Source organism: Pan paniscus, chromosome 3 (assembly GCF_029289425.2).
Source record: "Pan paniscus chromosome 3, NHGRI_mPanPan1-v2.0_pri, whole genome shotgun sequence".
Classification (NCBI taxonomy): Eukaryota; Metazoa; Chordata; class Mammalia; order Primates; family Hominidae; genus Pan; species Pan paniscus.
In genome coordinates, this window is record NC_073252.2 from 48,855,283 (window position 1) to 49,990,875 (window position 1,135,593).

The window sequence follows — 1,135,593 nt, forward strand, 5'->3', positions numbered from 1 at the left end:
TCCAGGGTACGTGCGCCTGTTTGAGCTCTGGGAGGGAAGGCGAAGTGGAGAGAGCCTGCAGTGAAAACAGACTGGAAGGATGGAGGAAAGGGAGGGGAAGGAAAAAATGAACACCTCCCTGAACTTTCCTCTCCCCTCGTCCCACACACTTGAAATAGAAATAATAACATGAACAAAAATGCTTACAACCACGATGTTATCGCCCTACTTAAGTTGCCTCACTCTGGAGGGTATGGGGTATAAAGTGCAGACTGCGGCTGTGTCGGGAGTAAAGGTTCGGGCTAGTGTGGGTGCGGGCGCGGGTGACCCCACCTTTAGGGAAGCCGGCGCCCTACTATCCAGGCAGTAGCCCCGGCTGACCCCCTCCCTCCTCCTTCCCTCCTCTCTTCCCTCCCTCCCTCCCTGCGTGTCTCCTCTGCACCGGCCCCCGCCGCGGAGCCAGGCGGCAGCACCGACGCCGCCGCAGCTCCTGCCCGCATCGCGCTAACCCGCGCCCCCGGCTCACACGTAGCCGGAGCGACTGAGCCGGCAGCCCCGGGCCCACGCTGCGCACCGTGTGCACGGCGGGGCTGGCTGAGCTGACCTGCGCTGGGCTCCGGCGCCGCAGGCGGCTGGGGAGGGCGGCGTGGGAGAGGACGCTGAGACGCAGGGGCGGCCGCGCCGAGGTGACAAGCTGCGCACCTGGAAAGTTACCCGGCTGTCTGGTGAGGTTCGTGGGCCGGGGGTCTTGGGCGCCGGGGTGTGAGGGCGCGCGGGGAGGGACGGGGTCGGGGTGCGCGCGTGTGCATGCTGTGAATGCGTTGCGCGATGTGCGCCTCTATTCCACACCCAGCCGGTCTCTTGCTTGTGCTGTTCGAGTGTGGACGTGTGTACGCGTTGCATTCGCTCGGTGTGGCAGCGTTTCGTGAGCTCCTGGAGGCAGGGAAAGGCTAGTTGTGTTTAGAGGTTCTGTTGAGGGCGGGAGGGGCTCAGCCCCAGTGGGGAGTCCTCAGGGTTCTCTAGGTTTAGCGAGGAGCAGCGGTGGAGGCTGTTGCTCCGAGCTAGGGGCTTGGCGGTGCTGTCAGGGCTTGCGCTCCCGGCTTTGCTTCGTCGAGCTCTGGGTAGTTGCTAGGGGACAGTCCTCAGGCAAGGACTTTTAGGAGTCCTGGTAAACTTGTGTGGGTGTCCTTTTGTCACTCTGGGCACCGTGAGGCGCTTTCATATTTCTGTATTTCTCGGTGATGAAGAAACAAGAGCAAACAAAGCCCAGAAACCAGCCACTTTGGGGATGAGAAAAAAAGAAATAGGTTCAGTTTTGAGAAGAACTACGGTGCATCTACAAAGCAGCTGAGGCCAGAGCTGATAATAAAAGCAACGCATGCAGAATTAGTAGGTAGGAAGGGTGACGCTGGGACAAATGCCTTGATTTCCTGATCTTCATCTTGTTCCCCAAGTTCCCAGGGGCTTTTTCCTTCTTCTTCTTCTCCTTCTTTTTTTTTTTTTTTTTTAAGGAAGAGAGCAACATACACCTGCCCCCACCCCACCACACCCCCATATTTAGAGTTTCTTAGAAATTGTCTCTTTTCTTTGCAAGTTTCTATTTAACTCATGAAGAAGGCGATCATCCCACATAACATACACTAGCTGTTTTCAGTACTCCTGTTTAGTTTTGCACAGGAGGGTATGAGCTAATATGGTAGAGAATTCTCTATGGAGAATTAGAGCGCATCCTCTCCGTTGGAACGCTGTATGACTAAGAATAAACGACCTGAAAAGATGATGCCCAGGGATCTTTCTCTTTTACATGAAATCCTTAACTCCAGTTCTATGAAGTCATTACAAGTGAGGCTAATGAGAATTCACCTCACAGTGAAGGCATATGTTGCCTAGCTGTTGCCCAAGTCATGTGATCCCTTATTGTCTTGCTTCCTCTAGGCTATTTTTCCAATGAATTATCTCTTCTTCTCCCATGTTTTCGTTTTTCCTATCTCCTGTGCTTCATTATCCTGGAGCTACAGACATTTTCAAGTTTTCATTATTTTAAAAATCCCTCACGTGAACCATGATATCGTATTACAGGCTCTACTCTTAGTGTCAGCTCTTTCCATGGTCCTTTGTAGTTGAGTGTCTATCCCCACTCTTTGACAAATCAGATTCAGCACTTTTCTCTCTGATCTCATTTGCTGTGACAGACCTGTGGGATGTGAGGTACAGCCTGCTCACCTCTTAAGGATCTTATCTGCATGGCCTTTCTGATGCTTCTCCTAAATCTCTTATTGGTACACGTGTTCCTTCTCCTTTGTGGTTTGCTTCTCCTCCTCTTCTCCCACAAATAATATCCACAGATATTACCTATATGTTCATAGGTAACAATAGAGACATTCCTTTCTTACCTCCCTTAGTGATCTCATCTACAAATGGTACTTCAAGTCTTCTATGGAGCAATCTCTTCCCTTGAGTTTTCTTTTTTGCTTCTACCTGCTAGACATTTGTATCATGATGACCCACAAGCATCTCAAACTCAATATATGTAAATCCAGACTCATTACTGTCTTTTCAAAGCATGCTCATTCTCCTGACTTCTGTCAGTGCCACAGTGTCTAGCCCATACACGGTGCCCTATGTGTTCTTTTTGAATGACTGAATGAATGAAGAGTAGATAGTACTACTTTCCTTCAAGCCTCCTAAGATCAAAACATTGAAATCATTTTGATTGCCCTCCCATGCACATCCATTTAATTACTACATTAGAGAAGCTATCCTGCAGTGTTCCTCCTACTCACCCTCTTCTTTTAATATTAATCTCTTCACATCCTCTCTCACTTTAACTAAAGCAGTACCTTCTTACCATATCTTACAGTTTTCTTTCCAACCTCGTATAGACCTAGACACTCTTCCTCTCCTCATCGCTAATATCCTGGGCACTTGCCTCCAATTCATCAACTTCAGCCTCTATTTATGTATCAATAACTGCTTAATATTTTCAGCTTTCCTCTTTCTTTAGCTTTTCTTGTCCCTCATTTCTTACTGCTCACTAAACTTCTCTACCTTAAAGTTTCCACTGGTGCTTCAAACTGAGTATATCCAAAATTAAACTCACTGTCCTATCCCTCAGATCTGCTCCTCATTTTGGTCAATGACATTACCTTTTACCCAGTTGCCACAATATAAACTTTCAAATCCTCATCGTCTTTCTTCTTGCCACCACTCAAAAATTCTGTCAGCTATAGTCTTCTGACCTAGACTTACAGACCTACATTTCTGTGTGCTTGCTTATCTGTTAATGTAGCCCCCAAAATAGCTGAATTTGGCAGTCAAATATAGGATAGTGGCATTCATAAAATTCACCGCGAACATTCTGCTGGGGGGATGGGAGGGAGGCACTTTAAAGAGATAACCAACCTCCAGAGTAGCTGCAACTTTGGTACAATAAGGTCATATGATTTCCTGTCAAGAGAAAGTTTTTCTCCAGCCAGGATGCTGTGGACAGAGAAAACAAGCAGTAGATTCCAAACTGAGCCCCGGGTCAACAGTCACAAGGTTGGATGGACAGATGCTTTTAATTGTGGCATTGATGTGAAAGTGAGCTGTTTCTCACAAGGACAACAACTCTGTGTGGTTTGCTTCAGGGAGAAGAATCAGGGATTTATATATTCAATTATTTTCTAAAGGAACTTTAGAGAGACAAGCTATTGGTAACATCAAATGTATCAGTTTCCTATCCACCTAGAATATTATCTGTAGAAGTCTGTATAATTCACTCCTCTGATTTCCAGCTGAACTGCCCATTATCATTAAAAAATCAATTCTGGTTTCCATGATTTATTGAAGGGAAGGACATTGCAGTGTTACATATAGCTGTAACTTTTATTGAATCTCATATGGCAATGTTTTTCTCTCTGGCTACCATGGAGATGGTCAATTTTTTTCTTGAGTTCAAGAAGTTCAAGTCATTAAATAGTGTTGGGACTCTGAGCTTTAATCCTTAAACTATCACCTCCTATTTGGATTGGTGCAATAGTATCTTCCCTTGTCTTACTTCCTCTAAGCTCTTTTTACTCCATTCCTTATTTATGAGAATATTATTTTCCTAAAGGACAAATCTGACCACATAACTAGAGAACTTAGTGTATCTTAAGATTCAGATACCATAATGTGGCGTAGGAAATTTTTCAGTATCTTACTTTTTCAGTTTCATTATTCATTACTCTCCTTCCATCCATCACACGTTTCAGCCTGTCCCTTGACTGTGCTATCAGCTTTCTTGCATTCATTTCTTAATACATAATTCTTTTCTTAAACTAATAGACTTTCTATATTGTAGAAATTTTAGGTTTATAGAAAAATTGAGTAAAAAGCACAGAGTTCCTATATACCCACCTCTTAGCACTTTCCCCTGCTCTTAACATCTTTCATCAGTATGGTACATGTGTTACAAGTGATGGAACAAATATTGATGCGTTATTATTAAAGTCCATAGTTTACATTGGGGTTCATTCCTTTTGTATATTCCATGGGTTTTGACAAATATATAATGAAATGTGTATATCATTACAGTATCATATTGAATAGTTTTACTGCCCTATAAATGTTCTTTCCCACCTATTCCTTTCTGTCTTTCCCCAAGCTCCTGGCAACCACTGATCTTTTTATGGTCTCCAAGTTTTGTCTTTTCCAGAATGCTATACAGTTGAAATCATACAATGTATAGGCTTTTCAGATTGGCTTCTTTCACCCAGCAATATGCATTTAAAGTTCCTTCATGTCTTCTTATTGGCTGATATTGCTTTTATTATTGAATAATATTCTATTATATGGATGTGCCACAGTTTGTTTATCCGTTTACCTACTGAGGGACTTCTTGGTTGCTTTCAGGTTTTGGGAATTATAAACAAAGCTGCCATAAACATTCATGTGCAGATTTTAGTGAAAACATATGTCTCATATCAGTTGGGTAGATACCAAGAAGCATGACTGCTGGCTTGTAGAGTAAGAGTATATTTAGCTTTGTAAGAAGCTGCCAAATTGTCCCCTAATGTAACTATATCATTTTGTATTCCCACTAGCAATGAATGAGCATTCCTGTTGCTCCATATTCACACCAGCATTTGGTGTTGTCAGTGTCTTGGATTGTAGTCATTGTAATAGGTGTGTAGTGGTATCTCATTATTGTTTAAATTTGAGATTCCCTAATGACCTATGATGTTGAGTTTCTTTTTATATGCTTATTTATCAACTGTGTGCCTTGTTTGGTAAGGTGTCTGCTCAGATCTTTTGCCCATTTTTCAGTTGGGTTGTTTGTTTTCCTATTATTGAGTGTTCAGAATTAGACATATGTTTTAGAAGTACGTTCTCTCAGTCTATGGCTTGTTTTTTCATTTTCTTCTTTTTTTTTTCAGAGCAGAAGTTTTAAATTTTAATCAAGTCAAAATTATCAATTTTTTCTGTCTATGAATCAGGCTTTTTGGTCTTTTATCTAAAAAGTCATCACAAAACCCAAGATCACCTAGAATTTCTCCTATGTTGTCTTTTGGGGGTTTTGTAATTTTGTTTCTTACATCTAGGTCTGTGATCCATTTTAAGCTAATTTTTGTGAAAGTTATAAGATCGGTATCTAGATTCTATTTTTTTAAAAATTAATGCCTAGTTGTTCCAGTACAATTTGTTAAAAAGACTATCCTTTCTCCATTGACTTGTCTTTGCTCTCTTTTGTATTCTTTGATCTTTGGATCAGTTGACTGTACTGTTTAGGTCTACCTCTGGGATCTCTGTTCTGTTCCATTGATCTACTTGTCTATTTTTTCACCAATACAACACTATATTGATTACCGTTACTTTATTAGTAAGCCTTAAAGTTGGACAGTATCAGTTCTCCTTCAATATTGTGTTGGTTTAGTACATGTTTTCAGTTCAATAAGTTTTTCCTCTAAGATAAATTCTCTTGTTGGATAAATAATGTTAAATGTAATAATAATAGTAATATTTAATATTTCTTAAACAAATACTATATGCTAATACCTGTGCTAAATTTTCATCATGATTTATCTCATTTAATCCTCTAAAAACTGTAAATGACAGGCAGCATTGTTTTGTCTATCTCTCTATGTTTCTATCTTTTTCTCCCATTATTGACACTCAAGTATCTTGCCTGAGGGAATATAGACCACTAAATGAAAGTGCTTCCACTGGGACTCTGGATCCATAACCTTAGCCAGCACCATACCATCTCCCATATTGACAGATATACATGTAGCTATACACACACATCTATATATGTGTGTGTGTGTTTGTCTGTGTATATTTATAACAGACTCCAGATGGGTAGAGAGAGAAATAGATATTATCTAGACCAGAGCCAAGATTCTGGTTTCAAACTGCTATAGGGCTGGAGGAAAAACAGAAAACAAAGCTTAATTCCTCCCACATTGACTGCCAGGTGTTAATCCGCCTGCAAGCGCCTTCACAGTCACTTTTGCTTTTCTTATGTCTCTTCTAATTACCTCTTGGTGGACAGCAATTTCTAAATGGCGATTACATTAATATAATAATTTGTAGTCTTATGTAGTTTCCTCTCTTCTAGCGAAATGCCACTACTCATTCGATTGCTGTCTCCTATACCTAACTGCAGAAGAGTATTGCCTCCAGAGTGAACTATGGTTTTTGGTTGCCTTCAAAGATAATTAGGTGGGCCTCCATGTTTTAAGCATTTCATTGCAGTGTGTGAAAATAAATAGAGGCTACATGAGGGAATTACAGAGCTTCAATTATTAAGTCCTTGTAGTTATGAACTGGCTCCGTGTCGTTCATAATTCTTTTTTTGTCTCCATCTTTTGGTGGGGAACTTGTTTTCCAGGCTGTTTGTTTCCAAATGACTTCTTTTCTCAATGGAAGATAGAATCCAGGCAAAGTAAGAGTCCCTTACTCCCGGCCACCGCCTCCCAAAGGAATAATGTGCATCTTTAAAGAGTTTTGTCATTTGAGAGGCTGAGGCAGAAGGGTGATTTGAGCCCAGGATTTCGAGACCAGTTTGAGCAACATAGTGCAAGACCCCATCTCAACAAGAAAATAAAAAATATCAGTCAAGCATGGTGGTGTGCCTCTGTAGTCCTAGCTACTCTGAAGGCTGAGGCAAGAGGGTCACTTGAGCCCAGGAGTTTCAGGTTATAGTGATTGCACCACTGGCCACTGCATCTCATGGCTGCAGAATGAGACCCTGTCACAAACAAACAAACAAAAACCCACAAAAGACTCTTGTTGGAAGACATCCAGTTTACTAGACTTCTGTCCTACCCAGAAATGATCCTCTCTGGGTTTTCTTCACACCTAGACATTAATTGCCTGTTTCCAGTTACATACTATAATAAGAGCTGCTTACCTACTTCATGTCTGATACCTGCCAGGCATCATACGGGGTACTTTACAAACGTAATAATCATAGTAACCCTACGAGATGGATATAAATATATTCCCTTTTGTAGATGAGAAAGTAAGACTCAAAGATTTTTAGGAATATATAGAAGGTTGAGAAAGAGCAGATTGTTTTATAACCCTAATTGGCCTGACTCTATTGCTCATGTTAAATTCTGATCTTTATCTCCAGACTCATTTCTTATTGCATCATGTGCTGCCCTCTGACTGTAAGAATGATTTTAATAACCTGCAGTTGCCAGACTGATGGAGCAACATCCTATGGTTCATTTCTCCTTGTGGCTAGCAATACATATTTGAGAAATAGCTTATCTTAGTGACTGATACAGGAAACAGAGTGAATCTAATTAGGTTTTGTGAAGCCAGAGACTTGAAACCTTGGCTTCAGGGACAGCAATATTTAAATGGATGAACTAAGTAAGAAATCAGACTAGTATTGAGCCATTTAGTAACTTACTTATGTATCTTAAATTAGTGACTTGAAAGATGAGTTAGTTACTCTCATTTTACCCCTCTTTGAAATTCTAAATAGCTTGAAAGATTTACATAGATTCCAACTAAACCAGAGGGTAATTGGTGTTTTGGGAGAATTTAACATCCTCTACCTAACTGTGCTTCAAGTTTGTAAAATTATTGGATTGGTACAGAATTTTTTGAATACCATCCATAGAGCAAAAATGATTCTAAGCCTTTTCATATTTGTAATGCTAAAACTGTTTTCTGTGTCAAATTTGACTGCAAATCCATGATGGGATATGCCCCTGATATGGTATATGATACTTTGGTCTTAGTAAACAATTTTTCCATGAACAAAAATGAGTTAGTTGTTAGTTTAATATTAGATTTGAAAGTTTTTATGCGTGCTTTTTTATTTATAAGGCAAATCCTTTTCCTCCTACCATCACATCTCCCTTCTTTCTCTACTGACCTAAGAATACTTCTCCATGAACCAAGAAGGCTGTCTAGAAAATGGGTCACTGATGCGTGTTAAAAACGTGTGTACACATTAATTTCAGATTTTTTGGAGCACCTTTCTTATGCTTGTAATTCATAATCTCATTCAGGTTTATTCTCAGATTTCAATATAACATATTCTGAATTGCTTATTCAAGATACAAGTATGTCCAGGGCTACTTCTTTGAATTCTAGTCTCTTCATCCTTCTTATACATTCATAATATATAAGATCAGTAAATGCTGCCAAGTCAACAGAAACTTAAAGGTTAAACCTGCCACATCTCTGCAACATATTAAGGCAATTCTCCAAAGGCTAATGTTTATTAATGACCACTTTGAACCTGAATTCTATGAGAAATAACTAGGTGTTTCAAGATTGCTTTTATAAATGCATTTGTTTTTTGCACCATCCATTGTAGGCAATCTGCATTGACTATTTGGTCACATCTGTTTGAAATCTAGATGCTGTGTTACATCTTTGCATCTGTGCCTTTGTTGTTGTAGAGGTCACAGTTATTCTGGTAGAACTAGTGAAAAAACTCTAAGTATTTCACTTCTATTTAAGTTTGAAGTTTGGAGGGCGAGAGGGGCAGATGTGTGGGTTATAAAACTGTTTCATTTCTTCTGATTTGAGATAATCAGAAGTAATTCAAGCTTAGTTTACAAGTGTTATAATGCCTTTTGGGTTATGTCTGTTGTATTAGTCTGTTCTCATGTTGCTATTATAATAAAGACATACCTGAGACTGGGTAATTTATAAAGGAAAGAGGTTTAATGGACTCACAGTTCCACATGGCTGGGGAAGCCCATAATCGTGGCGGAAGGCGAAGGAAAAGCAAAGGCAAACTCCCCTTTATAAAACCATCAGATCTCATGACACCTATTCACTATCACGAGAACAGCATGGGAAAGACCCGCCCCCATGATTCAGTTAGCTCCCATTGGGTCCCTCCCACGACATGGAGATTTATGGGAGCTACAGTTCAAGATGAGATTTGGGTGGGGACACAGCCAAATGATATCAGCTGTCAAAAACTGCATGTGCAAAAATATGAAGTTTAAATAGGTAGTCTAAAAAACCTTTAAACATTATAATAATTAATCAGAGCAGTATTTCCCAAAGTTCACACATTCAAGTTCTACTTTTGTGATTCTGCTCATATGTGCTTATTATCTGCAGATGATTTATTTTTATTTTCATCGAATTGACTCAGTAAACCTGAATACCTAGTTTAGTCTTCACTGAAGCAATAATAGCAATAAGATCACAACTTTGTGGTGATAGTTATTTATATTTCAAATACATGTTAAAATAAATACATAGCTATTAGACTAAAACAAGTTCTGAATAAACTAAATCATCCCTCATAACTCCTGATCTGCATACCACATCCAGAGACTCACTAGATTCATGATTACTTTGGGGCCTGAACTGAAGATATTCATTTTTTTAATTTTGAAATTTTCATAACTTCCCACACTACACCAATGTTAGGAGGACATTCTTAATAGGAAAAGAATAGAGCCTTGCAGCATGGGTGGTACATTTTGGAGATCCTCCACTTTGGACATAAAGTAGAGGATGCAGAACAATTTTAAAACTCTTCTTGTTGGTGACCACAGTTCAGAAGTGTTTTAGCAGTGAGTATTATCAGAAATGCAAAACTTAATAGATACATACAGCAGGAGGAAAGTGCTAGTCAACCATCACCAACTCTGCTTCCGTCTTCTGAGAAATGCAGATGTGTAATTTTCTAAATCTGGGGAAGGTTTCTTACTGTTGCCGCATGGGGAGCTGTGAAAGTTGTGACATTTCCATGCCTCTGTTGTTGTAGCTGCTCATTTGCGTTTTATCTTTGCCATGCTGACATCCAAATCACAGTTTTGATGTGATGCTTTTGGCAGCTGTTCAGAGAGACTGTCCAGAGAAAACAGCAGGTAACTCAGACCATTTGTGAAAAATGTTAGGTGTGATACTTATGCTCTCAAAGGGACAGGTAAGAATGAACCCAAATGCCAACTCCTCTTCATGGAGGGAAAAAAGAAATCAATAGATAACTTTTTTTTTTTTCTGGAAACATGGGGAAATTTATTGCTTTTCAAACAATGAAGATTGCTGTGTTCCTATTTATGAAACAAGATAGGAATGAGAGGAATGGTGGGGACTGTTGGGAAGTGAAACTCCACTTGATACTTCCCAATTCTGTGCCCTCTCAGGTCCCTGAGCAAAATGGGAAATGGTTCAGTGAAACCTAAACATTCCAAGCACCCAGATGGACACTCTGGGAACCTCACCACTGATGCTCTGCGGAACAAGGTGACAGAGCTGGAGAGAGAGTTGAGGAGGAAGGATGCTGAGATCCAGGAGCGGGAGTACCATTTGAAGGAGCTGCGGGAGCAGCTGTCGAAGCAGACTGTGGCCATTGCTGAACTCACAGAGGAGCTCCAGAACAAGTGCATCCAGCTGAACAAGCTGCAGGATGTGGTGCATATGCAGGGAGGAAGCCCGCTTCAGGCCTCACCAGATAAAGTGCCTCTTGAGGTCCACCGGAAGACCTCTGGATTGGTCTCTCTCCATAGCAGGAGGGGAGCAAAGGCTGGCGTGTCTGCTGAGCCAACAACCCGGACCTATGACCTGAACAAACCCCCTGAATTTTCCTTTGAGAAAGCAAGAGTCAGAAAAGACTCCAGGTAAGAAATTTCCGCATCCTTTAAACTCAGATGGGCTTAATATTGTGAAATATGAGAGTGATATTTATTAAGCCTCCTTAATGATGAAGAACATATTAACCCTTTCAGATTTTGGGGTAGAGGGGTTTTTGAAATGATTTTGTTTTGCAAAAAAATCTCCCATTGGGCAGAAGTTTAAAGCAGAAATTGTACTATATATATCTCTCTGTGAGGAGCTCAGTTTACTGACAGTTATTTCTATTACCTTGAAAACCCTAGGGGTGTGAAATAGTATTAGAAAGTGTACACTTGTCTTTCTAGAGGAGTGAACTTAAAAATGTACACACATCACAGTGAATTGTGACTATGTTAGCCAAAAAAAAAAAAAAAAGAGAGTCACATTTTAGTAGTCTTCAAGTGTCATGAAAAAGGAACATGCTGGAGCCTCAAAGAAAGATAAATTCATTCATTCATTCCAGTTTATGTTGGTCTCTACTCTCTGCCAGCCACTGTGTTAGATGCTAGGTATGCCTCAGTGAATAGAAACAGAGCCTTTCTAGCAGGGGCGGTAAACAGTATACACAGAAACAAGTCAGCAATGTGTAATTATTAATTGGAATCAATAATATGATAAAAGCCAATACTATAGCAGGTGGTATCTGGAGTGAAGGGAAAGGAGGTCAGGGAGACAACAGAAGCAGGCTTGTCATGAAGGCCTGGCTGAGGAAGTGACCTTTAACAGACTTCAAGGAGCATGAACCAGGCAGGAAGAGGATTTCAGGCAGAGGGAACAATTAAAAGCTAGAATTACTTTTAAAAATTTGAGTTTTTAAAAGAACATATAAATATTTGCCACTGCATTCATGTATAGGGGTGTGTGCGTGTGTGCGCGCACGTGTGTGTGTATGCATTTCTTTATGGGCGAAAGTTTGATTTTCTGGGTCAGGGAAGACTCATTAGAAACATCATTAGTTAGGGTTCCCCTCCTTTACTATTTTTAACTGAGTATTTATTAATTGAAATTAAATCTTTTGCCTTGATAATGCCTTGGTCGAGCCTGAATCTCTATTGCAAAATGCAAGATTTGTGAAATTAAAACAAATTTTAACATTCACGAATGTAAGTATTATAAATTAAGATAAAACATCTGACCCAGACAAACAAATGATCAATTTTAACAACAGAATTATAAAGGGAGGTTTAATTAATCAATTTGTTGACAGTACTGGAAGCATAGTGAATGATCAATAAATATTTGTGAAGGAAGTTAGTGATGCCAGATTATTAATTATAATATCCTGTGACTGAAAGAAATTTGATTAATATTGGATTTCAGCAGTTTTATTAAGTCAAAATTTTTATTAGTCTAAAAATTTCTCATCTATTTCCTTTCAAAAGTAATAATCATTTTTAATGGTATGAATTCTGAAATTATAGACGGCACAAGCTTATATTTGTTTTAAAAAACTGAACATCATCCAGTGTTCTCTTCTGTTAGAGATATATGAACTCTACATAGTATATGTATATATATACATATATAATAATATTACAGAATGTGCATTACATTACTATATATGTACACGTAAGTATAATCTATTATTTACTCACAAAAATGTTACAAATAGCAATGTACTTTTTTATGCAGAATGACATGTAAGAGAATTTAGTAGCAATTCATCTTCTTTGACCTTCTCCCTATATATGACACCAGATGTATTCTCTTGAACCAAGATTATGTTCAATTACTTTGTTCAAAGACTTATGCTCATCTTGAGGCAAAACACCATTCTCCTGGTGCTGAAAAATCTGAGATAAGCGTATCTCCTTGCTTTTATTTAAGGATAAATTATTAGCTCTGCTATAATCAGGCAAAAAAAAAAAATCAGTAGTTATATACACTTTCTGTGCCAAACCAGACTTCTTTCTGTCTGTCTATAGTGAATGGGACGCAGGAAGGATATTGTATCTCCTGAATAAGGATTGTTGATTATTCTCCTCACCATAAAGGCAAGCCAAGTGGATACAAGTCTGTGTTGTGGTCAGGATAAAGAAATGGGCTAATTGATTTCTTAATGATTAAGTCCTAAAGAGACAAAAACTGTATCATCCATGCCATAACAATCCTCATCTGCTTTCACAGAGCCTTGTGGTTCTAAATTGAATAATTAAATAAAAAATGGAAACATTCTTTTTTAGTTGACTGGTTTGTACCTCAGTTTCCCTTGCAAAAAGTACAGATACCTCAAGTCTGAAATAACTAGCTAAACACAAATAGTTAACTTTATAAATTCAGAAATTTAAAATTTTTCAATTTTTCAAAAGTGCTCAATATTACAATTCATTTTCCATTTCCAAATCATTTCAGTATTGGATAAAAGCCAAAAGTAAACTTTGGATATTTTTATATCTCTTTTATATTGTACAGCCTGTCAAAAATTTGTAAGAAACAATTTTCCAGAAGTTAGAGCATTAAAAGGATAGACATGTCCTTCACTGATGAAAGGATGATGTACAGTATACATTAGTTTGTCTACTTTTCCAAGCAGTTCCTGCTAGATATCAGAGATTTTAAGATCATCAGTCATAATGGCTCTTCTGTTTATTTTTTGGTTCTCCTAATTTATTTGTTGGACTTTTATAAAGTATCCTGGCTGAATTTATGGCTAAATCTGTTTCTATTAATATACACATCAACTACATTTTGGACAATGTTCACCCTTCCATACTGGATCAGAAAGCCACTGAATGTCTCTTCAGTTTTTTTGTCTAAGAGAGTATTTCTGATGAACACTTAACAGTGAGCAAGAAACTGAGGGGAGACTCCTAGCTCTCCTTCAGTCAACAATATTAGGGAGATATGAAGCACCCATAGAAGCCAGAGAATAAAATTTGATGGAATGATAGATTCTGAATTTGAATATTCAGTTTCTATAATTCATGACACAGTATTCTATGATTTTGCTAAGGTACCTGTGCTCATATATATCATAAGTGGTGAGTGAGCCTCTTCAATTGCTAGGCACCGCCAGCTCATGCCAGCTTTATTGTCCTGTTCCCATCAAATATACTTTTATGGTCTGAAGGTGTAACTTAATTTGTCTAATTGTACCTCTCTACTTTATATGGAGGAGCTCATAATGAAACTCTACTGGCATTAGGGAATTCTGGAAATTTGTTTCTTTCTAATTTCAAGGATCTGCATTTTAATTTCGGGTTCTAGATTCAGTGCTGTCCAGTAGAACTTTCTTCAGTGATGGAAGTATTCTATAATCCATGCTTTACGATATGGTAGCCAATAGCCAAATATGGCTATTGAGCACTTGAAATGCAGCTAGTGCCACTAAGAAACTGGATTTTTAACTTATTTTCTTACAAAGAAGCTTGAATCTGATGGATTTTTATTTTAAATTAATTTAAACATTGAATAGTCACATGTCTATTGCCTACTCTACTGAATACTGCAGTTCTAATGGTTTTGACTGTAACTGCTATTGCCTAAGATGGGAATTATGACTTAGTTTGGGAACCCTTTGTAGACAAAGTGAGACCTATGTTCAGTTTTAGGACAACGCCACAGAAAATGAGTCTATGCCTGTGAGATTGAGGTGGGCACAATGTGGAGTCACTCGTCAGCTGCACCCAACCTGCAGTATATCATAGCTCTTTGTAGGGACCTGGCTTTGTGCCTACTGACCATTTTAGATCATCAAAAGCATGCAGCATGCAGTGGGCATGTAGCCTGTTTCTATAACAGGCACTCAGCTTTATTGAAGTATTATAAATTTCATGATGAATCAGGGTACTACCGTGTGTCCAATACTCTGATCTCTGACTTAAATTTAATATTTTGAACATCAGAAGACCTTGGAGCCATAGGAACCTTACAGATTGTTTGATGCACCCCCCTTACTAGAGAAGTAAGGACACAGGTACTGGGGAGTTATGGAATATACCATGGTTGGTGGCAGAGCTAAGATTAGAATCCAAGACTCTTGAAATCAGGATCAGTTCTTTTCGTCTTAAGTCCTACTCTAGTGTTCTAAGAACTACCCACAAATGTGAAAGGCCTTGATTAGACCAGCCTGGGCACCAGTCTGCCTTATTACAGTGTGCCCCACTGATTGATAGTAAGAGCGGTGGTGCTTCCTGGAGCTTCCTAGCTTCATCCATGTGGAGTTGAGCAGAGGTGGCCCATTGCATCGATGCCTACTAAGTTCTGGATCCTTAGAGCTGAGGTCTGTGAGAAAAGGACATTGCGAATGGGTTTGATCCACCTGATGGCAGCAACTGTGGCATATATGGAGGGTCACATATGGGTTCCTGAATAATTACAGTGCTTCTCAAGGCTGAGAACTGAATATCACTGGCAGAGAGGGCAGGGAAGAGCTCACATAGCATTTCTGCCCATGTCTGGTCTGCCTTGAGCACCAAGACAACCATGCATTCAGATGTCAGACCTTTTACTGAGATTAAGTTTTTCTTTTCTGTTTATGTAGATATTGTTTAGAAAACTTCATCAGAGCAAAATTAGGAGCTCATGCTGAATGTCTGGTGGAACACAGGCAAATTAATCAGAGACATCTGGCAAGTTGCTGGTATGACTGCATTTTGCTAGGGATGCTTAAACTATCATTTGAAACTATTGTTCTTTCATGAAAAGGAAAGATAAAACAAAGACTTGCCATCTGACTTCAGATTTGACTCCAGTTTTAGGAAGGACAATTCATTTTATCTGTCACTCCCACCACAGGAGCAGAATAGGTAAAAGAAGAAAATGCTAGTGAGTCATACGTTTAAATAAGATGTGGAAAAGGACTGTGGAAGAATATGTTTGTTTTTATTTGTTTCCTTTCCAAAGCAGTACTGAGCATTTGAGAATGTGCACTACAGAACATGTTTTCTTTATTAAAGAGGAATGTTTCCATGGGAAAAAATATTTATATACCACTAATTATGTGCCAGTCACCACTCTGAATGCCTTGCAAATACTGAATCATTTAATCCTCACAATAAACCTATAAGATAGATATTATTAATCACTCCCATTTTATATATGAGAAAACTGAGGCATACAGAATTATATAACCTGCCAAAGGTTATGTAGAGTGTAATATAGGAAACAGAATTCAAAATCAGAAAACCCGCTGTCCAGATTCTGCTCTATTCATTCCTATAGATGATTTTTTCAAGATAACAATCAGAGGTGGACTCTTGACCTTTTTATTGGAAAGCCTTATTTAAAAATTACATATATAATCAGAAATAATTTTTTTTAAAATGCAATGATTAGAAAAATCTCCCTGCTATTGTTATTTTTCCCTGAAAATGATTCTTCCAGAAAGTTCTACTCTATTAGCAGTTTGCAGGAGTGGGAACTTTTGCTGGGGAGGAAACACCCCTTTTTTCCCTTCCATGAAATAGTGACTTACATGTTGCCATATGAGAGGCTCTATATCTAGATTTTACATAGATAATTAAAGATTTTTAAGAGTGTATATACAGGCTTTTACCAGTTGGACAGTTACAAAATTGGTATATATTCTCATAAATACTATTGTCTTAACCCGGGTCTTTAGAAAAGCAAAAATTGAAGCTGTCTATATAGGATAAGGCATGGAAGAAGAAAAATCATCCAGTTTTGTGGTGATCTGATACCAAGAATCTATGGTGAAGGTAACTGGGTGATGTATCTGGTGAAAGTTGTCAGTATGCTTTGAACAAAAGGTTATATTTCATAGTGATAGACAATGTGCATGTAGACACTCAGATCAAAACTAGCTACTCAGCGATGGGATGAAAAAACTAAGTTATTGGTTGGCTATTACATATCTGTCATTCTCCATAATTAACTCATGGAGGCCTTAGACTTGCCTAATGAGGCATCAGTTTTTTGTTTTACTGAAGGTGAAATTAAAGCTCGAGGTCATTCAACTTGCTCCAGGTTGTAATGTTTATATATTTTTGGAAACAGTTTTCCAATTTGAGTCTGCCTGATGTCAAATGTGTATTCTCTACCACAATGTGCACAACATTTATAGCCTGTGCAGCCTACAGTGTGAGTGGTTTCCCTTGGGGTTGTATAACCAGGCTGGGGGCTTTTTTTGTGGGGGTGAGGTAGGGTGGGTGGTACCGTTAAGCTCCAAAAAAAGGAAGAGGTAAAAAGCATGGAGGAATTTAGGAGCCTGACTGGAATTAAGTGGCAGCTGCCTTGACATCTAGATGAAGTTAAATAAGCTTTGGCAGCCGGTTTGAGTCCTGGCACCCAGCCAGTCTCCCTTTGTGCCTCTGTCTTTTCTTTTCTCTAGGAGCCAATGAGCTCTGGGCTCCGCTCACTCTGCTTCCCCACCTCAGCCCTCTCAGCCTCTCAAATGGTCTTCTACTTAGTTGATATCTGCCCTTTAGTCCTTCTCACTTTATCCTTAAAACTTCTAGTCTTAATTGCTAGGCATTAGGAAAAATATTTAATGAAGCCTTGGAAAACACTGAGGATTTGAAGGCTAATTGTTTTGAGTAGTCAAAGGTCTAAGAGCTCACTGTTAGCACTGTGCTGACTCTGAGGAGCCTACCCTCGCCTTGTGGGCTACATTCCTAAGGGGATGCACAATGCTATTTTTACACTACACAAAAACCGTGGCACTTTTGGACCCAGTACCTAGCCTTGGCTGAGCAGCTTTAATGTCCAAGTTTCCCTTTACTCCTTCAGATTAATACATCCAATGCAACAAATATTTATTGAATATTGAATCAATGAATCCAATTCTTTAATATTTTCTTCCACGTTTCTTCCCTTTTCCTTATTTCTTGTTGTCTTCCCTCCTTCATTTTTTTTTCACTAATTCTTTAATTTGGTTTATTCCTAATCTTCTCTCATTCTCAATATCTGAGTAGTCAATGGCCAATACTACCAATTTTGAGTATCTTATTTGGTACACTCTGCTATGACCTATCTATAGTTATCTCACTTATTTTCACAGTTAACCTATCTGGTAAGTATTATTATATGAGGCTTATTAAGAGTAAGTAACTAGCCCATGGTTATCACCAGTAGTGGCTAAGGCTTCTATAAACTCACCTAGATGTTAAAACATCTGCCTCTTAATCACAACAACTCTGAAATCTGTTCTCATTTTATTTCGCTTGCTATTGTTTTAATTTATGTAGGATATTTATAGCAGTTTCTGGATCTGCTTGGTTCCAAATAGATTATTCCAGGTGAGTTTGAGCAGTGCTGGCTTTTAACAAGGGTCCTGGTTGCCTGGGCAGGAGCCTTCACCTCTTCTCCCTTACATTTTCTAAATGTCCTCTGAAATGGGTGGCTCCTTTTGACCCTTTTTTTTTCCTTTTCTCAAAAACATTCTGGACACTGCCCATTCCTTGCTAGATACCCAGGAAGGACTGTAGTAGAAATAGCGTCATTGAGAAGACAGTGGACAGTGGTCTTTCTTTTCCTTGCTTGCTGGATAAGAGAGAAACATCACCACTGGCCTTTGCCTCCTAGTGAGCAGCATTCAGTTTCCACAGAACCTCCCTTTTCTTTCCATAAGCCTGGGTAGCTCAGCTCCTGTCGCCTCTTTCTAGAGTTTAAATTGCAATACAATTCTCAAGAAGGGGAACAGATCTGAAGACAAGGATGAAACATTTCGATTTTCAGACACTTTGGAAGTCCCTTCTTTGTGAAAGATACATTTCTTGTATCTATCCTTTAACTAAAAGTGTTTCTTTCCATTAAAGTCTCACTTTAAAATGATTTGTCTTCTCTTTCTGCTGACTCTCCCTAGAGGTATTTGTTAGTTGTAGATTTTTCAGTGCAGTTATGTGTGACAGGTTTCTTTCTTTCTTTCTTTCTTTCTTTCTTTCTTTCTTTCTTTCTTTCTTTCTTTTTTTTTGAGATCTATAGCCAGGAATGGCAGAGAATATTTTATATTTTATATATATTTTATAATAAAATGTGAGTCATCTGGGTCCCCCAACATCTGTTTAATCCTTCTTGGGTTATTTGTGATGCCAAATCAATTTTAATTGGTAAATTTCAAGCAGGCGTTTAAATGGTCTTTTTGGGGTTTACAGATTAAGCTCTGGGAAATATGAGAGAAAGAAAGACCTAGAGCTTCCAGTTCCCTCTTTCCAGGTGAGATGAGGAAAGAGGAAGTACAAGTGAGAAGAACAAGATACAACTTGAAATTTCTTGTCAACAGAAACTCAGGAAATGCAAGCATATTGGTTTTCTATTGCTGTGTAATAAATTACCACAAACTTAGTAGCTTAAACAACACATATTTGCTATCTCAGTTTGCAGTGGGCCAAGAGCCCAGGCGTGACTTATTTAAGTCATCTTCTCTGACGTCAGCCACAAGGCTGCAGTCAAAGGGTCAACTGGCCGTGTTCATTTCTAGAGCTTTCTACAGGAAGAGGTCCTCTTCCAAGCTTAGGTGATTGTTGGCCAAATTCAATTCCTTGTGGTTGTAGGGCTGAGGTCCCCATTTTCTTGCTGGCTGTCAGCTGGGGCTGCTCTCAGCTCCTAGAGGCTGCCTAGACTTCCTGCCTTGCGTCCCTCCCCCCAGGCCCTCTCACAGCATGGCAGCTTACTTCTTCAGACTCAGCTGGATAAGCCCTTTACAGTTAACTAAGATGAAGTCTTATATAACCTACCCAGGAATGGCCTTCCATCATCATTGCTGTGTTTTGTTGATGAGGAGCAAGTCACAGGTCCTCACTCCTCACTCACCAAGCCTTTTGCTTCTCTGGTGTGAGATTCCTGTTTAGGAATATTGGCTATGCCGGGTAGGTAAAGCCATGCATAAAAAATCTTGTACATCCATGCTTATAGCAGTGTTATTCATAGTAGCCAAAAAGCAGAAACAACCCCATGTCCGTCAACAGATGAATGGAGAAACAAAATGTAGTATATACATGCAATGGGATATTATTCAGCCTTACAGAGGAACTCTGACACATACTACAGCAGGAATGAAGCTTGCAGACATTAGCCAGACTTAAAAAGAAAAATGCAGGATTCCATTTATACGAGGTACCTCGAATCGTCAAATTCATCGAGACAGAAAGTAGAATGGAGATTGCCAGGAGCAGGAGGGGTGAGGAGACCCAGGGAATATATAATAGGTACAGAGTTCCAGTTTGGGAAGATTCTGGAGATAGATGGTGGTGATGGTTGTAAAACAATGAGAATATACTTATTGCTACTAAACTGTACACTTATAAATGGTTAAAATGATACATTTTATGTTATGTATATTTTACTAAAATTAAAAAAAAGTTCACACACTGAGGCTAACTTGACAGCATGTTTCTAGGTGCCAGGCCACGTTTCAGGTTCCAGACAGAATGCTGGGAGGAGGGAGAGGAGAGTAGGGATTTTCTCACTTGTGTATTATATTGCAGAAAAGAACAAGCTATGTCAAATTCTTGTAACAAACATTAATTGATCATTGTTAATCAATACTTGTTAATTACCTAATTGATTGATTAATTGATGAGCCTTCAGTAGAGCATATTCCCAGTGCTGTGGAAATATAGAGGGAAGGGACAACTTCAACTCTCTTCCATGTTGTTGTTTACAGCTGTAATCCTTAATCTTAAGTTTACATTGTAATCACCTGTAATAAGAAGTACTGATGCCTGGGTCTAACCCCCAGGTATTCTAACTAAATTGATTTGAGGCAAGAGCCCTGGGCATATGGATTATAGGTGTCTATATATATATATATATATATATATATATATATATATATATATTAAAAGCTCCCCTGCTGATTCTCATATGAAGCCACCATTGAGGAGCATTGTGTTATAGGAGCAGGTTTCCCTGCCGCTGACTCCTCAAATACTTGGTTTGAAGATTTAAGAGCAGTACTAATTAGAGACATTTAAAGGAACTGTTTGCCTTTTATACCTAATTACCATGCAACACAATGATGATTATGCCTGTAATTGAGTGTGTCAGATAAACTTCTTTGTAAGTTTTGATTGTTTTCAACATTTCATTGTTAAACCCTGTTCTTTGATGCTCATGGGAATAGAATCATCTACACAAACTTAAGGAAGAGAGAGAAATGTTTTGTTGTGAGCATGAAATAACAGCCAACAGAATTAAATTACAACTGTATTTAATTATATGGGCAATAAGTAAAAGAATTGAGAGAAGAAAGTCATGCTTATTTTATGACATCCATGGGACGACCTCATTTTTGTCACGCTAGTTTCTCAAATTATAAACTTGTGCATTTATTAGGTTTTTTTTTTTTTTGGTTCTTCACTCAAAAACAATTATCTGGGGATGGGGAAGAAAATAGAGATGTGTATCCTGTTTATTAAATGTGCCTTGTTTATTAGGGTGACTGACGTTTTCCAACTCCACTCTTGTCCCTGTACCCATAATTTTTAAATTGGGAGAAAGAATTTGAATGTCCTTTGGGTTTCTTAATTTTGTCAAGTTTCTAATATGTGCAAAATACAGTTCTAGGTATTAAGTAATAAGAAAAACATAGTCATACCCTTGAAGATCAGTGTCTCTTTGGGGAAATTATAATTTATGGGATTAATATTCTAAGAGATAGGCATGCAAAGGAAAGCGGGCACATTCTTTACTTGGTAGGGTAGAAGAGAAAATCTCTAGCTGGGTTTTTAAGGAGGAATAGATTATAGGAGACAAAGAGGCCTGGCACTGTGTGGTTTGGTAGGTCTGGGGTACCCTAAGTATGGGGAACCTAGACAGGACAGGAGCATTACCATTTTGAAGTGGCCTCCTTCAATAAGTAAAGGTAGGTCTTAAATATACAGTTTTTGTTTGTTTGTTAATTTATTTTTGAGATGGAGTTTTGCTCTGTCTGTTGCCCAGGCTGGAGTGCAGTAGTGTGATCTCAGCTCACTGCAACCTCTGCCTTCTGGGCTCAAGCGATTCTCCTGCCTCTGCCTCCTGAGTAACTGGGATTACGGGCGCCCACCACCATACCCTGCTAATTTTTGTATTTTTAGTAGAGATGGGGTTGCACCATGTTGGCCAGGCTGGTCTAGAACTCGTGACCTCAGGTGATCTGCCCACCTTGGCCTCCCAAAGTGCTGGGATTACAGGTGTGAGCCATCGCACCCGGCCAGCATAGAGTTTTTAGATTTGTTCTAACTCAGCGTTTAAGGTGTTGGTAACTTGCCTACTTATTGTGGTGATAGCTAACCCTCATGCAGTATATTTTATGTACCAGGCACAGTTCTTAGTGCTTTATTTTGTTAACTAATTTAATTCTCATAGAAATCTGTGACCTGTAGACTGTGTTTGTTATTGTTTTACAGCTGAGGAAACTTAGAGGTTCAGTGACTTGCCTAAGGTTCCGCAGTTAGTAAGTGGCAGAAGTTGGAATCAAATCCTGGCATTCCAGCTCTACTAGATTTTGTGACCTTCACAAATATGCCTTACCATATGTTTTCTAATTGCATGTAGATATAATTAAGCTATGAAATGAAATACAAGTAAAGATGCTGCCTCTTATGCTCACAAAAAATCCTTGATAGATAAGGATGAAGGAAGGTCAAGGCCACTGGCCCCAGCTTTGCACTGAGCCTTATTCAAAGAAGGTTGCAAGATACATGCTTTGACCTGGAAAAAACAAAAAACAAAAAACAAAAAACAACAGTGAGAACATGGACCTCTAATATATGAGCCCAGAGAAGAAAGATTGAGAGCCTAATACAACTGTAGGTGAACTTTGCCAAGTTAAACTTCCTGAAGCAACTTAGAGAATGAAAATTTATTGCTTCAAGAAATGTTGACTGTGTAAGTTGGGGGTATAAAATGATTACAAAAGGATTACTGCTGCCACCTCAAATGGGCATGAATTCAACATCCAGCCCCATTGGAGGAACTTTGAACTGAGCAGAGGGTCTCGTCAGTGCCTCCTTGTTCTATGGTTTTCATAACTTTTCTCATTCCACTCTTTCCCCCAGAAAGACTTCTACCATTTTCAGCTACTATGACTACCATTTATTAAGTTACTGGCACGTTATTTAAGTTAATGTGCATAATATTCCTATGAAGTAGGCATAATTACTATGCCTATTCATAGATGAGAGATCTGAGATTCAGAAAGCCTAAGTTACTTGTCCAAGATAATGAAGCAAGGAAGGTGCTGGCAGCATGTATGCTAAAATTGAAGCTAGGTAGTGCCAGAGCTGATATTTCAACCTAAGATATTCTGATTCCAAAGTCATACACATTTTTTAAAATGAATTCTTAATTGAAGTACACAAAAAGTAAAGTGAACATACCCACGTGACCACCAAAATGATCAGAAAATAAACATTACTAGCACCTTGGAAGCCCCTCATGCCCTCTTTCAATTTCTACCCCTTATCTTCCCTTTTAAAGGGAGCTGCTATTTGCAATACTTTTATCAGACATAGTACTTTTTACCTGTTGTTGAAATTTATTTAATGGAAGTATGGAGTGTGTACTCTAAAGACTCTGGCTTCTTTTGTTCCTAGAGTGAGATTCATTTATGTTATTGTATGTAACAGAGGTTCACTAATTGTCATTGCTGTATAGTATTTACTGTATGACTATATACAATTTAATCATTCTATGATTTATAGGCATTTGGTTAATTCTGGTATTTAGCAGTTATGGATAATGCTGCCATGAACATTTTTGTACATGTCTTGTATATGAATTATGATGGGTATAAACCTAGGAGTGAAGTTACTGGGTAGTATATTATATCCAAGTTTAATATAGATGGCCAAATAACTTTCCAAAGTGACTAAACAAGTATATACTCCCACCAACACATATGGGTATTAAATGACTTCATACATTCAACAGCATTCAGTCAGTCTATTTCATTTTGGCCATTCTGCTGGACATTTTGTGGTGTCTCAGTGTCCTTTTAGTTTTCTTTTCCTTGATAATTAACAATGGTGAGCACTTTTCGATGTGTATATTTTCTGTTGAGGTCTGTTTATCTCCCATAGCTCTGTAGTACAACTGTTGTCATAAATCAGGAATCTATGAATGTGTAGGTCAATTTTTGAATTTTCTGTCCCAGAATTCTTTTTTTATTTTTATTATTAATATTATCCTTTAAGTTCTGGGATACACGTGCAGAAGGTGCAGGTTTGTTACATAGGTATACACGTGCCATGCTGGTTTTGCTGCACCCATCAACCCCTCATCTACATTAGGTATTTTTCCTAATGCTATCCCTTCTCCAGCCCCCAACCCCCTGACAGGCCCCAGTGTATGATGTTCCCCTCCCTGAGTCCATGTGCTCTCATTGTTCATCTCCCACTTATGAGTGAGAACATGTGGTGTTTTGTTTTCTGTTCCTGTGTTAGTTTGCTGAGAATGATGGTTTCCAGCTTCATCCATGTCCCTCCAAGGGACATGAACTCATCCTTTTTTATGGCTGCATAGTATTCCATGGTGTATATGTGCCACATTTTCTTTATCCAGTTTATCACTGATGGGCATTTGGATTGGTTCCAAGTCTTTGCTATTGCTAACAGTGCTGCAATAAACATACGTGTGTGTGTATCTTTATAGTAGAATGATTTATAATCCTGTGGGTATATACCAAGTAATGGGTGTGCTGGGTCAAATGGTATTTCTGGTTCTAGATCCTTGAGGAATCGCCACAGTGTCTTCCACAATGGTTGAATTAATTTACACTCCCACCAACAGTGTAGAAGTGTTCCTGTTTCTCCACATCCTCTCCAGCATCTGTTGTTTCCTGACTTTTTAATGATCACCATTCTACCTGGCATGAGATGGCATATCATTGTGGTTTTGATTTGCATTTTTCTAATGACCAGTGATGTTGAGCTTTTTTTCATGTCTGTTGGCTGCATAAATGTCTTCTTTTCAGAAGTGTCTATTCATATTCTTCAACCACTTTTTGATGGAGTTATTTTTTTTCTCGTAGATTTGTTTCAGTTATTTGGGGATTCTGGATATTAGCCCTTTGTCAAATAGAAAGATTGCAAACTTTTTCTCCCATTCTGTAGGTTGCCTGTTCATTCTGATGACATTTTCTTTTGCTGTGCAGAAGCTCTTTAGTTTAATTAGATCCCATTTGTCAATTTTGGCTTTTGTTACCATTGCTTTTGGTGTTTTAGTCATGAAGTCTTTGCCCATGCCTATGTCCTGAATAGGGTATTGCCTCTTCTAGGGTTTTTATGGTTTTAGGTCTTATATTTAAGTCTTTAATCCATCTTGAGTTACTTTTTGTATAAGTTTTAAGGAAGGGGTCCAGTTTCAGTTTTCTGCATATGGCTAGCCAGTTTTCCCAACACCATTTATTAAGTAGGGAATCCTTTCTTGATTGCTTGCTTGTGTCAAAGATCAGATTGCTTGTTTGTCAAAGATCAGATGGTTGTAGATGTGTGGCACTATTTCTGAGGCCTCTGTTCTGTTCCATTGGTCTACATATCTGTTTTGGTACCAGTACCATGCTGTTTTGGTTACTATAGCTGTGTACAATAGTTTGAAGTCAGGTAGCATGATGCCTCCAGTTTTGTTCTTTTTGCTTAGGATTGTCTTGGCTATACCGGCTCTTTTTTGGTTTCATATGAAATTTAAAGTAGGTTTTTCTAATTCTGTGATGGAAATCAATGGTAGCTTGATGAGGATAGCATTGAATCTATAAATTACTTTGGGCAGTATGGCCATTTTCACAATACTGATTCTTCCTATCCATAAGCATGGAATGTTTTTCCATTTGTTTGTGTTATCTCTTATTTCCTTGCAGAGTGGTTTGTAGTTCTCCATGAAGAGGTCCTTCACATCCCTTGTAAGTTGTATTCCTTGGTATTTTATTCTCTTTGTAGCAATTGTGAATGGGAGTTCACTCATGATTTGGCTCTCTGTTTGTCTGTTTTTTTTCTTTTTATTATTATTCTTATTATACTTTAAGATTTAGGGTACATGTGCACAACGTGCAGGTTAGTTACATATGTATACATGTGCCATGCTGGTGTGCTGCACCCATTAACTCGTCATTTAGCATTAGGTATATCTCCTAAAGCTATCTCTCCCCCCTCCCTCTACCCCACAACAGTCCCCAGAGTGTGATGTTCCCCTTCCTGTGTCCATGTGTTCTCATTGTTCAATTCCCACCTATGAGTGAGAATACGCGGTGTTTGGTTTTTTGTTCTTGCGATAGTTTACTGAGAATGATGATTTCCAGTTTCATCCATGTCCCTACAAAGGACATGAACTCATCATTTTTTATGGCTGCATAGTATTCCATGGTGTATATGTGCCACATTTTCTTAATCCAGTCTATCATTTTTGGACATTTGGGTTGGTTCCACGTCTTTGTTATTGTGAATAGTGCCACAATAAACATACGTGTGCATGTGTCTTTATAGCAGCATGATTTATAGTCCTTTGGGTATATACCCAGTAATGGGATGGCTGGGTCAAATGGTATTTCTAGTTCTAGATCCCTAAGGAATCACCACACTGACTTCCGCAATGGTTGAACTAGTTTACAGTCCCACCAACAGTGTAAAAGTGTTCCTGTTTCTCCACATCCTCTCCAGCACCTGTTGTTTCCTGACTTTTTAATGATTACCATTCTAACTGGTGTGAGATGGTATCTCACTGTGGTTTTGATTTGCATTTCTCTGATGGCCAGTGATGGTGAGCATTTTTTCGTGTGTTTTTTGGCTGCATAATTGTCTTCTTTTGAGAAGTGTCTGTTCATGTCCTTTGCCCACTTTCTGATGGGGTTGTTTGTTTTTTTCTTGTAAATTTGTTTGAGTTCATTGTAGATTCTGGATATTAGCCCTTTGTCAGATGAGTAGGTTGTGAAAATTTTCTCTCATTTTGTAGGTTGCCTGTTCACTCTGATGGTAGTTTCTTTTGCTGTGCAGAAGCTCTTGAGTTTAATTAGATCCCATTTGTCAATTTTGTCTTTTGTTGCCATTGCTTTTGGTGTTTTAGACATGAAGTCCTTGCCCATGCCTATGTCCTGAATGGTAATGCCTAGGTTTTCTTCTAGGGTTTTTATAGTTTTAGGTCTAACGTTTAAGTCTTTAATCCATCTTGAATTGATTTTTGTATAAGGTGTAAGGAAGGGATCCAGTTCTGTTTGTCTGTTATTGGTGTATAGGAATGCTTGTGATTTTTGCACATTGATTTAGGATCCTGAGATTTGATGAAGTTGCTTATCAGCTTAAGGTGATTTTGGGCTGAGACGATGGGGTTTGCAAAATATACAATCATGTCATCTGCAAACAGAGACAATTTGACTTCCTCTTTTCCTATTTGAATACTCTTTATTTTTTTTCTCTTGCCTGATTGCCCTGGCCAGAACGTCCAATACTATGTTGAATAGGAGTGGTGAGAGGAGAGCCTTGACTTGTACCAGATTTTAAAGGGAATGCTTCCAGATTTTGCCCATTCAGTATGATATTAGCTGTGGGTTTGTCATAAATAGCTCTTATTATTTTGAGATACGCTCATAGTTCATTGAGAGTTTTTAGCACATAGGGGTGTTGAATTTTGTTGAAGTCCTTTTCTGCATCTATTGAGATAATCATGTGGTTTTTGTCATTGGTTCTGTTTATGTGATGGATTACATTTTTTGATTTGCATATGTTGAACCAGCCTTGCATCCCAAGGATGAAGCCGACTTTATCCTAGTGGATAAGCTTTTTGATGTGCTGCTGGATTCGGTTTCCCAGTATTTTTTTGAGGATTTTTGCATCAATGTTCATTGGGGATATTGGCCTGAAATTTTCTTTTTTTGTTGTGTCTCTGCCAGGTTTTGGTATCAGGATGATGCTGGCCTCATAAAATGAGTTAGGGAGGAGTCTCTGTTTTTCTGTTGTTTGGAATAGTTTCAGAAGGAATGGTATCAGCTCCTCTTTGTATATCTGGTAGAATTTCGCTGTGAATCTGTCTGGTTTTGGGCTTTTTTTGATTGGTAGGCTATTAATTACTGCCTCAATTTCTGAACTTGTTATTGGTCTGTTGAGGCATTTGACTTGTTCCTGGTCTAATCTTGGGAGGGTTTATGTGTCCAGGTATTTATCCATTTCTTCTAGATTTTCTAGTTTATTTGAGTAGAGGTGTTTATAGTATTCTCTGATGGTAGTTTGTATTTATGTGGGATCAGTGTTGATATCCCCTTTATCGTTTGTTATTGTGTCTGTTGGACTCTTCTCTCTTTTCTTCTTTATTAGTCTGGCTAGGGGTCTATCTATTTTGTTAATCTTTTCCAAAAACCAGCTTCTGGATTCATTGATTTTTTTTGAAGGGTTTTTCATGTCTCTTTCTCCTTCAGTTCTGTTCTGATCTTAGTTATTTCTTGTCTTCTGCTAGCTTTTGAGTTTGTTTGCTCTTGCTTCTCTAGATCTTTTAATTGTGATGTTAGAGTGTCAATTTTAGATCTTTCCCACTTTCTCCTGTGGGCATTGAGTGCTATAAATTTCCCTCTAAACACTGCTTTAGCTGTGTCCCAGAAATTCTGGTACATTGTGTCTTTGTTCTCATTGGTTTCAAAGAACTTATTTATTTCTGCCTTAATTTTGTTATTTACCCGTAGTCATTCAGGAGCAGGTTGTTCAGTTTCCATATAGTTGTGCAGTTTTGAGTGAGTTTCTTAATCTTGAGTTCTAATTTCATTGCACTGTGGTCGGAGAGTTTGTTTTTTATGATTTCCATTCTTTTGCATTTGCTGAGGAGTGTTTTATTTCCAATTATGTGGTCGATTTTAGAATAAGTGTGGTGTGGTGCTGAGAAGAATGTATATTCTGTTGATTTGGGGTGGAGAGTTCTGTAGGGATCTATTAGGTCTGCTTGGTCCAGAGCTGAATCAAGTCCTGAATATCCTTGTTATTTTTCTGTCTTGTTGATCTGTCTAATATTGACAGTGGGGCGTTGAAGTCTCCCGCTACTATTGTGTGGGAGGCTAAGTCTCTTTGTAGGTTTCTAATAACTTGCTTTATTGATCTGCGTGATCCTTTATTGGGTGCATATGTATTTAGGATAATTAGCTCTTCTTGTTGCATTGATTCCTTTACCATTATGTAATGCCCTTCTTTGTCATTTTAGATCTTTGTAGGTTTAAAGTCTGTTTTATCAGAGACTATGATTGCAACCTTTGCTTTTTGTTGCTTTCCATTTGCTTGGTAAATATTCCACCATCCCTTTTTTTGAGCCTGTGTTTGTGTTTGCATGTGAGATGGATCTCCTGAACACAGCACCCTGAGGGGTCTTGACTCTATCCAGTTTGCCAGTCTGTGTCTTTTAAGTGGGGCATTTAGCCCATTTACATTTAAGGTTAATATTATTATGTGTAAATTTGATCCAGTCATGATGCTAGCTGGTTATTTTGCCCATTAGTTGATGTGGTTTCTTCATAGTGTTGATGGTCTTTACAATTTGGTATGTTTTTGCAGTGGCTGGTACTAGTTTCTCCTTTCCGTATTTAGTGCTTCCTTCAGGAGCTCTTGTAAGGCAGGCCTGGTGGTGACAAAATCTCTCAGCATTTGCTTGTTTGTAAAGGATTTTATTTCTCCTTTGCTTATAAAGCTTAGTTTGGCTGGATATGAAAGTCTGGGTTGAAAATTCTTTTCTTTAAGAATGTTGAATATTGGCCCCCACTCTCTACTGGCTTGTACGGTTTCTACACAGAGATCCACTGTTAGTCTGATGGGCTTCTCTTTGTGAGTAACCCGACCTTTCTCTCTGGCTGCCCTTAACATTTTTTCTCCATTTCAACCTTGGTGAATCTGATGATTATGTTTCTTGGGGTTGCTCTTCTTGAGGACTATCTTTGTGGTGTTCTCTATATTTCCTGAATTTGATTGTTGCCCTGTCTTGCTAGGTTGGGGAAGTTCTCCTGGATAATATCCTGCAGAGTGTTTTCCAACTTGGTTCCATTCTCCCCATCACTTTCAGGTATACCACTCAAACGTAGGTTTGGTCTTTTCACATATTAGGCTTTGTTCGTTCCTTTTCATTCTTTTTTCTGTTACTTTGTATTCACTCTTTATTTCATTAAGTTGATCTTCAATCTCTGATATCCTTTCTTTCGCTTGATTGATTCAACTATCAATACTTGTGTATGCTTCTCAAAGTTCTCTTGCTGTGTTTTTAAGCTTCATCAGGTAATTTATGTTCTTCTCTAAACTGGTTATTCTAGTTAGCAATTCCTCTAACCCTTTTTCAACATTCTTAGTTTCCTTGCATTGGGTTAGAACATGCTCCCTTATCTCAGAGGATTTTGTTATTTCCCTCCTTCTGAAGCCTACTTCTGTCAATTCATCAAACTCATTTTCTGTCCAGGTTTGTCCCCCTGGCTGGTGAGGAGTTGTAGTCCTTTGGAGAGGAGGCATTCTGGTTTTTGGAATTTTCAGCCTTTTTGTACTAGTTTTTCCTCATCTTCATGGATTTATCTACTTTGGTCTTTGATGTTGGTGACCTTCAGATGGGGTTTCTGTGTGGGCATCCATTTTGTTGATGTTGATGCTATTCCTTTCTGTTTGTTAGTTTTCCTTCTAATAGACAGGCCCCTCTGCTGCAGGTCTGCTGGAGTTTGCTGGAGGTCCACTCCAGATCCTGTTTGCATGGGTATCACCAGCAGAGTCTACAGATAGCAAAGATTGCTGCCTGTTCTTCTTCTGGAAGCTTCATCCCAGAGGGGTACCTGACAGATGCCAGCTGGAGCTCTCCTGTATGAGGTGTCTGTCGACCCCTGCTGGGAGGTGTCTGTCGACCCCTGCTGGGAGGTTTCTCCCAGTCAGTATGCATGGCAGTTCAGGGACCCACTTGAGGAGGCAGTCTGTCCCTTAGCAGAGCTCGAGCTCTGTGCTGGGAGATATGCTGCTCTCTTCAGAGCCAGCAGACAGGATCATTTAAGTCTGCTGAAGCTGCACTTACTGCCGCCCTTTCCCCCAGGTGCTCTGTTCCAGGGAGATGGGAGTTTTATCTATTAACCCCTTCCTGGGGCTGCTGCCTTTCTCTCAGAGATGCCCTGCCCAAAGAGGGGGAATCTAGAGAGGCAGTTGGGCCGCAGCATCTTTGCAGAGCTGTGGTGGGCTCCACCTAGTTTGAACTTCCCTGCGGCTTTGTTTTCACTATGAGGGGAAAACCGCCTACTGAAGCCTCAATAATGGCAGACACCCCTTCCCCCACTAAGCTCGAGTGCTCCAGGTTGACTTCAGACTGCTCTACTGGCAGTGAGAATTTCAAGCTAGTGGATCTTAGCTTGCTGGGCTCTGTGGGGGTGGGATCCGCTGAGCTAGACTGCTTGGCTCCCTGGCTTCAGCCCCCTTTTCAGGGGAGTGAACGATTCTGTCTTTCTGGCATTCCAGGCACCACAGGGGTATGAAAAAAAAAAAAATTCCTGCAGCTAGCTCAGTGTCTGTCCAAATGGCCGCCCAGTTTTGTGCTTGAAACCCAGGGCCCTGGTGTCATAGGCACCCAAGGGAATCTCCTGGTCTGCAGGTTGTGAAGACCATGGGAAAAGCGTACTATCTGGGCCTGAGTACACCATTCCTCATGGTGCTGTCCCTCATGGCTTCCCTTGGCTAGGGGAGGGAGTTCCTCGACCCCTTGTCCTTCTGGGTGAGGCGATGCCCTCCATGGGCTGCACCCACTCTCTAACCAGTCCCAGTGAGATGAGCTGGGTACCTCAGCTGGAAATGTAGAAATCACTCACCTTCTGCATTGATCTCGCTGGAAACTGCAGACTGGAGCTGTTCCTATTTGGCCATCTTGCCAGCCACTCCCCAAAAGTCTTTTTATCCATTGTTGTGCCAGTAGTATATATTCTCTTAATTATTTTCATTCATAATAATTTTTGATATCCATTACTTTAAGTGTTGTAATTTTGTTATTCTTCAATGTTGTGAAGCTAGTCTTGGGCCTTTTTATGACTATAAGAATTTAATATCAGCTTCTCAATTTTTATAAATTTTTAAATTTAGAGCATTGATTGGGATTTCATTGAACCTGATCAACCTGAATATAATTAACATAATTAAAAATATAGTCTTCTAATCTATGACCATGGTATATTCCTCCATTTAGTTAGGTTTTCTCTCATTCTTTTAATAATATTTTGTATTCTTCTATGTAGACATCTTACTTATCTTTGTTAGATATAATCCTTCATAGTTGATACTGTTTTGAATTATTTAAAATTTTTTAATGTTAATTGTTTAATACTAGAATATAGAAATACAATTAAATTTGTATATTGACTTTATATCAAGTGAGATTGTTGAAATCACCTGTTGATATTGGTGGTTTACCTGTACTTTCTTTTGAATTTTTCACATACACAATCATATCTTTTGGAAAGAATACAGTTTAATTTTTTCTTTTCCTATGTTTACATATTTTATTTTTCTTCTTTTTGTTTCTTTTCTTTCTCCCTTTATTAAATTTGCTCAGACTTCTGATTCAGGATTAAAGTGTCCTATTTCTGATGTCTTTAGGAAAGCTTTCAATGTTTCACGGTATAATATGATGTGTTTTTGTTTTTGTTTGTTTTATAGATGTATTTTATCAGATTAAGGAGATTTTCCTCTATACTTAATTTGCCAAAAGTATTTCTTAATTCAAAAATTATTACAGGTGTTTAATTTTACCAAATACTCTTTCTGCATCCCATTATATTTGCTACATTTTTCTCCTTTATTCTTTCATGTTGATAATTATGTTAATTAATGTTCAATCTAATCTAGAATATTTATTTTTTATACTTTGTTTGTTTTGTTTTTTACTTTTGTCCCTCTATTCATTAGGGATATTATATTTTATTTTTCTTTTTTGTAGTATAACTCCTTATCAGGCTATTCTGGCACTATAAAATGAATCGGGAAAAATTCGTCTTTCCTGTTTTTGGAAAATATTATATAAATTTAATATTAATTTTTCTTTAAATATCTATAAGGCTTAATAATAAGGTCATCTGGGTTTAGACTTTTTTGGGTGGGATAGTTTTTATATTTGATTTAGTTTCTTTATTGCTAATCAGATTTTCTATTTCCTCTTGTCTCAGGTTTGGTAGTTTATTTTTCTAGAAATTTTTTTCATTTCATCACAATTTTCCATACTTGATGTTTTTGAAACTATTTTAAATGATGTCATTTTAAAAATTTTATTTTGAATTTTTTGATGCTGGACTACATAGTATGAACAACTATTTTGGCAAGAATGCAGTTTAATTTTTAACTATAAAGTTGTTCATACTACTCATTTCTTTTTTATATGTCTGTAATATCCATAGTGATGTCTTCTTCTTATTTCTAGTAATAGTAATTATACCTCCTCCCTCTCTTACTCCACAAGTCCTGTCTTGTTGTGAATTATTATTTTATTATTTTTTTCAAAGAAATTATTTTGGGCTGTGTTGATTCTCTTCATTATATTTCTTTTTTCCTGTTTTATTATTTTCTGCTGTCATTGTGTTATTTTCTTCCTTCCTTTTTTGAGTTCAACTTATTTTTCTTTTTCTAGTCTTTTGAGATGGATGCTTAGGACGCTCATTTATAATATTTATTCTATTATATAATTTGACATCATAAATTTTCTTCTATATGTCATTTTAACTGCATCTTACAAGTTTTATGTCATATTTTATTATTTATTTCAAAATATGATTTGGCTTTTCTTATAACTTAATTTTTGACCAATGGGTTGTTTAGAAATGTATTGTTCAATTCTCAAACATTTGAGGATTTTATGATTTTTCTGTTATTAATTTCTAGCTTTATTCTATTAATACTATATTTAAAGAATATAGTCTGTATTACTTCAGTCTTATGAAATGTGTTGAAATGATTGGTGGTTTGCCATGTGGTCAGTTTTTATGATTGTTTAATATGCACTAGAAATGAATGTGTATCTGCATGTTCTCACTCATAGGTGGGAATTGAACAATGAGAACACATGGACACAGGAAGGGGAACATCACACTCCGGGGACTGTTGTGGGGTGGGGGGAGGGGGAAGGGATAGCATTAGGAGATATACCTAATGCTAAATGACGAGTTAATGGGTGCAGCACACCAACATGGCACATGTATACATATGTAACAAACCTGCACATTGTGCACATGTACCCTAAAACTTAAAGTACAATAATAATAATAAAAAAAGAAATGAATGTGTATTCTGAATTTATTGAATAGAGATATTTAAAATATCAGTGAGTTCAAGAGATTCAATAAAGTTCAATAATCAAATATTCAGATGTATTTACTAATTTTTGTTGGCTTATTCTATTAATTAGAGAGATGTGTTAAAATCTCCCAGAATCAATGTGGGACACTTGTCTATTTTTTCTTTTAATTTTGCCAATTTTGCTCCATATATTTTGATACTGTCATATTAAGTGGATACATATTTGGAATATTTAGATATTCTTGATGATATAAATATGAAATATTCCTCTGTATTTCTAGAAATATGTTTTTTATTAAGGTCTACTTTCCTGTATCAGAGAAAAATTTATTTTTAATTGATGTTTACATAGTATATCTTTTTTCCACTTTTTTATTTTCAGCCTTTCCATACATTATCTTTAAGGCATGTATCTTATTAGCAATATACACTTGGTATTTCCTTTTAAATTTTATTTTATTTGTCTGACAAGCTTGTCTTTTAATTGGGGTATTTGGTATATTTACCTCCAATGTAAATAAAAAATATTTGGGCTTAAATCTAATATCTAATATTATTCAGTTTCTCTTTTTGTTTGCCATGTTTTGAGGATTAATGAAGTATATATTTTAATTCTATTTTATCCTTGTTAGCTTTCATTCATTCATTTATTTATTTATTTAATTTTATTTTTTTGAGACGGAGTTTCACTCTTGTTGCCCAGGCTGGAGTGCAATGGTGCGATCTCAGCTCACTGCAACCTCCAACTCCCGGGTTCAAGCAATTCTCCTGCCTCAGCCTCCCGAGTAGCTGGGATTACAGGTGGCTGCTACCATGCCTGGCTAATTTTTGTGTTTTTAGTAGAGATGGGGTTGGCCAAGCTGGTCTCAAACTCCTGACCTCAGGTGATCCATCTGCCTTCGGCCTCCTAAAGTGCTGGGATTACAAGCATGAGCTACTGCGCCCGGCCTATCCTTGTTAGCTTTCTAGTTAAACATTCTTTGACTAATCTTGTAGGCCTCACTATAAATTATGGCATGCATCCTTAACTTACTAAACTTTTAACATAGATTAGTACTTTTATCAATTGCTGGACCTTAAATTGTGTTAACTCCATTTATTGTTCCCTCCCCTGCAGTTTTGGCTGTTTTCTACATTTATTTCTTATATATTTTACACTGCACAAGGTATTATTATTGCTTTTTAATAAATACAAGCTTTCTTTAATCACCCATAGATTTATATTTTCCATTGCTCTTTCTTCCTTCTAACATCTGCCAGTTTCCATCTGAGATCATATTTCTTCTGTCTGGAGCTCTTCACTGTTACAAGTCTGTTGCCAATGGAAAAACATTTTGAAAATATCTTCTTTTTGCCTTCATTTTTGAAGGTGATTTTCACTGGGTAAAGATATTGAAATAGGCTCTTTGAAGCGCTTTTAAGATATGCTACTGTGTTCTGGCTTCTGTTATTTCTGTTGAAGAGTAAGTTAGTCATTTGAAAGTAATGCCTTTTTTTTCTAGCTGCTTTTTAGAGTTTTCTCATTGTATTTGGTTTTTCAGCAATTTGACTGTGGTAGGCCTAGATATGGTTTTCTTTGTATTTATTTTATGCAGAGTTTATAATGCATCTTGTCTGTGCTTGACATTTTTTAATTGATTTAAGCTCTTTTTTCTTTTCTTTTCTTTTTTTTTCTTTTTTTTTGTTTGTTTTTGAGACAGAGTCTCACTCTGCTGCCAGGCTGGAGTGCAAGTGGCACAATCTCGGCTCACTGCAACCTCTGCCTCCCGGGTTCAAGCAATTCCCCTGCCTCAGCCTCCAAAGTAGCTGGGAATACAGGCGCCTGCCACCACGCCCAGCTAATTTTTGTATTTTTAGTAGAGATGGGGTTTCACCATATTGGCCAGGATGGTCTCTATCTCTTGACTTTGTAATCTGCCCACCTCAGCCTCCCAGAGTACTGAGTTTACAGGCGTGAGGCACTGCACCCTGCCTGATTTAAGCTAACTCTTAAATATGATTCCTTCATATATTGTTTCAGCTCAATTATTTCTCTTTCTTCAGGGTCCCAGATTATACGTATGTTCAACTTCTCTGTTATGCCTCATATATCTCTTATGTTTTGATTTTTAGTTTTTTGTTTTGCTTTGTTTTGCATCCTAGATTCTCTCCAATCTTCTATAAATATATTCTAGCTGCCTATAATTAGTTTCTAATTATTTTCAGCTGCATTTTATCAGATTGCAAACTGATCTTTTGCATGTCAAGCTTCGTGTTTTTCAGTTTTAGAATTTCCATTTGATTTCTTTAAATATTCACGTTTTCTACTGACATCTCCATTTGTCCTGAAAGCATATTGCTTATAGTTAAAGTTGTACCTGATAGCTGCAGTATATTGATCTACTATGGTTCTGTTTCTATTGTCTTTTTTTCTCTCTGTCCTTAGTCATTTGGGCTTTTCTCTTAGTATGCCTGGTAACTTCTGATGTCATGACAAATATTTCCTATTTAAAAAACTGTGGAGAAAATTTGAGTGTCTAGATTTTATGAGCTTCCAATGGAGAATACTTACTTTTACTTCTGGCAGGCAGTTAAGCTAGTGGCTGATAGTTGTAACCAAAATAGGGTTTTGTCGGTTTGGTAGCTGGTTTTCAGTGTTTTTGAGAGCCTATTTTGCTTTGTTCTTATTCCTAGGCTGCAGCCCTTCAGGTGTCCCATCTGAAATCCTGGGTGGTTACCAGGACCCCAGGTAGACACCCAGGATTTCAGATGGGATACCTTAAGGGCTGCAGCCTAGGAGTAAGAACTAAGCATCCTATCATCCCACTTCATGGTGTGCTTTAAACATGAACTTTTGTCTTTGAGATAGCCAAGACTGTGTTCAGTAGCTGCCTGAAAAGCAGCAAATGCCTTGTAGGAAATGCCGAGGAGACTGTCAGCCTCATGTTCTCTTGTAGATCATGACTCTAAGTTGTTGCTATGTTGATAGATCTTCAATACTTCCAATAGATTATCTATCTATCTAATCAGCTTTTATAGTTGTTTTGTGGGAGCAGGAAGAGTTATGCTGGTAATAGCTGGTCTGTCATAGTTGTAGAAAGAGTTGCAAAGTTTATATTCTTTTTTTTGAGATGGAGTCTTGCTCTGCCGCTCAGGCTGGAGTGCAGTGGCGCGAGCTCAGCTCACTACAACCTCCGCCTTCTGGGTTCACGCCATTCTCCTGCCTCAGCCTCCACAGCTGGGACTACAGGCACCCACCACCATGCCTGGCTAATTTTTTTGTATTTTTAGTAGAGACGGGGTTTCACTGTGTTAGCCAGGATGGTCTCGATCTCCTGACCTCGTGATCTGCCCGCCTCGGCCTCCCAAAGTGCTGGGATTACAGGCGTGAGCCACCGCGCCTGGCCGAAACTTACCAGATTTTTAAAATAAGTTGTTTTAAATTTATAATCTACTTTTGAGAAAAATTCATAGAGATAATTTCACTAATTAGAGACTATTACAATATGTCTATACACTAAGTTATAAAAGTTTGGAAACTTTTTGAGGCCATGGGTCATGTTTCATTAATTTTTATGTCCTAAGTAAGTGCTTAATGACATTTTAAAAGCAGAATAGATATGAATATAAGTACTCTAGGAATTCACAGGAGAAAGAAAGGATGGTGTAAACTACAGCATCCATTTAAAATCATCCAATTTAAAATCATGAGGGATTTCTTGGTGGATGTATAAGGTTTGGAAAGGTTGAGGGGTAAAAAGTAAGTTAAGTCACAAAAGAAAACATGTTCCATCTCTTAAGGCAAAGATATAGGGGATGATAAGGATACCAGCTTATCTATAATAAAAAATTTGTTTTAGGGAGTAAGTACTAGATGGATAGATTGGAGCCATGTTGTAGAAAATGGTAAATACTGGGTTGTAGGATATTGATTTTTTTTTTCTATGGGCAAAAGAGTCTTTTTGAGTACTTCCATGGAATGTTGGATGTTGAATGAATGAAGTTAAACCAAAAAGAAATGAAGAACCAAAAGAAAGAAGTTAAACCAAAAAAGAAAGAAATAAAGAGGACATTGAAGCTCCAGAAATACTGGTTTAAAGAGATTTGTTTACAGCAAGACTTCTTTGAAGTGTGCATTTTAAATTTCCAAAGTTTGCTTAAACTTAGCACACTTTTGCTTATAAAGAAACAGTGTTCTTGGAACATACTTTGGAAAATTAGTATATGTGGGCATTGAGGAAACACTGACTGGAATATTATACTAACATATAAAGTCTGCGAAAGCTGGAGCTTCTTGATATTGTTCACAGTTCTACCAGTTGTACTAAGAGAATTACCTAGCAAAGATATGTTCTCAATATATATTAAGTGAGTTGGCTTTAGTGGATAAAAATGAATTGGATGAACATGAAATCCATTTTTAAATTTTTTTTAGCAAGAATAATCTGATGATATAATACAGATGGATTTTAGGGAAAATCGGCTAGAAGCTTAAGTCCAAGAAAATAAACTTTTAAAGTTGTCCAGACCTAAGATTTGTTCTTGGACTGTGGTGCCATCCTTGAAAATGGGAAATAAAATGGATAACAGTGATACTTTTTAAAACAAATTGATAAGATTTAGTAATAGATTAGATGGAACTTCTCAAGGCACTCAAAGAATTTGAATAGCTTTGAGTCACTGTAGGGAAGAAGAAATTTCTTTGTACAAGACTTCATTCTGTTTTCTTCATGTAGCCTAAAGATATGATGGATAGAGTCATGAAAGAATTATTTAATTTCATGAAGTCTTACCTTTTGTTTGAAAACTTTTTGTGTAGAAAAAGATCACCAGCTTCCAAACAGTAATTGGGAGAGAGTTTGAATGAAAGATACAGAAAAAAGTATTTAAAAAATCATGCTGAGTTTTATGATCGAGAGTAAATATATTGTGCAGATCTGACTTAGCCCATAGAGCATCTTTTCTTTCAGCACAATAATTTTATGATATCTACATATGAATAATTTTCATTAAAACAGTTTAAATTTATGTTAATGAAGATTGGGTAGCTATCTTGAGCTACATCTTTTCCAAAATAGAGCAGAGCATTATAGGATTATCAGCAAGTAGAACTTGGATTTGAGGAATGAATGGACTGTGAGATTGGAAATGTCAGTTCTGTCTAGTCCACCCATATCTAGAGTAAAACCTAGTCAAACCTATATTATCACTGTCACCATCTATGTCTGATCAAACTTACCAAGCCCCAAGGGCTTTCTCCCTTAGAAGCTTTCTCCCTCAGAAGAGACAATGGGATGGAATGGAAGCAGCGCAGACTTCAGATTCACCTACTTAGTTTCAAATCCCATGAAAAATTAGTTCCTTCTTACCTCTTAGTCTACTTCTTCCTAAAATAGGAATAGTAATTATCTCATAATATGATAATGAGGATTAAATAAAATATAAAATAACTACAACTGTAGGCACTATGCATACATGAATACATCAGTGAGTGAAGACTGTATTGTAGTCCCTTAAATACAACTCCTTTATATCCATGAGATTTGCTTTCCATCTAAAAAATCATGTGTCCATTAGTAGTGCATCTATGGATCTTGAGAAATGCTACATTTGTGGTGATGGCAATTAGGAATGATAATATTGGTGTCATGATGACTATCAGAATAATATTCAAAAACATTTTCTTAGGTTTTTCATGTAAGCTATGGTAGTTATAAGGGTGAAATGTGTGGTGGGGTTAGAAAAAGATTGTTCTTGCTAGAAAGTTATAAGTTTGTAGATAATATTATCGAGAATCAGAATAAAGTGAATCTAAATAGTAAAACATGATTTTCATTAATTGTAACTAACATCTCTTTTCCATTATACCAGTGAGAAGAAGCTCATTACAGATGCCCTTAATAAAAATCAGTTTCTGAAAAGACTGGATCCTCAGCAGATCAAAGACATGGTGGAATGCATGTATGGGAGAAACTATCAGCAAGGGAGTTACATTATTAAGCAAGGAGAACCAGGAAACCATATCTTTGTGCTGGCAGGTGGGTTTCACACATTTTTCCAGTTATTATATAATAAATATTTTGCCTGTTATGATTTTCTGCAAACATTTATAAAAACATAAAACTGGCTGCTCTATTTGTAGAAAACATAACATATTCAATCATGAAATAGCAAAATTGTTGATCTAATCATGATGATGGTAATGTTTAATTGATGGTAATATTTAATATGTGCTGAATAATTTCTATATATCAGGCATCCTATTGAGCAGTTGATAGAGAGATCACATTTTATCTTCTCACCAACCCTGTAAGGCAAGTTCTATTTTCTCCATGTTACTAACATGGACTATGTCTCAGAGAGGGTAACGCCACATAGATCATTAAGCAGTGGAGGTAAAATGCACACTTAGGCAATTTGACTTAAGAATCCGCACTTCTAATCACAATACCACGTGCTCAAAAAGTGTTTTTATTCAAATACTGCTGCTGAAGTTAACATTTTAAGAAATGCACCAGGAGAAAAGAAAACAATTATTATTGTGGTTCTGGAAGATGTTTTGGTTTTATACCAATGATTTAAAAAGATAACTTAGGTACTTTTGACCAACACACAAATCAAATGACATGTCTTACAATTAAAACCGGTGTTTTTAGAATTATTTAAATGGTTTCCTTCATCTGTGGTAATTTGAACATGCTTACAAGTTGGGAAGATTATAATGGTTAGATAGGCAAATGATTTATTTTTGTAATGTATAGATCTTATAATGACTACTCAATTTTTTTCTCTTTTGTATATAGAAGCAAAAAATTATCTAAACAGGGATTAAAGTTATAGAACATTTTGTCACATTCTGGCACAACTTTTTGAGTTTTAGGGAAAAAAGTTAAAACTGGCTTACCCAGAAGGAGTGATGAATGGAGGAATGCTTTCTATTTGTTGATGTTGTTGACATGTTGACAACATGATGTTGTTGACATGTTGTTGACAGCAATGATGGTTGTCATTCCATCATTGGCATTGTAGTTCCTGATAATCTAAGTATTGCTTTTATTCTTGTTCCTTTGGGGCCTTAAGTGTGAGGCAGAAGTTGTCTATCTAAACAAATTAATAAACATGTATTATTCTATTTATAGTATATAAAAGATTGTTTTATATACGTTGATTATTTGAACATGCCAATTTTATGATTATTATTTGCCATATATATCTTTGTAGGCACCTTTAAAATTATACAGTCATTCCCAAGGAATCATTCTACTTAATTAATGAGTTATAGTCTTAATTTAGCCAGCCTTCACTTTTTTAGGGACAACTTTTCCCTCTTGCAACTTTTCTCTTAGCCATTTTAACTTCTGCTTTAGCAACACTAGAGTATTGCAGCAAGAGAAGATAGGTCATTAAGTCAACAAATATTTATGAAACCTCATAGGAGAGGATGAGAAACTGATGTAAGCCTATCTCGTTCCTTCCCAAATAGTTCTGATGAAAGGCTCAGGGAGAGAAGAGGTTGAACAGAAGTCAGTATCAAAACAGCTATTGAGATCAGAGTTATGGCACACATGGAAATGAAAATTGGATGGTTTCTTATTTGAATTAATTGTAGTGTCACCCAAGGACTGAATTGCCTGGTTTAATTATCTGGTTGAGCAAATTAATTTGATAATTAAAAATATTCCCTTTATGAAACATAGCATGAATAGCAAATAGTAAAAGCATATTTAGCTTTAACTTTTGATATTCCATATAATTCTTCAGCATTGCTCAGGCACAATGAGCCATAACCAATTTCAAGATAAAAACTTGAAATGCATTAAGATTCATGATATCAACTGGACACTACCACTAAGTGGCTTTGATAGAATAGAATTTAGCTAATGAGAAATTTTAAATTGCATGTCTAACCTCTAGGATTTGGAGCCAGAACTGAGTGTTTTTTTTTCTTGCTAGTATAAATTCCATCAGACTAAGGATATTTTCTCTTTTGTCCCCTCTATGGCTCTGGCACTTGGAACAGTTCCCAGCACAACATAGGTACTCGGATCAGTTTTGCTGAATGAAGGGATGGACAGAGATGATACAGAGCTACTTAGCAGTGAATTAGGAAAAGGAAAGACTAATTCTTTAAGGAAAGGAGATATTGCCCCATCACTTTTTTTTCCTCTAAGAACTTAGGTCTTTTTTGCTTATGCTTTTAGTTGGTTAAGGTTTTGTTTGTATTTGTTCAAAGCAAAAGAAGAGTAAAGCTGCCAAGGCAAAAAAAAGAAAAATAGTGAAGGGGATGCAAACTTCTGCCTCTCCCTTCCTCCAGTCTTTGCCCAGGTAATAAGTGCCAAACACTCTTCTTAGTGATTTTCATTTGTAACTAATATGTATTACATTTAAATAAATTAGAGGTTAGATAACAATTGAGGCACCATGAAGTAACTTGCCCAAGGTCACATAGACAAAAATGAGTTGAATCGGGACACAGCCAGGCAGTCTGATTCCGGGGCTGATCTACTTACTGGTTATGACGGGTTGTCATTCCATCATTGTGAACAATTTCTCTGTGTTTTTATGACACACAGTGATTGTTGAGCTCCTCATAAAAGAGAAATAGTTTCATGTATTACATTTCTCTTAGGTTATAATGAATTTTAAACAAAACACTTGCCATCCACTGCTTCAGGAAAATAACATTGTAAAAATAATAATATTAATAATAGCTAACACACGGCATTTACTGTGCACTAGCCATTGTTCTAAATTCCTTACCTAGATTAACTTATTTCATTCTTGCCACTGTAAAATAATAATAATTATTATTATTATCCTCATCGTTGATGAGGAACTTCAGACAGATAGCGTAAGTTTCTCAAGGCAACCCAGCTAATAGTAAGTGGCAGAGGTGATTTCAGTCTACACTTTTAACTGGTGTATTATAATGAGAATCATAAAATATCTTACCTGTATACTTTGTGTGCTTTATGATTGTTTTATTTTACTAATTTATAGTATCTACACGGATTTCGATTATTTGTGTGTGTGTTTTTTAAAATTCTACTTGATAGAGGGTCGACTAGAGGTGTTCCAAGGGGAGAAATTGCTGTCCTCCATCCCTATGTGGACCACATTTGGGGAGCTTGCCATTTTATACAACTGTACAAGGACTGCCTCTGTGAAAGGTAATAAAAGAGGAAATGCTCCATCTTTGAATTGTTGTGGCATGTTAAAGATAATCTAGTCCAGTCACATTTGCACCCTGATCCACAGTCTGTTTCCCATTTTACCCTATATGTTCTTATAATAGAAATGCTATGCCTATTAAGGGATTTATACTGAAGCACTTACCTATATAATTTAAGCTAAAAAGAACTTTTCTGGATACCTGTGTATAAAATGTAAAATGGCTTTTAACTATTCACAACGGTAAAGACATGGAATCAATCCAAATGACCATCAGTGATAGACTGGGTAAAGAAAATGTGGTATGTATACATTATGGAATGCTACACAGCCATAAAAAGGAACAAGATTATGTCCTTTGCAGGGACATAGATGGAGCTGGAAGCCATTATCCTCAGCAAACTAACACAGGAACAGAAAAGCAAACACTGCATGTTCTTACTTATAAGTGGGCGTTGGACAATGAGAACACATGGACACAGGGAGGGGAACAACACACACTGGAGCCCAACGGGGAGGGGTGGGGGAGGGAGAGCATCAGGATAAATAGCTGATGTATGCGGGGCTAAATACCTAGGTGTTAAGTTGATAGTTGCAGCAAAGCGCCACAGCACACGTTTATCTATGAAACAAACCTGCATGTCTTGCACGTGTATCCTGGAAATTAAAATTAAATTAAATTAAAAATAAAAATAAAAATAAAAATAAAAAGGTTTGTTCTGCCAAAAACAATGGCTTTAAGCTGACTGATTCCAATATTTGCTTTAATTGCCACTTTACTTTTTACTACATAGACACATGCCTTTGGCTCATCTAGAATGTTTGCTTTCTAGCTAGTCTCAACGAGGTTCTGACCATATTATAAGCCAGAGAAATTAATTAAACCAACGAAAATGTATCTATATCAAAAGGAATATGAATTAGAGTAATTAGAGTATTCATGAATGACTTTTGGGATTACTTTACTTGCTTTTCTTTAGATTTATGTTTTATTGACTTTATGGCAATCTTGGGTTTCCTTCTGAATTACATAGATATGATGTTTTTCAGTGTTTGGGACTAGGTTATATGTGTTAGCCTTGCTGAGGTATTTGATAAAAATGCAGATTTTGGGTCTCTACTCCCAACCTGAATCACAGTCTCTGGCAATGGAGCCCAGGGATCTTGTATTTCTAACAAGAATATCAAGATGATTCCAATGTAAAGTTTGGTAATCCAGAGCTTTGGGTTTTGATCAATTTTAGAGGCTTTGTTACTCGTTTTTAAAAAATTGTACAACCACAATTTCATCTAGATTTTTTAGAGCCACCACTTCTGGCCCACTTTCTTTTTAAATTTTATACTTGCCCTTAAGTCTTTACTGTAAAAAAAAATTATCTCAAAAACTTTCTTTCATAGTCTCTTTCAAATAATTTGTAGGCATTTTACACAAGAGTAACTGTAGAGATTCTTAAATAATATGTAGCTTCTTTAGCAGCAGTGTCAGAACAACATAAAAAGACACATAAAAACATACACATACACACAGATAGCTTTAACTTTCAATTATCTGTTTGTGACTTCACTCTCCAGATTAGCTACAAATTGACTGCCTTTCTCTTGTATCACAGCAGAAATCTAGAGCACATCCTGATGATCTAGTGCATAATTGGGAATTGCAAACTAATTTGAATATCATCCTAACTATAACATAATTAGAAAGGAAATTTTTTGCTAGTCATTTCCAAATAATAGTGTATTTCAAAGCCAAAATGATTTATAAAATTGCTCACTATTTATTTTGCTGTCTCCTTCATTTGTATGTTTAAATAATGCATTTTCCAAGAAGTACCATTTTATAAGAACATATAACAAATCCATCGATTTATATTTTGGAATGTTTTCACAATGTTGTACTAAGTGTTTTATTGTTTTCTTGAATTTTCTAAAGCTATTACCAATGTTAAAACGTGGGCACTAGATCGAGAGGTATTCCAGAATATAATGAGGAGAACAGCCCAAGCTAGAGATGAACAATACAGAAACTTCCTCAGAAGGTAAGAATAATACATTGGGAGACAGTGAAGACAGTGGAGTCGCCATATTGTGAATATATTGGTTTTATCAGAATAATTATTCAACTATAGCTACTTCCATTTAAGCATTTTCCACATGACTAAACCAAAGGAACATTGCTTGCAGTAAATGCCAGTACATACCAAAAACTGTATTTAATTTCTATTATCCTTGTATACTCATTTACTTCTCCTGCTAGTTTTTGCCCTTGTATTGATGGAGTGATAGTGCACAGCATAGAAAAATGTGCAAAAAACCTAAATTATTAATTGGGTTGCTCAGTTGGCTTTGAAAGGCATTTGAAATTTGAAAGTGGTTAGCCAAAAGACAAGCTTTCTAAAAGTACTTTGCTTAGAATGGTATTAAAATTAATTAAATTTACTATGCTTATTTGCTTTACCTGAGACTTTCTTATTCGCATAGTCACACCATCTTCCAAATTACTATTATTTGTAGCAAATTGACTTGCTAAAAATGTTACTATACTTGTCATCATGACAGGGACTTGGAACACACTCATTTTGTGAACTATTCTGTACCTCAACAGCTTGGATGAATCAATTTATAAGGAAATAAATGTCTGTGTAAGTGAAAAAAACTAGTCTCACATTAAAACTTTATTTGGAAGTATAAGTTATTTATTTAAACAATTTCTGTATCTTTAGTGGGAGTTTTGCAAGTTTCTGAAGCTGCAATACATTCTATAATGAAATGTTATCTATGATATGTAATAATAATATTAATAATAATATATCACATTATTTCCAAAAATAAATTATAAGTTCTTATGGTAATTTTTTCTAGCATGAGAATCCTTCAAAGCTAATGATTTTAGGGCCATATAGTGCTTAGCTTAGTGTAGGCTCAATAAACATTGAATAAGATTTCTCATCTAGAATCTTACTGATTTGTCCTCCCAGAGACAATAATGTCTCCTGGCAGAGAGCTGCAATAATGACAAGCAGGTTCTCTATCTATATGCCAGCCAATGCATTAGCTATCATATTGTGGGGCCCACTTGAATCTGGGTGATCTCAAAATCCACCAACTGAGCAACATAGGTTAGCATTTAAAGCTGATAAGCCACACTTATGTAAGGGCCAAAAAGAGGTACCTAAAAAAACCAGTGTGCCTGGGTTGTATTTGAATGTCTGAGATAAAACGTGAACTAGGCATAGCAGTTAATTACCTTGGAGTCTAGTATGTTCTTAGTGGAAAAAGCTCGGATAATCTACTAGTGAATATTCATTCTTTCCTTCCCTCCTTTTGTTGTTTCCTTCATTCAACTAATACTTATTAGCAGGCACTACATATTGTTGATTTAGTGGTTAACAAGATAAACCTGATTCTTGCCTTCAGAGAGGGGAGACAGAGAAAATTGTTTTCTTATATCTCTTTTGCCACCAACCTCCAAAGGTGCTAGGTTTATAACAGTTAATTTTCACTAATGTTATAGCTCCCTGTTTGGACCAGAAGTAAAACTTTCATGATAGCCTGTGTTAATAACAAATTCTGATGACTCTTTTACCATTTCATCTATAGTGAGATATATTAGGGGAATACATTTCTCTTTGTTTCATAATATACAGTATGTTTTTTTATTTACATTTTTTATTATGAAGTATGTGATATTCTATGTGATATATAGTACATATGTAAGTTATAAGACATCATAACAAAATGAACACCCGTGAAGCTACTGCCCAACCTAGGGAAGAGAAAGCAGTTGTTGAAGTTCTTATGTATTTCCCCATGTTCTTTCCAGCCTCTTCCTCCTCTTCTCCTTGAGGGTATCTGGGTTCTGAAGTTTAGTGATCATTCCCTTGGTGTTGTTTATAATTTTGCCTGTAGCTTGATTTAGTTATTTTTGAAGTTCATCCGTGCCTTTGGCTATCATTAATTTTAAAAGACAGTACAGTATGACTAATAATCAGAGATCATTTCAATGTCAATTCCCATGTTCCCTCCCAACCCCGGATTCAGTCCTTACTTAATTATAAGGATTTAGACAAAAATCTGATTCTCCACTGGAAGCAGAGCTCCCCGCACAAACTAATAAAACAGATATTGAGAAGTAGAGAGGAACAAACTTCCAAATGCGATTCACTGTGAAAACCAACAACAAATGTAAATTTATTTTTACCAAATAGACAAAATGTGATTTTTTCCCCCTGTCTGGTATCTTACTATTTTCATTTGTTTGCCTGTGGCACATGTCTGTGATTATATATCTATAATTTCCAGTGTATATGAAATTCAGTTATTGATGTGTTTTCAGTTATTTGGACGTTTACTTTGGAAGAATCAAAGTGCATTATATTTTTTAAAATGTATGTAAAGATTTTAGAATCTGCATATGTGTATATTTATAGTTTAATTCAGGAAGGTAATTGAAGGTTTCTTTTTAATTTTGAAGTGTATCCTTGCTGAAGAATTTACCTGAAGATAAATTAACCAAGATCATTGACTGCTTGGAAGTGGTAAGAAATTTTGAAGTAAAAAATAAATTTCATTAGAAGATATTAGAGTGTACTTATATTATTAACACCATAAATAAATAAAAAGATGTCAGAGCACCAGTCTACAGAGACCAAGAGCCTTTTTCTATGGTGAAAAATCTTAAGCCAACTCATGCTGTGTTAAGGGGTGGAGAAAGGTTTAAACTCTTCAGATGTATAAAAGGAAATTGGATTTGCATGTGTAAAGTGAAATTTGATTTACATATTTTAATCTTTTTAGTATATCTTATAAAACAAACCTGCCTTACTCAAGAAGCATTTGATTTTCTACAATTAACATCGCAATCCCCTACAGAGTTTTCATAGTATAAAGGAGTCACTGATGCATAATTAAGAAATGGAGCAGAGAAAGGGTATGTTGGTCCTTTTGGTGGCAAGCCTCTGAGTCAGGCTGTGAAACACTTTCTACTTGAACACTCTAGGCCACAAAAAACACATTTTAAAAACTGTATTTAAGAAGCACTTTATCTATTTTAACATCTAGGGGGAAACGGCATATTGGAATGTGTTCAAAAACTCATTTTAGGCATCACCCAGATGGTTGGTTCTAGTCCAAGACGAGTCAAGTCTTTTCATGAATAATGCTTTTACGACATGTACCTTGGATTCTAACGATATGCATTTTGTGAAAACGTCTTCAGATTTCAGAGAATTAAAATTCAAAGCAAATACGTTCTTTAACTTTTTGGGGGGTCAATTTCATTGAAACCCAGATGGCTTTATGGAATTTAAAGGAGGTAAGGAATAGTAAAGGAGTCACATATAAAATTTAAGCTTTTATAAAGCTGTTCTCAGTGGGAGGAAAAAAAACCCCCAAAACCCTGCAAGGCTGATTGTTGACAGATTCATGCCTCTGTCAATCACAATATACAATGTAACTAATATCTGTCAAGCAGGGAGTAGGGACCATTTTATCCTTAAGTGTAAGTGACACCAGCAGTGTTTCCATTTACAATTCATGCAACCCATCCAGCAGTTTATCAAGGACAGACCATGATGACACAGTGCCTGGCCGTGTGGCCCCAGGGGGTTCAGATATGAAGTCATTTTCAAGAAGATTGCTTAGCCTGCATCTCTGGAGAGTCTCCCATTGTAACATAACCCAGTCACAGATGTTACAAATTAATAATTCATCCTAATTTCTAAGGGTGTTTTTTTTTTTACTTAAAGCTGGAGAGGCCCTAGTTTTTTTTGTTAAGCAAGGAAATCTGTTTTTAATATAATACTAATAGAGTAGATTCACCAGAGGGGATTTCTATGTTGACAGCAAATATGAAAATTTAGTATCATTAAAAATAAATGGTAAATTAGACGTATTTATAGCAGCCACAGGCAATTGCTACAGAATATATAGATGGGGGCTCAAATCCAGTAATAATTAACACACAATTCAAATTTGAAAAACTCATCTTTTCAAACACCCTAGAAAGGATTTGCTGTATCTCAGCATTTGCAGACAGCAGCACAGTTTATAAAGGACTCTTTATTCATACCTGGCAAACAAATGTGTCTCTGTGATGTGTGAAAATTCTCAAATGTGAAAGTGATTAACAAGGGAGTAATGGGATCTATTTAGCGCTAAGAAATGCATGTGATTTACCAGCATAGCTTGGACTAATGACCCATCAACTTGATCCTGACAACAGCCAATCACTACTGCATCAGTTTTGACAGTGTCCAGAGTTCTAGGACCAGCTGTCCCACAAACTGTCCCCATAATCTTTGAAAAAAACAGGCTAAATCTGTCATGCAGTTTAGGAGTTGATTTGGGAGTTTTGCATGTAGCAGGGGGTAGGGAAGGGAGAATCAGAATTTCCCATCACCAAGTAATTGATCTGATGTATTTGTTGAAACTTAGACGGTTGAACTCCTAGAACAAATGGCCCTGATTGTGCAATGTTCCAATGGCATTTCTTGCTTTAGCTTAAATCACTCAGAACATTTATAGAGGCAGCCATTGCCTTTAAGCCTCTTCTTGTGTTCTGATAAGAAAACGAGGGTGGGAATAACACCAACATACTAGAGTTCATTAAGAGTTAACTAATGAGAACTGTAAAGCATGATATAGATTCAGAACGGAGTGTACAGATTAACGACAATGAAAATAATAATATGACTTACGCACCTGGCAGTTATGCAGTATGGAAGATAAGAGTGGAAGTAGTTTCTGCCCCCACACATGGTGATGAATCCACTAAGCATGAGATTTGACTGTGACATCCTCCTGAACTACAAACATTGTAATTCATCATAAAGTCACCTGTTAGTCACAGTGCTTTGGTATTTGATCCAGTGGCCTTTTGCACTGTGACTCTAACCTGCCATCTTTCACAAAGCTGAGGTGTTTGAGGCTGGGATGAGGGTGTAGTGTGGAGCACCTTTGCCCTTAGTCAGATTGCCTGTGGTGCCGATGAGAAGGCATATTCCCAGGCACCACCCCACACTTACTGAATCGGAAACTCAAGTTGGGGCCCCCAAATCCACACCTAACACTCTAATGGTGGGATTTTTATGCTTATTAAAGTCTAAGAAGCACTGGTTTAGTTATGAATGTTTAGAGTTTGCAACCGTCTGCCTCTTTCTTTGGGAATTTTCCATTTTAATCACTTTTTTCAAGTCTAGTCTTTCTTGTAGTCCTTACCAACACTTGCATAAACCAGAATTTTTTTTTTCCTGTCATCCTAACGGTTAAATCCAGAGCCATAAGAAAGTTGAAATAATTGTAGATTTTGCTACAGTTTATGAACCATTAAGCTAAAGGTGGGGCAGCCAAGTGTTGTACAAAGTTCACTAGTCCAAAGTCTGGAGATTAGGGCTTGTGGTTCTGCCTCTGTCACTCTACCAGCTGTCAATGAATTGTGGTGGGCTTTAGCATATCATCTCTTCATCTACAAAATAATGGAGTGGTGGGCCATATCTCTATGAGCTCTTTCAACATTTAAATAATAGAATTCTATATGATTGGCTCACCCAAATTGAAATAACTTCTGTTGTTTTTCATTTTGTAGTATCTGGTTCTTTGAAAATAACCAATCAGGTGCTACATGCCCGAATGGCTGACTGGGCCCACCTGATCCAGGTGTGCTTGCCTTAAAACTTCTGAGGTGTTCTAAACTCTTGTACTTGGAAAACAAAGATTAACTAGTAACAACATAAATAACTAACTGTAAACAATTTTTTAACCAACACACTTGATACATAGTCACATAATGCACAGAGGTGTGTGTGTGTGTGTGTGTGTGTGTGTACTATACATCTGGTTGTATATCATCAGTACTTCCAATACTTCTTTTTAATGAGGATTTCATTTGCTTTTTGCAAGATACTTGTAAAGATTTATAGCTGCAAATTAAAGGCTCTAAGGAAGTCATTGCCTTCCTTCATTGTCTGTCCTCTGTCACTTTGGAATTTCCTTCTGGTTTTATATATTGTATTTACAGGTACTCAGGCTCTAGCATTTTGCTAGATTATCACAGAATGAACATTTTGTTTACAGTAAAAATGGGCTACAATTCATTACCAGGTTATGAAACCAATTTAGAGGAACATTTAAAAAATCAGAATAGTAAGTATAAGTATTATTTTGAAAAATGTTTCAATTTTGTATAAATATGTGTACCTGCTCTTGTGTGTGTATTGGGAGTACATGCAGAATGTATTTCTTACTGTTGGTCAGAATTAAAACATGCTTGAAAACCATTGCTCTGCAGGATAGGGTCTATGGCTTCTTGGTCCTCTAAGGGACACCTTTGCAATGTAACCACAAGGACAATAACCACACTATTTGCATTTCTCTTTTTGGTCTCAGTGACCACCCTGGCTTGACTGGTTGCACTCCCCAGTTGACAAACACTGGGCAGTCTAGCATCACAGTCAGTACTTACCACTATATATTTTTGGTCTGACCTATTTCCACAGCCTTTTCTGATCTATGAAGTTACTGTCAACACACTGGGAGGTATTATTTATCTTCCTCCCATGGTTTTGGGTGACAAAGAATCATCCGTGGAGAAAAATACCACTAGGAAGGTTGTCCCTTAAAAAATAACAAAGGTCTTCCTCAGTATCCCCTTTCAAGCTTTTCTCCCTTTGAAGTTATTCGGTTGTTAGGAATTAAAGCCACACCTCTGCACACATCAAAGGCTTCATAATAACCGAAGAACAGCCTAACAGCACTTCAGAAATTCTCTGTGTTTCTTCTGCTCCATGTGGGTAATGAGGACTAAAATTGTGATGGGAACAGGAGAGCTTGAAGAGCAGACTGTCTGAAATAGGAACTTCGAACACAATCCCAGCAGCTATAGCAAAGAACATTGAATGTTAGCTATGTGGTGAAGACAGCTGGACTGTGTGGGGGATCAGGATCATCCTATAAGGGTCATAGTCATCTCCACTGCAAAATCACACTGCATATAGTCAAGGTTTGTGATAAAGCTAAAATTGGGAAGGGATGAAGGGTTTGAGTAAGCAAACTATGAGGCGAAGAAACGCCAAATATCATTGCTTAAATAAAACAGAAGTTTGTCACTCGTTAACATAACTGTCCAGGAAAGATAGTCCCAATTGGCTCCACACAGTCATTTGGGAATCCAAGCTGATGTCTACTCTGCCATTTTCAACATGTGGTTTTCCAGGTTTGTGTGGGCCATGCCATTATAATTGGGGAAAAAGTATAAAGACACATGCATGAAAGCATGCATGGGCTTGGTGTGGAATTGTCACAGATCACTTCCACTCAGATTATTTTAGATAAAAGTTCATCACATGGCCATAGCTAACAGCAGGAAGGCTGGCAAGTGTAACTTACCTGGACAGTCATATATTCCTCTGGAAGACTTTCGTGACCAGCTCACAGCCTCTTTCATAAGATTAACAGTCACCGGGTACCTGGTGTGCACTAAACATTCCATCAGGTACTTTAGATACACCGTCTTAACTAGTCCTCAAACAACATTAGGTGTAGTAGTAAATATAATCTTAATTTTACAGAAAATGAAACAGAGGTCCAGAAGATGTAGGAAACAGCTGAGCAAATCATTATCATCCTCCTTCTTAGCATGGCAACAATTAATTGTGCATTTACTATATTTTAGATGCTCCTACTATTTCAGGCAACATTTCCTTTCATTGGCTTATTGTGGTAGGCAGAATGGTCCCCTGCCCCACCCCCCCTTCCAGATATCCAGATTCTAATCCCTGGAATGTATGAATATGTTATATTACATGGCAAAAGGGACTTTAATGGTATGCTTAAAGTTTGGGACTTTAAAATAGATTATCATTAATTGGCTAGGTGAATGAACTATTGAATATAGTTGCATGAGCATAGAATTATTTCTGGTTGGGGTCAGAGAGATGCAGCAGAAGTGAAATCCAGAGAGACTCTGAGGGTAAGAAATGAACATGCCGTCACTGGTTCTGAGATGGAAGGGGCTCTCTGCAGGGATGGGAGAGACCTTATGAGCAGTTCCCACTGTCAGTGAGTAAGGAAATGGGATCTTATCCTGCAGGTGAATCCTTCCAGCAACCTGAATGACCTTGAAAATGAATTTTCCCCTGAGCTTCCAGAATGACATAAGCCCTATTGATACCTTGAGCTCCATCCTGAGAGACCCTAACTGAGAAACCTAATTGAGCAACACTGTGCCTAGGCTTTCTGACTCACTGAAACTGTAAATAATAAAAGGATGTGGCTCTAAGCCACCAAGTTTTTGGTTGTTACAGCAGCAATAGAGAACTAATGCGCTTTCCTAAATCTTTGAAGATATGGGTTGTTACTTTAATTTTATGGGTTGAGGAAAGTAAATTTCTTGTAAACTGGGATTTGAATATAGACCTGTTTGGCTTCAAAGTACTTTTTAACTCCAAAAATATTATGCTTCCTTCCATGAGATATTGACATATCTTATAAAATGTACATAGTGTTATGAAAATAAAAGGCATGTTTGTTAGTATTAGGAGTAACATTTATTCCAGAAAAGTAAATAGGTTTTAAGAATAAATGATCAAGAAAGTATTGAAAAACAACAGATAAAAAAGTAGTTTAGTTTGGAATTTATTTTCAAGTCTAAAAGAAAAACAAGAGAGAGCAATTATGTGGTTAGTTATGCCTTTTTAAAAATTAAAGAAGCCACTTTTGTTTGTGTAAATAATTAAGAGATCCATCTTAGTTCTGTGACTTTAAGACAAGATCAAATTAAAGCAAAGTAGAGGTGGACAGTTTAATCTATCCTTTGTTTTCTGAGATATTTAGTCGCTCTTTTGGTCTGACAGGTGGATAGATTACTTTTTTCTACTCAAGAAATTTCTAATCACATAAACATTTACAAGAGAAACAGATGTTAATAAATAAAAAGAAATATGCAATAATTTAAGATTTCATGAGGATAGATCTAAATTAAATAATAGAATTTACACATAAAAATATCCAATTATGTCAATGTTTTATGATGACAAATCTTTGGATATTGCATTATGACAGCACTACCTACTGTGAATGTAGAATCTTCCAAGAGGTTGCTTTTCAAGGAATTAGAAATTAAGGGTAATTTTCCTAATATCCATTGGGGATATTATATAATCACTTCTTCTTTTTCTAGAGCCCAGACTCAATTTTTAGAATGTTGCTGATCACCAAACAGTTTATATTTAGATTATGCAGGTGAAAGCTGGTGATTGTTGCCTGGCTCTCATTTCTCTTTATATCTTTGGACCCCATGCCTGAAATTCAGTATTCCAGGTGAATTTACTCTGTGAAAGAAGAAAACATAAGTGCAGATAATAAAGCAAAAGTCTCCTTACTTTTCTACAGTTTATGACTGCAATGTAAGAAAAGCTTACAGTTTCAATAGGCAAAAACAACAACCAAACAAACGCTAAAACAGGTGTGGAATACTCATTTCAAAGACAAAAGGAGTTCTGCTTTCTTTATGTCTTCAATTATGTGTCTCCACTTGATCTTACATTATCTTTTTATTTATTTATTTATTTTTTATTATTATTATACTTTAAGTTTTAGGGTACATGTGCACAATGTGCAGGTTAGTTACATATGTATACATGTGCCATGCTGGTGCGCTGCATCCACTAATTCGTCATCTAGCATTAGGTGTATCTCCCAGTGCTCTCCCTCCCCCCTCCCCCCACCCCACAACGGTCCCCAGAGTGTGATGTTCCCCTTCCTGTGTCCATGTGTTCTCATTGTTCAATTCCCACCTATGAGTGAGAATATGCAGTGTTTGGTTTTTTGTTCTTGCAATAGTTTACTGAGAATGATGATTTCCAATTTCATCCATGTCCCTACAAAGGACATGAACTCATCATTTTTTATGGCTGCATAGTATTCCATGGTGTATATGTGCCACATTTTCTTAATCCAGTCTATCATTGTTGGACATTTGGGTTGGTTCCAAGTCTTTGCTATTGTGAATAGTGCCACAATAAACATACGTGTGCATGTGTCTTTATAGCAGCATGATTTATAGTCCTTTGGGTATATACACAGTAATGGGATGGCTGGGTCAAATGGTATTCCTAGTTCTAGATCCCTGAGGAATCGCCACACTGACTTCCACAATGGGTGAACTAGTTTACAGTCCCACCAACAGTGTAAAAGTGTTCCTATTTCTCCACATCCTCTCCAGCACCTGTTGTTTCTTGACTTTTTAATGATTGCCATTCTAACTGGTGTGAAATGGTATCTCATTGTGGTTTTGATTTGCATTTCTCTGATGGCCAGTGATGGTGAGCATTTTTTCATGTGTTTTTTGGCTGCATAAATGTCTTCTTTTGAGAAGTGTCTGTTCATGTCCTTTGCCCACTTTTTGATGGGTTTGTTTGTTTTTTTCTTGTAAATTTGTTTGAGTTCATTGTAGATTCTGGAAATTAGCACTTTGTCAGATGAGTAGGTTGCAAAAATTTTCTCCCATTTTGTAGGTTGCCTGTTCACCCTGATGATAGTTTCTTTTGCTATGCAGAAGCTCTTTAGTTGAATTAGATCCCATTTGTCAATTTTGGCTTTTGTTGCCATTGCTTTTGGTGTTTTAGACATGAAGTCCTTGCCCATGCCTATGTCCTGAATGGTAATGCCTAGGTTTTCTTCTAGGGTTTTTATGGTTTTAGGTCTAACATTTAAGTCTTTAATCCATCTTGAATTGATTTTTGTATAAGGTGTAAGGAAGGGATCCAGTTTCAGCTTTCTACATATGGCTAGCCAGTTTTCCCAGCACCATTTATTAAATAGGGAATCCTTTCCCCATTGCTTGTTTTTCTCAGGTTTCTCAAAGATCAGATGGTTGTAGATACGTGACATTATTTCTGAGGGCTCTATTCTGTTCCATTGATCTATATCTCTGTTTTGGTACCAGTACCATGCTGTTTTGGTTACTGTAGCCTTGTAGTATAGTTTGAAGTCAGGTAGTGTGATGCCTCCAGCTTTGTTCTTTTGGCTCAGGATTGACTTGGCGATGCGGGCTCTTTTTTGGTTCCATATGAACTTTAAAGTAGTTTTTTCCAATTCTGTGAAGAAAGTCATTGGTAGCTTGATGGGGATGGCATTGAATCTGTAAATTACCTTGGGCAGTATGGCCATTTTCACGATATTGATTCTTCCTACCCATGAGCATGGAATGTTCCATTTGTTTGTATCCTCTTTTATTTCCTTGAGCAGTGGTTTGTAGTTCTCCTTGAAGAGGTCCTTCACATGCCTTGTAAGTTGGATTCCTAGGTATTTTATTCTCTTTGAAGCAATTGTGAATGGGAGTTCACTCATGATTTGGCTCTCTGTTTGTCTGTTATTGGTGTATAAGAATGCTTGTGATTTTTGTACATTGATTTTGTATCCTGAGACTTTGCTGAAGTTGCTTATCAGCTGAAGGAGATTTTGGGCTGAGACAATGGGGTTTTCTAGATATACAATCATGTCGTCTGCAAACAGGGACAATTTGACTTCCTCTTTTCCTAATTGAATACCCTTTATTTCCTTCTCCTGCCTAATTGCCCTGGCCAGAACTTCCAACACTATGTTCAATAGGAGTGGTGAGAGAGGGCATCCGTGTCTTGTGCCAGTTTTCAAAGGGAATGCTTCCAGTTTTTGCCCATTCAGTATGATATTGGCTGTGGGTTTGTCATAGATAGCTCTTATTATTTTGAGATACGTCCCATCAATACCTAATTTATTGAGAGTTTTTAGCATGAAGGGTTGTTGAATTTTGTCAAAGGCCTTTTCTGCATCTATTGAGATAATCATGTGGTTTTTGTCTTTGGTTCTGTTTATATGCTGGATGACATCTATTGATTTGCGTATATTGAACCAGCCTTGCATCCCAGGGATGAAGCCCACTTGATCATGTGGATAAGCTTTTTGATGTGCTGCTGGATTCGGTTTGCCAGTATTTTATTGAGGATTTTTGCATCAATGTTCATCAAGGATATTGGTCTAAAATTCTCTTTTTTGGTTGTGTCTCTGCCCGGCTTTGGTATCAGGATGATGCTGGCCTCATAAAATGAGTTAGGGAGGATTCCCTCTTTTTCTGTGGACTGGAATAGTTTCAGAAGGAATGGTACCAGTTCCTCCTTGTACCTCTGGTAGAATTCGGCTGTGAATCCATCTGGTCCTGGACTCTTTTTTGTTGGTAAGCTGTTGATTATTGCCACAATTTCAGCTCCTGTTATTGGTCTATTCAGAGATTCAACTTCTTCCTGGTTTACTCTTGGGAGAGTGTATGTATCGAGGAATTTATCCATTTCTTCTAGATTTTCTAGTTTATTTGCATAGAGGTGTTTGTAGTATTCTCTGATGGTAGTTTGTATTTCTGTGGGATTGGTGGTGATATCCCCTTTATCATTTTTTATTGCATCTATTTGATTCTTCTCTCTTTTTTTCTTTATTAGTCTTGCTAGTGGTCTATCAATTTTGTTGATCCTTTCAAAAAACCAGCTCCTGGATTCGTTAATTTTTGGAAGGGTTTTTTGTATCTCTATTTCCTTCAGTTCTGCTCTGATTTTAGTTATTTCTTGCCTTCTGCTAGCCTTTGAATGTGTTTGCTCTTGCTTTTCTAGTTCTTTTAATTGTGATGTTAGGGTGTCAATTTTGGATCTTTCCTGCTTTCTCTTGTGGGCATTTAGTGCTATAAATTTCCCTCTACACACTGCTTTGAATGCATCCCAGAGATTCTGGTATGCTGTGTCTTTGTTCTTGTTGGTTTCAAAGAACATCTTTATTTCTGCCTTCATTTCGTTATGTACCCAGTAGTCATTCAGGAGCAGGTTGTTCAGTTTCCATGTAGTTGAGCGGTTTTGAGTGAGATTCTTAATCATGAGTTCTAGTTTGATTGCACTGTGGTCTGAGAGATAGTTTGTTATAATTTCTGTTCTTTTACATTTGCTGAGGAGAGCTTTACTTCCAAGTATGTGGTCAATTTTGGAGTAGGTGTGGCGTGGTGCTGAAAAAAATGTATATTCTGTTGATTTGGGGTGGAGAGTTCTGTAGATGTCTATTAGGTCAGCTTGGTGCAGAGCTGAGTTCAATTCCTGGGTATCCTTGTTGACTTTCTGTCTCGTTGATCTGTCTAATGTTGACGGTGGGGTGTTAAAGTCTCCCATTATTAATGTGTGGGAGTCTAAGTCTCTTTGCAGGTCACTCAGGACTTGCTTTATGTATCTGGGTGCTCCTGTATTGGGTGCATATATATTTAGGATAGTTAGCTCTTCTTGCTGAATTGATCCCTTTACCATTAAGTAATGGCCTTCTTTGTCTCTTTTGATCTTTGTTGGTTTAAAGTCTGTTTTATCAGAGACTAGGATTGCAACCCCTGCCTTTTTTTGTTTTCCATTTGCTTGGTAGATCTTCCTCCATCCTTTTATTTTGAGCCTATGTGTGTCTCTGCCTGTGAGATGGGTTTCCTGAATACGGCACACTGATGGGTCTTGACTCTTTATCCAATTTGCCAGTCTGTGTCTTTTAATTGGAGCATTTAGTCCATTTATGTTTAAAGTTAACATTGTTATGTGTGAATTTGATCCTGTCATTATGATGTTAGCTGGTTATTTTGCTCGTTAGTTGATACAGTTTCTTCCTAGTCTCGGTGGTCTTTACATTTGGGCATGATTTTGCCGTGGCTGGTACCGGTTGTTCCTTTCCATGTTTAGTGCTTCCTTCAGGAGCTCTTTTAGGGCAGGCCTGGTGGTGATAAAATCTCTCAGCATTTGCTTGTCTGTAAAGGATTTTATTTCTCCTTCACTTATGAAGCTTAGTTTGGCTGGATATGAAATTCTGGGTTGAAAATTCTTTTCTTTAAGAATGTTGAATATTGTCCCTCACTCTCTTCTGGCTTGTAGAGTTTCTGCTGAGAGATCTGCTGTTAGTCTGATGGGCTTCCCTTTGAGGGTAACCCGACCTTTCTCTCTGGCTGCCCTTAACATTTTTTCCTTCATTTCAACTTTGGTGAATCTGACAATTATGTGTCTTGGTGTTGGTCTTCTCGAGGAGTATCTTTGTGGCGTTCTCTGTATTTCCTGAATCTGAATGTTGGCCTGCCTTGCTAGATTGGGGAAGTTCTCCTGGATAATATCCTGCAGAGTGTTTTCCAACTTGGTTCCATTCTCCCTGTCACTTTCAGGTACACCAATCAGACGTAGATTTGGTCTTTTCACATAGTCCCATATTTCTTGGAGGCTTTGCTCGTTTCTTTTTATCGTTTTTCTCTAAACTTCCCTTCTCGCTTCATTTCATTCATTTCATCTTCCATCGCTGATACGCTTTCTTCCAGTTGATCGCATCGGCTCCTGAGGCTTCTGCATTCTTCACGTAGTTCTCGAGCCTTGGTTTTCAGCTCCATCAGCTCCTTTAAGCACTTTTCTGTATTGGTTATCCTAGTTATACATTCTTCTAAATTTTTTTCAAAGTTTTCACCTTCTTTGCCTTTGGTTTAAATGTCCTCCCGTAGCTCAGAGTAATTTGATCGTCTGAAGCCTTCTTCTCGCAGCTCGTCAAAGTCATTCTCCGTCCAGCTTTGTTCTGTTGCTAGTGAGGAACTGCGTTCCTTTGGGGGAGGAGAGGCGCTCTGCTTTTTAGAGTTTCCAGTTTTTCTGCTCTGTTTTTTCCCCATCTTTGTGGTTTTATCTACTTTTGGTCTTTGATGATGGTGATGTACAGATGGGTTTTTGGTGTGGATGTCCTTTCTGTTTGTTAGTTTTCCTTCTAACAGACAGGACCCTCAGCTGCAGGTCTGTTGGAGTACCCGGCCGGCCGTGTGAGATGTCAGTCTGCCCCTGCTGGGGGGTGCCTCCCAGTTAGGCTGCTCGGGGGTCAGGGTCAGGGACCCACTTGAGGAGGCAGTCTGCCCGTTCTCAGATCTCTAGCTGCGTGCTGGGAGAACCACTGCTCTCTTCAAAGCTGTCAGACAGGGACATTTAAATCTGCAGAGGTTACTGCTGTCTTTTTGTTTGTCTGTGCCCTGCCCCCAGAGGTGGAGCCTACAGAGGCAGGCAGGCCTCCTTGAGCTGTGGTGGGCTCCACCCAGTTTGAGCTTCCTTGCTGCTTTGTTTACCTAAGCAAGCCTGGGCAATGGTGGGCGCCCCTCCCCGAGCCTCGGTGCTGCCTTGCAGTTTGATCTCAGACTGCTGTGCTAGCAATCAGCGAGACTCCGTGGGCGTAGGACCCTCCGAGCCAGGTGCGGGGATATAATCTCGTGGTGCACCGTTTTTTAAGGCCGTCGGAAAAGTGCGGTATTCGGGTGGGAGTGACCCGATTTTCCGGGTGCTGTCCGTCACCCCTTTCTTTGACTAGGAAAGGGAACTCCCTGACCCCTTGCGCTTGCTGAGTGAGGCAATGCCTCGCCCTGCTTCGGCTCGCGCAGGGTGCGCGCACCCACTGACCTGTGCCCACTGTCTGGCACTCCCTAGTGAGATGAACCCGGTACCTCAGATGGAAATGCAGAAATCACCCGTCTTCTGCGTCGCTCACGCTGGGAGCTGTAGACTGGAGCTGTTCCTATTCGGCCATCTTGGCTCCTCCCGCTCTTACATTTTCTTTCTCTCTCATCCCAACAGGAATACTATGACAAAGGAGATTACATCATTAGAGAGGGCGAGGAAGGAAGTACCTTTTTCATTTTGGCAAAAGGAAAGGTAACTATTAATTAAAACTTACTAAATAAAAAAGATTATTTTAAATCAGTTTGCCATAAACTCAACTATGCTTTGCATTGCAACATAGGTCCTCCACTTTGGACAGGTAAAGGAGCTTCTACCAGTAGAGTCCCATGCAATTCTGTTTGAACACTGGCTTTGGAGTGGAGGCCACAGGACCCCCTAAGAAATAGTAACTTCTTAGTGATGTTATGTAGGTCACTTGATTTTTTGGGGAGAGACCTAGCTTAATTGTATATGAGATGGCTGGATTATTTATAAGGTCCCTTCTGGTTATGAATATGTGATTCTCAATCATCCCCAGATTCCAAGATCAGTACTAGAATATTTTCTTATCCAATAGATATGACAAGTAGCAGGTGGAGAATGAATTCAGCAATTGAAGACAGTCATGATTAGGTATCAGGCTTATAGAACCAATATGGCTCAGAATTTCAATTGATACAAAACAGCTCAAGTGAATTTAGATGCTGATGCAAAATTTATACTAACATGTACAATAAGTCTTTTTCTTTACCTAGATATTGAATGGATAACATGTTGCCAGTTGTTCCAATGTCGACTCAACAGTATTACTCACAGATGAAAAGCATTTGTGAAATATTGAAGGGAAGGGCCAATTCTTGAGCACCTGTGTGTATAAACTGTCAGATTTTTACATATGTTATATGGAAGGGTTTACCATCAGGGAGTCAGGCACTGCCATTTGTAAACTGGATTGTGGTTGAACTTTGAATTTGGCCCCAAGTGAAGGAAAAACATGAACAAAATAGTTTCAAACCTCTGAAACTCTTCAACACTAGGAACTACTTCTTGTCATTTTTCCCCAACCTAGACCCCATACTTTGAAATAATTCTTGGTGATAAAAAATTGCATTTTTTATTTTTAAAATTTTAATTCATCGTGACATACATAAATGCCAAACAGAATTTCTATTCAGCCTGAATCAGCACTTGTTACCATGTTGAATTGGAATAACTCTAGCCACAAACAGGGCTTTTTCTGTTTGGCCCTGCTGGGTGGGGGGTTCTTAAGCCTTTCTGGGCAACAGATTGCTTTGAGATGCCTATGAAAGTTGTAGACTCTTCTTCAATCAACATTTTGCATTCAGTTTTAGGAGGTGCACAGGATTCGGCCAGTCAATCTATTGATACCAGACTCAGAACTACTGATACTCAACCTTATTTTTGATTAATTTGTCAACTATATTAGGCTTTTTAAAATAGAAAAAGTTCCCACAAGACCATTATTATTTGCTTTGTGGATCTCTCAGAAGGAATCACTGGATTCACATTTAAAATTTAACTTTAGGAGGTGGAGTTTAGATGGTGAATTTTCCTCTTACAGTGGGTAGTTATTTGATAATATTAGACCATAGGACTTCCCACATCCATCAAAATGGGCTGAATGTAGGTAATTGTCCTAATTACCATAAAATTAAAACAAAGTATTGTCTTTTTCCTTGTCCAAGTTTATATAGGTCTAGAGGGTTTGGTTGAATGAATGTGTGTTCAGATTCTCCTTTTTCTTCAGTCTCTTTCTGTTTGTATTGCTTAACATTGTTTAGGTAAAAGTAACACAGAGCACAGAAGGCCATGATCAACCACAGCTGATAAAAACACTGCAGAAAGGAGAATACTTTGGAGAAAAAGCTCTTATCAGGTGAATTCATGAATTATATGCCATACTTTGGATAAAATGCTTCGACTATTTTTTATATAAAATCATTTAGAGTTGTTAAATTGAGCTACCAAGTTAATGGCAACAAATATCCTAATATTAAATATTTTGAAGTGATTTCTTAAATTTTTATGAGGGAAATGAGTATGCTAATTTGCAGAGGAAATAATTGGAAAATCTTAAGTTTGCTAGTGAAAATGAAATTGGTGTTCTATTAAACTTTTTAGTTTCAAAAAAGGGTCTGAGAAAAGGTTAAAAATGGAAAAATTACACTTGTATACAGATCTTTATATTTCCAACGTTTGAAATATTGCCTACTTTAGAGTTTTCACCTTTTTAAAAATTATGAAATAATTTTATATATTTTGTGTGCTTTTAAATCATCAGGTCAAAAGTATTTTTCTTAAGAATTTTTATCAGCTCGTTTTGCAAGTTTTAAAAACAACTCAAAATAGTATATTTGCAATTTTTACCACAACCTTCAGTCTTGAGGTATGAGTTTATTTACTGTTGATCTAATTTATGGAAGAAATATTTTTAAAAGTTAATTAAATGGCTCGAGGGACACTTTGCATTTCCTGGAACTCATAAAACCTCAAGTCTGATCAAATGCATTTTCCTAAATATAAATAACTTTGTAAAATATTAAGTTAAAGTTAGAGCAACACACTTTATTGGAATTATCTATGTTTTCAAGTTAATACTTGGAATTATTTAAGAAATCAGTTAAAATTTACATATGACTAAATGCATTTGTTTCAACTGTATGCTTTTGGAAAAGGAATAGTATTCCTGTTCATTTATCTTCTTAACCTTTGCCTATGAAACCCCAATTCTGCTGATTTGTAGATCAGGTTTACATAAGTACAGAGCAAAGAAAAAGTGTTCAGATATTACCTGAAGACAAATTTGAGTCTTTAAAAATCACAAATCTCTTAGTTTTTAAAGAAAACCAAAAAAAAAAAAAGTTTTAGCTATTATGTAGCAATTTAAAAGTGGGATTTAAAGATAAGCTGAATTCTTCTTTACCACTTTATAGCCGGTAATGAACTTGTTTCAATATTAGGAAAATTATTATTCTTTTTGTTTATTTGTAACAGAATATAAATACATTCATGCAATATAATAATGTAATATCATTATCCAGGGCTTCAGTGTCTTTGTTCTTAACGCTTACAGGTTTTCTCATACTTTCAAGCAAAACAACGGAAGCTTGAAAGTGCACAGAACTTTATAAATGCAGTATAGAGTCAAAATAGCTCTTGAAAGAAAATATGTTATTCAGTTTTGCTGGGCCTGAAATAATTTATGCTATATGTTGTGGCTAGCCAATTATAGTGTTTTCCAATAAAAAAAGCATGGGAATTTATGTTTAAGATAGACACTCAACTCCTAAAGGTGTTTGAAAGCATTAAGCTAAAATCAATGAGAAGGAAAGTTGGAGACAAATATTTTTATATTTTTGTGCCTTTTAATGCTATCACATTTTAGGGCCACTGACCGTGATTCAGTAATCCTTATATTCTGTATATTTCCATGACTTGACATTAAATAGTCCCTGGAGTTCTTTCAGAATTTTATGTGCAAAAATAAATCTATGGCACTTACACAGTTACTATGAAAGAAACATAAGTGTATTTGCATACATCTAATACTTGTAAAATGTTTGCAGAGAATATTCTCAGTCAAAATCATGATACTGACATGCAAAAGGAATACCATATGCCTTTCCTTTCTCTAAGCTCACGGATCAAATGGTTGGCCTACAATCAAGATCATGTCTGTGTCTATGTCTATGTCTATGCTTATGTCTATTTCTAGATCTGTCTGGCTCTACATCCACCATCTCTATCTCTATCTCTACCTTTACATATACAAGTACAAATTTTCCTGCTGCTGTCTCAAAGGTCCATGAAACTGAAGTGTTTTCACTGATATCTTCTAACAAGGACCCTGTAAACTTGGGAGGGACAGTGAGTTATGTCAGAAGGTCTCAGAATGTGAGCTAGGTAGATAGGGGTCTTTGAAATAGTAGAGATGGGCTGCCAGTGTTTTTCCTGTCCCATTACTAAGAGAAGGCAAAGGAAATACACTTTGTGCGATAACATTTTTGATGAAGTTGCCTAGAAGAGTCCCAAAGCATACTCCAGGGTATGCTTAGTACTCCCAAGTCATCTTAAATGAATCTCAGAGCACTGGGTGCCTTGTGGGTGTACCTTTTGTGTGTGTGTCTTTTAGTTTATAACTAATAGAGGGAGGAAGCTAATATAAGTAAAGGTCTGTAAAGAAGTACTTTACCTGATACCCACTGGCATTCATTAGGTAATTAAATTTGCTACCATTGGATCATATACAATTGCAAGATGTCAATTATAAGATGCACTGCTATATTATATACACCTAAGAAAAAGAAAATGCTACTAATTACACTACAATTTATCAATTTTAAGACATGCTCTAATTTCAGAGATTTTAATGGAAAAATATACACTTTACACTTTGAAATGAAAGTATTTTAGTATTTAATTAATTGGGTGATATGGCACTGAAACAACTTTTTTATTTTATTAATGATTGATTTATCTTATGCTAATTACTTGACTGTTTTTCCAATACATTTCTCTGATAAGTTAATTTCAGTTTTGCCTTCTTGTTAGTGAATAGTTCTCCTTTGATCAGAGGAGAGCTATTTTATTTTGACTTTCACAAAGCTCAGAATGAGATTCCATAAACATTTGTAGTCACTTATTCTTCTCTGTTCCCAGTGCAATTATCTTCTTCTCCTCTGAATTCTTTGTGTACATAACCTCTACTGGGGCACATTTCAAATCTTTTTTTGGGGGGATATAAATTATGATGTTTAAAAGAAGCAGTTTTTGGGAGGTGTAAGTGATGGTTGTGTTTTCATACAAAGTTAGTACATTCTCTAATAAAAGTGGATGTTTAATTTCTAATTATAGTGAAAATTGAATTTCCTATTTTTGTTTGCAGTGATGATGTCAGGTCAGCTAACATTATTGCTGAAGAAAATGATGTTGCATGCCTGGTTATAGATCGAGAGTGAGTATACTGATGTTGGAGGAGGCAGGCTACTGCCACCTTTGAAGACTTGGCCTTCTGTTACTTCAAGGCCGATCTGTTTTCTCATTCATCACCACTTGGAAATACTGGCCAATCTCAGCTGCAAGTACATTCTATTAAAATTCATGGGAAGGAACAGGGCCTTCTGATCTGAATCGGTCTGTGGCAGGGGCAGATGCTGGAAGGCTAAATATTTTGTGTGCAGAGTTTGTACATAAATATCAGCAATAGGCTGATTTAAATTCTGCATCTTCTAGGGAAGTAAGTTGATTCGTTCGCTTATGGATTTCTTCCATACAATATAGTGAACAATTACATAATTTATTTCTAAAATGCCTTTAGTGGTCAATTTTTGAACAAAACCTCTCTCAAAGCATAAAATATATATTAGCTACATATTTTTCCAGAGTGGCTTTAATTGAACATTTGTTGTAATTTGTAAGTGATGTGTGTCAATATTAATCTCTAAATGTCTTAGGTTATTCTTCAAAATAAGTCTCATTTTATATGCATCACTCATTTTAAATCAGTTTGAATCTGCCCCCCTGGGTTTCTCATTAATCAATTCAATATTTCTGGTTATCTACTTGACAAAATGAAGGAAATTCAGTGATACCAAAGGCAGGCCATTGTCAGAAAAGTCATAGTGTAGTCAAAGAAATAGAGCATACGCATATGAAATATTAACAAAGATTATAAAATGACAACAGATATCACAAGGTAGTATATAGTTGACTGTTAAATACAACATTTATTGAAAATAGAGTCTAGAGATATAGAGCTGGAAAAAAACTTTAGAGCATTTAAAAATATATTTTTATTATAGAAAATTTTAAACATATCAAAAAATAGAATGGTATCATGAACCCATAATGCAAGTTAAACAATGATCAATTTATGCCTTATCTATACCCCTTTACCACTTCCTGCTATCTCCACACTATTTTTAAGCAAATTCCCAACATAAAATTATTTTATCTATACATTTTAGTTGCATTTCTAAAAGCTAAGTATTACATGTAATGCATGACCACAATAAGGCTAACATGCCTGAAATGTTAACAATAATTCTTAATATCACTTAGAGTTATTTTAATTCTCTCCTCTACAGATACAAAATGAGTCCCAGGTAGGTTACATAATTTCCCCAGCAGTGCTCCCTGTGTTGGAGCCGTCCCTGTCCAGGCTTTCTAACTCATTTCCCCATGCTTCCCACCATGCCAGTTGGCTCCCAAGCATGTGTTCAAAAAGAGGAGCAATCACTATGCAGTAAAGTGGTCAAGGTTTTATTTTAATTTTTAGGTGTGGAAAAGGGATTTAAAGTATTAACAGGACTTTTCTAGGCAAAGAGGAAATGTCGAAGTCACCCTAGGTGAAATAAAACCCTCAAGCAAAAACATAGGACTAGAAAAGTGTGAAGTGTGTTCAGATAAAGGTAATCTTTGGATGCCAACTCTCAAATGGAAAATATATTGGTACAGTATTGTATCAATAATGCATTGTTTTCTATATATGTTCCTTAAAATATGTGCAAGCACTGAGTGGCATTAGCTGTGTGGTAAAATATTATAAATGGATGCAAAATGCTAGGACTACAAATAGGATAGAAAGGAGGAACTCATTTCTTTTTTCTTCATTGTAATCACATGCACCACATATTTATACAATGTCTCATGTATTCATAATCCATAAAGAGGATGCAATAATTTTATATGGCTTACAAGTTACTTGCCAGTTTATAATTTTAAAATGTTTAGTTCACGTGTGTATAATTTAGAGTCTGCAATATACAAAGTATTGCATTAGGCACAATGAGACATAAAAATTACGTGAATATTTTCTGTGGATAAGACAAACTGATTATCAGATATAACTAGGTTTACTTACATCTTGGATTTACTGAGACAGTTCAGATTACACCAGCATATTTAATATTGACACATCATTTCACTCAGAAATATATTCCAGCTTGGATGATAAATTATATAATCATCCTAGCTATGACTTATAGACTAGAATAAGATCCCACAATAATGCTCTCATAGCAGCCTTTATACCCTTGTCATATCATTATAATACCTTGATTGTTTTATTTAACATCTGTCTCTCCATGCTTCTGTAAGCTTCATAAATACAGAAACATGTAACTTATTCACTGCGGTTGCAGTGCCAGCCTTTGACATAGTCCTTGGCATATGGGAAGTGCTCACCAGATGGTGGCTGAATACAGGGCACCATCCTTGCAATGAAATATAGTGACTGAAAGCCAATGACTTTTTATTTCTTCTTTCTTAATTCATGATTTTAACAGAGGCTTAGATTGCTTACAGTGCAAGAAGGAGAGTTAAACTTTGAGTTATATTTCCTATTTTTAAATGTGATAAAATATGAAATAACCCTTTTGTATGGCAAGAGCTCTAAACAAATGGGAAATGCTATTTGTCACATCTCTATCACTGACTGTTGGGACAAATTTCAAAAAAAAAGTTCATCAGTTATTGCTCAGGCTATAGCATCTGAATTAATGTAGGCTATTTGAATATCACAGCAACAATTTTGTAGCTGTTTAAACTTGACTTTAGGATTAGTTAGTGGATAATTTCTAGAGACCTATAGCACCCGTCTCACCTCTGTTTAGAAAATAAGATTTGTTTACAGTAATACTGCAGTTAGTTTAATAGCCAGCAAAATAATGGTGAAGTATAGAATACATAAAAGTAAAACAAAGTAAGAATGTTTCCTTTTTAACAGAAAATTTCAACTATTGGAGATTAGAAAATTCATAGCCATCCTGTTTTATGTCTCACTACTCTTCAGTCGACAAAGGTCAGTCCATAGAACAGGCTAGAAAAGAGTAGAGAATAGATCTGGAGGGGAAAGGAAAAATACCCTGCACAGTAGGTAATATGTGCTTAATAAAGTAAATATAGATTGGTTGTCAAGTAAATGGGTAGAGGCAGTAAGTTGAGACAGCACAATATTGAGGTGGCTCTGGCTTATTAATTTTAGGTATTTTGAGGTAAACTCACTCTTTTCATTCTACTGTGTACTAGGTACTTAAAATGTTACAAAGATGATTAAAGCATGGTCTTTACTTTTAAGAAGGATACTATTTTGTAGTAGGGAAAAGAAGTACCCTAATAATTACCAGTCAAGATGGATTGTTGGAGTTAGAAGCAGGGAAGCATTGGAAGTAATCAAGAAAGTTGGCCTTTCACTGGTGAGGAAAAGGATTATTTTTTCTCAAGGTCATAGGACTATGTTAGAATTCCCAGTGATCATGGACAGGAGACAGAGTGATTAGATCAGGCCTATGAGAAACCTGTGATCCAGGAAGGGTGAGAAAGGTAATGAGATGTTGGCTGATCCTCAGAGAACTACTAAAGTAAGGTAAAATGTTTTGGATTTAATTATGAAGGAATGTGAAATGGAGAGAGTTATCTTGAGACAAGAGATAAATTTTTTCTTGATTTAAAATATATATAGCTTAACTTTATTAAGCAAAGTTAAAAGAATCTGTAACCCCTGTAACCTGTTGATTCAGTAAACACATCATGTAAGGCTGTTCCCTTCCCACTATCTTCTTTAAAAAATTGTTGTTAAACCTTGTGGAGGAATAGGAACACTTTTACACCGTTGGTGGGACTGTAAACTAGTTCAGCCATTGTGGAAGACAGTGTGGCGATTCCTCAGGGATCTAGAACTAGAAATACCATTTGACCCAGCCATCCCATTACTGGGTATATACCCAAAGGAATATAAATCATACTGCTATAAAGACTCATGCACATGTATGTTTATTGCGGCACTACTCACAATAGCAAAGACTTGGAACCAACCCAAATGTCCAACAATGATAGACTGGATTAAGAAAATGTGGCACATATACACCACGGAATACTGTGCAGCCATAAAAAATGATGAGTTCATGTCCTTTGTAGGGACATGGATGAAGCTGGAAACCATCATTCTCAGCAAACTATCGCAAGGACAAAAAACCAAACACTGCATATTCTCACTCATAGGTGGGAACTGAACAATGAGAACACTTGGACACAGGAAGGGGAACATGACACACCGGGGCCTGTCATGGGGTGGGGGGAGGGGGGAGGGATAGCATTAGGAGATATACTTAATGTAAATGACGAGTTAATGGGTGCAGCACACCAGCATGGCACATGTATACATATGTAACTAACCTGCACATTGTGCACATGTACCCTAGAACTTAAAGTATAATAAAAAAAATATATATATATATACAACCTTAAATACAAGGCAGAAAACTATAAAAAAGTTTCCTGTTCTCATTAATAGCCCCTTTGCTTTTATAAAGTCAAAGGATCAATTATATATAGCTTTTAATAACCCTTGTACATATTACATCAACTTCAATATTTCATAAATTATTTAAAAAATGATTTATAAAGTCAGGAATAACCAGCTAGTGTTTTATGAGCTTAGAAGAATGTCAAGTTGCCTTGGTAACTATCAGCACGGAGCATTTTACTTTATTCTATCTATTTAGAACATTCAACCAAACTGTCGGTACATTTGAAGAGCTGCAAAAATACCTTGAAGGATATGTGGCAAACCTGAACCGTGATGATGAAAAAAGACATGCGAAGTAAGTGGAGGAATGTTTTCCTGAGCCGGAGCTGACTTCTGGCAGCCAATAAATAAAGAAGGGGACAGAGGGTGTGACTTGCTGTGTGGTAACTTTTAATGTGCCTTCACTAGAAAATTCTGGAGAGTTCTTTTGAATTGTTCTTCCACAAAGACAACACCACTTCCACTAGAATGGATATTATCTATTAGAAATAGTCTGCTCCTTTATTTTGGGTGATGAGTAGGAATGTTAGGGAGAAGTGTTCTAATCCAGGGCCTTACAAAAGGGATATTTTATGTTGCCTGGTGACTTAGCTCAAAAAGACATTAATATTTGATTAGAGGTAAAGAGCAGGGTTATAGTTAGAATTTTTTCAAAATGTAAGGAATCTATTGCCCAGGGATATGTGGAGGAGGGGGTTGGGTAGGTCTCTAAATGTAGTAATAGTGATTAATTTTTTGTGTGTACTAGAAAACTCTACTTTTGTTAAATGAAAATTATTTGAAAATTGTTTGCTGAAACATTTTTTTAGAGTGAATGCTTAAGCACATGTTCACTAGATAGTGCTATCAAAGCCATATAGTCAAAATTCTTAGAAAACTTAAATTTGAATTAAATTAGAATATTCAATCAGTACTTCATATGTTTTTGCAATTTTTACACTGAAGGCCTTTTGTGGTAATAATTTATGAATATGTAACCCAGACCGGTAAACCTTAATTAAAAGAGAAAAAAATGGATATTACTTAGACATAAAGTAAGAAATGTACTTTTCATATTTCACAAAGCAGTTATTTTGGTTCAGCCATGCAAAGCTTCAAGATCTGATAAAACTAGCAAAACGTGGGAAAGATTGTCAATGTGGCATTCTCCTGTACATGCAGCAAAGGAAGTGGCTTCCTTGTTTCATTCCCATTCATTGACTGCTTTTCATGGTTGTTTTTTAACAGCTTTTTTGAGGTATATATATTTTTAGTTAAAAAAAATTTCCACACTGAGAAGAAACCTAAGAGGTACATTTTAAGTACCACAAACTATACCCATTTTACCTCTCATTGATTCAACTTGGCATTCGTCTATTTCCTGGTATATGCATATGTGTGAGTTTTATGTTTGTATATTCTATTGTTTTCTCGCTGTGTGGGACTGAATCTGATCCATAAAAGTTGAGATAGCCTTTGTGGCAATTATAAATCATAGTTACAGCAGAAATTAGACTGTCGTAGGAGTGAAATTTATGTATGGCATGACACCTTCTTAATTATGGGTGTGTGTGTGTAAAGTTTCACTTCTCTTGTACAGGCGGTCCATGTCTAACTGGAAGCTGTCCAAAGCACTCTCTCTGGAAATGATTCAGCTGAAGGAGAAGGTGGCCAGATTTTCCTCATCATCCCCATTCCAGAACCTTGAGATTATTGCAACACTGGGCGTTGGTGGGTTCGGAAGAGTTGAGCTTGTAAGGGGTTTACGTTTCAAGCATCTGAGAGAAGCCTTTTGACTTTTTTTTTGTTTTATATTCCAGCATATCTTGGAGGAATATATGAATTGTTACTGCTATCTTAAATGTTGCTTTGAACTGAAATTGAGAAAGTAAACTTTTCACTTTGTATATTGTATAGTAGCAGGTCTGTGCTAGTAAGTAACTTGTAATAATCAACTGCTAGTTCAAGCTTACATAACGTCTTTTGTGAATTTTCTTCTCGATAATTATCAATATACTAAGTAAGCACGTCCAGAAGGAAACATAAAATAATGTATTTTCTAACAGCAAATGTGTGTCTATATACATTCATGACACATTTAGTCTCTATACACTAAAGAAGAATGTGTCAAGTGAAAATGCCATAGAGATGAAATATTCAATGTTATAGTTGTGTTCTTTAAACAACTCCAGTACCATATCTGTATTTCACCTTCATTATTTTGTTTTTGGGTTGCTCAAAATTTCGTATTGTGAGAAAAGAAAAGAAGATGAATGAAAGGGAATATTTGAAGAGAAGCCTTCTGTAGTGTTGATCAGGATATCTGGGAACTTACAGCCTGATTTTAGTTGTGCCTTCCACATCACCCTCTTTCTGAGCTATCAGCTTCCAAGGAGTAGCAAAAGTGGTACTGTCAAACAAGTTTTCTAAGGAAAATGTGGAATAGAGATCTGTGGCCTTACTGGGTACAGATGGCTCTGAGGCCTTGGCAATTACCGAGTCCTTCTTTGCCCATCAGATTTTTAAGGATTCACCATACCTTATCTTCTGGGAACTCTGCTGACCTGTTGGTCTGCTGGCTGGCTTTGGGCATGAGCAGATTTGAAATGCTGTCAGGAGAGTCTGGACAGTACCCTTCAGACCCAGTCCTCGCTTCATCTCTGATGGGGGCAGGGACAGATGTTCCTTAGGATAAATAATGTGTGTAATGTCTCTTATACCTTATGGAGAGATAAAGATAATACCCGTCTGCAGTGGTATTTTTCGTCAAAGTTTGTGGCAAAAGGATTCAATTAACAAAGCTGAGATCTGTTTTCTAATAATAATTGAAGCAGTAAATCCACCATTGATTTAAAAGTCATGGGCAGCACTAATGGCAAACATGAGCAAAATATGGAGTGCAGCCATTTCTGCACAATGTAGTTACTTATCTAGCATAGTCTGCTTATGGAGTTTTAAATCTATCAAAAAATTATTTTAAAATGTTTATTTCCGTTTTAGGAAATACTTGATCGTGCATCTAGAGTAGTACTGTTTAATAGAACTGTGCTGAGGGAAATGTCCTATATCTGTGCTATTCAATAGGGTAGCCACTAACTAGATGTGACTGTTGAGCTTTTGAAAAGTGGCTAGTATAACTCAGGAACTGAATTTTTAATTTTATTTAATTTAAATTTACATAACCTCATGTGATTTGCAGTTACCATATTGGATGGTACAGATATAGAGCTTAGGCTGGGTGCGGTGGCTCATGCTTATAATCCCAGCACTTTGGGAAGCCAAGGTGGAAGGATTGCTTGGGCTCAGGAGTTTGAAATTAGCCTGAGCAACATAGTGAGGCCCCACCTTTATAAAAAATACAAAAATTAGCTGGGTGTGGTGGTTTATACCTGTAGTCCCAGCTACTCAGGAAGCTGAGATGGGAGGATAGCTTGAGCCCAGGAGGTCAAGGCTGCAATGAGCCCTGATTGCACCACTGCATTCTGGGCGACAGAGTGAGACCCTGTCTTAAAATAATTAATAATAATAATAATAATAATAATAATAATAAATCTTGCTTTGAAAGCAAAGTGAATAATAAAAAAAGGCAATTCTAGTCAAAGTTTTTAATGTCACCCAATTAAAAATAGAATAGCTATCTAAATATTAAGTCTAACAGAATTTTATTTTGCTTTAATACAAAAATTTTAGAGCCACATCCCAGATAGATGAACTATTCTAGAAATAGTGATGAAAGGGAAGTGTGTACACTTGAATGAAAGTTCTCAAAGGGATAAGTGGCTAAGGGCTTCCATACTAATTAAACATGAAACAGTTTTAACTCTCATTGATTAGTGTGTTTTATATAGATATAAGTTAATTTTGAGGTATCTTTCCATTTCTTACATAGGTTAAAGTAAAAAATGAGAATGTTGCTTTTGCTATGAAGTGTATAAGGAAGAAGCACATAGTTGACACCAAGCAGCAGGAGCATGTCTACTCAGAGAAGAGGATCCTAGAGGAGCTGTGCTCTCCATTCATTGTGAAGTAAGTGAGCACTTGGCTTCCAAGGAGTTAGGATTTTCAGGCTCTTTATTTATGTATTTACTTAAATTATTTTTATTTTTATTTTTAATTTTTGTGGGTACATAGTAGGCATATATATTTATGGGGTACATGAAATGTTTTGATACAGGCATGCAATGCATAATTACAGCATGGAAAATGGGGTATCCATCCCCTTGAGCATTTATCCTTTGTGTTACAAACAATCTACTTATACTATTTTAGTTATTTTACAATGTCCAATTAAATTGTTACTATGATGCCCCTGTTGTGCTATCAATTGCTAGATCTTATTCTTTCTTTCTATTTTATTTTGTACCCATTAACCATCTCCCCTTCCTGCATGTCTCCCCACTACCTTTCCCAGGCTCTGGTAACCACTCCTCTATTCTCTATCTCCATGAATTCAATTGCTTTGATTTCTAGATCCCACAAATAAGTGAGAACGTGTGATGTTTGTCTTTCTCTGTCTGGCTTATTTCACATAACATAACGACCTCCAGTTCCATCCATGTTGTTACAAATGACAGAATCTCATTTTTTTTGTATGGTTGAGTAGTACTCGGCTCTTGTTTTAAACTTTCCATGCAAGAGGACAGAAAGAAGAGGTGGAGGAGGCCCCACTCTGGATTCTCCAACCCAGTCACAGCAACAGTACTAAAAATGTTAGAAGTTTGAGATCTAGGGTCAGATATTTTCCAGTTGTTTTGATTCTTTTTTTTTTTTTTTTTTGTCTTTTGAGACGGAATCTAGCTGTGTCACCCAGGCTTCAGTGCAGTGGCGTGATCTTTGCTCACTGCAAGCTCCGCCTCTGGGGTTCACACCATTCTCCTGCCTCAGCCTCCAGAGTAGCTGGGACTACAGGCACCCACCACCACGCCTGGCTAATTTTTTTTTTTCTTTCTATTTTTAGTAGAGACGGGGTTTCACCGTGTTAGCCAGGACGGTCTCGATCTCCTGACCTCGTGATCTGCCAACCTCGGCCTCCCAAAGTGCTGGGATTACAGGCGTGAGCCACTGCGCCCAGCCTGTTTTTATTCTTGAGTAAACATCACAAAAATGTGTGTGTGTATATATATATATGTGTTTGAGTATGTGTGTATATGTATATAGGAATATAAAATTATTGAGGAATAGTTTGAACTGGTTATTTTATTCAGACTTAATGCAGAATTGGGGACTAGGGAAGCAAGGATTTGTGTGAAACTCCTCAGAGAGCATCCTGATCTTGAATTTCTGCAGAAGGCAGCATTTGGGCACATGTGGGAAGCCAAGGGGGAATGTACCCTGGTCCTAGTAGTAGCTAGGTACCAAAACATCCATCTTCTAATAGTTATTCTTTCTGTAGCTGTCACAAGAGTTTGCAGAAGAAATATTAATCATTATAGACCACAGCTCTCTATCCTTGTGAATTCATGGGTAGGGGTGTAAGCCATCTTATGCTTTCATATATGTCATAATGCCCCAGAGTGTAGTTTTAGTGATTTCTGGGTAATGTAAAATATCCCTGCAATGACTAGAATTTATGCTTTTTGATCAAATGCTTTAAAAGACTCTTTCTCCCTATCCATCTTTCCAGACACACTTTTTTCCCCAAGATCAACAAAGAAGTTTGAACCCAGGCAGTGCCGGCAATAGAGAGTCATCCAATTATCTTTATATTATGTTCCCAGAATGGATGCACTTTTAAAATTAATATTTTGTTAACAAGCTATGATGAGCAGCTTCAGGGCATGGATTAGATTGCATTCATTGTCTTATTTTCAACTCTTTCCAAAGTGCCTGGCATGTAGTCAGGCAATAATATGAAGAATAAATATTAATGACAACATTTATTGAGAAATTAACATACACCAGGTGCTGTTCTAAGCTATATCTATATGTATAGATAATCAACACATTTATCTCACTGGTCAATTAGAATAAAATGGATATTTTTTTTTCAATGAATATATATCAATAATATACATAATATGTAATCTGTATAGAGTAAAATGAATATATATGTTCATTGAGAAACAATGAGAAAACAGAAGTTGCATAGCTAATAAATGTCTGATCTGGATTCAAGCCTTGGCAGCTTGGTTCAGAGCCCACCCTTTGAACCACTTTACCTGATTGCTTCTTCTATCTGTATATGATATGGCTGTTCTACTGTCTGCTTTGGTCTGGGTGTGGTGCTAGGGAGAAAAGGGGGTCTCTTGATGATTAAGGCCCCAAAACTGCTTTTACACAAGGTTGAAATGTGATGCCCTGCCTAGGTCCCGCTTCGGAACTGAGGCCCCCATTCCCCCAGCTTCAAGGAGTGTGGTTGTCAGCTGAAGACTCTAGCTCAGTTCCTCTCTGGGCATTGGTTTTTGTTTTTATTTGGTGAAGAGAACCACCTTGCTCAAGGTCATACTCTCTCTTTGGGGACATGCATCCAACAACTGCAGAGCCTCTTGAAGCTGAGGCTTTTGTCGAAACTAAAACATAGCCCAATTCTACTTCCTCCCTTCCCCACAGGTGTTGTTTCCAATTGCACTCCCCACTAATCTGACTGCTTGCAAATTTCAGTCTCAGAGTCTATTTCCAGGGGAATCCAACATCAATTAACCAACTAGGGGATATAAGACATTGACATGAATAACTACTATGCAAGGCAAATCTTAAAGGTGACATATTCAGAGGTCTCTAAGGTTTTGGAAAAAGGAGAGGACATAATGAGATGTTTTGTTAAAAAGATGGCCTTGGAGGTTGGCCCTGAAGAATGGATAACATTTTTACGGTAAAACTGAGATTAAGAAGTTCAGTCTGTGGTTAGAGAAAGGCCAATCTAAGTGAGATCCACAGGAGCAGAAGCAAGGCAGTGGGGAAATCAAAGAGGATTTGGCGAGAAGCCCAGTGTAGTTGTGGGGTATTTATATGGAGATGAGGATCATTGTTCCTAATGTTATGATGATAGTTCTAAGCAACTTTAAAAAGGTTTTTAAACTAGATTTCCAGTAATAACCATGTTTTTATCTGTCTTCACAGATTATATCGTACTTTCAAGGACAATAAGTATGTATACATGCTTCTGGAGGCCTGCTTAGGTGGGGAGCTCTGGAGTATATTAAGGGACAGGTAATGAAAAAGTTTGTATACTCACATCTGGCCTAAGGGCTATATTTATAATCATTAAAAAAGGCATAGAGGAAATCATTAGGAAATTATTATAACAAAATATCCCTTGATAAAATAAAGTAGTAATAGTGATATTGTCTTAGCTAATGCTACAATAGTGCCGTAACACCACGTAAGGTAGTTGTTGTCATCTCTGTTTTAGGAAGTAAAGAATCCCAGACTAGAGAGGAGGTGAACTATCCCAGGTTACATGACTAGTATAAAGCAGAGTCAGGGTAAAAACCCAGGTGTTTCTGATTCCAAATCTCCTAGCAGAAGCAGTGTGATAAACAAAGGTGGGGGTGGGGAGTGGGTAAGCCCTCACTGAAAAGCAGAGCAAGATGCCTGCAAAGATTCAGTTTTACACAAGGGGGTGATTTTTGCACGATTAAAATCATAGATATTTACTAAGCACCACCTATGTAAAAGGCTTCATAGTGCACGGTGGGGGTCAGGAGGAGACGCTGTAGACAGTGTGTACTTTTCTAACCAAAAGAGTAAAAAGTAGAAACTTTACCTCTAATGAGTTTAGAGTTTCCTTGGGAGATTAGGTATACAGTTTTAAAACATTTCATTGTTTAGTGAGAAAACTAAGTGATGACAAAGAAGTTGGAAATTTGTAGTTAAATGCCAAATAGTGTCGTAGATGGTGAGCTCCGAGGAGGGGAGAGAGAGAGAATGTGATGATAGAGGAAGGATTCAAATTAAACTCTAAACATGACCCAAATTTGGAAAGGCAGAGAGGCAGGGAAACTGCTTTAAGACAAAGCAGGGAAGTTGGGGTAGTATTATGTCTCTCTGTGGATGGTGAACAGAAGAATTTGGGTAGAAGTTAAGGGCAACAGAAGACATGAGAACGTGGGTTGGCGTTAGATTGTGGGGGTTGATGCAAGGCCACATATTTACAGTCAGACCTGTGCCAGTGTTTTTCAAAGTTGGCCACACATTGCATTCACGTGGAAAGCTTTTACAAAGTAAAAATGCTGGGCCCTAATGCCAGAGGTTATGATTCATTTAATCTGGGATGGGGTCCAGTAAATGATTTTTTAAATGCTTCTCAGGCAATTTTAATGTGCATTTATGGTTCAGAATCACTGACTTAGGCAAGGAAAGAACATTGAGCATCTGAGTAGAAGATGAATGTGTTGTATCATGAACATTTCATTGGACAGATTTGAATGGGGAGAACCTGGAAGGGTGAGGAGACTTTTGTGATACCTGCAAATGCATTAGCGTCTTCTATCTTTGCTTCAATAGGCAAATTTGTTGAGAAAATCTAAATCATTTTAGAAAAGGGAGTTACTGCTACCTGTTAGGCACTGTGCTTAATCCTGAAAATGCTTTTAAGTAAGTATCAAACCTTTTTTACTGATATGGATTCTGAGCCTCAGAACAGTTAAACAACTTTCTCAAGGATATAGTGAGTGAAAGAAACAGGAGTCAAACCCAGTTTCTGTCACCCCAAAGCCATGTTTCTCTGTGAGATCATGTGGCAAATCACCACTGCATTAAAAAAAAAAATCCAGTCTGTAAAACCACACACAGTGCTGACAGAGGGGACTTTAATAAAAGATCAAGGGGCCCCAAACAGAAAAGACTTATGATTCCATTTTTACCGGGGTTACTCTGACGTGCTATGCAAACAGGAAATGAAAATAATCACTTGAGTCATTTTTAAGTCAAGCAATAAGTTGCAAAAGTCTGGTTCAAGCTCTCCACTATAGTAGCATTTTCTCCAGAGTTTGTGATGGGTGTCTAAAGAAAATCTTTGTTTTTGGATTTTTCTCTTTTACATGTCCATGTGTGATTACCAAAAACAGTTGTTGATATTTTAATTTTAGTGAAGTAGTTCTTGTTTGTATCACATATCTCCCTGAATTGCTTTATGATCTGCAAACAGCTTAATTCATGGGTAGTATAAAATACATTTTATTGTTGATACCCTGCAAAATATTTATATTGCATAAACCTGCCAATCCAATAATTGATTTGACACGTATAACAGCACCAAAGACGTGTATCCAAAGTATTAAGAGGGAAAATGATTTCATTGCAGAGGCAGCTTTGATGAACCCACCTCCAAATTCTGCGTTGCTTGTGTGACAGAAGCATTTGATTACCTGCATCGACTAGGTATTATCTACAGAGACTTGAAACCAGAAAACTTAATTCTAGATGCTGAGGGTTACCTTAAATTGGTAAGACAACTTTTCTCACTTACAGTCTCATATGAGATATTTCCCCTGGCAAAAGTTGTGTTCTAGTTGCAATTTTCTTTTTAATTTTAGTGCAGCTGTTATTCTCTCTTTGGCAGTATGGCCTCTGACATTTCCCGACAATACTGGGGGCAATGTTATGAGTACATTATTTTTGACCTAAGGATTTAATGTTTAACCATATTTGTGACTCCTACTGAAGGTTCACATAATAGAATGCCTTTAAAATTGGATTTTATCAGTATTTTTGTTTAATTTTTAATAATTTTAACTATTTTTAAATTGATTCTTGCTATACATAGTGAGTGGCTATAAGGAATAATAAAAGAAGATAATATGATTTCTACCCCAAGATATCCACTGTGTATATATAAAGAGAAGATAAACATAGAGACTTTAGTAGTTTTCTTGAAATATTTTGAGGTGATGATAATGGGGCCCCAGGGTTTAACATCACAATCCTAGAGTACAGGCTTCTTGAGGACACAGACTTTCCTGGCTGTCCATCTTTGTAATCTGCTGGTCCCTAATATGACTCCTTTGCATGTTACACTAAAGAAAAAATTACTATTAGTCACATAAACTGCTTTCAGTGAGAAGCTATAATAGACTGGACAGTCACAACTGAGGAGAAAGCAAGGCGCCTTGGGCCTCGGGAAGGAACCCCATTAGAATGGGGAACCCAAGCTTTTACCTGAGTCCATTTTTACTTCAAGGACGTTAAACCATTTCTGAACTTAACATTTACAAAGATATTAAAAGTTTCTCACTTCAGAATTTTTATAAAAGGAAATAAAAATAGCTCGCATTTAATGGGCAGTTACTATATTTAAAGCTACTATGCTAAACCTTTTACAATTAACCTATTTAACAATCTGTAAGATAGGTTAGATAGGTTTCATCACCCACATGTTATAGTTGTATAATTCAGCCACATGAATTAAATTTATTATGTGTAAATGCTAAGATATTTTTCTCTGTGGTAAAAGAGTAAAATAAAAGCCCTTTCATGTGAAATCTGGCTAACTTCCAAGAAACACTTTCAATCATTCAAGCTTTATTTTATCCATGAAAGATAGCTTTGAGAACTGGTGAGGTACTAACACAAGACCCCAATCACTTCTGTTCTTCACAATTCCTTCATTGGTTATGCCTCCTACATCTCTTTACAGAAACTCTTTGGAATATTGTAAAAGTAGAACCAACATGAGGGATGCAGACAATTCAGTAGCTCCATCTCTTTTTTCTCATAACTGATTTTTCTTAAAAAGCTATTTAAAAAAAAATAGCTATATATTTCACATGTATAGGCATAGAGATGCTTTTTTTTAAAAAAAAACATATTTCACATGTGTAGGCATAGAGGTCAATAAATAACTGCTGTTATCCATTGTGCTAATTCATTTGCCAATCAGCTAAACAAAGAGTAAGAACTATAGCCTTCAGTGATTAAAAAGTGAATATTAAATATTTCAATTTCTAGCTATGAATTAAACTATGTACCTTGAAATCCTCTTACTACAAAATGTCTACTGGATGAAACATGAGAAGCAGTATTAAATATATGGCTGAGTTTATAAGACAACATGAGAATTCCTCTGGGGTTTGAAATCAAACTTGAGCAGCAGTATCTGGTGGAAATCACACATTGAAGCTGCCATCTTACATGCACCTAGCAATCCTAGGTGGTCTAGAGGTTTGATTTTAGTAGCTGTGCCCTCTGGGAACAGGAGACCAAGCGTTGGACTTATGTAGTGTGGGTAGGTGAATCAGAGAACATTGCATGAAACCAGGAATCACATACATTAAACTGCTGGAGAAATAGGAAACAAGAAAAAAATATCAAATTTGTAATGACAGATTACATGCAAAGAAACATGCTTTTCTCATTATTGGCTCTTGGTAGAGGAATAGAAACCTATCCCTAAGAATTCTTGGCCACAGGTTGGTCTTAGTGGAGGTTGGGTGCCCAGTCTTCAAGGATGGAAAAATCTAAGCAAGAATTTAAATGAAATGAATCTATGTTGGTGGCATGCCCAAGTTCCCAAGAATTAATGTATATTCTTTCTGGAAGAATATACTCTCAACTCAGGACACAAAGAACTACTGGATCTAAAGTTCTAGGGAACATAAGCCAGCATTAAAAAACATGAATGTATGAGGAAAAAAGCTACCATAGGCATTCATTTCCAGAAACAAAAAGAGCAGAAGCAGACACATAAGTGCCTCATTTATTGGAGTAATCAGATACAGACTATAAAATAAATACATCTAATATGTTTTAAAACTAAGAGAGGGTTAAAAAATGAGCAAGGATCAGAAACTCGAAAAAGATCTAACAGATATGGAAGGAAACTAACAGCATCTAATAAGAAATTAAGAGTATAATGATTGAAATTATATATGCAATGAAAGCTTTCATTAATGGCGGAGTAGCTTGCATTGGACTACCCTCTTGATAAGATTACTCATAATTGAAGGCATTGAAAAGAAACAAAGAGTAGATATTCAAGCTCTGTAAAAAGAAAACCGTGCTGGGTGAGATCCACATTAAAACAGCTGTAATACAGCTGTTCACTTCAGGACATTCTTCAGTGTATAAGGAATGGGGAATAAACCTCTAGTTAAAATTGTACCTCATGGTAAGGTAGTGAGCATTTTTTATCAGGTTGTGAACAGGACAAAAATATCTCCTCTTATCACTTGTATTTAACATTGTAATAGAGGTCTTAGCAAATTAAACTAAGAAAGATAAATGAAACCCCCAAATATTATAAAGGAAGAAGTTACCTATTTTTATTTGCAATGTGAATTTTTATTTAGAAAAGTCTGAAGACTCTACCAAAGAGGTACTTGAAACAAGAGGTAAGTATGATTATAGGTACAAAGTAATATACAAATATAAATTCTGCATTTATATACTAGCAATAAAAATTTATAAGTGAAATAAAATAATCTTCATAACACTAACAATTATAAAATAATTTTGAGTAAATTTCATATGTAAAAAGTATGAAACCTTTACATTAAAACCCACAAAATATCACTGAAAAAAAACCTAAATGGCAAGATATACTATATTCATGGATTAGATAATTCAATATTTGATAAGCTACTCTCTAAGATTCAATATTACTGCATTAAAAATTTGAGCAGCCATTTTTTTAGAAATGGAGATGTTTATTCTAAAATTTACATAGAAATGCAAAATGATTAGAAGGGTCGATAAACACTTTGAAAAAGAACAAAATTAAAGAATGTGTACTATCAATATCAAGACAATAAAGCTACAGTAATCAAGGCAGTATGATATGGGTATAGGAAAAGACAAATAACTCAGTCTAATAGAATAAAGTCCAGAAATAAACATGCACAGTCAGCAAAAGAATCTTTTCAAAAAACATTGCTGAAACAACTGGATATCCATATGTGGAAAAAAATTAACCTAAATCCCACCACAAACCATATACAAAAATTAATTCTAGATGAATCCTAGACCTGTAAATCACCTAGACGTAAACACACGGTAATATTTTCACAATTTGAGGTGGGCCAATATTTCTTAGAATACAAATATTTGCAATATATATTTACATTACAAAAGGCTTGTATCTAGAATATGTAAAGAACTCCTACAAATCACTAATAAAAAGACAAATCAATTTTTTAAAATGGTCAGCATCTTAAAAAACCACTTCATGGTGGCTGGCAAGATGGCCAAATAGGAACAGCTCTGGTCTGCAGCTCACAGCGAGATCAATGCAGAAGGCAGGTGATTTCTGCATTTCTAACTGAGATACCCAGCTTATCTCATTAGGACTGGTTAGACAGTGGGTGAGCTGAAGCAGGGTGGAGTGTCACCTCACCTGGGAACCACAAGGGGTTGGGGAACTCCCTCCCCTAGCCAAGGGAAGCCATGAGGGACTGTGCTGTGAGGAATGGTGAATTCCGGCCCCAGATACTAAGCTTTTCCCATGGTCTTTGCAACCCACAGACCAGGAGATTCCCTCGGGTGCCTACATCATCAGGGCCCTGGGTTTCAAACACAAAACTGGGTGGCCGTTTGGGCAGACACTGAGCTAGCTGCAGAAGTTTTTTTCTCATACACCAGTGGCACTTGGAATGCAAGTGAGACAGAACCATTCATTCCCCTGGAAAGGGGGCTGAAGCCAGGGAGCCAAGTGGTCTAGCTCAGTGGATCCCACCCCCATGGGGACAAGCAAGCTAAGATTCACTGGTTTGAAATTCTCCCTGCCAGCACAGCAGTCTGAAGTCGACCTGGGATGCTCGAGCTTGGTGGGGGGAGGGGCATCAACTATTCCCGAGGCTTGAGTAGGCAGTTTTACCCTTACAGTGTAAACAAAGCCGCAGGGAAGTTGGTGGAGGCTGCTGCAGCTCAGCAAAACCACCGTAGCCAGACTGCCTCTCTAGATTCCTCCATTTTGGACAGGGCATCTGTGAAAGAAAGGCAGCAGTCCCACTCAGGGGCTCATAGATAAAACTACTCTATCCCTGGGAGAGAGCACCTGGGGGAAGGCGTGGCTGTGGGTGCAGCTTCAACAGGCTTAAACATTCCTGCCTGCCAGCTCTGAAGAGAGGAGGGGATCTCCCAGAACAGAGCTCGAGCTCTGCTAAGGGACAGACTGCCTCCTCAAGTGGGTCCCTGACCCTTGTTCCTCCTGCCGGGGAGACACCTCCCAGCAGGTATCAACAGATACCTCATACAGGAGAGCTCCAGCTGGCATCTGGCAGGTGCCCCTCTGGGATGAAGCTTCCAGAGGAAGGAAAAGGCAGCAATCTTTGCTGTTCTGCAGCCTCACCTGGTAATACAAAGGCATACGGGGTCTGGAGTGAACCTCCAGCAGACCTGCAACAGAGGGGCCTGACTGTTAGAAGGAAAACTAACAAACAGAAAGGAATAGCATCAACATCAACAAAAAGGACTTCCACCCAAAAACCCCATCTGAAGGTCACCAACATCTAATACCAAAGGTAGATAAATCCATGTAAGTGAGGAAAAAACAGCACAAAAAGGCTGAAAATTCCCAAAACCAGGAAAAATAAAATCCTTTACAGAAAAGCAAATGCCGAAAGATTTTGTCACTACGAGGACTGCCTTACAAGAACTTCTGAAGGAAGCACTAAATATGGGAAGGAAAAACTGGTACCAGCCACTGCAAAAACATTCCAAATTGTAAAGAACATTGACACTATGAAGAAACCGCATCAACTAATGGGCAAAATAAGCAGCTATCATCATAATGACAGGATCAAATTCACACATAATAATATTAACCTTAAATGTAAACAAGCTAAATGCCCCAATTAAAAGACACAGAGTGGCAAATTGGATAGAGTCAAGATGCATCGGTGTGCTGTTTTCAGGAGAACCGTCTCATGTGCAAAGACACACATAGACTCAAAATGCAGGGATGGAGGAATATTTACCAAGCAAATGGAAAGCAAAAGAATTCAGGGGTTGCAATCCTAGTCTCTGATAAAACAAACTTTAAACCAACAAAGATAAAAAAAGACAAAGAAGGGCATTACATAGTGGTAAAGGGATCAATGCAACCAGAAGAGCTAACTATCCTGAATATGTATGCACCCAATACAGGAGAACCCAGATTCATAAAGCAAGTTCTTACAGACCTACAAAGAGACTTAGATTCCTACACAATAATAGTGGGAGACATTAACACTCCACTGTCAACATTAGACAGATCAATGGACAGAAAATTAACAGGAATTTTAAATATTCCTGGAATATTTAATATTCAGGAATTGCTGTCAGCTCTGGACCAAGCAGACCTAGTAGATGTCTACAGAACTCTCCACTGCAAATCAACAGAATATATATTCTTCTCAGCACCACATCACACTTATTCTAAAATCGACCACATAATTGGAAATAAAACACTCCTCAGCAAATGCAGAAGAACGGAAATCCTAAGTCTCTCAGACAACAGGGCAATCAAATTAGAACCCAGGATTAAGAAACTCACTCAAAACTGCACAACTACATGGCAACTGAACAACCTGCTCCTGAATGACTACTGGGTAAATAACAAAATTAAGGCAGAAATAAATAAGCTGTTTGAAACCAATGAGAACAAAGACACAACATACCAGAATTTCTGGGACACAGCTAAAGAGGGAAATTTATAGCACTAAATGCCCACAGGAGAAAGTGGGAAAGATCTAAAATCAACACCCTAACATCACAATTAAAAGAACTAGAGAAGCAAGAGCAAACAAATTCAAAAGCTAGTAGAAAACAGGAAATAACTAAGATCAGAACAGAACTGAAGAAGATAGAGACATGAAAAACCCTTCAAAAAATCAATGAATCTAGGAGCTGGTTTCTTGAAAAGATTTACAAAATAGACCACTAGCCAGACTAATAAAGAAGAAAAGAGAGAAGAATCCAATAGCCACAGTAAAAAATGATAAAGGGGATATCACCCCTGATCCCACAGAAATACAAACTACCATCAGAGAATGCTATAAACACTTCTACACAAATAAACTAGAAAATCTAGCAGTGGATAAATTATTGGACACATACACCCTTTCAAGGCTAAACCGGGAAGAAGTCGAATCCCTGAATAGACGAATAACAAGTTCTGAAATTGAGGCAGTAATTAATAGCCTACCAACAAAAAAAAGCCCAAGACCAGATGGATTCACAGCCGAATTCTAACAGAGGTACAAAGAGGAGCTGGTACCATTCCTTCTGAAACTATTCCAAACAATAGAAAAAGAGGAACTCCTCCCTAACTCATTTATGAGGCCAGCATCATCCTGATACCAAAATCTGGCAGAGACACAACAAAAACAGAAAATTTCAGGCTAATATCCCTGATGAACATCGATGTGAAAATCTTCAATAAGGTACTGGCAAACCGAATCCAGCAGCACATAAAAAACTTTATCCACCATGATCAAGTCAGCTTCATCCCTGGGATGCAAGGCTGGCTCAACATATGCAAATAAATAAATGTAATTCATTAGATAAAGAGAATGAATGACAAAAACCACATGATTATCTCAATAGATGCAGAAAAGGCCTTTGATAAAATTCAACACCCCTTTATGCTAAAAACTCTCAATAAACTAGGCATTAATGGAACGTATCTCAAAATAATAACAGCTATTTATGACAAACCCACAGCCTATATCATACTGAATGGACAAAAGCTGGAAGCATTCCCTTTGAAAACCAGCAGAAGACAAGGATGCCTTCTGTCACCACTCCTATTCAACATGGTATTGGAAGTTCTGGCCAGGGCAATCAGCCAAGAGAAAGAAATAAAGCATATTCAAATACGAAGAGAGGAAGTCAAATTGTCTCTGTTTGCAGATGACATGATTGTATATTTAGAAAACCCCATCATCTCAGCCCAAAATCTCCTAAAGCTGATAAGCAACTTCAGCAAAGTCTCAGGATACAAAATCTATGTGTCAAAATTAGAAGCATTCTTATACACCAATAATACACAGAGAGCTGAATCATGAGTGAACTCCTTTTCACAATTGCTGCAAAGAGAATAAAAAACCTAGGAATACAACTTACAAGGGATGTGAAGGACCTCTTCAAGGAGAACTACAAACCACTGCTCAAGGAAATAAGAGAGGACACAAACGAATAGAAAAACATTCCATGCTCATGGATAGGAAGAATCATTTATAGATTCAATGCTATCCCCATCAAGCTACCACTGACTTTCTTCACAGAATTAGAAAAAATTACTTTAAATTTCATATGGAACCAAAAAAGAGCCTGTATAGCCAAGACAATTCTAATCAAAAAGAACAAAGCTGGAGGCATCATGCTACCTGACTTCAAACTATTCTGCAAGACTGCAGTAACCAAAACAGCATGGTACTGGTCCCAAAACAGATATATAGACCAATGGAAATGAACAGAGGCCTCAGAAATAATGCCACACGTCTACAACCATCTGATCTTTGACAAACCCGACAAAAACAAGCAATGGGGAAAGGATTCCCTAATCAATAAATGGTGTCGGGAAAAACTGGCTAGTCATATGCAGAAAACTGAAACTGGACCCCTTCCTTACATCTTATACAAAAATTAACTCAAGATAAAGACTTAAATGTAAGGCCTAAAACCATAAAAACCGTAGAAGGAAACCTAGGCGGTACCATTCAGGGCATAGGCATGGGCAAAAACTTTGTGACTAAAACACCAAAAGCAATGGCAACCAAAGCCAAAATTGACAAATGGGATCTAATTTAACTAAGGAGCTTCTGCACAGCAAAACAAACTGTCATCAGAGTGAACAGGCAACCTACAGAATGGGAGAAAATTTTTGCAATCTACCCATCTGACAAAGGGCTAATATCCAGAATCTACAAGAAACTTAAAAAAATTTACAAGAAAAAAAACCATCAAAAAGTGGGCAAAGGAGAGGAACAGACGCTTCTCAAAAGAAGACATTTATGTGTGCAAAAAACATATGAAAGAAAGCTCATCATCACTGGTCATTAGGGAAATGCAAATCAAAACCACAGTGAGATACCAGCTCACGCCAGTTAGAAGGGCAATCATTAAGAAGTCTGGAAATAACAGATGATGGAGAGAATATGGAGAAATAGGGATGCTTTTACACTGTTGATGGGAGTGTAAATTAGTTCAACCATTGTGGAAGACAGTATGGCGATTCCTCAAGGATCTAGAACCAGAAATACTATTTGACCCAGCAATCCCATTACTGGGTATATACCCAAAGGATTATAAATCGTTCTACTATAAAGACACATGCACATGTATGTTTATTGCAGCAGTATTCACAATAGCAAGGGTTGGAACCAATTCAAATGCCCATCAATGATAGACTAGATAAAGAAAATGTGGCACATATACACCATGGAATACTATGCAGCCATAAAAATGGATGAGTTCATGTCTTTTGCGGGACATGGATGAAGCTGGAAACCGTCATTCTCAGCAAATTAACACAGGAACAGAAAACCAAACACTGCATGTTCTCCCTCTAAGTGGGAGTAGAACGATGAGAACACATGGACCCAGGGAGGGGAACATCACACACCGGGGCCTGTTGGCGGCTGGGGGGTCTGGGAGAGGGATAGCATTAGGAGAAATACCTAATGTAGATGACAGGTTGATGGGTGCAGCAAACTACCATGGCACGTGTATACCTATGTAACAAACTTGCACGTTCTGCACATGTATCCCAGAACTTAAAGTGTATCTATTAAAAAAAACACTTCACAAAAGAAAATATAGAAATGGTCAGTAAGTCACGTCAGTAGTCATCAAGGAAATGCAGATTAAAACCACAGATTTACCATTTCATACCTACTTAAAAAGATTTATAATACCAAGTTTTAGTGAGGCTGTTCCCCTACATTTCTAGTAGAAAAAGAAATTTGTAAACCATTTCAAAGAATAGCTAGTCAGTTTTTCATTGAGTCAAACGTATACCTATTCCGTGACAAGAAATTCCACTTTTTTGGTATTTATCCAGGTAAACTGAAATCATGTCTTCAAATATCTTGGCCACAAATTTTATAACAACTTTATTCCTAATAGCCCCCAAATTGGAAACAGCCAAAATACCCATCATCAACTGAATGTATAAACATATAGTAGTCTACTCAGCAATGGAATGCTGCTCACCAATAAAAAGGAACAACATGAATGCATTTTTTAAACTGACAATCAAACGAAGCCACACACAGAAGAGTATCTTCTGCATGATTCCTTTTATCAAAGTTCTAGAACAGGTGGCAGACATAAATACAATGGTCGTCTCTGAGAAAAACATTTGACTGGAAAGGAGCTTGAGGGAATTTTTTGAAATAACGGGAATGCCTCTATCTTGACAGTATAGTGGTTGCAGCTACATCAGTATAATATGCATTAAAATTCAATGAACTGTACACTAAAAATATGTGGATTTTATTTCTTATAAATCAATTTAAAAAATTGTAGCATAAAGGTTAAATAGCATATGATTGACCTAACAAAGAAAAAAATCTTTGAACTGAAATATACATTTAAGTAATTTACATAGAATAGAGACATAAAAACATGGAACATAAGAAAGAGAAATGAAAAGAGTTGGAGAATAGAGTGGAGTCGTAGACAAAAATCATATAGAGAATGTGGGAAAAGCAATATTTAAGAAATAGAAACTAAAAAATTTCCAGAAATTAAAAATGACACCAATCATCAGGTAAAGGGACCCCCACAATTCTAAACTGGGATAAACAAAGTTCCCATTTTACATAACAAACCACTCCAAAATATAATGGCTTAAAACAACAATAATCATTTATGATCTCAGGTTTCTGGGGGTCAGGAATTTGGAAGTGATTTTGCTTGAGGTCTCTCAGGAAGTTAGTCAGATGGTGTCGGGGGCTGCAGTCACCTGGAGGCTCAGAGACCCATTAGACTAGAGGAACCGAATCCAAGGTGACTCCCTCATGTGCTGCAAGCTGATGCTGGCTGTTAGTTGGGTGCCTTAATTCTTCTCCAGGTGGGCCTCTTCCTGGGACTGATTGAATAACTCATGGCAGCTGGCTTCCCTCTGGGTGGGTCATCCAAAAGACAATGAAAAAGCTACAAAGCTTTTGGAAGACCTGCTCTTGAAAGTCACACACTAGCACTTGCAGTGTATTCTGTTGGCTACACAGGGCCTGCTCTAATTCATTGTGGGATGAGACACTTCAGAATAGCAAAAGGATATCACAGATGTTTGCTATTGTAGTAGTGAAAGTACAAAACAAAAACAAACATAAAGTCTTAAGAGTTATCCCAAGGAGAAAAGATAGTTTATATATAAAGGAATAAAAATTAAGCTTTCAGTTGACACCTCAACAGCAACAATAGAAGCTAGAATGCAGTAGAATTTAAAGTTCTGAAAAAAAGTAAATGAAAAACTCCATGTCCAGGGAAACTGTCTTTCAGAAAGGGTGAAAGAAAGACATTTTCAGACAAAGATAAAGGGTGTTTACTTCTACATACAAAGGATATGCTTAAGAGAGAAGAAAAATGATCCCTGATGAAGGATCTGATATGCCACAAGGAGTGGTGACCACAAAGAAATGGTAAACATGTTACCATGTTAAAAAATTATGGCATAAAGTAATAATTATTCCAATAGATAATATTAAAATGTAAAAAAGGTGAAATAACTGAACAACAGTAGCATGCAAACTGAGAGTGGGTATAATGGGAATTAAAATAGAAGGATCAAATTCTTTTTTTTGAGAAAATGTTATTTTAAAAGAAGGCCACAAAAAGGAAACAGAAAATCCAAAAATAATCAAAGAGAAAGCATAAATTAAGGAAACAGAAAAGAGATCCAGTATATGTAAATGGACTTAACTCTTCAGGCAAAAAACTATTGTCAAATACATTTAAAAAATAAAAATTGGCCAGGTGCAATGGCTCAAGCCTGTAATCCCAGCAGTTTGGGAGGCTGAGGCGAGCGGATCATGAGGTCAGGAGATCGAGACCATCCTGTCTAACATGGTGAAACCCCATCTCTACTAAAAATACAAAAAATTAGCCAGGCATGGTGGCAGGCACCTGTAGTCCCAGCTCCTTGGGAGGCTGAGGCAGGAGAATGGCGTGAACCTGGGAGGCAGAGCTTACAGTGAGCCGAGATCGTGCCACTGCACTCCAGCCTGGGCAACAGAGCAAGACTCTGTCTCAAAACAAACAAACAAACAAACAAACAAACAAAAATCACCTATGTGATGTTTACAAGAGATATGCTTAAAATATGAGGATGCACAAAGGTTAGAATTAAAAGGGTGGAATTCCTAGAGATAAATGGGGTTACCACATGATCATGAAAGGCCAATTTCACCAAAGTGATATGAAAATCCTAATATTCTATTTACCTAATAAAATTCTTCAAAAATAAAAATAATAGGAATTTGGCAGATAAGGACATATGAGCAATTGCAGAAATTTTAATATATGTTCCTCAGGAACTGGTAGAACATTTAGATCCAAAATCACTAAAGCTTTAGAAGATGTATAAAACACAAATAATACACTTCATCTAATGGGCTTGTAGAATATTGTTCCCAATAGGTGGAGAATACACATTAACAAAATTTGATCATATACTGGGACATTAAGCAAGTTTCATCAAGTAGCAAAAATGGGAACTGATTGGGCTGGCAGCCCAGCCAGAGCTGTTTTAGCTGAGGCTTCTGAGCGGACTGCAGTGGGATGGAGTCTGGAAAGGGTGGCCTAGGGTGGGATGCGCCCTGTGGCAGTACAACAGGACTTCCATCTGGGTGATGGACACTGTGGGCAGTCCAGTTTTGGACACAATGTCTTATAAGAATGACTTTGGTCTCATTCTGCAAATTCCTATAAGTGGCATTTTCATCCTCCTTCATCAATTCTTGGCAATATCTATGAGGGGTCAGATACCTAAGGGAGGCAAGTAAGGGAAAGTTTGCTGGTCTGTTTGTTTTTTCAGCAGAGGAAAACCAGGGAAAGCCCAGGAAAAAAAAGGCCTAAATAAGAGGAGAAAAGTCTGGGTTTGGAAGTGTGTCTTTGGAGTCTGTAATGGTGTGTCCTTTCTTAATAATTATAGATGATGAGTTTGTGGTGAGGGATTAAGACCTCATTCTACTCTTATTCCTTAGTCATGATTGAGATTGTCAGCCTGATTTTTTCCAAAATGAATCTCACCTGGGTTCGAGCTGTTTTTATCAGAAATCACACTGAGTGGAGACTAAAGAACTAAAGGATCATGGAAACTCTCATATCATTATATCTTTCCTGCCCATCCCAGAGTTTCCTATATCTTACTGCACTTTTCAGGCCAAGAAGAGCTGATGAAGGTTAAGAACCTTTCTTCTGGTTGTAGTGAATGAATCAATAACAATATTAAGATTATGACAATACTTAAAGAATTTAAAAGAAAGCCCACTTTGTTCTCAACCTACGCAGCATTTATATAATAGCTAGCCTTTCTTGCGATTCTTCAGGAGAAAACTTGGTTTTACTCTAACAAATAATAATCCAATAAATCTCAGCTGCTGCTCATCAATAAATGTCCTATATGAATGTATTAACTCATGTGAGTAATGCACCTCAGCTAAAATTCAGAGCCTGCCCACATGCTTTTGCACAGGATGTGTTAACAGAGCAACTTAATCTTACTTATATTGAGTATAAGAAAATATAATACAAGACATATTAAACGTTGATATTATTGCCTATCATCTATCTGCCTGTCTATACTGATAGCCCTATAATGGCAAACTATGCTAGGGTGTTTACTGTTGAACTTAGCATGTTGCTTAGCATATAAGAATGAATGAAACCAAAAGTTATTTGAAAAGATCAATAAAATCAATAAGTCTCTATCCAGATTAACTAAGAAAAAAAAAAAGTGAAAGAGTGAAGATATAAATTACTAATATCAGAAATGAAAGAGGGCACATGAATTCCATATATTTCATGGATATGGATTCTACATATTCCATGGATATTAAGTTAATAAGAAAAGAATACTGTGAAGAGCTCTGTGTCTACAAATTTGATAATCTAGATGAAATGGACTAATTCCTTGAAAGACACAATCTGTCAAAAGTCACACAAGAGGAATAGGCAATCTGAATAGGCCTATATCTATTAAAGAAGTTAAATCAATAATTAATAACCTTCTAGAGCACAAAGAACCAGGCTTAGATGGGTTTATTGGTGAATTCCAGTCAACATTTACATAAGAAATTATACTGATTCTCTACCATGTCTTTCAGAAGATAAAGCAGAAGAAATACTCCATAACTGATTTTATGAGGCCATTATTACTCTAATACCAAAAGCAGACATAGACATTCCAGGAAAAAAAATAAAAAACTACAGACCAATATCTCCCATGAATATAGATGCAGAAGCTCCCAGCAAAATATTGGCAAATAGAATCCAACAATGTATACAAAGGATTATATACCACAACCAAGTAAAATTTATTCCAGGTATTCAAGACTGGTTCAATATTTGAAAATCAATGAATATAATCCATTACACCAGCAGGCTGAAAAAAAAGCATTATATTATCATATCAATAAATGCAGAAAAGCCATTGGACAAAGTCAAATACTCATCCATGATAAAAACTCTCAGTAAACTAGGAACAGAGGAGAACTTTCTCGACATGATAAAGAATATCTACAAAAAGCCTACAGCTCACATCATACTTAATGGTGAGAAACCAGAAACTTTTCCACTAAGATCAGGAATAAGGCAAGGATGTCTTCTCTTATCACTCCTTTTCAATATCACACTGGAAGTCCTAGTTAATGCAGCAAGACAAGGAAATACAGGGCATATGGATTTGGAAGAAAGAAATAAAAGTCTTTGCTCCCAGATGATATGATTATCTATGTAGAAAATCTTAAAGAATCAACAACAACAACAAATTTCATGGAACTAAAAAGCACTTACAGCAAGGTTGCAGGATACAAGGCTAACATGCAAAAATCAATCACTTTCCTATATACTAGCAATGAACAAGTAGAATTTGAAGTTAAAAACACTATACCATTTGCATTAGTACTCACAAAAATGAAATAGGTTTAAATATAACAAAATATATGTAAGATCTATGAGGAAAACTACAAAATTTTGATGAAAGAAATGAAAAAAAACTAAAATGGAGAGTATTCCATGTTCATCGATTGAAAGACTCATTATTGTTAAAAGAAAAACTTCAGCTGAATTAAATGTAAAGGAATTTAACTGATCAATGAGTGATTCATGAATTGGGCAGCCCCAGAATCACAGCAGATTCAGGGAGACTCCCGGGGTGCCTCATGGTCAGAACAAATGTACAGACAAAAAAAGGGAAGTGACGTACAGAAATCGGAAGGTGTAGAAACAGCTGGATTGGTTACAGGTCTTCCTTATTTGAACACAGTTCCAACATTCAGCAGCGTATGAGTAGTTGAAGTATGGCTTCTGGGATTGACTAAGACTCAGCTGTTGTTACAAGTGCATACTCCTAAGTTAGGTTTTCAATCTTGTCTACCTACTAGGTTAGGTTGCAGTTCATCCACAGGGACTCAAATATAGAAATATGGAGTCCTTCTCAGGCCATATTTAGTTCTCTTTAACAGTATCCGTAAGATATCAGTTCTTCCCAACTTGATCTATAAATTCAATTCAATTTGTTTGGGAGGCTGAGGTGGGCGGATCACAAGGTCAGGAGATCAAGACCATCCTGGCTAACACAGTGAAACCCCGTCTCTGCTAAAAATACAAAAAATTAGCTGGGCATGGTGGCGGGTGCCTGTAGCCCCAGCTACTCGGGAGGCTGAGGCAGGAGAATGGTGTGAACCCGGGAGGTGGAGCTTGCAGTGAGCCGAGATCTCACCACTGCACTCCAGCCTGGGCAACAGAGCAAGACTCTGCCTAAAAAAAAAAAAAAAAAAAAATTCAATTCAGTTTCAATCAAAATCTCAGCAGGTTATTTTGTGTACAGTGAGAAACTCATTCTAAAATTTATATATGGAGGCAAGAGACCCAGAATAGCCAATGTAACATTGAAGGAAAACAAAGTTGGAGGACTGACACTTCCCAATGTCAACACATACTATAAAGCTACCATACTGAAGACAGTGTGGAATTGACAAAAGGAAAGACAAATAGATCAATGGAACAAAATATAGAGCCCAGAAATAGATCCATGTAAACATAGTCAATTGATGTTTGACAAATAAGCAAAGCAATACATGGAGCAAAGATAGTCTTTTCAGCAAATACTGCTGGAACAATGAGACATCCAGATGCTAAAAAGTAAATCTAGATACAGACCATGTACCCTTCATGAAGATTAACTCAAAATGGATCAAAGACCTAAATGTATAATGCAAAACAATAAAACTCCTAGAAGATAACATAGGAGGAAATCTAGAGGACTATGAATATGGCAATGACTTTTTAGATACAACACCAAAGGCAAGATCCATGAGAGAAATAATTGATAAACTGGACTTCATTAAAATTAAAAGCTTCTTGACTGGGCCCAGTGGCACATATCTGTAATCCTAGCACTTTGAGAAGCCAAGGTAGGTGGATCACTTGAGCTCAGGAGTTTGAGAGCAGCCTGACCAACATGGTGAAACCTCATCTCTACAAAAAACACAAAAAAATTAGCTGGGCATGGTGGCTCACACCTGCAGTCCCAGCTACTTGGGAGCCTGAGGTAGGAGGATTGCCTGAGACCAGGAGGCTGCATTGAGCAGAGATCATGCCACTGCACTCCAGCCTGGGTGACAGAGTGAGACCCTGTCTCAAAACAAACAAACAAACAAACCAAATGAAAACTTCTGCTCTGTGAAAGACTGTTAAGAGAATTAGAAGACAAGCCACTGACTGGGAGAAAATATTTGTAAAAAACATACTTGATAAAGGATTATTATAAAAATATATAAAATGCTTTAAACCATAAGAAAACAAACAACTTGATTAAATAATGGGCAAAAGACCTGAAGAGACACCTCACCACAGAAGATATACAGATCTCAAATAAGCATATGAAAGATATTCAAAATCATAAGTCTTTCGGGAATTGCAAACCAAAGCAATGAGATACCACTACACACCTATTAGAGTGGCTAAATTCTAGAACAATGGCAACACCAAACGCTGATAGGAATGCAAATGGTTCAGCCACTTTGACAGGCAGTTTGGAGGTTTCTTGCATAACTACTCATACCTTTACCATATGATCCAACAATCACGTTTCTTGATATTCATGGAAAGCAGTTGAAAACTTCTGTTTACACAAAAAACTATACACAGAAGTTTATAGCAGCTTTAGTCATAACTGCCAAAACTTGGAAGCAGCCACAGTATCCGTCAGTAGGTGAATGGGTAAACAGTGCTAAATCCAGACAGTGGAGTATTTTTCAGTGCTAAAAAGAAATGAGTTATCAAGCCGCGAAAAGATGCGAAAAAACAAAATGCATATTATTAAGTGAAAAAAGCCAATCCACAAAGCTTACATACTTAATTATTCCAACTAAATGACATTTTGTAAAAGGCAAAACTATTGGAGACAGCAAAAAGATTAGTGGTTGGTGGGGTTTGGGGCAGGGGAGTAGAAATGAATAGCCAGGACACAGAGGATTTTTAGGGCAGTGAAAATACTCTGTATGATACTGCAGTGGTGGATACCTGTCCATATACATGTGTCCAAATCCATAAAATATGCAACACTAAGAGTGAATCTTTATGTAACAGGTGGACTTTGGGTGTTCATGATGTATCAATATAGGTTCCTTAATTGTAACAAGTGCTTCTCTCTGGCGAGGGATGTTGATAATGGGGAAAGCTATTTATATATGGGAGCAGGAATTATATAGGAAATCTCTGTGTCATTCCTTTCAGTTTCACTGATTGCTCTAAAAAAGTGAAGTCTTAAAAATTTTACTAAATCGCCACTTTACCAGATTAAATGAGAAAAACATTATATAACTACCTTAATAGACGCTGAGAGAATTTTAACGTATTTCTACATTCAGTGCTTAGTTTGCTAAGATATTTTATCTTAGTGTATTAATAAGAAAAATAATTTTATTAACCTAATGAATGATACCTTAGAAAATTTAGGGCAAACACTGTACATAATTATGAGACATTGGAAGTATACCACTAACTCTCAAAAGTCAGTGGTATAAGTACTTCTATTTGGTATTTTACAGGAGGTCCCAATGCAGAAAACTATGAATAAAATTAAAAGATGGATTGAAAAGTGAACAATACAACCTTCCAGGTGATATGATTAAATCTATGGAAATCCCAAATGTAACAAGAGGCCAGGCACAGTGCCTGTAATCCCAGCGCTTTGGGACACCCGAGGAGGGAGGATTGCTTGAGTTCAGGAGTTCGAGATCAGCCTGGGCAACATGGTGAAACCCCGTCTCTACAAAAAATATAAAAATTAGCTGGGTGTGGTTGTTCATGCCTGTAGTTTTGCCTACTTGGGAGGCTGAGATGGGAGGATTGCTTTAGCCCAGGAGGTTGAGGCTGCAGTGAGCCAAGATCATGCCACTGCACTCCAGCCTGGGTGACTGAGTGAGACCCTGTCTCAAAAAAAAAAAAAAAAAAAAAAAGTAACAACAGGGTAAATAGATAACCTACAGATGGGAGAAAATTTTTGCAAACTAGGCATCTGACACAAGTCTAACATCCAGGATCTATAAGAAACTTAAACAAATTGACAAGAAGAAAAGCAATCCCATTTAAAAATTGGCAAGGGACATGAACAGACACGTATCAAAAGAAGACATACATGTGGCCAACAAGCATATGAAAAAATTGCTCAACATCACTAATCATGGGAGAAGTGCAAATAAAAACCACAGTGAGATACTATCTCACACCAGTCATAATGGCTAACATTACAAAATCAAAAAATAACATGCTGGCAGGGTTGCAGAGAAAAGAGAACACTTACACTGCTGAGGGGATTGTAAATTAGTTCAGCTATTGTGGAAAGCAGTGTGGCAATTTCTTAAAGAACTTAAAATTACCATGCAACCCAACAGTCTCATTATTGGGTATATACCCAAAGGTATATAAATCATTCTACCATAAAGACACATGCACACATATGTTCATTACAGCACTATTCCCAAGAGCAAAAACATGGAATCAACCTAAATCCCCAACAACAGTAAAGAAAATGTTGTACATATATAACATGGAATACTACACAAACATAAAAAGTAATGAAATCATGTACTTCGCAGCAACATGGTTGGAGCTGGAGGGCATTATTCTAAGAGAACTAACACAGGAACAGAAAACCAAATACTGCATGTTCTCACTTATAAGTGGGAGCTAAACATTGAGTATATATGGACACAAAGAAGGGAATAATAGGCACCAGGACCTACTTGAGGGTGGAGGATAGCAGGAGGGAGAGGATCAAAAAACTACCTATCAGTTACTATGCTTATTACCTGGATGATGAGATAATCTGTACACCAAATCCCCGTGACTCACAATTTACTTATATAACAAACCTGCACATGTATACATGGACCTAAAATAAAAGTTAAAAAAAAGAATCAAGTAGAGAGTTTAGTATAGTTGTGGGTGTAAGATTAATAATACAATAACTTAGTGTATTTTTAAATACCAGAAACATAGTTGATACATAGGCATAAAAATGCCATTTACAAAAAGCACGGAAATATGTATCTAGAGCTAACTCTAACAAAAGTGTATAAAAGCTTTATTGAGAAACATAAAAATTTATGGAAAGATGTTTAAAAGACCTAAATTAATAGGTAATATGGCTTTTTCTCTCTTCTGGTTACAGAGCTAGACAGTATATCTCAGACTTCTTTCTGGTTAGTTGTGACCTTGTGGCATAGTTCTAGATAGTGAAATGTGAGCAAAAGTGATGTTTACCACTATCAGACCTGAACTGTAAAAATTGTTTGCAGCTGATCTTTATGCACTCATTCTGGCTTGTTAATGAACATAGCCAATTGGAAGTTGACACAGCCCTAAGATGGAAGAAACCTGCGTTTCTGAATCACTCCTCAGCTACAAATTAAATACACTTCCAATGGAAATTCCAGCAGAACTTTTTGTGAAGCTTGGCAAACTGATTCTAAAACTTATGTAGAGTAACCAAGGGCCAAAAATAGACAACACATTTCTGAAGATAAACAAGGAGAACAGTGTGGGAATAAATTGCTCCCTCAGATATGAGAACTAATTATAATGCTGTAACTCAAACTATTAGTGGAGGAAAGGCAAGTTAAGACCACAGTGATTTTATACTCACAGGTGGCAAAAAATATAAAGTTTATATTACTAAATGATGGTGAAGATGTAGAGCGGTCAGAACTCTTATACAAAGGGGTGGCAATATCATACAATCCCTTTGGAAAATTTTGGCAATATCTAGTAAAGTTGGAGAAACCGTGTCTTTGACCCAGCATTTTTACTCTTGTATACATTTCTACTGCGTAACCTAGAAAATGATGTTAATAGAAGCATTTTTGCAATAATACACGATTGGAAATAACACACATCTTTCAACAGCAAAATGGACAAAAATTCATGCTATGTTAATCCAATGGTGTTATAATACAGCAGTGAAAATAGTGGACTATATAGAGTATAGATTAAATTGACAAATATAATTTTTCAGTAAAAAAGACATTTGCCCAAGATCAAATATGTTAAGATTTATCTAAAATTTAAAAAAACTATAAAGTATTTAAGGATATTAGATTTGTGGATAAATTAGAAATCAATGCAAGCAAACGGTGAACACAAAAGTCAGGGTAGTGGGACCTCTGGGCAGTGAGCAAGAGGGCACTGTGGGAGGAAGACAGAAGGCTTCTGTGTTGGTTCTGTTTAGTTATTAAACTGTTGGTAGGTGCAGGGGTGTTTTTATTCTCATGCTTTATAACTTGTTTATGTGTCACATTATTTTGTATGTATCAATTGTTTTTTAAATTGAAAATTAAAAATAATCAACTCAAACCATATTTTTATTGCCAGACCATTATTAGCCAGACCATTATTAGCTGTACTTGACAGTTAAGTTTCTCTCACCAATGTGCTTAACACATGCTGTTGCTTCTCACTTAAACACCTTCTACTTCCTCATCAATTTATATAAGAAGATTCCCTTTGAACCTGGTTCAAATTTTACTATAGACAAGTATCCATGACCTTCCTAAACCTCATTATGTCTTACTAAAACTGACGTTAATGATTATCTCTTCATTCAATTCTTTTTTTTTTTTCACCAAACACAGGTTGAACATCTGTGTTGCAAATGCTATAGGGGTACAAAATGTATAGGATACATTGCCTTTTCGAAGGAGCTAGATTTATTCACAACTAGACACCACTGGCACCAGGGATGTAATTCTGGAATATAAAAAGTGTTACAGAACCTCACAGGAGAAGGGAATTGGTTCTGTAAATTCAAGTAAGACTTCAAATAAGTGGTGGCATATGAGATGAGCCTCAAAAAATATTTCCTGTTTGTCCTGGGGTATGCAAGTCTTCCCTTCATCTCGCCCACCTTCTACTAAATACTCTTAGGTATTTCAGCTGAATCTGTACACCAAACATAAAGAGTGGGTCATTACTTGGAAAGACTCATTCATCCCGTATCTTAGCCTCTTTCACTTTCACTTCCACTCAATCAAAACCATCCATTGTTGCCTCTTTTAGTGGATGGACGTTAGTAGCAGAAAGACATTAAATCAACTCTGGTTGTTGGTGGACAGGTTAAACAGATTCCATTTTACCCTTGTCTAGACTTGGGCAAAGGAAGTACACTAAAAATGCCACATAAATATTTTTTTGGAATGGCATGTCACCATGAATCATCTGGTTTAATTAGACTGGTCATTTTGTGTCCATTTTTATGTGACCAAGAGAACCAATATCTGACAAATTTACTGACCCAGAGAGAAACTTCTGGGAAAGAGTTCATACTTACTGGATACCAGCTCCAGCAAGCCACAATGCAAATTTTTCTATTTCTGAATGATGCAATCATCAGTGCAGATTTAGAATCATTTTAAAACCTTCTAGTTTATTAAAATCTTTGGAGATGATGTTTTCAGCATGATGTACGCCATCGTTAATAATGAGAATTTAATAGAGACAAGGGCAAACCTGTGTACAACTTCCTCAGGTACTTGTCTTGAAACCTCAGTTTTGCTAGTAGAATTTGAAAAAAAAGGGGGAGTGCTCTTTTTGAAACCTCAGTTTTGTTAGTAGAATTTGAAAAAAAAGGGGAGGGTGTCTATTTTCTTGTCTCCTAGATTGATCCCTTTAAAACATGTCAGGCCATGCCATACCCCTTCTGTTAATCTTACTGTGATTTCTTAGAAAAGAAAAAAATCTGAAGTTATTTCTGTGGTTTACAAACCCACAATGCTCTCACTTCTTGCCTCTCTTCCCCTCATCCATTTTTGCCCAGCCACGCTGGCCTTCTTGCCAGTTCTTGATCCTGCCATGCATAATTCCATCTCAGGCCTTTTCACTGGCTCTTCCTTTTGGCGGCACGTCTGCCGCTCGGATGCTTACAGAGCTCTCTTACTTACCTCACTGAGATTTCTACTCAAATCTGCTCAAATGCTACCGCCTCAGTGAGTCTTTTTGGTACATAGTGGTACTCAATAAATATTCATTGAGTTATTTATTAACTTTCTGTTGTCTAGAAGAGCTGGGGTGAAAAAAGACTGAGACTTTCTGGTAGTATCCGTGGTGGTACAAGACAGACATAGCGTGATTTTTATAGAAAATATACAAAACTTGATGTAGAAGATTTGGGGCCTTCTATATTAGGCACTTGTCTTAAATAGGTCTGAGTGTCCTGTTTCCGCTGACGAAATGGATTAGACCAAAGTTGATATGATCAAAGGAGATAAAGAAAGCGATACATTTACATCAGTCTTGAAATTTTAATATAAGTATTGCCATCTCTTTAGGCCAATATGCAAATATTACAAAAGCTAAACCAGCAATTCAAATGGAAATATACCACTTTCAGAGCTAGAGAAATTCTCCTAAATAGCTGGTAAGCTTCCAGTGATCCTTATGAGGAGAACTTAAATGCAATTAATAAAGAAATGCTTCAAAAGTCTGTTATAAACCAACAAAACAGAATATTTTCATATTTGTGTGCATACAAATGCATTTATAAACATTACTTTCTTGCCTTTTAAATTTCGGTCTTTATAAAATTAGCTAGGATTTTCATATTGGTTCTTTCTCTGAGGAATACGTTGATGTGCTAGTCTCAGCTGGTTACAAATTTTAATTGTGTAATATTCCCAACCACACAGTAGATATAATCACTGTGAGTCATTCTGTGTGGATGAAAAAATCAGCAAAAGCCCACTTCAAATTAGATTGTTTAAATTCCTTTTTTCCAATAGGAAAATCCTTGCTGTTGTGTGATAAATACTAAAAGCAATCAGTAAAATGGTAAATTTCTAAGGGGTTTATTTAAGGTAAATTAAGATTTTAAATACCAATATTTGAATAAATAAATAGGGGCTGGATTTTATAGTTCAGTGACTCATACTTTTTTTAGATGAGGGCTTATTTGTTATGTGAACCTTGTTTATTTATTTTTTAGCCAAGATTGTTGCTGTATTATTGAGAAAGGCTATGTGAAATGTGAAATGCTGAAGCCCAGAAACAATTTGTGACTGTTTGAGGAAGGGGGAGGATAGTTTTATTAGAATAATATCTGTATATATTGGAGATGAAAAGTATTTGCTAAATACCCCTGTGAAAGAAAACCAACTGTGTGTTTTGCAGGGAAGGATTTTGATCATATACACTGCTTCGATTCAATGAGGGGCCCTTCTGTAGCTCCAGCTTTTTTTCTGTCTATTCTGTGCACGGAGTTCTTTGAATAGGGCCTCAGAGAAGAGGAAAGGTCTATTTTGCGAAAACGGAGGACGGTAGCACTGATTCATTACCCTGGGAGAGTTCCTAATCCTCAGTCAGGGCCAAGCTCAGATGTCACCTGCTAATAACATCTTCCCCAACCATCATCTCCCTAATGTTCTTGACATATATTATTTTTGCCCTATGAATTTATACTTTCTTCAATTATATCATGTATAACATGATATAATATTAATCATGTATAACATGATATAATATTAATCATGTTTGTGTACATTTTGCTAATGCACTGAAGTCTCAGAGTTAACTTTGTATCTATAGGCCTAGCACAAAGCCTGACCTTGACTGGGTGCTGAATGTATGTTTTCCGAATAAGTAAGTTAACGTAGATACTACCCTCCACTCGCCTTCCTGAGAGACAAGAAGTGTATAGAGCCCAGACAAAGTTGGCATGATATTACCCTGACTTTGCTTTTGACTGCCAAAATGTGTAGGGTGCAGACATTGTGTATGATGGTTTTTAAAGACTGTCCAGAGTTTTAAGCCCCCCTTCTCAGCATTAGTCCATTTCCCAAACTCTCAATTTTGTTATTATTTTTACATTCATGATGGAGCTTTACTTGCACAGGTGTCCATCATTTCTTCCTTGTCTCTTCTTCCCAAATACTACCACTTTTGAATTAAACATCTGTTTAGTCCTGCTTGCCCTGAGCTTCAAAGTTGTTGTTATGGATCCCCTTTGCTAAGCCATTCCTCCATATCCTCTAGGGGTTGTGGGCAGAGAGGTATGTGCATGGAACTTTCCGCAGTGCAACTAGATACACACCTGACCCTGCAAAGGAATACACGAGGTGGTCTCTCTGTCTCTTTGTCTGTCTGTCTGTCTCTCTCTCTCTCTCTTTGTGTGTGTGTGTGTGTGTGTGTGTGTGTGTGTGCATGGTATAAAAAGAAGGGTGGGGTGTAGAAAGCAGATTTCAGAGGTAAGAGGGAGGCTTAAAGAGGAGCATGAGTTTTATGGTTTCTGCACAATTTCTTTGCTATTCTTTACCAGGTTGACTTTGGATTTGCGAAGAAAATAGGGTCTGGACAGAAAACATGGACATTCTGTGGGACTCCAGAATATGTAGCTCCTGAAGTCATTCTCAACAAGGGACATGACTTCAGTGTGGATTTCTGGTCACTGGGAATTCTAGTGTATGAGCTCCTAACGGGCAAGTATGTACCTTCAAGTTTTATGCAGCCACCTCTTCAGAGAAATGCAAAAATAACCTAACTAGTGATAAAGTGTATATACTTTAAGAGCATAACATTTTGAAAATGTTTTCGATTAAGTATGATACCTTTTTCTCATGACATTGTTTCACTTACAGTGAACTTGCTGGTTTATAACATAAAGAAAAGATTCAGGAAGGCAAAGGAAAGGAATATAGAATTGCTGTGGTTTACCTAACGTGGCAAGACGTATTACTGTAGATAACAAATTAAGTATGAAGGCTTTAATAATTCAGCATAATAATAAGAGAAGGAATGAAAGTTCTGGGCTGTGTTATTATTTCCTCTTTTTTGTGTAATGGAGAAAACAGCAATCTGAGTTCAGTTAAATCCATTGATCAATTAAACTGAAATTATCCATCTTCCCAACATATCATTAACCAGAAATGCTAGAACAAAGCACCATTTCTGGATTTAAATTTTAATCCTCTTGTCAGCTGCTTTCTAGAGGTGCTAATGAACAGAGACAAGACACTGCAGGGGTTTTAGCAGTGAAAATTGAATTGTCATTCCCAAAGAGATTAAAGGACTGTGTTAGTGAATCCAGGATCTCAAATATTTAAATGCACATACACACATTACACACCTACGCAAACACACATACACAGGCTATATGTGATATTACCTCACATTTGTAAAGTACTTTACATTTTACAAAGCACTTACATGTGTATTATGTAGTTTAGTTTTGACAAGCTTGTGTGGAAGATAAGTTAGGAATTTTTATTATGATTATTTTATGATTTACATTTGTATTATGATTATTTTATGATTTACATTTTATAGATTAGAAAACCAGGTGAGAGAGCTACTTGTCCAAGATCAGTAACATAATACTAGGTCTTCTGACTAAATGTGACGCACCTTCCTTCTATATGTGTTTATGATACAATGCATGGGCATACACACACAGAATTCAAATCAATTTTCTTTCTGGTTTTCTAGCTCCATTTCTGGTTAACTGATTTGATCATCCCTATAACCCTTTATAACCAAATATTCTCAGTCTTAATTTTAGAGAGGATTTGCATTTGGAATGGTTTAAGAAATACTAGAACGAGTCTATTGGTGAAGATACAAGTCTTAACACATACTTTATGAAAAGAGTTTCATAGAATCTTCTTGAACTTTCTACGCTACAAATTTCAGTGTTAGACTATCTGTGGCTACATTTTACACCTTTGTCCACATGCATTGAGCAAACAAATATGAAAGACCATTTTATATTGTCTGTAATTATTTTCAAATATTCATTGCTTAAGATTCTGAAGGAAGGAAGAGAAAATATTCAGTCATTCAGAGAAAAGTTGTTTAAGGGCTTGGGCACAACGAATTCTATTTCAAAAATTTGTTTCTCTGGGAAATTTGTCAGCTGCATTTGTAAGAGATACATGCTGGCTTCTATAGGTAATCAGATATGTATCTCAGTTTTCACCAGCTGGAATAACATATTAGAAGGAGTAGGTCATAAAGAAGTTGAGAAATTGTTTTGTTTGTTGAGACATGGTGTCACTCTATCACCCAGGCTGCAATGAAGTGGTGTGATCACTGGTCACTGCAGCCTCCACCTTCTGGGCCCAAGCAATCCTCTTGCTTCAGCCTCCAGAGTAGATGGGACTACAGGCACATGCCACCATGCCCAGCTAATTTTTAAAATTTTTTTGCAGAAATGGGATCTTACTGTGTTACCCAGGCTGGGCTCAAGCTCCTGGGCTCAAGCAGTCCACTCATCTCAGCTTCCAAAAGTGCTGAGATTACAAGTGTGAGCCATCACACTAGGCCAAGAAACTGTTTTTGTAACAATTGTTTTGTTTGACCTGTAAATGATTTTCTGGGTAGGGCATGAGAAAGGTTAACTTTAAATGCCCTGAACTCCAGAGCATAGGAGGGAAATGAAAATTAAAAAAAAAAAAAAAACCAATAGTGTTAATATATAAATAAGTTGAATATATCATAACAATGTTTTTGGTTTCCTGCCTCATTTTCTTTACAAGTGAAATATAGTTTAGTAAAAAGTTGGTACACTGACTGTCTCATTTATTACATAGAGTGGGAAAGCTCAGTAACACAAGGTCTCCAGTGTGACTAATATATAGCAAAGTAGTTCATGGAAAGTCATCTTTAATTTTCAAAAATTAAATGGCATAATAGAATAAATATGAAAGTGTTTTTATTATTTATTTATTTTTGAGATGGAGTCTTGCTGTGTTGCCCAGGCTGGAGTGCAGTGAGGCAGTCTCAGCTCACTGCAACCTCTGCCTCCCGAGTTCAAGCGATTCTCCTGCCTCAGCTTCCTGAGTAGCTGGGATTATAGGTGCCCACCACTATGCCCAGCTGATTTTTGTATTTTTAGTAGAGACAGGGCTTTGTCATGTTGGCCAGGCTGGTCTCGAACTTCTAACCTCAGGTAATCTTCCCGCCTCATCCTCTCAAAGTGCTAGGATTACAGGCGTGAGCCACCATGCCCGGCCTCGAAAGTGTTTTTGAAAGCAAAGTATATGAGTTAAAATGTTATCCAAATTCAGTGGCCAATTCTCAGTCTTTGTTTACTGATCTTAGCAGTACTTTTTAAAAAATACTCTCGAGTGGGTGTTGTGACTCGTGCCTGTAATCCCAGCACTTTGGGAGGCTGAGGCGGGCGGATCACGAGGTCAAGAAATTGAGACCATCCTGGCCAACATGGTGAAACTCCGTCTCCACTAAAAATACAAAAATTAGCTGGGCATGGTGGCGTGCACCTGTAGTCCCAGCTACCTGGGAGGCTGAGGCAGGAGAATCACTTGAACCCAGGAGGTGGAGGTTGCAGTGAGCCGAGATTGCACCACTGCACTCCAGCCTGACGACAGAGTGAGACTCCCTCTAAAATAAATAGATAAATAAATAAATACTGTCTTCACTTGCTTCTAGAATTTTCTTCTCTGTTCTTTTCCCACATTGGTGGCTCCTTCTCAGTCTCCATTGCTAGATTCTTTTCATCTTCCTACCTCTCAACATTGGACCAATTCAGTTCTTGACCTCTATTCTCTCTTTTTACCCACTCACTCTCTTGATGATACCATCAATTCTCATAGCCATAAATACTGTCTGATGACTCCCCAAGTCACACTTTGAGCCTTAACCCCTTTCCTAAATGCCTATGTCATAAATCTACCTTCCTGCTTAGCATTTCCATTTGGATGTTTAAAACATAACTCTTGATTCCCTTCTCCATAACCCGCTCTGCACACCACCCCAACTCCGTCTTTCTCCTCTTAGGAAATAACTGCAACAAGGCCAAAACACTTTAGCATCATTCTTGAATTCTTTGCTTCTCCCACATGCCTTATTCACCCCATTAGCAAACTTTGATGGCTTTACTATGTGTCTTAGTCAGCTTGGGCTGCTATAGCAAAATACTATAAACTGGGTGGCTTAAGCAGCAAACATTTATTTTTCACAGCTGCAGGTTGGAAGTCCCAGATCAGGTTACCAGGGTGGTTGGGTTATGGTGAGCATCCTAATCTGAGTTACTGCTGACTTCTCCTTGTATCCTCACATGGTCAAAAGCCAGGCAACTAGCTCCCTAGCTTTTCCTTAGAATGGCACCAGTCCCATTCATGAGGGCTTCACCCTTCTGATTTAATTACCTCCCACAGGCCTCACCTCCAAATACCATCACACTGGGATTAGGGTTTCAACAAATGAATTTGGTGGAACACAGACATTCAGCCTATTACACAGTCTAAGTAGATGTAGAATCCAGCCATATCTCACTACTTTCAACATTACTATGCTAGGCAAGGTTACTGGGGCTCCTTGCCCCTGACTTTCTCACTACCATCATCATAGTTTATCCTCTACACATTAGGAAAACCTTATTCTGGCTGCTCTAATTTAGATCATCCTGCTCAGAATGTATCCCCAGGTCCTTCCGATAGCCCACTTCATCTATGCGATATTGTCCTCATCTATGTACTCCCCTCTTGCTTCCTCAATCCACCAGCCACACTGCCCACTTCACTATGCAAGACCTCCCAGGCCCACTCCTGACTCATGGCCTTTGTGCTTCCTGTCTTAGAACTGTCTGCCACAGGTAGTGGTGCGGTGCATTCACTTCCTTCCCTCTCTTTATTCATACGTCTGCACAATTGTCAGCTTATGAGAGGCTTGTCTTATTTACTGTATCTCAAAAAATCACACCTTCTCTGTCCCTTTCTTTATTTTATTATTAGTGATTATCGACACATGACCAATTACCTGTATGTGCATGTGTGTGTGTATTGTGTGCTGAGCGATATTAAATTAGTGAGATGATTTTCTAGGATATATCTAAATTTGTTGTAAAACAACTGAGACAGAGAGAGGAAGAAATGAAAGAAGGGAGGGAAGGAAAGAAGGAAGAAAGAAAATTCATTCCAAATGTGATCTCAGACCCTGTTATTCATGTGTCCTGTTCTGGATTTTCTCTATCTAGCCCACCCTTTTCTGGGGTTGACCAAATGATGACCTACAATTTGATTCTCAAAGGAATTGAAAAAATGGATTTTCCCAGGAAGATAACACGACGACCTGAGGATTTGATTCGGAGGCTTTGCAGGTGAGAATGACAGTCAGTAACCCCTTGTCTTGAAGAAAGTCTAAAGGCTTCGGTTTCTGTTTCTACACATTTTAAAATTAGGTGCATATTTACTTTTTGTGCTGTTTTTATATAGGCAAATTATATTTAAAGGAAGTCATTTTCTGTTTTGCAGTGTAGGGGGTTTTAGTTGACCTCACATTACAGAATCACAGTACCTACTTATGAAGTAGTTTAAAAAAAGATCTAAATTTTTCAGACAACCTTTGGGTATCATCTTTATCTGTTAGAGAGCAAAATAAACCATAAACCTTAGGCTAAAAAAGGAGTAATTTACTATTTCAGCAATGAAAAAGAATGAAGTCATATCATTTTCAGCAACATGGAAGGAACTGAAGGTCATTATCTTAAATAAGCCAGACACAAAAAGACAAATATTCAATGTTCTTGTTTCTATGTAAGAGCTAAAAAATTTGAACACATGGAGATAGAAAACGGAAATGTAGATATCAGGGACTCGGAAGGGAGAGGGGAGGCTGAAGGGAAGTGGGTTAAATAGGTAATTATACAGTAAGATAAAAGGAATAAATTCAATGTTCAAAGAGGACAATTGAATACTTAACAAAAATGTATTGTACTCAGGCAACGGACATCCTTAATACCCTGAGTTGATCACTAGGCATTATATACGCATAACGAATTTTCTCATGTGCCACATAAATTTTCACAATATAAAATAGGAGTAATTTATTTATAATAATCTTGTTATTTTGAAAGAAAATTAGTCGTGATAATGAAGTGTTATTATATGACCTCTTTCCATCTTCATTTTTTAAAAAGTGCTCCTCTGTTCTTATTTTAAATTACCCCAACTTCTACTTACCATTAAAAATAATTTATCAGAGAATAGGAAACTTCTGGATTTTTTTTGTTTAAAATTCATTTTGCTGTTTTTTTCCTATTTGAGCTTTTAAAAAAGCGTTACAATTTAGTATAATTTAGAACTAAAAACATAGCTATGGGTTGCCAGTATGAATTCCTGCATGCTTCTAAGATTTCAGCTTAGATGTAAATGATTCTCTAAAGCTTGCCCCGGTTTTCTCAGCACAGTTGGCAAGATAGTGCCTGCTTGTTCTTTAAAGTATTTATTCATACCTTATACACACATATATATATACACTCCAAAGTCTAATTTAACTGTGGCTCCTACAGGGAGGAGGTCGTGTCTTTTCACCTCCCTAAACTCAGATGTCTGGTCTACAGTAGCAACTTCATGCATGTTTTTAAATGAATGAATGAATTAATTAATTAACAAATAGATGTTAAGTTTTAATTTAAAATTTTCGGAATTATAATTATTATAAATATAATTATTATAAATTGCCTTTTACAAATTATTGTTTTAGGCAAAATCCAACAGAAAGGCTGGGAAATCTGAAGAATGGAATAAATGACATTAAGAAACACAGGTACATAATTATTTCTTTGCCCAGAAAAATATAGAAATTTAGAGAACAATGTGGTACTTGCAAAAGCTTCTCTCAGGAGGCCACAAAGGTCCCTTTCCAGACTTTCAAATTTTTCTTTATAGTGCTTTGCTTTTTATCTGTGTTTTAGTAGATGTAGTTATAATAATCAATCTCAAAGTGATTTGTCTCATGCTGGAAATTCGTATCAAGAATGACTGAAGTTACAAAAGAAGTTACAAAAATCACATCTTCAAGTCATAGCAAATTAACTTTTTATCCACTTCTGTCTTTATTATTCTTTAGGTTTTTTTTTTTTTTTTTTTTTTTTTTTTTTTTTTTAATGACAGAGTCTCACCCTGTTGCCCAGGCTGGAGTGCAATGCCACGATCTTGGCTCATTGCAATCTCCACCTCCTGGGTTCAAATGAGTCTCCTGCCTCAGCCTCCGGAGGAGCTGGGATTACAGGCACCTGCCACCACACCCAGCTGATTTTTGTATTTTTAGTAGAGACAGGGTTTCACCATGTTGGCCAGGCTGGTCTCAAACTCCTGACCTCATGATCCACCTGCCTCAGCCTCCCAAAGTGCTGGGATTATAGGCACAAGCCACCATGCCTGATCCTAGTATGTATTTTTATTGATCTATACTAGCTGTACATATTTATTATACTTTGAAATATCAACTTGGAATCTGTGAAGGAATTACATTCTAATTTGGGCATTTAACTTGTAAGTAAAAGAAGATAACATTGTTGTTGCCAGTATTCAAGAGGATGGTTCACCTAAATCAACTGTGAAAAAGTATTCTATTTCAGGTTTAATTAATATATATTTATTTTAAATATAATTTTCCTTTGAATATCCTCAAATTCTTAACCCTCATATTATATTTTACTTTTTGGGTAATGGACATTGATTTCACTGGTTTCCACAGAACCTCAAACCATGCTTTATCCTTTTGCAGTAATCTGACGTGTACTTTTTCAGTTCTGTGAATTTTTAAAGCTGGCCTTCAGAGCCATTGATAACCTTCATAAGACGGCCTGTTGTGGGGTGGGGGGAGCGGGGAGGGATAGCATTAGGAGATATGCCTAATGTAAATGATGAGTTAATGGGTGCAGCACACCAACATGGCACATGTATAGATACGTAACAAACCTGCACGTTGTGCACATGTACCCTAGAACTTAAAGTATAATAATAAAAAAAAGACATCCTCTCTGATGTATTAAATATTCAAATGTGGCGGTTCAAACCTTTAGGTTTTGGCTTGTTAAATCAGTGCTTGGATAACTCCTGCCATCTTTAAGATGTTTTCATTTTGCTCATGATTCACAGATAAAAAAATTACTTTTAAGAATATGTAGATAGTGCAAAATACATTTGAGACTTTTATTATTGAAATCCTTTGACTACACAGATATGTTCACTTTTAGAAATGAAAAGACCTCATTCCTTTATAGATTTTTCACTGAAGAAATAGGGGCACATCAACATGGTATGAACATAAAGGGAGAAGGGCTGTTGCTGAATAGAAATGCTATTCATGTTTCTTAACAGTAGCAGCACAGCTTCAGAACAAAAACAAAAAATCAACCTGCCAATTTTACTGTATGTGTTAATGAACTTACTTGACATAAAGCCATGTATTCAATACTGTAAATTCATATTGAGCTCTGCCTTAAGGATGTTTTTAGTAAGAAAGGGAGGGAGGAAACATAGGAAGGAAAGAAAGATAAAGACACATGTAGATTTTATAGAATCAAAATGCTTGTACTATTCTAATGTTCTGTGCTATCCTTTGGATTGCCTTCAGCTGTAAAGCTCATTATTTGTCTTAGATTCTAATTTATTTTCTTCCAGCGCTCCATGCTGTTATCACAATTTCTTTTCTCATCATAAAATGACACAGAAACACACTATTCATATTGAGGAAACAAGTGCTCTGTCAATTAAAGCCATTCTTCCAATATACATTCTTCCTTTCTCTCATTATGGAAGGTTCTTCATGTTATGCTTTGGCATAGCTGGGAAATAGAAGTGATATATCTGTTAACAGGCTCCAGCTTAGCTTTTACTTCTTCTTTACCTGAGGCTCATTTAAATGTAGCTGTCAAATTGTCATTAGATGCACATGCAAATTGCTGCTAAAGGATTTTCTCACCTCAGCATAGCAATAAAGAATTTTGAATTTCCTTCCCTGTAGGGATTAATTTGTCTATTCCTTCTTAATAGGCAACATTGTCTTTGCTATATGTAATATAGACTCTGAGTGCAGAGTATAGAGTTGATTAATAAGATATACCAAATTTACGGTGTCTTCGGTTGTGTAGATGCTCAGAAGCATTTTTTCATTCTATTTTCATAGTGCTTTTTAAGCTATAAAGCTGAAGGTGGGGAACATCAGAAAACTTGATCTTTCTCTCCAAATGGGAGTGTTTAAAAACCTTCCACAAGTCTTTAAGCTGCGTAGCTTCTCTACTCAGTATATTCTTAGAGTTAAAAACAAACGAACAAACAAAAAAACTTCTTTCTAAAGTTTGGCATCAGATTTTCTCAGTCTCTTCTAAAGTAAAACTTTTTTTTTCTTAGAGAACCAGTCACTTTAATTTTGTTTTTTTTTTCTTTTTTCTATTTGTCTCTCTTTCTTTTTTTTATTATATTTTAAGTTTTAGGGTACATGTGCACAACGTGCAGGTTAGTTACGTATGTATACATGTGCCATGTTGGTGTGCAGCACCCAGTAACTCGTCATTTAACATTAGGTATATCACCAAATGCCATACCTCCCCCCTCCCCCCACCCCACAACAGGCCCCGGTGTGTGATGTTCCCATTCCTGTGTCCATGTGTTCTCATTGTTCAATTCCCATCTATGAGTGAGAACATGCAGTATTTGGTTTTTTGTCCTTGCAATAGTTTGCTGAGAATGATGGTTTCCAGCTTCATCCATGTCCCTACAAAGGACATGAACTCATCATTTTTTATGGCTGCATAGTGTTCCATGGTATATATGTGCCACATTTTCTTAATCCAGTCTATCATTGTTGGACATTTGGGTTGGTTCCATGTCTTTGCTATTGTGAATAGTGCCCCAATAAACGTACATGTGCATGTGTTTTTATAGCAGCATGATTTATAATCCTTTGGGTATATACCCAGTAATGGGATGGCTGGGTCAAATGGTATTTCTAGTTCTAGATCCCTGAGGAATTGCCACACTGACTTCCACAATGGTTGAACTAGTTTACAGTCCCACCAACGGTGTAAAAGTGTTCCTATTTCTCCACATCCTCTCCAGCACCTGTTGTTTCTTGACTTTTTAATGATCGCCATTCTAACTGGTGTGAGATGGTATCTCATTGTGGCTTTGATTTGCATTTCTCTGATGGCCAGTGATGATGAGCATTTTTTCATGTGTCTTTTGGCTGCATAAATGTCTTCTTTTGAGAAGTGTCTGTTCATATCCTTCACCCACTTGTTGATGGGCTTGTTTGTTTTTTCTTGTAAATTTGTTTGAGTTCATTGTAGATTCTGGATATTAGCCCTTTGTCAGATGAGTAGATTGCAGAAATTTTCTCCCATTCTGTAGGTTGCCTCTTCACTCTGATGGTAGTTTCTTTTGCTGTGCAGAAGCTCTTTAGTTTAATTAGATCTCATTTGTCAATTTTGTCTTTTGTTGCCATTGCTTTTGGTGTTTTAGACATGAAGTCCTTGCCCACGCCTATGTCCTGAATGGTAATGCCTAGGTTTTCTTCTAGGGTTTTTATGGTTTTAGGTCTAACGTTTAAGTCTTTAATCCATCTTGAATTAATTTTTGTATAAGGTGTAAGGAAGGGATCCAGTTTCAGCTTTCTACATATGGCTAGCCAGTTTTCCCAGCACCATTTATTAAATAGAGAATCGTTTCCCCATTTCTTGTTTTTGTCAGGTTTGTCAAAGATCAGATGGTTGTAGATGTGCGGCATTATTTCTGAGGGCTCTGTTCTGTTCCATTGATCTATATCTCTGTTTTGGTACCAGTAACATGCTGTTTTTGTTACTGTAGCCTTGTAGTATAGTTTGAAGTCAGGTAGCGTGATGCCTCCACCTTTGTTCTTTTGGCTTAGGATTGACTTGGCAATCCGGGCTCTTTTTTGGTTCCATATGAACTTTAAAGTAGTTTTTTCCAATTCTGTGAAGAAAGGCATTGGTAGCTTGATGGGGATGGCACTGAATCTATAAATTACCTTGGGCAGTATGGCCATTTTCACGATATTGATTCTTCCTACCCATGAGCATGGAATGTTCTTCCATTTGTTTGTATCCTCTTTTATTTTGTTGAGCAGTGGTTTGTAGTTCTCCTTGAAGAGGTTCTTCACATGCCTTGTAAGTTGGATTCCTAGGTATTTTATTCTCTTTGAAGCAATTGTGAATGGGAGTTCACTCATGATTTGGCTCTCTGTTTGTCTGTTATTGGTGTATAAGAATGCTTGTGATTTTTGCACATTGATTTTGTATCCTGAGTCTTTGCTGAAGTTGCCTATCAGCTTAAGGAGATTTTGGGCTGCGACAGTGGGGTTTTCTAGATACACAATCATGTCATCTGCAAACAGGGACAATTTGACTTCCTCTTTTCCTAATTGAATACCCTTTATTTCCTTCTCCTGCCTGATTGCCCTGGCTAGAACTTCCAACACTATATTGAATAGGAGTGGTGACAGAGGGCATCCCTGTCTTGTGCCAGTTTTCAGAGGGAATGCTTCCAGTTTTTGCCCATTCAGTATGATATTGGCTGTGGGTTTGTCATAGGTAGCTCTTATTATTTTGAGATACGTCCCATCAATACCTCATTTATTGAGAGTTTTTAGCATGAAGCGTTGAATTTTGTCAAAGGCCTTTTCTGCATCTATTGAGATAATCAAGTGGTTTTTGTCCTTGGTTCTGTTTATATGCTGGATTATGTTTATTGATTTGCATATATTGAACCAGCCTTGCATCCCAGGGATGAAGCCCACTTGATCATGGTGGATAAGCTTTTTGATGTGCTGCTGGATTCGGTTTGCCAGTATTTTATTGAGGATTTTTGCATCAATGTTCATCAAGGATATTGGTCTAAAATTCTCTTTTTGTTTGTTGTGTCTCTGCCAGACTTTGGTATTTTAAAACAATACAGTTGTATCTATCTGTCCATTCTATATTAAATAATCTTTCTCAGAAATAGCTACAGAGCTCTGATATCTTGTGTCTAAGAGCTAATTTAAAACTAGGCACCAGTCATGTCTCCCAACACCTATCTCAAAAGAAGGCTGATATACTTGTAAGGTACCACGATATCTTTCCTGACAGGAAGAGGAAACATTTGTTTCAGGTTCAGGCATACCTTGTTTTATCCCACTTTGCTTTACTTACTGCACCTTGCAGATATTTTATTTTTTACCAATTGAAGGTTTGTGATAACCCTGCATCAAACAAGTCTATCAGGGCCATTTTTCCCACAACATTTGCTCACTTTGTGTGTCTGTGTTACATTTTGGTAATTCTTACAATATTTTACACTTTTCATTATTTTTATATCTATTATAGTGATCTGTGATCATTGATCTTTGATGTTAGTATTGTAATTTTGATGGCACCACAAACCGCAGCCATATAAGATGCCAAACTTCATCAATATATGTTGTGTGTTCTGATGACTTTATCGATGGCCCATTTTCCCATCTCTCCCTCTACTCAGACCTCCCTATTTCCTGAAATCAGGCCAATTAATAACCCTACAATGGCCTCTAAGTATTGAAGTAAAAGAAACAGTCTCAAGTCTCTCACTTTAAATAAAAAGCTAGAAATTATTAAGCTTAGTGAAGAAGGCATATCAAAAGCTGAGATAGACTGAAAGCTAGGCCTCCTGTGCCAATTAGTCAAGTTTTGAATCCAAAGGAAAGTTTCTTGAAGGAAATTAAAGGTGTTACTCCAGTGAACACACGTGTATTATTCAGGGTTCTATAGAGGTATAGAACTAATGGAATAGATATATAAAAGGGAGTTTATTAAGTATTAACTCACGCGATCACAAGGTCCCACAATAGGCTGCAGGCTGAGGAGCAAGGAGAGCAGTCTGAGTTCCAAAACTGAAGAACTTCGAGTCCGATGTTCGAGGGCAAGAAGCATCCAGTACAGGAGAAAGATGTAGACTGGGAGGCTAGGCCAGTCTCTCTTTTCACATTTTTCTGCCTGCTTATATTCTAGCCGCACTGGCAGCTAATTATGTTGTGCCCACTGAGATTACGGGTGGGTCTGCCTTTCCCAGCCCACTAACACAAATGTTAATCTCTTTTGGCAACACCTTCACAAACACACCCAGGATCAGTACTTCAATCCAATCAACCTGCCTCTCATTATTAACCATCACAATGCACATGGTAAGAAAGCAAAACTGGCTTATTGCTGATATGGAACAAATTTTAGTAGTCTTTACAGAGATCAAACCAGACACAACATTTCTTTAACCCAAAGTCTAATCCAGAGCAAAATTCTAACCCTAGTCAACTCTATGAAGGCTGAGAGAGGTGAGGTAGCTGAAGAAGAAAAGTCAGAAGCTGTCAGAAATTGGTTCATGAAGTTTAAGAAAAAAAGCCATCTCCATAACTTAAAAGGGCAAGGTGAAGAAGCAAGTGCTGATATAGAAGCTCCAGCAAGTTATCCAGAAGATTCAGCTAAGATCATTGATGAAAGTGTCTACATAAACAATAGATTTTCAGTGAAGAATAAATTGCCTTACATTGAAAGAAGATACTGTCTAGGATTTTCCTAGCTAGAGAGGAGAAGCTAATATCTAGCTTCAAAGCTCTGAAGAACAGATTAACTCTCTTATTAGGAATACAGCTGGTGACTTGAAGTCAATGCTCATTTGCCATTCTAAAAATCCTAAGGCCCTTAAGAATGATGCTAAATCTACTCTGCCGGTGCTTTATAAATTGAACAAAGCCTGAATGACACCATATCTGTTTACAGAATGGTTTACTGAATATTTTAAGCCTACTCTTGAGACCTCCTGCTCAGAATAAAATATTTCTTTCAAATATTACTGTTCATTGACAATGCACCTAGTCACCAAAGAGCTCTGATGGAAATGTACAAGGAGATTAATATATTTTCATGGCTGTTAACATCCATTCTGCAGCCCAGGAACCAAGGAGTATTTATTTTTAATTTTAATGTTTTTGAGGGTCTCATTCTGTTACCCAGGCTGGAGTGCAGTGGCACAAACATGGCTCACTGCAGCCTAAACCTCAAGGAATAATTTTGATGAATTTAAAGTCTTGTTATTGAGAAATACATTCTGTAAGGCTATAGCTGCCATAGTGATTCCTTTGATGGCTCTGGGCAAAGTGAGTTGAAAACCTTCTGTAAAGAATTCACCATTCTAAATGCCATTATAAACATTTGTGATTTATCAGAGGAGGCTAAAATAGCAACATCAATAGGAGTCTGGAAAAAGTTGATCCTAACCCTCATAAATGGCTTTGGGAAGTTGAAGACTTAATTGGAGAAAGTAAATGCAGATGTGCTAGAAATATCAATAGAACTAGAATTTGAATTGAAGCCTGAACATACAACTGAATGTTGCAATCTAATGATGAAACTTGAACAGATGAGGAGTTGCTTCTTATGGATGAGCAAAGAAAGTGGTTTCTTGAAATCTAATCTACTTCTGGCAAAGATGCTGTGAACATTGTTGAAATGACAACAAAGGATTTAAATATTACATAAACTTACTTAGTTGATAATGTAGTAGCAGGGTTTTAAAGAATTGACCTCAATTTATTTATTTATTTGATTATTTATTTATTTTAGAGTCTCACTGTCACCCAGGCTGGAGTGCAGTGGTGTGATTAGGGCTTACTGCAGCCTTGAATTCCTGGGCTCAAGTGATCTTCCTGCCTTAGCCTCCTGAGTAGCTGGAACTATGGGTGCATGCCACCATGTCTGGATAATTTTTTAACATTTTTTTTGTAGAGATGGGTGTCTTGCCATGTTACCCAAACTCCTGGCCTCAAGAGATCCTGCCACATTAGCCTCCCAAAGTGCTAGGATTGTAGGCATGAGCCACTATGCCCAGCCTAACCTCAGTTTTAAAAGAAGTTCTACTCTGCATAAAATGCTATCAAACAGTATCACATACTATAGAGAACTTTTATGAAATGAAAAGTTAATCAATACAGCAAAGTTTATCATTGTCTTATTTTAAGAAATTACCACAGCCACTCCAACCTTTAGCGACCCCTGCCCTTGTCAGTCAGCAGCCATCAACACCAAAGCATGACCTTCCACCTTTTTGACCATAGCAAAAAGACTATGATTCATTGAAGGCTCAGATGATTGTTAGCATTTTTAGCAATAAAGTATTTTAAAATTATGCACATTTTTAGACATAATGCGGTTGTACACTTAATACACTGCAGTTCAGTTTAAACATAACTTTTATATGCACTGGGAACTCCAAAATTTCTGTGACTTGCCTTATTACAGTGGTTTGGATCTGAACCTTCAATATCTCCAAGGTATGCCTGTATTTTAACATTGTTTTTGATATTTCTAGTCTTTGAAATTACTTTCAAGAATAGACTCTATGAGTCTTCTGAAATGAAGAAGCAGTTTATGTGCTGTTGCTGCTAATATTTCTCTGGTGAATATTTTTTACACACCACTGCATGCTGGCGCTTGCATTACTTAAAATGTGGTTAGTGTCAAAAGACCATGTGTTAAGTGAATAGCCATGCATGTTAAGTAAGTACTGTGATAAGTCAGATTGTAACAAGTACTCTGTAAGCAACACATGGGCTGTTTGATTCAGTAGAGTGATGGTAATGATTTTTATTAATATTTATGAGGCACCTCAGGGTAGAGAGCATTGTAAAATATGTTAAAAGGAATTGTTGCCATATTTGGTGACAAAAGAAAAGAATCCATAGAACTGTGTACCTAGAAATCCCTAAAAGTGGAGGCTCAGTCTATGCAAAAAAGCAATGGGTAGAACAAAGAGAGGATTTCTGTGGTTTTACAGCAAGGGCAGAGGAGGGATATAAAACAGCTGGGTTGCAGTCTGACTCTCACTTTTTGACTGGAGTTTCAGCAGCTTATGGCAAAATGATATTTTGGTTTAGAATAGCATCTGAAATGGAATGCACTAGTGTCTGCTCTCTGTTTTTCGTTCCTTTTCTATTGCTAAGCTTAGACTTGTAATAGGAAATCCAGTCAAGCACTAAGCCAAACCCAAGTCTGGGGATGAGAAGAGAGTGAGAAAGGTGGAAGAGCCTAACTTCTGGTATGGCCAACAGACAGAGCAATGTGACAGCCTTCTGAAAGTCTCCCTGCCTTTAATCACAGGGACGCATCACCATCCCATTCTGGCCCCTGTGGTCTTTCTTTATCTCTAAAGCAGCCAGAAGTATCTTTTGAAAAGTAGCTGGTGTCATTTACTTAGAGCTTTCTGATTCTTTCACTACACGTAGAAATCTTGATTCCTTACTGTGCCTGCAAAGCTGTACGTGATCTAGCCTCTGGCTCTTTCTCAGACATCATTTTTTTTTTCTAGTTTCCTCTGCATTCACTACACTTCAGCTCATTCCTTCCATCTGGAAGGGCTTTGCCACAGATCCTCCCATGGTTCTCCCTTCTCTTCATTCTGGCTCTTTCAAATATCACTTTTTCAAATACTTCGCTAGCTATAAGCAGCCCTTCCCAACCTGTTCCTATTCCCGACATCATCTACCACTTTATTCTCTTTTATCTTCCTTGTACTTACTACTGTCTGAAATTAATTTAATAATTTATATTGTTTACTTGACTTTTTTCTGTCACCTCCCAGCAAAACAAAAACATCTTAAAACCTTCCACAAGTCTTTAAGCTGTGTAGCCTCTCTACTCAGTATATTCTTAGAATTAAAAAACAAACAAACAAACAAATTTCTTTCTAAAGTTTGGCATCAGATTTTCTTAGTCCCTTCTAAAGTAAAACTTTTTTTTCTTAGAGAATTAGTCACTTTAATTTTGTATTTAAAAACAATACAGTTGTATGTATCTGTCCATTCTATATTAAATAATCTTTCCCAAAAATAGCTACAGAGCTCTGGTATCTTGTATGTAAGAGCTAATTTAAAACTAGGCACCAGTCATGTCTCCCAACACCTACCTTAAAAGAAGGCTGATATACTTGTAGGGTACAACTAAATCTTTCCTGACAGGAAGAGGAAACATTTGTTTCAGTTACAGGCATACCTTATTTGATCGCACTTTGCTTTACTTACTGCACCTTGCAGATATTTTATCTTTTACAAATTGAAGGTTTGTGATAACCCTGCATCAAGCAAGTCTATCAGGGCCATTTTTTGATGCCTGAGACCAAGCTGACTTTCCATAAATATTGGTTGGCTGGCTGAGCTGACCTCAGTGTGCCAGTAGAAAAGATCAGTGGCTATAGAACAGCATGATTTCATGTTCTTATTATAAGATCCTGAGAGACAGAGTAGATTGTTTCTGTTCAAGAGAAATGAGGCCTCCTGACTCCTGGTGTTATATTTCTAGACCATCAAGCTTGAAATATATACTTGAAATATATGAAGATCAGATCAGCCCTTTTAGATTAATGATGCATAAGCAATGATGAAAGAACTTCCGCTTAATCCCATATTTTCACAGATTACTGTAAAATACTTTTTCTGCTTAAGTATGTTTCTTTGCAGAGTCATTCAATCACTCAACAAAAATTTATTGAGCCCCTGTCCCATATCAAGCACTACTCCAAGTGCTGGGGCACAGAGAAAAGGAAATAGATAAAAATCTCTGCCCTCATGGAGCTTGCTTTCTAGTGGGGAGATAGAAAGTAAACACGATAACTAAGTCAAGTAGTATGTTAGATAGCTATAGATGCTAAGGGGGTAAGATAAAGTAGGGAAGGAGGATAAGAAGCTTGTGTGTGTGTGTGTGTGTGTGTGTGTGTGTGTGTGTGTGTGTGTGTTGGTGGGGGAGAGTTTCAATTTTAGATTGGATGGCCAAGGAAGATCTCACTGAGATGAACTTTGAGAAAAGACATGAAGGTGTTGAGAGAATAAGACATGGAAATCTAGAGAAAGAACAATCCAGCCTTGAGTACAAAGGCCTTAAAGTGGGAACAACCCTAGTTGGTTAGGAGAATAGTGAGAAGATAAATGAGTTAAGGGAGAAAGAAAGAGAAAAGTAATACACTGGTAAGGTAATGGAAGGATGGTGGTAGAAACAATGATTTTATAAAGCCTTATAGGTTACAGCAAAGACATGGAACAGACTTTGCCTTTTACACTGAGTAAGATGGAAAAGGTGGGGAAGTATTGAACCGAGGCATGTTGTGACCTGACTTATGCTATAAACAACCAATCTTGCTGCTCAGTTATCTCCAGCACAAAAGTACGGCTGGTTCCTTGCTAGTAGAGTGAAGGTATTGAAGACTGGCCAGATACTGAATATAGATAGAATGTGAAGCTAGCACTGACAGGATTTGCTCATGGACTCAGATAGGATATAAGGCAAAGAACAACTACAAGAGCTTTGGTTTGAGCAACTGGAAGAATTGAGATGAGGTTGGTGGAGAACATTTTAAGCTTCTGTTCGGACATGATACATGCCAGATGCCTATTAGACATCTAATTGTGAGAAGATGAATAAGAATTGTAGACCTTAGCCTGTAAGCTGATGGAGGGGTCTTGGTTGGAAATAGAAATTTGGGAATAATTAGCGTGTAAGTGCTATTTAAAGCCATGGCAGATAACTTGACATGCTAATAGTTTATCATCCAAGTAATATTCCTTTTTGTCCTCTCTTTCTTTCTCCCTTCCTTCCTTCCTTCCTTCCTTCCTTCCTTCGTTCTTTCCTTCCTTCCTTCCTTTCTCATTTCTCAGGTGGTTAAATGGTTTTAATTGGGAGGGACTGAAAGCACGGAGCCTTCCATCACCTTTGCAAAGAGAGGTATTGTATTTATTATATTACTTTTTTATTTTTTTCCCAGGGATTTGTTTTTGTACACAGATTTTAGATGTGTGTGTATGTATATGCCCATAACAGATTTTGGGTGTTTTTTTTAAAAGCAGTTTTTATTTTAAATTAAGTGAGTTTGTCTTAGTAATTGTGATTATAGGGACTAAATAGTACTGCCTAGCTGATGGATATTAACTTACCTGTCAAGAACCAAATACATGTCAGTGCCACTTAAGTCCCAAAGTAGTCAGTGTTGTTCAGGCTGACAAATGACTGTATAAATTTGGTGTGAACAATGTATGTAACTTAAGATTTTCTAATAGCCATTTTAAAAAGGTGAGAAAAAGGGTGAAAATAGTTTTAATTATCATAATACCTCCAAAATGTTATTTCAATATATAATCAATATAAAATATTAGTGAGATAGGTTATGTTTATTTTTCCATAATAAATTTTCTAAATCCCAAGTGAATTTTACTGTTACAGCACATCTCAGTTCAGAAGAGCGACATTTCAAGTGCTCAGTCACTTCGTGTTGCTAATGGTTTTGTTATTGGATAGTGCAGCTCTAGAGGCAGCAGAACTTCAGCTAACATGGGAGGAAGAATGACTCAGGAATGATCTAGGTCAACATACTACTAAGTTTATGTTAGTGTTTTTTCCAAAAGATTGCAAAGATCTATATTTCCTCTTATACATTGGTAGATTGCTATCTGACTTTTTTTCATCAAAGTGTAGTTGTGGAGAATATGATTTCCAGTATGTTGTAAATATTGACATTTTAAAATAAAACACTAGGCCAGGCATGGTGGCTCACGCCTGTAATCCTAGCACTTTGGGAGGCCGAGGCGGGCGGATCACGAGGACAGGAGATCGAGACCATCCTGGCTAACATGGTGAAACCCTGTCTCTACTAAAAATAAAAAAAAAATTAGCCGGGCATGGTGGCGGGCACCTGTCATCCCAGCTACTCAGGAGGCTGAGGCAGGAGAATGGCGTGAACTCAGGAGGAGGAGCTTGCAGTGAGCTGAGATCACGCCACTGCACTCCAGCCTGGATGACAGAGCAAGACTCCGTCTCAAAAAAAAAAAAAAATAATAATAATAATAATAAAACACTACTGTTACTTCATTCCTTTAAACATGTCTACTATAATCTAAATACCATTGAGATTTAATACCTATCTGCCACTTATAAAGTTTGGACAGAAATATTGTATCACTCCTTTTCATCATATCATCATATTTTCATTCTATGTTCCCTATAAGATTTCATCCTAATGTAAAATGCTTCTTTGCTTGACAATCTTTCTTGATCATTCTTTAAATGCCTTTGAATTTTAGATTTAAAATTTGTGATAACACCAGTATTTCTTCTGAATTCTGTTATAATTACATTTTTATGGCATGCAGTGTCAAATGGCATAAATATATTATGAATATCTAAAGGTAATTATTAAATAAACATTTTTTGAGAAGAAATTATTTCATGTATCTATGGATAGATATTATTTATTAGAAGAATGGAATCAGATTCAGCATCAATTCTATTCCTTTTTAAAATTATTGTTATGCAGATACAAGTTCTAAGAGTTGTGTTCTCACATATATAAGTGGGAATGGAGGGTTTTATTACAGCGATGTCACTTTGAGCTCCTTCTGAATGATCTCTAGCTCTGTTCCTCCACCACATTATGATCTATCATAAATAATATTTTTAATGATTTTTCAGCTGATCATTCAGTTAGGCATTACTTACATTTGTTTGAAAGCAGAGTTAGAAATCATTTTATTTGTGAAATAATTTAATACCAGCATAATTTCACTCTCTCAACAGGGTCACTAATATTCTGAATTGTTCCTTTTTTGGCATTCTGAATACTTTATATGGATCAATTAACCATAAAAATTTCAGGATTGGTGAGAAACTTATATAATGGAAGAAGAACGCTAGCAGATTTTGATTTTAAAAGAGTTTTCAATTAAAAAAATAAATAGACATCATTTCTGTCACTTATTTTTTTTTTTGAGAGAAAGTCTCACTCTGTTACCCAGGCTGGAGTGCAGTGGTGTGATCTCAGCTCACTGCAACCTTCACCTCTCAGGTTCAAGTGATTCTCCTGCCTCAGCCTCCAAAGTAGATGGGATCACAGGTGTGTGCCACCATGCCAAACTAATTTTTGTATTTTTAGTAGAGATGGAGTTTCACCACATTGGCCAGGCTGGTCTCGAACTCCTGACTTCAGGTGATCTGCTTGTCTCGGCCTCCCAAAGTGCTGGGATTACAGGCGTGAGCCACAGCGCCTGGCCTATTTCTGAACTTTTTCTTTAGGAAAACTCCTCATGCCAGGTAGTTACTATTGAATGTTATCTGGTGACCAAATCTATTTGGTTGTAAAGAGAAGATCTCATGAGGCTGAGACTAGGACTCAAGAATGATAATTGGTCATTTTTTTCTTGTATGTAACTTCCAAGTGGCTGCAGTATGAAATCAGTGCTCTGAAATAAAAAACATTACCCATATGTGATAGCATGCTTGGTCAACATTATTCTTCCTTTTGTTTTAATTATTTCTATATTAGCTCAAGGGACCCATAGATCACAGCTACTTTGACAAATATCCTCCTGAAAAGGGAATGCCTCCAGATGAGCTATCAGGCTGGGATAAAGACTTCTGACAGAAGAAAAGTTGATTACTGCCTGTACACTACAGAAGAGGACCTCAAGGATCAATAATCCAACACATTATTTTCTTTTCAGAGTATTATAATATCTTTGGAAGACCATTAGGGAAAAGAAATTCCTGCACAATGGGAAGAGGAGAATGGTGTGGATGTGGTTCTGAGTTATAGTGTCTTATTTAGATGCTGTGAATTATTGATGTATTACATTATTTGCTTTTCTCAACTGCTAGAGGCTACCCCATTTTCCTTTCCACAATCAGAGCCATTTTTGTTAAAGTGGCAGTTTTTTCTGCTATCTATTGTTCCATTCCAATCATATCCTTCTCGTTTGAGTACTACTAACGTTTAAAAAGGGTCTTGCCCTTGAATAACTAAGTCATACAAATAGAAGGAAAAACAATGGTGAATTTTGGAGAGCTCCCCAGCTCTCAGCAACTTCATATAAGCATGGTGGTATCTTAAAATGGTGGTTTGCAGAAACCATGGTAGCCAACAGAACCTCCTGACTTTCACCTGCTTTTAACCTGAAAATATATTAATACGCCTCTGACATGAGTCCAGGGAGAGGCAAGATTGAGCAATAGTCAGTGGCACCATTTCCTAAAGTAACTGAATCAATCAATCCAGTCAGGTAATTATTTTCTATTGGGGAACTTAGAAAAAAAAGTAAAGCAAGAAATATTTTCTCTCCTTTATGATCAGTGATACCTTAGAGACTTTTCGAAAGTCCTTGTTAAAGATAGTTACAATGTGTGGTTAAATGATGCTAAAATATTTTCACAACCAGAGTAGAAAACGTGCTGGAACAAAATTGCGAAGGCTTTTGCCTCCCAGTAAATAGAAAGGAAAATATATTCTAGTAGGTAAGACTGCTGACTCTTTGAAAATCTGAGGTATTTTGAAAAATTCTGTGATTGTTGCTATTAATAAACCAAAATTGTATAGAATCGTTAATTTTTAATATAAATCCCATTGACAAATGTTGATGCACTGTAGTCACTGCTGAGTTAATAGCTCTTTTTAAAGACATCTGAGTCATGGATGTGTTTATAAATTTAGATTGTTAAGACAGGCAAGCCACCAGAAAAGTGATAGGATTTCAGAAGTAAAAGGGACAACAGCATCCCTCCTATCCCTTCCTTGCAATCTCCCAAATAGTAAGTAGGATAGTTTCAATAGCATGGGACCTAGTACCTAAGAACTTTACTGGTGAATGGTTGTATGTATTGACCATGATCATTCCCTTACCCTCCTTCCAAAATGAATGAGAAGCAGAGACTTTTCTGTATTTTTTAAATCTAGCAGAGTAAAAATACTGTATAAGTTCCGGGATTATTCAAGCTTCTGGTTATATTTTCATATGTTAATGTTCTATGTCAAAAGGAACCTCTACTCAGTCCCCACTCATAATTTCATCATCCAGAAAAAAGCCAGCTATATGCTTCCTTAATGAGTTAAGCTAGATAAGTGAAGCCCAATCCAGAAAGGTGCATCCTTAACAAATTAGATTTCCACATTTATAATCCTTTTGCTGAACCAAAGAGTTTTTGTTTCCTGGAGCTGTATTTTTAAAGATTATGTATTGTACATAGAATAATCATTTTTAATAGGATTGACATAACCTGCTTAAAGAATTTCTAAGAGTTTTTAAAGATTTTTATTTGAATTTGGTTGGTTTGTACTGTATGTTTTTCCATGTATATATTTTTAAATTTCCAACCTATAAAGATAGAAAATTTATGTATTGGGTGGATATTAGAACTGTACAGTTATAATAGGAATGATATTCTCAAAGCAGATCAATAGTTGTAATTTTTAAAACCCTACATATATAGAAATAACCAAGTTAGAGTACTACAGGTTTATTTTTCCTGTGATTGACCATGTCAATGTGTTATCCTCCCATGTGATTTTTTATTGTTTCCTTAGAGTACTTTAAAAGATGAAGAAATGAGAGACTGAACCATTGAATAATCCCAACTCCACCATTTCCTAACTGGGAAAGTGATTTCGCTTTTTTGAGTACTAGCTTTCTCATTCATAGAAAAAGGCAGAGTAAAGTAATATTTACTTAGAGGCTTGTTTCAGGGATTAAGTTACGTAGAGAGTCTTTTGCCCGGTATCTGTGAAATAACCATTGCTGCATAGACGGGAGCTACTGTTACTGTCTCTATTAAAATTAAAGGGGCCTTAATAACCATTTAGTCCTGAATCTTATGTATCATTGGTATCTGTATGCAGAATTGTACTTATCAAATCCAGTATCTGTCTTTTTTTTCTTTTAAATCATGAAGTAAAAATGATTGATCAAAAACTTCGGTGTATGAGATGAAGGGTTAACCCTCACTAAAGTGAAGTGCTTCGTTAAGTTAACCTAAATTTTAATTTTTATGAATTAAAGATACACACATACAGGGAAATATGGAAAATTACCCTCATATATGCATACCCATCATTTTCCTAATCATTAAATCATTCCCTATCTCTCTAGTTAGGATGTAAACTTAATTTTTCATCCTTGAGCTTCTTCCAAGTGGGACCAACTTTTCATAATTATAGGTCCTTAATGCCTTCTTTAAATATAAACACATCTGAAGAAAAGATAGTGTAGTAGTGAAAAGTAAGAGATTTAGAGAAGAAGAAGAAGAAAAAAAACCTGGGCTTGAATTCCAGCTCTGCCCAGATTTGTGTAACCTTGAACATTAAACCTCAGCTTTACTCTTCTGGAACTTGGAGATATACATTTAAAGCTTTGAAATCTTGTGCCAGAATATTATTACTAGTAGGTCATTCGTAATAAACATTTGAAAATAAGTATATATCTATATTTCTTTGGGCACAATAACAAATCCTTGTTCTTTATTGCTAGGCATTGTACTAGGAGTATTTATATCTATTAAGTCATTCATACAAGATACTAAAATAATTATAAATACACAGATAGTTGACTTTATTCAAAATTTTTTTATTTATTGGCCTTAAATATGCATTTTTTTTACAAAGAGATGCTCATTTTATTTTTAAATTACCTGAGGGTTCCAATATGATGATGATGATGATGATGATGATTATTATTATTATTATTTTATATCTTTCTCTTGTTTAAAAATTCTACATTCAGGGCACACATGCATGTTTGTTACTTGGGTATATTGCATAATGGTGGTGATTTGGTTTTCAGTGTACCCATCACCCAAATTTAAATATACATTTTATTCACAATTTAGCTCTGACGGTTTTGCATGGCTTAGTCCCAGTTGTTATAACTGTGTAACAAATTACCCCAAAACTTAGTTGCTTAGAACAACCATTTTGTTACTCTCCTAGATTTCGTGGGTCAGGAATTCAGACAACACATGACAAGGATGGCTTGTCTCTGCACCACAATATCTGGGGAACCAGGTGGAAAGACTCAAAGACTAACGGTGACTCAGTGGCTAGGAGCTAGAATTACCTGAAGCCTTGTTCACTCACGTATCTGCTACCTGGCTGGGACTTCTCAAAGACAGGACTTAGGACCAGGTTGCCTACACATACCTTTTCCATAGCTTGGATTCCTCACATAATGGCATCCTCAAACTAGTCAGACTTCTCTTGTGGCAGCTCGGGGCTCCTACAGTGATTATTCTAGCTAACAAAGCAGAAGCTATACTGTCCTTTATGAATTAGCTTTGGAAGTCAAATAACATCGCTTCTCCCACACTCTGCTGGTGGAAACAAAAGCCCACCCAGATTTGAGGGGAGAGAACATAGACTTAACTTCCTAATGAAGAGAATTTTAAAGAATTTGTGAACAAATTTTAAAACTGCCGCAATTCACTTTCTGGCCACACATTACTTATATTACTCCCATATGAAAAACAAATTTATTCCTTCCCAAAAGCCTCCCTAAAAATATTATCAGGCTCTGGCTCATGGTCCTGGGTCATGTCATCTAAATCTAATTTAAGTGTAGATGACACTCTTCAGGTGTAATTCCTTCCATACATTATTTTAAGTCTAAAATCCTGTGAAATAAGTAAATAGGTAATCTGCCTGGACAGTCACACATTGAGCGGTAAAAAGCAAAGGCCGACCACACCAGATACTTGGATTAGGAGGAGAGAATGGAAGGCACAAAGCAATAACTAGTCTATGGTAATCCTGAAATTTGGCCAGACACATGTGAGCTTTTCTTGGCTTAGGACTCACTCCTACTCCCTGTGAGTCATTCTTTATAGCTCATGGCGGCACTATTTAGAATCTTGGTTCTGCCTTCTGAGCCATCCTTCCTCTTCCATAAGATATAGCTGATTTTTCAACTGAGTAGGCATCTTAGCCACTTTGATGCCGGTGAAAATTTGATGGTAGAAATGCCTCTTTTCAGCTTGTTTCTGCCTCTTTATTTCAAGCTGATACATTTCTTTTAAAAACTTCATGATTTTTCATATACGAATTCATAATCCAGTCCACTAGACAATAGCCAGTCACAAATCTTTCCTCTAAAGATGCTCTGAGAAAATGCACTTAAGATTCTTAGAAATTTTACTTTTTATGAGAGAAGTTCTGTACAACACATGCAAGATGCCTCAAAGGATTGTTTGAAGGGGTGTGGTGGGCACCTTCAAAGATAGCTTCCAGCAATCCCTGCTTGTGGTAGTCATGGCCTTTTTCAATCCCCTCCTCTCCAATACTGGCTGAACCTAGTGACTTCCTTCTAACAAACAGAATATAAACAAAGTGAAGGGATGTCACTTCTGAGATTGGGTTACAAGAGGACTCCGCGTATATTCTCCTGAGCCTCTCTCCCTCTCATTTGCTTGCTCTGATGGAAGCCAGCTGCTGCAATTTGAGTAAACGTGGCAAATAACTGAGGGAGGCTCTGGCTAACAGTCAGTGAGCAAATGAGGCCCTCAGTCCAGCAACCTATGATGAGCCAACTCCAGTCAACAATCACATGCCTGAACTTAGAGCAGATCCTCCACTGAGTTGAGCCTTTAGATGGAACTGCTGCCCCAGCCAATACTTTGCAGCCTAGTGACAGCCCATGCACCAGAGGACTCAGACAAATGATTCTGGAGTTCCTGGTCCACAGAATGTGTGAGATAATAATTGTTCATTGTTTTAAACTACTAATTTGGGAAGGGAAGATTGACATAAAATGGAGGAAGAAGGATAAAATGGACAGAAGAGAAAAAAGTTGAATCCTTGAGGAAAAAACAAATTTGTAGTGACAAACTGGAACACATGAGGACAAACTGGAACTTGCATCTGTCTTTCCTGGTTGCCAGCCTTGGTCATTTAGGTGACCTACAGGATAAGCTGACACCTTTAAAATATTCCTGCTTTAGGATTTGAAGATGCTGAAGGAACAGTCTAGCTGGAACTGGAAAGACCATAGGCCTGGCTGTGCTCTACACCAACAAGGTGAGTCAACAGATGAGACAATGTGTATGAGCTGCAGCAGTACTTGGACTTATACTGTCCCCTGGAGTGCAAATATAGCTGCTTCTCATGTCTGCCTTTCAGATCTTATGTAAATTTCTCTTGTGAAAAGGCCTAACTCAGAACCATACTGAAAAGGGAATTCTGGGAAACATATTTCTGGCTTAGCTAAATTGACACAGTACAAAGTCACTCAGTTTTAAAACTAGTAAAACTATTATATATTATTATTATTATGTAATTTATTCAGTTTGATTTAGTAATGAGATTTGCTTTACCTCTTTCTACCCAATAATCTTTGAAATATATTTAGGGCGTGGGACACATGACTCAATCAAAATCAGTGATAACAATTTGTCTCAAGTGATTTACAAGCAAGCTATAAACTGAATTAGAGCTGGAGCATTTTCAATTCTGAAAGACATAAAACCAGGATATTTTTGTTTATTTAATTGTTGGTTGCTAAATTAAAAGTGGTACAATGAAAAGTAACATGAAATTTGTTTTGATAAGTATAAACTTCCTCAGTAAGGGAAACACAAATAGACATGCATTTTGGGGGAAGAAGCAGAAGATGATGTGATAATAGAACAAATGGGGCTTACTCTTCAGGCAGATGAAAGCAAGCTAGGAGTCACACTGGAACACAAGCTGATATGAGCCAACCACCCAATCCTGCTGCTTAAAATTCAGGAGGATCCTCAGATTGCTAAGTTGATCATAACATGCAAAAGCTCTACGCACTTCTGAATTCTGTTTGTGCAGCCTCTTTTCCTTTGATGCAGGGTCTTGCTCTGTGTTCCAGGCTGGAGTGCGGTGGCACAATCACAGCTCACTGCAGCCTTGACCTCCCCGGCTCAAGCAATCCTCCCACCTCAGCCTCCCTCGTAGCTGGGACTACAAGTGTGCACCACGACCAAAGAAAAAACCAAACCAAAACAACAACAACAACAACAAAAATCCAAAACACAATTTTATTTTGTATTTTTTGTAGAGATTGAGTTTCACCATGTTGTTCAGGCTGGTCTTGAACTCCTAGGCTCAAGCAATGCACCCACCTTGGCCTCCCAAAGTGTTGGGACTACAGGCATGAGCCACTGCACCTGGGCTTAGTCAGCCTCTCTTAAGGTCTTGTGCTCGGTTTTGCTTTTGGGAAAGATAGTCAAAATATTAAAGTGTGCCTTTTCTCTTTGAGGGCTCATAAGGATTAGTGAGAGTAAGGGAGACCTCTTATTCAAATGGGTGGTGAATGCAAAGAAAATTATTACATACATGTCTTAACTGATTCACTCAACAATTATGAATTTGAGCACTTATGTTCCAGGCATTGTTCTAGGTGTTGAGGACGCAGCAGGATAAAATTATAGTTCTAAAAAATGCTTATATTTATTATATAACTGTGTTAACAGTAATGATCTCCAGGTGGTATAATCATGTATACTTTTTCTTTTATCTATATTTTCTTTGTTCTATACATTGAAATTGTATTTTATAATAAGAAAAAACTTCATTTAGAAAAAGAAATTTGAATCAGAAATGTAGGCTAGATATCAGAAAGATTATTTTTAAAAAAGGGGGGACTGTTGAACATTTATAAATTTTACTACATCACATCAGTTTTATTGGCAGCAGACTGGCATAGCCTTTCTCAGGCCTCAACAGCATTCAGCACCTTTATTCACTTGAATCTTTGAGTTAAACTTTTACAGACTTCCTGGTGATGCTCTGTATTAGTCCTTTTTCATGCTGCTGACAAAGACATACCCAAGACTGGGTAATTTAAACAGGAAAAAGCATTTAATGGACCTATAGTTCCACGTGGCTGGGGAGGCCTCACAATCATGGCAGAAGGCAAGGAGGAGTAAGTCATGTCTTACATGGATGGCAGCAGGCAAAGAGAGAGCTTGTGCAGGGAAACTCTGCCTTATAAAGCCATCAGATCTCATGAGACTTATTCACTATCATGAGAACATCACGGAAAAGACCTGCCCCCATGATTCAACTGCCTCCCACCAGGACCTTACCACATGTGGAAGTCAAGATGAGATTTGGGTGGGGACAGAGCCAAACCGTATGATTCCACACCTGGCCCCTCCCAAGTCTCATGTCCTCACATTTCAAAACCAATCATGCCTTCCCAACAGTCCCCCAAAATCTTAACTCATTTTGGCATTAACTCAATAATCCACACTCCAGTGTCTCATCTGAGACAAGGCAAGTCCCTTCTGCATGTGAGCTTGTAAAATTAAAAGCAAATTAGTTACTTCCCAGATACAATGGGGGTACAAGCATTGGGTAAATACAGCCATTTCAAATGGGAAAATTAACCAAAACAAAGGGGCTATAGGCCCCATGGAAGTCTGAAATCCAGCAGGGCAGTCAAATCTTAAAGCTCCAAAATGATCTCCTTTGATTCTATGTTTCACATCCAAGTCACGCCGACGCAAGAGGTGGGTTCCCATGATCTTCAGTAGCTCTACCCCTGTGGCTTTGCAGGGCACAGCTTCCCTCCCAGCTGTCTTCATGGGCTGGTGTTGAGTGTCTGCAGCTTTTCCAGACACATGGTGCAAGCTGTCAGTGGATCTTGGATCTGCCATTCTGGGGTCTGGAGGATGGTGGCCCTCTTCTCATAGCTCCACTAGGTGGTGCCCCAGTAGGGACTCTGTTTGGAGGCTCTGACCCCACGTTTCCCTTCTGCACTGCCCTAGCAGAGGTTCTCCATGAGAGCCCCGCCCCTGCAGCAAACTTCTGCCTGGACACCCAGGCGTTCCTATATATACTCAGAAATCTAGGTGCAGGTTCCCGAACCTCAATTCTTGACTTCTGTGCACTTGCAGGCTGAACACCATGTGGAAGCTGCCAAGGCTTGAGCCTTGCACCCTCTTAAGCCATGGCCTGGGCTGTACCTTGGCCCCTATTAGTCACTGCTGGAGTGGCTAGGATGCAAGGCACCAAGTCCCTAGACTGCACACAGCATGGGAACCCTGCACCAAGCCCATGAAACCATCTTTTCTTCCTCGGCCTCCAGGCCTGTGATGGGAGGGCCTGCCGTGAAGACCTCTGACATGCCCTGGAGACATTTTCCCCATTGTCTTGGGGGTTAACATTCAGTTCCTCGTTACTTATGTAAATTTCTACAGCCACTTGAATTTTTTCTCAGAAAATAGAATTTTCTTTTCTATCACTTTGTCAGGCTGCAAATTTTCCAAACTTTTATGCTCTGTTTCCCTTTTAAAACTGAATGCCTTTAACAGCACCCACATCTCCTCTTGAATGCTTTGCTGCTTTGAAATTTTTTTTCACAAGATACCCTAAATTATCTCTCTCTAGTTCAAAGTTCCACAAATCTCTAGAGCAGGGTCAAAATGCTGCCAGTCTCTTTGCTAAAACATAACAAGAGTCACCTTTGCTCCAGTTCCCAACAAGTTCCTCATGTCCATCTGAAACCACCTCAGCCAGGACTTTATTGTCCATATTGCTATTAGCATTTTGGGCAAAGCCATTCAACATGTCTCTAGGAAGTTCCATACTTTCCCACATTTTCCTGTCTTCTTCTGAGCCCTCCAAACTGTTCCAACCTCTGCCTGTTACCCAGTTCCAAAGTCACTTTTGGGTATCTTTTCAGCAGTGCCACACTCTACTGTTACCAATTTAATGTATTTAGTCTGTTTTCATGCTGCTGTTAAAGACATACCCAAGACTGGGTAATGTATACAGGAAAAAGCATTTAATGGACTTACAGTTCCACGTGGCTGGGGAGGTCTCACAATCGTGGTAGAAGACAAGGAGGAGCAAGTCACATCTTATATGGATGGCAGCAAGAAAAGAGAAAGCTTGTGCAGGGAAACTCCACCTTATAAAGACATCAGATCTGCTGAGCCTTATTCACTATCTTGAAAACAGCATAGGAAAGACCTGCCCCCATGATTCAATTGCCTCCCACCGAGTCCCTCCGACAACATGTGGGAATTCTCCAGTATTTATTTTTCTGTTTCCACCTTAATTTACTCAGGATAATGGCCTTTGTTTCCATCCATGTTACTGCAAACACGAATGGACATGATCCCGCTCTTTCTTATGGCTACATAGCATTCCATTATGTATAGGTACCACATTTCCTTTATCCAGTCCATCATTGCTGGGAATTCAGGGTGATTCCATGTCTTTGCTGTTGTAAACAATGCAGTGATTAACATATGCCCGCATGTGTCTTTATGGTAGAGTGATTTGTATTCCTTTGGGTATATACTGCATAATGAGATTGCTGGATCAAATAGTAACTCTGTTTTAAGTTCTTTGAGAAATCTCTAAACTGCTTTACATAGTGGCTGAACTAATTTATGTTCCCACCAACAGTGTATAAGTGTTCCCTTTTCTCCTCAACTTCACCTGTATGTTATTTTTTGCCTTTTTAATAATAGCTATTCTGGCTGGTGTGAGATGGTATCACACTGTGGTTTTGATTTGTAGTTCTCTAATGATTAGTGATGTTGAGCATTTTTTCATATGCTTTTTGGCTGTTTGTATGTCTTCTTTTGAGAAGTGTGTGTTCATGTTCTTTGCCCATTTAAAAAAAAATCTTTTTTCTTCTGGACATAGGGTCTCACTCTGTCACCCAGGCTGGAGGGCAGTGATGCAATCTCAGCTCACTGCAACTTTGGCCTGCCAGGCTCAAATGATTCTCCTACCTTAGCCTCCTGAACATTTTTTTGAAACAGCCAAAAATTTAACTAGAGAGCTTCTGCACGGCAAAATAAACTATCAAAAAAGTAAACAGCTTACACAGTAGGAGAAGACATCTGGAAACTATGCAACTGACAAAGGTCTATAAATATCCAGAATCTATAAGGAACTTAAACAGGGGACTACAGGCATATGCCACCACGCCTGGCTTATTTTTATATTTTTAGTAGAGATGGGGGTTTCACCATGTTGGCCAGGCTGGTCTCAAACTCCTGACCTCAAGTTATCCACCCTTCTTGGCCTCCCAAAGTGTAGGGATTACAAGTGTGAACCACCGTGCCCAGCCTACCCATTTTTTAATAGGTTCGTTTGTTTTTCACTTCTTAATTTGTTTAAGTTCCTATAGGTTCTGGATATTTATAGACCTTTGTCAGTTGCATAGTTTCCAGATGTCTTCTCCTATTGTGTAGGCTGTTCACTTTTTTGATAGTTTATTTTGCTGTGCAGAAGCTCTTTAGTTAAATTTTTGGCTGTTTCAAAAAAATGTTTAGTTCTACTTCTACCAGACTTCCTGTGCCTTGTTCCCTCACCTTTTCCCTCACCACCAGGCAGAGTATCTCCTGACAATAAATTCTCTGTGCCGAATGGATACATATTAATTAATTAATTAATTACTTGACTGATAGATTCCCTCAACTAACATTTGTGTGACTACTCTGTGCCAGGCACAATTCCAGCACTGGTGTTCAGCAATAAACAATATACACTTTCATCATAAAACACATATTGTAATTGCATGACAATAACAGTAAATAATTAAAAACAGAAGGTATTACAAAATTTAACTCAACATACAGCTTGTGCATAAAAAATTTAAAAGTAGTGTCTGTAGCTTATCTCATCTCTTTGGAACTTTCACCTACTAGTTAGCGGGTAGGGAGGAGAAATGAAAAGTCTCATTTGGTTTAAAGTTGATCTAATCAAATACTTTAAGCAGTCCCTTTAGGGCAGTGGTTCTCAGATTTTGGAGTGGAAGTTGATACATGCATTAAGACTCAGGCCACACCTTTTAAGGAGCCTGGTTCTCTCTGAGCTTTCTTAACAACCCAGGTGGATCTGACAAACAGCAAAGTATGAGAATCTTTGCTTTATGAAAATTTCAGTCTCTCTTAAACAAAAATGCTCAGATTATCATTTATCATCTCTTCTAAATATGTTCCTTACCAAGATGGGGCCAATGTCAGTGCTCTAAGGCAGGATATCTACTTGGTTGCTGTTTGGCTGATACTCATGGTCAAAGTCTATGGCTAGGGAAGCCCATCATTTGTCTCTCTGGGCTGGGACAGGGCCCAAAGCCTCCTTCATTGACTCAGATTCCGATTGGTTATGCTAGCACTAGACACCTTCAGGGTTTGACTATGGTCTCTTGCGATTCTAGGCAAGATTTGCTCTGGAGAATTCACTACAAACCTACCTGCTCACTACTAAGGGAATCCCCTCTGATCAGCTCCGTAGCTGGACATTCAGAGTTATAGATTCTGTTTTCACAATGTAGAAGCCAAAAGGATTCATGATAATTATAGCTCAGGGCCTCCTGCTGCCCAGCTATGCTGCACCCTCAATATTACTATGCTACAGTCCACCCCAGGGAAGACTGTGAGGAGCCACAAACACAGGAAAGGGGAGATTTTTTTCCCTTTCTCTTTCCATAGTTTCCCAAGGGCAGAAAAATGCAGGCTTTCTCCTCTTTCTGTTATGTCTGGACTTCCCTTACATACATAAAACTCTTGTCTCTTCCACAAAGCCTGATCCTATATAAGCTGAAGGAGGAGATACAGGAATTTAGATAATCCTTTCTGAGGGCCAAAGCTTGCCCTTTGAATTTTAAAAGCTAAATATTTCCTAGGACTTTCTCAGCACAATCCTACTGGAAGTAATCCTGTCGGCAGGTGGATGATTCCAGAAAAGAGCCAAGATTTATTTTTGGTAAGCAAAGGCAAGATCACATTCATAATTTAAAGAGAGAATTATTTCCCCTTTGCAAAAATAAATAAAGCAGAAACTTTCATCACTGTGATAAATGCTACTAATACAATTAAACAGGATCGTGGGACAGAATGCTGCTGAGAAGAGGTGAGAACGGCTTTGAATAAGTGGTAAGGAAATGCCTTCCTGAGTCGGTGACATTTGAGCTGAAACCTGAATGATGAAAAAGAAACAGGCTTGAGACAGTCTAGGATAAAGTGTTCCAGGCAGAGAAATCAAATGCAAAAGCTGTGGGGTATTAATGAATTTGGCATGTTTCAGAAACAGAAAGCAGTCCTGTAAGTTTCCAGAATTGTGAGAGCTCAGAGAGGTAGACAGGCCCAGATTGTGAGTCTCATAGGCCACAGTTATCCCAAATGAAATATGAAGCCATTTGATATTTTTTTTCTTTTGGAGCAGAGGAGGGATCTGATTCACGGTTTTGAATGATCACTCTGGTGGCTATGCTAGGATGAAACATAGATTGAAGAATAAAGGAAGCAGGCAGTTGAATTACTTAATTCAGGGGAAAACTGATGGGGACTGGCTCACACTAGAGTGTCAAGTGGGTCATGGACAAAGAATACTGGGTAGACTGGAACTGTGTTTGGAGAGAGAGGTGACGAGATTGGACGTGAGAGTGAGGGAGAGAGAGGAAATAAGCAAGGATGATCCTTGGGGTTTTCAAAGTTCTAAGTTGGTAATTGAATGTACACAAGTATGTATGTATGTATATACGTGGGGGTGTGTGTGTCTGTGTATGTGTGTGTAAAATATCCTTTCTTCTAGTAATGTTTGCGGACTGTGGTCTCAGTTATTTTTCAAGTAGAGTTGCAGATATTGGTGATTACAACTGTATGAGGTAAAATAAAAAGAAAGGAGAATCACATTTTAAGTACTTCTGTGACAGCAGTGTGCTAAGTACTTTATATATGTTATCTCACTTGAAATTTTTGCCTCCATTTTATGTAGTTATTATTATTACCACATATTAGGTTGGTGCAAAACTAATTGCGGTTTTTTGTCATTACTTTCAATGGCAAAAACTGCAATTACTTTTGCAGCAACTTAATAATAGATGTGGAAGTTTGACCCAGGTTCAAAAATAAATTAGCACACTTCAAAGACTTATTCAACTAATATTTTTTAAGGACCTACTGTGTGCATGATATTTATTGTTGTTACTCAGAATGGGTAACATCATTTCCATCACTATGACCATTTATGGGGAATAAAAGAGTTTTAAATTCTCATTTTTGTGCGGTATATTTTCGGAGTCAAAACTGCTTAAAACAAAAGACCTTGCATTTCATGCACTAACTATAATATGTAATAGCTATGGTCAAAAATATTCTTCAGTATGCATCATACTGGGGTGTCAGTCAAAATACCTATATTATGTACAAGCAGTGCTGTTAAGATTTTAGGTGATGGAATGTGATCAGAGTGGGAGAGTTTTGAACTTAGCTTTTTATCTCTCTTCATTCAAAGTTCAACTTCTGCTACCTTTCAAGTTTAACAGAGTTGGGAATACTAGCTTTCTTTTTGTCCTTTAGCCTATTTTTATTTAATTTTTTCTTACATTGAAATTCAACATTCACTCAATAAACATGTTTGAGCATCTATAGTACATACAATAATCCATAGAGCAACTGAAATCAAATACCACAAATAATTTCTTGGTTATGGTTGTGATTTCATATTACATGTCAATGACTTGGCCTTGGTTCAGTACACTTTTTATATTACAGGGGAATATTGGATATCATATAAAAAGAATCATTGTTTAATATTAAGGGGAATATAACAAAATTTAAACTTCATGGTTGCTACAAATGTTAAATATATTTGCATACAAAAAGAGAGAAAAGACCAAAAGAAAATAACAAAAAAAAATGTTGACCTCTGAGTTGCGGAATAATAGATTCTTTTCCATGCTTCCTACCTTCTCAATATTTCTCTAAATTTTTGAAAACATATGCAATAAAAATTTTGGTCATGAACAAGATTTCTTTTTTTTTTTGTGGTAAGAACACTTAACCTGAGATCTACCCTCTCAAGTTGTTAAGTGCATAATACAGCAATGTTAACTATAGGCACCTTGTTGCACAGCAGATCTCTTGAAGGTATTCATCTTGCAAAACTGAGACTTTATATTTGTTGCATAACAACTACTCATTTCCCCCTTGCCCCAGCCCATGTAACCACCATTCTACTGTTTCTTTGAGTTCGACTATTTTAGATACTTCCTATGAGTGGAACCATGCAGTTTTTGTCCATCTGTGACTGTCTTATTTAACTTACCATACTGTCTTCCAGATTCATCAGTGTTGTCACATGTAGCAAACTTTTCTTCTTTTATAAGGCTGAATAATTTTCCATTATATGTACATACCACATTTTCTTTATCCATCCATTCCTCAATAGAAATTTAGGTTGTTTCCCTATCTTGGCTATAGTGAATAATGCTGCAAGGAACATGGAAATGGAGATATCGCTTTCAGATCCTGATTTTAATTCTTTTGGATACATATATCTGGAAGGGGGATTGCTGGATCATATAGTAGTTCTATTTTTATTTTTATTTTAGAAAACTCTATACTGTTTTTCATAGCAACGGCACCATTTTACATTCCCAACAACAGTATACAAAGGTTCAAATTTCTCCACATCCTCAGCAACAATGGTTATTATTATTTTTTGATAATAGCCACCCTTACAGGTATGAGGTGATTTCTCATTGTGGTTTTGACTTGCATTTCTCTGATGATTAGTGATGCTGAGCATCTTTTCATATACCTGTTAGCCATTTGTACATCTTCCTTAGAGAAATATCTATTCCAGTCTTGCCCACTTTTCTTTGTTTTTTTTTTCCTATTGAGTTGTAGGATTCAAATAAACAAAATCAGAAATAAAAAAGTGGACATTACAATTCGTGACACAGAAATAAAAAGGACCACAAAAACTACTATAAACAATTATGCATCAACAAACTGGTAATCTAGAAGAAACAGATAAATTCCTAGACTCATACAGCTTACCGGGACTGAACCATGAAGAAACAGAAAATATGAACAGACTAATAAGCAAGGAGATTGAATCAGCAATCAAAACTTCCAAGCAAAGAAAAACACAGAACCACATGTCTTCACTGGTGATTCTACCACACATTTAAAGAAGAGCAAACACCAATCTTTTCCAACTACTCCAAAATGATTGAAGAAAAGTGAACATTTACAAACGTATTCTGAGTCCATCTGATACCAAAGCCACACAAAAATCTCACAAGAAAAGATAATTACAGGCACAAATGTCCTTGATTAACAAAAATCCTCAACAGACTACTAGCACATCAAATTCGACAGTACTTCAAAAGGACCATACAGCATGACTAGGACAATACATCATGTACCACACATCATGGGATTCATCTTTGGGGTGCAAGGATGGCATGACATGTAAATCAATTAATGTGAAACACTACATTAACAGAATGAAGAATAAAAATCACATGATCATTTTAATGATGCAGAAAAAGCGTTTGACAAAACGTAATAGTCTTTCACTATAAAAACTCAAAAAACTAGAGGTAAAAGGAATTTATCTCTACACAATAAAGGTCACATATGATAAACTCACAGCTCACATTATAGCAGATGATTAAAAAACTGAAAGTTTTCCTCTAAGATTAGGAAAAAGATGAAGAGTCTCACCCTCACCACTTCTATTCAATATAGTATTGGAAGTACTAGCCAGATCATTTAGGCAAGAAAAATAAATGAAAGGCACCTAAATTGAAATGGAATAAGTAAAATTGTCTCTGTACATGACTTGATCTCATGTAGAAAAGCTTAAAGACTCTACAAAACAAACAAAACAAAACAAAAAACCAAAAAACGTGTTAGAAGTAATTTAAAAAGTAAGTATAATTGTAATATACAAAATCAAGATATAAAAATCAGTTTTGTGTTTATACACTAATAACAAACTCTCTGAAAAGGCAATTAAGAAAACAATCTTATTTATAAAAGCATTGAAAAGATAAAAATATTTAGGAATACATTTCACCAATGAGATGAAAGATTTGTACACTGAAAAAATATAAAACATTGATGAAAGAAATGGAAGAAGATATAAATGAATGGAAAGGCATTCGACGTAAATAGATTAGAAGATTTAATAGTGTTAAAATGTCCATACTAGCCAAAACAATCTACAGATTCGATGTAGTCCCTATCAAAATCCAATGGCATTATTTGCAGAAATAGAAAAAAAAATTCTAAAATTTATATGTAACTACAAAAGATCTTGAATAGCCAAAGTAATCTTGAGAAAGAAAAGCAAACCTAGAGGCATCACACTTTCTGATTTCGAGATCTATTACAATGCTACAATGATTAAAACAGTACAATATTAACATAAAACAGACATATTGACCAATGGAACAGAAAAAAGAGCCCACAAATAAAACCATACGTAAAAGATTAACTGATTTCTGACATGCTTGACAAGGGTACCAAGCATGAACAATGGGGAAGAATAGTCTCCTCAACAAATGATGTTGAGAAAACTGGATATCCACAGTGAAAAGAATAAAACCGGATATACGGAAACAAATTAGATATCCATATAAGCCATTCTGAGAAATCAGACTACTAGGAAAATCCTATTAAATGTAAGCCAGACAATCATATCACTTCTCTCTACAAAATCCTGTGATGACTTCCCATCTCACTCAAGAGGAAAAGTCAAAATAATTCATAACCAATAGCCTAACCCATTCCATTTCCATCTCTGTTACCTGTCTGACTTGATGTCCTACTTTTCTCTCTCACTCACTCCATTCCAATCACATTGGCCCCCTTGCTCTTCCTCAAACATGGCAGGTATACTCTCAACCCAGGGTCTTTGCACGCACTTCTTTCTCTTCCAGGAATTGAAGTATTTACCTGCATGTATTTACCTCTCTTTATGTTTTGACTCAAATCTAACCGTCTTAGTGTGTTTTTTCTTGATGATCTATTTAAAATTGCAACCCCTCTAGTACTCTTTATCCTTCTTCTCCTTGTTACTTTTTTGATAGCATGTTTGACTCTCTAATATAATATACATTTTATATATTTATCTACACATTTTTCTTATTTTCTGTCTCCCTCCAGTAGAGTATTACTTTGATAAGGACAGAGTGCTGTCTCCCTGGTGTGTAGAAAAATGCTTCACATATCATGGGCAATTAACAAATATTCTTGGATGAATGAATGAATTTTAGGTGAGGTAACTGAACCTAGAAGAGTTAAACAACTTCACCCAGTGTTAGCAAACTTCATCGTAGCCTCCATCTTCTGATTCTATTGCCCAATATATCTTTTCAGCATACTGCTTTACTCTTATAATATCTACATACTAAATTAAATTTGAAATTTTTTTGGTTGTCTGCTACTTATAAATGCTTATAAATAAATAGATTTGTTTTCTTATACAAAGACCACAGAATTCAGAGTATGGCTTTGAGAAATTATTGATTTCTCGAATAATCCCTTTGTAGGATTTGACTGTTTTCTTTTTTAAAATAAATCAATGCTAGAACCTAACATAGGCCGTAAAATTTTCAAATTAGCATGTTAAGCAGAAGAGCACATTAGACCAAGTTGTGCACACATATACAAAACTTCACTTTCTGGTTTTTAATGTAAATATTCAATTTACAGCAAATTTAGGGGATGTTTGATAAAATTTTTCAATGAGACCAGTAACATTATCTAACATTCTGACTTTCACTTCAAGCTGCAAGGTCCAACCTGTCCTTATACAATTTTGCCTGAGAATTTTAGTGTTTATCAGGGAATTAGGGAGAGAGAAAATAAAGCGTTAGACTATTTTCCTACCTGAACTGTGTATGTCAAGATGAAACCTATAGGGGTAGGCAACATTATATAATTTTACAAGTATCAAAAATATACAAGGTGATTTAACCTGTGAGCTTACTGTTTTGTAGGTCACACTTATGGGACCCTGTAAGTTTGGTTGGTTAAATAATTGGTTAAATGATGGGTTATTTCCCCAAACCTGTGTTTTAAATATCTCAATCATTCTCAAGTGAACTGATGAACCAATGTGAATATTGATTCAGGGGAGCCCTGTAACATTTGTTACAAACTTGAGCTGTTTAAAGGAGACAATATTTAGACATATTAGTATATATCTACAAGATATTTTCTCTGTTTCTAAATGAGAATTAGGGTTACTTGACTGACAGTGAGCATCCCGGTGAAGCTTGGCAATTCATTTTTTTGTGCAAGTGATAAGGAATGAATTTAATTAAAAAAAGTGAGTGCTCAGCAATTTTAAAATTATAAAATGCTATTCCCTGTTCTCTCTTACTTTCAGCCACGTCTCACTCACGTTTATACTTAATGAATTTGCATGGGTTTGTCTTTCTCTTTGCTGTGAATGAATTATCTGTTTGTGAGGCTCTTCAGTGGAATTTTGAAGCTGTGCTTAGATATTGATGGAATCTCTCTCTCTCTCTCTCTGTCTCTTTCTCCTTTATCTGTATTGCTTTTAAACAGAAAGAGTGTTCTAAACATTCCTGTCCTCAGTCAAATATTTCTAGATTCAAAGGGTTTGATGGGTTTGTTACAAGCTGTGTAAATTCAAGAAGTATTCAAAGCATAGAAAAAGATGACAAATACTAAATTTCCTATGTCCTCTGTGACTGAACAACAAATAATGTGACAAAAGGTACCTCTGAATCTATTTCCTGAAAAAGTTTTAATCGAACATAAGATCAAAAGGAACTCCATTCTAGAACCATTTGGCATTTATATTAAAGAGTAAAGCTATTTCTTGATGTTTCCTATTTCAGTGTAGCAACAGCCGTCACCAGACAAATGCAATCGTTCAGAATTCTTTTTGGGCAGGAATAAATGACGCTGAGAACAGGGATGTGCAGATTATTTTCTCTTAGAAAACAATAAAGAAAGGAGGAGGAGAGAGAAAGAGAGAGAGATTATGTGAACATCTAAATGTAACTTCCAAATTCCACTGAAGAGCCTCACTAATGGATAATTAGTTCACAGTAAAGAGAAAGACAAAACTCTATGGTCTTCAACCTTGTCTGGAATCATTGGAAGAGAGGGCTGCCTAAAAACTATTTCTGCACAGTAGCAAGGTCACATTCTGGTTAACCTGGGAGGGGTCACTGGGTCCACGCAGTAGCTAGGATGCAATAAGCAAGCAGTCTTGTCTCTTCAGGCTAATAGCTGCGCTCCCTCTAGTGGTCACAGTAGTGAACTGAGATCTAGCGGCTTGAAGACTTTAAACCAAAGTAAATAGACTGACACTGTTCTCTAGATGTGGCTGCTGCTTCAGGCAAAGCATCTGGGAGTGGCTAAACACAGAGCCTCTGAGCCTCTCTATATCAGATGCTGTGATACACCTCCCGTTTTGCCAAGCAGGAGTCTGTTGTGGCTGAGGCCTTTGTAGGCAAGGAGTGCTTTGGCTCATTTTAAGCCAGCCTCACACTGATGTCTGCTGTATGGTGCATTTTATTATTAATATTATTTGAAACAAGAGAAGATAGTGGAAAGTGTACTGAGAGGAGTGTCAGGAAAATTGCCTCTGCTCTGTGAGCTCGGGCAGATCCATGAGACTCAACCTCTGTGTGACAGTTTTTTTCACGTCTAAGACCCCAGGGTGAAATGCAAAGCTTTTCTCCATTCGTTTATTTAATACTAACCAGGTGCTAGGCTGGGCGCTTTGTGGGGCTCAAAGGGTGTCAAGATCAAAAGAAAAGATAAAATTTTAATGTAAATATCTAAAATACATCATAGGAAGTACTAAATTTCATACCAGAAGGCCACAAGAGAGTTACACATAGAATACTGAGGGTTAGATAAGTACCTGGAGGTGGTAGGCCTGAGGAGGTGTCATGAATATTGATCTGTATCAATGTGAGTATTGTCTCTCTGTCTGTTCTCTGTCTGTGTATACATGTTTAAACACAATATATAATATATTAATGTATGCATATATACTATATGCATGTATAGTCAATAAAATGAAACCCATAATTGATAAAAAGATAGATGACCACTTGGGGGAAGAGGTTTGCAACATGAACAGCAGATAAAGCTTCTATATTGTGGGAGGCGGAGCTTGCAGTGGGCCGAGATTGTGCCACTGCACTCCAGCCTGGGCGACAGAGCCAGACTCCGTCTCAAAAAAAACAAAAAACAAAAAACTTCTATATTGTTAATGTATAAGGAACTCTTACAAATGAATAAAAAAAATCAAACGTTTTAGTGACAAAATGGGAAATGGATATAAACATGCCCTTCTCAAAAAAAGAACACACAGATTTCCAAAAATATGTGACAAATACATCTAAGCATACTAGCAAATAGACAATTTAAATTAAATTTTAATTAGTTAAATTATTTTTAAATATTACTTATTCAATTGAATAAATTTAATTGTAACTAACAATACAATTAAAAATTCCGATTAAAGCAGTCATATTTGAAAAGTTTGAGGATCACTAGTATTGGCGAGGCCATGGAGTAAACAGGGTTTTAGACACTGATGAAGAGAGTATATATTGCTACTCCATCTGGAGAAAAGGCTGGTGATGAGTCAAAATGTAAAAGATTTGATTTTTAGGGTTATATCTTAAAAAAAAAACAAACCTGAATGAACAACTACACAGAACTGTCTGAGTAATAATCTTCATTTTAGCATTTTGTGTAGTAGCAACAGAAACAAAAACCAACCAACCAACCCTAAATAACTTGCTCTTTGGGCGTGGTTAAATAATTGGGGAAGAGCCACGTGATAGAGCATTTCACCATAAAAGGAAACTTCTTAGATCTGCATTTATAACATAAAAATACTTATAATATGTTATGGAGAAAATAGCTTATAAAAGAATGTGTATAATATGCCACAGTTTTATTAAAATAGCAAACTACTTGTACATGTGAATTAGCATGGAAAAACATCCAGAAAATATAAATTAAAACATTATTATGGTGATCACTCAGTGCTGAGATTACAGGCAATTTTTATTTTCTTTTTATACCTTTCTCTCTTGTCTGTATTATCTACAATTATGAAAAAGTACTTTTATTACTAGGCAAACCAATTAAGCAAGTTTTATTGAGGATAAGAAAGCCTGAGCAACTGGGGCAAATTCCTATGAAAATCCCTAACTACATCTTCCACAGTGTTTCCTAATCTGAAAGTACAATTTCCTGCTTCAGTTTATAGTACTGCAGAGGTAAATAAAGGGACTAACAAAAGAGATGCATCTTTTCACAGACCATAAAAGTTCCATTTCACTGGTGAAAAATTCTCTTTTCATGTCCCTTAGGCACTATATTAAGCCTCCATATGGGTGAAGGTAGAAAGGACACTTGCAAAGACATAAAGACCCTCTCTGAAGGAAGTATAATGACAGAGCACTTACATGGTCAGGACACATCACCCTCTGCAAGTAGTCAGCCCCCTATGAGCCTGGTGTGTGTGTTGTCGTCAGCATCAACGTGTGAGAGCTGAAGAAATGGCCAGTGAGAGTTAAGCCTAGGGGAAGTGGGTATTACTGATTACTGTGCAGGCCTTTCAGTGAGCTCAATGACGGTCATGACTGCTTATCTTAGAGCTCACGTCCTGATATCTCCCCACTGGGCAGGTAGCACATTATCCACGGCCCCTTTAAGGATGCCCTTCTCTACTCTTGAATGTTGTTGTCAAACTTAATCTATATGCTGCCACAGTGGAGGAGCCAGACAGCCTTGTAGCTGAATCCTAGCATTACCATTTAGTGTTTATGTGATCCTTGGGCAAGAAACTGAACTCTCTAAAACCTCAGTTTCCTCATCTATAGAGCAGAGATCATCCCATTGCATTTACTTCTTGTGAAGATGAGGGGACACAAGTATAGTGCCTAGCACACAGTGTTCCAGAAATGAAAATTAAGCCATTTCCTGCATATTAAAACAAAGTGGTTATTAACTTCCGTTAGTCAAAAGTTGGGTGAACAAATAATTTATTAAACAAATGAGATCACTTGTGACAGTGAAAAGGCGTGGTTTGGTTATGCCGAGGCAAAGTGTAATCTGAAGCTGGCGTGGGCAACTTGAGATGGATGGTCATTCTAGTTATAAGGTTCTTCATTTGATTTTCTGAAATTGTACAATGTTTACAGCAGTTGGTGCTTTATTATCAGCACTGAGTCTACGTGACTTCTCTAGGGGACATAGGTTGTGAGAATGTGAGAATTCCCTGAGCACATATCCACAGTGTACTTTGTTGCTTTACTGTTCTTTGCAAGCACAGCAGTGTTTTCTTGGTATGTTATTTGACTTTATGTCTCTGGTGCCTAGCATACTGTACACACTAAATAAATGTTTAGTGAATTCATGACCAGATGCCATGGAAATATTAGGCTCAGATGCCAGGAAATGGCCCCAGCACTTTCCAGGTGGTTCGTAGCAGTGAGCCCAGCTTTCTGGCGGCTGGATGATTGTACTCTTATGATCAGCCTAAGGCAGCAACAACCATCGCTGCTGTCTCTTGCGTGAAGAATAGTGGTTGCTGATTGCTGCCCTTCATAAGATGTTCTGGGGATTTCTGAAGGGACTGGGACACCACCTGGCTTCCTTGACATCCTGTGGTGTCAGTCTACGTTGCTTGTTGAATCACGTTGTGTGTACTGGGCTGTCAGTTCTTAGAGAGCAAGCACCAAAATTGTTTTGTTTATGCTTGTGTTCACAGCCCAGATAGCATACCGAACACAGCGCTTAATAAATGTTTGTGGAAAAAAATAAATAAAAATGGTAATAATGAAATAATTATGAAATAAATCAAAAAATAAATGGGAAGAGCGTTATAATTTTTCCTATAAATTCACTTATCTTTAGGCCTCATTTTCTTATCTATAAAATAGGAATAATAAGCTCACAGAATAACATAATGCATGCCCATCATCATGAGTCATTAGCACTATTAATAGTGGCTATGCTATTAGCTTTGGATTCAGAAGATTGGAGTTTGAATATAACTTTAATTAACTGCTAGATCTTGAAAGTTACTTAGCTTTTCTAAGTCTCAGTTTCTGCTACTGTAAAGATTAAACTAGATGTTGTGAAAAAGTTAGTATTATCTATTGCTCAATAAGTGGAAGATATCAATATTGTTATCCATGTCTAAAGTTGTTTTAAGGTCTCATAATTGCATATTTATTTTTGTTTCTATTATTTACATAACATCTGTAAAATAAAAGAGTATCATTAACATTCTTATTTACAATTAGAAAGCCAGGAAGATTTATTAAGTTTGGATCATTGGGAATTTAGAGTGAATTGATAGGTATGATGTGTAGAAACGAACAGTAACTAAAAGTTGTATAGTATTTTATGGTGCACAAAATATTTTCACAACCACAAGCTTCACAACACAGGAATAAATTATGCGATGTTGGTATGTTTGTATGCATGACTGTGGATTGCATTTGTTCCTCATCACGTTATTAGGGAGCGCCCATGAACACTAAAAGCCATGTGTAACTCATTTACCTGGCTGACGTAAGAGGAATTTGATAGCTTCCAAAAGTTTCCACTCTCTTCCCTAGCCAGGAAATCAGAATGCAGGTGCATCAGAGAGACTGAAGAAAGTTTAATGTAGATTTGTCAGGTGTAGGGGGGAATATTTGAAGAGAAAATTCCTGTAACCATGTGTGTGTGTGCATGCATACACACAGGCATATCTGTCTACACAACACACATGAGGAAGAGGTAATAGAAAGAGAAATGCTCTTTCTGCATTCAATGAAAGAGAGAGAGTGGAGAAAAAAAATTGTAATGACTCATTCTGAGCCATGGAAGAATTTCAAAGCAAGTGCTAGAACTCTTTACTCTCCCGTCTTTAGAAGTCTCTCATTTACTTATTTACTGGTTTCTCAAATAGAATTTCTGAACACTTGTCAACTCTAACACTTTGTGTATCATCTTCTTGATTACTTATTGCTCACAGTTTCCATTTCAAACATCTTATTTCAGTTATTAAGTTTCCACTTAAAACTAGGTTGGAAGCAAGAATGAATAATTCAGTACTCATTTTCTTTATCCATTTCTTTCTGTACATAAGATATTGAGAAGAAAATTCTAAAGCATCCTACACATTTTGAAAAACATAACTAAGATATATTTCATGCATATGATCTGTGAGTTCCATTGTAAGTGCCAGAGACATTAGCACTTCTGGTCAGTTGGCAGAAACTTCTGTACCTTGAAAGGCTAAAAAAAAATTTTTTTAAACTGTTTTAGAGGAACACAAGTTCTTCAGAATACAGAAAGCAAGTATATTCTGTGAGCAATAGAGACTAAATATTTCCCCTTTAAAACTGAAGCTTTTCCAGACAAACATTCATCAAACAGAGAAGTAGCTGGAGAGGCTAAAACTGACTGCTTTTGTCCAGTTTATACCCACAACTTCCTATGTTAGCCTTGAAAATGATGACCTTTCTGACATAATCATCTTTAAATGTTTATTACTTATTTTAATAACAATCTACTTATCTCAAAGAATGTTTACTTTGTGCTATGAACATTTATTATCTCAAAGGAAGGTAGACTGATAAGAAATTTGGGGGAAAATTTTACATTTTAGAATATATAAATATATGATACAATTTAAATCAAACCTCTTTAAAGTAATTGTGATGTTTCTCTATGACATTGTACATGGCTGTAAATGATTTTGATTTGTGAAGTGATTTGCCTGTATAGGAGAATTATTAAACTGAGTTATTGTCAAACAGAAATTGAAATAGTTGATGAAAAGGTTAAAATAGTTTAATACTGTTTGACCTTATCTATCTATCTATCCTTCCATCTATCATCTGTCTATCTATCTATTTATCTATCTATCTATCTATCTATCTACCTACCTGCATATCTACCTAGATTCTAAATGTTCAGAAAGAGCGAAAGATCAGTTTCTTGCAAAAGTGGACCTGAATGACTGAATTAGAAATAACTGTGGGCAGATTTAATGCCATCAAAATACGTTGTTTAGAATGAAAGGAAAGATGTGTTAGGAAAGCTTTCTTCATAGTGTAATGCTGGCATAAGTAGCACAGCTGTGTTTGAATGGTAATTAATATCTGTAATGTAAATCTCAGTTGAGTAAATACTGGACCGAATACCAGAAGAAATGACCTGAAGGAACTTATAGGTCAGGGAGTGATTAGTATATAGTCTCAAAGAAATATGGGTTATAAATTTGTAATTATTTTTCAATTTTTAGTCAGCCATGAGGACACTGAGTCCTTTAGTGCTTTTCTGACCAAGTATCTCCCTATTTGACAGTGTCTCTTATTCAGTTGAGGGAAACACAACAGGCAACATTTTTTTCTGAAGGGTCAAAATCTATCTGTTTCCAATTTATCGCTTAGATCCACGCCATCCAAGAGAACTGTCTGTGGTAATGGAAATGGTTGACATCTAGCTGATCCAGTAAAGGTAACCATTAGTCACACGTGGCTATTGAGCACTTAAAATGTGATTAGTTGGACTGAGAAACTGAATTTTAAAATTTTATTCAATTTTAATTAATTTAAAGTTAAATAGCCACCTATGGCTAGTGGCTGTGGTTTAGCACAGCCTCAGATTCACACTCTCCCAACTCTTTCGTCTACTAAGGGAATTTTTCTGAGTGGTTTAATTTTTTGCTAGACCTTTAAACCTTAGGCCAAAATGAAATTCCAGTCTGCCTATCATTCAAACTACTGAACAATTGCTTTTATTTAGAGTCTTTCCACTGTCAGCCACTGCTATTTATGTCAATTAATAGACAAATTACTATTCAGGACCTCTTGTCTCTGATGATGGTCATGGTAACACTCTTCAAATTCCCAGTGGTTCAAAGCAAACATTATTTTTTAAGTAAGAGGTTTTATAGTCCAAATAATTACTTTTCATCAATTATGAAAGTCTAGGATTTGGCTTCGTCATTTTTCCATAAATTCAGTAAACAAAAGAATTCAAAAAATACTTGATCAATAAGTAGCTTTAATCATTCCGTTTTTAAAACTTTCTTTAGTTTTACTTTGTATACCAATTCAGATTTGTAGGCCATCATCTATATGTGCCTGACAACCATTCTAGAGGCTACTGAGCCTTCTCTCAAATTCGAATTTTATTCCAGAAAGCTGCAAAAGAAATAATACTAACAAAGTCCAAGATTCTTTAAGATTTTTTATGTAAGTAAAATATGACATTTTAATCTAAATCAATATACTCATGTTTAGACGATTTCTTCCTTATTCTCAAAGCTTGAGGTTATTTTCTCATAGGCAGTTCAAAAAAATGTTGCAGAGGAGTCTGCTTGCTACAAGACAGAAATCTCATTCATCTAATGTTAAATTATAGATCTCAGTTCTGTAACTAGTTCGAGTGGGATAGAATTTAAAGTCAACCCCATTACACTGTGAAAGAAGAAATGGGAACTGCTGATGACATTAGAAGCAAAGGGACTTTGAAATGCTCTCAGCCTATCCTATCACACCTGAAGCCTCTCTTTATAATATGCTGCTATTCCTTGGATGTGTTAGAAGGTGGCTTTCAAATCAAATGAAGCAGAAAGCAGAGCTCCAAGGGGCCGGTTTTGACACACACACTCCCTAGCTAGGCAGGTCATCTACCTCTGCATTACAAAATCATCTGAAGATTACTAACAGTTCCAAGCTTCCATGTATTATCATCAGCCTATGGGCACTGGCTTCCATTCAGTATTTGTCTATGTGACTGTTTCAGCTGCCAAATTTTTGATATTATACCATTAATTTTTTCATTTCTAATAAATGAGATAATTTAGTGAAATCACATATTCTAGGCCCATTTTTAAAAACCCACTTATGTTCATGTGTGTATATGTCAGTGTTTATAGTGATGGAAAATCTCCAGAAAACAGGGCTGAAGTCCTGTAAACACCAAATGTTTTCCTTAAGCGAGTTCGTTTTGGGGAATGCTCTTTCACATGATTCTTGCACATAATTGCCTCACCTCTGGACTGCTGCATTCACATCTGGCCTGAGCCCCCATGAAGTGGGGGTTGGTTTTCATTGCAACTTGGTGGTAGTTTGCCTATGTGCTGAATCTGAAAAGGTTCAGCATAATATTTTGAGCAAAGGGTTGGATCATGACCATATTTGTCTCCCTGCTTCTGTGATGTTCTAGTAGAGCTAGGCATTTCTGTCTCGGTTTCTTTCCCTTTCTTCCTCCCTCCTTCCCCCATCCCCAGTTCCCAGTTGTGAGCAGGTTGGAATGAAGGGAATATGAGGAAGAAACACCTGCTACCCGCTGATTTAACTTTTTCTAGGACATGTGTGTATGTGTGTGTGTGTGCGGTGTGCGTGTCTGAGTATAGGGCTGGGATCAAGGGAATAAGGGGAAGAAAACACCTGCTACTCTCTGATTTAACATTTTCTGGGATTGGGTTTTTTTTATTGCCCTCAAGGCAGTATTTTGATGAAACAAAAAGAAATGAGGAATAAACTGAAATCAAGTTGCCACCAGCTAAAATTGAGCAGGCAGGGTCAAAATAATGCTTCTCAGGTATTCTGACCTTGTTAATTATCAACAGAGTAGCCTCCAACTGTCTTGCAAAATAGAGTTCTCTTTCTTATGGGAGGTATCTCAAATACTCAGACAACTATGGCCTTGGACTTGAAGCAAACCAAAGATGGATTTTCTTTCCACATCCTCTGATGGACCTAGAGAAAATAGGCATGGTACACAAGGCAGGGAAATTCATACCAAAAAATGAAAATAAAATAAATCCCAACTACCTAAAACGATTACTGTATATAGTGTTTGCTTAAATTTCATAATTTATGTTTATTTTAATTTTAAAAAGATAAGAGACAGTTCATATCACAAGATATGTTAGGCAAGTCACTTTTACCCCATTTCTCATTTTCCTCTAAAGGGCGCTCAACTTCCACCCCACTGGCTAAGAGAAAACAGTGCTGGGAGATACTTCTTGTTTTTTTCTTCCTCCTCTCATGGCTCTTCCCCATGGGAGAAGGAGCAATGATCCTACTGATGACAGGGTAAAAGCTGGTGGTTTGACCATTGGTTCATATCTTTAGTGGGGCCATGTTAAGATTTAAAGTTTAAGTCACCTGTGCTGTTGTTCTTTTGGCGTGTAGGGAAGGCCAGAATTTCCTGTTTAGTGGCATTGTGGAGATGAAGGGGAGGCTCTTATTAATATACTACCTCTATTCTCCTTAGACAGGAACAGGAATTCCTTTGTACTCTCTGGGTGGAAACGGTGTTGAAGTAATATTTTCTGCTCTTGTCCCTATCCTTTCTCTTTAAGGGGAGAGACATATCTGATTGATGATGAGAAGAAATGGGAACTGAGAGTACACAGTTCAGCCTCACTTTGACTTTCCCTTTTTCAGAATTTTTTTACTCAAAATGCACATCTTTCCATTTTCCAAAAATTCAACTCACTGAGACCATCTCTGTACCACCCGGGTTGACCTGAAATTGGGTGGGGAAGTTCAACTCAGGGGAAAGTTCTCAGATCCCAACACTAATCAAACATTACCCCATTATTAAAACTTTTTTTTTTTTATTTCTTTATGATGAGATAGTCTATTTTCCTCAAATGTCTCAGGACTCCAAGGAAAGATGGGTGAAATTACTCTGGCAGCTTTCTTTAAGTAGAGGCAACTGAGGTGAAGTGCAAAAGAATAGGACAATTGGGGTGAGATTATCGCTGCTGGAATCCCAGCCCTGATGCTACTAGCATGGTTCTGACCTAAGGTGTGTCAGTTATTCTCCTGGGTCAGTAAAGTGAGGATAATACGCACCAATACTTCTCAGGGTCAAATGAGGACTCATTCATGGAAGTGTATAAAATGCATTTAAAAAAATCAAAAAGCAAATTTTGAAGAATATTTACTTTGTGCTATGAACATTTATAAGTGTTTCATCTATAAAGGCTCAAGTAATTTTCACAGCCCTGTAAGGCAGGCTCTGTGTTTTGTTCTCATTTTACACATGAGGACATGGAAACAGAAAGAGGCTTAATAACTTGTCCAAGGTCCCACAGTAAGTGACAGAGTTGAGATTCTAACGTAAATTGTCTGCCTGTAAGCCTGTATCTATGAAATACAATATGCATAAAAATAAACTTTCATATACCAGAAATACACATATATAATATTTTAGTCTATTTTCTACAATTCGTTTGGCTTTGTTTTTCTTTAAGGTATTAGATGCCTTAGTTATTTGTTAAAATATAGTAAGACAAATAATATCACCTACTTTTTATTATTAAAGTAAGAGGAAGAATGCTGTAAATAAAATGTAGGTATGAAAAGTAGAAGAGTCTCACAAACCCCATCACATGATAGAAGTGAGATAGAATCAACAGTCTCCTAAGCTGAGGGACGGATGATCTATTACCCTGGTCCTTTCTTGTGTTCTTCTCTCTTTCCCTTCCATCGTGACTTTTGTTGTTGCTTTTTTCCCAAGACATGATCAGGAGAAAAATGTTTATAAGTTGTGATTTAATATGGATGTTTGACTCATGGATTCTGGTATATTAGAGCAAAAAGGAATTTTAACCACCACCTGGAGAAAATTAGGACATGTAAGAGGTGAAGGAACTTAGGAAAGTGCTCAAGCCCAGAGCTTAGCATTGCCATAGATTCTGATGTTGCTTCAAATGCAATTGTAAAAAACAAATATAACCCAAATTAAAATTTAAATATCATATTGTGAGAACATCCACTTTTTGTGAACAAAAGAGTATGAAGGGAAAGCTCATGGGGTTCTCACATTTTGTATGTTGTGGATGTAAATATATATAACTCTGTAACATTGTGCTTTTCCTATGTGAATATATTTTCATTTTACTGGTTGATATTCACTTGTTAATAGTTACATATAGCTAACTTCCAGTTCTGAGACTGCAGACAATGTAGGCATTAATGCTTTATATCATCAAGCACATCTCTACCCATTAAAATAGAGTTTTGTACGATGTGAGCAATCCTTGGTAATACTAAGTGGATGTGTGCTCAACGTTCTTATTCTTAACCTTAACTCCCACCATACCTTCTAATAGCTACAAAGATCAATTCTAAGTGGTATTTCAAGACAATCCTCTGGCATGAGAACTGAGGCAACTCTTTTGAAAGTATTCATTAGTCACAAAACTGGCTACCCTGAAAGTATAATGATTCCATCAATATTCCTCAAAGGCATACATCACTCTGCTACTAACTGACAGAACCAGAATTCAAACTCAAGGTGGTATTATCTCAAGGAAGATGCTCTCTCCATAATGTTACAAAGAATTCTAATACCAGTTTTTCCAGTTGCAGTCTTATGCAATTGGGCATACTTACTCCAGTATATCATAGTCAATACTGTTTGGTTGCAAGTTACAGATATTGGCTTAAACCAGCATAAGTACAAGTGGGTAATTGTTGAGTTTTCAGGGATAGCCAGTGCAATCCAAGGACACAAAGTTCAATTTATGAGAAAAAGATACAGGAACTAAAATATCATCAGGAAACAGAGCAGCCACTCTTTTTACTATGCAAGGCCCAATGCTCTATCCCGGGCCAATTTATTCTTCTCTCTTCACAACTAGCTTTTACAACGTTTCCACATGCCTGCTAAAAATCACTGGAAGCCTCCATTGCCAGTCATGCTGCTAAATAACCTCTCAGCTTTACCAGCATTGGTCCAATTTTGTCATGTGTCAAGGAACCATTCCTGTTGGTGGAGGCCAGTTCCAAAGGGAGGCATGATGGGTAGACATCCAAACTTACAGTATAGCATGTCTACATTTCCTCACTGGAAAATGGGAAGACTACATTAGATAATAGTAAAAATAATAACAATTGATATTTACTAAGCTTTATTCTGTTTTAGACACTTGGCTAAGTCATTCACACGTATTATCTCATTAAAACTTGTAATAACCCTATGAAGCAGAAAGTTTATTGTCCCATTTTATAAGTGAGATAAATGAGGCACTGAGAAGTTAAGGAACTTGTTCAAGATGATCTTTAAAATTTCCTTGTAGTTCCAAAATGCAAACATCATACACAGTGTTACAAAGATGGATTAAAATAATAAAAATAATATAAAAGCATATTTTATTTCTTAATTTCAGGTCATTTTTTTTCCTTAAAGAAAAAACTATGGCCTAAACAAAAAATGGCTAGAATATATCTCAATGATAAGATTAATTAAATTTAGATAGTTATCATTCTAAAAGAACAGGACATGGTAAGAATGATAGATGAAATAAAATTATTGTCAAAATAGTGAGTCAGACATCCAGAAAGAAACAAAAGTCTCCAACTATAAAATGTGGAGTTTTTGGTTAAAAAAGAAAAGAAAATATGAAACGATTTAAGTTGAGTTTCTCAAGCTTGAAAGATATATTTTTTCCTGATGGGTATATTTCAATCTTGTTTTACAACGATAATCATGTTATGTTAAGAGTAAGTTATGATGCTCCATTTAGAATACCATTTGAAAATGTTCAACTCTATGCTTAAGCTTTATTACCTCTTTTAAATGCAGCACACTTGAAAATGTCTGGAAATATAGTCTTTCCCAATAAGTAAAAATGAATGGTCAATGAAGCAATTTTTATTTCCATACTGTATAATGAATAGCTTTTCATTACTGAAAGAAAATGATACAAATTCAACAAAGCTTATACATTGGTAGTGAAGTATCCTTCACAGTTTCACTGCAATATACCCTCTAAGTGGATTTGACTAAAGAACCAAACTGCATTTTGCATCTAAAAACTGTAGTAAAAAGGAATTTTTCTTGCTAAAAGTATTATCATAATTAAGGATGAAAATTATTATTATAGGAAGGCAATAGTCATTAAATAAATTAAAAGCATCTTTGAACCTTTTCCATATACATATATTATATATATATATATTTAAAATTGCCATTGACTGTACAAGTATTAAACATTTACAGAAACTGTGGAAAGCTGAAGGGAAGGACTGGCTTTTAGAAAACAAGGATCATTTTATCACTTATAAACTACATTAAAATACAACTCAGAGGAAAAAAGAGCTATACAGAAAGGTCCAACTTACCCAAGATTTCTTATTTAATCTCTTCTTTAATCTTACACATCAGGTGTGCATAGCTATTCCTAACCCAACTTTGATTCAATAAGAAGTCAATGCCCAGACATTAGTTACTTGTTAGCACAGAGAAAAGTGAAAGCAGAAAGACTAAACTGAAAAACTAAACTGAATGAATTATACAAATATTTTTAATAAATCAGACTCTTAGCAGTATTACTCACATTTGATTGCCTATGAAAATATTAAATGGGCAATAAGAGTTTTATTCAGAAATATTAAGGTAAAAAATCTTAACATATAAATGATCATCAGTTAATATACAGCAAAGGGAATGTAAAAATTTATCTGGAATGTTATAGTCCTGAGATCTGAGGAATCCAGTCTTCCAGTTTAAGTTCTACAATCCCAAATCCTGTAAATTGTATATTATTTACACAGGTTACAACAAAGTATTTTTAAAATATTCTAATTGACATTGGCAGTCCCTTAATTTGAATTCAAGAGAACAGTTATTGAGAAAAAGAATTCTTTTTATCAAATAAAAAAATTAGCCAGGCATGGTGGCGGACACCTGTAATCACAGCTACTCGGGAGGCTGAGGCAGGAGAACTGCTTGAACCCGGGAGGTGGAGGTTGCAGTGGGCCAAGATCACGCCACTGCACTCCAGCCTGGGTGACAAGAGTGAAACTCCATTAAAAAAAAAAAAAAAGAAAAAGAATTATTTTTTTCAGTAACTGACTGTGTGTGTGTGTGCACACTGCATGGGGTAGAGAGATTACTTGTGGGGGAAGAGAGAGAGAGAGTATTATGCATGATTTAGCAAATGGAGTTTATAATTGTAGCTTCTCTTTTCATGAATGCCAATTTAATAATTTAATATCAGGAGATTTCTAAAGCTTCTGTGTAGGAATTATACAGAAACCAGTACCCAACAATTTGTAAAACAGGCACTTACTCAATTTTCTAACTACTCTTAGTAAATCTGTATTAATTAAAATATTAATACATTTACTTCAATCTCTACTACTGAAAGATAATCTTGCTTTATTCTTTGGGAATAAAACTCTTCCAATTTAAACCATAATACATCCTCAATTCAGTAGTAAAATGATAGTTACAAAGCACCCAGAAAAACTGCTGGTTAAAACCTATTTCCATTGCTAAGAGATTACCCAAGTTCTTTCATTGTGTTGTAATTTTATATCAATTGCTACTTAAAATATAATCTTAACTAGTTAGTACCTGTAAATTTTATTATGTAGTGGGTTTTTGGCCATTGTGGGGTGCAATCTGTAATAACTAGGCACTGATTCAAATTAAGAAAGGTAACAAACAGGCATTTGGATATAAGAAGGCTAAGAAGTGATACTGGGAATTGCCAGAAGTTTTGGTTGATACAGCTCTAGAAAAAAACCTAAATTTAGAATTTCACCAAATCTACCAATGAAAAAGTTTTCTTTATTGAAAAACAGTACGATCAGGATGGTGGCCACACTCTGGCCCCCTTCTATCATATACTTTTATTTTCAAATGTTTGAGAACATGTATTAAAAAGTAATTTTATCCTCCATCTCACTTTGAATCTTTAATTTTATGCTACTGTAAGAACTAGAAGAAAGCATGGTAACTCAGGCACCAGAACTTCACTCATTTTTTTTTAGAACTGGTGTGTGTCACTCACAGAATTAACACACACCCACACCAACATTTGTGTACCCCAAGGTGTCAAAGAGCTTCTTTTCGTGAGTTCTTCTTTTAATGGGTTTGCAATAAAATACCACTTAAACCAAAGCGAATGCCATACTAATTTACAAACAGTGAAGTATCGGATGTTCTTGCATTTAGTTTATTAAAAGAGGGACTTACAGTGTTTTTATATCTATCACTATCATTCCTTCAAGGAAGACGGGTGTGAAATAGCTGGAATTATAAACTTAACCCTTCCAGCTCATGGCCAGCCTCTTCATTTTACCAGTGAGGACACTAAAGACACACAGGTAACACAGTGCCTTTCACAAAATAGATGCTCAAAACATATTTATTAAATGACTGAACCACCATAATTAGCTACAGGCAGAGACAGAACAAACTCCACGTCTTCTGATACTGCACAGCCTCCAAAATGGCTGAGATATTTCTAAGTATCAGATAAGACGGAACTAAAATGAGGATTAACCACAGATTAACACCAACAATGATCTACGGCCTGAAAGCATTTCCATCACACAAATAAATATAGTGAGAAGAAGGATATTGAAATAATTTTGAAGAGTAAAGTTATAAGAGGACACATATATGTATGTGACACATAGAAATGGAAAGCAAAGACAAACAAGTGTCTATATTTGATTCCCATACCTGGCGAATAATGTTTTGTAAGCTTTGCTAACTTGTAGATTTCGTGACTGAGCCAAAAGCCCTGATCTATGTGAAAAAGTGCCTGACTTAGATGTGACTGAAGAATGATATTCAATGTTCGGTTATGGTTAAATTGGTCATTTAAGAAGATCTTCAATATTCTATCAGTTTTTGGGCCTCAACCTCTACCAATAACTTCATAGGAAGTAAAGGCGTATCAGGAGAATTAAAGAGTTAATGGCTTTAGGAAGGATTTTTAAATTCAATTTAGAATAAATAAAAGCATTTGTGAAAAAGAAGTACAAAAGAGGAATTATACTTGTGTTTTCAAAAACTAGGTTGCTGATTCCTTTTTCTGGTAGGAAATGAAATGAAAACAACTGTATTTGCAATTAAATAGCTGGGTCAAGTGGTAACTCTCTGTATATGCTCTTGAATTATTCTATCATATTTGGCAAAGTTCTTATAACTGAATGGTGTTTGCCAAAATATAAAATTAAAAAAAATAAAGAATCCTGTGTAAACTGAATTATAAAACCATATTAAGCAAACCATCCTACAGAGGGCACAGGCACCTGGCGCATGTACGCACATACATACACACTAACGCTCAGCATAAACTTTCCATTACACTTAGACAATGACTTGTGGAGGAAAAACAAGGATAAACAAGAGTCTCAAGAACTTAAGGAAAACATCAGAGTTGATTATTTAGCACTTTCTCAGGATTCTAAGGCAATAAGCCTAATTCAAAACGTGAAATTGTTCTCTATTTCCCATTAGTCATTAAATGAGATAAATGACAAGCTATTGCTGCTTCTCCATTCTGTTTTCAAAGAACATTACAAAAATAAACCAGTGTGTTCTCTAACAGTTCTAAAAACAGTTTGATAAGTTGTTGTGTTTGATTACAAAAAGAGAAATAGATGTCCATATTTACTAAAAATCTTGCTTTAAGTTACATTCAGAAACAAATACAGTTCTTTTCCTTGGTGGCAATCTTCAGTCTATTTGCTCATTCCCCTCTGACTATAGAAATAATCTTTTGAAACAAAATGCATTGGCAGTGCAAAAAAAAAAAAAAAAAGGAAGAAGTCCATAAAAATAAACTAATGATTGAATTAAGCATTCAAATGAGTTCTTTGCCAGGTTATCTGCAAGCGCAAGACTCTACTGTCATGTTAGGGTATACTTTAAGCACTACATTCTTATTTTCATCAAAGAATAAAATACTGAGCGAGGACATCTTTTCTGGTACACAGCAAGGCTCAGGAATCCCAGGAACGACCCCCACAGCTCTCACTATACTCTGGATGGTAGCATGATTTGATGGCTTCAAAGACTAGAGAAAGAAATGAAAGAAGAACACATATGTTAGGTGGAACTGCGTTTCCACTCCTCAGTCCTCATTACACAAAATGCTTATCTAATGAATTTGTTTCAACAATTTAATAAAACCTCTGGCATCATTATACATTAAGCCCAATCGCCTATCCCACCACTACCAAAATGGTTATTATTTATTAAGTGCCTGCTGCATTCCAGGCATATTATATGTAGTATCTCTAATTCTTACAACAAAGCTAACATTTCTTACATTTTACAAAGGCTCAAAAAGCTTAAACGACTTATCTAAGTTCAAATAGCTTGTAAATGGTAGAGGATTTAAACCAAGTTATCTCAGCAAGAATCATTTAATTACTAACAACTTAGCCCCCAAACATGGAATTAATACACTCTACGGTGTTTTCAATAACAGGATTGAAACAAAAAATGATGCGTTATTGACCCTACATTAATCAAAATCCTAACAAGCACTCTATTTAACAGAGATACATTATTGCCACTGCTATATTGATATTTAGGCATTGTTGTTAAAATAAAACCAAGCAGGTCAGAGGGGTATTGATTTATTTAATTTAATAGTTGCCAAGATGGATTGGATGGTTACTATTCCAGTATGTAATTATTCAACTCTCCTTAGAAGTACAAACTGGGGGGTAAGAAGACCACACCATTGGCCACTGGGGGTCACTGTTGCTCCACTGGTTTAGAATTAGGCATGGAGTTGTGTTCTAAGAGTGGGCCACGTCCTCTGGGAATTCCCTCTGGGAATTATGAGGGCCTAAAGTTATCCTATGGATACCAGAACTTTCACCAAAGAAGCCTGAGTAAGAATCTTTTCCCTGAGAAAATGCCAAATGGGACCACTAACATTCGTGTGAAGCATGTGGTTTTATTTAGAGAACCCCATACAGCTCTGCTCTAGCTAAAAGTACTAAAGGAACAGTCATTTTTGCAAGTCCAGAATGTTAGGTATTGCCAGAGTGGTAAGAACTTCCTAAGAGATGCCCCACTGTGCAACACCTGTGTTTCTCGATTCCTCTTTTAGGCAGGTGAAAGTAGTTTTGTGTTAAACACATTGAGAAACAGAAGTTTGGTAACTTGCCAGAGACCAATTCAGGAGTAGGACTTTGACCAAAACTTTCGCTTTTTAATTTCAGAACTTTGAGCCATGTTTCTCATGGCTCAGAGGAACCCCGCCCCAGTGGATTGGTATTTTAATTTCAAACTCCTAAAACTCCCAGCATGGGAAACTGGAAGAAGTTAAAACTTTAAGGGTATATACAAACCAAGGGAGAAGAAAATAATATAGAAAGCAGGCATACTCTTAAAAAAAAAAAAAGAAAAAAAGGATTATTTTTGGCAGAGAAAGGTTAAATCTCATCCCATCTTTTAATATCAATGAAATAAAATCCATACATCAGACTTCAACTTTATTGTGATTAGGCATAAGTAACTAAATAATTAGACTTAATGATGGGCAACTGTTCTTACTTTTTTTTTCCTAGAGATTTTCAGTATATGTTAAAAAGACTGGTTAACTTTGAATTAATTAGCTTTAATTCATTACAAAGCAAGTTATTCCTCCCTTGAGGAGAGGAAGTCCATGCTGTTTTATTTTGCACATTGTATGCCCTGCATCACCAATAATATCTGTGTAACTTAAACTACAATCAGTATTGTACAACAAATGTCAGTAGCCATTGCTTGTTATTGCTATTGGTAATTTCTAAGGAAAGCTTTTTCAGCCATCCACTTTTCTCTACTGATTTAAAGTTATTTTTATGACTCAATAATCTAAATAGCTTGTCATAAAGCGAAAACTTTTAAACCAGATTTTCCAAAATTATTCTGTTATTTTAATGTTTAATGACTCCTATAATATTTGAATTTTATACAAAGTGGATCAACTTAATTAGATGAGACCTTGGGTGCTAAATTCTGCTGTGCATTGCTGTTCCTGAGCACCTAGTATAATCTAGGCATGGAATAAATGCTTGTTAAATGGATGAAATACTTAAAAGAAACAACATACCCTCCATTTTTATCCATTTCTGTGGAAATAGTTCCTATCAACACAAATACAAGTTTCTGTGCAAATGACCTGGTGCAGATATGGAAAATATTCATGGGTGTTTCCTAGGAAAATTCCTGTCCTTTTTTTTTAAAGCTTCAAGTAACAAATGATAGATTCAGAAACTATGAGTATATGAGTAGTCTCTAGTGGGCTCACTGGAATTCGGACAGAAGCCCCTGATTCTGCATTGGTGTATCTTATCAGGAACCTCTCAGATTACTAGGAAGTTTCCCCTGCTTTTTTTTTTCTCACTATGAAATCCTCTGATCAACCTGCCATTAACAGAAATAATTACATCGTGCACAAAAGATCCATCCGGTAATTTGCTGGTGTAAAGCATATTGCCAGTCCGGAATTTCTGTTTGTTTCTGAGTTCAGGTCATGTTTCTCATGACTCTTTATTAAACAAGTTAAGAAATTAATATATCAATTACTAATGCATATCTGTGGTATTTGCCTTACCAGCTCTTTCTAATGAGGGTGAAGCACGACTTCAATAGCAGTTAGGTAATTTTTTGCTTAAGTAACTTAGCACATCAAGATTTAATGTTTTTGGAGTTCATTTTTATGACCAGAGATTAGAATTGGAAGATTCAGGAAATTAATTGAGGTTGTATCATTTTGAACGCATTAAATGTGAATTTCTTCTTTGTATGGAATACTTGGTTCAAAGTGTTTAGATTCTTTGCTGCCTAATTCTATGTGTTTGCTATTTATAGCTTTTGCAAAATTCCTTGAAAAAAAAAAAAGCAAAACTAACTTCTCTTGGATCTTTGTCAGTGACAACAGCTCAATCACTTTCATTTGAAATTTCTGTTTTCCATCTCTTCTAAGGTGATGAGGAGAGGCAAAGGTATAGAACTTGGCATTAACTGTATGGGTATTTTTCATCTCATGGCAGAATTCCAAGAATCTCTCTCTGGGAGAACAGATTGGCTGTAAGGGCTAGAAATCAGAAAAATCCAAACTGCCGTGTCTGTGAATGAAATCTACAATGGTCAGGCCTGCACCTGCCAAGCTGTGTATGATGTCCTCGAGTTGAATTTGATTACAAATCATTAGCAGGGGAGAGCATGTCATCAGCTAAGAGCCTTCATTCCTGACCTGGGCCATGGAGTTTTACTCCACAATTCTTCCAGTCCAGCCCACATGGGTGTGATAGCCCAGAAACTATCTAATTGGAATCAGTGAAAGGGCAAAGCCTGGAATTTGGGAAAGGCAGAAAGAACACAGCTGTTCTGAATTAGAGAACAGGTTGTCAACTTTTGCAGACAAAAAGCCCTGCCATATAGAACACTCTTTGGCTCAGGAGGCCAAAAGAAAGGAGGGCCAACAAAGCAGTCTAGCCTGGGGGAACTTTCTCTGGGGCAAAAACTATATCTAAAGTCTGAAAGGTCTTTGGCACCTCAGTTATTCCACATGTTTTGTACTGATCTGACCAGTGGCCTTGATTCTCCTCTGTTGCTTAGACTATATTTTTATTTACAAAGTTCACTCTGGTTGCAGTATTGGACACGGTGCAGATAACAGGGATGTTTATTAATTACCCCTAATGTAGCAGCTTCATTTGGCTGCATGTTTCCCATCTTTTTGGTCACCGTACCACTTGAAAGACACAAGGCGTGGAAGGCTTAAAGGGAACCACTAGAAACCTTTAAAAGTTAAAGAGATACACACAAGGTGATGAGAGATTGAGAACTCTATGTAACAGCCAAACTTCCACTCTCAACTTGGCAAAAGGAAATCTGAAGCTCAGAGAGAAAGCTCCACACTTATCCCTGTTATGTCTCCCTGGAGTTCTGATGCCCTTCCAAGTTTTGACAAATATTATGATGAGTTCAGTTGCTGCAACTGATGCTCTCCTGATTCTCTTACTCTCCAAATAAACCTCCCTGGAAGAGCTCACGGGCGGTTGAATGCAAAGGGAGAAACCTATTTTCAGCTTTGTGATGTTTGAAAAGGGACTAGAAACATTTAGAAAACATTTTCCTGCCTTACAACTTTTATTCCCTTGATCTCGTTTCCTATGTAGTCTTTCTTCAGAGTCCTACGTTTGCTTTTCTTTCTCCTCAGTCTCAGAAATGGCCGTGAATAATAATGCCAATAACAGGTATTTATTGATAACCTACTATGTGCAAGGTGCTCTACTGTCTCATTTTTCCACTGTTTTTGTTATATAGAAACTATTATTTTTACTATTTACTATTTGACCCATTTCAGACTGTAAAAATAACTTGTAGAGAGTCTGAATAACTTCTCCAAAGAGTCATAGCAGGTAAGTGGTAGAATCAAGATTCAAGTTAAAAGGATTTGACTTTTATTTTTGCTACTCAAAGTGCAATTTGTGAATCAGCAGCATCTGCATCACCTAGGAACTTGTTAGATATGCAGAATCTTAGGCTCTACTCCTATATCCACTGGATCAGAACCTACATATTAACTAAATCCAGGGCAATTTGCCAGGACATTAAGGTTTAAGATGCCCTGCTATGACCAAGCGTGTACATTTAATTATTCTTCTGCACTAACATACTTCTCTCCTTAAATTTATTTCTGCTATTTTTACCTTATTCCTCATCAATTCTTAAATTATTATTCTTTAGATCACTGAGAAACATGATGGAGCTCTTCTGAAGTAACAGCAGGTTTCGGAACAGTAAAAGCAGGTAGAACCAATAAATGAGAGGGACAAATTGGAAGTAATTGTGGTGGGGTGGATACCAAATCAATTCTCCAGAGCTAGAGGTTCAAAAGCAAACTAACAGAGTATCTCTGCATTATCATGGCTTCCTGAGTCCTGAAGATTGTAGTCAGGAGAAAAGGGAAAAACTACTTCCCCAGGCTACCCAGAATATATTACCCTTTATAAGTGAGAGGGATTATTTGGAAAACTTCGAGACCCAACTAAAGTCAGTCATCCTGGGTTTAAAGACAGATTTTGAAACCATTCTTGCCTCTCAATGCCACAAGGCAAGCCACACTGTAAAATAAAGACTCATCACTGCTTGTTACATTTGTCATCTTTGTTGTGTGTGTGTTTTTTCATGTTATCTCATTTGAACAACTTTGTTTGATCAGTAAAATATCCTTTATGAATATTTAGACAAGATAAGGCTCTTTATATAATTGCAAGTGTATAGAATTCGTACTTTGTGTTTGGGTTTATGAAACATAAAATGATCAAAAATCCTTGGGAAAGAAGGGGTCTTAGAGAAGTATTATTACAAGAAAATAAAATTTCAATCAAGTTTATGGCACTGAAAAGGCTAACCCAGCCTTGTGCTGTCAGCCCTTTGCTTTTTTTTTTTTTCTTTTTCTTTTTCTCTTCAGAGTCAGGGTCTCACTGTCTCACTCTGTCACCCAGGCTGGAGTGCAGTAGTGCAATCAGAGCTTACTCCAACTCTTGGACTCAAGTGATCCTCCTGCCTCAGCCTCCAGAGTAGCTGGAACTACAGGGGCATGCCACTGTGCCAGACTAAAGCCCTTTGCATTTATGTTTGTTATGCTTGTCATCCCAATGATTATAACCAAGTGCTACACTTGGCTAGAACATGAGAACGCTATTTTAGAGATGCATAAGCAGAAGTTGGTCATTTGTTGAGACAAAGGATTTTTCCTTCATTATCATACAATAGCAAAAATGGACTTGTTTCAAATTTTGAAAGAAAAAACTGTAGTCTTCCTCTGAATTCTGTTCCTTCAGCAACTTTTTTTTTTTTTTGGTATAACAGAGATATAAACTGCTACAAGCTGAGAATGGAAGTGCACCAATAAGCTTAACTGAAGGCTGAAGAGTGCCACTATATTTTACTATAGAGGGTACTACTGAAACTGTAAATTCAAAGAGAACAGTCACTTGAACTTGCCGTGCAAGTTGGAGGTGGGGGTTGGAGAGACTTCTGCAAATATATTTGTCAGGAGACTGAGAACTGATATGATGAAGTTCAGACCTTATGGATTTTCGAAGAGATACAGGTAAGCTCTGAAAGGTTGAAATTAGTCTTGGCAAAAGTTTACAGAGTCATCATATTCTATGTTGCTTTCCTTTTCTGATGTTTAGCAGTGAAGCAAATGAAATAAGCACGTAGTGGATTTCATGAGGCCAGTTTACCTGAGTCAATCCTGATCCTGACCTCTGTGGGGACAACTTAGCTCACAAGAGGGTATTTATTAAAACATGTTCTGCATTAGGGCATCAATCCCATCAGCTCTTCTCTGTGCTCCCATGACATTCACTTATTCCTTGAATACTCTTCCAAGGTCAGCCTTCTACCATTTGGGGCTTGCTTACATGGACAGGTGCAGGTTCACACACAACCATGTGGCTGAATATGCACCATGTTGAGAAGCAACACAACAAGTATGTTTCACACATATGTTTTTTTCTCATATCCTTCTTTATACCAATACTGACTTCATATTACTTTAACAACCATTAAAGGAAAACCAAGAATAACCATATTACCTATTATGGTTTAGAATGTAGTAAATAAGGGTCCCAGTGGATTTTGCAAATGGAAACACAAACACTTACACAAACCCCCTATATGCATACTAACTTAGTCAATGTGTCTTTCTACTAATGGAAATAGGAAGTAAGTACAGGACAGAGAACAATGGCTACCTTTGGCATGGGGAACTGGCATGCTCCAGAGCAATAATAGGCATCAAAGGACTTGGGGGAGATAATCCATTCACTCCAGCCAATATCTGCAAAGTCTACTTTGAGGTATCTCCTGGCGCAATTCCGAGGTTCAATCCACTGCTTTCTCCTTGCCTTTTTCAGGGTCTGCTCATCAAATTGGAGTGTCTGGCTCTTCTGATGAGGTCCCTTTCTCTGTTTCTTTTTATTCTTACTCTTTTCAGGGGGCTGAGTCTGAAGGGTCTTGTAAGGCTTTCTCTCCTCCCACACCTCATCCTTTTTATACTGGTATTCTGCCCCAGGAAGCTCGTTGTTCTGCAGAGGCAGCAAGACCCCAGTAGAGCGCTTCTTCCTCCGTTCAATGGAAAGGGCAGCTCTGATGTGGCTATCCCATTTGGGAACAGTTCCAGTGGGAAAATTCCGGTGTCCTTGTAAGCTCGATACCACACTTTCTGGCTCAGAAATGGCAGCATCATTGGCATATACCAAGATATAAGGCTCTGGAAAAGGTAACCTCCTCTTTGGCAGCTGGTGTCCCTTGGACGTAATGTTAAATCCTATGAGGAACTCTTCATTTTCTTTGGCCTTCCTCAAGAATTGAGTGATATCTTTAGACAGCCAGGACATAATATCTCGATGAGATTTGGCCATATCCACTGACAGATGGCCAAGGAGTTGACTTTGGTTTCTGCTGAATTTGAGGGTCCATGCAGAAAGATCAATCTGAATGTGTTTCCTCTGAGCATGATGGGAGCATCCTCCAGACACTGGACAACTCAGGCTGATGTTTCCTAGCTCTCCAATACAGAAATACAGTGTGGCAGACAAAATGTTTTCAGACTTGGTTAGCGATGTCAGATTGAAGATATACAGTCCTTTTCTTTCAAGAGTTTCTAGGAAGGAAAAAGAAAGAGAGTAAACAGGAGAAAACAAGACCATTACTTCACTATATGACAATTAACTCAAAATGAATCAGAAACCTATATATAAGAACTAAATCCATGAAATTTTTGGAAAGAAACCTAGGGGTAAATCTTCATGACTTTGAATTTGGCAATGGCTTCTTAGATATGAAGCCATTCTTAGATATGACACCAAAAGTGTAAGCAATAAAAGAAAAAGTAGATACATCAATAAAATCGGTAAATTTATAAAATAAACTGGACTTCATTAAAATTAAAAACTTTTGTATATCAAAAGACATTGTCAAGAAAGTGAAAAGACAACTTCCATAATAAGATAAAATAATTGCAAATCATACATTTGATAAATCTAGTATCCAGAACATATAAATAACAGTTACAACTCAGCAATAAACAGACAAAGAAACCAAATAAAAATGGGAAAATGCCTTGAATAGACATTTCTTCAAAGAAGATATATAAATGGCCAAGAAGCACATGAAAAGATGCTCAACATCATTAGTCATCAGGGAAACACAATCAAAATCACAGTGAAGTACTACTTGATACACACTAGGATGACTATAACAAATAAACGAAAAAACCCAGAAGGTTACTGAGAAGGTGGAGAAATTGGAACACTCTCAAATTGCTGGTGGGAATGCAAAATGGTTCACCTGCTGTGGAATACTCTTTGGCAGTTCCTCAAAAAGTTAAACATAGAATTATTATGATTCCGCAATTGCTCTCCTATGTATACACGCCAAAGAATTGAAACAGGCACTCAAATAATTACATGGTTATAGCAGCACTAGTCACAATAGCCAAAAGTTAGAACAGCTCAAATGACTACCAATGGATGAATGGATAAAGAAATTGTGGTATATCCATACAATCAAATATTATTCTTCCATGAAAAAGAATGAAGTACTGACACATGCTACAATGTGGATGAACCTTGAAAAAATTATGCTAAATGAAAGCAAGACATGGAAGATCACATATTGTTTGATTCCATTTATATGGAATATCCAGAATAGTAAAATCCATAGAGACAGAATCAGATCGGTGTTTGCCAGAAGCCAAAGGGAGGGGCTAATGAAAAGAAACTCCTTAGTGGTTACAGGGTTTTGTTTTAAAATTGTGGAAATATTTTGGAACTATATAGACTTGGTGATAGCACAACATTGTGAGGGTATTGACTGTCATTATATTGTTTACTTAAAATTAGTTAAATTTATACTATGTGAATTTCACCTCAATTAAAACAAAGCAAAACAATTATGCAGTCTCTTGCTTTGGAGGCTTCCTGGAAGTGGAATAAAAAGAGAGTAATAAACAGGAATAATTTTAAAAGACAAAAAAAGGTTAGCAAGGATCAGCCATTTTAATTACTTTGCTCTTTCCTTTACTGAAGCACCATAAATGTGTGAAAAGCTCAGAGTTATGGAAGACTGTCAAGACTTATTCCTACAAATTTGGCAATGTACTGTAATAGCTTTTTATCTGAGGCACGTATAGCCTACGGGCTACAAACACAGGGTTTGGAATTACACTCACCTTGATTCGAGTACTCGCTCAGCCACTTACCAACTTCACAACATTATACAAGCTAATATTCTCATTCACAAAGTGAGACAATATCTACCTCCCATGTCATCAGAATTAAATGAGACATGTATAAAGCAGTCCATAAAGTGTCTGTGAAGTGTTTCTTAAATATCAATTATTATTGTTATTAGTTCTGGTATTAACAGTCTTACAGGGATTACATCTTCTTCTACCTACTTCAAAAAATGTAGGATGAGGCCAGGTGCAGTGGCTCATGACTGTTATGCCAGCACTTTGGGAGGCCAAGGCAGGTGGATCATTTGAGGTCAGGAGTTCAAGACCAGCCTGGCCAACATAGTGAAACCCTGTCTCTACTAAAAATACAAAAATTAGCAAGGCGGTAGTGGCACACACCTGTAATCCAGCTACTCGGGAGGCTGAGGCAGGAGAATCGCTTGAGTCTGGGAGGTGGAGGTTGCAGTGAGCCGAGATCACACTACTGCACACCAGCCTGGGCAACAGAGTGAGACGCTGTCTCAAAAAAAAAAAAAATTGTAGTATGCTTGATAAGCATTGGGTAAGCAGGATCCAATGCATCTCAATATTCAAATAATACATCTGAAAAAAATAAGGCATACTGCAAAAATGTCAAAAAAGATAAAAAAAGAATGCTGTTGTGGAGCTTGTTTGAAGTTTATGACATTCCATAAATTTAAGAGTTAACTTTCTATATAGTGCAACAAAAATGATTAAAATTGTTCACCCATACTTCCAATTCTTCAAATCCAGAAATGAGAGAGAAGAAGAGAATGAGAGATTTATTAATAGGTGCAGAATTCGATTCCTCCCCTTTAGCTCATAAAACGAGATCCACAGGACTGAGGTTAGAACTCTGGAATCTCCCATCCTGGGATCAGTCACCAGAGCCTAAGCCCTTCTCCATGCACTTGTTTCATATACATATTTGTTTCAGAAACACACACGCAATTGTGAAATTATGTTCTTGATCAAAAACATGTTTCAGTAAAAACAAAACATTTTTATAAAGATGTGGAAACTTAAAATGAGTTCATTGAGTCCCCAAGCACAAGGGAAGTGCAATGGGAAACATATTCTATTCATTTTTAACACTGTGTGAAGGAAAAGGAGGAAACTGCCATTGGTGCACATTTGTATAATCCATGACACCAGGATAATATTTTACAGACCTTTATAACAAAGCCATGGCATCAGGACTGTTCAGAGACTTGAGCCTTAATTCATACCAGTCACCGGAGCATATACTTTTACCCAAATTTCGTGTAGCAGCTAGAAGTTTAAAGTGGAAGGAAGAGAAGCCACTCTGTTCTAGGTATGTGGCAATCCAATGGTTGCCAAACAAACATGCTGGCAGGGAATAAATGATCTCCAAGGGATATGAGTGGCAGTAACTTAATGGGTAAACCAATCCTGCCCTTTGCCCCACATTTTGCTTCAAAATATTTTCTTCTTTCAAACATGTTTCCTTCTAGTCACCTTGTGACCTGCTGTTAATTAGCCTCTACCTCTGTGTCTAATCTACAACATCGTTTTGTAAAAGTCTCAGAATCTGTCTTACTGCCTCTTCCAATGGCTCTCATTTTAAACCAGTGCTTTCTTATGAAGTCAAAGCCCATTGGTCCAGTTGCAATTTCACTACAACCAATAGCAGCCCTCAGACAAATAACCTAAGCTCTTTAAGTTTTGGTGTACTTATCTATAAAGTGGGTCTAGTAGTAGCAACTATAGAGTTGTTGCGAGGATTAATTGAGAGAAGGCACATAAAACACACAGAAAGTATTCAATAAATGTTAGCTAACTAGAACTGTGGTTTCCAGTATGATAGTATGTAGCCACTTACGTTCAAATTGAGATGTGCTGTAAGTATAAAATACATACTGAATTTTGAAGACTTGGTAAGAAAATGAATATAAGATATCATAGCAATACATTTTATATTAAGCCAGTGTGTGTTAAAGTGACTTTATTTAACTATATTGCATTAAATATATTATTAAAATTAATCTCACTTGTTGCTTTTCACACTTTGAAATGTGGCTACTAAAATTTTTAAATTATATATGTGACTAACATTTGTGGCTCCCATTATATCTCTATTGGATGGTCGTGGTCTAGAATAATCACTAGTTTTGTAGTCAAAATGGAAAGGAAAAAAAAAAGACTATGCCATGATGATAATACAAGCTGCCGAAGGTGTTAGCTATGCTTGGAGCAGAATTGGGAGCCATTAACTTTACCCAGGTAGAGGCAAAGAAACACACAGGTAGGAAGTAATATTTGGACCAGACTTTTAAAGATGAAGGAAGAAGGAAATCTTGGCGAGGGGATGGAAGGAACACATTCTAGCAGTATGCAATGCTGTATGTCTGGAAGCTTTTGCAAAAGACATGTTGCCAATGTTTTAAATAGAAAATATAAAAATACTTACAATTAACTTAGTTATTGAAGTTCTAGTAGTTCTATAGAATTGAAGTTCTAGTGAATGTCTAAGTCATCCAAGTTGAGCAAGGAATGGCCAATCTGAAGGCTAACCAAAGGCATTATGTTATGCCCAACACTTGATGTGTTTGCTCTTGTTATTTCCACCTAGGCTAGGGATCTCTGCCTGTTCTAGATCCTCTCCCTCCTGGGTTTAAAAAAAACCAAGAAGCAAAACAATAAGCTAGAATTATCAGCCATTTCACAAAGCATTCATTGACTTTGACTTTTCTAACCCATACTTTATTTTTGCCTTCTCTGATTCTAAAACATTTTATTTTTGTGTAAGTTAATGATCTTCTCTCCAAAGCAACTTAACAAATAGTTGCTGAGCATTCACAATGGATGAAAAAAATTGTAATAAGCGAGCAGCATGGGGTCAAGTGAATGTATATGGAGAAGTAAATAAGAATGAGGTAAACGGCTTCCTGCAAATAGCAGTGCATGATAATATCTACTCAATTACTTTCATGCTCTTTTACTTTTTAGATTTTATATTAACTTGTAAGGTGAGTAACTTTCCATACTTATGAACAGAAGATTTGCATTGTCTCTCTCTTCCCCATGAGTTGTAGCACAGCTTTATCTATGCACACAAATATCTACGTTTGAATATCAGTAAATAAAAAATACCTTAATATTCACCTTTTCTAGTCTTCTGAAATATTCAGATACTTATCTATTGGGAATGATTGAATCAAAAACCTGAAGTGTACTTCCTGATTAATAAGAGCAAACCGATATAATAATGATTAAAAAAAGGGTGGATTTTTTCAGGTTACAAAAAATACTTATGCGTTTTTAGGCTGTGGATAGTATTCGGTACTAGAAAATATTAATTGTATGCTACACTGATCATCTAAATATATCTGGAATTGCATGCCTCATTTTGGGTGCTCTCATTCTAACCAGTTTATTAATGCAGAAGAGAGCAACTTGGAAAGTAACCCAGATGTTGAGGGGTCTGGAAACTATCTCATAGATTTGAGTTGAATAAATAAGAAAACATTGCCTGGAGGGAGAAAAAAAAGTTTAGCAATGACATGAGAATTATTTTCCAATATTTAAGGGACTGTGGAGAGATCAGGGTTTTTCTTTCCAGTGTCAAAGATGAGAATGCAGTCTAACGGTGATAGTTAAATGGAGGCCAAATCCAAGCCAATATAAGTCATGACTTTCAAACTGTTTTACTTAGTGAGATCCATCTGTGGGACTGGGGCAACTGGAGGTAAGTCAAGACTATTACAGGAGGATGGTTTTATGGTAGAGTAGAGTGTGAAAGTAAACGAGAGAACCTCTCATCCCTTGCAAGTAACTATAACCGGCTTTGTTTTCTAGCTTTCCCCAAAGAAATATTTTGATGCCAAAATGTGACTACCAATAGGTGGTGCTATTTTCTTACTGTTTGCTGGCACTGGCACATGGGAATGTATTTACTGCAGCCTAGTTAGGGTTTACCATTAGCATTATAATCTTATGTTTTGAATTTTCTAGAGTTTTAACACCTGAGAATTGAAAAGGAGGTTGGAAGTCAGGTGAGTTTCTGAACAAGCCATACTCTCTTTTACACACTTGTTGGGACTTTGCACCTGTTGCTGCTTCTCTCTGCAATGTCTCTACCCACGATTTTTCTCCTTGATAATCCAGATTTGTTTTTTAAGGCAAGGCAGAGATACCATTCCTGGATGCAAGCTTGTCATGACAACCCATTTCCTTGGCTAGGATCCTGCCTCTATTACCATTTTCATTACACCTTTGCTCCTTCTTAAGGCCATAAGTTCCTTAAAGACAAGGCTCTAAATTATATCAGACTCTTCAGCCTCCAACACAGGGCTTGACCCTAAAGCTTTTTTTATATGCATGAGCAAATTTAGTTCAACCTACTCATTAGAGAAATGCAAACATGAAGGACCCTAGGAGTTAGCAAGCTAGCTAGCAATTGACTTTGGAGAGAAAGTCAGATAGGCGTTTTAAAAGGAGTTTGATTATTAAATAAAGGTAGAAGATTTATTTCTGTTTTTATCTAAAAACAAAGCACTTGCACCTGATGAAACCAAGGACTCATTTCAGGAAGTCGGGTTCTGACTTCGGGACTTAAGGCCAGCCATGCTATTGCAACACTTCAGTGCCTCTCCAGGAGTAGCTGAGGCTGTGTCCAGGGAGTGGTAAGGGGAAGTTCACCTTTGTGCTGGCCCACACAGAACATTTGCAAGGGGAATTAGAACATACAATGGAAAGCTTTCTATGTAAAGTCTGATTTTAAAACAAATAGACTAAATGAAATCTTGATGATTAGCTAAATCCCCAGGAAGCAGGGAAAACATTTTAGTCATACAGAAAATATGTGACAAAGAACAACCACCTCCCGCTGCCCCAACTTCTTTCTTCAAACAAAATACAGCTGCTAGAAATGCCAGGGGTGCCTAGGACAGGGACACATCCACCCTCAGTCACTGGCTGAATATTTGCTGCAGATTACTTAGTCAAGATTGCAGCATCCCTGTGCTGCCTTTAACTTTCAGGCACAGGCAAAAGGAAGAATTTCTACAAAGAACACAAAGTCATAGAATTGTGTTTCTCCTGCATAGTCCCAGTCAAATGACTGTGCTTTATGGGATCTCAAAACAACCATTCTCTATGTCCAAAGTAAAAACAGCCAAAGATGATATGATGTATGTTTTTCTAGAATAGTAAAATGTTCATTAATCAGTTTATCTACTCTTAGCCTCTGCCCAAAGGCATTCCTAGACTGTGAGTGCTGAGAGGGCAGACCTATGTTCTATAGATCTTTGAATTCCTAGTATTTCACACAGCCTGGAGCACTTAAGTCCCAAAAGGTATTTGTTAGGTGTGTTGAATGAACAACTCTCTAAACTTAACAGATTTAAAAGTGTTTCCTACTTAACACCAAAGCATAAAAACTTTCAAGTAATTTCAAGTTCCCAAAATCAGCAAGAGCCCTTCTTGGGTATAAATACCATATGATATTTCCTTTCAGTTCATTAGAAAAGAATTATTATAATCATTGTATATGAAGTAGAATAGTATTGCCATTTAATATATAAATGGTAAAATGCCCCATAAGAAATTCCTTCAAGGCAAGTTTATTTTTAAAGGATATTTGCCTGGCTGATAGCTTTTGAACTATCTCATCTTTTCTCCTGAATATGTAACTCAACTCAACTGAAGTATTTAGTGAGTGTCAACTACATGGCAAACTGTGCTAGGTCCTCAGAACACAAAGATGAATTGAGATAGACTCCATGTCCTCCAGGGACTTGCTTTGTAGGCCCCTGCTCATACCATATTTTTCTTCTAGCAAATTTATTATATCATAAACTCTCTGCAGCTATGAGTGAAGGGTAAGCAGTCTTGATTAACTTATTTTGAAGACTTCTTTATGGCAAAACCATCATAAAGGCAGTAATATACCTTCTAAGGTATATATTTTAAAAAGCTTACCATCATATAAGTCAATAAACCATTTGTTTATGGATAGGCCCACTAAAAGGGCCAGATGAGATCAGGAATAACATGATAATCAATTCTAGATTTTAAGAGGCTGGTTTTGATATAAAATACTCAAAACTCTAGGGACAGAAGCTTAGAGCAGTGTTTCTCAAATATGGATCAGAATCTTGTACATCTGGCTTTTTAAAACACATATTTCTGAGCTCCATCACCAGAGTTTGATTCCACGGGTCTAGTATGGGCTAGAGAATTTCTAACAAGGTTCTAAGTAATACTGATGCAGCTAGTCCACGAACTATACTTTGAGAAAAATTAACTTCAAGAAATCTCTCTAAAAAAGCATAACCCTACATCCCTCAGCCACCATGGTCAGGACAGAAAATAGTACATTTGTTGAATATAGGTTTGGGATATCATAGATTGCACAGATGATTACCAACTATTTTTACATCATCATCTGTGCTACAGACAAGTACATATTATCAACATTTGAGATATGTTTAATGCTTTGTGGAAAGCCAGAGGGAAATAATCTCAAAATATTAAGAATGTTAGAATACCTAATTTATATAGGACTTCTAAACTTTTAAAGCATCTTTGCATTCACTTTGTCAACTGAGTTTCACCATCTTTCTGTGAGACAGGCACAGGAGGTATAATTTAACCCATTTGATAGATGAAGAAACTGAGAATAGCAATATTAGATGACTTTACTTCTTAGCAGTTCAGCCAACCATGGAAGTTAGATCACCTAACACTTAGCTTTAGGTAATAGAAAAAACAAAACACTAATAATCTTTTCTCTACTTGAAAACCATTTCACTTAACACCAAGTACAGCAATTAACCTTAATTCATCTTTAAATTAATTTCATGCAACTAAAGAGAAAGGTTTTTGAAGGAAAAGCAAATAATAGTATGTTGGACAGTTGGTTTAACTGTAAAATGAGAGGGCTGAACAAAGAACCTTATATTTTTAAATTTATTGAATGTAATTATTTTATAAAAGAGATATTTAACAGTACCTTAGTAAAGTAAAAAGAACTAACTGAAGCTAGTAATAAAGTGAGATCATTTTGCACACACACATATTCATGGTATGCCCAAATACAATCAAGGTACTGCATTTACCATGGTTCTATAGCCATGAAAAGATGGCTTTTAAAGAAATATAGATCATTGAAAGAGTCAATAAAACCACCGTGGTCATTTGATTCTATGATCTACATGCTGATGTTTTAGATAAACAAAGAGGAATTCATGCCTTTAAAGTATCATCCCTTAAAATGTGTGTTATCCAGGAGTACTGCTGTATATGCCATCATGCTAAGACACAACCACTGCTAACATGTAGATAAACTAGTAATTTTATTGGCTGTTACATATATTCCATATATGAAAGCTTTTTGGGTTACATTTCATCTTTCACTACTGTCAAAAGTAGATATGATCCAGGTATACTTGTATTACTTGATTAATATAAAGTCAATATTTCTATTACAAATTCTATTTTCATGGATTCATAACATAATCATAAAAATTTACTCAACTGAAACATGGCATAGAAAAGTCCGACTTAAGGTTATTTGTGATGCCAAATGTCTTTCCACTACTACCCCCAAAATAAAGACATTAAGACACTAACTGATTATTAGTATATACAAATTTAGCATATGGGAGAATCATCAAAATTTGGGGAGAGATGTTCTGTTACTGAAGCACAAAAATCCTGACTAGCCAAAAGAAAATATATAACAAGTTGCTCAAGCATTTTCATAAGGTTTTTTGATAGGTGTGATATTTTTATTATGCCTATTAAATATAACAAACACTGGGGATTTATAATATAAGGAATTTGATTGACATCTTAAGTAAATGTGTCTTTCATCAAGGTAGTAATGGTGATAAAACATTAATAAAGTGATATATATGATCATTAGTGAATTTTTCCACAAATAAACTAGCTTTTCTTTTTAAAGCATAATACCTGTGTGAAACAATGAATATTAATCTTATAGATGAAAATAATGAAGAACTCATAAAGATATAGGAAAAAATAAAATTTAATGACAGAAGATATCTAAAATTACATTCAGAGACGTTTATGACATAAAAGCAGGAAGATGGTATAATGCCAATTGAACCCAAGTCCAAAATGTAATAATATAAGTAAACATACTGAGATAGGTACTGCATGGGAAATGAAAAATGAGACAGTGTTCAGTTGAACCACTGTTTTCCCAACTAGACATCTTAGAAGGACATTTCTGTAAAATGCTTTCTCCAGGAGAAAGTATTCGCCTTTTATGGGGACTCATTAGCATTTAAAGGTCTTGAAAGGTCCCACAACAAAGAAAATTGATCACGTTTTCCAAGTTTGACCATGGGGCCCAATTTTATATAATACCTGTTAACATCTTGCAAAGACCTGTTTTTGTGACATTTTCTCCTACAAAATTAGATTTGGCTATTAAAAATAATAGGTTTTGAGATGAGCTCAGTATGTTTGAAAAATTATCTGGCAAATACATCATAGTACTTGCTTCTGCTTCCATTAAAGGAAGGACTTGTTTTCTTGAATGCTTCTTCCAAATATAAAATTATATGATGCAAAAATGCTTAAAAGCAGATTTGATATTCATGTCCCTATTTAATTTTTAGAAAAATCTGAACTCATTCAATCAAATGCTTATGAGCTTCCACTACTTAGGTAAAATGTATGTAACCTTCTAATTCATTCTGAATTATTTATCTATTTCTAGTGTACAAATATTCCTTGAGTGAATTATTTGCTTAGGAGATTTTTTTTTCATTGACCCCTATGGTCAATGAAACACTTGGTCTCTTCAAGTGTTTCTAGGTAAACAACAAAGTTAAACTTAAATTTTTTTATATGTAATTCATTCCCTTTCTCCTTTGCATTAGCATGAATAATGAAGAATTCATGACATTATGATATTTTAAATGTCAGAGATTATGAAGCTGTCTTGTTTGTTACAGTAAAAACTTCATTAAAGGCTATCATGTATTCAGAGTAGTGTGTAATTCAAAGCAGCTGCACACCCATCTCCTCTTCCCCAGATGTACTATTGTCCTTTAAATGAAAACATCAGATTATCCAAGTACTTTTAAATTTCAAGCCTAGTTTCTAGGTGCCAGGCACTTCAAGGTAACTACATTTTAATAGTTTTTCTAGTCCCTTAGCATCAAACCTATCAAAAATGATGTTTTCCCACTGGTTCCACATATTTTGAAGGAATGGCTCCTATTGGGATGATCATTCAACACTTAGTTATATACTATCTTTGCCGAAGCCTTATATTTTAGCCTTATACTTCAGAAACATTTCAATATTATAATTACTTATCTTAAAAGTACTTTGGTCATAGGAGGAAAGAATCTCCTCTTCCTCATTGCAGGAAAATATTCACTTGTGGGGCTGGATTGCCTCAGTTATTTTTTTAAATCTATGAAGTATGTGAGATTTTTTAAAAGGTGACAAGTACTCACTAAAATGTGCTATTTTGGTAGGTGCATGTCATAAATAGTGAAAGTTTCCTAACAACATGTGTGCTTTAATTGTTTTTCCTAAAGAGATTACATTTGTCATTAAGAAAAGGAAGATTAAGTGACTATGGGAGTCATGAGAAAGTGATGATCCTAAAGTATCTTAAAAGATCAAGACAGAAGAAAAATTCATGTAAAATATTCTTCTTTATCATATAGTAGCCAGAGACAACTTAAACCAAAATCAAAATAAATGCTAATTTCATATCCTTCTGTCTTCCTTCACATGGTGTATTTTTATGAAGCTGACCTTCTCTGTCACTAATAGATTTTGTAAATTACCTTTTGCAAAGGGAAAGATAAAACCTATCTTTATGTAAACCCTTCCACACGACAAAAAAACTTACAAGCACTCCAAACTTACGGTTTTGGCACACCAACTACATAGCATTCAGGGAGGAGAAAAGGGTTTAGCAGGAAGTGTATTTAGGATGAATGCCACCCACCATCAAGTAATGGTTTAAGTAGAAAGTAATCAGAGGGAGACCACAGCAGCTAAATTTCAACTGAAGATATTCTAGGTTTAGAACAATAAATAATTTTAATCAGGTATGTACCAAGGCACAAATAGGACTCTAAAGCTATAACTCAGCCTGAATAAGCACTCAGAGGCTGCCGGATCAGCAGCTGCCCCATACACAGCACACCACCTGATCTTCCATTAAAATTTCTAACGTCTTCAATACAGAGAAACCCATATGTTCTAAAACTTAAAAACTCTGGACTGGAAAACATATCTACTATATTAATTTAGACAGCATCTTTCACCTACAAGGGAACATATGTCACAAGGTGAAAGGGTGTTATGGAAATGCTGATATGGATGACGAGAGAGGGACACACATGAAAACCTTAGCACCTTCCTAGAGTCCTGCCTTATTAGAGCCAGAACTGCCTTATAATAGTCTTTTTAGTGTGTTAGTAACTAAACACTCTTGGAAGGGGCCCAACACGAACCACCTCACCAGGAGCCTCAATGAGGTAACATGACACTTAAGCTTCCACAAAAACCAGTGTCTACATTTGATGAATAAGTCATTAAGACAGTCTCTAGGATGCTAAAGGGATTACTTTTCTTATCAGGGCACACAGCCTTGTATATATGCATCAAGCTGCAACTCATCATTTCAAGGGAATGTCTGGCCTCCATATCAGAGTTTATTATTTGATGCTATGAGACTACAGTGAGGCTGATAAGGCACACTCTGGAATACTGCAAGGAATGAGTTGAAGCCAAAAAGAATATGGTGCCTGAGTTGTTAAAATCTTTATCCATGGTTAACTTAGCCTAAAACAAATAAAAGCTGTACAATACGTGAATGAAACAAATTCAAATTCTACCTCCAAACCATGTGGTTCATTCTATAAGTGAAACTTGTTAATCCCAAACATATTGTTTTTTATCTTAGGGGCCTCAGCTACTCCCTAGCAATATAACCAAGAAAACAAATATCAAGATAAGAGTCATTTGAGTACCTTCATTTTTGCCACCTGCCTAGCTCACCCGACTTCCTTTCAATCCTTGCAACTCCCACATGAGTTATTCACTGAGTTATGCCCCTAGAGTTGCACTAAAGTAAACAGAGTATTCACTGGTGTAGTCAGCTGTCAGGACAGCCTCCTCCAATGGCTAGGATACTGTGGATAACACAGAGCAGGTTTCTTTTTCCTTACTGGTGGTGCTCTCCTCACAGATCATGCTCATGGTTTTAAGAAGAAAGTAAAATCTGGTTCAGTTCAGTCTCTAGCTAAAGACTTCTGCATTAGGAAGCATAATTCACATCTATTGTAAATGTCATCATGCCTGTAAGCTCTGGAATATATTTACACAGACAATGCAGGGCTTTCCTTGATGAATGCCTTAGTTTTCCCTTTTTCCAGGAGTCTTGCATATCAAAACTTTGGGAGATTTCTTTCTAGTGATTCTGACAGTATTGACTGAGGCATGGCCTCATTTTCTTGAAGATTCTTGGCTATTGTTCAACTGTTCACTGAAGATAGGCTTTGCAGTTACATTTCCCCTTATCATGAATGTAGTGAACAAAAAAGCCTGGTGAATCCTCAAAGCATAAAAACAGAGTTAGTGTCCAGGAAGCTTTCCCTCAAGCTGTTAACACAAGGGAGGGAGGCTGTTAGCATAAGTTATTCCCTTCACCACAGGGGCTAGGAGAAACCTTGTTAAGCCATGAATTTCAGTCCGAAGTGATCTGTGCTGAAAAATGGGATGAGCAGATTTTCTTGGGCAGATTCCAAGAGGTGTTTACATCCAGGGTTGCTCCCTCCCCTTGTCTCCCAGCTCCTCCCAGGATGGATGGTACAACCCCTGTTTACCCAGATGCGTTTTAAATAATCGAAACACCCAAGCACCTGTTTTTTGGGTTTTTTTTTTGTTTTTTTGGGTTTTTTTTTTTTGGCCACTAAGGAACTATCAAGTAAAGTGTCAAATATAGTACAGTAACACAAAGGGCGCGAATTAGGAGCGGGTGCAATATCTGGAGAAGCGACTGGGGAAGGAGAAAAGGAGAGGGGAAGGCGTCTTATTCAAGTATGATTTCTCTCGGGCCCTGGCATTGGCATAAAATGGCATCTGCCTCTTAGTAAACATGGCTAAAGCCCAGTCCAAAGGAATTTCCGCTGGCCGATTTAGGAATCAACAGAATAAGGTACCCTAGAGGTGCTCCAGTCACTCAGGGCAGGAGGCCTCACAGGCATGGGGTGTCGCCCCTTCCCTTTTTCCACGAAGCTCCTCCAGCCTACCCCTCCACTGCTCCGCGCCCTTCATTCCCCCTCTCACTTTGGATTTGAAAACTGGGCTTACAGGAGATGCAGCTGGCGACACGCGGGGTGTGACTGGACGGAGGAATCCAGAGGGCAGCTGAGGAGGGCGGAGAAAGGTCTCTAGGCAGCGCCACCAAGCAAGGGGCAGACAAGGAAGCTGTGGGGGGTCCTGGGAGAAAGCTGGGGCGGGACCACGGGAAGGGAGTCTCACCTCGCGCACTCACCTGCTGCTGCCGCCCGAAAGCTGCGAACCGTGTTGCCTTCGCGCAGGGGCCGAGGGCGCCAGGGTTGCGAGCCTCCCTCCAGGGAGCCCGGTGTCCAGGCCGCCTGGACCGTGCTGTACCTGTCATAGAGCCGCAGCATGTGTTCAGAGACCTTGTCTTGCGGCTGCAGCTCGGAGTCCGGGCCACCACCTGCCGTGCGGTCACCTGGCACAGCTTTGCGGAGCTCCGGGAAAGGTGGCTTCGGTCTCTCTCCCTGAGCCAGGTTCACGCAGAAGCAGCCCAGCCACAGAAAGAGCAGCCTGCTCGCCCCAGCCATGGCTAGGTACCCGCGCGGCGCGTCGGCTCCCGGCGTCGCTGCGGGACACTCCGAAGGCGCAAGGAGCCGGCGGCGGAGCCGAGGGCTGAACTCCAAACCAGCTGGGGCGAGGGCGCACGGAGCCCGGGACACGGCCGGGTGCAGCGAGATAGCGGCCAGCCCCACTGCGCTGACCCAGCGCAGCCTGACAGGTGGGCTCTTCCCCAGCAGCTGCGCGGACCTCACCCGCGCAGGGCGCTGCGGGCACCGTCTCCACTCCAACGCTGAGAAAGAGCTGTAGGTCGCGGCGTGTGTGGCCCGGGTGTTTTCAAGATCTGTCTGTACCTTCCCTCCTCGCTTTATTTTTGGGAACACCCGGCCAAACTGGCCGCGCGAGGGACTAGGACTAGCTCTGTTTTGGGCGCCAGGTCGGAGCCGGGGCTGTGCGCAGCGGTCCGGAGGGCGCTCGATTGCCTTTTCCAGGGATTGGAACAGCTGCGGCGCGGCTGGTCCGAGTTTTTTAGTGTACGTGTGTGTGTGTGCGCGCGCGCGCGTGTGTGCGTGTGTGTGTGTATGCGAGAGAGAGAGAGACTTAGTTCTTTCGCTCTCTAGCTGATCTGTAGAGTCCTCAGCCAATCTCTCCCACTCCCTCGTCCTCGCCCTCTTAGCTTGCACCAGGCTGGGATAGAAGCAAGGGAGGGGGGGAGTAACCAGAGAACTGGCAGCGGGAGGGAGAGAAGAGGAAGTAGGGGTGGGGATGGCTGGGGAGAGGAAGGGAAAAGGAGATTCAGGACTAAAGAAATGGTAGGAGGGACGGTTTTTTTGTTTTGTTTGTTTTGTTTTTGTTTTTGTTTTTGTTTTTTTAATTCTCCAAGAACAGTGGCTGTGTGGTGGCTAGCAAGAGGGCAGAGGAAAACAGAACTTCTTCCTGGCTTTTCAGTCTTCTGATTCCAAACAAAGTCACAACGTGAACACCATTCTCGCTTACTTTCCCGAGCCTCTTCTGACGGACACTGCAGGCCCCTGCACCTGCAGCCCGTCATCATAGCTTCCTGTCTTTCTGAGAGCATACCCATCATAACGCCCCTCTCTCCCGCATCATCTTCTCTCGAGGTGAGAAATATGTGCGAGTCAATATCATGTTAAAAACAAACAAGAAAACAAGCAAACACACCACAACCCCACCTACAGCTTCCCCCAGAGGTTTCCTTCCTACAGGTCCCCAAAAGGTTTCCCAGCAGGATGGTGCAGTGGTGGCTAAAAACAAGGGTGTGTGGAAGATCCCGGAGTCCGGAACAGAATATAAGAGTCGCTAGCTTTGTCTTCCTAATTCTCTCTTGTCATGGCTGTACAATGGAGATTAAACTATGAGCAGCCTGGCGCAGTGGCTCAGGCCTGTAATCCCAGCACTTTGGAAGGCCGAAGCGGGTGGATCACGAAGTCAGGAGTTCGAGACCAGCCTTGCCAACATGGTGAAACCTCATCTCTACTAAAAACACAAAAATTAGCTGGGCGTGGTGGTGCGCACATGTAATCCCAGCTACTGGGGAGGCTGCGGCAAGAGAATGGCTTGAATCCAAGAGATGGAGGTTGCAGTGAGCCGAGATTGTGCCACTGCACTCCAGACTGGGTGACAGAGCAAACTCTGTCTCAAAACAAAAAACAAACAAACAAACAAAAAACAACTGTGAGCTAACATTTTTCTCCACACTTATGCTCTAGACATGCCTTGTTATTTATATTTCAAGTATATTACCAAATAATTTTCACAGCAAAGTCCATTTTACAGATGAGGAAACTGAGCCAAAAGGATACATAGTAAGTGACAGAACTGAGATCCAAATTCAGGGAGTCTGATTTCTGGCCTCAGGCCAGATAACCACACTATTAATAGTGAAATTAGCATTTAAACTGAAGTTTCAGTGTGCAATCCATGTAAATGTTCTTAGTGCAGTTCTTGACCATATGCAGTAAAATCCTCAGTCAATGTCTATTGCATTTATCCCTCTTCCCCTCTGTAGGGCAATGGAGTTGATCGAAAAGAAGATAGGCTCCTGGAGTCACACCATGTCTCCAGATCTGAGTCTCTTCTTTGATGGTGAATAACAACACATTCCTTTTAGAGTTTTGTTTGGATGACATTAGAAAGCAGTGCTAAAGTGACTGGCGCACTCACTAGCCTTTAATAGGGGCTCAATCCCTTTCTATCCTAAATTTATCCCAAATCCAGACTACATTCTCCCCACTCAGTCACTTCTTAACCCACTGCGGTTTGGATTTTGCCCTTAGCCACCCCGGGAACTGTTCTGCAGATAATAACACATACTTCAAGAGTAGTTGTGAGGATTAAATGAGATCATGTGTTTGATCTTTGCTTGGCATAAAGAACATAATAGCTTTTGTGATTAATAATGAAGATCTAATTGCAAAATTCAATAGGCCCTGGAAACTCTCTCTTTGATTTTTTCCCTGTGAACTATTGGTTGTTTTTCCATTCCTTTCTGCTCTTTCTCAGTTCTGTCAGCTGCCTCCTCTTTCTAGGCCTGCCTCAAGCGTTCCTGACATCTTTACTCTGCCCTTGGAAAATGCCAAATCCAGAAGAAAATTCTTTTTCAGTTCTTCTGCTTTGGTGGTCACCTCTGGCCTTTAAATATATAGTTCTGGGTCCCCCTCAGCTCCAGTCCTCCTTGCCAAAAGTTCATCCTCTTCCCCCTTGAAACCATCTTTGAGACTTCCCTCCCTTTAGCTACAGTGCATATTTCTGTCACAACATTTGCCAGTCTGTACTCCACATGATTCTTCATTCATAGATACTGAAGACTGACAGCATGTCTACAATGGCTCCCTTCCCTTTGCAGTACCTCCAATCTGTTATTTAAGCCATAAGCATAAAATAAGAGTGCCATCTCACAGGGTTGTAGTAAAGAATAATTCGATAGTCCATTTCAAGAGATTAGCAGAGTGCCTAGCCCATAGCAAATGCTTAAAAAGAGTCAGCTGAGACCTAAGAGAATCGCTTGTCTGTTTTTGTCTAAGGCAGAGATCAAGGCATACCCATCTTTATATTTTAATGACCAGCCATTTCATTCAGAATAATCAAAGTAACAGGGGATGATGAGCAAGTAAAATAATCCCTAACAGAGATTCCCAGCTGTAATTCCAGACTAGAACAGAATATGGATATGGGAGCCAGCAAACCAGAGAACACTAGTAGCAACCAAATTTTGGACTTATAATAACTCATTTGCAACTAACATACATCCAGGAAGAGGGAGCAATGGATGAAATGGATGAAGCCAGCAGCAGCATGTCCAGCAATGACAAATAAATGGCACCCCTGCCAGACTCTTGGAATGACTTCTTGGGAAATTGAATTGAAAGCAAATTAAATGGGAAAAAAACAATTCCCTCATCAGCACACCTGGAGATGCCATCTTGTGATATTCAAGACAGTAGCACAGTGTTTCTTTTATCAAAGGCTGCAGAATCCCAGCTCTGGATGGATTAAATTGTTTCAGAATGCTGGCATCTTGAGATGCCTTCACTCAAATGGTTTAAATCATAGGATTCATATTTCTGGCTGAGCATCTGGTTTCCTTGATGTATGGAGGATTTGCAGCTTTTCAGGAGGAACTGAGTTGAACATATTGGTAGTATACATGCCTTGTATTTGATCTCTCTGTTGTGTTGCATTAATGAAGAGTTGTTTTAATTTTTAAATAATAGGTCTTTCCTATTTTATGTTAGAGGTTGTGACTGTTATAGCCAACTACTGAATCAGAGGATACTTATCAATCTTTTTTCCTAAACACAAGGAGAGTTAAAGGAAAGCATTTCTAAAACAGAAAACAACAGCAGATTAGTGGATTAGTGGATTCTGTTGCATTAAACTCTACTTTTGACTATAAAAACCCTATGTGTGTATGTATGAATGCATATGTATTATGCCTGTCTTTATTGATATTCTTGAGTAATATACATTTATTTTCTAAAAACTTCCCATCAACCATTATTATTGAATACTTATGTAAGACTATATTAGCAGTTGTGAAGTTTTGGTTCCTTCCTCTTTTTTATTACTCCCATCCTTAATTCATTCACTCAATACATATTTAGTATCTATTGTGTTCTTGACAATTTCATGTTGAGAATACAAAGATAAAATGAAATGCTTCCTGTCCCCTGAAAACTTAGTCTACTTGGGAGATAGGAATAACCACTTGAAAAACTTAAAGGTATTTTTTTTTCCCCTGGCTGAGTAAGGCAGAGAGTGCTGCATGGAAGAGATGGTAGTGGAACTGAGATTTAAAAGCAAAGTAGGTGGTTTTCCGGGGGTATTTTAGATAGGCTATTTCAGACAGAGGAAGAATATCATCTACACTTAGGTGGGAGAAGTCCTTTTTCTGGGGTCCTCTTCCAAATTCATACCAATCTTTCTCTCCATTATTTCTTTAGTTAACTCACTTGAGTTATATGCTTGTATTTAGTTACCAATAACTCCACAAGTATTTCTAACCTTAAGTCTCTACAGCATTTCAGCTCCCCCCGCCCCAGTTTTTATAAACTGTGTTTATCCTGTTGATATCATAAATTCAGTGCATCTAAAATGAAACTGGTCATCCATCTTAATTATATTCTTGGTTTCCAAACCTTTATGTTGGCACTCTTATCCTTTTAGCCATCCATGTTCCAAGTCTTAGACTTCTATTCACCTTCTCCTTCTCTCTGAGCATCATAAATTAATTGCTAAATCATATAGAGGCTATCTCTGTTATTTCTTTCATTTATACTCTTTATTTCTATTGCAACTCCTTTCGTTTAGTTATTAATTTATTTTAATCTAGGCTATGTTTTTAGTCTCCTAAATAGCTTCCAGTTCTTCCCCACTCCAGATGAATCTGATTTCTATTGCTGCATGACAAATTATTACAAACTTAGAGGCTTGAAACAACACCCAATTATTATCTCACCATTCTGTAGGTTAGAAGTTCAGTGGGGCTCAGCCACGTTCTCTGCTCAGGATGTCACATTCAATGTTTTGGCCAGGTGGTATTCTTATCGGAAGGCTCTGGGTAGAAATCCTCCACCAAGCTCATTCAGGTTTTTGCAGAATCAAATTCCTTATATGTAATTGTAGGACCGTGGTTCCATATTCTTACTGGCTTTTAGCCAGGGCTTGTTATCAGCTACTAGAAGCCACTTGCGATTTTTTCTATGTGTTCCCCCTCCATATTAAAAGCAGTAACAAATAATTTTTTGCATGTTGAATACAGTACTTCTAATTTCTTTCTCCAGAAAGAAACCCCACCTTTGTAAAGAGCATGTCTGAAGTGAGGTCTGCCAAGGATAACATCCCATTCTTAAAGCCAACTTTGCCATTTAACATAAGTGAATCATATAATATGCCATCATATTCATAGTCTCCTCCAACATTCAAAATGGAGGGGATCGTACAAGATCATGGGTCACTGGGAGTCACTTTAGAATCCTGCCTACCAAGTAACCATGTAAATACTGCCACTAGATTTATGTTCCTAAAACGTAGTCCACGAATGTTATAAACTTTCTCAAAAAACAATAAGTAACTGCTCATTACCAACTAAATTTAAAAAAAAGAAAAACCACCAAACATCTCAGTTTGGTACTCGTAGCCTTGCCCAATTTGTCCTCAACCTAGTTTTCTGTATCTCTCTCCTTTCTCACGTATCTCCTATGCACCAACCGTACTATGTGCTTCTTCTCCACTTTCCTTCACTTGGCATATTCCATTGCCTGGTTTGTCCTCATTAAGATGCATCTGAAAATGCTACCTTTCTCATGATGTGATTCCTAATTAGTCTGATGTGTTGTGAGCTCTTAATCCTTTATCTTTTCATAGCATTTAGTACTTATAGCATTAAGAGATTCTGTGATATGCTTCTTTTGTTTACTTTTATAAAGAAATGACTGTTTCTCTAATAAAATAAAACGCAGCTCCTCCAGGCTTGGCAGTACTGGGAGAACATCCACCTGGAGAGGGAGTGGCTGGACCTCTTGTCTGAATCCTTCTCCAGAAATTTTCCATCTACCGATCCTTCTCTGGCTGATTCCTATTTCTACTGTACTGCACTGTGGGATTCTGCTACTCTCTTCTCACTTATTCTGCCCTAAGCCTGAATACACAGATCATCCTTAATTTTTGTCTCAGATTTGAGACAAGCCTAGAACTTGCTGACAATAATTGACTACAGGCTCATGGGAATAAACACACGGAGATCAACGCATACCACCGTATTAGGTTGGTGCAAAAGCAATTGCAGTTTTTGCCATTGCTTTTAATGCCAAAAACCGTAATTACTTTTGCACCAAACTAATATATCTTGCAAAAATTTTTGCTCTTGATTTTCTGCTATTTGGATCTTTTTCTTCCTGGCTCCTGTCCCACTATCATTTTTGCTAACAATTTTTTACTGAATATCCACTATGAACCAGATGTTCTTCTAGGTGCTGGAGATGCAATTGGGAACGAAGTGAAAGTTTGTCTCTTTTTTTAAAGTCTAGAGTCAAGACAGTAAGATCAAGAGAGGCAGAAACAGATGTTCCCTCTCTCATTTGTTCATACATATTCATCAAATGTACATTATGAACCACACACTGTTCTAGAAGCTGAGGATATAGCCATACAAAAGACTTGTGAAATCCCTACCCTCATGGGGTTTATATTCCAAAAGAAATAGACAATAATCTCAAACCAAAAAAAAAAAAGTATTTTCTAGAATACCATGAAAACAGTAGAACAAAGTAGTAGATCAAGAACGGTGTGTATGTGGGTGTGGTAAGTGGGCTGATTCTCTGGCTGAGAATGGGTGGAGTGGTGGTATTCTAGGGTGGTGAGGTGGTCAGGAAGGGCTTCTCTGAGGACATGACATTTGAACTGAGACCTATATGATATGAAAAACAACCATAATAAAGGCTGGAGGAAACATGTCACAGACAACAGGAATAGCACTTGGAAAGGAGGGCTGCCTGCTGGGGACTGTACAGTGACTAACGATCTCCCATTTTCTTAGTGATTTACATTGAGAATAATCAGTCATTCAGGGGGCTTTACCCAAAGGTTTGGTCCTGTTCTCTGTCCTAAATAGGAACATCAGACAAGAATCGAAGGGATACAACTGGGGTTGGGAGGAAGTGGAAGTAGCATTACATTAATTTACTTCTTTTTAGATGCAGGGACCTCAAAGGTAGGATTGTTATTCAACTTTTACTCCTCCTGCTTTCCCCTGATTTCCTTATATACCATTACCTGCTTAGTAGATATTTGCTGAGCTGAATCAAATTGAATAGTGACAAGCAAAAGAGGTGTCATATCAAATATCTCCTGCTAAACACATTTGTTTTCCTATATAATATACAGAATAAAAAATATATAATCATATTCCTAAAGCCCAAAGTAATTTGATTTTAGCCTTTACTTATTTCTTCCTTTTTGAACTTCATTTCAACTGCCCTAAACTAAGACATTCCTTAAAATTTTAATGATATGAAAAGTAAAGATGACTAAACAAATATAATAAAGAATAAGAATTAGTCAGCTCCTTAAGGGCAGAAACTGTGTTTTATGTATTTTTGCATCACCCATAGTCACAGGACCCAAACAAAGCCAAAATTAGCATTTTGAGATATATCTTCCCAGTGGCCTGTTTTCTATGCCAAGAGCATAGAATATTTCTGTGTGATTATATCTTTATAATCATATAAAGCATTTTGATTTTTTCTGTTCAATTAAAAATAAAGAAATTGTATTATGGGAACAGGAATCCCTTTTTATGCTGCTTTATATCCTCGTTCATATTAATATATCAGAACAACAGGCACACTAAGATTTTTTTATTTTTTTATTTTTTTAGAGATAGAGTTTTCCTCTTGTTGCCCAGGCAGGAGTGCAATGGCATGATCTCAGCTCACTGCAACCTCTGCCTCCTGGGTTCAAGCAATTCTCCTGCCTCAGCCTCCCAAGTAGCTGGGATTAAATGCATGCACCACCACACCCAGCTAATATTTTTGTATTTTTAGTAGAGACAGTGTTTCACTACATTGGTCAGGCTGGTCTCAAACTCCTGACCTCATGTGATCCACCCGTCTTGGCCTCCCAAAGTGCTGGGATTACAGGCATGAGCCACCATGTCTGGCCCACACTACGGTTTTATTAACATAGTCATATTTTCCTTTGTATTATTCAATTCCACTTTTACTCAAAATTTCTACTGATAATGATGCTATGAGAATTTATCACTATGCCTCCCCACACCAAAAAAAAAAAAAAAAAGAGGTAGACTATTTTGAGTCACAGCATGACAAATTTTGCAAGCCCACTTTGAAGGTTTTCCTTGCACAGGCTGTTGATTTATTTCTTGTGATTTGATATTTGGGGAGTCTGCTCAGGTGCCCTTTGTACTGTTTCCCACGTGCAGCCTACAGGCTCTGCTCTGTGGAACGCTACCCACTGTCCTAATCTGTTTCTTTCTGCAGGCAGTTCAGCTGGCATCCTTCCTCTGTAATTTGTGTTTAAATTCTTATGGCTTCAGAAAGGCCTTCTTTTTACCAGCAGTTTTCTTTCTCTTGGTCTTATCAGCCATTTCTGTATACAGTGGTTTACCAGTCTGATTTTTGTCTTTTGGGAAAAGTTGTTACTTTAAAAATTGTTTTCTTCTTAAAACTTCTCTCTCTTTTTTTTACTTAATTCCTTTGGTGATTGTTTTGTGAATTGAGTTTCTAAGAATGTAACAAATTTATTGCTTGCCCTGGCACTTGTGCCCTTCACAATGCATTGAATATTTCCATTCATTTTTCTATAGTCATTTTCTCCCAGGGGGTCATGTCTCCAAGCCCCCATAGGTAAGGATTAGCTGCCAGTGCTGAAATACATGCAGCAACCTCTTTCCTTCTCCCCTGTCCGGCTCTAGAGTTCACTCCTCTCTTTATCATCTTCCACTTTCTTAATTCTTCCTCCTCTCATCCCTCTTCTTTCCCACCAATCCTACCCTTAAATGCAGTCCAGGAGATCTTGGCAATGGGACTGTGGATTGAAGAGGTTACTGACCTTCCAGTATCTGGAGCTGAAAGGCACTTAAAGGAGGTGATCTCATTTGTCACCTCGGCGACTCAGAGATTCATTCATTAGCATGGTTGCTGGCATCTGCCTTTTCACCCTACAAATTTCCAGGTGTAGCTGCTCAGATGACCCATGTAAAACCTTAACAGGATCAATTAAAGTTGCTTAGGTATGGTGATGAATGCTGTAAAAATATGGACAGATGGGGGTGTAGAAATGATAAATATCACCACTGGGGACTAATTTTACTCTTTACATGTGCTTCGGGGTTTCCAGGTGTTTTTCTGGCGTTTCTTCCTTGAAGGAAGTAGTTTAAAATTGCCCCTGGATATCTGCCCACGAAAAAGCAAACAGCTTTCTTTGACCACAAATGATCACCTACCAACAACTCCTCCACCCTGTTTTTCAATTTTTGAACTCTGGAGTAAATTCTTGCCTTATAAAATTAAGATCGAGATGACTCTGGCTATGAGCCAAGCTCTGCAAACCAGTTCTTTTACTGGGCAATGAAAAGTGATTGCATAAATGCTATATAAATATTTCAAGTATCTATGTTGTCAATCCTGGTAACTATTGCTGAGCTGTAAACAGAGCAGGAGTGTCTGGGTAGTGCTGGGCAAACTGAGAAGGATTTGACTGGACAGGAATGAAAATAGAATGGAAGCTGACAGATCCTAAGCAAGACCAAGGGCTGCTGCTTTTCTATTTTTGTAATACCACATCTATACTAAGTATGCAATACATTTTAATGAATTACATGTTTTCAAGGAAATGCAAATAATCAAATAGAGATTTGTGATTATCTTTGTAGCTAGTTCATGATGTATTTTTGGAGTCCTAGGCACTGACAAGGAATACCCCCAAGGAATCTCTTGCTGTCTTGTGACAGTTGTTCTTGCTTTAAAACATTCTAGAGCAAATTTCCTGGAAATATGACACACAACCAAAACCAAAATGTTAATCCTCTCCAGATCAGTGAGTTTCAGATTTCATTCCTTATTATGATTTGATATATAAACATATGAGAAGTTAAATAACAATATTAAATGGGCATTTGAGTACGTTTGTATCTCTATTTAGAATGTAGCTTTTTAAATTTTTATTTTTAGAGATGGGCTCTCTGTCACCCAGGCTGGAGTGCCGTCGCTCCATCATAGCCTCCTGCAGCCTCTAACTCCTGGGGTTCCCCCCACTTCAGCCTCCCAAGTAGCTGAGACTACCAGTGCTCACCACCATACCCAGCTAGAATGCAGTGTTCTAAGGACAAGATTCATGCATAGCACTTGGAGAGCTTTTTGCCTACACTAGGTATTCAGTAAATACCCTTTAGGAAAGTAGTTGAAAGAAGAATATTGAAGAACAATTAGTGATATCCTAATTCTGTCATCTAAGATGGCAGAAAAATGAAAAGAGGCTTCCTTTTTTTTTTTTAATTTTTAAGCTGGCCATACTCTAGACCTCAATAGCCTCAACAGGAGCTATACAGAGGAACTACATGTTGATAGCAGAAATTTGCTTTCTTTTTAGAAGAAAGGCAGCACTATTTTTCTTTCAGTGATGATTGGTTAAAAAAGAAAAAAGAACAACATCTACAATTTTTTTCTCTCTACATTCAGCACTTGCTCATAATGTGTGACCACTTTCTCCAAATCATTTAAGTGATGGATGCCATAATAGACATGCAAGTAATCCTACAGCAAACCTCCGTCCCTGAGTTCCTAGTTCCCACTTTTCTCTTGAATCATAAGTAGTAGACTAGCTACTTAAAATTAATTCAGGAAGTCAGATACAAGTCCCAAGAAAGGGCAGTGGGCAACCAGGTCTTTTCCAGGTGGTTTCAGATTGTTCCATTTCCCTCCAGCCCTCAGGTAGGAAGAGATTTCAAATGTTGATCTCCTTGGAAATGCCATGGTAAATGTCTCTCCTGTTAGGTGAAAGAAATCCCACCTGGTGGCAGTGTTTGTAGTCCCAGGAAATGCCAGGAAACAATTCACTTACTAACAACAATATTTAGGCACAAAGAATGGAACTACAAAATGTTTTTAGGGATCCCGCCCCCTCCTAATATAGAGATGGCTCAGACAGAACCAGACCCATCCTGATGTCAGGTAGTTCTGGGCATAAAGGTAATTCCTTTTGTTTCCACTTTAGCCCTTGAAACAAAGCAAAACCTCAGGGTACTGACTGATGTAGTAGGAGAGGAAGTTTCTTTCTGGGGATGGTCTCTATGGTGGCAGGGTACAGGAATTAATGGCCCCCAGGGCAGGACCCTTTGTGAGTTATGAGAAGGGAGCAGTCTTTCCATCAGCAATTCAACAGGTCCTTTCTTTGGTTCTTGACATTCAACCAGACTTCAAGAGTCCCCTAATAAAATGTAGATATCCCTGGGAAGGCTAACACCTTGAACATTATCAAGTGGTATCAGTTAATACCTTAAGAGAAACTTAGGACAATTGCCAAAATTTGGTAGAGAACAAAAAAAGGGAAGCAGAAACAGCATGCAATATAAAGTATTGCCTTCCTCACCACTTTGCTGAGAAGCAGCCCTGCTAGAGCCTCCAGAACAAGTGGACTCTGTCTTACCTCAGTGGCCTTGGGCAAGTTCTTCCTCTATGCTAGTTTCTAGTTTACCTGTTAAATGGAGACAGTAATTCTTTTTCTCATGAAGGGTGTTGGGAGAATTTATGGTCTATAAAACATTTGAGATTTTCAGTGTGAGGCAGTTCATAAGTACAAAGTGTTATTATTGGTTTTATTGCAGGATTGTAAATGGAATCTAAGTAGCATCATACTGGCGTTATTTTGTGGAAGTAGTTATCTCCAGTTGTGCAGAGAGGTGGACCTATCTGTATCTACTTACCTGGCCATGATAGAAGTCCTATGAGATATTGAAAAATATAGATTAAGTCTTGATACAAAGGAAATGTTGTTGCATTTTATTACCTAACACAGGTGTTTTATAGTATGTTTTATCTGAGAGTAATATCTGAATGCATAGCTAAGCCTGGCTCAAAGTCAGTCTGGGTAGGGATTTTTCAAAAATCCTGTGAAAAGGTGGGAAGGTCTTCTTTTCCACTTCCACAGATATCACTGTTATCCTACTCTTCATTGGCAGGACATACTCATATTCATTCTGGTTAAGGGATGGTACTTGTTTGTATCCCTTGTCTCTTTCCACATATAGAGATAGGACTAGAAGAGCCAAGGATGGCCTTTCACTTCATACTTGTTCAGGAATCTATGTTGACACTCCAGGGCCTAATGCATTTAATATTTGAACTTCCCAGTCTAGAATTCAAGGGTTTCTGTGAATCTCCTCCATCAAATTTACTTCCATTTTCATTTTTTTCCCATAAATTCAATACATCTATTTTATTTGCTGCTAGTAACCTACCTACTCTGTAGGGTAAACTCCATGACTCTGAGGACAGTTTCTGCCTCAGTACTATGAGAAGCATCTGGTACATGGTAGCTGTTCAAGAAATAGTTGTTGAATGCATGAATAAATGATTTAAACTCTGAAACCCTTTCCCTCATTCTCTCTCCTAATGTGTTCCTTGATTCTTTAAAGTTTTGCCCAAAACTCAATTCCTTCAGGCAAGCTTTTAATTCAATGTGCCACATTACTGGAAATACACTACATGCTTGACATGAAATTATGATCTCCTTGACTGAGCCCACTTGATTGTACTCACCCTTCTATTAGACTTCATACTTAAATTTGAATTTCCCTCCTCTGATTTGCTGCTTAATGAAATGAGTGTTAATGGTTTTGTACATGTCATACACATAACAGAATGGGCTTAGGTATCAGATCAGAGCCCTAGCTTTGCCCATATCTAAATTATGATTTTGGGTAATTTACCGATTTTCCCTAAGACTTAGTTTCTTTATGTATCTCTCTCTCTCTTTCTTTCTCCTTCTCTGCCACTCCCCCACCCCAGCCCCCAAACACACACCACAAGTGTTGTAGGTGATCAGAGACTATATGGGCCACTGGCATGGGTGGTAATGTCGTTTGGCTGTGTCCCCACCCAAATCTCATCAAGAATTGTAACTCTCACAGTTCCTACGTGTTGTGGGAGGGACCCAGTGAGGGATATTTTAATCATGGGGGCGGGTCTTTTGCATGCTGTTTTCACAACAGTGAATAAGTCTCATGAGATCTGATGATCTGAAAAAGAAGAGTTCCCCTGCAAAAACTCTCTCTCTTTGCCTGCCGTCATCCATGTAAGACATGACTTTCTCCCCTTTGCCTTCTGCCATGACTATGAGGCCTCCTCAGCCACGTGGAACTGTAAGTCCATTAAACATCTTTTTCTTCCCAGTCTCAGGTGTGTCTTTATTAGCAGCATGAAAACAGACTAATACAGCAAATTGGTACCAGTAGAGTGGGGTGCTGCTGAAAAGATACCGAAAAATGTGGAAGCGACTTTGGAACTGGGTAACAGGAAGAGGTTGAAACAGTTTGGAGGGTTCAGAAGAATACAGGAAAATGTGGGAAAGTTTGGAATTTCCTAGAGACTTGTTGAATGGCTTTGACCAAAATGCTGAAAGTGATATGGATGACAAAGTCCAGGCTGAGGTGGTCTCAGATAGAGATGAAGAACTTGTAGGGAACTGGAGTAGAGGTAACTCTTGTTATGTTTTGGCAAAGAGAGTGGTGGCATTTTGCCCCTGTGCTAGAGATTTGTGAAACTTTGAACTTGAGAGAGATGATTTAGGGTATCTGCTGGAAACATTCTAAGCAGCAAAGCATTCAAGAGGTGACTTGGGGGCTATTAAAGGCATTCAGTTTTATAAGGGAAGCAGAGCATAAACGTTTGAAAAATTTGCAGCCTGACAATGTGATAGAAAAGAAAATTCCATTTTCTAAGGAGAAATTCAAGCTGGCTATAGAAATTTGCATAAGTAACAAGGAGCTGAAAGTTAATTCCCAAGACAATGGGGAAAATGTCTCCAGGACATGTCAAAGGTCTTCATGGCAGCTCCTCCCATTACAGGCTGAGAGGTCAAGAAGAAAAAAGTGGTTTTGTGGGCCGGGCCCAGGGTCCCTGTGCTGAGTGCAGTCTAGGGACTTGGTGGTCTGTGTCTCAGCTGCTCCCTTTGTGATTAAAATGGGCCAAGGTACAGCTCAGGCTGTGGCTTCAGAGGGTGCAAGCCCCACACCTTGGCAGCTTCCATGTGGTGTTGAGCCTGTGGGGGCACAGAAGTCAAGAATTGAGGTTTGGGACCCTCTGCCTAGATTTCAGAAGATGTATGGAAATGCTTGGATGTCCAGGCAGAAGTTTGCTGCAGGGGCAGGGCTTTCATGGAGAACCTATGCTAGGGCATTGCACAAGAGAAATGTGGGGTCAGAGACCCCACACAATGTTCCTACTGGGCACTGCCTAGTGGAGCTGTGAGAAGAGGGCCACCATCTTCTAGACCCCAGAATGGTAGATCTACAGCTTGCACCATGCACCTGGAACAGCCACAGACACTCAATGCCAGACTGTGAAAGCAGCCAGGAGGGAGGCTGTACCCTGCAAAGCCACAGGGGCAGAGCTGCCCAAGACCATGGGAACCTACCTCTTGCATCAGCATGAACTGGATATGAGACATGAAATAAAAGGAGATCATTTTGGAGCTTTAAGATTTGACTGCTCCACTGGATTTTGAACTAGAGTGGGGCTAGTAGACCATTTGTTTTGGCCAATTTCTCCCATTTGGAATGGGTGTATTTACCCAGTGCCTGTACCACCGTTGTATCTAGGAAGTAACTAACTTACTTTTGATTTTACAGGCTCATAGGCAAAAGAGACGCCTTGTCTCAGATGAGACGGTGGACTTGGACTTTTGAGTTAATGCTGAAATAAGTTAAGACTTTGGGGGACTGTTAGGAAGGCATGATCGGGTTTGAAATGTGAGGACATGAGACTTGGGAGGGGCCAGGAGTGGAATCATATGGTTTGGCTCTGTCCCCACCCAAATCTCATCTTGAATTCCCATGTGTTGTGGGATGGACCTGGTGGGAGTTAATTGAATCATGGTGGCAGGTCTTTCCCCTGCTGTTCTCATGATAGTGAATAAGTCTCACAAGATCTGATGGTTTTATATGAGGGAGTTTCCCTGCAGAAGCTCTCTCTTTGCCTGCTTCCATCTATGTAAGATGTGACTTACTACTCCTTGCCTTCCACCTTAATTGTGAGGCCTCACCAGCCACATGGAACTGTATCCATTAAACCTCTCCTTCTTTTGCAAATTGCCGAGACTCAGTTATAGGTAAAGACAGGCAGATTTATTAGAGAAAGTGTGAAAATATGTTGCAAGGGCGCAATGGGCACATCAGCAAGAAAGGAGCTGACTGCCAGGAAACGAAGCCTTTCTGGGGATTTTATAGAATGGTGCTTGTGCTATGTGCTGAAGAGGGCTTTGTGCAGCACTAATAATGCCAAGGTTGCAGTGAGCTAACTTGCATTTTTCTGTCAGCCTGGGGTCTATTGATATCTGGGTGCAGGAAGATTGTGAATTATTTGCACAGCTGGGCTATGTGTCCTGAACTATACATAAAGGAAGGCAGAATTGTAGCTTATCTGCTTTCTCTTTTGCTTTGCCTTTGTCCCACCAACCTGACTTCTTTGTCCTAATTAAGACTCCACAACAAGTGTGCATACTTGTATATAATATTATTTGGATATTTGGAAGATAAAATTAATAAAGCCATTCTCCTACATTTCTAAGCTTCCTTTGGAAATGAAATAGAGTTCTTAAGTGGTTTCTAAAAAGATTAGTACATGGAGAGTAATGCTAATATAGGGAAACTACATAGTTAGGAAAGAACTTTGGCAAAATTTACCATGTGGTCCAGAAGGAACATTGTTTTTAAGTTTTTTAAAAAAATTTTTTTCTGTATACTCCTTTGTAAAATCTTGTACATTTATTATGATGTTTTCAAGGTTCATTCATGTTGTAGCATGTATCAGCACTTATTCCTTTCATTGTCAAGTATGATTCCTTGTATGGATATACCAAGTTTTATTTATCTCTTCATCAATACTCAAATGTTGATGGACATTTGGCATGTTTCCATGTTTTGGCTATTACAAATAAAGCTGCTATGAACATTTGTGTTCAGTTTTTCCTTGATCACAAAGGCCACATTTTAAAAATTTAACTTATATCAAATATGCAGAATAGGCAAATCTTGGAGTGGGAGAGAGTAATTGTTTAGTAGGGACAGTTTTTCCATTTTGCGGTGTTGTGAAGCTTCTGGAACTACCTTGCTTTCACATCATTGGTACACACACACACACAAAACCTAGTGTAGTGCTAAGTTAATATCACTTGACTTGTGATTGATTGGATCACTTTTTCCAGAAATAATTGGAACGATCCTGAAAACCTATGTACATAATGTTCCTTTACACCAGGCAATTTGCTGCAGAAAATAACCACTTAGTGTGAGCAACTTGTCCTGGTTTGATCATGACTGTCCTGGTCTTATCACTGAAATGTTCCTGTCCCACACAACCCCTCTTTCCTGGGCAAACCAGGATGGTTGGTCACTGTATTTGTCAAGGTTTTCCAGAGAAACAGAACCAATAGGCCACATACACAAACACACAGATAGAGACATCTATTTCTCTTTAGATTGATCTATCTATCTATCTATCTATCTATCTATCTATCTATCATCTATCATCTATCTATCATCTACCAGTCATCTATTTAATCTACCTACCTATCTAAAGAGATTTATTTTAATCACGTGGCTCATGCGGCTATGGGAACTGGCACATCTGAGATCTGTAGGGCAGGTTTGCAGGATGGAAACAGTAAACATTTATATGTTGCTGTCTTCAGACAGAATTTCTTCTTCCTCAGGAAGCCTCAGTCTTTGCTTTTAAGACTTTTAGCTGATGAGACAATGTCTATTCACATTATAGAGGATTCCTAGTGGAGTACAATTTTGTTGTGTATATACACTACATTTTCTTTATCCATTAGTTCATTGATGAACATTTAGGTAGATTCCATATTTTAGCTATTGTGTGTGAATAGTGCTGATATAAATGTGGGAGTATACGTGTCTCTTCAATAAACTGACTTTTTTTCCCTTTGGATAAGCATCCAGGAGTAGGATTGCTGGATTGTATGGTAGTTCTACTTTTTAGATTTTTGAGAAAACTCCATGCTTTTCCATGTCTATACTAATTAATTTAAATTCTCACCAACAATGTATAAGAGTTCTCTTTTCTCTGTGTCCTCACCTGAATTTATTTTTTGTCTTTCTGATAGCAGCCTGTATTAGTTAATTTTCATGCTGCTGATAAAGAGATACTCAGGATTGGGCAATTTACAAAAGAAAGAGGTTTAATTGGACTTACAGTTCCACATGGCTGAGGAAGCCACACAATCTGGCAGAAGGCAAGGAGGAGCAAGTCTCATTTTACATGGGTGGCAGCGGGCAAAGAGAGAATGAGGAAGACGCAAAGCAGAAACCCCTGATAAAATCATCAGATATCATTAGACTTGTTCACTACCACAAACACAGTTTGGGGGAACCGCCCCCATGATTCAATTATCTCCCACCAGGTTCCTCTCACAAACTTGGTAATTATGAGAGTATAATTCAAGATAAGATTTGGGTGGGGACACATGGCCAAACCATATGATTCAGCCCTTGGCCCCTGCCAAATGTCATGTCCTCACATTTCAAAACTAACCATGTCTTCCCAACGGTCACCTAAAGTCTTAGCTCATTTCAGCATTAACTCAAAAGTCCACAGTCCAAAGTCTCATCTGAGACAAGGCAAGTCCCTTCTGCCTATGAGCCTGTAAAATCAAAAGCAAGCTATTTATGTCCTAGATACAATGGGGTACAGGCATTGGGTAAATACAACCATTCCAAATGGGAGAAATTGGCCAAAACAAAGGGGTACAAGGGCTGTGCAAGTCTGAAATCCAGCTCAGCAGTCAAATCTTAAAGCTCCAAAATGATCTCCTTTTATTCCATGTCTCACATCCAGTTCATGCTGATGCAAGAGGTAGGTTCCCATGGTCTTGGGCAGCTCTGCACCTGTGGCTTTACAGGGTACAGCCTCCTTCCTGGCTGCCTTCACAGTCTGGCATTGAGTGTCTGTGGCTGTTCCAGTTGCATGGTGCAATCTGTAGGTGGATCTACCATTCTGGGGTCTGGAGGACGGTGGCCCTCTTCTCACAGCTCCACTAGGCAGTGCTCCAGTAGGGACTCTGTGTGGGGCTCCAACCCCACATTTCCCTTTTGCCTTGCCCTAGCAGAGGTTCACCATGAGAGTCCTGCCCTTGCAGCAAACTTCTGCCTGGGCATCCAGGCATTTCCATACATCTTCTGAAATCTAGGCAGAGGGTCCCAAACCTCAATTCTTGACTTCTGTGCCCCCACAGGCTCAACACCACATGGAAACTGCCAAGGCGCATGGCTTGCGCCCTCTGAAGCCATGGCCTGATGTCTATGTTGGCCCTTTCAGCCACAGCTGGAGCAGCTAGGATGCAGGGCACCAAGTCCCTAGGTTGCACATAGCTTGGGTCGCTGAGCCCCGTCCACAAAACCACTTTTTCCTCCTTGGTCTCCAGGCCTGTGATGGGAGGGGCTGCCACGAAGACCTCTGACATCCACTGGAGACACTTTCCCCATTGTCTTAGGGATTAACATTTGGCTCCTGGTTACTTTTGCAAATTTCTACAGCCAGCTTGAATTTCTCCTTAGAAAATCAGATTTTATTTTCTATCACATCATCAGGCTGCAAATTTTTCAAGCTTTTATGCTCAGTTTCCCTTATAAAACTGAATGCTTTTAACAGCCTCCAAGTCAACTTTTGAATGCTTTGCTGCTTAGACATTTCTTCCACCAGATACCCTAAATCATCTCTCTCAAGTTCAAAGTTCCACAAATCTCTAGGGTAGGGCAAAATGCTGCCAGTCTCTTTGCTAAAACATAACAAGAGTCATCTTTGTTCCAGGTCCCAACAAGTTCCTCATGTCCATCTGAGAACACCTCAACCTGGGCCTTACTGTTCATATTGCTATCAATACTTTGAACAAAGCCGTTCAATAAGTCTCTAGAAAGTTCCAAACTTTCCCACATTTTCCTGTCTTCTACTGAGCCTTCCAAACTGTTTCAACCTCTGCCTGTTACTGAGTTCCAAAGTCGCTTCCACACTTTTGGGTGTCTCTTCAGCAACGCTCCACTCTACTGGTACCAATTTACTGTATTATTCTGTTTTCATGCTGCTGATAAAGACATACCCAAGACTGGGCAATTTATAAAAGAAAGAGGTTTCACTGGACTTACAGTTCCACATGGCTGGGGAGGCTTCACAATCATGGTGGAAGGCAAGGAGGGACAAGTCATGTCTTACATGGATGGCATCAGGCAAGGAGAGAATGAGGAAGATGCAAAAGCAGAAACCCCTGATAAAACCATCACATCTCGTGAGACTTACTCACTATCATAAGAACAATATGGGGGAAACCACCCCCAGGATTGAATTATCTCCCACCAGGTCCCTCTCACAACATGTGGGAATTATGGGAGTACAATTCAAGATGAGATTTGAGTGGGGAAACATAGCCAAACCATATCACAGTCATTCTAACTGGAATGGGATTATCTCTTGTTGTGGTTTTGATTTATATTACCCTGATGATTAGCGATGTTGGGCTTTTCTTCATATACTTCTTGGCCATTTATATGTCTTCTTTAGATAAATATCTATTCAGAGTCTTGGCCTACTTTTTAATCTGACTTTTTTTTCTTTTTTTTTTTTTGCTGTTAAGTTCCTTGTTTATTTTGGACATAAATCCCTGGTTGGATGAATAGTTTGCAAACATTTCCTCCCATTCTACAGATTGTCTCTTTACTCTGTGGATTGTTTCCTTTGCTGTGCAGATGCTTGTAAGTTTAGTATAGTTCAATTTGTCTATTTTTGTTTTGGTTGCCTGCAGTTTTGAAGTCTTAGACATAAAATCTTTGCTTAGACCAATGTCCTAAAGCCTTCTTAACAATATTTAAGTAAACAATACCATATTGTTAATTGTATGCACTGTGCTATACAGTACATTGCTTGGATTTATTCCAATGAATAAATCCAAATTGCTTGGATTTATTCATCTTGCATAAGTGAAACTATGTAATCTTTGATTAACAACTCTCTGATTCCCCTTCTTCTCTATAAAATGTTTTTACACTTGTCATAGGTTGTTGGGAAAGAGTATGTAAAATATCACTTTCCTGGCTCAGTGTTTGATTCAGTTGGTATTCAACATATAGTGGCTACAGACAGAATAATAGACAGTTTAGGTAGTTAACATCCACTGGGCACTTTTGTATGCTAAGCACTGTGGTAGTCACTTTACAGGCATCATTTATTTAATCCTCATAATCTTCCAATTATGTAGTGATTGTTACTGTCTCCATTTAACCTGTTAACATAAATAGGCTTGGAGGGTATATTAGTTCATTCTCACACTGCTAAAAAGGACTGCCTGAGACTGGGTAATTGATAAAGGAAATAGGTTTAATTGACTCACAGTTCCACAGGGCTGGGGAGGCCTCAGGAAACTTACAATCATGGCAGAAAACGAAGCAAACATGTTCTTTTTCACACGGCAGCAGAAGAGAGAAATGAGTGCCCAGCGAAGAGGGAAACCACTTATAAAACCATCAGATCTTGTGAGAACTAACTCACTATCATGAGAACAGGACAAGGGAAATTGCCTCATGATTGAGTTATCTCCATTTAGTCCCTCCCCTAACACATGGGGATTATGGGAATTACAATTTAAGATGAGATTTTGGTGGGGAAACAGTCAAATCACATCATTCCACCCCTGAACCCTCCCTAAATCTCATGTCCTCAGAATTCAAAACACAATCATGCCCTTCCAACAGTTCCCCAAAGTCTGAACTCATTCCAGCATTAACCCAAAAGTCCAAGTCCAAAGTCTCATGTGAGACAAGGCAAGTTTCTTCTGCCTATTAGCCTGTAAAATCAAAAGCAAGTTAGTTACTTCCTAGATACAATGGAGGTACAGGTATTAGGTAAATACACCCATTCCAAATGGGAGAAATTGGCCAAATCAAAGGGGCTACAGGCCCCATGCAAGGCTGAAATCCAAAAGCACAGTCATTAACCCATAAAGTTCTCAAATTATCTCTTTTGACTCCATGTCTCATATCCAGGTCACACTGATACAAGAGGTGGGATCCCATGACCTTGGGCAGTTCCGCCCTCTAGCTTTGCAGGGTACAGCCCCACTCCTGACTGCTTTCATGGCTAGCATTAAGTGTCTGTGGCTTTTCCAGATGCACAGTTCAAGTTGTAGGTGTATCTACCATTCTGGTGTCTGGAGGATGGTGGTCCTCATCTCACAGCTACACTAGGCAGTGCCCCAGTGGGAACTCTGTGTTTGGGCTCCCTCCCCATATTTCCCTCTGCACTGCCCTAACAAAGGTTCTCCTTGAGGGCTCTGCCCCTGCAGCAGAATTCTGCCTGGACATCCAGGCATTTCCATACATCCTCTGAAACCTAAGCAGAAATTCTCAAACCTCAATTCTTGCCTTCTGTACAGCTGCTGATCCAACACCATGTGGAAGCTGCCAAGGCTTGGGGCTTGCACTCTCTGAAACAACAACCTAAGCTGTACCTTGGCCACTTTTAGCCATGGATGGAGCAGCTGGGATGCAGGGTACCAAGTCCCCAAGTTCCACACAGCAGGGGGTGCCCTTGTCCTGCCCCAGGATACCATTTTTTCTCTCTTAGGCCTCTGGGCCTGTGATGAGAAGGGCTGCCATCAAGGTCTCTGACATGCCCTGGAGACATTTTCCCATTGTCTTGCCCTTGTTACTTATGCAAATTTCTGCAGGGGGCTTGAATTTCTCCCCAGAAAAATGTTTTTTTTTTCTATCACATCGCCAAGCTGCAAATTTTCCAAACATTTTTGCTTTGCTTCCTTTTGAACGCTTTGCTGCTTAGAAATTTCTTCCACCAGATACTCTAAATTATCTCTCTTAAGTTCAAAGTTCCACAGATCTCTAAGGCAGGGGCAAAATGCCACCAGTCTCTTTGCATAGCAAGAATGACCTTCACTCCAGTTCCCAATAAGTTTCTCATCTCCATCTGAGATGACCTCAACCCAGACTTTATTGTTCATATCAGTATCAGCAATTTGGTCAAAGCCTTTCAACAGGTTTCTAGGAAGTTCCAAACTTTCCCATATCTTCCTGTCTTCTGAGCCCTCCAAGTCAAGGAAGTTTCAACTTTGCCACATTTTCCTGTCTTCTTCTGAGCCCTCCAAATGATTCCAATCTCTTACTGTTACCCAGTTCCAAAGTCACGTCCACATTTTTGTGTATCTTTACAGCAGTGCCCCAATACCTGGTACCAATTTACTTTATTAGTCTGGTCTCACTCTACTATAAAGAACTGCCTGAGACTGGATAATTTATAAAGAAAAGAAGTTTAATTGACTCAGTTCCACATAGCTGGGGAGGCCTCAGGAAACTTACAATCATGGAAGAAAGGGAAGCAAACACGTCCTTCTTCACATGGTAGCAGGAGAGAGAAATGAGTGCCCAGCTATGGGAGAAGTCCTTTATAAAACCATCAGATCTCATGAAAACTAACTCACTATCAGGAGAACAGGATGGGGGAAACCACCCCTATGATTCAATTATCTCCATCTGGTCCTTCCCATGACATGTGGGGATTATGGGAACTACAATTCAAGATGAAATTTGGGTGGGGACACAGCCAAATCACATCAGAGGAGTTAACTTATATTTCAAGGTCAAACAGCTAATAAATGGTACCATTAACACTGGAACTCAGACACTCAGGTTCCAGAACCTGTGTTCCTAATCCTTCTGTCACACTATTTAGAAAAATGAGTTAAGGCTAATGTCCTTACATGAGGCTAGGTTTGAATAATTATTCAACTAGCCATTTCCTAGCTGGATATCTTTGTGTGAATTATGTATGCTTTCTGAGTCTCTGTTTCCTTACTAAATATTAGTAATAATAACTGTAGTCAAAATTTTCATTCTTTGAGGACTCCGTGTTTGCAAATTCAACCTACTAGCTAAAATTTATTGGTATCCTCCAAATCAATACTGGGGCACTTTTGCAGTCATTCTTGAACATGCATGGAGTGAAAAAATGTGAGTCACCTAATCTGCACATTCCCATCTGAGGATAAACAAGGCAACTCTGGCTTCTTATTTCAGCTCTCATACTAAAAAGAACTGTCCTTTCCACAGTCTACTGAGTGACATGTTTTTCACATTTTGTGTACTTTTGTTGGTAATTTCACTGTTTACGATTGTCCCCAAGCATGGGCTGAAGTACTGTCTAGTGTTCTTAAGCACAAGAAGGCTGTGATGTGCCATATGGAGAAAGTACATATGTCATATAAGCTTCAATCAGCCATTACAGTAATGTGGGCCATTAGTTCAATGTAAATGAATCAATAATATAGATTAGGTAAGGTGTCTTTAAACAAAAACACACATAAAGCAAGGTTTTACATTGATTGGTTGATAAAATTATTGTGGCCAGAGGCTCCCAGGAACCTATTCCTATTTTTCCCTCAGGAGCAATGATTTAGTATTTGTTAATTCAGTGTTCATGTTGACTTTATAGATGTAACTATTTTGAATAATAAGAATTGCTTCTATTTCATAAGAGCATTGAATGGATTAATGAAGATCAGAAAATTGCAGTTTGATTGTTTTTTTTCTTTCAAGACTGCTGTATCATTCTAATTTAGAGATCATTTAGTGCAAATCCAACTATGTTGTTTCAATACATCATTTTTAAAAGGTATCCTTAAAAATACATGGTATAACCTACATCTTAAAGAAATTATAGTATTTTAAGAATTTTATAGTTGAAGGACATGTAATAAAAACTATTTCTTAATACATTTACTGTGAATTGTGGTATAGAATCAAGTAATTACCGTTTCAAAAGACAAACTCTTACTGCTCCACTTCTAATAATTGATTGAAACAATGATAGATCAGTAAGCTTTTAAATGTCCCTACAATTGAACAGAATTCTTGAGTTGTGCACTTAAAAAATGAAGATTATTAAGGGCTTTTCAGTAAAACAAACAAGAATTAAACATTGAAGAAAACTGTAAAAACTCATGTACATTGTAAAAATATTGAATTTATAGGCTGCTATCTAAACACGTCCTTTATTTGTCCACATTACTTAACTATCAATGTGGAAAATGTGATTCTTTCTCAACTCTTTTATGCTTTCATAAAATGTCTTATTAATGTATCCCAAAGACAGTAATTTCTACCATCCTCAACTCTCTTAATCTCTTCTCAAAATGTATATTTTATTCTTTGGAAAGAAATACTTTTGCATTTAAGATTTACAAGATTGGTTTCAAAAGACAACATTTAAATGCCAACCCAATGGGATTTAGTGAGCTGATGGCGGCTCAGTTCTTTCTACTGGGAAAGTCATCCTTGGTGGATACATATGGCAAACTCCTGCTCAACTCTTGAGAAGGGGTTCAGATTTTACTCCCTTCATGAAATTTCCATAGCCAAAAGTAGCTTTCCTGTGTTCCCCAGTAGCACTCTTAATATATTGTGTTGTCTCATTTTTCACTATTATCACCTGAAGTTATTTTCTCTGTCTTCCCTACAGGGTCATGAATGATTCCTAGCATGAAGAGGATGTTCAAGGAAGGCTTATTGAATGAATGAATGAATGAATGAATGTTACCTGAGTTCTCAGTTTTAGTGTGTGTTTAACCATAGCGTGTTGCCTTTCTTATCCAAGCCACATAACTAGTGTGTGGCATGTTGGCATTAGAGGAAAAAAAATGAAGATTTTCTCTTCTGTGAAAGGAGGTGAGTTCATGTCCTTATTGATTAAAAAAGAGGTCATTCTCAAATATGTTTTTTTCCTCCAACACTTACCTTTTTTTAGGAGTGATGAAGGGCATCTCCATCAATTGTAAAACAAACTGTTAGCTCTAATGCAGTGTGTGTTAACATTATGGATCTTACTGATGAATTTAAGATAAGTAATATTGAAGTCTAAGCCCCACTCTTGACCCCAGTGCCTGGAGAGCTGTGAGCATTCTGACATGTCTTATCAGTTACCACCAATTTAAGGAAAACTTAATGAACTTACTGATTTCTTGGTGTTATGTGATTCTTAGAATAATTTAGGTCACTTTTATTAGGAAATTGACCTCTGTCATGTGGCCTTTCTTAACTAAATTTTTCGTGCTCCCTTCTTCCTCTCTTACTCTCTGCAATTGTCCCCAACTTTTGCCAGTTCTGACAAAGATCTGATCGCTTGTTTTATACTCTCATTGACACCACTCTAATTCATTTTTCTTTGTCCTCATAACTATGTTAATGCAGCAACTTCAAGAAATAGGTTTCCAACCTTCCAAATTCTTGATTCTCCCTCCCATCTATTTTGCACATAGCTAATATATTCGTCTTTCTGCGGTATAAATTGCTTCTGCCTTTCCTCTGAGAAAAACACGTTTAATGATTCCTCATTGCCCATCTAATTAAGAATAAAAGTCTTGGGCAACTCAGGGAATGATCTTCCAGGGAGACTCCCAAATACTCTTGCATTTCTATGATCTGGCCAAAAAGTTTATGCTCTCTGTCCATCTTTGCTCACTGCTTTATCCTTAGGACACAAAATTGCATGTGGCACATTAGTAAGCACTTACACATAAGTTTTGGTTGAACAAATCAATTAAGAAAACTGATTTTAAATTCCCTTTGACTTGGTTTTATCTCTAAATGAAATACATAGTTCGATGATACTTCATACAGACATACATGTAGTCACATACAAAGGCACTATGTATCTGTGGGAGACATGAAGCTATTAATTTAGTTCTAGCTCTGCTTTCCATCCAATCTACACATATTTAAGTTTCCTTAGCACTTTGCCTTTATACATTAAGCTGCCCAGAAATAGCAATGGTTTGTTGATGATTGATTTTGTCTTAGTCTATAAGCACATCTAGATGTTGTTTTTATTCATATTTCAGGATGTCTTAAAGTGAGGAAGTGATGAAACAGTGGGACATGTGATTATTTGGCTTTTCCTCATTTCCTCCAGGCCCATTGCTAGCAAATCTTCAGTTTTCTTCTCTGCCATTATTCAGTGAGTAGGAAAGGTTAATAGGAAATCTCTTCAGTAAATATTACCCCAATTCAGTGATTTTTCTTTTCTATTGCATTTCCAGTGATACCACTTTTCTGCTCCATACTTGAGTTTTCTAAGCCTGCTTTATTTCTAACCCAACTTTTCACTACAAGGAGAGGGAATATCTGGTTCTTATCTCATCAGGTGCAGTGTTATTTTATATTGCTAAAGCAGCATAAACCAATTTTTACTATTTTTGCTTCTCTTGAGAAAACTTAAGGAAGCATAGATCAATTATTACCGTTTGCTGCCATTTACCATTATGCTGCCAATTGTTAAGGAGGCATAGATCAATTTTTACCATTTTTACTTCAGTTGAGAAGAGCCTTTCAATTCTCACTAGTTGACCGCTCTACCCATTAAATCCTGAGAATTCTTTCTTGGTTTGTGACAAAGGCTTGGCTCAGCTGTGACTTTTTAATCAGCTCTCCCGGGATGTCCATGGTGGCCTTTTCTACTTCTTTCTGGTCCTTTTTTTTTTTCTTGTTCCTACTCCCTTCTTCCTGTCCTCCCTGCATGTTTGTGTTCTTACCCAACATCTGCCCTTGGCCCAGGGGGCAATTTCCAGCTCTGGGTATTGTCTATTTTTTTTTTTTTCCTTTTACAACATCTCCCTCATGGCAATAAACACACATTTGCATTTCAATAGCAACTCCTGGGTATGTTTAAAAAATACCACCCACATATAATTAATATTTAACATAGGAAATTCTGGTTCCCCTTTCTGTTATCTCTCCTCCCTCCCTCCTCCATCAGCCATTGCTTTCAGAAGGGGGCTGCATTTCTAACACATTGCCAGCTGTGAGTGCAAGTGAAGCTTAAAATAGCCAGGCTTGACCGCTTGTGCTTTTCACACTTTGAACCTGTGATGACTGTTGTTCAACTTATGATTGTGGCTGCTATCTCTCACCTTTTTCCTCAGAGACTCACCACACCTTGTTTCATATAAACTATCCAGTACTTGACTTACAGAAAGAAATAATGATGACTCCTTTCTCTCACTTCACACCTCCAGGCAATCCCTCTGAACCATCACAGAAAAAGATGAAGACTGTAATTTGTATACCAATGCTCATGTTTCTCTTTTCCACTCTATCCTCAACCTCATCCCCACACCTCTAGGTCTGCACAAGTAGATTGAGAGTAAGAAAATCAGTGAAGACATACCAAAGACTTTTCACTGTTTTTAAGGAAGTAAAATAAAAACAATTTAATTTTGTATATCATTTGTAAATTTCAGAGTATTCCAATTTGCAAGCCACAATAATACTTTGGAAGTAGAAAGGACTATTATATTACAATATTATTAATCCAGTTTTCTAAGGAAGAAATCAAGGTTCAAGGAGGTTAACCGATTGTTTTTCCACCAACAAACTGAAAAACACACACCACACATCATAAATTATTTTGCATTTTCTATCCTCTTGTAGTCCAGGATTAAGCTCATTCATTTATTCATTCATCCTCTAATATTTCTTGAACTCCTACCATGAGTGAGGCTTAGTGTTAACTGCATGTCTGGGTTGTGCTTATGTTAGAGGTATGGTTTAAAGTCGTTCTACAGATGTCTTAACTAACCTTTCTTTTCCCAACCCCCTTAATGCATTAACTCTACTTTGATTCTCACATGTGATCTCATCTATCCTTCCTATAGTGGATCCATAAGAACAGATTTTCTGCAAGAATCAGCCAGGGCCTTCATAACTGCTTATAGTGACATTTACTTTTTCAAGAATTAATGGATTCTTATTTATTGGTCTCATATTTTCCTGCTTGTATACTTTTTCATGTTATTTTTTCTATTTAGGTTGTACAATGATGAAAAAATAAGTCATATATAAGTATTTTCCATCTCAAGTTGAGAAAAGCCACATAAACATTCTTCAACCTTTTATTAGACATCAACAATAACATATCTTATTTTTGATATAATGTATCAATGTTTAATAATAGACAAATCAGAAAAGAGCACAGCAACAAATATGTCTTTGATGTGATATTTGAAATAATTTGGTCCTGGTGTAATAGGCAGTTCCACTCATTTGAATATGCATGAGACAGATAACAAGGAAGATATGATGTTGCCATCCTCAAGGTTTTTCTTGAGTGAATTATTAAGGCAATAAAATATTGGCTAAGACACGGACAAAAATATTTTCTCACATTGTAAAGGTACTTATTATACAAAACAGTAGTTACATCACAAATTAAAAGCAAGGTAAAAAGGAAAACATTTTCCCAGGAATGGGTTAAATTATATCAACAAGTCCATGATTTTGGTAAAAACTAAATATTCTTTTTACTGTACAGAGCCTTTTTTTTGTGGTAAAGTTGCAATATCTCTGTATAGGCCTCATCTAGTCATTGATTAAATTGATTAATAGTTTAGATAAAATAATGAGCTAACTTTTATTGAAAACTTAGTATGTGTTAAGGGCTATTCCAAGAACTTTAGATTTATTATCATATTAATTTATCTTTACAACCCAGTGTAGTAGGCACTATTATTATTCATTTTGCAGATGGGGAAACTACGGCTCAGTGGGGTTAAATAATATTTCCTAGATCACACAGCTAATAAAATTGAAACAACCTGGTTTCAGATACATGAACTCTTGAAATTAACTCCTTCAAGCCCATGTTCTATCAGATACATTTTGAAAGGCCATTCTCAGAAAGTTCATTGGTGGTGGAAGAATTAAGTCTACTCTGACCATATTTTTTAAAGGAAAACTTAGGACACATAGTTTGACCAACAGCAACGTGCTCTGTATGGCATATAGCAGCCACTCAATAATTTCACTGGGTCGTCAGGGAAGGATGTTTGAAATCAGAGTTTTCCTGGAAAATCTTGGAAGGTCTGGTATTGTATACATGCCCTTCAAGGTGATAACCATAGAACTTATGCATAAGATGCATATTTGATAATCCTCCTTGCTATGGCCTGAATATTTGTGGCCCTCCAAAATTCATATGTTGAAACTTAATCCTCAACGTGATAGTATTAAGAGCTGAGGCTTTTTGGGAAGGGACTAAGTCATACAACCTCCACCCTCATAAGTGGGATCAGTATTGTTATGAAAGAGGTTAAAGGGAGCTCCTTGGCCTCTTCTGCCATGTAAGGACATGGCAATAAGGCATCATCTGTGGAGTAGAGAGAGAGTCTTCACCAGATGCAAAATCTACTGGTGCATTGATCTTGGACTTCCCAGCCTCCAGAACCATGAGAGATAAATTTCTATTATTTATAAATTACCCAATATAAAATATTTGGCTATAGTGACCTGAACAAACTAAGACACTCCTTTAGAATGAAAGAAGTTTTTATATTCTTTTTCAAAGGGTATTGGCATTTAGCTAGTCATTCATCTACAACTTAATGATTTAATCTTTTTTTGACTTGGTTGTAATATTTGATCTTCTGGTAAATTGTGAGCTGATGGAATGCTTAACTTTGCGGTAGAGGAGGAAGCATAAAATAGTCTTTGTATTATTTATAATTATCCTTAATCTAGGCTTGATGGAACAGTGTGGTATATTTTGACTGTTCCGTTGGGATAAGTTGCTGGAGTTTTTCTTTAAGTGAAATACTGTAGACTGGGTTGCTATTTAGCAACCAAACATATAATCAAAGCAATGGGAAGGCTGGGGGTAGAGAAATTCTTGCACTTTTAATTTGTTTATAAAAATAAGGCAAACATTTCAAGAAGAAACATTGTCCAGTTCCAAACTCCAACAGAGGTTACATCTTCCTAAATCACTTCTTTGGAAAATTCGTATCATCCTGCTCTACCCAGCATCAATATTGGTGAGTTTGCAGTGTGGAAATTTTAGGCTTTTGTAGAAATCAGGGCTTCACACAAAAGAGGAGAGAGACAGTAGAAACAAAAGTTGTGTCCGGCCTGTTATTCCTGCAGACCCTCAACTCCTGATGTCATGAATCTTAAGGGAGTATTTTAAAAACAAATTATAAAGTATAAATTAGCTTAGCATCATGTACACCGTAAATATATAAAGTTTTTATTTGTCAATTTCAAAATGAATAAAGACAGTGAAACAATACAAAATGTATAACATAGTTTAACTTACTTGGAAGTTATCTTCAGCAACAGCAGGAATACAGTAAGAGTAGTATTGTAAAATAGGAAGTCTCAAATAATTTATGTTTTAGTGAGTCTGAAATAATTTATGAGTAAAAATATCCATACAAACATTAGGATGAGTGAGGTAACCCAGAGGTGAGGAGTGATATATGTATATCCCACTGTTTTACCCAGTTGATTCAATATTCCCAGTGACATTTATGTTTAGAATTTGCATTATGTAATTTTAAAACAAGTTCTGAATGAAGGTGAGTACTAGGATTATGGAGACATGACAAGCAGGTATTCTAAAGACATTTTACTTTTTTTCAGGTCACTCTCCTATGTGTGTTACAGATGTAATGCTGAGTCAGTTGTATATTTAATTGTTGGATTTACAATCTTTCTTTAAAATGCCACCTGAATGTAGAGATAAGTTTGTCACCATCAAAGACTAAAACTAGCAAAAATAAGCATATAAGATATTCTTAGAAGCAAAGTAGCTGGGGAGATAAGAGCATGGACTGGGGTTCTGCTGTATGTGTTCAGATTCAGGCTCTGCTGCTTACAGCTGTTTGGACCTCAGAAATTTACTTAACCATTTTGTGCCTCAGTTTCTATTTGTAAAATGAAGACAATGTACAGTATTTTCTTCATAGGTCTGTGGTGAAGATTAATTAAGACAACACAAGTCAAGTTCTTAGAACACTATCTAGAACATGGTATATGTAAGTGCCAGCTATTTATATTTTCTACAAAACTGTTCCCTGTTGAGCAAATAGTTTGCAGGTATGTAATTAATGGAGGCAATCAGGAAAGGGTCCCACTCTAATTGAGGTATCTAAGCTGCTTCTTCAGAAGCTGAAAAAAGAACCATAATCTAATTGATGTTATTGGACCCTGACTGATTAAAAATGTGTCAATGCGAGACTAAGGTAGGCCAGGGGAGACAAAGAGTGAGACTTTATCAGGGCCGACTTAGAGGTGGCCTACATTGAGGGTGCTGGGCAAACTGGTTCCCTTGTCAGATTCAAGCCCATTGTGGAGTGGAGACAAACAGGATGACATGACTCCTGAACTAGTCTAAACCTTTTTGCACCTCCTCCACACTTGTTCTCCAGGCCCTATTCTGAGGGGAGTTTAGTTTCTCATGTGCTAGGGAGAGAACAGACTGGCCATCCAACCTGAGTATTACAATGTTCTTGGTCTCTATATTTCTTGTTGTAATTCTTTCTATCTGCATTTTGGGTTTATATCAGGTTCTTAAAGGTTTTATCTAGAAAGGCAATATAACATGTTGTGCAGAAGTTCTCAAATTTGAATTCATAAAACAATCACATGAGAAATTTTTTTTTTTTTTGAGTCGGAGTCTTGCTCTGTCACCCAGGCTGGAGTGCAGTGGCATGATCTCAGCTCACTGCAACCTCGGCCTCCCAGGTTCAAGCAATTCTTCTGCCTCAGCCTCCTGAGTAGCTGGGACTACAGGTGTGCATCACCACATCCGGCTAAGTTTTGTATTTTTAGTAGACATGGGGTTTCACCATATTGGCCGGGCTGGTCTCGAACTCCTGACCTTGTGATCCACCTGCCTTGGCCTCCCAAAGTGCTGGGATTACAGGCATGAGCCACTGTGCCTGGCAGAATTTTTTTTTTAAATCTAAATTCCTACTCCCAGTTCTCCCTACCACGCATGCACACACAGGTGCTGATTTAGAAGGTCTGACCTAGGGTCCAGAAGCCAACATTATCCACAGGCACCTTAAGTGAGTCTGATGTAGGTGGTCTTCGGATCACACTTTGCACTGAGATATTGAGGACAATTGGCTTTATAATTAGAGAGAACAGGATTTGAAACAGGTTTGGATCATAATCTCGGTAGACAATCCTGGGCTCCATAACCCCGAATGTTGAAATCCCAAAATATCAAAATTCCTAAAGTCTAAGTCTTTAAAATATAAAATCTCTAACATCTAAAATCCTGAACATCACAATCACAGGATAGGTACATCATGTTAGACAGAACAATTATTTCCTTATTGTCTTCATCTGGAAATTAAGTATGGTTTAAGGAGATACGTATGGGTGCAAACTTAAAAAGGGGTGGAGTGTGAACTTAATTGTAGGTGTCAACTTGACTGGATAAAGGAGTAACTAGAGAGCCAATAAAGCATTATTTTAGATGTGTCTGTGAGGGTGTGTGTATTAGTCTGTTCTCATGCTGCTAATAAAGACAAACTCAGGACTGGGTAATTTATTAAAAAAAAAGAGGTTTAATTGACTCACAGTTTTGCATGGCTGGGGAGGCCTCAGGAAACTTACAATCATGGCAGAAGGTGAAGGGGAAGCAAACTTGGACCCTTTCACATGGTGGCAGGAGAGAGAGTGTGAGGAGCAAAGGGGGAAGAGCCCCTTATCAAACTATTGGATCTTAGGAGAACTCACTCACTATCACGAGAACAGCATGGGGGAAACTGCCCCCGTGCGTCAATCACCTCCAACCATTTCTCTCCCTAGACATGTGGAGATTATGGGGATTAAAATTCAAGATGAGATTTGGGTAGGGACACAGAGCCAGATTATATCAATGTGTCCAGAAGAGGTTAGTACAGAAGTCTGAGGGGACTGGGTGGGAAAGATCTGCCCTCAATATTGGCACCATCCAGTCAGTCAGGGGCCCAGAGAGAATGAATACAGAAGGCAAATTTGTCTTTCTCTGAGAGCTGGACCTATTTTCTTCTGCTGTCTTGAACACCAGAACCCCAGGCTCACTGGCCTTTGGACTTCATGACCGCCCCAACCCTGGGGGGGTCTTCGGACTTTCAGCTTTGGACTAAGTTAAACCATCAGCTTCTCTGGTTCTCAGCGTTAAAATGTTGCAACTTTCTTAATAAATGAAGAAATGTCCTTTTTGTACATCTGCATTTATGAGAGATAGAATTTCTTGAGCTCTCAGCTGTTTGGGAAACTGCATATGCAGTGGTGATCCATTGTAGTTTTTGACCAATCTTGTTCAAAAGACAAGTTGTCCATGGAGGTATTTCAGGTGACTGCAGTTATGAAGCTGGGGTCACACGATTATCAATCATAGTGGTATGTGTTTATATATTTAGCTTTCTGACTTATTATTTCATTATGAGTATGGCTCATCTGCTCATCATTGTTCGGCCCTTGTGAGTGTCGTTAGTGTACTTGAGTGTTTATGCTTGCAAAATATATATTGCATATTTTATTGTGTAAATTGGCCTATGAAATGTCCTGTTGTGTTTTTACATGTTTCTCAAATATATCCTCATTAAAAATGTAAATGAATGTCTTTAAAATAATTTTTAAATTATTTTTTCTAGAATTATATTTTTAGGATTTTAGACTTTAGATCCAAATTTTCATATTTGGGATTTCAGCATTCAGGTTTATAGCATTTGGGATTGTATATTTTGGGATTATAATCAGTTACCTTTGAAACCAAACTCTGCCTCTTTCTAAAGTCTGGATGATTTTGGGTGAATGACTCAACATTTCTGAACTTCACTTTTCTCACCTTTTAAGATGGGAATATGATGCTCTGATGAGTATCAAAAAACATCTTGTAAGAAAAGTGCTGAACACAGTTTTTGTGTGGCAGTTACTGTTATTATTTAATCAAAGTGTGGTAGGCTCTCTGAGCCTATTCATTTAAAAGAGAAATGAAACACTTACTAAAATGCTCACAACTATAAATATTCACGACTGGACCATAGAAGGTAATGACTCCTCCAGGAGACTGCAGGCTTCAGAGGCTTTTCTGGGAATTTCTTCAAAGCACTTAACCCACAGTGGGTGCTAAATAGACAGCAAGTCCCTTTTCTGCCACATAAACTGGTAGCATTTTTTTGAGATCTTTTTCATATATTATTTGTTTCAGAAAATTTCTAAGGTGCCCAAGCAAAGTTCCAAAGCACACACTGATACATCACACTTCTTTTCTGGCTGGGGCGAATTACTGAAAAGTTAAAATACTTCTCTTTATTGAATCCCTGAATCTTACGCAGCTTTTAAAAATGAAAACCACAGCCTTGTGATGCTTATTTATGTTACAGAGGTTTTGAGCTGAAAATGATCCTAAATATCATCTGAAAACCCCATTGTCTCAGCCCAAAATCTCCTTAGGCTGATAAGCAACTTCAGCAAAGTCTCAGGATACAAAATCAATGTACAAAAATCACAAGCATTCTTATACACCAATAACAGACAAACAGAGAGCCAAATCATGAGTGAACTCCCATTCACAATTGCTTCAAAGAGAATAAAATACTTAGGAATCCAACTTACAAGGGACGTGAAGGACCTCTTCAAGGAGAACTACAAACCACTGCTCAATGAAATAAAAGAGGATACAAACAAATGGAAGAAAATTCCATGCTCATGGGTAGGAAGAATCAATATCGTGAAAATGGCCATACTGCCCAAGGTAATTTATAGATTCAATGCCATCCCTATCAAGCTACCAATGACTTTCTTCACAGAATTGGAAAAAACTACTTTAAACTTCATATGGAACCAAAAAAGAGCCTGCATCACCAAGTCAATCCTAAGCCAAAAAAACAAAGCTGGAGGCATCACGCTACCTGACTTCAAACTATACTACAAGGCTACAGTAACCAAAACAGCATGGTACTGGTACCAAAACAGAGATGTAGATCAATGGAACAGAACAGAGACCTCAGAAATAATGCCACATATCTACAACTATCTGATTTTTGACAAACCTGAGAAAAACAAGCAATAGGGAGAGGATTCCCTATTTAATAAATGGTGCTGGGAAAACTGGCTAGCCATATGTAGAAAGCTGAAACTCGATCCCTTCCTTACACTTTATACAAAAATTAATTCAAGATGGATTAAAGACTTAAACGTTAGACCTAAAACCATAAAAAACCCTAGAAGAAAACCTAGGCATTACCATTCAGGACATAGGCATGGCCAAGGACTTCATGTCTAAAACACCAAAAGCAATGGCAACAAAAGCCAAAATTGACAAATGGGATCTAATTAAACTAAAGAGCTTCTGCACAGCAAAAGAAACTACCATCAGAGTGAACAGGAAACCCACAAAATGGAGAAAATTTTCGCAACCTACTCATCTGACAAAGGGCTAATATCCAGAATCTACACTGAACTCAAACAAATTTACAAGAAAAAAACAAACAACCCCATCAAAAAGTGTGCAAAGGATATGAACAGACACTTCTCAAGAGAAGACATTTATGCAGCCAAAAAACACATGAAAAAATGCTCATCATCACTGGCCATCAGAGAAATGCAAATCAAAACCAGAAAGAGATACCATCTCACACCAGTTAGAATGGCAATCATTAAAAAGTCAGGAAACAACAGGTGCTGGAGAGGATGTGGAGAAATAGGAACACTTTTACACTGTTGGTGGGACTTAAACTAGTTCAACAATTGTGGAAGTCAGTGTGGCGATTCCTCAGGGATCTAGAACTAGAAATACCATTTGACCCAGCCATCCCATTACTGGGTATATACCCAAAGGACTATAAATCATGCTGCTATAAAGACATATGCACACGTATGTTTATTGCGGCATTATTCATAATAGCAAAGACTTGGAACCAACCCAAATGTCCAACAATGATAGACTGGATTAAGAAAATGTGGCACATATACACCATGGAATACTATGCAGCCATAAAAAATGATGAGTTCATGTCCTTTGTAGGGACATGGATGAAATTGGAAATCATCATTCTCAGTAAACTATCGCAAGAACAAAAAACCAAACACCGCATATTCTCACTCATAGATGGGAATTGAACAATGAGAACAGATGGACACAGGAAGGGGAACATCACACTCTGGGGACTGTTGTGGGATGGGGGGAGGGGGGAGGGATAGCATTGGGAGATATACCTAATGCTAAATGATGAGTTAATGGGTGCAGCACACCAGCATGGCACATGTATACATATGTAACTAACCTGCACATTGTGCACATGTACCCTAAAACTTAAAGTATATATAAAAAAAAAATCTGAACCAGATCTTGTCTAACGTAATGATAAAGAAACTGAGTCCTGGAGGTGCTCATGAACTGGTCTCCATTTCTGTTTCTTCTCTCTTCTGTTACTCCTTTTATGCATTTTTGGCATGGTGCTCTAGATAGAGGGGTCACAGCTGCTCAGAGTACTCTATTGTAAGCATGGTTCAGGAATGGCAGGTTTCATGTAAGTTGGATTCTGTTCATTGGTAGGAGATCAATGTGTGAGTGGCTTCAGACAGCTTTGCTTTGCTTTCCAGATGAAAACCTGACAGAGTCCAGGCACCCTGGATACCGCTGTGTGCTGACAAATGATTTGAAAAATGGGGGATGAGAGAGGGTGCTGGTGGGTGGGAGAAGGACCAATCTGCTCTTGGGAATACTTTAGACAAAAAGACTAAGGGCTACAAAGTGACTCTTGAGTATGTGACTTTTTAAAACCCTCATTTATTTTAACTGGAGCAGCTCTTTTCGTCATGAGTTGTTTTATGTTTTACTTGATATGCAATGTCAACTACCATAGAATTGGTCTTGATCCTTCTTATTATAAAGGCTAAGTTAGAAATTAATTTCATTTTTAACAATGTATTGGGCAAGCTTATTATGGGAATAAGAGGAAGTGTACTTTGTCCACTCTTTATAGTACTTATTCTTCTTCCTCTGTATGATATTGGAATCTGAGTTATGTGCAGAAACATTTACACTTTAACCTTGGTTTGTACACACTGAGAAAACCAAAATTCAGCTTTTTATCCCAGAAGTTAATTTTGCATTCCAAACTTTTAATAGGAGTGTTTTATATTCCTCTGGATAAATCTATTTGACCCTCACAATACATATTTATGTACTTAATTGATAGACCCTGATTCTGTGATCACTTTTTTTTTCTTTTTGTCAAGACAGTGTCTTGTTACATTGCCCAGGCTGGTCTCAAACTCTCGGCCTCAAGCAATCTTCCTGTGTTGGTGTTGGGCTCCTAAAACACTGGGATTACAGGCATGAGCCACCATGCCTGACCTGTGACCACTTTTTAATATTCTATTGGAGCTAACTACCTTCCTGACAATTCCGGATGAGTTATGTTGGGTGTGTAACATTGGGAAATAGTATATGTATTTCTGACCCTTGATAATTAAAGAACAACAATAAAATGGTATCAGCAGAAAGAAACAAGAAAAAAGGAAAGGGAAGAAGGAAAAAACGAATGTAGAAAAAAGGAAGGAAAGGAAATAGGGAGAGAGGGAGGAAAAATACTGACTATAAGGAGAAATTCATTGTGTGGCTAGGTTAAGAGCCAACAGAAAGTAATGGGTTTCTATAAAAGTAAGAGGCTTAGGTAAATAGAGGAAGCTCATGAGAAAAGGCAAAAGCTCAATTTATGCTCATCTTTTGTTTTATGTTCCTGAGAATCAACACTCTATGCTACTAGAGATTTCTTCCCCGTTGAAGTCTTTTATTGAGGCCCTGTCCACTATGTGATTATTCCTTGTTGTTCTGTTTCTCTACTCCTGGTAGAAACAAGAGGGTATTGAGGGATGTCTATGTTCAATTTGCTTAATTCAGTAACTTGCTGATAGAGATCAGGCGTGTGCTCTAGCCAAAAAGAGTGGAATCTGTAATCTTACATAGCAGACTAAAATCACCTCTTTTCTGTATATTGACTGTGTGATCTTGTGCAAGTTATAAAACGTCTCTGATTCTCACTTCCTTAATCTGCTTAATAGGGAAAATAATTAGTTTTTATAGAAGTGTGCTTGAGGGATGTTGTACCAGAGTGTGAGAGGCAGGTGTGAACATCTCTTCTAACTCCATGATCAGAGATGCCACATTCGTAGCTTTAAATAGAAATATTAGTAGTGAAAATATTTACACTACAGAAATTGGCAAAGACTTCAAATCAGGGTTTTTTTTCTTTTCAGAGATTGTTATTAAACATTTATTACCTCTTTGCTTATGTATGAAATGAGATAATAAGTAGGATTTTGCCAATTGTAGGGATACAGTATATATTTTCCTTACTTCAGCCATCCCTATAGAATATTTGCATCTGAAAACCTTTGATTTTTATGCTTTTAAATAAAATAAAACAAATGACAATAAAATTTTACTTAGAAACTCAATTTCATATTACAATCTCTGTACTTTATGATATTTTATCTGGCTCAGTTCTTTTTTTCTATCTTTTGACACTACTCTGAAGAAATCAGAAGTTCTGTCACTTTTCTTGAATTTTTCTTACATGATGTCTAGTACAGTGTCCCATGAAGATAATTATTATATTGCATTTTGATGATGATTTTCAGTGTGAGCCTAGATTGTTCAATATTATCTTTAATGAACAGTGTTAAGAGTTAAAAGTTCAATGCAAAAATTATAATAGTTTTCACACATATTAAAGGTGGAAGAAAGGTTTCGTGAGGAAGGTGATCTATGTGCTGATCTGCGGAATATGCTGAGATATCCCTGTGAGAAGGGCAAGACTAAAGGGCAAGACAGATGGGTCAGAGAGGACCGAATTGCTAGAGAAAGGGCAGAAACCTGGGATATAGCTGAAAAGCTTTGTGTCAGTGAGAAGTTTGAGGCACAGTTGGAAGAGCAGACAAAGACTACACCTTAAAAGGCCAACAGAGGAGTTTGTACTTCCTTTACCAGACAAGAAAAGGATGCTAGAGTATGAAATAATCAGAGGTACATTTTAGGAAGAATAATTAGGCAGTGTAAACTACGAATTGGGAGAGGAAGGATTGGAGAGTCATATATAAAGAGTATCAGCCTCCCTTAGCCTCAGTTTCCATACCTGGCAACTGTGAATAATAATGTTCTCTTCTAGGTTTATGATGATAATTAGATGAAGCCATGTCTATGGATGGACATGCCTCTGGCATAGAGTAGATATCAAGAGGGCTTTTCTCTCTTTCCAAATCGCTCTTAAATGAAGGGATTTTAAATTGAAGATTGCCTTGCCTAAAGAAAGGGAAATTTTAAATAATTTGACAAAAAATAAAGTATACAAGATCCTTTTATAAAATATAAAATATGGGAGCTGAGAACATATAACTGGATAGAAAAGATGCCAACAATCTATAGAGAAATTGATGTAAGCTGTTGTATATTTAAAAGATTTAAGAACAAGAGGAGAAAGATGTGTAGGAGGTGGACAAGCTATAGAAATACCATTGTAGGATGTAGGCTCTGATTCTCAGCATTCCAGTAATTAGCACATCTTGACAGGGTGAAAGCGGCCACCCAGTCTCTCTCTTTGAAGGGGCAGAGGTCATTGACAGCTGGTGCTCGGGCCTTTGGGGGAATATTCTGCTTGAGGCCAGCTGGGGGAAATGGATCCCCAGGAAGAGTGGTCACTCAATGATGAGAGCTCTGTTCCTCTTTCTTGTAAACAGTGAACACCCTTGAAGACCCATCTGCACTGTTGCAATACATTCTGCACCTGGGTTTTTGTTTTCTTTGCTGAAGAACAGTCGCCTGGTATGCATCAGGAGTTCCCATCTGTCTCACAGATAGTCATGGAGTTCTTGACTGCATGCATTTTGTCTGAGAATAAGTGGTTCAGTTCATTCCTACTCTAAAACAAAATCTCACCCTGGTCCCAAATCTCAATATTATAAATATTTCAGTGGCAGAATCTGGTTGTAGCAGAAAATGAAAAAATCATATACCTACAGAAGACTTAGAAATGGTATCCTTCTTGCTTCCTCATTTAATTAAAGTCTCCTACTTCTTCAGACTTCGATTTCAGAATTTTTGGTAAACTGTAGTCTAGGTAAACTGTTTTGGTAAACAGTGTCTAGGAAAACAATATTCCTCTGAAAATTCTAAAACACTTTACATTTGTCACTTGGTGAGAAATGCTGAAATTTGCATTTTAAAATAAAAAAAAAATAGAGTGCCAAAAAGTAAAATATTTTCCAATATCCCTTTTAAAAACCAGAGAAACAAAAGGCAGATAATTCATGACTCCATAAGCTTTCAAATTCTAATTCTGTCTACTTCTATTTACATTGTCTCTCTGAAGTTTGTACTTGCATGGTTTTGTTGCATACAGAGCATTATACCTTGCCCCAAAGGCATCAACATTTGATTGAGGCATGCACTTTTGCCCTTTCCTCAAGAGAGAGCCAAAGACGTTTCTTGCCATCCCTAGAAACTCTGTCTAGTAACTTATCATGAAAATCTGCCCTGCCCTAATCTTTGGAAGTAGCTGAGCAAAGCTGGGTCCCCTGTTTAGAGCTAAGAAAAATACAATCTAAGGAGAGTTAAGTTGTCTTAACAAACAATAGACTCCAGAAAGTTTTGCTAAACTTGACCACTAGGTGGCAAACTGTCTGGACATAAAAAAGCTGATTCCTGTTCTTTCTTCCTGGTTCTAACAGCATTGGCAGTCGTACAATGTAGAAATCTGACTGAGCATCCTCAGCCATGACACAGTGACTCAAAGTACCTATCCACAGTGAAGGGGGTGTCATTGAAACACTGTTCTAATCAGGTTTGACATATATTGCCCAGTGTGCTTAGATGAACAAAGTAATTCCGCGAAGACATAAATGATAGACCTATATATGCTTTACATAGAATTTTACATAGTTTGCCTTCTCTCCAAGTATTTTTACTCTAAAAATGGGGAATAATATGCACTTCACAGTATTGCCATGAGGGTAAAATAAAATAACCCTTGAAGGGTTACCTGGTACATAACAGTTCCTCAATAAATATTTGTTAAATATTTGTTCAAAGAATGACTGGATCAGTCAATAAACAAAATAGAAGCAGATATAGGCTTCCCTAAAATGCCTTTACTTGAAGACTACCTTGCCTAAAGAAAGGGAAATTTTAAATGTGCTGTCAAGAAAATAAAGTATACAAGATCCTTTTATAAAATACAAAAATATTTATAGTTTACAATACACTCTTAAAAAGTTTCTGCTAAAAGGTGACTCACTGTCTGGAAATGCTACTAGAAAAGGCTAGGTTATCCCTCCAGGTCTTGGACAAAGGTCTATTGTAAATGTAAGGGGCTGTGGTAATTTGCTCTTACATTTTTTTTTTTGTCTTTGAACTATTAGTTTTTGTTTGTTTGTTTGTTTGTTTTCAGAACACTGGTTGCAGATTGTGAAAAACGAAGTGTAGAATGCTCAGTAGTGTCTAGCTGTTATATAAAAATAAAACTATGGATAATTGGAAGTAGTGTAAATCCATGTCTGAGTATTTTGAACTATTAAATAAGTAGTTTCCATGCTTAAGATAGCTTCCCCAGGCCACATGTGAATGTCAGCCAACCAGCTTCCAGGATTCACATGGTAAGAGGCTTTCATTCTATCATAAGGAAAGCTATATAAATGGAAACAGTAAGACACATACTGAACATGCATTCTTTAGAAACACATTTTCTAAACTCAGTCATGTTCACATACTTACATTTCACTAAGAAAAGTCATTAAAAACAAAACAAACTTCTGTACAACATTGCCCCATGTATCTTCACTCTGCAATTTCACTCATTACAGAGAGGGTGCCATAGCAGTATCACGTTTCATGTATTTCAAAGCAATCTCTTAAAATACCTCTCAAGTGAGTCCAAGTAGACATATTTTGGTTTGTTTCTTTGATGACATTTTCCTTTGTTTACCTAACTGCATTTATATACCACCTTATCTATATTTCTCTATGCACCATCCTTGTAAAGTTGGTTCATCATGAAGATGAAGATGCTGAGACTCTGAGAGGTCATTTTGTCTTCAGCCACATAGCTATTATTACTCAGCAATATCAGGATTTTGTTCTGAGTCTGCTGATGACAAGTTTAGTACTCACACCACAAGATCTGTGTGGGTCTAGGAAACTGAATAGGGATATGAATTAAATGAGTTTTGGCTATAAAGAGAACTGTTGCTCAAGTCCTATGCTGAATCTAACTGCAGATAATAAGAAAACAAAACAAACAAACAAACCAAAAAAATAACAACAGATACTAGGCAGGTTGGGAGAAGAAAAAAAAAGATAGATATTTGGAATAAGATATGAAACAGGAAAAATAGAAGAAAAAATGGAAGGATGTCGGGAGAATAAAAAGCCACATACGGATTTTCAGATCACTACTCTGGTATCCACCTCGCCCTCTTTTACATCCATAGATCACATAATACATTTATTGTTTCTGCCCTGTGTTTCCAGAGAATATTGTATCTCTCCAATTACTACACTCATCATGTTTTAATTACTATTTAGTCATTTTCCCTGTTATTTAGTAAGCCTCATGGAGGTTGTGTTATCTTTTCATACCTTTGGGCCTGTTACATAATATGTGTTCACTAGATATGTTTTGAACACATTAATTAATAGATAGGGAACAGTATGATATCTCAGACTGCTTGGTTACTACTAAGTTTTGCCCACACCTATTTTATGGGCAAGAAATCTTGAAGCTGGACAATTCACAACTGCAGAGACATGGAATCAATCTAAGTGCCTCTCAATCAATGAGTGGATAAAGAAAATGTGATATAAGTATACCATGGAGTATTACTCGACCATGAACAAGAATGAAATAATGTCTTTTGCAGCAACTTGGATGTAACTGGAAGCCATTATTCCTGAAGTAACTCAGGAATGGAAAACCAAATACTTCATGTTCTCACTTACAAGTGGGAGCTAAGTTATGAGGAAGCAGAGTGGTAAGACATTGGAGACTCAGAGAGGAGAGAGTGGAAGAGGGGTAGGGGATGAAATATAATACTATCTACTGGGTACAATATACACTATTTGGGTGACAGGTACACTAAACCCTTGGACTTCACCACTATGCAATTCATCTGTGTCACCAAAAGCCACTTGTATTGCTAAAGCTAGTAGAATAAAAATAAATAAGTAATAGGACAACACAACAAAAATGAAATCTTGAAGCTGGAAGGATGGCTTGAAAGTGAATTTAAAATGTTTGGATCCTTAAAGAGCTGCTATTGGGACTGATTAAATATTTGCATCATTAGAATGTGATGTATATTAAACTCCTTTAATGAACAGACAGGATAAATTCCTCATTATTGAATTTTGGAATTTTCTGAATAATCACTGATTGTACTCTGTTTCTTTATGGTAGAGTTTTAATTTTACATAATTGAATATGACTCATGATGTACTCATATTAGAAAGTGAGTCTATTTCATAATACTGAATCTCTTTGGCAGTGGAAAGCTTATTTCTTCTTTATTAATTTGATTAGGAAGCCCCCGACTATTCTTCTATAATAATAATGGCTCTAATGTTTTTGATCTGTGTCTGAGGTCATTTATACTGCAAGAGCTTTTATGCATATTTTCTAATTTTTCACTTCCTGAGTTTTAGGACCATATCTATTAAAATATTATGTAATTAAATAAAAAAAAGGGAAGGAAAAACGTGTCTCCCTGGGGAGAAAAATAATTTCCTTAATTGAGTTTTTAAAAATGAATACTTGAACTTTATAGAACCCTAGAACAATTCTTTAAGGGCTTCTTCCTCTTCCTACTAGTTAAATCTTACTTAAGCTGGAAAACAGGTGCGTGTTTTTAGACCAAAGAAAAATCATAAAATGCAAATATTCAACTAATTCTATGTGCTAATATTTTTGACTAAACATGTAATATGGATAATGTTATGAACATCAAACTCAAACATGTAGCTGTTTTGTTTTTCTAAAGCTTAGGCCATCTTTAACATTCCTGAGTTTCTGAGACACTAATCATATTTATCTGCTGAATAGTCCCGAAGTGTTTCTAGCTAATGAATAAGTTTTTAAATTAGAAGAAGTCTGAATTGATAAAAGCTGGATGTATTTGTCCATGTGTGTTTATGTGTCTTACTCTTTGACGATACATTTTGAATGACTAGAATGCTCTTCAATGGTCATTTTGATTGTGTATATTAACATGGCTCTCTCTACGTGGAGGCAGGGTGATTGCTAGGCTAGGATAGGGTCTGGGACTTCTAAAGAGAAAGCAACATTTTATAAATAAGATTATTTGGTTTAGTGTATTTTCTTTTATATGACGTATCAAATTTGGTCTTGTGTTATTTCTTTTTTTTTCTCTTCTCCTTCTCCACTTCCCACCCTTCTTTCTTCTTTTTGCCATCTCCAAGAATTTAGTAAAGTATTTTAATACTGCAATTTTACTGCTATCTACATGTATTTAGTCAAGTCTGTTTAATGAGTTGGCTTATTCCCAACCAGGCTAAGAGCAACCAAGGGAAGTCATGAATGCACACTGAGTTGACATGGATAAGGAGAGAGCAGTATCCCTTGAGGCTGCTGAACTCAAGCAGCCATAATTGACAACCATTTTCCCATATGAAGGGTTAATCTCAGGAGAATAAAAACCAAGGCTACAATTCCTAGTCACTGCTTTCCCTGGGATGAGTCTTTTTGTATCTTCAGCCTTGAAAAATTTTAGTTTATATTTAGGAAATAGAGACAGTAGTCCCATAGCCAGGTACTGAGCTAACAGTTGGAGCATATATAAAGAAGAACAAAGTATGGTACCCAAATTTAAGGAATTTGAAATAAGAAAAAATATGAATATTTGTATCATGTTATAATTTACAAGGCACTTTACCACATAATTTTGTATGGATTATGTGATTACTATCTGAATTTTACAAATGAAGACATCTTTTGTCCTGGGTGATAAAGGTAGAAGGTAACAGGTAACAGTCTGGGTGATAGAGGTAGAAGAAATTCGTTGTTTTGTTCTAACTTCACAGAAAATGTTCTTTAAACTATTGTATCATGTAGTGTTTTCTTTTTGTCTTTTCCTTAAAATTTCCAATTTATGAAATATTTAAATAGACACAAAGTTCAGGAAACTATATATACATATACATATATATACATGCTACTACAAAGAAAAAGAAAATGTTAATTTTTCCCCTATATTTGTTTCAGCCTTTTTTTTCAAAAACCCTTGTTTTTGAAAAAATACATTTACATTGTTCAAAAACCTAAATAATATAAACAAATATACACTCGAAAGCATTGTTCTAACTTCCATCTACATCATACTCACACGCTATAGGTAGGCACTTCTATTGGCTCCTGTTTACTTGGTTTCTTGTTCCAGCAAAGAACATCTACTAACATCTTAATGGCAGGGCTACACTGATTACAAATACAAACAGATCTTGGACATTACACTGTGAGACAGATAATAAAGAGACATACAAATAATGAAATTATTACAAATTGCAATAACTTCCTTGAACAGAATAATGGATTCTGAGAGGTCAGTAGCTCCCAAATCTGAATCAGCACCAGCACCATCACTTAAAAAATATAATATGATCATACACTCACACTACAATTATAAACTACATACTATGGAAAATCGTGAAGTAAAAAGAACATATATCCCCCAAATGCTTTTCTCCTGAGGTTGTGTGAATATGTATTGCTCAAGATATTTTATAAATAAATTCAAATATATATATATTAAAATGTTAAATATGACTTTTTCTTGTTAGCTCAGAATTTCTGCCAAGGTGCCAAAAGCCTAGAACAATAGAATAGGTGCAAACTATGCCCCACATCATAAAGCATGGTACTCGATTTTCTATTCAGTGTGTACAAAAGCCATAAAGCTTTTTGGCTTCATTGGGCCTTTACTCATCATGGGCTACAAAAAAGAAATTTGGGGAGAATAACATTTTTGGAGGGGTGTTTTTCTGCTTTATGGATTTCTTTCCCCATTGAGAGGAACTTGGGGGATTGTTCTTCTTCGTATTAGCCCAAGTGAGAAAGGATGTTTCAAGAAAATTACTTTTCAAGAGAGTTACAATTATGTTGTCTGGAGTTTGGAAGACACAGGGATCAGTAGCTGACTCCTGTCTGCAAAATCAAGGGCAAGAGAATCTTGAGGGACAGAGCACATAGAGGGCTGCAAGTGCCTATTTTCTGAGAACAAAGACTAGGGGGGAGGGCAAATGCGGGTGAGAGAGGAGGCAGCCTATCAGGGATCATTTTAAAAGGAATCTTACCTAAGAGGCAGTCAGGAGGTGCTTATAACCCCAGATGAAGCTTGGACCCTCTGAGTCCCATGACTGGAGGAATGACCTAAGCAGTCAGCCAGAGGAGTATGAGAAAGAGCACAGCAAGGGTGCATCCATCACAGCTGGGGAAGCAACGCTAGGTTACAACTTCATCGGCCACCCAAGGCTATGTCGTTTCTCCCTAATCTCCTCTCCTTGCAGCCAAACCCTAGAAAGATAAGAAACAGCAACTATCAAGCAGGAGAGGAGTACTATAACAGCAAGAAAGAGTATACAAGAAACTATATTCTCCCTTATTCTAGGCTTCCAAGTTTGAAGCTAGCCATGGTCTTGGGGCTCGGGGAAGTGGGAGTTATTAAAAGTTTTTCACCAACATCTTATTTATAGTCATACTTATAGCTTGGTGTACAAATATTAGGGAGGGGTAGTTTTAAATCAATTTTTTTTATTATTATCCTTGACTAGTGTTGGTAAACTGAATCTTTCCCTCCAAACTCAGGTTTTTAGTGTTTGCCAATTTTCATGGTGTAAATACCCCCACCACAGTCCATATCAAGCTACCAAAGTTTTAACAACTACCTTGAAGAATCCCTGAATAGTAAACAAGTTTAAAATTTAACTGAGATGGTGTAAGCCAATTGAGTTTGTTTTTGACTAAGCAAAGAACAGAAAAGCTATGGGATGATTTTCTCCTCCTGAAGTCTTAGGAAGGAGTTGGTGCTGGGGAGAGAACAGGCCCACTGAATCAGTTTAGCAGTGAGTGGTGAGAAAGGTTTATGTATTTATATTATTGCACTCATCTCACTGAGTTTGAATATTTATAGAACGTGATGTTAAAAGGGATTTTTTCCCTAAATGTTGGTGAAAGCTGAAAGCTAAAAACAGTAAGAGATAAGTATTACTGTATTCTAAAGAGAATTACCCAATTTATCTCCTTATTCTACATGGTGACCAAACTTGGTCAACCATGTGGTAATGGAAATGCGGTAATGAAAATCAGTGATTTCTTCCCGCCTGGAGAATTCTGCAAGAGGGAAGTTAGCAGATTTAAGAAAGAAGGTTGCAGTTGGGTAAAGTGCCCTTCCCTTCATTGGCAGGAAAATAAAATATGTCATTTCCTGAAGGGTAAACGGTATTTAGAACAGGATGTTGGTCTGAGACATCTTGAAAGGAACCCACCACAGGGGGCTGCCTGCCAGGCCATGACACCTCAAATGAAAAGGGCTATCTCATTATTTCTTTTTTTTCTGGTTTGGTACTGTATTTATTTTATTTCAATAGGTTTTTGGAGAACAGGTGGTGTTTTGTTACATGAATAAGTTCTTTAGTGGTGATTTCTGAGATTTTGGTACATCCATCACTCGAGCAGTGTACACTGTACCCAATGTGTGGTCTTTTATCCCTCACCCCACTCCCACCCTTTCCTGAGCCCCAAAGTGCATTGTATCATTCTTATGCCTTTGCATCCTTATAGCTTAATTCCCACTTATGAGTGAGAACACGCAATGTTCGGTTTTCCATTCCTGAGTTACTTCACTTAGAAGAATGGTCTCCAATTCCATCCAGGTTGCTACGAGTGCCATTATTTCATTCTTTTTTTATGGCTGAGTAGTATTCCATGGTATATACATATACCACAATTTCTTTATCCATTCATTCACTGATGGACATTTGGGCTGGTTCCATACTTTGCCATTACAAATTGTGAAATTGTGCCACTATAAACATGGTTGTGCAAATATCTTTTCCGTATATTACTTCTTTTCCTCTGGGTAGCTACTCAGTAGTGGGATTGCTAGATCAAATGATAGTTCTACTTTTAGTTCTTTAAGGAATCTTCACATTGTTTTCTATGGTGGTTGTACTAGTTTACATTCCCACGCAGTGTAGAAGTGTTCCCTTTTCACTGTAACCATGCTAACATGTATTATTTTTTGATTTTTTGATTATGGCCATTCTTGCAGGAGTAAGGTGGTATTGCATTGTGGTTTTTATTTGAATTTCCCTGATATTAGTGATGTTGAGCATTTTTTTCACGTTTGTTGGCCATTTGCATATCTTCTTTTGAGAATTGTATATTCACGTCCTTAGCCCACTTTTTGATGGGATTGTTTGTTTTTTTCTTGCTGATTTGTTTGAGTTTCTTGTAGACTCTGGATATTAGTCCTTTGTTGGCTATCTCATCATTTCTAACAGACATGTGTGAATGTGCCACTGTCTAGAGATTCGCATTAGAGCTAGGTGAAGTTGAGTATATGTATTTTTAAATGAATTTCCCAATTATGTGTAATATTACACCAAAAGTTTAGGATGCACTTGAATCTTAAATGACAATCTAAACATTTTTCCTTGATCACCTACCTGAGTATTCCTATTGCTGCCTCTCTACAAATATAACAAACAATTTGGAAATAGTAAACTATATAAGCTTTCTGGAAACTGAATATACAAAATGCAAATAGGAATATACTTGCAATTGTAGAAAAGATTTATTTCTCTTGCTGCTCAAAATGTGCATATTTTATTTCTTCCTTATTTCCACACATCATCTTCGCTTTCTGTCTTAATACCAAATTCTAGCCAGCTGACTCTGTTAAGCTCATCTATTTCCTCTCAAATGCTTAACCTGGTGTTCGGTTACCCCAAACAGATCTCTGCAATAAAGATTCCACAAGTTTCCCAATTTGGGGGACAGTAAAACATATTCACACCCAGACCAAATTCAGTTCAGAATATGTTAATCAGATATAGCTCTTGCAGAAGTATTGCTATTCACACTTTCTAATGGAACAGAAATGATTTGAATGTGTTCAGATTTCAATTTCACTATAAGAAAACTTAACCTAGCCCTTGATCTTCTGGAGTTAATTTACTATGTGTATTGTCTCTATCATTAAAGATAATATGATTGACCTGTTGCAAGTGTTTGGCTAGGTTGACTGGCAGGTTCAGCCAAGTTGCCTTTTCTATTTTCTATGGGCACAAACACCAAAAAGGCTTAGAAAGCCAGATACCAAATGGAATTTCAGAAATGAAGCTTTGTTTTGCAAACCCTATGTAAGATTCCCCCTGACATAGGGAAGTAGACAATAGCCCATTTAGAATATTGCCATCAAGTGTCCAAATGATCTATTTCAGGTCCACCTATCACACACCAAAAGACCACATGGATTACCAGTTTACCAAAGATGTACAAATCTGAGTGCCCTCAAAACACAAAGTATTATTCTGTATATGGTCTACCTTTGTGCTGAAAAACAAAGAACATTTTGCTAGTCTGTGGCCTTGACCACTCAGAAGCAGTAATTTACAAAACTGAGATTTAGGTTATGGATGTAGTCAGAATTGACTCAACCTCTAAGTTACTTGAACTTTCCCGGGCATCATTTTTTTTTCTAATTTTATGAGTATTAGAGGATGGAATATGCAAACATACTCAAAAGAGTACCTTAATACAGTAGGTATTTAGCAAATATTACTGTCTTTTCCTTTTGTTCACTAAAAATATATAGAAGCTACTCCCAAAGGGGATACAAAAGCTGCTTTCATAAACCTTGTTGTGTATTAATTTCATGTTTGGACAAATGGAGAAAACATTTTTAGTGCAAAATCATACTAAGTTATAAGATTTTAGCTCTTGGATAAATTCAATGGATTCCATGAAGCTGCAAATGCTGGGCTAATAGGTACAAGTCAGCATAATAAAAACCAAGCTTTCCCCCTACTTCCTCCACAATTAACTTTTGTTCCACTGTTAATAGGTTCAATATTGTTTAATGCCATCATCACTTTCCGAGTTTCCCAGGCTAAAGATCACTAGGTCATTTGCTATTTCTTCTTTCCCCATAACGAATAGGTCTCTAAATCACACTAATTGTACTTCCAAGATATTCCTCACATTTGTTTCCTTCTTTTAGACCTCTCTCACTGCCTTGCAATTTTTTGCATGAATTATTGCATTGCCTCCTAAGTGACCCTCCCAGCCTCTCATCTCTTCAGTCCAATTTATCCGTTACATTGAGCAATCTAATCATATCACTGAGCTGCTCAAAAACTCGCCAAGCCTCTCTTGTTCTCTATGCCCTCATTTAATCTAATCTAAAACTAAAATGCTCTTTCTTTCATTTTGTCTGATCTAAATCCTATTGATACTTCAACCATTTTTGTTTTTCTAGGTTTGTCAAAACAAAATACAAATGCATGGGGAGAGTGCACAAGGCCTTTCATGATCTAGTCTTTGTGCACCTCTCCTTCTTGATGTCTCGCCATTCACATCTTACCAAAGACATCTTGCTGCAGCAGGTCTAATCTACTTAGAGTTCCTTAGCCATGTCCTGTTCTCTCCATGATTCTTCATTTATTATACCAGTCTCATCTTTACCTAGCTATTTCATTTTCCTTCTTCAGGACCCACCTCAGGGATTACCACATCCAAAAAGTTTTCTGAATGCTTCTTCTTTAGGTTATCAAATAATCTTGTGAAAACTCTGTCTTATTATTTTCCCTACTTAATTAAAATAACAATTATCTATTCCTACCACCATATTCTCACTTCTCAGAAATTAATAGATGCTCTCAGGGACAGTTGAATTTACCAAAAGTTAAATAACTGAAAACAAATCATTGAAATCCAGTTAAACCCTTTGTGAATTAACCAACCATGAATTGTCTTAGTGCTTAAGTTTCTTATTTTATTTTGACATCCCCAATTTTTAGTCTAGTGCCCAAGCGAGTAGACATTCAATAAATGATCTCCTAAATAAAACTTAATTACTGCTCCTTTTATGTCCCCAGATTTTGTTAGTCCTAGAAACAGTGATTTTCTTTTTCAAAAAAGTGCTATTTTTCAACAGTGCCATTTTAGAAGTGGTGTCAGTATTCTGTAGGAATAATGAAGATATTTTGCAAGTCATGAAGGAGATTCTCTTTTCTAAAAATATTGAGCCAGTTTCCTTATCTCTTTTCTTTGTAAATGACTCCCACTTTAGCCCATTTAGTTCACATTTTATTTGGCTAAAATGTTACCAAACCCAAGAGGACATTCTGAGAACTTTCATGTGGTTATCATTTCTTGAAAAATCATTCTCTTGTCATCCATATGTTTGACACATTTGTTTCACTCTGTCCTCTGCCTAGAGCTCTGAGATGATATTGCTGAGAGAAAACAGAATTGTCATTTTCAAAACATGAAAAAATAACCAAATCAGAGAATAAAGAAAGAAACACTGGCATACCATTAAACCACCGTATCAACATAGGGAAATGTTCAGACTACAAGAATGTTCATGGTCTAGTTGACTACCTATAGTGTTTATTGCATTGTATGCTATAGAGTGACCCAGATGATATTGTTTTATCAGATGAGTTTATTATGACTACCTTCTAAGACCATAATATAATATTCAGTACCACTAAGGTAATTCAATAAAACTAATAACTAAAAATCAAAAGTGTTTTATTTAAACTAGATCAGAGATACCAGGTCTTCTTTAAACTGGTCAACAGGAAATATCATAAATAAAATTTAAAAATTTCTTGAGTATTTACTCAGTGCCATGACCTGAAGTCAGTGCTTTAGGAATTCAAAGATGAAAGTCAAGATTCTTGTTCTTGTAAAACTTTTGAATTTAATAAAGATAAAGCAACATTTCTGCAAAGAAGGTAGAAGTACATAAAACCAAATTAAGAGATACATACAATGGCCAAGAAAGCACCTACGAGAAAAGTGACTGATATCCAACTACAGAAATTAGAGAGGACCACGTGGAGGAGGTGATAATGAATTTTGAACTTGAAGGACAACTAGAATTCCAGCAAATGAAGATGAAGAGAAGCACATTTCAGACAAAAGGCACGAAAAGACACAGTGGTGAAAAAGTTAAGGACCAGTTTGGGGAATGACTTATAGACATTTCTTAGGTGTGTAGTGGTGAAGGAAAATAGTGGAAGATGTCTGCAATAAAATTATAAAATATTTTGTATGTAAACTTGAGTCATTTGAACTATATTTGGTAGGCAAAGCGTTGCTGTGAAGAATTTTGAGTTGGAATAGGGTTGATCAGATATGTTCTTAAATTGATTAACCTAGCAGCACGTGAGTGTTAATTTTCTATTGTTACTGTAACAAATTACCACAAACTTAAAACAATACAAGTTAATCAGCTTATAGTTCTGTAGATCAGAAGTCTGATGCAGGTCTCACTGGACTAAAATCAAGGTGTCAGCAGGGCTATGTTCCTTTCTGCAGGCTGTAGAAGAAAATCTGTTTTTTTGTCTTTTCCTTGCCAGAGTTGAGAGGCTGCCTCTATTCCTAATATTGATCTCTCTTTGGTTGTGAGCCATTTTAAATTAAACAAAATTTTCTTCCTTAAAAATGGACTCTTGTGTTCTTTAAAAACAAACACTATTAAAATAAGAATCAACAGTGATAAAAACTGGGAGAGCCAAAGAAAAATGTAAAAGCTGGTAGTATGCATTGATCTATTTTCCAAAGTGTAAGAATAGAGCAGGCTGGGAGCAGTGGCTCATGCCTGTAATCCCAGTGCTTTGGGAGGCCGAGGTGGATGGATCACGAGGTCAGGAGTTCAAGACCAGCCTGGCCAATGTGGTGGAACACTGTCTCTACTAAAAACACAAAAATTAGCTGGGTGTAGTGGTGTGTGCCAGTAGTCCCAGCTACTTGGGAGGCTGAGGCAGAGGAATCGCTTAAACCCGGGAGGCAGAGGTTGCAGGGAGCCAAGATGGTGCCACTGCACTCCAGCCTGGGTGACACTAAAAAAAAAAAAAAAAAAAAAGAGAGAGAGAGAATAGAGCAAATGAAATGCTAGAGAAATCACCTTCTCAGCTAAATATATTCCTAGGTATTTTTCTCTGGCAGCTATTGCAAATGGGATTGCAATGGCCTTCTTGATTTGCTTCCCCACTTGATCACTATTGGTATATAGAAATGCTACTGATTTTTGTATGTTGATTTTGTATCCTGAAACTTCACTATCAAATTTAAGAGGTTTTTGGAGGAATCTTCAGAGTTTTGTAAGTAGAAGATCATATTGTCAGTGAACAGAAGTTTGACCATGTAGGAATAAGTGAAAGTAAAGCGAAGGCTAATTCAAGAGTAACATCAGTTACCAGGTGTCTATTTATGCAAGTTTTGATAGGCTGCTGGAGGCTGAAATCCATCAATGAGAAATTGCTCAATAATTTTATGTTCATTTCAATGAGAACACTTGGACACAGGAAGGGGAACATCACACACCTGGGCCTGTTGTGGGGTTGGGGGAGGGGGGAGGGATAGCATTAGGAGATATACCTAATGTAAATGATGATTTAATGGGTGCAGCACACCAACATGGCACATGTATACATGTGTAACAAACCTGCACGTTGTGCACATGTACCCTAGAACTTAAAGTATAATAAAAAAAGAAAAAAATAATTTTATGTTCATTTGCTCGTTATCATTAATTAATAACTAAATCCCTTATTACTATTTATGTAACTTATAACTTAAAATCTTTAAGGAGGCTGTTAATAAATGCTATCACACTAGGGTGCCTTGATACAGCTTTTCTTAACCCTACGAACACTAAAGAACTAGATCAAACTTGGGAAGAAACTTCTACTAATTAAGGACTAATTAAGTGGATTGAGAATCATAATTTGTTTTGTTATCAAGAGCAAGCTTGCCGAACTGAAGAAAGAAATGAGGTGCTTCATGCATCCACTAAGATACCCTTTTGGCAATGGGTATAATAGTGGATACCCCAAAATAGTTTGCAGACATTTTTGGCTGTCACACTGTCACAGTTGTGATGTCATTGCTACTAGCTAGAGGCCAGGGATGTTGCTGAACATCCTGCAATGTACAAGACATCCTCCCTCCCCCAGCTTACAACAAAGAATTACCAGCCCAAAATGTCAATAGTGCTCATTTGGGAAATGCTGATTTATACTAACAAGAGAGCTGAACAGGAATTTCTCTACTTCCTTGTCCTCTCTTACCCTCACTTTCATTTTTAGAATAATGTTATCATTTGTCCAAATGAAGCATTTCTTGAAACATAAAGGAGAGCTGTTCTGGCTGAAATTGCTCAGGAGTCTTGAAGCTCATAGCTCTGCATCCCATCACCCTTTGAGAAGGCCCTTAAGGCTCTTAAACATGACCTCAGAGCTCTGAAGAATACAATTTAAAATGTACTGCTCTCTAACATGGGTACAACTATTCTACCATTCCTCTTAAATTAACTGGACAGGAAGAGGAAGGGGTCCTTGAAGTGCTATGCACGTGCTGGGGTGGGTACTAAACCCTTGGTCAGAGTGATCTTGATAAAGTGCATGGTAGAAATAAAAATTTTCATTATATCCATTGGCATTTGGTATGATGAGCATAGAAGAGAGTTCCTACCTCAGCCCAAGAGAGCTGCACTATATAAATGATTTCTAAGGACAGTAGCATGCATTTTGCTGTAGTTGTGAAACAGATATGAGTAGAGAATTTAAGCAGCATCTGAGAGCAGATGAGTTGGGACAATAGAAATTTCACCATCTTCTCTGGTAGCGGGTGCAATACATGATATCTAGATACATTTTACTTCATTTGGAAGCTGCTTTATTTCAGAAGCTAAAATTCATTGAATATTTACTATGTGGAAGGTATTATTCTAAATGCTTACCTTGGTTGTCTATTTTATCCTTATATACGCTTTTGGAATTTAAAAAATAATCTTAAAGATAATACAAAAATTATTGTGTGAACTATGAAAAAATTAACGAACATGAACTTGCTCTAAAAGATATTAAAATCTATTGAAAGAAAAAAGAAATTAAGACATTTGGTGACGACCCAGCAAGACACGATCTAGGGACACTAGAAATAAACTGAAAAAAAGAGGGAGAGGATTTATTAAGACAAATATGGGATTTCAAATAATGGAGTAAAAATGGATTCTTTTGAAAAATGATATTGGAATGAATTAATAGTTATTTGAGAAAAATATTAAATTTCTGCATCTTTCCTTTCATCAAAAATAAATCACAAGTGAACAAAAATGTACATCTAAATATGACAACAAAATTATTAGAAAACAATTTTAAAAGTTATCATTTTTGAGTGGGGAAGTCTTTCTGCCATGAAATACAAAAGCTATAAATAGAACTATAATTGAACTTAACTACTTACAAATAAATTCTTTTGCACAATAGAAGTTACCATAGAACATTAAAAACCAATAAATCAACCAAGAAAAATATTTGGATTTTATGTTTCAGAAAAAAATATTTTCATGTGTCTCAAACTTTTACAAATCAATTAAAAAATGAAGAACACAAAATAAGAAATAGATAAAAATGCAAAAAAGTATAAAGATGTTCAATAAACGTGAAAATATGCTCAAACTCACTTACAATTAAAGAAATACAACCGAAAACTACAATGGAATACAAATGCTTATCTACTAGAGAAGCAAACAATGAAAAGATCACGGGGACCCATTATCAATGAGGGGAAAGGTACACCTAAATGTACTGTCTCTACTAAAATACAAAAATTAGGCAGGCATAGTGGCAGGTGCCTGTAATCCTAGCTACTAGGGAGGCTGAGGAAGAGGAATTACTTGAACCCAGGAGGCGGAGGTTGCAGTGAGCCGAGATCACACCATTGCACTCCAGCCTGGGTGACAGAGCGAGACTCCCTCGAAAAAAGAAAAGAAAAGAAAATAAGTATATATATATATATATATATATATATATATACACACACACACACACACATATACACACACACATATATACATGTACACAGACATATATATATATGTATATACACTGTAGAATTATGAATTGATGAAACTTTTGGGATGGCAATTTGATATTTGTCAACATTTAAACACACTTGCCTTTTGACCCAGTAGTTTTCCAGCTACTAATTTCTCTCACACATATACTCAGTTCATTGCCGAAAACTACTTGAAAAAAGAATGTTAACAAAAGTATAGCTTGTAACAACAAATGCTTAAACATCATCAATACCCGACTGCTTAAAAACGTTATGGTAGTTTCTTGCCGGGCGCGATGGCTCACGCCTGTAATCCCAGAACTTTGGGAGTCTGAGGCGGGCTGATCACGAGGTCAGGAGATCAAGACCATTCTGGCTAGCACGGTGAAACCCTGTCTCTACTAAAAATACAAAAAAATTAGCCGGGCGTGGTGGCGGGCGCCTGTAGTCCCAGCTACTCGGGAGGCTGAGGCAGGAGAATCCCGAGTCCCAGCTACTCGGGAGGCTGAGGCGTGAACCGGGGTGGTGGAGATTGCAGTGAGCCGAGATCATGCCACTGCACTCCAGCCTGGGAGACAGAGCGAGACTCCGTCTCAAAAAAAACAAAACAAAACAAAACAAAACAAAACAAAACAAAAACGTTATGGTAGTTTCATACATTGAAATGGCATGCAGTTCTTAGGAAGAGTGAAATATGTTCATGTTCACTGAGTCAAGACTCAATAAATACTTGCTAAGGTGAGCGCATCATCCTCATTCTAAGTGTGCAGCAATGAGAAACAGCAGTTAGCAATGATCTCAGGTATTTAAAACAGGAACATAAAATTACTACTCTCACACATACACGTGCACTCACAGTTTTTCGGAAAGAGAGACAAGAAACTGTTAGGAGTGGTGTCTTACCTGGAGTGGAACGTGCGTGAGGAATCAGGGCCAGATCTAGGGTGAGGTGAGCAGGGCACCAAGGTACAAATTTGAGGAAGGGCTCTGAGATTGTCTTCTTAAATTTTGTGCCCTAAGCACCTCATGTGCCTCACTCTACTCCTGGACTGTGAGGGAGAAGACTTTACTTTCATTTTTATATTTTGCAATTCTATTTGAATTATTTGCCAAGAAAATGTAAATGTTATTTTGGAATTAAAAAGAGAAGAAATTACTTCATAAAATTAGAATTTAAGAATAGGGAATCAAGCAAAACTACCACAAATATCACTACAAAACTGATTTTAAATTCAATAAGTATTATTGAAAGAAGAAATGTATTAAAAATAGAAACAACCCCTCCAGATTATAAGAATAAGATGGGCCTCATTTATCAGATGAATAAACACAGAAATAAACCAGTTGTGGTATTTAAAGTTTCAGAAAAAACAGGATTCAAGTGAAAAATGGAAAATTTAAGGTTTTTTTTAAAAAGTAATGTTACAACTCATGCTGACAATGCCCATGAAGAATAGCAAAATAAAGGGCTTCAAAATCAATTAAGCAAAGATTGTTGGATTTGAAAAGAGTAATAAATACTTTTTTTGATAGAAAACTTGGCCATGTCTCTAGTAAAGTTTGATGAGCCAAAATAAATGCATACATACATACGTACATATACACATATATACATAAGAGACCTAGTTATTTAGATGATATGTTAATGAAGTTTAGGTACATAATAAACCAGAAAATATGCACATTTTTTCAACCATCTGTGGAAGATTAATTTGAAAACCAAAACTAATCTTAAATTAAGGTACAAAGTAAATATCAATAAAATCTTAAAAGTACAAAGTGTAAAGGCTAGATTCTTTTACCACAATACAATAAAACTAGAAATCATGTTCACAAGCTTAGATAAAAGCAATGGGAATTACTTTGAAATTAAAAGAAATTCAACAAAAATCTTGGATAAAAATCTGCAGGTATGGAGTATTTATAAAATGAGAAAAATGAGAACATTAATTATCAAAATTTGTGGATTTTTGCCAAAGCTGTACTCAGAAAGAAATATTTTGTGTTAAATGGTCTTATTATTTTTCAAAAGAGAGATAAAAATAAATCACTAATAACAACTTGAGAAGTTGGGACAAACAACAAAAATATATCTAAAAAAAGGCATAAAGGAAGTAATGAAAAGACTAGATAAACAGAATCAGAATCAATTAAAATAAAGTGGTAAGTTCTTTAAAATCAAATCTTATATAAACAAATTATAACAAAGGTTACAATACAAATTTTATTTTATTTATTTATTAAGATTTTATTTTAGGTTCGGGGTATATGTGCAGGTTTGTTATATAGGTAAATTGCGTGTCACAGGGGTTTGGTGTACAGATTATTTCGTCACTTAGGTTATAAGCAGAGTACCCAATAAGTAGTTTTTTTATTCTCTCCCTCTTTCTACCTTCTATCCTCAAGTACACAGGCGTCCGCGTGTACTCAATGTTTAGCTCCTACTTATAAGTGAGAACATAAAGTATTTGGTTTTCTGTTCCTGCATTAATTTGCTCAGAGTAATGGCCTCCAGTTCCATCCATGTTCCTGCAAGGGACATGATCTCATTTTTTTAATGGCTGCATAGTATTCCATGGTGTATATGTACCACATTTTCTTTATCTTATCTATGGTTGAAGGGGAATTAAGGTTGATTCCATGTCTTTGCTATTGTGAATAGTGCCGAAATAAACATACACATGCATGTGTCTTTAAAGTAGAAAGACAGGTATATACCCAAAAATGAGATTGCTTGTTTGAATGGTACTTCTATTTTAAGTTCTTTGAGAAATTACTACACTGATTTTGACAATGGCTGAACTAATTCACATTCCCACCAGCGGTGTGTAAGTGTCCTCTTTTCTCTGCAACCTCACCAGCATCTGTTATTTTTTGACTTTGTAGTAATAGCCATTCTGACTGGTGTGAGATGGTATCTCACTATGGTTTTGATTTGCATTTCTCTAATGGTTAGGGATGTTGAGCATTTTTTTTTTCATATGATTGTTGGCTGCATGTATGTTTTCTTTTGAAAAGTTTCTGTTCATGTTCTTTACCTACTTTTTAATGGGGTTTTTACTTATTAATTTAAATTCATTATAGAGTCTGGATATTAGACCTTTGTTGGATGCACAGGTTGCAAATATTTTCTTCCATTCTGTAGGTTATCTGTTTACTCCATTGATAATCTTATTTGCAATTTTTGTTTTTATTGCAATGGCTTTTGGCACCTTCATCATGAAGTCTTTCCCAAGGCCTATGTCCAGAATGGTATTTCTTAGAGATAAAATACATATTTTTAAAATAAGGATTAGAAATTTGATACCATGAAAAGCACAGAGGGAATATATTATAAAATATATTTTATACAATTCTATAAAAATACATTAGAAAATTTCAAATAAGTTGGTTATTTTTGAGAAAAATTAATATTCAAAATTGGCTCAAGAAATAGAAAATATAAATTTCTATCAAATAAAAATAATTTTTTTCTGAAAAGCTTTGAATCCATATGGCTTTACTTTTGAAGGTTATGTCAAACTTAAAAAAACAGATAATGCAAATTCTGCATAAATACTTTTCTATAATATGGAAAAAACCAATTTAATATTGATCTTTAAATAAATCCATTAACTATAGCATTGAAAAACTATATATGAAGAGACAAGCTACAGACTGGAAAAAACATTTGTAAAACACATTTGATGAAGGACTCATATCCAAAACATGCAAGAAACTCTTAAAACTTAACAACAACAAATAACCCAATTAAGAAGTGGGCAAAGACATGAAGAGATACCTCACCAAGGAAGACACAGAGATGGCAAATAAGTATATGAAAACATGCTCAACACCATATGTCTTCAGGAAATTGCAAATTAAAACAACAATAAGATGCTACTACACAACTATGAGAATGGCTAAAATTCAAAAACACTGACAATACTAAGTGCCTATCAGAATGTGGGGCAACAGGAACTCTCATTCATTAATGGTGGGAGTGCAAAATAGTATAGTTACTTTGTGAGACAATTTGTCAGTTTCTTACAAAGCTAACTCATATGATCCAGCAATCATGCTCCTAGATATTTACCCAAATGAATTGAAAACTTATGTCCATAAAAACTCTGGACACAAATGTTTATAGCAGTTTTATTGATAATTGTCAAAACCTGGGAACAACCAAGATTTCCTTCCATTGGTGAATGAATAAACAGACTTTCATACATCCATACAAGGGAATATGATTCAGTGATTAAAAAAAGAAATGAGCTATCAAGCCATGAAAAGTTACAGAGGAAACTTAAATGCATATTGCTAAGTGAAAGATGCCATATACGATTCCATGTGTATGACATTCTAGAAAAGGCAAAACTAAAAAGGCAGTAAAAACATTAGAGGTTCCTAGAGGTTTAAGAGGGTAAGGAGGGAAGAATGAGTAGGTGGAGCAAAAGTGATTTTTAGGGCAGTGAAACTGTTTTGTATGATACTGTAATGGTGGATACAAAACAGCATGTATTTGTTAAAATCAACAGAACTGGGCCAGGTGTGCTGGCACATGCCTGTAGTCCTAGCTACTTGGGAGAATAAGGCAGGAGAATCGCTTGAGCCCAGGAGTTCAAGGTTACAGTGAGCTATGATTGTGCCACTGCACTCCAGCCTGGGCAACGGAGTAAACCCTGTCTCTGAGAAAAAGATAAAAAAGAAAAAAACGATAAAACCTATAGAACTGAACAACCCAAAGAGTGATCCCTAATGTAAACTATGGACTTTAGTTAACATTTTTCAATACTGGTTCATCAGTTACAACAAATATACCACACTTGTGCAAGTTGCTAACACTAGAGGAATCTGTGTGAATATGTAATGGAGAAAGGGCATATGGAAACTATCTGTACTTTGTGCTCAATTATTTTGTAAACCTAAAACTGATATAAAAAATAAAGTCTGTAAATTTTAAAAATTACATGAAATTCAATATTCAGCGTCCATAAATCAAGTGTTACTGGCCAGGAGGGAAAGAAAAATCTATACACATAGAAAGTGTTCCCATAAGAAGAGTTGCAAAACTTCCAAATAATATACAAGCACACCAATTTGAGAGATGTATTGAATAAATCATTCAAGATGCATTTTAACTGAAATACATCTTAAAATTTATATATGAAGCATACAATATAACTTAATTTTATTTATAAAAATAGTTTTCATTGATTAACAAAATTGCATTTGGAAGAAAACATTGACACTCCTTCCTGGTGAAATATCTAAAATAACTCAAAATAACTTAGGAAAGAAGTATCCTTCCCAGTAAAAATTTTAATATTAAATTGAGTCAACATTACACTTACTGAATTTTAGCAAAGTTTGTTTCAAAGTACAAGTTTCAAGCGATTTTATAATAGATATTTCTCGCTACGTCTTTTCAACTCATGAAAATTTCCCTCTCTCTGGAAACAGCCCTTGACACACAGGGATGAACCTCTAGTTATTATGTCTAACCATCTAACCCTGACCATTGCTGATTTATCCAAGAAGGAAAACCGGATACTAGTGTGACCAATCAGGTTTCCTCTCCTGGAAATTCGAAATGTGGGATTTACATACACGGACTGGGGAGTAGTTGGAGCTCAGCTTTCTAACTGGCACTGCTTGACAGACAGGCTTCCTCAATTCCTCTGTATTCTTTCTTTCTCAAGTCTCAGTTTTCAATTCTGGATTCCTGTATCTTATCTCTGTTTCAATGTGTGAGATTTTTTTTTTTTTTTTTTTTTTTGTGGCTTGCAAGCAAACAAACAAAATCTCAAATAATGCAAAGCTGTGTCGAATGTTTCTTCTATGGGATTCTGGACTTGGGAAAAAGTGGTTGGGGTGGGGGGAAGGAGAGAAGAGGGAGGGATAGGGGCAGGGAGTTAGGGAGAGGGAGATGGAAAGAGTATGAGACTCTAGAATTGTTCAGAACATATTTTCCATGACAACAGAAGGTCGAGAGAAACACGAGGCTGTTTTCCAGAAAGAGTAAACTACGAATAGAGAAGAACTCAGGACTAATGATATAGACAAGGAGTTCTTTTTCACACCTAACTTACTAGGCTAGTCTCTTCAGCTGGGGGAGTCTATAGATATATTAAAAAAAAAAACAGCAAGGAGGAATCATAGATGTTTTGAATATGAAGTGACCTTTAGGAGCCAAAGTATGGAGAGATAAGGTAATGTGGCCAATTACCAACTCAGCTTAACAAATAGTCTGGTTCTTAATGTGCTTTATTCTTTATTGCATTGTTCCATTCTGTTGGCTAGCTCATTCTTAGGTCCTGTCTCTTTGGCCTACTATTCTTTTCGCAGATTATCACGTACATTTCACATGTCCCCTTTCCTTGGTTCTGCATTCAACCATTAGCTTCAGGTTAAAATTACTTTCTTAGTGTACCTGAACTCATTCATAACGGTTCCCTAATTGCTCTCTCTTCTTTACTGGGTGGAAATCTCCTCAATAAGTTTCCACAAAAGGAATTTCCAAGTTCCAATAGTTGCATTAATGTGACGTTAGAACTGTGACAACAGGACAAGGTAAGACTTGAGAGATATGCTCCATACAATCAGATGCCATTGAAATCTTTTATAGGAGTGTTGGCCGGCCAATAGAAAGAATATGAAAACAATTTAGAAATGGAATGACACCATGCATAGACTCACTGACTCTCAGTTAACCTCAGAGGGTGATAAAAACTCAAATCAGACAAGAGTATTAGATAATAAGAAATTTGAATCCAGGGCACTTAGACAACAAGACAACCTTAATTTAAAAGGCATGATGTTGGAATCGTCAGAGGTTTAGACTTGGCTTAGCATTGGCCATGAGAGTCTAATCACGGGGAAGTGTCCTGGGTGTTTGTAGTCCACATGCCATGCTATGGTCTGAATTGTCTGTCCAAAGTTCATATGTTGAAAACTATATGTTCATCTGTTAGAGATACGGCTTCTAAAGAGGTAATTAAGTTAACCTGAAGCTATCATGGTGGACCCTAATCCAATCTGGCTGGTGTCCTTATAAGAAGAGCAAATTTGGGTACACAGAAAGATACCGCGGATGTGCTCAGAGAGGAAAGAGCATGTGAGGACATCTAGATGCTACGTTCCCCTGTTGCATCAGCCAGAGAAGGCTGCCATCAGTGAGCCAAGAAGACAGGCTTTAGAAGAAACCAGACCTACTGACAATTGATTTGAGACTTCCAAACTCCAGAACTGTGAGAAAAGACATTTCTGTGTTTAAGTCACCCAGTCTGTGGGAGTTTGTTAGAGCAGACCTTGCAAACTAATACATCTTATAACCCAACTTAAATCTCCAGTTAGTATTTACTATCAGTAAATTCAATTCAGAGGCTAATATAAAAATTACTTGTGATAATATAATTGACTTTTTAGTGCTTTAAAACTTAGTATTAAATATAGGAATAAATTGTAAATATGTTTGATATTTGAAAAATTTTAGATATCTATTTAAAAATAAGTAGTTATGTTTTAGAGAAGCTGGCATATTAGAATATAGAATATCTAACAGATAAGCCTTGTTATTCCCATTTAAAGTGTGATAACTGAATAATTGATTAAGATATGATTTTAAGGTTAAATTTTATGCATTTATAAGCCATACTGGAATATTTTAGGCAAACATAAGGGGCATTATATTTATTTTATTAGATTTACAATAGTCATTTAAATGCATGGGAAGGCTTATTTTTAGGTAAAAATTTAAAATTCTTAGAAAATTAAATACAATAAAGTTTATAATTAAAATTTAAAATGTTCAAAGGCATTTAGTTAAACTATACAAGGACTCATAGAAGTGATTGTTAAAATTTGGTCAAATCTATAGATAGAATAATAAAATTTATACATTATAAAGTGCATGAAACTAGGGTTTTTAATTTATAAATTTAATAAGTCAAACATTTATTTGATCACAAAACATCTCGGACTAACAGAAAAGTTGTAAGTATACCACCAAGACCTTTTCCCATGAATTATTTATAAATACTCTACTGACATGATCCCCTTTGGACTCTCAAATGCTTCAGTGTAATTTCCTATATTTAAGAACATTCTACTACATAACCACAATATAATAATCAAAATCAGGAAATAAATCTAACCACAATACAATCATCAAAAAATTAAATTTTCACCAGTTGCCCCCAAATTCCCTTTATAGAATAAGGATCTACTTCAGAATCATGTGTTGTATTTGGTTGTCATGTCTTCCTCTCTATCCTTCTTCAGACTGGGACAGTTCTTCCTTTTGACCTTCACTGTCATGATCTTGACACTTTTAAAGATTATAGGCCAGTTATTTTGAATAACATCCCCGGATTTGGGTTTGCCTGAGTTTTCTATGATTAGATTCAGGTTATGCAACTTTGGAAGTACTATTACAAAAGGGATGCTATGTTTCCCTGTTGCATCAGATAAGTCTTGCTCTTCCAATTTAAAATGTCATATTTGACAAATTGATTGAGAGATGAATCTTATTTGCTAGGGCACATATTCATTTTGCTTCATTACTGATGATATTTTCTTTGATCATTTGCTGAAAGTGGTGTCTGCCAGCTATCTCCATTGTTTTCTCTGTAATTAATAAATATTTTGTGGATAATATGTAAATATCCTCTTTCTTATCTTTCAATTTATTCATGTCTGTAGATCAGTATGGACTCATTGTTTCCTACTTTATCTCTGTAATTATCATCATTTTGATGCCCTAATGGTCCCCTATTTGGCCAGTGGGTACCCTTCACACTGAGTTCTGTGATCCTTTTGATAAATCCCATTTGTTTTTTGAGAACTTTTTTACTTTCTGGCACAACAAGTTATTCCAGACTCTTGTATTTTCCCTGCTTCAGCCCCCAAATTAGTTGTTTTCTCAAGGATCCCCATCTCTGCTTTTTTTGGTGGAAAATGGTGTTAGGAATCTGAGATCTGGGCATTAGGTATGCTCACTGATATTGGTGGGTGGCTGCTCCTGGGCTCTTTCAGTGAACAGAGTGAGGGACTATACATGCACATATATATATTCCATATCTGTTCTATATATTGTATGAACTGAAAATTCTGAGATCACCCTGATATACCCAATTCCAATGTAACCCACCACTCCACTCAACCTGCTTGGAATCTGGCATATCGCACCAAGCCATCAACTTCCCCATGAATACACCCTTGCATTTGAACTGCGACTTCCTGCTTTGGGCTCTACCAACTTCACACCTGAGCAGATTTCCACCGGCTTGTCCCCACCTAATTCCCTCAGTACAAGGTTGTTTAAACGTATCTCAAAATAATAAGGGCTATTTATGACAAACCCACCGCCAATATCATACTGAATGGGCAAAAACTGGAAGCATTCTCTTTGAAAACCGGCACAAGACAAGGATGCCCTCTCTCACCACTCCTATTCAACATAGTATTGGAAGTTCTGGCCAGGGCAATCAGGCAAGAGAAAGAAATAAAGGGTATTCAAACAGAAAGAGAGGAAGTCAAGTTGTTTCTGTTTGCAGATGACATGATTGTATATTTAGAAAATCCCATTGTCTCAGCCCAAAATCTCCTTAAGCTGATAAACAACTTCAGCAAAATCTCGGGATACAAAATCAATGTGCAAAAATCACAAGCATTGCTATACACCAATAACAGACAGAGAGCCAAATCATGAGTGAACTCCCATTCACAATTGCTACAAAGAGAATAAAATACCTAGGAATACAACTTACAAGAGATGTGAAGGACCTCTTCAAAGACAACTACAAACCACTGCTCAAGGAAATAAGAGAGGACACAAATAAATGGAAAAACATTCCATGTTCATGGATAGGAAGAATCAATATCATGAAAATGGCCATACTGCCTAAAGCAATTTATAGATTCAATGCTATCCCCATCAAGCTCCTATAGACTTTTTTCACAGAATTGGAAAAAACTAATTTAAATTTCATATGGAACCAAAAAAGAGCCCGCATAGTCAAGACAATCCTAAGCAAAAAGAACAAAGCTGGAGGCATCACGATACCTGACTTCAAACTATACCGCATGTTCTCACTCATTAAGTGGGAGCTGAACAATGAGAACACACTGACACAGGGAGGGGAACATCACACATCAGGGTCTGTTGGGAGGTGGGGGGCTAGGGGAGGGATAGCATTAGGAGAAATACCTAATATAGATGATGGGTTGATGGGTGCAGCAAACTACCATGGCCCCTATACCTATGAAACAAAACTGCACGTTTTGCACATGTACCCTAGAACTTAAAGTATAATAATAATTTTTAAAAAATACATCAAAAATAAATAAAATAAAAAATAAAAAATATTTTGAAACACTAAAAATAAAGGAATTAAATTGAATGGGAAAAAGAAGAGGAAGAACCAAATATTAATTTTTAATAAAAAGTGGCCTTCAAATAATATCTTTTCTGTACAAAAGCCACCTGCAGGGCACATTAGGAAAAAGTGCTTATTTCTATCATCAAGTCTTGATTTTTCTAATATCTTCTAGTTTCCTTTAGATTTCATTTCCTCAGCTTTGCTGTTATAGGATTCATGTTATCCAAGCTTATATGCATATTAAACATGTTCATTCATTTTATACATCATTTCATGGGATATTGCAGATTTTACTTACTTGTTTAGTACTATTGAAAACCTTGTATGCCAATTTGGGACCCCTTAACAGTCAATATTCAATGATTTTAGCAGCCAGCACTGCCATATGGCAAAAGCTTGGTCCATTCAATTTAGCAATAGTGGGATCTGGAACTTTTTTTTTTTTTTTTTTAAATTCTGAGCTACATAATAGTCACCAATTTCTGTATCTTTGAAGTAGCACCAAAATTCTCTCCCATGAAATGTTGCAATCAGCTTAGAGGCTATCTGTATAATAAAAAGACAGTCAATATTACAGTTTTCTTTCTAACTTCTTTATTAACTTTATTGTTCTAATTTGCCTTCCAGCTACAGGGCTCATTTATTATTCTAATTTGCTCTGTCTACGGAATTTATTTAAATTTAGCAAATTATTAGGAAATTAACATGTTGGTACTTAAGTCTTCCTTCTGGAAATGTGGTCAAAAATGACAGCTTGTATGTAGAGTTCTGTCAGGATAGGGATTCTAGTAGAGTTGTCACCTGGCTGCGCCTAAAATACATAAATTACATTGTTAGTCAAGTCTATAAAAATACTTGGACTTTTTTTAAATTTTTTTTTTATTTTTTTGCTTTATATTGCAGAAAACAAAACTAGCAAGTTTGTTTCCACGGAGATATATACATGTTTTCCCCCTAGTCTTTTTCTCAGGAGTGAACATAATTCCAGTTAGGAGCTTTGGAATTATGATTGGGTTGTGATATTGAAAATGCCCATGATCAAAGCAGTGACACAGGATCATGCTTGTCTAGACTCTGCTGAACCCCATGAGTCACTAACTTCAGAATTCCTAGCGAAAGGCTTTACAAACACATGTGACTTCAGGGTAATAATTCAAAAAGAATCCTATCTTGATTTCAAGTTTGTCAAATAAAATGTCTCAAGTCTGGGATTGATTTAGACCAGTGGAAGTGCCTGTCCATGGTGGGTTTTACATAAAGCATCTTTCTTATCACTTTAAAAACTACTTGATCTGCTTTTTTTTCTTCCTTCAAATTATAACCTTTTAAAAGGATTTCATCTTTTTTAAAAAAATTAGCATAGTTTATCATACTGATAGGCTTCTAGAAAGCCTCTATGGAAATAAGTATTTGCTAATGTGGTATTGATAAGGGAGAAGAAAGAAGTTTGGGTAGAGCTGATGCTCAGAGGAGAAAAAAAATGATTCTAAAAGAGTTGCACAGTATGTACAATTAGAAAATTTTAGTTACCAGGCCTTTTGTATATTTGATGTAGAAAAGAATGATATTATTTGCTCTCTCTTCTAAGAAGAGATAATTAGAAATTTAGAATTGAGGATAAAGAGAAGTTTTGGTATTGCCTTTTCCATATGGTACTTAATTTCTTGTGCTAAACAAAAAAGTGGGTGTCCTGACTGTGCCCCCATCTAAGTTAGTTTTGCTTTTTATTGTTTTTGTGCGATTTTACAACTCTTTTTTTAAATTTTATTTTATTATTATTATACTTTAAGTTTTAGGGTACATGTGCACAATGTGCAGGTTAGTTACATATGTATACATGTGCCATGCTCTTTAAGTTGTATAAAACTGATAGTAATGGAAAATATCTTGCCCACAAAGATGCAAAATAATTGTGCCCAGTGGAATTCAATTAATCATTGCCCTGTATAGAGACCTATTTTGCAGCTATTTTTATTTCAATTTTCCTTATTCCCTATACAGATATGTTCTGCTCTTCGAATTCTCCTTTGAACTGGTTATAACATCTTACTGGTTTCTTCTATAATTAATGAATTAAATGAAATCTTTTGAAAATTTATGTTATAGCTGCATGAGAGTTATTTACACCCCTTTAAAAATTATCTTGTAAATATTTTGGAGGTTCTTCAGCCAATAGTCAGTGGATTCCTCTTATAGATGAATAACCTACATGCTGGAGAAAGTTGTACCCCTGGGGGCTTAAACCCAGACTCCCAAAGGTAAATCCCCAGTAGCAATAGAAATTTAACTTTGCAGATCTTCTGTTTCTTTCTGTATTTTCCTTTTTGGCTATTTTTGTGTTTTGTTTTTGTCTTTGGAGCTCTTACAATTGATATATTATTTCCTACTGGTGACAGCAGTGATTCAGAACATTGTGGGCTAGCCATTGTTATTTCTGTAAATGGATTAATGGATTAGAGAGATTTATTCCCCTTGTGTGACAGACAATAATCTTTTTTAAAGTATTTTATTTTTATTGGTTGTTATTTGTCTATTTTGAGCTCAAATTAAGACTCTTGCGCCCATCAGGAAAAAGTACAATGCTTTGATATATGAACTGGTGATTTTTCTGTGTTTAGTTTTGATATGTGGTTAATACTTAGATCTGAAGTTATAAGCAGTCTTGTGTCTGTGTGTCTAGATGCTTATAATTTAGAAAGACCTTTATCTCTTTTTGGATGAGTGCATAATATTTTCCTCTCTCTGGAGGGTAATGAATTAGGTTAAAATGTCTCCTAAATTAAAGAATCTCTGTTCTGATTGGCCTATAGAGTTCTTATATAAATACCTTCTTATATAAATCAAATAATCATAAAATTCCAAAAATTAGGAAATTAAAAGGTATAGTATTTTAAATTGTGCTATACTTAATAACTTATTTTTACAGAAATTCAGAAATGTTTTTAAAATTTAAGTTCACATAATCACAGTAAATCTTTGGTAAACAAGACTAATGTAATAATTTTTGTTCAAAATAAGCAGCTATGTTCTATGATTTATCAGTGTTAGGTTTAATATAAACAACATTTTATTCTACTTGGGTTTGTTTTTCTTGAACTTACTTAGGTCTACTAACTAACAATATGCCTACACAATATTTTAGATAATGAAAACTATAAATTTATATTCAACTAAATTGAATCATTATTCAGACAACTTTATTTCAACAGTAATTGTGTGTTTTTTTTTCTTTTAACAAGTCAGCTTGAATATAGGTCCCAAGATCCTTAGGCAACACATAACCTTAGACTGATATTAAGTTGAATTATACAATGAATACTCGCTTGATATATAGATGATTTCTAACTAAGATAGGAGACCAACAAATTTGATGCCTAATTATTAGGCATAATTTTCAGTTTATTTGCTTTTGCTTATATCCTATAGAATGTGTTTGTTTTGAGTCCTGTTAATGAATGTATTAATTTTGTCTCTTTAAAAAGGTATGTGTGTGGCTATTGAAAGTTGCAATATAAACTTCGCTCATCTTTTAAAATGTTTGTGGAAGATAGGCAATTCTTAATTATCAGCCCCTAGTTTTCTTCTTGAAATAGAAGTTGCTTTGGTAAAAGTCCTTTTAATATGAATAGTTAAGACTACACTGTGAGAATAGGGACAGACTGACACCACTGTCTATGTCCTTTTGTGTTTCAAAGAGAAAATAATTTTGTCCTATTGTAGTGGTTTTGTAGTAGTATATAATAGTGGGGATATATAGAGTAGTGGTTTTCAGGCTTCCCTCCCTTGATTCTCCCAGTCTCAGAACCTCTGTACAATCTTGGGACTTACTAAGGACCCTAAAATCTTTCACTTATGTAGTTGACAGATGTTAATATTTTCCATATTGAAAGTTGAAATTGAGAACTTTAAAAATAGTTACTGCTTCATTTGATCATAGCAATGACAAACATATTGAAGTTTTAACAGAAATAACATTTGAGGATTAATATAAAAATGGTTTTGTGCTCATGGATCCCCTGAAAATTGCAGTGACATGAAAAAGCAAAATGAAGAGTAAATTTTGGAAATATATTTTACTTGCCTTAATTCATAATACCTGAGTCTGAAAAGAAGCTATGAGATGTGCTACAATTTTAGTAAAATTTGCCCAATCTTGATGGGCTTGTTTTCTTAGCTTACTATTTGCCTACTACATGAAAGGCTTTTTTTTTTTTTTAACTTCCTATGTAATCTGCCTAGATAGATAGCAAAAATTTTGTCTTATAAAAATAATTTTCTGTGCTTTATATTGAATTTGTTACATCCCTGATTATTTAAGGAAAAGAATTCAAAGAACAGTTTCCTCACATATAAAGAGCTAAGGTTCTTTACAACCGTGTTAATGTATATGTTTATTTTTTAATATTTTATTGTTTTAAGTATGTACTTACTGTTAACTCATTATTATTTCTCTGGTACCCTGATCTTATTTTAATCAAATGTCCAAATGTCCTCTATTATTTTTTTCTGATTTTTGCCATTCATAATTGGATCTTAAGTATAGAAAAATTACTAAAACAGTCAGGATATCTTTTACACTTAAAACTATCTCTGAGATTTCCCAGATGGCCCTTCAAAAATATCACAAAGAGTTATTCCTTTACCTTTGCAAAGAGGTGCTAAAAATAATTAGTTTTATTTGTGGAATTCCTTGGGAAGAATTTTCAAATCAAAAGAGATGCTTAGCCTTACTTATTTAAATTGAATAGGCATAATGTTATTAACAAAAATATTTCAGAAATTTTATATGCTTTATGAGAAGTTCCTAAATTTTTTTTTCATTGCCCTTTCTGCTTTACTTGTTTTTAACCTAAAGGAAAATAATGATTGTAATTCTTGGAAATATTTCCATCAGGTTTTTCTATATTTATCAGAGTTGTAGCAGTGTTTTGCCTAATGACATTAGACAACAACAGTATGTTGTCAGTCATAATTTCAGCTACTGTTTAAAAAATACAAATGTTTAGGCCTTATGTACACTTACTAAATTTCTTTACTTGGTTTCTTGTATTAGCAATTATGTTTTAGTGTTATCTATGTCTTATATCTATCTCAAGACTTATTCCTCTGTAAAATTATTTTCATCCATTTTTTGAATCAGATATATCATTCACAGACTTCTTTGAAAATAGATTTAATCACTATCCTTAGAGATGTTTCTAACTAAGATAGGAGACCAACAAATTTGATGCCTAATTATTAGGCATAATTTTCAGTTTATATACTTTTGCTTATATCCTATAGAATGTGTTTGTTTTGACTCCTGTTAATGAATGCATTAATTTTGTCTCTTTAAAAAGGTATGTGTGTGGCTATTGAAAGTTGCAATATAAACTTTGCTCATCTTTTAAAATTGTCTTTTGCAGTGGCTTTATTATCATTGCTTGGCATACCACAAAAAGAACTAAATTTCCTTGTCTGTTGCATTACTCTTACTATAAACTCTCACCAGACTGCTCACATTTGAAAATTATTAGTAATAAGTCCACAACAGTGATTTTAGGTCCCTGTAGTTTATTGATAGTACTGTTTTACTCTGCTGCTTCTCTGAAGTCTCTCTTCCAGGTTATAATCCAGAATTTATGTCTTCAACAAAGAACAGTCTTAGAACCTCATGGAAGATAACTACCAGGTACTTTAAGTATTGACACCTCAAAGCTGAGCTGACATTGGTTAGACAGCTTTCAGATTGCACCATGAGTGGACTGAGTCAGGATTTCCAGGACCCATTGTAGGCCAAAGCAGAGGGCTGCATATGATGCACAAGATTCAGCAGAGTAGGAATTAAAATTGTAATAAGACTGAATGCAGTAATGAGATAATTTTCTTATGGTTATTCATTTGGGATATTGTTGATATTGTCTTAATGTTTCATTTTTCAGATAAATAAGAACACCCTTTCTCCTTCTTCTTAAGAAATCTGTAACCCATAGAAATTTAGTAGAATCTACTTTATAAAATGAAAGGAAACATTTGAAAATGACATGTGATTTTCATTTATTTCTCTAGGACTCAGAAGTTCTTATTGAGTCTTTTTACTTTCCATGGCCATTTAGTGATCTGCATCAGTTCAGTAAGAAGTTGTCATCCTTTTTACCAGGATGTAATTGTACAAATTATAAAACCAAAGCCTTCCCTGTAATGTCATGTTTGAAAACAATGTTCATTGAATCACACAGAAACAGCTACTTTTAAGGAATTAAGTTCGACTTGACTTATGGAGGTAGTATTTACAAAGACCTTCTGGACAAACTGGTCTACTCCTTGGCTTTAATGGTCAAGAATATTGTATACTATGTATAAGTTATCTTAAGGTATTTGGGACTTTTAGAAGAGAATAATTTACCCAAAGTTACAGGTTTTATAGGTGAAATCTTATGGACAGAGTTTCTTGGATTTAGTTTTCTAGCAGCAGGACGACAAATAATAGAGGGCCTTAAAAGTCCAATTTGAGATTCCTTATGAATACTTCCAGACAGAATTTAATTTAGTATTTGTTCAAAATTGTATAGCCTTAGAATTTACAACGCAAACTTAAGGTGACCTATATGGTAAAATAACACTTTTGAGATACCTATATAAACAGTAAGGCAAACCTAATAAGACTAGCTGCATTTTATGATCAAGAATAACCTTCCCAAAATTATTATGATAAAAAGAGGAAAGGAGACAGACTGCCAGGGAAACTTGTGAAAAACTTTGAAATGGGCAAAAAATCAAACAGTGGGTATCTTGATTACTCACTCATTTAGGTTTTCTCATTTATGATCTATATTACAATTCCACAACTTTTAGAAATTCGATAATAATTCAAATACTTCTTGTCTGTAGTAATGCAAAATAGTTGTGTTCAGTGGAATACAATGCATTTTTGCATTGACGCTTTTTATTTATTTGCAAATTTATTTTAAAATCTGTTTATTCCTTTTTTATGTCTCTGCTCTTTGAATTCTCTGGAATCAGTTGTAAAACCTTACTGGTCCCTCATTAATTAATGAGTTAAAAATCTTTGCCATATATTCACTCTATATCTGTGTGAGAATGATGATTCTATCTTCTTTTAAAAATTGTTTCTTAATAATGTATAAAAAGAGTGCTAAAAACCGTTACACATACACAACAGCAACAGCAAACGATGTAACTGGCTGAGAAAATTCAGCACTTAGAAAGCTCTTCCTTCAAATTCATGGCACTGTAAGGAGCTGTGAAAAGATTACTGCCTGAAACCCATTACTGGGTCCCAGGAGAGATGGGACTCCAAGCCAAGTATAAAACATGGGTAAAACAAGATATTGAAATAAGTCCAACAGTAAAAAGTTACTGAAAAATAATAATTGATGAAACAAAACAAGAAGATTCCAACCTTATTCTACCAAATCCCAGAAGAATTACAGATTTAAATGTATGAAAAGAACGATAAACAAATTTAGAAGAAAATATATGTAACTATTTTCCTGATTCTAGTATAGGAATCTTTTTAAATATAGAAGCAATGAAAGCTATCAGAAAGAGGAATCAGTAGTTAGGATCATAGAAAAATTTAAAAATTTTGCATGACAAAACAACTGTAAACTTTAAAAGAATATAAATTTTGGTATGTCACTAAAAATATGATAGCCAAAAGTTTTCTACCCTCTACACATAGAATACTTTAAAAATTTATTTTAAAATTCCCATTAAAACCCTACAGGAAAGTAGGTAGACAGCAATAACAATTGTAGAGAAAAGGAGATTGGGCATGGTGGCTCAAGACTATAATCCCATTAATTTGGGTGGCCAAGGCAGGAGGATCGCTTGAGGCCAGGAGTTGGAGACCAGCCCAGGCAACATACTGTCACTATAAAAAAAAAAAAAAGAAAATCTTAGGCATGGTGATTAGTGCTTGTGGTCCCAGCTACGCCAGAGGCTAGGGAGGGGAAATGTGCTGGGGTGGAAGTGGGATCATATGAGCCCAGGACTTCTAGGCTACAGTGAGTTTATGATTGTGCCACTGGACTCCAGACAGAGCAAGACACTGTCTCTAAAATAAATATATAAATAAGAATATTATATAGTAGCATGCATATAAAAGAAATTTTCATTTCCAATAGTAATAAAAAATGACTGGAGCAAATAAAAAATGACTCCAAACAAATCTGGACTGTGAAATTAACAGTTAAAAAAGTATGCAAAATAAATAGGGCATGGGAAATGGGAAATTTTAAACAGCTCAGATATAATTGTAAATTGACATGGTCTAACTGCAAAGCAATTTGACAATATCTATCTAAAGCTTTACAAAATACATATATTTTGACTAAGCAGGTTCCATTTTAGAAATCTGTCCTAAGTGGGGGTAAAATCAGAAGCTTGTTTGTAGAGAGTTGTTAATTAAACCGGAGGGAAAGCAGAAACCAAATTAAATTTCCACAAGTGGGAAATTCTTATATCAATTACGAGTAATTCAAAGGATAGAATATTATGTACATTCTTTTTTTGAGATGAAGTCTCATTCTTTCCCCCAGGCTGGAGTGTAGTGGCACAATCTATCTCAGCTCACTGCAATCTCTGCCTCCCAGGTTCAAGTGATTTTTCTGCCTCAGCCTCCCGAGTATCTGGGATTACAGGTGCATGCCACCATGCCCAGCTAATTTTTGTATTTTTCTTTAGTAGAGATGGGGTTTCATGGCCAGGCTGGTCTCTAACTCTTGACATCAGGTGATCTGCCTGCCTCAGCCTCCCAAAGTGCTGAGATTACAGGCATGAACCACAGCGCCTGGCCTAGCTACATTATTTTCAATTTGCTTTTTTCACTTAATAGTGTATCTTGAACATCTGCACTAATCCATCAACATCAGTAAATACAGCTTTAACTTTTTAAACTGCCACATACTATTTCTTTGTATGCATGTATCATAATTTATTTAACCATCGCCTGGTCATGAACATGCAGATTATTTCCAGTTTTTAACTCTTGCAATGCATGATTATTCTTTTAGAGTTTTCATGGTTTCTAAGGTAATACACTACTAGGAAGCAATTTTCATTCATTGAGCACCTACTCTGTGGCAGGCATTTTGAACATATTCTCTCATTTCATCTTCACAACAAGTCTTTGTAAATGGCTCTACGTTTTTAGATTTTTACAGATGAGAAGACAGAGGTGAAGTGCTCAAAAGGGTGAAGTAATTTTCCCTAATCACAAAGCTGAAAAGATCTCTGTACCTTCAACTCATTCTAAGCATTGCTCCTCTTAAGAGCTTTGCCCTGCCTGAGCCCTGATGACCATTTCTCATTCCCTTCCAACTTGTTCTGCAGTTCTAGCTGCTTTCAACTTCTCCAAAGTATTTTAGAGAATCCCCAGGTCTTGGAGAATTCTCAAGTGGGATTTATTAATGTACTCAAGCAGGTCTTTGAATAACCTAAAATACGATTATACTACTCTGTATATGGCCATGTGTGCTTTTTTTTTTTTTTTTTTTTTGATGGAGTCTTGCTCTGTCACCCAGGCTGGAGTGCAGTGGCGCAATCTTGGTTCACTGCAAGCTCCGCCTCCCGGGTTCACGCCGTTCTCCTGCCTCAGCCTCCCAAGTAGCTGGGACTGCAGGTGCCTGCCACCATGCCTGGCTAATTTTTTGTATTTTTTAGTAGAGACAGGGTTTCCCCTTGTTAGCCAGGATGGTCTCAATCACCTGACCTCGTGGTCCGCCCACCTTGGCCTCCTAAACTGCTGGGATTACAGGCATGAGCCACCGTGCCCAGCCAAAACTTAACAGATTTTAAAAATAAGATGTTTCCCCCCCCAAATTAAGAACCTATCCCCTTGGAGCAACCTCATATACTTATGAGGTAGTTTTCTGACCTGCCAAGTTGGGGCTGACATTTTTGTTCATTTAACTGTGTTTTTCTTTTCCACTCTTGCTTCAGCTATTTGAGAAAACGTATATATGTTCAGGGCCACCAATGTACATGCCAAAGATATCTCAGCCAGCAATAGCCACTTATAAGTTATCAACATGAGATTTTTCTTTTTTACAAATGGTCTTGGTCACTATTCATGCTATTGTATTCCATATTCTAATAAAATTCAACTCTCACTCTGCTTTGGGATTTCAATTTTTGAGAAATTATGAGTATTTGCTGGGAGTGGTGAATGGCTGAGAGTCATGGGAATTAACTACTTGTTCAACTGTTGAGACCCAGGAAAAAAACATGTTCTTTCTTTGAACTAGAAATAATCCCTCAACTGTGGTCTTGCACCTGCAATGACACCATGCCTGACTCATGTGTTTTCTGATGCCTGCTTCTGTGTTATTAGTTATCAGGTTTTTAGGATCATAGAGGAAACAATTATTTTGTTCTTATTCAATCATTTCATCTTGCCAGGAAATTAACTTCTACTCTCTTCCATACTTCTTGATTTGAGGTAATACATTTTGTGAGAAAGTGAGAGTGAACTGTGTCTAAAGCTCTCTTCCTCAAATCTCTCCATCCTTATATCCCTAGGCCATATGGGTCCCTTTTACTTTTGGCATCATGTTTGATTAGGTTGCTCTTGGAAATAAAAGCTTAAAACAATAATTTTTCTTTGTCGTGTGTGCTTTATTGGGATATGTATCTTTCTTTTCATTGCATATATTCAGCTCAGATGATGGAGGCTTATCATTTATACTCTCATTACTAAACATTGACATATATATTTATGTATATACATAATTCAAAATTCAAAAAATATATATGTATTTTTTTCTTTCGTGTAGCTTACATTTCTTGTGTTACAGTTCATATATGAGTTCATGCACTGGACACTTATGAACAATGTGCTTATCTCTGGGGGTTGTTCCTTAAATACTGCATATAAAATTAAAGTCAGTTTTTCAGGTCAAGTGGAGGACATGACATTTAAGTTTTAGGAGTTTTAATTCATAAAAGCCAAGCTCTGTTATATAATTTTAATGTATTCCTCAAGGCCATTGATTTTAGCAGTAGTTAGTTGAGTAAATACTTAATTTATATGTGGTGGGCTTTCAGTTCAGATATACCAGGTGATTACCCAGAGGAGAAAATGTTTAAAAGCTACTTAGTATGTGGGTGTTTTAGGGCTATAATCAACCAAACATTCAGTAATTTGGGTAGCAAAACCAGAAAGTTGGCAAGGCCTCAGCTTTAATAACTGTGACTGTGCCACAGTTAAAAAGCAACATTTATAAGAGGCCTCCAAGGAAAATACAGGGGCCAAAAAAGTGGTGTTGGTGATTCAGTAGATATCCCCTGCCCCACTGGCCCAATATTAATTTAGTCTTGTAGTGCAGTTTGCAGAAACATTTCTGAGACGTTGCGGAAGCCATAACCTTGTTTAAAACTTATTCTATTCAGCTTTTTGTTTGCTTGTTTTTCAAAAGGGATTATATATAGCTCCTCCTGTTAAAAGGCAGATTTTAAAACTGAGGACCTTCACTGAAGGGCGAGGTTCCAAGAGATTAAATTGGAACCATCTGCATATAGGACGTAGAAATGTTATGGGTCTCCGTTTTGAGAAGATCAATTTCAAGGCTATGACAGGTTAGGATTTTAGGATCTGGGAGGCAAGGGAAATGAAGAGCAGCCAACGACCTCAGAAGCAGAGGTGGCATTAAACAGGTAACGAACACCTTTCCTACTAATAGTAGCAAGTGCTTGCGTGGGGGTTGCCTGAGAGGGCAGAACAGAGGAGAGAGGAGCTCTGAGAAGATGTTGCTGGAATCTTCCTCTAAATTAAAAAAAAAAATGCAGTAAACTATCACAAGAACAAAAAACCAAACACCACATATTCTCACTCATAGGTGGGAATTGAACAATGAGATCACATGGACACAGGAAGGGGAATATCACACTCTGGGGACTGTGGTGGGGAGGGGGGAGGGGGGAGGGATAGCATTGGGAGATATACCTAATGCTAGATGACGAGTTAGTGGGTGCAGCGCACCAGCATGGCACATGTATACATATGTAACTAACCTGCACAATGTGCACATGTACCCTAAAACTTAATGTATAATTAAAAAAAAAAAGAAAATGCCAAATTAAAAAAAAAATGCAAAAACAAAAACGGGTGATATTATTAGTTGAATTTATTTTTAATTTTAAACCTTATGTGTCTAGTCTTTTGCTCAGAGAAAAAGAAAGAATTTGACATATTTGTTTTTAGCACCTGTACAATAATAGACAACAGTGACTACACATTTATTTTTAAAAATAGTAAAGTAATTGCTACTCTCATTTACTCATGCACCTAACATATTGCCGTTACCCTGGACAAATCACCATTTACTCTCGAAAGTTCCTCAAAGAACCCTGAGTGATAATTCATTTATCCACCTACCTAGGCAGAAAAGCACCAGAGTCAATTACTCTGGTAGTTTTTAGCTAAAAATAGCTTTAGCTCTACATATGCTTTCAGTGCCTAAGACCCTAAAATATTTTAAGTTAACCTCAATTTTTTTTTAAGAATTATTTTTGGCCCTACCATTCATTTCTTTAGCAAATATTTAATATTTCAATTTATTCATCCCGCAGATGTTTACTGAACACCTACCATGTGCAGGCATGGAGCTAGCCCTGGTAATACAACGGCAAAATGTCCAGAAAGGGTTCCTGCCCTACATTTAACAGTTTATGCTTTACAAGTTTCTGTCACGTGTATCGTTTCATTTGAGCCTCTAGGCAAACTCACTTCACAAAATGAAGTTCCATGAGGCAGTAATAGCAAAGAATGCATAAAACCTCCCAACCCCTCGCCCACTCTCTGGCCCCCATAATGTTCCAAATAAGAAGAAAAAATAGCAGTGATGGTGATTTATTAGCAGAAGCATTTAGTGCAGTTATATCTCATTACACAGCACTCTTTGGTATATGGTCTGTGCTTTCTAGTCCGTGCAGTCCTGGGAATGTGTAATTTCAATGACTTAAAGTTAACACTGTTGCATTACAACATATTTTAAATGAATGAAGTTTGATTGCTTTATGCATATACATTAAGGTGAAGCAACAGCTAAGACAATAGTACTGTGTAAAGCAGTGGATATAAAATCCAGCTAATCTTTAGGGTTACCTGAAGAGGCTTTAAAAATAGAATTTGCTGGGCCTCACCATAGATGGATTCAGTTTGATATCTAAGGGAAGAGCCTGGAGTTCTCTGATTGGTGAATTTGAGAAAGAGAGAGGAAGAGGAAATGCTTTCCTGAATTAATAGGAATTGTTCCTAATCAAGCCAGGGCAGGCTGGGTACTAATAAAGAGCTCTTGTGATAATAGACTACATGCCAAAGTAGCTCACTGTTATGTTTGAACAATTGTGAACAATTTTCAAATAGAGGAGTCTGGGCTTAATAGTCAGGGGTATTGATACAAAAAGAACAAAGAAATAAATCCTGCTAAGTCCATGCACAGTCTACATTGCACATGCCTTCCAAACCTTGTGACACTCAGCATGGATCCAGAAAGTTTTATTCTATAATACTGTTTTTTGTTTCACTAATGTCCTACATCCAATAGAAACTATGGGTCTCTGAGATCTTTTCACATGTCTTTTAGTTTGCTTGTTACCAGTGACTTACCAAGCAACTATATTCAAGATGTACTCTACTAGACAGTAAATAAGATAACAAAAAGAGATCTTGCCCTATAAATTTTCATATTTTAATATAATTGATTTTCTTTTGAATTCTAAAAGCACACCAATGAAGTTTAGCCAACAGAAGAGTCACATCACCTCCTTTCAAAATGGATTATGCATTTTCATACTTAGAAATTTTGATTCTAAGTCATTGTGACACAAATAGTGCTGAATCTCCTTGAGGTCTATAGAATGGCAAACACTAATTAGATTTGGCTTCCACTTGTGGTGTTTAGTTATTCTCTCAAGACTTTTCTGCCATGATTCTCCTTCCTACACCTTTGTCTCAACCCTTGTGAACCACTAGAATCACCCATGGTATTTTTGAAAAGTACCAATGCCTAAGCCTTCCACTCAGATCAGTTATCCAGCCTTCTTGGGATGAGGTCAGGCATCATATATTCTAAAGCTTCCTGGGTGATTCTGATATCTGATCTGTGCTGACAGCCTCTCTGTAGCCACAAGGAGGTCCTCTGCCTTCCTTCACAGCCTCATGTTTTGTGCTCCCATGCCTTTGTGCTCCCATGCCTTTGTGCTCCCATGCCTTTGTGCATGATTTTTCTTCCTATCAGAACACCCTTCCTCTCCAGTCCTCATGTACTCACCATACCCACCCTTCCAGACCCAGTTCAAATGCTATCTCTTTCATTAACTTGTTTTTGAATATCCTTGGTCCAAAGTACATTCTGCCTCCCCTGAATTCTTACAGAACTTTTTCTGTCCTCTCAGGTTACTTTCTAGCTTGCCATTTCTATGTGCATATTTTCCCACCCACTCACCAGTTAACCTGTAAGCTTTTTAGGACAAGAAATCTACCTTCCAGATTCACCTTTAAGCTTCATAGTTCTCAACAGTTGCCAAGGAAACATCAAATGAGGAAGAGGGGGGTGGAGGGAAGAATAAAGAGTGGCAGACATCCATCCAGCTCACTTGTGTGCCCTGTACTCATCCAGCAATACTGCCTCTCTCCTCTCTCACACACACACATGTTCTTTCTCCCTCTCTTTCTTTTCTGAGTACTGGGGGAAAGTGAGGTCTCTCAAAAACTTTTCTAGATAGATATACATAATATAAGTTCTATCTGTACCTGAATGATCTGGTAGTTGCAATATTGAAAGCATCAACTCAAAATTTGCCAACTATAGCAGGACCTCTACTTCCAGTCCTTTTTACTTTTCACCTGGGTTATTGTTATTCTGCTTGTCTTCTCCAGCTTTTCCTCCCTCGTCTGTACTGCTCTACACCTTCTAACATTAAAGCCCAACTTTCATCCTGTTATTTCTCTGCACAAGATGCTTGGAATATTTCCCCATTTCCTATTGAGTCCAGTCCAAGATCTGCCTCAGTCCTGCAGTCAAAGCTTCTGATGACCTCTCCAGGCTTAATTCCCAATTCACCCCTTCAATCCAATGCAGAAGCCAAATTGAACTATTTGGGTTTTCCCTTGTCTGTTTTATACTTGTGAATCTTATCTTGGGTAATAGGTTTAATTCCTCATATTGACTCCCTTTCCCTCCTTATGTGTTCGATTCTCCCCCTCTCTAGTTCAATTTCTGTTTTTTTTTTTTTTATGATCCTGCTTCTTTTTGTTGTTGTTGTTGTTTTTAAATTTTATTATACTTTAAGTTTTAGGGAACATCTAGTTCAATTTCTAATCATCCTTTAAGTCCCCACTAAAAGTTTACTTCCTCCATTATCACTTAACATTATCTCCAATGCTCTCCCTTCACCATTGCTTTCCACTAGCTCCTGTCCCCAGATCAAAAATCATCTCTTCTTTCACTGAATTCCAAAAGTATTTCTCTCCTGTGCAATGTATCATTTTCTGTATTATACTGCAGTTATGTTTTGACTTATTTCCCTAAAAACACTAAGAGCACTTAAAGGGCAAAGATTGAAGTCTTGCTCATCTTCACCTCCCCATGTGACTCATAATATTTAAGCTTCATTGATGGTTTCTACTAATAATTAACTGTTGACTGTCAGTGAGTCATTTAATCTGTTGAAGTCTGTTCATAAATCAAAATCATGTTCTAATTCAATAATCTTAATTCGAGATAGTTTAAATTATATATTTCTGGGACTGCACAAGAAGGTATGAAAGCATAGACCAAAATAAAGATTTCTGCATAGTTCCTACAAAATCTGATTTCAGCAATAAATTCTTGCATTTTTTGTGACTTATTTGGGTTAATATAGGGAAAATGACTATACCCATTTCTGCTATCACTGCTATATCAAATGACTAACATAATTTACTCATTAACTTTTAATTGGTGTAGCACTATTACTATTATTATTATTGTTATTATTGCTTTTGGAGGGAATGATCCATTCAATCATCAATTCAATGAATATTTATCAAATATTCATTAGCAAGGCATTTTTCCAGGTGATGGCCTCTCAGAAATGGGAAGTGAGAATAGCTGGTGTAACTAAGAAATATATATATATTTTGTTGTAACTATTGTATACAATCTCTCTCTCTCTCTTTCTTGCCTTATTAGTGGTTCATGCCAGTTTTAGACCACTTATGCTATGGTAAGACTCAAAGCAAACTATCCCATGGTTAGTGTTTTTGAAAAGCAAAAAAAAAGTGTATTTAAAAAATTTGTCCAAATAATATATTGGACAGAGTGCAAAGTGCTTCCATTTAATTCTTCTAAAGATAATACACTGGAAACATTTTGGTGGGTGTGAATCACTCAAACAAGCATTCTTCACTCAAAAATAGAAACTTGGCTTATTTGTTCCAGATGTTATACAGCTGCAGGGAAGTTAAAGCCAGTGGTCCTGTTTTCAATGCAACCAAACTCTTATTGCATTTGGAATTTCCTAACCAATGAACTCATATTACTTGTTGTAAGACCTGCACAAGTTTCTGTTTCCACTGTTACCATTCCCAAACAACTGCCTTTCATGGGAAACATACTTCAGAATTAATGAGTCCACATCTGTGTTGGACAAAGTAAACACATCCTGTTTATCACTGTTTCCACCTTTCATTTATCTTGACCTCTTTAATTTTAAGCATAAAGTATTTCAAAGAGGGTACATGAAGGAGAAGAAAAGGAGAGCTGAGTTGCTCTTACAATATTTTACAGCTCTTTAACTACTGGAGTTATGAGACGTTCACCTTAGGAAGGATTTCAATAAAAATTGCTAAGAAAAATATTGACTATAAAAATGTAATTTCTATCAATATGTATTCGTAGTTATTAAAGTAACTGCAGATATTTATTTTGCTTATTTCTTGGTTCTTCCTTAGGTCTATAAGAAATTTTATGTTGGATGCATGAAATACAAAAGATCTTGGATCTTTGAAGAAAGAATAAGTTAAGAAATTTTGTAGCAATGTACAATACATCTTGTCCACAATAATTAAAATATATAAGTGTCTTTCTACTTATTTTTTGAGAACAGAATGCCGGATGTTTTTAGACTATTGACTTTTTATGGAGATTTTTTCTCAAACTGCAGTTCATGAACAACCTGTAGCAGAATCACACAGGCTTCTTATTAAAATATGTACTTCTGGTCCCAGTCGAGGCAGAATCTCTAAAAACTGGGCCTGGTACTTTAAAGGAACTCTAGAGATCAGAAAGAAACAAAACAAACAACAACACAACAACTACAACAACTCTCTATCTTCTAGTTGTGACCACTAAAACCCAGGGAAGTTGAGTGAATTTATCAAGGTCATGCAGCCAATTAATAGTAAAGCCTAGGACTCTGTTTACTAATGCTGAGACCAACATTTCTTTTCATAAGTCTACTATTAATTTTTACTTTCCACAAGATAAAATTAAAATTTAAAGAAATATACGTATCCAAATGTTGTTGTATGTCTCGCCTAATAATTCTTACTCTTACCACTCATTAACCAAATGCTTGCTCTTTATTCAAGAGTTGGAAAAAAATTTCTTCAAATTTATCATAAAATCTAATCAAAATCTTTCAGAAAAAAGGAGACAAATGTTATATGTCATACTGAAATCTCATGGTTGACTATTTTGGAAGTTTGAGTTTGAGTTAAAATTATTTGAACCATGTTTAAGCAACAGTTCACATTCAATAATGATTCCCCAAAGACTGTAAAAACTACAATTCATGACATGCATTCTTGAAATATGCCATTAGTTAAAATACAGCCCTAAAATAGTTTAAATATGATGTCATTCAAAATTGATTCAAATATTTGTTTCACACATCTTAACAAGAGCATTCATAATTTAAAATCTTTTCTTATTTATATAGTTTAGACTTCTAAGGAAATGACTCTGGAAATGCTATTTATTAAGTTTTCTGTACTTTGTCCCTACTGATCTCATTTTGACACCCATAAGTAAAGAAGAGCCACTAGAGAGAAGGTATGTTGATAAAGTACTCTGGTATTCATAGATTCATAATAAATACAGCCCTAAAAACTCTCTGATCCAGTACTTCATTTCACTAATGAGAAACCTGAGACCAAAAAAGAGTATTGTTATTTTGAAGGAGATAGCATTGTGTTAGAACCTGCCAGTTGTCTACTTAAACCTCTCTTCTCCCTGTCTCAGAATACCTGTTTTTAGCTGGGTGCATTGTCATTTGAATTAAGATTATATTTCCCAGCTTTGCATGTAGCTAATCATCTCCATAAGACTAACTTCTTACAATGGAACATAAGTGATGGTTTGTGCAGTAGCTTTTTGGAAACTCCCTTTAAAGGCATCAGGGGAATGTTCTTTGTACCCTCTCAACCCCATCCAGGCATTATGTTTTGAATGTGGTTGTTTTGGCTGGAGACCTATTTTGGCCCAAGAAAATGAGGATCACCCTGGCCCAGATGACTGTGGAGCTGTCATTTAAACCTTGGACTGTCACCATCTACACTTACATGTGGAAGAGAAAGCAGCTTCTATCGTGTTTAAATTACTATCTTGGCATTTCTGATATTTGTAGCTGTATCTCATTTCAGGTAATCATCTATTTCTTGTTACAGAATTATGGTCATTAATTCTTTAAAGACATGGTTATTTAGCATTTTTTTTTTTTTTTTTTTGAGACGGAGTTCTGCCTCTCAGGTTCAAGCCATTCTCCTGCCTCAGCCTGCTGAATAGCTGGGATTACAGGCATGCGCCACCATGCCTGGATAATTTTGTATTTTTAGTACAGATGGGGTTTCTCCATGTTTGCCAGGCTGGTCTCAAACTCCTGACCTCAGGTGATCTGCCCGCCTCTGCCTCCCAAAGTGCTGGGATTACAGGTGTGAGCCACCGCGCCTGGCCTATTTAGCATTTTTTATGTGCAAGGAACTGTACTAAGTGGATATGAAATACAGACTGGATTTTTGACTTTGGTTTTCTAAAAACTTTTGGAAAAGTTTTTATAACCTGACCCCCCTTTCCTTTGGCCCATCCTTGTCCATATTCCACGTGTATCAAACAATTTTTATTTATTTTACTATGAAAGAATCTTTTTCTTGCTTTTGGATTTTAGACTGACACTTTCATGTGAATAATAGTTTTCAAAATTTAAAAACAACAACAAAATGAAACCCACCGATACAAGTCAAACACATAATGACTTCAAGCAAAGTTTTAACTTTCATCCCGAGACATAGGACAAATCATAATAAAAAGTCATGATTCAAAGGCAGTCTTTGAAAATATGCAAGATGTAAATATTTTTCTTTGAACAAATTCAAAACATCATGAGACATGTCTTTAAAATATTTAAATAAAAGTGTTTTCCAAATTAACACTTAGAAATACATTAAGAGCCAAACCATTTTTAGTGTTAGTCACATACACAGAGGGGTATTAGAATTCTGGGTACAAATGTAAGGTGAGAGTCTCCCTTCTCTGAATGACCCTCCTCCCCACTAACAGCAACAAGTGGCTGGACATCTCCAGGATTGGGGGAAGCACATGCGTGGCCTACTGGCTCCCTGGTGCAATTCCGTGCTAGGCATGGAGAAGTGTTTCCACTTGTGAGTTCTATTTAAATTCCCCCTAAACTCTTTCTTATTAATTTCTAATAATTTATGAAGCTATGGAGTGTTTTTTAAAAGGTAGTACATGCTCTAAGTTTCAAAATGTTATTTCCTTTCTAAATTTAACAACTTAAGAGTGTCAAATATTTAACAGATTTTTTGAATAGTGGCAGAAATACAATAACATGTGAAGAGATAACTAAGTGTAAAAGAAGAATTACCTTTGGGTCCACATTAAGAATTTTTCTGTCTCTTTTGTATCTGAAAAGTAAGCCTTCTGGATTATCGGCAATCACTTGATAGTTGGGACTTGAATTACAAACAGCAATATCAGCGTCCCAGTTGTAAAAGCTATAAAAATAAACTTTTATTAGGAATTAAGATGTATAATGCATTAAATTGACAAATACAGTTTAAGAACTATTTGAGGAAGTTCAGTCATAAGATAAGTGGATACAAACATGCCATACAACCATGTAGAACACATTTGAGATTAAAATTCTTGCACAAGAGATTAGATTGGGTTATTCCCAAATCATTTAGATACATATTTATGATGCTTTTGCATGATTTTCTGGACACTTCTAAGACCTAGGGCCTATTACAGTACTATTACATTCCCAGGAAGTCAAGATGAAAATTGATGCAATTTAAGGCTATTTGTTCTAGTTCAGGTTCTTCAGGGTATTAAGAGACTGTTTACTGGAAGGGGGGGCTCACTAAATCACCTCTTTTCATTCAAAACAATTCCAAATAAATTCACTTCTTTCAGGCTCCGCTTTTTTTCCTCAATAATATATTTCTCAGGGAGTGAGGAAACTATTTATGTTTGAGTGGTTACCGTGAGCCAAACGTGATGTGATCTATGCTATCACAACCCCCATATGAAGTTGCTCTCATTTTATGGACAAAGCAAAACGACTCGGGGAGGTCAACTAGCATCATTAAAGTCTTGAAACTAATATGCCACAGGGCTAATATTTCAACCAAAATTTGTATGTTTCAAAGCATACATATGCCACTTTCTATTTTTCAATATTGCCTTCAAGTATTATTTATTTATTTATTTATTTATTTATTTATTTATTTATTGAGATGGAGTCTTGCTCTGTCTCCAGGCTGGAGTGCAGTGGCGTGATCTCAGCTCACTGCAACCTCCGCCTCCTGGGTTCAAGCAATTCTCCTGCCTCAGCCTCCCAAGTAGCTGGGACTACAGGTGTGCACTACCACGCTCAGCTAATTTTTGTATTTTTAGCAGAGATGGGTTCCACCATGTTGGCCAGGATGGTCTCGATCTTTTGACCTCGTGATCTGCCCACCTTGGCCTCCCAAAGTGTTGGGATTACAGGCGTGAGCCACTATGCCCAGCCCATTTTATTTTTATATTTTGTACGGAAACTTCCTATTTTTTCTACGTTCTGTTTTGTACTTACTTGTCAGAAATGAATGCAATACTGTCATATGAATTGAAAGAATCCTCAATATATTTACACTTATTTTTACATATCTTATAAAATATAAAATAAAAATCTACTTATTTTTATGTATCTTATTCCTACTAATGCATTTCTAATACCATATTTGCTTTTAAAATGATGGTCACAGAAATAACACAAACCAGGGTGCCTCTCAAATGTTTGTAATATTTATTTTTAATGATATTCTTCTGATCCTGTTTCTAGGTCGTTTTGCCCTCTATTACTCCCTTTCTTTTTTGAAAAGAGAAAGTTTCATTGTTTAAACTTACTGAATTATATTGTTTTCTGAGGCATCATTATTACCACTTTCATATTATTACCTAAAAGTGCAATGTTTACTCTCAAATTTTTCAATATTTAGAAACGATTGATTGTATAGATCATATATTTATGTCACTGGGAGGGGGGCATATCAGTGAGAACAATTTTCTTTCCCTACTACCTTTTCTATGTCCAGGACATAGAATGTCTGCCCTACTGAGGCACAGAGTAAGAAAAAGGAATTTTCCAAATATCTTTGTCTGTTTAGTCAATTCTCCCTAAGAAAACAGGAATGACTATGTGATTAGTGAATTGAGAATTGTGCATTCACGGCCTTTTAGGCCCTCAACTTAATAAGCCTTCACAAGTGAAGTTTAAGATGACAGGCTCAGCCCCCCAGTGGAGTGATTGCAGCAGATGATTCTGTAGCATTGGCAGTCAATTCAATGGTGAAGGCATTAGAAGCCAATTTGACTACGCAAGCTGGATTTTCTAATTCAGTTTAATTCATAATAAAAAATATACTTTGATATCCATATTACTGACTTTTCAGTTAGGATATTGCCAAATTGGAGTGGGGAATATGGGTGTGATTTTCAACTGTACATATATTCTCCTTCAATAATTATTTATGAGATATATAGATATAGATAATTCTACCAAAATACTTGAGTCAGAGATGTGCTTAGAGTGGCATGGTTTATATTACACATTCCTATCTTGTTGCTCAGACCCCAAATTAAAAGTCTTATTGAAGTCCAGGAAGATTTTTATATAAATGTTTTCTACATAAAAAAAGTACATTTGTACAGCACATGATTCTTTTGATGAAGACATTTTGGTTGTTTCATCAATACTTTTGTTCTCCTAAGCAGAGATGGAAAACAGGCTTTTTATAGTAGCTGATAATTATTAGTATTTAATAAAAATAAATAATAATTATCTAATAATGGTCATGTGCTAGGTACCGTTATAAGTCTAATGAATCTATTATCTCACTTAATCTTATCACCAAATCCATGGAGTAGGTATAAAATATCCATTGTATTCATGTAGAACTGACAGGAAAATGACCACTTGGATTCCAACGTTAAAGACTGACTCCAGAGCCTGCACTGACTAACGCATGTACTCTTTGTCCCACGTACTACTGGTTGTGACTACACTACCTGAAGCTCTGTAGCATATATGACTGCTGATCAAAATACAAATTTTCAAATTTTTCTTGGTAGACCTCCAGACTACAACCATGGTCTCTCTTGCAGTGTAGCCACGTAATAGCAATTTAGTCAATGGAACAACTATTTTCCACTACTAGTATGGGCCCATCAAAAACCATCCATGTTCTTTTTCCCATCCAGCTAGCTGGATGAAGATGATAAATTTGAAAGCCATTGATATGGTTTGGATCTGTGTCCCTTCCCAAATCTCATGTTGAATTGTAATCCCCAATGTTGGAGGTGGGGCCTGGCAGGAGGTGATTAGATCATGGAGGCACATTTCCTTCTTGGTACTGTCCTCACGATAGTGACTGAGTTCTTGTGAGATCTGGTTGTTTAAAAGTGTGTACACCTCCCTTGTCTCTTTCTTCTTCCTGCTCCAACCATGTAAAGTGCCTGTTCCCACTTTGCCTTCCACCATGAGTGAAAGCTCCCTAAGACCTCCCCAAAAGCATGTGCTGCCATGCTTCCTGTACAGTTTGCAGAACCATGAGCCAATTAAACCTGTTTTTTGTTTGTTTGTTTGTTTGTTTTTTTTAAATAAACGACCCAGTCTCAGATGTTTCTTTATAGCAGTGCGAGAACAGACAAATACAGCTGTAGCTGTATGTGAAAGATATTTGGACTTTGGAGAAACGTAAGGACAAATAGTTGAGCTAGTTGAGAAAAATCTCCTATGACATCTATGTTGCTTTAAATCTATGAAATTTTCAATTAAACAAGCATTTAACTAGTACGCAGTATATTCCAGTTAGGTCCTGTAATTACGGTTTCTACAAAATAAAACATGTTCTTGGGAAACAGTGGTCTGGCACAGTGTTTCTTAAACTGAGATCCATGGCAAATTTCTGGTAGTGTGAATTCTCTCTGAGCAGTTTAATATATGTAAACTATAAATATAGTCAGCCCTTTGTATTCCACAGATATGAAATAAAAACCCGGGATTAAAAATATTTGGGAAAAAATGTGTCTTTATTGAACATGTACAGACTTTTCTTTGTCATTATTTCCTAAACAGTACAGTGTAACAACTATTTATACAACATTTACATTGTATTAGGGTTTAAGTGATCCAGAGATGACTAAAAATATAGAGGAGGATGTTCATAGGTTATATGTAAATATTACACAATTTTATATCAAGGACTTGGGTATTCATGGATTTTGCTACCTATGGGAGGCCCTGGAACGAATCCCCCACAGAAACAAAGGGAAAACTGTATATTCTGAATTATCTAGATGATCATTTTATTACTCATTACAGAACTATATCATCTCAGTACCTATCTGTGTGCTTATATTTACCATTGTCTTCATGTCAAATTAAAATAATTGAATTAGGCCTTCAACTGATTAGGGCACAGTAGTATGTAACTGAGTAATTTGTATATATATTTACAAGGTATAATTTTTTAGGACAGAGAGATATTAGCACTTAAAGGGAATTTGTACAAACGAAAATAAACTGAAAAAACTCACGAAGGTAACTTTTTGTGAAATGAAAATATTTTATTGAAAAGTAAAAAGGCCAGAGGGACATCAGCAAGATAATGGAATAAGAGACTCCAGCCCTCACTCCCCCACAGCAACAGCGATTTTAACAATGATCTAGGAACTGTATGCATCTGTGGGAAACTGGAAGTCCAGTGGAGAGATTCTAGAACCCCGTTCATGGAAAAAAAGTTTGAAGATAAACACACTGAAGTGGGTAAGAACAGTTACACTTTACCCACATCATCTAAGGCAGCATAGCCTAGGGCCAAGGGAGATCCCGCAGGCCCATGATTTCTCCCATAGGGGAAAATGATAGCTGAGTGAGGGCCTAGCTTCCCCAGTCTTATGGAATGGTACCCAAGAGGCTTACACTGGTCTTCCCACTCCCAGATTACTGAGGTGATTGGCATGACTAAATAGTCTTGGGGGGAACTAGGAGCAGGTAAGAAGGGATGAGGCTTCAAAACAACCACTGTGAAGATCTCAAAATATGGCCATATATCCTACTAAGTGGCTTATGGACTCCACCAAGAGGCCCACCTGTGAGCTCTATGGAAAACCTCATCTGCAGTGTCCCTTACTGGCTAATATGCACCCTCTTCATTCTATGTGCACTGCTGAGATGGTGCGAGCAAATACTCACAGAGAGTGCATGTAGATCAGCAGCCAGCTCAACTCTGCAGGACTGGGAAAAGGTATACAAGATTAAATACTTCAGGGCATTGCCATGTGAAAAATAAAGAGGAGGCTCTCAACACCTGGCCTGACTTAACAGGATCAAGAGAAGACACACAATCCCAGGACTTCCTCATAGGAGGAAAAAAGAGCAGTGGGGTGGGCAAACCCATAAAAAAGGCCTGAGAGACCCTCAAAATCTCTAGTTAAGCTGACTTGTGAAGGTCTTCTTTGAAGACAGATAGTAAAGACTTGAAAATGTGACTTCTTTCAACACAAAACTTTAAAAATATGAAGAATCAAGGAAACATGAGACTACCAAAGAAACAAAATAAAGTTCATGTGGCTGACCTAAAAGAAATGAAGATTTACAAGTTGTGTGACAAATTATTTAAAATAGTCATATGAGCTCAATGAGCTACAAAAGAACACAGATTTACAATTAAATTAAATCAGAAAAGCAGTACATAAACAAAGTGAGAAATTCAACAAAGAACTAGAAATCATAAAGATGAAGACTACAATGATTGAAAAAAAAAATCAACAGAGAGCTGCAACAGCCCACTTGATCAAACAGAAGAAAGAATCAGCAAACTCAAAGACAGATCATTTGAAATTATCCAGTCAGAGGACTAAAAAGACAAAGAATGAAAAAGAGTGAAGAAAGCCTGCATTGCTTATAGGATGCCATCAAATGAGACAGTATATGTAGTATAAGAGTTCCAGAAGGAACAGAGAAAAAGAAAAGAAAATAGTTTACTTAAAGAAATAATGAGACAAAACTTTGTAAATCTTGGGAAAAAATGAACATCCAAATCCATGATGCACAAAGATTCCCAAATAGGCTAAACATCAGTTAATCGTCACTGAGACACATTCTAATCAAATTGCCAAAAGTCAAAGACAGAGGGAATTTTGTAAGCAGCAAGAGAAATGGTTAATCATCTACAAAGGGAACATTCCCCTCTCCCCAAATAATAAAACCATTAGCAGAAATCTGAGTAGAATGTTTATGGGCCAGGAGAGAGTAAAACAATATATTTAAAATGCTGAAAGAAAAAACAACAACAACAAAAACCTGACAACAAAGAATTATTTACTTGGCAAAGCTATCTATAAAAAATGTAGGAGAGATAAAGCCTTTCTCTGGTGAACAAAAATCAAGCAAGTTTATTACCACTATACCTGCCTTACAAGAAATGCTACAGGATGTTCTTCAAGATAAAACAAAAGAACACTCAGTAAAAGCATGAAAACATAAACGTATAAAACTTACTGGTAAAGATAAGTACATACTCTAATTCAGAATTGCCGAGGCCAGCTCAGTCGGGGAGACCCTAACCTAGCAGCGCTAGAGGAATTAAAGACACACACACAGAAATATAGAGGTGTGGAGTGGGAAATCAGGGGTCTCACAGCCTCCAGAGCTGAGAGTCTCTAACAGAGATTTACCCACGTATTTACTGACAGCAAGCCAGTGATAAGCATTGTTTCCATAGATTATAGATTAACTAAAAGTATTCCTTATGGGTAACAAAGGGATGGCCAAAATAAAGTGATGCGTTTGGCTAGTTATCTGCAGCAGGATCATGTCTTTAAGGCACAGATGGCTCATGCTATTGTTAGTGGTTTAAGAACACCTTTAAGCAGTTTTCCGCCCTGGGTGGGCCAGGTGTTCCTTGCCCTCATTCTGGTAAACCCACAACCTTCAAGCGTGGGTGTCATGGCCATCACAAACATGTTAACTGTGCTGCCCAGATTTTGTTTACGGCCCGTTTTGGGGCCAGTATATGGCCAGATTTTGGGGGGCCTGTTCCCAACACAGAATCCTCTAATACTATAATGATTATGTAAGGGTCATTTTTAATGCTAATGTATAATCTAAAGAAAAAAGTATTAAAAATAACTATAGCTAGAATAACTTGTTAATGGATATATATCATAAACAGGTGTAAATAGGAACATGATATCAATTACATAAAATAGAGGGAGAAGTAAAAATGTAGAATTTGTTTGTGATCAAAGTTAAGTTTTTATAAGTTTAAAATAGCCTGTCATAACTATAAGATGTTTTATGTAAGCCTCATTGTAGTCATACAAAAAACAAAACACCAGTAGCAGATTAAACAAAGATTAAAAATGCACAATCAAAATATAATCCCACAAAAAATTAACAAATCTCAAAGGAAAATAGCAAAAGATAAAAAAGAGAACAAGAACTACAAAACATTTTGAAAACAATGAAATGGCAATAAAAAGTCCTCATCTATCAATAAATACTGCAAATTTAAATGAATTAAAATTTCCAGTCAAAATAGAGAGTGACTAAATCAATTTTGTAATAAAAAAGATCCAACTATATGCTGCCTGCAAGAGATTCACTTTAGGTTTGAGGACACATATAAGATAAAATTAAGGAATAGAACATATTCCTGAGGCCAAGGTGGGCAGATCATTTGAGCCCAGGTATTTGAGAGACCACCCTGGGTAACATGGTGAAACCATGTCTCTACAAAAAATACAAAAACATTAGCCAGGCATGGTGGTGTACAACTGTAGCCCCAGAAACTCAGGAGGTTAAGGTGGGAGGATTGATTGAGCCTGGGATATTGATGCTAGAGTGAGCTGTGATCACACAACTGTACTCCAGCTTGGGAAACAGAGTGAGACCCTGTCTCAAAAAAAAAAAAAAAAAAAGAAAGAAAAAAAAAGAAAAAAGATATTCTATGCAATGATAACCAAAAAAGAAAAAAATAGTTATTCTTAGACAAAATAGACTTTAAAAAACTCTCAAATGAAATAGAAGGTCATTGTATAATGATAACAAGATTAATTCATCAAGATGAATTAACAAAGATGTATCACTCAATGCGGGAGCACCTAAATGTATAAAGCAAATATTAATAGAACTGAAGGAAGAAACAGACGGCAATATAATAACAGTAGAAAACATCTACACCCCACTTATAGCATTGGATAGATCACCCAGCCAGAAAATGAATAAAATACAGAGGATTTGAAGAACACTATAGTACAAAGGGACCTAACAGATAAAGGACATTATAGATGTAGAACATTTCATCCAACAGCAGCAGAATATACATTCATCTCAAGGACACATAGAACATTCTCCAGTAGGATCATATCTTAGGTCATATAACAAATTTTATTTTTTTCATCTTATCATGTTTTATTTTTTTTTTTATTTTTATTTTAGGTACAGGAGTACATGTGCAGATTTGTTATATAAGTAAACTCACGTTATGGGTGTTTGTTGTATAAATGATTTAGTCAGGCATGTACTAAGCCCAGCATCCAATAGTTATTTTTTCTGATCCTCTCCCTCTTCCCACCCTCCACCCTCAGGTAGGTCTCAGTGTCCGTTGTTCCCCTCTTTTTGCCATGAGTTCTCATCATTTAGCTCCAAATTATAAGTGAAAACATATGTTACTTGGTTTTCTGTTCCTGCATTAGTGTGCTAGGGTAATGGCCTCCAGCTCTATATGTTCCCACAAAAGACATAATCTTGTTCTCTTTCATGGCTGCATAGTGTTCCATGGTGTGTTGTATATGTACTACGTTTTCTTTATCTTGTTTACCATTGATGGGCGTTTAGGTAATTGCATGTCTTTGCTATTGTGAATAGTGCTGCAATGAACATACACATGCATTTATATCATAAAATGATTTATATTCCTTTAGGTATATACCCAGTCATGTGATTCCTGGGTCAAATGGTATTTCTGTTTTTAGGTCATTGAGGAATCAGCACACTGTTTTCCACAATGGTTGAACTAATTTACACTCCCACCAACAGTGTATATGCATTCCCCTTTCTCCACAAGCTCATCATCATCTTTGATAGGTTGATGCAAAAGTAATTATGTTTTTGCCATTAAAAGTAATGGTAAAAGCTACAATTTTGCACCAACCTAATTTTGTTTTGACTTTTTAATAATAGACATTCTGACTGATTTGAGATGGCATCTCATTGTGGTTTTGATTTGCATTTCTCTAATGATCAGTGATGTTGAGCTTTTCTTCATATGCTTGTTGGCTGCATGTATGTCTACTTTTTACCCACTTTTTAAGGGGGTTGTTTGTTTTTTCTTGTAAATTTAAGTTCCTTTTAGATAATGGATAGACCCTTTGTCAGATGCATACTTTGCAAATATTTTCTGTCATTCTGTAGGTTGCCTGTTTACTCTGTTGATAATTTATTATGCCATGCAGAAGCTCTTAAGTTTAATTAGATCCCATTTGTCAATTTTTTATTTTGTTACAATTGCTTTTGGCATCTTTGTCATGAAATCTGTGCCTGTTTCTATATCCAGAATGGTATTGCCTAGCTTGTCTTCCAGGATTTTTAAAAGTTTTAAGCATTACATTTTAGTTGTTAATCAATTAGAGTCGATTTTAGTATATAAGGAAGGGGTTCAATTTCAACCTTCTGCTTATCGCTAACCAGTTATCCCAGCATCATTTATTGAATAGGGAATACTTTCCCCATTGCTTGCTTTTTTTAAAAAAAATCATATTTGTCAAAGATAAGATAGTCACAGTGTGTGGCCCTTCTTCTGAGCTCTCTATTCTGTTGCATTGGTCTATGTGTCTGTTTTTGTACCAGTAGCATGTAGTTTTGGTTACTGTAGCCTTGTAGTGTAGTTTGAAGTTAGGTAATGTGATGCCTCCAGCTTTGTTCTTTTTGCTTAGGAATTTAAGCAGATGCAATTATACCAAGTACAGTTTCTGACACAATGATATAAGACTAGAAATAAATAATGTGAGGAAAGTTGGAAAATTCAAAACTTTGTGGAAATCAAACACCACATTCCTAACCAACCAACAGGTCAAGGAAGAAACCAAAAGCTAAATAAAAAAATACATTGAGATACATTAAAATGGAAACATGCTATACCAAAACTTATGAGATTCAGAAAAAGCACTTTTAAGAAGGGACTTCATAGTGATAAGTACCTATATTCAGAAAAAAATCTCAAATAAATAATCTAAATTTATATTCAAGGAGCTATAAAAACAAAAAGCTAAACTCAGAGTTAGCAGAAGGAAGGAAACACTAATGATCAAAGAAGAAATAAATGAAATAGACAAACATTAGAAAAGATAAATGAAACCAAAAGCTGGCTGTTAGAAAAGATAAATAAAGTTGACATACCTTAAGTAGACTAATTTAAAAAAGAGAGAATGTCCAAAGAAAGTTAGAAATGAAAGAGAAGACATTTTGTTTGATACCACAGAAATACAAAGGATCTTAAAAGACTATTATGAACACTTACCAACAAATTGGATAACCCAGAAGAAATGGATACATTCCTGGAACCATCCAACCTAAGAAGATTGAATCTTGAAAAAAGAGAAAATCTAAACAGACAAATAATGAGTAACAAAGTTGACTCAGCAATGAAAAAAAAAAGCTTAGAAAAAGATATCTTCACTTGTGAATGCTTCCAAACATTTAAAGAAAAATTAATACCAATCCTTTTAAACTCTTTGAAAAGATTGAATAGGAGGGAATATTTCAAAATTCATCTTATGGGGCCTACTTTATCCTGATACAAAAGCCAAAGAATCCACCTGCAGAGACAATTATAGACCAATAACCCTGATAAACATAGATGAAAATTCTTCAACAAAATAATAGCAAACTAAATTGAATGGTATATCTGAAGATTATACACTATTTGCAAGTAGGATTTATCCCTCGGATACAAGGATGGCTCAACATATGCAAATAAATAAATTTGATATATCACCATATGATGAAAATCACACAATCTCCACAGATGCAAAAAAAAGCATTTGACAAAAGTTGACATCCTTTCATGGTAAAAACTCTCAATAAAGTAATACAGAAGGAATGCACTTCAACACAATAAAGGCCATATATAGCAAATCTACAGCTAGCATCATATTAAACGGTGAAAATCCGAAAGTTTTTTCTCCAAGATTAGGAACAAGACAAGGATGCCTACTCTCACCATTTATATTCAATGTAGTGCTGTAAGACCTAGCCAGAGCAAATAAGAAACAAAAAGAAATAGAAGACCTTCAAACTTGAAAGAAAAAAGTAAAATTGCCTCTGTTTGCAAATGATATCATCTTATATACAGAAACCCTTACTGACTTGACCAAAATATTGTTATAATTAATAAAGGAATTCAGTAAGGTTACAGGATAAAATCAATAATAAAAGTTCAGTTGCATTTATATACATTAACAATAAACTCTCTAAAAATGAAATTAAGAAAATAGTAACATTTATAGTACCCTCAAAAACAAACTTAAAAATAAAATTAACCAAGGAGGTGAAAGATATATACACTAAAAACTAGAAAACAATGATGAAATGAATTGATGTCATAAAAAATAGAAATATATCTTATGTTTATGTATTTGAATAATTAATATTTTTAAATGTCTATATTACATCAAGCAATCTACAGATTCAATGCAAATATAATTTTGCCTTAAAAGAGAAGGAAATCCTGCCATTTGTGACATCGTGCACGGACCTGTTGGGCACTATGCTAAGTGAAAAAAGCCAGACAGAAAGGCAAATACTGTTTGATCTCACTTATATGTGGAACCTAAAATAGCCAAACTCATAGATGCAGAGAGTAGATTGATGGTTGCTAGGGGGTGCTGGGAGGATGAAGTGAGGAGATGTTGGTCAAAGGGATGAATACGTGATTGGTGATCTAATGTGTAATATGATGGCTTATGAGTAATAATATAGTACTGTAGGTCCTAAGTTTTCTCAAAAGAAAAGAAAGAAAGAAAGGAAAGGAAAGAAAGAAAAGGAAAGAAGGAAGGAAAGAAAATGGTAACAGTGTGAGGTGATGGATATGTTAGCTAGCTTGATTGTGGTGATTATTCAAAACGTATACATATATTTCACAGTTGTATACCTTAAATATATGTAATTTTTTAATAAAATGGAATATAGAAGATTTTATATTAATCATCGTGACATTTAAGTATTAAACACTATTGTCTTTTTTTTTAAATCTTTGTGTAGCCAGCCTGTAAAAAAGATGATTCTATAATTTTATTTTCCAAACTAGGATGCTATTGTGAAAGACAGGGCCTGTTACTAATAATTGTGCCAAGACAAGAGTAAGCTTGGACTATCCTGGGCAATCAGATGTGTGGTCTCCACACCTACAAATCATTTAAACACTGCTGAATTAGCGTTGATATATTCAATGTTTCTGTAAAATGCTTCCAAAGTTTTGCCATAGATTTGCCAAAAATATGATAGAGATATTTAAACAATGCTAAAACATGTTTTTATATGGTTGATCCTTTTTATTTTATTTTCCTGCTGTGGAAAAATTATATTACGTGGAATTGCATTTATGGTACAGAGACATGAAATTTAATCTAGAATAATAAATATTCATGTTCTTTTTTCTATTTTCAAATAATATCAAGTAATAATACATTCTGTAATAGACTAATTTTTTGAAATGTTATATTCCATGTAAAAATATATGTTTGATCAGTTATTTGGGTTGATAGGAATATGAAATCTAAAGTTCAGTGTTGTTATAAGTCAGTTAACTTGGCTCCTATTTATGACTATATATTGTATCTCTAATTTCAATCTGAAATTTAATATATGGATATGCCATTTAGGAAAATACAGATAATGGTTGGAAAACCTACTATAATCTTTATAAAAATAATTAAGAAAATTAAGAGTTATGGCACAGTCAGAAGGTTCATTTAGTTCATTAGGTCATTTAGTTATGTATTATTATTACTATTTTACAGGAGAGAAAATTGAAGCTACAGAATGTTCTAGGTATTATATAGCAGAATGGGCATTCAGTCTATATTTTAAGATGATTTTTCTCATGACTGGACTTTGCTAATTACTACCATATGTCAGACTTCTCAGGCTCCAAAAGTCCTGCTAGCCTATGGAATCAGTAAAGATTCCCCGCTAAGAGCAAACCACAGGGAGAGGGAAGGCAAGGAATAAACTCCCAAGTGGGACTTTTGAAGCCAATTGTCTCCTTACAGTTGAAAAAGCAGCCACAAAGAAACAGTTGTTTCCTCTCAGGGAAGGTACAGGGTGACTCCTGTTGAAAACTTGGCTTACTTCACTATGTGTGTTAGAGTAGGATTGAAAACCTTTGAGCTTGGCTTGGGTTCACTAGGCCAGGGGTGTGTGTGTGCGTGTGTGTGTGTGTGTGTGTGCGTGCATGTTAAAATTAGCTAAACCAGCTAGCTAAACCAGGATGGTGATTGAAATAAAGCCTCCCTGTGCAGTCTTTTTGGGTTCCTGAGCCCCCTCTTGCCTTGCACTGATCATCGGCATGCTATGGCTATGGAATGAGTAGATTCTTGTAGGAGTAATTGCTTGTGCAAGTACCAGGGTTAACACCTGAGTGAGACATGGCCTGCTTCAAGTTTGACAGAACTGGTGATCTGGTCCAGAACATCTCTAAATACTTGACATCGTTCATGTCAATTTTGCCAATTGTCTTGTTTGAATGGGGTGCTCTCCCTCTCAGAAACCATCATCCATCATGCCTCGCACTCAACTGGTCCATCTTAGAAATTCTAAGGGGAACATTTAGGTAAATAAGGATCTTTGGAGGTTTTCTGGCTTCAAAGTAGTTCTGTCCAATTTTTCCTGCAGGCCTACAGGAAAATTGTTGCTTAGAGGTCACACAGCTTAGGGTGAGGCGAGGAGCCAAGCAAAGTGCCCGTGAAGCCATGCTAATTCACTCACTCACTCACTCACTCACTCACTCACTCACTCACTCACTTATTATTATGTCTTTTCTCATTTAAAATCAATGGAGAGGATATTCTTCGGGATGGGAACACTTTTAGGTATTTGGGACAGAATGAGAAAAAAGATACAGTCCCTGCCTTATGATTCCACTGCTTAATAGGGAAAACCCAGATAATTCTAACAATACAAGTATGCCTGGAATGCTATGAAAAGACAGAAGAGAGAAACCTTGTCCAGACTGAGGGAAAAAAAAGGACAGAATAATAGCTTTCTGGAGGGAGTAATGCTGCAGTTGAACCCTAGATCAGCAACAGGACTTAGTCCAGGAAAAGGGGTGGGATTTGGGATGGAAAAATGGCCTTCCAACTAAGAAAGATGGTATGGGGATTGCCTGCTGTTGAGAAACTGAATGGAGAATGCTGGAAAAGGAGTGGCCAGCAAGTCAATATCAGTGGAACAGAAAGTGTAAGCAGGTGTGTCTGAGTGAGAAAACACAATTTTTTCCCCTCCACTCTCACCCACAACAATCAACATAGAAGATTTCTGTGAACAAATGTGTGTGAGGTTTTCCCCAAACACCAGCAAGCAAGCAATTTTGCAGCTGGCTGTCTTATTTCAGTTTAATTCTGACACTATCTACCTGGAGATAGTGTGAGATCCCACAGGTTGAAGTTCAGTCCTCAAGACCGCTCCGCCCACAACATCCACTTCAGATGTCAATCACAAGATTTAAGTTGCTTTATCTGTGCTTCCAATTGATTAGCTATTAATTAGAAATCCCATGACTCCATCCTTGGCTTCTACTAACTTGCTACGGCAGCTCACAGATCTCAGAGAAACACATTCACTGGTTTATTATAAGGATATTACAAAGGATACAGATGAAGAGATGCATAGGGAGAGGTATGGGAAGGGCTTCCAAGCCCTTACTGGGGACTTCTACATGTTCAGCTATCCAGAAGCCCTTTGAACCCTGTCCCTTTGGGTTTTTATAGAGGCCTAATTAAATTGGCATAATTTATAAAGCCAATGGCCATTGGTGATGAACTTAACCTTCAGCCCCTCTCCCTTTTCTAGAGGTTGTTGTAAGGGGCGGGAATGGGACTGAAAATCCCAACAAATCAAGCTTTGTTATTTCTGGTGATGCAACCATCCTGCAGAGTCCTAGGGCACCCAAACACCAGTCATCTCATTAGCATACAGAAAGACATCACTTTGAAGAGTCCAAGAATTTTAGGAGTTATATGACAGGAGATGGGAAAGAAGACCAAATTTGTATTTCATAATATTACAGTGTATAAGAAATGAGACTGGAGACATACCCACAGAACAGATCTCAGAAGGCCTTGTTTACCACATCAAACAATATGAACTTTATTCTGCAGGTAATAAGGGCATCTGAGGGTGTAAGCAGAAAAGAGATATGCCCAGATATGCAGTTCCTGGTCCGTCCTGGCAATGGGTGATGAATTGATTGAAGGGGCGGGAGGCAGAGAGAGTTGGAAGTCAGGGGACCAGTTTAGAATCTGTCTCATTAACCCAGGCTAGAATGGAAAAATGATTGTACATTATGGAGTTGGAGAAAATGAGATAATTTTAGGAAATATATAGAAGATAGCAATTATAGAAGTCATTATTGAGCAGTGTTGCAGATGACCCTTAGGTTCCTAGCTTCAGAGACTGGATGGGTACCATAGAGACTGGATAGATAGTGATGCCATAGAGACTGGATGGATAGTGGTGCTATAGAGACTGGATGGATAGTGGTGCCACAGAGACTGGAGGGATAGTGGTGCTACAGAGACTGGATGGATAGTGGTGCCAGAGACCGGATGAGTAGTGGTGCCATAGAGATTGGATAGATAGTGGTGCTATAGAGACTGGATGGATAATGGTGCCATAGATACTGGATGGGTAGTGTTGCCATAGAGACTGGATGGGTAGCATTGCCATAGAGACTGGATGGGAACTGATACTACCACTTAGAAATGTTAGAAAGAAACACCTTGTCAGTGCCTGCAGTTTCTATGAACGGAAATTTTTCTCAAGCATGTCTGACCTTTTGTTCTACTGATTTGATGGGAATTAGAAAAATAGTGCACTGTGAAGAGACTTTATGGAACATCATCATTGAAGAAATGTGTAAGGTCCTGAGAAGAAGACAGAGATTTGCACACAAACATACAAGGAGAGTTATGATAGAATAATACTATGAGGACAGAACGGAATATGAGGTATGAAAAAATAATGGGAAGATACCCATTGTCAAATGCAGGAAAGGAATGGTAAAATGAACACCAAAATTTGGTAGCTGTTATTGGTAACTGTCCTTTTAGGGACTAGTGTACATTTATCTTAGACTAAAGAGATTTTATGGATAAGTAATCTTTGCTGTTAATACTGGAATTATAAGATTAAAATTCTGTTCTTTAAAAAAAACAAACATTATTTGGCTTAATATATTCTCTCCTTCCTGCAAGGTCTTGGCAACTCATATTTTACGACTATGAAAATATCTTGAGCCATTGCAACCTCATCCCTCACTTTTACATTATGAATATTGAGATGCTCTTTAGCTTTATTGATCTTTCTGTGAGTAGTCAGAAATTCTGTGTTATAATCCCCATACTTTTCCTTCATATCTGTGGATAAATTTCTAGGCTTTTCTAGAATAGTAATTTTCCAGTCATGACTGGACATGACAAAATAAGAATTTTCATTAAAAGAAATCAGTATAATGGGAGAGAAAACCATAGTTGGGCTTGGGTCCTAGGTATCAGCTAGAAAATTCAGGAGTATAGGTTTGTTGTGAGAGACACTGGCCACTCTTTCAGGCTCAGACACTGTGGCTGTGCCTGTGGTGAAATGGCTCTGAATGTGTGAAAACTAAAAAGAGACGTGCAGTTAAAGAGCATAATATTATAAATGAGTACTGTGAACCTAGGTTTAAGCAGCTTGGAACTATGATGAAGAAACAGAACAGAACGCTGGGGGAGAGAGACTTCCTTCTCTGTTGCTGTATCTGGAGAGAGATCATCAAGTTAGCAGTGGAGCACCAGGTCATTAAAGTACCTTTCTTAAGTGGACAGGAATTTACTTTGGTGGATACGTTATCAAGTTTAAGTGGTAGTGCTGATAGATGTGGTAGGTAGAATTGAAAATATCACCTGTGATCTATCCCTTCTGTCATTGCATTCACAAGTATGTTATGTGCTTTGGTAAAAAGGACTTTGCTGACTTTGTCAGTTTACTAGTGATTTGACCTTAAAATGGGAAGATTATTCTGGATTATTCAGGTAGGCACAATGTAATGACTTGAACTCTTAAAAGCCGCAGAGGAAGGCAGAAGAAGTAGGGGAAATTCAAAGCATGAGAAGGATTTAAGACACTTGCTGGCTTTCAGATACAGGGGCCATGGGACTCAGTCCAGTAGCCAGAAGGAACTAGATTTTGCCAAGAATCTAAATGAATTTAGGAGCAGATTCCTCCCCAGAGCATCCGGAAAGAAATGCAGCTCTGCCAACACCTTGATTTCAGCCTTGTGAGACCCTGAACTGAGAATCCAGCCACACTGTTCTGGACTTCTGACACACAGAACTGTGACGGGATAAATGGGTGTCATTTTAAGCCACTAAATTTGTGGTAATTTGTGACTTAGCAGTAGAAAACCAATATATTAGACTTTGGAGGGGTCTTGGTGTTACCTTAAGGGAGCATGTTGAAGAGGAAATAAACATTTTAGGATACTTGGGATGTTGGGATGGACCAGAGGCTCAGAATTTATTTTGAATATTGAAAGGAATTTGACCTTATTTTGTACTTAAGGTTGGGGAATCAGGAATATAAGTTATAATTATAATGTAATCAGGGAGAAATAACAAAAATAACACTGAAACAACACAAACTAAATTAGTGTTGAATCCACATAGAAAAACAGCCTTAGGCAAAAAGAGAAACTAAAAGCTTCATAGCCTTTGACTTTTCACTAAGCAATTTTGTATTTCTGTACATGATATGGAAAATATGTATGTCTATCTGAACTGCAAAGAGCTAAACCAAGGAAATATGTTCTGGTTTATCCTGGGCCAGAACTGAAATGAGAGCAGTTATTTGTTGCAGCCTGTTATGGTGATGGTAGTAAGAATCAAGAAGAGGAAACTTTCAGGTGAAATAAGTATAGCTGTTCGACCAGCTAGTCTTTGCCATCTGACATATCTCCTTTTGAAGGTCTTCTTAATTCAAATAATAAAGTGTTCAATGTTTTATATTTGCAAGTGAGACCATTGCCTTATAATTGCTCCATAAATTCCTATATCAGAACTCTTTCCATTGTACTCTCAAATTTTCTTTTGCAACTGATTATTTTCCTCCTTCTATTGACATTTTTTATAGTGAAACAGAAAGAAGCAATGTCTTATCATGTTTGTGAGTCATAATTTGATGAATATGAGTCATCAGTAAGTAACACTGCCATCTGCCCCAGGCATCCAAGCTAGAAATGTGGATTATCCTAGGTTGTTCCCTCTCCTTCACCATGCATCTTGTCTTTCATCACGTCTTACAGATTCCATCTCTTTAATCTCTCTCATGTCTATTTACTTCTCCCCAAATATTTCATTGTACATCAATTCTTGCCTGAATTAATACAATAGCTTCACAATCAGTCTCTCCCACCCCTTTCACCTTTGGTCTGCATCCCTTCTCATCCATCATCCCCTTGCAATCACAATTATCTCAAAACATATCACATAAGATATTATATCCCTGCTTACAATACTTTCCTAACATCGATGGCTTTCCTGACACACTCTGTAGCTTAGCACACAAACTCCTCCAAACCTGGAAGCCATCTCTCTAGTCACATCATGCACTCCAAACTTCATATTTTTCTTGAGCTTTTTCTACTATGTGCATTTCTCTAAACATGCCATTTCAGGCTCTGCTAGTGCCTCCTACCTGGGAGCATACTGTTTTCTTTGCCTGGACTACTATCGCCACATTGCATTGTTTTTCATCTAGCTAAGTTCTGCACATCCTTCAAATATCATATCATGCAATACTTTCCAGGGGAACCTACAACCACCAGACTAATTTATATTCCAAGTTCTGGAACAAATGGATAATCTACTGTAGAAACTAAAGTTCTGTTCTGTAATAACTGATTCACATTCTGTCGTTTCAACTAGGCTGTGAGCCCCATAAGGGTAGGAACAACACCTTATTGGACTATTTCTAGAACTTACTGCAGCACCTTGGCACTTGGCCAGTTCCAATAAATGTTCACCACAATTATTCTAATTATAATAAACTATTCCTTCATTACCATGAGACTGGCATGAGTCTTGTGACTTGACATTCATCTTCAGCATCAGCTTCTCTTTTGCTCTTTTGTCTTTTACCTTCTTTCATCTTTAGTCTTTTTTTTCACTAAGAGATTGAGGTCAGGACATTTTTAGACACTTATACACTTGTACCAAATAATCCGCCTCCTCTTTCATTTGTCAGTATCATATATCTCTATAATTGCAGGTGTATGGGTTGTCACTTTTAAGAGGAAATATTAATATTTTGAGTAGGAAGTGAAAAAGTTTCCTGACAGTCTTTCAACCACATCATATACTCAGCAATCTTTTTTTGCTCCTACAAAGCATAACTCTCTTGGTCAGTGTGACAGAAGCATCAGACACCCCACTGGAGACTAAATAGCAGAGATCATTGTAGTAGCGTAAATCATGTTGCATTTAAAAATCCATTGTTTCACTCTTAAGAAGCAGGTAAGATATGGTTTTGACACACATTGGAAATTAATAATGATGATGAACCCTAGGAAGATACAGCAAGAATATTTTGTTCAGGAAAGACAGAAGAAGAAGATTAAGAGTGAAAGCATTATGAAAATTAGAAAGCCTCAACAAGCAATGAAAGGGAGAATAGGTAGGTTACCGGCACATATTGAGGGACATAGTAAGCTTAAGAGCAATGAGAGAAACCCTAAAGGAAACAAGATCAGTTTACCTTCATAACAATTAAAAAATAAAACTTTATGTCAAGAGAAGTCATAAATAAAAATAAAGTCAAACAACAAATAGGGAAAATGTGTGCCATAAATGTCCTTGAAATATAAAGCTCTTCTATAAAGTAATTTAAAACATTTCAATGACCCCAACTTGAAACACTGGGGGAAGACAAGATTAGATAGATCACGGAAAATAAAATAATAGCCAAAAAAGAATTGTAATAAGCATAAGCATTGCTAATAATAAAAGACATGTGAGTAAAATAAAATGATTTTGTCTTTTAAAATTGATAATAATAAGAAAGAGTATAATACTTATAACACTCTAGCTGATAGAGCTAGAGTGCAGTGAGATAAGCATTCTCATCTATAGCTTGTGAAAATACAAGTTATACACCTTGGAAAGCAATTTGGCAATGTGCATAACAAGCTTTATAAGTACTCATAAATATTATAAATTATTATAATTGTAACTTATAAATGATTGAGCAATTCCACTTCTAGAAATTACAGACACAGATATATATATATATATATATATATATATATATATATATATATATACACACACACACACATAATGAATTGTCACACGATTATGTATTATAGCAATGGTTTGGAATTAGCCTAAAGTGGTCCAAATTCCCATTGTAAATAATCAGGAGGCCAAATTCTGACTTCAACTTGGTCTGCCACAAGTAACAGCAATGAAGGTGAACAAGAGGTAGAACCTGGAGAGAATAGTGATTTTAAAACAGCAGATACTGTGGTCTTTTTTTGAACTGTAAGATCAATTTAGCAGGCCATAGCCAAAAGTAAAATATGAAATAGAAAAGAATAGAAAACAGTAAAGGGGACTTCTCTGGATAAATGTGAACAAAAGTTTCACAAAATATTTGCCTAGTGTATTTATTTAGAGATTCAGGTCACCCACCCCTTTCTTCTCCTTTAAAAAATGTTTCATGGAACATTTCAAGTCAAACATTCAAAAGTAGAGAGCAAAATGATACCCCATGTCACCATCTTCTAGAATCAACTGTTATTCACAAATGCCCATCAGTTTCATCTCTCCCTTCCTGCAAACTCACTCTCATCAATGAGATCATTTCAAAGCTTACAAATCTCAGATATCAAATCATTTCATCTGAAAAAGACTTCATAATGGATCTCTAAACGATGGCTCTTTAAAAAATATATAACTATAGTTTTAATATAATACCTTAAAATTACAATAATTCCTCAATAGCCTCAAATACCCAGTTAGTGTTCAAATTTCCCCAATTGTCTCATAATTTTTAAAATGGATGGTTTTCACAACTCAGAATTCAAATAAGGTCCATGATTTCTAGGAGTCCTGATACTTCAACCAAGGAAAGACAAAGAGCCCTAGAGGGCAACAAAGTGATTTTGAAATGATGTTCAATTAATGAAAATTTGTTAATTAAATACTAGCACCATAGTGGCAGCTATTGTAACTGAAATTCATGAAGACTTTTAAGAGAGAAGATAATGTGCTCATAATATAATAGGATGTAGAGTTACGGATATACAGTAGGAGAGCAAATAAACATATTCATGCACACACACATACAGTTGGCTACTAGTCATTTTCATGTTTGAGAATACTTTTCCTTGTAGTAACATCACAGTGAAAATGGACAAATAAGTTCTTCATCTTGGCCTACTGGCATATATGTGCTCAAAATGCCTTTTTATATATACACTGAGAGACGACAATGAAAGGCAAAAGTGAAAGGATGCAGTGGAAGGAATAATGGAAAGTGTAGTGAGAGGTTCACAGGGTGTGTATGTGAATTGCACAAAATTTTTGGAACTCAGATGGATTCAACTCTAACTCCACAAACTGGGGTGAGGTCTCAGAGTATTAGTAACCTCCTACTCTTCCTGGCTGTGGGTGAACTATTGTGTTAGCAGAAGCCCTTTGAAGGCAAAGCCCATAACAACCATGAAGGAATCCCTCCTTGAGCTAGCAAATGTTCCCCCTTGGAGCAGATTATCTAAATGTAAACATTTTACAGTTTTTGCCTTTGTTTAGCAAATAGCCAGCATGTAGAGCTGATTACATAGCACATATTGACCTACAGTGAACACAATTTTGCCCAATAGCTGATCGCTTATCATTCTCTCTTTCAAATATATGTAAAATGTATATATTATAGGTAGAGTATTAGTAGATATTATATATGTATGTATAGATTATATTTATAATATTTTAAAATATTTATACTAATATTTTATATGTATATTTTATAACATTTTAACATTTATAACACTTTAAGATTTTTAGTTGGGAGCATTCAAAGTGATTTCAGTTTTCTTGTTTATACCTTATATTCTTCATAGTCAACATATTTTCCACAATGAGTATGCATTACTTTTAAATCCAAAAAAGAAAGAGTGCTTCTTTTTAATTAGGGGAAATAGAAAACCCTTTATTGTAACATGTATATCATGTAGATAAAATAAATATCTAGTTTTATTTTGGGTCTAAGTATCTGTCTGAACATGATATGCTTTGTAAGGTTACATGAAAATGTTGGAGTATAAACTAGAAATTATTTTGAAAAACAGACTTTTCCTTGAGGTTTTTATCTGGGACAGCAAGAATTGACATAGAATGAGTCTGCAAACTGTAAGCTAGTGTTTTACTTTGAAGAACAACATTGAAAATTATCCTTCAAGTTTTTAGTCATAAAACCATGAAAAGATTTTACCTGTTTTCTTACCTTTGTATGTTTTAGTTTGCAAGTAAAAGCTTATCTCCCAACCATATATCTAAACAAGGGTGCAATCCACATACATACAAAATAATAATATTAATAGCAATTTCTCAAAAACAGTGAACAGAGTCACCACTCCTATAAAAAGAACAATATATTAAGGCTAATGGTAGAAAGAACAACCTCCTTGGATAACTTCAACTTCTGTCATTGTTTTAGTTATTATTTATATTCATATAATTTCCATGTTCTTTTTCCCTGTCCAGACATCTCATAGATTCAGACGTATACATCTATCTACTGTAGCCTACATGTTCCACAGGCACTTTAAACTCAACATATACAGAACTGAGTCCTTGATCTTCCCCCTGAACCCTGAATTTTCTATCTTACATTTTTTGGTACCTCTGTTTTTTGAGACATCCATGTTTTAGACTCGGAATTGTGCTTAACTCTTTCCTCTCATCATATCCCATTTTCATTCATTCACCACCAGATTCCCTCCATAAATATTTCTCATATATTGGCCCTTTATCGGCTTGCTTCCACCACTGCTCTAGTTCAGGCCCTCAGCAGCAGCTTGTTTATTTGTCTCCTTGTCTCCCATCTCATATCTACTCAATCTGACTTCTGCACAGCCTCCAGGGGTGTTTTGCACACACAGATTTAACCAGATTATCTCCTGGGACAAATTTCTTTGAATGAGTCACAATCACCTATAGCATAAATTCTAAACTTCTTGTCCTACTGCTTTTACATGGCCCTTCATGTCTTACTGCTCCTACTCAGATCTATGCTAAAGCAACCCTGAACTACTGATAGTTTCCCTTTCATATACCTGCTGTTTTTCAGTTTTATGCCCTTGTTCATGCTCTCCTCTCTGCCTAAATGCCATTCCCCTGTCTTTCAAGGCTGGAAATGTCTATACATTCTTTAAAAATTAGCTCTCTCAGCACTTCCTCTAGGAACTCTTGCCTCTCTCCCCACACTAATTCCTTCTATGTTCTCCTCTGTACTTGAAAAACACACTGAACATATCTATCTCATTGCATTTCCAAATCATTTTGTAATTGTCTAAGTCTGGCTTTCTCCAAAACAATGAGTTCCTTGAGGGAAGGAATTGTGTCTTATTTATCTTTATCAAATCACTTAATACTATGCCCAAGACACAGGAGGATCATGATATCAATTTTGAAAATAAAGTAATAAATGATGTGTCAGAGAGTATACCGAACTGTTCTCCCCAAACCTATTGGGGATTAAGAATATGAGAACTGGGCTTGGTGCTTGGCTTTGGCAATTAATGTGTGGGAAATGCTACAAAAACTTAGACTAGAAGGCAACAAACATGCATTTAGCAAATAAGAAAATGATTCTTCGTTTACAAAGACTAGAATAAAAGGCAGGTTAAAAGAAGGAATGTGTGCTTTTCACAAGTACTGTGTTGAGTAACCCTGAATAAGAGAATAGTATTTTTAGTGGGAAATTTGGCTTAATTTTAGTTGCTTTTAGAAAATAAGACATAGTCCAGAATAAAAATCCTCACCCTTACTTTATCCACATCTGAACTCTCGCTTTCTAAATACTCCACATGCACCCCAGAAGGTAGAAACAGAGACCAGAGCTTACCCCTTCCAGTTGCAGGAAGTGGTCACAGAGATTCAGAGAAATTCTGGACATTACATGTAAGCAACTAAAATAAACTGGAGGTTGAGACATTAATATATTATAGTAAAAGGCAGCATGTCTTAGAATAGGCTGGCTCAGGGATAGCACATGTAAAAGAGCTAAAAGCAATATACATGAAGAGAAGGAAAGTAGGAGAAGGAGCTAGAATTAGAAGACGAAAGAGCACCCATGTGCCTTATCCTCTGAAGACCTAAGGAGAATAAGAGGTGGACATCTTATAAAGACTTCAGTCATGAGCTTCTGCCCCTTGTACAGTGAAGTATAATGAAGCAGGTCAGGTATGCTGACACTACAATCTGGCCCTACCTGACCCCATCCCTACTGCTTTGCTTAACTTTGGTTCAATGTTCCATTTGGTTCAGTGAGGAAATGTTTCCATTTTGAATAGGATATAGCATGTATTCAATGAAGGGGAGATAGGTGAGTCACATTCAAAGTGAGGAGCTGGTGGTCTAGTTCCATATTAGTCTAACGGATATTGACTAATCCTCAGTATGATTGTTTCTCAGGAAAGTGTTCTCATCAGGATTATTTGTCTTTCCCTGTACCTTTGAAAAGGGGCATACAAGGGTAGACAAAACTTCAGTGGGAGATCCTTTAGTGGAGGTGGGAAGAATGTACCATACAGGAGTAGTACTTTGCATAGAGGAGGTTGCAACTCTAGATTTTCACTAAGAATTTTTAAAACAGGTCAGATAGTTCTTAGAGAATTATAAGAACTAATGTTTGTAGCCTACATTATGGAGCTGGGTAGGGTATCCAAGCAAACCCATATATACTGGGGGCAAAGCCTTGCTTGTGCAAATGATGTGAGGTATGTATCTGACTTTTGACACATGAGGGACTTGGATCTATGTAAAAAAAAATTAGTGCTCTCTTTGATTCTATCTGGATGGTGATCTATACACAGTAGTATCAAACATGGCCTGGAATAATTTACACTTAATGTATTTCATTTTAATAAATTTGATGCCCTGAGTCTATGTGTACCAGATAAATCTGAATTAAAATGATAGAAAATAATGTTCACTTCATAATAAAATGATCCAAACATATTGAATTTGTGAGTCATGGACTCAAAAGAAAACCAGTTGCTTATGCAGTTTGGAAAATAAAATAACTGTCTAAGTAATGGATAATTCAACTTTACCTGAGGATCTCATACTAAGAGTTCCAAATGAAAAACATTTCAATAGCCTGAAACTATAATAGAAAATTCTATACACTTGAATTATAATGTGCAGATGACTGCATTTCTGCCTTAGACATGATTATGACCAGAGGCTAAATCCTTGAACTTCTTGTACCACATTTGTTCTATGAGTTGAATTAGAGGGCTGTGTGTTAATTCAACGTGGTTATTAAAGCATATGGAGGCTGAAATACTGACATAATACATTGTATTATAACCTGAATTGTGGGATCTGGAAATCTTTCTAATTAGGAATATTCTGTTTGGTAATTTGCTCAACTTGCAGCATGCTTTAGAACTAATATTTGGAACTAAATGGGTGTTTACTAAAATAGTAAGAAGAAAAGAAATTCAGGTCCGTAGGGTTGTGGGTTCAGTGCCAAATTGTGGAAACTACAGACACTTCCTGGATTTTGTCCATATAACTTACAAACCCAGCAAGTTATACTTGCTGTTCTGGGGGGCTTTTCTTTCACCCTTCTCATTGATAAAGGGGCTCTTGCTTCTGCTGGACATCTCAGCCACCATCACAGTCTACAGATCTTTCAATGCCACTTAACATCCTCAGAGATGAACCTTACAAATAGAACCTATGCCCTCAACACCCACTTCCCTGAACCCGGAACTTCTGATGCAGCAGCTGCCATTGAAGCAGCCCAAACACTGCTGTCACATTTCATCAGCCTCTCTTCCCTCCCTCCCATGCCTTCCTCTATTGGAGCCACTACTGTGCAACCTGTGCCTGGACAGGGGCAGCAAAGTCTCCCTCTCACCATTAGAGTTGGGGAAGAGATATGATCGGCAACAAATATTAGAATTTATAAATTTTTTTACATAAAACCAGTACTATAAATATATTTTAGTTATCAGTTTGCTCTTAAAATTAACACACACATACACAAATACGTGTATGTTCTCTCCTCTCTCCTTTCTCTTTCTCTCTCTCTCAGTAGAAATAATAGTATTATAAAATCTACCTAACTGCCACATGAACATTGTCGGGAAAACACAATAAACATTTCTGTAGCCAGCTTGCAAAATTTTGGAATAAATGTCATTTTTAGGTTGGGATCAACAAGGATAAGCTAAATATGATTAGTCACAAATCAGATTGTTAACTTTTCCCACCAATTTACAGTGGAGGAAAATTCACTTTGTTATTATTCACAGCCATGTGAACTAGAAGTTTATCTCATAATCCGATTCAAGGCATGTAGTAGCAAAAGAGATATAAGCAAAATGCTTATTTCAGATGTGTTGTGAAATCCACTGAATCATTGTAGGCTGGCTGGAGATGAGTGTAATAGGAAACCAGGACAACATAAGATACTGACATTTAAGGTGAATAAATCAAAGAAATCATGCTTGATTGGCATCTTCCTATCTTAAAAGGATTTTAGAAATGTTTTCAAAAGAGCAGAGCTAATGGTACAGCAAGTAGCACTGAGTTGAACAAGAAATTTAATTTTTGTTCTAAATATGCCACTAATCTGGACAGGTAACTATATCATTTCATACAAATGATTTCTATATCTACATATAAACCATTTGGAGTAGGTGATTTCTAACATCCCCTAGAATACTATAATTTATGTCTTCGCTTAATAATTAGAGAAGCAATATTGAATTGTTTGCTACCCTAGGAAATTGTTTATAGAGAATAGACAGTTGTGAGATGTATCCTGGTAATTGTCTTTTTCATGACATGAACAAAAAAATAATTTGTTGTGTTTTTAGAGCCTATTTCTGCTGTATGAAATCTTTCCTCAAAATACAAAAGGCTCATATTCTTTGGGAAATGTGCCATGGAAAGGAAATGAATGCATTAACCTGGCAACTGCTGGTGGTGACTAGTGAAAAATTTGGAGACTTGTTTATCTAAAGGTTAGCCAAAATTCTGGTAAAGAATATGGACTGGAGTTCCCTCAAACACAACATTTTATGTGAGGCTTCCAATACTTGTGTAAGTAATTATGCAGAAGACCAGCTTCCTGTACCATTGTTACAATATTAGTAATTCCTTTTTCAAATCTAGAAACCAAAAGGCATTCAAAATCTAAAATAAATGTAATTATTAGTTTTCCTTTTAGTAATGTAAGAGTGACATGATAATAGAATTTTGAATAGTAATACATTTGTAAAACAACTGAACTAATCCATATTGACAGTATCTTTTCTTTCAGACTTATGTTCCTTGCCCAGATCGGTTATCTGCGAAATAGTACATTATATCTCAATGGCCTCCAAGATATTGCTGTTTGGATGTGCTGCCTTCATCACAAAAAAAAAGTCCCAAACTTACTCATCTCTCCCATTTGAAGCTGTTTTTCTTTGCTCCTTGCTTTTAGTACCACCCTGTTAGAAATTTTGGAGCAATCTCTGACTCCTACCTTCCTTTTCCTAACATGATTCTATCCAGTTTGCCGCCACACTTTTTCTTCCAAATAATTTCTTCCTTCCAAATGTTGCTGATATTGACCCTTTTTTTGCTCTTCATACTGCTCTGTGCTTACCTCTATTGAGTAATTCGTAGATTACTTAATCAAATACCTTGTCGGACTCCCTATTTCTAGATTTTCTTTTTTTTTGAAGACATGGAACATATTATTTCACCTCGGAATTTATTCCCTGTATATATCACCATTTCAAAATGAATAATTCTATTTTTACTCTTAAATCAAATTGTAATTGGCAGTTTGGCTTGACTTTCAATGTCTTTTATAATTCATATTCTCTTACTTACATAATCCCTGCAATAATTGTTCTGTTTTCATTTACAATGTTATGGAATCTGCTGTGGCTAAATGGGAGAAATAGGAGATTTATTTGAAGCACCAAAGGAAGAATTACCAGAACTCACACAAGATTGGAAATAGTTCAAGTTTCCTATCAGCCAGAGTACAGAAACCTTATAATATATAGGTTATTGGGCAAAGTTGTAGGGGCAACTTAGACCTATGCTTGAGGCTGCTCTGGACATCCCCAAACATAGCTTTAAAACAAGCATCAGAAATTTATAACTGATTCCCAATAACTTGTCTACATTTCAAGACAAAGGGCATAATTCTTCAAAGGAATACAGAAGTACCTAGCATCAAATAATGTAAAATCCACAATGCCCAGTATGCAATTAATATACTGTACATACAAAGATGGAGGAACAGATGATCTGTACCTGAAATATATATATATATATATATATATATATATATATATATATATATATATATTTCAGTCTAGTTGCCCAGGCCAGAGTGCAATGGTACAATCTTGGCTCACTGCAACCTCTGCCTCCTGGGTTTCAGTGATTCTCGTGCCTCAGCCTCTTGAATAGCTGGGATTACAGGCGCCCACCAACACGCCCAGCTAATTTTTGTATTTTTATTAGAGATGGGATTTCACCATGTTGTCCAGGCTGGTCTTGAACACCTGACCTCATGTGATCCACCTACCTCAGCCTCCCAAAGTGCTGGGATTACAGGTGTGAGCCACTGCACCCAGCCCTGAAATAAAATATTAATTAACGGAAATATACTCAGAAATGACAAAGTAGAAATGACTGGTCGCCAAATGTAAAACACCTAATATATATTTGATAAATATGCTAAAAAATTTATATGGTAAGAAGAGAATATGGAAGACGTGAAAATAACCCAAATTAAGTTTTAGAGAGAAAATATATAATACCTGAAATAAATAATACATTTGATGGAATTAACAGCAGATTAGAGACACTGCTCAAGGAAAAAAATCAGTGAACTCTCAAAGCTGTAATGATAGAAACAATGAAAAAACAGTGGCTCAGTAGGATAACATGTGTAATTGGAGTTCTAGAAGGAGAGGAGATGGATAACAGGAAGATCTGGGAGAGTGGTAGAGAGGGAGCTTAGAAAAAAAATGCTTGAAGAAATAAAGTCTTAAAATTTTTCAAATTTAATAAAAACTATAAACTCACAGCTGTTAGAAGCTCAATAAAAACCAAGCAGAACAAACATGTAAAAAATAAAATTACACCAAGGAACCAGTACATCAAAAATTGTGAAAAATACATCAAAGTGTGAAAAATCCAGGACAAAATCTTAAAAAACAAAGAAAAAGACATTCACATGCAGAGAAAAAAGGGTAAGAATTACAAAAGGTATCCATCAGAAACTACGTAAGCTAGAGAAAATTCAGTGACATCTTTAAAATGCTTTAAAAAAAACCCTGTCAAACTGGAGTTTTACACCCACTGAAAGTGTCTTTCAAAACCAAACTAAAATTAAATTTTACAAATAAAAATAATTTGAGAAAAAAATTTAAAAACTTTTATATAACCCATGGGTCAAAGCAAAAATCATGAGCATTTAGAAAATATTTGAAATAAATTGAAATAAATATATAACAAATTTTAGAATGAACCAAAGCAGTGCTTAGGGGAAAACGGTAGCAAAAATATGCTCATATTAGGAAAAATGGCCACAATTCAATAATCTGAGATAACAAAAAAAGAAAATAATAAACATAAAAGAAGAAATAAAATTAAGGATAGAAAAACAATGAACATCTGCGAAACCAAAAGCTTGTTCTTTGAACACACCAATTAAACTGATAAACCTCCAGCTAGGTTGATCAAGAAAAAGAAAGAGATAAATTATTCATATCAGGCATCAAAAGGGGACACATCGCTACATAACCTACAGATAGTAAAGGCATAATAAGGGAATATTATGAACAACTTTATGTTAATAAATTTGACAGCTCAGATAAAACGGATGATTTTCTTGAAAGATACAAACTATCAAAGCTCCACTGAGGAAATAAATAACCTGCAGGGTCCTATATATAAGCTCATGCAAAGATGTTCACTGTCATTCATCATTAGAGAAATGTAAATTAAAACCACAATGATGTAGCACTACATTAGTGGTTCTCAATACGGGGAGGGGTTTTCCTCCAGGAGCCTTTTTTCAATGTCTGAATACAGTTTGGGTTGTTATAACTGGAGGGATGCTAACTGACATCTAGAGGGTAGAGGATAGGGATATTGCTAAATATCCTACAACGCACAGAACAAAAATTATCTGGCCCCAAATGTCTATAGTGCTGAGGTTAAGAAATCTGATACTACACACACACCAGAATAGCTAAAATTAAAGTGACCTATAATACCAAAGTTGACTAGGATGTGGAATAAAAGGAACTCATATATTACTAGTAAGAATGAAAAGTGTTAACAAAATCTTTGGCAGTTTCTAATAACATTAAACATGTGCTTATCATATCCAATAATCCTACTAATAGATACTTAACCAAGAAAAATAAAAACCTTTGTCTACACAGACTTGAGTGTTCATACCCACTTTATTAATATTAGACACAGACTATGAAGAATTCAAATGTCCATAGACTGGTGAATGAATGAACAAATTGTGGCATATCTTTATAGTGGAATAGTACTCAGCAAGCAAAAGGAATAAACTACTGATAAATAGAATGCATGGATGACTCTCAAAAGCATTAGTCTATGGGAAAGAAGCCATAGCCAAAAAACAGTACAGACTGTTCAGTTCCAGTTAAGTGAAATTCAAGAAAAAGTCACTCTATAGTACTAAAAAAGTGGATCAATGGGGCCAGTGTGGGGGTTGAGGATCAAATACAAAGGGCCAAAAGGCATACTTTAGGGGGTGATGAGAACATTCTATATCTTAATTGTGGTGGTGTGTAGATTACTGTACACATTTGCCAAAGCTCATGAATTGTACACTTTAAAATATAGAAATTTCATTGTATGTAGATTATACTTCAAAATGTACTGACCAAAGAAAAAAGAAACTGCATGCCAAATTAGGGAAATCCCTTCTGTAACTGTAGTTTCAAAACCACTCAGTCTCTGCCAAAATCGCGAAGCCTCTTGCCTAACTAGGAAGCTGCCTCTACAATGCCATAGTTCACACCACCAAACTGGATGCTTTGCACCTGCCTCTCTCTCCTTAAACACTCTTCCAAACTAAAGGAGGGAAACCTATGTCTCAGCTGGAATCCTAGCTGCAATAAGTGTGAGCAATGTGTTCCTTAGCTATTCAGGTTTCATAGTATTGTATGTTAAGATATATTAAACAGAAGTTGGAACCAAAAATGCATAAGCCATTCCAGAATATTCACAATTCCTCAGCCCACCTTCATGTAGTGACTTGAAGTGCTAGTATTTTTCCTACTTCTCCCATATAATATATTTGTTTTCTTCTTTGTCAGTTGGGATGGCTCCCTTGCTGCCTCCCAACTTTTCTCTCTCACTCACTGTCAAATACTATTTTCTTTTAATGTGGAACCTTATTATCTTTCAAATTCTTGCTCCAGTTCCTTCTTTCTGACAGTAATGTCCTTAGATCCTGGGGGGAAAAATTTACATTTCAGAGGGCCCCATGTTTTGGAGGTGCCTTTATAAAAAATTTCTCATTATTCTTACAGTGGTATATAATGGTGGAGGGGACTAGGGTAGGCAGTGCTGTTTGGGTGGGGAATCAGAGTGGACCAAGACCTCTCTTATGGCTGGTCCCTCTTTCTTCTCTTTAGAGTGTTGGCTTCCCCTCTATTCCGCACTCCTGTTTGTGAGGTCCACAACAAGACTCTAGGAGCTCCAGACTCAGGCCTCTGGGTTCTTCCTGGTCCTTGGGAGTGTGCCCACATTTCAGGAGGGTAGCCTGGCCAGTGGATCACTCCTATTGACTAGTACAGTATTTCTTTAATGGGATCATGTGAGTTAGTGCTTCCAGAATGGGGCTGAAACTTGATTTGGGGTGATTCTGACATATCAGACACAGAACTCTGGGTTCAGGGCTCTGGGTTAACCACTGACCCTTGGGCTTGAGCCATATGCGTGGGCCAGTGTGTCACCTCTCCCTTGTCTGTGGTCCGACTGCAGCTCTGCTCTGTCTGTTAACACCCTACCCCTTTTGCAGTCCTCACACAATGAGGGAGACAGTAGCCCAGAGGTGGCCAAGCCTATGTCCTCCAAGGGCACTGTTGCCCAGCTGCACCAAGTGGCTCTTTCGACGGATGACTCATTGATATGGTGAGGTGTTCTCCAAGGTCTCTCTTAGGCCATGCAGAATAGGGACGAACCTTTCTCGCTCATTCTACCCCTGGACTCCTTGTCTATTCTCCTGCTGTAATGTGTGGAAGGCAGGGGTATAATAATAAGTTGATGGCTAACTATTCTGTAGCTGCAGCCGAAATGTTAATTTTCCCAGTGGAGGTAATTTAAGATCTTGAAGAGGCACTATATCTTATATTTCTTTTTCATTTTTCATTGCACCTAGCTTTCTATTAGGCACTAGCATGTAATTATTATTTTGTTCATTTTCCTCTGATAGGTTGCTTGAAAGACCCACAAAATAGTCAACTTTCTCAATAAGTAGAACATTTTATTTAGAGGATCAAATGCTTAATATTTTGTCTCTAAAAGAAAGAAGGTATTAAATAATAGTGATTTAGTGCCCAGAGGTCAGCTTTCCTCAAATAAAAGTAGAATACAGTACATATATATTTTTTTATTTTGAGGCAATTTCAGACAAATTTTGCTTTTGAAACTCAGTTCTAAGTCTGTTATAGTGTCAAAAACTAAACCATTTTTTGCATGCTATGAAAAAATATTAAGTAAATGAACACAGATTTCTTGAATGTAAAACAAGTGCCTTTTCATTTTTTAATAAATTATTTTCCCTTCAAGAAGTGCTTCTTATGGCATTGTGCTGATGCTGACAGAAGTGATTCTGATGTCCTTTCTCTGATGTGTGGTATGGCTTTTGAGGTCAATGTGATGTACTTCAGTGTGACATGAAAGTCATAATGAGATTTATGGTATTGACTAGAATCTTATTCCAACCAGATTTTTTCTTAACACTCTAAGCCTGACATCAATTTGAATGATGAATGCACTCAGTTTGAATTTTCTTTTGGCATACAGACAAATAATGGCATAAAAATATCTCATTTGGAGTGGATACCTGGTTCCAAGTCTATCAAAATTCTATGTTAATACTAAACTTGAAGCAGAAAAGATTTTGATGCTCGTTCTTTTTAAAATAAACACATTTACTTGTATATTTGATGTGAAAATTCTTGTAAGCTGATTTATATTTATGTCAGAATAATATCTTCAAATGTGAGTTTGGTTGAATAGAATGGGAGGAGGGCATGAGTGAAAAAAGGTAAAAATGGGTAGAAAAAATAATGATTACAATACAGAAAAGAAGATAAAATGGTCCAAGAAAAAAAAAAAACAAGCAAAAAAATGTAAAACTTTGAAATAAAGGAACAGCCCAGGGACATAGGAACATAGAAAGGAACAAACAACTTATGTTTTATTTTATTTAAATACTTTGAAGTGCACAATTGCAAAGGCTCTGCATACATTAAAATATAAGTACTTATTTTAAGAATAAAATGGTAAGTTTGTGATGAGTTGAGAGACTGGGAGCCAAAGATTAGGAAAAAATTAGTAAGATAACATGTTATTGAATGTTTATTAAATTATCCAAGTTGCTTTTTTTATGTGGAAGCATTTCCAATAGTGTATACTGAGAACTGCAGAGGAAAGCAAAAATCTTGTAGAGAACCCTGAGTTCATACTTCCAAGACTATTCTGTTTTTAGAGTAGTCAGTGATGACAATAATTTTTTTTTTAACTTTTATTTTAAGTTCAGGGTACATGTGCAGGTTTGGTATATAGGTAAATGTCACGGGAGTTTGTTGTACAGATTGTCATACAGGTACTAAGCTTAGTACTAAATAGTCATTTTTTTCTGCTCCCACCCTCTACCCTCAGGTAGCCCCTAGTGCCTATTGTTGTCCTCTTTGTGTCCATGTGTTCTCATCATTTAGCTCCCATTTATAAGTTAGAACAAACAGTATTTGCTTTTCTGTTCCTGCATTAGTTTGCTAGGAATGACGGTTTCCAGCTCTATCCATGTTCCTGCAAAGGACAAGATCTTTTTCTTTTTTATGGCTACATAGTATTCCATGGTATACATGTACCACAATTTCTTTATTCAGTCTGTGGTTGATAGACATTTAGGTTAATTCCATGTCTTTGCCATTGTGAACAATGAACACATTCATGCACGTGTCTTTATGACAGAACGATTTATATTCCTTTACATATATACCCAGTAATGAGGCTGCTGGGTCAAATGGTAGTTCTGTTTTTAGCATTTTGAGGGATCACCACACTCTTTTCCACAATGGTTGAACTAATTTAAACTCCTGCCAACAGTGTATAAATGTTCCCTTTTCTCTGCAACCTCACCAGCTCTGTTGACAATAACTAGTTTTCATAAAGTTAATCATTCATATCAAATAAACTGTCAATTCTGGGGTAAAGTTTAGATGTGAACTTTGGTGTGCTAACTTGCTAGGCTAACAGGACTTTTTGGAATCAGACATATATTCAGCTGTTCTAAACCTTTTCCTTGCATATTGAATTTAGATATAAATTTCAATGTGCGGATTTTTAAAGCATGAGTTAATTCAAGCAATAGTTATTAAAAACATCATCAGTCAATTATAAGTTGTTTGAATTCCATTTGTAGTTTTCAAAAAATTTAGTTATTTGGCTAAATTTAACCATTAAAATGTTTTTGTTGCAAGCTTGTTTCAGAAAAATACTGAAATTTGATAGTCTAACGCATGCTGCTTTCTGTATTTTACATTAACTATTTGTTCTTTTTAAAATCACATATTTTATTTATAATTTTGAAATATTGAAATACCTCCATTTGTAAAGGAGAAGAGTTTAAAAATTTCCATAAATTCTTATCCCATTTAAAGTTTATAAAAGGAAGTCATTATGAAGAAAACTTCCTTGGAATGAAAAAATGTAGAAGAAAACTTTCTTAAAGGAAAGTTTAGAAAATATTAGAAAGATTCACAGTAAAAACAATGTCAGGAAATTTCTTTTGATCACTTAACTATAAGGCATTCATTGCATATCATACTTATAGTTTAAAAATTGTTGGGACTCAAATTATATGTTATTAATATGTATTTTTATAATCATAAGATAATAGATTTATTTCTCATATCTGCTTAGAATAATTATGAGTTTATTATTTACATTGTCATTATAATTAAATTACAAATTTTAATTTAGTGCCAAAGCTAGAAACTAAGTCTTGTAAAAGATCTCTGAATAAACTCTTCCGGAAAAGACTAAACTCCCTTTTACTACAATAATGCACCACCCCAGACAGTCAATGAAGTTTGGTGACCATTGAACCAAATTTAGTTAATTGTTCGTAGTTAAGTAGTAGAAAAAAAAAAGGCAATTGGTAATACAGATCTGAATTCAAATTCACAGCCACAACTATAGATGTTTAAGTAAGTGATTACAGGTTTTGCTTTTGTAAACTTGGGGAGAATTGTGAGAATTTACAAAACTATGTATGTATAGCATGAAGCTTTACCTATGCTAGAGACTTTCCACAGGTTTGGAGGCAAAATCTTAGCATTTAAAGTAAACATGTGTCTCTCATTATCTGAGAGTTCAAAACAAGTAGAACTAAGGCAGAATGTGTGTGTATGTGTGTGTGTGTGCTTGTGTGTATGTGTGTGTGTTTAACATGTATTTTCAAACATTTGGATTAAATCCAGAGTTGTGTTTTAGGTATACATCAAGCACAACAGTAAGGTGGCGATGAGAGAAATGAGCATTTGCACTCACTTTAACATGAACAATCTTGTAATCTGCTTTAGCAGATATTTATATCCATTAACAATTGAATGAACTTAGCAGTATTACCTGAGGTGTGGTTCACCAATACCAATAAGGCAATTTGGTTTGCACACTTATGTCTAAAGAACATTTTGATCTGGAGATATAATGAGAAACAGAGTGAAGGAAATGTTTTCTGGTGACACTAATGTGTACGGGCAGGTACATCACCAAATCAGAGTATGTAAGAGTAAAATTCTGGCATGTGAGCAACTCTATTTTGGAACACTTCTCCACTAATTTTTTCCAAACTTTGTTACTTAAGGAGGTAGGAATGTCATGCTAAATCAATATTCTCAAACTGTTAAAGAATGGGGAGGAATAAAACAAAGTAAGAAAAAATATGTTTAAAGTTTAAACTCTATGGGACATCCAATCAGCAAAATAAATTAAGTGTTACAGACTTTGTATTCTGTGGCTATTTTTACAGCTCTGATAAATGTAACCCACAGGATTTATGCACTACCTGAAGTCAAATTGTTATCGTATACAGATGGCAGTGTCAACTCCAACACCACAGTGCATTACACACACTCTAACTTACTAAATGTTTTGGACCATTGGGATATCAGTAGAAGAATTTATGACAGTTGAAAAATTCAGACGCCTATGAACAAGACACTTCAGGTTCCCTGAGCAAAGTCTGAAATCACTTTGCACTTGCTTGTTAATCTCAGGTTGAAAAGAATGATGAAAAATGTTATGGACGAGCCCTTTGCCACAGTGAAACTCTGCATGCAAAGCCAGTGTGAAACTAACAGAACTGTTCTTCCATCCAAAGAAGGGAATGTGATGGAGGCCCTTAAGCTTTCTGGCAGGTTGCTCTTGGTGAACTCAATGTTTTTTTCCATACCATTCTGGGTAAGGGAGATTCATAATAAAAACACTGTCAGGAAATTTCTTTTGAGAACTGATACAGTTTGGCTGTATCCCAATCCAAATCTCACCTTGAATTGTAGTTCCCATAATCCCCACGTGTTGTGAGAGGGACCCGATGGGAGGTAATTGCATCATGGGGCAGTTACCCCCATGCTGTTCTTGTGATAGTAAGTGAGTTCTCACAAGACTTAATGGTTTTATAAAGGGCTTTACCTCCTTCACTCTGCAATTCTCCTTCCTGCTGCCATGTGAAGAAGGATGTGCGTGCTTCCCCTTCTGTCATGATTGTAAGTTTCCTGAGGCCTCCTCAGCCCTGCAGAACTGTCAATCAACTAAACCCCTGTCCTTTATAAATCACCCAGTCTCAGGAAGTTCTTTATAGCAGTGTGAGAATGGACTAATATAGTAAATTGGTACGGTGAGTGGGGTGCTGCTATAAAGATATCCAAAAATGTGGAAGTGACTTTGGAACTATGTGACATGCAGAGGTTGGAACAGTTTGGAGGGCTCAGAAGATGACAGGAAGATGTGGAAAGTTTGGAACTTCCTGGAGACTTGTTGAATGGTTTTGACCAAAATGCTGATAGTGATATGGACAATGAAGTCTAGGCTGAGTTGGTCTCAGATGCAGATGAAGATGAGAAACTTGTTGGGAACTGAAGCAAAGGTGACTATTATTATGCTTTAGCAAAGAGCTAAAGGTAGCATTTTGACCCTGCCCTAGAGGTCTGTGGGACTTTGAACTTGAGGGAAATGATTTAGGGTATCTGGCGGAAGAAATTTCTAAGCAGCAAAGTGTTCAAGAGGAAGCAGAGCATGACAGTTTGAAAAATTTGTCACCTGACAATGTGATAGTAAAGAAAAGCCCATTTTTTGGAGAGAAATTCAAGCCAGCTGCAGAAATTTACATAAGTAATGAAGAGCCAAATGTTAATTACCAAGACAATGGGGAAAATGTCTCCAGGGCATGTCAGAGACCTTCACTGCAGCCCCTCCCATCACAGTTCTGGAGGACTAGGAGGGAAAAATGGCCTTGTGGATAAGGCCCAGGGTCCCCTGCTCTATGGAGCCTTGAGACATGGTGCTCTGTGTCCCAGCTGACTCAGTTCCAGCCATGGCTAAAAGGGGTCAAGATACAGCCTGGGCCATTGCCACAGAAGGTGCAAGCCCCAACCCTTGGTGGCTTCCACATGGTGATGGTCCTGCAGGTGTGCAGAAGACAAGAATTGAGGTTTGGGAATGTCCACCTAGATTTTAGAGGACATATTGAAATACCTGGATGTCCAGGCAGAAGACTGCTGCAGGGCACAGCCCTCAAGGGGAACAACTGCTAGGACAATGTGGAAGACACATGTGGAGTTGGAATTCCCACACATAAGGGCACTGCCTAGTGGAGCTGTGAGAAGAGGGCCACCATCCTCCAGGCCCCAGAATCGCAGATTCACTGGCAGCTTGCACCATGCACCTGGAAAAACTGCAGACACTCAATGCTAACCCATGAAAGCAGCCAGGAGCGGGGCTGTACCCTGCAAAGCCACAGGGGTGGATCTGCCTAAGGCTGTGGGAGCCTACCTCTTCCATCAGCATGACATGGGTGTAAGACATGGAGTCAAAGGAGATCATTTTGGAACTTTAAATTTTAATGACTGCCCTATTGGATTTTGGGCTTGCATGGGGCCTATAGCCCCTTCATTTTGGCTAATTTCTTCCATATGGAACAGGTATATTTAACTAATGCCTGTACCCCCATTGTATCTAGGAAGTACCTAACTTGCTTTTGATTTTACAAGCTCATAGGTGGAAGGGCCTTGCCTTATCTCAGATGAGACTTTGGACTTGGACATTTGGTTTAATGCTAGAATGTGCTGAGACTTTCAGGGACTATTGGAAAGGCATGATTGTGTTTTGAAACGTGAGAACATGAGATTTGGAAGGGGCCAAGGGTGGAATGATGTGATTTGGCTATGCCCCCACCGAAATATCATCTTGAATTGTACTTCCCATAATCCTCACGTCATGGGAGGAGCCCAGTGGGAGGTAATTAAATCATGGGGGCAGTTATCCCCATGCTGTTCTTGTGATAATGAGTTCTCACGAGATCTGATGATTTTATAAGTGGCTTTTTCCCCTTTACTCTGCACTTCTTCTTACTGCTGCCATGTGAAGAAGGACATGTTTGCTTCCCCTTCCACCAAGTTTGTAAGTTTCCTGAGGCCTCCCCAACCCTGTGGAACTGTGAGTCAATTAAACATCCTTCCTTTATAAATTACCCTGTCTTGGGCAGTTCTTTCTATCAGTGTGAAAACTGACTAATACAAGCACTAAGAATATTACTGCTGTGCATATGCAAGTCTTGAGAATTCTAGTCTTTTTTTTAAAAAAATCAATTTCCTGATTACAATATATTTTAATGATTAGAAGGCACAATGGAAATCAGCCCTGTAGTCTCAGTCGAGGAAAAGGAATCAGAAGACAGTCCATGTTTATGGTCAAACGCACTAGTAAGCGTAGTCTAACAGCTGGATGTGTTTCTGGTCTTCTATCACTAAGTGAACCAGATTCAAACATATTGACCATTAACTTGATGGACTGGAGTGGTCAAATGGTTGAAATGATAATATTTGACTGTAAAGTAAAGCATAGATTTTTAATTGCAACAGAAGAGTATTCATTTTATTAATTTAACTAAGCTTTTCCAGTTTTTTCCAAATTCAATAAATGAGGCCCTTCAACCTAAAAAGGATAGGGAGTGAAGTGTTATATCTTAAAAATTGTTCTATTTTAACTTATAAGAATTTGAATTATGTTTTTATTACAAAATTTACTCACATAAAATTTCATCCATATTTCACACATACTTTTAAGTATCATAAGGCTGGATATTTGCACGTAAGCTTACCATGGTGTAAAACCACTTTTTATTCATATTCTAAATTATAATTTTTTTCTGTCATATTAAGCATGTGCATTTTCTTGCCTGTGACAAAGACTTAGGACACATGTTTGCTGCTTATGACATACATCTCAGGGTTTCCTGGAGAAGAAATACCAGTTTGACCAAACATTGGAAGGTTCCACTCTTCTCACTAATATGTAAATATACATCATTTTAAATTGTTAGGCTTTTGTTCCAAATCCCATTGCATTCTCTTCAAAGCTAGGCTGAACCATGAGAAAACACCAAGGATTGTCTTCCTTGAAGCTGGTTGACCTACAGCCTATAAGAAACATGCTGAACATCTTCCTTGTCTCTTTTTATAGGCCCTAACTCTAATATCAGTCCCTCCAGATCTTACCATATTAATCAAGAAAAAAGTCAAGTCCCAAGGAAATGTCCTTTGAAAAAAAAATAAAGAGGAAAAGAACATTCCTTTTGCTAGGATATGAAAAAAAGTTGGGATTATCTAATTTAGGCCTCATTAAAAAGGGTTCCCCATAGAACCCAAGCAAAAGGTTCCCAACTGCCAATCTGACTAGGACCTGGGGTGGAGAGAGGTAGGTATTTCTACTGCAGGAAGCCTCACGCATTGACTTGCTCATATGCACTCCCAGTTTCTAAGAAGAGTTGAAACTATTCCCAATCTGATTTGACTCTGGAACCATTTTAAGGAAGCACTGCTTTAATCCAGTGTTCTCCAGACCAAAAATGTTAATCCCTCTAATACAGTTAATGTGAAGATTAATCCCATTAATACTGAACATCACACCTGGCAGAGGGCTAGGCATGTAACATTTCCAAAAATAATACACTCACAACTGGAAAACCTTCTATTTAAATCCTTAGATAATCAGCTAATTGCACTTCATATTTATTGCTCCATATAGGGTCTAACACACACAGGAACATTATAAGAATTATTTCAAAATGACTTTATGTCATTAAAGTGTGTCCTCAAATAAAAAATTACATATTTTCTATTAAGTGCATATGTCTTGAGGAAGTTTAGAAAACCCTTCTCTATGCTCCTGACCAAGTATGACTTTAACTTTATTTTTCTATGAATCCCTATGTAAATGAGGGAAATAATAAAAGTCTCTTGAGAGACTACGTGTTACATTACTGCATATGTTACAGCTAATCAATATTAATTAATGTGTTCCATTGAATAGACTGAGAGCTAGCTACCTCTCAGATATATCTTTGAAGGACTTTCTTATAGCAGTTGAAAGAATAATTCAAGTTTTGAAAAAAAATTATCATCTATGTATTTATCTATATCTGTATTTGTCCTTATATTGATATGAATTTTCATATTGCCAATATATATCTCCCTAAATAAAGGAATACTAGTAGGACAAAAATCCAAATAATAATAGTAATATCTTAGGGTGGTAAAATTATGGGTGACTTTAATGTTTTTATAGTTTTTTTCCCTTTCTGGATTGTCTTCAATAGAGGTTGTCTTTATAATTAGAACAAAATAATATTATAGCAAAAATAATATTAAAATTTTTTTCAGATTTCAATTTTCTTTTATGTAACTGAGAAAGAACTAGAAATTTGTTTTTCTTGATAATAAATAGATGTAAACCTTTCCCTTTTTCCTTCCCCAATTTATCTGGAATTTTAGGCTGTTTTTGAGCCAACAGGAAAAATCTCTCCTGAGACCATCTAATGATATGGGTAAGAACAACAGCTCATTTCCAGGCAGACATCTGATTCAACTTCTGAGGTCAGAGTGGCCCAGTGCAGCAACAGTCATCAAAATAAAAGATGCTGTGTAACACTCCATAGTCTCCCTATCCAAAAAGGTAGGAAAGTTTTCAATATTATCTCACCAAAGATCTAGGTCTTTGCCAGCAAATCCATTTACAAGGCCTACTTTGATTGAAGATTTCTAAGAATCTAGCAAATTATAATTTCTTGGTTATATAGTAACACTTTATAAGAAATTATACTAAAATATGCCAATAATCTCAATTTCTTTGCAGCACAACAGTAATGGAAATTTACTTATGATTTGTTTGTATATATATATATGTACAAGACTCAATAAAACACTAACATAATGTCCTATATATTTTATTCTGTAAAGATAATTTATTCTCTGATTGGAACAGTTATAAAACCAACTGGAGGTAAAAAATAGTTTATCAAAGTCTTTAAAAGTTGCCTGAAGAAGTCTGCATTTATAAAAAAATGATGTTATCTTGAAACAATTTCTTATGTGGTTAGCAAACCAACTATCCCTTCTTTACCAAAGATTGATGATATACTATAACCCCAACTAGGGAGTCACCAAAGTGTGTGTGTGTGTGTGTATATATATATATATATATATAACATATATATGGATAAAATAATAATCCAGATACATAAGGATAAAATATATACTTGTATCCATACATATGGATATATATCCATATATACTTACATATTATATATTTATATAAAGTATATTTCATATATTTATAAAATATATAATATATATTTTATCCATATATATCCATATATATGGATAAAATAATAATCCATATATATATGGATAAAATAATGATATAAAGAAACAGGAGCCATTCTGTGCCACAAATTTGCTGTTAACATATAGATGTTCAGGATAGACTTTATTTTCGTCCTGGACCCAGAGAAGGAAACGGCTCTTAATTATACATTCTACCTATTAATTAATAGGAAAAATGTTCAGATTTTTCTCATAGAAGAAATGTAACTTCAGAACATCCTTCAGTGAGAAAGAGGAAGGCACCTGACCCAGCTGGAAAATATCACAGTTTTGTTATTTGAAAGTGCCACTCTTGAAGGCTGAACTGTTTTTCACAATGCCATATAAATATATACACACAAAAGTATATAATTTTAGAAATGGCAAGATCAGAGGACAGAGAGAGAAACAAACTTTAGCCTAAGTCAAGAGTTAGTTGGCTGAGTTAGGAGGATGGGGAAAAACTCAGCTGGTAATCCTCGAGAAGGAAAAATGAAAACTGTTCTAAAACTTTAAGAGATTTAATTTAGAGTTCTGTTTGGAAATTTTAGGCTTAATAAGTCTCTAGTCATATTCAAAACTAAAGTAGGTAACCATATATGAAAGAAATGAAGGGATTGAACCAATTGCTGGCAGTGATTGGGGCCAAAGGATAAAGCATCAATAATGATTAAATATGTAGTCTGGAAATCTGTTATTCCAGACAGTGGAATAAGAAGAAACATTGGCATGGAGACACAATTGTGCTTGGTTTTAAAACTACAAGTAAATAAAACAGGCTCTTATATACCTGTGGCAATTCCTAAGGGTCACGAAGCATCTTAAAAGTGGCAAAGTAACAGCAAATATATTTTTAAAATAATGTTTGCTACTTTGGATGACATGAGAGAAAATAACTTATGCTCAGTTTTACCCACAGAAGGAGCCAGAATGTTTCAAAAGACACCCATTGCATAACTACACTGCTTCTTGGATGATCTGCCCAAAGAAGATGTTTCTAGCAGATCCTGGGAGCTGGCAGAAAAACAATCCTGTTGATACAGTAATGGATTTTGAAAATTAAAATAGCTTAATATGTAATAAGTGTATGTGCACATGCATGTTCTAGTCATATGCTACAGGAATAGATTCTGTAACTAAAATTATGTTTTAGATTGTGATAGGTATATATTTTTTGCCCTCCATAACGCCTGTGCACCTTGCTTCATGAACTTAGGGAGAGTCCAGCCTCAACAGGCAACATTGCTCTCATTGCTCTCTGTATACCATTGTTTACTATGGTGATGAGTTACGCTGTAAAAATTCCTTTTTTACTCATCTTCCTAGCTTTTTTATTGCAAACCCTTTTTAATTGACTTCATGACTAAATGGTAGTTACTTAGTAAAATGATTAGCAGTGCTTTAAAATACTAAGCATCTACTGTGGGTTGGTTTTTATGCAATACCATATTGATCCTCAAAATAACAAACTAAGGTATATATTATTATTTATTTTTATAAAATGCAGAAACAAAAGGACATAGAGGTCAACAAACTTGTCTAATTAGAAAAAAATTTTGATTGATTTCAAATCCCAGCCCTGTTTATTATTATTATTATTATTTAAAATAACTATTTACTGAATCCTACTAAATTGTATTTTCTTCCAGAGAATACTGCCATATAAATTTGAATTATCAAACTTTGCTTCTTATTACTTTTAGCCTTTTCTTCTAGGGCTTTTCCACTCTTTTATTTGAAAGAAGCAACCCCTTCTTAATTTTCTTATTGAACATATTTTACCTACAACAGATTAAAATACAGTCATCCTAGCAACAGATTTATTTAGATGATACGTATTAATCCAGTTACTGAGAAACTAAACTGATAAATTAGATCTTAGTCTTGACAAATTATTTGCTTTAACACATGCTGGCATGTCTGATATTTTTCCCAGGTTCTTTAAACATGAGATATACAATCAGACAAGAATATTGCTATGTTAATATTATTTCTGTTGTATTCTTTGTATAGTTACAAAACATATAAAATAATAAGAGAGAAACATAAAAGAGTTGATTTAGAATGCTATTGGATAGAATTATGTAAACGCCCTTCACTTTCCTTGTGGTCCTATACATCCTATCCTATAAACCTCTTTCTTAGTTCTCATATCACATTTCCGTTATAGACTACTGTTCCCTTCCACTCTCTCAGACACACACACACACACACACACACACACTTTCTTCCACTTTATGTCATTTATTTTCTTGTCAAACTTTTAGTTATCTACTCATGCTATTTTTCCTCCACCTCCAAGTCACCTTTCAACCTACTACAATAGGGTTTTTCTCTGACCCGTTACCACCACCTCTTGACTGAAACTGTTCTTATAAAGTCACCAATGTTTTACCTATTTCCAGACACAATGGGCATTTCTTAATGTTCATCTCTTCTTAAACATTTCCAATGAATTTGCATTTATGAGCTCATTCTGTTCTCACAACAACCCTTTGAGGCAGGTATTATTAACTCCATTTTACTGGTGGGACAAATGAGGCAGAGAGAGTAAGCCAGGTAACTTGCCCAATGTAGCTGAAGCAGAGCCAGGATTTGAACCCAGGCTGACTGATGCCAGAGTTTGCATTTTTTACCACCGTGTATTTCTGTACAGTCTGTGGCTGCTCTTGTCAGACTTCTACATTCTCTTTTATTCCCTAGGAGTACTGAAATCTCTGACATGCCTAGTTTAAAAGCACCTCTCTCAAGTTCACTTGGTCTGTCCTTGCCTTTCATGCTCATTTTAGTCAACAGGTGGCCACTTCTTTGTTATTCAAAGACTTTTCTCTCTCGAGTCCCATGATATGATTGTGCTCTGCGTTTCCTTTTATGCTGCTGTACCTTCCTTCTCAGATTAGTTTTCTGGGTTCTTTTCCTCTTCCCAACATATAAAATTGGCTGTTTTCACATTACATCTCATCTCTTTTCTACTCTAGTTGGTTGCATTCTTTCCCAAGGATTTAAGCACTAACTTTATGTTGAATACTTTCAGGCTTGTATCTACAGACCTCTCATATCTAGCTACATCTCATAGATAACTCAAATTTAAGAGTCGGAAATGTTCATGATAATAGAAGAATTTTTACTTGCATATGCTATGTGCCAGTGACTGTTCTAAGTGTTCTACATATATTATCTCATAAAATCTTCACAGTAGCCTTCCATATAGGTGTTATTATAAAGCTCATGTTATACACAAGTGTGAGAGAGTTTGAGTAACTTGCCCAAGATCATCAAGCAAGGGGCAGAGACTGTTAAATCCAGTTTGGCTCCAGACATCTTGCTATTTAGCTGTGTGATAGAGATCTTTACCTAAAATAATCTTTTCCTTATTCTTTGCATTGGAAGTTAGCAAGCCCTTATATTTTGGGAATCAGCCTAAATTTTACCTCTTTAGAGAAGCTGTTCTTGATTATTTTGTCTAAAGTAGCTCCTGCCTGCTTACTGTCAGTATTGGCTTCCTTTTATTTCCTGGAAATTACCTAAAAAATTGTTTAAGTCATTTAATTTACTCATCACTATTGTCATAGTCCATGGATTGTTTTGCTCCATACCCACTCAAATTCCTTTATGGTATGCCTTCCTGGATTATAGAGGTAGAAGGATAAAATCTAATTTTCTCAGATTATCTTACAGCTGGGTTCTCCCATGTAGTTTTGATAGCAACAGGAGACAGGAAAATTCTGGGAAGAAGAGGGTGGGTCCCCAGCTAGGGACCCACCCTCAAGCCGAAAAGCCTGATATCATGGCCCAAAATGAGAACTTGCATCCCTGTTTTCCTACTTAAATGTTGCGTTTTCCAAAGCCACCCATAGCCCATCCCACCCCCCACATACTGTGCCCATAAAAACCCCAGGTTCAGCTGGTAGAGGAAGGAGAAGCAGCTGGATATTAGGGACTAAGTTTGGATGTTAGAGAGAAGCAGCTTGAGTTCAGAGAAACAGCTTAAAAGTGTAGCTTTGGAGAGGAGTCTGGCTGGGGATAGCCAGACTTTGGGGGAGGATTGCCATCCTGCCCCTCCCCTTTTCAACTCCCCATCCTGCTGAAACCAACTTTCATTGGTAATAAAATCCCCCACATTTGCCACCTTTAATTTGTTCATGTGACCTCATTTTTCTTGGTCACTGGTCAAGAGCTCGAGCAATGAGTGTGGATATAAGAGGGCCCACTGAGCTGTTAACACTTAAACCATCCACAGACGGCAGAGCTAAAAGAGCCCTTATTGTAACACTCCCTCTGGGGCTTCAGGGGTTCTGGGCACCCCACTGGACACTGTCATGAGGCCCCACATGGAGTTTGCTCCTGCCAGTGCCCAAAAGCACTTGCCCTGGCTCCTGCACCGACTCACCTCCATGCTCCCTCCTGCAAGGGGTTGAGTGCCGCAGGCTGAGTAACTGAGGCACCCCTGTTGTGAGGCCCGTGAAGAGGTCAGTGAAATACCCTGTTTCAATTTAGTTTTCTCTAATCAGAAGCTCTCACAGGGGAAATCAATGTGAAACTAAATTATGTGGGGAAAGACACAGGGCATAAGGAAACAACTGTGCTCAAATAGATTATATAGAAAAGGCATAGCTCTAGAGATGTCAGGTGTGGCAGAAGATTCTTGATATTGTGGTTCCTGACTTGCAGAAACATGTTTCTGGAGCTGTCCACAGCGGTAGGAGCTTCCTGATTATGCAGTTTTCTGATTGTGGTAGAGGCTGCAGCTTTTTTGCCACCTCAGTTCTTCAGCATGGCTTTAAGAGTTATTATGAAAGCTAAACCTAGAATCTGTTTCTTCGGTCCTCCCAGTGATGTTGTGACCTACTTATATGCTTATTAAATTCCTCCATGCTTAAACCAGCTTCAATAGACTCTGTTGTCTGCAATTAAAGGATCCAGACCAGTACATCTAATAGTTTGTGTGTTTATTTTATCTATCAGAATATAAGCATTCCAAGAGAAGCTAACCATTCCTGTCAATTGCTGAATTCCCAATGCCAGGCACAGCTTAGCTCAGAGTAGATGCCTAATATATAATTACTGAATTTCATAACATAAAGTTTTAGAAATGTTTAATCTCTTGTACAATGATGAAAACTGCTCTGGAATACCCTATAAAGAACTTCCAGTAGTACACCTTGCTGTTTTTCTATGTGTCTTATATTCCATTTCAGCTTGGTTCTAGAATATATCCAGAAGGTTAAGATTACTGAATAGGTAGCAGCTTCTCACTGTTCCTAAAATTTGCCATGCCTTTTTCATTTTTCTGCTGATATTTGTAATGCCGTGCCCTTCACTTTTCTCTCGGGTGAATTCCTACTCATTTTTCAAAGATAAACTGAATTATTTTCTTACAGCAGTCTTTCCCTTACTTCCCTCAAATGATTGATTAATCACACCTTAATCAGATACATTAATATAGCCCTTATAACAAATTATTATAGCAGCAAGATATGATTGATTAATCACACCTTAATGCAGATACATTATTATAGCACTTCTAGAATAACAGATAACATTTTGAGCCATTGTGTTATAATCACTAGGTGAAATAAAATCTGTCAGTGAAGGAATATATTAAATTGACATAATGCTTGCTTGTGTAAATGTGTTATAAACTACAAAATGTAAGTCATTGCCTTTATTATTACATATGGAAGCAGAGAAAAACTATCATTCAATTTCGTCTATTTCTCATTCCAGGTAATTAGACTTCCAATTTACTCCATTTATCTTCTTTTTGTGGATTTACTTGTGTTACATATGATTTGACTTTTTCAAGCCTTGAAAAGAAGGGCCAGTAAGCCCACAGAAGCCACATGTTAATTTGTGTGTCTGATCTGAAGAGTAGAAAGCTCTTTCAGAGTAGTTCCTCAGAAAATAGAGGACTAATTCACTTTGAAACTAGTTCATTCCTGCCTATAAAACATTACAATACTGCCCTCAAACAAATAAATGTAAACAAATCCGTTTACTCATTTTTTTCCTTTTACTTTCCTTTTTAATAAATTGTATCCACTTTGAAAATTATGTGTATTACATGTGTATTACAAAATAACCATTCTGGATATTTTGGTATTTTTAAAATATTATTTCATATATTAGGTGATTCAAATTCAAACAGTATAAATATCTAATATTTCTAATGTTTTCAATTTTCATTAGAGACTGTGGTAAGCACACGTAAGAGAGCATGTACTATTTTGTATTCTGAATATTTTATTTGAAATATTTAATATTTGTAACATTAAATACAATGTCTCTCCACTGATTTTTATTTTACTTTTGTTCATAAACTAAAATTCACATCAAAAATAAAATTAAAAATGAAAGAAGTTATATTTACAATATTAAACATAAGCCAGATGTGGAAGCATGCTTTTCCAGATTAAACATTTACTGAGTTGGCGGTAAAAAACCTTCTTCCTCATTCATCCGAGTGAGTTTTGTTTGAATTAATTCTAATTTCTTATTCTTTTACCCTTTTCACCATCTTTCTGTTGCTTTGTTTACCTAATAGTAGTTTTTCCTTACCACTGCCTTCCACAGTTCTGCACAGCTGCTTCCCAGATGAGCTAAGTAGCTCATTTTAATCTTTAGATGAATGGGCTGATCCTATATAGCTTTGACAGGAGGAGGGATTGAAATCTCTTTGGGACAGTTATCATTGGTACACATTTTTATTGAGGGAGTAGTCAGAGGAATTTGAATATAGAAAAACATCAAACATTATCTAGCTCTGCATCCTTCAAATTATATATATATTTTCTGCAAACTAATGAAGACAAAACATATATTTGTGAAAAAATGTAAAGGCATATATTCAGAAAACAAATAACCTGACTTTTCAAGCCTATTGACATTTCTAATCTTGTGCTTATTTACTAAAGGCTGATTAACCAAATTCTACAAAGTATTTCACCCAAATGCCTTTAAAGTGGTTCAAATTAATATGAGTTGAAGAAACAAAGCAATAACTCATTTTAGTTTTTGAGGCATAAATGACAAATAAAAATTGCATATATTTAAGATTTACAGAGTGATGTTTTGATATATGTATACACGTGAAATGATTGCCACAATCAGGCTAATTAACATAGCCATCATTTCACATAGTTACTAGTGTGTGTGTGTGTGTGTGTGTGTGTGGTGAGAACATTTAAGAGCTATTGTCTTAGCAAATTTCAAGTACATAATAGGGTATTGTTAACTATTCACTTTGCTGTTCATTTAATCTCCAGAATTTATTCATCCTGCATAACTGAAACTTTGTCCAATTTGACCAGTATTTCCCCATTTCCATTGCCCCTGAACTCCCTGAATGTCAACCACTCTTCTACTTCCTGGTTCTGTGAGTGAGATTTTTTTAGATTCCACATATAAAGTGGGACCATACAGTATTTTTCTTCCTGTGTCTAGCTTATTTCACTTAGCATTATGTCCTCCACATCATCCACAAAAATAATAGTTTTCTTCTTTTTCAAGGCCAAATAATATTCCATTATGTATCTCTCTCTCTCACACACACACTCACACACATATCTGTACCTTAGAAACTGTGAATAATTCTGCAATGAACATAGGAGTTCAAATATTTGAGATAGTGGTTACATTTTTAAAATATATATGCAGAAGTCGAATTGTTGGATCACATAGTAGTTAGATTTTTTAAATTTTTTAAGGAATCGCCACAATATTTTTCATAATGGCTGTACCAATTCATATTCCCACCAATATTGCACAAAAGAGTAAACCTGTTTAAAACTTTATGTTATGATATTCGATAACTATATATTAGCATCTACCTACTCTGGGCTAAGCTGTGCCTCACACTGGGACTTCAGCAATTGGCAGTAATGGTTAACTTCTCTTGGAATGCTTATATTCTGGTACATAAAATAAACACACAAATTATTAGATGTACTGGTTAGGATCCTTAATTGTAGACAACCTGGTCTACTGAAGGTGGTTTAAGCACAGAGGTATTTAATAAGCATATAAATAATTCACAACATCTCTGGGGGAACAAAGAAACTGACTCTAGGTTTAGCCTTCATAATGTACAAAGATTCTCTCTTTTTTTACATCCCTGTAAAGAAAAATCTTTTGTCTTTTTAATAATGCCCATTCTAACAAGTGTGAGGTGACATTTTATTGTGATTTTGATTTTCATATTTTTCATGATTAGTGAGGTTGGGCACCTTTTCATATATCTGTAGGCCATATGTACGTCTTCTTTTGAGAAACGTTTGGTTAGGTCTTTCAACCATTTTTTTTAATTGGGTTATTTGCTTTCTTGCGGCTGAGTTGCTTGTGTTTCTTATATATTTTGGATATTAATCCCTTATCAGATGTGTGGTTTGCAAATATTTTCTCCCATTTCATAGATTGTGTCTTTATTCTGCTGATTGTTTCCTTTGCTATGCAGAAGCTTTTGTTAGATGCAATTCCATTTGTCATTTTTGCTTTTGTTGCCTGTGCTTGCTGGTTCATATCTAAAAAATCGTTGCCCAGACCAATGTACAGAAGCTTTTTCCCTATGTCATCTCCTAGTGGTTGTACATTTTCAGGTTTTATGTCTACATCTTTAATCTATTTTGTTTATTTTTATATACATTGCAAGATAAGGGTCCAATTTCTTTTGTTTTTTGCATGTATTCATTTAGTTTTTCTAGTATCATTTATTGAAGAGACCATCCTTTCCACATTGTGTTCTTGATACATTTGTTGAAGATCAATTGATCAAAAATATGTATATATTTCTGTGTTCTCTATTCTGTTCCATTGGTCTATATGTCTGTTTTTATGCTAGCATCATACTGTTCTGATTACTAAGCTTTATATTTTGAAATCACTCAGTGTAATGCCTACAATTTTGCTCCTCTTGCTCAAGGTTGCTTTGGGTATTTGAGGTTTTTCATAGTTCTGTATGAATTTTAGGATTTTGTTTACTATCTGTGAAAAATATTATTGGAATTAGGATATTGCAATGATTCTGTAGATTATTTAGGAAGTATAAACATTTCAATAATATTAGTTTTTTCAATCCATAAACATGGGATGCCTTCATCTGCTTGTGCCTTCAATTTCTTTCATCAATGTTTCATAATTTTCAGTGTATAGTTTTTTCACATCTTTGGTTAAATTCATTCCTAAGCATTTTATTTTATTTTTGATGCTACTATAAATTGGGCTTTTTCTTAAATTTCTTCTTTAGATAGTTTGTTGTTAGTGGATATAATGCATCTGTTTTTTATATGTTGATTTTTGATCCTATTTTACTGAATTGATTTCATTTATTTGCTCTAACATTAATTTTCTCGATGGAATCTTTAGAATTTTCTACATATAAGATTATGTCATCTGCAAATAGAGATAGTCATACTTCTTCCTTTCTGATTTGGAAGCCTTTAATTTCTTCATTTTGTCCAAAAGCCCTGGCATGAATTTTCAGTACTATATTGAATAGAAGCGCTGTGAGTGAGCATCCTTGTCTTAATACTTATCTTGGAGGAAAAGCTTTCGGCTTTTCACCACCGAATATATTAGCTATGGGCTTGTCATATCATGCCTTTATTATGTTGAGATATATTCCTTCTATACCTAATCTGTTCAGAGTTTTTATATCATTGAAATATATTGATTTTTATTAAATGCCTTTTTTATTTACTGAGATAATCATACAATTTTTATTCTTCATTGTGTGAAAATGGTGCATCACATTTACTAATTTGCATATGTTGACTCATACTTCACTTTGTTGATTGTTTACTTTGCTGTGCAGAAACTTTATAACTTAATGAGATCCCACTTGTCCATTTTTGTTTTGGTTGCCTGTGCTTGTGGGGTATTACTCAAGAAATTTTTGCCCAGACCAATGTCCTGGAGAGATTCCCCAATGTTTTCTCATAGTAGTTTCATAGATTGAGGTCTTAGATTTAAGTTTTTAATCAATTTTGATTTGGTTTTTGTATACAGTGAGAGATAAGAATCTAGTTTCTTTTTTGGATATGGATATCTACTTTTCCCAGCACCATTTATTCAACAGACTGCCTTTTCCCTGGTGTATGTTTTTGGCACCACGGTGGAAAATGAGTTCCCTGTAGGTGTGGGGATTTGTCTCCAGGTTCTCTATTCTGTCTCACTGGTCTATACGTTTGTTTTTATGCCAGTATCATGTTCTTTCAGTTATTACAGCTCTGTGGCATAATTTGAAGTCAGATAATGTGATTTCTTTAGTTTTGTTCTTTTGACTCAGGATAGCTTTGGCTATTCTGGGTCTTTTGTCATTCCATATAAACTTTAGGATTATTTTTCTATTCCTGTGAAAAATGGCATTGGTATTTTGAAAAGGATTGCATTGATTCTGTAGATTGCTTTGGGTAGTATGGATATTTTAATAATATTTATCTTCCAATCATGAACATAAAATATTTTTCCACTTTTTTGTGATCTCTGCAATTTCTTTCATCAGTCTTTTATAGGTTTTCATTGTATAGATGTTTCCTTTATTTGGGTAAATTAATTCCTAGGTATTTTCTTTTATTTGTGGCTATTGTAAATGGGATTACTTTTTTATTTCTTTTTTAGATTGTTCACTGTTGGTATATAAAAATGCTCCTGATTTTTATATGTTGATTTTGTATCACGCAACTTTATTGAATTGGTTTATTGGTTCTAATAGCTTTTTGTGGAGTCTTTAGGTTTTTCCAAGTATGAGATCATATCAACTACCAACAAAGATAATTTGACTTCTTCCATTCCAATTTGGATGCCCTCTATTTCTTCCTCCTGTCTAATTATTATGGCTAGGACTTCCAGTACTATTTTGAATAGCAGTGGGGAAAATAACATCATTATCATGTTCCTGATATAAGAGGGAAGGGAAGGATTTCAGTTTTACCCCATTCAGTATGATATTAGCTGTGGATCTGACATATATGGGTTTTATTACATTGAGGTATGTTCATTCTATTCCTAGTTCTTTGAGGATTCTTATCATTAAGAGGTGTTGACATTTATCAAATGCTTTCTCAGCATCAATTGAAATGATTATATGTTTTTTGTCCTTCATTCTGTTGATATGAGGTATTACATTGACTGATTTGCATATGTTGAACCATCCTTGCATCCCTGGGATGAGTCCTACTTGGTCATGATGAATGATCTTTTTAATGTATTTTTGAATTTGGTTTGCGAGTATTTTGTTGAGAATTTTTGTATTTATATTCATCAGAGATATTGGCCTGCAGTTTTCCATTTTAGATATGTTTTTATCTGGTTTTGGTATCAGGGTAATGCTGGCTTTGTAGAATAAGTTTGGAAGTATTCTGTCTTCCTCTATTTTTCACAATAGTTTGAACAGGATTGGTAGTAGTTCTCTATTAAATTTCTGGTAAAATTCATCAGTAAAGCCATTGGGTCCCAGGCGTTTCTTTGGGAAATTTTTATTTCACCTTCAATCTTGTTACTTATTATTGGTCATTGAGGTTTCGGATTTCTTCCTGATTCAATCTTGGTAGGTCATACATGTCTAGAAATGTATTCATTTCTTGTAGGTTTTTCAATGTATTGGCATATATTTGCTCATAGTAGCCACTAATGTTCCTTTGAATTTCTGCAGTATCAGTTGAAATGTCTTCTTTTTCGTCTATTATTTTATTTATTTGAGTCTTCTCTCTTTTTTTCTTAGTCTGGCTAAAGGTTTGTCAATTTTGTTCATCTTTAAAAAAAACTTTTATTTTGTTGATCTCTTGTGTCGTTTTGTTCATTTCAAATTTGTTTATTTTTGCTTTGATCTTTATTATTTCTTCCCTACTAATTTAGGGTTTTGTTTGCTCTTGTTCTTCTTGTTCTTTAAGATGCATTGTTAGGTTGTTTATTTGAAGTTTTCCCTTTTTTTTTTTTTTTTTTTTTTTTTTTTTTTTTTGCTTAGGCACTTATAGGTATAAACTTCCCTCTGAATACTGCTTTTGCTGTATCCCACAGGTTTTGGCATGTCGTGTTTCCATTATTATTTGTTTCAAGAAAATTTTCAACTTCCTTCTTAATTTTTTCACTGATCCATTGGTCATTCAGAAACATATTGTTAATGTTCAATGTGTTTGTATAGTTTCCAAAAATTCCTCTTGTTATTGATTTCTAGTTTTATTCCATTGTGGTTTCAGAACATGTTTGATATTGTTTCAATTTTTTTGAAAATTTAAATACTTGTTTTGTGACCTAACATATGGTCTATTCTTGAGAATGATCCATGAGAGGAGGAGAAGAATGTGTATTCTTCAGCCATTGAATGAAATATTTTGTAAATATCTATTAGGCACATTTGTTTTATAGTAGAGGTTAAGTCCGATGTTTCCTTGTTGATTTTCTGCCTGGGAGATCTGTCCAATGCTGAAAGTGGGATGTTGAAGTCTCCAGGTATTATTGTATTGGGATCTATCTCATTGCCTCTAATAATATTTGCTTTATATAGCTGGTGATGGCTGCACATATATTTCCAATCATTAAATTATCTTGCCAAAATTGATCTCTTTATCATTAAATAATGATCTTCTTTGTCTCACACTTTCTTCTTGAAACCTATTTTGTTCAACATAAGTATAACTACTCCTGATCATTTTTTGGTTTCCATTAGCATGGAATATCTTTTTTCATCCCTTTATTTTCAGTCTATCTGTATCTTTGTATGTGAAGTGTGTTTCTTGTAGGCAGCGGATGGTTGACCCTTGTTTTTTCACCCATGCAGCCACTCTATGCCTTTTGATGGCAGAATTTAGTCCATTTACATTCAATGATATTATTGATAAATAAGGACTTACTCTTGCCATTTTGTTATTTGTTTTCTGGTTGCTTTATGGTCTTCTCTTTCTTCTTTCCTTGCTTCCTTCTTGTCTACATTTTGGTGAAGGTGATTTTTCTCTGGTGATATGCTTTACTTTCCTATTTTTTTATTTTTTATATGCCCATTGTATGATTTTTGGTTGAGGTTACCATGAGGCTAGCATATACTGTCTCATAACCCATTATTTTAAGCTGATGACAACTTAATACTGATTATATATAGAAACAAACAGGCAAAAAGAAAACTAATGAGAACTCTACACCTTAACTTCATCCTCCCACTTTTTAACATTTTCTATTTCTCTTTATGTCTTATTGCACTATGTCTTGAAAAGTTGTTGTAGTTTTTATGGTTAATTAGGTCATAATTTAGTCTTTCTACTTAAGAGTAATTTATACCACAATTACAGTGTTACATAATTCTGTATTATTCTATGTGCTCACTATTACCAGTGAGTTATTAACCTTCAGTTGATTTCTTCTTGCTCATTCACATCCTTTTCTTTCAGATTGAAGAACTCTCTTTAGCATTTCTTCTAGGACAGGTCTTGTGTCAATGTAATCCCTCAGCTTTTGTTTTTCTGGGAAGGTATTTATTTCTCCTTCATGCTTGAAGGATATTTTCACCAGCTATACTATTCAAGGGTGTTTTTTTTTTCTTTCAGCACTTTAAATATGTCATACCACTCTATCCTGGCCCCTAATGTTTCCACTGAGAAGTCTGCTTCCAGAGGTATTACAGATCCATTGTATGTTGTTTGTTTCTTCTCTCTTGCTGCTTTTAGGATTCTTTCTTCATCCTTGACCTTTGGGAGTTTGATTATTAAATGTCTTTAGGTAGTCTTCTTTGGGTTAAATCTGCATAATGTTCCATAACCTTCTTGTACTTGAATGTTGATATTTCTCTAGGTTTGGGACGTTCTCTGATATTATCCATTTGAATAAATTTTCTACTCCTATCTCTTTGTCTACCTCCTCTTTAAGGCCAATAATTCTTAGATTTACCCTTTTGGGGCTATTTTCTAGATTCCATAGGTATGCTTCATTGTTTATTTTTTTTTCTTTTGTCTCCTCTGACTGTGTATTTTCGAATAGGCTATTTTCAAGCTTACTAATACTTTCTTCTGCTTGATCAATTCTAGTATTAAGAGACTCTGATACATTCTTCAGTATGTCAGTTGCATTTTTAAACTCTAGAATTTCTGCTTGATTCTTTGCAATTATTTCAATCTCTTTGTTAAATTTATCTGTATATGATTCTAAACTTCTCTGGGTTATCTTGAATTTCTTCGAGTTTTCTCCAAACAGCCATTTTGAACTATCTGTCTGAAAGGTCATATATGTCTATTTCTCCAGGATTGGTCCCTGATGCCTTATTTATACTGGTGAAGTTATGTGTTCCTGGATGGTTTGATGCTTGTAGATGCTCATCAGTGCCTGGGCATTGATGAGTTAATTATTTATTGTTGTCTTCATAGTCTGGGCTTGTTTGTGCTTGTCCTCTTTGGGAAGGCTTTCCAGATATTTAAAGGGACTTGGGTCCCAAGCCCAATCGTGCTGTGATTTTTACAGGCTCTAACAGGTACTGTGTCGGTGGTCTTGGATAAAATCTGGAAACATTCTCTGGATTACCAGGCAGAGACTCTTGTGTTTTTCCCTAACTTTCTTTCAAACGAAGTCTCTCTCTGTGTTGCACTATGTGGAACTGTGGGTGTGGTGATGCAAGCACCTCTGTGGCCACCATCATTGGAACTGTGCTGGGTTAGATCTGAAGCAAGAACAAAACTGGGCTTTGCCCGAAGCCCTTCACTTGAAAGTAAAGAGTTTCCCCAGGCCCTGGGCACATTCAGAGATGCTGTCTGGGAGCCAGGAACTGGAGTAAAAAACCTTAGCAATTTACCTGATATTCTATTCTACTGTGGCTAAGCTAGCACTCAAACCACAATAAAAAGTGATTCCTGCTCTTCCTTCCCATTTCCACAGGCAGAGGAGTCACTCCCTGTGCCCATTACCACCACTAGTCCATGGGGTGTTCTGCCAGGCCACCACTCATGTTCACTTAAAACCCAAGGGCTCTTTTGTCAGCTTGTGGTGAATGTTACCAGGCCTGGGACTCACCCTTCAAGGCAGTGCGCTCCCCTCTGGCCCAGGGCAGGTCCAGAAATGCTGTCCAAGAGGCTAGGCCTGGACTCAGGGACACCAAGGGCCTGCTTGTTGCTCTACCTCACTGTGGCTGAGCTGGTACCTAAAGTGCATGGCAAAATCCCCTTTAGTTTTCCCTCTGAAGGAGTCTTTCACAGTAGCCACCACAGCTGGGAATGTGTTGGGTCACCCCTGAAGTCAGAACTTCTCAACGCCCAAGCCCCATAGCATACTCCCTGAGTATCACTTTTGGTTATTCACAGCCCAAGGACTGTTTAGTCAGCAGGTGATGAATCCTTCAAGGACTGGGTCCTTCCCTTCAAGGTACCCAGTTCCCTTTTGGCCCAGGGTGTGTCTTGAAATGTCATCTAGGAGGTAGAACCTGGAATGGAGGCCTCAGGACTCTGCCTGTTTCCCTATCCCACTGTGACTGAGCTGGTACCCAAGTTGCAAAACAAAGTCCTCTTTTCTCTCTCCTGACCTTGGGCAGGAGGAAGGAGTCACTTTTGTTGCTGTGAGCTGCACTGCCCAGGATTAGGATAGGGATGGTGCAGGCACTCCCATAGCTGCAACATCTTGTGTCTCCCTAGGTCACATTCCACCCTAGTTCACTGGCTCTAAGCCTAATCTAGCACTAGGAATTGCCTAGGAATTGCAGTCCTTGTGTCCTAGACTGCCTTTCAAGTTTATCTAAAATCCCAGAGCACTTCAGCTTGTAGTAGTGGAGCCTGATGAGAAAGTCAGGTTCCAATTGCTGGGATGGGCAATTGCCATCTGGCTAGGGCTGGTCCAAATACTCCCTCCATGTGTAGGCACTGGCTGAGCCCAGCAAGTCCTTATTATCTGCTGCGTGTGATAGGGCAGCACTGAGTTCAATATAAAGTCACCCAGTCACTAAACTCTCCCTTCCCAAAGCTCACAGATTCTCTGAGTGGTATTACTGTTGCTGGGGTATGGGGGAGGGATGCTGGTGGCAATTAAGACTGTCTCTCTGAGCCTCTTCCATGCTTCTTTTAGCGATAAGAAGTTAAAACCACATACTGCGATTGCTTATCGGAGTTTTGGTTCTTGTGACAATTGTTAACAGTTGTGATTGTGCTTTTATGTGTGAAGATACTTGTTAAAATTTGGTGTTCCAGTGAATGGGGGTGATGAATGATGCAGGGCTCTATTCTGCCATCTTGCTCCACCCTCTCTCCTTTTTTTCTTGGTCTAGCTAAAGGAATGTCAACTTTGTTTATTTTATTTTTTATTTTTTATAAAAAATTAGCTCTTAGTTTCGTTGCTCTTTTCTATTTTTTTTTTGGTATTCGCTATATAATTTATTATTTTTATTATTTTATAATTTTCTTTATTATTTTCTTCCTCTGCTATGTGTAAAGTTAGGTTGTTTATTTGAAATATTTTGTTTTTCCTGAATGTAGGTGTTTATTGCTACACACTTCTCTTGGAACTGCTTTTGCTGCATCCCATAAATTTGGGTATGGTGTATTACCATTTAAATGTGTCTAAAGACATTTTTAAATTTCCCTTTTGGTTTATTCTTTTACCTGTTGGTTTTCAGGAGTGTGTTGTTAATATTCCACATATTTGTGGGTTTTTCCAAAGTTATTCCTATTTATATCTAGTTTCATAATATTGTGCATGAACAAGAAACTTGATCCAATTTTAAAAAAATTATTGAGACACTTCTGTGGCCTGACATGATCTATCCTGAAGAATATTTCTTGTGCACTTGAGAAGAATGTGTATTCTGCTGCTGTTGGAAAGTTGACCTATAGTGTTGTTCAAGTCTGCTGTTTTCTTACTGATTTTTTGTTTTATCTGTACATTGTTGAAAGTGGAGAATTGCCTCATGTTCTTACTTATACGTGGGAGCTAAATGATGAGACCACATGGACACATAGAAGGGAACACCACACACCAGTGCATACTGGAGGGTGAAGGGTGGGAAAAGGGAGAGGATCAGAAAAAATAACTATTGAGTACCAGGCCTAATACCTGGGTGATGAAATAATTGGTACAACAAACCTCCATGACACATGTAACAACCCTGCACATCCTGCACGTGTACCCCTGAACTTAAAATAAAAGTAAAAACAAACAAACAAACAAACAAACAAAAAAGTGGACTATTGAAGTCCTCTATTATTATTGTATTGCTATCTCTCCCTTCAAATCTGTTGATATTTGGTTCATATATTTAAGAGCTCTGAGTGCATATTTTAAAAAATTATATCCTCTTAATTCGCTTCTGTATCACTCTATTATGAACTTCTTTATCCCTTGTGAAAATTTTCTATATAAAGTCTATTTTGTCTAATATAAGATTAGACACTCCTGCTCTCTTTAAATTATTATTTTATGTAACTTTTTTTCATGAAAATGTATTCATTTTCAGCCTGTTTGTGTCCTTAAAGGTAAACTGAGTCTTTTGTAGGCAGCATATGGTTGGATAATGTTTTCTTATCCTTTCATCCACTTTTTTGATTGGGAAACTTAACTATTTAAATATATAGTAATTATTGATAGGGAGGACTTTTAATTGTCATTTTGTTGTTTTCTGAACATTTTGTAGTTTCTTTGTTCCTTTCTTCTTCTCTTGCTGTTTTTCTTTATGATTTCCTGATTTTTATAGTGGTATGCTTTGATTCCGTCTCTTTATATTTTCTGTATCTTGCACAGGTTTAATTTGTGTTTACCGTGAGGCTAATATACGCTATCTTTAGTTATAACAGTCCATTTTCACATAAGAACTTAAGTTCAATCACATACAAAAACTCTCAACTTTTCTTCTTCATTCCTCTCATATGCTTAATGTTATTAGAGTCAAAATGTATAACTTTTAATATTGTATATTAGCAAATTATTGTAGTTACAGATATTGTTATGCATTTGTCTTTTAACTTTTATATGAATTGAACATGATTTATGCATCACCATTATTATATTTTATCTATATCCTTATTTTAAGCAATGAGATTTATAATTTTATGTGTTTTCATGCTTCTAATTAGCATCTATTTGTGTCCTCTTCATCTTGAAGAATTCCCTTTAGCATTTCTAATAAGGCAGGTCTTGTAATGAGCTCTCTCAATTTTTGTTTTAGAGTTTTTCTCTCTCCTTCATTTCTGAAGGATAGCTTTGCTCGTATATTATTTTTGGTTGGCAGTTTTTTCTCTTTTAATATTTTTAATATATTATCTCATTTTCTTCTGTGCTACAAAGTTTCTGCTGAGAGGTATACTTATAGTCTTACGGTGATTATCTTGTATGTAATGAGACACTTTTTACTTACCACTTTTTTTTTTAATTTTTTTTTTTTTTGAGACGGAGTCTCGCTCTTTTGCCCAGGCCTGAGTGCAGCGGCGCTATCTCGGCTTACTGCAAGCTCCGCCTCCTAGGTTCACGCCATTCTCCTGCCTCAGCTTCCGGAGTAGCTGGGACTACAGGCGCCCGCCACCGCGCCCGGCTAATTTTTTGTATTTTTAGTAGAGACGGGGTTTCACCGTGTTAGCCAGGATGGTCTCGATCTCCTGACCTCGTAATCCGCCCGCCTCGGCCTTCCAAAGTGCTGGGATTACAGGCGTGAGCCACTGCGCCCGGCCTTACTTACCACTTTGAACTTTGCTTTTCCTTTGACTTTTATAATTTGATTACAATGTATCTTTATGTAGACTTCTTTAAATTCAACCTATTTGGGTTCCTTTGGCCTTCATGAATCTAGCTTTCCATTTCCTTTTTGAGACTGAGGATGTTTTCCATCATTATTGCTTTAAATCACTTTCTACCAATTTTTATCTCTATTCTCCTTCTATAACTTCCATAACACGTATATTGATTCTCTTGGCAGAGCTGCATAAGTTTCTTAGGCTTTCTTTAGTCTTTTTCATTCTTTTTTCTTGCTCCTCTGATGGAACAATTTAAAATAACCTGTCTTTAAACCTACCGATTTTTTATTCTGCCTGATAAAATCTGCTGTTGAGGCCTCTAGTAAATTTTTCATTTTGGTTATGGTGTTCCTCTGCCTCAAAATTTCTGGTTAATTCTTTTTCATCATTTCTATCTCCTTATTGAATTTCTCATACATTTCATCTATTGTTTTCCAGATTATGTTCAGCTGTCTATAAACGTTCTCTTGTAACTCACTGAGCACCTTTAAGATGATTATTTTGAATTCTTTTGCAATTCACAGATCTCCATTTATCTTGGGTTAGTTACTAAAAAATTGTTTTCTTACTTAAATTTTGTTATATTTTCTTAATTCTTCATATTCCTTGTAGGTTTACTTTGTTGTCTGTACATTTAAAGAAGCAGATACCTCTTCCAAGCTTTATGTACTAGTCCAGACTCAGAGAGGCATACACACTGGTCAATAGTGCTTAATATGAGGCAAGATAGAGGCCAACTCAACAAGGAGCACACTGTTAAGGCTGGAAACTTACTGGAAACTTTCTTCCCCCTGGAGGAAAAGCCTCAATTCTGTTCTTTTTCCAATTTTATAGAGCAGTGCCAGCTATAAGACGATGTTTGTCTCCTTTCTTTGTTGCGTACCTTTCCAGGAATTGAGCTCTGCTGGTTATTCAGTGCTTGTTATGATGCAAGATAGAAACTGGCTCCATAGAGGGCACTCTGAGTTGCAGGAGATAAGGCCCCTTCACTTCTTTCTGTCTTTTCTGGAGGAAGAACCTCTGTTATGCACCTTATTTCCAATCTCACAGAGCTGTTAGGGGCTGCCCTCCCCTTTCCTTCGAACTGGGCTCTGCCAGTCCTTCAGCACTTAGTATGAGATGAGAAAGAACCTCACTCCATAGAGGGTTCTGAAATGCCTGCAATAGAATTCCCTTCACTTTCTTCCTTTCCTCCTAGAGATACAACCTCAGTTCTGTGCCTTTTCCTTATCTTGAATAGCAATGCTGGCTGTGAGGGAATTCTCTTCTCTTTCCTTTATTTCTAGTTGTTTAGAGGACTGGGATCTACAGGTGGTTCAGTGCTCAGTATGAGGCCAAAAAGAATCCAGCTGCAAGAAGGGCACCCTGCAAAGGCAGGAGGCTAGGTGGCCAGGCACACACTGCAATCTCACTTTCCCCACTATAGGAGAAATCATGTACTAAGGCAAGCTTCTCAGTGTTAAACTAAGATTGTTTTGGGGAAGAACCCACATGGATAAAGTAAAATTTCATCTTTTTTAAATTTTAATTTAATTTAATTTAATTTAATTTTATTTTTTGAGATGGAGTCTCGCTCTGTCACTTAGCCTGGAGTACGGTGGTGTGATCTTGGTGCACTGCAACCTCCGCCTCCTGGGTTCAAGTGATTCTCCTGCCTCAGCCTCCCGAGTAGCTGAGACTACAGGCACCCACCACCACATCTGGCTAATTTTTTTTTAGTAGAGATGGAATTTCACCATATTGGCCAGGCTGGTCTCAAATTCCTGACCTTGTGATCTGCTTGCCTCGGCCTCCCAAAGTGCTGGGATTACAGGTATGAGCCACTACACCTGGATGATTATATTTCTTAACTGCATTCTGAATTTCTCCTCAAAATATTTTGATACTAATACTGTTGTTATATTGACATTTTTTTTTTTTGTGGAGAAATAAAAGCTATGGCTTTCTACTTTGCTGTCTTGCTGACATTCCCCCATCTTCTCTCAAAGCAATAATTCTTATTTAAATGAACTCATTTCATGTATTTATACAAAAGGCATTCAAGAAGACTTCCTAATTTGGAGGTGTTTTCATGAACTTCAAGCCATTTCCATCCTCTCTTCCCTCCTTCCTTTCTTGTTTGAATAGATTCTCTCCCCCCTTTCTCCCCGCTTCCCTCCTCCTGTTTCTCCTTTCTTTCCTCATTTCTTTTTCCCATTCTTCATTTTTTAATGTTCATTTTCTGAACTTTCTTGACAGTGCATCACAGTCAAAGGACTTTGGTACTCAGTTTATCCTGGAATTTAAACAATAGAATCCCAAAGGTCTGACTTTGTAGACCTCCAAATGCATGAATGATAGTAAAGACAGATTATAGGAAATAATAAGAAGGTATGTAGGCATTCTGACTGACTTGACTTTTCATGCTTGGACTCATTTATCACTTTATTTATTTGAATATAAGAAATGGAGGAAAAGGTTGAATTCTGTGTTATGACTAGAGAAGCCGAACAACTTTAATAAGTGCCATTAACCCATTTCATTAAATTTTGGCACAGTGGTGCATACACATGTTACCAGATTGTAAAGTATGTTCATTAATTAAAATTACACATCTTGCGGGCTTATCTGCTTCACTCACACTCTTCAAAAATAATATGTAAAAAATAAATAAAAATTAAACATAAATTTCGATTGAAAGTAAAAATGCCGAGTGTTAAAAACAAATGAAAATACAGAGATGAGATTTTTAGATCCAAGTAACCAACAAGTTAACATTATACTGTCACTTCTACAGCTAAATTAACATGTAATTCTTCTAATGTGTAATGGTCAGGCAATCAAAGAATAGATAAATATACGGCATGCTGGAATGTTAAAAAAAATTGGACTAGGGATTAGGAGACCTAAGATCTAGTCCCATTTTTGTTACATCTACCCTGTTGTCCATAAGCAAGCTAATTATTTCTCTCTTCATTTGTGGGGTTTATACTTAAGCATCTCTAGATTTTAGATTTCCAATTATCACTAGACTTCTAGGGCTACTGAAGTTGCTAATGTTGGACCACTGCACAAATTCTTCCTGAAATATACTGATTTACATGTACTCCAAGAATAGGAACTGATATTTCCTGATGCCCCAGAGGGCGAAATGTGTCCCCTGAAGCATCATTTACCTTAGTGATTTTATTGTGTGGTGCCCATGGAAATGTTATCTAAAGAATAATGATCATGGTGCATCCTTATTTCTTTTATTTACCCAAATGATACAGTCATCATAAGAGCTGAGATAGGGAAGCTATAGGACAGTAGAGATATTTATTTAATGTCCTCAAGTTTCTTTTTGCCACATAAAATAAAAGTAAGTTTTCCATGGAAATAATGGGTTTGAAAATTTGTGACATGACCTGACAAACTACCTCTGATAAGACAATATCTCAAGGAAAATGATTCTGAGTTCTAGACAATAAACAATTTAATTTTGGTGCATAGCTTATTTCTACATTGAAAGTTGTGTACAATTCCTGCAAGCTCCACTTACAGCTTTAACTCTACTTAAATTCTGTTTTCACAAGTACTATCCTTTCTTCTAATTTAGAAAATTAGATGAAAATAACTCTGGAAAGCAAAGTTAATTTGCTACTAATATACTTTCTTGTAAAATGTAAATTTTAAAGAAAAAAAGAGAAAAACAAGTAGGCTTATATAAAGACACAAAAGTTAGTTCATACTCGTTTAGGTACTAAATTTTGTTAAAAAAGGAAAATATATCTTTTTAGAGGAATGATATAGCAAGTCTTCTTTAACCAACAGGTCAAACTGAGCATCACTGATAATGAGACAACTTGACATTAGGTACTTCCTGATATGATGCAATATGTAATGGAGAAGTTCTTGTCTAAAAGAAATATTTATACTGAACAAAATGAAGCCTTTAGAGTTATCTCCCAGTATAAAGAAAATACAGAGATAAGAGAAATGAGTCAGATATTACCACAAGGAAACAATCAGACAAGTTCAGGATATGGAACAATCTAAAAGACAAGGGTCCTGTGTTTTTAAAACGTCAATGTCATCACAAAGAAAAGAATATTTGGCTGGGAAGTATGGAGAGAGGTGCTCTTTTACAGAAAAGGACAGTAAAGAGACACAAGCAATGTAATTTTTATACATTGAATGATGATTCACACAAGTAGCTATAATACATTTTGGACATACTTAAGAAAATTTAAATATGAGCTAAACATTAGATGACAGTAGAAAATAATTATGAATTTTTTTATCTAGAATAATGGTGATGTTATGTAGGAGGATGTCCTTATACTCACGAGACGCAAGATGAAATATTTTAAGGTGAAATCTGTAAGCTACTTTCAAATAGTACAAACATAGACACAAATAAACACACACCAAAATACCAAAAGAGAATTGAAGCAAGTTTGGAAAAATGTTAACAATTGTTTTGTCTAGGTTGTGAGTATATTAGCCTTCATTGTACTATTCTTTGAACTTTTCCAAAACTTAAAAAAAATTAATAATAAAAAGTTGGAAAAGTTGCACAAAAATTTGAATGTATTTAATGTCACTCAACTGTACACTTTAAATGGTTAAACTGAAATTTTATGTTGTGTATTTTTGACCAAAAATTTTAAAAAGTTGGAAAAAATCTTATGTAAAGAGTAATCCTGTCTTAACCACAGTCAGTGTCAATAAACTAGAGGTTCTGTGAGATCTCTAATTATTCACTTAAGGTTTATCCAGAGACACAATCTTCAAGGAAACACATTCTAGACAACTAAAGAAACTACCAAGTGATTGCTCTGGGATTCTGACTTTTTCTTTTAAAGCAATGGACCAAACTGTGCATGAATAATTTCTATCATTAGATGACACAGACAGATACTCTAGTAAGGATTCAGTAGGAATTGTTAGTCCTAGTTTATGGGTTACATGCACAGTATATGGCTTTTGGGATCTCTGCTCCATTTCTGAATTTTCCATGAGAGACAGTACTTAATATTTAGCTTGGAATAAAGAGAAGCTAAAATGAGTTAAGTATTGGAAAATTAAATTTATCTGTAAAAGAATTCCAAGTAGATATTACAAAATTTTTTTGAACCACAGTTCAGAGGATATGAGTAGATTCTAAAAGTATCCTGGGACATAACTGAGGTTCAACAAGTCAGGGCCAATGTTTCCCTAAAGACTTTTAGGCTGAAACCACAATTACAGGTCACTTTTAATTCTGTTCAGAGCTCTTCCACACACAAAGCTGTGGGGACACTATAATTCTTACTCACAGTGACTGAAAATGAAAGCCTGGTTAAGCACAAAGGGGTGTTTTCTGCCAAGCTGAATGAAAGAAGGAAGTGGCAAGGGTGGGTACAGGATGGCCAAAATTTCCTAGTCTTAACTGTGGACAGCAGGATTGCTTAAAGTTCTGAAAAATATTCCTAAATTAGGTCTTGTCACATGAGACACACTTCTGACAAAAAAAAATATGACCTGGGAAGGATTGGGATATGGATTTGAGGTCAAAAGTGACATCTTTACATGTCAAAGTCTTAAATGGAATAATGTACTGAATAAAAAAAAATAATGGCAGTGATCTCTGTTTGGTCCTGGATTTCTGGTTGTACATATGTATGTGTCTGTATATAACTTTGGTTAAGCCAGCTAACACTTTAATGATACAGGTTTTTTAAGTGTTAAAATGTGAAAAAGGTCTTGTATTAGTCCATTATTATATTGCTATAAGGAAACACCCAAGACTGGGAAGTTTATAAAGAAAAGAGGTTTAATTGACTTACAGTTCCACATGGCTGGGGAGGCCTCAGGAAACTTACAATCATGGCAGAAGGCACCTCTTCCCAGGAAAGCAGGAGAGAGAATGAGTGCCAGCAGGGGAAATGCCAGTTGCTTATAAAACCATCAGATCTTGTGAGAAGTCACTCACTATCCTGAGAACAGTATGGAGAAAACTGCCCCCATGATTCAATTACCTTCCATCAGGTCCCTCCCGTGATATGGGGATTATACGGATTACAATTCAAGATGAGATTTGGGTGGTGATACAGCCAAACCATATCAGGTCCCTAACCTATAAGGTTGTTGTAAAGAGAAAATGAAATATTATATATAATATAATATTTGTAAATGTAATATATAATATTTATATATAATATGTAATATATAAATTATTTAGTACAGTGCTTTAGTTATTAATTAGTACTATGCACATTAAGTGCTCAGTTAACATCATCATTGTTTTTAAATCATCATCATAATCATCTCAGACTCTGATGCAGTTCAACCTTGTAACCACAGTATGGAACAACCTGAGGGAGACCAAGGGCTGAAATTAACTCACTCATAGTGGGTGAGCAAAGAATATCATAACTAAGCTAACAGAAAATATGACCTCTAGAATCTAAGATAGCAGTTTAAACCAGAAGTCACAAACTCAAATGCCTAAAAGAAGCTAGCAGGTACTATGCATGAGTAACTCAAGGGTGATGGTGGTATCAATATATGTGGTTAGTGAAGTCTGTGTTAATCTAGTAAAAATATGCCCCATCTGAGGAAGTAGCTGCAGTTTAATTCTAGATGATGGTTGAGATGAGAGATCTTATAAGTTTAAAGAAAATTTCAAGTCCAAGATATTTTGTGGGAAATATTTTGTTTCTGAAACATTGACACAATTTTACATACAATTGTGCAGGCCAAATAAAAATTTCTGCAGGCAGATCTGGTCCAATGACTAATTGGTGATCTCTGGTTTCTGGCTTTTTACATCATACCTATCTAAGATTAGTACTGGTTCTAAAGATTGGGGTGAGATTGAGCCTCTGGGTTGGGGACAAGTAGACCAGAAGAGTGTTGCTTAATGGAGATATAATACGATATGAGCCAGCAATGTGAACCACAGATGTATTTTTGAATTTTCTAGTAGTCACATTAAAAACAAATAAAAAGAAATAGGTAAAATTATTTTAATAATGTATTTTAACTCAAAATATCTATCACATTATTATTTTAACATGAAATAATAATTACTAATAAGACATTTTGTATTTTTATGAGAAGTCTTCAGAATCAAGTGTGCATTTTACACTCACAGTACATCTTAATTCAAGGTTAACCATACATCAAGTACTCAGTGGCCATATGCATGTAGTAGCTACCCTAGTAGAGAGCACCAGTCCAGGGCATGCTTCTCAAAATTTAATATTGCTATGGTTTGAATGTGTCCCCTTCAAAATTTATGTTAAAACTGGTGTATTAAGTGGTAGGGCTTTTGGAAAGTGATTAAGTCATGATACTTCTGCCTCAGAAATGGATTAGTGCCTTATAAAGAAACTGGAGGGAACTAGTTTAAGCCCTTTTCTGGCACCATCTTGGAAGCAGAAAGGAGGCCTCACCAAATGGCAATTCTGCCAGCACCTTGGTCTTGGACTTTCCAGCCTCCAAAACCATGATAAATAAATTTCTATTGTCTATAAATTACACAGTCTGTGGTATTTTGTTACAGCAGCACAAACTAAGATAAATAAGCATATGGAAATATTGAGGATCATGTTAATATACTGATTCTAACTCAGTGGTTGGAAGAGAGCCTGAGATGCTTCACTGTGGGTTCATGGACTATACTTTGCGTATCAAGGAGCTAGGTAGTTGTGGCAAGTCTCCTTTAGTTAGTAGGTTTTCGCTCAAAGTATTTCCCCCTCTTTCAAATTCAGTGAATATCTGCTGAAAAGACTAAACTAATATTCTAATGAACAATCACCATATTCGAATTTGGAAAAGCATTAATAACTTTAAAAATAGGCAATATTTTAATACTATTTGTAGAAACCCTGGGTTCATTTACTGCTTTATTTTTTCCTTTTTAAACTTGAGAATCAGCCAATATGTTACCAGAATGCTTTCATAAGAATGCACTTAAGCACAGGATAAGTGTGTATAATTCTAACTTCAGGGGCTTGGAACGTTAAACATTTTAATAAAACAGACAATGGGACTTCAAGGGAAATTTGACAATAATACCTTTCAAAGCTTTAGTATTTAAGGTCATTTTCTGGTCAAGGGTATGAATATTTCATGGAAGCTCTAAAAAGAAACACAAAGAAAAGTTTTTCATTTCCTCTTGATTATCCTATCTGAGGGATGGGTAGAGCTCTATAGGCAAGCCTTAGATCTTTGTTCGACACATGCATAAACATGGAAATGTATGCAAATATATGCGGAGCTTATAAATGATTCTACATGGTACAGTTGTCCTTGGGATATAAAAGCTTAAACCAGGAATAGTGTTCTAGAGGTGAACAGTGAATTAGAATGCTGAAGAACTTGTCCTGTCTCATCAGTGTTTCACTTATGAACTTTAGTAAGTGGTTTACTCTTTATCTTTTCCTCTCTCTGATGGTAAGAATAATGCTTGTCATGCCCATATCAATAGGGAAGTGTGAAGGAACTTGAAACTGTAACCTGCTATCCACTTAAAATTACAAGTGTGTCAAAAAGAAAGCACTGAATCTTAAAGACATAGTTAAGATGGAAGCTGAATTGAAAAGATTGCCAGTTTGGTCAGGGCCCTTTCTACTGCTACATTTCATAATAGTAGCAGCTGTCTATTGACATTTATATTTTCCACAGTAAAAATGCAAGACCAGATTCTAATCATAGCCACAAAATGTTTGTCTCTGCATAGAATAAAAGAACATGCTAAAAGGTAAGGATATAGAGACTTTATGAAATATTTAATTTTAAATTTTGGCTTTAGTTCTGAATCAAACTAAGTATGGAACTTCATATACCTAAGGGACTTTTTCCCCTAATAACAACTGCCTAACTACCATATTCTATATTAATACTGGGCAGTTAAAGATATAAAATCAAAAGCAAAACTATAATATCCTATAAGACAGTATATTTATGACTTCCAAAAAGGATGGGGTTTATTAAACAAAATACAAAAGCACAAACTGCAGAGGTAAAGTTTAAAATGCATTAAGATGACTATCAGAACTTCTGATTTCTGACCACCAAAATCAATGAAAAAAAAAGAAGAAGAACTACACACAGAGAGATGATATTTTGAAATACACATAAGAGGCAAAGGATTAATCAATATCCAAAAATAAATAAAACGAATCTTATAATTTGCAAGAAAAAGAATAGCTCACTTGAAATAACAGGGAAAAATCTTAATAGGTACTTCACAGAAAGAAAATCTGAACAGCCAATAAAAGATACCCAATCTAATAAATAATCAAGTAAATAAAAATGAAAACCACATTGAGAGATCATTTATAACTCACTACAGTGGGAAAGAACAGTTTGTTAATATCTTGTGTTGGTGAGGATGAGGGGTAACCAGATCACTTATACAGTATTTCTCATGGATACAAAATGATACAACTACTCTGAAAAATAATTTGGTATAATCTCTACACTCTTTTGTGTTTCTGGCTTCAAATTTTCTATAAATGAAAAAAAATATTTATTTTGTATTTCTGCATGAATTTATTTCAAGGTAACCAAATAAGTGATAAGGAAAAGTTTTTCTCTATAGAAGAATTCAAGTTAAAAAATTCAGGATAAATAATATAATTATAGATTCACCATTATTCAACCCTTAGTAAAAACATTTAGGTAGCTTTCAATAATAGATGCTAACACCATTGGGTGAAATTTTATGGAAAATCTTGTAATGAAGTAATTAGACTGACACCACCTGAACCTACTGATTGAGCTCAGGAGATCTAAAATTGGGGCAATAGTCAGTACAGAGCATCACATATTAAAATTTCTTACTTAGAAAAAAATTATACTGCATTTAATCAAATCAGTTTATAGGGAATAGAGGAACATAGATAGTAGAATAAACAGCACGATTTTACTGGATCAGTAAAATCAAGAATGTGAGACATTTGAGGACAATGTTTATCAGGACCTGGTTTCTCCAACAAATCAATAGCGTAGAAGATAAAAAGAATGAGGGGGACTGTTGTAAAAAAAAAAAAAAAAGCATGCAAGAGGTCAAGATATAGTAAGACAAAACACAAAATCACTTGAATTTTGACTGGTCAAACAAACTATAAAAAATAAATTAGACAGTCAATTAAATGTTATTAAGGGTGAAAATGAAATGTGAACTAGGTATTAGATGACATTAAGGAAAGTATTTTGTTAGGTATGATAATGCCAAGATGTTTTCTTTAAAAATGATATCAGATAAAGATCCATGCTGAAGTGTTTGCAGGTGAAATGAGATATCTTAAATTTGCTTTAACAAAACAAAGCTGCTAAGATAATAGAATTCAGTGTTTTTAATAAATTATTAGTTATAAAGGTGGTGATAAAAAACAAGAGGTCTAGGATAACATCTGGATTTTGCCTTTGGTTTCAAGGGTGATGCCATTTGCCAAGACAGGTGACACAGAAGCAATAGCAGGCTTCAGGAATTAAAATGACTTTAATTTTGAACATAAGTTTTAAGAATCATAAAGGACTCAATTGAGTTTGGAAACCATAAGTTATTAGCACAGCAATCCACAGTTTTGTGAAATTTCCTAAAATTTCCTTCAGCAGTACCCAGTGGGGTAGCTACAAGTGCAGTGGAAAAAATATCTGGATCGATCGACTTTGGAATGTTAGTAGGTCAGATACAACCAAAAATCAAAAAGACATGGGCAATGGGCATTACTGCAAGAGAGAAGTTAAATGAAATGTTATCCTAGGTAGGATAGGAAAGAGCTAAGTCCATTACAGTGGAGATGGGAGTCAGGCTCGGTGGCTGACGCCTGTAATCCCAGCACTTTGGGAGGCTGAGGCCGGTGGATCACCTGAGGTCAGGAGTTTGAGACCAGCTTGACCAATATGGTGGAACCCTGTCTCTACTAAAAATACAAAAAGTATCCAGACGTGGTGGTATGTGCCTGTAGTCCCAGCTACATGGGAGGCTGAGACAAGAGAATGGCTTGTACCCGGGAGGTGGAAGTAGCAGTGATCCAAGATTGCACCATTGCACTCCAGCCTGGGCGACAGAGCGAGACTCCATCTCAAAAACAAACAAATCAAAAAAAGGTGATGGATAAGGAAGTCTTCAGATAATATCAGTAAGGGTGGATAGAGGATAACAGGCATCTCAGAGGAGGTAGGTATTGTTATAATCATCAAATAATGATCTGAATACAGCAGTGGAGAGTTAAAGCATAATGCTGCTACTTAATTTTGGGGTTCTATAGTTAAGTAAGAGGGAATAAAAAGTTTTAGCTTGCATGCTATTTAGAAGGGAGTAGAAGAACCCATCTGTGAATAGATTGGCAGTGTAGGGTAGATGCTAGGTGATAGATAAGGGTTCTAGAATAAAAGGCAAGCATTGGTAGTAAAAAGAATGATGGGTGTTAAGGAATGGGTGTCCCAGAATAGGACAGAGATGAGAGAAATGAGGGTGAGCTGATCAGGGGCCAGCACTTTGGCTGGTGACCAAAGAAAAGTGGAGGAAAACATGTTAGATGAGCAGCTCTTGAGGCTTCTGGACAGACCAAGTCCCAAGTGCTGCAAAAGCCTCATGAGGTTAACAAAATTTAGGCACTACTTATCATTGAAAAGGAATATCACTGGGAATTTACTTATCTTGTCTCTGAAGAATCCTTTTTCTCAGGCTGTTAAAGGAAAAACAATGCATCTATGCTTATTCCTTATTTTAAGATTTAGTTATTTTCATATTAATAATCAGTTATACCACATTCCTGTTATATATACATTAGCATTTTAGGCACAATGTAGACCATAAAATAAAAAGTCTTTGTCCCTGCCTCTAAGGGTGCAATAATTGTATGTAATTTACCTTATATCTGTAGGCCTTGGAAGAAGTCTTTTTTTTCCAGTAAAGTACACTTCAAAATCTTCCGTCTTTAGCCTGTGGGCATAGTCGATGTATCCTGATATCTCTTGCCCATGAGAATTTCTGTCACGAATAAAGATCACGGACTGGTAGCACAGAATAGAGAATAAGACAAAAATATAAAAGAGCTGATTTATTATGGAATGCCATAGGATAGAATGATGTAAAACACTAATATGAGTGACCATAGGAAGCAGGGCTTCTGAAAGAGTGGTTATAACATTGAACAGCTTCTTTTTCCCCACTGCACCTAAAAACACATGTTACTCGCCCAGCACGTGGCTCACGCCTGTAATCCCAGCACTTTGGGAGGCCGAAGCGGGCAGATCACGAGGTGAGGAGATCGAGACCATCCTGGCCAACATGGTGAAACCCCATCTCTACTAAAATACAAAAAATCAGCCGGGCGTGGTGGAGGGCGGCTATAATCCCAGCTACTTGGGAGGCTGAGGCAGGGGAATCGCTCGAACCCAGGAAGCAGAGGTTGCAGTGAGCCAAGAAGGCGCCACTGCACTCCAGCCTGGGTGACAGACCAAGACTCCGTCTCCAAAGAAAAAAAAAAGTACTAACAATATTGCAATATTCCAGTTGAAAAACGAAAAGAACAACGGAGATACAATTAACAATTAGTTGTTATTATGCTGATAGCTTTATCTTGATTGCCTTCTCTGATTGTTTAACACTGAATGCTGAGAATACTGTGCTCAAAAGGATTCTCAAGCAAGTTCTTGGTTAAGGGGAGAAAGTGTTGTGATGGATTAGTTATATATCCTACAGATATGGCAGGAGAAACTAGCATTCTTTGTTATTCCTGGGTGCATTCTTATACAGACTTCAATCCTCAGCCCTTTTCATTTTGCCCACATAACTCCATGTAAATTAGTATCAATTTCTCCATGCTTTTAAGCCACTTATTTCTTAATTTATGCAGCACAAATTATAAACAAACGGTAACTCAGAGACTTCTTGCGACTCACACTACAGACCAATGTCTAGCAAGGCTGCACCTCCTTAAACAAGGACATGAGCTATAATTCTCAATATTTCATAATTTCATATTCATTCCTAAAGGTGCTGGACATCTTTTCACCATCAAGCTTGCTCCCAATGTCAGTTATGTCATATTGGGACACACACACACACACACACACACACACACACACACACAGAGAGAAGCCCCCACCCATGGAATTATATTACAGAAAAAGAAAAATATCCCAAATATCCTCCCCACTGTCTTTAAATGAGAGATGAACCAAACTTATTTCTCCAGCAGAATGGCAGACTAGATATTGTGACTGACCTTCCTACTAAAAACAAATAAAAATTCTGAATAAAATCTAAAACAATAACTTGTAAAATGCATTGATGCCCTGGCAAGGAAAAGAAATATTCAGAGTCCAAAAACTAAGTGAAAGCAGGAACCCAGAGAGGAGAGCAGGGCCTTAAAATAATCTTTGTTCTGAAAGCATTTGCCCAACCTCAGGGAATTCAAGCAAGGTTTCCATGACCTTGTGGGGTGAGGATGCCGGAAACAAATTCTACCCTTTCAGAGACAGAGGCGCATAGAACTTATTGCCTCAACAGAAAGCTGAGAAATCAAAAATGCATGAAGTACTATCTTCAGTGAATCCAGAAAATATAAGAATTATCCAAGAACAGTACGCCAGGGAAAATTCTTTCCAGTGAGCAAAATATAAACATCTTCAGACCAAAACAATAATGAGGGATTTGACTAACATCAGATCATTGCTCAAAGAAATTCTGCAGGATATATTTCAGGCAAAAGGAAGTGATTCTAGCTGTCAAGTCAAAGATAAAGAAAAAATAATAATCAAAGAAAGTTGCAAATATAGAGGTACATAGAAACAAATATTGACTGTATAAAACAACAATAATGGCTTCTTAAATAAAAAGAATAATATGTTTAAAATGTTTGAAATAAACTTGTATGTTTGGAGGGAGTGATTAAAGTGTTGTGATGTTCTGGAATTTTCCAGAATGAGGGCAGATGTATTGATCAATTTTAGAATTTGATACATATGTGTGTATAAATCTAGGATGATTATTAATAAATAAGAAATAGTATATATGACCTTTAAATTATAGTGGGATATATAAAGTTAATCAACCAATTAAATAGAAGGCAATAATGAAAAGGAAAATTATAGAAGAGTTAGGAAAAATAAAATACACAAAATGTAAAGATAGTGCCATGGGTTCAATTGTGTCCTCCCCAAATTCATATGTTGACACCTTGAACTCCAGTACCACAGAGGTGACTGTATTTGAAGACAGAGCCTTTTGAAATGTGAATACATTACAATGAGCTTTTTAGGGTGGGCTCTAATCCAAGCTGATTGTGTAAATGTGGACACACAGAGAGATGCCAGGGTGCATGTGCACAGAGTCAAGACTATGTGAGGACACGGCAAGAAGATGGCCATCTGCAAGGAAAGGGAAAACAGCCCTCCTAAGAAACCAAATCTGCCAACCCCTTCAATTATCTTGGACTTCCAACTTCCAGAACTGTGAGAAAGTAAAATTGTGTTGCTTAAGGCATTGTCTGGGGTATTTTGTAGTGTCAGCCTTAGCAAACTCACACAGATTATAATAAGTTAAAATAATTAAGTATTTGTAATAAGTATAAATAACTAAATGTTTAAGTTAAAAACAAGCTTATTAGAATATATATATGTATCATATATCATGAAACACAATAACACTTAAAGGTTGAAAGTTAAGTGATCAAAAAACATACATACGGGAGAGTTTTTATCCAAAAAGAGCAGTTATCAGTATACTAATATTAGACAAAATGGATTTTCACATAAAAACCATTCCTAGGGATGGAGCTTCACTACATAATGATACAAGGTTAATGTCACAGAAAAACATACAATTCAAAACTTGAGTGAAACTTTAAAAACAAAGTTTCAAGATATTTAAAGCACAAATTGATAGAACTAGAAGAACATATAGGCAATTCATGATCACTTTGATGAATTCACTGCCATTATTTCTAGATTAAGCAGAAAATGAATACATAAAAATTATAAAATTGATGTCGATTTAAAGAACTTGAAAACAAACGTGAAGTCTTGGTGTTTATCATAAGTTAATACCAAAATTTCTTTACACTTCATTGTTCTTGTAAGTAAAATGACTGATAATCTAAAATTATATACATTTGGCCATAATTTCACTATTTTATGTTACTATATATAGCCTTCTTGGGTCAGTTAAATCCCCTTTTCCCTGAAACCTGATTAAATTTATTTCAAATATCACTTCTCCAGCTCTGTGAGAGTTAAATGTCTGCTCTGTGATTTTTGTGAATTCTTGGTTTTCTGATGCTGGAGGACTTTAAGTGAGGTCAAGCGGAGTATAAGTGCGGGTCCCTCTAGAATCGTCATATACAGCCCTGGGCAAGTCACTCAAACTACTCTCAGTGTTTCACTTAGATTTATTAGTTCTGTGCTCTTAAGCACCTTCCTGAAAAATCCAGCAAGTTTCTACCAAAAACAAAGCAAAACAAAAACAAACAAAACAACAGAATCCTGCTTAAACCTGAGCATTTAGCTAGTTTGGCCATTGAGCAGCCTCTTTCTTCATGATTCTCCTTTAAGTATGTAGAGCAACAGAGACTCCCTGCCTGCCTGGAACTGCTTAGCTTACATTCATGTGCTGTCAGGGTCATCTGCCCTGAGCACCCAATTTGTAAACATCATGCAAATACTGTTGTTTATTTTCTCAATTAGAATTCTGGTTATTAATCATTGTATCTATGATTTTTTTAAATTTTCAACCAGAAAATGCCCAATTAAATTTTTTAAACCTAAGCTTCTAAACGCAAAAACGATAATCACCTGTGGCTGTTCTCACACAAACCTGCATAGAACAAATGTAAATTCCCTCATTATGTCTTTCCAAGTATGGTTACATATGTGTAAAACTATAAGAAGATTTGGGAAGATATATATATATATATACTTTAAGTTCTACGGTGCACAAAGTGCAGGTTAGTTACATATGTATACATGTACCATGTTGGTGTGCTGCACCCATTAACTCGTCATTTACCTTAGGTATATCTCCTAATGCTATCCCTCACCCCTCCCCCCACCCCACAACAGGCCCTGGTGTGTGATGTTCCCCACCCTGTGTCCAAGTGTTTTCATTGTTCAATTCCCACCTGTGAGTGAGAACATGTGGTGTTTGGTTTTTTGTCCTTGCCATAGTTTGCTGAGAATGATGGTTTCCAACTTCATCCATGGCCCTACAAAGGACATGAAGTCATCATTTTTTATGGCTGCATAGTATTCCATGGTGTATATGTGCCACAGAATCTACAAAGACTTGGGAAGATTTTTAAGAAGACTTTTTAGTGAAATTTTTAAAAAGTTTGCTAAAATAAAATATTTTTCTAATGAACACAATGCTTTATTAAATTATTTTTGAAATCCGATTGGAATTATTAGTATGTAGTAATTGCTGACAAATTGTCAGGAAATTACAACTAAACATTTAATTTTAGAAATACATCTTTTAAATGGCACAGTTGAGGGTTATAGAGGCAGAAGAAGTGATAACACTGATAATCAGACAGATGTGGTGGCAGATATTAATAGTTGTCAAGAACTTGAGGGTTGGTTGAAATTTCACTGCCTTATTTATATTTTGTGGATTGCCTAAGAATTTGAATGAAGTTAAACTAACAGTCTCAGTTAATTGTGTATTCATTTCAAAATGCATATTTTGCTCCAGAGTTAATAGTAATTATTTCTTTTATGAATACTTGTTATCATTTATTAAGAAGCCACTATATTCCGAGTGAAGTTTTAAAAGCTTCACATTCATTATCTCATTTAATTGTTTCAAACATTTTATAATGGCTAGATAGCATTATTACCCTCATTTTATAAATGTGGGAGATGAAAGCATTGAGAGTTTTGGTAACTCCCAAGGATATGTAGCTAGAGAGGGGAGCATCCAAACTCACACCCAGCTTGGCTTCCCATGATATTCAGGTTCTTATCTACTGCGTGATGGATAGACTTGGATTCAAATGCTGGCTCTGTCACCTACTTACTGTGTGACACTGGTAAGTTAGTAATACATTTTAAGATTTAGTTTCCTCTATAATAAAATGGGCATAATAATACCTAAATTGGTGTGTGAATTAAATAACACTATTTTGCTAAGCCCTTGGTAATGCCTGATACATGGTAAGCACTCAATAAATAATATCTATTGCTTTTGAAAACTTTTGTCATTAATGTTGCTATTGTATTTGTAGCATGTTAAGAGTTTTATAAATTCCTTAGGGGATGTGGAAATGGAATAATCATACCAGAATTCCATTGCCTGGTGTATATAGTTATGTTAGGGTTGCCATACATGGTTCAGTTTCTTTCTTAAGTTTAGTTATTCACAGTTAAAACTTTTTATATAATTTGAAGCTAAAATTGAAACAAACGTTTTAGTTATTTTATATATATACCTATATATGTATATATACATACCTATATATACATACATACATACCTATATATACCTATATATACATATACGTATATATAGGTATATATGTATATATGTGTATATATGTATACATATAGGTATATATATACCTATATAGGTATATATATACATATATACATACACATACACACACATATATACAAGACACACCCAATTGACAATAAAACCACTATTGTGGCATCCAGAATGGGGCAAATAGGTCAAAAGAGCCCCTTGAAGAATTAGGTTTATTTCAGCCTGAGTGTGATGTATTTCAGTAACTGAAAGCTTTGTTATTCAGAGCCCTATAGACTTAAGAATAATTTTAAAATGTTATAAATAATTGCTTAGGTTTAACTAAAAACATTTTTAAATAAAAGCTTTGTTTAAGTATAGTTTACTTAACTATACTTAAATATAAAAATTCACACTGAAGTTTAAGTGATTTCAATGATTTTTGGTAAATTTATGGAGTTGCACAATACAACTCCAATTTAGAATATTCTCATCACTCCCAAGAGATCCCTTATGACATTTGTAGCCATCCCTATCTCCACCCCCAGCCCCAGGCAATCACTAATCTACTTTCTATCTCTATAGAGTCTCTTTTCTGGATTTTTCATAAAAGTGGAATCATACAATATATGATCTTTTTCATTCTAATAACATTTTTAATCACAGTTAATTTCCCAAAAGACACATGAAAACGATACTTTATATATTAAAAGGCTTTTAAAAATGATGATGCTATGTTTATAAAGGAAAAACTTCCAAAATTCATATTTTCCTTAGATAAAACCCTTTAATCCTATCTAGAACAAGTCAAGGTACAACCAACAAAAGCATTAAAAAAATCACATGCTATTCATTTGAAGCCATGAATACGGATCTATTTATTGGCAACCTAAGCAGAAAATACTAGTTTTTGGTTAACCATGTAAAAAATCCCCACACGAACAAGCAATGAAGAAATATCAAGACACATTGCTTCTGATATTGAAGTGGGGAATAAGACACCAAGGGGCATGTAGAATCTGAGATTTTACTGAGGGAGCCTGTGACCTCAAAAGTGAACCAATGTTAGTTGAAAAGACTTATGCAATACTTAGTTAGGTCCTCATTACCTCTCATATATTGGAAAAAGATGAATTAGAGTAAAATTTAGACCATTAATATATCATTTGGATCTTTGGCTGCTTGTCTTTTCCCAGAAGTGGATTAAAATACAAATTCATAAACTTGTTATAAGCTGACTACATGTGTTGCCTGATTTTTCTTGCCAAATACTAATGAGGGGACATAAAACTGATACATCGAAATGGGACTTTATTGACAGTGAAGCCAAAGTCACTTAAAAAAAAAAAAAGCATGCTAAGCAGTATGTTGCTGTACTGAAACTGAAACATCCTTTTCCAGGGAATGAGAGTTGTCAAACAAAGCTAAGTTCTTGTGTTACCCAGAGAGCAGACTGTCAGTGTGCTCTCTGATAGAGACAAATGAAGGAATCGTTATGTGCTAGAATTTTAAATCTCTTGAATGCGCTAATGAATCATTAATTTTAGGGACCCTTCTTTTTGTTTCAGAACATAAGTGATTTTGCAAATGTAGCCTAAGTTCTCTGCGAATCAACTATTGTTTTCTAACATTTAGAAATGCCCATCATTATAAATCTCTGTGCAACAAGTTATTTTCTGAATGTTTTGTGCTGATAACTTTTTAAATTCTATATTATCTCAGTCAATCGCAGTTTTACATATATATAAAATATATAATTTTCACTATTCATACAATTCACAGGGTTATGTTTAGCACAGTTCTTTGTCTTTCCTGTTGGAGGCTTGGGCTCAGAACAAGCACACTTTTATTTTCCACATCCTGTTGGCCAAAGCAGGTTGCAGGCCAGTCCAGACTCAAGAGGCAGGGCAGAGTGACTTCTTCTCTTGATGGGAGGAGCTACCAAGTGTCATTGCAAAAGGTCATGGACAAAGGACAAAGTGGATAATTGCAGCCACTTTGCAATCTGTAGTTATTTACCATAAGAAACTAAGAATTTTGCATATAGCTGGCTTGTTCATTTTGCAATGGTTGGGGATTGATTTCTCAGGGGGAATCATTGTTTTTTTCTCTCCTATTTTATAAGACATATCTATATTTTAAATGGCTTTATTTATATATTTATTTACTATATTTTTCGAGATGGAGTCTGGCTCTGCTGCCCAGACTGGAGTGCAGTGGCACGATTTCGGCTTACTGCAACCTCTGCTTCCCAGTTTCAAGTGATTCTCCTGCCTCAGCCTACCGAGTAGCTGGGACCACAAGCACACGCCACTGCTCCAAGCTAATTTTTGTATTTTTAGTAGAGATGGGGTTTCACCATGTTGACTAGGCTGGTCTCGAACACCTGACCTCAAATGATCCACCCACCGTGGCCTTCCAAAGTGCTGGGATTACAGGCATGAACCACTGCACCTGACTAAATGGCTTTATTTTGAATTACCAGTGAAATTAAGAATAATTTAAGAATATCTTGTCTCAACATTAGTATCCAAAATGTTCTAGAATGTCCAGGGATTGAAAATTCTTAAAAATTGAGCTTTAAGTACTTGGAAGAAGAAAATAAAATTATTATATTTATATATGAACTGGTAATTTACTTAGAAAATCCAAAAGAGTGAATTAAAAAACTTCTAAGACAGTTCAATAAGTTGATCCAATACAAAATATTTATACAGAAAAGATGGGTTTTATGCTAGTAATAACCCATTAGCTATTGTGCAGGCAATCTTTACTTGCATTATTTTTTATTAGAATAATAACATTTTGCAAAATATTTTGTGTAAAATAAATTTCTAGAATAACATAAAAACAAAATGAAAAGACTACATCGTTGAACAAAAGTTATGAAATAACTGTGCTGAAATTCTAAGCAAAACACAAGTGGGTATCTTTCATTACTTAAAATTTTAGCTTGAAGAACAAGTGGTTAAGAATAAGATGATTGGGGAGCAGCCAAGATGGCTAAATAGGAACAGCTCCAGTCTACAGCTCCCAGCATGAGCGACTCAGAAGACGGGTGACTTCTGCATTTCCATCTGAGGTACCGGGTTCATCTCACTAGGGAGTGCCAGACAATGGGTGCAGGTCAGTGGGTTCAGTGCACCGTGCGCGAGCCAAAGCAGGGTGAGGCATTGCCTCACTCGGGGAGCGCAAGGGGTCAGGGAGTTCCTGTTCCTAGTCAAAGAAAGGGGTGACAGATGGCACCTGGAAAATCAGGTCACTCCCACCCGAATACTGCGCTTTTCTGACAGGCTTAAAAAATGGCGCACCAGGAGATTATATCCTGCACATGGCTCAGAGGGTCCTCCGCCCACGGAGTCTCGCTGATTGCTAGCATAGCAGTCTGAGATCAAACTGCAAGGTGGCAGCGAGGCTGGGGGAGGGGCGACCGCCATTGTCCAGGCTTGCTTAGGTAAACAAAGCAGCCGGAGAGCTCCAACTGGTTGGAGCCCACCACAGCTCAAGGAGGCCTGCCTGCCTCTGTAGGCTCCACCTCTGGGGACAGGGCACAGACAAACAAAAAGACAGCAGTAATCTCTGCAGACTTAAATGTCCCTGTCTGACAGCTTTGAAGAGAGCAGTGGTTCTCCCAGCACGCAGCTGAAGATCTGAGAACGGGCAGACTGCCTCCTCAAGTGAGTCCGTGACCCCTGACCCCCGAGCAGCCTAACTGGGAGGCACCCCCCAGTAGGGGCAGACTGACACCTCACACGGCCAGGTACTCCTCTGAGACAAAACTTCCAGAGGAACGATCAGAGAGCAGCATTCGCGGTTCATGAAAAACCACTGTTGTGCAGACACCGCTGCTGATACCCAGGCAAACAGTGTCTGGAGTGGACCTCTAGCAAACTCCAACAGACCTGCAGCTGAAGGTCCTGTCTGTTAGAAGGAAAACTAACAAACAGAAAGCACATCCACACCAGAAACCCATCTGTACATCACCATCATCAAAGACCAAAAGTAGACAAAACCACAAAGATGGGGAAAAAACAGAGCAGAAAAAATGGCAACTCTACAAAGCAGAGCACTTCTCCTCCTCCAAAGGATCGCAGTTCCTAACCAGCAATGGAACAAAGATGGACGGAGAATGACTTTGACGAGTTGAGAGAAGAAGGCCTCAGACGATCAAACTATGAGCTACAGGAGGAAATTCAAACCAAAGGCAAAGAAGTTAAAAACTTTGAAAAAAATTTAGACGAATGTATAACTAGAATAACCAATACAGAGAAGTGCTTAAAGGAGCTGATGGAGCTGAAATCCAAGGCTTGAGAACTACGGGAAGAATGCAGAAGCCTCAGGAGCCGATGCGATCAACTGGAAGAAAGGGTATCAGCAATGGAAGATGAAATGAATGCAATGAAGCGAGAAGGGAAGTTTAGAGAAAAAAGAATAAAAAGAAACGAACAAAGCCTCCAAGAAATAAGGGACAATGTGAAAAGACCAAATCTACGTTTGATTGGTGTACCTGAAAGTGATGGGGAGAATGGAACCAAGTTGGAAAACACTCTGCAGGATATTATCCAGGAGAACTTCCCCAATCTAGCAAGGCAGGCCAACATTTAGATTCAGGAAATACAGAAAATGCCACAAAGATACTCCTCGAGAAGAGCAACTGCAAGACACATAATTGTCAGATTCACCAATGTTGAAATGAAGGAAAAAATGTTAAGGGCAGCCAGAGAGAAAGGTCGGATTACCCACAAAGGGAAGTGGATCAGACTAAAAAGCGGACTTCTCAGCAGAAACTCTACAAGCCAGAAGAGAGTGGGGGCCAATATTCAACATTCTTAAAGAAAAGAATTTTCAACCCAGAATTTCATATCCAGCCAAACTAAGCTTCATAAGTGAAGGAGAAATAAAATATTTTATAGACAAGCAAATGCTGAGAGATTTGTCACCACCAGGCCTGCCCTAAAAGAGTTCCTGAAGGAAGCGCTAAACATGGAAAGGAACAACCAGTACCAGCCACTGCAAAATCATGCCAAAATGTAAAGACCATTGAGACTAGGAAGAAACTGAATCAACTAACGAGCAAAATAACCAGCTAACATCATAATGACAGGTTCAAATTCACACATAACAATATTAACTTTAAATGTAAATGGACTAAATGCTCCAATTAAAAGACACAGACTGGCAAATTGGATAAAGAGTCAAGACCCATCAGTGTGTTGTATTCAGGAAACCCATCTCACATGCAGAGACACACATAGGCTCAAAATAAAAGGATGGAGGAAGATCTACCAAGCAAATGGAAAACAAAAAAAGGTAGGGGTTGCAATCCTAGTCTCTGATAAAACAGACTTTAAACCAACAAAGATCAAAAGAGACAAAGAAGGCCATTACATAATGGGAAAGGGATCAATTCAACAAGAAGAGCTAACTATCCTAAATATATATGCACCCAATACAGGAGCACCCAGATTCATAAAGCAACTCCTGAGTGACCTACAAGGAGACTTAGACTCCCACACATTAATAACTGAAGACTTTGACACCCCACTGTGAACATTAGACAGATCAACAAGACAGAAAGTCAACAAGGATACCCAGGAATTGAACTCAGCTCTGCACCAAGCTGACCTAATAGACATCTACAGAACTCTCCACCCCAAATCAACAGAATATACATTTGTTTTCAGCACCACACCACACCTATTCCAAAATTGACCACATACTTGGAAGTAAAGCTCTCCTCAGCAAATGTAAAAGAACAGAAATTATAACAAACTATCTCTCAGACCACAGTGCAATCAAACTAGAACTCAGGATTAAGAAACTCACTCAAAACCACTCAACTATATGGAAACTGAACAACCCGCTCCTGAATGACTACTGGGTACATAATGAAATGAAGGCAGAAATAAAGATGTTCTTTGAAACCAACGAGAACAAAGACACAACATACCAGAATCTCTGGGACGCATTCAAAGCAGTGTGTAGAGGGAAATTTATAGCACTACATGCCCACAAGAGAAAGCAGGAAAGATCCAAAATTGACACACCAACATCACAATTAAAAGAACTAGAAAAGCAAGAGCAAACACATTCAAAAGCTAGCAGAAGGCAAGAAATAACTAAAATCAGAGCAGAACTGAAGGAAATAGAGATACAAAAAAACCCTTCAAAAATTAATGAATCTAGGAGCTGGTTTTTTGAAAGGATCAACAAAATTGATAGACCGCTAGCAACACTAATAAAGAAAAAAAGAGAGAAGAATCAAATAGATGCAATAAAAAATGATAAAGGGGATATCACCACCGATCCCACAGAAATACAATCTACCATCAGAGAATACTACAAACACCTCTACGCAAATAAACTAGAAAATCTAGAAGAAATGGATAAATTCCTCGACACATACACTCTCCCAAGACTAAACTAGGAAGAAGTTGAATCTCTGAATAGACCAATAACAGGAGCTGAAATTGTGGCAATAATCAATAGCTTACCAACCAAAAGGAGTCCAGGACCAGATGGATTCACAGCCGAATTCTAACAGAGGTACAAGGAGGAACTGGTATCATTCCTTCTGAAACTATTCCAATCAATAGAAAAAGAGGGAATCCTCCCTAACTCATTTTATGAGGCCAGCATCATCCTGATACCAAAGCCAGGCAGAGACACAACAAAAAAAAAAGAGAATTTTAGACCAATATCCTTGATGAACATTGATGCAAAACTCCTCAATAAAATACTGCCAAACCAAATCCAGCAGCACATCAAAAAGCTTATCCATCATGATCAAGTGGGCTTCATCCCTGGGATGCAACGCTGGTTCAATATATGCAAATCAATAAATGTAATCCAGCATATAAACAGAACCAAAGACAAAAACCACATAATTATCTCAATAGATGCAGAAAAGGCCTTTGACAAAATTCAACAACGCTTCATGCTAAAAACTCTCAATTAATTAGGTGTTGATGGGATGTATCTCAAAATAATAACAGCTATCTATGACAAACCCACAGCCAATATCATACTGAATGGGCAAAAACTGGAAGCATTCCCTTTGAAAACTGGCACAAGACAGGGATGCCCTCTCTCACCACTCCTATTCAACATAGTGTTGGAAGTTCTGGCCAGGGCAATTAGGCAGGAGAAGGAAATAAAGGGTATTCAATTAGGAAAAGAGGAAGTCAAATTGTCCCTGTTTGCAGATGACATGATTGTATATCTAGAAAATCCCATTGTCTCAGCCCAAAATCTCCTTAAGTGGATAAGCAACTTCAGCAAAGTCTCAGGATACAAAATCAATGTGCAAAAATCACAAGCATTCTTATATACCAATAACAGAGAAACAGAGAGCCAAATCATGAGTGAACTCCCATTCACAATTGCTTCAAAGAGAATAAAATACCTAGGAATCCACCTTACAAGGGACGTGAAGGACCTCTTCAAGGAGAACTACAAAACACTGTTCAGTGAAATTAAAGAGGATACAAACAAATGGAAGAACATTCCATGCTCATGGGTAGGAAGAATCAATATCATGAAAATGGCCATACTGCCCAAGGTAATTTACAGATTCAACGCCATCCCCATCAAGCTACCAATGACTTTCTTCACAGAATTGGAAAAAACTACTTTAAACTTCATATGGAACCAAAAAAGAGCCCTCATCACCAAGTCAATCCTAAGCCAAAAGAACAAAGCTGGAGGCATCACGCTACCTGACTTCAAACTATACTACAAGGCTACAGTAACCAAAACAGCATGGTACTGGTACCAAAACAGACATATAGACCAATGGAACAGAACAGAGCCCTCAGAAATAACGCTGCATATCTACAACTATCTGATCTTTGAGAAACCTGAGAAAAACAAGCAATGGGGAAAGGATTCCCTATTTAGTAAATGGTGCTGGGAAAACTGGCTAGCCATATGTAGAAAGCTGAAACTCGATCCCTTCCTTACACCTTATACAAAAATCAATTCAATATGGATTAAAGACTTAAACGTTAGACCTAAAACCATAAAAACCCTAGAAGAAAACCTAGGCATTACCATTCAGGACATGGGCACGGGCAAGGACTTCACGTCTAAAATACCAAAAGCAATGGCAACAAAAGCCAAAATTGACAAATGGGATCTAATTAAACTAAAGAGCTTCTGAACAGCAAAAGAAACTACCATCAGAGTGAACAGGCAACCCACAAAATGGGAGAAAATTTTCGCAACCTACTCATCTGACAAAGGGCTAATATCCAGAATCAACAATGAACTCAAACAAATTTACAAGAAAAAAACAAACAACCCCATCAAAAACTGGGCAAAAGACATGAACAGACACTTCTCAAAAGAAGACATTTATGCAGCCAAAAAACACATGAAAAAATGCTCACCATCACTGGCCATCAGAGAAATGCAAATCAAAACCACAATGAGATATCATCTCACACCAGTTAGAATGGCGATCATTAAAAAGTCAGGAAACAACAGGTGCTGGAGAGGATGTGGAAAATAGGAACACTTTTACACTGTTGGTGGGGCTGTAAACTAGTTCAACCACTGTGGAAGTCAGTGTGGCGATTCCTCAGGGATCTAGAACTAGAAATACCATTTGACCCAGCCATCCCATTACTGGGTATATACCCAAAGGACTATAAATCATGCTGCTATAAAGACACATGCACACGTATGTTTATTGCGGCACTATTCACAATAGCAAAGACTTGGAACCAACCCAAATGTCCAACAATGATAGACTGGATTAAGAAAATGTGGCACATATACACCATGAAATACTATGCAGCCATAAAAACTGATGAGTTCATGTCCTTTGTAGGGACATGGATGAAATTGGAAATCATCATTCTCAGTAAACTATCGCAAGAACAAAAAACTAAACACCGCATATTCTCACTCATAGATGGGAATTGAATAATGAGCACACATGGACACAGGAAGGGGAACATCACACTCTGGGGACTGTTGTGGGGTAGGGGGAGGGGGGAGGGATAGCATTGGGAGATATACCTAATGCTAGATGACGAGTTAGTCGGTGCAGCGCACCAGCATGTCACATGTATACATAGGTAACTAACCTGCACATTGTGCACATGTACCCTAAAACTTAAAGTATAATAATAAAAATAAATAAATAAATAAAAAGAAAATAAGATAAAAAAGAATAAGATGAATTATAAAGGAGAAATAAACAGTAGAACTTGCACTATTAGACAAAATAGCTACAATAATTACATCATATATCATTGGTACAGTGATGAATATAGATCAATGAAAAATACTAACTTCAGAAACACACCCATGTACACAAATGTGTATGCATGTCATATATATGCTTTCCATAAGTTGATTTTGTTTATATTTTCTAAATTTCTAAAACAAATATCTATTCTTTCTTTGACTGCACAATTCCAAAATCTTGTCTTTATCCACTGTTTTCAGACCTCCATCACTTGTCTTTCTAGCTAACATATTCAATCCAATAATCCTTTCGGCTCTTTGGAGCCACTAATCCATTAAACCATAATATTTTAGTATGCTTGTCTTCTTTATTTGCTCATTTTTTCTCTTTATTAAATTTAGATTCCCCAGTGTAGCATCAGAATTGTTCAGTTGTTTAGCACTTCAAATTTCTTGCACACATCCTTCTATCTAGTTTAGAAAATTCTGATACCATTTCAACCCAATTTTCCTTTTCTGTTTTTTTTTTTTTTTCATAGCAACAGCTGAGTTTGGCTAGAAAAGGAAACTATGATGACTGGTCTCAGTAAAAATTAATGACCATAAACTCCCACGCTCCCAATTTTTTTACATATCTTCTCTCTCACCAAACTTTCATGAACACCCTTTCTCACATTCAATTATTTTCTCTCTGGAAATACAAACAATCAGAACAGAACCACTGTGTCTTCCGCCCATCAGATGTGCTGATCCATCTGCACCTAGATCTGTGTTCTTCCTTTCATCCTGTTATAAGGGCTGGGATATCCATGCTTCTGTCCGAGGCCAGTCTCTCTTTTTGTGCATTTGACCTCATTTCATCTCGTGTTACTTTCAAATAATTGATTTATTTACTTTGTGTAAGTTCATTACTATTAACATTTAAACATTCTGTACTAGCTAGTATTTGATAAAGATACTAATTACAGTCCCGCATGTCTGCTTCTCCTTATAGTAGAATCCTCAATATTTATTTAGCTATTACAGTCATTTTCCTGCAGCACTCTGCTGAAATAGCTTTGTTTCTCACACCAACTATTTTATCTTTCCAAATCCAAAGGTCAATTTTGATTTTTAAAAAATTTTACTTGAACTCCAAGTGGCATTTGACATAATTGTTCACCACCTTTTTTTGTGAAATGTCTTCTTCATCTGCATCACTGACACTGTGTATTCTCAAGGTTTTATTCTGCTTCATCAATCTCTTCTTAATTGGCTCCTTCTCTTCTTCCTGACCTCTAAATTTTGGAGTTCTCCCAGGCTTAGTCCTCATCTTTTCTCTGTCTGCATTCACACACCAGTTGATCTTATCCAGTTCCATGAATTTATTTAATTATCACTTTTTACTCTTTCAAGAATTTCAGACTAGTGTATATATTCTTTTCTCTCTTCTCTAAGGTCCCATAGACAACTGAAACTGAACATGTCCATCACACAACTTCTTTTAATATCCTGTCTCACCATCTCAACCAAATCTTCTTTCCATGTAATATGCAACATTATTTACCTAATTGCTCAGGCCAAAAACCTTGGGGTTCTTCTTGATGCCTACTTTTCATGACACTTCACATTCATTTCAATCCATTCACAAGTCTTGTTGCCTCTACCTTCAACATATATAGTCTGTTTCTTGCATATATTTCCAACCTGATTCCCACTATTTTCCCTATAACTTATTCTACTCCAGCCATATGGATCTTCTGATAAAAATGTTTCTGCCTAGGGCCCTTTTGTATGATATGTTTTCTGCCAAAAATGGCCTTTCCTCAGCTATCTAAAAATCTTGGTCTCTCACTTCATATAGATTTCTGCTAAAATTTCACTCCTCTAGAAATCTTCCTTGGTCTCTCTAACAAAAGTAGCATATACGTTCCAGGTGCTATGGCTTTGCCTTGTTTTATTTTTGTTCACAGCAGCTATATCTATCTTGGTACTTATTTCTTTATGCTTTACTTCATTTTAAAATTGCCTTTTGGCTGGGCATGGTATTCATGCCTGTAATCCCAGCACTTTGGGAGGTCGAGGCGGGTGAATCACCTGAGGTCAGGAGTTCGAGACCAGCCTGATCAATATGGGAAAACCCCGTCTCTACTAAAAATACAAAAATTAGCTGGGTGTGGTGGCAGGTACCTGTAATCCCAGTTACTTGGGAGGCTGAGACACGAGAATTAATTGAATCCTGGAGGCGGAGGTTGCAGTGAGCCAAGATCATGCCACTGCACTCCAGCCTGGGCAATAGAATGAGACTCTGTCTCAAAAATAAATAAATAAATAAAAAGAAAATAAATTGCCTTTCTTTCTCCTTAGGTTGCAGGGGCCATAAAGGTAGAGACTTCATTTTGTTCTACATGCTATCAACAATGTCCTGCACAGTGCCTGGTACATACTGGCCGCTCAACAACTATTTGCTGAGTGAATGAATTGATGATATTCCTAATATGCATCTATCAAAAGGAATAGACTAGAATAACTAGTTGGGTTTCATGTTGCTGAATATTAGAAAGAGAACTTTACACTGGTGATGTCATCAAGAGCATTTTCAATAGATGATGAGGCCAATTATGATGAATTAAAGAGTGAATAGAGAAATAAGAAATAAACATATCTTACTTAGATAACCCTTCAGAAATCCTTTTGCTAAGAGCAACAGAGAAAGGAAGTTGGTTCTTTCTTGAATAGAATGCAGTGTCAAAGGAATCACGTAAATTAATAATGCTTCCTTCTTTGCTTTTATCTGTTTGGAAAACATAGAATCAAACTTTTTGTTTGCCATAAAAACAATTCTATGTTCAAACTTCTCTTTTTGATTTATCTTATTATCTTATTATTTTATTATTCTCTCTCTCTGTCTCTTTCTGTGGTGTGTGTGTGTCTCCAATTTCTTCATTTTATTGGGTGTTTCTCTAAGTTTATCACACATAAGAATCACCTGAAAGGCTTGCAAAGCACAGATAGCTGAGTCCCATCCCCAGAGTTTCAGATTCAGTAGGTCTGGGATGATGTCCAAGAATTTGCATTTTTAACAAGCTCTCAGATGATGCTGATTCTGCTTATCAAGGGAATTGCACTTTGAGAACCACGGTTTTATGTTAATGTGTTTGTGCTTTAGTGCTGACTTGGAACAGGGCAAGAAAGAATAAAGAGAAGAAACAGAAAAGGGAAGAGAAGGCGGGAAGGAAGTATAAAGGTACAATACAAAAATATTTAATAATTAAATAGTTATATAGGTAGGTCTGAATATAAAAATATCCAGCTCCCTTCTTATATTCTCCTCTTATATTCCTTTAATTGCCAAAAGAAGCCCAGATCTATCCTTGTAGAAGCTGACATACATTTAGTAGTACAATCGCAGATCAATAATAAACACCAGCTGAATCTTCCTGACAAATCATATCGCCAGGGTTTTAATGATAGAAATTCAACTGTAGTTCCACACTGAGGCTACTGTAACCAACATAACAATGTGCCAGAGAGCCAAGATCCGTGATGTCATTCCAATACCAAATAATAGATCAGCTTAACAGAAGATGAAGGCTGAATTGAATATCCCTGAAAATGGTCCCATCCCATCCCATATTTTCATACTCAAATTACTATTTCTACATGACCCTATAGCTTACTTGATTTTTCCAATTGTTTTGATGCTTTGATTGGGTCTTTCTCAAGTCATTTTTCTTCTACTTTATGGATCAGTTCATGGGTCAGGGTTGCCCAAATACCCTGACGTTCTTCTATACCTTTCAGTTCCTACAAAGGCAATCATTCCTTCTTTTTCTTCTCCTTTCATTCCAACTATGTATTTTCCCTACATTTTTATAAGTGTAAAATGACATAATCGTGAAATAATGAAATGCATAGTGTCTTTCTTATTTTCATCTATTTTCACAAAATGTTAAGAGGTTTAAAAGAAAGAATTTACTTAGAACCACAGGAAAATGTTGATGGAAGTTTTACAAAGAACTGGTCAGTGCCTAGCTCATAGTAGATGCTTAAAAATATTTGTTGAAAGAATGATTAAATTAATAAGGAATTAATACATTTCTTAGGCTTCATTACTGGATCCTCTTTATATAGATGCTCCTTAGCTTGGCCAGACATTATTTTCTTGAACAGTGACTTCAACTACCACTTATACACCAGAAGCTTTTAAATCGTTTATCTCCAGTTTTGAGGTTTTTCCTTGATTTTTAAAATTGTTTGTGTTATTGTCTACTACATCAGTCTAACTGGATGTAATCCAGGCATCTAGATTTTTAAAACCATGTCATTCCATAAATTTGCTCTTATGTTTGTTATAAGAACAAATATCTACACTATCAACCAAAAAGTAGAAGCTCCTGTATTAACTTTGATTTCTTTTACTTCCCACATCTAATTAATCACCAAATTCTGCTGATTTTAGCTTCAAGAAATATCTCAAACCATGTCTTTGCTTTGTGTGATGATTGCCAATATCTTATTTCAAACCTCATTGTTTCCCTGTTGAACTATCATAACTACTTTCCTGGATACCGTTCATTCCTCACTCTATCCATTTTCAAAATTAGCTAAGAAATTCTTCTCTAAAATGGAAATCAGCATGTGATTCTCCTGTTTTTATTAGCTACTTGGAGTTCTGAAGTGCAACCGTTTTACTATTGCGAATTGCTCATAATGTCCTACCAAACTATTATTCTAGGACCACTCTCACCTCTCCCTTACATATAATTCCTTTTGTGTAAGGTATTTAATTTCATATTTATATTTATTTTATTCAATAATGCATTCATATGCTTTCTAAAACTCAAGTTTTAGAAATGCATTCATATACTTTCTAAAACTAACCTCAAAGTTTTCCAAGAAATAAAGTATTACCCTTTTCTCCTCCCTCATCTTTGGTATCTGTTCCTCAAATGAACCTTCTTTAACTCTTAGTTGTTTCTGAATAACATATTAATACTGATATTTCTTAATGTTTTTCTTTTTGTTTCTACTTCTAATTATGTGGAAGATGATGATTTCTAATATGTATCTTTTCCACTCTCAAACCATTCCTAAACTTTTTCTCCTTTTATCACCCCCCCACCGCCATAAAGCTATGCCATAATTTTAGGTTAAAAAATTAGTCAGTGTTTTCAATTTTTGTACCTTATAAACATTAGCCACAGCTGAGCTATAGAATCAGAAAGTTGAAGTATCTATTCCCTAGCTATGATTAAATTTTCTTTCTTCAGACTTTTTATTTTCTATTGGGTTGTTTTGACTTTTTTACCTCCTCAGTTTATTTAAGCTTTAAAATGTTTAATTGACACATAATAATAATACATATTTATAGGGTACTGTGTGATATTTCAATATATGTATACATTGTGTAATGATCAAATCTGGGTAATTAGCATATCCATCACCTCAAACATTTCTCATTTCTTTGTGGTGAGATTATTCAGAATCTTCTAGCTATTTTAAAATATACAATACATTGTTTTAACAATAGTCCCCCTACTGTGCAATAGAACTTCAGAATTCATTCCACCCATCTAATTGCAACTTTATACCTACTGACCAACCTCTCACCATTTCTCCCTCCCTCTACCCTCCCTAGCCTCTGGTAACCACAATTCTCCTCTCTACTTTTATGAGATCAACTTTTTTAGATTCCACATATAGGTGAGATCATGCTTACTCTCTTGATTTTCTATGTACCTATCACTAATCCCCTCAAAATTTCCAGCAAAACTATAACTATCTTCTCAATGTATTCATAGTCGGTCTGTTTTTATTTTCCTGGGAATATGCCCTCAGAAACTCACTGCTTTCTTTTACCTGTACTTGATTTTTTTCTAGGTTTCAAACAGAATTAACCATCATTTCGGGGAATTGTTTTTACCATCGTCTTGGGAATTTCCTCTGCTTCCCATCTGAGCTCTCATAACAGTTTTAAAAATACATCCATGTACCCCATAACAGCATTTTGGTTAACAACGAACCTGATGCACCATGGGGGTCCCATACTACTATAATGGAGCTGAAAATTTCATATCGCCTAGTGACATCTTGATGATCCTGACCCGGTGTAGGCTAGTTTTGTGTTAGTTTTTAACAACAAAGTTTAAAAAGTAAAGAAAAAATAATAAAAAATTTTAAAATAGAAAAAGTTTGTAGAATGATATAAAGACAAATATTTTATGTAACTGTACAATGTGTTTGTGTTTTATATTGTGTTATTATAAGAGAGTCAAAAAATTTTAAAAATTTGAAATTTGATAAAGTAAAAATGTCATAGTAAGTTAAGGTGAATTTATTATAGAAGAAAGAAAAATGTTTTTCTATAAATTTAGTGTCACTTAAGTGTACAGTGTTTATAAAGTCTACCATAGTGTACAGTAATGTCCTAGGCCTTCACATGCACTCACTACTCACTGACTCACCCAGAACAACTTCCAGTGGTACAAGCTCCATTCATGGTAAGTGCCTTATACAGGTGTACCATTTTTTATCACTTATACTGTTTTTGTTTTGTTTTGTTTTTGTTTTTTTGAGACAGGGTATTGCTCTGTCACCTAGGCTGGAATGAATTATTGTGATCATGGCTTACAGCAGCCTTGACCTCCTGGGCTCAAGTGATCCTCCGTTTCAGCCTCTCATGTAGCTAGGATTATAGACAAGTGCCACCACACTCAGCTAATTTATTTTTAGTTTTAGTATTTGGAGAGTGAAGGTCTCACTATATTACCCAAGCTAGTATCAAACTCCTTGGCTCAAGCAATCCCTCCCACCACAGTTGCCCAATATACTATATTTTTATTATGCCTTTTCTATGTTTAGACACACAAATACTTACCACTGTGTTACAATTGCCTACAATATTTAGGCAGTAACATTACACAGGTTTGTAGCCTAGAAGCAATAGGCATCTAGGTTTGTGTGAGTAAACTCTATGTTTACAAAATGATGAAATTGCCTAACATCACATTTCTCAGAACATATCCCTGAGGCATAACTATGTTTCTATGTTAGTACTCATCACTTTATATTGTGGTTTTTGAGGTCCTTGTAGTCTGGACAGCATATGTTTATCAAACTTTGTATCCCATTTTTTTTTGAGACAGGGTCTCACTCTATTGCCAAGACTGGAGTGCAGTGGCATGATCTCAGCTCACTGCAGCCTTGACCTCCCAGGTGCAAGCCATTCTTCTACCTCAGCCTCCTGAGTAGCTGGCACTATGGGAGCACACCACCACACTCAGCTAATTTTTGTATTTTTTGTAGAGATAGGGTTCTGTCATGTTGCCCAGGCTGTTCTTGAACTCCTGAGTTCAAGTGATCCACTCACCTCAGCCTCCTAAAGTGCTGGTATTGCAGGCATGAGCCACCATGCCCAGCCTTAACTTTGTATCCTTAATATGTTTCCTGTCCTGATTCACAGTAGGTGTACAGCTGACAGGGATTTGGGATTGAGATAATCAAGCAAAGGCCAACAAAATAATCTTCAGGGAACTATTTATCTAATTATGCTTCACAGAAAGTGTTACCATGCAACAAATAGTAGCCCTAAAAGCTATTGTTTATTGAGTGTTTACTATATGCCAGAAATTTTCTCATTTAATTTTAACCCAAGCCCCATAATGTAGGTATCATTGTTAATTCTGTTTCACAGATGAGAAAACTGAAGCACGAGAAGGTTAAGTACCTGGCCTAGGGTCACATAGTTAGTGTATCAGTCAGATTTCTAACTTGAAACAATGGCAACATTTGTTTGTTTACACAGGAGCTAATAGATGGCATGTAGGGTCACCACAAGGGATATTGCATGAACCTGGAGCTATTAGTAATAAAACTGACATCATCTCTGCCACTAGACTTCCCCCAACACTACTCCCAAGAGGGAGAGTTTATCAGAACCCAAAAAGGAGAGGGAGGAAGAGTTGTATGTGAGTATCCGACAGAATTGCAGAGAGATTGTGTCAAGGGGCATAGACAGCTGTATGTCTACGAAGGGTCAAGGGAATAAGTACCTTCTTGCTAGAGTTTTATACTGGCCATATCCCACTGGGGCCAGAGCCTGATCTCATGCATGTACTTTAATGGAAGCAGCCTTCCTGGGTAGAGCAGGGTGGAGAAGGAAGAAATGAATCTAAAGCAGCAGGAATTGTAAGTCATGATGCTGGGATCTGTACCCAAGCATCTGGACATGAAGCCTATGATCTTACTACTATACTATGCTTGTGGGTGGCAGGCAGGAAACTAGGTTCTGTTTTCAGTTCAGACTCCAAGAACAAAATGATTCTTCTGACCAAAGGGATTTTTGTTACCTTTTCACTATCATCACTAATGGGCATTGTTCTTGCAGAAGAATGCAATTGCTAAGGAGAATAGGGGACAATCTTGGAAACTTACAGAAAATGACAGCAACATTACAGAGGCATTCTCAGTAGCAGGCAGATAGGCACTCAGCACTTTGCAGTGTGCTGGTTGGTATTAAAGGACTTCAGGAGAAAGCAAAGACTAAAAAATCAGAGATAAAGGAGTAGAAAAGAATGTGGTCATACCAATGGGTTAAGAGCACCCTGAGACAAACAACAGAGGATATGAACAAGACTGAGCAGAATCTCATCAATTAACAGTACTAATTATGGGTTAAAACCACTTCCTCAGTAAGAAGAAACTATAAATCAATATCTGAAACCACTAGATAGGCTTTATAATTCACTGAATATTAATGCATAGTAAATTATTTATAGTTCTCATTATAATTGTCAACCTCAAAAATCTCATTTTCTCTATCAAATTATGAGTTTAAAAACCCATCTGTATCTTGTATAGGCACCAGAGTAAATCACACTATGCCTTAGAGGGACTCATTCAAGGATACCTAATGAGAGACTATGTGTACCAAGTGCTGTCCTAGGTGCTGGAGATACAATATTGAACAAAGTAAGACCCTGACCTCATGGAGTTCACAGTCTAGCAAAAAACACACAGAATTTATCACCTGAAAGCATGGAATGAGCTTCCTGTCCTTTACCATCTGACCATCTTCTCTTATCCCTTTGAAACTCATCTCATTGGAGGATTTTGTGGACCAATTCCTCCATCCCTATGCAGTGTCCCCACAGAACTCATTTCTTACCTAATTCCTATCACACTGCCTCAGGAGATGAATGAGATGCAGTGTGCCTCTAATAAAGTCTCCCTATTAGAGCTTGAGCTGCTTGTGATTAAGGATGCTATCATTTATCTTGGTATTTCCAGAATCAAGCTTCACACCCAGCATAGACAAAACATGCAATAATGTTTATTGACAAAATGCATAAGTGAACTATAGAAAAGAGAAGATAAAAATGTATTTCTACTACCATTTTTCATATTTAACCTCAAAATAAGCATGAGTCATTTGCATGCTTGATAGAAAGAAAAAATAATTTTTAAATAATAAATAAGTCACAATTTATTAGTAATCCTTTATTTGACAGGAGCTTTATTTGCATTTCTGATATATTAGATATTTCTATTTCTATTTTATAATCACATAAAAATTATTTTGCCCAAAACCAACATTATAGGCAGAGATACTGTGCTGTGAAAACAATAAAGTTGAGATTAATTGGAAGAAATCTAGCAGATAGGGTAGTTGAATAGGGTCTTCCTGAGAAGAAATTGTTTTAGTTGAAACTTGAATAATAAAAAAATCCAGGGGAAGATGTGTGTAAAGAACATTCCAGGCAAAGGGAATAGCAAGTACTCTGGCCCTAAGGCAGGAAATAGTCTTGCCTGTTCAAGAAATGGAAAGAAAGTCAATGTGGCTGAGCAGTAGTGAGAGCAGAGAAGAGGGTGGAGAAGGCATGATGTGAAATAAAATTTGAGATTAGGTAGGAACCAATTTCTGTAGGCCATGTGGGTTCTAATAATGGCTTTCAATTTAACTTAAATGCAATAAAAGTCATTGAACAGTTTTATGCAACAGAATGTAAATGATCAGATTTTTAAAAACATCACTGAAAAAATTGAACGGTCTTTTGAAAAAAAAAAAAAACAGTGTGGGACTTGAGCAGATGGTGGTATGAATGAGGATGAATGATAAAACCAAGTCAATCCTAAGCCAAAAGAACAAAGCTGGAGGCATCACACTACCTGACTTCAAACTATACTACAAGGCTACAGTAACCAAAACAGCATGGTACTGGTACCAAAACAGACATATAGACCAATGGAATAGAACAGAGCTCTCAGAAATAATGCCACATATCTACAACTATCTGATCTTTGACAAACTTGACAAAAAGAAGAAATGGGGAAACGATTCCCTATTTAATAAATGGTGCTGGGAAAACTGGCTAGCCATATGTAGAAAGCTGAAACTGGATCCCTTCCTTACACCTTATACAAAAATTAATTCAAGATGGATTAAAGGCTTACATGTTAGACCTAAAACCATAAAAACTCTAGAAGAAAACCTAGGCAATACCATTCAGGACATAGGCATGGCCAAGGACTTCATGTCTAAAACACCAAAAGCAATGGCAACAAAAGCCAAAATTGACAAATGGGATCTAATTAAACTAAAGAACTTCTGCACAGCAAAAGAAACTACCATCAGAGTGAACAGGCAACATACAGAATGGGAGAAAATTTTTGCAACATACTCATCTGACAAAGGGCTAATATACAGAATCTACAACAAACTCAAACAAATTTACAAGAAAAAAAAAAACAACCCCATCAAAAAGTGGGCAAAGGATATGAACAGACACTTCTCAAAAGAAGACATTTCTGCAGCCAAAAGACACATGAAAAAATGCTCACCATCACTGGCCATCAGAGAAATGCAAATCAAAACCACAATGAGATACCATCTCACACCAGTTAGAATGGCAATCATTAAAAAGTCAGGAAACAACAGGTGCTGGAGAGGATGTGGAAAAATAGGAACACTTTTACACTATCGGTGGGACTGTAAACTAGTTCAACCATTGTGGAAGTCAGTGTGGCAATTCCTCAGGGATCTAGAACTAGAAATACCATTTGACCCAGCCATCCCATTACTGGGTATATACCCAAAGGACTATAAATCAAGCTGCTATAAAGACACATACACACATATGTTTATTGTGGCACTATTCACAATAGCAAAGACTTGGAACCAACCCAAATGTCCAAGAATGATAGACTGGATTAAGAAAATGTGGCACATATACACCATGGAATACTATGCAGCCATAAAAAGGATGACTTCATGTCCTTTGTAGAGACATGGATGAAGCTGGAAACCATCATTCTCAGCAAACTATGGCAAGGACGAAAATCCAAACACCGCATGTTCTCACTCATAGATGGGAATTGAACAATGAGAACACATGGACACAGGAAGGGGAACATCACACACTGGGGACTGTTGTGGGGTGTGGGGAGGGGGGAGGGATAGCATTAGAAGATATACCTAATGCTAAATGACAAGTTAATGGATGCAGCGCACCAACATGGCACATGTATACATATGTAACAAACCGGCACATTGTGCACATGTACCCTAAAACTTAAAGTATAATAATAATAAAATTTTTTTAAAAATCAGGAAACAACAGGTGTTGGAGAGGATGTGGAGAAATAAGAACACTTTTACACTGTTGGTGGAACTGTAAACTAGTTCAGCCATTGTGGAAGACAGTGTGGCGATTCCTCAGGGATCTAGAACTAGAAATACTATTTGACCCAGCCATCATGTTACTGGGTATATACCCAAAGGATTATAAATCATGCTGCTATAAAGACACATGCACACGTATGTTTGTTGTGGCACTATTCACAACAGCAAAGACTTGGAACCAACCCAAATGTCCAAGAATGATAGACTGGATTATGAAAATGTGGCACATATACACCATGGAATACTATGCAGCCATAAAAAGGATGAGTTCATGTCCTTCGTAGGGACATGGATGAAGCTGGAAACCATCATTCTCAGCAAACTATGGCAGGGACAAAAATCCAAACACCGCATGTTCTCACTCATAGGTGGGAATTTAACAATGAGAACACTTGGTCACAGGAAGAGGAACATCACACACTGGGGCCTGTTGTGGGGTGGCGGGCTGGGGGGGGGATAGCATTAGGAGATATACCTAATGTAAACGACGAGTTAAGGGGTGCAGCACAGCAACATGTCACATGTATACATATATAACAAACCTGCACATTGTGCACATGTACCCTAGAACTTAAAGTATAATAAAAATATATATTTTTATATATAAAAAAAACAGAAGAGATTGTTGAGACATAGGAAATGACATAGGAAATAGGAAAAGATGTTGCCCCAATCCTTCATGATTAGAATTGTTGCAACCAAAATGAGCAAGATAAACATAAATTCTATTTGTTCTTGTTTCAGGCAGTACATTGGCATTTAACGTATTTTATGGTTAAAGGATGGTAGTAAGATTGGAGTTAGCAAGAATACCCCTTCAAACTTTATCCACTGTCATCCACTATGCACAGCTGCAAAGAGTCTGAAGGAAATGAACATTTCAGGCTAGTAAATATTCCTTACTCTGATGTTTTGTTGGCAATCTCTGGTGTCATAGCCTAACCACGTGAAGGGGCAGCTGTTACTTAGGTGCCAAAGGTAATCCTGAGTCTTAAGATTTCAGCTGGCTGAAAAGTGTCTTTCCATATCCCACTTAAGCTCACAAGCCTCGGCTATTGTTATTAGAATATAATATTTACTAGTGATCAAACTGGGTCTTGCACTGTGCTAAGCACTTTCTGTGCATTATTACACTTGACATTCACAATAAAACTTACTAAGAAAGCACACTTATCCCCATTTTATTGATCACAGAAAACTGTGATTTAAGAGGCGTTAAGTAATTTTCTCAAGTTATATATGACAGAGCTGGAATTAGAAGCCAACTGTGCTGAATTTCTAAGTCTGTTGTCTTCACTATTGTTCTCTAGTGCCATTCTCCTACTCTGATAGTAAGGAAAAGCTGGAGGGATAAGCCAGGGACATGAAAAAAGAAAGAGGTATCAACCATGACCCAATGTCTGTGCTAAAACTATTAGATGACTTGGCTGAGCTCACCTGTAGAAGATGGTAAAAAGTCAGGGTTAGAACTTGGGAACCCATGAATATTGCTCAACAACATACAGTAGCCTCTTCTCATCTGTGTGTAATTTGCTTTTTATATCTAGGGGAAGACCCAGCCAAAGTCCCCCACCTCTCCCATCCTCACCAGCCACCCCATTCATTCTACACTCAAGGAGGAGAAGCGGTGAGTAAGGTTTCACTATAGGTACTGAGCAGACATGCAAGGGATATTCAGTCTCTTTTCCTTGCTCACACACTGAGAAATACTGGGGTGAGTGGATTAGGCTGTTTCCTCTTGGCCTTACAAAGATATCCCGGGTTGTCTTCTTGCCAAGACCTTTTTTTTATACTAGTAAACAAAAATTTAGAAAAGGGCTTGGGTTAAAAAGAGGTAAGAAGGCCTCTCAATCTATTTTGAGTGTTTTTGGTCACATAAGACAATATTTAACACAGGCAAAATCTTTCATGTGGTTTAGCTTAGCTCTGCCATGGGCCTACTTGGGTTTTGGGACCAAAGCTTCATTTGAAAAGAGGATACCCACTTGCCTGGGTTACTGTCTTAGGAACATGTTGGGGAAGGTTATTATCACACAGGTTTTAGTTACCTAGGGATCCTAATTTGGGATCATATATAATCTTAATACCACCTTTGATATAACTCACATTACTACTAGTAATTTTGTAATTTTTAAATTATTTATTTGGTTTCTAAAAATATTATTAAAAGATCCCATTGTAATAGAAATTGCTTAACCTGTGTAGACTTAACTGCTCATCTGGCAGCATAACAATACAGTCAGGGATTATGTTGGAACATGACAGTGAAGAGTTATAGAATGGTATTTGTACAGGAACTTTTGTATGGTCATTTTGAAATTAGGATTTTCAAGACTAGTGCTCTACAGGTTGTTATTCTCTCCTAGATAGGTGGAGTTTAGTGGCCTTATTACCAGTGAGACCATAGAGTCTAGGCTAAATGAATAGCTAGGTCTTCAATTAAGATGCTTACCTCAGTGAACGATGATGCCATGATTCCTTATGCCATGTGATATAGTGAAATGAGTGCTGGTTAACATTTCATTTATTCAACACATATTTATAAAGTGCTTATTGTTACTGTGTGTTGGGCACATGGATGAATAAGATTATTTCTACCTTTAATGTCCTTACATTCTAGTATGTAATTATACATCTTTCTTTATTGGAAATATTTAGTTGTCCTGAGTGGCAGTTTGGTATAGTGGAGGGATTCTCAACTGGATGAGAGTGAAAACATCTACTTCTAGTTTTGTCATGAGCCAGCTCTCTGATTAGAGAAAACTAACTTAAGCTCTTTGTGACTAAATTTCCTGATACATAAAAGAAAGGAGGTGGGACTAAAGAGACATTTGAATGGTTCTTCTAAAAATCTAAAAGGCAAACCAATTATTTGGAGGCTATTTTAGTTTGGCATTTTCTAAAAATCCTGGAATAACTTATGTGCTTAATAAATATGAAATAAAAATAAGATCATCTTAATCCTCTCCTTCCTTTGCTCATAAGTCCAGAAGGATCTTTAAACAATTCAAAACTCTTATGTATCATGCTAGGGGAAAAAAATCAAAACAAACCATGAGAATAAGCAGATAAAAAGAACTGCCCTTAATCTTAAAGTCTCTGAAATCCAAAACATGCAGGATGTGGTTTAAGGGCAATGTGCACATACAAAATTGTGATCTGAAGATAAAAAAATAATAAATGTGTGTTTATCTTTCTTATCTGCCCATGTAAATAATTTTGTTCTTAACCATGATAACTAAGCCAAAATAACCCGGTAACATTTACCTTTAAGACAAAACTTCAACTTGTCTACTTTCACTGATGTCAGTTTAAATGTCATGTCATCTAAGTTCTTTCTGCTTTTTGTTTACCATTTGAGTCACACCTATCATCATGGTAAACAGTTTTGATAGACGTACCCTTAGAAGTAGCTGATGCTGTACTTAATTATTGAAGATTAGAACACAACATATACCATCTAGTTCAAGTTACATATTCTGAATATGGGTAACTTAATTTGAATGTGGATCACTCAAATCTAAAGTGTAAAATTCATATATTTTTCATAAAAAGATTACTTCTTATTAACAACAACAAAGCAAATTTCTGACATGAACTGTTTCAGATTTTTCTAGGTTAAGCTGCTAAACACAATGTCTTTGCATATGGGTTTTCACAAGAATTATCTCATTTGCAACTCACAACAAAATCCCATAAAGCAGTTTCATTATCTGTAGAGTGGAAGACAAAAATAAATTAAGACATATTAGGCTTCAGAGTGGGCCTGTTTTTCCTTGCTAGAACCCTGGTCATTTCTTGGATGTTTCCTAGGGACTTGAAGGTCTCAGACACAAGAAAGGCATATGGGCTATGTAAAGCCAATTAGGGGCTTTTATTACCTTAAAAGACATTTAGGGGGATTTTTTAAAATGGGAATTCCACAAAGAGTATCTTTTTTTTTTCAAAGAAGTTTGTCCCCTTGCAAATTCTTATCAGTGAATGTGGCTTTGAGATAACCATGAATAATAATTTGATTTTTATGAGGAATTTACCTATTTAAAGTGAATTATTTTCTATCTGCTTATTCTAGCAATAGGGTTTGCAGGAAAGAAAATTGCTGTAGTGGTCATTTTACAGATGAGAAAACAGTTATGGCCAGAGATGACATGGCCTGCCTCAAGTTAGGCTGCCAGTAAAGTCTTGAGGGAGAGGGAAGCAAACCTGCCAAACCTTTCGGTCTCTTGAAATTTCCATTTGTTCACACAGCCTTTTTTGTACTTAAAATTGGTCTGTGAATTCAACAGAACAAGAGACAGTATTTCCTTCCCCATGTAGGACAGGAGAATAATACATAGTAAGTGTTTTTAAGGACATTCTAGACAATGTTCTAGACAACTTGTCATTTTCTCAGGACATGCTTTGTGATGATGCTGAAAATAATGATGAGGATGTGATACTGCTCATCAGTTAACAAATACACCATAAATACCTACAATGGGAAGAACAGTATAATAAGTAAGAAAGGAATATGAAAAAGCATAATGTATATGATTTGCCACCAAGCAGTTCACAATTCTTTTGGAAGGAAATCTTTAATTCACATAAAAGGCAATAAACAATTCAAGGCAGCTGAGGAACAATAGTGCAGCTTGTATGCACTAAAAGAATGATAAACTAAATAAGCAGTGTGTCTTTGGGAGAAGAAATGCATCACTGTTGTCTAGGATGATCAGTCCAGGCTCATTGTAAAAGTATAATGTAAATGGATTTTGATGAATTCAAGAGTTTGAAACAGATAGAAGTATCCACATATCAACAAAATCAGCAGATAAGAGTTCCTGCTTTTTTCTAATGTTTAGGCAACATATCCACTCAATAGGTTAAAAAATACATTGACTTTCTTCATATAATTAGAAAATACTACTTAAAATTTCATATGGAGCCAAAAAGGGCCCATATAGCCAAAACAATCCTAAGCAAAAAGAATAAGGCTGGAGGCATCACACTACCTGACTTCAAACTATACTATAAGGCTACATTAACCAAAACAGCATGGTACTGGTACCAAAACAGATACATAGACCAAAGGAACAGAACAGAGGCCTCCGACATAAGACCACACAACTATAACCATCTAATCTTTGACAAACCTGACAAAAAGCAAGCAATGGGGGAAAGGAGTCCCTATTTCATAAATGGTGTTGGAAAATGGGCAAGCCATATGCAGAAAACTTAAAGTGGACCCCTGTCTTACACACTATAGAAAAATTAACTCAAGATGGATTAAAGACTTAAACATAAGACCTAAAACCATAAAACCCTAGAAGAAAACCTAGGCAATACCATTAAGGACATAGGCATGGGCAAAGATTACATGACTAATACACCAAAAGCAATGGCAACAAAAGCCAAAATTGACAAATGGGATCTAATTAAACTGAAGAGCCTCTGCACAGCAAAAGAAACTATCATCAGAGTGAACAGGCAACCTACAGAATGGGAGAAAAATTTTGCAATCTATCCATCTGATAAAGGGCTAATATCCAGAATCTACAAGGAACTTAAACAAATTTACAAGAAAAAAACAACCCCATCAAAAAGTGGTCGAAGGACACTTCTCAAGAGAAGACATTTATGCAGCCAGCAAACATATGGAAAAAAAAGCTCATCATCACTGGTCATTAGATAAATGAAAATTAAAACCACAATGAGATACTATTTTATGCCAGTTAGAATGGCAATCATTAAAAAGTCAGGAAACAACAGGTGCTGGAGAGGATGTGGAGAAATAGGAAAGCTTTTACACTGTTGGTGGGAGTGTAAATTAGTTTAACCATTGTGGAAGACAGGATGGTGATTCCTCAAGGTTTTAGAACCAGAAATACCATTTGACCCAGCAATCCCATTACTGGGTATTTACCCATTCTACTATAAAGATGCATGCACACGTATGCTTATTGCAGCACTATTCACAATAGTAAAGACTTGGAACCAACCCAAATGTGCATCAATGATAGACTGGATAAAGAAAATGTGGCACATATACACCATGGAACACTATGCAGCCATAAAAAAGAATGAGTTCATGTCCTTTGCAGGGACATAGATGAAGCTGGAAAACATTATTCTCAGCAAACTAACAAAGGAACAGAAAACCAAACACTGCATGTTCTCACTGGTAAGTGGGAGTTGAACAATGGGAACACATGGACACAGGGAGGGGAACATCATACACTAGGGCCTGTCGGGGGCTGGGGGGCTAAGGGAAGGATAGCATCAGGAGAAATAACTAATGTAGATGACAGGCTGATGGGTGCAGCAAACCACCATGGCACATGTATACCTATGTAACAAACCTGCATGTTCTGTACATGTATCCCAGAACTTAAAGTATAATTTAACAAGAGAGATATTAAAAACAAATACAATGAATCGATAACTTGGTGACAGTAGAATTTAATGAACTATAAGAAGAATTATAGGTAAAATATCTGTGACCTCTAATTTTAGCTTTTCTTTTCTCTTAATATGCAATGATAAAAACCAATCTTTTCATCTCAGTTTTCTAATTTATAAAAATAAAGGCAATTTTATCATTTGCTTCAAAAGACATCATCTCAGAAGCTATTAAGCAATATATTTGTTAATAATATTATTAAAAATTATTATGTATCCCTAGTTTAAGGAAAACAACAATGTCATTATAAAAACTACTAGTCAAAAGCCTAGAATTATATTTAATAGCATTTCAGAAAAATAAAATGCTTGGAGGAGTAATGCTTTCAGTGAAAACTTTTTTTTTAATTGAGTGACTACAAAATAAAGGTAGTTAACATAAAAATAATCAAAAAGTCTTTTGTTTTCTAAGAATAATATGAAACCTTAAAATCTCTTAGATCATCAAAATTAGGTTATATAACTAGAAACTATGTAGCAGGCAGAATCATGCCCCCTCAAAGATGTATGCATCCTAATCTCCAGAACCTCTAAATATGTCACTTTCCTTGACATAAGGGATTCTGAAAATGTGCTTAAAGTTAAGGATCTTGAGATGGAGAGATTATACTGAATTATCCAGGTCAGCCCAATATAATCACAAGGGTCCTTATAAGAGGAACAACCTTTCCCAGTTGTGATTAGAGAGGGCAATGTGATTACTGAAGAAGGTCAGGTAAAATTCAACATGTTGGCTTTGAATGTAGAGGAAAGGGGCCATGAACCAAAGAATGTGGGCAACCTCTAGAAGCTAGATAAGGCAAAAAAAATGATTCCTTCCAGAAGCCTGTAGAAAGGAACTCAGCTATGCTGAGAGTTTGGTTTTAGCTTGCCAAGACCCATGCCAGATATCTGACCTACAAAACTGTAAGATAATAAAGTGTGTTTTTTTTAAGCTGCTAACTTTGTGGTAATTTTTTATAAGCAGCATAGAAAGCAATACAGTATGAAATTTCAATAATTTACTTTACATGTGTATTAGAAAGTGTTATTCAAATATTAGTTACAGCCAGGGATTATTTAGAAGAATCAAATTCTATAATTAATGATACATAGGCTTAGTGCAAAAGGGCTGAACCAATTTAATAATTGCAATAGTTAATGAATTAAGCAAGTAGGCCTAGTAATTGAGATACAGAAATAGAGAAATTTCTCAATGCTCAATATGTAAGAGTATCTTCAATGGAAAAGTAAGAGGAGAAAATGAGCAAGAAAGATCATGTAGTAATATAAAGGTATCATAGAAAGGACTTTGCACTCATCTCTTTCAGACTTCCTAAAAAGTTTTGTCAGAAAAGAATGTAAGTCTTAATCACATGAAAGGATGAGAGGTAGTTTATTTTGAAAGGAATTAAGGCTAGTGCACTTGCTCCCTAATGCTGTTATAAAAATTTGCCAGACTTGGTGACTTAAAGCAGTCCTTCTCTCACAGTTCTGGAGGATGGAAGTCCCCTATGAAGGTGTTGGCAGGTCCACACATGTGTTTAATTTCCCTCTGCTGCTCTTATAAGGACACTTGTGATGGTATTTGGGGCCCATCTGGATAATCCAGGACAATTTCTTCATTTCCAGATTCTTTGTATAATTATATGTACAAAAACTTTACAACATAAGAGGACACTCATAGGTTTCCAGGGATTAGAACCTGATATCATTGGGAACCAACAGTCAGCCAATTACAGCTGACTTCTGGAGTGCTCATAATAATCTTTTTTTTTTTAATGTGGGTGCTATACTCAGTAGTGTTTACTTTACAAAATGTGTCTGACTCCAGATCCACTGAACCAAAATCTGCATTTTAACAAGATCCCCAGGTGATGTACGTGCAGATTAAAATTCAAGAAGCAGGCCGAGGCAGGTGGATCAGGAGGTCAGGAGATCAAGACCACCCTGGCTAACATGGTGAAACCCCGTCTCTACTAAAATACAAACAATTAGCCAGGCGTGGTGACGGGCGCCTGTAGTCCCAGCTACTCAGGAGGCTGAGGCAGGAGAATGGCGTGAACCTGGGAGCCGAGATCGAGCCACTGCACTCCAGCCTGGGCGACAGAGTGAGACTCCATCTCAAAAAACAAAACAAACAAACAAAAAATTCAAGCACTATTCAAGAAATATTTGAAAGTGACATTCTCAGAACTTGGTGAGTGACTGGATGGGGTGACTGGTAGTGAAGGAAAGTAAAGAGTAAGTGGGAAGGCAGAATATTAGACTTTAATACAACTTTCTACTTTAAGGAATAAAGATTTTAAGTGAAAGGAACAAATATTTTCAGTTCTAATTTAAAAAAACATGCAGAACAAGAGAACAACAGAGATATTTGGAGTTAGTATGCTGTTGATTTTCTGTAGGTGGCTGGCCATTGTCCAGCGGTGCAAGTCTCTCCTTCATCCAAGTACCGATGACAAGCACCCAGCTCAACCAAAGTGTTCCATGAGGTTTGGATCCTGCTATATGTGAAATGTGGTAAGAACTGCCCTGTCCGCCGACTACCAGGATTAGTGATAATTTATTAGTCCAATATAATGGGCATGAAATTACACTTACATTCTAAATCTGTGTACCCCTTTTCCATCATAGCAATTCTAAGTAGAAACTAGTCTAAGGGAGCCACTGAATCGGTTGGTGGGAAAGTGTCAGAAACAGACTGGACATTTTCAGTGAAAATTCCTTTAGTCACAAAATTGAGAGCTTTTAGACCTAAAATTCAGAGCTTTCATAACACTATGACCACGCATTAAGTAATAGATGTTGTAACATTGATAGTAGCCTAATTATACCAGGAATTATCAAGAGTTTATTATGTTCCAGCCACTTTCTCAAGAGCTTTATGGATTCAAGCTATCCTCACAAGGACCCAAGAAGTAGGGAGTCACTTAACAGATGAGGAGACTACTGCCTTGGGGACCATGTCACTGCTTCCTAAAGACTCCTCTGTCTCACTTGGAATCTTTCAGACAGTCCCTTTAATCACAAGTGAGTCTTAGAAATACTTACCGGTTCATCTACTCAGTACATATTTATTGAGTATTACCCAATGTGAATGAACTGGGAATACACATCCACTTTGAAAAAAAGCAAACACAAAACAAAAACACATCCCCTCCTCCACTGAACACTCTGCTTCTTCATATGTGCATACAGTTAGCAAACTGCAAGTATTTTCCATCTGAAATGATTTAAGGAACTTCACCTTTTTACTCCTCTCTCCTTGTAAACCTCACCAGTGAACGCTTCCATCTACTGTCATATGCCAGTGATTTGGAATGGTCTCTTTAGCTTCCATTTCTTACTTTACTCTGGGCCAAAAATTCCCTCCTGGATTTAACTGAGAAGGTTGAGATGAAGTTGTCTTGTGTATCACAGTAGGAGTAATGTCAGTGCTAAAGAGATCCACCACCATTTCATATCTACAGAGGAAGCTTTTTCCTTCTATAGAATAGGCATACTTTGGTAGACAGCTTTCTGTGCAGAGGTAGATTCCACTGTTTACTTGCAGTTGAAATTCTGTTTTATTTAAAATACGTCCAATAATCAAGCACACCTATCGTGGATAGAATCACAATGAATGCAGGAAATGGAGAGAAAATCCCCAGTTATAATTTTAATCAGTAATGTCATGTATTTCCTTATTAAGCTTTTTAGAGCTACTAAGCAGTAGAAAATTTTCTCATTTATGTTTTGCCTCCTCTTCTTCCCTCCTCATTTCCTTTAAAAGTAGTTGTCTCACCTATTGTGTGCACATAGTGGGCCAGTACATGTTATTTTTCCCCACGCCTCATAGAATTATTGATAGCTCTATAAAGTAGCAATGAGACAGGGAAATGGAAAGGAAAAGATGAATATGAGTGGGCCTCACGAGCTCTCGGTTCCCAAATAAACAACTGTTCATTTGAACTATCAGTATTTAATATATTCCTGGGCTCAGAAACATTAATATAATTGTCTTCATTTTGAAATTAAAATTATAGTATTACATAAAACAAGTTTATGGGTTTGTAAATTGTGTCTTTAAGTATTTGAAATATTTGATCCACTTTTAGTTACTATGTTCAGCAAATACTGCAAAATCTGTTTTGTATAATCACATGCTGAGTAATGTAAAATGTTGTTAAAATATATATTTAAGAAAATGTAATTACTATAAAATCATAAAACGTAATACTTTCAGTTATTAATATTTCACATTTAGACTCTTTAGACTCTTTTTAAATATGTGGACTTAGAAAAGCAAAACAAGTCAAAAATAAAATAGAAGCAGGTGACTTAAAAAATAACTAGGAATTTTAAAATTTGGATATCTCTGAATGGTAACAATTATTGCAAATTTCTTGAAACATTTTAGAAATACTACCTTCTTGCTTCTAATGTAAACGTAAAGTGGCAATTTATATTGAAATTCTATTTGATAAAAACTTGTACTTAACCAATGATTCCATGATCACAACTTATATGTATGTAATAGAAAACCCATTTCCTAAGTGAGACCTCAGCTTTTGTGATAATAAACGCTATAACTCCAAAAATAAACTAAAAATCATCTACTTAACATCCACTTAAACAGTCAAAACTAAAATAACCAACCTTAAATATTTGCATTTTAAATTAAAGCCAAATTAAGGAAAAACCAGAACTTTTATGTTTATATGAAAATTTAATATTTAAAAAATTATATAAGCTTTTTTTTGAAACCAGCTGCTCCAGTCTTTATCACATTTTTCGTGAACTAAATTAATGGTATTGTCTATGGCTAATACATGTCTTGCTTTTCTTTTATTTACTAATATACATTTAGGTCATTTTAGTCAAATTTACATGTAGCGTTTCAAGTAGTAGACATATTTTCCAATTTGATGAGAAAGAAATAGTTAAAGACAAGCTTAATTTAGAGTTTAAAAACTTCCTTGGGTTATAATACCTCTGATCAATGGCACCGTGATGCACATCACAGACTACCGTATGGATGTTACCCCCTGGAGTTATGTAGTGCATATCCTGTATTGCTGAAAATGACAGACAGACCTAACTAATAGACACTTGAGAGGTTAGCCCCAGGGGAGACAAAGTTCCTGGGCATTACACAAGAAATAGTTTGGAGCATCAAAGGAGTAAAAATCCATTCATATTATGCTCATTGTTCTGACACAGGAAAACAAATCTGACACGTATTTTCTATGGAAGCCTTATTTGGAAAGAACTCCTGTAAACATGCTATGGCCTAGATTTATTATGAATGGCATAGTATAGTTCTGACATGCAAAATTGTTTGGAACATCATTAACAAGCACTAGTTTCTGATGATTCAAGGATTCATGTTCTCTCTGTCCCACAATAGTGACTAACTCAGGAATGATGAGCAATGAAGTATTACATTTTTAAACATTTAACAAGAAGAAACAGGAAATTATTAGATGCTAAAATGGTATGTCCCCAATGGGTAGTATCAGTTGTATACATTTGGAATATGAATGGTATAGATTTCACTAAAATATCCTTTAATATGAATGCAGATAAATACCATATACTAATAGTTGTCAAAATTCATTGTATGTAACTCACTTGAGAGTTAAAATGCAGTTTCTGGGCATCACTCCCAGAGATTCTGATTTAGAAGAATGGGAATAGGTCTGGAAGATATATTTTAATAAGCCCTCCCACATTCCGCATGCCAGCAGTTAGTTCTACCCTCCTATTGTGAGAAACACTGCCATAAACTGAATATAATGGTTGCTCATTGGATTGGCCTCGTTGGGAAGTTTAAGAAAAATATAGATACTTCTCCACATATCCACTACATGGGGGTGAAGTATGGACATGCACAAGTTTTAAAAATGCTACAGGTGATTCTGATTTGCAGCTAGGCTGAAAAACACTGTTAATAGAATTAACTTCCATTTGCTGCATATTATTACATGCTTTAATTCACTGATCTATTTAACTTGAGCAAGTAAAATTTTTAATATTTAGGTCATAATACTGATAACTTATATATAATATCCATTTCCAGTAAAATGTTTGAAAACTATTTTAATTACAGTCAGCTTGTTTCCCAACACATCCTCTCCTATTTTCTTCAGTCAGTGGTGTTACCATCTACCCAATTTGAGAAGAGACTGTCTAGGTAGTATAACCACTGAGTATGGGCTTGGGAGTGAACAGTCTTTTATTGCCTTACTTCTGCCATTTTCCGTTTGTGCAACACTGAACATGTTAGCCAACATTTCTAAAATAGTAAATATCTTGTAGAGTATTGGGCAAATTAAGTGAGATGATGTATGTAAAGTGCTTAATGAAATCTCTGGACCTTGATCAGCCTTTTTACAAGTCAGCTATTATTATCATTCTTAATTCCTTGCTCTTCTCACAGGTAGTCATCATTTTTTGACCCTGACACTTGTTAATTATCTTGAGTTTTGTCCATTTGTATCCATTCTTGTTGCCACTGACCTAGCCAATATCAACTCTTGCCTACCTGGATTAACACAATTAGTCAAGTTGCTCATTTGCTGGCTCACTTGTTCTGCCTGCTGCCAGAGTGATCTAACATTCCAAGTTGAGTCCTGCTCAACTTCTTTAATGTCCAACTCCTGCCCTTGAGATAGTTTGGCCTTCCTAACATGGCTTACAAGATCATCCTCATTTTGGTCCCTGCCGAAGCCTAGAATCTTGTCTCTTTCTACACTTCTGCTCCATACTTTAAGCTCCAGCCATTCATTCTTAGAATATGCCAGACTCTATCTTGGACCAGGTTTATGTATGTGATTTCCTTCTGCCTAAACCTACCTCTCCTCAGAGAGTATAACTAAAATATACTCATTCTGTACTTCCTCTGGAAGATTATTCTTCCCCTTGAATAGCCTTAAATATTTTTCTATGGACTTGTAAAGGGACCTGTTCCCTATCATAATACATATCATATTTTATTGTAATTTAATTATTTATCCATTTTAGTGCATTTCATGCTGGGGTATGGGGATCTGGATGATTTTCACATTCGTTATTTGACAACTGGGCATTCTATAACTTTTCTTAGTTTTGTGACAATCTATGAAAAGAAAAACACACTCTGGAATAGCTAGATGACTTTCCATTTTAGTGCCTGCATTTTGTTTTCACTGTAAAATACACGTAACCTAAAATTTACCATCTTAACCATTTTTAAGTGCATGGGTGTTGGACACATTCATGTTGTACACTCATTACCACCATCTATCTCTACAGTTATTTTCATCTTACAAAACTGCAATTCTATACCCTTTAAGCAATAAGCTCCCATTCCCTGCCTTCCCCTAGCCTCTGGTAGCCACCACTCTACTTTCTGTCTGAGTTTTACTACTTAAGCTACCTCATATAAGTGGAATCATACAGTATATTTGTCTTTTTGTCACTAGCTTATTTCACTTAGCATAATGTCCGTAAAGATCATCTATGTTGTAGCATTTGTCAGGATTTGCTTATTGTCAATGCTAAATAATATTCCATTGTATGTATATACTGTATTTTGTTTATCCATTTATTTGCCAATGAATGAACACTTGGATTGTTTTCATGTTGTAGCTATTACGATTAATGTTGCTATGAACATGGGTATATAATATCCCTTCAATATGTTGACTTCAATTATATTACTTACATACTTAGAAATCAAATTGCTGGATCATATGGTAATTCTATTTTCAATATTTTTGAGGAAATGCCATACTGGTTTCCACAACCTCTATACTAGTTAACATTTGCACTAACAATGCACAAGAGTTCCAATTTCTCCACATCCTCACCAATATTTATTTTCTGTTTTGCTTGATAGTATCCATCCCAATGGGTGAAAATTATCATCTCATTGTGGTTTTTATTTGCATTTCTCTAATGATTAGTGATATTGAGAGTCTTTTCATGTGTTCATTATCCATTCCTGTATCTTCTTTGGAGAAATTTCTAATCAAGTCCTTTTATACTTTTGAATTGGGTTATTTGTTTTTTTGTTGTTAAGTTTTAGAAATTCACTATATATTCTGGATATTAATTCCTTATCAGATATATGATTTGCAATTATTTTCTCCTATTCTGTAGGTTGCCTCTTTACTCTTGATAGTGTCCTTTAATGTACAAAAGTTTTTAATGTTCATGGCCCAATTTGTCCATTTTTTCTTTTTTTACCTGTGCCTTTGGTGTCATATTTTCTCCATTGCAAATCCAATGTTATGAAGATTTGGCCCCATGTTTTCTTCCAGGAATTTTATAATTTTAGCTCTTACATTTAGGTCTTTGATCAATTTTGTTAATTTTTTTATGTGATGTTAGTTAAGAGTCCAACTTCGTTTTTTTGCATGCAGATACTGAGTTTTCCCAACACCATTCACTAAAAACACTGTTTATTCCCCATTGAATGGTTGTGTTAGGCCATTCTTGCAGTGCTATAAAGAAATATCTGAGACTGGGTAATTTATAAAGAAAAGATGTTTAATTGGCTCATGGTTTTTCAGGTTTTGGAGGAACAGGTGCTGCCATCTGCTCAATTTCTAGGGAGGCTTCAGGAAGCTTACAATCATGGTTGAAGGTGAAGGGGGAGCAGGCAGGAGCAAATGAGAGAGAATCAGGGTAGGGGGAGGGGCTACACACTTTTAAGTGACCAGATGTCATGAGAACTCACTATCATGAAGACAGCAATAAGCCATGAGGGAACCAGTTTCATGATCCAAACACCTCCTACCAAGCCCTGCCTCCAGCATTGGGGGTTACAATTCAATGTAAGATTTAGGTGGGGATGAATATCCAAACTGTATCTATGGTTTTGGTACTCTTGTGAAAAATCATTTGACCACATAGGCGAAGGTTTATTTTTCGACTTTTCTATTCCATTGATCTATATGTCTGCTTCTGTGCCAGTATCACACTGTTTTGATTTTCATAGCTTTTTAGTAAGTTTTGAAATCACAAAGTCCTCCAAATTTGTTCTTATTTTTTCAAAATTGTTTTGGCTCTTCCAGATCCCTTGAGATTCCATATGAATTTCAGAAAGGACTCTTCTATTTTTGCAAAAAAAAAAGTCATTGCAATTATGACAAGGATTGCAGTGAATCTGTACATTGTCTTCCATAATACGAACATTTTATCAATACTGTCTTTCGCTCCATGAACATGGGATGCCTTCTTATTTGTTTATATATTCTTTAATTTCTTTCAGAAATGCTTTGTAGTTTTCACTGTATAGGTTGTTAACCACTGTGGTTAATTCCTAAGTATTTATTCTATTTCATATTATTATAAACAAAACTATTGTCTTAATTTCCTTTACAGATTGCTCAGTGTTCATGTACAGAAATGCAACGGATATTTTTCTGTTGACTTTGTATCTTGCTAGTTTGCTGAATTTATTAGTTTTAAGACATATTAGTGGAACCTGTAGGGTTTTCTACATGTAACATCATATCACCTATAAGCAGAGATAATTTTACTTCCTCCTTTCCAAGTTGGATGCTTTTTATTTATTTGTTTTGTTTAATTGCTTTGACCAGGACTTCTAGTAGTATGTTAAATAGAAGTGGTGAATGGCGGCATCTATAATTTATTCCTGATCTTAGAGAAAAAACTTTCAGTCTTTCATGATATTTGCTGTGGGTTTTTTATATATGGTTTTTAGTTGTTGGTGGTTTACTTTTATTCCTAGTTTGCTGAGTGTTTTTATCATGAAAGAGAGTCAAGTTTTGTTGAATGCTTTTTCTTCATTAATTGAGATGGCCATATGATTTTTTTCTTCATTCTGTTAATGTGATGTATTACATTGATCAATTTTTGTGTTGATCATGCTTAAGCCATCCTTTTATTCAAAGAATAAATCCCACTTGGTCATGATGTATAATCGTTGTAATGTGCTGTTAAAATCAGTTTGCTAGCATTTTGTTAAGGATATTTGTATCAATGTTTATAAGGGATAGTGGTCTACAGTTTTCTTGCAGTGTCTTTGACTTTGGTATCAGATTAATAATAGACTCCTAAAGTGAGGGCATTTAAAGAAGTTCCTTCCTATTAAATATATATTTTTAAGTTTCAGATAGATTTATATGAACTCTTCTTTGGTTTGTTTTCTTTTTCTAATTCAACAACTTATAATGTTGGGTTATTAATTTGAGATCTTTGTTTTAATGTAAGCATTTGTCACTGTATCACATAAATTTTGGTATGCTTTTTTCATTTTCATTTGTCTCCAAGTATTTTCTGATTTCCCTTGTTATTTATTTTTTGATCCATTGGTGGTTTAAGAATGTGTTGTTTCATTTCCACAGATTTGCAGGATATTTTCCAGTCTTCCTTCAATTATTCATGTCTAACTTCATCCAACGATTGTTAGAGAAAATATTTTGTATGATATCTATCTTTTAAAATCTACTGAGATTTAATTTGTGGACTAAAATATAAACTATCATGGACAATGTCCCACATGCACTTAGGAAAATTGTGTATTATGTTGGTAGTGGCTGTAATGTTCTTGCATATGTCTATTAGATTTAACTATTTTATTGTGTCAAGTGCTCTATTATCTTACTTATCTTCTTTCTGGATGTCCTATTCATTACTGAGTGTGGGGCATTGAACTATTACTGTGGAACTGTCTATATCTGCCTTCAATCCTGTCAATTTTTGCTTCATACATTTTTGATGTTCTATTATTAGGTATGTAAATATTTATAACTATTATATATTCTTGCTATATTAAACCTTTTATTAATAAATAATGTTCTTCCTGTTCCTCATAACCTTTTTTGATTGTTTTATTCTCTTTTTTGATTGTTTTAATCTCTGATTGGAATGTTTAGTCTATTTACATTTAAAATAATTACTGATAAGAAGAAACTTCTGTCCTTTTGATAATTGTTGTCTATAAGCCTTTTAAGATTTTTTGTCCCTCATTTTATGCATTACTGTCTTCTTTTCTGTTTTTTTCTAGTGAAATATTTTAACTATCATTTCATGTTCTCTTGTGTATATTCCATAACTACTTGGTTTGTGCTTATGATGGGGATTGATTACATTTGATATATTAAAGTTATTATGCTCTAATTTGAATTTATATCAGCTGAACTTCAATGATATGCAAAAACTCTGCTTTTATACAGTTTCATCCTCACTCCTTTCATTATTGATATCACAACATTACACCTTTATACATGTCTGCTCAAAAATATAAACTAATAATTGTTTGTATAATGCATTTTTCTCTTAAAATAAGTAGAAAACAAAATGTAAAATTACCACCAAAGTTACAATAATACTAGTTTTTGGACTAATAATTATTTTTAAAACAATTTATTGGTGTCTTTAATGTAGACAAAAAGTGGAGTTACAAACCATTTTTATAACAATACTAGCCTTTATAAATGTTCATATGTTTACCTGCCCTGAGATATTTATTTCTTCATATGGCTTCAAGTTACTATCTATTGTCCTTTCATTTTACTCTCCAGGACTCCCTTAATAATTTGTTGCAAAACAGGTCTAGTAGTAATAAGCTCCTTCTGCTTTTGCTTATCTGGGAATGTCCTAATTTTTTCTGTACTTTTGAAGACTATTTTGCTGGATATAGGATTCTTGGTTGACTTTTTTTTTATTTGAGCACCTTTAAAATTAGTTCACTGCCTTCTGACCTCAAAAGTTTCTGATGAAAAATATGTTGATACTTTTGCTGAAAATCTCTTGTATGTGAATTGTTGCTTCTCTCTTGTTGTTTTAAGAATTTTATAATTGTCTTTGGCTGGCAACAGTTTGATTACAATGTGTCTCAGGAAGAGTCTATATATTTCTTAAGTTACTCATGTGTTTATATGCTTGTCTTTCATCAAACTTGAGATGCTTTTGGCTACTGTTTTTTCAAATAATCTGTTTCTCTTTCTAGTGTCCTTCTGATCCTTTCATATTGCATTTGTTGGTTTGCTTGAAGATATCCCACCAGTCTCTTAGGCACTGTTTACCTTTTTTCAATCATTTTTTTTCTTTTCCTTGGACGTAATAATTTCCTGTGTCTTATCTTCAAGTTCAGTGATTCACTCTTCTGCTTGTTGAAATTTGCCTTTTAGGCTCTCTAGTAAATTTTTTATTTCAGTTATTGTATTTTTCAGCTGCAGAACATCTTGTTGGTTTCTTTTTAGGTTTATATCTCTTTGTTGATATATACATTTTTATATACATTCTTTTCTTGACATTATCCATGTCTTTATTTAGTTCTCTGAGTATCTTTAAGATAGCAAAGACTTTTAGGAAAGTCTTTGTCTAGTAGGTCTGACATCTGGTCACTCTTTCTGGAGATTTTTTTTGTTCCTTTGAATGGGCTATACTTTGTTTCTTTGTATGCCCTGTGAATCTTTTGTTAAAAACTGGATATTTGAAACTAATGATGTGTTGAAACTAGAGATAAAACTTTCTCTCTTACCCAGGGGTTTTGTTTTTGTTTGTTTTTTGTCTTCATTATGTTTCATTTTTTATTGGCTTTAACATGTCTTCATCTTCATGTCATGCCTGACATGTAAACTTAAGGTCCTCTCACATCTTTTCTGATTCTACACATTTCCCTGACCATGTGCAGTGACTTTCTAATTTCCCTCATATATATCCTGGTCTTTTAAATATACTGGTCTCTAATGTCTGGCTCTAAAAAGGGGAAAAACAAAAATGAAGGGAGAGTACGAGGCACTGGCCCTTTAGATCCCTTAGTTATTTTAGTCAGAGGGGGAGGAGCTTACAATCATGCAGAAGGAGGGTGTGTGCAACAATAGCTGCCTACCTATGTGTCTGTAGTTCTGTGATCAGAGCACAAATTCCGAATACCTGAAGAACAAGGTTCTTTTTGCCCACTCTAGCTGCAGAAACCGTGTATAAACTGCTCCATAAACATGCACAGCTACCTGCAATTTGGTTGGAGGTAGAGGATGGGTAGCCACTGCTGAGCTAAAAACTAAAATTTACTAAAATTAACTGCAATTTATTGGCAAGACATCTCCTGAAAGTTTAAGGCCTTCAATAGACTTAAAAGTTCCAAAGTATTCATACAAAACCAATCTGACAATGTGATTGTTGTCTAGGTGGGAAGACAGATTCCTGGTGCTTCCTGCTTCATCAACCTATTAGAATCTTCTTAGTACCTATATTTTGCATTGATGCTTATAATGTCATTCCAAATAAATATCAAATAAGGCACAACACGTATCAATAAAAGTTTTATGGGAATGAAAATAAAAGTGGTTTGCCTTCTGACATTTTATTATAAAAATTTATAAATTTGAAACATTAAAAAAATTATAGCAAACCCTTACACAGCAGGTTCATAGAATCTATCATTAACATTTTTACAAAAGGCTCTACTCAAATACTAATTCTATAAATTAGTGCTAGGTAAACTTGTGCTGGTAACTTAACCTCCCTGAACCTTAGTACCCTTATCTAGAAAAGGGGGATAAGGATAGTACTCACTTCATGCATTGCTATAACAGTTACATGATATCTATGCAGAGTACTTAACGTAGTACCAGGCATAAGGTAGATATTCAGTCAGCATAAGCTATAGTAATTAGCATTTGTTGAATTAATGTATGAAAACATAATGAGGTTCCTGAAGATGCTCCTTGAAGAATTTTAATAACTTTAATATCATTTCAGCTACTGGATGAAAGACAGTAATGTCTTTATTTAAGGGCAAGTATACAGATGAATATGAAAATGAAAATTTTTCCTTAATTAGCTGAGCCAATGTACCTACATAAGAATTGCAGCCCAGTTATTTACTGTCCTGTTTACATGCAATAAAAGGAGGTCTCTGGGTCTCCTTGGATTTTTTCATAAAAACAATTTTAAAAATGGGGGAAATCCTGTACTTTCTGATTTATCAATATATAATGTAATTACTGGCCCTGAGTTTTAGTTGTCTGTTGGAGCAAAGAGGGAGGCAGGTGAAGGCCTAAACTAGGGTGAGACAGGAAATAGAAAAGCCCTGGAACAATCTTGCCAACACAAACTGAGTCCTAAGCCTCTTTCTCTCCCCAGGTTCCATTCCTGTCCCTGAGGAGACCAAGGGCATGTGTTTAGGTTAGGGCAAGATAGGAGGTGCTAAGTAGGTCCAGGTGGAATTCTTTAAGACAAACTGGCTTTTTTCCAGCTTCAGGTCATGCTCACATACTTTATACAGCTGCATTGCTGCTTAAAATGCAGCTGGTGTGTTCTCCCTTGTCCAAGAATGGTTTGGACTATTCCTAAAACTTCATGTAAGTGGTTTTAAAAAACATCAGAAAGATGCACTTTGGTAACAAGAAAAAAAAGAGACAAAAACAAAATATTTCAATATGCTAGAATCACTCAACCATAATTTTAGAGATAGTGTGCAGTGTGGGCCAATTCCTCATTTTTCTTACAGAAGATTACTGTATCATTGATAAATCAGGCTGCACAATTTCCTAGAATAAGCACATTGTATTAGAATATGGGAATCCAGTTTTTATGGTAACTCTCTTCCTCTTACGGGGTCCTTGGTTACATCATGTTACAACTTTGGGTTCAATAATTTTTCTGTGCTTATGCTCTCATAGATCTTATCCAGTTCAAAAATATTATGATAAGTGAACTGAATCTTAGGTATTTGAAGCTGCACAGTTATAAAATCAGCTTTTCTTTATTTCTCCTATGATGAATAAACATTAGTGAAAAACATTGAATGTACTGAATATTTTAAATACTGAGCAGGCTCCTTAAAGATGTTAATTATTATATTTAAATAGATTTGAAACAAACTACTCTCATCATATGGTGAATGTTATTGTATATATTCCCCTTGATCTATCACTAACTTAAATCATATTTTCTGAATTATTTATAAAAATATTTCAAATGTGAATTCATGGAATTTAAAAAAAGGCTTTTCTTGTCAATTCCAAGAAATCCAGTTCTGAAAAGTTTTCAAATGTTAGTGAAGGCTTTTCAGGCTACTTGAATGCACCTGCTTGATCAGACCTTCAACAAAGTATTTTCATTGGCAAATATGTAATTTATGAATAAATAAGAAGTTGGATCCCGAAAAACTGGAATAATAAGCTCAGTGCATTAAAGTCTTTGTGCAAAGGCTTGCATGAAGTTTCTACCAAACTTCTGAAAAATTAATTTCACCAAGTCCAAGTGCTTGGGATACAAGGGGATGACTACCTACAGAGGCCTTTTCACACATTGCTACCATCGTCAGCGGTTCTTTTTTATTAGCTCTCTTGGCAGGTCAGCAGGCCCTCAGGAGAGTCCATGGTAGACTTCTTTCAGGCATGTGTGTGAGTGCGTGTGTGTGTGTGTGTGTGTGTGTGTGTGTGTGTGTGTTGTGTACTGAGCCAGGGGATGGCTATGCATCCACCTCCCCATCAAAATGTTTCCCCTTGGATGAACAATCCTGCACTGTGAGTACTCTGCAGGTGTCTCTGGGTGTCAGCTGGCCTCTGTTTATTATTCGTGTGCTGTGTACAGGGAGGCCCAGCCGGCCATCAGTAACAAGTCTCTGCAAATGGGTCAAGGAAATGAAAATAAAGCCTGTACAGCAGGAACTTTTAGGGTCTGGGGTTTTGCTGGCAAATCCTGCCCAAGTTCCTCTTTAGGTGCTACTTTAAAATTGCTACTTGTTTGACTTGGACAAGACTTCACATGGAGAGGCTGTGTGAGATTTGCAAAGGGGGGCCCAGCTGGAAGCAGGTGTGCCACTTTTCATTTTCCCTTTTACCAGGAGAACACATCTTCTGCTCAGTTCTGAAGCATTTCTTTTCTTTAGAAGCTTGTTTGTATAATTCGTTTTCCAAAAATGAGGGAGGTGGGGGTTACTATTAAAGGAGTTAAAAATCCTTGTTTTTCAAACCTATAGTTGAATAAGAAGAAATAAACACTTTTAAAATTTAAAACCTTTTTCTCTTCAACTTAACGTTTTCAGTGACCCAAGAACAAGAATGAAGCTTTCTTATCAAGATTGTTCTGTGATGAATTTCTAAATTATAATGCACAGGAAGGATGGTGGTTTATTTAGTAGGATTACTCATGGTAAAGTGCGTATCAAGTTTAATATCTTAATTACAGTAGTCAATAACAATTTCTACTGAAGGGATCACTACTTTATTCAAGTCACTTAGTGCAATTGTTTTATGATCAATCAGGTCTGTGATCATCTTTGACACTTTTCCTGATAACTACTCTAATAATATTCTGGACCCAGTTCACTACACTTAAAAGGATCTGGTAAAGTTAACAGTGGTTCAGGATTATTAGTCTGGGAATCCTTTAACTGGTGCTCAGTACTTACACAATTTCTCAGTAATGATCTGTGTTATCCAAAATCACAGCTTATATTATTTAAGAAGTTTCTATGTATTATATTCTTAAAGCCTATCATCAGCCATATAACGCTATTCATTCATTTATTTACTCACTCAATAAGCATTAATTGCAACACTAATGTGTGCTGGGCAATATGGCAGGCGAGGAAATGCGGACGCAAAGAGAATGATTCTGTCCCTTTAGCCCCTGTCTGCCCACCCACCACACTGACCCACAGCAACCATAGGCATCCTTTTAAAACACGAGTCAGACCACATGGCTCTTCTGCTTAAAACTACTACAATCCCCTCTGAGGCCTTAATGACCCATCTGGCTCCTCCGTCCCTCCCCACCCTTGGGTCCTACCCCTCCCCTGCCCCACTACGCTCCAGCAACACTGGCCTTCTTACTGTTCCTTAAACACACTGAGCATTCTCCCCACTTGCCAGCTCTACAAATTGTAGTTGCATATTTCTCTATTACATCCATCTCTCCTTTACTCCTGATCTGATTCTGTTTTCAGTAATCTCTAGCTTTTGTCTCATCTCTTAAATTTCCTAAGGAAAGAGTTTTTGTTATTTCATTTTCTCTCTTGTATCCTTGTGCCTGGAATAGGCTTCATATAGTAGAAATTCAATAAATATTTATTAAATGAATGAATGAATGCATAAAGACCTGGCCTTTGATCTAATTAGAAGGAGATATGTGACCAATCATAATATCATCATGAAAAATTATAGCGTTATAGGATGTTGAAATACTTACATACCTGTCTATATTTCTTAAATGTATATCAATATACAAATCTACATAGTATTAAAAGTGTGTTCAGAAGTGAAGGAAAGCAATATTTGTTTCAAGCTTTCTTACTATTTATTTTGGCTGCTGTGATATAATTCTCTTATCACTTTTCAGACTCTCTGGAGATTAAAAACAAAAACAACAACAACAACAACAACATAAGAAGGGGAAAAAGGTCTTAGTTTTCCAAGAATATGTAGCTGGTTCTCAAGAACTTTGGCTGGGCATTTAGAACTAATCTTATGAAAATTGCTCCTGAGGCTTTGACTAGTTGCAAGAATGGAGCCCTTTTTAGAGTCTAAACTTAATATAAGGCTCTAAGCTTAATATAAGACTGTTTTTTCAGTCTTATATTAAGGATCTCATAGTACTTACTGAAGCAAAAAGCTTTTTTGGATTTTATGAATTGGGTTGTTCCCCCATTGATCTTTTCAGTTTAGGAAACTAGAAAAAAATTATTAAAATCAGTTTACATAGAGATCATTATTTTAGCCTAAGTGAATAAATCTATTGCTTCCCTACTTACTCTTTTCATGAGTTATGCAATTTATTCCTCCACATCAGTTAGCATTTCCCCTCCTTTTACTTGTCTAGAAATCAAGTTAATTTTGACCACTTACCTGGCTTATTTGACTTGAAAACTTACTTATGTCTTGTGGATATGGCTAGCTCATTAGTATCACTTTTATCTGATTCCATTCGCTCAACAGTTTCCAAAACCTACCAGTTGATTTAATTCCTCTTTCAGTCAACATTCTTAAGACTCCTAACCAGAAGCCCTAGGTCATCTGCATTCACCAAACTATGCTTGGCCTTTAGTTGCAAATACTTTTATACAAATGTTCCACAACCCTCCTGTCACTCTCTTGAAGCCCCCAGATATCACTCTTTCTACTCTCTAAATTTGTTGTTGCTCTGACAGAGTATATTGTCTCTGCTTGAAGCTTTCATAAATCCTACATAGCTTCTTCTGAGGATTCATCACTTAAATGTTATCACTTCCAGCGTTCTCTTGCTTCACATTAAATCTATTTCATATACAATGACTTCCTAATTTACTTAAATCAAAGAAAATCACATCTCTCCAGTTCTCGTTACATTGCATATGTCCATCAATCCTTTTAAGTGATCATCCGTCTCATTCTGAGTTACATGCATACACTATTCAAACCCTGCTTATAACACTGAGAAGTTATTTTCTTTTCCAAGATACTCTCAGCTTATCTCCCTTCAATGTGCTTCAGTAAATTGGGTGTTTCTGATTCTATTCATGCTTAAGTATTCTGTTTAGTAGACTCTAAAATTATTTTGAGATAAATAGTACATTTGCATGGCCCTAGATGACATTTTCATATGACAACTCACTATTTTTAGTGTTTTATGCAAACTGTTATAAATTCCAAATCTGTTTTGGTAGCCCTCTTTGATCTACTTTTTTTCAATTTCATAAAATTATTATACATTCAAATTTCTTTTGGTTAGAGAGGTGAAGGGGGTTTGATGACTTTTTGTATGTCCTTGAAAGAATGTAATACTATCTAATGATGCATTAAAAAGAGTGAATGAGTGGCTAATATAAAGAAGATTGTAAAACTTCAATAACTTCACTATTCAAGTAATAGCAAAGGCATTGTCATATAGAGCAGCAGAGCCAAATACAATATAAGAGACCCAGGTACATATAAAATAATCTATTATACAAAGAGGTAGTATTTCAAAGAAAGGGCGAAAGGACAGTTTATTTAATAAAAGCTCTTGGAAAAAAGATGGCAAACTATTTGGAACCAAACAAAACAAAATTTAAACAAAATAATTACTTTCTAAAATTGAAATAAAGATGGCTAAAATATGAATCAACCTAAACGTCCATCAGCTATAGACTGGATAAAAACCTGTGGAATCTATACACCACGGAATACTATGCAGTCATAAAATGGAATGAGATCATGTCCTTTGCAGGGACATGGATGGAGTTGGAAGCCCTTATCCTCAGCAAACTAAGGCAGGAACAGAAAACCAAATGCCGCATGGTCTCAGGTATAAGTGGGAGCTGAATGATAAGAACACATGGACACATGGGGAGGAATTACCACACTCACACTGAGGCTTATCGGAGGCAGGGGGTTGGGGAAGAGAGAGCAGCAGGAAAAATAGCTAATGGATACTGGGCTTAATACCTAGGCATTGGGATGATCTGTGCAGCAAACCACCACGGCACAAGTTTACCTATGTAACAAACTTGTACATCCTGCACATGTACCTCTGAACTTAAAATAAAAGTTGAAGAAAAAAAAAAGAAAACTATAAGAGCATTAGAAGAAAATAATGCCACAAGGAGAAAGTTAAAAAGAAACGTAGATACAACTAAAAGGTAAAGAGAAATTTGGAAAAAAAAAAAAAGTTGTTTGTACTTACATACAAAAATGCTTTTGAACAAGAAATAATTATAATTGCAGGCTATGTGCTAAATTTGTCCTAAATGTGAATCATTGATGATGGTACCTGCTCTCATGAAGCTTCCAGTCTAATGGAATTAAACAAATTTTTATTTTATTAAATATGTATCCACATAAATGAATATCTAGTTAGCATCTGTGAAGAAAGATTGCGTGATGACATAAGGGACCAAGGGAATCTAATGTGTATTTTGGGGTCTAAAAGACCACATTAGGGTACTTACCTTTGTAATGTAACTTTAATGTATTCATATTGATCTTGTAAAATCTATTAATTTTAATTTATTCATATGTTAATAATAAAACATAAAATACAAACTTTTAATAGCAAATATAGTATTTATTTATCGGTTTTCATATTAATAATATACTATGTAATATATTCTTAATATATAGAGGCAGAGGGAGAAGCTGACCTATAATGCAGTTGCAATAAATGGCTCAACTAATCCTCTAGGGGCCTGTGGAGTTGGGATGGCCTTCAGAGATGTCCTAATTGAGGCAAAGGGGATAGGCCTTTTTAATGCTTTCTCCCAACCTCACCGTCACTGCATATAGGTTGCCTCCAGGGACAGTGCCTAACCTGGGACAAAGCAGCTTATTTTGGCAGAAAGTAATTCTTGGAAGGTATTCAACTTCTTGTAGCAGAGAGTGGCTCTGACCTGAAGGGCAATCCTGGGAACTACAATAGCATGCACTATACCAAGCTTGTCCAACCTGTGGCCCATGGGCTGCATGTGGCTCCCGACAGCTTTGAATGCAGCCCAACACAAATTCATAAACTTTCTTGAAACCTCATAAGGTTTTCTTGCATTTTTTTTAAAGCTCATCTGCTATCATTAGTGGCAGCGTATTTTATGTGTGGCCCAAGACAATTCTTCTTCCAGTGTGGCCCAGGGAAGCTAAAAGATTGGACACCCCTGCACTATACTGATGGTTTCCAGTTGAGAACTACATGCTTTATGTGAATGGGTCATCAAGGGTCCAGAGTCTGAATCTCTTCTTGAATTTATCAATTTTTCCCTTAATGCTGAGAAAATGGGATACACTCACAATAACACAATTTATAAAATAGTGATATGCGAACCAAACTCCAATATATTTATTTTCACTGAGAAATATAGCTGGCATGAGGACTAAAATGTGTTTTCACTGACCACGACATTCTCTGCTAAATTGGAATCAAAATTGACATCCAGAAGGTTTCTTGGTTTGTTTGACATCAGGAGAAAAGTCATTTTCAAATTGAGGGAGTACCACTATATCATTTTCTATATTAAAGGGATTTATTTTCCTTTACTGCTGAAGAAACACTAATAAATCCTTTTTTCTCAAAGTTTTCCAGACTTAGCATAGATTTTACATTTTATTTTATCTTTGCTACAGTTCACATATTGGTTCTAGATTTGGAAGAATCTCATCCATAACCATTTACAAATTATCTGCCAGAGTAAGTTGGTTTTGTGAAATATTTGCACATATTTTATATGAATTTTTATTCCAAAGAGGGTATCTGTTTTTTAAATCTTATTCTCATATTTTGATGTACTTTATGAATTTATTGACTTTTCAATTTCTTTGTAGAAATTGTTTCTCAAATAGTAGTTTTATAGAATACATATGTAGTAGTTTTCTTTTTCTAGGTTCAAAATATTTTTATCAATGGAATCATAAATCTTTGGAAAGCAGCAAAGCCTGTCTTGTTTTTAATATTACAAGTATTGTAAAAATATTTTATTTCAAAAAATTATTTATTTTACAGTTTTCTATACCAACCCTAGTTCAATTCCTATCCTAGAGAGAAACATCATTAAAAATGTGGGGTATCTATTTCTAGCCCTTTACTTACGCATTCAATTTTATACATACGTACATATACATATCATTTAAACATAATTGTGATCATAATTTATATATCATTCTGCTGCTTGCCTTAATTCGTTTTTATGTTTGATTTGGAGATTATTTCAGGGCTCCACAATATGCTTATAACAAATTGATGAATACAGTATGTATTTTACTGATACATTTAATTAATTCATATTTTTTGTGATTGGTAATATGTTTACTACCTTATATTTCCTGTCATTTTATTAACTTTTAAACTAATACCTCATTATTCTGTGCCGCTTTATTATAAGCACAAGTACTTCCTACTTTCAACACTGTTTACTGTGTTCAATGTCATATTCTGTCTTAAATTTATTTCATATTGATGGTATACAATTTTTTATTACAGTAAATGTAAGTAATTATAATAGAAAGGGACTTAGTAACTTTCTGAGACTTTACTCTGAAAATTGTCTGTTTCACACTTCATTGCACACACACACACGCATATATAAGCTGAATATATATATATATATATATCTCAGCTTTTAATTTGGAAATTTATTTTCTTCTTTTTTTTCTTTATTTCTTTCACTGAATTTTTCTCAGTCCTGTCATCTAGAACTCCTATTAGACAAACAGTAGTACTTGTAAATTCATCTTTTATATTCTGGCTTTTCTTTCATATTTTCCATCTCCATGTCTTTTTTGTGCTACATTTTAGGGATTAGTTTGTTCTTCCAGCTCTGTTTGTTGAGTTTGGGACTTTTCTTTGGGTATCGGTTTCCACCAAATGTTTGACAGGTTTGGTTTATTTGTTCTTATTTATACTTGATAGATGCCTTTGGTGAATGTAGGCGCTGACTGCATTGGTCAATTTCTTGTGATGGCTGTGTGTGTATGTGTTTTGGGGTTTATATCCCTTTAGGCACTTCCCTGATATCTGGGTCAGAATTTTCAATGCAGACTTTACCTGGGGAGCAAATTTTGTTTCTTAATTCTTTTTTTCCTTTGTTTGTCCTTACGGAGATAAGAGGTTACCTCAGGCTTTACTGTGCTTTTATTTTTCTAGTGCCAATATTCACTCGGGAGTTTTTCTCAGCCAAACTTTTTTTTTTAAGACATAAAGATTTTTATACCTTTATTTTAAATTAATAGCTGAAAGCAAGTAAAAATAACTAATTTTGCTAAATACTCCAATGAAGTATTTTGAATCACATACTCAGAGTACAAATTAGTCAGAGACATTAAAATTATTCCCAAATTATGGAGTCTTAGAAAAAAAGAATCATACGAACACAAAAACCCACTAGGGAGTTGATTTCTTGCATATTTTTCTATGGAATGCGTGCTCTGGCTCAAGTATCCTCCTTTCACTGAAACTATCTAACGGCCTTCAAAACCCACTATAAACATGGAAAAATGCCTTTAAATGGCTTTACTAATGACATTATGATACTCATGTCCATCTGTGTTTGATACAAATGCCAGCATCAAGTACATTTTCAGAGCATGAAAACAGGCACGTGCTTTTAACAAGTTTGTGGGGTTTCTGAGTAACATGTGTGAACGTCTCAATAAACATTTTGAAGGAAAGAACATAATTAGCTCATTTGTTTTAGGGAAGTGATGAAGTGTAATAGAGTTCAACCTGTTCAAACACACTTGCCAAAATTTTAAGAAGTAGTCTTCTACTTAGAGCTTTGGGAAAGAGTAATGATGGAGGACATAAGAAGAAAAATTATTGCACTAAATAAAACTTTCCAGTACTTTTGAGAATTAGCTAACATATAAGCAATCATAGCAGGTTGGAAGATGTAGAATAATATACGTTAACTCTTTAAAACATAATTTATTAGCTAGAAAAGAAAAAACTCAGACGTTCTTTATTTACCAATAATAATAAATACAGAAAATAGATGAAACAAATTTCACGATAACGTAAGGACTTTTCAATTATTCCTTCAAAATACTGTCTTTTGTTTTTTTCCTTTGCTGGATAATAAATTATATCAAAGTTTTTACTGCATCAGGATTTGCCCTTCAATCTGTATTTACACATTTGGCAAGGATTTGATGGTGTTATTTTTGTTTGTTTTATAATTCTTGTTACAGCTTGTCACATATACAATTTCCTCACCCAAAATTTATGTTTAAATGAACTTTGGTTTCTTAAACTTCTGAATTCTGTGTGAATTGAATCAGTCTTCATGTTCTGTCTCATTTGGTATAAATATAGTCAAGGAGCCATTGTTTTTATTCACAAGCCCCGAAGCCTTACTATTTGGACAAGATACCTGCTTTCAATAATTATATTAGGATCAACAGAAAAGGATGTCCTTTCTGTAAATACATATGAAGAATTACTTTGCCCCATAGTTTAATATACAACTCTCCTGATTTTTACAAAAAATATTTTGAATAATCTAATATAGTTTTAAGAATTCACTTCTAAACTCCAGAAAAAATTCCTTTTTTCTGTTTGTGAAAATTTTCCTTTCAAAAATGTAGTTGTTGAGTGCTAGAATATTGCTTCTAAATTTACTGTGCCAAAGGCTCGAGTTAATTTTTCTTATACATTTAATGACATTCTAAACTTTGATAATATAAACTATTTTCTCTGTGCAAATATGTGTGTTTTCATTAAGTATATAGATGTTTACGTGCATATCAACATTTGTGCATATAGGCAGAAAAAGCATTTTATATGTCTACTGGACATTATATCCTAATATGTGAAAATAGTTTCAAATTGTTCTATTACAAAGTGTTCAGCTAAAATATTTTCAAGTTTTAAAGCAATGCGCTTTTTCTCTTCTGACTTAATATTTTTTGAAGGTTGAGTAACAGAATGCTGTAATGAAAAAATAACACTTCATGTGAAATTTCAATAATCTCTTGCAGAAATGTCCATAGATGTCAATGAATGTGCCTATAAATCCTATTAGTGATGTCATTAGATCCAAATGTAAAATATAACATGCCTTGTAATAAGTAATATAGAAATCTCAACCATATTTTAGCCAAGCTTTGAGATAAAGTAATATGAAAACTATTTACATAAATTGATCAACTAAAGTATTTCCTCTGTAGACTTTCCATTTTTAATATGAATGCTCTGTGTTTCCTAAGTGACAGTTTTTATCAGTTTGAAACCAATTTAACTCTATTGATGCTAATTTGACCACCTTGGTTGTCTGCACTAGACTGCAAGTTCTACATTAGTTCATAAAGCTTAAAAGGTTTTCAAGCCCTATGTAGTACCTTGGAAATGGTAAGTGGTTCAATTATTACTTAGTAAGTAAATAAATGAAATAAATGAAAGCAGCTTTTCATAACACAGTTTAGTGCTTCTAGCACTTTTTAGAGCCTCCTTCTTAATCTTAAGTGTCATCTCATCTGATAAATTTTCTTTATTCAATCCTAGGATAAGGGAGGGGACTCTCTTATGTGTAATGTTAGCCCTTGGCATACAAACCTCTATCAAAACACTTGTCACCCTGTAGTTTCACAGTGTCAGTGTGTGCACCCACACCTGCAGTCTCATGGGAGGCAGGGACTGTGTCTGCCAGAGAAGCTACGGCACATAAGAGTTGATCACAATTCAAGAAGATTGGGAGGCAGTTAATTCTAGCTGTGATTCATTGGTCAACCTATCCTCCTGAGTATAGATCACAGACACATACTATTCACCATTTTTACAAACTTACTTTTTGGAATTTTAGAATATATGAATACATCACTGTTTGTATTCATATATTCTAAAATGCACTTCATTTCCCACTGTTGAAACTACGTGTCCGCTATTGTAGTCCTGTTTCACGTGGCCATTTTGGCTTTTAGCTTCTTTTTCTTTAAAATCCTTCCTCAAGCTTATATCTCTTTACATATTGCATTTTATGTATTTATTACCTCTTCTCGTATTCTCGTTTTATTCTAGGCTCGTTTAGTTCCTTGTCTCTCCAAATTTTTCCCTCTGTGTGTTTCATTGTGCTTTTCTATCTTTTCTCTTTTTTGTCCAGTTATGTCTCTGGGCCTTCAGTTTTACACCAAGATTAACCTCCCCACGTCTCAAGTGTCAGATGCCTTATCTTCAATCTTTGAAGTCCTTTACAACCGACTCTCCAGCAATGCAGCTTCTCAACTCACTGCCCTTTGAACACAAAGCAGACACAACTGACCAGGTAGTGGTAGGATACTTCCCTGAGTGGCCACAAATTTGTGAGTCAGCCAGCTGTGGTAAAAGGGACAGTCTGTAGCTGCAAAACAGAGAGAAACTAACCAGGCCATAAAGGAGATCAAACCCGTGGACTTGGCCATGGTTGATAAAGCACTAATTATTAACAGCTCAATGAGACAGTCACCAATACACCCATCATATTAACTAGATGGCAAATTCAGGATACATTTTTTAGTTATATAAACACTTTCATCTAATGAATTAATGTGAGAAGCAAATTATTACCATAGCTAATCACAATTTATAGAACTAAACCATGTTTAAAAGAATACCTACACTATGATGACCACAGAGTAAATAGATTAGGTATATTTCTTTTAGAAATATATTTTTGCAATGAATATTGGGTACATATGCTCCTTGGTATCAATGTTACATATCACTGAAAAGTTGTTATTATTTTAAATATACAAATTGAATATTAGACATATCTTGGTAAAAGGTTGTTGCAATTTAAATTAATTATTCATAATGTTTAAGGGTGGTTTGGATAAACCAACTGGCATTTATAATAACCTACACTACTGAAGTTATTGTAAAGGGTATAAACTGTGCAGGGTCAAGTCTTCATTCTCACAAAGTTTATATTCTTGCTGTGGAGACAGACATATGCAGGTACAAACACAATAAGACAAGAAGGTAAGAACCACATGAGTGGGGCAGCTGGCATGTTTTGCTGAAGGTTCAGAACAGGGGATGTTGTATCAGGCTGGAGTGATTTAATCAGTGAAGTTTTCACCGTATATGTTGGATCTGAACTGAGTTTTATAAGATGCATGGGATGATGCTCACATATTCGTTTCCTGAGGCTGCTATAACAAATTACCACAAACTGTGTGGTTTAGAACAACAGAAATTTATCATCTCACAGTTCCTGAGGCCAGTAGTCTGAAAAAATATGTGGGCATGATTGGTTCCTTCTGGAGGATCTAAGTGAAAAACTGTTGCCTGCTTTTATCCTAGCTTGGTTGCTGGCAATCCTTGGTGTTCCTTGGTTTATAGATGCATCCCTCCAGTCTCTGCCTTCATCTTCACGTTGCATTCTTCTCTGTGTCTCTCTGCATCTTCTCCTCTTCTTAGAAGTGAATTGATGTAGGGCTACTGTAAATCCAGGATAATTTCATCTCAAGATTCTTAACTAATTATATATGCAAAGACCCTATTTTCAAATAAGGTCACATTCTGAGGTTCAGTATAGACATGAGGGGTGTGTATGTGTGTGTGTGTGTGTGTGTGTGTGTGTGTGTGTGTGTCAGGGGTTGGGGGGCACATTATTCAACCCATTGCAGATGGGTATGTTAATGCACACCTGAGCAGAGAATCTGATTAAGTTCCTTCAAGGGCTGGGTAGGGAACATTAACAAATATGAATAGTATGTTGTTAGTAAGATCATTCTAAAAAATACAGAAATTCAAAAAATAATTAAAACATTGCTTGTCAGACAATACACCTTTGTAAGAAAAACTCATCTGGAAGATTCTCAGTGTATTTCTTCCAATAAACAACAAGAACACTAAAAATAGCTATTCAATTTTTAGTGTTTACTTATGTTCCAGGCACTGTTATAAGTGTTTTACATATATTATTAATATGTTAAAATTTCACCGCAACCCAAAAACGAGGACATTATCACATTCACTTTATGGGTAAAGATATTGAATCTCAGAATTGTGAAACTACTTATTTCCACTGATCTATCTGGTAAGTGATGTGGCTGGACTTCAAATCCCAAAAAAATTGTTTTGAGGAGGTCACAGGCAATTTCAAACTATATTGATGTCACATTTTAGGAAGGGATACAGCTAGAAGAGAAAGTGGGGAAACCCTTGGAGGTTCGTGACAGCCAGGTAAGGAAACCTGGTCTCTGTCCTGTAAGGGATGGGAGTCACTGAAGTTTTTGAGAAGATGTGTAACATCATGAAAACAGAGAATTTGTAAATTTGCACCAATGACTAGTGTTCAGAATATATTGAAGAATGTGGATTTGAGGCTTCTGCAGTAAAAAGCCTTTGCAACAAATAGTCAAGGGGTGATAAGGGCCTGCACTAGGGTGGTGGCAATTATGACTCATTTTCAACATGTGCTAGAGGGATTAATCCTGGCTGTGTAGACACCTTTCTCTCCCTCTCTCTGCCTTTCATAGAATGCAAAGGGTCTCTTTAAGCCATTAAGAAAAAGTATAAAACATCATCACCAAACACTTGCATGGTTTATTCTGTGGACAATTTACTTCCTTAAAAGTTTCACATTTTGTCCCCTAGATTGAAACAATGCAATTCTCCTGTTCCCACCCAAAGGATTTAGCTATAATACGCTATCAACAAAATCATGAGTGATCCCTTCCCATATAATTATAGGGTGTGCCATAGTGCAGATGTCTCCATGTAAAGTAGGAGTAGCCTGCAATTAGCCAGAAGAATTCTGCAGCAAATGTGGTTAGAGGAAAAGGTTTACTCTAAATTAGACAGCCCCAGCTATAAATAGTTTGTTGGCTTTTTTATTTTTTGCCTTTATCAAGGACATCTTTGCTTCATCTGAGCACTTTCTGCAAAATAACCTTGCAGCTATGGATGCCATATGCAAAAGCTGTTTTTGCTTTGGATTGGTTTCTCCCTACCTAAGATGGTCTGAATAATCCATTACGAAAATCTCTCTGCATTTTCTCTGCATCTGGAAGATATGCATATAAATTTATAATGCTTATGTGAGGCATAAGTCAGTGGTTAATCCATCTGATCGTAAATCATGGGACTATGTACCATGACCACATTAAAACTGAACCACAAATAAAAAGGGAGAATGGGCTCTAACCTATAATTGTGACTCTCAGAATCGAGACCCTCAAAAGAATGCAGTCCTGAATGTGTCACATGTAAGAGATGCTTGAAAAATCACATTAGTTAATGCCTAACATGTGCAGCACATGGAATAGCAGGTTAGTAGTTTTTGAAATGCTTATTTTATGAAAAGATAAAAAAGATCACTATATACTCAATACAAAGGCACTATGACTCACCATGTAACATATACTGAAATCAAAGACCTCCACTTCACAAAATTCAATAAATTCCCCTTAGGTCAGAATTAAGAATGTATTTTAGGGCATTTTGGAAGCTATATTTGAATTAAAATTAAGCTGAACATTTCTTTCTGAAATTATGGTGCTGATTGGTAGAGAAATAATATACAGATCAACATCACAGTGCTATGTTTAGTATTTCAGGCTAAACTAATATTTCTACCATTTTCAGGCTAAACTAATATTTCTACCATTTTGCATGTAAATCTTCTCAAAAAGTTTGTGTAGGGTAGCAGCATGTTATGAAGGCAGATTCTTTCTTCAAATGGAATTCTGATTAGTAACCAAAATAACTGAATAAACATGGTTTTGTCAAAATGGTCAACATATTCATTTTAGAAATTAGCAGTCAAATTAACTGGTTTAACTTGATATTTCACTATTTTGGTATCAAAATGAAAAATTGAAATGTAACTATATGAACTTTTGAATATTTACAAATACAATTTTTAACTATGTTTAACTTTTTAAGGTTCTGTATCATAAAATAAAATGCTTAATTTCCCCCTTTTTTTTAACTCCTCACTAATAGTGTTTAAATTGCTCACATGATATGGATAGTTTATTTTCTTGGTTTTCTCTGCTTGTAGCAACTGCATGTAGAGTTACTTTAAGAATTTTAGAAATAAAACAGTGCAAGCAATGATGTCCCCTTACCTCCTCCCTGCCCTTTAATTATGACACACCTTGAAATGGGTTATGATGTTTTTACTTTACATCACACATTATTAATAAACAGAAATACTTTAGCATGTAAATTTCGAAATGTCTGAAAAATGTCATCAGTTGGAGGAATATAGTAAACCACGATCAGATTTTTTATATAAATGCATTTTATTATATTTATTCAGTGTGAAAGCACTTTTTAAACCAGTTAGAGCAAAACAACAGCATCTTTTCAGGATACTGTGCCATGACCTAGGGTTGAAAGGTACCAGAGACCTTTATTAAAGATCAGCTTTTAAGAATATATTTTTCTACCGAGTATATTTATTAAAAGTTGATACATTTTACATATTTGCATTTGAGTCCTTGAGTTTTCTAAAGCATTAAATAAATGTCTCTGAATAGTTTCTGACCTTTCTCTGGTACCTTTTCGTGATAATCTAAAACGTGTTTGGTATGGCATAGTGAAATATCTGTTAATTCCTTCACTGCCAGCAGATGAGTAGATTAATTTTTATCACAATGTATTCCAACATTGTGATTCATGAAATGGTTGTACATTTACAACATATATCATATGTTTCATTTTAAAAATATTTTTGTTTAAAATATTTGGCTTTATCTGTAGGCAAAATTATATGTCAAAGTGCACTGTATTTATCACCCTTATTATACATTTCCTAAATAAGTTTTTATATTTGAACTTCTTTCCTTAATAAGTTTATATATTCAAAGAAAAAAATCATTTCTTTAACCTGCAGATTTCTGTTCATTCAGGTAGATAATTTGATTTCAAGAAAAGCAGTGCTTAGTGCAACTTTATATCTGTAAACCACCATGCTTCAGCTGACATTCTTGACAGTTCATGAATAAGCCCAAAGGTAATTCTTTCTCATTTTCAAAGCATACTTAATATAATCAGGTCTATACTTTTTCAATTATTAACAGAAAAACTAACATCTTTAAATGGTTAAAAATTAACAAGATACATACTAGAGATGTCCTGGGATTTTCTACTGTCTAACAGGACTTAGCTTTTCTTAATTTCTTGCCATCTAAGAAAAAAGGGGTGCTGTGAATAAACAGATACTGTGGCACCTCTGTCTACTTCAACGCCTTTAAGAAGGCTGCCACTTTCACCAGCAATACCTAGCACCTCCTTGCTGACCCAGCAAATTCCAGTTCATTTTTCAAGTCCCACCCTAATTGTTCCACTTTCTGTTGTTTGTGTTGACATTTTGCAATAATAGGAATGAACTGTCTTTTCATTGAAATTGCAATGACACTGCAAATTGAATTCGATAGGGCAGGAATGCTTGCTGGTTTGTTTGTAATGTACCTCTAGTGATTTATCTCTAGAACAATAACTGGCTCATGGTAGAAGGCCAATAAATATTTGCTGAATTAATCTCTCATTGCAGATTTCTTAATTATAGAGTGTTTCACATTATATTTTGGTTCTGTATTTGACTGTCAAGCTCTCCAAGTACACCTTCACAACTCCAGATCCTAGCTCAGAGCCTGTCAGACAGCAGGTTTTCATTAATTATCTAATGGCTTGATATTTGGTAACATGAATTTAAAAAGCAAGCAAAGTATCTTTGAAATTGTAAACAGAGGTAAAATATGGAGAATTACGGATTAATCCCTTTAATAGGACTTCAGGTCAAATGATAACATAGTCTGCTCATCCATAAGTAGCACATAATTCTCCATTTTTAATCATGAAATTAATCGGGATGAATATTTATTTACCTTATTTTTAAGAATACATAGAAAAAAGTGAGTTCACAATCTCTCTTAGTTGCTATTGAGTACATTATTGTTCTGTCATTTAAGATATCTTTCTTATAGCTAAGTCATTATTATTTTACATGTTATTAATTCCTATAATCCTGCCATAGTATATTATGAAATCCTTGAGTGCAGAGATATTCTTTCTTCATTGTTTTAAGACAGTGTCTTTTTTATTTTATTTTAATTTTTTAAATACTTTTTTGAGACAAGGTCTCTCGCTCTCTCAGCCAGGCTGGAGTGCAGTGGCACGATGTTGGCTAACCGCAGCCTCAACTTCCCAGGCTCAAGCGAGCCTCCTGCCTCACCCTCCTGAGCTGCTGGAGCTACAGGTATGTACCACCAAGCCCAGTTATTTATTTTTATTTATAGTGTTTTTATTTTATTTTTTTTACTTTTTGTAGAGATGAGGGTCTCCCTATGTTGCCCACGCTAGTCTTGAACTCCTGGGCTCAAGCGATCCTCCTGCCTTGGCCTCCCAAAGTGCTGGGATTATAAGCATAAGCCACTGCACCCAGCCCAAGATTATTATATTTATTTGTACTCCAAGAGTTTTAGTGTACTACTATGTTCTGAGTAGGTGTTCAAGTTAATTGCTACTTCATTTGTTAAATGTATTTGCTTCAATTTAAAATTATTTATTTTATGAATGAAAGTGATATAGTTCCTGCTTTGATAAAGCATTTAATTCAGTGGAAAAAATACCTATTTATTTCACTTTCCTCTGAAGTTTTGTGGTTCCTTTCTTTTAAATTATGTGTGATGACAAAAATTTTACTCTGATAAGAGAGTTACAAAGAATATAGTGAAAATTTGTAGAAGTGACTTTTATCTCTCTCAATATTATTTATAATAGATTTCATTCTCAAATTTTCTTTTAAATATAAAACCTAAATATTTCTTCCTGATTTATGCTTGTGTTCTCAAAATAAAAATTTCAGTAAAGATAATGAACAGTGTAGTTCCTTTTGCATCAATTTTATATTTATAAAATGGAAATTATAATAATGCATTTAATGCCCATGATAACCACAAAGAAAATAGCTATAGAACGTACACAAAAGGAAATCCCAAAGGAAATTAAATGATTCACTCCAAAAAATCAACTACACAAAAAAGACAGTAATGCAAAAAATGAGGAACATAAAAGCTATAAGGCATACAAAACACATAACAAAATGACACCAGTCTCTCCTTATCAGTAATTACTTTAAATGTAAATTGATTAAACTCTCCAGTCAAAAAGACAGAAATTAGCTGAACAGATAAAAACTCATTATGTAATTAATCCTATCTGTAAAACTCATTTTAGATCCGAAGACACAAATAGATTAAAAGTGATAAGATGGAAAGAGACATTTAATTCAAATTATAACCAAAAGAGAGGAGGGTAGCTATACAAATATCACACAAAATAGATTTTAAATAAAAAAGTTTATGAGATAAAGTTATTACATATTGAAAACAGGATCTCAAAGAAATATTTGTATACCCATATTTATAGCAGCATTATTCACAATAGATACAATGTAGAAGAAACTCAAGTGTCCATTGAAGGATGGATGGATAAGCAAAATGTGGTATAAACATGCAATGGAATATTATTCAACCTTAAAAAGAAAGGAAATTCTGACACATATTACAACATTAATGCACCTTGAGGATATCACACTACGTGAAACAAGCCAGTCACAAAATGACAAATATACCAGATGATTCCACTTATATAAGTTACTTGGAATAGTGAAATAATAGAGACAGAAAGTAGAATGGTGGTTTCCAGGGGAAAATGGGAATTGGGAAATGTTGTTTAAGGGTATAAAATTTCAATTTTACAAAATTAAATGAGTTACGAAGATGGATGGTGACGGTTGTACATTGTGACTATATTTAATACCACTTGCTGTGTTCTGAATGTGTCCCCCCAAATTCACCTTGAAACAATCTCTAATGCAATAGTATTAAGAGATGGAGCCTTGAGGAGGTGCTTAGGTCATGACAGCGCCTCCACCTCCTTCTTGAATGGGATTACAACTTTTATAAAAGAGGCTTTACACAAAGCCCTTTTGCTCTTCTTTCTTCCACCATGTGAGGACACAAGAAGGTCCTCACCAGACACTGAGTGATCTTGGATGTCCCCCAGAACCTTAAGGTATAAATTTCTGTTCTTTATAAATTACCAGTCTTGGTATTTTGTTGTAACAGCACAAACAGACTAAGACACCACTGAACTATACTCTGAAAAATAATTAAGACGGCAAATTGTATGTTATGTGTACCTTACCACAATAAAAACGTTGCAGAAAATATAATATTTTATAGATAGTTAAATAAAATATATATTATACATTATATTAAAATATAATGTAGTATATTCTGCATATTAAATAATAAAATTAATTTTACTAGCTTTTATTCTTCTTTTTGAATATGGTTACTAGAAAGTTTAACGTTGCATATGTAACTGGTGTCATGTTTCTATTGGAGGAAACTGGTCTATAAGATAAATGTAAACTTCCCCTTGCTCTAACTTTCACTTTCCTCTTCAACCTCTTAGCTGGGCTTTAGATGTGCCTTTGATCTAGCTTATGATCCAGTTTGGTATACACCCTATGATCCAGGCTGTGAAGCTTTTGTACACAGATTTTGAAATACCTTAATATTTTGATAATAATTCTTTCAATTATTAATTTCCTCAACAAAATCCTAATAATGTTTCAAAATACATTTCAATAGTTTCTTTGTGAGATCTTCTCTGATTTACCCAGGCAGCATCAGCCACTTTGTTGATGATGTTTCCGTATCTGTATGTATGTTAATAATTACCCTTATTGCAGTGTATTGTAATTATTGGTACACATCTAATTCCTAAAAGAGGCTTTGAATTCTCCCACAAGCCGAGATTCACTTAAATGTTTGTGGAATAAGAAAAAACATAAATGGAATTTGGAGTCGAACAAATTTGGTTTGAATTATCTTCCCATCACTGATGAGATATGTGAATTGGAAAAATTTATTTAAACTCTAATATACAGTTGATGAAAAAGGTTGAGCTGAATCCCTATTTATTCTATTGCATGATGTTTAACCCTACTTTTGAAAGTACGTCATTTATATCAGCTTCCCTGACTTTTAACTTTTTGTCAATAAAGTACAGCTGTTTCCAGGTTCTAATTTAATGTTAATGAGAGATTTCACTATAAAGGAGTTGCTAAAATTTATACAAGTTAGTAATGCAAGTGTCACAATATGGAATGCAATTTCTTACATATTGTATTATTGATGGTGCAATTTTTAAAATGTATGAAATTTACCAAAATTAAATGGGCACTACTTGTTTATACTTCAGAAAAATCGAGAGAAACACAAATACTCTTTTTCAAATTATGCTTAGTGAAGGAGATAGAAAGCAATGAAAAAGAGGCAGGATGAGACCTATTTCAAATATTGATAAGTTTTCCAGAATTTCTTCTATATACTATAGGTTTCAAATATCAAAGACTTTTTGATGGCAGAAAGAATGGAGTGTATTTGGGAGCTTCTAAGTTGGTGGAGGGAATGTCTGAAGTGCTCGTAGATGACAACTTATGAACTGACATCATAGCAGCTAATAATGAAAGCATGTTAAAGGCATGTACTAGAGAACCCATAATTCTATGGTTCTTTTAACATGAAATGTGATAGAATGAGAATATGAAGTGAAAAGCAGTAAGATAAATACCACTACTCAAAGCACCCACACACTGCTAAAACTATGTATTTTGAGTAAAGCCAGGCCTCAACATGGGTAAGACTTAAGTATTCTAAAACCTCTGTCCCATTGCATTCAAAATATATTTAAAAATGGTTGTTTATTCTCTCTATCCATCCTTGCAATCCCTGCAAATAGTCTTTCTTTTGTAAAATACACCAGGTGTTGGAGATAAGAACGTTTTCAAATATTTTAATTAAAATTATAGGCAAAACAATTATATTTAGACAATTTTAAACTAATTCATTTTGAAGGTTTAAATCACGTTTTGAAAAGTAGAGTGTTTTGTTCTTTATGCCAATTAGTGACTTCCTGCTTCAACAGAAAATGACTTTTTAGAGACAAAACAACATGTTTCTCTGACATCAAAAAGTGCTTGCAAAACACTGTTGTGCTGAATTAGTTGAAAATAAATAAAAAACTTAAGGATTGCATTTCTACTGAACTTTACAGGAGCTTGAATGTGAGAAAGCAGAGTGCATTGGGCAAAATGGGTTTTAAATTTTACTTAATCCTTCCTTGTGAAAGCAAAGGTGCCTCTTTTTGCATGGAAATTTGCCTTTTTCAAAGTGATCAACAGCTTATTTTGTTTTTCTTTATCTTTCTTCCCAATTGATGCCCTTAACTGTACAGAATTTGAGGAGGATCTGCAAACACCATAGATAATAAGTGGAATATGATTGACTCACCTGTTGTGATTTCTTCTACTAACCAACAGTCAGAAGAAGCAGAATATTCTGATTTAATAATTCATAAAACTGATTTGATCAAATACTTTAAGATACAGCCTTTATTCTCTCTTATATATGTGAATTTAAGAAATAGCTTATCAACAATCAACAATTTTCCTAGTAATGATTGGCAATGCATTTTTCCCTTTATTTGAAGTTGTTCTTCCTAGGGTATTTCACTAAAATTTTTAGAGTAAGCTGATAGCAAAAGATACCCATTTTATTGATAAAAATTAATACATTATTATATTTGTGTCAATCATAGATTCCATTCCATAATGCTTTCTTGGGATGTGGATAACCCCTTGCAGGTAGAAAGTTATCAAAACCATAAATATTTGAGAAACTGTGTGTTCTTAAATTGTTAAATATATAAAAATCTATATGTTCAAAAGGTTAAAAAAAAAAACAAAAAAAACCATAGTGTGATGGTTAGTACTGTCAACTTGATTTGACTGACGGATGCCAAGTATTGATTCTGGGTGTGTCTGTGACGGTGTTGCCAAAGGAGATTAACATTTGAGTCAGTGGGCTGGGAAAGGCAGACTCACCCTTAATCTGGTGGGCACAATCTAATCAGCTGTCAGGGCAGCCAGTATATAAAGCAGGAAGAAAAACATGAAAAGGCTAGACTGATCTACATCTTTCTCCTGTGACAGATGCTTCCTGCCCTCAAACATCAGACTCCAAGTTCTTCAGTTTTGGGACTCAGACTGGTTCTCCTTGCTCCTCAGCTCTCAGCTTGCAGATGGCCTATTGTGGGACCTTGTGATCATGTGAGTTAATACTTACTAAACTCGTATATATATATATACACACACACACACACTGATTATATATATATACACATATGGACTCATACATAAAAACTCATATATAAATATATATAATATATTATATATTTATGTTAATATATTTATATTAATATATATTATATATTTATGGTATATTAACATATCATATATTAATATATAATATATGATATATTTATATAAATATATATCAATATAAATATATATTTATATAAATATATCATATATTTATATGAATATATGATATATTAATGTAAATATATCATATATTTATATAAATATATGATATATTAATGTACATATATCATATATTAATATAAATATATGATATATTAATATAAATATATAATATTTTAATATATCATAATATATAAAATATATTTATATTAATATTATATATGATATATATTTATATTTTATTTATATAATATACATTATATATTATATTATTTATTATATATTATATATATTATATATAATATATTATATAAATATTATATGTAAATATTTATATAATATATTATATATAATATATTATATAAATATATATATTTGTATATTATATATAATATATATTTTATATGTTTATATATTATATATTATATATTTTATATGTTTATCTATTATATATAATATATATTTTATATATTATATATAATATATATTTTATATGTTTATATATAATATATATTTTATATGTTTATATATTACATATAATATATATTATATATTATGTATAATATATAATATATATTTTATATATTATGTATAATATATAATATATATTTTATATATTATATATTATATATAATATATATTTTATATATTATATATTATATATAATATATATTTTATATATTTATATGTTTATAAAATATATTATATATATTTATATATATATTTTATATATATATTTATATATATAAATTATATTATATATATTTTATATATATATTTATATTATATGTATTTATATATTTATATAAATATTATATATATTTTATATATATTCATATATATATAAAATATATATTTATATAATATAATATATATATTTATAAAATATATATAATATATTTATGTAAATATATTATATATATTTTATAAATATATTATATATATTATTATAAATATTATTTATATGTATAAATATATATAAATATTACATAAATATAATATAGTTATATAAATATATATAAACTCACAGACACTATTAGTTCTGTTCCTTTACAGAACCCCTGACTAATACAGATTTTGGTACCAGGAGTGGTTCTAGAGAAACAATATTAAGGATGAATTGTTTTATTGTTTTGGGGGTTTCTGGAGTTGGCTACTTAATATGATTAGACCCAAAAATGCTAAGAACTCTACTTCCAATAGTATGGAGAACACTGATAATCCTTGCTGTTAACTGTTTAGAGAGTTATGCAAAATAAATGCATTTGACATTTCTGATTCACTGCTCCTGAGAGGCAGGTAGTTTAGTGACTCTGTACATAAAACGTTTGATTATGTATGAAGAATCAAGGAACATAATAAAGCTGATTGGTTGCTCCTAAGTTCAGTGGACAAAGTGATGAAAGAAAATGATGAACTCAGGGATTCTAACTCCTGCCTTTAGAAGCAGATACTGAGCCATAGTGTGTGTTTCTGGTTGTACGAAGGATAGTTGTACTATGTTAGATGAAATTATGACCTTATTATTGTCTTTATTTGAAGATTATGTATGATCTCAGGCAATGTGTATGGGGCAAATTGACAAGGGGTGGACCTGTGATGGTTAATACTGAGTGTCAACTTGATTGGATTGAAGGATACAAATTATTGATCCTGGGTGTGTCTGTGAGAGTGTTGCCAAAGGAGATTAACATTTTAATCAGTGGGCTGGGAAAGGCAGATGAACCATTAATCTGGGTGGGCACCATCTAATCAGCTGCCAGCATAGCCAGGATATAAAGCAGGTAGAAAAACGTGAAAAGGCTAGACTGGCCTAGCCTCCCAGCCTACATCTTTCTCTCATCCTGGATGCTTCCTGCCCTTGAACATCAGACTCCAAGTTCTTCAGTTTTGCAACTCAGACTGGCTCTCCTTGCTCCTCAGCTTGCAGACAGCCTATTGTGGGACCTTGTGATAAAGTGAGTTAATACTTAATAAACTACCATACACACACACACACACACACACACACACATAACTAATAGGATATAAATATCCTATTAGTTCTGTCCACTAGAGAACCCTAACACATGTACTTTAAAATTTCATTTATTTAGCATATGAAAATGAATTTTTGAAGCTCAAAATTCATTGTTTCCATTGTTGCACAAGAAATAGATGTCCCTCAATTACATAGTCAGAATATAAACAAACTGGATATTATTAGATTTCTACATTTACATAAACATTATGGAAAGACCAAGCTAAAAGTCTTCCTTTGTCTTACAGCTAAAAATATACACAAAACTTTAGATAACCAAGTTTTTATTTAGATTTAAGAGCTTTATGTGAATATGTGTTGATTCTGCAAAATTTAAATTTGCCTACACAAGCTGGGCTGTGAAAGGGATAAACGCAGAAAACCTATCTGAACAAATATTTCTCAGCACAGACTTTGTTGGTGCAAGAATATAAAGAAAATAAATTCCAGGTATGATTTACTTAACAACTTTGACTATTTGCCTTATTAATATGATCTCAAACCCACAACCACTATAAAAAATAACATCTAAATGAAGCAAGCTTAAAATATACCATTACTGTAATGACAGCTTCAAATATCAACACTATGATTTCACTCAGTGTTTTGAGTTCTAATGTATTTCTTCCTTCTCCAAAGGTTAATTTAATGTTTTTCACTATCTCTGGGAGGGATGTTTTTGTACTCATCTGTCTAGTCTATTACTTACAGTTTAGGAGTTTAATCCAAAAGTATAATAAATCCTAACGCAACTCAGAAAGTTCAAAATACTTATGAGACCAAATCAACCCAGACATAATTTACTTCAAAAGTCTGCCTGACCCCTGCAAATACTTCACTAACCAATAATGTGAAGTAGAGATTATTGTCTTTATCAAATATTAAAGGCACACCTTAGTGCTACCAAGGAGCTAAATTTTTAATTACATTTTATTTTAGTTAAATTTTTATTTTAATATTTACACACAATGGCTATTATATATAGAAATTTATCTGATAATTTCAAGCTACAGACACAAAGTCATATATAGGGTGTGATAACATTATATAAATGTTCAGATAAATTTTATTATAACATTGAATTATTCATTTCAGTTGTATTTTATTTAGTAGCCATTTGCTGAAGTTGTTTATATTTTTGATAACCCCGCTCCCTGCTCCTCAGTGTCATTCTCCATGCTTCTGAGAACACATGTGAATAGTTAAGATTTTATTCATTTCAAACATACAGATATATATATGTATATATATATATATCTGTCAATATGTCATTCTGTGAGGGAATATGGTCTCAACTTCCCTTTTCAATGAGATTCTACATTTTATATTGATCATTTCTTCAGGTAAAAATACAGGTTAACTCTCTGAAATCTTCACTCATTGCTCTTTGTTCCTAGACCTGTGTTCTTTTCTAACTCAGCTTGCACATATTTAGGGGTTTGCAAAGGCATGTTAAAGCAGTATGAATTTTACTCCCTCTGCATCAATGAGATGCTCATTCTCAGATTTCAGTGTTAAGTCTTCAATATGCATGGAAAGTTTACTTCTATCTTACTGAAATAATTAATTTCTTAAAATGTGCTATATTTCAACAATTGCTATAATTGCTAATATATCTTATTAAGGGCCTCCTATGTATAAGAATGGTATTAAATATGTTATACATATTATCTCATTTAATCTTCACTACAACTCTTCAGAATAGGCACCATTATCTCCAATGATACTTCTTGATTGACAGTCAAGGAGGTTAAATATTTGCCCAAGTTTACCCAGCTAAGAAATAAAAGAGCTAGAATTCGTATCTACTCTATATGACCTTAAAGACCACAGATTTATATATTTTTCCTGAACTTCCTATCCATAATAAGGATTTTTTTTTTATTTTCATGAAACAAAAGGAGACTTGTTAAGTAACATTTTATTTCTCTAGAATAATAATAAAATCTGCGATCAGAGCATTCACCCTAATACTGTGTTCATGTTTCTTTGAAGATGGTTAAGAGCTAGTCATTGAAAACTTATAAGGTTATTTTGCTTTGTTTTGTTTTTGGTGGGGATGTTAGGGGAAGAAAATGTATGATTGGCATTGTATAATTGGAAATTTTCAAAGCCTCAGTTATGTAGTCCAGTGTTTAACGTATATTCAAAAATAAATTGATAAATGTCCCCATTAGAATTCTAATATGGTAATCATTTTTGCTATTTAGGATTTGGGGTAAAATATTGTATTCTAATTATTAAATGAATGTTCTTTGTTCACATGTAATAGTCATGGTAAATTTAGCAAATAATTCTCCCCGGTAACTTCTGAATATCCTGCTGATTGTGGTTTGTATTAGTTTGGGCTGCTATAATAGAGCACCATAGATTGGATGGCTTATAAACAACACATTTATTTTTTGTGTTCTAGGGGCTGGAATTCCAAGATCAGGATGCCAGCATAGTAGGAACCCAGTGATGGCCCTTTTCTGGGTTACAAACTGCAGACTTACTGTATCCTTACCTGATGAAAAGAGAGAGAGAGTTAGCTAGCTTTCTGGGCTCTTCTTATAAAGGCACTAATCTCATTCGTGGGGGTTCCACCGTCATGATGTAATTGTCCTTCAAAGGCCCTCACCTCCTAATACTATCACTTAGGGAGTGAAGATTTCAACATATGAATTTAGGTGGGGAGGTCACAGACTTTCGGTCCATAGCATGATTCAAGATGGGTTCCAGTATCTGTAAAAAAGAAAATTGCTCTGACCACTAAGACAGGGACTTTCAGACCTTTGAGGGTTGTGAAATTTCTATGTGTTATCTTTTGACTATGAAACTTCAAAGTGCTGCTGTGAGCTAGGAAACATGGAGAAACTGCACATAATTTTGCCACAGGTCAATTCATATTTCAAAGAAATTATGCATTTAAAGTAGACCTGGTGGTTTTCAAACCCTTAAATAGCAAATTTTGGGGATGCTTCAATAATGATAATAGTGCTAAATCTTAGTTTACACACAAAAGAACTGTAATAGAAATTATCATGGAAAGGCAAAAATTGTTTTGATTTTGGGGGTGAAAATATGGTGACTCTGACTTATTTGTTAGATATTCTTGAGCAAGTCCCCTACTGATTCCTACTAAGGTAAGAAAATACTAGTAGATATATTAACACTTATATTTGTCTGCCTACTAGTGGTTGAATATAAAGACATATTTCATTTATTTAAGGTGAGTGGTCTATGACAGCAAAATAATTAGATTGCTAACCTAAGGAAAGAGCACAGCTTTAAAATATCTGAGCAGATTAATAAATGTTTATGCTTGATGAGAAGGCATTAAATGTTGTCAATACTGGAATTGCAGTCAAGGGTAGGTCCTCAAAACAGCTTCCTAAGACTTATTTTCTGGGAAAATCTGTTATTCTGTACTTCTGTTTGCTCATCTCTAAAGTAGTAATAAAAATAAGCCATGCGAAGAATAAATACTTGTCAAAATACTTAAACATAGTCCATGCTAATAAAGTTTGCTTATTCACTCATAGATGTGAAAGTAAGTGAACACTTATCTATATAAATCTTTAGAACAGAATAATTTATCAACATATTAACAAAATCGTTTAGTAATTTGATATCAGGTAACTTTGTATCAGTATTAACTTTTGCCCAAATTCATGAGGCTATCTAATGTAGGTAGAATGGGTTCTAATTGAAATTAACAGTCCTTTCTAAATTTCATGCTGCTCTCCTCCTAAACCTTGACCCAAATATACGAATAAGTCAGTTTCTTCTTGGTGCTTAAGTCACTACAACATAAGATTAAGTTGTTTACAAAGGCATGCCCAGATTTTAGGACTGCAATGGTTAGGATAGCTTCAATAACATCTTACACACCAGGCAGGCTGAAGCAACACTGGTCAGAAGAGAGCCGCTTGGATATTTTTATAGAGATAACAGCTATTCACCTCTATTTCCTAGAATTGAAGACTTTTCATAACCAAAATCTCTTAGTATTTTAGTTTGCACATATGTATAATCTGTGTATGGAAAAATAACTTCAGCCTTTTATGTTAACATTATTCAAGAACTGTATTTCAGCAACCCTCAAGTGACTTGGCAATGTGCCAAAGAGAGCAGCTACGGGAGATGAAGAAAGTATTAGGTGTTTATGTTAAGTCAACCACACTTAATTTAAAGGCTTACTTATTCCAATGACAACCAAAGCTTTGAAAACCCAAAAACATATTGTCTAACCCTAAACCACTTTCAATAAACAAGGACTCTCTAGTTACCACAGAAAATTATGTTTCAGAGGCCGATTATGTGTCTTCTTGCCCTTTATGGATAATGGCTTTTCTCTTCCTCTCACTTCCCTTCCCCTCACCCCCAGAGAAGCTGGCTAGTATAAACTGTGCACCTAGAATGGTCAGCAAACAGAAGAAAAGATCTTTTCAAACAAATTTATTCATAGCTCTAGTAAGATACCATTTACAAAATACTTATGATGTTCTAGCTGATGAGCTTATCACTATGCACACACACCCCATAGAGAGGATTATCACACACACTATATATACACACACATATATGTCTATACACATATATACATATACATGTCAATATATTTAATTGAATCTCAAAATAACAAGATGTGATGGGTACACTACATTTTAATCCTCAAGTGGACATGACAAAACTGAAAGCATGACAGGTAAAATTAGTTACCCAAGTTATCCAACAGTTAGTTCAGTTAGATATCAGTAAAATGAGGCTATAGGTCTACTTCTGCTTAACTCCCAAGCTTATGAACTTTTATTTTTCAGCATTGATGGCTTACACAGAGTCAGACACTGTGATCAGGGACTAAAAGTACAAATAAAGACAGGTAAGACCAGATTCTTTGTCTTCAATGAGTTCACATTTGAGTTGGGGAAAGTCTATATAGTCCTATTTTCTACATTTAATTAAAATGTGATAAAAATGATTCTCAAAGTGTAATCCCCAGATTAGCAGCATTGACATCCCCTAGGGACTTGCTAGAAATGCAAAATCTCAAGTCCCATTGCAGACCTACTGAATCAGAAACTCAGAGAGTGAGTCGCAGGAATCTGTATTTTAGTAATTTTGGTGCACACTGAAGTTTGAGAACCGGTAGCTTAGAAAGACATGGATTAGAGGGGAACACACAACTTATCTCACAGATATGAAAGAGGGATTTCTGGAGAAACTGACACTTCAGCTGTGTCAGGGAGGATTTATAATTTTTTTTCAGGCAGAATGGATAGCATGACCAAAAATAGATAGGGAAAAACTCCATATGTTTGATATTCCTAGAAAGTGAAAGTCAGGGAGTGGCAATAGATAAACTAGAATTAGGTGGGCTGTAGTCTACCCATATGCCTTAAATATTTTAGGCCTTGTTTCATGTAGTGCTGGCATAGGAGCTCTAGTAACTGAAAGGACCTACTATAAAAAGGGCTTGGAATTGATGTTTCTGCAAAATTTGGGTTTCCTGTTGGTCACATAACTGTTACTAACCGTGGTTACCTTGAGCTTCCTCAGGATGCTCTTAGGTAGTGTGAGGAAGATACTTTGCTGTCCAAGAAGGAAGTACTATAAGGAAATCAAGAAGGAAATGACTCAGTTGCTTCTTAGAAACTCTGAAGCTCTCTGGGCTGTGACACATTTTAAGAAAGGTGACTGAATTAGAGTGAAAAGAGGGAAGAAAAGGGGTAGAAGGATAGGAAAAGGTGATTTTTACTAAGATTCAGATTAACTTAATTCTAAGTAAAACACACACAACATTAACAACAACAACAAAAGGGAAATTGAGATTAACCACAGGGATATATGTGGATACTGCATATTTACTATATATATATATATAATGTTTTATATATATATATAATAGTATATATATATTCCATGCCCAGCCCAGGAGATAAGACATTATCACATTATCTAAGCTACTTTTGAGAGTACCAAGGTCAAGGATCAGCACTGCACACTTTCACTTATTCCCTCCTGTATCTTGAGAGCATTCTGTTGTTAACAAATTTGTTGAGAGTATTATTTTCTAATCATTCAACCCATTTTATTGGGACAAATCTCTGAATATCATCTTTCTCTATCTTATTGATCAAGTGTATCAGAAGGATATATTTGTTTGCACAAATGGTATATGTATTTTGAACAGGGAATGATTACATTTAAAGTAATTATTTTGCATTAATTACTGGAGAATCTGAGTTACATAAATTGTCATCCAGATTTAAGCATTGGTAGCAATATAGCAACCCTTCAAGCATTGGTAGGTAGCACTGTAACAACCAAGAGACACTTTCCAACTCTGGGGCCTCCAGTGGCTGAAGCAGTTACAAATTTAGCATTCTCTCATTTTAAGGATTCCAAAATATTTAGTGATTGTCTTGATAGGATTCCAGTAAAAAACAGCTGTCAAAATGTATCATATATTCGCAAACCTGCTACACAGCACAGTTACTATAATTGGTTGAGGTTTGTTTTGTTTTCATTTGACTTTAAAAAGGTTATGGAAAGCATAATTTAGGTTTGGCCAAACTTTTATTAATGTTCACAGAAAGACTATAGTCCATAATTAGACTTCAGTTTTTAAAGTATTTCATATTTGAAAAGTGGAGAAGCACATAGGTAGCAATTTATCTTTACAGCTTCATTAATCTGAATGTCAAACCCTCTTGGACTGTAAAGTGTATAGTGTTGTAAATCATCACTTTTTAATTTGTTGTATCTGCTACATCAAATAGCCAAAGTAATTTGGTCGGCTGTGTTTTCATTGGTTTTAATGTCTCCCTTCTACCTCCTCTCCACCCCAAACTATGACTTAATTACACTAGGTTATCTTCTTAAACCAAGGCAAGAAAATATCCTGGAATACTAGCTCTTTCTGCAAAAACTATAGCCCTCAAAACAGAGGATATACTTCAGAAGCCACATGTCTATCACAAGTATCTTAGAATTCAGGGTAACAAGTTTACTGGTTAAATCAGAGCCAAAGATAATAGCAAGTTCAAATTGCAAGATTTCTAGAAAATATGTGGAGGTCCTTTTGAACATTAAAAGAAAAATAATCTTACAAGGATTTTTTTAAATTATTCTGTTCTGCTTTGCCCTGAACATTAAATTTTATTACTAGATTTAAGAAGTGTACCTCAAAAATATTAATTATTTTACTGCACTGAGTTACATTAACTGTGTTTTAAGCAAGGCACTTTCCTAAATTGATGAAACCACTTATAGACTCTTTCAATTAAAAAAGTCACACTCTGTGGAAAATATTAAGCTCAGTAACCATTGGGGAAAAAATATCCATTCAGATGGCTTCAATAAACAGCTTTATAATTATGTCTCATAGATGAGAACATCTATACTAACCTCTTGCTCTCCATGTAGCCTAATGATTTTTACTAACTAAAACACATTGCAATTTCATTGTTGAACATGATCTTAGCCAAAAGGCCAAGAAGTGATTATTTAATTGTTAACAAAAATCATCTATGCAAGATCCCATAATTCCAGATTTTCACAATTTCTACTAAATAAATGTTTGGGGCATTTAATGCAAGCATCCAGCAGAAAATTGCCAAAGGTTACTAGAGTGTCTATTGAAATTCTGGCCATGAAAATAGAAAGGAAATGGTAAACCCTACAGATACTCTGGAAGAAGAATTATAGACTTGATGGGTAAGAGAACATTTTAGCTCAAGGACAGTGGTGAATGAAATACCATTGGTAAGGGCGGGAAAATAGGATACCACATAGAGTTATCCATGAAAGTATAATCATAATCTCTTCAATATACGATGCTAGGAAAACTGGATTTCCACATGCAAAATAATGAAATTGAACTGTCTCATACCATATACAAAAATAAACTCAGATGGATAAAATGACTAAATGTAAAACCTAAAACCATAAAACTCCTAAAAAAAAATAGAGGAAGAGCTCCTTGACATTGACCTTGGCAATGATTTTTTTGAATATCACACAATAAAAGCTCAGGTTATAAAAGAAAACAAAAATAAATGAGACTACATTCTGCACAGCAAAGAAAACAACAAAATGAAAAGGCAACCTATGGACTGGGAAAAATATTTGCAAATCATATATCTGATAATGGATTAATATCCAAAATTTGTAAAGAAATCATACAACTCATTAGGAAAAAAACAAATAACCTGATTAAGTAATGGGCAAAGGACATGAGTAGATATTTCTCTAAATAAGAAATAAAAATGGCCAACAAGACCAGGAGTGGTGGCTCATGCCTGTAATCCCAGCACTTTGGGAGGCTGAGGCGCATGGATCATCTGAGGTCGGGAGTTGGAGACCAGACTGACCAACATGGAGAAACCCTGTCTCCACTAGAAATACAAAATTAGCTGGGCGTGGTGGCACATGCCTGTAATCCCAGCTACTCAGGAGGCTGAGGCAGCAGAATCACTTGATCCTGGGAGGCCAAGGTTGTGGTGAGCCGAGATGGCACCATTGCACTCCAGCCTGGGCAACAAGAGTGAAACTCCGTCTCAAAAAAAGAAAAGAAATGAAAGAGAGAGAAAGAAAGAAAGAGAAAGAAAGAGAAAGAAAGAAAAGAAAGAAAGAAAGAAAGAAAGAAAGAAAGAAAGAAAGAAAGAAAGAAAGAAAGAAAGAAAGAGGCCAACAAGTACGTGAAAAGGCATTCAATATCACTAGTCATCTGGGAAATGCAAATTAAAACCACTATGAGATATCACCTCACATATGTTAGGATGAGCATCCTCAAAAGACAGATCACGAGTGTTGGCGAGGGTGTGAAGAAAAAGGAACCTTCCTACACTGTTAGTGGGAATGTAGATTGAGTTCTGTGAAAATTAAAAATGGAACTACTGTATGACCCAGCAATCCTTCCTCTGGGTATATACACAAAGGACTATATTTTTACACTAAAGGAGTATATCTACACCACTTTGTAAGAATACTTGCATTTCCATGTTCATTGCAGCAGTATTCACAATAATGAAGATACAGAAACAACTATATATAATACACACAGATGGAATATTATTTAGCCTCTAAAAAAGAGATCCTGCCATTTGCCCCAACAGGGACGAACCTGAAGGACTTTATGCAAAGTGAAATAAGCCAGACACAGACAAAAATATTGCTTTATCTCATTTATATGTAGAATCATAAAAAAAGTTGAATATACAGAGATAGAGAGTTAAACAGTGTTACCAGGGGTGGGGGTGGAGAGGAGAAGAAAGTTTATGAACTGGGTTAAGACTTATAACTACACTGTTTATCAAAATAAATTAATATGAAAGGATTAAAATGGAAACAGAGCAAAATGTAAGAAGGAGCAAGGCTGCAATATTACAATTTAGGATATTTTGTTGAACTAAAACAAATTTTGAAAGATTCCTAAAAACAAAAAATGGGTTCTATTTTAGAACCCAGTGATGTTGTTCAAAATGCCATAATATATGTATAAGCACTTTGAAAAAGTCTTTTGCAATGATATATTGCTTTTAGCCTAATTAATATTTGTTATAGTTTTAAAACAAAGACCTATTTCAGAATTCAAGTGATAGAAACATTAAAGAAGTTTTACATTCTATAATTTTACATCCATTTATGAAGGAAAATGAGTTGCTGAATACATTATAATTATGTAATAATGGCACCACTTAATAGCTATGATACCTTGGACAAATTGCTGAAATATTCTAAGCCTTAATTTTCTCATCTATAAAATGGAGGTGCCGCGTATGGTAGCCAGCCTCCAAAATGGCCCCCAATGGTCCCTGCCTGCTAGTATTCAGGTTGTGATCTAGTTCCCTCCTACACTGAATAGACTGACTTGAGTAACCAACAGAATATTGCGTAAGTGACATAGTGTTTCTGAGCATAAAAGAGATTGAAGCTTCTGTCTTACTTTATTTTTCAACCACTCTTTCATCTTAGAAGTGGATACTAGAGTCTCAGTCAAGCCTTCAGAGATTTGCTGCCTTAAATAACATTTTAGCTGAAATGAAGCATGAGAGATCATGAGCCAGAATTACTCAAATAAGCTGCTTTCCCTAATTTCTCACTTACAGAATTATGAAATAATAAATACAAGTTTTGGTGGAATTTTTTATGCAGCAATAGATAACTAATATACTCTGCCTGATAAGGTCATAAGAATTACATACTTGTCTGAAGCCATTTGAAAAGTATCTAGAATGTAATGAATACATAAGAAGTGTTCATTATATTCCTGAGCACCAGTAGATTTTAGGAACTGGGATATGGATACATTGATATATGTAGATATCTACATGGAATATATATGTAATTACACACTCGTGTGCACCCACACCTATAACATATATGTATATTATATATTAATATATTATATATTCATATACGTATATTATATATTAATATATTATATATTCACATATGTATATTATATATTAATATATTATATATTCATATATGTATATTATATATTAATATATTATATATTCATATATGTATATATAAATATATTATATATTCATATATGTATATTTATATTAATATATTATATATTCATATACGTATATTATATATTATATATTCATATACGTATATTATATATTAATATGTTATATATTCATATACGTATATTATATATTAATATGTTATATATTCATATACGTATATTATATATTAATATGTTATATATTCATATACGTATATTATATATTAATGTTATATATTCATATACGTATATTATACATTAATATGTTATATATTCATATATATTGTGTATATATACATATAATTTAAAGCCCATATAGTCAGCACTCTATTTCAGGTGTCAGAAGACCCAACTCAAGCTGTCTTAAGCTGAAGAAAAAGAAAAATTTGTTGTTTAAAAATAACTAAAAGTATGATAGGGCTTGTTTCACAAACTGCTAAATTCAGGAGCTAAAACAATATTCTATCTCTTTCTATCCATGGGCTTTGCTCTCCTCCATTTTTGTTCTCATATTGTTTCCAGCAAGAGGGATGTGGAAGCTTCACTGCTACATCTTTTAGGTTCCAATCTGGTGGAAAAGAAGATGTCTCACTTTTGCTTTGACTGAAGAATGTCAGTGTCCCTGAACCAATCACACAGCCAAAAAAAAAAAAGAAATTCCATAATTGTCCAGATAAAATCACATACTTCTTAGGAACACATAGGCTAAAAGGGAAAGTGGGGATGCCTATAATAGGCTGAATGATTCTGGGCAAAAATAGTAGATGTCTCATAACAATTATATGAAGTAGACACATTATTATCACATTTCACAAAGGACAATAAAGCACAAGGCTTGAGTAGTGTGCCTGGAATTGCACAGCTGTAAGTAGAAGAGCCAGTCAGATTCCAGAGCCCATGTGCTGGACCACATTATTATATTTCCTTTCTAAGGGACCTTTTTTTAAATTCTATTGTGGCTTAGCAATTTGAGTTATTCAGATGCTACATTTGTTCCACTTCCTTTATCCTAAATTATACCCCTGTCCTATGTAATCTGGTCATTTTCTCCAATTATCCAATCTACTTAAACTAGGAAACTTACTAAACCTTGAGTCATATCGAACACCTCAAGTAGGCCTGACCATAGAAAATCAGTGCACAACCTTGTTAGTGAAACCTTCCCTTATATTTATTGCATGAACAATGACATTTAATCATTTACCACCCAGCCCTTCCAAATAGTCTTGGTCTAATTCCTAGACTAGAAAAAGGCTGTGACAACAGGCAAGTTTTGTTGGCTATCCCTTCTGCTTTTTATGAAATCCATTCCTTTAAGATAAAGTCACAAAAATAATTTACTCTTCTAGAATATTATACAAAATATAGGTGTTTACCTATCCTCCTCATCTAATATATCAATATCACATACACCTCCCTTATTTGAAATCCATTCTTACCTCAGACTTTTTTGAAGTGTCACTTTAAAATTGTGACTGATTATTATAACTACACCTTTAACTATAACTTTAAGGTCTTAAAGATCAACAATATTAATAAAACACTTCTGATGATAAAGACAAAATTTTCCACGAAGTTACTTTTTCTGAAGAAAAATGGTGTGAATTTGTACCTCAAAACAGGATTTTAAATATTATTCATCAACAATAGAAGATATTTGGATAGAAGGCAACTGAATTTTTCTTTCTTTACCTAATATACTAGGGTCTCTTGACCCTGATTACATATAAAAAATGAGGTGTAATAATGTTATCTAAATATAGGAAGCATATAATTATGTATATAATAATTATGTAATACACATTTTTCTATAAATTTCTTATGGAAGAAGGTTGTCACAAAGGATCAGCATAAGCATAAACATTCATGAGTTTTGGGTCTAATTTATAGGCATAAAATACTTAGAAAAAAATCAACTTATCCATCCTTCTATGGATTTTTGTTTACCACCTATTCTAGTTCTACTATAAATATAGACTCTGTCTACCCAGTCAATATATAGTGTCTCACAGGATTACATATTTTGTATATATTTTTTCCAAATTTAGTTGTATATATATATATGTGTATATATGTATATATGTGTATATATGTATATATGTATATATATGTGTATATATGTATGTATATATGTGTATATATGTATATATGTATATATGTGTATATATGTATATATATGTATATATATAGGCTCATCTATTTAATTTCTATTTGCATGTCATTAGCAATAGTCCTATGTATATAGTCAAAGACAAAATTTTTTATTAACCAAAGTTCCCATTTAAAGCAGTAGATATAAATAGGTTTATTGATGCTAAAAGAACTATGAGACTGATAAGAATAATTTGCTTTCTTCTAAGGCAACCCAAAAGTTGTTCTTCTTAAATACTGAGGACATCACGTAATTTCTATACCTTATGCTGTGATGTTGTACACATTTTAGTAATTCATTCAGCAAAACATCTGGGTAGACTTTAATATGCTGTGCTAATTGCTATGGGAATACAAAGAAGTACTTTGTCTAAGATTTCTTAGTGGTGAAGATGGGACTCTGAGAAAGTGGCAATGCCTTTCAAAAGCTTACAATGGCATAGAGAGATCATCATCAGCAATAAATTCCAATAAAGTAACATACTATTATTAAATGCCAAATGAGTGGTGAGGCAATGGCAGCTAAAGAAGTGCTGGTGAGGAGAATAAGAGGTGTTGATGGGGTGAAGAATGGAGGTAGTTTCTTAGAAAACTTCGTAGAGTTTGTTTAAAGAAGAAGTAGGGTTTGCAGATGTGGAGAGAGGGAAGGAGACCATTCCAGACAAGGAATAAAAGTATGAATCAAAGCATAAAATGAACAATTGTGGCAATAAGAGTAGGAATATGAAAAAAAGATGACAGAGTCTAAAGCAGTGGAACAAGCTGTAGAAAATCATGCTGGAAAAGTACAGTAAATACAAGCAGAGGTGTTTCCAAGCTCTGCTCCACAGTATGGAGGCTTTGAGTCAATGAGATTCCGGAGAACATTTATTTTTTCCAGTCTCTCTTACATAATGAATTTTGCCTATGTTTTTTTCAAAGAAAGTTCCTATCATTTTATGTACAAATAAGTGAGTAAATAAATAAAAGCAGATAGTCAAAGATTGAGAAGACACTACAGTGCCAATTAGGGGGGTGGTAAAGTGCAGATTTAGGAAATAGTATGCCAGTGCATGAGGAGAATACCTGCCAATGGGGACTGACAGTGGAGACAGGGTTGGAAGAGGCTGAAGGAAGGTTAAGAAGACCACAGCCTGTTGCAGTATATATATGAACAGTGTCTGATGTCTGAATTTGATATCTAATAGGAGTTCAGGCATATGGTGACATGGGCAGAACCTACCTGTGGTGAAATGAAGAAAAAATAATAGATGCAAGGGGAAAAGAAGACAAATAACTCACATCTCTAGCACTGTGCTAGACAGGTGACTTGCCTGGTCGCATTTAATTTCCATGCCACAGTAGCAAAGTAGGATACATTGCTAGGTAGGGGCTGGACAGGCTATGACCTGAAGTCAGAGACAGCAAAAAATAGCTTTTCTGTGGTAGAATTAGATAATATACTGAGTAGAGGTGTTGACTCAAAAAATGCTCACTTGGTGCCCATTTTGAAGACATGGAAGAGCTGAAAGTGAACTTATTTGTCAGAGAGTGCAGCGTAGAGATTAAGAGCACAGACACTGGATCAGACTACTTAATGCAGGCTTTAGCTTTGCCCATAGTTTGCTACGTGATACAAGGGTGAGCTACTTAACTCTGTACATCAGGTGTTTTTATCTATAAAATGGAGATAATGGTGTCTGCCTTCTAAGCTTGTTCTGAGTGTTGAGTTAGGTAATATATATGAAATGCTTAGAAAACTGTTGGGTATATAATAAATAGTAAATACATGTTAGCTATTATTTTACAATAGTTTAAGACAGTATCTACAAAATCATACAGATGAAAATTTGTGGGTTAATTTACATGGGATAAAATTGCATAGAACTAAAAACACATACACAAATGAGTACAAGTAAAACTGGGGCAATCTCAGTGAGACTGGTGGATTGTGTCAATGACAATATACTGCTTGTAATATTGTGCTATAGTTTTGTAAGATGTTGGCATTGGGAAAAACTGTGTAAGTGAAATTATTTCAAAATAAAAAGTTTAGTTTTTAAAAGATGTAGATTGTTCCCTATCCCTTTATAAATCTGTGGAAGAAATGGCTATGTTGCAGTGCATTGGTTTACATGAAGAGGAAGACTGCATGCGATATGGATAGAAGAGTCATCTAGTAAGAGCTTAAAAGTAATTTGTACCAGCAGTATCTGTGAAGAAGGAGGGGGTAGTAAACCAGTAATTTTCTACAAAACAAAACAAACTCAGTTTAACTGCCAGTAGAATTTCGAAAATAAAGGAAAGATTCTACAATTCCAAGGCTATCACAAAAACCTAATTTGTTCACTGCACAATAACATCTAGTTGAGGGATCAACAAAGGGTGCAGCCCAAACAAATTGCCTCCATCAGAGGCAGGACCACTTTTTTCCAATTTGTACAAGGGGGCTCTAAGGGTTGATACAGGTATAAAATAAGAATTGCTCTTCTCCAAGTTGGTATAACAAGCATATTCTGCATAGGCAGTATCTAAATATCTGTTGTACTTCAGCTAGAAAATCTTGAACCAGTCTATAGCACAAACTGAAAGAAAGAAGATACTTTAAAAAAAATCCTGAGACCCAATAAGGAAATTGAAACTTTAGAAGCTGGAATTGTTTTTCTGACTTTTCATGTCTCTGAGGAAATACCAGGGATTTAGGAATAATAAAGTAATTCTGGTGACTTTTTTATTGAAGTGTAAGCTAATTTTGTTCAACTCAAAGAGCTAAAAGTAAATTTTTTCTCTTTTTAAAAATTGGGCTTTTCTATCATAGAAATGTCTTAAAATACAAATGTGGATAAAGTAGTAAATGAATTTCCTGTACCTATTGACCAGCTTCGAAACATATCAACATGGTAAATCTTGTCTCATCTATTCATGTAGCCATAGTTCCACTGAATTATATTAAAGGAAATCATAAATGTTGTATTATCATCTGCATGTAGTTTAGTATACCTCTCTAAGAGTTAAGGGCCCTTTAAAAATATCCAAAATAGGATTGTCACACCTAAAATTTCCCAATTGTTTTATAAATGTCTTCTTTGAGTTAGTTTATTGAAATCAGGACACAAGCAAGGTTGCAAAATTGCATTTGATTAATACGCATTTCAAGATAATTCCTCCTCCTCCTTTAAGATCTTGACTAAACTGTCCAAGAGCATAGAAGTAAGAAGTGATAGAACTAAGATTTGAACATCAGTGTTTTACATCCACATGACTTATATTTCTCTGTATGCCAGGCTGAGAAATTTGGGAGAGTTAGTAGTATCAGCACTGAAGTAATTAAACAGGGAACCTAGCCTAGCCTGAATGAAAAGTCAAAAGCAAGCATAGGACTACTTCAACAGAGGGTGAGTGTCAAACAATCCAATGTCTCAGCCATAGAAATGAGTAGATTCAGGAGGTGTGGGATGCAGGGGTAGGAATGGGGGATGCAAAATTTTAGTATACTTTATGGAATGTAGCAAATATTGTATCTGAACACATGCAAAAATCATTTGATTTTCAAAGAGGATAAACATTTGTTATGGCTCCCTCCAAAACACAAATACTTCTCTATAAGAGTAATGTGCAGAATAGGGGAAACTTAGTCCTTTTTGGAGTGCATGGTCACCTTTTTGATCACACCTGAAAACTGCAATCTGGGGAGCCATCCTTCAGGAAGCAATAAATAATCAAATTTGAGTGTGTATAAAAAGAGTAGACATGATAGTAGAGCAACCAGTCATCAAAAAAGGAAACAATTAAGAAAATGGGGGTGTTTAGAGTGGAAGAGATTTCAAGAGTATATAACCTATTTTATTTATAGGGTTATAATCAGGTTGAATAATAAGACTGTGTTGTCCCAGAGGGTTTTTTTTTTTAGGATAGAGAGGTAGAAATTGTTATTGTAATAACATTTTATCTGATTGTTCAATTATTTGAGCTGTTTGAAAATGTAATTGGCTATCTCTGTAATGATTCTTTTTTGCTTTATTTATTTTTTATTTTACTTTAAGTTCCGGGATACATGTGCAGAAATGCAGGTTTGTTACATAGGTATACACGTGCCATGGTGGTTTGCTGCCCCTATCAACCCATCATCTAGGTTTTAAGCCCTGCATGTATTAGGTATTTGTCCTAATGCTCTTCCTCCCCTTGCCCTCATCCCCCGACAGGCCTGGGTGTGTGATGTTCCCCTCCCTGTGTCCACGTGTTCTCATTGTTCAACTCCCACTTATGAGTGAGAACATCTTAATTCTTTTGAAGTCACAGACACTTCTGAGAATCTGATTAAGACATGGACCGTAATCTTCATATAAATATATTTGCATATAGTTTCACAGTGTTAATTCCTGACACGCATTTATTTACTACTATGGAGTTCGTGACCCCAAGTTAAGAACCACCACGAGTTTGAAAGTTCTCTGGTGCTAGAAACACCCAAGAAGAAGTGGAGCAACCACTATGGCCTGACACTTTAGTGAAATGGGAGTGCAGGTTGATGAGCTTCTGGCAAAGTTCTAAAATAATTGTGAAAATTGCCAAATTAGCATGATATACTTGTATGCTCCTGCTCTTAGTCACCTGTACAAGCATTTCCTTGTGTCCTAAACAGTTTTGAAAGCCTCTATTACCTTGCAGCATTTCATTAATTCCACCTTTTAATTATTGCCATGGTGTTAGAGTTGGCAAGAGTGCTTTGAACCTAACAGCAACAGTCTACATCCAGGGGGAGAAAAAGAAGAAAAAGAGATGCAACCTGAGCCAGAACCATCATCTGCTCTACAAGACAATTTCTTTTATAAAATGCCAATATCCTCAAATGGCATCAAATTGTCATATTTATTTTGTTGATTCAGTTGGTTCCTAAGTTGCAATTCAAATCACTTACTGGAATATTTCAATGTGTTAAAAATAATATCAAAGAAAACAAAGACTCATGTCTTTCTCACTTCTTACAACCATTTTGTTTATGAATTTGCATCCCAGACAAACATGTTTTATTTGGATGGTCAGTTTTTCAAAAATATTCTCCAAAATTCTCAGAAGTCCAAGATTTTAAGCCTTTTTACAAACATATTTGGGCTGATTTTTTTTCATACTTTTAGTGTTCTGGTGCTTTTTTTAGTAAACTTTCAAGTTATTTCTTATTTTGCAGTGTAGTCTAGTGCAAAGACTACTTTGTTGAAACCTGAAGAGTGTGTTCTCATTTTACTCCCCAAACTGATTAGCTATATAATTTAAAAATACATCAACCAAACAGCAAGAAAATAAATATGGTGTATTACAGATAAAAGAGACCTCGTCATAAATTAGTAAATGCAATGTATAAATAAATAAATTAAATAATCCATTATGTGAAAGTAATTCATGCTCATTGAAGATGAGATATATCTCTTAGATATATGAGAAGCATAAGAAAAAATAATCTTTGCCAGTAATTCCACCATGCTGAGATATTGTGATTATGTTACAATACTTTCTTGTTTTCTTTCATACCTTACAAATACATCCCTATGTTAGACATTTAATTAGAAGCATATTTATTTAGGTTTATATATGGTTTACCTATATAGGGATTTATATATAGGTTTATGTCTTAGTTTTGCAATAAGCACATCCCTATGCCATTACTCTTTGAAAATAGTTTTTTTTTCTATTTTTTTTTTTGTTTATTTTTATTTTTTTTCTTTTATTATTATACTTTAAGTTTTAGGGTACATGTGCACATTGTGCAGGTTAGTTACATATGTATACATGTGCCATGCTGGTGCGCTGCACCCACTAACTCATTTTTAATAGCAATATTCACCAAATGTAAGCACTATTTTTAATGAGTACTTTCTTTGACATTGAATTCATCCTAATTTTTTTAATTTCATAACTGTGACTGTGATGAATGTCTGTGCCCATATATATTTAGAAGCAGAATCACTAGATCAAAGATTGTGGATATTATAAGCTATTAAAGACATACTGCCAAACTATCTGCATGAGAGTTTTCTGCAGTGGCATCATCCATGTATGTGAATGCTGATTTCACATTACTAATTTTGCCAACAGTGTATATTAAATGGTTGCCAAATCGACATATGAAAATTATGTAGTTATCACAATATATATTTATATTATTTTGTGGTTATCTCAATGTACATATTAATTAAAGGTGAATTTGAGCATTTTTACACATTTATTGACCACTTCTAATTCTTCTGTGAATTGTTTAAGGTCTTTGTCCAAAGAATCGTGGTTTAAAGGAAAAGAGAAAATAAATTTTAACTATATATACATAAATGTGCATTTTTTATATTAGCAGAAAAAAATATAAATTGATACATGCCACTGGAAGAGGGAGTTTGAAAGTGCAGATTATTTAGTTTTTATATGTGACTTTGTTTTAAGTTAATATTATTATTATTTTTTAAAATAAAGTATCAGCATGTTTTCCCTAAAAAGGTATTTGTTTATGCAAAGTTTTGGTGACTTCAAGGTAACTTATGTGCCTGGAAAAAATTACTTATAGCTATTTGAAGTCTTCAAATTAATACTGATTTAACAACCTCACAAATTCACAGGCCTATTTTACTTAAGGTTTTAAGTTCAAATTTTAAGTTATCTGACATTTTCTTCATTATTTCTTTTCATACATTGGGAAAATCTTAAAAATCTCTCACAAGGAAGCTTCTGATTAATATGTGATCAGCCGAACATAAACTAAAATTTTGTAACAAGTTCTACCATTTTAAACTTAATTAAATTATTTCAAACATTTTCAACTACATCTGATGTATAAACCCAGTAACTTTCTTTTGAAGTATTTCAATTACTCCAGTTAGCAACTTGCTAGAGTACTTAAGTAACTTTAGTAACTCTAATATTAAACTCCAAAATATAATGCAACTTAAGACTCTTTAATATTATAAAAAATTTATAACTTTTGACCTAAGAAATTACAATTTCTAAAAGATTACTCAAATGTACACTTAATTGCAATCAAGCACTACCTGGCCAAATACTCTAAAACCAAACATCAAGTGAAATGGATTGACCAAATTATTACAAAAAAATTTTCATTTCTAGATTTAACAAAAACATAACAAGGCTCTGATAATATATGATACTCTATCATTTATATTTAAAATTCTAATACTGCCAGGACTTAAAGGAAAATTACCCACTATGGAAAAAAGAAAAGTGGGGTTATCATCTCTGCAGAATTAATAATTAAAAATGGACTGCAGACATCAGATGGGTTTTTCCCTTGTCACTAAGTAAAAAAAGCTGGTCCACTTGTTTTAGTTACTATGTCAACCATGTATTCAAATCCATACCCTCCAAATAGGATAGGCTAATAGGACTAGTCTGCTCAAGAAACTTTAGTAGAGATCATTTTTTGGCATTTTCAGTCAATAGCCTCACACCCTATATACTTTACCACCTACTAGGACTCAACTAATCTAGTCCCTGTTTTATACTATTCTGAATTGTTTCATATTCTTACAGTGTGGTCAGGCCACTATTCTTATGAATATTTAAATGATATCTGATTACATTCCTCATATCTCCCAGAATTTTACCAATTCTGTGGTTACATCATTAAAGTCATACTAATAACATCAATAGATAAAATAGCTCCTATTTCTGTTCCTGTGTTAGTTTGCTGAGAATGACGGCTTCCAGCTTTATCCATGTCCCTGCAAAGGACGTGATCTCATTCTTTCTTATGGCTGCATAGTATTCCATGGTGTTTATGTACCACATTTTCTTTATCCAGCTTATCTTTGATGGGAACTTGGGTTGGTTCCATGTCTTTGCTATTGTAAATAGTGCTACAATAAACATATGTGTGCATGTGTCTCTATAGCAGAATGATTTATAATCCTTTGGGTATATGCCCAATAATGGGATTGCTTGGTCAAATGGTATTTTTGGTTCCCAAACACTGCATGTTCTCACTCATAAGTGAGAGTTGCACAATGAGAACACATGGACACAGGGAGGGGAATAACACACTCCGGGGCCTTTTGGGAGGCGGAGGGCAAGAGGAGGGAAAGCATTAAGACACATACCTAATGCATGTGGGGCTTAAGACCTAGATGACGGGTTGATAGGGGCAGCAAACCACCATGGCACATGTTTACCTATGTAACAAATCTGCACATGATGCACATGTACCCCAGAACTTAAAGTAAAATAAAAAAAATAGTGCCTATTGGGAAAGTATGCTTTCTCAAGTTATTATAGATATATAATCTAATTACATATGAGATTCCATTCAACTTAGCAGATTAGAGTGAGTTCCCGGAAATGAAACTACCACCTGAATCAGACCTAAATGAAATTAATACTACTCAGTACCCATGCAGTTATGTTCCTGTGTCCTCTATGGTCAGTCACATCTCCTTTTCTTCGTAGCCCATAAAGTGATAAGAGACCTGCACCACACTATTGTCTGGCAACTCTTGACATATTTTTGTCAATTTTCTCCAGGCTACATTGATGTTTATCACGTTTTGTAAAGCAAAGGATATTCACTAATCTCTTATTGACCACTAATCTTTACCATCTGTTTACTTGGCTGATACCTTAAAGGTGTTTTCCTGCCACAAGCCAATAAGAATTTAGATTTTTGAATCCTGTATTATTATTCCCCTGCCTCTACTCAGCCAGAAATAATATGTCAGAGCTGTTCATAATAACCTGAAGTACTGGCCAACAAAGCTTGGGACTGCAATTAGAAAACACGTGGCAGTCATGGCTAGTGGTCCTTTGATGTCCATTTTTCCTTTTCTCTATAACAATAAAAATTCTAGGCTGGGTCTGTCATCGTTCAGCAAAGAATAACATTCACAGACTGCTTTGCAGCTAGGAATAGACATTTGACCAGGCTCTATAAAAATGGGATGTAAGAGGAAATCAATGCTTGCAACTTCTAGTCATTCATCTTAATTTAAATGACCATGCCTTCTCTGTCCTTCCACTTGTCCATATTACCTGGAATTATGAAGGGGGCTGGAGGGGCCACCTTAAAGCACATGATGGAAGACATGTATTTAAGATGCCTGAGCAATAACATAGAAGGAGCATGGGTCCCCACTACCTAGGGGCCATGACATCAGCCCTAGATGCTTATAGTCAGCCTGTTACTTAAAAGGGACAGAAAAGCCTATCTTCTTTAAACCAGTGGAACTTTACCATTTATTATGAGTTGAATAGACCTCCAAATAACAATAAATCTGAGAAGATACTCAGTAATATGCATAACTAGTTTTCATTATTTGAGAACATGTTATGATTTTATTCAACAGAATTATGAGAAAAATTTAGCTACATTAATTTTACCATCGAGCATTGTAATTAATATCTATATATGTAAATTTGTCTGTACCAAATATCTATATTTCTGAGCAAATATGGATTTATCTCTGCATTGGTGGGAGGTAAATAAATTTGGTCTGTGCCTGACATTTTGAAAAAGCATAAACATCTATGCTGGTTTTAGCATATTAAATTAAGAAATATGCTTCACAATAACCCTAGGAAGTGGGGGTATAGAGTAGTATTAGTGGAAGAGGCTTTGGAGTAAAGGAGGTCTGGATTGGATTGTGGCTGTGCTACTGTGGCAGGCAGAATTCTCAAATGGCCCGCATGACTCCCACTCCCTGTTACGCATGCCTAGGATAACCCTCCCCTTGAGTGTGGACAGATCCTGAGAATACGATGGGATATGATTCCCATAATTGGTTATTAATCAGTTAACTTTGAGTTCAGTAAGAAAAACAAAATATCTAGGTGGGCCTGACCTAACTAGCTGAACCCTTAAGAAATCATGGGAATGCTTGCGGTCAGAAAGATTGAAAATGCTGGAGAATCTATGGAGGGAGCCATCTGGCAAGGACTTGAAAGCAGCCCCCCGAAGCTGAGAGTGGCCCCATCCGACAAATAACAAGACAACAGGGACTTACTCCCAAAACCAAAAGAACTAAGTTTGGCAAACTACCTGAGGGAGGTTGGGAACAAATATTTCCTTAGTTATGATTCCAAATGAGGAGGCAGCTGGCTGACACCTTGATTTCAAAGAAACAGGTTTTTAAAGGAAAGACAAAGTAAAATTGAAATATGTATACACATTTTTTATAAATTTATATTAGCAGATTTTAAAAACTGTGAAAGGACACATGTCTCTTGAGGGGATGTTTGGAAGAGCAGAAATATTAGTTGGTTTTTAATATGTACCTTGTTTGTACTTAAAAATAGGAAGGATGACCTCTGTTATGTAATGGCAGAATGCTTAGCAAAATTTTTTCCTGCAGTTATGTAGAAAACACAGCTTTCAGTCCATAAACTTGTATATATAGTTAAGGAGATTGTCAAGCAAAGTGCTAAAGGTGCCAGGAGCCTATAGTAAACTGCCAGAGTATTTAGGCTATTTCAAGAGATTAGGAGTTGCTCCGTATATCCTCTCATTCAAGCCAGAGGGCCTCTAGGAAGAGGAACAAAAAATGAAGAAGAGGTTATGATAAAAAGATTTATGGATATGACTTTTGTCTAATCGAGCAAAAATCTATAGATGGAAATCTATACGTAAGGCCCACAAAGTCCTCGAGAACATTATATTAGCTGAAATGCTGCACACTTGACTTGAAAGGGACCAAGAAAGTACAATGAAAGAAGTTTGTTGGACCCCCAAAATTCTTCTGACAGGAAACAAGCTAATAAACTACTCAGCTCTGAAAGTTTGCTACTTTTCATAAAAAGGAAGGATGACTCAGAGGGTGGAACTAAGAAACTAGAAGGTAGAACAGAGAGCCACAGAGATTAATTCCCAGACCTAACAAACTAATCAATATCTGATAATGAGCAAGAAGACAGGGGCCTTATTGACAGCTACAAGAAAATGAATTATGCCAATAGTAAATAAGCTTGAAAGAGGACCCAATCCTCAGATAAGAATTGCAGTCTTGGTCAACACCTTGATTTCGGCTTCTTGAGGCCCCTGAGGAGGGGACTGAGCTAGTCCATTCATGGACTTCTGACATATAGAACTGTGAGATAATACATGGGAATTGACGGGACATGGTGGCTCATGCCTATAATCCCAGCACTTTGGGAGGCCAAGATAGGAGGATTGCTTGTGTGCAGAGGTTCCATACCAGCCTAGGCAACATAGTGAGACCTCATTTCTAGAAACAATTTAAAAATTAGCTGCACATGGTGGCTTATGCCTTGTAGTCCCAGCTACTCAGGAGGCTGAGGTAGGAGGATCACCTGAGCCAGGAGGTGGAGGCTGCAGTGAGTCGAGATCACACCACCACACTCTAGCCTGGGCAATAGAGTGAGACCCTGTTTCAAAAAATAAATAAATAGGAATTATATAAGCCATTAAGTTTATAGTATTTTATTGTATAGCAACATAAAATGAACATACCCAACGAGCCATGTCACCTTTAGTAAAAGTTTTATAATAGACTTGCTAAGCCTCAACTTCTGCATCAGTAAAATAGGGTAATACTCATGTCATACCGTAGTGTATTGAACAAAACAATTCTTACTAAGCTCAAAGCAAAATGTCAGGCACCTACTAAGCACTAAACAAAATGTATTTATCATTATTTCCAAGAAAATTATAAAGCCCTTATTTTTTTCTTTCAAATGACAGTATTGGCATCTCTCAAAGATTTAACCTAAGTACATTTAACCTAAAGTAATCTAATCTGCTCTGCTCCCCTCCCTTGTCTTCACTTTTGGAAAGCATTGCTGCACCTCACATCACTTCTTTTTACATAAAGCTTTACTTGAATCATCTCAGACAGCATCAGTCAGTCCATCCTCTGAGCTATCATAGCATATGCTATTAATTATTGTTAAGGTACACTTCATTCTACCTTGTATCTGGTGGCTTGTATGTGTATATTGTCTTGAAATTGAAGACTGTCTTAACTCAGTTGTACTCATTTTTGTATCTATGCCTTGGACCCTTGACACTCAAATTTGCCAATTGCCTATTACAGAGTAGAAACTTAACCAATATATATTGAATTGAAATAGATCATCAAAAGGGAATTCTATATAATGTATTCAGTTCATGCAACACTTTCAATTTTCCATGGCAAAAAAATAATTTTCTGTATTTTTGAGATGGATATATACTAGACCTTCTTTGGCAAATCAATGAGAATAGGCATGGTTAATAACACATTTATTTTCATGCTTTAAATATGAATCTATTTTTAACATTGCTGCCAGTTTGACTCTACTGTGTATAAACTTAACAGTAGGGAGCAACCAGTTAGTTTATAAAGTTTAGTTAAAAATAAAATGTTTTGTAAAGTATCTAAAAATATGTTATGTGTTTGATGGATTAGATTTTTCATATTCCCACTGATTTTTTTTCCTGGTGTTGTGGAACAATCTCTGTCTCTTTGACTTTAGGGTAACCAATTTAAACTCAAATTAACAAACAGATACATTCTACTATTAGTTGTCACCATCCTAATTCTGAGGTGTAACATGCGACTTCTTGAGAACATCTGTGAAATCCTATGTGCTTTGCAAAAGCTGTTTTTAGAATCTTAGGTGTTATTACTGATGTTTGGTTACTGATGATTCATCCTCCCTGAAGGGAAGCAAATGGATGCCAATAATGTTGACGGTACTCTGGACTGCACTTGTTAAAATGTTCTCACTTGCAAAATTGAAGCACAAATATATTTTTCTATCCAAGGCAAACAAATTGTGTACAACCAGGCATATTGTGTTTTACTAGGAATTCCAGCTTTGGTTTTTAAAATATCAACACTAATATTAATTTTCTTAAAAAAGATGTATATTGGGCAATTAAATGGATATAACTAGTGAAACAAAAAATAGAGAGTCTATTTTGATAAAGGAGAGTTGTGTTTGATAAATAAGTGAACAAGTCAACCTAAGTTACTCAAAAGAATGAAAGTCATCCAGTAATAAATAAATAAGTAAGGTGATGAAAGTTAGAAGAAAGGTAGAGTTGAATACTGAAAACACTGCTAAATCAGCCACAATAGTCTCCCACTATCTGTGATTTCCTTTCAGCAATTTCTGTTACCCATGGTCAACTGAGGTCTGAAAATCGGTGAGTATAGTACAAGGTTTTATTTTTTTATTTTTTTATTTTTCTTGAGACGGAGTCTTGCTCTGTTGCCGACGCTGGAGTGCAGTGGGGCGATCTCGGCTCACTGCAAGCTCCGCCTCCTGGGTTCACGCCATTCTCCTGCCTCAGCCTCCTCAATAGCTGGGACTACAGGCGTCCACCACCACGCCTGGCTAATTTTTTGTATTTTTAGTAGAGACAAGGTTTCACCATGTTAGCCAGGATGGTCTTGATCTCCTGACCTCGTGATCCACCCGCCTCGGCCTCCCAAAGTGCTGGGATTACAGGCGTGAGCCACCATGCTCCACCTAGTACCAGGTATTTTGAGGAGAAAGAGAGATTGTATTCATATAACTTTTATTACAGCATATTGTTATACTTGTTCTATTTATTAATAGTCACCATTATTAACCTCTTTGTCTAATTTATAAATTAAACTTTATTATATATATAGGAATACACATGTGTATATTGTATATTGTACATAGAGGAAAATACATACAATATATGTATTTTGTATGTATTTGTATATGTACGTATAGGAAAAACATAGTACATATAGGGTTCAGTACTATTCTCTGCTTCAGGCATTCACTGAGGGTCTTGGAATATATCCTTCGGATAAGGGGGGACTGCTGCCTTGACCTTATTATATTACCCTGGGCTTAGAGAAATGAAACATAATTCATATCTCCTTAGAACTGAAATTTACTCTTTCGATACATACACATACACATAAACACACAACTATTTTAACAAATTGACTCTCTATACTTAAGATTCTTAAATCTAGGAGTTAAATGAGACAATGGCTTCATAGCAATTTGCAAGGCCAAATTTGATGAGATCCGGCAAAATTTTAGTCAAATAGTGTTCTCTGACACTCACAAAATCCTAACATTCATGCTAATTTGTTTTGTTTTGTTTGTTTATTTGTTTTGGTTGGTTGGTTATTTTGAACTAGTATCGTATAGTAAAGGGAACAAAGGAAGTGGAGTCAAAAGGCGTGAAGAAGAGCCATAAAGTTTTTCCAAAACTCAATGTCATTCTCTGTAAAAGAAGAAGAATATTCCTCTCCAGTCTGTATGTCTGTATGTGTGTCTGAACGCTATATAAAAATGTTGTTAAAGTGTTGTATTATTCGCAGTTATCTCATAAATGAAACAAAACTAGTCTTTGGCCATCATCAATGATTTCTTATTGTATCTTTGTAAAGGAGATAAAATGTAATTATCTTAAACACACGATAATTGTTTAAAAACAGCAAATTATTTTAGTCTGTATAAGTACAATCTTAGTCCTGAACAACAGTTTAGCTTACTCCAGTATTCTATCATAAAATGTATTGTCTCTATGAAATTTAGAGCTATTTTCTCACAGTATTTGATCTCTATTGCTGTTTACATTTTATACTGCTGCAGACATTTTAACTTTATAGGTGATTGGAGTTTTTTCCTCCAGTTGTTTTAAAGATTTTCTTTTTGTCTTTGGTGTTATACATTTTCACTAAGATGTGTCTAGATGACAGCTTATTTTCATTTATCCTGCAGTTAACTTATTGTGCTTCTCAAGTCTTAAGATTCATGAGTTTCATCTATTCAGAAAATGTTTAGCTATCATTTTTTTCAAGTATTGACTCACTGCCATTCTCTATATGCTATTCTTCTGTGAAATTATAGTAGATGTGTGTTGTACATTTTGGTTTTATTGTCTGTATGTCAAAACCTCTTTCCTGATTTACAAGTTTCATCTGTGTATTGCATTCTAGGTAATTTATTGAATTCTATGGTCTCAATTCATAATTTATCTTTTTAGTTTGTTTAATGTTATTTACCTTGTGCACTGAGATAGGATAAATAACATAAATAATATTAAATCCTCTTTAATTATTACACAATATTTTTATTTCATTTTAGAAATTCATTTAGTTTTTGTTTAAATTTATTTTTATATTGGTGTGCTAACAAACCTGCATGTTGTGCACATGTACCCTGAAACTTAAAGTATAATAAAAAAATAAAAAAATTTATTTTTATAGCATCTTATTATTTCTAAGGGTCCAATTCTTTTTATTTTTATACCTATTCATTTAAAAATACTATTTTTAGATTATCAATCAAATTTTGTTAAGTTTTTGAAACTATGATACTTTAGTATTTCTTGGTGTGTTTTGTAAATTTTTATTGTGAGCTCATCCTTAGTAGCATTGTTTCTGTTTTTTTCTATGGGAATCACATTCAGCCTGGATGTGGAATTACTTTTTGAAAGAGGCTTAGTATAACTTTTATGCCAGCAAAGTCGGATGTCATCTCTGAATAAAGACCAACTTCCTGAGAATGTTTCAGCATGAGGCTTCCTGGAAGACATGAGTACAATATGTTTTAGATCCCAACATGGGCAAGGCCCATGCCAAGAGTTTTGATTTTTCAGATAGTCTTTTTATTTTCCCTCATATGCAGGACCTTGGAAAAGACAGATGAACAGTTTTTCTTAATTTCATCCTGTGCCATGAGGCAGAAGATTTCTTTTCTTTACTATTATTATTATTATTATAAGTTCTGGGATACGTGTGCAGAATGTGCACGTTTGTTACCACAGTGGTTTGCTGCACCCATCAACTCATCATCTAGGTTTTAAGCCCCAAATGCATTAGGTATTTGTCCTTATGCTATCCCTCCCTTTGCCCCCCTACCCCTCCACAGGCCCTAGTGTGTGTTGTTCCCCTTCCTGTGTCCATGTGTTCTCATCGTTCAACTCCCACTTATGAGTGAGAACATGCAGTGTTTGGTTTTCTGTTCCTGTGTTAGTTTGCTGATCGTTTTCAACTTCATCCATGTCCCTGCAAAGGGCATGAACTCATCCTTTTTATGGCTGCATAGTATTCCATGGTGGATATGTGCCACGTTTTCTTTATCCAGTTTATCATTGATGGGCATTTGGGTTGGTTCCAAGTCTTTGCTATTGTGAATAGTGCCACAATAAACATACATGAGCATGTGTCTTTACAGTAGCATGATTTATAATACTCTGGGTATATACCCAGTAATGAGATCGCTGGGTCAAATAGTATTTCTGGTTCTAGATCCTTGAGGAATCACCATACTGTCTTCCACAATGGTTAAACTAATTTACACTCCCACCAACTATGTAAAAGCGTTCCTATTTCTCTCCATCCTCGCCAGCTTCTATTGTTTCCAGACTTTTTAACGATTGCCATTCTAACTGGCGTGAGATGGTATCTCGTTGTGGGTTTGATTTGCATTTCTCTAATGACCAGTGATGATGAGCTTTTTTTCATGTTTCTTGGCCACATAAATGTCTTCTTTTGAGAAGTGTCTGTTCATATCCTTTGCCCACTTTTTGATGGAGTTGTTTTTTCTTGTAAATTTGTTTAAGTTCCTTGTAGACTCTGGATATTAGCCCTTTGTCAGATGGATAGATTATAAAATTTTTCTACCATTCTGTAGGTTGCCTGTTCACTCTGATGATAGTTTCTTTTGCTGTGTAGAAGCTCTTTACTTTAATTAGATCCTATTTGTCAATTCTGCTTTGTTGCAACTACTGTTGGTGTTTTAGTCATGAAGTCTTTATCCATGCCTATGTCCTGAATGGCATTGCCTAGGTTTTCTTCTAGGGTTTTTATGGTTTTAGGTATTACATTTAAGTCTTTAATCCATCTTCACTTAATTTTTGTATAAGGTGTAAGGAAGGGGTCCAGTTTCAGTTTTCTGCATATGACTAGCTAGTTTTCCCAGCACCATTTATTAAATAGGGAATCCTTTCCTCACTGCTTGTTTTTGTCAGGTTTGTTGAAGATTCGATGGTTGTAGATGCGTGTTGCTATTTCTGAGGCCTCTGTTCTGTTTCATTGGTCTATGTATCTGTTTTGGTACCAGTACCATGCTGTTTTGGTTACTACAGCCTTATAGTATAGTTTGAAGTCAGTTAGCATGATGCCTCCAGATTTATTCTTTTTGCTTAGGATTGTCTTGGCTATATGAGCTCTTTTTTGGTTCCATACGAAATTTAAAGTAGTTTTTTCTAGTCCTGTGAAGAAAGTCAATGATATTCTTGATGAGAATAGCATTGGATCTATAAATTACTTTGAGTAGTATGCTCATTTTTACCATATTGATTCTTCCTATACATGAGTATGGAATGTTTTTCCATTTGTTTATGTCCTCTCTTATTTCCTTGGGAGGTGGTTTGTAGTTGTCCTTGAAGAGGTCCTTCACGTCCCTTTTAAGTTGTGTTTCTAGGTATTTTATTTTCTTTGTAGCTATTGTGAACGGGAGTTCACTCATGATTTGGCTCTCTGATTGTCTATTATTGGTGTATAGGAATGCTTGTGATTTTTGCACATTAATTTTGTATCCTTAGACTTTGCAGAAGTTGCTTATCAGCTTAAGGAGATTTTGGGCTGAGACAATCGGGTTTTCTAAATATACAATCACGTCATCTGCAAACAGAGACAATGTGACTTTCTCTCTTCCTATTTAAATACACTTTACTTCTTTCTCTTGCCTGGTTGCTCAAGGCAGATTATTTCTAGCTCACTCTTTTACAGAGGGTACATATCATAGACTGAGTTTGCTGGAAAACAGATAGAGAAAAAGCTTAGTGTTCAAGCCATTTGTTAGGGAATGTTCTTGGGATTAACACCTGTGGAAAGAAAAGAAAGAAAATAAGATTTGAAAGAGAAAGAAGTTGAGCTGTGATCCAGTTACATCAGCTGCCTCAGCTGACCCTAAGTAGAGCTTTGGAGTTGGTATGGGATCTATAGCTGTCTCCCATTGTGGAAAAGTCAGGACTTTTTTACCCCTGTGTCAGTCCATCATTGGATGCTGGCTGCCCTGGGAAAATAGTGTGGCTTTGGTGACACAACACTCTTTGGCTGAGACAGTTCCCACAGGGAGCTGACAGCAAAAGATTGTTCACCAGTCATATCCCCAATAACTGAAGTGAGTCTTTTATTCCTGGAAGGGGATATAGCAGTATATCAATCCTACAGAATGGACCCAGTACAAGGATCTCAATTCCTCTGCTTAGATTGGCTCTAGAACTCATCTGTTCCCAGATGAGAATTAAAGTTATGCTCTAACTTACTGAAATTAAAATTACTAACCTTATTTCCATCACACTTCACCCCCTATACCAGGACCAGGTGCATTGATAGTTAATGGGCTTCTAGTTCCACTTTACAATTTTTGGAATCATCCAAACCAAGATGTTTTTGGAAGTATGACACTCAGACAACAGGACTGTCTGAGGCAAAATGTGAAATATACTATTTATTTCTAGTATCTTTCTTTCTTGCAATTTTATCCACAAGGTCAAATTTTTGGTTGTTATATTTCCTCCTGTCAGAATTTCTATGGAAATATGAAAGTTTTTCATGTTATTTTAGTCCATCAACGTTCAGAAAAGGAAAGGTATGTTTTCAGTTTTTGAAACATAACCTGAGGTTATCAGTATGGTATAAAATGTAATATATATATATATTTCTCATTTATTTTATACCAAAATAAAATTTAGCACCATGAGTAAATGCTTCAGCAATAAAAGAATCCATTACCTGTTGATTTAAAGTTATGCTTTTATTATATTTGAATCCCAAACACATATAAACATGTACACAAATACTTAAACACTGAAATCTGTTTTTGTATTTTTTACTCTTCTCCATTAACTGCTTGTCTATTTCTGTACTAAAATTATATTGATTTGGTGTTTGTAGATTCATAATTTATTTTACTATAAAAGGTGCTTCTATGCTCTCCTAATATTTTCTTAGGATAACAAGTTATTACTTAAAACAAATATTAAAATCCCATTTTAATTGTACAAAGCTCCCATGAGAAATTTGATTGGAGTTTATTACATTATTCAAAGCCTGCATATTCTTGTTGACTTTGTCTGGTTATTATTCACTTGTCTAATTATTTATTCTTATTAATGCAATAATAAAAGTTTTTAAATAAAGTTAATTATAATTGTACATGAAAGCTTTTGCTTTTTTCCCATGTATATTTTGCAGCCATATACTTTATTGAATATACATTCTAGTTTTTATAGCTTGTGTATTTTAATCTAAAGTGAAGTATTTCCTCCTTCCATATAAATATATTAATATTTTAGCTTCAAAAATACAGTATATCATTGTAGCTAAAGATCAACCATGCTATTAATAACTATAGGAAGTAATGCATAATTGTGGTTTCTTTGGCATTGTAATTTGAAGCAAAATTCCACTGTCTCTTAGTTTATAAGTAAGTCTTCCTATATTTCTCTTTGTATGAAAACAAATACCACAATAGTGACCACCCAGAAGTAAAGAACTTGTTACTAGGAGGAAAGAAAGTTTTGGTAAACACATGTTCTTGTTTATGTTATACTTCTAGACAAATTTAAATAGAGATTTACAATAAAATGAAGTTTTCATCAGATTTAATTATTTCTAAAACATCTGTTTTGAGGCAATAATACCAATTAAAGCACACTTTAGGGTCAGGGAAATTTTAAAATGGCATGCCTTTTTGAATGACTGAATTGCTATCAAAATGAGTATTGGAGCAGGAAAAATTTAAATACATTTATAGCCCAATTTATAAAATAAAGAGTAATTTGTTCATCAATGATTACCTATTACTCCTGGGACTCGGCATTCCAGGTATACTGAAACTTTTCACTTGTCCCAACACATGCTGTCTCTCACTCTGTGCCATTTCACATGTGACTTTCCTTCCCTGGTTTCCCTCCCCATTCGTCACCTGCACCCATCCATCAGGTATCAGTTTAAATGTCCCATTGCTCAGGAAGACTTCCCTAGTGACTCTATTGCAAGGGCTTCATCTACTCTCTTAATTTTACCTTTAATTCTCTGTAAATTTTACTTTACATGTTTCTTATATTTGTGTTCTTGAAAAAATTTGAACTTTGAGGAAAAGAGATGGTCTTGTTTAGAATTGTATCTTCAACAACTAGCAAACAGCCTGCAAGTAGTAACTTCTTCTTTAATAATTGCAGGATAAATGAATCAATATACATATGATCTTTAAAAATAGCAGTGTGGTAGTTTTGTACTATGTCATCTTAGCCAAGCTGAAACTATGTTTCTCAGGATCTCATTCCCTGTATAGCTCTTGGTTAAAGTTAGTGTGAGAACAATTTGCACAAGGCCATTACACTTTCAGCGTCATTATGGTTACATATGGTGGGAAAGATGCAGAGGTGGTGGTGGCTCCAGTTTGTCTTTATTCTCTCTTGCTCTGTGCCCAGCTCTTCTTCCTTCCAGGCACCAATACCTCAGCTTCTCCTACAGTTATGTCTAATTCCTATAATGAATCCATTATTCCACTATTTTCACAGTAGTTCTGCTTTTCTGATCAAATCCTGTCTCACACAAATAATCACTAATGTATTTCTTTCTCTTTCATATTATTTCATATATTAATTTTTAAATGATTTAAGTTAAAAATGCAAATATTCCAAATTAAGGTTAGTGATTTCCTATTTGACTTTACTGCAGGAAAAAATTGAATGAATTTAGAAATTTAAAAAGATAGATAAAGAGTTAATGAAAAGCATAAAATTGACTAAATCAAAGTAAGCTAAATAAAATTTTTTCTCTGGCCCTGGATACATTTCCAAGGCCAGAGAAAAAAGACTTTCAAAGAGGCTGCCTGCAGCTGTGGACAAACATCTGTATAACATAATCCCAAATACAAAATTGCCATGATGAGATCCACAGGTTTACAAAAAAAAACACGTTTAAGGAGACATAGGTTATTATTAGGTGAATAAAGTTAAGGAAAATTTGTCTTGGAATTAGTTAGATCACTAAATAAATTCAGTGTAAAAGTTACGTAAAGTCATAATTATTTCTATTTTTATTAAGTCTCTGTAAAACTGGCATCAAGTAATTCCAGTTTGCTATGTTTACTAGAAAGCCTGGCCTATACTCTAACAACAACAAAATAATTTTATAAAGAAATAAAATAATGGTGGTGTCAAACTTGCCATGGATATACAATAGTCAATATTACTAATTTGATCTTTTCCCCATTTCTTAACATAGGTGAGAATGGTAATTAGAAGGAGAAAAATACAACAATAAAACAAAACAGATAAAAACTTGCTCACATTTTTCTTTCATGGTTTTTAAGCACAACCATGATGACAGTTGCCCGCCACTCAAAAGTCTGTAATGAGTAGAGAATAAAGTTCAAACTACAACCAGGGCATTTAAAGCTTTCCCTTTAATCAGACCTTAAACTACCACTTTCAGTCGTGTTTCCTATAACCTTACCTAATATACATTTTGCCATGTAGTTATTGTACATATTCTGTATCCCCTGGTGTACCATGATTGCCTTGAAGACCAGGTCTATATATTGGTCAGCTTTGCATCATCTTCAGAGCCTATACACAGTGTCAGTACATAAGAGATATTTATCATATAAATAAATAAATAATAGATGTGAAATAAGTGATTTGAACCATGCTGGAAAAAAATAAGAAGTTTTAGGCATGAATATTACACAAATCAAGTTTTATGTCTTTTTGTGGCCATCACTTATTTTTTAAATGTATATATTGTAATGTTTTAAATATGTGTATATTTTTTGAAATAATTTGAACTTCACTATTTCTTTTCCAGGATTAATCTTAAGAATAAGCATCTATGATAGTATGAAAACATCAATAATATTTCTGTGCCATTTTAATATTTAGAGGATTTATTTTGACCAATAGAATTTGTCCTGATTTTACCCATATTTAAGAAAGTTTACCTCTGCTTTATGGTCATCTTTGATATATAATATTCTGTTTGGCTAGCCTTAGAAAACATACCTTCACATGACAGATGTGCATTTTTTGCCATCAAATGAACAAACATTTTAGGAAGGGAAATGCTGATATATCTGTATTAGTATCATTTAAGACCAAAATGCTGTCATTTAGATATTCCTTATTATCCTCTATGGTTCTTATTATAAATATGTTATGGAACATAGGTCTATGAGGAAGTGATAGAAACAGGAGACAGAGAAATTCTGGGCAGAAGAGAGTGGGTCTCTGGCGAGAGCCCACTCTCAAGCCTGGAACCATGGCCCAAAGTGACAACGTACATCCCTGTTTTCCAGCTCAAACATTGCCTTTTCCAAAACTACCTATGGCCCTCCCTTCCCCCCATCCTATGCCCATAAAAACCCAGACTCGGCTGGCAGAGAGAGGAGAAGCAGCTGTACATGGGAGCCTATGGCTGGCCATTGGAGAGAAGCAGCTTGACTTCAGAGGGACAGCTTGAAGGCATAGCTTTGGAGAGGCGTCTGGCCTGGGACAACCAGATTCCAGGAGAAGATTACCTTCCCTCTCTGTCCCCTTTTCAGCTCCCCTGCCCCCTGAAAGCCACTTTCCTCAGCAATAAAATTCCCCACATTTACCATCTTTGATTCATTTGTGAGACCTCATTCCTCCTGGATGCTGGACAAGAACTCAGGTCCAGGTGCAAAAGGCTGTCACACTGACACTCCACTGAGCTGTTAACACTAAGCCATCCATAGACGACAATGCTAAAGGGGCACTGAACCGTCCTTCTGGGGCTTCAGGGGTCACGGGCATGCCTGCCCCAGTCACTGCCACAGGGCCTGCACGAAGTTATGCTCCTGCCAGGTTCCAAAGGTGCTTGCTCCAGCTCCTTCACCTGCTCACCCATGCTCCCCCTCCCGCGAGGGGTAGAACACAGCAGGTTCCAGTAAGTGGAGTTTTTCCCTACTGGCTCTGAAGCACCCGGCTAGGTCCAGAGTCTATGCATTCCAGTTCCCACCCACAAAGGGGTCAGGGAAATATCCTGCTTCAGAAGTACCCATTTAGTTCAAATGAGACTGCTTAAATGAAAAAAAAAAAAAAACCAAACCAAACAAACAAACAAACAAACAAAACAAAAAACCTGACTTTGTGAAAAAGAGTAATGTTTCACAACGAAATAATGTCAACATTAACTTGCTAATATCTAATACCACTAGATTAACTGACCAAATAGTGGAATCATAGCTCTGGTAAGAAACTATAGAAGGCTTCAGGATAGAAAGATTGTCTTGACATTAGTAAGACTATAAAAGAATATAAGTTTGGTATAAACATGTTAGCTATCAGAAAATGTTTTGGATAAATAAATATCAGTAAAAATAATATAAATTCCCTACTATAACCTCTTTGAAACATTTGTCCTCTAATTTCTTACAAATTTAATTGCTCATAATCATGAGAAAAACAATTTTAAAATTACTTTTTATAGAACTTTGAATATTAAACAATCTTTTGGTCAATAGGACATTTTAAACAATTGAACTTTCAGTAGTTATCAAATATCTTACATTTTATTTCCAATTACAATTTTGTTTTTTTAAAAAAAGAAATCTAATTTCTCTTATGTGAATTAATGAAGAGAGCCTAAAAGCTGACTTACCAGAACAAAAGAAAAATCAAACTTTGATAGGTTGTGATTATATAAAAATAGTACTAACTAATGTGAAGCTTGAGTGATCTTATTTATTATTCTAAACTTTTATTTATTTATTTTTCTAAAACTTTTCTTCACATGAAATGGTTAAAATCCAAACCGTGGTGTTCACATTCTTGGGGAAGTATCAATGTTAGCTTAATGTAATCGTGAATGTCAAATACATTATTTTGTAAATATCCAATATATTTTAGGAGGCCATTAATTCTATGACAATGATTACAACATTTATCTCTTTGCATCATGTATTCTTTAGTACAATATTTTATCTTTAAAATATTTCTAATCTTGATCTAGCTAAATACTTTATATATGACAGAGGTCAGCACACTTTTTTCTGTAAATGGATAGATAATAAATATTTCAGGCTTTGTGGGCCATATAGCTCTGTGGCAACCAACTACTCAACTCAGTCATTATAGCATGAAAGCATCCATAAATAACTCATAAACAAATGAGTGTGTGGCTTTGTTCTACTTTATGTATGGACATTGAAATTTAAATGTCATTTTGTATGTGTCATAAAATATTGTTATTCTTTTGTTTTTGTTTTTTTTTAACACTAAAAAATGTAAGAAACATTGTTAGCTTGTAATCTATACAAAAGCCTAATAATGTAAATAACATTCTTAGCTTGCAGACTGCATTTGGCTTGTGGTGCATAGTTTGCCAACCCCTGATATGGGGTATTGAAGAGTCTGTCAACTGATTTCATTTGTTGAATGACAGTTTCAAGTTCATTGATGGTGGCTAGTCATAGAAAAATAATTTGCTTAAATATATTTTCATGCTTAGGGAAAGAAAAACCACAGTAAGTTTTTATAAAGATAAATTAATCCAATGACACTGTGCAAAGGTAACCAGTCAAACATCTAAACCATACATCCTTCACAAAAACTAACAATTGAAAAGACTTAGGGTGCAGAAAATTAAAAATAAAATCAGCAAAAAAGAGAGTAAAGTATTATACTAATTAGTTTTTCTGATGGAGAATTGTGTGACTCAAGATGGGCACCACTATTTTCTATATTAAAACTACCTAAAATGTAAAGCATAGGAATATTGATGGACATTGAAAAGATTATATTTTGATGGAAAATGAGGGGTCCAACAGGGTATATACACTATTCACTTCATGTCCAAAGAACTGGGTAACTGATGTTTTCTTGACTATGGAAAAAGCAAAGTCCACATATTATAGCTCTCAAATATTTCTTATGATCAAAACTCAGGGCAGGATAGTAGGATGGCCCTAACTGAGACCAACATTTTGTTCCCAAAAGCACCATAGGAAAGGAACGGTGCTGTTTATGCCAGAATCACTTTTATTTATTCCTGAGAAGTGTAAAAATACTTGCTAGTAAAATGAATTAGGTGGATGTTTCTGCTGGCCACAGAATCCTAATGAAACTGCACTGCTCCTTGCACAGGAATTACAACTTAGAAAAGGGAACATTTGAGTTTCTTAAGCAGTGACGAAGATTTATCTAGGATTTACCATTAATTGGATTATGTTGAATTTCTACTCCCCCTCAAGTTCAACGGTCACTTTTATTATCCACTTATTACCCTGAAGGGTAAAGGGTGAATTTAATAGTCAAATGGTAGAATCCTCTAAGAAGTCTTCCATGCATTTGTTCTACATGACTAATGGTTCTCTAATTTCATTCCCAAATTACTTGGTCATAATTTATAATTGAAAGCACATTAAGAATAGTTCCCAAGTCAATCAAATAAAATGAGAGGAAGCACTAAATTTTAATGTCTTACAAAGAGCTTAACATTCCTCACTCATAATTTTTTATTTGTCTTTTTTTTGTTGCTGTTGTTAGAACTGACTCTATAGGAGCCAATTTTACATGCAGCCTAATGTGTCTTGGCTCTACTCATGTCTCTCAAGCAGCAGGCCAAATACTGTTCCATTCAGATTATTTCTATTACATAATCAGACAAAAATAATAGGGAAATAACACCACTGCCTTATATCCACCACTTCCCTCTTTGTAGTATTAATAGATTTTATCTCATTTGATTAATAATCACCTAGAAAAACCTCAGACTGAACTTTTATTAAACTCCAGATCTCTGGGACAAGATCTCTTGTTGTGTCTTGACAATTAATGACTTAAAAATTAATATCTATTCTCACATAGGAAGTAGGAAAGAACATTGTTTCCTCCCTTACAACAACAAAACCTTGAACAATATGCAAACACAACTCTTTTCCTGAACTCACTGGAGAGTTAAAATCACAAACCAAGTAACTAACATGAAATCTAATAGAAGAGAGGCATCTCTAAAGACAGAGTGCAAGTGCATGCATACCTGGAGCAGATACCAATGAACCCTTGGAAGAAGAGCATTTTTAACAAATTGCTGAAGACCAGGTGTGAGATAGCAAGAGAATGTAGAGCACTTGGAAACCACAGACACAAGAAAAAAATCATAATTTATACTCGTTCTCAAGCTTTTCTTGCAAAAAAGACCAATGAGAGTCATGAGAAAGCCTCCAAAAATGTGCAGATCTATTGGAGTTTAAGAGCAACCACTGTAAAAAAAAAGCCAGATCCATCCTCTCACTTTCCCTTTGAAAACCTACTACAATGGGAAGAATGGAAGTACAAAACACTGAGATGGCTCTTCTTCAATACTCATTGACAAAATGCTGCCTAAGACCAAGGCTTAATCAGTACAATCAAGAATGCTTCTATCTCCTACCCACAGCAAGATAGCAAGCATTAAGGAACAGTGGTCTTACTCTCAGTAGAGGAAAAAGAGCTTGTTGGAAAACACTCTAAGACATAGTACAAAGGAAAGACCTAAATGTGAGGGTGGAGCAGATATTGAAACAAACCCTTTAGGAAATGAGCTCCTACCCTAAACACAAGGTAATACTACAAAAATTTGAAGCCCATGGCGCACTAATAATAACTCTTCACACCAATGGGCTACCAGAAGGAAAGGCGTGCCGATTTCTAGGCATAAAATCTATTTACTCTTGTCTCTATCATCCCACACAGTATGTTCAGTCCACAACAACAAAAACCACAAGATTGCGAGGCATACAAAAAACCAAGGAAAAAAACTCAGGGACTGGAGACAAAGCAATCAACAGAAGCAGACTCAGATATAACAGTATTGTTTGAACTATCTAACAGTGGATTTAAAATTTCTATGATTAATGTGTTAAAGATTCTAGTGGAAAAGGTAGAGAGCATGAAGATTTAGGGGGGTAATTTTAGCAGGAGGAAGGAAACCATAAGAAATATTCAAATGGAAATGCTAAAACTAAAACGAACAAACAAACATGGAAAAGGAGATGAGAAGTGCCTTCAAATGGTTCCTCGTTAGATTTGACATAGCAGAAAAAAGAATCAGTGAACTTGAAGAAAATTCAATTGAAATGTCCCAAACTGAAGAGCAAAGAGGAGGGAAAAAATAAACAACAAAGCATCCAAAACATGCAGGTCATTATCAAAGAGTCCAACGTATGTGTAACAGGAATTGCAAAAGGAGAAGAGAAAGAAAACAAATCAGTAGAAATATTTGAAGAAATAAATGGCTAAGAATTCTCCAAAATTAATGTCAGACACTAAATCACAAAGAAACTCAGAGCACACCAATCATGACAGATTAAAACAAAACAAACAAAAAACCAATATCATATACAAACTACTAAAGCCAAAGACAGAGACAGTCTTGATGACAACCAGAGAAAAAAGGCACATTACATACAGAGGAACAAAAATAGTAATTACAGAAGAATTATATAAGTCAAATTATATAAACCATAAGATGATGAAGTAATATCTCTAAGATGCTCACAGAAAAAAAATTATGTCAATCTAGAATTATAAAATCACCCAAAATATTTATAAAAATTAAGGAGAAATAAATACTTTTGTAGACAAAAATAAATAGAGACATTTCATTGCCAGCAGACTTTCACTAAACAAAATATTTTTAAAAGTTCTTAAAGCATAAGGAATATTTTTCAAGACAAAAACTTAGACCTACACAAATTAACAAAGAAAACAGAAAATGGAATAAGGGAAGGCATTTATAAAATTAATAGTTTTTTTTAATATTTGCATTTGCTTTACAATACAAACGTGCTAAAGGACAGTATCAGTGTATTATGTGTTATTGCATATGTAAAATCAAAATGTATGACAATAATAGCACAAGGATGAGGATGAATTTGAAATAATCTGTTGTAAGGTTTTACACTATAGACAAAGTGGCATATTATTTAAAAATAGGCATTAACGTAATGATATATATTATATTTTAAAACCTAGTGTAATCAATAGAATAGATTTAAAGGGGCCATATAAATGAAAAGCCAATAGTGGAGATAAAATAAAATTATAAAAATACTTAATTCATACAAAAGGAGGCAGAGAAGAGGTACAAAGAAACAATAAAAAGCAATTAGTAAGGTCACAGATTTTGCCACATTTAAATGAGTAATAATATTAGTGTAAGTTATATAATCCCACTATAAGACTGAGATTTTCAAACAGATAAAAAAAGCAAAACCCAACTATATGCTGTCTACAAAAAAGCACACCTTAAGTATAAAGACATAAATATATTAAAAGGAAAAGGAAGAAAAATACATATCATGAAAACTTAATGAAATATATATATTGTATTTCATATATATAGTATATTATATATATATATATATATATATATATATTTAGAGTACAATGAAACACAATAAAAGAAAACTGGGAGGATGCACGATGGCTGATTAGAAGCAACTGTGGTCCGTGGCACTCAGGAAGAGGAATGAAAAGGGGCAAGTGAATTCAGCACCTTCAACTGAAATACCTAGGTTCTCACATTGGGACTGATTAGCCAAACAACTCGACTCATGGAGAAGGAAGAAAAGTGAAGGGGGTGGAGGAGATGGCCTACCGGGGAGTGGCACAGAGCCAAAGTAGCCCCACCCCAAAAGCCAAGGGAAGCAGTGAGTGATTGAAACCATGCTTCTCTCAAAGATCTTTGCAACCTGTAGATCAGGAGATCCCCTTGTGAGCCCATGCCACCAGGGCATTGGGTCTGATACACAGAGCTGTGTGGAGTCTCAGCAGAGCAGCAGCTCAGGCACCCACAGAAACTGAGAAGTTTTACATACTCTGGCCCCAGGATCCCTGGCAAGGCAGGAAATACATCCGTCCATATCCCTAGAAAAGGGGTTGAATCCAGAGAGCCAAGCAGCACCATTCTGTGGGCCCCACTTCTAATGCGCCTCACAAGTTAAAAACCACTGCCTCAGAATTCCAGCCAGACAATGGCAACAGGCTGGAATCTGCCTGAGGCAGGGTTCAAGTTCCAGGGGCAGTGGGTGGGGGAGGGGGCCACAGTCTCTGCAGTTCAGTAGACTCAATTATTACAGCCTGCTGGCTTTGGCAAATACAAATGGTCCTGATGAGAAAGAGTGCCCCACAACAGCACAGCTGCCTTTCTGGATTTTGGCATGACTGCTTCCTTGAGTGGGATCTTGATCCATTCCTCCTCACTGAGTGGGACCTTGCTTGATATAGGGGCTTCAGCCACTCCAGCTATGGTTCTATGGCTAGGGCTCTAAGATTAGAGCTCTGGCCTGAGATGGAACTCCCAGGGGGAGGGGCAGCTGCCACCTCTGCAGTTGGGTTGACTCAGCCATTCCAGCCTGCCAGCTTTGGAGAATACAAAAGATCTGCATGAGGAAAGGTCCCTCCCAACATAGCACACCAGCTCTACCAAAATCAGCCATACTGCTTCTTTAAGCAGGTCCCTGATCCCATTCCTCCTGACTGAGACCTCCCAATAGGGGTCCCCAGCCACCTCCTACAGGTGTGTTCAGGCTGGCAACAGGTCAGTAGACCCTGGGAGAGAGGGTCTCTCCCAGGAAAACCTCATTCAAAGGTTAGCAACCTCAAAGATCAAAGCTAGATAAGCCCACAAAGATAAGAATCAATGCAAAAATGCTGGAAACTCAAAAAGTCAGAGTGTGTTTCCTCCAGATGACCACAACACCTCTCCAGCAAGGGCACAGAACTTGGGCTGAGGCTGAGATGGCTGATTTGAGAGAAGCAGGTTTCAGAAGGTGGGTAATAATGAAATTCACTGAGCTAAAGGAGCATGTTGTAACCCAATACCAAGAAGCTAAGAATCATGATAAAATGATACAGGAGCTGATAGACAAAATAACCAGTTTAGGGAGGAACATAACTTGATGGAAATAAAATACATAACACAAGAACTCTACAATGCAATCATAGTATCAATAGCAGAATAGATGAAGAAGAGGAAAGAATCTCAGAGCTTGAAAACTGACTTTCTGAAATAAGACAGTCAGACAAGAATAGAGAAAAAAGAATAAAAAGAAATGGACAAAACTTCTGAGAAATATGGGATTGTGTACAGACCAAACCTATGACTAACTGGGGTACCTCGAAGACATGGAGAGAATGGAACCAAGTTGGAAAACATACTTTAGGATATCATCCAGGAGAACTTCCCCAATCTAGCAAGACAGGCCAACATTCAAATTCAGGACATGCAGAAAACCCCAGTAAGACACTCCATGAGAAAATCCACCCCAAGATATATAATCACCAGATTTTCCAAGGTCAAAATAAAAGTAAAAATGTTAAGGGCAGTCAGAGAGAAAGGCCAGGTCACCTACAAAGGGAAACTCATTGGACTAACAGCAGACCCCTCAGTGGAAACCCAGAAGAGATTGGGGGCCAATATTCAACATTCTTAAAAGAATTTCCAACCCAGAATTTTATATCTGGCTAAACCAAGCTTCATAAGCAAAGGAGAAATAAGATCATTTTCAGATAAGCAAATATTTAGGGAATTCATCACCACCAGGCCCGCCTTGCAAGAGCTCTTGAAGAAAGCACTAAATATGGAATGGAAAAACTATTATCAGCCACTACAAAAACACCTTGAAGTACAGAGACCAGTGACACTATGAAGAAACCACATAAACAAGTCTGCAAAATGACCAGCTAGCATCATGATGACAGGATCAAATTCACATATAACAACACTAGCCTTAAATATAAATGGGCTAAATGCCCCAATTAAAAGATACAGAATGGCAAGCTAGATAAAGAGCCAAGACTCGTCGGTATACTCTCTTCAAGTGACTCATCTCATGTGCAAAGACATACATAGATTCAAAATAAAGGAATGGAAGAAAACTTACCAAGCAAATGGAAAACAGAAAAAAGCAGGGGTTGCAATCCTAGTTTCTGACAAAACAGATTTTAAACCAACAAAAATCAAAAAAGACAAAGAAGGGCGTTACATAATAGTAAAGGGTTGAATTCAACAAGAAGACTTAACTATCCCAACTATATATTCACCCAATACAGTAGCAAATGTTTCATAAAGCAAGTTCTCAGAGACCTATGAAGAGACTTAGACTCTTCTCTCACAATAATAATGGGAGAATTTAACATCCCACTGACAATATTAGACAGATCATCAAGAGAGAAAATTAGCAAAGATATTGAGGACCTGAACTCAGCTCTGGATCAAGTAGACCTAATAGATATCTAGAGAACTCTTCACCCCCAAACAATAGAATATACATTCTTCTTGCCACCACATGGCACTGCTCTAAAATTGATCATATAATTGGAAGTAAAGCACTCCTTAGCAAATGCAAAAGAACTGAAATTATGAGAAATAGTCTCTCAAACCACAGCACAATCAAATTAGAACTAAAGATTAAGAAATTCACTTAAAACCACACAACTGAAAATTGAACAACTTTCTCCTGAATGACTCATGGGTAAAAAATTAAATTAAGACAGAAATCAAGAAGTTCTTTGAGAACAAGGAGAAAACATACCATAATCTCTGAGATGCAGCTAAAGCACTGTTAAGAGGGAAATTTATAGAACTAAATGCTCACATGAAAAAGCTAGAAAGAGCTCAAATTAACAAACTACTATCTCAACTAGAAGAACTATAGAACTAAGAGCAAACAAACCCCAAAGCTAGCAGAAGACAAGAAGTAAGATTGGAGCTGAACTGGAGATAGAGACATGAAAACCCTTCAAAAAATCAACAAATCCAGGAGCTGGTTTTTTGAAAACGTAATGAAATAGATAGACTGTTAGCTAGACTAATAAAGGAGAAAAGAGGGAAAATCAAACACAATCAAAAGTGATAAGGGGAATAGCACCACTGACCCCACAGAAATGCAAACAACCATTAGAGAACACTACAAACACCTCCATGCATATCAACTAGAAAATCTAGAAGAAATGGATAAATTTCTGGACATATACACTATCACAAGACTGAAGCAGGATGAAATTGAATCCCTGAGTAGAAAAATAACAAGTTCTGAAACTGAGGAAATAATAAATAGCCTATCAACCAAAAAAGAAAGCCCAGGACCATATGAAATCACAGCTGAATTCTACCAGAGATACAAATAAGACCTGGTACCATTTCTACTAAAATTATTCCAAAAAATTGAAAAGGAGAGACTCCTCCCTAACTAATTTTATGAGGCCAGCATCATCCTGACATCAAAACCTGGGAGAGAGACAACAAAAAAAGAAAACTTCAGGCCAATATCCTTCATGAGCATCGATGCAAAAATCCTTAATAAAATACTGGTAAACTGAAACCAGTAGCAAATCAAAAGGCTTATCTGCCACAATCAAGTTTGTTTCATCTCCAGGATGCAAGGTTGGTTAAACATATGCAAATCAATAAATATGATTCATCACATAAACAGAACTAAAGACAGAAGCCACATGATCATCTCAATACATGAAGAAAAGGCCTTTGATAAAATTCAACATCCCTTCATGTTAAAAACTCTCAATAAACTAGGTATTCATAGAACATATCTCAAAATAATAAGATGTATTTATGACAAATCCACAGCCAATATCATATTAAATGGGCAAAAGCCTGAAGCATTCCCTTTGGAAACAGGCACATGACAAGGATGCCCTCTCTCACCGCTCCTATTCAACATAGTATTGGAAGTTCTGGCCAGGGAAGAGAAAGAAATAAAGTGTATTTAAACAGGAAGATAAGAAGTCAAATTGTCTCTGTTTGAAGATGACATGATTTTCTATTTAGAAAACCCCACCATCTCAGCCCCAAAACTCCCTGAACTGATAATCAACTTCAGCAAAGTCTCAGGATACAAAATTAATGTGCAAAAATCACAAGCATTCCTATACACCAACAATAGGCAAGCAGAAAGCCAAATCATGAATGAATTCCCATTCACAATTGCTACAAACAGAATAAAATACCTAAGAATACAGCTAACAAGGAATGTGGAGGACGTCTTCAAGAAGAACTACAAATCACTGCTCAAGGAAATCGGAGAGGACACAAACAAATGGAAAAACATTTCATGCTCATGGACAGGAAGAATCAATATCATGAAACTGGCCATACTGCCCTAAGTAATTTGTAGATTCAATGCTATTGCCATCAAACAACCATTGACACTTTTCACAGAAGTAGAAAAAAAACTACTTTAAATTTCATATGGAATCAAAGACAACCCCGAATAGCCAAAATAATCCTAAGCATAAAGAACAAAGCTGGAGGCATCATGCTATCTGACTTGAAACTGCACTACAAAGCTACAGTAACCAAAACAGCATGATCCTGGCACCAAAACAGACATGTAGACCAATGGAGCAGAAGAGAGACCTCAGAAATAACACCACACATCTACAACCATCTGATTTTGACAAACCTGAGAAAAACAAACAATGGGGAAAGGATCTCCTATTCAGTAAACGGTGCTGGGAAACTGGCTAGTCATATGCAGAAAAGTGAAACTGGATCCCTGTCTTACACCTTATACAAAAATTAACTCAGGATGAATTAAAGACTTAAATGTAAAACCCCAAACCATAAAACCCTAAAGAAAACCTAGGCAATACCATTCAGGACATAGGCATGGGGCAAAGACTTCATGATAAAAACCCCAAAGCAATTGAAACAAAAGCCAAAATTGACAAATGGGATCTAATTAAACTAAAGAGCTCTGTTTTAAACAAAGATTAAAAAAATTACCAGCTACATATTTACCTACCATAAAAGCTATAGCACAGTCAAAGTCATCCATGGATTATCTATTTTGTAATCTGTATTACAACAGACATAATATTTCAAATTTTACATACATATATAAAATCTTTAAATTATATATATGAAATTTTCAAATTATATAATCTTCAAATTACATATATGCAAATATATATTTTGAAATCTGTCTGTTATAATACATATTATATATATATATTCATTCTAAAATGATTTATAAATAATTATCTATTAGATGACCAAGTAGTTGGATCATACTTCAATCATAAGTAATTGTTTAAATCAAAATAATAAGCTTGATGTACATATAAACTATGTGAGATAAAATACCAATTTTAGTTAATGGTGTGATTCACACATACAGCTTGTTAGCCTTCCATTTTGTCTAAAATTAACATTAGTATCACTCTTAGAAATTTATTCTTCATTATATATCAATTTCAATTGGGCTATGAATTCTTATTGTGGAGTATAACAGAAGTAAGAGAGAGAGAACACATTTAAAGGTAAAAGAAAATATGAAGTTTTGAGAGCCAGGTACTAGAGATACTAGGTTTTTACGAATTCTTAGAGCTGCCTAGTTCCTCTGTACCAGAAGGGATAAAGAGGCATTAAAGACAATTTTCAACTACTTAATTGTTTTGATTAATGAAATTAACAACTTTTTTATTATTATGATCATTCTTGTCCCAGTCTTGAACTTTGTCATTATCAATATAAACCAGTAAATTTATCATGTCTTTAATGAAAGGCTCCATATGAAATTTCAGTCTTGTGTTATTTTAAAAGCACATTAGATTTTATCTCTCAATATTTTTTCAATTTACAATGTTTGAAATGGCATTTATTCCCTCCTGGTTACAGATTTATTTTTTGAAATTGTTCTTGTTATCCAACTTTACATGTTAAAATAATATGCAGAAAATTGATATAGTTTGGATATGTGTCCCCATCCAAATCTCATGTTGAATTAAAATCCCCAAGGTTGGAGGTGGGGCCGGGTAGGAGGTGATTGGCTCATGATGGCAAATTTCACACAAATGCTTTAGTACCATGCCCTTGGTGCTGTCTTCACAATAGTGAGTGACTTCTCAGGAGATCTGGTCATTTAAAAGTGTCTAGCACCTCCCTCTCCCTCTGTCTTCCTCCTGCTTTCACCATGTGATGTACCTGCTTCCCCTTCCCCTTCTGCCATGATTATAAGTTTCCTGAGGCCTCCCCAGAAGCAGATACCACTATGCTTCCTGTACCACCTGCAAAACCATGAGCCAATTAGACCTCTTTAACAAATTACCCAGTCTCAAGTATTTCTTTATAGCAATGCAAGAATTGATTGATACAGAAAATTGGTAACAGGACTGGGGTACTGCTATAAAGATACCTGGAAATATAGAAGCAGCTTTGGAATTGAGTAACAGGCACAGATTGGAAGAGTGTAGTGGGCTCAGAAGACAGGAAGATAAGGGAAAGTTTTGAACTTCTCAGAAACTGGTTAAATGATTATGACCAGAATGCTGATAGTGATATACAGTGAAATCTAGGCTGACGAGGTTTCAGATGGAAATCAAGAACTTACTGGTAACTGGAACAAAGTTCACACACGTTATGCCTTATCAAAAAACTTGGCTGGATTGTGTCCTTGTCCTAGGAATATGTGAAAGTCTGAGATTGAGAGTGATGGTTTAGGGTATCTGGTGGAAGAAATTTCTAAGCAGCAAAGTATTCAAGTTGTGGCATGGCTGCTTCTAACAACTTATTCTCAGATGCAGGAGCTAAGAAATAAGTTGGATCTTATATTTAAAAGGGAAGCAGACTGTAAAAATTTGAAAAATGTACAGCCTAGCCATATGACAAAAAAGAAAGACTATTTTTGGGAAAGGAATTATAGCAGGGTGTGGAGATACCACTTATTGGAGAGATATTTGCATAACAAAGAAGCAGTCAAGAGCTGATAAGCCAGACAATGGGAAAAAAGCTTGAAGGCATTTCAGAGATCTAAGAGGCAGCTCCTGCCATTGCAAGCTCAGAGGCCTAGAAGGACAGAATGACTTCTTGGACCATGCTCAGGGCCCTGCTGCCCTGTGCAGTTGTGCGACACTGTTTCCTGTATCCCAGCTACTCTAGCAATGGCTCAAAGGGGCCCCCGAGGTATAGATCCTGGGGTGCAAGCTGTAAGCCTTGGTGGTTTCCACAAGGTGTTAAGCCTGTGGGTGCACAGAATGCAAGAGTTGAGGCTTGGGAGCTTCCACCTATATTTCAGAGGACATATGAAAAAGCCTGGATGTCCAGGCAGAAAGAAGCAAGCTGCAGGGAGAACCTCTACTAGGGCAGTACAGAGGGAAAATGTGTAGCCCCCACACAGAGTCCCGACTGGGGCACTGCCTACTGGAGCTGTGAGAAAGGAGCCATCATCCTCTAGACATCAGAATGGTAGATGCGCCAACAGTTTGTATGCTGCATCTGGAAAAGCCACAGGCACTCAATGCCAGCCTATGAGAGCAGATATCGAGGCTGAAAACTTCAAAGCCACAGGGGCAGAGTTGCCCACCATCTTGGGAGCCCACCTCTTGCACCATATTACCCCGGATGTGGGACATGGAGTCAAAGGAGATTATTGTGGAGTTTTAAGATTTAATGACTGCTCTTCTGGGTTTCATACATGCATGGAGCCTTTAGCCCCTTGTTCTTTTGGCTGATTTCCCTCCTTTGCAATGGGAATGTTTACCAAATTTCTATAAGCCATTGTATCTTGGAAGTAACTAACTTGTTTTATTTATTTTACAGGCTCACAGGTGGCAGAAACTTGCCTTGTCTTAGATGAGGCTTTGGACTTTAAACTTTTGAGTAAATGCTGGAATGAGTTAAGACTTTGGGGGTACTATTGGGAAGGGATGATTATATTTTGAAATGTGAGGATGTAAGATTTGGGAGGGGCTGGGGCAAAATGATATAGTTTGGATATGTGTCCCTGCCCAAATTTCATGTTGAATTGTAATCCCCAAGTTTGAAGGTGGGGCCTGGTAGGGGGTGATTGAATCATGAGGGCAGATTTCTCATGAATGGCTTAGTACCATCCACTCGGTGCTGTCCTTGCAATAGTGAGTGCCTTCTTATGAGATCTGGTTGTTAAAAAGTGTGTAACATCTCCCTGCCCTCTGTCTTTCTCCTGCTTTCATCATGTGACATGTCTGCTTCCCCTTCTCTTTTCACCATGATTGTAAGCTTCCTAAGGCCTCCCCGGAAGCAAATGTCACTATGTTTTCTCTACAGCCCACAGAACCTTGAGCCAATTAAATCTCTTTCTTTATAAATTACCCAGTCTCAAGTATTTCTTTATAGCAATGCAAGGACAGAGTAATGCAAAAACATAATTATATTGCAAATAAAATGCTTTATTTGCCCATATAGAAATAGTTGCAGGCAATGGAAATGTAGGCTGAACTTAAACCTGTGTGATTATACTTTATAAGAATATAACAGCATTCTCTTATTAAAAAAAAGTTTTAATAGTTAACAAAAATGAGAAAATTTAAATCAGAATCCCTGCATATCTTTATAATTTTTCGTGTCCCAGTTTGTAACTTAATTTTTAAAACTGAATACAATAAAATATTTGTTTTGTTTTAAATTAAACCTATATAATTCTTTTGTATTTCAAGTTCTTATTCCAGAATGATAACAAATAAGCAAAACACAGGAAAATATATTAGGGCACATACATTTGGAAACAATTTTATGAAACAGCTTATGTATATGCTTATAAGTAAAACAATCTTTAATATAAAGTATTTTTAATTGAATGTCAATGCAGAGAGCTTGGCATGTTTTAATGTTACTCCTACATAAATAGCAGCTAAGACATTATACTTAGCTTACTTCCTGAAAAATTAATTCTACTTATACCTATAATCAGTAATTTAAATTGTCCAGAGCCCTAAAATGCAGCCTATCATCATGTGATAACACATATAAACTTAAGAATATACTCCCCCTACCATGAGTCTCTCTCAAATTTCTCTGGCTGGAATCCACTCTTTTTGTATTCTGATTTGCTGAAATTTCTACTAGTGTACGTGTTATGTGCTGAATTGTGTCCTCACCACTCAAATTCTTATGCTGAAGTCCTAACTCTCAGGACGACATAATGTAACAGTATATGGAGATGAGGCCTTTAAAGAGGTAATAAAGAGCAGAATATAACACAGACTTGCACAGAGGAAAGATGTGAAGATGCCAGAGGAAGACAGTCATATACAAGCTACAGAGAGAGGCCTTAGAAGAAACAAATGCTGCTGATGTCTTAATCTCAGATTGTAACCTCCAGAACTATGAGAAAATAAATTTCTGTGTTTAAAGCCACACAGTCTGTGATACTTTGTTATAGCAGACTTTGTAAACTAACAGTACATAGCATACTGTCTTGAGCTAGACATAGTTGGACTTGAGAATATTATGGATATTGGAGGTATTGGAGGGCAGAGGTCACTTCTTCCTCTTGTTCTACCTCTTCCTCTTTCTTTTTGTCTAGCCCATCCTCCTCTTCCTCTTCTTCTTGGTATTTCATAGTTCCTCTTTCACTCTAAGTAAAGTTTAGTAAACAAAAGTAATAGTGAATAAAAATATTTAAATGAGAAGTCTGATATTTAAAGAAAGCAGAATGGAAGAATAATGGACATACTTTGGCCAGGTGCGGTGGCTCATGCCTGTAATCCCAGCACTTTGGGAGGCCAAGGCGGGTGGATCACGAGGTCAGGAGATCAAGACCATGATGAAACCCCGTCTGTACTAAAAATACAAAAAAAATTATCCAGGCATGGTGGCGGGCGCCTGTAGTCCCAGCTGCTCAGGAGGTTGAGGCAGGAGAGTGGCGTGAACCTGGGAGGTGGAGGTTGCAGTGAGCCAAGATCACGCCACTGCACTACAGCCTGGGCAACAGAGCGAGACTCCGTCTCAAAAAAAAAAAAAATGATAATAATAATAATAATGGCCAAAATTTTAAAAGAGAAAATTGGAATGACATTTCTCTCTATTTTGAACAAAGTCCCTCACTTCAAAAGGAATAAATTTTAAAAGAGAAAATTGGAATGACATTTCTATTTTGAACAAAGTCCCTCACTTCAACTTTTACTAAACTGAAGCATGCTACTTAATAGACTGCATGCTTGAAAATATATCATATTGCCTACAAATCCTCATGTTCCTTTTCCTCTCTCATTTCTCAGGTCTCTGTTACAAGTTGACAAAAAATTCACAACTCCTGAAACTCTAAACATGATATTAACTTGCAACATGCTTTATGATTTTGTCTTTCTTGAAGAATAATTTAAGTAGAGTCTTACAAAATCCAAAGCACATTTTTTTATCTGATATCTTCACCACATGATCAAACTAGGACATTAACAGGGTAGTTCACACCTGGGCTGCAGCATTCAACATGAATTTAAATCAAACCCAAAGCCTGTCCTGTAAATAAAATGATTGGTTTCAAGTCAAGTTGATAATGAAAGAAATTCTATAATTAATGACCACTATGTTTTCTTATCTGATAGACAGGTGCACTTTTAATGGTGTTGAAACTTTATGGCTAGATTCCAAGACTGTAAAGCCACAGGTGGATTCCTATTATATAAGATTCTTGTTCATATATTTCAGTGTTGCCATGCATGTCATGAGCTCAATAATGGCATTATTTCATCTGTAAACCCAGTAATTATATATAATAAGATATATCAGAATGTCACAAGGTCTAACAATGACACAAATATTAAAAGTAGAAGTTTCTTATTTAAGTATAGAAAGCACTTAGCAATTTATAATCTAGATATATCAAATTAGTTAAAATTTTTTTAAATGCTATTTTTTATTTTTTCACATTATTTTCAAAGATAATTCTACAGGGGTTGTCTTTTCATTATAATATAATTTTATAAAGTTTGAATGATTTATCACACATTTGTATAAACTATACTACATTAAAAATCATGCATTAAGAAAAATAAATTATTGGCCTGTGTCATAGTTTGGAATATATTTAAAGTAGAAGTAATAATTTCAAATGAAAGATTTATTTTCCCAAGCTTTACTTTAATAATTGCTAAGATTTATAATTCACTTACCAAGTATCAGGTACTATGATAAGTACTGTGATGGTTAATATTGTCAACTTAACTGGACTGAAGGATACAAAGTATTGTTCTTGGGTGTGTCTGTGAGGGTGTTGCCAAAGGAGATTAACATTTGAGTCAGTGGACTGGGAGAGGCAGACTCACTCTCAATCTGCATAGGCACCATCTAATCAGCTGCCAGTGTGGCTAGAATAAAGCAGGCAGAAGAAGATGGAGACAGTAGACTCACTGAGTCTTTCGGTCTTCATCTTTCTCCCGTGCTGGATGCTTCCTGCCCTCAAACATCAGACTCTAAGTTCTTCGGCTTTTGGACTCTTGGACTTACATTAGTGGTTTGCCAGTGGCTCTTGGCACTTTGGCCACAGACTGAAGGCTGCACTGTCAGCTTCCTTAGTTTTGAGGTTTGGGGACTGGCTTCCTTGCTCCTCAACTAGCAGACGGCCTATTGTGGGACTTCACCTTGTGATATGTGAGTCAATTCTCCTTAATAAACTTCCTTTCATATGTACATATATTCTGTGAGTTCTGTCCCTCTAGAGAACCCAGACTAATACAAGTATTTTCTTTTTTAATCTTCATAACAATCCTATAAGATGAATTTTTTTAATTCTTATGTTATACACAGGAAACCAAGACAAAAATAAGTCAAGGAGCTGGAACAGCTATTAGGTGGTATAATGAAGATTCAAATCCAGGCTGTCGATTTCAAAGCTTTATACCTAATACTCAGTACTGCCTCCCAGATGTCAAACAACATGCAGCATTACTATTCATGATTCTCAAACTCTTCAATAAAAGTTTAAAAATATACAGGTGAATATTCTCTTTCTCTTTAATGATGCATACAGTAGATCTCAGGATATGCTGATATACTAGAAATGCTGCCTATATAATAGTGAATGTGAAATAGGTAAAGAGAAAAAAACCTATCACACTGTACAGAGAAAAAAATGATGTTCAGAGAGTAAATAGAGAGCATTATGGTATTCATACTGTTGTATTATGTATGGGCAGACGATTACTTTTAATATTGAACTCCAAACTTTTTGCCAAGAAAATATAAACCCTGTCAATTGTCACAGTGTGGCAAACAATACACAGGCTGAACACGTGGGCAAATGATCAGAACAAATAAACTTTATGTCAGGGCAAAGCCAGTCCCAGACCTATAAGCAAATAGTGGCAGAATTTTAGAGATAATACTGATGAGGAGAAATCTCCTTAGAGAAACAATAAATAAAGACTGGACTTTATGAATGTGAGTGAGTTCCTAAACAATAGAAGAGATATTCATCTAACTAAAAAGGTGATATTCCAGTGTAAATGGAGAAGTGAAAAATAATACCATGATACAATATATAAATTCAATAAAAATGTTTTGAACCAGTATTATGTGTCAAAAACATAAAAATAGCATGTTCTCATGATGTTTGCAATCTATTAGGGAAAATAGATGTTTAGGAAAGTGATAAGAATTAAGCTAGAGAAATCTGCAAGGACTAAGTCATGTTTGATTACTTAAGCCACTTTAAGAGATTATGAATTTTTTAATTACCCTAAAGACATGTTAAATTATTTCAAGGTTTAAGCAAGGGAATGATAAGTTAATATTTCCATTCTCAATAGATAACTCTTAAATGTGAATTAAAGCTGAAGAATAAAAGTAAGAGGACTAATTAGAGGGCTATTTATCAATCTGTCGATAACTTAGAGTCTTGAACAAGACAAATATAGTCATGTGTTACTTAATGACAGGGATACATTCTGAGAAATTTGAAAATAAATAAGGGATACTAAAGAAAAGGTGGGCATAAAGGATGATTACCCTAACTCAAACTAGAGGCTACATGGTGGTGTGATTTACCTGGCTAGACAACATTGGAGAGTTGTTCATGAGTTCATTTTTGGACATGCTTGATTTCAGGTACCTGTAAGACATCTAAATAGAGATATTACTTAGCCAATTTGGTTTGTAAATCAGGAATTCAGAAAGACGTTTGATCGGAAAGTACAAACAGTAAACCAGTAATTCAGAAAGATGTTTGATCTGAAAGTATAAATAGGTAAGTCATCAGCATATAAATGACAGGTAAAGCCATGAATATTGATAAGAACACCTGAGAGGAAGTAACAGTGAGAAAAGAAAGTCTAGGGGAGACAGCTCTATAAAATTTGCCATTTCAAGTCAGATATCATAACATTTGGCAAAAGAGCCTAAGAAATATCAAGAAAATCAGGTAAATACTAGCTATGTCAGGGAAGACCAGGGCAATACTAATGAACTACTATGTAGTCAAGTGTGTGGAGTACTACCAAGACATTATGGAGAATCACAATGTAAACAATGCAAATAATAATAATAAGGAAACCAGGACCTTTATTCTCATCAGTGTCTGTTGCTGACCACAAGGTCTTCAGGGAAGGGAAAGTCAAAATTGTTTTCAGAATCCTACTATATAACTCTCTTATACATTCATGCACCACATAACAATATTTCAATCCATGTTGAACTGCATACACAATGTTGGTCTTGCAAGATTATAATGAAGCTGAAATACTCCTATTTAGTGATAGTGTGTCCATAATAGTGCACTGTATTGCTCACATGTTTGTGGCGATGCTGGTGTAAACAAACCTACTGTGCTGCCAGTCATATAAAAGTATAGTACATACAATTATATACAGTACATAATACTTCATAATGATAATAAAGTACTATGCCACTGGTTTATGTATTTATTATACAATCATGTGTCACATAATGACATTTTAGTCAACAACAGACCACATACACAATAAATTTAAAAATGTCTCATAAATCAAGACTTCTTACAAAACCAAATTAAATAGAAAGCAGAAGGGAGAGCAGAGAACACTGCATTTCCTTTAGGCTCCTTGCCTAATTCTTCTTGGGTTCAGAGCCCAATTTCCATTGAACCTATTCTGGTTACTTTAAGTTATGGATACAAAGGCCAATCCTTAGTATCATGATTTCCCAATCTTATCTAGCTTGTCATATTCTGAAGACCATTTTCTAGTTTCTAGTTAGTTATTCTAATGGACAAGTCTGTGCACACAAGCTTTGAATGAGCTTGATTAGGTTGCTCTTCATAAGTTAACTGAAAAACACATTATAAATAAGATTATATAATATCTCTTACTATTTTCACTATCCTTTTAAATAGAAATATATGGAAACAGCTGTCTGCTCCAGTATGAGAGTATTTTCACTATAGAATTAACTATTGCTTGACTGTGAATGCCATTTTTATCGTCAGTTGCTCAAGGGTGCAACTAGAACACTAAGGAGCATACCCATCTCTACTCCTGAAAAAAGTTACGTCAACCTGATTGATACCAACCTTTAAATCTGATGAACAAACTAGGAGAGACTGCTCTAAAACCAGAATAGATTGTTTACTCAGAGAAAGAGCCATAATGTCATTCTAGTGAAACCATATGCAAAATGTTACTTCCCTTAGGATAATACATATTCCAAAATTAAATATTCCACAACCTAAGTAGGCTTACTTCTCAAATCACTGAGTTTTAATAACAGATTTTTATTAAGGTCTACTTTGTGCCCAATTCTTTATATATAGTATCTAATAATAGTTTTAGAAAGCTACTACTTATTAATAGCTTACTATGTCAAGGAAAGGTATCAGGAACATAGCATGCTCCATTTCTTTAAATCCTTTTGACACTCTCTAAAGTAGAAGGTGGCCCTTGGCTTATGAATAAACTGGGTCTAGGTGGTTAATTTATTTGCCCATGTCCAAAAATTTAATAAGTGGTTGAAACAAGACTCAAATATAGGTCTCTTTTGCCTCTCATGATATTCCCAATTCTCTATCTATATAGAAAAGCCCTAGGTCCTAAATTCTTTGTACCTTGGAGACTTTACACCCGATCACCTGAACCCAGAAGGGATTGATAGCCAGAAGACCACAGGAAACAAATGAATTAGAAATTGAATTTCTTGGAATTTCCTATCTCAAGAAACACATCAGACAAATGAAAACATCAAATCCCAACTGGGTGATGTTCTGACCAGCTTTCTTCACTAGTACCCCTTAAAACTGTCAAGGTTTTCAAAAGCAAGGAAAGTCTGAGAAACTATGACAGCCAAGTAGAGTGTCTAAAGCAACATGATGACTAAATTTAATGATGTATCCTGGATGGGATCCGGGAAGAGAAAAACAGCCTTAGGTAAAAATTTCAGAAATCAAAATAAAGTATGTACTTTAGTTAATGAGTCCATATTGGTTCAATTATTCTGACAAATGTATCATACTAAGATATTAATAATAATATAAACTGAATTTGTGGTATATGGAAACTGTGCTATCTTCACACATTTTCTGTAAATCTACACTTTTCTAAAATAAAAAGTTTATTTAAATATAAAAAAACTACTCTGAAATTTGTTTTTACTAAGACCTTTAAACATAATTATCAAACTAAATACAATATTTTTGGTGAAGACTTAGCTGAAATGCATGCAATTTTATTTGGAGCATCATATCCATGTGCAACATTCCAAGCTGCAACTTCAATTAATTAAGTTTGGTTCATATGCCATTTGGTCGGCTGGTCATTTTAGTAACATTATTTTTATACAGTCTAAGGCATTAGTTTCATACTTTCATCAAGACATAGCTTTTCAGAAGTTCCCTAACTAGTTTCAGTTGGTTTCCTCATGTGTAAAGTGGAGACAACAATATGTAATTCACACGACTGAGATTAGGATGAAATGAGATAATGGTATTAAGCCTAGTGAAGAAAGATCTTCACATACGTAAGCTCTCAAAATATGTTGCTTTCTCGTTCAAACATCATCATTTTTTGTGTGTGAAACATCAATTTTCTTTTCTTTATTCTGTGTGTAACAAATCTGAAGACTTTCAGAGGGTGTACAGAGTAGATTAGAAATTTTTTTTTGAGATTTCACTGCAACATGGGCTAAGGCACATAGTATCTGGATGGATCACAGAACATGAGTATGGACCTTGTACAACAAAGTGATGTGCAGCCACCATGTGTGAAGATTTGCTGTCATATATATAAGGTGGCCAAGTCTCCCTCTTCACTCAGTTAAATATCATTTTGCATAACATTTTAAAAATAAAGTGATGTGCATCTAGGTAATTTGGGTTCTTTTAAGTCATAGAACTCTTTTTCTCAAGCTGAGGAAAAATTGAGGCTTGACATTATTATAATAGGTGGTCAAATTCTTAGCAAACCAATGTACTTCCTATCAACTATTTAAATGATTCCTAAATAATAATTTGTACACTGGGTAGAGCTTGTGTATTAGTAGTGATTAACACAGCGATCAACCTTTAAAAAAAAAAAGATGAAAATCAAAAAAGGTAAGGGAGAGGAGGTGTTCACCTGCAGAGAATAAGTCACCCCTTCACATGCAAATTTTGGGGCTGACTCACATTAATAAAAAATGCACATGAATTTTTCAAAAGTGAAGATGAGTGTCTATCCATTTATTTTCCATAATTCCCCTCCCTCCCACCCCCAGCTTTTTTTGTGAGTCATAAAAACACTTCTGGGCTGGCTGATCAGGTTTGGAGGAGAGCTGCAAATGAAGGTATAAAGCACAGCAGGTCTCTTGATCAGGATTTGAGATGAAGGCACGCTGTCCTTGGAGACTTTCTAAGACATCCAGGAAATGGAAAGGCAGTGGCAGCACATCTGTTAAGTTCATTATATTGCTTTCTTGAAAATGAGACAAGTTTCTATTATGAAGAAACTGCCATAGCATTTTCCTACCCTTTTCTCTTTTATCTTTTTAAAAATAGAAAATCATGAATTTAATCCATTGAACATGAATTACATAAGTAATGTTATATACTTTTAAAAGATAAATGAAATAATCTAATCTATAGTTTACAGCAAAGTACACAGATATTATCTTTGTGAAAAACTCACATCTGTAAAGAGTTGCAAACACATTAAAGTAAATCTCCCAAGGAACAGCCTGGGTCCATATTTATAATCTGGCAACAATCGTATTTACTATAAATGATGAAAAAGATCACTTTATATGTGTAGGCAGAAAAGACCTTTAGATGCATTTTCTTTCTTTTTTTAAATTTTACTTTAAGTACGGGATACATGTGCAGAATGTGCAGGTTTGTTACACAGGTATACATGTGCCATGGTGGTTTACTGCACCTATCAACCCATCATCTAGGTTTTAAGCCCCGCATGCATTAGGTATTTGTCCTAATAAATGCATTTTCTTTTATGGCTTCTGACATGTGGCAAATGAAGTCATATTTTATAGATTTCAATTCTACTCATTCTCAGATACCACTGAACAGCTGAATGGTAGTCTCTTTTCAAGAGCCTTACTGAGAAAGCAAGAAACTAGTGTGTGAAAACCAAGTCATTCTATATTGTGCATTTAAGATTCAATGTAATATTTTTATATTTATAGTCATTTATCCACATATATTAATCACCACCATCAAATATATTTCCTATTTTATCAGATGTCAAAAGCTAACCACAAATCATATGACCTATCTGTTTGATGTATGTATGTATGTATATATATGTATCTACAGAAAATAATATATACAAATGTAAATTTATCTACTATGATGCTTAAAATTTTTCTTCCTCCTACTCTTTTGTTATTGTCTAGCAATAACAAGTACTTTTTTTTTTCTTTTTGTATTTTTAGTAGAGACAGGGTTTCACCATGTTGGCCAGGCTGGTCACAAACTCCTGACCTCAGGTGGTCCACCCGCCTTGGCCTCCCAAAGTGCTGAGATTACAGGCATGAGCCACTGAGCCCGGTCTACTTGTACAACTTTTGAACAATTAGCTGCACAATCAGGTTAACTACAAAAGCAGTTAGAGCAACCAAGTTAACGGATACAATACTTTCTAGGAGAAATTTTTTTGCATACACAGTCCTGTCCACATATATATCTGAATCACCTTTTCTTAACATGAAGTATCGAGACAAATGGATTGCTGAAGTGAGTTGCATTTACTGTAAGATCTAACATTGTCTCTACTTCTGAGATAAATCTGTGTTTTTTTGAGCTTTCAAAAATAGGACACTGGGGGTGTCTACATGTCAACTGAATTAAGATCAACATTCCACTTTTGAGCTTTTCTGGCTTTCCTGGACATCCAAAGCTGCTCTTCTACATCTCACTCTCATGTAAACACATATCATCTTAAAAATTATCTCATTTTTATTTTTAAAATGTCAGCTTTTGATTATCATCATTCTCATAAAGAGTTCTCCACTTATAACCTAGCAAAATAGCCCATCCATTATCTGACCCCTCAGCTTTCTTCATAGCACTTATTAAAGGTTAACATTATTCTGTCTCTCTATCTTGCTATAATCAATCTCTCCAACCCTTAAATCAATCTATGATAGATTTTTATGGCTTATTTTCACTACTGGAATATAACCTCTGTGAGGGCAAGGAATTTATTTTATATTCTGCTATAGCTAATACTAGCATGGTACCTGGCACTTATTAGAAACTAAAAAATTATTTGTGCAACAAATAAGCAAATCAATAAATAAATGTAAAGTCTTTTATTAGGTAATATCTTGTTTTTTCTATAAGAATGCTATTTAGTAAGGGGTGGGAGACAGGGGCATAAACAAGATGGTAGAATAGAAGGCTATACTGTTTATATTCCCTGCTGGAATATCAAATTTTAACAAGTATCTGCACACAGAAAAGCACCATCACTAGAATACAAAATCACATGAGCAATAACAGTACCTGATTTTAACTGCATATCACTGAAAGAGTCATTGAGGAGGGCAGGAGAGAGAGTCTTGAATCCTTGAAGTGACCCTTCCCCCATCTCTCCCACAGTAGTCATGCAGGGCAGAGAGATAATCAGCGTACTTTTGGGATGGAGAGCACAGCAAATGGGGGTCTTTACATTGAACTCAGTGCTGCCCTATCATACTAGAGAATAAAGCTGTTCTGGGCTCAGGCAGTGCCCTTACAAGGAGGGAGCATTTGGATCAGCCCTAGCCAGACAGGAATCATCCATCCCAGTGGTTGGAACTTGAGTTTCCAGCAAGCCTCACCGCCACAGGCTGAATTGCTCTGGTCTCTTAGGTAAACTGGAAAGGCAGTCTAGGACACAAGGACTACAATTTCTAGGCAATTCCTTGTGCTACACTGGCTTAGAACAAGTGGACTAGGGTAGCACGTGACCCAGGGAGACATTAGCTGGCATGGCTAAGGGAATACTTGCACCATCCCTCCCCCCAACCCAAGGCAGTATATCTCATGCAATTAAAGTGACTCCTTCCTTCTGATTAGGAAGAGGAGAGCAAAGAGTAAAGAGGACTTTGTCTTGCATCTTGGATACCAGCTCAGCCACAGTAGGATACAGCACCAGGCAGAGTCATGAGGCCCCCATTCCAGGCCCTAGCTCCCAGATGGCATTCGAAGACACACTGTGGGCCAAATGAGAACCCACTACCTTAAAGGGAGGGACTCAGTCCTTGCAGCATTCATCACCCGCTGACTAAAGAACCCTTGTCTGGGAGGCTGAGGCGGTAGAATCGCTTGAACCCAGGAGGTGGAGGTTGCAGTAAGCTGAGATCATGCCACTGCACTCCAGCCTGGGCAACAGAGCAAGACTCCATCTCAAAAACAAAACAAAATGAAACAAAAAACAAAACACTTGTCCCTGAATAACCAACAGTGATTACCCAGGGAGTATGCTGTGGACCATAGGCCCTGAGACATGCTCTGTTCAGGAGTGAAACAGTAAATTCAAAACTGTGGTGGCTGCAGTGAGAGACTCCTTCTGTTTGAAAAAAGCAGAGGGAAAAGTAAAGGGGATTTTGTCTTGCACCTTGGATATCACCCAGGCCATAGTCAGGTAGAGCAACAAGCAAGCTCTTGGGGTCATCAAATCCAGGTCTAGGCTCTTGGAGAGCACTTTTGGACCTCTGCTAGGCCAGAGAGGACCTGACAGCCCTGAAGGGTGGGTCCCAGGCCTGGCAGCATTCGCCACAATCTGATGGAAGAGCTCTTGGCTTTAAGTAAACATCGGTGGTGGCCTGGTGGAACCCTCCATGGACTGGTGGTGGTAATGGCCACCAGGAGAGGCTTATACCAGGAAAGGCCACCCTTTGGAAAGGGGAGGGAAGAGCAGGAAAGACTTTGTATTGTTGTTTGTATGCCAGCCTAGCCACAGCAGAATAGAACAACAGGTAAATGACTAAGATTTTTAACTCCAATTCCTGGCTCCTAACGAGCATCTCTGGACATGTCCAGGGCCTGTGGGAACTCACTACCCTGAAGTGCAGGGTCTTGGCAAGGCCCAGTACTCAACTGACTTCATGTCTGACCCAGTGCAGTCCCAGTGGTGATGGCCACAGGGTACTTGCATCATCACATGCCCAGTTCCAGGTGAATCAGCACACACAGAGAGATTATGTTCCTTTGGGAGAAAGTAAGGGAAAAGAACAAGAGTCTCTGCCTGGTAATCCAGAGAATTCTTCCAGATCTTATCCAAGACCACCAAAGCAGTATCTCTGCGAGTCAGCAAAACTCATAGTGTTATTGGGTTTGGAGCCCAAGTAGCTTCAAATACCTGGAAAGCCTTCCTAAGAAGGACAGAAACAAACAAGCTCAGACAGCAAAGACTAAAACAAATACCTAACTTTTCAATTTCCAGACATCAACAAACATTTACAAGTGTCAACACCATACAGAAAAACATGGCCTCACCAAATGAACTAAATAAGCTAACAGGGAACAATCTTGGAGAAATGGAGTTATATGACCTTTCAGACAGAAAATTCAAAATAGCTGTCTTGAGGAAGCTTAAAGAAATTCAAGATAACACAGAGAAGGAATTCAGAATGCTATTAGATAAATGTAACAAAGAAATTAAATAAAGAGAATAAAGCAGAAATATTAGAGTTTAAAAATGCAATTGACATGATGAAGAATGCATCAGTATTTTAATAGCAGAATTGAATAAGCAGAAGAGAAAAATAGCTTGAATAAAGGATATTTTAAAATACACAGAGGAGACAAAAGAAAAAAGAATAAAAAACAAAGAAGCACACCTACAAGATCTAAAGGTGCAAATCTAAGAGTTCCTGGCCTTAATGAGGAGAGAAAGAGATAGGGGTAGAAAGTTTTTTTTTAAAGGATAACAGAGAACTTCTCTAACCTAGAGAAAGATATCAACATTTAAGGACAAGAAGCTTATAGAAACACCACACAGATTTAACCCAAAGAAGACTATGTCAGGGGACTTAATCAAACTTCGAAGATCTAGGATGAATAAAGGAACCTAAAATTAGCAAGAGAAAAGAAACAAATAACATATAATGGAACTTTAATATGTCTGGCAGCACACTTTTCAGTGGAAACCTTACAGGCCAAGAGAAAGTGGCATGACATATTTAAAATGATGAACGAAACAAACAAACAAACAAAAACAAACAAAAAATGAAAACCACTTTTACCCTAGAATAGTATATCCAGTGAAAATATCCATCAAACATCAACAAATAATCCAAGATAAACAACAGCTGAGGGATTTCATCAATACCAGACCTGACGTGCAAGAAAGGCTAAAGAGAGTTCATAAATCAGAAAGAAAATAATGCTAAAGAGCAAGAATTAATTATCTGAAGATTCAAAATGCACTGGTAATAGTAAGCACATAGGAAAACACAGAATAACACTGTAATTGTGGTGTGTAAACTATTCTTGATTTAAGTAAGAAGATTAAAGGATAAACCAATGAAAACCAATAACTAAAACAACTTTTCAAGACATGGACAGTACAATAATACATAAAGAGAAAGAACAAAAAGTTAAAAAGCAGGGGGACGAAACTAAAGTATAGAGTTTTATCAGCTTTCTTTTTGCATGTTTGTTTGTTTGTTTATGCAATTTGTGTTAAGTTGCCATCAGTTCAAAATAATGGGTTATAAGATAGTACCTGCAAGCCTCATGGTAACCTCAAACCAAAAATATACAATGGATACACACACAAAAAAAATTAAAAAACTAAGAAATTAAAGTATAACACCCGGGAAAATCACCTTCACTAAAAGGAATACCAGGAAGAAAGGAAAGAAGAAAGAGAAGACTCCAAAACAACCAGAAAACAGATAATAAAATGGCAAGAATAAGTTGCTACTTATTAAAAATAACATTGAATTTACGTAAATGTACTAAACTCTCCCAGCAAAGACACAGAGTGGTTGAAAGGGTTAAAAAAAAAACGACCCAATGATTTGCTGCCTACAAGAAACATAATTCACCTATAAAGGTTCACAGAATGAAAACAAGGGATCTAAAAAAATATTCCATGTCAAAGGAAACCAGAAAAGAGCAGGAGCAGCTATCCTTATACCAGACAAAACAGATTTCAAGAAAAAAACTATAAGAGGAGACAAAGAAGGTCATTATAGAATGTTAAAGGGTTCAGTTCATCCAGAGGATATAGTTATCCTAAATTCATAAACACCCAACACTGGTCCAAGCCGATATATAAAGGAAACATTATTAGAGCTAAAGAGAGACACAGACCCAAATAAATAGTATCTGAAGACTTCAACACCCCACTTTCAGCATTGGACAGATCTCCTAGACAGAAAATCAACAAAGAAACATTGGACATTACTATCTTTACTATAGAACAAATGTACCTATTAGATATTTACAGAATATTTCATCCAATGGCTGCAGAATACACATTCTTCTCCTTAGCACATGGCTTATTCTCAAGGATAGTCCATATGTTAGGTCACAAAATAAGTCTTAAAACATTCAAAAAATTGAAATAATAGCAAGCTTCCTCTCTAACCACAATGGAATAAAACTAGAAATGAATAACAAGTGGAATTTTGAAAACTATACAAACACACTAGAATTAAACAATATGCTCCTGAATGACTAAAGAGTCAATAAAGAAATTAAAATGGACATCAATAAATTTTTGGAAACAAGTGATAATTAAAACTCAACATACCAAAATCTATGGGATACAGTGAAAGCAGTACTAAGAGGATCGTTTATAGCTATAAGTGTCTACTTTTAAAAAGAAGAAACATTCACCAACCTGAAGTTGTTGACCTCTGAAATAAAAAACTGGGTTTTAAAATTTATTTTTATTTTTTTCTTCTTTTTAATTTTTTTCTTCTTTTTTTGTTTGTTTAAAAAGTGGTTTTCTGAAAAGATAAACAAAGTTGATAAACCTTCATCCAGACTAAGAAAAAAAGACAGAGGATACTAAGATTAGAAATGAAAAAGGAGACATTACAACTGATATCACAGAAATTCAAATTATCATTAATGGCTACTATGAGCAACTAAATGCCAATAAATTGGAAAATCTAGAAGAAATGTATTAAGTTCCTAGACACATAAACCTACAAAGAATGAACCATGAAGAAATCTAAAACCTGAACTGACCAACAAGTAACGAGATCAAAACATAATAAAATATCTCCCAGAAAAGAAAAGCCTGAGACCTGATGGATTCACTGCTGAATTCTACCATACATTTAAAGAAGAAATAATACCATTCTTTTTTTTACTTTTTTATTTTATTTTTTTCATTTATTATTATTATACTTTAAGTTTTAGGGTACATGTGTGCAATGTGCAGGTTAGTTACATATGTATACATGTGACATGCTGGTGCGCTGCACCCAGTAACTCGTCATCTAGCATTAGGTATATCTCCCAATGCTATCCCTCCCCCCTCCCCCCAACCCACAACAGTCCCCAGAGTGTGATGTTCCCCTTCCTGTGTCCATGTGTTCTCGTTGTTCAGTTCCCACCTATGAGTGAGAATATGTGGTGTTTGGTTTCTTGTTCTTGTGATAGTTTACTGAGAATGATGATTTCCAATTTCATCCATGTCCCTACAAAGGACATGAACTCATCATTTTTTATGAGTGCGTAGTATTCCATGGTGTATATGTGCCACATTTTCTTAATCCAGTCTATCATTGTTGGACATTTGGGTTGGTTCCAAGTCTTTGCTATTGTGAATAATGCAGCAATAAACATACCTGTGCATGTGTCTTTATAGCAGCATGATTTATAATCCTTTGGGTATATACCCAGTAATGGGATGGCTGGGTCAAATGGTATTTCTAGTTCTAGATCCCTGAGGAATCACCACATTGACTTCCACAGTGGTTGAACTAGTTTACAGTCCCCCCAACAGTGTAAAAGTGTTCCTATTTCTCCACATCCTCTCCAGCACCTGCTGTTTCCTGACTTTTTAATGATTGCCATTCTAACTGGTGTGAGATGGTATCTCATTGTGGTTTTGATTTGCATTTCTCTGATGGCCAGTGATGGTGAGCATTTTTTCATGTGTTTTTTGGCTGCATAAATGTCTTCTTTTGAGAAGTGTCTGTTCATGTCCTTCACCCACTTTTTGATGGGGTTGTGTTTTTTTTCTTGTAAATTCGTTTGAGTTCATTGTAGATTGTGGATATTAGCCCTTTGTCAGATGAGTAGGTTGTGAAAATATCTACAACTATCTGATCTTTGACAAACCTGAGAAAAACAAGCAATGGGGAAAGGATTCCCTATTTAATAAATGGTGCTGGGAAAACTGGCTAGCCATATGTAGAAAGCTGAAACTGGATCCCTTCCTTACACCTTATACAAAAATCAATTCAAGGTGGATTAAAGACTTAAACGTTCGACCTAAAACCATAAAAACCCTAGAAGAAAACCTAGGCATTACCATTCAGGACATAGGCATGGGCAAGGACTTCATGTCTAAAACACCAAAAGCAATGGCAACAAAAACCAAAATTGACAAATGGGATCTAATTAAACTAAAGAGCTTCTGCTCAGCAAAAGAAACTACCATCAGAGTGAACAGGCAACCTACAAAATGGGAGGAATAATACCATTCTTACTCAAACTTCTGAAAAATAGAGAAGGGAATACACCCAAGGTAATTCTGAGAGGCCAGTATCACCCCGATACCAAAAAAAGAAAAGGACACATCAAAAAAAGAAAACCAAAGACCATTATCCCTGATGGACATTTATGTAAAAAACCTCAACAAAATACTAGCAAACTGCATTCAATAATACATTAAAAAGATTATTCATGATGACCAAGTGAGATTTATCCCAGGAATGCAACAATACTTCAACATATGCAAATCAATCAATCTGATATATCTTATCAACAGAATGAAGGACAAAAACCATATGATCATTTTGACTGGTGCTGAGAAAGCATTTAATAAAGTTGAACATCCCTTCATGAAAGAAACTCTTAAAAAACTGGATATAGAAGGAACATATTATAACATAATAAAAGCCATATATGATAGACCCACAGCTAGTATCTTATTGAATAGACAAAAATTAAGAGCTTTTCCTTTTAAATGGAACAAGACAAGGATGCTCACTTTCACCACTGTTATTCAACATAGTACTGGAAGTTCTAGCTAGAGCAATCAGAAGAAAGAAAGGAATAAAGAGCATCCAAATTGGAAAAGAAGTCAAATTATCCTTGTTTACTCATGATATGATCTCACATTTTGAAAATCCTAAAGACTCCACCAAAAAAACTATTAGAAGTAATAAACTCAGTAATGTTGCAGTATACAAATTCAACATAAAAATCCAGTAGCATTTCTATATGCTGACAGTGAACAATCTGAAAAAGAAATAAAGTGATCTAATTTACAATAGCCACAAATAAAATTAAATACTTAGGAATTAACCAAATAAGTGAAGCATCTATACAATGAAAATTATAAAACACTGGTGAAAGAAATTGAAGAAGACACACAAAAAAGGAAAGATATTCCAGTTCATGGATAGGAAGGATCAATATTGTTAAAATATTCATATTGCCTAAAGCAATCTACAGATTCAATGCAATTTGTATCAAAATACCAATGACATTTTTCACAGAAATAGAAAAAGCAATCATAAACTTTCTATGGAATCACAAATAACCCAGAATAGCCAAAGCTATCCTGAGCATAAAGAACAAAGTCACATTATCTGGCTTAAAATTATACTACAGTACTACAGTAACAAAAGCAGCATGGTACTGGCACACAGACACATAGACCAATGGACAGAATAGAGAACCCAGAAAGGAATCCACACACTACAGTGAACTCCTTTTCACCAATAGTGCCAAAAACATACAATGGGGGAACGACAGTCTCTTCAATGATCAGTGCTGGGAAAATTGGATATCCATATGCAGAATAATAAATCCTGACCCCTATGTATTGTCATATACAAAAGTCAAATCAAAATTGATTAAAGACTTAAATCTAAGACCTCAAACTATGAAACTACTACATAAAACACTGGGGAAACTCTCCAAGACATTGGTCTGGGCAAAAATTTATTGAATAATATTCCACAAGCACAGGCAACCAAAGCAAAAATGGGCAAATGGGATCACATCAAGTTGAAAAGCTTCTGCATAGCAAAGGAAATAATCAACAAAGTGAAGAGACAACCCACAGAATGAGAGAACCCATTTGCAAAATACCCATCTGACAAGTGATTAATAACCGAATATAGAAGGAGCTCAAACAACTCTATAGGAAAAAATCTAATAATATAATTAAGAAATGAGCAAAAAATTTGAATAGACATTTCTCAAAAGAAGTCATACAAATGGCAAGCAGGCATATGAAAAGGTGTTCAACATCACTGATCATCAGAGAAATGCAAATCAAAACTACAGTGAGATATTATCTTAGCTCAGTTAAAATGATTTTACCCAAAAGTCAGGCAATAGGAAATGCTGGTGAGGATGTGGAGAAAAGGAAACCCTCATCCACTGTTGGTGGGAATATAAATTAGTACAACCACTCTGGAGAACAGTATGGAGGTTCCTTAAAAAACTAAAAATAGAGCTATTATACAATCTTACCAATCCCACTGTTTGGTATATATCCAAAAGAAAAGACATTGGTACATCAAAGAGATATCTGTACTGCCATGTTTGTTACAGCACTATTCACAATAGCTAAGATTTGGAAGCAACCTAAGTGTCCATCAACAGATGAATGGATAAGGAAAATGTAGTACTTATACACAATGGAGTACTATTCAGTCATAAAAAACAATAAGATTCTATCATTTGCAACAACATAAATGGAACTGGAGGTCATTATATTAAGTAAAATAAGCAAGCCATGGAAAGGCAAACATCACTCAGTGTCACATATTTGTGGGATCCAAAAATCAAAAGAATTGAAGTTCTGGAGATTGAGATTAGAGGAATGGTTACAGAGGCTGGGAAGAGTAGTGGGAGGCAGGGAATGGGGTAAATTAGGGAAGCTTAATGGATACAAAAAAAGTTAGAAATAATGAGTAAGACCTAGTATTTGATAGCACAATATGTGACTATAGTCAATAATAATTTAATTGCACATTTTAAAACTAAAAGAGTAGAATTGGATTGTTTGTAAGACAAAGGATAAATGCTTGAGGGGATGGATATCCAATTTTCCATGATGTGATTATTATGCATTGCATACCTGTACCAAAATATCTCATGTACCCCATAAATATATACACCAACTATTAATGCACAAAAATAAAAAATTACAAAGAATGCTATTTAGATATCTCTTACTTTATTCCCTGTTTAGTGTCCTACATTAAGCTGAGACAATATTAGGTTTTCATTAAAATTGGCATACATTAAAAGAGTAACTTAGTAGTTCATTAAAAGTTTATTTGCATGCTTTTACCAGTTTTAAGTCACATCCAATATCCATTCATAGGCTTTCAGTTTTAGTTCAAGCTGGTAGATATATGTAGACCTCAAAATTATTATCAGTAAAATTTATTATATGATTATCTCAAAATTATAGCCACATACAGATAGTAGTTACAATATCAGTGTGAGCACAATTTATACTGATTTAGTAATAACACATGTATATTACTGATAGTTGTGATGATAATCTATGCCAAGCACATTAATAAGGCTTATATCATCAAGAGTTAGAAAACACTGCTAAATTTATTTTCACTACTCTCAGCAGATAATGAAAATTTATATTGAAGTTCTTCCTTTTTGCTTCCTTTCCTAAATATCATCGTTGAAGATCCATTATATAAGAGAATCTTTTCTAGTACGAGGAACATATAGGGGAATGAGCCCAACATTTAGAGAAATACAGAAAAGAATGTAGAAAATAACAATGCCATGTGATAAATACTTAGTGTGGAGGACCCAGGAAAGAGTGTCAAGCAAGACTTTCCTAGAAGAAATAACTGATCTTGAAGAGAGAAGAGTTTGTGATGGAAGGAAGAGAAAGATAAGGACCATTAGAGACAATTGCTTTTCAGCTTCTAAAAGCCAAATTGGGAAAAATTAGAATTAAAGAATGTACTATTCAAAAGAATTTCTCTCCAGTTGCTGTTTTTTTCTAAGTAGATGGAAACTCAGATACATTTTCTACCTAACCCTTGTATGAGACAGCACTATCTTTTGTGTTTGCAGTCAAAAATTAATTTCTTAATTATTAAAAATGAAAGAAATCAAGGTCAATGTGTAATGGAAGAATAGTCATGCTATGCATCTGGAAAAAGTAAGCAGAAACTTGTAGTTTAAGGTGTGTGATTCTTAAAACAAACTTCCAGAGTATCTATGGCTTTTCTCCAAATAAACAGCAAGATTTATGAGGGAAAACCATGAAACTGAATCACTTCCTTCAAATACTCTATGATTTCTGGAACATTTCCAATCAGATTGGTCTTTTTTCCTGCTTAGATTGTCTACACTCAAAACACACAACACTGTGTGTGTGTGTGTGTGTGTCTGTGTGTCTGTGTGTCTGTGTATGAATTCAGGGAAATCTTTGCATTGCACTTTTAAGGAGAAATAGTCTACAATAAGGACAAAATTCTATGGATGCTTTTAGTAACAGGCAATTAAGGGTTGTATCTTATAACAAAAACATGACAAACTGATAAATTTAAAATTATGGATTATAAAAACAAATCAGGAAAGGGCCATGTTGAGGGTTGGTGAGATTTTTTTAAATCAGGGATTTTCTAGAATTCTGTACCTAGAAAATGAACAGGTAATAATCGTGACATTATGAGAAAAACCATGAATAGCTGATAAACATCAACTCAGCCAAAGACTTCCATAGTTTTAGGCCAATGAACTTAAAAATGTAAGGTCACATACTATTTGATTGTGGTGAAATCAGGGAGATTTTTTTCTTGCCATTGGCAAATTGAGCTTGTCATGGCATGCTGAATGAGAGAGAGAAGAGGGGAAGAGGTGAGCAGATGGAGTTGCACTGGTAACAGCCAGTGATAAGGGGATTAAGTGAAAACAAAAACATGTTAAGAAACAACTGCACCTGCACCCATTAAAGCTTGAAATGGCCAGTGGGCCCGATGGAAACCAGAATGCTTGACTCCTTCTAATCTGAAAGTTATTTTACAAGCCATTATTGGGCATTTCCGCATGCATGCCTCCATTTTTATTATCAGTGGAGGTTTCAAGGAAAAATTGCCAAGGGGCATTTTTTAAATGCAGAAGATTTGGTGATTTTACTGTGCCTGTTTTTGTTTACTCACATATTCTAAGTTAACATGTATTTTAGCAACATGGGACCCCCTCGTACCAGCTTCAGTATGTGAGTTGATACGGCATTTTAAAATTTTCATCAGAAGTTAAAATAAAATAAAATAAATAAAATAGGCACCCACTGCTCTCAAAAGATTATTCTTTATATTTTCCAAAATGGAAAGTAGGTTTCATCTTTAAAAATATACTCAGGTAAAACAGGCACATAGAATTAGATATCATGTTTGTGAGTCAGTGTGTCTATCAAATAATATGTATAATAATAAGATATTGCAAAAATAGTAGATAGTACATTAACACCAAGGAGCTGCTAGTTGCCACCTCAGGAAGTCTTCTCAGAGGATGGACTAAATAGGAAGAATAAAGGCATGTGCAAAGGCAGGATAAAATGAAATAACAGTGTCTGTGGGAATTTCCAAATAGTTCAATATTTTAGCAGTATAATTAAGCTAATGGCAGCCAATGAATGCATTGCAAAGAGGCACAGTGGTTGTAGAGAACAACGTATCAGTTATACATTGCCCCAAATTACCTCAAAATTTAGCGGTTTAAAATAGCAAACATCTATTATCTGACAGTTTCTGTGAGTCAAGGATCTGGACCCTACCTAGGTTATCTTTGTCTCAAGGTCTCTAATGAGATTGTAGTCAAGCCATTGGCCAAGGCAGCAGGCATCTTAAGGCTTGACTGGGAGTGAAGAATCCACTTCACAGCTCACTGAAGTGGGACTTTGTTTTGAATGAAACTTTTTTTTTTATCAGCTTAGCTGGTAGCCACTGTGCCCAGCAGCCACCAGAGGCCCTAATAAAAGAGCTCCAGCAAGGGATTCACCTGCATAGGTCTCTCTGGGGGAGCCTTGCCTTCATGGGTAGGGTTTTAGGCATGGCCTCAGTGACACAACCACAATGTGGAAGTGTAAGAGTGTTCTGTGCTTATAGACCCTGCGGGATATACTGCCTGCCCGGAGGTCAGGTCATACACACACACACACACACACACACACACACACACAGAGAGAGAGAGAGAGAGAGAGAGAGAGAGAAAGAGAGACCTTCAGAGTACACAGGCAGGGAAAAAAGAGAAGGAAGCTGTAGAGCAATGCCTCCAGTGGGTCCAGGGCATTATGGGTTTAAAGCAAGCAGGCACTCATTCCAGGAGGTTCATGATGTGACTGAGAGTTGGTCCATGTAAGTTTTCAGGCAAATGTCTGAATGGTCTATTTGAAGGAAGCAGCAAAAAAGCAGAGAGCCCAGCCTGCTTAGAGAGACACCTCTAAATTTTTATCTCTGGCCACCAGCTGGAGACATCCAGGTGGGGTATAGTTTTGGAAACTGTGTCAAGGTAAACTTAAATTTAAAAATAGATGCTGGGCCGTGTGCTGTGGCTCATGCCTGTAATCCCAGCACTTTGGGAGGCCGAGGCGGGCAGATCACGAGGTCAGGAGATCGAAACCATCCTGGCTAACATGATGAAATGCCGTCTCTACTGAAAAATACAAAAAAAAATTAGCCGGGCGTGGTGGCAGGCGCCTGTAGTCCCAGCTACTCGGGAGGCTGAGGCAGGAGAATGGCATGAACCCGGAAGGCGGAGCTTGTAGTGAGCCAAGATCTTGCCACTGCACTCCAGCCTGGGAGACAGAGCGAGACTCCGTCTCAAAAAAAAAAAAAAAAAAAAAAAGATGCTGAAGCATCATAAAATTATAAGCACTCACCACAACCTGTTCCAAACGCTGCTTATAACACGGCAGCATACTTCCCTCAGGGTGAGTGACCTAAGAGTGCCCAAGAAGGAAGTCACGGTCTTTTTATAATACAATCTCCAGAGTGACATACCATTATTTCTCCCATAATCTATATGTTAGAAGTGAGTCACAAAGTCCAGCCTGCTCAAGGGAACAGGATGACCTAAGTGCATGAATAGTAGGAGGTGTGGATCACTGAGAGCCATCTTAGAGGCTGCCTATCACAAACACCTGTGAATTTATTTTCAGGCATGGGTTAAGGTAGCACTGTTGAGGTTGTGGAATTAGCAACCAAAAGAGTGTGGAGCTGGCAATTGTGTAAGTCAAAGCTTGCACACAGAAACTTAACTACTGCTCTGCCTAAGAGAGCAAACTGGTGGCCTCAATTGCGTGGATGGCTAGAAAATCTATGAAGCCTTCTTGAACAGACCCAGAGCGACAGATACATACTTAGGGTAGAAATGCAAGATGCATCTGCATTTTATTTTTTTGTAAACTCAACTTCACAGGGGAAAAGGAGAAAAAGAAAAAAGAAAGAAGTGGATCTCTTTTTGTTGTTTGCAGGTTGTGGGGAGCTTTTAGGTATTGCATCTTTTAAAAACTGATGATATCATTGGTGCAAAGGGCAAAGCAAGATATTAGAAAGGTAGACACAAACCAGTGAAGATAGGATTCCTCTCTCACACTAAGAAGCTCTGAGGAGGTCATGACATAGAGACCACATTGACGGCAATGGAGACAGAGACTAGGTTGGGTAGCATGCAGTTAGGATAACTGTCTTATCAAGTCCTCAATCTGGGGACTAATGCAGGAACTAAGATAGAGGCAGGAAAGACAGTGAGAAAATATAACTCAAAGATTTTTTAAAAGCAAAATGCATGGGATATGGTGATTGATTACACATAAAGCGTGTGGAAGGAAAGATGGGTGAGGTTAGTTTCCAGGCTTCTGGATTGGTTGATAAGATTATTTTGGGAATATAGAAGAAAATATAAGCTCCAAATAAAAGATATTAGAAATAAATAAATAGAAATTGTGTTCCTGAATAGTTTCATACAGTCAAAAAAATGGAAAAAGAATTAAAAGTAAATTGTGCTACAGGAAAAAGTATTGTTTTTTAAAAAACGGAAATATAATTCACAATAACATTCTCCAGTCTACTGTTTTTGTTGTTGTTCCACAATACTTTTTAGTGTATTATTTCTTTGTCTTTAGAAAATATGAGAAGTGTTAAACCAAAGTTTTGTGGATATGGAAGTTAAGAAAACAGCTCGAAAATTATTTTTTAAAAAAGAATATTCTATAAGTTTTGAAACATAAGGGAATAGAAAAAGGATATTGTGCAACAAATCATATGAGTTGATAAATAACTTACTGAGCTTTGACAATGGAAATACTGGGGATCATTTCTTTTCCAACCCAGTTGGAAAACATTTTGTTATTAATTTTGAAATTGCAATGTTTCAGAGGAAAAACCCTGACATCTATAGAAATTATGTTTTTGTTATTCATTTAATGCATAGTTGAAATGAGATATTCTTTCATTGCAAAACAAATAATTTGAATCTCAATTTTTATTTATATTAATATATTTATAAGCATCCTACTTTAAAATATTGATATTATTATTACTTCATAACAGTATGAAGAATTTCCTAATATATATTACCAAATAGTTCATATTTGTTCTCTAGACTCTTTCCTGGAAAATACTTTGCTTGTCAATGGACAGAAATCTCTGTCCCAAATGTAATGACAGAATATATTTGAGCAACATCCTGAAATGAGCACCTTAATAATAATAACAATAATAATAATTAGCTATGAAAACAAAAGTTAATAGATATCATTTATTTAATTCTTACAAGTAAATGACAGTATTTTATGCTTTAAATGTGCATTACTTTACCTCTTAACATTCCTATGTAGTATAATTATAAGCCCTCTTTTAAAAATAAGGAACCCAAGGGCCATGGCTCCACAAGACAGTGGTGGAGTCATGATTTGAATTCAGCTAGTCTGGCTCAAGAGTTAATTTCTCTTGACCACCTTTACATGGCTTTCATACATTTGCTGCCTTAAAACATGATTATAGCATGTAAATCAAAACAATTTATATTCTATAGTCTTCACACTTTTGAAAGAGTAAAGTGAAGTACAGACTAGTTAAATAACTTTATGAAGGTATTCTAGCTTTTTAAAAATATTATAATAGTAATATTGTAATATTACTATTATATAAATAGTAAAGTAAAGTAGTAAGTAAAATATTCCAGAAGGAAAAGAGGAACATATAGATACCTTCACTAAATGACCTGGAATTCTGGGCTATGTCATATTTTACTAGTGAGCTGAAATAAAATATTTTTTCCAGAAAAGATACATAGACGTTCTTTCATATTGAAAGGAAATATTTTTCCTAAAACATTTAAATGTTATCTTGGAACATACATGACATTGCCCTGACTCCCGCTGATCTGTTTTCTTTTATTTATTTTTCACTTTATTTTTGCTGGAATGCTGGGGGTGGAGTGGGGTGTGGAAAGAGGAAATCTTAAGAAGATTTTTTTTCTGAACTAAATTAGTGAACTAAAAGAAAAACATTAATCATGGAAAGTATTCCTAGATGAGAAAATACCAATTGATAAACACATACCTGTATCCAACTGATTATATAATATCTCATGGGTGTTGTGGTAATACTGTAAAAACATGATTTGTATCTTTGAAATATCAGATTTAATTTAAATCAACTTCAAGCCAACTACTTTATTCCACCACTGGTGAGTAAAACAGTCAGTCCCCACAATGTTTAAGTTAGTGAAGAAATGGAAAATCAGGGAAAGAACATATGTTAGTGTTGATTTGCTCTGTATGTGAAATGACAAAAGCATTACAAAGACAGATAGCTCATAACACATTTCAGCACCAGTGAAGTATGGAAAAAAAAAGTTCATCTCTTCTTGATACAGTTTCTTTTCCTTTCCATTATTAACCATTATTTGATGGTTATTCATTCAAATTTGAACACAGGTTGTAAAAATATATTTGTTTTACTTTTAATTTAAGTAAATTTAAGTAAGTATAAAATGAATTTACTTGGAAGCTTTTAAAAAGATATTTTTTTCTTTCTTTTAACAGGTTAAATTTAACAAATATCAATGACCACTTAATAGGGCAATTTTTTAAAAAAGGCAAAAACCACAAAACTCAAATACTTGAAGATTATAGGCATCTTTAATATATGAATTGTAATGTTATCATTCTAATTGTGTCATAGAGAAAAAGTTTAAGCTTCTGGTCAAATATGACAGCTTGAACACACTCATTTACCTTTACTCTTTCTGGAAAGTCTAACAAAATACCAGTAAAGGAATAAAGATGGTATAAACTCATAAGGGCAATGAGAACAAGGGAAGAAGTGAGTGAAGGGGAAAGAAATCCACAAAACTGTAGGAGATATAAAACAGATTGTTGACCAGGACCACTAATTAATAGAGCAGAAAAAAAAATAACTGAAGCCCAAATGTCCTCTACAGAGGTGAAAGAAAATTAGAAGCACCAGGTGCATGTAGCTGCCAGTGAGTGGGGGCTGACATCAGAATTATATGAAAATCTGTATGAGGAACAGTTAGAACTGGCTTTCATTCCCTCCTCAGCTTTGGCACACAGGAAAGTGTCCTCTATCACTACAAAAGTATAATGAAGTTGAAGCACAGTCTCTGGAACTCAGGTATCAGTCAAGCACGAGGATCAGATGCCATATTAAAAACAGGACCACAAAGGGAAAACCTACAATACGGAAGGTCTGAATTAGAAGACCCCAGCACCTTTTTCTACTGGCTACCAGGCTAGCAATGAGATTTGTACCTGCACCCTTTTTATACCTAATATGGATAGATTAGAGTAGTCTTTGTTGGAGAAACTGACTTGTGAAGAGAAAGAATCTGACTTTTCCAGGGGTAGTTGCCTAACTAATTACATGCTTCTCCACACAATACCCCCATGGTGAGATCCACCTTTGGAAAAAGCCACAGGGTTAGAGACTTCCAATTAGCTTTTCAGAACTTCCTCTTAAAAACAATCAAGTATCTCCAGACATTTGAAGGAAGTGTTTAACATGAAATAAAGATGATAAAAAAGTCAAGAAGAGAAAGCGATTCACAGGAAACGTAATCAATGAAGAAAAAAATAGAAATTTTACATATCTCTCCATGGATATGTAAAATTAATATCCTCAAAGTATTAAAAGAAAGTCATTCATCTAGAATATAAGAAAGCAGGCCAGGTGTGGTGGCTCTTGTCTGTAATCCCAGCAGTTTGGGAGGCCAAGGTGGGTGGATTACCTGAGGTCAGGAGTTTGAGACCAGCCTGGCCAACGTGGTGAAACCCCATCTCTACAAAAAAAAAAAAAAAAAAAAAAAAAATTGGCCAGGCATGGTGGTGCATGCCTGTAGTCCCAGCTACTCAGGAGGCTGAGGCAGGACAATCGCCTGAACCTGGGAGGCAGAGGTTGCAGTGAGCTGAGATCATGCCTCTCTCCAGCATGGGCAACACAGCAAGACTCTGTCTCAAAAAAACAGAAAGAAGGAAGGAAGGAAGGAGAAAGAAGAAAGAAGGAAAGAAAGAAAAAGAAAGAAAGAAAGAAAGAGAAAGGAAAGAAGGAAAGAAGGAAGGAAAGGAAGGAAGGAATGAAGGAAATAAAGAAAAAGAAAGAAAAAAAAGGAAGAAAGCAACATCCAGAGAACAAGGAGAAACTTATTAAAAAAAATAGAAGAAATATTCATTAGGAAATATTCAGAAAGTTATTGGAGGTGGTAGAATATCAAGGGTGGGCAATGGAAGTGACTTTCCGAGGGTGCAGGAAATAAGGGGATATAGTGTGTAGAGAATTAAACAATTATAAAATCAACTAAAAGGCCTGCTTTTTATTGTTATTGTGAGCCATCAGTTCCAAAAAAAGTCAGTGACGAAATAGGCTTACCTATAAAAAGCTTTAGTTCATCTAACTCCAAACAGAGGCTATAGTTGCTTTGAGTTATAATAATGTATACCCAGGCTCCAAATTAGTGCATTTAAAAAATTACTCATTTTTTAAATGAGTAATCATTTTTTAAATGAGTAATTAAAAAATTACTCATTTTTTAAATGCACTAATTTGGAGTTTGTATATACATTATTAACTTTAATAAACATTGAATTTTATATGGAAGTTAATTGGAAGAAATCCCAATTGCCCAGTTTGCTTCTGACACATGCCGTTCTGCTACATTCATTCACTTTAAGTATAAACTCAAGCTCTACTTTTCTTTTAACATTATTTCCCCCACCCCAAATTTATTATTAAATCCAGAAATATTTTGAAAGTTTTACCAAATACAATACAAATTTATAGTCAAATTTGTAATGAATATATTTTAGTGACATTTCTAACTGTCATATTCAAAATAGAAACTTTAGAAAGCTACAGAGTTGGATCCAAGGAAACAAAGACAAGGACAGTACAATATTTTCTGGAATTTATTGTGAAGTACAATTTTCATGTTTTAATTGTTATTTCCCTTATTGTTTCTTATCTTGCATAATTTTTCTTCCTGTCTCCATTTTTCTTGGTGAAACTGTTTATTTGATTAAATTTTTCATAACAAAATGATTTTGAATTATTAATTAGGTGGACTATGTTTCTATTGTCTACCTCATTAATCTTTACTTTTACATTTTATACTTCCTCCCTTTTTATCTAGGTTTCTTTGGTGTAGATATTTAATTCATTTATTTATTTTATTTTTATAATTTAGCAGGTATAATTGACATACAATAAAATACACACATATTTAAATTGTGTAGCTTAAATTCTACCCATAAAATTGTCACAACAATAAAGATAATAAATATATCAATTACCCTAAGAGTTATCTTGTTCCCATTTCTCTCTATGTAATGTATCTTCTTCCCACCTCTTCACAGCCCCTTATCCTGAGACAACCACAGATGTAGTTTCTTTAACTATAGATTAGTTTGCGTTTTTTTAGAATTTTATATTATTGAAATAATCTGTGAACTCATTTATCTGATTTACTCAGCATAATCGTTTTGTGATTTCATCCATGTTGTAACATGTATCAGCAGTTCATTTATTATTTGCTACATGGTATTTTACTGCTTTTTTATCCTTTAGCCTATTGATGTATGTTTGTATTGTTTCCAGTTTGGGGCTATTGCAAATAATGCTCCAATAACCATTTATGTACAAATCATTGTATGAGCATATATTTTTATTTCTCTTGGGTAACTAGGGATAGAGTGTCTAGGTAATATGGTAGGCGTATGTTTAACCTTTTTAAAAACTACCAAAAAGTTCACCTAAGCGATGGTACCATTTTCATTCCCATTAGCAGTATATGAGAGTTCCAGGTCTTCCACATCCTTGCCAACAGTTGGTATGGTCAGGTTTGTTTATTTTAGACATTTTAATAGAAATGTAGTAGTATCGCATTGTGGTTTTAATTTGCACTTCTCTAATGACTAGTCATGTGGAGTATCTTTTCAAGTGTTTATTGCCATCCATCTATCTTCTTTGGTAAAGTGTCGTTCAAATCTGTTCTACTTTTATTATTGATTTTTTTTTTTTTTGAGACGGAATCTCGCTGTCACCCAGGCTGGAGTGCAGTGGCATGATCTCGGCTCACTGCAGGCTCTGCCCCCCGGGGTTCACGCCATTCTCCTGCCTCAGCCTCTCAAGTAGCTGGGACTACAGGCGCCCGCTACCTCGCCCGGCTAATTTTTTGTATTTTTAGTAGAGACGGGGTTTCACCGTGTTAGCCAGGATGGTCTCGATCTCCTGACCTCGTGATCCGCCTGCCTCAGCCTCCCAAAGTGCTGGGATTACAGGCGTGAGCCACAGTGCCCGGCCGAATTTTTTGTTTTCTAATCATTAAGTTTTGAGAGTTTTAAAAGTCTTTTAAAAGATATATACTTTGAAAGTATTTTTTTTTCCTAGCTTGTGGCTTGCCTTTTCATTCTACTAAGAGTGTCTTTTGAAAAACAGACATCCTTAGTTTTAATAAAGTCCAATTTATCAGGTTTTCTTTTTTTTCATTTTTTTTTTTTTTCTTTTGAGATGGAGTTTCACTCTTGTTGTCCAGGCTGGAGTGCAATGGCACGATCTCGGCTCACTGCAACCTCCGCCTCCTGGGTTCAAGCGATTCTCCTGCCTCAGCCTTCCGAGTAGCTGGGATTACAGCCATGCGCCACCACGTCTGACTAGTTTTGTATTTTTAGTAGAGACAGGGTTTCACCATGTTGGTCAGGCTGGTCTTGAACTCCTGACCTCAGGTGATCCGCCCACCTCAGCCTCCCAAAGTGCTGAGATTACAGGCATGAGCCACTGAGCCTGGCTCGATTATTTTCTATATATGGTAAAATTATTTTTGCTTTAAACAGGACATTATATGTTGCAGATATTTCAATAATTTTTAAAAGTCTTTCTGTTTACCAATGTAGTTACCATTTCTGATGTTCTTTGTTCCTTTATTTAGATTTGGATTCTATCTGGCATAATTTACTTTTTGCTTGAGTGACATCTTTGACAGGTTTTATAGTGCAGGTATGCTGAAGTATTTTAATTTCGTAGGTTTGACAAAATCTTTATTTTGTCTTTTTTCTTGAAAGACAATTTTATTGGGTAAAGAATTCTAGGTTGACAGTTTTTTTCTTTTTGGTCTTTAAAGATGTTGCTCCACAGTTTTCTAACTTGCATAATTTCCTACCAAAATTTGCCTTAACCTTGTTTCTCTCTATAAAATGTATTTTCCCTTCCCTCTCCTATTTCTCTTAAAATTTTCTATTTATCACTAGTTTTAAGTAATTTGATATTGATGTGAGTTATGGGCTGAATTGAGTTCCCCCCAAAATTCATATGTTGAAGTCCTAATCCTTGGCACCTCAAAAATATGATTGTATTTAGAGATAGAGTACTTAACGAGGTAATTAGATTAAAATGAAGTCATTAGGATGGGCCCTGATCTAACATAACTGGTGCCCTTATAAGATGAGGAAATGAGGACACACAAAGCTACAGAGGGAAGATGATGTTAAGACACGGGATACAAGCCAAAGAGAGAAGCCTCAAAATCAACCAGCTACCAGCTTTATCTCAGACATGTAGCTTTCCAAAATTGTGAGAAAATAAATTTCTTTTGTTTAAGCCGTGCAGTCTGTGGTATTTTGTTATGACACCACTAGAAAACAAACACAAATTCCTTGATGTAATTTTCTTTGTGTTTCTAACATTTGGGATTCATTGAGCTTCTTGGATTTCCATCAAATTTGAAAATTTTCAGCCATTATTTCTTCTTTTATTCTGTCTCCTGCCTTTCCTTTCTGGATTCAAATGATATGTATATTAGGTTGCTTGAAGTTATCTCCTAGCTTACTTATACTGTATACAATTTCTTTATTCTCTTCTGTGTTTAATTTTTGAAGATTTGACTGCTAATTCTTGAATAATCATTTTTCTTTCATGTTTACCCTACTGTTAGCTATATCCAGTATATTTTTCACTTCTAACATTGTAGTTTCTATCTCTAGAATTTCAGTTTGGGTCATTTAAAAAATATCTTCCAATTCTTTACTTGCCACATTTAGACTTTCATCTAATTTTTTGAATATGGAATATAGGTATAAAAACTTTTAATATCATGAACCATTAATTCTACCATCTTTACCAATTTTCTATTGGTTTCACTTGGTTGATTTTTCTCCTTATTCAGAAGAATTTATTATGGGCAGCATTTTCCTGTTTCTCTGGATTCCCAACAATTTCTAAAAGTTGTGAATTTTATATTTTTAGGCACTTAATTTTTTATTCCTTTAAATATCCTTGAGAGCTTTATTCTTGGACATGGTAAGATTAATTATAATTAATCCTACCTTAAAAGGTAGGATTAAAATTGCTTTTAATAAAGCTTAAAAGAGCTTTATTCTTGGACATGGTAAGATTACTTATAACTAATCCTAACTTAAAAGGATGTGGTAAAATTACTTATAATTAATCCTACCTTAAAAGTAAGAGTAGTTAGACCATTCAGGTCTTACTTTTAAGGTTTGTTAGGTGGGGCTAGAGAAACATTTAATCTAGGATTAATTTTCTCCATTGCTGAGGCAAAATCCCTCTGAGTAATGTAATGTTCTGTGAACTATGAGATTTTTCAATCTAGTTGGTGACCCTGTGTTGCCTTTAACAATTATTCTGTCTCATTCTTTCAGATAATTCATTCTCTCTTGCTCCAGGTAAGTTATTCTTACATATCACTGATACTCAGCTCAGTTCTTGAGGGGGGGTCCTCTTTAGATCTCTGCTGCTTTTTGTCTGTGACATTCACTCTTTTCAAGCATATTTCTCAGTGACCATAGATGCCTTGACTTTCTGATACTGAAAGTTCCACCTCAACTCAAGGAGACTTCAGTGCTCTCCCTGGTTTCCTCCATCCTCACTGCATCCTGGAGACATAGTCCAGGCAATAATCTGGGACAATCACGGGGCTTATATTATTTGTTTCCCATCTCTCAGAAACCAGTGTCCTTTGTTTTCTGACACTGAATGTCACAACAGTTATTTTATTCAGTTCATTATTTTTTATCAAGACATGGAGTTTTATTAGGGGCTTAAATACAGAGGAGACAGTCCAGTGGCTGTGGGCTGGACAGGAGAAGTGCCTTACATAGAGAAATGGTACAGTGATGGTAGGCTGGACAAGATGGTGAGCTGGACAAGACATCTCACAAACAGTCCAGTGATGGCAAGGTGGACAACATACTGGCCTTACCTACACTGCAGTGGTGGTGTGCTGGACAAAACCACATGGCCGAGTGATGGCAGCCTAGGCAGGAAAACTGCAACTGCTTACAAAGAGCATGCAGTTTATATAGCACTTTCTTTCTTTTTCAAAAATGGAAAATGTTTTTAATTTAATAAAATTAAAACACAACATATCAGAATTTATGAGATGTAGCTAATGTAGAAATGACAAGGATGTGGAACTCACATACGTTGCAAATGGGAATACAAATGGTACAGTCATTTGGGAAACAGTTTGGTAGTTTTCTATAAAGTTAAGCATAGAATTACCCTAAGACCCAAGAGAAACAAAAATGTCAACATAGAATAATGCACTTGAGTTTATCTTGAAAACTGTTGTCACTGAGATTCTTTATTTTATTTTTTTAGGTTTATTTTAACTATTATTTTAGGTTCAGGGATACATTTACAAGTTTGTTATATAGGTTAACTCGTGTCATGGGGGTTTTTTGTACAGATTATTTCATCACCCAGGTACTAAACTTAGTATCTGACAGTATTTTTTCTGATCCTTTCCCTTCCACCCTCCACCCTCAAGTGGGTCCCAATGTCTGTTGTTTCCTTCTATTTGTCCACATGTTCTCATCATTTAGCTCCCACTTACAAGTAAGAAAATGTGATATTTGGTTTTCTGTTCCTGCATTAGTTTACTAAGAATAATGGCCCCCAAACTCCATCCATGTTCCTGCAAAGGACACGATCTTGTCCTTTTTTATGGCTGCATAGTATTCCATGGTGTATATGTACCACATTTTCTTTATCCAATCTGTCATCAATGGACATTCAAAGCACATTAGTGCTTTGAACTTTCCTCTAATTACTGTTTAAATATATGTCATTGGTCCTAAAATGTAGTATTTTTATTATCATTTGGTTTTTAATCCTCTAATTTTAGTTTGTTTTTCCCTTTTCACCTGAGAGTTAACAATTTTTAAAAATTTTTAATTTACAGGTGAAAGGACTTTTTAAAAATTTGATCAGTAATTTCTAATTGTATTGTTTTGTGATTGGAGAGTTGTCGTAATACTTTATGAAACTTACTGATGCTTTATTTGTGACCTAATGTATTATCAACCTTTTAAATAGTAATATATTTTTAGGTTTTATTTTTATATTTGTCTTCACTTACAATGTTTTTCAAATCTTCTCTCTACTTTTATTAAACTCTCTAAACTTCCACTACTATTATCTACTCTTGACAATTGTTCCAAAATACTACACAGAGGCACAATTCCCATATGTTTGCATTGATGAAAATAATAGTGATAAGGACATTGTTTATCAAAGAGATCCTTTCTCCTACTTCTGTAGTTTCTTCAATTCACCAAAAATATATTGAATATAATTAGATACCAAAGATACCAGGCCAAAGACCTGGTCTTTGACTCAGAAGGAACACGATACTCTCCCATGCTTTTCCTTCCCTGAGTTTTGCTAGAATCTCCTATGATTTTGTATCCATATTTTTAAGTACAGTGTTCTAAAGGCTTAACTATTGCCATATTGTATTACTCAAAATTTCTGTACAGCCTACTCAGAAAAACTATACTGATGATTCCTAATAACAAGAATGTGTATCATCTTCATCTTTCCCTGTTGTTTGCTACCTTTCTCTGAGCTATAAATACTCTGGTTTCAAGCAGTTAGCAGGACATTATTATTACTAACTATAAAACCATAGGAGAAGTGAGAGAAAAATAATAGATACCAGAAAGTTAATATACATTATAATCGTAAAACTAAAAATGATTGTAAAATTACAGTCACCAATAATGAAAACATCTTTGTGAAATGGGACTTTGGGAAATTCAAATGTTTCAACTAGCAAACATCTGTACATTTAATATTTTATAAAAGTGTAACTTTACAATTAAGAGGATAAAATGAGAATTAGACTATTTTTCCTGTATTTTTTACTTATACAAAATGGTGATAAAAATGTCAACCTAGTTGGGTTGTTGATAAAATTAGAACTAATGAATGTAAAACATTCTTGACACATAGCAGGTATTGGATATACAGTCGTTCTTGTTTTCATAATTATTAATACATTCTCCTATAAAGAGACATTTGTAATTTTTTGAAACAATGATCCTGAGACATAAATAACTTAAAGGCCTGTCTGGAATACATTTTGGGGGAATTCAGGACTTTAGATGTTTTTTCTACCAGTAGTTGGAAAAAGACTAGTAGTCATATGTGATTTCTGCTGACCTGAATTTATTTCCAGTAACAGCGGTCATAACAAAGCATTCAAATATGACTTTGTATATCTCAAATGTCATGGGAGAAGCTGGAACTGTACAAGAGAAAATCATTGCCAGACGTTCTGGTTCTCTTCTCTTATTTAAAAGCAGCCAAACTCAACTCATCCTTCAGTTTTCTGCTTACACATGCTCACTTACAAAGGGAGACCATCCCTTTTAGGGTAGGTCAGATACTCCTCTAAGTGGTCCTATGTCACCACCCCACCTTAGTTTACCCTATCATAGTATTCATCACATTTTTTTCATAGTTATTGTGTGGTTATATTTCTTCCTGACATATTGAAAACTTCATAAAAAAGGAAAAACGTATCTGTCGTATTCATTGGTGTAGCCCCAGCACTGAGCAGATTGTTTTACACAACATTGGTTACTCAATAAATATTAAATAAATGAATGGGTAAATGAATACATTTCCCAATAGTTGTGCAGGTTTAAATTTAGGGCCAGAGACATCTCTAGAACTTGTGTCTGAAGTAGACACCAGAAAATTAGAAAACACATTCCTTCAAAGGTTTTCAGTAGGTTGCAATTCCTGGGCAACCTCTCTATCACTGACAATCACCACAGACCATCAGAGATCATCTGAATTGGCACTGCTTTGGAACCAGCTAGGACTCCCTAATCCACAGCTATACAGTATGTATATACATATTCAGATTCAACTAAACTGGTTTGTAAAGAAGTACCTATGTACCACGATAAAAGACAGGTGCTTTATCATGTAATTTCACTCAGTGGTACAAATTTTAATGGGGCAGGATGCTCATTTGCATTATAAATAAAGAAGTAAGCTACAAAATATATCACAACTAGAGCCAAATCATCTATCTTGTTAGTGGAAGAACAAGGATGCATACAAATTTAATGTAAGCTTGCACATTGGGAGTGAATATTTTGAAGCAAGGCACAATTTGATTGTGTGTGTTTTTCCATGGGTGTATCATGTGTCATCAGTGAACTCAACTGAAGCCCAAATTGATCTGTCTTATAGAATATATTAGGATATATCTTATAGAATATATTATGATATATATAGAATATATCAATACTATCCTTATTGACATTCACTTGCTATCAGGCAATAGATTATGTACATTTTCTACATCTCATTTTTCTCATCTGCAAAGTGAAAATACTACGTGCCTTGTTTCTCTCATGAGGTCATGGGAAGAGCAAGCAAGATATCCACATGGAAGTCATATTGCAATAATATAACACTTCAAAATTTAAAAAAGATTGTTAACACAGTTATCTCTATTTTCTTACCCTGTACTTATTTTACTGAGCAAGCTTTGTTTTCTTCTTTATTTGTATTTGTGGGTTTATAGCTTTTAGGTAACTGCTCCTGAATTCTTTCAATTCTATCAACATTATCCTAGTTAGTTTGAAGGATTATTTTTCAGATTTAGACATATTAAAAATCAAATTGGATTCCCAGAAAAATAACAATTGTTGACACTGAAAGTTTGCTTTTCCATGGTTATTCTTAAAATGAAGGCGAATTCAAGAAGGTTTGATGAAAACAATATTGGACTTGACTTTTGAACACTGCTCTACATTTATCAGCATTACAGCCCTTAATTTGAAACTTCCATCAATAAAATGGTGGTGATAATTGAGAGTTTTCTTAAAAATCATCAAATTCCATCAAATGGCCAATAGCACAAAAGACTTTGTGCTTTACTCATATAGTCAATATTTAAGAGAAAATGCATTTAAAAGAAAAATGTACATTTTATATATTTTAAACCAGTTTTTGTTTTTTGAAAATAATTTTTTATTTCTAAAAAGCATATGCCATAATGTTAACTAATTTGATGGTAAATTGAATATATTTCTTTGATAACACAAAGTGTAGACCCATTTTGGTCTTTCAGAACTGCAATATTTATGACAACCCTCAGGAAATTAAAAGGTTTGCTATTACCACATCAGAAACAAGAAAAAAATTTCTGCCATCACAAAACAAAACAAACCTTTTTGTAGAAAATATTGCTTGATCTGTTATTATCAGCAGCAAAACAAAACAAACCTTTTTGTGGAAAGTATTGCTTGATCTGTTATTATCAGCAGCAAATAGACCTAAGCATTGCCAGAATTTATAGGGAAATCAACATATCTGAGGTAAGCCAACTTGTCCTTTTTCCCCCTCTCTTAAACAAGGTTGGGTTATATGGAGGCAGCAAAATGCTTTGTATTTCTTTACTATGTTCCAACCAAATCACATAGCCAAGTTTCAGAATCATTGTGTTTATATAGTGAACTTCAAACACCTATTTCCTAATTTGGATTGATCAGAACATCTTCAAAACATCTGCCCAACTTGGTACTCTGCCCAGGAAGTCTAATAACTTTTGAGAAGAGAAACTAAGATTTATTGGGTAAGACAGGGAACTACCTGGAAAATTGTGAGGTTTTAGTAAGACTATCGGTACTCCTAAACTTGCCAAGAGTCAGCCCTGTGGAATTCAGTAAGAACTCTAGGTAGCTTTAACATAAACTCTTTGATTAAATGCAATTATAAGAAATTGTCATGTGTCAGAATTGATATTTTTTTCCTGGAATAACATACAAAATAGTCAATGTCGGAAGTATGATTAGTAGATTTCCAAAACGGGCTCAATTTTCCTACATGGTATGGTCTGGAAGTAATGAGAAATTCTGCTTTCTGCTTTCTCAAAACTCCATCTCTTTTCCAAGTTCTGGGATGCTTACAATTTTGCTTTCTGAACAACTTTTGTAGTTTCCAAAGGGAAAGAGAACGTAGCAAGGTATGGGTATGATGAAAAAAACAAAAAACTAAAAAACTAAATTACTGCCAATGTTAAAGGAGAGCGTTTTCTTGATGGACTCAACATGACTCCAGGTCTATTCTCAAAGTTTCAGAGTTAGAAATTTGATTTGTTGGCATTCTGGAAGTGGATTTGTGTCTCAAGAACTGACTCACATTAACCAAAGTTCATGGAGCTATAATGGATAAAATCAGATAATATTTTAAGGATTAGCACTGAGAACCATAACTGTTCATGTATTTGGGTACTTTGTCCTTTACCCAGAGCATTTTCTCCAGGCAATCTAACCACAATGCAAGTCAAAGTATAATCAGAAGTTGAATAGGACTATTTACTGTATGATTTCAATGTTTAAATTCATCATCTCATATGACTGTTTACAAATTAGAGTTAGTCCTTCCACAAAGCAGCCCTTCCCAGGCATTATGGAAGCTTCTCTCTCTTTTCCTCTGTACTCTCTATAGCCCACACTTCATATAAAAATATCCTCTAGGAGGAGGATCTATAAAGTCACTAGCAAACATTGCTTTCCAAATCAGTTTCTCAAATAACTCTTCCCTCAAGGAGCGAGACAGCATTAAATCACAGATAGGCAGAAGGATAAAATTCAACAAGGAATAAAGGTGAAGAAGCAAGAAGTGCTGAAGCTATACATATATATATATATATATATATATTCCACTATCTCATAAGTTTAATAGAGGCTGCTCTGTGGCCTACTTCTACTTGGGCATCAGCAGTCTTCTTCCTGGAGTTTGAATATTCATTAAAATGATTATAAACTGGAAGTTAAATGTCTTTATGAACCAAATGCAAAAGCAGCCACAAAGTGCATTTACTTCGATTCTTTTAGAAGGGACTTTTTTCAGTTATTATTCTGAAGGCCATTACTTTATTATTTTATGTAAATTTAAAGTTACAAATTAAATAAGCTTGGTTGCATAGCATAGTGAATAAGGCCATAGCTCTAAAGAAGATCTGGCTTTGAGTCTTACCTCACCCACTGCTTAGTTGTGTGACTATCTCTAAACATGGGGATAATAAAAGCACCTCACTCACAATGTTGTAGTAAGGGTTGCACTCGAGCATGTAAAGTGCTTGGCAGAATGCCTGGCCTGTAATAAGTGCTGCATAAATTCTGATGGCTACTGATGTTGCCACTGATATTACTGTTGTTGCTATTGGTGATGCCTTTGTGGGATTCTTCTAATAGCCTCCCACATTATAGAAAGCAATTTATTTTCTATGGAATACGATGGAATAAGAACAGTTTAGGTCAGACCATTGTTGTCTATTGCCTGGCATCTTACTGTAAAGTTTGATAGTTCTCAAAACTGCACACAACAGCATGTTGCACAGCTAGATGTGCAATTCTCTGGACTGCAGCTCTTCAATGGCCTCCTACATGGGTTCAATTGGGTTAATAGAGTCCAACTTTGGCCAACTCTACAGCTTCCTCTCTTTTCCCTTCCTCTTTTTACTTTAAGATCCATTAACATTAACCTCCTGAGAGGGTTTCCTGTGCTATCTCTCACCTACATACTTTTGCTTCTGCTTCTCTACTCTGTTGGAATGCCCTCTCATCTCCAGTCTATTAGGTTAACTCCTACATACCCTTGAATGGTTAGTTTTTACATCATCTCTTGGCCTCCTAACTCAATGATTGGCTCACCACTGTTCCCAACACCCAGCACACTGCTTGACATACTAAATGCTCTCAAAAAATGAATGAATGAAAGGATAGCCCTTTAACAGGGTTCTAATAGGGCACTCCACTAAGAGAGATGAGGAAATGGAGACACAAAGAAGTCTCCATTTGCAGGTTTGAAGCAAAATATTGGTCAGATTATGAAAAACAGTCTTCAGATACATAAATATGGGCACTTACAGTACAATTTTTGTAAAATCTAAAAGTCAACAGATCATTTTATGGCACACCATTCACTGATTAGTTGAATTAATCCAGCTATTATTGAAGGGAAAAACATACTAATTCATTTCTGTATGTGATTTTTTTAAAAGTCTTTAGACACATTATAATATATTGAGTTGTTGATTTGAAAGTTAAGAGTTTACTCATCTTAGTAAAGAAAATAATTAAAAAATCTTAATTTTGGATTATACAGTTAGTCACCATTGTTGACTTACACATTTAATTCACTCAAGTCAAAACAAGATTTTTCATTCAGCCAGCACTACAAGCTCAAGCTAGTAGCTAAGAAATTAAGCCAATTTGCCATTGTTAGTTAGTCTTTGTCATGCTTTATGTTATCACATACAACCTGGATTCTGAAATTAGTACTTATCTGAAGTTTTTGTTGAAACTTGAGGTAAAATGAAGCTAATCTGCTTTATCTCAGCTGTATTGGCTTTGTAATATGAATAGTAACACTTCTTTTTCTCAGTATGCTACAATTGTAATTCAGATGGTATTTAAGGAGCAGATGCTGAGAAGGAATGGTTCTGAGGAGAGTATGGCTGTTGGACAGTAACCAAATGCCTTAAATACATAACGTAGCATGTTGTTAGTGACTTGCACCATTAGCCTTCAAGAAGTTTACCTCATAACCATGGCCTCAGCATGTGTAAACCCACCAGATGCTTAGCTTAATTACACTTTTGAGATACGTGCACTTGGCAGTACATCATGAGCTAGGTAAGTATTGCCTCCTAGCAGCTAACATTAGAAAGTAACCAGGAAGGAGACTCCATTTTAGAAATGCAAGCAAAGGATGCAATTTTAAACACTGAGATAACTCCAGCTGCACATTTTGATCTGTTGTAAAAGAGCAGAATCAATTCATAGAACTTGTATTCCACAATGTTTGGGTGAAATGTCTCTTAAGCATACTTGGAGGGCCTAATCTTGAAGTTGCCTCATTTGATGAATGGTAGCAACTCATTTCTCCAGCATAATTCAAAAATAGGGTACTCTGGATCAGAACATCTCCCAGATAGCTAAATACTTTTTTTAAATAGCATAACAAAGTATGGTGTAACGGAAAGAATGTCAGTCTTGGTTCCCGTTAGCTGGGAGTTAGGACCCTGGCCCTGCTACTCACAAGCTATGTACCCTAAGACAAGTCACTCAATATCCCTCAGCCCCAGTTTCCTCATCCGTAAAATAAATATAATGTTATCTACCTGTTGGGTCTATGACTACACCAGTTGTCACGCCTAGGTCCAGGCTCCAGCCCATACTGAGGTCCGAGGGGAGGGGTGGATAAGCAGATAGCTGAATGAACACTCAGTGGGGCTGTAGGCAGGTGAAAGATGAGTTTCTTCAGCAGCAGCTCTCATCAGCAGCTTACTTACACTAGCTCTCTCACACTGTCCACCTTGTCTCAGCTGTCTGCTCCAGCTCTGTGGCTCCTCTGAGCAGCTCACCCACACTAGCTCTCTCACACTGTCCACCTTGTCTTGGCTACTTAGTCCAGCAGCTCCCACACACAACTGAACAGCCGGCTCTCCCCTGCTTTCAGGGTCAGCAGCTTAACTCTTTCTCTCTCTGGGCATGAGCTGAGCAGTGCTGTGTCCTGCCTCTCCACTCTCCAGTTTTTCTGACTGTTCTTTCTCTCTCTGGGCACAAGTGTGCCTGTGTAGTGTCAGCAGGGCAATTATACCTTTTACAGACAACAGAGGCTTAGTGCCAAACGATGAGCCTTCCCATGTTATGGCTACATGGGTGTGATAACAAGAGGAGTTATACGCCTGTGCTCTAAACTCGCTGAGTCACTCTGGAGGTTTACCTGGGCCCATCCTTGACCAAAGCACAGCCATGTTCCTTACACTACTCTTTAAGGTTATTTTGAGGCTTAGAGATTTGTTTGTGAAGTCCCAGGTACAAAAAAGGAGCCCAATAATCAGCCAGTATTAGTGTTCATTGTATCATTATGTGTACGGTCTGATGGAATTTTAGAGTGAGTAAAAAAAAGTAGAATGAGAGGTAGAGAAGTTTCAAGCTCAAATGCTGTCAGGGCTGAAGTAAGTGAGTGAGTAAAGGGGATGAGGGATGATGTAGTTGGAACGCTGGTAGAATCAGGGAATGTACGTTTCCTCTTAAGGATTTTGAATTCAAAATCTTTTAAACACCATGGACAGAAAAAAAAAAAAGTCTTATTTCTCATATGTGAATTTGTCCCAGGCCATCAATCTGTAATGCTTGATATTCCAACTTACCTTTTTTAAAAAAAAAAAAAAAAAAAAAAAGTAAAAAACAAAAAGAAAGCCCACATTATGAGAGACTTGTTACTTGTCCTAATCACCCAAACATTTAGTGGCAGAGTTGAAACCAAATCTCCCTCTTAGTGTGTTTATTTGAGCTTTCTTCTTTCAATCACAAACTTGTCTTTTTCTGGCATCCTTTCTGGAATTCTTAGGGAAGAAATCTAATTTCCTTTTCTGGTTTCTGCATGTTGCTTTCCTTGGACCAAGCTGATCCTATTATCCTCTGCCATCCTGGCCAATGAGAAAACAAATGAGTTCACCTGCTTTCACTCTGGGTCTTTAAATACTAAGGCTCAGAAGAAATCCTCTCCTTGTTCACATTTCTGATTTTTCAAGCCTGGAGACAACTGGTTACAGAACTTCTTCCCCCTCTGAACCTCAATTTCTAATTCTACATATTTTCTTTGAGCTACATTTGCTAGTATTATTCCCACTTTATGGATGAATAAATTGAGGCATACAGATATTAAGCAGCTTGCCCTAGATCACACAGCTTTAAGACTTAGAACTTACTCTAGAGGCAATGCTCTTAGCTATTACATTCTTCTGTCTCTTGAAATTCATATTCCTTTTTAAAAAGTATTATGTTAAAAGAATTTTAAAGAAAATGAGAGCTCCCATTATTCATTGGCTGAAATGCCCTTACCACCTCCCTTCTTTCCTCAGATATGCTTTGTGCTCCCACAATGTTGAAGTAACGTCCCCAGGTTTTTGCACATTGCAGGCAACATCAGCGAAATCAAAATTACTATGCAAGGTGTTGACTTAACAAAACGAACTTCTGGTTCAACCAGTCTGTTCCACACTGTGCCTAGTGACCTCAAGGACCTGATCGGTGTTCGTGTTACATTTTATCTACTTTATGAATGACAGAACAGTGTGAGCCTTTGCTGAATCAGATTGTCCAGCATCTGAACTCCTAAGGGGGTAGGTGAAGCATTGGCTCCTTCAGGTTGATACAGCAGCTCAAACTTAGGAAGAAACGTGCTCAATAAAGTTCTTAAACATAGCAGTAATGACTTATATAAAGCAGGGAGCAGCACTTTGTAACTGTGTTTCTGACAACCCTGATATTTAATCCAGATTATTTACATGTATTACAGGCTTATACTTGTTTGCAACCTTGGCAATTTTTTTTGTCTTTATGCTTTTCAACAGCATGATTTGCTTTCATTTATTCATACAACAGCAAGGATGTAAGCCAAAATGTCTTTCAAAGAAGCCACATCCTTTACAAATGTAAAACATGTGGGTGAATAAAACAGCTAAACTCTGAAAAGAAAAATGAGTTTCTCTAGTTACTGACTAAAACCTTATCATAAAAGGGTTTTCACTATAGAAATATATTTGTCTTAGTTTTAACATTTATTGGGCTCATTTTGATTTAGCATGCTTTTTCCAACTATTGAGAAAAGTTAAAGTGTTAATAGCTACAGTATTTGTAATAGTAAAAACTCAGCTGATATTTATTTTGTGTGACTTTTGCTGTTTTTAAGATGATATTCTACAGATTAGATGACAAACTAAACATAATCTGGTTCCCTATATTAATCTTTAAATATGTTCTTCTTTACATTTGTAAACAATGCTTATAGTTATCAATTTTAATATTTCATGTTGTACTTTTGCTTATTGGTAACTAAAAGTTTGCATTTGAGAGCATTTTTTTATAATGCATCAGTTTTAAATTTTATTTGCTGTTAACTACGTTATTATTTGCATTGTTTTTGTGTGTGAGTGGTCATAAGCAGAGAGAGCTCATAGTATAACAACTCTGAAAATTGTCCAAGTGACTCTTTCCATTGAAAGCTGTTTGAACAGATGCATATGTACTCACTTTCAGTATGTTAAAAATATTAACACGAAAGGCACTTTTTCATAAATATTTTAACACTAGCTTAAAATATAATCTTAGCATACCTTCTAAGAAAAATACCAACCAAGAGCCTTTTCCAATTGAATTTGTATACGAAGAGTATAATTCAACTGGAAATCATACACTGAAGCAAAGAAAGAAAATGCCAGGCATCACATGGAATGTTGGACTGAGTTTTACTTACATTCAGTAAAGCAGAATGAATCTGGAATATATTTACATAAAGAGCAAAAGGACAAAGAATGCCTCTGTTTCTTACTAGGATTAAACTCTTATCTAGGTGGTCTGCAAAGAAACAAAGATGTAAGAATGTAAAGCATAGATTGATCAGTCCTTTACTAGCCATCCCAAAAGGAAGAATTGATTGAAATCTATCAGGGAAACATTATGTATCCATCTACTGGTCAAACTATGAAAATCAAAACAAATGAAGGAACTTAACTTGAAAACATGCCAAGAGTTGCACTTGCTGTTGAACCGATGCAGCCTGGATATTCTAGTGAAGTTACTAGATTCCTGATTTCTATTGATACTGGCTCCTGATTTTCTGATTTAGAACTATCAAGCTTGCACTAATTGTTCCTCATGGTTGAGAATGGAAAGTTCCTGATTTGTGTTGCTTGCACCTTCAGAAACTCCGTCATCAGATTCCTGAATTTTCCTGCCTCCAAAGAATTACTGATTCATCACAGCTAGAGCTGATTGGACAAATGAGTACATATGCAAGCCTATTTTCTTGAACTACAATGGAATACTCATTTACCCCAATTTTGTGTTTGCTACACAGATAATTATAATGTAGCCATATGTATAAATCACTCATTGAAGTTGAATGAAACATTTGGTACGCTAGAATTGATTTTATATACCTGAGACCAGATGAGAAGTAAGAAGCATTATGAAATAACAAAATACTTGGCAAGGTGAGGTATTGGGCTACAGTAATAAAGAGTTTGTGCATTTCCTAAAGATAAACAATGACTATAATGTCTCTGCATAATAAATATGTTTTGCTTATGGTGTGTTATGACTATGTGTGGCACTTTAAACACTGTGGAATTATAATTGTGTCACTTGATGGATAGTGTACTTAGTAGTATTGAGCAGTAATGAGAGTGCCAGATACGGTCTCAGTGGTGGTTTCTTAACATTGTCATTATAGTGCATAAACAGCCATAGATGATACATAAACAGATGAGCATGGCTGCATTTTAATACAACTTTATTTATGGACACTGAAATTTGAATATAATTTTCATGTGTCATAAAATATTCTTCTTCTTTTGATTATTTCTTAACCACTTCAACACTTAAAAACCAGTCTCATCTCATGGGCCCTACAAAAATAGGTAGCAGAAGAAAGAGATTTGGCCCACAGGCTGTCATAATATTCCAGCCCCTGTTCTAAAATTTAGATGTTTTGCACTTAAAGGCAAAACAGGTCTGGGTTACTGGTCAGGGTCCCCATGTGTTACTATAGAAGATTAAACATAAATCTGGAAAGGTACAAAATCTTATTTTCAGAAAAAGCACTTTGCTTAAGTCTTGACATAAGAGGATACAAGAATCCAACAGTCCTACAAAGCCTTTATTGGCAACTTGAGGCAGTGTTCCCTATTGTGTGATTCATGAATCAACCACTTTGTGGGGAGAGGGGCGGTACTTATAAATGTATATTCACGCCTACTTCCAATTTTATTTCATTAGGAACCTAAACTTTTAATAAATGACCCAGTTAATTCTTATTTATACTAAAGCTCAGGAGCAGCTTTCTTAAGAGCCCATATGTATATCTAATCAGATACAGAAATGTCAAAACTGATGGCCATAAGCCCACTCAATAAATATCACTCTAACAAATTGGTGCCAGGACAAAGGGAAACTAGAAAACTCAGTTTTAAATGTATGCTAAAACATGCATCACACATATACAAATATATACATAGATATTCACACACACATATAACTTTTTGTCTCTCAGTAGGAAGCAGTTTAATGTATCTACAATATTTTAATAATTTTCTCTTTATAATTACTCTGGCTATAATTTCATGTATCAATGTCTATGATTATCAGGAGTTTGCATGTGTTTATGTTGGGAAAGTATTAGGAGAAAAGAGGATAATAATTTTAAATCTGATTTAAATTCATATTTTACCCCCCAAAAAACCATTCCTTTGGTTTCTTTGAAACTTTGAAGTTTATTCTAGCTGGATAGGCCAAGATTTAATATAAGTGGGATTTTTTTTTTCATTTAATACTTAGACAATACAGGGGGGTTCTGGAACATCCTCATTTGTTTTAATTAAAACTTTCAATGTTTAGGGTATGTTTGCATAAACCCAACTCTCAAATATCAGAAAATATTTAGCAAATATAAGAAAATATAAGCAAGTAGGTATACTTGCTTATAAGAGCCTACATTTGAAGTCAAATTGTCGTTATAAAGGAAGTATAATCTGAATATAGAACATTCCATAGCAGCTAGTTAATGATATATTACCGTACCTTAACATATGCACTTCAACACATCTGAGAAGGTTGTATGCATTTAAAAAGCAAGATTTATTGCATAATCAATATTGCAGCAGTAGAAGAAATTTTTTACAATTCAAAAAAATTGAAGATTTCACTAAATTAAATATTCGTATGCTCCCTAGTTAAAACACACTCATTATTTTTTACTGTTAACAATCATAGTGGAGATAAAACTTTGTGTCTTGTGTTAATCACAACAATGTTCCACGTCACCACTTTATCATCATAAAGGTCATTTACAGTAATACCGTTGAGTAGGTAAATTCTAATTATATTCATCAGTCTCCAATTGTTAGATAATTAGGTTAATTGCTGATTTTTTAATTTAAAAATTGCATTCAAGCAACAGCTAAATAGAAGGAAAGCAGTCCAGTGTTCCCAACCATTAAGTGGAGATTGGGGTTAGATAGAAGATGCCTTTCCCTGTTAGATCAATAGACCAGTTCTGTTCCCACACCTCTTACTCAGCAGTTAGTCTGGCACTGATAATGAAACAGAATTGTTCCAAACTCCTTTTCCTCTTTTCTTGGACACACGACAAGATTAAAGTTTCTCTTACAATCAGATTTGGCCACTTGACAGGGTTCTGGATAATGGAATGCTAGTTTAAGCAGGATGCAACATTTTTAGGCTAGCTTATACGTTTATTTAATCATATCCATCCACCAACATCCATGATCTTTCTCATTCTTTCATTGGAAGGAAACAACTATACCACCTTGGCAGCCATGTGCTAAAGTTGGCAGAGATTCCATTAACCTGGGCCCCTGAATGACTGAGTGAAACAGAGTATCACCTACTTTTCAATAATCTGGAATTGCTCAGGGGCATTTTGTAAGCAATAAGTTTCTAGTTGTTTAAGCAATTAGAAATGTTGGGGGTGAATTTATTTCAGCAGTTACTATTATATTATTTAATGTAATTGGAGATACAGGCAAAGAGAAGGTCGTGTTTTTCTCTCTTCTTTCCAAGACAAAACTGCTAGCACTTTTATCCCTCCAATGCCTGCACTACTCCTGACTTTATTGTTATCAGCAGTTTCTACTTTATCCTATAGTAAAGGCCTAAGGGTAATAGCTCTATGCTATCCTTTCCATAGAAAATGTGGCTGAGCCTTACCCAATTTCTATTATCATATATGAAATGGTAAAAATTACCATTTAACACTGGAGGCCCAGTTCTAAATTGACAATTTACATAATACAAAAATCATATATATCAACATTTATGAAACAGAAAACATTAGAATTGTCTGAAACCTCCAAAAGTGCTTGCTACATTTGCAGACATAGTTCTATCTAGAACAGTCAGAGCTGGTATTATATTAGATTGTTTTGGTAACCAATATTTATTCATTTTATTATAATTAAATGTCAAGAAAGGAATGTTGCTCCTGCAAATTTCAGGAATGTTTGATCTTTTGCCAATGATAACACTGACATATAATTATGCCCATTATCTGCTATATCTATTATAAACTTAACCATAAAGTAACTGTAAAATGTATCACATAGTATCCATAGGCATGAACAAAATATGAGATTTCTTAAATGCAACTTGCATCATCCCTATATGTATCTAATCTTAAGTAGGTCTTCAATTTAACTCTGCATTCCTTAAATTCAGCTGACAACCTATCTTATTTCCTGTGATAGCTCTTCCAGGCCTTTTCTACTCTTCTTAAGTGACCACCTCCAACCCTGCATTTCTCATTCTCAGTAGTTGATATTATTAAAATGATGCAGGCCATCATACATGAGTTTGCTCAAATTCTTCGACTTTCCCCCATCTTTATCTTCATTTATATATTTATTCCTCATACTTCCAATAGTATATGAATAACTTTCCATCATATCTTTCCAGCCTTGTCATATGCCACCTGGATTCTAAATACACACCCACTCTTACTCTTGATTCCATGTATTGCTGCCTCCTCCAGGTTTTTTCTATCAAAACTCCACTTTTTCCCAGATCATACAATCTTCTCTTCTCTACTATTAATTTCTTTTTCTTAGTCTAAAGCAAAATTCTACGTATCCATAAAGGCAAAAAATAAAACAAAGAAAATCATCCCTAAGGCTTCTCAATGTCATCTCATCTTCCTCCTCCTTTTCACAAACATTTAAAAGGAAAATCTATACTTTCTACTTCCTTCCCTTCCCCAGATGCTGGTTTCTTAATTATTCTTAATCTGAATAGAAGTAGAGACTGGAAATTGTCAGCTGAAGATGAGCTAAGACATAGAAATAGAAGAGCAAAGGCAGGATGGTGTAAAAGGATAACACGCTTGGAGGAAAATATTTATGTTGGATGGTAAAATTGTGTACTTTCAGGGGAAGAATGGGAGAAAGGGCTGGAAAAGTAGAATAGTATATTGTATAGAGGGCTCTGAATATCAAGAACTACACAGCATATTCAGTGCTTTCATTGCAGTTATTTTTAAGCAAAAAAAAAAAAAATACCTCACAATCTTTAAAACCACCAAAATATAAGCAGAAACAATTTAAATTCAGGAAAATGGGTAAGAAAGAGACCACAGCTACTCTTCTGAGTCCCACCTCCTAGTCTTTGGCTCTATCTTGTCTCTTGTTACTGTACACTTCTGCCTTTAAAGCAGCCCTATTTCTTAATATTTTCAGTCTTGGTCACAAGAAAGATGCTAGTATTCTGCACAAAAGGACTAAAGACATGCTTATTATCAGTGTCGTTTCGATAATCTAGGGACCATATTAGCACATCATTGTCTTTAACAAGATAGATAAGGCAAGGTAGATTATTCTTTTCGTCAGTCTTTCAGACACCAACATTTCAGCTGAGATAACAGATTCTTAGTTACAGAGACTAGTTGGGTCAGCAGATCCAGGTTCAAATGAATAGAGATTTCAGTTCAGTGAACAAGAGAACTATGGATGTTACCTGAGGTTAAAATTTAGCAAGCAAGATGTCACTAACTTCTTTATTAAATAGACATATGCTATGTATATGTTAAGGAGCAAGTCGAGATTCCCCTCCAGTCTCACAAAGTCAAGACAGGGTCATGGAAGTTGAAATAGACTCAAGTAAGAAAGAGACAGCTGCATATATGAAGAGCTGGAGGTTGATCTCTATGAAGGATGGCATTAGCACAGTTTATTTCCATGATATCTTTCCAGAAAGTTAAGCATTTTTTCTTTCACTATGTCATCTTTTCCAAGTACTACAGAGATACGCCACAAATCAGAACACAGATTTGATTGGAATTGTTTTGAGTTTTTCTGGCATTTGTTACATAATACAAGGTTTTAAACCTTGCTAGCAATTAACTAGAATGAAATGCTTAATATAAGCTAACTTTATTGAGAACCCATATGCTTACTTTTGAAAATACAAAATGTGAAATATTTGCAGAGACACATTCTTTTACTCAGCAGACATTGTGAGGCTAGAAGGCCAGGAAAAAGTATTCAATAAAATTTCGGAATTTACCCAAATAGTAATAATTTTAAAAGGGACAAATATAAATAGTTGTATGGTCTTATCTGAGCCCAGTGTTCTAGAATGATCTAATATTCACCACAGACATGCAGATTAATCTGCACTGATGTCAACATTTCAGACATTTGGTAAGGTATTTATCTCTATTCCACTTAAAAAACAGCTCAGTGTCGTGTGTAAAAGCAGAGAGATAATTTATTTCTTTGCATTTCTAAGAGAAATTTTCTGTGCCATAGGTTTCTTTAAAGGATAAATGTCTTTTTAACAGAGGCAAAACAAAATGAATAAACTGTGTATAGATTCATGAAATGCATGTCAAAATTCATAAAAATTAATATTTACAAATATTGAACTATGTCCTCTCTATTGTGTTAAAGTAGGTAATGAGAACTTCTTAACCTTGGTATCTAGGTGAGTAATTGTTAAAAAGCTGAGATTTTTGAAAGGATATTATAAAAAATAAATATATTTATGCATTTCTTCTGCATCACTGCAGAGTTCTTTCCACCTCACCTCATTTTCCCACCTGTTTGGAAAGATATGTTCTGGCAGAGTGTCTAGGACTTAATATCATTCCAACCACATACAAGTTGAATTCCAGCCTCATAGCATCAAATCTCTGGGGAATAAAACCTGGCCACATACAAAGAACATAAACTGTTCCTTCACAAGATGGCAGGTATCTGGCACATGATTTGGGTTTTATTTAAACAAACTGATTAGCAGTATCACATTGGCAAGTTCATTGTTTATAATCATTCTATTTCATTTGCCTGTAAAAAGTAGAAGCACACATTCCGTTTTATAAGCCTGGTATGAATCAATAGGGATTTTTTTCCATCAAGAAAATACTGCAGTGCTAAAAGCAAGAAGGAAAAAAGATAAGTGCAAGAGATTTTAAGGCCCACCAACACTGCTGTAAGAAGAAAGTTTCTGCTAACAATTACACCATTAACCACACTCAAACTTTTGTGGGAAAAATAATAGAGACACCAGTAAATCTCACTGGATTTCCTGCCTAAAACCAGTGTAGATAAATGGACTCACATCTGAGTAGGCTCTGAATAAGAAAAAAAGGATTATTACTTTTAAATATCACTTTCAAAGGATTATTACTTTTAAATATCACTCCTTGCCAAAAGAGTCTTAGCACTTTCTCAACAAAACCAACACATTTAGCTATTTTTGAAAAAGTAAGTAATTAAACTTGTTTGATGATTGGTGTTTGACAACTGAATGTTTGAATTCAGATATTTTTAATACCAATAATGTCATTTTTATTTCCACAAGGGAAGAGCTATGAGAAATCTGTTTTCTATATCCTCTTACTCAATATCTTCCTTTCTAACCCAATCCAATGATTCTTAAACCATATCCTCAACTATTTTATGTTCTTGATTTTTCCATTTGTGTTCTCGATTCTAACCACCACTAATGTTTTTATGATCCTTATCCATTAACCTTTTTATTCAAAGTATGGAAGGCAAAATAGCACAGTGCTTAAAAATATGAACTTGGGTACCAGACAGTACTTGGTTCAAGGCCACCCACTCCAGCTTAGCCTCTTACACCTCATGCTTTCTCTTCTAGTACCAATCTTGCTTGGTTCTGAGGATCTATAAAGATAATGCATGTAAGTGCTTAGAACAGTGGCTGGCACAAAATAAACATGTTTTTCTATGAGTAAATCATTAGTATTTATTAGTTTTCATTGTGATTTTTGTTTATGCCTCTCCTACCCCTCTTCTGGCTTTGTATAAATTCAGTCTGTAGATATTAAATCTATTCCATTTTATTTAAATTTTTAAAAATTATTTTTAAGTAATCTCCTTTTATCTGGCTATTGTCATACCTATTTGCCATCTCATTCTACAATTTCTTGATAGAATAGGCTAAACATCCTATCCCCATAGTCTCACTTCATGTATTCCTGAATGCACTGGTTTCTACTTAGTACCCCAGCCTTTTAGAAGGCAGTCTTGCATTCTCACTTTCTTCTAGCCAGTGTCGCACTAGAGCTCCAGTTATAGCTTGCTGTATACTGCTACTTAGATACACGAGTGGCCCTCAGACTCAGTAAATCTAAAATTGAAGTACTACTACCTTAGCTTTCCAACTTTCTTTTCCTCTTCATTTACCTGTTCTAGTTAGCGGTACCACCACCATCCCACTGATAATACTGAAACAATAAGTATTATGATTAATTATTACAAAGTACAACCATCAGTAACTAAAACTTACTAAATGTTTATTAAGTGCCATTCATTGTTCTAAGTAGTTACAAATATTAACTCAATGTTCACAAAAGTCCTATGAAGTAATTACTATTAATATTATTTGATAAAGAACAAGGGTAAGTAGCTTACCCAAGGTCACACATCTAGTAAGTAGTAAAGGCAAGTATTCTACCTTCGGAAACTACACATTTAACTACTTTACTACAATGACTTCAGCATGGTGATCAGAAAGATGGCAGTCACCTTTAACTTGTCATTTTTCTTCACTTCCTTTATTGGGTTAGTACCAAATTCTGTTCTTTTTAAGTACTATTTACCTACCAAATAGATCTCTTCACATTATAATTTTTCTCACTTATATGATGGTTATACTCTTTGCTTCTAGTTATTTCCAATCTCTTCCATAACCCTTCCAAAAGGAGGTATCTAATATTAAATTCTGATTAGTTACTTCCCTGCTTCAATGATATTCACAATAGAAACTTAAGCTGAATGATACAGCCATTGCCTACTTCTTCAAAGCAAACTCTTGTCACTTTTCTTACCGTATATAATGTTGCAGGAAAACAGCGATTCCAAATTAAGTCTAGGTTGTGTCCAGGGCAGAAGTTCAGGCATGTGTGATAACTTAGCAAGGTCTCTTGAGCAGAAGACTTAGAGGGCCAGTGAACTCACAAATGACTTGATCTAGTAAAAATGCCCTAGTTATAGGAGCTGAGAAGTTATTTCAAATATAACACATTGACCATCTCTTCAACTGTTCTCTTGAACTTGAAGAAACTGTAAAACATTAGCTAACAATATTTCTTGATCAGAGGAGAGAAAATCACCTTTATTGCCCATTTTGCCACAGAATGTGTCCCACCTGGAACACTATGAGGATTCAGGGTGTTTCTGGTACTGCCTGGTGCAATAGTAATTGTGCTTTCTGCAGCTGGAAGAAATGTGACAGCTGATCGGGAGTTATGGAGTTTGAAGAAGCAGCAATAGATAACATGGTATTTGTTGAAGCAGCAATGGCATAGCATCCAGTGAGATGTTGACAAGCCACCTACAGCCTATCAGAGGAGTCTGCTATGCCCAATAAAGCAAGTGCAGAACCTTTGAAACAGAGTTTCTTATAAGCACATCTGAGACAATACTTGATTAATCTCAGACATACCTAGGTTGCCAAGGGCCATATCAATTAGAGAGTCTGGAAGTCTAAGGTACTTACCATAAGGTAGGAAGAAGCATCAGAATTAGAATATTAATTTTAAGTAACTTCTTCAGTACCAATAAGCTTATAGGGACTACAGAAATTTAAATTATGCCAGAAATATTAAACACTTGGTAATTTTTCAAATTTATGTGACCTTCTTGCTGTTTTTCTAACCCTTGTGATATGGTTTTGCTGTGTCCACACCCAAATCTCATCTTGAATTGTAATCCCCATAATCCTCATGTGTTGAAGGGGGACCTGGTGGGAGGTGATTAGATCATGGGGGTGGTTTTCCCCATGCTGTTCTCATGGTAGTGAGTGAGTTCTCACAAAATCTGATGGTTTTATAAGGGGCTCTTCCTGCCTCACTTCCTTCACATGCTCTCTTGGCCTGCTGCCATGTAAGATGTGCCTGCCTTCCCTTCCACCATGACTGTAAGTTTCCTGAGGCTTCTCCAGCCATGTGGAACTGTGAGTCAATTAAACTTCTTTCCTTTATAAATTACCCAGCTTGGGGTATTTCTTTATTTTGGTACAAGAATAGATTAATATACTTTGCCTGTGTTGGAAATATTTTGCAGGATACATTGTGAAGTCTTTGAAGGCAACAATCATCAACCTAAAACAGTCCTTAGTAAATAGTAGACACCTAAAATATTTACTACACTAAATTATTAAAAATGGAGAAAAAGTCAAATTAACTTGACGTATTAATAAGTTCAAATAGAGTATTCTCATTCATATATTCATCCAGTCTTTCATTCATCCAAAAACATTCACTGACTGCTAGACACTGGGCTAGATTCTGGGAATGTAGTGGTACAAAACACAATTCTTGGCCGTAAGGAGCCCACTGTGATAGAAAATAGTGATAACAACTACTAATTTTGGGGTACTTACCCATGGGACAGGAACTCTGTTAATGTCTTTAAACGAATGATTTCATTTACATTATTTAACCCATTTTATAAAAAGTGGCCCCTCAGAGATTAAAGTGATTTTCCAGAGTCATACATAACTAGGAAGTTACAAGCCAGAATTTCAATTTGACGTCTGTGTTAGGTCAATGCTATCATTTCTCAATTTTCCATCATTCAGCTATAACACTGACAATTTTTTGTCATATTCGATATTACTTCAGTTTAAACATATTGGCTTGGGCTTTTCACAAACATGAATGTCTATCCTTGGTTTGATTGATTAATTCTTGGTTTGATTGATTAATAACTTATTTTGTTCATAATATGCATTAAAATTAATACATGTACCTAAAATTAAAAGGTTTTCCTCATTCCACTCCAAATTATCTTCGGTGTCACTTTGTTTAGACACATCTTAGGATATACTATCCTATGCCATGTTAGCTCACACAAAATTAGAGGACCACATTGAAAGCTGGATGGCAGCAGCCACAAATCTTACCCTTGACTGTTAGATTATGCTAAATCTAATTGTATGATCGCTCTTACATTTCACCATGGTCCAAAGCCACTACTCAAAAAAACTAAGAGATGGCCATGATCCATCCCAGGGAGTAGTCCCCACTACCATCACCTGCTAAGGCTTAGCCTAAAGCTTATAGGTCCAGAACACCAAGTCCAAAAGATTAAGAACAATTGATTCTCACTTAATTCTGTCTTTTGCTATTGTTGCTTTGTTTAGTTTGTTTCTTTGTTTAGGAATCAGGATATTAGTGGCTCCAGTATCTGACTAGAAAAGGTGAGGCAATAGGGTTATAAGAGTAGCAGGGATTTAGAAAACACCCAAAACAATGATTGTACAAACATATTTGCTTCTAAAATTATCTTTAAACCTATAAAATAGGTTTAAACCTATAAAATAAGATAGGTTAAAGATAGGTTTATATCCTATAAAAATATTCAACCCTTTAAGACCTTATTTAACAGGGATCTCTAATTCTGTTATTTCACACAGATTGTTTTTCTGATAAGTAGAATTTTTTTTTTCAAATTTTTGTAGAGACAGTGTCTCACTATGTTTCCCAGGCTGGTCTCGTACTCCTAGGTTCAAGCAATCCTCCTGCCTTGGCCTCCCAAAGTGCTGGGATTACAGGCATGAGCCACTGCTCCCAGCAGAAATAACTCTTAAGAAATGACTATTTTTTTAAAGATTTAACTGCTTTGATTAAAATCTTTACAAAAATATTAGACTTTTATATGTCTCAAGTGCACTGAGCATCTTTTTCATTGACAAGAGAATATGATCCTAATTGCTTGTCTATGCATAAAGATCACATATGATTTGCTTCTGGCTACTTCCCCAACTTCATTTCATCCTATTCTTCCCAGCATGCATCACTGTCCAAGCACATTGGACTTAGTATTCTTTACACACCTTAAGTTCATTTATGCCTCCAGGTCTTCATACTTTCCATTGTTCTTGTAGCCATTCAGACTTCACCTTAATGTCACTGTCTCAGAGGAGCCTTCCATAATCATCCTTTGAATGTTGCCCCTCACTCTTTATTAAACACCTTGTTTTTATTCCCTTTTACATTTATCACATGAAATTATTAAGTTTTTAAAAAACTTACGTGTTTATTGTCTGTCTCCTTGAGTAGAATATACATTAAGTAAAAAGAGTATTTTTACTATTGTGCTACTTTATTTTTGTTTTATTTATTTATTATTTTTATTTGTTTTTCTGTCTCTTATTGTTATTTGATTGCCATCTATCACTTTTAAAAGGATGTTTACCTCTCCCATGCTGCAGAAAGACTATAATTATTCTTCATAAACATAACTTATTTTCCTGTCTATTCTCTGAACAAATGACTCATTTAAAATTAGTACAGTTAAGGCATGGTGGATTAAATTCTACTTCTTCTTTTTTTTTTTTTTTTTTTTTTGAGACGGAGCTCTGTTGTCCAGGCTGGAGTGCAGTGGTGTGACTGGCTCACTGCAACCTCCGCCTCCCAGGTTCAAGCAATTCTCCTGCCTCAGCCTCCCGAGTAGCTGGAATTACACGTGCGCGCCACCATGCCAGGCTAATTTTTTGTATTTTTAGTAGAGATGGGGTTTCACCAAGCTAGCCAGGCTGGTCTCAAATGTCTGACCTCATGATCCACCCACCTCGGCCTCCCAAAGTGCTGGGATTACAGGTGTGAGCCACCACACCTGGCCTCTACTTCTCTTTTAAAAATTCTATATATGACAGGCTTTATCCCCAAGATAGTATAGTATTTAAGAAAACAGCTGGGCGCTGTGGCTCATGCTTGTAATCCTAGCACTTTGGGAAGCCAAGGTAAGCAGATTGATTGAGTTTGAGACAAGCCTGGGCAACACAGTGAAATCTTATCTCTATTAAAAAAATACAAAAGTTATCCTGGTGTCTTGGTATGTGCCAGTAGGCTGAGGTGGGATGACCACTTGAGCCCAGAAGGTTGAGTGTGCAGTGAGCCATGATTATACCACTGCACTCCAGCCTGGGCAACAGAGCAAGACCCTGTCTCAAAAAAAAAAAAAAAGGATGATAAGGATAAGATCATAAGATCCTCAGTATTTTGTACTGTAGTAGAGCATATGTGGTCTACACTGGTTGATTTTTGATACAGTCAATTATAGCTATACAAAAGGAGAGGCTTATTTAACGATGTAATGGTGGGAAACAATACAAACAATGTTTACACAAAAGCCCACATCCATTCGGGTCTTATTCTCCATGTAGATGGGTAGGACACAGCTTTGTCCCATCTGGGTAGTGAAGGTATCTATTGAAAATGGCAATCAGACTTCACACTGAACTATAGGTGAGAAAGTTATTTCTGGAATAAGATTAGTAGAAAGAAGCTAGGTGGTCAAAAACAAAATTAAGCAATAAGGCTTTAGCAGTCCATAAATAATCACTAGGCTTTACTTGGAAGATATGATAATGATAATGGAATTGATTTTCTAATATATCTAGAAGTATCCAAAATAGTCCATGCTAGCTATTATTTAACAAAGTATCAAATCTTTATCCAAATGAAGGATGAGATGTGGACTTAATATAGAAATACTATAAATACTATCCTGTCCCCAAATATGGAAACCATCCATATATTTGTATTATCTTGGCTTTCATACCTACTTCATTTTTTAAAATGATGCTACTATGAGGCATACCAAAATACCAGAGTGTAAAGGGTTTGTTAGAAAACCCTAATGATTTGGTCACTGCTAGCACAACTTTATCCCCAAAAATCTGGCTCCTGCATCTAACAAAAATTCAGGTTATGGAGAATCATCTAAGCCATGTAAATGAGGCTTTTATTTCTGCTTTGAATTCTCAAAATTATAATATATTCATTCTGCACAATTCAATCACAGTAATTTTTTCAAAGTGTAAAATTCAATACACATCAAAAACAAACTAGCAATTTCACCTTAATTCATTCTGTAAATAATTTGAAACATCCTAAGAATTGAAAATATGCTTCTAACCCACAATTGACATTTAAAGATAATTAAATACAATTATTCCTATTGAAAGCTGAAACATTTGAAAGAGAGCTATTACCAAGTTAGAATTCAAGATATCAATTAAATACCATTTTATTCTAGCAAATAACAACTGAATTCATAAACACTACACAGACATTGGCAACTCTTCTGCATACCTGTTACTGCATATTATCATGAAGCTTAAATATTCAGAGTATTTGTTAAGTCATCTTCTTTGAAACTATGTTAGTCATCAAAGTTGAGAGCATAATATAGATACGCATTGTTCTTTCTTACTGAGAAAACATTACCATATTTAACTAGTGGTGACCAGCATTTGGCCTTGCAAAATAAGAACATAAAACATAGACTCCACTCTCAGTCAGGTGGCATGGGTGTTGAGCTTTTGCTTTTCTTTAGAATTGGCAGGAAAAGAGCTGATGAACGCCTGTCTTGTGAGACGTATGTACTGACCTCAAAGGGTGAAATGCAGGGTACTATTTATTCAGGTGAAAAAATACAAAGCTTCATGTGTTGTTCAACGGTGATCAAACAAAGAAGATTCCAAAGAATGCACTGCACGTGTGACTTTCAGAAATCAACTGTTGTATTTCCAATATTAAATTGTAAGCCAGAAACTACAAAGGTTTTAGGGTAGTGGCAATTTTACACATAATAATTTTACAAAGAGAAGATTTTTCACAATCTTTGCATATAAACAATAGGGAAATCATAGGAATGATTTCCTCAGTGACTACATTTGGCTTTTTATGAAAGTCATAAGGGCAATAATCTACTGAGTTTAATGAATAAATTTTACAAATTTTTATTGCAAAATTTCTAATGATGGAAGCTAATGCTCTGTGTTTTTTTTTTATTAACAGATGACATTGCTTTAATATTCAAATTATATACTGGAGATTCTTCACATTAACCGGGTATTCCCTCTTTCTCTGACCAAGCCACGCTTAGATCACTCAGTACTGCTTTAGAATGCCAGTTCTTTTTTTTTTTTTAATTATTATTATACTTTAAGTTTTAGGGTACATGTGCACAATGTGCAGGTTAGTTACATATGTATACATGTGCCATGCTGGTGCACCCACTAACTCGTCATCTAGCATTAGGTATATCTCCCAATGCTATCCCTCCCCCCTCCCCCACCCCACCACAGTCCCGAGAGTGTGATGTTCCCCTTCCTGTGTCCATGTGTTCTCATTGTTCAGTTCCCACCTATGAGTGAGAATATGCGGTGTTTGGTTTTTTGTTCTTGCGATAGTTTACTGAGAATGATGATTTCCAATTTCATCTATGTCCCTACAAAGGACATAAACTCATCATTTTTTATGGCTGCATAGTATTCCATGGTGCATATGTGCCACATTTTCTTAATCCAGTCTATCATTGTTGGACATTTGGGTTGGTTCCAAGTCTTTGCTATTGTGAATAATGCCGCAATAAACATACGTGTACATGTGTCTTTATAGCAGCATGATTTATAGTCCTTTGGGTATATACCCAGTAATGAGATGGCTGGGTCAAATGGTATTTCTAGTTCTAGAACCCTGAGGAATCACCACACTGACTTCCACAGTGGTTGAACTAGTTTACAGTCCCACCAACAGTGTAAAAGTGTTCCTCTTTTTCCACATCCTGTCCAGCACCTGTTGTTTCCTGACTTTTTAATGATTGCCATTCTAACTGGTGTGAGATGGTATCTCATTGTGGATTTGATTTGCATTTCTCTGATGGCCAGTGATGGTGAGCATTTTTTCATGTGTTTTTTGGCTGCATAAATGTCTTCTTTCGAGAAGTGTCTGTTCATGTCCTTTGCCCACTTTTTAATGGGGTTGTTTGTTTTTTCTTATAAATTTGTTTGAGTTCATTATAGATTCTGGATATCAGCCCTTTGTCAGATGAGTAGGTTGTGAAAATTTTCTCCCATTTTGTTGGTTGCCTGTTCACTCTGATGGTAGTTTCTTTTGCTGTGCAGAAGCTCTTTAGTTTGATTACATCCCATTTGTCAATTTTGTCTTTGGTTGCCATTGCTTTTGGTGTTTTAGACATGAAGTCCTTGCCCATGCCTATGTCCTGAATGGTAATGCCTAGGTTTTCTTCTAGGGTTTTATGGTTTTAGGTCTAACGTTTAAGTCTTTAATCCATCTTGAATTGATTTTTGTATAAGGTGTAAGGAAGGGATCCAGTTTCAGCTTTCTACATATGGCTAGCCAGTTTTCCCAGCACCATTTATTAAATAGGGAATCCTTTCCCCATTGCTTGCTTTTCTCAGGTTTGTCAAAGATCAGATAGTTGTAGATATGCGGCGTTATTTCTGAGGGCTCTGTTCTGTTCCCTTGATCTATATCTCTGTTTTGGTACCAGTACCATGCTGTTTTGGTTACTGTAGCCTTGTAGTATAGTTTGAAGTCAGGTAGTGTGATGCCTCCAGCTTTGTTCTTTTGGCTCAGGATTGACTTGGTGATGCGGGCTCTTTTTTGGTGCCATATAAACTTTAAGGTAATTTTTCCCAATTCTGTGAAGAAAGTCATTGGTAGCTTGATGGGGATGGCATTGAATCTGTAAATTATCTTGGGCAGTATGGCCATTTTCATGATATTGGTTCTTCCTACCTATGAGCATGGAATGCTCTTCCATTTGTTTGTATCATCTTTTATTTCCTTGAGCAGTGGTTTGTAGTTCTCCTTGAAGAGGTCCTTCACATCCCTTGTAAGTTGGATTCCTAGGTATTTTATTCTCTTTGAAGCAATTGTGAATGGGAGTTCACTCATGATTTGGCTCTCTGTTTGTCTGTTGTTGGTGTATAAGAATGCTTCTGATTTTTGTACATTGATTTTGTATCCTGAGACTTTGCTGAAGTTGCTTATGAGCTTAAGGAGATTTTGGGCTGAGACAATGGGGTTTTCTAGATATACAATCATGTCAACTGCAAACAGGGACAATTTGACTTCCTCTTTTCCTAATTGAATACCCTTTATTTCCTTCTCCTGCCTGATTGCCCTGGCCAGAACTTCCAACACTATGTTGAATAGGAGTGGTGACAGACGGCATCCCTGTCTTGTGCCAGTTTTCAAAGGGAATGCTTCCAGTTTTTGCCCATTCAGTATGATATTGGCTGTGGGTTTGTCATAGATAGCTCTTATTATTTTGAAATACGTCCCATCAATACCTAATTTATTGAGAGTTTTTAGCATGAAGCATTGTTGAATTTTGTCAAAGGCCTTTTCTGCATCTATTGAGATAATCATGTGGTTTTTGTCTTTGGTTCTGTTTATATGCTGGATTACATTTATTGATTTGCATATATTGAACCAGCCTTGCATCCCAGGGATGAAGCCCACTTGATCATGGTGGATAAGCTTTTTGATGTGCTGCTGGATTTGGTTTGCCAGTATTTTATTGAGGATTTTTGCATCAATGTTCATCAAGGATATTGGTCTAAAATTCTCTTTTTTGGTTGTGTCTCTGCCCAGCTTTGGTATCAGGATGATGCTGGCCTCATAAAATGAGTCAGGGAGGATTCCCTCTTTTTCTATTGATTGGAATAGTTTCAGAAGGAATGGTACCAGTTCCTCCTTGTACCTCTGGTAGAATTCGGCTGTGAATCCATCTGGTCCTGGACTCTTTTTGGCTGGTAAGCTATTGATTATTGCCACAATTTCAGCTCCTGTTATTGGTCTATTCAGAGATTCAACTTCTTCCTGGTTTAGTCTTGGGATAGTGTATGTGTCGAGGAATTTATCCATTTCTTCTAGATTTTCTAGTTTATTTGCGTAGAGGTGTTTGTAGTATTCTCTGATGGTAGTTTGTATTTCTGTGGGATCAGTGGTGATATCCCCCTTATCATTTTTATTGCGTCTATTTGATTCTTCTCTCTTTTCTTCTTTATTAGTCTTGCTAGCGGTCTATCAATTTTGTTGATCCTTTCAAAAAACCAGCTCCTGGATTCATTAATTTTTTGAAGGGTTTTTTGTGTCTCTATTTCCTTCAGTTCTGCTCTGATTTTAGTTATTTCTTGCCTTCTGTTAGCTTTTGAATGTGTTTGTTCTTGCTTTTCTAGTTCTTTTAATTGTGATGTTAGGGTGTCAATTTTGGATCTTTCCTGCTTTCTCTTGTGGGCATGTAGTGCTATAAATTTCCCTCTACACACTGCTTTGAATGCGTCCCAGAGATTCTGGTATGTTGTGTCTTTGTTCTCGTTGGTTTCAAAGAACATCTTTATTTCTGCCTTCATTTCGTTATGTACCCAGTAGTCATTCAGGAGCAGGTTGTTCAGTTTCCCTATAGTTGAGTGGTTTTGAGTGAGTTTCTTAATCCTGAGTTCTAGTTTGATTGCACTGTGGTCTGAGAGATAGTTTGTTATAATTTCTGTTCTTTTACATTTGCTGAGGAGAGCTTTACTTCCAAGTATGTGGTCAATTTTGGAATAGGTGTGGTGTGGTGCTGAAAAAAATGTATATTCTGTTTATTTGGGGTGGAGAGTTCTGTAGATGTTTATTAGATCTGCTTGGTGCAGAGCTGAATTCAATACCTGGGTATCCTTGTTGATTTTCTCTCTCGTTGATCTGCCTAATGTTGACAGTGGGGTGTTAAAGTCTCCCATTATTAATGTGTGGGAGTCTAAGTCTCTTTGTAGGTCACTCAGGACTTGCTTTATGAATCTGGGTGCTCCTGTGTTGGGTGCATATATATTTAGGATAGTTAGCTCTTCTTGTTGAATTGATCCCTTTCCCATTATGTAATGGCCTTCTTTGTCTCTTTTGATCTTTGTTGGTTTAAAGTCTGTTTTATCAGAGACTAGGATTGCAACCCCTGCGTTTTTTCGTTTTCCATTTGCTTGGTCGACCTTCCTCCATCCTTTTGTTTTGAGCCTATGTGTGTCTCTGCACGTGAGATGGGTTTCCTGAATACAGCACACTGATGGGTCTTGACTCCTTATCCAATTTGCCAGTCTATGTCTTTTAATTGGAGCATTTAGTCCATTTACATTTAAAGTTAATATTGTTATGTGTGAATTTGATCCTGTCATTATGATGTTAGCTGGTTATTTTGCTCGTTAGTTGATGCAGTTTCTACCTAGTCTCAATGATCTTTACAAATTGGCATGATTTTGCAGCAGCTGGTACCGGTTGTTCCTTTCCATGTTTAGCGCTTCCTTCAGGAGCTCTTGTAGGGCAGGCCTGGTGGTGACAAAATCTCTCAGCATTTGCTTGTCTGTAAAGTATTTTATTTCTCCTTCACTTTTGAAGCTTAGTTTGGCTGGATATGAAATTCTGTGTTGAAAATTCTTTTCTTTGAGAATGTTGAATACTGGCCCCCACTCTCTTCTGGCTTGTAGAGTTTCTGCTGAGAGATCCGCTGTTAGTCTGATGGGCTTCCCTTTGAGGGTAACCCGACCTTTCTCTCTGGCTGCCCTTAACATTTTTTCCTTCATTTCAACTTTGGTGAATCTGATAATTATGTGTCTTGGAGTTGCTCTTCTCGAGGAGTATCTTTGTGGAGTTCTCTCTATTTCCTGAATCTGAATGTTGGCCTGCCTTGCTAGATTGGGGAAGTTCTCCTGGATAATATCCTGCAGAGTGCTTTCCAACTTGGTTCCATTCTCCCCGTCACTTTCAGGTACACCAATCAGACGTAGATTTGGTCTTTTCACATAGTCTCATATTTCTTGGAGGCTTTGCTCGTTTCTTTTTATTCTTTTTTCTCTAAACTTCCCTTCTCACTTCATTTCATTCATTTCATCTTCCATCGCTGATACCCTTTCTTCCAGTTGATCGCATCAGCTCCTGAGGCTTCTGCATTCTTCACGTAGTTCTTGAGCCTTGGTTTTCAGCTCCATCAGCTCCTTTAAGCACTTCTCTGTATTGGTTATTCTACTTATACATTCTTCTAAATTTTTTTCAAAGTTTTCAACTTCTTTGCCTTTGGTTTGAATGTCCTCCCATAGCTCGGAGTAATTTGATCGTCTGAAGCCTTCTTCTCTCAGCTTGTCAAAGTCATTCTCCGTCCAGCTTTGTTCCGTTGCTGGTGAGGAACTGCGTTCCTTTGGAGGAGGATAGGTGCTCTGCTTTTTAGAGTTTCCAGTTTTTCTGCTCTGTTTTTTCCCCATCTTTGTGGTTTTATCTACTTTTGTCTTTGATGATGGTGATGTACAGATGGGTTTTTGCTGTGGATGTCCTTTCTGTTTGTTAGTTTTCCTTCTAACAGACAGGACCCTCAGCTGCAGGTCTGTTGGAGTACCCGGCCGGCTGTGTGAGGTGTCAGTCTGCCCCTGCTAGGGGGGTGCCTCCCAGTTAGGCTGCTCGTGGGTCAGGGGTCAGGGACCCACTTGAGGAGGCAGTCTGCCCGTTCTCAGATCTCCAGCTGCGTGCTGGGAGAACCACTGCTCTCTTCAAAGCTGTCAGACAGGGACACTTAAGTCTGCAGAGGTTACTGCTGTCTTTTTGTTTGTCTGTCCCCTGCCCCCAGAGGTGGAGCCTACAGAGGCAGGCAGGCCTCCTTGGGCTGTGGTGGGTTCCACTCTGTTTGAGCTTCCCGGCTGCTTTGTTTACCTAAGCAAGCCTGGGCAATGGCGGGCGCCCCTCCCCCAGCCTCGCTGCCGCCTTGCAGTTTGATCTCAGACTGCTGTGCTAGCAATCAGCAAGACTCTGTGGGCGTAGGACCCTCCGAGCCAGGTGCGGGACACAATCTCCTGGTGCGCCGTTTTTTAAGCCCTTCGGAAAAGCGCAGTATTCGGGTGGGAGTGACCCTTTCTTCCAGGTGCCGTCTGTCACCCCTTTCTTTGACTATGAAAGGGAACTCCCTGACCCCCCTGTGCTTCCTGAGTGAGGCAATGCCTCGCCCTGCTTTGGCTTGCGCACGGTGTGCACACCCACTGACCTGCGCCCACTGTCTGACACTCCCTAGTGAGATGAACCCGGTACCTCAGATGGAAATGCAGAAATCACCTGTCTTCTGCGTCGCTCACGCTGGGAGCTGTAGACCGGAGCTGTTCCTATTCGGCCATCTTGCCTCCTCCCTCCAGAATGCCCTGCTCTGTGTTTTAGACAGCCTTCAGATGAATAAAAATGGTCACTAAATTCTATCATGTCAATCTGATCAGGATGTAATCAACAAATTATTTACAAAGCATGTACATGCTTTTTCAGTGTTGGATATAAGACTCAAACCCTGATCTCAAAGAATTTACAACTGCAATGGCTCACCTCAGTTGAAATTCTCCCTCAGTTTATCCTTAAAACTTTCTACAATTGCAATTTTAGCTAGTAATTTTATCTTCCATAGGTCTCAGTTTTCTTATTTATAAAATGAGGACATTAAGATGGATCATTTACAAAGCTCCTATTAGGTATGAAATTCTGAGATACTATAAAAAAAAACTTCAAGAGTTCTAAGGCTGAGGAGATCATGAGTGGTAGAGCTGGGGTGTGACACGGGAGTGTGAAATATGGGGATTAAATAAACAGAAAGAAGAGAGAAGCACATTCCAGGGAAGTTGAATTGAGAGAGCTCAGGTTAGAGGCAAGAAGTCTTGTGATGGGATGTACTGGCTTGAGTGGAGATTCATATTGGAGATCAGTAGGAGAGAAAGTTGGCTGGTAAGTTGGGCCAGATGTTGGAATGACTTGAATGTCTAGCTGGGGTTCAGGTTTTGTTTAACAGGCAAAAATGTTTTCTAAGGAAGAAGAGTAACATTTGCAAAGTATTTGCCGTTGGAATTTATAAGACTGACATATATGGGTATATTAGAGGGAATACATCTAATTTGAAAGCTATAGGAATGTAGGAACAGGTATATAAGACACATCAGTCAGGAGGTTTCAGCTGGAAGTGTAAAGGAAGGAACAGAAATGTTATACCACGCACATGCCACCAAATCACTGTGCTGTAGTTTTCATAGCCATCTTTGGCAGGAATTTGTCCATATTTTCATTCTGCAAGACAGCTGCTTCACATCACAAGAGAAATCTACGCTCAAGAAAGGCCATCCTCCTGGTTAAGCACCAAAGAAAGATTAATAATTATCTTCTACCAAAATCTTCTGGCTCCTTGGAATTTGGTGCTGCATTCATTTCCTGCCACTATACTGTGAACCCCACAGTTGATTAACAGCGGTAAAAGCATGAAATTATGAGAACTCGGGCAGCATTTCTATATTCAGTAGGATTTGTATAAATATAATAAATGGAAGATTTGTTTAGTTCTCCTGATGTTTTGAGGAAGTCAGACAGTAACACTTGCAACACATATGAAAGTATTTTTATAACATAGCCTCAAAAAAGAGGCAAAAGAAAGCACAGAAATCTAGAGAAGCATAATCCACCAAGTGGCCTGACACTCTCTGAGCCAAAGGCTCCTCCCTTCTTCTGCTCTCTAAGCCCTCTTTTCATCATAGACATAAGTCAAGAAATAATAGCATCTCTTTGGTGTGGGAATGGCCAGACAGAATTCATGAGCAATTGCCACTCATGAGTAGAAGGTTATGCAATGTTTATTTCACTATTAGGGTAACAATCTAAGGAGTTCTTTTAGGGTTTGATTCCAATAGCATTAATTTTTTTTTTCATTAAAGTTCCCATGGATTTATTTAATCTTCAACATGTATGCTATACTTGGTTGGTCAGTGTAAATTTTCAATTAAACTGTGAAAATCGTTCTTAGCATCTTACATCTGGGGTTCTTTTTCTAACTTAGTTCCCACAAGAAGATGAAATATATTAAGAACCTGAATCATTCTGTATTACTTGTGCCAGATACACTATGTAGATCCCATGGCAGGCATATTTAATGAGGGAATCAATTTCTGCCTCAGCCCTAATTTGGCCTTTCCCAGTGTCCAATATGTTTCTCTCAAATGAACTGGTCCATGGGGACCTTCAAAAAGTCAGGGTGTGTGAAGAGAAGGAACAGGAAAAAAAATTCAGCATTATGACAGTTTTCTGCAAGCTTATTTTTTACAAAGTTATGTCAATTGAACTCCCTGGTTTAAACTAACCAGAGCACAGGCACCTTAATTAATCAAAAAATTCCCCTTAATACCAATTTGCTCTCTCTCACCCACCCCCCACCCCACACACAACCATTCCACTGTGGAGTAACATATTTCTGCATTGTCCTGCATATGGTCTAAATTAGCACCTGCATAGTTCAGTTATTAAATGAAAAACAGCTCTTTACTTGACCTATAGAGTTTTTGTATACAAGAACCTATCCAACAGCATTATGTCTTCCCTTATCAGATGTGTGTGGTATGACATAATGAATGTAACACTTCAGTGCAATTGGCAAGGTTTCAATTCCCAAGCACAGGGTCACATTTCCCTGTGCATTGTTTTGAAACCAGACATTCTGCATTGGGTAGCTAATGTTGAAGCCCTGGATTTTTCCCTCAGAGATCTCAAAGCAAACCTGAGAAACTAGTAACCCAAATTTAATAACAGCCAAAAAATATATTCACTGAACAAGAGCTTCTTAGAATAAGTAATGAAAACTCCAGATAAATGTTAGGTGAATGTGTGAGGCCAGCCCAAGAGTCTCTTTTATCTGAAAATTGTTAAAGGATGATAGCATTGCATTGAGTATTTAATTCTGATTTTAAGAATAAGTTTCCTGTTTGTTGTCTTGATAAAGCAGCATCCAGATCCAAATTTTCAGTGATTTTCTAATATATTTAAATTATATGTAATTACAGAAAATAATACATACATTATTGTACCGTTTATATGAAGTTTACTATTTTTCCTTTCTTAAGTTTTAAAAATTTGTTAGTCTTTAAATTGGGGACAAACATAATATACACATATGTCTGAAGTGCCTGGGCTTAACAAACAGAGATACATCATTTTGAGACTGTATAAGTAGGCTTGAGAATATACAGAAAGATGTACATTAATTTACTCTGAAAAAAAAAAGCATGACAGTGACTGTAATGTGAATTTTTAATGATGTAAATGATTAGTATTCCTGGCAAATAGTGGTTAAACTGTATCCATTCACTAAAGAACAACAACAACAAAAAATAGATTTTAGAACAGATGAGGTCTAGTTTAGATACTATAATGACTCTTTGATTCTAATGCATTAAACCAGTGTTTAATAGGTAGAAATATTTCTTAAAATAGTCATCTCAGGCCGGGCGCAGTGGCTCACGCCTGTAATCCCAGCAGCACTTTGGGAGGCCAAGGCGGGTGGATCACGAAGTCAGGAGATCGAAACCATCCTGGCTAACGCGGTGAAACCCCGTCTCTACTAAAAAAATACAAAAAATTAGTCGGGCGTGGTAGTGGGCGCCTATAGTCCCAGCTACTCAGGAGGCTGAGGCAGGAGAATGGTGTGAACCTGGGAGGCGGAGCTTGCAGTGAGCCAAGATCGCACCACTGCACTCAGCCTGGGCAACAAAGCGAGGCTCCGTCTCAAAAAAAAAAAAAAGTCATCTTAGAGTTAATAACAGAAATAAAAACGAACAGAAAAAGTCTTAAGATGTTCTTAAACAAAGAGCAATGGTCACATACACCTGAAAGCTTACATCCTAATTAATTATTGTATAACAGAAAGAACATAATCACTTTGGCAAAAATTTAGATATGGACAACTGTAATAGGCAAGAATAGGCTTATCTCTCATGTAAAACTATACCTCAGTCAACAGAACTTCAGTTTAGAAAGTACAATTTTAAATATACAGAATTGAAGTCTATAAGATCCTGAAAGTTTTAGAAATGGAATTATCTGCCAAATAATAAGATATTAGAAGAAATGTACACTCAAACTCAACAAAGGTTCATAATAGAGAAAATGAAATGCACTAGATTGCTTTGATAACACGTAAGCATTTTTAAACAAATATTTTTTAAGCATCTGCTGTGGATAAGGTACTGTGTAAATAGTACATGCTTGATAAATATTTCATAAACGTTGTTATATCTCAAATCCAATTATATCTCCAGAAACACAAAAACCATACACCATTAAAACATGTATAAGTTTACTTATTTCCAAGGTATGTGCTATTCCTATTTTCAAAAACTAGCATTATCAAAGGGTTACAAGAGACTTACTTTGAGCAGTTAAGTAGTAAACATATGGAACACATCAACTTAAAGAGTTAAACTAAAAAATAAATATGTGCAAGAGATATTTTATTAAATTTGTCATCAATGGATCCATAATAGGTTAGTGAAAGAAGATAGATATTTTCCAGGTATACTTGTAAGTTTTATGTTATAAAATAAATATCAGACTCCCCTGTTAAACATCCCTTGGAAATGACAGAATAAGAAAATATTAGATTAAATAACCAAAAGGAACTTATGCAGAACTTTTGACATTATGAAAATTCACATATCTGGCACTAGATTTTGTTAACAAGAAGCATAAGAACCTTTAGAGATTTAAGAACTGAATAAATTAATTAACCCACCTGTACAGAGGAGAACATATGGGGATGCCTTCTGAGATGTTTTAGAGCTTTGAGAATCAATAATTATTTATAAAGAATTCACATTTACATTGTATTCTGCATAACTTTCCCCTTCCCACCACCATCACCACATCAGTCCATGGAATAGTAAATTCATTCTTATCTTGGAGATAGAGGTGTTATAGAAGAAAAGCAGAAAGAACTTAACAAAATCTGTGGACCAGGTGAAGAAAAATGGGATTAATGAGAGGTAATACATGATCAATTAATCAATGACCCTTACAGAATGTTGAATGATGAATTGATATAGCAAATTGGAAGCTTCATGGAAAAAGACCTCAGGGTTCCATGCTTGGTACCAATCTGTTCATCATTTTATCTATAATCAGGATGATGTCACTGGAGGTATTATCAAATGGCAGGTCTCAAGAGCTAGGAAGAAGTTTTAATATGTGGGATGACAGAAACAAGACTGGAAGGAGGCCTAATGGGTGAGAATGATAGAATGAAACTTGAAAAGTGAAATCTAAGAGGAATAGGCATTAAATGCAGTCTTTGGTCTTATAATAAAGGGTGTAAGATCTAGCCTACCTAAGCAGTAAAAATGTGACTTTGGGGAAAGAGACTTAACCTTTTAAGTATCTGTTCCCTTATCTATGTGATGGAAGTAAGAGTAAGGTTGTTACAAAAAAAAAATGTGGTATGCATGTAAAATGTACACTGCTTAGCATTTAGTAGGGGCTGGAAAAATTTTAGATAGAAAATTTAGCTGCTGTTATTAGACACCATTTATAACCAAAGGGGTTGGTTGAATTGATGGAATACTAGGCATGATTAATCACATAAGACTGTTGTTTCCTCTTCCTTTAGTATTTTTTCCCTTTCCCCCAAACAAGAAAACAGATAGGGGAGAAGGTAGGTTCAAAAGAGTAAAAAGTAAACAAAACAGATCACAGCTCCCTTCCCCAAAGGTAAAGTGAGGCTTTATCTAATAATAGTTGCACATGACACTAAAGATTAGATTTAGAACACATTGGGCTTTTAAGTACTCAGCATGAATTTGAATTACCATAAAACTATTTTTATGGATGATGACATTAGAAAACTATGTCTATGATATTGTCCAGAGAAAAAGCAGGCAGATCCCACAGAATAAATCTGAAAACAATTTTGGTGAAAAATAAAATGAATATTTGCTGTATATACCACTGAATCCAGCCCATTCATTAAGCCTATTGCTCCTCTTTCTTCTTCACATGTATCCCAATAACACCTTGTATCCTCATTCTCTACCAACTCCGGAGGTGGTAAATTTCCAAGGCTTGCTCCAATGTTCTAGAAATTTCTGGTGGGTTACAGTGCTCTAGATCTTGAATTCTCAAGGGCTGCCTTTGCTTTATGCTACATGAATGTAGACATAAAAATAGCCCTTCTCCAGTTTCCACACATCAAAATGTTTCCCCACAAAGTATTCATGGGCTTAGAAGACTTTACAGAATATTTGATAGTCACTGCTCAGGATCACATTATGCATCTTATACATTTTGCCATCTGTTAAATTACTTTTGGCTAAGCCTATGCCACATTACATTCTTTTCAAATTTGATTCTGTTTTACTGCTTCTCCTTTTTTTCTTTTAACACTTTAGAAATATTTCTGTCTTTCTGCTGCTTCATCTCTAGGTTCCTGGGCAACTAAAGAAGTGGGTAGCTAATTCTGGTTCTGATGCCTAAGTAGAAATGTCCTCTCATGCCCAAGTTTCCAGCATTTTAGTCCCAAACTTTGCAGTTCTACAGGCTTTCCAACTTCTTTTCTTCATTGATTTCTCAGGTTTTTTTTGCCTCTGGCACTAAATCCTAGTGATTTCTCTTGTTTACCTGACTCACTCCTCTCTGCACACCTGGGTACAGCTTGTCTTTCATCCTTTGTTAAACTTCCACATCATCGATCTCCTAATGGATGGAACATTAACAGACATATGCATATGCAGAATTCACAATGAGATTTCCTCTGTCACAGGAGGGGATACATATAATACATATTCAATAGAGTGAGGGGCTATTTTTCAAAACTATAACAGTTACAAGGATTAGTGGGGGGATCAGATTAAAACACTATCATGCTGAGTTGACAAATATTACACTTCTTATAAAATTTTAGAGTTGAATTGGTACAGACACAACCTGAGAACAATGTTCTTCAAAAGAAGACTAAAAGCCTTCTTCCCTTGCCTTGCCTCCACTAAGCCCCTAGATACTTCCAAGGCTACCATAAAACCTCCTTAGGATTGGCCCAGGAGAAGAGAGGAGACTTGAAAACATGATCCTTGACACTGAGCTCTCCATTCCTTTCTGTAGTCTGCAACCCATTTCAATAACCTCCTAGATCCAAAAGGGGCAGGCTTCTCTTTTACATCCTTCAATTAATAACCTTGTTCTTGAATTTCACTTCATGGCTGAGAGTGTATAGTAGACTGGTGGACTATGGGAGAGATTTCACAATTAGGTTTTCCTTGCCTGGGCCTTAATAATGCTAAATGAAGGTTAAAGGAATTTAGAAAATTCTTTCTTCTCAAACTTTACGTTTCAAGTTTTTACTGTAAAAATCCCAGGTGGAACATCAGAATGTTGCTCTTTTTTTCTTCAGTCTTTCCTCATCCTCTATGAAACCATCTTTGTCCAATAGGCAGATGAGCATCTCTTCTACTTAGAAGGCAGGAAAAAAAGCTTACTGTTATTTCCAAGATATTGCCCTTGTTACAAAATAATTTAATCTGATGTGTCGTTGGGCTATTTTAGAGAAGGTATCGAGATGAAAATATGAAAACAAAGTTCTAACGAGATATCCAGATAAAAATATATATAAAAAAACCTTGGAGAAGATATCCAAATGAAAATATGAAAATAAAGTTCTGAGATTTACGCTAGAAGTATAAACTGAGAAACTGAGGAATTATTTAAATGGAAATTAAGATTTTGTCCAGAGGTTGACTGTTACTGTCAAGAAACTGTAGACAATGAAAGGGAGGGGGTTAAGAGGCACTAGAACAGGTCTTGGAAAGATGTCTAAATTAAAGATTTGATAGAAAGAGAACAGACAGTGAAGATCGGCAATTTTTTTAAATGAGAGTTGACTTCTGGTTCCAGAGAAGAGGCAGTAGACCTATTCCTCCCTATATCACCACCTGACAATTGAAATACATTGGAAATAGTATAACAAATATAGAAAATCTCTGGAAGTCAAAAAGAAGACAGAACGGATAAGGACTAAAGTCAGGAGTTGAGGAATGACATGTGGGGTGTTCCCATAAACTGGATCTCATCAAAATTGAAAACTTTTCCTCTATGAAACATATGTTAAGAGAATGAAAAAGTAAGTTACAGTCTGGGAGAAAATGTTTGCAAACCACGTATCTGACAATGTATGAAAATGCAATGTATGAAAACTCTCGAAACTCAACAGTGAAGTAGCAAAAATCCAATTCGAAAATAAGCAAACAAAAAACAAAGCAAAAAAAAAAAAAAAACCCACACACAGATTATTCACTAAAATGGGAGTTCAGATAGCGAACAAGAACTTGAAAATTTTTTTTACAAAATTTGCTATTAGGGAAATGAAAATTAAAACCACCTTAAGATATCACTATACACCTATTAGTAGCCATTTTTTTTAAAAAAGTGATAATATTAAATACTAGGAAGAATGTGGACTAACTGTATCTAATACATTGTTGGTAGCAATGTGAAATGGTATAAACACTCTGGAAAATAGTTTGGCCGCTTTTTATAAAATGAAACGTGCACTTGCCATACTACATAGGATTCACACTCCTGGACATTCGTGTTAAGAAATTAAACTTATGTTCATGCAAACAAATAAACACATATAATTATAGCATTTTTATTTGTAATAGCAAAAAACAAAACAAAACCTGGTAACAACATAAATGTCCTTCATTGACTGAAGGGCAAACAAAATTTGAAACCACGACACAATGGAATACTACTCATCAATGTAAAGGAATAAAGCGTTCCTACATGAAGCAATCCAGATGAATCTCAAGGTCATTTTGCTTACTGAAAAAAGTCCATTTCAAAATATTATACAGTGTATAATCCTATTTGTATATAATTCTCAAAATGACAAAATTATAGAGATGAAGAGCAGCCTAGAGGTTAGCAGAGGACAGGAAGAGAAGTGGGTGAGGGCGTGTCAAATATAAAGCACAAGGAAGTTCTTTTATGGTTACGGATTACAGTGGTGGCTACACAAATCTACATGTGGGAGAAAATTCATATAAACACAGAAAAACAAATGGATGCATGTAGCAACTTGTGAAAACTGAGCAAGGTTTGTAGTCTAGTTACCAGTAGATTACCAATTTCAATATCCCAGTTTTAATATTGGAGTACATTTATACAAGATGTTGTCAATGGAGGAAACTGGGTGAAAGGTACATAGGACTTTACACATTAATACTATTTTTGCAACTTTCTCTAGTCCATACTTATTTCAAATTCAAATGAAAAAAAATTAAGAATGAAGGATTGCTTAACTGTATAGGAATTAGCAGAGAGATTAAAGAGGATGATACTAATAATTGTATTAGATTGAACACTGCCAGGAAATAGGCATGATGCAGAGTGGTTATGGCAGCAGGATTTTAATTCTGACTCAGCCACTCATTAGGTGTGTGAAAATGGGTGAGTTATTTAACTTCTTTGTGACTCAGTCATTTCAAAGACAAAATAGAGTTAATAATAGCACATAATTATAAGGTTATTGTAAGGATCTAAAGAAGATAATTTATATAAAACATCATCATTTTGGACACATAATAAGCATTCAATAAATGTAAATTCTTACTTTATTAGGTAACTAGGAAGCTAGTTTGCGATGGAAAAAACATCTACTGCACAATGCTCAGAGTAGAAGCCACATTTTGGCAAGAAGGAAGAGTAAGAAGAAAATGAAAGCAAATTTAAACGGGTATTTCTTTGCCATAAAAGAAAAAGAACAGAGTAGTAGCTTGAAGGTTGAGGGGAGGGTAACATGTTTGTTTAGGACAGAGAAGAGTGGACAGGATTTTGAAGAAGAGGAGACAATTAAAACCTAAGTTAAAAGAAGAAAATGATATTTCATAGAAGAGATATCCCAAGGGTTAAATACCCAAAATAGACCATCTACTAATGTATTACAACTAGATTGATGATAAATTTAAAAAAGGAAATATAAGAGAATCTTTAAATAGTAACTATTTACTGAAATGGGGATTTCCCAAGTAGAAAAGACAGAAAGAAAAAGGAGGAATCCCCTGAAGACTGGCTTTCAGCAGCACACTGCAGTCAAATACCCTGAAAACAATTTTGGCTTGAAATGCAGTTTTTATAAATGGAATTTATCTATTTAAATGTAGACTTTGGACTAAACTAATGCCACACATGAAGAATTTCAGACAAAAGTTAACTCTTGTGTCTGCTATAAAATAAACTTTACAACCACTAGCAAGGCATTACACTGTGAGATAACAGTGAAAAAAGTGGGAAAATTAAAGTAAAAAAATAGTGAATATCTTTCCTCATAAGTTTGCACTAGATATTTATGAAAAAATATAGATTTGTTTTATTTTTTCCGTCAATGCCAATTCTTGAAGTTTTTATGATATTATTGTATCATAATGATATGATTTGAGAGGAGGAGAACAAACTGGGGACTGATACTTTTTTTCTTTCATCTTTGAAAAAAGTAAAATCTCAAGCTTTAGCTATGGAAAGATGACATTATTTTTATGTAAACACACACACACACCTGTTAATTATCCCCACAAAAATACATAGCAATCACAATTAAATGTTGTTGCATACAACTTAGTAAATATGAAAAACTTCCCACATCTGAGTATGAAAGTAGGAGAAACAACAGAAAATAATGCAGTCAAAAGCATAAATCATATCAAGTATGTTTTCAGATCACAATGTAATAAAACAAGAAATCAATATCAAGAGGAACTTTGGAAAATACACAAACACATGGAAATCAAACAACATGCTCTTCAATGACCAATGGGTGAATGAAGAAATAAAGAAGAAAATTTTAAAATATTCTTGAAACTAATGAAAAATGGAAATACAACATACCAAATCTATGGGATACAGTAAGAGCAGTGCTAAGAGGGAAGTTTATAGCAATAAACACCTACATCAAAAAAGCAGAAAAACTTCAAATAAACAACCTAATGATGAACCTCAAAGAATTTAGAAAAGCAAGAACAAGCCAAACCCCAAATTAGTAGAAGGAAAAAAGTAATAAAGTTCAGAGCAGAGGCCGGGCGCGGTGGCTCACACCTGTAATCCCAGCACTTTGGGAGGCAGAGGCGGGCGGATCATGAGGTCAGGAGATCGAGACCATCCTGGCTAACACAGTGAAACCCCATCTCTACTAAAAATACAAAAAATTAGCTGGGCGTGGTGGCGGGCGCCTGTAGTCCCAGCTACTCGGGAGGCTGAGGCAGGAGAATGGCGTGAACCCGGGAGGCGGAGCTCACAGTGAGCAGAGATCGCGCCACTGCACTCCAGCCTGGGCGACAGAGCGAGACTCCGTCTCAAAAAAAAAAAAAAAAAAGTTCAGAGCAGAAATAAAGAAAATTGACACTAAAAAAATACAGAATATCAACAAAATGAAAAGTTGGTTTTTTGAAAAGATAAATAAAATTAACAAACTAACTATACTAACATAAGAAGAGAGAGGACCCAAATAAATAAAACCAGAAATAAAAAAGGAGACATAACAACTTAGACCACAGAAATACAAATAATCACCATAGACTATTATGAACAACTGTGTGCCAATACATCGGAAAACCTAGCAGAAATGAGTAAATTCCTGGACATATAAAACCTACCGAGATTGAATCATGAAGAAGTAGAAAACATCAACAAGCCAATAATGAGTAATCAAATTGAAGCTATAATAAAAAAGTCTTTCCTCAGAGAAAAGCCCAGAATCTGATAGCTTTGTAGTTGAGTTTGCCAAAAATTTAAAGAACTAACACCAATCCTACCAAACTTTTCAAAAAAATTGAAGAGGAGGGAATACTTCTAAACTTATTCTACCAGGCCAGCATTATCCTGATATCAAAACCAGAAAAGGATATAACAAAAATAAAACTACAGGCCATTATCATTGATAAATATAGATACAAAATCCTCAACAAAATAATAGCAGACTGAATTCAAAAATACAACATGTTAAAAAGATCATTCACTATGATTTAGTGCAATTCATCCTAGAAATGCAAGGATGGTTCAAAATATGAAAATTGAGATGTGATACATCACATTAACAGAACCAAGAACAAAAACAATATGATAATTTCATTAGATGCTATAAAAATCCCATAAAAGATTCCATTCCAAGATGGCCGAATAGGAACAGCTCGGGTCTGCAGCTCCCAGTGTGATTGACGCAGAAGACAGTGATTTCTGCATTTCCAACTGAGGTATGGTTCATCTCATTGGGACTGGTCAGACAGTGGGTGCAGCCCATGGAGGGTGAGCTGAAGCAGGGCAGGGCATTGCCTCACCTGAGAAGCACAAGGGGTTGGGGGATTTCCCTTTCCTAGCAAAGGGAAGTCATGACAGACTGTACCTGGAAAATAGGGACACTCCCACCCACATACTGTGCTTTTCCAATGATCATAGCAAACAACACATGAAGAGATTATATCCTGCGCCTGCCTCAGCAGGTCCCACACCCGTGGAGCCTTGCTCACTGCTAGTGCAGGAGTCTGACATTGACCTGCAAGGCAGCAGCCTGGCAGTGTGAGAGGTGTCTGCCATTGCTGAGACTTGAGTGGGTAAACATAGTGGATGGGGAAGCTCAAACTGGGTGCAGCCCACTACAGCTCTGCAAGACCTGCTGCCTCTGTAGACCCCACCTCTGGGGGCAGGGCATAGCTGAACAAAAGGCAGCAGAAACTTCTGCAGACTTAAATGTCCCTGTCTGACAGCTCTGAAGAGAGCAGTGGTTCTCCCACCACAGCATTTGAGCTCTGAGAACGGACAGACTGCCTCCTCAAGTGGGTCACTGATCCCTGTGTAGCTTAACTGGGAGACACCTCCCAGAAGGGGCCAACTCATACAAGTGGGTGCCCCTCTGGGAGGAAGCTTCCAGAGGAAGGATCAGGCAGCAATATTTGCTCCTCTGCAATATTTGCTGTTCTGCAGCCTCCACTGGTGATACCCAGGTAAACAGGGTCTGGAGTAGACCTCCAGCAAACTCCAACAGACCTGCAGCTGAGGGACCTGATACTTAGAAGGAAAACTAACAAACAGAAAGGAATAGCAGCAACATCAACAAAAAGGACATCCACACCAAAACCCCATCTGTAGGCATCAGCATCAAAGACCAAAGAGAGATAAAACCACAAAGATGGGGAGAAATCAGAGGAGAAAAGCTGAAAATTCTAAAAACCAAAGCATCTCTTCTGGTCCAAAGGATCGCAGCTCCTCACCAGCAATGCAACAAAGCTGGATGGAGAATGACTTTGATGAGCTGATAGAAGTAGGCTTCAGAAGGTCGGTAATAACAAACTTCTCCAAGCTAAAGGAGGATGTTCAAACACATTTCAAGGAAGCTAAAAACCTTGAAAAAAGATTAGATGAATGGCTAACTAGAATAAACAGTGTAGAAAAGACCTTAAATGACATGACGGAGCTGAAGACATGGCAAGAGAACTACGTGATGCATGCATAAGCTTCAATAGCTGATTCGATCAAGTTGAATAATGTGTATCAATGATTGAATATAAATTTAATAAAATAAAGCGAGAGGAGAAGTCTAGAGAAAAAAAGAGTAAAAAGAAATGAAAAAACCTCCAAGAAATATGGGACAATGTGAAAAGACCAAATCTACGTTTGATCAGTGTACGTGAAAGTGACGGGGAGAATGGAACCAAGTTGGAAAACACTCTTCAGGATATTATCCAGGAGAACTTCTGCAACCTAGCAAGGCAGGCCAACATTCAAATTCAGGAAATATGGAGAACACCACAAAGATACTCCTCGAGAAGAGCAACCCCAAGACACATAATTGTCAGATTCATCAAGGTTGAAATGAGGGAAAAAATGTTAAGGGCAGCAAGAGAGAAAGGTCGGGTTACCCACAAAGGGAAGACCATCAGACTAATAGCAGATCACTTGGGAGAAACTCCATAAGCCAGAAGAGAGTGGGGGTCAATATTCAACATTCTTAAAGAAAAGAATTTTCAACCCAGAATTTCATATCCAGCCAAACCATGTTTCATAAGCGAAGGGGAAATAAAATCCTTTACAGACAAGCAAATGCTGAGAGATTTTGTCACCACCAGGCCTGCCCTAAAAGAGCTCCTGAAAGAAGCACTAAACATGAAAAGTAAACACCAGTACCAGCCACTGCAAAAACATGCCAAATTGTAAAGATCATCGAGGCTAGGAAGAAACTGCATCAACTAACGGGCAAAATAACCAGCTAACATCATAATGACAGGATCAAATTCACACATAACAATATTAACCTTAAATGTAAATGGGCTAAATGCCCCAATTAAAAGACACAGACTGGCAAATTGGATAAACAGTCAAGACACATCAGTGTGCTATATTCAGGAGACCCATCCCATGTGCAAAGACACACATAAGCTAAAAAGAAAAGGATGGAGGAAGATCTACCAAGGAAATGAAAGGCAAAAAAAAAAAAAAGCAGAGTTTGCAATCTTAGTCTCTGATAAAACATACTTTAAACCAACAAAGATCAAAAGAGACAGAAGGCCGTTACATGATGGTAAAGGGATCAATTCAACAAGAAGAGCTACCTATCCTAAACATAGATGCACCCAATACAGGAGCATCAAGATTCATAAAGCAAATCTTTAGAGACCTACAAAGAGGCTTAGACTCCCACACAATAATAATAGGAGACTTTAACCCCCCACTGTCAATAATAGACAGATCAACAAGACAGAAGGTTAATAAGGATATCCAGACTTGAACTCAGCTCTGCACCAAGCAGACCTAATAGACATCTACAGAACTCTCCACCTCAAATCAACAGAATATATATTCTTCTCAGCACCACATCACACTTATTCCCAAATTGACCACATAGTCGGAAGTAAAGCATGCCTCAGCAAATGTAAAAGAACAGAAATTATAACAAACTGTCTCTCAGACCACAGTGCAATCAAAGTAGAACTCAGGATTAAGAAACTCACTCAAAACCGCTCAACTACATGGAAACTGAACAACCTGCTCCTGAGTGACTACTGGGTAAATAACGAAATGAAGGCAGAAATAAAGACGTTATTTGAAACCAATGAGAACAAAGACACACTGTACCAGAATCTCTGGGACACATTTAAAACAGTGTGTAGAGGGAAGTTTATAGTACTAAATGCCCACAAGAGAAAGCAGGAAAGATCTAAAATCGACACCCTAATATCACAATTAAAAGAACTAGAGAAGCAAGAGCAAACACATTCAAAAGCTAGCAGAAGGCAAGAAATAACTAAGATCAGAGCAGAACTGAAGGAGATAGAGACACAAAAAAACCCTTCAAAAAATCAATGAATCCAGGAGCTGTTTTTTTTTTGAAAAGATCAACAAAATTGATAGACCGCTAACAAGACTAATAAAGAAGAAAAGAGAGAAGAATCAAATACATGCAATAAAAAATGACAAAGGGGATATCACCACTGATCCCACAGAAATACAAACTGCCATCAGAGAATACTATAAACACCTCTATGCAAATAAACTAGAAAATCTAGAAGAAATGGATAAATTCCTCAACACATACACTATCCCAAGAGTAAACCAGGAAGAAGTTGAATCTCTGAATAGACCAATAACAGGCTCTGAAATTGAGGCAATAATTAATAGCCTACCACCAAAAAATTCCAAGACCAGATGGATTCACAGCTGAATTCTACCAGAGGTACAAAGAGGAGCTGGTACCATTCCTTCTGAAACTATTCCCACCAATAGAAAAAGAGGGAATCTTCCCTAACTCATTTTATGAGGCCAGTATCATCCTGATATGAAAGCCTGACAGAGACACAACAAAAAAAGAGAATTTTAGACCAATATCCCTGATGAACATCAACGTGAAAATCCTCCATATAATACTGGCAAACCGAATCCAGCAGCACATCAAAAACCTTATCCACCACGATCAAGTTGGCTTCATCCCTGGGATGCAAGGCTGCTTCAACATATGCAAATCAGTAAACTTAATCCATCACATAAACAGAACCAATGACAAAAACCACATGATTATCTCAATAGATGCAGAAAAGACCTTCAATAAAATTCAACATCCCTTCATGCTAAAAACTCTTAATAAACTAGGTATTGATGGAACATATCTGAGAATCATAAGAGCTATTTATGAGAAACCCACAGCCAATATTATACTGAATGGGCAAAAACTGGAAGCATTCCCTTTGAAAACTGGCACAAGACAGGGATGCCCTCTCTCACCACTCCTATTCAACATAATGTTGGAAGTTCTGGCCAGGGCAATCGGGCAAGAGAAAGAAATAAAGGGTACTCAATTGGGAAAAGAGGAAGTCAAATTGTCCCTGTGTGCAGATGACATGATGACATGATTGTATATTTAGAAAACCCCATCATCTCAGTCCAAAATCTCCTTAAGCTGATAAGCAACTTCAGCAAATTCTCAGGATACAAAATCAATGTGCAAAAATCACAAGCATTCCTATACACCAAAAACAGACAAACAGAGAGCCAAATCATGAGTGAACTCCCATTCACAGTGGCTTCAAAGAGTATAAAATACCTAGGAATCCAACTTACAAGGGATATGAAGGACTTCTTCAAGGAGAATTACAAACCACTGCTCAACAAAATAAAAGAGGACACAAACAAATGGAAGAACATTCCATGCTCACGGATAGGAAGAATCAATATCATGAAAATGGCCATACTGCCCAAGGTAATTTATAGATTCAATGCCATCCCCATCAAGCTACCAATGACTTTCTTCACAGAATTGGAAAAAAACTACTTTAAAGTTCATATGGAACCACAAAAGAGCCCACATTGCCAAGACGATCCAAAGCAAAAAGAACAAAGCTGGAGGCATCACACTACCTGACTTCAAACTATACTACAAATAGAGTTTTTGTAACCAAAACAGCATGGTACTGGTACCAAAACAGATATGTAGACCAATGGAACACAACAGAGGCCTCAGAAAGAATACCACGAATCTACAACCATTTGATCTTTGACAAACCTGACAAAAACAAGAAATGGGGAAAGGATTCCCTATTTAATAAATGGTGCAGGGAAAACTGGCTAGCCATATGTAGAAAGATGAAACTGGATCCTTTCCTTACACCTTATACAAAAACTAATTCAAGATGGATTAAATACTTAAAGGTGAGACCTAAAGCCATAAAAACCCTAGAAGAAAACCTAGGCAATATCATTCAGGACATAGGCATGGGCAAGGACTTCATGACTAAAACACCAAAAGCAATGGCAACAAAAGCCAAAATAGACAAATGGGATCTAATTAAACTAAAGAGCTTCTGCACAGCAAAAGAAACTACCATCAGAGTGAACAGGCAACCTACAGAATGGGAGAAAATTTTTGCAATCTACCCATCTGACAAAGGGCTAATATCCAGAATCCACAAAGAACATAAACAAATTTACAAGAAGAAAACAAACAACCGCATCAAAAAGTGGGCAAAGGATAGGAACAGACACTTCTCAAAAGAAGACATTTATGCAGCCAACAGACACATGAAAAAATGCTCATCATCACTGGTCATCAGAGAAATGCAAATCAAAACCACAATGAGATACCATCTCACACCAGTTAGAATGGTGATCATTAAAAATTCAGGAAACAACAGATGCTGGAGAGGATGTGGAGAAATAGGACCGCCTTTACACTATTGGTAGGAGTGTAAACTAGTTTAACCATTGTGGAAGACAGCATGGCTATTCCTCAAGGATCTAGATCTAGAAATACCATTTGACCCAACCATCCCATTATGGGGTATATACCCAAAGGATTATAAATCATGCTACTATAAAGACACATGCACACGTATGTTTACTGTGGCACTATTCACAATAGCAGAAAGTTGGAACCAACCCAAATGTCCATCAATGATAGGCTAGCTTAAGAAACTGTGGCACATATACACCATGGAATACTATGCAGCCATAAAAAAGGATGAGTTCATGTCCTTTGCAGGGACATGGGTGAACCTGGAAATCATCATTCTGAGCATACTACCAGAAGGATAGAAAACCAAACACTGCATGTTTTCATACATAGGTGGGAATTGAACAATGAGAACACTTGGACATAGGGCGGGGAACATCACACATGGGGGTCTGTCATGGGGAGGGGGGCAGGAGGATGGATAGCATTAGGAGAAATACCTAATGTAAATGATGAGTTAATGGGTTCAGCAAACCAACATGGCACATGTATACCTATGTAACAAACCTGCACGTTGTGCACAAGTACCCTAGAACTTAAAGTATATTTTTAAAAAATGAAAAAAAATTCCATAAAATTCACAACGCATTACGGGTTTTTTTTTTATAACAACAAAATCGACAGACTGCTAGCAAGACTAATAAAAAAGGGTTTTTTTATAATAAAAAACCCTTAATGAGTTGGGAGTGGAGGGAATGAAACTCAAAATAATGAAGGCAATAAACCCACAGCTATCATTGTACTGAAGAGGGGAAAATGGAAAGCCTTTCCTCTAAGATCAGCAACAAGACAAGGTTGCCCACTTTCACCACTTATATTCAGCATAATACTAGAAGTTCTCACCAGAGCAGTGAGGCAAGACAAATAAATGAAGGACATTCTAATTGAAAAGGAAAAAATCAAATTAGCCCTGTTTGCAAATGACATAATCTTATACGTAGAAAAACCTAAAGACTCTACCAAAAAAAAAAAAAGAAAAACTGTTAGAACTGATAAATGAATTCAGTAAATTTGCAAGACACAAAATCAATATATGAAAATCAGTGGCATTTATATATGCCAATAGCAAACAATCTGAAAAAGAAATCAAGTAAGTGGCCAGGCATGGTGGCTCACACTTGTAATCCTAGCACTTTAGGAGGTCTAAGCAGGTGTATCACTTCAGGGCAGGAGTTCGAGACCAGCCTGGCCAACATGGTGAAACCCCATCTCTACTAAAATTACAAAAGATTAGCCAGGCATGGCACATGCCAGCTACTTGGAAGGCTGAGACAGGACGACAATCACTTGAACCTGGGAGGTGGGGGTTGCATTGAATTGAGATCATGCCATTGCACTCCAGCCTGGCCAACAGAGTAAGACTTAGTCTCAAAAAAAAAAAAAAAGAAAAAGAAAGAAAGAAAGAAAGAAAAGAAAAGAAAAAAGAAATTGAGTAAGTAATTTTATTTACAAGAGCTACAAAGAATATAAAATACCTAGGAACTGATTTAGTCAAAGAATTGGAAGAGCCATACAAGAACTACAAAACACTGATGAAAGGAATTGAAGAAGACACAAAAAAATTGGAAAGATATTCCATGTTTGTGGATTTAAGGAATTAATATTGTTAAAATGACAATTCTACCCAAAGCACTTTATAGATTCAATGCAATCCCTATCAAAAAAACAATGTCATGCTTCACAGAAGTAGAAAAAAATCCTAAAATTTATATGGAACCCCAGAAGACTTCGAGTAGTCAAAGTAAGTAGTCAAAGTCTTTTCCTGAGCAAAAAGAACAAAGCTGGAGGCATCACATCCTTTGAATTCAAAATATTCTACAAAGCTATAATAACCAAATAAGCTTAATACTGGCATTAAAAACAGACATATATACTAAAGGAGTAGAACAGAGAACCCAGAAATAAATCCACATATTTACAGCCAACTCATTTTCAACAAAGTTTCCAATAACAAACAATGGGGAATGAACAGTCTCTTTAATAAATGGAGCTGGAGAAACTGGATAATCAACACAGAAGAATAAAACTAGATCTTCACCTTTCACACAAAAATTAAATCAAAATAGATTACAGACTGAAGTCTTAAGATCTCAAATTGTAAAACTACTAACAAAAAACTTTGGGGAAATGCTCCAGGATATTGGTCTGGGAAATGAATTTTTGTGCAAAACATTAAAAGCACAGGCAAAGTAGGCAACAATAGACAAACAGGATTATATCAAACTAAAAAGCTTCTGCACAGCGGGAAAACATGTACAGAGTGAAGAGACAATCCACAGAATGGGAGAAAATATTTACAACCTATCCATCTGACAAGAAATTAATAACCAGACTATGTAAGGAGCTTGAACAATTAGCAAAAAAAAAAAATTGATTTAAAAACAAACAAAAGAACTGAAGAGACATTTCCCAAAAGACGAAATACAGATGGCCAACAGATAAAAAGCTCAACATCACTAATAATCAGAGAAATGAGAATGAAAACCACAATGAGATATCATTTCACCCCAGTTAAAATGGCTTTTATCAAAAAGACAGGAACAACGAATGCTGACAAGAATGTAGAAAAAGAGGAATCCTTATATATTGTTGGTGGGAGTGTAAATTAATGCAGCCAGTATGGAAAACTATATGGAGGTTCCTAAAAAAATTAAAAAAAGAATTTCCATATGATTCAGCAATTACACTACTGAGTATACATCAAAAATAAAGGAAATCAATATATCAAAGAGCTATCTACACTCCTATGTTTATTGCAGCACTATTCACAACAGCCAAAATATAGAATCAACCTAAGTGCCCATCAATGAATGAGTGGATAAAGAAATTGTATATATACAAATAGAATATTATTCAGCCATAAAAAAGAATGAATCCTGTCATTTGTAGCAGCATGGATAGAACTGGAAGTCATGATATAAGCCAAATACAAAAAGACAAATATTACATGTTCACATATGGGAACAAAAAAAGTGGGTCTCATGAAGGAAGACAGTAGATTGGTGGTGACCAGAGGACAGGAAAGGTTGAGGGGCAAGTGAGGGGAATAAAGAGAGGTTGATTAATGAATACAACACACAGTTTGATAGAAGAAATAAGACCTAGTATTTCATAGATCAGTACTGTGACTATAGTTTATAATAATCTGTTGTATATTTCAAAGTAGCTGGCAGAAAATAATTCAAAAGTTTCTAGCATAAAGAAAAGATAAAGATTTAAGATGATGAATATCACAATTACACTGATTTGATCTTTACAAATTATGTGACTATATTAAATTATCACAAATACCCGAGAATATGTACATCTTTGTAGATCAATAAAAGATAAAATTGAAAAGAGAACATAAAAAAACAAATAATTCAGACACTATGACTTTTCTTATGGGGATAAAGAATGGCTGAACAAAGGTAGTGACTTATGTGATGGGAAAATTAAAATAAATTTGAGACATATTGTATACATCAGGATTTTCAGTTAAAAACAGCAAAACCTATTCAAGTGAGTTTAAGCTGAAAGGTATAGAAGATGTTCACAGGATCCTTAGGTGAACAAAAGCATCAAGTTTGGATGCTATGTAGCCTGAAGAAAATCGAGGTAGACAAAACTCAGTCAGGAGAAATGTTTAATCATTCTTTATCCTTATGGACCTATGATACTAGAAACTTTGCATTAGCAGTCCACAAAAAGTCATACAGCTCCACCATTAAGTTTTGGCAGGAGCTATGATATTCAGTGAGTGTGACTACTGCTTTTTTCCCTATTTGGTGGCATGTAGGTCACACGAAGAGACTTAGTTACAAGAAAGTCTGGAAATATATAGTTTTATCATTTTCCAGTTTCTAACATACAAGAAGGCAAGATCAAAGGGGGTTGGAAACGATGTTGAATGAGTCAATCTGCCATAGGTATTGAAAAGCTAAATTTGATGAACTAGATGAGTATTGTGAGATATAGGATGAGAAGGAAGACATAAGATGAGAAGGAAGGTGGCATCCAAATGATGATATCCTTGACTCTTTTCTTTTTCAAATAGTGGTGGGGATATATGGGCTGGGATCAGGTTGGGATGGACAAGCTAATGTTATGGTATTTGAACCCAGTGGAGATCTCCAGTAGAATCTGATTATATGGTTCTGGAGTTGAGGGGAGAGAGCAAAAATGATAGAGATTTGTGAGCCTTCACCATGAGATGAAAACATGGAAAAAAGGAAGAGGTAGAGCAGGCTTAGTGAGAAAGGAATATAGGCAAATCTGAATAAGACTCTGAGACATAGTTAAGGGACTAGCAGAGAAACAGAAAGCTTCTATGGAGAAGTAGTACGCCTAAGGTAGGAGGGAGAGTTTGAAAAAGACAAAAACGTAAATGATGAATACTGTCAAATGCTATAGAAATAATCCTATTAAGGTAAATTTTGGAAAAGAACAATGAATTTACCCACAGCAGACAATTCTAACCTCACATATCTCATATGAGACTGGAGATTTTATAAAGAAAAGAAGTTTAATTGTCTTACAGTTTTGCAGGCTGTACAGAAAGCATAGTGGTTTCTGCTTCTGGGGAGGCTTCAGGAAACTTCCAATCATGTCAGGAAGCAAAGAGGGAGCAGGCATCTCACATGGCAGGAGCAGGACCAAGGGGGAGAGAGAAGAGGTGCCATACACTTTTAAACCACCAGATCTCACAAGGACTCACTCACTATTCTGAGAACAGTACCAAGGCGATTGTACTGAACCATTCATGAAAAATCTACTCCCACAATCTAATCACTTCACCCTAGGCCCTGCTTCCAACACTGGGGATTACATTTTAACATGTAATTTGGGTGGGTACACAGATCCAAACCATATTACCTTAAACGCAAATGATAACCAATGTTTTTTCCTTTTGTTCAAAAACATTATATGAAAATATCTCAAGTTAGACTAAAAGCAATAAAGTAGAATTTAGGAGGAAATTTAAGACAATAATAAGACACATCTAGAGAATGAATAATTTTGAAAAATTAAAATGTTTTGAAAACATTAAAGGATACAACAAATGTACAGCTGGACACAGAGAAGAACTGAGTAAAAAAAGTGAAAACTAATGAAAAGTTACAAAGTTTTAGTACTGTCCTAACAATAGAGAAGAAAATGTGGAAAGGAATACATTATTTGACAAGAGCAAATGACTATCATCAACAGCCCAAAATAGGATTAATTATTGTGAGGAGTAATCATAAAAGAGACTAAATAAAATGTTTTTGGAACTTTGAAAAGGAAAATTTTCTCTAGCTTTTGCCAAAGGTTGCTAGGAATTTCCAAAATATACAGAAAATAAATTAAAACATATCTCAGTGGCTGGCAAGATGGCCAAATAGAAACAGCTCCGGTCTGCAGTTCCCAGCAAGATAAATGCAGAAGGTAGGTGATTTCTGCATTTCTAACTGAGGTACCCGGCTCATCTCATTGAGACTGATTAGACAGTGTGTGCAGCCCACAGAGAGTGAGCTGAAGCAGGATGAGGCATTGCCTCACCCAGGAAGTGCAAGGGGTCAGAGAACTCCCTCCCCTAGCCAAAGGAAGCTGCGAGGGACCATGCCATGAGGAATGGTGCATTCCGGCCCAGAAACTACGCTTTTCCCAAGGTCTTCGCAATCCACAGAACAGAGATTCCCTTGGGTGCCTACAACACCAGGGTCCTGGGTTTCAAGCACAAAACCAGGTGGCCATTTGGGCAGACACAGAGCTAGCTGCAGGAGTTTTTTTTCATACCCCAGTGGTGCCTAGAACACCAGCCAGGCAGAACCATTCACTCCCCTGGAAAGGGGGCTGAACCAGGTAACCAAGTGGTCTAGTTCAGCCGATCCCACCCCCAGGGAGCCCAGCAAGCTAAGATCCACTGGCTTGAAACTCTTGCTGCCAGCACAGCAGTCTAAAGTCAACCTGGGATGCTTGAGCTTGGTGGGGAGAGGGGCATCCACCATTATTGAGGCTTGAGTAGGCAGTTTTCCACTCACAGTGTAAACAAAGCTGCCAGGAAGTTCAAACTGGGTGGAACCCACTGCAGCTTGGTAAAGCCACTGCCTCTCTAGATTCCTCCTCTCTGGGCAGGGCATCTCTGAAAGAAAGGCAGCAACCCCAGTCATGGGCTTATAGATAAAGATCCTCTCTCCCTGAGAGAGAGCATCTGGGAGAAAGGGCATCCGTGGACGCAGCTTCAGCAGACTCAAACGTTCCTGCCTGCTGGATCTGAAGAGAGCAATGGATCTCCCAGCATAGTGCTCGAGCTCTGCTAAGACTGCCTCTTCAAGTGGGTATAAAAAAACTCCTGCAGCTAGCTCGGTGTCTGCCCAAACAGCCGCCCAGTTTTGTGCTTGAAACCCAGGGCCCTGGTGGTGGGAATCTAACTAAACTAAAGAGCTTCTGCACAGCAAAAGAAACTGTCATCAGCATGAACAGGCAACCTACAGATGGGAGAAAAATTCTGCAATCTATTCATCTGACAAAGGGCTAATATCCAGAATCTACAAGGAACTTAAACAAATTTATGAGAACAAAACAAATGACTTATCAAAAAGTGGGCAAAGGGTATGAACAGACACTTCTCAAAAGAAGACATTATGCGGCCAACAAACATATGAAAAAAACCTCATAATTACAGGTCATTAGAGAAATGCAAATCAAAACCACAATGAGATACCATCTCACCACAGATAGAATCACGATCATTAAAACGTCAGGAAACAACGGATGCTGGAGAGAATGTGGAGAAATAGGAAAGGTTTTACACTGTTGGTGGGAGTGTACATTAGTTCAACCATTGTGGAAGACAGTGTGGTGATTCCTCAAGGATCTAGAACCAGAACCACTATTTGGCCCAGCAATCCCATTACTGGGTATATGCCCAAAGGATTATAAATAATTCTACTATAAGGACACATGCACATGTATGTCTATTGCAGCACTGTTCACAATAGCAAAGACTTGGAACCAACCCAAATGTCCATCAATGATAGACTGGATAAGGAAAATGTGGCACATATATACCATGGAATACTATGCAGCCATAAAAAAGGATGAGTTCATGTCCTTTGCAGGGACATGGATGAAGCTGGAAACCATCATTCTCAGCAAACTAACACAGGAACAGGAAACCAAACACTGCATGTTCTCACTCATAAGTGGGGGTTGAACAATGAGAACACATGGACACAGGGAGGGGAACATCAAACACTGTGCCTGTCAGGGGGTGGGGGACTAGGAAGGAGGGATAGCATTAGGAGAAATACCTAATGTAGATGATGGGTTGATGGGTGCATCAAACAACCATGGCACGTGTATACGTATGTAACAAACCTGCACATTTTGCACATGTATCCCAGAACTTAAATTATAATTAAGAAATAACAATAAAAAAAATTTAAAAATGGCAAAGTATATATAATAGGAATTTGATACAACTGATTATTAATATAAAAATAACTAAATCATAAAATAAGGAATAAGCATTGATGTGTTGTTTTTTTTTTTCCTTTAACAGCCTGAGAAAAAGGATTCTTCAGAGACAAGATAAGTAAATTCCCAGTGACATTCCTTTTCAATGATAAGTAGCACCTAAAATTTGCTAATCTCATGAGGCTTTTGCAGCACTTGGGACTTGGTCTGCCCATAAGGCTCAAGAGCAGCTCATCTAACATGTTTTCCTCCACTTGTCTTTGGTCATCAGCCAAAGTGCTGGCCCCTGACCAGCTTACTCTCATTTCTCTCATCTCTGTCCTATTCCAGGACACCCATTCTTTCACACTTACATTCTATTTGCTACTGACCGTTGCCTTTTATTCTAGAACCCTTATCTATCACCTAGCATCTACTCTACACTGCCAATCTATTCACAGATGGGTTCTTCTACTCCCTTCTAAATAGCATGCAAGCTAAAACTTTTTATTCCCTCTTACTTAACTGTAGAACCCCCAAATTAAGTAGCAGCATTTTGCTTTAACCCTCCACTGCTGTATTCAGATCATTATTTGATGATTATAACAATACTTACCTCCCCTGAGATGCCTATTATCCTCTATCCACCCTTACTGATATTATCTGAAGACTTCCTAACCCATCGATACTTTTTTTTTTTTCAGGGGAAATTCACCCCCGATATTTCACGTAGGTTCTTTTCCATTTTCTTTAAGTGTCACCCGGTCTGAGAAATAAAGGGACAGAGTACAAAAGAGAGAAATTTTAAAGCTGGGTGTCCAGGGGAGACATCACACGTCGGCAGGTTCTGTGATGCCCCCTGAGCCATAAAACCAGCAAATTTTTATTAGTGATTTTTCAAAAGGGGAAGGAGTGTACGAATAGGGTGTGGGTCACAGAGATCACATGATTCACAAGGTAATAAAATATCACAAGGCAAATGGAGGCAGGGCGAGATCACGGGACCACAGGACCGGGGCGAAATTAAAATTGCTAATGAAGTTTCGGGCATGCATTGTCATTGATAACATCTTATCAGGAGACAGGGTTCGAGAGCAGACAACCAGTCTGACCAAAATTTTTTAAGTGGGAATTTCCTCGTCCTAATAAGCCTGGGAGCGCTATGGGAGACTGGGGCTTATTTTATTCCTTATCCACAACTGTAAAAGATGGCTGTCACCAAAGCGACCATTTCAGAGGCCTCCCCTTAGGGACACATTCTCTTTCTCAGGGATGTTCCTTGCTGAGAAAAAGAATTCAGCAGTATTTCTCCTATTTGCTTTTGAAAGAAGAGAAATATGGCTCTGTTCTGCCTGGCCCACAGGCAGCCAGAGTTTAAGGTTATCTCCCTTGTTCCCTGAACATTGCTGTTGTCCTGTTCTTTTTTCAAGGTGCCCAGATTTCATATTGTTTAAACAATTTGTGCAGTTAATGCAATTATCACAGGGTCCTGAGGCGACATTCATCCTCAGCTTATGAAGATGATGAGATTAAGAGATTAACGTAAAGATAGGCATAGGAAATCACAAGAGTGTTGATTGGGGAAGTGATAATTGTCCATTAAATCTTCATAATTTATGTTCAGAGATTGCAGTAAAGACAGGTGTAAGAAATTATAAAAGTATTAATTTGGGAAACTAATAAATGTCTATGAAATCTTCACAATTTATGTTCTTCTGACATGGATTCAGCCGGTCCCTCCGTTCAGGGTTCCTGACTTCCCGCAACATTTTTTTTTTTTTTTTTGAGATGGAGTTGTGCTCTGTCACCCAGGCTAGAGTGCAATGGAGCAATCTGGGCTCACTGCAACCTCTGTCTCCTGGGTTCAAGCAATTCTCTTGTTGCAGCCTCCTGAGTAGCTGGGACAACAGGAGCACGCAACCACATCCGATTAATTTTTGTATTTTCAGTAGAGACGGGATTTTGCCATATTGGTCAGGCTGGTTTCAAACTCCTGACCTCAGGTGATCCACCTGCCTCAGTCTCTCAAAGTGCTGGGATTACAGGTGTGAGCCACCGTGCCCGGCTCCCATCATCACTTTAACGGAGTTAGCACTTTCCTATCCAACCTAGGATAACATATCATTTAAGTTCTCTCTTGCAACAATCCCCATTTCCCATGTCTTTTTGGTCTTTTGTTGTATCTGACCTACTAACATTCCAAGGTAGATTGATCCAGACATTTTCTTCACTGCACTTGTAGCTACATCCCTGGGTACTGCTGAAGGAACTTTTAGGAAATTTCACAAAACTGTGGATGGCTGCTACAATAATTTATAGTTTCCAAACTCAATCGAGCCCTTTGTGACTCTTAAAACTCATGTTCAAAATTAAAGTCATTTTAATTTCTGAAGCCTCCTGTTGCTTCTGTGTCACCTGTCTTGGCAAATGGCACCACCCTTGAAACCAAAGGCAAAATCCAGATGTTATCCTAGACCTCTTGTTTTCCATCGCCACCCTTATAACTAATAATTTATTAAAACACTTAATTATATTATCTTAACAGTTTTGTTTTGTTAAAGCAAATGTAAGATATCTCATTTCATCTGCAAACACTTCAGCATAGATCTTTATCTTGTAACATTTTTAAAGAAAACATCCTGACATTATTATGCCTAACAAAATACTTTCCTTAATGTCATCTGATACCTACTTCACATTTTATTTTCACCTTTATTAACATTTCATTGACTGTCTATTTCTTATAGTTGGTTTGACCAAATTGCAAGTGACATTATGTTTTCTCACACTGTATCTTGACCTCTTGCATCTTTTTTCCTTTACAACAGTCCCCGCCATTCTTTTTATCTTCTATGCTATTGATTTGTTGGAGAAACCAGGTCCTTAAAAACATTATCCTAAAATGTCTCACATTCTGGATTTTACTGCTCCAGTAAAATCATGCTGTCTGTTCTACTATCCATATTCCTCTATTCCCTGTAAACTGATTTGATTAAATGTAGTATAATTTTTTTCTGAGTAAGAAATTTTAATATGTGATGCTCTATACTGCCTATTGCCCCAATTTTAGATCTCCTGAGCTCAACCAGTAGGTTCAGATAGTGTCAGTCTAATTACTTCATTACAAGATTTCCCATAAAATTTCACCCAATGTTATTAGCATCTATTATTGAAAGCTACCTAAATATTTTTACTAAGGGTTGAATAATGGTGACTCTATAATTCTATCATTTATCCTGAATTTGTTAGCTTGAATTCTTCTATACAGAAAAACTTTTCCTTATCACTTATTTGGTTACCTTGAAATAAATTCATGCAGAAATACAAAGTAAATATTTTTCTTAATTTATAGAAAATAAAAAGAAACACAAAAGAGTGTATAGATTATGCCAATTTATTTTTCAGAGTAGTTATATTATTTTGTATCCATGAGAAGTCTTGTATAAGTGATCTGGTTAACCCTTATCCTCAACAACACAAGATATTAACAAACTGTTTTTTTTCCCACTATAGTGAGTTATAAATGATCTCTCAATGTGGTTTTAATTTTTATTTACTTGATTATTTATTAGATTGAGCATCTTTTATTGGCTGTTCAGATTTTCTTTCTGTGAAGTACCTATTAAGATTTTTCCCTATTATTTCAAGTGAGTTATTCTTTCTCTTGCAAATTATAAGATTCTTTTTATTTATTTTTGGATATTGATTAATCCTTTGCTGCTTATGTGTATTACAAAATATCATCTCTCAGTGTGTAGTTCTTTTTCATTGATTTTGATGGTTAGAAATCAGAATTTCTGATAGTCATCTTAATGCATTTTAAACTTTACCTCTGCAGTTTGCACTTTTGTATTTTGTTGAATAATTTCATCTTTTTTGGAAGTCATAAGTATACTGTCTTATAGGATATTATAGTTTTGCTTTCGATTTTATATTTTTAACTGCCCAGTATTAATATAGCATATGGTAGTTAGGCAGTTGTTATTAGGGGAAAAAGTCCCTTTGGTATATGAAGTTCCATACTTAGTTTGATTCAGAACTAAAGCCAAAATTTGAAATTAAATATTTCAGAAAGTCTCTATATCTTTAACTTTTGGCATGGTCTTTTATTCTGTGTAGAGAAAAACACTATTTCTATGATTAGAGTCTTGTCTTTCATTTTTACTGTAGAAAATATAAATGTCAATAGACAGCTGCTACTATTATGAAATGCAGCAGTAGAAGGGGCCCTGACCAACTGGCAATCTTTTGAATTCAGCTTCCATCTTGTCTATGTCTTTAAGATTCAGTACTTTCTTTTCAACACACTTGTCAGTAATTATAAGTGGATAGTATGCTACAGTTTCAAGGTCTTTCACACTTCCCTATTGATACGGTTATGATAAGCATTATTCTTACTATCTGAGAGAGGATGAAATAGAGAGGAAACCACTTACTAAAGCTCACAAGTGAAACAGTGATGAGAAAGGACAAGTTCTTCAGCATTCTAATTCACTGCTCACCCCCAGAACACTTTTCCTGGTTTAAGCTTTTGTATCAATGATGCAAGGCTGGTAAAACATACACAAATCAATAAACGTAATCCATAACATAAACAAAACCAGTGACAAAAACCAGATGATTATCTCAATAGATGCAGAAAAGACCTTCGATAAAATTCAACACTGCTTCATGCTAAAAACTCTCAATAAACTAGGCATTGATGGAACGTACCTCAAAATAATAAGAGCTATTTATGACAAACCCACAGCCAATATGACAGTGAATTGGTAAAAGCTGGAAGCATTCCCTTTGAAAACCAGCACAAGACAAGGATGTCCTCTCTCACCACCCCTATTCAACATAGTATTGGGAGTTCTGGCCAGGGCAATCAGGCAAGATAAAGAAATAAAGCGTATTCAAATAGGAAGAGAAGAAGTCAAATTGTCCCTTTTTGAAGATGACATGATTGTATACCTAGAAAACCCCATCGTCTCAGCCCAAAATCTCCTTAAGCTGATAAGAAACTTCAGCAAAGTCTCAGGATACAAAATCAATGTGCAAAAATCACAAGCATTGCTACACATCAATAATAGACAATCAGAGAGCCAAATCATGAGTGAACTCCCATTCACAATTGCTACAAAGAGAATAAAATACCTAGGCATACATCTTACAAAGGATGTGAAGGACCTCTTCAAGGAGAAGTACAAACCAGAGCTCAAGGAAGTTATTTGAGAGGATACAAACCAATGGAAAACATTCTATGCTCATGGATAGGAAGAATCAATATCATGAAAATGGCCATCCTGCCCAATGTAATTTATAGATTCAATGATATCCCCATCAAGCTACCATCGACTTTTTTCACAGAATTAGAAAAAACTACTATAAATTTTATATGGAACCCAAAAAAGAGCCCATCTAGCAAAGACAATCCTAAGCAAAAAGGACAAAGCTGGAGGCATCATGCTACCTGATTTCAAACTATATTACAAGGTTACAGTAACCAAAACAGCATGGTACTGGTACCAAAACAGAGATATAGACCAATAGAACAGAAAAGAGGCCTCAGAAATAATTCCACACATCTACAACCATCTGATCTTTGACAAACCTGACCAAAAAAAAGCAATGGGGAAAGGATTCCCTATTTAACAAATGGTGTTGAGAAAACTGGCTAGCGATATGCAGAAAACTGAAACTGGACCCCTTCCTTACACCTTATACAAAAATCAACTTAAGATGGATTGAAGACTTAAACATAAGACCTAAAAACATAAAAACCCTAGAAGAAAACCTAGGCAATACCATTCAGTACATAGGCATGGGCAAAGACTTCATGACTAAAACACCAAAAGCAATTGCAACAAAAGCCAAAACTGACAAATGGGATCTAATTAAACTAAAGAACTTCTGCACAGCAAAAGAAACTATCATCAGCGTGAACAGGCAACCTATAGAATGGGAGTAAATTGTTGCATCTATCCATCTGGCAATGGGCTAATATCCAGAATCTACAAGGAACTTAAACAAATTTACAAGAAAAAAAAAACAAATAACTTATCAAAAAGTATGCAAAGGATATGAACAGACACTTCTCAAAAGAAGGCATTTATGTGGCCAACAAACATATGAAAAAAAGCTCATCATCACAGGTCACTGGAGAAATGCAAGTCAAAACCACAATGAGATACCATCTCACACTAGTTAGAATGGTGATCATTAAAAAGTCAGGAAACAACTGATGCTGGAAAGGATGTGGAGTAATAGGAACAGTTTTACACTGTTGGTGGGAGTGTACATTAGTTCAACCATTATGGAAGACAGTGTGGTGATTCCTCAAGGATCTAGAGCCAGAAGTACCATTTGACCCAGCAACTCCATTATTGGGTATACACCCAAAGGATTATAAATCATTCTACTATAAAGACACATGCACATGTATGTTTATTGCAGAACTGTTCACAATAGCAAAGACTTGGAACCATCCCAAATGTCCATCAGTGATAGACCGGATAAAGAAAATGTGGTACATATACACCATGGAATACTATGCAGCCATAAAAAAGGATGAGTTCATGTCCTTTGCAGGGACATGGATCAAGCTGGAAACCATCATTCTCAGCAAACTAACACAGGAACAGAAAACCAAACACTGCATGTTCTCACTCATAAGTGGGAGTTGAACAATAAGAACCCACGGACACAAGGAGGGGAACATCACACACAGCGGTCTGTCGGGGGCTGGGGCACTAGGGGAGGGATAGCATTAGGAGAAATACCTAGCGTAGATGATGGGGTGATGGGTGCATCAAACCACCATGGCACGTGTATACCTATGTAAAAAACCTGCATGTTCTGCACATGTATCCCAGAACTTAAAGTATAATAATAATTTTTTAAAAACATATCTCAATGGTCCTGTAATAATAATAGTCTTTTTTTAGTATAAAACTGCAACAATAATTTGATTTGTATCAATTTTTAAATGCCTTAAAAATGAACAATGCAAACACCGGAATAGCCAAGAATATAAAGTTACATTAAAAAATCTGAGCTGTTCATTGGTTTATGCATATTCAAAATGATGTTGGGCAATTTACTGCAGCTGTTCATTATGGGCAGATGAGAGGAAATCATTTAAGCAACTTCCAGCCACCTGACTTCTACCTTTGACTAGAAGAAGCAAGAGAAGCAAGAACAGCTCTTCAAACAGAGAGCAAGGAGATGGTTTGCATGCCAATAAGCAGAGCAGGGTGAAAAGTGTACGTTTCTTTGTGATATATGTGAATAGTTTCAGAAAATGAAGTTGGCAGCTTCCCAGTTTTCCTCCTGGGGCCCCATGTTTATAATTCCAGTAGCTAACATTCACATAATTACAATTGCAATTTCACTTTGAGAATATTGTTGGGCTTCTTTTGTGCCTAATCGTCTGAACAGCTGTGTCTTCAAGTTGAAGTGTCTACTCACTGTTTCAAATATTTTAAGAAAATAGAATGGGAATCCTATCTGGTACCATTATTAAAATGAAAAAAAGAAACATATTCCCATGCCCTTGAAAAATGAGGGGGTTTCTCTTTTATTTGCTCTTCAAGAACAACACATGCAAAGCATTTGTGGAGCCAACACAGCTGCAGGACCCACTTACCATACCAATTCTGTGTACCCATTCTAGCTTTTATAGACTTGAGTTTAAGATATATAAAATACATTTCCTGTCATGATTGCAGAATATTTCTTTTAAAATCAGTATTTCATCATATTGTATCCGGCACCAATAGACGATAGCTTATTTTTGTATTTTTCAGTGTTACTTTTACTTCACCTTAAATATTTTCTTGTCATAATGTTAGAGAGATTGCTTAGCCAGAAATTAGATTACTGGAAATAGTAAATGCACAACCGATATGTTATGGATAATTAAATGGATAATACCCATTGTAGTCAATCAGTCTCACCGAAAGTTTTGACTGTCTGTCATTTATTCTGTATAGTACACAAACTCCTAGAGAATTATTTTTAAATAAAGGTAAAAGATTAAATATTATTAATTAACTGGCATCGCCCTAGAATTCACTCTTAATGTCTTTTATTAAAATATTACATTTTTTGGGTCTGACTAAAGAGACTAGGAAATAAAAGTGTGTGGATGTTTGTTACTTCAACAGATGAAAATACATATTTTAATTTTTTAAAAATAGTAAGTTAGAATAGGTAGGTATGATGGTTACTACCTATAATTCCAGCACTTTGGGTGGCCAAGGCAAGAGGATCGCTTGAGGCTATTAGTGCCTGAGCCATATAAAGAGACCTCGTCTCTACCAAAAAAAAAAAAAGTTAAAAATTAGCTCGGCATGGTGGCATGCATGCCTATAGTCCCAGCTACTCAGGAGGTTGAAGTGGAAGGATTCTTTAAGCCCAGGAGATTGCAGTAAGCTATGATCTATGATCATTGCCTGTGCATTTCAGCCTAAGCAACTGAGTCAGACCCATTCCCTCATCTCAAAAAGCTTAGAATAATGAATATTGAATTGCGCAAATTATTAACTCAGTGCAATATAGAAGTTGGATCTGTGGACATGCTTACAGTTATGTGTTTATTTTAATTTCTGATGGCATTTTGCCTTCAAATAATCATTCATTTAGAACAGAAAATGTTACAATAGATTAATGAAACCTAAAACACAGTTACCCTAAAGGCTGAAGAAAGGAAGAAAGCCCAAGAACTATAAACATACTATCCAGACATTGGAGCAACAGAGTTTACAGAAAATTCCATGAGAAATCTTCCAGACCAATAAATACCACCAAAATATCTGCTCTGAGTAAAACTCCCAGGTGCCTTTATCCTGAGGGCATAAAAAATAACTGAATGCACTTTATCTATTTTGAACACAGGCAATTAAAAAGACACAAAGATTTGTAAAACATGAATTCAATAATGTATTGCTACTATTGATCATATTAATCTTTAAGCTTTAAGAAACTGCCCATCATTCCCCAGTACCGCAACGTCATGGAGCTTTTTAACAGGTTAGCCATAATTTGAGCAAACTGTATAACCCAAATGTCATAACTGCAGAGCAAGCATCTGAAATAAAATCAGCTCAATGCATTAGTTCTTTCCCACCACATTATATTAGCATGATATGCATACCCACATATATATAAACACATATTAAAGATGTATGAACAAATAGGACACAAACTTGAAGGCAGTAAATCATTGTATAAAATGATTTTTATACACTCATATGAAATGTCCAGCAAGAAAAGACTACTATTGTTTAACACGAATAACATCTTAAGACTATGAAAATTTTTTCAATATTAGAATTTAGTATTTCAAGTGATAGACAATGGTTTTGGTGAAAATATTTAAAAATGTATTGTATGCTTCAAACACATTTTAATTTAAAATGAAGTTTTTCTTGATACTATCCTTTTATTATATAAAGCATTGTGTCCTTGTGTTACATTCAAAACGAATATAAATGGAAGTGCTAATATGTTTTTTTCATACACTTTACTTGCTCATCTTTCTGTCCCTCTGAGGTATGTGTTTGGGGACCACTGATAAGGACAATGAGAAGACACTGTAATTTTTGAACAGGAGAATGGCATTGACAGAAGAATATGCTATAGTGTTCACCTTGGGTAGAAAGCACATTTGAGTAGATGACATTATAGATCAGTAGGGAGGCCATTTGTAATTTTTAAAATTTTTTTACTGTATACATAATCCAGCTGAGTAAAAATGAAGCCCTAAACTACAACAGAGGGATGGAGAAAAGGAGACAGATGGCAAAGGAAACATCACTAAAAATGGAGAGGTGAGGAGGAAATGGCTTTAGGATATCTCCTGTGTGCCTTACCTGAACCATCAGACAGTAGCTCTGCCGTTTGTCAAAATGTGGGACAGAAAGAGGAGGTTTTGGATAAGTATGAAAAACTATGCATTCAATTTTATGTATATCTGATATACAAGTGTGCATACAGCTGAATACAGAGGTTTGGACCTGAGAAAAGAGATGTAGGATGGAAACCATCACTTCACAGTTTTAAGCAGACAACAAAGGCAGGGTACATTGTCTCTAAATTCACATGAGAAATACAAGAGGAGGGGACTCTACTTCTTTTATTAACAGCTTTCAAAGATGAACTTACTATACTTCCTGATTCCCTATGTGGAAAACGTGGAGCATGAGTATGCAATTCCAGGGCAATAAGGCATAGGCACGTCAACTTTGCATTGGAGGCCAGTCGGATTTGAGAACTCAAGTTTATTTGTATGACGCTGGGGAGAACTTCCCTAGGATATTTCTTCAGAGAAAACTCTGGACACCAAAACAAGGAGGGCCAAGCACCAGAGAGGAATGAGGGAGCACTAGAGGCAGTACAGAGACATGAGAAGTGTAGTTGGTCAACACAGTGTGAGAAAATGACCAGGAAGGGAACCAGGACTTGAGGGTTCATATGATGCATTCAATATGTTTTGACCATTCTTGCATTCATTGTAAATATTTTTGTGACTGTTAAAGTTAATTATTAAAATATTTCAATATCCTATTCAAACAAAGCCTATTCACAATGCATATACAAGATATAAGGAATACTGTAAAACAACCCTGTGTAACCAGCACCAACTTTGACATTCCCAGTCCAGTTGTTGCCCCCATTTACACTCTCTGATTACACCCGCTTCTCTCTTTCCCAGAGGTAACTGAAGTTTATGTTTTACTCTGAAATTTATGTTTTTCATTTCTTACTTTTCTCTATAATTTCGCCAAATATATAAATACATATTTTATAAAATATTGTTCATAAAAATTTTTAACTTGGTGAAATTTTACCTCATGCAGCGACTCCACTTGATGAAATTTTACCACATGCAGAGACTCTACTTGATGAAATATTCTGGCAACATTAAAGTTCTACAACCACTAACAACAGTATTTCATCATCTAAAATGTGCAGTGTCACTTCTAATGCAAAACATTTATTGTCACCCCTGTGGTCAGCTTCAAGATCAGATCAAAGTTTTGTTGTGACAATCACAGCCTAACTTTTCATCTTCCTGAGAATTGTTTCTTCTGTATTTTCAAAATCAACCAAATTTGCCGTTTTGAGTAGAGTATGTCCAGGTTCCTGATTGTACAAGTAATATCCTCATTTGGAAAAAAAATAATTAACCGCAAGACATTTTCAACTCACCCTTGCAATTCAAATGATTCCTCTAATTCATAAACACGTGAACTCTTCACATAACCTCTTTGACTTTGCCCCAGATGATTAGAATGATATATGGTCAACTGACAATTCAAAGTTTACCTGTGTGACTTTGTCTCTTCTGTGCCTATTTACTATAGTCCACCACAGACACACAAACACACACACACACACACACACACACACACACACACACAAGTGCATACCTAACAGCTTAGAAAAAAGAAAGTGAGATTCGCCCGGGCACGGTGGCTCATTCCTGTAATTCCAGCACTTTGGGAGGCTCAGATAGGAGGATCATTTGTGCTCTGGAATTCAAGACCAGCCTGGGCAACAGAGAGAGACCCTATCTCTACAAAATTCAAAAAATTAGCTAGGTGTGGCGGCGCACAACTCTAGTCTCAGTTACTTGAGGGGCTGAGGTGGGAGGATCACTTAAACCCAGGAGGTCGAGACTTCAGTGAGCTGAGATCGTGCCACTGCAGTCAAGCCTGGGTGACACAGAGAGACTGTCTCAACAAAAAAAAAAGAAGAAGAAGAAGAAGAAAGAAGGAAGAAGGAAGAAGGAGAAGAAGAAGAGAGAAAGAAAGAAGAAAGAAAGAAAGAGAGAGAGAGTAAGAGAGAGAGTAAGAGAGAGAAAGAGAGAAAGAGAAAGAAAGGAAGGAAGGAAGGAAGATTCTTAGATTTGGGTCACTGAAGTATAAATATCTGCATTTCAAAATCCCATAAACAAAATATCAAAGCAAGTAACAAGGAGAAAAATATTTGCAACCTAAATGGCAAAAGGCACCTGTATAAATTAACAGAAAATTACATTAATATAAAATTTACAAAAATATACAAATCACTAATAATTGTAAACAATGTTAAATCTTAAAAAATATTTTTTAAATTTTTTTTATTTCCATAGGTTATTGGAGAACAGGTGGTATTTGGTTACTTGAGTAAGTTCTTTAGTAGTGATTTGTGAAATTTTGGTGCTCATCACCCGAGCAGGATACACTACACCTAGTTTGTAGTCTTATATCCCGCACCCCCTTCCCATCCTTTCCCCTGAGTCCCAAAGTCCATTGTGTCATTCTTATGCATTTGCATCCTCATAGTTTAGGATGCAAATAATAAAAATAACTTAAAATCCAAATAATTTTAAAATAACAAAAAAGAAAACAAAGATACTACTTAGGATAGGGAAGTTAAGAGAAAGCAGCATACAAATTGGAAAGCTAATTCATACTATGAATCAAAAACTTTAAGATGCATAAGGCTTACTTACCTAACCCTAGCCCTGTACTGTACCTTTTAAGAGATGGGTAGAGACATTTAGGTCTCAGGTAGTTCATCCCCATGGTTACATTAGAGACTCTTTAAAAAGTTTAAGTGCCAGTCATCTGTGGTCAAATAAAATCTGACACATCAAATAGGATAACATTTGTGTAAGTCATTAAGATCATGCTCTGGAAAAATAATTTTGAATATTAAAAGATGCTAAAGAGATATACTAAATAAAGAACTGAAGAAAAATGATGTATCAATATAATTTTATGAGAATATGATTTTTAAAAGGTAGTTTACATAGTTTTTTGTACATATAAATGTTATATCCTACAAAGTACCTTCTGGAGAGTAGGATAAAAAATATTTTTAATTGATGTTTTTAAATTTATTAATTTAAAATTATCATTTTAAAAATTGTGTTTCTCAATGCACAAAAAGTATAATTTCCAATATATGGATGTTTGAATTCTGCAAATTCTTACAAATATTAACTTTCCTAACATATTTTAGATAATTCTACATATAAATGGTATTCACATTTTCTTATGCTATATGCATTTTACAAAGCACTTCTGTATGATTATTTTGTCACTATTTTGCATATTTACAAAGTAAGCTAACCTCCCAACTGAAAGCCAGTAGAGCATTAAAAAAAAATAAAATAAAATGGTACTCCTTCCTATTAATCACGTACAAAAATGAATGTCCACTTTAAGAACATTTTCTTTAATGATTTATGAAGAAAACTCCCTAACACCTAAAGAAGACATTTCACTTAAAGGTACATAAAACTGAAACATGACAACAATTTGGAATCCTTCAAAAATATTTAAAGCCCAATTTTAGTGTCTTTTTAATAACAAACAATTTGAGCAAACATTTTCTTTTATACACAAAAAAGTTATATTTTAATTTTGCCTTTCATTTTATTTAGGAATGACACAGTTTTTGATCTAAAAGTTTATTAATTTTTTACTTTAGGCAAGTTCTTTCAAGATACCAATTTAATGATGCAATTTCTAAAAATAAATGCAACTAATGAAATAAAAGGAAATAAATATTTCTTAATTTAAATTTTATTTAGAGTTTCTTTTTAAAAATCAACAAGAACTGCCAGAAAATGAAATAAAATTGTTTCATTAAGTTCATGAGTTATTTTGCATTGCACCCTTTCAGTATTGCTGTCTCTGCTTCTAGCATCTTCTCACTTCAAACAAAGCCCTCTAAATAGCCCCAAAATGTGTATATTTCAAATGGAAATGAAGTGTCATCTCTTCTATGAAGAAGCTTCCCAATAGGCAGAACCAGTCATTATTTTACAGGGTCTCCCATAACACTTTATACCCATCTTAACAGATGTTCCATAAATCATCATTTCTAAACTCAAGCACCATCAGTACCTAAAATAACCAACTTACTTAAAAGTTCCAACACTTTGGCCTTCAGGTAGCTCCCTTCTCCTCCTGACCCATAGTTTCTTCCCTCTGTAATACTTTCTGCTCTCCTCCTATCGCCCTTTGTTAGTCCAGTTTCCTCCCTCTGAAATGACCTTTCACTCTAGCTGTATACCAGAAAACTGCTTAAGTTGCAGTTTAAACCGCACTTTCTAGGTGAAGTCTCCCTTATCTTCTTAGTGAGAAGTAAACTCACCATCCATCTATCTCCTTTGTGTCAATTTGATGTTGTCCACTGTTGTTTCTTGAAAGCTTGGACAGAGTTTTAACCATTTTTGTACACCCTAAAATAGAGAATTTGAAACATCTTCTGATAAACACATTTCAGATGAAAACTTTTATAGATCCCCGATATATTAAAATATGCTTTAGAATTTTTTGGTTGGGCTTGCATTCATAATTTTAACTTAAATTATTGTTAATCAGTAAAACAATGAGGCTGTTGTGAAAGATATTCAAAATGAGAAAATCTGAGTAACTTTTGCTATCCCATCTATCAGCTGCATATTTTTACTTATTTCTCAATTTTCTTTGAGTAGTACAATATTAAGAAAATCATAGTTCATACAATGAAATTGCAAATAGTAATTGATTTTAACACCTTGTCTTTATTTCAAGATTTTTCAATTACATTGTCCCAGAACCACGAAAGAGGAGTGAAATGAACTCTCAAAGTTGAACTACAGTAGAAATCCTCTTAATCTGACACAGCTGAACTGTCATTAGTGAGTTTGTTAAAGGAACAGTTAAGGAGAGGATCATACAAAGCACACAAAGCATAATTTTTAATGTAAAACATACAAATGCCCAAGTAGTTACCATTTTAAAACCATAAATAAGACCTTTTCTAGGCAAGTGACTGCTCTCAGAGTTTCTTATAATCTTTCTTATACAAATTACCTCCAATGCGTCATTTATAAATTCTAGTATCAGTTTCTGGAAAGCATAGCAGGAACCTAAAGGTACTTTTTAAGTGACTTGCTCATGAAAATCATCTAGATGTTTATGATTCTCTCTCCAATAATGTGCAATTATTTTTCCACACCTAATTTAACCATAATTTTAGCCAAAACTTTCCAAAACATTAACTAACTTTTCTTAAAAACATTTTTCCTTTTTTTGGAGACAGAGTCTCTCCCTCTGTCACCCAGGTTGGAGTGCAGTTGCCAGATCTCAGCTTACTGCAACCTCCACCTCCTGGGTTCAAGTGATTCCCTTGCCTCAGCCTCCCAGGTAGCTGAAACTGCAGGTGTGTGCTGCCATGCCCAGCTAATTTTTAGTAGAGATGGGGTTTCACCATGTTGGGGTTTCACTCCTTACCTCAGGTGATCCGCCCACCTTGGGCTCCCAAAGTGCTGGGAGTACAGGCATGAGCCACTGTGCCCAGCCTAGAAACATTTCTTTTTGCTCTTACATTTCATCAGCTTTTATAACATTTGATTCAATTACATGAACAATTAAATATTACATTTAATAAATAAAAAGAACAACTAGCATAAACATGTGTGGAAACAAATGTGAATGGCTCTTGATTAGCATACACCACAACTAAAAAAGGCAGAGTGCAAAGACAGCAAGCAGTATCCCACTAAGTGTGAGCATTTATTCAAGTGTGGGCACAGTCAGTGGGTTTCAGAGAAAATGGGTCATTTCATCGTCTAGTGAGTCACTAGGCACAGATTCAGAGACTTTCTATTATACTAATTATTTAGCAATATTTGGACTCCACATCTTAAATAAAAATGCAGAGAAAACAAATGCCTATGAAATTTATTTAGAATATCACCTTACTACTTGCCATTAAAACATTACTTGATATTTTTCAAATGACTACAATGGCAAGAGCATGCACCAAACAGATGTGTCTGAGACTTGACTGATGTTTGATTCAGCTCCATGAAGTATACTGAAATCTTCCATTAATTAATTTAATAAATATTTCTTGACTCCCAAAACATGTAACCAACAGTGCTAGGTTCTGGGAGTATAATGATAATAAGATTCATTCCTTTTTAGAACTTATGTTTTGGAGTGGCAGTCTCCAAACTATTTGTTAACATACTGCTACCAGTAAAAATACTTGAGGTTTATCTATATCTAAATCTTATCTGTATCTATCTACATCTATATGTACATCTACATCTATTTACCTATTTAAAATACACACACACACACACACACTCTCTCTCTCTCTCAAAGAATTGGAAAACCTAGTCCAAACCTAGTTTCAAACATATTTTTCTAACTTATATATTTTAAAACTATACTGCCAGATCGAAGAATACGTTCTAAAACTGAATTAATTATTAATCCATTTGGCATTTATATCACCTCATTAGCACAACTAAATATGGTTTATCTTTAGGGAGGAGAAGTAAAAAGAGTACAGAGAAAGAGAAGCAACAGGAGAAGGGAGATAAGGGAAGGTAGAAAGAACAAACTATCAAGATTTCTTATGTTTTCTGGCATCTAGGGTTGAGAGAAGACAATGGTTTCTATCAATAAGAATCATTGTGCACTTTTTAGGAATGAATGTGATACATGACCTTGTTTCCTGATACAATTTTAAAAATGTTTGGATAGCTTTTATTCTAAACTTTTAAGGAAACTTAAAAATTAAACTGGCTTATACAAGAGAATTAATACAGAATTTATAAACATGAAACAGAATAAAGCTTCTATTAGAATTAATTGTAGTACTCTTATTCTGCACAGTAGATCCATTGTAATTAGCTGATTAGAAATTAGGGTAATATATCTCTAGCAATCATCAATTTAAATTGGATACAGGAGGCCAGCACTGGTGGATACTGTTCAGTGAGAGTAAAGCCACAGCAAAAGAATTTCCAGGCTGACTAAATATCACATCTGGGTAAAGCATGCCTGCCCCTTTCTTTTTCTTTTATTTAACAAATATTGCATGGGACGAAGGAATGTCAAGGCTAAACTCTCTAATACAGATGTAGAACACACGCATTTGCACCAGCTCAGAGCAAGATGACAGACACTGGAGGCACTGTTGTGGCTTGGTAGTTAAATTGTTCATTTCCATTAACTTGTGGTTCAAAGATACTACCACATTTAGGGAAGGATACTGCCTTTTTGGTGACTGCTGTGTTAAAAGCTAAGTCTTAAAAACTAACAGTGGAAAAAACCACATATTTCAAGATTATGCTAAATGTCAAATTTTTCAAACTGAGAGAAATTCAGTCACAGCAAAACACAAGTTTTAGAACTTTGTTTAGACAAAAATTATTTGCAGATACTTCTACCAATCACTTTTCCCAATTTTACCTGATATTATTGTGAGAAGAGGTGCAATAAGCCCTTGACCTTATAGTCATAAAGACCTTGGAAAATATGCTATGTAAGAGAAAGAACAACACATGATAGGGGCCAAACATCTCTTCCGAACCTCAAAAATATTCCAAGAGACAGGAAGCTATTTAAACTACCTGAAGTTCTATCAGTTCTTCCTTTATTCCTAGTTATTTTGCATTATAAGTTAGATGGCATGCAACATAAACATCTTAAATTCTAAATACAGCTAACTTTTCTTGAGCACTGAATGTGCTAGTCACTGTCCTAGGGTAAATATGTGTGTGTTTATGTGTATGTGCATGTGTGTGTGTGGATAACTTGACATAGATACAAATAGATGCACATACATATGTGTGTATTTATGTATCAAATCTGTGAATACAGATATTTTATTGTAGAGTATTAACAGATACTTTTTTATCCTCCCAACATCCTCAAGAGGTAGATTAGGTTAATATTTTCCATTTAAAAAAGAAAAAACTAAGGCTAAAAGAAGGTAGGTAGAGCTTGGTGCTGTATACCTCTAAAATCTATGATTCTCAACTGCAACTCTATATTCCATGCAAGTTTTGACTTAAATACAGATTTTATATTGGGGGATGAGAAAGAGGGAGTTACTAAGAGTAGATTTTGGACGTCCACACCTGGATGAATGATAGTACTATTCATTAAGAGGGTAAACATTGGAAAATACTGGTGGGAAAGACCAGGAGTTTAGCCTGAGAAACTTTGGGTTTGAAATGTTTGATCTAGCAAAGAGGACCTTAAAGTAAGGTACTCTGAAACTCAAGGAGGATGTCTGGACTGAAAAATATGGGTTGGGTAAGATTTCTGAGGGGGAGCTGGTGCATCGTAGAAGCTAGGTTAATAAAATCTTACAAGAAGGCGGGTATGATTAATGCTGCTGAAAGATAAGTAAGAGTAGAGGTGAAAAATAACCTGCATCTAATATTCTTTTTTTCTGCTCATATTTTTGCTATGAATTGGGCATTTTAAAAAATTAATTCATTTCACATTGAAGCCTAAGGAATATTGCCTTGTAAGGGCAGGCAGTGGGTTTGGAGTCACACATGGGACAATTCCAGAGGCAGCAGCTTCCCTGGAATAAAATTCTTCTAAAGAGTATGCAAAAATCTACTCAAGGAACAAGAGTTGGAATTCTCTAAACATTCTGCTCATCTGAATTAGACTTCATAGAATACTTAGACAAATACTTACATTGTTTCCACCCGAATTACTAATTGATCTGTAATGCCACAGGGACATAGAAAGAGGCAAATAGGATAGTAGTATAAAAAGTCCACGACGTGCAAAGTGTCAATAAAGATTATTTTAATGGAAAGAACCACTGAATGAAATTGTTAGGTCTAGGTTCTAATATTGGGTGTGTTACCCAAATACATATTGAGTGTTTCAGAGTCTCTAGATGTTTTTGATTTTTAGTCTTGAATTTAAAAAAGTGTACTCATTAACCTGAGTGAAAATGAAACAATAAAACAATGAAAAGATCTATAAAAATAAACCTGCGAATCCCTCCATAACCCACCCCTTCCAATAATCGATGCTAATAGCTTGTATCCTTTTATATTGTTTTTCATAGTAATAACATGACATACAAAAACACACACAAAGCACATGTTTTGTTTGTTTTTAAAAAACCAGGGATCACCATAAGCACATTACTCTGTAAGTGGCTTTTCTGATTTGACAAAAGCATATTGGATATCCCTCAGGTATAACATATATAGATTGAACTTAAATTTATTTTCTAATAACTACACAGTATTCCCCAGGGTGGAAACACTATGATGCATTCAACTACTTTGCTATTGGTAGACATTAGAGGTATTGAAACTTGCATCTTAGAATTCACATAATGTAGAAATCAATATCTCATATAAATACTAAAGCATCCTGTACTGCCTCATGTTGTAAATGTCTGTGAAAAGAGCATATTACATTATAACATGGATTTATTCTAAAGATTTTTCTCTTTTAAGCTCATTATAAAATAATATATTTCTGATTATTGATAGAAGTTATACAAAAAACTCATTCTCAGCTAATTTCCTTGATTCTTACTTCCCTGGAGTGAAGGGGTACCTAAGCAGTAAAAACAGACTCTATAAGTTCCCATGGTCAAATCTACCAATCCCTGCATCTGGGCCCATAAATACTGCTTCCCCTTATCATATAGGATGAATCACCCATCTTCATATCCAAGGCCAAGCTCTCCAACTAGTGTGCTAGATACCATTGCCCCTCACCTACTCAAAGATATTACTCTAGAAATTCTCCTGTCTACTTCATCATCATTCTTTCTCCTCTAGTTGATTTTCTATCAATATACAACTATCCTGCAATTTAATCCACTTAAAAACAAAATCCCATTTCCTCTTGATCCACTGGCCCATTTATCCACAATCCTTTATAGCAAACTCCTCTAATAAGTAGCACAGTTGTCCATATTCATTCCTTCTTCTCTTTTGGCAGTTCTTCTCTTATTTCTTGATCCCACTCCAATCAGATTTCTGTCATTATCACCACACCTCTCTCAAAAGAGTTCTTTAGAAAGTCACCAAGGACTTCCATCTAGCCAAATGTAATGACCCTTTGCTTGTCTTCCTCTTAATCTACCAGCAGGATTTGGCCTAGTCAATCACTCCTTTCTTAACATTTCTTTTACTTCTCTCATGTATTTATTTATTTATTTAGAGACAGGGTCTTGTTATGTTGCCCAAGCTGGTCTCGAACTCCTGGGCTCAAGCGATCCTCCTTTCTCGGCCTCCCAAAGTGCTGGGATTACAAGCGCCAGTCACCACACCCGGCCCTACATCTCTTTTAATTTAACGTCTCTCAGGATTTTCCTCGTATTTCACTGGCTACTTCTCAGTGTCCTTTACTGTCCCCACCCCACTCTCAACTAAAATGTAAACTTTATGAAGAGAAGGTTTCTGTTTGTTTTTGTCTGTTTTGTGAACTGCTGAATACCCCAGCATTTAGAGTAGGGTCTGGCATATAGGAGACCATAAACAAATCTACAGTATGCTGAAAAAAACTTTTTACTTTTTTTATTCTTTTTGAGACGGAATCTGGCTCTGTCACCAGGCTGGAGTGCAGTGGTGTGATCTCGGTTCACTGCAACCTTTGCCTCCCGGGTTCAAGTGATTCTCCTGCCTCAGCCACTTGAGTAGCTGGGACTATAGGCACGTGCCACCACACCCAGCTAATTTTTGTATTTTTAGTAGAATTGGGGTTTCAACATGTTGGCCAGTATTGTCTCAATCTCTTGACCTCCTGATCCACCTGCCGTGGCCTCCCAAAGTGCTAGGATTAGGGGCGTGAGCCACCACGCCTGGCCAACGATTTTGTTTTAACTAAATTGTCAAGGTAGGTACTAGTAATTCTAGCACTGTGGATCCCAGAAGTTCTTATTAATTTGTGAAATGCCTAAATGGAATTAATTATATTCTCTCACAAACCATTTTCCCTGACTTTCCTAGCGTAATTAATAAGACACCATTCATTTCCATAACAACCAGGATATTCAGAAGCACACTTAAATCCAAATTTAATCAGTTGCCAATGCTTATGAGGTTTTATGTTCACCATATCCCCTCCAACCAGATGCCTTGCCTGTATCCTTCCATAGCTTTACACAGTTAACAGATTAATCTCCCTGAACTAGAAGATTGAGTGTGGTATTTTGCAATTGATAAATGTTACTAACTCCCCAAAAGCAACAGATGAAATACAAACTCCTCAGACTGGCCTTTAAGGCCAGACTAAATGCAGAACCTTTCTGCCCCATTACCTTCATATGGTGACTCCTAAATATCTGTGAAACAGAAACATTCCTTTTCCCTGAAGTAGGTACATGCATTCATGCAGCAGTGTCACCGATTTTACAGATTTATCTTTACCCAGAATGACCCATTCATTAAGTACTTGTCAAATTGTACTTCATGTGATTTTACCTTAAACAGATTTTCCATATCCCATCTATTTATCTCACATGCCACTTTTTTTTGAAAGCATCCCTGTTTAGCTGAATGATATCTAAATGACCCCACTTTGTGGCCAAATAATGCTCACTTAGATCACGTCCATGTGATGTCCCGTGTAGTCTTTCTAATTATCATTTGTACTCTTGTATGAAATATAAGCTGTACGTCAATTCCTTATTGATGATTAAATTCTGTACAGCACCTAACATAGTATTTTGTGCATAATATATGCTTAACTGTAAAAGTTGTTAACCTAAGTTGATAAATAGGGCAAAATGTAGGGCAATCTTCAGCTAAATACCATTTTGAACTTGGATTTAAAAGAAAAATAGGATTGGGCATGGTGGCTCATGCCTGTAATCCCAGCACTTTGGGAGGCTGAGGCAGGTGGATCACCAAGTCAGGAGTTCAAGACCAGCCTGGCCAACATAGTGAAACCCCATCTCTACTAAAAATACAAAACTTAGCCTGGCATGGTGGTGTATGCCTGTAGTCCCAGCTACTTGGGAGGCTGAGTCAGGAGAATCACTTGAACCCGGGAGTCAGAGGTTGTAGTGAGCCGAGATCATGCCACTGTACTCCAGCTTGGGTGACACAGCAAGACTCTGTCTCGAAAAAGAAAAAGAAAAATAGTTTATATAGCTAAATATGTTATGATGAATATATTAATTTTAAATAAGTGACTTTTAAAATATAGATATATAATGTTGTATCTGCATATACATATTCAGTTAAAATATGCTTTGATGATACAACAAAGTATTGCAATATGCTACCCCATAAGATAAAGTTATTCAAATTCATGTAATTCATCTAATGGCATATTTAACAGATACTAAAACTTTATATCTATAGTGACACAATTACCCAATTTTAATTAATGCATATAGCATATTTGTTTGCATATTACCTTAACACGTACACTGAAATGTAAAATATTTTCATCTGGATTTTTGTAGAGCAAAGTAATTGATAATGTGCTCCAATGATAAACTGCAGGAGTTGTCACTTTCTATACCCAGGGGAACGCTAATTAATCTTGAATAACCCTCTGAGACACAGAACATAAGCAATGTGCACATGGGAGGGAAATAATAATTCACCAGAAAATAAACACAGAGAAAAAACAGACTACATGTAAGCAAATACAATGAATATGATAGGTAATACCTAGTGTCACTTCTGGAGTTCACTTTGGGGGAATTATGAAATTCCCAGGACTAATTCTGAAACAAGATTATATGCATTTCTCAGCATTATATGGAGAACACCTCTGAAGAGGAATTTGGGGCTGGTACTAACTAACCACTGTCAAGGAGAATACTCTGGGCATGGCACTATTTTCATAGGCTAAGCAGCATTAATCTCAGAGCTTGAGATTGGATTACTTTGCCTGAGGGATATATACCTAAACAAAACAGGTGGCTTATTAAGAGGAAAGAGGGGTAAGCCTGGTTGGGCAGGCAAGCAATGCTATCTGCTAAAACAACCTGGTCTCAGTCTACTATTCCAGGTTTCACCTCTTGCCAGCTCTGATACACCCACATACATGCCTCTAGTATTCTAGCCAGGCCTAACGACTTACCATTTCCCCAGCATGTTGTAAATCAGAGCCGGCTTCATAGCCATAACTCCTGGGCAGTCACACAGCAACATGAACTCAGAAGAGCCCCACACTTAGTTTATTTATTTTTTATTGTGGTAAAATACATATACAGTTTACCATTTGAACCATTTTTAAGAGTAAAATTCAGTGGCATTAAGTGAATTCACATTGCAACTATCAACACCACCCATCTCCAGAACTTTTTCACCATCATAAACTGAAACTCCATGCCCATTAAAACATAATGCCCCGGCTGGGCATGGTGGCTCACACCTGTAATCCCAACCCTTTGGGAAGCTGAGGCGGCTGGATCATCTGAGGTCAAGAGTTTGAAACCAGCCTGGCCAACATGGTTAAACCCCGTCTCTACTAAAAATACAAAATTACCCGGGTGTGGTGGCGCATGCCTGTAATCCCAGCTACTCGGGAGGCTGAAGCAGGAAAATTCCTTGAACCCAGGAGGCAGAGGTTGCAGTGAGCCGAGATGGTGCCATTGCACTCCAGCCTGGGCAACAAGAGCGAAACTCCATCTCAAAAAATAAATAAATAAATAAAAACATAACTCTGCATTCTTCCCTCCCCTAGTCCTCAGTAACCACCTTTCCACTTTCTGTCTCCATGAATTTAACTACTCTAGGTACCTTATATAAGTGGAATCACACAACACTTGTCCTTTTTCTCAAATGTGGTTTAATGATTTTCTGTCGCTGTCTTAAAACTGTCAATAATTTTAGAGCAAGGGCCTTTCCATTTTCATTTTGCATGGGATTCCTCACAAATTAAACAGCTAGTCCTGCTGTGAATTTTTATAACCCCTTACCTGTATCTTCTCCACACCAAAAAACATCTCCATGTTCTTCTGGCCTCACCTAAATTTCATCTCCTCTGTGAGGTGAAGAGCGGACACTGCAGTCCCCTAAGCTCCTTAGAGTATTTGTATTTTACTCATTAAGGGCCCACTTCTCATTGCATTGTGACTCTTTGTTTTACATACGTCTTTCTTGCTGGGGGAATTATTTGTGTCTTACTTATGCCTAGTGCAGCACCTGGGTTATGGAATAAATTCAAAATCCATGTGTTGCAGCCCTAACTCCTGATGTATGGTATTTGGAGATGAGGCCTTTGGGAGGTAATTAGGTTTAGGTGAGGTCATGAGAGCAGGGCCCTCATAATAGGAGTAGTGGCCTTATAAGAAGAGACACCAAAGAGCTTGATCTTGCTGTCTCTTTCTGCTCCATTAGGGCACAGGAAGAAGGTGGCAGTCTGAAAGCTAGGACGAGAACTCTCAATAGAAATCTACCACATTCGCTCATCTCAAACGTGTAGCCTCTGGAAATGTGAGAAAATAAATTTCTGTTGTTTAAGCTGCCCATCCATGGTATTTTGTTATAGCAGCATGAACAGACAACCTAATACATATTGAGTGCCCTAAAATATTCGCTGAATGTAAGAGTGACTGTAGGCACCCATGATGGATCACACTTGGCATTGTTGTTGGACTTTGAATTTAACAGGAACTAAAAGAGAATAATAGAACTTACCATCAGAAAATATGATCATTGTGATAATCCAGAAACTCTAGTCAGGGACACAATCCAGGCAGTTAAACTGTGACCTATAGCTGCGTCCTTATATTCTCAGGGAAGCATGACTCAAGTGTTGGACTCCATGTTTTAAGTCATTGAATAGGCCTGCTCTAGTGTTTCTGATTTCGGAGATCTCTAGTTCCTTTTCTTTGAAATAAGGCTACGCTACTTCTGTGTATTTTTCATGTCAACCTTGCATTCTCACCAAGGGAGACCTATCACTAGACCCAAGAAGCATGGCTAAATAGGCTTCACAGCTTATATGATCACAAATTCATATATCGATAAAGTGCATCATAATCTTCAAATGTTGAAGAAAATGTTCTCAAATTGGAGCCCGTTGGCATAAATTAGCTCCCTTCCACACCCCATTACTAAAACTGAATAAAAGTTCTCCAAGTAGGGGGATCAGGATGGCACTGTGCAAAGGGCCTGCAGCAGGAAGTTGAAGTTATTTGTTTCTGGTCTACCAGCCATGTTCCTACTCTCTGTGTGACTCTGGCAATGAGGCTTTCTGAGTCTCAGTTTCTCATCTGTCAATAAAAAAGGATTTGATGAGCTGGATCTCCTTGAACTCTGAACACTTGAAGATTTCCTGTAGCCACCAACTTTTCTCTCACATAAAATGCTAATTACATGTAGAAAGTTAATAAAAAATATTTTCTTTATTGCTAGAAATCAACCAGGATATTTTAAATTAAATATTTTAGGATAGTCAACTTTGTGTGACAAAAGAAATAGAGATTGTACTGACTTTAAATGAGGCTTCTCTAGTGAAGAGTTGGAAGCAAGGCAACGTGACCTCAAGTTGAACTACTGTTTGCACATGTTAGTTTTTGAAGGACATAATAGAGGTTATATGCTTTTGTTAATTACTCTTTTTATTATTCTTTTAAGTCATCTAATAGGTTTGTTCTAGTGTTTCTGTTAGGTCCTTTTCTATGGAATGAGACTACCTTACATGTTTGCATCTTTCATGTCAACCTTGTATTCTCATTTGGGTAGCTATGACAAGTAAACGAGTTTGGCTGGTGGAGAGCCTTACATAAAATGAAATGCTATAGGGCTGGGAATTCCTCTTTAATTTTAACTTTAAACTCGATCTTTGGGTTGCATGACTGACCACCTTGTTATTACCTGTACAGAAAAAGGTTCCACCGATAGCAACTGTCTTAGGTCCACAGACCAAAGACAAATGCTGCCATTGTGCAGTCTGGCATAATCTGTCAAGGAAATGCACAGGCATTGACAACCATTTCTTTCCAAAGTAAGGGCATTTCACAGGAAAAAAATTGCATGTCTATCACTTCTCCTTTTACTGTACATTATATTATATCTATTATACCTTGCTGACAATGGCATATTTTTCTCATTTTCCCTCTATTTTGTTGGCATACAATTTAGGGGATATTAACCATACCTCTTTTATAGACCTTCTAAACCAACACTTTATCTTTATTAAACATTATATAGTGGGACTTAGGTTCTTGATCTTTACAAAAAATGAACAGAAGTAATTTATGATAGAACTATTCTTTGTAGCATCCATAGATGACCATAGTCTTTTTTGTTTCATAGTCTTTGTTTTATTTATTGATTCAGAGTGGAGTTTCAAACAATTATTTGATAGGTACATTGAACAAAACTTTTTTCTTTAATTCTGATTATTATTTTTGTGAACAATACTTTTTTAAAACTTCAATTTTTTACTTTCTAATATATACCTATACCTTAATTTTCTGTACTCGGGGTGGACAAACTTTCTCTACAAGGAACAAGTAAATATTTTAGGTTTTGTTGGCCATACAGTTTCTGTTACAATTAGTCAACTTTGCCATTTGGTGCAAAAGCAGCCATAGAAAATATGTAAATGAATGAGTACAGCTGAGTACCGATAAAACATTAGGTAGGCTGGGTTTGACCCATGAGCAATTGTTTGCCAGCTCCTGCTCTATCTCAGTCTATAAGAGGTATTATACAAGTCATAAATATAGGATATCAAGATATGTTGATTTAGAACACTTTTCTACCAGCCATGTCACTTTAGGCATGTCTTAACGTATCTGAGCATCGTCATTTATAATTTGAAAGAGTTTAGTCTAGGCAGATGTTATCAATCTCTAATATTTTTATAGTCACTTGAGCAGTCCTTTGACTATTTATGAACAAATGCAAAGAAGCATAATGCTAACACTTGTAAGATTTTTTTAATCTTAAAAATTCTCGTTTGTAAACTTTATTGCTTTTCTTTGAAAAATAAACTTTTATAATTACTCAGTAACACTTCTGAGTGGTTACAAATGAAATGCTCCATTTACTCATAGATGACCTTTTAATATTGAAAAGGAAGGGTCTGAGGATACAATAAAGAGTCACATGAAGTTTAAGGCCACCTGAAAGTTAAGGCTGCTGATCTGGCCAGCTAGGCAGGTGTCACTTTCTTCCTCTCTAATCCCTGTCTGTACTTCTAAAGAAGGAGGAAGGTTTCAGAGAAAGCTTTATTTTTTAATCCTTCTGAGATATATTAGTGACCATGAATATGTGATAATTGTACTAAAAAGATTTGCTGTTTTTATAATTTGAGGCTTCTGTTAACTGAGGAGAAATCCTAAAATTTGCTTTTCAATGTACATTTCCTTTTAGTATCAGTGAACTTACATGAAGTTTCTTGCAGAAAATATATATATTTTTACCAGAAAGTGAAACTACTCAATTGTCAGTGGGCCATGTTTAACAAAAGACCTGAGATCTCCAAATTCTGTGCAGTCACCTAAGGTAGTAAAGTTTTATATGTGAGGGCCCATGATTTTTAGAATACTAACTGAAAAATAAATGCCAGCTACCACTTTCAGTACTTACATGGGTCATAAAAATCTGCTTTCTACCAAATTACTGGTGTAACACCTGGGAGGAATCTAAGGACTGCTGTGAAAAGGTAAGTGATCATGTAAAATAATAAAATAAATCCATTCACTTTATCTTTATGTTTCTCTTATTAATTTTAATTCCAAGGATAAAACACAGAGAATAAAGAGAACATAGCAGTCACTAACATATATTAAAACTGTGACCCATTTTGTTTTGGAGAAGTTATCTTAAATTTTAATAAAATGCTATATTTGAACAAAAATTAAAATTTAAGTCTATTCTCTTTATTGTTTATTTTGGTTAGGAGTAAAGGAAGTAATGTGGGAAAGTCTGTTAGTTATAAGACAGCTATAGCAAGAAGGAAGAGAGAAGGCAAAAGTAGATTCTAAATCTAATTTGTGATAGGAAGGTTTTGTTACAGATTCAGTATTCTGTGGGGTATCTCTCTCTCATGAGACACTTTCTATGGGAAAAGTTGCATATGACAATTGCAATTTCTGCTATCTTCTGTTTAGTTGTACCTGTATTAAATTCCAGATAAGCTGGAATTATATCTGAAATGTCATAAATGAAAATTTTCTGTAAACTGCACTAAATTCATTTCTACCTTATAATTTTAAGAATTATATAACTTAATAAAACCATATTACTTATAAAGCTTGATTACCTTACAAAGCTAGAATGAGTGCCTGTATTAAGAAAACTGCAATTATTTGATAAGTAATCATATTACATTATATTTCTCTGGGAGACAGCATAATAAGAGATAATTTATAATGATCTCAGTGAAATACATAATATTAATTTCATTTTACTATTCATATTCTGTTTATTTCAGGTTAGACAAAGGGTATTCCACATTTTACATGTTAGCAAATTCTAGTTTGGTTGGCATTCACTAAATGGTACTCTGCCAACCAAAAAGTTAATACGACTTCAATTTAATGATACTAGATGTTCATAAAGATGTCTTCAAAGAACTAAAAATTCCTAAATGCTTTTGGAAGCTTATTAAATCCAAATTAGGAGATACAATGTGGTTGTACTTTTGAGTATGTTTTAGTCATCCAATTATAATAGCCCATCAAAAAAATGTGTGTTATGCTACATATCTATTCCCCCATATGCTGTAAGATAATACCACTTTGTAATAATTGCAGCCAAGGTAGAAAGTTTTAAACAGCTAAGCGGAAATTGTTTAAAATAATAGCTAAACATTAGCATAGTATTTATAAAACAGCAGGCACAATTTTAAGTATGCTATTATGTATACAGATATATATATATAATGAAATGACATATGATGAAATGACACTCTGAGGTAAATACTATCTTCTCCATTTTACACATGAGGGAATCAAGGACCAAAAAGATTAAGTAAATTGCTAAAGAAGTTGGCAATGGAATTGATTTGAATTGAATTTGTTGTGGCTCCGGCACATACCTTCTTAGCCACCATGCTGTGCTACCTCAAGAGTTTTCTCGGCCAGGTGCGGTGGCTCACGCCAGTAATCCCAGCACTTTGGGAGGCTGAGGTGGGCAGATCATGAGGTCAGGAGTTCAAGACCAGCCTGGTCAACATGGTGAAACCCCATCTCTACTAAAAATACAAAAAATTAGCTGGGCGTGGTGGTGCACACTGTAGTCCCTGCTACTCTGGAGGCTGAGGCAGGAGAATCACTTGAACCCGGGAGGTGAAGGATGCAGTGAGCCGAGAGTATGCCACTCACTACAGCCTGGGCGACAGAGCTAGATTTCGTAAAAAAAAAAAAAAGAAAGAAAAGTTTTCTCCTCAGGAAGCGAGAGTTTACTTTCAGTTTTTTATTGCAATAACTCCATGGCTTTTCAGTCTGTTCTCTACATTATTAAAAATGCTTAAAGAGGGAAAATATCAACCATGTAAAGAAAAGGTTCTAATTAAGACTATTTTCGGAAAAACTGCTACTTATATAAGATAATTAGTATTATACAAATTTGGTTTCTGAGCAAAGCAATAAATTATTTTCCCATGAAATTCAATCAGTCAAACGAGTAAGATTTTATTTTTTAATGGCTTGTTGAGTTGTAGTCTTAATTAGATGCAAATAAAATTTAGGAAGAAAATTTAGTATCAGTATTCCTGGCAGTATTTTGCCATATCTAAACCCCTAAAGCCATGGTATAATTATGCTACATCTTTCCTCTAGAAAATTGTCTCTTAAGATGGCAAATTATAGCAAGACATAAGGTCTAATAAAATTGCCATGGTGATTTTAAGTTGTAATTTAGAAAGTTTAGTAGCCATTTCCACTTTTATTTATTATTTATTTATTTACTGAGACAGAGCCTTACTCTGTCACCCAGGCTGGATTGCAGTGGCGTGATCTCGGCTCACTCCAACCTCCTCCTCCCAGCTTCAAGCGATTCTCCTGCCTCAGCCTCCCAAGTACTACAGGCACATGCCACCATGCCCGGCTAATTTTGTATTTTTAGTAGAGACGGGGTTTCACCATGCTTGCCAGGCTGGTCTCAAACTCCTGACCTCGTGATCTGCCCGCCTGGGCCTCCCAAAGTGTTGGGATTACAGGCGTGAGCCACCACACCCGGCCCACTTTCACATTTTAAGAATAAAAGAGGAGGGTACTAATTTATATGACGTATATGTTTCACTTGTAAGAAGAAATTATGGTGATAAGATAGAAATTTAATTTTTAAAAGGCATTTTAAAGAGAAGAAAATAAACATGTTTAATATATGTTCTTTTAATGAGATTTTGTGTCTTAATTGCGCTATCAAATAAAAATCACATAATATTGCCCATTCATTATATTATGCATTTTCAGGATAATAAGATTGTGCTTTTTAAGAATACATTATTCATATAGAAGCTAATTTTCAAGGTCTTTCCTTTACTTCATTCTTTTACAAATCAGATAAATGGGTTAAAAAATTTCATTGATGTTCTCTTGGAAAATATTTAAATTTGTATTTCTTTGACAATACATTTTCTCTTAGTTCTGTGATGTTTAAGTGTTGAATGCATGCAAAAAAAAAAAAGCTTGAAAATAGGCACCTCATCATGCAAAGATTTCCCTTCTCATTATACGTACAAGTAACAAGTGTATGTTTTCTCATATGTATATATATGTAAGTTAATCTGCCTCTGCATGCCATTATTAAATATCTTCATTTCCATCATAGTATTGCAGTCCACTTCTTCCACTCAGTAGTAATTTCCATGATGGCAAGTGACTTGTCAATATTGTCCAGAGTTTTATTACCTGTAGCTAGCACTTGCCTGGCATATAATAGATGCTGAATAAATGTAGATTCATTGAATGAATGATCAAATTAACTAATATGAAGAAAAAAGGAAATTACTATTTTTAATAAATGCTGAATAAATGTATATTTATTGAATGAATGAGCAAATTAAGTGATATGAAGAAGAGGGGAAATTATAATTTTTAATAATAATTTAAAGCATATTTGTTCTTTATTAAAGGAAAACCAAATTGTTTTTAAAATAATTTTGATACAAGAAAATTATTTTTATCAGAAAACGTTAAGTCATGTTGAAAAAAATGTTGCCCTAATCCATTTGGGTTGCTATTAAAAATACCATAAACTAGGTGACTTATAACCAACAGAAATTTCCTTCTCACAATTTTGGAGGTTGAGAAATCTAAGATCAGGGTGCCAGCATTGTCAGGTTCTAGAGAGGCTCTTCTTCTTCAGGGTCGGGAGAGGCAAAGCAGCTCTCTGGGGCCTCTTTTATAAGGGCACAAATTTGTTCATGAGGGAACTGCCTCATGAATGACCCACTTACCTCCCAAAATGCCTCACTGCCTAATACCAGCACATTGGATGTCAGAATGTTAACATATGAATTTGGTTGGGGGGGGGGCACAAATATTCAGACTGATAGCCTAAACCTATAAAATGAACTACAACATGAAACTATAGAGAAAATAATTAGATTTTCCAAAATGCTTTTATTATTGTTCACGTGGCTAAAGCAATCACAAAACATGATGACATAGATTAAAAAGAAAAAGTATTTGAAAGAAAAATGAAGTAAATTGACTAACTTGAAAGTAATATGTTTATACAAGTGGATTTATGACAGTAGTTGAATGTTGTAAGAGACAAAATGAAGTACCTTCTCTTTTTCAAAATGTAAGATACAGCCTTAAATATTGGAGCTGTTAAAATTATAATCTATCACGAAGCATAAAGAAAAAATGCTAGATTAATGCCAAATTATTAAAAAGGAAGAAATGCAAACAACCAGGAATCCCAAAATATATTTTTTCTTTTAATATTTAGTTCGAATATTTACCAATTTCTAGACTTACTCTTTACTTTATAATTTGCACTTGATGTTTATGTAGGTATCTGTTCAAAGTATTTGCACTGACTCTCATACAATTTATACAATTTATCAGCCAAATACATATTTAAATAAACTAATAAGACATGAATTATATAATGCTATACCAACAAATGTTTCTTATAAAAATAAATTATAAAATAATGATAAAGGTTACTTATTTACCACCTTGGCAACTTTTATAAATACTGAATAATGGCAACTTTCATAAATAATAACTGTAAAATCAACTAGTGACTATGACAGCTTAATATACTAAAGACTGGGCCAATTGATGTGAACATAATGTTATTTTATAATTAATTTAAACAACACTACTCTAATAAAGGAAACAACTATATTTTATGCATAGCCCTGCAATTGATTGTACCTCTTTTATGCTTTCTAATTTTAATATTTTAACAGTCTAAATAGCATCTTCCTGTCATTAGTGGAAATTGGTGAGGGTCTATTTTCATTTAAATCTTAATTAATTTCTAAAACATCTTGTCCTGAAGTAATATGTTAACGTAATTCTTAAGTATGTATGTGTAAGAAAAAAATAATTTACAAGTCTGTCTATTTTTGGCATTTGTTTCATGGAAAATCTGCTATTAATGAAATAATTTCATTTAAGTACTTATATTATGCTTCTATTGTCAATATATTACTCGATAATATGTGGATCATTAATTTCATGAATAAAATACTTTAATCCCTTGTACTGAATAATTAAACATATATACGGCATACTTCATTATGTCTTTGTCTTTCCTTGAAATGATTCCCATATTCACAGAAAATTAGCATTAGTTGCCACTACAGTATTTTCTAAGATATTATAAAAACATAATGTTTCATAAAATCAACATTTTATAATTTATTTAAAAAACACTATTGTTAATGCAGTCATCACTCTAATAACCCAGAACTTTTAAAATATATGCTGTTCACCAAATTGTTAAGTAGAGAACAAATTTAAAGCATGATGTGAATTTTTGTTTTAAGACATCTTTAAAGGTAAGACTTTTCTGATAAAAGTTATCAGAATATTCATATGCAACTTTCACAGATATAGAATGATGAGGTTCACTTTTGAATGATTTTACTTTACTGTTAATTTACTGTGTATGGCTTTTCTACTCCCTACCACAAGAAAAGAAAAAAGTATACACAAAAATACTGCTTTTGTATCATTACTTCCATTCTCTTCTGGAAGGTCAGTTCAAAGTATGTTGGAGCCTTTCAATCTCATTATCCCGTGGAGGATTCTTTTTTTCTCCAAAATTCCTATCTCTTTGCCTTTCTTTGCTGCATTCTGGGTAAAATCCTCAGTCCTATGATCAGTTCACGAATTTTCTCTTAAACTATTTTCATTCTAGAATTTATTCCACCTAAACATTTTAAAAATTTCAATGAAAATAGCTGTATTCAGAAAAGTTTCAGTTGGTTCTATTCTCTACAATTTTTAAATAAATGTTTCTCTCTTTTTTTTTTTTTTTCAGATACAGAGTCTCCAGGCTAAAGCACAATGGCATAATCATGACTCACTGCAACCCCTGTCTCCCTGGCTCCAGCGATTCTCCTGCCTCAGCCTTCCAAGTAGCTGGGACTACAGGTGCACACCATCATACCTGGCTAATTTTTGTATTTTTAGTAGACACCAGGTTTCACTATGTTCGCCAAGCTGGTCTTGAACTCCTGACCTCAAGTGATCCGCCCATCTCAGCCTCCCAAAGTGTTGGGGTTACAGGTGTGAGCCACTGCACTTGGCCAATTTTTTATAAATTGACAGATAAAAGTGCATATATTATTGTGTAGAGAACAGTATTTGAAATATATATACAGACAGACTGACTAGCATATGTATTCCCTCATATAGCTATCATTTTTGATTTTTGTAGTGAGAACAGTTAACATCTACTCTCTCAGCATTTCTCAAGAATACAATATATTATAAACTACAGTCACCAAGTTGTACAATAGAGCTCTTGAACTTATTTCTCTTATCTAACTGAAATTTTATATTCTTTGACCAACATCTCTCCCCCCTGACTCTCAAATACCCCAGCCCCTGGTAACACTATTCTACTTTCTACTTCTGTGAGTTTAACTTTTTAAGATGCCACATATGAGCAAGATCAGGTGGTATTTGTCTTTCCGTGCCCCGCCTATTTCACTCAACATAATGTCCTCCAGGTTAATACATGTTGTTGCAAATGACAGGATTTCCTTCTTTTTTATGGCTTAATAGTATTCCATTGTGTCCACATTTTTTAATCCACTCATTCAGTAATGGAAACTTAGGTTGATTCCATATCTTGGCTTTTGTGAATAATTCTGCAATAAACACAAAAGTAAAGGAATCTTTTCAACATACTGATTTCATTTCTTTAGATACATATTCAGTAGTGGGATTGCTGGATTATATGGCAGTTTTATTTTTAATTTTTTGAGGAACATCCATACTGTTTTCCATAATGGCTGCATCAATTTACATTCTCAACAACAGCGTGCAAGGCTTCCCTTTGCCGCACATTTTGCCAACACTTATCTTTTATCTTGAAGATACGCATTCTAGCTGCTCTAAGGTAATATCTCATTGTGTTTTTAATTTATGTTTCCCTGATTAGTAATATTGAGCTTTTGTTTCACATACCTTTTAACCATTTGTATGCCTTAAGAAATGTCTGTTCAGTTTCCTGGCTCCTAATTTTATTGAATAGTTTGCCTTCTTGCTATTGAATTGTTTGAATTTCTTACGTATTTTGGAAATTAACCCCATAACAGATATACAGTTTGCAAACATTTTCTTCCATTCTGCACGTTGTCTCTTTGCTCTGTTGGTTGTTTTCTTTGCTGCACAGAAGCTTTTGAGTTTGATGCAATCTTATTTGTCAATTTTTGCTTTTGTTGCCTGTGCTTTGGGGTCATTTCCAAAAAAGTCATTGCCCAGATAAATGTCATAGTTTTTCTCCTAAGTTTTATTCTAGTAGTTTCATAGTTTTGGGTCTTACATGTAAGTCTTTAATCCATTTTAAGTTGATTTTTATATATGGTGTGAGATAAGATTCTAATTTTATTTTTCTGCCTGTGAATATCCTGTTTTCCCAAAAGCATTTATTGAAAGGGCTGTCCTTTTCCTATTGTGTGCTCTTGACACCGCTGTCAAAAATCAGCCAGCTGTAAATGCATGGATTTATTTCTGTGCTCTCTATTGTTTAATTGCTCTGTGTGTCTATTTTTATGCCAGTACCATGCTGTTTTGGTCACTATAGCTTTGTAACATATTTTGAAGTCAGGTAGTGTAATGTCTTTAGCTTTCTTCTTCTTGTTCAAAATGCTTTGGCTTTTCAGGAATTTTTTGTTATTCCATATGAATTTTAGAATTGTTTTTTCTATTTCTGTGAAAAATGTTATTGGTATTTTGATAGGAATTCTGTTGAATCTGTAGCTTGCTTTGGGTAGTATGGACATGTTAACAATATTAAATCTTCCAATCTATGAACAAGAATATATTTCCATTTATGTGTGTCTTCTTTAATTTCTTTCATCATTGTTTTATGGCTTTTAGGGTAGAGATCATTCACCTCCTTGGTTAAATTTATTCCTAAATATTTCTTGTAAGTATTGTAAATGGTATGATTCTCTTGTTCTTTTTCAGATAGCTTGCTAGTAGTGAATAGAAACACTACTGAGTGTTGTATGTTGATTTTGTATCCTGCAACTTTACTCAATTTACTAGATAATTCTCACAGGTTTCTTTTTGTAAAGTCTTCAGAATTTTCTGTATATAGGGTCATGCCTTCTGCAATCAGGGACAATTTAATTTCTTCCTTTCCAATTTGTATGTCTTCTATTTCTTTCTTTTGCCTAATTGCTCTGGCTAGCACATCCAATACTATATTGAATAGAAGTGGTTAACATGGACATCCTTATCTTACTCTGTGTCTTAGAGGAAAAGCTGTCAACTTCGCCCCATTGAGTTAGCTATGGGGTTTATCATATATAGCTTTAATTGTGTTGAAGTACATTCCTTCTATACCTAATTTATTTAGAGTTTTTTAATCATGAAAGGATGCCAAATTTTTCCAAATTTTTTTGCGCCTACGAAAATGATTATATGCTTATTGTCCTTCATTCTGTTCACGTAATGTATTACATTTACCGATTTGCATATATAGGACCATCCTTGCATCACTGGAATGAATACCACTTGATCATGATGAATAATATTTTCAATGTACCATTGAATTCAGTGTGCTAATATTTTGTTGAGGATTTTTGCATTTATATTAATCAGAGATATTGGTCTGTAGGGTTTTTTGTAGTTTTTTGTTTGTTTGTTTGTTTGTTGGTTGGTTGGTATCAAGGTAATGCTGGCCTGATAAAATAAGTTTGAAAGTTTCATCTCCTCAATGTTTTGGAAGAGTTAAGCAAAATTTTTATTAGTTCTTCTTTAAATATTTGATAGAATTCAGCAGTGATGTCACCATGTCCCAGACTCTTCTTTGATAGGAGACTTTATTGCTGATTCAATCTTTTTACTGGTTATTGGTCTGTAAAGATTTTTTATTTCTTCACAATCTTTGTAGGTTTTAAGCGTCAAATAATTTATCTGTTTCTCTAGGTTATTGAAATGGTTGGTATATAAATGTTCATAATAATCTCTTATGGCCCTTTGAATTTCTGTTGTGTCAATTGTAATATCTCCTTTTCCTGTTCTTCATTTTACTTATTTGACTCCTATTTCATTCTCAGTTAGTGAAGCTAAAGTTTTATTTTGTTTATCTTTTCAAAAATATATATTTTTCTATTATTTTTCCAGGCTCTATTATTTTATTTCTGTCCTGATTTTTATTATTTCCTTCCTTTTACTAACTTTGGGCTTAGTTTATTCCTGTTTTTTTGCAGTTCCATGAAGTACAATGTTAGGTTGTTTATTTGAGATCTTTTACCTTTTGTAATGTCACTGTTTACAGCTACATGCTTCCTTCTTAGAACTGCTTTTGCTGTATCTGGTAAGTTTGGGTATGTTGTGATTCAATTTTCATTTGTCTTAAGAAATTTTTAAATTTTCTTTCCAATTTCTTCATTGACCTATTGGTTGTTCAAGAGCATTTCCATTTGCCAAATTTTCCAAAGTGTCTCTTCTAATTAATTTATGTTAATTCTTATTAATTGAGGTCAGAATAGCTACTTGATATGATTTCAACCTTCATAAATTTGTTAAGACTTGCTTTGTGGCCTAACATATAATCTATCCTAGAGAATGTTCCATGTGGAGTTGCAAATAAAATAATATATATTCTGCAGCTTTGGGGTGAAATGTTGGGCATATATTTGTTATGTCCACTTGATCTAGATTATGCTTTTAGTTTACTGTTTCCGTATTGATTTTCTGTGTGGATGATCTGCCCATTTCCAGAAGTGGGGTGTTTAACTCCCCTAAATTTATTATATGGCAATCTATTGCTCCCCTCAAATTTATTTATATTTACTTTATATCTTCATCAGCTTGGATATTGGGTACGTATATATTTGTAATTGTTATATCCTCTTGCTGAATTGACCCATTTATAATGATACAATTATGTTACTTTTTCTTTTTACAGTTTTACTTAAAGTCTATATAATCTGATATAAGAATGGCCACTCCAGTTTGTGTTTGGCTACCATTTACATGCAGTATTTTTCTCCAGCCCTTCACTTTAAGTCTATGTATGTCCTTACAAGTGAAGTCAGTCTCTTGTAGGTAGCATATATTTGGATCTTGTTTTTTTTGTTTTTTAAATTCATTCAGCTATCTTACGCCTTTTGATGGGAGAACATAATCCATTTACATTCAAAGTAATTATTGACAGGTAAGGATTTACTACTGCCATCTTGTTAACTGTTTTCTAGTTTTTTCATAGATCTTCTGTCTCTTTCTCTTTTTCTGTCTTCTTTTATAGCTAAGTGATTTTCTTCAGTGTTGTTTTGATTGTTTGCTTTTTATTTTCACATACCTATGATAGGTTTTTCTTTGTGGTTTCCATATGACCTACAAAAAATATAACATGTTTTAAGCTGAAAACAACTTAACTTTGATAACATACACACACATACACACACAGACACACCATCTACTTTTACTCCACTCCCCAAACCACATTTTGAATTTTTGATGCCACAATTTACATCTTTTAATATTGCAAATCCCTCAATAAGTTATTTTGGTTATTTTTAATAGTTTTGTCTTAACCTTTATAATACAGATTTAAGTGATTTACACACCACCATTTCAGTATCAGAGTGTTTTGAATTGAACCATGTATTTATTTTTACCAGTGAGTTTTATACTTTCAGGTGTTTTCACATGACTTATTAGTGTTTTTTTCTTTCACCTTGAAGAGCTCTCTTTAGCATTTCTTGTAAGACAGGTCTGGTGGTGATGAACTCCCTCAGCTTTTGTTTATTTGGGAAAGTCTTTATTCCTCCTTCATTTCTGAAGAATAGTTTTGCTGAGCACAGTATTCTTGATTGACAGTATTTGTTGTTCTCAGCACTTTAAATTTATCAACCTCTTCTCTCCTGGACTATAGAGTTTCTGCTGAGGAGTCTTCTGTTAGCCATATTAAAACATTTTTATACATAATTTTCTTCTTTTCTCTTGCTGTTTTTTTAAAAATCCTCTCCTCATTGATTTTTGACAGTTTGGTCATAATATTTTTAAAATAGTCTTATTTGCATTGAATCTGATCAGAGATATTTGACCTTGTTGTACCTGGAAATTGATGTCTTTCTCCAGATTTGAAAATTGTTCTGCTAGCATTTCTCTAAAAAGATTTCTTACCCCTTTATCTTTTTTTAATTGTATTCCATGACTCAAACGTTTTGCTCTTTTGTTGCTGCCCCATAAATCCCATAAGCTTATTTATTTATTTATATTTCTTTTTTTCTCCTCTGTATATTTTTAAATAATCCCCCTTCAGTTTCACAGATCCTTTCTTCTTGATCATTTCTGCTGTTGATGCCATCTATTGAATTTTTCATTTTATTCCTTGTATTTTTAAGCTCCAGGATTTGTTTGCTTTTTACTTATTTTTTTCAGTCTCTCTATTATTATCATTCTGGTCAAATATTGTTTTCTTCATTTTGTTGATTTGTTTCTTTGTATTTTTGTTGAAGTTTGCTGAGCTTCCTTAAAACAGTTATTTTGTCATATATATCATATATCTCTATTTTTAGGATCAGTCAATGGCACCTTTATTTTGTCCTTTTGATGATGTCATGTTGTCCTGATTGTTCCTGATGTTTGTAGTCATGCATCAACGTCTGCATATTTGAAGAACTAGGTACTTATTCCAGTCTTAGCAGACTGGCATTTTTCTGAGAAAATATGCAATAGGCACAGCATTGGGTTATGTTCAGTGCAGTTGCTGCTGGCATGGCACTGGGTTGCTGCCTGAAGCCTGGTGTACACTGAGAACTGCCTGCCACAAGGGATGTCTAGAGCTACCAGAAATCAAGTCTTCCACACAAGCCTGAGACGTGGGGCTGTGTGGTCCTGTCTTGCACTGGGATGATTCTAGAGACTCTGTCTGCAGATTCTAATCTGGAGTATGGGGCTGTGGGGGTCTGCCTTATGCTGGGTTACACTGTGTTGGTGTCAGTATTGGGGTCCAAGGCAAATTATATGCTCACTTTCTTCTCTTTTCCCTGAGGAAATGGTGTCTCCAGATGCATTGTGTTGCCTGGGTTTGGTGGAGGAATGACAGGGGTAATGCAAAACTGTCCTTTCCAGCTTATCAATATCTCTTTTCTTAGCATTGTGCTACAGCCAGATACTGTGAAAGCTTTATCTTGTTTCCTTAGCTCTTGCAAGAATATTTTTGTGTATGGATAGTTGTCAAAATCAATATTCCTGTGGGGTGATGACTGCCAAAGAGTTCTACTTTGCCATCTTGTTCCACCCATCTCTTCGTTTGGTTCTATACATGTCTAATTATTTTTGTTTCATTTCTGCCTTTTTGTCTCATAATTTTTGTTGCCATGAGTATTAATATTAGACTATTCCCTAATATTAATTTTATCTTGGACATATTCTTGTGCATTTTGCCTGGTATGTTGGTTGTCTTTCTTAACATCGATTAGTTTACTTACATACTTTAGAATCTTGATTTGCAAATTCATTTGAGTGAAAGGAATACCCCTTTCCCCTCCTTTCTCTCTCCTGCCAATATTAGCCTTCCTTATTTCTTGTTGAGTTGTTTCTACTTACCCTACTAATAAATTGAGTGTAGAACAGAAGCATAAAATATTCCCTTCTTTCTGATGAGATTAGTCAGTCACTAACCCAGTGGGCAACTTAGAAACTAACTTAATTTCCACTTTTCAAAAAAAAAGTGACATGTTGATCTTCTCACTTACTTTGGTCTACAGTGTTCTACAAAGCCATAGCCCCAAGCTCATAGTTACAAATACAATGCTAACCTCCTTTCTTGAGAGAAAATTGATTGAGCGAGAGTCATTCTCATCCCAGACATAAAGCAGTAAGCCCATTATCTCTAGTTTCAACTACTGCATGGAGTTTTTTTAGACGATGTGAGTCAGCAGTTGCTTCCTAGTGGACTGCAGCTGTAGACCCACTCACAACCTGGCATTTCTGGCCTATAAAATATTGATCTTGCTTTTGAGCCCAGATAAATCTTATAGGTTTTCTTAATTTTTTAATCTTTCACTGATATTATTTGATGTAGACATGGTACTTTAAATACAAACTCATTTTGCTATCTGAGTGAGAAATGCAAAGTTATTATTAGAAACATATCGACAATAAAAAATTATAAAGGCCAGTCAAGTTATTATATTATGAAACAAGATGGTTTTAGAAAAGATGCCTATAAAAATATATTAGTCAAGAAAGAACATTTTGGTGTACCGAGTTTTGAAACAGAATGCTAATCAATATTCTGTGGCTCTAACTCAGCTGGGGATGACCCAGTCCAGATAGTAGTGTTATAGTCCAGTTAAAATCACTCTGTGTTGATTTAAACAATAAAATAAAATGTCTCTGCATTGGTCAGATCAACTCTAGACTGTTGCATTTATGTTCAGTGCAATCGCCCTTCACTTCATTCATCTCACATCCTCTTACCTGGACTATTGCAAGCTCTCCCAATTAGTCTCCTATTATGTTTTTCCTCTCTCATGATCGGAAAAATTATTATTCAAAAATAAAATAATGGCTTATTTTTGCATTAAAGAGTCCAATATTTCCCTGTGCTTATAGGAAAGAGCCTGACTTCCTATGTATGGGATTGACAGTCTTTATGATCTGACCCCAACTATAATCTCAACTTGTTTAACTGACACTTAAGTGCCTTCTCTGTCAGCCAAAACTTTCCCAACACAGTGCATCACTCTATCACTACTGGTTTTTCTTCTAACTGGCTCCTCTACCCACAATAGTTTGTTTTCTCCTCCATATGCTCCCCTTAGCAGTCCTCACCCCACCATCCCACAAATTCTTATTTCTTTTAAGACCTGGAAAATTCTTACTGCCTTTAAGACCCAGGACAAATATCTTTCTTTCTGAATGCCACAGCATTTGACTTACAGCTCATTTGAAGCATTTAATCATGCTGTAATAATTACTTGTTGAAGCATTTACTATATCATATTACTTTTATAATTATTTTTATAAACAAATAATTAATATAACTATAAGACCTTCTAGAGTCTTTGTCTCATTTATCCCAGGATTTTCAATGTCTGGAATAGTGCTTGGCATACAGAAATACTCACTCCATATTTGTGATAATCCAGCTTCAAATCCAGTACAATATCCCTCTTCCAAACTAGCTATAAGAATTCATTTATTAAATCAACAAATGATATTGTGTCAGAAGAGTGTGCAAAGAATGGGATGAGAGATTAGAAACTGTCATATGAAAAAGAGTGAAAAATAACAAAATATTTATTTTAGGTATGAAAATATTTGAGGGAGACAATAACTTTGTCTGTAACTATTGGTAGAGAGTTTTACTTGGTTTATCCAAAAACAATTTCTTTAAATCTGATACTTAATCATTCATAAACTATCCTAATAGAACTACTTGACATGTTCAGCAGTCCAAGCCTACCCATTGGGAAAAGGAAAGAAGTTATCTTCAGGTGCCAACATTCAAATCATCTTAAAGTTGAATGTAGCCCCTTGCCTATAACTGAATCCCCCCAAAATTCTATTTTTTGTTATATACTAAATATTTAAGGCAATAGTTAAAGGAAGGAAGCATTCTACTGAAAATATCCACTGGGAATCTATTAATGATAGGGTGTCAGTGCTTTAATAAAGGTTACTTGGTTAATGATAAAAAAAGATAGGCTGTTAGGTAAGTGCGGAACTTGGAAGTAGCAACCACAGAAATAACAGCTTCAATTGTTTTAATAATCACTGTCTGTGAGACACTCTATATACTTATGTTATTTAGTTTTCATCATAAACCAACTTCAAAAGGCACACATTATTTCTCTCATTGTATACAACAGTCTTATAGAGGTTAAATTGCCAAAAATGTCATGGCCAGACAGAGATGCCAGAATTTGAACCCAGATCTGCTTTACTCAAAAGCCAGCGTTCTGTTGACTTTCTGTAGGGAACAAATTTAAGCAGACAAAAGAGGCAGGAGAGATAGTCAGTAATGTAAAGTTGATTGAAGATGGCTTCAAAGAACTAATTAAATCAAGGGATGAGAATGATGAAAAGAATACAGAGACTGATCTGGATTTATCAGTATGGCATCAGGAATCAAGCCATCATCCTAAAGCAACTGAAACATAGTTTAAGTTAACCCAATTGTAAAGCAAACAGAAAATCCAAAATATAAATATAAGATGTGTTAAATTCTTTTCAAAACTGTTATATGAACATGTCTGCTATCCCTAAAAGTAGAGCAACAACTTCTTCCTCACTATGCCATATCTGGCAACTCCATGGTCATTCCCTTGTCAGCAAATTGCTCTTTTCATTCTTCTCTGGAGTGATTCACTCACTGATTTGCTACCCATAAAAAGTTATACATGGTATAATGGTATTACTTCTCTTAATATACCAACAAGCAAGGGTAGTGACATACATGCAACCCTGAAACCCTGAAGATTGTTGTGTCTATAAATCCACTGCACAGACTTGACCACTGTGCTCTGCATGCAGGTATTGAATCAAGTGTGTGCTGATGGATGGATTATTTTCACATCACTTTCCATACATATAACTCATGAAAATATTTAGCATTCAGTCCAAGAACAAGAACAAAGACAAAATAATGCCTTGTGTTTTATATCATATATTTAAAAATTGTTTCCACAATTCTACATCATTTTAGTCTCTCAATGCTTATGATTATTGATGGTATTTTTCATTAATATAACAATATGTTTCTATAGAAATTGGCAAATGATAATTTTGAAGATTATTTCATCATTTTCACAGGGGAAAATAAACAGTCAAAATCCACTGTGACAAATTCTCTCAATCCCAGTTTATCTCATTACAATTAAGAGATAATACATGATCACTTTATTAGACACAATATATTATATGTCTATTAATAAAATATATGTGTGAAAGCATATTTTAAACAGGTAAATGAAATAAGCTGTCACAGCCAGTATAGGTGCCTGGAAATCACAAGAGAGTTGTAACTGCTTAGTAAATACCTAGTCATTGACTGCACTGTGTTTGGAGATGACAGCAAACACTGTATTCTGTATTCAGCCCTTCAATAGTATTGAATATCTAAAGAATATTTAACTATATTCTAGATATATAATATGTAAGCCATCTAGTTTGGTGGCTGAACACAACATATAATAAATTTGTGTTTTCTGCTCTTATTGGTTTCTTCTTTCTTTCAGTAGTGAAGAGAATAATAAAGGTTGTGGAAATGGGTCATTAAAGTTCTTCAACACTAAGTATATTCAGAAAATTTCATGTGGCACAATCAGAAAGATTAATTATTTAAAAAAGCATAAGAAGGAAATAGAATGTCGACGCTGAAGAGAAGGTCCTCCAGTGCTCTATGACTGCACCTTGGACAGGCCACTGCCACCTTGTGGCATTTTGGTTCAATAGTTTTGATACATGACATTCCAAATAAATCAGAATAAAGTTTGAATTTAAAAGTGGTAATCTTTCCTGAATGCTTACTTTGGGAGTAAACTGTTTCTAGTTGTGTTTTAATGCTGTGAGAAGTAATTATTTTTATATTTTGTTTGCATTTTCACATGTTCAGACAGAATAATTACCATCTAACAAAATAAAATATTCAACTGCTTAAAATTGTCTCTAATTTCCGAATGACTTCAAAAAGTAATGGAAAGCCAAAGATCCCTTAAGTAATAAATATTACACATACAGGTGTCATACTCCTCTATTTTTTAATGAATAATTTTAGCACGGTTTTCATATGTACTTTAAACAAAGTTTTTATTTTATTTCTATTATTGGAAAGCATTTCTTTTCAGCTCCCACAATTAGTAGTTTATTTTATTTATGATATTATTATATTATACTTACCCTTATTACACTAAGTAAAAATCCACTTATTAGCCAACTTATCCTCAATTGGACTGGGAAGGAATTAATGTAATGTATCTTTTAGTTTAGTAGCAATAAAAGTCATGGAAATAATTGGAGTTCATGTGGCTAATTAGGCTGCAAGATCCTTCAGAGAGAACTCCCCTCTGCCTCAACTACTTTTACATAACTTTTATATGATTTTTACGTATGTTTCCATGTTGTCTTCTAAGAATCCATTGATGTTTACTTCATATTACTTTACCTCTAAATTATTTCTATATATCCCTTCATCTTTTTCCTAATACAGTAGAGATCATCAAAATTTTGGATCTATGACACACTTTTGACTATAAGAATACCTGATAAACTTGAAAGGAGTATATTGCATTATTATCAAAGTACATACTTGGCTGGTTGTCCTTCAGTAGTATTCATTGTTTGAGAAAAACTGTTTACTCTCCTTACTCACATGCTCATGAGAGAAAATTTTTACACATTGTAGATAACAACTTTTTTTCTATAAAACAGCTTGCCTTTATACTGTATCTCTTACCTCTTAATTCTAAGAAGTATGCTTTGCTCTACCTTTAATTTTTTTCTTTGAACACCTGAAAGAGTAAAGTTTATTCCTTCCAGACTTGACTTTCAACCATGACCATGAGATACTTCATATGCTATCAGGGTTTCATTATTACCCCTTCATCCCGATCTTTCCTCTTTGCAACATGCATAGGACAACCTATGCGGTATGCAAATGACCATACATCACAAATTTTTCTTTTGTTCCTCCAATTTTGATGGTTAGTTTCTTTTCCTTCTTAATTTAAGTTAATGACTATATATTCCATTCTGAAAGTAAGAAAACATGACCCTACGTATTTTTAATTCCTTTGGGCAGATCTTTAAATTGCAATTACTCAGGTGGGCCAGGAAATGCAGTGAGACAATTTCAAATGGCTCCTTCCTCTGTTAATGTTTTGACCACACAAGAAAAAACATATCAAAATGCTTACCCTCTAGTTTCAATATGCTTTAAGGCACATTGGTTATCCCTTAGTTCTTTCATCTATGCCCTTCCCTATTAAATGGATTCATTTCCATAGTTTTGGTTATCATTATGATGGGCACTTTTATGTAGGAATGCCTTTTAACATTAAGTGGGAATTTATGTCTGCCACCCTTAATGGAAGTAATTTGAAGTAATTTTTTTTCTATTGTAAAGTGTTAATAATAGGATTTGAGAAGAACATTCCCCTCTAGACTACAGACCTCTTGATCCATCTGAAATGATCCTAGGGAAGTGGACAAGGTTGTACCATGAACCAGACTGATCATTTGGTGAGTTCATAGCAAGTCATTCATTCTCTTGCTCTGCAAAGAACAAAAAGCTAAGTTGATGGCAGGGTATAGGGGCATCTCACAGTCAGGAAGCTGGGGCTGGTGGTCAAGCTCAAGGTAAGCCAGGCTCTTTTTCAATTAATGATAACATCTAACACAATTTTGAGCAACTCCAGGTAAATATGACATGTTTCTTAGCAACAACATGGCCACTAAAATAGAAACACTCCCAAATTTTCCCATTCAGAACTGATCTCCTGTTACATCTCCAAGGGCCTATCTAATATTCACAATTTCATTACTTTTTTAAATTACCATTCCTTTAATGATGAACCACCTGTCTTTTCTTCATTTTCTTTTTCTTTTTTCACACTATAAATAGTGGTCTAGTACTCTCATTCATATATCTTTAAAATCCTATTTCCGTAGATAGTTTTAAGAGTTGGAATTGCTGGATCTATAGTTATATTCATTTTAGTTGTATAGAGATAGATAACTTCTCAAAAATGTTATGTTGAGGTATTCTTCCATTAGCAATTCATCTCAGCATCTTTGCTAACGTTGTTAATTTATTAAACATTCAATATTTAGAATTCTTAAAATAAATATATTATGTATAAAATGTATATATGTATGTGTACATATGCATGTCTAATTATACCCCTATATAGATGTTCTATTTTCTGCTCATTTCTCATTAGGATTGTGTATACTTTTTCAAGAAAATATTTGCATTTTTATCTGGCTAGTATGTTGGGACCATCAGTACGTCATACAGCTCCGAGAAGTATAATGAGGTTTAATCTAAATATACATGCTTAGGGCCCCCCAGGAAAGCATGTAATAAAGTGAGACGAGCATTGTCTGAGTGTCAGGAGTCCTGGCTGCCCCAACTTAGCTACTAAGTTGCATTAGGAACTTGGGAAAGTCACTTTTCCTCACTCAGTTTGTTTTTTTTCATCTGTAAAATAAAGTTGGGACTAGATGATCTCTACAGCCCTTTCAGTTTGGGGGTATTATTTATGTATATATGCATATTTATAATACATAATATATACTTGTATGTATAAAAATTACACATATAAAAGTACACGCATGTATATAAAAGTTTATATGTATATATAAAACTTTATAGTTCTTTTGAAGTCTTTTATATGAAATATTAGCATACACGGCCAATAAGTTCAGCTTCAAAAATTATCTATTTTGCATATTTTGGAGCAAACAGAAGGCCTGGGATCACAAGGAAGAGTCACATGGGCCTGCTTCCAGTCCTAGGCACCATAGATACACAGGTGAAACTTTACAGTTGAGTTGGGAAGACAGAAGCAAAAACTTACATGGAAACAGCCTGTGATACAATTAAATGTAATATTTGTTAAATTTTTAGGTGAAGTTAATGCTCAGACATCTGAGGTTATATTGACCAGTTGAGAGGAGAGAGTTCTGTTTTCTTAGAGTGAGTTAGTAACTGAGTATTAATATAGGAAAGTAGGGTCAATTACCAATTCCTAAAAGCTGAGGGAATGAACGGAGGTGAGAGTGACTGCCCCTGCAAGGTACAATACTTTGAAGGAGGTATTGAGGGCCAGAAGCCCATTTCACTCTTGGGCCACAATCAATAATGTGGTTACTTTTAATAGAAGTGCCTCAATTTCTCTGAAAGGGCTTGCAGAGGTTGCTGAATGAAATAGGGAAGGATCCTATTTAGAAGTAATTTATAAATTACTTCTTAACTATCTTGCTAAAAGTATCAAGATGTATGCCTAAGCGGGGCATGGTGGTTCACACCTGGGATCCCAGCTACTTGGAAGGCTGAGTAAAGGAGGATCACTTGAACCCAGGAGGAGTTTGAGGCTGTAGTGAGCTATGATCATGCCACTGAACTCCAGCCTGGGTGACAAAGCAAGACCTTGCTTCTGAAAAAAAAAAGAAAGAAAGATGCCTGCAAGCCTACCTTAGAGTGAATCAATGATGTAAGCTTTCTAATCCAAAGTAGATACATTACAATAAAGTATTAAAATATTTTTAAAGCTTTACTTTGTAAATAAGTATGACTTCCAACAACCCATTTCTTATACATAGACACAAATATTAGAAAAAGTAAATACATTGTTATTTACTTTGCACTTGTACAAGTTAACTTCCATATCACTGTTTACCTAGCCAATGAACAATATTTGACCAGTAGATAGCCGGCGATTTCTAAATTCTGCACTCTGATTGTTTGCAGTTCCCTAAGCTCAAATCAGAGTTCCTAAAGTCTACTAAACTAATTTGCTCAGACTAGTAAATATTAGCAGCTGTAGTTCTCAATATTAGTCAAAAGTTAGTGGCTGCATAGAGGGCCATAAAGAGTTAATGTAATAAAATATAGAAATTTTCAAATAAAATACATCATTAAAATATGAATGAAGTTTTAAGACATGTTATCACTGAGGAAATCCATAATATCACATGGTATTCAACATATAATTAGCTGATAAACATTTAAGTGTATCTGTGAAAAAATGGGAAACCAGGAGCTATAATTAAATACACTAATTTACAATGTTTTGGTGTAAATGCAACCAAAGGTGTCTCTTGCATGTTGACATTAAAATTGTGTTTTTCTCTGCTGTTCAGATACCATTTCAAAACATTTCAACTTCAAACAACATTTAAACAACATGTGTAAGCATTGTTTTTACAAAATGTTTAATAAATGAGATTAATTCATTGAAATTCAAGACTTGTAACCACATTCAGAAAGAGCCATATTTCAAGCAATTGTTAGTACTTAATCTGTCAACTTAAGAAACAAAAGAGGGAAAGGAATGAAAAAGCATTGTCCCAAGTCTTCTAATTTCTCTGTCAACCAAACTACATTAACTTTGCTCCCAACCTTTTAGGAGGCAGGCAGGCCTCTGACTACACCCGCCGCACATGCTGCCCCCGCAGAGTGCCTGCTCTTGGTGCTTTCCCGCCTTGCAAATCAAATCCGAGCCATCTTCTCTAACGACAGTATTTGTGATGCCTATTAGATCAAGAGCTCCTTTTCAATAGAAGTGCCTTAGTTTAAAGTTAGTGCCTCACCACTAGTATGGACTGTTTGTCATCTCCATTAAATATACAGCTATGGGGATCAAGGTCATTATTAGTCACACAAATTCACCTCTACACATTTTCTATTTGTTTTGAATCACTCCTTGAAGACTTAAAATATTCTAAGTAGCCATTAATTTTAATCAGAACTGTTTCCATTAGGATAGAAAAAAATAGCATTATTTCAGTGCAAACTGACAACATTCTGTTGGAGTAAATATCACTTGAAAATAGGTGACTTGTTATATATACAGAAATGAAAAGGGGAATACAAAACTGGAAGTGTCCTTAACAGACAAAGCAGGTGCTCACAAACTACAGTTCCAAATAACAAAACCCAACTTTATACTAATTGGAAAACAATAATAATACATTAAATAAACTGGAGAAAATGAATCAAACATGTGCCTGCCTGCCTTTCTGTAGCAAAGGTATAAGGAATAGCCAAGAGTTATCAGAGTTATAAACTGAAGAGAGATGTATGTTTTCTCCATCATTTTTGTCTCAGCTAACAGTGTTTTGGTCAAGCATTAGTCTTTGCAAGTACAAATGAATTGTGAAATACAGTCAGTTGTAGAGCAGGACCATCTTAAAGTGCACTGGGAAATGATGTTAAACTGAAAGGCAGTGGGTTTCAAACTTTAATGAGCCTAAGCCTGAATACCAGATGACCTAATTCACTGGTCAGCTTTCTACAAAATCACCATAGGTGATTCTGATGCAAGTGACAGATGGACTGCATTTTGTAAAACACTGCTATGTGGTATGCATGCATAGCAATAAAACATAAAAGTCAGCTGAAATTTTGGTGAAGGAGATAGGTTCAGGGAGGAAAAAGTGTTTCTATATTTGTCTTAATTGACATTATGCATGTAACCTAGATCTGAAGAGATAATGAAAGAAATAATGTAATTTTTGTTTATAATAAATTGAGTTGAATGATTTAAATCTATTTGAATTAACATACGTACTACATCAGTTTTAGAGTTAAATCATTCAGTAAAATAATGTATTAATTATCCTTAGAAAATGAGAGGTTCCACAAAAGATGTGACACCAAAAACTTCAGGTGTCAAAGCTCTGTATATTTTAGCATTTCTATGGACTCTTTCTAAAATGAATTTTCTACTTCCTGCACAAACCAAATATACTAGAAAATATTTAAACTGGTATAGGTGACTTATGACATTTACCACTGAGTTAAGATAAAATATCTTGAGTTAATATCTCAAATCTGCCACTTACTAGCCTTGGGGAAATTGCATAGCTCCCCATGCCTTGATTACTTATTTGTGAAATAAGTTGCATATCTCATGTAGGATTATGGGGAATCAAATGTGTAAATGCATATGAAAGAGCCTCATAACATGTCCAGCACTTCATCCTTACTTTTCCTTTCTGTCCTAGGTTGTTAGTCTTGCAATTCTCACTGCTATACTTGGTTCTTTCAGTTTAATGTTTTTTATCTTTAGAAGGTGACTAAAACAGACAATCAAACTTGTTAAGAACCACATGCTAAATGAAAGTGAGTGCCCAAGGCCACAATATTAGGGTTTGAACTACTTAATTAATTTAAAACTATGTACCTAATTCAGAGTTAAGGCATTCTGAGCTACTTAATTAATTTCAAACTATGTACTTAATTCAGAGTTGAGGGTGTTAAGTTCAATCTCTATTTAAGGTGGGAGTATTATTGAAATAGTTTAAATTAAACCACAGAAAATTATTTAATATAAGGATAGTTTGGGTAAACAAATAGGGATAATTCACCTTCTCAAATCATTTTATACAGTTACAGAGATTTCAAAAACATAATGTTAAATAATAGTAATTCATTTTCAGCCCTATATATGGATGGGATGTTTCTGCAAATGATGTTAATAGTTGATTAGGCTTGAAATAGATACTACAGATTTTGTCTCAAACTCTAATAATATGTCAGAACCCATTTGATAGAAAAAAACTCTAATGATAAATGTGTAATCATTTCCAGAGAAATTAAATCAGCATTGTGCTTTGAGATAATTTTTTTTAGTTTAGTGACAAATTGAGGCAATCTATCCCTCTCACTGAGTTTTAGGGTCTGTTTTTCAGTTTACTATTTTATTTTTCTCCTGAAGAGGAAGGAGATAAGAAAAGACAGAATGTAAGAAATGGGGTATAAAAATAGAGAAATTATATACTTCCTTTGTGTTCTGGAAAAAATAAAACATGATGGTTTGCTAATAATTGTGGGAGGTTATGTGTTTGCATGGATTCTTTGCAGTATCACTAATCTACAAAAAAAATTGGCACATACTGTCCCTATAAGGGATAAAATAAAACAAAACAACAAAGCTTTAGAGCATGACCATCATTGACGATTTGTGAATTTCACACAGCATTTATTCATTAATCTGGTTCAGCATTAGAAAATTTACAAAAATATTTGCCCTCATAATCAGGTATATCAAGCCAAATACACTTGTACTTGAAGAATTCTCTGCTTGGGACAGTGTATGGTGTAGGCTGTAATGACACAATTCAGTTATTCTTGAGTCAAGACCTACCACAGTGAGTGACAGGGTTTTCAGGTAACATATTCAGTCTTCCAGCTCCTATTTCATCCTTCAGTTAACAGGGAGTTAAGAGCCGAATCCTCAAAACGTCCAAGAGAACTCAAAAGAGTTTGCTCAGTGGAGTTCAAATATCAGGCTAAAAGCAAATTGCAATTTTGATTTGAACCCTGCTTCCTACAAGTGTCCCAATGCAGGTGTGGTCTGGATTTGATAAAACATTAACTTTGTTCTCTATGTAAATAAAATGGTGGCTACACAGGTGCACCTGCTGTATGGTATTATGGGCAACCACAAAGTTATCAGAGTGTAACTTAGAAAAAATAAACAGAACAAGTGTGCTAAAGGGCACATTTAGATTGCCGTTGTAGATTGTGTATACAGTTAAATCATTCTGTCAAATAAGTTTACTGTAGTTATTGAATATAATGTATAGTTCACATGGAAGCTAATTTGCCCAGCATTCCCACATGTCCCCTGATTTAGTGAATATTTTAAAACTTTGCTCAACAATTACATAACAGGAAGGTATCTAAAAGTGGAGAAAGAAAAAAACATGGTGTTAACAATGTGGAATAAGCTATGCTTCCTTTTAATATCTTTTGTGAGAAGACACAATGATGGAGAGCACTGAGAACATTTATTACTGACAGGTGTAATTTCACCCCTACTTGAAAGGCCATGACTTTAAAAGGAGATGAAAGCTTCCAGCTGATGAATGAGGGAAGAAAAGTCTGACAGGAATAACATGACTGTCTCAAGGGAATTGAGTCATGTGGTCCTGCGGTTTACCATTTGGCCATGAAGTTACACAGATTTACAGTGTGCTCTAACGGGGTTTGGAACCCGTTTATTTGCATTTACTTTTGGAGGGCTGATAGAACAACTTAAATAAACTTACAGGGTGACCAGCTCATCACCCAACTAATAATAGCACAATGGTTATCAGCCACCCAGAGCAATATAACCATGACTGATGAAACCCTCCTACAACTAAGTTGGAGGGCTGATAACAAGATTTGAGATAGCCATCTGGGTATAAAAGAGCCTTTATTATTATCATTGAATAGAATCGATGGGTTTGCATCTAGAAAGGAACTTTGTAGATTTTATGGTATCAGAAATAATGTCCCAAAGGACTTTTTAGCTTTAGGTCCATTTTGATGAAAACTTTTTTTAAAAAGTTCTTTAAATGGCACTAACTAAACTAATATACATTCTGTACTATTATTTTTAAGGTGCTGAGCTAAGAAACTGAATTTCAGAAAATTAAGGTTGTAAAATAGAGAAGATAAAGTATGAATTACTATAACCTGAGAAATAATGTGACAGTGACCTAGGAAAGACAGAAGATAGAATGGGAGACAAAAATGAGAAGTGGCTATTTCTCTGTAGGTACTAAATTTGCATACCGTTTTGTTAGATTTTGCTCTTGCTTTCTTAAATGTGAATATTTTTACCACTTTAGTACTAAGTCCAGGTTAGGGGTTGGGGGACACTGGAAGTGCTGCTGGGTTCAGCAATATTCACTCCAGGGAAATCAGTGTGCTGTCTTCTAAGAACAGAGAGCAGACTCTCATTTCTGTCCACACTTCACTAGTGTCATTTTTTTAGAGCATTTATCAAATTAAAAAGATTATTAAAGTGATCAGAAAGAAGAGACACAAGGAGGAACCAGAATCTCTTCAATTAATAAATTACTTAGAACTACCTTATAAAGCATAAAAATAAAATAAGTAAGCAAATTCTCTGCAAATCTATAGACACTAATAAGCATTATTCAGCCTTTTTAAAAGTCTTTAAAAACATCCTGTGGGTAAAATTATGCCCAGATATAATCTGGATAAGGATAGGCCTATTAAAGTGCATTTGGTTGGTTCAAACATAGTCTAGAATTTTTAGCTTCTTTTCACTATATCATTTTGAGGGTCATTTATAGACTATTCAAACACAATTATTATTTTCCTGGACAAAATTCATTAGTAGGCACAGGAATATGAGCACAAAAACTTATAGAATATAGCATATAAACATGCAAATATAGACAAACTATGTATTACTAGAGAACTACCAAAACAGTTACACATAAAATAGCAATTATAAGAAATTCCACAAATGTTAAATAAACAAAAAATAGGAAAAGTGGTACACATTAATTGTGCCATGAAAAAAATCATATGTTCCATTATTACTTTGGCCTTTTATAAATATAAACAATAAATAAAAAATAACATTAACATTGATTACTCTGGACTACTTAAAATTATATGATATTAAATAAATATTCTGTTGATAAAAATCCAACATAAAGAGACATATCTAAATAACCTTTACACTTTAATAAATAAACCCTATAAACCAACCTTGAAACATTTCAAAAAATATATCCTTCTTCTACCAAATAGCTTCCTTCTCTCACTGCATAGTTTCCTACCTTGGAAATATTTGTAGGAACAGCATGACATAGTTATCAAGATTCTTTAGCATAACTAAATAATATCACAGAAAGAAGCTCCTAATAACTGGGAATATTATTTTGACTTAACTGGAAGTTTTGCTAGTGTAATTACACACAAGGCAATATTCCTGTTTACAAAGTCACATTATTTAACCCAACATATACTTATTTTTTTAAAGCATTTTACATTTCTGAACACAGGAAAGTACTCAAGTAGCAAATATATGTATACTAAAGCCCTTGGAAACTTTTACAAAAAACTCATCCATACATTCCTTTATATTGAGTTATAACCTTGACTTAACAGTCTCAAACACTATGTGAATATAAAATACCCAATAAAATAAAGTTAAATGTAGGCAATCTCAAGTTATTTTTAGAATTGTATTTTATCATGAAATGTTTTCATCTAACATTTTCTTTATTCTTCTCCTTTTAATCATCCCCTCTTTCTCTGTGCACACACACACACACACACACACACACACATCGTGTAAGCTTTACCCAGTTTTACACAAGAATTCTAACCCATTTCTGACCCTTAACATGATTATTCTGTTTCTAACTCTATTATTACTCATTAAACCTCCTGGCTTCATCCCATTGGTAACATCTGCTTTCTATCAATGCCAAAGACAACAGGTTCTTTAAACAAACTTTCTTTAAAAAATAAGATTTTAAAATATAAGAGTCGTATGGATTTTTTAAGTGAAAACCTAAGTTCCTTCATTAAATCTACAATGAGCTTTTTTTCAAAATGAAAGCCATTTACCCTAAGAAAATTCTGGAAAATATCAACATCTGTACATTGCAATAAAAGCACTACTTGTGACTGTCATTCATCAAGCTGGTGAGTAATTCGGAAAACAGTAGCAATAGCCCTTGGAGTGGAGTATATACGTAGGATGAAGCCAAAATGTTTTTCTAACTTGTAAAGGAAACTTTTCCATAAGCAGTACTTACTGCCAGTTGCTTCTTCAAGGTATGAGCAGCATCAGTCTCCTGTTGATTTAGCTTAAATAAATTAAGAGGGGAAATCCAACTGAGGTGTATTCCACATGTTAACAAATCTCCTATCTAAAGTATAGCTTGAACCCCACCCTCTGGTACTGTTGGAATCAGTTATCTATTTCCTAATTACTTAGTCTCAACAACACTTGTGAATGGTAAAAAAAAATTAGATAGCACATATCTCTAACATGAATATCCCCATATATTATAACTGTACAGATAAGTATGTGTGTATATATACACACACATATATTTGTATATAAAATTGTAAAGTAGTAAAATTGAAAAAGAAACTTTGGCTACGAAATGCTTTCTAAATGTCTCCACTACACTACATTCTAATCTAAAATAAAATTAGGCAAAACTACTTCATGTAACCTTCACATTGTTACAATACATAGGCTCCCAGTTCAATGTAATTTCCAAGTTGGCCCCACTATGAAAGATTCATGACCATAATTACATTTCTATTCCCACAGCATTAAGAAATGGAAAGCAAGTATTTCACCTTTGCAGTGACACATTTCCCAGTTCTCCTTGCACAACTTAAATTATAATACAAGCCCTCAAAACAATCCTTTTTATTCTGAATCATGCCCTTCCAACATACATAGCTTTCAGTCTGCAGCCAGAAGCTGAGCGATCACTGTCGACTTCTTTGACTTTATGGAAAATAACACAATGTTTCTCTGGTTTCTGAAGTAGGAAAATGTTGAATTCTTATATCTTGGTGTTTTCTCTTTTTTTTCTGTCTTACAATTCATTTTTTCCCTAATTCTCTAATGTTTACAGCTCTAACCCCTGGCGTCATCACCTTCTTGCCTCCCTCATTTCCTCCCTTCTCCATTCCTTGTTCTTTTTCTTACTTTCTCTCTCTCATGGTCTCTCTCTGTCTCACTGATGTCTCTTCCACTTTCTCTCTGTTTCTCCACCCTCTACTTTTTGCTTTTAAGAAAGGCAGAGCATCTCGATATCCTTATGAAGTAGAGAATACATGAACCAACAAGACTCTATAGTACTTATTGTTTCTTGTCTATCTAAGGAGATAGATACCGAGAAAAATTTCAGGTGCGATGAAGAAGTTTAGGGTATCACAGGACCATACAATAAAAATATTATTTAATATTCTATTTGCTATACTCTTCCTGAGAAAGTAATACTCCAGCTGCCCTCTGAAAGACATAAAATGTTCACAATAGAAAATCGGTAAGAAAATTTGATCATAATCTTGACTAGAAGGTCCCTGTCCTCTTTCACTCATGTAAGGAACCACTGTTCCCTAAAAACTAGCCTACCTGACTTTCTTTTCTTCTTCCTTCCTCTCTCCCGTCCTTCCTTCTGCAAACATTACTGAATGCATCAAAGACAAGAAAAGTCAAATGATGATTATATCAAAGTTATTATCCCAATTTAAATGCAAAGGTAGCCTGCTGGAAATTTATCTTACAGGAAATCACTCACAAAAGAAAAATAAAAATCTTAGTTTTTTTATCAGTGAAAATTTTTTTTAAAAAAGCATATAATTTAGAGTGTAGATTTAAAAATTATGGCATACCCATACAATGAAATATTATTCAACCTTTAAAAAGACTGAAGCACATTTGTATGAACTTATATCACAAACTAATTCAGGTATGTTGTTATATGAAAAGAGCAAGCCATGGAAGAGCACGTGTAGAGTCTAATACCATTATTTCTAATATGGAAAAGGAGTTATGTGTTTATATCTTTAAGAAACAAATGTACATCTCTTTGTATCTATATACCTATTACTGTAGCTATGGCTATATATCTTTTTTTTTTAAAAAAAACAGATTCTCGCTCTGTTGCCCAGGCTGGAGTGCAATGGCAGGGTCTTGGCACACTGCAACCTCTGCTTCCCAGGTTCAAGCTATTCTCCTGCCTCAGCCCCCTGAGTAGCTGGGATTACAGGCGCCTGCCACCATCCCAGCTAATTTTTGGTATTTTTAGTAGAGATGGGGTTTCACCATGTTGGCTAGGCTGGTTTCGAACTCCTGACCTTGTGATCCACCCGCCTTGGCCTCCCAAAGCACTGGGATTACAAGCGTGAGCCACCGCGCCCAGCCTAGCTATGGCTATATACCTTTGTACATACTATACTCAGAGTATTTCTGAAAAGACTTACAAGAGACTCTTGGAGAAAAGGACATATGATTGGAGAATGAGGTTTTCACTTTTACAATACATACCACCACTGACTTGTTTGCCCACACCTTTATTAATTTTAAAAATGTATTCATCAGCTACAATAGTTAAGAGCTTCATTGACTCTTCAGACAGCAAGTGATGTGGCCTCTCATAGGAATGCAAAAGAAAGGCAAGCTGGCCCCTATTGCCCTAAGAGGACTTTCATGGTCAGGCAGAAGCTGTCCTACCCCAAAAGCTGTAGGAGACAGATATGCTGCCTCTAAACCAACAGAAAACAATGCAGAATGACTAACTTTTGTTAAAAAACTCAGAATGTTAAAAAAAAATCTTAAGTGTTAATAAAAATAATAAGCAATACTAGGTAAATCTGACTAAAGCATATACAGGTATTCTTTGTATTATTCTTGTATCTTTCCTATAGTTTGAAATTATTTCCCAATAGGAAAATTTAAAGAAAAATAAAGAACAAAAGCTACCATGACAATGTTATTAAATAGGAGACATACAAATATTTTATTCTTATAAAAACAAATACATGCCTTCTTTTCATTTTATTTGCAGGTTATTTAGAGCCAGAATGAAATACCACAAGCAAAATCTCATTCTTGAAAACACATTCCTGACATTTGCTTCTATTTCTTTTATTTAAAAGGTGATGTAGTAAAGTCAGTAAGAGCATTTTGTAATGCCATTTCCTCTTGGCTATATAATCTAGTTTTCAGTTTTCCAGTCTGTATTTAAAGTAAAATGTATTAGTGTCTTTTTATGTTTAAGAAAAAGTGATTATTATGAAAACACTTTAGAAAAATCATTTTGGTATTTTCCTTCCCCTCCCATCAGGCCACTTTTTACCTTTGGAAAATAAAGTCATAGATAAGTTCATTAAGCATTTGGCTGAAAACTAAATGTTGTTCAAAAGAAAATTTATCTGCACCAGAAGTACTTCTTCAATGAAAATCATCTACCTCTCACTCTCTAAAATATGAATAAATTATTTCAGCATGACTGCAAGTAGAATTACAAATAACCATTTCTCTTTTGAGGTATGCATTTTATATGACTCAGGCATGAAAAATGTAGCTTTGAAAATTTTTCTCTGTAACTGAACTTACCTTGTGAGCCCCCATTTTCACTGGTAGCAAAACACATTATCTTGCCAATGTAAAATAAACTGTTACTTTTTTTCCAGCTCAAACTCAAAAACTCTGAAGAAAATATTTGGGCAGTTCAGAATTCTCCTCTCCCTTATCCTTTCCTAGGATTACATGTTTTTTTTTTTTCTGGTATTATATTGTCCTCTGGGGACAAGTGTCTGATACAAAGTCATTAATATCTATCCATCCTGCCTTTCTGATGTGATGTGCAATTCATACTCTTGTAAAATTCATACTTCGTTTTTTGATTGTTGTCCCTGCATTCACCTTGAAATGTAAGCATCTCACTTTGCTTTCCAGTTGCCAGTTCTATCCAGTTCATTGTGTCCTCAAAGTAATAAACTGTAAACCTTTTCATGTTTGCCTAAATGAACTTGACTTTAAGGGTCTGCTGTCAGGCCACCTGCCGAGGCACCTCATGTATTCACTGCCAATATCCAGGCACCATTCTGGACACAAAGCATTTCACTGGGGCTTGCAATCCAGGTAACACTTTGAAAGCTAGGTGAAGATACCTCTTGAGTTTCAATTGTCAGCTTGTGTCAAGACATCAATTCTGTCAAGACATCAAGTTGTACCTAGAGAGCGGAGCACTGGACTAATGCCCAGGGACCCACCAGTGCCTAACTTTTAGTCACATACACTTCCAATTATCTTACTGACAGCTAGCCAAACTTTTTTTTTATCATTAGGCAGAAAAAAAAGTGCATCAGCTTGCATTTTCTCTTACTTTATTATTTTCTATATATGCCCTGAGTCCCTTAGGCATTTAGCTTTTGACAGTCAAAAGATATTTCCTCTCCCCGAAATCCAGCTTTTAAAATGTGAGTTCTTTTAAGACAGTGTTTCTGTTATAAGGCTTTAAAGTTTTCTTTTGATTTGGGTCCTCCCTTCCCTAGGCCAAGCTCCTGAATGAATGAAGTCTCCTAAAGGTAAGGATAATGGTTTCAACAAGTAAAAATTCTGGGTTTAAAATCTCTTAATTTCAGTCTAATATGTAATTTTATATTCAAGTATTTTTTAAGTGAACACTTTGTCTTTGCTACCACATGAGGTAACATGTTGTATTAATTTATTTTAAAGAGCGAGAATGCAGAAAAACAAATAAGGGCCCATTATTCTACCACTCAGAAATAATTCTAGAGATTGTTTTTCCTGCTTTCCTAAATGGAGATACCAAGAAAAATAGAGTTTTTTATTCTTGAATTACTTGTTGACAATATGTTAAAGCCATTATGTATTTTCAACCTTATTAATAGTTGTACAGTATTCTATCATATAGATGAATAATGCATTACTTCAGCAATTGATTGCTGTTGGAATTGAGGTCACTATCAATTTTTTCTAAATTAAAAAACAATGTGCTGAACAAATATTTTCATACATAAGTCCTTAAACACATTCATAAATATTTCCTTTGAAACAACTTTTATAAGTGGCTAAAGGATATACATATTATTCTACCTATTGTCACATATTGCTAAAATGCTCCTGCTAATAGTACAATGTGATCATGGGATCACCTCTGACTCTCAGCACTCAACGATAGCTATTATAATGTACACATATGTTTGTGCGTGTGTGCACGTATATATGTGTAGGCATATATGTACATATATGTATATATATTATATTGAGAAGCAAAAATTGTACCTAATTATTGTTTTAATTTAGTTTAGATATTTTGCACCATGTATTTATAAAGTGATTGCTGGACATTTGGGCATTTTCACGTCCATTCATCCTTCTGCTTATTTTTCTGTTAAGAAATATGTTATAGTATGTCTTTTTAAAATTAATATGTAAAATATGCTAACATAGTTTTCACATTTGGCCTTTCATATTCTCATTTTGCTTACAGGGACTTTTAACTTGCCAAAGTCTTTTTTAGTCAAATCCATAATTCCTTGCTTTTGACATTTGGGGTTTGGTGTCATGCTTAGAGATCTTCTTTATCCTAAAAGCAGACAAATATTTGCTTATACTTTTGGGAGTATGGGGTCATGGGCACACACCGCCAGCACCTCATAGTGCAAATACAGCATGGGGGGCATCAAGAGAAAACTGAGAAGCAGAGAAACAATAGAGCACACCCTATCCCCATTCTTCACCTCCATCACCCAGTGCCCAGGTCTGTGTGCACATGGCCAGTGTTCCAGCAGAGAAGGGCCTTGAGTCAGTAATGCCTCATGTATTTATAAGGCCAAAGGGCAGGAGAAGCTTTGCGATCTGCAACGGGAGCAGACTTTTTCTCACAGGATGGCCTTGTTTGAAAGTGGGAGCCTCTGGGCCCCAGAGGCTGTCCTTCTGTTAAACTAATAGATTTGTTGAGCCAGCTCTCTACTAAGCAACCAAGGAAGGAAAGAAAGATTAGCCACCAGGACCAACCAGACTTGTTTCTCATCAACCTATATTAATGGTTGGTTAATTTCTATATTTAATTTCTATGCTAGAATTCTTCTCTGGTATAAGGCAGAGATCTATTATTTGGTCTCCTTTCAGAACTTTATTAGTAGTGTTAATGATTGTTCAATTAGTTCTCTTGAACTTTGGAAAAAATTACATCGTTTTCCATTATACATATTTTGGACTCTTCCTCTCCATGTATATACTTTTTAAAATTAATTTTATTATGTTATTTCTTATGTTAGAGCCACGAGGATAAGCCTGTACAACTGAAGTGATTGCAAGCATTCTTGACAAGTAGCCTGGCATTAAAAAGCTCATATCTAGCGTTTCTTAACTGCCTTCCTTCATTTACATTTATTTGGAACCTGTTGAATTTTTTTTTTTTAACCTTTATTTTAAGTTCAGGGGTGGATGTCCAGGTTTATTACGTAGGTAAATTTGTGTCATGGGCATTTGTTATACAGATTATTTCATCACTCAGGTATTTAGCCTAGTACCCATTAGTTAATTTTTCCTGATCCTCTCACTCTTCTTACCCTCCACTCTGTGATAGACCCCAGTATGTGTTGTTCCCCTCTAAGCATCCATGTGTTCTCATCATTTAGCTCCCACTTATAAGTGAGAACATGCAGTATTTGGTCTTCTGTTCCTGCATTAGTTTTCTAACAATAATGGCCTTCAACAAAGGACATGATTTCATTCTTTTTGTGGATGCACAGTATTCAATGGTGTATATATACCACATTTTCTTTATCCAGTCTATCATTGACTGACATTTAGGTTGATTACATGTCTTTGCTATTGTGAATAGTGCTGCAATTTTTACTCACATTGTTCTGTCCCTTACTCTTCCCTGAGGAAATGAATGAGAAAGTGATCCATGCTTATCTCACCTGGATGGAGATAATCAAGCAATAGCCATGAGTGTGAGGTGGCGTGGTGACCCTAGGTATTGTCCACTATACACAACAAACTTTCTTTTAGTCTGACTGTTCCAAAGTCTAGAAAAGGGGAAAAAATACAACAATGGCAAGCCCATTTGCTTTCACACTAAGCCATCATTCCAGTATAGATTTATCTGTTTAAGAGTTAATATTATTTTTTCATTCTATCTGATTTTAGAATTTTCTCTCAACTAATTGCAAAGGTAGGTAGGGCATAATGAAGTCATAGTAAATAATGCCCTCAAACTCTAACAGCATTTATTTATTCATATGACTTACATCTCAAAATGCACAAAATATGGTATGTGTAGTCAAGGAAAATTTATCACATGAAAAATTTTAAGAAGTATCTAAGTCAGATCCACTCAAAATTTAGGCAAAGCTAAGTTATACGAGCACAAATTTTCTACTTTAAATAATGTCACATGATAAAATAGTGAGATTAAAAACTAAACTTCTCCAATTAATCTTAGATAACGAAGATGTGTATAATAAGTTATCACCTCTTTGAGTCTCAATTTCATTATCTGCTAACTAAAAGCTATAAAACTTTTAAAGGTTTTTCCTATTGATTCTTCTCTCTAACCATCTGGGAAGGTTGCAGGTTTATATAACACTCTCATATATGAGTCTTAATAACAACTAATATTTGTTAAGCATTCAATAAATACAGACACCATATGAAGCACATCACTTATTCCATCTCATTTAAATCATTCTATAATCCATCAGGTGGATACAATAGTTACCCTCTTTCTACAACTGATGAAACTAAGGCATAGAAAGGGCAAAGCCTTTTTCCAAAGTGGTTCAACTAGTAAGTATCAGAATTCAACTATGAATTTAAAATTTAACTTATAGCCTACTATCTTTACCACAGAATAAGTTTAAATCCATGTCCCAGAAACTTGCCTTGTATTTTGGATACACAGAACCATTCCTCAGGAGTTGTTTATTCCCATGAAACACCAACAACAACAACAAAACTGACCTTTTCAATAGTGAGAAGAAAGCAAATAACCACAGTATGCAATAATTGTCATGATAGCTACAGTACAAACTGATGAAACATTCTTAATTTTGCCACTTTTTACAATTATTAAAGACTGTAAGACAAAGCTTGTTTTTAATTTAAAAACTCACAGCAGCACAGGGAGTCCAATCTGTATTATATTTGTATTTGGAAAATAAACGTACACTGTCAAAAGAGAAAACAGACCTAAACAGAAGCTGATTAAATGCTTGAAAATAATTCAAGGCACTATACCATTGAAGTGATTCCAAAAAGTGACATGGATGTAATATAAGATCCTGAACTACATCAGAACTCCAGGATTTAGCAAAAGGGTAAAAGGGGAGTTCATTCACGTAGAGGAAGAGAAAATTTTCTTTGGACTAGTTATATCAGATAATATGTTTGTTTAAGGAAAAGTCAACAGGTGGGAAAAAGTTCTGCATGCCTAACATGGAAAGAAAGCATATTTGCGCCTAATATATTGCAGAAACTGTTTCAGTCTAACTCATTCTTTCAAAAATATCACCCTCATACAGTGGCCGAGGTCAGCTTGAATTTTGGTAATCTGCTATTTATAAGTGTAGATCATATATGTTAAACTGATCTCAGAGGCATTCGGACACCCTGACTTTAAAAAATATTTTCCTTGTTTATTATGCATGAATTACTAATTTTTCCCTTTGAGATCTGATAAATTTCAGCTTTTTGTTTGTTTTTGTATCCCAATTTCAAGTATATAACATCTAAGTTTCCCATTGATAATCAACAACCTTCTTTGCATCATTGCTAAAGGCCCATATTATGATTTGGTCGCATGCTTTACAAAAGCATTACTGTAAATATTTCAAAAATAAATGATCCCTCACAACTTAAGCACAAGTTTCAGACCTTAAAGATTCCCTGTGGGTGTAACAGTAGTATCCTACAAGATCAGGAGAAGCAGGCCCTCATTTTATGTGAAATTTGTAACAATGCAGTCATGAGGTAACCTAAGAGAGTTTTGAATTTGTACTCATTGTTAATATGGGTCCTTAAATTCAATACCTCTGCAATTTTGAAGTTACACTGTGTGTACTAGTAAAAAAAAAATAATAGGACAGAAGATTTTTAAAAACTATTTTCTAGACCGACTGGGTCACTAACTACATCACTTTACCTCTATAAGACTGAGGATTCTTATCTGTCATTGCCAAACCTATATAAAACAGTAGAGAATTAATGATAGTTCACAGGATATGAATGTTAGGCACATAACTGTAAAGACCAACTAGCATCACTGCTAATAACGAGTTAGAAAAGCATCTTGCAACAACGTATGGAGATGTCTTAAGAAAGAGTGCTATCACAGGATGTAATTTCATAAACAAATTATGCAGAAAATGAAGACGATTATAGAGCTGTGGATTCAACAGCAGTGTAAAGGACAGACGTAGAGATTAGATATCAGGTGGGAGGACAGAGATCCATAATTCATTGTATGTCTTCATGATATATAGAACAGTGCACTGCATAAAACAGACACTTTGTAAATGCTGCAACTGAAATAAATGCATACTTAAAGACTTTCTCCTTGGATTTGGCCAAATAAAAGCTATTTTGCATAAAGCTTTTACTTTCACATAGTTGGAGGTGGCTAGAGGCCAAAGTATGACATTTAGGCATGCCGCATACCATCTTTTGGGTATTCCTTTTCACAGAGGTGAAATAACTCTATACTGGAAGTGATTTACTCTAAGAATGTGGTCAAGTTTCTAGCATTAGGACCCTACCTCGATATAACAAGAAGTGGGGATTCAGAGAAAGGTGTATTCTCTTACGATTTCTTTGCTTGAAAATCTGAGGAAACAGTATGTTAGGTACAGCTGAATAGCTTTGCTTCAACACGATTTGCAGTTAGGAGCAATGTCACCTAGAGAAGGAAGGCCTCTAGCATACCAGTCAGAGATTTTAGGATATAATCCTATAGTATCTGGTATTTGCTATTAGTCACTTTCTTATCATATCTGCCTATGTTGAATGCCTGAATAAAGGAGAAAGAGCTAACATTTTGGATTAATTATTTAGGATTCCAAAATACCCTGATAGGCTTGAACAAATAATCTGAATAACATGAACACACCATAAAATGCTCAAGAAAACATGTTAATTGCTGTTTTGATATTCAAACTAATCAATTCTAGTAGTAGTTAATGAAGGGCATGGCTTAATAACAATTCATATTTAAATATCTCACATTTTGGTTTGCTATAACATTGAAGTTTATATTGTGACATGACTGGCACAAGCCAATGTAATAAATCAATACAATTGTAGGTACATTTCTAAAAGTAGTATTCAGGTAATAGGAATCTATAGCACACTGTGTTCCATACTAGTACACTGTTTTGTACATTAGCCTGTAGCACAGAACTAAGTCTATTTGGGGATGATACGTTGGAGTGTCCTAGGCTCTGTCCTCAGGCTTCTTGTTTATCTATGCTAAACTCTATAGCATAACATCTAATCTCATAGTGGCATTTGTATACTGAAAACTTCTAAACTTTTAACTTCAACTCAGACCTGCACTTTGAAATCCAGATTTTTATATTTATGCCTGCTTGACATCTTTGCTAGGATGTACAATGGGTATCTCAATGTAACTTCACACTATATGCAAAATAGTAATTGCAGGACGGGTACAGCGGCTCATGCCTATAATCCCAGTACTTTGGGAGGCCGAGGCAGGCAGGTCACTTGAGGCCAGGAGTTCAAGATAAGCATGGCCAACATGGCAAAACCCAGTATCCACTAAAAATACAAAAATTAGCCAGGAGTGGTGGCACATGCCTGTAATCTCAGCTACTCAAGAGGCTGAGGCAGGAGAATTGCCTGAACCTGGAAGCAGGAGGTTGTAGTGAGCTGAGATTGCACACTGCACTCCAGCCTGGGTGAGAGAGCAATACTCCATCTTTAAAAAAAAAAAGTAATTGTAGGTAAAATATACATCTAAGTGTAAACATAAAAACAATAAAACGATATTGATTCTTCCTACCCATGAGCAAGGAATGTTCTTCCATTTGTTTGTATCCTCTTTTATTTCCTTGAGCAGTGGTTTGTAGTTCTCCTTGAAGAGGTGCTTCACATCCCTTGTAAGTTGGATTCCTAGGTATTTTATTCTCTTTGAAGCAATTGTGAATGGGAGTTCACTCATGATTTGGCTCTCTGTTTGTCTGTTGTTGGTGTATAAGAATGCTTGTGATTTTTGTACATTGATATCGTGAAAATGGCCATACTGCCCAAGGTAATTTACAGATTCAATGCCATCCCCATCAAGCTACCAATGACTTTCTTCACAGAATTGGAAAAAACTACTTCAAAGTTCATATGGAACCAAAAGAGAGCCCGCATCGCCAAGTCAATCCTAAGCCAAAAGAACAAAGCTGGAGGCATCACACTACCTGACTTCAAACTATACTACAAGGCTACAGTAACCAAAACAGCATGGTACTGGTATCAAAACAGAAATATAGATCAATGGAACAGAACAGAGCCCTCAGAAATAACGCCGCTTACCTACAACTATCTGATCTTTGACAAACCTGAGAAAAACAAGCAATGGGGAAAGGATTCCCTATTTAATAAATGGTGCTGGGAAAACTGGCTAGCCATATGTAGAAAGCTGAAACTGGATCCCTTCCTTACACCTTATACAAAAATCAATTCAAGATGGATTAAAGATTTAAACGTTAGACCTAAAACCATAAAAACCCTAGAAGAAAACCTAGGCATTACCATTCAGGACATAGGCGTGGGCAAGGACTTCATGTCCAAAACACCAAAAGCAATGGCAACAAAAGACAAAATTGACAAATGGGATCTAATTAAACTAAAGAGCTTCTGCACAGCAAAAGAAACTACCATCAGAGCGAATAGGCAACCTACAACATGGGAGAAAATTTTCGCAACCTACTCATCTGACAAAGGGCTAATATCCAGAATCTACAGTGAACTCAAACAAATTTACAAGAAAAAAACAAACAACCCCATCAAAAAGTGGGCGAAGGACATGAACAGGCACTTCTCAAAAGAAGACATTTATGCAGCCAAAAAACACATGAAAAAATGCTCATCATCACTGGCCATCAGAGAAATGCAAATCAAAACCACTATGAGATATCATCTCACCCCAGTTAGAATGGCAATCATTAAAAAGTCAGGAAACAACAGGTGCTGGAGAGGATGTGGAGAAATAGGAACACTTTTACACTGTTGGTGGGACTGTAAACTAGTTCAACCATTGTGGAAGTCAGTGTGGCGATTCCTCAGGGATCTAGAACTAGAAATACCATTTGACCCAGCCATCCCATTACTGGGTATATACCCAAATGACTATAAATCATGCTGCTATAAAGACACATGCACACGTATGTTTATTGCGGCATTATTCACAATAGCAAAGACTTGGAACCAACCCAAATGTCCAACAATGATAGACTGGATTAAGAAAATGTGGCACATATACACCATGGAATACTATGCAGCCATAAAAAATGATGAGTTCATATCCTTTGTAGGGACATGGATGAAATTGGAAACCATCATTCTCAGTAAACTATCGCAAGAACAAAAAACCAAACACCGCATATTCTCACTCATAGGTGGGAATTGAACAATGAGATCACATGGACACAGGAAGGGGAATATCATACTCTGGGGACTGTGGTGGGGAGGGGGGAGGGGGGAGGGATAGCATTGGGAGATATACCTAATGCTAGATGACGAGTTAGTGGGTGCAGCACACCAGCATGGCACATGTATACATATGTAACTAACCTGCACAATGTGCACATGTACCCTAAAACTTAAAGTATAATAAAAAATAAATAAAATAAATAAATAAATAAATAAATAAACAATAAAACTTCTAGACTATAACATAGGAATATATAATTGTAACTTTGAGATAGCAAAGATATCTTAAACAGCGTAGAAACATCTCTAGCAATAAAGGAAAAGATTAATAAATTGGACCACATTAAAATTTGGAACTTTCATTAAGAAAGCAAAAAGGTAAGCTACAGAGAGGGAGAATATATTCACAGCACATATAAACAACAAATAATTTTTATCCAGAATATGTACAAATTGCCTACATAAGAAAAAGACAAAAGATACAGTAGAAAAATAGATAAGAAATGTGAATAGACGCTTCTCAGAAAAGGATATTAAAATGACCAATAAACACATGGATGACCCTCATTAACAATCATATAAATGCAAATTTAAACTACAATGATATAATGCTATATACTTACTAGAATATTAAAAATCTGAAATTAAAATACTAAATGTTAGCAAGACCATGAAGCAATAGGGACTCTCATACACAGTTGCTCCGAATTTATACCGGCCCAATCACTTTGGAAAATATTTGGCATTATCTAGTAAACAAAACTGAGCATACATAGGTCCTATGACCTAGCAATTTTACTTGTAGGTATATAACCAATAGAAACCAATATACATATATGCACACAAAGATATGTATAAGCATAACCCCATTATTTATAGCAGTCAAAAATTGTAGACAATCCATTGTCCATAAAAAGTAAAACAAAAATAATTGTGTATCATAAAATGGAAAACCACAGAAATAAAATAGTATATACCACAACTACACACGACAACATGGATGGTTCTCATAAACAAAATATTTAGTTTAAAAAGTCAGAAAATATGGTTCTATTTATATAACATTTAAAAATGACAAAATTGTTCTATGGTATTAGAAATCAGAATAAGGATTATCATTGAGAATAGGAGAGTTGTGACTAAATGGACATACGTAAGGCTTATTTGGTATCAGTAATGTTCTTTTTCTTATTCTGGGTAGTGATCAAATGGTTTGTTCATTTTGCAGTAATTTATGGACCTGCACATTTAACAGCTGCATGCTTTTATATGTTTGCTAAACCTCAATTTTAAAAAGAAGTTTCTAAAGAGACACTGTATAAGGAGTATCCAGAAAAAAAAAATCAGAATGCCAAGAGTTTAAATAAAGAATGATTAAAGAAATTTAAAATTTTAACCTTAAAAAGCCCTAAATATTTAAAATAAAATGTGAAAGCTATCTTAAAAAATCACAGTGGGGCAGCAGTATTATTCTATATTGCTCCAGAAGACCAATAACTAAAAGAAGGCAGGTTTTGCCCATTGCAGTCTAATTATTAGAACTTGCTGAAATGCAAATAACAACCTACAAAGGAATGAGCTGCCTATCAATGAAAATATTTAAACTATTTAAGCAAAGACTGCATAGCCATCTGTCAGAAAAGCTCAAAGGAGGATTCCCGTAATGAGACAGAGGCTGAACAAGATAAACCCTGCTCCTTTCATTTCTAAGATGCTATGGTTCATAATGAAATTGGTGTCAAACATGTATCTGTCCCTCTCTGCTTTCCTCCTTCCCTTCCTTCCTCTCTCCCTCCTTCTACAATCCCTCTTTCCCTCTTTGGACTCCAAAAAGAAAATTATATAAAATAAGATCTTTCATTTGGTCAATTGTTTCATTCAAGAGAGTCTCACAAAGACTAATAGGTATGATGGGAACCCTCATCAGGGGTCAGATATAAGAGTGCTATGTATTGCACACACTGTCAAATCCACTCTCCCCACAGAGAAAGTATTTTGGAACTGAACGTTCCTCCTCCTCAAATATTTTTCCAAGTATTTTGGAGAACTTCACCACCTCAGAAAACACACCAGAAAATATGTCCATAATTTCCTTAGCTTGATAACTTAATAAATATTTCATACTGGATTGCAGATGTCAAAGTGGTATGCAGCATTCTTTCAAAGACACTTTCATTTCTTAGGTCCACAGAAAACCTTCAAACAACAGCAACTTGTTAAATTGTACATTCATTCCAGCATATTAATTCTCAACTAAATGAGATGTCATTTTATCTAATTACTCTTTACTCCAATCCAATAAGATGCAGAGCATTTATATCAACAAGTCACTGTAGAACTGGCCTATCAAAGAGCATCTATTGCAAAGCAACAGATACATACAAATTTTGGACAAGCCAGTGTTGAACATCATTAATAAAAGGGAAGCAGGCATAACTGGGCTTACTTTATGGAAGAACAAAAGGAAGAAGAATGGTAATTGCAGGTGAAACATACAGCTAAATGTAAACACTAAAACAATAAAACTTTTAGAAGATAACATAAGAATATGTAATTGTGAATTTGAAATAGAAATATATCTGTGCTATCTTTGGGAGGGGGAAATATATCTGTGCTATCTTTGGGAGGGAGGAGGCTGCATACAAGAAGGAAACCAATCTTGGCAGAGCCCTAGAGAAATTCAGGACTCAGGAATTCCAGAGATATGGAAGGTAAGAAGGGTTAAGTGGGGGCTAAAACAAGGATTTCAGTTGATACCCTCTACCCATATGAAAAGAATTATCCATAGCCAGATAGTCATTCCCCTCAAACACCCAGGCAAAGGATTGGCGACTAATAACTAAAGAAATGGAACTAAGTCCCTGGGGAGAATTAGAGCACATAGCTTGGGACTTGGTGCCAAAAAGCAAGGCCTTCCATATTTGACAGGGCCTCTGACTAATGGAAAGCTCCTCTCCAGTCATAGATTAATGCAAAACCTATCAGTGATTACTAACTAGTTGACCCTAACTAGGTTCACAAGAGGTAACAGTCAGCTTTTGTGTCGTGTTATTCTTAAATGTTAATGAACAACCAAGAATCACTAGATATTTGAGAAAAATCTTGTGATGTGATAGACACAAATATATACAGAAAGAAAAATTCATCCTGGTAGACATAGAAGTAATTCAGAGAATAGAATAAAATTTTAAAACAAGCAAAGCAAAACAAAACAAAACAACAATTCTAGTTTTCTCAGGGATCACATAAGAATGCGATACAAAGATTAAAAAAATAAAATGGTATATGATATTTTAAAATTAAAATGACATATAAAGCAAGATTATTCATGCTTTTAACATGAGGTATGTTCTAGAAAGGGCAAGGAGGAAAGAAAAATAAAAAACTAATGATATGCCTATTCAGCCCAATCCTAGTGATATGGTTTGGCTTTGTGTCCCCACCCAAATCTCATCTTGAATTGTAATCCCCAGGTGTTGAGGAAGGACCCTGGCATGAGGTAACTGAATCATGGGGGCAGTTTCCCCCATTCTGTTCTCATAATAGTGAGTGAGTTCTCATGAGATCTGATGGTTTTATAAGTGTTTGAAAAGTTCCACCTTCAATCTCTCTGTCTTTCCTGCCACCTTGTGAAGAAGGTGACTGCTGCCACTTCTGTCATGGTTGTGAGTTTCCTGGGGCCTACCTGAGCCATGTGGAACTGTGAGTCAACTAAGCTTATTTCCTTTATAAATTACCCAGTCTTGGATATTTCTGTATAGCAGTGGGAAAATGGACTAATATACCTAGCATGTGTAAATAGTAAGATCTTAACAGGAAAGGAAGAAAAGGAATGAGCATTCAAAGTTAATAGACTGAACAATCTCAGAAAAGCTAGAAAAATTTAAGAAGCTAGAAAATCCCAAATATTTGGCAACTAAAAAACAACTTTTGGATAACTCATGATTAAAAATAAACTAAAAGGGAGATTAGAAAATTTGGACTGCAAGAAAATGAAAACATGACCTATCAAAATATCTGATGGTGCAAAAGTGGTGCTTAGAGGGAAATGTATAGCACTGAAACACCTATGTTAGAAGAGAAGAAAAGTCTCAAATCGATGACCTAAACTTTGATCTTAAAAACTAGAAAAATAAAAGCAAAAACCAAAGTAAGCAGAATAAAAGAAATAACAAACATCAGACATCAACAAAATGAACAACACAAAATCAGTAGACAAAAATCAATGAAGCCAATAGCTGGCTCTTTGAGAAGATGGATAAAATCTCTAGCCAGCCTGCTCAGGAAAAAAAGAGAAGACCAGTATCTGGAGAGTGTGGATATCACCATAGATCCCACAGACACTAAAATGATAAGGGGATACTATAAATAACTTTATGCCCATAGATTTGACAAGTTATAAATGCCAACACGAAGCTAGCATTCAATAAAAGACAACTACCTTAATTATCATTGCAACAGTTAACACTGCAAAAGCCGTATACTGGTCAGATATGAAGAGGAGTAGCAATCCCTAGAAAAAGATTGTCAGTTAAATTGATTCTTCTGAGACTTTCCTCCCATATCTCAAAAACTGAAGCAGAGTATATATTTATAAAAGGTCACCCACCATGCCAATTCAAACAGGTATTCTTGCTACCTTAACTGCAATGAAGACAGTTGGTTCAGATTTAGATCTTCCCCTCTGCTAAGAATGAGTAAATGGAGATCAACAACGGAGTCAGACACCTACAGTTGGTCCAAAGAATAGCACCTGCCAATATATACACAGAACAACCCTGTGAAGACCCAGCTGTAAAATACATTCTTCTCCCAGACAAAATAGTGGGAAAAAGGAATGGGAAGGCTCACTTGTGTTCCCTTTTTAGCTATAGCATCTAAATAAACATAATATTGTTTCAAAAGTTAGGTTGTAAAGAGCATTGAATTATTTCACCACATCTTAGAGTTAAGGAGAAAAATAGAAGTAAACATGATTGCTAAATTTCCGTTTCTGATCCAAACTGTGCTATAGACACCAAACTCTTAAAGTATTAAATTATATTCAACTGGAAAATCAGAAGAAAAAATGTTTCAAATATTATGCAACATAATTTTCTCCTAATAGCAAAAACACTAAATTACAACTGTTACATATTACTTCAGTGTTTTCTGCCAAATTCACCATCATGCTTTGCAAAATAGATTGAGCCATAATTTTCATAAATTTTAAAGAGTAATCGTGGTTATATCCCTTTTAATCCTCTGAAGATTAGCTCTGTTATTTATTATAGCACACTCAACATCTTTCCTGACAACTGATTTTTATTAAAACTTTCTTATGAGGCCCTCTTTTAACTTTGAGAAGTAAAACTGTTTGACAGAATAGCCATTTAATTTATCCATTTCTAAGGATATGTTTCACATAGCAAATTATTTTTTCCTTTGCTTGTTTTGTATCATTTGTAACATGAAAGCCATGGTACTTGCTAAGGTTAGGCAACCAGAAGTTTTTTCTTACAACTTATAGATCTGAAGAAAGAAATATTACTATCATTTTGCATCAAGGGTCAAATAGTCTCATGGATATACTTGCCCTTTATTGCACATATACAAATCCAGAACAATCTGTAAATGCTTCCTCAGTTATGTACAATAGCAGCTTTTATAATTGCAGTAACACAAATGTTTTAAAAGGTAAAAACCCTTATGTACATCACTGCAATCAGCAAATTCACTAATTTTACATTTTATTGCACCCACCCCATTTTGCATTCTATTTCTCCAAAATTTGTAGCAATTTTAGTAACTCTTAATTAATATTTTAATATGTGAAAAAGGTACATAAAATTGAGTTTAAAAGAAATAATAGCTTTCTTAGTTGCACACAGAGTGTGAATCCATAGACTCCAGTTTACCAATGTTTTTGAAAGTTTCTTCTGGATGGAATTAGTAAAAATCTGTTCCCACAAAAGGATTCTACTAAATGATTATTCTCTCTTTGTTAAAAATAAACCATACTAATTTTAAGGTTGTAGTTAATGTTCTCTTTGCTGTAAACCACAAATTGAACTCTAAGCAAAATGGAGGATTTATTGAAATGGTCCTGCAGTGTCTCCCAAATTCAAAGACCCTATTGAAGGCCCTTCCAAACAAAGGGACAGATACATGGGTATATTAGGGACCTCAGTAGCAGGAGATTATGATCACATATTTTAAAAGATTAGCCTCAGTGACTCCTTGGCTCTGTGCCTCTCCATTTCTAAAGTCCCTTTCCAACAGAGTGAATCCTATTGGCTCAACAGTAATTGATCATCTAGGTGGAGAGGGTTAGGGATTAGCCAGGACATCCATGGCCTCTAGGGCACCTGTCCTGGATTTGCATTCCATTTCCAGAGAAGAAATAATTGTGAGGTGCCATGCCAAAGTTCGACCTCTTCGCTGCATGATTTTTGTTTGTTTCTTTGTAAACAAGTTACTAGATATAATAAATTCACCAATAATTGTTCACTTTAAAATTTTCCTAAAGTATTATAATCTGTTTCTTGCTTCCATGTATGACTATAAAATATTTCAAACATAAAGTAAATTAAGAAAGATTAATATAACAAATATTTATTAACATAACTATTATACCTAATACTCAGGTAGCCAACATTCTGCTAAGCAACTTGCTCAAATCTTAACATTCTCCCATATTGGAATCATAAATTTTAAAGAAACAAAGCATTATGTAAAAGCCTATTCTTCAATCCTACTCTTCTCCCTCCTTTCTTTTCCAACCTCCTCCTACCTAGCACAATGTAACCATTTTCCTTAAGTTAAGGTATATTATTCCTCAATGTGTACTATACAGTTTTTATATGATTAGAACATGAGTATGTCCATAAAAATGATTAATTATTGTGTCAGTTTTTGAACTCTATATAAACATTTTAAATAATAAGTTATTAAGGATGCTGTGTGCATGGTTTTGTTTTGTTTTCTGAGACAGAGTCTCAACTCTGCCATCCAGGCTGAAGTGCAGTGGCTCGATCTCGGCTCACTGCAACCTCCGCCTCCCGGGTTCAAACAATTCTCCTGCCTCAGCCTCCCAAGTAGCTGAGTTACAGGCACCCGCCACCACACCCGGCTATTTTTTTGTATTTTTAGTAGAGATAGGGTTTCACCATGTTGGTCAGGCTGGTCTCGAACTCCTGACCTCGTGGTCTGCCCATCTCGGCCTTCAGTGCTAGGATTACAGGCATGAGCCACTGTGCCCAGCTCATTCTGTGTTCTAAATAGTGTTTTAAATATGTTTACCTGTATAAATTCATTTAATCCTCACACACTTTCTATTAAATACAGTTAGAATCCAATTTACAGATAAGGAAACTGAGACACAAGAAGGAATGAATTCATCAGTGACTGAGTGTCATTCTGTACACATCATTCCAAAACATGCCTTTTTTCCTTTTAACTAAACACAATGTCTTTGAGATGATCCTATGTTGATATAAATAATACCTATATTTTTTGCATTAATTCCTGTATAATATCCCATAGTAAGAATGGACAACAACCTGTTCTTATGTTTATGAACATTCAGGTTATGCTGCTATTATGAGCAATGCTACAATTACAATTACATGATAATTACAGACTTGTAATTATCTCCTTGCTTATATGATTGAGAGTTTCTCTCAATCATTTATCTACTAGTATAAAGATTATACACATCTTTCTCTTTACTAGATATTGTCAAACTGCTCTCTAAAGTTGCCTAACAATGTACTCTACTGCCATCACCAAACGTGGTTTCTTACTTCACATCTCACCTGCATTTGAAGTAACTGGTCTCTTTAAATTTTTGTCGACCTCGTGGGTATGAAATACAGCTCATTTCAATTCTCTTGTCTCTGATTAGCAATCAGATTAGTACAGTTGAGTGTCTTTTCCTATTGATTGAACTATTTGGCTTCCTTATCCCTGAATTGCTTGTTTATAATCTGTTCACTTGTTGAATGGAATTTTTTTAACTAGTAAAAATTCTTTTTAAGTTATTGATACAAATGCTTTGTCAGCTTTATGTATTACATATATATGTGGCTTGTTTTTAAACATTGCTGATTATCTTTTGTCAATAAAGGATTTTAGTTTTAATGAAATCAGATTTACTAAATTTTAATGGTTTGTGATTTTAGCATTTTGTTAAATAAATTCTTCCCAGAAGGTATAAAGATATTTTCCCATATTTTCATATTTAACTAATCACATGGAAGTAATATTCATGTTTTCCACGGATGAGTGTCTTTCTTTGGGGGCTCAATGGTTAATGAGCCCAGAATCTGGACCCAGATTGCTTGAGTTTAAACATGAGTTTTACCATGAACATTGGGCAAAATATTTAACCTCTCTGTGGCTTGTTTTGTCACCCAGAAATAAAGATATAAATCAGGAGTCATTGAGTTAACATATAAAGTGCTTAGAGCAGTGATGGTCATGCAATCCAAGCTACTAATGTATCTACTGTTGTTATTAACATCAGTTTTATCTGCTACTTCTGAGCTAACACCCCACTGTCATAAGTAATATGCTCTCTGAAGGGCAATTTTGTTCATTTGCATACTGGTTAAGAATCAGACTCTGGAGCCAGACTGCCTAGATTTGAATTTAAGTCACTCACTAACCAGTTATATAAACCTGGATAAGATGTTCAACCTCTTCGTGCCTCAAAATTCTCATCTATAAAGTGGATATAAAAATAATGCCTATTTCATATATGTAGTAAATATTAAGAGTTCAAGGATATAAAGCACTTATGAAAAATGCCCAGTACTTGGTAAGCTTTTAATATATATTAGCTATTGCTGAAATTATAATCATTATTATTATCATTTTTTAATTGTCTTAATGAAGTATAATTGGCTGTCTTGATTCTGTCAGTTCAAAAAACACAGCATGAATTATATATGGGACATGTACTAGCAGACATAAGATTTAACTGGGAAAGCTTCTTATTACACATGTAAAATATTTGGACACCAAATCATATTTGGGCTTTTGGTCATTTGTAAATGACCAAATACATTTTATTTTAATTCAAATGGCTATGTTTCATGTCAGGTATGTAACACTAAAGATGTCATTAAATTTTCATATAAAATGATTGATTAAATACCTAAATAAAATTATGTTTTGCTTACATAAGATTACATTATTGAAACAATGGCATACTTTTTTTTCCCTAAAATGGCTAGAACTAAGCTTTAGCATCTGTAGTTCTAGAGCACTGCAGTGGATGTTGGTAGTGTCCCTCTTAGATCTCATTTCCCAGGCAGATGTACCCAGCTCCAGACCTGCAGGTGTTAAAAGCTAATGGTTCCCACCTGTACCCTCCTTGAAAGGACTGTCCTTAGCTGACAGGAGCCACTTCTCCATCTCCCACCTCTGTGACAGCTGATGATTAATTGATGGAGAGAGGAATGGGGAAGGAAATGTATACAAGCAAATTCACCTTGCCACAGGCAGAACAATCTCTCGTACTCCAGAGCTCTCTGTGAGATCAGACTAAGACTAGATTTCAACTGAAACCACATCTCTGCCTATCTTCTTCCTCTATAGTATCATGCTTCCATCATGCCATAACAGGTTTTAGATGAGAGAACTTTCTCAATAAATCGCTTGCACTAAAATTGGCATCCTAGGCTCCGCTTTTAGGGAACCTGACCTAACATAACACATGGTATTTATGCTCTATTAAACATCTATAATGCAGTAGCCCGCACTTTGGGAGGCCCAGGCAAGAGGATAACTTGAGCCCAGGTGTTCAAGACTAGCCTGGGCAAAATAGGGAAACCCTGTCCCTACAAATAATAAAAAAATTAGCTGGGTGTGGTGACACATGCTGGTAGTTTCAGCTTTTCAGGAGGCTGAGGTGGGAGGATACTTGAGCCCAGGAGATCTTGGCTGCAGTGAGCCATGATGGTACCACTGCGCTCCAACCTGGGCAACAGAGCAAGGCACTGTCTCAGAAAAGAAAAGAAAAAAAACCACCTACCAAGTTTTAGGCTTAGATGTGCTTTACACATTATATAATTTTATTCTATAAATATCTCAGCAGTGTGAAAATTATTATCCCCATACTTTGGGTGGGGAAACTCAGGCTGTGTTGAGTTGAGAAATGTGTCTTCAGCTTGTGATAAGTAGAAAATCCAAGATTCAAACTCGGATAAGATGACTCCATAACCTTCGCTCTTTCCTGCACTTCTCACTGCCTCTGTATCAAATTTTTATCCAGGAAATAAGGAAATTAAAGATCTATCCAGCTATAGTTTTTCTGGTGAAATAAATGTTGATATACATTTTCCCCCAAACGTTGATGTAATTTATTTAAAATGAGGGTAAGATTGTGTGAGTCATATAATTTCCATAAGGGTTTATTAGTGGACAAGCATGAATTCTATTAAAAAAGAAATAAACATCTGTATAATACCTTCATTTTCTTTAAAGGGAACATTTTATAAAAGTTGGAAAATAGCAAGGAGGGAAAAGATCATGTCAGCACAATGTTATTGGTCATATACAACGCAATCTTATGTTTCATAGAGATTTCAACACAGGAAATGGGTATATTAGGAACCACCTAATTCATAGGTTTTCCTGACCCAGGTACAGTGGTTTCTTTGAATGACTCTGAAGGAAAAGCTGTAGGCAATGTTTTTTTACTAGCTTCAATAATGCATATTTCAAAGCCAAAACTAGTCATCCATGTGACTGTTTACATAGTCAACATTCAGTGGGAAAATAAGTGTCAATGGGTCTCACTTTTCCCACCCCGAACAGCATGTGACCTCTCATTATAATCTTCATGAGCCTTTGATTAGAAAGGAAATGTTTTATTTTTTTTCACTCAACAAATCAGGGATTCTTAGTTTACTACCATTTGAAAAATAATTATCTCCTCCCCCAGCTGCTTGTTCACTAGAAAGAATTACATAATCCTATTATATTAGAAGCACTATAGGGAGGACCCATGTTCTATACATCTTTGTTTTTGGCAAATAGTAAAGTGGTTTGCACAGACTATAAGTTAAAATGGACAGTCGTTCCTACAACACTAAAAAAATCTATAGTGTTTCTTTAAAAAATATTCTGATAGCTATAATATCTTACATTGATCAACAATCTTTACATCTCTAATAAAATCTATAAGCAACTATTTGTCTCAAAGAACTGTTTCAACTATCTTTTCTAAAGAGAAATTCAAATCCAATCAATGTTTTCCTTAAAGACTAGCAGCAAAAGTATTGCATATTTTCTATATCTATTTTATTCACAATTATAGCTTTAGCAGTTATAACACTCCTTTATTATAAAATTTATTAAATATTAAATAGTTGTCATGTATCATACAGTGTGACGAATATTTAATCTATATTTTCAATAATAAATATTAAGATGAGAGTATTCTTTTAATTCCCACCTTACAAAGAAGGAAATTGTGGCTTAGAAAATACAGTAATGTCCTTTTGCAATCCATAATACTTGGTAGGCAGTGAGTCTGGAACTTCAGTCTAGTTACTGTCTACCTCAAAAATCTGTTTTTTAATCACTGAACTATACTAAATCCTCTAAAGCCAGGATTATATGTCTTTCCATTATTAAAATTATTATCAGCTGCTCACTCTCCACTGAATCCTACAAATCACTATTTCTTACACAAAAACAAGCACATGGTTTCCAGATTTTATCTCCTAAGTAATCACTCAATCTATCTTTCTCTTCCCATTCATTCTGTCATTTATTTATCCCAGGCTTCTATTATGCATCTATTATGTATTGCCTGAACTGTTACAATGGCCTCTCAGTTGACCTCCCTGTCTTATATATCATTCCCCATCTCTATGGAGACACACTTATCCCCATATACTGCTGCCAGTGTACTCTTAAGTTGCATGTCTGATCACATTAACCATTTATATACATTATTTTAAGGACATTCATCACCTTCATCTCAGTAGCTCTGTCCACACTACTGAGCACAGCAACATAGCCCTTAGACCTGGCTGTTGCCCATCTCTTTGGCTTCATTGCCTCCTCTCGCACATTTATTTGAGAATTATTTACCAAGTAAAATTGACCAGGGTTGGTGACCAAATGGATGTGAGATCTGATAAGTGGAAAAGGAAAAAAATAACTTAGTAATAGAGCAAATGTTGAGCATTTGAGGGATAGCAATATGGAGGTAAACTTTGGATAGAGTTCAGATCTTTTTCTCCAGCTTCTTAACATCTGAACATATTCTTTTGTCAAAAACAAATCAAATTCAGTATGTTCCAAATCAAACACATGACCTCTGTGCCCTACTTCTGATCTTTTAGTACACTACATTTCAGAGTGGCAGTACCATCTATGTATCTCCAAAGACTACCCTCTTTCTTTCTATCCCTTCCTTAACTATATCCTATCACAGCATCCTGCCAAGTTTGCCTTCTAAATAGCTCTCAAATCATTTCTCTTCTTTTCATCTGATTTTGCAGTGCATCTGCTGGCATCCGCTTTATCCTTTCTATAATTTATTCCCTATACTAAAGGCACACTGATGTTTTCTGTCTGAAAATCTGATTATATCATCCTCTACCCACTTACACACAATCAGAGATTTTTATGTTTTTCCTCCATAGCACCTGTCACATTGCATTTTGGCTTTATTTCTACACAAATAATGATTATTTGATTATTCATTTTCTGCCCCAAACAACTGTAAACTCCATAAGCACTTGCCACCCATTGTATCCCAAGCAGTTAGTACGATGCCTCATATAGAGCCACTTATCACTATTTGTTTAACGACTAAGTGAAAAAACATAATTAATAGATGAAAAAAATCTAGGTTTCTGTTTTTGTAGCAGGAAACAGAATCAGTAGGCTCATGGGTTTTGATGATTCACTAAGGGAAAATGTGTATAGTAGAAGAGATACAGGTCAACGGGAGGTATAAGATGATCCGCCCAAGAAAGATTGAGTTAAAAAGTCAGAAGAAAGTAGAAAAACTATAAGATAACTATATCACAGACACCAAGGAAGGAAATAAAACAGTTTGATCTGCTCTGTAAATACCTCAGAGTAGTCTGGAAAGAAATTGGAAATTATTGTCTCAAAATAATCCATTTTACCTCTCTAATTTTTAACTAGTATTTTCTTCAATTACCACATCTTGACCTCTAACATTTTCCTTAGTCTCTATCACATACATGAAATGCTCTTAAGATGTACATCTTCATTAAAGCATCCTCTGCAATTCTACCATTCCTACTGCAACATTTCTGGAGATTAAATTATGTCCTAGTCTTAGCCTCGTTTAAATATTTAATTTCTATAACTTTTCCACTGATATTTCTGAGAAAATGCATTCGTAATAGCTCATATATTCATTCAGACTTTTCTGCTGTGATTACTAAAGCTGTCCAAAGTCTAGTCTCTGCCCATATTTCCATCCTCACCCTTTTAAAACCTCTGTCAGCCTACTTCCTACAAGAAATTTTCCCTTATTTTAAGTCGGGGTTAATTCTATTCTATTAACTAAACATGGTATGATTTTTTTCTCTCTCTGAACTACATTGAGGGTTTTGCCTGCATGCGATATTTTCAGTGGACCTGATAGTGGGAAAAACTCCAAATTTTATTGAGAAAATATTGGTAGAATAGATCTCCTTATATACATATTTTTCTGTTGCTCTAAATTTTTTATCACACTATTTCTGATTATTTTTCTGTAAGTCAGTCACTTACTACAGTTTTAGCATGAATATTTGCCTTTTCTATTAAATTTGATTTGGAACATGTTAAGACTTACAAAGACTGTTATCACAAATATCATAATAACAAAGTGTGAAAGTAAATCTTTATTCCAAATAATATTCGCATTCTCTACATATTTGATATAGCACACATTTTAATAAACTAAAAGTATATTCTCCTTGGATCATTCAAAATAATAATGATAACACAGTTCTTCTGCTATGTGATTTGTATCCCATCTTCCAAGGTAGGACTAAAAGGCAGACCATGGTACTATATTCTAGGCGTCACATAAAATCAGGGGACAAAACTTAGGGTCAGTGGGTGATGCAACTTGGGAGAATGTAAGAAGTGGTTAAGTTTAAAAGAAGCAGGAGGCTTTACCCAGGTTAAAGAACCATTCTGCCATGCATAGGCATTTTCTCTGCAATGAATGTTTAGAATCCTTTTTCTTTTTAACTATTTGGCTACTTCTAGAGATGTAAATGATAATTTTTAACTTTCTATATATATTCCTATAATATATAATTAATAAAGAGGAATCATATTTTATATCTTGTAAATTACTTTAAGAAAGATATTTAACGTTACATTTTTTAATATTAATTGTGCCTTTAGTGTATACATTTTAAGCTGTTGGATGAAATGTACTTACACTCAGTTTTCCACTGCGATTGTCTTCTTCTCTCATTGCCAGGGCCGTCAGAAAATTATCTTGTAGGTCTTTACCAGCACTTGTTAGCGTCCTGTAAAAAGCAGAATTTCAGTTATAATATATTAGATAACAAATATGTTTCCAACACTCTGGAGCCAACAACAGTGCTTCTTTAAGTGACAATTTCCTTGCAACATGAAAACCATATAAATAAAATCATTATGATCTACTAGATTCCTCAATTTAATTGTATATAGTAATAGAGTCTTTATTTATAAACAGTTGGAATCAAGCTTTAAATAATATATCCATATCAAGACTCATGGCAGATATAATTTCATTTACATGCCCATTTCATTCTTTTTTAACATATCATGAAAAGTCAACATGTTCGTACAGCTCACTTCTCACAAAAATTTTAAATTGCCTATAACTTTAGTACAGTTTATTAATTTAAGGAAATTAAAATACTAGACACCTATGCTATACAGTTACTGGAGTAGAGCATTAATTTTAGCTCTATGAGTAGAGATAATCAAGGCAGGAAACGAAACTAGGTTGACCTATCTTTGTCAGATGAAAGGAAGCATCAAGAATTCAAAAAACAACATTCTCTGGAAATATATTTTAAAAGAAATGTATCACAAAGATCTCAATCAAGCAAAACTGAACCACATAATAGTGAGTTCAAGAGTGATTTGTGAAATAATACTATTTTCTTTATTTAGCAATTTCTTACATATTCCACAAACTTTTTCATTATGTGTCTGCTATGAACCAGTAACTGTATCAGGGCACAATGATGCACAAGACATAGTTCCTGCTCTCAAGTTGACTATGGTCTCATAAAGGTAAACAGATACATAAACCAGATATATAAACATAATGTCATACCATGTGATAACTGGAATAATAGGGATATAGACCGAGTATCAGAGGAGTTCATAAAAGAAGTATCTTATTCAACGAAAAGTCACTTAATCTCAAATTTAAAACCAATTATTCTTGAACTTAATGTTAAAACTTGAGATAGTATTAATCAGTTTGTGGGGTGGAAGGAGAGAGTTATCAGTAAATACAAAGGAATAAAGAAATTCAAATGTAAAATTGCAAGGCAATCGGGTAATGGCAAAACAGAGAGTAAACACAAGAATTGAGAGAGAAACCAGGTAATATTAATAGAAGTTAACATAATAAACATATTGTTATAAATATTTAGTAAGTCCAGATAGTAGAGTCTGGTCTTAGAACTCATTCTTACAACCCCTTTCAGGGAAGGCTTGTGTGCTCATTCTACCAGAAAGCGTTGAACCAAAAGGGTCTAATGCAAGGAAGTAAGATAATCAAATCTGTGTTTTAGAAACAGTATTCAGCAACTTTGAAAAAGGTAGCCTGGAGGAGAGCAACACTGCAGGGATTAATTAAGGGACTATCACAAACCTTTAGAAAGAGATGATGAATATCTGATTTAAAGAAGTGATGGTAAGGATAGGAAGGAAATGACAGATTTGGGAAATATTTAAGAGATAAGATACACCTAGTGATTGCTTTTTGCGAAGAGTTAAGGAGCAATTACTACTAGGTTAAATCATTGCAACCTACTGTTTATGTTATTGATCTAGAAATGTAGCTCTTTAAATTGATCATAACTTGTCTGCTTTTGCTTTTCTGGCTTTATCTTCCTCAGCTTGTATATATATATATATATATACATATATATCTCACTTAATATCTATATATATCACTTAATAATAAAAAACCTAAATATACATGGAAAATAACTACTAATTAGTACCAAAGGAGAGAATCAGATATTTGAGAATTTCTTTAATTCACTGTTCTGTCCAAAAGTGAGTGTTCCATGTTACGATATGTACAATGTACTATTTTAATATTAAATGTCTAAAACAGAAAAGTAATTTTGTCAGTAGCTTGTTTAGAAAAATCTACATGTTTTCTACTGCTCACAGGATAAGCTTCTAATCACTTATCCAGCTTCTACCTAATTTCCTGCTTATGGTCTGTTTTAAAAACCACAGTCTGTTGGAAATTCTCTGTGAAATTTGAACAGAGAATTCATTTTACAAGTACATAAATCAACAGTGGTTAGGTTATACTGTAGTAACCAATGGCCCAAATCTCAGTGGTTTAAAATTGCAAGAGATTACTTCTCAATAATAATATGCATAAATAGCAGGTTTACTGTGGCTCTTCATCTTGGGGGACTGAGACACTGATGAAACATCTTCTATCTGAACCATCTTTTGTTATTGTGCAGAGGAAAAAGAGAACATAGCCGCACATTGTCTCTTAGAGCTTCTGCTTAAAAGTAACACATACAACTTCTACTCATATTTTCTCAGCCAAAGCAAGTGCTATGGCCAACCTTGAAATCAATGGGGTGAGAAAATACAATCCTGTCTAGGAATTTTTAGTAAATATTTGTGAACAGTAGCTCAAACACCCATAGCTTCCTATAGCATAACCAACAAAGGTTGAGACTAGATTGCTCAGAAAATAAGAGCAGTAAAGAAAAGAATTTCTGAGCAAATTCTGATAGTACAGAAAATTTGTTAACTTGGTTCACTGTAGTGTAACCAAGTAAAGGCTCTTTTGAGAATTAAAATCACTAATCCTAGCTTCAAAACCAAACCTTCCCCTACATATCCACAGAGCATCCTAAAAATTACAGTTGAAGGAAGTGTCAATAGATTCAGTCTTCTGTGACAGTTGTAGACATCTCTTGCTTTTGCCTCCTAATATTGTTTCTCCCTTTTTATTGGCAACACAACCCTAACTTTCACTTGGGCAACGGTCTTTTCCACGCTCTTTGCCTTAGTAGAATCAAGGTACCCAATTACTTAGAACTCCCACCTCCCAAACCTCAGCTAATGAATACACCTCAAGCTTTGTCAATGTCATTTCACCTCATGAGAATGTAGATCTTTAACAGAGACACAAGAATGAAAGGTAGCTGAGTTATAGTGGCTACCCTTACTTCCTACTACAGTCTTATTCAACTTTGTCTTTGAATCTATGATAATCAGCGCTCTTCCAATTCCCTTTTTGATTTTGTTCATTAGAATTGGTTTCTGTTGCTCACAATAAAAACCTGTAATTGATACAATGACTATACAGTTAGGGTACTACAGAATTCCTAAGAGTTTCCACAAAATATGTCTACTTCCTACTCCCGCTACCTTCCCAAGCATAGCTTATTTTGCTGTAAATTTTTAGAGCTTTACAGATAAAGTCCAATTTGATCATCAGCCCTGATCCCACAGCACAAAAGGTAATGATCACATCAGTTTTGCCTGTAGCATTCAAGGTTTTTTAAATTATATATAGATATATGTCTACAATGTATCTATATATTTGTGTACTGATTAAAATATATATAGTATCATGTGGTCAGTTTTTCATTTTATGATATATTTTGCAACTTACTGTTTTATTGCTGTTGTTATAACTATTCCTGGAAGTGGATCTTTATGAAAGTTCCAAGGAAAATCAAAATTATCCCTGATATATCAGATATAAAATGCCAGAAAAATAGATTTTTAGGCATCACTCACTAGTAAGGATGGGACTCTTAATATTTTGCTAAGCGTGACTCTCTTGCTAATGGCCGAGGTTTTCAGCAGATATCTGGGCTGGACAAGAAAATAAGGTAATAGGCAATAGAATTCTTACTGTCCCTGGACACTTACTATGGCAGACACTGTTCCCCCTTCTTCCGTAACAATGAAAGCCCCTGTTTTCACTTGGGCATGTAGCAGCCTGGAATAAAGACCACATTTCTTAGTCTCTTTGCAGCTAGTTATGTTCATGTCACTAACTTTTGCACATTAAGAGCCAAGTGAAAATGATTTGCACCTTCTAAGGCGTGTATTTAAAGTAGGGAAGGGTACTTTTTTTCTTGTAGCTAGAATGCAATATAATGACTGAAACTCCAACTGCCATCTTGGCCATAAGTTGGAGGCCACTATTATGGAGAAACAAAGAGAGGAGCAGGGTCTCTGATATTTCAGAATACCAACACAGCCTTGAGTGACACCAGGTGAACTTCTTGAATATGAGACTGAAAAGAATTTATATTTGGTTTCAGCCACTGTCATTTTGGGGTTTTCTGTTACTTTTTTACCCACCTAATCCAAAAAGATACTTTACCATTTGAAATTTGTTCACTTTTCTGGAAAAAGATGCTCTTGTGTGATTGGCTTGGTGATCAAATTGGAATTTAACCTTAGGTGAAATATTCTAAGAATTTCCCAGGAGACTGTATTACTTACATAACTAAAATGAATTTTCTAAGACAGTCATAGGTTAAGTCTATTAAATAATAGCACAAGATAATAAAAATTAAACTAAAATATAAGATGGAATATCAATCTTTAATTCCTACTCATTTATCAACTGTTTAGTCCAAACAACCACATTTTTCTGAACCTTGATTTCATGCTGTGCTAAATATATCTAGGCCCAATAGCAGACGTAAAACTTGTGGTCTAAAGCAATCATACTGTATCATTAACCAGCAAACATCATTAATATATAATTAGTCCAAGAAAATGACTATTATCCTGAAAATATCCTAAGTTCATACTGTTCTTCTTTTATTATTATGCAAGTCTCACATACATAGACTTACATCATTTCTTATAAACTCAATGAGGAAGATAAAAGTATTATATAAATTTGGGACAGAGAGGATAAGGATCTTTGGCTCCAAAGCTATCCAAAGCAGAGAAAAAAATGTTACATAATAATCCTTCTTATATTGTGCGACAGCTGAGAACCTGAAACTTCTTAGCAAGAGGAAATATTGGAAAAGAATGAAAGTTAATGCAGAGTGTGAGGTAAGGAATTCTTAAATCTTTAACATGCATTACTCTTATTTAACTAGGTTTATTTAACAGTCAGTGACCTAAGAAACCTTGCTTAAATAAATATTACAAAAGCAGTTACTTCCTCAAGAAGTGAAGTAGGTCTGTTTCAAAATCTTAGTGTTATAAGTTCTACAAAGGCAAATACTCCATCTTTATTGTTCATACTCCACTGCACTTTCAAAATGTGGTAAAAGTTATATGGATGAGTTAAATTTTACCAACCATGATTAATCAATAGCTAAAGCTATTTATATAATCCTACTTGAATGATTATAAACATATTATTAATCTTCAACAATTAGGTTACTGGTTTTATGATTTAAGTATGTTGTTTGTATATCATTATCACATAAACTGACATTATTAGCTTAACACTCAAAACGAATGAATAACAAAAGGAAAATAATTGGAAAACTGTTAAAGTAGAAACTTATTTTCAACAGTTACTTTTTAAGAGTTTATTTTTTAAATAAATTCTTTCACTACATATTTGTGATATCAATTATTTTTTGGATTTTTAATGTATAACTGGAAGTGTTCTAACAAACAAAGTTTGATTAATCATTAAGATGTTTCCTAGGTCGGGCGTGATGGCTCATGTCTGTAATCCCAGCATTTTGCGAGGCCGAGGTGTGCAGATCACAAGGTCAATAGATGGAGACCATCCTGGCCAACATGCTGAAACCCTGTCTCTACTAAAAATACAAAAATTAGCTGGCGGTGATGGCATGCACCTATAGTCCCAGGTACTCTGGAGGCTGAGGCAGGAGAATCGCTTGAACCTGGGAGGCAGAGGTTGCAGTGAACCAAAATCATGCCACTGCACTCCAGCCTGGCAACAAAGCGAGACTCCCTCTCAAAAAAAAAAAATGTTTTCTAATAAGCAGTTTCTTAATAATCCCTAATTCAAATCTGGGATTAAATGTATTCTAACAGCAATACTTTTTAGCTATTGGGCACTGACTTTGTACTAGTCCCTATGCTAGACATTTTGCAAACAATTTTAATTATTTTCAAATAAACTCTAATAGGAAGTATATTTATAACTTCATTATAATCAGTTGGTATTTAGTTTTATTCTAGATTCACTAATTCTCAGGCTTTATTTCACTATAATGAAGGCTCACAATATATCAAAGCAGCATATCATAAACACTACATCATAATATTTTTACATTGTGAAAACAATGAGAATTCACTGGGGAGAAGGAACATAAATCAGTAGGGGTGTAGGAGAGTAGGAGGAGTGAGGTATGCAGACTTTATCTGGGGGTTCCTCTGGGAGTAATCAGAGTTGGCTGGTCTTGCAGTCTCTAAGGAAAGCTAATCAGCTATTATTGTCATTCCAGTCTAGACTGAAGTTCTCATCAACTGTTCTGTTCAAAGGTAGATTTAATTTTTTTAAGCCAGAGAACTCCAATCTAGCCTATATTTCACATTTAGAAAATTTACATTCAACTCTTTCACACTTGTTTGAATATATAATGCAACCTCTCTGTGCCTTAGTTCCTTAAAATGTGTTGTATACTTAGTTTGGAAAAAATTAATGAAGAGCAAAGTGAAAAACAGTAGTTGAGTAAAAGTGTATTATACATAATCTATAATGTTATCTTCTTAAAAAACAAACAAACACATCTATGAAAACATAGCTTACAGAAACAGTTCTATTTCCCATGGATAAATTTACTGACAGAACTATTTGTATATATTTATATTTGCATGGTCCCAAATAATTTAAATTCTATTTTTTAGAGGCCAAAATGGAAAATTATTTGCAAATTGATGAGAAAATATAATTTTATTTACCATAATATATAAACTCATTTGAGAGTTAAATATGGGAGATATGTTTTTACTGTATTTTGATATGGGGAACCTATTGCTCTATCAGACAGAGATAATATTTTTGTACATTTCCCGGAAAACATGACATTTTTCTGTTTTATCCTTTATATAAATTAGGAGAAAATAATTCTACCTTTCCACAGATAAAATTATTTACAATTCTTGAATGACCAGTGGGTCAATGAAGAAACTAAGAAAGAGATTATATATATATATATATATATATTTTTTTTTTATTATACTTTAAGTTCTAGGGTACATGTGCACAACGTGCAGGTTTGTTACATATGTATAAATGTGCCATGTTGGTGTGCTGCACCCATTAACTCGTCATTTACATTAGGTATATCTCCTAATGCTATCCCTCCCCCATCCCCCTACCCCACAACAGGCCCCGGTTTGTGATGTTCCCCTTCCTGTGTTCAAGTGTTCCATTGTTCAGTTCCCACCTATGAGTGAGAACATGCGGTGTTTGGTTTTTTGTCCTTGCGATAGTTTGCTGAGAATGATGATTTCCAGCTTCATCCATGTCCCTACAAAGGACATGAACTCATCATTTAAAAATATCTTGAAGCAAATGACAAGGGAAACACAACATACCAAAACCTACGGGATTAGCGAAAGCAGTACTAAAAAGGTTTACAGCTATAAGCACCTACATCAAAAGAACAGAAAAATTTAAAACAAACAACTTAATGATGCATCTTTAAAAACTATAAAAGCAAGAGCAAAACAAACCTAAAATTGGTATAAGAAATTAATAAAGATCAGAAATAAATTAAATTGAAATGAAGAAAACAATATAAATGTTCAACAAAAGGGAAAATTGGTTTTTTTGAAAAGATATAATCAGCAAACCTCTAGCCAGACTACGAAAAAAAAAAAGAGAAGACCCAAATAAATAAAATCAGAGTGAAAAAGAAGACATTAGCTGGTCATGGTGGCTCCTGCCTGTAGTCCCAGCCACCTGGGAGGATGAGGTGGGAAGATCACATGAGCCTGGGAAGTCGAGGCTGCAGTGAGGTGTGATAGTGCCACTGCATCCCAGCCTGGCAGACAGAGTGAGATCTGTTCTCAAAAAAAAAAATTTTAATAAAAGTGAAAAAGGAGACATTATAACTGATACTGCAGAAATTCAAAGGATTATTAGAGGCTACTATGAGTAACTGTATGCCAATAAATTGGAAAACCCACAAGAAATGAATAAATGTATAGATATGTATAACTTACCAAAATTGAACCATGAAGAAAACCAAAACATAAACAGACCAATAATAAGTAACAAAATTAAAGCTGAAATTAAAAGTCTCCCAACAAATGAAAGTCTGGGACCCAATGACTTTACTGCTAAGTTTTACCACACATTTAAAGAACAACAAATACCAATCCTACACAAACTATTCTGAAAAATAGAAAAGGATAGAGTAATTCCAAACTCATTCTACAAGGCCAGTATTACTTTGATACCAAAACTACCTACAAAGATACATCAAAAAAAGAAAACTACAGGCCAATATCCCTGATGAACATTGATGCAAAAATCCCCAGCAAAATACTAGCAAACTGAATTCAACAACATATTAAAAAGATTATGTATCATGACCAAGTGGAACTTATCCCAGGGATTCAAGGAGGATTTAGCATATGAAAATCAATTAATGTGACACATCACATCAACATAACAAAGGACCAAAACTATATCATCATTGCAATTGATGCTGAGAAATTATTTAGTAAAATTTAACATCCTTTCATGATAAAAACCCTCAAAAACTGTGAAAATAAGGAACACACCCCCAAAACAATAAAAGCCAAATATGACAAACCCACAGCTAGTATCATACTTAATGGGGAAAAATTGAAAGTCTTTTCTCTAAGATTTGCAATAAGATAAGGATGCCCACTTTCTCCACTGTACTCCACATAGTACTGGAAGTCCTAGCTAGAGCAATCAGAAAAGAAAAAGAAATAAGGGTCATCCAATTAGAAAGGTGCAAAGGAAGAAGTCAAATTATCCTTGTTTGCAGATGAGATGATCTTACATTTGGAAAGACCTAAAGACTCCACTGAAAAACTATTAGAACTGATAAACAAATTCAGTAATGTTGCAGGATACAAAATTAATATAGATAAATCAGTAGCATTTCTATATCAAAAGTGAATAATCTGAAAAAGAAATAAAAAATTAATCCCATTTACTATAGCTATAAACAAAATTAAATACTTAGGAATTAACGAAATAAATTAAGGATCTCTACAATAAAAACTATAAAATATTGATAAAAGAAATGGAAGGGGACAACAAAAAATGGGACAATATACCATGTTCATGGATTGGAAGAAACAATATTGTTAAAATGTTCACATTACCCAAAGAAATCTATGGATTCAATGCAATCTATATAAAAATATCAATGACATTCTTCACAGAAATAGAAAAAACAATCCTAAAATTTATATGGAACCACAAAAGACCCAGAATAGCCAAAGCTATCCTAAGTAAAAGGAACACAACTAGATGAATCACTTTACCTGACTTCAAATTATACTATGGAGCTGTAGTAACTGAAACAGCATGGTACTGGCATAAAAACAGATACATAAATCAAAGGAACAGAATAGAGAACTGAGAAACAAATTCATACACCACCAGTGCACTCATTTTTTATAAAGGTGCAAAGAATATATATTAGGGAAATGAGTTTTCAACAAATGGTGCTAGAAATACTGAATATCCATATACAGAAGAATGAAACTAGACCCCTATCTCTCACCATATACAAAAATCAAATCAAGATGAATTAAAGACTTAAATCTAAGACCTCAAACTGTGAAACTACTACAAGAAAACACTGGAGAAAATCTCTGGGACATTGATCTGGGCAAAGATTTCTTGAACAATACCCCACAAGCACGGGCAACCAAAGCAAAAATAGAAAAATGGGATCACATCAAGTCAAAAAGCTTCTGCACAACAAACGAAACAATCAACAAAGTAATGAGACAACCCACAGAATGGAAGAAAACTAACTACCCTTCTGACAAGGGATTAATAACCAGAATATACAAAGAGTTCAAACAATTGTATAGGCTGAAATCTAATAATCCAATCAAAAAATAGGCCAAAGATTTGAATAGACATGTCTCAAAAGAAGATATACAAATGACAAATAGGCATATAAAAAGGTGCTCAACATCATTAATCACTACAAAAATGCAAATCAAAACTATAATGAGATATCATCTCATTCCAGTTAAAATGGCTTTTATCCAAAAGATAGGCAATAACAAATACTGGTGACGATGTGAAGAAAAGAGAACCCTGATACACTGTTGATAGCACTGTAAATTACTATAGCCACTATGGAGAACAGTTTGTACGTTCCTCAGAAAACTAAAAAGAGAGGTATCATGTGAACCAGCAATCCCACTGCTAAGCCTATACCCAAAACAAAGTATATCAGTATATCATGTCTGTACGCCCATGTTTGTTGCAGTATTTTTCACAATAGCCAAGATTTGTAAGCAACTTAAGTGTCCTTCAACAGATGAATAGTTAAAGAAAATGTAGTACATATACATATGGAATAAAAAGGCTGAGATCGGGCCAGGCGTGATGGCTCACGCCTGTAATTCCAGCACTTTGGGAGGCCCAGGTGGGCGGATAACAAGGTCAGGAGTTTGAGACCAGCCTGGTCAACATGGTGAAACCCCATCTCTGCTAAAGATAAAAAAAATTAGCCAAGCGTGGTGATGCATGTCTGTAATCCCAGCTACTCGGGAGGCTGAGGCAGGATAATCACTTGAACCTGGGAGGCGGAGGTTGCAGTGAGTCGAGATAGCACCATTACATTCCAGCCTGGGAAACAGGGCAAGACTCCCTCTCAAAAAACAAAACAAAACAAAACAAAAAAACAAAAAACTGGGATCCAGTCATGTGCAACAACATACATGAAACTTGAGGTAATTTTGTTAAGTAAAATAAGCCAGGCACAGAAAGACAAACTTTGCTTGTTCTCACTTATTTGTGGAAGCTAGAAGCTAAAACAATTGAATTCACGATGATAGAGAGTAGAATGATGGTTACCAGAGGATGGGAAGGATAGCTGGGCTGGGAAAATGAGAATGGCTAACAGGTTAAAAAAAAACAGAATGAATAAGATGTAGTATTTGATAGCACAACAGGGTGACTACAGTCAACAGTACTTTATCGTACATTTAAAAGAGCCAAAATAGTTTAATTGGAATGTTCATTACACAAAGAAAGGATAAATGCTTGAGGTGATGAATAATGTTGATATCCCATTTACTCTGCATGTATCAAAATATCTCATGTACTCCCATAAATATATATACCTACCCTGTGTACCCACAAACATTAAAAAGAAAAAAGAATAAAAGAACATTAAAGATGTTTCATATGTATCTGTAATGCTATTGAATCTTTACATTCCTTCTCTCAATGTATCATTGTGTATTTGCTCTGTATTAGGCAGTTTGGGCTGCCGTGGCAAATGGCATACACTGAGTGGTGTAAACAACAGAAATTTATTTTATCACAGTTTCGTAGGCTGGAAGTGAGGGATCAGGGTGCCAGCATGGTTGTGTTCTGGTACAGGCCCTCTTTCTGGCATTCAGATTGCTACCCTACTGTATCAACATGGCAGAGAAAGCAAGAACAAACTCTGGTGTTTCTTCTAATAGGAGCACTAATCCCATCATGAGGGCCCAACCCTTATGATGTCATCTAAACCTAGTGACCTCCCAAAGCCTCAGTCTCCAAATACCATGATATTTGGGGTTAGGATTTCAACATATGAATTCTGAGGATGGGTACAGTTTAGTCCATAATATGCTGTTTCTCATTTTGGAACAAGATGTAATAACTTTCTATAATATATTTATTTTTCTACATACACTTTCTTCCTTATTACTTCTTTTGTACAACTTGAAACTACTTCAAGTTTTTTTCATCATGTGAGCTAAATTAGAGCATTTTCACCTCCTGAAATATGCAGAATTTAGTTACCAAAGTCAGTTATTTGTTTCTCTCCAGTTCTCTTTAGCAAAGTGGAAATAATTTCAAGCCAGATAACCACAAAAAGGCCCAAATGAAAAGCACCAAGGAAACTTGGCGCAAAGAGCATGGAAAAACTTCCTTATCTTGAATATGAATTTATATTAAAATAATATACTCATAAGATTATTTTGAAATAAAAACAATAACAACAATACTTTAGATAGAAGCCGCTGATCACTCCGTCCTGCTCACAACTCCATTTTCCCACCTCCTACAGCATGGCTAACTACCTTCTCACTTTTATGATATTTACTCCAACATTTCCTTTATCTCAGTCTCCAAATTTTAGAATCATCACCTCTTTACATCACTTAAGTATGTACCCCTAAACGATATGGTGTAATTTTGCTTGTTTTTGAACTTTCTATAAATGAAACCACAAAGTATATATTTGTAATATATTGTTTCTTTAGCATTTCCACATATATTTCTTTAGTATGTTCCACATATGTTGGTGCATGTAGCTGTACCTCATTTTCATTGTATTCTCGTGTATGAATATACAACCATTTCTTTATCCTTTCTCCTTTGGGTGTATTATAAATATGCTGCTAGAATTTCCTGTACATGTGTACATTTCTGAGTATACACTTCTCAAAGATCTATGGCTAGCAATACAAGAGCTATGTAATAGCACATTTGTTAATTTCAGATTTACAAAATAAAGCCACTTGTTTCCAAAATTGTTGATCCAATTTACACTTCACTATGAGAGTGTGAAAGTTCATTTTGCTTCACACCATTCCCAACATGTAGTAATTTAGAACTTTTTAATATAAGCAATCCAGTGTGAGGTTAAGCAACCTCAGAGTGCTTTTAATTTGCATTTTCCTATTTTTATTGATGTTTTGTCATATTAATTTCCTCTCATGCAAAATGCTCATTCCAGTTTTTTGTCCACTTTATTATTGTTATTTATATTGTATTGTTTTGTAGGAGTGTTTCATATATTCTAGATTTTAGATTTTTATTTACTATATGCTCTGCAAATATATTATTCCACACGTAGTTTGTATTTTTGCTCTTATTGGAGTTTCTATAATTAAATCTAATTTGAATATATACCAATATATCAAAATTATTCATTGTTACAGACTTTTTTCCACTTTAAATAAATCTTTCTCCACCCTGAAGTAATCACTATATTGCCTATGCAATGTTTAAAACTTTAATGAAAAGAACCTTCAATGCCTCTTTTGTCATGTATCAAATATTTATATATACATAGATCTGTTTCTGGCTTCTCTATTTTATTCCAGTTTTTATGTATCTGTCTTCTGCCAATATCACACTGTCAATGACTGAGCATTTATGATAAATTTTGATGTCAAAAAAAGAACTCTTATCCTTTCTTTTTCAAAATGTCTTTGATTTTCTTTGTATCACTACCAAATTTTTAAAATATATTTGTCAACTTCCACTTTTAAAAAGCTCTTGGAATTTTTATTTGAATTTCCAATTTGTAAAGAATAAACATCTTTATGACACTGTAGCTTCCAATCATGAAGCTAAAAATAGTGTGTCTCACTACTTATTTATGATTTTTAAAGTTTTTTCAATAAAGTTTTATTGCATTTGTTCTTAATAAGTCTTGTACATCTTTTGTTAGATTTATGTCTAACAACAGGATATTACTATTAATGTGGAAAGTTTTTTCTTTCATTTTCTGCTTGTTGATTGTATGTAAAATAAAACGTAATTTGTATATTACCTTGCATCATGCAATTTTGCTAAACTCTCTCATTATTATTCCCTATTAATTTTAATTCCTACCCATTAGTTCTCTTTAATTTGACATGCAGATTTTAATTTCCTCATTAGTCATTTTATCTTTGTTGTGAATTACAAACCAAACCTCACACTAAGTTAAAATTTCTCAAAACTTTTTCTTCTTTTGTCTTATGTTATAACAGTAAAAGAAAAAAAGCTAGTTAAAATTATCTAGAATATTTTTAAACAACTTTACATTATAGCATATTTCTAAAGAAATATAGTAATATACTTTTCCAATATAAATGGTCAACTATACACCATTTGCCTGAACACCCAAGCCAAACTATGTGGAATCCTCTGAGATTTTATTCCTCACTGTTCACATCCAAAATTCACTTTATCAGTCAGAGTCCCAACAGAAAACAAATGAAACACTGAAAGGGCTTAAGGGGAGAGAGTATAATAGAGCTATATTCTGAACAGGGTTCAGAATGTTCACAAAGGGTGATGGAAACACACAAGAATTAGCCACAATGACGGAGTAGGAAGATCTTCTCACCCTCAAGCCTGAGGAGACAAAGAGGGAGTGTTGCTAACAGAGCCTTAGCTGGCTGGCTACCTGATAGGCAGTGTGGTCATGTGTAGAGAACATGGCCACCAGTAAAACTGTGGTCCAGTCTCTATCTCCTCCTGCTTTACAATTTACTTACTGAGGATATAGTACACAGAGATTATCCTCTGGGGCCAGAAACTTATCTTTTGATTTGCCATTAACCTAATTACATGTACACTACAGCCATTGCACAGTTCCCTGTGCCCTTGATAGCCCTCAACTCTCAGTCTAAAAGGTCCTTCTTCCCCCTCTTCTCTAAAAACCTCTATACAAGACTCAAAAATCGTGTGCTCCATAAATCATCTCCTTCATGCCATCCTTTCTTCTTTCTCCTCTCCATGCAGGAAGCCAGGAAAACTGAGTACCTTATATTTCAACGTAGTCTGCAGTAAAGACTCAATAAATTTTATTTTGTTACTATAATATATAACATAAATTAATGCAATCCACTATATTCACTATCTTAAGAGAAAAATAATGTGATCACCACAACATAGGCTTGGAAAAGGCTTGACTATCATCTCTCTTTCAACAACTTTTATTTTTGATATTGTTGTCGTTTTTCTTTTAGTTTTCTTGAAAGTAAAGAGAAAATTGATTAAATTTACAAAACTTTGGTTGTGATTTTTCTAGGATTAATTTTATACCATTCTAGTATTCACATATTTCAGAGAATAACAAAGGAAACATGATACATAGTTTTGCAATTTTCTAAATAATTAAATTCTAATCACAACTTATTCAATTCTAAGTTTAAATTTTGATGTAGAAGCTTCAATGTAACTGACTGGATTATAAAAAATGTAGACCAATTAGAAGCATACACATATGTAAAATAGGTTCAGTATGTTTGTATAATATTAATTGATCAGAATAACACACACTCATTTTTCCCTAAAAGTTTTACTCATTTTTTCTAACATTTTAGAAACAAACTTTTATTATTGTTTTTTAAAAATTTTACACCAGTCATCTTTTCCTCAAAATTTTTGAAGTTATTTGTTGAATTAGCAGAAAATGAATCTATAATTAAAATGAAAATAATTATTTTTTAAAAGCGAGGCTTTCACTGATTTAATAATGCATATTACATTTTAATTGACTCAAATATACATTGTATTAGGATATAATATAAACTTTTAAAATAATATATTTTGCTTACATTTCACAGTTGCAAAAATAAATGAAAATTTCAAGCATCATTCTAATTATGTATTGGTTTCCTAGACTTTAAACAACTTTTCGTTTGTATTTAAACAACAAAATCATATGTACTTATATATATATATAAATACATTAGAATAGCATTTTTAAGTGAAAATTGCATAGAAGGAAAATGGCAACCAGTGAACAATTTCAGCTCCTTTCCTTTGAGCATCAATTCAACAGACAATCCGCCTTTAATCTCTGAGAGATTATTATTTAAACACGAAGGGAGAGAACAGTAGAGCTAAATCCGATATGTGCTTTTTTAGTCTCCTCCCCTTTTTTTCGTAAACTATTCTTAATTGCCTTTTCACAATTGAAACAATATTCTTTAGGAGCCAGGTCGGTCAGGGTTACATTTGGAGAGATTTGTGGTTTAAGAATTTTTAAAATACAGTGATCTCCACGGAAATTCCAAGAGGTCATCAATTTATATTTTAATAACTTTCAGAAAAGGAGAACATAACTTGAGAAATGAAATTCATTTATTGGTGAGAAGAAATGAGGGTCAAATTTCCACTGAGCAGGAAAATGGCATCACTTTCCCCATCTTTTTTTATGTGAAAGAGTTTTTAAATTATCAAATGTACAGTAAAGCTATCAGCATCTCTGGGCAAGATTTCAATTGTTAGAGGCACACAGAAGAAAGTCAAGAATTGTTAACATGCACACTAGACAGTGGTTTCTTCTCATTTTCTATCTTGAGGAAGATCCAAGTGGGAGTCTTCAGATCTACAGTGTCTTACATCAGTCAGACTTTACTTTCTTCAATGAAAACTTTTTCTTTTTGTTTTTTTTTTTATTTTAAGGAGAAAAAATGGGTTGGCTTCTGTGTAAGAAATTGTCTCTGAACTCCTCATTTTTGTACATCTGGCAAGTTTCTCTAGTTAATACTTAAATATGGTAGGTCAAGATAGTCTCACACTTTCAGGGGATAAAGGAGGTGCTTAGAGAGGAAATAGATGTTCTTTGTGTCTGAATGTGTTCGATTTCATTCTGAAAACACATTAAAACTTTACTTTCATTCTCTCCTCGGAGGCAGCTACATCTTTTATCCTGATTTGGAATGTACTTCCTGACCTGCTGGTTATATTTACACAGGGAAAGCCAATGAAAAAAATGAAAGCAAAGAAAGAAACCTCTTGTTTGGTACACCTGCCTCCAGGTCCCTCTCCACCTGTGGGAAGCAGTTATTACTCTGGAGAACGCTGAAACTGGTCACGAGCAAGTGAGGCTTTAGAAAGCTGAAGGTCCTTATGCTACATATGTCTAGTCTCTGAGTTTTTCTAATTTTTGAAAGATTCTAAATAAATACCTGGAAACTGTGGTAAAATGGGGGCAACGCTTTACCAGAGGAAAGCAGTCAGAGCCCATGCTGCATTTCTCAGTAACTGTACACAGTGATAGAGACTGTCATTCTTCAGGAATTGCAGGCTCTTCAATGTTCAGAGCAGAGGAGTGTACAAATAGGGTAGGGACTGTAAGGAAAAAAGAGGGGTTTAGATAGGGGAGTTTGGGAAGAAAGATACTTAAAAAAATACTATCAGAAAGGCTTATTGCATGATACCCTCTGTATATGCCTTTTATTACTCCTTTAATAAAACTTGAAATACTGGGATATAAGTTTGACTCCAAGTGATGGAGAGAAAGACTGAGAAAGTGACAGAGTTGGATGGAAGCATCCTAGACTTCTATGGAAGGTTTAACAAAGCCATACAGGAGTTCTTGGGCCAAAGTCAGCCAATAAAGGGCTATGGCTCCCTGCAATGGGTTCACTTTAATACCCTGGCCACACTTAGTCACTGGGGGAAAGCAGCCCATGGTAGATGTCATGAGGGTGCAAATGCATCACGGATTTCAAAGAGTGATGAGACCCTAAGTCAGTTACACTCCCTGTATGAGATACACTCACATCTCTATCACAGTCTCCTTTCATCCAAATAAAAAATCCCAAGGTTCAAAAACCCCAACATAACTCATTTGCTTTATCACAAATATAGTTTCAAAACAAAATTGCCAATATTATTATCAATAACGTGTTTATTCAAAACAGTTTAAGGCTTTTGCAGATTTTTTTTTCCTTAGAGTATATCTCATTATGGATGTATGGCAAAATTACTATGTTTTAAAGTAACTTCAGTTGCAAAAGGTCATTTTTAAATAGGTATGATACCAGCTAGATACACATTTAGGTTCATTTATTTTTCAATGTTTAAGATATTTTAAATTCTTCTTTTTAATTATATAAAATATTCACAGAATTCTACAATGAAATCTACAACTTAAGATTTACAGAAGTTTAGCTTGCATCTCCCCCAGTCCTTTCTACCCTTTTATTCCCTTCCTTCTACATAGATCATCATTTTTTTAAAAAAGAATTAGTCATATTGCTTTTCAACTGTTCATATTGTTTTTAATAAAAGCAAACATTCTATACATGTTTGCCTTGACCTTGCTTTTTTACTTAACATTATATTCAGGGGATTATGCCATAGTAGTAACAGACATTTCACTCCTTTTTTAGGTACATAGTACTTGATTGTAGGAATATACAATAGGTTAGTCACTCAGCTGCTGATAGTCATTGGGTTGTTTTCCCTTATTTGCTACGAAAAATACTGCTTGAGCATATTGCTTTGTGTATAGGTCATTTCATGTTTTTGCCAGTATATGCTTGGAATAAATTCTAGAAGGAAGATTTCTGGTCAAAGAGTACATAAACATTTTATTGTGTTCAATATTATAAAGTTCCTCTTTAATGGGATTGTGCCATTCTGTAGTCCCACGTACAGTTTTAAGAGTACAAGTTTTTACATCCTTATCAACAATCAGTGTTTCATAGTTTTTGTTATAGAGATTTTTCACTTCTTTTGTAAAGTAAATTCCTAGGTATTTAATTTTATATGTGGTTATTGTAGATGAGATTACTTTTTAAATATTTTTTCGGATTGTTCATTGTTTGCATATAGGAAGGTTGCTGACTTTTGTATGTTGATTTTGTTTACTGCAACTTCACTGAATTGTTTGCTTTTTTTTTTGGTGGAGTCTTGAGTTATTTTCCAATATAAGATTATATCATCTACAAACAAGTATAATTTGACTTCCTTTCCAATTGGGATGCCGTTTATTTCTTTTTCTTTTCTGATTGCTCTAGCTAGGACTTCCAGTACTACGTTCAATAACAGTGGTGCCAGTGTGCATTCTTGTCACATTCCAGATCTTAGAGGAAAGGCTTTCAGTTTCTCTCCATTTAGTATGATCCTAACTGTGAATCTTCATACATGGCTTTTATTATGTTGAGTTATGTTCCTTGTATCCCCAGATTTTTGAGAGTTTTTATCATAAAGGGATGTTGAATTATATCAAATACTCTTTCAGCATAAATTGAAATGATTATATGGTTTTTATCCTTCATTCTGTTTATAGGCTGAATCACATTGATTGACTTGCATATGTTGAAACATCTTTGCATCCCAGGGATAAATGCCACTTGATCATGATGAATGATCTTTCTAATGTATTGTTAAATTTGGTTTGCTTCTATTTTGTTGAGGATTTTTACATCAATATTCATGAGAGATATTTGTCTATAGTTTCCTTTTTTGATGTGTCTTGTCTCATTTTGGTATCAGGATAATATTAGCCTTGTAGAATGAGTTTGGAAGTATTCCCTCCTCCCCTATTTTTTATAATAGGTTGAGTAGGATTGGTATTAACTCTTCTTAAATGTTTGTGAGAATTTAACAGTGAAGCCATCAGGTCCCAGGCTTTTCTTTACTAGGAGATTTTTTATTACAGCTTTGGTCTCATTACTTATTGATCTGTTCAGGTTTTGGACTTCTTCATTATTCAAACTTGGCTGGTTGTATGTATCTAAGAATTTGTCCACTTCTAGATTTTCCAACTCATAGTTGCTCCTGGTAGCCACTAATGATCTTTTGAATTTCTGCAGTATCAGTTGTAATGTGTTTTTTACATTTCTGATTTTATTTATTTGGATAGTCTTTCTTTTTTTCTTTGTTACCTGGTTAGAGGTTTGTCAATTTTGTTTAACTTTTCAAAAACCAACTCTTTGTTTCATTGATATTTTGTGTTGTTTTATTCATTTCAATTTCCTTTATTTCTGCTCTGATCTTTATTATTCCTTTCCTTCTACTAATTTTGGATTTGGTTTGCTCTTGCTTTTCCAGGTCTTTATGATGCATCACTAGATTGTTCATTTGAAGTTTTTCCTCTTTTGTTATGTAGGCACTTATAGTGATAAACTTACCTCTGAGTACTGCTTTTGCTGTATCCCATAGATTTTGATATGTTGTGTTTCCATAATCATTTCTTTCAAGAAATTTTTCAATTCCCTTCTTAATTTCTTCGTTGACCAACTGGTCACTCAGGAGCATATCATTTAATTTGTATGTATTTGTATAGTTTCCAAAATTATTCTTTTTATTAATTTCTAGTTGTATTCCATTGTGGTCAGAGAAGATGCTTGATATTATTTTAATTTTTTGAATGTTTTAAGACTTGTTTTGTGACCTAACATATGGTTTATCCTTGGAAATGATCCATGTGCTGAGGAAAAAAATTCTGCAGCTCTTTGATGAAATCTTCTATACATATCCATTAAATTCAGTTGGGCTATCCTGCAGATTAAGTCTGATTTTTTTTATTGTTGATTTTCTATCTGGATGATCTATCCAATGCTGAAAGTGTGGTGTTGAAATCTCCAGCTATTATTGTATTGGGACCTCTCTCTTTAGTCTAATATTATTTCCTTTACATATCTAGGTGCTCCAGTGTTGGGTACATGTATATATATTTAAAATTGTTGAATCCTCTTGCTGAATTGACCTCTTTATCATTATACAGTGACCTTCTTTGTATCTTCTTATAATTTTTGTCTGAAACCTTTTTTTGTCTGATATAAGTATAGTGACTCCTGCTCTTTTTTGGTATCCATTGACATAGAATCTTATTTTCCATGCCTTTATTTTCAGTTGATGAGTTCTTTATAGGTAAAGTATGTTTCTTGTAGGCAACAGATCAATGGGTCTGGATTTTTTAATCCATTCATCCACTCTATGTCTTTTTATTGGAGAGTTTAGTCTTTATACATTCAATGTTGTTGTTGTTGTTATTATTATTATTGAAATTGAGTCTCGCTGTATTGCCTAGGCTGGAGTGTAGTGGCATGATCTCAGCTCACTGCAATCTCCACCTCCCAGGTTCAAATGACTCTCATGCCTCAGCCTCCCAAGGATAGTCTTTATTTTTAATTTGTTAAGCTGGTTAGAGCCTAACAAAGGCTCTAATCTTTGTAGCTGGGATTACAGGCACCCGCCACTACACCCAGCTAATTTTTGTATTTTTGGTAGAGACAGGGCTTCACCATGTTGGACAGGCTAGTCTCGAACTCTTGACCTCAAGTGATCTGCCCTCCTTGGCCTCCCAAAGTGCTGGGATTACAAGCTTGAGCCATGGTGCCCAGCCTCAATGTTATTATTGATAAGTAAGGACTTATTCCTGCCATGTTGTTATTTGTTTTATGGTTATTTTGTGGTATTCTTTTCCTTGTTTCCTTCCTTCCTGCCTTTCTTTTAGTGAAGGTGATTTTCTCTGGTGGTATGATTTAATTTCTTGCTTTTTAGTTCTGTGTATCTGTTGTAGGATTTTTTACTTGAGGTTACTATGAGGCTTGCAAATACTATCTTATAGTCCATTATTTGAAGCTGAAAATAACACTGATTGCATAAACAAGCAAAAAGAAAACAAAAACTCTACACTTTAACCTCATTCACTCACTTTTTAGTATTTTGTTGTTTTTATTTATATCTTACCACATTGTCCATGTCTTAAAAAGTTGTTGTAGTTATTATTTCTGATTGGCTCATTGTTTAGTCTTTCTATTTAAGATAAGCAGTTTACACAACACAGTTACAGTGTTATAGTCTGTGTTTTTCTGTGATTTGCCCTTTTGAGGCTATTTTCTAGATCTTGTAGGTGTGCTTCATGGTTTTTCATTCTTTTTTCCTTTTGTCTCCTCTGACCGTGTATTTTCAAATAGGCTTTCTTCAAAGCTCTCTATTTCTCTCTTCTGCTTGATCTGTTCTGCTATTAAAGGACTCCAATGCATTCTTCAGTATGCCAGTCACACTTTTCACCTCCAGAATTTCTGCTTGATTCTTTTTATTTCAATCTCTTTGTTAAATTTATCTGATAGAAGCCTGATTTCCTTCTTTGTGGCATCAAATTCCTTTGAGTTTCCTCAATACAGCTATTTTGAATTCTCTGTCTGAAAGGTCATGCATTTTCTCCAGCATTCGTCCAATACCTTATTTAGTTCATTTGATGAGGTCATGTTTTCCTGGATAGCACTGATGCTAATAAATGTTCTTTGGTGTCTGGGCATTGAAGAGTTAGGTATTTATTGCAGCCTTCACTATCTGGGCTGATTTGTAGCTATCATTCTTGGGAAGTCTTTTCAGATATCTAAAAGGACTTGAGTGTTGTGATCTAAGGTGTATCTGCTTTAGGGGGCACCCCAAGTCCAGTAATGCTGTGGTTCTTTCAGGCTCATAGAGGTACCACCTTGATGGTCTTGAACAAGTTCCAGGAGAATTCACTGGATTACCAGGCAGAGACTGTTGTTCTCTTCTCTTACTTTCTCCCAAGCATATAGACTCTCTGTCTCTGTTCTGAGCCACCTAAAGCTGGGGGTGGAGTGACAGAAACACCCCTGTGACCACCACCACTATGACTGCACTGCATCAGACCTGACACCAGAAAAGCACTGAGTCTCATCAAGGCATGATGTAACCACTCTCTGGCTAAGCCTATTTTCACCCAAGACCTCAGAGCTCTACAATCAGCCAGTGGCAAAGCCAGACAGGTCTGTGTCCTTTCCTTTAGGGTGGCGAGGTCCCACAGGACCCACATGGGTCCAGAAACACCATCCAGGAGTCAAGGGCTAGAGTCAAAAAGCCTAGAATTCTACCTGGTGTTCTATTGTATTGCAGCTGAGCTGGCACTCAGACCACAAAACACAGTCCTTCCCACTCTTCCCTCTCTTTTCCAAAGGCAGAGGAGACTTACCCCAAAGCCACTAACACCCCAGGCCCTGTGGAGTACTGCCAGACTACCATTGATGTTCTCTTAAGGGTCACGGTCTCCTTAGTCAGCTTGTCATGAATGCTGCTTGGCTTGAGACTCACCTTTCAGGGCAGTGGGTATCCCTCTGGCCTAGGGCAGGTTCAGAAATGCGACCCAAAAGTCAAGTCCTGGAATTGGGGACCCCAAAAGCCCACTTAGTGCTCTACCCACCTGTGGCTATGCTGGTACCTAAAGTGCAAGACAAGGTCCCCTTTACTTTTCCCTCTGCTTTCCCAAGCCAAAGGAGTTTTGCCCTGTAGCCACCATAGCTGGTAATGTGCTGAGTCTCACCTGAAGCCAGCAAGTCTAGAGGCTCACCAAGGCCCTTGACATAGTACCTGGGTATCACTGCTGGTATTCAGAGCCCAGGGGCTCTTCAGTTAGCAGGTGATAAATACTTCCAGGACTGGGTATTTTCCTTCAAGGCAGAGGTTTCCCTTCTGACCCAGGGTGTGTCTAGAAGTTAGCACCTGGAACAGGGGTCTCACAATTCTGGTCAGTGCTCTGTCCTGTGGCTGAGCTGGTATCATAGATGCAAGACAAAGTCCTCCCCACTCTTACCTCTGCTCTCCTCAAGCAGAAGGAAGAGGTCTTTTTTGGAGTCATGGGCTATGCAGCCTGGGGTTAGGGGAGGGATGTTGCCAGCACTCCCTTGGCTGTCCCAGCTGGTGTCTCAGTATGTTATGTGATCCCTTAGTCCACTGTCTCTAGGCCTAGTTCAACACTAGGATTTGCCTAAGCATTGCAGTCCTTATGGCCTAGACTGCCTTTCAAGTTTACTTGGAGACACAGAGTACAGTAGCCCTCAGTAGTGAGGGGTGTGGGAACTCAAGTTCCAACTACTAGTTTCGTCAATTCTGTTCTGGCTAGGGCTGGTTTAAATGCTCCTTCAGCATTTAATTCAGCAGGCGTCTGCTGAATTTGGTCTGGTTTCCTTTTTACTCTAGCAGGATAGCAATGAGTTCAATGCCTCACAATTGCAGTGTTCTCTCTCTCCCACTGCCCAGAGATGATCTCCACACAATGCAGCTTCTGCCAGGGGTGAGGGAGGAGACTGGCATCTGCCACTCAGGACTGTGTTTTCTATCTCTTCAATGCCTCTTTTAGTGATATAAAGTTAAAGACAGCTACTGAGGGCTCACATGATTTTTGGTTCTTACACAGGTGCTTTTTTTCTGTGGAGGTAGTTGTTAACTTGGTGTCTTTTGGCGAAGAGACTATGGGTGAAGCCTTATATTCCCCCATCTTGCTCCACCTCTTCCCTTATATTCTCTCATAATGAGCTTTGCACTCCTGCATCAAGAAGTACAATCTACTTCCCCTTTCTTTGATCTATATATTATGGTGGAAGTAATACTAAAAAGTCCTCAAAGCTTCCACTTTTGCAGTTGGGAAAAGCCAGTCACCATGGAAGAAGTCCAAATACCATGAACCTGTCATGTTATATGAAAACCCAAACTAGCTACAAGGAAAGTTCACATGAAAAGAGAAACCAACCCCTAGCTGTTCCAGCCATTCCCAGCTGAAGAGATATATAACTAAAGAAGCCATTTTGAACATTCCAGCCCTAACAGATACCACATGGAGTAGAAACAAGCTACACCAGCCAAGACCTGCACAATTTGTGGAATAATGACCAAATAAATAAATATTTATCAATCACTGAGTTTTGAGGTGGTTTTATTGCAGCAATAAATAACCAAAATAGAAATGATTATGATTTTTCTCATTAGTGCTATTTATATGATGTATTATACCGTTTTCTGTCTTCTACTGAATCACTCTTGTACTCTTAGAGTAAACCTCACTTACTCATGAGATATTATTTTTAAATGCAGTGTTCTATTTTACTTATTTCTCTATTATATTCATAAGTGAGGTCAGTCTGCAGATACCTTTTTAGATATAATCTTTATAAGGTTTTTTAATCTATGTTCTACACACTTCAAAAAACGAATTTAGAAGTTTTCCTTTTTTTTTTTTCCAACGCTCTGAAATAGTCTAAGTCGCATCTGGGATTATAAAATATTTAAAATTTGTTCAATTCCTGTGAAATCATCTGTGCCTGATGCTCTTATTTGGTGGAGTTCTTTTAACTATTCTGAGTCAAGGGTTAACCTCAAGTTTGTGTTGATCTGTGCCTTCTTAGGAGAATGACCTCTGGAATTCCTAAGCTACCTTTGTCAGGACTGCAGGAATTGATTTGCACACCAGCCATTTAGAATTTGGTTGGTTTTGCTTGCCGCTAATAATCTAGAGAGCTATGAGAACTTTAAGGTTCCTGGCCAAAAAAAAAAAAAAACACAAAAAGCAAACAAACAAAAAAAACATAAAAGTCTTCAGTAAGTTCTGAACAGAAATTGTACATTATTTATTATTTGAAAAAGTAGGTGAGAATAAAATTGTTTAAATGATGTTTATTTCCAAGGTAATTCAATTTAATTAGTAATTTTAGTAGGTTTTACATCTTCTTTAGGAAACAGAGACAAACTGTGACATGGGTTCAAAGTTTTAACGTTCAGAAAAGATTGGCCTTGTCATTAAGAAAATTATATTAATTGGGATTTCTCTCATACTAATTCAGTTGTGTTGACCATTATTAAAATTAAGTGACATTCACTTGGAGTAAGTAGTAATAAAAAATGTGAGGCTTTCTAGTGATTTTTGATCCCAAGTTATTTATTACTGATGGGCCTTCAAGTGTGTACTTGAAAACAAAATATGTGCAAGTGTTGTTCTGGTTTGAAGATTTTGGTGGCGAAAGTTAGCTAATCACTTGTCAGTACTGTAACTGGAAACCAATCTTGGAAATATGTGATGATGCTCTTTTAAAGTAGCTGAAAAGAAATTATTTTGTGTTTGTTCTTGCTTTGTCCTTTTTTGTTGTTGTATAGTATTTAAGTAAAAGGAGATTATTTATCTTGATACTGAATTTCCAAAACTGGTATTTGCATTAACTATTTTTTAATGATGGAGATTACGTAAAGTTAGTTGTCTTACTTTGATACTTTTGGCATGGGACCTATGACATTTTTGATGGTTTTGGTCACAGTTCTGTCACTAGAATACTAGCAATCAGATATATGCAATGAGTAACCTAACTACTTTAATACACTGCTTCGAAGTACTGATGGCAGTAACTCCTAAATCACAGCGTTTTAATTTGTACGTGTTAGAGAGAATGATAGGACCTTCGGTAGTATAAGTATCTTATTAACTAATGCTTGTACTGTTAAGTTACAGGTCTTTGACTCTTGGATCTGAAAAAGGCACTGACACCCTGCTAAATTCTGAGCATTGACACCAGTTGAAGCATCAACAACACACTCAGGAGAAGGTGATTATCAAAATGAACTGCTTTTGTGAGACACAAGACCAGAAATTAAACTATTCAATTCTTCTAGGCCCAGGGACTGTCATGGAAGAGGTGGGTACATAAGATTGCAATAGCCAATTTTGAGTTACAAGGTTAGTTCAGACATTTTTTATAAATTAAACATTAATATAGAAAGGACACTGATGCAAGGCCAGTATCTGGGGCCATGTGTTGGAATAACAGGACTTTCTTGAAGTGTTGATCTGTGGTTTCATAGAAAATTTAAAAAGGTTGTGAAAACCTTACCTTATGGTCAAACTGATTAAAATTAGACAGATTTGCTTATAAGGTTTTATTAAAATTAGCTTTAGTAATATACCATACAAAAGGTGAAATTTTGGTTTTCTCTTTTGAGCAAAATGTTTATGTAATATTAAGAGATAAGAGATTTTGTTTACCTTTTGGGTGAACTGCAGGGAGAAAATGGAGGGGGAAGAGACAGGTATACTTGGCCTCATGCTGTCTTAAGTCTTATTGATTGGGAAAATATGTTTCCTCTCTATGAGGAGTAAACATAATTTTGGCTACTTGAATGACAATTTTATAGTAACTTGTTATCCTATTTTGTGATATCTAGTGTCTTAAACCTTTGAAATCTGACAGACTTTCCAACAGCAAAATTTCATGTTAAATTCAATCTTTTGACCTCAAACTAAACTTTTTGGATATTAAGTTCCCTGAAGTCCAAGAGAGACATATTGGGCTTATTAGGCTTATTTGTAAAGTTAGAATTATACAGGAAGTACTGTCAAATCTGAGATGGTGTTTAGCTTCCTTTTGATTATATTTATAGATGTGTTGTTCATATGTGTTCCAGGATTGTATGAGATTCCTAAAGTTCTTACACGTCTTAATATATATTATCATTAATATATAATTATTCTGTTAAATTGTTGTATGCCACAAAAATAAACAAATTTCCTTGTCAACCATGTCTTCATAGCTGTCTTAAGACTTTTGTCATCGAAAATTTGTTTTTCTTTGATCCTTCTCAAAAAAGAGACTTATAATCAGCTACAGTTCAATCTTGCTTCTTTGGAGGAGTTCACGAAAAGGACTCTTAAATACAAGTTTTCTGATAACTTTGGAGATTGTGCCATTGGATTAGAGACAAAACTTCCAGGGCTCCAATTTAAAGGCTTATGTGTTCATAAAGATTGCTAACCCAATATGAAGTAGAACAGGAGTTGATTGCATACACTGAACTAATGGAAGACAAAAACAATTTGTATGGCTTTTGTTGTTTGAAATGTTGCTGATTGTTTTTTCAGAGTCTAAAGAATCTTTTTCTTTTGAGCTATTTATAGCCTTGAAATATACTTTAAGTATATTGGGTATACTTTTGTAAAAAGAATTTGAGTCATATTTCTGTCTGCCTAGTTTCTCCACAATTTGTAAAGATAGAAGATCCAAATAAACACAATTAGAAATGATAGGAATGTTACCACTGGCCCCACAGAAATAAAAATAACCATCAGAAACTACAATGAGCACCTCTGAGCCCACAAACTACAAAATCTAGAAGAGATGTATAAATTCCTGGACACATACATCCTCCCAAGACTGAACAAGGAAGAAATGAAATCCCTAAACAGACCAGTAATAAACTCTGACATTGAATCAGTAATAAATAGCCTATCAACCAAAAAAAGCCCAGGAACTGATGGACTCACAGCCAAATTCTACCAGGTGTATAAATAAGTTCTGGTATTATCCCTACTGAAACTATTCCAAAGAATTGAGAAGGAGAAACTCCTCCCAAACTTATTCTATGAGGCCAGCATCATCTTGATACCAAAACCTTGCAGAGACACAACAAAAAGGAAGACTTTATGCCAGTATCTTTTGATGAACATCAATGTAAAACTCCTTAACAAAATATTGGCAAACCAAATCTAGTAGCACATCAAAAAGCTAATCTATCATGATCAAGTAGGCTTCATTCCTGGAATGCAAGTTTGGTTCAACATAAGCAAATCAATAAATGTGACTCATCACATAAATAGAACTAAAGACAAAAACTACATGATTATTTCAATAGACACAGAAAAGGCATTCAATAAAATTCAACACCCCTTCACATTAACTCTCAATAAACTAGGTATTGAAGAAACATACCTCAAAATAACAAGAGCCATCTATGACAAACCCACAGCCAACATCATACGGAATGGGCAAATGCTGGAAGCATTTCTCTTGAGAACTGGAACAAGACAAAGATGCCCTCTCTCACCATTCCCATTCTACATATTATTGGAAATCCCAGCCAGAGCAATCAGGCAAGCGAAAGAAATAAAGGGCATCCAAATAGGAAGAGAGGAAGTCAAACTATCCCTGTTTGCAGATGACATGATTCTATATCTAGAAAACCCCATAGTCTTGGCCCAAAAGTTCCTTCAGCTGATAAACTACTTCAGCAATGTTTTGGGATACAAAATCAATGTACAAAAATCACTAGCATCCCTTTACACCAACAACAGCCAAGCTGAGAGCAAGATCAGGAAGGCAATCCCGTTCACAACTGTCATACAAAAAATAAAATATCTAGGAATAGAGATAACCAGGGAGATGAAAGATTTCAATAATGAGAATGGCAAAACACTACTCAAAGAAACCAGAGAAGACACAAACAAATGGAAAAACATCTCATGCTTATGGATAGAAAGAATCAATAACATTAAAATGGCCATACTGCCCAAAGCAATTCATAGATTCAATGCTATTTCTACCAAACTACCAATGACATTCTTCACATGACAAAAAAAAAAAAAAAAACTAGTGGAAAACTTATATAGACTCAAAAAGAGCCCAAATAGCCAGGGCAATGCAAAGTAAAGAGAACAAAGCTGGAGGCATCACGATATCCAACTTCAAACTATACTACAGAGCCACAGTAACCAAAACAACATGGCATTGGTAGAAAAAACGGGCACATAAACTAATGGAACACAATAGATAACACAGAAATAAGACCACACACCTATGACAATCTGATCTTTGGAAAACCTGACAAAAATAAGCAATGGGGAAAAGACTTGATATTCAATAAATGATGCTGGGATAACTTAGCCATATGCAGAAGATTGAAGCTGGACCCCTTCCTTACACCATATACAAAAATCAACTCAAGATGGATTGAAGACTTAAATGTAAAACTCAAAATTATAAAAACACTGGAAGACAACCTAGGCAATACCATCCTGGACATACGAATGAGCAAAGATTTCATGACAAAGATGCCAAAAGCAATTGCAACCCAAGCAAAAATTGACAAATAGGATGAAATTAAACATAAGACCTTCTACACAGCAAAAGAAACTATCAACAGAGTAAACAGACAAGCTACAGAAAGAGAGAAAATATGTGCAAACTATGCATCTGACAAAGATCTAATATTCAGCATCTATAAGGAACTTAAACAAATTTACAAGAGAAAACCCCATTAAAAAGTGGGCAAATGACATGAAGACACTTTTCAAAAGAAGACATACATGCAGCCAACAAGCATATGAAAAAACCTCAGTATCACTGACCATTTGAGAAATGCAAATCAAAATCAAAAAAAGATACCATCTTACACCAGTCAAAATGACTATGATTAAAAAGTCAAAAAAATAACATATGCTGGCAAGGCAAAAAAGAACAGTTACACACTGTTGGTGGCAGTGCAAATTAGTTCAAACACTGTGGAAAGCAGTATGGTGATTCCTCAAAAAGCTGAAAGCAGAACTACCATTCAACTCAGCAATCCCATTACTGGGTATATACTCAGAGGAATATAAATCATTCTACCATAGAGACACACACACGACAGTGTTTACTGCAGCATTATTCACAATAGCAAAGACATAGAATCAACCTAAATGCCTATCAATGACAGATTGGATAGATAAAATTTGGTACATATTTGGTACCTATACACCCAGGAATATTATGCATCCATAAAACAGAATGGGATCCTGTCTTTTGTGGGAACATGGATGGAGCCGGAGGCTATTATCCTTAGCCAACTACTGCAGCAACAGAAAACCAAATACTGCATGTTCTCATTTATTAGTGCGTATGAGAACTCATGAACACAAAGAAAGGAACAATAGACACTGGGGTCTACTTGAGGGTGGAGGGTGGGAGGAAGAAGAGAAGCAGATAACTATTGGGCACTCAGCTTAATACCTGGGTAATAAAATAATCTGTACAACAAACTTCCATGACAGAAGTTTACCTATGTAACAAACCTTCATGTGTATCCCAAATCTAAAATAAAACTTAAAAAAAAAAAAACAAAAAAACCTATTGGCTATGTGCAGTGGCCAATGTCTATAATTTCAGCACTTAAGGAGGCCAAGGTAGGAGAACCACTTGGGGCCAGGAGTTCAAGACCAGCCTGGAAAACATAGTGAGCACCCCCATCTCTAAAAACTTTAAAAATTAGCTGGACATGGTGGCACGTGCCTGTTGTCTTAGCTACTTGAGAGGCTGAGGTGGAAGGACTGCTTGAGTGAAGGAGTATGAGGCTGCAGTAAGCTATACTCATGCCATTGCGCTCTAGCCTGAGTGACAGAGCAAGACTCTATCTCTGAAAAGAAACCCCAAACTACTGGCATAGTAATAACCTCTTATTCAAAATATATTTAAATCTTTGTAAAGTCATCTTTCATGTTAGCAAAACATTTTTCTTTTTCCATAATCATTTTCCTCTCTACAGTTTTCTTTGTAATTTTTTGAACCATGCAAAAACTTATAAGATATATTAGGAGACTTTAAAGTCTAGATAATAAAATAAACCACTCATTTCCAATAAAAGCATGATGGCACATGCAATTCCAGTTGAGAATTTCACCTGGCTGGTTCAGGGTTACTGGCACAGTTACATCTGTTCTATGAAAACATTTAACAGGTCGAGGACACGGAAAAGACATTTTTCTTTTTCATTTCCACTTGAAGACACTCTAATTTGCAAAAAATATGATCTATTTACAATTTCCCAATCACATAAGAAATCATATATGGTAACTTCAGTTGATTAGTACTATGTTTCCCATTTAAACCAGTGATATATTAATATTCTCTATTAGTAGATGTCACCAGGCAGTACTTATCAGTTATATTGTCCCAATAAAGAAAACAAACTACCTTCTATTCTTTGACCATTTGTATTTAAATACATAATTCAAAGGCATAGAATGCTTTTATCTTAAATAAATTAATAGTTTCAGCCCTTTTAAAAGCTTTCGGGCCAGGCATGGTGGCTCACGCCTGTAATCCCAGCACTTTGGGAGGCCAAGGCGGGCAGATACCAGGAAGTCAAGAGATCAAGACCATCCTGGCCAACATGGTGAAACCCTGTCTCTACTGAAAATACAAAAATTAGCTGGGCATGGTGGCACGTGCCTGTAGTCCCAGCTATTCGGGAGGCTGAGGCAGGAAAAATCACTTGAACCTGGGAGGCGGAGGTTGCAGTGAGCCCAGGTTGCACCACTGCATTCCAGCCTGGTGATAGACCGAGACTCCATTAAAAAAAAAAAATCATAGATATATCACTTACATGGAAAGCTTTTATACACAAAAATTAAAGTCTTAGTTATATGAAGAAATCTCAGCTCCAATATTAGACAAATTATACAAATACATTTCCATGTATATAACTAAAACTCATTTCAAGGAAAAAAATGTTTTCTAGAACCATGGTACTATTATATATCTTACTATTTACAGTAGACTTAGTTGATATCTGGACTTTGAATATAGTATATGAATTAGAAATAACAATGTACATGTTATAATAAATATATTTCATTTACATCTAAATATCTTTCTCTCATGCATTTTTACCTCTATCTTTCTATAATGTATTTTATTTCCAAAAGAACTTTAAAAATGTCCTATCATTTACAAGAAACAATTGCATTAGGAAGCTATTTTCTAAAGTGTAGGTTGTTAATCATTTTGACATTGTTGTCAGCTGAAACACTGACTATAAAAATGTGATTGTTACCTACATAATCTAATGTACCACAAATACCGTTGTAAGAACCCTAATATGGCATATTTTATTGTTTAATAAAATTAACAAGTAATTGTCAAAGCTACACTTACTATATATTTGAAACTCCACAGACTAAATGATTTTTAAAAATATTATTGTTGCTTATATACTTTAGTTGAACAGTTTTCATGGTTATCAGAGTTTTGGCTTACACTGAAAGTCCACACCTGACCAAATATTGGCATGAATGTTTCAAACAGTTAACTGAGCTACCAGTAGCATGGCCCATGTCAATTATCCATCTTTAACAATATATTTTTTTAAGTTTCTTTATCAGCTTTCTGCTAAGTTTGTAAAACCCATTACTTTCAGGAAAGGAAGACAATGTAACTGAAAGGCTCTCCTTAAGCAGTTATAGCATAGTTTGGTATATATGAAGAGGCAATTTTTGTTTTTCAGATTTCATATTTAGGACTATGCATGTGTATGCGTGTGTGTGTGTGTGTGTGTGTGTGTGTGTGTGTGTTTTAATACCTTTAAGTACTTAGAAAATATTGTAAGTTATATATATATATAGCTACTCCCTGAATCACATAGAAAGTTAAATTAGAAACATTGTTAACATCAGGATTAAAATGGTGGGGAATGAAGAAGAATCAGTGACAAACTCTAACATCATTTTCAATATAACTAATTCTTAACAGTAAATAAGAAACTAAAACCCACTTATAATCACTTAAACAAGAAGATGATATTACCCAACCAAATATCTAAAGACATTTAAGACTGAAGTTGAGACTTGGCTATAAAATGCATAATTTGTCTATATCAGATCAGTCAAACATATGTAGATAAAGGTGTATTTAAATATAGGGAAGAGAGGTTGAAGAGTTGCATATAGTGACCCAGGACTCAGTTGATTCAATCGCAATAAAACGAGATAACTTGCACTTCATATCAACCAACAAATACTAGTATTAACTAAATGTTTACTAGATGTAACATAATTCACAGGTCTTATTCACGATTTTATATGCCAACATGCCTTACATGTTTGAGCTCAATAAATGATTGTGGAATTGATAAATAAAATCTATAGTAAGGGACAGATTAGAGGTGTATTGTATGAAAATTTAGGTGGCTGCATTTTTTAATCCCTATAATCATATACAATAATTATAAAATATTTAAATATTAAAAATATTAAAAGTATAAAGATATTTTGGGGATAGTTTAATACTTTAATTTATAACATAACCTAATATAAAAGTCAATATGTTATTTCATAAACTGATAACATTTAAGAAGTTTGAGTGAACAGAGAAAAAATTTGACAAAGTAATTTCTGTAGAAAAATTTTCATATTTTCCTTTTACCTTATAACAATGAAAGTGAATTTTATAAAATATAAATAAACTGTGTTTAATGTATGTATCAAAAATTATATTTTGCATTGGATTTTTCAAAATATCTTCTTAATTTATAAAATACATGAGTATGCTCAATCGAATAAAAAAAGAATTCATTCAAATACAGTATTTAATATGAACAATTAAATACTTTTCTATTAGAGATAATTTACTCCTTTAAGCAGCAACTCACAAAGTATGTTCAGTAGAAGTCTGGGCCTACAAGAACTTCATCAAAAACGTGTCCACAGTTACCCTGTTGAAAATCCACAATGCACAGCAGCATATTTAAGGCACTGAAATGTTTTATAGTGAAGACGCTCTTTAATTCTCTTAACCCAGTGTTTCTAAAATTTACTTAACCATAGAGTCACTCTTGTCTTTTCAGAGAACATCTGTTAACATGTGTAAGAAGTAAACTGCAGAATATATCTTTTTAAAAGCTGTGGTAAACATTCCAATAGTTTGATTGATACTGCCTTCTTTTTCACTCTTCACCAAGTCCTAAGTTTCCATCTATAATATATCTACAATCCATTCGATTTCTTCTATCATTTCTCCCACTATTCTAAACCCAAACCATCATCATCATTTATGTTTATTATAATAGCATCTTAGCGAGTGTCTCCAAATTTACTCTCCAATCAATTTTCCTTACTGAAGCCAGAATAGTTTAAAAATTGTGTGTGTGTGTGTTACTTTCTTGATTAAACCATTTTAATCGATTATTTCTCATAGTGCTTAGAAAAAATACAAAAATCACAAACCTGTCTTAATAGATTTTGCTAGACATTTCTTGCCACTCTCTTCCTCTCACTACTCTCCTCCCACACTGACTATGCATACAGTTCTTGAAACATGTGATGATTTTTCCCACCTTAGGTCTTCCTATAAGTTATTTTCTTTGCTGAAAACGCTACCTGGAATTTTTTTTGTCTCCCTAACTCCTGCTTTTCTGTAATTTCTCTTTTAATGTCATGTCCTCATAAAGCCCTTACTGACCAACATTCTAAATCAGGCTGCACTGTATACAATTATACAATTTCCACAAAAGACAATTATAGAACCTGACAATACAGCATATAAAAACTAAATTTTATTATAGAAGATAGCAATGTTAGAGGGTAAATGAGTTGAGCAAATCATCATACCCTGATCAGAGTCCTAACACATGCAAACACATACAGGGAGATAGGAGGATGGAGGAGCCTCAGTAACCTCACTGGAATAAGACCAAAATATACTGCATTCACAGAACCTGAGCTTCTTATATCTGTTATGTAGGCAGATATTTTAAAAGCCTAGCTCTCATGTTTTACAATGGGTTCTCTTTTATTTTAGGTTCAGGTGGTACATGTGCAATTACCTGGGTAAATTGCATGTCACTAAGGCTTGACATACGAATAATCCCATCGCCAAGGTAGCGAGGATAGTACCTGATATGTACACTTCCAATTTATGCCTGCCTCATATCCTCCTACCTCAAGCTGTCCCGACCTAGTGCCTATTGTTTCCACCTTTGGGTCCATGTCTGTAAAATGTTTAGCTCCCACTTATACTTGAGAACATAAGGTATTTGAATTTCTGTTCCTGCATTATTTCACTTAGGATAATGGCCTCCAGCTATTAATACATCCATGTTGCTGCAAAGGACATGATCTCATTCTTTTTCACGGCTGCTAAGTATTCCACAGTGTATATTTACCATATTTTCTTTATCCGGTTCACCATTGATAGGCGTCTTGGTTGATTCCATGTCTGTACTATTGTGAGCAGTGCTGCAATGAACACACAAGGGCGTGTGCCTTTTTGATAGAACAATTTATTTTCCTTTGGGTATATACCCAATACTGGGATTGCTGGGTCAAATGGTAGTTCTGTTTTAAGTTCTTGGTGAAATCACTAAATTGTATTCCACAGTGGCTAAACTAATTTACATTCTTACCAGCAGAGTATAGGTGTTCCCTTTTCTTCACAACCTTGCCAAAATCTTGTTTTTTGACTTTTTAACAATAGGTATTCTGACTGGTGTGAAATGGTATCTCATGTGGTTTTAATTTGCATTTCTCTAATGATTAATGATGACAAACATTTTTTCATGTATTTGTTAGCGGTTTGTATGTCTTTTTTTTTGAGATATGTCTGTTCATGTCCTTTGCCCATTTTTTGATGGGGTTATTTGTTTTTTGCTTGCTGATTTGTTTAAGTTCCCTACAGATTCTGGCTACTAGACCTTTGTTGGATGCTTAGTTTGCCAATATTTTCTCTCATTCTGTAGGCTGTCTTTTTACTCTGTTGATGTTTCTTTTGCTGTGCGGAAGCTCTTTAATTTAATTAGGTCACACTTGTCAATTTTTGTTTTTACTGCAATTGCTTTTGAGGACTTAGTCATAAACTCTTTGCTGATGTCCAGAATGGTATTTCCTAGGTATTCTTCTAGGGATTTTTTTAATTGTTTTAGGTCTTACATTTAAATTTTTAATTCATCTTGAGTTGAATTTTATATATGGTGAAAGGAAGGGGTCCAGTTTCAATCTTCTGCATATGGCTACCATTTATTGAATAACAGCTGAATTGAATTAGAAGTCCTTTCCTCATTGTTTGTTATTGTTGACTCTGTCAAGTATCAGCTGGTTGTAGGTGTGTGGCTTTATTCCTTGGCTCCCTATCCTTTTCCATTGGTCTGTGTGTCTGTTTTTATATGAGTACCATGCTATTTTGGTTGTTAGCCTTATACTATAGTTTGAAGTCAGGTAGTGTTATGCCTCTGGCTTTGTTCTTTTTGCTTAGAATTGCTTTGGTGATTTCAGCTCTTTTTGCTTCCATATGAATTCTGGAATAGTTTTTTTTTTTAATTCTGTGAAAAATGAAGTTTTAAGTTTGACTGGAATAACATTGAATCTATAAATTGCTCCAGACAATATGGCCATTTTAACAATATTGATTCTTCCTATCTATGTTAGACCATTCTTGCATTGCTATAAAGAAACACATGAGGCTGAGCAATTTACAAAGAAAAGAGGTATAATTGACTCATGTTCTGCAGGCTGTACAAGCATGGTGCTGTCATCTGTTCACCTTCTGAGAGAGTCTCAGGGAACTTTTACTCATGGTGTAAGGCAAAGTGGGAGCAAGCATTTCACGTGGCAAAAGCAGGAGCAAGAGAGAGTAGGAGTGAAGTGCCACACATTACAACAACCAGATCTCACAAGAACTCATTATCATGAAGACAGCACTGAGCCCTGATGGATTTGCCCCATGACCCAAATACCTCCCACCAGGTCCTACCTTCAACATTGGGGATTACATTTCAACATGAGATTTGGATGTGGAAAATATTCAAACTATATCACTATCCATGAACATGGAATGCTTTTCTATTCATTTGTGTCATCTCTTCTTTCTTTCAACAGTGTTTTGTAATTCTGCTTGTAGAGAGTTTTCACCTCCTTGGTAAGCAGCATTACTAGGTATCTAATTCTTTTTTGTGGCTATTGTAAATGAGATTGCATTGCTGATGTGGCTCTGAGGTTGAATAGTATTGGTGTATAGCAATGCTACTGATTTTTGTACACTGATTTTGTACCCTGAAACTTCACTGAAGTTGTTTATCAGTCCTAAAAGCCTTCTGGTAGGGTCTATGTGGGGTTGAATGGGAGTGGTGAGAGTAGGCATCCTTGTCATGCTCCAGTTCTCAAGGTTAATGTTTCCAGCTTTTGCCCATTTAGTGTGACACCAGCTGTGGGCTTGTCAGAGATGGTTGTTATTATTTTGAGATATGTTCCTTCAATGACTAATTGTTAAGGGTTTCTCACTGAGGGATGAATTTTACCAAAGGTCTTTTCTGTGTCTATTGATATAATCATGTAGTCTATGTTATTAATTTTGTTTATGTGGTGAATCACATTTATTGATTTGTGTATGCTGAACCGATCTTTCATCCAAGGAGTAAAGCCTGCTTGATTGTGGTAGATTAGCTTTATGATGTGCTGCTGGATTCAGTTTACTATTAATCGTATTTTGTTGAGCATTTTTGCATCTATGTTTATCAGAGATTTTGACCAGAAGTTTTCTCTTTTTCATTGTGTCTCTGTCAGGCTTTGGTATCAGAATGATGCTTGCTTCAGAGGATGAGTTAGGGAGGAGTCCCTCCTCCTTGATTTTTTGCAATGGTTTTAGTAGAAATGGTACTATCTCTTCTTTGTAAATCTGGTAGAATTTGCCTGAATCCATCTGGTCCAGGACTTTTTTTGGTTGATAAGGTTTTCATTACTGATTCAATTTCAGAACAAATTATTAGTATGTTCAGGATTTTAATTTCGTTCTGGTTCAATATTGAGAGGCTTTGTGTTTCCAGGACTTCAATTTCTTCTAGGTTTTCTAATTTGTAAGCACAGAGATGTTTGTAATAGTCTGAGGGGTTTTCTTTCTTCTGTAGGGTGGTTTGTAATAAACCAACTTTTAGTTTCATTGATCTTTTGTATGAATTTTCCCATCTCAATTTCATTCAGATCAGCTCTGATTTTGGTTATTTGTTTTCTTCTGTTAGCCTTAGAGTTGTTTTGCTCTTGTTTCTCTAGTTCCTCTCTGTGAAACTTTAGGTTGTTAACTTGAGATCTTTACAACTTTTTAACATAGGTGTTTAGTGCTGTAAACTTTCCTCTTAACACTGCGTTAGCTGTGTCCCAAAGATTCTTTTATGTTGCATCTGCTTTTTTTAGTTTCAAAGAATTTCTTGATTTCTGTGTTAATTTTGTTTCTTACCCAAAACCCATTTAGAAGCAGATTTTTTAACTTTATTGTACAGTTTTGGTAGATCTTCTTGGTATTGATTTCTACTTTTATTGCATTGTGGTCTAAGAATGTTGTTGATATTAGTTCATTTGTTTTTAATTTGTTGAGACTTGCTTTATGGCCAAGCATATGATTGATCTTAGAGTATGTGCCATGTGCACATAAGAAGAATGCATATTCTGTTGTTATTGGGTGAGTGTTGTATAGATGTTTAGGAGGTCCAGTTGGTCAAATATTGAGTTTAAGTCCAGAATATCTTTGTTACTTTTCTGCCTCAATAATATCTAACACTGTCATTGGCTGTTGAAGTCCTCCAACATTATTGTGTGGTCGCCTACATTTCTTCACAGTCCTCTTAAGAACTTATTTTATGAATCTGGGTGCTCCGATGTTGGGTGCATATATATTTAGGATAGTTACATCTTCCTGTTGGATTGAGCCCCTTATTATTATGTAATGCTCTTTGTCCTTTTTGATCATTGTTGGTTTAAATTCTGTTTTATCGGACATAAGAATAGCAATCTCTGTTCTTTTTTGTTTTCTATTTGCCTGACAGAACTTTCTCCATCTCTTTACTTTCAGCCTAAGGATGTCATATTTGTGAGATGAGTTATATTGAAGACAGCAGGCAATTGGGTATTGTTTCTCTATCCAACTTGCCACTCTATGACTTTTAAGTGGGGCATTTGGCCTGTTTGTGTTCCAAATGTAAAGAGCTATATGACATTGATATGTGAGGATTTGATTCTGTTATCATGCTGTTAGCCAGTTGTTATGTAGACTTGATTGAACAGTTGCTTTATGGTACCAATGAGGTATTCCCTTAAGTATGTTTTTGTGGTTGCAGGTATTGTTCTTTCATTTTTATGTTTAGTATTCCCTTTATGACCTCTTGTAAAGCAGGTCTAGTGGTAACAAATTCCCTTGGCATTTGCTTGTCTGAAAGGGATTTTATTTCTCCTTTGCTTATGAAGTTTGGTTTGGCAGAATATGAAATTCTTGGTCGGAATTTCTTTGCTTTAAGGATGCTGAAAATAGGCCCCCAATCTTTTCTAGCTGATAATGTTTCTACTGAAACATCTTCTGTTAGTTAGCCTGATGGGGTTCCCTTTGTATGTGACCTGCCCCTTCTCTCTAGCTGTCTTAAGACCTTTAAGATTTTTTTTCTTTTCCACCGACCATGGAAAACTGATGACTGTGTGTCTTGGGGATGGTTGTTTTGCATAGTATCTCACATGGGTTCTCTGAATTTCTTGAATTTGCATGTTAATCTCTCTAGTGAGATTGGGAAAATTTTCATGGACTTTATTCTCAAATATAATTTCCAAGTTACTTGCTCTCTCATTTTCTCTTGCAGGAATGCGGAACAATAAGATTCTTCTCTTTACATAACTCCAATGTTCTTAGAAGTTTTGTTCATTTTAAAAAATTATTGTTGTCTCCCTGTGTTGCTTTGAAGGAGTGATCTTCAGAGTCTGAGATTCTTTCCTCGGTTTGGTCTATTCGGTTGTTGATGCTTCCTATTGTATTTTGAAATTCCTGTGTCAAATTTCTCATTTCCCTAACATCAGTTTGGTTCTTTCTTAGAATGGTTATGTCATCTTTTGACTTTTAGGTTATTTTACTGCTTTCCCTGGATTGGGTTTCAACCTCCTCTTATATCTTAATGGACTTCCTTGCTGTCCAGATTCTGAATTCTGTGTCTGGCGTTTTAGCCATTTCAATCTGGTTAAGAATCATTGCTGGGGAGCTGGTATAATCATTAGGAGGTAAGAAAACATTCTGGCTTTTAGAGTTGCCAGAGTTCTTGCACTAGTTCTTTCTCACCTATGAGGGCTGATGTTCCTTTACACTTTGAAGTTGCTGTCCTTTGGATAGGGCTTTTGTTTTTGTGATCATTATTGCCTTGAGCATTTGACTGTGGTGCCAGTTGCGTGTAGTTGAATGACTGTTTCTAGATACTTTCAGAGATTCCAGGCAAAGCTCTGCACTGGTGAACTGTGCCTAGGTGGCTGGGACCAGGTCTGTAACTTTGTCCCCTGGTACCTTGAGGTTGAGCCCTGGCTGGGCTGGAGGGTTAGAGGTGCTCCTAGGCCACTGGCAACAGCACTCTGTAAGGAATGGTGGGGGATGCTTGGTTGTGGGCATAAGTGCTCCAGCAGGGGCAGCAGGGGCATGCAGGTGAGAAGCACTCTGGTGGGGCATCAGGGGCACCATAGGCAAATATGCTCCAAAGGGGCAGCAGCAGGGTCACGGGCAAACATTCTGGCAGGAGGCTATCAGTAAAAGCACTCCAGTGGTATAGTAGTGGCCTCTGGCAAAAAAAAAACTATGGCAATGGCCACTGGTAAAAGTGCTCTGGCAGGGTAGGTGAGGCTACACTGTGTGAATGCACAGCCAGGCAGAGACTCTGGAAGGGACTGGCAGAGAGCAGGGAGTGCAGATCAGACTTGCCCTGGTCCCGTGAGAAAGACAGCCCTGTTCTCTCCAGGTCTGGCAGCTAACATAGGTCAGAGCCACCTCTTCCATAGGAGTTGTTCAGGGCCTGGAATGCATTCTGGTACTCCGCAACCCTGTGCAGGGTTCTTGGTTTCCTCCTCCTTCAGTACCAACATCTGGATCATTTATCTAACCTCTCTCAGTGGGTTCTCTCAGATGGTCTGTTAAGAGTACGCCAGTTTACTCGATATTCTGGTCTGTCTCAGTAGGAGAAATTCCTCCTGGCTGCATTAAATGGCCATATTTTCTCAAGCCTGATGATTACAAGGCGATGTCCCATGATAGGCTGTATGCAAACTAAGTAAAGAAAAAAGCTGGTAGCAGGGTTCAGTCCAAATCCAAAAACCCCAAAACCAGGAAAGCCAACAGTACAGCCCTCAGTCAGAGACTGAAGGCCTGAGAGCCGCTGGGAGGCTGCTGGTGCAAGTCCCAGAGTCCAAAGGCTGAAGAACCTGAAGTCTGATGTACAAGGGCAAAAGAAAAAGCCAAGCATGCGCCAAGGCACTAGAGAGAGTGAGCAGACTCAACAAGCAAACTACTTTGGATTTTCTTATTTTTCTTATGAATATGCCTTCTGTCCTTGATATCTTTTTTTTATTATTATTATACTTTAAGTTTTAGCATTGGGAGATATACCTAATGTCCTTGATACCTTTGTTCATGCACGGTAACGGCTCAATAATGGCCTAGTACTATGGTAATAGGTAAACAACTTGAAACTCCTACAACATTATTTTACATTTCCCATAAATTCATTGGATCCTTTTCTTTTTCTTTATAGCACTTATAACATTTATCTTTGTGTTTAATTATTAAATGTCTATTCTCCCCACTAAGCTGAATCTAGTGAGAGCAAGAATATTTTGCTGAACTCTGTATACCCAATAAGTAGCAAAGTGAATGTTTGTGAACAGAATATATTAATTTATGAAGTACCTACTGCATCAGTTACTCAGATAGGACTAAAGATAGAAATATAAGACTATGTAGGTCTCATCCTTAAAGAGCTACAAAGGCAATGGGGGAAGATAAAACATCAAACAGATAATTAAAGGAATTTGGTAAAATCTGTGATATACACTGAGTACCAAATAATCCTATATAAAATGATATATAATACTGCATCAAAAATATCCTAAGGTTCTTTTACATATATGCATATATAGGTCTTTAACACATTTACAACTTTGATTGAAGTAACCCATCTGTTTCTTTGAAGAAATGCTTAATTCATACAATGATCAGAATTACTAACCACAATGAAGCAACATGGAAACAAAGAGTTCAAATAAACTTAACCATGTTTATATGGAGTTCACATAAACAGAGAAATTATACTTCTGCAATGTCTAAGGAAAGTCGGAAAAATCTTTACGTATGGTATTTCTCACAGTTATCTTCACTGTCATATTAAACACTTATTTTCTGTTCATATTATGTCTAAATCATATAAAATAGTATCTCCATTATATTTCTTGTAAAACGAAAAATATATTACTAAATGTCTTAGGGGAAGCAAATTTCTCTTTTTGTAGCAAGGTTTTAATTTGAATAAGACACAGAGATTGGGGTAAGAATTGAGTCATCAGCTTCTCTGATCCTTCTTTGTGGTTAGAGGCTCTGGTAATTATCAAGAATAAAAAATCCCCATCAAAGGAACAGATGAGAGTTTCACAAAAGTTGAAAGGGTTTGTTAGATAGTTCCTGCTAATCACTACAAAGGTTTGTTATAAGATATAAGAAATAAATACTTGGTGCCATTTGTGACATACTAAGAGTTCTTCATTATTTCTACATCTTAAAATATACAATATTTACTTTAGATCATGAAAATAAAACCTACACATGGAAAATATACATACTTCATCCTTCTGGTTGGAATGAGAGGTTTTTTTAACTTGCTATCCATGTGTAGAAACACACTGGATATCCTGACATATGATCACCAACTCTGCCTTTCCTCTCTCTATGTGCAAACAGACTTTGTTTTGGTTTCTAGCTAAAGGGGCTCATTATAAAGAATCATTTTCCTGTAAATCTTTCTGTGTCATCAGAATAGTCATAAAACTCTACATTTATCATTGTAGTTTACAAGCTAATTTGCCTACTGTTGTTTTCTGCCCTTGTTTGGGGTAATGAATTAATGTACTCTTGTAACATTATTTACTGAACCTGCTTACAATTTCTTTACTTCATCAAACAATAGAATAGCTACTGATTTCTCAAACTAGGAACATTTCATTAATCCTAAAATGGTTAAAGAATATTTTCGTCTATTGCCTGTCCTCTGTTTATTAAAATGAAATTCAGGAAAAATTAGACTCCAGAAATTCACTGCATACCTCAATGTTCTTAGTTGCAAACAACAGAATCTACTCTGAATAGGTTAAGCATAAAGGAAACTTATTGAAACACCTTAAGGAGTTCACAAAACTTCCAAGAAGGCCAGAAAGCTAGACTCACAAGCGACAGCATTTAGAAAATGCTCAGCTATACTGAATTAATTCCTTTGGCAAAAACACAATTGCCTGTGCACTTGGCTAAGACAGCGCAGCTTTTACAGACTCCACAGTTTTTACACAAAATACTAAAACTAGATTTCAGATTCTCTCCTGCTGGCCCCAGGAACTAAATGCTCTGCTAACCAAAAGAAGCATTCTCAGTCGGCTTGCTTCCCTCATCTTGGACACCTCTAAATCCAAATCTTCTGCAAATGCATTGATTATTCACGCTACAGTCATATATTTATGTCCTGGCAGCAAGACAGGCTAGGAGAATAACCTTTATTTTCTACTTTGGGGAGGTATTCAAAATGTGTTTTCTTAGATTCTACATTTTTCTACTTGGCATCCATTAATCACAGGGCCAAGCTAATTGCTAAGGTTGTTTACATCTCTTCTATTATCCAGCTTTAGCAGTAGTATGAAAATCATACTACAAATTCTGCAATAAATTCCAACTCCATACCCACTACCTGCTTCTTGTATTTAACTCTCACACACTAAGCCAATATCACCTCTACCCACAATCAGCCCAAATCACCCAGAGCCAAGTACCAGAAAACTAAAGGCCCTACAGCCCAGAGCCCATTGGCATTATTCAAACTAGCCAATCCTAAGCTGTTTCTCCTCCCCTGCCTTGACTTTCCCACGAAAAACACAATAAACGCTCTGGGCCATGCTGTCCCTTCATTCCTGCTCCTGCCTCCTGACGAACCTGGTGCTTCCTCATGCGGTTCTGTGTGGCATGACATGTCCCCTTCTCCTGGGAAATGTAAGTAATTAATTCTTCTTTCAAAAGGCAGTTGTCTCCACGTTTGACACTGTTTTATACTTGATTAAAACAAAATACAGGGTATAAATTTTAGAACAGGAAGGCAAGATGTATAACCTGAGGAACTCTCCAAATATAAGGTGGGTATTCCAAATGTTGTATAGCTACAAACGTGAAAAATGACCAATATATCTACTAGGTAAATGAGATACTTTTACTAGTGGAAATTGTTTCAATTAATTTAATTTAGTGGAACAAATTGCATACTTCCCTGAGGAAACCATTATTAATCTTTAAAATTAACTCCTGAGTGTGAAGATGTCTTTGGAGCTGGAAAGCCAACTAAAAACCTATTAAGGAATTCACAAGAAATGTTAACTTTACTGTTCATAAAACAAGTTTTAAAGTAGCTTAATCTGAGAGTTGGGGAAGATGTAGCACTCTTTTACTAATTTTGGTTAATGAAATACAGTCTTGCATCACTTTACGGGTATATATTCTGAGAAACGCATAGTTAGGCAAGTTCATCATGCAAACATCATAGAATGCACCTATACAAACCTAGATGGTATAGTCTACTACACACCTAGGCTACAGGGTATAGCCTATTTCTCCTAGGCGACAAACCTCTACAGCATGTTACTGTACTGAAATACTGGAGGCAATTTTAACACAAAGGTAAGTATCTATGCATTTAAACATATCTAAACTTAAAAAAGGTACAGTAAAAACACAGTATAAAAGATAAAAAATGGTACACCTGCATAGGGCACTCACCATTAATGAAGTTTATAGAACTGGAAGTTGCTCTCGGTGAGTCAGTGAGTGAGTGAGTGGTGAGTAAATGTGAAGGCCTAGAAACATTCTTGTATAATACTATAGACTTACATACACTGTACAGTTAAGCTATACTAGATTTATTTTTACATTTTTATTTCTTCAATAATAAATTAACCTTAGCTTGCTGTAACTTTTTAACTTATAAACTATTTTTAAAACTTTTTAACTCTTTTTAAATAACACTGAGCTTAAAAGACAAACATTGTACAAAAATACAAAAATATATTTCTTTCTATAAGACTTTATGTATTTTTTAAGATTTAGTTTTTATTTTTACTTTTGAAATAACTAGCAATGCAGGTTTGTTACACCTACAAACTTACTTACAGACACCTGAGTAATGCTGCAATGTTACAATAGCTATGTTACAATAGCTACGATGTCACCAGGAGACAAATTTTTCAGCTCCATTATGATCTTATGGGCCATGGTTTATGCAGTCCATCATTGGCTGAAAGATGATTATGTGGCACATGACTGCAGTCTTCATATGACAGATTTCAGAGTAGTTAAAATATTTTATTTTTGACAAAAATTTTATACATTTTCAGCATAGAACACGATGTTTTGATATATGTACATTTTGGGAAATGGTTAAATCAAGCTAATTAATATATTCATCACATCACCTTTTTTTTTTTTTTGGAGAGAACATTTAAGATCTAATCTCTTAGCAACGTCCATGTCTACAATGCATTATTAACTATAGTCACCATGCTATACAATGGATCTCCACAATTTATTCATCCTAACTGAAACTTCATACCTTTTAACTAACATCTCCCTATCCCTCCCACCTCAGTGTCCAGCAACCACCATTCAACTCTCTGTTCTACAAGCTCAACTCTTTTAGATTCCACGTATGACTGAGATCACAGAGTTTTTGCCTTTCTGTGTCTGGCTTATTTCACTTAACATAATGCCCTTCTGGTTCATCCATGTTGTTGCAAATGATAGGATTTTCTTTTCTTAAGGCTGAATAGTAATTTGTTCTATGTACACACCACATTTTCTTTATTTATTCAGGCACTGGTGGACACTTAGGTTGATTCCACAGCTTGGCTATTATGAATGATGCTACAGTAGACATGGGGATGGAGACATTTCTTTGACATTGATATCATTTCCTTTGGACATATTCCCAGAAGTGAATTGTTGGATCATATGGTAGTTCTGTCTTTAATTTTTTTGAGGAACCTCTATAATATTTTTGATAATAATGGCTGTACCCATTTATATTCTCACCAACAGTGAATGAGGGTTCCCTTTTCTCTACATCCTCATCAATACTTATTGTTTTTCAAAAACAGCCATTCTACAGTTGTGAAGCGATACTACATTGACCTTTTAATTTGCATTTCCCTGATGATTAATGATGTTGAGCATTTTTATTCATGTTGGCTTTTGTATATCTTCCTTTGAAAAATATTTAGTTCCATGCTCATTTTTTAACCAGGTTATATGTTTCCTTTCCTTGCAATTGAAGTGTTTGAGTTCCTTATATATTAATCCTTTGTCAGATGTATGGTTTGCAACCATTTTCTCCCATTCTCCCATTCTGCAGGTTGTCTCTTTACTATGTTGATTTTCTTTGCTGCGCTGAAGCTGCAATCCCACTTGTTTATTTTGCTGTTGCTGCCTGGGTGTTAGGGGTCATATCCAAAAAATTTATTGCCCAGACCAATGTAAAGAAGCCTGTTACCTATGTTTCCTTCGAACCATTTTATTGTTACAGGTCTCAAATTTAAGTCTTATTTCATTTTGAGTTGATTTTTGTTACATGATGTGAGATGACAGTCCATTTTCATTCTTCTGTGGATATTCAGTTTTCTTGCCAACATTCTTTGAAGGGACCACCCTTTCCTCCCTGTATGTTGTTGGCACCTTTGTTGAAAATCAATTGACTGTAAATGTGGGGATTTATTTCTGGTCTCTCCATTTTGTTCCATTGATTTTTATATCTGTTTTTATGGTAGCATCATGCCGCTTTCATGGCTATTAGTTTTGTAGTAGATTTTGAAGTCAGGTAATGTGACGCCTCCAGCTTAGTTCCTTTTGCTCAAGATTGCTTTCAAACGATACGTATATACTATGATTTAGAGTTACTGATTGAGTAATTACGCAGATGTAAAGACAAATCACAGATTTATTAAATCAGAGCATATAAGGGTTCCTATCCACTACTGGAATCCACTTAGTGACTTTCTTGAAAGGCAGTAATTCAGATCCTACTGAAATATTTTCAATGGTAGGGGATTTTTAAAGGCACTTTATCCCATTACTGAGCAGTTCTAATTATTATAAAATGATTCCTTCACTGAGGTGAAATATCCACCATATAACTACCACCCACTGCTTCTTCTATTTTCTTAAGCCTCAAAATTATGTTAACCATCAGACAGATCTTCAACTATTTGTGGATAGCTATTATGTGACCTCCTTAGTCTTCACCTCTTTATGTTAAATATTATCAGTTCTTTAACATCTTCAACACACACAGTGGTTCTAGATCTCTCCCTAGCTTGATGATCCTCCTTTGAATATGCTACAATTAGTGTGTATTTTCTACAAAATATAGTTTTCACATTCTAGCACTATACTCTAGAGGTGGCCAACTGAGGATACAAGGATAATTTGTGCTTTACACTTCTAAATAATTACACCATGCTATTGACACATACTGGTCTTAACAAACCCAAAAGCTATTTTTACTTAATTGCCTAAGGCATGAGCAAGGTTCAGTCATACCCAGTTAAAGCACAAAGCAAATGGGTGACTGCCAAGCTAGTAAATTTATCAAAAACAGGAAGAGAGTTTTTTGAGATTTCTGTACCTGAGAATCTAGGTTCTCTTTTAATGTTAATGTCTTCTCTCCACTAAATGTTCACCAATCAGCTGTTTATTTATCCATCTGGAAACATGGCTAGAGAGTGACATGAAGCTCTTCAGTCTAGTGTGAAATTAAATATTTTTCCCATTGGGAAAATGAGGGAAGGGTCCCCTTTCAGGTATCATGGTATTTTTCCCATTCTAAAGAACTCTGAAAACAAAATGATCATTCTGTGTAACTTCCTATCAGGTAAGTTGCTAGGTCTGAGACGTGGGAACTAGTTTCCCACTTATTTTATTATATTTTTATGATGGGTGCTTTGTCCTACCCAGATTGAAGATGATTCTTCTTAATGGAATAGGCACACACACACAAATTGCTAAACTCCGAGTCTCTCCTCTCTGTCATACAGGGGTGAAATGACAGTTCTCTTTTAATCTTTATTACTTTTATTATTCAGAAATCAAGTAAACACTCTATAGAATTTAGAAGCTTGAAGATTCTTTCATATTATATAAATTCATCTTCAAGTATTCCCATTGCCCAATCATTTCAATTATTCTTACATTTTACAAAAAGGGAAAAATATATGTACAATTAAAAATGCTGACAAGAAAATTCATTTACACTCTGTAAATTGGCTGATGCCATTATAATATCTCACTGTGACTCATAAAATATCTTTGTCCTATACAAGTGTTAATAAATGAAAATTAATTTTAGTGACATTTCTAGTGTCATATGGGCCTATCATTTACTTTCTGAAACAAGAAGAAAATATCTTTATACTTTAAACATATGTCTTTATACTTTAAACATATAGTAGAAAATTCAAAATCTTATTTTTATATCCAATTGACTGCTACACTAAGTTTTCTCATTTCTGTACATAAATGAAACAAAAGTAAATTTGTTCAGCTCTAAAAAAGTTATCAAAATGTTGAGGGAATTTTGTTTCCAATTATCAAGATTAATTGTGCATTGTATCTAAGTACATATAACTAAGAATAAATTGCCAAAAGCTAGATGAGATGGATCTCTGTATAGAACTATGTGGTAAAAGTTATCTAAACTTTCCAAACCTTAAAAATATAATAGGAAAATTTTGGTTGTTTCTTTTCACAAAATGAGTTCTGTTTATTACATTTGTAGATAACTTATGTTTTTAAGGAAAGATTCTTTAAAAATATTTTGTTGCTCTTTTTCAATGTTATAAAAATAAGAAATTGATTTTATCAAAGATAGAAATAAAGATAAACAAAAAATAAGAAAAATAAAATCCCCTTTAGTTCCACCTCCCAGAAATAATCACTTTTTCAGTTTTTTTACAAGAATCTTAAGTATGTAGCATGGTAGATGTTAGTTTACTTTACAGAGGTAGATATCATTAATTAATCATGGTGTTCTATTCTAATAATCAGAGTAGTTCCCTGATAACTCTGAACGTGGTACTGGATCCAATTCATGCTTATGTATATTCCCACTATTTGTACATAATATTATGAACCTATCATATTTGTTGTCTTTATTTCTTACATAAGAGATCCAGATCATATACCCATGAAACAGTTTTTTTTACAACACTACTTTAAAGGACAGCTTACTATGTAACTATATGTGGGATTCTATATTTCACTGTAGAAGGTTTCCCAGGTATTTTTTGTTATGAATAATTCTGATGAGCATCCTTGGAGCAGGTACACTAAGTGATGTAAAATTAATTTGCATTAAAAGGCTTTTAATATGTATTGCTAAATTATTGTTATAGGGCTTTTTGTAATTTTTTTTTCAAACATTAAATGTCTTTGAGAAATAACTGGATCTTAGATATTTAGTGCATATAATTTTCTGCAATCCTTTTTTAAACTTTCCCTGAGGCAGGAAACCAAATAGCTTTATTTTGCCAACAGTTAAGGCTCTTCTATAATTAAAATTGCAAAAGGTACCCACCCTGAAAAGAAAAAGGGATTTAGTGGCAAAAAATTTTTTCTAGCTAGAGGAGTCAAAAATAAGGTTTAAAGAAGAGATTGGAGCATTCCAGTAAAAGAACTTATAAAAAGGAATCCTAGAATTCCACACCTGTGTTTACTAGTAAATGTTAACAACATTCATTCAACTTTTTAGAGAAACATGCTTGAATACAGTGTTCTTATCTTTTGTATTTAGCCAGGTAACTACTGACAGCTTCAATTACCCAGCTACTATTATGCAAATGAAATTGAAGCCAGAAGTCCTGCACCTGTGCTTTCCTCTGGATTTAATATTTCTAAGGAGTTCTTAAATCCTGCTCTGCAGACATGCATGTGAGATTGCTCAACTCAGATTACAGTAGAGCAGGGGAAAATCTTTTCAAATGTAGACAATACTTAGAAGGAATTCAATAAAGCTTAGTATACATAAGGTTGAGATATTGTTAGATGGGAAATAGACACACAAAAAAACAATAAATTATCAAGATGTTTTTAGTATTGAGATGTGTGGCCTAGTGACATTAAAGTAATGAGAAAAAAAAGGTCAGAAAAAGTTCTTAGCCACAAGCTTTCCCTTTGTGGGAGGTCCTTTGTACCTTCTTGGCAGCCACCCCCAGTGATCTACCGTCACCGCTAGCTTTGCAGAGTTTTTTCCTGCTTTTATGAACAATGTCTGCAACTCAAATTTAATTTAAAAAACATTTCACTGCTTTAATAACACAGAGATTTATAAATATCAACAGAAATAATAACAACCACAATAACAGTAGTTAACATGTAATTGAATCTTACCATGTGCCAGGCACAGACCCTAGGATTTAATGGGATTTATATAATTTACCCATAGTATGTCATTTATTCCTCACTAATTAATGAGAAAATAACTTAATCTTATTTTGCAAATGAGGAAACTGAAGCTTAGCTTGATTAGTCAACTGGATCAAGGCCACATAATGATTAAAAAATAGCAGAAGGCAATCCTAACTGTACTTCACACTACAGAAAAGTGAACAAGGCAAGATACTTGTGGCTTTCCAGTTATACATGCTAGAATGGTGCAAAGAATTTTTTTTAAAAAGTCAAAAAGATTATAATGGACTACTTCCCACTTTTTAATATCACATTCCCTTCTGACAGTTTTTTTCCCAACATTTAGTAAAGAACCTAGAAAAATGCTACATCCTTCTACATGCTAATTTGTCTTATTTAAAAAATAGAAAAAATATTAAGCTGTAATAAGCTATTTCCAAAAGAGCCAAAATCTACAATACATAAAATACTTGAGATTTTAAGATGGATTTTGCTTCTCTATGGCTCAAATCTAAGTAGCAAGAAGAGGCAAAGGGAATAGGGAGGAGCATCACGTCATCCGTGAGTCTTAAAAAATCTTTCCTAGAGCCCCATTAACAAATTCTGTCTTAGGCCGGGCGCAGTGGCTCACGCCTGTAATCCCAGCACTTTTGGAGGCTGAGGCGGGCGGATCACCTGAGGTCAGGAGTTCGGGACTAGCCTGACCGACATGGAGAAACCCCGTCTCTACTAAAAAAATACAAAATTAGCTGGGCATGGTGGTGCATGACTGTAATCCCAGCTACTTGGGAGGCTGAGACAGGAGAATTGCTTGAACCCAGGAGACGGAGGTTGCAGTGAGCCGAGATCGTGCCATTGCACTCCAGCCTGGGCAACAAGAGTGAAATTCCATCTCAAAAAAAAAAAAAAAAAACTTATATCTTATCAGTCAGAAATGGGTCACACAGCCACACCTAGATGCAAGGGAGGCTGGGAAAATTAGTATTTTTAGCTAGGAACATTGCCACCTTGACCAAATCAGAAATCTATTTTCAATAAAGGGTATACTGGATATTGAATAGGTGACTATCAGTTGCTGCAGTCTGAAATAATCTTTGAGGTTTTTCTCTGTAGACTTTAAAAGATAATAAAAGATGGAAATTTAGAAGTATAATTGCAAATTGAAAATTATATCAACTGTAGGTGGTGCCTAGTGCCCTGGAGTGAAATTGAAAAACACATTTTTGAACCATAAGCTAAAATATTGAAAATTGGCAAAGTTAACAAGTACTTTGTTTCACACTTTAAGAAACACTTAAAATTATGCACTATACACTAACACAAAATGTATAAAGAAATTTATCTATAAATATATAAATGCCAGAAATATAAAGGCAAAAATTTTAAAGCATGCCTGATTTATTTCTTTTACTAGCATTTAAAATCCAATACACTAGGAAATTTCATGCTATTTTCAAAATATGCCTGGAATATGGCCATTTCTTGCTATTTCTACCCTCCTGTCACTCATGGTCCAAGCCATCCTCATCTGGACTAGATTATAAAACTAGTCTTTTAATTGATCTTCCTACTTCTTCCTCTGCCTCTCAACACAGTAGCCATAGCCACACTTTTAAAATATAAATTATTATTTTTTCTCTGCTTAAAACCATCTAAAAATTCCAGTCTTATACTAAATAAAACCCAAAGTTTGTATATTGACATACGAGGCCCTACATAGTCTGTACTATCATTGACTTCCACACTCAGGTCTTGGATCTCATTTCCTACCATCTCTCTTGCTTATCCACGCTAGGACTCCTTGAAGCACATCAACCTCAAGGTCTTTGCACATGTGTTCACTCTGCCTGGAGTGTGTTCTCTGCCAGATCAGCTCTGCTTTCTTCTTCACTTCCCTTTCATCTCTTTCTAACTATCGTCATATCAATTAGCTTTGCCTGATGGCATTATGAAATAATGACAGCATACTCCCCTCTTCTCCATTGCATTTACAGTTTAGCACAAAATGCATTGACTGATTCCTTCTTGTCTCCTTCCCCTCTACAGAGTAACCTCCACAAAAGCAAAGACTTTATTTTGTTAGTGGGTAAATCTTTCTGCTTGGACCATTGTCTGTTACATAGGAGATACTCAATATTTATTGAATGACTTAATAGACATTACTATTTAGATGAAAAGATGAAAAGCCTTACAGTTAAGAAAAAGTAAAAAATAAAATGGCTTGTGGCATAACTGCATAACTTTTTTGATACTGTCCAGAAAATATCATCATAGCAGGAGAGTACCTATATTATTTTAAAGTAACTTAAAATTGTTTCACTTGACAATTTCAGGAAGTATCTGTATCTTACATATAAAATGTATAATATTTTTGAAAGAAATATCAAATAGCATAACGCAATATATTTGCTGCACTTGACATTTCAAATTTTGAAACACTATGATCATAGTTCCAGATATATTGTCAATATTTTTGTGCTGTTAGTGTAATCCCATTCCAAAGCAAACATATGGAAGTACAAATCCCTTGTGGACTTAATAGAAATATTTTTGATGAATGTGTGACCAGCTTTGCTAACTCACATGCATTTTAAAAATTAGTAATTATAGTCTGAAAAAAATAATTCAATTTGTTAATTTATACAATTTCGTCTCTCATGTTACATTTATTTTTCTCACACTATCTTTAAATACTGTTTTTAAAACAAGAGATTAATATTTCAAAATTGTGTACCATATTACAAAATGGAAAATCTTCTCTCTTTTAATTAAGTTTGCTTGTGTGTAATTCAGTTTCCTTCCTTAAGCTTGCAGATTTGATGTGTTACCTACCAGGTATGGAGAGAACATGCTGTATTCCTCTCTCTGACTACCTTTTCCTTGCACCTGGACTTGTTTGCCAAGAAAAAAAAAAAAGGATTGTATCTAAAAAGTGAGTTAGCAAGTGGAGCTGAGCAAGGAATCTTCAGCTTCTTCCTATGTACATAGAAAATAAAATAGAAATTAAAACATCAGTTTCAAGATAGCTTTTTGAAATAACTCTTGCTAAATTTCAGGATTAAAAATATATATTATGGTAGCCACTCAGAGGACTGTATTTCAGCATTGATTAAACCACAGTACCAGGATCTAAAAAGCCAACTAACTTTACCATAAATGAGCTAAACTATCAGTACAGATTGAGAGAAAATAAACAATCCAATACATACGTACAATAGCATTCAGTACTTTCTTTGGAAATCCATACTATGCTAGTCAATGTTTAAAACATAAGAACATAGTCTGTTGTATATGATGCAGTATATTCTAAAAATAAACCAAGGAAGGCATTTCAAGCTGTTTACATGACTAAACTGACACCAAAAAGATAAGTCATATTTATTGCCAGGAAAGGATTGGAAGAGAGCCTATGAGGCAGAGAAAAAAAAAAACCATGGAAAGGACTGGATGTAAGAGAACATGATGCTGGCAGAGATACAAGTGATTATCTGGAGCTTGAAGGATCTAGCAAGAGAGAAGACAAGAAAGCTGCTATCATATCACAGAAGGTCTAGTAGTCATTGCACTGCTTCATTGAGTTTTGGGAAGATTGCTTCAGATAATGGACTGACATGGAGAAATTTTGAAAGCAAGTAAAGAAGCTATAGAAATAATCCAGGCAAGATAGTTCAATGGCCTGAAATAAAATAGTGGATGAATAGAACTGAATGCATTTGGGATCATCAAGGTGGCAAAGGTAGCAGGACTTACGAAGTGTTTAGTTAGTCCCAGAAAGAGAAATAAATTGGTAAGAGATAAAATATGAAGGTAGAAATCTTGGCCTCTTTCTTGAGATACTGGGCAGCAGATGGTGATGCCATACACTGAAATTTAAATATTAGAGGGAGAGTGAAATCTGGAGAGAATAACATGACTTTAATTTAGGATATAATGACCTCAAGTTACTGTAGGATATTCAAGACCAAAACCCAGAAATGATCCTTGTCTCTTCTCAACCAATATTGTACAAGAGATGATATGAATTCACATACTTGGAATTAGAAATTGGTAGCAATTTGAAGGTATTGAAAGTAATGAGCGTTTCAATATAATGTGGGCAGATGTGGCATTTCAGATAAGAGAAGAAAAGCAAGTTCAGGGGCAGGGAGTGGGACGATAGCAGCCAATATCATCCTGGCAGCTGGAGAATTAGTGCCTCAAACTAAAGGAGAATCTAGCCATCTTTCCATGATGCCTACCACATTATGAAACACTAAGAAAGTAGACAGAGAATGCTACATGAACCATAAATATGATCAGTAAGAGCTAGAGGAAGACACAGGAAAAAACTTTGCCTTTTTTTTCTTTTCAAACAAAGAGGCATGAGCATGTGTAGGAAATATTCAGTAAATAGAATGAGGTTGAAAATATAGGAAGGAGGGTCTCATGGGCTCAAAAAAGGGTTAGAAGAAGTATAAGGATTAGAATTAAATACAAAGACGGAAAAGCCTTCCGTGTTTGTTGGATGAAAATGATCTAACTAGTATCTTCTGATCTACACTGATACAACAAAATGGAAAATTACAACTGTACTAGAAATCAATAATCTTAATCAATGATCTGCCAGATCCCAAGAATTGTTCATCCAAAGTGCATTCATCCAAATTGTGGATGGGACTCTGAGTCAGGAAACAGGACGAAACAGGAAAAAGTTGGGGTGATATCTACCTACTGCCACTTGTAATCCTAATGTGAAGATCATGTCATTTGTCAACCAGGAAAATATCAGTCATTCCCTTCTTCAAGGTCTGAGGAGACTAGACCCATTTAACTACCCTTTCCCAATCAATTCTTTTCTTTATATAACAACATCATAGAATATCCCTTGTTTTCAATCATACAATGTTGAACAAAAGCAATTATAAGAAGCTATAAAGAACTGATAAATTCCAAAACAGAGGGGTCAGGCCAGGCAAAGAGAAAGACATAAATAGAAGTATAAAGGTGAGAAGGCTCATGCAGTTTCAGTGAAATGGAGAACAGACCAGTCCTGCTGGGGCAGTGTGTGTGAAGGTAATAGACATTATTTAGTTGAAAGGAATGGAAGAAGCCTGATTATGGATGGGCTTTTGCTTTCTAATTCTGCCTTTGCTCACTATCCTCTAAACAACAGAAAGTTATTAGGAGCTTTTAGAAAAGGGGAGTTACATGATGAAAGTGATATTCTAGAAAGATTAATAAGGTCCCATCCTCTTCTTTTGCTTCTTCATTGGCAATACCTACATAAACTAACCTTGTGATGAAAAATGCAGTTATGAGAAAGAAGTCACAGATAAATTCTTACAATGTTCTCCTGTGCCTTCATAACCTAATTTATTATTTTAAAAAAACCTCCAATATGTTTTTTTTCACAAGAACAAAAGTTTTTGTTAAGATTTAAAATACTAGCCGGTAAGTCCCCAGCAATTTCAGAACAAGCAAGCATGTTTTGGTACTGAGGAGCACATTTCAGAACAATGATGATGAGTTTCTATAAAGAGTAAACAGCAATTGTTAACATTTCTTGAATATGCTTAGCACGAAGGAGGCATTCTATTAAGCACTTGTGTGCATGATCTAATTTTATCCTCTCAATAATGGCTTCCCTAGGTATTAGATAAGAAAAATAGCTTGAAAAATGTAAGTAACTGGCCCAAGGTCTCACAGTTGGTGTCTTGCTCTCATTCACTACACCCTAGAAAGAGATTTTTCTTTTTAAGTTCAAAATATATTTGTTGCGTAATTTGTTGTAACAACCTAAAATAAAACCTTACATATGTATTTGTTCAAGAACTAGATATTAGGCTCTTATGATGTGTATAACGTTAGAACAGGATCTAAAAGGCGTGTAAGATAAAATGTAATATGAGAGATAAAGTGAATCTGTTCTGCTATGCATATAGGTCAATTTATGTTTATTTATTAATTTTAATTAGAATCAAAGTATATGCCTTACAAAGAGTAACCTTACACACTGAAATAACACAGTAACAAAAGTGCCAATTAAATAATGGAGATACCTTATTTGATTTTAATGTTATAAATTTGAAAATGTAGGGTTGTACAGATATAAAAAAATCTATACTCATTAAAAATCATTAGGATATTTAAAAGGTTTTACTTCTTAATTGTTAAGAAAAAATATTGAAGATGACTTATTTAGATATTTTAATTTACTCTTTAACTCTGTCTCTAGTCTCTAGAGGTTTATAATTTTGATTTAGTATGTATTAGTAAAATTTGCATGAAAGATTCTTTTAACTGGGTAGTGGAAAGAGCTGAGGTCCTGAGGAAGAGAATTAATTTTCACTTTGAAGTGTTCTTTCTTACATAATGAATTTTCTGCTTTCCATGCCAAAATGTAGCTTTTCAAGCTACTTTCCAAATGAATATATTTTCTTAACTTCTTAATCAAAATGGAGATCCATCTCAGCTGAAGTTTTCTGAGTATTTCATTGCAGCCTTGAGAGACCAGAGCAAGAACCTATCTAAGCTATGACCCGACTTCCGGCCAAAAGGAATTGTGAGGTACATAACTGCTAAATAGTGCATGTATGTACTGTTTTCACTTTAGATCCAGTTGATATTTAAAACCCAACTGAAAGGAGCCATGTCTCTTATACGAGTACAATTTTGTGAATTAACTCTCTGGTAAAACATTCCTTCACTAAGATTTTTAAAAAATTAAAAGCCCTTAATTAATTAAATTGTTTCATGCTAATTCTAAACCAGATCTCCATGTCCCTTTGTTCATCCAGGTTATTGTCTAGTGGAGGATAGAGAGATTGGAACTACTGTAAATTCTAAGAGGAAGAATTTGGCATAATGAGAGATTATATTCAGAGATATCAAAAAAGTTATCTGAAGAAGTGAGCTGGAAGAAGTTGAGGGGTAAGAAAGGAAAAGCATTAATAAAGAGACCCTGTGGCAAGAGGAAGCCAAGGATCTGAAAGAAGCCGAGATGGCTGGCGCTGAGATAGTCAAGGGTCGAGACCGGGGAGGAAACGGCCAGATTATGCAAGGCTTTGTAAGCTTTGCTAAAGAGTTTTATCCCACTCCTAAGAGCTCTTGAAAGATTCGGAAAAGTTTAAACAAGAGTGGGAAATGAACATATTTTTCATTTCAAAAAAATAACTCTGGCTGAAGGATGGAGAATCGCCAGAGTAGATACAGACAAACTCATTAAAGAAGATTCTTCTATTGTTGAAGTAAGAAATAATGGTAGGTTGGGATAAGTTCATAATAAAGGTTGAGGAGGTAACAGACAGAAGCTGATGGATATGGATAAATATGATAAGATGAAATTCACAGGCGTTGCATGATGGAATAATTTTCCACTGTGGCAGACACATCCTGAAATGACAACCAGTGATTCATGTCTTTGTATAATCCTCTTCCCTTGAGTGCAGGTAAGGCCTTTGTCTTGCTTCTAACCAATACAATATGGCAAAGGTAATGGGATGTCACGCCCTTCATGACATTATGTGATATGAGATTCTGCCTTAGAAAAACAGAAAAAGAGGTACTTTTGCTGGCCTTAAAGAAGCAAATGTCATGTTGTAAACTGCTTATGGAGAGATCTGTATGGCAGGGAACTGTGGGCAGCCTCTAGGATCTGAGGACAACCACTATCTAACAGCCAGCAAAAAGCCAGGGCCTTGTCATACAGACACATGGTAACAAACATTACTAACAACCAAAGCTTAAAGTAGATTCTTCCCCACTCAATCCCTTAGATGAGAATACAGCTCTGCCAACACCTGAATGCAGCTTTGTGAGAACCAGCAGGAGAACCAGCTAAGTTGTGCCCAGAATCCTGACAACAGAAACCATGACATAATAGATGAGAGTTATTTTAAGATGCTAAATTTGGTGACTTGCTACATATCAATAGATGATGAATACATCTAGAGTAATGAAGATGATCCCTAAGTTTCTGGTGCATATCAATGAGGGAACAAGCAATGGTAATGACCCAGATTTGGGGGTAGGAGCTCCATCATGAGTTTTGCTTTGAGTATATCGAATTTGAAATTCCTTAAGACACCCAAGAGGAGATGTCAATTAGGCAGTCATACATATGGGCCTAAAGCTCAACAGAAGCCATAGGCTAGATTAGTGGTGATTTTACCCCTCAAGAATCATTTGAAAACACCTACAGACATTTTTAGTTGTTATAACCAGAAGTTACTACTGGCATCTAGTAGGGAGAAACCAAGGATTCTGCTAAACATCCTGTAATACGCAGCACAGATCCCTATGCTTCCCTCTAGAAACAAACTGTCAATAGTGCTGAGGCTGAGAAACTCTGGGCTAGTTATGTAAACCCCTTAATTTGTATGTAGGTGATGTATGAGCCCATGGGCACTGGTTAGACTATCCAGGAAAAAGCATAAAATAAAAACACAAGATGACTTAAAATTGATCCTTCAGGAAGGTCAACATTTTGTGGCTGGATAAAGATTTAACCTGCAAAGAAAACATAGATGAGGTTGAAAGAAAGGTAGAAGAGAAAATTCTGTATTATATAAAGTTTGAGTACTTCAAGAGTTTGTCCTAAGTATTTTCCCTTCTGGCTATACTCTCCTTTGATGATCTCATTTACTAATTTGTTTCAAGAGAAGTGACTGTTTCAGTGTTAACCCAAAGGACTGGCTATTGTAAAACTCAATGTTGCATGATTTCATTCTTGTTAACATGTTCTCTTATTATCTGGATTATTATGAAAAAAAATCAAGTTGATGTCAATCTGTAACTAGCATGCCTGGTGTTAGAGTCAGGGTTCTCCAGAAACAGGACGCATAGAATATATAGAAAAAATTTTATTATGAGGGAGTGGTTCACACAGTCGTGGAGGCTGAAAAGTCCCACAATCTGCCATCTGCAAGCTGTAGGCCCAGGAAAGCCAGTGACGTAGTCATAGTCTAAATGCTAAGTCCTGAGAATATGGATGTTAATATTTGAAGGCAGGATAAGATGGGTGTTCTAGTTTATATACAAAGAGCAAGTTCACCCTTCCTTCATATTTTTTTCTATTTGAACTCAACGGATTGAATGATGCTTCACCCACATTGGTGAGGACAATCTTCCTTACTCAGTCTACTGACTTAAATGCTAATATCTTCTGGAAACATCCTCACAGACACACCCAGTTACCTAGGCATCCCTTAGCCCAATCAAGTTGATATATAAAATTAAGCATCACAACTGGGCAATTAAATCATTCATCCAATAAAACATTCTATTATTTTATAATTAGTAAAAAAAAGTTTATGATCAATTTACAATACCGTCCATGGTTTTCAGGATACAAAATCAGCATGCAAAAATCAGTTGTGTTTCTATACAGCAGCAACAAACAATCCAAAAGGGAAACCAAGAAAACAGTCCCATTTACAATAGCATCAGAAATAATAAAATACTTGGGAATAAACTTAACCAAGGAGGCAAATGATCTGTATAATGAAAACTACAAATATTGCTGAAAGAAATCAAAGAAGACCTAAAGATACTCTATGTTCATGATTGGAAGACTTAATATTGTTTAAATGTTCATTTTATCCAAAGAGATGTACAAATTAAATGCAATTCCTATCAAAATCCCAAAGACATTTTTTGTGGAAATAAAAATACAATCCTAAAATTCATGTGGAACCATAAAGAACCCCAAATAGTTCAAACAACCTTGAGAAAGAAGAACAAATCTAGAGGTATCATACTTCATGACTTTAAAAATATTACATAGCAATAGTAATCAAAATAGTATGGTACTGGAATAATGACAGACATATAAACCAATGGAAAAAAATAGAAAGCTGAGAAATAAACCCATACATATATAGCCAAATGATCTTTCACAAGATTGCCAAGGCTACACAACTGGGAAAGAATAGCTTCTTCAACAAATAGTGCTGGGAAAACTGGACATTCACATGCAAAAGAATGAAATTAGACCCTATTTTACATCATACACAAAAAATATATCAAGATGGATTAAAGACAAACATAAGACCTAAAACTATAAATCTCCTAGAAGAAAACATGTGGGAAATACTTCAAAATGTTGATCTTGGAAATGATTTCTTGTATGACACCAAAACACAGGCAATGAAATAAAAAATAGACAAGTGAGAATACATCAAATTAAAAAGCTTCTGTGCAGCCAAGGGAACCATCAACAGAGTCAAAGGGCAACCAACAGAAATGGAAGAAAATATTTCCAAACCTTTAACTGATAAGGGTTTGTATCCAAAATATATAAGGCACTCCTACAACTCAGTAGCATAAAAACAAATAACCTGGTTTAAAAATGCGCAAAGGGGTAAAGAAACATTTGTCTAAAGAAGACATATAAATGATTAACAAGTATATAAAAAGATGTTCAACATCACTAATCATTAGGTAAATGAAAATCAAAACCACAATTACATAAAATCTCACATCTGTTAGAATGGCCCTTATATTTAAAATAAATAAAGAAAAATAAATAAAATAAAAACCAAAACAGAAAGTAATAAGTGTTAGTGAAGACGTAGAATACTTGGAACCCTTATGCACTTTTGATGGGAATTATATAAAATGGTACAGCCACTATGGAAAACAGTATGGAGGTTTCTCAAAAAATTTAAAAAAGAACTATCATATGATGCAACAATCTCACTTTGTATTTTTCAAAAAACAATTGAAAACAGGGTCTGGAAAAGATATTTGCACCCTCATGTTTGTATCAGCATCATCACAACAGTCAAGAGGTGAAAACAATCTAAGTGTCCATTGGATACTTAGATTGAATGGATAAAGAAAAGTGATATATACCTACAATGGAATATTATTTGAACTTACAAAAAAAAAAGGGAATCCTGTCATGTGCTACAATATGGATGAACCTTGTGGATATTTTGCTAAGTAAAATATGCCAGTCACAGAAGGGCAATATTGTATGATTCCACTCTCTGAAGTCTCTAAAGTAGTCAAACTCATCAAAGCATAACGTAGAATGGTGGTTGTCAGGGGCTAGGGGAAAGGGGAAGTGGTGAGCTGTTGTCAATGGGAATAGTTTCAGTCATACAAGATGATAAAGTTTTAGGATCTGCTGTACAACAATGTACATGTAGTTAACAATATTGTGCTGTACACATTAAAATTTGTTAAGCAGACAGATTTCATGTATGCAGTTATTTCCATGATTAAAACAAAATAATCGTTTACCTATTTTTGTCATAGCCAAAGACTGTCATAAAATTAAAGTATAAAAACACTAGTTTCATATACCAGAAACAGATACCACTGACATTTAAATCAAATATTCAAGTGAACATCAATATTATGATAGCCATATAAGAATGAGAATAAAATTACCTGTTTATTGTGCCTAGGGAAATACTGTGCCTAATTTGATCTCATTTGGGGAAATGTCTTACTTAGAACAATATATATGGATGATTTTTTGTGTCAGTTTAATTCCTCAGGAAAAAGACCTATAATCTCCATCATTCCAATTTCTAATACTTACTGTTGTTATGCTAATGGTAGGTTTTCAGGTGATCCCAGAATTTTCTTTTGTCTACGTATTTGATGTCATTGTTTTAATGGCAAAAGTTTCCTCTATTTCTTTTCTCTACTTGCATAATTTCCTATTTGCATTCACTGCAAAAAGCAAATTTGTGCCCCCACCATGTACTCTGTAAATGTGCATTTCATAGGAGTCATGTTCCTAGCCCCATTTGAGGTCTATTTTTTTATCCCTTGTATTTCTCACATCGAATTTACATTTGCTTGTCATAAATTGTCTTAAATTATTTGTGGAATAAGATAGAATATAACAACTTATAATTTTAAAAGGCCACCAGAAAGTCTTGTTTAATGTGCATAAATATAGCTATAGTTTCAGTTTTTTAAAACTCGTCTTCGATTCTATCTTTTAAGCTACATTTTTAAGTATGTATAATTCTGGGAGTTTATTCTTGCCTCCCCACTATGCATGAAGAGAGAGAGACAATCAAGGTTTCATCTCCAGGCAAGACTTGCCTCAGTACCTTGGGAACTTGCATGCTATTGGGACATGATTTGATGAAGCTGCATTGCAGCTGAGCTACTGCCTCTGGCAAGTGTTTAATGATGGCACCTTAGAAATGCTTTGACATTTCCATGTTGAAGGTCAGGGAAAGTACTTTAAGGAAAAAAGAATCTTAAACATGTGGGTTGTTCTGAGAATGAAGATAAAGCATAATTTTCCCTATTGTGTCAGAGAAGGTTATCACAGAAAGCATGCTGATAGAGAACAAGACCCAGTTAACTCTAAGATATTGCTAATGGGTATACCCCACCTAGCTGGTACAGTCAATATTCTGATGCTTAGAGGAGATAAAATGAGTCCAGAAATGCCCCTCCCAGAACACTGTTTTAAAGCCAGGCTTATTTCCGTTTGGTTGTGCTACATATTATAGTAAAATAAGTTAGCCCATTAGGTATTGAAAACAGAGTTTTTAAAATAAATAAAGAACAAATGGAAAATTAAATAAATAGCTTTAAAAGTCATCACCTGCTTTTTTCACTCTGTCTCCAAATGAAACTCCAAGTTAGTATTAGCCTAGAACGGAGATAGGGGAGGCAAGGAAGATGTAGAAAGCCTCTCTTGCATAGCTCTCTTTGTCCTAGCCCATCCTGACCTTCACTAACTGCAATTCTGATGCCATTTGAATCATAAAATTATGTGTTCAGAGCTCCAAATGAGACTGCAGCTATAGACTGACTATATAGGTTACAGGAATCTTGCTCATTTTGCTTTTGTTATTTGTGGTATGCAACATAAATTTATGTACCCAAGGTTTAAGGGCAGTTACAGGATAGTGTTGACATATTTGGCCATGGTCTACTGAAATTTCTACATTCTTTAGCCTTGAATGCCTCTTAAGCCTGGCTCATCATCAGATTACCACCTCCTTTCTGCACTTAGGTGGCTGACTTATTGAACATGGATCTACGATTTTATAATGATCCCTATATTAAACTGTATCTCATTGTTTAATTTCATCCTAGTCTGTTGTTATATTTTTGAGTTTTAATTCAAACACATTAATTATTCTTCAAAGCTTTAATTCAGTGCAACTGTATTTGTTCAACAAATATTAACTGAGGCCAGGCATGGTAGCTCATGCCTCTAATCCCAGCACTTTGGGAGGCTGAGGCAGGCGGATCACTTGAGATCAGGAGTTAGAGAACAACCTGGACAACATGGTGAAACCCCGTCTATACTAATAACACAAAAATTAGCCACCTGTGTGGCACATGCTTGTAATCCCAGATACTTGGGAGGCTGAGGTGGGAGGATCACTTGAACCCAGGAGGCAGAGATCGCAGTGAGCCAAGATCATGCCACTGCACTCCAGCCTGGGTGACAGAGCGAGACTCCATCTCAAAACACATGCACACACACACACACATATTAACAGAGTACACACACAAACACATATTAACAGAGTGCTTTCTATGTACTAGTAACTATGCTAGGCAGTAGAGGTAGAATTGCAAAGATGAAGCAGAAAAAATTAATTATTATTTAATCACCAATGTTAATAAAATTTTTGACTCTTCTACAATCAAGCCTTATGGTCTAGTACTCCAGCCCACATATCTTGTTGCTCTATCCACACTTAACTTTCCAGCATTCACTTCACTTGCCAGTACTTTTGTATTTGTATGTCTTCAGTGTTTGTACTTCCTTCTGCCTGTTATACCCACCCATACATCCTCTCTAAGCAAAGTTCTACTTACTTCTTCAAGTGCTAGCTCAAATGCCAACCCAGGCAAGCCATAATTGCTAATTCTAAGCAACTTGAGGGCCCCATACTCCCATTCGCCAGACAGGGATACCTGATGGCCAAGCAAAGCCAGCACATGACATGATCCTGTTATCTTTCCCTGCTCACCACCCAACATAGAAGCTTGTTTAGTCATTTTTTCTCCCTTAAATATGTATTTCCATACTCTTCTGTAATTCCTTGCATCTCAAGCATTTTAGAGCTTTCTGCTCTCTTAAAATGATGTGCTAAAAAAAAAATCCATTTTTCATGAAAAGTAATCTGACCTGCATTCTGAGCACCTTTACTGTATATTTTCTTTATGTTCTTGCCCTAATTCAAGCTTGGTTCTCCTGTACGGAACTCGCAAGTGTAATCCACTCACTTTCTCATATTCTGTTTATGTTACAGTCAGGACAAGTGACTGTTATTGTCCTAAATCCTTAATGATGCCCCCAGATCTTTTTGCCTATAGAATTATTTGGGAACCCTTGATCTTTAATGGCTTATGTAGTGCTCTGGCTATCCACTCTATCCCTCTTTGTTGTTTATCTACGAGTCTCTTGGTCATTTCACCACATTAATTGAAGGCTTTTGCTCTCAGCATCATTTCCTGTACACCAATTGCTAATATTATCTTGTATGTATTCAAAGTCCATATGAATAATCTTAATCTCTCAGATTAATCTCTGCCTTCTCATCCTCAGTGAACCTTACTTCTACTCGTCTTTACCAACCAACTCACATGTCCATACCCCCAACCTTGTCATCACCTAAAACTGGTCCACTCTAAAACTCTTAAACTCAAAGAAACACAGCTGCCCATTATTCTGGCTTTATCACTCAGATTTTAGATCTATTCTTAGATCTCAGCAAGGCACCCAGTTTCTTAATGCTTCTACTTTCTTCCTATCAAAGAGCCTACCTGTGTCTCCACTTTATGTCCTTTTGTATTCATAGTGCAGTTCATCAATCACTGTCTCACCATGTCCTCAACTCTCTCGTCTCTCTCCTACACCCTCACTGATTTAAACTGAATGCTTGCTTTCTATACCTTGGCCACTGAACCTTGGTAGAGAAATAAGTAGTGTGTGTCAGTGCCTAACTATAGATCTGTGGCTTGCAACATCACCAGCTCACTCATGGCTGTCTAGGAATACTTCTAGGTCCCACTAGTGAAATCTCTTTCCATTCCTCACAGCAGCCACTTCAAAATGTGTATAATTATCTCAAATCTCTGGCTACATCGCTTCTCAAGATAAAACAATAACCTTAACATTACACAACAAAAATTAAGCCAATAGAATTCCCTCAGTTTTCCACAGCTTGATCTACAAACTTAGCTGCATCTACCTGCATGCCTTCAGTCTTCTCTCCAGTTACAACAGGAAAGGGTCTAGTGTCCCAGGTAAGGGTAATTTCTCTTCCCATGGTTTGGAATATACTTATGAACTTCTCATGGACCTACCTCTATTTCTTTCTTTAGGAGGCTTCTGACCAGCATTTCAACATGCTCAGTTCTTTCTGATCTAAAACAACAGAAATTCTTACTCAAACCAGTGTCCATTCATTCTAAACAATTTCCTATTTCTTTCCTTCCTACCCCACAATTTAGAAAGTGCTGCTGAACATTGGCTTATATTTAGACATCTCCTATTTACTCCTCAACAAACTGTGAAACTAGACATTTCACTGAAAAATGAGATCCCACCAAGGTCATTAATAAACTTCTTGCTGCTAAACCCAATGGAAGCTCATCTGTCCTTAGCTTAATCCACTCATTCATTCAATACATATTTACTAAGCCTTTATTATACCAAAGCCCTGAACTAGGCACTGAAGATAGAGCTGTGAATAAAAAATAAAAAGATCGCTGCCCTAGGGGATATGATTTCTAAAGGGTTACAGTGATAATAAGCTGAGTATGCACTGAGAGGTGTGCTTCTTAAATAAGTAGCCTACACTTAAGGAAATAATTATACTTCATTCCCAATTGGCCTTTAAATCTTGCAGCCAGGGCTCCTCACAAGCTTTAAGATGGCAACTACTTTCTTGAGGGTCAGATATAACGAAATTTCCTATCTCCCTATGACATGGTTTGGATGTTTTTCCTCTCCAAATCTCATGTTGAAATGTGATCCCTAATGCTGCAAGTGGGGCCTGGTGGAAGGTGATTGGATCATGGGGTCAGATTCCTCATGAATGGTTTAGCACCATCTTCTTGGTGATAAGTGAGTTCTCATTCAGTTAGTCCACCTGAGATATGTTGTTTGAAAGAGTCTGAAACCTCCCCAATTTCCCTCTTACTCCCTCTCTCACCATGTGACATCACCTGCCATCCCTTCACCTTCCATCATGATTGTAAGCTTCCTGAGGCTGTCACCAGAAGCAGATGCTTGAGCCATCCTTGTATAGCCCACAGAACCATAAGCAAATTAAACATCTTTTCTTTATAAATTACCTAGCCTAAGGTATTCCTTTATAGAAATGCAAAAACAGGGCCAGGCACAGTGGCTCACACCTGTAATCTCAGCACTTTGGGAGGTTGAGGTGGGAGGATTACCTGAGGTCAGGAGTTCGAGACCAACCTGACCAACACGGTGAAACCCTGTCTCTACTAAAAATACAAACATTAGCCAGGCATGATAGCAGTCACCTGTAATCCCAGCTACTTGGGAGGCTGAGGCAAGAGAATCCCTTGAACCTGGGAGGCAGAGGTTGCAGTGAGCCAAGATCATGCCACTGCACTCCATCCTGGGCGACAAGAGTAAGACTCCGTCTCAAAAAAAAAAAAAGAAAAGAAATGCAGAAACAGACTAACACATCCCACTAGATATAGTATTTTGGTCCGCTAAATTAATGCATATGCAATGTACTTTCTATCTTCTTTCTTGTATTATTAACATGTAAATTATTGTTATTTACACAACCATCAGCTCCTTCAGCAAAGGCTTTGTATGAAATTCTCCATTTGTCGTCCAGCTATATCCCAGAGCCTTACATATAAGAGATTTCTAAAATATTGTTAAATGAACAGATAAATACATGCATGTGAAATAAGTGGTTTACATTAAGTCTATGGCTACCCTCCAAAAAACAAAGGCAGTTTTATTGGGTTCTATAATTCCATGATGCATTGGAATCAACTATTAATTGTTATCACAGCTTGTTACCCTAACTCCCTGGGACATCATATTTTCTTTTAACTCTAGAAGGAAAGTTCACTGGAGATAAATGTAAAATTCTGTGTTTTAATTGTTGGCATGTAAACTAAACATAAATGTTCTGAACAGAAAAAGCAATATAGAAATATGCAAACATTTCAAAGACTTAGGATATTCTGAATGCTGCTAAGTTTTGCCAATTTTTTAAAGAAAGATTGTGCTTACAGAGACAAAATGAAATGGAGAGCATAGCAATTAGCATGAGAACTAGATTAATTAAGACAGCCAGCTTGGATAATAATGTTGATATTTTCTGTAACAACATAGTGGGGTGGAACATTTATTTCAACAACAACCTGAACCATTAGTGTAATTTCATATTTCAATAGCCTCTATGCACAAATATATTTCTAGATGTCTTCCTCAAGCAGTTTCTTGCATAATTCCAGAAATCTTGTTCAATGGAAAATCACTTGGTGGGAACATGGAAATAATTGATGCTTGGTTTAAAAATGTTTCTTTGGATGTTAAAATTAAACAAATGTAGAGAAATTTAAGATGCTAAAATTTCTGCATGCAGTTTTTTTATATTTGTGCATTATATGAAAAGACATTTAAGCAAAGGAGTTTGCATCGCCAGGAATTTGTTTCTTTCTATTAGAGTAGACACCGTTCTGGGTGGGTTGAGGTGACTCATTAATATTTTGTACTCTTTGAATTAAGAAAACTGTATTCTTCAAATTTAGAAATAAGACAGATTAGTCTTTTATAAAATAATTTGAGATTACTAAATTACTATTTTTTTTACTTATTCCATAAATTTCAACACATAATTACTGAACATTGAAGTGGCCATGCTTTTCTCTCCATTAGATATTTATTTTATAAAAAAGACATTAAATTATACTCTTTCTTATCAACTAGAATCTATTCAAAGAGCAGGTAAAACCAAGAGAAAAGAGGGAGAACAGCAGAGAAAGAATCACCAGGTAAACAAAGATGTGTTAGTAATGACAAAGAGGCTATGAAGTTTTGGTCTTTGATGTCATACAAATGCAGCATCAAGGGACCAGTGGGCTTTAAATAATCATTTTTATTTGGTAAGGGCTTGCCAGTCATCTGTTCATAATTAACCTGAATTAACTCATTTTTATGCTCATAATTTTCCAGTTGAATTGGAAGAGTTCAAAAACTTTTAAAACTATTTTAAGATCTACGCGTTTTTTGGCCTTCTCTTTTCCCATCATGCTATTATGGACATTTAAAGTTTACTGTAATTATTGGCTACCTCCTAGTTAAATAATAAAATCACCTTAAGTTTTATTAAAATCTGGAAAGATTAATAACATGATCAAAGAGCAATGTCGATACCTTAAGATGCCGTGCTCAAACTTTGGTTTCATATTACCATCTGAAAAGTTCATTACTAATTGTTGTTCCAATCTCTTCTCCTCAATAATATGGTCTATTTTTTGAATTGATGTTAGTCTAAAATTATAAAAAATCTCTTTGACCATGAAAGGAATTTCTAACACGACCTTAAAAACAAACAAACAAACAAACAAAAAAACACACATTTTTGAGGGACTCCAGAATGATCACTGATAGGCTTTCAACAGTAAATTCTATAGTAGAAGTTCATTGGAACATCATTTACCATGACAAAAAGTTCAATTATCTCTTGGTTCTCTTCCCTCCATATTGTCTGTTTTCCTCCTTCATATTTAAACATATGGGTTAAGGTCTCTCACTTAATATTTTAATGGTATGATTTAATTAATTCTTCCATAGTGTATATGCACATTATATTTTACCTAATAAGTATGAACAGTAGTTATCAGAGATTCCTTGAGTGAAAATTTTATTATTCTCATGGTAGTTGGGATGATTGGAAAAAAATACTATTAACTTACAAAATTTAAATTCTTTTTTTTATGTTAAAGCCATTTACCATCATTACACATTCACTCATTTAACACATATCTATTAGATGCCTACTGAATAGCAGACATTGTGCTACATTCAGGGGACCCTTTTGGAAGCCCAGAGTTTACTTGAGGATGAAATTATCTAACAAATGCATAGCTTCCAAACGTTCATTTCTCTACTGAATAGTAACCAAAACTCTGGCATATTGCACAGATTCAAATGTTGACAGGAAGGAAATACATTAGAAAAACTGTGGGCTTGCATTTTAGACTGTCGTTTGTATAAAATATGCTAGTATGAAGTAATATTCCTTTTACTTTAAGGAATATGGGCTGCAAAATATTTGAAGGACTGTGTTATACAGCAAACAAGTAAGAATGACCAGCCAGAAGTTTGCTGATGCTTGCTCTGACTGGACACAATTTTTACCACTACTTGTGGCTCACAGCTGCTGCCTAAAATGTTTCAGAATTGTTTAGGTATAACACTTAATATGTAAATTCCCTATATTAAGTAGGATATGCATATGCTTTATCAATCAAAGCACAATATTTCTGAGAGTAAAAGAGTGTTATGAGTTATTATCCTGGGATAACTGACAAACTGGGACTATCTAAGCCACAGGCATATGGTCTTGCTAATATCAGGGGACCTGAGCATATATAATTCTTCCATAAATTTTTCTTTTAATGGAAATTCTGCAAAGTTAAAATGTGAATTCAATTTGGGTTACAGTTAGAAATATTATTGATCTGCATTTTATTCTATGCTTTTAACTAAATTACTTTAAAAACATGTTAGTATATAATTTATTTTAATCATTATCATTAATCATTTATGTGAAGAAAAAGAGGGAAAGAGAAATATAGAGAAAGAGAGATACTATAAAAATGCCAAATATGGGACTACATGTAATATATATAATTGAAGTTAATCTTGCAGAGGGAAGTACAAAGCCTTTTTTTCCTCAATATTATTATCACTTAATCATCTATTTTTTGACATCCAAAGATGCTTTTTGCATCACAGCTCTAACATAATTTCTCTGCAGCAAGATAAGTCCCCACAGCTGGTAAATAGAGCTGCGATTTGAACCCAGGCATTGTGAGTTCCTGAGGTTCATATGTAACTCCTTTCCTCATTGCCTCACTATGAAGTGGCTCTAGTTATCCTATTAGGCAGCTCACACCTATTATATAGCTTATTCGCCAAAAGCCCTGAAGACCACATCTTCAGTTGAATCCAAAATATAAGTCCTTAGGCTACCATTTAGAGTGGTTTTCCATATGTGCTTCATAAGCATGTTGCGGCATGAGTTATTTTGTAAAAGTTAGGTGCAATTTTTCTTTTACAAGACACTCTTAGCATCGGATGCTTTGTCACCTTCTCCCACTTGCTTCAGCTTAGTGGGAATCTAGGTAATCAATCAAGGAGATGGTTAATGGGAAAAGATGTGACTGTTTCTTCTACACACACACATGCACACACACACACACACACACACACACACACTATGTAATATGTGTGCCTGCCATCACTACAAACCTAAAATAAGTGAAATTTATTTTTTACTATTTCCTCTTCCAAGACTGAACTTAATATGCATTTTAATCTGATTTCGCACAAATAAAAGTGTTAAAAAGTGCTGAAAGAGTTGAACGACTTAATTTAATTTTTCCTAGTTACTGAAAGCATTTAAGGCGGGGGCCAGGAGACCCTTATTTAAAAAAACTTATAAAAGTTGATTAATAATTTCCAAAACTCAAGAATTTTTAAAAGTTAATTTTTGGGTCTCTATGAATCTCTCAGTATTTCATATGAAATCTTACTCCTAGTGTAGTAATTTCTGCAATGATCCTAAGATAATTTACCATTAAGTTAATATAACTTTAAAGAGAAGAGGGCCTGTTATTTTATGCTTGGTTTGGCTATAGTTATTGGCCATATCATTAAAAGATAAAAAGATTCACTCTAGTCAACCTTTAGGTCATATGATGGCCCTGGGGTCAGTAGCTTTATAAAATGCCACTATATGGTTTGTTTGAAGATTCTGGCCTTTAATAACATTCAAGGAAAAGAAGCATATCTTAAGTGTGTGTAATGGTCAACTTCATTATCACATTCATGGCCATTACCTTCATTGTTAGTAACTACTGACTTACAAAAAATATTAAAGTGTCAGTCATATTCATTTAAGTGAAAAAATATGAAAAACTCATTTTGAATACTTCAATATGTCATAGTTATGTTAAACTGTGATTATACTTCCTAATATAAAAGATTAGCCAAATTAAAGTATGCAGTGATTTTCTGCATTTCAGTAAATTTCATTTATAAATCATTAAATATAGCTGGATTGTACTAAAAAATACATTGTTAGATGCTATGTGCATCTCCTGTATTTAATGTCAATAATAACAGTTACCAACATCTATACAAAGCTGTCTGTGTGTCCCCATTCTCATCTTTTCATATATACTTAGTTCATCTTTGTAATTACTGCATGAACTAGGCAGGTACTTTTAATATAGATAAGGGGAGGCATAAATAAATTAAACAGATTGTTCAAGATCATATACAGATAGGGAAGCAGCAGGACTTGAACCCAGATAGTACAACTTCAGCATTCATGCTCCTAATCACCGCATTATATTGCTTCTTCAGTAAATAGGAACATTAAAATTAGACCAAAGTATTAATAAAAACTCCTATTGGATCTGAATAAGTTTCTTCTCAGAGAAATACCAAATTCATTCTCACTAGATGGCTAAAAGAAGCCAGAGGTTGGACAGTCATCAGTTATCCATCAGAATAAAGTACTGAATATCCATTTTTCTAAGTCAATGCCAACTATGTCAGGAGGCTGGGGGCCAATGACAGGTCATTCAGAGTTTTGGATCTAACATTGTACATACTACAAACGATAAATAGTTGGGGTGATGTTCACTTGCAAGTCTTGAATGTGGCTTTTGTTTCCACAGGTTTATTATCAAATCATATTTACAGATTCTTGAATAACCTTCTTACTTGGAAAGGGCATATATTGGTGTTATTTTAAGATCCCTGTACTAACTCATGACTGGCTTACACAGGAGTACCTAGAAGCAGAGGCTGGGTCAGGGATTCAGGTACTTGTGTACTGTTGGCGGGAATGCTCAGAGGGGGAAAAGCAGTCAGTGTTGGGGACAGGGTAGGTCAGAGGACGACGCAAGAAAGGATGTGAGCTCAGCTATAGTCTATTTCAGTCTGATCTCAAGGGAGACTATGAGGTGTTTTGGAACACGTATGGCTCCACAGAGGTGTGCCATCTTGAGGCAAGGAATCCACTTTTTACTTCTGTAACACCACAATTCTCTGGAGAAGAGCACTTGTAGGACAGGAGCAGCCAGCACTCACAGCAGCTAGAAGATGGGTGAACTGACTGGTAAAAGAAATCTGGATGAGTACCAATAGCATCCACTAAATCCTTCTTGTAAAGAAGATAGACAGATGACAACTTGTAGTGCAATTTGGTATCATCATTCAGATAAGCGAAACATATTTTTTAAAAAGCATAATAACAAAGAGGAGGAAAGAACAAATCCTATATGAGGCAACTGGAAAAGCCTTCCCATATCATTTTGAGGATTCAGTGCAAAATGGAAATGTCAGGTGCCATGTTCAAATTATTAAGAATTTCAAGATGGTGACAGAGCATTAAACCAAGTATGGAGCCCTCTTCCAAGGTTAGGACTCTGCAATGACACAGGTTGCTTGTCCATGAAGCTGATACTGATGGTGAAGAATCTGTGAACAGTGAAGAACCCACAGGATCTTGGAGGAGAAAAACTAAAAACTGCAATATGCAACCTGCCAGAAAAAAAAAAATCTGGCAGCAGTGCAGAAGATGGCCAGGCAATCAGTTTTGTGATAAACTCATGGTGTTTTCTAGGCAAGTTAGATGTCTCAGGACTCATGTCAATGAAGCAAAATGTTCAATCTTCAAAAAGTATGGCCACTTTCTGTTGTAGATTAGTTAAAACCTGTAATAGTCAATTCTGTGTGAAGAAATAATAATTACATTTCCCTAATGAATAGTTTTCTTCAAATTATTTATGATCTGATAAATCCTGTTTCTAGTTACTATGTTTCAGAAATAAGCAATTTTATAAGAGTACAATATAGAGTTTCAATATTCACACTCAGAGGTCAAGATTCAAGAACTGAGTAAAGAAAACTAAAATGAATGGATATGACAACATATTCTTGACTACATGCCACATTCACATGTGAAGATAACAAAAGATTCTGGTATTTACTTAGCTTTCACTTTGGGCCCACATCATTTAATAGCAAAATATATGTTAAAATTTTGTTTCCTCTGTAAGCAGAGAACAGCTTAATTCCACCTTCTATACTCAAGCTTGCTCTAAAATATTTCCTCATGAATCAAAGATTTAATAATATATTTTAGCATGCTGTAAGCTAATAAAAGACTGCCATGCTATTATTTTTATAAGGTGTTTAAAACTAAAATTAAGTAATTTTGCATATTAACAGTGTATGTTCAAATTCTGTATTTAACTTATAAGAGCTATAGTTAGGCATCTGTGTTCAACCACACTATATCCTGTGGTTTAAACTTCTCTCTGCCCCTTCATTAGTAACCAAGACCAGCATGGAAACATCTGGGGTCAGGAAGTTATCTCTAGGATTTACATTTAGGAAAGGCTAAACTTCTAAAGCTGATCTTCAGCTCTAGAAGTCTATAGTTCTGAGCCAAAAAAGTGTTCTCCATCATATCTCATATTGCTCTGTTGGCAGTCTGTCATTTGGCCCGTTCTGGTGTCTGGAGAGCTGTGTTCCACAATACACCTGAAAACATTGATCAGGCTGGGTGGTGTGGCTCACGCCTGCAATCCCAGCACTTTGAGAAGCCAAGTCAGGAGGATTGCTTGAGCCTAGGATTTCAAGACCAGTCTGGACATTATGGTGGGACCTGGTCTCTGCAAGAAATTTTAAAACCGCCAGGAGTGGTGGTGCACTCCTGGAGTCCCAGCTACTGGGGAGGCCAAGTTGAGAGAATCACTTAAGCCTGGAAGGTCAAGGCCGCAGTGAGCCATGATCACACCACTGCACTCCAGCCTGGGCAACAGATCAAGACTCTGTCTCAGTTTACCTTAGGTGATCAGTTTGGCTGATTACAGCTGAAAAAGTGAGGAGAATCTGAAAATAATAACAATTTAAAAGAGAGATAAGGCCATTAGGAGGATAATACAACTCAATGCTTCTTATAGCAAGTTTCTTTCTTATTTTAATACATTGGAGAGAAAACAAACCAAAACACAAAAATTATTTATATGGGAGCAATCCATCCCACAGAGTTGGTTGTAAATTAGGGAAAAAAAGAGAAAACTATCTGTTTCCACCACACTATAGAAAATAATTCTGTATAGCACAATTTTATCATTGAACAGTATCATTTCACAACCCCTCTCCATGAAGCAATTTATTGCAGAGTGGTCAGTTTATTTAGACATTAAAATTTAAAAATCAAAAACATAGCAGATTTCAGAAGATAAGGAAATGAGTGAAAAAGAATTAAGTCCATACTAACTGCTTCCCCCTAGAGAAATAACACCTTTTCAGTAAAATCTAAATATAGGTTTTTCTTTTATTTTGCTTTTCTCCTAGGGTACAGTAGACATGACATACCTTTTAAGGTCTCAATTATGGATTATTCCTGTATAACAGCTGAGACCAATTTTAAAAATATATCAAGCTAGTATAATTAAAGTTATTTTGGGTCTGACTAATTACAGTGTATAGTATGAAGATAAAACTGTTATTGTGTCATCTGTCTTTACATAGGAATCAGTTATAATTTATTATTTTAAGTGAAAGAAACAACATAAATCCCCAATGAGTGGAGCTTCTCGGACCCAAGCATCTCTCCCCAAGGTTCCTGAGCCTTGCCACTTGGCAGCTGTAGTGTATTCAGGGTGTAAGAGCATCAAACTGGGGGCTTGTGGAAAAGGAAGGCAGAAGTGAGATTGCTCAGATCCACGTGTTCTAGGTAGGAGATGTAATTAGACCACAGCAGTAGCTGTGAAAACAGGGAGCTGTCAATGGAGTTGGCATCTCTTTTTGAGGTGGAAGCAGCATGATTTGATGATAGATTAGATTTCAATTAAAATTGAATCTTCCAAAGACTTATAAAAGATCCAAGAAAGCAATGCTTCTAAACCTAGTCTTATAAAATTAATGTGACACTCCAAATGTATTACTTTGAAAAGTTGCCTCAATCTTTCATATTATATTCTCTCATATCTTTATAAAGGCACCCAAATACACTAACAATAGTTTAAAATAAGTATTATCAGGACCTACCCTAGGAACAGATGGAGTAGTAAGACCATGTGATGCCCCCATAGAATGTTCTTATCACTACTGTCCAGGGCTTGTCACTCTGAAATGTCACTGTTACCAGTGCCTTCAGGCATCTCTGGCAATATGATGAATTGAGATTATATGGACAGCTCCCTTTCCCAACCACCCACCTGCAATCTCTTACATGCTTACCATAAGAAATAAGCCTCCATGAGAGTATGAGCAGCCATAAGAAACAGGAGAATCAGCATTTCTAGGGCTGTAAATAATAGAACAACTTGAAATTGGGTTTAAAATGATTAAGAAATTGCTTCCTTTAAACTTGAAGTAAATTCACTTCTCTATTAAAATGCAAACAACCCTGGAAAGTACAATACTTTATATCTAAAAATTCAAAATATTGTTAGATAGACTTTAGTTCATAGAACTGAATTAATGACCATGGACCGCATGATCAGCTTTTTTGTTTTCTTTATTCATATTATATTGAATCTCCATAAACTTAACTAACCTTACAACTAGAACACTGACAATAATTCACACCTATCTCTCTGTTATTCTCTTATCCCATTGCCATCAATTTGCTTTTCAGATCATTCAGAGTTGAAGTTTATGAGAGTGGGATAAAGAATTAGCTATCTGAGATTAGGAGCTGAGATGTTTTGAAGGATAATAAAGGAAAAATAGGAGCACAAAGACAAATTTTTTCTACTTCAGAATTCAGTTAAGGGCTTCTTGCATACTTTACATCAACATATCAGTCAATATATGGACAACTAATTAAAATGACAGAAAAATTAAAGTTTATTTCCCAAATTTTCTTTTTCTGAAAAATCATGAGTAGAAATTAAAGCAAGGTTGGTAGCACAAATTTCACTCAAAGCATTTCTTAGAAATAATAAACCACAGACTTTCATGTAGCTAGTCTAACTTCAATTAGATTCCCCCTGACAAATGCACTATCTCAACTAATTATAATCTTTGCATGCACTCAACTCCTACTGCTTCCAGTAATAATAACCATATGAATATAAAATATAAGATTTCCCACATCCAGCCATCTTTTTATATAGATATCTGTTTCAAATAGTCCTGGATTTACTATAACCAAAACTTCTTAAAATGAGAACCAATACTAAGATATACCTAACCAACATAACTCAGTCTGGAGATTTATGAGTGACCATGTTTTACATTTAAAGTTGGAAGTCATTAAAATATCGTTTTTATCACTTACATCAAAATGTCATCTCCCACACTAATCCAGAAAAAAGGGACAAAATAAGCACGTTCAAATTAATCTGGGAACATAAATTGCCAGTTATTATTTATATATATATTGATATATATTTACACACACACACGTGTGTGTGTACACATTAGAAACAGAGTCTCTCTGTGTTGCCCAGACTACAGCGTAATTGCTATTTATAACCATAATCATAGAGCACTGCAGCCTCCAGCTCCTGACCTCAAGAAATCCTCCTGCCTCGGCCACCCAAGTAGGTGGGTCTACAGGTGCACACCACTCCGCTCTGTTTAGCTAAGCATTTTTTATTAAGAACACAAAGGGAGGGCTCATGAGATTTCTTTATGAGGCAATTAAAAAAATTATTCATTATATACTATATACATCAACACTTTGCATAAAGTCTCTTCCAACATTTCCTATTAGAGAGGAGCTATTTTAAGTTCACACATACAACTATACAGGCTAGTTCTTTGGTGGGTACCTTTCCAGTATTGCTTAGTATTCAAGTGTCTTGCCTGAAAAAATACAGGGTGGTTGAACCTATTTTGATTGCTATTCATAACAATGTTTACATTTTATAGAAGAGCATCTATAACTTTCTACAATAGTCCTTTTTTCAGTTGTTACTTTTAAGAATTTTACTGTATCATTCTTAGTCTCTGTCAAAACAAATACAACTGGACATGAGAGAAGGGGATAAAATTTTATGCCATTGTCTTGTAATAAGACACCATTTCCTATATCAATTAGCACCTACACAAGTATATTAATGGAAAAAAAGAACAGTACTTTAAAATGTACCAAGTTAGTTCCTTTTTCAGAAAAGAACTGGATTTAATTTTGGTCACTACACAAACAATTTAGTGTACAGTTCAATATTCCTTAAGGAGTATCAAGTAAATCAGTACCTAATCTATTGCTGCCCCAGAAAATTTATAACACAGGTAAAGTGTATGTTCATCCCCCCTATTTTATATGTATCATTTATATATATACCAATATATAAGATTTCCCACATCCAGCCATCTTTTTATATAGATATCTGTTATATCTGTCATATATAGATATATACCAATATATAAATGATATATAAATGATTTATTGACATATAAATGATATATAAAATGATTTTATATATCAATATATAAATGATATATATAAAATGGGGGATTAACATATACTCTACCTGTTTTACAATTTATATCATTTATCAATTAATATATATATCATATATATGATACATATAAAATAGGGGGATGAATATATACTCTACCTGTTTTTATTATATACATAAAATATATATATTATATTTTCCTTCTTCATCTTCCACTTCACTCTCGGTCCTCTTAGGCCTTGGTCACCACATGCTACCATCTTCTCAACCCATATACCCTTAACCTCACTACAAATGCCACATAATCGCTCACTTCTACAGTGCTTTTTTTAATCCCCCATTCTTGAAACCTGAGAAAACCCCAAATCCTAGAACCAAGATCTTAATAAACAAACTAAAACAGTATAACGTGTTGCCTCTCCAGTACTGCACACATTTTAAAAAGGAAGCTTCATTTTTTTTTTCTCCCGAGGAAATTTTTAAAAAGAATTCATTGCATTCTTTCAAAGGAAAAAAAAAATATATATATATATATATATATGTGAGATTTTAAGCAAAATTTCAGTAAAAATTAAAAGTAAGTAAAGTACAGAAGTTAAAAAGAAGTAAACAATAAAATTGAAGAAAAATCCCAGGCAAGAAAGCCTCTTCACCACATGGCAGCTGTCTTATTTGTGTACTTTTAAGGCTTTCCATAGGTATGAGCTCCAGCAAGCACCTATCAGCCTTTCCTGGAGCCAGAATATATCCACACTGGCATCTTTCCCTCATGCTTACCAGGCTCTCTCTACCACCAACTTCATATCCACTTAGACATCTCCGCTCAGAACACTGGTCACTCCCTCAGGAAAGCCATTCATAACCTCCCAAACCAAGCCAATCTCCTCCCCATAATAAGCATGAGACATGCCATATACCACCCTTTTAAGCACTAGACACAGTTTGGATTATACATCTATTTGCTTGATTATTTAATTAAAGTACCATCCTATAAAATTCACAAAGGAATGAATCATGTTTCTTTGCTCATAAATTCATCTCTACCTCCTACAATTGTGTCTGGCACAGAATAGATGCTTAATAAATTACATGCTGGATAAATGAATGGTTTTGATGCATAATAGGAAATGCCACCCCATCAACTAACTAAAGACTGAACATTAATGTTTTGGCATCCCTTTTAACTCAATCTTACAAATATGAATTATTTCATTTACTTGGTGGCAAGCACAAAGATGAGTAAGGTAACCTCTGCTCTCAAGGGGCTGATAGCCTGAAAATGGTGGAAGATATATAATTTAAAATGTGACTGCAACAACTGTTAATACAACTGACTGCTTAATATATATTAGCCACCGTTCTAGGCCTTTTGACCCTTACAACAACCCTATGATGGAGGTACTAGCATTAACTTGTACAGGATCACACAGGTTATATATGGAGGAATCAGGATTCTGATTCCAGTTGATCTGTGTCCGCAGCCATTATTCTTAGCATCAATACAACACTGCCTCTCCTGAGAATAAGAACATTATACAGCCTCATAAAAAGTTCTATGAAAATTCAGTATGTGGGAAACTTGCAAAAGAAAAACAATATTTTATTGGGCTTTGGATACTGGGTAAGAGATGCTCACCAGTAAAAAAATAGAGGAGGAAGACAATCCAGGCAAAGAGAATAGAAGACAACAAATCAGAGTCTTGAATATGCACTTATAATATATGTACCAAAATAGGTGCCAACCACCAGATCAGAAGGAGTGCTAAAAATCAGATAAAAATTAAATTAAGGCCAGGTGAAAGACTTTGAATCCTAGGTGAAAGTGTTTTAAGTTTATTTTTAGATGATGAGATAGCACTGAAAGATTTTAATCAAGTATTGGTTTTATTAGAATGATGTTTGACAAGTTCAGTTTAGGCAGACTGCAGGAACCTTGCTTGCTCTTCTGCCTCTCCATGACATTATTTCCACCACTGCCTTCAATTTCCACCTCAAGTATCAGCTCCTTAGGGAAGTCTTTTCTAACCATGTCTCACCAACTTACTCAGACTCATCCTTTTAGTTTCTTATTTTCATAGTTCTCCTGGAGTTTTATTCTAACAGCTATCACAGCTTGCAATTATGTTCATGGGTAAACCAGAGTCCTGAGATAAGAAAGTTTGATTTCACATAAAATGGGAAGTTATCAATAGTTGAAGCCATAGTAATAAATGAGATAAACCAAGAATAACTTGTCAAGTGAAAGACAAAGAAGTGGACGAGAAATACCAGTAGAATATCATAACAGTGAGTTTAGGCAGAAGCAGATCCAGGGGAAATAGCCAAAAAAAGAATCCACGGAAGCAGACAGAAAACCAAGAAAGAGGTGTTCACATGGTAGGCAGGAGCTGTGATAATATCAAGGAGATATTGGTCTTAAGTGACAAATGCTATACAGAAATCAGATAAGAGGAAGAAAAAAACAGCAATAGATTTGTTTTTTTCCAGAATAACTCTTACTTACCATTTCTTATTTGCCTGTTTCTATCTAGAAAAGAGAAAAGAACCACCTGAGTAAAGGAAATCTGCAACTTGAACTCACTAAATAAGTTGGTATGTGGTGCAAAACTCAAGTCAATAACTTTAAAATTGACTTGCTCTTCATGGCATTAATGTAAACTGATGGGCAAGGTGGCCCTGCCTACAGCTTTGATTTTCAATACAAGATAAAAATCATTGCCATTGGTGATTTTTATCTCATATCATCAAAGGACAAAGCATAATACTTGATTTTTCCCCTTTATTTAAGAAATCATCTGCTAAACTGATACCTGCAAAATCTCAAAACAATTTTTAAATTCTGATAAAATTAGATTCTGATCCACAGTGGTCTTGAATATAATTGTGGTTTGCCAACACTGCACAAATATGACTCATTTATCCAGCACTAAGCATTTCATAATATAAAAATAGTAGGAGGGGAATTACATTACAACATTTTATAAAAGTAATCATCTGTAACTAAGAATAATTAATAATAGACAACCCAAAACAAGAAAGAATTTCAAATTATTTACCATAAGCTAAAATATTGGGCAGTTGGGTAGAATTGAGCAGAAACAAGAAACGTAAATAGAGCCTTAGCAAAATGATCAGACTAATTAAAATACATCCTGAAGAATAAAAAAAAAGAGACTTTTCAAAAGTACTATACTTTGTATGCTTTGTTTTCCCTATTATAATGTTTACAAGAAAAAGTAAAGGTGACAAATTTTCCATCAACAATGGTGACATCTTTGAATACTGTAGAAACTTTTTTCTGTGTTTACAAATGTTGAGACAAATTCAAACTGTTGAGCAAATTCTTAGAAGCTTATCCAAAATTACATGAAAAAATATCTTCTAATTTTTAACTAATTTTAATAAATTCATTGCAATTTATAGATATTTCTATATAAATTATATATTTATACTTAACATATTTACATATGAAAATTTATATATTTATATGTACATATATTTAAACATTATAAATAAAAATGTATAATTATAAATCTTTTCATTATAAATATGAATATTTATAATTTATATAATTATATAGTTATATGAAATTACATATTTATGTTTATATAGAATTACATGTATTTATATAAATTTCAGCTAATAGACAATATACTTTAATTACAGAAGTAAACAACTACTGAAAAAAATTAAGTCTACCATTAAGCATAGTATACCAATTCCATTTTTGATATTTTTGTTTCCAATCATTTAAAATAATTTCAAACTCAGTAAGTAATCTCATATTATAAAGACAAAGGACCAAAAGCAGGGATAAGGTAAGCTAGAGTTATGAGTACTCAAGTTACCTTGTAAACTACTAGAAATGCTGATCATTAATGCCTTGATCTGTATTATCTATGACCACACATTTTATAAACTTCAGTAGGCCTTATTAAAAGCCCCACTTTCAATTAAACAATCAGAACAATTTTAGACAGACTTAGATAGCTATGATTTTAGCAGTTACTTATCCACGTTTTGTTTAAGTAAATAAGATCACCTTCCAGCAGGTTATTCCAGTAATTGTTAACACTTTCAAGATCCAGGAAATCTAAAGTGCCACACCGAGCACGTAGGCAGCTGATGAAGGGAAAAGGGGTTTTATAAAAAGAACTAAAATCACTTCCTGTGGTTAACATTTTAGAACCTAGCCCAGAACAGTCTGTACCAATATTGTGGGTTTGTTGGTATCTTATTTATGAGCATCGGAAACAGACTTGCTCTGGTGCCATGCTTTGAGTAGGATGCATGTGTGAGACAGATGGAACTTGTACTTCTATCAGATACAATTAAAGACTTACTGAATATACTGCCAAATACCACAAATATTAAACCATTTTAGAATAAGTTTACTATTGCTTTGACAGCAGTTTCAACAAAATAGTAGGCTATTCCAACAAACGAAAAGATTATTTTGAACCAGTAGAATTATTGCAATTTAAAATTTGATAGTTTGGTATAGCCTAATTTTATTAACAGAGTACAACCTACACAGATTTAAACTTAAGGATTTGACTTTAATAAAATGCATCAAGTTCTTGTATGTGAAAAATTGGGAAACAACTTTTAAATGAGCTATCCCAAGGAGAAATTAGTAAGTCAGAAGAGAACAGAGCCATGGAATGGCAGATGCCACCAAGGAAGAAGGCCCAGGAGAATGCCTTTCTCTGATGGTATTCCACCATCTTCTGAGAATTTCTTCTTACAGTTGCCAAGTGCATCAGAGAGACTAGGTAGAATAGCAGGATAAAATAATCAATGGATTGATTAACTAGAAGTCACTTTTCATGCCAGTCAGGGCAATTTCACTTGAGATGGGAGTTCAATCCAGACTGTGGTGGGTTGTAGACTAAATAGAATTTTAGCTAAGTGTCCCTCCACCAAAAAATAAAATTTGAACTTATTTCAAAACAAAAATGCTAAAGTCCATCATTCAAACAAACCAAAAAAAAAATGAAGTTAATAAAATAAGTAGGTTTCTAAATTCCTTAGAGCTAGACTAGCTATTAACGGCTAATTCATATAAATAAAATATGAGATGTGAATGGCAAGGTTTAGTGAGGACATATAAGATATATTTTGCTACCGTACTTTAGAGTATTTCAATCAAAGAAATGTTGTTTTTAATGCTCAGTGCTTATCCTAGGAAAAAAAATATCAAGAGGAAATTGAACTAAAATGGCAGAAGTAGCTCATGTACCTAAATCTCCATGTGCACGCACCCACCCATCTAAAATTAATAGAAACAAAAAATACTGAAAATGAATTAAATTTTTCCTCTTAACTATCAGAGATTTTCCACTTAGGTGAGTAGGAAAAAATCTAAGTAGATCCTGTTAAAAAGAGACATGCCTAAATCAAAATACAAAAAGGGAAAAAATAAAGGAATGAAAAAGATAAGCAAGGCAAATGTTAGTAATATGTACAGTAATGTTGAAATATTAGAAACATTATATTTAAAGCTAAATCATTACATGGAAAAAATATCTGTCAGTGTTATAAAAAGTAAAGTCATTTTGAAGCATATTATACTGTATTAGAATAAAGTACCCAATAAAAAACTACAACTAAACACGATGCATCCAAATTATTATAGCACCATTAAGAATTATGTTCGAGAAAAAGATTGAATGACATTTTTCCCTCAAACAAATATTTATTTTTTCTTTTTTTCCAGCTTCGATTTTGGATTCAGAGGGAAAATGCACAGATGTGTTATATGGGTAAATCTCATGTTGTAGGGGTTTGATATTCAGATTATTTCACCACCCAGGTAATAAGCATGGTACCCAATAGGTAAGTTTTCTGTTCCCACCCTCTTCCCACCCTCAAGTAGGCCCTGGAATCTATTGTTCTGTTCTTTGTGTCCATGTGTACTCAGGGTTTAGTTCCCACTTATAAGTGAGAACATGCAGTGTTTTGTTTTCTGTTCCTGCGTTAGTTTGCTTAGGATAATGGCCTCCAGCTCCATACATGTTGCTGCAGAGAACATGATCTCACTCTTGTTTATGGCTGTATAATATTCCATGTTGTATAGGTACCACATTTTCCTTATTCTGTCCACTATTGATGATGATTTAGATTGATTCCATGTATTTGTTATTGTAAACAGTGCTGTGATGAACACATATGTGCCTTTGTCTTTAATAGTAGAATTATTTCTATTCCTTTGGGTATATCCCCTGTAATCAGATTGCTGAGTCAAATGGTAGTTCTATTTTAAGTTTTCCAAGGAATCTCCAAACTGCTTTCCACAGTGGCTGAACTAATTCATATTACCACCAGCGGTATGTAAATGTTCCCTGTTCTCCACAACCTCACCATCATCTGATTTTTTTTTTTACTTTTTAATAATAGCCATTCTGACTGGTATGAGATGGTATCTCATTATTATTTTTATTTTTATTTCTGTAATGATTAATGTTGAGCATTTTTTCATATGCTTGTTAGGCCACGTGTATGTCTTCTTTTGAGAGGTGTCTGTTTATGTCCTTTGCCCAATTTTTAATACTATTCTTTTTTGCTTGTTAATTTGTTTAAGTTCCTTATAGCTTCTGGATATTAGACCTCTGTTGAATGCTAGTTTACAGATATTTTCTTACCTCCTGCAGGTTGTCTGTTTACTCTGCTGACAGTTTCATTTGCTATGCAGAAGCTCTTTAGTTTAATTAGGTTCCATTTGCCAATTTTCTCTTTTGTTACCATTGCTTTTAGGGACTTAGTCATAATTTATTTGCCAAGTCTAATGTCCAGAATGGTAATTCCTCTGTTTCTTTCCAGTGTTTTTTTATAGTTTTAGATTTCACATTTAAGTCATTAATCCATCCTGAGTTGATTTTTGTATATGGTGAAGGGAAGGGGTCCAGTTTTAGTCTTCTGCATATAGCTAGCACCGTTTACTGAATGGGAATCTTTTCCTCACTGCTTGTTTTTGTCAACTTTATCAAAGATCAGATGGTTATAGGTGTATGGCTTTGTATCTGGGATCTCTAACCTGTTCCATTGGTCTATGTGTCTGTTTTCCTACCAGTACCATACTGTTTTGGTTACTGCAGCCTTGTAATATACTTCGAAGTTGGGTAGTATGATGCTTCTGGCTTTCTTCTTTTTGCCTAGGATTGCTTATGCTATTCAGTGTCTTTTTCAGTTCCATGTGACTTTTAGTATAGTTTTTTCTAATATTCAATTACTTTGAATGTTGTTCATAATATGCAGTAAGTCTAAAAAATAAGTTTCAAAGTGGAATGTATGGTATGATCTGAGTTTTAAATAGTATATAAAATATAAATTCATATATAAGGGGCAAAAAATGAAGGGTAAAAAAAGATATGAAAATACCCAAATGGTAACAAAATCACAGGCAATCTTTACTATGCCTGCTCATTTTTCTATAATATGTGTGTGTGTATATATATGCATACATATATCACTTTCATAAAAAGTTTTTTAATAAAAAGTTACCTTTAGAATAGTGAGAACTTACTTTATTTTGTAACCTACTTTAAAATTAGCATATTTCTATTTTATTGGCAGTGTTTCATTTATCAACACCAAGCAAGGAAATCTACATCAAGGAAATAACAAAAGTCATTTGCTAGTTACCAAAAATTACACTATTACTTTGAGAAACTCCTTATTTATTTGTTTGTTTTTAGAGATAATGTCTTAGTCTGTCTCTCAGGCTGCAGTGCAGTGGTGCGATCATAGCTCACTGCAGCCTTGAACTCCTGAGCTAAAGCAATCCTCCAGCCTCTGCCACCCCAGTAGTTAGGATTACAGGTGTGTGCCACCATGCCTGTTTATACAGTTTGCATGTGTGTCCCTACCCAAATCTCATGTTGAAATATAATAGCCAATGTTGAAGGTGGGGCCTGGTGGGAGGTGACTGGATTATGGGAGCAGATACCTCATGTATGGTTTAGCACCATAGCCTTTGGTGCTGTCTTTGTGATAGTAGGTTTTGTGATAGTAAGTTTCATGAGACATGATCATTTAAAACTGTGGCACCTACCTCCATCTCTCTTGCACGTACATTCACCATGTGATATGCCTACTCCCCCTCTGTCTTTTGCCATGATTCTAAGTTTCCTGAGGCCTCCCCAGAAGCCAAGCAGATGCCAGCATTACGCTTCCTGTATAGCCTGTGGAATGGTATGCCAATTAAACCTCTTTTCTTTATGAATTACCCAGTCTCTGGTATTTCTTTATAGGAATGTGAGAATGGCCTAATGCAGAAAATTGGTACCAAGAAATGGGGCATTACCACGAAGATATTGGAAAATGTGAAAGCAGCTTTGGAACTGTGGAACAGGCAAAGGTTGGAAGAGTGCCAAGAGCTCAGAAGCTAGGAAGATCAGGGAAAGTTTGGAACTTTTTAGAGACTGCTTAAATGGTTATGACCAAAATGCGGATAGTGATATAGATAATGTAGGCCAGGCTGATGAGATCTCATATGGAAATGAGGAACTTATTGGGAACTGGAGCAAAGGTCACATGTGTTATGCCTTAGCAAAGACCCTGGCTGCATCGTGTTCATGCCCCAGGAATTTGTGGAAGTTTGAACCTAAGAACAATGACCTAGGGTATCTGGTAGAAGAAATTTCTAAGCAGCAAAGTGTTTAAGATGTGGTGTGGGTGTTTCTAACAGACTCTACTCATCTGCAGGAGTAAAGAAATGAGTTAAAGTTGGAACTTATATTTAAAAGAGAAGCAGAGTGTAGACGTTTAAAAAATTTGCAGCCTGGCCATGTGGTAGAGAAATAAACAGCTTTCTAGGGAGAGGAATTCAAGCAGGATATGCAGCCACCGCTTGCTGGAGAAATTTGCATAACTAAAAAAAGGCAACTGCTAATAGGCAAGACAATGGGAAAAAGGCCTTGAAGTCATTTCAGAGATCTAAGAGGCAGCCCCCCCATCATAGGCCTTGAGGCCTAAGAGGACAGCATGGTTTCCTGGGTCAGGCCCAGGGCCCACTGCTCTGCACATCTTTGGGACACTGTCCCATTCATGCTGCTGTTCCAGCACCAGCCCTGGCTCAAAAGGGCAGAGGTACACCTCTGGTCACTGCTTATTTGGGTTGCCAGAGGGTCATGAGCAATGGTAAGTTGTACGTTTCCTGAGGCCTCCTTAGAAGCTGAGCAGATGCTAGTATCATGCTTCCTGTACAGCCAGCAGAACCATAAGCCAATTAAGCCTCTTCTCTGTATAAATTGCCTGGTCTTGGGTATTTCTTTATAGCAATGTGAGAATAGCCTAATACACCTAGCTAATTTTTTAAAACAAATTTTTTTATAGAGATAGGGTTTGTGTTGTCCAGGCTGATCTCAAACGCCTGGCCTCAAGCTGTTTTCCTGCCTCAGTGTCCCAACATGGTGAGATCATAGGTGTGAGCCACTACACCTGCGGATAAACTTATCACAATAAAAATTTGATATGAATTGTAAAATAAATTAAGTAGAAAATTTAAAAAACCTTTTTCTAAATGAAGAGAAAATGGGTACATATAATTCTTTTTTACCCACATTAATAATTTTACAGTAACCAAGAATTGGCTGCTAAATGTCTGAATGTTTCTTTATATGATTTCCTAAAATGTTGTTTTAAATATATAGGCAAAATTTGTTCTTGCTACACATCCTTTTTTGCTATATAAGTATACATTTCAGGAAGGAAATTAGAGTTTCAACCAAATTCAATAGTTTTTCTCCTTCTCTTTCTTCTTGCTAACTTCATTATAAAACCTAAGTTAATACTACATTTTAGCATTGTGGAGAAACACCAAATCCACAAAATTTAGCCTGTCTATATATGCCTTAAGAAAATCAAATAAAACTTAACATATGAACTGTGATTTCTTTTAAAACAGATGTAGTGAAATGGTTATACATCTTTCTTAGGCTATGTTGGAAAAAGTGCTGGAATTAAATTCAGATACTTGGAATTAAGACTCTTCAAGACCCTTCATTACCATAATCACTTTGACTTCTGAGATTTAAGATGTAATGACTGACCTGCTAGAATTTGAACTTGTGTGGGGCCTGTAGCCCTCTCTTTTGGCTGATTTCTCCCTTTTGAAATGGGAATGTTTATACCCCCATTGTATCTTGGAAATAAGTAACTTGTATCAGAATAAATACTCAATATTTATAAAATAAGTGGATACATATTAATGTACCCAACATAATTGACATTTACTACTCAACATAAAATTATATTTAAGCTGAGATGGGGAGGATGAGGAGCCATACCTATAGAACGTGTCACAGAACAATCTAAGTAGAGGGAAAAGAAATCATAGTTAAAATTGGAACACACTCTGGGTATGAAGAACTGAAAGGAGGCTAGGGTGGCCAGAGAGTTGTGAGCAAGAACCGAATGCTGTGAGACAGATGGAAAATTAGGCAACTGTCAGATCATCTAGAGTCTAATATAACTGGTACAAAGACTTTAGATATTTACATATAACAGGAAGCCAAGAAAAGGTTTTAAGCAAGGAAGTTAACTTGTCAGATATATGTTGTTTAAAGAAATGTATACTGCCTATTATGTGAAATAATCTAGGAGAGCTAAAAATGGGAATAGTTAACATACTTTGACAGTGAGTTGGTCTAGGATAGTGCGAAGAGCTGGTGGGAAGATAGTGAGGATAATGGGAAGAGCTTGAGATACATTTTGAAGGTAGAACCAATAGGACTTGCTGATATGTTAAATGTGAGATATGTGACAAAGAAAGGAATCTAGGGTCTCTTTTGGACAGGAACCAACTGATTCAGAAATGCTGAGATGGGAAGAACAGGAAGAAGAGCATGGAGGTGGGATTCATTCTGCTAACTTCAAGAATATGAGATAGAAAAGAGACAGATATTCCAGAAGAGCTGGATATAAATTTAAGTCACTAGCGTATGAGTAGTCTGTAGCTATGGTATTGAATATGAATTCTAAATGCTCTTCAAAGAATTAATATGTCAGTATAATCAATTCTTTGCCTTCTACTTTTAAACTTAACTTCCTCATAAAGCAACCTTTTTCGATTACCTACTCCACCCTGACTCTTTCCTATCACCTGCTCTACCCTAACTCATTCTGATCACCTGCTCCACCCTAACTCATTCCAATTACCTGCTATCTGCTCTGCCCTGACTCCGCCAAAGCACTCATCCCATCATCTTTAAATTAGCCAATTGGAATTTGTTTAGCCTGTGAGGTCTAACCCTAGCCAATAGGGGAATGACACAGCAGCAGGGGCCACGTGCATCAGGGATAAGAACCCCTTCCTCTCCCTTGTCCAAATGTGCACCCACCATCGGTGAGTGTGCACCCTTCTACAGAAGTACCTTGCCTTGCTGATAATTAAAAGAAAGTTTTATATTCGAGTGCTATTTCTTTTGTGGCACTGAAACTTTATTTATAACAATGGGAATGCATAATATGTGCAGTTAAAGAGGATAACTATAACTATTATATACACCTTATACACCTTAATGATTGGCAAAAGACTGTGTCAAGCATGTCTTTTTGTTCTGATGCTTCAGTGTCTGGAGTCTTGTTGACTCTACAGAGGCTGCCCCTCCTAGGGCTAACCACTTCCTGGAGATAGGAGATAACTCACCTGACTGTGTACTTTGTATATGCAAACCAAGCCACTAAAAGGCCACAACCCTCCTAACAGCCTCCTTTATCGGGCTCTCACTGAGCTCTCACACTCCAGGCCACCATCCCACAGTCTCCATCACCCCAAGGCCTGCTGAAATTATTCAAACTAGCCAATCCTAAGCCTGCTTACTCAGCCTTGCTTTGCCTTTCCTGTAGAAACCATGATAAAGGCCTTTGCCCAGGAGAAAACCCTTCCTCCTAGGAACTGTAAGCAACAAGTCATCTTTTCAATGGTGATTGTCTCATGATCTGTTGGCCTCACCATACCTTAATAATAATAAAACCTGTATTTTAAACAGACATTTTAGATGCATGAAAATGTGTCCTGAAAATTCTAGTGTTATTAAATAATTATGTATCATACTATACCAAGTTGCATTTCTCTGACTCCATACACTTCCCAAGTCCCTATATTTTCTCTTACATAAAAACTCTGCTTTTAAACTTCTATTAGTCCCATCTATTTTACCTGGATCCTCGAAACTGCTAGCTTATCATGATGAGCCATCATATATTTACTCTCACAAACATTCCTATCATTAATTCTGACAATGCATTGACAAAGACATTGTTGATGAAAAGAGTCGAAATCTGTAAAATATCTGAAGAGATTTATTCTGAGCCAAATATAAGTGACCATGGCCCATGACATAGCCCTCAGGAAGTCCGTCCTGAGAACACGTGCCCAAGGTGGTCAGGGCACAGCTTGGTTTTACAGACGTTAGAGAGGCATGAGACATCACTCAAATACATTTAAGAAATGCATTGGTTTGGCCCAGAAAGGTGGAATAACTCAAAGTCGGGAGGCTTCCAGGCTATAGGTGAATTTAAATATTTTCTGGTTGACAATTGGTTGAGTTTGTCTAAAGATCTGGATAGACAAAAAGGGTTAAGATAAAGATTAAGGTAAAATAAGATACAGATTGTGGAGACCAAAGTTCTTTTGAAGTCTTATAGTGGCTGCCCTTAGAGACAATAGGTGACAAAAGTTTCCTATTCAGATCTTAGTTAATCTCTTTAGGATTGGAAGGGTCTGGAAGAAGAAGATCTAGCTATGTTAATAGAGATTCTTTACAGAAGCAGATTTTCTCTCAGAAAGAACAGCTTTGCAGGGCCATTTCAAAATATGGCAAAGAAACATGTTTTGGGGTAAAATATTTTGATTTTCCTTTTTGTCTCATAATGTTATGGCCAGAGTCAGGTTGGAAAGTAAATCATGATATATATGGTTAAATAAAACCCATCTGATGAGAATTTCTGATTTATAGGGCATGACTCCCCAGACCCCTTAGATAGGAATTTGGGCAAGAAAAAAAAAAAAATCAGAGTTTAGTCCTCAACATTAACCTATACCATTTGGTGAGAACAGAAAGTGAAAGTTTCCCAAAGTTACCAGAGCTGGGTAATATTGTGTTTATCTGAATACAACAAACAATTCCTTTAAATAGAGAAAGAAAACGGCTATATTATCCGTAAGTCCTATTTATGAATGTGGGCAATTGTATTTGGATATATATGTATATACGTTGCTCTTACATATTTTCCAGAAAATAATTTTTTTAAAAGCCTGAAAAAAACACTATTGCTGAAATGTTTTTATCAGCAATAAAACTGGCATTCAGAATTCTAAGTTTAATTTACTACCTTTATTTTATGAACATTTAAAACTTATAGAAAATCTGGTGTTTAATCTATATTAATTCTATTTTTAAACCATAAAACTATCCTTACAATGTTTTAAAAGTCTTGCTTAGTAAAATAATCATTACCTAAAATGTGGGTCTTTTCTGAAAAGCATATTACAGTTATTTTTATTACAGTTTAATAATTTTGATTCAAGCTGAATGATATCTATATTTTAAACATATTAAAGCATTTTGTGTTAGAGTATTTTTACTTTTGGCAAATGTAAAATGTTCATTTTTTTTCAAGCAGAATGACAAACTACTTGAGCACTGTTGAAACTAATTTTTGTCTTTCCTAAAATGGAGAGGTAAGTAAGATGGATTAATCACACACACACACAATCCTGTTCCAAGAAATACTGTAGAAATCAAAATGTATACAATAAAAAGTAATAGGTGAATTATGTCTTTGAAAAGACAGTAATCCCTTCTGCAGAAAAATTTTACTGAGTTATTGAATTGTTATAATAGCTTAAGTCTCATACTTATTCACTACTTAATGCATCGAATTTCAAACTGTGGGATTTTTAAAAAGCCAAATATATGTGTTTTGTAAAGTGATTTAAACTTTAAGTGAAAAAAATTATATCCATGAAAGCTTGTTAAATGTTAAGAATGTAAGTTATACTATTTCTATAAGAATATGTAAGTTATACTATTTCTACAAGAATAATAATAGGATGTAAACCCTATTGGTTCAGCATTTATTCACTGACAGATTATAATGTGGGACCTCTTCTGGTATGAGAGATTCACAGTGAACAAGACAGAGGAGCTTTCTGTACTCACAGATCTCATATTCTATGGGATGGATGTTGAAAACATCAAGTCAAAAGTGTGTGGTAATTTGTGGAAGTCAAGAGGATCAATAAGAGAGACAAGTATAGGCAGGTATTATTTAAAGAATAGCTCGAAATTACTAAATTGATTATTTTGCATTTTTTGGTGACATACATTTTTTTCAAAGTATTCCACATAATTGAAAAAGTCACTGCACTAAAGCAGCACCTAGAAATGGAGAAGAGAGGCCAAGCTATGTGAATGTCTAAAAACCACTTGAGAATTGGTATCTAAAAAGAAAGTTTTGCTTACTAGAGTTTTACAGCATGTAAGAGGTAACATGGATCATGATAAAGTCAAGTTACAATTAGGAGGACAATTAATATCTGAAGCAGCTGGCTGGTCACTTAGGCGGGTTGTCGCAGCCTCCTGTCGCAGGCTCGGGAGATACTAATTTCTGCTAACCAACCCCCAAGAGACTAATGTAAGCCAGATACCTAATTTGACACGGGAGTTATAACTGTCAAGTAAACTAGTAAATTTGCATCAGCTAATAATCACCTTGTTTCTTCAAAACAGGAAATTCTATGAAGGAAGCAAATTTAAAATCAGGAAGTTACTTCAATGGCCATGGTTCTAACAGAAGTAGATGAACAATCTTAATGGTCAACAAAAACAAAATTATAATTAGTAGTCTGAGAGATCATAACGATATGCATGTGTCAAGTAGACTGGTAAGTTTAAGTGCTATGGTACAACAGTCAGAGAAACTGAATTTCAAAATTTATTACACAAAAGCACTAACCTATCACTGTTAGGTAGGTATCAGAGGCAGAGAAATGAACTCTGATTTTTGCAGGAGAGATGAGGAGGTCAGCTGTCTGAATTAAAGTGCTTCATTATACATAAACTTGGCTCATCATAAGTCTTTCCCTAGGCACTCTTTGATGTAGCCCAGATAGAGGAAGGGCTATTTTTGTTTTCTAAATTTGCATTTGTTGTTTTCCATATTATCTCTTGTCTTCTGTGATCCTAACCAAAGTTGAAACTTCATTCAGTAATAGACTCTCTGAATTTCCATGCTGCCGTAAGTGTAATTTCTGATACATTGACCACCACCTCCTTCCCTGGTTGGCAATGAAAGAAAATTGCCAACTTTAGGGCTTACCAAGATCAGGTAATGAGTGAGAAGCTGCAGCCATTTCAATGGCAGCTCCCAATTCAAAACCACAAGATGAAATTGTTTTAAAAATAGTAAAAATACCTTCAGAGACATCTTGTTGGAAAATTAAGGTCCACATTGTCCAACTAGCAAATACCTAGTCATTGCTAGACCCATCTCCAGGAAGAACATACAAAAAGTAGAAAAAAAAATTCAGAGAGGACACAACCACCTTGGTTCCTTTAAGGTTCTATTAAGTCTAAATAAAGCTCATTTCTCTTAAGGACAAGGAATATGGAGTAATTTCTTTTGTTTCAGACAACACTAAAGGTGAATCAGTACAAAGGATCCAGGCAGAAGATCTTGTGTACAGAAGCATCTAGGAAGGCCACCAGAAAGAGCATGTGTTATAGTACCCACTCTGAATACTGCTGGGAGACACAAACGTTTTTTTTGCCATCCAACTCCAGATTCCATGCTGAACCACCATTCTTTCAACAGAGTTCTTCCTTTGCATAAAATATAACATACTCAGTTAGGAGTGGTTACCGGCCGGGTGCGGTGGCTCACGCCTGTAATCCCAGCACTTTGGGAGGCCAAGGTGGGCGGATCACAAGGTCAGGAGATTGAGACCATCCTGGCTAACACGGTGAAACCCCGTCTCTATTAAGAATACAAAAACAAATTAGCCAGGTGTGGTGGCTGGTGCCTTTAGTCCCAGCTACTAGGGAGGCTGGGGCAGCAGGATGGCATGAACCTGGGAGGAGAAACTTGCAGCGAGCCAAGATCATGCCACTGCACTCCAGCCTGGGCAACAGAGTGAGACTCCATCTCAAAAAAAAAAAAAAAAAGGGTGTTTACCATGCTATTTTGTTTGTTGTTTTCTTCTTTACCTATCACAGAGGCTGGCACATAGTATGAAATATTGAATAATCACTAATGAATAAATTAAGTTGATGATGCCTAAAATTTCTCAGTTGCAATCACGGTTCAGTCTCATATTTCTGAGACAATATTCCAGTACTCTTAATTGGAATCTTTATGTATTTCCAAAACCTCTGGGGATTCCTCCACACCCCATTCTCTTGCATTACTTCTGCGGCGGTGGGGGGCTGTAGTGTTTCTGTCCATTTTACTACTTAAAACATACGAAAGCTTAATGTATTTTAACATTCCTAGAGATCTCATCACAGATTAATTTGTATACCAATAGGCAACAGTACTTTGTCCAAATCATTATTTTACATTTTATCTATATTAGTATTTTGTCCAAGATTATTATTAACTTTTGGTATCAAGCCTATTTGTGGTCATGATGTTTTAAAAACTAGCATGCATAAGAATTTGGAGGTGCTATATGCTATACCAGTTTCTATTAGAAATACAGAAAACAGACAGGGTACTGAACCATCATTACTTTTCCATCTATCACATATTCCTATCGATGACTAATTAGCAGAACAATGTGAGAGAAGTATTGAATCATGAACCTATGGCTCTTTGCTGGCCATCTCCCTTCTGTTAATGTAAGTTATTTTAGGCCTAAGTATGTAATAACTTAGAGTCTTGATAGTTGCAATGCAGGAAAAACATATGAGTATTGATGATGAACAAAACAGAGAAATTCAGATTCGATGCACTCAGCTTCCATACTTATTCCTCTTTTTTCATCCCTGTGGTGCACACACAGCTTGATCTCCCTAAACCTCTTGAATAATCCTTGCTGATGTTAATAACCAAAATGCTTAGCTAAAAAGGGCTAAATCAGACCCCTCTCTGCCTTCTAGACTCCAAGGAAGTAACTTAAGGAGAATATGGTGAATGGGCAGCCATCCCTTTCCTCTTTCTCCCCAAGTTGCCTTTTGGAGAGTCTAACAAAAACTATGGCACAAGATACTAGAAAGAGATCGATGATCTGCTCCTCAGTCTTGTCTAATAGTCAAAACTGGTAGCCTCTGTAAATTAAAATCCCACAGATAACATTATTTTTAAGAATTAAAATACCTGCTGAGAAGTGATACAGTGCTACATACTTGGAGAGTAAGACCATTTTGAATGTTACATTCACCAGTAAATTAAGAAAAGCAATTTCAAAGACTTAAGGGGAGTTCTCATTAGAAATAGTATATATAAAATTCTCCCACAGAAATTCTTGTTAAAGGGAGTTGAGTTATTTTATGCTAGTTTCCGGAAAGGTTAAAGGAGTTGAATCAAATTTACTTCATTGTTAAGGTATTTTAAATATAATATATAGGCCTTGATTCTAACTAAATTCACAGTGGTCTCCAGGAGTTGAAGAGGTTGTGAACTCAAGCACTACTCTTAGAGAAGCTGGCTGGCTCCTAGCACAAAAAGTCTTCTCCCACTTTGAGCCACACTACTGTGCATTACTGACATTTAATCTCTTGGCTACCCTGGGACATTGTGTAGAAACCCAAACACAACTAATGAGGGCCCCAGCCAATGCTGGCCACTAGACTAAATGCAGGTGGGCTTTTTAACGGATCTGTGAATCAAAGCTGCCCCCTACAGAGGCTATAGAAACTGAGACTCAAAAAACTTTTAGAGCTACCCAGGCAGAGGCATTGGTCATATGTATGCCTCGGGGCAGCCAAGATGTAGTCAACCTTCAGGTAGGGTGTACTGACAGAGATACACAGTGCTGAGGCCTGGGATATTTCTCTTTAGAAAGCACAAGAACCCTAACGGGGTGAGAGAAGGCACATTTTGTTTTCTTATTGCATTGCATCCTCACAGATCAATCAAATTAATGTCTTTTTCCCCAAGAGAAGAATGTTTGGGCTATTTTTCCGGCAACCAAAGACAAGTCACCTAGAGATCCTAAAAGTCCTAAAACTCAATATTAGGGCTAGAACTTTTTCCTTTAGCAGCCAAACCTGAACAAGAACTTCTCTGTATCCTGGGTTTGGTGAGCAAGGGCTAAGTAGAACCCCCACATTTTGGAATCTGCATCTCAGAAGCATGTTTCAGAAAACACAGCTACAATTCGACCCCTAGGCAGGCAGCCCTGGGTGTAGAAATTACTGGCATTTGCAGGCTTCCTCTAGAAAACAAGGGTAGTGAGAGGCACTTAGTGCCCTTCCAGAAATGCAGCTTCACACATTGTCTCCATTTCCACTAATAACTTGTGGACACCAAGTAACCAAATATTATTTAAGACCAAGCAAGCAGAACTTAATAGTCATTCATGTGGCTAGGTTAGAATTTCAGCTGGGTGTGGTGGCATGTTCCTGTACACCCAGCAACTTGGGAGGCTAAGGCGGGAGAATCACTTGAGGCCAGGAGTTTGAGTCCAGCCTGAGCAACGCAGCCAAACCACAACTCTAAAAAAATAAATATATAATAAAAAGTAAAACAGAATTTAGCGACTAGGTTTAAATTACATGGACTATAATGCTTCATAATGAAAATTAAATCTAGATTATTAGTGGCTAAAGCATTGTAGCAGAGAGCAAAAAATGCATTATGAAGAATGAAATTAAAAGGGCCTTTACTACATATGTGAAAATGCATAATTTTGATGCATTAAAATATATTCAGATAAAGACTTACTGTTTTTAGTTAACATTGACATATTTGCTTCATCTATCCTTTTTTCTTTCCTTTTTCTCTTTAGCTCTCTATTATCTTAAAGCAAATCCTTCAAATAATGCCATTTTTCCTTTAAACATTTATATAGTATGACAAAAATACATTTTGTTACATAATTACAATTAACACACCTACCAAAATTAGTAAGATCCCATTAGTATTATTTAATATCAAATGTTATTCAAATTTCTCCCAATTATCTTCAGAAATGGCTTTTTATGGTTGATGTATTAAAGTTGTGATCATAACAAAGTCCACACATGTATTTTGGTTTCTGGAATTCTCTTTTAGTCAAGAACAACCCCCTTCCCAACCACCCAATCACTTATGCAAACCATTGACTTAGAGAAATTGGATTGGTTGTCCTGAGAATACCTCACATTCTGAATTTTTCTGATTGCTTCTTCTTTTATAGTTTAATTTGTTTTAGATATATATAAAATTTCATATATATTTTATTATATTTATACATATATGTATATATACATGTATAGAATGAAAATTGTAGTTAGAGCTAAGGGCTCTGTTAGGGTCAGATTCAACTTCTTAGTAAAAATACGTCATTGGTGGTGCTGTGAAATACATAAAGCATCGTATCAGGAGAGAAAATGCCAAGCTGTCTCCACGTACTGATGCTAAGCCCAGCTGAGGAAAGCCTGGTCCTTCCATTATAAAGTTTCTTTCTCTTAATGGCCTTAACATTCATTGATGCTAATGACTTATTCAATTGTTCAATAGAATTTCAAAATGCAATTTGCTAATGCTGTCATTCCTTCCATACTTTACAGCTGAGGTTTTTCTATAAGGAATGTTCTCTCATCATCTGGGGCATTTCTACCCTGAAACACATAGTTCACATAGGACACACAGGAAAAATATTTATTTTCCTCTATCACAACTATATAAAAATTAAAAAGTGGCTGTGTTAGTAGATGCCGACATCTGTACTAAGTTCTTATTATTTAAAATTTTCTATAATGAAACAATTTCTGCCATCAATATTCATTTATGCCTAATAAATGTACTAGTCTTAGCTTACATTTATAAAATATATTTTCAATACAACAATACATCTGAACAGTTTACTGAATATGATTTAGATGTTTTTAGTAAAAAGAAATCAATGCTTATATATGATCTATTCAATTATTCATTGTATTATGGCATTACAGTCACAGAGAAACTGAAGTTAACAATATTCAGTAGACAAAGTTTGTTAAGAAGTAAGGAATAATCTCAGCAAATGATGGATAAGATATAGCAATAGGTCATTAAACATTTCATTTTCTTTGATAGAAGTTAATTAGGGAATGTAAAGTCAGCACTTCTAAATTGCTAACCGCCAGGTTATACGGGTATATGGGGAAAATATTTTTTTTTTATGTCATCAAGAAAATGTTCTGAACAACTTCCAGAAGTTCTTTATTCATGAAATAAAATAATTTTTAAAAGTTATATGCTAATTCAGAGGCCGGAAAAATAATATTAAAAGTACTCACAATAAACTATTGGTTAATCAAGTATCATTCCATACTAACTTCCTATAAATATTTCCAATAGGTATAATTGCCTCACTCGTTATTTCACCAGCTCTTTAGGGGTAAAAACGAAAATAACAAGGTAAATAAACACAAGCTAAAAGCAAATCACCTATTATTTTTTAAATCACTATGCTATATTAATACTTCTTCAGTATTTAAATGAAACTATCTTTTTTGCATTAAGAATTCATTCAAGTATGCCTTGTACCTATAAACTTCTGAGACAGTTAAAAAAGTTAATGCTTTCAACACTACTGCTAAAAAGTCAAATGTTACAATTGGCACTGAACAAAATAGCAATTCGAAAGTTTAAGTGTTCTAAGTATTTAAGTGTAAAAGAAAATGTTTTCACAAGAGATTCAAAGTTTCCTTAAATAATTAACAACAACAAAAATTGAAAGGTCTGAGTCTCTGATTTTCAAGGGTATGCATTTGGAACAAAAAGGAGAAGGCATGGAAAAAGTTGTAAGAACATTACTTTTAAAATATTTTCAACATTTGATGTATACCCTTTAGAACTGGCTGTTATAATCAAGTCCTGAAATTTTCTTAAATATTTTCATTCAGATTAAAAAAAATAGACCTCATACTTCCTCTGGCTATAACCTATATTTTAGTCTTGCTTTAAACCCACATTATACAAGATTATGGATATAATGGTTATAATGAAAACAAAATTGAGAATGATATCAAGATGATTTATATTTTAATCATAATCCAATGATAAGAATGAAAAATAAGAAATCATCAATACAATTCATGTAAAATTTAATTAGAAAGAAAGAGAATGATAAAATTACATCTGGTGTTATTAGTTTTCTCCTGCTATTATAATAAATTACCACAAACTTAGTGGTGTAAGGCAACATAAATTTCTTATCTTATAGTTCTACAGGTTAAGATTCTGTGAGAAAATCAATTGCCTTTCCTACCTTCTAGAGGTCACCAGCATTCCGTGGCATGTGGCTCCCTTCAGCCCTCAAAGCCAGCAATGGCAGGTCAAATCCTTCTCACATCAAACAACCCTGGCCTCTTCTTCTGCTCCCCTCCTCCACCTTTAAGAACCTTTGTGATTACATTGAATGCACCTGTATAATCCAAACTACTATCCCTACTTTAAGACCAGCTGCCTAGTAACCTTATTTCCATCTACAACCTTAGTTCCGCTTTGCTATGTAAGGTAACATAATCACAGGTTCCAGGGATTAGGATATGAACATCTTGGGGAAGGGAAGGTATTGTTCTGTCTACCACATCTCAGTTCTGTTTAAAGCACCTGCTTTGGAATTTACATATACACTACTAAATATATTGAAAAGACAAACGTTGAGGTAACATTATAATTCACTGAGACCTAGCGTTCAGCAAGAGACCTGATTCAAATTTTAGCTTCGGTATTTAATGTCTACTGGATGGAGCATATTTTTGAAATTATCTAAGAAATGGGGACAATAATGCTTTGCAGAATTGTTGTTAGTATAAAGGTAAATTAGGTAAGAGCATGAGCACAGTGCCTGACTTAGTATAGTAAGTCCTCCAATACCAGCTAATATTATTCCATCACTGAAAACAATACAGTAATGCTACCTCTTCTAATTTCTGCCCAGAGAAGACTGTTTTCCTTCATCTATTCTCTACTGCTTTGTTTTTTTATTGCTGTAACTTGAACAATTTCTAAAATGCATAAGTTATTATAGCCTGCATGCCAAGATATTTTATCAAGTTTATGTGCTAAAATATTCTCATTTCTTGGATAACTTAAGAGCTTTCTTAGGAGAATTATAATGTTGAATGGTATTTTAATATTTCCAAAAAGAATACTTTATGGGTGATGTTATTAAATAAATGATAGACAAAAGTGACAATATTTCACTCTGAATTTTTCACATCCTCTAATACCTGTTCATGGTCAGAGAAAAGAGAAAAGGCAGTTATAGCCAGTAGTGATTTTAATGCAAAGAGTTTAATGTGCACTTTCTTATTGATCTAGTATACATTTCTGGTAAAAGAATTTCAAACATAATAAAATCTTTCCTTATATTCTATATTCCCAGATAGAATTGCCACCTGTGCAGTTATAGAGCCACTTTACAAGATTTTCTGACTCTTCCACTTTTTTTATTACTATCCAGTTTTAGATAGTAATCCTTTCTCATATAATCACTCAAATCATGTGCATTTCCATATTTTCTATATATACAAAAATATAAAAATATTCTCTCTTCATTTGATAAAAGCTCTTAATTAAATATTTGATACTGAATATTAGCCATGTACCAGGTCCTAAATTTAAACCAGGCTCACAATGGAAAATTCTTAGATAGATAGAATAAATGGGAAAAAATATATGGTAGCACTACTATCATCATATATTAACTGGTAATAATTAATACATATAATAGCTCCAATATATGTTCTGTTTTCAGGATTAGAAGTAGGGATAGCTGACTTTTAGCCCCAGCTCTGCCTCTAATTAGTATGTAATTTTTAAACTAGTCAATTTTAGCCCTCAGGGTCATGCGGGGTTTCCTCAATCTGTAAAATAAGAAAATAAAGACTAGGTCTGTAAGCTCCCTTCCAGTTTTAAAATTTTATCAGCATTTGGTGGCTACAGTGAGTAATCCAAATTCTCGCAAGAAAAAAATTTCACATTATCAAAATTACTTCATATGTGCTTTAAAAAGCCAGTAAAATAGATGAATTTACTCTTTCAACAGAGTTTTAAAATATGCCTTTGGCTAAGCTGAGTACAACATCTGGCAATGAGTTTCAATTCTGTTCATTTTAAAAATCAATAGCTCACTAATATAAATAGATTTTAAAATATTGTATTATTTGCTATGCATTTAGGGAGATTTTATTGGTAGTGGTTGATAATGTTAGCACATTATTTTGTTTTTGTGGCATATGAAAAATTTCCAGAAACAACCAACTATGAACTTCACTTCACAATAGCATTCTCATTGTCAATAGAGTACTGGTACCCTTGTCTGAACTATTGGCCTTTACTGCTCAGACCTAAAATCCATAGAAAGTCTGTTGGCTGCCTCTACTAAGTTTTTTTCAACACAGTATTGTCTCTTCTTAGAAGTGTCTACGACTATGCTTGCCCAGTTGCCACATGTGATGTGATTTCTGCTTAAATGGCTTACAGCGATAAATGGTATAAAACATTATATGAATATAAAATAATATATAGCTTTGATAGTTTTTCAGGAATAATGAACACCTTTTTGGATATTAGTTACACTTTAAGGGGAGCACTTAATTATTTAGCTAATATATGAGCTAAATTAATACAGAATAATTTTAAAAATATTTTATGGGCAAATAGGTTTTTACATTGCAAACTGTTTGTAGACTGGGTTGAATTGCAAATGATCAGAAAAAATCAAGTACCAGAACTTCAGGAATTTTTCAACACATACTAACATTGAAAATCTATTCTGATAGAAATGTAGTATCCTGGGTATATAATCTTTTGAAACAGTTTATCCAGTTGTTATGAGTAAATTAAAATGGAGACTAGGCCTAAAAAAATCTCTGAGCAGACAAAACTAATTAGGCCTTGAAAATAAGCTTAACCCTGCTTAAATTGCAAACCTAAGTGGAACTTAACTTGGACCATTTCTTGTAAATGCTTGAATTAGAGAAAAACAATTTAAACTCAACCAATCAGAAGTAGTCAACTAACATAGTTATATAACTAGGGACTTTCCAACAGGATAGACCAAATAAGACAACTGTATAACTGTAATCAAACAAATATTTAATTTGCTTTGCTTCCTTGTTCATCCTATAAAAGCCCCCTCTTTGCGTACCCTCCACAGAGCTCCTAAACCACTTCTGGTTTGGAGTTACCTGATTCATGAATCACTATTTGCTCAAATAAACTCTTTAAAAATTTTGTTATGCCTCAGTTTACCTTTTAACACCATAAACAATAACGAGCAGTATCTTCACATTTTCCACCTAACATTTGTATGTAAAAATCTTTGGAGTACTATGTAACCCATGAGAAAGTATCCATAAGGAGCATTTTTGAAGAAAGGACACAATAAAAGGTTTTAAATCAACTTAAAAAAAAAATGCACTGGTACATAAGGAAAGAATATATTAAATAGGTATTGCCCAGGCCCACATTAAATTGCTACAGCTGCATATAACTATTTAAAAAAAAAACTTGAATACAACCATTAGCAGATACTTGGCTTGTGTAAATCAGAACATATGTTTTAGCTTTATGGTAATAGGCTGTGAGCTTTTTGTCACTTGGTCTCTTAAGACTTCCCAAAATGTGTTAATGTTCCAGGTGTCCACTTAATTCAGGACCAATATAAAGATTTTTTCTATCTAAAATTCCAAGATTTAGGCTAACTTTATTGAACGAAACAAGTTTCTTGGACAAAAGTAATGTAGCTCCGCATAATGTTACAATAAGCATTCTACATAATTACTTAAAATTTAACTATCTAGTGTGAATCCAATTAATGGATTTTTCACAATGTTCTCTATTATTTGAATAGATCAGTTTTCATTACAAATAATTCATTATCAGTCTGTTGCAAATGTTTGCAGTTTTGACCAGAAATATGTCCTCATTTTACCTAACAATTGAAATTAATGATAGAAACATTTGATGTTTTTCCCCAGTGTATTCACATAATATAAAAAAGTGTTTTACCTGCTTTTTGTATGCATGTTGGCATATTTCAGTTTGATTGTCTTTAACCATCATTTCCCAAAGCTATTTGACTATTGGAATCCTTATATACCATAAAAGCTATAAACCTCAAGGAGAAAATACTTTAAAAGCCTTGGGATGAAAGAGATACCTCCAAATTTTCTTTGTAAACTTAATATCTAATTCTTAATTATTTTCAAAATCTTCATATTTTTGCATTTTAAGTCCCTATGTCTCATTATTATTGTTTTCTTTTTTAACATAAGATATGGTAAACTAGCAACCTTAACTTCAACTTTTATATAATCCAACTGCAATGCAGTAAATATTCACTAAGATACTGTGCTTGGCAGTGTAAAATTGTTATATCATTTCTTAGGTTTCACTTTGCTAGAATAAATAGACCAAAGCCCTACTATAATTTTTATATAAATTACAATTTATACCTATTTGATAGTTCTTATGGAATTAATCTTTTAAAAAATAACTATAATCATCTTGAATTGTGATACTCAACACTAGCCCTATCAGTCTAATCAATGTAGTATACCCCATGTGTCAGGAGTTCCTTTAAACATTTAGACTTGTCTGAGATTGCTTCACATTCCTTTGTTAAGATAAAATTATTTAAAATGTATGCGAACCCATCATTTGAACACCACCTCCCTCCCCACACCAAATACGACTTTAAAAAAAAAAAACAGAGCACTCCACTATAACAATGTCTTTCACAGCAAAGTATTTTAGATCTTATTTTTTATTAAGACAAAGAGTCAAACTTTCCTGTTAGAAACATGTAAGGAAATAGAATCAACTCATACCCAACTACCATTTATGTGCAGAAGCAAAATGGTTTCACTGGGTATACATATTTATTAGAACTGAAAAATTATGTCAGGCCCTTTTTGATTTTGAATTTTCTGTAATTTTTTCTTTAATTTAGGCTTAATATTGTTTTTCAAAATGTGCATCATTTATTTGAGAAATTGCTAATTAAAAATAATTATAATGATAATTCATTAACTGCTTTAACTGCTAGAGGCCTGTGCTCACAAAACAAAAAAGAATTTTTAAATTTCAATTTATATGCCTTTTGTTATATATAAGTATGATAAAAGGCTATCAAACAAAAAAATTATAAAATAAAAGTCTGTGGGGTAAGTGGAATGGAAATAGAGTCAAGAAGAAACACGCATGATGAACAGCTTCAGCAATTACAGAGGAGCTTTTCTGTGTTTCTAAATGGAAAATAGTGGACATCATCTGTGGTATTTTAGCCTCCACTGGATACATTTTAAAAGTTGGCATACAATACACCAGGTACGACATCCTTTATCACAATTTAAATTATGGCAAAAATATTATATGTAAACTTAAATAATATATGAGGAAGGAGATAGTTTTTGAAAATTTTCTGGGGGAGTAAATGAGCAATAATGTTTGAGTTTAGGACAGCGGGAGAGTAAATAACTGCTCCAGGGAAATGAAATAGGATTGCAGAATCACTAAGGTCCATACTGGTTAGTGATCATGAAGTCAAAGTGAGACCAGTTCCATTTGCAGGTTTTTCTCTAGCCATTTGCAGCTCTGTAAGCACAGGTGTGGAGGGGGAAAAGAGCTGGGGTTTTCCAGGCAACAATAATAAAGCAAAATGTAGGAGCAAGTAAGTTGATAATGTCTGCCAGGGAACAATTATAATGATGGACCATAGAATCTAAACTAAATAGGGGAGACAAATGGGAGAATGGAGACTATGAGAGAGTTTTAAAAGGTGGTAGGAACAGTAGGTGCTAGGTGTCGTGGAGTCAACAAATAAATCTAGAGAACTAAGGGGAGAATTATGGAAAGTTTAGTATTAGTGGTGACAAAGTAGAATGCTTGAAGTTGAGATTGTGGAAGGATTACAGATATTAGTAAATCAAGATCTAAGGTGTGATCATGGGATAAGATGGATGTGCATGGCGGTGAACAAGCTCAATGAAGGAAAGGAGGGCCAAAGCCTGAGTGGCCAAAATGGAAAGCTTATCTCCATGAATACTGAATCACCAAGAGTTGCGACAGGCATAGGGATAAAGAGAGTGACAGAAAGCAAAGGAGCCTACAGATAACATCAAGAAGCAGAGGTGGGGTTGGATGTGGTGGCTCATGCCTGTAATCCCAACACTAGGGAGGCTGAGGTAGGCAAATTGCTTGAGCTCAGGAGTTCAAGACCAGTGTAGGCAACATACAGAAACCCTGTCTCTACAAAAAATACAAAAATTAGCTGGGCACAGTGGCATGTGCCTGTAGTCCCAACTACTTGGGGACTGAGGTGGGAGAATCGCTTGAGCTTGGGAGGTTGAGGCTGCAAGGCTGCAGTGAGCTATGATTGCACCTCCACACTCTAACTTGCTAGGCAACAGAATGAGACCCTGTCTCAAAAAAAAGAAGCAGAGATGGTAGAAGACATAGAAGATATAGTCTAAAGACATGATTTTCAAAGCTGGGAGGAAAGTTGGGGAAGACACACACACACACACACACACGCACGTGCACACACACACACACAAAATGCCTGAGAAAAGCAGGCTCCAGGGATATGAAAGTGTAAAATCCACCATCATACTGGGGAGACAGTATCCTTAAGGAAGAGCCATCTGACAGTGAAGGGGTGACCAGAAAAGAGCTCCAGAGAGCACAGTGGAGGGGATCCAGAAATTGGATTGGAGATCCAGTCAGAAAAGGAGATGCACAAATGGAATGAAATTCCAGGGGATAAAAAACGCTGGAAATGCTGAGTTTCTATATAACTGACACAAATAATGATGAAGAACACAATGAGATTAATCATGGGGACCCATTTAGACCCCCAGAGTTGGTATAAAAATTATTATAAAGTGTAAACATCTGAGCCAAAGAAGATGCAGAAAGAAATCTTATCTGAACCTTCCCAAAATAGCCCTTCAGAAAATGCAGTGCCATTAACTCCTTCCAGGAAGCTTCCTGGGAATTCTGCTGCCATGGAGATGGACTGCCTATTTCTATTAGTATCAAAAAGTCCAAATGAACCTTCCATACCTTCCCACTGAAGCCTCTCCCCACTGCAGCCACTACTGAATTTGGCATATAATCTCTAGCCATCCAGTGAGTTACTCATCACTAAGTATTCCCGTGTGTACCCTGTGCACACACAAATTAACCTTGTCTTTTCTCCTATTAATCTGTCTAGAGTCAGTTAATTTGTAGGCCCCAAATACTGGACCCAAGTTGGAAGAGAACAAGTTTCCCTCCCAACACTGTCAAGGCAGGGAGTGATGGTGAAGCTGTGAGTGCTAAGGAGGGTAAAGAGAATAGAGTAAGGGGTGAGGGAGATCTTTCCTTGAGTTTGGAGAATTCAAGAACTCCTTTTTCACTCTTACCAATGATGCTGTAGAGTTGCAGGAGAGACAGCATTTATTACAGCACCATGTGAATCGTGTTTTACACAACTTATTAAAAGGATAGACTACTTGGCCTCACTGGAAACTACTAAGAGTTAAGCAACATCGTTGTTTACTGGCGTCTGGGTCGTCACATTCTCCTGGCTTTCACTCAGCCTCATTGAATCTTTTTCTCAGTCCCTTTCCTAGATCATCCTCTTCAACTGATCTCTAAATTTAGGAATATTCTAGGACTCTGTTCTTCACTCTCTAATTCAGTCTCTCTCCTTAGGGGTTCTTAATTAGTTTCATAGTTTTAAACACCAAATATTTGTTTGCGATACTTATCTATTTCTGAACGTACAACTCTAACCCTGACTTTATATTGAGTTTCAAACTCAGATATCAACAGTGGACTACCATCTTCACTTAGATGACATAAGCTACCTCGGTTTTAACATATCGAAAAGATATTCTTATTCCCCTCTTTCCAAGCCCGTAGAAGAGCCCATTCCTCTCTCAGTTGTCTTCATCTTCCAGTGTCAGTTAATGACACTACAATTTACCCAGTTGCTCAGGCCAAAAATAACTTGGATGTCTCAGTTAATCCTTCTCTTTCTTTCACTCTGCATAACTAATCCATCAGTAGGTCCTGCCACTCTATTTCCAAAGAAATCATTCCTCATCCTGTCACAAACCACTTCCTCCACCACCTCCCTGGACCAAGCCACTACCATTTCTTGCCTGGGTACTACAGTACCCGGTAACTGGTCTGCCTGCTTCTATTTCTCCCCATAATCTGCACATTGCACTACAACCAGAGGGATCTTTTCAAACGCAAATGTGTTCATATCTACTGCCCTGTTTTAAACATTCTAAGCTAAATCTTTACATGGCCTTCAACTTCCATACCACACTGGCACCTGCCTACTGTTCTGGCCTCCACTCCTCTCTCCCTCTGCCCGAGCCACATGGCCTTCTCACTACCCCCCAACAGGCCACACTTACTCCCCTTCAAAGTCATTATTTCCTCTGTCTGGATACTCCTGAATCTTTGCAAGGCTCACTCTCTCAGCTGGCAAACCTCTGCTGGGGCTTTCCCTAAATACACTGTATAAAATAATGTCCTTCACCTCAAGTCACCCAGTCACCTTTTTCGGCATTATTTTCTTCATAGTATCAATTATTACTTGAGATTACATTTTGAATTGATCTCATTACTTGTTTATGATCTCTCTTCCTCACTAGAATATAAGCCCCATGAACACAGGTACCACGTCTTTCTCACCACCGCATTCCTAGAACCTAGAATACTTCCATCAACAAATAATATTGTTGAATAAATTGATAGTCAATTTATAAACATATTCTTTACATTTTCATTATTTGTATTACTGTAAAATACTGAATTTCAACTTCGGATTTATACAACTCAATTTTATTCTTCTTTGCAGAGTGCAAAATATTTCTAACCTTACCCATCTTCCACATTCTATCATATGATATAAAACCATAGTTAAATTGTTTATCAAAGTATCTGAATGGGGAGATGTGGAAAATCATCTTAAAGTCCCAGCTGGGGTGGGATGGGGAATTCATGTTCAAATGAATTTTTGGACATTTTAAAAGTTTCAAATAAAAAATGAATTTATCTCAGATGGTTTGTTTTTGATAGATGAACATGGCAGTCATTTAACACATTATTTACCTTTAAATGTTCAGGAAACTGTCTTTAAATATATTGTCCCACCCAGAAAAATTTCAGGCAGAAAAGCCAGATTCCAATTATAAATTACTTTATTTCCATTTTTAAAAAAGAAATATTATTTGTCATGTTAGTAATCCAACTTCTTAGTCCTTTAAAAAGATTCATAATTAAATAGGTTAAAAGTATATATAAAATCACATTTATTAGATAAAATTTTGTTCAAATATTAGTGTCCAAATAAAAACATTTTTCTTATTCTCATTACTCAACATATTCCTCTGCATAATGAAGATGCTAATTTAATATTGGAGGACCTTGAGACATAAACCTAACATGAAATAATTAAATTGATTTAAACTTCAATTTTAAAATCATAATTTTTAAGTAGTCAAAATATATTTTAAATACCCAAAAGAATTATGTGACAGTAAAAGTTTTTAATAGTACAATTTTTTAGGTAGCCAAAGATATTTGTTTTAATGTAGTTATAATCAATGGTGGCTCATGCCTGTAATCCCAACACTTTGGGAGGCCAAGGTGGGAGGATTGCTTCAGCCCAGGAGTTTGAAACCAGCCTAGAAAACACAGTGAGATCCTCTCTCTACAAAAAATTTAAAAAACAAACAAACAAACAAAACAATTAGCCAGGTGTGGTGGTGCATGCCTGCAGTTGCAGCTAATCAGGAAGCTGAGGCGGGAAGAAGGCTTGAGCTTGGGAGGTTGAGGCTGCAGTGAGCTGTGATCGCACCACTGTACTCCAGCTTGGGCAACAAGGTGAGATCCTGTCTCAAAAAAAATCTATTTTTTTTTAATAAGGCTGAGCTCTTCCTATTTTACACAGAAAGGGCACAAAATCTATAAATAAAAGACATACTTCATGAGGGAGAGCTCGTCTCCCTAAAAAATTTACACATTAGATTTTTTTTTTTTAAGCAGGAGACCATTTAAACAGATAAAAAGCTATAAAAGTTAAAATTAAACTTCAGGACCACTTGGGAAGGAATAATGATACTGGCCCTTGAACTTATTTTACTTAGTTTGTCTTGAAGAAATAAGTTATTGGCTTTGGGAATTCACACATACTCTTGTGCCTAGGATCTTCTTTTCCCTGATCCTCGCCTGGCTGATCCCTACTCATCTGTAAGGTCTCAGCTTGGCTGTATCCCCCTCTATGCAGGCTTTCCTGGCCCCACAACACCTGAGTTAGGGGTGCCTCCTCTGAGTTCCCAGGGCACTCTGAATTTCCCTTCTTGTATTTATGTAATATTGTATTGTAATGATCTACTTGCTTGCCTATGACCCCTGAGAAATCCTAAGCCCCTTGAGGGAAGGAGCTGATTATCTTCTTCACCAATGGTTCTGTCACAAAGCCCCTACTAACTAGCCTGTAATCATTTTTGTCATGATTCAATGAATTGAGTATCAATTAATCACCTGTATGGCAGATCCACCTGTAGGCTATAACTTAAGAAGAAGAATGTGTGTTCAGAGTTCTGCGCTAAGGAATCCAGGAGTAGCCAACCTGGAGATTCATTATTATCTATGAGGAACATCTGAATTACCCCCGTCCCGTGGAACATGGGCCATACAGGCAATTGAGGCTCTCCTTTGTTTTGGGTTAAATGCAGGTTGCCAGGTGGAGGTTGCTAGGGGGAGGGTGATAAGTGAAAATGCTACATAAACTGCATGCTTTTAATAAGTGGTTATGGTTCTCCTGTCCAGCCTGCTGCCACTCGACTGTCCTACGTGTAAGTTCCCTCAATAAATCCTATGTCTCATTCACTGGCTCTGGGTCTCTTCTTGGTCCTCACAAACATGGTGTTATCCCTGTTGAAGTCAATAGAGACCCAGCATGGCATCACCTCATTCACACTCACTATACCAGAATATAGAAATCAAAAGGCCAATGCATTCCCCTCTTTCATCCATTGGGTTCTGACGGCAATAGCATAGTTTTTTTGGGGAAAATGATTAATTATGCGTCAAAGTTTTTATTAAAAAGGTAGCATCCCAAAACATTAACTGCCATTGCAATTGTGTTATAGAGTTCTTTCACTCTAATATATGTACCTGAAACCTAAGAAGCCTCAAAATACCATTACTCTCCTCCCCGCTTACTATCTACTTTACTAAATAACTTACTCATTTTAAGTCTGTAATCCCTACTTTCCAAGAGACACAAATGGGGGGAAATATCTTCAGTCTGTATAAAAGCAAAAGTTACATGAAAACAACTCCCTCTCCTGCCCCCTTTCTAAAAGTTCAACAGTATTTACAAGACATACTCAATTCTAGTTTAGGATTGAAGGAAATATCTGTGTAACTTTCTAAAATGAGTGAGATTCAACAAACCGATTTCTATTAAATTCCAAGCTTAGGACTCCTAAGTCAACATTCTAACAGTGCTAGCTAGTGAAAGTGCAGGGGCAGTGTGGCTTGCCATGGCTGAAAGCAAACCGAAAGCTGCGAGTGAAGGATGGCTGCGGGTCAGTGCTGCCAAGGCCTCAATGTAAACACAGGTGTGTGGGAAGGAGTGCAAGCGCTCTCCCATCTCGCAGTTACAGAAACACTGGCAGTCACGCTGTGGAGTCTGAATGCTAAATTTCAAAAATATATCATTTTTGTAAAATTGATACACCTTATTTCACATGTTAATAATCCTCAATTTAAATGGCTCACAAGGCACACCTGAACCTTATATCATTGTTTTCAATTGCAAAATTAACAGATTTGAAAGCAGATCTTCACCCACCCCCCGCCACCCTGCTCCCCCCAACCCCCCTGCTCCCCCCCACCCCCACCCCCGCCCCGCTGAGTCTCTCCCTGCTGAGCAAAGTAGTCTGAAGTTATTACCACCTCATTTGCTGGCATTTAGCAAAGACTCTTTTTATGGTTGCACGAAATTAATGCCGCCAGATCTTTCTTGCCAAAGACTTTTAAATGGTGTAGCAGTACTATTTTAAGGCATAATATATAATGAATATGACAAACATTACCAATAAATATACCAATAACAATAATGTTTCTTAATTGGTTGGGTTTGGAAAACATTTTTCATTTTTAGGATGTTGATTTTTGGTAGTTGTTATTTGTTTGAGGGGAGTTAATTTCATTTTCTGATACATCTGTTGTTATCAAACTAGTTAAAATAGTATATAATAACCTTGAGGGTAGTCAATGGTTATGAACACAGGTACTGAAGGCAGAGAGTCTGGGTTCATAATTTAGCTGACAATCTACTACTATGAGGCTTGAGCAATTTATGTAACTCCTCAAGTCTCAGATCTTCCTTTGTAAAATAGGGATAACAGTAATAACTCCCTGTACGAGGTTATTCTGTGGATAATTACATAACTCAATACACAAAAGCATTTAGTACAGTTCCTGGTAATAGTGCAAAATAAGTATTACTGTCCTTATCTCTTTGTAATTAGGTTCAGTTTATTTCATTTAAACTTTATTTGGTATGGTTTCCAAACTGCTTGATTGTGTAATTGACAATAAAATGCAAAAATAAACATATTTGTAATTAATTTTTCTGCTGATACATATCTCACCCCTACCCTATCCTATTTTCTCAGTTTTGAAGATCTCTCTTGAGGCAATGTTCTGCTGGATGAAAGATGGCATTTGGGTCAAACAAAACAAAACAAAACCCTTCTGAAATGCACCCTTGAATTTCATGAATAGTATGTCATGCTATTAATCCTGATTCAAAAACTAAGTGACAAATTTTAAGTCAACACAGTCTCATAAAATTGACAAAATTGTCACATCCCCAATTGAAGTCGAAGAAAATAAAAACAAGTGTGGACCATTAAGTCACATCTAGTGACTCAGTAATGGATACAAAAAATAGTTACATTTGCATAAGGTGTTTAAAAGTAACAAATTTCCAGGTAAGGTAATACTTACATAAAATGATACCATGTTTGTAATGACAACATGAATTTGATTTATTAAAATATTGCCCTAGACTGTATTTTGAAACCCAGTAGAGTCATATACAACATAAGAAAGAAAACGAGAAGGTAGACTGAGAATTCATTCATACATTTTTTTCAACAAATAATATCTAGGCAACCAAAATTTTGTATACATCATCTTAAACTTGCCTAGTGCTTTGTGTTTACCAAGCATTTTTACATACATTTTCACAATCCATTGTGAGGGATCTGAACATAAGACATTTAGTAACATGTCCAAGGTGGCAGAGGCTGATTCTTGGTTTTCCTGAATACTGTCTAGTGCTTTTCTTCACTACTCTGTGGTACTACAGAAGCATTTTTCATTAGGCAAAAGAGAGGTAGAGAATGAGATAGCTGATGACCACAGAGAGGACACAAAGACATTCCTTCAGCGCAAATGGAGACTTTTCTAGTATTCTTAAGCAGAGTTCTTTTACTCAGTCAAATGATACACCTAGATTTTTTCTTGCTCAATTTTATGTTTTTACTAAGACAAAAAAAGTATGAGGAGCTTGTTTTTAAGGACTCATAAGGTAATTTTTTTTTAAAGAAAAAGGATGAAAAGAACCAGGGAAAGGAGCAGGTAAATATACAAGAAGACTTACAATATTAATAGGACTGAGTGTCAAATTCAGCCCCGAGAATCTTAGCAGCCAAAGCAAAAATAACAGCATGATAAATTATAATTCTCATTAATAAAAATGAACAAGGATACCTTTTTCTTGAGCTATAAGACATTTATTCTGGCATTACACTCTTAAAGAAATTTCTCACCTGGTCTTTTGAATTGGAGACCCACAGATAATATTAAATGAGGACCTTTGCTAGTATCCCAACCTGGCATCCTTCTATATATTGTTAGTTTTTGTCAATACTATAATAATTAATATTATATTCATACTAATGCATAATTTTATGTTTTCATACAAAATATCATTTGAATTACATACTGTTAATATCCCCACTTAACAGATGAGAAAACTTAAGACAAATATGAAAATTTAGTAGCTTGCCCAGGGTCACATAAATAGTAAATACTAAATAACTATGTATCCTTTGTTACTCCTAAACCCACTTTCACTTTCAGATAAATACATTGCAGCACACTGGCAGTCAACTCCATGGCCAAAGCCCAGAACAATGGTTGTTGAATGTAAGCAGACATCAGAGTCACCTGGAAGACCTCTGAAAACAGTCACAGGGATCCTCCATCAGTTTCTGTTTCAGTAAATCTAAGGTGTGGCCCAAGAATTTAAATTTTTAACAAATTCCCAGGTGATGCTGATGCTGCTGATTAAGGACCACATATTAAGAACCACTGGCCTGGAACTGTAAAGCTTCTAAATATATAGCACATTTAGTAGAGTATTTTTGCTGATTGCTTTTTTTTCTCAGATTTATTTGGCAATGTAGGTCTCTGTAGGTCCAGTTACTAAGAAAAAGAATAATGAAAGAGGAGGAGCCAGGAGACCCCTAGAAATATTATCTCTTCTAAAATCACATTTGCCAATGAGTTTTCTAAAACTAATAACTAATTCTCACTTTGGTTCTTACTGCCCTTTTTTTTTTTTTTTTTTTTTTTTTGAGACAGAGTCTCGCTCTGTCACCCAGGCTGGAGTGCAATGTGTGATCTTGGCTCACTGCAATCTCTGCCTCCTGGGTTCAAGCGATTCTTCTGCCTCAGCCTCTCTAGTAGCTGGGATTACAGGCAGGCGCCAGCATGCCCCGCTAATTTTTGTATTTTTAGTAGAGATGGGGTTTCACCGTATTGGCCAGGCTGGTCTTGAACTCCTGACTTCAAGTGATCCACCCACCTCAGCCTCCTAAAATGCTGGGATTACAGGCATGAGTCGCCATGCCCAGCCTCACTGCCTTTTATTAAAACAACATTATAGGCCAGGTGCAGTGGTCCATGCCTATAATCCCAGCACTTCGGGAGAACAAGGCGGGTGGAACACTTTGAGCTCAGGAGTTGAGACCAGCCTGGGCAACATGGGAAAACCCCATCTCTACTAAAAATACAAAAATTAGCCATGTGTGGTGGCGGGCACCTGTAATTCCAGCTACTCGGGAGGCTGAGGCTGGAGAATCACTTGAACCCAGGAGGCAGAGGTTGCAGTGAGCCAAGGTCAGGCCAGCCAGTGCACTCCAGCCTGGACGACAGAGCAAGATTCTGTCTCAAAAAAAAAAAAAGAAATTATAACTTTGACATATTTTAATATTTTCTTTGCTCAATCTTACTTTATAAGTAAAAAATCCGGATTACATTTAAGGGCTAAAACAAAACAAGCAAGATTATACCTATGTAGGTATCAACACTTACTTTCTATAAATTTACTTTCATCCACTGATAGGGATGGTTTGGCTCTGTGTTCCCACCCAAATCTCATCTTCAGTTGTAATCCCCATAATCCCCACAGGTCAAGAGAAGGACTTGATGAGAGGTGATTAGATTATGGGGATAGTTTTCCCTATGATGTTCTCGTGATGAGTGAGTTCTCATGAGATCTGATGGTTTTATAAGGGCCTCTTCCCTCTTTGCTCTCTCTTCTTTCTCCTGTCACCAAGAATATCCTTGTTTCCCCTTTGCCTTCCACCATAATTGTAAGTTTCCTGAGGTCTCCTCAGCCATGTGGAACTGAGTAAATTAAACCTCTTTCCTTTATAAATTACCCAGCCTTAGGTATTTCTTTATAGCAGTGTGAAAATGAACTAACACATCCACACCTGTATCATAGCACTTAGCATGAATATCTACATTATTTAATTTATATTACATATTCCATACTTGAAGAGCACACGAAAATATTCTTCTTCATATTGAACAAGAGGGGCCCAGGTGAAGCTGTGACCTTAGAAGCCTGCCAGGTTGGGGCAAGGCAAGGAATTAGGGAACTCTTTCTTTGAAAAGATTGAGGAGGCGGGTGAGTTTACAATAAAGGTAGAGTGGGGAATGTTGGAAAGAGGAAGGGAGTATTCATCTGTAGAGGAAATCTAGAGCAAAATGAAGATGAGTGAAAAAGGGAAATAAGGATTGACAAGCTTTGCATTTTAGGAAGTTGTAAGAATGGTACATCAAGGTATAGACTTAGAACAGCTTTGGCTGCTCTGCTTCAATCACCATCAATAGGCCCAAACCTAGAGAGGGTGGGAATGGGAAAGTCACGATTGATAGCATTTGCCAGTATCAGTGGTGTAAATACTTTCACCTTGACCAATTTCAAGCTGCTAGCAGACAACAAATATGAGAAGTGTTGTGCTCAATTGACTTGCAGGCTTGTGAATGCTGGCTCCAACATACTACTGCTCCAAACCCACCTTAAATGAAAACACAACCTAAGACAAAAAACAACAGGCTTTCTATTTAAACACAGGTTCAAGACCATAGCTCCATAGCCTTCAGCTAAACTACTGAATTTTAAATTCTACTATGTAAAATTGAGAGCCATCTCTCCCCTGTAATTGACAGAGAGGCATGAGATTACCTTTCATCAAGTTTCTCAACAAAACTTTGGCACACAGTTTTCTACCTTTTGGTACTGGCATACATCTCTGCTTGCTCTGACACTATCTATGGCAGTGCAAGGGCCTGACATGAGGCAAGATTGCAAAAGCATGGGGTGAGAGGGCATCAATATGGTGGAAAAGATTACTTGAAGTCAGGGGCAGTGCCTATGCCCTGTGCAGATTAAGGAAAACAGGATTCAGGGATTGAGGGATGAAGAATACTGCTTTTGCTGACTCTGTGGTTTGGAGTAGGCTAAAGTTGGCTTCGATGAGACTAGAAGCAAAACAATTCGTCCAAGTGTGGAAGGCTTCCATGGCCATTTTTACCATCGTTTTAGTGCTGGTAAACAGTCCAGAAAAGGACTGTACCTCAAAACTAAGCCCTCAGGTTAAATGTTTTGAAATATGGCTCAAGATACTTTGCACTTATTTTAGATAGCCATGGATATTTGTTTTAAAAAAAGTTTTGAGGGAAACCTTCATAACCCTTCCTTTCTTCAAACATTTATAAGCAATTCCAATAGAATTTTTAGAACCTTAAAATAATCAGTTCTTTGGGTTAAAATAAAGTAACAATGAATACTTAGAGTGTTATTTCCATGACTTATATTTCCTTTTTATAAAAAGGTTCTAGAAAGATCTGGACTCAAAAAGGGCATTTAACTTGTACTTTATGCCATTTTTTACATTTAAGTAGATGCCATTCAGGTCGAAGGTGACATTACATCAAAGCTATTTTGTCCTGATTATTAACTTATATGCAAAATCAGAAAATAATTTTGTTTTCTAAGGTTACCTGAATTGTTTTCAGATTTAAATTTAAAAATTTCAGCCAGGAGCCTGAAAACCTAGAAATTGCTGCACTTCTCTGGACCTCTGTGAAGATCTCTTTCTTCCCAGAAGTTATGGCTACCGAATGAAAGAAGAGTTTACATTTCTCTGAGTGTGAAATACAGCTTGGGGTTGTCCAGCTGCAATCCTCAGGGCTGTGAATGTTAATCACATGTAGTGTTTATTCCTTCAGCATTCCTTTTCTTGTTGTTTTCTTTGGGACCGTCTGCTTTAGAAACCCAGCTCACGTAGGTTCAATGAAAGAACAGCTCAAAGAGTGTTAAAATGTTGAGGACAAGCTCCAAAATGTGTTGGAAGTTTGTGATTCCTTATGTTTGTGTGTTTGGTCTGTTTGGTTTAGTTTTTTATTATATGTCATTCTATTTCTCTTTTGGTTTTTTTCTCTTTCACTCTTCCAGAGCATGGGGTACATAAGGGGTTTGGAAGGCCAAGGACCTATTTTAATTTCTCATAATATAGCAAGAGTTTTTAGAATGTGCACAAGATGGAGGGCTAGTGAAGAATATAGGAAGTTGTAGCACATGCATGGGTCCCTCACCGCTCCCCCCAGTACATAACTGCAGGTTGCTCCTGGGATCTGTGGGGCATTGTGGAATCTGCCTCTATAACCCTCTGCAACCTTTTCCCTCTTGTCTGAGGTGACAAACCCTGCCCTTCTTTTCTCTGGCATTCCAGGGCCCTGAGACTCCTGAACAAAAGGAACCTCACTTACATCACCCTCTTCTCCTGCCAGCTTAGTCTGTAGTTCTGTTTAGAAGTTTTTATTTGATTTGTTTACTTATGAGTTTTCTAGCATTTTTAATTGAGTTATCCAAATTACAGTATCATATAAAGTAGAAATGTCAAATTCTATTTTTCTGTTTTCTTGACTTGCATCTGCTGGGAAGCAGGTTGAATACATACAATGAAAAGGGTAGTAATTTAAAAAAAACAACTGGGATTATTTAATAGGTTCCACACAGAAGAATTATATTCTACACATGCCCAAGAATTATAACATTTATCCTTATATAAATTATACCTAAAATTTGATTAATTCCTTAAAACAAGTAAGCCATGGAAAGTTAATTTTAACTGGAATGATAAAATAATTTATAACTTTAATACCATTCATAAAGCATTATTCTTATAGAAGAGGAGAAAAATCCTGTCAGAGTAGAATATTAAATAACTTAAAAATAAAAGACATAAAAATATTCACTGAAATTCATAGGATCCTTGTTTTTCTATTAATTAATAATATTCCAGATACTTTTTAAATATGAAGCTCACTAGATGTCAAAATATTATGACAAGGTACAAGAAGCTATAAAATTTCTGGAGTTTACAGGTTGTATGTCATTTGGTCCAACTCACAGAAAGCTGAACACATTTAGAATTTATTAAAATGAATTATTTTAATACTACTAACTTTATCTACAAATGGCAAGAGCAAGAAAGAGTGTGTTTAAAAGGAAAGGTTAGAAAAATAACAGAAGTAAAACAAAAATGAGAAGTTTGCTAGTTTGCAGTTTATTTTTTAAGCCTTTGAAGTTTGGAATCCTGGATGAGATACTCCATCTGTAAAGCTCTGAAATGTTAGAAGCAAAGTTTTAAAAACTGGAAAATTAAAAGACACTCATGGCTATACCAGTTAGCATTTCAATGTTTTGAATGGCCAGTGAATGTCATCTTTTCTTACTTCCAGGTAAAAACATCCATTTTCTTAGTAGAAGCACAAAACAGTAAAATCCATAGAAAATATAGCATCTAGTTTAATGTGCCTTGAATTATGCAACTGAGTTCCATTTCCTTTAGCTTCAGTCCTAGTAATGTAAGTAAATATTGCAGCAAGCAATTGGCGGTACAGTGATGTTAAGGATCTAGCAAACTTCCACATTTTTGGGGAGTTATAATTTGGTCTTAACATTTGTTTCAGGCTTAAACTTGGCATAGAAGTTCTTGATTGGAGAGTGCATTTAAAAAAAAAATTACAAAATAAATTCAAAATGAGTTTTCTTGTTATTTAGTCAAAGACAGCCAAAAATAACATGATTTTGGCTGAATATGGATACTTTTATGCATTTCTATTTAAAATCAGTTTTAACTTTAGAAATGAAATGTTGCAGACTTTTGTGGATAATGAAGAGCGGGTCCAGTTGGCAGAGCTTGAACGTTTGTGCATGTGAAGTTATACATGGAGTAATAATATTTCTTACTTATAGGAAAACATGACTTCAGTGAACTTCCCCTCTGTCTAGTATAATGTTATGGACTGAATTGTGGGCCCCAAAATTCACAGGTTGAAGCTCTAACCACCAATGTGACTTTATTTAGAGATAGGGCCTTTAGGGAGGAAATTATGGTTAAATAAGGTCATAAGGTTGGGACCCGAATCTGATAGGACTGGTACCAATTTTAGAAGAGACCATGTGAGGTCACAGCAAGAAGGCAGCCATCTACAAGCCAGGAAGAAGGTGTCACCAAAAACGAACCCTAACTGCACCATGAACTTGGACGTCTATGCACCAGAACTGTATAAAAATAAGTCTGTTACTTAAGTTACCCAGACTGTGTAGTATTTTGTTACGGCAGCCCAAACAGACTAATACATATAATATATGAAGAACTAGAAGGACCTAGGATCATTTCAACTAAATATTTATATGTAATCACATTAATATCATTTTTTGTTCATAAAATTCTTCACAGAGGATCCTTTGATGATATGTTCTTTCTTTGTGTAATTTTGCAGCATTCATTCTTAACTGACTCATTCTCATGTAGTGTTTTTTAAAATAGCCATTTGCTATAGGTGATTTTTAAAGTATTTCTCTTCTTGAGTGTTTAGGCTGATGTTTCCTTTGTTTTATAAAAGTTTTAATAAGTCTTGTGTTAAAAAGACATTAAAATTAAAAAAAAAATCATTTTATTTGATTGAATGTTGCCCAGAAACAGGTTTTAGAGTTTTCTTCTGCCCCAATCACTGTTTTGGGGAAGCGGGCAATTTCTTTTCAAATATTTGCAACTACAAAACAAGATGTTGTTCATAGTTCTCATTCTACTTTCAGCTTCATTTGGGTATTCATCTAGTCCTGATTCTGTTGTCTTGAGGGGTCAACTTCTCCTGTCCTGCCCTTACTATCTCATTCTCCAATATTCTAGACTGAAGTAATATGATTTTTTTTTAAAAATCCCCTAAAATTTCCTATATATGCTGTTATTAGGACTTTGTCATTCATTGAGGAAAAAAACTAGAAAGAGGAAGAAGTTTTGCTGAGTAATAGACTAATGAGGGCCCTTTGGGACATGTTGAATTTGAAGCATCTCCAGATCACCCATCTCTGGATCACGTGGTTTGGTAAACAGATCTGAAGCTGGGCAGAGGTTTGAGCTGTTGTAAATTGGAAAAGCAAGGGCGGGATGAGATCACTTAGAATCTATGAAGACAGAAGAAAGCAAATGAGTATGACTAGCAATTAATAGGCAAATAGATGGGGGTGGGGAAGGGATAGGGAGATAAAACCCAAACTATGTGTCAGAGAAACATATTGGGGTGGAGGTGGGGAGTGACAACAAAATTGTATTTGTCAGAGAAAGACCTGAGGAGTGCTGGTTTAGCTTTTTATTAACTACAAAGTCTTTGTTGACGTTAGCAAGAACAGCTTAGTGGGGCAATGGGGACATAAGTCTAGCTGTGGTGGGTAGAGGAGTAGATTACTATAGTCCGCTCCGCCAGAATGGTTGCTCATGAAAGGAAGATAAATACAGCAGGAGCTAGAGGAGTATAAAGGAGAGGGAGGTTTATTTACTTCATTTACTTTTTAATAAGAAGAGAATTGACTGACTATATACTAAGGGGAAAGTGTCAGTGAAAAGGAAGATGTTGAAAATACAAGAGAGAAAACGCATTTATCTTCTCATTTGAGACAATGGTTTTGAATGCCCATTTGTCTTGTACTGCACTAAGTGTTGGGGATCCAAGGTTGGATTAAATTAGCATGGTTACTGCCTTTTGGGAATCCCAGGATGGCCAAAGGATTTAGATTGGTAAATGAGATTAGAATCCAAGCGGAGTCATAAGCCTCAAGAAGAAGGAGAATCAGTTCCTCCATGGAACTGTGGTAAAGTGGTCATGATGAACACAGACATGTTTATAGATGGAGGGAAGTGGGCAGGAGTTTGAGGAAGTTCATACTTCAAGGTCTTTTCTAATTCTGTGATATAGGATGCAAATCCATATGTCCAAGTGAGGAAGTTCATAGTGAAGTGCAAAATAATAATTGAAGAAAATGAGAAAATGAAGCATTATGAAATACAGGATGATCCCTGAATATAACTGGTAAACCACCTAAAGTTTGTAAACCAAAAATAACATTCTAAGCACCTCAACCAACTGAATGGACCACTCCCTTAGCCAAGGGCATTCTAAAGTAAACCTGAAAAAGTAGTTCAGGCCATAATGGGAATGGGTGCTCAGACATGCCTCATTATACATTCCTCCCTTGGGAATTCAGGCGCAGATGACCAGCAATTAACACTAAAACAGAGACCTTAAGGCTGACCAAACATTCCTTAGCAGTAAGATACCAACATGACAGACAGCAGGCCCTGAAAGAAATCTTAAGTATTTTACCCCAATACATTTTGCCCAAAATATATTTCTTTGACATATCCAGACAGCAGACCCTGAAAGAAATCTAAGTATTTTATCCCAAAATATATTTCTTTGACATATTTTGAAATGGCCCTGTAAAGCTGTCTCTTGTGGGGAAAATCTACATTCTGTAGAGAACCTCCTTTCTTTTTCCAGGTCTCTTCTTTGATCCAAGAGAGAATTAACTAAGAGTCTGGTATCTTTTTAGTTCTGCTAAGAGCTCTAACGCCTGCTACCTGGAGGCTTCATCTGCATGAAAAGACCAAAATTTCAGTCTCCACAGCCCCTTATATTAACCTAGACATTCCTTTCTGTTGATTCCGGGTCTTTGGATAATAACTCTTTCAACCAATTGCCCATCAGAAAATCTTTGAATCTACCTATGACCTGGTAGCCCTTCCCACCTTTCTGGACCAAACCAATGTACATCTTACATGCATTAATTGATGCCATATGTCTCCCTAAAATGTATAAAATCAAGCTGTAGCCTGACCACCTTGGGCACATATTGTCAGGATTTCCTGGGGCTGTGTTATGAGCCATTGGTCATTCATATTTGGCTCAGAATAAGTCTCTTCAAATATTTTACAGAGTTTGACTTTTTTCTTTGGCAAGTTGAAGGTGGTAGATTTTGGGACAAATCCACATAATCGTGTGAATTTCTCCTTATATTCAATGGCAAACCAAGTATGAAAGAGAAAAGGCAAAGAATTGGATTTATCTTTGGTTACAATAACACTAGCTACACTAACAAACTTAGAAATATCAGTGGTTAAACACAACAGAATATTATTTCTTACTCATAAAAAAATCATCAACTAGGAATCGGATTGATTCCATGAAGGCAGTTAGGAAGCCATTAGTGAAGTTTTGGCCATCTTCAGCATGCAACTTTCATGAACATTTTGGGTGCTGTCATTCAGCAGATGAGGGGAGAAAGTGCAGGGTCTGGCCAGAGGTTGATAGCACATATAACTTTAAAAAAATTTCACCCCAAAATATATAATATTTGTTTGACATATTTCAAGATAGCTATTTAGAGTCTAAAAACACAAGAATAGCTAAAAGGTTGCCTTTTGTGAAGATTTGCATCGGTAGAGAAAAATCTGCATTGGTGAAATAAACAGCCAAGCTTTCCCTGGCACACCGGCTCCCCCTACCCCTCCTCCCCAAACTCCAGTGTCCAGATATAGGAAAGATTGGCTTGTGGAAGAGAGAGAATGAGAGTCTGACACTTTCAGGAGTCTGACAGAAACTTACTTTCTGAGCACTGCTACCTGTGAGGTTTCATCTGCATAACAAAACTGCCTTTGCCAGCTAAGGCCTCTCTTCTTCTCTCTCTCACATCACTTGTCTTGCCATGCTTCAAGCCCCTATTCTTTCTGTAACCTCAAGATGGTATAAAAACATCAACCATCTGGTTCTTTAAATTTTCATATTTTGTATAACTTCCATACACACCCGTGCATATTAATAAATTTTATGGCTTTTTCTATTAACCTGCCTTTTGTCAGCTGATTTTCAGTGAACCTTCAGAGGGCAAAAGGGAAGTTTTTCCTTGGCCTCTACAGTTTTGGTGCTGTGAGCAACACAATCACAACCACCCTGCTCTTCTGGAAGCCACAGTCAAGGGAACTCTGGACCTGACAAGCTGGCAGAAGGGTAAGAATTTCATACCAGTTAGATTTCCAGATGTCTGGTTGTGGAATCTGGTTGAGCTGATGGTAAAAATCAGTTTTTCTGGTTTTTTTCTTCATTAAGTTTAATATTGTTAGTGGCAGTGAATTTGTACAGGTCTACAGCAACCTGAATTCTTGCCTCGTCAGAAGAAAGAATTTGACTGAGGGGCATAAGGCAGAAGGAGAGACCAAGGCAAATTTTAGAGCAGGAGTGAAAGTTTATTAAAAAGCTTTAGAGAAGGAATGAAAGGAAGTAAAGTACACTTGGAAGAGAACAAGTGGGTGACTTGAGACATCAAGTGCACTGTTTGACCTTTGATGTGAGGTTTTACATGTTGGCATACTTCCGGCGTCTTGCATCCCTTCTCCCCTGATTCTTCCCTTGGGGTGGGCTGTCTGCATGTGCAGAGGCCTGCTAGCACTTGGGAGAGTTTGTCTTCATAAGAAGCCTGGCTGGATGCAGTGACTCATGCCTGTAATTCCAGCACTTTGGGAGGCCTAAGTGGGAGGACTGCTTGAGGCCAGGAGTTCAAGATCAGCCTGGGCAACATAGGGAGACCCTATCTCTACAAAAAACTAAAATTGTTTTAATTAGCCAGGGCACGGTGATAATGCACCTGCAGTCCTAACTATTAGGGAGGCTGAGGTGGGAGGATCTATTAAGCCCAAGAGTTTGAGGTTGCAGTGAGCTGTGAGTGCACCACTGCACTCCAGCCGGAATGATAGAGCAAGACCCTGTCTCTAAAAGATATTCATTAAAAAATTAAAAATTAAAAAAAAAAAAGAAGTCCCATCCGCAAGGAGCTTTAATTGTCTCAACCAGGCTTGCTGCCTGGTTTTAGTCCTGGGAAAGTTCAATCCCAGGAGGGCCTACTCAGTGCCATAGATGAACAGATCTGTTATTGGGATACTGAAGACCCTGAACAAACAAACTGCATCCTTAATGGTCTGGGGCATTCGAAACCTTGCTATTTTAGCCTATTTCTGGGATTGAATTTTTGGGGAGATCCTGGAGGGGAAGGCTGCATCTTCTGTGCCCATTTTTAAAATGTCACATCCATAGTATTCTAAACCTGGAAAGTTACTTTTGGGACTTTCCATGCAGAAGTCTTATTTGGCTTGAATCACTAATAAAATAAATAAATTGGCTATATTTAAAAGAAAATGTTTTAGAGAGCTCTTGTCTTAAACAACCATCTTATAACTATAAAAAATACACAAAGAATACAGCCTTAGAAGCTCCCTTGGTGAGATTTTTTTAAAAAGGCAGAAAAAAGATTTTTTCAGAAATAAGATTTTTTTAAAAGTTAAAAACCTTTGTACACTCATATTGCCTGCCTTGGATCCCCTGTGGGATTTGCAAAAAGGCACTCCAGCCTGTAGTCCAGTAGCTGGCATTTGGCATGCGCCGCAGCCTGGGTTCCATTCCCAGACACGGAACTAGATTCTTCGAGATATAAATCCTTTAACTCAGGAAGAAAAAGAAACGTTTGTAAAAATTAGTTTGAATTATTTGTTTTAAATGTATATTCATGTGACTCTTGAATTTTGGGGGCACCCATTTGTTATTGATCCTTTTCCTTTCCATGAAGAGCTATTGTTTTTCCATTTTTCTCTGAGTCTCTCTTTCTTTTTTTTCTGGAGTATAAACGGGCTAAAAACTGAGCATTCAGAGCTGTGAGAATCAAAAAAATGGTGAAGGATGACAGCACTGAGAGTGACAAGTAAAACTGAGATCCAGGTGCCAAAGTTCTTGACAAAAACAAGAGATGGATTAATATGCCACAGGATAGAAATGGACGTCGGGAGTTAAGTCTCAAAGTAGAAGGCAGGTTTTTACTGGAAAATGCAGAAGTAACGTTTCAGAAAATCAACAGTGAGCTACAAGCCCAGCAAAACATGGATAAATAAGTAGTCTCTATTGTAGATGGTTCCTAGAAAAATTATATCCTTGGCAGAGGGGGTTGGGGGACAGCTAGTTTCAGTTACGGCAAACGAACTGCATGGAGCATCCCATGAAAAATGAGTGCTACAGTAGCATGTGGTTATAGAAGTCCCGAAAAACATCTTAAAATGATCCATGGTCAAGAAGAAACAGGCAAAATAGTGTTGGCTCAGGAGAGAAACTCTGACTACCAACCTTGGATTTTATAGCAATAGGTTAGGAATCAATGGGAAGAATGAGAGAGATGAAAGTATCAAATAGATCTTTTACACATAAATTTGTTCCGGTGTCTTCTAAAAGTCACAGATGAATGGCATTTCTTGCCTCCATTCACATGGGCCATGGAAGCTGAGGGCTACTCCTGTGACACATCCAAAGCACAGAATCTGTGGCACATGGCCTCACCCTCCATTCTTAGGTACAGGCTCCCTAGGCCCACTCCACAGAATATTGCTCTGGGGTAGAGATGGATCCCTTGCTAGTCAGATGATCTGACAACTTTCATTCCGATTCAGGAGGAAAATCTGTTCTAGATTTCTCCTTATTTTCTCTAAAAGATGAGGTTAATAATGAATACTTGGCAGCATTTTGAAAGGATTTGTTTAGATAACAAATGCCCGTCATGCCAGAAATTATGCATTCATTTTATTCATTCTCTTCCTCCCACTTTTAAAATACTTTCTGGAGATTCAGTTTAATTGGTATCCTTAGAATATCTCTCTTTACTTTCAAAGGTTGAACTGTCCCCTACAGGACTCCAAGCAGAATTTCTGGAAAAATAAATGAGGGGAGGAAAGGCAAAGGACCTAAATACCTGCTTGAGACATTGAGGTACAGAGGAATATAGAGGAAACACCAACAGATACTATCTCAACAAATTAACTTACCACATATTAATATATTTATAGTAAATGAAGTATTAATAGCACTCTAGTTACACAAAAACTATATTAAAAAAAGAACATTTGTGATACTTCACCAATCCATTCAAGCGAAAGGATTTAGTGGGTAAAACATTTGTCACCCCATTTAATTTTACATAAGTGTGAAAACTCAGAAGTATATGTTTTTTACTATCATAACATGATAACCTATTTGACTCTCTTCCCCGCTTAAGGAAATTACCAAAAATAACTTTCCAACATGGCTCAATAATAATTTCAAGTTGATGTTATTAGGACGTAGGCTAATAACAAAGATACTTATTCAACTTCCCATATGATTTTTTTGTTGTGGAAAATGCTGCCTGTGGATCATCAATTGTTGTAATTCTTGTCCTTCAATTTAGTGGTTAATGGAATAGTTTATTTATACCCTACTTCAAAGTTGTATTTGAAGTGGCTACATTTTGGCATAATGCAAACTACTTGTGCTGTAAAAGTCTTCCATTTTTACATGTTCTCATGGTCTCTTTAATAATATAAATATTACCACTACCTATTTGCAGACAAAAACATCTGCATTAAAAAAAAAAAAAAAGCATTTGGAATGACTGATCTCCTCTTCCTCAAAATACTTTCCTCTGTTGGTATCCACAACACCGTAGCCTTTGTCTTCCTGGCTAAACCATCTCTAGCTCTGCCAGTTAGCTCTTCCTCATCTGTCAAACTTCTATGCATTGGAGTGTTGCAGGACTCATTCCTTGGAACTCTTTTCTATTTTATTCATTTACATGATTACATGCATGAGTCACAGATTAATGTCTCCAACCCAGAACCCAGACCTCTCCACTGAACTCCAACATGGTTATCCAACTGCCCTCTACATCTTTACTTGGATTTCTTCATGGTATCTCAAACTTGCTACATCTAAAATACAAACTCCAGATTCCAATCCTCCATGTATCCTTCTCTTATGGTCTATTTCATTCTCTATGTACTCAGGTAAAACCAAAGTCATCCTTGAGTCATCTTCTTCCTCATATCTCATATTCAAACCATCAGAAAATTCTTCCTGTTCTATCTTCAAAATATACCCAGAACCCAGACATCCCTCAGCACTTCCACCACTGTTATCATCCTAGTCCAAGCAGAACTTCCCCTTGCTTGGCTTATTACAAAGCCTCTCGCTGCTCTCCCTGCTTGCCTTCTTGTTCTCACTACAAACTATTCTTATTATAGCCAGAGGGAGATCCCTTTATATCAGATATCTGGACACTCCTCTGAGCAAAGCCCTCTAATGTCTTCATATCTCAAAAGTGAAAGGTACATTATGTCTTGCCATGAAGCTGCTCCACTCCCTTTATTTCTCTGGCCTCATTTTCTTTAAATCATCCCACTCCAGCCACACTCACCTCCTTGCTGTGTCCAAGCATGGGGTTTGGCTTTTCCTAACTATCTCATGGCTTGCTACCTTAGTTCATTAAGCTTTTTGCTCAAATGTCATCTTCTAAATAAGGCCTTTCTTGATCATCCTCTTTAAAACTACAACCCCACCCTAGCATCACCTTATCTCCTTTTCCTGCTTTATTTTTCTTCAAAGAATTTATGACCATCTATCGTAGCATATCTTTTTTTTTATTTCTTTATTGTCTACCTTCCCCAACTAAAACATAAGCTCTGTGGATACATGGATTTTTTGTATGTTTTGATCACTACTGTATTCCTTGGTGCTTAATGACAGATATACAGTAGGTGCTCAATCAACACTAGATAATGAATGGGAAGAGCATAATTTATTAACATGTGAGTCATTGAATATTATAAACTGGTGACTGCCAAAATTCTTATCTGAAAATATTAACTTGAAAACCTTAAAGGTATTTTAAGAAGATACATGGTCTCTTGAGCTACATGCTACAAAATGAAATAGGTCACTCAATATCTTTTTTTTTTCACTCTCTACAAATTATCTTCAACTTCACTGTTCTTACTTTTGAATCTCTTCATTCCATCTATCTTTTTATAAATCCTTGTGTGCTCATTCTTGCTCTCAAAGTATTGCTTTGGCATAGTATTCTGTCCTAGTTTTTAAGAATATCAAACAAAATGTAAAAGTAAGGAGTGGAGTGGAGGGAGTTTATTAATATGTATTCAAAAATTCCCATATAATTTGAATAAGTATCTGTTTCATTTGTGCCTGTGAAACTGCCTTGACTAAAATTATAACAGTGAGAAAATTATGACAGTGAAAGAGACCTGACCTAACTGAATCCATCTTGGTTTTAATCTTGTTCATTCCTGGCTATAGGCGAAACTAATTTTGGGAGGAACTTAGTTTATAGTTTAACTTTGAAACAAAAATGATAACAGCCCTTTCCTGAAACAAACCCCCTTCTTGCCTGGAGACCAGACTGCCTTTGAAAGCCTAAGAAATTAGCCAGAAGATTAGAAATTATGGCTTAGGAGTTGCACAGCTAGAGGCCTCAAGATTTGAAACCTTGCTATCTGCTCCTAGGGGTAATATCATATTGTAAAACCTAAAATTGGTGCTTAAGATATTTTTCAGACCCTGCACTCAGATCAGCTAGTGTCACCCAGATCAATAAACTGGCTCATCTGGTCTTGTGGCCCCCACACAGGAACTGACTTAGTGCAAGAGGCTTCCACTCCCTATGATTTCATCTCCAACCGGACCAGTCAACACTCCCCACTTCCCAACCCCCTACCCACCATGTTATCCTTAAAAACCCCAGTCTCTCAGTTTTCAGAAAGACTAATTTGAGTAACAATAAAACTCTGGTCTCCTATACAGCCGGCTCTGTGTGACTTAAACTCTTTCTCTCTTTCAATTCCCCTCTCTTGATAAACTGGCTCTGTCTGGGCAGCAGGCAAGAAAAACCTGCTGAGTGGTTACACCTGTGTGTACATTTATGGGCATTTTTAATGTCTATATTAGGTTTTCTTATGTTTCAATTTCCTCAAATGTCTGCCAAACCTTAGTTATCTTTACATATTTAGGAACAAGGCAATGAGAACCTAATTATATGGGCATGTGTGCCCGAGTGCTGGTGGGATTTTTTGGGGGTAAGCTGGTTCTCATGCCCAAGGACTCCTATATTCCAGAATTTGAGGTATTTGCTCTGGGCACCAACTTCAATACCAGCTGTCCATGTTCAATCCAGGCAGTCACTTTATCTGAAGACATGAACCTTCCAATATTTTGCCTAAATAATGTTCGCTGGTAGATATCTTGTTCATCATGTGAATCATAGGATTGTTGTGACCCCTGTCTATAGATTTCTAATGTCCTTGTTTTTCAACTCATGATTCACTTATGCTTTTCATCATACCTGGCATTCCTGAGTCTTGAGTCTCTCCAGGCAGCAAAGAAGATCACCTCCTCCCAGACTCTGGCCACTCTATCCTGCACCTTCCAATACCTCTCTCAAAACTACTTTCTGCCTACCAGAAAATTGCAAAAATTGTCAACCACTAAGAGTCACCTCACATTATCTTCATTATGGAGTGTTTATACATTTTTTAAGCCTTGAAACTCAGGGGTCTGAGATGGTAAAGGACATAACAACATGTGATCAGTATGCTATCTTAAACCAATAATTTTCTCAGACCTTTAAAGCAACTATAAAGCTAAAATGCTAATAAATTATTAAATGGAAATGTGAAAATCACGCTTGCAAGATTATTATTATTATTATTATTATTATTATTATTATTATTTGAGACAGGGTCTCATTCTGTCACCCAGGCTGGAGTGTAGTGGTGAGATCTTGGCTCACCACTACCTCCACCTCCCAGACTCAAGCGATTCTCCTGCCTCGGCCTTCCAAGTAGCTGAGATTACAGGCACGCGCCAAGAAGCCTGGCTAATTTTTGTATTTTTAGTAGAGATGGGGTTTCACCATGTTGGCCAGGCTGGTCTCGAACTCCTGACCTCAAATGATCCACCCACCTCAGCCTCCCAAAGTGCTGGGATTACAGGCGTGAGCCACCATACCAGGCCACAAGATTATTTTTAAGGGATAATTTGAAGAATGGGTATATGAAAAAAATTAAATTATTTAAAGCATTTCAGAAGCTTGTTAAAATTTACATTACCATGCCACACTACTAATTAAATTAGGGGTTATAAGACAGGATACATACACACTAAAATTTAAGAAGAAATAAAAGAATGATAAATGAGAACTCATGTCTTAGTTTGAATATTCGTAAAGGGATTTTAAATATCTCTACCTGAATACTCAGAGAAAACTCTGTTGCTTATTAAAAACCAAAATGTTTGTGATACGCAAGTCTCGGTAAACAAAGGCATGATCTTTTCCAATATGTTTTATGATTCTAAAAACTTTCCTTAAATATAAAAAAAAGGGATTGAGTTCTCACTGCTTACTTGACAGCCCTGCAGAATAATAGGAGAGTGCACATTATGTCAATCATATGAAACGTGATAATGTTGCAGTTTCTATGAGACTTACTCAAGGTTTTGGTTGACTCTCCAAGTCAGGCATGTTAATAACCTGTGACAATTTTAGTTTCTACTCTGCTCTCAATCCCTATGCAAACACCAGGGGCTGCTTTAAACATTCAAAGTACAAATGCATCAACACGGCCATCTGTTTTTACTCCCATTTCTCATGATGTCTCTGACTTAACTAATGCAAACATCATTTTAAAAGTAATCATCATCAGAGTAGTGTGAATTGTTTTAAGTTAAATTCACATCTCTGAAGATGACTAATGGAAAACATCAATGCGGACGGATGTTTTCATTTGGGGAAATGTATCACATCCTTTCAAACAAATCCCATAATCTACCCCCACAATTTCTACTGCTTAACAAAGTAATCAAGTAAAATATAATAATTTAATTGTATTATTTTTTCAACTTACTGTACCACATTGTTCTCATTCAGCTTGGTTTGACATCCCTTTTAATGTTAACTCTATTAACAATAGTGGCTTTAGCTCCAAAAGGCATTGAATTTCTATCATCTAAAATAAACCAACCATCAGACTATTTTGTAAGTCTTTACCCAAATAGCAGTATGTTAACCTAACTTAGCTAGTTCTATACAGGATACCCACGGCCTTTGCAAACCTAAAAGAGCAATAAATTCTCTGAAGAATTCTAAAAGTAATACTCTTCTCTTGCTCAGAAATGGCAGTAGCCAGAAAAAACTAATTTGAATTCTCATGTCCTATAATTTATGGGTTGGGTGGATATCAAGATGAACAAATAGGGAATGAAATGAATACCTGAAGGCCTGTTGGTCGTAACAGAATGATGTAATGGATTGAAAGACACCGAGAGAGCCAGGCAAAGCCTACATGTTCCTTTAATGTAAGTAAAGGATTCAGGTTGCAACATTTTACTACATACACCAAATATGACCTGGCAGCACTCTGAGGTAGAGGTCAGGCTTCCCTGCCTCCAGGCCCCATAAAACATTCACTACCAGGATAATGTCTCTTTGGGGTGAAGATCTACTGTAGCCTTCAGGAAATTACCTTTATATTTCTACTGGTGGATTTATACATTCCCATCAACTGTTCCAAACTCAAGTAATGTGCCTACCTGCCAGTAGCTACAAGTTACAAGGTAACAATCTTAGCACATACCCTAGTGTTTACTATAGGACCTAGTGAAAGTCAGCTTCCCAGGAACAATTTTCTACAAACCAGACTCAGGCTTTAGATTTAATGGAATCTAACCTTTCACTGAATAATTATCAGCTCAGTGTTCAATCTTAAATTGAGCTCCATCTTGCCAATAGCATAGTTTGTTTAGAGTAATGTGTGAAGGTAAGGAGAAGACTGAATTAATCTAACCCATCTATCACTGTAACTTCCATTTAATTGTGTAAAACAGCCAAAAGAGGAAAGGAAATGAATCTATTATGTTGTCAAAAGATTCAAAGGAAACTTTAAATCAAGCACTAAGAAACTTAAGTGAATTTAGTTATTTTCAGTAGATAATACCATACTGTGTACTAGACAAAATTGTTTCACTTATCAGTACTGAATAAAAATCTTTACTACATTGAGAAAATAAGCTCAATTAATTTTTAATAAGCTCTTATAGTGTACTCAGTTGCACTGATAGACCCCTATATTTTGAGCTGAATTCTGTCCTCTCAAAATTCATGTGTTTGTTGATGTCCTAACCCCAAAATGTGACTGTACTTGGAGACAGGACATTCAAAGAAGTAATTATTAAATAAAGTTGTAAGGGTGGGCCCTAATCCACTCTGACTGGTATTCTCATAACAAGAGAAAATTTGGACACACAAAGAGATATCAGGTATGTGCTTGCACAGAGGAAACACCACCTGAGGACACAGCAAGGAGGCAGCCATCCATCTGCGAGCCAGTGAGAGAGGCCTCAAAAGGACCAACCCTGCTCATACCTTGATCTTGGACTTCCAGCCTCCAAAACAGTAAGAAAATACATTTCTGTTGCTTAAGCCACCCACTCTGTGAGATTTTGTTGGCAGTCCTAGCAAGCTAATACCACCCTTATTCACTCAACAGATATTACCTGAATGTGATCATAGGCTGGATGGCTGCTACCTACTGGGCTGGGTACAAAATTGTTGAGAGGCCCCTCCTCTCACACACCCAAATGCTCTCTCTCTCTCTCTCTCTCTCTCACACACACACACACGGTATTAATCCATTATTTTTTAAATTCTTGCCTAACTCTGCTTGAGCAATGAATGTACTTCAGTATAAAGAAGTGTTCTGATTATATTTATTTCATTAAGTTGAAAATAATATTTTAACAACTAGGATTTTATTATACTCATCAGTTTTTAAAATCTCTTTTAATGTGAAATATAGTTCTATGGACAAACTTTGACATATATGAACATCTCAAATATTCAGAAATACTGTATTTCTGAATTCCAGAGTTTAAAAAGAATTCTTCATGTAAATCTTGTATGCTTTCCTGCAACCTAACCTAACCTAACCATCAGTGCACAAAGATATTTAGTATTTTTAATATTTCCCTAGTATTTCATTTGTTTCAGGTATTCCTTTACCACTTTAAATATTTTATTCCTAGTACTTTGATTTAGAGCTTCTTTGGAACAAATAATATTCTTCCAAGCATTTCTCTTCAGGGATTCTAAGCAATGTGATATTAAGTGAGCATAGTTATTACTTCTGTGGAGTCATCCATCTGCAATGAAAACTTTTTGATGTATTAATCTTCTGAACTCATGGTGCCTCGATTATATTTGGCACATATATCAATGCATTTATTAATAGTACTTTTTGAAAGGGAGAACTTTTCAATTCTCTTTCCTTCTTTGGTATCAAAGACATATATAGGCTGGTAAAATTAACAGTTCGCAGTTATATGAGGTATCTTGTTTTGTTTTGTTTACCCCTGGCTTTAGTCATTAATCCTCCACTGAGTTTTTTCAGTCAATTTAACACTGTTATAAGCAATCTTAAAATAATGCTTGGAAAAACATTGTGCCAATATAGATTACTTTGCTCCACTGCCTTACTGCATAGCTTTTCCAAGAAGATAGGACACTTAGGCAGAGGAAGAGAGAAATTACTGGAGCACAAAATAAGTAATTTGAGCTATTTCCCATTAGGCAGTTCAATTAGTGACGATGAATTTCATCTTGTGAATTAGATAACTTTCTAGCTTTGAGAAAGAAGTTGTACATTGTGGTGAGAAAATAATATTTATAAATATTAAATAAAATTAAACATAAAGTACTTAAGGAGATTATGGACCTTTCTGGCTTCAGAAAATTAATTTCTTAAAGTGTTCTTTTTAGGTTTTGGCATTCTTAGAAATGATACAAAACAGTCATTAAAAATTCAGAAATTAATTATATGGATAGTAAAATGGAAAATATTAATAAATTATTCATTATAATTCTAGAAAACTGAGAAAATCTAAATATAACATGATCATAATTTAAAACGTTTTTTAAGAATGAAATTCTTGAATGTATTAAGCATATAATTCCCTTTGACAAAATGGTTAAGTGTTGTCCAGCTATTATGTGTTTTAGAAATAAACCCTCTAAACCTTGAAGTAAAAAAAAATGAAATTCCATCAAGAATCAGACTTGACTAATTGTTAATAACAATAGTTAATAAAGAAATAAGAAAAGATAGAATGAAGGTTGAGATAATAAAGAAAATAGTTCTGTTATTTATAAATAACTAATAAGTGATTAATAATAAAATTTAAAATGAAATAACAATGTGAAAATTCAGAGCAAAATAATTTCTAAGAAAAACTTAAGATTTTTAGTTGTACTTACATATATAATATTTCATCTCTATCCACAAAACAAAGAACTTCTTTGGTGAACATGGTGATTCAAATAATAGTCACACTGAAGCAGAAAAGTGAGCGAAAACTCTCCATGCCATTATTGAAACTTTGCCTAAAAATCAAAACGAAATACAGAAATGCATGTAGTACATGCATTTGGCTTGTTGGGATACAAGACCATCCACAAAAGGATTTGGTATAATTTGTAAAGTGTGGCAGAAGAAGATGTAGCACTCCTGTCTTGACCTTAATCTCCAAGAAGTACATTAACTACTTTGCCTGATGCTTTTAATTAGGTTCTGCCCATGAGGAGGTAGGAGATTAGATGGCCACTTGGGATATATTTCTGTCCCAAGATCTATAACAACCTCATCATCTGCAGCACCAAGCACTTTCATTTAGAAAAATGTTTGGTAAGTTTCTATATTGCATATGTCATAATTTCATTAGGATATTCTTTTTCTAAAACCCTGCAATTTGAATCCTAAGAATTACTTGAAGCTGAAAATAAAGTATTATACCTGTTGAAATTGAGTTCAGAGATGTGGGTTTTTTTTTTATTATGTTTGATGTCACTAACACCTAAACACAGCAGAAAACTCTGTGCTCTCAGCCTTAAGTACTTGTGATTGTACCAATTTTCAGAGAGGATCTAGATCTCTTAGTAAGAGAAGAAAAAAGAACTTTTCTAAGCATTTGTGTTAAAAGAAAATTTAAGGTTTAATAGAGTTAGTGGCATAATAGAGCTGGTGGCATTTTCAATGTCATATTTATATAATAAGAAAATACAAATGGATATTTACCACTAAATAGTATTATATTAAATAGCATCCCAAAGATAGACTCAAATAACCATATAATTAATTTTAACACCTTCAGAAAACTTCTCAAACTTACTATTGTATAAATAGGATGATGATTATAGTTTGTGATCAGATGAATACTAGCAGGAACTAGGCATTCTTAAATGCTAAGTAATACTGAATCAGCAGTCAGCCATATAGCTCCTAAGATTTTCTGACATTTTCAACACCAGACACAACCCAGCTGCTGATATGTACCATGGAGTGCACTAAAGGTGAATAAAGAGTTTGCCCAGGAGAAAACTCACTTTATTTGACTGGGGAGAAATAAAGTCTGCAATATTGCCACAAAGTGGGGTAATCTGAGCAGAGAGAATGCATTGACAGTGTACAACACACAGATCTGTTCTACAGATTGCTGAATGCTGGTGCCTAAAACATGGTGGTGGGAGTGCCAGTGAGTGAGGCTGCACAGACCCACAAATGCTAGATCATATAAACCCTTGTGTGCCATGCTAAGGAGCTTGAATTTACGTCTAAAAGCCAGTGGTATAATTGCATTAGAGAAACATCTTGGTACAATTTGCACTATTAAAAGATTAAACTGGCCAGAGTATAGAAAACTGACTAGAAAAGCGGGGATGGGGATGGGGTGGGAGGATTATGTTAAAATTTAAAGCAAGAAGACTGTTAGTAAAACTGCAATTGTTGGCCGGGCATGGTGGCTGACATCCGTAATCTTAGCACTTTGGGAGGCCGAGGCAGGCAGATCACCTGAGGTCAGGAGTTTCAGACCAGCCTGGCCAAAATGGTGAAACCCCATCTCTACTAAACATACAAAAATTAGCGGGGCATGGTGGCGCATACCTGTAGTCCCAGCTACATGGGACTGAGGCAGGAGAACCGCTACAAGCTGAGGCAGGAGAACCGCTTGAATCCAGGAGGCGGAGGTTGCAGTGAGCTGAGATCACGCCACTGCACTCCATCCTGGGTGACACAGCAAGACTCTGTCTTAAAAAACAAACAAACAAAAAGCAAAAACAAAAGCAAAGAAACACTACAATTGTTAATCACATAAGAGAGGGTAAGTGCCTACTTATAAAAGCAGCAGGTAAAAAATATTACAAGTAGAATCAACAGACCTTGGTGAATAGTTTTGTTGATTGAGATTATGTAAAAAAAAATTCCTGAACCATGACGCTTACTTAATCTTTTACTGAATTGCAAAACCCTTTGCAAATCTGAAAAGCCACCATCCATAAAAATGCACACACAAAATCCACATTTTGATGAGTTGACTGATCTCCTGAGAAACTATTATTAAATTTCTGGGTTAAGAGTCATTGATAGAAGTTTTCTTTCAAATTTCTATCTTGAGTAACTAAATAGACTGTAATGCTACCAGGTGAGAAATGTAATAGAGTTGGTGGCAGAAATTTGGGAAGGAGAAAATCAGTTCAGTCTTACAATGTGATGTTTGAAGTCCCTAATGCAGAAAGTAATGGATAGAAGACAGCTGTATTTCTGGATCTAGAACTCAAAAGAAGGGTCTAAGCTGGAAAAAAAATGGCTCAAAGGCCCAAATAGTATAACAAATGACAGTGAAAAGGATAAGATTACTTAAGTAGAGGATAGAATTATGGAAGCCGTCAATTAGATGTGGTGGATGCTGTCATGTGCCAACCAGATCTTGCTTACAGAAATGGAAGACTTATTTCAACATTTCTGAGATTGCTGTTGGCAGATAGTCCTCAACTGTCAGCCTCTTGGGAATTTCCTCTGGTTGAAGAGCATTGTCTTGTACAAGTCCTTGCCCCCTTCCTGCACTGAATGGCTATATCCAATGATTGCTTGATGCAGGAATATAAAGTGCTGCCACTTTCCCCTGACCCTCCCCTATACATCCTCTACACACACAAATATGGACAACTGCAGAGTTCCACAGGTGGTTGGCTGAGGCCTTCACTGATTGACGCAACACCTATGCCTTTTCCTCTTCCCAGTCCTGAATCCTTCCTCTCTCTTCTTCCTCATTGCTCTCAAATGAAGCACTCCCTAATACATGTCAAGCATGCTAATCTCCATCTCAAAATCTTCCTCCTGGCCACTCCAGCATGCAACATAAATATCAAAGGGAGAGACACCATTTCAAACTTTCAGGCAGAGTGAAAGAATAAAAGACCTGAAAGTTTTTAAAGAGGCCAATTCAACACCACATACACACATCTTTAGCATACAATGCCAACTCAGTTATTTATTACTGTAATAAACCATATTAACTATGTCAAAGAAAATCATATGATCCCAATAGATGCCAACAAATTATGTATAACAAAATTCATCTTCTATTCTTGAATTTTTAAACTTTTAGTAGCACAGAAGTACATATTTGCTTAATCTGATAAAATTATATGACTCAAAACAAATAAGCATACTATGCTTAATGATGATACTTTAAATGTTTTTTTTAAATATACTTTAAGTTCTGGGATACATGTGCAGAATGTGCAAGTTTCTTACATAGGTATACATGTGCCATGGTGGTTTGCTCCACGCATCAACCCGTCATCTACATTAGGTATTTTTCCTAACACTATCCCTCCCCTTTCCCCCAACCCCTGACAGGCCTTGGCGTATGACATTCCCCTCCCTGTGTCCATGTGTTCTCACTGTTCAACTCCCACTTATGAGTGAGAATATGTGGTGTTCAGTTTTCTGTTACTGTGTTAGTTTGCTGAGAATGATAGTTTCCAGCTTCATCCATGTCCCTGCAAAGGACATGAACTCATTCTTTTTTATGGCTGCATGGTATTCCATTGTGTATATGTGCCACATTTTCTTTATCCACTCTATCATTGTTGGGCATCTGGGTTGGTTCCAAGTCTATGCTATTGTAAACAGTGCTGCAATAAACATATGTGTGCATGTGTCTTTATAGTAGAATGATTTATAATCCTTTGGGTATACACCCAGTAATGGGATTGCTGGGTCAAATGGTATTTCTGGTTCTAGACCCTTGAGGAATCGCCACACTGTCTTCAACAATGGTTGAACTAATTTACACTCCCACCAACAATATAAAAGTGTTCCTATTTCTCCACATCCTCTCCAACATCTATTGTTTCCTGACTTTTTAATGGATCGCCATTCTAACTGGCATGAGATGGTATCTCATTGTGGTTTCGATTTGCATGTCTCTAATGACCAATGATGATGAGCTTTTTTTCATGTTTGTTGGCAGCATAAATGTCTTCTTTTGAGAAGCGTCTGTTTATATCCTTCACCCACTTGTTGATGGGGTTGTTTTTTTCTTGTAAATTTGTTTAAGTTCCTTGTAGATTCTGGATATTAACCCTTTGTCAGATGAGTAGATTGCAAAAATTTTCTCCCATCTGTAGGTTGCCTATTCACTCTGATGATAGTTTCTTTTGCTGTGCAGAAGCTCTTTAGTTTAATTAGATCCCATTTGTCAATTTTGGCTTTTGTTGCAATTACTTTTGGTGTTTTAGTCATGAAGTCTTTGCCCATGCCTATGTCCTGAATAGTATTGCCTAGGTTTTCTTCTAGGGTTTTTATGGTTTTAGGTGTTATGTTTAAGTCTTTAATCCATCTTATATTAATTTTTGTATGATGTGTAAGATAGGGGTTCAGTTTCAGTTTTCTGCATATGGCTAGCCTGTTTTTCCGACATGATTTATTAAATAGGAAATCCTTTCCCCATTGCTTGTTTTTGTCAGGTTTGTCAAAGATCAGATGGTTGTAGATGTGTGGTGTTATTTCTGAGGCTTCTGTTCTGTTCCATTGGCCTATATATCTGTTTTGGTACCAGTACCATGCTGTCTTAGTTACTGTAGCATTGTAGTATAGTTTGAAGTCAGGTAGCTTGATGCCTCCTGCTTTGTTCTTTTTGCTTAGCATTGTCTTGGCTATACAGGCTCTTTTTTGGTTTCATATAAAATTTAAAGTAGTTTTTTCTAATTCTCTGAAGAAACTCAATGGTAGTTTGACGGAAATAGCACTGAATCTATAAACTACTGCGGGCAGTGTGGCCATTTTCACAATATTGATTCTTCCTATCCATGAGCATGGAATGTTTTCCCATTTCTTTGTGTCCTCTCTTGTTTCCTTGAGCAGTGGTTTGTCGTTCTCCTTGAAGAGGTCCTTCACTTCTCTTGTAAGTTGGATTCCTAGGTATTTTATTCTCTTTGTAGCAATTGTGAATGGCAGTTCATTCATGATTTGGCTCTCTGTTTGTCTATTACTGGTGTGTAGTAATGCTTGTGATTTTTGCACATTGACTTTCTATCCTGAGACTTTGCTGCAGTTGTTTATCAGCTTAAAGAAATTTTGGGCTGAGATGATGGGGCTGTCTAAATATATAATCATGTCATCTACAAACAGAGACAATTTGACTTCCTCTCTTCCTATTTGAATACCCTTTATTTCTTTCTCTTGCCTGACTGCCCTGGCCAGGACTTCCAATACTGTGTTGAATAGGAGTGGTGAGAGAGGGCATCCTTGTCTTGTGCCAGTTTTCAAAGGAAATGTTTCCAGCTTTTGCCCATTCAGTATGATATTGGCTGTGGGTTTGTCATAAATAGCTCTTATTATTTTGAGATATGTTCCATCAATACCTAGCTTATTGAGTGCTTTTAGCATGAAGGGGTTTTGAATTTTATCGAAGGCCTTTTCTGCAACTATTGAGATAATCATGTGGTTTTTGTCATTGGTTCTGTTTATGTGATGGATTACATTTATTGACTTGTCCATGTTGAACCAGCCTTGCATCCCAGGGATGAAGGTGACTTGATCATGGTGGATAAGCTTTTGGATGTGCTGCTGGATTCGGTTTCCCAGTATTTTGTTGAAGATTTTCACATTGATGCTCAAGGGACACTGGCCTGAAATTTTTGTTGTTGTTGTTGTCTCTGCCAGATTTTAGTATCAGGATGACGCTGACCTCATAAAATGAGTTAGATAGGAGTCCCTCTCTTTCTATTGTTTGGAATAGTTTCAGAAGGAATGGTACCAGCTCCTCTTTGTACCCCTGGGAGAATTTGGCTGTGAATCCGTCTGATCCTGGGCTCTTTTTGTTTGGTAGGCTATTAACTACTGTCTCAATTTCAGAACTTGTTATTAGTCTATTCAGGGATTCGACTTCTCCTGGTTTAGTCTTGGGAGTGTGTATGTGTCCAGGAATTTATCCATTTCTTCTAGATTTTCTAGTTTATTTGCTTAGAGGTGTTTCTAGTATTCTCCAATGGTAGTTTGTGTTTCTGTGGATCAGTGGTGATCTCCCCTTTATCTTTTTTATTGTGTCTATTTGATTCTTCTCTCTTTATTTCTTTGTTTGTCCGGCTACTAGTCTATCTATTTTGTTAATCTTTTCAAAAAACCAGCTCCTGGATTCATTGATTTTTTGAAGGGCTTTTCGAGTCTCTATCTCCTTCAGTTCTGCTCTGATCTTAGTTATTTCTTGTCTTCTGCTAGTCTTTGAATTTGCTCGTTTCTCTAGTTGACTTTTAATTGTGATGTTAGGGTGTCGATTTTCTCATGTGGGCATTTAGTACTATAAATTTCCCTCTAAACACTGCTTTAGCTGTGTCCCAGAGATTCTGGTATGTTGTGTCTTTTTTCTCATTTGTTTCAAAGAACTTATTTATTTCTGCCTTAATTTCGTTATTTACCCAGTTGTCATTCAGGAGTAGGTTGTTCAGTTTCCATGTAGTTCTGCGGTTTTGAGTGAGTTTCTTAATCCTTAGTTCTAATTTAATTGCACTGTGGTCTGAGAGACTGTCTGTCATGATTTCCATTTTTTTGCATTTGCTGAGGAGTGTTTTACTTCCAATTATGTGGTCAATTTTAGAATAAGTGCTATGTGGTGCTAAGAAGAATGTATATTCTGTTGATTTGGGGTGGATAATTTTGTAGACATCTATTAGGTCTGCTTGGTCCAGAGCTGAGTTCAAGTCCTGAATATCCTTGTTAATTTTCTGTCTTGTAAATATCTGTCTAATATTGACAGTGGGGTGGTAAAGTCTCCCACTGTTATTGTGTGGGAGTCTAAGTCTCTTTGTTGGTCTCCAAGAACTCACTTTATGAATCTGTGTGCTCCTATATTGGGTGCATATATATTTAGGATAGTTAGCTATTCTTGTTGCATTGATCCCTTTACCATTATGTAATGCCCTTCTTTGTCTCTGATGATCTTTGTTGGTCTAAAGGCTGTTTTATCAGACAGTAGGATTGCAACTCCTGCATTTTTTTGTTTTCCATTTGCTTGGTAAATATTCCTCCATCCCTTTATTTTAAGCCTATGTGTGTTTTTGCACATGAGTAGGTTCACCTGAATACAGCACACTGATGGGTCTTGACTCTTTATCCAATTTGCCAGTCTGTGTCTTTTAATTGGGGCATTTAGCCCATTTACATTTAAGGTTAATATTATTATGTGTGAATTTAACCCTGTCATTATGATGCTAGCTGGTGATTTTGCACATTAGTTGATGCAGTTTCTTCATAGCGTTGATGGTCTTTACATTTTGGTATGTTGTTGCAGTGGCTGGTAATGGTTTTTCCTTTCCATATTTAGTGCAGCCTTCAGGAGCTCTTGTAAGGCAGGCCTGGTGGTGACAAAATCTCTCAGCATTTGTTTGTCTGTAAAGGATTTTATTTCCCCTTCAATTATGAAGTTTAGTTTGGCTGGGTATGCAATTCTGGGTTGAAAACTCTTTTCTTTAAGAATGTTGAATGTTGGCCCCCACTCTCTTCTGGCTTGCAGGGTTTCTGCAGAGAGATCTGCTGTTACTCCAATGGACTTCTTGTTGTGGGTAACCTGACCTTTCTCTCTGGCTGCCCTTAACATTTTTTCCTTCATTTCAACCTCGGAGAATCTAACGATTGTGTGTCTTGGGGTTGGTCTTCTCAAGGAGTATCTTAGTGGTGTTCTCTGTATTTCCTAAATTTGAATGTTGCCCTGTCTTGCTAGGTTGGGGAAGTTATCCTGGATAATATCCTGAAGTGTTTTCCAACTGGGTTCCATTCTCCCTGTCACTTTCAGGTACATCAATCAAACATTGGTTTGGTCTTTTCACATAGTCCCATATTTCGTGGAGGCTTTGTTCATCCCTTTTCATTCTTTTTTCTCTCATCTTGTCTTCACATTTTATTTTCATTAAGTTGATCTTCCATCTCTGATATCCTTTCTTCCACTTGATTGATTCGGCTATTGATACTTGAGGATGCTTCATGAAGTTCTCGTGCTGTGTTTTTCAGCTCCATCAGGTTATTTATGTTCTTCTCTAAATTGGTTTTTCTAGTTAGCCATTCCTGTAACCCTTTATCAAGGTTCTTAGCTTCCTTGCACTGGGTTAGAATATGCTCCTTTAGATTGGAGGAGCTTGTTATTACCCACCTTCTGAAGACTACTTCTGTCTGTTCATCAAATTCATTCTTTGTCCAGTTTTGTTCCCTTGCTGGCAAGGAGTTGTGATTCTTTAGAGGAGAAGAGGCATTCTGGTTTTTGGAATTTTCAGCATTTTTGCACTGTTTTTTCCTCATCTTTGTTTTTTTTAAATCTTCTGTTGATCTTTGATGCTGATGACCTTCAGATGGAGTTTTTGCATGGGCGTCCTTTTTGTTGATGTTGATGTTATTGATTTCTGTTTGTTAGCTTTCCTTCTATCAGTCAGGCCCCTCTGCTGCAGGTGTGCTGGAGTTTGCTGAAGGTCCACCCCAGACCCTGTTTGCCTGAGTATCATCAGAGGAGGCTACAGAGCAGCAAAGATTGCTGCTTGCTCCTTCCTCTGGAAGCATCGTCCCAGAGGGGCACCCGCCAGATGCCAGCCGGAGCTCTCCTGTATGAGGTGTCTGTCGACCCCTGCTGGGAGGTGTCTCCCTGTCAGGAGGCACGGGGGTCAGGGACCCACCTGAGGAGGCAGTCTGTCCCTTAGCAGAGCTCGAGCATTGTGCTGAGAGATCCGCTGCTGTTTTCAGAGCTGGCAGGCAGGAACATTTAAGTCTGCTGAAGCTGTGCCCAAAGCCTCCCCTTCTCCCAGGTGCTCTGTCCCAGGGAGATGGGAGTTTTATCTATAAGCCCCTGATGGGGGCTGCTGCCTTTCTTTCAGAGATGCCCTGCCCAGAGAGGAGGAATCTACAGAGACAGCTTAACTACAGCGGCTTTGCAGAGCTGTTGGGGGTTCCGCCCAGTTCGAACTTCCTGGCAGCTTTGTTTACACTGTGAGAAGAAAACCACTTACTCAAGCCTCAGTAATGGTGGATGCCCTTCCCCCCACCAAGCTCGAGTGTCGCAGGTCGACTTCAGACTGCTGTGATGGCAGCAAGAATTTCCCGCCAGTGGATCTTAGCTTGCTGGGCAGCTGGGCTCTGTGGAAGTGGGACCTGCTGAACAAGACCACTTGGCTCCCTGGCTTCAGCCCCCTTTCCAGGGGAATGAATGGTTCTGTCTCACTGGCATTCCAGGCACCACTGGGGTACGAAAAAACTCCTGCAGCTAGCTTGGTGTCTGCCCAAACAGCCACCCAGTTTTGTGCTTGAAACCCAGGGCCCTGGTATTGTAGGCACCTGAGGGAATCTCCTGCTCTGCAGGCTGGGAAAACTGGGGAAAAGCATAATATCTGGGCTGTATAGCACCATCCCTCATGTCATAGTCCCTCAGCTTCCCTTGACAAGGGGAGGGAGTTCCCCGAGCCCTTGAGCTTCCCGGGTGAGGTGACGCCCTACCCTGCTTCTGCAAGCCGTCTGTGGGCTGCACCCACTGTCTAACCAGTCCCAATGAGATGAGCTTGGTACCTCAGTTGGAAATGCAGAAATCACCTGCCTTCTGCGTTGGTCTCCCTGGGAGCTGCAGACTGGAGCTCTTCCTATTTGGCCATCTTGCCCTGAAACCCTAAATGCTTTTTTAGAGTAAGCAACAAACTAAAGATTCCCTCAATCATGACTATAACTTAATATTGTTCTCAATTTACTAATCAAAACAAAATTAGATAATAGAAATAAGTGATAAATATAGGAAGGGAGAAGACAAATTTAAAATAATTGCAAACAGTATAGTGTCTTCGCTAGACAACATGAAAAATTGGACTGGAAAACTACCCTATATACTAGTAAATTACAAAATTTATATACAAAAATAGATAGCTTTTTAGAACACTGTTGAATTATTTTTTAAAAATGATTCTATTTGAAATAACCATTGCAAAAAAGACCTACATATAAATCCAATAATCAAAAAGACATACTATTGTGCTGTAAATATCGACTGAGGAGCATAAAATATTTAAGGAAATGAGTAGACAAATCACTTTCTTGTATGGAATGACTTAATACATTTACCAATTCTATTTCTCTCTCTTACTAGTACAATATAAGTTAAAATACCTAGAAGAGCTTCAAATTGTACATAAGGATTGTAAATTACAATTGAGAAAAAAGGAGAAAATCCTGGACATTTCTAAGAATAAAAGTTGTAATAATTAAATCAGCTTGTTAAATGGATTTTAAAAACAGACAGATGAATAGAACAGGAGAGAGTCAAGATGAAACCAAGTTCAGATGAGAATTTATTTTATGGCAAAGGTAACATTCAAATTAGTGGAGAAAGAAAAAGTTACTCAAATTGTCTTAGAAAAATCAGACAACCTTAATCCTCACAAATAGATGAAATATGTAAGCACATACATGTTGGTAGAAGAAAAATAAATTTATATTGTAAGAGTTGGGATGACATTTGGAAGCTGGACATGAAACAGATTAGCAAGAGTAGCCTCCCTGCCATTCCTCAGACACATTAGGCCCCCTGGAAACAAGGCCTTTGCATTTACTGAAGGCTTTTCCTAGACTTCTTTCATCAAACCTGCACCAAAGAGCCTCATGACTTGCTCACTTCCTTCACGTTTTTATTCAAATGTTATCTTAGTGAGGTCTGTGGTCTCAAATTGCAACCCACACTAATCTCACCCCTCTATTCTGTTTCCTTGCATTAATTTTTCTACTTTAGCACTTGCCACCATCTAACATATTCCATATTATTGTACTTATTTATCTTGTTTATGATCTAACTTCCCCAATGAGACAGCAAGCTTCATAAAAGCAAAGATGCTTTTTCTGTTTTGTTCATTCTCAATGCTTACAAGACTGCCTAAGACATACTAAATGCTCAAAATATATTTTATGAGTAAGAAAAGAATAAAAGGTCAAAGAAATAAGAAAGAAACCTAAAGAAAATGGTGTAAATGAAGCAAAAAAATGGACAACAACAATAGTGCTATAAGCTGTAGAGAAGCCTAGTTAGACAAGTAGACAAAAGTGCCCATTAAAATAAAAATTATAATATTACTCATCACTTTGGCAGGACCAGTTTGTGAAGCAATTCTCCATGGGTCTCTTGCATTTCTACACAGGACAGTAGCAGAGATACTGTCTTTTGTTCCAGACTATCTTTTCAAGGATGTCTGTATAGTGACCAGCCTTGGAAGATGTATCTTATAACTCTGGTAGATGGAGATAGTGTCTCCCCTCTGGATCAAAGGACAGGCATGTTTACTGCCCTTTATTAAAATTTTGGGCTTTCCATCTCTCAGGATCCCTCTCCTGCAACATGACTCAGTAAGTGTACAGGGTATCAGCTCGCCCCCATCGTGTTCCCTTATGGAAATTGGGGCTCAGAGAACAGGCGCAAAAGCTGTTGAGACTCTGGCTGCTGCTATTTCTGTGAATAATAAATTGACCTTCATCTCTAACTCAGGAGTCTTGGTCTCCTGCCAGCATTCATTACACCATGGCAGGCTAGCTTATCAGTAGTGGGCAAGCAGGTAAAATCTCAGACTTTTTCCAGTTCTAGAGAGATAAATGGCAAAAAAAATAGGACTTTGTATGTATACATCAGCACTAGCAATGATATAGTAATTCAATTCCACTCAATACAATATCAAATAACACCTTAGAAACATTGCCTCAAATTCCCTTTCACCTAGATGATATTTAGTTGTATAATATTTATGTAGGATAATTCACCATAGTCATTTATCTGGTTATTATCTAACTCTTAGCCACAAGCAATATCGATACTCTAGCTAGCCCTATGTCCCAGCAGAAAAATGAGGGATACATGCAGCAGAACTTACCAGACTACATGAATACAAAACAGCTGTTAAAGCAATTCCTTCAAATCATGAGTAAAAAAATAAATGCTTATTTTTTATGCCACTTTGATTTTAATATTATTGTTATTAAACAGACGCAATAGCTGACTGTTACGAGACCCAAAATATCAACACCTTCAATGTGATCAAAGTTCATTTCTCCCTTATGTCACATGCTAGAGGGAGGCAATGCAGGGGACAAAAGACAGCTGTGCTGCACAAAATTACCCAAGGACAAAAGGTCATATTATATTTTTCTCTATTTTCCCCCCAAAATCATCTTTATCTCTTGTTCCAAGATAGCTTAATACCTTACCTATGTTTCAAAAAATTTAGTATGGAGAAAGGGAGGCAGAAAGGCAATACACTTTATTTTTAAATCCCACATTTTGGCCAGGCACGGTGGCTCACACCTGTAATCCCAGCACTTTGGGAGGCCAAGGCGGGTGGATCATGAGGTCAGGAGATTGAGACCATCCTGGCTAACATGGTGAAACCCCATCTCTACTAAAAAATACAAAACAAAATTAGCCAGGCATGGTGATGGGTGCCGGTAGTCCCAGCTACTCGGGATGCTGAGGCAGGAGAATGTCATGAACCTGTGAGGCGGAGCTTGCAGTGAGCTGAGATCGCGCCACTGCACTCCAGCCTGGGCAACAGAGTGAGACTCCGTCTCAAAAAAAAAAAAAAAAAAAAAAAGATATCCCATCCCACATTTTGTACCCATCAAGTTTCCTCACAGCCCATTTATCAGATATAAGTCACATGGCCACAACTTGCTTTAAGGGAAGTAAGACAACTTACCATATTTTTGGAAATCCTAACTAAAAATCAGGAGCTACATCACTGTGAAAGCAGGAGAGAATGGAAATTTGCATGCAGTTAACATTCTTTGCCACAGTCTGTCCACGTTGCAACCCAAGTATCTGTGCAGTCTCTCTTACTTACATGGAACATATTTGTCACCTCCACAGAGAGGAAACTTCCAAATCCCATCAATTACTGCACCCAGCTGAAAGTCCCTCTCATCTGGTGATGTGTAGCTCTTTACATTAAAGATAGATATGGGGCCTCATGGTTTGACAACCTATAAACTAAAATAAAAGTTTATATTTCCCCAGCATACACAATACTCAAGGCTTGTAAAGAAATTGGATATGGCCATCTAAACTGCCCCTCATGAGCAAAAGGGGAATTGATAGACACATGGTAGTCCCTGGACTGTGGCATTAATCACATCCCACTAGGTAGGAGTTACAAATATTCCCTGATCAACCATGGAGTAAGTCCCTTGGTTAGGCCCATCTGGAAGTCTCTGATTCAAAGCCCTTTGCTCAACCCTCTGCAAGGTGCTTTTCTATCTTGTGTCCTCCCTTGCCATGAATCAAGTAGACATTACTGAAATCATTCTTCTTGGGAGATTGCAATGTTTTTGTAGCCTGCTTCTTGCTGGTCCAAGTTTGGCAGCCCAGAGATTTCCTTAGGGGTTGAACAATTACAGGCTTTTTCAGGCCATGTTGTTGTTCTTTATCCATACAATTCCCTCAAAAACTTAGTAAGCTTGTAGGCAATTTGTTTTGGATTAGTTCCATATATTAAGTAACTATAGCCAAAGATCTAATTTGAACGTAGTGTTCAAACCTAAAGATGCTTGCCTTTCCTTATTACCCTGTGTGCTTGCTCATCCCCTCTCTGGATGGAAGATACATTCAGGCTATCTGAGCCATTTTGTTTGGGTGGGAAAGCAATACCCTTAATTTTATTTTGCCTCTGGTCTGGCTCCCAAATCTGGCAGGGCATTGAGCTTATCTCCTACTAAGGCAGTGGCTTTGAAGCCACCAATTATAATTCCTTTGGTTTGAAGTACAGGAAAAGTTGCCTTTTTCAACCCTTAAAGTCCTCAAATTATAGTACTCTCTGTGAAATTATGTTGCTAACCCAGCAAAAAACCTTTCTTAACAGAACTGTATTCCTTTCCACCTCCACTTGCATACTAGCTAACTCTAGACTACCTTCATCTCTTTAAAAAGATTTCACTAAAAGAGCAAGAAGCAGTCAACACTTTGAGATTCTGCTGCTTTCCTGTGATTTTCCCTAATGTTTGGTCTCAGCCTGGGGAGTGCCTTCTAAGATATTACAACCGACAATTATACCAGTGCTTTGCCTCAGCATACTTAAGGATCAATCAGCTTTTCTGACTCCATTATCTGTCTCTCCTCCTCCCGCTACCAAATGCTAAATATAATACATCACATATCTAGGTTATACCTCTTTATGCACCCAAATTGTGGCACCAAATTCTGTCTTAAGATGTAGGTTTGGCAGAGACTCAATTACAGTTCATAAAGAAAACAGAGATTTAGTGCTTGTTCATTATATTCTGAAAATGGTAGTCCAGGGCTCTTACAGGGGATGCAGGCTTTTTATATATCACATAACTTTGTCATCTCTAAGGTATTGCTCTTATCTACATGGTGGAATATGACTCATCAGCACTTTTAAACACCACTGTTAAAAGTATTTAAAATACACTTTTTAAAGCAGCAGGATGAGGAAAGGGCAGCAAAGATGTAACATTTCCTCTTTTTGAAGATATGTTTGGAAGCTGCACAAATCACCTCCAAAGGAGCTTGGGAAATGTAGTCCTTACTCCATAGCCACAGGTCCTGCTACAAAACAAGAGTCCTTTCATTAAGGGAGAAGGGAAGAATGGATATCAGACAGCAAAAAGTATTTTTTCTACAATTTTAAGAAAGGGATTTGCTTATTTTAATCTAATATGTTGGGTTATTGTGAACCAATATTTGTAAGAACAATAAGAATTAAGTTGACTAGAGCATTATTTTAACAACACCTGCTGCTCTAATGATGTTTATAGAATATTTTTAACATCTAAAATATAAATTTTAATATAAATAAATGTAAATTTACAGCTTATCTTTTGTATTAATGCCTGATACATAACAGGCATTTGGTAAATAGTTGTTGAATGAAATAAAGAATGAACTGACCAATTAAAAAGTTGTATTGAGCACTTGCTATGACACTATAAATGTGTTACACATTGAAGAGACTTTTTAAGTATGACACATGATCTCAAACAGAAGAGGTTGACAGCATTTTTACCTGATGATACTGGTTACAAAATTCCCAGTGAGTGTAGAGAAAATAAACTTTTCCAAATTAAATTGTTGTCTTAATGTAATATTATAACTTCAAATAATTTTTAATTGGGTATCCTCTTTTTAACGTGCTTGAAAGAAAAATTACTCTGAAAGCAAATAAATTAATTACTACTTATTTATAAAATGTTATATTGTACAAAGTTGGTAGCTAAATACTCCATACTTAAGATTGTAGCAAAAAAAATTACATGCGACCTATAATTATTTGCTTAAAATTGATTTTTTAAGTAATTTAAATCAGTGACAACCAAGTGAACTATTTATTTACAATCATTAAAGCCATCTGTGCTTTTATTTGAAGAATAAAATATTCAATTATAGTTTTGAGAAACTGAGAAAAGCAGAACTCAAAGTGTTTGTTTTTTTAAGGTAAAGTATTCTTTCTATTTTCCCACAAATGTTTCTCTTTCTTATTTTTTCATTCTTAGGAGCAGAATTTAGCTATCACCACAGATCATGTTCAGGAATACACAGCTGTACATACTGAGATATTTAGAAGGTGGTTTATGAATTAAGAGAAATGTATCATCTATACACATAAAATGCTTGTTTTAATTACTCAAGTACAGGTACCTCCATGGTTTCAGAATATAACACCTTGGGATAAATAATGTAACTTCAGCCTTTTATGAATCTTTTTTTTTCCTCTGTGGTTTTTCATAGGTAGGAACTAACAGATGAACAGGATAAATTAAGGACAATGAGTTCAGAAAAATAACTTTTCAATATCTGCCATGCCACATCAAGAACAGGTATCTTTTAAAGTCTTCTTGATGAGAGTAAATCTTTGTTCTCTGAGAGTGAACAATGTCAATCAGTGCTCTATCAGGAATATAAGATGAGTAAAGAAGGTGAGAGGTATTTTTAATTAAAAATAAACATTGACGAAAATATTCTGGGAAAGATGGGAAGCTAAGAATACTTATTCCCCTCCCTCCAACTCTAGATTCCTATTACCACGCACAGAAAGTATATAAAAAATAGAGTGTAGGCCGGGCGCGGTGGCTCACGCCTGTAATCCCAGCACTTTGGGAGGCCGAGGCGGGTGGATTAGGAGATCGAGACCATCCTGGCTAACACAGAAACCCCATCTCTACTAAAAATACAAAAAATTAGTCAGGCGTGGTGGTGGGCGCCTGTAGTCCCAGCGACTCTGGAGGTTGAGGCAGGAGAATGGTGTTAACCTGGGAGGCCGAGCTTGCAGTGAGCCGAGGTTGAGCCACTGCACTCCAGCCTGGGCGACAGAGTGAGACTCCGTCTCAAAAAAAATAGAGTGTAAATTGCATGTGAACTGAAAAACTTGTGCTAAAAAGACTGTCTTTCAGAAATAGCATAAATAAAACAAATGAAAGGGCCAGGCATGGTTGCTCACGCCTGTAATCCTAGCACTTTGGGAGGCCAAGACAGGTGGATCACAAGATCAGGAGTTCGAGACCAGCCTGATCAACATGGTGAAACCCTGTCTCTACTAAAAAATACAAAAATTAGCCAGCCATGGTGGCGCATGCCTGTAATCCCAGCTACTCAGGAGGCTGAGGCAGGAGAATCACTTGAACCGTGGAGGGGAAGGTTGCAGTGAGCTGAGATGGCACCATTGCACTCCAGCCTGGGCGACACAGCAAGACTCCATTTCAAAAAAAACAAAAAATGAAATAACTAAGTGCTGACTCCTAATATTTTACAATCATAAAATAGTTTCCATTTTTATTTTCTTTTAGATTTTCCTATCTATAAGTGAGATTATTATATTAACTTATTCAAAAAATACTTACTGTGTTATTTTTGTGAACCAAGTGGGCCTTGTTATTCAGAAAATGTCCCTATCCTTATAGAGCGGACAATGAATTGGCATAGAGAACAACAAACTCTTCTGTGAAAGTAGCACGGTATCACAGGAAGTAGAGGAAAGCCATCCAGGACCATGTTGGCATGCTGCAGCCCCAACACTCACTATTAGAACAAGCCACTCCCAAAACAGAATAATTTTTATAGCCACATATCAATGGCATTCAATGGCTACTGAGCTGCCAGCTGCAGAGTTTGAACAATAGGGTTAATGAGCAGTGACCCCGAAGGTGAAGAGGCTTCTCTGTGATGTCCTAGTTTGACAATGCCTCAGGAAGACTAGACACAGCTTTTCCCTATAACCAAGTGGCTGCCAATCCAAACAGAGGGCTAGATATAGAAAATTGGCCTTAACTCAGTGGCTTCTCCAAGTCTCTTAAGAAAAATAAAAGGAGAAGAAGGAGAAGGGGAAGGGAAAGAAGAGAAGGACGAGGGAGAAGAGAAGAAACAGGAGGAGGAGGAGGAAACGGGAAGAAGGGAAGGAGTGAGGGAGGCAAAAAGGGAGGCAAAGAAATGAAGGGAGGAAGAGAAAAAAGGAGGGAGGAAGGAAGAAAGGAAGAGAGGGAGGAAGAAGGGAAGGAAGGGGAGAGAGATGGAGGGAAAAAAGGAAGGAAAGAAGGAAGGAAAAGAACAGAGAGAGGGAATGAGGAAGAAAAGCCTTGCAAATATTTGGTTCCTCTGCTACTAGAGGCCCACATTGCATTGAGTCCGGAATGCCAGATACCATTCCAGTTACTGAACAAAACAGATAAAACATCCTGCCCAAGGAGCTCACATTCTAGTAGGGGAAGGAGCTAGCAATAACCACAAAGTAAGTACAATATGTACTATGTTACACAGGGTAAATGCAACCAAGAAAACCTTAACAGGGAATATAGATAAGGAAGAGACAGCTGCTGTGAAGGAAGAGGGGAGTAATTTTTAAATGGATTGGTCAGAGGAGGTCTCACGAAGGTGAATGTGGGAAACAAACCTGAAGGATGTGAGGGACTAAACCATTAGGGTATCTGGAAGAAAAAGTTCCCACAAAAATAGGCCTTGGTGTTGGACAACATCTGGAGGACCAAAGGAATAGCAAAGAGGCTAGAATGGCTGAAGCGGAGAAAGCTAGAGCTAATGAGGTAAAAAGATGATAGATTAGATAGAGATGTGCTGAGAGAGAAAGAGAGAAGCAAATGATAATTCCTAGATGTTTGGCTGCAGATGCCATGTACTGGATGGAAACCTGCAGGATGAGCAGGTTTAGAAGGGATGCTCAGGAGTCTCTATGCACTAGATAGTCAAGAGGAGGAGTGGAGTAAACTGATAATGAGAATGGCGTTTAGGGGAGAGATCTGATTGAAGACTATGAAGTAGGAAGTTGTTAGAGAGTGTATTTGAAGCCCTGCTAATGAACACATAATCAAACATCCTTGTGACCTAAGTCAAATATACAATGAAGGCAAGCTAGAGAAGTTCAAGGACTGATCCCCAGAGCACCTCAACATTAAGAAATTCAGAGGATAAAGAGGAACCAGCAAAGGAAATTGAGAACGAACAGTCAAAGATGAAAACTTGGGAAAATCCCAAAGCTAAGTGAAGAAAGTATTGCAAGGCAGAGAAATAGATCAGCAGTGTCAAATGCTGCCGACAAGTCAAATAAGATGACGACTGAGAACTGGCCAATGGATTTGTTTGTTTTGTTTATTGTCCTCAATCTCACTGTGATGAAAACTTCATTATGCCAAGAATTTTTTCTGTGTTTGTCATTAATAAATTCTCAGGGACTAGAACAGTACCTGGTACATAATTCATGTTTAGTAAAAAATATATTAAATAAATGAATCTCATTTATGAATAAAAATATGAAAACCCAAAATAAAATATAATGGAAAATACTGTATAGTCATAAAATGCTTATTAGATTTAAAAATGTAGAAGATTGCTATAAAGCTTCATATTCTAGATAGCACCAATGGGAAATTCAAAATTCAGAGTGAGTGATGGTATATATAAAAAAAAAACTTGGAAATAAACATAAAATTGTTTACTCCTAATGCCCTCTTTAGCATCCAGATTATTTATTTTACCTAAGCCTTGTGCCTTTACAAATATGGCCATTTTTTTTTAACAATGACATATTACAAATTACAATACTTAACCCCAAATCAACTTCTTTCAAAAAGCAACATTTCACTCTATTAAAAGACATTAAAGAACTCCACTAGAATCATATAGAATCATAGTTATGATTACAAATCTGCTGAATAACTATTACATAGTTATTATGATTGATTATGATATAGTTATTCAACATTTCATAGCATGCTCATGTTCTTAATATCAAATTTCAGAGTAATGCTATAATAACCAAGCTCAGTCCACATTACCCAAAGATGTATAAAATTTCCATAAAATTGAGCTCACAGTTAAAAATGACATAAAATTTCAGCACCACAGCCACCAAAATAAATTAACAAGTGTGGAATGTTGATGGCACAGTAGAAATGCAACAGAAATGTGTCATTAAATGAAGTTAAAGGAGAAACATTTCTGGAAAGTTCCTAATTAGATTTTATACTAAGATACATAAGATATATCTTACCGATTTTATAATTGTTTAAAATATTTCTTTTCTCAATGATACAAGTAAAATATGTATTTTCTCTCCAATTTATAGGCAAAAGACTACATGATTCTTTCAATTAAATGTGCCCTTATTGTTTCATTATTGTTTCAACAAGGCTAATAAAGAGTTAATATTATTCAGATAAATAACTCCAGAGCAATTAGTCCCAGCTGATGAGTGATTTTATAATATTCGTTGAATACTGGGTGGGATGTATGGAAACCTACCAGAATTTTCATAGGCAATTTGCCAGAGCAAGCTCATCAAGAAAACAGTACTGTAATTTCAACTTTGAACTCTGAACTGTACATTGTGTGAACTTGTCAAATGCTCATCCCATAAATAACCTCATGCTCTTTCTAAAACTCTTGCCAAATAGAATGAATCTGATTTACTGGAAAAAAATGTTTAAGGCCAAGAAAAACACACACATTGTGTACAGAGTGTCAATAATTCTGGAAATATTAGTTTACCTCTATTCATGATTTCATTTTAAAAGAATGCAATGTTGGCCTGGTATGGTGGCTCACGCCTGTAATCCCAGCACTTTGGGAGGCCAAGGCAGGCAAATCATGAGGTCAGGAGTTTGAGATCAGCCTGACCAACATGGTAAAACCCCCATCTCTACTAAAAATACAAAAAAAAAAAAAATTAGTGAGGCATGGTGGCAGGCACCTGTAATCCCAGCTACTCGTGAGGCTGGGGCAGGAGAATCACTTGAACCCAGGAGGCAGAGGTTGCAGTGAGCCAAGATAGCACCACTGCACTCCAGCCCAGGTGACAGAGTGAGACTGTCTCAAAAAAAAAAAAAAAAAAAAAAAAGCAATGTTATTCCTGCTGAAATACTTTTAACATAGTTAGTTCATTTTTCTCACGAGGAAACATTTTCTTCATATGTTACTATGTTTATGCATTATTTTCCCAGAGTAATTCAGCTGGTTGAAACATGTTGCTACTAAGGTGGAGGTGCAGATTACTACAGATAAAGAATACTCCCTTCCTGTTTCCAATTTAGAATAGGCTTTTTCTAAAAAGACATTGAATGAATAGGGATAGTAGCAGAATGAATGTAGGAACTTGGCTCAAATTAAGAATTAAACTAGAAACAAAAGGACAGTCATTTATTAGAGGAGATATAGTATGTAGCCAAGGAATAATAGCATCAGAATAGATACCAAAAGAGGTAACAAAAACAGGGGTAAGGTGTAGAACCACTCTACAAACTCTGCCAAAAACTCACTTCTTTGAGTTCTGTTTTTATTGAGCCACTAGTTTCTGCAGTGGCTTGCTGTCTAGCATATTAACTTTATTGTCTCCTGAGAAATAAAAAGGTTGAAATTGAGAGCTGTTCCTTACAATCGCCCAATGGTTCTTTGTTTTTCACTGTATCTAATATGTGGCAAATGGTAGTTATTTAATGATCATTTGTGAATTAATAGATAAAAATTAATAAACATCAAAAATCTGAAGCAATAAAGAAAAATAAAGTTTAAATCACTATTAATATCTAAAAATAAAGAAATTCTAAGCATTATAGGCAGTTGAAATAAAAATAAAATGTCCTGAATGCCTTCACCAATGTATTCTAATGTATTTTTCTATCTTGTTTCAACACTTAAATTGCTGTTTAATGCAGCTCCTTGATTTAGGAAGGGAAAAACAACCTAACAGTGGCAATTACCTCCAATGTAGGAGTGAGTATTAATCTTTCACGGGCCACATAACTCTTTGAGGATCTAATTTTAAAACAATGAGCCCTTTCTACAGAAATGTGCATATCACACACAAAATGCCACACACAATTTTGGGACTACTCATGTCATTTATTGAAACCTGAAAACGTCCGTGAGATTCAGGTTAAGAAGACTTCACATAGGAAAGAACAGCAAAGTTAAAGATTTGTTACTACTTTTAAAAGGTAAGAAAAGATTAGTTATATAATTGCATAGCAATAATAATATTTCACACATATAGGCACTAAATAAATTAAATTTATATTTCCAAACCTAAAATTGATCTTAAAAGATAACAGTAGGCTAAAAAAGTTAATCAGTGATATACAAAGTAAAATAAAATAAAATAAAATATGTTGGTGGAAAGGAATTATATGGTTAAATAAGCTGGAGAAATGCTGGATTAAACAAAATTAAGCAGGTGTTTCCTTACTATACAACTTTTCAGAGTTGTTGTTATATGAATACAGAAAAATGAGAGATTACTATAGCATTTCCTCAAATTCTTTTGCTTGTGATATCCTGTTTTCCTCAAAGCATCTGTTGTTGGAAATTATTTTACTGATGACAAGTTTGATAAGAACCATTGCTTTAATTAATACTCATTTTGAATGGACATAAGCCTATAGATCTACATTTTATTACTCTTGAAAGAAACCTAGATATCAACATAAAAGACAAATAATACTCAAAAACTATTTAGAAAAAAATCGTTTTATACTCACACACAAAAAGTTTTTTCTTCGAATTAACTACAAGGATTAAGAGTGTCAGGACAGAGTCATAGGTAACAGGAAGAAAACCGAGGCTTAAAGCTGTTGATACTTTCCCCACAGTACCTTGTTAAGAAGTGGTGAAACCAAGAATCTAACTCAGGCATTCTAATCCAAAACACTTGCTCTTAACCACTATCCAATGTTTGTTAAATTTGTTTGAGCATAAGAATCACCTGAAGTGCTTGCTAAACATATAGAGTCCTAGGCCCCTCTCCCTGGAGATTCTGGTTTGGTAGGGCTGGACGACCCAAGAATCAATTTTAGTAAGAAACATGTGCAGAAGATTCTTATGAACAGGCAAGTTTGGAAAACCTCAAACCATGCAATGCTGAATCTCTGAAATTCTAATGTATGTATAACCTAAATTCACTGTATTCTAGCTTGTAGATTTACTTTTTTCTTGAGGATGAAGAACAATAGATAGTTTCATTTCCATTCCTTTTAAAAATTCTTAGAAAACTCCATATTCCAATATAAAAACTATCAAAAACCTTCCAGAAAACATAGCAAAACATAATGTAATGATCATATTAGCATATATAGTAAATATAAATGGCTATTAAATATAACATCTTTTTTCCTTTCATAGTTCCCTTCAAAAAACAACTGAGAATATGTCTATTAAATAAGCATGAATATGTTCAGATAAATATAGAAATAGTTAACATGTTTAATGTCAGACTGTCTTTTAAAGTCAAACTCAAAAAAAAAAAAAAGAAAACTAAAAGCTCTGGGAACACTATTAGGCTGTCTTTGGTGGTCAATTTTATTAAACATACTGATGTGCTCAAAATTTCTATATACATAGCTGTTGACTAAATGATCCCTTTCTTTTGTGTGCTTGCACAAAAACCCAACTTCATCCACAAATTTAAACACATGCATATGCATACTTGAAGCATTTCTGGTGAGATGGGCTTTCATCAAGCTTGTTTACTAGACATTTTCACTTTAACCAAAGAGTCTGCTATTTTTACACAAGATTATAATCATTCCCCAGTGTAAAATCACTCCCTAAGCTGTTCGGTGGCTTAATTGGCAACACCACCCTTTTACTAACAACTCCACAAAAAGGAAATGTTTTTAAACAGTGAATATGTAACAAGGCAACATGTGATTAAAATTCAGTACATTATCTCTCTCGAATTTTATTACTGCAGGTGCAGAGCACAACTGTTCGGAGGCTTGCTAAAGGCAAGTTTCCCTTTCATGGGAAACAATGCTATTTATACATCTGCAAAAGATTCTAAATGAAAAGACCTAGGGATGGATAATAGAATGAGAAAATAATACTGAACATTATCCTCACAGAAGCCTGAATTAGTCCTTCCCCAAGGAAAAGGAAGGGGTGAGGATGATTCTTGATCTAACAAAGGTATCCCCAAAGCTACTTGCATTCTCAGAAATTTATGAGTAGTAATAAATGTCTTAGATAAGGGGAAAATAACTTGTATCCTTCCCCAATGGAGAAATCATTACCAGGAGCAAGAGCTAAGAATTTGTTCCATGTGGCTTGTTAGGCAGTTACTCATATGTAAGGCACCGGACAGGATATACAGTGCAGAAAAAAATACCATGTGAAAGAGTATGAGGTAGGCCTTGCAAGAGGTTAAAAAATTACTAACAAATAGAAATACTAAGTTAATCTATTTCCTCTGCCTTCCTGGCCTAATCACCTCTCATTAGGTCCCACCTTCCAACACTTGCATTGGGGATTAAATTTATAACACACGCTTTTTGGGGGACACCTTCAAACCACAGCAACAGACATACTGTATATCTTAGAAGGCTTGTAAATTCTTGGACCATTAAAAGGGATAATGTCCTCCCACAAGTAGATGGGCACCGAAGAGTCTCCTGGAAGTAATGGACACCGTTCCTTCTACCCTATCCGTGGACTATGTGCTGGTTCTGGCTGGGCTCCCCAAGAGTATGCAGGGCCCCTTCCATATAAACAATTTGATTAAATCCATTAAGAAATCACAAACCTATGCAATGTTTAGTGGTTGATGACAGTTTAATATAATGGGTAGAGAAGAGGTACTTCAACATATTTTTTTGTATCATCCAGTCAGTGAATGTGAAGATTCCTCCTAATGTCTAGGTAATGATCATCTCTTCCTCAGTAGGTCCAGAAACTGTGTCTTCATGTTCTTTATTGTCATATGCTGTTCTTGGTTAATTTCCTATCACTCTCAGCAAGAAAAAGGTAGCAACACAATTATCACTCATAATGCCATGCTTCTTTGGAACTTGTGTTTATTGAAACAATATAGATCTTCTTGTCTCCACAGTTTCCTAATTTCAGTTCTTTCATATTGATTACATCATCTTTGAGAAGCTGCCTCATCCTCAGTGCCTCCTATAAATGCTGATCGCCAGTGACCCTCAAAAGATGACACTGTGTTTTATTGATGATGACCACAAAAGCAAGTTTTACCCAGATAGTGCAGAAAAATGTAAACAATAATTCCTTTTCTGGTCATACTATACTTATCCTGCCTCTTCTTGAACTCTTTAGGTCACAATCACTGCATTCCTTGAATGTGATGCCTTTTAATGCTGAAACTGCAACCTTGCCTTCCACATACCACCACGTGGGAAGGTTAAGGGAAGAGCCATAGTCAGAGAAGGAAGAGTGCCACTGAAGCAAAGAATTTCCCTTCCTCTTCCAAAATGGCTTAAGACTGATCAGGAGGACACACATCCACATAGAAAAGAAACAAGAGAGGATATCCATCAGGAGGGCCCATTGAGAGTTACAGAGCAATGGTCTCTAAAGTTCTTGGAGAGTCTGGGGCATGGCCACCCTGAAGGACCACCTGCAGAAAGGTGAGTGACTGCCTTGGGAGCCAGCAGTGAAAGATCCTCTGTCCCTCAGGTGCAGTAGACTGAAGGTGGCCTTCTCCCTTGGAACACAGACAGCTCATAGGCCCCCACATGCAGTTCCAGCTCAAAGCTCAGCCAGTCTCCCAAAGCCTTGCATTTGTCCATTTTTATACAGTGGGTGAGTCACCCATAATGAATATTTCAGCACCATTCTGGCAGCCCAATCTTGTACACAGTGAGAGAAAGAAACACTGACCAAGTCAGAGGAGAGATCTGCTCACCAGACTGCCTCCTGGAACTCCGGCCCAGCCGCCGGCTAAGGCAACCCCTCCAGTAACTAAGCAAATATCTCTGAGGACATCTGTTTAGCTCCATGCATGGAATAGGGGGTCAGAGAGCTCCCAGAGAGCAGGAGTCACTGGGTCTGGAGCCCACACAGTTGAGACCTTGGCCCAGTGCTGCCCCAGAAAACAATACCAGCCTCAGGAACAAAATGAGGACTTAGAAAATTTGGAGAAAAGGGCTTTTGGCAACAAATTTAGCTGGACATCTTATATTTTTGCTTGCTAAATCTGGCAACCCTAGATATATTATACTTTGCTTATTTTGGGGATCCCCAATAGTCCAAATGGACTATTATTAATTGTTTGATTTTTGTTGTCTAAAATACATCTTAAAATAATACTTTCTAAACTTTGGCATATGTGCATACTTCCATTGTTATTTACACATAGATGGCAGTTTGAATTTGTAGAAATGACTATGAGGCCTAACTTATGCAGTCATACAGACCACATAACAAGGTTCTTGTCAACCACAGACCACATATACAAGGGTAGTCCCATAAGATTATAATGGAGCTGCCTTATGCAAATGTACCTATTTAATCTTTTATACCTATGTTTACTGTGACTTTTATAAGTTTAGATATGTTTAGATACACAAATATCATTGTGTTACATAATTGCCTACAGTATTCAGTACAGTAACATGCTGTGTAGGTTTGTAGGGGCAATAGGCTGTACCATATAGCCTAGGTGTGCCTAGTACTCCATGCCATCTAGGTTTACATAAGTATACTCTGAGATGTTTGCACAAGGACAAAAATTACCCACAATTTTCTCAGAATGTATCCCTATCATTAAGCAAGACATGACTATTGGTTTTAATGTAAAGAAACTTTTTCTGCCTAAATAATCCTTGAGAAGCTGCCTCATACCCAGTGCCACCCATAAATTCTTGTATTGTACATTCATGCCAAACAAACATATTGATCATCTACTAATAGTTTATTTAAGTATACTCAATTTAAGCATTTAAGTATACTCACTATGAGTATATACTTACTCACAGTGCTTGGTCCTGGCCCAAGATACTTAATAACAACTGATAGAATGAATAATAAAATTCAGTAATTCCATGTAAAAAAGAAAGAACAGGATGAGAAAAAGCAGAAACTTGAAAAAGTACAAGACCTTGCAAGTAATCTCATCTGTCAGGAACTTAGGGTCGGCCTATGGGCGTAGTAGCAGATGCAGTTAGAAAAGTAACTCACCTGTGGAGGGCTAAACTAAATAATTTTTTTTTTATTTTAGCAGCACTGAAAAACCAATGCTGTGAGATTAGTGAGGGGAAAAGCTACTTATTTTATAAACTACAGAGGTCTGCTTCCCATCTGGTTCGTTATACCAACAACTTTATAGGACACTATGGTGAATAGTTGTTAAGTATTCACATTACGGTGAATAGTTGTAAGTATTCACACTATGGTGAATAGTTGAACTATGGTGTATAGTTGTAAGTAGAGACTTGGTGGAATGAGAGCATCATGTCTGCAGACATTAAACAAGATAGTATTTTTTTAAAATCTCTTTTAGTACTTAAGGAACAAATCACACTGTCTTTCATAATTATCCATCCACCCTTAGGTCTGCTGACTTCATATTCATGTACTTTATCCCATGAAGATGGTGGGAAAATAAAAAACAAAACTACCCTTGACATTCACTTGTCTTACTAACTAGTAGTTTCTATGTCATGGAGTTTTGCTGACAACCATATTAATCTCTAAAATTAATTTACATATAGAACTTAGTTTTTAAAAAGCCTTTCATATATGGTGGCATTCTTTGAAATGCCAGAAGAAAGTAATGGAAAAAGAAAATGAATTATAACACTGGAGTTTTATTTAGTTTTGGTTTTGTGTAAAAGATCTCTTTGAGAATTAGATGACAACTACTGACTCACCCTGAAGATTTGCATCTAACTTCATGGAGTTCCAAGACCTCCTTAAGTTCATTCATGAAGTCCTGCTTCTAAGGAGTCTGAGAAACCCAGCTTCAAAAACTAACTTAGTGTACGTTATTTCATCTTGTTGTTTTTGCTCCTCCTCCTTCTTCTTCTTATGTAAACATTTTAACTAAGTAAGAGACAGAGGGAAATAAAAATTCATTTGACTGTAAGTAATAAGTAAGTGCTAATTATTCTAAATAATTCTAAAAAACAATTTTGTACCAAGACCAGATAACATTGTAAAGTAAATCTATTGGCTTTCTAAATTTTCCATGTAGAAATCAGTGTGTATTTAACTGGTTTAAAATCTAGTCTTAGTTCTTTGTTCCATAAATGCTTAAGAGAAGTTGCAAAATCCCATGCTAGAGATGACAGGGGAAGAAGAAGGACTAACTAAAACAAAGTCTGTGTCTTCAAGGAGACTGTAATCTAATAGAGGCACTTACATAAAGTAATGAGAATGCAAAACAGAATGTGACATATTAGAAAAATACAGATCATATAATAAAAGGTCATGAGATCCCAGAATTGGAGAGTAGGACTGTTACTATATATCAAGGAAGGCCGCGTGAAGTGTTTCAGCTGGGCTATGAATAACGGATAGGATTATATATGAGGAGATAAGGAAAGAGGTCATTTCCTTCTTGGTGGAAAGAACAAACCAGACCCTGGCACCAAACAGGCCCCAATATATAGTTATGCCACAAATGAACAAGCAAAGGAGCATGGAAAGGCCAAGAAGGGGGCAGTCCAAGGCCTTTTGTGCAGGACAGTGAGCAATTTTGGTGAAAGTAAATATGAAAGGAGCTGCAGCAAAATTGATGTGTGAAGTGGGCTGAAGCAACAGGTGAGGGAAACCTATTAAAGGGGTTGGAGCTAGAGAGCAGCGAAACCAGAGCTCTGTTTTACTGAGAACAGAACAAGATATAAGAATCAAAGGACACACATCAAAGGAAACAATTAATAAAGTGAACAGACGAACTCCAGACTGGGAGAAAATATTGACAAGCCATACATCTGATAAGGGATAAATATTCAAAACATGTAAGGAACTCAACTCCATAAAAAGAAAACAAATAATCTGATTAAGAAATGAGCAAAGGACCTGAATAGACATTTCTTAAAAGAAGATATACAAATGGGTAACAGATACATGAAAATAAACTCAACATCACTAATCAGTATGTAGGAAGATGCAAGTTAAAACCACAAAGAAATATCACTTCACATTTGTTAGAATGGCTGTTATCAAAAAGACAAAAGACAAAAGTGTTGGTGATGAAAAATATAAAAATATCTCACCCAAAATATACTTCCTTGACATATTTTGAGATGACTGTTCAGAGGGCCTGCAAACAGAAGCATCCCTGCAAACTTGCCTTTTGTGGGAGAGATTTGCATCTGTAGAGAATCAGCATTGATGGAAACAGGTTTTCTTTGAGGCTTTTCTTTGTCCAGATCTAGGAAAGATTAACTGAGAGTCTGACACCTGTAAAAGTCTGAAAGAAAGATTTACCATCTATTCCCTCTGACAGCTGCTACCTGTGAGGTTTAATTTACATCACAAGACCACATTTGCTACACAGGCCTGCTCTTCTCCCCCTCCCATGATCTATTCTGCCACCACAACCTGCTTGGCTATGATCAGGCCCCTACCCTTTCTGCAACCTCAAAATGGTATATAAGCTTCTGAACCCCATGGGGAGGTGATAATCACTTTGTGCTTCTCCCCTATGTGAATGTCAATAAATTTGTATGCCATTTATCCAACTAATCTGCCTGTTGTCAGTTAATTTCCCAGCAAACTTTCAGAGGGCAAAGGTAAAGTTTTATCTTGCCTCCTAAGAAAAGGTTGTGGAAAAAACGAAACCCTTATACAGTGTTGCTAGGAGTGTAAGTTAGTACATCATATAGAAAACAGTATAGAGGTTACTCAAAAAGCTAAAATAGTACTAACATATGATCCAACAATCCCACTACTAGGTATGTTACAGTAGGTAGGTAGTCAGGCATGAACAGGGCAGGAGAGGCACCCCGCACCGGGAATCTCAGAAGACCATCAGGTGATGATCAGGTGATTGTTAACGGTCTCTGTAAAATAATAATTGGTCACAGCCGGCACTAGGGAAAGGTAGGCTTCCAATAGGTAGAAAAAACCTGATCATAAGCTTCCTGATAAGATCTCAGGAGTTAGGCAAGTGGACTCAAGCATGTGCATTAAGAGGCAAAATGGCAGAGTTTCACTGCTAAGTGAACTTCTTCTAGGAATGCTAAACTGGTAAGGAAAGAACACTTCAAGTGAGCATGTGGACGATTCCAGTAAACACAGTGCTCATGCATTCCTCCCTTCCCAAGCACTAGCAGGCCACTGCGCATGTGAACAGCCCACCCCAAGGGAAGAATCAGGGGAGAAGGAACGCAAGACCCCAGAAGTATGTCAACATATAAAATCCCAAGTCAAAGTTCAAACAGCACACTTAAACTCTTAAGTTGCCCCCTTGGCCCTCTTCCAAGTGTACTTTATATCTTTTCATTTCTGCTCTAAAGCTTTTTAGCAAACTTTCGCTCTTGCTCTAAAACATGCCTAGGTCTCTCCTTCTGCCTTATGGTCCTCAGTCAAATTCTTTCTTCTGAGGAGGCAAGAACTGAGGTTGCTGCAGACCTGTATGGATATAGATTTGCTGCTGGTAACAGGTATACACCCAAAAGAAGGGAAATCAGTATATCAAAGAGATATCTGCACTCCCATGCTTATCACAGTGCCATTAACAATGGCCAAGTTATAGAATCAACCTAGGTGTCCATGAAGGGATGAATGAATGAAGAAAATGTGGTATATATGCACAATGGAATACTATTCAGCCTTAAAAAGAGAAGGAACTCTGTCATTTCTGACAACACTGATGTAAACGGAGAGCATTATGTTAAATAAAATAAGCCAAATACATATGGACAAATACTGCATGCTTTCTCTTCTGTGGGATATGTAAAACAATTGAACTCTAAGTAGCAGAGAGTAGAATGGTGCTTACAAGACGCTCTTCCACCATGGAATGGGGGGAATGGAAAAATGTAGTCAAAGGATACGAAGCCTCAGATAGGAGGAATAAGTTTGATTGTTTTTAGATCAATTGCACAGTGTGATGAATAGAACTAATAATCGAGTTCTGTACATTTCAATAACACTAAAAGTACATTTTTAACGTTCTCATCACACAAATGTTAAATGTTTGAGGTGATATGTTAATCAGCTTAATTTAATCTTTTCACATTGTACTCAAAATTCATAACACTAATTTGTATCCTATAAATATATACAACTGTCATTTGTCAATGTATAACACTTTTTTTAAAAAAAGAAATTCTTTAGGTGAAATAGCAAACATACATATATATACATGTACATATGCATATACATGTATACATACACAGAAGAGCAGAGACAGGTGTGGAAGCCACAGAATAGTGGGGCTTGTTGTACATCTTCCAGAATCACAAAATTTACAGTGATTCAAGAGTTAGTTATTTCCATGTATATTGTCCCAGACTGTCCGGTGGCCCAGAATCTCTTTCTAATTGGCTTTCTAAATTAGTCCTGGCAAATGTGTATGTACATATCTGGCTTTGTCCACTTATGCTGCTATAACAAAATACCACAGACTGTGTGATTTACAAATAATATAAATTTATTTGCTCAGTTCTAGAGGCTGGGATGTTCAAGATCAAGGTGCCAGCAGATCTAGTGTCTGCTGAAGGCTGTGTCTGCTTCTAGGATGGTACCTTGTCGCTTTTTCCTCTGGAAGGGAGAAATGCTGTGTCTTCACATGGTGGAAGAGACAGAAGGGCAAAAAGGGCCTGGGATGGTGAAATAGCAAACATATATATACACATGTACATATATGTATACATGTATATATATACAGAAGAGCAGAGACAGCTGTGGAAGCCAAAGAATAGTGGGGCATTACAATCACTCCTTGTCAAAACCTACCCAAATCACAATGCATCATCCTTCATCTGAAGTGAGATGCAGCGTAAAGTGTAATAGAACAGGAAATATGATTGTATTTCAAATTGATACCCAATTGTGAAACAAAGGGCTAATCCATCTGTTATAGGAAAAGTGGCTTATTATCATCAAAATGGAAACTGAAGAGTAACCATTTCAAGGAAAGAGCTACCAATACCACGCTGAGGACTCCTATTTAACCTCACATCCAGGGATATTGTAAGAGGTGATTGAATCAGGGCAACTCCATCTTGAATAGGGGCTGGGTAAAATAAGGCTGAGACCTCCCGGGCTGCATTCCCAGGAGCTTAGGCATTCTAAGCCACACAATGAGATAGGAGGTTAGCAAAAGATACAGGTCATAAAGGCCTTCTGATAAAACAGGTTGTGGTAAAGAAGTCCGCTAAAACCCACCAAAACCAAGATGGTGATAAGAGTAACCTCTGGTTGTCCTCACTGCTCATTACAATGTATTAGCATGCTAGAAATCACCCCCACCAGCGCCATGACAGTTTACAAATGCCATGGCAACATCAGGAAGTTACCTTACAGTCTAAAAAGGGGAGAAACTCTCAGTTCTGGGAATTGCCCATCCCTTTTCCAGAAACCTCATGAATAATCCACCCCTTGTTTAGCATATAATCAAGAAACAACCATTAACATGGCAAACCAGCAGCTCAGGCTGCTGCTCTGCCTATGGAGTAGCCATTTCCTTGTTCCTTTACTTTCTTAATAAACTTGCTTTCACTTTACTCTATGGACTCACCCTGAATTATTTCTTGCATGAGATCCAAGAACCCCCTCTTGGAGTCTGGATAGGAACTCTTTTCCAGTAACAATAACACCACTTTACTGTTGGTGAGCTGCTGTGGTAGACTCCTGCCCCATACCTCCTTTTTCAGAATGTCAGTGTTACGAACCTTACCAAATCCCCAAGCTGCTACATTTATATGCAGGGAGATTATTATAAATGAGTCTTTAAGTAAATAGTTGTAATAAAATGATGCAACGTATAAATTATCTTTTATCTAATTAGCTTATTATAATGGCATCTTTTTCAGAGTTACTATCATTTTACTCAAATCAATAATTGATAAGATAAATATATGAAAATATCTTGAAATGTCATAGAGAAACTTGCTGTATTTCTTTTATTTCTGATGGGCAGAAATATATAGATTTACAGTATCAGACAAGTAGCACTACTATTTACACTTATGGTAAAATTGTGTATTAGCTATATGTGCTTTTAATGCATTTTCAGCTACATGTTCTAAATTATAAACCTTTGAGGAAAGGACAGTAGGTCTTTTGTGAAAACCTAACAAAATTAAATAATGTAAAAATAAAAATAATATAAAATATGTTTAAGGTAAATTATGATCAGGACATGAATTTGTAACATGTTTGTTACATAACAAAAGCACAATTTTAAATTTCAACGTCAAGTTGGCCATCACAAACACACCCTACAGTCAAGATATTTTACATATAAGCCTACATATAAGCCTAGATTTCCAACAGGATGGGTGTCATCTGGTCTTCTAGCATGTATACTAATAACAATTTGTGCTTTCAACAGCTTTTCAGGAAAGGATGCTCTTCAAAAAGCCTTTAGAGTAATTTCTCCTATTTGCTTTCTTACTATTTATTTCAGCAGAAATTATGCCCGCTTTAATCCTGTCCATAGAATACTCAACCTGCTCTAATGCTCAGTTCTGTATAGCTCTGTATAGCTCTGTAGCTTTGTGAAAATCAAACAAAACAAATCAATTTCAGCCTATAGTAATCACCCCATGTATGTATGTATGTCAGACTTTTAAACAGAGCTTTTCAATATTTTTCTAAGATTTAAGGAGCAACTTCAACTGCTACAAATCCTTTCAGCAGAGAGATATTCCCTATAATATAACACATCCTCAGAAATGTCTAAAATTGGACAGTGGGAAGTTTGTTTTTACTAAAAATTAATTCATAAGTATCTATTTCTGAGGTTTGAATTTATATCTATTGATGAAATTATAATTGAAACAAATGTCTATAGCATAAATATATACATTAACTTTTTTTACAATGTATATATTTCAAAGTAAACCAGTATTTCCCATGTATATATTAACTATTTTATATGAAAATTATATAAACTACCAGTTAAACTATTTCAGCAACCAGATTAAAAATGTAGATGAAAAACAAAATCAAAAATTTATTTCATTCAGATTCAATATGTTGCCATAGATTGATACACAAATTAGTACTTGACTACACTGTACAAGAGGCAATGAATTTTATGTCAATAGTAAATGTTTACAAGAGTATTTTTTATTAGACCTCCTTTGCAATATAGACTTATTTGGGGGAATACTCAAAAACAGAAAATTAGTAGCAACTTCTAACTTTGTAAGTCATTTCTTAGGCCTGACCACACATTAGCTCACCCAGAAAGCCGGCCACAATTTTATTAGCTATGTTGTCACTGCCATAGTTGTAACATTACCAAGTTAATATAAATGATAGAGGTTATATTTTCATTTTTTAAGTTGACTTAATTTAGCAAATATATATTGCAAAACCACTAGACTTCTGTTAGGAGACTCTTTTTAAAAGGATGAGGTTGTCCCCATCTATGTAATTTTGTTAATTTATATATATTCACTCAGTACAACTATTGCTTCAGCGCCTCTATGTTTCAAGCAGTGGTTTGGATAGATAGGGTCACAATGGTGAACCAAAAGGGAATAGTCCCACCCTTAGTGGTATTTAACACAAACGTGTATGAATCTTTTCACATAAAATACATTTGTCAATATGAAGAGTACATGTATGTAAATAAATATGCCAAGAAAGATGAAATTTCCCTAAGGTAACTCAAGAGTACTTCCATGTGGATGTTGTGGGTACAGAGGGGGTTAGTAATAGAAGTATAAAATGGAGTCTGTTAGAATATAATACATGTCCTTCAGGGGATGGGCAGGGAGGATTCCATGACCCTTGACAATACTTCAGCCGTAGCATCCCTCTTGAATCTCTTTTATCTTGAGGAGGTGCACATGAGATTTCATTTGCAAAAATATTCTGCTGAAGCAACAACAACAAAACGCTTTGAAAATCATTGACCTAATTATTGTGCTTCATTTTGTTCCTTAAACTTGATGAAAAACTACTTTAAAACTAGTACAAATCCTTTGATGTTCTAAGTGAACAAAAGTTTTAAACTGGCTTCTATTTAAAAATTGGATTGGGAATGATACTCTTCTCTAGCTGCGTTTTCCAGACGCGTCTCACTACATTAGAAATACCCATTTGTTTCTTGCATGCCTTTCAGACCTGGCTCCAAGAAGACAACTGAGTCTTCTTTTCAGAGATGATATTCATGCTTATAAAGATGAACATGGGCCAGATGATTCTGCCCTCTTAACCAGAAGTGACTGAAACTGGGTCAATCACATTTTTTTCTCCTGGAAATTTGCAATTATGACTCACAACTTTTATCAATTTCTAAGTGCTTGGACAGAAAGACAAAACACTGCAACAGTCATTTTATGGCATAAACAGAGAGAAATAGAGAAGCAGATTTGCAGTTAAAAGCAAAAAAAAAAAAATGACACAAACTTACAGACAAATGAAGAAATGAGTGGCCATGAGGCTCTGGAGAAGAAGATTCAACTTTATTTCCCGACTTTGAGGTCTTGGACTCTTGTGCCTCGTGAGACACAGACGAAAAGTTAATTTCTGTTTATTCCATCTGGAATTGCTAAGACATCCACTCTCTATAGTTCCTCCAGTTTCTTGTTCCCTTCACTGTCCCAGATTTTCTTTCCTTTTTGTTTTTACTCAAGTAGAGTAAGTCTAAGCTCAAAAGTCTGTAGGTACCAATAGGGCTTCATTAAAGGTAATAAGCTAAATTTGCAGGTGTTAGTTTCTGTCTACCTAGCTATAAACATCTCCAGCTCCTGGGTCCCACCCTGAAAGGTGTCACAGGTGAGCTCACATACAGTCTTGTTATCTTCTCTCACTCTGATCTCTCTCTGGGATGCCTGCTGCTTTCACAATCACCTAAGGGTAAGGCTTCAAAGCCACAGCCAGCACCATAGACAATGCTCAAGGAATGACAGCAACGTCTGGCTCTATACTTGGATCTGTACTTGCTGTGCAATTTCACTCTTTCCATTCTCTGTTAAACCCACTCCAGTTAAGCTTTCACCCATACTTTTCATGTTATTGCACAGGTGGCTTTGGGATACAAACAAGGTCCACTCTCTTCTCACACAAGTTGAGAACAATTTCTCAATTGCACATTTTAACTTAACGTTATGAGGCTACCATTCAAAAAGACTGAAATCTGTTACTTATTTTATGCATATATAATAAATTCTAAACCTGAGCAGAGTCTTTCATAACACACAAATATCAATGCTAAAATTCTGAGTCTTAAACACTTTTATACTACATTCTAAATCTTCTTGAGGCTGAAGGATGCATACCCATTAAGGAAGATAATTGCCATCCCTATGAACTGAGATTACTTTAACCAGGGATTTGGTGAAAAAATGAATAGACAGATGAATGAATAGGCATGTGTGTGTGTGTCAAGGCATCATTTCTTGATATTAACAATCCAACAATAATTGAGACACATATCTACATGTTGCTGCATTTCTTCAGCATCCTCAGTGAGCAAAGATGCTGGAAAAATGTCCTCATTTTCTATACTACACATTGTCTATGCCCATGTCTCCCAGTTATCTTACTTAATACAAATCCTTCAGCTTTCTCTCTCTGAGGCAAGGTCCACAGCACCATACTCACCAAATAAGAATGAATCACTTGCTCCTCTGTGCTACTGGAATATGTTATGTCAGCATATTCCACTTTAAGCAGTATATTTAGTTGAGTTTATGCGTTATTCCTCTCTGAACTATAAGCTTCTTAATTAAAGGGGCTTTTTCTTGCTTATCTTTTTATCCCAGAACGTGTCAAGAAAACACATTCATTTAGGAGTAGCTTATAATACGCACATGTATATTTGAATTATAATGCTTTTATGCTTAGTGTTTAATAAGCAAAAAAAAAAAAGGACTATATGTGGATTCAGACTATTGATCAGAAATGAAGTGCAGAAGCTTGGGATAGTTAAAATGATGACCATGAAAGTTTGCATAGGCAAGTGGTCTCCAACAGAAGGGAAGCACAGTACAGGACTAAAAGCATGGTCACTAGATTGCTTGGTTATGAATCCTAACTCCTCTATTTACTAGCTGAGGGACCTATGTAAGGTACTTAACCTCTCTGTGAGTCACTTTCTTATTCCATAAAAGGGACCTAATACAAGCCCCTAGTTCATTGGATGACTTGAGGATTTGAAGAAACAACACATGCAAAGCTTTCAGAGTAGTACTTAGAGAAGGCAAGCCACTGCACAGAATACACCATAGATGATGCTCTCTGTGGGCACTGAGAGTGAATGTTCAATAAATGCTATTTATTATTACTGTTATATTAATACATATCTGTTCTCTCATCCTCTTTATTATGAAGTAAAATAAGTCTAAATTATTGAATGCAAAAGAGAATATGGCAAAGAGAAATCTTATCCTAGAAAATAACATTCAAGGGCTCTTGACACCTATTTGTCTCATAAGCTTCCAAGGATCAGAAAATATCATAACAACAAAACAATAACAAAAAAATGGTGAAAGAATTCACATTTTTACTAACAAATCAATAGTGCATAATATATAGCTTCGGGTTGCTATATATTATATTGTAATATATAGCAAAGGTTGTTTATTAAATAAATAAATAAGGTATAATTTTTCTAAAGACAATAAATACTATAGCATGTAAATGTCTAATCTTTTGATAAAAAAATTAGATTGTTTACATTCCTTTCATCCTTCTAGATTTTTCCCAGAAGTACTATATATTTTACTTGAAATACAAAGACTCAGAATAAGTTAACTCTAAGCAAACCTTAGGCAGTGATAAAACTAAATGAAGTAATGATTGAGGATGATTGAGGACAACTAAGAATTAATGAATTAAGTGCCAATTTATACATATGGATTGCTGTTTCTTCAAATTTCCTCTGAAATTTAAGTTCACTGTGGAAGTTTTCAATATCCTATGTCACTCATGGCTTTTGAAAATCTAGATGCTCAAACTCCATGGCTTATTTGAAATGTAAACCTTTTATGATTCAAGAGGCCAGCATTCAATTATCCCAATAATGGGTCAAATAGCCAAAGGAAATAAATATCTCTGGTTACATACAATGCTGCTTTAGTGGAGAAGAGCAACTTAATTATGACACGTATAATACATTACCAAATTTTACCCAAAACCTAAGTCTTGGTCCTCATTCATTTAACACACATTTCTTTATGTTCTCCTAATGCAGATGATTACTTTTTGGAGCCGACCTAATTCTTATTAACAAAAGCTGCCAGTATTAAGGAAGGATGTTTCTAAATAGGTACAACTTCTTCCTAGAATAGAAAAAAAAAAACAGACAAGCAGGCCAAGGTTTGAATTCTGCACTCACCTGTTGAAGGACCTTAAGCTAATGATTAAATTTCTCTTAGTCTATTTCATTATCTGTGAAAGGAGAAACATACCACCATCCAGTGATGTGAGATAATTAATGCAATGCTTCATCTTCAATATAACATTAGCTGTTATAATTTCTTGAATGATCATTGCTGATTCCGAAAGTTTAGAGAAAAAGGCCACATGCAATACAGTTCTATACGTGGACGGGTAAGAAACATTTTCTCTTCCCGGATCTAGTCACCAATACCTGTTTAGTTAGGAGGAGATCAGAGATACCCATGGAAATACCCTTTGATCTCTGCTTCTGCTGAATTCTAGCTTCTATCCTTGGATACATGGTCCCAGTTGACTATCTTCTAGGTAACTCCCACCAGGGTGAAAAACACATGCATAGAATCTCAGAGTGGGAAGAGTTTCAGAAGGAGATATAGGGTATTTCCCTGCACTGAGGTGGGAGGACACGTAAATCATCCAAGGCAATGGCTATCTATTCCTACCTTTGAAAATCTCTAAGGATTAAACTTCCCCATATTCCTTGGTTACCTGTTTCAGTGTTTAATCCCTTCCTTATACTTATGTCCATCTTTATGACCAACTGAACTTTTTCTCTTGCTACAATTTAAAAGTATTTCCTTTTATTTGGTCTCCTATGGAAGTAAAGAACATCTGTTCTGCATCTTCCCTATAATAACCTTTCAAATACTTGAAGACAGTTAAATCATCCCTTCGTCTTCCCTTCTCCAAGTTAAACACTTCTGATCCCACTGAGCCCTCTCTTAGGAGCTAGTCCCCATTCCTTACATCACTTCTGCTGATCTTCACTGGACCTTCTCCAGATTCTCCATACCCTTGCCAAACTCAAAGACCAAAATCGAACACAGAAACAATGCCAAATAAAGCACAGAGATTACTTTTCACTTCTGTATCCCTCTCTTGATAAAACATTCCAAGTGAAGTGGTGTGCTTGCCCTTTTTTTCCAAAAATATAGTGCTCTTTCTACGTCTTGCTTTGTACTCATGTATGCTATCATCTGTGATACTTTTGTCCAAGGCTCATATCAGATTTCAGGTGCTTCAAATAATTCCTGTCAATAAGGATCAAATTTGGAAGTGCACTGCTTCAGAGCATTTTTCTACCTTCTGTAAAAGTTAAAATAGTAAAGCTGTGAAAACAAAATAAAAATCCATGAAATCCATGAAATAACCATCAATACATCTTGATGACATTTTAAAAACATGTTTTCTTCATGATACCTATGTAGAAATTCATTTTTTTCTAATTTGAGAATGATATAATCTAACAAACTTTGTAGGAGTGTTTTATGAGCAAACAATAGCAACAACAAAACAAAAGGCTAAAATGTATGGGAAACTTTATCAATATGTTTGTAAAAATGGTGAGTCCCAGTACATTTTAAATCTAATTTGAATTCTATAATTTTAATTTGTACTTTATAATACTACATATTACAAACACATTTTCTGACACCTGCATTAGTTTTAATACTTGAATGTTTTTATCTAGCGATACATTTCTGAGGGTTTTAGGGCTGCCAATAACTCAAATATTTCAATTTGACCTATTATAAATAATAATATTTGGAACCAGCAAAAATTTCTCATTTTTTTCTTTTTCTGTTTACCTTCATGAAAATACCTAACAATGTGCAAATTCTCAGTTCACAAACAGGTTAAGTCAGAATTATATAGTTTCCTAACAAATATATTTATCAGTTGTTTATATTTTTCTCTTTTTTTTTTTTTGAAAGAGTCTCATTACAACCCTACTGCCTCCTGGGCTTAAGCGAGTCTCCCACCCCAGCCTCCCAAGTAGCTAGGACTACAAGCACACACCACCAATGCCTGGCTAATTTTTCAAGATACCACTTAACCATTTTATTCCTTAGGAATGCAGAAACTCAAAGATATAAAAATAAAAACGTTACAATGATTTGGGAAAAAAAACAGCAAAAGTTATGTTTTTGTTCTAAAAATTCAATTTTTAAAAAAGTAAGTAATTTTCTTGCCCATTTCTCCCATTTACACCAGAGCCCTTCTCGGTGTCCACCATTCTTATCCATTTCCTCAAATGGCAGTACATAACTTAGGGCATGTGTGGAGAAGAGGCCAGTATGCACATGTCTAACTTACTCTGTGACTCCCAATAATCTCATGCCCAAGTTAATTTCACATTCTGACTGTCAAAGGCACCTTAAATAAAACAAAAAGACAAATTACCAACTGGGAGAAACTACTTGAAATATAGGTAACAAAAAGTATAAATAAAATGTTCCTCCAAATAAAAAGGAAAAGCACAAATAATAGATTTTTAAAAAGGGCAAAAGACATGAAAACAGGCTTTTCACAAAAGAGAAACACAAATGACCAATAATCCAAGAAATGACCAAATGACTGGGAAATCTTCAATTCAACATATTTAGTGATTCGGAACATAAATCAAGAGCACAATGAGAAAGTACTTTTAAAGTAGTTGAATGGCAAAAATAAACCAAATTAGGACAAGTACTAGGATGTAGAGTCAAAAGATATTTTATTAATTGATGTTAGGTGGGGAAATTGGTTTAGCTACTTTGGAAGTAAGGTTAAATATTCACATAACACTCTACAGCTGATGTATTCCAGTGTACAGCATGCGCCCAGTAGAAACTATTGCCTATGTGCATTAGGGGACATGTATATGGCAGTACTGTTCACCATGGAAAAACCTATAAGAAATCCAAATATCCATCAACAAGAAAATGTGAGACTCTATGGTAGTATATTCAATAGAATGTTATACAGATAGCCAAACAAATAAACAATAGCAGCACACAATAATATGAATGATTCTTAGTAATTAAATGTTAGATGAAAAAGTAAGTCCCAAAAGATTATGTCTGGTACTATCATCTCTTTGTAAAGTCAAAACAACTAAAATTTAAAATATACTTTTTAGGAACACTTATAAATACAATAAATTATATAAAAAGGAAAGTAAGAGGATAATGAACACAGAATTCACAATGTTGGTTAATTTGTGGAGGTAAAAATGGCCCCAATTATTTTTAAAATGTGCTCAATTTTTCATACATCTTTCCCTGTATCTACACCTTTTGCAATACAAATTTTCAAGTTCTCTTATAAAGAAGTGGAATCGATTTCTTCACCCTTTGCATCAGGGCTAGCCTTGTGACTTGCTTTGGTGAACAGACTCGTACAGAAAGAACGGGGTTCCAGTTCTAAGCCCAGGCCTTTCTCCATTAGATCCCTGCCTCTGCCAGAAGAACATGTCAGGCTAGCTGGCAAGAAGTTAGGAGGTCATATGGAGCAGATTTGAGTCATCCCAGCCAAAGCTATTCCAGACCAGGCAGCCCCAGCCAACTCACAAATTGACCACAGACTGAGGAATAAGTCCAGCCAAGATCATCTGAGCCAGTTCTACAGCAGCAGGACTGAGCCCAGCCAACCCATACACTTGTGAGCTGAATAAATGGTGGTTGTTTTAAGCCACAGAGTTTTGGGGTAGGTTTTAATGCAGCATTTTCATGACCGTAGATAACTGATACACCTTGAAGTAGTCAGGGCTATACTCTGTTGGCTTTTATTATTGTGTATTCTACTGTTTTTTTTTTTAAACCTATACTTTCATTCATTGACATTGCTTGACAATGTTTATTTATTTTGTTTTATTCCATCTCAGTGATAACACCAGTTAATTTAACCTCATTGACTACTATTAGGCAGCATAGCTAAGTTGCTCATATCTTGAGAATATTAACCTAGAGTAATATAAAATTTTGCTATTTTGGTTTTAAAAAAAACCATGTAGAAATGGTATTGCCCAGATTTTGGAAACATACGGAGCCCTACCACTAACTGACTGATTTTAGGTAAGTTGTTGCTTACCTTGTCTGTGCCTCATTACTATCACCTATGTAATGGAGATGAGCACACTTACCTTTCAAGGTTGTTGTGGGAGCCAAATGAGATGCCTATCAATAGCTTTAACACAATAGATAATCAACAAGTTGCATATTAATATTGTGAAGGGTTTCACTAGTATTGGACTTTGAAATTTTTTTTTTTGACCTGATAGATGTAAATGATATATAACATTAAGTTTGTACTAGGGGCTGGGCACAGTGGTTCATACCTGTAATCCCAGCGCTTTGGGAGACTAACTAAGATGGGAGAATCTCTTGAGTCCAGACATTTGAGACCAGCCTGGGAAATACGGTAAGACCTCATCTCTAAAAAAAGTAAACAAAATGAGCTTGGTGTGGTGGCATGAGCCTATGGTCCCAGCTACTTTGGTGGCTGAGGTGGGAGGATTCCTTACAGCTGAAGATCGAGGCTGCAGTGAACCATGATTATATCACTGTGCTCTAGCCTGGGTGACAGAGTGAGCCTTGTCTCAAAAAATAAAAATTACACTTAAAAAAGGTTTGTATTAGGAATGGATAGAGTATGAATCTGATACCCACAAAGAAATGCAGAACTTCAGCCAACACCACATATCTCTTCCTGAGATTTAAGGCTCTGTTGAACTAGGCCTTTGACATTTTGAAGCAAATGTATAAAGTCCATCACATACTAGTTTGACACTTTGGAAACAAATGTACAAGGTTTATTAAATAATCTTCCTACTGACCATACCCTAAATCAATATACTAACATTTTTATTTCTATCAAAAATCATTCCTCTTTGGTCTTGTGTAGGACTTTAGGTTTTTTGTTGTTGCTTTGTTTTGGAGTTTTATTCAGTCATGACATGATCTATCCTGAGGAGTAGATACAGTAGAAACATAACCCATAATGCTATCATTTTCTATGAGCTAATAATAAGAACGTGTGAGTTGATATCATTAATAATTACTGTCACGGCTGTATCTAATAACTATATCAGAAACAGCTAATAATTTTTCAGGAGCTGAAAAGGGACTCTGAAATGAAGAAAAACAATGTACTCTTCAGAAAATTATACAATCTATTTCATCTAGTGAATTTTAGAATCAGTTCCAGTTTTATATTCATATTCCTTGTATAAATTGTATGCCAGTTGGCATATTTGAAGCACTGCTACTAATTTAGATATTTGCAGAAGGATGTGCTTAAATACTAATATACTAATAATACCAAACAATATATTAGTATATATACTAATATAAAAACCATAAGAAGTACCCCATTCTAAATGTGCAAATATGTACTTAATGTGTTTTTGCTCTTTTCCTTATTTTTTAAAATTGCAAATTGAGAGAACATAAGCATTATACACACAAAATACATTCTGAGATAAAGTCAATTATACATTTGAGTGACCTCAAAAGTTATTAATGAATATTTAAAGATTTAATGGGAAATGTCTTATTATTACCATTTCATAAAGAGAAAATCAAAAGCATACAACATTCCTGCAAATTATATTTAAAATGTCAAGAGAAAACAAAGCATTTAGTCTTGATCTAACGCCACACAGTATTAGAGTTTTGTAATCCCCATCAAGAGTCTTCTTAGGCTCATCTAAACACTGATTCTTGAGACTACCACAGGCAAGACACGGCATCAGTCTGCTTAGAAGAACAGAAGCCACACTGCTAACAGGCCAGCGTCTGGTATGTTTTTCCTGCAGAAGTTCTTGCAGCTCAGGTGCAAAGAAATGAGATCCATATTGGGCAGGTATGGAAACTGGCCATGTTCAAAGCTTCACATCCCACAATTGTCCATACCTCCTATAACAACTCTAGTATAATTTCCAGGTTCTACTAAGAGACATTTGTTTGATGATATATGTCAGTATGTAACTGCTACTCCTCACACCCATCAGAATGGTTACTATTAAAATATCAGAAAATAAGAAGCGTTGACTTGGATGCAGAGAAATTGGAACACTTGTGCAGTGTTGGTGGAAATGTCAAATGCTGCAGCTACTATGAGAAAAGTATGATGGTTCCTAAAAAAACTAAAACTAAAAATACTATGATACAGCAATCCCACTAACAGGCATATATCCAAAAGACTGAAAGCATGCTCTCAAAGAAATATTTGTACATCTATGTCCACAGTAGCATCATTCACAAAGGCCAAAAGATAGAAGCAACCCAAGTGTCTATTAATAAATGAATGGATAAACAAAATGTAGTATATACAAAGAACGGAATATTATTCAGCCTCAAAAATGAAGGAAATTTTGGTAGATGCTACAACATGGACAATCCTTGAGGACATTAAGTAAAATAAGCCAGTCGCAAAACAAGGCAATACTGTGTGATTCCACTTAGATGAGGTACCTCGAGTAGTCAGATTCATAGAAACAGAAAGTAGAATAAAGTTGCTAGGAGCTGGAGAATAAGCAAATGAAGAGTTGTATGAACAACAACTCCTATGAAAGCAAGAAGTTTTAGCTTTACAAAGTGAAAAGCTCCAGAGATAGGGTGCACAGCAAGGTGAGTATAATTAACACCACTGAACTCTGCACTAAAAATGGTTAAGATGGTAAATTTAATGTTACATGTGTACTTTATCACAAATAAAAAATAGGAATTATATATATTGTGTGTGTGTATATATATATATATGATAATATTATATACTTAGATTGCTACAATTGCTATATCACCATTGACCCAGCAATTTCACTTAGGAGCAATTTTCCTAAGCACATAATTATACATTGAAATAAGTTTTTAAAAGATATATGTAGGTGTAGGTTTTTGTAATGTGATTTTTTAAATCATGTATGTTCAAACTGCATAATTTTAATCATTTACTTCTTAGGCTAGGCCACGGGTATCATATGTAGGACCCCATTGTCAATTCTGACTAAACATTAGCGTAGCAAAATGAATGACAAATAATCTTACTGCTACCTTGTTCATAATACATATAAAAATTGGCACTCTCAAGTCTTAAATCAAAAAGTGATTTATCTACTAGTAGTTGACAACCTAATATTTAACAGGTGCTATGACTGATTCTGATAAGACAGAGGTGGGCAGAGAGAAAAGATATTTGCTCGTATGGAGCTTTATCCATACGATAACTGCATGATAAATGCAGTTAAGGAGAAAAACATCGCATATATTAATCAATCAACGCAAACAAAAATATATAAAGTAATGAGACCTCAGAGAAAAATAAAATAGAGCAATGTTGTAGTATGTGACTGGGTGGCTGGTTTAGATGAACAGTTGGGAGAACTGATTGAAATGACATATGAACTAAAATCAGAATGACAAGAAGGAGCCAGTCATACACTGATGGATCAGACAGAAGAGCTTTTCAAGCAGAAAGAATAGCAAATGCAAAGGGCCTGTGTTAGGAGCAGTCTTCATGTTCACAAATGAATTAAAATCAGAGCTAACAGTTTGTATTGGAAAAAAAAGGATGAACAAGATTCAAAACAGCAGAATCATTTTAAACTTAGGGATAACAGCCTTAGAATCCACAAATAAGTTATTTCCTATACTGTATCTTCTTTGCTTGAAGATTATTTGCTTATTGCAAAGAGCAACTATTTCTATTAAAAGGAAATTTTTTTCAGCACTTATGTAAACAAATTTATTTATTGTTGTGAGCTTCTCCAAGGCTACTTGGAGTTAAAACATTTTGAAATCACAGAGAAAAATTTTAAGTCAGAGTTCCGGTTTTTTCTTAGGCTGAGAAAGTTTGTTATCGCTATCCAAATCCAAGTGCAAAAACATTTTTGCTAATTTTGCAAATTCACTACTTAGAGAGAAAAGCTACCCAAATACACCTGCACCTTTTCAAAACTGATTTAATATTGTGTTAAATAAACATATTAAGGACATGAATGTTTAGTCACCAAAAGCTCCATTGCCTAATCTCTTATTTAGAGTGAATTAAACAGGCTACTTAGACTCTGATAAAGACAAACCTGCATTTCATGACATCCTTTTCAAACCCAATATTGTCAGGTGGTACTCAGTGCTTATAATTTTACCTTAATATTGTTCAGTCATATGATTTCTATGATTGAGAATACATGGAATAATGTCTAAGCAAGAGGCTACAATCTGAAGATAGATTATATATTGTCTAATTTTGTTTTATGAGGCAGGAGAATACTGTTAGAAATCCAGAGCAGTTTGCTCTGATACCAGAAAGCTAGAGTCTTCATCCTACTTCTGCCTTTTATTGGTTGTACAAACTTGGATATAAACTCTGTGTACTCATGTATTAGTTTGTTTTCATGCTGCTGATAAAGACATACCCAAGACTGGGAAGAAAAGGAGTTTTAATTGGACTTACAGTTCCACATGGCTAGGAAGGCCTCAGAATCATGGTGGGAGACAAAAGGCATGCTTACATGGTGGTGGCAACAGAAAGTGAGAGAGGCAAAAGCGGAAATCCCTGATAAACCCATCAGATCTCATGATACTTATTCGCTATCATGAGAATAGCATGGGAAAGACCAGCCCCCATGATTGAATTACCTCCCCTCTGGGTTCTTCCCACAACACGTGGGGATTCTGGGAAATGCAATTCAAGTTGAGATTTGGGTGGGGACACAGCCAAATCATATCATTCCACCCCTGGCCCCTCCAAATCTCATTTCCTCACATTTTGAAACAAATCATGCCTTCCTAACAGTCCCGCAAAGTCTTAACTCAGTTCAGCATTAATCCAAAAGTCCACAGCCTAAAGTCTCATCTGAGACAAGGCAAGTCCCTTCTGCCTATGAGCCTGTAAAATCAAAAGCAAGCTAGTTACTTCCTGGATGCAATGGGGGTACAGGTATTGGGTAACTATTGCCATTCCAAATGGGATAAATTGGCCAAAACAAAGGGGTTACAGGGCCCATGCAAATCCAAAATCCAGTGGGGCAGTCAAATTTTAAAGGTCCAAAATGATCTCCTTTGACTCCAACTCTCACATCCAGGTCACAATGATTCAAGACGTGGGTTCCCATGGTCTTGGCAGCTCCATCCCTGTGGCTTTGCAGGGTACAACCTCCTTCCCGACTGCTTTCATGGGCTGGCATTGAGTGTCTATGCCTTTTTCAAGTGCACAGTGCAAGCTGTCTGTGGATCTACGATTCTGGGATCTGGAGGATGGTTGCCCTCTTTTCACAGCTCCACTAGGCAGTGACCCAGTAGGGACTCTGCTTGGGGAGGGCTCTGACCCCACATTTCCCTTCCACACTGCCCTAGCAGAGGTTCTCCATGAAGGCCCTGCCCCTGCAGCAAACTTTTGCCTGGGCATTCAGGCGTTTTCATACATCTTCTGAAATCCAGGTGGAGGTTCCCAAACCTCAATTCTTGACTTCTGTATACCCACAGGCTCAACACCATGTGGAAGCTGCCAAGACTTGGGGCTTCCCCCCTCTGAAGCCACAGCCCAAGCTGTACATTGGCCCCTTTCAGCCATGGCTGGAGCAGCTGAGACATAGGGCATCAAGTCCCTAGTCTGCACACAGCACGAGAACCCTGGGCCCAGTCCACTAAACCATTTTTACCTCCTGAACCTCTGGGCCTGTGATGGGAGGGGCTGCTGTGAGGGTCTCTGGCATGGCCTGGAGACATTTTCCCCACGGTGTTGGGGATTAACATTAGGCTTCTTGCTACTTATGCAAATTTCTGCAGCCAGCTTGAATTTCTCCCCAGAAAATGGGCTTTTCTTTTCTATTGCATAGTCAGGCTGCAAATGTTCCAAACTTTTATGCTCTGCTTCCTTTATAAAACTGAATGCCTTTAATAGTACCCAAGTAACCTCTTGAATGCTTTGATGTTTAGAAATTTCTTCCACCAGATACCCTAAATCATCTCTCTCAAGTTCAATGTTCCACAAATGTCTAGGGCAGGGGCAAAATGCCACCAGTCTCTTTGATGAAACATAGCAACAGTCACTTTACTCCAGATCCCAACAAGTTGCTCATCTCCATCTAAGACCATCTCAGCCTGGACCTTATTGTCTATATCACTGTCAGCATTTTGGGCAAAGCCATTCAACAAGTGTCCAGGAAGTTCCAAACTTTCTCACATTTTCCTGACTCTTTCTGAGCCCTCCAAACTGTTCCAACCTCTGCCTGTTACCCAGTTCAAAAGTCACTTATATATTTTCAGGTATCTATTCAGCAACGGCCAACTTTACTGGTACCAATTTACTGTATTACTTTATTTTCATGCTGTTAATAGAGACATACCTGAGACTGGGAAGAAAAAAGAGGTTTAATTGGATGGACAATTCCACTGGGGAGGCCTCAGAATCATGATGGGAGGTGAAAGGCACTTCTTACATGGCGGTAACAAGAGAAAATGAGGAAGAAGCAAAAACAGAAACCCCTGATAAACCCATCAGATCTCCTGAGACTTATTCACTATCACAAGAACAGCAAGGAAAAACAAACTCCCATGATTCAATTAACTCCCCTTGGGTCCCTCCCACAACACGTGGGAATTCTGGGAGATAAAATTCAAGCTGAGATTTGGGTGGGGGCACAACCAAGCCATATCAACTCAGTTTCCCCATTTGTGAAATGGAGAAAATTTCATGTCTATCAAGATAGTTGTGAGCGTTAAACAAGTTAAAACATGTAAACTCCTCCCCAGTGCCTGACACACATCAGCAAAGGAGAGTTAAAATACTACTACTATTATATCATACACAAAATACACTCGGATCAGTCGACTGTCAAATTATTCACTTCAATGAAACTTTATATATCTAATTGCACCTATATCAACATACAGACATAAAGAGACAGACAATATATAAAGTAAGTAAAGCACACATTTCAACACTTATAACATTACAAGTTGGCAAAAATCCAACAAATAGAAGAATTAAATTTTAATTTTAAAAGTCTAGTATTTCTATAATGTTAATTACTTTCAAGGATGTAATATATATTCTTTTAACCTCTTAAACCAAAAAACACCTCTGGTTTAGAATGTATAAGTCATGCCAAATCAAGAAATAAGTCTACATTTGAAAACGGTCACAACATTAAAATTTTTTTTTTTTATACTTTAAGTTCTAGGGTACACGTGCACAATGTGCAGGTTTGTTACATATGTATACATATGTCATGTTGGTGTGCTGCACCTATTAACTCATCATTTACATTAGGTATATCTCCTAATGCTATCCCTACCCCCTCCCCCACCTCAAAACAGGCCCTGGTGTGTGATGTTCCCCTTACTGTGTCCGAGTGTTCTCGTTGTTCAATTCCCACCTATGAGTGAGAACATGAGGTGTTTGGTTTTTTGTCCTTGCAATAGTTTGCTGAGAATGATGGTTTCCAGCTTCATCCATGTCCCTACAAAGGACATGAACTCATCCTTTTTTATGGCCGTATAGTATTCCATGATATATATGTGCCACATTTTCTTAATCCAGTCTATCATTGATGGACATTTGGGTTGGTTCCAAGTCTTTGCTATTGTGAATAGTGCTGCAATAAACATACGTGTGCATGTGTCTGTATAGCAGCATGATTTCTAGTCCTTTGGGTATATACCCAGTAATGGGATGGCTGGGTCAAATGGTATTTCTAGTTCTAGATCCTTGAGGAATCACAACACTGTCTTCCACAATGGTTGAACTAGTTTACAGTCCCACCAACAGTGCAAAAGTGTTCCTATTTCTCTGCATCCTCTCCAGCACATGTTGTTTCCTGAATTTTTAATGATCGCCATTCTAACTGGTGTAAGATGGTATCTCATTGTGGTTTTGATTTGCATTTCTCTGATGGCCAGTGATGATGAGCATTTTTTCATGTGTCTTCTGGCTACATAAATGTGTTCTTTTGAGAAGTGTCTGTTCATATCTTTCACCCACTTTTTGATGGAGTTGTTTGTTTTTTTCTTGTAAATTTGTTTGAGTTCTTTGTAGATTCTGGATATGAGCCCTTTGTCAGATGAGTAGATTGCAAAACTTTTCTCCCATTCGGTAGGTTGCCTGTTCACTCTGATGGTAGTTTCTTTTGCTGTGCAGAAGCTCTTTCGTTTCATTAGATCCCATTTGTCAATTTTGGCTTTTGTTGTCATTGCTTTCAGTGTTTTAGACATGAAGTCCTTGCCCATGCCTATGTTCTGAATGGTATTGCCTAGGTTTTATTCTAGGGTTTTTATGGTTTTATGTCTAATATTTAAGTCTTCAATCCGTCTTGAATTAATTTTAGTATAAGGTGTAAGGAAGGGATCCAGTTTCAGCTTTCTACATGTGGCCAGCCAGTTTTCCCAGAACCATTTATTAAATAGGGAATCCTTTCCCCTTTTCTTGTTTTTGTCAAGTTTGTCAAAGATCAGATGGTTGTAGATGTGTGGTATTATTTCTGAGGTCTCTGTTCTGTTCCATTGGTCTATATATCTGTTTTGGTACCAGTACCATGCTGTTTTGGTTACTGTATAGCCTTGTAGTATAGTTTGAAGTCAGGTAGCGTAATGCCTCCACCTTTGTTCTGTTGGCTTAGGATTGACTTGGCAATGCGGGCTCTTTTTTGGTTCCATATGAACTTTAAAGTAGTTTTTCCCAATTCTGTGAAGAAAGTCATTGGTAGCTTGATGGGGATGGCATTCAATCTATAAATTACCTTGGGCAGTATGGCCATTTTCATGATATTGATTCTTCCTATCCATGAGCATGGAATGATCTTCCATTTGTTTGTATCCTCTTTTATTTCGTTGAGCAGTGGTTTGTAGTTCTCCTTGAAGAGGTCCTTCACATGCCTTGTTAGTTGGATTCCTAGGTATTTTATTCTCTTTGAAGCAATTGTGAATGGGAGTTCACAAATGATTTGGCTGTTTGTCTGTTATTGGTGCATAAGAATGCTTGTGATTTTTGCACATTGATTTTGTATTCTGAGACTTTGCTGAAGTTGCTTATCAGCTTCAGGAGATTTTGGGCTGAGATGATGGGGTTTTCTAAATATACAATCATGTCATCTGCAAACAGGGACAATTTGACTTTCTCTTTTCCTAATTGAATACCCTTTATTTCTTTCTCCTGCCTGATTGCCCTGGCCAGAACTTCCAACACTATGTTGAATACGAGTGGTGAGAAAGGGCATCCCTGTCTTGTGCCAGTTTTCAAAGGGAATGCTTCCAGTTTGTGCCCACTCAGTATGATATTGGCTGTGGGTTTGTCATAAATAGCTCTTATTATTTTGAGATATGTTCCATCAATACCTAATTTATTGAGAGTTTCTAGCATGAAGCGTTGTTGAATTTTGTCAAAGGCGTTTTCTGCATCTATTGAGATAATGAGAACAAAGACACAACATACCAGAATCTCTGGGACACATTTAAAGCAGTGTGTAGAGGGAAATTTATAGCACTAAATACCCACAAGAGCAAGCAGGAAAGATCTAAATTTGACACCCTAACATCACAATTAAAAGAACTAGAGAAGCAAGAGCAAACACATTCAAAAGCTAGCACAAGGCAAGAAATAACTAAGATCAGAGCAGAACTGAAGGAGATAGAGACACAAAAAAACCCTTCAAAAAATCAATGAATCAAGGAGCTGGTTTTCTGAAAAGATCAACAAAATTGATAGACCGCTAGCAAGACTAATAAAGAAGAAAAGAGAGAAGAATCAAATAGACGCAATAAAAAATGATAAAGGGGATATCACCACCGATCCCACAGAAATACAAACTACCATCAGATAATACTATAAACACCTCTACGCAAATAAACTAGAAAATCTAGAAGAAATGGATAAATTCCTGGACCCATACACCCTCCCAAGACTAAACCAGGAAGACGTTGAATCCCCGAATAGACCAATAACAGGCTCTGAAATTGAGGCAATAATTAATAGCCTACCAACCAAAAAAAGTCCAGGACCAGATGGATTCACAGCCAAATTCTACCAGAGGTACAAGGAGGAGCTGGTACCATTCCTTCTAAAACTATTCCAATCAATAGAAAAAGAAGGAATCCTCCCCTAACTCATTTTATGAGGCCAGCATCATCCTGACACCAAAGCCTGGCAGAGACACAACAAAAAAAGAGAATTTTAGACCAATATCTCTGATGAACATCGATGCTAAAATCCTCAATAAAATACTGGCAACCCAAATCCAGCAGCACATCAAAAAGCTTATCCACCATGATCAAGTGGGCTTCATCCCTGGGATGCAAGGCTGGTTCAACATACGCAAATCAATAAACGTAATCCAGCATATAAACAGAACCAAAGACAAAAACCACATGATTATCTCAAAATTTAAATTTTAAAAAGAAATCAAACTAGGCAGCTCACTTATAATCACCTTGATTAGAATAAATCTACTAGCAGGTTAATGTACACTAAAAAGAATTCATTGTATATTCCCCATCCTTCATAGTAATACCAATGCTAATAAAATACACTGTACAAATGCTTAGAACTCAGTAACTGAATATTGTAAATATAAAATGTATTATCTCATTACACATATTATCTCAGTGACTGTTTACAAAAACATGATTGAGGCAAACATGGGTGTTTGCTGTTATGGTATACTGAGCCGGCTCATAAAAAAACTGGAAGATATTCTGTTTATGCATCTCCTGACACCTCTCCCTATTATTTACTGAGTGCTGGAAATGAACATCTCTAACTCTAAAAGAGGCAAAGGACCATTGTAGTGGGTTTTTATCACCCTTCCCTTAGACCAAATACACGGTTGGTTATATTTTAAAGAATTTTCCCATTAAATAGAAATAAAAACAAACACGAAAAATAATTTATCAACTAAGCAAATTGAGAATGCTGACAAACTTGGCAGTGACACATAGTGCAATGGAAGACATCTATTGCTCTATTTACTTATTTTCTGTCAGTAGTGGCTCTAAGTCTATAAAAGGCAGAGAAGAGTAAAAGAAAGGAGAGAAAGACATTGTGTGTGTATTTGTGTGTATGTGCAGAAAATAAACCTTTTTTTAGGTTTTCTAAGCTTAGTCAATTATTTTCTGTTAAATTATAATTAATGCAGTCACCAGTAACTGAAGGAATAATTACATTTTGAAGAATGTTTACTACTATAGTTGTAAATGATTGATTCAATGAATTTATTAAAAATGAGCAGTTTGATGGGCTTGAATTTAGTTTTAATACTTCAGTCCAAATTGTTAAAAATAGCAAGAAGCTAACTGCCAGAAGTTTACTTACATCATCCCATTTTTAAATCAGATCTTTTATCTAATAACTTGTAATAATCAAGTTAGGACTCATTAAACATAATCTTTATGCTTCTTCCTTAAACTTTGATCTTTAAACAATGTTTTAAAATACTTTTATGATAAAAACTCTCAACAAGTTTGGTATAGAAGAAATGTACCTCAAATACAGCTACATCACATCCATTGGTGAAAAGCTTTCCTCTAATATCAGGAATAAGAAAAGGATGACCACTCTTGCCACTTCTATTCAATATACTTCTGGAAGCTTTAGCCACAGCAATTAGGCAAGAACAAATAATAACAAAAATTTTAAAAGACATTCAATCAGAAAATAAAAAGTAGAGCTGTCTCTCCTTGCAGGTGACATTTGCTTAAAAACTCTACCAAAAATTACTAGACCTAATAAATTTAGTACATTTTCCGTATACAAAATCAACATAGAAAAATCAATTATGTTTGTATACACTAACAACAAACTATCCAAAAAATGAAATTAAGGAAAGATCCCATTTACAATAGCATGAAAATAAAATACATAGAAATAACCAATGAGATAAAATATTAGTATCTATATATTAAAAACTATAAAACTGATGAAAACATTTGAGGACACAAATAAAAAGATATCACATGTTCATGAATTAGAATAATTAATATTGTCAAAAATGTGCATATTTTCCAACTTAATCCACAAATTCTATACAAACTTTCTCAAAATTCCAATGGAATTTTCACAGAAATAGAAAAAAAATGTTGTAAAGTTTTGTGGTATCACAAAAGACCCCAAACAGCCAAAGGAATCTTGAGCAAAAAGAGCAAAGCTGGAGGTATCACATCACCTGATTTCAAAATATGCTTCAAAACAATGGCTATCAAAACAGCATGGTACCAGCATAAAAACAGACATACAAGCCAATGAACCAAAACAGAAAGCCCAGAAAAAAATGCACATAGTTATGGTCAATTGATCCCTGCAGAAAGTGCCAAGAACACACATTGGGGAAAGGACATTCTCTTCAAAAAATGTTGTTTGGAAAACTGATTCTCTGCATGTGGAAGAATGAAATTAGACCTTTATATCACCCTATATATAAAAACCAACTCAAAATGGATTAATGACTTATACGTAAGAAACTGAAACTGCAAGAATACTAGAGAAAAACATAGGTAAAAAGCTTCTTGATATTGGAGGAAGCAATAAATTCTTAGATAAGTCCCCAAAAGCACAGAAAACAAAAACAAAAATAGACAAATGGGACTGCATCTAATTTAAAAAAAAAAAACTGTGTACAGCCAAGGAACAACCTACAGAATGAAAGAAAAATTATACAAACCATACATCTGAAAAAGAGTTAATATTCAAAATGTATAAGGAATTCACTCAATCACAAGAGAACAAACAACCCCATTAGAAAACAGTCAAAGGATCTGAATGGATATTTTTCAAAAGAAGACATATGTATTAGTCCCTTCTCACATTGCTATAAAGAAGTACCAGAGACTGGGTAATATATAAAGGGCAGAGGTTTTATTGACTCACAGTTCCACTTGCCTGGAGATGCCTCAGGAAACTTACAATCAGGGAGGAAGGTGAATAAGAAGCAAGTACCTTCTTCACAAGGCAACAGGAAAGAGAGCATGTGAAGGAGGAACTGTCAAACACTTATGAAACCATCAGATCTCATGAGAACTCACTCACTATCTTGAGAACAGAATGGGGGAAGCCACCCCCATGATCCAATCACCTCCCACCACTCCTGACACGTGGGGATCACGTGTCAAGATCAATCCCACTCTTGACACGTGGGGATTATGGGGATTAAAGTTTAGATGAGATTTGAGTGGGGACACAGAGCCAAACCATATCAACATACAAATGGTCAACAGGTACAGTCATGCATTACTTAATAACAGGAATACATTCTGAGAAATGTGTCACTAGGTGATTTTGTAGCTGTTTGAACATCATAGAGTGTGCTGACACAAACCTAGATGGTATAACCTACCACACACCTAAACTATATGGTATAGCCTATTACCCCTAGGCTAAAAACATGTACAGCATGTTACTGTACTGAATACTGCAGGCAATTGGAACACAATAATAAGTATTTGTGTATCTAAACATAGAAAAGGTACTGTAAAAATATAGCATAAGAAATGAAAAAATATATACATGTATAGGGCACTTATGAATGGGGCTTGCAGGACTGGAAGTTGCTTTCAGTGAGTCAGTGAGTCAGTGAGTCAGTGGTGAGTGAATGTGAAAGCCTAAGGCATTACTGTACTGTAGGCTTTATAAACACTGCACTAGGCTACACTAAATTTACACAAAATTGTTATTCTTTCTTAAATAATAAATTAATCTTAGCTTACTGTAACTTTTTATTTTATAAACTTTTACAATTTTTTACTTTTCTGTCTCTTTTGTAATACATTTAGCTTAAAACAGAGAATCACTGTACAATTGCATAAAATATTTTCTTTTTTTAATATCCTGATTCTATAGGCATTTTTCTATTTTTAAAATTTGTATTTTATTTTTTGCTTTTAAAACTTTTTTGTTAAAAAACTAAGACATAAACATTATGCTCACACATTAGCCTAAGCCTACACAGGATCAGGATCATCAGTATCACTGTCTTCCCTCTCCAAGTCTCATCCCACTGGAAAGTCTTCAGGGGTAATAACAGCCATAGAGCTGTCATCTCCTATGATAACAATACCTTCTTCTGGAATATTTCCTGAAGGACCTGCCTGAGGCTGTTTTACAGTTAACTTTTTTTTTAATAAGTAGAAGGAGTGCACTCTAAAATAATGATAAATAGTATATTAAATACATAAACCAGTAAAATAATCATTTGTTAATATTATCAAGTAGTATGTACTATACACAATTATATATGCTACACTTTTTTTTTTCATTTTTGAGATAGGGTCTGTATTAGTCCATTCTCATGCTGCTAATAAAGACATACCCAAGACCGGGTAATTTATAAAGGGAAGAAGTTTAATTGACTCACAGTTCAGCGTGGCCGGGAAGGCCTTAGGAATCTTACAATAATGGCAGAAGGGGAAGCAAACACATCCAACTTCACATGACGGCAGCAAGGAGAAGTGTCAAGTGAAGGCAGGGAAAAGCCCATTAATAAAGCCATCAAATCTTGTGAGACCTCACTCACTATCATGAGAACAGCATGGAGGAACCACTCCCTTGATGTAATCGCCTTGCACAAGATCCCTTGCACACATGGGGATTACAATTCGAATTACAATTCAAGATGAGGTTTGGGTGGGGACACAGCCGAACTATACTATTCTGTCCCTGGCACCTCGCAAATCTCATGTCCTCACATTTCAAAACACAATCATGCCCTTCCAACAGTCCCCCAAAGTCTTAACTCATTCTAGTATTAACCCAAAAGTCCAAGCCCAAAGTCTTATCTGAGACAAGGCAAGTCCCTTCCACCTATGAGCCTGTAAAATCAATAGCAAGTTAGTTACTTCTTAGATACAATGGAGGTAAAGGCATCTGGTAAATACACCCATTCCAAATGGAAGAAATCGGCTAAAATGAAAGGGCTACAGGCCAAAGAAAGGCCTGTAAGGCCGAAAAGGGCTAAGTCAGAAATCCAATAGGGAAGTCATATCTTAAATTTCCAAAATGACCTCCTTTGACTCCATGTCTCAAATGCAGGTCACGAGGTCCAAAATGATCTCCTTTGACTCCATGTCACACTGATGCAAGAGATGGGCTCCCATGGACTTGGGCAGCTCCACCCCTGTGGCTTTGTGGGGTACACGCCACTTCCTAGCTTTCTTCACTGGCTGACATTGAGTGTCTGTGGCATGTCCCACCATGCCTGGCTAATTTTGTAATTTTTGTAGTGATGGGGGACTCACTATTTGCCCAGGCTGGTCTCAAACTCCTGGGATCAAGCAATAGTCCCATCTTAGCCTACCAAAGTGCTAGGATTAAAGGCATGAGCCACCACACCCAGAATCTGTGCCATAATTTTATATGACTGGCAGCACAGCAGTTTCTTTACACCAGCATCACCACAAACATATGAATAATGCATTGCACTATGACATCACCAAGAAATAAGAATTTTTCAGGTTCATTATAATCATATGGAACCATCTCGCATACGCAGTCTGTCATTGATCAAAATGTTGTTATACAGTGTGTGACTGTTATGAAAAAGTGCTCAACATCACTAGTCATCAGGGAAAGCAAATCGGAACCACAATGAGATAACACTTCACACCTGTTAGAATGGCTATTATCAAAAAGACAAAAGATAACAAGCTTTGGCAAGTATGTGGAGAAAAGGGAATCCTTGCATACTATTGGTAGGAATACAAATTGGTATAGCCATTATGCAAAATACTATGAAGATTCTCAAAAAATTAAAAATAGAACTACCACATAATCCAGCAATCCAAGTTCTGAGTATACAAGGAAATGAAATTATCATGTTGAAAAGATATCTGCACTCCCACATTCACTGCAGCATTATTCACAAGAACCAAGATATAGAATCAACCTAAGTGTCCATCAATAGATGAATGCATAAAGAAAATGCAGGATATATGTGTGAGTGTATATACGTGTATACGTATATACGTGTGTGTATATACGTGTATACGTATATACGTGTGTGTATATACGTGTATACGTATATACGTGTGTATATACGTGTATACGTATATACGTGTGTGTATATACGTGTATACGTATATACGTGTGTGTATATACGTGTATACGTATATACGTGTGTGTATATACGTGTATACGTATATACGTGTGTGTATATACGTGTATACGTATATACGTGTGTGTATATACGTGTATACGTATATACGTGTGTGTATATACGTGTATACGTATATACGTGTGTGTATATACGTGTATACGTATATACGTGTGTGTATATACGTGTATACGTATATACGTGTGTGTATATACGTGTATACGTATATACGTGTGTGTATATACGTGTATACGTATATACGTGTGTATATACGTATATACGTGTGTGTGTATATACGTATATACGTGTGTGTGTATATACGTATATACGTGTGTGTATATACGTATATACGTGTGTGTGTATACGTATATACGTATATACGTGTGTGTGTATATACGTATATACGTATATACGTGTGTGTATACATATATATATATAGAGAGAGAGAGAGAGAGAGAGGAGGGAATTGCTCAGCCTTTAAAATGAAGAAAATCCTATCATCTACAACATCACTATGAACCTGGAGGACATTATGTCAAGTGAAATAAGCCAGGCACAGAAAGACAAATACTGTTTGATCTCACTTATATGTGGAATATAAAAAGTAAAACTCATAAAAGCAGAGAACAGATGGTTGCCAGGGGGTTGGGGGGTAGGGTAAATCGGGAGATGTCAGTCAAAGGGTATACAGTTTCAGTAATCTAGAATGAGTAAGTTCTGGAGATACAATGTACGGAATAGCAACTATAGTTAATAACACCATATTTTATACTTGAAATTTGCTAAGAAAGTAGACCTTAAATATTCTCACCGTAAAATAAAGGCATTGTGATGGAAATGTTAATAAGCTTGATTATAATAATCATTTCATAATGTATATGTATTTCAAAACATCACATTGCATACTATAAATATGTATAATTTTTGTCAGTTATACCTCAATAAATCTATGTTAATAATTCTGGAAATATCACTCTGGTTGTCAATTATTAAACTGGAAACCACCAGGGACTCTGGAGACACTATGCTTCAATTTCAATTCCAGCTCTACTATGTGCTAATTGAAAGACTTTAGGCACTTTCTTAAAATTCTGTGCCTCAATTTCAACATCCATAAAATGTGTTTAAAGAATTAAATAGTAAATGCTTATGTAAGGATTTAGTACTGTCTGAATATTTGAATGTGCTCAATAAGGTTAGCTATTTTTATTATCAGTTAAGCAATAAAGGCACAAAGTAATGAACTCGGTTAGCCAATGTGGTATCAGAATATGAATCATTCAGTCTATTTTGTTTTCTCAATGATAGAATCAAGCCTTTCTCCTCAAATAAACATTTCGGCTAAAGTATCTTGACCTGATGCAACTAAAACAAAATATATTCAATTTTTTAATTTACTCCTCAAATACCATTCAATTTCTGATCTGGTCTTTGGCCACTCTAAGCACAGGTCTCTTGCTTGGACTACAATGTTCCACAGCTGCAAATTGCCTTAATTTTTAATTTCCCAGGTGTGGGATCAGAACTATGATAATGGAGTGTGTTTTAATAAATCCTTAGACTCTTAAAATGGGACTTCGGAAAGACTAACTCAAACCCAGAGATGGAGTAAGTTGGAGTGTAGGGTGATTAGAAAGTGAAGCTCTAAAGAGAAGAATTGTTCATTATTGTAATACTAGGTAGGAATGATTAGCAGATAATACTGGGTAGAAAATCCAAAAGACAATCCAGATAAATTATTATCTAACCCAATCCAGCAGTGAATAATAAAGATAATAAATGACCCAGTTGAGCTTATCCCAGGCATAAAAGGAGGATTTCGTATTAGAAATTCCTTAAATGTCTTTCAACACTTAATAAAGAAGAAAAATGGTATGATCGTCTGACTTATTAAAGAGCATATAAAAGGGAACTTTCCATGTTAAACACACAAAAACACATGTACACACCCACATATTACTGTAAACAGGGAAATAGTAGACATTATCCCTTTAAAATAAAAAACGACACAAGGAAGGTACACTATTAATACTTACATTTATTCATGTACCACAATGCCTTACAAGAATAATTTTAAAAGAAAGAAAAATAAATTAAGGAAATATGATTGGAAGAGAAGAAATAGAAACATCATTGTTTGCAGGTATGACTAACAGCATAGAAACCCTACCTCCCCAAAAAATCTATTGATTAATTATAAGAAATATAGGGGCTCCAAGACGGTGCAGGTGATCTTTAAGGCCCTGGAGGGAATGGACAACCAGACCATTCTAGCTGTCCCATCATTACTGGATGGCCAAGGAGCAGTCCCTGATCCCAGAGGCCAGAGTGTCAATGCGCCCCCTGCTATCCAGCCATTGGATGATGAGGATGTCTTTCTCTGTGGGAAGTGTAAGAAGCAATTCAACTCGCTGCCAGTGTTTATGACCCACAAGCGGGAACAGTGCCAAAGAAATGCCCCCGACCTGGCCACAGTCTCGCTGGTCACCAACAGCATCTACACAATCTACACACCTTCGGCAGCACCCACAGCGGTCCAGCAGGCCTTGCCTCCTGCCAATTGCCAGATCTCTACATACATCACAGTGCCCCCGTCCCCACTGATCCAGGGGAACATCTTGGTAAGCAATGACGTGCTCATGTCTGCCATTTCAGGCTTCACATCCCTGGAGCAGCCCATGCCCTAGGGCCCGCGACCTGTGCAGAGCAGCCTGAACATGCATTCTGTGCCCAGCCACCTCACCCAGCCTTCACCCCCTCCTCCACCACTGCCCTCACCACCTCCACCCCACAGCCTGGGCCCCCCTGGGCATCCCAATCCTGGTGGGAATGGTGTGGTGAAGGTGTACAGTGCTGCTGCACTCATGGCTGGGAGTGGAATGGTGGAGATCCAGGCACTGGGGATGCAGCCCTACCCACCCCTGGAGGTGCCAAACCAGTGTGTGGAGGCTCCAGTATACCCCACCCCCGCAGTGTACAGCCCTGGCAAACAGGGATTCACACCCAAAGGACCAAACCCTGCTGCCCCATGACCAGTGCCACCGGGGGCACTGTGGCCACCTTTGACTCTCCACCAATGCTGAAGACCCCACGGGCTAAACATACCAGGGGACTCCTGGAAGCTACAGGGAAGCCAAAGGCTCAGAAACTCAAGTGCCCATACTGTGACAAGTCATTCACCAAAAACTTCGACCTGCAGCAGCACATCTGAAGCCACACAGGTGAGAAGCCCTTCCAATGCATTGCGTGTGGCCGTGCCTTTGCCCAGAAGTCTAATATTAAGAAACACATGCAGACCCACAAGGTATGGCCTTCAGGACACGGTGGTGGCACTGTGTCTCGAAACTCTGTGACTGTACAGGTCTTGGCCCTGAACCCCAGCAGGCAGGAGGATGAGGAAAACACAGGGTTGGGCCAGCCCCTACCAAGCTTGCCACAGCTCCAGGCCTGGCCCACAGCCAGCGATGGCAAGGGGCAAGCCGGAAACCCAAGCAGGTAGTCCTCATCTACAGCTCCTACTTGTTCCAGTTCTGCCCCAGCAAGTTCAGCACCTATTTCCAGCTCAAGTCTCACATGACCCAGCATAAGAACTAGCAGGTGCACAAATGTGTGGTCAAAAGCTGTGCCCAGACGTTCCCAAAGCTCGACACATTTCTGGAGCACAGCAAGAGCCACCAGGAGGAGCTGAGCTGCCCCGGCCACTTCTGCAACAAGGACTTACCCCTGCTATACGACCTGAGCGTGCACCAGTATTCCCACAGCCTCCTTCCACAGCACAGCCCCAAGAAGGGCGGTGCCGTCTACAAGTGTGTCAAACGTGTCAACAAATATCCACCCCGGAGGCCCTGGAGCATCACCTGCAGACCGCCACTCACAACTTCCCCTACCCACACTGCTAGAAGGTGTTTCCTTGTGAACGCTACCTGCAGCGTCATCTGCCAACCCACTGCAGCGGGGGCAGGTTCAAGGGCCAGGTGTGCAAGAAGTCCTCCCGGCGGGTGCATTACCTCAAACTGCGCGCTCACAACCACTCAGGCGAGAAGCCCTACAAATGCTCGGTGTGCGAGTCCGCATTCAACCGCAAGGACAAACTGTGAGAGAGACATGTTGATCCACCAGCTCTTCAAGAAATACAAATGCCCTTTATCGACGCACACAGGCTGCGGTAAGTTGTTCAACCGGCCGGACAAGCTGAAGGCCCATGTCCTCTCCCACTCCGGCACGAAGCTCCACAAATGCGCCCTGTGCAGCAGGTCCTTCAGCCGCCGTGCCCACCTCGCCGAGCACCTGCGCGCCCACACGGGCTACTACAAGTTCCGCTGTGCTGGCTGTGCCAAGGACTTTTTCCGCCACAAATACCTCAAAGATCACCGCTGTCGTCTCGGCCCCCAGAAGGAAAAGGACCTGCAAACCCGGCGGCACTCCCCCGCCCCACCACAGCCCGCGAGAAGAGGGCAGCCCCGCGCCGTGGCGGCAGTGGTGGGCGCAAGGTGGTGACCCCCTTGCCTGACCCGCTGGGGCTGGAGGAGATGAAGGACACAGGGGCTGGTCTGGTGCCCGAGGCCGTCCCGGGCAAGCCGCCCTTCGCAGAGCTGAACGCGGAGCTTTCCGTCGTCGTGGGTGGTGCGGTGGGCACGGAATCTGAGCTGGTGGTACCTGGACAGCTGAGGGGCTGGGCTCCAACCTGGCTCTGGCAGGGCTGCAGGCCGGGGCCGAGGGCCCATGTGCCATGCTCGCTGTGCTCATCTACATCGAGGCCTCAGAGTGACGGACCCGGGGTGTCCGTTTCCTGGGAAGGCCTGATGCTCATGTTTGGGTCCAGGCTCCCTGGGGGCAGACTGGAGATCCTTCCCAGTGGAAGCGAGCCATCAAGCCATTGGCAGAAATCCTTCTGAATGTCATTCATAAACCTTGGCCCATGGCCGCCTTCCGGTGTCCCCTCTCCTGCTGGAAAGCCCTGCAACATTCTGGGGTCAGGGGCAGGGCCGCCCACGGTTTCTGGGCAGAGCCACGGCAAGAGAGAGATGGCTGGAGCCTGAGCAGCCCAGCGTCCCGCTGGTCTAGGCTGGTAGTTGCGTCCCCTGGGAGAGAAGACAGGGCAGTTCCGCCCACTCTGCCTCCAGGCTGCCTCCGGGTGGGCTCTAGTCCGCTGCTCTTCAGGAAGCCTGCCATAAACTCTTTGGAGTTTATCTGTTGGACCTTTTCACAGACAGTTCCCCACAGCGTCCTCAGACAGCTCTGTGATGTTGGCTTTTAGGAGGCACTCAACTGTCACGGCTGGACTGTAGCTGTGAGACAGATCTGGCTTCAATTCCAAGAGTTGACATGCACTTGCCTTGTGACCTCGGGCAAGTCACTTCACCCCTCTGAGCCCCGTGTTCCTCATCTGTACAATGGGGCTTACAATACAACTACCTCATAGGGTTGTCCTGGGGATCCAGTATGATGAAATGTGCCAGGGGCTTGCTCAATAAATGTTGTTGTCATTAAAAAAAAAAGAAAAGAAATATAGTATATGTAGTGTAATTCATATTTCTGTATAAATGTAATCACGATTTTTTTCTAGAAAACCATATGTTTAAATAAATGTATGAAAACAATAAAACAAAAGAAAATAAATATTCTGGAGTAGTTGTATGTGGACGAAGAGAAATGTAATTGGAAATGGAGATGAAAATGGTTGCCAGAGACTGGAGAGGGATGGGAAATGAGACATTGGTGAAGGTGTAAAGTTTCAGTCACACAGAAGGAATAAGTTCTCAAGATGTATGGCACAGCATGGTGGCTTCATTAATAATAAAGTGTAGTATACTCAAAAATTGCTGAAAGAGTGGATATTAATTGTTCTCATCATAAACAATAATAGGGATGTGAGATGATGGATATGTAATAGCTTCATTTAATCATTCCACAATGTATACATATATCAAAACATCACTTTTTATACCTAAACATATATATTCTTTCAATTAAATGAAGCAAATTAAATACATACAAATATATATAATTTTTAATGTGTTGATTTAAATAAATAAATGGGGTATAAAGAGGGAAAACATTTTAAAATAAAATTTAATTTAAAAAGAACCTAGCAGGGACTCATGGTAATAATGCTATAGAATGAGGAGGACATTGACTTAACTCTATGTCCCTGAGGTGCTTAAATTAGAAAGGTGGTGGGAATGGGGAGCTGATATCAACTTTGTTTCCTGAAACAAACACAATGAATCCTTCAAAATTCTTGGTTCATGTACTAATTTTTCAGAACAATTTCCTTCCTCCCTTCAATTTACCTCTCCTAAGTCATGCATGAAACTCTTTGTCCTACTCGATCATTAAAATAGGTGTTTTTCCTCTCATCTCCTGAAATACATACTACAGCAAGCCTATTTCTTTCTAGCTTACCCCAGCTCCCAGGAGATCACAAGTAGTTAACAATGTAGACAAAATAAGTTCTTTGTGTCAATGGTATAACTTGACAGTTTCATTTAAAAATTACAAGTGAAACATTACTAACTGAATGCCAGACTCTTCATAAACTCAAGATTGGCTTCCTAATAGCAACATTATTCAAAATATTTATGAATAATATAGAAACTACTAAATAATTTTGTTTTTAATTCTCAGCATAGTCCTCACCAGAAAAAATAAAAATATATGTCCCTATGCCTACCAATCATCCTTTACGTTATATGAATTAAAAGTTCTGATCCTCTGGTTAGTAGAAAATATGAGTAATCAGGTAGTAGAACAGATTCACATCTTTGATGTATTTGTGTGTGTTTGTAGGGGCAGGAGGAGATTGTAAGGAATGGATAAAGGAAGATGTAAAAAATGAAAACAATGCTGGGAGGAAGAATGAGTCTTATCTAAGTAAAACATTTTGAATGAAAGTAAAAGCCAAGCAGATTCAATGGTGTCTTGAGCCTTGTAACTAACTATATTATAGAAACCTTGCTAAGATCTTCTACCATGTTATATTGAATGTCTCATCAGAGGCCAAGCAAGTGGACATTGAAAACAGCACAAGAACAATATTAATTCTGAAAATCAGGTCTTCTTAAATTCTAATGAGGGAAAGATAACAACAACAAAAAAAAGATAGATAAAACCATCTGAATGAACAAAAGCACAAACAGCAGTGTCTCTGATGGCTAACGTCAATTTAAGACAATTGCTCAATATAGTTGCTTAACAAATAATAATAAAAGATAAACTTTGATAAATTAGAAAATTTGATAGGGTCTTTAAGTGGAAAGTTGCTTTTTCTTAAACAGCAAGGAAGGCAATCCAAGACTGTTGTGATAATGTCAAGACTATCACAATAAAACATTACAAAATTTATTATTGATCCTACAGGTCAAAACAGAGTTGCTCTTTTTCTGTAAAACTTGATATCTTATTATCTATTAAAATGCTGATGGAAATTATGGTTCACTCTGTCATGCTAGGTTCTCACTATATGATTCCTTGAAAGAAAAATTAATCTTAGATGTTACAATCAGAAATATCTATGCTTCACCTGCTCAATGGTTTTGTTGTTCTGGGTGGACACTGAATTATGTGACGTCAATATTTTTCTTTCTTTTTTTATTTTTAAACTTTTATTTTATATTCTGGGGTACATGTGCAGGTTTATTCCATAAGTAAACTTATGTCACAGGGGTTTGATATACAGATTATTCTGTCACCCAGGTACTAAGCCTAGTACCCAATAGTTATTTTGTTGTTGTTGTTCCTCTTCCTCCTCCCACCCTCCACCCTCAAGTAGGCCCTAGTGTCTGTCATTCCCCTCTTTGTGTCAGTGTGTTCTGATCATTTAGCCCCCACTTATAAGTGAGAACATACAATACTTGGTTTTCTATTGCTGCATTAGTTTGCTAGGGATAATGCCCTCCATATCCTTTTATGTCCCTGCAAAGGACATAATCCAATTATTTTTTATGGCTGCATAGTATTCTGTGGTGTATATGTACCACATTTTCTTTATCCAGTCTGTCATTGATGGGCATTTAAGTTGATTCTATATTTCTGCAATTGTGAATAGTGCTGCAGTGAACATACATGTGCAAGTGTTTTTATGATAAAATGATTTATATTCCTTTGGGAATATAAATATAAACCCGTAATGGGATTGCTGGGTCAGATGGTAGTTTTGTTTTTAGCTTGTTGAGGAATTGCCACCAGGCTTTCCACAATGGTTGAACTAATTTGCAGTCCCCCCAACGGTGTATAAGTGTTCCCTTTTCTCCACACCCTGTTATTTTTTGACTTTTTAGTAATAGCCATTCTGACTTGTGTGAGATATTCTCATTTGTGGTTTTGATTTGCATTTCTCTAAGTATTAGTGATACAAGCCTTTTTTCATATCCTTGTTGGCCGCATGTATGTCTTCTTTTGAAAAGTGTCTGTTCATGTCCTTTGTCTACTTTTTAATGGGCCTGTTTTGTTCTTGTAAATTTGTTTAAGTTCCTTATAGATACTGGGTAGTAGACCTTTGTCAGATGCATAGTTTTCAAAAGTTTTCTCCAATTCTGTAGGTTGTCTGCTTACTCTGTTGAGAGTTTCTTTTGTTATGCAGAAACACTGTAGTTAATTAGGTCTCATTTGTCAGTTTTTGCTTTCATTTCAATTGCTGTTGACTGACAAGCAGTTTTGCTTACATTGCAATTGCTTTCTTCATCATGAAATATTTGCCCATTTTATGTCCAGAATGGTATTGCCTAGGTTGTCTTCCAGAGTTTTTATAGTTTTTGGTTTTACATTTAAGCCTTTAATCCATCTTGAGGTGATTTTTGAATATGGTGTGAGGAAGGGGTCCAGTTTCAATCTTTTGCCTATGGCTAGCTTATTTTTCTCTTTTAAATCTGGCATACATTTTGAACACTAACCTCAACCTCAGCTTCACTCCATTTCTTCAACCTTTTCTTTCTCTCCATCTTTTAAAATCTTTTTGTCATAAGATATACACATTTCCCTTGTTAATTGCCTCAAATTATTTTGTAGGAATGCAGGCTATAGATAGCTGATAGACAGAAGGAAGATAGTAGAAGGAAAAAGGAACAGGAGGAAGGAAATGTTTTGAAACTATTTCCCAGAAGCATAATCGGGCAGCAGATCATAAAGAACTATGAAGGATGTTGAGACTGAACAACCAGGTAAGGCATTGCAACAAACCGAGTCAATTGGTTTGACTGGATTAGCAATTTACAAGAATTTTAAAAATGTATATGTTAAGAGTAATTATAAATAAAAGAATCAGCAAGAGTCCATTTTTCATTACCAATTAGAATTTTTCGTCACGGAGATTTTGAAGACACTCTAAAATATAAAATCTATAGGGCCAAAAAGATGGTATTATCATAATAAAAATGGCATTTTGGCATGGGAAATAGAATTCAGTGAAAGAAAAATAATGAGCTATTTTTAAAGGCATTTTGTTATTGGTTTGACAAAAAGTAACAATAAGAAGTAGATATGGAGCTAAAAGCCCAGACGAACAGACATGCTTGAACATCTGACCAAAGTTAATAGAAGACATAAAAGTGTGTGACATATTGAAGTAGTGGAATATAAAAGAGGTGTAAATGAGAGAAACGTCATTTGGGAGAGATCCAAATTAGTGAGAGAAAAGGAAATGGTAAAACAATTATACTAGATATTAGAATATCTAGAAGACAAATAAGAGGCTACAAAGTAATAAAGGCCAAAGAAAGGGAACATTTTAAGAAATGCATAAACTCTCATTAAAAGCAGTAGCAGAGGTCAAGTATAAAGTGGAACGAAATCTTAGAAGAGATCTTTTTGCTTACAAACAGATTGTAGACGATTACTGAATGAATAAATAAAATTTAGGCAGACAGCTAAAGTAAGAACGAAAATGAGGCCAGGCATGGTGGCTCACACCTGTAATCCCAGTACTTTGGGAGGCCAAGGTGGGTGGATCACCTGAGGTCAGGAGTTTGAGACCAGCCTGGCCAACATGGCAAAACCTTGTCTCTATTAAAAATACAAAAAATTAGCCAGGTGTGGTGGCATGCACCTGTAACCCCAGCTATTAGGGAGGCTGAGGCAGGAGAATCATTTGAACCCAGGAGGTGGAAGTTGCAGTGAGCCAAGATCGTGCCACTGCACTCCAGCCTGTGCAACAGAGCGAGATTCTATCTTAAAAAAAAAAAAAAAAGTGAGACACAATCTAAATAATATTCTGAAGAAAATTGTCATAATTTTTTAAATGTAATTTTATTTGCTCTTTAATTAATCACTAGCGAGCTGTCACCAATATTGTATTTTGTCTATATAGTTTTCTCTGTAAATTTATTTTAAGCTTTGTAAATGTATTTTAGGCTCAAAGAGGCTAGGATGGAAAAAATATTATGCAAATACTGTTTAAAAGAAAGCTTGAGTGTCTATATAAATATCAGAAAAATCTTGCCAAGAGTGAAGATGATATTGAACAACGATATAGCTCAATTTTATTTCAAGAAGAAATAAAAAATCATGAAGCATATGTATCTAGCATCAGAATATCAAAACACATAAATCAAAAAGATAGTATTTTAAAAGATACAGATAAACCTATAATTATAGTTGGACATAATGACATTCATCTCTAAGTAATAGCTAGAATAAGTAGACAGGAAATCAGTAAGGATACAGTAGGCCTGAACAACACAATCAAGCAACTTGGCTTAATTGCTATTTTTAGAATAGTAATTCTAAAAATACACCTACAAGAGGGAATACACATGCAAGTGAACCTGTAACATCAACTAAGATAGACCATATACTGGGAGATAAAGTAAATGTCAATAAATGTAAAAAAATTAAATCATAAAGAATATAAAATACTCTCCTTCCATAATAGAATTTAACTAGAAATTAATATCAAAATGACATTTTGAAAAATTTTCTAACATTTAGAGGTTAAACAACATACTTCAAGAGTTATAAAGGAAATTATAAAGCCTTTGAATTGAGTGAAAATTAAACATAGAAATGAAAATAAAAACAAACATCAAACATCAAAATTTGTGAAATTCAACTAAATCAGTGCATAGAGGAAAACATATGGAATTTCAAGTTTATATAGCAGAAGAATAGTTTAAAATCAATAAACTAATATTCTACATTAAAGCACTAGAAAACTAAAACAAATTAATTAAAATGTAACTAGGAAGAAATAATAAAAATAAGAGCAGAAATCAATAAAACAGAAAACAACAAAATAGTAAACAATTCATGTTAAAAAGCTGGTTCTTCAAAAAGATCATTAAAACTGATAGATTAAAAATGACCTACTAATATCAGAGATAAAAAATGAATATCCCTACACTTTCTACTACATATATTAAAATGATAACATGATATTAAGAATGACTTTATGCCTATAGATTGGTTAGGTGAAATGAACAAATACCTTGAATGATACAAACTACAAACATATTTAGAAATAAAGAACCTGATTTTCCCTATTATCTATTTTAAAAATAGAGTTTGTAGTTATAAGCCTTCTCTCAAAGAAAACTCCAGTGGTAGAAGGCTTCACTGGTGACCTCTACCAATCAATTAAGGAAGAAATAACATCAACTCTACAATTACCAAAAAGTAGAAGAGCAAGTAAAACATTCTAAATTATTTCTAAAGCCAGAATTACACTGATAGAAAATCAGAAAAGGCCTTACAAAAAGACTAAAGACAAATACATAAAATGAACGAAAAAATAAACACAACATCAAAATTAATTAATTAATTACTTAATTAAGTGGATGTAAAAATTCTCGACAAAATATTAGCATACTTGATCCAATATTATATACACAACATGAGCAAACTGGGTTTCTCCCACGAATGCAAGTTGGTTAAACCTGTGAAAAATCAATCAATGTAAATCACTTTATCAACAAACTAAAAGTAAAGAATCTGAAAAACCATAAGATTATTTCAATAAACAGAAAAATATCATCTGACAAAATTTAATATCCATTCATGTCAAATACTCTTGGTAAACTAGGATTAGTAGGAGACTTCCTCAAACTGATAAACAGTATCTACAAAAAAACCCACTAGAGCTAACATATTTAATAATGAGAGAATGCTTTCTCCTTAAAACTGAAAAAAAAAAAAACCAATATCCCCTTCTCTACTTCTATTACACATTATCTTGGAGGTTTCATGCAGTGCATTAAAGAATGAAAAATAAATAATAATAATAAAAGCACACAAATTAAATATAGAGAAATAAAAGGTTTAATTTATGATCTTCTGCATACAAAACCACACAAAAAATAGCCAGTAGAACTGATAAGTTTAAGAAAGTTGCATGATGAAAGGTTAACAGAGAAAAATCAATTTTATTTCTATATACTATCAATAATCAATTAGAAAGTGACTTTTAAAAATTCTATTTACAAGAGCATTAAAAAATGAAATTTCTAGGGACAGATCTAACAAAATATTTACAAGATTCTGAAAGCTATTGATATGGTTTGGCTGTGCCCCCACCCAAATCTCAACTTTAATTGTATCTCCCAGAATTCCCAGGTGTTGTGGGAGGGACCCCAGGGGACGTAATTGAATCATGGGGGCCAGTCTTTCCCATGCTATTCTTGTGATAGTGAATAAGTCTCATCAGATCTGTTGGGTTTATCAGGGGTTTCCACCTTTGCTTCTTCCTCATTATTGTCTTGCCACTGCCATGTGAGAAGTGCCTTTCACCTCCCACCATAATTCAGAGGCCTCCCCAGCCATGTGAAACTGTAAGTCCAATTAAACCTCTTTTTCTTCCCAGTCTCAAGTATGTCTTTATTAGGATCAATACAGCTATAAAACATTCGTGAGAGAAATAAATAAAACCCAAATAAATGAAGAGATTTACAGCATTCATAGATCAAAAGACTCAATACGTTAAGATGTAATTCTCTCCAAATTGATAACTATTTTAGCAAAATCCCAGCAGGCTTATTTGTAGGAATCAACAAGATGATTTCTACAAATTTAGGTGATTCTAAACTTTATATGGAAAAGCAAGGGAACCAGAATTTTAAGCAATTAAAAAAAAAAGTTTGAGGACTCATATTACCTGATTTTAAAACTTAAAGGCAATGTGATGTTGGCATAAAGATAGACATATAAATCCGTGGAATAGAATAGAAATCCACAAAAAATAGACAGGTACATATACAGTCAAAGAATTTTCAACAAAAGTACCTACAAAATTCAATAGAAAAAGAATAGTCTTTTCAATAAATAGTGCTGAAACAGTTGGATATTTAAATTAGAAAATAAAAAGCCTCTTACCTAACAAAATTTACAAAATTAGTTTAAAATAAATTATTAATACAAACTTAAATGTGAAACCTAGAACTCTAAAGTTTTAAAAGAAAATATAGAAAAGATACTTGTAACTAGGAATTCAAATAATTCTTACATAGGACACGCAGAAATACACACATACATGAACCATAAAGAAAAACTGATAAACTGGCGTTTATCAAAATTTAAATCTACTCTTCAAAAGACACTATTAAGGAAATAAAAAGACAAGGTACAGATGTTGAAAAAATATTTGCAAGACTCATATCTGATGAAAAAGTTGTAACTGGAATATATAAAGAACACTTAAAATCAATAAAACATTTCACCAAAGAAGAGATATGGATGGAAAATAAGCACATAAAAAGATGCTCACTATGGGAGGCCGAGGTGGGTGGATCATCTGAGGTCAGGAGTTCAAGACCAGCCTGGCCAATGTGGTTAAACGCTGTCTCTACTAAAAATACAAAAATTAGCCAGGCGTGGTGGCGGGCACCTGTAATTCCAGCTACTCAGGAGGCTGAGGCAGGAGGATCGTTTCAACCTGGGAAGCAGAGGTTGCAGTGAGCCAAAATCATGCCATTGCATTGTCACCTGGATGACAATAGTGAAACTCCATCTCAGTAAAAAAGAAGAAGAAGAAGAAAGATGTTCAGCATCATTAGTCATTAGGGAAATACACCTGCCTTACTGGCTAAATTTTTTAAACTGTCAATACCATGTGTTCTTAAAGAAATAGACCACTGGGACTCTAATACCTTGCTAAGGAGAGAGTAAAATGATACAGACACTTTGCAAACAATTTAACAGTATCTTATAAAATTAAATATACAGCTGCCACACGAATCAGTAATCACATTCCTGGATATATACTTAAGATATATGAAAACACATTTCCTTAAAAAGATCTTTTTAAAATATTTACAGGAAGTTTATTTGGAAAAGCCAAAAACTAGAAACAGCCCAATTATCCATCGACTGGAAAACAGATATGTACACAAACTATTATCCACCTGGAAAATGCCATATTACTCAACAATAAAAAAGCAAACTCTCATTCATGCAACCATATAGAAAAGCCTCAAAAGCTTTATGATTAGTGAAAAAAAGACAACATAATTTATGATTCCATTCATATGACATTCTAAAAAAAGGCAAAACTATAGGGACAGAAATCATATGGCTGGTTTGTCAGGGGCTACAAAGAATACAGTGAGGCATGAGGAAACTTTTTGCGGTAATGAAAATGTTACCCTGATTGTGGTGAGACTGACACTACTGTATACATTTGTCAGAACTCATTGAACTACACACTTTAAAAACATCAATACATCTAACTTTCAAAAATGAATTATAAAAAATAATGGATGTGCTACCTAGCTAGGAGTAGTAGAGTCAGCTGACACCTTCTGGTTCTTAACTCTTTCTTTGTCAGCCTCAGCAATTGAGCTCATGACATATTGTTTTCTGGGTGGCCCACACAAAGCACTGAGTAAACTGGTGGTTCAAGAACCTAACCATTTCCACCAAATGTGGAGCCCCTCTAGCAGGCAATCTTTGCTTTGCATTCCCTTCACTAGTTTGGAAGAGACTTTGCCCATGGGCATTAAGGTCTGAAAGCTGCCCTTGTTCAACCTTGCCTCCACACTTTTCCTTTTATGTTTAATACTTCTCAATTAACGTTTTGAATTCTTGACTTTATTTCAGAGAGGCTAGTCTGTGACAGATTGCATGTGGATCAGCCTGAAACAGCAAGATGAGGCTTGAGGATTGGATCACTCACCATGAGGTCTCTGGTAATGAGGTCCACATCCCCAGCCACATCCCTGGAATGAAGTCATGTGCAGACAGGCCCAACACAAGGTACGGTCCAGTTGTTAAAAGATTCACATGTGGTAAGCTGGGATGCCATGCCATTCAAGGGGAATGCCCTAGCCAATAGGATGTTTCAGGCATTCAAAATGTATGTGAGAATAATGAATACAAGAACAATGGAATTAGTTGTTAAATTGCATTGATGCCCTATAGGTTAATAATGCAAAAGTTAATGGCCTTAATTACTGGGTATCCTTTGTGCTCTTCTATGGACCATGATCTTCTGGTGAGTCTTCTGGTTTCACACAATATGTCCCTTCCAGCATTGCCATTTTCCTGAGCCTTTTAATCTCTTCCTCAAAAGTCTCTCTCTGCAATTTAGGCCTTTGAACTGCACTTGGTGCGGACCATTGCTTGTTCCAGGTTTCTTGGAGCCACTCTAGCACTGAATTTGCCAGAGTCTCTTTTCTAGCTTACAAGGAAGCCCTCATTTCATGAAGTGGGCAAGTCGAATAAGATGTAATGAGGTCCACATCCCTGGCCACATCCCCGCAGTTAAGTCATATGCAAACAGGCCAAGGACAAAGTCATATGCAAACATATAAAAGATTCATATGTTTTAAGCTGGGATGCCATGCCACTGAAGGGGAATTCCCTAGCCAATAGGATATTTCAGGCATTCAAAGTCTCAAGAGGCACAAAGTCTAGTGGCTAGCTTATAAAGAAGCCCTCATTTCATGCAGTGGACAAGCAGAATAAGATGAAGATCAAGCCAGGATTTGACAGTCACAGTGAATGAGTTCCAAAGGCAGTCAAATGTTCAGCAGGGGCAAGTATGTTACACCAAAATCAGAGCTCTGATTAGGAAAATCGCAGCTCCTGACACATGGGATTGGGACAAATGAGTAGATGTTTTTGAAAATTTTGACCTTTCCAGATCTCTAAATCTTCTGAGCCTGAAGAAGTAGCCCACTGCTCTTCAGTAAGAGCTAGCAAACCCCCACAACTAGCAGCAGCAATGTAAGAAGAAAATAGAGGCCTTTCTCCCACATAAAAGCAGGTGTGTGCCTCAGGAGATATCCCCAGTTCCCTTATCAGAGTTACACTTCTGGCCACCAGGCTGATAATATGGTCAAGTCACAGATAGGGACATGGTAGGTCTGATAAGAAAAAAAGGAATATTATCCCACATATACTACAAGACCTAGGACTTGTACCAACAAGACTAGAGGGACTCATTGGACTAGATTCTGGGGATTCTAGGTCAGAGAAAGCAGAAATAAGACTAAATAAGTCAGAGTTTATTGACATGACACTTTCTCAGAACACAGGGCATTGCATTCTGGTACGGACCCCAGAAGATGAGGCAAACTCTGCTAGCGTGACTCCAAGAAACCTGGAACAAGCAATGGCCTACACTGAGTGCAGTTCAAAGGCCTAAATTTCAGAGAGAGACTTTTGAGGAAGAGAGGAAAATGCTCAGGAAAATGGCAATCCTAGAAGAAACATATTGTGTGAGACCAGAAAACTCACCAGAAGATCATGGTCTATAGAAGAACCCAGAAGATAGCCGGTCGTTAATAGCATAAAAAATGTGCTAGTTACTGAAGCATCAGAATCATTAAGAAGTTCAGCGATGGCTCTCCAATGCATTCCAGGGCTGAATGCAGAAAAGCCCTGTTGCATACCTAGGCTACCCTAAGCACAATGGGCATAATAGTACCTTGATGCAACAGAAGCTAAGTGATGGAACTTAACCATAAGACACCAGGGACTTGTAATTATCATAAGGACCAATGATGTAATGTGCCCAATGACCACCAAGGGCACTGCAGAAAGTTATGAAGATGGTTTATAGAACATGGTAATCCTTGAACAAAACAGATGGGCAATCAATAAAGGAATAACTCAATTTGTATCATAGTTAGAAATTAAAGATGGTTACTTGAGGTTGAAGGCAGCCATTCCAGTAAACAAGCACGATGCATTGCCATATATCATTCAGTTTTTAGACCAAGAACTTGTTGACTAAATATGTGACCACATGCAGTATTCACCATAGCAAGTATTCATTGCAGTGATTCTCTTCTCCCCCAAAGAGACCTATGGGCATTTCTCAAATGAGTACACACAAAGGAAAATGTAATACCCACACAGTTAATGGACTACTGAATCTGCATTCAATCTGCATTCAAGCTGAGACTGGTATCTAGAGATCCAAAGAATCACTGTGGCCCCACTCTTAGAGTGGAAGCTTATGGGGGTCAGATGAGAAATGGAGTCCTGGCCAAGGGTTAGTTTATCCTAGCCCTTGGGGTTAGGTCCACTGTGTCTATGCAAGGGTTAGGTCCACTGTGTCTATGCAGCCACTCAGGGATCATTGACTGAAATGTCTAATTCAGATTGTCATACATGGCAGCTGGCACAACCCCCATGTTGAATCCTGGAGAATAAGTGTAGACTACCACAAGCTCCTCCAAGTAGTAGCCCTAATTGCAGTTGCAGTGCTACTTGCTAGAACAGACTAATGTGTCTTCAGATAGATACTATGTAGCTATTGATTTTGTGAATAAGTTCTTTTCTGCCTCAATTAGGAAATAAAGTCAAAATCAGTTTGAATTCTCATTAAACAGACAATAACATGTATTTACAATTTTGTCTCGGGGTTATGTTTATTCTCCTGTCCTCTGTCATAATGGAATCTGGGCTTGTTGGGCATCCCACAGAACTTCACATTGATTGATTCCATCAGTGACATCACGCTGATTGGAAAGGATGAACAAGAAATGAGTAGTACCTGGCTTTCAAAAGGCATGGTCAGATAAACCCTACAAAGCTCTGGGGGCCTGCCACTTCATACATTTTCCCTGATATACTACAGCCTTACTCAATGTGTTAGTTCTCTAGGACTGCTATAATAAAGTATCACAGAGAGGATGGCTTAAAACAGAAATATATTTTCTCACAACTCCAGAGTTTGGCTTTTCTCCTCTTTGGCCTTAGCCAGCACTGCTATCTGGGGACTCATTGAATGCGGGCTATACAAGCATCAAATCCAATACAAAGTTGCATCCCAACCAGGGAACCCATTCATATGGTTTGAATCTGCATTCCCACCAAGTCTCAGGCCAAACTGTAATCCCCAGTGTTGGAGGTGAGGCCTGTTGGGAGGTGATTGGATCATGGGGGCAGATTTCCCCATAGTACTGTCCTTGTGACAGTGAGTTCTTGTGAGATCTGGTTGCTTAAAAATGTGTGGCACCTCCTCCATCTCTCTCTTCCTCCTGCTAAAGCTGTGTGAAATGCTGGCTTCCCCTTCACCTTTCAGCATGATTGTAAGTTTCCTGAGGCCTCTCTAGAAACTGAGCAAATGTTGCCCTGTTTCCTATACAGTCTGAAGAATCATGAGCCAATTAAACCTCTTTTCTTTATAAATTACCCAGTCTTAGTTATTTCTTTATAGCAATGCAAGAATGGACTGATACAGAAAATGGGTACTAGGTGTTGGGTATTGCTATAAAGATAATAGAAAATGTGGAAGCAGCTTTGGAACTGGGTAATGGGCAAAGATTTGAAACTGGATAATGGGAAAAATGTGGAAAACCCAGATGAAGACAGGAAAATGAGGGGAATCTTAAAGTTTCCTAGATACTTGTTGAATGATTGTAACCAAAATGCTGATAGTGATATGAATAGTGAAGGTAGGCTGAAGTGGTCTCAGATTGAAAGAGGCAACTTATTAGAAACTGGAGCAAAGATCACTTTGTTATGTCAGAGCAAAGATCACTTTGTTATGTCCTAGCAAAGAACTTGGCTGCATTGTGCCCTGGCTCTAGGGATCTGTGGAACTTTTAATTTGAGAATGATGATGTAGAGTATTTGGCAGAAGAAATTTCTAAGCACAAAGCATTCAAGATATGTCCTGGCTGCTTGTAAAAACCTATGTTCATATGTGTGAGCAAAGACATAATCTAAAACTGGAACTTATATTTAAAAGAGAAACAGAGTATAAAAGTTTGGAAAATTTGCAGCCTAGCCATGTGATAGAAAAGAAAAACTCATTTTGAGGGGAGAAATCCAAGCAGGCTGCAGAAATTTGCATAACAAAAAAGGAGCCAGGTGCTAGTAGCCAAGATAATGGGGAAAAGGCCTCAAAAGGCATTCCAGAGACCTTCGTGGCAGCCCCTCCCATCACAGGCCTGGAGGCCTAGGAGGACTGAATAATTTTATGTGTTAAGCCCAGGGCCCCGCTATCCTGTGCAGTTTCAGGACACCAGTCCCCGCATCCCAAACCCCAGCCACCCCAACTCCAGCTGTGGCTCAAAGGGGCTCAGGTATAACTCAGGCCATTGTTCCAGAGGATGCAAGCCATAGCCTTGATGGCTTCAATGTGGTGTTAGGACTGCAAGTGCACAGAATGGAGGAGTTGAGGCTTGGGAACCTCTACTCAGATTTCAGAGGATATATGAAAAAGCCTGGATGTCCAGGCAAAACCCTGTGGCAGGGGCAGAACCCTCATGGAGAACCTCTTCTAGGGCAGTGAGGAAGGGAAATGTGGAGTTAGAGCTCTCACACAGAAGCCCCACTGGGGCGCTGCCTAGTGGAGATGTAAGAAGAGGGCTACCATCCTCCAGACCTCAGAATGGTAGAGCCACCAAAAGTTGCACCCTGTGCCTGGAAAAGCCACAGGCACTCAACGCCAGCACATGAGAGCAGCTGTGGGGGTGAAGCCACAAAGCCACAAGGGTGGAGCTGCTCAAGGCCTTGGGAGCCCCCCTTGCATCAGCATGCCCTGGATGTAAGACATGGAGTCAGGGGAGATTATTTTGGAGCTTTAGGGTTTAATGACTGCCCTGCTGGGTTTCAGACTTGCATGGGGCCTGTAGCCCCTTTCTTTTGGCCAATTTCTCCCTTTTGGAACAAGGGTACTTACCTAATGCCTATCCCCCATTGTATCCTGGAAGTAACTAACTTGTTTTTGATTTTACAGGCTCATAGGCAAAAGGGACTAGCCTTGTTTCAGATGACTTTGGACTGTGGACTTTTGGGTTAATAGTGGAATGAGTTAAGACTTTGGGGGACTGTTGGGAAGGCATGATTGTGTTTTGCAATGTGAGAGGGACATGAGATTTGGGGAGCCCAGGGACAGAATAATATGGTTTGAATCTGTGTCCTCATCAAATCTCATGTCAAATTGTAATCCCCAGTGTTGAAGGTGGGGCCTGGTGGGAGGTGATTGGATAATGGGGTCAGAATTCCCCCTGGTACTCTCCTTGCAATAGTGAATTCTCATGAGATCTGGTTATTTAAAAGTGTGTGGCACCTCCCCAACTTTCTATTCCTCCTGCTCTGGCCATGTAAAGTGCCAGCTTCCCTTTCACCCTCTGCCATAATTGTAAGTTTCCTGAGGACTCCCCAGAAGCTGAGCAGATGCCACCATGCTTCCTGTATAGCCTGCAGAATCATGAACCAATTAAACCTCTTTTCTTTATAAACTACCCAGTCTCAGATATTTCTTTACAGCAGTGTAAGAATGAACTGATATACCCATTGTATAGAAAATAGATACAGCAGAGTGTTCATGAACATGGGGTCCTCTGGTCATATTATGCATGCACTATCCAGAAGCTGTCAGCTAAAAGTGCTGGAATGTTCACTGAAGGCACCACTGAATCTCCAGCTCGGCAGCAATACTATTCAAAACCGATGTGCATGCACTAGGATACTCACCAAGGAAAACAGAAAGTGTCTCACTGAACTACAAGCTATGGCTGCCACTTAGGCACCTTGGGCATCTTGTGCCCAGGAAGCAGCAGGCAAGAAGAGGAGACATGATCTTGTAGAGTAACTGATGCTGATCAGCAAAAAGAAGGACTGCAGTTATAGAATGGGGATAGGGAAGAATACATGGCTAACTCAGGTGAACCACCTAGGCATCTGTTCATACGCTCTTCCTAAATTTTAAATGCAAATGACAAATGTATCAACATGGGCCTGAGTAGAGTAGGATGATAAGGGCCTCAGGGCATTTATGAATAAGGATTTTGGGTCACATCACAAAATCCTAGAAAGATGATAGACAAAGGCAGGAGATTTAGAATGGATAGTGGAAGAGGAAGATTATGAAATGATAGGGGCGGTAGCTCACCCCATTGACTTTATTGTGAGTTTCCTCTCATGAAGAGAGGCCTTTGTGCTCTGGAGGAGCTGCTCCATGTGCGCATGAAGTAGATCTGTATGTTACAAGATGCATCACTCAGATGTACCTTGTATAAAGGAATTTCTGCCAGCTGTGAGGAGCTTCGTGAGCTGACAGCCTCCAGCTTTTAACCCTTTCAAGATTGGCCTCAACTTTTCTTAGTGGTCCCCAGCCAATGAGTACAGTGGAGATACTAAGGCCTGGCTATTTCATCCCATGTGGGATAACTTGTACTGTGGAGCTCTCCACTGTGCTGAGAGATTCTCTCAAAGTTTGAGGTTAGGGCTCTGACCCTGCTCAGTCCTGCTTCCTCACTTTTCCTTTCACAGGTGTTGCTTTCTCAACAAACCTTGTGCACTCCTAATTCTCACTGTCTGCTTCCTGGAGATGCTAATCTGCAACAAATCACAATTATATTGTTTTGGTTTGAAAGCAACAAACCATGAGAATAACTATTTAAAAATATGATACTAAGCAAAAATTTAAAATTATTTCACCAAACACTTAAAATACATAAATTTCCTCATTTAATTCTCAAGTATATGATATTCAGTTTTTATCATAAAATGATATACAAAAATAAAACAAGGTTGACAGGATAAAGCCATTCTTATATAAAATAAACTCTGGAATTTTATCCAACTTCATCACCATAATTTTTTTTTAAGATTTGGGGTCTCACTATGTTGCCCAGGCTGGTTTTGAACTCTTGGGCTCAGGCAGTTCTATCTCAACCTCCCAAAGTGCTCATCTCCATAAAATTAAAAGTATTTTATAAGTTAACAGACATTTCTACCTTCTATAGTTAAAAACAAATTGAAGGAGATAACTATACATTATAGCAGAAAAAAGAATTTAACAGATGCTAAATTAACTAGATTGAATAGCATAAGAAAGGCTGGAGATTTATCCAGTTTTTACATTTTATTCCAGATATACTTGAGAATAAAGGGTACAAGAACCTTACTCTAAATCACCATAGAAATCCTCTTCATCAAGTACAAAAAGATCATAGGGATCCATGTATATACAGCATCTGAGACTCCTATCAAGTGAATCCTTACAGTAATTCCCAAAGACTCATCTAATAGTCTTCCAAGAAGATGGCAATAGCTAACCAGTACAATGACAGAATCCATCAGGGCTACCACTTATTCCGATCATCTGCATTTCAGATACCGTGCTCTAGCAAAATAAGGTCATTATCTCAGAACCAGTTTTAAGAGGGGTGAATTCATTTCCCAATAAGATAAGGTGACCCAAAGTGAAGAACTGATGATCTTACAAGCTCATCCAGGCAAGTATCCAGCCTGAGGGATGACTCAGTTGTAACTACTGACTAGGCTCTAGGAACACAATAGTCAATGTGTGTCACGAATATTGAAGTTCCATCTCTCCACCACATGGCAATCAGCTGAACTTCTCACTATAAATAGAAATTATCTGGCACTTATGCAAGAAAACCATGGCCAGTCCCTGGGGGAGAGAATTCCCTGTCCTGACAAATGGGTATCAGCTAAATTACTCCCATCCCTTCTTCCAACCTCTACAGCTTCTGTCTTATGGCTACTATAACCAGTGGAATGAATCTCAGTGGAGAAGAAATCAGAGATGTTTATATAATAGTGGAGCAGAGATGATTTTGAAGCAAAGGATGAGAAAGCTAGGAGAATGAAGAATCGACTCTATCCCCCCGACCCTGCCCCACATCATCACCTTGGATACCAACCCAGTAAATGTTGAAATGGGTGCCTCTAGTTGGTATAGTTTTTGGAGAAAAAAGGGCCTTAGTGAAGGAACAGGTACAAATTAAGACAAAGAAGTAAAGAAAATAATTTGTGAATAAGGGGAGTTTATCATAAGATTGAGGCAAAATGGATGTGTTCACTCACACCACTCTTTGCCTGATTAACTCTAATTGAGCCTTTAAGAATCAATTTAGTGGTCAAACATTAAGAAGAACTTTTCTTATTCTTCACGTCCCCTCACAAATCTTGACTTTGTATTACTTCAAAATGTTGCCACAGTACTTACGATTGCATTTATCATCTTCCATTGCAATTGTCTTTTTGAACTGAAATTTAAATCACATACTATAAATTCACACTTTTAAGGTGCACAAGTCAATAGATTTTAGTATATTTACAAAGTTATGCAATTATCACCAATGTCTATTTACACATATTATCACACCAAGAAGAAACCTCATATTCATTATCAGTCATTGTCCAATCTCCCTTCCATCCAGTCCTTGGAAACCATGAATCTACTTGTCTCTATAGATTTACTGATCCTGGACATTTTATATAAATGGTATCACGCAGTAAGTAGTCTTTTTTTTCTAGCCTCCTTTGCTTAGCCTAATGTGTTAAGGTTTTTCATGTTGTTGCATGTAACACTACTTTATACCTTTTGATGACTGAATAGTATTTTATTACACTTAGGTACCAAATTTTTTATCCATTCATCAGTTGATGGGTTGGACAATTTCTACCTTTTAACTACTATGAATAGTACTGCTACTGACATTTGTATATGAGTTTTTAAGTGGACTTAGGTTTTTCAATTCCCTTGAATATGTGTTTGGTAGAATTGCTGGGTCATATAGTAACTCTACGTTGAACTTTTTGAAGACCTGCCAAACTGTTTTCCATTTTCCATTCCCACCAACAATGTAATGCCTTTCATTTCTCTAGTCTTCAAGCTTCTTGAGGGTGAGAACTAAGTCTTGTTTTCTATTGTATTCCCAGAGCCTACAGCACAAAGCCTAATGCACTATGGTTGTCTAATTTGTGAAAGACTGAATAGAAGCCCAAAATAATTTTTTAGCATTTTTGCCTTCTTCTTGAACATCCCTAATCAAAATATACCTTTCCTGATATCTTTAACTTTCATCTCTCCAGACTTTTTCCCCTATGAAGCTATTGTGAGTAATTAACATACTCCTAGATACCAGCACTTCTCGAAATAGGTGCTCTATGATTGCTAGACCAAAGAATTGTGATCTACTTGGAGTTGCTCACCTGCATATTAAAGAAGTTAATGTAAGATGATCTGATAGTGGAACCAAGTGTTTCCAAGTTGCCAGCTGGCTGGCAGTCAGATGTTCATGCATATTTTCAAAGTGATCCTCCAACAAATATAGGCACAGGACATATTTGGCTCTAGGACACCATCTGCTGGCCCTGCTGTCAACAACACTAAATGAACCTGGAAGGGAATGGACTACCACATGGGGCAAAAGGCAACATATGGTACCCATCCCATTACAAAGGCAACCAGAGAAGATCTGCAGATGAAAGGGCCTTCAAATTCTAGCAGCTCTGAATGGGGATTAGTCTCCCAAAACTGGCTCGTAAGTAGCCTGATGACTTCCAGCTCTGACCAGTTAAAGAGACTATTGCATAGAGGAAATACCTACTTTGATCCTCAAACACAAAATGGACATGTGATGTCAATAGAACTTAGACTTTAAACATGAATAACTCGTCTTGATATGAAATAGCTTATATCACTCATAAAATTGCATGTGAATTTACAGGAATTCCTTGTAAAATCTCACAAAAATATTTCCACTTCTGCTTCTGACTGATAGACATTTACTGATTCTCACAAAAAGAAAAGACTCTCCCTGATGTTTTACATAAGACACATTTCAAACATTACATTGTACACAGAAAACTAGCCTCATTTCAATTTTCCAAGAATAGAAGTTGATAGTGAATAACTATGTTCGGTAAATTCCTGAGATTTTATATAAATTACCTGTGATAAGCAGAATGCCCCTTTCTCACATTAATGGGATTAAGGATATCCATTCTCTAATCTCAAGAACTGTGAATATGTTGCATTACATACCAAAAGGTCCTTTGCTTCATGAACAGACACTTTTCAAAAGAAGACATACATGCAGCCAACAAACATATAAGAAAAAGCTCAACGTCACTGATCATTAGAGAAAGGCAAATCAAAACCACAATGAGATACCATCTCATGCCAGTCAGAATGGTGATTATTAAAAAGTCAAAAAACAACAGATGTTGGCAAGGTTGTGGAGAAAAAGGAACACTTTTACACTGTTGGTGGGAGTGTAAATTATTCAACCATTGTTTGCCAATTCTTCAAAGACCTAGAGACAGAAATAGCATTTGACCCAGTAATTCCAACACTGAGTATATACCCAAAAGAATATAAATCATTCTATTATAAAGATACATGCATGTATATGTTCATTGCAGCACTGTTCACAATAACAAAGACATGAATCAACCCAAATGCTCATCAATGATAGACTGAAAAAAGAAAATATGGTACATATATACCATGGAATACTATGCAGCCATAAAAAGAATGAGATGATGTCCTTTGCAGGAACATGGATGGAGCTGGAAGCCGTTTTCCTCAGCAAACTTACACAGGAGCAGAAAACCAAACACTGCATGTTCTCACCTCCAAGCGGGAGCTGAATAATGAGAACACATGGACAGGACACATGGAGGGGAATGACACATAGTGAGCCTGTCAAAGTGGGGCTTGGTTGAAGCAAGAGCATCAGGAAGAATAGCTAATAGATGCCGGGCTTAATACCTAGGTGATGGGATGACCTGTGCAACAAACCACCATGGCACATGTTTACCTATAACAAACCTGCACATCCTGCACACATACCCCTGAACTTAAAATAAAAGTTGAAGAAATAACAAACAAAGGGCCTTTGCTGATGATATAATAAATATTATTGACTTTAAAACAGGGAGATTATCCTGGATCATTAGATGGGCACAGTGTAATCACATAAGTCCTTAAAAGGAGAGATATTTCTTGGACCAGAATCAGGAAAGAACCTTCTGAAGAGGAAGTTGGAGAAATCTGAAGGGTAAAAGGGTCTTGACCCACTGTTGCTGGAGGGAGTGGGAAAGCTTAAAAAGAAACATGAACAGCTTCTAGGAGCAAAGACCAGCCCCCAAATGACAACCAAGGAACTGGAGAACTCAGCCGTATAATCATAAGGAATTGAATTTGGCCAACAACCTAACTGAACATGGAGGCAGTTGCATCCTCAGAACCTCAAGACAAGAATGCCATTCAGCCTACACCAGGATTTCAACCTTGTGATATACTATACAGAGGGCCTGGCCGAGCCACACTGTATGGACAGAACAATGATCAAAGAAATGTGTGTGTGTGTGTGTGTGTGTGTGTGTGTGTGTGTGTGTGTGTGTTTGAGATGGAGTCTCGCTCTGTTGCCCAGGCTGGAGTGCAGTGGCGCGATCTTGGCTCACTGCAAGCTCCGCCTTCCGGGTTCACGTCATTCTCCTGCCTCAGCCTCCTGAATAACTGGGACTACAGGCTCCCACCACCACGCCGGCTAATTTTTTGTATTTTTAGTAGAGACAGGGTTTTGCTGTGTTAGCCAGGATGGTCTTGATCTCCTGACCTCGTGATCTGCCCGCCTCTGCCTCCCAAAGTACTGGGATTACAGGCGTGAGCCACCACGCCCGGCCAGAAATGTGTTATTTTAAGTCATCAAATTTGTAATAATGTGTTATGGCAGCAATAGAAAACTAATATATTCCCAAATATCAGTATGTTAAACTTCAGTATACTATGGTTCTGAAACACAATTACCATTAGAATGGCCACTTCTAATTGCATATTCCCAAGACCAAAGCACATTCCACTACCAAATGTTATTGTTTATAATGTGTACATGGGAAGTTTATGCTCATAATTACTGGGTAATTTTAAAGATGTTATCCAATGATAGTATACTGATTTCTAAGTAATTATCCTCCCCAACATTTATACTTTAATGATCCACTTTTAAAAATGAAATAGGTTATTAATTTGTCAACTAGTTAGGTCTGTATAAAATTGCCTTACAAGTTTGATGCAGTTCACTTTAGGAATATATCTCCTTCATCATATGTTTTAACATATTTCATTACATTTATGTTTAATATAACCACATATTACATACTAACATATATAAATTAGGCATATAAACAAAAGTTGGTGATTAAAAAGTTGAATGAATTAATGCTTAGAAAAATGTGAGAACATAAATGATACTAAAGATTTACAGACCTCAAAGTACAAAGAATTCTAAGGCAAAAGTCATTCATATTTTTAGTATATAAATGTATAAAACCAATAATATCAAGTTACTTTTTAACAAGACTTTATTGGTATGATGACCATATTTTGGTATGTATATTTCAAATTAGTAGCTTGAAGTTGCATGTGGCTTTAGTGCAAGCATATTACAGTTGCTTCAGTTCCTCATCTGCAGAACAAATGCTTAGGATATTCCAAGTTTTACCTGCTCCAGCCAGTGCTTCTAAATTAAACAATGCAAACGAAATTGAATTACTCCAGAGGTCTAGAATATAACATAAAATCTGGATTTGGAACATGGACACTTACTTTTGCTGAGCTCTTTCAGCCAGCCTTGCAATCTCTATAGCCGCTTTCCTTGCTTCAAAATCTTCCCTTTTCACTCTCTCTCCAGTCCCTCGGTAGCCTAGCTCCACCAACTGGCGGGCCAGGGTTTCATCCTAGAGAGAAAATCAGTTGTTAGGTGAGTGGGCAAATGAGACATACTACTTTTACTTACTTACTTATATCTTACATCTGCAATGTACACCAAGCAATTGCTTTAAATGAAAAATTAAATGTATTTAAAAACTAGATATGATCTATTAGATATAAAAAACTAGAATTTTTCTAATAATACATTTATACACATCTGATTTGGTCTTCCCTTTCCCATATATTTAAGATGAAAAAAAAATGTCAATTGCTAATTTTTCTGTAAGGGATTAGAGGACAAAAGTCTGTTGTGTTTTTAATCAATTTATGAGAACAGCTGTAGGTAATTAATAGAGTATCTTTAAAACAATAAAAATAGAGACAATGGTACTCATACACAAAAGACATTTTAAAAACCAATGGCAAAAAAAAAAAAAAGAACCAAGCTGCTTTGAGAGAGCTCATTGTTTTAGAGCCTTACTTCCTTGAAGTCAATTAACCGATGGCACAGAATATTATAACTTCAAATACAAAATAAAGAGGAGCAGATGAATTTCTTACTTAACTATGAAGATTGTTTCCATATAATGTTGGTACCAATAAAAACAGAAAAGTAGAAACCCAGATCACCACAAAAAAATTTCAAATTGAAAAAAAAAAAAACTTCCCAGTATTTTAGGCCTTACACTTTTCTTACTTTAAGAATTATCGCATACATCTTTGTCAGTTGCATGGTATACTTAAAAAAATTGTTTCCCCATGATTTGACAAGGTACCATTTTTCATAAAGTTATTAGTATAAAGATTAAAGTATTCAACAACAGTATTTACATATAATAGTGGCCATTATCATTTTAATTAAAAATAAAATATCTAAAACATAGTGAAAACAGAATCTATTTTATTATTATGAAGAGTTAATTACTATATCGCTGTTGAATGCAAGAACTGTCTAACAGTTAAAGGAGAAAACTTAAGATGTCTAGTTAACAGTCTATTCAAACCATAGTGGTTAAAGTTATAAGTATTCAAACAAAATAAAAAATTATATACTGTAAGCCTAGAAACCTGCCACTTTTATAATCATTAAAAGCAAATACTAAACTCCACAAAGCAATGTGTATACATTTGCCAAATGATTACAATGCAAAGCAACAGGTCTTGGAAGGCCCAAGGCTATTATTCTTGTTTCTGAGACACTCCCTTGTTTAATAGATTTCTCTATTCCAGTATCCTTTAGTGTGAACCACAAAACTGAGCAAATATCTCCACCTAGTGGAATTAATCTTTAATAGAAATACCAATGCAGATTTGGGGATTAATTTACAAAAGTGAGATCATTTGAGTAAGAATTTTCTTAAATACATTACTAAAAGTGAATTTGTAGAAAGGACTTCAGCTCAGTGAGGTTGTGGGACTCTTCTGTAGGAATATAAATTCCTTGTGGTCAAACATAGAATTTTGCATAATAAAGATTACTTACAATTTGCTATATTTATTTTGTATACTGAGTGAATTTTGTATCCCTGTGTGCTTTACCTGGGTTACACAAAATCATTTGGATAATTCTGGACTCACCAATGCTAAACTATATTGCAAGAAATGGCATGATCTATTGAGAAAATAAACTGAAAGTCGATATTGATTGCCTCACTTACCATTATCATACCCTAAACTGATGGAATCATGAGTCATCTGTCCATTATGACAATGTATTTCTTGCATGTCTCAAAATATCCTAGTTAAGAGCAAAGCTACTAGCCCAAAGGAAGTACAATGCTCAAGGTTATCTGAGGAATCTGAGCCTTGCTTGGGGGATTTGGCTTAAAATGGAATCTTGACTTGCATATTCGAACACAACTTTTTCCCAACCCCCAAAATAATGTATGTAAGGGCCACAAAGAAAGACAAAGTCTCAGTGACAAACTCTAAGGCTTGGCAGGTCTCATACTGCCAGAATCCAGATGAATTTTCCACCAAATATAAGGTAGATGGACTTGAATTGGAAAATAAAATCTACAGGTCCACTGGAAAGTTTGTTTTTTAAAAATTCCATATCCTTTTTACATTATCTGCCCTAGGATTCAGAAACTTGAAACCTATAACAATCAGAAGGCTAGTGGCTGGCCACTTACCTATCAACTAAATGAGTGTTACTAAGTTCATTTTATCTATTTCTACTTACAATAGTAATACATTATTGTTGTGGAAAACCTAAAGATATACGACAAACATATCATCCACATCATATATCACTATGATCTTATCACTCAGAGATAATCACTGACATCTTGGGGTATAGCCTGTCAATCCTTGCTCCTGACGTGTGTGGGTGTGTTGGATTTCTTTAAACAAAAGTAGTATCATGACTCCTGCTTGCAGAGCAGAGAGAAGGCACCTAGACGTGTACCCACCAGCATACCTTCCTCAAGCCAATACCGCCTCCAGCACAGTCTCCAGGAGGGGCTCACTCCCCCTCCAGCTGCATTGCCTCTGTCACTGTGGTGAGTGCCTGCAGAGAGGCAGGCACCTCAGCACCTGCTACCACTCTGCTGTGGTTGCCAAACCTCACCCTCCTCCCCCAGTTCAGTGGATTCCAAACCTCAAGGAGCAAGAGAATAAAGTCAGGGGCCAATACAAGTTCCCCAGACTTAGAGCACACAGTCCAGGAGTTGGCAGTTAAGCACTGGCCCCCTAAAGTCTCCCAGAAATGAAGCCAGTCAGCTGGATCCACTTTATACCATAGCCAAACCCTCAAAGTCATCAAATAGGATAAAAGAAAAATAAAACCCATTCCAAGGTCAGAAACCTCAAAAATTGAAAGTACATAAGCCCACAAGGGTGTGAAAGAATCAGCACAAGAATGATGAAAACTTAAAAAGCCAGAGTGCCTTCTTTCCTCTTAATGACCACATCACTTCTCCAGCAAGGGTTGTGAACAGGACTGAGATGGCGGAAATGACAGAAATAGAAATCAGAATACAGATAGGAACAAAGATAATTGAAGTTACAGAAGTATATTGAAACCCAATGCACAGAAACTAAAAATCATGATAAAACAATGCAGGTGCTGACAGACAAAGTAGACAGTAGAGAAAAGAATGTAACTAACCTGATCGAGCTGAAACACACAATATGAGAATTTCATTATGTAATCACAAGTATTAATAGCAGAATAGACCAAGTGCAGGGAAGAATCTCAGAGCTTGAAGACTGGCTTTCTGAAATAAGACAGTCAGACAAGAATAGAGAAAAAAGAATGGAAAGGAATTAACAAAACCTCTGAGAAATCTAGGATTGGGTAAAGAGATGGAATCTATGGACTCATTGGTGTCCCTGAAAGAGATGGGGAGAATGGAAGCAACTTGGAAAATGTATTTCAGGATATCATCAAAGAACTTCTCCAATCTAGATAGAGGGGACAATTTTAAAATTCAGAAAATGCAGAGAACCCCAGTAAGGTACTTCACAAGAAGATTATCTCCAAGATACGTAATCATCAGATTCTCCAAGATTAAAATGAAAGAAAAACTGTTAAGGGCAGCTAGAGAGAAGCGTCAGATCACCTATAAAGGTAAATCTATCAGACTAACAGCAGACCTTTCAGCAGAAACTCTACAAGCCAGAAAAGATTGGGGGCCAATATTCAACATTCTTAAAGAAAAGAAAATCCAAACCAGAATTTCATATTTGGCCAAACCAAGCTTCATAAACAAAGGAGAAATAAGATCCTTTTCAGACAAGCAGATGCTGACGGAATTTGTTACAACCAGACCTGATTTATAAAAGCTCCTAAAGGAAGCACTAAATATGGAAAGGAAAGACCATTACCAGCCACTACAAAAACACACTGAAGTACACAGACTAGTGACACTATGAAGCAACAACATAAACAAGTCTGCAAAATAACTAGCTAAAACTGTGGTGACAGGATCAAATCCACACATATCAATACTAACTCTGAATGTAAATGGGCTAAAAGTCCCGATTAGAAGACATAGAGTAGCAAGCCAGATAAAGAACAAAAACCCACTGCTGTCTTCAAGAGATCAGTCTCACAAGCAATTACACACATAGGCTCAAAATAAAGGAATGGAGAAAAATCTGCCAGCAAATGGAAAATAGAAAAAAAGCAGGGGTTGCAATCATAGTTTCTGACAAAACAGACTCTAAACCAACAAAGATTAAAAAAAGACAAAGAAGGGCATTAAGTAATGGGAAAGAGTTCAACAAGATTTAACTATCCAAAATACATGTGCACACAAGACAGGCGCACCCAGATTCACAAAGCAAGTTCTTAGAGATCTTCAAAGAGACTTAGACTCCCACACAATAATAGTGTGGCAACCAAGCAAGAGAAAGCAATAAAGCATATCGAAATAGGGAGAGAGGAAGTCAAATTGTCTGTTTGCAGATTATATGATCTTATATCTAGAAAATCCTACCAACTGAGCCCAAAAGCTTCTTAGGCTGATAAGCAACTCCAGCAAAGTCTCAGGATACAGAATCAATGTGCAGAAATCACAAGCATTCCTAAACACCAACAACAGACAAGCAGAGAGACAAATTAGGAATGTACTCCCATGCACTATTGCCACAAAAAGAATAAAACACATAGGAATACAGCTAACAAGGGAGGTGAAGGAACTCTTCAAGGAGAACTACAAACCACTGCTCAAGGAAATTAGACAGGACACAAGCAGACGGAAAAACATTTCATGCTCATGGATAGGAAGAATCAATGTTGTGAAAATGGCCATACTGCCCAAAGCAATTTATAGATTCAATGCTATTCCCATTAAACTATCACTGAAATTTTTCACAGAATTAAAAGAAACTATTTTAAAATACATATGGAACTAAAAGAAGGGCTCATATAGTCAGGATAATCCTAAGCAAAAAGAACAAAGCTGGAGGCATCACAGTACCTGACTTCAAACTACAAGGCTACAGTAACCGAAACAGCATGGTACTGGTACAAAAACAGGCACATAGACCAATGGAACAGAATGGAGAACTCAGAAATAAAGCCACATGTCTACAACCATCTAATCTTTGATAAACCTGACCAAAAAAAGCAATGGGGAAAGGATTCCCTATTTAACAAATGGTGCTGGAAGAACAGGCTAGCCATAAACAGAAAATTGAAACTGGACCCATTCCTTACACCATACACAAAAATTAATTCAAGATGGATTAAAGACTTAAATGTAAAACCCAAAACTATAACAACCCTAGAAGAAAATCTAGGCAATACCATTCAGGACATAGGCATAAGCAAAGGTTTTATGATGAAATCACAAAAGCAATTGCAACAAAAGCAAAAATTGACAAATGAGATTTGATTAAACTAAAGGGCTTCTGCATAGCAAAAGAAACTATCATCAGAGCAAATAGACAACCTATAGAATGGGAGATAAAACTATCATCAGAGTGAACAGACAGCCTAAGCAGAATAGGAGAAAATTTTTGCAAATTATGCATCCAACAGAGGTTTAATAACCAGCATCTATAAGGAATGTAAACTTACAAGAAAAAAACAATCAACCCCATTAAAAAGCAAAGGACATTGGGAGGCCAAGGCAGATGGATCACGAGGTCAGAAGTTCGAGACCAGCCTGTCCAAATGGTGAAACCCACTCTCTACTAAAAATACAAAACATTAGTCAGGTGTGGTGGCACGCGCTTGTAATCCCAGCTACTCAGGAGGCTGAGGCAGGAGAATTGCTCGAACCCAGGAGGCGGAGGTTGCAGTGAGCTGAGATCGCGCCACTGCATTCCAGCCTGGGTGACAGAGCAAGACTCTGTCTCAAAAAAAAAAAAAAGCAAAGGACATGAACACTTTTCAAAAGAAGACATACATGTGACCAACAATCACATTTTAAAAAGTTCAACATCACTGATTATTAGAGAGTGGCAAATCAAATCAAAACCAAAATGAGATACCATCTCATGCCAATCAGAATGGCTACTACTAAAAAGTCAAAAAATAACAGATGCCGGCAAACTTGCGGAGAAAAAGGAACACTTATACATTGTGGGTGGGAGTGTAAATTAGTTCAATCATTGTAGAAGACAGTGCAGCAATTCCTCAAAGACCTAAAAACAGAAATACCATTTGTCCCAGAAATATCATCCCTGGACATATACCCAAAAGAATATAAATCATTCTATTATAAATATACATGCACATGTATATTCATTGCAGCACTATTCACAATAGTGAATCAATCTAGATTCAATCTAAATGCCCATTAATTACCAACTGGATAAAGAAAATGTGGTACATGTATACCATAGAACACTATGCAGCTATAAAATGAGTAAGATCATGTCCTTTGCAGGGAAATGGATGGAGCTGGAGACCGTTATTCTTAGCAAACTAACACAGGAACAGAAAATCAAATACCACATGTTATTACTTACAAGTAGGAGCTAAACAGTGAGAACACATGGACATATAGAGGGAAACAACACACACTGGCAGCTATCAGAGGGAGGAGGATGGGAGAAGGAAGAAGATCAGGAAAAATTACTATGGGTACTAGGTTTAATACCTGGGTGAAGAAATAATCTGTACAACGAATCCCCATGACACTTTTAGCTATATAGCAAACCTGTACATGTAACCCTGAACTTGAAATAAAAGTGAAAAAAAAAGTCATATATACGCTTTAAAAATCAAAATATGTTGTAATTAATAAAGTTCAAATAAAGATCATTGAAAAGTTTGCAGATTTAATCATTTAAACATTTTACCAAAAAAAGTGAATCATGCTGTGTTAAATCTCTCATGACCTACTTCTCCAACATTTAACTGTACATCTTAAACACCTTTCCATTAAGTATATATACAATAAAACTTTAGTGATTACATATTCCAGACAATTTGTAAGGACAGATATTGTACATATTAATAATTTATTATTGTGCCTTCAGGTCACTGCCTTCCTCTGAAATGAAAATGATATGAAATCCTAATTTGATTTGTATTGCTTTGATTACTAGTGAGATTCACCATCTGTTCACACATTCATCAGTCATGTGCATTTCTTCCTTTTGAATTGTTTTGAACTATTAAATGAACCCTTTGCTCATTTATTACTAACTAGTAACAACTTTGTGTGTGTAATAAACATATTAAATAAGTGTCTGCAAAATATCTGCAAACAGTCTTCTCAGGTCATTGTTTTCCTGAAACTCTTAATAGTTCTTACTCCAAAATGTTCAAAGCATTTAGGATATATTTTGGTGCCTGGTGTTGAAAGAGAAATACTTTTACTTATTCAAAAAGTTTTTTTATTCCAAAAGACACAGCTGAAACATTGTTAAGTATTGCTTCTTTTCTCCACTGATTTGAAATTTTACATTTCTGTATACTCAATTCTTAAGTATATTAGAGGTGATTTCTCTATTTCTATTCTGTACTATTAATTACTTTCTCTGCCCTTTCAACCGTATCACAGATAGTGTAGATACTGCCCTCTCAACCTGCCCAGGGAGAAAGCCCCACAACAATTTGTTTGACCTCCACAGATTTCAAGCTTCACTTGTATCAAGCTAACTGCTTCCAGGAACAGCTACTTGACTCAAGATAGAAAGGTTAGAGTTGGGAGTGTCAGAAAGCATGGCATACTCAAATGCCATCTTCTACTAATTTTTGGCAATCTGGATAATTTATAATACCAGATTTCTTAATGTTAAAACAATATGACATTTTTGGAATAAGCTTATTGCAGGAGGTGTCTCCCCACAACAGACTTTGCGATGTGGATTTGTGTGCAGAAAATTTACTGGAGAGCACTCTCAGAATTTGCACTTCCACAGGGGTGAAGAAAGCAGGACTGGGCAGTGAGATAATTTATAACAAAGGGCCTCAGCAGCTCTGGAGTTGGATGGTCCTTTCGAGTTGACCCAAATTGATTAAAGTGGCCACATCTTTTTATCCACAATAAGCAGTAATTTAAAGAGAACTGCCCCAAGAAGGGAGTATGACTTTGGAAGAGATGTTTAGGGTGACTACAATCAGCCTAGTAAGGGGTTTGTCAATTTTATTGATATTTTATAAAAGCAACTTTTGATAGCATTGATCTCTATTTTTTTTTCAATTTTCTACTTCACTGATTTCTGCTCTTTGTTATTCCTTCTGTCTACTTGCTTGGACTCAATTTGTATTGTTTTAAAGCTTCTTAAGGTAGAAGCTACTATCATTAATTTCTAGACCTTTCTCCTTTCCCCATATAAACTTTTAAATCTGTGAAGTTCCCTCTATAGATTCCTTTATGTATATCCAACAAACATTTATATATTTTGTTTTCTTTTTTATTCAAATCAAATTTTTTTTCTAATTTTTCTTTTAATTTCTTTTTTGACATTGGGTTATTTAGAACTATGTTGTTTATTATCCAAATATTTGGGAATTTGAGGGGTATATTCCTATAGTTGATTTCTAGTTTTAATTCTGTTATGATCACAGAATATACTTTTGTATGATTTCAGTATTTTAAATGTATTGAGACTTGTTTTATGACCCTGCATATGGTCCTTCTTCATAAATGTCCCATGTGCATTTGAAAAGAATAGGTATTCTATTGTTGTGTGAACTGCTCTTTTATTTATTTACTTTTTTGAGACAGAGTCTCACTCTGTCGCCCAAGCTGGAGTGTGCTGGCACAATCTTGGCTCACTACAACCTCCGCCTTTTGGGTTCAAGGGATTCTCCTGCCTCAGTCTCCCAAGTAGCTGGGATTACAGGTGTGCACCACTGTCCCCGCATAATTTCTGTATTTTAGTAGAGACGGGGTTTCACCATGTGGGCCAGGCTGGTCTCGAACTCCTGATATCAAATAATTCACCCACATCAGCCTCCCGAAGTGCTGGGATTACAGGTGTGAGTCACTGCACCTGGCCTTTGACTGCTCTTTAAATCTTTTACATACTTACATTTATTCTAACTTCTGGTTCTATCAGTTACTGAAAACAGAATGTTTATGTCTCTAGAAACAATTGTGAATTTGTCTACTCTTTCAATTCTTATCAATTTTGCATAATGCATTTTGAGGATCTGGCATGAGGCATGTAAGCTAATGTATTGATTGACTCATTTATTATATTAAAAAGTCCTTCTTTTTCCCTGAAATACTTGTAGTTCTGAGGTCTACTTTGCCTGATATTAATATAGACATTATAACTCTCCTTTTCTTTATGCTTGTATAATACATACTTCCCATCATTTTAATCTATTTAAAATTATCTATTAATGTTAATATAAAATTAACATTATATTAACACTTTATAAATCATAATTAATGATTAATAAATCATTAATTATAAAACAATTTAATGTACTAACATTAATAGATTGTTAATTTAATGTTAATATATTACTATAAATATAACATTAATATTAATCTTAATGTTTTATTATTAATCTGTTAATGTTAATACATTTACATTAAATTGTTGTATTTATATTTAAGGTGGTACAGCATATATGGCTCTTGAACTTTTATCTATTCTGACCATCTCTGCCTTTAAATTGAAATGTTTAGATCATTTACATTTAATGTAATTTTCAGTATGGTTGGGTTTTAATATACTACCTTGTTATTTCTTTCTTATTAGTCCCATTTGCTTTGATATTTGATTATTTTTGCTTTCTATTTTTTGTTTCTTATTTCCATTTTATCTCCACTATTATGTTTTTAGTTATATGTCTACTTTATTTTTCAGCAGGTACTCTGTGATTTACAAGAATTATTAGCTTATTACATTCTACTTTCAAATAATATTACACCATTTCAAGTATAAGAACCCATTGCAACATTATCCTCTGCTATCTTTTGTGCTATTGTTGTTTCATACTGTATTTCTATGCATGTTATAAACCACAAAATGCAATGTCATTATTTTTCTTTAAATGATCAATAATCTTTAAATATAAAACTGAGAAAAAAATTTGTATTCACATATTTAGCATTTCTGGTGCTTTTCATTCATTTTCATTTTGATCCAAGTTTCCTGCTTATATATAATTTTCCTTCAACCTGAAGAACTTCATTAAACATTTCTAGTAATATATATCTGCTAACAACAAATTATCCTGGCTGGAAAATAAATTATCTCACCTTACTCTTTTCTTCTGATACAGTGTTCTAGGTTGACTTTTTTCAAATCCTAAGCCAAAAGAACAAAGCTGGAGGCATCATGCTACCTGACTTCAAACTACTACAAGGCTACAGTAACCAAAACAGCATGGTACTGGTACCAAAACAGAAATATAGACCAAAGGAACAGAACAGGGGCCTAAGAAATAACACCACACATATGCAACCATCTGATCTTTGACAAACTTGACAAAAACAAGCACTGGGGAAAGGATTCCCTATTTAATAAATGGTGCTGGGAAAACTGTCTGGCCATATGTAGAAAGCTGAAACTGGATCCCTTCCTTACACCTTATACAAAAATTAATTCAAAATGGATTAAAGACTTAAATGTTAGACCTGAAACCAGAAAAACCCTGGAAGAAAACCTAGTCAATACCATTCAAGACATAGGTATGAGCAAGGACTTCATGACAAAAACACCAAAAGCAATGGCAACAAAAGCCAAAATAGACAAATGGGATCTCATTAAACTAAAGAGCTCCTGCACAGCAAAAGAGACTACCATCAGAGTGAACAGGCAACCTACAGAATGGAAGAAAATTTTTGCAATCTACCCATCTGACAAAAGGCTAATATCCAGAATCTAGAAAGAACTTAAACAAATTTTCAAGAAAAAGTCAAACAACCCCATCAAAAAGTGGACAAAGGATATGAGCAGACACTTCTCAAAAGAAGACATTTATGCAGCCAACAGACACATGAAAAATGCTCATCATCACTGGTCATCAGAGAAATGCAAATTAAAACCATAATGAGATACCATCTCACACCAGTTAGAATGGCAATCATTAAAAAGTCAGGAAAAAACAGATGCTGGATGTGGAGAAATAGGAATGCTTTTACACTGTTGGTGGGAGTGTAAATTAGTTCAACCATTGTGGAAGACAGTGTGGTGATTCCTCAAGGATCTAGAACTAGAAATACCATTTGACCCAGTGATCCCATTACTGGGTACATACCCAAAGGATTATAAATCATGCTACTATAAAGACACATGCACACATATGTTTATTGTGGCACTATTCACAAAAGCAAAGACTTGAAACCAACATAAATGTCCATCAATGATAGACTGGATTAAGAAAATATGGCACATAGACACCATGGAATACTATGCAGCCATAAAAAAGGATGCATTCATGTCCTTTGTAGGGACATGGATGAAACTGGAAACCATCATTCTCAGCAAACTATCACAAGGACAGAAAACCAATCACTGCATGTTCTCACTCAAAGGAGGGAATTGAACAATGAGAACACTTGGACACAGGGAGGGGAACATCACACACCGGGGCCTGTCATGGGTTGGGGGGATGGGGGAGGGATAGCATTAGGAGAAATACACACTGTAAATGACTAGTTAATGGGTGCAGCACACCAACATGGCACATATATACATATGTAACAAACCTGCACGTTATGCACATGTACCCAAGAACTTAAAGTATAATAATAATAATAATAATAATAATAATAACAAAAAGAAACTGTTGGGCTGGGACAATGGGATTTTCTAGATATAGGATCATGTCATCTGCAAACAAACATCACTTGACTTCCTCTCTTACTATTTGAAAACCCTTCATTTCTTTCTCTTGCCTGATTGCCCTGGTCAGAACTTTCAATACTTTGTTGAATAGGAGTAATGAGAGAGAGGACATCCTTGTCTTGTGCCAGTTTTCATGGGGAATACTTCCAGCTTTTGCCCATTCAGTATGATATTGTCTGTGGGCTTGACATATATTGCTCTTATTATTTTGATTTATGTTTCTTCAATATCTAGTTTACTGAGAGTTTTTAACATAAAGGGATGTTGAATTTTATTGAAGGTCTTTTCTGCATCTATTGAGATAATCATGTGGTTTTTTATTTTAGTTATGTTTATGTGATGAATTACATCTATTAATTTGCCTATGTTGAACCAACCTTGCATCCCAAGGATGAAGCCAACTTGACTGTGATGGATAAGGTTTCTTATGTACTGCTGGATTCAGTTTGCCAGTATTTTATTGAGGATTTTGGATTGATATTCATCAGGGATATTGGACTGAAGTTTTCTTTTTTTGTTGTATATCTGCCAAGTTATGGTATCAGGATAATACTGGCTTTATAAACAGGGAGGAGTTCCCCTTTTTCAATTTTTTGAAATAGTTTCATTAGAAATGATATCAGCTCTTCTTTATACCTCTGGTAGAATTCAGGTGTAAATATATCTGGTCTTGGGCTTTTTTTGATTGGTAGGCTGTTTATTGTTGCTTCAATTTCAGAATTTGTTATTGTTCTACTCAGGGATTCAATTTCTTCCTGGTTGAGTCTTGGGAGGGTGTATTTGTCCAGAAATTTATACATTTCTTCTAGATTTTCTATTTTCTGTGCAAAGAGGTGTTCATAATATTATCTGATGGTTGTATTTTTGCGGGGTCAGTGGTGATATCTTCCTTATCATTTCTGATTGTGTCCATTTGATTCTTCTTGCTCTCTCTTTTTTTTTTTTACTAGTCTAGGTAGCAGTCTATCTATCTTATTAATTTTTTCAAAAAACTAGCTCCTGGATTTGTTGATTTTTTTGAAGAGTTGTTCATGTTTCTATCTCCTTCAGTTCAGCTCTGATGTTGGTTATTTCCTGTCTTCTGCTAGCTTTGTGGTTTGTTTGCTCTTGGTACTCTGGTTCTTTTAGTTGTGTTGTCAGGTTGTTAACTTGAGATCTTTTTAGTCTTTTGATGCAGGCATTTAGTGCTACAAAGGATTTCTCTCTTCACACTGCTTTGGCAGGATCCCAGAGATTCTGGTACATTGTCTCCTTGTTCTCATTAGTTACAAATAGCTTCTGGATTTCTACCTTAATTTCATTATTTACCCAGGAGTCATTCAAAAGCAGGTTATTCAGTTTCCATTTAGTTGTGTGGTGTTGAGTGAATTTCATAGTCTTGAGTTCTAATTTGATTGCACTGTGGTCTGATAGACTGTTATTATTTCAGTTCTTTTGCATTTGCTGAAGAGTGTTTTACTTCCAAATATGTGATCAATTTTAGGGTAAGTGCCATGTGACAATGAGAAGAATGTATATTCTGTTGTTTGGGTTGAGAGTTCTGTAGGTGTCTATGAGGTCCACTAGTTCCAGAGCTGAGTTCAGGTCCTGAATATCTTTGTTAATTTTCTGTCACAATGATCTGTCTAATATTGCCAGTAGAGTGTTAATGTCTCTCACTATTATTGTGTGAAAGTCTAAGTCTCTTTGTAGGTCTCTAAGAACTTGCTTTATGAATCTGGGTGCTCCTGTATTAGGTGCATATATATTTAAGATAGTTAGCTCTTCTTATTGAGTTGAACCCTTTCTCATTATGTACAGCCCTTGTTTGTCTTTTTAAATCTTTGTTGTTTTAAAGTCTGCTTTGTCAGAAACTAGGATTGCAACCCCTGCTTTTTTCTGTTTTCCATTTTCTTGGTAAGTATTTCTCCATCCCTTTATTTTGAGCCTATGTGTTTCACTGCACATGAGATGGGTCTCTTGAATACAGCATAGCAATGGGTCATGACTCTTTATCCAGATTGCCATTGTGTGTCTTTTAATTGGAGCATTTAGCCCACTTACATTAAGTTTAATATTGTTATGTGAGAATTTGATCCTATCATCATGATGCTAGCTGGTTATTTTGCAGACTTGTTTATGTGGTTGCTTCATAGTGTCATTAGTTGGTGTACTGTGTACTTCAGTGTGTTTTTGTAGTGGCTGGTAATGGTTTTTCCTTTCCATATTTAGTGCTTTCTTTAGGAGCTCTTGCAAAGCAGGCCTGGTGGTGATGAATTTCCTCAGCATTTGCTTGTCTGAAAAGGATCTTATTTCTCCTGTGCTAATGAAGCTTAGCTTGGCTGGAAATGAAATTCTAGATTGGAAATTCTTTTCTTGAAGAATGTTGAACATTGGTCTGCAATCTCTTCTGGCTTGTAGGGTTTCCACTGAGAGGTCCACTGTCAGTTTAATAGGTTTCCCTTTGTAGGCGACCTGGCCTTTCTCTGCGGCTGCCTTTAACATTTTTTCTTTAATTTCAACCTTGGAGAATCTGAGGATTATGTGTCTTGAGGTTGATCTTCTTGTGGAATATCTTACTAGAGTTGTCTGTATTTCCTGAACCTGAATGTTGGCCTATCTTCTTAGGCTCAGGAAGTTCTCCTGGATGATATCCTGAAGTATGTTTTCAAACTTGGTTCTGTTCTTCCAGTTTCTTTCAGGTACCCCAATCAGTCGTAGGTTCAGTCTTTTTACATAGTCTCATATTTCTCACAGGTTTTGTTTGTTCCTTTTCGTTCTTTTTTCTCTGTTCTTGCCTTCCTGTCTTCTTTCAGAAAGATAGTCTTCAATCTCTGAGAGTCTTCCCTCTGGTTAGTCTATTCTGCTATTGATACTTGTGATTACATTGTGAATTTCTTGTGTTGTGTTTTTCATCTCCATCAGGTCAGTTATGCTCCTCTCTTACCCAGCTATTCTTGCTATCAGCTCCTGTATTGTTTTATCATGATTCTAGCTTCTTTTCATTGGGTTACAACATGCTCCTTTAGCTCAGCAAAGCTCATTATTACCCAACTTCTGAAGCCTACCTCTGCCAATTCAGGCAGCTCAGCCTCAGCCCAATTCTGTGCCCTTGCTGGAGACCTGTTGCAGTTATTTGGAGGAAAAGAAGGCACTCTGGCTTTTCGAGTTTCAGCATTTTTGCAATGACTGTTTCTCACATTTTGTGGCTTATCTAACTTTAATTTTTGAAGATGCTGAACTTTAAATGGGGTTTTTATGGGGTCTTTGTTGTTGTTGTTTCTTTCTATTTTTCTTTTAAATCTCAGGCCATTCTTCCATAGGGCTGCTTGTTGGGGGATCACTGCAGACCCTAGGTGCCTCGGTTTTTCCCTTACCTGAAGGTATCACCAGTGAAGGCCGTGAAACAGCAAAGATGGCAGCCTTCTCCTTCCTCCGGGAGCTCCATCCCAGTGGAGTACTGACCTGTTGCTGGCCCAGACCCTCCTGTAGGAGGTGTCTGGAGACCCCTGTTGAGAGACCTCAGTCAGGAAGGATGGGATCAAGAGCCCGCTGAAAGAAGCAGTCTGGTTGCTTTTTGGTAGAGCAGGTGTGCTGCGTTGGGGGATCCTTCCTCATCCACACTGCCTGGACTCTCCAGAGCCAGCAGGCTAGAAAGACTGAGTCAACTGAACTGCAGAGACATTGGCTGCTTCTCCCCTCAGAGGCTCTTTCCCAGGAAGAGATCAGAGTTCTGTCTGTATAACCCTGGCTGGAGTTGCTGAAATTCCTGCAGGGAGGCCCCTGCCCAGTGGGAAGGAATGGATTGGAATCTAACTCAAAGAAGCAGTCTGGGCCAGGCACGGTGGCTCACACCTGTAATCCTGGCACTTTGGGAGGCCAAGGCGGGTGGATCACCTGAGGTCAGGAGTTCAAGACCAGCCTGACCAACATGGTGAAACCCTGTCTCTACTAAAAATACAAAAATTAGCTGGGTGTGGTGGTGCATACCTGTAATTCCAGCTACTTGGGAGGCTGGGGCAGTAAAATTGCTTGAACCTGAGAGGCGGAGGTTGCTGTGAGCCGAGATCGCACCATTGCACTCCAGCCTGGGCAAAAAGAGTGAAACTCCAAAAAAAAAATAATAAAATAAAATAAGGGAGTGTTATGGCCACATTCTGGAACAGCAGCTGTGCTGCATTGTGAGGGGTGAGGGACTCCTCCTGTCAGGGCCACCTAGACTCCCCAGAGCCAGAAGGCTAGAACTGAGTTGCCCAATCTGCAAAAATGTCAGCCACCTGTCCCCCTGGGAATTTGTCCATCTTAGGCAGTCTCCAGTCTACTGCACTAGCCAACTGGAATTCTAAGCGAGTGGGTCTTAGCTTGTGAGGTGCAAGGGAAGTGGGGCCTGCAGAATGACACTGCTTGACTCCCTGAATCTCCTAGAGGAATATAAGGATGAAACTCCCACCTTGTCAGGATTCCCAAGGCTGGAGACTGAAAAACTCCTGGGTCTCTGTGTGAGTCTCTGTGTGAGTCTCTGTGTGAGCCTCTGTGTGAGCCTCTGTGTGAGCCTGAGTGACTACTCTGCTGAGACTTTGCACAGTTCTGTGTATTGGATGGAAGGCCCTGGTAAAGTGGCCTCCTGAGGGGATCTCCTGATCTGTGGGTTGCAACGATCTGTGGGAGAAGTGTGGTTTCCAAGGCAGGGTTGCACAATCACTTACAGCTTCCTTTGGCTGGGAATGAGGGATCCTTTGGCTCTGTCTCACCCTGCTTTTCTTCATTATCCATGGGTCGAGTTGATTGCCTAGTGAGTCCCAAAGTAAAAACTTGGATATTTCAGTTGAAGGTGCCAAATTCACTCTCCATTTTCATTCTTCTCCATGACAGCCATGGACTGCAGTTGCTTCTAGTCAGCCATCTTGGCCCCTCCCCATTTCTATTTTATAAATAATGGGAAGACAATGCCCTAAGTGAAACTCCATGTTGTTTATCTCTGTAAATACTTTAGCCATTACTGCTATCCATTAGTCAGAGACATTTTAAATAATTCCAACACTCTTTGATCCTTTACCTGAGAAAAGCAGGTTAATTAGGACTTTTATTTTTCCAGTGGTCATAGGCACCTTTATTAAAATAAAGGGCCTGTGTTTATTTAAATAGAAGAATTACTAAGAAAGAACCTGGAAAATTATATTGTAATAATTTTGCCAAAACTTTCCAACTATTTCTATATCGATTTAGGGAATTAAGTTAATTAGGTTAGATAATACTAACTCCCAGAACAAATATATTTCTTTGGGTTAGCAGAGGAAAATCTAATTGCTGATACAGTGATGCATTTCTTTTGATGCTTTGAAGCTATTCAGTAAAATAAGCAAAGCACAGTGTACACAGCATAAAGTGCTTCTTTTATTCTTCTGAGCCACCTTACTCCTCTCTAGCTTATCAAATAATTAACTGGGGTTAGTTTCCCTTTTTTCCATATTTCTCTTTCTTCCTAAGCAAGCATTATGTAAAAAGTTGTGTGGTTATTAGATTCATACACTATTTGTGTACTTACTGTGATCTGAGATGTTAAATAATTAAATAGTGGTCAGGGTAATGGCAGCAAATTGTTGGCAAACTCATGACCAAAAAGAATAAAAGCACTAGTTACAAAGATATGGGCAAAATTAATGGAAACCAACATGGGATGGTGAAGCATCCTTGGGTTAGCAACAGCGGGAAGCCATTAACACCGTTTGGCATAAAAGAAGATAAGGGAGGAAGCAATTCCTAGAGCAGGGAGTGCTGCCAGACCCTGGAGAGAGTGCTATAGCTAATGGAATGAGAAGATGGCCAAACCTAAGGAAGGTAGCTGCTTCTAAACCACAGACAGTAGGAAGATGGCAGGGAATAAATTCTCTAACCACTTCCTTCCAGCCGCCTGAACTCCAGTTGGTACCTCCTATTGGCTGAAACCAACCCAAAGCCAAAAGCTCCTGATTAATGACTGTGAAGGTCATTGTCCAGGGGCACAGAATGGATCTGGCACAGATTATATGATTATTTGTATGTCAATCATTGGTACTAACTTTTTATGCAGATTAACTGAAAATCTTTGGGAGCAGAATATACTACACAATACAAGAGTACCTGGAAGATAGTAAATGTTTGTAAAATGCTTGCTGAATAAATAAAACTTAGACTGGACTGTAAGCATTATATACTTAGGTTTCTGAGGTCAAGTCTAGAATAGATTCTTACTTAAACTCTTAGCAGTGTAGGCAATATCCACTACATCAGGCGCTTGGTGAAGGATTATCGACTAAAAAGGTGGCTGGATAAATACATGGGTGTACAGATAATCAGATGAAAGTATAGATAACTCATAACATTTTATATACTTTAGGAAACTTGAATAATCTAGTCCAACTGTTTCATTTTGTAGGTAAAAAATGGAATTTCAAGTTGATTAAAACACAATATTGCAGAGTTAGAACCAAAAAAAAATCTTATGACTCTAGCCTCTTCTAACTAAACATGCTACCTCTAATTTACAGTTTACAATTTGTTTCATTCAAATAAATTCAAGAGATCTCTTGTATAACATTGTGACTACAGTTAATAACAATATATTATGTTCTTTTAAAATGTCAAGAAAATAGATTTTTAAGTGTTCTCACCACAAAAAAAATGATAATTATGTGAGGTAATACATATGTTAACTTGATTTAGCCATTCCACAATATATATAATTTAAAACATCATGTTGTATATGATAAATATTGACAATTTTGTTACTTAAAATAAAATGTTTTAAAAGTTGTTCCATTCAAATCAAAGTCAGTTACTGATGATGATGATGTGTGTGTGAGAGAGAGAGAGAGGAAAAGCACAGGTATCAGCTCACTTAGCATGATCCATGATTTGTGAAACATGCTTGCCATACTACTGAAAGAATGCCGAGGAGTCTACTTGTTTCTGCGTGACCTAAGTGCACAATGAACTTACATCCACAGAAAGTATTTGAGAATGTAGATCTCTAGAAATAATAGCACTTTAAAAGTTGTCACTAATCAATCCAAATATATACGTATATATATAAACATATATATACCTGTCTAATTATCATTATTCAACTAAATCTTCATCTTACTTTTTATGAAAGTACAACAAAAATAAGCTTAATCAATGCCAAATACAAAAGTAAATTTCTTTGTCATTTCCCCAAATATAATTACCACCTTCCATTTTGGAAACCTTTAATGAATTCTGATTGATGGGCTGGGTGTGGTGGCTCACACCTGTAATTCCAGCACTTTGGGAGGCTGAGGCCGGTGGATCACTTGAGGTCAGGAGTTCGAGACCAGCCTGTCCAACATGGTGAAACCCTGTCTCTGCTAAAAATACAAAAATTAGCTGGGTATGGTGGTGCAGACCTGTAATCCCAGAAACTTGGGAGGCTGAGGCAAGAGAATCACTTGAACCTGGGGAGCGGAGGTTGCAGTGAGCCGAGATGGGGCCACTGCACTCCGGCCTGGGCCACAGAGTGAAACTCTATCTCAAAAAAAAAAAAAAAAAAATTCTGATTGATGAAACGCAAATTATTAATTTCACATCTGTAATTAATATTAATGTTTTCGGTCCATACTCACATGAAGAACTGTGCCTTAAAAAATAGTAAAACCTTTCTTAATAATACTAGGTTTAAATTTGCCAATCTTCCACATATGCTACAAAGATGATTTTAGTCTATCAAGATGTTTATTGTGTATATTTCATTTTTTGTTTATTTAAACATTCAAAAATTTAGATGTAAACATTGTTTAGCAGCATTACTTTTTCAGTGTCTTGGATGCAAGGCATAAACTGACTTTTATGACTTTAAATATATTATCTGTATAATATTTTAAAATTTTGCTTTTGAAGCCAGGAGCTATATTGGAAATACCACCTACATTTATTTTTTAAATGTACTGAAGAATAACACTTTTGAAACCTGTAATCCATATTTAAGTGAAATGCCTCTGTAACCAATCTTTGAAGTCCAAAAGTGTCAATCCACTAAAATGCAGTTACCTTGCTGCAGTTCAGAAGTGTGGGGAGCTGGTGGCAGGATGCAAATCCTTCCCAGACTGATGTGGCTTTTCACCACATAGTGGCGCCTGTTCTCTCTGGCCTAAATAGGGATAAGGCATTTCTGGGTCCTGTGGAGAGCACAGCCGACTCTCCAGGTGAGTGTCCATTTAGTGGGCCTATCCGGGAAGTTTGGCTAGGAATATACTGGGACTTTGGGAGCCATCGTCCGCCTCCCAGCTTCCCAGCACTGATGACTTGTTAATTCCTGCGCGTCCGGGTTCTCCCCTGGCACAGGACTAGAACTCCACTCTGTCCCCCACCACCCTGCAGCGGGGGTAGCTGGGGAGGGGATTGGCTGTTGGGCAGAGGAAAGCAACCCATTAGGTCCAGTTTCGCTCCTTTTTTGTGTGTGTATTTTTACTATCAAAGTTAGTTGTGATCATCAACTCGATAAACTTGAATCAGGAATACGTCTGCACAACTACCTGTAATGCGTCTCTGTAATTAAAGTACTTTCAGAATCAATTAGTGTGAGGTGGAAGTTCATGAACCCAAATGCCCAATATAACACCAAATACACTAGGTTGGTGTAAAGATGCCATCTTCTGTTCTTTAATATACCAATTGGCAAAGCAGAGAGAAACAGGTGTCCGTCCTAGATCACAGCCGGAGACTTCTCAGCAGACCTCCTTCCTCACAGAGAGCGGCTTTGGAATGGGAGTGGGCTGGGAGGAGGCAGGGGAGGCCAAGAAGCACAAATTCATGGCTCCCCAGTGTGAGTGTGCCCGCGCGTTTCTGCGCCGGGTGACTCTAGGGGCCCAAGTTCTGTCCCGACCGGGGAGCGCAGGGCGGTAAGGACGCGGCAATTCACCTCGCCAGCGGCTTTAGTGTCGCGGTCCCGAAACCGCGGAGCCTGACAGCTGAGCTGTCCAGCGCCAGGGGGCGACCAGCCCACGAAGCGGGAACTCGAGGAGGGACCGAAGGACGCGCGGCGGCGGCTACTCTGCCGCGCTCCGCCCTTACCTCCAGGTAGTACAAGTCCACAGTAGTGATCTGCGAGTCCAGGAAATCTTCATAGGCGTTGAATTGAGTGACAATATTGTCCAAGGCCTTCAGCCCCTCTTCCCGATCCATTGCGGTATCCTCGGCCGAAGCGTCCCTAGCAACGGAAGCAGGAGGGCAGGGTCAGGAGGCTCCACCCACTTCGTTCCTGCCAATCAGTTGAAGCCGGTGTGAGCTTTGGACGTTAATCCCACCCCCCGGCGGTTTGTTGCAGTTTCTGTCTTCTGCCTCACTCCTGTGAAAACTTTCTGGAATTACCCACCCAAGTTCAGGTCGGATACCCATCCACCGACTCAGGCTTCGCTGAACTGTTGAGCAACCAGAGAGGTGCAAACTGCAATCCAAAGTTAAAAAGTATGACACTGCCTACATACTTAGACAAAATATTAGGAATTAGCTCCCAATTGCATTCTAAAACAATGTTATGCAAGACAAAAATACCGAGACATTTTGCAAAAAGACTATCTCAAAAACAAGTATATCAAATGGTGTTGTGACAAGGACAATAATAAAATAATGATTTTGTTAAATTATTTTTAAAGTTATAACAAAGGTAAATTATTGCTAATGTTTGTGTACAAGAAGCAATTTATGAAATTCCCAAAGGAAAGAAACTCAATCAAAAAAATGTCTTTGCAGACCTTTTTTGGCACCAAGTTCTTGCACTTATTTTACTATTTTAGCACAGTGAAAAATTTTGCCGTGTTGAAGCTGCCCTTTTTAAAGAATAAAATATCTGTGAAATCTTATTAAATAAAGTCTTTCACTAAAGATTTTTTGTTTTCTTCAGAACAGTATTGTGTTTTTAAAATATGAATTTAAAGTAATCCAACATAGCAGCTGGCAAAATATGTTCAGAACCAATCTTTGGATTTTAATATTTTACAAACCGTCCTTGGGAATTAGCATATAATACAATGCTAAGCCTTTAATTGTTGCTCTCTAAGTACGTTTCTAATTCATCTTGAAGATTTTCACAGATTTGCTAACAAAATTTTAACGAAAACATCTGGTAAGATACTTCATTTCAGTTCGCTTTCCTAATTTAAAAAGTTCATCTTAAAAATTAGGATGTCATGACTTGCAAATTTTAAGTGATATAGACACAATATTTAGAATGCTACTAACTTGTTTTTTTTTGTTTGTTTGTTTAATGAATGTATTCTGACATGTTTTTAAAGATATTTTGGGCCTTATTTTTGAATGCAATTTAATTATTGAATTTGGGAAAACAAAAAGGAGATAAAACCTTGGACACTGGTAACCCATCAAAAGTAATAATAGGCCAGGTACAGTGACTCCCAGCACTTTGGGAGGCCGAGGTGGGTGGATCACGAGGTCAGGAGTTCAAGACCAGACTGGCCAACATGGTGAAATTCCATCTCTACTAAAATTACAAAAATTAGCTAGGCGTGATGGTGGGCGCCTGTAATCCCAGCTACTCAGGAAGCTGAGGCAGAAGAATCCTCCTATATCAAGATTTCATCACTTTTAAGAAACAGTAAAGCATCTAGAGAATGTTTGGGTTGATTAAACTAGAGCACTTTAATGAAAAGGACCTATATGTTAGTAAAATGTGAGGTCGTGGTTTGGCTATATATTGTTCTATTATATCAATTGTGATTGTGCATTTTTTAGAGAAACCTCATTAAATTTGCCATTTGGTCAACATCTCTTTGATGAAGTAATCTCTACAGCATCTAAATTTAAACAATCATGAAATTATTTTCAGTCAATGAGTCTAGAAATGTCTTCTAACTCAAAACACTGAGGTTGATTTTCAGCAAATCAGCTTATCTATTAATATCAAGAAAATTCATAAACTTATCCTTGTTCCTCACAGTAAGCCTAGAATTAATAGTGAGTATAACTTAATTGTCCTTTTCTAAACTTTCAATTTAACTTCAGAACCACTTTCGGACCTGTGCCTGAGAAATGAAAGGGTGGCAACAAAGAAATTAGTAAGTTTCGGCAAACTTCTCTTTTCATTGCAAGGCTTTTGTTATGATCAAGAAATACTTTATTTTGGATAACATGCATTCCTACTTCAAGTCCAAGATTTTTAAAGACTGAAACCTGGAACTTAGCACCAATCCCAGAAATTCCATTATTTGCAAAAGGACAAAGAAGGATTAGTATATTCATAATAAAACTCCAAGATGTAAGAAAGAGGAAACATATGTTATGTAAGAATAACAAAATATATGCCAGATTTAAGGTACTTACTTGGTGGAAGTATATTAAAAAGTTTCAAATTAAGCTCTACACTTTTATATTCCAAAATATTTGGCAATATACTATGATAGCTGAGACAGTGAAAGGAAAACATACTTCGGTTTGTTGACATGACAGGAAGGGAATGTTTTGCTTATGTTAATAAGAACTTGAGGCTCTATTAAGACGTTCTATTAATATGTTATAATATTGTAGGAAAAAAACATATACTTACTCTAATAGGACAAGAGATTTGTGTCTGGTGTTGCCTAGCTGCTTGTTAACTATGACTGCAGATGAGGGCTATTGCTTAATCATCAGCCAAGGAGAGCTTTTTTGCACTTAGTAACAATGGCGATACTAAATTTACTTGAGCTATTTCTTGTGATGAGATCGCTGGACTTCCTCACAGTCTGTTATTCTAGGATGCTGGAGTTCTGGTTCCACTGCTTCTCTGTCCTGGAGACACAATGTGTTCATGTGTCATAATCCGGGAGTTTGCTCCTGCCTTGTCATTGACAGTGTGAAAGGAAAATTTCAGAAGAGAGAAATACAAGTATAAGATGGAATTCCTCCCAGGACTGGGGTTGACAGATGTCTGCAGCTAATAAAGATTGAAAACTACTACTGTGCTATGGGATAGATGATGGGTATGATCACTACAACCACCACTTTGGAACAGAGAAAAACTTGGGCTCTCTGTGGCTCTATAAGGCATTACCAAAAACCTCACTGAAAATTCCCTCAAGCTTTTTGGCTACATGGAAATCAGCCTCTACCCTAAAACTCCACTCCCCCTGAATGGGCAAACAATCAGAACATAGCACCTGTGAATAGACGGCCACCACAATAAATGTGGAGCTGCCAATTGCAAGCAGGTGCCCAGCATTGCCCTACAATCTATGTTATCTTTTTCTTCAGTTCACTCTTACCTTCTACTATGGCTTTTTCCACTTTCTTCTCTCTCCTTAATCTTATATCATCCTTTCTCAAAGCAGATAAACTTAACTCTTATACCCAAAAGAAGTAAGTTATCACAATAGATTTCCCGCAGTCAAATGCTGTATACAAGCTTATTCACATTCATATCAACGTTTTACTTCTTCCATTGTGTAAAGGAAGAGATTTACCTCCTCCCATACCTTCACTACACAGGTTCAATCTCCTTCTGTCTTCTCAGGGTTTCTCATTTTAATTATTCCCTCTCTTCTTTGTTGTTAATTTATCTCTCCTCTCCCTCCCCACCCCAGCTCCTTTCCCATTTTAAAAATAAGCAAATGATCCCAAAAATCACCCTCACCTCCACAGACAACGTTAGCTATAGGCTTTCCTGCCCTTTACAGCAAAACTTTTGGGAAGAGCTGTCTACAATCACTGTCTCCATTTCCTTACCTTCCACTTTCTGCCCAACATATTCCAGTCTGTTTTTACGTACTGCTCCACGATTTTCACCGAAGTCAATTATGACATCTTTGCCATTATGCCCAATAGACATTTTTTCTGTCCTCATACTGCTTGACATTTAGCAGCATTTGACCCTGTGACCACTCCCTTCTCTTCGAAATTCTCTTTTAGCTTCTGTCACATTACTTTGCACTGAGGTTGGTTAGTTGGTTGGTTGGTTGGTTGGTTCGTTGGTTTTCCATTAGCTGTTTCTTCTCAGTTCTCTTTGCTAGCCCCTTTTCTCCTTACCTAGCTTTTAAAAGTTGGAGAGTCTCAGGGTTCTCTCCTAGACCCTTTGCTGACTCTACACTTTTGTTACTTGGAGCTCTCACCCACATTTATTGCTTTACTTACTGCCTTACATGCATATGGTTCCTCTATCTATATAATTAACTAGGTCACTCTTCCAATCACATATCTAACTGCCTAGCAGATGCCATTGGATGTATAACATGTATAAATGAAAATTTTCCTCTTTTTGTGCCTCCTAATTTGTTCCTCCTCCAGTGTTCCCTCTTTCAACACACAGGTTCCTCTCCTCTCAGTTGTTCATGTGAGAAACATGGAAGACAGTCTTGAACCTTACTTCTCCATCACCACTGAAATGTAAGGCCTGTTATTTCCGTCTCTCAATTACTTCTCTTGAAGGCTTAAATTTCTCTCCAACCTAATTGACATGGGTTCCTTGCCTAAGCCAAAGTCTGGTACCTAAACTCCAAGAATATAATCTTTTCTGGTTTCCCTATACTCTTCTGGCCCCTTTCCATTCCACTCTTCAAAATGTAGTTAGTGTTTGTTTGAAAACACGGATCTCACCAGGCCTCTTTTAAAAACCTTCTTTGGCTCCCCATTACCCTTAGGATAAAGTACAATTTTGTTTTGTCTTTTTGACATGGCTTACAAGACATTCCACATCCTGACCTTCATCTGATACCCTCTACTGCACACGTTACATGTTCCAGCCACACCAGACTTTTTTCAGTTTTGAAAGGAGCCTCCACTTCTTTTGCTGCTGTGCTCAAACGTGCTGTTCGCTCTGCCTGGGACATTCTTTCACAGTACACACTTTTTCCATTTACCTATTAGCTCCCTATTATAGATCTCGGTATAGAGATCGAGATATAGTAGTCTTCTGTGTTCCCAGAGCACTTTCTAATGCACTTATCGTTTGTTGCAGTATCTTGATTATTATAAAGTATTTGACAAATGTCTATACTGCTTATTAGAATCTATGAACATAAAGGCAAAGACTATGTCAACCCTCTTCACCACTATATCTTCAGCATCTAACGTAGTACCTGGAACATAATGATCCCTCAAAAGTATTTGCTGAATAAAATGCTTTTTCTATATATTTCAGTGATTCATTTTGGAAACAAGGTGAAAGGCATTACAATCCATATGAGGAATATCAAGAAAAACAACCTAAATTTTAGCACCTACATTTTAGAAAGGCACTTAGCAATACCAATGTAATAACAGCACAAGTCAGAATTCTTTTTGATAAAGAGATGTTTTGAAGCACTATGCAAATTCAGATGAGTGAAAAATTACTTCCAACTGGAAGTTGTCATGAAAATGTGATGACATGGCCTTTCTGCTGAATATGAAGTACTGAGATGGGGAGCTGGGACTCTGAATAAATGTCCATGTGACTGAGTCTCATGTGCTAAAGTTTCAAGGTGAGAAAACGAGAGGTATGTTCAGGGAAGGGTGATAAGAGAAATTTATTTAAAGTGCAGGACATATGCAAGAGGGCAGAAAAATGGAAGGGCAAGTTAGAAGTAGACCACGCTGTGGTCTGTCTATTTAAGAAGCTTTAACCATACTCTCCAAGCAAAAGAAAGCCAAAAGAAGTGTTTGCAAAGACGTGATCATCAGAACTATAGTTTTAAAGATTATTCTGACAGCAGTAAATGACTGGAGGGGAGGTAGGAAGACATCTTAGGTCAGGAGACAGAAGAAAAGGGGAGGTTGAAATTAGGAGTAGCTGCAGGGGAGATGTACTTAAGAAAGCTTTGGGGAAAGAGTTTTATAGCCAGAGACTGATTTCAAGTTTATTGCACACTTTTTACCCTGAAGCAAAAGTCAGAAGATTTTCATTTTAGATCAAACTTTTACCTGCTCAAAATAAGAAATACAATGACATGGTTGGTTTTTAATGAAACCTTCCTGGTACATAATAAACTCAAATAATGAGGCACTGACTTGAGGGTAAAAAAGAAATTCAGATAAAACCTTAGGAGAAAATAAAAGGAGACATCGTTAAAACCCCAGAGATGAGGTGGAAATAGGCTGCCTCTCTGAGAAATATATTTAGCTCTTCTAAATTACGTGATAATCTCTATAGAATTCCTAAGAGCTTGATCTATTTTAAACCAACATCTTCTTTCTAGCTTCTGAGTACAATATCAAAGCTCGTCAGGTACTCAAGATTTCTGCAGCCATGGTAATAATACAACTCCAGTCACAACTAAGCAGATATAGAAAGGGAAAAAAATCACTAGACTTTCTAAGAGAAGCATTAAAGGAAGTGGTGCCAATTCCATTAAGAGCTAATTCAACTCATGCTCAGCTCTACTTCTCTAGGATATCAAATATTCTTTGGCTACAGATTCATTAATCACAATAAAAATGTTTTGATCCATCTTTCCTACTCAATCTCACTTATTGAAACAAAAGTAAAACTTATTTACCTCAGTAATCAGTAATGTAAATTACAGTAATGTAAATTACCTCAGTAAGGTAAAGTCACCAAAGAGTCAGGAACTGTGCCAGGCTTTGAGAGTGCAACCAAAAAATAACACCTGATTCTTTAAATCTTCAAGGATATTATCATTTAGGGAAGACAGAAGGAGGACCTGAACTGGTAGTTGGCTGAATGAAGGAAAGGAAGAAGATGAACTAAGCAAATTGGAGATATAAATGTGTAAATAAGTGAGAAAAATAAAAATTTACAGGAGCAATGATAACATATATATATGTATACAGTGTACTGCTGGGGTATCCAATCTTTTGGCTTCCCTGGGCCACATTGGAAGAAGAATTATCTTGGGCCACACATAAAATACACTAATACTAACAATGGCTGATGAGCTAAAGAAAAGTCGCAAAAAAAGAAATCTTATATTGTTTTAAGAAAGCTTATGAATGTATATTGGACTGCATTTAAAGCCGTCCTGGGCTGCACATGGCACACGGGCTGCGGGTTTGACAAGCTTGGTGTACAGAGTGGAAAATATATGAGAAAAAAGTTGATTCTATACCATAGAATGCAAGAATGATGTGTTTTAAGAAATCAATAGGAAATAATTTTTTATTCTGGAAAACAATGAGTTAGGACTGGATGGGCTCTGAGGGCACATCTAGCTTCAAAATTCTGTGATAATATTCTAACTTAAACTTTCAATAACTGTTCAGATTTAGCCTACAGGAAATCACTCAGAAGAGAGGAAAACAGTGGAATTTTGTCATATCGTGCAGTTTTCTGGAACAAAGCACAGGATTTTACTAAACTAATTCATGACCACAAGTCTCAACATACTTGGCAATACCAACATACTGTCTTAGTGGTTTGTTTTCTTTTTTTAAGTCTATTTTACATCTTTTTTCCTATTCAAAATTGTCATCTTCCTTCTCTCTTACTCCTCATTCCCTTCAGCATCACTCCACCCCCTACCCCTACCTACCCACACAATACAACCCTATCTACACTTGTTCTTAGGTATTAATCTTGTCCTTTGTTATGATGAATAGAATATTCCTATCATATGCAACCTATGTCCTCCAATTCTCTGGATATCACCCTCTCTCACCTTCTCAAGGATTTCATCCTGCTGTTAGTCACATTCTCCCTAGCTTTATCCATTTCTCCCACTCTGGGTCACCCCAACAGCATACAAGCACATTCTAGAATCTCATGTCTTTAAAACAAGTGAGCTCCTTTGACCCCATGTTTTGTTTCAATTATTGTCATTTTTATTTTCACCTTATTAAAAAAACTTATTGAAAGAGTAATCTATATTTATCATCACCCCTTCCTCATTTCCCTGTTCTCTTCTAAGCTTTCTCCAACCAAAATTTTCGGCCACCACTTGACTAAGACTGTTTTTTTCTAGGTCGCCAATTACTTTCTTGTTTTCAAATCATAGGGATGTGGCTCTACTTGTAATGTACTTGACCTTTCAGTGGCATTAAGCACAGCTTGCTGGTCATTCATAAAATACCTTCTTCTCTTAGCTTCCATAATACCACACTCATACTGCACTCATACTACCTGTTTTTATTAGTGTAACTTTTTAATTCCACCACCTTGGCTAAACTTCTACATGTTTGAATGTTCCAGAGCTTAATCCTGGGCCCACACCTCTTCTAATTTATAACCTCTCCCCCTTTGCCTCACACTGCACATCTAATCCACCAGCTAGTTTAGCTTTCTCAACATATATATATATATATGTATTGAAGTTATATATATATATATATATAACTTCTCTCTCTATATATATGTATATATAAAATCCATTCACTGCTTTCCATTTTTACTAATTTCATCTCAATGCACCCAGCCACTATTTTTTTGCCTGGACAACTATAATAGCCTCCTAAATGGCTTCTTTACTTTCCCTTTTGCTGCCTTCCTTAATCCAGACTCCACACAGTAGCCAGAGAATTTCATTTAAAAATGCATATCAGATCATGTCACTCTCCCGTTTAAATCCTCATTGACTTCCACTGCAGTTAGAATAAAATCCAAAATCATTCCCTTGGCTTATGAAGCCCTACATTTCTTCTCACCCTGGCTATTTTTCTGGTCTTATCTGTTACTTCACGCTACCTCAATCCCACTCTACCTGATGGCCATGCTGTTTTCTTTCTCTTCCCAGAATCTATTATGCTTGGTCATGTTTTCTTGGCCTAGAATGCCATCTCTCCTTCCCTGCCCCAGTGTTTGAATAGCTGGCTCCTTTTAGTCCTTCTGATATCAGGATGTCAAAGATACCTTAGGGCATATACTAAACTCCCAGGCCAAAGTAACCAAGTCAATCCTCATTACATCTTTATATGATCCACTGCATCATACTAGTCACATACTGGTCAAGTTCATTTGTTGGAATGCAGACTCTATGTAGTAAAGATAACGTCTGCCTAGTGATCACTACTATATGCTAGGAATCAATAACAGCACCTGGAACCTACCAAGTTCCACTTAGTAAAGATTTAATGATGAAAAAAATGCAAGTTTTATAATACAAATATATAAAATTATGAAAACAATTTTATAACAATCATTTGATAGTCTTTAAAAGACTACCCAAAGTTTAAAATATAATTTTGTAATTATATATACACTTATAAACAATGAAGTTTTATAAAATTAATCATTTGATATTTTTAAAAAGGCTACCCAAAGGAATTTAAAATCAGAGAATGTTGTTGAAACTGAACACCAGCTGTATCTACATTTATTTCTAATAGACTTCTCAGAGTCCACTGATACCCGTAAGAAAGCACTTAGTGCCTCAAGGAAACTATAGAAAGTAGTCAGAAGAAACCACAGGCCAGCTATAGTCTGAGAGTGTTTTCTACTGCGATTGGCCATTCTGGCATAAAAATCTTGATGAGTGGCTCATTATCATTATTTCTGCTCCCAACCACTCTCCCAGCATCACACCACTGTAGTGACTATGCCCCATCTCCTCAGAATGCAACACGTTGGCATAAAGAACATAAAGTCTCAAGTAATCTGTGAATTCATAGCTGAAATATACTGAATATGTATATACTTCCCAGCTCTTACCTATTACACTAGCATTTATTCCCACCTGTCTTCTTCATTTTCTTTTTCCAAACTTTTCAAGGATTTGACATGAACAGACCACAGGTTGCTGTATTATAGGATACAGACATACACACACACGCAATACACACACACACACCACAATCCCATAGAGATGCAAAAATAAATGCAAGGATACAGTTCAAAGCCATCATTCAGACATGCAAGAACACAACACATACACCTTACAGATGGAAGATATGGACAACTAGATTATGGAATTAATTACCTTCCAGGATCTAATATCGACAGTTTCAGAAAGAACTGCTTTACATGCGGCTAATCGAAATAAACAGGAAATGGAAATACTAGTCATCAAATAGGAAGATAATTTTTGAATAAGACTATCTTATATATCTGGCTTGGATAAATTTCAGCCTGTGGATAGGAGCTTCTGGACAGTTATTACACCAATCTGTATCTGCACTCAGTTCAGCTAGTAGGGCTGCAGCTGACTTTATCTTCCTGTAAAGACTCAATTTCAGGTATAGGGCCCTAGAACATAGTATGAGAAGATACTCTTTCCTTCATCTATAGATACCTAGAAAATAGGACTATTTTCTACATTTTGGCTGTTAAGAATGGCTTTATTTTAAAAGCCTTCCTCCAGAATATATGCCTGGATGGCCAGCAAGTCACATAATAAGTGAAATTAAATTTTCCAAAAACATGGTATGATTTCTAAGAAACAATGTGGCAGTGGAATTAAAATGGCTAATTTGGAACCAAGGATGTTACTTATTGAGATAGAAAAGGTCCTTCATATATTAACTTAGAAGGACATTAACTGTTGTCATTGTAGAAAATAAATTTATGTACCACCAGCAGTTTAATTTTCAAATGCAAAAACGGATAAGATGGGTATAATTTTTAGGAAAGTTCAGACACAACTAAGGGTAATTCTAGCCAAATAATCTGAACAGTAAATATACTGATATCTCAGAATGTATTAATAAAAATGAAAAGTTGTTATAAATAGATACTATTATCACTTGCCAAAATGATGTGGTTGACACACAAATACATTGATTTCAATAACCAAGAGTAGATAATTCCAGCTACCTACTGTGTTTCAACAAAAGGACTTTAAAAGTAAACTTATTTAATAGACACAACACAAATATGTACTGTGTGACCATATTAAAGGGTGCCCAGTTGTTGCCTTTTTTGCCAGGATTTCATTAATGTTTTTATTTTTCTGATTATTTGTTTGTTTGTTTTGAGATGGAGTCTCGCTCTGTCACCTAGGCTACAGTGCAGTGCCATGATCTTGGCTCACTGCAACCTCCGCCTTCCAGGTTCAAGTGATTCTCCTGCCTCAGCCTATTGAGTAGCTGAGACTACAGGCACGTGCCACCATGCCCAACTAATTTTTGTATTTTTAGTAGAGACAGGGTTTTGCCATGTTGGCCAGGCTGGTCTCAAACTCCTGACCTCAGGTGATCCATCCCCCTCGGCCTCCCAAATTGCTGGGATTACAGGCATGAGCCACCACTCCCAGCCTCTGATTCTTTTTTTATCTCGCCCTCCTAAAATCTCCCCTGTTCCACATCCACTCAGAACATCTACTATCATGTAAATATTCCAATATATAACTGCCAGCACTTTTGTTAAAAAAGATTGTTGATTATTCTCAGAATTTCAAATTTCTTTGTAAATGGTTTTCTCTCAGAGTTACTCAGTGTTAGTATCCCTGATTTCCATGATAGAACATCGAGACAGAGGAGACGGTGGCAGCAACACCACTGCCATGGCTGCCAGTGAGTCTGTGACAATATTAGGACCAAAGCTTTAAAATGTGACTCTAGACGCATGCCTATCAATAACTAAATGCATTAATAGTGATAGATTAGGTCTCCACTTTTGATATCGTGTGTAATGCACCATGCTTAATTTTCCCCTTTTCTTTTACTATGTAGTTTTACGAGCCAATTAGTGGACTTTGAGGATCTTTGTAAAAGACTGACAATAAAAATTGATTGCAGAATGCTTTTAGAGGCTTTGATAATAACTGCCCTGAAGAGCAAAACAGTTACACTCCCACGTTCTTTCATAATGTTTCCCAGTGGAATACATAGTCCAGGAAAAGTATACATGTAGCATAAAACCGATTCCTGAGTTTTTAATGTAGTTCAAGAATATCGTTTCTTCACGTGGACACAGGGAGGGGAACATCACATACCGGGGCCTATCGGGGGGTTGGGGGCAAGGGGAGTGAGAGCATTAGGACAAATGCCTAATGCATGTGGGGCTTAAAACCTAGATGACGGGTTGATAGGAGCAGCAAACCACCATGGCACATGTATACCTATGTAACAAACCTGCACGTTCTGCACATATATCCCAGAACTTAAAGTAAAATTTAAAAAAAGGAATATTGTTTCTTACACAAGTTAAAGAACCAGTAATCACCTTGAAGCATTATTACAATGGAAGCTATCAAAAACAATGTGACTATTGGCAATCATTCTAATTAACCTAAAACTTGTGTATCTAATTATTGATACACAGATGGAAATCTAACTGTTAATTTCAAACAGACTAAAAAATAAGTAATTAGAAATAAAAGTAAAACTCCCACTGATTTCTTGAAGATTGACCTGCATAATTATTCAAGAGTGAAGAATAACTTTATGTTTATAAAATATTTGCATACTATATATGTTTATATAATTTATTGACCATTATAATATACATGATTACATAACTAATTTGTTTCTTCATATGTTAATCAATTCTAATTAGTAGCTTTTTAGGGCTAATGTACTTTTTATGTAGGTCTTTGGATACTAACAGAAATAAAACTTTACTAAATCCTTTGATTTGATGAAGAAAAAAGTAAGACAATCTTTTTGAAAAGCTAATATTCAACAAATACCCAGTGTGCGTCTAGTTTTTAGAAAATCAAGGTTCAGTTCTAATTCTTCCATTTATTTGTTTGTCTTACTTTCTGTACTGAAGAACAGTGATAATACATTACAGCTTTCTACAAGTCATAGTTAAACAGTAAAGTTAACTGTGAGAAATGAACTGCATAAAACAAAGACCAGGTTTTCTGCTTTTTTTTCTAAGTAATGTTGGTCTCTTCAACCCATGAGGTCTGCACCCAAGACAGCAGAGAACTGCCAGCTTCCAATCACTGTTCAGGAGTCTGGTCCAGAACCAATTGACCTGATCTATATGCTTCATCCCAACCAGCTTCTGACATTTGTGTTACTGGTGAAATTTATCATTCTTCCATTTACAGTCTAACATTGCTATTCTGCCCCATATTCTACCCTACTTTCTTAGCTATGTTGTTGACTGTTGCTTCTGGCTTGAGGATGTATTTTTCTTCTGTTTATATTGCTTTATCTTTCTCTGAGTAATGCATTTAGCTCAACTTCCTGTGGGTGGCACTCCTGCCTGAGTCTCCCCAGACAGAGAACAAGATCCAGTCACGGCTTCTCTTCTGTCTGCCAAAGGTGCCCTGCAGGATCAACTTCACCCACAGGTGAAGGCTGTAATGTGGTGTGATTTGAAGGGCATCAGGCCTGCCAGCCAAAACTTCCCTGGCAGTCTACCTGAAATTCCAGCCAAAGATCATTAGTGTTGCTCCTTAAAATAACTTTGTTATTTTGAATCTGAATACTTTCAGCCCCTATTCCTACCTTTTCCTCCTGAAATGATTGTTTATTTGTACATGATTACTGAAAACTCAAAGTTTCTTAAGATTTCAATAATAGTGATAGCAGAACAGACAGCGCTTGGTAAGCAGGATTTTTGTGTTTCTTGTAATCTGTTTATATCCCCTTGACTCTACTTAAGTATTTAAGAGAAAAAAAAAGTATTTTAAGAAGTTGGCCTTCTCACTAAGGGCAAGGGATTGTACAAGCACAGGGGGATGGTAATAGAAGTGATGGCAACTGTAACCAAAATGAGAAAAATCCAAACACATACAGGAAAGTATCAAGACTGAGTCCCACCAGATGATTCTGCTGCCTAAAACCTGGGATGTTGTGAATTGTTGTGGTTGTTGTTGTTGCTGTTGTTGCTGTTTTGTTGCAGTGATTGGGAAGCCTTTTATTTACCCAAGGAGCAAGGATATTCATTTAGCAGCTCGGCTGCACATGTTCCTCTCCCCAAGCCCTTTTACACAGGTGTGTAAATGGGAACCTTTTATTGCAAAAGGATTTCCAGAGTTTTCAAGGACAGAACCGAGGGCTTACTGGGGCCAGGGTAACCCCATACCAGTCTCCCTATTGGTCAGTCACAATTGCCCCAGCCCACGATGACCTTGGGTGCTAGTCCTGGGTACTGACTTTCACAGTGGCTCTGCACTTCCCCATTTCCTTGGGTATCAGGCCCAGGCAGGGCACCTGTCCTTCCACTTTGCAGGTACAATCCTTCAGGCAGTACTTTCCAGGGCCAAAGTGGGCTGGGTGAGACAGCTGCTTTTTCTCTTTCTCCTCTTTCTTGGGGGTTTCCTCATTCTTCCCCAACATTTTTCGATGGACTCAATGACCTCCTTATTATTCTTGGTCTCCACTTCCAACAGGACTTGCTCCCCAGAATCTAAGTATTGATGGGTGTGGAGACAGGAAGGATGATGGCATCCTGTCCTTAAACATCATGATCTGCACTCATGGGATTTTGTATTGGATCTAAGATATGTTGAAAACGCAAATTTCCTGGTGCCCTCACCCAGCTCCCCATGTGTTTTGTAATTCACTGTCATGACCTTCGCCAAGTCTTCGAACACCACCTCTCCCTGGCTCAGGTACTGCAGGGTGTGGCGATGGGGAAGCGGCCCTTCATGGGCATGGGGGCAGTGGCGGTGGTGGGCGGGGGGACATGTGGCCACAGGCCCAACAGAGGAGAGAAGCCAAAGAGCACCCATCATGGCCTGGAGCGGACCTCACACCGCATCTCCCCAGAATTTTTGTTTCATTGTGGAGGTTGTTTTCTTTATAAATGCCCTCTGAGCAAGGGTGGGTTTTAACAAAATTCAGTCCTTTGCTGTCTAAAAGAAAAAAAATGAATTAATAAATGGATCATCAAAGATACATTTGATTAATTAAGCTAATTACAACAGCACAGCACTTCTTAGAACAAATGGAGACCTATCCATATTTGGGGTTAGGGAGAAATGAGAAGAATAGAAGGATGGCCGGGTGTGGTGGCTCACGCTTGTAATGCAGCACTTTGGGAGGCTGAGGTTGGAGGACTGGTTGAGCCCAGGAGTTCAAGACCAGCCTGGGCAACATAGTGAGACCACCTCCACCATCTCCATTCTAAAGAAAATTTTTTAAATTAGCCAGGAGTCACTATTCACAATAGCAAAGACTTGGAACCAACCCAAATGTCCAACAATGATAGACTGGATTAAGAAAATGAGGCACATATACACCATGGAATACTATGCAGCCATAAAAAGGACAATTTCATGTCCTTTACAGGGACATGGATGAAGCTGGAAACCATCATTCTGAGCAAACTATCGCAAGGACAGAAAACCAAACGCCGCATGTTCTCACTCACAGGTGGGAATTGAACAATGAGAACACCTGGACACAGGGTGGGGAACATCACACATCGGGGCCTGAAGTGGGGTGGGGGGAGGGGGGAGGGATAGCATTAGGAGATATACCTAATGTAAATGCCAAGTAAATGGGTGCAGCACACCAACATGGCACATGTATACATATGTAACAAACCTGCACGTTGTGCACATGTACCCTAGAACTTAAAGTATAATTAAAAAATACAAATAGAAAATTAGCCAGTAGTAGTGGCACATGCTGTAGTCTCAGCTACTTGGGAGGCTGAGGTGGGAGGATCACTTGAGTCTGGACAGTTGAGGCTGTAGTGAATGGTGATTATGCCACTGCACTCTAGCCTGAGTGACAGAGTGAGACCTGTCTCAAAAAAAAAAAAAAAAAGTGGTGGGGCAGGGGGGCAGGACTACTTCTCTCCATCTCCCACTGTGAGGAAGCATATTGACCCTGAGCAGGGCTGAAGCATCCATAACTAGGGCCAAAGGACAGTTTCTAAAATGGCTTAGTTTTGTCTCCAAAACTAAGAACTTTAGCCAACAACTACTGGGCTACAACCACATTATTTTCTATGTGCATTTGGTCATTTTTTTCTTGAAAGAGAGAAGAAAAATAGAAGAGCTAATGGAATAAAATCTAATAGTCTTTCAAGAATAGGAAAGTATCTTATATCCCTTATAGTCAGATTGTAAGAAATTTCCAGCCATTTTAGAATTGTGACACTCTATCATAAGCTGCTCAGTTTCACAACTCAACTGGTGACCTTGCTATAAGGCTGTATATACAAACACAATTTTCATTTAAAATGACTTTCAATTTAGTTTAGCACATTTACCAGTATTTATTAGCGCCACTTAAGGATACAGGGGATATCTCAGTGAGTAAGGATTGTACTATGGAATTTGCAAATATGAGTAAAAATTCTGATGGGGGGCGCGGGGAAGGTACCCTAACAGTCAAATGTGTTAACCTCTGCTCTCTGAATTGTCACAGAATAATCAATCAGGTTTACACCTTAAATTTCATGTTTTATTTTACAGATGAGAAAACTGAGATTCAATAAGGCTAGACATATAGACAGTACCCTGCACATGGTATGTGTTTTAAAATATCAGTTGAGTGAAGGGAATTTAATCTAAGGCCAGAGAGTGTGGCAGAGCCAGTGATGGAAACCAGAAGGAGTCCTGATTTCTGGTAAGTTGTTTTTTCAGTACTCATTCTCACATTTTCTCTAGCCATATTCAGCAACACTGTAAGTAAGACATAATCTGAGTCATGTGGGTCCACAGTACAATACATGAAGAGAGGAGGGAAAACAAAAATAAAGGCAATAAAGAATGTACTGCCAATCACAAAAATATGACTCTGTGCACTTCTGGTTAAGGGATCTGTAGTGCTAGTTCTTTTAAGAAGCATAACAGAATGTCCTTGCCTGATGCTCCATGGGCACAAGATCCTTGCAAACAGAAAGTCGTTTTTACCTTCTGCCAAATGGGGTCAGAAGAAGTGTTTTAGCCACTTTAGTCCAAATGCACACACACACACACACACACACACACACACAAAGATATTCAAGTATATCCAAGTGTACCTAAAACCCCTCTCCTCTAAATAATTATTAAGCAAAAATCTAGTCTACTGTAACTGTCCAGGTATCTCAGCAAATAGCCTGCACTGCTTTTATTTTACAGCATCAAGTATTTTATGTAAATACAGTAGTTAATTGAGACAAATGACTGGATTCAGTGAATCTTTTATTAACAGTCCCTTGTTTTTTTAAAAAAAAAATAATGAAACTACAGATCTGCTGAAAGCATGGAGTCATTTTCTACCAAACCTATGTTCCAAACTTAATTTCATCTGCTTGATACTTTGACATTTTAGGTCTGGAAAAGCACAGGGTGAAAGATGGCAAAGAACAGGGAAATTTTAGTTTAGAAGTGCAACAGCTCACTTAGAACAGAGCTTTAGGAAAGCAGAATCCAAAACCACTGTGACTAACACACTTTTCAAATTTATTAAGTAGAAAGATGCACAGGCAAAAGAGAGACAAGAAGCAAACAGAATCGGCTCTTACAGCAGCAATTCAGGATTCTGGTGCAGTGCCCTAAGATCATTTTCATAGCTGGGTAAGAATGATAGGTTGTAAATGTATAACTCATAGGCAAAATAATACTTTCTGAAAATAGTATTTTCTGCTGAGATGTCAACAACAACAAAAATGGATATAGGGGTTACACCAACTGTTTCTCAGGATAGGGTGCACCTGTTTTAAAAGGAAAAATGTCTAAAGAATTTGTTCTCCTATTTCATATCTCTTGACCTTTTCAACCATTAACTTCACAATGATAATAAGTCACAAACCAAGTTTAAATGACTCTATTTTGGAAGTGCACTGGACATTTGCTCATCCATACCAAATAAAGTCCTTTTCAAAAAAAAAAAAACCAGCCTAAAATTTAAGGTTATTTTGGACACATACAACTGAAAAACCCATGTGGAGAGGGCTGAATACTTAATACCAAAATTGTATAACTGTTGCCTCAGAAGTAATACTGTTTTTGGTAAAAGCTTCATTGAAATATAACTCACAATACCACACAATTCACAAATTTACAGTCTATAATTCAATAGTTTTTAGTACATTCACAGAGTTGTCCACCCAATTAACATAATCAGTTTTAGAACATTTTAGCATCCCCCAAAGAAACCCTGTACTCCAGTTTTCACCTCCCAAAACACCCAGACTCCCACCCCCAGCCCCAGGCAACCACAAATCTACATTCCATCTCTACAGATTTTCCTATCTTGAACATTTTATATAAATAGAATCATGTAACATGTGTTTTTTTGGACTGAATTGTTTCTCTTAATATAATATTTTATCCAACTTGTAGCAAGTATCAGTACTTCATACCTATTACTGGTTGAAAATGTCCCATTATATAGATATACCACATTTTGTTTATCCATTCATCAGCTGATAATCATTTGGGTTGATTCCATCTCTTGGCTATTATGAGTAATGCTGCTATAATATCAATGTACACATTTTTGCGTAGACATATGTTTTCATTTTTCTTGGGTATATACCTAGGAGTGTAACTGACGGGTCAAATGATAGCTCCGTGTATACATTTTTGAGGAACCACCACACTGCTTTCCAAACTAGTTGCACTATTTTATATTCCTACCAGCAGTTTAGAAGGGTTCCAACATTTTCACATTTTGTTAACACTTGTTATTCTCCGACTTTTGATTATAACCAACCAAGTGAATGTGAAACGGCATCTCATCGTGGTTTTGATTTGCATTTTCCTGATGACTAAAAATATTAAACATTTCTTCATGTGCCTTTTGGCCATTTGTGAATCTTTGTTGAAAAAATGTCCCTTCATATTCTTTAACCATTTTTCAACTGGGTTGTCTTTTTATTATTGAATTGTACAAGTTATTTCCATATTCTTGATATGATCTCCCTATCAGATATGTTTTGTAAATAATTTCTGTCATTCTGAGGGTTGTCTTTTCACTTTTTTGATAATAACATTTGAAGCACAAAGGGTTTTAATTTTGATAATCCAATTAATGTATCTTTTTTCTTTTGATGTTCATACTTTTGTAATGCATCTAGAAAACCATTGCTAAATCCAAGGTCATGAAAATTTATCCTTATGTTTTCTTCTAAGAGTTTTATAGTTTTAGCATTCATATTTAATTATTTGATGCACTTCAAGTTGATTTTCATATGGGGTATGAGGTAGTAGTCCAACTTTATTCTTTTTCCTGTGACTATCCAGTTGTCTCAGCACAATTTATTGAACAAACTCTTCTTTCCTCATTGAATGGTCTTAGCACCCTCAGTGAAAATCAATTGACCACAGATATATGGGTTTATTTCTGGACTCTCGATGCTATTCTATGGATCTACATGCATATTCTTACGCCAATATTGTCTTGATTACTATTGCTTCATAGTAAATTTTGAAATTGGAAAGTGCAACTCCTCCCACTTTCTTCTTTTTTAAAATTACTTTGGCTATTCTAGGTCCTTTGAGTTTCCATATGCATTGTAGGATCCACAAAGAAGCCAGCTGGGATTACGATAGGGATTGCGTTGAATCTATAAATCAATTTGGGGAATAGTGCCATCTTAACAATATTAAGTCTTCCAATCCATGAATACAGGATATATTTCTATGTACTTAGATTTTTAATTGCTTTCAATAATGTTCTATAGTTTTCAGAGTATTAGTATCACACTTCTTTTGTTAAATTTATTCCTCAGAATTTTATTCTTTCTGAGGTTATTGTAAATGAAATTGTTTACTAAGAATTTTATTCCTTTTGAGGTTATTGTAAATGAAATTGTTTACTCTATTTCATTTTTGGACTGTTTATTGCAAATGTGGAAATATTATTGATTTTTACATATTGATTTGTATGTCATGATCTAGCTGAGGTTGTTAGTCATAGATTTTTAGTGGATTATTTAGAATTTTCTATATATATATATATATATAAAACTATGTCATCTCAAATAGAGATAGTTTTATTTCTTAATAATGCTTTTTTAAAATAATTATTTAAAATGTTTTGGCCTTAAGTGAAACAGTTGCAGGTACTATATTCAGATGTAAGAACTTAGTTATCTGGATTTGTCATCTGGTGAAAATCTAGTTTTCACTAATACAGTCATATGTTGCTTAATGACAAGGATACATTTTGAGAAATGCATTGTTAGGTGGTTTTGTCATTGAGCAAACATCATAGAGTGTACTTACACAAACCTAGATAGTATAGCCTCTACACACCTAGACTCTATGGTATAGCCTATTGCTCCTAGGCTACAAACCTGTACATGTTACTGTACTGAATACTGTAGGCAATTGTAACACAATGGTAAGTATTTTTGTGTCTAAACATATCTAAACATTAAAAAAGTTTAGTACAAATATTGTATTATAATCTTATGGGGCCACCATTGTATATGTGATCCATCATTGTCTGAAACGTTGCTATGAAGTGCATGATGTATATGATTATCTCTAATAAAACATTTTTTTCTTCTTTTTGTTTTCTGTTCTTTAAAATAAATTGTTTGGACAATTGTTTCCTTTGACTACTATACTTCTACATAGTAAAACTCTTACTTTCCTGCTAAAATAAAGCTGTTGTTACTGTTTATTCTGAGAAGATTATATTACCTAACCAATCACAGGACCAGTAGTCTTTGATTCCATAAAATTAGACAAGTTTCTCTATAACATGATTTTACATAGCAATCAAAAGTATAGAAAACCGTTAGTCTCATCACTGAGAGTAAGTGGCAATAAGTTTGCAGCAATATCAATAACACAACAGAACATCTGTCTGCAAAAGGCAAATTAAATTCTTAATGTAGGTATCCCCCACATCATAAAATGTAAATACTTACCATGTATGGCTACTTTCTCCCTTCTACATAGAAATCTGCTTCTGCAATCACTTTGCTACAGATTGGGTTAAAAAATAAAAACTGCCCACATTTGGCACAAAGCTGATACCAAAGTAATAAAAATTAGTCAATAATTATATAACTGGTTCTGGGAACACTACGAAACTTTTAGCAAGTCTGTTTCTGTCCAAAATCCATGTATTATCCACATATGGTTGTATTTGTTAGAATTATGTTTCTGAGGCACCAATTCAATAGTTCAGCTGATAGGTTAGTGTTTTACCACAGAGGGGACTGAGTTTGGGGACAACCTCTTGATCCCAGTCTGTGACCTCCAGAACTCAGGACATGTTACAAGGAGTATGACCTTGAAGTTTTTCCACAAAAGTATTGTCTCTTTTAAGAGGTTTAATATATCAGGAGACAGAAACACTGACAAAGAAAGGGACTGAGAGATTAAAAGAGACAAAGACGCTACACTTACAGTATTGTTAAACTCTTTCACCAGAAGGAGAAGATTAATCTGTAGTACAGCGTCAGCTCTGTTCTTAGATACTTTGCATTATGTGCTTCTATAAAGGAAATACATGTACTCACAAGGAAGCTTGAAGCAATTAGTCTCCTAGCCTAGCAGGTTGTATTTCATATTTTTAGCAATTACCTACTCATACATTTTTTTCAAGTCAAGCTTTAACTGTTATAAAAACAGTTATCAAATGTATATTAAAATTTGGCAGAGTTGATAGCCTAAGTTATCATTAATTCATAATAAAGCAAACCACAAGAATGTTTATTTACAAGTGACTTATCTGAACATGCCCCTATAAATGGTATTTAAATCCTGTTGATTTTAATCTCAATGAAGCACTGAAGCAACCATATTAGTAAAGAGGAAGGAAAATCAATCTAGACTTGATCCCAGAGCCTTAGCTATTCACCAGGATGATGTAGATTTAAATCTTGTATCTGCCCTTCTGTGGCTATATCATACTGGGAAAATTACAAAATCTCTCCTAAGCCTGTTCTCTTATTTATAAACTGGGAGTAATAGATGTTGTACCTAGCTTATCAGGTGTTTTAGAGAGTTAAATGAGAAAATGCACATAGAAAAATTTATCACAGTACTTGGAACATAGTAAGTTCTCAAATGGACTTTGAATTTTGCTCCTGTCCTTAGCCTACTTACCTAAAAATATACACTAATAATTTACATGTATTATCCACATTAATTTTAATTATAATTGAGACCTAATAGGAATATACTATAAATTCCTCATTTATAACATTCATTTATAATGCTTACTATTAATGAAATACTTTAGATTTAGTGTATAAAATATACACACATATTTGTGTATATACGATTTTTAAACTTCTCTACCTTAGCATTCAGTTTATTACCTCCTTTACTTCCAAGAAGGCAGTACTCTCTGGATGGAAGATAAAAAGATGACAACCATAGTCCGCACTGAACCATATATCCACATTAATAGCTGCTATTATGTGTAGGCTGCGTCCTTTTCAGAGGTACTAAGCACACAGTAGACGAGATACGACAATTCCTATGACTATGACAATCACCTAGACAGCTTAACACAGTACTTAGAATATAGTAGGATCTCTAAAAGTGTCAGTGAACAAGAATTACATCTCCTGATGAAAGATAGAAGATAAAGTAGATTAAAATGTTGACTATTGCAAGAAAAATGCCCCATCAGGTATGCTATAAACCAGTATAAAATATTTTACACTTTTTTTGTATGTATTGCTGATAATTATGTATTGATACAGTGGTACTTATATATAACTTTTAAATGAATATAAAAAACTCAGGTCGTGGGCTCAAACAATTTTTTACTAATAAAGTTGATTTAAAAGGATACAGAGACTTGGGACTAGAGTTGTATGTGCTAAAATAGTCCTCATCCAATCACCTACCCATCTATCTCACTATTAATCCATCCATCTTTTTTTAGCTTGAAACTTCTCTCACCCCAAATTTTTGTTGTTTACATCCAGATATGATAGAATACAGGAGATATGACTAAATATAATAAAATATTTAGTGAACATAAAGGAGATTGTGAGAAGTCTCTTAGGCATCCAATTCCCCAAGCCTCTTAGCTGCCACACAAATTATGTCACCAAAGTAACTCTACTTGACAAACTTTTATGTATTTGAAATACTCCACAACTCATAGTTGGAGAACATGTCTTGATATATAGTTTGTATCTCTCTTGCAGAATTAAAGCAATATCCTTCTTACTAAGCCCTCAACAGGAGTTTTTGTTCCTTAGTTTTTGGTTTGGTTGTTTAGTTTTCATAAAAGGACTGCAGCTGCCTCTGTTTGTGAGTAGTTCCATTACCTTCATTCATCCACTTAGGATATTTCTTCATTACCAATTTTCTGTTATAGATTGTCCTCTAGAAAAGTGGTCCTCCTATATGAATATAAAATGTCAATATATTATATATATAATACATGTTATATATAGCATGTGTGTAATAAATACACATGAGATGGAAACTGAAAAAGATGGGGTAAAATTCAATTTCCATACTTTAAATAATTGCTACTTATCAATAATTGATATAATTTTGCTCTCTAATGCTATTAATATTTTATTGAGACCAATATGATTGGATGTTTTATTTTTTTAAAAGATTTGGTCTAACAATTTGTAGTATAACTATTGAAAGCTGTTTCTAAATTCAGTATGTTTCAATATATTGTTTTAAATGGCTGTTATAACCAAAAATCATTCCTTACAAACTACATAGATCCAAATAAGAGAGGTATAATGTAGGCTCTACTTACTGAATTAAAATACCATTTTAACTCCCATTTGCTAATTACATAAAGAATTTTTGTTGAAATTAAATGAAATTAAATAAATTTCCATGTTCCCTGGTAACAATCAGTTGTCATGCTAATTAGAAGGTATTGTGCATCTTTATCTAGCAGAAGTCTTATTTCCTCTGGTCCAATACTTCCTGGTTCATCCTTTAGTACTCGGTCATGTGACTACCTCCAAGGCCATGCTTTGGTTAAAGGGAAGATGGTTTTGCTAAGGAGGAAGAAAATATGTGTGTGTGTGTGTGTGTGTGTGTGTATATATACACATGTGAATCAAAGTTTGTCAAAATCATGTAAATAAAAATTGGCATTTATTGATTTACCTGTGCCTCAACAAAAATAAGTCTACATGAAACTTTCAAATGAGATCTTCTGGCTTAATAGTTGAAGATACATTAGAGTAAGAGAGACAGAAGAAAGAAACAAAGGAGAGAGAGAGATGATAAAAGAAAAATATCTTTTATGGTACAGCAGAAGGAATATTTACAACATTAAATGTAAGAAGGATAAAGTACAAGGTAATAAAGACAGAGGCCGTATCTGTCTCCTGCCTAAGTACTCCATTTAGAATCCGATCCTTGCATGATTTCCAAACCCAGCAGTTGAAACCAACCATGATGGGTGGAGCATAATAATTGTGTGATACGCTTCATATGGTACCTTTCAGAATCACATACTGTCTCAACCATCATTTATGAGAGGAAAGGAATGTGCTGCATCCAATCCCTTCTCAGTCTTAAGTTTATAAATTGGCTTCATAATAAGAAAGAATCACAAAATCAAATGGAAGCACATCTAGCAGTAGTGTAAAAAAAAAAAAAAATGCCGCCTGAGACGCTTCTTACTTTCTATGGACAATTCTGTTTCTTTCATGAAAACCTGATTTTACAGGTAACTTAGTGGGTTGCTCCTGGTGGCTTTTGTGACTTTACAGTTGGAATGAGATAACATGGAGTCTCTTAGTTCGCAGTATGAACATAATTCTGCCAATTTCTGCATTTCCCTTAGACCATCTGTCTTATTTACCAAAAAGCAAAAGTTTAACTTTAATAAATGAAAAAGCCAAAGGACTAAGACTTGGGGATTGAGAGCTATGATGCAATGGACTATGCGGTCTCTTAATAATACATAAATGTACAAATAGCCACTTTCCATGAACCGAAACTATGAGCAAAGCTGTGATTTCTGAGCTGGGAGGAAACTTATTGAGCAAGACAGATAAGGAAACAGGTGCAGAACATTTATGTTATTTGACTTATTGTGAAGCTGTTTTTTTATTTTGTTTTGTTGGTTTCTGGGTTTTTTTTTTTTTTTTTTGAGACAGGGTCTTGCTCCATCATGTAGGCTGTAGTGCAGTGGCACAAACATGGCTCACTGTAGCCTCAACCTTCAGGGCTCATGTGATCCTCCCACCTCAGCCTCCTGAGTAGCTGGGACTACAGGTGTGCATCACCATACCTGGCTAATTTTTTTCTTTAATTTTGTAGAGAGATGGAGTCTTGCCATGTTGCCCAGGCTAGTCTTGAATTCCTAGCTCAAGCAATCCTCCCCCCTCAGCCTCCCAAAGTGCTGAGATCATGGGTGTGAGCCACCATGTCTGGCCATTATGGAGCTTGTTAATGGCAAGGCAGGTGCCACAGTGCAGATTGTCACACTCTGAAACCAAAGTTCTTTCCATGAACTTTTTTATTTTCCCCTCAGAAAATAGTTGCAAAGGGGGTGGTGAGCTTGATTTAAGGGTAGACATTTCTAATGCCCAGGAGCCCTGGAAAGGCTGCATAACAGCCTTTCATATTAGGAACAGCCTGTTCATACTAGGAACAATGACAGTGGTTTGCATTCTGTAGAGTCTCCTCATTGGGACATGAGCTTTAATAACTCAGCTAAATGGTAGGTGTTATTATCTAGTATGTAATTAAATCATGCTTTAAGGAAATATTACTAACTTCCTCTCACAATATCAAGTTTTGCCATGTTCCCATCCTCAAGTCTCTAGCACAGTAACTCACAACTCAGACCTTCACATTAGAGTCAGCTGAAGAATTCAAAAATACGGAAACAAGGGGCATCACCTTACGACAATGGAATAAGAATTGCTAGGAGGTAGCCTGGAAAAGTATTTTATTGTTATTACTATTATTGTAAAAAACAGAAAAATATTTCCTTTTAAGTGCCCCAATGATTTTAATGTACGATCAGGGCTGAGAATCCCCACACTCCAGAGAAGAGCTATGGGACCTTTCTTCTTGAGCATCTGCTAGTTTTAACTGTCCTTACAAAAGACTCTGCTAGAGATGGTAGACCAGACTCACAGCTCAAATCTTAGGTCAATGCACTTTCTAATCATTTTGTTACTTTATTTAGAAAACTCGCTCTAAGACCATGTTCTCAAACTTTCCTGCTCATCAGAATCAACTGGAGAAATTGCTGAAACAGATTTCTGTGCCGCATGCTCGAAGTTCAGAAGATCTGGGGTGAGACCAGAGAATTTGCATTTCTAAGACCCCAAGTAATGCTGTTGCTGCTGGTCCTGGGATCATACTTTAAGAACCCTTAGCAGTTGATAAAACCCAACTGGATTCCTTCCTCTATAATGATTTTTTTCTGTGGAAGGGAAAATTCTTTGATAATTCACTCTACGAAGTCCCTGACTACTTCCCTTCTCATCAGTGACTCACGGCTAGCAAATGTACTGGCCTCTCAATAGCATGAGCAACCTCCTAGCAGATTTTGCCAGCAAGACTCTGCCATTTGCTTTTAGTTCTTACAGAATAACCCTCTTTTCCTCAGAACATTTCAAATAGTGTTTGAAAGGAATAATCCTCTAAAGATATAAATGTAGCACCACTGTGGTGACATTACAATGTCTCTTGTCCATGCCATGTAGACTTGGGTAGCAAGTATGTTACATTTTGCTTCTTCACACAGTATAAATAAATGGGTAAAATATTCTCCTAATTTTCTTCCTTCTAAATTCATGAATCCAAGGAAACTCCTGCTGATAAATGAGAACTGAAACCTAAAGTCTGGGGAGTGTCAGGATAAGCTTAAATCAAGAAAATATGTGAATCAGGCTGGGTGCAGTGGCTCACACCTGTAATCCCAGCACTTTGGGAGGCTGAGGCAGGCGAATCACTTGAGGCCAGGAGTTCAAGACCAGCCTGGCCAAAATGGTGAAACTCCGTCCCTACTAAAAACACAAAAATTGTCCAGGCATGGTGGCACGTGCCTGTAGTCCCAGCTACTCGGGAGGCTGAGGCAGGAGAAATGACTGAACCCAGGAGGCAGAGGTTGCAATGAGTCACGATTGTGGCACTGCACTGCAGCCTGGGTGACAGAGTGAGACTCTGTCTCAGAAAAAAAGAAAGAAAGAAAGAAAGAGAGAAAGAGAGAGACAGAGAGAGAAAGAAAGAAGGAAAAAGAAAAGAAAGAGAGAAAGAAAGAAAGACAGACAATAAATATGTGGATCATTAAAAATTTAGAACTAAAAAATGAACTACCATTTACTGAATGCCTACTATGAACCAAAGCATTACATTGTGAATTTTTAATTCACAAGACAGCAATCTGTGTTTTAACAAGCCTTTCAGGTGGTTCTTATGCAGATGAAAGTTGAAGAACCACTGCTCTAGGGACATACAAATGTGAATGTTGGTATTTTGGAAGAAAGAAACAAACACTTTTGGATTTTAACAGACCTGGCAAGGTTTCCCCTGAAAGAGAAAGACATACTAAGGGAAATAAGGTGCCTGGGAACTCGGGAAGAAGAACCCTAGTGGGTAGGAGCAATGTTGAAGAAGAAATGGAGCTGTCACCTATTTCAGACACGCTGCATGTGTGCCTATTGCCCTATCACGAGCGTATTCAGGCAGAATAAGCTAGGAGAGCCTTTCTGGAGGGTAAAGAGGGGATGTTTCAGATGTAGCCCAACTAGGTGATTTTATAATCCCTTTTTACCCCAGGGACACCATCATTCTGAATGTTCATAGGACTATCTTAAAAATATGTCACAGATGTAAGTGAATTTATAGATTGAATTAAGAAAGAAATCGGGTTGGAAGAGAGGGCAAAGCAGGGGATGGAGAGAGAGAGCTGCATGAGTCAGACAGATTCAGACTTAATCCTTACAGTCACTTCCTAGCTGGTGATCTCAGGCAAATTACTTAATCTAGCTCAGGTTTTGTCCTTATCTATAAAAGGGGATAATCATACCTACCTCAGAGAATTGTTGGGAGGATTAAAAGAGATAATGACATGCTTGGCACCCATGGAACGCAACTGTCCGGAGGCAGCTGCCAGCCCCGGTTCTCCCTCTGGCTAAAGGAAGTCATCCTACCTTTTTTTTGAAAGTAGGAGTTTTTCGATGGATTTTTCATTTTCATTATCTGCCTTGTCTTGTGTGATTAGAAATGACCAGAGAGAAATGAGTGTCGCCTTTCCTAAACTGGTTATATATCGGCCCTGTTCTCTCATCCTGCTCCCAACCTCTCCAGTCTCTCCCTCAGCTCTTGCGTGGGTGGGGGTGGCGCCTCCGGCATGTTTGTATATTCCTCCAACACTCAGCCAGCTCTGCTCCAGAATCAGCCTTAATTAGTCATTTACCTAGCATAACTCAGCAAATCTGTGTTTGAAGTAGAATTATCCCATGTAGAATTTAATTTCCCTGTTTCCCATTTCACCTCAATAAGGTGAAATGGACTATTCAGCATGGAGAAGGCTTAGATCTCATTTTTCTTCAGTCTGCCTGTTTGGGATTTCTGAATTTAAAAGTAAATACCTCTTAGACACAGATGAATTCTTGCATGCCAGCTACCTGTCAAGTGTAGCAAATACTCAGCCAGCTACTGCATTAGGTTTTGGTTTAAAGCCACTCTAAATGATTTATTGTTTTTAAATTATTTACATGGTATTATTCCTTTCTTGTAAAATGCAAAAGTGCTGTCAGGAACAGCACGGAAGCAAGGTTATGAATGGTACTACATGTAAATCAAAGTAATTAGAGGCTTCAAGTTGCAAATACTGACAAGTTCTCCACCAGCCACCACTTCACTGATGATAATAAAATTTGCATGATTTCCTGACATTATATTCACCACATATTTTCACTGCATGCTCACTGTAATTACTTAGGGCATGATCTCACACTTCTAGCAAGCAGAACTCTCACTGAACCCAGCCGTGACTATTACAGATGCTTAGAAATGAAGTGGATGGAATTAAGGGGAGAGTTCCCTACATAGCTTTAGGGATCTGTGATGTATCAACTGAATCTTGACAGGTAAGAAAAAGGGAAATATTCTCAACCACTCCTAAACTATTATCAGCTCAAATTATAATGACACTAAGGTATCTCGATGACAGAATTTGGAACCTGGGTTTACTGACAACTGATTTCTGCAATTTGTTTTCTGAATCTCTGATGTCAAAAAAGAAAAAGGTCATCAAAGTTGATTTCAATCCCTAATATGGAAGTACATCAGACATAACTCTATGTGTAACTATGGGAAAAAATTCTGTGTTATTTTTCAAAGATAAGAATGGACAAGTAAGAAGGATTAAAAATGCCAAAGATCAGCGGGCACCTCTAGAAGTATAGAGTGACTAAAGCAGTCAACTCAATGTCTGAATTCCGTAACCAACCTCTCATTTGGTCAAGTAATTCCTCAGTGCTTGGTGCAACATTCATTTATACCAGCACATAAATTCATACACTTTTCTTGTTTTGGCTCAGTGAACCAAACTTACATCTGACCATTTGCTCTTCTTTTCTAAACCTGGAGCACCCTCATATCTGTCTCAATAGAGGAGGAAAAATTTAGGTTTTGAACCATGTAATATACTATGAATGTACATATCAAAGATGAACATACTGTATAAACTAAAACTTAGTGATTAATAACCGTTCTTCTAACACTGAACTAAAAGACAGAAGAGAATAATTGATTCTGAGCTTCGCCTTGTGAACCATGGGAATTTATACAATTATTCGACCTCCGTCTCTTCAACCTAAAAGAGAGGAAATTACTCATACACATGCCATTGTCATGAGAATTGAAGAGAGAAGATGAAAGCACTCAGTACAGTACCTGGCATTGAATATGAATGCAAAGATAGAACAAATTATCCAGAAATGTCTTATCCTTTCATAGGTCTTCTATTTAGTTCACATTGCATGGAAAGTCTTATACAGAAAATTAGTGTCTGAGTTAAGAGCAACTTAGGAGGCAGCAAGAAAAGGAGCCTTATTTTTAAGAATTTAGTAACAGTCTGTCAGACCTGAAATGAAAGACAATTTGGGGAATGAATAATCTCTCTTCCCTCACCATGGAGAGCAGCTGGTAACACTGCAATTTTTAAAAACAACCTAGTTGAGGCAATCAGATCTTAAATATTGGAAGTTATTGCTCCAAATCACAGTACTTCTAAACCCACAGGTATCTACTGGTAAACCTTTACAATAATGAAATTCATTAAAGATTCCCAGATCTTAGGCTGGCTCTGGTTAAAGTTTACAACCACAGTTACTAGATCTACCTTACCTAGACCGGTTACAATGCAGATATCTCCTTTCTCTGTATGAATATGTTGGGGAGGTGGTCACTTCTGTGATGGGAAGGTCTATGAACTTGTAGTAACATATAAGCAATCTTTATAAAAGTCTGTTGTAAATAGTTTGTGTTAATTAGCCTAAAGATTACATCAAGCTCTGCGGTAGGTTTACTCATATTTAATTATATCCATTTTTAAACCAGTAGTAACTTATGAGATTTCTGGAATGTGTTTAGTAATCCACTGAGAAGACTGACTCAGAGTCATAGAAGAAAGATATCCAGTGTGTCCAACTGCGGTGACTGTTGACTTCCATCATTTGTTACCCACACTTTAAGATGAATAGGGAATGCATCAAAAGTACATAGTTCAATTAGCACAATAGCAAGTATGAAGCTATTATGTAGATGTGACATATTTTCTGTTAAATCATATGAGTGGTCATAACTTCTGCTAAAAATATGCATGTCATTTTTCAAGTGCCCTTTCTTTTGCCCTCAATTGTATTTTGAAGACAAAACAAACCATCTTTTGTGGCATTCAGCAGTCTGCTCATTTTGTTGCTGTTGACAATAGTGTTCTCATTTCTTCTACTCAAGATACGTGGAAAATAGTCTTAACAAACCTGATAGACACAACATCATATGCTTTTTGAATGAGCGCCTTACTACTGAATGCGTGGCTTATTGTGGAAATATTTAAGCGCACCTTAAGGTCAGTTATTATAAGGGCTATTACCATCGTTTCCCAATTTAGTGAACTTTTAATCAAATGTCTTAATTCATAATTAATTTAGCAGCTGGTCAGCCAACATGGTTAAAACTAATGAGTAAGTTTATGTATTTTATAAAACCTTATATTTGGATACTGCCTTAACAGCAATTTATTCCAACTTCTTACGTCTTTGTGTATACATTTCTATCTTTGTCTTGGTTTGTTGTCAAGTTTGTGTTTACAACTGTTTGGTTTTTTTCCTTCTCTTTCTCTTTTCATTTGAAAAGAATTTATTCTGAGAAAGAATAAAAGTCTTAGGAAAGAAGTGAGCTTCTGTATCAGAGATTGGTGGGAGTATGCTCTATCTTGGGAGAGTCAAGCTGAAGGTAAGATTTAAACCTCATAGGAGAGTTTAATGTTTTTGATTACCTCTAAGGTAAAATAATCTCATTTATTCTTTCTACCCCAGAGTGGAATGATGTTAAAAGACCTTACACCAGCATGTTTGACTGTGTGTTCTAAGAGAAGACTTCCTCTTATTCATATGTATACACCTTTCTTTCTAAAGGGAGTTTACAGAGGCCTGGGGAATTACGGTGAAAGAACAGAGTTCTACATGATAACATTTACAGTCTGAACAGGCAGTTCAGTCCTAAACATATCCAATTCGGAAACCGAGTTAGAGGGGAAGCAGCCGAAAACCCAGATCTCATTGCTGAGAAACTTTACAATTTATCAGGTCAAACCCTAATAAGATGTCCAAGCTCTTCCAGTTAATTTGTGGCAGAGCTAAGTTGAAGAATAAATTTCTATTGCCGGTCTCAGTTCCTTCCTTTATAGAGCACTAAACACAAATGGCTCCCAGCTTTAGAGAACTTACACAACCAATAATATAAAACACATGGAACAACCAGAGAAAAAATAAGACTTCTCTAGTCATTTTTATATACCTGCAAATAGTATGGCAAATACTAGCTGTTAACAAAATGCATGGCTTCTTAAAATTATATTTAAAATGGTTATGTTAATATAATTAATTTTTAATTGCTGCTGAGTCTGTTTAATTTGAAACTGATATTATTTAATAATGTATATATGACCCACAAGGTAAAATGAAGCATGCATCAAGCAATTGTCAACTCAGTCAATTGAGCATAGTAAGGAGGACATACTGTGTCCGGAATTGGAGGGTTCTTGGTCTCACTGACTTCAAGAATGAAGCCGCGGACCCTCGCGGTGAGTGTTACAGTTCTTAAAAGCGGCGTGTCCAGAGTTTGTTCCTTCTGACGTTGGGATGTGCTCAGAGTTTCTTTCTCCTGGTGGGTTCGTGGTCTCATTGGATCAGGAGTGAAAAAGCAGACCTTCGTGGTGAGTGTTTCAGCTCATAAATGCAAAGTCGACCCAAAGACTGAGCAGCAGGAGGATTTATTGCAAATACCAAAAGAACAAAGCTCCCACACTGTGGAAGGGGACTCAAGTGGGTTATCACTGCTGGCTCCGGCAACCTGCTTTTACTCCCTTATCTGGCCCCACCCACATCCTGCTGATTGGTCCATTTTACAGAGAGCCGATTGGTCTGTTTTACAGAGAGCTGATTGGTCCATTTTGACAGGGTGCTGATTGGTGTGTTTACAATCCCTGAGCTAGACACAGAAGTTCTCCACGTCCCCACTACAGTAGCTAGATACAGAGTGTCGATTGGTGCATTCACAAACCCTGAGCTAGACACAGGGTGCTGATTGGTGTGTTTACAAACCTTGAGCTAGATACAGAGTGCCGATTGGTGTATTTACAATCCCTTAGCTAGACATAAAGGTTCTCCAAGTCCCCACCAGAGTAGCTAGATACAGAGTGTCGATTGGTGCATTCACAAACCCTGAGCTAGACACAGGGTGCTGATTGGTGTGTTTACAATCCCTTAGCTAGACATAAAGGTTCTCCAAGTCTCCACCAGACTCAGGAGCCCAGCTGGCTTCACCCAGTGGCTCCTGCACTGGGGTAGCAGGTGGAGCTGCCTGCCAGTCCCGCCAGTCCTGCCCCTGTGCCTATGCTTCTCAGTTGTTTGGTGGTCGATGGGACTGCGCGCCATGGAACAGGGGGCGGCGCTCCTTGGGGAGGCTCAGGCTGCGCAGGAGCCCACGGCATGGGGGAGGCTCACGCATGGCAGGCTGCAGGTCCCAAGCCCTGCCTGGCGGGGCGGCAGCTAAGGCCCAGCGGGAAGTCGAGCACAGAAGCTGCTGGCCCAGGTGCTAAGCCCCTCACTGCCCAGGGCCTGCAGGGTTGGCCTTCCCGCTCGGAGTGCGGGGGCCCGCCAAGCCCACACCCACCTGGAACTTGCGCTGGCCCGCAAGCACCGTGGGCAGCCCCGGTTCCCGCCCACGCCTCTCCCTCCACATCTTGCTGCAAGCTGAGGGAGCCGGCTCCAGCCTTGGCCAGCCCAGAAAGGGGCTCCCACAGTGCAGCGGCAGGCTGAAGGGCTCCTCAAGCACGACCAGTGTGGGCGCCAAGGCCGAAGAGGTGCGGAGAGTGAGCGAGGGCTGTGAAGGCTGCCAGCACACTGTCCCCTCTCAATACTGTCTAAAATTTTAATCTAGATTATATGGTTAATGGTTGACTTTGGACCTAAATTATCTAGGCCATGTCCTCATTTCCTTGTGCCAAGATAAATATACTACAAAATACGATTTTTTAGAAGTTGATTAGATTAAAGCTGGTTACCAACATTAAAAAATAAAAGTTAATATCAGAAGATTCAAGACAAAAGTATATTTGGCACAGTAAAGAACACATTGTGGCTTATACCAAATGCTTCGATCTTCTGCTTCATCTGTAAAATAAGGATACATTTTTCTAACTTGCTAAGTTTTTGTGAGGGTAAAAACCAGTCATTTCTCTTATAGCTCAACAGGTATTTCTAAAAAAATCACTGCAATATGCAAAATTGTGGAATAAAAACCACAGGACTCATAGGAAAACAGGGTTAAGGGATTAATACTCAAAAACTTCATGAGGCAGCACTATTTACAATAGCAAAAACAGAACCAACCCAAATGCCCATCAATACTATAGTAGATAAAGAAAATGTGGTATATATACACCATGGAATACTATGCAGCCATTAAAAGGGATGGGATCATGTCCTTTGCGTGGACATGGATGAAGCTGAAAGTCATAATTCTCAGCAAACTAATGCAGGAGCAGAAAACCAAACACTGCATTTTCTCACTTGTAAGTGGGCATTAAACAATGGGAACACATGGACATAGAGAGGGGAAGGACACACACTGGGGCTAGTTGGGCATTAGGGGGCGAGGGGAGGGAGAGCAGTAGGACAAATAGCTAATGCATGCAGGACTTAAAACCCAGATGATGGGTTGACAGGTGCAGTGAACCACCATGGCACACATATACCTATGTAACAAGGCTATGTAAACAAACATGTTCTGCACATGTATCCTGGAACTTAAAGTAAAATAAAAGTAAATAAATAAATAAAATTAAAAACAAACCTGGCCGGGTGCAGTGGCTCAGGCCTGTAATCCCAGCACGAGGTCAGGAGATCAAGACCATCCTGGCTAACACGGTGAAACACCGTCTCTACTAAAAATACAAAAAATTAGGGGCATGGTGGTGGGTGCCTGTAGTCTCAGCTACTCGGGAGGCTGAGGCAGGGGAATGGTGTGAACCCGGGAGGCAGAGCTTGCAGTGAGCCAAGATCGTGCCACTGCACTCCAGCCTGGGCGACAGAGCCAGACTACGTTTCAAAAAACAAACAAACAAACCTTCTTCAGAGACATGGAAAAAAGGATAAGGGCCCAATAAAAAGTACACATAGTCTTAAACATGTTAAAAGTTTAAGAAATATACAAATACTATAATAAATAGAGCATCTTACCTTCAAAAGGGTCTGAAGTTTGCTTGTACTTAAGTTTCTAGCGTGTTCTGTGTAAAAGAAGAGGAGAAGAAATAAACTGAGAAAAAAAGCTTCTATCATAAAGGAAAGATCAAGAGAAAAAGAAAAGAGAACAGGGAGGAAAAATTCAAAAAAGCTTAAAAAGAGGGACAAAAATAGGAGGATGCATGCTGCGCTGCATGAGTAGGGTAGCAATAGAAAGGGTTGTGGCTTGTGAGGTATTGTCAAGTGGTTTGTATTAGCCTTCCCAGGCTGCCATAACAAAATACCACAGACTAGGTGGGTTAAACAACAAATCTATTTTTTCAGTTCTGGAAGCTGGAAGTCCCAGATCAAAGTGCCAGCAGATTCAGTTCCTATTGAGGGCTCTTTTGTCGGCTTACAGAGGGTTGCCTTGTTGCTTTCTCCTCACTTACTGTTTTTCTGTGCATGAGGGGAAAGAGAGCTCCAGTGTCTCTTCCTTTGTTTTTAAGGACCAGTCCTAATGGATTAGGGACTCATCCTTCTGACTTCATTTAACCTTAATTATCTCCTTAATGCCCACATCTCCAAATACAGTTATATTAGGGGTGAGGACTTCAACATATGAATTTTAGGGGGAAACAATTTAGTCCACAACATGTTTGAAGGAGGGGTATCTGATGGAAAATTGTAATGCCAGGTATGAATAGGTATGGCTCATTGATCTCATCAGGTATGTGTATGTATAGATTGCGTATTCCCACATAGCTCAGTTCAGCTGAAATATCTAGTGTTTCTCACAGATGAAATTGCATATGAGTCAACACAAAATTTACATTATGCTCAAATTGTTTCCTAATCTATCAATGGAGTTGGAACAAATTAGGGTTTTCGAAACAACTGTTGTAGCAAAACTGACCATACTCATTCATTCAATCAATAAATATTACCTGAAACTATAAAACTACTGGAAGAAATGCTTCACAGCATAATTTTTATAGGAGAAACACTTCACGACATTGGGCTGGGTGAAAATTTTTTAAGTAAGACCTCAAAAGCACAGGCAACAAAAGCAAAAATAGACAAACAGGATTACATCAAATGAAAAAGCTTTCATACAGTGAATGAAACAAGAGTGAAAATAAAACCTACAGGATAGGAGAAAATATATGTAAACTATACATGTGACAAGGGGTTAATATCCGGTATATAAAGGGAACTCAATGCAAAAATAATAATAATAATAATAATAATCCAATTTAAAAGTGGGCAGAAGACCTTAGCAGACTTTGAAGACAAACAAATGGCCAACAGATATATGAAAAAAATGCTTAATGTCATTAATCATTTATGCTAAATACAAATGAAAACCACAATAAAATACCACCTCACTCTAGTTAGAATGGCTATTATCAAAAAAGACAAAAGAAAACTATTGGCAAGGATGTGGAGAAAAGGGAACACTTACACATGGTTTTTGGGATTGTAAATTAGTGCAGCAATTATGAAACACAATAGGAAATTTCCTCAAAATATTAAAAACAAAACTACCCTATTATCCAGCAATCCCCCTACTAGGGATATATCCAACAGAAATATACATGTTGAAAATGTATCTGCACTCCCATGTTTATTGCAGCACTATTTACAATAGCTCAGATATGGAATCAAATTAGTGTCCAACAATGGATAAACACATAAAGAAAATGTGGTAAATATACACAATAAAATACTTTTCAGCCATAAAAGAAAATGAAACCCTGTCATTTGGACAACATGGATGAACCTGGAGGATATAATTTTATGTGAAATAAGTCAAACACAGAAAAACAAATACAAAAGTTGATATTGTAGAAGCAGGTAGTGGAACAGTAATTACCAGAGACTAAGTGGGGAGGGGTGGGAGGAAGGAAAGATGGGGAGAGGTAGGTCAACAGGTACAAGTTACAATTAGATAGAAGGAATAAGTTCTAGTGTTCTGTTGCACAATAGGGTGACTATGGTTAACAATAATGTATTGTATAATGCAAAATATCTAGAAGAGAGGCTTGTGAATGTTCTCACCACAAAAAAATGATAAATACATGAGATGATGGAAATGCTAGCTGCCCTAATTTGATCACTATATAACATATATGTGTATTGAAACATCAAATTGTATCCCATAAATATGTACAATTATGTGTCAATTAAAAATGTTTTAATATTGGAAAAAAGAAAGTATAATATTCACATTACTTTTGATGGATTATCCTAAAATTAATCAGAGTAGTTATGTATTTGTATATTTGCTGGTGAATGTCTCAGTTTTACGCCATACAGATATTTATTAATATTAATATGCTATTTAGTGTTGCTCATAAGGCAGATCCTTAGAATCTTGACCACATCCAGCAAGGGCATAGATAAATTGTCTAGGGGAGCTTGCAAACATGGTGATACCACATTAGGGTTTAAGGCTTTCCTAATCCTTCTACAAAATTTACCTTACTGAAAAATTGGTAAATCGTTGGGAGGTTTTTCATGTTCGGCCAGAGAATTAATTGCACTTTCAGACAAACTTAGCATTCCAGTTGGAGAGCTTATTAGAATTAAAGCTTGACTAATCATTCTGGCTAATTGTATAGTTCACTTACTTTCAACCCTCTAGCCTTTTCTAGAATAGGGAATATTGTCATTCCAATAAATAAATAAATATCGAGTACCTCCTTTGTGGCAGGTCCACACCAGGAACCAGAAATCCTGCAGTGAAGAAGCCAAGCGAAGGGTCTTTACACAAGGTGTTTACATTCTATTGGGGGGAAACAGACTTACTTATATAACCCTGAGGAAATCAATCAACACCAAAGTATACAAGATAATTAAGGAGCATGAAAAATGCACTAACAAAAATAAGAAGGGGATGAGATGGAGTAAGTAGGGGAAGACACTTCAAACAGTCATCAGGGAAGGCATCTCTGAGGAGAGAAGGAGTAGAATAGCTGAACAATTGGGGGAAAGGCATTCCAGGCATTGGGTTAAAGCAGAGTTAGTGAGGTGGAAGAGACTAGGGGATGGAACAAGAGAGGGAGGAAAGGACTAGCTCCATCTTAGTGGGCTGGGAAGCCACTGAAGAGTTCTGAGCAGGAAAAATACGTGATTTCTGTTTTTAAAATTTCACTTTGACTTCTCTGTAAAATCCACTGTAGTGAGAAGAAGAGAGACCAGTTGAGAGGATATAGCGACAGGTCAAGCCAAAGATGAGATATGGAGTAGAGACAGAGAAAGAACTCAGAATTTGCTTAAAGGTTTAGCCAAAAGGAGTTGCTGGCGTACTGGATGAGGGTTATGAGAGAAAGGAAAGACACAAGAATGATTCCTAGATTTTTGGCTCGAGTCACTGAATAAATCATCATGCTGTTTATTAAACTGTAGAAGTCTGGAAGCTTAACTGGTTTGGGAACAAGAGTTGAGTTTTGAACATGTCAGCCTTCAGATGCCTGTTAGATATCCTGTAGCAATATAGAATTGCTGCAACAGGCAGTTGGCTACGTGAATGTGAAATTCTGGGAGAGGTTGAGGCTGGAGATTTAAATGTGGAAGTCGTCAGTATACATCTGGTATGTAAGGCGGAGGTGAAATCACATAGGAAGTGAGTTTACCTCCCTGGGGTCCCACAAGGTTTACAGGTCAGGTAAAAGAGGAGCTAGCCAAAGAGACAGGAAGAAATAGCTGCTGAGGTAGCAGAAAGGCCAGGTGCATGTGGCACTTTGTAAAACATGTAAAAAATGTGTTTTATGAAGAAAGGCTGACCAACTTTTTGAGAGACTTTCAGAAATGTCATTAATAAGCCCCAAATTGATCACATGCCTTGCATAATTTAGGAAAAGACAGTCCATGTGCCTTAGTATTATATGTACAAACACATACAGCTAATGTTTTGGGAGGCTGAGCAAAGAATTAAGCCCTCAAGATCACGCTTTGGATAAAGAATATTTTAGGCTTTGTATAGCCACTGAAACTTTTGAATTTTGCCTTGCTTATGAGTATAAACTTCTTTATGCCCATGAGAATGTTGAAATATGCCTTCATCTCTGATTGTAGAAAGAGGATCCTCTTCTTATTCCCCTCACACTTTTCTCTGGCAGTCCAGGCCCTCCCTTGTGCTTCCTGACCACAATACCTTTTCCCAGAGAATGGATTCCCCAGCAACACTCTGAGGCTGAGAGTAGCACACAGCACGTTCACAGGGAGTGATCTTCAGAGTTACAATTGTACATAGTAGTGCCAGACCTAGCAAATAAAACTACAGGATACCTATGCAATATTTGCAACATACTTATACAAAAAATTATTGTTTATCTAGAATTCAAATTTAGTCGAGAGTATTGTCTTGTATCTGTGTCCCTACCTGTAAGGAAATGAAAAAGGCAGGGTGGAGGGAGAAAATTGTCTTCTCTATGTCGGCAGCTGGGGCCTCAGCTGATCCTAGGGGTGCCTTGAAGCTGCTATGGCCCTTCATATTGATTAAAAATCGTGGCAAGGGGGTCAGGCCATTGTATTTCTGAATCAGCTAGTTATTGGCCTCAGGGTACCGTGGGAATGAATGTAACCTTGGTAGTTGCCTAAGGTAAGAGGCACGGCCTTGAGAAGCTGCATATTCAGCAGCTGAGTTATGAGCACTGAAAAGGGAATTTGGACCAAGCATCAAGGTATCTTAGGTTTAAATGCTAACTTCTTAGAAGCCATTCATTTCCTTTTAGGTGGTTTACTTCTATAGCTAATTAGATAAGGCAGCTAAATATATTCTGAACGCTTTAAGTGCTACATTAAAACTAAAAAGCACTGTTCAAAAGTAAGGTGGCAGTACTTATTACAGTAGTCCAGCTCTGCCCTCGTGGGATATATAGAGCATATTTTTTTAATTGTTTGTCTTCTCATCTAGACTACAAGCTTCTTGAGGGAAGAAACCCGGTCTTATTTATCTCTACACCCATCACTTGTGGCATATTTGGCATATAGTAAGTACTCAAACAATGTCTATGGAAAACAGACAGGGAATAACTAAGCAAACCATCCAAATGATAACTAACAAGAGTTAGACCTACCCTCTGCGAGGGTGGAGGGAAAGTGATATTAGGCCCCAAAAGCAACGTGCAACACTATTTTTATTTTTCCTCTTATTTTCTTAAGCAAAGCAAAACTGGCTCTACTTTCCCTGGCCTTTGAGTCTCTTTTTTAGGCAATTAATAAATCTCGACCAATCTCTGAATCATTCGGTTCACTAGATGTTCACTCAGTCACTGAGTGCATTATTGTTTGGATGCCTGATTCATGACATGTTTTAAAGAGCTAAGGAGACATGGATCCTTTCCCACTTGGGTCCTTTAGGAAACTTTGGAACCTTCTGGAAACTTTGAGGGTCTTCTTCCTAAAGGGAAGAAGACATTCTACACTCTGGTGAGAAGAACAAGAGGCTCCTATTTCTCTCTTAACCTGAAACCTCACCTCTTATGAATGTTTCTTTCTATTAACCCTTGAGTGAATCACACTGATGCTTAATGATAATCCTCTGATGGACATGCTTTCTCTCTTAGAATGAGTGTTAACATGAAATAGTCTCCAGATTCCCTAAAGCCAGACTAGTGATCCCAAATTTTAACCACATTGGATCTTGCCTGCACATCCTGCCTCTGGCTGCACACCCACCTTTACGCCCACAGCATGAAGCTGTGACCACAGAGGCAGAAACTTGCAGGGTGGTCTTCTGAGCACACCCTAGGGGAAAGAGACATGAAATATTTATTGACTGCAGGCCAATGTTACAGGAACGCTGGCTGAAACCACTGCAAGGGTGCCTCTATAACAACCAAAGTAGACACAGCAGCATTTGCCAACCCCCTTAAATGTCCTGGGGGAGGTTTGTTTGCACTAATCCTAGCAGTCCAAAAAGCAGCAGCTGTTCTCAAAGAAAGTCTGATATATATATATAATCCTTTATTTAAGACCAACAGTGGGAGGTGGTGTTTAATGAAAAAGATGCTAAATTGTTAACAATGTTCTTGCTTCCAGCAAACAGGTAGAAAAAGAACTGAAATGTTAAGCAATACTCAGGACCATATTTAATAATACATCTTGATTTTTTAATTCATGCAATTTTTTCTGTGCTATAGACATCTTTGTCTTGGGAAATAAATTTGGGAAGCACAGGTCAGTTTTTTTCCAATTTCTGAGCAATCCTGGAATCAGATCGTATTGCTTTTCCAATCCCAGCTGTAAGGTAAATGTTTGTTATAGCAGATGGAATTAGAAAAGCCTGCACACAATTTTCTTACGTTCCATTGGATCCCTAATTATCTTAAAATAAGCATAGAAACATCTTGCATCTTTGATAACATCCTGTAGGTTAATATCCAATAAAAAATGCTGTAAATTCCCAAAAGGAGCATCAAAGAAACTTGAGAGTTACTTCTAAAATGTGTAATGTAAACTACAGCTTAAGGTTTTGGATCCATCCTGGTAAACAGTGACCCAACATACTAAATTTCTTTGGCAAGAATAAGTGTCATTTTTAACCTACCAAGAACTGCATATCGTATTCTAAAGCTATGGTTCACTTCCCTAATATTATCAGCAAGAATGTAAATTTCCCTCAAACCAATGTGTTTAATTCTATTCCCAGAACCCCAGCATAATGCCAGCTATAAGGGGTTAAATGAACACTGAATGCTTATATTAGAAACTTATTAGTGGTTTCTGCCATGAATTATTAGCAACCAAGAAATCATTATTCTTTTAGTTTGCTTGGCTCCTTTGGACCTTGGAGTTTTGCTAGACTGAGTTGATTTTGTGTCATTAAACATTAAACTCCCTTGACTAGTGGAGAAATCTTGTGGTTTGTGCTCTGCACCAGCAAGGTGGGATGCGTGTGTATTTTTCTCATTTGTTCACTTGCTCACCAAATGGTAAAGGCTGAGAATCTTAGGCAACATGATATCTAAAGTGAAAACAAACTCTCTGTCAGAGCTGATCTGTTGTTTTACACAGTGATACAACAAATGTGGCAACATAAATAAATGGGCATGAATTTTCCTTCTAATCATAACTTAAAGGAACTCCAGATCTCAGACAAAATTTATGGTAGTTATTGCCATAACGGTTATTCTTTCATTACTTAAACAGAAAACATATTTTTCTCCCCTTTGAAATTCATCTTTTATGCAAAAAAAAAAATCAAGAATTGACTGAGAACATACGCTTTTATGCTACTTTCTGTTTCCAGATTTGAAACTCATTCTCTCACATGCTCCATTAAGATGGTGACTGTTAGAGAAATCTTTGTATATTCTCCTTGTACAATTAATATTTTAGTATACAGGTATGCTTAATCTCAGACATTCTGTGTTAAGGCAAATGTAGGACAACTAGCTAACTTTAAAAAGTGTAAATATATAACCAGTGTCAGAAGTTATAGAATGCACACATCCTACAATGACAACCCTATCATAAAATGGAGTACTATCAGGGAAGCTCAGCCATAATTGCACTCAGGAAGGTAAAAGACATTGGTGTTGCCTCCTCAGCAGAAATTCACCTCCCTGTATGAAAATCTGATAAATTGTCCAGTTTCCCACAGAGGGAACGACAGAGAATTTAATGAGAAACACATTGGAGCTGGACCTGTCACTGTGTGATTATGCATTCACTAATCTCTCTGTAGGATACAGAAAAATGTCAGTCTTCTCTGAGAGAGTTTATCTAGGGAAAGGGACAAGCACATCTAGAAATAAATTACCAAAAAGAAATGTCTTTACTCTCCCACTGATACCTACTGGCATCCTACTAGACTGCTTGTTTGGCCTACAAATAGCAAAAGCACTGGGATTTGCACAGTAACCTATTTTTATGATTGCTAGTGAAATTGAAGTGTCATATGATGACATGTATTGATACTTAAATGCAGCTGCAAGTGCCTGATATTTTTAGTTTGGTCTAAAAATTTATGTTTGAGAACTTCAAGTACAGTAGGAGGGGCAGTGGATGTTCTTACTCTTATTGTAGGAGACATTTCATATTTAACATGAAATTCTCTTACCTGTCATCATCATTTTTGTCCGATAAATCTTATTCAGCACATGTATACATCCTAAAAGCATTTCTGAGCAACTAACATATGCCAGGAACCTATAATTATAATTATACACTATGTTTTGTGAATAACTAGAATATCCAATAGCCTCTACAAAGTGTTTAAGCCAGAGGAATACATCATTCAAGTTTGCTTTTCGCTAAGAGCATTTATTGAGTTATTTTTATTAGCCTGATTTTAGGGTGGGAAATGTGCAATGAGGGCAGACATATTTTCTCCAGAAGTTCAAAATATGAGAGTACATTGAAGTAAATATACACAAGGAACTACTAAACAAGCACTGAGCAAGTCCAAGAATGTCTTGCTAGCTGAGTGCCTTGTGCAAGGAGGGATCTCAGAAAACATTTCCTGAATTTTTGGGAAAGTAAGGGAATGGTGACAGAAAATTGTGTCCTGAGCTATCTTATTTGGAGGCATGATGTCAAGAAGAAATTGCTCATATTTCTTCAAGAATTTCTAGAAGACTTCATGTAGAATGGGGAACTTTAATCACAAAAGAGCTGATTTTAAAATTGCATGTTTAATTAAGTAGGGCTATTTATTATCAACAATGATACCACTCTGACCATTCTTCCTCCAGGTTAATTCAAATTTTTTACATCCTTCATAAAATGTTAAGCCCAAAATCGATCCCAGCTTTGTAAATGTCTTGATCAAATCTCACACACTTACTCAGTGGATATTTTTTAAACTAAGAAAAGATCTTTTAAAAAGATCTATGTTTATAACTTCATTGACAGCTTTTTTTTTCACGTGGTTGTCCAGTTTCATCTGGATGTAAATTTAGTTTCATTAGAGAAGGAACTATGTCCCTTTTTATGATCTCATAGAACTTTCAACATTGTAAGAATCCTACAATCACTGGTAATAAATCTAGAAATCATGTTAGACATCAAATGGTGAAGGGTAAAACAGGTGCTAGAGAGTGACTTGTGATATTTATGTCTGAATAAAGACAAAAACAATTTAATAAACTAAAACATAAATGAGAGTTCTTGGTTTATAATCTAATATTATTTTTATTGCATAAAATTGCTGAAATACTGATTGATGATGTGTAGCCCAGCTGACTGATTCAATGTCATAAAAATTCTTAGATGTCTACCAATGACTTTCTTCACAGAATTGGAAAAAACTACTTTAAAGTTCATATGGAACCAAAAAAGAGCCCGCATCGCCAAGGCAATGCTAAGCCAAAAGAACAAAGCTGGAGGCATCACACTACCTGACTTCAAACTATACTACAAGGCTACATACAGTAACCAAAACAGCATGGTACTGGTACCAAAACAGAGATATAGATCAATGGAACAGAACAGAGCCCTCAGAAATAATGCTGCATATCTACAACTATCTGATCTTTGACAAACCTGACAAAAACAAGAAATGGGGAAAGGATTCCCTATTTAATAAATGGTGCTGGGAAAACTGGCTAGCCATGTGTAGAAAGCTGAAACTGGATCCCTTCCTTACACTTTATACAAAAATTAATTCAAGATGGATTAAAGATTTAAATGTTAGACCTAAAACCATAAAAACCATAGAAGAAAACCTAGGCAATACCATTCAGGACATAGGCATGGGCAAGGACTTCATGTCTAAAACACCAAAAGCAATGGCAACAAAAGCCAAAATTGACAAATGGGATCTAATTAAACTAAAGAGCTTCTGCACAGCAAAAGAAACTACCATCAGAGTGAACAGGCAACCTACAGAATGGGAGAAAATTTTTGCAATCTACTCATCTGACAAAGGGCTAATATCCAGAATCTACAATGAACTCAAACAAATTTACAAGAAAAAAACAAATAACCCCATCAAAAAGTGGGCTAAGGATAGGAACAGACACTTCTCAAAAGAAGACATTTATGCAGCCAAAAAACACATGAAAAAATGCTCATCACTGGCCATCAGAGAAATGCAAATCAAAACCAAATGAGATATCATCTCACACCTGTTAGAATGGCAAGCATTAAAAAGGAAACAACAGGTGCTGGAGAGGATGTGGAGAAATAGGAACACGTTTACACTGTTGGTGGGACTGTAAACTAGTTCAACCATTGTGGAAGTCAGTGTGGCGATTCCTCAGGGATCTAGAACTAGAAATACCATTTGACCCAGCCATCCCACTACTGTGTATATACCCAAAGGATTATAAATCATGCTGCTATAAAGACACATGCACACGTATGTTTATTGCAGCACTATTCACAATAGCAAAGACTTGGAACCAACCCAAATGTCCAACAATGATAGACTGGATTAAGAAAATGTGGCACATATACACCATGGAATACTATGCAGCTATAAAAAATGATGAGTTCATGTCCTTTGTAGGGACATGGATGAAGCTGGAAACCATCATTCTCAGCAAACTATTGCAAGGACCAAAAACCAAACACCACATATTCTCACTCATAGGTGGGAATTGAACAATAAGAACACATGGACACACGAAGGGGAACATCACACAACGGGGCCTGCTGTGGGGTGGGTGGAGAGGGGAGGGATAGCATTAGGAGATATACCTAATGCTGGATGACAGGTTGGTGGGTGCAGCACACCAGCATGGCACATGTGTGCATGTGTGACAGACATGTGCATTGTGGACATGTACCCTAGAACTTGAAGTATAATAATAATAAAATTTAAAAAAAATTCTTAGGTGTAAAGATGCCTCACCTGACTCCACTCAGGTTGGATCAGCATCTTGTTCCCTTTTCTCCCCTGAGACTTTCAAATAGGGCAGAGTAAGATGGAGGAGGTAACTCTTTGTCTCTGCTAATACCTAATCATATAATCTTAATTCAAAAATTGGCCAGTACGGTTGGATTGACTGCAAAAAAAAAAAAAAATAGGCCTTGTCCATTTATCCAGAGGTTTCCTTCAAAACTTTTAAAAAATTGTATCACCTAAAATGGATTTTAAATTATCAGAATTTAGATGTAGCAATTAAGTAAATCTTAAAGGAGGTGTAGAATTCCTTTAAGAAGTTATTGTTTGCTTCCCATTGCAGCAATGTCTGCAATACTACTTTTTTTAATGAGCCCAGAAACAATTCTCTGCAACTGTAAAAATTATGCCAGAATGCAAGTTTTTGGTTAGTGCCATAGTTTCGTTTTGTTATTGAAAATGGGATAAGTCACGATTTATTCCCTCCCTTCTATGGAAGGGTAAAAAATGTTAATGGTAAGAAAGTTATTACATTTTCTATTTCAAGATTGATTTAATAAGAAATTTACCTACCAGATTTATGATGTTTTATTTTTAGCTACAAGAAATAAAAGCTTAAAAATAACAGAAATAAAAGCCTTAGTTTTATATATGTAATTTTTATAATATATACACAAACTTGGAAATAACTTCTGTCAGTATCCCTTATTATTGTCACATGATTTTGAACTTCTGGACCAATATAATTCAGCTGAAAGAACCAAGAAAATTAATATACACCTGTACTCTCAAATTAGTCTCTTTAGAAGGAAGTGAAGAGAGACTCTTGAAAGATAAATCACAGTGTTATTACATCTTATTGAAAATTTCTATTTATCTCTATAGATGTTCCATATAAAGAAATCTTAAATAATTAAACATAATATAATTGATAAAACTGACATGTTAGTCTGGAGATGTTTGTCACCTATAGACAAAATAGACTCCTAAATATTAATATAAAAGTTATTGTTGTGTTTAGATGAACATAACCATAACCAAATAATTTTATTTGATATTTGGTGGTTCTAGTTACTTAAAACAATAAAAAGCTACATAAGCAAGAACCCTCTTAGAAAGTTGTAAGCATTAGTATAGACTTATATTTATACATGTTTTCTGTACATAAGTTCATTTAATTAATTGATGTAGGTAACTTCATGCTTCACTAAGCATTAATTATACATCATTGTACCTGTAATCCCAGCACTTTGGGGAGGCTGAGGTGGGCAGATCATGAGGTCAGGACTATCAAGAGGCCAGGATTGAGACCATCCTGACCAACATGGTGAAACCCCGTCTCTGCTAAAAATACAAAAATTAGCTGGCGTGGTGGCATGAGCCTGTAATCCCAGCTACTTGGGAGGCTGAAGCAGGAGAATCCCTTAAACCAGGGAGTTGGAGGTTGCAGTGAGCCGAGATCATGCCACTGCACTCCAGCCTGGTGACAGAGCAAGACTCTGTCTCAAAAAAAAAAAAAAAAAAAAATCATTTTGTATGGCCAGTAAAGACAAGTGTAATTGTGTAATTTAATATTCTCTTTTTAATTTTAGCATGGCTTTAAATTTTGAAATTAATGATTCCTGACTTGCATAATATATATTTAGTAGCTATCCTACTTTCACGTTAATATGCTAATCAAATCAAACCAGGAGTATAAGATAAACTATTACATTTGAGTTTAATGTAGCCTACAAGCAACATTTAGCCTATACAACTTATGCATTGACGTGGCTTATTGTTGACCATCATTATTATCTTTCCCTTCACTTATTAGGAACATATGTTTACTAGTTTCTGTTTGGCAGCTAAAATTTTTCATGTGCCCTAAGAACTTGGTATACAGTGCACAATACTTAACAATAGATTAGAATAAACTAGAGTAATATTTTTAGCTTTAGGCTGTGTAAACAGGGTCATATGCCATTTGGATGAGAGTTGGACATACTAAAAAATTTCATTGTTTCATTTAACCCAGAAATACTTTAAAGTATAAATTAGTTCAATTTTTTGTAGCATTTCATTTTATGCTATTTAAAAATTATGCATTCAGTGGAAAGAATGCTTAATCAGATAATTGGCTTTATAATGAAGCACTATACTGATGTATACATAAAATGTTTTAGTTGATGGATGGGTTTTTTAATATATTATTTGTTATATATATGTGTGTACTATTTTCCCATCAAATTAAAGCAATCTGCTTATATGGTAGCTAGTTCAATTTTGGTAAGTTTCCACTTTGTATTTGTGCACCAAAATAAATTGTAGTTTGCTTTAAGAAAAAAATAGTTTATAAGTATACTTTAAACATGTTCAAATGCAAACCATGAAGTTTCTATGAACCCTTTTGTTACTACTAAAGCCATATGTTTAGCCTTTAGCTATGCCTTTTTAGCCACATTTCTGAATGTAAGATAAACATGTGTATTTTGCAGAACTTTATTAAAATGATTACCTGAGAATAAATTTTGTAAATTTTCTTAAGTTAAATTTTCTGTGATTTATGTCCAGCAGTCAGTATTTAGGTTGAAATTAAATGCCATTTCAACATAACAAATTCCCAAATTAAGTTACCTCTATCAAAAGGCCAGTTTTTTAAATAAACATCAGAAGTTTCCTTATAAAAGGGCACATCTATTCACTGTAATGGTTACCTTTAGGAAGGGAAGCTCAAAGAGTGTTTGACTGAGTAATAAGAATATTTCTGACAATGGGACTTGGCATGGATAACTGTTAAACCATTGATCTCCTTCAGTTCTCTATCATTTCTAAGTGTTTGCTCCCTGTGGATCTATACAGTGGGATAGCAGAGAGTCATAGAAGTATTTTTAAGCACTTGAATTTCATAGTGTATGCTTCATGGACAGAATAAAATGTATTCCTCCAGCTGTTCAAGAATGAGGGCAAGGGGGAGATAAAAAGAGAAATGAAGGCAAGACAGACTTAGATCTCAATAAATGTTGCAAACTTAGTGTACTTTTACCTCTAAATCCTTTTCCTTACCTCCCACATTTAATTCCATCAAAAAGTCCTTATATTTTCTCCTTGCTTCTAACCCATCATATCCCAGCCACCAAAGGTGCAGGATTCCACATAATGTCATGAATTGACATACACATACACACAAATCCAAGCTGAGCCTTTGGTGCTGTGAAAGAGAATTTAAACATTTTAAAATGTAAAACTAAACATATTATCTGAGGTATGGCTAGAAATAAAAACAATAAAAAAGTGCAGTGAATAGGAAAAATGTAAAAGATTTCCATATTACAAATGAGCTATAAACACATTTATAATTCATAAACAGCATAAAATGATTGCTTATGTCATATTAATTAAAATAATAAAAGTAAGAAAATATGCTCAATGCAGAGGTACTTTTAAGAAAACAAACAAAAAAAACAAAAGTTAACAAAATATTTTATCTGCATCAAAATATTCTTTGGAAACCAAAAATAAAAATGTATCATGTATGTTCTTTCAGGTTAATCTGTAAAAGTCAGAAAAATACGTAGTCCCTGTTATTTAACTTTCCGAAAATACAAAGTTCTAAATATCCCTCAAGCATAAAGCAAAAGGCTTTATGTCTTGCTGAACTGAAGGAGTGTGCTCTCTGTATTAGTACAAAGAATTCCAGTTTCCTTCCTATCAAAAAACATTTTGTTTCAGTCACACTGAAACAAATGACGTGACTTCAATACAGTGTAAGTATAGCTGAAGCTGTGTCCAGTAATTTTTCTTCAGAACTCTGAAGACACCTATAGAAACTCCTGAGGGGAAAGAATGGTTTCTCACAGGGCCAAGAGGAATATTATCCAAAGCGAAACTTGAGTCTGTATTTCACTGAGTTGGTATTTTTCCGAGGTGCAGAAAGGGGAATCTTTGGCTTGATAGGGCTAGGTGGCTTTTTCTTTTCAGGAACAGTAACCGTGAAAGAAAGTTCTGGCTGCTCCGACTGCTTGAATCTTGGCAGAAAATGGGTAGAGATATGCTGGGGTTTAACCCGGGGGCTGCACCCTCGTTTGGCTTTTCCTCTTTTATTCAGGGCCACATACCACTCCCGCCCTGTTTTTTCAGTTCTATGTATTGCTGAGGCATAGGTATTATAGCTATTTTCTTGAAAACGCTCCCTGAACTTGCAGTCATCTGTGAACTTGGCCTAAGGAGGAGAAAAAGAGAGGAAATTTAAGTTGTGGCGATCTTTTCAGCATGTAATAAAATATAAGGTATTGTAGAAAAAAAAACAATAATTTTATTGATCTCTGTTCCTCCTACTCAATTCCTTTTTATAAAGACATGTTTGCTTATTTTAAAGTTGCTTTAAAATTACTATTTTTCTTTCTATATTTCTACTTCATTTATCTTTGTAACACATTTCTGTTCCCTACTTACTTGGTGACATAATATTGATGACTATAAAAGTAACCAGAACTCTTGATACATTTAAACTCTGTTACTATTGTTTAAATACTTTGAAATGTATAGTTACAAATCTTTTTACATACTGTTTTTCCTCCTAACTCACCAAGAAAATAAATGGAACTATATTACTAAGAAACGATTGCCTGGTAAAATATAAATTTCTGTTCACAGAAATGGGGTCAAAATTATTCCTTTGAAACAAGCTTGCATTTTTTCAATGTTATCAGTGTGATTGAGGCTGCTGAGAGAGAAGTAGCATATGGCCCCCATTAATATTGCACATGTTAGAGTTCTTTAGAAAAAAATAACGTATCTTTACTCAGGCATTACAGCAAAGTATATCTGACTCCAAGAAGAAAAAAGTCACTCGAGTAACTAACTACACTTTGGCCAGATCTTACACACACACAAAATATCTGCCCTTGAAATGCTTACAGAATAGTGGAAAAGCAGACAAGTAGACATCCGTCATGGTGCAGCTTGATAAATGGAATTATGACAGCGGTATGCAGAGGGTACAATGACAGCATAGAGGAAGGGCATCTAAGAGGGTGGAGGTGGCCAAGAAGAGGGCAGAAAAGTCTTCCTATAAAAAGTGACATTTGAGCTGAGTCTTCAAGTACAACTAGGAATGTTCTCTAACTAGCATTAGAGAGGCAGGCAAAATAAGAAAGGATTTTCAGGGAGAAGGAACAGGGTGTTGAAAGGTCAACATGACACTTTCAAATACCTGTAAGTAGTTCAGCGTGACCTCTACCTAGGATGCATGTGGGAAGTAAGGAGATGAGCCAGACAATGTAGGTCAGCACCAGCTCTGAAAGGGCTTAGTTTGCCATGTTGTAAAATTTGAAGGAATATGTGGGAGAATGGGGGAAGAGTGTGAACTTGGAGTCAGACATGCAATCAAAAACCAGTTCTGCCAATTAAGCTCTTAGCCTTAGCCTCCTTATCCATAACACTTACAACAATAGGGCTGTTATGAGAATCCAAAGGAGGATTCTGTAGCTCTCATCGAACTTGAAAGAGCCCATAACCCCCAAAGAATTAAGAATTCCTGTACTAGTTAAGACTACCAGGTTTCATAATTTCAAGGAGTACTATTTACACAGAATTCCCGTGTTTGAGAATACCAAATATTTTGTCCCCTATATGTAAAAACACTAAAAGCTACATACTTCTATATCAAACCAAGAAGTTTTATACGGGAATAAAATGGCCTTTTTTTCCTTGTTTTTTCTAATAATGCCAAACTTTTCTTTGAAATACTGATCATAACACAGAAATCTAAAAATCCGAATATTGCAAGGCAATCTACATAGATCCACTGTTGAAGTCCACATGGAGTTTTTGAGCAGTGCAAGTTACTGACAGTAGTAGAAGCCAACCAATATCAGAGCATTTCCAACAGCACATTAACTTTATGTACAATAGTTTACTGGAGTTACTTATATTTAAGTGTAGTTCAATCAACAAAGTTCCATTGGCAGGTTATGAAGCCATATATGTAGATCTTCCACAAGTCTACTGGTGAATCTCTGGATATGATCTCGAGCAGGCTGAAGGCAAGTATTTTTTGTTTGTTTCTTTGTTGTTGTTGTTTTGTTGTTGTTGTTGTTTTTGAGACAGGTTCTTGCTCTGTTGGCCAGGCTGGAGTGCAGTGGCATTATCTTGGCTCACTGCAACCTCCATCTCCCAGGCTCAAGCAATTCTCCTGCTTCAGCCTCCTGAGTAGCTGGGATTACAGGTGTGCGCCACCATGCCCAGCTAATTTTTGTATTTTTAGTAGAGACGGGGTTTCACCATATTGGCCAGGCTTGTCTCGAACTCCTGACCTCAGATAATCTGCCTGCCTCGGCCTCCCAAAGTGCTGGGATTACAGGTGTGAGACACCGCACCCGGCCGAAGGCAGGTATTATAAACAATCACCACCTATGTATGGCATCCCTTTCACCCTGTCTACGATACACCTTGCCAGCCTACATTTAGGCCAGGACTGCTATGCTGACATCACTTTCGAAGACCACACATTGACTATTCCTATTTTTTATCAGAAAGACTTGCTTACAAATTCATTGTAGATTTGTCTGCAGCTGCTTAGCTCTTAAAATGGCTTTCCCATTTAATTAGATAATCCCAACATTTTATTTCAAAATAAAAGCTATAGACATCTAGAATGTTTCTGGCTCTATAAATAGATAACAAGAATTTTAGAAAGGTGTGAAACATTTCATTAAAAAGAGTATCAGGTATATTTACCTTGTCTTGGGTTTTTTTTTTCCTTAAAATGCAGTTGAATGACATTTTTGAAAATGTGTAATACATTATGCCTTGATCTGACTTCCAGCTCTGTTTCACAAAAACAGCGGTGATTGCTTTACTCAATTTTGACAGAGTTAGGTTTTTAAAATGTACTACATTATTTAATATTTTCCCCCAACAGTGCCCAAATAAATAAAGAAAGAACATGTCATTTTTAACTGATGTAGATGACAGGCACACACACACTCATGCACAGGTGCATGTGCAGACACACACCACAGCATTCCTTTTTTTAAAACTGGAATCTACATCATTTCCATTTTAGGGTCTTTCATATGAGTGAAACCCACCTGCCCCACCCCCTACAATTGTTTCATCTAAAATCTTTCTCTTTTCCTCCTCTTTTCCTCGAGATTCATATTCTAAAGTTCTTTCTTAAGAGGAGCCCTTTACGGAGATGGCTATTTGGACTTCAGATTTTTCAAAGGTCACCTAACTGTTACCCAGGGTAGAAGTGTGTAGAGTTCTAAGGATCCACACAGTACACACAGCCCCTCAGCCGTCCAAATCCTACATTCTACATTAATACGGGAGTAAACGCAGTTAGACTGTTTTGGCTTCCTTAATTAACTTTTAATTTAATGTTTTGTCTGAAAAATTCTTCCAGCTGTGATGGAACACAGAATCATTTGAAACAAACATTTCAGTGAATTTACTCATCTTGAAGGATCGACTATTCCTGTTAGTATTGCCGGTCTGGCTCAGACAAGATAGTGACCCTAAGCAGTATATCTCTATACATAATGTTGTGCATGGACCATCTTTATAGCAAAGAGTCATAGATCTTAGCTAGAGGTACTAAAATACATACATTTACCATTAGAAAATTTTGGACAATAAATTTTCCAGGCTGATTTTTATTTTTTAAATCTTTTTTTTAAATTATAAGCCTTCTAATAAAATATACACTTTTAAAATGATAGAACTCCATTATTTTTCTAGAAAAAAAAACCCTGAAATTAACAAACAGACTTTTTCTATAGTTAAAGAGTATGAAGTAGAGAGGTGAATCAAATTTCAGATAAGTTGCTGAAATCAAGACTCCTTCATCTAATTGCCTTACCACCATCAGCCACTACAATGAAAGCAATTGTTTAAATATTTGTTTAAAAAGTTTCATATTCATTTTTCACTAATTTATCCCACAGATATCACATGCCAGGCACTGTGCTAGGTGCCACTTTTACAGTGGAAAACAGTATTAACATGGTCCTGCCCATGTTTTTGTTGACTTAAATTACATTAAAATCTCTTTAATTTCTCCTTGATCTGGCAAGAATAATAACAGGTTACATTCAACAAACCATAATTGCAAAATTAAAATGAAATGTTTAAAATCAGCGTTTTTTGTAGTTTAGTATATACTCCTAATTGACAAAAAAAGAAAAAGAACTTTAAACAAATCGAACTATTTTTTCTTGAATATCCAAATTATTACAAGGAGAGGAAACACACTACTATTAAGAGAAATAAGAACTTTCTGCTGGGTACAGTGGCTCACATCTGTAATCACAGCACTTTGGGAGGCCAAGGCGGGTGGATCTTTTGAGGTCAGGAGTTCGAGACCAGGCTGACCAACATGGTGAAACTCTGTCTGTACTAAAAATACAAAATCAGCCAGGTGTGGTTGTGCGCGCCTGTAATCCCAACTACTCAGGAGACTGAGGCAGGAGAATCGCTTGAACCCAGGGGGCAGAGGTTGCAGTGAGCTGGGATCCTACCATTGCACTCTAGCCTGGGCAACAAGAGCAAAACTCTGTCTCAAAAAAAAAAAAAATAACTTTTTCACTAGAAGTAAACTGTGGCTCTCCTCACTCCTTCTCACAGTGAAGGATCAATTTTAAACAACAGATATTTTTTGAAAGGTCAAATTGAATTCAAAGAAAGCACAACTCCGATTAACTACAATATTCCAGAAATGACTAATTCTGCCAAGCCAAAATTAAACAGGTCAATTAAACCAAATAAATTATTTCCAAAATGATATTGTTTAAAAAAAACTCTCTAAAATCTCTTCTTGTTCCTTAGTAAATATCACCATCTATGATGATTGAGTACCTTGTATAGTATGAATTAAAGCTGTGCAAATACCGACTCTTGCGTGCAACTACAGAACTAAATATGTAGGATATGAGATATAGAAATAGGAGTGAATTTGAACAGACACCAGTATAAACCTTGGAATTTGTGTGTATTTAATCAATTTTAATGATTTATTTCAGCTTGTTTTCTTTGATTTGGCCCTTTCTCCTGAAAAACCTTATGAAGTTAAGGGAAAAAAAGCCAAATATAAATAATTAAAATGTTGTTATAGACTAATATTATTAAATAACAAAAAGGTTATCATAGACTGTAATAAAAACAACTATAGACCAAATTTTGCTCTAAACTAAGTTTCCTTGTCACATGCATCACTTCTAATTCCCCTCCCTCCTTTTAGACCTGCTTGGTTCCCATCCCTTCCCTCCACCAATGGAGCTGCCTGGGACAGGTGCCCTAAACTCAGTTCATTTTTTATACTTGTGCCCTGGTACAGGATAGCAAGCACCCAGAGGGCTACTTCTTACTCTTTACTATATAAGCTGTGTATGGGTCAGTTGTAGCCTTGCCATGCTATCTCCCAGGCATGGCCATATCTCCTGCTTGGTACTGGACATTCGTTCCTTCTATATCTCAGTTCTCCATACTGAGCAACCAACAAAATACACAAGTTGGCTTTAATATCACCCAACCTGAGATAATGCAGTAAAGAATATCAACTACAGGATCTCTTTTCTTCACTTACATAATTTGCCTTCAAATTACTCAGAGAGCAGGCTCAAATGTAGCTCCTCAAGCCCTATCTCCAGGGACTGTGTTTTTCTAAGTCTGAGGTGAGACCCTGGACTTGATGTATCATTAACCAGCATCCCATGTGGTTTTGATACCCTTGAAGTAAGGACCACACCAGGCAAAACATGGTATAGCATGACTTTCTTTCTGAGGCCCTTAATAACTCCATATAGCTGGACTATTGGAGACTACTCTGTGTCAGGTGGTTTACATATATAATTTAACTCACAGTAATTCCATGGCCGCTATTAGGATAGTATTATCTGATTTTTTTCAGCCAGAGAAGTAAAGAAAATGATCCATCTATCACCCTGCATTTATTAAGTGCCAGAATAGACCTGTGATTTAAATTGCATCTTCTGATTCCTAGACTAAGGGTCTTTCCATAACACTATACAAACCAAAGCTATTGCCGAGTCTTTGCTCATACAATCTTACTTGCTCTGAAGTTGTTTCCTGTTAAAATATTGATGAATGACAAGTATCACTCTTCAAATCATCAGAGAAATATATTACCATGTCTCACTTTCTGCTAAAATGGATTTCTGAATCTACAAGGCAATCACATCCAGATTTCCTCAATAAAATAGGTCTTTTAACTAGACCTCCACAGTGCAAAACTGAGGGGAAACTGGCATTTACTGCGAAGGCAGAGTTTAAACCCATTTTTGTGCCTGAATAGCTAGACATTCCATTTTACTGTATATTGAAAGCTCTTAGAGGGCAAAAAAAAATTCTTTTCAAATGCCTTGATCTAGCTCATGCATGGTCTTGACTGGCAGAGTGGAGTTCTTAGTGAGTTATTTTTTGATGAGGATGATAAGTATTACTCAAGCCTCCATTTCCCCTTTCAGTAAATATGTTCAGCTTTAGGGGCTGCTGACTCCTCTTCACTCTGCCTGCAGCACAGGAAGTCCATTCTGGAGTCTCATCCCAGGCAAGCCAGCTGGCACCCTCTGAAACCAGGAAAGGAGGATGATCTATTTCTTGCTTAGGACTGATCAAGCACACATTCCATGCCTGTTTCATAAAGTCTGCAATTAGCTTTCCTTTCAAACATGATCCCCTAAAACCCTGAGAAACAAAAATAATTCCACCACATGCTTCTCTCTGGATCTTTAAAATAAGGTAACATGTTTTTCCCTAATTAGCAATGAGCTTTCTGCATACTTTATGAAAAGACTGAAGAATACACGATAACCACCTTTTCCAAGATTTATATATTTAGGGAAAAATCAAGATGGACAACAGAGCTATGAAAAAAGTCACAAGATTATAACCATAGGAAATCCATGCCTCTTTAAGAGGTTGAGCTTGGAAATTTTGCTTTGAAATTAGGTTCCTTGGTGAAAGGAAAACTTAGTAGATAAGGGACACCTATAAGCACACAAAGTTTGGACATGAGGAAGAAAAGATCAGTGATAAATAGGAGTTGGGGCTGGCCTGAATAATTTAAGGGTCACAGCTGCCTGACCCCAAAATCAGAAAGAAAAAGATTAAGGATTGTCAAACAGCTGCCTGAAAGCAAATTCAGGAAAATCTGTTTAAACATTAAGTGTGGAACACTTTTCAGGCAGTACTGTAAGTGTTTTATGTGTATTATCTTGTTTAAAACACTTAACTATCCCAATAGATTGTGACTTTAATTTTCCTTCTTTTGTAGTTGATAAAATCAAGGAATAGAAAGATGAAGTAAAATGACACAGTTAGGAAGTGGTAGAGTAGGATTCAGCCTGGGGCAATCTAACTGTGTCTTTACCATCACACTCAAGGCCTTTCACTCCTAGTCTGGACCCACCTCAGATAAATCCAGAAAGGCTCTCTAGGGGACTTTCAGTAAGGATGCCAACCTCAGGAGTGAGCAGGGACAGACAGACAGATAAAGGCAGAAAGAGTGCTCAGTCTCAGAAGGTATCTTAGCATGGGAATGTGTTGAGAAAGAGAGTACAGGCCACAGCTGTGGCTTGGAGTAGCCCTCATGGCTCTTTGGAAAGTAATTATCTCCTCCTGCTCTTGATGATTCTTGATACATTTGGACAAAGAGAAGACCATACATCCTCATCCTTGTAAAGAATGCTGAAAAACCTGCACGATAAGAATTTGGTTGCACTGCATATTTAGAGTATACCAATAAAAGTTTGAAGGAGAGCTGCCTGTAGATCAGGGGCTTGAATGAGTCCAGGGAGCCCACATTTAGATGGCTGAAGCTCAAATAAAACTTATCTGATGGGATTAACAAATTTAGCACAAAAATGGAATCAGCATCAATGCTTCCTGAATCTGCTCTGGCCTACCCTTTCAGTCTGCCATATTTGTGTCTATGGCAGTAAAATATTTACTAAATGAAGTTTTCTGTGAGCAAAACAGATCTCTTTTCTGTTTTGAAAGTTTATCTCGGGAGGCAGGAGTTCCCTATGCAACTCGTCATTGACAATGAATAACCAACATTTGTAAAATTCTGTGGCAGACACATCCCCTCTTCTCTAGATTATAAAGTAAAGTACTGGAGACCCAGGAGTAGATGGGGGAAACACCAGTTCAAAAAAGGTGATATGAATCAAAGAGAAAAAGAGGTACTTAGAATGGGGAAATTTACAATTTTAACTATAAGTCTTAAATTGCCTGTTTATTTGCCTATTAAATAGAGCGCTATAAATATTCTAATGATGTGCCACAGTATTCATTTGTATATGTAATACAAAAATATTTTCATGCACATATTAATTTCTATACACTAAGAGGTGAAAACAATGTAATTGATTCCAAACAAAATTTAATATCTTCTTTGAAGCTAACTTTTATCTACCAAGCACTATAGCATTTAAAAAGAAAGATAAAATTCTAGGAGGATATAGTTCTGGTTCAATCACTTGTTAACTGTGTAACCTTGGGAAAATAATTTAACATCTATGAGACTCTTTCGTCACCTCATTATCTAATGAGATAATGTGAGCAAAAGGGCTTTTAAAGAACTATGAAAATACATTATCTCTGCCTAGTAGCTAATTTTTAGTACTCTGATTATTATTACAAAAACTGAGTTGAATATTTACAAGTATCCATGAATATTTCTCAGTACAGTGGGGGATTACTTTTCCCAGAATTCTATTAATATTTTATATTTTTAGTTTACATTTGCTTTGTAGACAGAACCCTAAAAGTACCCTTTAAATGCCTCCGCAAAATTTTTAGTTTAAAGCAACTCACAAATTACAAGTTTAATCCTAAAAGTCTATGAGTTTTTAACCTTTTTTGGGGATGATGTAAAGTCGTAAAAATCAAAACTATTAACTAAATCAAATAGTCATATTTAGAGTTACAAAAACAATTTTCCAGCATGTTTAACTAGAATGTGAAAACAGGAAAGAAACCAACTGGGCATAAAACTGGTAATTGCTAACATTAATACTATTTCTAAATTCAACATCTTTAAAAGATAAATCACTTTATAATTTAATTAGGTTTTCACCTAGAGGAAAACTGCTAATAAATGCTCAGATAAGAGAAAGTGGGCTTGGATAATTGGTTTAAAAAGAATCCACATAATCATAGGCTTAATATTTTTATCTACAATTTAGCTCAAAATCATCAGAATGACTTTTATATCAAAGAGCTTCAGTGAGTGACAAGAGCAAGACTTGCTTTGTACTGTTTAAAAGTCATTATTCTATGAAATAACTTTAGCCTGCCAAGATGAGAAAGAATAACAGATGCTGTTTTTGCATTATCTGCATTATTTCAACCAGCCATCCTTAGACATTTGGGTCAAATTTCTAGAAATTTGTTACTTGTCTTTGACAGAGGAATCATGTATCTTAACCTCTCAGTTTGACCTTTCTAATTGGCTTCCATTTGTAATATGTTACTTTCTGTGGCAATTATCCTTAAGCTGTTCCAAGTTTAGTCTATTTTTTTTTGCATGTACTATGGCATAAATCAGAATATTTTGAAAGTTAAGATTTTCACTCAAAACAAACCAGTAAGAGAAAGTTTCTTTGTATGCACTGTGTACTATTATGAGGTTAGATTTTAAAGGTGTTTTAATCTTTTATAAACTTAAAGTAGACTGAGGAAAAGTTATTCCGTTTAGATGTGTTTAATCATTGTTTTCTATTCTGTATGTGGATTTTTTTTTTTTTTACTTTTTTTTCCAGCCCTCGTGAGAACTCATCTGTATGTGGATTTTAACTAATATTTTAAAATAAAATTAAATGCCCTGAGAATGATACATTGGACTTTGGGAACTCAGGGGGAAAGGGGAGGGGGCTGGGGGTAAAAGACAACACATTGGGTACGGTGTACACTACTGGGGTGATGGGTGCACCTAAATCTCAGAAATCACCACTAAAGAACTTTTTCATGTAACCAAATACCATCTGCTCCTTAAAAACCTATTGAAATAAAAAATAAATTTAAAAAAGTAATACCCTACTTTTTTCACAGTGATGCAGAATGTTGTCCCTTAAACAAATGAAAAAAATTAGAAAAATATATTTCTATGAATATTATACTACATCTTGCTAGAGTATAGTAACCAGCTCAAAAAATGAAATGGTAAATTGTTTAATAGTTCTTGCAATGAGTGATTTAAGAGTTTAACAAAGGATTTCCATTTATGTTAGTAAACTGAAATTTTAGTAATTTATTACATTTAGATTATATTTAGATTGTTACCCTATAATAATAGGCAATATTTATTGAGCACTTATAATACACCAAATAGTATTCTTAGCACACTGCATGTATTATCTCATCGAATCCTCAAATAACTATAGAAATTGTTCAAATTCTGTCTCTTCCAAAAGATATTAACAAATCACTTTAGATGTTAAGAAAAGTAAAATTATAAAACTCTTACACATTAAACCAAGTGGCGTTCTCGTTGAATTTTTTAAAGATCTATCAAATCAAATTACATATAGTAAGTTTCAATTATTGCTATCAATTGAAACTTTCTATAACTTTGAAAACTGAAAAAGTGATATTCCAATAATTTATTTAATAAAGACTATAAAGAATCAGGATTAAAGGACTAACTTTAAAGAATAATTGCTTTCAAAATGTTTTAATGTGAAGAAAATAAGTATGCCAGAGAAAAAGCATAAAGCACCTTTAAGTGCAGTGTGTATATACTAATGCAAATAAATGGAATCTGTGAGTGGGAAAACTAAGCTGAATATATTTTATTATCTTTAAAATGTTTTAATACTTCCCAGGTAATGGGAACTTTCATAACAAAGAAAATAAATAGTTTGTGAATTGATTACAATATATAAAACTGGTCTGAATAAATTTTTGAGAATGCAAAATTAGTTTTCATAGTATTAAGAAGTCATTATTTTTGATGTGACAAAAATACAAGATAAAAATTCTTCAAATTAATTAAATAAAATTTGTCTATGAAAGTCAGAGTCTTCTAATTATTGGTTTTTTCCCTCCCTGCTTGTTAATATGAAAATATTTTACATTACTGAGACCCAATTTGGTATTATGAGTAGCCTGTAAACTTAAATAAGAACCTCATCTACTTAGCACAAATACAATCACTATAAACTTGTAAGTTTAAAATGTGATGAAATATATTATTGCCATATTCCTTCTTACGTGGGCCACTTCTAAGAAATAAGTGGATGGCTGCCCCTTTGAGAATGCTGTTTTCAAATACATTTATGCTTAAACTTTTTGTAGACTCTATAATATCTTTTAAGTAAATTAAATATTTAAATTATTACTTCTGGAAGCGCACAAAATTATCTTGGTTAAATGTAAAAATACTTTTTAAAAGTTAAGTTCTTTGGGCAAATTTTCTTACCTATGAATTTGGAAAATTATTCTGTTTTACAAATGTAAAATCTTTATAGCACCTTTAACAAATATAAAGTGGTTCTACTTACACTTGCATGGAGTTTTCCTTTTTTTGACATCGCTAAAAATTTGTTGCTGAAAACTCCTCGTATTCCTACAATCCCCTGAGACACAGCAAATATTTCCAAAACACCTAGGATGACAGAAATCCCAAAATAAAACACAGGCTCTTCTTTATATCATTGTGAAGAATTAAATTTCTACATAGATTCTTTCCATTCTTTATTATTGTGATTTTAAAAAAGAACTTAGTATTTAACATCCTTATTGTTCATGACATTCACTATGTTAAAAACAAAGAAGGCTACGATTCAAGTGTTCATTTAAAATAATTTCAAGATTCAAAAATTTGATTCTACTTCATCAGTAATTATTTGGACAAATAAGTTGCTTTTAGTAAACAATGAGCATGAAGTTTTCTCAGGTTTTAAAGAAATTAAAAAGACATTTAAAAAATGTTTTTCAAAATAATTCTCCTCCATTGTTTCTTCATCAAAGATAATACACTACTTTGAACATTAAAGCACAAATCTGTGCTCAAGACTAGTATAACTATTTGAAAGTCTGGAAAATAATACTTATTTACATTAAATAAATTCCTCTACTCTAATTATCAAGGTTATAATGGTAGTTACAAATAAACATATACCATACTCAGTCTTTTAGTGACTGCATTTAAAGACTACATATAAGATACTGAAAGCATTATAAATAACTTGAAATTATTGGTTCAATGAAATGTTTAATGGATTATGCTTTGAGACATCTTGCATTTTGAATCATTTCCTAGAAAAAAATTAATGAAATAATTTATTACATTGCTGTATATATTTTGTATTTTATAGTTAGCATTATGAAGTCAATGTCCCTCTGTCTCCTACAGTAATTTCAAAGTTCACGTCCACTGGATCAAGAGAATTACACACCACTGTTCATAGAGTAGTTTAATAAGATAAAACACATAGTCTGCACTTAATTAGAAAGCCTGCTTATTTAACATAAATTTATGTATTTTATATGAACATGAAAAGAGCATAATGTGTTTTATTAGTTGTCTATTTCAAAATTTTTAAAAAGAGATTTTTAGCTCAATAGAGCTATAATGTGTTTTATTAGTTGTCTATTTCAGAAATTTTAAAAAGAGATTTTTAGCTCAATAGAGCTAAAAAGGGACCTGTCTTAGAAAGGAAAAAGGGAAGCCAGGTGCAGTAGCTCACGCCTGTAATTCCAGCACTTTGGGAGGCTGAGGCTGAAGGATCGCCTGATACCAGGAGTTCAAGACCATCCTGGTCAAAATAGTGACACCGCATCTCTACTTTTAAAAAGGAAAAGAAGGAAGGAAGGAAGAAAAGAAGGAAACAAAGAAGGAAAGGGACGGAAAAAAGAACATCTCAATATTTCCATCTATAATATTCTAAGCATATATACTAATTAGGATATCTCAATAGGACTCAGCCAAATAGAGAAATTCATCAGATTTTCTTGAAATAGCAAACTCTCCCTGCAGTATTTGAGGTATATATAAAATTATTCTGTTTACCAAAAACAAGAAATATTTTATAAATATATGTGAGTAACTTTATTGAGCATTTATTTTGTGCAATGTGAGCTAACATCTATAATTCTAGCAAGCATTGATGTTTGTTTATTTATTCAACTTGGTTTCTTAAAAAACCTGATTAGAAAGTTTATGTGAAAAAGGGGATAACTGAACAGCTTATTTAAAAAATAGATGTTTTTAGCCCAAAGTAAATAAAACACACTTTAGGGAAACTGCAGGTACCAGTTCATTAATAGGTGTTTCTTTAAATTGAAAAACAAAAATCGAAAACTATTGGAAACTACTTTTGCTTTTAGAAGGAAACTGAAAAAAAAAAACCACCAGTGCTGTATAAATCCTTTCCTTCAAAATGTTTTTAAATGCTATTTATAATAGGATTTATTATGAACATTATTTGAGTGTGCTTCTAAACGTTTAGAAGCATTATCATTTTATCAAATATTAACAAAACACACCAAATGCTTTGTAAAGTTACTCTACACAGATGTAATATGTTATAATAATATTATTACTAAAGCATGACTATAACAGTGATACAAAGTTAAATTTCTATCGGAAATATGGAATGATATTGGGAATAGCATTAATGATTTTAGATATTTGGGAGATGGGGGATGTGATTGTGAATATTTATGTAAACATGTGCATTCAAAAATGAGAAAGAAAGAAAGAAAGAAATTGTATATGTGTGGAATGATAGATACAAAAGGGACAACATGGAGTTGATACAGGAGAGATTTGGTTGTATATTTCCTCCAATTTACTCATGGTGCTAGATTGTTAGAGGCTTTTAATTCCATTCTTTGGAAAATTATCTGGTTTTGAACATGCAGATATATTGTATATTAATGAAAAAATACATGGTAGAATAAAAGATTAAAGTCTCATAAGTGTATGTGTTTATATGCTAACTTTTAAGATGTTGAGATAAAAAGGCTTTATAAATATTTGTTTTAATAGAAATACTACTGCTTTGCTTAAATAAATAGTTTCTGATAATTAGCTCATTCTCTCTTTAAACAAAGACCCATTTAGATGCATTTAACACGTATTTCAATACAGTGTACACTCTGTGTATATATTATGTACAAGTTGCATGTAATGTATTTTAAATATGGGGAAGATGAAATAATATATGTGAAAGTGTTATTATTGTATTACATATTACAGGGTTTCTTCTTAAAACTTCCAGGATAAAAATGATATAGTGCCTGAGAATTAAAAGATTTTATAACCTTAAGAAAATTATCTTTAACTGAAAGCTTAAAAATACACTTTACATATATCATTCTATTTAACATTATAAAGAATGCAGGAGATGTAAGAGATGAGACTAGATGAATGAATTATTTTTCACATGAGTAACTTTGGTATTGATCTTCTAAATCTCACTGTAATTATGACCTAATATTAAGAACACTGTTATGATCATAATTTCCAAAGTAATGTCAGCAGTGATTTCACAATGCCTTGTTTACTGGAGCAGATTCAATGAGTCTCACAGTTCAGTTTCCTGCCTTCCTCCCCAAAACATCACAGGCCTATTGATTTTGCTATGACAAATCTCAGTAACTCATTCAGGAATTCTATGTAATTTTTTAAACCCATGTGCCTTAAATCACAAATATATAAATTTCTGAAAACATTTCTCTGACATTGATTTTTTTTAATTTCAGTAATTTTCTGACCTTTATCATCAGGAGTCACGTATATTAAATTTGATGGAAACTTACAATTCTCCTTATGGATGCCAAGGCAGTATTTCTAAGCCAAACTGTGGAAGGCCAAGCTTGTCTTGTAGATGGTATATAGTCAATGACTGTTTGCTAAATTTGACTGCCTTCTTTGATCTTCTCACTACCTCTCTTTTCTCTTGTCAGGACACCCCATGCATACACAAGTATGGACAGGTGTCTTAGTACTCTCCTGCTACTGTGGCCTTCTCCTGCTTGAGAAGGCACGGGGTGGAGGGGTGGCTCAGTGTAAATAAATTCACATTAAAGTGCTACAGACAGTGTGTTATTTTTCTTAAGGTGTTCCCATTTAAGAGGGTCAAAAGAAGAGGAGAATGCTTAACAGAAGGAATTATTCTCTCTTTGTGGAATTTCAGCACTGACACCTAGGCTGAAGAAGGCAAGAATGTCTTGGTGTCTCTCAGCTTATACACACAGTCTATTCCACTTATGCATTATGATGTAAGCTTACTTCCATAAAAAAAAAACATATTTCTAGATCTTTGACTTAGTCCTCTGCAGATTTCTTAATATAATAGGGCTCTACTGATGGTGGTTGATACAACTATACACATTTTTCCTTTTTCTCTCTTTTGTTAATGAATAAAATATAGAAAAGCACAGATATTCCATGTATTCAGAAGCTTTCAACAACCCATCTGAAAATCCCCAGACAAAAATATTTTAAAACTGAAGTTTCTCTACTTGCATCCACAAAGTAACAGATATGTTGTGCCAAGTTATCAAATCTGAATCTTGAAATATTCAGTTTAGCAGTCTTCACTGATTAAATTAGCAACAGAAATTTTCCACTTGATTTTTCTGCATAGTAGATATAGTTTCTGATTTATCTAGGCTTGGGGGACTGTCTAATGACTCCACATGACCCCAAAATTGGTAGTGAATTTAGATTTTTTTAAAAAGCAGTAACATCAACGATTCTATTAACCAAAATATGTGCTTGGAATTTTCATATTTTATGTAAACGCTTTGAGTTCGTGTAGCCAAAGCCTTAAACTTTTCTTCCCTAAACTGACAACTACTTGATTGCCTATTCTTCAATGGCCCAAGGTAAGTCAACAGAAGCACTGTATTGACATTAAACTTGAAGGCATATAAATTAAACCAAACCATTTGTTTCCATGCAATAGTTGGGTCATCTATCTTGTTCATATTTCTTCATTTTTCCACAGTATTTCCTCATAATAAGGATTTATATACAATGAGCTTGATTTCATTTTCTGTGTTCAAAACTTGGGATAACTATTGTGTAAGAGAAGCTAAGAGTATATTAATTGGTCCATGTAAACTAAACAAATTATGTTTGAAAGTCCATGGCCATGGTGCACTTCTCATGGTGAAACCAGAAAACATTTGCAATTTGCAAAAAAAAAAAAGTTTACTGTCAAATAATAGTTTGCGAAACACATATGATTATCTGTTCTATCAGACAAATACTACAGAATATTATTAGGTTTAAAATAACTTGTTGGAATGCAGTTTCATGGCAAAGCTTTGACTTTTCTGAAGTATCAGGGTTGTAACAAAAAGAATAGGTTTTCTATCATCACTAACTCACAGACAGTAGAAATAGAAGATGAGATCAAACTGAGGTATCCTCTGTGGCCCTTGATCCAGCCCTCTCAGCCTCTCTTAGGAGATTTAAACACATTTCCTCACATACTCTAAGAAAGGCCATGGCCAACACCTTAGTTTACACGAATGTCAGGAAACATCAAATACTGCCTTCAAAGAGGTAAATGACCAATTGTAATTAGCAAGTTTCTGTTTCTCTTTTACAGCTAGGTAATGGCAGAGATCCATGTTAAATTCCCAAATTACATGCAAATTCTGCATTGATCAAAGGTAGTTAAAATTTTATGAAGTAGTATTAGACACTCCAGATATCACAAAGCAGAAAATTACTATGATTTGAATATTTGCTGTGCTTTCTTCTGGGGAAAAAAAAAAACTCTATGGAAGACAAACAACACAAAAGTAACCAAAATATCATGCTTAGTGAGATAGGTATCTTATATTGGGTACATGATTTATGGCATGAATGAAAGCAAGTCATGTGAAAGACACAGAAACTAAACTCTGAAAGGTTATTGTAAACAGGAATAAATTAGGAAAAAGTTTAAATTAAGCTTTTTGTCGGCACTGTTTTAGGAAACATCCCTGTTCTCTTGTAGATATCTTTCAACGTGGATTTTAAAAGAAAATGTACATGTTACATACTGGGTAGTGGTCAATGTCTTGTTTATCTGGGTGCACTCTTTTTGATCTGCTCTTATTTCCCCCCTTTGCTTTTCTACAACATCCCCTCTAGCAAGGCCTAAGCTGTAAAACTACCTTCGTCTCATATAGTGTCTTCGTAGAGAAGATGGTGAATATCCTGGGAATGAGCCTTGCTTTCTGAGATCTCTAGCACACCTAAACCCTCCCCAGAAGCATTCTCTGAGCTCCCTGGGCTCCAACCTGCTGCTTGCTGCCTGCTAGTTTGGGGTCCGCCCTTGAGCTCACGGAAGTTATCCTCTGTTGGTGCTCTGTCATGTACCCAGGGAGAGCGGAAACGTAGCCAGGAGACAGCAGCGCGCACAGTCACCTGTCTTTCAGTGTCAGCCTGGTTGCTCCTAGATGTTCCTAACTTGCTCCATCTCAGACCAATGACTCCACGGGTCGTTACAAGAAGAACAGAAGAAAGAAAGTTTTCTTGTAAGAGAGAAGGAAAGGTTGCCGGAAGTGGGAATAAGCTGTGATGGCTGATGGAGTCAAGAGACCGTTGAGACAAAATGAGAAGGACGAATGGAAATAAATAGATGTTACTGATTATTCCTCAAATCTCAGAAAATTCCATTTCACCCCAACAGATCTTGCCCTTTATCCCCCAAATGAGCAGTTATTCGATGAGTGAAATAAACTCTAAAATATGGAAATAGATTCCTCTCGGGAGTGTGAGGGAGGCCCTGGGACTCGCTGGTGCGTGTGCGGAGGGCCCTCTCTCCAGCTGGGCGCTCCAGGCGCCCTCACCACGTGCGCCGCAGGCTGCTGAATCAGCGCGATCAGATAGACTAGACAGGCGCAGAGGGGCGGGCATAGACCTGCTTTTCTCTCAGCATGAACCATCAGGTCTTCCGCATTAGGCCCCCTTAACCCACCGGAGGAGGCTAGCCAGCCTACCGCCTTACCCACTTGCGCGCCTCCGACCCCGCTCTGGAGACTGCTGGCTGCCAAATTTTCAGACCGCCGGTGGTGTCCACGCTCCTCTGGAGCCTGTGTAAGAAGGAGCCCAATGGCCCGTGGAGTCGTTGGTCTGAGATGGAGCAAGTTAGGAACATCTAGGAGCAACCAGGCTGACACTGAAACCAGGTGACTGTGCGCGCTGCTGTCTCCTGGCTACATTTCCGGTCTCCCTGGGTACCTGACAGGCCCTGGCTGGGGCTCTGCCTGGTGGACCAACCCGCGCTGGAAGAGCGATCTGGCCCTACTGAGCAAAAGCCTCACAGGGATCTCCCCACTCCTACACACAGCCCCAAACCGTCCCTGCCCCCAGCTGCCTAGAGGCAGTGAAGGGAAACCAGAGGAGTGGCTGCGATGGTCTGGAAACATAGATGGGGTGGAAGGGAAGAGGAGATGAGAAAGGAAAAAAGAGAGCGTGCTGAAAGAAAAAACTCAGAGGGAAAATTTAAAACTTTGTTTATAAAAAGTCCTACAAAATCTGCACCCCTACCAAATTTAACCTCTGCGTTTCTTCTAAAATAAGGAACTTTCCCCTAACTGTTCTTGGGGACCAAAGGCTGGCCACTCTCCTAATACGGTGTAGTCATGGTCTCAAGATACTAAACATTGTTAAATCCAACTCTGGAGTTAGTAATTTCAATGTTTATCATGTCTCCCTCTCTAAACGCGTCCAGTTTTCTAGAGCACAATCTTCTTCCAAGCAGGAACGTCTGTCTGGTGTCCCCTAGTTATCTATCTGTCTGTCTATCTATCTGTGTATCTATGTATCTATCTATCATCTATCTATCTATCTATCTACCTATGTGTATACATTGTATACATAGACTTATATACATATATGCATATACATATACAATATTAATTTGAGGTTTATGGTAGCGGATGGAAGAGGGAAGTATTTGGGATTTGATTCTTCTTTTCAAAAAATAACTTCAGTTATGGATAGGGAGAAGGGCTGCCTTTGATGCCTAATGAAAAATGCCAGGCTAGTTCATAAGCAGAAGGTAAACAAATTGAATGAGAAGAAATGAGTTTTTTGTTCTCTCCTGTCATGGCTAGGGACTCGTCTTTGAGGCTAGAGCAAACTGGAAACAAGGTACCCGTCTGGGCACCAGCCTCTAGGTAACATACACCTGAGAAATCGCAATTCCTCATGCCCAGGAGAGGGGTGCGTGTGCGCACGCCATATAGATGCATCTCCACCCAACCCGCCCGGCTGTTTCTGAGTATCAGCTTGGTCCCAGTGGCCTGGGCTCAGGAAGGTGAGCCTGTGTCCCGGTGAATACCTGCTGTCCCTCCCGAATCTTCCGCGGCCGCCTAGGACGGGTTTTGTAGGAGAGCGAGTAACTTACTTAACATATTGGCTTCGTGGGATCCATTGACTTTGCCGTCCGGGTAGATCTGCAGATGGAAACCGATGCCCACTCTGCAGTAGAGGCTGCCGGTCCGACGCCCCGAGGGGCTCCACTGGAAACTGCTCTGCTCCAAGCCACTTCCTTGGCTGCCCAGAGAAGCTGCGGGGGAGGAGGAGGCAGAAGAGGAAGACATAGCGCTACTGCTGCTCTGTCTGCTGCTGGAGCCTCTAGGGTTCCTATCAGTGGCAGCGGGTCCGGGTTGCCCTTTGGGGGCGAGACGCTTCTCCCCGTGAGCCCAGGCGCTGAGGATCAGGTGGCTGAAGAAGAGGAAGAGGAGGAAGGACAAGCTCATTCTTCCAGCCGCGGGGGTCCTAAGTGCATCTTGTAGGGCTGATTCTGGGCTCTGTAGCCCCTGTGCGGCTGCGTGCCTCTGGCGCTGCCCGCCTCGCCGCACCGGGTGGACATAGCCTCGGGGAAGAGAAGGGGAGAGGGGAAGAGAGAGGCCACCCGAGCGGATCTCCGCGCTGGCACCGGGATATTTATAACGCCAGTGATCTCACTGCTCCGTGCACGCCTGCGAAGCTTCCCCTCACCCGCGGCTTTGTGTACTCACTGGCCGGTGCGGGGAGGGAGCCTCGCGGTCCCGGGGGCGGGGGATGTGAAGGAGGGAGGAGATCCGAGCGAGTGAGTGGGAGGAGAAGCTGGGCTGAGAGAACCTGCGCCCCGGACGCTGGGTGCGCCCATACCAGGGCCACGCATCCTAGCAGTTCTCTCGCGTCGCGCGGCCACCCGGCTTCCCCGACTAGGGCCAGAGCCGCGTGGAAACGAGCTCGGCGTTAGCAGCTGAGTCCTCCAGGGGCAGCGATAGAAACGGAGGGTTGAAATGTGGAAATGGGTCCTTGTCCTCTCCCACCTCTACAGCACACTTGTGACTGGGCAACGCACTCTTGCCCCCCAGGACACGATTTCCAGGTTCTCCTCTCTTTGCCCTGTAAACCCTGCTATCTCGTCCTCTCTCTGGGAGCCCTTGGAGAAATGCGTCCCACCAGGAGATCCCACTGCTTCTACGTCTTTCGGCGTTGGAAAACCAAACAGGGATTCGCAGCCCAACTTGGGAAGCCTTTGGTGTGGCGCGGTTCGGGGAGAAGGCTGTTTTTGCTGTTATTAGCGATTTATTAAAGAGCTAAGGAATGGGTTTATTCAGCGTTTAAAACGCCACCCTGAGTCATCATGCCACGACTGGAGCTGCTTTCTTGTTGGAAACTCTCGGCTGCGCTGAACATTGTGACGAATTTGTTTTTCCTTCTGGGAAGCTCTCCGTCTGTATTCGTGAGAGTGAGGGCACACGCACCCCCGCGCTCCGACCGGGGAAAGAGAGGCAGGGGCTGGACACCAGCACATGTAACTGACCGCCCAGTTGTCCTCTTTCGCCCCAGGATCCCCGTGGCAGGAAGGGGTAGCTAACTGCTCGCTTTAGCTTACCCAGACCTGCCATTGACTGAGGGACCGACCTCAGTGAATGATTAATGACGTGCGCGCTGGATTTCAACCTCAGGAAACCCGAGAAGGGAAAATTTCCTTGAGGACAGAGAATTTCCCTGTACGGGCAACGTCCCCAGACTATTTATCTGGGAAATACACCTGACTTGCATGCTTGGAATGTTTCTGTCTAAAAACATATTTGAAACTTTAAACTAAGCTATGATACATTATTCATTGGTTATTTTAATGAAACGGCCCGTGCTATTGACTGATAAGGTCAATTCAGATGAACCAAGGTTGAAGCTAAGAAACGGCCTTATCCATTATTGAGTACCTACTTAAGGTTTTCCATCTCAATAATGAAAAGCATATAAAACAATGCAGATTTTTCAGGTTTGGAGTCTTCCACCGCCAGAGTAACATCAAAATACTTGTAAAACAGAAGGTTACCCGGAAAGTGTAGTAAAACCACTGTGATAAAGAAAGAGGACATCACACATAGATGTGCATAACATGGGCACACTACATGAGATACTGTCCAGAGCTGAACACACCCCCTGTCCACTGTTCTAGGCTCAAGTTATATACTTCTCCCTTAACTAGGGTGGGTAGGCAGATCCTTACAAGGCAACCCTAAAAGTAGACATTGAGAACAGTCACAGTATCTCTCAGAATGGTCTACTTGACTGAAATCACCTTCCTCTGGGGTGGATGATTGTAGGATGGTTCTGAACCTGGGTGCTGTTCCTTCTTCAGGCAATGCCCTGAGGTCTGTGGCAAAGCTGTCAGGGTTTAAGCCAAATTGATGCTGCTGAATGCCATTTGTAAGTTCCCCCATGCCACGCAAATACACAGCCCATTCCTCAAGTGACGAAGATTCTCCAAAGCAAATCCAGCTGCTTGTTTCTCCCTTTCCTTTTCCCAAGGAGTCTGCTGAAAGAGGAGGAGAGTGGTTCCTGCCCCAGCTGCACTATCAGCCCCCTGTCTAAACCCAGGAGGTCAAGAGGACTCTGGAGTCCAGTTTCTGGAGCTGTTATCAGCCTCTTGTCTTTGCTCCCTTCTCTCAGTTTCTGCAGCCCCGCCTGCACTGAAACAACCATCCTTGTTTCCCTCTCAACTCCCGCAAGAGCCAAACTGGGGATCAAATCCTTGCCTAGGGATGACCCAGGAAGGCAAAGACACCTGCTCAGGCTTTAGTCTACCTCAAACTGGAGGATGGCAAGATACACTTTTCTGGATTCCAAGGGCTTAGAAAGAGTCAGGGGCTCACTAAAAGGAGACAAGTGACCAGCTGTTGTGGACAGTGATTGAATTTGGCAAACCAGTCCTCAACGCCCGACTGTCTTCCATACTGGGGTGGGAGGATTGGGGGCTGGGCGGGCAGCCGAATGTGCCCACATACGCGGGGCTTAAAAGGAAATCTCCACTGGTGATCATAAGTGTGTAGGGTGGATGCTATTAAACTTTTTTTTTCACAAGAGAGTTATGTATTGGGGCCATTAAAAAAAGCTACAAAAACTGAACAGTGAAACATGAAAGACAGCACTGCGCTTGTTCCGTGAGCTGTGTTGCCAAGCCCCCTTCCTCCGCAGCTCAGCTGAGAGACGAAAGGGTCGCGCTATGCGCCAGGGCTGCGCCCGCCCTGGTCTACATCCTGCCTACCACTCTGAGCAGCCGATCTTCGAGAGCCTCTGTCCACAGCAATTCCGCAGTGGGGAATGTGGGGCGGGGAGCTATCTCAATTTACTGTTTTGGCTACCTCGAGCCCTACTCCTGTGAACTCCACCCAAAAGAGCGCAAGCCTGCACCACACTTTCTCTGGCGACTTTCCGAAAAGTTAATCGCCCAAAGCCCCCTGCTGGGGACATCTCAGCTTTCCCCATTAAGCCTCGGAGCTTGGTCCAGATCTCCAGGACATGCGCGGATTCGAGCCCACAGCTCAGATCTCCAATTCCTGCGTTCTCCCAGCCAGGAAAGCAAGGTTGGGAGAAGGTGCAAGCGCCTTGCTTCCTGCAGAGGTAAAACAAACGGCCCCGAAGATTAGTTTCCACTCATCGCCACCTGACAGACGACGGAAAAACTACCCAACAGATTAACAGATTCCACCAGTCACCTAGGCGCCAGGCAGTGAGAGCGCGGGCTTCGGCTTAGGTCCCCAACCCCTCTTCTTGGGCTCACTTTCAGCGGTGTCTCACCCCACTAGGCCTCACATTTCCTAGACCAAGCCCCTCAGGCTCACTTTTCCTGGACCCCAGCATCTGAACTTTCTTTCCAGGCCTCCCCTATTTCTGTGTGGAAAACTGGTGGTGAATTTCCCCTATCCCTTTTGTAACTACAAGTGTGATCTGGTTACTAGAGACAGAAATCAATGCAAAAGAAGATAAAGTTACCGGTAACCTCTGGTTGGAACCCAGAAGCCTAAGAAAAGAGAAGTCAGGGTGTATAAGTCAAGTCAGAGCCCAATATTTCCTTCACTCTAGAGACCGTCTCAATATTTACAACATTCCCCTGGGTTTAAACTGAGGCCAGGCCTCACTGAGGCAAGGGTCCTGAAGGCAAGACTGTTCATCCTACAATGTCTCATGCTGGGGTGGAAGGACGGACAAGAGATAGATGATGGAATAGAATGAACAACCCTGGCAATGCAAGCCACTGTCCTGGGAGGCTGTCTGACCCAGGAACCAGGCTGCCACTGTGCTAGGCCGATCTTACACAGACTTCTGTTCCAAGAGCCTCAGTTACCCCAAAATCTCCACTCCTGGAGGTGCAGGTGCCATGAGAAATTTGCCTGTTCTGAGCTTTAAGATGACTGTACAGTTTGAAGGCAAGGCCAGATTTTCTTTGTTTGATCCAAAGAAAGCCCAAGGATTTTTAGAATGCTTTCCTGGGATAGCTGTTTCAAACATGGCCCCAAAAGCCTCTGCACCCCACCCCTACCCAACTCTCTATTCCTATCACCCTTTCATACTCTCAGGCTATACCCAGATAGTACTATCTTTTGTTAATCAGGTCCTGGGAGCCCCACAGTGGCCTCTAATTGCATACACTTTTTAGTAGAGACTGCTATGGACTGAATGTTTGGGTACCCAAAATTCAAGTTAAAACTCTGTTCTTTTATGTGATAGTATTTGGATATGGGGCTTTGGAAGTTAATCAGGTCATGAGGTGGGATTAGTGCATGCCCCTCTGCCTCCCCCTTATAAAAAGAGGAGAGAGCTTTCTTCCTCTCACAACCCCAATCCCTCAAATGAGGAAACAAGGAAGGAGTCCCTCCATGCTGGCACCCTGATCGCAGACTTCCCAACCTCCAGAACCATGAGAAATATGTTTGTTGTTTAAACCATTCAGTCCATGGTTGTCTTGTTATAGCAGCCCAAGCCAACTAAGACAGAAGCACAGTGCATTGCAGGACTCGGAAGCTAACCTGGTGGGGGCCCTCAGTCCATGTTCTTGCCAGGACCCTCTATTTCCTCCAGGCCTGGCTTCTCACCAGCCAAGTTGGCAGCAACTACAGCAACAAATAGCCTGTGGCTAAAGGAGCACTGAGCTGGGAAGGGCCGGCTGTGTGAGGAAGAACCAAAGACCAAGAGGGACAGAAGAATGTGTGAAGTGTCTACTTTTAGGGTGATGAAGGTATAGTTACAAATTGTGCAAGTCCTGAGGTTAGACTTCTTTCTCCAGGGTCCAGTCCTTCCCTCTGAGAAGAGGCCTGTTTGCAAATGGCCATTGGCCACTGGACATTATATCTGTGAAGTTGGAAAGTAAAACAGCATTTGCTACTAAAGAGAGGTACTTTGTGACCTAAGTGAACTCAAGGCAATCAGTTTTTCTCATAAAGCCCAACTCCTGTGCTTTCCAGTTATCCCAGTGACTATTTTTGTTTTAGCTTCTGGTACATCCATGCACTAAGTCCCAAACCACTATAGACCCCCAGTTATCCTAGCCTGCATTATCCAGTTGTAGGGAAATACTTTCTCTTAAGAACTGGAAGCCTTTTATCCTGTCTAAGGCCAGCCGTAGAAGATAAAGGATACAATTCCCTGTACTCCTTACACATGCATATGAAAATCATGATTTAAAAATCATACCACCTTTCCCTGCCTCCCAAATAAAGTCCTCTCTGCTCTTTGTAATGGGTTTTCTTACTGGTACAGTCTATATCTAATAATGTCATAGGAGACATTCTAAACATATGTGGAGGGGTGCAGTACTTCCAGTCTTTTTTTTTTTTTTTTTTTTTTTTTTTTATGAAACAGGGTCTAATTCTGTCTCCCAGGCTAGAGTGCAGTGGCACAATCAGGGTTCACTGCAGCTTCCATCTCCTATGCTCAAGTGATCTTCGCACTTTAGCCTGCTGAGTAGCTGTAACTACAGGCACGCACCACCACACCTGGCTAGTTTTTGCATTTTTCATAGAGATGCGGGTTGGGGGGGGTCTCGCTATGTTGCCTAGGCTGGTCTCGAACTCCTGGGATCAAATGATTTGCCTGCCTTGGCCTCCCAAAGTGTTGGGATTACTGGTATGAGCCGCCAAGCCCGGCCTATACTTCCAGTCTTAATTCCTCAAAAGGAGTGCATTGGGTGGAAATCAGACTTTTCTTATCTATGAGAAAAGAAAAAAAAAGATAAATTAGCATAGCTGCTATTTGAATAGCTCTAGCATTTGGTTTGTATCCACAGAGACAGGCCATAAGCAAATGGGTACTCATTCAAGAAAAGTGGGAATAGAGGATGGGGGGAAAACGTATGTCCTCTTCTAGAACATCTTTCCTGTGCCAAATGGGAAGGGCAGGAAGAGAACAGAAGTGAGACCAAGCCTGGTACCAGCAAGAAAACAGTAGGAAGCTGCTGGAACTATGATGCATGTGCTATCCATTCACCAGCCCATTCAAAGGCTGTTTGTTCAGAAAATAATTTGATCAAAGGTGACTTTTCAGACTAAGTCTGAGAGCCAGAACACGCAGACAATGTTTTATTTATTTATTTTTCAAAATAAAGTGCTTAGGTTTCTTCAGGGGGACAATAATTGGAGATGCAACTCCAATTATTGGGGTGGGAGTGCACCGAATCTGAAAGGTGTCCTCAACAATAGCAAGTGGATAATTTGCTTCAGTTTAGTTTTTGGTGTGTTTTGTTGTTTTCTTTCAGGGAAAGTTTAGGCATCACATTCTAGAGAAATATTCCTTGCATACTTTTTCTGAAACCAGACACTTTGTGTGAAGTCAAAAAGATGATTTTGACTTAAACAAAAGCTGTTAACAAAAATAAAAAAGAAAGAAAAAGAGAGAAGAGAAAGAAAGAAAAGAATTCCTTTTCCTGTGTCCTCTAAAAAGGGAATTATTTGTAAACTGCACTTTTGTCACCTTTAATCATTTTTTTTCAAATTGCAAATTAGCTAGCCCAACAATCTTGGACCATTTATTCAATAAGCACATTATAGGAGCATTTGATAATCACAGTATATAACAACTAAAATAGAACTTACGACACGTCCCCACTTTACCTCCCATGCAGTCATACACAAAATGAGATTTTAAATGGAGTAGAAAGACGTGACACATACAACTTAGTTTTAATGTTGTGATCATTTGCTCATATTATCACAATCATGCTGATAAATTCTGTTACTTCTCATATCTACTGTGTCCACACCCTTGGTCCATTTGCTTTTCATTTCAGTAGCTGGCCCAGGTCAGAGCAATGAGAAGGTCCTAAATTAGCTCCTAAAAAAAGAAAAAAAAGTGACTAATCTTACATTCACAGATTTTTTTTAAAAAAAAAGAATTTACTTCATGCAAATCACCCTGCTGTCTTCCCTATCTTTGAAGCTCCTGTGTAATCCTTAAGGGAGGGTTTTAGGAGCATACAGCATATTACAATACGACTTTTCTTGGTTGTAAATGAGCCAATTTTCTGCTGGGAGCTAGAGGAGCACACAGTGGAACTCTGTGTTGTAACCAGGGTCACCATCAAACATATTGTGATTTGATTATTGCTTAGCTGTTTCAATTTTCTTATGATATATATGGTCTCAAGTAAATCATAAGTTCCTCAAAGGAAATCTGTCAGTATACACTGCCTTGTAATCCCCAGAATGCACAATAACTGAAATCCTAAATGAAGATCCTTAAAAGGAATGGCTTCAAAAGATGGCTTAATAATTATTTAAATTTTCTCCCCCAGAGAAGTGAGACTCTACAGCATTTAAAAGTATATTGTAATGGTGAATGATTTTTTTTTTTCGCCTGCTCTTTCCTTTTTCTAGGGGAGTGAGGATTTGAAAGAGTGTGAGTGTGAGTGTGTGTCGGGGGGGAGGGTGTACGTACAAGTGTTTCCATCGTTTGCATCACCATGGCTCTTAATTACAGTAATCATTTTTGCAAATAGGCTTTGTTTTCTACTCTGAATCCCTGGCTTTTGGCAGGCTGCATTGGGCAAACACCTGTTGTCTGGTAAAACAGAGAAACACCTGTCAGTGAAGCCACTAAGTACTAACTTAGGAGCTGTCATGGGGGTCTAGGGAACCTTTCCAATTGTCAGAAGAAAGGAAGGAGTACCTGCTTAGGGCCCAGGAGGGTCAAATGACAGCTTATTGACTTCTGACAGAAGATGTCGATGAATACATTCCCTTTCCTCTGCCTACTTCTGAGAAATGCAGCCTGTGGCCACAACATCTGTTAATGAATGATTGACTGTGGCCAAATTTGAGGAAAAATCGCTTTTAAAGGAAATAGTTTAAGGAATATGAGGGCTTAGAGGCATCGAAAACTAAATGGCTTTTATAGGAGAATATCCAGCCAATAAGAGTGAAAGAGGGAAGTAATAAGAAACGGGAGAGGAAACAAAGAAATATTGACATGAAAAAAGGGACAAAGATGATTTTTTTCTATGTGATCATTTCCTTCAGAAAGTGACCATTTTGAGTGCATTAGTGGTTCTGGGCTAGTCCTATGTATAGATATAGATCCAGTATAATAGACATCCCTGGAAAAGTTCTTATCAATTCCCTTGACAGTTTAGATACTTAAATGTGGCTTATGCCTATACATGGAAATGGAGGAAAACAAAATGAAAAAAAAAAAAAAAGTAAACCTTTGGGAAGGAAAGAGAAAGAGAAAATAAAAAAGCTCACATTTTTTCAAAGATAAATTTTACTACCAGTATTTGTCTTTAGAAATCCTAGTCTTTTGTTGCTCATGCTTAAGATACATAGAAATCCACACTGGCTCAGGAAATTTTCCCTTTTTTAAATTTATTTTTATTTTCAATTTTTGTGGGTGCATAGTAGGTGCATATATTTATGGGGTATGGCTCAGGGAAATTTCTTGAACCTCCCTGATCCTGTGAAAGATTACCCACAAAGCTGGATGTTACAAGGATCGGGCACTTGAGCTTTTCCATCTGTATCTCTTTGCAGTTGGAATTACTCTCCACGATATTCTGTGGGAGGAACTGCCAGCCTGAATTCTTCCTCCAGATGGAGATTGCTTTTCTCTTCTGCCCCATTGTCTCTCATAAAGCCACTCTCCTTTCCTTATATTATTATTTTCCTAGTCTTGGGGGGTATCTTAGTAATAAATACAAAGGGAAATTGGGGGTGGATGAAAAAAACTGTAGGCAGGAAGGAAGAGAGGCAGGAGAAATCATTAAGAGAAATTTTAATCTTGAATTCATCCTTAATTTTTCTTTTTCCTGCACTCTCTGTATGCAACCCATTAGAAACTCCTTTTGGCTTTATCTTCCAAATATATCCAGAATCCAAATACTTTCCACCATCTCCACTGCAACCCTCATCACCTCTCACATGGATGACTGCAATAATTGGTCTCCTTGCTTTTGGCCTTGGGCCCTTAAAATTTATTCTTAATGCAGCAACCAAAATAATCCTTTAAAAAATAAAAGTCAGTTTATGTCACTCCTCTTTCTTTTTCTTTTCTGTTTTTGTTTTTGTTTTTTTTTTTTTTAAGACACGGTGTCCCTCCATCACGCAGGCTAGAGTGCAGTGATGGAATCACAGATCAGTACAGCCTCAACCTCCCAAGTTCAAGTGATTCTTGCACCTCAGCCTCCTGTGTAGCTGGGACTATATGCTCCACCACCATTCCCAGATATATGTTTTTATTTTTTTTGTAGAGATGGGATCTTTCTATGCTGCCCAGGCGTGGTTCCAATGCCTGGCTCAAACAATCCTTCCACCTTGGCCTCCCAAAATGCTGGAGTTACAGGCATGAGCTACTGAACCCAGCCCACTCCTCTTCTTTAAACCAACAATCAATTCTTATTTATTTATTTGTTTATTGAGATGGAGTTTCATTCTTGTTGCCTAGGCTGGAGTGTAGTGGCGTGATCTCAACCCACTGCAACCTCCACCTCCTGGGTTCAAGTGATTCTCCTGCCTCAGCCTCCCGAGTAGCTTGGATTACAGGCATGCACCACCATGCCCAGCTAATTTTTATATTTTTAGTAGAGATGGGGTTTCTTCTTGTTGTTCAGGCTGATCTCAAACTCCGGACCTCAGATGATCCACCCGCCTCAGCCTTCCAAAGTGCAGGGATTACAGGCATGAGCCACCACTCCCAGTCAATCAACTGTTACTTTACTCAAAAGCTAAAGTCTTTCAGCGATTATGAAGCCCCTACCTGCTCCCCTGGCTCACTCCTTTCAAACCATGCTTGCTTCCTTGCATTCTTCCAACTCAGCAGCTAGACTCTCATCTTCCCACATTCACAAAGGCCATGTCCTCTGTTGGGACTGCTCATCCCCAATATATTTGTCTGGCTAACTCCTTCTCCTCCTTAAGTCTTTGCTCAAGTATTTTCCCCTCAAATGACACCTACACCCGCTATACAGTCACTCACATCCATACTGCTTATCTTTTAAATTTTTCCACAGTAATTATTATTTTTATTATTATTATTATTATTTTTTATTATACTTTAAGTTTTAGGGTACATGTGCACATTGTGCAGGTTAGTTACATATGTATACATTATTTTTGAATAAGCAGTTACAGAGTTCTTACTATAAGCCAGATATTCCAGCACTATTGCCTTGTCTATTTTATAGGTCATAAGAAAATGAGGCACAGAGAGGGTAAATAACTTACCCAAGTCACACAGTTGGGAAGTGGTGGGGCTAAGGTTTGAATTCGGACAGTCTAGCTCTAGGAGTAATGCTTTTATAACTTTGTTTTGCTGCACTCATCACCTTCTAACCCACAAGGGAACATTCTTCCGTATTATATTTATTGCTTATTGTCTGTTTCTCCCTGCTAGCATGTAAGCTTCAGAGGGTAAAAATCTTTCTTTTGTTCACAAGTATTTACCAAACACCGAGAATGATACTTGATATATTGTTGGTACCCAATAATTATTCTTTGAATAAAGAATACATTTGAAGATTGAGGGTCTGCTCTCCAGCTTGAGATACATTATTTCGGCTTCATTGTCAAGAACTTTCACTTCTCAGGAACCTCAGCTTTACTCCATGTGGCTTCAGGCAGAGTAGAATGAGGAGAAACAAAATTCTAATCCAGACATTTTATTCCAGCCTATAATTTTTGAATGCAGGAAATTTCCTCAGAGGTGCTGCTCTTATTTCCCTCTGCTTTTATTATGTTTCTTTTACAACTCCACCCATCCCTCTCTACCCCATAAATGAAGTAGGTAAATGTGAGAGGAATCCAGGAAAAAAAGGAGAAGTAGTAGGGTGTTCACCCTTGTTCTTACACACACCAAAACCACTTAACCTTTTAACGTCTTTTTCTATATGAATTTCGTAGCAGCAACATCAAATAGACAGAGAGATTTTGAATCAGAAAATTGGAACGTGTGCCAGAAATGCTACTGGTTCTTTGCGGTACCCACAATTCAAAGCAAAACAAAGAAAACCTTGTCATCCAGATGTCCTGAAAATGCCAGCAGGGCTGAGTAGAAGCTTGTGGTGCTTCAAAACTTAGTTCATTTTGTAAAGACAGCACGGGGAATATAGAAAGTGCTAGTAGAAACCAATATACATGAAGTCTAATTCTATAGCCCACTCCCACATATAAACATACACACACACTCAGAGTAGCTGCATAGCCATGGTCAAACTCCAAAGCCTTATTTTTGTTCTCTGTAAAAATGGGAGTTATAACTTTTCCTCTGGTATTCTTTGTTGTGAGAAGAAAATAACACACGCGTGACTATGAATGTGAAATCATTACACAAATATAATTATGTGGTAAGTATGTCCAAATAATGCACCTTAATATACAAAAAAGCCTAATGAATGAGTATAAAAGTATTTTAATCAGTTCATTGTGTCTTAGGGAAATGCAAACAGTAAAGCAAATAAAATTAATCATCTTCTTTGTTTTTCGTGGCAGAAGAGCTTGGTCCAATAGCTTTTTACAAGGTTGATATGATTCTCTGTTGGTATTTCAGCAGCTGAAAGACAGTTACAGTGAATATTTGTGGATTATAGAATGAATGAAATTTATCTACCTTATTTTGAAGGACAACACTAAAGGAAAGGAAGATAATTAAAGAAGTCCATCTGCATTTTCAACCATCTTCTTCAAATAGTAGTATTTTTGTTGTTGTTGCCAGAACTATATAAAGGTGACAAATGTCACCAACGTGTCATCTCTTTTGGCTCTGATCCATAATGATAACCTGTCCGCTCTCTAAAAGAAAGGGAGTTCACTTCAGGTTTCCATATCAGAATACCTTTATAGCAGATACCCTCATTCCATGGTAGTTAAAGCTATGTGTCTTAAAACAACTTCACACTGATTGAGTTAAACTTTGCAGTGGCTAAGCTGCAACAAACTTCAACCCATTTTCACCTCAGTTTCTCCTTTAGTAAAACCAAGATACAACCTTCTCAACTTTGTTTTCCTCATATATGATTACTTTTTAAAGTTTTAAAAAGTACTTTCAGGCCTCTTTACTTACTATGTACTTTGATTTGCTGGAGAAAGATAAGCAACAGGACTGTATGTTTACTATAGCAAGTCATATTAGTAAAAGTTTTGAGCATGGCTAAGATTAAAAATTTAAAAGATTACATGTTTTAAGAAACAGAAGAATCATAAAGAGTCTTTATCAGGCCGAGCACAGTGGCTTATGCCTATAATCACAGCACTTTGGGAGGCCAAGGCAGGTGGATCACCTGAGGTCAGGAGTTCGAGACCAGCCTGGCCAACATGGCAAAACCCTGTCTCTACTAAAAATACAAAAATTAGCCGGGCGTGGTGGCACATACCTGTAATCCCAGCTACTGCAGAGGTTACAGTGAGCCGAGATCACGCCACTGTACTCCAGCCTGGGCAACAGAGTGAGACTCTGTCTCAAAAAAATAAAAAGAGTCTATATCAATGTGAAAGATCACCATGGGTTTGTTATTAACATTTGAAATTGCTATTAAGAATTTGTGGCTGGATGTGGTGTCTCATGCCTGTAATCCTAGCACTTTCAGAGGCAGAGGCAAGAGGATCATGTGAACCCAGGAGTTAGAGACCAGACTGGGCAACATAGTGAGACCCCCTATCTCTACCAAAGTTTTTTTTTTTTTTAATTATCTGGGCCTGGTGGCCTGAGGCTGCAGTCCCAGCTACCCAGGAAGCTGAGGTGGGAGGATCATTTGAGCCCAAGGGTTCAAGGCTGCAGTAAGCTGTGACTGCACCTACTCCAGCCTAGGCAACAAAACAACACCCTTTCTCAAAAAAAAAAAAAAAAGAAAAGAAAAAAGATTTGTATTACCTTTTTATTTATTAATAAGGCAGAGGGAAACTCTTACACTATTCCTTTGCAATTGTTTCATAGTTAATATACTGCCACTGAAAGCAGGATTGTTAACTAAGCAAAACTCTGGGGGACTCTTCGGTTGGAGCTCCTTAAAGGGAATCACAAGAAGCTTATTACAGGAAATGTTAATGCTGAGAAGCAGGAAATACTAAGGTCCTAATATGAATTGACACAAGATTCAAGCATCTGACAGGAAGAAATCAGCACACATCTAAGCATCAGCACTGGCAGCTGCTTGGGTGAGCTATGCAGCATTATCCCTCTCCAGCAGCACATCTGACCCTAGAAGATAAAGCATGCGAGCCTCCGTGACATGCACAACTCTCAGAACACTTCCTGGCTCTGCCACCTGGAGCAAGTTTCTTGACCTCTCTGGACCTTAATTTCCTCTTTTGCAAAATTGAAACACCAATAACCTCTGCCTCAGAGAGTACGGTTTCAATTATTGCTGTGAAAATTAAGGCACTAATGCCTATAAACAAATCAGTATTGTCAGTTTCTGGGAACTTGTAAGCCTCACAACAATTAACTATCAAAACAGAATCCCTCTTTCTCCCCCTTGGAGATTCTGGAGGATATCTTTTTGGAGGAGAGAGGAATTCACATTTCAACGCAAGTCAACGAATGTATCTAAATGGGCTTTCCTTTCCTAAGTCAGATTTCTTCAATCCAGTGAAAGATTAAAAAATGGTATTTAATTTGAGTGGTAAAAGTCACAAGGTGCTTCCTTTGTCATAAATATCAGAGATAATGTCATCGGATGACATACAGTAAAATGACAGGCCTCCATTTTAACAATGGTACACAAGGTTTTCAGGCTAGGAAATAATGATCTCTGGTGTCTTGTCATTACTGGAGTGATGACTTTCTGGTACCTGCATTATGTGTTCTACCAGCAAGTGTAGCCATATCTCTTCTAGATAACAAAGGTGCCTGTCAGGTAGTGCCAGAATGAAGCCTTAGAATGACACTCCATTTGTCAAATCAGTATGTTACAAAACACATTTTTCTTTTGGGGATTTCCTAGCCTGTCTACATATTAAAGCTATATTAAAGGGTCCCTTTTGTGTTTGAAATGGAAAAAATCAGACAAGAGCAAACATTTTAATAGCAAGGGAGAGATTAGAGTTTTGATGAAACACACATAATCCTGTGCACACTCATATTTTACTTGTTGCTTTTCAGTATGAAGGTGAAAGAGCAACTGGACAACAGTAGTCAATGGTGTAAACTTAATTTGTATTTTCTTTTATTTTGGTTTTATTTCTATTTGAAATTTATATATAGTAAAAGTTATTCTTTTTGGCATGTGGATCTGAGTTGGGACAAATGCTTAGTCATGTAGCTGTCACCACAATCAAGATCTTAATTTGGTTTCAATTGGCACTAAGAAATATGTAACATAATTTGAATGATAAAGTGTTCCTGGCCCAGTCCTTCAAATGGAAAACATGAAGAATGGGGAAAAATATCAGAGGAAAGTTCTGTCTTCCAAGATGTACTTCTGTCTTCTGCAATGAAGCATTCACTTCTCACAACTTTTTTGATTGATTTCTTCTCTTTTATTTACTTTTCTAATATCTGAGCTTAGAAGCCATTTTCTCACGAGAGCCTTCCCTGACTCATCCCCTACCCCAAATCGAGACGAATCTACACCTAAGTTCTTCCATGATGTGTTTCTAAGTATTCTCTTCTTTTTAAAGTATCCCTGATTATCACAATTATATCTATATACATTTATATATAAATAATATATATATAAACTTATAGCTTTTATTGGACTATTTGTCTAATGTCTGTCTCCCACACTGACTCAGCTAAAAAAAAGAGTTGAATGTTGATTGGTCCTCTATTCTCTCTAAAGAACATCATTTGTTTTAACAATTCTTTTAAGGTACTAGGTTAAAAGAAGCCTAATTCTTTTCATTAAATTTTAAATTAACCACCCACTCACTTCTCTGGTAATTAGGTAAAAGATGTGAGAAGTAAGAGTCAGAGTGTATAACTGCAAATCAACAGTGTGATTTATAAAGTATGTAAATGAAGTTAAATGTGGAACCTTCTTTGTATGAACTTATTCCCCAACTAACAAATGACACAACATCTGCCTCTAGTCTCACTCCCTCTAGAGTTAGATTCTACAGTCTACTGAACTTTTTAGTAGTTTTTACTGAACAATATGCTCTAAGCTAGGCTGGCCCACAAAATTTGGCCTGGGTTCGAAAACTGGCAAAAGAGGCAACTCAGACAATAGCAAAGGTTTCTTTCATTTTGCTTTACCATAGAACCAGCAAATAAGTAAAGGGCATGCATCACATGAATTTATGAAGGACTGTATGTGACTGCTTATTTCTTCCTAAGTTCTTCATATTGGTTGGTGTGTGCAAAGTATGTTGATTTAGTCAGTCCTTTAAAGTACTAATGGGGTAAGAGGAGCCAAAAAATAAAAATAAAAAACTGAAAAAACAAAAACATAACACTATCACCGTCTATGCTTTTTAGGGGGAAAAGGCCACACCAGCACCGAAGGTTCTATCAACTAGGAATTCTTGCTACTCCACGATGAAATGCTCTTGAATTCTCTTGTTTCCATCATCATTGATATGTAGCAGCCCAGTCATGGCCTACTATGAACTTTATGCCATTGGAGACTCTATTTTGTTTATTATTTAATTGAATCCCCATTACCTAGCATAATGCCTGCAACAGAGAATGCACTCAAAATATTTATTGCATGAATAAGCAAATGCACATATAAGTCAGTGCTAGTTCTGGCTCTGCCATTGATTAACCACATGGTTGGGCAACTTACCCTCTCCATGTGTCAATCTCATCTATAAAATGCAAAATATGTAAAAGTTATTATTATTATTATTGTTATTGAGACAAAGTTTCCCTCTGTTGCCCAGTCTGGAGTGCAGTGGAGCCATCATGGCACCCTGCAACCTTCACCTGCTGGGCTCAAGCTATTCCCACCTCAGCCTTTAGAGTAGCAGGGACTACCAGCTCCCACCACCATGCCCAGCAAATTTTTGTATTTTTTGTAGAAATGGGTTTTCACCTGTTGTCCAGGCTGGTCTCAAACTCCTGAACTGAAGGGATTCTCCCACCTCAGACTCCCAAAGTGCTGGGATTACAGGCATGAGCTACCACACTCATCTAAAACCTTTTAAAAACTAGATAGAGGCCAGGCATGGTGATTCACGCCTGTAATCCCTGTGCTTTGGGAGGCCTACGCAGGCAGATCACATGAGGCCAGGAGTTTGAGACCAGCCTGGTCAACGTGGTAAAACCCTGTCTCTACTGAAAATACAAAAATTAGCCGGGTGTGGTGGCACACACCTGTGATCCCAGCTACTCAGGAGGCTGAGGCACAGAAATCACTTGAACCAGGCGGCAGAGGTTGCAGTGAACCAAAATAGCACCATTGCACTCCAGCCTGGGCAACAGAGTGAGAGTCCATCTTTAAAAAAAGAAAAAAAAAAAAAAGTCATAACATAAACAGGATCAACAAGAAAATGTCACTTGTGCCTCCTCTTAATCTCAGGGTTTACTGATCATATTAAATTGATTCAATTAAATTAAACAATATTAAATGACAGAAAGAGTGTGTTTTAGTTCTAGTAATGCTGATTATTCATATATGGCTTTGGACATATTATTTAAATTGCATGAACCTTCATTTTCTTATATATATAAACTTAGGATAATAATGAAGATATTTCTGATATTTTTCAACATCAACATCAGATTATTCTAGTTTCTTCTACAGAATTTAATAAAAAATTAAATTCTTTATTTAAAATTATGAAAATTCTTTAATTAGGCAAAGCATGGTGCCTGTAGTCCCAGCACTTTGGGAAGCCAATGCAGATGGATCACTTGAGGTCAGGAGTTTGAGACCAGCCTGGCCAACATGGCAAAACCCTGTCTCTACTAAAAATACAAAAATTAGCCGAGTGCGGTGGTGCAGGCTTGTAATCCCAGCTACTTGGGAGGCTGAGGTGGGAGGATTGCTTGAACCTGAGAGGCAGAGGTTGCAGTGAGCTGAGATCACGCCATTGCACTACAGCCTGGGCAAGAGTCAGACCCTGTCTAAAAAAAAAAAAAAAGAAAAAAGAAAATTCTTGAATTAATGTCTTTTAACTGTCCAATTTCTAATGATTCTCTTTAAACTTAAGTGAAATTAATAAGTCCTCTAAACTTTATGATGAAGATACAATTCACAGAAAAAAAATATTTCTGAAAAATACAATAGAGGTAGGTATAAAACAGGGAGAAACAAAGCATAGGGGGAAAATGATATCCCAGGAGATGGGGATCATTATGCTTGCAGGAGGATTAGTATAAAGAAACATGATCACAGCATCTACTAAATCAAAAAGAATAAGAGTACTCTAACTTACAAGAGTGGATTAGTCATCATTTTATCTTCCAAACTTTTCATTTTTGTTCTCTTTGAAACAACAATTTGGATTTAAGCGGAACAATTTTACTCCTCCCTGGACACAAATGACAGCTTTCAGTTCTGCAAAGATTTCTTTTAGCCTTTGAAAAAGTGCCAAAGATCCAGGATTTTTTCCAGATTTCAACCACATTTCTGACATCGTGCATCAAATAAGATATGACACATGGACAGAATGGGTTCCTAGAGGTATTTAGAAAAAAAAAAGGAAAAGAAAAGAAAACCTACCTCTTTGTTACAAGAGTAAACCTCTCTTAGACTGACAAGACCAGGCTGAGCCAAAATATCTTTAAGTTTTTTCACATTCTATTTAAAGGATACTGTTTTTTTTTATTTGATGAAATAAAGTTGCAGAGAAGGTAGAGAACATACCATTATTCAGAGCAATTATATTGAGAAGCAAATTAGATATGGCCCTCTGGCCAGAAACTCATGAAGGACAGAAGAGTCGCTGAAAAAAAAAACTAGAGCTTTATATAGTCACAAATGATCCATTTGAGGAAGAGAAAGTTTAGGCATTTTAGACAAACTTTCTATTCAGTGAACTTTCTTAAGATCTCTGACTTTTTAAAAAAACTAGTAAAATAGGAGAAAAAGCACAGAAACAATGACAAATGTAAATGAGTGGCAGAAAGCAGTTTCTGGAAGATGAAGAGCAGAATGGATCAAGAAATGGAAAAGACAGCTACTTTTGAGGTGACACTAATTAATTTCTAACTTTCTTTTTTTAATTTATTTTTTTATTTTTTGAGACAGGGTCTTGCTCTGCCACCCAGGCTGGAGTGTAGTAGCTTGTCTGTAGGTCCTGCAGGCCTTGAACTCCTGGGCTCAAGTTATCCTCCTGCCTCAGCCTCTCAAGTAGCTGGAACTATAAATGTGAGACACCACACCAGCTAATTAATTTTTTTAGTATGTAGAAACAGGGTCTCATTATGTTGTTGGGGCTGGTCTAGAACTCCTGGGCTCAAGAGATTCTCCTGCCTTGGCCTCCCAAAGTGCTGGGATTTCAGGCATGAGCCACCATGCCCAGCCAATTTCTAACTTTCTAATGAACATCTTCAACTAAATTTCCCAAAGATTCCTAAAACTTTGCATGTCCTAAATATTCCATATATTTTCCTTTTTTTAACTTTTATTTTAAATTCAGGGATATATGTGCAGGTTTGTTACATAGGTTTATGTCACGGGAGTTTGTTGTACAGATTATTTCATCACCCAGGTATTCAGCCTAGTACCCAATAGTTATTTTTCCTAATCCTCTCCTTCCTCCCACCCTCCACTCTCCAATAGGCCCCAGTGTGTGTTGTTTCCCTCTATGCGTCCATGTGTTCTCATCATTTAGCTCCCACTCATAAGTGAGAACATGGGGTATTTAGCTTTCTGTTCCTGCATTAGTTTTCTTAGCATAATGGCCTCCAGCTTCATCCATGTCCCTGCAAAGGTCTTGACCTCATTCTTTTTCATGGCTGCATAGGGTTCTATGGTATATATGTACCACATTTTCTTTGTCCAGTCTATCATTGATGGGCATTTGGGTTGGCAATCCTGTCTTTACTATTGTGTATAGTGCTGCAATGAACAAATAAATATGTGCGTGTCTTTATAATATAATTATTTATATCCCTTTGGGTATATATCCAGCAATAGGATTGCTCAGCTGAATGGTAGTTCTGTCTTTGGGTTTTTGAGGAATTGCCACACTGTCTTTCACAATAGTTGAACTAATTTACACTCCCACCAACAGTGTATAAGCATTCCTTTTTCTCCACAACTTTGCCAGCATCTGTTATTTTTTGACTTTTTAGTAATAGCCATTCTGACTGCTGTGAGATGGTATCTCATTGTGGTTTTGATTTGCATTCTCTAATGAGAAGTGACATTGAGCTTTTTCTTCATATGATTGTTGGCCGCATGTATGTCTTCTTTTGAAAACTGTCTGTAGTTTTGATGAAAACCTGAGACAAAGATTGGGTATATTAATATATATTTTATTTGGAAGATTACTCTAAGAATCAGGACAAAAAAAAAGAGCTTTCAGAGAATGAAAGCAGAAATGGAAAAAAAAAAGACAAAAGAGGCACGAGTGGGGTACATTATTAAACTGGTTAACAGCAACAGCAACTGGGGCTCAGATCCACTGGGACATATTGGGCTCCCTGTAGAAACTGCCTGAAAACAGTATCTGAGTAGGATGGGAAAGTAGGAGCAATGATCCATTGATTCCTTTTCCTCCCACTTCCAGGCTGCATCTGTGTGTTGGTTTGGAATACGTGTGCCTTAGGAGAAAGCCCTGAAGTAGGAAAGCAACAATGCACATCTTCTCATTAAGATGGGACCCTAGCAATGTGCATGGAACTGCTTACCAGAGCAGTGCTGAAATCACTTGGGCAAAGAAGAGATGGTGCAAAGCACCACAGTGTCTATTATAATCTTTACTTCAGATTGCTCCTCCCCATATATATTCACATTTTGTTTTCTGTGTGTTTGTTGTTGCTGTTATTGAGATGGAGTTTTGTACTCTGTCACTCAGGCTAGAGTGCAGTGGTGCGATCTCAGCTCACTGCAACTTCTGCCTCCTGGGTTCAAGTGATTCTCCCGCCTCAGCCTCCCGAGTAGCTGGGATTACAGGGGCGTGCCACCACACCCGGCTAATTTTTGTATTTTAGACATGGTTTCACCATGTTGGCCAAGCTGGTCTCAAACTGCTGGCCTCAAATGATCTTCTCACCTCAGCCTCCCAAAGTACAGGGATTACAGACGTGAGCCACCATGCCCGGCCTCACTTATCTATTAATGCAATCACCATTACCAAGTTGCACAAGGCAGAATGCTTTGAGTTATTGTGTACATCCACATCCCTCAATCCCTCACATCTATATCAATACGTTTTGCTGTTTCTGCTTTTTAAATAGTAGTAAATAACACTTAACATAAAATTTCTCATATTACCTACTTTCAAGTGTATAGCTCAGTAGTGTTAAGTACATTCAGAGTGTTGTGAAATGGATATCCAGAGCCTTTTGATCTTGCCAAACTGAAAATTTATACCTAAATTTTATTCCTAAATAGGAGTTTAACACAACTCCTATTCTCCCCTTTCCTCAGTTTCTGGTAACCACCATGCTACTTTCCGTTTTTGTGAATTTGACTATTTTAGATCTCGTACACGAGTAGAATCATATTTGTCTTTTTGTGAGTAGCTTATTGCATTTAGCATAATGTCCTCAAGGTTTATCCATGCTGTGGCATATGACAGATTTCCTTTCTATTTGAAGTCCAATAATATTCTACTGTATGTTCATTTTGTGTATCTATTCACCCATTGATGGACATTTGGATTGCTTCTACCTCTTTGCTATTATGAATAGCACCACTGTGAGCATGATTTATTTTAACAGGTAGGTATATTTTTCATGTAGTGGTAACCATACTGTATGTACAATATAGTTCCTTTCTCATTTTAACATAGTGTACATCATCAAATTGAAAATGGATAATGGTAAAGTCCTGCATTTAGGCTAAAAAACACAAGTTGCTCAAACACAAAATAGATAATAGAGGACTCAACAAAGCTGTGTTGAAACATTCAAAATTACAATACAACACACATTTGCTATACTATCAGTGTAAATCTCCATTGAGATAAGTCTTCTAAAAATCAGTTGCAATATTGGGATACTTTAAGAAAGATATAGATAAATGTCTCCAAAGCAGAATAACATATCTTAAACTGGAACCAGAGAATGACAATCAACATGATGTAAAGGATCTGAGAATGTTTTCTTTGTTTGAAAGATGTTTAGCCTAGAAAATAAAATATTTGGGGGGACCATACCTTTTCCTGTAGATATAACTTTTTGACATTTACTTAGATATATTCTCACTTTCGATCCAAACATAAAAGTGTGTACTTCTAAAATAACAGAGGCCTTATTGCCATAACTTTATTAAAGTTGAATAACTACTAAAGTTGAATAACTATTAACAAGATCCTTAGTGATTAATGTATGAAAACCAAGGGTTTCTTGGGTATAAGTTTGTCTGTGACTAGAAAATGAGCATACAATTTTCAAACCACAAGAAATTTTAGAAGCAAATATATTTTCATGTAGTTATGAAACAGCATAGATTGAGCTTTTTAAAAATGATTTACATTTTTAAGTATTAGATAATTTAATTTTAAAAGAAATGCAAACTTATTCAAACAAAAGAGATGTATATTTTTAAAAACATAATGAACAGTTAGCAGTGTGTACTATCCTCTTTCATGTCTTTTCTGTGCTATCCCCAAATATATATTTGGATTGTTAGTTTTAAGAAATTGCATTTTGTAATACACATAGTTATGCATTCCTCACATAAAAATATACCAAGGGCAAACTGGATCAATACATATGGATATAGTTCTCTTTCTTAAATACTTGCCTTCTGTTCAATAATAGAGTTACATAGAATAAATATATATACATTTTATAATCATTCAAGTTGTTTCCAATAACTTTTTACCATTTGTTTACAATGCATTAATATACATTGGTACATTCAATTGTACCAATGATTGTATTTCTGTGGCATAGATTCCTAAAACTGGGATAGATGGGTCAAAGTTTATGTATATTTTATATTACAATATGTATTGCCAGAATCCTCCTCAAAAAGCTCTCCACAAACCCCCTGAGCAATGCATGAAACTCTTGACTCCTCACTTCTAAAGCAACATGGCTCTTCTAGATTTTATAATTTCATAAAAGTGTCTTCAATTATTTAACGAGCTTTGCAAATGAGATTAGACTATTTTGTGTCACTCAGAACGTAGAACTAGTATAAAGGAAAGTAGTTTTTGGCTTAGTATAATTTTTCTAGCATTAGAGTTACTAATCAATGACATAGACTGCCTTATTAATAAGTTATTTTACTATTTTGGAGGCTGTGCATTGGAAATAACCTTTCTATTAATCATCTTCATACTTACACTATAATTTATTGTTTCTATAGAACATTAATATATTTTGATTTCCATTTATCTATGGATCTCCACTAATCTGTTATTTTATAGATATACATTTTAAAAACAATTTTGTTTTAATTTATATTGATACAAATAGAAAATTTACATTAATCCCAAAATATTCTCCCATTTTCTCTCTCTCTTTTTCACACACACATCTCCATCTTCTCCTTTGCACTTTGGAAAAATAGAATATTATGGGACACATTATTTACCTAGAAGTGTGTAATACAGTTACCAGTATCCTAATTCGTTATCTTTTACAGATTATTTACCAACTTAATATTCATGTTAACATGTAAATGTTTAATTCAGGCATACCTGTAAACATAATAGAGAGCTCTTTGTTTTGATATATTTCTATTATCTTAGATAATATCAGTGATGCTGGAACTAAACTTTTAACCACCACATATTCCTCCCTCCCTCCCCCATAACTAAATTTTGGTATGACAATGAAAGGAGAAGACTTTGAAAACAAGACAATGGAATAGTTTAAACTAAAGGTTAGAATTTATTTTAATAGAGGCTGCAGGTCTTAGCCAGGAAAAGAAGGTATTAGAACAGTAAACACCACAGACCCCAGAATTTGATGGTAAAATATCTTGGCAACAATAAGAGTATACACCATCTCAAGGACAGATGACTTGATATTTCCCAGATGTCACTGTTTAGTGTGTCACTGTCCAGCAGCAGCCACTGATTAGAAAAAGTCCTTTCTCCTCCTGAAGGAGCATGGCCGGCATTGAAGGCAGTAGGGGAGATGTTGGCAAGGTACCGGAGCAGGTGGCAGCAGCAGGTGTGATGGGCTAGAGATGACAAGGGCACAGAGTGTGCTGTTGGCAAGCTGTCGGTAACCAGAGTTCAGGAACTAGTGGTAGCAGAGAAATTGCAGAGACGGTGACATGGGGATAAAGAAGCAGGACAGAACAGACTGTCATAGCAGGATGATAGGTACCCCCCAAACAAGCACAAACAGGGAACGTGATGAGAGTGGAAGTGGTGGCCTGCAGCCCCAAATTGGCTTGGGAGGATCATACCATGATGACAGGGAAGCCTGCAGTACTCCAGCAGACACGAGAGTCACCCAGAGCTTATATGCCAGAAGGCAGGTGATACACTGCAGCCACCAGGGAGAGTGGAAAACAAAGAGAAATGAACCTTAATGATATTTTATTTTTCATTTATTGTTGATGCTTTGCTCTTTTTCCACTCAGGGGACAATAATCCAAAAGGAGTCCTTGGGCATCCACAAATACTCTAAGAACCCAGAGTTCTTAGCCTAGAAATCAGAGATTGAACATGTTGTTAGAGCTCCAATTCTATAGCCATGTTAAGACCATATATCAAGATGTTTAATTACAAATGATTGTAAAGTAATTCTGTCATATGATTCAACTGAGTAAATATTTACTGATGCCTGATTGCTGCATTAAACTTCTAAAAAATAGCAAGTCACTAAGGACTCCTGCAATGCAGGGTTTGGGTTCTGCCCTGACACTATGTAACAGTACAATGTGCAGACATTTTAATTCAATATGATGGAATTCCATCAATATTTTATTATGTTTGCCATGACAAATTGTCTCACACAAGAAGGTAGTCCTCAAGGAGGATAGTATTCCAAAAGTGTCAGTCCTGCTCAGGGGAGGGTTGAGTCGCAAAGCAGAGTTTAATTTCGGTACCTTACGATAAGTTTTCTGAGACAATAATAATTTTAAAGGTGACGTTTTTAAAATCATCATGAAAAAAGTTTTCAACTTGTAATGACAAAATTTTTTAAATGTATTAAAAGTGTTTACTAAAATAATAGTACCCAGGTATGATTCTGGGTGCTAGAGATTTGATAATAAATAACAATAACAACAAAACAACCATGACCTTTATGAACTAAATTCCAATAGAGCGAGGCAAATGATAAATGAACCACTTAAAAAAAAATTTGGCCTGGCACAGTGGCTCACGTCTGTAATCCCAGCCCTTTGTGAGGCCCAGGCAGGAGGACTGCTTGTATGCAGGAGTTCAAGACCAGCTGGGCAACATAGCATGGCCCCGTCTCTATAAAAAATAAAAAAAAAATAGCCAGGCATGGTGGCACATGCCTGTAGTCTCAGCTACTTGAGAGGCTGAAGTGGGAGGGTTGCTTGAACCCAGACGATTGAGGCTGCAGTGAGCCATGAACGTGTCCCTGAACTCAGCCTGGGTGACATAGCAAGACCCTGTCTGAATAGAATAGAATAGAACAGAATAGAATAGAATAGAATAGAATAGAATAGAATAGAATAGAATAGAATAGAATAGAATAGAATAGAATAGAATAGAATAGAAATTTTTCATAGTAAGCAGGATGGAGATATCAGGTGGGAGGAGGAGGTGTTGTTAAATAACAACTGGTGGTCAAGGGAGGCATTTTTAATAAATTGCCATTCAACAGAAAAATGGAAAGTGAGGAAGCAAGTTGCACAGCTATGGAGAGAAAAAATGTTCTGGGGAAAAAAAAAAAAACATGCTTGATGTAGTCCAGAAAGAACAAGGAAGCCAATGTGATTGGCAAAGAGTGAGAGAGAACAAGACTGGTAAAAGAAGAGGTCAAAGGAAACAGTGATCATTATCATGTGTGATCTTATAGATAATGGCAAGGATTGCAAATTTTATTCTGAAAGATAAGGGAAGCCAATGAAGGGTTCTGAGCAAAATTACATGGTCTGAATTAATTTTCAAAATGATCTCTCTGGAGTTGGGTAGAGGATAGACTGTACAGGACACAAGGGTGAAAGCCAGAAGTACTATTAGGAAACTATTGAAATAATCCAGTCCTAAGAGAATGCAGCTTTGACTGATGTATTTGCATTGGAGGGGATTGAAAGGTTGTATATTGGATACATGTTGAAGACAGAGCAGCAGGAGTGGCTGATAGATAGAAAGTGTACAGTACAAAAGAAACAGAGGAAGATAGGAATGACACCAAGTGTTTTGAATTAAGCTACTTTGCAGAATGGGTCCATTAACTTAGAAAGGACAGATTGCTGTAAGAATAGGTCTGGGGGATAAAATTAGGAGTTCTGTTTTGGCTATCTATTAGGTAAACACGTGACAATGTTAAATAGGTGTTGATTATAAAAGTCTGGAGTTAGAGGGAAATTGATCCTAGAAATATAAATTCGGAAGCCATCAGCATATAGATGAAATTTAAAGCCATGAGACTAGATGAGGTCACCCAGGAAACTAGTATAGTTAGAAAAGAGATCAAAATATTTTAAAGTTAAGCCATGAATAAAATGAAAGCAAGACACTGAAAATCCCCAGCCAGTGAGGTAAGAGACAAACTGAGAGAGGTGGCCAGCAACCAAGAGAAGAAATTATTTCAAGAAGCAGGAAGTGATCAATCATGCTAAATGTTAATACTTGTCAGATGAGAAGAACTGACCATTAAATTTGACAACATGACATACTATTACTGTGAGTGATGAGAAAGTTTGGTTGAACTCTCTGAGCTCAAGAGAGAGCAGGAAGAAAAGATTTGGTGATTTCTAGAGCAGAAAATTCTCTCCCTCATTCATGAATTTTGTTGTTTATGGGGATCAGAGAAAGGCGGGAGGTAGCTAGAAGGAAATATGGCAATGAGAAAAATATTTTTAAAATAGGAAATATCAACAGTACAATTGTATGAAGGTAGAAATGATTCGATAAGAAGAAAACTTGGGGATGTAAAGGAGGAAGGGGAGAGGTGCTGGGGAGGGGCAGGTTTCAGTACAGGGTTTCTTTGCCTTGGCACTACTGACTTCCTGGACCCTCGACCAGACAATTCTTTGTTGAGGGGGCTCTTCTGTATATTGTAGGATGTTTAGCAGCATCTCTGCCCTCTACCTACTAAATGCCATAATCACCTGCTCCCTCTCATTGAGTTGTAACAACCAAAAATGTATCTAGACGTTTGCCCTTTGAGGGAAAAAATCACTCCTGATTGAGAAACATTTGTGTATGACTTGCTCTTAGGTAAAGGTACAGAGAGTCTGTCTATCATATCAGGAGGAAAAGCAGGGAAATGGTCATGGATACTGGTAACCTTTAAGATGGAGTAGTGGGAATATATGAAATTACTTCTGATTGTTTCTGTCTCATTTGAGAATGAGAATGGAAAAAATGCATTGGAGATTGGAGAGGAGAAGAGCAGCATCTAGGAGAGTGGGAGGGTGAATAGTCTAGGGAGATACAGTTGGATTGCCAGAGAGCTAAAGGTAATGGTAACGAATTTAAAGTAAAAACCAGTCAGCATGCTTAAGGCATTGTATCTATGGTTGTGGGTGGAGGACAAGCTCATCAGAGGAAAGTAGATTGAAAAAACTGAGAGGCAATCATACTGAAGGATATACAATATGGATATGGAAATAATTATGAAGAGAAAGAACAGAAATAATGAGGGAGAGAGAGAAACAGGAAATAATAATTGTAAGAAATAAGGAGATCTGAGCATCTGTACTGTCCCCAAGAAGGAAGGTAGCAAGTGGTAAAATATGATGGCAAGAGGTCTGAAGTTGGGGGTTTTAGGAAGAAGTGAGGGACAGTAGTCTGGAAGAATACTTACCCCACTTCTGGCCTAAATTGCATAAGGAGCATGAGAGAAACAGCTGTGACTTGAGAGGTCTGTAGGGGAAGCATGATCATTGAGGCAGAGCAAGGATTAAGTTGGGACAAGACGATAAAGGGGCATTTTTAAATGCCATTGAAGATATAATGGATTTTTCTCATGAGGAAGTGAGTTCCAGAAGGCACAGTGGAAAATGAGAGGGAAGAAGGGGAAAACAAGGGTTAGATGAGAAAATGCTCAGAATTATGTGGAGATGAGAGACTTCTTATGATGATGTAGTAAATTGGAATGTAGGGCATGATGGGATGAGTCCTAATGGTTTCCTGAAACAGTGTCTTTAAAACAGTTTGCTTTAAGCAGTACATTGTATGTGGCTTCCAGTACACACTTTCACCAAGTAATACTTAAGTTAGGCATGTGTCATACATTTGATATATTCTGTTTTCTTTTTTCATCTGAACTATTCTCTGTAAAATGTTTTAAGTTACTGATTTGATTTCACAACCCACTAATAGACCATGCTTCGCAGGTTGAAAAATATAATTTTAAACAGATTGTGTGCAGGTGAAATTGTGAATGGTTGGGGAAATATGCTTTCTCCTTAAACACTTTTCACTAGTGGGAAACTAAGTACAACTCTCTTGTAAGAAATAAGAATTTCCAAATCTACAGGTGTGAGCAATGTAATTTTTAAAATTTTACAATCGAGTAAACCTGGAGGGAGGAATGGAAAACCTAAGAGTGACTCATTAACATAATTTTTGCTAATCCAACATAATGAAGAAGCAGAGATGTAAACTCAATGTTCATTGTTCTCTAATTCTTCATTATGTCAGATTGACCAAATATCAGTCTCTCTTGGTTTTCCATCTCTCCCTCCAGGTTTGGGGCAAGCTTAAGGTAATTTAGGGGACCTCGATTATTAGCCATTTGTTAATATTGATTGCCACCGGAATGATTATTGTTGTCCTAAACTATTCCTTAACAATTGTTAAACCTCTGCTATGTGTGTGCTGTATCTGCAGTAGGAATGTGCCAGACACTGTTCTCTAAGTATTTTTCCTCTCTGACAAACCTACCAGAGTTTTACAGCCCCGAGATATTTCTTTCTTCATATATTTGCCTCTTGACCGAACACTCCTACAATGTCAGAAGTTGTTCTTTTAGTTTGTGGGTGGAAGTTAGTTTGTGTGTTGTTTTTTTAGTTTCTGCTGTTGAGTCTTTAAGATACCCTGCTGATATCTGTGAATCCCCTTGTCCCATTGTCTTCATCCACAAACCCTCTAACTTCTTCTAAGTGTTAGGGTTTTAACTACAAATCCCAAAAATATTGTATGCTGCTCTTGTTTCTACACAACCATATAGTTTCTCTAACTCAATAAAGTGAAGAGTCAGCCACTTGCTTGGATGGAGATCATGGAAAGAGGAAATATAGGGCTAAAGGAATCTAAATTAATAGCTCAAGCTCTTATTCAGCCATATTAACAACCTATTTGTCACTATTTCTAATGGTGAGACATTTCTAACAAGGACCAAATTTGGAAAATTGTAAATACACTTTTCTCATTTATTTCTGCGAGCCGTTCCTCAAGCTTGCCCGAAATATCCAACTGCCTGGGTATGGGAAGCAATGGTAAGGATTTATAGAAAAGACGAGAGAAAGAATGAAGTAATACAGCTGTCCCCCCGCCTCGTCCATGGTTTTGCTTTCCCCAGTTTCAGTTACTCATGGTCAGTCCTGGTCCAAAAATAGTAAATGCAAAATTCCATAATAAGTAATTCATAAGTTTTCAATTGTATGCCATTCCAAGCAGTGTGATGAATCCCATGCCATCCTGCTCCATCCTGCCCGGAAAGTGAATCATCATTTTGTCCAGCATGCGCTCTGTACGTGCTATCTACCCTTAATCACTTGGTGCTTGTGTTTGAATAACTCTTATTTTATTTAATAATGGCGCCAAAGCACGAGAGTAGTGATGTTGGCAATTCAAATATGTCAAAGAGAAGCCAAGTATATGCCAAACAGTGGTTGTTAATCTCTTAATGTGCTTAATTTATAAATTAAACTTTATCATAGGTATATTTGCATAGGAAAAAACAATGTAGCATATACAAGGTTAAGTATTATCAGCAGTGTCAGGCATCCACTGGGGATCTTGGAACATATCATCCATGGATAAACAGAGATCACTGTATTTGGTTTCTAACATGCAAAATGGGATTAGGCAGCAGGATTAATTAACCAGGACATTGTCTTGATAAACCAGGGTATCTCATCCTCAGCACTGTTGACATTTAGAAATGAAAATTTTTTTGTTGTGGGGTACCATCCTGTGCCTTGCAGGATGTTTAGCAGCATCTCTGGCTTCTGCCTAGTAGCACTGCACCCCAAATTGTGACTACCAAAAATGTTTCCAGAAACTGCCAAATGTCTTCTGTGAACAAAATTACCCCTAGTTAAAAACTACTGTGATAGAAGGTTTAATAAATTTCTTTAAGTTCTATTTAAGCTATCAGGCCAGATATGAAGGACTTTATGATAGGATCTCCCCTAGAATGGAGAAAAGACTCCTTTCCCCTAGAGTAGCTAAGCCATAGAAAAAAGGATATAACCTAAAGATAGGGAAACATGTACAACTAGGCAAAATTCTCCCCCATTTTCCTTATAGCAGTAAAAATATTCTTTTACTTTTGGTCCTATTACTGTAGTCTGGAAATAAGTCTAATTATTTATTTAATTGCTACTCCATTTAATAACACTTCAGGTACTTGAAGACATGTCCTTCAAGTTCTTCTTTTTGAATTAATCATTTTTAATAACATGCTAGTGAATTTTTCTTGTGAACAATTTTCATGGGAGGCCAGGAGAATAAAGTATAAGATGTCTTTATCTCTGTGTGAATTAAAGCAAGAATATACATCCTCAAGGCATCTTCAGGCTTGCAACAGACATGCTTCTTAAGACATTAACAATTTACACAAATATTGGATAGAACAGAAGAAGAATTGTTTCTTCCATGAATGCATAGTTTTTTGTTTGTTTGTTTGTTTCTTGGGACGGAGTCTTGTTCTGTCATCCAGGCTGGAGTTCAGTGGCACCATCTTGGCTCACTGCAACTTTTGCCTCCTGGGTTCAAGTGATTCTCCTGCCTCAGCCTCCCTAGTAGCTGGGATTACAGGTGTGCACCACCACACCCGGCTAACTTTTTAATATTTTTGGTAGAGACAGGCTTTCACTATGTTAGCCAAGCTGGTCTCAAGCTCCTGACCTCATGGTCTGCCCACCTCGGCCTCCCAAAGTGCTGGGATTTCAGGGGTGAGCCACCGCGCCCGGCCAATGCATAGTTATCTTACACATTATTGGCATCACACCAAAAGCAGAACACTTCCTTCCAGTGTGCATTTTGGCAGTAGAAAGCCAGAATCCACCATCATGACTCTTAATATTCAAGAAGTATAAAAGTGTTGGAACTGCCTGGGGCTGAGGTTGCCAGTCTCCCGCCTAAGCCCCAGTATTAATGGTCAGTGTGACCTTTACTCAGTGAGTTTAATATCTGATGTTTCTTCTTTTTAACAATAATTGTATCTTTTAGCCTTTATTCTTAAGCTGTAGCATTAAGAGTACCACATGGAAAAATAACTCAATAATGATTTAAAAAATTCCAGTAGCAGTTATGAGAAATTAATAATGGGGGCAATAATAGAGAGAATGTGCTGGAAAAGGAGTTAACAGTCACAGACAGGAAGGTAGGGGGTTTGGAGGTGGAAAAAAGGTGGGGTTGACAGGGTGAAGAGAAGTAGAAAAGGAGCAACAACAGGAAAGTAGCCAAAAAGTACAGGGTATGAACGTGCTTTCTCCCTCTTCTTTTTGGGAACTGATGACTCCCAGTCAGCTATACCAACTGGAAGGAAAGAGCAGGGAGGGAGAGGGTATGGAAGGACCTGAGAGTAGAGAAATTGAACACCTGAGAGAGGAAAAGGAAGGAAAATGAAACCACAGAGAGAGGAAGATGGGTTTTAAAAAGTATTCCAGCTATTGGTGTGTCCCAGCTAAAGTTATGGAAAGTTAGCAGAAGGAAAATAAATCTGAATTTAAAATAGAAATTGGTCATCAGAATAAAATTTAAAGAAGGCAGCAAGCAGTGAAGTCTTTGTTAAAATTTACCTAAGAATAGATAGCTGAGGATCTAACAAATTATTTAAGTATAAGGACATATTTATATATTATGTATCATGTAATTGTAGATATGTTATGTTATATGAAAATAATTTCCAAGAAAGGTCAACAGGTGACACAGTCAGAATACAACTATGTTTAGAATTCTGTGAGCTATTCTACTATGTAAACAGGGAATGTTGATTCACTTGACTAGAAGTTAAGTTTGAACTGTTCTCCAAATTCTCCTTGGATTTTGTGGTAGTAAGAAAAAATATTTTACAGTAATTCTGATTTCAAGAATGAGTATATGTAATTTAAATTTTGAAGGAAGGTAGTATATAAAATATTTTCAAGAAAATTGGGGCTGACTGTACATCTGGAATTACAGGTGTAATTCCAGCACTTTGGGATGCTGAGGCAGGATGATTGCTTGAGTCCAGGAGTTTGAGACCAGCCTGGGCAACATAGAGAGACCCTGTTTCTACAAAAAATAAAAAAAAAATAGTTAGTCAGACATGGTGGTATGTGCCTGTGGTCCCAGCTATTTGGAAGGCTGAGGCAGGAGGAATGCTTGAGCCCGGGACGTCAAAGCTGCAGTGAGCCACGATCATGCCACTGCACTCCAGCCTGTCTCAAAAAAAAAAAAAAAAAAAAAAAAAAAAGTGGGGCTTGGGTTTGGTTTTGTGATATTATTGGTTTTGTGTTTTATAACATCAAAATGCTAAGTCTGCTTAGCACCAGAGGCCTCTACAAAAGAACTGGACCTAATTACTCAGCCTCCTTTTTTCCTATGCTCTACATTAACCTAGTATAGAACACAGGGCAAATTAAAAATATATTGTAATAAAGAATCATTTATTTTAAAGTTATTTGTGATTATAGATTGTGACTAGCTGCAGTCAGCTACCAACTCAACTGGCTGTAATGACTCCAAAATGACTATTTTATTTCTTTACCATGAAGGTTTGATATTCCCCGTTAGAGGCTTTTAGAGGGGAAACTAATGTATAATTTCCAAAGAAGTTCTAATAAAAGTTTAAACCTTAAGATGGAAGAAATGAACATGTTAATATGCTATTTAATGTATTATTTATTAATTTTAAGACTAAAAAATATTTGTAGATCAGTCCCAGGGTTGCCATGAAGATCAAATTTTGAAATATATGTGAAATGTTTTGGTAACTATAAAACAGTAAAGAAATTTAAACGCTATTATTATTCATATTTCTCCTGAAATGAGTCATTGCAGATGTTCATTACTGATACTTCAACTAAACAAGAATGTTAAATGATAAAATACAGCTGAAGAAAGAAAATTCAGTTCCTGCATATTCAGGAAAAAAACAGGAAGTTTGGTGAGCACTGTGAAAGCGCTATAAAAGGGAAAGCAAAGAAATGTTTATCAAAGTTTCAAGAGGCAAAACATTTACTACTGTTACTTTTATAAGGAGACAATCACCCACCCAACATGAAAATGTATTAGATTTATGCTGGGTTAAAAACTTATGCAGAAATAACTTGTATTTGTAGGACATATTTCAGAAAGAATAATACAAAACAGACAAGCAATAGTTTTGTTGTAATGTACAATGTTAATAAATACTTTTGAAAAGATTGGAAAGTGTGATAGACTGCTTCATACAGTTCATATGACTGGTGAATAATAATGCTAAAGAGAAAGTAAGTAAAATTAAAACACGGCAATATAAAATAAAAGGTCAGTAAGCAGTGGAAACTAGCAGTAGAAAGTTAGTGTCAGATGTGAAGGAAGAGTTTCCGGATAAAAGCTTCTTGAAAGAATAAGGGAAGAAGAGAAGAAGTAACACAAAGCAGAAAAGGTTTGTCTCACTGCATAGGCAAGCCAAGTATTGGCCTGATTCTTTAATTTCAAGAACCTTTGAAGTAGGGTCAAGTTCATGAGCATGCTGTCTGTGCAGTGTCACGGGTCCTAGGCTCAGAAAGACCTCATGTTAGGTTTAAAGCTCTTCCATTGCCATCTTGAAATTTTAAATAAATTTATCTATAACTTATATTTTGGAAATGAAATCTAATGGTACAATGGAGCCGAGGAGTGTGCACAGGAGATACCTCAATATGAGTATCCACCACTATTCCTTGCTGCCACATTTATATATAGCATTTGTGATGCCCCATGAGCACAGAATTCCAGTGGACTCACAATGCGTAGTAAGTAGTTCAGTGAGACATAAAGGTAGTATGAGGTCAGTTTGTTAAATCTAAGATTGACTAAGGGTGGGGTGGGGATGTAGGGGGGGACTTGCTGAGGTCCCTGGGATGCCACCCTTTCAGTTTCAACTAGAACTTGTTTGGAATGCAGAAAGAAGGCAATGGTGTTGGGCTGCTTTTTTCATATTAGCCAACCAGTTATGTTGAAAATAAGATCAGAAGAAAAGGGAAAGATAGGACAGTCCCCAATTCCTTTTGCTTTCCTTCCTTACTTATCAGTAAGCCAAAAGTAGAATGTATTGGTAGAATGTGTATCCTTCAAGAAAGGAAAGAAAAAACATGTTAGCTTTGTGCAGATTTCTACTGTTCTGGTAACAACAGAATACATACAAAATACAAAATAGAATTGTATAATTTTGGTGATTCTGCATACAGGTTAAATGCTCTTATATTTACATCTAAAACTGGCATTGCACAATATGAAGATACGCTGTAAAATTTCTAATGATTTTAAATTTAAAAAATTTTCTACTTAGAACAAAATTAAATGCTAATGAAAAACAGTATAAGTTGAAAAAGAAGCAGAAATAGAAGAAAAACCCTTATATTCGAACATCTTTAATGGTACTTTTTTCCTTTTTTTTTTTTTTTTTTGAAAAAGAGATCTCACACTTTTATTTTGCACTGGGCCCTGAAAATTACATAGCCAGACCAGTCTGAGAAGTCTGCACCATTTCTCAGCTGTAACCTAAAATACCCTTTCACTTACAGGGACCTCAAATTCTGTTAAGAAAACACAAAGCTTATCATTCAACAATTACCAAGAAGCTTAAAATGCTAAAAGAGATGTAATACAAATAGTAGTGGACTTGATATTTAAAAGAGTGATTAAGTTCTAGCACTGTTACCATGTGTATTTGGGAAAGTTATTTACATTTCCTAGCCCTTCACTGCCTCAACTGTAAAATGGGCTAAATTATCTACCTGTAAGTCCCCTGCAAGCTCAATGGAATCTGAAACTAAATCTGTATTAAGCACATAAAAATGGCTAGATTTTAGAACTCTTTACAGATTTTGAGATTATTAGAGAAAAAGACTCTTGATATCTGAAAGGGAAAAGAATTGGGGCTGGAGGAGATGAATTGTTTCACTGTTTCACAGGACCAGTTCTACAATTAAAATCCTCAAGTAAAAGTTTAAGGAAGAAGTAAATGGAGGATAGAAAGCACTACTGTGTATTAAACACCTGCTGAGTACTGGACACTGTTCATGTTATTCTTCTAATTTCTCACAACCAGCTCATAAAGTATATGTAATAATTGTCATTTTGAGAACAAGAAAAATGAAGCTTACAGATTAAATAAATTTCCTGAAGTCACATTGTTAGTAAAGTGGCAGGATTTTGAATCTCAGTTCAGGTGCCAGCAAAGATTATACTCTTTCCACTACAATACAGAAAAAAATGTTTTTTAGAGAGACTGAATGAAAATATAAGAAATAAAAAGTTCAAAAGAAGTGCACAAGTAACATGGAGAAGGAAACTCATATGCTCATTCTGTTTTAGCTTTCTTAGGTGATAAATTAGGAGTCACAAAACTACAGGATATTAACTGCATTATTGATGGTATAATTATATAATTTTAAATGTTTTGAATAACAATTGAAATGAAAATATATAAAAATCAAAGTCAAAAGAAAATGTATATACTTGTATATACTTTTTGTATATACAACTTGTATATACTTTTTGGTATTTTACGATACTCATTTTGGGTGCATATTCATGTTACCTCAGAAATGTTTTAAAACTTAGGGTTAATTAGAATAATAGCTATAGTCATTTTGATTTCATTGAATGATATTAAAACAGCCTGATCGTGTTGCTTTTTTTAAAATTGAAGTAACTATCTCATCCTGCAATGTTTTCATTTATATTTCTAAAATCTGTTCTTTGTAAACCAGCCCAAACCAATTATGTTAATTTCCTAAGAACACTGGTTAATTGGGTTTCCTTCTAGCCTTTCAATCCTATAATCAATGCAAAATATAACTGGAAAAGTTAAAACATCTATAATTTTTAAAAAACATCCATAGTTTCTTCATTTATGGTCCAGTGGGAAAATAAGGCAGAGGGAACTGCTTGCCTAAATTCTCAAACGGAGTCAGGAACAGATTTCTAAGTCTGGTGCTTCTTGCGTTACACTGATAATTATTTCTGCTTGCTCATTCACTTCCCAGCTATATATCCTGTGACCCAATCCTGTCTGGTTGACATTCAGAATATTCAGGTGAGCCAAATTAGCCATGATCGAGTGATGTTGCACATACTTATCCTTTGACTTATCCATTCCTTGTGTCCTCAGCAACACAGCTGTGAACACTGGCAACACAATAGTTATTTATGGCTAAGTTACGCAGTCTTAGTTTGCTGCTATAATACTTCATGAAAATTAACTTTTTTAGAACTTTGAAATAAAAAAATATTTTAGGCTTCCTTATTTGTAATATACAGCAATGTTACTTAACCAAACTAACTCACTGTATTGTTCTGAGGTTTGAAGGAGATAATATGTGAGGAAGGCATTTGTAAACTCTAAAAGAAGCATTTTAACATAAAGCAATGTCATGGAAAGCCAACAAAATTACACAGCTTACAGCTATATTTAAAATTATAAGCTTTCTAGAAACTATAGTTTATGTATTTCATTGGTTTACAGGGATGAGTGAAAATTGATATTTTCTGACAGTTTGAAGAAAAATAAGCTTAGATAAACATCCTATTGTACTATTTCCTGTGGTCAACAAATAGTCTCTATTGGTCTGCTATGTTCTTTCTCTATGTATTTAAGCTAAAATCTCTCAATCCAGAAACAAAAATTTTATTTTGAAATCTTCTTTTGACTATTGTATCTCATCAGGCTAACATCTCTTTCTCTCCTTTCTTTCATTTTCTAAGTCCACTGTCTCCACTTCCCTCCTACCCACTCACTTCTCTCCTTGCAACTCTTCTCGCAAAACTCAGTGATGACTTCCTAATTGCCAAATCTGAACATTTTAAATCCAGCCTTGATATAATCAAGTTTTATTGACTATTCTATCTTTCTGGAAATGTTCTTCATCCTTGTTTGCCAAGGCACTCTCTCATAACACTCCTTGAAGAAGACTCTTTGCATCTTCCAGAAATTCTTGCTTGACTCCTCTGCTTCTTCCCTCCTCCAAGCACAATTTTTCTCTGAAGCCCTACCTTAGTCCTCTTCTCTCCTCCATTAATCTTGGTATAATATAGTGAGAAGAACTGGCTTCTGTATAACACTAAATTTTCCTCTCTATAAGGATGATATATTTCTTTATTTGTTTAGGCTTTCTCTTATATTTCTTGATAATGTTTTATAATTTTCCTATTAGAGATCTTGCATACTTTTTTCCAGATATTTGATGTTCCTTGATGTTCACTTTGATTCTTATCAAAGTGTCTTTTTGTTCATTACATTTTCTAGCTTTTGCTGCTTGTATGTAGGAATACAATTGACTTTCTATATATTGCTCTGAAATCCAGTCATTTTGCTAAACTCTTCTATTCATTCTAGTCAATTATTTGTGGACTCTTTTGGATTTTCTATGTACATGTCTATAGCTGACTAATAGATTAAGAATAGTTAAGATACTTCTGAAGAGTAAGGAAGAGGAATTTGCTCTACTAGATAGTGGGATTTACTGTTAAGACATAGTAATCAAGACTGTGCAGTAATGGCCCAGGCAGAGATAAATGAATCAGTGAAACAGAATAGAGAGACCAGCAGCTCCTATGCAAATATAGCTTATGCTCAATCCAATTCTACTTTCATTTCTAAAATACCACTGAAACCACTTGTAAGATCCCTAATTATGTCAACTTGCTAAATATAATGAGCAATTCTCAGTCCTGGTTTTTCTTCCCTTTTCAGCAGCACTGGCACAATTGATCATGACCTACACATGGAAGCACCTTCTTCACTTGGCTTCCAGGATACCACATTGGTTTGCTTCCTAAGTCACCAGACACTCCTTTCCGGTTATCTTTTCTGGTACCGACTTATTTCACCAACCTCTTACTTTTGTCATAAGGACTATCTGAAGGCTTAATCATTGGTCCCCATCTTCTCTCTAATTAAATATTCTTTATTGATGAATTCAACAACTCACATGGTTCCCAACATTTACCTATATGCCCATGAATCCAATCCATGCTTCTATATCCAATTGCATATCCACACTTGAATTTTTAATAGAATTATAAACTCACCACGTACAAATTTTACCTCCAGTTTCACTTCCCAAACCTGCCTGACCTGAAAACTGCCCCTTCTCACTCGATGGCAGCTCTATTCTTCCAGTTGAACAAATTAGAAACTTTGGAGCTATCTTGTATTACACTTATTTTTGCTCATGCTCCATGTCCAATCAGGAAATCCTTTTGCATCTGCTTTTAAAATATATCCATCTTTAGTGTCCAGAAAGTAATCTCTAAATACCATTCCTTATTAATAGAACCAGAGCTCCTTAGAGACATGGCTGATTGAAGGTCTGGAGCAGAAATTCTGCTATGTTGTTAAACCAGAGTGCAAGGAAGCTGTCAAAGACCGTTAAAGACTTAGGAGCCAACTTGAAGGCATAGCTATTGAGAACACTTATAGTAATTTCTCATCAATAAGAATTACTTACACAGTGGACTCAAACCTACCAAATACGTTTATATTACCAGTTTATTATGGTACCTCAAAGAAGCACACACACACAGTAACACACCTTGGCCAGTCATCTATAGAGGATGCTAGCAAAGCAACTCATTATTTTGAAAACTGGTAAAAATAAGAATGTGAGATCAAGTTTTATTTTCCTGTACCTCAAAATGATCAAATAGTTAATTGGGGAAATTTTCTTCTCATCCAAGTTTTTTGTACTGCCTCATAACCTCTTGCTTTACTTTCTGTTCTAGCCATTACTTAGGACTGTTTCAGGTAGCTGTAACCTAAAAACACATTGCCTCAGCTGTACCACTAGTCTCTTTCTGTTTGCTCTGGGGAGACTCAGTCACTTCAGTGTGGAACACTTGCTGAAATCTTCCTGGCACTCAGTACATACACAACCTAGAATAAAAAAAAGTTAATATCCCATAAATTGGCCACTGGCTAGTGGAGGACCAGAGGCAGAGGATAAATTTGCCTCTTCTGTCCCTGAAAAGAAATGTGTGAAGTACATTCTACACAGGTACTCTGGAAATCCAGTAAGATTGTATCTCAGCTGCCCACAATGGTGGCCAACTCAACAGCATACCATTCTGTTGGCTTTCTCTCCTTCCCTCTTTTGTTCTTCCTAATCTTGTTTCCTGGAATCACTTTTTATAATAAATTATCAGCATCCAAGTCTTTGTCTCAGGCTCTACTTTCTGGAGTAAATGAGGAAAAAATAAAAATATTCCAGCTAATAATTGAAGAAAAAATGTTAGAAGAAGAAAAAATGTTAGAAGAAGAAAATCCCCATTTTTAAAATATCTAATGAAATACTGGGTCAAGGCAGTAACCAGAAATGGTCATTACCATTCCTAAAAGAGATAACCAAACATGTGGCTGCTGATAGGTGTTCATAAAAACCATCTATGAAGAATTCTGGTCAAGTCTCTAGATATTTAACAGCCAATTAACAGGAACTAAAGTTAGCAGAGGAACATGATTTAATGACACTATAATAATGTAATCAGAAGAAATCCAGGATATAGGAAATTTCATAGGACAAATAGCCCAGTTTCTTTATAAAATAAATTGCAAGGAAAAAACTAAAAAGAGATTTGTAGATTTTTGAAGATTTAAGAGACTTACAAATCAATTATAATTTAGTTATTAATTCAATCTAATTAAAAAGTTAGTACAATATAAGGCAATAAAGGAAATTTGAACACTGATTTAATACTTGATGATGTTAAGAATTTAATCTTACTTGAAAAATGTGATAGTCTATTTTTGTTTTAAAAATGTTCCTTATCTTTCAAGATTACATACTGAAATATTTATGAATAAAATGATTTGCTGTCCGGAACTTGCTTCAAAATAATCTTGTAAAGCAAGGAGTGGGAAGTTGTAGATTTAAAAAAAAAGAGTTGGTCATAAGTAGATCATTATTGAAGTTGGAAGGTGGGTGCATGTGGGTTTATTATTCTATTCTTTGTACTTTTGTATAAGTTTGAAATTTCCCATTATAAAAAGTATCCAGAATTTAATCATCTACTGACACTACTTTCACTATCACTAGCCCAGGTGGAGCCACAATTATCTCTCACCTGAATTTTGCAATTGGTCACACTGATTTCATTCTTGCCCACTTCTATAGCCTATTCTCAGCACAGCTGACAGAATAACTATTTTAAATTTAAATCGTATCACGTCACTGAAGGCAGAATATGGTGGCAGCAGGGAGAAACATTAGAAGTTTATTGTAATAATGAAAGCTTGAGATCATCATGGCTTGGACCAGACAGGTTGGTAATGGCAAAGATGGTGAGATGTGAATCATATTCTGATATATTTTGAAACAGAATCAATAGAATTTATTGATGGATTATACGGGGAGTGGGAAAGAAATAGAGGAATCTAGAGTAATTTCAAGGTTTTGACATAAGAAAGTGTGAGAACAGAATTTATGTTTATTGTGATGAGAAATACTGGCAGAGTGTGTTTGATAGAGAAAGCTGCAATTTAAGAATTATGTTTGCATCATGTTAAATTTAGTTGTCTATTAGACAACCGAGTGAGATGTCAAATAAGAGTTGGATACACATGTGTCTGGACTTTGGGGAAGAGATCCAAACTGGATTTGTCCATCTGTGGACATGTTTTTAAAAAATGGGGCTAGATGAGTAAATGGAGATATAGGAGAAATGTGATGCAGGATGGAACCCTGGAACACTTAAGAATTCAGGGAGATAAAAATATTAGTAAAACAACAAAGGAAATGGAAAAATGTTCAGTGAAGTTAGAGAAGTACTCAGGGAGGGGTGTTCCAGAAGGCAAAAGAAGAATATGTTTCATGAGGGAATCTTTTTTAATAGAAACAGAAACAAAACTCATATGTGGGAAATGGCCTTCCAAGTGCCACTTGTGATAGGCACCCATACACGGCTAGGAATTTAACCTAAGGAAACAACGAGCAGGTTTGAATGCCTTGTGGATTTGTTCATTTATGTCACAAAAACATAAGGAAGAAAAACCCGTTACTTGTCAACTAAAAGAAAAAAAGAAAAAGAAAAAGAAAATGTTTCATGAAGAAAGAGTATATAGCACTGTCAGTAGCTTACGTTAATTAAAGGCTGAGAAATACGCACTGGATTTTGCAATGTGGTATTCAATAGTGTCCTTGCCAAGAGCTGTGTCGGAGAAGTGGTGTGGAAGAAAGCATTATGAAATGGAGTCAAGAAAACATGTGGGAAGACGAAGTAAGTAAAAACTAGTATTTCGATGAGTTTTGTTGTAAAAGAAAGCAGGGATATGGGACAGTACTTAAAAGGGGATATGGGCCAAAGGAATATTTTTTAAATTTTTTACTTTTGAAGGGACACAGTGCCACATTTTTGTTTCCCTGATGGAAATAATCTAGGAGCGAGAGAAAATGTGATGATTAAAGAGCAATAGAATAATTCCAGTGGCAAGTCCTTGTGTCAATAAAAGGGAATGAGAGGAGGACACATCTAGAGAGCTTGTTCTCAGAGAGATGCAGAGATAATTAATCAAAAGGAACAGCTACAAAGCAGGATATATGACCACAGATGCAGATGGTTTATCTGAGACAATGTGCATATGAATCAAACACAGAAACATAACAGGATTGCTGGGCAGCACTGAAGCCACAGGAGATTGATAGCCCTGAAGTTACAGTGAGACCAGTCATCGTGGTTGCATGTTTTTTTCCAAACATGTTTGGTTGTGCTTGTGCTGGCATGTAATAAGTGGGGAATTGGATTTAACCTGGGTTAAGATTTTGCCTGGTAAGTAAAACAAATGCCTATTTCAACTTCTAGAACATGGAAATGACTGCTGAACCAACGCCTCAGCTTTTCAGAAGCATAATTTTCCTCTGACATTCAATACAGTCATGCCCTACATAACAACGCTTACATCAACAATGGACTGCGTATATGATGGTGGTCCCATAAGATTATAATACAGCTGAAAAATTCCTATCATCTAGTGATGACACAGCCATTGTAATGTCATACAACATTACATTAGTTTTTCTATGTTTAGAACATATACCTTAGCTTTTCTATGTTTAGACACACAAACACCTTTGTGTTACAATTGTTTGCAGTATTCAGTACAGTAACATGCTGTATGGGTTTATAGCCTAGGAACAACAGGCTATACCACACAGCCTAGGTGCGTAGTACCATATAGGTTGATGTAAGTGTACCCTGGAATGCTCCAACAATGACGAAATGGCCTAATAATGCATTTCTCAGAATTAATCTCCATCATTAAGCAACTCGTGACTATTTATTTTCTATTCCTGGCACAAAATGAGCATTCTATAAATGTTTGTTTAATAAATCACAGAGTCCCTATATTGTCACTGGTTAGAAGTATTCATTATAGCAAGGTCAAGATCAATATTGGACTACCTATTTTAGTTACTAAATCTTAAGCATTAGTCTTCTCAGGAAAAATTAGACAAAGTATTATGTAGTTTAAAAGTGCATTTAGTTTGATATTTTAATCAACACCAGTGGTATATTCTTTACATCTGTTGCAATATATTTCATTAACAAGTAATCTTAGAAAAATGAATTTCAATTAAGAGAGAATCTAAAGGTTAGCTGTTTCAGCTGCATCTGAATATATTTTTAGCAGTAGTCCCAGCTTTACTCACATTAGATATCTAATAGAATAATTCACATCGTATGTAATTTATTTGGAGTACCAGGCAACAAAATAACCCATTATAACTGGACCCTTTCAAAACAGTAATTATCCTGTTTGACAAGAATGATATTTTATTGTTATATGCAAATTTAAAATTAATACAGTGTTCTCTAAGTTAATAAACAGTGGTTGTCATGACAGTTCAGCGAAATCTTAATGATATTAATATTTTCCCATTAAAATCAATAACAGACACGGATGCCCAATACTTCTTCTATTCAACATTTTTAAGGTCCTACCTAATGCAATAAATCAGAAAGTTTAAATGAGCCTTATATTTGAAGAATAAATAAACAAAACTATCATTATTTGATGATATGATCACTGACATAAAAGAACTATCTAAGAGGATCACCCATCAAACTATTAGAATTAATGATTAGAATTAATCCATTCTGGTAGACAGATGAAATACCAGTCTTTAAAAATCTGTAGCTTGCCTTTATGCAAGCAACCATAAGAAATGGAAAAAGAATAAAAGGTTCTATTTATTTAAAAAAAAATCAACAACAACAAAACTATAGTATGACTGGGAATAAACCTGACCAGGCCTGACTCAGAAAAACATGTTAACTGAAGAACATATATGACATATAAGTTCAGAGATACATTATATTTGTTTATAAGAAGACTCAGTATGCAATTTCTCCAAGATTAATACATGAATACAGTGTAATTCTCACTTTCAATACAATTTTTTCAGTAACTTAACAAGCTGATTCTAAAATTGCATGAAAGAGTACATGAGAAAGAGTAGCAAAGATAATTTGGATAAAAATGAAAAAGAAAGGGTTTGATCTGCTAGTTACCAAAACAGGTATTACTTTTTTAATACAGGGTTACACAGAAATACAAAAACTACAGTAATAATAGTATATCTACTATTAATAGAACAATAATAATTAATAGTAAAATGCCCAGGAATGATTCTATGCACATAAGGAAATTTACATTATGATAAAAGTAGAATTTTAAATTAGTAATAAAATGTAGACTATTCATCAAATGGTGTCAGGAGTATCTGCTATTCATTTGGGAAAAAGAATAAAGTTACATTCATACCTCACACATGAAAATACATCTCAGAAAATCTGAAGATCTAAACAACAATAACAATATAACTATAAAATAATTAGAGGAAAATATCAGAGGTACATTTGTTTTGAAGATAGGGATAGCCTTCTTTAGCAAGATGTCAAAACTGAAATTATAGGAGAAAGAATTTATATATCTGGCATTATCAAAATAAAAACTTCTTTCGGGCAGAGAAGTCATAAACAAAATTAAAGCTCAAGAGATGGATTGGAAAAATATTTGCATGAATATAACAAATGTCTTCGATATTCAAAATCTTTTAAAATTAGGGATTAGTAAGAAAAAGCAAATGTTGCAATAGAAAAAAATGTGCAAAAACATGAATAAGCAATTCACAGAAGAAATACATATATTCAATAAACATACAAAAAGAAGATAAACTTAACTAGTACTAATAACTAGGAAAATGCAATTTCAAATGTGAGATAGCATGAAAATTAAAAATTTAAAGCTGTATACTGAATGCTGGTAAGGGTGTAGGTTGTCTAGTATTCTACAAGCACTGTTAGGTGCAGCCACTCGAGAGAGCTATTTGACAGAATCAATAAAATAAATGCCTCTTCTTTATAATCTAGCAATTATATCACAGTATGTACTGTAGAGAAATGCTTGATCATGTATACAAGGATATACACAGCCACATTGTTTGTAAGAGGGAAAAAGTAGAAACAAACTAAATGTTTTTCACTAGAAAAATGGGTTAACTATGGGTACATCCATTTTCAAGGACAGTATGTGTAGTTCAAAAAAAATGGGAGAGATGTATAGGAAACAACATGTAGATATCTCCAACATCTATTATTGAATAAAACCAAACACATATGAGAAGTTGTTCAGTGTTACTTAACATTTATTTAAAATACCTGTGTACACAAAACAACAAAATACTATGATATATATTCTAAGTGAACACACATTTGAATGTGTGTTTATCACAAGGTCTGAACAGGTAACACTGTTAAAATCAGTTATTATTTGTAAAACAATTTAAAGCCCATCTGATGTTTTAACTCTTTTTTCAGATAATAAATATATTCTTCAATAAGGTCTTTCCAAAAGTGGCACAAATTATGTTAAAGTAGCCTCTGTTATAGTGTATCTAGATAGGTGAGTGATAGATGAATGACGTAAAGCGATAGATATTCCTTGGAAGGTAAGAATAAGCCTCTGTATGTGATTTTCCTACTAATGTCCCTATTCTATTGATAAATGAGATATCATACTATTTCTGAGTTTTAAAATGGCAATTTTGTTAAATTTTTTAAATTACTGAGAAAATACTTTAGAATCAATGTAGTTATGGATACAAGAAATATATGTGGGCGTTTAGGAAGCCAGGACACCCATAACCTTATTCCAGATGGCCTAATAGTTTACACGCAAGACTATGTTTGAAATGCTACTTTTTATGCACAAGTAGTGAAACTAACAACGTAATAGCAGCTTGTGAACATTTTCATGCTAATCAAAACCTCAAATGTAAGGAAAAAATGATAAAATGTCCTTTATTTATGTAAAGTACATCAGGCATTCACACTTTAGAACTATTGCTTTTTAAAACGTGGTTCAAAACAGCTCTAATGGATCACCAGGGAAAAGATGATGAAAACAGATTCAATTCAACAGGTGTTAATGCTGTGCATTTTTCAGCAGTACTGGTGTTTGCAGCAAGAAATAGAAATTAAATGGATACTTCTAAGTCTTAAGAAGGCTGCACATCCTCTGGTTCTTTCATACTAGTATAACATTGTAAAGTCCATTAAAACTTTAGGAAATAGACGTTGCTAGTATTCAAATAATAACATTTAAGTAAGCAAAAATAATATAGATTTCATTAGGTACTTAAGAAGGTCATTTAAAATGTCACAATAGAAATTATACTTAAAAAATAAGAATATGTGACCTCAGGAAGCTAGGTGAGGTGGTGTGCACCTGTAACCCCAGCTACTCCAGAGGCTGAAGCAGGAGGATCTCGAGCCTGTGTTCAAACCTGTAGTGTGCTATGATCATACCTATATGCATTCTAGCCTGGACAACATAGTGAGACCCCCATCTTGAAAAAAAATGGAAAAAAAATTAATTGTGACCTCAGGAAATAAGAAAAAGTTCTTAGGAGTATTATTAGAAGGATTTTAGAAGAAAAAAAGTTTGAGAAATAGCAGAATTTTTTTTTGGAAGGAAATAAAAGTTCTAACTCTGTGAACAAGGACATATAAGAAAGACACAGTGATGAGAATCAAGGTTGAATTTTTCAGTTATTAAGGAAAATAAGTTGAAAAAGTGACCTCTAGTGGGCTCTTAGCTTCACTGATAAAGTAGGCTCTTTTCATGTTTGAATAAATATAAGTTTTTATTATAAATATAAATGGCTAAGGGCATAGAATCTGGATAACATATTTTAAAAACACTCTTAGTAACATAATGTATTTATTTGGATTGCTTTCCAAATTTAAAAATCATTGCTTCAAAAGGATTTCACAAATTATCTTAATATGATCTAATATGTTTAAAATAAGATAAACTGTAAAAACTACTTTTCACACATGGCATGATATTTATTGGTCAAAAATGCATTTCCAATTGGCCTATGACAGATACAAATTAGATTCCTGAGAAATGAGTGATGGAATCTCATCAGCACATGCATTTCTGGGACTGATGTTTCATTTCTTTTGCCTTTCATATAGCTGGTCTGTGGCACACCTCTCCAAGACTGACCAGACAGCACATGCTGGTTTCCCGAATTCTAAAATAAGATTAATCCTCTGCAGCAGTCCAGATCCTCTGCTGCTGAACAAGTGCCATAAACCAGCCCCAGTTGCTTCCTCACTTCAGGATCTTAAAGGAAATCTATTTACAAAGCTCACGTTGAAAACAAGATGTTGATTTATGGCAGTGTAATGAAATAGTAAAAATAGAAGAGATCTTCATTAAGATAAAGATGCAATTTCTCTTAAAAGGCATCATAAATTATGTTTTTTTTAAAAAGATAGCTGTCTTTTCCAAAGAGTAAAATAAAAAATAAGATGATATTTATTACAGAAAATGAGAAATATATTCACAAACTATGTTTTCATTTAAACATAAAAATCCCATGCAAGTTCTAAAGAGCATGTGGAAATATGCTGAAACATCTCGAACTATCATTTTATTCTCTTCCTAACATAGGAAAATTGTCATAAGGTTAGGGAATTTTTTAGAAGCTGAACTTTATAGATCTTCCCCAACTAAATATTGTCATTTTATAGTATTAGTGAGGTTTCAGTAACTGTTGAAAACTTCTGTTAGTTCAGCTCCACTCTTATTTGGAGAAATATGAATATAAAATGGGGGTGTGTAAGCTTAGCATTACTTTGATTTACTTTTCATACATACTTCAAACTTCATTCAGACAGAGACTGAATCAAACAAGGATTAAAATTTACCCTATTCTCCATGATTTTTTTACTTCACTGTTGTAAGACAGAAACTACAAAACCATGAGTTTTTTTGTCATTATTAATAGCTACTTAGATTTTGATTATTCTAGGTCCTTTAGAAAAGAAGAGCTCTGAAAGATTATTTTAAGGGATTAGCTGGTTTTTCTCCAAAGTCATATAGATATTTGAAAATATTTTACATAGAATCATTTTTAGGGCTTTCATAGGATAATATGCCTTTATTCTTTTAGAATACAGATTCCTTAGTGACCATTTGACGACTTGTCTCACTAGTGGATACAACCGCTCAGAATGCATCTTGCATCCTTTAGTAGCCAGCTTATCAGGACCTCCCATGCTGCTCACTCCAAGCATGAGTGAGCAAACAGGTCTGGCTGTGTGCCCTAAAGGCCAGCATTCCTGGGCTCCACCAGACCACCAGGGAAGGGAGCTCCTGAGTGCTGAGATTCCAAACGAGTCTGGGGGAATGGGTTTTTACTCAAGATGTTTGGGGAAAATAAGGACTCTATTCTGAGGAGTAGAGGAGCCCATGGTTCACATCCCAAGTTGATTTGTCTTAGTTAATTTTCCACCTACCATTTTCATGAAAATGAACAAGCTGTATCCCAGGACATCTCCTTTCATAGTTTCCCAACATCTTCTTTACTGCACAGAAAGAACACAGGAAACACCTCTCTTTTTATTCACAAAACAAACAAAAGGGTTTATAGCCCTAAAGTTTAGAAACCGCAAGGCAATGGAAAATTCACAAAGACCTACAGAGGAGGATTATGAAAATAATATATTCAATATATCTAGTGCCTATCAGCCTATCATGTGACTTGGACTTCCATATTTTATCTCTAATCTTTACCACAACCATATATAGTTGTCAATATTCCAGTTTACTGGGAAGAAAACTGAGATTCAGATAAGTAGGGTGACTTGTCAACAGCACTCATTCCAACAGAGCACAACCACTGAATGGTACAGGGAGTGCCACGGTCTTTCTGACTCCACTGTACCTGTTTTTGCTCTACTTCCCAAGACAGTCTAGAGGTGCAAAGAAGGGCAGTGGTCACTCCTTAAGCCATCAGGACTCTCAATATCTGAATAATCATTTTTATTAGCTGCCTAACCAATAATTCTGAACTCCGACTTAGCAAGTTCTGTCCCACCAATGTATTATACTAAAAAGAAAACAAAACAAACAAAACAAAAACTGCCACTTGTGACTTTTCTCAGTCTACCTAGAAGTCAAATACATCCACTCAAATACACAAAGATATTAAAGATATCAAATGTAATTCCCAAATGAAGACTCTGCTTTTAATGTAGATATAGAAAGCTTTCAGGTGGCTTGTGTAGGTTGTCAATTAATATACTTTTAGAATGCAGCAAAAAGAAGACAAAGAATTGCTATACTTTGGGATATTGAAAAAGAAACAAAAGGCTTTGAATCTCTGAGGCATTTTTTTGACTTTAGAACACTAGAATATCCTCGGCTGCTTGCCAAATAAATGTTTGGTTGAATATAAATAAGCTTATTATCATGCATGTTTATAAGTGCATACAATACAATTGAGGGTTAATAAAACATTTTATACCTAAGCAGACTGATATTTTACTAGGAAAAAAAAAGCATTTTAGTATGCCTATGTTTCCTAGACATTTTTCATCTTAACACTTTCCAAATTCTGAGTACCAGCAGCATTTCCAAAGTACTTCATTACACTACAGCTTCTTACTATTATAAGCCACAGAAAATACATGAAATTTAACATGTATAACTTCAGAAATCTCTTCTCATTTACCATGGCAAAGATCCTTTAACTTTCTAAATTCACCTTCCCTGAAATGTGTATCAAATGAATGTGCATTTGAGTAATAAAATGAAAAAAAAAATAATAAAGTCAGAACAAAGTTACCTTTTAAAGTATCCATTCCACAGGTCTCCACTTAGAATGCCTTCTTTAACTGAAATGGAATATTTTAATTATAGGTTATGCTATGGTTTGAATGTTCCCTTCAAAACTCATGTCGAGACTCAATCTTCAATGTGGCAGTACTGAGGCGGTGACTGACTCATGAGGGTTCTGCCTTCATGAATTGATTTATCTATTCATGGATTAATGGATTAGCGGGTTATCATGATAGGGAAACTGGTGGCTTATAAGAAAAGAGAGACCCGAGCAAGGACATCAACATGCTCAGTCCCCTCATCATGTGACGCCCCACCAAAGAGAGTCTCCACCAGCAAGAAGGCTCTCACCAGATGTGCCTCATCCACCTCGGATTTCCCGGCTTCCACAACTGTAAGAAATAAGTTCCTTTTCTTTACCAATTACCTAATTTCAGGTACTGTGGTATAAGCAACAGTAAATAGACCAACACAGATCACTAGGTAGGGCATCATCTCATCATTATGCTTGTTATTTGGTACTGCTACCAATACAATTTAAGGAAATAATGCTATCTTAAAGAGAATGATAATGGTAATCAGTTGACATATGTATCTGTTCAAGGAATAGATGTATTAAATTATGTTGAAATTTAAGACATAGGTCAATCTAAGAGGTTTTTCAAACCTATAGAAATTGTTTCTCTAATGACATGTGTGATTACTTTCAATTTGTTCTAGTCACATCCAACTGTTGTTTCAAATTATATATATATAAAAAATATATAAATATATATTTAAAAGAGGTACTGCATTATTTTATATATATTTAAAAGAGGTACTGCATGTTTATATATTATATGTATATATAAATGTATATAAATTGCTGAAGCTACCTACCTGAGTAATTTGAAGACAATATATAAAAGGCTGGTGCCACGGATAATGAAAGCGATGTGAGGCAGCTACACAAGCTGACAGGAGAAAAAGTATTTCACATTATAAACGGAAACTTTTACTTCTCAAACTAGTTGAATCTGATGACCATATAATTTGTATAGAAAATGCAGGTGAGAGAAGCAGTTAAAATATTCTAACAAGGCGGGTAGTTTCCAGCTTCACATTTGGGACTTTATTCCAAATTTATTTTTCCAAACTTTATTCAGAATAAATGTAAGCTGAAAAATTATCCTTTTTTTCTCTTTTTCATTTTCTTTTCTCTGTGTGTGTGTGTGTGTGGTGATAGGATAGAAGGAAAAAGTGAGAAAAGTTACTAGAAATATTATAATTAGCCTCCCTGTGTGCCTTATCTCTGGACAAAGCCTCAAACAGAAGTTTGATATCAATTTTTTCTAAGTATTTTATTAATGATCATGTATTATAATATGCAGTTTCTCACAACTAATTATTTAAAAGTTGAGTGCTGATAGCAAACTTCCTCTCGGTAGTATTTCAAGACACCTACTAATTTACCATGTTTCCTTATTTTTATTAGACTTATTGACATTTTCACATTAAGTTCATTCTGTTTGAAAGGGAAGTCTTTTGGTGACACTTCTATCTTAATACTGTACAGAAGGAAATTGTATCCAACAATTGGAGCGAGAACAATTTGATAACTTAAGCTCCTTGCGTTATACCATCTGAAATAAAATCTTTTCAGAGGTCCTGCACATCATATGGTTAACTGATTAAGGACTGTGACATTCTTGGGACATACCAAGGGCAACTAAAAGGGAAGTATTTTTAAACTCCCCTTTCCTTTCCTGGCCTATAGTAAGAAAGGCTCTTATAGAATTACCAGTAGTTAATATCATCCTGTATATTTGTTAAAGGTCAACAAGAGTAAATCAGTTAATAACAACTTCCTAAAAGTTTAGGACAGGAAACAATAAAGGATGTTATACTCAAATAAAAGTTGCAAGGATAACTTAGCTGGATAGAGTGTAATTGCTGAAGTTAAAATTAGCCAGGTCACCTTACTCTCATGGGAAAAAAAACAAAACTCTGGAAACCTGGCAACCAAATAAATAGATAGGAAGTTCCTTCCCATTAATAAACTTCTTTTAGTTCTATGCTGAAATGTTATTTCAAGGACACACACCAAATAATTCACCAATACTACTTTCTAAACCAAGTTTGGTCACTCACCTAACTATTACAGAGACCTAAAACATAATAAATATAAGTGTATATTATAACTACTTAATCTAATTATATTAGAATTGAAAATATTTTATAAATTACATAGTGTAACCCCATTGTTTTAGATGAGGAAACAGGTCCAGAGAAGTGACTTGCCAATGTTTGGTCAGCTATGTTTACATTGGCTGTTTACCATACTACTGACATTCTGTGGGTGGTAAATATTTTTCAGAATTACCTGTAAGTGTTTTTAGCATTCTAGCTCAATGTTTTTGAGACAGACTATGTTCAACTTTATTGCTCAATATATATAGCAGCAGCATATACCTTTAAGTGATTGCTAAATATATAACTCAAAAGTTAAAAGTGATTTAGCAGCTAAACAGGAAAGACATCTTTTAAATAACAAAGCATAATTACACACTATCAAAAACCATTTAAAAACATTGCTTGTACTAACCATTCTGTGGTTTAAAACTTGAATTACAAGAAGATGATTCCGCCTGTCTTCCACTAGGTGGCAATATATCTTTTTCTTTAATAGTTTGTTCTTTCCCAGGGTCTGATTTTAAATGGATCTCTAGTATTTTTACTTTGAATAGATACGATGAAAGTTAAGATTGAGGAAACCTTAAGGAAGACACTTAAGAAATTGGGATATATGAGGGGAATAGACAGGGTGGTTTTATAAAAACCTGGCATCAAAACTAAAATAACAGATTCTGCTTCATATATGTTCATAATTAAAATTTACATTATATCTTACCAGATAACGTTAAACATTTGGTAGTTGTTGATTTAATTGAAATTGGGTTTCCTATTCATTATTGGTAGTGAAAAGCACTGAAATTATTTCTAGTCCTGCTCTTTCTTAATCCTTTTATTTAAAACATCATCCTCAAGGTTAGATCATGATATTTTAAAAGGCATTACTTATTTCCACAACCTGTTTTCAATCATGACTTTGGGGGAAAAAACTACAAAATCACTTATTTTTGTATAGTTAAGCCTTTATTTTAGTGTATTTATGTCGATACTTAGAGATATGTTGTTTCTGAACTAATTAGACGAACATTATTTTCTTCAAAGTAAGATAGGTTTCAGTGAACTATTTGACTAGTGTATTAGTTTCTCAGGGCTGCCATAACAAAATACCACATATTGGGCGACTTAAACAACAGAAATTCATTTCCTCACAATTCCGGAGGCTAGAAGGCCAAGAACAAAGTGTTGACAAGTTTGGTTTCTTCTGTGGTCTCTCTCCTTGGCTTGCAAATGGTCACCTTCTTACTGTATCCTCACATAGTTGCCCCTCTGTCTGTGTTATCTGTGTCCTAATCTGCCCTTCGTATAAGGACATCAGCCCTATTGGATTAGGACCCAACCAATAACTTAATTTTAAAGGCCCTAAATCCAAATACAGTCACATTCCAAGGTGTTGGGCGTTAAGACCTCAACATATGAACTTGGGTGAGGGGAGGGGCATAATTCAGCTCATAATAACTAGCAAGTCTGCATACACAGCATACTCCACATTTATAACCGACATATTGTGATATAGAACCAAGAATGCTAGGTTGGAAGTTGTAATTCAAAAGCTGAGAAAAGTTCTTATAGATTATTTAATCCACTGATTCTTGACCCTTGATGCACAAAGATTTTTTTGAGGCACTAGCAATGCCCTGACAAAATACCCAGATATTATGATGAATTAATTTGGAGAGGGACCAGTCACTAGCATATTTTTAATACTTTCTAAATGTTTCTAATAGGACCACAATGAATAATCATTGATTTAGACAAATATTTCCCAGATGTGGTTAGAGAATCATCCAGAGGGTTTATTAAAATGCAAATCACAGGCCAGGTGCAGTGTGGCTCTTTCCTGTAATTCCCAGAACTTCTGGAGGCCAAGGCCGGAAGATTGCTTGAAACCAGGAGTTCAAGACCAGCCTAGGTAACAAAGCAAGACCCCATCTGTACAAATTTAAAATAAAATTATCCAGGCACAGTGACATGCACTTGTAGTCCCAGCTACTCGGGAGGCTGAGACAGAGGACTGCCTGAGCCCAGGAGCTGGAGGCTGCAGTGAGCTATGATCACACCATTGCCCTCTAGCCCAGGTGACAGAGTGAGACCCTATTAAAAAAAAAAAAAACATTCAGTATCCTAGCCACTGCTGCCCTCATTCTGAATCTCCAGAAATTAGAGCCAAGCCTATTTACCACTCTCCCTAGTAATTATTACAAATTCTGAAGTCTGAGAATCTCTGATCTCATCTAACTCTCCCATTTACAGATGAGAAGACTGGAGTTTAGAGAAGTTAGTTCATTCAAGGTTACACAGCTAGAGAATGGTGGAGGCAGAATGAGAATAAATGTTTAATCTGACTTCTAATCTAATTTCTTAGCAGGATTCTTTGTGCTTATAAGCAACTGTGTGGACTTTAGACTTTATTTAGCAACTGTGTAGCCGTGGCCCCAGAATTAGAGGGCACCTACTCTTTCTTTCAGGCATGTGCTGACACATCTAGAAGGCAGGATCATCACAGCTATGTTTATATAAGGGTTGCATTCCAAGAGCCCTTATTGTGTTTGGAAATAATAAGCAACATCAGAACTGATGGGTGATTGTGAATACTGCATTATACCTGGTGCTCCTTTGGCCCCACCTCCTCAGACTCAGGCCTGAGTCCTAGGTGAATGGACACTGCAGTAGAAAGTTAAGTGACATGAAGTGAATGGAAGAGTCTGTTTCCCTAGTACCAAAAGTTTCTGCAGCAAGAGTCAGTGGCGTCTGAATCACTTGAGGCCTAGAGTCACTCACCATCAGAAAGTGGCAGCCTCCGTGCAGTCATCAGCTGGCAGAGAAGCAGCAGTAGTTGACTAGCAGGCTGGAGTTGAGAGCAAAATGTTAGCTCAAGAGTTTTCAATTCTGCTGTTATTATTCATTTGAAAAACATAGCTTCAGACAGCTCTTGGGAGCTTGATGTCAGAGCCTGAATTGGTGAGGTTCGTGAACACATACATACAAATAAGTTGTGAAACAATTTTAGAAAATGAATGTGTAAAAATCCAAAAAATTCCCAGCACTTTGGGAGGCTAAGGCAGGTGGATAACCTGAGGTCAGGAGTTCAAGACCAGCCTGGCCAACACGGTGAAACCCCGTCTCTACTAAAAATACAAAAAATTAGCCCAGCGTTTTGGCGGGCACCCGTAATTCCAGCTACTTGGGAGGCTGAGGCAGGAGAATCACTTGAACCCGGGAGGTGGAGGTTGCAGTAAGCTGAGTTTGGACCATTGCACTCCAGCCTGGGCAACAAGAGTGAACCTCCATCCCCCCCCCAAAAAAGAAAAATCCAAAAAATAAAAAGCAAATTCCTCAGAGGGTGATGGTAGATGCACACTCTATATTTGCCATAAAGATTTAGCTTAAACGTTTTCTTGAATAGGTACTTGCTCATGCAATTACATTTTTCTTGTTCTTACTAATGACCCTAACTTGAGTGGGCAAGGAGGAGTAAAATGTGAAAATCAATCTGAAACAAAGATAGAACATAAATGAAGTTTTTTTAATAGTCTGTATTTACAATAACATAATTCAATTTACTCTCCATATTTCTGGAACATAGCTATTTTCTAGACTGATGTACTCCTACATTTTAATTTAAGTCACCATAGGGCTAGTTCTAACCTCTCTTCGGTGTTTCAAAAGTGAGGATCAAGAACCACCTACTCTAAAATCATCTGGTGCTGGTTGCTGAAAATGCAAGATTCTAGGTCCCACATAAGATTCATCAAATCTCTGAGGCTGCCTATGGGAAACTGCATTTTTAACAGCTACCTTGGTGATTTAGAAAGGTCTCTCCCTGTGTGATCTAACTCTACAGTGTCCTATGGATAGTATTACTTTTTCTTTCCTTTGTGAGCTCTTATTATCTATGGTTTATAATAAAATTTTCTGAGGATGGAAGTATTGGGGGAAATTATCTTCTTTTTGAGTCTTTTCTTATGGAGTCAATAACATGGGGAAGTCATTGCCAGAGGTCCCCTCTTTTTAGCATCCTTATCTGATTTTCTATTTGGCCATGCGCCTGGGTCTTCGAGCAGGCTGCTGTAAAGAGCCAGTATGACAGGCACTCAGAAACTGTACATTAAACTTTAAATTTCTTCTCCTGAAATGTATTCAAAGGAAAGCCCCCATCCCAGAGAAGAGAGTAACTTGTGAATATATATATACATATCTCTGAAATATATATATGAAAAATATATATATCTAAAATTCCAAGTTTCTATTTCTGAGTTGTTATAAATAAATGTATTTTGAATATTTAAAGGATTTAAGAAATTCAAATGTGAGCTGCTGGCAATCATATAACTTGATGAGACTTGTTTTACCATGCTATTAGTTTTACTATGCTTGGAATTAGATTTTTGAATGTTAGGTTTCCTAAATATCTCCCTGCCTTTAAGTTTAGGCATGTTTGGAGGTTTAATAAATACTTTCGGATGCAGCCTCAAAGTCAAATACCTCTGATTTGGAAGGAGTTTTAGGCCTTATTACCCTGGTGGAGAAGTACCTCTGCATATCGATCCTTCATCTTTACTTAGACTGCTCCAAAATTAGAAATTAAGCTTTAAAAAGCAAATGGAGAAGCAAATACCTTCATGTAAATTCAGACTTTTTTTTTTTTTTTTTTTTTTTGCTGTTTATTCACACAGGTGGCAATTTTGGTACTACCTCTTTGTTGGAGGGGATAGAACTCAGGGAAATCTAAGAGAGCCTAAAGGTAAGAGACCATTGAAAATGGGAGGTTCTGAGATGGAATTTAGGGAGCAGATCGAATGTCCCTGAAAATAAGCTTCATGGCATTCACCATTTATCCACCTAGCCCTGCTAAAGCAAATAGTTAAACTAGCACTGTCTACAAAAGCATTTTAATGAAAAAGTCAATTTACTACTTCCTGAAGGCTAACTCTTATCTTTCTAGGAAGGACCTTGCAGGAATATTTCCTTTATTTTCTTTCCTCCACCTTCACTTAGCCCTGACGCTGGACCTCTTAGCCTAAAGAAGAACTGAACACTATGGATACGAAAATTTTTCTAATTACATGATTTGCATCCATTTGGGGGCTGGGTGTCACTGTTTGGCTCTGTTTGTCTTTCTCAAAGACCCAATGAAATTTTGCCAGAGTGTAAAACAGGACTTTATTCATTTGTTTGAGAGAGAAAAAAGTCATCAATTGCTTAAAAAAAAAAAAGTTTCACACTTCACAAAAAAATAACAAAACACAGAAAAAGTGGCACAGGCAATAGTATAACACCAACACACCCACCCAGAGATGAATCCTCAGAGAAAAGTGCAATCATGGTATGCCTGTCCAGATTTTAATCCTCAAAGCAGGTGTGCACAAGAGATCTTAGTCAACGGTGGGACTGATTTATGGATTTCTACTCTGAAACCCACAGTAAGGCTCTTCTCCAAAGAAAATGCCAAAAAAAAAAAAAAAAAAAAAAAACAGTATGAGAGGAATTTGGAATTGGTGGCTGGACATTTGTGGGAAAAGAAGTAAAGGGACAAAAAGTTAGATAAATTAATCCCATGATTATTTTTCTTCCCAATTTCTCTCTTCCTTCTTTCCATCCTTCCTTCCTTTTCTTTACTCCCTCCCTCTTCTCTTCTCCTTCCTTCCTTCCTCCTTCCCTTCCTTCCTTCCTCCCTCCCTCCCTCCCTTCCTTGTTTATTTTTACTTAAAGAATTTATTCTCTAAATAATTTGGGAAAACAAGATATTGTATGCATTCTTCAAGTCTCTATGTTTTAGCAGCATTAGAGTTCTTTATGATTTTTTAAGTCATGCATTATTTTTAAAGATCCATTTAAAAACAGGAAAAAGCTTGAGCTGGAGTGAGGGATCCGTTTTGATCTGTAGAGGGAACATTGTCTTCATTAAGCACTGAGCACAGTGTAGCTTTCTAAGTAAGGTGCAATTTGTTACATAGTAACTAGGAAAAGGGATAAGCTTCTCTCCTGCATTGTAACCATACTTTCTACAGCATGGCAAATTATATCTAGAACTCCTCTTATAGCCTTTTCCATCCTTAGCATTAGGCTGACTTACAATTTTTAAGCACTAGGAACACGCTGTATTTATAATTTAAGATTATTACAGCTAAGCCAACTAAAATATATATATACAGTTATATACATATAACCGTATATATATATATAGTTTTATGTGGGGTGCATGTGTGTGTGGAGTGTGTGTGTGTTTGTGTGTGTGTGTGTATATATATATAAAATGAATGAACCTATAGGCTTACATGATATTATGTATCAAACATTTTTTCAGTGACTCTCCTGTAAGCTTAAGGCACAGAGTAAAATCCTGAGTAATTACATAAACAACCACACAATCAAACCAGCCATTACTCCCACCTCTGGTTAAAAATGAGAAAAGATCATTAAAGTAAGTCAAGGCCACAAAAGACTTCTTATAGAGGTATGAAAGCATTTTGACTACCTGAGAAAGATAAGTTGAGGCTAAAAGCATATCTCTTTTACCAACATGGGAGTCAATCACATTCAATAGTATAAAAAGCTGCTACATGTAGAATTATATTTGCTTTTCAAGACACCGCTATGTGATAAGCCCACAGGTGGTATTATTCACATGCTCAAGTAAAGGAAACTAAGATAAATAAATGGAAAGGCCACAAAATTTGGAACGGGTTTCCTGACATAAGAGTCACTATTTTTTCATTACATTATCACATTCTCATCTTTCTGTTTCAGAGTGACAACCATACTAACTACACAATGCTGAAACATGATGGAGTGGGATTCTCAGTAGCCCTTGGGTAGGCTGTGAGAATTAAAGCAAGTCAACACATGAAAAGCACTTAGAATAACGCCTGCCAGTTATGTGCCTGTCTGTGGATTAAAATGTTTATGTATGTCTGTATATATAAATATGTGTATCAGTTTGTAATATATACTTACATATTTGAACACATATGCACATGCCTGCACATATGCATAGATTTATATTCTAATGCTCACGCACAACTTGAAAAGAGATAAGCAAATAATAATCAGCATAACCAGGTTAGCTATTCAAGCAGAACACCTGTACCAGACCTCTAATCCTAAAGATTAAAATAAAAGAATTAAATTTTTTCAGTTTCTTTATTCACTAGGCCTGGAGAATACAGGTTTCTAAAACGTTCTAAGTTCCATATCTAAAGTGGGAAAAGCAGAGGTTGCCTTAGGAATATGATTCATGAAGCAGAGGCAAAGAGCTCCGCGGCTGCTGCCCAGCCAGGTTACAAAGCTAGAAGGCAATCATTCAGGCCCACCAGCCTGAGGCATATGTTACTGCCTCAACGTTCTGGGCCTTCTGTCAAATAAAATGCATTTGGAGGAAGAAAAGGGAGTGAGAAGGCCCACCTTCTCACCCCAATCCCAGTTTAGCTCTTGGGCAGGCTAAATTTTCTACACCCCTTTGAGGTCATATTTCACCTTCGGGAAAAAAATGAAATTTCCAAGCTGGGAGAAACTGTTCAGGAGGCAGCTGTGTGTGTGTGTGTGTGTGTGTGTGTGTGTGTGTGTGTGTGTGTTGCGGGGGACAGTGTATGTGTGGTCTGGTGTGTGTGGTTGTGTGTGTCTGTGTGTAGTGTGTGGTGTGTGTATGTACTGTGTGTGTGCTGTGTGTGTGGCATGTGTCTATGTGTGTGGTGTGTGTGTATGTGTGGTGTGTATGTGTGGTGTGTTGTGTGTGTACGTGTGATGTGATGTGTGGTGTGTGTGGTGCGTGTGTGGTGTGTGTATGTGGTGTGTGTATATGTGTGTGGCATGGTGTGTATGTGTGGTGGTGTGGTGTGTGTGGTATGTGTGGTGTGTGTATATGTGTGGTGTGGTGTGGTGTGTGTAGTATGTGTGGTGTGTATATGTGGTGAGTGTGGGGTGTGTGGTGTGGGGTGTGTGGTATGGTGTGGTATGTGTGGTGTGTGCATGTGGTGTGTGTGTGGTGTGGGTATGTGATGTGTGTGTGGTGTGTGTGTGGTGTGTGTGTGTGGTGTGTGTGTGGTGTGGAGTGTGTGGTGTGTGGAGTGTGTGCGTGGTGTGTGTGTATGTGGTGTGTGTGGTATATGTGGTGTGTGTGGTGTGGAGTGCGTGTGGCGTGTGGAGTGTGTGGGTGGTGTATGTGGTGTGTTTGTGTGGGTGTGTGGTCAGTGTGTGGTGTGTGGTGTGTGTGGTGTGTGGAGTGTGTGTGTGCATTTGAGGGCGGGAGAGCGTTGGCGCCTGCCCATCTCTTTCAATCCCTGAGTGCTGGGGTCATCCTAGTGCCCAGCTAATTGACAGCTCAGCAGTGCATTCTCCCTCTGGACTGGTACCGCCACCTTATCAGTCAGTTGCCTAGTGGATGGTGAAGAGTCACCAAAGGAACTTTTTTCCAGAAAGTTCCTTTGGTGACGAAAAGCTCCAGAAGCGCCTGAGAAACGGAAAAGTGTGGAGGTGAGGAGGAGCTGAGGGAAGCTACCATAGAATGAGCAGAATTGATTCCAGGACACGGGATTGGGCAAAGGGAGAAGAAAAGAGAAAATGTAACACCTCCCTGAGGATGCTCGTGGCACTCCAAGCCTCCGCGGCGCTCCGCGTCCTGGCTGCATCTCCCTTCTGGCCCCAGCGCTTGAGTGGCGCACGCTGTCCTGCACCTGAGCAGGCTGCACCGCCCTAGAAGGGGGGAGGAAAGTCCAGGCCGACTGGCGACGGAGAGAGATGGCAAGCGCCGGACCGCGCGGAGAGGCTGCCTCGGAGATCCTGCCCTCGAATAGGAGCGGAGGAGGAGAACTGCATTTCCCAGCCCTTTTCTGAGTGTGACTGGCCCTGGGTGTTCAAGGGGTCCCCGTTCAGGGTCATGTTCCCTGGGCAGGGCGCCTAAGAAAACAAACTTAAAGAACAGGCAGCGCGGGGCAGGGGCTGGGAGACCGGCAGTGAGGACCCCAGGAGAGAGACCCCCCTCTCCTACACCGCACACCCGTGCTTACAACTAGCCCGCGCACGACTGCGGCTGCAATACGCGGGGCTTTGGGCGTCGACGGCCGCAGAGCTTATGAGTGGGCCTCTGGGACCTTGGGAACTTTCCCGAAGAGCGTCCGGTTTCCATTTTGGTTCACCTGGGCCTGGAAAGAGACATGTGTGCGTCCCTTCCCGGGCCTTCCGGTTTCCACATGCCTGTGGGCGTAAGCTGTACCCTGCAAGCACATCCTGGGAAGTACAGGTGGCCCCCACTCACAAAGGCCTCGGAGAAGTAGAGAGGTAAATGAGGCCAGGGAGTCGGAATCTTCTGGGCAGACATGCCTGGAGTTCTGTAGCCCCAAGCGCAGGGTCAATCTGGACATTCTTCCACTGACTGGGATGCAACAAATGCTGGTGCAGCAACCGCTTGGCTTTCAATTTCCCGTCTTTAGGACCTACGGTTCCGGCACTGGAAGCCTGGCCACCTCCCTGGACGTCGTGGGACCAACTTGGCTTGATGTTTGCATGACCCTGTGACCTCATTTCCTCCTCAGCTGTGAGTGACCTCAACTACTTTGGCAGACGGATGAAGTTATAAAATCCTAGAAACTCCCCTCTGAGAAGGTTCAGACACAGGAGAAGGTTATGATATACTTCTGAAACTTGAAAATGCAGCATTAAAATAAAACATTTCTGAGTTTGCCTTGGCTGAAGGCAAAAGTAGCTTTGGACACCTTTCCTCTACTACTTCCCGCCAAAATGGTCTTGTGGACAGATTGAACAACATAGCTACCCAGCCCGAAACTGTCTGCCACTAACACACCTACCTGGATCGCCTGGGCAGTAGCTCAGCCAAGGCTCGGCTTTCTTCCTGATCCTATGATTAAGTTAATGACCGTACAAAAGAAAACACAGGGGAGGCTCACCAAGTGTCTACTCGTGGCAAAGCGTCTATACGTACTCTTTAGAAAATATGATTCCAGCCTATAACGAAGTCAATATCACAAAGCAATATTTACCTTTTTCTAGACCTCATTTCATCCCTGTCTGAATCCTCAGTGGAAAGTAAAGCTGCTTTCCTGAAAAGGAGATTCCAGAAGGATCAGATAGAAAGGAAAAGGGCATTCAAGATTTTTTTTTGAAAGGCCTAGGATAAGCTGTGTTTGTTTGCTTGTTTGTTTGTTTTTGAGAGATTTTTGCTCCAGAGATCTAGTGTCCCAGACATGGACAATTTAGTCGGCCTATCAGGCATTGTGATTATGCAATTTGCCTCCAAATTTGACTTCAATTTGCTTCCTCACGTCAAATTTCCTTCACAATCCTGACCTTTCTCTAGAAAGACCTCTTTGTGTTCAATTGGAGCCTGATTAACTCATCAGGGAAAAAAAAAAATATTTCCCAGTGCTAGAAGTACTTTAAAAAATAGTAGAACCTGCTTTGCTTATTTTACAGATGAGAAAACCAAGCTGCAAGTAATTCAAATTATGTCAACAAAGATGCAGTGTCACGCTAGTTGTGAATAGCAGAGGTAGAATTAGAATTTTAGACAGTTTGCTGGGGTTTAGTGTTTCAGATCATCCAAATGTTGCCTAGGAAAACTGAGAGCAGGCCTCAAAGAAATGTAGCAAATATATATATATATTTGGATGATCTTAAAGAACCACACCTGCTTTTTTAGCAATCTAGGTCACATTCCCAATAGGTACATCATTTTGCTCTATACCTACTCTTAACCTGCTCCCTGCCCTAATCATAATTTGCTTTGTAGAGGTCCTAAAATAATGAAGGCTTTAATATCCTGTTAGGGAAAACCATTGCAAAGCCTGTAATGAGACCTTGTATACACTTCCCATGTCAGACCTTTTCACAAGCATCCACCTTCATATACAGGGGAGAGTCTTCAGGATGTGAAGAAAGGAGAAAAAAAATGAGACAACTCCTGTGATAGCTAAACCAGTACAGTGCCTGTTTCCAGAGTGACTATGAAGATGCCTGTGGATTAAGTGCATGCTATCCTAAGGCCTAAAGAATTATCGTTCATTTGGTTTTATGTCTAATGGTTACTGGTCATATCACATACACCTAGACTTTCTACACTCAATATTTAATTAGTTATCAGTATGTAAAGAGTACAGAAGTACTTTTCATAAAGGGAAGAGTAGAAAGAGGAGGGCAATCGTCGGGTTTTTCTGCATTGTAATGTTTCAGGACACGTTTTTTGCAGAGGCTATGCAGTTGTCCATGACTTTAGAAGGAAAGATGGGCCTTGCAATACATAGACCATGATCAAACCACGGTCATTCCACCTTGGTTTTTAGGGAAACTCCCCACAGGATCTCTAAATAGCTTATGACAGAATGCCATTGTAATGACATTAGAGTACAAGATACCCTTCTATTTAGCCATCACTAGTAGAACCTAAAGTGGGCTTTTCATCTGGTCTCACAGATCCCAGCCTGAACATTGTTTGTCTCAGACCATTTGTGAAGATGCTAATTATCCTGCTGCTGAAAAGAATGCTGGTGTCCCAGTGACAGGTTAGCTGCATGGCAGGCATCTTTGTCTAAATGATTTGTCTTTGATCAAGATGCACAACACTTTCCAGCTAATATTTTCGAAGTGATAATAAAAACTTATCTTCTTTTAGGCTCAAAATTGGCTTAGAGTACATAAATGCAAATGGTGCCAGGTTTATCATTCTCTCTTATGCTGTTTCTTCCCTTCTTTTCAGGAACTCAGTGAAAATAAGTGACATTTACTCAAAGTATAGTCCTTAACTACAACGATAAAATTTAAAAACTTTCCAAATATTTGCTTTGAAGAAAATAGTCATTTATTGTCAAAGCATCCAACATACTCGGATAAACTATAAAGTTTAATAAATATTTCCAGGGATAAAAGAAACACATAACTATTCAGACTCCATTTCACTGGCACAAAATTACACTTTGTATTAAAAGAAAATACATATGTACATAATTGATGACATTCTTCATTGAAGTCCATTATCATTTCATTATACATGCACTTCCCCCTGGAAACTCAAATTGAATGGTGATCCCTTTTTATTCATTTTGTTTATTTTTGTAAGAACACAAACTGTCATCAAGAAATGCAGAAAGCATCTCACCCTCCTCCTTTACTTTATATCTAAAATAAATTTTGCCCTTACATATAATTATTACATCTAAATCGTAAGTGCTTAATAGTTTAAGTAGAAACGTATGACAAATGCATCAATATGTTGCAATATATGACATTTTAAAAAATGTACCTTTGTTTTGGGGAAAGTGAAAATGCGTGCATTCAAAAGAAAACCCCCTCAAACAACCCACCCAATCAAAACTCCACCATCCTGGCTCTTGTGTGTGAGTGTGTCTGTGTGTGTGTGTGTGGGGGGGGGGGTGTCCCGGGTAAATATTTGAATGAGGTTCCTGGGAGGAGAGGACGTGTGTGTGCGCGTGGGGGGGGGGTGAATGTATGTGTCTTTGTGCAGTGTTTCGGGGTGCAAGGAAGCGGTGGATGTTCTCGCGTGTTTATTCCTGCAGGTGGCTTAACTGTGCTTGCGCGCGCGTGGAAAGCTGGGGTCCTTTCCGAGTCAATTATGCGAGGTCATGTGCCTGGAGAGGTGGTGGCGCTCCCTGAAGGACTCATTGCAGATGGGGCACTTGAGTTTCTCCTCTCGCCGCCGCTTCACCAAGGGCTCCATCGCATACTCCTTTTTGTGGTGCGACCTCATATGGTACACCAGGTCGGAGGTCATGCGGAAGGAGGCATTGCACTTGGCGCACCAGTTCTGCGCGGGCAGACACAGCGAGGTGAAGGAGGGCGGCAGCAGCGTGAGCGCCGAGGGCAGCTGCAGCTGCAAGGGCCCCGCGGCCGCCGCCGCAGCCGCGGCTGCAGCGGCAGCGGAGCTCTTGGGCCAGAAGGCGGTGGCGTACAGGAAGGGGCTCTGCTTAGGCAGGCCGCCGCCGCCGCTCGGCAGGGACCCGCAACCTCCGTTCAGGTCCGCGGCCCCCTGGAGCTTCACCGCTAGAGGGTCCGCGGCGGCGGGATAGAGTCTGGTGGGGCCCACGCCGTCGGCGGGGTGGCATGGCTCGAGCGCGCCCAGCTTCTGGCCCAGCACCAGCGGGGACAGCTGCGAGAAAGAGCGTGCTGGCTGCGAGAAGGCGCTTTTGCGCTCGTCCGACGCGGCGCCCTGGCCCCCGCCCGCGCCGCCTGCGGCCCCGGCGCCCGTTCCGCCCCCACCGCCGGTGCTGCCCGCGCTGCCCAGCTGCGGCACCGAAGTGAAGGCGCTGCCCCTCGCAGGACTGCCGCCCTCGAGCCGGCTGGGCAGCGGGCCCCCAGGCCGCGGGGCCAGCAGCTTCTCGGCGCCCACTGGTGACGCGGCCGCGGGCGTGGAGGAGCCGCCGCCGCCGCCGCCGCCAGCGTCCTGGTCCTCCGAGGCGACTCCCGCGCCGTCGGCTGTCCCCTCCTCCTGCAGGCTGGCCGCGCGGGCAGCCTTCTTCACCTCCACGAAGGCGCTGCGCTTCGCCTCGCCCGTCTCGGGACTTGGCGGCGCGAAGAGGCGGCCGTTCTCTTCCAGGCCGAAGTAGCTGCCCGAGGCTCGATACTGCTGCGGTGTGCACACCAGATCCTCCTTGGAGGCCGGGAGGGGCCGCTCTACGAAGCGGCCCCGGCCCCCTACCAGACCAGCGCCACCGCCGCCCTCCGCCGCCTCCTCCGGGAATTTCCTCTTTCCTTTGCCGCCGCCCGTGGCGATGCCGTCGGGACTCAGCTCCGCCTCCTGGTGGCCGCCGCCGCCGCCGCTGCCGCTACCGCTGCTGAGGCTCTGGGCTGGGGAGCAGCTGCTGCCTCCCCGGGAGTTTTCCAGCTCCCTGGCCAGGTTGTGGAAGTCTGTGGATGGCTTCGCGCTGCTGCCGCCGGCGGCAGCGGGTGGGTTGCTGCTTTCCGGGGAGGGGGATGGGTAGTGGTGGAGGGGGCCGGCTTTGCAAAACTTGGGACCCGGGCCTAAAGGTGCCTCCTGCTGCTGCTGCTGCTGGTCTTTGCCACCGCCGCCGCCGCCCCCGTGGTCCTTGGTGCCCACGCCGCCGCCTTGCTCGTCTTGGGGACTTATATCAGCGCTGTGAAGTCTCTTGGGGCAGCGGAAACGCAGATGCGCCACATAGGGGAACTCAAACTGGAAACGTTGGCTGCATTCCAGGCATGTGTAAGGGGACGACCCTGCTTAGTGAGCAAACACCACACACACGCACACACACACACACACGCACACCACATGATTACTCAGCATCGCCCCCAAGCCAGTTTGCCACCATCCCCTTGACAAATCCACCTTCATTTCTCAGGGCCTGAGTGCCTGAGAAAAGAATGACCAACCTGATCTAACTTTCCCTCCTGATTTGGGGGGAATACAGCAAACAAGCAAGTTTCCTCGCTTTATCCTCACCTATCTGTTTAACTTCATTCCAGACTATATCTCAGAATCTTCCTATGAGACACCCGAAGGGAAGAAAGGCGCGCCAACGCGCCGGGTGAGCCCCTGCCGCTCCCTGCGTCTCTCCCCCGCTAGTTAAGGGCCCACACGCCGGTCGCGAGCCAACCTACCATTCATTTTGTTGTGGGATCTAGAGGGGCAGAGCAAGAGTAACTCAGTCAGTTCTTTCCCGTACCAAACTAGTAACTCCTCGTCTTTGGCAATCCTGCGGAGAGAGCGGTAGAACAGCTGTCCGTTTTTTATGTAGGCTTCAAGGTTCTGCTCTTCCTTATCTCTGGCCGATTGGACCAACCGCAGCCACATGAGACCTTCTGAGGAACCATTTGCTGCTGAGGTGTCTACCTGCGGTTTGAAATAAATGAAAGAAGACAAGAAGGAGAGGGGGAGAGGGACCCTCATGAGGGAATGAAATCAGAAGAATCAAGACCATTTCTTCTATGTTAGTCTTTTCCAAACATTGTCTGAGACCACGCTTCCAAAAGTTTGGCCCAAGCTGGGACCTGTCCTCATGTTTGTAACCATTAGGCAAGATAACCATTCTTTGAAACACTGCATCAATCATATAGTTTATTTAAGTCACCATTTTTATATATTGGTTGAATACAAAATGAGGAAATTTCTTCTTATAATTTAGTGTTAACCCCTTGAGAGTTTACTTCTAAGTTATTCCACATTACAAAGGTATGGAGAATTTTGTTTGTTTCAGAAATAAAGCAAGCTTAGATCTTAGAAATTATGCTATGGCAATCATGTTCCTAATCTTGGCTAGAACAATTAATAGATTTTCTTTGTAAAGAAGAATAGGAAATGAGAGGTCTGAATCTTCCAATTCAGACCTGGATTTGATGATGCTTTACTGTCAAAACCATTAACATTTTTATTTAAATACAAACTCTGGGCACTAGCTAATATTACCAAAGAAACTAATCTTTAGGGGATGAAGAAGCCTCCTCAAATGGAAGGCAGATGTACCCAATACTTGTCAAAGAACTTGCAGAAACTAGTTAGTATGCAAATAGCCTCCGCCCCAGTGAAATCTCCCAGAGTTTAGGAAGTCGTGTTCATCACCAGGATAATCCAGAACTGAAGCACTGATTTAGATATTTCTAACATTCCAAATCAAATTTTGTCATTTATTCCAAAAAATCAGTTGACAATAATTTGAGTTTAATTTTCCTTTTCTAATTTTTGATGTGTGAAATGGGATTGCTTGCATTATTGCATTTTTCCACAGGCAAAACCTATCTCCACTTGTCATTATAATTATTTTTAGTCCATTTCCAACAGGACATTACCCTCATACACCTACACAGCTACAGTGGAGACTTACCCGAAAGATATACGGTACTGTTCTCTTGTCAGTAGACTTGAGAGCTATGAAAGCTATGCTGTCATATAGGGAAGTATGGCTCAGGACACAGGGACCAAATATAGCATTCTCAGGGATGTCGCAGGTGGTGTAAACGCTGGTAAAAATATCTGTCAGACATTGTTGGACAGCCTTGGCATCTCCATCCCAGATGCCTCGCTGGATGCCAGTATCCTCCATCACTGGAGATAGACACACAGCACAAGAAAGTGAGTTATGTTACTGCTTTTAACGCCATTAACCCAAGCAGAACTGTCCAAATACTAGGTAGATTTTCCTTGCACATGCCTGATTTTTGCATAGCTCTTATTTCAAAATTAAAGCAGATAAACATGGCATATTTTAAAGATGAAAACTAAGGGATACTTGTTAAAATAATTAGAATAGTGGGAGATCTGGAGCTGACTGCTTGGGAGAAAGAAAAGAAAGGGCTAGGAAAGACTAGATAATTTTTGCATTACCTTGATGTTGGATTGGGTAGGTTTTAGAGGTGAAGTTCCAGGCAGAATTATATATATATGTATATATATACACACACACATACACACACACACACACACACACATATATATATATATATATAATTTTTTAAGCCAGCCTATAGACTTCCCTTACTGAAAGAAACTTCTAACCCTTGGGGGAAAGTGCCTGTCTGCCTATGTATTGAACTGGGTGCCTGGGAGCTGATTTTTTTCTTTTCTTCCAAGGAGGGGAACAGCGTTAGTGAGCAGGCGGAGACAGCGGAGCATGGCGAATGGATTTCAAGTGGAATGTCAGGGCCACTAATTCTGTGTCAGCTAACCTTTCTCTGCAGCCTACAAGAAGGGACGTATGTCTGCTCATTACCATAATCCAACACTGTTCCTCTGAGGCTTTAATTAAAAGCAGCAAGCAGAGGTAATTTTTTTTTCTGGACGTGCTTATTTATGGATGAGAGTGAATCCCGGTTACCTTGTTATACAAGGGGGTGGATTGAGTCACATGTGGCTCATGAAGTGAGCAGGTACAGGACAGGCCTAAAGTGTCCCCAGTCTGAAATACTGTGTGTAATGACTGGTAAATTTTCACTCCCCCTACCCCATATGACCCTTTTTGGGCAAGAGGGGGCAGCCCTGCTTGAGCACTCCTCAGTGGGCTCTCCAGCTGTTTAATCTGCAGCAATTTAGAAAGTAATGCCCCAATGGAGGGTTCTCTATTAAGCTGTCATAAAGGGACATTTTCCTTCCTCTGGACACCCCATACAAGACTTATCACTAAAAAAAAAAAAAAAAAAAAAAAAAAAAAAACCAGGTATTTAAATTTTTAAACTAGCTTTGAACTAGCTGCATTGCTTAGTATTTCAGACTAATCAAAAGATTCCTCCAAGTTTGTTGTTCCCTAATAATGTCACTGTTGGCAATTATTTATGTATGTTTTATATAATTAAAGTAGCAGGAAAGAGTAGATCTAATTCTTTTCCTGCAAAGCTGTTCATTATGGAATAATGTCAGTGACATCTATTTTTATTTTAATTTACATTAACCAGTTCACCTTACACGTGTGATTACAAGGTGTGCTTTTTTCCCCCCATTCCAGCTAACATAGCCTAAAACTTTGGTTAGCCTCATTTTCCATTCATCCTCTTGCATCCCCCAAATGTCAAGTGTTGGGCTGTATCTCCCAGACAGCAGAAATAAGGGAAAATATCCATAAAGTAGAAACTATTTTATTCTACATCATCTATCCCTGGTCATTTTTACCCCATACAAGGTAGACATCCTGATTTTTTCATTTCAAATTAAAATACATTTTAAAAACCCCATAACCTCTTATCTCCTTTTCAACTGAATCCTATTCTCCTCTTTTCAATTTCCTTCAATTCAGCGTTTTATTCCCCAATTTCTCTCTTCCTTTTAAAAATCTCTTTCACACAAGCATTTCATTGTGCCGGGAGGTCGCCCCGTCACTTCGGGCAACAGCAGGGACACAGTCATTAAAATGCAGTTCTACCTAACAATACGGCAAAAAGGTCCTCACTACGCCGCGCTAATAGCGGTCGGAGTCGCAGCGCCAGGCGCCACGAGCCTCAAGCCCATCACAATAACCGCTGGGCAAGAGCCTAGGAGCGCCCGCCCGCGTGCGGTCGCCTTTGCCACGCAACGTTTCACAGCTCCGTGCCCCGCTCTAGGCCCAGGTTCTTATCCGCCTGCCCTGGGAATATACCCCAGAGCCGGCGGGGCTTTCTGAAAGCCGGTCGCTGCTGCCCGCCACTAGCCCGTCCCTCTAGGCAGGCATTGTCTGGCGGCCGCGCGCTCCCCAGTCTCCGGCTTCTCCGGCAAAGTGCTCACCACCCGCTCCTCCTTTTGTACAATATTACTGGCAGTAGACAGCCCCTCAAGAATTATTTTTCTCTCTCTTCTGGATAATAAGGAGACGGAAGACAAAATGTTCTACTCTTTCCCCCAAACTGTCTTCCTCCCATCCCCCTCCCACATCAATGCAAATAGACTTACCAGGAATAAGGTCAGTATAGAATCTCCCAAATAAGGCCACCTGGAACCGAGAAGATGCAATCGAGTGTTTCCTTTTGCCTATTGTATCAGTGTATTTCCATGTCAAGAGGTGTTGGTGTTGCCTCCTTTTAGGCTCTTCCTGAAGAGATAAGAGAGAGATGGAGAGATGGGGAGAAAAAGATTGGGGGGGTGGAGGGAGGGAGGGAGGGAGAGAGACGCAGAAACGGAGAGAGTTGTACAGATGGACCCGATGCAGTGACTGACTGGCACGCAGACACACACTTTTTGTTTGCTGCACATAATCTGCCCAATGACGCGTGACAGCCCACGTCCCCTCCCTTTAACTCTTTGCTGGGCCAGGCGCTCCCTCCGGCGCCGCCTGCCTCGCAGCTTTTTCCCCCGGCCTGCCCGCGCCCCGCAGATCCTGAGCGCCTACCCCGGGTGGCAACGCCTCTCAGAGAGCGTCCCGGCCCGCCTCCTCCTAAAGCTCGGGCCCTCTGGGACTGCTAGGAGGGGAAAATCGTTTCAGGATTGGAAAGGAAGGTACCAAAATGATTGGAGAGGGCCTTTCCCCGTTTCACTAGGCACTTGGAGAAGCTATGACAGAGAGCTGGACACCCAGCGCGTGCGGACCCCGTGCGTATTTCCCCGGAGTCCGCGTTCCGTGAAAGGGAGAGGGGTGCGGTTAGCTCCAGGGATTCTTTAGCCCTGGAGCCACCGCTGATTTGCGCAGCTAGTTGCCTGGGGGTGATAAACGGGCGTCGTCTCTCTTCAGGAGCGCCAACACTACCAAGCTTCCCCCTGCAAAATTCAGAAAGGATGCGCTTTGGTGAGAACTTGGCTCAGCCTTCCCGTGGCTTGGGAGATGAGGTTGGAGTGAGAATGTCACCAGACCTCGGAAGGGGACATAACGGTACCTCCTAGTCCCAAGACACGGGTACGTGGGCGGAGGTGGGGTGTGGGAGGTTGGTGGGAAGAGCGCAGGTTACTGGACTCAAACAGTTCCTGTTTTTTGTTTGTTTGTTTTTGTTTTCGTGCGGTTTTTTTCCCCCCTCTGCTTGGTGCGTTCTGCGCAGCCCCAGAGGGAGTCTATAATGGGTACTGTTGGCGCTCTGAGGTCTTGGGGTTGGGGGGCAAGGGTGATTAAAAATAAAAATGATTACCAAGATGGGCTCCGGAAAGCTTTTCACATCCAGCGGGTGGTGGAGGAGGGGATGGAGTTGCCGAGGCCGTCTCGGGAGCCTCGTTTGTGCGCTAAGCCACTTAGAGGCGCTGACTTGCCCCTTTAGTGCAGCAGCTGATGCTAATGACTTGAGGTCTTTAACAGCCTGCAAGTTGACTCCTTCAACGGGGCTGCAACACCACGTCGCTGGGGAATCTCGGGCTTCTTTTTCACAGTTCAATTCTCTACTCCTAAAGGAAGAAAGGCCTTTGAGTGGTATAGACAGTTTCTCAACTCCTTCAGCCCCACCCACACCACCACTACTTTGAAGTGGGAAATCTGTCAGCATTAGGATAAATCGGATTGTGTAGCTAGCTAAAGTGGAGGAGGCAGAACCACAACGTAAGGAGACAGCCTCGTTGTTGTTTTTCCTAGTGTTGAAATAATGTATTTGGGGAGTTGGCAAAGAGCAGCTTACCATGTTAGTTTGATCCTCTCCCAGCTTTGAGACCCTTCTCTGGAACTCAGTGGGGTATTGAGGCTTTGACAGCCTGGTGACTACAGTCCCAGGAGGCCAGGGGAGGATTTTGCTGAGGAGAAACAAGTGCAAGGACTTTCCCATGAAGTTCATGTTCTTCCTTGTTCTCTCTCTCTCTCTCTCTCTCTCTCTGTGTGTGTGTGTGTGTGTGTGTGTGTATTTCCTTCTCTTTTCTGGTCAGTACCCCAGGCACATTCCGAATTGCTGCCTAGAATTAAGCTGAAATTCACAGGAGGAAGGGCTGCAAAATCCCCATATATTGAGAGAAAATGGGGAATCCCTTAGTTTTCAGGTTAGCTACTGACTTTTCAAAGAAAGCTTCTTGAAGTGCAGTTTTATGTACTTTGGCTATGTGCAATTTTATCTACTTCGGCTAAGGTTGGCTCCTAATGACCAAGGCTCAGTGCAATGAGGGCTCTCTCACATGCCTGTATGTAAGAATCTGCAGCTGTACTGAGCTACCAATTGTCTTCTGACTGATTGCTCCATTGAATACTAGATTCACTTCTCAGTCTCTCTCTCTCTACACACACACACACACACACACACACACACACACAAAGTATGGACACATGGTCCCCTAATACTTCTTTAAAGAATGGGTGGAAGAATTAGAAATGTGAAAATAATGTCTCAAACATCTGGAAAATAAACCTCAGGTTTGAAGAATAGTGGCCAGAAACTTAAGTTAATTCAGAGTAGAAGAAAGAAGAAAAATAAAGAGCAGAAGAGGCACGGGTGTACACAACTTCAACTTAAGAAAGAAAAGTAGCCATAAGAGAGTCATGTGGTCCCTTAGAAACTAGACTGATAAATGCAATATGTTGTGTGAGGAGCAGTGTTTAAGAACATAATTTCATTAATCTGTCGAACAGAACACTCCTTAGTGCTTTCTTTTGCTGTTATTTAGAGAATTGGAATTTTATCTTTCAGGAAAAGTCATCTGTCCATGCAAACCATTAAAAAATTATCTTACATATTGTAAATATGTAAGCCTCTACTCCAGAATGTGGACATTTAGAAAATAAACTCTAAATGGAAGGCATTTTTCTTGTGCCTGGCCTTTCTCTTATTAAATACAGAGACCATTTAAACTATATTTCTTTTGAGGTACTAAAACCTTGACTCCAGTTTGTATAAAATAATGTTTTTGGTACTTAAGTTGAGGGTGGAACAGCTTGACCTTTTTATGTCTTAAGCTAGAAAACAGCGACAATTTTATACATCTGAGAAGGGAGCAATTTATTGAGAATCTGGCCAACAGATGCTTCATTTCAGTTTCACTTTTTTGCCCTCTAATTAATTTTTTCCTACTGCTTTCAGGTAGAGATCCTTAAATATAAGAATTTCTCACATTTTATGAATCTGGCCTACCCTTTTTATTATGAGTTAAATAACTGACATAACAAAACAAAATAAGTAAGATTAAGTCAAAATTCTTACTTGAAGAGTTTTCTAGTAATTTAAGTGGTACACATTTTGCTTGGTAATATAAATGTCCTAAATGACAATAATTAATAGGGGATAAAGAAAATCTACAAATTATTTTTATTTCTGTAGAAATTTATGGGCTAAAATGGTACATAAACTACTTTGAAATCACTCTGCATTAATACTTACTGGAATTCACTGATACTAAATGAAGGGTTGAGGCATTTATTCAGCCTCAGACAGTACTATAAAAGTGTACCTAGTCAATAGTTTTATGTAATTCATATGGAACAATGGGTTTATGCATATATTTGGAGCTCTCTTCCCTAGGATTTTATTTCCAATTAAGTAATTAGAAGAATGACAATGAAGAGTGGGTATGCTCACCTTGTTCCACTTTAGCAAGGCTCTTTGGAGTCCTGGCAAAAATACACATGTAGGAAACTGTAGTGTTATTTTGGAAGAGTGGGCTGGAGAGAGGTTGATAAATGACACCCCAGGTGGCTTTTATGACCTAAGTGAGAGGGTGGAGAAAGGGTAAGAAAGGGAATTTTAATTCTTAGGGAGTGTTAGAATGGGAACACTCTTTCTCTTCCCAGGGTTCAAAAATGGAGCCCAAAATATTTCAACTTCTGTGATAAGAGGCAGGTAACATCTCCAAGAATAATTCACGTAAAGATTATTATCCCATGAGAATGAAAACACACTGATTTTCTTTTTCTATATCTTTCTAGGTCCTGGCTTACCCACCTCTAACTCTATTGCCAAAGCACTATGCCAGCAAAGGCTTGATTGTCAAAAGAGTATGGCAATTCATGGTGAAAGGGGGGAAAAAAACCCACACACTGGAAGATAAGAGGATGCCAATGGAGCAGACAGTGGCAGCTCCTTCCTAAGCTTATTAATTTCCCACAGGGAGGTCTCTGGAAGGGGCTGTGAGGGTTGAGGGAGGAAGAGAATAGATCTTCAAGGAGGAGTATTGTATTACCTAGACTCACCATTCAGAATAAGGAACTTTTTAAGGGATAAACTTTACTGACTACTTGTACATGAAAGAGAAACAGAAATGATGGGCTGGTCAATTAAGAAAAACACCAGGCCTGTGCCAAAAATGTTGTTCAGAGGGTTGTTAACTCATTTTCTACCACTTTGCCTTTATCAAGAGAAAGATACATGGTGGGTTTTTAAAAAGACCCAGAGGGGTTTGTTTGTTTGTTTTACATTTTGGTGAGTCGAGAAGAGCCACGCTTGCTGAGTTGGCTAAAGGATGATGTGAGGGGGTGGGGTGTGGGAAGGGCTACTCGTTTTTTATAAGTATACATTGCAAACTCAGTTTAGGTCTGTTCCTCACCCTAAGTATTGTAGTTGGCTCACTGGGTATTACATGAGCGAATGTTTTCCAGGCTGGCCCTGGGAAAGCCAGAGACTCAGGCTTGGGTAATTTTGTAGCCTGTGAGGAAGGACTTCAGGCTCCCAACTGTAGGGATCATTACTCCTGACTCATACTTTTCTCTCTTGGGCTTTTCCTCATAAATGATCCTGCTTTTAATCCTGCTGCTCCTGCAGCTACTACCACCACCATTATCATTACAATGATAATCTACCTTTCTCAAGTTTAAAACTTTCTGTCCTAGCCATTCCCAAGTTTTACTTACACTTGTGTTGGAGTTCAGCTGAGAATGGGATAGTCTTTGAAAGCTGTATGTTATTATCTTCCTCTTCTGGATCTGGGTTGTAGTGAACTGGTTTAATGGCCTCTGAGTATGACTTTTAGAAGGGCTAGCAAACCGAAGTGACATTGTGCACAACTACCAACAGATATGAGATCAGTGCCTCATACTCATCTGTGTGAGTGTGACCTCTGAACCAAATCCAATATCCACTATTTCAACCCCCTGGGTTCTCCCAAATGTTGTACTCTTCCCCAGATGAGTGTGTAAAGATCTGGCAAGAAAAGGCTTGGATTTTTGTCAAATCTGTAGGTTCCAAAGTCCTTCCTAGACTCAGACACCACACCCTTTGAACGCATCTCAGTGTGAAGGGGGTTGACTGGTTGTAGCCAGGTCTCCATCAGTCACTCTGAAACTCCTTACCCTCTAGGTCAGGATTTTTAGGCAGACTGCAGATCAGGGGATGTCTAGCAGTCTCAAATTGGTGTCCAGCAGTCTCAAATGAAATTTTGAGAAGTCTAACTCTAGGCCTTGGGAATGTGACAACATTGAGAGGCTTTACATCAAATTTCTTCACACAGCCAGGAGAATGGACATCATCCCAATTCAGTACCTGTGTGCCACCCTTTTCTTCTCTGTTTTAGGTGGATTGTAATTCCTGAGTTAAATAAAAAGGCAACGATAGACACACAGCATATATATCCTGGGCAGACTACACTCCTTGACATCTAATCCCAGTTAGCTTTCTGAGGTATGGACTGTAAGAATTCGGGCTGCTGGGGAAAAAGCAGCAGAAAGCATGGCTCTTCTGGGAAAGAGGTCTAGGCAGGGGACACAAATGTCCAGTACTTGGAATAAATCCATGGTACATTTTCCTGAGGCCTGAAGAGAGAGACATTTCATTTTCTCCAGGAAGAGAGAAGCGAGAGAAAGAAAGTAAAAAGAAAGGAAGAAAGAGAGAGAGAGTATTTGAGAAGTGGATACCAGTTAGGAACCACAATAGTGGTGATTTGCCTTGTATTAAAGAGTATTGGAAATATGGTTCAATTTCTTCACAAATTATGCTCCCAAACTGCTCCCTTGCTCATATTGCCAACTGAACTCTGAGTGAAAACTGTCTTTCATGATTTCAGTTCAATTAATCCCAGGTGTTCTATGATTTAATTCAGGGGTATTAATTTAGCATCAATGGGGGATGTCTCCCAAAACATTATACGAAGAGGTGTTAGTTTTCAGAAGATTTTCAAAAACACTTGAAAGCTACCAATGTAAGTCTTTCCTCACTGCTAATACTTGGAAAGGTGGTCTCCTTAAAAAAATTCAAAGATCAACATGTCACAAATGCAGCAACATCATTATTACTATAAACACTTCTGGACTTACATTATGAAGTGGAGGCAAGAATAGGCAAGGATTGTAACATATTTGTTCTCTTGAACTTGCTGAGCGAAAAGCTGCTTCCCAGGCTGATTTGATAGTATCTGTAATATAATATAGTAACCATGGTATTATTCATAATCTCCTTTTAAGGAAGTTTAAAGGAAAACTCATATTTTTCAAAGAAATAATACCCGGAATTGCTAAATAAAACACTCATACATTCCTAAGAATAAACATGTTGAATATAATGACCTAGATGTTGAGATTTGCTAGGCCTAGAATTTAACTTAGGCCTGAATAACTTTATACCTGAGCAGAAATGGTCCTCTATGCATATATGGGTATGGGTGTGTGTTTAAGAAGGTTGGGGTGAATGTTGTCAAAGGCAGCAATTAAAAATAAATTTTAGGACTGTCATTTTACTTGGATGCTTGTCCATTAAGTAGCCAGTGCTCTTTTTTGGATGTTTTCATGTAAGGTGGTTTTGAGAAAATAGTTTGTGTGAAGTCATACAGGACAGCAATTGGTCCCAAGGGAGCAAATTGAATAGCTATAAAGAATATATTTCCTGAGTATAATGTTACTATCTAATATCTTGTGTGTGTGATCAACTATCCCACAGCATTATCTATATTCTAGAGTCAGTTTACTGAAGTCCTAAGACATCTATGTTCCAGATAAGTGGGGTTCCCCTAAACTTGTGAAAATATCCTCGAGAAAGCCAATTGCCAATGCACTGAATGCAACGAGTTTCATTTCTAACCTGGGGGACTGAATTAGCTGCTCCTCCTCAAGGCCCCACACAGCTGAGTTTGAGTCCTAAGTTTGGGAAGCAAGACAAGGCACAGAAGTGCCTGCTAGACTCGGACACTTCCTGATGTCTAGATTGTCCAGTGCCCATGTCTTAGTGAAAGGTACAGCGACAGAGCTAAGAGTGCAGAGAAGGCCAAATCACGGACTTCAATGTTGGCAAACCGGGTTTCCCTGGGAGAGATCCAAGGAGAGTAACGCCCCCACAGTATCAGGAGGCGCAGACACGGATCACATCGTTTGAGCTGATTCACCAAAGAGTGCAGAGCCCTGACACAGGAGGCTACCAGGGCAGAACAAAACAAGCCATCATCTGCCCGGCGTCGCCCTTGTAGACGCACAGTGCGCAAACCGTGAATGTGGGGCAGGGTGGGGCCAAGCGGTGCGCTTGGTACGCTCCAAATGAGCCCTGGGCGAAGCAGGGAGGAAATGCAGTTCCCAAGGGCCCGCCACATTTCCCATGTTCTTTAGCCTTCCACCGGCAATTAGTGCCATCACTTGCTTCCCGCAAGTGACCACTTTACCTGCCGAAAGGCGTTCCAAGGGCGGGGCCTACGGGAACCTAACACTCGTTCCACCACCCTCTCTCCCTGCCTCTGTGCACGACCTCGACCAGCTGGTCGCCTGATCTCGTTTAGCAGGGCAGGAGCCTGTGTTCCCATTTCTTACTAGCTGGGCTGCCGATGACCTAGCTCAGCCTTGGTTTTCCTCCGGTTGAACAAAAGCTGGCAAGAGCTGCCTCCCGGATCGCAGTGAGGACTCTAAGGGAACGAGGGCGAGCGCGCTTTGGAAGGCCAGTTGCTGAGCAGATGGTAAGGGATCACTTCCAAGAGCCAGGGCTAGTTTCATTTCAGTCTTGGACACGAGATGGTCTCAATGCCTTCATTAATGAACATTCTCCTTAGAAGTCTGGAGAACTGACCCAAGAAGAAGGACCAACAATTCAGGCTCAGGAAAGCCCACAACTCCACAGGGGAACCAGGACTGCATGGCTTCGAATCCCAGCCCTCCCCACTCAGGTAATTTAACTGGTCTATACTTCAGTCTTTCATCTGTGAACTGAGAGCATTAAAGGGACCCTTTTCATAAAGTTAGTGCTGAGGTGATACTTAGCAAGCAGAGAACAACGCTTGGTACATACTAAATGCCCATTTCAGAGCTGCCTATTGTTACTAACACTGCCTTTGCTTCCTCATTAGAAAACTGGAACTGTATTGTGAACCCACTTTCCAAGTGACCCAGCGAGGGCTGAGGATTTCCCGAAGTTTCTAGGGAGAAATGGAAGGAAAGGCAGTCATCCCTTCCCTCTTTCCCAGCCCGCACCGCGCACCTCCCACCCCCACCCCAGGTTTAATGCAAGAGCAATCAGTTTGCTGCGGAAGGCCTGCCCGGTAGATTGATATTTGACTTCCATCCTCCCATGCCCAGCTTGCAAGTTCTTTCTTTAGGCCTGGTAGAGGCGCCAAGGGTCAGGGTCGCGGTGCCACGTTAGAAACGCGGATAAGTCAGTCTGTTAAAGGCTGATCCGGGCGACTCCCTGGGATGAGAAGCATGTGAACACGTTGATGGTAAACTCCAGCGCCGCGGCCAAAAGCCGAGGTCTGGGGGTGGGCAGAGAAACCTGGGGACCGGGCTTCCCAGCGCTGACCAGGGCTCTGGGCCTCCTAGAGCGCGCGTGACCTTCCCACTCCTGTGAAGGGCTGTGGCTCAGATGCGGACCGGGTGGATGGCTCCAGCCCTCCCCTACACACCCAAGTCCCGGAGCTTGGCAGGACGAGGTAACTGATGCCCGGAGGCAGCAGCTACACCACTGGCACTGGAGCTTTGTGCAGGGCGGGTTCCCCCCGTGGCTGCCCTCACTCCTTGTCCCAGCGCCCGCACGCTGGCTTCGAGCGGAGCCCTGTGGGCCGCACGACAGACGGAGCTCCCTGTCTGGCTCGCGATGCCCGGCGGAGCCTCCTTCTCCTAGCCCACGCAGCTTCCGCGCAGGAGCAGCCCTGAACGGGAGCTTTACGTTTGCCCCACGCGCACCGTCTCAAGTTATATGAAACTTTCCGCCCAGGCTAGGACTGGGGATCAGGTAATAGCGGTCAGTTGTGGGTTCCCAGTTGCTCTTCCTCCTGAAGGATCCAAGAGGCAGTGGTTAAGAGGTTGATATTTGGGATTTTGAACACTCAGGTCTGAACCCGGGGTCTGTAATCTCCTACCTGTGTGTTTGAGCAAATTACTTAACCTCTCTGAAATTTAGTGTCTTCATTTGTAAAATAGTAAAGACAACATCTATCTCATAGAGTGGTTATGAATATTGCAGGTCAAGCCTGGGTTCAGATCCCAGCTAGGCCACTTGCTTGAGTTAGTTAGTATCTCTATGCTTTTGTTTCCTGTGAAGCAGGGGGATCTGTGAAATAGGGATATTATAATATTTAACATCAATAACATCATATTTAAAGGGTCAGCATAAGAATTAAGTGTGATGAGGCTGGAAGAGCATTCAGCCTGGCACAAAAGAAATGCCCAAAGTTTAAAGCAGCTCAGTGTCTTCTGCTTTGGAATGCTGGGTAAATAGAATTTTTAAAATCTCAGCTCTCTCCTCCCACTTTTTTTCCTCTTTGGAGAGAAACAAGATGCAAAGATGCATGTCAGTGTGTGGGGTGGTAGTGCCTGGAGAGTTGGAAGGAAGTAGCTTGTGGTAGAAAGTTAGGTGACCCTTGTGGAAGCTGAATGCGGGTCCTCCTGGCCTTTTGTCTTTAGTGTTTAGGTACAAGGTAAAAGGATTGAAAAGGCAGAGAAAAGGGACTTGGAACATGGAAGACACTCAACAAATGTTTCTTGAACAGAAAATGACATTTCAAAAATCAGGGAGACAAAGAGTCTGTCTGAAATGGGAATGGAGACCCAGAGCTGGGATTGACTGCCATCTCTTGGTGCCAGATTGCCAGTAGGCATTTGGGGCTCTATAGGAGCATTTCTGAGTGACTTTATGTTACAGATCTCAGGAAGAGGGGTGACATTACTCTAGAAGAACAGACTCCGAGGACAGGAGGAGCAGGAAGTTGCATCCCCCTGCATATAGAGAAGGGGCATAACCCAACAACAGACGCGGAGCAAACCTGACTCAAGAGAAGTTACAGAAGTAAAACTCAGGTGAAGAGAAGAAAAGAGAAATGATATGGACTATCTTGGGGTGAATTAGGCCTCCAGTATAGGGTTGGACTCTGTATATCCCCCAAACCTTGGAAATTCAATTTGGAGCCCCAAACCCTAAATTCACAGACATCCCCTAATTATCTCCATAGCTCAGACCCTTTCAAAGTAGAGAAGCATACCTGCATTACCAAATGCCCCATCATTTCCCCCTCTCCTTCAATACCAGTATCATCCTCTGACTTCAAATGGGAGCTCTTAGCATTCTTTTCTGTTCTTCATAGATACTAAAATAATGGACAATAATATTTTACCCATCAACTAAGAGGACATTCAAGAAAACATGGCCCGAAACAGCATTCAAGATGATATTCTTCTGCTTCCCCACCCCCCTCCCGAGGGCAGAGAATGCTGATACAGCAACAACCTGGGGTATTTCGTAAACTTCTGGCTCTTAGTCCACTACCCTGACTAAAAGGTGCTGTTAGCAAAAAGGAGAATAAAATAAAACCAATTCCTCAGTGTTCTACCCCGGGCGCAAAGGAGACATTGGTGAGAAGGAGCCACAACTTGGAAAAAGATTTATTTTTCCTGGCCATAAATCTCATCCCTTGTTCCTCTGCCCAACGAAGCATGATAAAGTCCTTTTCCATAAAGTATTCAGTATTAGAGCCACAAAGCTCCCCCAATCAGTAGCCATCTGCTTCTACCATAACTGCTGCTCCCGAAGCAGGGAAAGCAGCACAGAGAAAGGGCACCACTGTTAGGCTGCTGGACAAATGAGGAGCCTGAATAGCTTTGGTTTTCCTTGTGTATCTGTATCTATAGAGACAGCAGAAGAAAGGCCGCATTATATTGATACAACAATTGTAAAACAAAACACGGAAGAGGCATCTAAAGGGCAATATCGCATGCATCAGGGGTCCCCAGATAAAAGGGGCACTAACAGATTTATAGAAACTTTTAATTGGTTTTCAATTGAAAGCTAAAGAGGCCAGGGTGTAGCTGTGAAGAGTGGCAAAGTGCTCTCCTTCAGCCCTCTGGAGGCGTGATCGATTTCATGAAGGGAGAAAAGAGGAGACCCTACCCGCCCAGAGCTGCTGCTTCTTTGAGGGCAGGGAGCAACTCCACATTAGCAACTTTCCTCTTTGGCCAGGGAGTTAACTGATCTGATCTTGACAATCAATCTCTCTCTCTCTCTCTCTCTCTCTCTCTCTCTCCACCCTGCCTTCTCTCTCTCCCTTCTCTTCCTTCCTCCCTTATTTCCTCCCTTCTTTCTTCCCTCTTTCAGACCAGTAGGTAAGTGGAAAGAGGAAGGAAAGGATGCAAAAGTAAATCTAACATTCCAGTTCTGGAAAAAAAAAAAAAAGACTCCTAATAAGGCCCAGACTTTAAACCTGTTTACCCGCTAGTAGGGAGGCCTCTGAAAGTAACAGGAGTCTGACTCTTATCCAACCCCATCCTTCCTCTTCTCCATTTCTATAACAACCCAGTCCTTCCTTTTCTATACCAAACGGGAAAAGCTAAGCGTCACAGGAGTCTCTCCACTTAGTGCAGTGAGAAGTTTTCCCTTGTGGCCACCGGGTTTATTTCAGAGTGGATCTCTCCATTCAGCCAGTACCGCGCGCCTTTTCCTTAACGCCTTCCTGAGAAGCCAGCTGCAGCGACGGTGGCCCCCGCCAGCTTCGGTGGACAGCGCCCACCCATGCAGCAGCCTCGGACGTCCGTCCGTCTGTTCCTAAAGCTAATTTATTGGCCCGACCCTCCATTACCATTTTCGGCTTCCTAACTAATCAACGATAAAAGGCAATGACGCAAATTACGATTATGAGGGAACTGGAAGACGGTTTTGAATAAAATGGGAGAAGGGAAATATGATTAATTGAACGACATGATAGTGAAATCTCAAGTGCGAGAAAAAGGCCCCAAGGGATCAAACTCTGAACTCATCCGTATTGCAGGTGCGCCCCTCCTGTTGTCCTAGTGCCCTCGCAAGGGGACGGCCCCTAAATTCAGTCACATGGGTCCTAAGCCTTCGGAAGAGACAGAACTGGGTTCCCACTCCAGCTCCCAACCACACTCTGTGCATGAGGCCCTTCCTCCAATCCTACCCCTTCCTCCAATCCCCATCACTCACTTTGCCGCCGCCCCTGTCGATTTTCCGGGCTCCTTGCCGGTGAGTCTGCTCCACTTCAGGACCGCATTTTTATTGAAGTGCACCCTATTATTTCGCTAATGAGTTGCGGGTCTCCTCAGTTTCCCTTCTGTCCTTGCACATTCCTCTAGCGAGGCTTTTTGTGAAATTGTAGGAAAACAAGTCTAGTAGGTCAGAGATCGCATTTGCTCGTGTAAGGGATTAATAAAGCTGTTGTCTGATGCTGCTTTTTAGAATTACGTTCGGGATTAAAAGACAGACTCAACACAGGCACATATTTTGCATCGCTGGTGGTTGTGATTAATTTTTCCGAGGGGATTTGGGCCGGGAGCTTACGGAACGTGCTCTCTGGGTCTAAAACCCGACGACCTCGGCGCACGGGCGAGCGGAGGGTCTGGGGGCACTGTGGGCACGCGCCAGAACACTGGGGGATTAGAGAGGACATCGGACGGGCGCGGAGTTGCTAGCCACTGCGGCCTTTCAATATCCCTTCCCTCCCTTTCCCCACCCCCAGCGCAACTGCTTCTGAAAAAAAACAGTGAAGACTGTCCGGGGAGGCTGTCTTTAGGGTTTTGGAGAGAAGTGGGGGGGCGGGGGAGAGAGAAAGAGAGATACTTTTGACTGTCATGACTTTTCGGGGTGAGAAAGGGGCTCAGTACAAAGCCACTGAACTTTAAGCATCCGTCTAGCAAGGGAAATCCCCAGCTCTGCATTCCAGGGAAGCGCCGCCCCAAATGCATAACTCACCCCCTAATCAAACAGTCGCCGTGCCCCGTCCCCCGAAAAGAATGACTTCAACCTCTGAGAGCTGCCATTCTCAGGGCTGCTTTCGCGAGCACCCAGGGAGGCACCTATGGAGAGGAGCCAGAGCCAGAACCTGAGCGTGAAACACGTCCATCCCCTCCACACTACCTTCCGGCGGGCGACAAACCCTCCCCCCGCCAGTGATCAGAAAAGAGAAGGAAAAGTACCGGGGTGCAAGCGGGGAGGGAGGGGGAAGTAAGAAAACAAGCGCAGAGAGAAAGAGAGAGGAAGAGAGGACGAGGGAGGGGGGAGAGAGAGAGAGAAGCAAAAAGGAAACGAGAGAGGAGTACAGTTAGAACTGAGAAAAATGGGGAAGGGGTGGTCGCGGTGGGCGGTGGGCATTACCGCTTTCCAGCGGAAGGGGGCATCTTTGCGGCAGAGGCAGCGTTCCCCGGGGCGGGGGCGGGACGCCGGGGCAGAGCCAGCCCTGTAGCCCCGGCCCCGGGGTGCTGGCGCCCTCTTCTGGCTGCTGTGCGGCCGCTCCCTGCTTCTCGCGGGTGCTCTGGTCCAGAAACTGTTCCGCCCTCCGCGCCCAGGATGAAGGGGCAGAGGGGAGGAAGGTCAAGAAAGAGAGAGGGTTGGGTACCGGAACGCTCAGGCTCCTCCTTCCCCGCCCTTCGCCTGCCCCGCGGCTTCCTTACCTGGGGACTGTGGGGCTCCTTCCCCGTGAGCGCAGCTACTGCGGGCCCCTCGGCGGCCGCGCTCCCACCCCAATCGGAGCCTGCCGAGGAGCCCGTCCGCCTCGCGAAATGGCCCCGGTCTCTGCTGCAGCAGCTGGGAGGGAGGGAGCGACCGCCGGCTGCTGCCGGGCGGCGTCTGGGGGCCGCGAGCCGAGCGCAAGGAGAAGCCATCTGGAGCCTCGGCAGCGGGCGGGGGGTGGGGGTACAAGAGAAGGGGCCAGGCTGCTCGGCCCCAGGCGGGCGCGGGGCAGGGCTCTGGCGTGGGAGTGGCGCCCAGTCGCCCCAAGTACTGCGTGTGTGTCGCGGGAGGGGTGGTGTGGGGAGGTGTGTGAGGGTCATGGCCCCTGGGGAGGAGGAGCGGAGGCCTGCCGTTCTCAAGTCCCGCCGATTACAGGGCAGCCCGGTACCCGCAGGTTTAGCAAAAGAGAGGGGATCCTCCTGGCAACCACCAGCCCCCCTCCAGCCATTCTCCCTCCGGGGAAGGAGAGCTGGGCGAGGACAACCCAAGCACTCCCACACGCTCACACACCCGCTGTCCGTCAGAAGTGGTTTGCTCATTTTCCTCTCTTCCCACCTTGTCCATCCCACTCCAGGAAACATTGCTCCCCAAACGGCACGGATTTTTGGACGCCTCCACCTTAAGACAGCTACTTCAGCCAGAACGTGGGACAGGCACTAACGGGATATCACCCTTGGGGATAAACACGCTCCAGTTTCCTGTGGACGGTGGAAAAGGAAAGAACAGGAGAAGCTGCCAAAGGGATGGGGTGTAGGAAGCTCATCCTTGCACGTTTAGACTAGGGAAGAAGAGAATATTAGGGATGGGGGAGGGGGGAGGATGGGAAGTGTAGTTTTTCCCCTTCCTTCCTTTCATTTCAGATCCCATTAGTGCTTTTATTTCTTTGATTTTGAAAACTATTTCCCTTTCCTGAATCTGGATGCGGGAAGGGAGCGAGCTCAAGGAAATGATGAGCATGGATGAGAGCCAGGGGACAGGAGATATGTCCTGGGAACTCAAACTCTGCTGCTTCGCCACTGTCTCCGAGAGAGATGCCCTGAGCCTTAGCCCAATGTAAAGGGAGCTGATTGGGTGTATGGGCAGTGGCGGGTGGTCTGAGTAAGAAATAAAATGAGGGAAAGCCAGATCTACTCCCATCCCAAAGCATTAAAAGACACACCTCCCCACCCCTCAGCTGTCTTGTGTCCGGCAGAATGGCATTATGTAAAAGATCTGGCATGTCACCCAGTGGCACATCTGGTAGGTGTAGATGGCATTCATTAGCACGGGGCTTCTACTCTGCAGCATGCCAAAGCTCTGACAGAGATGCCCGCTGCCAATCATTCATTGGCTGCCAATCCCCAAGCGCGGCCGGGCGGGATGGCTTCCTTCCACCCTGGCATCAGGAGTGGAGGAAACAATGTGTTGAGATAGAAGAGATGAAAGTGGAGCTGAGGATGCGAGGCACCCAACAGATGTATCCCATGAGGAGATAACGGAGCTAAAAGTCATTTAGCAAGAAAGCATATGCAGGATCTCAGGAGGGAGGCTTGGGCAGGGGGTCTGCTTGCCTAGGGCTGAGCTGAAGGAAAAGCAGGGGAGCCCTTTCAGAAACCTGAAAGTTGAGGTTGCTTCTCTAAAAACACACAAAGACCAAAACCTCAACCCCCTAAGTGTAGGATTTCCCCCTCTCTTTGGTTTGTCACTTGTATCTCTTTTTATCTAGCAACCTAACTACCTCTGTAAAGGTCAACCTTTGTCATGTTTTTTTCTGAAGACCGAGATGAAGAGCACCTTCCTGTTTTAAATTTTGCATAATTCTCATAGACTAGTAATTTGGGGGCTAAGGGGAGGAAGACTGTCAGGCTATCTTCAGTGTATCGTAAAAGGCAAAGGTCTTATTTCCATTATTAGCTTTTCAGAGGGGATAAAGATGAACAAAGGAAAGCAAGGAAATTATTAAAATGGCAAAGGAAGATTAAACACAAAATCCAGGATAGAGATTGCCTTTGAGGTTGTTCTTTTTCTTAGGCTGGGTGGCAATTAACAAAGTGTTCAGCGTAGTTTTTCTTTATGCCATATACATATTTTACATTCTTTTTATCCATTCACAATTTAATAAAGCAACAACAAAACTCAGGGCTTTGAAAGTTTGTGGAACTTGGTGTTTAAGTTGACTCTAACTTAAGCTCTTTAGTTTATATATATAATATATATTTGTGTGTATTATCTATACAATTATACTCTTTTTAGTATATGTTATAAAATATTTGGGACATATACTATAAATTTATTCATATTTTATCTAAAACTGAAACTTCAGTTGGCCATTACATATATTTATTTGCTAAATCTAGCAACCTTGGGTATGTTGGCTCATGGTCACAATATAGCTGCTGTAATTCCAAGCATCAAACCATCGTTTTAAACATGAAGAAAGGAACAGGGGCAAAAAGCTGTGGTTGTTTGCTTAATCAATGAAAATAATACTTTCACTTTCATTAGGCAGACCTGGATCTCCTGGCCACATATACATGCAAAAGAGTTTGGGAAAATTAGCCTTTAAAGTATAAAAAGATAGGGATAAGGGACTGGGGATGGTTGTTGGGTTGCAATCAAAGGTGTCTGACAAAGAAACCCAAGATCAAAGAAGAGTTAATGTTAACATCAAACAAGAGTATAGCTTATCAAGTTTTTTCATTGTTTTAATAAAAGTTTTCTGTTTTCATTATTGTGATTAAAGGGATACTGTTCTTGAGTTTAGCAGTTTCTTTGTGAATTTTATCAAATATTTCAAAATAAGGGCTTGGTCTTAATGTGTTCAGAAGACAGCTAATGTAAAATTTATCTTACATTTAGATGAAATTAGTATTTGCATTAGTAGTATAATTAGAATGTACTTACAAATTTAAGTGAAACAAAGAAAATGATGTTACAAGGACTGGGATTTGAATTCCCATTCTGAGACTCATTGGGTGTGTGACTTTGGGTATTTTATTTATCTAAGTAATATTTCCCCATTTATAAAATGGGTTAATGTTGATGCCTTGGAGGGTTATCATGAACTTTAGAGATCATGATACACATAGAAGGTTTTGAAATGTGGCAATTCTCAGAGACCCAAGAGGAAACAGAAATTCAGCCCAAATGAATCATATTAAGAGATGAGTAGTCTCCCTGTATCTGTGGTTCTGCTTTCTGCAGTTGGAAAATAGGTGAGTACGGTATAAGATATTCTGAGAGAGGGAGAAAGGAAGACCATATTTACATAAATTTTATTACAGTATGTGATGGTTAGTACTGAGTGTCAACTTGATTGGATTGAAGGATAAAAAGTATTGATCCTGGGTGTGTTTGTGAGGGTGTTGCCAAAAGAAATTAACATTTGAGTCAGTGGGCTGGGGAAGGCAGATCCACCCTTAATCTGATGGGCGCGATCTAATCAGCTGCCAGGAAATATAAAGCAGGCAGAAAAATGTGAAAAGGAGAGACTAGCTGAGCCTCCAAGCCTACATCTTTCTTCTGTGCTGGATACTTCCTGCCCTTGAACATCAGACTCCAAATTCTTCAGTGTTGGGACTTGGATTGGGCTCTCCTTGCTCCTCAGCTTGCAGACAGCCTATTGTGGGACATGTGATTGTGTAAGTCAATACTTAATAAACCCCTATATATATATATATATGAGGCAAGGAGTTTACTGACTCTGTACATAATACCTTTGACCATATGTGGAGAACCAAGGAACATAACGAAGCTGGTTGCTTGCTCCTAAGTTCAGTGGACAAAATGTGGAAAGAAAATGATGAACTCAGGGATTCTGTCTCCCGGCTTCAGAAGCAGATACTGAGCCTCAAATCTGCTAAGATTGCACTAAGCGAGAGTCTTATCTCATGTAGAGAAGGAGCTAAAATTGTGGAAAAACAGACGCAAGCTCTTATCATGCCTGTGGCTCTCCTGTAATGAAAGATGCATGTACAGCTTTGCCAGGTGTCTACTGTTAAAGTAAGGGCATTGATTGGAAAAGAATGGGACCCCACAACTTGGTATGGGGATGTGTGGGAGGACCCAGATGAAGCTGGGGACACTGAGTTTGTAAACTCTGATGAACCTTTTTGACAGAAGAAACAGCTTCCCCATACACAGTAGTGAAAACATCCCCTCCCCAACCCATGCAGCTATCAGCCTTTCCACCTTTGTCTGAGGAGATAAATCCTGCACTGCCTGAGGCAACAGTGATGGCCTTCCCTGCAGCAGTTATCAGGCAAGATAATGTTGATTCTCGTCAGCAGCCACTCCCAGCTCTTTCGTTTGCTTCTAGACCTATAACTAGATGGAAGTCCTGGAGGGCCCCTAGAGGTGAGGTTGAGAGTGTGACCCATGAGGAGGGACACTATACTCAAAAAGAACTGTTTGAGTTCTCTAATTTATATAAACAGAAATCTGGAGAACAGGCATGGATATTAAGGGTATGGGATAATGGTGGAAGAAACATGGAGTTGGATCAGGCTGAATTTATTGATTTGGGCCCACTAAGTTGGGACTCTGCATTTAATATTGCAGCTTGGGGAGTTAAACAGTTTCAACAGTTTATATGCTTGGTTAGCTGAAATATGGATTAAAATATGGCCCACTGCCAGTGAGCTGGAAATGCCTAATCTCCATCGGTTTAATGTAGAGGAAGGGATCCAAAGGCTTAGGGAGATTGGGATGATGGAGTGGGTTAGTCACTTTTGACCTACTCATCCCAGCTGGGACGGTCCAGAAGGTATATGCTTGACCAATACCTTGTGAAACAGATTTGTGAGGGCAGCACCTGCATCTTTGATGAGCCCAGTAATTGCTCTTCTCTATATGTCAGATCTGACAGTGGGAACCACAGTAACTCAACTACAAAATTTAAATACAATGAGAATTATTGGATCCCAAGGTGGCAGGGGCCAAGCGGTAGCACTCAACTGTCAAAGGCAAAGTGGGTATAGCTACCATAATGGACAGCAGAGGCAAAGCAGCAATCAGAATAGTCTGACTCATGTAGACCTCTGAGCTAATTAATCACAGTGTTCCTAGAAGTGAAATTGACAGGAAGCCTATTATGTTCCTATTTAATTTATACAAGCAGAAATCTTCTAGGTCAAATGAACAAAAGACTAATTTGAATTATGAAAACAGAGAATCATAGCCCCTCAATCAATTTCAAAACTTGAGCTGGTTTGCAGACCCAGAACCCCTTGAATGAAAGGGAGGCCAGGTCCCCTTGAGGAAGGACCCCACTGTATTACCAACAATTTATGCAGTGAATCTTTCTCCCATCCTCCCCCAAGGAGACCTCCAGGCTTTTACCAGCATAACTGTGCACTGGGGAAAGGGCAATGATCAGACATTTCAGGGACTGTTGGACACTGGCTCTGAGCTGACACTGATTCCAGGGGACCCAAAATGTCATTGTAGTCCTCCAGTTAAAGTAGGGGCTTATGGAGGTCAGGTAATTATGGAGTTTTAGCTCAGGTCTGACTTACAATGGGTCCAGTGGGTTCCCAGACTCATCCTGTGGTCATTTCCCCCATGCCAGAATGCATAATTGGCATAGATACACTTAGCAGCTGGCAGAACCCCCACATTGACTCCCTGACTGGTAGGGTGAGAGCAATTTTGTTGGGAAAGGCCAAATGGAATCCATTAGAGCTGCCTCTACCTAGAAAATTAGTAAACAAAAAACAATATTGTAACCATGGAGGGCTTGTGGAGATTAGTGCCACCATCAAGGACTTGAAAGACACAGGGATAATGATTCCCACCACATCCCCGTTCAACTCTCCCATTTGGCCTGTGCAGAAGACAGACGGACCTTGGAGAATAACAGTAGATTATTGTAATCTTAACCAAGTGGTGACTTCAATTGCAGCTGCTGTACCAGATGTGGTTTCATTACTTGAGCAAATTAACACATCTACTGATACCTGATACAAAGCCATTGACTTGGCAAATGCCTTTTTCTCCATTCCTGTCCATAAGGCCCACCAGAAGCAATTTGCCTTCAGCTGGCAAGGCCAGCAATATACCTTTACTGTCCTACCACAGGGGTATATCAACTCTCCAGCTTTGTGTCACACTCTTATTTGGAGAGATCTTGATTGCTTTTCACTTCCACAGGATATCACACTGGTCCATTACATTGATGACATTATGGTGATTAGATCCAGTGAGCAAGACGTAGCAAACACACTGGACTTAATGGTGTGACATTTGTGTGTCAGAGGATGGGAAATAAATTTGACTAAAATTCAGGGACCTTTTACCTCTGTAAAATTTCTACGGGTACAGTGGTGTGGGCTCTGTTGAGATATTCCTTCTAAGGCGAAGGATAAGTTGGTGCATTTGGCCCCTCCTACGACCAAAAAGGGGCACAGTGCTTAATGGGTCTATTTGGATTTTTGAGGCAACACATTCCTCCTTTGGGGGTGTTACTCCAGCTCACTTATCAAGTGACCCAAAAGGCTATCAGTTTTGAGTGAGGTCCAGAACAGGAGAAGGCTCTGCAACAGGTCTGGGCTGCTGTGCAAGCTGCTCGGCCATTTGAGCCACATGACTCAGGAGATCCAATGGTGCTTGAGGTGTCTGGCAGATAGGGATGCTGTTTGGAGCCTTTGGCAGGCCCCTATAGGTGAATCACAGTGGAGGCCTCTAGGCCTCCATTGCTGTCATCTTCTGGAGATAACTACTCTCCTTTTGAGAGACAGCTCTTGGCCTGTTACTGGGCTTTAGTGGAAACTGAATGTTTGACTATGGGCCAAGTCACCATGCAACCTGAACTGCCTTTCATGAACTGGGTGCTTTCTGACCCATCCAGCCACAAAGTGGGTTTTGCACAGCAGCATTCCATCATCAAATGTAGGTGGTATATATCTGATCAGCCTTAAGCGGGTCCTGAAGACACAAGCAAGTTACACGAGGAAGTGGCTCAAATGCTCATGGTCTCCACTCCTGCCACCCTGCCTTCTCTTCCCCAGCCTGCACCGATGGCCTTATGGGAAGTTCCCTATGATCAGGTGACAGAGGAAGAGAAGACAAGGGCCTGGTTCACAGATGGTTCTGCACGATATGCAGGCACCACCTGAAAGTGGACAGCTGCAGCACTACGGCCCCTTTCTAGGACATCCCTGAAGGACAGCGGGTGAAGGGAAATCTTCCCAGTGGGCAGAACTTTGAGCAGGCCACCTGGCTGTGCACTTTGCATGAAAGGAGAAATGGCCAGATGTGCCATTATATACTGATTCATGGGCTGTAGCCAATGGTTTGGCTGGATGGTCAGAGACTTGCAAGAAGCGTATTGGAAAACTGGTGACAAAGAAATTTGGGGAAGAGGTACATGGACGGACCTCTCTGAGTGGTCAAAAACCATGAAGATATTTGTATCCCATGTGAGTGCTCAGCAATGAGTGACCCCAGCAGAGGAAGATTTTAATAACCAAGTGGATAGGATTACCTGTTCTGTGGACACCATTCAGCCTTTTTCCCCAGCCACCCCTTTCATCGCCCCAACGGGCCCATGAAGAAAGTTTCCATGGTGGCAGGGATGGAGGTTACACATGGGCTCAGCAACATGGACTTCCACTCACCAAGGCTGACCTGGCTGTGGCCACTGCTGAGTGCCCAATTGACCAGCAGCAGAGACCAACACTGAGCTCTCAATATGGCTCCATTCCTCAGGGTGATCAGCCAGCTACCTGGTGGCAGGTTGATTATATTGTACCTCTTCCATCACAGAAAGAGCAGAGGTTTGTCCTCACTGGAATAGACACTTAGTCTGGATATGGATTTGCCTATACTGCATGCAATGCTTCTGCCAAGACTACCATCTGTGGACTAACTGAATGCCTTATCCACCATCACAATATGCCACACAGCATTGCCTCTGACCAAGGCACTCACTTTACAGCTAAAGAAGTGTGACAGTGGGCTCATGCTTATGGAATTCACTGGACTTAGCATGCTACTCAACATCCTGAAGCAGCTGGATTGATAGAATATTGGAATGGCCTTTTGAAGTCACAATTACAATGCCAACTAGGTGACAATACTTTGCAGGGCTAGGGCAAAGTTCTCTAGAAGGCCATGTATGCTCTGAATCAGTGTCCAATATATGGTTCTGTTACCCCCATAGCCAGGATTCACAGGTCCAGGAATCAAGAGCTGGAAGTGGAAGTGGCACCACTCACCATCACCTCTAGTGATCCACTAGCAAAAGTTTTGCTTCCTGTTCCCATAACCTCACGTTCTGCAGACCTAAAGGTCTTAGTTCCAGAGGGAGGAACGCTGCCACCAGGAGACACAACAACAATTCCATTAAACTAGAAGTTAAGATTTCCATCTGAACACTTTGGGGTCCTCTTACCTTTAAGTCAACAGACTAAGAAGGGAGTTACAGTGTTGGCTGGGGTTATTGATCCAGACTATCAAGATGAAATCAGTCTACTACTCCACAACAGAGGTAAGGAAAGAATATGCATGGAATACAGGAGATCCATTAGGGTGTCTCTTAGTATTACCATGCCCTGTGATTAAGGTCAATGGGAAAGTACAACAGCCCAATCCAGGCAGAACTACAAATGGTCCAGACCCCTCAGGAAGGAAGGTTTAGGTCACTCCACCAGGAAAAAAAACATGACCTGCTGAGGTGCTTGCTGAAGGTAAAGGGAATACAGAATGGGCAGTAGGAGAAGGTAGTCATAAATACCAGCTATGACCACTTGACCAGCTGCAGAAATGAGGACTGTAACTGTCATGAGTATTTCCTCCTTCTTTTGTTAAAAACATGTTTGTGCATGTATACACTTGTACTGAGAAATTATCCTCATTTTATTTCCTTTTCCTTTATCATGTGACATAAGATTAATTGACTTCATATCAGCATTTAAGTATTGTTAACTTTATGTAATAGTATTTGGATGGGGGTATTGGTGCATTTCCGGTTGTACGAAAGATAGTTGTATTATTTTAAGTGTAATTATGACCTTATTATTGTCTTTATTTGAAGATTATGTATGATCTCAGGAGATATATATGGGTTCAAGTTGACAAGGGGTGGAGTTGTGATAGTTAATACTGAGTGTCAACTTGACTGGATTGAAGGATACAAAGTATTGATCCTGGGTGTGTCTGTGAGGGTGTTGCCAGTAGAGATTAACATTTGAGTCAGTGGGCTGGGGAAAGCAGATCCACCCTTAATCTGGTGGGCACAATCTAATCAGCTACCAGCAAATATAAAGGAAGCAGAAAAATGTGAAAAGGAGAGACTGGCCCAGCCTCCCAGCCTACATCTTTCTCCCGTGCTGGATGGTTCCTGCCCTCTATCATCAGACTCAAAATTCTTCAGTTTTGGGACTTGGACTAGCTCTCCTGGCTCCTCAGCTTGCAGACAGCCTATTGTGACACCTTGTGATTGTGTAAGTTAATACTTAACAAATTCCCCTTTATATGTATATATATAATATATGTACATGTATATATATAGGGGAGTGCACAGTATATTGTTATATGTGTTCTATTTTATCTTATTGTTCATCTCTTGCAGTGTCTAATTTATAAATCAATTATTTTCAGAGGTATGTATGTATCAGAGAAAACATAGTATATACAGCATTTGGTATTATCTGTGATTTTAGCCATCCACTGGTGGTCTTGGAAATAATTGCCCCATCCTCAGGTAAGGGAGTGCTACAAAGATGTGGACCAGGTGATGAGAACAAACGAGAGAGTGAGGGACACAGAAACCAGCATAACAAGAAGATTTTAGGAGAGGAATTAGTGTTTCTACAGTCTGCTAAGGACCAGAACCTTGGAAGAAGGGCCCAGTGTGAGACCTACAGAAACAGCTACTGCCACAGAGGCAATGGTGTAGCAAGGAGAGGACAGGGAAGAAATAACTCATCTTTTCTTTTTTCACATGCTCCAATTTCATGTTAATGCCTTCCAATGGCCTAACTCAACCGGAAGCTAACTAACCAGCAAGGTTCTGGAGCATGCTAGGTTCTGGAGCATGCTAACGAATCTGCATGAGTCAGCCTCTGGCAATATAGAGCCAGGAGAGGACAGAGAATGGATTTTGGAGAGACAAATGGAGAATAACCATTACATTACTACTATTATTCACAAATAGAATTATCTGAGAACTCTTTCTGAAAACATCTTTTTCATGCACAGTTTCAACTGGAAGTAAAAACTTACTGGGCTTTGTAAACTTAAGCATCCAAGATTTTAAAGAACCATTTCTCAGAGCCCTTTGGCTGGAACATTCCTAGTAGCATTTAGGAAGGATTTCCAGAAGTCTTGGGAGGCTTTGCAAGCCAAAATCTGGAAGAATTTAAGAGTATGCTTTTATTGACTTCCTTTGGGCATCCCCAGGTCTCTCATCATTTGGTGGTTTCCTGTGTCAGCACCAGTCTTGCTATGCCTGGTTAGTCACTTGCTGATTGTTTTCAAGGAAGCCAGCCAGGCTTCAACAAAGGGTGACTACCTCAAAACAAATCAGCTGCACAGCAATAGGAACTCCTACTAATGGCTTCCCTTGAATTCACAAACTGTGTAGATTTTAGATTGAAGTAACATTTTCTCTTTCCAACTTTGCCATCCCTGTCTCTTCCTCCTGAACCTGAACTAACCCACAGACAAAAAAATGGAAGAGGACAGTGGTGGAGAAGCATGTTCTCTTTCCTGAAGCCTTAGATTAAAATTATACTCAAGGCCGGTTGTCATGGCTCATGCCTGCAATCTCAGTGCTTTAGGAGACTGAGCTTGGAGGATAACTTGCGACCAAGAGCTCAGGATCAGGTTGGGCAACATAGCAATATTCTGTCTCTACAATAAATAAATAAATCAAATTATCTGATTGTGGTGGCATGTTCCTGTAGTCCCAGCTACTCAGGAAGCTGAGGTGGGAGGATTGCATGAGCCTGGGAGTTCAAGGCCACAGTAAGTTAAAATTGTGCCACTGCAATCCAGCCTGAGCAACAAAGCAAGACCTTAACTCTAAAAAAAAATTATAGCCAATATCATCAGAGTCTTGAATATTCACTGTAAACATCAGCACAAACAAAAGCCCGATTTCTAAATCTCATAGAAACTAAGAGTTTGAAAACTTGAGAGGACTGATATAAAGTTGGAAGTCAGTGTTTCAAAGGAGAGAGACAGAGTTAGCTATAGGAAAACAGAAAATTAGGAGTGGAAAGCAAAGATGAGTCTTGTAAGTAACATATATAGCTGAACAATAAATACAAGTGAAATAGATTGACTTCTAGAATGGCAGTGTGGGAAACTCTGCTGAGCCACTCCTCAGTGAAACTGGTGAAAATTGTGTGTAAAGAAACAACCACTTAAATTCTCTGGAAATGGTCCTAAGGGCAAATGGCAAATAAAGAAATACCTATTAGAGGAAATTATGAATATCTGTCAAGAGAGGTGAGTCTGTGACATTTGAACTGAAACTACTACTTTCCTTGCCCCTCCCAGCTCAGTGAGGCAGAGACTCTACTCCAGACGCTGCAGCCAAAAATATGACTCTTTATATTCCTTAGGTGTCAGCTGCAGGGCTTTCATTGCAATAGGACATAACTTGAGCTTTTTTGGTCCTGCCCCTAGCTGTCTGTTGCTAAGGCTAAGTCTTAGGTGAATACAACTGGGAGGAGGAAGCTTCCTTCTCCCACCCAACACTTTCTTGTAAAAAGGAAGTTCTACCTTGGGTGTGGTGCATTGAGAATGAAACTACCTTTGCAAAAATTATGACAGTGAGAGAAATGTAACCTAGCTGACACTGCCATGCTTCTAACTTAACAAGCTAACTGTGTTTGCTCATTCCTGGGTGTAGGTGGAGCTAATTGTGGAAGGAATTTTGTTTATAGTTTAACTTTAAATAAAGGATAATAGTCTTTCCAAAAAACTGACCCCCTCTGGGGACTGAAACCACCTTTGTAAGACTAATGAAAGGCCAAAAGCTTAGGATTATGAGTGGGGAATGAATTCTGGTAAGATGTAGATGTAGTTAAATGATAACCAGCCACAGTTCCGAAGATGACAAGATTTGTAAGTTCTTTAATTGCTCTTATAGATACCAACGGTATTGTCAAAACCCAATATTGGTCTTTGAGGTATCTTTCAGACTTTTGCACTTTGGCTGACCAGTTGATGCCACCTGGATCTGTGACTCATACCAGGGAACTGACTTAACCAATCCTGTGACCCCCTACCCTGAAACTGACTCAGCACATGAAGAACATTTTGGATACACCTATGATTTCATCCTGAACCAATCAGCAGGACCTAGTCCCTAACACCCTGCCTGCCAAATTATCCTTAGCCTCCGAGCTTTCAATACTTAAACTCTTTCTTTGCTGCAGTATCTGCTATTTTCAGGGAATTGGCTTTTCTGGGCAGTGGGTAAGATGAACCAATTGGGCTGTTAACAGGAATACTGGAGCCTTGGGAGCCTTTTCCTTGGCCTTTGAAGTAAAGGTTCCACACCATGAGTGGCAAGCTGAAAGACCTGCAAACTCCTCTCTCACCCCATCCACCAAGCATTCAGCAATTAGAGCCAGGGTGTTACTCAGAGAGAAGCTTGTCATTGTTTCCACCCCCAACTCTGAGCTCTAGCTCAGAAATTTTGCCTAGGGAGAGAATCAGGCCATAAAACAGGCAACTCTTTATCTCTTCCCAAGGGATCTTACTTTATTCCAAACAAAGTGTAGATAATTTTAAACTTAAGGGCACTCTCAAGAACAGTAGAAGTTGTGGTGAAAAGCAATTGAGAGGAAATTTTGGGACCAAATGAAGATATAGCCTAGACTGTAGGCCAGCTAGTTTGTAAGAGAGAACTGAGAAATAAGATAGCTGAGAGGAGCTCTCTTGGAGTTAATACAAATAGCAAACACTGATCTCAGAAACTTTCCCATATAAAGTGTCACAATATGATTAGATTTATTTGTATATCTTTTTTTTTTTTTTTTTTTTTTTTTTGAGACAGTCTCACTCTGTCTCCCAGGCTGGAGTGCAATGGCACAATCTCGGCTCACTGCAATCTCTGCCTCATGGGTTCAAGCAATTCTCCTGCCTCAGCCTCCTGAGTAGCTGGGATTACAGGCACCTGCCACCATGCCCAGCTAATTTTTGTATTTTTAGTAGAAATGGGGTTTCACCATGTTGGCCAGGCTGGTCCCAAACTCCTGACCTCAGGTAATCCTCCCGCCTTGGCCTCCCAAATTGCTGGGATTACAGGCATGAGCCACCATGCCCAGCCAATTGGATTTATTTGTAAAGAAAAAATTATGTTCCAGGGCACTGTTGGAAACAATTAAGCAATAGGCCAGAAATTAGTAGAGTTTAACAGCTAGGTGTAATCAGCGAAAGGGTGGGAGAGAATCTTACCAGTACCACTACTATCCCAGGATAATTGTTGGATACACCCAGAACTGTGCCTCACTGATCAGAGAGCATCAGAGGCTTACCATGATGTGTATGTTGAAAAGTGAGGGAATGGAAGCCAGGGAATAGACTTCAACTAAAATAACTCAGCACTCACTAAACAAATAAACAAGAAAATAATAACCGCAATCCTAGAAGGGGGCGGGGTACCAGTTTCCAGAGTTGCTATGATATATTATCTAAAATGTCCAGTTTCTAACAACAAATTATGAGCATGCAAAAGAATGGAGAAGTATAAATTGTATACTGGATGAAATACATGCAACAGAAACTTTTTATCAGGGTAAATTAAACAATTAAATCAAAAAGCAGAGGTTATCAGACTTGATTTAAAAACATGCTCTAACTATATGTTGTCTTCAGGATAAACTTTATATTCAAAGACATAAATAGATTGAAAATAAAAGGATTTAAAAATATCAAAAACCAGGTGCAGTGGCTCATGCCTGTAATTCCAGCACTTTGGAGGCTGAAGTGGGCAGATCACTTGAGGCCAGGAATTTGACACCAGCTTGACCAACTTGGTGAAATCCCATCTGTACTAAAAGTACAAAAATTAGCCAGGCATCATGGCACATACCTGCAGTCTCAGCTACTTAGGGAGCTGGGGCATGAGAATCACTTGAACCTGGCAGGTGGAGGTTGCAGTGAGTCGAGATGGTGCCACTGCACTCCAAACTGGGTGACTGAGTGAGACCCTATCTAAAAAAAAAAAAAAATCAAGCAAACAACAACCACAAGAAAGCTGGAGTGGCTATACTAATAACTAAGTTAAACAGTTCTGCAGGATACAAAATCACTCTGCAAGAATAATTTGTATGTCTATACACTTACCATAAACAATATGAAAATAAGTTAAGTAAACAATTTCATTCATATTAGCATCAGAAAGAATAAAATACCCACAGGAACAAATTTCACAAAAGAAACGCAAAATTTATACCCTGAATACTACAAAATATTGTTAAAAGAAATTACAGAAGATTAAATAAGTGAAAAAACATACCATGGTCACGGATAGTAAGACTTAATATTGTTAAAATGGCAATATAGCCCATCTGATCTACAGATTCAACATAATTTTTATTGGAAACCCAGCTGACTTTGCTGACATTGATGGCTGACTCTAAACTTAATGTGAAATTGCAAGGAACTCAGAATACCAAAACAAACCTGAAAAGAATAAATAAGGAGAGCTTGTATGTCTTGGTTTCAAAACCTACTACAAAGCAATTGTAATAATAACAGAGTGATACTGGCACAAGACAAACATTTTTATTTATTTGCTTAGGTGCCACAGCAGAATATCACAGACTGGATGGCTTAAGCAACAGAAATGTATTCTCTCACAGGTCTTGAGGCTGAAAGTCCAAGATCAAGGTGTCATCAGGAATGGTTTCTGGTATGAACTTTCTTCCTGAGTTGCAGATGGCTGACTTTTCACTGTCTTCTCCTATGTGAGCATGCACTTGTGGTGTTTCTTCCTCTTGTTCTAAGGATACCCGTCCTATTGGGTTCGTGTCCTACTTTTATGACCTCATTTAATCTTCATTACTTTCTTAAAGGCTGTATCTCCAAATATAGATGGGTTAGGGCTTCAATACATGTATATGGGGGCAGGAAACACAATTCAGTCCATAACACAATGCAACAGAATTGAGAATCTAGAACTAAACCCATGTCTCCATGGCCAACTCATTTTGTGCACGGGGTCCTAAACCATTAATGGGGAAAGAGTAATCCCCACAAATTGTGCTGGGACAATTGGATAGCCACAGGCAAAAGAATGAAGCTAAACCCTTACCTCATACCATACACAAAAATTAACTCAAAATGGATCAAAGTCCTAAAAACTGAATGTTCTTACAAGAAAACATAGAGGTAAAATCTTCATGATTTTGGATTTTCTAAAGAATTCTATAATATGACATTCAAATTAAAAGCAACAAAAACATTGAGAACTTGCAAATCCTATATTTGATAAGAGTCTTATAGCTACAGTATAGAAAGAGCCCTTGCTACTCAATAATAAAAAAGTGATGCAATTAAAGAAAGAGCAAAGGATTTAAATAGACATTTCTCTAAAGAAGATTTAAAAATCAATAATAGGCACTTGAAAAGATGCTCAACATTATTAGTGATGAGGGAAATTTAAATCAAAACAACAATGAGGTACCATTTCACACATACTAGGTTGGTTATAATAAAAAGGACAGATAATAACAAGTGTTGCCAAGGATGTGGCAGTTCTTCAGAAGGTTAAGTTATCATATGATCCAGAAATTCTATCCTTAGATAACATATTCAAGGGAATTTAAAAGATATGTTCGCACAAAAACTTGTATGCCCATGCTCATAGGATCACTATTCATAACTAAAAAGTGGAAACAACCCAAATATCCATCAACTGATGAATGAATAAACAGAATATCTTATATGTATACAATGGAATAATATTTACCCATAAAACCTAATGATATACCGCCACACGCTACAACAAGAATGAACCTTGAAAACATTATACTAAGGAAAATAAGCCAGGTACAAACTGACAAATATTTTATAATTCTACTTGTATGAAGTATTTAGATTAGTAAAATTCATAGAGGCCAAAAGTAGAATAGTGGGGTGAGGAGGAAAGGAGAGTTATGGTTTAGTGGGTACAGAGTTTCTGTTTGAAACAATGAAAAAGTTCTGGAGATGTATAGTGGTGAAGGTTGCACAACAGTGTGAATGTAGTTAATGCCACTGAGCTGTACACTTAAGGAAAAGTGTTAAAATAGTAAATTTTATGTACATATATTTTATCACAACTGCACACACTGCAGGTGAGAGAATATTTTGTGATGGGGTTTTAATGTGGAGGGAGGGTAAAAAGACACATATGATGGTAATGTATCTATAGTCTACCTAAAGTAGTGAAATACTTATTCTACGTAGACTGTGCAAAACTAGCATGCTATCTTATAAGCCCTAGTGCAATTGCTTAAAAGCTATACAAAATATATAATAAAAAACAATGGATAAACCTAAATCACTAGCTACCACTTCACAACACTAGAATGGTCGTAAGAAAAAGATAATAATGTGTTGGCAAATATATGGTAGATAATTTCTCAAAAAGTTAAACAGAAAGTTACCATATAATCCAGAGTACTAAAAAATGCTTAACCTAAAATAGGAAAGGGAAAACAGAAGAACAGAAATGAGATACACTGAACAGAAACAAATAATAAAATGGTAGCTCTAAATGCAAACTTTCAATAATTATATTAAATGAAAATGTTCTAAACACACCAATGGAAAAGACAGGGAAAAAAACCACCACAAAACAAATTTATGCTGTCTACAATATAGTGTGTTCAAATATATTTGATCAAAAATATTTTTAATCAAATCTATTTGATCAAAAAATATTAGGTCAATAGTAGAATGATAAAAATGAACACCTGAAAACATTAATCAATAGATATCTGCAGTGGCTATATTGATTACCGATATAGACTTTATAGCCAAAAAACTACCAGGAATAAAAGGATCAGTATATAATGTTAAAAGAGTCAAATTATCAATAAGATAAAACCATATTCAATCTGTATGCACCTAGTAATAGTACATTAAATTACACAAAACAAAAATGAATGGAAGTTAAAAGGTAAATAGACTAATATGCAATTATAATTGAAGACTTCAGTACTATTTTCTCAGTAACAGAATAACTAGTAGACCAAAAAATCAAGCAGGATATAAAAGAAAAAAGTATCACTATCGAACAACTGGATCTAATTGGCATTTATAGAACAGCAAACAACAGCAAAATATACATTTTTTCCCACATGCAATTGGAACCTTTACCAAGATAAGACGTGTCCTGGAACATAAAAAAAAAATTAACAAATTTAAAATATTTGGAATATATGAAGATGTTCTCTGACCACAGTGGATATTAAACAAGAAACAAATATCAGAAAATTAACAGGAAAATTTCTAGACCCTTGGAAGTTAAATAACACATATTGAAATAACCCATGTATCAAAGCAGAAATCTCGAGAGAAATTAGAAAATATTTTGAAATGAAGAAAAATGAAAATACATAAATTTTTTTTTGATGCAACTAAGTCACTGTTTGGATTAAAATTTATAACAACAGGATACATCTATCAGAAAAGAAGAGATCAGGTGCAGTGGCTCATGCCTATAATCCCAGCACTTTGGGAGGCCACACTGGGCAGATCGCTAGAGCTCAGAAGTTTGAGATCAGTCTTGGCAACACGACTAAACTCCATCTCAAGAAAAATACAAAATTAGCTGGGCATGGTTATGTGCGCCTGTTTTCTCAGCTACTTGGGGGCCAAAGCTGGAGTATTGCTTGGGAGATGGAGGGTGCAGTGAGCTATGTTGGTGCTGCACTCCAGCTTAGGTGACAAAGTGAGACTCGAAGGAAAGAAAGAAAGAAAGAAAGAAAGAAAGAAAGAAAGAAAGAAAGAAAGAAAGAAAGAAAGAAAGAAAGGAGGGAGGGAGGGAAGGAGGGAAGGAAGGAAGGAAGGAAGGAAGGAAGGAAAGAAAGAAAGAAAGAGAGGGGAAGGAAGGAGGGAGGGAGGAAAGAAGGAAGGAAAGGAAAGAAAAGAAAGGAAAGAGAGTGGGAAAAAACATTCTAAAAAAGAAAAAAATCTAAGCTCCCACCTTAAACTAGAAACAAGAAAAAAAGAAACAAAGAAATAGTAAAAATAACAACATAAATCAAATGAATAAAAAGCAGAAACACAATAATCAAGGAAAACACAAGCTGATTCCTTTAAAAGATTGATATGATTTATAAAGCTCTAGCAAGATTTACAAAGAAAAAAGAGATAAGACACAAATTTCCAGTATCAGGAATAAAAGAAGAGACATCATGACTGACTTTGCAGGCTCTAAGAGGATACTAAGTTAATACTATTGATAAATGCAACAAATCTGACAAATTATGTGAAATTCAAATTACTTGAAATACATCAAATTACCAATACTTACCCAAGATGATATAGATAATATGAACGGTCCTACAGCTATTAAAAACTCGAATTCAAAGTTAACCAAAAAAGCTTTCTGAAAAAGAAATCTTTATGCTTAGGTGTCTTAACTGTTAAATTCCACTAAATGTTTAAAGGAGATATAGCACTAATGCTAGTTAAATTCTACTAAATATTTAAAGGAGATATAACACTAATGCTACATATTTTCTTCCAGGAAATGGAATAAAGGAGATATTTCATAATTTATTTTATGAAACCACGAAAAAAATTCAAACAAAGGTGATACAGGAAAAAAAATTCCAAAGACCAATATATTCCTCATGAACATAGACACAAAGTCCCTGGTAAAATATTAGGAAATTGAACACAGCATTATATAAAAGGTAAACAGGAAACCAGCATTAAGGAAAAATGCAGTTTACTCAAATAATGCAAGGTTTGTTCAATAATTGAAAAGTAATCTGTGTAACTCATCATATTGACAATCTAAGAAGAAAAACCCACATTTTATCAATTGATCCTGAATTGGCATTTGACAATATTTGATGTATATCTGATATAGATATAGATATACAAATTTTTTGAGACAGTCTCGCTCTGTCACCCAGGCTGGAGTGCAGTGATGTGACTACAGCGCGCTGCAGCCTCTACCTCCCAGGCTCAAGTGATCCTCCCACATCAGCCTCCTGAGTAGGTGAGACTACAAGTGTGTGCCACCATGCCTGGATAATTTTTTATTTTATTTTTTGTAGTGACAGGGTCTCACTATGTTGCCAGTTCTGGTCTTGAACAGCTTTGCTCAAGCCATCCTCTTGCTTCAGCCTCCCAAAGTACTTGGATTATAGGCATGACCTACCACACTGGCTTATATTTTTAAAAAGTTGTATTGTGTACACATGTGCACTGCAACATAATGCTTTGATATATGTATACATTTGGAATAATTGAATCAAGATAATTAGCATGTACATCACCTCAAATACTTTTTTTTGTGGTGAGAATATTTAAAATCTGCTCTCTTAGCAATTCTCAAGTACACAGTACATTATTATTAACTGTAGTTACCATGCTATACAATAGATCTTCAGAACTTATTTCTGCTGTCTAACTGAAACTTTAAACCTTGTGACCAGCATCTTCCCATACTCTCTTTGTCCCCAGCCAGCCCCTAGTAACTGCCATTCTACTCTCTACATCTTTTAATTCAACTTTTAAAGATTCCGCATATAAGTGAGATCATGCAGTATTTGTCTTTCTGTGCTGGACTTATTTTACTTAGAATAATGTCCTCAAGTTCCATTCATGTTGTTACAAATCACAGCATTTTCTTCTTTTTTTAAGGCTGAATAGTATTCCATTGTGCATATGTACCACATTTTATTTGTTCATCTGTTGATGGACACTTAAGTTTATTAAATATCTTGGCTATTGTGAATAATGCTGCAATAAACACAGGAGTGCAGATATCTCTTCCACATACTGATTTCATTTCATTTGGATATGTACCCAGAAGTGGAATTGCTGGTTCATATGGTAGTTCTATTTTTAATTTTTTGAAAAACCTCCATATTGTTTTCCATAATTGCTATACTAATTTACATTCTCACCAGCAATGTGCAAGAATTCCTTTTTCTCTGCATCTTCACCAACATCTTCTATCTTTTTTTAAACATAAAAGGCATTATAATAGACGTGAAGTGATATTTCACTGTGACTTTGATTTGCATTTTCCTGATGATTAGTTTCATAAACCTGTTAGCCCTTTCAATGTCTTTTGAGAAATGTTCATTTGGGTCCTTTGCCCATTTAAAAATCATGCTGTTTTCTTGTTATTGAGTTGTTTGACTTCCTGATATATTTTGGATATTATCCTCTCATTAGGTGTATGGTTTGCACGTATCTTCTCTTATTTCGTAGGTTGTCTCTTCACTCTGTTAGTTGTTTTCTTGGCTGTACAGAACCTCTTTAGTTTGATGAAATCCAGTTTATTTTTGCTTTTATTGTCAGTGCTTTTGGGGTCATATTCAAGAAATCTTTGCGAAGACCAATGTCAAGAAGCTTTTTCCCCTATATTTTATTATAGTAGTTTTGTAATTTCAGGTGATGTATGTATATGGGGTGATATAAGGGTCTAAGTTTATTATTCTGCATATGTTCAGTATCCCATTCTTGATAAAGAATTTCACGCTGGGCACAGTGGCTCATGTCTGTAATCCCAGCACTTTGGGAGGCCGAGGCAGGCAGATCATGAGGTCAAGAGATAGAGACCATCCTGGCTAACATGGTGAAACCCCATCTCTACTAAAAAAACAAAAATTAGCTGGGCGTGGTGGTGCACACCTGTAGTCCCAGCTACTCAGGATGCTGAGGCAGGAGAATCGCTTGAACCCAGGAGGTGGAGGTTGCAGTGAGCAGAGATCATGCCACTGCACTCCAGCCTGGGCGACAGAGTAAGACTGCGTTTAAAAGAAAAAAAAATAGAATTTCAGCAATCTAGGAATAGCGGGTGACTTCTTCAACCTGATAAAGAATTTCTACAATAATCTATTCTAAAATTTTATTTACTGGTAATAGAATGAAAGCTTCTCTCCTAAAAATGTTTTCCTCTTAAAAAAGGCAAGAATGTTCATTCTCACCAAAATTACTGAACATCATCCTGGAAAACCTAGCCATTGCAATAAATCAAGAAAAAAAATAAAATAAAAGATGTATGAGGTGAGAAGGAAGAAATAAACTGTCCTTACTTTCATATGACATGATTTCCAACATAAAAATTCCCAGAAATTTATTTTTTAAATCCAAGGATAAATATGTAAGTCAAGCAGGGTTACAGAACACAGAACACAGAACACAGACCTTGTTGTTTACAAGGTCAAAACACAAAACAATCATTATTATGCACACTAGCAATGAACAATTTGATAACAAAATTTTTTTTAAAAATTACAAAACTCTCTACAGAGAAGAAATACATAGTAACAAACCTAACCAAACTGCAATATCTGTGTGCTGAAAACTACAAAATGCTGATGAAGGAAATCAAAGAAAATCTGAATAATAGAAAGATATGGCTTGCTCACGGATTAGAATATTAAACAGAGGAAGGTTGTTAATTCTGGCTAAATTATAATTTTATGCAAAATTCTAACGAAATTTTTGTGGGTTTTCTTCGTAGACGTAGACAAGCTGATTCTAAAATTTATATAGAGGGCCAAATGAATTAAAATGACTAAAGCAGTCTGAAAAATTAGAGAATTCATAGCACCTGACTTTTAGATATACTACAACACTACAATAATCAAGAAAATGTGGTATTAGCAAAGAAACAGACTCATACATCAGTCTAGAGTAGTCTTGGAACAGGAAAGACAATCAAGAAGTAAATCCATATAGGTATAACTATTTGATTTTAGGCAAAGGTGCAAAATAAGTAAATAGAGAAAGAACAGGTTTGGTTTCTTTGAAAAAATAAATGGTGTTGGAACAATTGAACACCCACATGCAAACAAAACATAACAAAAGGAAAAGTTAAACTTTACACCTATATCTTTTTTTGTTTGTTTTTAGAAATTGATATTTATTTTTCGTCAACCTTATTTCCATGTTGCTTAAGAGCCTGTGCAAGAACAGCTTAAGATCACTCAGTGGTTGCTCCTACGCATTCAGTGGCCTGAGTGGTGGGAGCTGCAGACCAGTCTTTTGTGGCAGGCCAAGCGCTCCAGTCTTCAGTAGGGAACTGCTGAATAGGCACAGAGGGTACCTGCACATCTTTAGGCCAGTCTGCAACCTCAGACTTAGTAGCAGTGAACTCAGGAGCTGGAGCAGTCCATTCACCTTGAAAATTCTCCTTAGTCACAGCGTTTTCAGCAGCAGCCTGCTCTTCTTTTTCAATCTACAGAATCTCTGTAGAAGTAGAGATCAGGCATGACCTCCCATGGGTGTGTACGGGAAATGGTGCCACGCGTAGGCAGAACTTCCCGGACCAGTATCCGTCACATCAAACCCACTGAGTGAGCTCCCTTGTTGTTGCATGGAATGGCAATGTCCACATAGCGCAGAGGAGTATCTGTGTTACACAGAGCAATGGTAGGTAGGTTAAGATAAGATGCCTCCGTGAGAGGCTGGTGGTCAGTCCTGGGGTCAGTAACCACAGGAAGTCATGGCTCCCGGAAGGCTGCCTGTATCTGGTTAGTGAAGGTTTCAGGAGTGAAGCGGCCAGCAATTGGAGTGGCTCCAGTGGCAGCAGCAAAAGTCAGCTTGGCCCTCTAGCCAGTATTCCTGGAGGATATAACACTGACATCAGCAGGGTTTTCAATGGCAACAATGGCACGAGCTGCCAGCAGAAGCTTCTCCCAGGTCCTCTTCAGATTTATGATGTAGATGCCATCACTTTTCCTTTTATAGATGTACTGTTCCATTTGGAAGTCAAGATTGGCGCCACGTAAGTGGGTTCCTGCTGCAAGGAATTTAAGGACATCCTCCTTCATTTGCAGGACATCAAGGGCTCCAGACATTGTGAAAGTTTCCCTTTAAGTTACGACGGGAATTCACAACAAAGCTGTATGGACCCTTCTGTAGGTAGCGCGGAAAGGCTGGATCACTATTAATGCAAAGTAGATAATAGATCTAAATGTAAAACCTAAAACTATAAAGCTTTTAGAAGAACACATGAATTGGGGTTAGGCAAGATATCAAAGAGTTATCAGACATGATATCATAAGTGCTATTCATTTATAAAAAAGATAAATTGGATTTTAATAAAAATTTAAAACTTTTTGCTCTCGGAAGGACACTGTTAAGAAAATGAAAAGATAAGCTATGTACTAGGATAAAATATTTTCAACATATATATCCAACAAAGGACTTCTGTCCAAAATAGAAAAAGAACCCTCAAAATTCAACAGTAAGAAAATAAAAAGCTCAATTAAAATATAGGTAAATGATTTGAACAGATACTCAACAGTGAGGATATACGGATACAAATAACCACACAAAAGGATATCTACTATTTTTCATCATTGTAGATATGAAAATTAAAACCACATAGTTTTCAATATTGAATAGTTAAATTTAAGAATATTGAAAATACCTATTGCTGACGAGGATGCAGAGAAATTTTAACTCTCATACATTCTTTATGGGAGTTACACAGGCCTTGAAACTGAACAAAATTGTCCCCTACTTCAAAATTAATTGGAACTGGTGACTCTTTATCCCTTCCAATTTTTCCCTTTTGGAATGAAAAAGTTTATACTATCTATATTTAATGTCTGTGCCTGTCCCACCGTTGTGTTTTGGATTCAGATAACTTGCTTTCTTGTTTTACATGTCCATAGAAAGACAACTATTTTTTCCAGAATGGATCATACCTAGTGACATGGTTTGGTTCTGTGTTCCCACCCAAATCTCATGTTGAATTGTGATCCTGACTGTTGGAGGTCAGGACTGGTGGGAGGTGATTAGATCATGGTTCAGGAAGTCTGGAATAGGTTAGCAATTTAAAAAAAAGTTAAACATACACTTACATAACCAAGCAATCCCATATTTTTGGTATTTACCCTAGAGAAATGAAACATATTCACAAAATCTTATTAACTAACATTCACAGCAGCTGTATTTGTAATTTCTAAAAACTGAAAACCAGCATAACATCCTCAGTGGATGAATTGATAAACCACTTCGGTATATACATATAATGGAATACTTTCTACTCAGCAAGAAAAAGAAAGAAACTGGTCTCGTATACAATTCTTGGATGCATCTCAAAAGAATTAAGCTGAGTGAAAGAAGATAATCTGAAGAAGTTACATACTGTTGTTTTTATTTAAAGCAACATTCTAAACAAAACACTGTAGTACTGGAAGGTGGCAACAAATGTCTAAAAATATGGAAGTGGATATCCTATTCTCATTGCCACTTGTGGGAAATTCAAGATATTTATGGGGTGATAAAAGATATGGGCATGGGGTGGCAGTACCACATGCAGGCTTTATCAGGACAATGCCTTGACAGATTTGTATATTAGAAGTCTCTCACTGCATGAGACTGTCCAGAGGCTATGGTGTGGGGGCCACCACTCTGAAGGGAAAGAAGACAGAGTACTTCTGTGGGAGAGGGCTTAGGAGACAGAACTTATGTGTCTACATGATGTCACTCAGTAGCCCACAAGAGATTCTCTAGGTGAGAGGGTTCCAGAGCATAGCAGCAGTTTGGGATCTTTACAGATTTGGAGTTTATCCTATGGCTAGCAGATGCTGTGTGCACTTCCATGAGGCATGCAAAGAAAGCAGGCTCTAAACGTCTAAAATATGCTTATTTGTGGAATATTTAAAACAATGAGATATACGAAAATTTGAGTTTGGCCCTATTATGCTTATAAGTTAATGGGTCCTTGCCTGCTGTGAAGAAGTAAACAACCTAGGCGCCAATATTCAGAGGTCATAATTAGTGTGATTATATAACAATTGGTTAATGGGTAGAGGCTGGAGGAAATTAGGGTACATAATAAAAAACAAAACAAAACACCCTAGATTGCCTTGAAGAGACTGTGGGTAGAAATCGGAATGTTACAGGCAATTCTGTTAAGGAGTCAGGAAATGAGGAACATGTTATCGAGATTGAAAACACTTTATACATAACTGAGGAATTGTTATATAGTGGCAGAAAACTTGGCTGTATTGTGTTCTGTAGTTGAGGAGAAAACAGAGATTAGAAACAATAAAATTTGATGGGTAGCTAAAATGATTTCCAAATAAAGCATTGAAGGTGCGGCCTATTTTTTTTCCTGCTTAGTAAAAAGCAGTAAGAAAGAGATAAAGTAAGAAAGTTAAGCAAAAAGGAATTTGCACTTGATAAATCAGGAGGTTATTGGTCTATCCAGATTGTAAAGCATGCTAAAATGAGGAAAGTCACTGTCAGGAAAGTGTGCAATGTAGAAGATGCCAAGGAAATGGTTGGATAAACTTTTATTGATGCACTTAGGTGTGTGATTAATGGATCCACTCAGCCATCTCAGTGGAAGCCAGGGATAGAGATGGGGTTATCCAGGAAAGATCTATGGAGGACTCTCTTGTCTAATGCCATAGACCCTTGTGACATACACAGGAGATCCACAAATTTATTGAGAATGTCATATCAGCAGGAACACTCCTAGCTTGGACTGAAAGGAATAGAGAAAGGACAACATGAGAGAAAGATATTGAGCTTCCAAAACTACACTGGCAGGAAACTGCAACTGCAAACATGTGCTCCCACTTAAGCAAAAGGAATAATAACTCTCTTTATTATTCCTTTAGAGGAGACCGTGCAGGTGGAACAGAGGCCTGAGGAGCTGCCACAATTTCAGATGGCACAGCATCAAGGCACAGAGCATTACTCACGGGCCTTGAAACCTAACAAAATTGTCCCGTTTCAAACTGAATTGGAACTGGTGGCTCTTTATCTCTTCCAATTTTTCCCTTTTGGAATGAGAAAGTTTATACTATCTATATTTAATGTCTGTGCCCATCTCACCATTGTATTTTGGATTCAGATAATTTGTTTTCTTGTTTTACATGTCCACAGAAAGAGAAAAGTTTTTTTCCCAGAAGGGATCATACCTAGTGACATGGTTTGGCTTTATGTTCCCATCCAAATCTCATGTTGAATTGTGATCTTGTTGGCAGTCAGGAGTGGTGGGAGGTGATTAAATCATGGGGGTGGTTTCTAATGGTTTAGCACCATCCCCCCAGTGCTATCTCGTGATACACTTTTCACGAGATCTGGTTGTTTAAAAATGTGTAGCGCTTTCCCCTCTGCTCTGTCGTCCTTCTGGTCTGCCACGTGAAGAAGGTGCTTGCTTCCACTTCACCCTTACACCATGATTATAAGTTACCTGAGGTATCCCCAGCCATATCTCTTGTACGGTCTCTGGAACTGTGAGTCAATTAAACCTCGTTTCTTAATAAATTATCCAGTATCAGGTAGTTCTTTATAGCAGTGTGAGAGCAAACTAATACACTCACAGACTAATTTGTACCTGATTTAGTTGATGAGATTGGGACTTTTGAGCTGATGATATTTAGATGGGACTTTGTACTTAGAATGGATGATGTAATGGTTGAGACTTTGGAGAATATGAGTGGTATGAGTATATTTTATATGTGGGACAGGTGTGAATTTTGGGGGGGCCAGAGGGTGGACTGTAGGAGGTTGAATGATGCCACTCTCAGAAGATATGTCTATATCCTTATCCCCAGAAACTGAGAATGTGACTTTATTTGGAAAAAGGGTCTTTGCTGGTGCAATTAAGCATCTCAATATGAGATCAACCTGGATTATCTAAATGAGTTATAAATCCAATGACATCCTTTTAAGAGAAACACAAGACAGCAACACATAGGAAGATGAGAAGATCATAAGAAGACAAAGGCAGAGATGGGAGTTATGCAGCCACAAGCCAGGAAATAACCTAGAGCCATCAGGGAAGAGGCAAGGAAGAATTTCCCCCTAAAGCCTTCAAAGAGAGTGACACCTTGATTTTGGACTTCTGGTGTCCAGAACTATGAGATAACTCATTTTGGTTGTTTTCAACCACCGTTTGTGGTAACTTGTTATGGCAGCCCTAGGAAACAAATACATATACTTTGTTACATGTTTAGATTTAGAGCTCTTTTAAGTGAGGATCACACTGGTATTATAGAAGAACCCTCATGTACGTTTGGTTTCTTTGTGTACGTTTGGGAGCCTGGGATTCTTGTTGTTGAAATGATAGCGACAGAAAATACAGCCCTAAGTTTACACAGACTTCTTAATAGCCCCCATGAAGAGCAACTCTTAAGAAAGCATGAGATTCTACGTCACATTCAATTTTGGGTCTCATTGGGCAATATAGGATTCTACTGAAAAGGTATGTTGTTTTTAATCTTCCAATTTGTAGCAGGATTACTTCTACAATGGGAGGTAATTTCAGTAGGTAGTTAGGACATAAGGACAAGAAGGCAACTTTTCTGAGCTGGTTTTCTTATCCGTGAAATAGGAAAGCATTAGGATCTAACTTGCATCATTGTTTATTTTACATGAGAAAGAATGTGAACATGCTTTTTAAGCTATAAGACACCACACAAATGTACTTTAAAACTATTAATATTGCTAGATGATTTTAAGCTGAAATATTACAACATTTACACTTTATGCTAACATGTTTTCTCCCTCATTCCTATTTCGTTAAATTAATTCCAACACTGAGTCATTTATCTTGACATCTTATCAGTTTCCACAATTTTGGATCACTTGCCTATTCCACACCATCATCCAAATTCAGATTAAGAAGTTTGCCTCTAGTTTTTGAGGCTATTATAACAATGTTTGGAAAATTGTGAATGAGCATTTTTTTCTGGAATTAATATATTTATCAAGTCATTCCCAGTGGGCCATCACTTACCCATTACATATCCAGCTATCTAGCTATTTTGATAATTTTCTTATTGATAAAAGGTTGGCCATGAAATTTTTACTTGATTTGAGAAATCTAGCTATTCAATTATTATTGATTTTAATGTTATAGTTTTGCTGTGTTTAAGAACAAAAACAAAAACCCTAGGTATTAACTGAAAGTCCCAGTTAATAACCTGAATAAATATTGCAAAATAATTTCTTATATTTGAATTTTTCTGTTTTAACTAGGTTATTATACGTTGCTGACTATCGCCTTCATGCTAATTAACTTCAATCAAATGAAGACTCTGATTCTAGCAAGAAATGTCAGAAAGAATAAGGTAAAAATAATATGTCAGCCTTCACTCTTCATGCTGCAGCCTTTAGCTCCAAAATAATAGAATGAAAGGCTATGGAAATTCGTTCATGCAAAACAATTACTTCCCATATTTGACTCATTACCATATAGCCATGTTAACTCATGGTGGATGCATTTCCTTTATTTGCTTTCTCTGAAGGCATTTTTTTCACTTTACTGTTTACTGCTTGTCCAATATTTTGTTTTTCTACTATTCTTTGTTCAAACTGCAAAAATCTGAAATAAAAATATAATATAGAAGTATAGGCATCAGCTAACATTTTCTATGGCATATGGTACTTCAGATGCCATATGTACCAGTGTTTAGTGATTCTGGCAAAGAGGCATAGAATGGTGAAATCCAACTGCCAGGATTGCTGAAAACAAATATGTAAATGCTCCAGGGCTTTTGTTATTCATAACATACCTCTAACACAGCACATACAATATGCTGTTCATTCTGTAACTAGTATAACTAATAAACCACATTTTTCTTTCTTATTTTTTAAGGCCTCTCCAAGTCTGTATGGTCTTCTGACTCTAAGCTTCAATCTCACTACTGAACTCTGTATTTTAGGAAGCTCATATTAATGAAAGAGGCCTAGGGGAATACATTCATCCTTTTTCAAGGGCATTTATTTATTTTTCAAATTAAAATCCAAAGTCTTCTGCAGGCCTCTTCTGTGAAACAAAGAAAATGCACTGGGTATGTTCTCTAGACAACATGCAGTCACGAGGCGAAAGCAGGTAACACCAGGAAAGGCAAATTTTGGCAGAAGAACAGGAGAAGTTTCTTTACTGTGAGGGTGTCCAGTGGTCTTCCCCACACTGAAGTTCCATAGGATGTAATGTAAGAGGAAGTCTATGGATATAATTACTTTTAAAAAGGTACACAATGAGAATTTTAATACTTTTAAGCTGCTACAAGCATTCAAACCCATGTAAAAAAAATTACAATTTTGAGATAATCGTTATGTAAGAAATAAAAGTCAGCCTTGTTTGTTTTCTCTGCTAACTGCACATAGCTGATGGAAAATAACCTCCTCCTTTCTGTTTCATAGATGGGCAGTAGACACAAAGTGGAAAGAACAGCGAGAGTACTTAGAGGTCATTATGTTCCACTTGTCATCAGACAAGCCGTTTAACCTCTTTGAGCTTGTTTCCATATGTATGATGAGGATAATATCTTCCCTGGGGATATTACTGTGAGGATAATATGCTATAATCTTTGTGAAAGTGCACTTATCTAGCATTTTTATTATTAAAAAGAAAGCATCTGTAGATTTACTGGTAGTTTAGAGATCTAAGGAGGCTCGTACTACTCACCACTGTTTTTCAGTACGCACAAAAATGTAGAAGGAATATTGGAGATGGAAAATTGTGAATGTACCAACGAGATTGTCAATGATAAGAATGACTCCTTCTGGGTTTAGTTCTTTTAGGTTGAAACAAATGAAACTATATAGGTCAAAAATGATCTAATGTAAGACAAACTATTTAGTCATCCTTAGCTGTTTTGATGGATTCCCACGGTACCACATACACACATGCTCACCTTTTCCTTTCAAGTTTCTGCAGTAGCTATTAACTAGAAGAGCAGTCTGATTTCCATTTCTGCTTACCAGCTTCTTCCTTTTTCATCACCCCATTATCAAATTATTTGATTATAACTCTGAAATGGTTCTTAAATGTGAACTTTTTATGTCCACTGCCACTGCCACAGTCCAGCTATTTCTTGCTAAGATTGTTGAAATATTCTCCATCTAATATTCAACCTAATAATTCTCTGTGACAGCAACAATAGTAATTTGAAGGATTGGGAAGAGGAGTAGGAATATAGTTGGCAAGGTCAGCAAATTATTTCCAGGTTTAGTCTGAGATCCAAGATATAATTATAAACAGATGTTAAGGACAATAACAGAATGTTGGGAGGAGGAACTGAATACTTATGAAAGGGGTACTAAGAGTTGTTCTAAAGAGGAAAATAAGATCAGGAATCAGGAAACTCTAATATAAGGTGATGAGGCTGGGTGCAGTGGCTCATGCCTGTAATCCCAGCACTTTGGGAGGCCGAGGTGAGTGGATCACCTGAGGTCAGGAGTTTGAGACCAGCCTAGCCAACATGGTGAAACCCTGTCTCTACTAAAAATGCAAAAATTAGCGGAGTGTGGTGGCTCACGCCTGTAATCCCAGCTACTTGAGAGGCTTAGGCAGGAGAATCGCTTGAACCTGGGAGGTGGAGGCTGCAGTGAGCCAAGATCGCACTACTGCACTCCAGCGTGGTCAACAGAGTGAAACTCCGCCTCAAAAAAAAAAAAAAAGAAATATATATATATATATATATATATACACACACACACACACATATAGTAATGAAACTTGCATTAGAACAACTATTAAAGCTGCCTGCCCTGTAGTCTCATTGTCAGTAACGGGTTGGGGGATAAAACCTCTTCTTACCTATAGGTGATGATTGTTTGGAGGGAGTGATTCCATGGTTTGTCCTTTATATAGGAAAAGTAGATGGAGCTATGTTATAGGGGAGCTTATGAAAAAATCCCCAAATGGGGCCTGAGATCTCTCAAATGCTATCATGTAATAATAATTTCCTTCCCATAGGTACAATAAGACTGATAAATTCAACTATTTTTCTTAAACAAGGTGGCCTAAGTTTGCTGATCTCTTTTCTGTAATGTTCTGTCACTAAATTGAAAAAATAAGTAAATGAAATTCCTTTATAAAAGCTCCTTTTGTTTTGAAATTATATCGTATTAGTCTTTTGATACGTTTAGATCCACACATAAAATAGGAAAAAATCATGTCTCTGAATTCTAGGCAAGACAAAAGGAAGTTACAATTGAGTTTCATCACAGGTGGAATACTTCCAAATGCTGCCTGGAAAAAATAATAAGTAATAATAAGTGAAGAATACTTTTCTCCCAGGTATAGTAGATAGGAAAAAACCTACAGAGAATTAGCAATTATTGAGAAATCATGATGACAACTTAGGGATTATTGACAATTAAAATTTTTCATCTTCAGACAGAGAACATGGCTGGCTTAGACAGGAAAGCATTCTCAAATTCAGCAGAAACAGTAACAAATTGCTGTCCTGATTTTATTTATAAACCCATGTCATTTTAGATTATCTGTTCTAATTGCAAAATCTTTCAGTAAGAAAAAAAAGTAATAGTCGTGAGAAAAGCTTTCAAAATAGCTTATCTCTGATCATTAGAAAGAAACAAAGTAATACAGACATACTCCAGAGAGTGGTATCATCCACCATTGATGGTAACAATTCTCAAGTGAGACTGGGTCATGATACAGCTTAAATTTTTGGTAAAGAAGGCAGACTTCAAAATAGGTACAAGCTGCTCTCATGAACTTCTAATACATACATTTTTGAAAATTCAGAAAGAATAGAAAAAAGTGCTTCAGAATAAAGTAGGGGTCTCAAGAACAGCAGAGAACCCAAGACAGATGCAATAATCAATAGATTAATTAATCAACAAATCAATTCAGTACCCTAGAACCAGCTTCTATAAGAGGCACTGAGGATAGAATAAAAACATAACACAGATTCAACTCTCAAGAAGCTTGTAATCTAGTAGAAGAGGAAGAAAAGACCGAAATACTATGCAAGACTCATTTGAATCATGGTATGAGAAAAAGAGTGATTCGTTCTACTGGACTTGGTCAGAAGAGGCTTCACAGAGGGACACATATCTAAGCTTGATCTTGAGAGATGAATAGGAGCCTGTTTTTTTGGAGAGTAAGGGAAGACATTTCAATTAGAAGAAACAGCATTTAGCAGACTTAGAAGATCTGAAAGAGTCATATCGGAAAGACTAGGACACAGAAAAACAGAACTTATGGAAACAGTGGGCTACAGCAAAAATGAACTTGGCCGATGAACTGAAAAAATAGAGATTTTGGAGACTGGGAAGTGCAGTATTACTAATTTAACAGCAAGAAAATTATTGTTCAATCAACAACAGGTTATCATATATTTCTAATTTCCCCCACCTCCTTATCCCTTCATCCTATTCACCTTCTGATGACCACCTCACTAAATGTTTCTGTAGCTAGTCTCCATGGCACTGTAGCACGGCTAAACCAGCTGAGGGTTTATAAGCAACTAGCACAAGTTATTGTGCATGATGACTCCAGGAGTTATACCAGGGACGTTTCTTGGATGCCCCAAAGTTGTTGGGTCACAGCCCTTACTCCAGCCTAGTTTTGCCCATGCTTGAAATGGCCAAAGAGAGTGAATTTTCTGGTGAATTCTGATGAAGAGCAAAATACAAAGAAGGGCAATGGTATCATCGATCATTCATATGCAAAGAGAGAAATACATTGCGTAAACATTTTGTTTATCAACTAGAATACAAAATTATTAATATTTTATTTTAAACCACATTTTCTTTTTATTGTGACTGTATCTTTTCTTGTGAATCATCTTCTGAACACACTTAGAGTTGATGATGGGAAGTAAATTTTAAATGCAGGTAAGTTCTGTGGTGAGGAGGTAGGATCTCAGCATTATTCCATCAACATGATGCATTTTCTAAGTAAATGTTTACCATTATAATGGCACATACATAAAAGCTCACGTACAAATGTTGCCAATAAGGACTTAAGAAAGCATTTCTATATATCCATTCTATAAAATAAATATAAAATATTTTATGGAATACTTATAAATACATATTTCCACAACATACTTTAGAAAAGAACCAAACCCCTTTATGACAAATCTGCCAACAGAATAAACAATCTTGACTACAATGCAAAGCTTGCCAAGTCCTGTCAGAAAGCTCTTGTGCCTCAGTGTAATTCTTGAATAGTGAAGAACCACTAAAATAACCCTTTCACTCAGACTCCTGTGATTCCCTGCAGGGAGCTTTCACTGCAGTTGTCACTGTGCAAAAGCAATCAAATTTAACATATAGATACAGGGAGAGAAGGCGTGTGAGAGCATATGTGTGTGTGCTCTCACATATGTGTGTATGTATGTATATAGAAGGACAGCTGATGTCTCTGATCTAATAAAATATATATGAATAATTGGCAAAGGGGTCTGTAGGACTTCAATGTCTTTAGTTTTTCACCCAGTGGACTTCAAATTTTATTAAAGCTAATGGAGATTTTCATTGAGTTTATGTTCATGGATTTTTAAGTCCATATACTCAGCAGGACAAAATTATCATATAGAACAGTATTTCTCAAATGGTAGGTTGTGATTGATTAGGAGGTTATAAAATCTATTTAAAAAGTTGTGATCAGCATTTTAAAGATTGAAGTAAAATAGAATAGAAAACTACAGAAAAGTATTATAGTATATAGTAAATGTAATTTTTTTGTGAAATTTTAGTGGGTATATGAATATGTGTGTTTGTAAGTGTGCATGTATGTGTTTTTATTGGGCCATGGTCTCCACTTTAAAATGTGAATTGTAATAAAAAAAGTTTGAAATTCACTGACATAGAGTTTCTCTTTTAATTCTGTGTTCAGTACAGTATTTTCATCCTGGAAACAATGAACTCCCTGAAGGCAAGTATTGGATGTATTTCATCTTTATACCCTCCACAGCCCCTGAAGTGCCATGCACTTAGTGGAAGATCACTAAAGAATTATCAAACAAATGTTGAGAACTTCAGCTGGTTGTATTTAAAAGGATAATAAAGATAATAGTTTGCATTGATACAGCACTTCATACTTTTCAGAGTGCTTTCCCATCAATGATCTCATTGATAATTCAGAACTATTCTGTTGGAAGGAAGCACATGGACTGTTGCATTAATAAATTTAATTATCTCCTAAGTGTGCTTCATATTTCAGTGGTACACAATAAGACATTCTTTAAGTAGACCTTAACATTTATGTCTAGAGAGCATCCAGGTTTTATGGGACCTGAAGCTTATAGAATTTTGGAGACCTTCATTAAGAACAAACACTCAAAATTAGGAATAGAAATGTAGGCAGAATAGTAAATATTTATTTACAAGGAGAAAGTAAATTATAAAAACTAAATAAATGGAAAATCTGGCAATTATTACAAACATTATAAAATCCAGAAAAACATAAGCAACATGAGTTTTAAATCAATGTCTGGCATCTCTATAATATTTTCTTCGTCCTTTTTTGTTGCACACTTTTGTTTTTCTTTTTGAGACAGAGTCTCACTCTATCACCTAGCCTGGAGTGAAGTGGCAGGATCTCGGCTCACTGCAACCTCAGCCTCCCAGGTTCAAGAGATTCTCCTGTCTCAGCCTCTGTTGCATACACTTTGATTGCCTCTCTTGTGGCAAAAAAGTTGTAGGATTGTTTTTAATAAAGAGAATAGAATATTTATTTATCATAGCTAATTGAAATTACTTTTTTATTTTCGACAGGTTAGATGCATAGAACATCATCTATGATTTCATAGTCATACTTGCTATTTGTACTACTCCTAAGATTTGTGCCCTTCAAATACATGAATTCTTATGAATTCCAATCTCTGTTTCCTCAGCTCAGCAATGCTACTGGTCTCTGGCTCTTCCTCGACTGTGGCCTGTAAACTTTCTGCAAGTTGTAAGCTAGTGCAAATGTAGGGTTCAGTTTGTTTGTTTCCCAGCTTTCAGAGATCACAGTCCTGTTTGGCCTGCTGTCTCATGTCTGAAAAGTATTTTTTTCATTTATTTCATATATTTATTCATGTTTTTCATGTTTAAAGTGGGAGGGTAAATCTGATTTGCATGATTTCATCTGGTCAACATTGGAAGTCTACAATATCATTTTAATTTCTGCATAGTATTCCATTTTATAGATGTGCCATGTTTAAACTAATGACCTATTATCGGATATTTACCGTTTTTCAATAATGAAACTTCTTTTGCATAAATATTATGAAAATATTATGCAGATATATTTCTATACTCTTTCAAATATTTCTTTACATAAAATTTCTGGTCTAAGAGTACATAAAAACCAAGAATTTTTTTCTGTAAATTATATAGATATTACTTACCCATCTAAAATAAGTGCTGGGAATCCTTAGGAACTAACTAAATAACAGTCTTCTTGACTACATAATTTTTAAACAAACTGATACATAATAAAAAGAAATGCCAACTGTAAGCCAAAATGGCAGCTTTGTTGCCTAGAGAAGGTAAGTTAGGTGGTGTGAGGGCTAAAGAAGCCTGCCAACTGAACACAGGGTAAGTAGAGTTGCCCAAGGACAGATAATCCTAGACCAGGAGAAGCTTCATCATATTAATTACTCCTCCGGAGACAGAGTTTACGGTCTGAAACTCCCAGTAAAAGGCCACTAGCAATAGTTTCCCAGTAGGAAGGAGGAAGAAACTGAGCTGACAAAATGCTTGTTTACTTTTCCAAAATCTACCAATCGATAAGTCATTCCACTTCCTGGGACAGATGATAAAGTTGTATAAAAGATGCCAGCAGTTGTGCTAATTAAGGTCTCTCCAATATGGAAGAAAATATCAGGAAGGGATAAGAAATACTTTCCTGCTAATAACAATAGTTATTGATAACTTACTATGTACGAAGTAATACTCATAATTTCATTAAATCTTTACTTTAACCGTATGAAGTAGATACCATTATTCTTATTTTATAGAAAGGCTTAAGGTCTGTACTGAGGGAACCTAGAACTACTCTCTAAAGTTCACAGTACTTCTCAGTGTGTTTTGCACACTACTTGTATCGAAAGTACTTAGGAAACCTTTAAATTATAGTAGATAGTACCATTTCTTAAATATGTGGAAAAGTATAACTTTTATAAAGTTGTCATGTAATTGAATTTAATTTCTGCTTAGAGCCACTGTTCCCAATTGATGACAGAAAAATTAATCTACCCACATTAAGTTAAACCTAGAAATTAAGGATTATTCTCAATTCAGATTCAAACTTCTACTCCACCCTTGTTTCCTGAGGTTGTACCTAAGCTCTGGCGGTTGTTTTTTTTTTTTTTTTTTTTTTTTTTTCATCTTTACTTGTCAGGAATTCTACAATCACACCGAATTCTGTTCTCTCTCTGTTAGGCTCCTTTTCCTTGTCAGGGCTAAGGGTAGGTGGAGAATGGGCGTATCTAGCTCATCCCCGAACCTATTGTTTATGAATAATCCTTGGTTTTGTTGTTCAAAATAAACATTTTTCCTTCTTTCAAAGCTGTAGACTTCGTGGAATTTAAAGGTATATTAAAAAGTAATAATTAGGTTCTTGTTCTTTTTGTACCTCAAAGTAATGCTGCTTCTGACTGAATAGGGGAAAAACAACAAGAAAACTAAGTAATAGGGGTGAGAAATGGGGAGAGAAACCTGTTATCTCAAAATATTAGCCTCTTTTGTAAACATGCACTAGGATATTTTAAATGAGAACCTCTGGGCATGGGGTCTGGGATAATCATTTTAGCAAATTTTTCAGTTTGGCCCTGATCTCAGAGGGACCCCAGAGGATTTTTTTTTTTTTTTTTTTTTTTGAGACAGAGCCTCGCTCTTGTCGCCCAGGGTGGAGTGCAGTGGTGCGATTTCAGCTCACTGCAACCTCCGCCTCCTGGGTTCAAGCAATTCTCCTGCCCCAGCCTCCCAAGTAGCTGGGACTACAAGCACCCAGCACCACACCCAGCAAATTTTTGTATTTTTAGTAGAGATGGGGTTTCACCATGTTGGCCAGGCTGGTCTCGAACTCCTGACCTCAGGTGATCTGCCTGCCTTGGACTCCCGAAGTGCTGGGATTTCAGGCTTGAGCCACCACGCCCAGCCACTCCAGAGGATTTTGAGGAGGCTGGGAATGACCTGATAGGTGTCATAATGATGTAAATACCTGGAATCTCAGATTAGAAATAAAAATATACAAATATAAATATATTCTGATTTATCAGAATGTATGTGATAGAAAATCAAGGCACCTTCTGCAAAGTGTTTTGACTTTCTATCTTCTTTCTGTGCTTTTTGCTGGATTTCTAGCTTTTTCCCTGTATATTTGGTCTAATTTACCTTATGTTCCACTTCTCCTTCTCTTAGATGAGGGGACTGGTTTGAATGGAGTGAAAAAATTAGTAATTATTGGGTATCTATGATGTTTCTGAAACTTTATATGATCTCAGCTAATCTGTACAACATTCAATTCATTCTCAGAAAGGTTAAATAAATTGCTCAAGATTGCACAGGTAGCAGGTGACAGAGCAAAGATTAAAATCCAACCTATCTGGTATCAAAGTCGGGCTTTAATTACTTTACTTTGCTACTTTCCTTGACAGAGGGTTTAGTGATACCCCTTGATTCCCTCATTACCAACATTTCCTCTACTTCACAGCCATATGGATGGCCTAATCCTCGTTCTTCCTTTCCCCATACTAATTATCAGATTCCACCTGTAAAGGAAATTTTATGTATGGTATTGTCTTTTCTGTTTTAGATTTCTGGTAACAATACCATTTTTTATATACACTTTGTAAAGTCCTCTATAGAGTTGTGATTCAAGGCGTTGTAACACTGACATGGATTTGAAGCTCAGTCTCACAGTTGTGTGAGCAAGTTAACTTCTGAAATCCTCACATTGATTTTTCTGGTTGCTGTATCAGGACCCATTTTGTAATATTTAATTCAATATATTTTAATGATTTCAATATACATTACTTTTTATTCTTAAACAAATTTCTTTAGGCCTAAAGTATCTAGAGTTCCCTTTTATGTGGGATTATCTTTCTTAATAATATTTTGGTTCAGAGTGGCTGAATTGGTAAGAGAAGGCATAGGATAGATACACGAGAAGTGAGTGGGAGGACAAGAGTTTCCAGAGAGAGGAAAAGGGACAGAGAAGGTTGTTATCCATTTTTGGCCTGCTTTCAGGTTTCCTGGGGTTTGGAATTCTCTAGCTCATGGCCCCACTTCTTTCCTGGTCTCAGGTCAGTGCAGCTGGCTGCATCCCAAGGACTTTTTTGTCTATGCAGCCTGCTGTGCTGATGCCCTTGCCTTTTTCTTTCTCTACATCTCTGGAAAGTCTCTGTGTACACATGCACTTCTTGGAATATTCAAGGGCTACATTTTAAAATAAATTACTTATCAAAAGCATTTTTCCCATAACAAGTGAAGAAAAGCATGGATACACATTTCTTTGAACACATTAAATCTGTATATAGTGGAGGTGATATTCACGTAAAAACTTCCTCTGGAGCCCCCTGTGCTGGATGGTATGGATTGTGCAGTGGCAGAATTTAAACTTCCAGTTAAAATTATCTCAGTCTTTTCTGGCTTAAAACAGTCCTATCAAATATAACTACTCAGACATCTCAAAGTACAGCTTTCTTTGAGAATTCCTTCTTCTATTCTGCTTGAAAGATAACATCTGAATTCAAGAGGGCATATAGGTCTTCTCGGTCATAGGAGCAGTAGGCTTGATCTCAAATGGGCTTTAGGTTCTCCCTGGCTTCTGGGAAATGTTCTTTGTCCCTCATAGTCAACTAGGCACCCTTCTGGAATCACCTGCTAAAGTCTGCATCTGATGAAACTTGTGGTGGGGCCTCTTGGCATGGCCAGTGAACAGGGATCCTCCACTTATAGAACTGCCTCCCCCTTAAGTCTTGGCAGCATTACCAATCCTCAGCAGTTTCAACAATGATGCCACCACATTTCTCATCCCCCTTAGCTGGCCGTCTGGCTCTTAACTCATTTACTTCACATGAGAATTTCTAAATCTCTTACAAACCTCACAAGAGAAAGACTCAGCGGGTGCTATTCCTGGTCTTTTCTTTGTGCCTAATGGGCACATGCCAGATTCTAATCTCCTGGACATCCTTTGTTAATGACAGGCAATGTAGGTGATGATCATGCCAGAATCCTAAATGAGAAAGGAAATAAACTTTTTATTTTCCTCTCTGCTTACTTGTATATCTTAATATGTATTCCTCCCTTGAAACAAACATTTGAGTGCAAGTAGCTTATCTGGGAGATAATCTGTGGAAACACTGGTAAGGGAGTGGGGAAGTGAGATGAGGAAGGAAAGAAAGCCAACAATGAGTGCATTACTAAATAAATTATGATGTGCTTTAATAAAGGAAGTATCCTCTTAGCCCTCCTGTAGAATATGACTGGTGGGTTCTCTTGTCATATGTAATAATATGAGATTTTGGCCCCATCATCAATACTCTACCAAGGCAATTCTAGCAATTCTACCTCATTTATTATAGGCCATTATCATCTTCATGCTTCAAGGACTATCCCAGCAGCAAGATAAGATTGGCTCAAAGCATCTTTGCTCCCAGGGTCCTGATCATGGAAGAGTGTCTGTAGATCAACACACTCTCTTAAACAGCTTTATATCTGCCCCTTGCTACTCTATGCCCACAGATTCATTTTGGTCATGATCTGAATACAAGTTTGTCAGCTTCTATGGTTTTTTTTTTTTTTTTTTTTTTTTTGAGACGGAGTCTCACACTGTCGCCTGGGCTGGAGTGCAATGGCACAATCTTGGCTCACTGCAACCTTCTCCTTCTGAGTTCATGCAATTCTCCTGCCTCAGCCTCCTGAGTAGCTGGGATTAGAGGTGCACACTACCACACCCAGCTAATTTTTTGTATTTTTAGTAGAGACGGGGTTTCACCATGTTGGCCAGACTAGACTTGAACTCCTGACCTCGTGATCCACCCACCTCAACCTCCCAAAGTGCTGGGATTACAGGCATGAGCCACCACACCCGGCCTCAGCTTCCGTGGTTTTGGGGGTAATCTTTTTCTTTTATACCAGATATAGTACTTCCCTAGTCAGGGTTAGGTTGAAAGTTATTCCTGATTGTTGATCTAAGGCAGTGGTTCTCAAAGCACAGTCTCTGGACCAGGAGTACTGCCTGGGAATTTGTTAGAAATGCAAATTCCAAGTCCTATCCCAAGCCTGAATCAGAAAATCTAGGGATGAGGACTCAGTAACCCATGATTTAACAAGCCCTCCAGGTGATACAGATCCATGTTATAGTTTGAGAAACACTTATCTAGAAGCCATGAGCAGAAATGGGAGCAGATCTTCAGGTCAGATATCATCTTGTGGGGCACCTGCCTCAGATGGGGCCTTTTCATGGTCTCCAGGTAAGGAAAGGCTGTTCTCTGCCCAAGAGCCAAAAGTTGCTTCTGCTAACTAAAAAGTTTCGGGAGATTTAGCGGTTTAATATATTCATGTGTATATACTCAGATATTCTTATTTTAAATTTTAGTTTTCTATTTTTCTTATCAGGGCCAGGACTGTAACATAGGGAATTGCTAATGGATTGTACAGTTAGCCTTATTTGTAACTTTTACTTTCCCAGTAAAATCCATAGCCTAATTTTAGCAGAGTCTGTCCTCTGGCTGCTGGAGATAAGGGTCTCTTTGAGTACTGTCACACCAGACCAATGGTTTCCACACTGTGTTCTGAGTTGATAGTGGAGTGATCTGACTTTGTGATTTACTCTTATCTTCCTTTGCCACTTTTATGGCACAAGAACACACAAACACCTCCACAGATCTTATTGTTTCCTTTACTCTCAAACCCTTGAGATGTTGCACATACCACATATCCTCTTTCACCTGTAGTTCATCCCAATTCACCATAAGTAAGGCTTTTTGTGTTGCTAGGGTACTACAAAAGCTATCACCTTTCCGTTGTTGCCTTACTTTGGTTTCCTCCAGAAAAATATTCTAAAATAAAGATTCAATTGCAAGTAGATTTAGCAACTCTTATCTCATTGTCCAGATGATGTCACATGGCCTAATTGTGCTGGTGATCATTCAGGTGAGAATTTAGTTTTCCTACCTGCTACCACGTGAAGCAGCAAGAGCAGATGAGGATAGGAGTGAATATTGGCTCAGCCAAATAACAATGTTTGCCACAGAAGGTATGCAAAAAACATTACCCAACTATGCATATAAACACACACACTCACACATGCATGTCACTGCATATGTGGTTTATTCTATCTTCTGTGTATATAACAATGTTTACCCCTTAAAATGTAGAAAGAGTAGGGGGATAGTGGTTGGTAGAGGAAATGGTAGAAATTATAAAAGTAAAGATATTTGTCTGTATTTAGGAGAAGTGTTAGACATGGTGGATGTGCTTCCCAAATACTAACAATGGTTGATGAGTTTGGAGACATTCCATACAGATTTTTCTTTCTTTACCTAAAAGCAGTTTTAAACAGGCATGAGTGAAAAGCCTTTGCACTTTATCACTGAGAAGCTGCTAAATCATAGAGAAAAAAAACCACAGGAATGCACATTTTGAGAAATGGTGAGGGTGCACACAAAGATTGCTCAATAATGTTTACTGAACTGAAATGAGTTTTACAATTCTGTTGACGTGAGTTGCTTGGACTAAATCAGGAAGTTCTTCATTTCCTCATTAGGAAACTATGAATGGTGAGCTTTACTCACCTGATTGCCTTTCATGTCCTAGAAATTGTTAGTAGTCTGCAAAAACTCATTTTTAAAAAGTAAAATAAAACAACGTAATATTAAACATATTAGATTAGAAAAATCAACTTGAAACTTGGCCTTAAAAGGTAAACTCTTTCTGTATCTTTTTCTAAAATTTAACAATTATTAGCCCTCTCTCTTACAACAGCACAAATGTGTGTACCACTAATGCCCAGAATTTTTTTTTTTTGATGCTGTTTTTCACTGAAGAGAATCATGACTCCTTAGAGGGTAGCTGTTTCAATGACTTGAAGCAGGAAGAAGTTAGGATTTGAAGCAATATGTCTGAAACATACAGTTTTTGCCAGAGAGAAAAGATGTTTTTACAAATGTCAGGGGGTAAAGCCTGAAAGGATAAAGGAGCTATTTAATGAAAAATCTACTGTTTATTAAAAATTGAGCATCAAATCACAATAATAATTATTAATTGACATACATTGTATGAAAGCCTATGAATTCATAATAACATATCAAAAAGAAAAAGTTGTGTGAAAATTTGAAAACAAAAAAGCAAGAGAATATAGCAGAATAGGATTATGTTTCAAAAATAATTTTAATAAGTAGAGAACAGTTTTGCTCCTTCCATTAAACGTATGAATTTTACAAATTATGGTGACGTATTTTTCTCTCTGGGTAAATATGAGTAATACAGAGAACAATGTGTAAAACAAATGGTTCCTGGAAAAATAGGAATAAACAAAAAGCACTGATCAGTACTGGTGGCTACCCATAATCAACACCACTAGTCAAATTCTCAATAACCACATAGAAAGAGAGTTTAAGTGTATATACTGAGGTAAGTGTCTTACAGAGGAACTTCATCTTCACATGATTTACCCTTTATCTCCTAGGACATGAGACTTCTTGATGACTCTACTAATTATAATGAGATATAATTGGAAATTTATCTTGGACCCAGCTTAGCTGTCCCCAGATTTCTGACCCACAGAAACTGTGAGATAATAGTTTTGTTTTAAGCCATTAAGTTTCAAGAATAATTTGTTATGCAGCAATAGTAATTAGTACACCAAGAATGATAATGTTAGGGAAATGAAGTTTAGGTGTATATTTGGCCCATATCCCAGTCAGGAATCTATTGACAGATAATGCAGAATTAGCTGCTTAGGCTAGAAATAGAACTCATTTTCATTTGTGTCTGTTAAGATTTGTGCTAGGAAGTTTTGTCTGCTAACCTCACTCTAACCCATAGATAAGAATAAGCACAAGCAATAGAATAAGAAGAGAGCTAATAAAGAAATAAAATGTAAATATGTGGATTTTAAATTCCAGAAAAAATTTGAAATGCTTTAAATTTTTTGGTTTTTGTATAAGTGCAATAATAAATTCAAATTATTGTTATTTTGAGCATGTGCTTTGTCTATTTCTTAAAGAGTTTAAGGCATTATCAGGAGATTATAATATAGTAGATTTGTTTTAAATTGAATTTTACAGTAATACAAGTAAATAAGTTTGTAGTCAATGTTCAAATATTTGGATAAATGTTGATTTATTAATTATGTAAATACAGTGTAGATATTTACAGGAATGATAATTCTTAATGCTTGAAAGACTATTACATGTTCAATGTTTTAATTAGATAAGTAAATTGGACATTAAGGATACTCTTATTGATACATTAAAGCTCCCTGGACATCCCTATGTTGTAAAGACTCAATCCACTTTTAAAATGTAGATTTTATTTATTTATTTGTTTGTTTACTTTTAAAGACAAGATCTTGCTATGTTACCCAGGCTGGAGTTCAGTAGCTATTGACAGGCAGAATCATAGTATAGCATAACCTCTAACTCCTGGGCTCAAATAATCCTTCAGCCTTAGCCTTCAGAGTAGCTGGGGCCACAGGTGAATGCCACTGTGCCCGACCAAACCCACTTTAAGAAACAAATACTTTCTTTTCTGTAGAGAAACTAGAAGTAGAAAATGCTGAGAGTTGTAGGAGATTGCAGGATAATTCATGTGGTGACAGATCCATAGCAACCACTGTCCAGTCTGCTGGGGGCTGACAGCTTGCTCTTTCCCCAGGCCTGAGTCTCATTCTACATGGAGAGTACTAACTAGTATGACATTCATGGCCTCTTCCCATGGTGACATTCATGATCCTCTTCCTTACTCCTCATTACAGAAGAAAGAGTGACTTATTTAAAAGCTGAGTTTGGAAGGAGGAACTAGGAAGATGTATTTTAGTCCTCACATCTCTTATTTCTTTTGCGATCTAGCTGCACAGAGAAGTTTGGTTCCTCCTGGCATAAGTTTTACAGGGCAAACCTTCCACTTCGGGATGCTTACGGTAGCCAGTTTTTTCTGTGACTGAATGAGTAAATATGAGAAAAGGCCCTAACCTGTGGGACATTCAAAGCAATAAAAGGGATATTTAAATTTCTGTCTGCTTGATTCTTCTTAATTAGTCCAAAATGAGGCTATGAAAGAGGGTGCTGTTTATTACTTCCATCTCAACATTGTTGTACCTTTAAACCATAAGAACATAGCTTAAAATTTACAAGGCTTTTCTGATTTGAATGTAGTTACTCACAAATGACGACTATTGTGATGTTATGTAACTTCTCGTCATGAATGTAGTTCCTCTTCCACAATTTTATATCTAGAGTTAGATTTGCATTTTTTTTTTTACCACAACAAGCACATATTTTCACAACTTTGGCAGAACTGTGTTATACTTTCCATCATTCTATGATTTCAGCTCCTTACAATATCATTCTTAATGGGTGAACACTGTTTTTCTTTTATTTGTTAATGGCGTTCATGATACCCATGGTTATCATTGCTAAATGCTATTATGATAATTTGTCATTTTTTTCAGGTGGTAAAATGTACTGTTTAATGAGAAGTGTGTTGTTCAATCTGATATACAGATACTGTATTAGTTTGGGTTTCCTTAGGCAGAATCTGAGACATAACTTTGAATTATGTCAGTTTATTTGGTAGTGGTGGGGAGGAATCATGGCTTAAAATGAGGAGAATGAGGCAAGAAATGATGGAAAGTTGGTAAGTGATGTATTATTGTGTTGGTATGTACAACTGGAGCTTGATCCTACTGGGGATCCTCTCAGGAGCCATGTAAAATGCACTCACAATTATCACTGCAAAGGACCAGGAGACTGGGAGGACAGGGGACAGGGTCCTTTTTCTATTGACTCTCCTCAACTGGTGGAGGGTTAACCTTTCCCAACTTCTGGGCTGCCTCCTGTGGCAGCATAATGAAGAAAGGTGGGGTGGCAAAAGCAGAAGTTTGAGACAGGTAAAGATGCTTGCAGCTTGCACAAGATCTGTCTTTCCACCACAGCTGCAGCTGAAACCCTCATGTGAACCGACAGGATGTGGTACAAGGCTTACAAAGCATCTGCTCCAAGTATGATTCAGAAAATATTAAAAAGAAGAAAAACATTTGCCACATTCATCCCATCAATATGTGGCTTAACTGTTGGCTTGGTATAACTAAACAATCATTTGCAATGCTTTCAAATTCCAGAACTGTCAGATATATCTGTATGTCTGTATTTTTGTTTTAATCTATATCTATTTTTAGATATCTAATTTATTTTAATCTATTTATCTATGTATCTATATATGTATGTATGTGTCTACTACCTATCCATCTCTCCACCGATCCGGTCAAAATTTTCTTTATATTGCACTGACTTTGAGGGCAGTCCCCAGGGAGGAAACTGAATGTGAAAACTTAAGTTATTTAGGGGTGGATATTAACAAGAACCTATTTCTTGGAGGCCAGTCAGAATTTGGATGGGATGAGCAACTTAAGCTCTAGAAAAAAAAAGTTGTAATTTGTAGGCCAGATTCTCTAAGTCCAGGTTTTTCTGTGCATATTTTTGTTTTGTTATCCTCTGGCATTAAATAAAATCTTGTTGAAATGTTCTAGTTTGTTCTCTATTGTGCTCATGGATATTAAGTAAAAGATTTGATATTCACAATTGGTTCTTAATTTTAAGAGACCATAGCACTTACATGATCTGTCCTGGTAGTAGTTTAAGAGTAAAGGAATCTACAAGAAGAATCTCAAATTCACTACTGTGGAGATTGTCCCTTTTTTGTCTTTTGTTGAGAAAGGTAGCAATTTTCTACAGGGTCTCAATGTGGAAAGTTAAAGGTCTCTTTAAATATTGTTTCACCTTCTACAACAGTTGATTTAGTTCATCCATTTTCTAAATCACATAAATTCAAAACTGTGTTATACACTGAAATAATACATGTAAGGTTTAATTCTTCCCCATAAATTGTTTTATTTTAGTGATCTATTTAATAATTTAGTATCAGGGATGGGTTCAGAAGCTGCTTTTATTAACATTTTCATAAACCGTGGAAAAGAAAATGTTCACATTGAAGTTCCCAAGTTTGCCAGTGACCTTAAGCTCTTCTGGTTAATGAAAATGCCAAGCTGATGGAAATAAACTGCAGAAAGACTTTATGAAGCTACGTTCATGGACAGAAAATTGATATATGAGTCACAAAAGGGACAAAGATAAAATAATGAGCCAATGCACTTAGAAAAAAAATAATCCAAACTATACCGGCAGAGTAATGGTCTTGGAGTTATCTATTACAACACAGGGATCATTGTGAACTCTTCTATGAGGACAGGGAGGAGTTCATTGAAGGCTGATGGAATTCTGACAATCCCAAGAAAGGGAAAGGGAACAAAATAGAACACAATGTCCTCTTACAGAAAATCAAAGTGCAGATGTGTCTGTTATTTACAGTTCTGATCCCTATATTCAAGAATACGATGAAAAGGAAAGCAAAAGGGGTAAGACATCTGAAACAACCAGGAAGAAGGGCCATGCTGCCACATTAAGTGTAAACTAAAAAGATTTAAACTCCAAAATGGAATGGCGAAGTTTGAGAGAAAATAAAGCCAAAATCTTCAAAATTGTTAAAAATTTTGTTTTGTATGTAAAAACCAGGTAATTATTGTAAAAGAGGTAAAAGAAAGAATAAATCAAAAGAATTTTTATTTGAAAGATTCAGCATAGAGTAGATGTATGAAACTCATTTCTTAGAGAGATAGTACCTGATAAAAGTAGAATTTCCAAAAAGATCTTAATAAACTCTTATAGTACGCATTTAAGTTGTTACTCTAGAAAAAATAATGTTTATTGGATTTATCTCTAGCTGTTTAAGCTGGATATTAATAAATTCTCATTTACTATCCTTTGGTGTTCACCAGAAACAGAGGTAAAAGGCATCTCCTCAGGGCCAATAGCTTCATGAATTGAGAAGTTAAAAATGGAGATGTATAATTATTACATGAGTTTCTGAAACATCTGTCACATCATATTGTTTAGTTATTATTGAGACAAGGCAGTGAACATCCAACAGATTTATCTCTGCAAAACACAGAAATATTTCTCAATATTTTTCTCTCTTAAGCAAATCAATTAATTCTCATCTAGGGGATATTAGCTAATATCAGAAAAATCTCTGCTTAAAACCACTTGGAAACTCAGGAATTTCTCTACGATTTGAGTTCATATGTTTAAAATAACTGGACTACTACCTAATTGTTTCAGTACTATTGATTTTCAATACTTATTAATAGAACCTCAGGATAGAATTAGTCAACTACAGTGTGACTGGCACTTGATGTTATTCAAAAACAATCTTAAAATAGTTAATTTGGCAGCTATGTATAGACACAGTCCACTTCTAAGGAAATAATACTTTGCTGGTTACAATCTATTCTTACTCCTTTACCTGATTTTTATGAATGAACCATAGTAAAAATTTATCTAATGTGGGGAGTCAACAAATACTTTTGAAAAGGTCCAAACAATAAAAACTTTAGGCTTTTTGTACCACATGGTCTCTGTTGCAACTCTTCAATTATGCCATTATAATGTGGAAGCAGCCAGAGGCAATACATTAACAATTAGGTGTGGCTGTTTCTTCCAGTAGAACTTTATTTACAAAAGCAGGCACAGGCCAACCAATAGTAAATACATTAAATTAAAGCTTATATTTCACAGGAAACACCTTTGGCTCAACCTGTGTGTACAGTAAACTTTTGCTTTTAAGACCAGTTCTCTGCTGAACTGGTCATTTTTTAAACATGTTTAAAAAATAATAATATTTACAGTCAGAGGGCCTGGGCTCATGACTTCTATTTGCTAACTGTATGACTTTGAGGAAGAGGTTTAACTTCTAAGTCTTGATTCTTTCATTCTAACATGATTAATTGTGAGAATTAAATAATTTTAAGGAGAAGGAATTTGTAGACATATTCTACAAATACTAGTCACTGCTATCGCTACTCTGGGTCACTGGTTAACACATGCCATTTTCCCCTTTGTGAACAACCCTGTAGGCTTATTAATTCCGTGTACTTCCCCTAAGTGAGAAGTAAGTCCAAGGAGGATCTGATATAATCCACTTCACTAAAAAAAAATTAAATTATCTGATAATTTTAAGATTTTATGAAATGCATGTTTATAGAGGAAAAAAATCCTAAAATATGTAAAAAGAGAAAATAGGAGTTGTAGTAGCTGACATAAAGGATAATAGGAATTTAAGAGGAAAAGGATGAGAAATTAGAGAAAATGAAAGAAGTGGAAGATGAAAGATAAGAGGGAAAACCAAAATAGAGCCAATAATGGGAGTATAGGAGAAAAATAATAAGGCACAGTTGGTGAAAGTAGGTCTAGTTGAAGGTAGGTATCAGAGCCTACATGCAATGCACTGAATAGGAAGCTTGCAGGCCTGAATGTGTCTGTTCCCATTACCAGGGTGACCATCTTATCTCCTACGTTTTCTTTAGTTGTTACACTTGAGACCTTCCCATGTGTCTCTGTATTTACTGACAGATATCCAAAGATAAGGTCCAGGGAAGCATTTCAAATAAGAGCCCTCGGGTCTATTGGCTCTGCATTTCTAATCAGAGAACACTTCCTTGACAAAAATCATGACCGTGTGCCCTGACTACAAAATGAGTAAAGATAAATGAAGATTAAATAACAGACTTGTTAATCAGGATTTGGGGTAGACTTAAATTTTCACAGTCCATTTTCTCACTCTCAGTTTCTCGCTCTCTCAAGCCTGTATTCCTGCTTATACATTCTCACAACACACATCCACTCCCACGCACGCCTGTCAAACTTTCTCTACCCAGATGGATAAAACGGACTGAAGTTGGGTGCACCAATGTGTCTTTTATAATCAGTATTCAGTGCCTCAGAGTCAGGCAAATGAGGAGAAAATAAAAAGCATACTTTAAAAGATCATAAAGAAATAAACATTCCTATTTTTCTTCCTGTTGTGACTCATGCTATCCTACCTAGGTACCACGCTCATTTTAAGTGGATATTCAGTTCCACCATCTGACAAACAGAAGGTTAAAAGTATGATTGCTTAAGGAGAAACAAACAAGAGGGTTTTATTTTCATCTCAAAAGGAGGTATTTAAAATATGTCTCCTTACCCCCAAACATAGTTATTTTCAGTCACTGAATTATATGTGGACTTGGCTATACCAGCAAAAATATAAAAACACACTTAAGAATTATATCCTTTGTTAATTTGCAATTTTAGTGGATATGGAAGTTTGGACTTACTGAGAAAGGAAGGACAATTAGATCTTGGGAAAAAGTAGATCAGGAGTGGTTTGACAAGAGAAAGGAATTGATTGCTCTGGAGGGAAACACTAAAAATTTTATGAAACACCTTCTACAGCATCCAAAGGGAGGACTTTTCAGAAAAAAATTAAAAGCAGAATATTAATATCATATATATTATTTTCTAAGTTTAAGAATGGAAGGTAATGTGTTTTGGATACTTCCTAATTATCTAGGGGAAAAATATATATTCTGGTGGTGGTACCACCTCTCTTTGCTTTATTTTCAGCAGTTCGGGTATTATGCTATAATGAAAAGTGGAATTTATTAGACACTTCTCCCAGGACCCAAATCTCCTATCTTAATAAGATAAATTACTTTGTATTCTTCTTTTACAGAACTTCTGTTTTTTGTTTCTGAATCCAAAACTCACTTAAGCACCTTCTGGTCAAAGAAAAAAGATTCCTAGAACTATGCTTTCAGTAGGTATATTTCCAAAGGACTAAAATAGTTTGTCTAATCTCCTCTATTTTTAATCCAATAGAAAGAAAAGCAAGAAAGGAGACATAAGTGTTACAGGTTTCCCCCAGAACTCTCCTCACTCCAGGTCAATTATGGCTGCTACCACCAAATAGAAGTAGATAGCACAGGTATATGCCTTGACCTTTTTATTTTATGATTACAATAGGTTCTCATCTTATCTCTACTGCCCCATGTCACTCCTAAGACAGCAGTTTCCAAACATACCAAGACCACTATGTTAACCTGAGACTAGAAGCATGGAATGACCTGAATTGGATTGAAATTGATTTTCTCTAGATTGCTTTTTAGATAATTATAGATACCTGAATTAATCAAAAACATGCGCTTAAGCTTTGCAGAGCAGCTTGTCAAAGTCTGCCTGCTTAAGAATACCCTGTTTTTGCTCTTTTTTAAAATTCACTACAGAAGAAACATTCTTCTATGGTAACATATGATGAAAGTGACACTGATTTGGAATGTAAATATATGCAGGGTGTTTTAAACCGACAGCATTTTGTATGAAAAAAATACTTTAAAAAATATATACTATCTTTGAAATGCAATTGACAGGATAAAACAATAACAATCATTCTATTCTAATTTCTAAAGTATACATTATAAGGGGATATTCACTCAAAGATATGATTTTTTACCTTGTAAGAAAAATGTCAATATTTTAGTTATGTTTTAGTACTTGATTAAGAAATGAAGCTAGTCGAAAAATTGACTTCTCTTTAAATCAAATCATACAAAATCGCTGATATTTGATTTTTTTAACCTACACAGGATAATTTCATGTAGTTCAATCTAAAACATATGTCTTCTTCAAAGAGACATGTACCCCCCAAAAAGAATACTTAAAAAAAATCACAACACTTGCCAGGTGCGGTGACTCACATCTGTAATCTCAGCATTTTGGGAGGCCGAGGCGGGCGGATGGCTTGAGGCCAGAAGTTCAAGACCAGCTGGGCCAACATGGTGGAACCCTGTCTCTATTGAAAATACAAAACTTAGGCATGGTGGCATGCACCTGTAATCCCAGCTACTTGGGAAGCTGAGGCATGAGAATCACTTGAACCACAGGAGGTGGAGGTTATGGTGAGCAGAGATCATGCCACTGCATTCCAGCCTGAGCAACAGAACAGGCTGTCTGTTTTTTGTTTTTTGTTTTTTTTGTCTCAAAAAAAAAAAAAGCAACTCTTTTATGCTTTACATATTTTGAATAGCATAAGTTTTTAAATTCTACTACTTGTAATTTATTAGATACGTATTTGTTCAGGCAATTTCCCAGGCTACTTTGTGGAAATTAGAATGAAATATTTGGAATCCATATGGATTTAAAGCTCTAGTTTAGACTAACGTTCTCAACATTTTTAAGGTCTTGAATACAGCCATTGGTTTGTCAGGACAATTTAATGAGTTTTATTACATTTACACACCCATATATCCACCACCACAATCAAAATGTAAAATGTTTCCTTCACCCTACCTTCTGTTCCTTTACAGCCAATGCCCCCATACCCAGAGGCAACCACTGATCTGATTTCTATTGCTATAGATTAATTTTGCCTTGTCTAGAACATGTAAAAGTGAGATGATACAGTACGTATGCTTTTGTTTCTGCCTTCAGCCAGCAAAATATCTTAGATTTATCCATGTTATTGTATTAGTAGTTTCTTCTTATTGCAATGCTGTAGCATTCCATTGAATGAATGCATTGTTATTTGCTTATCCATTCACCTTCAGATGGACATATAGGTTCTTACCAGTTTGGGTTTATTATGAATAAAGCTGCCATGAATAACTGTGTGTAAGACTCTGTGTCCATTTCTCTTGGGAATGTACTTAGAAGTGGAATTGCTTGGTCATAGAGTAAATGTGTGTTTAACTTTATAATAAACTATCAAATTACTTTTCAAAGTAGTAATACCTTGATTTTTATTTCATAATCTCTGGATTCATTTTCTTGTTGCCATTATGACAAATTACCATAAATTTAGTGCTTTTAAACAACCGGTATTAATTATCTTACAGTCCTGAAAATCAGAAGTACAAAATTAATCTTAGGGCTTGCTCCTTATGGAGGCTCTGAGGAGAGAATCCATTTTCTTGTCTTTTTAAGTTTCTAATGGCTACCTGCATGTCTTGGCTCACGATCACTACAGCATGTTGCTTCTGTCTTCACATTTCCTACTCTCTCTTTAATCTCCAAACTCCTTCTTTTGGGGAAGAATCCCTGTGATTACCTTAAGCCTGCCAAGATAATCCAGGACATTCCCTTATCTCAAGATCCTTAACTTAAATCACATCTACAAAGTCCCTTTTGGCACATAAGGTAATAGTCACAGGTTCTGCGGATTAGGATGTGGATATATTAGTGGGCCATTTTTCAGCCTACTACAGGCTCTAACTTTCTAATTGAATAGTTTTAATCAGAATACCCATATAGCCAAAACTCCGAGGTACATACAAAGTTTTTGGTATCACCTCCTCAGGCTTAATAGCTACTATTAATTGATGGCTACCATATGCCAAATGCTGTGCTGAGTACTTTGCACATAATCTTAACTCACACAACTATCCTGTCATATGATTTTAAATGTCCCCAGCTTAAGATGAAAAGACTGTGCAGACTTTTGTACAAGGTCACAGCATAACAGAGCTAGGATTGAAACCTGTTGCAGCTTTACATAAAGTCTATACTGTTAACTACTATGATTCATTGCATTTATCTCATTCAGTGTTTCTTATAATCTTTCTACTTTACTACTTAGTTTACTACTTAGCTTCATTTCATAGAGATGTTTCAACAGCATTTATTTGTAACCTTCTTAGTATGAAGCATTACAGCAGACACTGTCAGTAAAGAAAAAGGAATTGTTGCCAGCAATCCAAATTGGGAGAGTGAACAAGTATAAAAATTACAGTAATTGATATTTAGTGAAAGTACACATAAGAGATAGAAACAGAGTTATGAGACTTCAAAGTAGAGAAATCACATTTAGTTTTATATGGGGATGGTGGAGGAGTATTGCGAATCTATGGGAAGGCAGAGGGTACTCATCAAGAAAGGCCTCACAGAGTACATACAATTATGAGATATTATTTTTAGTTTTATTGAATCTAAATTTAGATAAATCTAAATACACTTGAAAAAGGTGTAAACTGCTATTCTTTACTGGGTCCATTTTAGCCATCATAACAACTTGTTTATGTTCAATACAGTCTAAGTGGTTGGTACACAGTAGTTAGAAAGCTACTAGATTTAATTCTTTATAGCAGAATTATATCTTTAAATATTTCCTTATTTAAGTTGCAGACTATTGCCTTAAGATGAGAAACACAAGAGATCTCAGCAAGACCTAAGTCAAATTCTTGACTTTTTCAGTTCTGAAGTAACAATAATTTTTATAATTTTAATAGTAAAAAAACTGCTTACTATATGCCACATACAGTCCTAAACACTATATATATTCCAGACACTGTACTAAGTGCTTAGCTTATTTAATCACAACAACCCTTTGAGACAGAAACTTTATTATGCTCTTTTTTCCAGATGAAGAAACTATACAGGCTGATTTATGTAACGTCCGATAGCTAGTATACATTTACACTGAGATTTGAACCTGGTCATTCTGGCCCTTGAAACCAAGTGCCTAATCATTACTGACTCTAAGAGTAGACTAAATAGACTATTACTACTCTACACCAGAAACTGTTAGCGGTCGAAAAGCCAGTGCTTTTGATTTACATGAGCCTTCTTGAGAGACAATATATTTTTCCTTAAAATTTCAAGAGGTAGATTTTGAACATCAAGAGGATGCAGGATATGTAATTTATCCTGTGCATCATAGAGTTGACAATAATGCAGGATGATATAGGATCAGGGTCTTTTTTGGTCACTTAAAGGAGATGAAAGTCTGATCAGCTGGTGGCAAAAGAAAAATCTGAGAAGACCCTACTAGGGCTTTAATGGGTGCCAGAAAAGTTCCTGCTTACTTCCATTGTGTGTAGTGTAAACCTCATAGGGAGGACAAAAGAAAGCCTGGCTAAGTGTATGGGGATCCATAGCAGATGGAGCTTCAGAGGGTGCAGCTCCCAAACTGCAAAGTAAAAGACGTCCCAAGTCCAATATCATGCCTGAGTGACAATGGACCATTACTGAAGGAGGTGTCTGATCATAGGTCCAAAGACAACCTCTCAGAGCCCCCAGGAACTCTAGAAGCAAGGGCTAAATGTAGGCTGGTGTATGACAGGATACACTGTCCAAGCCAGGGCAAGCATCAAGGGACAGAATGGTACCCAAAGCCTGAATGAACAAAACACTCAACTTTCGCCAGTGTGGATGGAGGATGATGTCATACCTTATAGACATTCCAGTTCTGATCCTGGAGACAAAAAGTAAGACTCCTAGAATTTAGATTATCCTTAAGGGGAGGAGAAAGAGGAAAAACATGAAACAGAGTTTTAAACCAAAACAGATACAGATATATCTGAAAGGGATGGAGCCACCTTGAATTAGCAAAGTTAACTTTTCAATTAGAACAAACTTGAGAAATAAGTAAATAATTTATAGAAAAACAATAAAAAATGCATTTTAGAAAATCTTACTTTCGTTGCCTGAGCTTCACACTTCTTCTAGGGAGAGAAGAAAAAAAAAAAAAAACGGAACGCAGTTACTAGGCTTGAAAAAGGCTATCTTGCTATAAACATTCTTTCCTCAAGATTTTAGACGTTTTGTTCATAGGTCAGGAAATTTAGCCCTAAGGTATTTCAAGAGGTTAATCTTAGAGAATAAGTCTTCTCAAGATCATTGAGAAGATTACAAGAGGTTATATGTGTGAAAAGTTAGTGGAAAGTACTACGTGTAAAACGCCATTGTTTTCATTTTTTAATTGGCAAAGTCATGATTAGTGGCAAAAACAGGGTCTGTAAACTGTATTTCATTTCTTTTACTATAATATCATAAACATTGTCTTCCATTTCCTCGAGACCAATTTTCCTTTTCTGCTCCAACTACTATAAAATGATAGTATCAGATAACAGTGAAAAGGAAAGAACTCAGGTTCATCAGTCTTCAATTCACACAAAACAAGGCAATATTAGGTGTCTGAGTAGTTGTTAATAGCAGCTTGACTATGTGAGTGTCACTGGGCTGTGAATATTTTCTGAAGTTCATCATGTTGGCAGTTTAATGTGAGATATTTTATAGGGGAGGGGTGGGTAGGAGAATATGCAGAAGATCTAGCTCCTATTTCCTGTTGATTGTAATCACATTTGTCACTCACCTGCTTGAACTGCTAAAACCCTTTAGGAGCCTGATTGAAGAAGCCTCCTGTTAAGTGGAAAAAAGTCTCTCCTGCTTCTTAGCAAATCACAGTAAACATGTCAACACATTATGGGATGCAGTAAACTTTTGAATATATGAACATCTGATGAGAAGATCTTTTTGATCAGAGCTTTAATGTTGGTTCAATAGGCAGGACTAGTTATCCGTTTTGTTTACTTTCAGGTATCTGAGGCAGTTATACACACATGCTGGGATTTGGGGTCAGTTCCCTGCGAAATGTATGGAAACACATTTAACACATAGACTTTTGAGTCTTCTCTCCCCGCTGACCCTAGTATTTTAAAACAGGATGTCCTGGCTCTAGGAAAGTGCCTCGATATTCTAAAATAGATACATTAAATACAGTACAAAAATGCAGTTGAATTTTTCTTCTGGATGTTTGTAGCACATTTGTGCAAATTGTAAATAATTTGTTTTGCTGAATTTTCTTTAGCACATTCTTAGTGAGATAGTAATATTTAATATCACTGACAAATATATTGGGCATCTCTAGTAAAAGTTTTTCTAATTATTTGGAAATGTAGACATTCAGAAGTTGTCATAACTATAAATACTGATAATTTAAGAAAATAATTGCTCTGATGACCTTAGTTATAAGAATAAATATTCCTACTAATAATAACCACTGCTACATTTATTGAGCACTTGTTATGTTCTAGACATTGTTCACAACGTTTTCCATGCATTAGCTCATTAATCACAACAACCCTGAGGTAGGTACTACTATTATTCCCATTTTAAAGATAGGAAAACTGAGGTACTGAAACGTTAACTACCTTGCTCTGGGTTACATGGCTAGTGAGTATTAAAGCTGTAATGTGAACAGTTACTCTAACTCTAAAACCAGTACTCTTAATCACCAGGCTAATTATATTCTACTTTCTTCAGTTTTTATTTTTCATTTTCTGTTTTTTTCATCAGTCTCTCCAAATTCTCTTTCTTGCTCATCCTCTCTCTTTACCTATACTATCACCATCCCCATTCATTTTACGGGTATCCGTTGCTGTTCATCCTCCCCTTCTCATCCTCTCTTTCCTTCTCATCACACTACCTCTTCTGTCTAGAATTTCATCTTCCAAAGTGTTCTTCATGTAAAAAACATTTCACTAAACAAATACAAGTGTTTGTACCTGAGGTTTTAATTGGAGGCTTTGAAGAAAATAACAGGTTAGAATTGAGAGATTGTGGGTTCTAACATTAAGAGAAATGAGGGAGGAGACATTTTACCAACATTTGAGTTGAAGCTTCATCCAGAGGTATTTAAGGCATTGAGTTTCCATGGATATCCAATGTTCTGGCCCCTAATGTCTTTTCTCTTCACTGTTTGATTTCTCCAGGAGAATTAGGTGGCTGGTGTGGGGTGGGGGTAGGGGCAGGTAAGGAGAAGTAAAAATAAATACATAACAAGGCAGGATATAGAGGTGATTCACTAACTGTCAGGAAGTTTAAAGTGTGAACAAGACTGCCAGTAGGAAGTGAGTCACTAACAGGCAACCCAGGGGAAATCTCCCAAGACAGAAGAGAAAAGTTAGTTGAAAGAGAGTTGACTGTTGGGAAAGTTATTAAAGTAAGGTCTTCAGTAGACACAGTAACTTGGAGGTTTGATGTATAACAGGGAGAGGCTATCTGACCCCTGATAGCTCCCTTATTCATGCCGGAGTTTTTTTTGTTGTTTTTTTTTTTTTAGTATTTATTTATGTATTATTTTTAATAATTCTTTTCCTTCTTTTAAAATAAAAATAAGCTGTAAGAAATAAAGTTAATATTTATCCAGAAGTCTTATGCACTAGGTACTTTACATAAATCATTTTATCTTAAAAATAACTCTGTGAAGCAGACACAAATATTATCTGTATTTTCCAGATAGGAAAACTGAGAAGTTAAGTATCTTGCCCAAGAATACACAGGAAAGGATGTGGCAGATACAATATTAAACAAGACATCAGGCTCCAGAGTCTACCAGACCAACCACTTTGCAATATTGCCTCTCATTATTAATAAATGACTAATTTCTTAGTGAAGGCATGAGTAGATAAGGCTCTTTTTTCTCATCATTTATAGAAAAACTCAGAGAAAGAATGAGACAGAGTGACTAGAAAGGAGGAGGAAGGAAGGTGAGAGAGAGTGACAATTGAACAAAAGAAAAGAGTGATGACACAAAAAATAACAATAATCAATAACATTTTTATGTGTTTCTTCTGTTTCTGTGCCAGAAACTTTGTTAGGCAACTTGTATACATTACTTTATTAATCACTCCAAGCACTTCATATGTGGATGCTTTTATTTTACCTCCTTATATTTATGAAGATGTTGGCATGGAAAGTTAAGCAAATTGCCCAACATTATGCAGCTAATATATGACAGAGCTGCGCTTTGAACCCAGGCCCGGGGATCCTTTTCCTCAACCACATTACTGAGCAGACTGAAAAGAAACTCCTAATGATGACTGGGGTGAGGCTAGTCCTCTGTAAAGTCACCAAATTGATCATTGTTGGGGTCTCCAATTTTTTGTCCCCGTTTAATAATTATAGTCTAGATGATCTGAACCCCTCCTCCCTAAATTATTATTGAGAACCACATGGTCAAGCTTAGATTAGGAGACAGTATGGAGAGCAGCTGTTAAAATTTCAGCAGTGGGGTCTTCAATTTTGTGATATTTGATAGCCTTAATGGCTGTTCTCCCCTCCTTTCTGCCCCATGAGTGGGTAGCAGAAATTCCTGAATGAGAACTGCAAGCTAAGAGTCAGGAGGACTGCTCAGCTGGAGGGTGGGCAATAATACCCAGTATAACACAGCATGAAAATAGTTTTTGGGGAAAAGAGATGTTGGAAACATACAAGCTTCAAAGCCTAGAGAGAAGAAAATTCAGATTTTTTGGGGGGGCAGGAAACAGTAGCTGATAGTAGATGTGGTGATGATGTCACCAGGACTTCACTCAAATTAGCTCTTCATGACTTTACCTAGTGCCGCAGATGAAAGGAAATTAGATTCTCAAAGACTCAGGAGGATTAGAAGCTGAAGGCACTATTTTATTCTAAGCTGGAGATAGAAACAAGATAGGTCAGATCACAAGGGTCTGAGACCAAACTTCACAGGCTAGACTAAGGCCTGTTAGTTGAAAAAGCAATACCCCTGGCAGGGAAAAGCAGAATTTTCCAAATCTTGAAGAGGCTTGGGTCATATGCAGTGGTTTGCATCTGTTGACCACTCAGGATCCCGGTTACAAATACCTTCAAGGCAAATATCCTCAGATGTCAGCACCATTTATTTATTTGTTCATCAAACATTCACGTTCTTGTAACGTGCCAGCCATGGTGCTAGGTGCTGGGTATATAGTAGAAAATGAAATAAACGTAACCTCTGCTCTCATGAAGTTTGCCATCTGGTGGAGAAGCCAGCAATTGAACAGATAAATACACAAAAACAAGTTTCAAGTTATAGAGAAATGAAGGAAAAGTGAAAAGTGCTTTGAGGAGAAGAAAGGCAGGGACATTGTACTGGACACAGAGATGAGCTATGCAGATCTTCCTTCAAGAAAAGACTTTCTGAGAATTTTTGCCTCTATGGTTATCAGTGATACTGACCTGTAAGTTTCTTTTTCTGTTGAGTCATTATCTGGCTTTGTTATCAGGGTAATGCTAGCTACATAGAATGAATTTATGAAAGTATTCCCTCCTCTTTAATTTTTTTGAGAGTTTGATTCATTATTCAAATGTTTGGTAGAGTTCAGCAGTAAGCCATCAGGTCCTCAGCTTTTCTTGGATGGGAGACTTATGGCTTTTATTCTATTACTCATTGATGGTTTGTTGAGGTTTTCTATTGCTTCATATTTCAATCTTGGTAGGTTTTATGTGTTTAGGAATTTATCCATTTCTTCTAGGTTTTCCAATTTGTTGGCATATAGTTAGTTGCTCACACTAGTCTTGAATTATTCTTTGTACGTCTGAGGTCTCAGTTGTTATCTCTCCTTTTTTGTTTGTGTTTTTATATATTTATTTGGATCTTCTCTCTTTTTCTTTGTGTAACTAAACATTTGTTGAATTTTTAATCTTTACAAAAAAACAACATTTTGTTTTATTGATATTCTGTATTTTTTTGTCTCAATTTTACTTATTTCTACTCTGGTCCTCATTATTTCTTTTTTTCTACTAATTTTGGGTTTGGTTTGTTCTTGCTTTTCTAGTTCCTTGAGATGTGTTTTTAGGTTGTTTATTTCTCCTTTTATGATATAGGTGTTTATTGCTTTAAACTTCTCTCTTAGTACTGCTTTTGCTGTGCCTCATAGATTTTGGTATGTTGTATTTTCATTTTCATTTGTTTCATTCTTAATTTCTTCATTGATCCATTGATCAATGCGGAGCATGTTGTTTAATTTGTACATGTTTGTACATTTTCCAAGGTTTCTCTTGTTATTAATTTCTAGTTTTATTCTACTGTGATAGTAAAGATACTTGATATGATTTCTATTATTTTGAATTTGTTCAGACTTGTCTTGTGGCTTAAGGTATAGTCTACTGTGAAGAATGTTCCATGCACTAGTGGAAAGAATGTATTTTTTTCAGCAGTTGAGCAAAATATTATGTAAATATCACTTGGGTCTATTAGACCTATTGTGCAGTATAGTTCCACTGGTTCTTCGTTGATTTTCTGTCTGGATGATGTTCCCATTACTGACAGCGTGGTGTAAAAGTCCCTTACTATTTTTGTATTGCATTCATCTTTCCCTTTAGATCTTTTAATACTTGCTTTATATAACTGGGAGCTCTGGTGTTGGGTGAATATATACTTATAATTGTTATATTTTCTCTTGCTGAATTGACCTCTTTATCATTATACAGTGACTTTCTTGTCTCTTTTTACATTCTTAGATTTGTAGTCTGTTTTATCTGATATAAACATAGCTATTCTTGATCGTTTTTGGTTTTCACTTGCATGGAATATATTTTCCTACCCCCTCACTTTCAATCTATGTGCATTTTTGTAGGTAAAGTGGGTTTCTTGAAGGCAGCATATAGTTGGGTCTTGATTTTTTTATATTCAGCCAATCTATGCATTTTACATGGAGATTTCAGACCATTTACATTCTATGTTATTGTTGATGAGTAAGGACTTATTACGGCCACTTTATTGCCTATTTTCTGGTTGTTTTCAGACTTTTCATTCTTACTATATTGCTTTGTGTTGAAGTGGTTTATCTGGTAAGATGTTTTAATTTGTTGCTTATTTTTAATGTATCTATTACAAGTTTTTGCGCTGTGGTTCTCATGAGGCTTATGAAAAACATCTTAAAGATATAGCAAGTTATTTTAAAGAGATATTTTGATCACAAATAAAGTAATAGAAACAAACAAAAGCACACACACACACACACACAAATACTAGCAAACTGAATTCAACAATGTATTAAAGGCTGGGTGCAGTGGCTCACGCCTGTAATCCCAGCACTTTGGGAGGCTGCGGCAGGTGGATCACAAGGTCAGGAGATTGAGACCATCCTAGCTAACATGGTGAAACCCCGTCTCTACTAAAAATACAAAAAATTAGCCAGGCATGGTGGCGGGCGCCTGGAATCCCAGCTACTCAGGAGGCTGAGGCAGGAGAATGGTGTGAACCCGGGAGGCCGAGCTTGCAGCGAGCCAAGATTGCGCCACTGCACTCCAGCCTGGGCGACAGAGCAAGACTCCATCTCAAAAAAACAAAATGAAACAATGTATTAAAAAGGTTCTTTGCCATAATCAAGTTGGATTCACTCCTGGGATGCAAGAATAGGTCAACATATGCAAATCAATAAACAGGATATATCACATTAAGAGAATCAATAACAAAAGCCATATGATTATTTCAATAAATGCCAAAAAAGCATTTGATAAAATTCAACATATCTTCATGGCAAAAAGCCTCATCAGAATGGGAATAAAAGGAACATACCTCAAAATAACACAGGCCATATATGACCAGCCCACAGCTAACATTGTACTAAATGGGAAAGAGTTTAAGGCTTTCTACTAAAATCTGGAACAAGCTCAGGATGCCTACTTACACCACTTTTACTCAACACAGTACTGAAAGTTCTGGCAAGAGCAGTTAGGCAAAGGAAAGAAATAAAGGGCACCCAAATTGCAAAATAATAAGTAAAATTAGCCTTGTTTCTATAACATGATCTTATATCTGGAAAAAACTAAAGACTTTATCAAAAAACTGTCATAACTTGTTAACAAATTCAGTAGTTTCTGGGTACAAAATCAGCATACAAAAATCAATAGCATTTATATATACCAACTAAGATACTTCATATAATTTCTATTTCAAGTAACTATTTCCAAAAAATCTGAAAAATTAATCAAGAAAGCAATTCCACTTACAATAGCTACAAATAATATAACAGACATTGAACTCAATCTAACCAAAGAATTAAAAGAGCTAAACAAGGAAAACTATAAAACACTGATGAAAGAAATTGAAGAAGCCACAGAAAAATGAAAAAATGTTCCATGTGCATGGGTTGGAAGAATTAATATTGCTAAGATGGCCAGACAACATAAAGCAATCCCTATCAAAATACCAATGACATTCTTCACAGAAATAGAAAAAAAATCCTATAATTTGTTTATTGATTTATTTGATTTCCAAATTTTAAGTACGGGGTACATGTGCAAGATGTGCAGGTTTGTTACATAGGTAAATGTGCACCATGGTGGTTTGCCGCACAGATCATCCCATCTCCTAGGTATCAAGCCCAGCATCCATTAGCTATTCTTGATGTCCTCCTTCCTCCCACCCTCTGACAGGCCCCAGCGTGTGTTGTTCTTCTGCATGTGTCCATGTGTTCTCATCATTCAGCTCCCACTTATAAGTGATAACGTGGTATTTGGTTTTCTGTTTCTGTGTTAGCTTGCTGAGGGTAATAGTTTCCAGCTCCATCCATGTCCCTGCAAGAACACTATCTAGTTCATTTTAACAGCTGCATAGTATTCCATGGTATATATGTACCACATTTGCTTTATCCAGTCTATCACTGATGGGCATTCAGGTTGATTCCATGTCTTTGCTATTGTGAATAATGCTGCAAGGAACATACGTGCTCATGTATCTTTGTAACACAATGATTTATATTCCTTTAGGTATAGACCCAGTAGTGGGATTGCTGGGTTAAATGGTTTTTCTGCCTCTAGGTCTTTGAGGAATCACCACACTGTCTTCCACAATGGCTGAACTAATTTACATGCCCACCAACAGTGTAAAAGCATTCCTTTTTCTCCGCAACCTCACCAGTATCTGTTGTTTTTGATTTTTCAGTAATAGCCATTCTGACTGCCGTGAGACCGTATTTCACTGTGGTTTTGATTTGCATTTCTCTGATGTTTAGCTTTTAAAATATGTTTGTTGGCTGCATGTATGTCTTTTTTTGTTTGTTTGTTTTCGAGATGGAATCTCGCTCTGTTGCCCAGGCTGGAGTGCAGTGGCATGATCTCGGCTCACTGCAACCTCCTTCTCCCAGGTTCAAGTGATTCTCCTGTCTCAACCTCATGAGTAGCTGGGGTTACAGGCGCCTGCCACCATGCCTGGCTAATTTTGTATTTTTAGTAGAGATGGGGTTTCACCATGTTGGCCAGGCTTGTCTTGAACTCCTGACCTCAAGCCATCCACTCACCTTTTTTTTTTTTTTTTAGACGGAGTCTCACTGTGTTGCCAGGCTGGAGTGCAGTGGCACGATCTTGGCTCACTGTAACTGCAACCTCTGCCTCCTGGGTTCAAGTGCTTCTCCTGCCTCAGCCTCCCGAGTAGCACCTGGGACTACAGGTGTGTACCACTATGCCCAGCTAGTTTTTTGTATTTTTCGTACCAATGGGGTTTCACCGTGTTGGCCAGGATGGTCTGGATCTTGATCTCTTGACCTCGTGATCCACCCGCCCCTGCCTCCCAAAGTGCTGGGATTACAGGTGTGAGCCACCGTGCCCAGCTGGTCTGCTCACCTTGACCTCCCAAAGTGCTGGGATTATAGGCATGAGCCACTACACCTGGACTTTGCCCACTTTTTAATGGGGTTGTTTGTTATTTTCTTGTAAATTTGTTTAAGTTCCTTGTAGACTCTGGATATTAGTCCTTTGTCAAATGGATAAATTGCAAACATTTTCTCCCATTCTGTAGGTTGTCTTTTCACTCTGATGACATTTGCTTTTGCTGTGTGGAAGTTCTTTAGTTTATTTAGATTCCATTTGTCAATTTTTGCTTTTGTGGCAATTGCTTTTGGCATCTTTGTCATAAAATGTTTACCCATGCCTATGTCCTGAATGGTATTGTGTAGATATTTTTCAAGAGATTTTATAGCTTTGGGTTTTACATTTAAGTCTTTAATCCATCTTGAGTTAATTTTTGTATATGGTGTAAGGAAGGGGTCCAGTTTCAATTTTCTGCACATGGCTAGCCACTTCTCCCAACACCATTTATTAAATAGGGAATACTTTCCCCATTGCTTGCTTTTGTCAGGTTTGTCAAAGATAGGATGGTTGTAGTTGTGCGGTTTTATTTCTGAATTGTCTATTCTATTTCCTTGGTGTTTTTGTCTGTTTTTATACCAGTACCATGCTGTTTTGGTTACTATAGCCTTATAGTGTGAAGTGAGGTACTGTGACGCCTCCAGCTTTGTTCCTGTGATGCCTCCAGCTTTGTTCTTTTTACTTAGGATTATCTGACTATATGAGCTCTTTTTGGGTTCCATATGTATTTTAAAATAGTTTCTTCTAATTCTGTGAAAAATGTCAATGATAGTTTAATGGGAATAGCATTGAATCTATAAATTGCTTTGGGCAGTATGGTCGTTTTTATGATATTGATTCTTCCTATCCATGAGGATGAAATGTTTTTCCATTTGTTTGTGACCTCTCTGATTTCCTTGAGCAGTGGTTTGTAGTTCTCCTTGAAGAGGTCTTTCACCTCCCTTGTTAGCTGTATTCCTAGGTATTTTATTCTCTTTGTAGCAATTGTGAATGGGAGTTCATTCATGATTTGGCTCTTGGCTTGCCTGGTGTTTTTATATAGGAATGTTAGCAATTTTTGCGCATTGATTTTTGTATTCTGAGACTTCACTGAAGTTGCTTATCAGTTCAAGAAGCTTTTGGGCTGAGACAATGGGAGTTTTTTTGATATATGATCATGTCATCTGCACATAAAGATGTTTTGCCTTCCTCTCTTCCTATTTGAATACCCTTATTTCTTTCTCTTGCCTGATCACCCTGGCCAGAACTTACAATACTATGTTGAATAAGAGTGGCAAGAGAGGGCATCCTTGTCTTGCATCACTTTTCAAGGGGAATTCTTCCAGTTTTTGCCATTCAGTATGATATTGGCTGTGGGTTTGTAATATATGGCTCTTTTTATTTTGAGGTATGTTCCTTTAATACCTAATTTATTGAGAGTTTTTAACATGAAGGGATATTGAATTTTATCAAAGGTCTGTTCTGTGTCTAATGAGATAATCATGTAGTTTTTGTCTTTAGCTCTGTTTATATGATGAATTACATTTATTGATTTGTGTATGGTGAACCAATCTTGCATCCCAGGGATGAAACTGTCTTCATCTTGATGCATCATGTTTTTGATGTGCTGCTTGATTTGGCTTGCTAGTATTTTATTGAGGATTTTTGTATCGATGTTCATTGGGGATATTGGCCTGAAGTTTTCTTTTTTTGTTGTATCTCTGCCAGGTTTTGGTATCAGGATGATGCTGGCCTCATAGAGTGAGTTGGGGAAGAGTCCCTCCTTTTCAATGTTTTGGAAGAGTTTCAGTAGAAATGGTACCATCTTTTCTTTTTAATTCTGGTAGAATTCAGCTGTGAATCTGTCTGGTCCTGGGCTTTTTTGTTTGGTAGGGTTTTTATTACCATCTCAATTTCAGAACTCATTATTGGTCTATTCAAGGAGTCAATTTCTTCCTGATTCAGTCTTGGGAGGGTGTATGTGTCCAGGAATTTATCTATTTCTTTTAGATTTTCCACTTTATGTTCATAGAGTTGTTTGTAATATTCTCTGATGATTGTTTGTATTCCTGTGAGATCAGTGGTGATATCCCCCTAATCATTTCTGATTATGTTTATTTAAACATTCTCTACTTTCTTCTTTATTAGTCTAGCTAGCAGTCTATTTTATTACTGTTTTAAACAGCCTGTTCCTGGATTAGTTGGTTTTTTGAAGGTTTTTTTTTCTGTCTCTATATCCCTCAGTTTAGCGCTAATCTTTGTTATTTCTTGTCTTCTGCTAGCTTTGTTGCTCTTGGTTCCTTAGTTGTGTTATTTGTGATGTTAGGTTTTTAACTTGAGATCATTCTAGCCTTTGATATAGGCATTTAGTACTATAAATTTTCCTCTTAACACTGCTTTAACTGCATCTCAGAGATTTTGGTACATTGTCTCTGCTCTCATTAGTTTCAAATAAATTATTGATTTCTGCCTTAATTTCATTATTTACTCAAGAGTCATTCAGGAGCAGGCTGCTCAATTTCCATGTAGTTGTATAATTTTGAGTGAATTTCTTAATATTGAGTTCTAATTTGATTGTGCTGTGGTCTGAGAGACTGTTATGATTTCAGTCCTTTTGCATTGCTGAGGAGTGTTTTACTTCCAACTATGTGATCAATTTTAGAGCAAGTGCTGTGTGGTGATAAGAAAAATGTATATTCTGTTGTTTTTGGGTGCAGAGTTCTGTAAATATCTAACAGGTCCACTTGATCCAAAGCTGAGTTCAGGTCCTGAATATCTTTGTTAATTTTCTCGGTTGATAATCTGTCTAATATTGTCAGTGGGGTGTTAAAGTCTCACACTATTATTGTGTGGGAGTCTAAGTCTCTTTGAGGGTCTCTAAGGACTTGTGTTGTGCATCTGGGTGCTTCTGTATTGGGTGCATATATATTTAGGTTAGTTAGCCCTTCTTGTTGAATGGAACCCTTTACTGTTATGTAATGCCCTTCTTTGAATTTTTTTATCTTTGTTGGTCTAAAATCTCTTTTGTCAGAAACTAGGATTGCGATCTTGCTTTTTTTCTGTTTTTCATTTGCCTGGCAAATTTTCCTCCATCTCTTTATTTTGACCCTATGTGTGTCTTTGCATATGAGATGGGTCTCTTGAAGACATCGTATCGATGGGTCTTGGTTCTTTATTCAACTTGCCATTCTGTGTCTTTTAATTGGGTCATTTAGCCCATTTATATTTAAGGTTAGTATTGTTATGTGTGAATTTGATTCTGTCATCATGATGCTAGCTGGTTATTTTGCAGACTTATTTATGTGGTTGCTTTATAGTATCAATGGTCTGTGTATTTCAGCATGTTTTTGTAATGGTTGTTAATGGTTTTTCCTTTCCATATTTAGTGCTTCCTTTAGGAGCTCTTGCAAGTCAGGTCTGGAGGTAACAAATTCCCTCAGTATTTGCTTGTCTGAAAAGAATCTTATTTCTCCTTCACTTGTGAAGCTTACTTTGGTTGAATATAAAATTCTGTTTTGAAAATTCTTTTCTTTAAGAATGTTGAATGTTGGCCTCGAATCTCTTCTAGCTTGTAGGGTTTCTGCTGCTAATCTAATGGACTTCCCTTTGCAGGTGACCTGACCTTTCTCTCTGGCTGCCCTTAACATTGTTTCTTTCATTTTGACCTTGGAGAATCTGAAGATTATGTGTCTTGGGGTTGATCTTCTCATGGATTATCTTACTGGGGTTCTCTGGATTTCCTGAATTTGAATGTTGGCCCTCCTGTTAGGTTGGAGAAGTTCTGCTGAATGATATCCTGAAGTATGTTTTCCAACGTGGTTCCATTCTCCCCGTTTCTTTCAGGTACCCCAATCAGTCTTAGATTTGGTGTCTTTACCTAATCCCATATTTCTCAGAAGTTTTGTTCGTTCCTTTTCATTCTCTTTCTCCTATTCTTGTCTGCCTGTCTTATTTCAGATAGATAGTCTTCAAGACCTGAAATTCTTTCTTCTGCTTGTTTTATTATGCTATTAGTACCTGTGATTTTATTGTGAAGTTCTTGTAGTGTGTTTTTCAGCTCTAACAGGTTGGTTATGCTCCTCTGTAGACTGGCTATTTTGGCTGTCAGCTCCTGTATTTAGCTTTCTTGCATTGGGTTATAACATGCTTCTTTAGCTCAGTGAAGTTTGTTATTACCCGTCTTCTGAAGCCTACTTCTCTCAATTTGGTCATCTCACCCTTACCCCGGTTCTGAGCACATGCTGGAGAGGTGCTGTGGTCATTTGGAGGAAAAGGGGCACTCTGGATTTTTGTATTCCTGCATTTTTGCATTGATTCTCTCTCATCTTTGTGGGCTTATCTACCTTTGATCTTTGAGGTTGCTGACCTTTGGATGGGGTTTTTGTTGAGTTTTGTTGTTGTTGTTGTTTTCTGTTTGTTTGTTTTTCTTTTTATAGTCAGGCCACTCTCCCATAGGGCTGCTGTAGTTTGCTGGGGATCTGCTGTAGTCCCTAATTGCCTCAGTTTTTCCTGTACCTGGAGGTATCACCAGTGAAGGCTGTGAAACAGCAAAGATGGCAGCCTGCTCCTTCCTATGAAAGCTCTGTCCCGGGGGTAACTGACCTATTTCCCACCCCGATGCTCCTGTAGGAGGTGGCTGGAGACCTCAGTTGGGAGGTCTCATCCATTCAGGAGGAATGAGATCAGGGATTTGCTTAAAGAAGCAGTCTGGCTGCTTTTTGGTAGAGCAGCTGTGCTGTGTTGAGGATAACGTTCAGCCATCAATTGGTTTGGGCTCTCCAGGGCCCACAGGCTGAATGGGCTGAGAAGCCTGAACAGCCAAGTTGGTGGCCTGCCTTGCTTCTCAGGTACTCTGTCCCAGGGAGAAATTAGAGCTTTTTTGGCCCCCTAGAACACAGGCGGGGGTGGCCAGAGGCCCTGGCTGGGAAGACCCAGCTGGGAGGACCCCCCACAAGGAGTAGCGGATTATCGTCCTACTTAAAGAAGCAGTCTGACCACATCTTGACACAACTTTGTCATTGGAGAACCGCCTCTGCCTGTGTCGGCTTGGACTCTCCAATGCCTGTCGGTTGGAATGGCTGAGACGTAGTCGTAAAACCAACTCAGGTAGTGGCCCTTCTCCCTCTCCTGGGCACTCCATCCCTGGGAGAGATCAGAGCTCTATCTGTAATATGTGTGTGTGGGGGTGGCTGGAGGGCCTGACTGGGAGGCCCTGTCCAGTGAGGAGGAATGGATTGGGCCTGCTTTAAGACGCAGTCTGGCCAAAATCTGGCAAAGCTGCTGTGCTGCACTTTCTTCATCTGGACTGTTTGGACTTTCCAAAGCCCACAGGCTGGAACAGCTGAGTTGACCAAATGGCAAAGATGGTGCCTGCCCCTCCCCACAATGGCTCCATTAGGTCTCAGGCAGTCTCCACCATGTTGCTGGTGGCTGGTTGGAATTCCAAGGCAGTGTGTCTTATCTTTTGAAGTGCTGTGGAAGTGGGGCCTGCAGAACAATGCTGCTTGGCTCCCTGGATTCTACCCCCCTTCCAAGGGGTATGTGCAGACCTTCTGCCTTGCCTAAGTTGTAGACATATTTGTTGGAGATCTCATCTTGGCCCCTTAAAATCCTAAAATTTATATGGAACCACAAGACTGAATAGCCAAGGCAACCTTGCACAAAGAGAATTGAGCTGGAAATATGAAAATATGACACCACCTGACATCCAAATTTACTTCAAATCTGTAGTAACCAAAACAGCATGGTAATGTTATATAAACAGATACATAGACCAATAGAACATAATAGAGAAACTAGATATGAATTCATGCATTGCAGCCAACTCATTTGCAACAAAGGTGCCAAGAACATGCAATGGGTAAAGGAGAGCCATTTCAATAAACGGTGCTAGAAAAACTAGATAACTATATGCAGAGGAATGAAACTACACCCTATCTCCCTCACCACACAAAAAAGTCAAATCAAAATGTATATAAAACTTAAAGCTAAGAGCTGAAACTATGACACTGCTAGAAGAAAACATTGAGAAATCCTCTGGGACACTGGCCTAGGCAAATAACTTTTGTGTAGGACCTCAAAAGCACAAGCAACCAAAGCAAAAATAGACAAATGAGATCAAATCAGACTAAAAAGCTTCTTCACAGCAAAGGAAACAATCAACAAAGTGGAAAGACAACCTACTAAATGGAAGAAAACATTTGCAAACTATCCTTCTCACAAAGGATTAATAAGCAGAATTTATAAGGAGTCCAAACAATTCAATAGCAAAAAAACAAATAATCCAATTAAACAAAGGGCAAAATATCTGAATGGACATTTCTCAAAAGAATACATAAAATTGGCCAACAGATATATGAAAAATGCTCAATATCACTAATCATCAGAAAAGTGCAAATCAAAGCCACAATGATATCATCTCATTAGAATTAAAATGGCTCGTATCAAAGACAGGTATTAACAGATGCTGGAGAGGATGTAGAGAAAGTTGAACCCTCATACACTGTTGGTGGGAATGTAAATTAGTACAACCACTATGGAGAACAGTGTGGTGGTTCCTCCCAAAAACTAAAAATAGAGCTACCATATGATCCTGAAATTCTACCACTTGATATATATCCAAAGGAAAGGAAATCAATATATTGAAGAGATATCTGCACTGTTATGTTTACTGCAACACTATTCACAGTAGCCCAGATATGGAATCAGCCTAAGTGCTCATTAGTGAATGAATGGATAAAGAAAATGTGGCATATATACACAATTGAATATTATTTAGCCATAAAAAAATACAATGCTATCACCTGCAGCTACATGGATAGAACTGGATGTCATTTTATTAAATGAAATAAGCCAGGCACAGAAAGACAAACATCACATGTTGTCACTTATATGTGGGAGCTAAAAAAGTGGATCTCATTAAGATAGAAAGTAGACTTGTGGTTACCAGAGGGTGGGAAGGGTAGCAGGAAGGGGGATGAAGGGAAAAGGAAAGAATATAAATGTATTCTTACATTTAAAGACTGTTTTAAGAGCACCACTGAACTGTACACTTAAAAATGGCAAATATGGTGCATTTTATATGGATGTTTTACCTCAAAAAATTTTAAAATAAAGAAATAATTTGCTGGCCAGTTGTGGTGACTCATGCCTGTAATCCCAACACTTTGGGATGCTGAGATGAGAGAATCACTTGAGGTCAGGAGTTTAAGACCAGCCTGGTCAACATAGCAAAAACCCATCTGTATTTTCTAAAAAATTATAAAATAAAAAAGAAAGAACTTCCTGCCAGGACCCAAGGCGGGTGGCTAGCTGGTAATCTTCAGCTTTTAGCTTCATAAGGATTAGCTTCTGCTTTGAAGAGGTGACTCTAGTCAGTGGCTGAAAAAGGCAGTAGTGTAAGGGATTAACCATTGCTATCCAATGTGAGACCCTTGCAATGTACAATCTTTGCTCCAGGTCTTTTGGCTGGTCTGGCAGAGAATGTGTCTTCAGCATCATCGTCTGAAGCTCTCTCTTGCTCAATCTTGCTTTCTCAGCTTTCCTGTTCAGGCGTTGCCCCTCAAAAACAATTCACACTCCTAATTCCATCTCAGAATCTGGTTTCCAGAGAACCCAAACCAACAGACTTCACCTAGATTTGTGGGGGAAGAGGAAATGGAAGTCAACTCCGAAGAATTGATGTTTAAGAATTAGCCAGGTTATGGGTGGGGGAAAGAACACTCCAGGAAGAATTGGTAGTATGTTTAAAGACCTCAAGGAAGGAAAGAGTGGGAAGAATGCTGATATGCCTGGAGCATAAAACATGAGGGGAGAATTTACCCAAGATGGCTGGGGGTGTGGGCAGGGGCCATCATGCTAAGAATCTGGATTTCATCCTAAGGGCAGTAGAAAGCCACTGAAGCGCTTCCCTGTAGACATGGAAGTATCATTATCAGGTTTGTGGTTTTATAATATCAGTTTAGCTGCTATGTAAAATGTGCGTTAAAGACTGCCAAGAGTGGAAAAGGAGAAACTAGATAGAAAACCATTAATTTTCCAAGGGAGAGATAATAGTGGCTTGGACCATGATGGAGTGGCTGCGAGGATGGAGAAAAGTGAACCTATTCAATACACGCTTTGGAAATAGGCTTTTCTGAGTACTTCACCATCCTTGGACTTGTAACAGGTTATTTGTCTTCATTTTGTCTAAGTCTAAAAGACTTGGGAAGAAATTTTCCCGATGAAGTAATTCTAAAATACCTCATTTTATTTATAAATCATTAAAAAATATATTATGATTGTCATAGAGCTTTAAACTTTTTTATTTTTTTTTAGATTCTTTGTTTCCAGAGAATCTAACACAGCTGGCTATAGTTAGGTTTATTTATTTACTTTCATTTTAATTTTTTTTAGAGAGAGAGACTCCATCTGTGGTCCAGGCTGGAGTGTGGTGGCCCAATCACGGCTCACAGTAAGCTCAAACTTCTGGGCTCAAGGGATCCTCCCACCTCAGCCTCTTGAGAGTAGCTAGGACTACAGGCGTGCGACCATGCCTAATTTTTTTTTTCTTTTTGGTGGAGATGAATTTTTGTCATGTTGCCCAGAGTGATGTCAAACTCCTGGCTTAAGCAATATTCCAGCCTTGGCCTTCCAAAGTGCTAGGATTACAGGCATGTGAAGTTAGATTTGGTTTAAAATTTTACACTTTTGTATTAAATTAAATTAATTAATTAATTTAAAGACTTTTTAGAGCAGTTTTAGATTCATAGCAAAATTGAAAGGAAGGTACAGAGAGTTTTCATGTACATCCTGCCTCCACACATCCATAGCCTTCCCTGCTATCAACATCCCCCACCAGAGTAGTATATTTGTTACATTTCATGAACGCACATTGGCACATCATTATTTCCTACAGTTTACATTTGGGTTCATACTTGTTGTAGTAAGTTGTACGGGTTTGGACAAATGTGTAATGACATGTATCTACCGTTATAGTGTCATGCAGAATATTCTCACTGCCTTACAGGTCCTCTGTGCTCTGCCTATTCATCCTTCCTAACCCCTGGAAACCACTGATCTTTTTACTGTCCCAAAATGTCATATAGTTGGAATCATACAGTAAACAGACTTTTTAGATTGGCTTCTTTCACTTAGTAATATGCATGTAAGTTTCCTCCATATCTTTTCATGACTTGATAGTTCCATTCTTTTTGAGTGCTCGGTAGAATTCCATTTGCTTGGTGTACCACAATTTATTTGGCAGTTTTCCTATTGAAGGACATCTTGGTTGCTTCCAAGTTTTGACAATTATATATAAAGCTGCTGTAACCATCTCTTACAGGTTTTTGTGTAAGTATAAGTTTTCAACTGCTTTGGGAAAATACCAAGAAGTGTGATTGCTGGGTTGTATGGTAAGAGCATGTTAGTTTTGTAAGAAACTGCCTGTCTTCCACAGTGGTTACAACATTTTGCATTCCCCCCAGCAATGAAGTAGAATTCCTGTTTCTCCACATTCTTGTCAGCATTTGGTAGTGTCAGTGTTCTGGATTTTGGTCATTCTAATAGATGCGTAATGGTATCTCACAGTTGTTTTTATTTGGGTTTTTCTGATGAGATGATGTGGAGTGGATGTTCCTTCACATGTTTATTTGCCATCTATATGTCTTCTTTGGTGAGGTGTCTGTTCAAGCCTTCGGTTGATTCTGTAATTGAGTGATCTCTTATTGTTGAGTTTTAAGAGTTCTTTATATATTTTGGATAACAGTCTTTTATCAGATTTGCCTTTTGCAAATTCCAGTTTCTGGCTTTTCTTTTTATACTCTTGACAGTGTCTTTCACAGAGCAGAAATTATTTTATTCTACTGAAGTCCAGCTTTTCAATTCTTTCTTTTACGCATTACGCCTTTGGTGTTGTATCTAAAATGTCATCACCAAACCAAAGATCATCTAGATTTTCTCCTATGTTATCTTCAATAAATTTTATAGTTTTGTGTTTTACAATTAGGTCTATAATCTATTTTGAGTGAATTTTTGTGAGGGGTATAAGATCTGTGTCAAGATTCATTTTTTTTTGCATGTGAATATTCAGTTGTTCCAGCACTTTTTGTTGAAAATATTTTATATTTATTCTCACAATTCATCTTAACATCTTTTTTTGAAACATTTGGGGAAGGATAGACAGGTAACAGGAGATGGATGACTATATTTATATGTGTGTTTGTATATATATATTATATATGTATGTATACACACACAAACACACGTAAAGAAACACATATTCTCACAGATTGTTATGTACTTATGGGGAAATAGAAGAGACTAACTGAAACCAAGACTATTCCCCCAAAACCCAAGGTGCATAGGTCCTGCAGATACATGGTCTATTAATTAGTGTGGTTCTCATCATGGCATGCCTTCACACTAGACTTGAAGTAAGTTGAGAGTAATTCCCTGTGTCCCTGTGGAGTTATAGCCTCAGAACTTAGCAGGACCACCTGGTTGCTACGTTAAAGCTTATTTAAGTGCCTTGATCAACAGTGGATGTTGGACATAAGATCACATAATGAAAGAAAGGGCTAACTTAATTTTTAAAAATAGTTCTGGCAGATGGATTATAAAGTAATGGCCTCCAATTTAAAAACATCCTACCTTTTGAAGCTTGCATGGTAGTAGTTTAAAAAATTAGGCATTCTATGAGGGATCACATAGAGGATAGTTGTCTGTCTTTTGTAAGAAGGTTTTCAATAGATGTTTCTGTTTTTTCAATTATTTGTGTTCACAATTATTAAAGTCCTAGAGATGGAGTTTTAAAATTTGAGGCTGCTCACAAATACTTGAGAAAGTCAAAGTTTAAATAATTATAAAATGGTAGGGTGTGTGTTATAGTTGACGTGGGAACAAGGAGTATATGGGAACACAAAGGAAAGTGTATTTATTTAGGTGTAGGTGGGACATCAGGGAAGACCACAGTGAGAATACTTAATACCTTCTTGAAGGATAGCTATTAATACAAGTTGGTTAAATGAGAATATCATTTATTTCCCATTAATGTCATATGAAATTGCAAGTAGAATTAAGCATGAACGTGTTTGAGAAACTACAAGTAGTTATTTCGGAGATATGAAGTGCAGGATAGAGGGTAGTGGAAAATGATACTGGCTAGATAAGGACTCTACCATTAAGGGCTTCATAAACCATGCTAAGGCAATGTGCATCACTGAGGAATTTCACATTATCCCACTGACAGTAATGAGATGGAGAGAGAGAGACTGGAGGAGCTTAGACCAGAAGCAAGAGTACCAAGTTTTAAGATTAAAAATTTAACGATAAGAATCTTTATCAGTGTTATAGGTCATTTAAAGATGAAATATTGATACTCAATTTTCTAATTTTCCTGTTAGCCAAATCTGTGACTACTGTTATTGTTTTTTCCTTTCCTCACATGCCCTTTCAATGCGCTGTGCCTTGTTTTTAAAGAATCAACTTTTGTTTTGGCTGATCCTCATTATGGTGTGTTTGTTTGCTATTTCATTAATTTTATGTTTCATTTTCTTTTTTTCTATTTTCTTTGGGCTGGTCTTTTTCTTCTCTTGAAATGAATGCATATCTCATTGAATTTCAACTATGGTTTTAAAAAATATTCATTTAAGATCATAAACTTAGCTTTAGCTGTATCCCACAATTTTGACAAGCAGAACTTTCACTATTATGCATTTAAAATATTTTCTAATTTCAAAATTTAATTTCTTCATTAACCGTTTGACTATTTAGAAGTTTATTTATTAATTTTCAAACACACAAACATTTTTCCAGCAATCATTTTTAATTAATATTATAGGTTTTTAGTTTATTTTCATTGTGGCCTAAGAACATACTTTGTACACAATGTTAATTTATGTCCCAGCATGTGGTCCTTTTTTGTCAGTGTTCTCTGGGCATCTGAAAAGAGTATGTAGTTTGCTATTGCTGCATGCAGTATCTACTACATGAAAAAATTAGATTATTTTGTCAATCATGTTGATAAATCTTTCATATCTTTACTAATGTTCTATTTGCATATTCTATTAGTTTTGGAGAGAAGTATGTTGTAATATCCCACTATGAGTGTAGATTTATTTATTTCTTATTTTAGTTCTCTCAATTTTTGCTTATCATGTTTAGAACTATATCTTCCTGGTGAATTAAACTTTTTTTATTATTATATTTTCTTGAGCCCTAATATTGCTTTTTGCCCTAAAACCTACTTGGTTTGATATTAATATGGGTGTATCAGCTTTCTTTTGATTAGTATTTGCAATATATACCTCATTTTACTTTATTCTTATACATTCAATTTTTTCTGTTTTAAAAATTTAATTCAATTTAATTTTAAGTTCCGAGACACATGTGCAGGACATGCAGTTTTGTCACATAGATAAACTTGTGCCATGGTGGTTTGCTACACCTATCTTCCCATCACCTAGGCATTAAGCCCTGTATGCATTGGCTATTTATCCTGATGCTCTCCCTTCCCCCATTTTTATCTGTGCTTATATTTGCATTATCTATTTTAGTAGGCGGGTAGTTGAGTTTTGTTTTATAGATTCCATTCTAATAATCCTTATCTTTTAATTGGAACATAAGCTAGCCACATTTAATTCAATTTTGATATATTTTTGTTTAAATCTACCATTTTGTTGTGTGTTTTCTTTTCATCCCAACTGGTCTAGTTTTTCTTTTTGTCTTTCTTTTTTCTTTTCTTCTTTGGATTCATTCAGGATTTTCAAATTTTTCTATTTTTCCTGCTGCCTTATCTTAAAAGCCATGCATTGTTTTATTATCTTTTGGTGACTATCCTAGAAATTAGTGTGCATCATTAAATTATCAAAGAAGTATAAATTAGTACTCTTCTTTTTCTGGATAATAGAAGGATCTTAGAACACTTTAATTCCGTTTATCTCCCTCACAATTTTTATGCTATATTGCCATCTACTTACATTCTCGGTAAATTTTAAACTTCAGAAGATATTATTATTATTGTTGTTTGAACAGTTAATATTTATTGAGAGTTACTCATATATTTGCCACTTTGTGTTATTTTTGTATTGCATTTCTGAATTTCTATCTGGGATCATATTTCCCTGGTGTAAAGAATAGTCTTTAGAATTTCCTAAAATTCAATATAGGTTTGAAATGAACACATCCTCTGTTTATATTTGTCTTAAAATAATTTTATTTCTCCTCAGTTTCTGGAAGATACTTTTCCTTAGTGTCAAACTCCTAGTTGGCAGTCATTTTCTTTCAGTAACTTGAAGTCATCTTATGTTCTTCTGACTTCCAACATTTCTGTTCATCTTCCTGATTATCTCTCTTCTTTCCTTCTTGGTTCTCCAATTATACATATGTTAGGTTTATTTGTTACTCTTTTATGATTTTAATATGATTTTCTTTCTTTTTTTTTAATACTTTTGTCTCTTTATACTCTCTCTGAATCTTTTCCTCTGATCCACCTTCTAGCTCATTAGTTTTCTCTTCAACTTATATAATCTTCTGTAAACTCTACATTGAGTTCTCAATTTTGCTTATTGCATTTTTCTTTTTAAAATGTTACTTTGTTTAAAATAAATTCTAGTTCTGTCAAAATATTTTTATTCTCTTTATCAAACAGTTTTTTAAAGCTTCTGATGGCATCCCATAGCTCTCTTTTTATTTTTTCATGTTTTTTTTTGTTTTGCTTTGATTAGGTTGTAGCTTTTTTTCTCATTAATTTAAATTGCTTGTCTGTCGTTGTATATGAAATGTTGTAGACATAATTTGAGGCCTGAGAAAGAGTATCTTTCTCCAGAGAGGATTTACATTTATTTTTTAAATTAAAGACATTTTGCTATGCCTTTAATTCAGTTGGAGATTTTGGGATCATTTGAACTTGGACTACAAAAGATCTTTTTCCCTTCAGCCATCACTGACACTGTTCCAATATTCTGAAAACAATGTTTTTCCTCTCACTCCACCACCTGCCCCAAATCTTCAATGACTATTGTCCAGAGTCTAAACTTTAAATTTCAGTGCTGGCATTCACAATTCTCTTAAATATGACTCCTATCTAGCTTTCCAATCTTATGTTACCTTTTTCCTCAAAATATATTTTCATTTTGTGAGAAAAATGTATCTAATGCTCCAGGGATGCACTTCTACTCATTTATTTATTTTAAACTTATTTTTTATTTTTAAGATTTTTGTTCAAAAGTAATATTTAGGTTTCTCCTGCCTGAAAAGCTCTCCTCTGTCTTCCAAATCTTCATTATTTTCATTCTTCTATACCTACTCCAAATTTAATTTTGTTTATGAAGCTATGTTTTACAACCAAGTTCATAGCATTATCTGCTTCCTATGGATTATTCCCTCATCTTTTATTTAGCAAGTGTAATGCATTGACTGTACTACTAGTACAAAAGCAAGAGATTTACTTTGCAAACCAAGTGTAGGTTTCCTTATGTCAGATACTTTGACTTATTCACGTCACCATTTCTGCAGCATCCAGAAATTTTGCATATAATAGTTTTGTACATAATAGTTACCTGAACTATGTAAATCTACCCTAAGCCTTCATAGTTTTCTTAAAAGCTGGTAGGGAAATTGGTCCAGGGTACATATTACAGCCTATAAGTTTATAGTTTGAACTGATTGTCTGTAAGTTTGAACTGATTTTTAGGTGCCATTCAACATTGGTGAATAGCTGAAAAGAGAAGTAACAATGCTTGAGATATTTGGTCAATTCAGTTATCAGAAGATAGTATTCTTCCTTAATTCCAAGAATTCTAGAAATTTCTTCTAGTTTCAGTAACTAGAAGAATTATACCACTAATATCTTTTGATTTTGTTTTGTGTTGTTGGAGCAGATCCCTTTGGTGCTTTGTGTCACATCCTCTCCACCAACCTTAAATTTTAGCTGCTGCTCCCATGTTTAGTTCCACGTAAGTTCAGACTCATCTTGTGTTAATAGCATCCGCTATCCTGTCTTTCTACTTTCCTTGTCAGGGCCTTCTACAAAATTTTGGGAACCTGCTTGTGCTATTGGAAGTGTAGGGATATTAACACCATGATGGTGGCCCTCCATCATTGGAGCTCACAGATGAATTATCCAACCTTTTGTTTGTCACTGGACAGTCTGGAATATGTTCTATACATTGTTAAGATATTTTGAGGGAGTCAAGCTCCTATCACCTACAATGGCAATCTTGCTTATAAAACTCTACGTTGGGTGTTTTTTTCCTCCACACACTCCCTCATTCCTGCTTCTAGAGAACATTCTTCAGATAAACTACCTCTATCTAGGCCCATCTCAGGCTCTTTTGGTTTTTTATATACTCTCAACTCCTACATTAAGTTCTTAATTTTGTATATTGCATATTGCATTCTTTCTTCTAAGTGTACTTTGTTTAAAAATAAAAAATAAGACAGGCAGGTAGCCAGCTTTGTGAGTTTAAGGATGGACTACAACTACATTTATTTAACAGAAATGTACTAAGCCTACAGTATCTCCAGGTCCACATTAGAGGTTCTGTTGGAAATGTAAGATAAAAGAAAACAAAGAATTTTTTTTCGCCTAACTTACATTTGAGTGCAAATCACAATCAAGTTCTCTAAGTTTCTCCATAATAAGGAAATCTGGATTAGGCTTATAAATAGGAAAAGTAGATGGAATTTGAGAGAAAACTGCAGAGAAATATCTAAAGCATGGGTCACTCCCTGGAGTAGAAGGACCTAAGTTGCTTCCTCATACATGAAGGCACTAGAGCTCTGGAAGGGAGATACATGACATTGCAGTTCATCAAAAGTTTGAAATGGGAGGATGCCAGACTTAAGCTTTGCCCCGTCACTATCTTTCATATGGATCAAGCCTAGTTAATAAATAGGTACTTAATAAATAATTGATGGTCTACTTACAGGTCAAAGCTTAAGTCCTTGTTCTACTGTTTACTTTGAACATGTAATTTAACCTCTTTGAACTCATTTCTACATCTATAAATGAAAATATCAACAATATAGAACTTATAGGATCGTTGTACAGAATAAAAAGGGATTATAAATAAAAAGCGCACTTTAAATTATAAAGCAAATATGAATATTTGCAAATATGGATATTCTGGGATCAGAGCTGCAAAATAATGTATCTGTTACAGTCTTGGTTAGCAAATGTTCCTGTAACTATACACGGTTCTTATGGAAGGTTTTATGGCTCTACTAATTAATCACGTTTTGCTTTTTTCCCCTTCAGCTATCTTACTATTAAGTTCTAAGTACCTAAATTGTCAAGCTATTTGTTAATTTTGACATCTGATATGTTTCTTACCAGTTTTCTATAACTTACAATCCATGCTGAGGTTTTCTTTTTTTCTTTTTCTTTTTTTTTTTCTAGACGGAGTTTCACTTTTGTTGCCCAGGCTGGAGTGCAATGGCACAATCTTGGCTCACCGCAACCTCCGCCTCCCAGGTTCAAGCAATTCCCCTGCCTCACCCTTCCGAGTAGCTGGGATTACAGGCATGCACCACCACACCCAGCTAATTTTGTATTTTTAGTAGAGACGGGGTTTCTCCATGTTGAGGCTGGTCTCGAACTCCTGATCTCAGGTGATCCACCTGCCTTGGCCTCCCAAAGTGCTGGGATTACAGGCGTGAGCCACCATGCCCAGCCAATGCTGAGGTTTTCTTTTTTGTCGTTGATAATGACATTGTAAATGTAAATAAGTGAAATGAGAAAACTGGCCTTTGAAGAACAACCATAAAACAGTATTCCCTTAATTTGTAGACAGTGGTGGGAAAGTCTATGCCTCACTGATTTTGAACAGCATGGCTATATCACTATGCATATTTTCTTTCTTTTTTCCAAAGTGTGCTTGAGAATACAAAATTAAAAAAAAAACAGCATCCCTGTGAATTATTGTCCTCAGAACTATTAAGCAAACAAATGAGTATTTCATAGACTTAACGTGACAATGAATTACACATCCAAAACAGGTTGTGTGTGTGGTTTAGCAAAACAAAATTAAGAGTCATTCTAGGGAAGGACATTGCCACAGCTTTGGCATAATTAGGAATCATCATAATCAAATACAGGAAATTGGCACATCTGCTTTTCAGGCTGTTGATCCAACTGTGAGGCTGCCTGTGCACACTGGCACAAGCAGTTCTAATGCAGCTCGATGTGTTCTGCAAAGCTGTCTTTGCATAAATATTTACATAATTTTCTCCAAACACCACTATAAGCAGTTGTTTTTTATCACTCTTTCTCCCTTGGGTTATTATTTCTTCCCATCCCTACTCCTGGTGAAGGAGTGATCACTTCTTTTTTTAAGGATTCCTCTTTCTTCAATAGACGTTTAGAGGAAAATCTTATCACCTGAAAATTTCATAAAATGGCAATGAGAAGGAAGCAGTACTTTTCATTTGGTATATTTTTCTAAAAATGCAAAAACAACAACAAAAAATACACCCAGCCCAGTTGTGGGGAAGACACAGCAGAGAAGCAGAGACAGAGTTTGAGTAAGAATCCACTCAAGGTTTGAGATTAATAAGGACAGAAAGTCAAATTAGGTGAGGTAGATAGCATGGCCTTAAAGAAGTGATAACCCCAACTTAGGCCATTTTCTTTACTGATTAAAGTTTAAAAATCTTCTACATAAGCATGGATTGAGGAGTTCTTTCACTTTTAGTCACATAATAATTCTGCTAGTTTTCTTTTTATAAAGCGATCTAAAGGATCTCTCAAGTTTTGATGGTTTATTTTACCTTGCTGAAACTAAAGCATATTTTAAAGTGATACATATTTTATACTTTAAAAAATGCAATTTAAAAAATCTAGCATCTATAGCTGGGCATGGTGGCACATGCCTGTAATCTCAGCTACTCAGGAGGTTGAGCAGAGAGGATTGCTTGAGGCCAGGAGTTGGAAACCAGGTTGGACAATATAGTGAGACTCTGCCTTTTAAAAAAAATTAATCTTCTCTATTTTTCAAGCATTGTTCTGCATACAAATGCACAGTTGTCCTATTTTTATTATTGTAAGTTGATTTATAACATCTAAATCAAAGCAGATTAACTATTTCATAATATTCTAAATATTTATAAGAAATCTCCAATGTGGAAGTCATATTTTTCCATCTTAATATAAACCCTTTGCCTTTGATGAAGACACTTGGTTACATTTCCTAGTGACCTTGGCACTTGTGAATTTCAGGGTAGTATGGGATACATTTTTATAACCAAATTATTGGATTGTTTACATGAGGAAAGGTATGTTTCTTCTCCTTCCAAAAGCTTTTGAAAGTTACAACTTTTCAATGATTTGCAGATAAGAAGAAAGGAAGGATTCTAAAAAGAAATAGGAAAGAAGTTTCCTTTATGACTAAGACTCCAAAGCAAATGCAACAAAAACAAAAATTAATATACTTTAATTAATATACAAATTACTAAGTATTGGTAATTACCAGTTAGATGTTGTTAGTTATAAGTATATATGAATGCTAGATTATAAATGAGCTATCTGTGTGACGTGCTTATTTTAAACTTTTTAGTGAGATTTACATAGTTTGATTTTAGAATATAAATCACTTCTCTTCAATGAATTCTTCTGTTATAGTAAACTATACTGAATCATAAGAATCTTTTCAAGTGATAGTCATAACCCTTTTTCCTCTTTTACTCTGCCGTGCTTAAAACATTGGCTTCTGTTCCCCTAGTACTTTCTTATGGGCCCCAGGTGGCTGCTGTGGAATTGGGCTCTGTTTGAGAACCCATTTCTGCTTTCTTTTAGTTTCCTTTCTCTTGACATTAGGTTGGTGCAAAAGTAATCACGGTTTTTGCCATTGAAAGTAATGGCAAAACCCGGGATTTCTTTTGTACCAACCTAACATCTATCTTATCTTCCTTATCCTCCACTCCAGGTTTCTTCTCCCTTCAGTTTTGGAGGTGGGCTGATGATGGCTCCATATCAGTAAATGGGCACTGTCTTCTTACACTTTGCCTGTGGAGGACTCTGGGAACTTAAGTACTCAAAATGATTCAATGAGTCAGAGTCAGATTTAGGAATAAAATCATGTGTATAGTGTTTGATTCATAGTAGACCTATACTGATGACTCATCTAATCTTTTATAACTTTATAGAGTTTATCTAGGCAGAATATTTTTGTATAATGCACATGTATACCTGTGAATATTTTTAAAAGCGTTGTGTATATGTGTATATGTGGTGTGGTGTTGTGTGTGTGTGTGTGTGCTTACAAATTATTGCTTTCCATCTATTAACTAGATATTAAAAGTTTCCAACTTCCTCTTTCCTTCTAAGTCCAATAATTCTGAGTTTTTTCTCATCTTGTTGCCATGGCCTGGAGGTAAACATCTATGTTATGTTAAGCGGTTATGGTTATGATCTAATTTAAAAGCTGAGTAATTGTCACCAATTTCTTTGATTATATCTATATATCACAGCTAGCAATTCAAAAACTTTTCTGCTTGTATTTTTTTAGAGCAAGATTTTTAAACTCCACATGTCTTATATTTGCATCTTATGATTATTATCATGCTTATTTCTACTTAAAGTTACTCTGAAAATATATAATACATACTTCAAAGTTTCAGAGGCAGTGGTGTGTGTTGGAAAGAGCTCTTTACTGGGAATTTAGCATTCATGTCCCGGAGCCCCAGTTTCTCAACTGTAAAATAAGGAAATTACACTACAGAAAATTTTAGTCAACATTTATTGAACAATTACGTGTGTCAGGAACTGTTGTAAGTGTTGGTGAGAAAAAGAGAGATTCTCAGATGGAGTTTATGATATTATTGGAAGAAGAGTCAATTCATACTACAATAAATCATTAAAAATCTGTATCAGGAAACACACAGAGTATTAGGGTGCATAAGGGATACATTTATTTATCTTTTTCCAGAGGATGTCAGAGAAAACTTTTGGAGTAAATTATGTTCAATATGAGAATAAATAAGACAGTACTATAAAGGAGGTGGAGGGATACTTAAGATAAATGTCCCCTGATTATATGAAAATTCTATTATTGGGTCATTTCAACTGAATTTATAGGACATCAACAGTTGAGAGAGTAGAATTACTTATCTTTTAGAAATGTAGAAATTTGGACTTAATCTCTAATGCTGGTCTTAATTATTTTTAATTTCCTGGTATGTTTTTCTTCTTTAAGAACTCCCTCTGTGCCTGTTAGTTCAGAAAAGGGATGTTGGTAATTTGAGCCACATAATTGAACTAATAGAATTTTCAAGCTGGAAGGAACCTGCAAACTTGTTCAGTCCAGCCCTCTTTTTTTGCAGAATTTTTTTTAGTTATGACAGATTAAGCAATGTGTCTACTAAGTTTTCATAGTCAGTTAGTGGTTGAGTTTTCACTAAATGTAGTTTCTAATTCCTGGCTTAGTGGTGGTTCAGCTACCTCAGGCTTTCTTTTCATAGCGTGAGGATAAAAAAATGCACATTGAACGGTTATTTTATTATTTTAAAAATTTAACTGACAGTAAGAACATATCCATAGTATTTTTCCCCAAGTACCAAGAGAAGAAAATTATAAAAAGGAGTAAAGGGGGAAATATAATTGGAATAGGTTTTTTTTTGTTTATTTTGTTTTTGGTTTTCTGGTTACTAGTTTCATCATTGTGGTAGTATAAATCTTTAGGATATATTTCGGCGTTATTTATAAATCTATGCTAGTATTTTAATTGAGAAATAAACATTTTTTTAAACCAGAACAACTGATACAAATCTAATTTTCTCTTTTTCATAGTACATTGATTTTGCTGGTATTATCTTTTAGGTTACAGATTATTTTACAAATTCTGTATCAATTCCGTTGGCCAATATGATGTGGTTAAGAGTTCAGGGTCTGCATATACAAAATCAACTAAAGAGGCATTAAAGACTTAAATCTAAGACCTGAAACCATAAAAACTTTAGGAGAAAACCAAGGAAAATTCTTTTGAACATTGGCCTAGGCAAAGAATTTATGACTAAGACCCCAAAGCAAATGCAACAAAGACAAAAATAAACAAATGAGACCTACTTAAACTAAAAAGCTTCTGCACAGCAAAAGAAATAATCATTAGAGTAAACAGATAACCCACAGAATGGGAGAAAACTTTGCAAACTATGCATACCAAAGAAGACTAATATCCAGAATCTATGAGGAACTCAAGCCAATCAGGAAGAAAAAAAACAAGTAATCCCCTCAAAAAGTGGACAAATTACATGAATAGACACTTCTCAAAAGAAGATATACACAATGGTTGAACTAGTTTACAGTCCCACCAACAGTATACCTAATGTAAATGATGAGTTAATGGGTGCAGCACACAAACATGGCACATGTATACATATGGAACAAACCTGCACATTGTGCACATGTACCCTAGAACTTAAAGTATAGTAAAATATATATATATATAAAGAAGATATACAAACGACCAACAAACATAAAAAATATGCTCAACATCACTAATCATCAGGTAAATGCAAATTAAAACCGCAATAAGATGCCACCTTACCCCAACCACAATGGCCTTTTTTTTTTTTTTTTTTTTGAGACAGGGTTCTGCTCTGTCACCCAGGCTGGAGGGCAGTGGTGTGATCCTGACTCACTGCAACCTCCGCCTCCTGAGCTCAAGAGGTCCTCCTGCATCAGCCCCCCGAGTAGCTGGGACTACAGTAGAGCTGGGGTTTCACCATGTTGCCCAGGCTGGTCTTGAACTCTTGGACTCATGCAGTCCACCCACCTCGATCTCCCAAAGTGCTGGGATTAAAGCATTGCTCCTGGCCAAGAATAGTCATTATTAAGAAGCTGAAAAAAAAAAAAAAAAGATTTTGGCACAAATGTGGTGAAAAGGAAATGCTTATACACTGCTGGTGAGAATATAAATTTGTATGACCTATGTGAAAAACAGTATGGAGAGTTCTCAAAGAATTAAAAATAGATCTACCATTCCACCCAGCAATCCCACTACTGGGTAGCTATCCAAAGGAAAAGAAGTCATTATATCAGAAAGACACTTGTACACCTGTACCTCATCTATATATGAGTTCCAGGTCTGTCATAATTCTGGATTAATTCTTGACTCAATATTTGCAGGTCATGTGACCTTAAGCAAGTGGCTAAACTATTCTCTATAATCCTCTTCCTTCCTTCCTTCCTTACTTCCTTCCTCTTTCTTTCTTTCTTTCCTTCCTTCCTTCCTTCCTTCTCTCTCTCTCTCTCTCTCTCTTTCTTTCTTTCTTTCTTTCTTCTTTTTTGAGATGGAGTTTTGCTGTTGTTGCCCAGGCTGGAGAGCAGTGGTATGATCTCCACTCACCACAACCTCCACCTCCCAGGTTCAAGTGATTCTCCTGCCTCAGCCTCCCGAGTAGCTGGGATTACAGGCATGCGCCACCACGCCTGGCTAATTTTGTATTTTTAGTAGAGATGATGTTTCTCCATGTTGGTGAGGCTGGTCTCGAACTCCCAGCTTCAGGTGATCCACCCGCCTCGGCCTCCCGAAGTGCTGGGATTACAGGCATGAGCCACCATGCCCAGCCAAATCCTATTTCTTTATTGGTAAAATGGAGATGATATTGTAATGAGAATTTAGAGAGAGAGGGTGTGTAAAATATTTAGCCAAAGCCTAGAAAAGTGCTTACTGTGTGTCAGTTGTCATTATTGTTATGATTCATAAAAAGTTAATTTCTCAGTAAAAATAATGATTGGAGGTGGTTTCCAGAAACACTGCTTGCAGGAGTACTTGTCAAAGCCAAAAAAAAAAGCAAATTTTTATATTTGTAGAATGCACCAAACCAGTTTTGATATTGATGTTATCACTGCTGTTGCTGGAAACCAGATTTAGTTCATGGGTCTTGGCTGCCAGATGAATGAACTGGAGAGCCAAATTTGTATAAGTGGGCCCCTCATGATTCCTGGGAGTGTCCGGAATGTGAGGAAGGCGCAATGTGTGTTACTGTTGCAAATCTCTCTTCCTGCCAGGAATGACATTATCCGGATAGCTTGGCCCAGCCTGGTCATCCCACCCTATTGGCAGCAGGACAACTGTGAGACAGAAACAAACAGCCTGAGCCAGCGAAATCAGACCCTGGGGAAAGTGGAAATGGGGTGCAGAGAGCTTGTGGAAAGATGAATAAAAACAAGGAAGAGGTTTGGGTAGGGATGTGATAAAATAAAAACTGGAATATGGGATTCTAATTTAAAAAGGTGAGATAATATTTTTGAGATATTAATCAAGTTTTTCTTTGCATTCCTTTTTTCCTTCCCACTATCCTTTCTCCTAAATTAATCCTCCACTCCCTCCCTTCTTTCAGAATAATGCTGGTTGGCATGTGGCCAACTGAACTGAACAGATGACACTGAAGACCAGATTCTACTTTTTCTCCCTCCACTGGTTCCACATATCTACATACTTGGTCACTGAGGAAGCCCCTATAATTGTAGATAAATATTAGAAAAGGGAATGGGGGAGTCACAGGATTAACTGAAATTGTTTTATCAGTCCAGGGACTTTCTGCTGCAGTAGAAATTCACTAGTTAGAACAAAATAAATAATATGAAATTCTTGAATATCTGAGTTTGAGGATAAGATTCAAATGTGAAACATTTACACATTACATATATTTTTCCTCTTGTCTTCAATTTCCAGATTCTATCTCCTATAGACTGACTGTTGTGTCCACCTAAAATTCAGTGTTGAAATCCCAACCCCCCAAGGTGATGGCATTTGAAAAGTGGGACTTTTGGGGGGGGTGATTAGATTGGATTAGTGCCATTATAATAAAGACCCCAGAGAGCTCCCTCACTCCTCCTACTGTATGAGGACACAATGAGATGATAGCCATCTATGAACCGGGAAGTGGGCCCTCACCAGGCACTGAATCTGCTGGTGTCTTGACCTTGGCCTTCTCAGCCTTCATAATGATAAGAAACACATTTGTGTTGTTTATAAGCGACTTAGTCTATAGTATTCTGTTATGGCAGCCCAAATGGACTGAGACACCATCTAAAGTAAAAATCATGTAAAATATCTTAAGAAAGATTCATATTTTGTGATACTTGTGAACAAGGAAGTACAGGGAAGTTTCTCATGAGGTTTTCATTCCTGTTCTCTATAATTATACTGCTAACATCGATGCAACATAGCTCCATTTGAAAACAACAATGACAATAACCCCCAAATCTTTCTTGCTAAACTGAACTAAACCTCTAACTGAGGGATAGGTCTTAGTACTCATTCATTTCACAAACATTTACTGAACACCAATTATAGGTCAGGCAGCATGCCAGGTACTGGGAATATGCTGACAAGAAGAATATATGATTTAGGGAGAGGAATTGCTTGCAAGAAGACGAGCTAAGATTCCATGTGAAATAAGAGTGATGGGAGCATAGTTCTTACAAATGATTTTTGCATAAGGTTATTTAATTATAGACAAATGGAAATGGGATAATCTGTAATTTCCTCTCTCAACCAACATTTTCATTCCCTAAATAGCTTTGGACGGGGCAAACACACCCAGAATGCTGTGGGCAAGTGTGTTTTCATTGGTTGATCTGGCTTGCTAATTCAAAGTATACGACCTCACTTCTCAATTACTCACTTAACATTCCAGTACATTTTGGGAATAACTGATAATTTGGGAAGCTGCCAAGAAGATGGATGAATGGTAACAGACTTTACAGATCTAAGAAAGCTGAAACACAACCTACCAATAAGCTAATTAAAATTGCTGAGCTCTGGAAATGCTCATGAATGGAAAGTACTAGGTGTTTCTGAAGGTGAGAAAGCAGGGTGTGGCTGAAAGCAGGAGGATAGGTTGACAGTGTGATAAGGAGGCATTCCAATTCCAATAATACAAATGGGGAAAATATGACAGTTTACATTCTGCAGTATGAGAACCTCAGAACCCTTTTCTGTATTTAACATCCAGAGCACTTAGGGGCAAATTTATATTCCCAAGGCAGGAGATTGTAGAATTGTTCTCTGGGCAAATAAAGTCTATGAAAAAAAGACTTGCAGCTATTGTTAGTAATATAAATCTTCTGGGAAGATGGGGAGGAAAAATGTTATGAATGAGTTAAATTTCCGTCTTTCATAGCATGTAGTCTTTAGTGAAAAATCAGGAAATGTCACAGTAAACATGTTATTTGATATTACATATTATTTGAAATAAAGAGATGATAGAAGATGCTCGTAAAATACTGGAAAATAGCTTTATCCATTTTCTTCCTCTTGTCAAACATTAGAGGTGGAATAGAAAAATGATAAACATGTGTTACATTATAAAAATTTGACAATAAAAGAAATCAGTATAGTACCATGGAGTCAAACATATTTAGGTTCAATGTTCAGCTTCTTCACCTATGAGTTTTATAACTTTGTTCATGTTGCTTAAGTTTTCTTACCTTGGTAAATGGAAAAATAAGATCAAGCACACAGAAAGCACTAAAAAAATGATGCCTTTAGGGTTATATTAAGTGAAATAATGTATTTAAGTACTTACAGTACTAAAGTAAGTTTAATTAATACTATTATGAGAATGCTTTGTGAAAGACGGGAAGAAAAATTAACTCAGAGTAAGGGGAAGAATGAGTATTTGACTCTGAGTTCACACACACACACGCGTGCACACACACACACACACTATATACATGGAAGAGGGGGGTAAGAACAGTACAGCTTCTAAGGGCAGTTACATTTGTCCTTTATATTCTCTATTTGTCTTAAACAGACTAAGAGAAGCAATGCCAATTCTAGCAAGAAAGGAGAGAGATACATTTAGGAAATAATCTTTTGTTGACTTGCCTTAACTCCTCTGTGGAACAAGGAGTCATATAAATAAATTCAAAGGATTAATTATCTACAATGTTCTTGGTTAGGTACTAGTTTTAATTGTAGAATTGTATGGCTATTACATTTAATAAAAATACTTCACTTATATTCTTTCACTTGATTTTCATAATTGCTCTGTAGAATAGGTAAGATAACTCTTTACAGTTGCCTTTGTTAGAAGGTAAGAAATGAGGAAGACTCAGTTTTGCCCTGGACTAAGTAAAAGAGAAAAAATAGAAGGAAGAAATGGAGAGGAATGGTAAAAAAGAAAGAAAACTACAGAAATTGCCTAAACATTAGCATAGCTAAGGAAGCAAGACAGAGACAATAATTTAGTTATGAGTAACTATTTTTATAACTCCATGTGAGAAATTTTTATTAATTTTCAGTGAGAAGTGTAACTGCCAAATAAACTGAAATACTGATGTCTCCTGGTTTTTACATCCTCTCCCCTGTTAAAAAAAAGTTTCCAGGGAAATTAAAATTGGTCAGTAGAAATGCAATCAGAGCACAGTTATGGGATGACCTTAATGGCCAATGTCATTAAATTATGGTGCATGATGTCCCACAGCACGCTCTGAGGCTGTATTTGCCAACCAACCAGAATACCCATGTCAGCTGGTTAAGGCACTTTTATCCCTGGGTGGTGCTGAAACTGCACTGACAGAAGTGTGCCCTTTGACTTCATGCAGACCATCTGCTGACACTTATTCTCCAGCTATATTTCAACACAGTTGGTGAGGTTAAAGCCTTCTCTTATATGTAATCACATTCCAACCATGCCTTCTTGATAAACATTACACATTTTAAATGAAATTCTAAAAACTCAATTTCTGCAAGGATTAAAAATGAGTAATGTGTCCATATGGTTTTCTAATATTTTCATAAGTACATTAAAAAACACCCAATAATTGACTAAAATGAACTTGACTTCATTTTGATAAGAATGAAGCTAAAGATGATTAATCTATTGGATTAAACAAATATGGCATTAGGAGCATAGGTGCTAGTGTCAGAATATAGAATACACAGTCTGTGACATTCTTTATGATATTGTGTGTACATTTAAGATACTATCAAACTCTTTTAATCACTACCCTTATGGTAGAATCTTTGTTTGTCTTAGCTAGTGAAATGTCACTTCAACAAAACCCAAAGAATTAAAAAAAAATTATCCACATGCTTAGAAAGCAGAAAATAGCTAAATGTGGGAAAAAAGTCATCTTTGCAAGGAAAGGTCGGCAGAAACATATGGATCCCAAGTGAAATTAAAATAAGGTTTCTGTACAGACTAGATACTGTGGCAGATAACGGTGCCACAGGCCAGACAGAAGGTTCCCAAGGCCCCAGGCTGCTTTCTTACTTCTGCTCGGCTGAAGACTTTATCCAACATTATTTTGGTGATAACACTTGTTATACATCCTCTGGATCCTCAGATGCTAAATCATCCTGTAATAGACTTCATCCAGGAAACCTAAAGGCCAACCATATTTCATCATTTCTTAAGTTTCAGTGATTATAAAACAGCCATCTGTACATGTCTGGAAGCATATTTTTATTTGGGTTATTATTTGATAATGTACAGACAATTCAGTCTTCAATCCTCCAATGTGTCTAGTAAAAAAAAAGTCCACAGGAAATTTTTATGATTATATTTTTAAGATTCTATTAATGTACATATGACATCATTTATATTACACAGGAAGAGCATAATTACATAAAATGATAAATAATATGCTTATTGAAAAATATTTGACTCTATTATCTTACTGCATTTTTTAATTTAGCAAATTTCCCATGTGCTTAGATTTGGAGATCATACATAAAAATTCTGCATAGAAAGTTCTGTCCTCCTGAAGCTTTCCATCCAAAACATGCCCTTTTTATTCTTGTTTAATATTGACATATTACTTCTCAATTTGTATCTACTGGATGCTTTTATATCACCAAACAGACTCAAAGTACGGAGAGACTGAGTTAGGCGCTATAAAAGTAGCTTTGAAATTCAGCCATAGCCAACAATCCCTCACCTTAACTACAGACCTTTGAACCTACATGGCAAAAATATCTGACCCTAAGACACCTTCAACAGGTATCTGGCATTCTGCCATTAGATATCATTTGTGATGAGATCATACATGCAGATACTGTTGGTAAGTTTAGAGACGGCATGGAAGGAAAGATAATACCTCAAATATTTACATCATGCATATATTAGTGTGAATGTATTTTTCATCAGATTGTTTTCTTTTTATGAGCAAGAAACAAAGGAATAGGTACTTTCGTGGAAGAAGGGGAGAGAGGAGGTGAGAAGGAGCATGGTAAAAATGTGACGTAGGATTCGGAATTAGCAGAGTGTTGAATATTGTTGTTCAGGGGTGGGCTATTCCAATCATGTTCCCAGCAGGAAACAGTTGGAAGATATTCAAATTGGATAATTTAATGGAAAGGTGATCATAAAGAATGGGGTGGGAATAGGTCAGAAAGGAGTAGATCGTAGAAGCAGAGAGCTGTGTAAAGAGGGCTTCCTGATTGAAGCTGTGCCTTTGACAGTGTGATGTGACAGCCAGCCTGGGAAGATACTGTAAAGCAAGGGCCAAGGAAGACCTAAAAACAAAACAAAACAAAACAAAACAAAAACAAACAAACAAAACTACATGCAGCGTCCATCAAGAGATTTGCACTAAAATTCCTGCTTTGCAGTGTTCTAACTCTTGTACAAGTCATTTGATTCTCTGGGACTCAGTTCTCTCAGCTAGAAGATATTACACCTTTTTCAGAAAGTAATTTTGAGAATCAGATGACCTCATTTCTATAGAAGCTCCAACCACAGAGCTTCAGGTTGAGGGATGTCTAAAGAAATGTTTAATCTGAAGAGGATGCAAAGAAGTTTTTTTCTGAAGCACATCCTAAGGCTAATGCATGGGACGTGATTTTTGTTTTCATCTTTCATATTTTATTTTAGGTTCAGTGGGTACGTGTGCAGGTTTATTTCATGGGTAGATCGTATGAGGCTGGGGTTTGGTGTCCAAATGATTTGATCACCCAGGTAGTGAGCACAGTACCCAATAGGTAGTTTTTCAATCCCCACTCTCCCGCTCAAGTAGGCACCAATGTCTATTGTTCATGGAAGGTGATTAATCTGCATATATGTGATCACAGACAGATATTTTAGAGATACATGTGTATAAATCTGGTGTCAAGTCAGCAAAATTAGAAAGACAGGGTGACAGAAAGGGAGAGAAAAAATACCAAAAAAAAAAAACTCCAAAACTTTTGCCCAAATCATTAGGATCAAGAGTATTAAATATTAAATATTAGACACAATTACAGGGTCCACCCTCCTCATAAACTGTGAATGGAATAGCTCCCAGCTTTTAGCACAGGGGTGATTGCAAATATTTTATTATATTTCTTCAGAAATTTATTTTAGACAGATAATTTTTTTGTCTACACTGTTGAATTTCTTACTAAGCCACAACAAGAAGACTTAAAAACAATTTTTGCCTTGTTTCCCGATGGAACAAGCTTTCAGTTTAAATCCCAGCATAGAGTTATGTATAAAAAATGTCAATGTACTTTATATCCTACAAGTTACTTGTGTAAAAAAATTACCAGTTACAAGGGATGACACACATCTTAAGTCTGCATCAGGGAAAAGATAAATTATTTGTTTGACCTCATGAGTTTGGTATTGTGTTATGATACCATCTAACATGAATGCAGTTTAAAATTCTACGTGAAGTCCTTCTGTTTTGACTGTTAATTCAGGGTGGAAAACCATTTCGATAGAAGTGTCAAGGAAATGATGAATGGTGAAAATATCAAGTTGGTTAGCTAATAGTTTTGACTGCCACATGATTCTTCTCGTACTATATCATGTATGAGCAAAAAAGGCATTAATTCAAAGATCAGAAATTCAATGAGTTTTAAACTACTCACTTCAAGGTACATTGAATTTATCTGCAATAGACTCTACATATTGATGCTTGGGTCTACCTGGCTCCTTGAGTTTATATTTAATATTTGTACCACAAACAAGAATTAATGAACACCTTTAAAATGCAAATTTTCAAGGTCAGAATTTCAAAAACAACAGCTGGTTGGTTGGACCATGCATTGCATTTTATTTCTGTATATTATTTCATTAGATTATCAATCAAAAAGTTTACTATAATTTCAAAATAATTATTATAGTCATTTTCAGCCTTTTCTTAGTCTAATTGTGGTTAACATGAGAGCAAAATCTTTTGGACAGAGAGGAGATGGGAATATGATCAGCATAAGCAATACGGATATTGTAGTGTATGGAACTGAGACATCCCAAAAAACTAGCTTGTAAGTAGCATTTTTGGAAAGTAAATCTTGTTCTCCCAGTCATACTCTTCATAAACCAAGGGCCCTTCTTGTGAAAGACATCTTTTGAGGAATTTTCCCAGCATATCATCTCCAGGAAATGTCCTCTCAGTGTCAGGTGTGGGGTCTTGCATTAGACTCCAGTCTCATCCACAAGTCCTTTATGACCCCCTCTGTAGTTTCCATGGGACCCTTTTAGCTTAGTAATATGTTTCCTTTAGTATTTATCTAGTTCACATTGGCATCTGTTACTAAAATCAAATTTCTTTCTTTCTTGTGGGTAAACCCTATGGATTGAATTGAAAACTTTGGTTTAGAAGTGGCAGGCTCATTATCTACTGTCGTGACCTTGTGGGACACTGTTCCAACAGTGAGATTCCCCCAGGGCTCTTCTGTCTCAACCTTCCCACCCACTGTCTCATGTACAACCACCGCCCAGTCTCTGCTGCTTTTCCAGGCACAGCTGACCTTCAGACTACACACACTTCTCTGAGGCACGGAAATTCCCTTGCCTTCCCACCCTCAGTGTCATTCTTGTGATTCTGCTTTTAAATGTACAATTTTTGGATCCTTCCAGGTTTTCGTATTTCACTGAGCACAAAATAAAAAGCAATACAATAATAGTAAATTTTACATGTTTAAAAAATAATTTTAAGTGCTTTCAGCTCTTCCTCGTCTTTCACCTCTAATTTGTCTTGCCACAGCAACCTGATGATTCTTCTAAAAGAACAGCTCTGCTCAAACCCCTCTGCCATTTAAATTTATTACTGTATCTATTTTGTCTACACAAAAATGTTTGCACACTAAAACGTTTTTAGCTAAGGTAGACTTTGGTAAACTTTTAAAATTAAAGGCCACATAGTAAATATTTTAGGCTTGTGGGCCACATGGTCTCTGCCTCAACTATCTAGCTCTGCTACTGTGGCACAAAAGTGGTCACAGACCGTATATGAACAAATGGGCATGGCTATGTCCAATAAACATTTTTTTTTTCTTTCAAAAACAGATGGCAGGCAGCATTGACCTACAGGCTCCTACAGATTGGGCCTTACTCAGGTCTGTCAGTTTTATTTTCTATTTCACCCTTCACATACTCAGGGCTCCACTGAAATTCAGGTTCTTTTTATGTTCATTAGGTACTCTGTACATTCACTGCTCTATGCTTCTGTTCCCTGGGATGCGGCTGGGGGAGGATATAGGAAGACTGGTGTTTCTCCAAGTATAGTTTACATAAGAGGTGTCTTTACATTAACTTTAAGGTAATATGTTGCCATGCTGCTTGTTAAGTGTATGATGGCGATATACAGGAAAAAGCATAATAAAATACATGATTAAAACAATAGTAAGACTTTGATACAGGTAATAGTATGAGAGAGGTGAGAAGGTAATCAAAGGGGTGCACCTTTTTAAAAAAATATGGGTGCCTTTTTCCCTATCTCAAGTAATGATGTCAGCCTTTCAACTCCCATCCTCAGCTAGAAACTGGTTATGCTTTTTCTTTCTAGGGTGTTTTCTTCCCTTCACCTGTGATAATCTTAAAAACATGACCCATCCTTCAAGATGCACATTAAATTCCCTGTCCTTCCTAAACCCTTATTTCTCCAACTGTAAGTGGTTTCTCCCTCTTCAGAATTCTTATTGCATTCCATCACATCATTTCAGTCTTTGTATTATGGTTATTTTTAAATGTAGCTTAGCTCAGTAACTAGAAGATCCAACTAGGATATCTCACTTGCTAGACTTTGCATATTCCAAAAAGCACAGATCAGTGCTTTGCAGAGAGCAGGCATTAAATGATTAATAAATTTTTAAAATTTGTAAAAATGAGTTTCTTCAAATTAAAGACACTTTTGTTTGATGAAGAAGTGTTAACTCTGTATAAAGATCAGGGTCAAAAGCAAACCCCTGATTTACTAATCTTTAAAAAATATCCTCAGGCACTTGTGGTCCAGTATTGTTGAACTTGCGTTGGTATTTTTGCTAGCCAAATTTGCTACATATGAAACCCATTGGCCATTTGGGGATTGACAACTTTCCTACTGCTCCTTGCAAAGAACTTCCCAAGAAAACTGGGATAGATAATCTATGTGCCATATGTGCTGTTAAAATAAAGTTGGATATGCACTAATCAAGTGGTTTCCATGAGAAACACAAGGCCTCCAAAATATAAAAAATCTTTTTAATTGTAGTACTTGTGGTAGTCACTCCAAAGAGCAAAATTACATTTCAAACTTTTTTATCTTAAAAAAGGAGTTAAATATCTAAAGCTTAAATATCTTGGAGCAGACAAACTGTGACTGTTAAAAATGTTATATAAACAAGTTAGAAATAAGCAAAAAAAGTTTTCTCTCTTTTATGCTGCCTACAAAGTCTTTAAATTAGTGCTTAGACTAAAGGAGATTTTTTTTTTCTTTTTGAAAGTGATGAAGACATAGTTGCAGGGTGTTGCCATGGTTTGGACATGGGTTGTTTTGCCTCACTGAATCTCATGTGGAAACCTGATTTCCAGTGGTGTTGGGAGGTGGGGCTTAGTGGAAGGTGTTCGGGTCTTGGGGGTAGATTCCCTCATGAATGTCTTAGTGCTGTTCCCCAGGTACTGAGTTATTACTCTTGCAAGATGGAATTGGTTCTCAAGGGAATAGATTTGTTTCTGTAAGAGTGGGTTTTTGTAAAGCCAGGACATCTCTCGGGTTTGGATGCTCTTTGCCTGTGTTCACATCTTCTTTGACCTTCTCTTCTATGTTTTGACACAACACAAAAGCCCTCACCAGGAGCTAGGTAGATGCTGGTGCCATGTTTCTTGGGCAGCCTGCATACCCATGAGCCAAATACACCTATTTTCTTTATAAATTACCCAGCCTCAGGTATTCCCTTATAGTAACTTAAAATGGACTAAGATAGCCACCCTTCTCCCATGGTAGATTTCAGGCAAGGGAAAAAGGATAGCCAACCTTGAATTCCCTTAGCTGAATGCATTGGCTAAGACCATCATCATTTAGGTACCATTCCCAGGATAGCTCAGTCTTTTTATTTGTTTGTTTCTTTTGAAGAAGATGATGGCTAGGAGGAATTAGGATTGAATACCGTTAATTTTTAAAATTGATATAAAATGCTTTTATATATTTGTGGGGTATGGGTAATATTTTGGTTCAGCATAAACTATATAATCATCAAACCAGGGTAATTAAGATATCCATCACCTCAAACATTTATCACTTCTTTTGAATACTGTAAATTTTCAATGCACTCAGCATCAAAAGATAGCGGGTTAAAAAACAAAAATGTGTTTATCAAAAAGACAATGTATATAGAAGCACCTTAAAAATCTACAAATTGTCATTTGACTTTGTTTCTATTTTTATTTTCCAAGTTTTATATGATCACAACATATAAAATAAACGTTTCTATTATAATTTAAATTCCTCTAAGTTATTCTGTATTGTAACCTATTAGCAGTAGATACAAATATGCAATTTATTTGTTTAATCTGGAGTGGGATACTGAAAGATTGCTTATATCCTTTGCAATTTTAATCATTCTTAGCTGTAACTTGTTTTGTCTCCCTTCTGAGCTGTCCCTTGCTGTCTGTAATCAATCTCATTCTTTGATTTTTTTAAATTAAAAATCCCTACTTCTGTGTTCTGTGTTTAGGTAGCTGAAAAGATTTTTACTTGTCTTGCAAAAATCTCGCAGAAGTTTATTGAATCTCTGCCTCCTCCTCCTCCTCCTTCTTTTTCCTTTTAAATCTAATTTTGCTTCCCTGCCTCCACCCCAGAGTATCCAAGTTTACCAAGGAGAGGAATAATATCAAGTGAATACCATGGATAATTAAAAAATCAGTTACTTATCTCTTCCCTTCCATTAATAACTTTTTATTGTAATTATAACTGCTAGTAAAATGACTAATTTAAAGTTCCTAGAGATTACAGAAGATTAAGACCTGTCAATGTCTTTCAAAAACAGAATCTATTCTAGTTAATTTAAATGAAAGGAATGTATTAAGAAGGATAAATAACTCAGAGTCATTTGGATTGCCGAAGAAGAAGAGTGAGGACTGAATTTCAGGAACAACTCCCCAAACCACACTCCAACCCTTGGCAAGGGAGGTGCTCGCTCTGCCATGCACTGCCTCTGAAGCAGCAAAAAAAGACACTCCATACCCTGCCTCTACCCTCATGTAATTGGGTTCTGATTCAAAATCTGGCATGAGTATATTTGGGTGGATTCCAAACGATGATGAAATCTACCTGTAGGGCAGTCTAGGAAACGTCCATTTTAAAGCTTTCTCTAACATGTCCTAGAGGAGAGTTGTATCAGTATTAATGCATTCATCCACAATGACCACCGTTTAAGTCACCAGTTCTTTTCTACTTTCTTTGTTATCCATCCTACCCTCTGCTGGGATACTGATAAGCAGCAAAATGGCTAGAATTTAAAAACTGGGTTATGAACCAAGTGGTGTCAAGATGCATCAAGGACCTATGAGAAGAATAGCTACAAGATACATTGAGATATAAAGGAAAGACCAATGTGAACTGAAGCAATTAGGTAAGGTTTCATAAAGAATTTTCACCTTTCCAGAATCTTTAGACAGAATTTAAATACTCAAAAAAGTATTCCAGCCTTCTGCAGTAACACAGCTCAGCAAATGTTTAGTAAAACCTCTATCATACGTTTCTAGTAAATCACAATTCTTATCCTTAAGAAATTAGTAACAGATTGATAATAACTATCTGAAAATACTATAATGTAAATGAAACAAAAACTTTTATGGCTGAAATTGGGGGTATGGAATGGGGATAATTAACTGACTTGCAGTAATGATGAATTGAAATAGTTATATGGAAGAGAGGGTATATGAAATAAGCCTAGAGGGTGAATAGTATTTTGACTACATGAAATGGAACTTGAAGCCTGAACAGTATTAATTTTTTTAAATAAGTGTTTAATTTATGGATAATTTTAGATTTAAAACGATTGTAAATATACTAGAGAGTTCCTGTATGAGTTGTAAAAGGGTTGTAAATACACTAGAGAATTCCTTTTGGCATTAACATCTGACATAACCATAGTACATTTGTTATAACTAAGAAATTAACACTGGTACAATGCTACTCTAATAGTATTGGCACTAGTTAATACTATTAACAAAATCACTTTATTATAATTTCACCAAACTTCCCCTAAAATAGACTTTTTTTGTTCCACAATCAAATTCAGGATACCATACTACGTTTTGTTGTCATTATTCCTTAGTCTCCTCTTCCTATATAAATTTTGAAATGATCCTAAATTTACAGAAAAATTGCAAGTAAAGTACAAAAAAAGTTTTTCCTGAACCATTTTTGAGAATGAGTTGTTGACATAATGGCCCATCATGTCCAACTACTTCAGTGTTATTTCATCAAAAAAGGAATTCTTTCATGTAACCACAATATTTTTCCAGTTGTCCCAATAAAGTCCTTTAGAGCAAAATTATCCAGTCCAAAATCACATATTACATGTAATTGCCATATCGCCTTGGTCTTCTTTAATATGAAACAGTTGTTCAGTTTTTCTTTGATACATTGAAGAATACAGGTCAGTTATTTTGTAGAATGGCTTTCAGTTTGGGTATACCTGATGCTTTTTCATCCATCTATAGCAGGAATATTACCAAAGTGATCTTGTATTCTTCTTATTACAACCAATCAAATAGCATATAACTTAGTTTTGTACCAATTTTGGTGATGTCAATTTTGATAACGTGATTAAGGTAATGTCTGAGAGGCCTATCCTATGTAAAGTTACTTTTTTTCTCTTTGCCGTGCATAAGTATTTTGTGGAGATAAATTATGTAATGTTCTGTTCGATATAAAACTTTGAATTTATTCATATATTTATTTACATCTGTATGGATTCATGGTTTTCTATTTTACCCAATATATTATAATCTGTTTCTATTACCATTCATTTTTAAAAACTTTTAATCTAGAATTAATTAGAGATTCAAAGACAATTACAAAAAAAAAATACAGGAAGGCCCTGAGAATCCTTCATCCAGTTTTCCCCCGTGGTAACATCTTAGATAAATATACTGCAAAATCAAAACCAGGAAAGTGACATTACTACAATTCACAAAGCTTATTCAGATTTCACCAATTTTACATGTGTGTATAGTTATCTGCAATGTTATTATTTGTGTAACTTCATATAACCATGAAAGCAATCTTGACACGGAACTGTTCCATTAAACTGGGTTCCCTTGAATTACCCCTTTATAACCACCCCTATGTCCTCTCCTCCGAAATCCAAAACCCCTGACAACCACTAATCTAATTTCAATTTCTATAATATTATTTCAAGAACACTATATGAATGGAATAATAATGTATATAACATTGTGAGATTAGCTTTTTATGCAGCATACTTCCCTTGAGATGGATCCCAAGTTGTTGCATGTGTCAATAATTTGTTCGTTTTCACTGTTGAGGAATAGTTTATGGCATGGATGTAGCACACTTTAATCATTTACCCACTGCTAGGGTTTGAATGCACACGTCTCTCCAAAATTCATATGTTGGAAATTAAACTGATGGTATTAAGAGGCGCGGCCTTTGGGAGGTGATTAGGTCTTGAGGACTTTTTCCTCAGGGATGGGATCAGTTCCCTTATAAGAAGGTTTGAGGGGGCAAGTTCAGCCCTTTTTGCCCCGCTTTCTGCCATGTGAGGATGCAGCAAGAGGGGCCGTCTTTGAAGCAGAGAACCCTCACCAGACTCCAAATCTGTTGGTACCTTGATCTTGGACTTCCCAGTCTTTGGAGCTGTGAGGAATATATATATTTAATCAATTATCCAGTCAGTATTTTGTTATAGTGGCACAAATTAAGACACTCACTGAAGGACATTGGGTTATTTTTGGTTTGAGCATATTATAAATAAAGCTGCTATGACCATTTATATACAGGTTTTTGTGTGAACCTAAGTTTTAATTTCTCTATAATGTCCACTAATGCAATTGCTGGGTGATATGGTGAGTCCATTTTTAGTTTTTAAAGGAATTGCCAAACTATTTTCCAGAACAACTGTACCATTTTGCATCTCCACTGGCAATGTATGAGATATTCAGTTTCTCTACATTCTCATCAGCATTTGCTGTTATCACTATTTTTTATTTTGGGTTTTAATTTGCATTTTCTTAATGGCTAACAATGTTGAATAACTTTATGTGTTTATTTGTCATCTGTATATCCTCTTTGGTGAAATATATGTTTATATCTTTTGTTCATTTTCTAATTGAACTGTTTCATTTTGGTGCAAATATTATCCTAGATTTTTCTTATTGGAGCTCTTCAATCTGACTTCTACAACTTTTGGTCATGCCCCATCATTCTTTGAATACCTCTTACTTTCTGGGACAAGATATTCTAAGTTCATAGATTCCTGACTCACTTTGAATTTAAACATATCTTTAAGAATTCCTAGTTCGCTTCAGTGGAGAGTGACATTTAAAACCAAGAAATAAGCATCATGTATGCCCATTGCTGCTGTTGTTCTCAGTCTATCTAAGTAGACAGAGCTATATATCTGCATATACATGTACACACACACACACACACACACACATATATATACTGTGTATACTGTGTTTTACATATATACACATAGCAGTCTCTTTGGTTTTGCTTTTTGAGGTTTCAGTTATCCACAGTCAACTGCAGTCTGAAAATATTAAATAGAAAATTCCAGAAATAACAATTCATACGTTTTAAATTGCACACTGTTTTGAGTAGCCTGATGAAGTCACACACTGCCCTGCACTATCCCTCTCAGGAGGTGACTCATCCCTTTGTGTAGCATATCCACCCTGTATATACTACCTGCCTGATGGTCACTCAGTAGCTGTCTCGATTACCAGATCAACTATCCTAGTATAGGTATCATAATGCTTGTGTTCAAGGAGCCCTTGTTTTATTTTTATTACAGTAAATTGCTGTAATTATTCTATTTTATCATTAGTTGTTGTTAATCTCTTACTATGCTTGATTTACGAATTAAAGTTTATCATAGGTATGTATGTACAGGCAAAACAAGTATATACAAGGTTTGGTACTATCCTTGGTTCAGACAACCACTGCAGGACTTGAAATATATTTTCTGTAGATAAGGGGGAAGGACTACTGCATCTGCACATATACTCACATCTATATCTGTAATTATATATATGAATTCACACTAATATCTCCAATTGCAAGCTAGCACCACAGGATTTATTCTAGATTTTTCAATTTCATTATTTACAGCTTTCTTCTCTGACGGTAACTCCCATTATCTATACTAGTTTGACTTAATCCCTCACTATGGTCTGAAAGTTTATATTTCCCCCAAAATCACATGTTGAAACCTAATCCCCAATGTCATAGTATCTGGGCTGGAGCCTTTGGGAGGTCATGCAGGTGAAGCCCTCATGAATGGGATTAGTGTCCTTTTAAAAGAGGTCCTAGAGAGTTGCTTTGCCCCTTCTGCCATCTGAGGACACAGCGACAAGATGGCTAACCATGAACCAGGAAGACGATCCTCATCAGATGTCAAATCTGCTCGCATCTTGATCTTGGACTTCCCAGCTTCCAGAACTGTGAGAAATAAATTTCTGTTGTTTGCAAGCCATGTAGTTTATGGTATTTTGTTAGAGCAGCCTGAAGGGATGAAAGCATTTCCTGAGTGAACCAATTTCTCATCACCACTGTTGCCCTCTCCAACACAGATTCTCTCATTCTGCTTAAGTTCTGACATGAGCACCATCTTGCACTTTCACTCAGGATCTGGCCCCAGTCACGAGCTGCCTCTTCCTACCCTGGGTGGACATCCTCCTCATCTTGCTTGAATCTCTACCTGTGGCCTCAGGCTTCACATACCTTTTCCCTCCACGTCGAAGCCTTTCCTTCTCTCTCTCAAGCTCTGACACGCTGCACTAGGTTGCCACCTAGGCAACCCGCCTGGGCTATGACACGCTATGCTGCGTGTCAGTCTGTCAGTCACTCCTTTGACAAGCTTCTCCCTTTCCTGAAGACCCCCTTACCCTGGTTGGGTTTATATACCTCAGCTGGGCTCTCTCCCTGACCAGAATTCTTCTTCAAATGCTTGGGTTCTTGTACCCTGTGCTCTGCTGCAACAGCCCTACTCACTCTTCTCATGCTCTGGCATCCTGAGACAGCTTCTGCCTTCCAGTGTTGACTCTCTCTCTCCCTGTTCATCCTCTGACACCCTGCGTGGGGATGACCCCCTGCATGGAGGTCCATGTTTGGGCTCCAAATACTCCACAGTGAACTTTCCCCCATGCAGAAGTCCTCCTGATTTTTTTTTTTTTGAAGTAAAGGGTGGACTTTATTGTTTATTTATAGGATGCTGCAAGATAAGAAATTCCACACAGAAATAAGAAACCCATTCAGAGGACAAGCTTCCTACAGTATGTACAGTTGGAACTGTTCAAGTATAGTTTCAGTGTAAAAAGTGCTACAATAACCAACCACATTTAAAAAGAGTTCTTAGTAGAGAAACAGTAAGACAAAATACCAAATATAGTACACAACAAATACATACCTCAGCTACATTATCTAAAAGTTAAAGGTTCCAGGAGTCCCATTCTGAACTTGGAAGGTATAGCCTTCAGAGTTAGTTTCTGGCACAGCATTTTGATCTTCCTCTTCCTCTACCAAGAAATTCTTCTCAATTAAGCTTAACAAAGCCTTATACACAGACTCATTTTCATGGTTTTGTAGAGCCTCAATTTTGTCTAAGCCTCCACATTCTTCCATCATTATACTAAGTTTCTCAGTTTCACCTAGTTTCTCAGCAGCCTGAAAGATGTTCAAAATGGCATCCAGGATAACCAGAATAACCTTGGTATCTTTTGAAGTTAAGAGGTTCATCAGCGGTTTTATTAGGCCACAATGAATGAGGTATACAGCCTGTTCAACTGTTCCACCACTGGTATGGTTGGTCATGGCCCCATACAGCTTCCTTTTGTGTCTTTAAAATCTGCCTTAGAGAGAACATTGTGAGGAACGGGACTAATCCATGATTCACAACTTGCTGTATCTCGTCCTGAGGGTCAGCTGTGATGTTTGACATTGTCCATGTACCTTCCTTCTGAAAGTTAGTTTTGGAGTTGACGAGCAGGTTGGGAAAGACAGCAAGAGCTCCTGCATCGATCACAACCTGAGTCTCTTCATCTGTACCAGTGACAATATTCCCTATGGGTCTTAGTGCAGGAGTCACAGTTGGCAATTCAGAAGCTCCTAGAAGCTTCACAAGTTGGGGCAGAACTCCTGTTTTCAAGAACATATCAATTCGTTTATTTGGACCATCAGTAAGGTAGGAAATAGCCCAACAGCTATCTGCTAATACTTCTGGATCATCATGATGCAGGAGCCAAACTAAGGTAGAAAGAATTTGCTCAACAGCATCTAACTGGGGTGCAGGATTCTTGTAGCAGCAGAGGATTGAAAGTGTCCAGGTAAGATGACATAAGTAACCACATACTAAAGATGACATATCGGGAACTGCAAGAAGAGCCAAGAGTGGGTCAACTGCACCATACTTAATAACCAAGTCTCAGAAAACTAAACCATCACCTGCAATGTTTCCTAGAGCCCATACAGCTTGTTCACTGATGTGAGCATGGGGAGACGCTAACAGAGAAATGAATGCTGGGATGGCACCTCCATCTACCACAGCCTTGGTTTATTCTGATGTCCCAGAAGCAATGTTAGCGAGTGCCCAAGCAGATTCAAACTGAATGGGACTACAATCAGTTCTGCCCAAGAAGGACACAAATTTTGGAATCAAACCAGCCCAGATTATGTTGCTTATGGGGGGCTGTTTTTCTCTAGAAAGTGGTTTCATGGCAGCTTGAGTAGCTTGGAGCTGACTTTCCACATTGTTGCTATTTGTGCCTTTGACAATGTCATCAACAGACCAATTTACAGTGCCCTGGTTTTTGCGGTTTTTCTCCAGCGGAGAAGCAGCAACATCAGGAAATGAGCTTGCATTTCTCCTCTTCAGCATCTGGTCATTCCTCTTAGCTTTCCTCAGCTTCACATTGACTTCTATTCTGCGACACCTCATTTCTGTACTGTCTTTTCACTTGTTCTTGCATCTGTTAAGTCGGGCAACTGGTATATTAGCATTCTCGTTGGTAGACATGGTTGTGAGACAAAGGGAGGAAAGCTGCAAAGCAGGCCCAGGGTTCTGCAGGAAGCGACGCAGGGATCAGCGGCTGTGGGGCGGCTACGCTCAAAGCGTCCACTTCGACTCAGCTCAAAGAAGTGTTGTCCTCCTGATCTTAATTAGGGTCAGAAACGTCACCTCCTTCCCACCACCAGGTAATCTGCTCACTGGCTTATTTCTCTATTCCTCATGCTGGGCCACCTTCCCACGTAGACACTTTCCTCACCCTTCTCAGTCTCCAATGCTCCATGCCAGGCTGTCCTTCCCTGCACCATGGGGACACTCTCCTCGCCCTGCTTGGCTTTTGGCACATTGCTTGGACTACTTTACTTAGCTCTGCACCACCCTAGCACCCAGTGCTTGGCCCACCTAATGGCTTTTGACCTGAATTGTTCAGTGAGAATAGAAGGCAAGAGAAAGAGGAGATAGCATTTGACACCTAGAACACAGTATCAGGGAAATGTGAGTACAAAACGAGGTAAATCCAAAAGATATACTTGTGCATAGGAGGGGAACAGTGACTCTCAAGGTTTCTCTGGAGCATCAAGTATATGAAGGGACTAGACTTGTTGAGGTGAGGATACAAAGCTAAGTTGTAATGCTATTGTGGAGGGCCTTCCATTGTTAGGAAACCACATTCCATTGCAGTAACTAGGTAGGTGATTAATATGATTGGTTTTATGCTTCAGGGGACTAATTATATTGAAATATGGAGAAGGTATAGGAAGAACAGAATACTGTTAGAGCAATTCCTTCGAGAATTGAGAAACTGACCTGCACCAGAGCTAAGGTAGAAGGCATGAGAGAAGTGATGCAGTTACATGACTTTATCATTCTAGGATGCCAATCCAAGCCTGAGCTGCTTTGTGAAGGTCTGACATTGCACATGAGATAGGACTTTCAACAAACTAGCTGCCAGGTGTCTTGGCCTTTTTTGGATATTCTAGATGCTGTGGTTGTAGGTGCTGTAGTTGCATCACCTAGATTCCTCCTTCAGGGCTGAAACACTAATTTCCCCACAGCCAGGATTTTGCTGTTGACAGCTCACAACTGAGTCCCTCCTCATAACTGCCCCAAGTCAAAAGAAGCTGCCATTGCTTAAGGTTATGCCTTTCCCCTGTAGAGTGGAAGCCCACATTTAGTGAGTGATCCATGAGGGGTAACAAACGCTGGCTCCCTTGTCTCACTCAATTCAGGACAACTATGAAAGGCTATCACAGCTCCAGAGTTACCTTTGGTGGTTGCCTGAAGCCTCCTTCAGAATTCCATCATGGTTCAAGTTTCTCTCTGACAGTTCCTGCTTCCCTCATCCCTTCGTTGAGGTTTTGCTGCATGCCTCAATATATCTCCTGCATGCAAATTTCTGAATCTCAAGTCTGTTTCTGAGAAACTCAATTTGAGACACATTTGATCCCAAATGCAGATGTTAGTAATCATTCTCTAACATTAGCTAGCACCCCCTATTGTCATACATAGAGATATTAATTTAGAGGCAATTGCACCTTCCAAAGGCATTTTATTCACTCTCAGGAACTAGTTCAGACATTGACGAAATCTAGTTCTTTAATGACTATGCCTGATAAAAGTTGAAATAAGCTTTATCACTTATAGGTAGTGAAGATTTATTTTCTTCCTCTGAATCACTGTAGATATCATATAATGAATCATTTCCCATGTGACATGAATATGAATCATTTTCAGTATGGTACTCAACTTCCGGGAGAGTCACGTCTGTAGTCGTGTATGCCACAAAAGATGTCTACTTGCAAATAATATAGATTATATAATTTTTTACACATAAATAATACTTTTATTGTTGTTGCTTATTTGCCTGTTAGTTTATTTGTTGGGGTATGGGGTGATGGAAATAAATTCACTATAGGAGATTGAAAATGCAAACTGCTTGAGAATAGAAAGTCTAACATTTGTGCTTAAAACATTATCTGATACATAGTAGGTATCAGTAAACATTCATTAAGTATAATAAAAGACCAGTAAATAAGTAATTAAATATAATTTAACGTGTAGTCCATTGGAGCTCTGCAGGTAGGAAAAAAAGGACAATGAGAGGGGGGTCTAGTGAAGACTTTAAATCATCAAGTGTCAATCTCAAGCTATTCTAACTGCATTAAAATGAATTTAACATGTTTTGGGGTTCATTAGCATTTTTATTAATAAGTTTGATTTATTTATTTATTTATTAAGAAGTTTGATTTAATACAAAGAATAATTTTCAAAGAGTGGGGGCATTCATGGATTGTAAAGCCAAATAATTCAGTGGAAATACAAATAATTTGATAAAAGAGACTTTTTTAGATTTATTTACCTACATAACGCAGTATAGAGTCTCTTTTTCTCTCTCTCTCTTAAAAAATCTGCATTATCCCTCCCATTCTTGATGTCAGATTGAAAGTTAAGCAGGGTCCCAGCATGACTGTCATGGTACAAAAGTCAGTTTGAAACCTTACCTGGCTATTCTCCAGCTGATACAATTCCCAGAGTGCTCTCACTGATGAAGGAGAAGGGAAAGTACTGCTGTTGCTACCACTTCTTTTTCATGGCTTGGAGAGATTTTCATGTCTGCTTTTGCTTTCATCTTCCCTCATTATTGCTTAGGAAAAGAATGACCAACAGTTTTGCTTGCCAGGAACTATCCCAGGGACTGCCCTAGTTTTAGCATGGAAAGTCCCATGTCCATGAGACTGAAGACACCCCTCAGTCTGTGACAAATTAGAACACTTGGTTGCCCCAGTAATTAATGATCTTCTGATTAATTTTTATTAAATGAAAGTGATTTGATTAGTTATTGGTCTGAGGCCATTTTTTGCTTTGCTGTAGATCTTACATGAGCAAGTCAGTGAGATGCAAAATGCTCCAGGACTGGGATGAATTCTTTACCCAAGCAAACAGATAAACAAAAGAGTGCTACTATTTTTCTGGTATGTCAATATTCTCTGCCAGCCTTGTACTCAAGAAAGAAGAACTGAGTGGGAGTACTCTCAGAAGGCCTGGAAATTTTGAGGAAGAATGAGTTTTAAATTGAGGTATTTTGCTTTAGTTTGAACCTAGGACAAGATGGATTCTTAGACCAGTTTGGGAAGTCCCAGAAGATGAGCAGGTAATTAGTCAAGACTAGGGATAAAGGAAACCAACAAATGTGAGTTTAAAATACTTCCTTAGGAGGATAGAGTACATGGTTAGTATCATGTCTCATATTTCTTTGCCTTCTGTCTCCTTCTAACATGAAACCAATTGTCACTTTTTTGGGGGGATACATTTTTTTCCCCAGATTTTATTCAATAACATGCCGATGTGGCATATAATATCTTTGATTCTGTCTTAAGATTAAAGTTGAAAATGGAAACCAGTTTCAACCAGCAATGAATACAAAACCTTGAAACTTGAACAAGCTGTTGATACAAATTTCCTGAAAATGTCAGCCTGTTTCAGTTCTCTTATGGGAAGTCAGGGAGATTTATGTATTCAGGTTGGACCGAAATGTGAAATGAGAAGTGGCAACACATACCTGGAGACTGGAGGGCTGCAGAAGTAATCAGAATTTTAGAACCTCAAGAAAAGATGAAGCCAAGGAGGACAGAATTAAGGTGCTTTAAGGACTTTCTTAATTAGTCTCAGGACTAATT

General features: G+C 36.6%; 4 protein-coding genes, 2 long non-coding RNA genes and 4 pseudogenes across 21 annotated transcripts; 3 read left to right on the plus strand and 7 right to left on the minus strand.

Moving 5' to 3' along the window:
* The first annotated feature begins 217 nt into the window (after positions 1–217).
* On the plus strand, positions 218–127,139 carry PRKG2 (protein kinase cGMP-dependent 2). Of its 4 annotated transcripts, none has more exons than XM_057302079.2 (19): positions 218–704; positions 10,581–11,054; positions 40,035–40,201; positions 43,220–43,333; positions 45,265–45,370; positions 47,806–47,869; positions 60,959–61,036; positions 62,626–62,720; positions 65,730–65,798; positions 70,348–70,446; positions 71,731–71,797; positions 74,020–74,156; positions 77,190–77,279; positions 79,375–79,516; positions 104,026–104,189; positions 108,700–108,822; positions 110,208–110,270; positions 122,181–122,247; positions 124,838–127,139. In XM_057302079.2, the coding sequence occupies exons 2-19, from the start codon at positions 10,594–10,596 to the stop codon at positions 124,931–124,933; spliced, it is 2,202 nt and encodes a 733-aa protein (XP_057158062.1). In that variant the 5' UTR covers positions 218–704; positions 10,581–10,593; the 3' UTR covers positions 124,934–127,139. The 4 variants fall into 4 exon arrangements, with proteins under 4 accessions (XP_057158062.1, XP_003832316.1, XP_008955900.1 ...); XM_003832268.5 differs by having other exon boundaries at positions 221–709; positions 71,731–71,884; XM_008957652.4 differs by having other exon boundaries at positions 221–704; positions 71,731–71,884.
* A 29,601-nt stretch (positions 127,140–156,740) lies between these two features.
* Positions 156,741–183,835, minus strand: BMP3 (bone morphogenetic protein 3). The gene is made up of 3 exons (XM_003832270.6): positions 182,652–183,835; positions 167,625–168,535; positions 156,741–160,921 (listed from the first exon to the last, which is right to left on the minus strand). Exons 1-3 carry the CDS (start codon positions 182,965–182,967, stop codon positions 160,730–160,732), a joined length of 1,419 nt encoding a protein of 472 aa, XP_003832318.1. The 5' UTR covers positions 182,968–183,835; the 3' UTR covers positions 156,741–160,729.
* A 57,522-nt stretch (positions 183,836–241,357) lies between these two features.
* FGF5 (fibroblast growth factor 5) lies at positions 241,358–945,196 on the minus strand. 7 transcript variants are annotated; one of them, XM_063603779.1, is made up of 7 exons: positions 944,048–945,029; positions 909,899–909,945; positions 854,506–854,636; positions 635,082–635,172; positions 342,320–342,462; positions 269,419–269,548; positions 241,358–250,360 (listed from the first exon to the last, which is right to left on the minus strand). In XM_063603779.1, exons 1-7 carry the CDS (start codon positions 944,400–944,402, stop codon positions 250,265–250,267), a joined length of 993 nt encoding a protein of 330 aa, XP_063459849.1. In that variant the 5' UTR covers positions 944,403–945,029; the 3' UTR covers positions 241,358–250,264. The 7 variants fall into 7 exon arrangements, with proteins under 7 accessions (XP_063459849.1, XP_034814486.1, XP_063459850.1 ...); XM_063603780.1 differs by lacking the exons at positions 241,358–250,360; positions 269,419–269,548; positions 342,320–342,462; ... (1 more) ...; positions 854,506–854,636; positions 909,899–909,945 and adding exons at positions 920,176–924,879; positions 927,399–927,488; positions 936,188–936,291 and having other exon boundaries at positions 944,048–945,017; XM_034958595.3 differs by lacking the exons at positions 241,358–250,360; positions 269,419–269,548; positions 342,320–342,462; positions 635,082–635,172; positions 854,506–854,636 and adding an exon at positions 889,901–908,830 and having other exon boundaries at positions 944,048–945,025.
* Positions 828,947–839,508, plus strand: LOC134730268 (zinc finger protein 341-like; annotated as a pseudogene).
* LOC100979699 (small ribosomal subunit protein mS25-like) lies at positions 887,841–889,722 on the minus strand (annotated as a pseudogene).
* A 47,670-nt stretch (positions 945,197–992,866) lies between the features above and the next one.
* On the minus strand, positions 992,867–995,766 carry LOC117979965 (uncharacterized). The gene is made up of 3 exons (XR_008625144.2): positions 995,699–995,766; positions 993,994–994,067; positions 992,867–993,170 (listed from the first exon to the last, which is right to left on the minus strand). It is a non-coding gene; the product is annotated as an uncharacterized LOC117979965 (long non-coding RNA).
* Positions 995,767–1,007,113: 11,347 nt separating this feature from the next.
* Positions 1,007,114–1,027,720, minus strand: PRDM8 (PR/SET domain 8). Of its 5 annotated transcripts, XM_063603783.1 has the most exons (9): positions 1,027,057–1,027,269; positions 1,026,655–1,026,758; positions 1,025,890–1,026,071; positions 1,019,802–1,019,899; positions 1,014,781–1,015,030; positions 1,013,618–1,013,756; positions 1,011,087–1,011,307; positions 1,009,867–1,010,098; positions 1,007,114–1,009,485 (listed from the first exon to the last, which is right to left on the minus strand). In XM_063603783.1, coding segments are annotated over exons 4-9 (2,472 nt in total). In that variant the 5' UTR covers positions 1,019,804–1,019,899; positions 1,025,890–1,026,071; positions 1,026,655–1,026,758; positions 1,027,057–1,027,269; the 3' UTR covers positions 1,007,114–1,007,857. The 5 variants fall into 5 exon arrangements, with proteins under 5 accessions (XP_063459853.1, XP_034814488.3, XP_034814489.2 ...); XM_034958597.3 differs by lacking the exons at positions 1,025,890–1,026,071; positions 1,026,655–1,026,758; positions 1,027,057–1,027,269 and adding an exon at positions 1,027,353–1,027,720; XM_034958598.3 differs by lacking the exons at positions 1,025,890–1,026,071; positions 1,026,655–1,026,758; positions 1,027,057–1,027,269 and adding an exon at positions 1,027,353–1,027,713 and having other exon boundaries at positions 1,007,114–1,009,482.
* LOC117979966 (uncharacterized) lies at positions 1,013,849–1,025,883 on the plus strand. Of its 3 annotated transcripts, XR_008625145.2 has the most exons (5): positions 1,013,849–1,014,160; positions 1,014,393–1,014,554; positions 1,021,250–1,021,420; positions 1,021,514–1,021,627; positions 1,023,598–1,025,883. It is a non-coding gene; the product is annotated as an uncharacterized LOC117979966 (long non-coding RNA). The 3 variants fall into 3 exon arrangements; XR_004671052.3 differs by lacking the exons at positions 1,013,849–1,014,160; positions 1,014,393–1,014,554 and having other exon boundaries at positions 1,019,909–1,021,420; positions 1,023,598–1,023,752; positions 1,024,037–1,025,883; XR_004671051.3 differs by lacking the exons at positions 1,013,849–1,014,160; positions 1,014,393–1,014,554 and having other exon boundaries at positions 1,019,916–1,021,420.
* Positions 1,027,721–1,049,502: 21,782 nt separating the features above from the next.
* On the minus strand, positions 1,049,503–1,050,389 carry LOC100980414 (small ribosomal subunit protein uS2-like; annotated as a pseudogene).
* A 78,890-nt stretch (positions 1,050,390–1,129,279) lies between these two features.
* On the minus strand, positions 1,129,280–1,131,925 carry LOC100981072 (importin subunit alpha-1-like; annotated as a pseudogene).
* Between the last annotated feature and the right edge of the window lie 3,668 nt (positions 1,131,926–1,135,593).

What these genes read in the sequence shown, in the direction of transcription:
- FGF5 (XM_063603779.1), bottom strand. Translation starts at nt 944,402, where the DNA reads ATGAGCTTGTCCTTCCTCCTCTTCCTCTTCTTCAGCCACCTGATCCTC. An exon ending in CCACGAAGCCAATATGTTAA is followed by an intron (nt 909,946 to 944,047) that starts GTAAGTTACTCG and finishes TCTTTTACACAG; the next exon opens with AACACGCTAGAAACTTAAGT. An exon ending in GCTGAAAGAGCTCAGCAAAA is followed by an intron (nt 635,173 to 854,505) that starts GTAAGTGTCCAT and finishes TGCTTTTTACAG; the next exon opens with GACGCTAACAAGTGCTGGTA.
- PRKG2 (XM_003832268.5), top strand. Translation starts at nt 10,594, where the DNA reads ATGGGAAATGGTTCAGTGAAACCTAAACATTCCAAGCACCCAGATGGA. An exon ending in AGAGTCAGAAAAGACTCCAG is followed by an intron (nt 11,055 to 40,034) that starts GTAAGAAATTTC and finishes CCATTATACCAG; the next exon opens with TGAGAAGAAGCTCATTACAG. An exon ending in TGCTCTCCATTCATTGTGAA is followed by an intron (nt 74,157 to 77,189) that starts GTAAGTGAGCAC and finishes CTGTCTTCACAG; the next exon opens with ATTATATCGTACTTTCAAGG.
- BMP3 (XM_003832270.6), bottom strand. Translation starts at nt 182,967, where the DNA reads ATGGCTGGGGCGAGCAGGCTGCTCTTTCTGTGGCTGGGCTGCTTCTGC. An exon ending in CTTTCGGGCGGCAGCAGCAG is followed by an intron (nt 168,536 to 182,651) that starts GTGAGTGCGCGA and finishes TTTCCTTCCTAG; the next exon opens with AAACTCTTGAAAGAAAAGGA. An exon ending in GCCAGTTCCCCATGCCAAAG is followed by an intron (nt 160,922 to 167,624) that starts GTAGCCATTGTT and finishes TTCTTTCTCTAG; the next exon opens with TCTTTGAAGCCATCAAATCA.
- PRDM8 (XM_034958597.3), bottom strand. Translation starts at nt 1,027,562, where the DNA reads ATGGCTTCTCCTTGCGCTCGGCTCGCGGCCCCCAGACGCCGCCCGGCA. An exon ending in AGGAGCCCCACAGTCCCCAG is followed by an intron (nt 1,019,900 to 1,027,352) that starts GTAAGGAAGCCG and finishes ATTATATTACAG; the next exon opens with ATACTATCAAATCAGCCTGG. An exon ending in ATCCCACAACAAAATGAATG is followed by an intron (nt 1,009,486 to 1,009,866) that starts GTAGGTTGGCTC and finishes TTGCTCACTAAG; the next exon opens with CAGGGTCGTCCCCTTACACA.